At 42.2% G+C, this 1,071,379-nt stretch overlaps 5 protein-coding genes, 8 long non-coding RNA genes and 1 other non-coding gene across 74 annotated transcripts; 9 read left to right on the top strand and 5 right to left on the bottom strand.

The window, feature by feature from the left end:
• Window positions 1-105,608: 105,608 nt before the first annotated feature.
• Window positions 105,609-114,606, top strand: NRN1 (neuritin 1). 2 transcript variants are annotated; one of them, XM_001489822.6, is made up of 3 exons: window positions 105,609-105,907; window positions 110,139-110,283; window positions 113,421-114,606. In XM_001489822.6, exons 1-3 carry the CDS (start codon window positions 105,853-105,855, stop codon window positions 113,647-113,649), a joined length of 429 nt encoding a protein of 142 aa, XP_001489872.1. In that variant the 5' UTR covers window positions 105,609-105,852; the 3' UTR covers window positions 113,650-114,606. The 2 variants fall into 2 exon arrangements, with proteins under 2 accessions (XP_001489872.1, XP_014590192.1); XM_014734706.3 differs by lacking the exon at window positions 105,609-105,907 and adding an exon at window positions 108,294-108,565.
• Window positions 114,607-114,823: 217 nt separating this feature from the next.
• On the top strand, window positions 114,824-120,084 carry LOC138919335 (uncharacterized). Its single transcript, XR_011429461.1, has 4 exons — window positions 114,824-115,070; window positions 115,173-115,279; window positions 117,894-118,140; window positions 119,339-120,084. It is a non-coding gene; the product is annotated as an uncharacterized lncRNA (long non-coding RNA).
• On the bottom strand, window positions 115,916-118,675 carry LOC111769252 (uncharacterized). Its single transcript, XR_011429462.1, has 2 exons — window positions 117,473-118,675; window positions 115,916-116,892 (listed from the first exon to the last, which is right to left on the bottom strand). It is a non-coding gene; the product is annotated as an uncharacterized lncRNA (long non-coding RNA).
• A 54,389-nt stretch (window positions 120,085-174,473) lies between the features above and the next one.
• Window positions 174,474-178,160, top strand: LOC111769249 (uncharacterized). Its single transcript, XR_002802102.2, has 3 exons — window positions 174,474-175,460; window positions 176,196-176,275; window positions 177,477-178,160. It is a non-coding gene; the product is annotated as an uncharacterized lncRNA (long non-coding RNA).
• Window positions 178,161-198,310: 20,150 nt separating this feature from the next.
• Window positions 198,311-205,991, top strand: LOC138919334 (uncharacterized). The gene is made up of 2 exons (XR_011429460.1): window positions 198,311-199,379; window positions 202,522-205,991. It is a non-coding gene; the product is annotated as an uncharacterized lncRNA (long non-coding RNA).
• Window positions 205,992-288,713: 82,722 nt separating this feature from the next.
• On the bottom strand, window positions 288,714-289,710 carry LOC138919586 (uncharacterized). Its single transcript, XR_011429882.1, has 2 exons — window positions 289,245-289,710; window positions 288,714-289,111 (listed from the first exon to the last, which is right to left on the bottom strand). It is a non-coding gene; the product is annotated as an uncharacterized lncRNA (long non-coding RNA).
• A 13,262-nt stretch (window positions 289,711-302,972) lies between these two features.
• Window positions 302,973-768,518, bottom strand: FARS2 (phenylalanyl-tRNA synthetase 2, mitochondrial). 49 transcript variants are annotated; one of them, XR_011429879.1, is made up of 12 exons: window positions 767,993-768,273; window positions 742,285-742,402; window positions 739,168-739,254; window positions 715,746-715,940; window positions 671,962-672,596; window positions 643,353-643,512; window positions 622,097-622,228; window positions 505,851-506,011; window positions 457,905-458,056; window positions 324,485-324,767; window positions 323,164-323,296; window positions 302,973-303,261 (listed from the first exon to the last, which is right to left on the bottom strand). XR_011429879.1 is itself a non-coding variant. In XM_070244880.1 (11 exons), exons 4-10 carry the CDS (start codon window positions 672,571-672,573, stop codon window positions 323,187-323,189), a joined length of 1,572 nt encoding a protein of 523 aa, XP_070100981.1. In that variant the 5' UTR covers window positions 672,574-672,596; window positions 715,746-715,858; window positions 739,168-739,254; window positions 767,993-768,329; the 3' UTR covers window positions 302,973-303,261; window positions 323,164-323,186. The 49 variants fall into 49 exon arrangements, 43 of the variants coding, with proteins under 43 accessions (XP_070100981.1, XP_070100975.1, XP_070100968.1 ...); XR_011429876.1 differs by lacking the exon at window positions 715,746-715,940 and having other exon boundaries at window positions 324,485-324,716; window positions 767,993-768,226; XM_070244880.1 differs by lacking the exon at window positions 742,285-742,402 and having other exon boundaries at window positions 324,485-324,729; window positions 715,746-715,858; window positions 767,993-768,329.
• On the top strand, window positions 406,124-409,122 carry LOC111769155 (uncharacterized). The gene is made up of 3 exons (XR_002801948.2): window positions 406,124-406,218; window positions 406,902-407,152; window positions 408,770-409,122. It is a non-coding gene; the product is annotated as an uncharacterized lncRNA (long non-coding RNA).
• On the top strand, window positions 610,828-610,934 carry LOC111769374 (U6 spliceosomal RNA). Its single transcript, XR_002802365.1, has one exon. It is a non-coding gene; the product is annotated as a U6 spliceosomal RNA (small nuclear RNA).
• On the top strand, window positions 767,343-959,935 carry LYRM4 (LYR motif containing 4). 10 transcript variants are annotated; one of them, XM_070244908.1, is made up of 5 exons: window positions 767,495-767,792; window positions 768,812-768,890; window positions 815,247-815,367; window positions 927,994-928,054; window positions 928,489-928,595. In XM_070244908.1, the coding sequence occupies exons 2-5, from the start codon at window positions 768,850-768,852 to the stop codon at window positions 928,578-928,580; spliced, it is 315 nt and encodes a 104-aa protein (XP_070101009.1). In that variant the 5' UTR covers window positions 767,495-767,792; window positions 768,812-768,849; the 3' UTR covers window positions 928,581-928,595. The 10 variants fall into 10 exon arrangements, 9 of the variants coding, with proteins under 9 accessions (XP_070101012.1, XP_070101013.1, XP_070101009.1 ...); XM_070244909.1 differs by having other exon boundaries at window positions 767,500-767,697; XR_011429881.1 differs by lacking the exons at window positions 767,495-767,792; window positions 927,994-928,054; window positions 928,489-928,595 and adding exons at window positions 929,905-929,996; window positions 934,708-935,991; window positions 956,435-959,935 and having other exon boundaries at window positions 768,553-768,890.
• PPP1R3G (protein phosphatase 1 regulatory subunit 3G) lies at window positions 943,088-952,662 on the bottom strand. Its single transcript, XM_023624079.2, has one exon. The coding sequence runs from the start codon at window positions 951,797-951,799 to the stop codon at window positions 950,744-950,746; it is 1,056 nt and encodes a 351-aa protein (XP_023479847.1). The 5' UTR covers window positions 951,800-952,662; the 3' UTR covers window positions 943,088-950,743.
• Window positions 959,936-962,482: 2,547 nt separating the features above from the next.
• LOC138919333 (uncharacterized) lies at window positions 962,483-970,383 on the bottom strand. The gene is made up of 3 exons (XR_011429459.1): window positions 963,694-970,383; window positions 963,491-963,586; window positions 962,483-963,179 (listed from the first exon to the last, which is right to left on the bottom strand). It is a non-coding gene; the product is annotated as an uncharacterized lncRNA (long non-coding RNA).
• Window positions 970,384-981,907: 11,524 nt separating this feature from the next.
• On the top strand, window positions 981,908-982,610 carry LOC138919332 (uncharacterized). Its single transcript, XR_011429458.1, has 3 exons — window positions 981,908-981,977; window positions 982,254-982,363; window positions 982,477-982,610. It is a non-coding gene; the product is annotated as an uncharacterized lncRNA (long non-coding RNA).
• Window positions 982,611-1,011,097: 28,487 nt separating this feature from the next.
• Window positions 1,011,098-1,021,068, top strand: RPP40 (ribonuclease P/MRP subunit p40). 3 transcript variants are annotated; one of them, XM_001489514.5, is made up of 8 exons: window positions 1,011,098-1,011,240; window positions 1,012,803-1,012,947; window positions 1,014,194-1,014,262; window positions 1,014,899-1,014,994; window positions 1,015,956-1,016,081; window positions 1,019,271-1,019,469; window positions 1,019,589-1,019,723; window positions 1,020,846-1,021,068. In XM_001489514.5, the coding sequence occupies exons 1-8, from the start codon at window positions 1,011,118-1,011,120 to the stop codon at window positions 1,021,042-1,021,044; spliced, it is 1,092 nt and encodes a 363-aa protein (XP_001489564.3). In that variant the 5' UTR covers window positions 1,011,098-1,011,117; the 3' UTR covers window positions 1,021,045-1,021,068. The 3 variants fall into 3 exon arrangements, with proteins under 3 accessions (XP_001489564.3, XP_023480165.2, XP_070100156.1); XM_023624397.2 differs by lacking the exon at window positions 1,011,098-1,011,240 and adding an exon at window positions 1,011,394-1,012,070; XM_070244055.1 differs by lacking the exon at window positions 1,011,098-1,011,240 and adding an exon at window positions 1,011,405-1,012,070 and having other exon boundaries at window positions 1,012,162-1,012,947.
• The last annotated feature ends 50,311 nt before the right edge of the window (window positions 1,021,069-1,071,379 follow it).

Genomic DNA, 1,071,379 nt, shown 5'->3' with positions numbered 1-1,071,379 from the left:
AAGGGCCTCAGTTCTTTCTTGGCTATTGGCTGGAGGCCTCTCTCAGTTCATTGTCATACTGGCCTCTCCATTGGGCAGCTCACAACTTGACATTTGCCTTTCATCACAATGAAAAAGCAAAAGAGCAAGATAGAAGCCAAAACTTTTTGGAAGCTAACCTCAGAAGTGATATCCCATCATTTTTGTCATATTCTGTTAAAAGTGTGTCACTGGGTCCAGACCACAGTCAAGGGGAGGGAATTACACAGGGCATGAATATTAGGAGGCAGGCACCATTGGGGGCTATCTTAGTTATACCTCAATAAAGTTTATGTTAACAAATTATTCTCAGAATTGCTGAGATGAAGCCACAGGGTCTGGCTATAGAAGATTCTTTTATTTCATGTTGTCCTCCTTCTTTGGCTTAAGAAGGTGTCCATGAATATTTCCAGAGTTCTAATTCAGTTTCCTGGGGCTTTTTCCTCCTTAACAGAAGACATCAAGCTTTGGGATTTACTTCTTGACAGACCACCATCTGACTAGACCTAAATGAGCCTCTTTGACCTGCTAGTCTATTTCTTTAGCTAAGAAGGCAATATCTGGAAGCCAGGGAGAGAGGAGTTGCTGTTTTCACTTCAGTATCGAGATTATAGATACCGCTTAGAAAACAACCTGGAAAACCAATACCCTTCTCTATTAATATTTGGGCCACCTCAATTGGCATTGATCGCATTGTAGATAAAAATCAGTAAAAATAGCAGAGATTGAATGGCAGACCATATGTTAACAGAGGGGAAAATAGTGCCCCTTAAGCATAAAATTGATTATCTCTTTCAATCTCTGTTGTGCCTTGGCATGGCTTCCCTGACAATTTCTACCAAATGTTTAAAGAAGTTGTAGTATCTGGCTGACCCATCACGATTATTTCCTTTGCCAAAAATGACTAACAATTTCAAATGATTAAAATAGATCCCGTTTAGGCAAGCATCCACTTTTCAACTTATAAAAGGAGCTCTGTGGTTCTGGTGCATACATCACTATGTACCTAGTGCAGAATAGTCTGTCAATAAGCATGACTGAATGAATGAATGGTCATAATGGCCACCTAATGGAGAAGGGAATTAGTGTTACTCTCTCTGGTACTCACAGTTCAGGCTGCTCCTGTTGTCTTGGTTACTCCTATTCAAACACTTCCGTGCCACTAAAATCCCAAAACACTTTGTCTCCAGGCAGTTTGTTTCCTTTCTACCATTCCACCTCGTACAATTGACCCAAGCATTAAAGCCTAAATAGTATGAAAGAGAACAGGGGTCAAGATGAGATAAAAACAAGAACTCTGCCATTGAACACAGCTCCTTTAAACACAGCTCATTGTCTATCTGCTCCTCCCTGGAAATGAAACCTCCTGAAGCATTCTAACCTGAATTATCTTAACCAAGTTTTCCCGGAAACATAGCTACCATTTTCCCATGCACAAGCACTGTCAAGAAAGTAATCAGAGTCAGAGATAGCCCTTTTCTCTCTTCATACTACTGCCAAAGTGATTTTAAACAACTTTATAGAAAACATCAGTTGCTCTAAGCTCCTTCTGTTGCTAAGATTGGGAATCGGGATGAGGCTGGGTTTCGGGAATTTAGACATGAAGATCACATAAGGGAGAGAAGTTGACCTTTCATTTTCCATCTCAAAGTTAGGCATTGTGTGCCGACCTCCCCACAAATACAATTTCCCACAAACAACCACTCCAGACAGTGAATCCGCAGCCTGGAGATGCCTAACCAGTGGCTGGGCGCCCAGCCCATTTGTTGGGAATGTTTTGGTAAGACTTGCTGAACTAGGCAAGAGGATTGATGAGATGGTTTCTAAAGTCATTTCTAAGTCTAAGAATCTATTATTATAAGATTGTGGTTTTGATATAACACCTAACATTTCCCCATCAACACTGTGAGCTGAAACATTCACTGTGTCATTCAGTATTTCCAGTGACCAAGATGGCCATCATGGATTGTGTTTGCATTGTGTGTCCATAAGTAAGAATTTTGTTACCTCACCCTTAACCCATAACTTGAGCCTCATTAGTACACCCTTCTAGCCAACTGTTTTTACCAGAAAAAGACAATATGCTCTTGGAACGCCAAAAGTGAAAGATAGTAGAAATAATAAAAAGAGATAGAGAGAGACTTCTCAATTTATTAGCTGGATTCCCAGTCTTTTTCCACAGCATCTAAGGCCCAATTTTTAAAGTCAATTGCCTTCCCATTAACAACCATAGGATGTTGGTAAAAACAATGGAAGGTCTGGAAGCAAAGAGATATTAAGGTCTGGGCAGCTAATAATAATCCAGACTCCAAAAATGACTGTTAATCATATTAGCAGGTTGGAGGAGGTTGAATTTTCAAAAAACACTGTATAGGTACTTGAGGCATAAATTCATTGGAAAACACATTATATTCTGTGTTGCATAGACTCATTCCTAGCTAACCACCATCCAGAATGTGGACAAGCTTTGAGATAGCTAGGATGAGAAGATAGGTGGGGGAGGAAAAGCTGTCAGGAATAAAGACAGCTGAATGGTGTATGAGATGAAAGTCCATCCTTCATCAAAGTTAGCTAGGAGAGGGACTACCCCTTTAACATGGGAAGCGTTGGGAAGCCCTGGGGAGGAAGAGTAGGCCAAAGTGGTAGACCAGAGTAAATGCAATAACTTACCCGGGCCTAACAGAGGATGCTATAAAATAGGGAGACAGGGCATTTGAATAAGGGAGGTACCAAACCGCCCCGTAATATTGTTCCACCTTTTTCCCCCTCAGGAAGAATTAATCAGTTTGCTGGTTCTTTGGCCTTGGTCCTTAGGGACCATGTTTCTCTTACTTTATCCACCAGGGGGCTGTAAGAGTCTTCTCTGGTGCAAAGCTCAGTTGGACTGTTAGCCTTAAGGTTCAGCCCCCACAAACTAAACCCGACTATAGGTCATAGAAAACTGAGATTGTCTCTTCCGTAAAGAACAAGGCAGTAAGAGCTGATGATATAATTACCATTTTCTGTGTCCTTCATCTTAACAGCCCTGAGCAGAAAGAGTGATGTACAAACTCCATTCTTGTTTCTATCCCTTTGCCTCTCCTGAAGTAATTTTCTGGGAAAGAGAAAGCCTGTAATTCCACATATACAGATGACTCATTTAGAATGAAATATAGATGTCTATTATTTCCAAATTCTTAGGGCTCTAAATGTATGAGAACTACACTCTCAGGGAAATCTGAATTAAAAGAAATGATGCTATGAAAAAAGGAAATTTCTCACATCGCAAAAGACCAGTGCTGACACCGTATTTCCTGACAATGAACGCGTTGGCACTAAGTCCTAAGAAAGAGTGGGAGGGGCTGAGCAGACCAGGAACGGACTCTCCATGACTCAGTGCTGCCTCTTTTCATAGATCGCATCTCAAATTCACAGAGAATTTCAAATTCTCTCCCCTTGCTTTCTCCTGGCCCTCAGGGAGGCTTCTCACCATCTTTGCCTCCCCTGCGCATCCCCTCTCTACTTTGGCTCATTTGCCTGTGCATGTGAAAAACATCAGATTTTGAAATTCTAGCAAACAGTGATGAAAGTAGATGCATGGCCTCACTATGGCTGATTCTTAAATGGATCCAAATTAAAATGTGGGCAGTGCTGAGCACAAAAGCTGTATCAACTGTAGAGCTCACCTCATCATTCTAGATTTGGACATTAAGGAAGCTTAAGATAAAGACAATAGCCTTTCTCTCTAAAGATGCAGTCACTCCTAGCAAGACCTAATTTCATTGACTTTTATGACAATTTTCCTTTAATTCTATTACATTTAATTCTTTCTCTTATAAAAGAAGAGAAAGGCAAGATTGGAAAAAAGATGAGTGAAAAGCTATTTCAAAGTTAAATAATAAAGATAAGCTTTTTGATGATCTCTTGATGGTCTAGGTAGTCTACAAACCAACAGGGGTGAGTTCATGCAGCATCATTTAGTCTTAAAAGGCTAATTCCTTATCTACTCTTTGGTAAGCATTCATCTCAAGGAGATAGCCACTAGATACTAAGGCTTGTAAGTGCCAAGTTACAATTCCTGATTTGCAAAAGAAATTACAGGCATATCTTGTTTTATTGTGCTTTGGTTTATTGTACTTTGCAGATACTGCATTTTTTACAAATTGAAGATTGGGGGCAATTCTGCATCAGCAAGTTTATTGGCACCATTTTGCCAACAGCATTTGCTCGTTTCATGTCTCTGAGTCACATTTTGGTAATTCTCACAATATCTCAAACTTTGTCACTACCATTATATTTGTTATGGTGATCTGTGATCAGTGATCTTTGATGTTACTATTTTAATTGTTTCAGGGCACCACAAAGAATGCCCATATAAGACGGAGAACTTAATTGATAAATGCTGTGTGTGTTCTGATTTCTCAACCGACTGCCCATTCTCCCATCTCTCTCCTTCCTCTTGGGCCTCCCTGTTCCTTGAGACACAACAATATTGAAATTAGGCCAGTTAATAACCCTACAATGGCCTCTAAGTGTTCAAGTGAAAGGGAAAGTCCTATGTGTCTCACTTTAAATAAAAAGCTATAAATGATTAAGCTTAGTGAAGAAGGCATGTCAAAACCCAAGGGTCTTGCACCAAGCAGTTAGCCAAGCTGTGAATGAAAAAGGAAAAGTTCTTGAAGGAAATTAAAAGTGCTGCTCCAGTGAACACACAGATGACCAAAAAGTAGAACAGCCTTACGCTGATATGGAGAAAGTTTTAGTGGTCTGGATAGAAGATCAAACCAGCCACAACAGTCCCCTAAGCCAAAGTGAAGCCATGCATCTACTTTCATCATCGTTTCCTAGAATTTCAAAATCTGATGTTTTTCACATGCACAGGCAAATGAGCCAAAGTAGAGAGGGGATGCACAGGGGAGGCAAAGATGCTGAGAAGCCTCCCTGAGGGCCAGGAGAAGACAAGGAGAGAGAGCTACGGTGAATCTGAGATGCCATCTATGAAATGAGGAAGCACTGAGTCATGGAGGGTCAGTTCCCAGTCCACTCACCCCTCCTATCGTCTCTTAGGACTTAGCGCCAACGCGTTGGTGTTCAGAAAATATGGTGTCAGCACCAATCCAGAGAAAGTCCCTAATTCTCTTCAATTTTGTGAAGGCTGAAAGGGGGGAGGAAGCTGCAGAAGAAAAGTCTGAAGCTAGCAGAGTTTCGTTCATGAGGTTTCAGGAAAGAAGCCGTCTCCGGAACATAAAAGTGCAGGTGAAGCAGCAAGTGCTGATGGAGAAGCTGCAGCAAGTTCTCCAGAAGATCCAGCTGAGGCAATTCATGAAGGGAGCTACACTAGACAACAGATTTTCAGTGTAGACAAAACAGGTTTATATTGAAAGAAGATGCCATCTAGGACTTTCATAGCTAGAGAAGAGAAGTCAAAGCCTGGCTTCAAAGCTTCAAAGGACAGTCTGACTCTCTTGTTAGGTGCTGATGCAGCTGATAACTTTCCGTTGAAACCGCTTCTCACTTACCGTTCTGAAAATCCCAGGGCCCTTAAGAATTGTGCTAAATCTATTCCGCCTGAGCTCTATAAACAACAAAGCCTGGATGACAGCACATCTGTTTACAACATGGTTTACTGAACATTTTAAGCCATCTATTGAGACCTACTGCTCTGAAAAAAAGATCCCTTTCAAAATCTTACTGCTCGCTGACAACGCGCCTGGTCACCCAAGAGCTCTGATGGAGATGTGCAACGAGATTAACGTTTTCATGCTTGCTAACAAAACATCCATTCTGCAGCCCATGGATCAAGGAGTAATTTCGACTTCCACATCTTATTATTGAAGAAATACATTTCGTAAGGCTATGGCTCCCATAGATAGTGATTCCTCTGATGGGTCTGGGCAAAGGAAATGGAAAACCTTCTGGAAAGGATTCGCCATTCTAGATGCCATTAAGAACATTCAAGATTCATGAGAAGAGGTCAAAATATCAACATTAACAGGAGTTTGGAAGAAGTCGATTCCAGTCCTCATGGATGACTTTGAGGGGTTCACGACTTCAGCAGAGGAAGTAACTGCAGATGTGGCGGAAACAGCAAGAGAACCAGAAATAGAAGTGGAGCCTGGAGATGTGACTGAATTGCTGCAATCTCACGATCAAACTGGAACGGATGAGGAGTTGCTTCATATAGATGAGCAAAGAAAGTGGTTTCTTGAGATGGAATCTACTCCTGGTGAAGATGCTGTGAAGAATATTGAAATACAGCAAAGGATTTAAAATTTTACATAAACTTAATTGATAAAGTAATGGCAGGGTTTGAGAGGACTGTCTCCAGTTTTGAAAGAATTTCTACTGTGGGTAAAATAGTATCAAACAGCTTTGCATGCCGCTGAGAAATCGATCATGAGAACAAGAGTCAACAGATGCAGCAAACTTCATTGTTGTCTTATCTTAAGAAATTGCCACGGTCATCCCAACCTTCAGCAAACACCACCCTGACCAGCCAGCAGCCATCAACATCGAGGTGAGGCCCTCCACTAGCAAAAAGAATCATTGAAGGCTCAGATGATGGTTAGAATTTTTTAGCAAGAAAGTATTTTTTAATTAAGGCATGTACATTGGTATTTTTAAACATTATGCTATTGCACACTTAATAGACTACACTGTAGTATTAAACATAGCTTTTATATACACTGGTAAACGAAAAAATTTGTGTGACTCACTTTATTGTGATATTTACTTTATTGCAGTGGTTTGGAAGCAAACCTGCAATATCTCTGAGGTACGCCTGTAGGCTTCTTATTGAATCACCTGTGCCAGCCTTAACTAACCATTTCATAAAGCCATCTAGATAAGATTAGCTAATTCATATGATTTGTCTCATTCAACATTTTCCACATCATCTTTTTAGTGCTTTACATGTGGTAAGTTCTCAATTAAATGTAAGTTGAATTTAATTTCATCTTTATTTATTGAAGAGGTTCACAATCCATGTGGAAAAGACCACTTAAACTCTCCTCCTTTACACCAAACTAAAAAACCTGACTTCTTAGTTCTATTTCTCTGTATTCCTCCCAAATGCCATGGACTCACTGAGAAAGAAAACTATTTAAGGTCAGATTATCATGATGTCACAAAATGACAGGGCCCAGGAAATATAAGAGGAAGGCTGAAGGCAGTCCAAGGTTCCAGTGATGTGTGCAGAACAGAGACCCCACTGCAGCCCCCACACAGGCAGGTTAACCAGGAAGCTAAGAAAGCTTATGCTTCAGGACCCTACACTTGCACAGTACTCTTCCAATGCCCTGGGGGGTCCTGGCATTGTTTTCACATGGTCATAAATATTTTTAAAATTTGCAAAAGGAGGATATTTTAGCCATAATCAGTTAAGTTAGCAATTTTCCCTCTGCCACACTTCCCTTTGTATCAGGTAGCATTAGATTATCCACAGGCCTTGGGGGATCCATATGGAGAATGAGAAACTGAGAATAGATTCACTTCATATTTAGTTGGATACATTCATGTGGTTCACTGTCTCCCTTGTGTGCAGGGAAGTTATTGATAGTTGACTGAACATGAGAATGATTTCCAGGAATACTGGAATCTCTTACTCACAAAGATGCAGGGAACAGAAATCTACCGTGGCATGAATGTGACTCTGAGGGCTCCTCACTGGAAGTATGTGGGAGAAACAAGGTTTAAAATGTAGAGAGCTAGAAGCTGGTCTGTGTAAACCTATAAACTAAGGGTTTAGTTCTTATCAATACCAAGTGATAACGAGAGAACTCTTCTGTCTGGTGTATGCTAAATAATACAGCATATGTAATTTTAAACAAAACAGATGTTTCTTTTTTTATGAGAATAATGTAAAATAGAATTTTGAAAATTCTTGAGTTTATAGCACACAAGCAATTATATCAGCGTATAGACTCACATGTTTTATGCATCCCAAAGTATCAGATCACATCTTAGCAGATTGATGCACCTAATCCTAGTAAAGTCTGATAGTTCCAGATGAAATATTATGAAAATTCCCACTAATACAGTGAAATAGGCTGGAGAAACAAATGTTCCAGTGACAAACTCCTACACATACTCACCAGTAAGTCAAGGGTGTGTCATAACAGTAATTTGACTACACAAGTTTACAACTAGGAGTAACATAAGAGAAATTTTAAAATGCATTCAAATTGCTCTTGTTCATGCCTTACTACCAGATAAATTTTGAGATATTTTCAGAATTCTAGGTCACACTAAAATTCAAAGGTGACTGGAAGGAAGTAGGAGCCAAAATGTAAACTAAAATAAGAAGGCTTGTAAAAGTTTCAAAATGTAAAAATCTCCTTCAAGAATTTCTTCCTGCCCTGCTATTTCCCTTGCTTCTTCATACCATCATTTCTTCTGGAATAATTCAAGCAAAATACCATTAAGCAGAGCCAAGTGACTGGGGGATGGGGGGCAGACAGCAGCCAAGGCTGAGGTGTTGGAGCCCAGGCAGGATGAAGAGGGGGCCCATCTGAGGGATAGCATAGGCTATCAGAGGCTTATAGGGTGAGGAACAGGTTCCCATGGGGTGGGATGATGGCAGCAGCCTGGGCAAGGGTATCAGAGCCCAAGCAGGATGAGGAGGGGTCTTTACAGGAGGGTGGCATCAGCCCAGCACAGACTGTTGAAGCCAGAACAAGGGAAGAAGGTGTCCATGTGATGGGAGGGTGGTGAGAGCAGCCTGGCACAGGCCAGTGGAGCCCATGCTAGGTAGGATGGTGGCATGATGCATGGACTTGTCAAAGTCTCAATCAAGTAAAGGTGGCATCCCCATTGGAGAGTGTGGGAGTGGTAGCCCAGGGCAGGGCAGGACAGCCCAAGCTAGGTGAGGAAAGTGTCTTTATGGTTGATGGAAGCCAGCCCTGGTGACAGGTGATTGGTAAGTAAATATATTGCAAATAGTTACAAATATGAAAAAGGGAAAAACTAGAATGACCTCTGTCATGTTGAATTGGAACTGGAAGTATAGGTGTGAACCCACGGTTTTCCATATATATACAGATAAATATAGAAATAAATATAAATATGTGCATTGTGTGTGTGTATACATACCCATATTCCCTCATTCTGTCTACTGCTATTGACACGTGGATTATCTTGTGGCAGAAAGTGAGGGAATGCTCAAAGAATGGTAGGGATATGTAAATAAGACAAAAGTCAGCTGGAGAGGATAACTACTGACTAAAGCCAGCACAATTTTATCATCAAAATAAAATAATATTAACAGATTATAACCCATCAAATAAGCAATAAGCTCTTGCTAATATAAATACATTAAAAAACAAACAGAAGTGTTTACCTTACACCAACAAACGTAAAAGAAATTCTTGAAGTAAAAAATGACCATTTAGCAACCATCATAGTTAATTTAGTCAGGAAACATCAATAGATACTGAAACTAGTGAGTAAAACTTTGATAACAAATGGGATATTCAAATAGTCTTCAAAAATTTCCCCACAAAACATGTATTAAATACAAAAGGAAAAAAGTAACTTAACAGTGGAGAAATCTAGCAACGTCACCTTAAGCAAGTGGTCGATGCTAACATCACCAATAAAGAAACAAGTCGCAATCATGTGCCACCTAACAGAATGCAATGAGACAAAAACAGCACCACTCCCGCCAAAGAAGGACAACCTGAATACAATCATGAAGGAAGACCAGAAGGACCGAACTTAAGGAACACTTTACAAAATAGTAGGCTTGTAATCTTCAAAAGTGTCCAGGTCATGAAAGACAAGGAGAAATTGAGGAAATGCTCCAAGTGGAGGCACGCTAGCGACATGATCCTTTTGCCATAAAGGACCTTATTGCGACCATTGTTGAAATTTGAATGGGACCTTAAAATTAGATGACAATGATATCTCAATATTAATTTTCTGATATTGATGCTTCCGTTGCAGTTACACAGATGAATGCCTTGTTTGAAAGACATGCACTCTACAGTCTGCAGGCAGCGATGGGGTATCATGTGAGCAGGTTATACTGAAATGGTTGAGAGGGAAAGTTTTTGTATTGTACTTTCAACTTTTCTTTAAGTTGGAAATTATGGCAAAGGAACAAGAAAAATGTCATAAAAACTCATGGTATTATAATTGATACTAAAACCTATGATAGTCAATATTAGGAATATTAGGGAAGGAATCAGGATAGTGAAGAAAATATAGACAATAAACATGACAAGAGACGAAATAAAGAATATTATGAGAACCAGTAGACTCTCAACTAGGAAACAAAAATTTTAAATTAAAGATAAATAAAAATCAGAAGGAAGACGTTAGTAACAGTTAATAATACACACAATTTTACAGTCAGCAGAGCATGTACAAAACCGGTGGCAGCTCATTTAATGAATTTATTTCAATTTGTACTGTGATCTTTCCAAATGACCTGTTATAATGCGAAATAATTTCATTAGTCATTCTTTAGCAAAAGGCCATTTGATTTTTTAAATCATGGATTCCAAAAATGTTAACAGAGAATCAATCAGAATAGACAATGAATTTTAAAAGATTTTTCTTAAACAGACATTTTGATAATAAAAGTTAAATTTCCAAAATATTCTGAGATCTGGGGTAGCCAATTCAAGACTAAAATTTTTGTTATTGTTTTGACATTGTTTTGTTCATTTTGTTGGTGAATTGTTTTCAGCAAGACAAACATTGCTTAAATCAGACGGATTTGCAGACTAGACGAATATATTAAAATCTCTCAAAAGTCATAAAGGTTCCACAAAGTACAACAAGGATCCATTTTCTTGGATTATGTTTAATAAAATTAAAATGCATAGAACCAATATATTAAAAAACAGATAAGAAAGAACATATTTTGAGGTGCCATAAGAGTAGTTGTAGTTACTGCATTTTTTACATGAAGGAAGTTTTCTCTTACACAGGTCATGCTGAAAAATACATTCTTCAGATAACAGAAATGTGATTGGAATTGTCAAGCTAATTGCTAAATTTTATCCACTTTTCATGACCACTAGGAAAGATGTGAATAAGAAAAACTAAGTGACTAATTTATCCAAAATATTTTGCAAAGAATTGATTGAAGTAATGGGGATATGTGTACAAAATTAAGCCATAAATTAAAACTACTCTGTTATTATAGAGACTACAATATATGTGGCAAATGCTGATTGTCTGGGTGTTATTCCGCATGCATATTCTAATATGATATGCTATGAATGATCTTTGATATCATTGCTAACTGCCAACCATCTGTCTGTGAATTTAATAAGTAAACTGAAACAAGATCTGGAGGATTCTAATTTGCCACTCAACAACATTTGTGATCTGTCAGCAATGAAACTATCATGAATGGTGAGAACAAAAGACTCCAAGTTCTTCTTCAAAACATTGGTTAAAGGACTTCAATTCCTGATCGTGATGGAAGAGTGGTACCAGACTAGCTCTTCACCTAGATAAAATTTAGGAAACAAGTGTTTCGAGATGTTCAATGTCAGGCCATGCAGAACTGTGATCCTTGAAAGAAAGGAATCAATAAAATGAGCCCTATTAACTTTCCAGCTTTCTGTCTGGAAGTCTTTTTCAGGTTTTAGCGCAGGAAGGTTGAGCTCTAATAAAACACAACAGTTCTACTGAGCTGAGGGTACAAAGACTGAAATTCAAGACTACTGAGGTGTCAAAATTCAGAACACAGTATCAGATTGAAGAGAGCTCTGAAGTGATGGGCTGCAGAAATAAGCATGTAGGTCTTCATAAGTCCTTGACTAAAGAGTAAGCTGTATATGCACAGGCTGAGACTCCACAAGGTCAAGCAAAGACAACAACCAGGAAACAACAACTACTGAGACCTGTAAACTCATCAGTTAACAGAGCTCTCCCAGGGCTAAGAGACAGCTGAAAACCAACAGTCAAGATTCCAGACGAGCAATGCTTAGACATAGAGCTAATTTAGTCCTAAAATAAAGGCTACTCTTGACTCATCCCAAAAAACTTAAAAACTAGGCTTAAAAAGGATCAAGTTGATGCTCAAGTAAATTAGCTCCTGTAAGAACACCTATTAATGCTCTATTAACTTAGACAACAAAATGCAGACGCTCAAAAATACAACATCTAGGGGCTGGCCCAGTGGCGCAGCAGTTAATTGCGCATGTTCCGCTTCTCGGCAGCCCGGGTTTCGCCAGTTCAGATCCTGGGTGCGGACATGGCACCGCTTGGCACGCCATGCTGTGGTAGGCGTCCCACATATAAAGTAGAGGAGGATGGGCATGGATGTTAGCTCAGGGCCACTCTTCCTCAGCAAAAAGAGGAGGATTGGCAGTAGTTAGCTCAGGGCTAATCTTCCTCCAAAAAAAAATTATATAACGTCTATAAAAATGTAGCAACCAACAGACAATTAAAATATAGCAGACATGCAAGGAAGCAGGAAAATGTGATCCCTATTCAGGAGAAAAATCAGTCAATATAAAAGACCCCAAAATGACAGGATTATAACAGTCAACAAATAAGCAATGACAAGACCATTATAACAGTTAATAGAAATATGGGCACAGATTTCTAGGAAAGCATACAAATAATAAAAGAACAAATAGAGAATCTTAGTGGAGAATTAGAAAATATTGAAAATAACTAAATAGAAATTCTACGACAACAAAACTATAATTAAAACAAAAACAAAATTCACTGGATTTGTTTGACAGTAGGTTAAACAATTGACAGTAGAAACCATTCAAACAAAAGTACACAATGGATAAAAGACTGAAAAATGAACAGAGCCTCAATGACACATGGAGCAATACCAAATGGTCTAAAAGATACATAATTTGAGTACCAAAAAAAAAGCAAGAAGTAGGGGAGAGAAGGAGGACAGAAAATGTTTTTGAAGTGATAGTGATTTAAAATTTTCAATATTTGATTAAAAAAATAAGTTCCTGTAGGATTATTCAAGTTGCTCGACAAATCTCAAGCAAAATAAACAAAAAAACACACCAAGGCAAATTATTTGACTATAGTCAAATAGCAGATAACCAGCGATAAAGAGAAAAAGTGTTAAAAACAGCCCAAAAAAACCCACTTTATATAAAAGGATTTTTAAAAACTCAGCAAAGCAGCAATGGAAGGAACTTCTCCCAACCTGATAAAATTCACATGGAACATAATACTTTATGGTGAAAGACTGAGATCTCCCCTGTTATGATTGGGAACAAGCTAAGTATAGTCTCTTTCGCTAATTTTATTGAACATTGAAAACGCAGGTCCTAATCAGGGCAGTAAGAAAAAAACAATAATAATAAAAGGCGAAAAGGGGGCTGGCCCACTGGCATAGTGGTTATGTTCTTGTGCTCCACTTTGACAGCCCAGGGTTTGCGAGTTCAGATCCTGGCCACAGACCTAGCACCACTTGTCAAGCCATGCTGAAGTGGCACCCCACATAGAAGAACCAGAAGGACGTACAACTAGGATATACAACTATGTGCTGGGGCTTTGGCGAGAAAAAAAAGGAGGAAGACTGGCAACAGATGTTAGCTCAGGGCCAATCTTTGCCACCAAAAAAAAAAAAAATTCTCAGCATCTTGAGATATTATTTTAAAAAGGCATAAAGATTAGAAAAAATAAGTAAAATGTCTTTATTTACAGATGACACGATTTCTACCTACAAAATTCCAAGAAATCTTGCAGATTTCTCCAATGAGGTTTCCTCCCCACAGGTTTTCACATTCACAGGTGTCGGCCACCTGAATCCCTCTCTGTTACCTGTCCCCACCTCCTGCCAGAGCCTGAGATCTACAATAGCAGCCAGCCCCAGCCTCTGTGGCTGCGTACATGCAAGATGCCAGGCTCAACTCCTGCAACCAACCCCACCACTGTGCATGTGCTCATAGCTAGCCCCTATAGCTGTGCACCTCCACACTACCAGCCTGATTCCTATCACTGGCCTCTACTGCCATCTGTGCATCTCTGGCAAGACCATGCAGCCACAAGAGTGCATGCCAACAACCAGGGTCCCGACAGTTGCTAGTGTGCCCACAGTTGGCCCCAATCCTTCCTGCTACCCCCTTTACACTAAATCTGTGTGTGCAGTTGGCCCCTGTCACTATACTGGCACCAGCAAATGCTCCCTACAGGTGAGCGTATGCACACCACTGTCACTGCATGCTCTGGTCCCTAGACACTGGACCCAGAGGCACTACTGAGGAACCCAACAGTCCTTGTAGCCACTGTGGACCTCCCGCAGCTATCACCCAGGATCACACAGTTGTCAATGTCCTGGACTCCAACAGCCTGAACCAATAAGACATTATGCCCCCTGCACCTGGACCCAGAGCCATCACATACCTCCACACTTGGCACTCTGCACCATTAGACTCAGGATCACAGAACACTCCAGCATGACCCCACTTGCAGGTAAAGATTTTTCCTTACCAAAGTAAGTCCATAAACTCTAGAAGAGGTGAGGGCTTCTTCTAATGTAGAGACACCTATGCAAGGCCACAGGGCTCATGAAGAATCAGGGAAGCATGACACAACCAAAGTAACACAGTAAACTTCCAGTGTCACTGATCCAAAAAAATAGAAATACATGAGTTGCCTGGCAAAGAATTCAAAATAATTGTTCTAAAGATACTCAAGAGCTACTAGAGAATACAGATGAACAATTTAATGAAAACAAGAAAACAATACGAGAACAAAATAAGCAGTTTGACAAATATGTAGAAAACATACAAAAGAACCAAACGGAATTTTGGAACTAAAGAATACAATGACTGAACTAAAGAATTCAATAGAGAGCTTTAACAACAAACTGCACTAAGCAAAAGAAAGAATCTGTGAACTTGAAGACAGATCGTCTGGAAGTATTTAGTCAGAGGAGCAAAAAAGAGAAAAGAATGAAAAAGAGTGAACAAAGGCTACATGACCTACGGGATATTATCAAGAGAAACAATCTATGTATTATTCGAGTCACAGAAAGAGAACGAGGGAGAAAAAAGAAGAAAGTTTATTTAAAGGAGTAATGGCAAAAACTTCCCAAAACTGGGAAGAGATTTGGACATCCAAGCTCATGAATCTCATAGATCCCCAAATAGATTTAATTTAAAGAGCTCTTCTTCAAGGCACATTATAATAAAATTGTCAAAATCAAAGACAAAGAGAATATTAAGCAGCAAGAGAAAAGAAGTTTGTCACTTAATAGGGAACTCCCATAAGGCTATCAGTGGATTTCTTAGCAGAAACCTTAAAAGCAGGGAGAGAGTAGGATGATGTATTCTGAGCACTGAAAGAAAATAACTTCCAACAAGAAAACTTTATCTGGCAAAATTGTCCTTCAGGAATGGAGGAGAGATAAAGATTTTCCCAGACAAACAAAAGCTAAGGAAATTCATCATACTAAACCTGCCTTACCAAAAATGCTGAAAGCTGTTCTTCAAGCTAAAATGAAAGGACACTAATTAGTAACATGAAAACATATGAAAATATAAAACACACTGGTAAAGTAAGTATAAAGTCAATGTCATGTGGCGATGTGTTAATCACTTAACTCTAGGACAAAGATTCAGTAACAGAAGTATTAAAAATAGCTATAGCTACAATAATTTATTAATGATACATAATATAAAAAGATGTAAATCATAACATCAAAAACATAAAATTGGGAGGACAGTAAAAGAATAGAGTTTATACGGAATTGAAGTTAAGTTGTTATCACTTAAGATAGACTATTATGTTTATAAGATGTTTTATGTGAGTCTCAGGGTAACCACAAAGCAAAGACCTATAGCAGACATGCACAAGACAAAGAAAAGGAAATCAAAGTCTAACACTACAGAAAATCATCAATTCACAAAGGAAGACAGCACGAGAAGAAGAAAGGAACAAACGAACTACAAAATATAACCAGAAAACAGTTAATAAGATGGTGTTAGTAGGTCCTTACCTATCAATAGTTCTTTAAATGTAAATGGATTAGATTATATAATCAAAGACACAGAATGGCTGAATAGATGAAAAAAAACAAGACTCAACTATATGGTGCCTCCAAGACTCACTTCAGCATTAAGGACACACATAGGCTTAAAGTGAAGGGATGGAAAAAGACATTACACTCAAAGGAAAATCCAAAGAGAGCAGGGTTAGCTATACTTACGTCAGACAAAATAGACTTTGAGTCAAAAACTGTAACAAAAAACAAAGATGGTCTCCATATAATGATAAAGCAGTCAATTCATCAAGAGGATATAACAATTGTAAATATATATGCACCCAACATCAGAGCACCTAACTATGTTAAGCAAATACTAACAGATCTAAAGGGAGAAATAGAAGACAGAACAATAATATTAGGGGACTCCAGTATCCCACTTTTGACAATGGATAGATCAGCCAGACAGAAAATCAATAAGGAAACATTGGACTTGAATATACTTTAGATTAAATGGACCTAATAGACCTATACAGAACATTCCACCCAACAGCAGCAGGGTATACATTCTTCTCAAGAGCACGTGGAACATTCTCCAGGACAGAGTATATGTTAGGTCACAAAACAAGTCCTAACAAATTTTAAAAGATTGAAGTCATACCAAGTATCTTTTCCAACCCCAATGGTAAGAAACTGGAAATCAGCAACTGGAGGAAAACTGGAAAATTTAAAAATATGTGCAAATTAAACAGCACACTCCTGAACAACCAATGGGTCAAAGAAGAAATCAAAAGGGATAAGAAATAATATCCTGAAACAAATGAAAATGGAAATACAACATACCAAAACTTACGGGATGCAGTAAAAGCAGTTCTAAGAGGGAATTTTATAGCTATATATGCCTACAAATATACTTTCTCTCTAAGATCAGGAATGAGACAAAGGTACCCACTTCTATCACCACTCCTATTCAACATAGTACTGGAAGTCCTAGCCAGAGCAATTAGGCAAGAAAAAGAAATAAAAGGCATCCAAACTGAAAAGGAAGAAGTAAAATTGTTTCTGTTAGCAGATGACATGATCTTGCATATAGGAAATCTTAAAGACTCCATGAAAAAAAACTGTTAGAATAATAAACAAATTCAGTAAAGTTGCAGGATACAAAATCAACATACAAAAATCAGTTGTGTTTCTATACACTAACAACCATCTGAAAAGAACTGAAAAAAGATTCCATTTAAAATAGCATCAAAACCAATAAAATACCTAGGAATAAATTTAACCAAAGAAGTGAGAGATTTATGCACTGAAAATGATAAGACGTTGATGAAAGAAATTGAAGACAACACAAATACATAGAAAGATATCCCATGCTCATGGATCAAAAGAGTTAACATTGCTAAAATGTCCATTCTACCCCAAGCCATCTATACATTAAGTGCAATGCCTATCAAAATTCCAGTGGCATTTTTCACAGAAATAGAAAACACAATCCTCAAATTCATATGGAATCAAAAAAGATCCCAAATAGCTAAAGCAATTTTGAGAAAGAACAAAGCTGGAGGCATCACACTTCCTGATTTCGAACCATATTATAAAGTTATAGTATTAAAAACAGTATGCTACTGGCATAAAAGCAAACACGTAGACCAATGAAACAGAATACAGAGCCCAGAAATAAACCCATGCATACGCAGTCAACTAATATTTGACAAGGAATCCAAGAATACTCAATGAGGAAAGGATAGTCTCTTCAATAAATGGTATTGGGAAAACTGGATATTCATATGCAAAAGAATGAAATTGGACCCCTATCTTACACAACTCACAAAAATAAACTTGAAATGGATTAAGGACTTAAAAGTAAGACCTGAAACCATAAAGCTCCTGGAAGAAAACAGAAGAAAAAACTGTCTTGATATTGGCTTGGCAATGATTTTTTGGATATGACACCAAAAGCACAAGCAACAAAAGCAAAAATCAAAAAGTGGGACTACATTAAACTTAAAAGCTTACTCACAGCAAAAGAAACAATCAACAAAATGAAAAGGTAGCCTATGGAATGGGAGAAAATATTGACAAACCATAAATTTGATAAAAGGTTAATATTCAAAATATATAAGGAACTCATACAACACAATAGCAAGAAACAAACTGTCCAATTGAAAAATGGAGAAAGAATCTGAATGGACATTTTTCCATAGAAAATATACAAATCTAGCAAGTACATGAAAAGGTGTTCAACATCACTAATCTTCAGGGAAATGCAAATCAAAGCCACAATGAGATATCATCTCAGATGATAGAAGCTGTTAGAATGCCTATTATCAAAAGACAAGAGATAACAAATGCTGGTGAGGATGTGGAGAAAAGGGAATCCTTGTGCACTGTTTGGTGGAAATGTAAATTGGGACAGCCATTATGGGAAACAGTATGGAGACTCCTCAAAAAATTTAAACTAGAACTACCATATGATGCAGCAATCCCACTTCTGGGTATTTATCTAAAGGAAACGAAATCACTTTCTCATAGAGATATCTCCACCTTCATGGTCATTGCAGCATCATTCGCAGTAGCCAAGGCATGAAAACAACCTAAATGTCCACCAATGATGAACGGATAGAGAAAATGTGGTATATACAATGGAATATTATTCAGCCATAAAAATGAAAGAAAAATTCTGACGTTTGTGACAACATGGATGAAACTCAAGGGCATTATGCTAGGTGAAATAGGTCAGACAAAGACAAATACCGCATGATTTCACTTATTTATGGAACCTAAGAAAGCTAAACTCATAGAAACACAGAATAGAATGGTGGTTGCCAGGGGTTGGTGGGGTGAGGGGTGGGGGGAATGAGGAGATGTTAGTCAAAAGGTACAAATTTCCAGTTAGAAGATGAAAAGTTCTGGAGATATAATGTGCAGCATGGTGACTAGAATTAATAACACTGTACTGTATACTTGACATTTGCTAAGAGACTAGATCTTAAATTTTCTCACCATAACAACAACAACAACAACAACAACAAAATGGTAATTATGTGAGGTGCAGGATGTGTTACCTGACCTTATCTTGGTAAACATTCAAAGTATATGCAGGTATCAATTCATCACATTGTACACCTTAAACTTACACAATGTTATATGTCAATTACATCTCAATAAAGCTGGAAAACAATACACCCAAAAAGACAACTTCTCAGTGACAGTGTATTTAGCACAGGGAGCGTGATACCAACATTCTTATTCTTTTATTTCCTGCGACTTGATGAGCTACTTTGACATTATTTCTGGTTAGTGATGGTTATTAAGATGCTTTGATTTTCTTTCTCACCCTGTGATCCATTTTCCTCACTGGTGACTTTCAATCTATTAATGACAAATCAATTTTATTCACAAACTGTCAAGGTCAACTTTCACTAATGCTGTAGTCATAGCCACAAAGCATTTGTTAAAGCAGAGCACACTTGAGGAAGAAATTCATTTATTCTTATCTAGTGGCTTGACTGCCCCTTCCCAATGGGGTGGCACAGTTCATTCACTCATTCAGCACATTGCATGAGCACCTCCTATATACCAGACGCTGCTCTAAATGCTGGGCACACAGCAGTGATGAAAACAGACAAAATCTCTGCCCACTTGGAGCATACATTCTGGTTGAGTGAGACAGATAATAAACAATTTAATTAAATAAAATGTACATTATGTTAGAGGTCAAAGCTACAGAGAAAGATAAAGCAGAGAAGGGAGAAAGGAAAGGTCAGAGCCCAGTGGTGGGGTGAGTGTTGCAACTTTAGATGGCATAGCCAAGGAAGGCCTCAATGAAGAGGTGACCTTTGAGTAAATACATGAAGAAAAAGAGTGTGTGAGCCAAGAAGATCTCTTGGGCAAATGCTTTCCAAGCAAAGGGAACAGAAGAACAAAGTGCTGTGCCGGAGGGTACCTGGCACAAGGAACAGCAAGGAACTCAGCTAGCAGGAGCAGAGTAAGAGGGAGTGTCTGGAAGCTGAGGTCTGAGAGGTAACTATAGATCTGATCCAGAGGGCCTTGGACCCATTCCAGGGACTTTGCTTTGGGAAGTGTGTCTTAGCGCATTCCGGCTGCTATAACAAATGCCATAGACCGGGTAGCTTAAAAACAGCAGAAATTCATTTCTCATAGTTCTGGAGGCTGGAAGTCCCAGAGCAGGTGGCAGCGTGGTCAGGTGAGGGCTCTCTTCCCAGTTGCACACTTCTTCTTGTGTTCTCACATGGTGGAAGGAGCAAGGGAGCTCCTAGGGCCTCTCTTAAAGGGCACTAATCCAATTCATGAGGGCTCCACCCTCATGACCTAATCACCTCCTAAAGGCATCACCTCCTAAGACCATCACATTGGGCATTAGGATTTCAACATACGAATTTTGGGAGGACACAAACATTCAGCCATTAGAGAGTTTTGAGTAGACAAGTCACATGGCCTGATTTAGATTTTAACAGAATCACTCCTGCTGCCCTGGTGACAATGACTGAGGGAGGTCAAGGGCAGAAGCAGGAAGACTGATGAAGTCCACATCAAATGCCCTGAGATAGCATGGTTTGACTGGAGATTTCTTTGCCCTGGTCTCTGGCACTTAAGTTTATACGTGTAAATTAAGAAATTTGTGGGTCGGCCCCATGGCCGAGTGGTTAAGTTCACACACTATGTTTTGGCGCCCCAGGGTTTCACCAGTTTGGATCCTGGACGCGGACATGGCACCGCTCATCAGGCCACAGTGAGGTGGCGTCCCGCATGCCACAACAAGAAGGACCCACAACTAAAAAATAAATAAATAAATATACGACTTTATACTTGGGGGGAGGATTGGGGAGAAAAAAAAAGATTGGCAACAGTTGTTAGCTCAGGTGCCAATCAAAAAAAAAAAAAAGAAATTTGTCAGAGGAAGGGAACAACTAAAGAAAATCGAAGTAAGTCTATCTTGTTTCTTGGCAATAAGTCATGGAAAAGTTTGAAGGATAAGCAAAGAAAGAAAATATTAAGAATTATTTCCCCTCACCTTTCTTTCTCTCTCTTTTTAGCTAAGCATGACCCATTTACCTAAACTGGTGGCACTTTAGATGTGATGACATTTGAGCTAAAGGAATGATTTAGTGACTTGGTGGGACTCCTGCTGGCCTTCTATGGATCTATGAATTCAAAACAAAAGAAAACTTTCCTAAAAAGGATCCAAGGGAGTTCGGAAGGTGAGTTATAAAATGGGGGAGATGTTCCCAGAAGGGTGTAGAAGGATGAAAGGAAATCCTATGACTCAATTCCATTAGGAAGCTGACCCCGGAAAGACAGGGCCTTGTGAGAAGCAATGATCCATTAGCTACAAAAAAGAAAAAATGTACAAATGCTGGAAGGTATTCAACCCCCACATGATGCCTGTGAAGGGCCCTTCATGATTGGATGGCATCTTGAAGCTTGGGGAATTAAAGCACAGAGGACACCCTCATAGTTCCATCACTCTAATTTTACACAAAATGAACAAGGAGAAATGCGGGCAGCAGTCTCTAGGAGAGAAACAGTTAATTTATTGCAGGGAACTTTACCCACACAGGAGAAAGTGTCTTTACGACTGTAAGATCATCACAATATTGCCTACAATTGGTGTGATGACTGCTCATTAAAAGAGCTCCTAAGACGATAGTCCCAATAACCTTCTTGCTTTTATTACCCATGGAGTCCACGTCTGTCACTGCTGGTACTTGAGGCAGGACATCCACACCAACAGCAGCTCAAAGATGTATCGTAAGTGGATTATAGGGGTTGGCCAGAAACACAAAGTAGCATTGAGTGTGTTAGATACCAGCATGAGGCCATGGAGAAAATGCAGGAACCACTCTCATCCCACTTCATTGTTTCACACAGTATGATCGGGGTTTCAAGGAGAAAATGCTCTAATTGGAAGTAAAGAGGTCTTTCTTTTCCTGGATTCCACTCAGCTTCAAGGTGGTAGTGGTCATTTTAGGTGTTCCCAAGAGCTGAACCTTGCAAAGTTAGTGCCCACCATCCAAGCTCCTCACACGCAGCAGGGTGGTCATTTCGCCCTATGAACTTACACATGGTTGGGAATTGTTTTAGGTATTTTTCAGTCGTAGAACAAAAGTCTTTTGAAGCACAAAATGGCTCCAAATGTTATCTGGCACTCCAAATATTGCCTACACTTCAAATCCAGAATCAGTAATATTAATTTTGAAAGTTCAATGTTTCTTACAATCTCTGCAATACTCTAGGTTTGTGTCTTTGGAAGAAAGTATTTCATGGCAAAAGAAAAAGACAGCTATATTTTGAGGCTCTTTGCCTCAATGTGTCAACTTCTCCCCATTTTTCTTTTTTTTTGGTGAGGAAGATCGTCACTGAACTAACATCTGTGCCAATCTTCCTCTGTTTTGTATGTGGGACGCCACCACAGCATGGCTTGATGAGCCATGTGTAGGTCCACATCCAGGACCCGAACCTGTGAATTTCAGGCCGCCGAAGCAGAGCACATGACCTTAACCACTACCCTGCTAGGCCGGCTCCTCTCTGCATTTTTCTTTCAAAGTATTCATTAGTGTGCTTGGGGGTAGGAAGCAACCCATATCCTCTAATGCAGTAAGGACAGGCTGTTTCTTTCCTGTCATGGCCCCTCAAGAAGTCTCTACTCAGCCCCTCTTGCCTTTCTCTTGCCAAGAAAAGATGCTAAGGAATTTCGATCTTATTCTGACTTTACTCCTATACTCTTCCCTCCAGACCCTGTAGGTTGACTTTCCTCTTATGGATTTGCTAAAAACAAAAGCAACCATCTTCATCACCTAAACATGAAATTTATTATTTGTAACCAGAAACACACTTGATACGAAAAGCAAACTCGTCACGCAAGGCCCCTGCCTGTGAAGGGCTGGATGGGCTGGCAGACCTAGCTCACACCACCTTCCTGCCCCACTCGCACTGTTGTCGAGGAACTTAGAGAATCACATTCCAACGGTGAATGGGCAAGAATACTAATCCATATTCATTTCTCTCAAAAACTCTGACCATTTATTTGATTGGGCCAGTTTTATAGCTTCTGCAAACTTGGAAATCTGTCACTCAAAATGACTTCCAGCCATTTATTCATTGGACATCCAACCATGAGACACAATTTCTCCTCCTATTACCAACACATAGAAGGGGCTGAGAATATACACTATTTTTATTTAGCCCAGAAATCCCCAGAGAGGTCATCGCTCTTCCCATGTTGACCAGTGTCAAATCGACTAGAAGTAGATAGAATAAGTCATACCACCATCTCACCCAGAGGCTGAGGGGTAAGGGCAGCGCTGTCCAATAGAAAGGTAATGCAAACCACATATGTGACCGTAAGTTCTCCAGTAGCCACATTAAAAACATGTAAAAAGAAACAGGTGAAAATACTTTTAACATATTTTATTCAACCCAATCCAAAATATTACTATTTCAATATGTAAGTCAATTGATTACTTTCCTAATGCAGCTATAACAGATTACCACAAATGGAGTGAATTAAAACAAGGCGTATTTACTATCTGGAGGCCCGAAGTAGGAAATGGGCCTCATTGGGCTACAGTCGGGGCGTTGACAGGGCTGGTTCTTCTGGAGGCTCTAGAGAAGAATCTGACTCCTTGCCTTTCCCAGCTACTAGAGGCTGCCCGCATTCCTTGACTTGTGCCCCTCTTTCATTCCAAAGCCAGCAATGGCCAGTTGAATCTTTCTCACATTGAATCGCTCTGACACGGACACTTTTGCCTCCCTCTTCCACATTTAAAGACCCTTGTGACCACAGGGAGCTCACCTCGATAATCCAGGATGATCTCTTTGTTTAAGGTCAGCTCAGTAGCAACCTTAATTCCATCTGCAACTTAATCCCCCTGCCACATGACATAACATATTCAGAGGTTCTGGGAATTAGGATGTGGATATCTTGCTGCAGGGCGGGGGCGGGGGGGCACGGGGGGGTGGGGAAGAAGTATTCTGCCTGCCACAGTCAATACAAAAATTAATAATGAGACATTATTTTACAGTCTTGTTTTCATAGTATCTTCAAAATGCTCAAAATTTGGTGTCTATTTCACACTTCGAGCTCATCTCAGTTCTGACTGGCCACATTATCAAGTGTTCAATAGCCACATATGGCTAGTGGCTACCAAACTGGACAGCAGAGGTCTGAAGCAATGGTTCTCAACTTGGGTTGCACATTAGAACCATCTAGGGAGCTCTTTAAAATCCTGATTCTCCACCCATACCCCATTCCAAAGAAATCAGAACCTAGGCATCAGCATTGTTTAAATGATTCCAATGTGTAGCCAAGATGGAGATCCTGTGGTGTGGAAACAGTGAATCTCATTCTTTCTGTGTTATTGAGACATGTCCACAGTCCCTCTCTCTTGAGAACCAGAGCTATTTCCTTGGTGTCAAAGGCTTGGTGGTTGTGCCATCCTAGGCATTTAAAACAGCAGACACCAAATATGTGTGTGTGTGTGTGTGTGTGTGAGAGAGAGTGTGTGTGTGTGCGCGCGCGCGCGTGCACACTTGGCTTTCGGCATTTGAAAACATAATGCTCAATTTAACTTCTAAATCCTCTGATTGGCTCTGAGATCCATTCACACATGTGTATTTGTTCACTAGATATTTGCCGAATACTGCTGTGTACCAGGAAGTATGCCAGTACATTCTGGCACCTTCTTTCTATGGTTGGTGGGAGAAGCTGCTATGGAAGAAGTATAAGGTCAAAATTTCCATCCCACAGTGCCTGTTGGCTCTTCTGGGAACACAGAAGGCACATGTGCACACACACATAAGCACAAATAAATGCATAGTTTTGATAACACATCATTAGCATTCCAGGAGTTAGATCTAGGCAAATCCATTCTATTCCTAGCAAAACAGCTCAGATGAACTTATCCTCAAAGAGAAACTATGAAACCCTAACAGTACCTCTGCCACCAAGTCCAAATGATGAAACAGTCTCTGACCCCGAGACACAAAACCTCCTTGAAGCCTCCTGGAAACCTTCACTCTCGACCTGTCTGCCTCCCTTTCTGCTGCTCCTTTTCTCTCCATTTCTCTGCATTTCCGGGTCTCCCCTCTTTCCTGGGAAGATGGTTCCACACGACCTGGCCTTCCTGCCTTCAACTCCCCTGCTTTCTTGGGTAGCTAGACTATGTCTGTTAACCAGACTGTGTCTCTTACCATTTGGTACATATCTCACCAAATGCTGTCTCAATGCTCTTCCCAAATAAAAAGCTGTCCTCTCTCTCTTTCTGCTTTCCACACTTGTTACACACAGGAAAACATCTACATTCTTAATGTCCTCCACAATTTGTCTCAATTACATTTGCACCTTCATTTCCCACTGCCCCTGTCACGTCCAGTCCTTCAGGCGCTAGACTCTGCCATTCTGGGAAGAGATTCTGCACTTTGCTCAGGTTGAGCTCTTTGCTGGGGATCCTCTCCCCAGTCACATCATGGGTGGACCTTCTACCCACACTCCACAGCCCTTTACAACAAGTCCCATATAACCCTCCCTCCACTATACATCCAATGATGCAATCTACTTTGTATGTTTGTACAAATCTGTGTCTTGACCTCTGTATTAGTCAAGATTCTCCAGAGAAAAAGAACCAGTAGAATGTATATATAAATATCTAGACAGATTTATTTTAAAGAATTGGCTCACATGATTATGGAAGCTGGCAAGTCCAAAATCTGCAGGGCGGCTGGCAGGCTGGAGCCCCAGGGAAGAGCGGATGCCCCAGTTCGCGTCTGCAGGCCATCTGCTGGCAGAATTCCTTCTCACTGGGGGAAGGTCAGTCTTTTGTTCTATCCAAGCCCTTCAATTGATTGGATGGGGCCCACTGTTGTTATGAAAAGCATCTGCTTTAATCAAAGTCCACTGATTTAAATGTTAATCTCAACGAAAAAAATACCCTCACAGAAACATCCAGAATAACGTTTGACCAATATCTGGACACCATGGGCAGCCAACTGGGCAGCCAAGTTGACACACAAAATTAACCATCACAACCTCTCTGGACACCTAGAGGGTGAAGATTATGATTTTTTCATCACTGAATCCCTGTCTTGCGGCCCCACCCACAGCGTGCCATGATGGCTCCCCAGTGGCAGGCCCTCGGTAGACATGGCTGAATTGAGTCCAACCAAAGCACACTGAGGACCCTGACCGTGTCCTGCACTGCGTCAGCACCTGCAAAGTGAGCGTTCAGCCATCCAGACTAGATTTGGGAGGCATGTCCTTCTGCACAACTTCTCTTGCCTTTGATGCTTTCTCCTCTCTTCTCACTGCACTTGCCTATAAGCTGTAAAAAACGGGGGGAAAACCTCAGATAAAAGTAGATCCCTTTAAAATCTCCTTGATACTAAAGAAAATATCAAAACTATGACTTAGGAACACTGTAATGGCAAAATATGCCCTTGGCCAAGTAAGCCAAAGGATAATAGAGAGAAAGCCACTAAAACAAGGTCTGACTTGCTGACCTGGGAATTTCTGCAGGGCTGTGTAGCCCTCTTGACCTTCTCAAGCAACAGGCCAAGGCCCGGGACGGTACACGAATGTATACGCAGAGTCATAGGACGGAGATCTCATTCGTTAGTGAAAAGTGGAATAAGAAAAGAGGGGACGCTCTCTGCCACCGCAGTCTGACATTCCTGGTCTGCAGGGCAGAGCTGAATAAGCAGTCGGCCTGCCAGCTAGAAAGCTCTGGGGGATTGTAGCCAATGAGAGGTGGAAAAGCAAACACTGCCAGACTTCCCCATCCATGGAGTGCCTTACTGGAAGAGATGGAGCTCTGAGAGGCTCATTTCCTTTTTTTCTCTTCCACTAAGACCCGTATGGTTTTATAATGGCATTTTAAGCTAGCTGTTAATGTGGGTAATGTAGTTTGGGAGAAAGCAAAAGGCCCAATTATAAGAATCAATACATTGTGTGAAGGGAGAACAAAAGCCTCCATTAAATATGAAGCAGGGCTTCAATTCCAACCAGAACTAGGCCAAACAAGGAAACAGAAACCCTCACACGGGATTGATGTGAGGGCAAGACAGGAGTTTTTCTCTGAGCTGAGCTTGTTCATCCCTCCTGCCTGGTGGAAATGCTGCAGCTTCACTGGCAAACCAGACACCTGAGTAGTCCCAGGGCCCAAGCAGCGCCTGCACAGAGCACACCATAGGCCCTGAGTAAGTATCTGTTGAATTAATTCATGGGCAAATAAATGAATGAACTCATTGACTAATGGCCCTGGCCTCCCTTATCCTTTTCTTTTAGGTCAGTTCCTTCAAAGTGTGGTCCCGTGACCAGCAGCATCAGCATCACTTGGGAGCCTGTCCATAGGAAGCAGCTCCCTCCCCAAAACCTCACCAGACCTGCAGAATCAGCAGCTCTGGACCTGGGGCCCAGCAATCCGTGTTTCACCAGGCCCTGCAGGCAGTTCTGGTGTGAAGGCTACACATTTGAGACCCTCAGCTTTAGGCAAAGCCCCAGGTTTCAAGAAGGAAATCTACGCCTCAAGAATGACACATTCTGAGCACTACAGGGATAAAAAGGTGACTCTCACATACTCCCTGCCCTCAAGGCATCTTTTGCAACGCTTTCTTGGAACTAGTATCACTTACAGGGTTCGATCAAAAAAATTTATTCTTCTGGGAGCACTGTCCCTTTAAAGACGGCTCAAATCCAACTGTGCGCTGGTGGGTTCCCACCCCTGGATGAAATCTCCTGCCAGACTCATTTCTCCAATACCTCCCAGATAACAAAAAGATTTTGGTCCATTTTCAGTTATAGGAACAGTCTCATTTCAGGAATTCAAATCTCTAGTTCAGAGTCAAAATCACACAGCACCATATCCTACTTTCTCCTTCCCTCCAGCTCTGCCGTGCTTCAAAGAGGAAGCAGGGAAGAAAAGGTGGGCGTAGTCACCTTCCCCTTTTATGTGCCAGCCAAGTTCTTCTGTCTCTTCTCCTCTGGTCACCAAGCTGTCTGGCGTCCTCTGGTGGGGGGTGGGGGGGTTGGGGAGGGAGGAGAGGGAAGGAGTAAGAGAGGTCTCACTTGACTGAGACAGAAGCGTCCAGGCATCCACGGAGTCCTCCAACTCCAACCTCCTCTATACGGGCACTGCCTGGCAACTTGTGATTTGTCACCCAGCCTCTGGTGTCTGCTAGTGCCCCTCTTTTGGGGTCATCTTCACCCCTGCAGGCAGTTCTCTTGGGTGGAATTGCAGTACTGTCCCTAGACTGGCACCATGCACTATTAGTCCCCAGGCCGAGCGTGCGCCTGTGGCCCACCATCGCTGGGAGTGAGTGATGTTCACATCCAAACGGGTCATCTTTCTTCAACCCCTAGCCAGGCAGGTGGAGTCCGGTACAGCCTTTCACCTCCCACAGGTAGAAATAGTCATCACTCTCCACCTCCTACGTAGCCCAGGAGGCAAAGGTCGGCACCTCCTTGTACCTCTCAAAACCCGTCTCACGTAACTTGAGGGAAGAGGAATGCCGCAACATTGCAACGACTCTCTCTGGGGGAACCTGCTTGCTAATTTCTAACCTCTTTCCCTAAATTCTTAGCTTTCAGTTATGTAGCCTGGAAGGTGAGCGATGGACCAACAGTTACAAAGCTCATTTTCAGAAATCTTGGCCAAACCCACATGGATTTTCACACGCCTCACTTTGAAATGTGTGCTCGGTTGGCATCTGAGCCTGTGGGATCGGAGAAATTGAGACTGTTCTATTTTGACATCTTTTTACACTATACACATAAATAACTAATATTTATATGAGGCTTCCCAGTTAAAGTGTCCCCTGATGTGGTAAGATACATAATGGCTTTAAAGGAAACCCATAAGATCTATATGAAACAAAGAGATGGGATTAGAGTTTAGAATTTTAAAAGAGAAAAAGATCACTTTCACCTGGCGGGATCAGGTAACTATTAACAGCTATTCATAACAATACAGGATTTGCTCAAATTCATCAGGAAAGGCTCGCTTCCTGAAACTTCGGCAAATAAGCCTTCAAGACGTTCACTGACGGTACACAACCTCCCGGTCTGCCCCTCGCCTCTCCCAGCTTCTCTCCTAACTCTGCTCCCACCACTTCACCTCCCTGTTTGAGCCTCTCTTAAGACAGACACCAACTGCCAACCCGTCCACGTGGGGGATCGGTACTGAGAGCTAAGCAGTAGTCTCTTCTGAAGGTTTTAATGCTGCTGCAGTCTGAGTTTTTACTGCAGAGATTGGAGGAATTTGTCAGCAATGAAGTCACATCATGGTTCCCAACTGGGAGCTGACCACAGCTGGCCTGAGGGTGCTCTGCCACACTCGGGGCTTCATGCCTGACCAAGACTCGGATCCAGCCAGATCCTACACTCCTGGGCAACAGAAAACCCCTGGGGATTTAAATCTGTTCCCAAGACCTCACCTTTCTCCTGGCATTTCCCAGAGAGCACAGCTAATTGCCTCATATTGATTAGGTTCAAATGAAATTTCTGACTCAACCAGAATTCATTACAATTAGTTTCTTTACCGGGTTCTGTGGACCCAGAAGAAGTTCATCTGTCCATCTGCACACCACGTGTCTCACCTGTAAACCCGTCTCTAATGTGCCGAGATTGTGATCTCCTGTCAAGCAGACATCAGCAGAAACTAATGCAGAACTTCCATCCCTAACCAGAGATTTCAAATATTGATAAAGCTTGCCCCTCACTGCCCAGGCCCCGGCCAGAAAACATTAAGTATTCAGGAAAATGCATAAAGCTAATTGCTAAACAGCACTCTAGAGCTGGGCTCTCCATATGGGGCCAGTAATGGAGCGTGTGAATAATTTTACAGCACAAATAACATTGCCTGCAATTGTACAGCGTATATTCCCTCTCATGCTTATAAATGGGTTGACCATAGCTCCTGCCTTCCTTCTTCACCACCCATCCACTATTTCCCTGTAACTGTTTTGAATGCCTGAGATAGCCATGCTGACCTCCTCTTAATTCCCAAGATTTTGACATTTTCCTGTCCCACACTTGCTGGGAAGCGAGACACTTCCACTCCACAGAAGCTCTCTCCTCTCTTGCTGACTCTTCTCTAAATTGTCTGATGCCCCTTCTCTTACTCCCCCAGCCACCTGAATACCATTTTCTCTACATTTCAATTCTCAGCCATCTTCTCTCCCTGTCATGCTCTAGACCCTCTTTTGGGGGACATTCCCTTCCAGAGCTGTATCCCAGACCCCAGCTTCTCCCTTGAGCTCCAGTCTAGACTTTATAAACCCCTGATAGGGACTTCTACTTGAATGCTCTTTCGACTGCCTGGCATATGACCTTCTTGTGTGTTTGGGGAGACTTCCAAGAGGAGCTTCAGTGGCGGCAGAGGCTGCTCCCCACCATAAAGCTGAAAAAGCCAGACACTCACTCTCCCAGCCTCCCTTGCAGCTAGGCGTAGCCATGTGGCATGTGGCTGAGCAAGGATATTACTTCCTTAGTGACTGAAGCAGTGGCCAAGAGGCTAAGGGAAGCAGAATCCAGCATCAGCGGTCTGCAGTACACGCTGCAGTGTCCAGGACTCGGAGGCAGTGCCGGGGTGACCTCACGGTTTGGGGCACTGCTCCAGGGAGGGTCACTCCAGTCCTGGTTCTGTAGGTCTCTTGAAGACTGCAAACTGCCCAAGCTCCCTTTCAAAGTTTCCTTTGCCACTTAAATCAGAATTGGTTTTTGTTGCTTCCAACTAAACAATCCTGATACAGTTTCTTATCCATCATCTCAAATTCAATTTGTCTAAAATTGAATTCTGTTTTTTTACCCTAAAACCTGCTATTTATTGTCACTTTCCTTTTCTTTCCAATGACATCATTCTCCCCGTCACTCAGACTGTAGCTTCAGTTATCTTTAACTTTCCCCACTCCTTCCCCAAACATCCAATCAATCATCAGGTGCTGTTGATGATTCTGTGATAACGCCTTTCTCATCCGTCTCTTCCTGTTTTCTGTATGACCACACTCTATGTTCTGATTCAATCTAACTTTATCTAGTGTTATACCAACGCAGTAAGCGGTAGTCTGGTTTCCCTACTTTCGAGGTTTCCACTTTTCACTTCCTGTGTGTATCACTTGAAATGCCCAAACACGTTTTGGTTGTGCTAGCCCCTGCTCAGACACAGATGTAGGGCTGCCTAATCTCAGAGTAAGTTCCAAACCGTTCAGTGTAACCCAGAGGCCAACCGGCCCTTTACCCTTGGGTTCTTCCTTCCACGCAAGCTCTCTCTATTTTTGCCCCTTATCAAGCTAGATTTAAGAGCTTAGCCCTTCTTTGGGTTTCCCCAATAAGCCAAACATTCCAACGTGTTGGTGAGCACTTCGACCTTGCAGATCCCATAGGAGAGGTGGAACAGGAGTTCACACTGCACACAGCCCGGAACAAACATGTTAGAAATCTGTACCACACATTCCTGTCTCCTAAGTCCTTTCTTGACCATGGACACAAAGACACAGGTGCTTATCTCTCTGTGCTGTTTATCCCTTTGCATCTATTTACCCACCCACAAGATGAGAATAATAACAGGGTCGCTGTGAGGATTAAATGGGTGGATGGATGTGGAGCCCTTAGACCAGTGCCTGGCACTTCACATATGTAAACACTGTTACTATATGAGTATGTTTAAGGCCCATGAACCTCCAGTTACTTGAGCCAAGCTTTGCAGAAGCAAATTTGAGTTGGGTTCCTGTTCCCGTGCCATAAAAAAAAAAAAAAAAAAAACCTGACCATAAAGAGCTGTAGACATGAACAGACATTTCTCCAAAGAAGATATACGGATGGCCAATAGGCACATGAAAAGATGTTCATCATCGCTGATCATCAGGGAAATGCAAATCTAAACTACACTAAGATATCACCTTACACCCATTAGAATGACAAAAATATCTAAAACTAATAGTAACAAATGTTGGAGAGGTTGTGGAGAAAAAGGAACCCTCATACACTGCTGGTGGGAATGCAAACTGGTGCAGCCACTATGGAAAACAGTATGGAGATTCCTCAAAAAATTAAAAATAGAACTACCATACTACTGGGTATCTATCCAAAGAGCTTGAAGTCAGCAATTCCAAAAGTCCTATGCACCCCAATGTTCACTGCAGCATTACTTACAATAGCCAAGACATGGAAGCAACCTAAGTGCCCATCAACAGATGAATGGATAAAGAAGATGTGGTATATATATACAATGGAATACTACTCAGCTGCAAAACAGAACAAAATCATTCCATTTGCAATAACATGGATGGACCTTGAGGGAATTATGTTAAGTGAAATAAGCCAGTTAGAGAAGGATAATCTCTGTATGACTCCACTCATATGAGGAATTTAAAAATGTGGACAAAGAGAACAGATTAGTGGCTACCAGGGGAAAGATGGAGTGGGGGGTGGGCACAAATGGTGAAGTGGTGCACCTACAACACGAATGACAAACGTTAATGTACAACTGAAATTTCACAAGATTGTAACCTATCATTAACTCAATTAAAAAAAAAAAAAACCTGACCATAAAGATCATAAAAGACAGAGCCATATAAAGTAGGTTTTATTTTCCTCATTTTTAGGGAGTTAGTGAAACCACGCAGTGCTCATCAGCACACGTTTTTGGGCTTCAGTGCCATTTTAACCATAGGAAATTGGAAAAAGCCTATTTTACGGTGACCATAAATATTTCCCTCTTTAGATTTTCTGAAACTCTCCCCAAAATAGTATAATTCCCCAAACATCTGATTCACTTACTTTTTTTTTTTAATTTTATTTTTTTCCTTTTTCTCCCCAAAGCCCCCCCGTACATAGTTGTATATTCTTCGTTATGGATCCTTCTAGTTGTGGCATGTGGGGCGCTGCCTCAGCGTGGTTTGATGAGCAGTGCAATGTCCGCACCCAGGATTGGAACCAATGAAACACTGGGCCACCTGCAGCGGAGCGCGCGAACTTAACCACTCGGCCACGGGGCCAGCCCCATCACTTACTTTTTTCTTAAATAATTTTTAACTATGAAATATTTTAAGCATATAGAAAAGTACTAAAAATAACAGATCTCTTTGGTTTTTTCCTGAAATGCATGCAGTGTGTTTCTCCTGACAGGTCTTTAACCCATCAGGAATTTGGTTTTCTGTGTAAGGGGTAGGGACGTAATTGCGTCTTTTTCCGCATAAATAATCCATTGTAGCTCTCTCATTTACCAAGCCACCCATCCTTCCCCCAATAATTTGTGATACCATCTTTGTCATGTAAATTTCCAGATATCTGTGCGCCAGTTTCTAGATTCCTTATTCTGGCGCATCGTCTGTGCTGTGCCCCTCCCTGATGCTACCGTCCATTTTAATTGTTAGAACTACATAATGTCTTTATATCGCTTGTCCCTTCCTTTTCTTTTCTCAGCTTCCGTTGCTTCTGCTTCGCTTTTACTGCTCATGCTACTGCTTTTCAAAAAGTGTTTTACTCTTCTTGGCCTTTTACTGTTTCATATAAATTTTAGGATAAGCATATTGAGTTCCATGAAAAATTTTATGAGAATTTTATTGTTGATGAGTGAGATTTTTATCGGAATGGCATTGAGTTTACAAACGGTTTGGGGAGAATTAAAATCATTGCGAGACTGTCTTCTCATCCAGGAGTGTGGGACGTTTTGACATTTATTTACATCTTCCTTTATGTCTTACAGTAAAAGTTTTTCATTTTCTCCATGAAAATTTCTTGTAGCTATATTCCTGATAACCTTACAGTTTGGGATAATATTGTAAATGCATCGTTTTGAGAATTACATTGTCAGTCATTCAGTACTGCTGTTTAGGAATGCTATTGACTTCTGATATTGATATAGATTATCTGACCACTTTGCCAAATGCTCTTAGTAGTTCCTACAGTTTACCCTGACAGTTTCTTGAACTTTCCTTATACATATTCATGTCATCTGCAAAAGCTAACAGCTTGCTTCTTCCTTTCCAGGCCTTATTCACTGTACTCCAGCGCTGGCCTTACTGCTCTGGTAAGGACCTCCCGTCAATACTCAGTCAACATGGTGATAGCATCCAGGCACAGCTTGTCACCCTCGTTCTGATGCACCCTCTGAAGGAAGCTGCCTTCTGTTCCTGGTTTATTCAAAGTTTCTATCTCGGATGGCTGTTGAATTTTAACAAATGTTTTTCTACCTCTTTTGAGATGATTATATAGTTTCTTCTTTAATCTATTCATGTGGTAAATTACATTAATAGATTTATTATATTATAAGTGTTAGAGCATTTGTCCCATTCCTTGATTTAGAGTACTAATATTTTATTTAGGATTTTTCCTTTAATGTTGATGAGTGAGAACTCCATATAATTTTCCTTGTTAATAATGCCCTAGACCAATTTTTGCAACATGATTATATCAGCCTCATGAAAGGAATTGGAGAGATTGCCCTCTTTTTTATTCTCTGGAACACATTGTATAAGACAAAAATTATTAGTTTCCTAATATTTGATAGAAATAACTAATGAAATAGTTTGGGCTGGTGTTTTTAGGGAACATATTTTTACTATCCATTCAATCTTTTAAAAGTCACAGGACTACTTAGGTTTTCTCTGTCTCCTTAAGTAGGATTTGGAGAATTATATTTTTCTTGGAAATCGTCTATTCCCATTAAGTTTTCAATTTATTGGCATAGATCATCTTATGATTTTTCAAAGTCTTTATAGTCCCTATAGTCAAAGCTCCTTTTTTATTTCTGTCAGTTTTGTGCCTTCACTAATCTTAAAGACTTGTCTACTTTATTTATTTACTTTTTGTTATAATTTATATAAATTAATTATATTTGTTATAATTATTTCTATAAAATAATTTTTGGTAGAGTTGGTCTTCTTTCTGGTAAATTTTCTATTTCTTTAATTTCTGCTCTTTTCTTCAATATTTCATTATTTGGATTTACTCTGTTCTTGCTTTTCTAACTCCTTGAGTTGTATGTTTACCTTGTGAATTTTTCTAGTCATCCTCTTTTAAATTATGTGCATTTAAGGATATGATTTTTTTTTTTTAAGATTGGCCCTGAGCTAACATCTATTGGCAATCTTTTTTTCTTTCTTCTTCTTCTTCTCCCCAAAGCCCCCCAGTACATCGTTGTACATTCTAGTTGTAGGTCCTTCTAGTTGTGGCATGTGGGACGCCGCCTCGGTGTGGCTTGATGAGCCATGCCATGTCCACACACAGGATCTGAACCGGCGAAACCCTTGGCCACCGAAGCAGAGCGCGTGAACTTAACCACTTGGCCACGGGGCCGGCCCGAAGGATATGGTGTTTTTCTCTAAATATTACTTTATCTATAATCTCAAAGTTTTCATATGTAGAGAGTATGTTGTCATTCATTTCTAAATATTTTTAAATGTCCGTTGTGATTTCTATTTGGCCCAAATCATTTAGAAGTGTGGTTTTTATTTTCTAAATGTATAGGGTAGTTAGTATCTTTCTTTTACCAATTTCTAATTTTATTGCATTGAGATGACAGAATATTGTTATCATTAGATATCTGTATAATACCAATTTTTTTAGCATTTTTGAGACGTTTTATAGTTTATTAAATATCAAATCATTGTAAATGTTTCACATGTCCTTAAAAATAAAGTAAATTCTCTAAATGTTGGATGCATGGTTCTGTGTATCCAATTCAAATCTTTCACGTATTTATTCATTGTCCATGTACTTGTTCTGCCAGTGTCAACAAGAGGACACTAGAATCTTCCACACACGTGAATTTGCTTCTATCTTCCTATAATTATATCAATGTTTGCTTTATATATTTCAGTGGTATTTTGTTAGCTGCACACAAGTTCAGAATTATTCTGCTTTCTGGTGAATTGTTCCTTTTGTCTTTGAATAATGGCAATTTTTGTCACAAATAATACTTTTTGCCTGAAAGTACATTTTGTCTGATAATATTGCTAAACTAGCTTGGTTTGGGTAAGCATTTGTCTGGGATATTTTCCATCCTTTATTCCTTAACATTTTGTTAGCATTAAGTTTTATGTGTCTGTACCTTGTGTACAGCATACAACTGGACTTGGTGAGATTTTCTTAATCTAAGAATATGTGGTTTTAATAGACATGTTTTATCTCTTAGTTCCATATTTTTGTAACTATTGCTTAGTTTTAACTTAATTCTATTATCTTATTTGTTTTCTACTTAAACATGCTTTTTTTGGTCTATTTTTCTCTTCTATTCTTCCTTTTCATTATAAATTACATTTTTTAATGCCCTATTTTCTCCCTCTACTGACTTGGAAGAGACATAAGGTATTTTTAATATTTTAGTAGTTTCATTTTAAATGTGTAATTGTTCAAAAAACTGGATACTAGAGTTAATATTTCTACCTGAACAATGCAAAGATTTTTAGACCATCTTAACTCTGATTATGACTATCCCCTTCCATCTTATCTATTATTGTTGGTTATATTTTTAATTTCACCTTAATTTTATTCCCCTAAATAGTCGTGCCATTATGATTATTGCTTTTATTGCCTTTGTGGTGGAGATGTTTTATATTTAACCCCATGTTTTCCAATTTCTTTGTTCATCATTGCTCTTGTATACCACTCCTAACTTTTGAGTTCAATTTCTTTTCCCTGAATTAATTCATTTTGTGAAGGTTCATGAGTTCAAATCTCTCAGTTTTAGTCAGAAAAATATTTTCATTTTATTCACACACTGCAGTGGTTGTTTTTTTGTGTAGAATTTGAGGCTAAGCCTTATTTTCCCTTGGTCCTTTGACCTTATTATTCCATTGACTTCAGGCTTCTATTGCTCCTCTTGAAAAGTCTGTTGACAGTCTGCTATTGTTCTTTCGTAGGTAACTTTTCTTTCTGGTTACTTTAAGATTTTCTCTTTGATTTTAGTACTATGCAAGTTCAGTACAATCTTTCTATATGTGAGTTTATTTTTATTTAGCCTGCATGAGACTCTGAATTTATTTAATCTGAGGCTTATTGTTCTTCAATTCTGGTAAAATTTCTACCATTATTACATTGTATGCCCCATTCTATTTATTCTTTTCTTCTAGAATTCCTATTAGACACACCATACTTTTTTATTTTATTTTCCATGTCTATTAACTTTTCCTTCATGTCTTCCATCTCTTTCTGTTGCATTCTGAGTAACTTTTTAAAATATTATGCATTTCATTAATTCTCTCCTCAAAATTGTTGTTTAACATATACAAAGAGTTTTATATTAAATAGTTATATCTTTCAATTATAGAACTAGAATTGGTATCTTTTCAAATCTGTCTGTTCTTTTCTCAGGCTTTCGTTCTTTTCTTAGGGCACCAATTGATTTTTCATGTCTTTTAATGTATTAAACATATCTAATTTGTGCTCTTTCTCAGTTGATCTGTTATCTTAAGTTCTTGAGAGTTCTAAATCTACTGTCTATATGTGCTGACTCTTGCCTATGGTGAATACTTCCTCATTAGTTTTGCAATTTTTATGTGGACTCATTTTAATTTGAAGTTTTTTTCTTTGGAATTCCTTGTGGCTGGGCTGTGGATGTTCCCTCCCAGAATGATTTTGGGTTTGGCTCTGACACAACCCTAGGGGTATCAGCATCCCAGGATGAAACTCATGTTAACATTTCTTGGTTTGGCCCAAGGTTCTGACCGCAGGAATAGTGAAATTGGAATCCCAAACTTGTGAGATGCTCAAGCTTGGGTTTTAGAAATCTCAGAAGAGATCTATTTTTTCTACTCAGAACACAATAGATGCAAAAAGACTTTATTTTTCTGTTCTGATTCACCCTTTAACTGAGGACGCAGCCCTTCAAAAGTTACAGCATTACATTGGAACTCCTCAGTTCCAAATGTCCGCCTCACTCAGACCCACGGCCTCATCCTTCGTATCTATATGGGCAATGACACCCAAGCACTTAGGTTAACAAAACCAATATATGCTCCCTACCACATCCCCAGGACAGCACAGCATCTGTTCACACCGTATCACTCCAAGTTTTTAGTTCCCTCTCTTTTATGGCACTAGGGCTTTTTTTTTTTTCTTTTTTGAGATATTTAAAAGACTTTTTGTTTATTTGTTATATTTTTATCCACTTCTTCTAGGAGTTTGTAGCAGAAAGAATTCAGGTTGCCTTAGTTCATCGTATTGCCAGAGACAGAAGTCCCTTATCTTCTTAGTTTCAACCATCTCCAAAAACAATATTGTGGGAAAATTGAAATTAACTCAGAGAAAAGCTATGTTAACAAACATCTTCATTCACAGTACCCTACCAATCCTTGCTTAGTTTTAATAAAATCACACAGACTTTGTTAGGAAGCAATGGGTACATTCCACATTGATGTCAAATTGATAAGGAGCCTCTCTGTCATTTGAGACAAACTTCCTAAACAAAGTTCCTAAGGAAGAAGTAAAATGAACAAAAATATCTTTGAGAAAAATAATTTTCTCAATACCAGATGCGAATTAGAGTAAACATCTAGGAGTCTGTTGCAATGATTTTAGTAATTGAAAATCACAGAAATAAGAGAGCAGAGCATGTCACTTTGATGGAAGGTGTTAGAGATGACACTCAGTGATTTAGACAGATGAATTCTTGACTTTTAATGTCAAAATACATTCAGTGGGATCACATCTTTCTTCAAAATTCCCTGGGCATACAGGGAATAAAATAAAATAAAAAATTTTTCATGAGAAAAATGAAGCAAGCAGACAGAATATTTTATTCCACCCTGTCAGACAATCTGAGTTTGACTTCAATGCTGAGAAAGCCTCACGGTGATGAGGGGCCCCTTAGGTCAGACCTGCGGGAAACCTCCTAAACAGCACTGTCAACAGCAGGATAATTTGAGCTGCACATGAAAGTTTGAATCTTCCAGAATCCACACTAAAATAAACAGATGAAATTAATTTTAATAATACATCTTATTTAACACAATATATCCAAAATGTTAGCATTTCAACATCTAACCAATTTAAGAAGTATTAATGAAGTATTAAAGTAATAAAGAAGTATTAATGAAATATTTTACATTTCTCGTCTGCCCTAAGTCCTTGAATTACAGTCTGTATTTTACACTGATAGCACGTCTCGCTCAGACTAGTCACCTTTCAAGGGCTCAATAGCCTCATATGACTAATGGCTACCATATTGAACAGTGCAATTCTAAACATCCATTTATAGACATACATTTTACTACCAAAATATTTTTGTGCAAGTGCTCTATTATTTTATTAGAATCAATTTTTACAAGTGGAATTTCTGGACAAGGAGTATACAAATATTACATTTTAACTTACTGCCAAATTAGCCTCCAGAAATTTGTGTTAATTTAAACTTCTACCGCAATGACTAACGGTGCCATTTCTCCACAATGGTGCCCTATAATTGGGAGACAGAACAACACGACACTGAAGTTTCCCGTTGGGAAACAAAGCTTGATAGCCAGGATATATTACTTATATTTAAAAATGACATTTTCCCTAGTTAAAAAATTAATTCACTCACAGTGCATTGAAAATATTAATAAAGAAGAAATCATTTATAATCCAACAACCCAGGGATACCTGCTATTAATGTTTGAGTCTCTGTCTTTCCAGATTTGCCTTATCTTTTACTTATATTTAAATAAAAACGTTGTCATACTGTTTAAAAACATGAAATTATAAACGAGTAAACACAAAACAGCTATGGAAGAAATTTTTAAAGTATAATAGAACACAATGTACAATTCTATGCCTAAAAAATTAAAAGCACAACAAAATAAACCAAAATATATGCAAAAATGCAAAAATAAAAGCTGCCAAAGTGACTCATGAAGAAGCTTAAACCAGCATAGGTTAATAACTTTGGAAATATACAGGAGAAAGAAATATCTCCCCAAAAGGCTCCAGGCTTACAATGTTTTACAAATACGTTTCTCAGACTTTCAAGAAATGGAATTCCCAACCTATATATGCAGTTTGTCAGAGCCTATAAAAGGAAGGAAGGGAGAATCCAAATGGTTTCAAAAGCAAGAGACTCAAGAAGCTATAAAAAAGGAAACTCAAATGTGGAGTGTTGCAGAAGGATGTGCTCTTGACGTTTGTGCTGTCACTATCATTCTATAAAAATTCCTCATAAAAACGCCGTAGACGTATTATCTTATAATCTTATTTTATCTATTAGGTTGGGAGTTTCTTAACTCTTTCTAACAGGCTGGCTCTCACTCTTGAGGACTGAGTACTACTCAGATATAAACTTAGCATTCAATAGATTCTACTCTTTGCAGGTTAACAGTGTGTCACGTGGCACACTGAAGAAGAGGATTGTTAAAGTATGGCTTTCATTGGAGGATAAATTGGTTCAAACTTATACTCATTCCAAAAAATTTCTACAGCTTCTCTCCCATAATAGTAGAAATCCAGGGAGTTTTTCTTATTTTCAAAAGTTCTAGGTATCTAGTTAAAATATTCAGTTTCATCTATTCAAGGATGATTAATCAAGATTCTTGAGCCTTTTTAAAAGCAAATTGTTTCATAAAATTTCCTATGTGCTATGTACTCTGTAATGATTAGTTTTATGACAACTGCCTAGGAAACCGAGATTGTTTACCTTCTTCCACAATGTCATTTGTCTAACTCAAATATCACTGACATCTGGTGGGTAAACTATGGCATCAGGACTTCACTACACAATAATCTTAAAATGTATAGAAGAAGAAATAATTCTATTCTACCAATTTAAAAGTTATTCATGGTGCTAGACAACATTAAAGTCTTTTGTAAAAGGTATACTGTCTCTGCATATTATAAAGGAAAATATTGTAATGGATGAAATTATCTACCCCTCAAAAACTCCTAAAAAATTAGATTGCTTTTACTTCAAAAAACCCTGTATAAAGTTAATGTTCTATTTTCAAAATTTAAAATAATCTTATCTTTTATACATATAATAAATGTTTAGTCTATTAATGCCTCCATGTTATGATAATATATGCTCTTTGAAATCTAGAGATGAAAGGCATTCAGCAGAGCAAATTATTATTTTTTATTATTTTTTGGCATATAATGCTGCTATTATCACTTCTGCTAAGAATGTTTGAGACATCAAAAATAAAATTGGAAAATAAGAAAGTGCATTGAAGACCTGAGATGCTCTTCTTGCTTTGCTTTTTTCCACCTAACTGTAAACCTTGGAGATCATCCTCTGCCAGTACGTGCAGGTCAACTCATTCTCTTTAATGACTGCTCAGCATTACATCATAGCATGGAGTGGTCATTAATGAACACTTCTAGTTTTTCACTATTACAAATAACGCTGCAGTGAACAAAAGGATATGCATATATTTTTACACATATAAGTATTTCTGCCAAAGAAGTTTCTAGAAGTAGAATTGTTAGTTCAAAGAACATATAGATTTTTTTGATAGATACTGCCAAATGGCTTATAAGGCCATATAAAGGTAAATAACATGAAAGCTCAGTAAAATATAAGAAAAATTTTATTAATTCATTGCTGAGCTAGTCAAAAAATTAAAAAGCAAAGAATCTACCAAGGAACAAAGTCAATGTGAAAGTAAGACTTCCGATTAACAGAGCATCCAAACTGGCTTTTGCCCTGAAATTGACAGTAAAACTCTAGTGATCTTGTGCTTCTGTTGTGAGAGCTACACGGATCATGGGAAATAGACTACAAAACCCAGGTTCCAACTAAAATAGAACCAAATAGAAAATACCTACATAAAGCTGGGACCCCCAAAGACCTAGAGCTTTTCTGTGAGAGTGAAGAAGAAATAAACCTTCAGTTGGAAATGTAGATTTGGGGACGAAGTTCACACTACCTGTGCAATCAAAAAAAGTCTCAAATGGATAATTTAATTTGCTGTAGTCTAAGACAATTAGTGCTCTAGGGAACTAGCAGAAATAAATGTAAATCCTCTATGGAGGAATGTAGCTTCAGTGTAGGTCTCAAAGCCAAAGATAAAATTCCAAGGAAATGAATTCACAGCTCAAGGTCACTCATCAAAAACATAACTGGAGATAAGCACTATGAGTGAGAGTCAACAGAAAAAAAAATAGAGCACAAACTCAGAACCACTAATACTTTTGAATATGAAATTAGTAGGTTTAATATGTAACAAAAAATATAACTGAGGCTTAAAAAATATGAGCAGAGAATATAAGAGCTTAAAACAACCAAAGACTTGAAAAATAATGCAATAAACCATCTGAAATATAAAACTCAAGGATGATTTAAACAAAAGTATAGACACGGTTGAAAATAGAACCACTTCCAGAATGTACTCTAGAGAGACTAAGAGATGAAAAGTACGATATAGAGATTAGGAAAGATGGAGGATAAAATGGCAAGCTCTATTTTATATCCAATTGAAATTCCAGAAGACATGATACAGTGATATCACGGAGATATTCACAGATATTATGACTGATAATTTTCCAAAACTGTTGAAAGACTCTAAGCCTCAGATGTAGAATAATTAAATAATGTCAAGCAGGATAAATAAAAAGGAATGGACACCTAAGCACATTGTCATAAAACCACGGAACACCAAAGACAAAGAGAAGATCTTAGAAGCAGCCTGAGAGAAAAACAGTTTACATAGAAAGAGAGATAGTTAAATTAACGGATGATAAAACACAGTGGAATAATATCTTCAATGAATCAACCTAAAATTCAGAGTGTAAACCTGGAAGTATACACCCAGTGAAACTTCTTTCAAGCATGAGAGTGGCAAAAGACATTTTTGAAATAGACAAAACTGAGAGAGTTTACCACCAAGAGAACCTCACCATAGGAAATCATAATATTTTTAAGAAAAACTCCATATTTAAAAAAAAAACTTTCTGTACTGTAAAACTGGTGTTTTAAATTACTAAATAGAATGGATTGTTCCAGGAAGGGCACAAGATAATTCCACAAGAGTTTTAAGAATATTCAGACTTTAATCCACAAACTGACATATTTCAGAAATATTTTTGTGATTTGGTTCATTTACAGCTATAGAGAAGAATCTCAATTTTAAACAAACTAGTAATTTAGTTAAAATTTTCCTGATGCAGAAGAACTTTGATTGTGTATGATCTACATTAAGTTTAGCATGATTTTCAAACTTCTACAATATTGACTGCCCCATTCAACAAAGGAGGGAAATTATCAGACTGGGAAATTAAAATAACTATGATTGATATGCCAAGGGCTCTGATGGAAAAATGGACACATGCAAGAACAGATAGGTAATGCAGAATTGTAAATAGTAAATGGTAAAATGATAACGCAAAGAGCTGGAAATGCTAAGAAGAAATCAAAAGGAAATTCTAGAAACAAAAATAAAACCCCACTGTAACAGAGATGAAGAATGCCTTTGATGGGTTCATCTGTAGACTGGATTCAACCAAGGAAAGAATCAGTGAGCTTGAAGATTTGTCGATAGAAACTTCCCAAACTGAAATGCAAAGGGGAAAAAGAAGACAGAACAGAATATCCAAGAACTGTGGACAGATGAAAAAAAGATACAACACACAAATAATGGAAACACCAGAAGGAGAGGAGAGAGAGAAAGGGACAGAAGAAATATTTGAAGTAATAATAGCCAAGAATTTTCTCAAATTAGTGAGATACACCAAACCCCAGATCCAGGAAGATCAGAGGGGCACCAAGCCAGATAAATACCAAAAAAATCTACACCTAGGCCTTTGATTTTCAAACTGCAGAAAAACCAAAGACTTAGAAAAAAATCTTGAAAGAAGCCAGGGAAAGAAACACCTCACCTATAGAGAAACAAGGGTAAGAATTACATCAAACTTTTCTTCAGAAACCATGCAAACAAGAAGAAAATGAAGTTAAACATTTAAAGTAGTCAAAGAAAAAACCCACCAACTAGAATTCTCTGTCTAGTAAAATTATCCTTCAAAAGAGAAGGAAAAATACTTTCTCAGACGAACAAACTCACTGGCCTCACCTACTTCCCAGCCTCTGCCCTCCCTGAGCTTTGCCATGCCAGCTTCAACTGCCCCCACGAGTCTGTGCCATGCTTTCCACTGACAGTGGGTCTTACTGGTGCCACAACTCGATAGTCCCTTGTGAAATAAGCCAGAAAACGTCCTCTCCTTCTGGGCTTAATTGGGAGACAGAGAGAGAGGGTAAAAGAGGGTATCCCATATCAGATTTGCTTAAGTCCCAAATTGTTACAGTGTAAGCAAGCAAGCTTTCAACATCACACAGGCAGACTCTTTCATCCCCATAGCGCACGCGCGCACACACACACACACACACACACACACACCCCACCAGATTCTCTCTCAGTGGCTTCACCATCCTTCCCTTTAATCTCTTCCATTGCCCTCTACTCACCTTGTTTAGCTGAGAAGGCTACATATGTCTGAGCCCCAAATGAAAAATACCATTAAAACTTCCATCCCCCAAAAACCAGATAGAATGGATGGACCTTGTTTGGCTCTTGACCTCTCCCTCCCAAATCATTGATTTTTTGCTGATGAACTGAGTATTAAAGGGTACCATGAAAATATTAATTTTGCTAGGGGTGACAGTGCCATTATGAATGCAGGCATACATTGTTTTATTGTGCTTCACTTTATTGCGCTTTTTTACTGCGTTTTTTACAATACCCTCCACCAGCAAAAAGATTACGACTCAATGAAGGCTCAGAGATGGTTAGCATTTTTCAGTATTAAAGTGTTTTTTAATTACGTTATGTACATTGTTTCTGTGGAGATAGTGCTATTGCATGCTTAATAGACTACAGTATAGTGTAAGCATAACTTTTATATACACTGGGAAAGCAACAAATTCATATGAATTGCTTTATTGCGATATTTGCCTTATTGCAGTGGTCTGGAAGTGAACCTGCAGTATTTCTGAGGTACGCCTGTATAAGAAGGTTAATATTTTTTAGAGATGCATACTGAAGTATGTAGGCATGAAATGGTATGATAAATGGGATTTGTGTGAAGATATTTCAGCAAAAAAAATAAAGGGATAAAAGCAAACATTGCAAAATTTTGATACTTGTTAAATCTGGGTTAGAGGTATATGAAAGTTTATTCTATTACTCTATTTTTGTGTGTTTGAAATTTTTCATAACAATTTTCTTTAATTCCATCCCCACTGCTCCTCAGAAAACATCTCAGTTTTCCATTTATACCAGATGTTAAACTGATGCCAGGACAGGGCTTGCTTCCCTAGTTCAAGCTCCATTTGTGTCCTACTCTAGATGAAGCCCAGCCAAAGACCCAACATAAAAATAACATTTCAGTCGACTCACAGATACCCAGATCTTTGACCATGTTTCTTATTACAATAGGTTTGTTGAAGTGTAATTCCTAGGTCATACTCATTGTTTTCAGGAGGGTAAGACCACTTCCGTTCTGTCCAGTTGTGGACAGGATGCCCTTTTCATCACACCTTCGCCAACACTGGATTGTCATTTTTTAAAAAACCTTCTATAAGTGCAGTGCAGAAATATAAATAGGATTTAACTTTGCCCGTTCAAGGGGGAAGGACGTCCAAGGCAGCAGAAAGCCTCAGCAGAGGCACAGAGGGGGGAAACGACCTGATTGCTTTACTTCTGTGTTAACACAATTCATTCATTGAGCAAACATTTATTTGCCCAGAGCCTCTGTATTTAAATGGATATAAATGGTAGTAGCTGTTACAAATATAGTAGCAGCTAACTGAAGCTTTATTCCTGACAAAGTAAGAAGAAATGAAAGGGAATTACTTCTTTTAAAAAGTTAGCAGTTTTCGGAGGTGTGGAAACTATCCTTCTGCAGTTTTCTGGAATATCTAGAATCTGGTGGAGGCCAGACTGCATTTTTCCTCTTTCTTCCAGGCCTTTCCCACTGCACTCTAGTCACTAAAATTTTAGGAATGATGTATTTCTAAATATATCATCAAGACCAATGACATCAACCTTTTCTTTTCTCTGGTTTCACTTTCAGAAAGTGTCACGATTTAAAGCCCTTTCTGCAGCAGCAGACTCTCTAAGAGGAATTAGTAAACTCTTCCAGACGAATTAAAAAGCAAGTTCTCCTTTAATAAAGAAAGACAGAGGAAGACATTCACTTTCCAGTCGGGCTGAAATTCAGAAGACTTCAATAAGTAAATCCTGTTCTCTGGAAGTCATAATGTTTGCCAGGAGGAGAGCAATGCCTGTTCCGGGGTAACTGGAGAGAAGGGATGTCTCCCATCGGTGGTCACCGCAGCTAAACTATCCCCGCACTGCAAAGCCGCCTCTCTCTGCGTTACGTTAACAGCGGAAGCTGTCGATTCTGACGAACTGTTTGGCTGTGTTTAATACCGCGGTTGCTCCAACTTGCCCTTCAGCTGGCGCGTTTGAACATGAATGATTGGAAATGAGGATCAGTGAGCAAGTCACCAAGTCGACGCGCGTGAGCAAGGAAGGGAGGTGGTCTTCCCTCCACACCATCTCCTGATGATGTTTTCCGGGGGCCGCTGGAAATCCACGAAGCACGTGGGCGAGCTCCAGCGGGGCCTCTGCGGGCGGGTGCGCCGCGCTGCGCACAGACAGGCGCCCCGGGGACCCGCGCTGCCGCCTCGCGTAGCCGGGAACCGGGCAGTCTTGCGCCAGAAGCTGACCTTCCTGGTTGACTCCAGTTCGGTGCTTTTCGGTCAGAGACAACTGAGAAGAGCTTAAAATCGATATTCTTTATTCTGGTGGTTTAACTATCAAAGTCGTTTTCAAGAAATTAACATTCTTCTCCCTGGAGAAGAAAAAAATGCAGTAATCAACGTCCCTGAAAAGCCAGAATCAGGAACAATGTTGCTTTAAAAAAAAGGAAAAGAAAAATCCCTATTTTTCTTACTCCACAAGTACATTGATATGGATGGGTAAATATACAACAATAATGTACTTACTTTACATTTAAATGCTTTTTCATATATGTTTCATCTACAAGCCATGTTTTTATATATAAGCAATCTCTCATTCTTTAAGGAGGAGAAAAGATAAATTCTTAAAGGAATAATAAATATACTTATATGCTCTATATTGTCTTATAGTAGTATATTCTGTTGTAATATAGGGCTTATTTAATAGCATATGATATACACATAAATATATACATAAGGACAGAGATACAGCGCCCTCTACTGGATCAAATTCAACTTGATTAAGGTGTCCCTTGAAATAGTTAATTCAAGTTTCCTTCAAGTGGCTATCAGCCCCAGAATATAAACCTCGAGGTTAGATGATTCTTCCTGTCAGGTGATTCTTCTCTGGCTCACACTAGCAACCAGCAAACGCCCCTGCACACGTTACTTGTCTTCATGCTACTTGTTCACTGTGCCTTGTGTTCCAGTCCTTCCTGTTCAGAAGGATTATTCAAAGTGAACTCGACAAGTGCCTTTGTGTTACAATCCACGGTATCTGGGGGCCAGTGCACAACACGAAGTAAAGGGAAATTTGACTGATATTATTCAAGCTATTTAAGCAAATAACCCAGACTCTGTAATTCCCAAACCAAAAATACCCTTTCTTTATTGTGTGCTATTTGAACTAATCAGATATAATTTTAAAAACCAGACAGATATGGGTTCAAACACAGTATTTATGTTCAAAAAGCTGGACAATTCAAGACATTATACAAATTGGAGAAGTATTGGCTTAAAAGCAACATGATATAGACAACTTATGCAGTACAGAAATCATCATTCTGAATAATTTGTTCTTGAATAAATTATGGAAATAATTTGATAATTCCTATGGAAAAGACACATCTGCTCCCAAACAAGCTGGTAATAAAATCTCTTATGTGGATTCTTAAAAATTTGGAATAATAATGGATTTAGGGATTCATGGGAAATGATTAAAAATAATAGAAAGGTTATTTTAAAATAAGAATAGTCTCAAAAGGTCTATACACTACAACGTGTGTGTGACACTGAGGAACAGCTGGAAAGCAGAGGGATTCTCAAAATACTGGAGCCACCACTGCACTGGAAGAGTCTGCCCCACTGTGGCACTGAAGATGTCAATGTCTCCTTTCCCTGAGGAGACCCTGTCTTTCCCTTGTCCTGACCTGGACCTCATCTCCTGGCTACCACGTGCAAAGACCCACAAAGTTAACCTTCTACAGGTTTTCGGAAGCTGGACAGAGCTTGTTGTGGAAGTTCACAACCTAGCCAAAATAAGCCAGCTGGAAAATAGGATGCCTGTCTCCTTGATGCAGGAAATTTAAAGAGAAGATGTCAGGCTGATTGCAATTCCACCCAAACCTCTGCCGCGAAGAAACACGGGAGAGGAATTTTCTAGAGCCTCTCAGCTGTCCCTATGAGTAACATGGAGGAGAATCTCATAGACTGGTCCCAGAAGAAGAACTGCGGCTGGAGGTGAGGTTTGCCAGGTGCCCAGGTTTCCCAGGAAGGCTCAGGCAGCCATATGGGATATTTTAGCACTACAATTCAACCATCACTGAAAGTGTTGACTCTCCTAAGAAGCTCGCTCCTGTCCAAGGTCAGAGATGATGAGGAGAGGCCAAACCTCTCTCTGGACAGTGGTTTTCACCCTATAATGAATATAGGGACCCCCTGGTGGGCATGTGGAAAATCTGTAGTCTACAGCTGCTCCCAGAGACTCTGGATCAGTGGGTCTGGAGAAAGGCTGAAGAATCTGCATTTTAGCCAGAAGTCCAGGGGACACTGGTGACAGGTGGTCCTTGGACTATATGTTAGAAACATTGCCTGAGGAAGTGAGGAAACATATATTTAGCCAAGTGCACTGACATCTTAAGACCTTCTCTTTATGCATGTTCATGTTTTAATGAGATCCTCATGGAATAAGCACTCCCTTGTACTCATTTTCATCCTTACGTAAACAGTATTCTAATAAATGTAGCTATTACTTTGAGGTCCAACCATTTGACAGCAGACATGACAGTGCAGACACCTCTGAGACACTTCTTAGTCACAGACCAGCCCCCTGCCGTGCTTCTATTTTATGCTCCAGATGCAGGAATTGGGTTTTCTGCTCCTTTCTTGAAGTTGTCTTCACCCGTCCTTTCTGACCAGCGTCTTCTCCCTGCAGCCCTGCAGAATAGGCGATCCCATTGCTCTTCCCCACTTATCCTCTCTCTTAAAAAATGCACAAGACATTTCAGGTCTTCTTTGAAGGTTTATCACAAGGAACAATGAGGAAAAGACAAGAGGAAAATAAATATGGACATGGAACTGAAGAGAAATCCCATAGCCCCACGAAAGTTACTCCCAAAATTCAGTTTTTCTGTTTAGCGGCTACTGACCCTACAACAATACCTGTTTTGTTACTTCCCTCTCTGTTTCTTTCCTTCCTTCCTTCACTCTTTTCTTCCTTTCTTCTTCCTCCTTCCTCCCTCTTTCCCTTGCACAAACTTGTATTGTGTGCCCACCATGTGTTAGGCAATCTGGGCTTGATGACACAATCCACACGTACTCAACAAGTGCACCAAAGTGCTGTGAACACACCAAAGAATGGAGGTTTCTCACTAAGGGCTAATCTGTGAAGAGCCTGGAAGAAAGGAAAATTGACCAAGCAGATTGGGGGGAAAATAAATTCCCTTCAGCAGAGAGAACAGTCTCATACAAAGCCACCAAGTAATAAGATAAGTCATCTTCTGAGAACCCAGGAGTTCAGTAGAGACGGGACATGGGAAGAATGTTGGAAATTGGAGAGTGTTGGAAATGGGATTGGAATGGTAGACAGGGTCAATTCATGAAGGGCCATGTGGATGACAATAGCAAGCAGGAGTTTATCTTATAAACCATGTATAAATGACCATATAATGACTTTTATAACCTACATAGTTGCAGTTTTGTAAATCTATTAATTTCAAGTCCAAACCAAGTAGGGAGAAAGGAAGAAGGAGACCTGGTAATTATTATACCGAGAGAGCAGGCATGAAGCCCAGGTGACCACTCTAACCATAAGGTGTCCTGGCTGTGGGGATAAAGTCCGTTGACTCATGTCTTCCTCCCCTTGGTGAGAAAGTCTTCATCTTAAAGGCTTCACCCACTTAAGCATCTAAACACCATTGGCAGAAATATTGAGAGGCAAAACCCAGATGCACTGCTGTCTTTAAGTTCTTTTCTCTTCACAAAGAAAAGCTCTCCTAGGCATTTCCTTGATTTAAAAAATAGCTTCTTGAAAGGAAGGATGGAATCTTTTGATATATTGTGATGATACTGACCACAATGTGACTGACTTAATCAATCCTTTTTTTTTTTCAATTCTTCAGTAGTACACAGTAAGAGAGGCTGAGATCCTACATGATCTTAAAGACGCAAGGTATGTGATTTCTTAAGTACGAAGACTTCCTTGTACGCTTTTGAAAAGGTTCTACAGTATACTGTCTTGGGCTCTAATAGTACTCACCTAATATTATCAGTATCATCATGAGAGCCAATGAGAGTCAGTTCCTAGATCTGCTAGCAAGGCTGCAGGGGCTGTGAGTCATTCTCGGGCTGGAATAGTGCATGAGACCTTCCAGCTGCCACATGGCCTCAGTCCTTTTTCTCCTCAGGGACAAAAAAATCACAAATTAAATAAGTATTTGGTATTGCTCCGGGATTTGGAATGAAATATCTTTATCTGAGGACTAAAGAGTCTCAGGAGCAGACATATTGTGATGCTGTTTCCCTTTTGAAGCTCTTAATCCTTTTTACCAGTGAGGCCAGATGTGTACTAAATGAACCACATTAGCCAGATCCCACTCAGGGCCATGTCAAGGAGGCGTTCAGCTCCGATAATGAGAAAATACAACCTCCTCTGGATTTCTCTACAAAGGTCACTTGGTCCTGCCCTGACAAATAAATTTTCGTGCAGCCAACTTTAAGAGGTATTCTAGAACAGTGATTTAAAAACTGAGGATCTTGGTAATTTGCATTTATTAGGTTTGGGGTGGGACCTGAGAGTCAATATTTCTCACATGCTTCAAGGTGATGCCTATGCTGCAGGTCCACAGACAACAATTTGAGCACATTCAGAAACTAAAACAGCAGTGTTCCTATTTCAGTGATGACAGAAACATCAAGCCAGAAAAATTCAGATGTTGAATCATTCTGGAATATCTGAGAGTTGTGGTTCTTTCTCTTTGCACCCAAAGTCTCTTAGAACCACATGCGGGGTACAGGAAATCACAATTTCTTCCACAATTGTTCAGGCAAATCTTATTTTGGATCCTCACCAAGTCTACTCAGAAGAAAACTGATAAGAAAGGGGGTTATTTTTAGTGTTTTACTTTCTCATACTCATATGCTTTTCCCCTTTCATGGTGCCCATTCTCCTTCCTCAGCACTGTGTCTTCTTCCCAACCCCACCTCCCACCTTCGTCTGAATTAAGTACTTCTCAGTCCTCTTCCCCAACCCTCCTCCTCACCAAAACATTCTTTCAGGAGGAAGATCTGAAGTTAAAAGGGTGACTTTCTAGTGGTAGAATTCCAAACACCATCCAGAGATGAGAAAACAGCACTTGGGAGCATTAAGACCTTTGCGGCAGTGGTCTGGGGCTTACCCGAAAGTCCATCTCAGCACTCCTGAGTCAACTTCTAGACCCTCCTCTGGCCTAGGATCCCTCACATTTACCCCAGAAGAAGCCTCTATCCCCAGAGTGGTCCTAGAAGCTGGCCTTGGGCCACCACAGTCCAAGCAGAACCCTGGTCAACCCCTCAGGCTTGATTATGTAAAGGCATCTAACGCCCTGTAGGGTATTATAGTCCTGCTGTTTAACTCGAATTATCTAAATGGGAATTCTTAATCTCGCATTTATTTACTTATGTTTCCAGAGGCAATAGGCAGAGTTAGAAAACCCTTCTAGGTGAAATGTTCTAACTGTTCTGGAACATCAGATTTTGCTGGGACTAAACGCAGGAGAGCTCTCTATGTATTCTCCATCTTTAGGTGCATTATTTTTGTCAAATGTCCGCAAATTGAGGGAAGCAGGAACAAATGGCAGCCCTCTGTTTCCTCACCTCCCTTCTCTCTCTGTGTCCTAAAGAGCACTCCTCCGTCCTAGCTGGATGGAAAAGTACAGTGATTGTTCCATCACACGGACTGGATTTCTGGGGTTAAATTGCTGGGGCTGAGTCACTGGGGCCAAACTAAAAGCGTTTGTTGCCATAGGTTGCCCAATCTGTCCATTCTGTCATTTATGAGATGAAGGAAATACTGAATTAGGATACAAGAGGACTATGAATCCAGATGTCCAGCAGGTGCAAAGATCGGTAATGAGAAAATAGAGCTGACCTCTTTCAGCAAAGCTAGGAAATGGCAGGGGAATGTGAGAAGCAGCTGCTCACTTTTGGCAGCTGCAGTGAAGGGCAATGTTACGAAATGTCAAAAAAAGGCATATTTCATTGCAGTTTCTCTGCTGGCCTTTAATGATTCAGGAGCAGAGCCATCTTTAATGACACTTGGCATGCTGTCTGGTTTAAAGGCAAATAAAATGTCCTCATTTCATCAGCCTTTCCAGAGAAGGAGAATTTGAAAAACTGGAGCGAAAGAGATAATGGTCAAAATGTGTCCTTCTCATGTGCCACGTGAAGATCAGTTACTGAGCAGGACGACAATGACACTCCTCTCCTCCACCTTTGCCTATGAAATAATTTCCTACTTTGTTTTGAGAACATCTACTAAGATATTTTTAGATCTCATTTCTACCACAGTATCTAAATACTTTAAATAATGTGGATCATGATCTGAGGATATAATACAAAGTTAAAGCTGAGAGAATTTTCACAGCCAATAGCCCTATCTAGGGCTTTCCTAATTCAACAGTAAACAAACTTCATTATCATCAATTGTAACATATTCACTTAAAATGAGTTCTATTCCTAAAAGTGTCCTCACCACAAAAGTCATTAAATGAGGTGTATGAAGATGTTTTCTCATAGTTCAGCTTTGTGTACATAGCATGAACAAAGAGGAAGACCTACTGATTATCAGATTTGATCAAAGTCAAAGTGAACCAACTAATGAATTTTGTTAAATAAGTCAATTATAAGTTATACAACTTACAACTTTTATTTAATGCTGATTAGACCCAGGTTCAACAGGAGAATCTCAAAAGTTCTTTATTTGTTGGCATTTATGTCATTATGACACAACATATAGCACGTGTTATGTGAAGTGCATTGTGACATATGAAGTCATTGATTTCCCTGCAAGATGCTGTGATTTTGAGACACCTGGCTTGTCAATATCAATTCTGAGGCACATCACAAATAATTTGTTACATTGATTATTAAAGTACTTTGGTTTTTAAATAATTTGCCTTTTGTATTGGCCACATTTATAAATATCAGTGTGTGTATGCGTGTTTTAGAACAGACTCAAGTTTACCCCTAATATGCCATCACTCTCATTTTTTCTCTTTCTGAATTGTTTGCAAGAAAGAGAGAAAGAAAAAGGTGATATTGGAGAAATAACTATTGAGTCAAAACTGAGCATAACCAACGGTAAACAACCATTGTAAGTGCCTTCAATAATTATGTTTAAATGGGCTTCTCTAATTACCCACTTCATTCACAAGGGGATCTTCCACCGTCTGTGCCTAGCTGGTACATCCCAAAAAAAAAGCCAGCTGCAAAGCTGCTCTCACAGCCCACCACTCTGAGGGAGAGTCAGACCATGGGCTCTAGAAGCTGCCCACCACTGCTGAGCAGATGGGGAAGGAGCCCACCAGGAAGCCAGACAGTCGTTCACATAATTATTCATAGAGACCACATCATGTTCCAAAACTCACCAACCTAGATTTTAATTTTAAAAATACAAACATACAATATCTGAGTCACCGAAACAATTGGCTCCCACCAAAACTGAATTAAAGCAGAAAAGGACAGAACTTCTGAAATATTCCAGACTGAATGCTTAGTGAGATTTGAGAAGTTTGGGATGACAAAACAAGATCAGCAGAGGAACAATATGAGAATGAAAAAGAACTCTTGGAAATACAAAATAAAAAACAGATGGTATGATTTTTCCACCTAGAAAAATCCATAAGGGCTAGCTGAAAAAACTTTTAAAGCCATATATTTTGGTAAGTTGCTATGAGATCATTATAGAATTTTTAATCTCCTTTAATCCTCACATAAAAAACAGAAAATAGGATCACAAAACCAAAAAGCCACAGACAACATCTAGAATAAAACTAGATGATATGATATCTAGGACCTCAAACAGGAGCAGGTGGGGACAAACACAAAGAGCCACAAGATCCATGTGGCATTAGCAACTGTGCAGAAGGAAGCAGAGGAGGCAACATGGTGCTTGTTAGTTTCAGAACAGAAGAACCCCACAATCACCAAGAAGTTTACTTCAAACAAACTGACCTTCAAACATAAAGTCTACAGAGAAGCTGTGATGGGCATGCAGGAACTCAGGGAATGTGTTTCCATGAACCATCCCTGGAAATCCACAGGAAAATGAGCTATAATCAATCGAAATGACTGGAGAGACCTTGATGTAGGATTGGAAGGAATACATGGGAACATGGAAATGACACCTTTGGATTCAAACAGAAAAACTCAGAATGTGGGGAACTCTACAGAAAAAAAGACTTAAATTCTTCAATAACAACAGCAAATGAAAGAAAGGGGTGGGGAGTTGAAACTATAGATTAAAAAACACTTAGGTGACATATTAAATAATTACAATGTGTTGGAACTTACTTATATCCTGATACAAACAAACTTTAAAAATGATTTAAAGACAATGGGGAACTGTAAACACTGGATATTTAATGATATTAAAGGACTGTTGTAAATATTATTTAGGTGTGATAATGATATTGTAGTTATACATTTCTAAAAAAGAGTCTACATCTTTTAGAAATGTATAATGAAATGTGATCTCTGGTAACTATTTCAGAATAACTCAGAGTTGGTGGGGATCATGCTCATGATAATAGATGGAAGAGGATTGGCTGTGGGATGGTGGCTGTAGGATCTGAGTGGTAGGAGCACAAGGATTTATTGTATGTTGCCTTTAGCTTTGTGCATATTTGGAATTTTCTATAATAAAACCTAAAACAAACAAAAATAGATAAATTTATCAAAATTAGTGGCAAACTTTAATCCACAAATAACCAGTTAGTGTAATATAATGAGAAAAGGAGTCACCCTTCTTAATAGCAACAAAAAAATACATAAAATATCTATAAATTAATTTAAGAAATATAAAAGACCAATGGGGGGAAAAACATTACAACACTTGACTGAACGACATAGAAGATAGATTTATTTAATCAATAAAGAGACGTTTTCTCAACATCATTAGCTAACAGGAAAATGCAAATCAAAACTACAATGAGGGAACATTAGCAACATGGCGGCATGAGCTCACCCGGGACTCTCTCCCCTCCAAATTATGACCAAAAAGAGCAACTGCTTTCCAACCAAAAAAAAAAATCCTAATAACAGAAATCGTCAGAGACCCACAGCAGCCAAACAATGGAAGGTGGAGAGGCTGGAGCCACACTCGGAGGAGTTGGAACAAGGTAGGAGAGAACTTCGCTCCCTCCCCTAGAGACTGGGATCACTCCTGCAGGTGAGGGAAGGAGCAGGGGAGGGGCCACACGTCTGGGGATCGTCCAGGACTCCCACTGCCCGTGCAGTGGAAACCCTCTAACGGGGGAAAGTTTTCACGTGGGGGAACCCCAGCAAGCCAGGGTCCTGAGAGACCAGAGAGCGAGAGCTGACCCGAATCCAGGTCAGCGAGCAAGAGAAAGTGCCCCTCCTCCCCCAACCCACGCTGCGTGCCGCCATCACGGCTGAAGGCGGAGGGCTCAGAACGCACTGCTCTCGACCCCCATCTAGGGGCGAGAGGCTGTAACTGCAACCAACTAATAGCATCATGCACAAAAACCACTCTACCATCCAGCAATTTATAAAGGCTCCAGTCCAAAAGGAAAACAGTAAAAATACAGAAGTAGGTCCTGAGGACTTGGAAATAGGTAAACTAAGTGAAGGTGAGTTCAAAATAGCTATCATCAAAATACTCAATGAGGTAAAGGGAAATATAGAGAAACAAGTCAACGAGTTCTGGAGTTACTTCACAAAAGAGATTGAAATTATAAAGAAGAATCAATTAGAAATACTAGAGATGAAAAATACAATGGACCAGATAAAACAGAATGCGGATTCCCTGAATGCCCATGTAGACACCAAAGAGGAGCAAATTAGTATCATCGAAGATAGACAGGCTGAATGGCTCCAGACAGAGGAAGAAAGAGTACTAAGAATTTAAAAAACTGAAGAAAATCTCAGAGAAATAGCTGACTCAAAGAGAAAATGCAACTTAAGAACAATTCCTGAGGGCATGGAAAACAAAAATGGAGCAGAAAGTGTGCTCAATGAAATAATAGAAGAGAACTTCCCAAATCTAGGGATTGAGAGAGAAATGTGTGTGGAGGAAGATTTCAGATCTCCTAGATTTGTCAATGTAAAAAGACCTACTGCAAGGCATATAGTAGTAAAAATGGTGAAAATGAATGACAAAGAAAGAATACACAGGGCAGCAAGGCAGAAGAAAATAACCTACAAAGGAACCCCTATCAGACTTTCAATGGATTTCTCTACAGAAACCTTACAAGCTAGGAGAGATTGGAGTGACATATTCAAAACTTTAAAGGACAAAAACCTTCAGCCAAGAATACTCTATCCAGCAAAAATGTCCTACAGATATGAGGGAGAAATTAAATCTTTTCCAGACAAGCAAAAGCTAAGGGACTTCGTAGTCACAAGACCTCCACTACAGGAAATCCTCAAGAAGGCCCTCATACCTGAAAAAAGAAAAATAAGGGAGAAAGGGGTCACAAAACACAGAGTAAGGAGACAAATACATAGAATCTGAATAGGATAGCAAATATTCAACTATAGCATTAGGATAAAGGGAAGTAAATCACCAAAGCAAAGACAATCTTATCACCCTAACCACAAACTCACAACACAAGTTGGAATAAGAGGAGGAAAGGGACTGAAACAGTCTAGGCTAAGGAAGTGAGACACCACCAGAAAATGGACTATGTTATACATGAGATTCTGAATACAAACTTCAGGGTAGCCACTAAACTGAAAAACAGAACAGAGACACAAAACATAAATAAGGAAAAATCTAAGAAACCCAGCCTAAGAAATTGCAGAAGTCGATGGGTAGGCTAAAACACACAGGACGAGAAACAAAGGAAACACAGGAAAACTGGAAAACGAGCAACAGAATGACAGCATTAAGCCCTCATGCATCAATACTCACCCTCGATGTGAATGGACTGAACTCTCCAATAAAAAGACACAGAGTGGCAAAATGGATTAAAGAACAAGATCCAACAATTTGTTGCCTCCAGGAAACACACCTCAGCTCCAAGGACAAACACAGGCTCAGAGTGAAGGGATGGAAAACAATACTCCAAGCTAATAGCAAATAAAAGAAAGCAGGTGTCGCAATACTTATATCAGACAAAACAGACTTCAAGATAAGGCAGGTAAAGAGAGACATAGAGGGCCTATATATAATGATCAAAGGGACACTTCATCAAGAAGAAATAATGCTTATAAATATCTATGTACCCAACACAGGAGGACCAAAGTTCATAAAACAATTATTAGCAAACCTAAAAGAAGATATCAAAAATAACACAATAATAGTAGGGGACTTCAACACCCCACTCACATCAGTGGACAGATCATCCAGACTGAAAATCAACAAAGAAACAGTAGAGCTAAATGAAAAGCTAAAACAGTTGGACTTAATAGACATATATAGAACACTCCATCCAAAAACAGCAGAATACACATTCTTCTCAAGCATGCATGGAACATTGTCAAGGATAAACCATATGTTGAGAAACAAGGCAAGCCTCTACAAATTTAAAAAAATTGAAATAATAACAAGCATCTTCTCTGATCATAATGCTATAAAGCTAGAAATTAATTACAAGAAAAAAGCTGAGACAGGCACAAGGATGTGGAGACTAAACAATATGCTATTGAACAAGCAATGGATCATTGAAGAAATTAAAGAAGAAATCAAAAAATACCTGGAGACAAATGAAAATGATAACATGCCATACCATCTCACATGGGATGCAGCAAAAGCTGTTTTAAGAGAAAAATTCATTGCAATTCAGGCACATCTTAACAAACAAGAAAAATCCCAAATCAGCAATCTTAAACTAGACCTAACTGAACTAGAGAAAGAAGAACCAACAAAGCCCAAAGTCAGCAGAAAGAGAGAAATAATAAAAATCAGAGCAGAAATAAATGCTATTGAAACAAAAAAGGCAGTAGAAAGGATCAATGAAACAAAGAGCTGGTTCTTTGAGAATATAAATAAAATTGACAAACCCCTAGCCAGATTTACAAAGAAAAAAAGAGAGAAAGCTCAAATAAACAAAATCAGAAATGAAAGAGGAGAAATAACAACATACTCCACAGAAATACAATGGATTATAAGAGAGTACTACGAAAAACTATATGCCAGCAAAATGGACAACTAGAGGAAATGGATAAATTCTTGGACTCCTACAATCTCTCAAAGCTCACTCAAGAAGAAGCAGACAATTTCAACAGACTAATCACAAGGGAAGAGATTGAAACAGCAATCAAAAGCATCCCAAAGAATAAAACCCCAGGACCAGATGGCTTTCCTGGGGAATTCTACCAAACTTTCAGAGAGGATTTAATACCTATCCTTTTCAAGCTATTCCAAAAAATTAGGGAGGATGGAACACTTCCTAACATATTCTACGAGGCCAACATCACCCTGGTACCAAAGCCTGACAAGGACAGCACGATAAAGGAGAACTACAGGCCAATATCACTGATGAACATGGATGCAAAAATTCTCAACAAAATTTTGGCAAGTTGAATACAGCAATTCATCAAAAGGATCATACATCATGATCAAGTGGGATTCATACCAGGGACACAGGGATGGTTCAACATCCGCAAATCAATCAACGTGATACACCACATCAACAAACTGAGGAATAAAAACCATATGATCATCTCAATAGATGCAGAGAAAGCATTTGACAAGATCCAACAGCCATTTATGATAAAAACTCTGAACAAAATGGGGATAGAAGGGAACTACCTCAACATAATAAAGGCCATATATGACAAACCCACAGCCAACATCATAGTCAATGGGCAAAAACTGAGCGCCATCCCCCTGAAAACAGGAACGAGACAAGGATGCCCTCTATCACCACTCTTATTTAACATAGTACTGGAGGTTTTGGCCAGAGCAATTAGGCAAGAAAAGGGAATAATAGGAATCCAAATAGGGAGGGAAGAAGTGAAACTCTCGCTGTTTGCAGACGACATGATCTTATATATAGAAAACCCCAAAGAATCCATTGGAAAACTTTTAGAAGTAATCAACAACTACAGCAAAGTTGCAGGGTATAAAATTAATTTACATAAATCAGTAGCATTTCTATACTCTCATAATGAACTAACAGAAAAAGAACTCAAGAACACAATCCCACTCACAATCACAACAAAAAGAATAAAATACCTTGGGGTAAATTTAATTAAGGAAGTGAAAGACCTATACATTGAAAATTACAAGGCTTTTCTGAAAGAAATGGATGATGACATAAAGAGATGGAAAGACATTCCATGCACATGGATTGGAAGAATAAACATAGTTAAAATGTCCATTTTACCTGAAGCAATCTACAGATTCAATGCCATCCCAATCAGAATCCCAATGACAGTCTTTACAGAAATAGAACAAAGAATCCTAAAATTCATATGGGGCAACAAAAGACCCCGAATTTCTAAAGCAATCCTGAGAAAAAAGAACACAGCTGGAGGCATCACAATCCCTGACTTCAAACCATACTACAAAGCTACAGTCATCAAATCAGCATGGTACTGGTACAAAAACAGGTGCACAGATCAGTGGAACAGAATTGAAAGCCCAGAAATAAAACCACACATCTATGGACAGCTAATCTTCGACAAAGGAGCTGAGGGCATACAATGGAGAAAAGAAAGTCTTTTCAACAAATGGTGGTGGGAAAACTGGAAAGCCACATGTAAAAGAATGAAAATTGACCATTCTTTTGCACCATTCACCAAAATAAACTCAAAATGGATCAAAGACCTAAAGCTGGGATCTGAAACCATACATTTCTAGAAGAAAATGTAGGCAGTACACTCTTCAACATCAGTATTAAAAGGATCTTTTCGGACACCATGTCTTCTCAGACAAGGGAAACAATAGAAAGAACAAACAAATGGGACTTCATCAGACTAAAGAGCTTCTTCAAGGCAAGGGAAAACAGGATTGAAACAAAAAACGACCCACTAACTGGGAAAAAATATTTGCAAGCAATATATCCAACAAAGGCTTAATATCCATAATATATAAAGAACTCACACAACTCAACAACAAAAAATTAAACAACCCGATCAAAAAATGGGCAGGAGACATGAACAGACATTTCTCCAAAGAAGATATATGGATGGCCAATAAGCACATGAAAAGATGTTCATCATCGCTGATCATCAGGGAAATGCAAATCAAAACTACACTAAGATATCACCTTACACCCATTAGAATGACAAAAATAACTAAGACAAATAGTAACAAATGTTGGAGAGGTTATGGAGAAAAAGGAACCCTCATACACTGCTGGTGGGAATGCAAACTGGTGAAGCCACTATGCAAAACAGTATGGAGATTCCTCAAAAAATTAAAAATAGAACTACCATACAATCCAGCTATCCCACTACTGGGTATCTATCCAAAGAGCTTGAAGTCAGAAATTCCAAAAGTCCCATGCACCCCAATGTTCATTGCAGCATTATTTACAATAGCCAAGACGTGGAAGCAACCTAAGTGCCCATCAACAGATGAATGGATAAAGAAGATGTGTTATATATACACAATGGAATACTACTCAGCCATAAAAAAAGAATAAAATCGTCCCATTTGCAACAACATGGATCGGCCTTGAGGGAAGTATGTTAAGTGAAATAAGCCAGATAGAGAAGGACAATCTTTGTATGACTCCACTCATATGAGAAATTTAAACATGCAGACAAAGAGAACAGATTAGTGGCTACCAGGGGAAAGGGGTGGTAGGGGGTGGGCACAAAGGGCGAAGGGGTGCACCTACAACATGACTGACAGACAATAATGTACAACTGAAATTTCACAAGATTGTAACCTATCATTGACTGAATAAAAAATTTTTTAAAAAACTACAATGAGGTATCACCTCACTCCAGTCAGAATGGCTATAATTAACAAGACAGGAAATAAGTGTTGGAGAGGATGTGGAGAGAAGGGAACCATCATACACTCCTGGTGGGAGTGCAAACTGGTGCAGCCACTATGGAAAGCAGTATGGAGTATCCTCAGGAAATTAAGAATAGATCTACCATATGATCCAGCTATCCCACTGCTGGGTATTTATCCAAAGAAACTGAAAACTCAAATGCTAAAGATACATGCACCCCTATGTTCATTGCAGTATTATTCACAATAGCCAAGACTTGGAAGCAACCTAGGTGCCAATCAAGGGACAAATGGATAAAGAAGATGTGGTGTATATACATCATGGAATACTACTCAGACATAAGAAATGATGAAATCCGGCCATTTGTGACAACATGGATGGTCCTTGAGGGTATTATGCTGAGTGAAATAAGTCAGAGGGAGAAAGTCAAATACCATATGATCTCACTCATAAGTAGAAGATAAAAACAACAATAAACAAACACATAGCGATGGAGAATGGATTGGTGGTTACCATAGGGGAAGAGGGGAGAGGGGTGGGTAAAAGGGGTGATTAGGCTCACATGTGAGGGGATGGACTATAATTAGTTTTTAGGTGATGAACATGATGTAGTCTACACAGAATTCGAAATATATTACAATGTATGTCTGAAAGCTATACAATGTTATAATTCAATGTTACTGCAATAAGTAAGTAAATAAATAAATAAATAAATAAATAAAGAGACATTTTATGGTTCAAATGGGAAGCCAACATTGAAGTATGTCATTTTTCCACAGATTTATCTATAAACTTAATGCAACTCCAATCTTTTAACAAGATTTTTTGAACTTGACTAATTAGTTATAAAATTCACCCATAAAATAAAAGATAAGAAAATAGTGAGGAAAGTTTTGAAAAGAATTAAGAAGAGAGGATCTTTGCTTTATCAGTTAACAAAATGTTGCAATCCTGGAGAAATTAAAACAGTGCAGTGCTGTTCTGGCCCAGACAAATCAATCAATGAAACAGAATAGAGATTTTGGAAACAGACACAGGCATTTACAAAAATTTATTGTAGGGTAAGATGGCATTTCAAATCAGTGGGAAAAGGATGGATTATTCAATAAGCAGTGTTGGAATAATTGGATCTCCTTTTGAAAAAGAAATGTTAACTTCAAACCTCATGAAAATAATTTCCAGACATCAAATATACAAATATGAAAATTAAAACTGTAAAAATATAAGAAATATGAGAAATTATTTTTATATTTTTAAAAGATGGAAAGACTTTCTTATCAAGACATTTTACAGCTTTGAGAGTGAGCAAGCTGTCTATGTACTGAAATGCAAAGAAATCCAAAATATACTGTTAAATTTTTAAAAACCAGGACACAGAATGGTGGGTACAATCTTCCACCTTTTGTGTATAAAAGGAGGAAGCATAGATATCTATGTTTGTGTTACCAGCTCTTAGTTAGTACCAGCCCTGATATTGGTTCCCCTACAGTGAACCCAGCATATACGGGTTAAGACTAGAGGTGCACATTCCCAAGTCCCTGGTTCTTCAGTTATACTCAGATATAAATATTTGCTTCTTTAACCTCTGACTCCCTAAGCTTTACAACCAAATAGAAGTTACAAATTTCTAAAGCCCAGGTGGCCTGGCACTGGGATCACTCTAAAGTTTTAGCTAATCAGGCATCCTTGAAGTTCTTTTACAGAGAAACTAATGTTCAGAGAATATCAAGAAACTGAAACTTACCAGAGGAATCCACTGTCTACCACGGAGACAAACAGCCAAGGACACCCACCTGTGAATTCTTTATTTCACCCTGCTACTAGCCTCAGTAGGCCGAATATAGACCGGGGGTAAAATGCCAGCCTACAAGGCTACATGCCCCCCCTCTGCTACCTAAAACCCCAGATAAAACCCCTATCCATTTCTCAACGGGGAGCTAGCAATTCTTAAGGCACTTGCCATTGCTGTACTCCCTCTGCCTGGCAAAGAAAGTAAAGCCTTTCCTTCCCACTCAAGACTCTGTTCTCATTATTTGGATGGGCATCGAGTTTAGAGCCTGAACTTTCGGTAACATTTGTATTTGTTTCTATACACAAAAGTAAACTCTGGAAAAATACATATGACACTAACAATAATAGTAGCTGTCAGTTGGGGGGATGCAACTGAATGAGGGGGCACAGGAGTGGGAAAAAGATTTTTCACTCTACCACCTTGTTTTATTTATTTTTAATTTTTGAATTATGTGAACGTATTGCTCATTTCAAAAGTTAGAGAAATAAATATAATGAAAAATTAAAATATTTTCATAACATATTATAAACAAATTGAATAGACAAATTACAGGAGAAAATGTTTGTCATCTGGATGACAGAGTTAAACTCCTTAATATACTAAAGCTTTTTAAACTAAAGAAGGGAAAAAATAAACACCTGACTAGAAAAAAACAAGCAAAACATATAAACAATCTACTCCCCACAAAAGCAACCCAAAAATGCTCAAAGCCTTAGAGAAATTCAAAGTCAAATAGGTATTTTTGCGTTTCAAATCAGCAAGATTGGTAACACCTAACACCGGTGAGGCTGTGAGACAATACTTCACCCAGCTGCTGGAGATGAGGTAAATTGGTAGGACCACTCCTGCCTGTCTGTACCCCCACTATCGCTGCTTAAGCTGCTCCCGCTCAGGTTACTTACGACTCCCACGTTGCTAAATTCAGGACCACTTTTCAGTATGGATCCTTATTGCCACACCTTTCTGGCTTTGGCTTGCATGACACCATGGCCCCATTCATTTTATTCATTAAAAACATTTATATTTTCCAGGAATTGTGCTGAGTCCTGGAAAAAAAAAAACAGTGAGCAAAACCAAACCTGGCCCCTAGCCTCCTTCATCCGCCTCCACCCAGCCATTACCCTAGAGCTCCTTGGCCCAAGCCCTCCCCTCTCTGTCTCTGCCAGGGGTCTACTTCCTTACCCTCCAGCACCAACTAAGCCTAACGTTCAAACCACTTTCTGTCCTCCAGGCTGGTGAGCGTTCCCTCGGATGTTCCACAGGCACCGCCAAGTCAACAGTCAGCATGAACTCATGATCTTACTGCCTCCCCCAGCATGACCTTTCAGTACCCCCTCACTCAGCAAACAGAACTCCCTTTAGCCAACTGTGCTTGCTACAAACCGCCCAGAAATTCTCCAGACCTGTCTCTCCCTCAAACCCATGGCTGATGAATAGCCAGGTTGTTTCTATTCCACCTTTTAAATAGATCTTGAATCTATCAGCTTCTCTCCACCTCCAATACCACTGCCCTGGCCTAAGGCACCATCATCTTACTATAGAAAGGGCAGTACTCCCTTACATTCCCCAAATTTGTTCTTGTCTCTTTTCCATCTATTCTTCATACTGCAACCACAATGGTCTTGTGGAATGCAAATTTGATCATGTCATTCCTCTGATTAAATTCCTCCAATGGCTTCTCATTGCTCTTGGGATAAAATCCAGATGTACTACCAGGCTCTGTACTAGCTGTCCCCTGTCTGCTTCTGTGGCCTCCTCTCTGCTTGGCAGTGATTAAAAGGATGCAGCAGCTCAGTGTGTACTGACACAGAGACCTAGTCATGCTGTGTGAAGTTTTCAAAGTAGGTTATAGGATGATCCCATTTCAAACAAGATTTGAATATATATAACTATGTTGTGTGTGTATATATATATACTGTTAATAGTATTTTATTTGTAGTGTGCTTATGTAGGGAAGAAGTTCACTTCCTTCATTGTACACTTAGTCTTTAGATTATGCAACACTCGTGTACTACTTTTTATAATAAAAATGGTAAAACATTTAATTCTGTTTAATAATTTATTTGGGTATTATGCATTTTTGTAGTGCTTCTAAATTGTGATTTTATAGTTAATTCTGTTAGATTTTTCTGGTGACCTAAGGAAGACAGCAACAATAGGTAAAGAAACATGATTGATAGGTACATCCGTTTCTTCAGGGAACATGAGTGAGAAGGATGCTACAAACATGCTAGTTAGTCACACGCCAACTGTTATTTCAAAATCAAAGGCAGACAAAATGATTACAGTCATTTGGCACATTTCAGTCAGCGACGGACAGACTGCAAATACAACGGCGGTCCCATAAGATTAGTCCCACAGAGCCTAGGTGTCTAGTAGGCTATGCCATCTAGGTTTGTGTAAGCACACTCCATGATGTTTGCACAACAACGAAATCACCTAATGACGCATTCTCAGAATGTGTCACTGTCAAGTGGCACATGACTGTAGACAAATGAAATTAGCAATAATATTATTCGTAGTAATAAAATCATGTTGGAAACTGATAAATCTCCAGGCTGTGATTTTTGCATGAAATACGTTTTGCTTTATTCTTTAACAGCATATACTTTCTAGCTTGTTAATATTAGTTATAGAGTGAGAATCTAGAAGCACTAAACCTCTTTTTAGAAGTTCAATCATTTTTTTCAAAATTAGATGAGCCATATTTTCTTTGTAAAAGAGCAAGTTTTGAGATCTCTAGAAGGCTGATTCATTACTCTCATGCTTATACAATATATTTTATGAATACAATAAAAGTTGTAATGTTGTTTGCTTTACTTCTCTGCAACATTTTGTGGGGATTCATCAAAATACAGAAATATGCATGGCAGTGTGTGTACACATCATGTGTACACAAACTACAGAGAGAGAGAGGTTTAGAGCTGCTGCTGGTCTAACAAACAGAGGTCAGAGCTATACATCTGGCATCTCGGCCTTGGTACCCATTCCACTGCTATCTTCTGGAAAGCTGAAATCCTACAGCTCCTTTCCCTCCATCAAAATATGATTATAATGCCAACATTACTACATCAAAGCATCTACTTCAAAGATCCTCAAAAAGCACACACATAAGATAATTACCTACAGAGACATAGGAGGGTGATGCCCAGAGAGGGGCCCTTGATCTGACCTTAGTTAGGAACCTGGTGATGGAGCCGCTCCCTACAGACATTGCAGAAAAGGTGCTACCTATGTTTCATGCTCCAGATTCTGATACCACTTGTCCATCTGTCCACAGTGATGACAATGATTGTCCTGATTGCTAATTACCATAAATCTTAAGTAATGTGACTTCAGAGCTAGGAAGGGCACAAAGTTATTTTTTAAAATCTCTGCCTACTAGTATTAAAAATAAGTTTATGAAATAAACGTAAAATGTTAAGCATTGTGTCTTCTCACAGCTGCCTGTATCATTTCTCAGCTAATATTCCATCCCTTCTGAAAATGTCATGGGCAATTGTTTTGTTACCAACACAATTATTTTCCATTTCCTCCAGCTGCTTGTAACTCCTGAGAGAGAATGGCACGAAGAGAATATATTTTGTTTTGTGTTTTACTTCCATGTTTGTGTTTAAAAATGAAGCCATTTCAAGCGGTGAGGATGGGGGATTTAGTCTGTTTGCTTGGGGGTTATTGATTTATTGGTTACCCTTTTGCCCTTTCTCTTAGCTCCCCTTCGACCCACGTGTTGCTTGTACGAACCGTTAGCCCTCTAGTTATCTGCGATCTACTGATACATGGACTCTAGTCAGCAGCACCCCGACAGCAGATGCAAATGAGGGATCCCCAAATTTAGGATTCAGTCTACAAACAGAACCATACTAGACTTCATTTTTTTCTTCCTCAGTCTTCACCCGCTCGCCTGGCTCAGCTTTCTTTTAATGATCTCTGAACACTCCAAAATATATTGGTCATTGGTGTGGGCTGGGCAGCAGGTCTGAGGCAGCATCTCATGGTCTGTTGTGTGGGGCAGCAATGCCTCAGCCTCTGTGATCTGCTCAGGATCCACCCACAGGGTCCTGAGAATCCCAACCAGTGTCAGTCCCCACATCTTCAAGGCAGTCTATTTTGACATCCATGTGGAGGCATTCAAGATATCCAGTCTCAGGCAGAGAGCTAGTCTTGGCTAAACGTTAATTGACTATTGATTCTGTTACTGGCTCTTAGTTAATATCAGCCCTGATATCAGTTCCCCTACAGTGAACCCAGCGTATATGGGGTTAGGAACTAAAAGCACACATTCCCAGTTCCCTACTTCTTTAGTTACACAAGTATTTGTTTCTTTAACCTCTGACTCCCTAAGATTTACAACCAAATAGAAGTTGAAAATTGTTAAAGTCCAGGTGGCCTGGCACTGGGATCACTCTAAAGTTTTAGCTAATCAGGCGTCCTTGAAGTTCTTTTACCGAGAAACTAATGTCCAAAGAATATCAAGAACCTGGAGCTTCCCAGAGGAATCCACCGTCCACCACAGAGACAAACAGCCAGGGATGCCCATCTGTGAATTCTTTATCTTGCCCCAAAAACAGCCTCAAGGCTGAATGCAAACTGGTGGGAAAATGCCAAGGGCCAAAGCTACATGTGCTCCCTCCCCTACCCAAAACCCCAAATAAAAATCCCTACCCATTTCTTAACCGGGAGCTAGCAGTTTTCGAGGCACTAGCCATTGCTTTGCTCCCTCTGCCTGGCGAAGAAAGTAAAGCCTTTCCTTCCCATTCAAGACTGTTCTTGTTATTTGGATTGACATCGGGTTCGGACACTGAACTTCCGGTTACAATTTTATCTTCAGAGAGTCCACAATCACCATTCTTGGTGGTCAGGATGGCTGTTCTGCCATTTTGGCCCAGTCCAAAGGTTTGGCCTAGTCCTAAGTTCAAGACAGCAAGGCAGTTGCTCTGGAAAGGCAGCTTCAACTCCATTTTAAAATGGCTCAACTATAGCCACTTTTGACAATACCAAGAGCCCAAGTGAATGATCAGTGGCCATTCCAAGTCACTCTCACCTCTGTGAACTGGGAGCCTCGCTCTCATAGGTAGAGTTCTTCATCAAAGCACATTCTACAGGGCAGCAAGTCTGCCAGCATCTCACAGAGTGGGGGTCATGATGAAGCTGGACAAGGCAAGCAAAGAGCTTGAGCGGTCAGCAGCAGGGCCAGGGCTGCTGCTCACCTACTATTAGTTGGCCCCTCTCCTTAAGAGACTACTGTCATGGACCGGGGCCCAGTCCACAACTGAGAAACAGAGTAGTGTCACCTAGTTCAGTCTCGGCACTATAAAGAGGGTGGCCGCTCTGGAGTGTGGCAGTGCGATAAAGGCACACATGTTCGAAACCATCTCACAGATTCAGAGGACAAGCACACACTGGAAGAGGCCCCAGCCTCCCTCCCACTCTTTCTCATTCTCCATGGGGCCTTCTGTAAAATACAGCTGTCTCAGATCAGCTCAGGCCAGGAAAGCCATTGGATCATCATCTCCCAAGGGGAAGGCTCTTTTTGCTTTCTTTAAATGTTGACCAACCATCTCATACATCCCTCTGTACTCAGTAGGCACTATATAAAGACTTTTTGAATGGCTAAAAGACGTATGTGTGTGTGTGTATATATATATATATATGTATATCTCCAGTCTCTTTGCATATGGACCCTTAAAAACCCAAATTCTGAATCTCTTCCACATTTCCTTATCTCTGAAATACACTAGGCTCCCTTGAGACTGAAAGGAGGGGAAAATCTAAAATGAACACACCCTCCCAAAGGTGTTCATGACAAAACTGGAAAAACAAATATCTCCCTCTCCGTCAGGCTACTTTTAGATTTATACAGACCATATGGATTACTATTGGCCCAGAGGTTGCCACCGATGATCCAAGCATATCTAGATCCAGCTCAAAGTACAGGGATGTTGGTGGGGATGCCACTCTGCTATGGATCAAATCACAACTCACTTCCCCTGTCATCTCTTGGGCCATGGCAATTCAGACATCTTGTTCTCTTAAACTGCAGAGGATGGAAGAAAACATACCCTTCACATCCCTCCTGCATGTGCTGTCCACTCTGCCTCATTCATATCCTGACCAGTGCAAGACAACTCAGCAAGAGCCACTTGGAGCCTTTCCACCCCAAGGGCACAGTGAAAGCAACTATTACATGTTTTAAAAACTGCATAGTTGTGGACACTCCATTTCCCAGTCCTCAGTGTCTTCATCCACAAAATAAAATAGGTGAATTAGAATAAATGGTCTTTAATATCATTTCCAACACCAAGCACACAGAAAGATTCTGGGTGGAGATACCGTGTGTGGTGACAGGACCATTTCTGGAAACCTACTGGCCATGATGGAAACTGATGGAGTCAGCTCAGTTTACGCATTGATGCCAAGCTCTCTGTTACAACACTTTGTAATAAGTGAACAATCTCTATTATTAGATTTTTTTTTGCTGCATGTCTGCAATACTAAGTTAACAGATGTTCATAGTTTTCAACTTGAAGCACTGCAAAATTTTTATATTATCAGAGGAAAAATATCTTCACTTTAGTTTGAATAAAAGTGAATATAGTCTCTGGAAAATCACTGTGTCATCTCTCTCCAAATCTTATCAGAATGTTATATTCCAACTGTTCTGGAAAACAGATAGTTTACCACAAATAAGTTAACCTGCACTTCTGTCAGTGATACAGTTAGACCATTCTGACATTCTGCCATTATGGGGTTTGTTTGTTTGTTTGTTTTTGTTTGAGGAAGACTGGCCCTGAGCTAACATCTGTGCCCATCTTCCTCTATTTTACATGTGGGACACCTGCCACAGTGTGGCTCCATGAGTGGTTGTAGGTCTGCACCTGGGATCTGAAGCAGCGAACCCTGGGCCACTGCCACGGAGCATGTGAACTTAACCACTATGCCACCGGGCCAACCCCTGCCCTTATGTTTTTAAGACTATTTTTTGCCAATATTCTTTTCCTTAGTCAAATGTCAAGGATTATTAAGCATTCATAAAAAAACTCATTTTGATCCTTTGCTATAAATTGGTAAGTCTTGGTAAGTCTAATAAGTTTCAAATCTGAAATACTAAAATATGACCTATCTTCTCTAAAAGCGAACCAACTATAAAAGAACAGAGGAGAAAACCGCCAGGGGTCTGAAGACTCACATCAGATAGGGCCCTTACAAGAAAAACTTCGCAGAAAGGCCTTGATTTTGTCCCACACGTGTGTATTGATTGAACGCTGAGACACACAGCCCCCATATGGACGGCCTTGTAATTGACCGGATCCACAATGCCGTCAGTCTGATTTGGTTTTAGTGTAAGTACAGTGCCAAAGTGGTCAGGCTTTTGCATCTCTGTGTCAGTCGGTCATTGGCTACAGCAGGTTACCTGGCAGGGAGGGTGGGCATAACCTCCCAACATCTGTGGACAGGGGGCTCCTCTTAATGGAGGAAAAAGCTCCAGACAAGGCTACGGCTGTGTGCTGTCAGCAGACAACACAGGTTAGAAGCACCTGCGCAGTAAATGTGAGTGGGCAGAGCACCAACAGCATCTACTGCACAGATGTAGCCAGTGATGACCTCTGGTGCTAGGGGAATAGAGGGATACTTATCCCCAAGGGCAAATCAAACCTTGTACTCAGGATTATGGAAGAGCAGGCCACTTCACAGTTTGGACTTTTTAAAGGGAATTTTTTTAGTGTAGGGAGAGCAACAATAAGTTGCCACCCTTGAAAACTGTCAAATTCTTCCATTGGTTTATTGATTCAGAAAATATGTATTGAAGGCCTAATTTTTGCTAAGCTAGACTTTGGAGCTATATAGACGAATAAGTCTTGCCCTGCCCTTAAGTTGCTCACCATCTAGTGATGAGGACAGGCATTCGAAAAGATGATAACAGTTGAGTTATGGGATGTGTAATGAAAGAGACATGGGAGCATCTCAAAGAAGAATTGCTGCCTTATTTTGTGTTACTCTGTTCCAGGTGCTACAGATGTGTAGACAAGCCTAGCAACTATCTTATTTAATTGTCACAACAACCCTAACAGATGAGCTTTATTATCCTCCTAAAGCATATGAGGCAAACGAGGCCCAGAGAGATTAGGTAACTTGCCCAAGATCACATGGCTGGTGAGTGACACGTTGATTTTCCAACTCCTGGTGAATTCCCAAGCCCCTGCTTCTGAGTACATATGTGCTGTTGCGTATTAACCTGGGAGGGCAGAGAGAAGAAGTAGGAAAAGAATCTCCTAATTATTTAACCTATAAATCCCAAGTTTGAGAAGTCAACTGAGAAGAGAAAATGGGACGATTTCTCAGATTGAGTACAGTAAACATCATGTTTTTTTGCTTTCTAAGCAATTGGCATATTTTATGAGCAATCTCTTGAACTACTACGCTATGGTTTTGAAGAAGAAAAATAAGGTCATGTGCCAACCTGATATGTATTATCTGCTGAAGCAAGGTAAAACTCTTATGTATCTACTTTTTCTCCAAAATAAGAGAGATATATTATGACTGTGGCTATCAAAGTGTCTGTGAATGCAGAAATGTTCATCATTTATATAGCAACATAAAAGCAAGCAGCAATTTACTCTACATAGCACCAGCCGATCAAACAAGTCCCTCCCCAAAGAGCTGAGAAGAGAACAATACAGAGAAGACAATGCAGGAAAATCTAACCCAGACAAAGAGAAAGTAGTTTGTGGTCTTTATGGCCAGAAAGCTTCATAGAACAGGTATCATTCTCTGTTTAAAGTATTCAATGATGAGGGGCTGGCCCCGTGGCCGAGTGGTTAAGTTTGCATGCTCCGCTGCAGGCGGCCCAGTGTTTCGTTGGTTCGAATCCTGGGCACGGACATGGCACTGCTCATCAAGCCACGCTGAGGCAGCGTCCCACGTGCCACAACTTGAAGGACCCACAACGAAGAATATACTACTATGTACCAGGGGGCTTTGGGAAGAAAAAGGAAAAAAAAATAAAATCTTTAAAAAAAAAAAGTATTCAATGATGAGACTATAGATTAGTAAAATATGGATTTTCCTGATCAGATCTATCCTTTTTATGTACTTCAGGAAACCAATGAAACTATGTTCAAAATCAGCTTTGTGGGAATCACAGTTGAACAAAAGGCAGTGATTTATGAAATGGAGTTAAGAAGTGGGTAGAAAAGATAAAATGAGATGTAAAAATTAATAGGTCATGATTTAGAAATAATTTGCATAAAAGGTTAGAGAACGGCTGTTCATCTTATAGACATGTGTTTCCAGGTTTGGCAATAGATCATAGACATGTCAATATGGCCTGTACAAGTTACTTTCTTTTATCTGTGGCCACAGATTCAATCTCCATCGTCTACACAAGCAAGCCACAAATGTGAGTTGTGGATCACAAGAGGAAATGGGCCAAAGTGTGGCTTGAGGGACAGAGGTCATCACTATTTTGGACAAGTTATTCAAATTAGCTATCTTGATCATGATGATAAATCAAATTAGCTATCATTGGGGGGTTATTTTTAAACCAATAGCACTAAAGTTAGGTAATGCATATTATTTTAAATGGTGTGAATGTATCAACAAAATACGCATTGATCAATTAATAGTAGAGTGGCCTTACAATTTATTGTCTAAGCCGGGACACTTTTGATAGTATAAAGAAGTACTATTAATAATCACCCCAGTACAATATGGGCAAACCATGACTGTTTCAGACAAACCTGGACATAGGGTCACTCTAACTATTCGTGAGCCATGTACTAAATTAGGACTGGCCAGGTTACCAAGAAAAATCTGTGAAACGTGAATTCTCTTTATTCATCTTCAGGCTTCAAGGAAGTCAGTCACCCTCCAGGAAGTGCAATAAATACGAGACTACACTACATAGAGCCTCCTGGGTAGCAGCCAGAATTGGCTTTCAAACGAGTTCGAACAGTGAGTTTGTCCTTATCGCCTACTGCATTTCTTAACCAGTTTTACTGACTTCAAAGAAGCTTTGAAGAGAAAAGAAGAATCTTTAAGATGTGTGTGAAAACTACAACATAAAGGGCATATTCGTCAGTATTTCTGGCTCATTGCTTAGGAAAATACTACCTGGAAAAATTGAGTCAACATTTACCCATCCAGCAACTCTCTTCACTCTTCAATAGAAGACATCGATGGACTCGTGAAACTATAGGCAGGGTTTCTCAACCTCACCACTACCAAAATTTTGGGCCAGATAATTCTTTGTTGTTGGGGGCTAACCTATGCATTGTAGGATGTTTGACAGCATCCTTGGCCTCTCCTCATCAGATACCAGTTTTGACAACCAAAATGTCTCCAGACATTGCCAAGTGTTCCCCAGGGGGAAAAATCACCCATAGTTGAGAACCACTGGTATAGACCATGGCCCTTTTTTACGATTCCATCCACTACCAACTTGTTCCCGGCCCTGAGGGTCTACAACTCCTTACATCTTTCGGCTAGAAGGGATCTCAGAGGAAATAAATCCTCTCTTCCATGTGTTTATTAAAGCATCTGTAACATCCCTGGCAGGTGATCACCCAGATTCTCCTTGGCTCTCCCAACATCAAGGCGCTCACTTCCTCGTGAAATAATCTCTTTAGTGGTCAGGCATTTTGAGTATGAGAAAGTTCATTAATGCTGAGCCAACATCAGCTTCCCTCTGATTTTCTCTCTCATCCTAACTTTATCCAAGGGAGCTCAATAGCACGTATCTCCTGCTTCTTCTACATATAGCCCTTCTAATATTTGGAGTCTCCTTTCTTCCCAGAGAAGCTTCTCTATTTTCTTCCACAATTCCTCCCTTAAGCAACCCACCAGTTTATCTCTCTGCCTCAAGATTTTCCCAATAATAAAAATGATGATGGGAGTGAGGATTAAAATGATGGTGGTGATGGTAGTGATGATGACGATGATGGTGGTAGTGGTAATGATGATGATGGTGATGGTGATGACAATCGTGATGGTGATCACAATCATGATGGTGGTGATGATGGTGGTGGTGGTGGTGGTGATGGTATTAGCCCTCACTTATTGAGTTCCTTCTATGTGCTATATGCTCTTTATCCATCACAACACAATCCAATGTACCAAGCATACTGACTATCCAAAACAAACTTGGCAGATTAACCAAAATATAAATTCCACCATGTCACTCCCAACTTTATGAACCCATCTTGGCTGTCTGCTGCACAGTCCTCTCCCAGACTTCCAGAGATCTTCTTGAGCTATCTCCACTTTTGGAAGCCAATAGAATTCTCCACCGTTCCCCACTGATAAGCTCCAATGCCATCTCTCCAGTCTCTTCACATCCCACCACACACATATAAACCCACAACTACATACACCCTGATTCTTATTTCCCTGGGATTCTCTCCTACTGCCTCTACACTCACTCAAATATTGTTCTTCCTTCAAAGCCAGGTGAAAATCCTCCTTAAAATTCACTCCCTTTCACTCACATATTTGAGTACCTCTTTATGCCAAGCACTGTGCTGCCCACTGAGATGCAGAACTCACAGCATGGCTCTCACAAGTTACCAGAGAGATAAGATTTGGTTATCAGTGAGACTTCCCGGCCTTCCCTCCTCTCACTTCCAGCCCACTCAAGACAATTTTGTCTGGGCTGTTCAAATTCTTTCCCTCCTTCATCCTCCAAAGAGAGTTCTATATTTGCCAGACTGGCATTAGTGGCTTTGTGAAGCAGAATTAAAAGAGTGGATAGACAGAAAAGAAGCCACATGGACCATAGACCAAAAAAAAAGCTAAGGGAAGCAAGAGAGACAAAATAGAAGGTGTGGGTCAGGTGTCAAGAAAGTTAGGGATGTTTGTTTGAAAGGCTTTAGAGCAGCCACTGCTGCCAGGAGCACTTAGGGAAGAGAGGAGAGAGACTTCTGAAGACTGCCACTGTCTGTTATAACTTAGGTCCCCTTTCACATTCTTCCTGAGATGCAAGAAACATTTGTAATCACTTTTAGTTACTAGATTGTGCTTATTTGAATACAACAGCATAAAAAATCTGGGCAATGTGGTTCTCAGTTTATATTTGAGTTATAATTATATTTATAATCTAAACTGAGACTTTGGAGAGTAAAAGAGGGAAGCACTAATAATTATCCTGGAACAACAGACATAAATCAGGACTGTACTGGGCAAACTGGGATGTCCAGTAACCTTAGTTATAATCAATATAAAATGTGGCAAGTGAAGGGATGAGAAAGATATCACTGGGACCCAGAGGATGAGCATGCTCTCCAGTGAGTGGCAAGAGAGAGAAGAAAAATCTTTCCAGCTACATGGGCCTATAGGAACTTCCTCTTTTCTAAATCAAACAGCCTATATCACCTAAATTACATCCTGTCTCATGTTATTTTCTAATTTTTTCTAGTGTTCACAAAGAGTAAAAAAATGGAAAACATCAATCTTCTATATCATCAAAAGGAGAAAAGAAAAGAACATCATTCTTCTATATTTCTCACAATGCTGGGCAGTGTGGGAGATACAAAAAACTAAGGAGCACAATAAATACATATTGTTTGAGTGATCTTATTCCCCGAGACCAGGGGATGCACACCCATTTTCTGATTATTTTGTAATGGCCTCTGAGCAAATGTTCATTGTGGGGCAATAGTGTGATGTCAACACTTTCAGGCAAGCAGGCAAACATTTCTATGTTTGATTAATAGAGAAGAGAGTGAACTAAAGTCTCCCAACATCCCAAAACATCACTTAACAGTCCAACACATTTATACACCTACATTGCCAAGTGGAGGTAAACACTATTTGTCTTCAGCTTTGAAAAAGAAAAATGCTCATTACACTTACCACCACTTTCCTCCCTGCATCCCTAGTCTGCTACTCCAATGCTACACTAGCTGGCTTAAGTAAAGAATTTCAAATGCTATTCTGTAACCGGAAGGCAGGGTCCAGGAAAAAATGGACGATATCTCTTGTTCAGTTAAATTCAATATGAGGCAGAACCCAAGACAGCAGGAAATCCACAGTGCAACCAGTGCCTTAGCAGCTTGCTTGGGGCACAACTTTCTGGCACGGGGAGCACTTAGTAGCACAACAATCTCTTTGAGCCCTCCGGAGTGCAGATGGGGTGGTGACAGTTTCAAAAGACAATGAAGTGTGCTGTAGTAAATGCCTGGACTCAGACAGGAATGCCACAGGCAGGGAAGGGGACCTATGGTGATCCAAAGTGGGTCTCTTGACTTAAATGTCAAGTTAACATTGACTTTTTGCTGACAAGTACAAGAATGTTCTCTCACCTGCCTAACCTGAGGTGGCACCTTCACTGACTGGTCAGCTCCATTATAAAATTGTTTCTTGGGCACCAAATTTTGTGACAAATTGCTTAAGACATATTTCTAGGACACAACCAGTTTTTCTTGATAACTGATATTTATTTATTCATCTATGCATGTGTTTAATATAATAAAACAAGGCTTATATTAAAGGAGGGAAGAAAGGGAGGAAGAAAAGATGTTTCCTAATGACCAAGGTCAGGCTGAAAGAGCATCGTCAAAAATTCACTGGATTCCACAGAATGACAGAGACCTGGATAAACTACTGGTCAAATCATGTCATCCCTTCCTTCTCTCCACTTTATTCCTTGAGAAATATAAGGGACTCCAACGAGACAGATACTATTTTCCAACACCAATATTATGAAGGAGTTCTACTTTAAACCAAAAATGAAATACGTACATTAATAAAACCACCTTCCTACTTTTCCATTGAAATGCCATCATCACCATCAGTCAATGCGGACTATAAACGTCATCTCAACTTGAGGCTCAATTCAAGGCAGATTATAACTAGGAACAATCTGTCATAAATTTTTGGTACATTTTATCCTGTTTTGTGACAAAACACCAAACAGTTAGGCCAAAGGGTACAGGGAGTAAAGCTCAGTGAAGTTCTAGGAGTCTAGAGAGTAATCTGCCCTTTGATTTTGCTGCTAAGAAATATTTTAGTGTCGTTTGGAGAACGCATAAGTGGAAATAGCGATTTCCTTTCTGTGACTATCCTAGAAATGGCAGTTACTTCATGAGCGGAAACAAGAATTTCCTTTTAGCCACTTGCCTGTGACTAGACTGCACTTAGATATGCAGCCAGTTTCCTTCTAAAAGACTGGATAAGAGATTATTTCACTTTAGCTCCAATCATATATCTAAAGAAATAAATATTAGACTTTGGGCAGCCTTTGGTAAGAAAACATTTGTTCCCATAGCTGAAGTTCTCTGCAATTTATAGTTCCTCATAGTTTCACAATTCAGAGATCGGTTCATGGGGAAAATATCCAAATCAATTTTCCAAGGCATTTATAATTACTGAAATGCCTCATCTAACCAACAAAACTAAGTAATGCTCTATGCTGAAAAGATTAATTTCCTTGAAAACTGGGGTTGAATACAAGCTTTATTATTTGGGATTTCATGACGTTTGTGAAAATCCCCCCAAAATGTATTATATATTTGCCTTCTTTCTTAAACTGAATATGGTGTGCATAAATTACTGCCTTTAGTTATTTGAAAGGCTGCCATGACTGACTCTAGATGGTTCCAGGGGGAAGGACTAAAATCAGAAGAAGCAGTGAGACCAATTGAATTCAGTACTTGAACCCTTACGTGGGAATCACTCAGACCAACTTTTGGATTTGTCATACTCCTAGTTCAAGATGATAAAGTCTCCAGAGAGAAAGACATTTAACCTGAATCCCAAATACTCAAGGACCCACCCACTTCCTCACAAGGGAAATATGCAGAGGGGTCACACAAAGCAGAACCACTCAGTTTATTATAACTAGGCAGAGGAGCAAACTCAAGCCCCACAGAGGCCAGGTAGGTAAAGTTTATAAGGGAAGTGTGTTGGGTGTGGAACAAAACATAGTTGCAGACTGTGACACCAGGAGAGTACCTTGTCTATCTAGAGGGAGTAGCTGCTACTCAACGCATGCTTGTTGGGCCAAGCAAGGTTGCAGGCCCCATTGCTGCCAGCTTTCCTGACTTCGCAAGAGAAGGTGGGAATCTAGATTTTTATGTGACAGGTCCCTGTTATTAAAATACTATGTAGAATACACAAGAGCTGTCTCAGATCAAGTGTGACCTGCAGGCCATCTTTTGTCAGCACCTAGTAAAAGGCTTTCAACACAAGCTTTTATGTGGATACTGCTTAATTCATATAAATTAAACTGAGTTAAGCCATGTTTGAGCCCCTAAAGTTCATTTTGTGTCTCAGGACCAAGACTTATATTAGAAATCAATCAATCCACACAGGGATGGTTCAACATCCGCAAATCAATCAACGTGATACACCACATCAGCAAACTGAGGAATAAAAACCACATGATCATCTCAATAGATGCAGAGAAAGCATTTGACAAGATCCAACAGCCATTTATGATAAAAACTCTGAACAAAATGGGCATAGAAGGAAACTACCTCAACATAATAAAGGCCATATATGACAAACCCATAGCCAACATCATACTCAATAGGCAAAAACTGAACGCCATCCCCCTGAAAACAGGAACGAGACAAGGATGCCCTCTATCACCACTCTTATTTAACACAGTACTGGAGGTCCTGGCCAGAGCAATCAGGCAAGAAAAAGGAATAAAAGGAATCCAAATAGGGAGGGAAGAAGTGAAACTTTTGCTGTTTGCAGACAACATGATCTTATATATAGAAAACCCCAAAGAATCCATTGGAAAACTGTTAGAAGTAATCAACAACTACAGCAAAGTTTCAGGGTATAAAATCAATTTGCATAAATCAGTAGCATTTCTATACTCCAGTAATGAACCAACAGAAAAAGAACTCAAGAACACAATACCACTCACAATCACAACAAAAAGAATAAAATACCTTGGGGTAAATTTAACTAAGGAAGTGAAGGACCTTTATAATGAAAATTACAAGGCCTTTCTGAGAGAATTGGATGATGACATAAGGAGATGGAAAGACACTCCATGTACATGGATTGGAAGAATAAACATAGTTAAAATGTCCGTTCTACCTAAAGCAATCTACAGATTCAGCGCCATCCCAATCAGAATCCCAATGACATTCTTTACAGAAATAGAACAAAGAATCCTAAAATTCATATGCTGCAACAAAAGACCCCAAATTGCTAAAGCAATCCTGAGAAAAAAGAACAAAACGGGAGGCATCACAATCCCTGACTTCAAAACATACTACAAAGCTACAGTAATCAAAACAGCATGGTACTGGTACAAAAACAGGTGCACAGATCAATGGAACAGAATTGAAAGCCCAGAAATAAAACCACACATCTATGGACAGCTTATCTTTGACAAAGGAGCTGAGGGCATACAATGGAGAAAAGAAAGTCTTTTCAACAAATGGTGCTGGGAAAACTGGAAAGCCACATGTAAAAGAATGGAAATTGACCATTCTTTTTCACCATTCACCGAAATAAACTCAAAATGGATCAAAGACCTAAAAGTGAGACCTGGAACCATAAGGCTTCTGGAAGAAAACGTAGGCAGTACACTCTTCGACATCAGTATTAAAAGGATCTTTTCAGACACCATGCCTTCTCAGACAAGGGAAACAATAGAAAGAATAAACAAATGGGACTTCATCAGACTAGAGAGCCTCTTCAAGGCAAATGAAAACAGGATTGAAACAAAAAACAACCCACAGACTGGGAAAAAATATTTGCAAGTCATATATCTGACAAAGGTTTAATATCCATAATATATAAAGAACTCTCGCAACTCAACAACAAAACATCAAACAACCCAATCAAAAAATGGGCTGGAGACATGAACAGACATTTCTCCAAAGAAGATATACTGATGGCCAATAGGCACATGAAAAGATGCTCATCATCGCTGATCATGAGGGAAATGCAAATCAAAACTACACTAAGATATCACCTTACACCCATTAGAATGACAAAAATATCTAAAACTAATAGTAATAAATGTTGGAGAGGTTGCGGAGAAAAAGGAACCCTCATACACTGCTGGTGGGAATGCAAACTGGTGCAGCCACTATGGAAAACAGTATGGAGATTCCTCAAAAAATTAAAAATAGAACTACCATACAATCCAGCCATCCCACTACTGGGTATTTATCCAAAGAGCTTGAAGTCAGCAATCCCAAAAGTCTTATGCACCCCAATGTTCACTGCAGCATTATTTACAATAGCCAAGACATGGAAGCAACCTAAGTGCCCAGCAACAGACGAATGGATAAAGAAGATGTGGTACATATATACAATGGAATACTACTCAGCTGTAAAACAGAACAAAATCATTCCATTTGCAATAACATGGATGGACCTTGAGGGAATTATGTTAAGTGAAATAAGCCAGCGAGAGAAGGATAATCTGTGTATGACTCCATTCATATGAGGAATTTAAAATTATGGACTAAGAACAGTTTAGTGGATACCAGGGGAAAGGTGGGGTGAGGGGTGGGCACAAAGGGTGAAGTGGTGCACCTACAACATGACTGACAAACATTAATGTACACCTGAAATTTCACAAGATTGTTACCTATCATTAACTCAATAAAAAAAAAAGAAATCAATCAATCCAAATCAGTCCTTTGATTCAGGTTCTTAATGTCTCAGGAATCCATCTTCTTCTTTCCATATCCATGGCCACCACCATCCTTTCTCACCTGTCACCTTCCTGCATGGCCTCCCTGCCTCTCCCAGCCCCACTCAATCCATGCCTCACAGAGTTATTCATTGCTGTGTTCAAATCAGATCATGTCTGTACCCTCACCCGGTACTGCCCTCTTTTAAAACCCTTCAACGGCTTCCCAAGACTCTTAGAACAAAATCCAAACTCTTTAAGGTGGCCTGCAAGGCCCTGCCTAATCTGGCCCCAACTCTGTCCAAACCCATCTTGTCCCACTGCCCCTTCACTACACTCCACCTTCACTGGGCTCTTTTAGACTCACACACACAAGGTCCCTCCCACTTCAAGTCTGTATGACAGGTTTCGTTTTTTCCTGGAATGTTCTTCCCTTTACTCTTTTCCCAGCTGTCCCTTTTCCTCCTTGAGGTCTCAACTTAGATGTTAACCCCTCAGAGAAAAGGTCCATGATCACTGTAGAGGGTTGAATCATGTCCCCCAAAAGGATATGCTGAAGTCCTGAACCCAGGTACCTGCAAACGTGACCTTATTTGGAAATAGGGTCTTCACCGTTATAATCAAGTTAAGATCAGGTTATACTGGATTAGGGTGGGCCCTAAATCTAATGATTCGTGTCCCTGTAGGGAGAGAGACACCCACACAGAAGGAAGACAGCTGTGTGAAGACAGAGGCAGGAATTGGAGGCAACTACAAGCCAAGGAATGCCAAGGACAGCCAACAACGTCCAGAAGCCAGGAGAGAGGCAAGGAATGTTCTTCTCTAAAGCCTTCAGAGGCAGCCCGGCCCTGCTGACACCTTGACTTTAGGCTTCTAGCCTCCAGAACTGCTAAAGAATAAATTTTGTTGTTTTAAGATGCCCAGTTTGTGGTACTCTGTTACAGCAGCCCTGCGAAACAGACACAACCACCTGATGTAGAATAGGTTCCTCCTGGCAGTTCTTCTTTCTCGTACTTTGAGAAAGCGTGAGCACCTTTCCCAGTTTGTAACTATTTGTTGGTGTGTTCACCTGTGTTTCTCCCCCTAGGCCATCAGAGGCATGGGGTCACAACCCAGGTCCATTTTGTTCACTTCCGTATACCTAGCTCGCACGTGTCTCATAGAAGATGTTCAGTAAAGGCTTGTTTAGTTCTGTGGATGGTGCCGTTAAAATAAACAAATGGAAACCAGCCTTGAAAGTTCCCTGAGCGGACAAAACCAGTTTAGATATGCAAACAAAGCTTAATTTAGCTTATTCTGCAAGGCTAACTTGACCTGGGTCATTTCTTGCTTACGCCTCTGGAAATCGTAAGCAAAACCTGAACTGTTTCCCACGGTTGATTTGGGGTAACCACTACCAATCCTCTACCCTTCAGAAAATTCTAGCATGACCATCGCTGTGGAGATCAGTCGCAGCCTTCTCCCTGTAAAAGTTGCTTTCCTGCAATACGCCGCTGAGCCTCGTTGCATGTTTCGGTTTGAGTGCTCCTGGTTTGCAAACTGTCTTTTTGGTGTGTGCTTAATAAATTTTTACTAATCACTACTTCAGCGGTTCATTGGTTTTACTTCTGTTACATAGGAACTTTTGAGCTTTATGAACTTTACGAACTTTTATGAACTGTTGAACTTTTACAAACTTTTTGAACTTTTCATGAGCTTTAACACTTCATACTTTTCGGGGCTCCTAAGATGTGTGGAGTGGGATTTCCTAAAACAAAATCCCCCCAGATTGCCGGACTGATACCTACTAGTTCTGCTGTCCTCCCAGAATCGTGGAATTATAGTGCTGGAAAGAATCTTAGAAGTCACCCAGCTCCCCACTGCCACCAGCCGCCACCGGTTTTTCAGATGCAAAATTTGTGCCTTCTGCATATGCTACCAGCTGTCACTTCTTAGAGCTGTCAGGATATTCCTGCCTCTGAGCAGCAGCCCTAGATTGGCTGTGATTGCCTCGCCTGAGGGTCCGAAAGCAGCTTCCCTCACCTGCAGAAGCAAGCATGCGGCTCATGACAGCTAGTCACTGCTCCGTGGCATTTTTGTTTAATTAGAGTAATAGAATTTTAAGCCTGGAAGTGTCCTCCTTAGACATCATCTGAGCAACACCGTCCCCTCATTTAACTAAGTATGTCTCAGTTAACACACTTTAAATGTAGCAAGATTTACTGCTGTGTGTTACCCAGCTAACTACTCCCCAAGAGTTCCCCCAGATATTTCTGAGCATTTCCCAAAGGACCACCTCAAACGAGCCAGGAATATGGCCCCCAGATTCCCCTCCTCGAACACCCCCCAGGGAGTGGTTGAGCCTGTGAGCCTGTGGTGGCCCCAGGACAGCCCTTGTGCTACTTCTGGTGCCCTCTGTTGACCTCTTGTCTACTATATCCCGAATGTGGAGCATCATGTCTCACAATACAACAGATACGGAGCTACAAACTTTTAGTGAGACTTTCTCAAAGGTTCTGGAATAACAGAAGAGAAATATAACACAGAAAACAATACACGACTACAGCCCTAGCCGGCAACTATCCAAGCCTCTGCCTTGCTCCCGCCTGCCTTCCCGTGGTCAAAGCAGCATTTGGACCTCCTCCACAAGTGCAAGCACCCAGGGCTCCCCGTGCCTCAGAGTCTCGGCCCAGCAGATCTCAGGCCACAGAGAAGGCGGGAAGTCCTTCCTGCAGCTCAGTCTAAGGCCACCTCACTTCCTGCTCCAAGACTGACTCATCCCAGGAATTCTATTCCCTTTAGGGAAGCACTGCCCCCACCTCAGCAATGTTGTCTGGCCCTGTGGATGACCTTGCTAGGGCTGCTGTGATAAAGTGCCACAAAATGGGAGGCTTAAAAGACAGAAACTTGTTGTCTCGAAATTCCAGAGGCTGTTAAGTTGAGATCAAGGTGCTGGCAGTGTTGGCTTCCTGTGAGAGCAGTGAGGGAGAATCTGTTCCAGGCCCCTCTGTCCCAGCTTCTGGTGGATTGCTGGCAATCTTTGGTATTCCTTGGCATTTAGATGCACCACTCCATTCCTGACTCCATCATTGTATGGCTGTCTTCAAGTCATCTTCCCTCTGTACGTGTCTGTCTCTGTGTCCAAATTTCCCCTTCTCATACAGACATGGGTGATACCGTATTAAGGCCCACTCTGATGACCTTATTTTATCTTGATCACCTCTGTGAAGACCCCATTTCCAGATAAGGTCACATTCTGAGGTACTAGGGGTTAAGACTTCAACATATCTTTTTGGAGGGATACAGTTCAACCCATAACACCCTTAATCCCAACAAGATAGTCACACCATAGTCTAACATCACTCTATCTCTCAGTCGGAGTCATTTTGAAATATGCCTCATCGACCGCCCAATCCAGATTTCACTGCTTCAAGCTCATTCAGATTCCTTATCCAACTCTCCCTCAAAACACCTCAGGGGCCAGGTTCACCTAGGGTTACGTGTTTTACACACACACACACACACACACACACACACGTGCAATGCTTTGAGCAGTGACTTTGTGCTGTGTCTCCGGGGTATGGGGTGCTGCTCACCGCCCTTTGCCCAAGGTTCTGAACAACGTGCACACGTAAACCCAAAACTGATGGGAAACAGGAGCGTCGTCAATCGGGACGAATGCTCGGCATCTCAGAGCAAACTTCCAATAACAACTGTAGAGAAGACGGCTGAATCGTGAGGCCTAAGTGGGCCTCTCAATTCTCACTCCAAATTTAGATCTCGGGGCCCGTGCACTGCACCCACCTATCTCCAGAAGGAGAGAAAGAGGGAAGCAGTCTGCAGAGCAGATTCCAAGTTCACGTACACAGCAAGTTGTCCAGAGATAGACTACAGGCCAACTGCAGAGGCCCCTGGAAACACCAGAAAGGACCATCTCCCAGCATAAGAACTGACCAACAGCACAGTGACCTGACCCACATGGGAGAGGTGACTCGAAGAAACCAGGCTCCTAGGAACCAGGAGGGGATTGAGACAGAGAGGCCGAAAGTGTTGCGCCAAAGCTCCCCTGAGTGAGGAGGGCGGGAACCCTGCAGTCTGAAAACTGAAGCCTGGAAGACAGAGGAGGTGTCCTCTCTTCCCGATTCCACAGCCTTCAGCAAGCTTTTAATACGACACCATGCTTTCTCTACTCAATAACTCCTATACAGTAAATATCTTCCTGCCCATTTTAGAGATAAGGAAACCAAAGCCTAGAGAAGTAAATAATTGGACTGCGTTTTTACAGCAAATAAGTTTAGAGAGGAAGCCAGAACTCAAATCCCACGTCGGTCTGTCTGACTCCAAGCTGCGACCTGGAGTGATCGTTTCCATCCTGTGCTAATAAATGATTCATGATGATCAGAAATTTACCGGTTGTGATCGGTGAGGTTGGAATTACCGTTGTGCCAGGGTCAGACGAATTGACTTCCAAAGTTTATTACCAGGAGCCTCTTTATTCCCACAAACGGAAAGGAAGTCTATCCAGAAAGTTTTCATAAAGATTGTCCTGGAGCCCAGCCTAACGCTAGGGCACCGATGGGAGACAGGACACTCCTGTGGTGGCTGCCCTGCTGCCAGCCCAGCTCACTTCCCAGGGTCTTCACAGAATAATTGACGGCATTTGTGGCCGGCTGGGCCTCCGTATCAGGACTGCCTCAGTGTTTGAGCAGCATATGTTCTTGAAGACATAAGCACATTTTTCAAAATTATAATTGGAAAAATATATATCTGATAAAATGACACTTGAGTCACTTGAACTTATTAAAAAAATCATGGAAAACTTTAAGAGTAGGAAAGATGACACCAAGTGGGCTCTGTTGGAAGAAGTGGCTGCTGTTTCCCGTGTGGCCACAGGCTCCTGACGACCACATGAAGCTTTCACTCTCTGGGGACAGGCAGCCACTTTATAAATGCGACTTTTAAACCCTCTTCTGGATGTAAAAGAAAATGATGGAATCAAACCATATTCCACTGAAATAAATAAGGAAGAGCTGCCAAATTTAATAGGTTCTCCAAAGACAACCAACGAGGTCATGCAGCAGGTGAAATAACTAGGAGAGATGAATGCTGACACCTCAGGCTCTCATCTCTACAAACAAGGGGCTGCCTGCACTGTGTGGGCTCAGCAACCTGCAGTGAGATGGGGAGAAACGCTGAGGTGAGCACACCGCAGTGATGATTTATTAAGTTAAACACTGAGTACCCACCTGAAAATCAGCACAGGACATGGCGGACCAGAGCCTCCAATAAAAATGAAATGAAAATGGAAACCATAGTAGCCCTTAAAGTTTCATAATTCAAGGTTTGCTGAATATTTAAGAAATCCTTGTGAACAAATAATTGAAAGCAAAAAGATAGCCTCTCTCTAATTCCAAATGTCTACAAACGTAACTCAGAGCGCTTTCTGCCTTCAGAGGCTGTGCTGGGGAGGAGATGCCTGAGAAGCTATTTAGATCTGATTTAGGAAGAAGCCACTCATTCATTTTATTATTGTTTTTAAATCTCATTCCAAATGCTTTCCATTTAAATCTTATTCCAAATATATAAAAACAGATAATTCTCATTTAATGAATATTTACTTTATTAGTATAATACCTTAATTTTTTTTAATTTAGAAAAGTCCTAGATAAACACCTGTCAGAATGGCTATAATCACCAAGACAAAAAACCACAAATGTTGGAGAGGTTGTGGAGAAAAGGGAACCCTCATCCACTGCTGGTGGGAATGCAAACTGGTGCAGCCACTATGGAAAACAGTATGGAGAGTCCTCAAAAAACTAAAAATAGAAATACCATACAGCCCAACTATCCCACTACTGGCTATTTATCCAAAGAACTTGAAAACAACAATTCAAAGAGATTTAAGCACCCCTATGTCCATTGCAGCATTATTCACAATAGCCAAGATGTGGAAGCAACCCAAGTGCCCATCAACTTATAAATGGATAAAGAAGGTGTGGTATATATATATATATACACACACACAATGGAATACTACTCAGCCCTAAAAAATACAAAAATGATCCCATTTGCAACAACATGGATTGACCTTGAAGGTATTATGTTAAGCAAAATAAGCCACATAGAAAATGACAAACACCATATGATTTCATTCATATGTGGAAGATAAGCAAACACATGGAGAAAGAGAGCAGATTAGTGGTTACCAGAGGGGAAGGGGGCTGGGGGCAGGGTGGGCATAAGGGGTAAAGGGGTACATATATGTGGTGACTGACAAACAATAACGTACAACTGAAATTTCACAATATTATCAACTATTATGACCTCAGTAAAATAAAATAAAAAGTCCTAGTTAAAAGACTGCACTGTGAGCTCAATCATATTTTAATTCTTCTTGCCTAGAGAACTTGATTGTTGAGGCCAGGCCCTGCTAGAAGATCCACAATCCATGGAGGAGAAACTCTGCAATCCATGGAGAATGTGCCTGGTGAACCCATGACTATTTCAGCAACATAAATGTCATATCTCCCTTTGATCACTGAAATATGTTGATTATAATTTTATTATAATGTAGGCTTATACTTATTTCTTCAATACAAGGAAGATTCAGTAAGAGAGAAAATAGTATCCCCAGAGAATTTGAGACCTCAAGCCAGACCTCAAGCAAGCTTGCAGCCAGAATTCTCACTCCCTATGAGGCCCAGAAACCCTAAAGCACACAGTTTACTTAAAAGTGGCCCAGGTTCCTTGTGCCTTGACAGACTGGAAGAAACAACACAAATACACTCTGGATAAAGTCACCTTCAATATGGCATCAAAGTTCCCAAGTATATGAAAACTTAAGTATCAGAACATCAATCTATACTCAAATAGTCCCCGTTTTTAGGGACGACGTGTTCTTGGAGTGGATCACAAACAAAATCCTGCCTCTATGTGGACTGTATGCAGACTGAGCATGCTCTGTCATCTCCGTTGTTCAGACAGGATCAGAATTGTTGAGGAAAATCATCAGATGCTTAAGCAAAGATGGAGAGAAGTGTAATGTAGCCCACACCATATAGGTTTATTGGTATTATTAAGACATATTTATTTGTTAGGATATATCAAATGTATGGATCAGCAAAATGCAGGGTAGCAGAAAGAGAGTGATGCCCGTCTCTTCAATGGAATCAGGTCTACTTTAGCAAAGAGAACCAAGATGACAATTCTTAACTTAATAAATTGATGGTAGGATAAAAGGCTCATGTGTAAGTATAGCTGTCATTAGTTATAGCAGATACAAATCCATTTTCAACACTGAAAAATTAATAGTTTTATAAGCTTTGAGTGGGGAAGTTATTTATAAGCAATACAAACTCTAGATGCCAAATGTGAAGACATGGACAAATTTGAGTACTTAAAAATTTTAAACTTCCTTATCACAGAAGACATCATAAATAAAGTTAAAAAGAAAATAATAGATATGGGAAAATATTTGAAGTATATGTAGAAAAGACAAAGTTTATATCCAAAGTATATCTGCCTTAGTGAAGAGCAGCTCTACCAGACTTTCCTGGGGAACATAGTCAGGTGGTGGTGTCTCTGCTCTCACGTAGTAAATTCCTTCTAATACATATGCATGCCTCCGTGAGCCTTCTGATTCCTTCCTCGCTGCTATGCCAAGGCAGTTCTGGCATCTCTGACTCAATCCAATAGACCAGCATTGTATGCAAGCTTTATGAAGCCACTGAATGTGTAAAACAATAATAGTAATGTTGGGTTTTAAACATAAAAACATTAAAATACACAAAAATGATGGTACATAAGTTGGGATAGGCAGCAAATGAAGTTAAAGTTTCAAAAATTCTTGCATTGCCCAAGAACAGGACAATTTATATTAGACTTTGATAAATTTAAAATGCATGTTTTAATTTCTAGGAGACCTGAGACCATAGCAAAATAGTATAGAACTTCCAAGATAATAAAAGGAGGAAATAAAATAATAAAATATAATCAATCCAAAAGAAGGAAATGGAGGAGAGAAAAAGAGATATAGCACAGATGAGATACATAGAAAGTACATAATGAGATGGTAGATTTAAACCCAAATATGTTGGTAATTAGCCAGCCGTGGTGATCTAGTGGTCAAGATTTGGTGCTATCACCACTGCAGCCCAGGTTTGCTTCCTGGTCAGGGAACCACACCACTGGTCTATCTATTGTCAGGCTGTGGTGGCTGCATGTTGCTGTGATGCTGAAAGCTACACCACTGGTATTTCAAATACCAGCAGGGTCACCCATGGTGGACAGGTTTCAGCAGAGCTTCCAGACTAGACAGACTAGGAAGAAGGACCTGCCACCCACTTCCAAAAACATTGGCCACGCAAGCCCTGCGAATAGCAGCAGAGCATTGTCAAAAAGAACAAGGAAGGTGCCCTGTGTTCTACTGTGGACAGGATGACTAGGAGTCAGAATCTACTCGATGTTACTAACAACATATTGATAGTTATATTAAATATAAATGAACTAAACGCTCCAATTCAAAGATTGTCAGACTGGATTTTTTTAAAGAATGTGCTGTTTATGAGACATCTAAGGTAAAAGTGAACAGGTAATTTAAAAGTAAAAGGATGGAAAAAGATATACGTGCAAACATTCTCCTAAAAAAAGAATCTTAGATAACTATATTACTATTAGCAAAAGAAGGTTTTAAGTCAAAAAAATTTAATAAAGATAGGAACTTAACAATAATAAAAGGTTCAATTCACTAGGAAAATATAAAAATTCTAAATTTGTAGACATCTAATACCATAGTCTTATACAAAGCAAAAGTTGGCTGAGTTAAAAGGAAAAAGAGATGAACTCAAAATCAGTATATTTTCAACAAATCTTTCTCAGTAATTGGTAAAATGAACACATAAAAAGTCAGTATGGATATGAAAGATGTGATAAAAATATTAAAGCCAGAAATATCAAAAATATATTCTTTTATGGTACACACAGAAAATCTACCCCCCAAAAGGATTGAGATCATGCATCACGCAATCTCTAAATGTATTGCAATTCAGCTGTCAATCAATACCCAGAAGGTAACCAGAATATCCCGGTCCTGAGAAGATGTTGAACAAGAAAGGCTGATAGCCCCCAACCCTAAGTACAAACTTGAGGAAACTGGAGGAAAAACAGAGAAAACTTTGAGAAACCTTGAGGTTACAGGGGTTGTTCTGAATGTGTGGTGGTTGGGTAGTGGCTCTGGCCCATGGATCAGAAATCCTGAAAAGGCTGAGGAAGAATGAAATTGAAAAGGAACTATTGCAGCTCTGTCCTTGCTTCTCCCTCACTCTTTCCTTGGATCAAGCATACCTTCCTTCTCGCCTGCTGTGACTCAGTCTTCTGACCCAGATGTCCACTGCAGTAAAACAAAGGCAGAAGTGGTGCACCTGCAACACGAATGAAAAACATTAATGTACAACTGAAATTTCACAAGATTGTAACCTATCATTAACTCAATAAAAAAAAAAAACAAAGGCAGCACAGAACCGTATACTAATAAAGAGCTGAGAAAAACATGTAGGGACTAACTAACTGATGGTATTAGTTTCCCCGTCTTTCTGCCTCCAAATCCCCAAGGCTGGTAAATTAAAAATCTAAAAAGAATCTCCCAACCATCCAGATTATAGAAGTTCTAAGAAAGAGAGAAATATTTCCTTCTTTTAATGGGAGGAAGGAGGAGATAAATTTCCCAGAATTAAAAAAACTAGAAAAAAAAGACTTCAGATTAAAAAGGCTGTTAGGGGGCTGGCCCACTGGCGCAGCAGTTAAGTTCACACTTTCTGCTTCTCGGTGGCCCGGGGTTCACCAGTTCACATCCTGGGTGTGGACATGGCACTGCTTAGTAAAAGCCATGCTGTGGTAAGCATCCCATGTATAAAGTGGGCACGTCCCATCTATAAAGGAAGATGGGCATGGATGTTAGCTCACGGCCAATGTTCCTCAGCAAAAAGAGGAGGATTGGCAGTAATTAGCTCAGGGCTAATCTTCCACAAAAAAAAAAAAAAAAAAAAAGGGCTGTTGGGTGCCAGAGAGGAACAATAAGAAAAATGCCCAACTAAATATATTTTAGTGGAATTTGAGAATATCAAGAACAAAGGAAAAATTTCTAAAAGTATATACAGATTTCAGTGGTTTGTCTGCAAAGGAGCATGAGGCAGATGAACATCAGATTTCCCAATAGCAACACTGGAAACCAGAAGACAATGGAGTCACATTTTCAAAGTATTAAAGGAAAAGCCAAAGCGTAGATCAAATACAATTAAAATATGCTGAATCCTACAAGGTGTCAGAAGCTTTTCCCACTAAGATGAACAGTGAAAACAGTCTTGGATGAATAAATAGAGGAAAGATCATTCAAATAATGCTCAAGACATAGTAAATTAAAGGTGATTAAATACCTCGCTTAATTGTGTTGTTATTTAAAATAAACCAACAAAAACAAAAGCTAAGACTAAAATAAAAGAGAATTATATATCCATTATAGGTAAAAATTGAAACTCTATACATTGAGTCCATATAATATCTAAATGTCAAACTATAAAACTTTTAAAAAGAACATAGGAGAAATTCCTTGTGCCCTAGGGTGAGGTGAAGAGCTCTTGGATATAATCTCAAAACCATTATTCATAAAAGAGAAAAATGGATAAATTGTATCTCATGTCTTTCAAAAGACCCTGTTGAGAGGATGAAAAAAAAGCCACCAATGGGAAGAAAATGTTTGCAAATTACAAATTCAACAAAGGATTCATATCCATAACATACAAAGAAATCTCTAAATTTGACAGTAAGAAAACAAAGAACTCAGTGAGAAAATGGGAAAATTACTTGAACAGACACTTCATCAAAGAAAATGGCATGACAAATAAACACATGAAAACATGTTCATCATCAATACACATTAGAAGGATGTAAATTAAAACCTAATGAGATATCACTACACATCTATTAGACCAGCTAAAATTAAAAGTACTGGTAACACCAAATGTTGTCGAGGATGCAAAGAAACTGAATCTCTCTCACAGTGCTGATAAGAATGTAAAATAGTACAGCACCTCTTGAAATCAGCCTGGACATTTCTTTTCTCTTTGTGTGTGTGTGAGGAAACATTGTTTTATAACATTATAATTATATAGGTTTCACGTGTACAGTATAAATTTGACATCTGTGTATACTACAGCATGCTCACCACCAAAAATGTAGTTTCCATCCATCACCATATAACTGATCCCCTTTACCCATTGTGCTCTCCTCCACTCCCCTTCCCTTCTGGTAAGCACTAATCTGTTGTCTGCTTCTATGTGTTTTGTTTTCTTTTGTTTGTTCATTTTTGTTGTTGTTGTTGTTTATATTCCACATATGAGTGAAATCATACATATTTGTCTTTCTCTGTCTGACATTTCATTTAGCATAATACCCTCAAGGTCCATCCATGTTGTCACAAATAACAAGATTTCATCTTTTTTATGTCTGAATAGTATTTCCTTTGTGTGTGTGTGTGTGTGTGTGTGTATCACATCTTCTTTATCCATTCATCAATCAGTGGGTAATGGGTACTTGGGTTTTTTTCCATATCTTGGCTATCATAAATAATGCTGCAATGAACATAGGAGTGCATATATCTTTTGTTAACTAGTGTTTTTGTATCCTTTGGATAAATACCCAGAAGTGGAATAGCTGAATCATATGGTAATTCGATTCTTAATTTTTTTAAAAATCTTCCTACTGTTTTCCATAATAGTTGCACTAATTTACATTCCCACCAACAGTGTCTGAGGGTTCCCTTTTCTCCACATCCTCTCCAAAACTTATCTTGTCTTTTTTATAATAGCCACTCTAATGGATGTGAGATGATATTTCATTGTGGCTTTTATTTGCATTTCCCTAATAATTAGTGATGTTGAACGTCTTTTCATGTGTCTGTTGGCCATTTGTACGTTTTCTTTGGAAAAATGTCTATTTAGATCCTCTCCCCATTTTTCATTGGGTTGTTTGTTTTTGGTTGTTGAGTTGTATGAGTTCTTTATATATTTAGAATATTAACACCTTATTGGATATATGATTTGCAAATATCTTCTCCCATTCAGTAGATTGTCTTTTCATTTTGTTGATGGTTTCCTTTGCTGTGCAGAAGCTTTGTAGTTTGATGTAGTCTCATTTATTTTTTCTTTTGTTTCCTTTCCCTAAGGGGACATATCCAAGAAGATATTGCTAAGACCAATGGCAAAGAGCATACTGCTTATGTTTTATCCTAGGACTTTTATGGTTTCAGGTCTTTAATTCAAGTCTTTAATCCATTTTGAGTTAACTTTTGTATATGGTGTAAGATAATGGCCTACTTTCGCTCTTTGGCATGTGGCTGTCCAGTTTTCCCAACATCATTTGTTGAAAAGACTTTCCTTTCTCTGGTATATGTTCTTGGCTCCTTTCCACAAATTACTTGTCCATATATGTGTGGGTTTGTTTTGGAGCTCTATTCTGTTCCATTGGTCTGTGTGTCTGTTTTTCTGCCAATACCGTATTGTTTTGGTTACTGTAGCTTTGTAGTATAGTTTGAAATCAGGGAGTGTGATACCTCTAGATTTGCTCTTTTTTTCTCAGGAATCCTTTGGCTAATCAGAGTCTTCTGTGGTTCCATAAAAATTTTAGGATTTTTTTATTCTACTTTTGTGAAAAATGTCATTGGGGTTTTGATAGAGATTGCATTTAATCTGAAGATTTCTTTAGGTAATATGAACATTTTAACAATATTAATTCTTCCAATCCATGAGCACAGAATGTTTTTTCATTTCTTGGTGTCCTCAATTTCTTTCAGAAATGTCTTATAATTTTCAGTGTACAGGTCTTTCACCTCCTTGGTTAAATTTATTCCTAGGTATTTTATTCTTTTTGTTGTGATTGTAAATGGGAATGTTTTCTTAATTTTTCTTTCTGATAGTACATTGTTAATATATAGAAATGCAACAGATTTTTGTATTTGATTTTGTACCTTGCAACTTTGCTGTATTTGTTTATTATTTTTAATAGTTTTTGGTGGAATCTTTAGGGTTTCCTATATATAAAATCATGTCATCAATAAATACTGACATCTTTATTTCTTCCCTTCCAATTTGGATTCCTCTGATTTCTTTTTCTTGCCTAATTGCTCTGGCTAGGACTTCCAGTGCTATGTTGAATAAAAGTGGTAAGAGTGGGCATTCTTGTCTTGTTCCTGATTTTAGAGGAAAAGCTTTTGTTTTTCACTGTTGAATATGATGTTAGCTGTGGGTTTGTCATATGTGGCCTTTCTTGTGCTGTGATACTTTCCTTCTATACCTGTTTTATTGAGATTTTTTAATCATAAATGGATGTTGAATCTTGTCAAACACTTTTTCTGCATCTACTGGAATGACCATATCATTTTTATCCTGTAGTTGCTAATGTGATGTATCATACTGATTAATTAGTGGATGTTGAACCATCCTCGCATTCTTGAGATAAATTCCACTTGATCATGCTGTATAATCCTTTTAATGTACTGTCATATTCGGTTTGCTAATATTTTGTTGAGAATTTTTGCATTTATGTTCATCAGAGATATTGGCCTGTAATTTTCCTTGTTTGTGTTGTCTTTGTCTGGTTTTGGTATAATGGTAATGTTGGCTTCATAAAATGAGTTAGGAAGCATTCTTTCCTCTTCCATTTTTGGAAGAGTTTGAGCATAGGTATTAAATCTGTTTTGAATGTTTGGTAGAATTCACCAGTGAAGCCGTCTGGTCCTGGACTTATTTTGGGGGAAGGTTTTTGATTACTGTTTCAATCTCTTGTGATCAGTCTATTCAGATTTTATATTTCTTCATGGTTCAGTCTTGGAAGATTGTATAATTCTAAGAATTTATCCATTTCTTCTAGATTTTCTAATTTGTTGGCATATAACTGTTTGTAGTAGTCTTTTATGATCCTTTTTATTTCTGTGATGTCTGTTGTAACTTCTCCTCTTTCATTTCTGATTTTATTTATTTGAGCCTTCTCTCTCTTTTTATTAGTGAGTCTAGCTAAATGTTTGTCAGTTTTGTTTGTTTTTTCAAAGAACTAGCTCTAAGTTTCATTGATCTTTTTTATTACCCTTTTAGTCTCTATTTCATTTATTTCCACTCTGATTTTTATCATTTTCTTCCTTCTACTGACTTTGGGCTTCATTTGCTCTTCTTTTTCTAGTTCCTTTGATGTAAGGTTAGATTGTTTATTTGAGATTTTTCTTGTCTGTTGATGTAGGCCTATATTGCTATAAACTTCCTTCTTAGGACCACTTTTGCTGCATCCCACAGATTTTGGTATATCATATTTTCATTTTCACTTGTCTCCATTTATTTTTTTATTTCTCCTTTGATTTCTTTGTTGACCCAATAGTTGTTTAGTTCCATCTTGTTTATCTCTCATTTGTGATTTCTCCAGTTTTCTTCTTGTAGTTGATTTCTACTTTCATACTGTTGTATTCAGAAAAGACGCTTGATATGATTTCAATCTTCTTAAATTTATTGAGATTGTTTGTGTCCCAACATATAGTCTATCTTTGAGAATATTCCATGTGCACTTGAGAAGAACATGTTTTCTGCTATTTTGGGATGGAATGTTCTGTATATCTATTAAGTCTGTCTGGTCTAATGTGTCATTTAAGGCGGATGTTTCCTCACTGGCTTTCTATCCGGATGATTAACCCACTTATGTAAACGGGATGTTAAATTTCCCTAGTATTATTGTATTGCTGTCAATTTCTCCCATTAGGTGTGTTAATAGTTGCTTTATATATTTTGGTGCACCTATATTGGTTGCATATTTTCATAAATGTTATGTCTTCTTGATAGATAGTCCCCTTTATCATCATATAATGTCCATCTTTGTCTCTTGTTACCTTTTTTGGCTTGAAGTCTATTTGTCTGATATAAGTATGGCTACACTTACTTTCTTTTGGTTGCCATTTGCATGGAATATCGTCTTCACCCCCATCACTTTGAGCCTACGTTTGTCTTTAGAGATGAGATGAGTCTCCTGAAGGCAACATATATTTTGGTCTTGTTTTTTAATCCATCCAACCACTCTGTGCCTTTTGATTGGTGCATTCAATCCATTTTCATTTAGGGTGATTATTGATATATGAGGACTTACTACTGCCATTTTATCTTTTGTTTTCTGTTTGTTCTATATCTCCATTGTTTTTTTCCCCTTGTGTTTCTGTCTACCACTTTAGTTTGGTGGTTTTCTATAGTGGTTTTCTCAGTTTCTTCTTTTTTATGTTTCACGTCTCTGCTCTAGATTTTTGTTTTGTGGTTACCAAGAGATTTGCATACAATGTCTCATAGACAAAATAGTCCTTTTTCTGCTGACAGCATCTTATCTGCATTTGCCTCTACAGGTTCTGTCCTTTTCTTCCTCCCTTTTTATGTTTTTGTTGTCACAGATTTTCCCTTTTATGTTATGAGTTCATTACCATATTGAAGCAGCTTTAGTTATTTTTAATGTTTTTTTCTTTAACCTTTATGCTATAATTAAGTGTTTAACACCCTATTCAGCAATAGTTTTGCAATTTTATTGTTCTGACTATCTATTTACCACCTTATTCAACATTTTGTGCCTTTTTGTAGAGGAGCTCCTTTCAACATTTCTTATAAGCTGGGGCTAGTGGTGGCGAACTCCCTCAGCTTTTGTTTGTCTGGAAAAGCCTTTATTTCTCCTTTGTATCTGAAGGACAACTTTGCTGGATAGAGTATGTCTGGCTGGCAGTTTTCATCTTCCAATATTTTGAGTATGTCATTCCACTCTCCTTTCCTATAGAGTTTCTGCTGAGAAATCTATTGATAGCCTAATGGGGGTTCCTTAATGAGCATTGTGTTTTTTCCCTTGGATGCCTTTAAAATTCTTTGTCATTGACTTTTGACAGTTTTAATATAATAAGTCTTGGAGATGGTCTTTTTGCATTGAGCTAATTAGGTGTTCTATTAGTGTCATGGACTTGTACATCCAGTTTATTTCCCAGGTTTGGGAAGTTCTCAGCTATTATTTGTTTTAATAAGCTCTCTGCTCCTTTTTCCCTCTCTTCTTCTGGGATACCCATAACCTTATGTTACTTTTTCTAATAGAGTTGGATATTTCTCATAGAGTTTCTTCATTTTTAAAAAATCTTAGTTCTCTTGCCTCTTCAACCTGAATCATTTCTAGATTTCTATCTTCAAGCTCGCTAATTCTCTCTTGCATAAGGTCTGCTCTATTTCCAATGCTTTATACTATATTCTTCATTTCATTTACTGAATTCTTCAGCTCCAGAATTTCTGTTTGGCTTTTTTCTTTTAGAGTTTCAATATCTTTGGTAAAATATTCCTTCTGTTCATTAATTTTATTCCTGGGCCTTTTAAACTATCTTTCTGAGTTTTCTTGTAACTCATTGAGTTTCTGCATGACAGCTATTTTGAATTCTCTATCAGTTACATCACAGTCTTCTGTGATTTCAAGTCTGGTTTCTGGTGAATTGTCATTTTCTTTTTGTGATACCATGTTACATAATTTTTCATGGTGCTTGATGAGTTGTTCCTCTGCTGGCACATTTGTAATAGCAAACACATTTCTTATTTAGGTAAAGCTTTGTTTACTTTGATTCTGAGCTGCTTCTGGTTATCTTTGAGAGCCAGCATTTTCCACCCTCCATTGCCTCTGCCAGAAGTGTCTTCTGTGCCCTTGCTGTCACTGCTTATGCCCTCAAGGTCACTGGTGCCTGGTTACTGACAGTGTCACTGTGGTCTCAGGTGTCACCACCAGGGTCGCTGTTCTGGTGAGAGCCTCTGCTGCCTCTGAGGTCACCTGGGTTATGGTTTCCTCCACTGCAGCTGGGGGTTGGGAGGAGAAGGGTAGGGCAGGAACTGGAGTCAGTCGCCTCCATTGCATCCAGGGTTGTCAGGTTCACAGGCATTCCCACTACAGGTGGGGAGGCCAGGGTTGTGGACACCACTGCAGCTGGAGGGGACTGAGGTCATGGGCTCCACCACCTTGCTGCAGTCTGATCATTTCTTTAAAAGTCAGACATAGACTTGCCAGACAAACCAGCAGTCACATGCCTGGGCATTTATCCTAGAGAAATGAAAACTTATGCTTACATAAAAATCTGTAAACAAAAGTTCATAACAGTTGTATTTGTAATAAATTTCAAAAATCTGGAAACCCAAATGTCCTTCAACATGTGAATAGTTAAAGAAGTTTTTGTATATCCGTACCATGGAATACTGCTCAGCAATAAAAAAGAATTAGCTATTGATATGCACAACAACTTGGATGCTCTTAAGAGCTTTATGCAGAATGAAAAAACCCAATTCATTTATACAACATTCTCAAAATGATAAATTCATAGAAATTGAAACAGATAAGTGATTGCCAAAGGTTAGGGAAGAGAAGAGAGGGTGTGACTATTTTTTAGAAGGCAGCTCCTTTGGGGTGACAGAACAATTCTGTATCTGAATTGTGGTGGTGGTTATACGAATCTATACTCATGATAAAATGTCATAGAATTATATACATACCAAAAACATGAGTGCATATGAAAACACTGGTGAAATCTGAGTAAGATATTTAGTCTAGCTAATTGTGTCATCAATCAATATCCTTGTTTTGATAAAGTATATGATTATATAATATGTCACCTTTAGGGGAAACCAGCTGATGTGTATATGAGAACTCTCTGCACTACTTTTGCAACTTCTGTGAGTCTAAAATTATTTTTAAAATAAAATTTTTTTAAAGTCTATATAATATCAATATGATAGTGTTGGGAGTAGGAGGAAACCAAGGGATAAGAGAATGGATGGGATAAGATAAATGTCTTGCTTTGTTTGGAAGAATATGTCTTTATCAATTAAAAATATTAAATAAATAATTAAAAGGAAATATAGCTTGAAAATGAAATAAACTGAAATATATAAACAGTAGAAACAAGTCTAAATATGTCAACAGTTGAAACTAATGTAAATGGATTAAACACACCAATTAAAAGATAGATAAATACTGTCAAGTTGGGCTTTAAAAGATCTATTTATATGCTACTTACAAGAGATACACTTAAAGCATAAGTATAAGCCAAGGTAAAAAGTAAAATTTGAAGGAAAAAAAGACATATCAGGCATCTAAACATCCAAAAATATCTGGGTCTAATTATATTAATATCATATAAAATAGATTTTAAGAAAAAGCATTATTAGATGTGGAGAGGATTGTTAACTAACAATAAAAACATTGAATTCACCTTAAAGAAATAATAATTCTAAACAAGTATCCACTTAATAAAATACTCTAAAATAGCCATGAATAACCAAGGTACTTCTGAAAAAGAAGGGCAGAACAGGAATGCTTGCTCTGTCCAATACCAAGACTTGTTACAAAGGAATGGTAATTAAAGAGTGTGTTATCAACCCAGGGATAAACATACTGACCAGTGAAAGAGTACAGAACCAGATCCTTCCACAGGTGGAACGCAGGTGTGTGCAGAAACCACTTGTAATCTCACTGAGAGAAGGAGGGGTAGTCAATAAGTGAAGCTGGGTAAAAATGATTCACAACATGGAAAAAGATGATATAGGATTGCTTCCGCAAGCCACATATAAAATCAACCCAGCCCTACTTCCTTTCCCTTTCCTTCCCAGCATTAAGGAATCACATGGTGGCCAAGAACACAGGGCAATAAGAAGAAGCTGAGGAGCCACGTGGAGGTGCAGGCCCATGGCCCAGAGGATGAGGACTTGGACCTGTGGGGAGTGGGGAATTACAGGGGCCTGGGGCGAAGAATGAGGGCAGTCAAGAGTGGTGAGGAGCCACCAAGACATGGGGAAATTGGGGGAGGAGGAGGGCAAAGGAGGCAGCCAGTGTGGTTAAATATTGGTTACACTGAACCAATAATTAAGTTGTTTGAGCAACTAAATAACATGCTGAGGATAATGCAAGTCAAGATTCTTAACATATTTACACATATAGAAAGGGGGAAGACTAGAAATACCCCTAAGTTATTAGACCGATATTGGAAGTGTCAATATAAAGTAATAGTTTTATAATATATTTATGTAGACTATACAGATATAGAAACGAGATATATGAGTGGGTGAATATGTATGTGTATATATATAAAAACAAATGTATATTTCCCACCTGTATCTTCTGAGAGGGCCTAGAAGCAATAACACACTAGCAGTAATGAGCACTACCCGGGCCTAGATCTTGATTTTGAAACTAAAAGGAAGCAGAGCTTTTGGAGTAATGACTGATTCCAGGGCTAGGTCAAGACAAGATGAGCCCAGAATATCTTTTTGCTTCAGAAAATCAGAACTCTCAATGAATGATTGGGTTATACTGAAAGGACACAAAAATCAGCTTGAAGGGGCTCCCACTGACTGAACAGGAGACAATTTGGGCATTAAAATAATGAGGAGAACAGATTACAGCACATTAAATAAAACAGAAATCCATGAGTTCATAGTGATATGAAGGAAGGAAGGAAGAAAGGAAGAAAGAAAGGAAGGAAGAGAGAAAAGAAAGCTCTTCTGTACAGTAGAACACCAAATAACACATTTAGAAGAAATGAGGAATATAGAGAATCACCATTTAGCAAGCACTGTAGAGATGGGTGATTCAGACAGGAGTGATCCATGGATGCTAAGGCCCTTGCCCGGAGGTTTGATGAGGATAGGAAAGCGGCATGATCTCAGACTACTGCCCCACAAAACACTAATCAATTACAAAGGGGGAAATGGTTAATTTAAGGAAGAGAGACTTGGCAGACACCAACACGACCAGGTAATCCAGGTTAACATTTCCAGTGGTGGAACAGGTCAACATGGTGTTACTCCTAACGAGGAACATTGAGAAGAACACAACTTCGTTTCTGAGGTAGTCCCACCATGATTGTACGGTGTGAGTGTGGTCATGAGAAAACATCAGATGGACCAGGCTGAGATCATCCTAGAATGAGAGACCTATAAGCTTTAAAACCCTCAGGACATGAAAGACGCAGAGACAGAGAGTTTTAATGCTAAGCCAGTTTTGCTTATATTCCTGGAATAAACTACACATGCTTTCTCTTCTGTGAAATGCCTCTTCATGTCTTTTGCTCATTTTTATTTTAGGGTATGTGTGTGTGAGTGTGTATGTGTGTGTGTGCACATGTACACTTTAAAAAAAATTGTTTTGAGGAGTTCTTTAGTTCATGATACCATTTTTTGTGACAGTTTGTAATTTGCTCATTCATTTTCTTTAAGGTGTTACTTTATGAACAAAATTTTTCTTCATTATGGTTACATGTATCAGTCTTTTCCAGTTCGTGCTTTTTATGCTTATTCAAGGTTTAAGAATATTCATCTACATGTTTCACTTAGTATTTTACAGTTTTGTTTGCGACATTGAAGTCTTTAACCCACCTGGACTAGACTTTTTAAAAATAATTATTTTGAAATAACTTCAAACTTAAAGAAAAATTGCCAGAACAATACAAAGAACTCCTGAACCCCTTCACCCAAAGATTCCCCAATTATTAGCATTTTATGGTTTGTTCCATTGCTATCTACTTATGCCCATTATTGCTATTCCTCTTCCACATCTTTTGAGAGCAAGCTGCAGACGCGATGTCTCATCACCCTAAACACTCCAGTGTGCATCCCCCCCAAACAGGTGCATCCTCCTCTGTATCAGCATACAACTCCAACAGAGAAATTAACAGTGGTACAAGCTAATGCCAAATTCATAGACGCCATCCAAATTTTGCTAACTATCCTAACGATTTCTCTGGGCTTTTTGGTTTAGGATCTTAACCTGTAGGAATACAGGTTGCATTTAGTTGTCATGTCAGTTCTGACTGTTTCAGTGTGAGTGGGGACAACATAGCCGTTCACTTTGTAATAAATCAGTGAGCTGCACAGCTTTGTTCTGCGCATTGTTCTGTGTGTATATTTCACCATAAAAATGCTAATTTTTAAAATAAAATATTGATTTTAAAATAGAAACCTAATCACATTCATACATTTCAAACATAGCATTTGCTCCCAGGATTCAAATTTTTGCATTAGAATCAAGTTTCTTCAGTCCTCCATATGTTTAAGGCCTTGATGTTTCAACTAATTTTGAAGCAGCGATCAAAGAGTAAAAAATCACCTTATCAAGGAGCAGATGCAAAGGGAGACCCAGGCCTGCCAACGTGGATTTTTATTGGGACCCCCTACCGACGTATCTCCACAAAAATTTCATTCCCCTCCAAATTTATATGATTTTTAAAATATGGTATAGTTGTTATTTTAAATAAAAGAGCTATACACATTTACCTTCATATTTTGATTAAACGTTTTACTTGAAAGTAAAAAAAAAAAAATGACAGATTCAATTTATGAGAGAGAGGCACTGCTGGACCAAGCCATTCTAATACAGCAGTGGATTTTCTCTGACCAAGAAGAGAGAGGTAGAATTTCCTAATGGCTCTGGCAATTGTTCTTGCAAATAATTTCAATGGGATGTTTCTTGAGACGGCAGCTTCTGGAAAGTCCACTTACGATGGATTGGTAGAGAGAGTTGGGGAATCGACTGGCACGATGCTCTGCCCTGTTGCCAATGCAAGAACGTGGAGGATAGGGCCTGGCCCACACTGGGCGCTCACATGTGTGTGGAACATGCGTACCCATTTGTTGAGACTGGGGCTGCAGCAAACATGAACTGAGAAAGGAACTTGCTGCCAACCAGGCTTAACACTAGATATGGTCTCTTTCTGGCAGTTTTGGGGATAAAAGGTCTTGCATATTTGTACTTTAATTATGCAAATCTACTTTAGGGGTACCTTTGGCTCAATCTGATATGCAGACCCAAACAGCACTAATGGCTTTATTTTCTATCCTGAACTGTATTTGTTTCTTTAACTTTAAACAAAATTGCTTATCAAAAGGAAATGTGCCCTTTGCAAAAAAGTTAGCCTATAACAAGCATTCTGGTATGGACTTTATTCTTTGGGCTGCACATCCCCGCCCCCCCAACCCCATCCACAGTATTCTAGAAAATCTCCGGTTCACAAAATATCAAAGGGGAAAACTGCCTTGGAGATCACGTCGCTGTCCTATCTACCCCATTCTTCAGATTACAGTACTGCAACCTAAAGAAGCTAAAGAAGCGTGGGGACCAACCAAGGTCATGGCATTACTGATAACACAAGGCCTAGGACCTGGGTTTCTCCACTCCGGTTCACTGCTCTTTCACCTCAAATATGAAGTGAGGGGGACTCTTCAAATTTAAAAAAAAAAAAGGAGGTAACGTTCTCCCATGCCACATTCAACCACGGATACTGCCCCCAATGTCAGCATTGTCCTTATAGTCAGCATGCGTTGGCAACCATGGATTTCATTTCCCTTTAAGTAAGGAACTAGAAAGAACCAATCTCGCATGGGACCCCGACTGCATAACGACCTGTAATTTTAAAAATAAGGCCAAAAAAAAAGCCACCGTTAGCATCGGCTTTCAACCATTCACCCCAATATCGCGTATGTACAGTACTAACGCTGCTTTCTCTCTTCTTCACTTTCAAACGACCCACAACAGCGAGGGGAGGCTGGCATGCAAGGAGAGGAAAGAGGAGAGGAAAAGGCCGGTCAGGGGTGCGCTGCGCGGCACCGCGCGGGAGAGGCTACCGAGGAGCTCGCACGCGGGCGGCAATGCGCACGCGCACAGATCCGCAGGCGGCTGCACGCGAGCACAGGCTTCGCTCTGCTTTATTTAGCCCTTAAGCGCGGCCTCCTCCCACACCCCCAACACCCCAATTTCGAGATGACAGGGGATGGGATGGGGGGGAATCCCGAGGCAGTCTCGGAAAACGACGTTTTGGAAGATTGGGAGTGGGTGGGTAGGTGAGCAGGAGGAAAGCAAGGACGTTAAGGGCAAACTCTCTTAAGCCGCCCCCAGCCCCGGCTCTGCCACAGTCCGAGCGTGGAGCCCACGGCTCAGCTCCGGGCGGGGAAGAGGAGAACCAGGACGGCCGAGCGCGCGGGACCCCGAGGGGCGGGGCGGGGCGGGGCTGTGGGCGGGGCCTGCTGCGCTGCCTTCGAGGCTCCGCCCCTCGGACCAATCTCCCACCCTGCCATTGGAGGGAGTCGGGGGCGGGTCTGAGGGACGCCCCCCTCTCGCCACCGGCCCCCGCCACGCCCCCTACCCGCCCACGTTTTCGGCTTTTCCGGGAGCCTCTGAGCTAAGGGAAAGGAAATACCCGAGGCTGCCACAAAGGCCCTGAAAGCTGGAGAGGCGAGGCCCCGTGCCGCCCCACCCACCGGCCTAGTGACGTCACCGGGGTGGGGCTACGTGGCTCCGCCTCCGGACCGTGGGCCCCGGGCCCCCGCCTCCTGGTCTGCGGCTTCCGTGGGCCGCGGGGAAGGGGCCGACCGGTGCAGGCGCTGCACGTCACAAAGTGCTGCAGTCAGTACCCCCGCGCTCCCCCTCAGCCCGTCACTCTCCACAGCCTGTCCCACCCCGCCTTGATTTACCCCTTTATCTCCTTTTCTCTGTCTATGCATCTCCTAAGGGCTGGGTGACTGTGAGGACCCAGAGATGGACGCGCAGGTGGCACGTTGCATGGAGAAGTGAATTCCATTCGATAGCTCCTTAATCCCGTTTGCAATTCTACTGCTTATCTAATAGCTTGATGTTTTCTCGTGTATTTTTGGAAGCTTTGGGGTAGTCGTTTTCTTTTTTTTCATCTTCAAGTTGACCAATGCCTTCTTTAGCATTTGATTAAGGAAGCTAGGATTTAGGCTTCTTTTGGTGCAGAAGAAGGGAAGGAAACCAAAGCCAAGCGGCGTTTAGAAAGGAAATGGCCCTGTTTATTTTTCATTCTTAACTCAAGCTGTCGTCAATAGCACCTTGCACGGAGCTCAGACTCAGCTGCAAAAGCACTTCGTTGCAGAGTAGGCTGCGTCTACACAATGTTTGTGCCCGAGCATCAAAGGACAGTGCAGGTGTATGTGGGTCTGGGTGTGCGTGCGCCTACGTGATGTACGTGTGTATGAGTGTGTACGTGTGTGCAGCCCAACAAACAACCCCAAGAGGCGCATCTGGATCAGAAAGAAGCCGCATACTAGCGATTGCCTCGGAAATTTCCTAAAGCTCTGTTAGTAAATCTCTAGTATCTGAAAATTGTCTTTGCAAAGTCTCCTTCCTCCATAGTCTCCCCGCCCCCCAAAACAGGTGTCGCTGTGTCTCAGGAAGCGGCCTGGGGCCCGCGCGGGCATCGGAGGTGGTGAAATTCACAGAGGGCACCCGGTGTATATATCAGGGGCCACCCGTGTGCAGACCAAACCCCCGAGGCCTGGGCGTGTGCGCGCACTCGCGCGCAGTGTGTGCGGGCGGGCGCGGGGGGCTCTCGACTCGGCTTGCAGGGGTGCGCGTGTGTGTGCGTGAGTGTGTGCTCACGCGCTCCAGGCTGAGCCTAGAGCTCAGCTGCTGGGTTGGAGAAAAAGAGGGTAGGCGAGTGCAGGGGGCAGGCGGCCGGCCGAGGGGAGATGTGGAATTAATAGAGCTGATTTAGCTGTTTTTCCCTCTCCCGCTCTCGCTCCTTTAAACCCCACTGCATCGTAGAGAGGGGGCTGGATTCGCTGCTGAGCTGGTGGAGGAGGGGGAGCAGGTTGCAACAATCGAGTGGGCGCGCCAGGACTCCCCGGCTCCAGGCAGGGAGGGGAGAGGGAGCCCCTGTTCTGCGCAGGGAGGGGGCGGGGTTGGGGGGCCCCGGGAACTGCGAGGAGGCGGGAGTGGCCGCGGGGATCGGCAAGTGGCCACCCCCGTGAGCCGAGATTTCGTTCGGATCGCATATTAATTGGAGATATCTGATTAATTCCAGCTTCTGATGACTATAAATGGCGATTCTCTACCAAGGTGTCTATATTTTTTAAAAAAATCATTCCGTGTCATCCCCCACGTCAGGCCTGCTCGTGGGCGTGAGGCTGTACTTCCTCCGCCCCCTCCTAATGGAGTGAACCATTCCCAGCTCTTCCCCCCTCGCTCTCTCAGCCTCTCTCTCTCTCTTTCTCTCTCTCTCCTCTCTCTCTCCCTCGCTCCCTCTCTTTCTCTCCTCCCTCTGCGTTCCCCGTGCATAAAGTCTCCGTTGCTCCTGGAACTTGTTGGCAATGCATATTTTTCAGCTTTCCCCCGCGTTCTCTAAACTAACTATTTAAAGGTCTGCGGTCGCAAATGGTTTGACTAAACGTAGGATGGGACTTAAGTTGAACGGCAGATATATTTCACTGATCCTCGCGGTGCAAATAGGTAAGTGGCCTCCCGGCCGGGCTCACAGCGGGCTGCAGGCGGCAGCCGGCCCGGTCCGAGGCGCCAAGGGGGGCCGACTAGCCCCGGGCCGCCCAGGGGTGCGGAGAAGCCGGCAAACCCCCGAGGGTGGGGGCATCGGCTCCTAGGGACTCGCGCGTCCCGAGTTGTTTTTTCTAAAAAAAGAGACTCCAAACGTTCGCCAGGAAATGTGTGCGGCCGGCCGTTTTCAGGAGAGGGTTTCCCCCCTTTTTGTCAAAGCGCACGTCCATTTTTGCTTCCCTCTCTCGGGTTAGACCGGGTTTAATACTCTCTGGGACAATGCATTGGCCCCTGAGATACTGCAAGATATTATTTTGAAGGGTCGAAAGGTGAATGCAGGAACAAGATGGCTAGGCAGCTGGAACTGGAAAGTTTATGTGCAGAAAGCAAATACATTCCGGGGCTCAGAGGCTGCATTTAGAACTTTGTCATTCTCCCGTTCCCCCTACCCCCCATATCCTAGCCACAGCGTTTGCACCGAGCACCGCAGACCCGGCCGGGGGCAAATGGAGAAGGATAAGGAGCTCCAGAGTACATCTCTTAGTATACTTATGATGGAAGAGGTTGAAGGCAGACAAGTATACGTGGATATGATTTTCTATGCACGTTTGCTTGTTCTTTCCGCAAAGGCATCTGTATTTTATATACAGGAAAAGGTTAAGAAATGTTTGCGATATGTCATGTCAGGTGTTTGTTATTTTTGTTTGTTTGGGGTTGATTATGAACGGATTTATTTAGTGTCCATTTTATGTTAAGGAATGTTGAGTCCTAGTTAGACTGTCGTGGGGCTTCTAAAAGTTCTCATTTTTCCAACCAGACTGAGGAAGATGTTATGGGAGGGAGCACTAGAAAACCCCTTCTCTGGTGCAGGTCAGAGCATTAATTAACTGGCCTAAAAGTGAAAGTGAAGCAGATTATTAATAGAATGGACAAGAGAGAAAATAGAAACTCTTCAAACGCTTTGCTGGCGAGGGAGTTAATTATTGCCTCCTATCATTTGAGGCTGTAGCGTTCTTTGCAGACAAATCCTTGCAGTGGCGTGGGGCTGCTTTAGGGAATTGGTTTGGGGCAAGAGATGAAATGCATAACATTTTTCTTCATGAGAAATGTGGAGGAACCAGGGTTTGGAGTTATTTATACATTAAAATGGATTCTTTGCATTGGGTTTTTAATGCATTTGACATGATTTTAAGTATCTGATTTTTTTTCTTTTGTATGAACATTATAGGGATTTTAGAGTGTGTGGATGCAGGATGTTGGCATTTTCCTTTAATTCTAAGAAATGGCTTGATGTTTTGAATCTGCTTGTTTTGAATCTTTGGTATTAGTGCAAAGAGCTGCAATAAAGAAAGAGCATTTTTCTAATTGCAGCAAATTTCTTAAATGTTGGGAATAAGTGGATGTGACATTTTGCAATTAGCCTGGAAATTTTTAGAGAGCAAGAGATGGCAGTTACTTTTGATAGGGCTTTTAATCGGAGAAGGTTTGAGGCTCTGTTTTGCGGTGGGAAGTAGCCTTACTTTGGAGGGGTAAAAACAGCGATGGTGCATGCGGGATACTCCTGGAACATATTAACCTCGGCCCGAAAATGACCATTTGTTGGCTGTGGAATTGAAATTGAGCATATTTGTTCCCGAATGTCTGCCCTTTCCCGCACCACAGCCTAGATCTTTATTAATTCATGGCTGGGAGCTGTCCCAAATCATTGACATTTGGCAAGAAAAGTGGGGGTTGGGGAGGGACAGGGTGGTGAACTCAAATGAAGACACGGCGGGAGGAAGTTGGGAATGAATGAGAGGTCGAACGAATGAATGAACGGATGGAAATGGCACAAGACGCGGACGTCGGAGTGGACAGGGACGCAGCCCCGGCCACCCGCCTGAGCCTCGCTCAAGTCGGGTCCAGGGAGGACAGGGAGGTCGTGCGGGCTGCGACCTGCCCGGATGCGTGAGCCTGCAAAACACGTCCCGCAAGCTCCCGGTCTCCCCGAGCCAACTAGAAACTAAGGAGTCATAGTTGCAAAAAACAGAAATTTTCACGACTTCTTATTTTACACACGCACACACTCACACATGCGCGGTGTGGAGAGTCTTCTCCAGCAGCTCCTGGAAAGATAACGTGACAGGAGCGCTTCTCGCCCCCGGCGAGCCCCAATTCCCCTTTAAAAACATGTCAATGCATCTTAGGGGCTACTTTTTCGCCACCGAATCTTGGGGGTGGACGTGAGGGGTAAGGAGAGACAGGGAGCTGGGGGGAAGGATTGAGTGTGTTTTATTTCGTTTCTTCTCTGCAAAGCTGCATTTGAGGTATGCGTTATATAGGACGACGTGTAGCGTTCATTTCATTGTGACCGCGTTCTAGTAAAACGAAGATTCGTTTATTGGTTTATTCTATCTCAGTGTTCTCGGATATTATAGTTGCAAGGGCTTTCAATATTTTGCGTAGAGGGGACCGGGAGATTTATGAAGGTTTATGTATCCGCCGGAGCCGCCGGAGCCGAGGTCGCAGTTAACCTTAGTTCCTTCCCCAGTGCTTCCCGTTCCGGATTAGAAAGCGCAAGGCCCGCCTTGTTCTTCCTGCAGCAATTTGCAAACGGTGCGCTCTCGGAGGCTGCTGCAGGTTCGGTGACCTTCCCCCTTGTCTGCGTCTGGCCCGGCTCTCGGTTCTTAGAGACCAGCGGCTGGGGGGGCGGAGGGGGGGCGGTAAGGCTCTCCACAGAGACATTCACATACAAGCCGCCGCCGTGGCCAGAACTCTTCCCAGGAAGGGGCCGGAGCTCGGGGCCTTAGGCGCTGGAGATCGGTCTCGATTTTGAGAAGATTCGCCCCTTCCCTCCCCTCCCCTCCCCCAACAGCGCAGATCTGCGCTTCTCGCGCGTCCTCCTGGCGCCCGGTGTGCTTTTGGCCGCTCGCCACGGAGCCTTTAGCCCGGTTCGTTGGCCTTGGGGTGGAGAGCAATGGCCACGGCAGTGCGCCTACGGCCTGGAGCCTGTCTCTCGGGTCCGGCGCTGCGGGGTTTGGCCGACCTGAGGCCAGGAGGGAGGACCTCGGTGCGATCTGGGTTTCCTTCTCCTCCTTCCTCCTCCTTCTTCACTTCCTCCTCCTCCATCACCTCCACCTTCACCTCCACCTCCTCCTCCACCTCCTGTTACCACCCCCCCCCCCCCAGATGCTATCCCGGCCTGCTCTCTAGAGGAAACCCCAGCAAGAGGCCAAGAGCCCCAGGCGGCAGCCACCTGGGCCCTGAGCCTCAAGGCTAAGGCCTGGAGCGGAAAGGTCTTACCCTGCTGCTGGCGGGAGTGGTGGCCAGTTTTTCGGGGATTTAAGGGTGTATAGGGAGCTGAGCCGGGGGCAGAGGCTGAGGAAAGCCGGGGGCACGAGGCTCACGGATTTGTCTTTCGAGGAGGTGACCCTGGGCACCCGCGCAGACACAGCCGTGACCCTGTAGGGCCCTGGCTGCCCTGGACCAACTGTCGCCCCTTCCTAGTCGCCGGACGCTCTGTCTCCCGTGGGGCGGGGAAGGTGTATGCGATAATCTCCCTTGGAACACAGGCTCCACGGTAGGCAGTCGGTTTTATGATGAAACGATCCATTTCAGTGCTGCTGGTGGCTTCCAGAGACTTTATTAATTTATGCGTTCAGCACTAAGGACCAGGCGCCGAGCCTGAGGCTTTTTAGCGATGTGGCATTAGGTTCAGCTGCGTGCCCCACGCTTTGCCGCCTCCCTACCCCTTTCTCACCCCCGCACTCTTCTGCTGAGACCCCCTCTGTCACCTCAGAAATGGAAGATTGCACTGCTAGAGCCTTGACATGCTTGCCGGGAAAGTGTTGGGAAACCAAAGAGGGAGTGAGGAGAAAGAGAGAAATAAAAGATGGGAGAGGTGAGAAGAGGGGGCGATGAAACAGAAAAAGATACAGAGCGAGATGCGGGAGGGAGCTGCAGAAAGGAATGGACTCGCCTACCCCGCACCCACCCCAGCTCTCGCAAGCCGACAGTCTGCAGAAGACGCGTAGTTGGGTGCAAGTCAGTCTTTCTTGGGCCACATCTTCCATTCACCTTTAACACTGGCGCGCCTGGGCTCTAGTGGAAACCGCTCGTTGGGACAGAGCCACGCCAAGTCCGGGGCGGGCTGGCAGCGGGGCTGCAGGGTGGGGTCGCGGCGCTGCTGACCGGTGTGCCCTCCTCCCCGCAGCGTACCTGGTGCAGGCCGTGAGAGCAGCGGGCAAGTGCGATGCGGTCTTTAAGGGCTTTTCGGACTGTTTGCTCAAGCTGGGCGACAGCATGGCCAACTACCCGCAGGGCCTGGACGACAAGACGAACATCAAGACCGTGTGCACGTAAGTCTTCTCTGGCCTGCTAGGTTTCTGTTCTGGGGGTCGCTGCTGAGGTGCGGGAGCTCCTCGCCTCCCGGCCTGCGCTCTGTACTCCGTGCCAGCGCGAAAGGGCGCATTCTCCGCTTCTGCCTCCCACCCTCAGGCCTTGGCAGGGGCCTGCACTGCCCGAGGGGACTGTATGGCCTGACATGGGCAGAGGAGGATTCCTCCTCCCGCAGCCCAGCCCCAGCCCTCCACAGCCTCACTCCACACACACAGACTCACGCATTCAAAGCGCTGGAACCCAGGGTGAGGGCCCCCGGGAGAGCTGCCACCAGTTCCTCGCTCTGTTTGAGGCAGCCTTCATCATTCTTTCCCTCCGAGTGAGTGAGTGGCCTGCCGAGTACTCTCCGAAGAACAGTTAGTTTTGGTTTGAGGAGCGTTTTAAGTAATTCTGGGGTTTGCCTAAAAGGAAAGTCACTTGCCGATTTTGTCCATTTCTCTTGATAAAATTCCCCTCTAGGACACACCACGAAAACTAGGGTGTGGGCAAAGGAGCATGGGTCCCTCTTCCTCTTTCTAGGAGAGAGGCTGAAAGAATATTTTGTTTTGTTCCAATGACTTTGCCCAAGAAGAGCATGTCCTTGGCGACCAGTGACCATCTTTGCTGAGTTTTTAGTGATTGCCAGGGTTTAGGGTAGCCACCCTCCTTGCTTCCCACCCCTCTTCCTGCAACTACATGGCATCCCCAGGACAGGGCAGCAAAGGGCCCCAGGAGGGCCTGGAGGAGTTCATGGCCAAGCCCACTGGCATTTTCCAGAGCTTGGCTGGAAAGTGCTGCTTCCATTAGCAAATGAGGTAACTAGCAGAGCCCTACTGTGGTGGCCAGTAACACTTTAGCTGCTGCAGACCTTAGAAATACCTCCATGATTTGCAACACACACAAACACACACACACTTGTATTTTTCATAAACAGTTGTAACCCCTCCCACCATAATGGCGCTTCCGTAAAGCCAAGGCAAGAGGTGTGCCTCCTTCCCCAAAGGGTGGAGTGACCACGTTCTGCACCATCCTTTTCATACTGTGAAGTCTTTCCTCTCTCCCTATTTTCTGGGATGTTTATTTGTTTAAATGATGAGTAAATGGGAGTCAGTGTTGCTACACACTTTTCCTGGTGTCCACCAGGAGCCACAGCAGCTAAGTGGCGGGTACGTTCCCATCAGGAAAGGGACAAAAGGCTGGGTCCGGGATGCATACCCACCTACTTTAATTCCAAATGTCTGATGATAGGTAAGAATGTATCTATAATGCTGGACAAAAGGTTAAATATAGATCAGCTCCCAAATCCTCCATCATTTGCTGGAACTTGGTTATTTGAAGCTATTTTAATTTTTTAGCAGGCCTTTGGTCTTGGAAAATAGAAATGAGGAGGGGTCCTTCCAGAGGTCACAGGCCACAGCTGGATGCTGGTCGTTCAACACCCTGCTGAAGCCACCTCTTTCTCAGTTCCACATGAATATCTGTCCTTTTCCACCCTGTCCCTCTTCCAGAAGGTCCTGTCGCCATCTGGGCATGCATAAAGGAGAGTTGTAGACATTCTCTGGGAGGTGCAATTTCTCAGAGAGCTGTCCCTCAGCTTCTTGGTTTCTCTCAATCTCACTATTTATTACAAATTGAGGAACTTGGAAGCCGTGCGACCCAGGTCCCCGAGTCTTCACAAACTGGAGATTCACAGAGGTCATTAGAAAACAGCCAGAGCTCCAGGCAACCCAACAAGCATTTATGACTTATACTAGTAGCCAGAAGATGGGGTAGGAGTGGAAACAAGAATAAATCAAACATGGTGCCTGCCTTCAACATGCTTACAGTCCAGGCTAGCAAGCACAAGGGAGAGAGAGGAGAAAATACAACCAAATTTCCTGGAGGTGAGTTGCTGGTGACCTGGCGCTAAGGGCCCCGGTGAGGCGGGATCCAGCCCAGAGTTACCGAGACTCACAGATCGACCCAGCACCGAAAGGAGACAGCGCCCCAGGAATCGATCACGGGTTGGAATTATATTTAGTCGCGGGATCTATTTTGGGTTGTCAGAAGAAAAGGGGACAATAAAAAAGGACAGGTTGGATGAAGGTTGTGGGGGCGGGGCTAGGATCTGAGCCCAGGAGAAGGAAGCGGCTGAGGAAGGCGTGGGGCTCAAGAGGCGGGCCGGTAGGACAGGAGAGGGATCCCTCAAAGGCTGGCAGCGGTGGGCACCTCGCCAGCCCAGGAGTCCCGGCCTGGGGGCTGGGCACTACGCCCGAAGGCCGTGGCGGGTAAGGTTCAAGGGGTCCAAGCCTGCGAAGAAGGCTCTGGAGGAGGAGGAGAGAGCGGACCAAACATGTAGGCCAGGAGCACTGGGGTTGGCAAAAGCAGGGGAAGGCCACAGAGCTGGCCCCAGGGGCTCGGGCACTAACATTCCCCGACCCCGAGGAGGGGAGAGGCAGCAGGAGGCTCTGGACCGAATCTGAGCCGGGGGACTGCGCGGAGCAAGGCGACGGGCCGCGGAAGACCGAGGCAAGTGGGCAGGAGGAAGAGGAAGCGAAGAACTGAACAGAGGAAAACCGAGGGGAGAGAACAGGAGGAAGACAAAGGAGGGAAGAGGAAAGAAAGGGAAAATAAGAACTGGAAACAAAAGGAAGGGAGGGGCAGACGGAGGGCGACGGCGGCGAGAGAGTTCCGCAGCGAGGAGAGGGGGGTAGTCCGAAGGGGCGAGGGGGAGGAGAACGTGAGAAGGCTGGAGGGGAGGGCCATGCTGGGAGCAAGCAACCCATCTCACAAGCTAAGAGGCATTAATGGGCGGCAGCTTGCAAGGCTTAGCACTGTTTTCCTAGCCTCCCCCGAGGAGGACGAGCAATCTGTTTGCGCAGGCCGAGGTGCCAGCGCGGCGCAGCGGGTGCAGCCCGGCTCCCGGCTGCCGGGAAGAGAAACCAGACCCGGAAAGGGGCGGCCCCTGCCCTGGGACGGCGGCTTCCAGGGTGGGCCGGGTGCGGCCTGGCGCCGGGGAGGTGGAGAGGAGGAGGGAGGTGCGGGAGGCGGAGACCCGGGAGGCGAGGGGGCGCAGGCCCGGGTCCTCCCCGAGCCCCAAGTGAACCTGCTTCTTCTGTTTTGTTCTGTTCCTCGCCAGATACTGGGAGGATTTCCACAGCTGCACGGTCACAGCCCTTACGGATTGCCAGGAAGGGGCGAAAGATATGTGGGATAAACTGAGAAAAGAATCCAAAAACCTCAACATCCAAGGCAGCTTATTCGAACTCTGCGGCAGCGGCAACGGGGCGGCGGGGTCCCTGCTCCCGGCGCTCCCCGTGCTCCTGGTGTCTCTCTCGGCAGCTTTAGCGGCCTGGCTTTCCTTCTGAGCGCGGGGCCGGCTCCCCCCGCGCGCCCACCCACACTCACTCCATGCTCCCGGAAATCGAGAGGAAGATCCATTCGTTCTTTGGGGACGTTGTGATTCTCTGTGATGCTGAAAACACTCATATAGGATTGTGGGAAATCCTGATTCTCTTTTTGATTTCGTTTGATTTCTTGTGTTTTATTTGCCAAATGTTACCAATCAGTGAGCAAGCAAGCACAGCCAAAATCGGACCTCAGCTTTAGTCCGTCTTCACATAAAAATAAGAAAACGGCAAACGCACCCCATTTTTTTAATTTTTTTTTTTTTTTTTTTTTTGGCACAAGAATCTCAGGAATGGCCCTGGGCCACCTACTATATTAATCATGTTACTACATGACCAATGATGGGCTCCTCCTAATAGGAAAGAGAGGAGAGGAGAAGGCCAGGGGAATGAATTCAAGAGAGATGTCCACGAGGGAGGCATATGGTGAATAATTCACGCTCACGTCTTTCTTCCACAGTATCTTGTTTTGATCATTTCCACTGCACATTTCTCCTCGAGAAAAGTGAAAAGACAGATTGTTGGCTCTGTGTTTAACGATAGGAGGGAAGAGAGGAAAAGGATGGAGGGAACCTCGGGTTACAGGCTGCCAGAAGAAATGCTGCTAACGTCACTGAGAGGTTAAGCTTTACCTGCTGTTGTCGATGCATCTTTCCAAGTCCACGGCCTTTATTTTCCCTCTTGTTTTACGTGTTACACATACAGTAATACCTGAATATCCAACGGTATAGATCACAAGGGGGGGGATGTTAAATGTTAACCTAAAATATAGCTAAAAAAAGATTTTGACATAAAAGAGCCTTGATTTTAAAAAAAAGAGAGAGATGTAATTTAAAAAGTTTATTATAAATTAAATTCAGCAAAAAAAGATTTGCTACAAAGTATAGAGAAGTATAAAATAAAAGTTATTGTTTGAAATGGGGGTGTCGTGTGTTTCCTGCCCGAGCCCGCTTTCCTGGCCGAGTTCTCAAGGAGGAGAACTCCTGAAGCGGCACATGACGCCAGGTGATAAATTCGCCTGTTCACAAGCAACTGGATTACCCACCATCTTCAAGCAGACTCTCCTGAGCTGGGACACTTTGCTACTTCCCTGAAATTCTGTTTACTTAGAGAAGAAAAAGAGGAAGTTCTTTTTAAATAAGTTAATTAAAAAGCGGAGATCTTTTCTCGGTGAGGTTTGGGGGAATTGGGCTTGCGAGCAGCTGAGAAAACACACGCAGACCGACTGCCAGAGGCCGGCCTACAGCCCCCGCCCCAGGCGGGTCGAGCCCTAACCACGATTCGCCTTTTCCTCTGTGGTGGCCGGAGGCAGCTTGCGAAGGAACCGCCATTAAGGGCTCCAGCAGAGGGGCAGAGAGGCTGTGGTCCCTGGCAGGGATCAGGTGAATCCTTTCATAATTAATAAGACAGCTCAGCTGAAATGGCGAGGAGACGGGGCCCTATTGATCTGGCAGTCGAGCTGCTTCCACCTCTCCTATTTATAGGCTCCGCATGGCCTCACGGAGGAGTAAACATTCGAGAGTAAACACGAGCGGAAGAGGCCGGGGTCCAAGCTGCAGAACTGGAGCCTGCTGGGGAGGGAGAAGCGAACGTACGTCTCTGGGTTCAATGAAATCGATATCTGATTTCCTGGAGAAGGCGAGGGTGGGAGGGAGCTGTGGGGCCCCCGGGCTGGGGGGTAGGGGGTGGAGGACCGTTGGAGCGAGGCCGAGGGGCTGCGGCGGGTGCCTGCGCGGGGGAGCCTTCTGGCCGGCGCCTGGAGGAGAAGTGGGGGCTCTGAAATGCAATGTGTAAACAATCGCTAGAGTAACAGTTCATAAATCAAACCCGGTAGGTCGCAGCCAAATCTGCATTCCCCCCACGGATTGAATTCCGGCAACACATGCGTCCCTGCGCCCCGAGCGCTGGAAGCAGCCGGGATTCTTAATGGCAGCATATATTACCGGGGCCAGTTCACGCAGGCGCCGCGCCGGCCGCCCCAGGGAATAGTTCCCCCGGCCACCCCGCTACCCAGCCCCGTCCGCCGTCGGTCCCGGATTCTCCGTCCAAACCAGAGGAGACGCTCGCCGCCCGCGCGGAGTGGGCACCGCGGGAACGCTAGTTGTTTTGGAAAATAGAGTTTGGTTTTGATCCCTTCGTTTCAATGGTTATTTTCGGTCTGAGTATAAATAGGACAATTCCAACCTGAGCCCAACCCCTGGAATTCAAATTAAAATGTCTGAGCCTATTTTAAATAAGAATCTATTTAATGAGAGAAAGGAGAACGAGGAGAAGGAGGGAGGGTCTTCTCCTGTCATTTTTGCCTTGACAGCGCGCCGCCTCCTATCGATCTTTCCCTCCGCAAACTGGGGGCGAACCAGCGCGCACAACTGGGCCCCCTGCTTGCCGAAAGAAAACGCACGCGTCGCTCTCCCCAGGCTTTGAGGGGAGGGAGACCCCGCGACACGCGGAGGACGCTCCCCCTCCCCCCGCCGCTCCGCGGGCTTCCACCTAGAAATCAAACCTCCTTCCAAATCTAGAAGAAGGCGAGACTGAGGGAGGGGACAGAGGCGACGAAGGGGGGTGGGCGGGATTGTGGACTGGGAACTAGGGCCCGTCTGCTCCCCCAACAGGGTTCTTCTCAAAGACCCGCGTGCTGCTGCGGCTGCAACTGCCTCCTAGGTGGGGCCGCCGCAGAGGCAGGGCGCCCCACCGCCGGTCCTTCTGCGCCCCCACTCTGTCTTGTCCCAGGTTGCGCCGGGGAGTCTCGAGAAAGCTTGGTGCCGGGTTTAGAGCTCCCTTGCCCTGTTCTAGGCCGGGGACCACGCTCACGTGCACTTGGGGAGAGCCCCAGGAACGCCAGGCCGCGAATCTTGGAAACGCGGGTTGCCACATCTGGCTCTTCAGCGAACCTTTCTTCTGGTTGTGGTGATTGTTTAGATTATTATCGCGCTGTCTTCGACTATAATTTGGTGTTTAATCATGACGACATCTCCATATGTTAGTTGATATTGTTTTTAAGCAGCAACGCAGTAAGCCCTGTTCCCAGCTCGGTGAGCTTAATATTAACCAAGGTGAGCATCCCCATCGCTGAGCTGCGGGGACATAGTAGGTGTCAGACACCAAGGAGAGCATCTTACTTACCTCCACCTCACACAGCAGCGTCTCCAGCTCTGGGCGCGGCCCGCGGCTTTCCACTTTGTCCACTCGCGCTGGCTTGGGGCCCTTGAGGACATGTTGGGATTCAGGAAAGACCCTCCTTCACTCTATCCCCTGCCCAAGTAGATTCAAGACACAGAAGTTCACTGAGTGTAATGTTTGGTTATCCCCGTGAAAATGTCAGGCCAATTCCAACTCCAGAGCACCAGGCCCAGCCGAGGAACTCCAGAGCCCTTGGGAGGCGGAATTAGAGAGGAGGAGGAGAATGACATGGGAAGTGGGCGGCATGGAGAAAGATGGGGAAAACAGATCCAGAAGTAGAGCTGGAGATGGTAGAGGTGTGGAGGAGAGAGAGAAAATACAATGAAATCAGGACTTATGTTCATTCGGGACTCTCAGAGAAGCAGATGTGCACAAGACCACCCCGCAGATTCTCTCTCTGCGGATTCAGAGATCCTTTCGCTCCCGCCCGAGAACCTCAAGAGCCGGGGCCACGGGAGTCGTGGAGCCGTGGGGCTGGGCAGGCCTAACCCGAGCTGGGGGAGCGCCAGCTTCCAGCCCTCGCCCGGAGTCCCGCCCCCGGGGAAATCGAGAGGGCGAGATGGAGCCCTTCCCCTTCCCCCATTCCCGAAAGTCCCTCAAATACCGGCAGAGCTGCTTCTGGAAAGGTCTTCAACCATTCTCTCCCTCTCCCCATCCCCTGCACACCCAAGGCTTGGGGATCTGGCAGCGCCAGGCTGGGCGCGGGTGGTCCTGGAGGGGTCCTCTCTCTGGAACAGTCTACCACCCTTTCCCTTGGGCCTGGAGGGAAGGGTCATTGTCCCACTGCTCCTTCCTCCCGAACACCTGCCAAAGAAAATCAAAGCATCAAAAAAGCGTTGCTTCCCTTGCGCCTCGCCTGTGTCCTGAAAATGAAGTGGGGCGGGGTAGGGGCAAGCACCGTGAGCTCTAGCTGTGCGGCTGGAAGGCGACACTGGGTTCACCGCCCTCCAGCCCCGCCTCCCTCACCACCCAGGCCAGGGCGTCAGGGAACTTTGTAATGCTGTAGTTTGTGTTTTTTCCCCAAGGAGAGGAACAGCATCTCCTAGGGGCCCTTCCTTGAGGTTGGGGCCGGAGCAGCCCCGAAACCGAATGCCCGAATAAGGAAACCGTGCCAGCCCCGCCCGTCCCGGCTTCGACAATCTCCCCACTCCAGCCCCACCGGGCGAGCAGGAATGTAACATTCCTGTCCAGATTCTTGCCCTGGAAGGACGTCCCCTTTAGAATGAGCACTCAGGAGCCAGAAGACCTCCATTACCAGCTGCGTAACCATGGGTGAGTTACTTAACCCCTCTGAGCCTCAGTTCCCTCCTCTGTAAAATGGGGATAGTCATACCTACGCCGTAGGAGTGTACTTTGTATCAAATGAGATAACCCAGGCAAAGCACTTTTGCGCATTATGCTGCTTACCTAATGGTACCTGTTACTATTTTTGTTTCCTCCTGCCTCCATACAGGCTTAATCCGATAAGTCTCCCAGAACTCTTCAAAATAACGTCGTCGCGTAGAGAACCTCATTACGACCTTTAATACTTTGGTGCAGTTTTTCTTTCTAATCCAGCGGCTTAAATATCTCTCGCTGCAGGCCACGCGCTCCACCCCGCTGGCCTGCTCAGATCTCAGAGGATGCTCTGGATAAGCTCCTTGAATCATGCTCGACGGTGACTGCACCCCCAGACCCTACCGCACCCAACCTGGATCGAGAGCCTGGGCCAGACCCCCCGGCTTTCACTGCCTGCGAACCCCCACCTCGAGTCCCTGGGTTCTCCCAGCACTAACCGATTCCTCCTGGAGCTTCCCTGCCTCCTCCCCTCCCCCACAGCCATTCATATTAAATTACTCTCCCAAAAGAGAAAAAAAATGTAACGTTTATTGAATCCAGCAAAGCAATACAATGATACATAGAGCGAAAAAAATTAACCCGCCCTGCGCTAACTAACGTTAATAGAGTGACGTGTATCCTTCCACTCCTTCTCCGTGCTTGTACCTATATGACATAGACCCGTTTGGAGGATGGGGTTTTTGTTTGTTTTTATAAAATTATGATATATTTTTCTTTTCTACCAAATCCTTCAAGATAAATAGCTAAACAAATAACTGCTTCGTTTAAATAGTTACACAATATTTCTTACAAGGCCATACTACAATTTATTTCATTTTCCACCTATTGACGGACATGTAGGTTTTCCCAGTTTTTTGCTGTCCTACAAATATTGTTGTAATAAGTATTCCTGTTCAAACAACATTATGTAGTAGTATTTTTATTTTTTCAATAGAATAGATTATCCCCAAAGTTGGATTACTGGCAGAAAGGTACGTACAGATGGGTGATATTTTTTAAATGTGTATGTGCTTTTAATTTGAAAAAAAAAACAAAAAGTGTTGGATTACTTTCCCCAACTGTGTAAAGTGCCGGTTTCTCTTCATCCTCGTCTACACTGTGTGTTAACACTTTATTGTTTTTGTCAACCCAGTAGGTAGCCTGGCTGCTCCCTGGAAGGCCAGCCTTTCTGGCACCTGCATTGGTTCTCGGGGCCAAGATCGCTACCACAGCGCCCCGCCCTCCCGACTGGCGGGGAAGGGCGGGCTAGACTTTGGATCTCCCTCTGCCGGGCAGCGGCAAGGACAGCGCAAGCAGCGACTTTTATGCAAAGTCAGGTGTAATTACTTCTGGAAAACCTTGACTCTCGCTCCTTAATCTAATCCACACGCCTGGGGGAGCCAGGGCCTGGGTGCTGCGGGGGCGCTGAGTGAGTGACCGTGGACGAGCGGAGATGGGGCTCCGTTGCCAGTCCCCCGACCGCCACCACCACCACCGCCACCGCCACTTCCATCCGGGAGCTCCCTGCAGCCACAATGGCTCTGCTCCTGAGTCAGTACCAAGGCGACGACCCCCTGGCCTGAGAAGGAAGGAAGGAGGCAGCAAAGAAAAAGAAAATCGCACCTTGATGGAAGGGCAGCAAAGGTGACAGCTGAGCTTTTGTTTTCCCTGCCCAGGGAGACCAAGAGGCTTCCACAGGCGGCACCAACTCAGGGAGCCAGGAGGAGGACGGAACCATCTGTGCGGGACTCGGTGCACAGAGACTGATTATACTACTCTCTCCCTTCTTTCTCCCCCTCCCCCTCTTTGCTCTGCCTAACTTTTTAAAAAGTTAACTTACCTTTATTGAGCGCTTACTACATGCTAGACATCATACTAAAGCTTCTGAACATCATCTCATTTCCTGCGCTCATTTCTGTAGATTGTATTATCCTCATTACAGATGAGAAAGGGTGTAGAGAGAGGATAGAAACCTGCCCCTAGCAGCAGGTGGTAAGAGGCCCAGCTGAAATGTGAGCACGAATCTGTTTCAGGAATCTGTTTTAAGATTTCACTTTGCTTGTTCTGTTACTATTTGGAGCCAAAAGAGAGACAGCACAAGTTAAAAAAGACAACAAAGAAACTCAGGTCCTATGGTGGGCAGAATAATGGCCTCACAAGATGTCATGTTCTAACCCCCGGAAACTGCAAATATGTCAGTTATAGGGCAAAAGGGAGTTAAGGCTGCAGGTGGAATTAGGATGCTAATGGGCTGACTGTAAAATAAGATTATTCTGGATCGCCCCTGAGGGCCCAGTGTAATGACAAGAGTCCTTAGAAGTGGAAGAGGGAGGCAGAAGAGAGAGGTCCGAGTCAGGGGATGTGAGAAGGGCTGGACCCACTTCTTTGGCTTTGAAGATGGAGCAAAGAGTCCACAAGCCAAGGAATTCAGGCAGCCTCTAGAAACTGGTAAAGGCGAGGAAACCAGATTCTTCCCTGGAGCCTTCAGAAAGGAACGGCCCAGCCATTTCAGCCCAGTGAAGCTCGTGTCAGACTTCTGACCTACAGCACTAACTTGAAGATAAGAAATTTGCATTGTTTAAGCCACCAAGTTTGTAGCAACTTGTTACAGTTGCAAATAGAAAAATAATACGAACCCTTATTATGGCTGAGGGCTACATTACAGATACTCAGAGAGCCAGGATCTTCAGGAAGTTTGTTGAGTCTGCTCAGGGCCCTTCTTTGAGTGTCGTGTCGTGTGTGTGTGTGTGTGTGTGTGTGTGTGTGTGTGTGTGCGTGTAGGGAGGGTGTGGGCAGCTTCATTTCAGCCTGGGGCGGCTCCGCATGTGGAGAAAGAGGACATTAGGGAATAAATTTCAAAGGGCAAACAAAGAAAAAACTGTGTTGATGTTTTACAACATGTTGGCATAGAACTTTTCTCGTTATTTTCTCCATTTTTTTTGTGTCCCTTTTAACTGCAAGAGCCTCTCGTTTGCTTCCTTTCCCTCCACTAGTTTAATAGACGTGCAGGCAAGGCCCTCAGTTCTGTACCAGCCACAGGCCTGCTCTGATGTGAGAAGTTCAACACCACGGTGATGGTGGTTTGATGGTACATTCATGAAATCTATCACCAAGTAGATATTCTCTTGATGAGACACAGCCACTAATGTTAGCTCCAGACCTCATCACCAGGACATCAAGCGTTGGGTTGCTTTTTAATGGTGGTGGTGTTTGCAACTTCCCACAACACCCAGAGCACAGGAGGCAGTGGGTGGAGTCTCTGTGCGACACCTGGGATGAGTTACTTGCTATGGGTATCCTAGATAGGGTGGTGGGAAGCGAAACAGAGGAAAAAGCCAAGCCAGGCTGACCACAGGCGGCGCTGCCGTCCACGTGCAGAGAAACTCCTCGGAATAGTCCGAGCCTGCGCAGGAGGAGAAGCGAGGACAGGACGCACTGCTCTGTCTGGGTTAATCAAGTCACAAATTGCTTTGTTTACATTAAGACACCACCCTAGGAGTCTCTTCTTGATTAAGTAAGAAGCAAGACCAAGCAAGCAACCTGGCAGGAGGCCTGGCAGGGGTCATCAGCTTCAGCCTGACTGACGCCAGAGTTGCTGCGGATCCCGCACCTGGGCCCACCTCAGTCTTCCCATTTCTGCAGAGGGTCTGCTGAGCTTTGGGGAGTGACTGTGAAAAATGGCTCTGGGACCCTCGTAGTTATCTGGTGACTGCCTCAGGCTTTCACCTGAAACATGTTGAGTTGTGCTATCCCTTAGGCAGAGAGAGAAACCCCAAACAAAGTGGTTCATTTAACTCTGGCCAAACACAAATTCTTCAAAACAGGCAACTCTGATGGGGATAAAGAGCATCAGGGCATGTGGGAGGCACAACCATCAATGCCAAGTCCAGAGCTGTGACAACAAGGCCGGGGTACCGGCCAGGACTCCCCGAGGCTTTCTATTTGCTGAGCATGTGGGGTGGTCATGTTCGGTGGCACACACTACCGCCTCTTCCAGAGCAGCCTCTGAGCTGTGTATTTTCCTGTGTAACCATCTTCTGCCCTCTTTCTGCACTATTTTCTGCTCTTTTGAACAGAATGAGGGGGCAAACTGCATCTCCTCCATTGCTCAGTCCATGGGATTTGTTGTATATTTGTTTCCTCTTTCCGAATAGCCCTTGGCACTTTGATAGATAGCAGAGAAAATTGGCTCTGCCCAAATCTTTATTTTCAGGAGTTGTTATATATTCAAATCCAAAATATATTCATGTATACCCACTTACACAGATAGTCATAATTCCATATTCTCTAATTCATATATACTCTCTCTAAGACACGCAGATACACACAGACGCTCGCTCGCTCTCTCTCAGACACACACACACACACACATGCACTGCCCTTGGGGCCTGACCTTGTTCCCTCTGATTTGCTCTTAGATCTTGCCTCTTATCTACTCAACCGTCTTTGCTATCTTGTGTTTCATTCTCCGAATTCTCCTTCCCCTCAGCTTACAAACACACTCAAATCTCTTGGAGCCCAGAAGGTAACCGCCTTCCCTTGCTCTCCCTGCACTGCCAACCCGTTTCTCCATCAGGCTCCTGGAGCAGCGCGCAGCCCAAGGGAGACACTCGGTAGATTTGGAAGAACATGTGAATGAAGTTTTCTCCTTCCCTTCTCTGCTGGCTTCTCCTCCCTGCCCCAACTCTGGCCTCCGGGGCCCCTGCAGGCCACGTTCCCCCACCCACTGCAGACACTCCACTCTCTTTGGCCTCCTCCATTTTCCCTGTTTGTATTTTACCACATACAAATTATTTTATGTATTCTATTTCAAAATTTACCGAGAATCTACACTGACTGTAGGAAAATTAGCCAAAAGGGAAGAATTACAATAGCTGTAACTTCTCCAGCTAGTGATATGCATTTTGGTCTTGGTGTCTCTTACGTTAATTCTCTCCTTTCTACATGGATGTGATCATGTCATTTCCCTTCTCAAGAAGCTTCACTTCCTTCCCATTGTTGAATCATTGCGGAGTGATTCAGGCTCCCTGCTCGGCACTGAAGACTCATCAGCACCTGGTCCCACTCATCTTGCCAGACTCCTCCCATCCGCAGCCCTCCACACCCCCCACCATACCCTGCGGCCAGATGGAATGCCTTGCCCCGCCTTGAACTGACGCATCCTCTCCCCTATTCCACGCCTTTGCTCACTTAGTTCTTCCAGTCTAAAATACATCACACCTCCGTCCACCTCCGTCCACCTTCCCTCCACCGGTGGACATCTTACTCCTTCTTCAAGACTCTGTTCGGGCTCAACTTTTCCTGAAGCCTTCTCGGACTCGCTATTCAGAATTATTGGGTTGCCCCTCTATTGCCCTTTATTCTTAATTTTGTATTATAATTAGCTGTTTGCTGGTCTGTTTTGTCTTTAATCAATAAGTTCCTCGAGGTCAGGGACTGTGTCTCATTAATCTTTGAATCTCCTACAATACCTAGTACTATGCCTGGCACAGATGTTTATGGAATAAAGAACATTTCCAGCCCCTCTTGCCTGACGCATATGTAGTTGTACATTCTAATTTTGAAAAGATAAAGAAAGATATTTCTGAGGCCAACCTCTTCTTTGGGCTGTGTCTTGTTATTGCCTTTTCTCCATCAGAAACTCTCCCCTGGCAACCTAGATGTTTATCCCTGGGAGAGTGGAGGTACAAAATTGTTGGATGCAAGCCATGGAGTACCTTCCAGTGGTTAGAAGCAAAGGGATAGATACACCCATAGCAATGCAGATAAAAGGGAAGGAATGAATGATCACTAAAACAAGAGGGTGGAAAAAGAAAAGCAGCAACTCCTCCTTGGCATATCCATTCCATGCCTCTCAAAACAACTTACTCAACATTTCATTAGCTTGTTATATTTTTTCATAGGCTACAGGGAAACCTGGAAGACTCCTGTTCCTCTCTTCAGTCCCTCCTTCTCATTCAAGGAACTCTTGAAATTGATAACTTTCCTTCTCCCTTGTCTGAAGAAGAGAATTTTCCATGCCTCATCTTCACTCATATTATGCTCTTATCACCTCAGGTGTACACAAAGACTCTGCATGTGGTAGCCATGACTCCTTGGTCTATATGCCTATGTGTAGTCACTTTGCACAACAAACCAGGGCTGGCCCTGTGTGACCAACAGAATAAGAATGAAATAATGATGTATGACTTCCAAGGCTATATCATAAAAGGTATTGCACCTTCCTCCTTGGTCTCTTGCATTACTTTCTTTGGGAGAAGCAGTCGCCATGCCACGAGGCCACTTAAGCAGCCCTTTGTAGAAGCCCACATAGAAAGGAACTGAGCCCTCCTACCAAAAGCCAGCACTGACTTGCCAGCCACATGAGTGAGCCACCTTGAACTGCAGGCCGAGCTGATGTCTGACTGCAACCGCATGGAGACCCCGAGCCGGACCACCCAGCCAAGCTGCTCTCAAAATCCTTATTCACAGACACCATTAAAGATAGTAAATCATTATTGTTGTGAAGCCACTGTTTGAGGAGATTTGTTATACAGCAACAGATAGCTAATAAAATGCATCTGGTATTTTCTTTCATTTTATTCTTCAGTGTTTGTTCATTTGTCTGTATGTCCACATGAATTTTGATACGTTTTGTTTGTGAGACCCAAAAAAGAAAGGACTGTATCTATTTAACTATTTTTTGGTGAATAGCAAAAATACTTTGAGGGGGTTGTTGAATATCTAAATACTTTAAACAGTGATTCCTCTCAACCGTGAATCAGCAGCCATGAAGTGGTTTGGGACCATGTCAATAAGTGTCCAAACAAGAAAACAGTCTAGGTATTTCAAACGGAGGTAACAATACAAGGGATTGGTGAAAATGTGTTAGAAAGGCCGGAAGAGGAAAAAGAAGTAATGATACCCAAAGACAGTAGGAAACTACTTCAATGCTTACGTCTGAAGGAACAAAAGAGAAAATGGCATTACCCAGAGCCCACGGCCACTGTGACCCTGATGCTGGTGTTGCACAGCTGGAGACACTTCAGAAGTTGGAGGGGAAGAGTTTGTCTCAACTTTCCTCCCACCTTCCAGTCTCCTGCCAGAGCCTCCCATAGACAGAGACTACCAAGAAGCAGTAGGCAAAGGTGTCAGGGAAATGTAGTTTTCAAGCTTCCTGCCCTGGCAATAGAGAAAAGATACAGATAGGGCAACTGAGGAGCTGAGGGCCAATGGACGTTATTTGTCACTGGGAGCAATAACAGGGATAATCGAAATAAAGGCGTGTGTATTTGGTGAGGCTCTACTCAAAGATAAAATGTCCAGCATATAGTAGTTGTTTGTGATTAGAGGAAGTCAAAGAAATTCAGACGTTTCCACATTCATCTTCCAAGACCTATTCAGTAATGATAGGTTCAAAAATCTAAATTCTTCAAAAGAGCTGCCACACCAAAGCCCTTTTTGTTAATTGTAGAAGAGCATATCTAATCAGAAGAGCTAACACATTGAGCATAATGTGCGCCAACTGCTTTTCAATCGTTAACTCATTTAGCTCCCACGCATCTCCATGAAGTCGGTCCTGTTGTGATCCATTTTACAGGTGAGCAAACTCAATCCTGTAGGAATTAAGTTATATAGAGGGTGACGAGTGGTGTCAGAGTCCCAGTATGGAAGCCTGGCTTCAGAGGTCATATGCTCGACCACTCCACTGCACTGTCCCTCGTGCTTTCATCACCTTGCCTGAAATGTGGGGGCTACTTGTCGCTGGGCATACTATGCCCAAAGTATTCAAAGAGATTAATAATACCAAAGGGAATAGAGGACTAAAGCCTGTAGAAACCCAACCCCTGAGCTATGGGGCTAACTTTTGACTCAGCTTGTCCAAATGTTGACCCTACCATAGTGAGACCCATTAATTATTTTAGAATTAGAAAGGCCATGGTTATTGAATCTGGGGCTCTTTGAAAAAGACTTCTTAATCCGGAAACATCCAACCCAAATATGGAGGAGGGTTAATAACCAGTACCCAGGAAGGGCCTGTGAAATGGAGAGCCACATGCTTGGGCAGTGATGAAATTTCATGCAGAACACTAAAATTGGGATGCTGTTTCCTGTCAGCCTGTACACATGCAAAAACCTGAAGCTGATCATTTCAACAAGCTTGCCCCAATTCTTCCCTCTCGATAGAGATGCAGAGAGGAGGAAGAGTTTGGTACTTCAGAAATTTCATTCCAGGATCTATGACAACTTTAATTTTTCATGTTTTGGGGATTTATCTCCTTGAGTTTTTTTTTTGAGGAAGATTAGCCCTCAGAGAACTACTGCCAATCCTCCTCTTTTTGCTGAGGAAGACTGATCCTGAGCTAACATCCATGCCCATCTTCCTCTACTTTATACGTGGGATGCCTACCACAGCATGGCATGCCAAGCAGTGCCATGTCTGCACCCGGGATTTTAACCGGCGAACCCCGGGCCTCTGAGAAGCGAGCGTGCGAACTTAACCGCTGCGCCGCCAGGCCAGGCCCTCATTTTTTTTACTGAGATGTAATTGACATATAACATTATATTAGTTTCAAGTGTATGACATGGATTTATTTTGTCTTTAAACAGCTGGTGATTTGTGCTATTTTGAGATAACCAGTGACATGCTCATCGTACCTTGAGAGAGATTGGGCTGAAGAGAGGGGAGAGCAGAGGGGTGGAATGTATTGTGTAATAGCACCAAATCCTTCAACCAACTACCCTTATTCTCTGAAGATGCTTCTTCCTCCTTGGAGACTATACGTTGGTCCTGCCTATTGAGTTTTAAAAGGAGCAGAAGGACAGTAGTGGAATGCGTGGATTCTCAAATAATTTTAGATGGCACATCCACAGTGCCTGAGTGCCTCTGGGTCTAATATCAGGAGCACTAATGCTTCTTTGAACTAATGTGAATGGCCTGTAGATGCTGGAAGAGCAGGCTCCACTGGGCCCAGGAGCTGTCACCAGGTACGTTAGGGCTTCTCTGTGTGTTGGGTTGCACTGTACAAGGTTAGCCAAAATGGACCCAATTCCTGACCTCTAGGGAGGGCATCTGAAGCGGAGAACATTGACATGGAAAGTTATAAAGACTACATAGCTGTCACTATAATGTAAGAGACTAGTTTTCATGCTGTTTATGGAAAAAATGTTCATTGTTTTCTAGTCATCTCATGTAAAGACTTGCACAATAAGCCAGCCAGGTTTCCCTTCACCCCACTCACAGCCAGAGGAGAAAAACTGGGGTACCCCAAGCAAAAATGAAAATGAACTTATTATTTTGATGGTTGTGTGCCTGTGTGTGTTTATGGGTAGAAGTATGAAGAAAGAAGAATTAATACACAAAATACTTTCTCAAAATGAATGGCTTATTTTAAAGAATATGTGTTTCTTTCTTTGCAAGTACAGAGCTGCCACGAAACAGCCGTCTCTGCTGCTGCCTTGCACCCCAGCAGGGATGTGCCTTCGTCACCTGCTCAAGGGACATGCAAGGTGCCACTCTTCCCTCCAAACATCCAACTCAGGGAGGCAGCAACGCCAGCGCTCACACTTAGATACCCCAGAGCAGTCTGTTTTGGTTTTGCCCGTCTCCCTTTGGGGTCTTTTTATGATACAGCTGTCAACATGAGAAGAACGAAGCTGGCCCTGGGCCAGCGGGCTCCAAGAGCTCGCTAATGCAGACGGTGGTTTCCAAGCAGGTGCGACATTATGAAACGGCGTGAAAAATATCAAGTCACAGATGTATGTCTGCTACAGAGAAGGAGAGCAAAAAGATGGGAGGAGCCATCAGAGTTTGGATCTTCATTCGCCTTTTCTATAAAATGCCTGTACCTATTTGACCCAATATCTGCCTTGTTCTCTGACCTCAGCTCCTACCAGCTCTTGCTCTGCCCCGGATGCTTCAAGCTTATCAGGCTTAAGGCCTTAGTACTCGTGAGTTCCTCTACGTATCCCCAAAATCTTTGCATGGAAGGTTCTTTCCTCTCATTTAGTTTCAACCGCAGTATCACCTCTTCAGAGAAACCTTCTCTGACCTTCCACTGCAAAGTGATAGCCACCTTCCCTCCAAACCCTCCCCAGCAAACAGGCACTGTCACGTTGCCTGGTTAAGTGCAAGCACTTAAAAGGCATAGAATTTAATAAATTCCTATCTAACCTTGTTGCATTCTCTAAGTTTCAATGCCCTGGGCAGAGCTGTGCCCTAGGCCTGGGGCAGACAGACACTCTGTGTAGCTCTCTCTCTCTCTTAGACATCCTGAGCTTCACCTCCCGGCCTCTGCTCCCCGCCCTGCCTTTGCACCTCTAAACTTCCACACCCAGATCTTTTCTCCACAGTCAGCTCACAGCTTGGTCTCTCTTGGTCTTAACGGTAAGCAGGTCTCAACATAATACGGAGTGGTGAGTGCTGGGCACTCTCCAGAGAATCAGCTGTGGCCTCTCTGGGACCTGCCCAGTAGTAACTGACTGACAGTGGTGGGTGGGCCTGGTCTCTCCTGGGTGAGCTTAGTGCTGGGGCACAGGTGGGTGTCTGACCACCATGGAGGTTAGCTGACTGCACCCTAGCCACAGTCTACACCCCCAGAAATCGATGTCTGATTACAGCAGCACAGCCTGGACTGTGCTCAGCCCAAACCCACTGCCAGCCCAAAGCCCCCGACCCGCTGACGTCTGCACAAACGCAGAGTGCTGAGGCCAGGGTGGTATTCAGACGTTAATATTCACTTTGCGGGAAATGATACTATCTTAGAAATAACTCAAATGATTATTTTTTAACAAACGTCATTCCAGTGAGGGATCTCTTTTTCTCTGTAATATGATATATGCAAAAAACTGCCACTTTCCTAAGGAAAATCAAGTCCTGGCCTCTCAGAGTTGACAATGAAGAATTTCCACATGAAGGAGACCTCATCTACCTGACTTCTGTTCCTGGAGATTCATTACTCCCTTGCGGGTCTCTGGGAATTTGTTTCTTCCACAACCAGGCTGGCCTCAGGGGGGTGCTGCTGCCTCCTTTTTGACACATTGGCCTGGGGGAGGTCAGGGTGGTCCCAACCTTAGCTACACCTCCCAATCTCTTGGGGGACGTTTTGTTTGATTTTTCAAAATACTGGTCAGCCTGGCCTGGGCCCTCTCTCAGTCCTACTGAAGCCAAAGGCCAACTGGGGGCGGTGCCGGTCGTGGATTTAGCAAATGATTCTGAGTCAGAGGCAGGGTTGATGCCTGCTGAAAATGTGGAGGTACAACCCTCAGCTGCCATGACAGTTCCTGTTCCATGACAGATACTGTTCCAAACAGTATGGACAACATAAGATCATGTTTAAAAGATGTTATGAAAGACCTGGGGAGAGGAAAACGAACACAGAAAGTAACATCCAAACAGATGAGCAGGGCTCTGGGGTCCCCTATAGCACCAGTTTGAAGGGAACAGTAAACTAGAAAGAAGCTCTGTCAAAATTAAAACACAGGAGAAGTTTCCATAGTCAAATCAGCTTGGGACATGCTACTTGCTTGCTCCCAGTTTTGACGTCACCCTGTGCATTGTATTTTGAAGTCTTGTAAAACTCTGACAGTAAAGAAATTCACTGGATTTGTTTAACCCATAGTTTTCAAAATGTATGCCACTGCTGAAACCCAATAACCAAGACATCGTAAAGCACTTGTAGATTCTTTCAAAACCCCCACAAGGCTCCGGGGGCGACTTGGATGGCTCCCACTTCTCCACTTGGCTCAGAGCTCCTGTTGCCTAAGAAGCCTCCTCTTTGTGCAGATCATTCTCTTCTGAGAAAAACCCACCCCTGAACACAGGGCCACTCCATAGGCCACCATAGCAGAATTCAATACAATGAAACTCCACTCTCTTCAAGAAATGTGGAAAATACAGTAGCAAAGAGATCTTTGTCCAGAAGAGCAGAAAGTAAGTTGATGTAAACAGGCTTCTTCATGGTCTGCCATCAGCTCATCAACCATGATCGCACAGGTAAATGTGGCTGCAGGGTGCCATTTGCAGGGAGACTGAGAGTAGTCCATATTCTTTGCAAATGGAGCAGGAGGCTCCAATGGAGCAGAGCTTGTCTCCAATGCAACACCTCTTGGTTCCCCCTCCTCCCACCTAAGAGATGACTTTTCCCTTTTGAAAGCATTTTCTCTTGAGTTCTCTTCCTGCCCTCTCCCCCAAGGGTACTGAGGAGAAGAGGAAAATGAAGTCCCTGATGCAGGGCAGAGATTAGAGAAAGATAAAGTGAGAAGGGGGAGAAATAGAAGCTCCCTGGGACTATTGGGTGAGGACATTGGGGAGGGAGATGATCTGAGCTTCTAGGGTCCCTGGTTGAAATTTGGAACACTTTTTCCCAGAGATCAGTGCTTCTCAATCGGGGTGATTTTGCTCCCAGGAGACATTGGCAATATCTGGAGACATTTTTGATTGTCACATCTGGGGAAGGAGTGCTACTGGGATCTGGTGTGTAGAGGACAGGGATGCTGCTAAATATCCTATGATGCCCAGGACAGCCCCACAACAAAGAATTATCTAGCCTAAAATGTCAGCAGTGCCAAGGTTGAGGAACTCTGCCATAGACCAAGGATGTATTTGGTAATTTGGTTTAATAATTCAGGCATGGTGGCTTAAATGGGTTTTGTAGATCGACTTTAATATCTTGCTAAAAGTGTCTCCATAAGATAATGTATTTTAAGCTCCACTTGGCCAAATAACAGCAATTATATGGCTCACACATAGTAGGTTCATTTTCTTTGTGAAGTGGAAGAACCTTTCTAATTTGATTGTTTAATTGCTGACTATCTTCCCCAACTAGGATATAAGCTTCTAGAACATTGCCTGATCTAGAGCAGACAATCAGTATGTGCTGAATTAGTGAATTCAGACATTTGAGGACTACCTGGTTGTTCTTATAAGCAGAGCGCCTCTCTCTTACATGTTTCTACACCTGCAGCACCTGGCCCAGATGTTTGTGTATGGAAGAAACTCAGTACTGACTGCTGAATGCATGAGTCCATGAACGTGGATGAATGAACGGGCAAACAGTAGTAATATTTCTGTGTCCCACTGTGACAGGTGAAAGAACGTGCATGCTGCTGTAGAGGATATTTGCAAATACATGGTGAGTTGCCGCTTCGTGCTCCAGGTCCTCCCCATTAGAATGTTCTCGCAGGGAGTCAGGGCAAGAGTGTAGACAGAGTGCTAGAGACAGTGATTCTTAGCAGAACTCCAAGCCCAGATCGAGGAAGCAATTACTCTTCTCCCTTCCAAACCACTTTCTAAGAACCTTTTGGCGTTCTGCCACCAAAGGCTGAGTGCCTCGTGTGGAGCAAGTTAGCAACATGGGAACCTGATGATTCAAAACACCTTAGAGCAGCAAAACAAAGAAAGGGACAAAAAAAGACTTTGTGACACAGCCCTCTCTTTCCTGTTCCGTTCTTTTCTCTGGATAACACGTTGATTTTTAAGAGGTGTTAAGACTTTATAAATTTCCTTGCCGGAGTGGAAGATCAGTGTCAAGCATTATCATACTGTAGTTCCCAAATTCCTCTCCTGTGGGCTGTCATTTAGGCATATTTTTCCTCTGTGATTAATCTTTGCATGATTAGCAAGTCTCTAATCAGGGATTGTAGTCACCTTGGAGGTCCCAGCAAAGAAAAGTCAACAACTTCAGATGAGGAGACTGAAAACAAAAGAGAAACCAATTTTGCAAACTGTCCCAATAATATCTCTCACAGCAATTTTCCCACCCAGGACCGTGCATTGCATCCCATTGTCGAGTCCCTTTCGCCTCCTCTAATCTCAAATTCTTGCATTCTCAAGGCACGTCAGCTTGGTTAATTGGAAAGTTTTTAATAATCATTTTTGTTTATAAAATTACAAGTTTTCATAAGAATCTCTAGTAATGCAGTATTTTACTCTTGAAGTAATAAATATTTGTTTATACATCAACTGACAATGGAATTTCAACATATAAAGCACACAAGAGACTTTTTCACCCTAGTTACATCTAGAATACTTACCTCTATTTGACCATCCAGATATTGACAATGTAACCAAATGGTGTGTAATCCATCTTACCTGTGTTGTTATGCTGATTACATGTGATAACCTAGGCACTCACATGCTTATTGATCGTGTAAGAAGACAGGGATGTCAGAAATGACACAATGGATGGCATTCAATTATTTAGCCTTTTAAAGGCCAAGGTCAAAGCCAAATAACAGATTTTGGTTAAGACTGAGGTTATAGCCAATTTTTGTGCATTTACAATGTATCTATGAGAGGTGGTGTAGGGGCATTAGCTGGCATGCCCTTTAAAGACCATGTGTCCTTGAGGCTCCTTGTCTGGGCTACGAGCCAGCACTCACGATGATAACAGTCCTGTCCATGGCCGACCCAGCTGCTTTCTTGTGGGATAATTGGCACAAAGACCCTCGAGGTTTGAAGGAAAACAGAGGCCCTTGGGGACGAGGGGCTCTGGTCCTTAGAATGCAGGTCAACCAGGGACGATCCCCCTTGACAAGCATGTAGCCTTTGTTCCTCTTAAACAAGCTTCTCTCTGGGGGTGGTAGCGGTGTGCAGATCTACGCCCCGCCAGCCACCCCTGGACTCTCTCCCTGTGCATAACTCCCAGTAAATCTTTATGTCTCGCCCGCCATCTCCAGGCTGTTTCTTCAGTCTCTCGGCCCTATACCCCACTGCCCTAGCCCAGCTGGGCATGTGGCCTTACAGGTGGATTTACTGTGACCCTAAGAAAGTTTAAGCTGGGACCCTAGCTGGGTGCTAGCAAGGAGCTAGCTGGGAGGGACCTTAGCCACGTGTTCACCTAGTATATTCCATACCTCTCATGCCCACCCCACATCTTCTCAGGCTACCTTTAACTCCAGCAATTCTGGGGTAGTAGTCTTCATTCAGATGTAATTGGGCCACACCACATTTTTTTCTGCCCCAGGGTTTCTCTTAATTTGAAGTGAAGGATGTTTGGGAGAATCCTACCCAGTACTCACAGTCTGGAAACGCAAGAAAATTAGGTCTCTGAGCAGCTCTTGACCAGTAGAAGACAGAACGCTGGCGAGTTAAACACTCTCCTCTTCTCTTCCTGGGGTGGGCAATTCTGACACATTCTAATATTTTCTCAAAAGCCCCCTGCAGCACTGAGATGCATTTGCCACAAAGGTACCAAATTAAGAACTCATCCTTGCAAGGATCCAGGAAGGGAGAGCAAAAAAATCAGTCAAAAGAAAAATGTGATAGAAAAGTTAAACGACAAGGAGTCTTCATCCAGGAGCTCACATATCATCTAATGAGAGCTCCAGAGGAGAGAACAGAGAAAAACGGGAAATCCTTGATGACATAAGAGAAGAAAATTTCATCAGCTGAAGAAAAGCACGAGTTGTCAGATTGAAGGAGCCTGTCAAGTGGTGTCTGCAGAGAGAAAAAAGCCACTTACCTACAATGAAAAGAGAAGCAAATTGGCATCACACTTTACGTGACAATACCAATGATACAAAACAATGTGGCAATATTTTCATTGCGTTGGAGGTGAAGCCCATTAAAGCTTTAATAATTTCCTTCCTGGACAAAGCTGTCTTCCTGATTTTCCCCTCCCTGATTTTTGTGGGGGTCTGGAGCTTTGTCAGGCTCTGCTTTCCTATACTCCCAGGCCCTACACCAGGACATTCTCCACAGAAGGAATTTGACTTTCTTCAGAGTGTGGTTCTCAACTTTCAACCTAGAATCAAACACTTGTGTCAGCCACATAACCCGAGAGAGGGTGGATTGCTGGATTGTTGTCTCTGTTCTGATGTGGTTATTTATCAGTCACCATAAAGGCTGCCCCTGGCTCTTTCCTTCTCCTTCCATTTGTTCTTTCTCAGTTTGGAATTTCTCTGGATTGGTTCCTCTCTTACCGGTGTTTTGAGCTGTGGTTTTCTGTTCACACCTGTTAGCAATCTGAGTCCATCTATTTGCTATCTTCTTTCCAGTAATATCTCAACATTTCTGGTCTTTCAGTGATGGCTTCATTTTGTGTTTTCCTTGGTTGCTGTAAATTTTTTATCAAAGAGAGATAACACCATGGGTAAATTTAGCATATGACCAGAAATAGGACACTAAAATTCAGGGCCTATTAATTAACTAAATTGGTCAATGTGGGATATATTCTTTTTCTTTCTTTAATGTCAGATCTTAAAACACCTGGATCTTATATAATCAAAAAGCTGATCAGATTATCAATGTATTTGTTAACTCAGCAGTTTGAAGTCCAGTTACTTCAGTTTCTTAATGGCTAACATATCCACTGTGCAGTGAATTCAGTGAACATAAAGGGAAACACATATTCCTGTTGGATATAGTTTTTAAGGCTATGGTTATATTTATAACATGAAGTCAAGATGCAAGAAAATTGCACAAACAGTTCTGTAAAAAAATGTCCTTATGGGAAAATCAGGATGCAAGGACTGTATAAAAATTCAAAAGTCAAGGGAAACAAAATAGAAGGTGGATGAGAAAACTCTTTTCCATCTCCTGGAGACTTCTTTTTCACTCTGAAAAAGTAGGGAAAATTTATGATCTGGGCCCTCTCCACAAGATCTAACAGAAAGAAAATAAATGCATGCGACAAGGAAAAGCGACTCACGTTACAGTTGATGATGCGAAGGAAGAAAGAGTGCAAGGAAGGAAATAATGATATCGAGGCTCTGTGTACAGCTCAGCGGGGAGAATAATAATGGTCTTTGAGAGTTTACTAAAATATAAGGGAGTTCTCCAAGAAATGGAAAAACTGAAGCTCTTAAATATCCAAAGTATAAGGCTAGGGAATTTACGAGGATATCTTTTTGGTTTACAGAGGAGCTCACTCAAAGTTCTAAAGAAAATCTCCTCAGGACCTACCACCCTAATCAAGTGAACACTTCTGAGATAGGCAAGATAATGGCCCCTCACAGATGTCTACCTCCTAACCCCCCACAATGTGATACCTTACTTTGTGCATAAGGTTAAGGACCTCAAGATAGGGAGAGTATCCTGGATTAGGCAGGTGGGCCCAATCTAATCACACACGTCCTTAAACATGAAGAACATTTCCCAGCTGCAGTCACAGAGATGCGAGGGAAGGAGGAGAGATTTAAAGCGTAAGATGGACTTAATCCACCATTGTAGGTTTTGAAGGTGGAGGAAGGGACAACAAGCCAAGGAAGGCAGTGGCCTCTAAAAGCGGGGAACGGCCCTCAGCTGACCGTCAGTAAGGCAACGGGACCCTAGCTTTACAGCCACAAGGGACTGAATTCTGCCAACAAGCCAAATGAGTAGAAAATGGATTTCCCCAGAGGCTCCAGAAAGGAATGCAGTCTGCTGGCACCTCGGTGTCGGCCCAGTGAGACCCACGCTGGCCTTCTGACTTACAGACTGTGAGATGATAAATTTGTTGCTGACATCACTAAGTTTGTGGTAATTTGCTATGGCAGCCATAGAAAATGAATACAACTTTTATCAGATGTTTTCTACCAAGTAGTCCCAGTTAAAGTAAAATATTTGAAGTGTAGCATTTCCACATATAGATATGGATGTCTTGAAGTAAAACGCATCATTTAAAACTGGAGATATTTTATTCGGAGGCCACCTGACGCTGTTGCGCCTTACTGAGAGTCAAGATTCAAAGGCAGAATTTGAGGTGCTGGTGGCTCTGCGTTTGCCTCTGACTGGGTCACAAACAAGGACATCTCTCTCTGTTCGTGAGGCCTTGAGCAATCTTGTGTCTGAATGCTCCTGCTTCAGACATCTCTACACCCTGCCTTCTGCCCACGCAGAGGTTATAGTCCACTCCTTTTTTGTGGGAAGACCGCATTTTTAAATGGAAGCTCTGTGAAAACAGAAAGCCCTGACATTCCTTGAGGGCTACTCAAGATTATCCCAGGCTAAAATGTGTAACCGTTTTATGCCTTTTGTTGGGTGAAAGAAAGGTCACAGATTCTAGAAAGCAATTTTGTTTTTCTTGACTGTTCATCTTTTCTTGTGTCCGTGAGTGTTTTGCCTGGCCCAAACTGGGAGATATTAAATTATCTAAGTTCAGCAGCTGGTAGCTGTATTTGTAAATATTTGGTTATCAAGTTTGTTAAACATTGCCCAGATAAACCCAACTTCTAAATTTAATGTTTCAATTTTTTAAAACAAATCTAGGCTTAAATTATATCCATGCTGTGTGCACAGATCACATTCTGCAGACGTTGGTCAATTGTGCATTGTGGCAACTCAGATTTAGGACGATAGTTAAGTAGACACAGTTAAGAAAAATTTGGTATATCAAAATATTTCCGTGTCCCACAAAACCCACCATTATAAATGAGCTTGGTTGAGATTATTAGCTTCTTCCTTCCCACCCGCCTTCCTTATTCCTTTTTTCTTTGCTTTATTCATCAAATACTTATTGACTCCCCACTATGTTATGTAGTATGTTTGTGATAGAAATTAAATGATTAGCAAAACATGTATGGTGCCTGTCCTGATGGGGCTTAGAATTAAGAGGTCAATCAGGACATTAAATAAGAGCACCAATAAATATAAACACACTGAAATATAAGCGTTCAAGGAGAGTAGACAGCAGAGCGCTGTTATGGACTGAATGTTTCTGTCCCCACTTCCTCCAAGGTCATATGTTAAAATCCTAACCCCTAATGGGATGGCATTAGGAGATGGGGCTTTCGAGAAGTAATTAGATCATAAGGCTGGAGTCTTTGTGAATGGGATTAGTGCCATTCTAAAAAGAAATACAAAAGAGGTGATTTCTCCCTCTCAGCCATTTGAGGATACAATGAGAAGACGGCCATCTGCAAACGAAGAAGTGGGCTCTCACCAGACACTAGGTCTGCCAGCACCTTGGCCTGGGACTTCCAGCCTCCAGAATTATGAGAAATGAATTTCTGTTTAAGCTACCTGGTCTGTGGTAATTTGTTACAGCAGCCTGAACTGACTAAGATATGGGCCTAGAACTTCTCTGGGGGATCAGAGAAACCTCCCCATGGAAGTTACACTTAAGCTACACTATGAAGGATGAGTGGGAGAGAACCAGCTAGGAAGGAACAGCTTGTGCAAAGGTCCTGAGGGGGGAAGCATGGAGCATTTGAGGACCTAAGAGAGTCCTGGGTAGAGAGTAAGAGAAGCAATGGCTGGAGTACAGGCAAGGAGGCAAGTGGGCAGCAACCAAGTCTACATGTCCTGCAAGCCGTGTCGAAGACTTTCATCTTTATGCAAAAAGCAAAGGGAAGACAAATAAGAACTTTAAATAGAGAAAAGATAATAGTATTTTTGAGTTTTAAAAAGATCTTTGCAGAAAATAGATGACGGAGGGTTAGGAGAGGGAGGAATGAGTTAGATGAGAAAATGTGGCCTGTTGCAGGAGAACGAAGTGGAGCATGAGAGAGGGGTGAGTGTCAAGACTCCCTCCCAGGTCTCTGGTCTGAGTTTTGGATGGTTGGTGGGCCATTTACACTAGAGGACCCAATGTGGGGTCAAGTTTGGTCATAGTGACTTTGAGACATCCAAGTGGACATGTTGACAAGTCAGTTGGATATGAGTCCCAAGTTCAGAGAAGATATGTTGAAGATCATAAGCAAGAATGTCAATTAGAGCCATAAGTGTAGATTAAATCAACTGAAAAGCATAAAGCACTTGAGGAAAACCATAACTGGAAGGCTGGGAGGAGGAGGATGCAGGTTGGTGAAGGAGGCTGAGAGGAAGCAGCCTGGAGGTAGGAGAAACACCAGCGGAGTGTGGTGGCTCAGCAGTCACGGGCCAGAGTGTCTCCATGAGACAGTGGTCTTCAATGACAAACACCATTAAAGGGGTCTAGTACTTCTAAGTATGAGATTGAGTATTTAGTCAAATGTTGCTAAAACGTCTAATTAGGCGGATGACTTGAAAATATTCATTAGATCTAGCAACTTGAGTGTTGCTGGTGACCTTGATAAGAGCCATTTCTGTTCCTGATGGGGAAGAAGTCAGATGGGAGTGGGTCAGGGCGTGAACTGGAAGTGAGGAGCTAGAGAGGGTGAATATGAATATGTCCTTATTGTATCCCCTCAATGCCAAACACACAGTAGGTGCTGAGTAATTCTCCTATAAAAGCAATTATATAAATAATATATATAACACTACAAAATAGAAGTGACCCCATAAAATAATACTTATAGGATTAATTAATTTAGTCCACAAATACCTACTATGTGCCACACACTCTTCTAAATGGTTGAGATACATCATAGGACACAAGAGACACAGATCTTCTGGCCTCTGTGAAGTTTACATTCTAGAAAGACTGGTAGAGCAGTGGGGGAGAAAGATAATGAACAATATGTAAATTGAATACTATATTAGAAGGTTTTAAATTCTGTGCCAAGACAACAAAAAATAGAGTGAGAAAGGAGGTCGGGCACACTGGAGCAGAGAGGCTGCAATTTTTGATAGGCTAATCGGGATTAGCCTCATTGAAAAGAGGATACTTGAATGAATACTCAATGGAGGTGAGGAAGCTAGTCTGGGGAGAATTTCAGGCAAAGCCTAAGCGGGTAGAGTGTACGTTGTGCTTGGGAACAACAAGGCCAGGGTGGCTGGGGTGGTGGGACCGAGTGGTGGGATGGAGAGTGTGAGGGGAGGGAGGCTGGGGATAAGTCAGAGCAGCCCATCATAGGGGCCCTCGTGGGCGATTGGTGGGACTCTGAAACAAGGAGCACTGGAAAGTGTCTAGGAGTGACAGAATCTGACTGATGTTTTAAAAGGGTCACCCCAGCTGCTATATTGAGATTAGGGCAGAAGCAGGCAGACCAATCTGCATCGAGCTGGTGGGAGGTCTTTGCGGCCAGGCCTGGAGGTGGCACACCTCATTCCCACTCACATTCCATTGGCTAGGACTCAGTCAAATGGCCACACCTAAGTAAAGGTGGCCAGGGAATGCACTCCAGACGTGGGCCCAGGAAGAAGGGGAAATGGGTTCTGTGAACAGATGGCCCGTCTCTGCTACAAAAGGCTGCAGTGACCTAGGCATGAGCTGATCATGGTAAGAAGCAGAGTGTTAATAGTGGAAGTATTAAGAAATTGTCAAATTCTGGATACATTTTTTATGGGAGAGCCAATAGAATTTCTTGGAAGACTGAATGTAGATTGTGAAAGAAAGAGAGGAGTCCCAACCACTGAGCCTGAGCAACTGTACGCATGGAATTGCCATCACCTAAGATAGGGAAGGTTGCCAGTGGAAAGGGTTTTAGAGGAGACTTCAAGAGTTCAGCTTCTCATTTGTAGAATTTGAGAGGTGAGTGGGCAGGACACAGTCAGGGGTCCAAGAGATTGGACTAGATAGAGATGTATAATTAGGAGGATCAGTGTGTGGGTGGATTTAAAGACAAGAAAATGCCTAGACAGAGAAAAGGATGGAGCACTCAGCCGCAGTGCACACTGACATCAAGAAGTCGGAGACAGAGGAGGAAGCAGCAAAGGAGGCTGAGAAGGAGCAATGAGCAAAGCAGGAGAGTGTGGAGTCCTGGCCGCCAAGAGAAGGCGGCGCTGCAAAGAGGAGGGAGGGAAGCACGGCAGCCTGCGCTGCTGGCTGCTGGCGGGTCAGCCAAGAGGAGGACTGGGAACTGGCCTTCGACAAGAAGAAGGGGGCAGCAGGAAGGGGATGGGAGCAGAATGTGTTTAAGGAGTGGGAGGAGAAGCACTAGCTACAGCAAGTATAGGTAAGCCTTTTGAGGAGTTTTTCTATAAAAGGGTGCTAAGAAATTTGGTGGTTATTGGTAAAGACGTGGCTCAAGAGAAAGGTATTTTTAACGAGAGAAGAAACAAACATGTTTTGTGCTGATGTTAATGATCCCATAGAGAAGGAAAAATAATGAGGTAGCAAAAGAATTTCTGGAATAATGTTCTTGGGTTTGTCCAAGGGGATGCCGTTTAGTGTGCAGTGATGGCTTAGCTTTGATGAGAGCACGGGTAGGTAATCCAAGGTCATGAGTGGGAAGGCAGAGCGAGGGGGTGCAGACAGGTGGGTACATGTGGGGGCAGTGCTTCCTTCCAGAAAACTCTTACTTCTCTGGCCTTCCTTACCTCTCTAGCTACACTCTGGGGTGGGGGTGGGGGGATAGGAAAGAAATAGAAATGGAAAGCCAGGACTGGGCTCTGTTGCTTCCCCAGCTGCAAAGTCTTCCAAAAGTAGTTAACCAATGAAGTGTATTTTCTCTTTTTTTTAGATTATCTTTTATTATTTTTTATAGTTTTATTGAGAAATAATTGACATATAGCATTGTATAAGCTTAAGGTGTAGAGCATAATGATTTGACTTACATACATTGTGAAATGATTACCACAATTAGTTTGGCTAACATTCATCATCTCATATAGATACAAAAAGAGAAAATCAGTTTTTTCCTTGTGATGAGAATGCTTAGGATCTACTCTCTTAACTTTCAAATACACCACACAGCAGTACTAACTATAGCCATCATGTCATTCCTTACATCACTAGTTATGAGCTGCGTTTTCTGTTCTTGTTTCTGTTTTTTTTGTGTATGGGGTTGTATTGTTATGAATTCATGGATTTGTGTATACTTGATATGTTTCAATCCATTTCAGCCATTATTCCGTTTTATTCAAATTGTCCCACCTTTAGCCAGTGGGAGCATTTCATGTTGATGCCTGTGTCTTTTTGACGTGACCTCAATAGTCTAGTCTTTGTTTCTTTTCTTTCTGTCTCAATTTCCTACCCCCGACCTGGAAAAGACCACTTTTCTAAGGAGCTCTGGTTCCTTTTGGTGGTGAAAGGGATTTAGAGAGCATAGTCTGAGCTCTTGCAGACTCCTCCCACCTGTTTTCTAGGTTCTGCTTGCTCCCTTGTGGATCCACCGTAGGTAGCTTTGTCAGATGCATCTTCCTGAAACCCAGGTGGTACACATCCTCCTTCTGTTAGACGCCTTTCAATGAACTTTTGCTGTCAACAGGAGACAAGCCATCCACGTCAGCCTGGAACTCAGGGCCTCTTGTATCAGGCCCTGCTCTTATCTCTCATCACGTTGTTACATGAACGCTAGAATACAGCCAAGCAGTGTACTGGCTCCTGGAGAAGTAAGTGTCAGTGTTGGGGCTGAGCCAGGAGGCAGGCCAGAGCGTGAGCGCTCAGACAGGCAATGCAAGGAGCCAGCTATCAAATGTGCACAGCGTGCCTTCTACACGCTGGTGCCAGTACTCATCCTCTCTCTGCTGTCTGCCAGCTGGGCGATTCCAGCATGTCATCTCTCAATCACTGGCTCCTCCCTTACAAAAAGGAGATGACAGTACCAACCTCACAGGGTCCTTGTGAGGATTCAGTGAGAAGACCCACATAGAGCGCCCAGCCCAGGACACATAAAGGACAATAAATAATTATTACCTGCCCTTTCTTGGATTACTTACCCTCAGTTATATAATCAGATAGTTCATAATCTAAAAATTCTGAGTTCTTTCTAAAGTGCTGCTGCTATTTTTACCTGTCCTGTCACAAAAGGTTAAGCCCCATCCTGTTGCCGGGGAGAGGGCAGCCCTGAGTCACTTCCTCCCTCCCCGTGCTGGTCCTGCTGAGCCAAGTTGGAAGGGACCAGGCTGTTCACTGAGAGCTGCCCAGGCCATGCGGACTCATGCTCGTTGACATTCAGGCGGGTTTTTGTAAAACATGGGCCTTGCGGGAGACTGGGCTGCCCTCCCACCTCCTGAATTGATCACACATCTTTACTTCCCTGACATCCTCTTCCTGAAATTGATCACTATTCCTCCCAGAGTTAGCAATGACTAGCAGGTGGTTGATATTAGAATTTGAGGCTCATGTATTTTGGACTTCAAACAAGTGATAAGACTCCCTCCTTTAACAGATGAGAATGAGTGTATAGCTGTGACTGCATACTGGAATGACTAGAAGAGCTGAAAAATATTGAGCCCTGAGCCCCACCCCACAGACTGATGGAATTGGTCTGGAGTGTGGCCTGGGCCTTGGGATATTTTATAAAATCCCCAGGCGATTCTACTGTGCAGTGAAAGGTGAGAACTGATATAAGGTAAATGCTTAGGTAAATGTAGTTTCTCTGCGCTGAGAAGCTGTCTCATCAGCTGGGGAGCTACACAGTAAAGCTTGCCTTTCTCTGGCTTCCAGAACTCTCCCATGCGTGTGGGTGCAGGTGAGGTGAGAGATGGAAGCACTTGCCAGGTCACGGAAGGCTTATGGGCCATGTCCACCAGTCTGGGCCGGATTCTGCTAAAACCCTTGTGGAAGAATTTTCAGCAGTTTGGCAACTTGGTCAGGTCTGCATTATAGGAAACATTGTCCGGCAGCTCTGGGGAGAATGGACGGGAGTGAGGATGGCTGGAGGAGGCCAGGAGACCACTGCGGTCTTGGTGTGAGATGACAAGAGCCTGAAGCAAGGCAGGAGCAAGGGCAGACGGCAAGGGCATGGAGAGCAAGTGAGAAGGGGCTTCACCTGCTCCTGTGGGTGCTGACCCAGGACTCCTGGCCTTTCTGTGCTGAGCCCATCCTGCCCATCGCTCCTTGGTTTGTTGGGGCTTTGGTACGCAGGCCTCAGTGTCTTCACCGAGTTATCTCTTAATTACAATAATGACCCACATTTATTATGCTTTAGCTTTGGGCCAGGCATGTGGCTAAGAACTTCTCACTTTATCACTAAGACAACTGAGGCTTAGTGAGGTTAAGTGACCTGCCCAAGGTCACACAGCCAGTAAGGAGCAGAATTGGACAGATGCAGGTTTCTGACATAACCCTTACACCACCCCTGTCTCCCACTTCCTACCTGTGATGCTCAGGTCCCCTCCCCTGGCTGAGGCTATCTCTTTTTTAATTAAACCTCAGAACCAGTTGCACCCACAGGCTTCATCTGAGTTTCCATCCTGGTTGCTCCTGGCCAGCCCAGCCTTAGAGTCTTGATGTCCACATGAACAGGAGGATCCAGCTCATGGTTACATAGGCTAAATTGGCCAACTTCTTAAAATAGTTCTAATTTACAGGATTTCAACTTGTATTTCCTCACAACTAAAATTATCCCCTAGTCCCTGAAGTTTTCTACATGCTAAAGTATTGAAGCCCCATAATTCCTTCCTTTTATTTCAGGAAAAAAATTAGAAAATAGTATTGGTAATGAACTTAACCTTTGTGAACAGTCAGAACTTCCTACATGACTTTGAGTGGAGGTTCCCAGCACACCTGGAGAGATCAGGCAGGCAGGGGGCTTACACTAGAAGAACTTCTGTGTCAATGCTATTGGAAATGCCACCTGGACTGATGGCCACAATAATTGGAGCTAACTTCTTAAGGCTCTGTCAGTTGCCAACAGTGACCATTTACTTAATCTACAACACGTATTTTGTGGTTGTGATTAACATTTAGTGAGTACATATATTGCAATACTGGGCTAAGAATTTACATGGATTACCTCTTATTATGACATCCCCATTTTACAGATGAGGAAACCAAGGCTCAGAGAGGTTAAGTAACTTGCACAAGTTTCCAAGTTGGTGTGTAATAGAAACTGTATTTGAAACTAGACCTGTCTAACTTGAACCCCGTGCTCCTAACTATTGACTATGTTGTTAGGACTCTCAATAATAAAAATTATAGCCTAATTTGTATATTAGTGCCTGCTAGTTTACACATTGCAGCTATTAGCAAAATTTTCTCTGAACTTTGTTTTTAAAACTTGAATATTGGAGTGGTTTTTCCTATAGGTAGTATTGTAATATTTCCATTTAACTCTGTTATGTGTAAAATAACATCACTGGTGTGTTTCAAATAGATTTGCAGTCAGCGATGGTTAATAAGCAAAGGAGTAATGATTGAAGAATTATTTCTTCTCAAGATCTTTGAGCACCAGCTATGTCTCTGCTTGCTGTGTGGTGCCATAGGGATACCAATCATCTGGGCAGCCTGTGACAGGGTCCACTCAGCCTTCAACTCAGTGGGGGGCACCGGGTAAGCATTTCCTTCTTGGGGCCTCGGTTCCTTGCTCTAAAATATAAGGTGTCTTGCAGCTCCAACCTTCTGTGGTTCTGTCTGGACAGCTGCTGGAGGTACGTTAGCAACTCTCTGAAGAGTCCTCTGGCTCTATGATGTTACAGCCTCATTGTTGGATATAATATTATCCTCTTTCAGAAGTAAGAACCCATCTATATTTTGCAGAACCTGTATTTCCCAGTCTATGGCACTTATTAACATCAACCTCTTGTTAAATAGTTGATTCAATGAGAAATTCTGAAAAAATAAAGTCACCAGAACTCAGGCATTTACATCTTCCGAAAAATAGGGAATTCAGTGACCTGACCAGTGATCCTCCTGAAAAGCCAGGCAATGTGGATGGGCACCCAAGTGCCATGAGTCCTGATCAAGTCATTCAGTTCATTAGATGGCTTTGCCAGAGCCACCTGCTGGCAGTGTTGTTTTCTCTATGGCACTGAGTGTTTTGGAAATTACAACCTCATTACTGGTTTGAAAGAGCTCTTTGGTGATTCTTTTGGGAAAGCTAAGATTATTTTGTGATATGGCAAATTTCCTCTAACTCTATCTGGGGGAGGGAATTTTTGTGTGCTAGGTGTAGTTGAAGAATGGCAGTTCTGAGAGTTTGGTCTACAACCATGAGCTCCTCTACCAGACTGGGACCCACTGAGAGCGGGACCCACGCACCATTTCACCCAGCACAGGGCAAGTGCTCAGTGCGTGCTTGCTGAGTAAATCAGCAAATCAATGAATGGTTGAACTCCAGGAGCCCAGAGGGCTTTGAACTCAAATTTCTTAACTTTTACTTCATTAGAATCACTGAATTTCCCTGAGGGCTATAACTAATTATTTCCTTTATGTTACAAGCATATTCTATATGTTTCATAAATTCTTCTAATACTGAAGAGAATGGGATGAGAATAATTGTTTATGGTTAAGATTTTCCAATAGGATTTATGATTAGACTGTCTGACTTTCTTTAATTTAAAATAATATATGAACAAAGTCAAGAAACCACAGAGGAGGAAAATAAATGCCAGGAGAATTCTTCTCCTTCATTTAGGTAGAACTGAAGGAAGAGCTTTTTCAGATTTTAACATGAAGAAGAGTCTTATAAAAACTTCAGTTTGGTACTCTATTGGGTTTAGTTGAATAGTATAATAATCACAGGAAACTTTTTTAAAAATATAGTATTAAAGTAAAATAATCTCTTAACTATGAATGTTATTCTTCAGTTTAGATAAATGAATATAAAAAATGGGCCCACTAGTGCAACGCAAGTTCTAGAACTAATATCACCATCTGGGTGATTTTTTAAAAAGCACCCTCTGAAGGAAATTCTGACACGTGCTACCACATGGATGGACCTTGAGGACATTACGCTCAGTGAACTAAGCCAGATACAAAAGGACAAATACTGTGTGATTCTATTTATATATCTGCATTGCCGGAGAAAAGTCTGCAATTTCTTTTCCCAGTATGGTTCAGAGAGTTTTCCAGTGAAAAGTAGAAGAAAGAATTCTGTCAGGCAGCTGAGATGATACGTCATGGGTTTTGGGGGAGAGGAAGTCCCACCTGAGACCCACACGCTGTGAGGTCCTTGGTGGCTCCCCTGGGCTTGGGGACGCCCTCTTGAGAACCACCGGCTTTGGGCCTCTGGGCAGCTGGAGTCCGCCTGGCCGCTCCCGGTGGTTCCTGCTCTTCCAGATTTCCTGAAAGCAGACTTCCCCAGCCCTACTCAGTGGTCATGTGGTTCTTTGGATTAAATCTCTTTCTACTTGAAATACTGAGTGTCACCTTTTATCCTCAGGGAATCCTGACTACTAGACCATTTTTGCTTTGCTGGACATTTTAGGGATAAGTAGGATTTTCAAGTCTGCGTTGTCCACCCTCACTTCCAAGTGACCCTGAGGTCCAGGGTTCTGGGCGTCTTGGAATGGAAGCGGGGAGAAGCTGTCCAGCTCCTGGGGGTAAACAGAAGTCTCACCTGGGCAGCCCAAGGGAGTAGGGGAGGGCAGGAGCGGGATCAGAGGGCAAGGCAGCAGCAAGGAGCAGGGCGGTACCCGTAGGGGAGCCCTGGGAGTTACAGCCACAGCGGCGAGCAGGAGCAGGGAGGGCCCTCTCTGCAGAGAGTCTCTGGGGGGAGGCCGGCTTTGGGGCTGCTGAGTCAGTTCTCGCAGACACATCTCTCTGGTCATCAGAGGGCATGTATAACAAGGAAACGGACCCAAAAGCTGAGGAAATATATTGTCTTTATCACGCACAGATTTAACTTGCTTTCACTGAGCTAGAACACTGTCTTTTACATAAAATTAAAAATACTATACTTTAAGGACTTGTGGTAAATTGCAGTCTTTGTTCTGTTTCTTCACTGCTGGGTAGCAGTGCTAGACAGCCACGTTTGGCCACGGCCTCATGGTGTGAGAAATGTACCTCCCTGCCCCTTGATTTGGGCTTGGGCACGTGACTTTGTTTGGCCGACAGGATGTTAGCAAACGTTGATGCACTTCAAAAGCAGAGGCTTAAAACACACTCACGTGGTTGGGCTCATTCTCTTGTGCATCTGCCGTCACCATGGGGAGAATGTACCCTACATGGCTAATTGTCTCTCCAGCCTGGGCCCCAGAAGGAGGCACATGGAGCAGAGAGGCTGCAACAGACCCACAAGCACGTGAAGGATGAATAAATGCTTACTGTCTTCCATGGAGATGTTGGGTGTGGTTGTTATGCAGTGAATTTGTGGTGAGAACTACACGATGCAGGTTGCATACCACATATCATAGAGACTGTTCTTTATGGAATAGTTAAAAAATTTTTCAACAATAGCTTTGAACACATCCAATTTTCATGACCAGTGCACTGACTTTAGACTCAAATTTGCATGTAAGATGAAGTTACGTCCTACCTCCAACGACAACTTTGTTTCAGAAGTAAATTTATGCCAATTTGTTGCAGCTGATACCCTAGCTGGTGTCTCTACCATCTACATAAAGAACAATAGGCCTGGAATTTCTGTGGACAAAAAAAATCTGCATTTACAGATCCATGGAAGTCTCTTTCTTCTTCTTACTGGCATTCGAAACCTGTGCCTCTAGATAATTTTATAATGGTTTTCATCTTCCATTTTGCTTAGTGAAATTTGCACAGCAAAGAAGTGTCTTTAAGAATGAACAAACTAAAAAGAAAGCACAAAAAAACTGAGAAATAGATATGATCATTCATTTGGCACCATCTTCTAAAATTTCACACTTCAGAGATAAGCAAAATTAGTATAATTCGCTTCTTAAATTGCTTACTAACATTGTAAGTGAGCCAGTGTGAGAGGAACGAAATTGTGGCCTCCAACAGGACAGAAGAAGGCAAGGCTTCAAGGGTCTCAGTGAACAGCGTGACGCTAGATGGCAAACCTGCCCTGAGGGCTCCTGGCGGGAGACCCGAACTGTCTGAGCCCCAAGTCCCTCTTCCTTTACAACTCTGGGTGGTCGAGGGGCAATATTTCAATCACCAAATTTCTCCACTGGCTTTTTCCTATCCAAGTTGAATGTCAATGGTAAATTATCCTGGCAGTTGCTTTTTAGGATAAAACTCTCTTCTTTCTATGGAGCAGAGATTAGAGTATACCATGGTTGCTATGGCTACAGCCCCTCCCTTGAGTTTGGGTCATGCTGTGTGGCCGCCCAGAGAACCCTGCTTACGTGAGCCCCTACTCCAGACACTTGACCCAGCGGGGTCGGTTGAGAAGCTTTCCAAGTGGTTTCTTACTCTCTGGGTCAAGAAGTACCTCTGAAGTGGCTGCCTCGGGTACTCCTGTGTCACCTGGCCCCACTTGACCCATGTGGCCCCGCTTTCTGTTTTCTCTCCAGGTCTTGGGTGGACGAAGTACAGCGTGGCTAAAATCACCGGACACCCTGGGTCTGAGTCCCTGCCTCAGCACTTATTAGTTGAGTAAACATGGGCGGGTCATTTAACTAATTTAGACCTTAATCATCTCATCTATAAAATGGAGACAATAATAGCACCCACCCTATAAGACTGTTGTGAGAATTAAAGCAGATAATCCTATAAAGGATGCAATACATTCTCAGTTAATGTTAGCTGCTGTCATAGAAATGACAATTAGTCTTATGAAGAGAAGATGCCATCAAGTAGGGCCTCTCCCAGGTATAGGGGGCTTTGAGGAGGACGACAGCAAAGCAGATAGTTCCTCTTCCACCACCCCCATCCTTATATCAGCCCCCAGAGTCTCCAGATAAGACGGCCAGATATTTGAGGATGTGGTGCCCAGCATCTTGACTCCCCCACCAGGCTCCAGTGGACCCTTTTCACACTTGTTAGGACTAGCGGGGAACACCCCAAAGCTCTCTCTCCTTCTCAGCAGCTCTATGGCGGATCAAGGGGACTGCCAGCCGAGGCTCACATGCTGCCAGCCGTCCCTGATTCCTGGAGGAACAGAACAGTGAGACAGGACAGCATCCCCAGCCTGCAGGGGCTGATTTTGATAGCTTACTTCCGATCTGTGGAAGCTGCCCCAAGCTCCCCCAGGCTGCTCTCTGCTGTGGTTTGACGCACATGTCTGTCATTGAGTACATGCCATTTGGGGCTGCTGAGTGACAGGCAGGGCCATGTCACCCGTGAGCTGCACAGTGACGCTTTCTCTAGAATGCACCACGTGGAAAAGCACAGCCACGACCCGCCTTTCATTCCCTTGCTGTGTTCAGTACCCGCCCCGTTCTCAGCTCTCGATGTTGGGGTCTGGAAGAGGTGTGCCCGCTCTACCCTTCTGTTCAAATTGTGCTGTTTCCAGGTTTCCCAGGTCCTTTTTCTCTTTTTTAATTTTTAAAACTTTTTATTAAAATTATTTTAGGTTTACAGAAGAGTTGCAAAGATAGTATAGAGAGTTCCTACAGGGGGATTAGGGTAGAATTAGGGTAAATAAAATTATCATGGCCATGTATCAAAACTAAGAGATTAACATTAATATCATATTCTTAGAACAAACTACAGGCTTATTTGGATTTTGCCAGTTCTCCTACCACTGTCTGTGTTCTGGTGGAAGGCACAGGCCAGGACGCCACAGTACCTTTAGTAGCCACATCTCCTTAGTCTCCTCCAATCAATGACTGTCTATCAGTCTTTCCTTGTTTTTCATTGCCTTGATAGTTTTGAAGAGTGCTGATTAGGTATTAAGAATGTCTCTCAAATTGGGTTTGATGTTTTTCTAATGATTAGACTGGGGTTATGGATTTTGCTTCCCAGTTCCTTTCAAAAAGCACTGTAAGAACACCAGGGCATGTGCTGAGGGGACAAATCTCTTACACAGCTTGATTTGGGGAATCTCACCACACGAGCCCTCCTCAATGTGGGGAGACTGGCTTCAACCTTCCCTGGCCCTTATCTTCACTTCCTCAAACCGAACTGAAGTAAGGTTTTTAATTCCAAGTGGCTCGGCTAGAAACTGTGATAAATGCCAGGGCACAGAGCCCTGCCCTGAAGGGAATGACAAGCTGTTAGAGGAGCCACTGGGGAATGACTAGCTGTCCAGTGGCATGATAAATATCCTGACACAACAGTGGAATGGGAAAGGGGGACAGAAAAGGAAAGGCCACATTCTTCCTAGTAGACCGAGGTGGGTGGGGGTGGGGGAGCCAAGAAAAGATTACCCAGCAATTGATATGTGAGAAGCTTCTCAAAAGAATCCCCCAGGTGGAGAAAAAACAAATGAGCGGGGTAGGGATAGGAGAAAAGATATTTCAACCTGAAAGGAAAGCTTGAGAACGTCAAGGGCGTGAGAGGCTAGAATGGCGGACTCCAGTAGATTCTCCAGAGTGGCTGGAATTTGGGGTGTGAAGAAGGAGCAATATTTAAAAGGCTGGTAGGGCCGAAAGAATTGAAGAACTTTAACTACTGGAATAATACATTTAGGCAACTTTTGTGAATTATTCCTCTGTATAGTACCTTCAAGACATACCCATAAAACCAGTCAGTTGCCCCAATTTCGTATGGCATCAGAGGGAAAAAAGGAACAGAAACAAATCATGGAAATACCCTTGTCAAGATTTACCCCTTTTGCTGCCCTTAGATGAAGGTCAAAGGTAAGTCAACCTAGAAATGGTCTTTTTTTAGATTAAAAACTCAAGTGCTTATTTTTATGGGAGGAAAAGTGGTCAGAGGAGTGAAATGTCCTGCACGAGTTAGTGGGAGCGCTCAGATATGAACATTTCTAATTCTAAGTTCTAATTTCCAGACCCAGCCAGTAAATTCATTTGTACTCTGTTAGAAATAGAAGATAAGCCATCTTGGGGAGTCTCATTTTATATCCGAGAAAACTGAGACCCTTCAAGATGTTAAATTAGGAAACAAAATCTTAAAGTTGCCAATGACGGAGGCAGAACTTGAATCAAGAACTCCAAGCCCCTGACCCAGCCAGTGTTCATCTGATTGACGCTACAAGCTCCCTTACTCCTCGTCCACAGCACGAAGAGCTGCTCACGTGCTCCTCGTCGGTGGTTAGTGGCAGTTTGTTTATGAAAGAGAGCGTCGGTCTACAGAAGCTTGGAGAGGAGGGGGCAGGTATGTCCTGCAAATCCCGGGCTCAGAGGGAAAACCCTGAGCTCAGAGGAGCCCTCCCAAAGCATTTACTGGAGACCCGGGCCTGAGAATCATGACTCTGTGGGACTCTCACAGTCCTCTGCCCAGTACTTCACGTTGTCATATTTATCAGGCACCTGTGTGCCACGTTCTCTGGTCGCCCAGGGTTAAGGACCCCCTGTAAGCTGACCATCCTCCCTAAGGAGTAAGACAGACTCACAGAGTCACCTTCTGGATCCCAAGCTATCCACCTGGGATGTGTGTGTGGTTTGGAGGAACGAGGCTTGAACCTTCCCAGCCAGGCACAGACAGACATCGTCACCTGCCGTAGGTGACCCAGATTTCCTTTTTCCACCGCAACTGAATTTATATCTCTATTTCATCTTGTCCCTGCGCGGGTTTGGCTTTCTGCTTTGGTCTCTCAGCTCCTTCATAGCACAGCTTTAGTAACCAGGGGAACATTTGCTCTCATGGCGGGTACAAGTGACACAACAGGGCCACACAGCCTGGTCACCAGTGCTACAGAGGCATTTCTCTTACACAACCTCCACAAATAACCCCTTTTCAGCCGAAGGTGGGCTCACTAGGAACCAGTGAGAGCTGAGTTCTCAAAGGGAAAAGCATGAGAGGGAAGGAAGGATTGAGAATAGAAAGGCAAAGAGAGCTGAGAGAGGTTACATACAGAGGAGTAATAAATAGCACATTATCAAACGTCGCTCTAGGAAAAGTCAGCCAACCCATGTATTCTACAAACGTGTATTTGGCAAACATTTCTTGAAAGCCTATTGTGTGCCAGCACTGTGCCCACAGCCATGTCTATCTAGGAGTGCTGCCCCATCCAAATCATGCAAACTGAAATCGTGTAATTGAGGGAAAGGGGATCTAAGAAGGCAAATCTTCCAAAATGCCAACGCTGAGCAAATCAAATTGCTGTCCACCTCGGTCAACCTCTGCACCCAATGGCTCATCTTGTCACTTCCTGTTGGCTGTGGCTCTGGACTCCTCATTCCCATCCCTATCAAGAGTGAGTAGACACTTCAAATGGGGAAGCAACCTCCAGAACTATGAGGTTTTTTAAATAAAGCTTTTATTTTGGAATAATTTTAGATTTTTAGAAAAGTTGCAAAGATAGTACCCATAGTTTCCATACATCCAGGCCCAGCTTCCCTGACGTTAACGTTACATTACCATCACTATTAACTAAACTCCAGACTTCATGTGGATTTCCCTAGTTTTCCCACTAACCAGGCCCTTTTTCTGTTCCAGGATCTTCCCCAGGATACCACATTGCATTTAGCAGAATTTTGTTTGAGGCCCATGCACTCTTAGAGAAAGTCACTGAAAGTAAACGAGGCCATTGCTAAGTGTTTAGAATTAGGACTAATAACTCCAAAGGACTAGCTCACATTTCCCCTTTGTCTTGTGTCTGTACTCACAGCCTAAATAATTAACTTAGCGAACAGCCATTTCTCAAAGAAGGTTGTAAGACCTTTTTTTTTTAATTTGCAAAATGCATTTTCTACTCCTGGCTCCCCTTTGCCCAGAAACAGCAGCAACTAACTCCTCTTAGTGAAAATAGAAGAGATTTCCCCGAGTGCTAGAATTCCTGCTCCCTGGAGTTCCGGGAGCACCTGAGGAGAAGAGAGCGAGGTTCACTTTCCCTGAGGGGCATGGTAGATGTTTCTGTCCTCTAACAAAGGTGAGAAATGTGGCCTCCTAAAAACTCACACCAAGGTTTTGGGGCTAAAGATAAGCCAGATTCCCAGGTAAGAGCTCAAGTCAACGCTTCTACAAAGTGTCATTAGCATTTGTGCAGCACCTTTTCTGAAGAGGTTCTGGAATGGGGTTACCCAGAAGAGAAGATCCAAGTTGGAGCTCAGAGATGGGCGTGCCCAGGGACACCCACGCTGGTGTGCTAAGGGGTCTGGGGGCCCTGCCAGACACTTCGTTGGCACAGACTGGGATGGAAATGCTCTCACAGTTGTCATTTCTCTTCTAATGACATCTGCTAATCCCTATAAGATTGTGTTCTAGCTGACTCATTTTTGCCACGAATTCTACTTTCCCCTCATTAACTAATGTATTTGCTTATTTATCTATTTAGCCTAGGGGAGGGTTTTAAAGACGATGGCAGTGACAGTTGTCATTCCTATTATTGAGTGTTTTGACACAGATTACGTGCTTAATACTACTTGCTATTTAGTTGATAAGTGGCCAGGATAAACGAAACCTTAAAAGAGCTACTTTGGGGAACAGTGTGTGTCTTGTTGGCTGCTAGCAGAGCGGGAGAAGGGCAGACAGTAGAGAGGAGGGGCAGAGAGGCGTTCACTTCCCGGGGATGTCACTGGACACCCTGAGTCCGGGCACTTCTCTTTCCTTCGGGAAGCACTTTCCCCTGCACGCTTTTGTTTCTGATTCATAAATTCTTTTCCAGGAAAAATACAATCTCAAGAAAACTTCCTTTAGCATCTTAAATGTCATTTTTTTCTCATAGGGTAAGAAAAAAGTGATTTTAAGCTAAAAAATATTTTTGTAAGTAATTGAAGAGTGACTCATGTGATTTTTAACCACAACTTTTAAAAAAATTCTCCTTCCTCATTTAATAAATGACCTCTGTGCTTCATTCTTTAAATGAAGTATGCAATTATTTGTTAACAAATGAACTACAAAATTATCTGCCTTGTTATTTTTGGATTGCAGGTATATTACATACATTTAAAGTTAACTATGTGTCATAGCATTAAAATAGACAAAAAAGGTTTATTTATGTCATTTTATAGCTTTTTTTCCAAATGACGAGAAAAAATAAAGGATTGTGGATTACTATCTATAAGCTCTTCACCACAAATAATGCATCGCAGGGTAGACAGTAGACATCTATATAGATGAAGGTTGTGTCTTTGGGTTTGTCTCCTGTTATATCACATAAAAACGACTGGATGAATTTTCACCAGATGTAGAGGGTATGCTTGGGCTTAAATGACTTAAAATATAGGCTGTACGACATAGACAAATTCTGTCCAGGCACCTAAGAAGCACTGAGAGAGGGGCAGACATTCCCCTAAGCAGCAGAAACAGGTCAAGTAAGAGGACCTGGTGGCCACCAGTCAGAAGTGACATCTTGTATGTATTAGGATGAAGTGAACTGGAAGAATAGAAAAGCAGTGATTTCAGCTATAAGCCCTGAATTAAAAATCAATAGAATGGATGCACCCAATTGTCAAAGGCAACTCACAACAGAGCTGCTTCTCCCCTGGGCAACCCAGGCCCGCTCTCGGGTGATCAGCAGCAGGGGTTCATTTATCTCACGAATAATTCTTCCACAGATTCTTACAGAAGCTAATTCTTGTACAGAATCTTCTGGACAGTGGGGAAGCCCAGCCAGACCCCAATAAAAGAAAAGCCAAACCGGATAAGATCATGGCTTGGATGTTTCCTGTTTAACATTGGTATTTGAGGTCCTTAGAGACATCTCTATGTGTTGTGAAAAGTTTTGATCAGATGCATACAACTTCAGACCTGGTGTACATTCTCTTGAGGCGAAGTTGCAGAATCAATATCATCTTTATGCTCCTCATTAATTTGTTGTATTTCTCCATTGGTTTCTTATGCTTTCTGTCTAACCAGGGGTGCATTGTATGAATAATTGAACAATATTTGACTAAGACAACAAACAAGTGAAATTGTACAATGGTCAAACATCTTGGGACAGCTAGATGGTTTAGCCAAGCAATAAACCAAGTGCCAGAGTCCTGGGCAGGCTCCTCTGATGTCTAGTGATCACCACACATGTTCACTTGACTTGGGATCTGACTCTCATGTGGTTCCATTAACAATGTATGTATTTATTTATTTTTGAATAAGGAACACATTTCATTTGCTCAATGTGGCAAAGAAGCATACTGTAAAAATCTTCTTCTGACCCTCTGACTAGCCCAGTTTCTCTCCCTGTGGATAATTTAGAGTTGTTTGGTCTCCTGCCATGGATATACTATGCACATATAATTTATATGTATGTATTATATAACTTACACATATATATTATATATTTACATATGTATGAATTATATGTTATTTATTTATTTCACTTAATAATACATCTTGAGGGGCTGGCCCAGTGGCGCAGCAGTTAAGTTCGCACGTTTTGCTTCTCCGTGACCCGGGGTTCGCCAGTTCAGATCCCAGGTGTGGACATGGCACCGCTTGGCACGCCATGCTATGGTAGGCGTCCCACATATAAAGCAGAGGAAGATGGGCACGATGTCAGCTCAGGGCCAGGCTTCCTCAGCAAAAAAGAGGAGGACTGGCAGTAGTTAGCTCAGAGCTAATCTTCCTCAAAAAAAAAAAAAAATACATCTTGAAGATCAGTCTATATCAGTATAAAAAAAGATGCCTTGTTCTCCTTAATGCCTATGCTTCCATTTGATTGTACAGATATACTATAATTTATTTAAACTCTTACCTTTTGTGGACATTTAAGTTGTTTCCAATCTCTGGCCTTACAAGCAATGCTCTCACAATGAATAACTTTATACATCGATCATTTCTTACGTTTCCAGGTATACATGTAGGATAAATTTCTAGAACTGGGAATTGCTGGCTCAAAGGGTTCATGCATTTGACTTTTGATAGTTGCTAAATTGTCTTCATTTGCTGACTACAACTTTAGACTCCAACCAGCAATACACAGTTCATTTTTAAAGGCAAGGTATATTTAAATAATTTCGTTTGTTTATTTTCTAAAAAAGAAAGGGAAATGGATGCCATGACCACTTTGGACTTCATGAACCCCACTGAGGCAGCTCTGCCGAGAGCTCAACAGGAGTCAGCCCAGACCCATCCCCACTCTGCCACCAACTAGTGATGTGACTTTGGACAAGTCTCAGTTCCATCTGGAAATGGACACACCGGTGGGCTCCTGTGCCCTCTGGCTTTCAGTGGGATTCAGCCAATAGGAGGCTTATCTGACATTCAGGTGTCAGACCTAGACTGGAGGCCAAGAGCCAGGAGAAAACAGATCAGGGCCAAGCAAGGAAAGTGACTAAGTCCTGGGAGGCACCAGGAATAATAACAACAGCTAACATGTGTACAATGTGTTCTGTGAGCCGGGCACTAATCCAAGTGCTTTCATGTGTTACTTCATTTAATCTTCACAACACTAAGAGACGGGTGCTGTTATTATCCCCTTTTACAGATGAGGAAACTGAGGCTCAACAAGATTGCTCAAGTAGTGAGTGGCAGAGCAAGTCTGACCCCAGAGTCTACCTCTCTGAGAAGACCAAAAAGACCAAAAGACAAAGACAAACTATCCTAGGTCTGGGAAGCATTCAGTGTGCTACCTGCTTGGATAGGGACCCATCTTAGCGTGTGGGCAAATGGGAGGCGGGTGGCCCTGGCAGAATGAAGAAAAGAGAGGGTGGGTTGGCAGATGGATGGGTTCAGACACACTCTTCCTTACAGGTTTACATGCCCCTGATCTCCAATCTGCAGGGGAGGGACCTGGCCTCACGCTTTGGCAATCCGTAGTGGTGTAATTCCAGTCGTGCATGGAATCAAACACCAGAAAGTCACTGTATCTCATTTCATCTGGCAGCATCTGAGAGGTGAAGAGCCAGAAGGGCCAGACATTATTTTCCCAGCCAGAGATCTCATTACCTGGGTGGCTCCTTGTTGTAGGGCTGATTGAACACCCTGTCCTAGCCTCACAGGGACTCAGGACCCGTCTACTCCAGGCCTTCTACAGAATGGTTGCTAACAGGACAAACAATCCAAAATGCTCACCCTCCTTCACTGAAACCAGGAAAACTTAAACACTGTGGGCAGGACAGAAACAAATAATCAAATTATTCTAGAATTGCTTCTTTTTTTTAACACTAGCAGGGCAAATGTCTTCCTAATCATTTGATTATTGCCATGTTCAGCCAGTAGACAGGAAACAAAATTTACCAGCAAACCATTTTTTTTAGCAAAATATATTGCTTAATTTTTAGAAAAAAATATTGCCTAGTTTTCTTTTATGCACAACTTCAGTAGAGTTATTTACATATTTGGCTAAAATCATGCGTGCCGCATCCAGGAGGGCAGTCCACTGGTAACAAGAGCCCAATCAGCTATCCCAAAAGCAATGGGGGTATTCTGCTGGGGGGATGTGAATTGGAGGACTTAGAAGAGGGGTCTAGAGGTCAATCCCATCAAGGAAATACATGATAGATGTCTCCTCTACAGGAGCCTCCAATAAATTTGCACTATATACCCCCCAAATAATCAGCATTTGGATGTCTGCTATACTGAGGGCATTGGCTGTAATGCCATCTATGTATGAGACACTTGTCCCTTTCCTTCTCTCCATTGTCTCCAGCCCAATACTCTGGAAACCCCAGAAGGAGAGGAAAGGTGTCCCAGAGTCAGCCAATGCCCCCACCTCCTCCGTTCCAAACTAAGAGCTCAGGCCTCCCCTCACTCCAAGACCTTCATGCTGAAAGCCTGCTGTCGCCAAGGGGAAGGGAACTGAAGTTAGATTGGGGATTGGTGGTTTAAACTGGATAAAGTTTTTGATAACAGTATTTTGTTAAGTAGTTATGAAATCTGCCCAATTTTTCAATATGGAGTAGAAAAGGGAAATTTGGTTTATCTTAATTGGGGAAGCGATAGGGGAAAAATCTGTTAAGTTTTCACTTTTCTGAGCTCAGACTGTCTCATAAACCCACTGTGAATGTGAGAATTGAAATGACAGAAAGAGAGAAGGGTGTCATGAGAGGGGAAGCGTGAAGGCCCAAAGAGATCGTGGCACTGTCAAGGGGCAGAAGGAAGCTCGATGGGACTGAAGGTTAGAGGGTGAGATGTGAGGGTTGGGGTATATTAGGGGGCAGGTGGTAAGAGACGCTAGCAAGGTAAGCAGGAACCAGATCCTAAAGGTCCTTGGAAGCTGTAATTAGGAAGCTGGCATTAGCCTAAAGAAAATGGGAAGTCATGGAAGTGTTTTAAAGCTGGTGGGGAGAGAGGAAGCAACACAGAACGGAAGGAGGCAAAGTGGAGGCTGTTTGTACTAATCCAAGCAAGAGATGATGAACTGGCCAAGGATTGCTGGCAATGAGATCGAAGAGCTTTGGAAAGACTTGAGACATAAGCAAGAAGTACAATGAACAGGATAGATAGTGAATGGTTGGATGGTGGACAGGAGAGATGGAATAGAGGGTTAAGAAGAGGACGATACCCAGGTTCTACTTAAGCTGACCTTTAATTGATGGTGGCAGGTGGACCCTCAGTATCCTGCCTGAAAGCAGACCCATTGTTTAACCTAGACCCTCTCAATATCGTCCAGTTCTCCCCACATCTTGAGTGGAATGCCTACACTCCAGCTAAATAAACCAAGTGTAGGGATCAATTAAAAGGCAAAAAGCCTAATTCACTATGAAAAGGATTATATCAATTAGCTAGTGCTAGAAATAATGCTGAATAACAAAACCTTCCCCAAACTCAGTTTCTTAAAAGAACATTTATTTATTCTCCTGGCTCTGTGAGTTGGCTGGGGCAGCTCATCTACGCTGGGCTCGGTTGAGTGTATTGTTTCAACTGTGGACCTAGTCGGGTCTGGCTGGGGTGGCTCTGCTCCATATGTGTTCATTTGGGACTGAAGAGGCAGTAGTTACTGAGAGAAAGCACCTCTCATGGAGATTGCAGATGGAGAGAACCAGCCAAGCACACAGGGGCTTTCCAAGCCTTTGATCACATCATGTCACCTAACATTATATTGACTAAAGCAAAGCCCAGAGTCAAAAGTCAGGGAAGAATACTCTGCCCATGACGGCGAAGGTGGGGCGGGAATGAATATTTCTGGATGATAATCTGATCCACCACAAGGATGTAACAGAAGGAGTTTCTCCCATATTTAACTCTACCAGGTACCTCATTATAGGTTGCAAAGCTAGAGAGGTTAATAAATGTTACTACCTTGAGCAGGATTGCTGTGAGATGAAGCAATATTCACACTCAATAGAGGGTGGAAAAAACCTCCAATCGCACTGAAAATTCCCATCAATTTATAAGTTGGAGGTTCCGAGGCTTGCTCTAAAAGGGCTTGTTATTTCTTTCTAGACATTCTGTCCAAGATTTCAATAGCTGCTCCCAGGTGAGCAGTGGTACCTCATTTACGATAATGTGGACCAAATGGTTAAACTGCGAATCACAGAGAGACCGGACATAAAATATGTAATTCAGTCATTCATGAATTTTCTACCAGAGGATAACTTCTGATTCACAAACAGCATAAACAGTTAACCTCCTGCTGTGTAGAAGTGATTTTGTATTCAGCTTCAACTGTTATTAATCACTATTTAATATCACTCTGGTTTTAACTTCCAGACTTGAGGTTAGAAACCTTTCAGTGTTTGGCTGCAACATTGAGGCTGTAGAGAAGTTTTCTCATAAAAACCCTTGCCAGTGACTTGCAATTTGCAATTTCCTTCTGTCTTTTGTGCTAAAAACACGGTTCCCTTCTTCCTTTGCTTTAATGAAAGTCTTTTATATGTGACTGCAAAGTGTCAACGTCAGAGAAGTCCTCAGAACAACGTTTTAAAAAGGTTTTAGGTGCGTTGCCGACCTTTTAAAGTAGGTGAGATTTCAAATCCAACTCCAGTTTTCTGGCTTTTCTTGAAATGTCAGAAGATCTGGCTGCTCAGGCCTGCGTTTGCAGATGGTGATGGCCGGCTGGGACCGAGCAGTCCTGCCCCCTGCAGGCTGGGCTTGCGCCCTCCAGTTGGGCAGCTCTGCCGCCATTTCCATAGCTGGCTTGGCCCTTGGAGGCACTTCTGTTGTCATCTCGCCTTCCAAAATGGGTACCATCTTTGCATGAATGATAGCCTCTCTCTAATCTAATCTAATCTCTAATCTAATCTGTGTAATTTTTCTCCATGCACAGCCTCCTTTCTGCCAAGAGAAGTACAATTGATCTGTCTCTCCCCTCCATCTCTTCCGCAGCTCATCCCATACATCCTCCTAGATGAGGAGGCCGCTCTCCTGCATCAGCGTGAAAGCCTGTGCGGCTGCTTCTCAACAAGAAAAACACCTCCCTGGGTGCCATCTAACCATCTTACCACCCACCCTTCTTTTTGGCCTCTAAATCTCAGTTTGTTTCAAATTATTTGCGTGGGACACTTGAGTCTCAAAAGATTATTCTCTACCCTAGTGGCTCCAACTGACATTAAATGATTTCTTACAATGTTGTGTTTTCTTTAGAAGATACTTGGAAAACTACAATTTTTAAGGAGAATTATATAATGATTTTTTTCACACCCACTTCACAAGTCTCCCTGCCCTCCCCCACCGAAACTGTCTAAAGAGTTCCCTGCTGAATAAGGAAGGGCCTACAACCTTCCTTTGTGACCCTTTGTGGTTTCTTCAAGCCATAAAAATTTTTGTCTTCTTTTAGTGAATTCTCCAAAATGTTCCAACTCTCTACCCAAGGATTTCAAGGTGGATTCAAGAACAATGATACATATAAGAGCAGCACATCTAGGCTGCTAACTAAATTCTCTCCTAATCGCAAAGTGAAAGACCAAATCAATAGAATTTTAAGGGAGAATAAAACAGATAGTGAAAGGTTAGCTTTCTGTCTTGCTTAGAAATGGAGCCAGTTATTTCCTTTTCTGTGTTGCCTGTGAAAGGACACACATGTGTATGTGGTCTCAGCTTGCCCATTGCTGCACCACTCAAGGGAGCCCCACAGGCAAACCAAAGGCAAGTCCAGAAACGCACTGAATTATACCCACATGGAAACCCCCAGACTCTGCCAAGGAGAGGCCCAGAACTTAAGCAGAATAGACTTAATCTAGCTGTTTAGACACATCCCATGCTCCTGAAGAATCTATTTCCGGCTCCAGGCTTCTTTATAAATGTCAGGACACGATATGGTTATAGTTTAAAAGGTGCTTTCATTAGAAGTCCCCCTTCCCAGACATTTGCAGTTTTTTGAATAAATTACCCTTTGGGATGAAATTTCTCCTCAGCATAAAGGTAAATTGGTAGGGAAAGCTTGACAAAATCCGTGTTCTCTTTTCCTTTTGGTGGGATGCAATAGCAGTGTAAAGGAAATGAACCATCTCGGGGTATCTCAGGGGCTTTCATTGCCAAAGTAAAGGCAGGACCACCTGTTTGGCTGGTCTTAATATCTGTGGTCTCACTGTCGATTTCCTTATTAGTCTAGCAGTGCGTTACAAGGGAGGGATGAGGAAGAGAGAGAAGGGAGAAAGGAGATATACACCTGCTTCTGTCACCCTGATATATACATAGTTGTTGACCCTCTCCCCTCAGGAGGGCTGAGGTTGGGAAGGTTTTTTCTGAAACGTTATTTTCTGTAGAGTCAGAGTCAAAGAAGGGAATCCTCTGCCTTTCCAGGGAGCAAGGGATGCTGCGTGTTGAAGGGCTAGCTATGCGAAAGTACGCAGAAAGAAAAGCCAAAGTCCAAATACCAGCTCCAGGGGGACAGAGAAAGGATCGAGGTCAGGAGTCTAGAGTCAAGGGTTGAGTTTACTGGAAATGAAACTGGAACAAAATGTAGATTGGTGAAGTGTTGATCAGGTGGGAGGGGCTGTCTTGGGCAGTTGCCTCGGCTTGCCAGGAGTGGTAGTTTCCCAAGAGGTCACCAGCAATGTGGAGAGTGTAAAAAACAAGGCCAATGATTTCAGGGACCAGTTTCCAGGACCCCACTCTGTTAGTCGGGAAATGCCTAGATATCAATGTCATTGGCCTGACCTGAACATCTTGTCTGTCCCACGAGTCGAAACCAGGATGGATGTTTGAAGACAGGTGGCCTTCTGTATAATTGCCTGCTTATTCAACGCCTTTATATTTTTTGGTTTTGGATGGCAAACAATTAGCAACCATGATTATCCCATATAAATTATGATAAGTGCTTCGAATTAAGTTTTTAAGAACCCGAATGTTTGAAAAATCCAGGGTGCATCTTACTCCTCCCCACTGAGTGGGTGTAGAGAGACGGGTCGCAGTGGCTCTCTCTTGACATCACCCCAGCAGTGTGCGAGGGGCTCCTTCCTGCCAGCAGACAAAAATTCCTCCTTTCACCCGGAGGCTCTAATTTCTTCTCTATTCTGTCTCCTGCTTTCCCTGCGTGTGTGGGTGAGTGGTGAGTGCCTTTGACTCTTTTGAATAGAACTTTGTTAGGAATGAATCTCTAAGGCTTTTAAAAATCACACGCTGAACAAGCGAAAGTTGTCTTTCTCACCCTGATAGAGATTTTCCAACTTTTAATAAGGTATCAAGATAGAATATGGGGTGTCCTTTGAGCCACCACACTAGTAATGAACAACTAAGGATTCTTCCTGGCACATTGATAGCCCAAATAGCCCCTTCGGATCCCCAAGCATTGTGTAGAAGTTGACTTACTGGATGTTTGCAATCCTTGCAGGATATGGAGAAGGCAGCCCCTCTACGGCTCTGCCTCTCCAGGGTCGGAACTACAGTTAGATGATTCCATGGCTGAGCTGAACTCAAACAATGTTAACTGAACACCTTGCCAAAGAGCAAAGAAAGGGCTTAGTCAGGCATATACTCCCATAATTACACTAGAAGGCCTCTTTAAATAGTGATCCCTTGAGCCATATTCTTGTGAGAAAGGTAGAGTGCTACCGATGGAAGCATTTAGATTCTGCTTACTTCTAAAACCTATCTAGAAAAGTTCAGGGTAGAAAATAATTTGTGATTCTTTTCTCCAAGTAAGATGCGCATTACATTCAGGATCAAATTGCTGAAGATTCTATAGCAGCGATGGCCTGCCCTGCAATCATATGAATGTTTCTGTCCCCACAAAATTCTTATGCTAAAATCCTAACACTCAAAGGTGATGGTGCCGGGAGGTAGGGCCTTTGGGAATGTCTGATTCAGGAAAGTGGAGCCCTCATGAATGGGCTTAGTGCCTTATACAAGGGACCCCCACAAAGATCCCAGCTCCTTCATCCCATGAGGATGCAAAGAGAAGTCTGAGGCCAGAAGAGGGCCCTCACCTGACCATGTGGCATCCTGATCTTGGAGTTCCAACCTCCAGAACTGTGAAAAATAAATTTCTTTCATTTATAAGCCATCCAATTTGTGGTGTTTTGTTATAGCAGCCCGAACAGACTAAGACATTCCCCTTGGAGGATACTGGTGTTGTGGGGCCATAGTAATAAGGGCGTGTACACTCATAACTATTTCTAGCTGTCAACCCGTGTTCAGGCCACAATGTCAAGCTCATTCAAAGACCGAGGTCCTCTTAGCACGTGACGGCAACGCAGATGCAATTAGCATCAAGCACTAATGCTTCCAGGCCAAGGGGCCTTGACTCCCAGTGCTATTTTCCTGACTTTTCCACCACAGAACAGCTCCTATCATCCAGTTCCCTCACTGGTCCACACACAAGGCTCACTGTCCTGCAAACTTTGCTCAAGATCCTGGAATACTTCAGCTTTCTGCCAATACTGAGTCAGATTCATTCTTGAGGACTGAGCTCATTCTCTGTCCCCTCTGAGCTCATTCCTTCCTGCCTCCTCTCTAGTCCTCTTTGAGGTTCCCTTTTCTGTTAACTATTACTTCACTGCACCCTGTTCATCTGTTGCAGAAAGATTATTTGCTGAATAGGAGCCATCCCAACTAGGCTTACTCATGCCAAATGACTGAGCTCCCACGGTCCCGGGAAGGGGCACATGAGGAGCCTCATGTCCACCGTGGCTATAAGCACAGAGCTGGGGAGCTAAAGGGAATGACCTATCCTGGCTTTTCTCTGTCCCTCATCATGTGGGAGGGGTTCGGGCCTCTTAGAGGCATCTCCTTTGTTTCCTGATTAGCATTGTAGTTCCCTTGTCTCCCTGACCAGTCCTAAAAGGCTCTTGGAGAACAGACGCTGCTGAAGTCAGACCGCAGAGGTAAAATGCCCTGTGTCAGCATTCACACTGGTTTTATTCATTACCTTACCTCAAATAACATATGCATCAAAGAAATCAAAGGCCCTTAGGCTTAATTTTACTCAAGAAACTTTGGCTGAGCCTGTATATGTCAGAATCCATCCATCATTAGTACTTGAGCTACAGCAGGTCGGGAATGGATGGGAAGAGGGGATTCAAAAATGACCAGATTGTGGTGGCTGCCTTCATGGAGCTTACAACAGATGTGAGAAAATCACATAAATAGTTCAGTGCAGTATCAGTCAAATTAACATAGCTATTACAATAAAATTGTCATGGGTCACGGGGATGGGAGAAATCCACCGTAACTGGGAGGATTGAAAAAAGCTTCTTGACGAAATATGATTGTAAGTGAATTGTTGAAAGATGAAGAGAATACAATAGGCAGGGACAGAAGTGAAGGGAATAATGTACATAACAAATAGGACCCAAAAAAGGAAAGGTATGTGGACACCAACACGGGATCCTTGTGTCTGAAGTCTTGGGTTGGTAAAGGAAGAAAAGTCCTGAGAGACAAGCCTGGAAAGAAGGGCTCGAATCGAAAAGTGGAGAATTTTGTTAAGAGACACAGCCCTCTACAAACCTCACATAAACCAGCCACCCTGCCCTCAGGCCCTATGCACGTGACCTAGCCCCATCTCCCTGCATTGTTTGAGGCTTGAATGCTGACACGGAAAATGTCTCAAGTTCACACGGGCGTACCTCAGAGATATTGCAGGTTTGGTTCCAGAGCACCACAATAAAGCAAATATTGCAATAAATGAGTCACACAAATTTTTTGGTTTCCCAGTGTATATAAAAGTTATGTTTACACTATACTGTAGCCTATTAAGTATTCAATAGCATTATGTCTAAAAAAACAGTGTACACATCTTAATTAAAAAATACCTCGTTGCTAAAAAAATGCTAACCATCATCTGAGCCTTCAGCAAGTCACAATCTTTTTGCTGGTGGAGGGTCTTGCCTCAGTGTCGATGGCTGCTGACTGATCAGGGTGGTTCTTGCTGAAGGTTGGGGTGCCTGTGGCAACTTCTTAAAATAAGACAACAATGAAGTCTTCCGCATTGATTGACTCTTCCTTCCGTGAAGGAATTCTCTGTTGCATGCAATGTTGTTTGGTAACATTTTACCCACAGTAGAACTTCTTTCAAAATTGGAGGTAATCCTTTCAAACCCTGTCACTGCTTTATCAACTAAGTTTATGTAATATTCTAAATCCTTTGTTGTCATTTCAACAGTCTTCACAGCATCTTCACCAGGAGTAGATTCCATCTCAAGAAACCACTTTCTTTGCTCATCTATATGAAGCGACTCCTCATCCGTTCCAGTTTGATCGTGAGATTGCAGCAATTCAGTCTCATCTCCAGGCTCCACTTCTATTTCTGGTTCTCTTGCTGTTTCCGCCACATCTGCAGTTACTTCCTCTGCTGAAGTCGTGAACCCCTCAAAGTCATCCATGAGGACTGGAATCGACTTCTTCCAAACTCCTGTTAATGTTGATATTTTGACCTCTTCTCATGAATCTTGAATGTTCTTAATGGCATCTAGAATGGCGAATCCTTTCCAGAAGGTTTTCCATTTCCTTTGCCCAGACCCATCAGAGGAATCACTATCTATGGGAGCCATAGCCTTAGGAAATGTATTTCTTAAATAATAAGACATAAAAGTTGAAATTACTCCTTGATCCATGGGCTGCAGAATGGATGTTTTGTTAGCAAGCATGAAAACGTTAATCTCGTTGTACATCTCCATCAGAGGTCTTAGGCGACCAGGTGCATTGTCAATGAGCAGTAAAATTTTGAAAGGGATTTTTTTTTCTGAGCAGTAGGTCTCAATAGTTGGCTTAAAATGTTCAGTAAACCATGTTGTAAACAGATGTGCTGTCATCCAGGCTTTGTCGTTTCATTTATAGAGCACAGGCGGAGTAGATTTAGTGTAATTCTTAAGAACCAGAGGATTTTCAGAATGACAAATGAGCATTGGTTTCAAGTTAAAGTCACCAGCTGCATTAGCCCCTAAGAAGAGAGTCAGCCTCTCCTTAGAAGCTTTGAAACCAGGCTTTGACTTCTCTCTAGCTATGAAAGTCCTACACGGCATCTTCTTCAAATACAAGGCTGTTTCATCTACTTTGGAAATCTGTCGTTTAGTGTAGCCACGTTCATTAACAATCTCAGCTAGATCTTCTGGATAACTTGCTGCAGCTTCTAAATTAGCACTTGCTGCTTCCCCTTGCACTTTTATGTTACAGAGATGGCTTCCTTCCTTAAACCTCATGAACCAACCTCTGCTAGCTTCAAACTCTTACTTTGCAACTTCCTCACCTGTCTCAGCCTTCACGGAATTGAAGAGAGTTAAGGTCTTTCTCTGGCTTAGGCTTTGCTTTAAGGAAGTGTTATAGCTGATTTGATCTTCTATCCAGACCACTAAGACTTTCTCCATATCAGCAATAAAGCTGTTTCACTTTCTTATTATTTGTGTGTTCTCTGAAGTAGCACTTTCAATTTCCTTCAAGAACTTTTCCTTTGCATTCACAGTTTGGCTCACTAGCACAAGAGGCCTAGCTTTCAGCCTGTCTTGGCTTTTGACATGCCTTCCTCACTAAGCACAGTCACTTTTAGCTTTTGATTTAAAGTTAGAGACATGCCATCCCCTCACATGTGAGCCTAATCACCCCTTATGCCCTCCCCCCTCCCCTCTCCCCTATGGTAACCACCAATCCAATCTCTGTTGCTATGTGTTTCTTTGTCAGTGTTTTCATCTTCTACTTATGAGTGAGATCATATGGAATTTGACTTTCTCCCTCTGACTTATTTCACTCAGCATAATACCCTCAAGGTCCATCCATGTTGTTACAAATGGCCAGATTTCATCATTTCTTATGGCTGAGTAGTAGTCCATCATGTGTAAATACCACATCTTCTTTAACCATTCGTCCCTTGATGGGCACCTAGGTTGCTTCCATGTCTTGGCTATTGTATATAGTACTGCAATGAACATAGGGGTGCAAGTATCTTTATGCCTTTGTGTTTTCAATTAGTTTTCAGGTGGTGAACATGATGTAATCTACACAGAATTCGAAATATATTATGATGTACATCCGAAAATAAAAATAAATAAATAAATATAAAATAAAAATAATAAAGTTAGAGACATGCAACTCTTCCTTTCACTTGATCACTTAGAGGCCATTGTAGGGTGATTAACTGGCCTGGTTTCAATATTGTTATGTCTTGAGGAAAAGAGAGGGCTGAGGAGAGGGAGAGAGATAGGAAGATGACCAGTCAGGGAGCAGTCAGGACACACACAACATTTATCAATTGTTTGCTGTCTTATATGGGTGTGATTCATTTTGGTGCCCCAAAACAATTACAATAATAACATCAAAACTCATTGATCACAGATCACCATAACAAATATATTAATACTTAAAAAATTTGAAATATGGTAAGAATTATTAAAATGTGACACAGAGGCACAAATAGCAAATACTGTTGGAGAAGATGGTGCCAACAGACTCGCTCAATGCAGGGTTGCCACAAACTTCAATTTGTAAAAAACATAATATCTGCAAAGTGCACTAAAGTAAGTGCAATAAAACAAGCTATACTTGAACTTACCTTCCTTATTTATTCTTGATCTGCCTGCCAGCTCATCTCCTGCCTTATCCAAATAAAATAGCCCATGGTCTTGCCCTGATTTTACCCCAACACTTTTAGACAGTTATATTTTAAAGCATTTAAAAGTAATGGGAAAATGGCTTTATCTTACCTTAATTTATTCCATTTGCCGCACTCTTTATTTTTGTAGATCCAAGTTTCTGTCTGGAATCATATTCTTTCTCCCTTAAGAGTTTCTTTTAACATTTCTTGTATGGTAGGTCTTCTGGCAATGAAGTCTCTCAGTTTTGGTTTTGTTGAAAAAGTCTTATTTTTCCTGCATATTTTAAAGATACTTTTACTGGGTATAGAATTCTGGTGTTGCTCCATTGTCTCTGGCTTTCATGGTTTCTGCTGAGAAGTCTGCTGTAATATTTATCTTCAGTCTTCTATAGGCAAGGTGTCATTTTTCTTTGTCTGTCCTCAAGATTTTCCCTCTGTAATTTTGTTTTCAGTAGCTTGACTATGATATTCCTAGGTGTATGGGTGCTTTCTCAGCATCATAGATCTGTGGTTTGGTGTCTGTCATTAATATTGAAAAAATCTTGGTCCTTATTCCCAAAACCTTTAATGTAGGACCTCAAGGATGACCTTGGTTTCTCATTTACTATGTTGGACTATTTCCAGCTCTAGCTGCTGTAGGTAATTTGTTATCTAACCTACTTTCAGTATTTGGCAAACGTGGTCAGTTTTCAGTTCGTACTGACCTGACCAGTCAAAAGGGAAGCAGATACATGCTAAATAGCCAGAACTTCGTTTTTCAGCCACTATGAGAGCCATGTAAGATTTTTGAGTAGGAGAGAAACTTAATCATAACTGTAGTTTGAGAAGATATAACTTGAATGCAGAGAAAAGAATGGGCTAGAATTGGTAGAGACTGAAAGAAAGGATAATAATTAAGAGGCCAGTGGAATGGTGTAGGTAAGAATAAAATCACAGAGGAAGTAGGCAATAGCCCTGGGAGAGACATTCCAGGGCTACACTCCTAAGAGAATTTTCCAAATTAGTCATGAACCAGTGTTGTATGGAACTCTAACAGGAGTGATGAGAAGTATTCTGTGGTTGAAAAGTGTGGGAGATTCTGTGTTTGATGAAGTTAAAACTGGCTTTCAAATGGCAGAACTTCTCAGGGCCTTTAACATGCTAATGTACTCTGAAAATACAATATGTAATGTTTCAAAACTTATTGACCAAATATACTGTTTTCATAATGCCTCCATTAATATCTCCTGTGTTTCGTGGAGCATCCGTTTGGGAAATACGTCTCAACATAACTGCAAACATTTGAATACGGTATTAAGGAGTTAGAGAGAAGAGTGAGGCAGAGAGAGGAAGATGATGACCACAACTCTGAAGTTTCTTTTTTTTTAAAGATTGGCCCAAGCTAACATCTGTGCCAATCTTCCTCTATTTTATATGTGGGATGCTGCCACAGTGTGGCTTGAGAAGCAGTGCTAGGTCGACATCCAGGATCCAAACCCGTGAACCCCAGGCTGTTGAAGCAGAGCACCTGAACTTAACCACACGCCACTGGGCAGTCTCCTAAAATTTCCTTTCCCTTAGATCTCTTCATATTACTGCAACCACCACCACGAGGACCTTGGGGAAGGACCCTGCTCACTCTGTAAATAAATCCCTCACCCAAATGAGCAAGCACGACATTCCTGTCAATACTCAATAGCATGGTCGAGACAGTACTGGAATTTTACTAAAGACTTTGGTTTAACAAAATGAAAGAAGTACAGGTAGTCACAGGAAACGGATAATCTGGCCTACAAACTATCGCTCCCTCACCTCCCATTTGGAGCCTACAGTTTTCCCTCCTTCCTTCTCCTATGAAGGCCACCACTATCTCCCTCACTCGGGAGCAACCTCAAAGACAAGTCTGACTCCAAGTTTAAACCCGAGAGTGTGGTGGCCAATGTGTAGCACAGTGCCTGACATATAGTAGATACTCAATAAATACCGTCAAACTAAGCCAAAATTTGTTTAGAGAAAAGCAGAGTAACTTTTCCTGCTAACAGAGGTTTGTCTTCTCCATTCTGGTTTCCTGGACAAGGACCAGCCCTGTCTTCCTGTGACTGACAGCATGACAACCACATCAGGATAGAAAGCACAACACCAACTACAAAACACAAAGCAGAGTAGCCTCAGCCTTTACTGGACACGCCCAGTGGTCGTGTGTCGGCAGAGGGCAATTCTGTGGCATACCATGCCTACCTTAGACAAGGAACGACCTCAACCCTGAAGAGAATATGGTTGTAAGCAAGCAAAGGGGGTGAGACAGAAGGGTGGGAGGGGTTATTTGAGGCATTCTCCAGTGCGTATTTGGGACAAAGTGTGATGGGGCCCAGGGACATTAATTGGATTTGCCAGTTTTCTTCTTCAGGGGTATGTCCAAGTATGTTTGGCACATATTACGGAAGGACGTAGGTGGCACGTGGCATCCCTGTTTAGAAAGAGGTTTAGGAGAAGGAGGCATCACAGTGCATCCTTCTGTGACCATGTGGGAATCTAAAATCCTGAGCGAGTAACTCCACAGAAGCAATTGGGAACAACATTCTAAGTTATCTTGGCTGCTTTTGAGTGTTTCTTGGCCCTGTCCTTCAACCTAGAGGTTGCTATCTGGCAGCCCATGCCCGAATCGAACCCTCAGAGAGCACTTAGGTGGTTGGAAAAGTATTTTGTTTTTATCTAAATTAGTTGTCAAACTTAAATTATCCAAAGAGTTCACACAAAAACTCATATTTCCAACTTCTCATGAAAAATCAGAAGCTCTGGTTACTTGGGGCCTGCAATCCATCATCAGCTAGAGCCAAGCCATGGCTGCCCCTGGTAGATGGGCCTGTTGCTCTCCAGTCTACCACAGCCCCTGCCAGCCCACTGCACTCATGTAACTTGCTTGCCTAGTCGCTGTAAGCATCTGAGTGTGCGACCCCTGGTTAAGCCTCTGTTGGGGGTACTGTCATCCACTGGGAGACGTGGCTTCATCAGTGAATGAAGAATTCTGTGAGGAGCTGGCTATTTCTACGAACTGCTCTCCTAGTATTTTAGCAAAGCCTGCCAGATATATTCCAGGCTTTCTTAATCCAAGGAAAGCTGTTCTTTAGCTATAAGTTTTGCTTCGTTTACTTCCGATTACCATCAAGGTAACTTCTACATAAGGCAAACATCATTTCCATAGGATTGCATCTGAGACAGCACCTCTGTGCCAAGGCATTTGGCTGACTTGTGGTTGGCTCTGGTGTGGTGCTCAGTGAATTTAACATGATTTAATAACTCATTTTCTACCTCACCAGCAAGATGAATGGGAGCAGGAGGAAGACGAGGCCAGGCAAGACCATGGGGACCTGTAGGTTAGAGCTCTGGGGGCCCCTTTGCCGTGCGCTTGGTGAGGCAGGATCTGGAGGCCGCAGAGAGGAACTTGAGGAGTGGGCTCAGAAGTGGTGGGGAGGTCGGGGGAGGGCGCAAGAAGCAGCCAGAGGCCTCGCAGAGAAAAGCAGAGAAGCAGTCAGGAGAGGGACCCTTGGAGGAGAACCCTTTTGCCGCAGGATTTCTTGTTCAACAACCTGGCCATCCTGAAGTGCACTTGGCCTGCAGATAGCCCTTGGCTGGCCTGCACAGGGTTTGTTTTAAATTTGAGCTAATAAAGATATTGCACAATTTTTAAAAATCTAGATGTCAAGTTTTTCTTGGGGAAAAAAGAGGAAGATGTTGCATCACTACATAGGCATCCCCATGCAGGAGGCTGCAGCAGCTGAGCAAAGGCCACACCCTCACAAGCTGTGTGCTCCCCTCTCAACTCAGCCCCACCGTGCACACAGCGCATGTGAATGTGCTCACGCCTGGGTCCCATCAGTCGCTGCCATCACCTGCCCACTCCAGGCAAGCACGTGGGTCCGGAGCTCTGCTTTAAAGCACGGAAAAGTTGAAAAAGCACCAGAACCTAATCCTGGCTGAGCCATCTACTCCACTGTAACCGTGGGCAAGGCACACCCACAGACGTGGGCCTCCGTTTGGCCACCTGTACAGTGAGGAGGTTGTATAGAAAGCTCTGAGGTCCTTCCTCGGCTCTGACAATCGTGATCCGCACACCTGGATACAACCAGGTGGGAAAAAAATTATTTAAAATGCTAACTAAGTCGGGCTGAATTTGCCTTCTCAGGTGAAGGGTGTGTGAGAGGTAACCGTCCTCAGTGCTCCTTAATTCCCCTTGGAGAGCCGTGGGGGTGGGGGTGGGGAGGAAGGGAGGCACTAAGGGGCTGGCCCATTGGATTTATAAAGGGAGGCAAGGAGCCGAGCTTGGGCGTGGGGTTGGAGAGAGCCAAGCTTTTCCCAGTAAGAACTGGGAGAAAACAAGTTTGCAGAAATGGCTGAGGTTTTCCGCAAAAGGAGCACCCATACTTACTCCTCAGGCCTTTGTGTTTTCGGCGTTCCTGCCCTACAGCTCCCACACGTTAAGAAAGGCCTCTTGGGAGGGCGGGGTTTGTGGGAAGTCAAGGAAGGAGTTGAGACCCTCCCAGTGTCTGGGTACTTGTAGTGCAGTGTGGTGGCTGCTCTCGCGGGTCAGGGGCCAAGGCGGTGAGGAAAATGTGAGCCCCCTTTCCGCCTCCCCCCGCCCCAGGGGAGCTTGGGCAGGATGCAGGGCTCCCTCTACAGGGGGTGCTGGACTTGAGCCTGGTCCTTTGCATCTCGGGGGTCTCCTCACCAGCAATCTGGGACACTAGGTGTGTGCATGCTGTGCCGCTCCTCCCGTGGACTTACATTTCCCACTAAGAGCTGGCAGCACACGCTGATGAGGAACTTTTCTTCTCAGACGCAAAAAACGAAAGCAGACCGACTCACTACTTTGTTTGCTGGGGGGCATCATGAAGGGCAAACTCCTAGCAGCCAGAGCTGTAGGTTCACTGGAAAGCTTCCCTCTGGTGTGCCTCACAGCCAAGAAGAGGCTGGCGGCATCCCCAGCTGCTGCCCGGTCACCTGCACGGGCTGCTGAGGAGCATGCCGCGGGCATTGGTCCAAGGGCATCGCGTGGGAAGCGCTCTCCACGTCCTTCTTTCCTTTTCAAAACTCCAACCCTCACCCGCAGGGACACGGGCTGCCGGGTCTTTTTTAGAAAGATTGTGCAGAGGGAAGAGGCCAGTTATGGGGGAGTGTTTGCTTTGTTTGTGTCTGTCCTGTTTTCACACTACCTCCTGCACTCTTAGGCTCTAGTTCCCAGGGGCAGGAGTGGTGTCATTTCTGGATGAATTGTGAGTGAGGCCTGAGGTGCCCGCAGACCAGAGCTGGAAGCCCAGGAGGAGAGTGGGCGCGCCGCCGGGGCTGTGGGTGCATGCCGCTCGGGCCCTGCTCCTGCCGGGGGTCACAAGGGCCCGGCGTTGCGCCGCTGGCTGCTCCTCGGCCGGTCTGTTTCCAAGGTCCGTGGCCCAGGCTACGTCATAAAGCACTTTGGGACAGCTGTCTATTTCTAGGCCACCCAAAGGAAGAGAGAGCAGTCCCAGTCAGACTCCTTCATTCGTTCAAACACACATCTCTTGAGCAGCTTCTCCATTCTAGCTTCCGGGGAAGAGCCGAGGTGGAGTGACACACAGTTCTTTTTCATACTGAGCTTACACTCTTGCAGACTTTAAATGACTAATTAAACAATTTTCTATTAGTTATTATTATTAGCGATACAAGGAGGTACAGGGGTATGAAAAAGCATATAAAAGGATGGCCTAATTTGGGGTGTCAGTGAAGGCAGCTCTGAGGAGCCACTATTTTATTAAATCTAAGATGTGACCAATTGTGAGATACACCATTATTCTATGTACACTAGGAAAGAAAAATAATGCTTCCAATTAAATATGATATAAGGCTTTTTATGACTTAGAATATTTCTTTTATTTTTAATTTGACATAGACTTTTTATCATTTTGTGCATAACTAAAAAAATACAAGCAAACTAGGTCCTTAAGGAATTCCTGAAATTTCTTTACGTTCAGAGTCCATCTCTTCCTAATCACCTTCAGCTCAGAGTTGTGGACGTCTGTGCTTTCCCACACAGTATCATTCTCTGTGCCCTTAAGAGCAGTGGTGATATGACATTTCTTAAAAGAATCTATAAAAGACCTAAAAGTTATCATCACTGTGCTCTGAAGCCAAATTTGCAATCACGTAGAGCTAACATATTCTTGACTCCTGCTTGGGAAATGTTGCTAAACAGATGTGATCCACCACTCCCACACCACAACCATTTGGTTCCAGGGGTTAAAAGAGGGTTCCAGGTTGTGTCCAGGACTTGCTGCCAAGCCACAAACCCCGTTCTCCAAGCTTCAATGCTGGCACTGTTGATGTGCACGTGTGCAGAGGCAATGGCCACTGCACCAGCCCAACCTCTGTCAGCTGCCAGCCAGTGCACCCCAATCTGATGCACACCAATTTCAGAGATGCTAAAATGTGGAAACGTGCTTTAAAATTAATGAAACCTGGTAATTTCTAAGATGAGCTCTTACAGATGAGCAAGAACTAGCTAAGCAAAGAAAGGAGTGAGAGCGGGGATGTCCTGAAGAGAGGAAGAGTACGTTTGAAGGTTCAGAGGTGAGAAAAGTGCAGTGCGTGCCAAGAAATTCAAACTGTCCAGGTGACTGACCCAGACCCCAGGAGAGATGGCAAGGGATGAAGTTAACTGATAGGCAGGGCCTGTCCTTACTTATGCAAGTCCTTGCAAGCCATGTTAGGAGTACGGAATTTCATCCTCAGAGCAATGGGAAGCCTTCAAAATGTTTTCAGCAGGAAGTAGATATGGGAGGGTGAGAGATAGATACATCAGAGGAGTTATTTAAAAGATCTCTCTGTTTACAGTTTGGAGAATGGACTGGGTGGCACCCAAGTGGGGCCCAAGTGGATGTGGAAGGTCAAGCAGAGGCCAGGGTAGTAGCCCTGTGAGAAAGCATGGTGGCTTTGTCATTGGAATTTGCGGCCAGATTCGTGATTGGTTGGATGGAAGTGGTGAGAGAGAGGGAGGGAGGAGTAAAGGATGACTCCCCGGCAACTTCCTGACCGCAGGCATCACTCCCCGGGTCACAAACACTGCAGCAGGACCAGGCTCGGGAGTGGTAATCACGCTAGGTAATTTTGGCCAGGTTGCACCTGGGGTAGCTCTGCGACATCCAAGTGGAGATGTCATGTAGGCAGGAGGATAATGAGTCCAGAGCTCAGAGCAGACGTCTAGTCTGGGGAAGTAAATTTGAAAGTCATGAGAACATACCTGGTAACTGAAGTGTTGTGCACCGATGAGGTTGCTTAGGGAGAGAATGTAAAGTGAGACATGAAAAGGGCTGACGGCTGAGTCTTGAGAAACTGCAGCCTTTGAAGTTGGGAGGAGGGTAAGCTGTCAAAAGAGCCTTAAAGAAGCAGCGGGAGGAAGAAGAGAACCAGGAGAGTGCATCACAGAGGCCAAGGGACGAGTGCCGGCTGGGCCTCGGCGCTAGTGGCTCTTTAGAACTTGGGCACCCACGTACCGCCCTGCAGCGTGTGGCTTCCTTTATATTTCCACAGTGTCTTCAACATCTGCCTCTTTACAAGATATTTTGCTTCTGACAAGCTCAATTTTACTTGCCTTTACGTAGAATATACACCTACAGAAGACCCCTCCATTTGGGCAATTTAAACCCAGCTGTCAGCAAGTTCACCGATTAGAGTCCCGTTTATGAAACTGTTGAGTGCTTCTGAGAAGAGAAATAAAAAAGAGAGGGGAAAGGCGAGAAGGCAAAGGAAAAAAGGAAAAGCCACTGTTTATTGAGCATCTACTCTGTGCTGTTCCACATGCTTGTCTAACCCTTTCAAAGTGGCGCAAATGACTCTTACTCTCCTCATTTTAAAGGCTCGGAGACGTTAAATAATTTGAGCAAAGCCACAAAGATAGTGCCTTGTGTATGGAGAGCCAAATCGCCAACTTATACCTATCTATTTGGAAAATGTTTTTCTAGGGCAGTCCCTCGCAGGAGGTTCATGTGTGCTTGTGAAACGCAAGCACATTATCTCAGAGGCAAAACAGCTACAGGAAAGGAGGAAGAGTCCAATGTGACAGAGAAAAGGTAATCTTTGACAGCAATGTCTAAACATGACTCTGACGAATGACCCCCTGAATAGATGTGCTCCTTTTGCCTTGTTTAATGATATTGGTGGATTGAAGTTTAGTGGAAATAGCTGTGGTGTGATGGATTTATTAGTGGCAATTACAGGTGAGGACTCCTCTGCACTGGGTCTATTTTAATGGGAACACCATTTAGGGGAGTTAGCGGGCACAAGCCTATTTATTCCTCTGCCTCCCTCATTAGCTCCTCTCAGCTCAGGAGGAAACTGCAGTCTAATGTGGCCTAGATTCCCTTCAGAATAGCCAGGGTCCTCAGAACTCTCATTAAAGGGCCTCTGGGTAGAGTCTGGTGAAGGAGGGCCTGTGACCACACATCTCTGTTACTGGAGCAGGTGCTGCTATGGGCTAAATGTTCTGGAAAGGAGGCAGGACAGGGAACAGCTTTGGCCACTGTGGGGGGCAGAGGGAAACGACAAGGTAGTGGTTGCTTCACCATGTTGCTTGTACACACAGACAATCATTGTTGGCAGTGTCATCTTGACTCTCAATGATAGCGTCTGTGACAGGTAATCTCAGTTCTGTAGGTGGGTGAAGGTAATGCCATTCTCCAGAACACAAGTTTATTTGTGGCACCTTGGTGCTGCATAATTAAGGGGACTGAAAAGACAAACTGGGGCATACCCAGAGATTCTTGTGTCCACGTTCAATAGAGGCCTGTTTCGATGAAACGTTTCAGGTGGGAGTGAGGCTGCAGAATGAAACAGAGGGGGAATCACCGGAAAGCATCCTCCATCTGCCTGGGAAGACCTGCATCAGGTGACTCTTCCACTCACCTTTCCTTACCACCTCCTTCCAGCACATCTAGAGGTAAACACCAAGAAGCACAAAGGACGAGGAGGAGCTGCTGACCCAGTAGACGCAGTTACAGCCAAAAGATCACACTTGGGTTTTCTTTTTGCCAAACAATTTGAAAATCTAAGGAGAGTGCTGATGTATAGACTAGCTAAATGGTTATTAAACAAGTTTTTTCTTCCTGGGCACACAATTATACTACATTTCCCAGCCCCTTTAGAATTACATGGAGCCAAGTGACATGTTCTTGCCACATTGAGCAGAAGTGATGGTCCTGACAGGCTGAGGCGGGTACGAGTAGGTGGGCCTTCTCCATTTCTCTCTGCCTCGACCCTTGTCTACTGGCCAGCTGATGTCAGGGTTTCCAAAAGGCCACAAGGTGAAGATGGCTGTGCCTCAACACGGAAGGAGCTTGGGTCCCTGAATGACTGTGTGGAGCAGAGCTCACTGACCGCATTGAACTGTGACAAAAGCAAGTGATAAACTTTTCTTGTCCCAGATCACTGAGATGTTGAGGCTAGTCTGTCACAGCAGTCAGCGTTATTTCCTTTAGCAGAGACCTTTGCAGCCGGGGTCATGGTCTTTGCAATCAGCGTCTTCATCCTCTTCTCCTGAAGTCTTCAACAGCTTTACAAAAATCAGGATCGACTTTTTTGTTCTTTGTTCTTTGTTCATTTTAGATTTTAATGAATTTGTCAGCAACAAAGCATTTTGTCAAATAATTATTAATGAGAAATCAATTTTAAGAAAGCCCAAACCAATGTAACAGCTCGGTAATTAATCATTCAAAATGAAAAATTGGACGTTTAAGGCCTGATGTGCCATTCAAGTAAAATTACAGAGATTTGCTTCAAAACATCATCTAACATTTTAGGGGAACAAGTGCTCCCTGTTTCCTCCTCTGAGTCTGTTTTCAGTTCTTGAACTGTCCAACGCTCTGTGTCAACTCTTTGGAATGTGCATCTCATGTGTCCTTTACTGATGAAATGTCATGAGCTGCCCTTCAACATTTGGCATTTCCCAAACTTGGCACCAAAAGGATTTGCCTTTGTTCACTGTAACACAATTGTCATCCTTTTTCTAAAGTCAGATTTCTGATTCTCTTCCACTGGGCCCAGAAAAATTTATTTCCTTTACCATTTCTACCCTAATTTTGGGTTTTCAGGCCTGAAAGTGATATCGTGGGAACCAACAGAGGACTTGGAAATCGGAAGAGATGAGAATACGGAGACCCCTCTCCAGTGAATTTCTGCACCGGTCGCTTTGCTCAGCTTTCCCTCCTGTTCCTGAAACGTCTTCCTCATTCCTCTCAGCCTCTCTAAATCCTCCAAATGCTTCAAGTTTCACTAATTCCCTTATAAGGCTTATAGAATTTCCCACATGGACCCTCAGTAGGTTAAAATTTCCAAGAGCACAAAGAACACTTTTGATTGTGTTCTTCCTCATTTCCCCACTGTCTAGCACTGTACTTAGCGTTTGTCAGACGCTTAAAATATACGTGCTGAATGAGTTGATGGCTTTGAATGACTGGGGGAATTTTGGGTCCTTCACTCATCTCAAGTAAACTGTGAATCATCAGAAAGAATAGAAGGAAAAGAGATTCATTCTTCTCAAAACACACACCGTCTGTACCACATAATTTAGCAATTAATTATGATTAATTTAGCAATTAAAATGAGCAATTTAATGCTCATTTTGACAGTACAAAGAACCGGCAGCATTTGTTTCCATGTCACTTTAACAACATTTCCAGCTCAACTGACTGACTTAGGAGGAATAATAATCACAAATGACAGTGTCCATGACGGCCTCCACCCAAAAACATAAAGCGGACTATTGTGTTCTTGCAGATATGATACGCTTTGCATTTTCTTTCTCTTGTTTTATTTTTTAATAGAAATATCTGTTGATCTACATGGCATTCTCTGGAGAATATACGAGCTGGGTGTGATGGGTAGAATAATGCCTCCCTCCCCCAAAGATGTCCACTGTGACTATGTTATGTTACACGTGAGAGGGAATGAAGGTTGCAGACAGAATTAAGGCTACTAATGAGCTGACTTTAAAACATAGGAGATTATCCTGGATTACCTAGGTGAGCCCAACATAATCACAAAGCCCATACAGGACCTTTGTGGAGGAGGGAAGCAGAGGAGGCGGTGTTGCAGTGATGCACGTGAGAAAGACTCCACTGGCCATTGCTGGCATTGACCATGGAAGAGATCCATGAGCCAAGGACTGAGGGAAGCTCCTGGAAACTGGAAAAGTCAAGAAAATAGGTTTTCCCTTACAACCTCCAGAAGGAATGCAGCCCTGCCAACACCTTAGTGTTAGCCCATTGAGACGTGCTTTGGAATTCTGATCCCCAGAACAATAAGATAATAGATTTGTGTTGTTGTAAGCCACCAAGTTTGTGGTAATTTGTTACGGCAACAATAGGAAACTAATACATTAGGGGTTCTAAATAAAAAGACAAGGATGGGTGCAGTTGCATTTTACAACTTATCAAAAAAAGATACAATAAAAGCACTTATTTTTCTCATTTTGTCCATTTGTGTTTATTTTTTCTCCCCAGTCATTCGTTATTGGCAGACACTGGGACTTCTGCTTTTGCAGTATTCAACACAGAATGACACCATGCAATGGAAGGTGGCCAGTAAACAATGTGGGGTTAAAAATACACAGTGGATAGCAAACACGTTCAATTACTCAGTGAAACCGAACTAAATTGGTGTTCTTCCAGGAACTTTTTGGTGATAAAGGGAAAGCTCACAACTTGAAATAAAATGATAATATAAACAAGCTCTCCTGTCTCTTGGGGGTTTGGGGCCACCAGATCTTGAAGAAAGCATCCAAGTCTCCACGACAAGAGGGACAGGCTAGGGTGGAAATGCCCTTGACAGGGGATCCCATTAGTTTCCTCTCTTCGCCCACCTGGTCTTCAGCTGAGCTGGTAACAGGTAACCATGTCTGACAAATGTGGGTTTCTGCTCATCTCCTCTTCCGTTTGCAGGGGAAACGTCTAGGAAGAGAGGACTATTAGAAGTTGGGCAGGGAAGGGAGAGGAAAAGAGGTGATGAGCCTGGGCTATTTTAAACTTTGGTAATTGGTACCAGAGCAGTCAGGAATAGGCATGTATTTTATATAATACCCACACCTAAAAGAGATTATTTTCCTAAGGGAGAGAGAACTATCAGCAAATTCAGGGTTTCATGAAAACTTTGAAAAAGTTTCGCTTGTCTTTTCTAAGCATCAGTTCATGAGCCCAGGCCCTTTTACTGAAATGAAAGCTATACGCAACTCAAACACACTTGCGGGCATGTATCTGTTAATATCTTTAATGTTAGCTACCGCCTGGGTTTGTTGGAAGGATTAACTGGATCAGTATTTGCAAAGTGTTCAAACAGTGCCAGGCACATGGTAAGCACCGCGTAGGTGTTACTGACCATTATTGTTAAATCAAAGTAAACCACCTTAGTTAGAAGGCTGATACAAAAATAGAACATGGCTCTTTCCACCTCTGCAATGACACACCAGAGCTTAAGAAATGGTGTAGTGGATGCAAGTCAAGTGCATGTGGCTTCCCAGCTCGAGAGAAATAAAAGGAGCTAAGTAAGTTGAGCTCCTCCTAGAGCCGGGCAGCACCAGGGTTAGAGGCAGGAGGTGGCCGTCGGTCCAGAGAGCCTCACTGAGCAGCCCAGCTCAGGCACTAGTGCTGCCACCTCGGGAGGCAATACGCTGTGGTGTGACTCTCCATGAATCTGCCGGCACATGCTGCACAGCCCGCAAGGAGGCCGGCTCCGCTTCCGATAAATATCTGTAGACTGAACGAGTGAATGAACTGGACAGGTAACACACACATGTACATGTACGCACACCCGCCGAGCCTCCATGTTCCATTCTGTAAAACAGAAAGAATGAACTCTGATAATCTCTAAAGACCATCTCAGTGCCTTCTTACCAACTGTTTTTACAGGATCCTTTGAAAGATTATTGAAAAATAATAGAGTCTGTGTTTACAAAAAAAAGCAAATTAAAACAACGTCAACAGTAACTGTGCCTCTCTCATTGCCTTTCCCTTTAGCATTCAGACTTTAGGGGACACCACATGACAATAAGTGCTGTGTTAAAGAAAACAGAGCTACTTTAGGTCAGGTCCCCTGGGAACAGATCCGAGGTGGAGAGGTGCATGCAGGAAGTGTTTCATGGAGTGGCCTCAGGATCCACACACAAAGGGAGTAAAGAAAGTGGGATCAGAGCGAGGGAAGAGCTGAACAGCCCTGAGGTCACTATAAAGGCCTCAGTCAGAGCTGTCCCAGCTCGAGGCGGGTGGCGGGGCCTTCCCTCCTCCCTGGATCTGGCTGCCTCTGAGCAGGAAGGGGCACGGCCTTGGGGGAGGTGGCCATCTTTGGTTGAGGATCGTTCCCAGAGAGGGAGACAGCCGCCTACACACAGAAGACAGGGGAACAAGAGCCTCGGAGATCCTCGCTGCTCGTGTTAGTTACTTGCTGAGTAACCAACCACCACTAACTTAGCAGCTGAAAACCACACTAATTTATCATCTCACCCTTTCCAAGGGTCAGGAGTCTGGGCATGGTCTCACTGGGTCCTCTGGTCGGGTCCTACAGGCGTTAGTCAAGGTGTGGACTGGGTTGTGCTTTCATCTGCAGCTCCACTGGGAAGAATCCACTTCCAAGAATATTTAAGTTGGTGGCAGAAGTCATTTCCTTGTGGCTGGATGACTGAAGGCCTGGTTTTTTGCCGGCTGTTGCCTGGGGGCCACCTTCAGGTCCTAGAGGTTGCCCGAGGTTCCTAGAGCTGGTACATGTTCCTTGCCCCCTGGCTGCTAACATAGCCAATTACTTCATGAAGCCCACCAGAGAGCCTTTCACTCAGAGACAGTCAGTGCCTCTTTCAAGGGTGCTCACCTGGTTAACTCAGGCTCACCCTTTTGATTAACTCAGAATCAGCTGATTTGGGGGTTTAATTATATGTCAAAAATCTCTCTACTTCTGCTATGTTCTGTGGGCTAGAGGTGAGTCACAGGGCCCACCCACACTCCAGGGGAGGGGATTATATGAGGCATGAACATCAGGGGGCCGTTTTGGGGTCTGTACGCCATAGTCCTGAAGGGGAAATCTGGGTGGTGTACTACACATTCACTTAAAATAACTCAAAATATAAAGTTTGGTAAACAAGATTCTCCTGGTGCCACGCGATCTCAGGCTGACCTATTCTGGAGGCAGCTTTAACCCTTTGCGGTTCTCACAGTGCAGAGAGTTTCTCCGTGGCAGCAGGGGACAAGAAGGCCTAAATCTGTAGCTATCGGCAGGAAAGTTGCAACTGGGTGGGCACTGGCACAGCCCTTTGCACACAGCGGCATTCCATAAATGCCTGGTGAGTGGAATTTGTTGAGATCGAGAGCTGTGTTTTATGCTGCAAGGAGCTGTTAGTCTCTCCAGTCTGAATCTTCTGCTGGGTCTCTAAGTGGCCAGGCTGTCAGGGAAAGTCATGGCTCCATTCGAGTGCCTGCAAAAGTCAGTAGGAAAATGTTCCCTTTGTCAATTGAAAATGGCAAGGAAACTCAGAAAAAATTTTCCCTAGACTATTTAAATTTACTCTTATAAAAGAAAATTTGTATGTAGGTTGCATTTATAAGTTTTTATTTTTAAGTGGAAAAAAAGTAGAGTGAAATATAAAAATTGATCTGAAGGTGCAAGACAGACCCTGCAGGAACCCCAAACTATCAATGAGAGTTATTGGCCCCGGCATTTTGGTGTAGGGCTGATCCCAGCCGTCGAATCTGCACGACTGACTAACAGACCAAAATGGAGAAAATCATTTCAAGCAGGAAGGGAACTATTGCTTAATTCTTTACCTCAAAGCATTAACTGACAATGAGATATGTAGATACAACACCTACCCAACCGCATTTTACAGAAGAGGAAACAGCCCTCCAGATTTGGGCTTCACGTGTTTCAGAGTCTGCTGTGGAGACAGACAAGGAGAGGCCGCGCTGCACAGTGGGATCAGCACCCCAAGGACTGCAGGGCAGAGAGGGGCGTGCCTCCCCCAGGTCCTGGGAGGCTTTTCAGCAGGAGAAGAGCCTGAGCTGACACCCTGTCCTTCCTTTACGGGGCCATGGGGGAGAAGAACGCCGTGCATGATGGCAAAGGCAACAGAAGGGAAGGCTGAGCCTTCGACTTGACGGGTTTGCCTGGAGCCAAGCTCGTCAGCTCTTGTAGGGGACAGCCTACAGGCTGCAAAGTCGCTGTGTCTCTTATGCGGAAGATGATCACTTTGGCTAGTTCACCACATACAGACAGATGGGAAGAGGCTAGACAGACAGACCATGTGGCTTAGACAGCTCGTAAGAAGCCCTGCTTAGGAACACAAGTTACCTTCCTTCTCTTCGCTGAAGTTGGTTTACAACTGAGATTTCTTCTTTGATGAGTTTGGGAAGATGAAGCCGAAGCCCTCCAAAGGTAAAGCTTAGTAGGTCCCCTCTCCCTTGCTTCACCAGCGTATTACTGTCAACTAACTGTCTTCATTCCACATCTGGAAACCTGGCCTCTTCTTAGAGTTAGGAAGCCACATAATTAGGGTGACCATATAATTTATCACCTAAAGTGGGACTCTAGAGAGTGAAAGGGAGCATGGATAATAATTACTCCAGGACAACAGAGGTAAACTGGGGCTGTCCTGGGCACACCAGCACACTCCTCGTGACGAACTCAGCCCGGTTAACACTAATTAGCTGCGGAGTGAAAGGAATTTTCGCAGAATTCTCAGTGGCTCCCATCCCTAGGTCACAAAGAGGAAGGTGGCCTTGCTTCCTTCGTGCTTGAATTACTCAGAGTGCACCATCCTTTGTCTAAGAAGAATATTGTTACTGAGCAGGACTTGAGATGCCTGCGTGTGAGGAAAGTCGCGTTGTTCTCTGAGCAACGCAAAAGAATGAAAGAGGAACGGATAATAAATAGTAAGCTTGCTAAAGGCCAAGATTTCAAGGAATTCAGGAATATTTATTTTTAGAAAGCTCACTTTTACTCCCTTAAAAAATCCTCCTGCCCTACTCTGGAACTGAGAAAACATGATTTTATAGAGATGACTCTGGTTGCTGAAGTCACTATATCGGGAATTAGCATGAAGAGCCCCCAAGTTTGCAGTGAAAACTGACATGTAATGGACGAGAGGCAACTTAAAATACGGTCATCAAATGTGTGACTGAGCAGGCCTAGGAAACATTTAAACCTAACTGAAGGACCAACGGATATCTTCAGCCTGGGATGGAACTGATGAAAAGGAAAGCTGTGGCCTAATCAATTCAATTAATGTATCAGAAGACAGACTGTCTTAACCAGAGAAGGTGGTCCAGATAGAGTCTAAAAAGAGACTCGAATGACTATGCATGTGGTGGTGCTCCTCCATCAAGGCCGGGGTGGGGAGGCCTGAATCTTTCACATTGGGATGCCGTGGCTACAAACGTGGCTTTCTTTGTTAAGAGGCAGGTAAAGCCCCTCCAATTTTTACCAGGCTTGAATGAAAGAAACCCCCTCTGCCACCAAACTCTCCTCAACAACCCACTTCCCTTTGTTCTTATTCCATACTTAAATCAAGAAAACTTCTGAGTGACCTCATATCTAGACAGAGATTCTCTGAGTCTCTAAATCCACTGATTACTGATCAACAGCGTCTGGTTGATGGACTTCCTCCCCAATAGTCATATCCAGATTCTGGGATTCTCCTAAAACATTAAGGAGATGAAAGATGACATTTTTAAAATATATCAGTTTACATATAAAGCGTCACAGAAAAATTCTCATGTTAATCTAAATTAGTAGAATTCAAAGACAGCAGAAAAATAAACACTGAGAATGTAATGTTGTTGGATTTAAAATATATGCCAATTCAACTGAACTTTCTAGTCCTGGGAGAACCAACTGGTACAGCCTGGATAATGCTCAACAAATGAGGTACAGTTGTTAGAGTTAGATCCTAGTCACCAAGACAGCATTCATAAGGCATCAATGAAATTAGAATTCTTCATGATTTAAGAACTGACTCCCATTTCAACAGGCCCATAATTTCAATCTGGTGACTGTATTTGAGTTGAATGGGATCAAGGAGCCTGACTCACATTAGCCAAACTTAGGAAAGACCAACATATAAGCCAAAATGATTATTTGTTCTTCAAGGAGTGATTCATCTTTCCTGTAACTGGAACGTGGATCCTGTCCTATCAGTCTGGTGGGAAGCCACTTTTTCTATTTTGGGACAACTTTCATATATTATTGCTTCTACCCTCTGGAAAGAAACAAAGTCTAATCTCTCCTCAGGATGAGTCTTTCAGATTTTTGCCGTGAATTCTTGTGTACCTCCTAAGTTGTTTCCTCTCCAAGCTAAATATTCACAGCTCTTTCAACCCTTCCTCATTTGATAGAATTTTCAGGGCTTTCCCTTGCTAGATTCACTCCATTTCTCGATGTCTGCCTGAAAATGATTCCCAGAACTAAACATGATATTTGTATGTGGTCTTCACAGTATGGAATAGAGGACCACTGCTCTTCTCTTGGTTGGTCCTGTATTAAGGTAGCTCAAGTTGGCCTCACTCTGAACCATCAGCAAGTCAACTAAGAACTCAGTCTACTTGTGTGTATGTGTTTGTTTTATTGTAATTCAATGTTTTCATTTTGGCATAATTGTAAATTCACATGCAGTTGTAAGAAATAATGCAGAGAGATCCTGTGTAACCTTTACCTAGCTTCCTGCAGTGGTAACATCTTGCAAAACTGTAGAACAGCCTCACCACCGGCATATTGATTGACAAACAGTCAAGATACAGAAAATTTCCATCATCACAAGAATCCCTCATTTGCCCTTTTATAGGCATACCTGTTTCCCTCCTGCCCCTACCACTTCCTTAATCCCTGGTAGCCACTAATCTGTTCTCTATTTCTATAATTTTGTCATTTCAAGAACGTTATATAAATGGAATCATAGGGTAGGTAACCTTTGTGATTGGTTTTTTTCACTCCTCATAGTTCTCTGGACATTCATCCAGGTTACTATGTGTATCAGTAGTTTGTGGCTTTTTATTGCTGGATAGTATTCCATGGTATGGATGTAGTATGATTTGTTTAATCATTCATTTATTGAAGGACATCTGGGTTGTTTCCACTTTGGGCCATTAGTAATAAAACTGCTATAAACATTTGTGTAGAGGTTTCTTTGTGAACATAAGTCTACATTTTTCTAGGATAAATATCCAGGAGTGCAATTGCTGGGTTGTATGCTAGTTACATGTTTCATTTTTAAAGAAACTTCTGGACTGTTCCAGAATGGTTATCACTTACTTTTGATCAGGATCTGTAGTCAAGCTGGTGTGCTCAGTTTGAAACCACAAAGTGTTTTGTGTGTTTGCATATGCTTGTGCTTGTGCATTTTTGTTTTTGGATCCAAATACAAAATACAATATTTATCTCCGTTAAATATTATTTTGTTAATTTCATCCCAATATTCCAAGTGTCAAGATCTTTAATATCTGATTTCTCTCATCCAACATGTTAGCTATTCTTCTTCATTTTATCTGTATATTTTGTAACCATGTTTATTAAATCTTCCTTCATTTGGAGCTTAAGAAAATAATTTGAACAGGACAAAACCCTAAAGTGAACCACTGGAGTCAAATTCTTTAACTGTACTATCAGCTGACCTACATTTTCCTTCCTGTCCGTAAGGGTATTATCAGCAAAACTTCCAAAGGATTTGTGAAATCCACAGTCCCCTGTACATAGCATTTCCATTCCTATCAACCCAAGCACTTCATTTACAAAAGAGAGGCAAATTCAAGTTCCTAGGTCACACTATTTCACTGTGAACACACTTTAGTTCTTATTGATAGACATTTTCTTTTCTCAGTTAATAGAGACTGAAGACATTCACAAAATAACTTTCTACAGGGTGACTTGATCTCTTAACCAAAGGCTGAAGTGCCCATTCAGAGCACCAAGATTTGGGAAATACGTTGAGGATGATGACGATGACAGTGGTGGTGGTGATTACACTAACATAGGTAGCATGCTGATTAGGTGCCAAACACGTCTGAGAACTATGAGGTTCCTCGTCATTTTTATAACTGTATCTGTTTTCCAAATGATCATGTCATTCATAGGGATTGGCAAAATAGGTGTTCTTTTCAGATACGTTGTATAGCTGCCAGATGCTTTAATTTCAAGATTTTCTCAAGATTGTGTCTGAATTCTTAGTAGAAAGGAAAATTGGGTGCTATAAAATCAAAGCCAAAGGAAACTTTTGTTTATCTAATTATTTTCGGCATAGCAAGGCTTTAGAAGTCTTAATTTCAATCACTATGTATTATATCTATGCACTTTTTTATTTTAACTAACAAAACATTGCAATTTCTAATAAATAAAATTAAAATTCAACATTCCATAAACAAATAAAATATTTAGTTAATTCGTTTTCTTCTGCTTCTCAAGAAAAATATTGGGTTAGTGATATATGTTACAATAAGGAAATATTCAATTTAAAGAAATAATTAGGGGGCCAGCCCCAAGGCTGATTGGTTAAGGTCCGGGGCGCAGACCTAGCCTTGCTCATCAGGCCGTGCTGAGGCAGCATCCCACACAGCACAGCCAGAAGGATCCACAACTAGAATATACAACTATATACTGGGGGACTTTGTGGAGAAGAAGAGGAAGAAAGAAGAAAGAGAAGAAGGAGGAAAAGAAGAAAGAGAAGAAGGAGGAAAAGAAGAAAGAGAAGAAAGAAGATTGGCAACAGATGTTAGCTCAGGTGCCAATCTTAAAAAAAAAAAAAAAGAGCCAAGATAATTCCATATATCTTGGCTTCAATTTAAAAAAAAAGGAAGAATTATAGAATGCCAAGAGAGAATAGGATATAATCTGGTTTATAATGTTGAGCGGACAGAGAGAAATAGAAGCTACATCATACTTAGAAGTATTCTAAGTACTTCTTAGAAGTATATTAAGTACTATAATTCATAATAATAACTGATAATTTAATTGTTTTATTAACAAAAAACAAAAGTAATAACAACTTTTAAACTGTTGAAAATCAGCCTGGCTTAGGAATCCTTTAGTACCAGTTTAAACAGCCATGGAAGGTGAAAACCTGTACTCTATTAGAAGAGAGATGCAATAAAAAGTAAGATATTCTACTCACGTGGAGGCGTATAACCTTAGCTATAAGCAAGAGCTCATTCTGCCTTGCACTATAATGATTTCCAGAACCAGATGAGGGAGTCAGTCCCAAAATGGGATTTCTCAAAAAACAAATCAGATCTTGCAGGAAGTCTCGGTTGAAACATTCATTTGCTTTGTTAAATCCAGAGTATTGGGTTGCAACTGTATAGTCTAAACCAATTGTTACACAGGAAGTATTGCGCCATTTTTGACAGCAACTTCAGAGCGATTGAAACCAATAAGTCAGTGTGAGCACAACACAGGAGGTAATGAGAGGGAAGGGACATGAGTGGCTGAGAGCCTAAACGCTGTTAAGATGATGAGGCTCTGCTGGTTGATTTATTGCCACACTGAAGAGCAGCTACCAGTCATGTGACCTTGGGTGAGTTTCACTTAGCATCTCTGAGATTCAATTTCCTATAAAAATGGCAATTAAAATGGTTGCCTTGGAGAGTATATGGGGAAAAAAGCTCCTATTCCAGCGTCTTGTGTAGTAAGTAAAGTGCAAACTGTAGTTTCTTTTGGTCACTTATTGTAATATAGTAATGGTTATTATTTATTGGGCATTTACTATGTGCCAAGGATAAGTGTTATCTTATAACCCTATTAAATCGTCACGGTTCTATCAGGAAAATACCTATAATTCTCATTTTTCATATAAGGAAGCTGACCCACAGAAGCTAAGTGAATTAGCCAAGATCACGAGTTAAAAGGGGGCTGAGCCCAGATGAGAAGTCTGTCAGCAACATGGCAGAAATCGTGGACTTGACCATTACACTACATGGTATGAATTAAATAAGAAAACTGGGGCATTCTGGCTTGAGCACCAACTTCCCTGATATCAGGCTAAATGATCTTGGGTTTCTCTAAACCCTTTCTCTTTTCCTTTTTTTCAGTAAAAAAAGATATATATATATTTATTAATATCTAATTATATTTTATAAACCCGTACTAGATGTTTTAGGACACACGAAATTTTAAAAACTGCACTGTCCCTGTTCCACGCAGCAGTCCCTCCACAGGGCTGACGCCTGTGCCTGGTGCGGTTCTAAGCACTGAGGACACGTGGGATGGAACAGACCTCTCTCCTCATCGGAGATGCCTTTGCATTTTAACAGCTTTGTTGAGATATAATTTACATAACATAAAAGTCACCTATTTAAAGTGCATGAATCAACGATTTTCAGTATATTTAGAGTTGTGTGAACATCACAGTAATCAAAGTGGATTACATTTTTATCACCCCAAAAAGAAATGTCTTACTCATTACCAGTCACTCCCCCTTCCCTCCTTCCCAGTCCTAGGCAACCACTCACCTACTTTCAGTTTCTATAGGTTTACTATTAGGAACATCTCATACACATGAAATCATGCAACAGGTGGTCTTTTGTCAACTGGTTTCTTTCATTTGCATACTGTTCTCAAGGCTCATCCGTGTTATTGTATAGATCAATACTTCATTTATTTTAAAGCCTGAATAATATTTCATTGCATGAATATAACACATTTTGTTTATCCTTTTATCTGTTGGTGGACATTTGGGTTATTTCCACTTTTTTGCTATCATGTATATTACTGCTATACATTATGTACACATTTGTTTACAAGCGTTGGTGTAGACATGTATTTTTATTTCTTTGGAATGGAATCCCTAGGAGTGGAATTGCTAGGTGATATGATAACCTGATGTTTAACATTTTGAGGAGCTTCCAAACTGTTTTCCAGAACAGTTGCACCATTTTACATTTCCGCCAGTAGTGTATGAGGGTTCCAGTTTCTCCACATCCTTGCCAACACCTGTTATCCAACACTTGTTATTGTGTGTCTTTTTGTTTATAGCCATCTTAGTGGTGTGAAGTGGTATTCCATTGTGGTTTTGATTGCGTTTCCCTAACAACTAATGATGTTGGGCATCTTTTCGTGTACTATTGACCATTTGTACATCTTCTTTGGAGAAACACCTGTTCAAACCCTTTGTCCCTTTTAAAAGCTGGGTTATTTATCATTATTGAGTTGTAAGCGTTCTTTACGTGTCCTAGATACACGCCCTTTGTCAGATATATGATTTGCAAATAATTTCTCCCACTCTAGAAGTTGTCTTTTCACTTTCCTGATGGTATTATTTAAGCAAAAAAGTTTTCAATTTTTTTCTTATTTATAAGTTGTGGTAAAATATACATGACATAAAATTTACTATTTTAACCATTTTTTTTAAAGATTTTATTTTTTTTTCCTTTTTTCTCCCCAAAGCCCCCCAGTACATAGTTGTACATTCTTCGTTGTGGGTCCTTCTAGTTGTGGCATGTGGGACGCTGCCTCAGCGTGGTTTGATGAGCAGTGCCATGTCCGCACCCAGGATTCGAACCAACGAAACACTGGGCTGCCTGCAGCGGAGCGTGCGAACTTAACCACTCGGCCACGGGGCCAGCCCATTATTTTAACCATTTTTAAATATACAGTCCTGTGGCATTAAATATATTCACAGTGTTGTGCAATCATCACCATCATCCGTCTCTAGAAATTTTTTCATTTCTAAAACTGAAACTTTGAACTCATTAAACAGTAACTCCTCATTCTTCCCTCCCAGCAGCCCCTAGCAACCATCATTCTACTTTCTGTCTCTATGAATTTACTCTAAGTACCTCATGTGAGTGGAATCATACATTATCTGTCTTTTTGTGATTGGCTTATTTCACTTAGCATAATATCTTCAAGGTTCGTCCACATTATAGCACGTGAGAAGATTTCCTTCCTAAAAAGGCTGAATACTTTTCCATTGTATGTATATCCCACTGTTTGTTTATCTATTCACCCATTGATGGAAAAAGTTTTAAATTTTGATGAAAGTCAATTTATCTCTTTTTTCTTTTATTATGTGTGCTTTTGGTATCATGTCTAAAATCATTGCTGAACTCAATATCATGATTATTTACTCCGAAGTTTTCTTCCAAGAGTTTTACAGTTTTAGCTCTTACATTTAGGTCTATGATCCATTTCAGGTTAATTTTTATATTTGGTATAGACAGCCAGTTGACTCTGTACCATTTGTTGAAAAAAAACTATTCTCGCCCCCATTGAATTGTCTTGGCATCTTTGTTGAAAATCAATTAATCAATCTTACAATAAATGTAAGATTTTATTTCTGGACTCTCAATTCTATCCTCATTTTCTTACCTTTAAATGAACGATTTGATTTGATGACAATTTCCCCAAATTTGCCTGATCAGAATCACCACTAGTGCCTGTAAAAATAGAGATTCCTAGATATTTTCCCCAGTGATTCTGATTCAGCAGGCTTGAGGTAAGCCTGGAACCTGCTCTTCCCCAACCTTCCCCAACTCATTTAACAGCAACACATGTCACCTGGTTGCTCAGACAAAAAACTAAGAAGTAACTGGGCTAGTTGTTAAGCTATTCTCTCTCATTCCCAAACTCACCCTACTCTGCTCTGATGCTAGGGCTGGGGCTCTGAAAACGGCATTTCTCTCTGCAGCTGCTCTGTGCTAGATTCTGACAATAGGAGGTGTGAGAGGGAGAATGAAAAACTGGGGGAAGAAGAAGGACTTGCCCCTCCCAGTTGGTTTCCTGTGGGCTTCCTGACTACTTGTGGTTCCGTGGGCATCACCCTAGCAAGGCTTCTTCACCACAGTGGCACCAATTCCTTCCCATTACCAGCAATTAAATCTAGTTTTCAACTTTTTAAATATTTGCAGAAACAGTTTCATTTAACTCCCAGTGAAGAGACCAGTAGCAACCAGCTGGCAACCTCTCCCCAGATATCTGGGGTCCCGGCCCACAGGGCACTCCTCCAAGCTGAGAGACACCAACACCAAGCAAGCAGTACCTCCTCAGGTGTCCAAGTTTTAGCTCCACAGGGCTTTTCCTCTAAGTTTCCAAGTTTTAATAATTCGAATCTCTTCCCTTTGTTCTATCAACCCTAGGGTTCATAGCTGCTTCCTGTAATTGCATCCTCCATAGTACTTTAGGGTTTGCTTTGCACCCTTCCAGTAACCTATAGGTTACAACTAGTTAATAATTTTATATATTAAATTCTCTCCCTTTGGACTTCCACTACATGAAGCAATAACTTGTTTGGGAATTGCTTATTGGACAAGAAGCAGCCACAGGTCTGTGGCCCCTGAGAAGAGAAAGAAACAAGGAGAGCGCTATCATTGTTCCAGATTTCTGCCTATAGGTAATTTCCACTGCATGGCACAGAGGGAGGAATCCAAGCAGACTCCGTGTTCTTGCTGAGTTGAAGAGATAAAGATAAAGCCATGGAAAGCCTGAAGCAACTGGAATTTTCAAAGAAGAGTACCAGAGAGGAGGAGCTACACAGAGAAAGAACACCACAAATATACATAATAATCCCCTTCATCTTTGGCTGTATATGTAGGGTATGCGTAGGATGAAATTCCATGAGGCCAGGCAAAGAACAATCCTCAGGGCTGGGAGATGTTTGAGTTCTAATCGGCCTCAATGGAGAGAACTAATTGAACATGAGAGCCAGTCAACAGAGACCCCAGAGGGTCACACTTTAATGATAGGGTTAAATTATTCCTAGAGTAAAGGCTACTCTTATATACCCTGATAAAGCTTGAAAACAATCCTTGAAATGATCAGGCTGACCTGCAAGTAACTTACCTGCTTGCCAAAACAAACTTCAGCACTCTTTAAAAGAAGACAACATATTGGGAGTAAAAATAGTCTATAGAAACTGTGTTACTCAAGATTCTCCAAAAAGCAGACATCAAAACGAGATTAAATGTTCAAGGATTTTATTAGGGGAAACACCTGTGTGCAAGAAAATGGGGAAAGCCAGATAAGGCTAGTACTGTCAAACCACAAGAAGACTGCTCCTGAGTGAAGGAGAGACAGAGACTGAAAAAAAGTGAACAAAACCTCTGTGACCTGTGAGACAGTATCAAATGACCTAACACCTGTATAATTGGAGTCCCAGAAGGCGAGATGGAGGAAGGGCCAGAACAAATATCTGAGGAACTAATGGTTGAGATTATTGCAAATTTGATAAAAACTATAAACCCACAGATCCAGGAAGCACAATAAACCCCAATCAGGAAAACATAAAGAAAACCACACCAAAGCAGATCAGAGTCAAATTTCTGAAAAACAATGAAAAAGAGAGAATTTTTAAAAGCAGCACCAAAGAAAAAAGACATATTTTATATGTCAGGGAACAAAATTAAGAATTAAAACAGACTTTTTGTCAGACACCATTCAAATCAGAAGACAATGGAATGGTATCTTTAAAGTTCTGAAAGAAAAATCTGTCAAACTAGAATTCTACATCTAGCGAAAATATTTTTCAAAAATGAAGACAGACTAAAGATTTTTCAGACAAAAAAACTAAGAGACTGTCCCCAGCAGACCTACACTACAAGAAATGTTAAATGAAGTTTCACTGTTCACTACAAAGGAAGCTTTTCAGGTTGAAGAGAAATGATACCAAACAGAAACTCAGATCTACACAAAGGAAAGAAGAGTGTAAAATGGGAAATGTGTGTAGACAGAAAAGACTTGTTTTCTTGTTCTTAAGTTTCTTTAAATTCCCTCTGTGGAAATAATTGCTGTGTTTCTGCCTCCTGACTGAACTTTGATGGCTACAGCAGCCTTATTTTTATTCTCGAATCTGTCCTCATCAGCCCAGAGGGCTCTGTGATCCACATCGTGCCACGCCCCTCTCCTGGCTCCCCATTATTCTTAAAAAACTACAAAACAAAAAGAAACTGCCTTTTGTTGACTGTGTACCGTAACCCAAGCACTGCTTTTCTCCCAGCATTTTCCTTAATAGCCAATCTCCTTACCTCCTCTCCTCTGACCCCTGCAAGTGTCTCCAGCTTCCACTCCCGTCCTTTCGCACCTGCTGTCCTCACTTCACACCAGCTTTTCGGGTTCCTCAGACACGCCAAGGCTGTTTCCACCTCAGGATGCTTTTATACTTGCTGGTCGTTCCACCAAATGCTCTTCCCCAGATATCTGCCTGGCTCACTCCTTCTTATTAATGGGATCACTGAATACCACTCCTTCAGAGAGATTGTCTTCCTATCAAAATTAGCAACCTCCTTGTTCCTCCCACCACCATCACCACCGTTCACTTTCTATTGTTACCTTGCTCAATTTTCTTCAAAACGTTACTATTGGAAGTTGAATTATTAATTTATTTTTCCATTAGATTTTTGGGTTCTCTGGTAGGCTGCATATTGGCTCCCAAATATGTCCATATCCTAATCCTTACAATCGTGAATATGTTACCTTATATGGCAAAAGGATTTTGCAGGTGTGATTAAATTTAGGATCTGGAGATGATGAGATTATGATGGATTATTTAGATAGACCCGATGTAATTATAAGGGTCTTTAAAAGAGGGAGGCACACTCGCAGAAGGTGATGTGACAATGCAAGCAGAGGGACAGAAAAAGAGAGGTGATGGTGGAAGCAGGGATTAGAGTGATGTGCTTTGAAGATAGAGGAAGGAGCCATGAGCCAAGGAATGCAGGCGGCTTCTGACAGCTGGAAAAGGCAAGGAAGTTGATTCTGCCCTGGGACCTCCAGAAGAAAGCAGCCCAACCTAGACATTAATTTTAGCCCAGCAAGGCTGATTTGAAACTCTGACCTCCAGAACTGTGACATAAGAAGGATGTGTTGTTTTGATCCATTAAGCTTGCGATCATTTGTTACAGCAGCAATAGGAATCTAATAAAGATTCCTGCTCTAGAGCATACGCTTCAGGAAAGGGATCACATTATCTTTCTTTATCGTATATCCTATTTCTAACGTCATCAGATTAATCACGTCAGCCATCCCTTTGGAAGACATCCCAAATCCAGCAACTTCTCAAGACCTCTGACACCAAGACCACAGTCCAAGCTACAGTTTCTTTTCTGGGAGCATTACCAGACCTCCTAATCGGTGTCCCTGCTTCTACTCTTAAGCCCTACAGTCTCTGTCCACAGAACAACCAGAGGAATCTTCTTTAAATGAAAGTCACACCACAGACCCCTGCTAGAAACTCTCGTGGCTTTTCTCATCACTCCAAGAGAATTCCAAGGTCGTACTGGAGGCCATGTAGCATCTGGTCTTGGGATGCCTCTCTGACCTCATCCCCAGTAACTCTACCTCTTGCTCCCCTAATAAGGCATTTCATGAATATTTGATGGATAAATGACAGAACGGGAGTTCAAAGGAGAGCGAGATCAATGAGGGCTGACAGTAGTTGGGGCAGAATTCATGGAGGAAGTAGGATCCAAAGAGATTTTAAAATGTGGATAAGGGAAGAAAAAAAGAAAAGGACATTCTAGGTAATGGAAACGACCTGGACAGAGGTATAGTTTCAAGGAAAACAATCCCAGAGTTGTGTGTCCCATTTGCCAGGTTAGTGATGACCTTTGACTCCTCTCAACCCTCTGCAAGTCATGTTTGTCCCTTTAAGCTTCAACAGCGAGGACTGGAACAACCCTACAATAAGGTATGCAAAGAGTCGTATATAGTAGGTATACTATGTCACAGCTCCCAAATCTTAAACTTTTATTAATATTATACTTTATGTGGTAATAAATATCAAAACTTTTCACTAACAACATGATGAAATTATTTTTTCCTGCTCGGTAACATTATATTAAAGTTGGTTGTGTCTCCTCTTCTAAACTCTAAGACTGTTGTGTCATATTCATCTTGCTGTTCTCACAATACAGCAGAGTGCAGCATAGAGAGGTGAACAAATGCATGAATGTGTGAATGGTCCAGTAGGACCCCCTAGATGTTTTGCAGTCATGTCTTACAGAACCACATTCAACACACATGCACGTAGACACAAACTCAAACACCCAACTTCAAGGTGTTCTACTAAAGCATGTATTGTGACAGAGTATGTCAATAAAAGTAAAAATATGGGATAGTTGTGTCAGGGATCATGGCAGTGCTCCAATAACAAATCGACACCAGTAATGATATTTATTAGTCAGGAATTATGGTAAGTGCTTTATATGTAACTCACCATTTGAGCCACAATAAGTTTATCCTAAAGAGGATAGCATCATTAATCCTGTTCCACAGATAAGAAAACAGAAGCTAAAAGAGGATAAGAGACTTATCCAAGGCCACCCATCTGGTAAGGGTGCAAGCAGGATTTGAACCCAGGGCTGTGCCCCCATGTGAGCTCAGCGGATTCAGGTATGATTAGGTGCTGGTGAGAGCCTCTCTGGCTCAGGGTTCCATTCTGCTGGGTCCTGTGGGACTCAGACAGCATGTTGGTTAGAATGCAGATTGCTGGGCTGCTCTCCCAAAGATGTCAATTCAGTAGATGTGGCCCCGGGGCCCAGGAATCTGCCTGGAAGATTTAGACACACATGATCATTTGAGAACCCCTGCACTGCTCAACAAATAGAGTGGGGATTTCTTCTTTGTAATTCAATTATACAGGAGGAAACAGCACCTACACGCCCTTGTAGATGGGCGTGAATAAACTTGACTTAGAAAAATCTAAGATCAGAAAGAGCAATTTATGTCCCCATTATCAGTCTCAGCTGAGCAGCTCTGCAGGAGGCCGGCTTAATTAACGGCGTTGTGGAGAAAGCCAAATAGTTAAGGAAGAATTATCACAATACCCTTTATCTACCTAGTGTTTACTAGGAGGCACTTAAAGAAATCGTGGTTTTTCTAACCTCCTCAAAGCAGAGGCTGGGGCTAGTGATAATGGCAAATGCATCTATCAGCTGAGGTCCAGACAAGCACAGAGATGATGTCAAATGGTGTAAACCATTTACTTGGATGATCTAGGCCAACCTGCCAGGATCGGGGCGGGAGGGGGTTGGGGGTTGGGGGGGTCAAGAGCATGGCCTGTGGAATCTGACCCACTTGAATTCAATTCTGACTTCATGACCAGCTATATAACTTTAAGCAAATGATTGGCCCTCTCAGACTCTGTTTCTCCATTTTTAGGATGAGGATACAAGTAGAATCTATTTCAGGAGGTGGTTGTGAGGATTAAATTTGAGAATGTCTGCAAAGTATTTATTCCCGGCATGCAGGAAGCACTCCACAAGGGTCGGTTTGATCATGACAGTTATCATCTTAATTCTCTTCTTTGCCTTGAACACCGACTCAACTTTGGTTGTATCAGAAGAGTCAATGTTAGGATCTTTTTTTTTTTTTTCCATCGAGGTCTCCTGAAACCCAATCAATGTTCCGTTTACAACCATTCAGGAGCAGTGACCCTTGAACTTGGGGCCTGATCCAACAGCTGGTAACTGCAGAAAGCAGGCGGTTGGGCTGTTCACACCTCTGCCACTGTGCAAAGAGCCCAGGATCTGCATCTGGTGGAATAGAGACCTCAGTCATCACTGCTTTTACCCTCTATTTAAATATCCAGTGTACAGAGCATAGTATCTGCTCACAAAAAACTTGTTAAATGAATTCAGAAGTAGAACCCTGTATTTCGAGAATGACAATACTGTGTGCCAGCTGGGATTCAGTGGCGTCCCTGTGATTCTCATGGTGAAAGCTACGTGAGCTGCCTCACTCGGGCTTCACTGTCCTCACTCTGCAGACAGATAGCAATTTTTAGCATAGAGTTGGAGTCAGTTTTGTCCATGTAATATCTGAACAAAATTGGGTCTCAGGTAAAAGTTTTCAATAATTTTGGAATTTTAAATTTCAATAATTTAATAACTTGCTCCCTAACACTGGGGGTCTTGTTCAGATGTCCACAGGAGAGATTACAGAGTATGGCTTCACGGGCCTCTACTCGCTGGTCTTGGCTGTTAGTCTGGTGCCACAATTTGCCCTGAGCCTGAGGTTCCTGACAGTGAATTGTTACCTGCCAGATGTCTCATAAAATAAAAAATGATCATATGAAGAAACCCAAGCCTGTCAGCCTTTGTAGCCAGGCACTAAAGTCCTATTAGCCACTGCCATCCTTCCAAGAGAGGACTGTGCGAGACGCAGCCTTCTGAGTGGCCCCGGTGTGGCCCAGGGGTAAGAGTGTGGGCTCTGAGGTCCAGCTCCACTTTTCATTACTTGTGCAAGTGTGGGAAATTCACTTAATCTCTCAGCATCTCAGTTTTCTCATCTGTAAAATCTGCTGAATGAGTGTAACCTGCTTAGAAGAGTCCCTGGCACTATTGTGTTTGCTGTTAACACCCGGAGGAGTGATCGCTGTCTATATCGGTCATGGTCCAGTCTCAGGACTAGGACGATACTGCAGCTATTTTTAAGGGGAGAGAATGTAGTACATTGGAAGGGTTGGAGGAATGGCTATCAGCACACCTCCAGGTGGTGGCCTCTGGAACTGTTGAGTTCAAGAGCACACAACTGCCTGAGCTGAGATGCAAAGATCAGGAAGCTATGCTGCCACCACCAGGAAGCTGCGGACTGGATAGTGCTGAGTTGGGTCCCCATAGCCACCAGAATGCCTTTCAACATCCATGAAGACGAGGCTGGACATGCTGCAGCAAATCCCTCCCAGTTAACCTATTTGTTAGCGAAAAGCTGCCATGTAAGCAAGAAAATGGCTCCCACCTCATTTCTGCCTTTGGAGCCTCCTGGACCCGTGTCTGCTATAACCAGCCTCTGAGATGGTACCCAACGATCCCTGCCTCCTGCTGTTCACATCCTAGTGTACTCCCTCCACCATTGTACCAGGGGTGGTCTGTGTGGCCAAGAAAACACAGCAGAAGTGACGGTGTGTCACTTCCAACATTGGGTTGTATGACTTCTATCATCACTACGCTCTCTTGTTCTTTTTCTCTTTCAGATCCCTCGCTCTGGGGGCGAAACTAGTTGCCTTGTCTTGAGGACATTCATGTGGCCCTGTAAAGAAGCCCATGTGGTGAGGAACTGAGGCCGCCTGCCAACAACCATGTGAGCGAACGTGGAAGCAGCTCCCCCAGCTTCAGAGACAACAGTCTCATGAAGCCAGTGGACACCCAGGCTTCATGAGGGACCCTGAGGCGGAACAGCTCAGCCAAGCTGCTCCCAGACTCCTGCCCCTCAGAACTAGGAGAGAGAATAAATGTCACTATGTTAAGTGCCTAGGTTTTGGAGTAATTTGTTACTTAGCAATAGATATAGATAATTAATACAGCATCTAACTGGGAGGACTTAGTTCACCTCCCAAATCCTAGCTGCAGGAAATACGGAATGTGGATTTCAGCCTTCCAGCTCTGCAGTGCGGAGAAGCACATGAGGAAGGGGGGCGGGTGCCGAGCGATCCGGTCCACACAACATGCCAGCCGTTTCATAGCAAGGATGCCAACACGATCACGTCTGTACGGAGGGAGGGCTCTGATCACCAGCACATCTCAGAGAACTCCCCCTTGCCAGCACCTTGTTCATCTTTATTAACCATTCACAAATCAGGTCCTTCGTTTACTACGATTGCTGTCATCCAACAGCAGGGACTCTCCCCTCAGCGCCTCGATCGCAGAGAGAGAACAGAATTCTTTTTATATCACCTGGAGCTTTACTAAGAATGTCACATGATTCTCCACTAAGTGGAACCCATCCCTCCGGGGGCTTATAATAAAGTGAAGCACCACAGTGACAAAATAATCCTGCGGAAGGCACCAGGTTGGGGCATGAAGTCCTGCTGCAGATCCACTTGGGCTGTTGCTGATGGATCAGCTGATGAGCAAATCGTTTGAGCTCCCTCTGCCACCACGCCTGCCTCCTAAATGGTGTGAGAGCAGCTTGAAGAGATCCACAGCTCTCCAAGAGCAGTTTCCTTGGTGGTTCTCAAAAACGCCTCAAGAAAAATGTCCAACACTTAGCAAAACCTAAGGCATTGTCTTTGAGGAGTCGCACACCAGCAGGAAGTGACCGAGGTAAGAGCCGGTTGCAGCGACAGAGGCATCCGTGTCTTTGTTTTCGAGAAGCCATGAGGGCCATTTAGCAGAGAAATGGTGCCCTAGGATGGGGCCCTCTGCTCAGGAGGCTAAGGAAGGCTCCAAATGGAGGAAGTAAGGCGGGCGGTTCTCAAGGGTGACAGCGAGGGTGCAGAGCATTAATACCTCTTCTCTAAGAAATGATGGCAAGGCTTAAACGGAAGGGATAAGAGACTGTGAAAAGGTCCCAGAGTAGATGCTGTGCATGAGGGAGAGGCCTAAATGACGAATGATTTATTAAGTGGATTTTATAAGAGTTAAGCAGGGTTAGCAGGAGTGTCTAATTCGTACTTAGGACTCCCATGTCTTTTATTAGGGAGTATTGTGACAGGGATTTATTTCTTTATAAAGAAGTTGGGGGGGTTGGAAAAGCAAAGGTAAATAAATATTACATTAATGTCCTGGATCTCTTAGCCATTTTTATATGTAAAAAAATCTAAAATATCTAAAAAAGCCTAACCCAAAAACACACCGAACATAGGTTATCAGCTTGTTAAGTGGTCGTTGCGCTCCACCCCAACCAGTGTGTGCTCCAGTTTCATACCATCCACACACATCAACACTCTCAACAGCTTGTTGGACTCAGAGGTTTTCATTTCTACACATCAGCTAGTGAGCAGACACTCTGAGATGTTGTACGCTGAGGTTCTGCCTGCCAGTTCAACGTCTGCAGTGTTGTCGTCTCTAGGTATGGTAAGCTTCTGCGGGATGCAATTCTACTGCCCTTGGACCCCACTGTATTTTACACCTGGTGGAATATGGAAAAATTATCATTTCTGGCTTTCTAAACTTAAAATATTTAAGTATGAAACGTGAAAATTGTTGCATGACACAAGAGTAGCAAATCCTAATGTTCAATCAGATGCCCATTATATTTAATCCGGTTGATTCTCTGTTCAATTTTGAAGTAAAAGAACAATATTGGAGAATATTATTAAAAGACTATGTGTAAAAAGCAACTGTTGGAGAGTTCATCTCTGGGAAAGGAGAATCATTCATGAAGTGTAGCCCCGTCAGACTCCCAGAGAACAGCAGGAACATGTTATATGAAAACACTGGGAACCCTCATGCAGACAGACTCTCCAGGAGCAGTTTATTCACTGCCATGGCACAAACTGAGCACCCCTGATCCTTTGCAGAGATGTGAAACCTCACTGAAACGAACAATTATAATTTAGAGGGGACTTCCAAAGATGGTCATCAAGGTACCAACAACCAACAGACCAGGGCACCTTTGTTTTCCTTCTTTCTTTCCCTTCCTTCCTTCCTTTCTCTCTCTCTGTCTCCCTCTCTCTTACTCTCTTCCTATCTTTTTTTAAATGCAAAACAGCCACTCTTTAAATACACACACATTCACAGATATAGACATAGATATGCCTGCAGATGTCGATGAAGATCTAGACAGAGACACACACATACACATACAGACAGTAACGTCTTCTGCCCTCTCTGTCCCATTCCCTCCAGGGAGCCGTGGGCTGCTTCTAAGCCTGTGGACCGCCTGCTTTGGGTGAGTCTTCTCAAGGGAGGGTGGGGTTATTATCTTATAGAAGCAGGGCCACAGAGGCTGCCTCTGCAAAAGGAACTCTGGGTGAGCAATTTCCCCTCTAAGGGACTCCAGGTGTGGCCAGGCACAATTGGCGTCTCTAGAACAAACTTGATATAGTGCTATGAAAGCATGACAACTGCCCACGTGGTGTCTGTGTGCACTTCCAGTAGGGAGTAAATTAGCCCAACTTTCAAGAGGGTAATCTGGCGATATATCTTTAATAACTTCATGTTCATAGATTCTTTCCCCAAAATTCTACTTCTAAGATTTTACGAGATGAAAACAAAGATCTACATGTAAGGATCTTCATAAGGGGATTATTTATATTAGAAAAAATATTCAAAAGGAGATTAATTAAGCTATGCTATATACCGAGCAGTAGAATATTATGCAAATATTTAAAATGACGGTGTAGACGAATATGTCATATGTAGGAGGGATTTTCAGGATGTAAACTGAGAAAAAAAGATTTAAATTGTGGTATAATAAAAGCTATATTTAGTCTTTGTCCCCAGTGCCTGGCACGGAGCTCCTGAAACCCTCGGATTTGCTCAGTGATAGGCGCATCTTCAGTATTCATAAGGAGCCCCCTTTGATCACACCTGAGTTCATGGGAAGTGGGAGCTGGAGACTGAGCTCTATAAAAACTCTCAAACAAGGAGATTTGATAAGCTTCCGAACTGGCAAACACATCCATGTGCTGGGAGAATAGTGCATCCCACCCCCACCAGGACAGAAGCTCCTGAGTTCAGGAAGCTTCCATACCTCTTCATCTGGCTACTCATTTGTATTCTTTATGATAAACTGTATGCATATAACAATAATAATAGTAAATAGTGAAGTGTCTTCCTGAGCTGTGTGAGCCATTCTAACAAATTATCCAACCTGAGGAGGGGGTCGTGGGTACTCCTGATTTATAGCCATGCGTCGGAAGTATGGATGGCTTTCCTTGGGACTCGCAACTGGCATCTGGTGGTCCTATGGGACTGAGCATCTTAAACCTGTGGAATCTGATGCTATGGGTAGACAATGTTAAAATTGTGTTGAATTGTAGGACACCCAGTTGGTGTTCAGAGAATTGGATGTCAGTGTTAGAAAACATCTCCAAAAGAGTAACGTTTAGAAAACATTCCCCAATTTTATTTATAAACACACACAGGGAAAAACTGGAGGGCTATGCAACAAAATTTAATTATGGTTATTTCTTAAGGGAGAGATGATGGATGATTTTTCTATTATGAATAGCTATTATTTTTATAACCAGAAACAATTTACCTTTGAAATGAATGTTTACACAGAGTTGGTGATAACACTCATTGTATAATGTTAAGTGAAAATGAGAATGCAAAATTGAACATTGTACACGGTCACAACTATGTTAAAAATGTGGAGCCAACAGACAGGAAACACAGTCCAGGGTGGAGATGTCTGTCTCCGTGGTGAGCCTACAGGTGACTCCTTCTTCTTTACTATATTTTCCATGTTTGTCTAAAATGGGCATATGTTAATATTAACTCTTTTTTTTAACTTAAGGAAACTTGAGGATCAGAGAGAATAAGAGGTTTATCCAAGGCCACCATTGTCAGCAGACAAGCTGGGACTGCAAGCTGGAGAATCTGACCAGGGCGCAGTGGACACTGCGATGTGCTACCCAGAGCCTGTTCAGGAACAACTTATCTCCCCAGCTGCTGGAAGTGCTATCACAAGAGAGCCCTCAAATGTCAAAGTGCCTCAGCTGACAAGAGTCACCTTGCCCAAGGTCATACACCGTTTCCAGGTGGCTCACACCCAGTGATGGAGGGTTACAAAGGACGCCAGCTGGGACAACTCTAAAGGGCCCTTCCAGCTCCACAGCTCCCCAAGGGGTCACCTGAGGCCTTCCTCTGCCCATTCTGCTTCCTTCCTCTCCTTTCCACAGGTGTGGCTCCCCAGACCTCTCCCTAATAAACACCCGGACAATAATCTTCCCCTCAGAGTTGACTTCCCAGAGAACCCAACATGTGACAGTTGGGAGGTACCAGGAGTGGTTGGAGAAAGCAGACACTAAGATGAGATATTGGAGCTGGATCATCTGCCACCAGACTGATGATGAAAACCCATCGCTGGTGGGAGGCAGAGGCCAGACAGCCCTGGCAGACGATGGAAGCACGGTTGTTGGAACCTCCAGCAGTGGTGAAAAGGGACAGCATATGAGTGTAGGGAATGCATTAACTGGTGCCATGCATCCGGCACTTGAGAAATGCAGGGGAAATCATTGCCATAAGGACAACAGAATTGCGTGACTACTGTTGAAGCTGATTGACTTCTGGAAAAAGATAAGGAAAACCTGAGAGTGATTAATCAACCATTTAAAGCCAGGTTTGACAGCCAGGGGCCTTCTTGGGGGCAGGTAAAGAGGCTCTCATCTTCTGCGGGGGGAGGCAGACAAGACTGAAGACAGGCAAGGAACTCCATCTCCAGAGCAGCAGTTTCAGAAAGGCTTACACTTTTAAACAAGCCATGCCTGCCGTACCAAGGCCAGGGCTCTGGTTGGAAAGAATGGTCCCCTGACACATGGGATGGGATGCCCAGGGTGAGGCTGCTGAGAATCTTGAAAGTCTGGATACTGCTGACCCCTCTGAGCCCACAGAATAGGCTGCTCCTCCCCAGCCCCCTGCTTGAAGATGGTGCAGAGGCCTCTCCCCGATCAAACGTGTGTGCTCCTTTCAGGGTCAGACCCATCTCCCCTTCTGGCCACAAATCCTATTACTAGGGTAAAGGCACAACTTAGCCCAGCCAGGGACATGCTGGGCCTGAGAAGGAGGAAAGGGACTCTCCCACTAAGGAGCTGGAGCTGCAGGACCCACCACCTGGAGCAGCAGGGCGGGCAGGGCATGCAGAGGACGGGACTCTGAGGATGCTGGGGCAACGGGGGTGGAACACGACGGCTGATAAAGGAAATGTTATGGGTTGGGAGCCTTCTCCTGGATCCAGGATGGAGCATCCAAGGAAGGGCCTGGGGGATGGTGCGGACATGCTACCAGGAAGGCCCCTGGTAGTGGGAGAGGTGATGCTGCACTGAGGCCAGAATGCCAGAGCTTCAGCGGCACGTGGTGAAGAGATTAAACTGCTCAGAGGAATGTACATGCTCACGGGGTATCCTACACAAGGCTGGAAAACTCAGCAGGGGGATAGACTCCCCATGAAGGTCCATGGGACACTCTGCTCCCCAAGGCACTAAGGAGTCCGCTGGTGAGAGGGGCTCCGGCTGCGCTCAGAAGTTCAGTGGTGGCTCTGCAGGACACGCTGCCACAGACCTGGACTCACCGACAGGAAAGGGAATGAAAGGACTCCAAAACCACAGAGGCCACTTCATGGCATGTCACCATCAGAAGCCAGGGGAGGCAATTATCACAGTGAGTGTGCAGGTCAGAGGTGTAGCCAGGGGTCCTGACCCACAGGGAGTTAGGAAAATAGTTACTAGAACACAGGGCCCCTGGGGCAAAATAGAGGGGCAGCCAAAAAGGATAGCATTCCATCTGTGCAATCAAGGAAATCAAGCATGGAGGAACTGGAGGCTGAGGGCAGTACCCCAGTTTCACTCAATTTCTAGACGTGATCCAGATTTTGGACCCAGAGCTCACTGACTGGAGGAGAATCTGTGTCCCCAGGAGGAGGGAAGGAGAGAAGGAAGGAACGAACGAACGAAGGAACGAAGGAAGGAAGGAAGGGAGGGAAGGATGGAGGAAGGAAGGAAGGAAGGCAGGGCCTGCAACACCATGGCAAGTATACATGGTAACGATTCCCCAAAGGGAACTATGGTCACTTACTTGGATAACTGTCCACTGGAGAAAGGCAGATACCCAAATGTTTTGAAGACTGTTGGACACAGGATCCAAGTTGACATTGTAGAGTCACAAAGCAATGTCATGCCCACCCACCTTAGATTAGGAACATAAAGAAGCCAGGTAGTAAATGGAGTCCTGGCCTGGGCCCAGCTCACAGTGGGCCCACTGGGTCCATGGACCCCGCTGGTGGTCATTTCTCTGGTCCCTGATTGTCTAATTGGGATAGACATACTTGGAAGCTGGCCCAGCATCCACAGTGGGTCCTTGGCCTGTGGGGTAAGAGCCATCCTAGTGGAGAAAGCCCAGTGGAGCCTCTACAATCACTGCGCCTCCCACAGCCAGTCTCCCTGGGCCCTCCCCACCCCCCCTCCCCGTCCCCACCCCCTGCATCCAAGTGAGTAAATGGAGGCTGGCAAACTGTTTCTATAAAGGGCTGGGGAGTAAATATTTTAGGCTTTTTCAGCCAAAAAAGAATATCGTCAACTCCTTGAGCAACTGTTCCCCCCAAAATGCTAATATTCTTTTTTACATTTTACACTTAAAAATGTAAAAACCATTCTTAGTTCTCAGGCTGTACAAAAACAGAAGCAGGCTGGTGACATAATAGTATGGTCTCTGTCAAGTTCACCATTTTTAGAGCAGGCCCAAGAGGACCGGGAGACCCCTCAGGAGGCACAGTGAAAACAACTTTCCTTTGGGTCAGATAGTCCCTAGGACAGTGGATTGTCGAATCTTGGACACATCTGAAGTTTTTTTTTTTTTTTAAACTAAGAAATTTATCCGAAGCAGAGTAAACTTAGAACAAGAGCCCTCAGCCGGGGAGTCTAGTCCCTCCGCTCAGGTGCACGCAGACTCTGCGGGCGTGTGTATTTCTCCGTGAGCGGAGCCTGCAGACACGGCTTTCCTCACGTGTTCGCAGGCTCTGGAAGAACCTCTAGCGCGGTGGCGCCATCCCTCACTGCCGCCCGGCCGTCCCCGAGGGGCGGAGGATGACCGCTGCCTGGCTTCCCCGGTGAGCACTCACCATCCCCAGAAGGCGTCTGGGCTGCCGCCGGCTCCAGAGGGCTCAGGCATCCGCGGGATGCAGGGGCAAAGCTGCGCTCGTCGACAGACTGCACGGTTCAATAACTCATTTTGCTGCTGAGGCAATAAAATAAATAAAGGACCTGGCTGGAAGTTGAAAGTGCCCGTGTCCAGTGCTTCTCGGAGGCCGAGTTGATGGGCTTTAACAGCTTTGGTCGGCGCAGGACACGGGCAGACTGTCCCAGCAGTGTGCCCTCTGTTGCCTTGGTAACCGAACTTGAAATAAGGTGATGGCTGGAACTGGGTATCAAATCAATTTGTTGGAGGTACAAAGGTGGGGAAGACAAACTTCACATAAAACCACAGACTTCAGACTTCACATTCACCACCCCTCCAGCTTGTGTGTACCTGCGCTCATTTACCTCCCACCCTGCTTACCCAGCCCGTTCCTCCCAAACCCAGAGCCCGCCCCCCAGGGCCCCCAAAATGAAAATCACCAATTCTGATTGTGCTGTCCTGATCAATAGATGCTTTTTTCCACGCTGCCTCTTAGGGGAGGATCAAATGAGAAGAGCCAAGGGCAGAAGTGCACAGGCAAAGCTCTTTTGTATTACAAGCCTTAGCAGTGGGGCCGTCCGTAAAGCAGGGAGCTAGGAATTGCTGTGCGAATCAGGCGTGAAGAGACTGTTCCAGAGGGAAGGAGAGTCCCAAATATTCCAGCAGGTGAATCACACATTCTTAGCCTTTGCCTGGCTTCAGCCTCGGGGAATGACACCAGTTACCACCTTGGCTGGATCAAGGGTGGGATAGATCTAAAGAAGAACCTTCGCAGGCGTCCTGTACCACTCCCATCCCAAACATTTAGCACGCTGCATCGTAATTGCCTAATGATTTCTCTGGCCATCTAGTCAGCTACGGACTAAGTAAATGGCAGCTCAAGACAGTTTTGATGAATGAATTAATGAATTTTAATGGAGATAGTGGTGAGAAATCCTTCAGCCAGTGCAGAGTCCTTGGGGTTCTTAATGCTCTTCTCACAGCCTCCTTCCTACCTGAGTCCCACCTTCCCAAACTTACAAAGACGAGGAGCACCTTCTCCCCCTCTGAACCGAGAGCCCCAAGGAGAAAGCCTTCTCCCCAAGTCAGACGCATAATTGGCACTCAATACATGCTTGCCAATTAAGCTGCATTGATTATCATGCAAAATAATCTGACATTATTTTAGAATCAGTTTGGGGCCTCCACCTTTTATATTGCCAATTGAGTAATTCAAGAAACTTTTTGTTGAGTGTGTCAATCAGGATAGGCAGGCATTAGCTAACCTGCTCTCTACAGAGCAAAATAGTAAATATTTTCTGCTTTCCAGGCCATGTAGTCTCTGTCACAATGATTCATGGCTGTCACTGCAGCGTGATAGCAGCTGTATGTGTATGTAATAGGTGTATATGGATGGGTGTAACTGTGTTCCAATAAAACTTTATTTACAAACTCAGGTGGAGGGCCAGATTTGGCCATGGGCTGTAGCTTGCCACCCCATAAGCTAGGCTAGGCTATAGCAACAAACACCACTAAAATCTCAGAGGTTGGACACAGTGAAAGGTCATTTCCCCCTCATGCTACGTGTCCAATATGGGTTGGTGGTGGGGATAGGGGATTTGTTCCACAAAGTTACTCTACACCATCTTATAACACTGCCATCTCTACATGAGGCTTGTGTTTCCCACGACAGGAGAGGGGAGAGCCAAGCTCTGGCAAATAAATGCCTTAGCCCAGAAGGGACACACATCACTTCCACTCTCATGTCTTGGTCCAGAACTTATCACTTGGCCACGCCTAAATTCAAGGGTATAGAAAATTGTAATCCCAAATTAGAAGAGAGCTGAATATTGGCGAATCATAGTATTATCCACCACACTGAGCATTAGTTTTGTGCAAAGCCCTATTCGGAAGAAGAAAATGACTAAAAGGAGGTCTCTGCCCAACAGTGGATGAGACAGGCTACACAAAGAGCTGATGCGAGGCAACTGCGATAAGCGAGTAGAGTCTACTATCCCTTTAGCTGCAAACTCTATATATCAAATCTGATAAAAATTTGATTAAAAAAATCACAACTAAGCATAACAAGGGCATCAGGGCCAGTGTCCTAATTATTTACACATTCAACGGGCAGTGCAAATTCAGATGTCTGGCACAGGAGTCTCCCGCCCATCAGGGCCTCCAGTCTATTTCTAGATTGAAGAAGGTGGGCCCGGGGGGGTGGGGGGGGGGGGAGGTGAGAAGAGCAGAAGAGAAGGAGACAAGCACAGCCTTCCAGCAGGAAAAAGGCAGGATTTAAATTTTTAAAATAATTAAAAAATTACCTGGGGGGCTGGCCCCGTGGCCGAGTGGTTAAGTTCGCGCGCTCCGCTGCAGGCGGCCCAGTGTTTCGTTGGTTCGAGTCCTGGGCGCGGACATGGCACTGCTCATCAGACCACGCTGAGGCAGCGTCCCACATGCCACAACTGGAAGAACTCACAACGAAGAATACACAACTATGTACCGGGGGGGCTTTGGGGAGAAAAAGGAAAAAATAAAATCTTTAAAAAAAAAAAAAAAAATTACCTGGGAGATTGTCAGAGGTTACAAAGGACAGGCACTTAGCCCAAGCAAGTTTTACACTTTGTCAGCAACAGACACCTGTGGATTCTCTCTTTGAACTTCCAAATATAACTTTGGGGGAAAATTCTAGTAAAATTCATTTCCTAAATAGGGACAAACCTGGAATTTGAAAAGCCTGGAGTGAAGCTGTAGGGAAAGGGAAAGAAAAGAGACCAACACACGGCACGCTGTGCCCTAGTCCATCCCTGCCTTCAAGCCTTGGGTGGCATGAGGCACCAGGCCAGCCCAGTGCTGAGAGAACTGTGAGGGGCAGTGGCTCAGGCCTTAGGGGGTGGTTTTCCTGCCTAACGAAACAATCCATTTTGTCAGTGCCCAGGAATACTTACCTTCTCCCCAGAGGCTTCCAAGAATTAATTAATACTAAATGCTTGTCAGGCCCTTTGCCAATGTTAAGGATTTATTTAGTATGAAAAGCCAGAGTAAGCACAAATAGAAGAGTTTGGCTTTTTAAAATAAATACTCCAAATGATGACAGGCAAAAATGACCTTTCCATGTGGAAAACACAAGGGAGAGAGGCGTTCCTATAAAAAAAAGTTTCATTTCCACACCACACAGAATGCAGGTTACACACTTGCATGCACAAAGCCAGATACTTAATGAATAAAATCTATATTATGATATTGTAATAACTGTTAGTGTACAGCTAAAGATAAGAACCTTGTTACTTCCTCTAAGACACAGTTTTGGTACCTGCAGTAAGCAACAACATGTGGCTATTTCTTGGGGTTACAGTGGAACAACTGAAAGACGAGGTTGTCTGTTGTCCAGAGGATGCACAGAGGCAGAGGGTCTTACCTGGAGCTAGTCAAGCTGCAGAGTCTGAGACAACAGTCCCCAAGGCTGGCTTTGCTTCTGACACCACCTGTCACTTCAGGCGTTTTCTGAAACTACCCCCATTTCAAATAGTTCACCAGAAAGACTCACAGAACTCACTGAGAGCTGTTATACTCATGGCTATTGTTTATTACAAGGAAAAGATTAGAACCAGCCAAAGGAAGACATGCGTGGGGCAGAGTCTGGGGGGTTCCAAATAGAAGGTCTCCATTGACCTCAGGATGCATCACCCTCCAGTATCAATGTGTGACAATACACATGGAGTATTGCCAACCAGGGAAGCTCACTCAAGATTTGGTGTCCAGAGTTTTTATTGTGACTTCATTACATAGGCATGATTGATTGGTTGATGGCCAATGTGGTTGAACTCAGTTCCAGCTCTCCACTCCATGGAATTTGGGCTGATGGAGGGGACCACCATGAGTCACCTCATTAGCATCAGTTACCTTGTGTGGTCCAAGGGCCTGACCATGAATAACAAAGACTCCTCTATCACTCAGGGCATTCAAGGCTTTAGAAGTTACCTCCCAGGGGCAAGAAACAAAAGTCAGATCTCTCTTTGGGTGAAGCCAAATTCCTTACTAGACGGGTCCCAAAGAAAAGGAAGGAAGAAACTCCCAATAGCTTTGCCTGGAAAATTTGCTGGGGGCAGAGGGATCTAAGCAGGGGCGTCCAAGAGGTTTGAGGGGGAAATGATCATGTCCCCCTGGGGCAAGTCAGGGGATTGTATGTCTATAACTTCACATGCCTAAGTCCTTTCTGGACTTCACAGTTTCCCAGAATGTGATTCCAAACCCAGACTCTCTTCTCCTCTCTTCTGTCCACTTACAAATCTCATTTATCTATAGCTCAAGGTCTTTTTCAAGCTTCATGTTCTTTGTGAAGTTTGACTTTTAAAAAATGGCTACGAGCAACGGGTACTCTCATTCATTGCTGGTGGGAATGCAAAATGGTACAGCCACTTTGGAAGACAGTTTGGTTGTTTCTTATGAAACTAAACATACTCTTAACATATGATTCAGCAATTGTGCTCCTTGGTATTTACCCAAAGGAGATGAAAATTTATGTTCACACAAAAACCTGCCTATGCATGTTTGTAGCAGCTTTATTCATAATTGGCAAAAGTTGGAAGCAACCAAGATGTCCTTCAGTAGGTGAATGGATAAGTAAACTGTGGTACATCCAGACAATGGAGGAGTATTTAATGCTAAAAAGAAAGGAACTAGCAAGCCATGAAAAGACGTGGAGGAAACTTAAATGCATATTAGTAAGTGAAAGAAGCCAATCTGAAAAGGCTACGTTCTGTACAATTCCAACCATATGACATCTGGGAAAGGCAAAACTGTGGAGACAATACAAAGATCAACGGTTGTAAGGGATTAGCGGAGGAGAGAGGGATGAATAATGGAGCACAGTGGCCTTTTAGAGCAGTGAAACTATTCTGTATGCTACGATAACGGTGGATACATGTCATTATACATTTATCAAAACTCATAGAATGTACAACACCAAGGGTGAACCCTAATGTGAACTATGGAGTCTGTGTGACAATGATGTGTCAAGGCAGGTTCATCAGTTGTAATAAACGTACCTCTGCGGCGGCGGATGCTGATGTAGGGGAGGCCAGGCCTGTGTGGGGGCAGGGAGTATGTGGGGAATCTCTGTACCTTCCACTCAACATTGCTGTGAAGCTAAGACTGCTCTGAAAAATAGTCTATTAACAAAAAAATTGGCTGCAAATTCTTTGACACTCCTCCCATCAAGAGGCAGGAAGTTTGTATTCCCTCCTGTTCTGTCTGGGTGGGCTTGGACTCTGCCTGATGTCCAGGGTCTGGTCAGAGAAGGCGATGCCACTCCCACTTTGTTTGCTGGGACAAGCCTTTAGAGCCAACAAAGTTCAGGCCACCCAGAGAGGCCAAATGCGGGTGTTCCAGCCGCCGTCCCAGGGGAGGTCCCAGCTGACAGCCAGCATCATCCAGTGGACGCGTGAGCGTGGATGCCTCCAGACAGTGGAGGTGCCAGGCATGGTGGAGCAGAGGCAGGTGTCCCTGCTGTATTCTGTCCAAATTCCTGACCCAGACCTCATGAGTGCAATAAAATGGTTGCTTTGTGTTTAATTTTGGAGTGGTTTGTTACTCCGTGATAGTGATGCGGGGTCGGTGAGCCGAGGAGTCGAAAGGAAGATTTCTTAGACCCTCAAGATCTGGCAGTAGTGCTCTTTTATTTAGAGAATAGTGTGGAATAGCATGGGGACAGGACCCATGGGCAGTCAGAGCTTCTGCTGCCACCGCTTCTGCTGCCCCCGCTGGCATGGGGACAGGGCCCATGGGCAGGCAGAGCAGCTGCTGCTGCCCCCGCTGGCATGGGGACAGGACCCATGGGCAGGCAGAGCTGGTGCGTGGGGACAGGACCCACGGGCGGTCAGAGCTCCTGCTGCTGCTCTGAGTTGAGGGTTAGGGCTAATTTTATAAGGCATGGGTACGTGACTTATTTTTACTGGAAAAAAGAAAAGATGATGTAAAAAGTCATTAAATGATTTCAGTGCAGATGGGGTCTGGTTATTGTGCGGTCATATAACTTTAGATACGAATCTGGCCATATAGATCGGCATGCAGATGGGGATGCCCTGGGCTTCTCTCCCTGGGGCAGTCCTAATTCATACCACAAAAAAAGTCCACTGGGTCGTATAGTTTGGCATGTAGGCCAGGTCACCTTGGGCTTCTCTAGCTGGGGCAGCCTTAATCCACATCAATAGTAACTTAAACATGAAAGTTGCCTAGACTAGTGATTAATAGGGGATTCCAGATTCTTCCTGACCCCACCACTTACCACCTCTGCTACTTTGCGCAAATGAGTTCTCTTTGTGCCTCAATTTTCTCATTTGTAAAATGTAGATACCAGTCGTACCTACCTCGTGAGGGTTACTGTAAGCTTCAGTAGCTTTAAAAGCACTTCGAACACTGCCTGGCCCACAGTAAACCCTCCGGAAATGTCAGCTGCCTCTGTCCCAAAGCTTCCCTGATGGCACTAGCCCGGGTGTCTCCCTTCTCAGTCACTCCCCCATCTGCACTGCTCGTCTCTCCCCAGGGACGACTCTTGAGTTATTTAAGCGTGTTTTCTCTCCCTGACTGGCGTGCCGCTGTTTCCAGGGCAAGGACCAGCACGCATCCGGCATCCCAACAGCACTGGGCACAGAGCTTTGCACGGTGCGGGTCTTCTACAGCTGTCTGTCAGAAAAGAAGAAAATAATGCAGAGAGGCACATGCGTGGCTCTCAGGGCTCGGTGCTGCCCACAGCAGCCAGGGACAGCTGACACTGCTGCATTCTCATGTGGCGTGACTGCCCCCCTGCCTGATGATGCTCTTCTCTTGCCCACCTCATGTTCTGGTGTCCCCTATCTTTGGAGGACTTTGGTTCAGAGAGTTCCTTTCACCCCAGTGTCAAAAGTACTTAAACCCCTTATTGTGTTTCCTGGTAAGCTATTGTTTGGACAAGGGAATCCACACACTTGGAAATTCCTGGTGTTACCCAAAATTGACGTGTGTGGGCAAATGGCCACTGGCTTAGACCGCTGCTGGTGTGAGAGTTCTTCGATGCAAGCATTTTGGAAATTAATTTGGCACTGTGTATTGAAAGCCTTAAAAAGTGTGTGCCCAATTCTGAGGATTTGTTCTAAAGAAAGAAGTTGTATATGAGCCAAAGGACTTAGTTTTATTGATGGGGGCTCATTGTCACAGCATTATCTATAATAGGTGATACCAAGTGACAAATAATTGGCGAGCAATAGGATATATTGGCGTATATGAGGAAGCCATTTGGTGTAAACCTAATTCGGCCTGACTTTGTTTCTCCAAAGGGTCCTGATGTGGCCTTCAAGCATGCATTGTGTATCTGCTTCAAGCATTTGCTGTGCCCCAAGGACAAGAACAAATGCTCTTAAGATAAAGGTGCAACTTCCCCCACAGTGGCATTTCCTTAAGGATGAGCATCTCTCCCTAGGCTAGAGATTGAGTGCTGCGCTCACCTGTGACCACCCAGCTCCAGACAACAGACCTACTACCTGCTGTGTCCACCGAGACAGCAGACCTACCTCCTGCTGTGACCATCCATCGCTGTGCTGACAGAGCAGTCTCGTGACTATTGTAAAGCGGACATTTCAAACATAAGTGAAACATGCTATTTGAGGGTGTATAACCACTCTGTACACCCCACTTCCTTAGTGCCCTTCCTTCCTCGAGGAAGGAAGGCCCTGGGCTATATCGTCCTCACATGTGGCTGAGAATAAACTTGCCCCACCTTTCATTATAGATTGGTTATGGATTATTTTCGTCAACACAAGCAAGGGCTCTCTCCACTTGTGTGCACAGCAGCTGATACTGCGTACATCAGTCTTTGAGGGAATAAAGTTTATTGTGCAATTGATTGGCAAGGAGACAGGAGGACAGGCTCTCGAATCTGTCTGCCCGAGCCAGGGTGTGGGGTAGGGTTTAAGGGAGCAGGGAGGGCGGGCTGGTATGCGGAGGCGCTGGCAGGATGAGTTTGGATTGCCAGATCCAAATTGTCTCTTCTGTGCATGCTCCTGGCTGGCTCGCAGCCCTAAAAAGTAGCTTTAATATGCTGCTGTCAAGATGAGGTTAGCACAGCAAACAAGGGTAAAGCTGTTATGCGGATTTAAGTCATTGCCGTCTCTATTGATAAGAGTTCTAGAGACTCAGTCACCCTCTCTTTCCTGTCACAGAGAGGAAGGTACCCTTACAAATGGAGATTTCTCTTATAAATGTATGTTTCCTCTACAAACGGTTAACTTCTACTAGGTTTTCAGAGCTTTTCCCTGTGTCTGCTGTTTCTTAAAAATAATCAGCCAAAAATAGTTCTTATGCCAAAGAGGCATATTTTGAGGTGACAGTTCTGTTCCTGGTCCTGCGGTTACAATAGTAAAGGAAAATCAGATATAACCAGATGCCCAACAATAGAGGCTAAACATGCGTGATCTATCCACACGTGGCATGCTGGTCCTTCATTCAGTAAATGTTTATCACGTTTCTGCTCTGTGTCAGACGCTGCTTCAGAGGTGAGAGGAATGCAGTGAACAACACAGACAGACAGCCTGGCCTCCGGAGCCCGCATGCTGGGGAGGGAGTGGGGACAAAGGCAGAAAACAGTACCTTTTTCATGAAAGCACAGTGTGTGGTGTGTTGGAGGGTGATGCTGGGCTGTGGAGAAAAATGGAGCAGGGCAGGAGCATGGAGAATGTGTGTGGGAAGGGTGGCGGGAGGAGCTAGAAAGTATTAAACAGGGTAATCAGGGAAGGTCTCATTGGGAAGACAACATTTAAGTAAAAATTTGAAGGAGGCAAAGGAGCAAGCTGTGCAGATATGGGGAGGAGAGAATGTTCTAGAATATTCAAGAAAGAAGAAACAGTAAATGGATGGCCCTAAGGCTGGAGCACATTCCAGGAATAGCAAGGAAGCCACTGCGGCTAGAGTAGAGTGAGCAAGAGGGAAAGAAAGGTAGGTGAGGGCTGGCAGATCCTACAAGGGCTTCCTGAGCACGGTAAGACGTTGGAGGTTTCCTCTGTGGAGGGAGGAGCCGGTGGACGGTTTTGGGCAGAGCAACAGCATGACCTGACTCAGGTTCTCAAAAGATCACTCTGGCTGCTGTGTTGAGGACAGACTTCAGGAAGTAAGGTCAGAAGGGGAGATCTCTTAGGAAGATATTGCAGCATTCCAAGGGTGCCTCGGACCGGGGTTGAAGCAGTGGCGAAATTCCGGATCTGTTGTGAAGGTAGAGCCAAAAGGATTTCTCACCCTTATTGGATACAGGATGTGCCAAAAAGAAAGACGTCAAAAGAATCAATCATTCTGAATCATGTGCAGGAGAAAACGCAATGACACGAGAAAAATATTCAGAATACATTTCTAAGCAAAAAAGCATGTTAGAAAACAGTGTGTTCAAAATGATTCTGTTTTTGGAAAGGAAAATAAGCAGGTATGTGCACAAACACAAAAGGGCTTAAAGGACAGCAGCTGAACTGTGAGCAGTGGTTACTTTTGGATTAGAATTACCCGTAGTTTTTATTTTCTTCTTTTCCCTACTTTTAATTTCTGCTTTTCCTAACTCGAATACACATTGCTTTTTAACTAAGAAAAAGAAAACAAATTGTTTGAATTTGATCCTCCTCTCCATCCTCCTAACCCTGGGTCTGTCAATACAGGAGCTTCTTTGAGGTCTCTTCATGGTTCCCTCTGTTTTCCTGACAGTAATTATAGCTCCTACAGGCATTATAGCTCCAAAGAGAGAAGACAGTGAAGATTTAGAAAAGATTTAGAAATCCTTGTTTTATTTCCCAGATGCAACCGTAGGTGGAAGGGGCTCTGTGCCTCATGAACCCAGAGTAAGCAGCTGCTTGGGAAAGTTTTAGTGGAAAACGTAGTAGGGTAATATTTGAGTTTTCAATTCATATCAAATTGTTTGCATAAGTAAATCGCCCAGAACGGTACCAAGAATGATGGGGACACCTATGGGAAGCATGGCTCTTCCTTGCCGTTGAGGACCTGCTCCTGCTTTGTCAGGAGAGGTGACACATACAAGTGTGGGAAAATGAGCAAATATATTGTGTAGCTCAGACCATCAGTGTCACCGATGGGTGGAGGAAAGACAGAAGAGTGTGCTGGATTTTCAGGGACTGCTGCCTGGAGGCTGAGGAAGCTGACCTTATCCTCAAAAAGAGAATGGAAGGATGAGGGTAGGTGCAGGAAGATAGGAGAACATTCCAGATTAAATAAAGGGTTTGCTATTTCTATAGCTATTCAGTAAATGATGACAGCTTCTCTAGAGAAATCCCCTTAGGAGGGTTCTCGTCCCCTCTTCCTATGAGGCCCTGTTACTTCTGGTACAGACAGGGCTGTTTACCCAGTCTCTTTGTCCATGGAAATTTTCTGTTTTCCCTAAAATGAAACTCTATTAGAGTTAGGCTTATTTAACTAATCCATTTCTTCTTTTAAATGAACAGTTAAAACTGAAACCTTTGAATTATGTGCTTGATGATATTTATGAGTTTGAGAAATGAATTTCTTAAGCAGACTAATTTAAACATTGCCAGTCTCATAGTTAATGACTAAATAAATGACTCCCACTTTTGGTTTGGGTAAATATTTCTCTCTCCATTATCATTTATTCTCTTTTGGGAGCCATAGACTGCATCATAAACTCAACACGGAGAATTGTTTTAAGTTTCTTTTATGCAATATTTAGCAGAAACTTCCTATAACATCCATTAGGGGAGATAATGGATTTCTTTCCTTTTCTAGAAAGTCTGTACTCCTATGACAGTCATAAAATGAGCATTTTATACACTCTGGACCTGGGTCTACCCAAGTTCTCAAATTGTACAGATTTAGAAATAGGCACGAAGACAATTCTCTGCCATTCTATAAATATCCAGCCTTTGTCACTGCCTTCACTGCAGCAGGAAAGTGTCTGCTGGCGCAAGACTAGAGGACCCGGCACCTCCATAAGTTAATGTGGGCGCACGTCTCTGGGAGTCAGCGGGTAAACTGAGCCAGTGACCAGTAACCCGGCAAGTGTGACACAGGCTCCTAAGGCACTGAGTCCAGATGTTTCTCCTTCAGTAGCAATAGCGTCAGCAGCAACCACAGCAGACACAATCCATGGAGGGCCAAGCTGTGCCTGCCGTGTACTAGAGAAGCATACTCTGCTGTGTGCTCCTGAGGGCCAGCAGCGTGATTCAGCCACCAAAGTCCAGAGTCCTGTGGTGGGAAGGTTGCAACATCCCCCTTCCCCACACACACATCTCTCTAGCCCCTTCCCTCCTCTGGACCTTTTCCCAAAGCACCTGTTACCGTCTAACTTACTAAATCTTTCCTTATGGCATCTTCCTCCATGTCTGTCTCCCTCCCCAACGATGCAAGCTCCATGAGGGCAGGGCCCTAGACCGTGTGCACCGTGCACTTCTCCCAGGTACTGGTACAGTGAAGGGCGCTCCATCAATACTTAGTGAAGAATGAATGAATTGTCCCTCAGGGCCTAGGGGAGCTCCTGGAACACAGTAGGAACTCAAGAAGTAATTTCTGAATGCATGAGGGGGTCCATGGGTTTACACATTTGATGCCATTGAATCTTCGTGATAGACATTCCTATTGCCATCTGGCAGACAAGCAAACTGGGACGCAAAGCGGGTCAGCAGCTTGCTCAGGATCATGTCAACGGTTAACCGTGGAGAGAGGATGCAAACTTGGTGCTATCTAGTGCCAAGACTCTTAAAATGAAGCTGAACTGAACAAGATTGTTTAAGGTGGAATTGGGAAACAGATCCACTGAGAAGGCAGAGATTTGCTGATATATATGTGTACATTTAATTACAGCTTGTGAACACATGGCTAGAGACAAATGGGTAAGGTCTGGCGAGGTTCTCTTGTAGTTACCCATTTATCCTCAGATTGCTTCTATTTATCAAAATGTATTAAACAAATATTTATTGAGCATCTGTTCTGTGTAAGCTCTGTTCTGTGTATAGGCTGTATCAGTGAACAAAAGCCATGCTGTCCTCATGAAGTTTATAATCTTGCAGGGGAAAGAGGTAATAAGCTATAGATATGAGAAATAAGTACGCTATATATTATGTTAGGAAGTGGTAAGTACTATGGAGGGAAAAATGCTGAGCAAGGGAAGGGGAACAAGAGTGCCAGGAAGAGCACATGGAGAAGACATACGACCAAGCCTGGGAGGATGTGCCAGAGTGAGCCGGGCAGAGGGTACAGCCAGGACAAAGGCCTAAGGCAGAAGCATGTCTGGCATGTTTGAGGATAGCAGGAGGCCAGTGTGGCTGTGACAGGGTGATCCAGGGGACAGTAGTGAGAGATGGGTCAGGAAGGTAACAGGGCCCAATGCTGCAGGGAGGGACTTTCCCTTTACCCCAGGACAGGTGGGACGCCATCAGAAGGTCTTAGGAAAAGCAGTGACACCATCAGCTTTAGTCTCAAAAGGATCCTCTAGTGGCCGTGTAGAAAATAGACTTCAGGGGACAAAGGTGATAGCAGGCAGACCAGAAAGGCAGCCATGGACTAACCCAGACAAGAGAAGATGATAGCTCAAAATAGAGGGGTAGCGTGGGGCTGGAAAAAGTCATCCAAACTCTATTTTCCAGCAAACCAATTGTTTCTGCCTTCACTCCTGCGGCCACTCCTGCGGCTTCTCTGTCTCTCTTTTTTGTTAGCTTTTATTGAAAAGGGTATAAATCCTAAGTGTACAACTTGACAAATACTTATAAAATGAACGCTGCTAACTCCTAAATGAGTTTCTCGGAAGCCTCACTCGGGTCTCCTCCCAATCACCAGCCCCTTCGCCCCCAAGGTAATTGGTCTCAAACATTATAGATTTGTTTTTGAAATTTATATGACTTTACAGGAACTATACAGACTCTTTTCTGTCTGGTTTTTTTTCTCAATGACATATATATATATATATACAGCAATTGTATATAGCAATAGTTGGGTCATTTCATCAGATTTCCAGCCATTTTATCCACCAATTACTCCAGTTTTTAAATTATTAATAGCAGCTATTTAAAATCTATATCTGATAAACCCCCCATATCTGTTAGCAGTGGGTCTTTTTCTATTGCCTACTTTTTCTCTTTGGGTTGAATGCTGGTATTGTGTATGAATTGTGTCTTCCTCCTAGAAGGATTTATTTGTGCTGCTGGCAAACAAAATTGGGGCAGAACACCTTGCTCTTATCTGCAATTGAGCTGATTTGGAACATGGTTTCAGCCTCAGAGGGTTGGACTATTTCTCATTCACACTTACCTCTTGGGTTCCACCTGACAGCCTGGAGATCTTTCCAGGGTCCCTCCTCACAGACAGGCCCTGAACCCAAAGCCTTGTCTTCCCAGTGCTGTGAGACTGTTGAAATCTTTGCTCATCTTTGTTGAAATCTTCTCAGGCTCATAACTGCCACTTTCTGCTTGTCTTTTCAGCTTTGCTGCTGCAAATAAAGTTGCAAATACATCAAGAGAAAAACAATAAAGTACACCAAGCTCATCTGTCTTCTGTTTCCAAGGTCTTGGTTCCTTAAGTTTTAATTGCCTTGGTGGCCTTGAAACCCAATTATCTTCTTCACCCTCCTGTGAAATTTTGGCTACCTTTGTTCCGTTTCTCTGCCTCTTAACTGAGTTGAGCTTCTCACCTCTCAATCTGGCACCATTTTAGGAATTATCAAATGCCTCAAGAGGAAAAGCAGTGACAAACGTTTGGCTCACGTCAATGATTTCTCTTCTTTCTGGGATCTTGGCACCTCAAGTTCTGGCTGCCTTGGTATCTATGCCTCCAAAGCCTTCTTCAAGTTTTCCAGTTATTTTCAGAAGGAGGGCTTCTCTGCTTGACTGACACAGATTAGACCAATATAGCTAGAAGGAGAAATCTCTTGTTTCTTTTTAACCTTCTTCAATAACATGGTCATATTTGCATTTGCACATTTGGGTATTTCATTACACTGCTGAGCAGGCTCATTTTCACATAGTCTCTTACACAGTCGTGTAAGTGTATTCTCACCTTTTCCCACTATTCTTCACAACTCTGGCTACACTGACCACCTCTTCCACCCTGAGCAGTAGCCACCGCAACCATTATGGCCTAATCTTAACCGTCACATCTCCTCATCCCTCTTGGCTTTAAATGAATGGTTTGGTAGATTTACTACAAGTTTGAAGTAAAGTAATTCCATCCTGAGCTACCGCTGCCGGGGAAATTGACTTCCCACCACAAGAGGTTTGAATGCCGCTGCCTTCTGTCCAACACTGTGGAGGACACTCTGGCAGGAACCTAAGTGACCTACACAGATAGTGTAGACGCAACGCTCCAGTCAGAGTTAAGGATCGTCACAGCTCCTGCTGAGGTGAGTCTGAGAACCTTGAACCCTCGGACCCCCCTGATCCCTTGGGGGCAGTAGAAGCAGCCCCCTCTCCTTTGCTAGAGGAAAGCCACCTCCCCTTTCCTGGATGCCATGGAAAGTCCTCACCTGAGGGACCACTTACAAGATGATGCTTGTCCTCGACAAGGTCCGTCCTCACCTCCCCTTCGTCGCCTCCAGATCACTAACTAGGGTCTGTTCTCAGCAGAGCCCCATGGAGGGAAGTGCAATCCATACTCCAGGAGGAATAGTTAATTCACCAAAAGAGTTGAAAGACTTAATATGTACCAGCAGAAATCAGAGAAACACAAATGGGAGTGAATCTCGAGAGTGTTGGGCCAGAGAGAGTGGCACGTAAGAGTGAATAGAGCAACGTTTATTGATATTCTCCAGTGACTTAATGCCCTCAAAAGGATAGCTGTGCCAGTCCTAATACACTGGTGGGTGGTCCCTTACGGCTTGAATACAAAGATGGTCTACATAAAATGAGAAAAAAATCCCATACCTGCCTTGGAATGGTATTGAGAAAGCACTCAGAAGTTCCAGGGATTTACTACGCAAGACCAGAGACCCTGACTGTGCTCCCTGGGAGGCCCAGAGGACACACCCTTTACTAAGGAAATAATAAACTCACTGGTGAGGGGGCCACCAGCATTGTTGAGAATGTCACTGGTGGTTGTCTTCCATGATCCATGGCTCAAAGTAGGAAATGCTGCCGTGGAACTAAGCTCCCTAATATTGATCAAGATCAAAGCATTCTGGAGTAGCAGAAGGCCAAGTAGCAGTGTTAACCATTAGAGGCAAGGTGAATATGATTACCACAACGGGCAGCAAGGCCAGGGTGGCAACCAGGGTCCTCACCCACAGGGATCTGTGGAGAGGCCAACAGGTCATGGTGTTTCTAGAGGAAGACAGATGCACAGCCAATGAGGGTATTTCTCGACTTGTATAATCAGATAAAATAGTAAGAGCAAATAAGCAGAAAGCTGTCAACTGCCAAAAGGAAAAATGATAATCCCTCACCCAGTTGCCACATTTGAGCCACTTCTCAGACCCAGGGCCCAGTGATAGCAGGGGAAACTAGGTCCCCTTAAGAAAAGACCCTACAATGTCACAAACCTTCCCCCAAGGGACTGTGTAACCTTACACTAGGAAAAGGGGAATACTCGGAGTACTCAGATATAGGAGTATAAAAGGCCTCAGCTGACACTGACATCAGTAAGACCTGAAATGCCATGATGGCTGCCAGTTAGAATGGGGATTACAGAGGCCAGGTCGTAAGTGGAGTCCTTCCAAGGCAGGCTCAGAAGTGGTTCTGAGGGTCTGAGGGCCCACCCTGTGGTCATTTTCTCTGCCTCAACATACAAGTTGGAATGTAAAGACTTAGCAGCTGGCAGAATCCTCACATGGGTTTCTTGACCTGTGGAGTAAGAACCAAGAAGACAGGAAGGAACAAGTGGAAACTCCAGAAAGTGCCCTCCCCCGGATAAGAGAGCGAGTCCAGGTGAAACGGCTGAGATTGGTGCCACACTCAGGAACTGAACGAACGAAGGGGTGGAAGTCTCCATCATATTCCCATTCGATTCACCTATATGGTCTCTGCGAACGTCAGACGGATTTTCATGAATGATGATAGACTACCAAAAACTTATCCAAGCGGTAGTCCCAATTTTAGCTGCCAAATTAGATGTGGTGTCTTCACTAGAACAGATCAACATGCCTTCCGTCCTTGGGTTGTAGCTATCCAACTGGCAAAAAGATGAATTCTTTTCAAATCTCCTCGGAAAAGATGATCAAAAGCAGCTCTGTTTTACGTTGAAAGGATAGAAATACATATTCACTGTCTTTCCCCAGGGCTACATTCATTCTCCTGCTCTCTGTCATCTTGATAATCCCCAGATTATGATGCTCGTCAACTATATTATTGACTTGATGCTAATTGGACATGGTGAACAGGAAGTGGCAAGTGCTTTGGATGCCATCGTAAAACACGTGTGCCAGAGGTAGAGCAAAAACCTTTAAGGTTTCCAAGTCTTGCCATACTGGTGAAGACTCTAAAAATTCCGCGGTCGGAGGCATGCCCTCTAAGGTAAGAGACTACCCCCCTATAAAAAGGTATGTGGTTTGGTAGACCACTTTGGATTTTTTGAGGCAGCCTATACTGCACTTGAGATTATTTCTCTGATCCATTTTTTGGGGGCGCCAGTTTCGAGTGAGGCCCAAAGTGTATACAGAAATTCTAAGCTTTAGTGCAACCTACCCTGCTATTGAGGCCATACAGTTCAGTACATCCATTAGTGCTAGGGGTACCCATAGTGGAAAAGGATGCAGTGGGGAATCTTTGAAAAGCCCCAATAGGAGATTTGCAGTGCAGAGTGCCTAGGTTCTGGAGCAAGGTTATGTGTACTCCATTCAAGGGACTATTCATTGTGTAAGCACTCACCACCTCAAAACCAGCTTCTGATGTGATAATAGGTTAATAGATAAATCAAGCTGAAAATGGACTATAGTGATTTAATGGAGCATTAAATGGTTATATGACTGGCTACTCATCATGAGCTGGACAATGTCAGATCCACCAGGTCAGTCAAGCACATGATGGAAACAGTATTTTTAGGATCAAGTCTGAGCAAGTCCAGACCTTTTTTTTTTTAGTTCAATATGACTTTATTTTCAAAATTGCCAAGCTGAAGGAGGGATCCGATCTTTTGTTAAAGAAAGCAATTTTCGTAGTATATATTTAGCCATTTTATCTTTGTTTTGAATAATAACAGAAATGGATTTCTGGTTAACATCCTTACTCCAGCACACTCAGCCAGGTGCTTGGGGTCTTATAGCAAGATAACACATTGCCTTATCTGAACTCATAGTAAATCCTTGTACCCGAGTGGAACACAAGGTGGCCCAGGTCTCTGTGTCACCTACCTGTGTTGTCCTGATAGCTCTCTCAGCTGACACCTCTAACTATGGGGGCAGGGCTGGAGGCCTCTATCATTCACTGAGGAAGGAGGAAAAGCAGCTTGTTGCTGGTTCATGGATGGATTGATTCAAATTGTTGGTGCTGGCTAATGATGGACTGCTGTCAACACTACAGCTCTACCCAGGGGTGGGCCTAAAGGACAGTAGTGAGGGGAAATCCTTCTAGAAGGCAGACCTGTCAGCGGTATGCTTGGTTGTCCACTTTGTATGACAGAAGTGGTCTGAGATAAGGATGCACACAGACTCCTGGGCAGTGGTAAATAGCTTGGCTGGTTGGTCAGGGGGTTAGAAGGGACAAGTTTGGAAGATCAGAGACAAAGAGGTCTGGGAAGAAGCACGTAGATGGATCTTTGGAAGTGGCCACAACATATGCAGATCTTTGTCTTACATCAATACCACCAGAGAGGATTCAGCACAGACAGCACACTCACTGACCAGGTAGAGAGGAGGAATTGGCCGGTGGATATCAGCCATCCTCTGTCCTCAATCACCCCAGTGCTTGTACAATAAGCCCTTAAATGTAATGTCCATGGTGGCAAGGATGGCAGCTGTGCAGGCGCTCATCAGCATGGGCTCCCTTTCACCAAGACTGACCAGTCTAGCTACTGCTGCTGCTGAAAGTCCTGCTTATGAGAAGCAGACATTGATGCTCAATGCTTTATATGTATGGTACCATCCATCAAGCAGATCAACTAGCTTCTTGGTGACAAATGTATTACATCAGACCGCTTCCACCTAGAAAGGGCAGAGATTCATCTTTACCAGAACTGACATCTATTCTGAATGAGTTTGCCTTCTCTTCTCTGTTGCGTGCCTCTGAGAGCATCGCTATCCAGGAATGCACAGGGTACCTGACTTATACATGGGATCCTGCAGGATATCGCCTCCACAGTGGAACCTATATTACAATGAACGAGGTACAACAACAAGTGCATAGCTGCAGGATCCACTGTCCTACCACACACCGCATTACATATTAAAAGGCTGACTGACGGAATGTTGGAATGGTCTCTTAATGGCTCAGTAAAGCTACCTGAGGGACAACCCTTTGTAGGATTGGGGTACTGTCCTCTAAGATGCAGTATATGTATTGAACTGCTGGCCATTACACAACGCTCTGTCCTCAATGGCTAGAATACATGAGTCTGTGAACCAAGAAGTGAAAGGAGGATTAACCCCTCTCACCATCGCTCTGAATCACCCACTTTGAGAATCTGAACTTCTCTTCCCTGCAATTACTGACTCTGTGAGATCAGAGGTCTTGTTCCCCAGGAAGGAAATGCTTCCACTAGAGAACACAGCAATGGTTCCACTAACCCTAAAGCTATTACTGCCACCATGTCACTTTGGACTCACGTTCGTAGACCGGCAGGCAAAGAAAAGAGTCACTATACTGGCAAGAATAGTCCCCCTTGATTATCATGAGGAGTTAGTGTTGCGACTACATAATGGGGACAGGCTGGAGAACATGTAACAGAGTGTATTCACTGGGGCCTCTCTTGGCGTTTCCATACTCAGTGATAATGAGGCAGTCGTACAACCATGGACCAACAATGGCAATACATCAAAGAGCTCAAACTTCACCAAGTTCCTGGGTTACTCTTCCAGGTAAACAACCTAAACCAGCTTAGGTACCTCTAAGGGTAAGGGAAATCTAGAATGGGTGATGGAGAAAGGAGACAAAGAATTTTCATTATGGCCTCAGAACCTGATGTGCCAGTTGGTACTTTAGCTTGGAACATACACTTTTAAGAGAGCCGAGCTTTCCATTATCTTGAAAACTTAATAGAGTGGACTTAATATAGAGCATGAGCGGGTCTGAGTGGCACACGGGAGGACTGTAGAAGATGCTCTCGATGGCCTGCATCACATCCCTTTGACCCACCTCTGATTTCAGCCACAGCTGCAGTGGACAGTTCTGTGCAAACTCACGCTCAAGCTCATTCCACTTTCTGCTGCAGGGCCTTCTCTAGAAGACCTTTGAGCTCACTTAGTCCATGCGCAGGACAGATGTGCAGGGGTGTTATCGCAACAGGGGCAGTCCACAACGAGTGGGGAATAGGAACCAGTGGATCAATACTCCCACCTCCTACCCCTCAGATGGCCGGCTCTGAGAGGCATCCTGTGCACTTCTCAGAGGTCCCAGCAGAATCCTTCCCCCATTACCTGTAGCAGCGATCTCAATAATGCACCTTGGTTTTAGCATCTCTTCCTTTCCTGACAATATGAGGCATAGGGAGATGTCCACCTTTGTCCTGCGCTTTAAGAACACATGCTTGCGCTGTCTGGGTGTGTGCACACACATGCACATGCGCACGCACACACATGCGCACGCACACACACTGTACTATGAGAAAAAATCACTATATCCACACAGGGGAACCTGGCTATTTGGACCACAAAAACATGATCAGAGCGTCACTAGTGGGAGACAGCCTAGTTAGCTACAAGTCAAAGACTCAAGAGGAAAAAGCCTCTGGAGTAAAGAAACAGCCTGATGAACCTAAGCATATTTGGTGACTTAGAAACACAGGACAAAGTAAGTCCTTGTTCATTTACAGAGTGAAGGGGTTTGCATATATTAATCATATCTCCCACTGGCCGCACTTTCAAGAACTACATATATGCTTTGTGTGACTTCAAGAACTCTGTGAAACATAGTTTGAAAACCTGAGCCAACCATCCCCTTTCTTCTAGAAACGTCTCCACTCAACCAATCTCCAGCAGACAGGAACCTTCCACTTTGCTAAAACATCCCAGAGAAGAGGACGAGTGCAGAATTGGCTGTCAAGATAGTGCAGTGCCGCACCACTCGGACACAAATGCATAACGCCTTAGTGCTTTTCCCCGCAGCTGAGTCCTCATTCTTTTTGTCCTAATCTCAGTGGAAACAGTAAGAAGTTCCCATCATTTTACAATATGCTTTTACATACCTCAAGGTGGTTCATAGATTTTATATTGGATCAGGCCCAAGATTAATGGGAATTAAAGGATGCTGAGAACATAGAAAGCAATTCTAATTTGCAGTGAGTTGTTCATTAAATTTGTGTTTGCCTCCCTGAGTAGATGTATAACTGTGCTACAATAATTTTTTCTTATTGTTGTGGGTTGAATCATGTGCCCACAAAATACATATGTTGCAGTCTTAACTCTTAGTACCTCAGAATGTGACTTTATTTGAAAATAGGGTCATTGCGATGAATTAGTTAAGATAAGGTCATACTGGAGCAGGGTGGCCCTAATCCAATGTGCTTGGTGTCCTTATAAGAAGATGGCCATGTGAAGACAGAGACCCTCACAGGGAGAATGTCACATGATGACAAAGGCAGAGATTGAAGTCATACAGCTGCAAGCCTCAGAACACCAAAGATGGCCAACAAACTGCCAGAAGCTAGAAGAAGCAAGCCAAGATTGCCCCACAGAATTCAGGGGGAGCACGGCCCTGCGGACACTTTGATTTTGGATTTTACCCTCCAGAACTGTGAGACAATAAATTTCCCCCAGTTTGCGGCACTTTGTTATGGCCACCCGAGGAAACTAATATGCTTATATCAATGGTTTCTCTCTGATCAAGGATCCAAAATGTATTGATCAGGATAAAAGTGGGTCTCCACATTTCACCCATTTCCTCCCTTTTTGAGAGACTTTGGAAGCTTCCGAATTAAGAGACTATTTTGAGAAATAGTAATGCAAGCTTCAGTTTTGGATGTGTTTAATTATAATTGATAAGTGAATAGTACTTCTTTCAAAAAGATCTATCCTAAATCTGTCTGGGATTCAAAGAGGTACCGAACTCAAACGACACAGCACCTCCACAGTCCTTGATGGATCCGCCGTTCTCTCTAGGAATAGCAGAGCATTGTTCTAAATTTAAAATAATCACTAAAGCTGGGGGACAGAATGCCTTTATGTGGGCCTCTACAGGCCTGGCTATGCCAGATTAATTAGGGAGTTTTATTTGTATCAATAAATTATCATCCAAGGTAAAATAAAAGTTATTTGATTTGTTCACACTCGATTTTGTTTAGATGTACAATTAGCAGTTTAAGTCTGTTGCAAAATAATTCAGCTAAGGAATCAGTCTTAGCACCTACAAAAAGCCCAACCAGGCTATAATTACAATCTTCCAAATGCTAATTGTGTACAGTTTTGGATAGGAAATATACATATATATCATCTCCTGTTTACCACCAAAAAATTATACTTAGGTGAAACATGGGGAAACTGTCTTTGCCTCTTACGACCCTCTAATGGCTGGGATGCTCCTTTTAAAGCCCTTTTCGGATTGGTCCACGTTAGGAAATTGTTGTCTTCCTTGGCTGTACATGTACCTTTTATTCTCCTCGTGCCGTCAGAAGCTAAAATGAGTTGAGGCAGAGAACCCCATAGTACCAGGCAGCAGACACCAGAGATCAGAGTAGGAACTGGGACCCCAGGACCACGGCCTGGGTTTCTGGGAGGTTCTGCTCCTTGTAGTGTCAGAGGTGTTCTCATCTGTAAGAGAAAAGTCACGAGTTGGGGGATGAGCAACTAATGGGGTAATTGATGAAAACGGTGTTCATCTCCAAATAGGAAATTAGATGTATGCTCCAGGCAGGCCGTACAGTGACTGTACTTGATGAAGGACAGTGAGAAGGAAGACAGTGTTCAACAGGTTGCTCTCAGAGTCTCAATGGCCTCTAGAGAATTTTGTATCTAAAAACTCTGGGTGAATCATTTGGAGCAATTTAAGAATGCAAAGGCTGTGCACATTTGAGTTGGATTTTGTTATTTTGACAATATTCTCTTGCTGTCTGCCGAAACCACACTCATTGTGACGACAATGCCCTTCATTTGTATAGCAGGTCACAGATACCAACACGTGTATCTCTCCCTGGGAGGCAGGTTTGTAAGCGATTATTACTGGCCCTGGGGTCTCGTCTAGCTCTAAACGCAGATGACTCTAAAAATAAGGCTGCTTGGCTCCCTGATTTCATTATTCATTGCTGTTTGCTAGAGACCCCGCCACACGGCAATAAGCCTTTCTACCTTCTATGACCCCAGGGTCACTTTGGAATATTATTTCTCTGGCTGGCTCTTTCTCATCTGGCTCCTTGACTCTGAAGACTAGCGCCAAGCCCTGAAGGAGTCGTGAGGTACGGACAGGAAATCTCTCTTCGTTGCTCACGTGCCTCTTGTCTAACTCAGGAGACTTCTGTGTCCTCTCAGCACCTCACAGTTCTTAGGCATTCAGTGAAGTTTCATTGGGTAAATGAATAATTGCATGAATCTGAATATTAGCTTAGCAGCTAATTATGAAAACAATATTCCAGGTTTCAAGGAGAAAAGAACAGAGGAAAATCCAGAAAATCTTTTGAACATTTTAAAATGGGTGTAAGTTAGAAATTAATAGGCAACAAGTGTTCATAATTTTTAAAAATACTCTTAGCAAACTAGAAAAAGAAAATTTCCTTAACGTGATTTTTAAATCTATAAAAATATATAGTATACATTATATTAAATAGTGAAATATTAAAAGCATTTCCTTTAAAATCAAATAAGACAAGAATGCTTGCTGCTGCCATTTCTAGTGAATATTTTACTGAAGTTTCTACATTGTCCAATAAGACAAAAAAAAGAAATAAAAGGTGTAAGGACTACAGAGTAAAAAACAAAATTTCCAATATTTGGCAAAATTTCCAAATACGATTGTCTACCCCAGAAAACCCAAGTGAATCTGAGTTTAGTAAGGCCGCTGGATATAAAATCAATTTGCAAAAGTCAACTGTGTATTTATACACCAGCAATTAGCAGTCAAAAAAATGAAATAAAAAAACTACAATTTATAGAAGAAACAAAAATACAAAGTTCCTAGGAATAAATATGATAAACAATTAAAGGACTCTTGGGAAAACATTTTTAAGCTCTCTCTCAGAAACTTCTGATGGAAGTGTAAATTGTTATAACCATTTTGGAAACATAACATTTTCTAATAAGATTAAACATATGTGTGCTCTGTGATATGACCCACCAATTGCATTCTCAGGAATATACCATAGAGAAATACTTTTTTATGTACACCAAAATATATATACAGAAATCTTCATAGCAGCATCTTAATAGCAAAATTTAAAAACAATGTCTACCAGCATCAAATATTCATAAACAATAAAATAGATATATACATTGTAGTATATTTATTCCATGGAATACTATATAGCCATAAAAATGAATGGACACAGCTATACACATTAGAATGGATTAATCTCAGAAGTGAAACACAGCATAAAAGAAGCAAGGGACTAAAGAATACATACAGTGTGCAAAACACTAGACAATTTGTTATTTGCAGATACATATGTATGCAATAAAACTATAATGAAAAGCATAAATTGATTAAAACAAACTTTGGGACGGTGAGTTCCTGGGAGGAGGGCGGAGAGCCTTGCGGGGCAGGAGCTTGCGTTGCCTTCAGAGGTAGTGTTGGCGCTCTGTCTCTCAGGTTGGGTGGGCGCGTAAGTGGGGATTTGCTTTACTATTATTATTTATGCTTTCCTGTGTGCCATATTTTTCAGCTCCGTAGTTTTTTTGGAAACTGCTCTTGAAGCCAGTGTGGTATTTATCTAAATTTATTCACTCATTCCACTGAATAATCTCTATTCTAGAATGACCAAAAATACAGCTGGGGGGCCACGGACTTTCTGCTTTAAAATGAAAAGATTAAGAACTGGTTTGAGGAGACTGTGTGGGAAGCACGTAATCTCTCGTATGTTTAATAACACTGTAAAGTCTAGAAAGACCTCAGGTGGAATCTAGATAGTATCACCACGACGATATCACTGGTCTTAAATAATGGTCGAATTGAGGAATTATTTGCAAACTAATTGAGACCAATAGTGTTCAGAATATGCCAAGAGGCAGTACTCACCTCATGTGTGGGCCACATATGCTCAGGATTCTTGCTATAAAGAACAGAAATAGCATTTCTCGGAAGGCTGTGAAGTGCGTCATGGGAATGGGGGGAGAGTGGAGAGCCAGCTGTGAAAACTGGACAGGTCTGATGGGAGCTCGTGAAGGGTGCGTCCCAGGAATCGGTAGTTAGGCCACTGCTGCCGCCACCGCTGTAAACCTTGACCGCCCTGCATCCGTGCCCGCCCTGCTCCACACCCCAGGTTTCTACTGGGAGCACCCAGGGGCCAGGTTTGCCAGGGTTCAGGGTAAGCAAATGTCTGAACTTTTTGGTGTCTGGATTCCATAAACTTAGGAAAGGAATACAAGTGCTAGGTTCTGCAGATGAATGAACGAATGAATGAATGAATGAGTAAGTGAGTGAATGAATGAATAGAAGGGAAGGGAGGAAGGAAGGGATAAGAAAGACAAAGAGGGAAGGAGAATCTTAGGAAGGAAGGTTACAAAATACCTGCAGCGCTCATGAACAATTTTGGCTCCTGAGCGCCCACCTGAGACTCCTGAATCGAAATTTCTGAAATCGGTGGGGAGGGAGAAGTTCGACAGAAGCCTTCCACTTGTTTAACCTACACATCAGGTGATATTTTAAAGTTTGAGAGTTACTGGCATAAATAATGCAAGTCCATGAATCTAATTACTTTTCTGTGACTTTGAATGACTTTGATGTTGCTATTTGAAGGTTGGGGCATGTCCTAAAAAAAAAAAATCTGAATTTCTTTCCTTCCAAATTGTTTCTTTACCAACTTATTTGTCTCTGTATGCATTTCTTGAAGACGCATAGCAGCTATTTCAATTTAAGAATGAACGACTTCAGGATTTGAATACTTAGTGGCCCAAGAAAATATTACGTGAGTATTTGAAATAAACAACAAGCTGTCACTTAACCAGCAATGCTTATGTGCCAGGTACTGTTCTAAGCATTCTGTGTCTTACCTATTTTAATCCTTCCAACAAACCCCATGACATCATATTCTCACTTTACAGACGATGAAACTGAGGCATCAAGATGTTAAATAATTCGCCCAAGCTAATGAGTGGAGCAGCAGGGATTTGAGGCGGGGGTTCTGCACCCGAGTCTCGGCCACTATTTGATACGGCCTCAGTAAATATTGACTTCATCACAACACAATATAAATTTCAAAATTCACTTATTGGGGCTGGCCCAGCGGCATAGTGGTTGGGTTTGTGCGCTCTACTTCGGTGGCCCATGGTTCACAGGTTCGGATCCCGGGCACAGACTTAGCACCGTTCATCAAGCCATGCTGTGGTGGTGTCCCACATAAAGTAGAGGAAGATTGGCACAGATGTTAGCTCAGCGACAGTCTTCCTCACACACACAAAAATTCACTTATTGGTCATGAACAAACCAAACAATAAAAATAGAGCAAAACGAAGATTTAGAACCGCTAAAATGACGCCTTCTTAATTTAGCCTTGCTAAATCTGCTTCGACATCTCTGCTCTCAGGGCTAAACTGCATGTGAACAGAATTTTCTCCCGAGTCCTCGTGAACTCCCCAGCTCACCTGGTCTGAAGTTCCTGCTTCTCAGCGCGGCAGCCTCTCTTCGGCTCCAGCCCATCTTTGTAAGCAATTCTACTTTCGGAGCTGCGTCTTATCCCCAATCTTTACAGAGCAGCTCTCTCCTGGAGGAGCCGAAGACAAACCTGCTCTTCCCTGCCTTGTCTAGTCCTCTATAATCCCCCTGTTAAGGATTTAATCTGGGTTAAATGTAGTTTGATTAACTTAAAACAAGAATTTAAATCAAATTGAATTTTGTTCACATACCCTATATGTTAAAAATTATGAATAAAAATATGTCATGGGGTCAGAATAGGCATAAATCAGAATACAGGCCTATGGATTGAGGGTGTGGCTGATTCAGTCATCCAAGAGCTCACTGAGTTCCTCTCACATGTTCAAAGTAGGGGTCGACAAAAGAAAAACAGGTCGTGGCCCCTGCCCTCAGTGGCACCTAACAGTGAGGCAAACGACCTCGGCTATTGTAACAGAACAAAGACAATATATGCTAAACAGCTAGATTGATATTTCCATACACAGTTGGGGAAAAATGCGGGTTGGAGGACAGAGTGTTGGGCAATTCACACTTATCTGGCTGAACAAACATACTCAGTGGGCTGACTCACACACAAATGTCAGCATACACTGAGGTCTCTGTTGGCTCCATCGCCATCCCAGGCTTAGCCAACATTTTCATAAATGAGTTGGATAAGAAGAGGGATAGTATAATTGATCAAATCTGTGTTATTATGAAGCTAGGAATGATGGCAAATACATTAAACAACAGAATCGGGATCCTAAAAGCCTGCCGTGCTCTCCAACCTGCCAGCACGGTCAGTGGTGTTGGGTATCCAGATGAAGGGCGATGCGTTTGTCATGCCCAGAGCTGTACTGACCACTGCTGTCACAGTCCTTCCAGGCAACACATCCACAGGGGAATTTGAAGGTAGAACAGATCCTAGGCAGAGCGACCAGGATAATGTGACTTGAAACCAGTGTAACTAAGGGGAGATATGCAATCCAGCATAGGGAAGATAGCCCATGATTTCATGACAGTCACCTCCATACGTGTAAAAGAACATATATGAAATGCAATAGCACTTCAATTTATTCTACGTCATTCCACAAGACTGAACTAAGACAAGACAGTTTGACTTTATAGTATAAGCTGTACAAAGGGAAGAAAAGGAATATTTATTTAGTATCTATCCAGTGCCAGAAACTGTGCTTAGCATTTCATATCATTCTCCCAATTATCAAATAAGATACGTATTATTATCCTGCTTACATATTGTTCTGTTACCTATTGCTGAACAACAAACTGTTATGAAACTTAGTAGCTAAAAACAACAATTTATTACTCTTGTATCTCACCCTTCTATGGGTCAGGAATTTGGACAGGGCAGAGGAAGGGACAGTTTGTCTCTGCTCTGTGATGTCTGGGGCCTCAGCTGGAACTTCTTGAATGGCTGGGGGCTGTTCGAGCATCTCTCTCTGTCTCTCTATCCAGACTTTTCATATTGGGCTTCCTCACAACATGATGGCCTCAGGGCTGGTGACTCTCCTAACTAGGGCTCAGGGTCCAAGAGATGAGGCAGATGCTGCCACTCCTCTCACCTCCAGGCCTGGACCCAGCGGGGCATCACTTCCCCCGCACTCCACTGGTCAGGGCAATCACAGGCCAGCTCACATTCAGGGCGAGGGAATGGGAGGGATGCCAGAAGGATCTGAGGCCATCCATAATCCATCACACAGGTGAGGAAGCACAGGCTGGTGGGAAGTGGCAGAGGCAGGACTCAAACTAGATCTGACTAATTGTCATCCCCTCATCACCGCTCATGGCCGTCAGACCCTCGGGAGCACGTCTGTGCACATGGATTCTAGGGTGTCCTCCCAGACCACTTCTAAATGTGCACTTTCAGCCCGAGCCTCGCTTCTTTATCTCCAAATGTTGAACTGCCCATCTCCTTTTGAGTTTCGTGGCAGCATCTCAGACTCAGCAAGAGCAGACATGAACTCTGAACTCATCCCGGGTCCTCTCTCCACCCTAAACCAGGCAAACCAGAGGCCCTGGACACCCACCAAGTCCCGCTGGCTCAGCACCTCATGATGATTCTGCCCGACTCTCTCACCCATTGCCTGGGTCCCATGTCAGTCTCCAAGGCCTGTGGATTTGGGTGCACCACAGCCCGAGTGGCTGCTCAAGGACCTGGCCCACCTGCCTCTCCAGCCTCCTCCCCCACCCTCCCCATGCTGGCCCCCCCCAGCCCTGCTCCCTGCTGCTCCTCCAACAGCACCCACCCTTTCCCCTGCCTTCAAGTCTCTGCTCAGATACCATCCCCTCAGACACAGCACCCCATCCTAAACACATCTGCCGCCAGCCCTTTCCTCCCCTAAGCCTGCTTTATTCTCCTCTGTAGTATTTGTCATTACCTGATATGGCAGTACCTATTTAATTGCCTGTTTACTTATGGTCCCTATCTCTCCCTGGTACCATGCTTTTCAATAGAAATACAACATGAGCCACATATGTAATTTCACGTTTTATAGTAGCTACAGGTAGACAGGCAAAAAGAAACAGGTGAAATTAATTTCAATAATATATTTTATTTAGCCCAAGATACCCAGAATATTATTTCAACTTATAACCAACATAAGAAAGAATTGGTGAGGTACTTGCATTGTTTGGTCTCAGTGTGGAATTCTGGGTGCACTTTGCATGACAGCACTTCTCATGGGGACCAGCCACACTTTGGGGGCTCAGGAGCATGTGGGCAGCTGCACTTAGACAGCGCAGCTCCAAAGTATAAGCTCTCCGGGGGCAGCGGTCTCGTCCCCCTTGTTCATCTCCCTCTTCTCAATGCCTGGAACCGTGCCCAGTACTGAGCAAATGTTTGTTGATGCCCTGCATGCGTGCATGTGGGAATACAAGAAATCAAACACATCCTTGCATTCCACTCTCTGCCTCCCACACCCGCCCGTTCCTCCTCCCCTCACGTGCCGCGGGAGCCTCCTACCTATCAGCACCTGCAGGCATGGCCAGTAGCTAGTCTTTTTCAGCCTGGGATGCTCTACCCTCGTCGCAAGCTCCAGAGGCCACCAGAAAGAAGCTCCAAGGGAGCAGCCCTGGTGCCGTGTCCATGTCCACTGTCAGAACAGCAAGAGCCGAGCTGGGGAAGCTTAGACTATGCTGGATTTGCTGGCCCCAACCAACGGGCACCTGCCTGCGGCCTCTGCCCTTCACAGCCAGAGTGTCTGTGACTCAGGTGCTCTCTCCTCCTCACTCCTCACCCCTCACCCTCAATCCTGAGCTCCAAGGCTGAGCCCCCTCAGGGGCTTTTAAAGATCAGTGTAACTTCAGCTGAAAACACTGACACCCTACCTCATGCTTTTTGAGTGAGGAAACCACGGGTCTGAGGCCTGCCTGGGTTGACCTGTGTCCACCTTGACAGCTGGTTCTGAGGGTCCACCTGCCCCCTGAGGCCCATGTGCCTGCTCGCCCGTCTGCTGCTTTGGCAACAGCATGGTGCCAGCCTGTGGCCCGCCTCTTGGCCTTGGCTGATGGTTCCGATCCTCTCATCCTGGATGTCACGTCTTGGTGTGGCACACAGCAGTCTGCTGGCCTTGAGTTTCTCTCCTACTAGGTCTTTTTGTTAACGGCTTTATTGAGATATAACTCACATACAATACAATTTACTTCTTTAAAGAGCACAACTCAAGGAGCCAGGCTGGTAGCACAGCAGTTAAATGCACACGTTCCGCTTCGGCAGCCCGGGTTCACCGGTTCAGATCCCTGGTGCGGACATGGCACTGCTTGGCAAGCCATGCTATGGTAGGCGTCCCACATATAAAGTAGAGGAAGATGGGCCAGCTCAGGGCCAGCCTTCCTCAGCGAAAAGAGGAGGATTGGCAGCAGATAGCTCAGGGCTAATCTTCCTCAAAAAAAAAAAAAAAAAAGAGTACAACTCAGTGGATTTTGCTATATTTGCAGATGTGTGCAGACACCACTACAGTCAATTTTAGAACATTTTCATCACCCACTCCTTTAGTTACCACTCCCCGTCTCCCTTCCCCCACAGCCCCAGGGAACCAATAACGCCTCTGTCTCTGTAGATTTCTCTATTCTGGACATTTCACGTAACTGAAGTTATACAATCCGTGGCCTTTTGTGACTGGTTTCTTTCACTTAGCATATGTTTCTAATGTTCACCATGTGGTAGCACATGTCAGCGCTCCATTCCCTTTACTGCTGAATGATGTTCCGTTGTGTGCTACCCACTCATCAGCTGATGGACGTCTGGGCTGTTTCCTCCTTTCGGCTATTATAATAACGCTGTGTGCACATTCCTGTACAATTCCCCACTAACTCTTCCTGCATCTCACCACCAGGCACACGTGGAAGAGCAGGTCAGTCAACTGTTCCAACCCTCCCAAGGGCTGCCCACTGGGGAAAGTCCGGCCTCTCGGTCCTGGCCCTGGACGTCCTTCCTGGTGGGGGCCTCCTGTGCTTCCTCGACCTCGCTACAGAGACATGAGGAAAGGCCGGGTCCTGGCAAGGGCTTTGGAAGCAGAAGTCACACTTCCCGTTGTCAGTGGTGAATCCAGACACAAGGCCAGCCCAGGGTGGGGGTTTGGGAAGAATGGTAATGACTCTTCACTTGGGTTTGCTGTCAACTAGGTGACACGCAGACAAAAGATGCCAGGGGCTGTGCCCCGGGGCTGCCCTCCATCCTCATGGGGACATGACAGGCCGGGAGGAGCGAGCCCTCTGCCCGGCCAGAAGAGCAGAGCCCAGCGCCACCTCTCACCAGCTAGCGAGGGTCCCCAGCAGCACTCAGGTCCTCTACGCTGGCGCTGCGGTCACGCACAGCTTCCTCTACCTCCTACTGCCTCCACAGGTCCCACTGCAGGGACCCTTCCCCTGTGAATGGGGATAATCATAGTTCCAACCTCCTGGGACTCTTGAAAATACACGCACAAGTGCTGAAAGCAGGCTGGAAGGAGGAGCACGTTCGCCGTCAGCAATGATTTCTCCCCAAGACAAAGCCTGTGTTCCTGCGAGACTGACCTCCTACCTGTGCCCATCTGCTCTTCACACCTCGCATCTTGTCACCACATAACCACCTTCTGGCTATTTCTATTACTTTCCTATTGCTGCTATAACAAATGACTACAAATTTAAATGTGAGTGACTTAAAATGACATAAATGTACTATCCTACAGTTCCAGAGGTCAGAAGTCCAAAATGGGTCTCACTGGGCAAAAATCCAGGTGTCCACAGGGCTGGCTCCTTCTGGAGGCTGTGGGGGAGAATCCATTGCCTCGCCCTTTCCGGCTTCTCCAGGCCACCCACATTTCCTGACTCGTGGCTCCTCCCTTAATCTTCAAAGGCAGCAACAGTTAGGTCCCAAACTGCATCACTCTGACTCTCTGAGTCCGTGTCACATCTCCTCTGACTCTCCCGCCTGTCTCTTCCCTCATGATTTCATTGGGCCTACCTGGATAACCCAGGATGCTCTCCCCACCTCAGGTCAGCTCACTAGCAGCCTAATTCCCTCTGCAACCTGACCCTCCTTTGCCATGTTACCTGCAAGAGTCACAGTTCCAGGCAGCAGAGGGTGACTATCTCTGGGGCAGCATTGTTCTGTCTACCACGCTATTCTTTTCTTTTCTTTTTTTCCCTCCCCAAAGCCCTGGTATGTAGCTGTATCTTATAATTGTAAGTCCTTCCAGTTCTTCTATGTGAGCTGCCACCACAGCATGGCTACTGACAGACTACAAGTCGTATGGTTCTCCGCCAGGGAACTGAGCCAAGGCTGATGAAATGGAGCACGCCAAACTTTAACCACTGGGCCATCAGAGGCTGTCTCACCATGCTATTCTTTAACATTCAGTTCTGGTCTCCGCTCCGCCATTGTGTCTTCCCCGAATGACCCAGTCCTCTGCTTCCTTTCCTGAATGCCCATGAAATCTGTCATCTGTAACCTTCATTTTTCGCATCTTTTGTGTCATCATGTATTGTTCCCTAGGTGGAATGTAAAGTCCAGAAAAGAGTGGACATCATCTCACCCCCTTGGGGTCAGACAGCATGAGAGAGCAAAAAGGTACAGAACTGGGAGCCAAAAGGCCTTGCTTCCATCCTACCCACTGACTGGGAAACCTCAGGGAATTTCCTGAATATCTGTCACTCACATTTTCCTCTCTGTAACATAGGGTTTCTCCAAAACTCTAGCCCTAGCCATTGTAAAAATCAAAACAAAGCAACATAAGAACAAAAACAAATAACTCAATTACATAATTGGCAAAGGATTTGAACAGACATTTCTCCAAAGAAGATATGCAAATGGCCAACAAGCACATGAAAATATGCTCAACATCACTAATCATTAGGAGAATGCAAATCAAAACCACAATGATATACCACTTTGCATCCATTAGGATAGCTACCATCAAAAAGACAGAAAACAACAAGTGTTGGCGAGGTTGTGAAGAAATTGGAACCCTGTGCACTGCTGGTGGGAATGTAAAATGCTGCAGCCACTGTGGAAGATGGTATAGTGGTTCTCCAAAAAGTTAAAAATACACTTACTGTGTACTCTAGCAATTCCAATTCCAGGTACACACGCAAAACAAGTGAAAGCAGGGACTTGAGCAGATATCTGCATGCCCGTGTTCATAGAAGTGTTATTCACAACAGCCAAAAGGCAGAAGCGCCCAAGTGTCCATCAACAGATGAATGGATAAACAGAATGAGATATATGCATACCATGGAATATTACTCGTCTTGACAAGGAAGGAAATTCTCGAACATGCTTCAGAGTAGATGAACCTTGAAGCTATCATGCTCAATGAAATAAGCCAGTCACAAAACGACAAATATTGCATGATTCCATGTATGAGGTTCCTGGAATAGTCAAGTTCATAGAGACAGAAAGTAGAATGGTGGCTGCCAGGGGCTGGGATGGGAGGAACAGGAGTTATGGTTTAACGGGTACAGAGTCTCAGTTTGGCAAGATGGAAAATGTCTGTGGATGGATGGTGGTGGTGTTTGCAGAACAATGTGAATGTACAGATGGTCCTGACCTAGGATTGTCCAACTTACGATTTTTTGACTTTGTGGTGGTTCGAAAGTGACAGGCATTCAGTGGAAGCCATACTTCAAATTTTGAATGCCGCTCTTTTCCCGGGCCAGCGATATGCAGTACAGGCCTCTCTATGATGCTGGGCAGCGCAGCGAGCGCAGCTCCCAGGCGGCCCCATGATCACGAGGGTAAACAACCCATACGCTTACAGCCGTTCTGCACCCAGACAGCCACGCTGCTTGTCACTTCCGGTACAGTATTCAATAAACTACTTGAGATAGTCAATGCTTTATTATAAAATAGGCTTTGTGTTGGATGACTTTGCCCATCTGCAGGCTAATGTAAGTGTTCTGAGCAGGTTGAAGGCAGGCGAGGCTACGCTATGACGCTCGGTAGGTTAGGTGGATTAAATGCATTTTCTAGGATAGTTTCACTTAAAACGGGTTTATCAGGATGTAACCCCATCGTAAGTCAAGGAAAAGCTGTACTTAATGTCAGAGAACTGTACACTTAACAACGGTTAAGATGGTAAACTTTATGCTGTGTGTAGTTTGCCACATCAAGAAACACAGCCGTGTAGGTGAGAATGCTCTGTTAGCTACAGCATTTCTACAAACTAAGGCGACCTTATTCCTGATATTCCATCACCTCTCCCCTCATCTGCTCATCCACACTCCTGTGCACCTTCCAGGTCCCAATAACCGGTTGCTAGAGCAATGCAGTGAGTCCCCAAGGAAATGTGTCCTCCTCTCTCTCCTTTTCCTCCCCATCTGCGGGCGTGTGTAGCTGCCCATCCTGCCAGAAAGTCTTCTGCACTGTACCAGTCCGAATACTGTTAATGCGACAAAAGTCGAAAAGGGATGAAGAAAGCAAGGTAGGGAGGTATGTGTGTTGTGCATTCACGGATGTGTGTTTATGATCCAAAGGAGTTATTTTTAAAGTCTGCTAAAGCTGGTTCCGCCTGCTGGTTTCTTTTGGTGACCCGAATACGTGTGTGCCTTCTCCATATGCTCTGGAGTCGGCATACAGGAGCTGTGTTTGTCCCCGGACAGCCTTTACGCAGTGGAAACAGTGGAAACGGGATACAATGCACGTAGACTGGGGAGCCGAAACCCACACCGGGCTGGAGCCGAGGGAAGCAATAAGACCTAATAACCTTCCCGTCTCCTAATCGCTTTCTTCTCCTCACAAAGAACCACACCAGCGGCTCCGGTGGCTGGGAGATTTCCTCAGGGAAATCTCTGCTGGTTATGAGGCCGGTGGGCAATCCTTTCATCACTGGGAAATGCTGGCAGTTTGTGTCAACAAATCCAATTTCAGTCAATCAATGGACAGCCCGCCTCCCGGCTCTGCATTCCCTGCCCCGCAGAGCTGAGAGCTGGCTCCCCTTCCTCCCACCCTGCCCACCGCCGCCAGCCAAGGATGCCGGGGCAGCAGGGGCAGCAGGGACGTGGCAGAGAGCCATGACAAGCACGGGCCCATTGCCAAGAGGTCACCCACCAGAAAGCCACTGCCGCATGTGGGTTAGAAGCGCCAGCCTTGTGCAGACAGCCCCGGGGACGACATCCGGCTCTGCCACGTTGGGCTGTAGGGAATTTGGCAAGTTCTACGCCTCTCTGAACTGCGTGGTCCTTATATCCAGAGCGGGATGATGACAGCGCCTGCCCACAAGGATAACAGGGACTGCTGGGGAAAGTCGGAGTTCCAGGGCACGCAGGGCACTCAGCCTGCCTCTGGCCGGGAGTGAAGAAAAAGAGAGAGGCATTGGTGAGCCGCCAAAACTTGCAAGCCAACTAGGGCAAGAAACGAGAGCTACTGTGGATTTTACAATCATCATTAGCATCATCATCATTACCACTATCATCTTGAGGACGGCATGGGAAGCAGCTCAGGACTCTACCTGTGGGTGGGAACCAGCCCACGTGGTTCTATCAGTCGGGATGAGAACCTTGGGCCAAAGTTCATGAAGGTTCACTGAACACAGAAGCATATTGGATGTCCTCGATGTTTGCAAAAAGAAATATCCCAACTGTTGTGTCCTCCTCAGAGCTATGACACCTGGCCTCAAGAGGGTCATCTGCAGGTGGACATGCCTGAGGAGGTTGCTCTATGCACAGGACAAAGGGAATGTCCTCACACACACCTGGTCCCCAAAGCAGAGTGGCTCCTGAGATCTCTGCATTTTCGCTGGGAAGCAGAAAACACCAGGCCCTCCCCACAAGAAGCCCCTCGCTCGCTCATAGGGCAGATCACGGCTTCACAGATCTTCCTGGTGCTAGAGGTCCCTGCTGGGCAATAGATAGTTAACATGACTCTCTGCTTCTGGCCGAGGCTGTCACACCTAATAGACAGGGGATGGGACCCCCACTGTACCAGCACGTGGATTCCCCGAGATGGAGGCAGCAGCAAAGCCCTGCAGAATGGGATGCAGACAGACAGGAACAGACCAATCAAGCAGCCCAGGGCTCACACGGATCCAGAAGCTTCTGACCGGGAAGGGCATGTAATTTTTAACTAACCAAGGATGCAAACGTTCCTCCAGCAAGCAATAGCTAGAAGTACTGTGGAGTGCATTCTGTGGCTGCTGCTGCTGCTGCTGCTGTTTTGTTTAATTGGGGAGTGAAAGAGAGTAATTAGAGGCGAGTTCTTCAGCTGCAAAGCTCCCTAATATTTACTGACTTCCTACTCTGAGGCAGGCACTGTGCGAGGCCCTTCCACAATTATTATTTCACTTTATGTGTCACAATAATCCTTCATGGTGGGTACACCTATCCTTTTGACAAATGAGGATGCTGAGGCCCAGATATAAGCAGAAAGCTCGGGGTCAGGCGTGGAGCAGGTGCTCAGTAACGAGAGGTTGACAGGGACTTGCCCAAGGTCACAGCAAAGGAGAGATTCAGACACTGGCTAGGGATGGGAGACTGGGAGGGCCTGCGTCAGGAATGGGTTTTGGCTCCCTGGAGAAATTCCAGATGTGGGGAAGAAGTTTTATCTAAGGGAATGTGCCCTTAGAAGGCCAGCCAGATTTCCCCATACAGACCAAGGACAGAGCCCTCTGGACAGTAAGGCAGTCTCAGATATTTGGGGGAGAATGATAAGGATTCTGAATTAAAAAAAGAGAAAGAAAGACCCCAGGCCAGTAAAATGTGAGTTGTGTCTGCTATGAAATTGGGTTTTTCTCATGTGGCACAGGGTCCTCAACAGTGCCTGCTTCCTTTCTGAAATTTACCTTGTTTTGATGACAATGAAGAAAAAGAAAACAGAAACAGGCAGCCACGCGTGTATGGGACACCTGGGACTGAGACTTGCGAGTACGATGACAGGATTCACTGGTCCTAGAAATCCAATGGCTGGATAGAAATGGGGGTAGAAATCTGGATTTCCAGCCAGAGTCCCAGACCAGCATGGGAAACTGCCTTCTGGCACCCCTACATGGATGTCTCACAGCATGGACGACTCAACATGCCGAAAATCAAAGGAATTGTTCGCTGCTGCAGCCCTGCATGCCACCACCACAAAGGAGGAACTCGCCAGCGTTCTCTGCTTGGCTGGTGGCATCATCGTCTGGCCAGCCTCTCGATCTAGATGCTGGATTCGTGCTAGACTGCACGCCTCCTTTATCCAACAAGCCAACCTGCTGCTAAATTTTCCTCTTACCCCTGTCACTGCCCCTTGGCATCTGTTCTTAAACACCAGCTTCTGAACCAGTCTCCCTGACTGCAGGCTTGCCCTCCTCCACCCATCACTGGTTCCAGAGAGATCTCTCTAAAATCCAAATGTGACCATGGCACTTACCACCTCCCATCGCCCACCAGCACTGAAGACTCTAATGCCCAAGCTCCTTAGCACGGTGTGAAAACTTGCATGATGCCCAAAGACAAATGTGCTGTGCTTGTCTCCAAAGTACCCGCCATCTAGGGAAATGAGCACCAATGTGAGGGTTAATTTTATATCAGCTTAGCGGGTGTATCAGTGTGCTCAGGCTGCCATGCAAAATCCCACAGACTGGGTGGCTCAGACAACAGAAATTTATTCTCTTGCAGTCGTGGAGGCGGAGGCTGCAAGTCCGAGATCAAGCTGCCAGCAGGGCTGGTTTCTCCTGAGGCCTCTCTCTTGGTTGGCAGATGGTCGCCTCCTCGCAGTGTCCTCACGTGGTCATCTCTCTGTGCATGTGCATCCCTGTGTCTCTCTGTGTGTCCTAATCTCCACTTTTTATAAGGACATCAGTCAGACTGGATTACAACCCACCCTATCAGGCTCTTTTTAACTTACTCACCTCCTTAAAGGCCCTGTCATCAAATACAGTCACATTCCAAGGTACTAGGAATTGCAGGAGGGAGACACAATTCAGCCCATAACAGGCATAGTACCCAGCTTTGGGTCAAACACCAGTCTAGATGTTGCTGTGAAGGTATTTTTGAATAAGATTAACATTTAAATCAGTAGACTTTGAGTAAAGCAGATTACCCTCCATAACGTGGGTGGGCCTCATCTAATCAGCTGAAGGCCTTAAGAGAAAAGATTGCAATCCCCTGAGGAAGAGGGAATCTGCCTTCAGATGCCTTTGGACTCGAGCTGCAATGTCAGCTCTTCCCTGGGTCTGCAGATTTCAGACTTGCTGGTCCCCACAATCACAAGTCAATTCTTCAAAACAAATCTGTTGGCTCTGCATCTCTGGAGAACCCTGACTAATACAATCACATACCCAAAAAGATACCTGACAACACGTAAAAATGTATGTCCAGAAGTAGGCAGTCCAGGGCTGGTATGGTGTTTCCAGAATCCCAGGAATCCAGGCTACTTCCATCTTGCTACCCCACAATCCTTAGTGTGTTACCTCATGGTCCAAGCTGGCTGCCTGAGCTCCAGATATCAGTGTCCATTCCAGCCAGCAGGAGAGAGGAAAGGACATAAAAAGGCACACTTCCTTCCTTTAGGGACACTTTCTGGAAGGTGAACATGAACATGCTGTTGGCCAGAACTCAATCACATCTAGTTGAAAGGGAACTGAGAAAGCAGTCTTTATTCCAGAATACATGTGCCCAGCTAAAGTCAGAAGATTTTATATAATGGTAGAAAATATGGCATTGCACCACAGCATAACCTTCGCTACAAGTACCAGATGATGGGTGCCGACAAGGAATGAGTTATTTAGAAATTAAGAGGAGAGGAATATTTTTGCTGAGGCAGGCAGAGAGGGCTCCACAGTGGAAAGGGGACCTGCGCTAACTTTGAAGGAAGGGTTAACCCTCTCAAGCAGGAGAATATCCCAGCACCCTCGCCCCTGGTGAGCATAAACACCACTGTTAGAACAGCATGCCACGGGGGGCCGCAGCCCAGGATCTGGCAGTGTGAGCCCTCGCCAGAAGACAGGCTGGCTCTGCAAGACGCGGGCGGCAGCTGTCACCCAAGGATGGAAGGCCTGACAGGGCTCAGGGCCAAGGGCATCACAGCCAGACCGCTCCCCTCCGGTCCTCACTGAAGCCGGGGTGAAGGAACCGGGGAGGGGGGGGGGGAGGGGAGGGGCCGTGGAGTTGCATCTATCTCCTCAGGGCAAACCAACCAATGGGCAGCGTCGCTGATGCTGTAATGCTCCAGCTTGCCGTTTCATTGGCCAGCTCTCTTTCTGAGCTCAAACTATTTATTCGGTTTTTTAGAAATTTCAAATAGGCATAAACAAAATACAGAGGAGAGGAACCAAATGCCTGAGCCCAGATGGGTGGAAGAGCACACCGCTGCAGCGCGGCGCTGTCTGTGAACGGGGGCTGTGACAGCTGCCGAAGCCCGTGCAGGCCCCGGACAACCGGCTCTCCCGCCCAGGCACCTGCTTAGCTTCAGGGTCAGCATGGGATCTCCTGCGTTACTTATTTTTTGTTTTTACTGTTTTACAGTTCACGTTTCTTAGTTAGGGTTGCTCAGAGCTTTTAACACACCACAGTACGCTGTGAAGCTTCAGCAGGGAGTAAGCAGCATTTCCCCAACCTGGATCGTCTCAGAACCGTTTATTCCCAGCATGGGTCCAGCATTCTACCGAAGACACTCTAGAAAATGCTCCTATAACCGATGTGGCCGACAGTCCGGCATCCCTAGCTGGTCAGTCATGCTCCCAGGGCCTCCTCACTTCATACCCGCCGTGAGGTCTGCCTTGCCAGGCTCTGGTCAGTTGGAAGGTTGTGACATGAGGCATGAGCAGCTGCCCCTGGTCACCCATGGCCCCAACTGGGGGAGGAGGAGAGGTGATAAGTTTGAGGTTAGGGGAGGCTCCCTCTTCTTCTCATGCTCCCCTTTACACCCAGGTTCGGATCCCAGGTGGCCAGGATCCCAGCCAGCCAGCAATGACTGAGGTCCAGCGTCCTTAGGTGCTGGAAACAGACTCTGGCCTCAAGGTGTGCCTGGGAGGCCCTGAGACAGAGAACTCAGTGAGTCACTGCAGTACAGTATGCTGGGTACAGGAGTAGAAGTCACACCGGGCATGGTGGTAGCTCGAAGGAAGGGAGTGATCACTGTGCTTTGGAGGGGAAGATGCGAGAAGGTGGCTTGAGCCTGTCAGATGAAGCCCACACAGTCCAGGGGCCTCACAAGTGTTCTTGGCCCAAGGACCCAGGTCTGGAACCTGAGAATCAGGCTCCTGTTTTCATGGACAAGGGTCAGCCTGGCCGGCGCACTGGAAGTTAGTTGAATGCCCAGTGCCTGCGCAGAGGGTCAGCGAGTCTGGGCTGGTGCATGCTCCAGCCAAAGCCTGCTGCTGGTCTTCCTACCACCTGCTTGATGCCACCCAGGGGGTTCCAGTCAGGTGATGGCCACACGGTCAGAGGCCAGCAAGCCCCTTAGCCCCAAGCAGGGTTAAGCAAATTGCATGAGATGGGTTTGGTGGTGCAGTGGGTGTCCTTCCACTGTAGCCCAGGGTGAAGTGGTAAGAAGAGGCTGCAGACAAGATGGAGCAGAGACAAGGTAAAGGGGAAGAGAGAGGAGGAAAAAGAGAGGGCAGCTTGGGGCAGTGCCAGTGCCCTGGGATAGGAGCCTTGCCTTCCAGAACCAGCTCCTCCTTCCTGCCTGCATGACCTTGGCCAGTCATCTCTGCTCTGGGCCAGCTCCCTGACCTATAAAAGGAAGGGGGCAGGTGGCTGTGATCTCTAAAGCCCCCTTCTCCTCAAGGGTTATGACACTCTCTTTCCAGGAAGGTCCTCTACCAACTGCAGCTGTTAGCCCTGTGAAGGAGAATGAGCAGATGGGTGCAGATGGCACAGTGGTGCTGATGAGGTGGAGGGGGGAGCTGGCACTCGGGGCTCCAAAATGGTGCAGCACGCCGCCCTCCCTCCCTCCTCCGCTCCACCTCCTGCCTGCTGAGCCCCCCAGGATCCAGCAGCTAATGGAATAGTCTCTTGAAGACCCCTAATGGTCCTGCAGCAGCTTCTGCAGGCTCCGCCTCTCTCTGCTGACAGCAGGCTGTGAGTTCAGAGGGAAAATGAGCTCCCTGCTCTGGGGAAGGGAAGTCAGGCTCCAGAGTCAGCCTAGGACTGCGGCAGAGCTGCAGGTTCCTCGGGGCGGGGCCTGTGTGGGGCCTGGACAGAGGACTCCTCACTCATTCCTCCGCCCTCTGGAGTCCAAACCCAAGCACAGGGATGATCCTCTGCTCCTCATTTGACACAAGGCCCTCTCTTGCAGCTGTTTTCAAACTGTGTTTAGCTAAGAATCCATTCTTTAAATGCAGTTTTACCTGACAGTGTAAACGAATCATCTTTCAATAGTTATTTCTTGAAATAAATATATGTAAAGTGCAGTGTTGAGAACCGGGTGCACGCTGGTGGCCCAGACAGAGTTGCTCTCTGCCTTCACAGAGCTTGGTTAGTGGGTGAGGCTGGCCATAAACGAATAAATATTTCATGACCTCTTGTGATCAATGCAATGAAGGGGAAGAATGTGGGGATGCCCTGGAAGGATTGCCTGGCAGGACGCTCCTGCCTCTAGCAGGGACCTGTCAGTCTGAAAGCTGGGGACAGGGCCAGGTAGAGCCCTCGATGGTTCACAACACCCAGAAGGAACAAGCAGCCCTCACATGCAGATGGACAGTGAGACCCCCGCCTGGCAGCAGGCGCTCCCCTCCCCACAGTGCAAGCTGAGCAACAGCTCCCGCCCATGTCCCCAGTGGGCTGACAAAAACCAAGCTGTAGTTTAATACAAAGTAGCAAATACAGAGATTTTCACACCATCTGTATATGTCAAACATTGGCTCTGACCAACCCATAAAAGAGCACCAACAAATTCAACAAAAGAAAGAACTTATAACTGAGGAAATGGAGCTCTAGTGTAATCAGAACAGAAATTTTTAAATCTATGTATTTAATATCTTCAGAGATAAGAGAAGGTATTATATATCAAATGAGAAAAGACGGTTATCAATCAAGAGCTGGCAATTATGAAAAGAACCAATGAGAGATCTCAGAAATGAAAAATATAATTATTCAAGAATCATTCTGACTGTAGTGTGGAGAATGAATGCAAGGAGGCAAGATGCACAGAGTGAGGTAAGAGATGATCTTAGGGTGGAGGCAGAGGAGGGGAGAGGAGCAAGTGGATTCAAAAGATATTTTAATGAAGAGCCTGCAGGACCTTCTAACTTGCTACGGGGTTGAATGTGGGGATGAAGGCTAGGAGCACTTGGGGAGGATGTCCAGAATACTCTCGGAGCTGCTCGGGGTAAAGAGGGCTCAGGGATTGTAACCCCCTGGCCCCTGCATAGACCACAAAAGCCTCTTTACCCTTCTGCGTCTATCAACGAGGTGGCTGTGGCCATTGTTCAATCCTCAAACTGCACTTTTTGAAGCTTTCTCTTCTCTTTGTCCTTGACCCAAGGGCAAGGGCTTGAAAACAAGGGCAGAGAGCTGAGTCCAGCACTGACTGTGGCCACCATGTTTGTCATCCCTTCTGCCCTCAGGGAGAGTCCTGGAGGTTGAGAGAGAAAAATGTGACTGTCACGGGTTGGGTGCCCTTGAAAGCAGCCTCTGAAATGGAGTTTTTCATACAGAATGTTGATTAAGGAGTCAACACCTGTGTAAAGGAAGGGATGGAAGGAGGAGCAGACAGAGAAAGAAATTGAGCCAACCCAATGACAGCCTTGGTCAACCCATGGCAGGGTCAGGAGCCCTATGGCTCTTCAGAGTTGTTCTGAGTTGGGTTGAGGTGACAAGACCCATGCGCTCGCGTCCCCCGGTCATTAGATTTGGGCAGCACTCCCCACCACTGGGACAGCAGGTCCTTATGGGAGGGATCTGGGTGGCCCTTTGCAATGTTCGCCATAGGAACTAAGGTCACTAAAGATCCTCAAGTGGCTTGGGTTGCAGCCTGGTATGTACCTCACTGTGCCTTGTCCATGCTGATCTGAGGCCATTACTGAGCATATCTCCAAATGTGGGGGACAGCAGAAGTTCCGAGGCAAAGGCAGCCCTAATCAAAGCCAAACAGACCATATATTGGGGTAGAAGAGAAAGGAAAGGCTTTCTACGTGGTCAACGTAAAGGTGGGAGCGCCTCACCTGTGGCAGACTGTATAATCTAAGCACGGATCTGGGGAAATTTATATTCTGGACTCTGGAGTCTACCAGTTCACATTATAATATCCTGTTGACAAAAGCAAGTCTAACTCAGTAGATAGAGACCCTCTCTGCTGATTTAAGCTCCATTTTCAGTTGACCTGGCTGCCGTGGGCTGAGCGCCGGCTCTGGAACACTTTGAAGCCTGCACGTCGGCTGATGAGCTGCTGCAAAAACCCTCCAACCCCCACACTGTGCAGGGATTCTATTTCGTACCTAAGTCTGCCTCCGTGGTATTTTTATTTATGAACGTGAACACTGAGGTGGGAGGCAAATAACGACACACCTGAAGACCCTTCTCAGCCGTTTGGTTCAACAGGGCTGGGGGGTTCTGAAATTTTGATTCCCCAATTAACCTGCTACTTCAGGTTGGTCCCCCAGAAGCTGATCCTGAAATGAGGATTCCTGTGAAGGTGGTTTACTGGGCAGAGTCCTCTGAAGGGGAGTGAGGGACCAGGACGGGGAGAAGGATGCCACCCCAAGGGGCAAAGCCAGCAGGGCCCCGGCTTGCAGCGTGACTGGCTCCTCCCGCCCGGGGGTGTGGAGACCAGGGCCCCTCTGCCCGTCTGCTGTTAGCTTAGGGCGATCGCAGAGGGTTGAACGTTTCCTGCTGTCTGTGCACACAGGCAAGCAGCTTCCAGAAGCATGAGGGCAGCCCTCTCACAAGAGGAAGGGAGTCTACATCTGGAGAGGGAAAGCAAGCTGGGTGCAGAGGGGCGTGAAAATGGGAAGGGGCCCTGAGGAACAGAGTGAGGCACAGGCAGCATCTGCCAGGAGGAAGTCCCACAGTTACCGAGTCAGCACCTACGTGTCCAAGACCACGCTGGGTGTCGTGGAGAAGACAGAAGGCGCCAGCTTCTCCACTCTCATCAGTAATGATGTCTGATCCCTCGACACTTCAACCAGCTTTTAAGGTTCGTCATCTCCCAGAAATGGCTTCCTGGGATTATGGCAGTGAGCACCAATGAGCTGTTAGGGGCCACAGTCACATCTGGAAAATGACTGCCCTTTTAACACACTGTATTAATAATTATAACAGCAACAAAAATAATAATAATTTGGCTAAGACTAGCTTGATGCTAATCACATCTCTTTTCTCTTCCTGGCACATGGCAAACTTTTATACAGTAGAGCCCCCTCTGGGAGATACATCCCAAGCCCCCCAGTGGATGCCTGAAACTGCCCATAGTACCGAACCCAGTATATACTGTTTTTTCTTACACGTACATACCTATGATAAAGTTTAGTTTATAAACTGGGCACAGTAAGAGATTAACAGTCACTCCTCTTTGCTATGTCCAAGTGGCCAGCATCACTTCTCTTGCACTTTGTGGCATTTATTTATTAAAATAAGAGCTACTTGAACACAAGCACTGCAGTACCCAACAGTGGATCTGACAACTGAGGGGGCTACTAAGTGACTGATGGAGGGTGGCGTGTGTATCATGGATCCACTGGACAAAGCGATGGTTCACATCCCAGGCAGGATGGATTGGGATGGCGCGAGATTTCATCATGCTCCTCATTACGGAGTGCAATTTAAAACTTACGAATTGTTTCTGGAATTTTCCATTTAATATTTTCAGATGGCAGTTGCCCGCAGATGACTGAAACTACAGAAGGTGAAACTACAGATAAGGGGGCACTACTGCACCGTATGCCAGCTCCCTGGGGCCTAGGTGGGTGTAGTTCTCAACAATGAAGTTGCTTCCAGGTCACAGGGCAGTTAAAGCAGGCGTGGCGTTCCCTTGGAGACCTTAAGGACCACATGTGCAAGACAGTGGTGCTATAAAATGGAAGGGCAGCATCCCTGAGTCATTGAGTCGCAGGAGAGCCACCTGACTGGAATCATCTACGTTGGACTCTGTGTTAATGCGAAATAAACTTTTATTAAGCCATGGAGATTTTCAAGTTGTTAGCAGTTGGCTTGCTTATTACAATGAACAGAATCACAGAAGAAACAACCTGTTGGGTAGTATCGTTATTTTTACTTCATAGGTGAGGAAATTGAAGATCAAAACGCTTTAAAAGCTAGAAAAAGTCTACTTTTTGACTTTTCAAAGTCTTTTTTTTTTTTTTGATGAGGAAGATTGGCACAGATTTTAGCCCTGAGTTGGCTATTCCTCTATTTTGTATGTGGAATGCCACCTCAGCATGGCTTGATGAGCGGTGTATAGGTCCACTCCCAGGATCCAAAGCAACAAACCCCAGGCTGCCAAAGTGGAGTGCATGAAACTAACCACTAGGCCACTGGGCCAGCCCTCAAAGTCTATTTTAATCCATATCCTGTGCTCATTGTCAGGTGAAGCTCAGTGTGATTGTGTTTGATGCTTTCCTATGTGTGGGCTTCCATGGGCAGAGAGGAGAATATGGGAACCTGGGTCTCTTGGGTGGGGTTTGGTGTGAGCAGGAAGGACGCAGAAAGGAAAGGCTCCATGTATCAGAAGCCAAGCTTTGAGCACTCCACAGTTTTGCTAAGGGGCTCCCCCCATGCTCATATACGGTCTGTTCCCCAATATTCTCATGGTAACAAGGTTGTTTCTCCATCACTTTGTGCTCATTTGTCTGATGCAATTCTATTAACAACTGAAGAGAAGAAATGAGATGATCTAAGGGCAAACCCTGAATCCCCAAGGCTGAGTGGAGAGCAGCGAACCTCTTGTCTAGTGTGGACATCCTGGTTGCCTCCTGGTCTGCCATCCATCCCTTTCCTTCTTAATAGAATCTGATCTCGTTCATCTTCATCCAAGTCACCGAGTCCTTCAGGGAAGTCCAGGCCATGCGTCTGTCCAGGGTGAGAGTTCGCAGCCCAAGCCAAATGTGACAGAATGATTTCCCCTGCCAGTTGCTTGGTGTAAGCATGGGCACGAGATGCAATTTTGGCCAATGGACCTAGGCGGGAAACCTGCTGATGGGGCTTCTGGTGAGGTTCTCCTTGCTTAAATAAAAGCATAAAGAAGAGATAAGAATGCTCGCTTTTCTGCCTTTGGACTTGGGGTCTGTGTATGGCTCCTGAGACCAAAGCAGTCATCTTGGGTGTGTTCAGAGAAGAGCCTACGAGGATAAGCCAAAACACTTAGGATGGCGGAGTAGAAAGAAGGAAATAACCTGGGTCTTTGGGACATGGGTGAGCTGGTGAATTAACCAACCCTGGAGCTGCCATCCCTCTGGGCCTCTTCTCATTATGTGAGCTAATAAACCACTTAATTGTTGAAACCATGATGAATTAGGGTTTCTATTACTTGCAACCAAATGCATCCCAACTGATGGAACTGATATTTTGTCATGCGCTCCATCAAGAAGAGCATAGGAAAGAGTTTCTAACTCCCACCACCCCTTACTTAGTGGCTCCGATGGCTTTCTAGATGGATTCTTAGCCTACAGCCCCCACTCTGATTTCTAACGAACTCTTTCCTATTTCTCTTACTCGTGATCCCACTCATCTTGGTCCCCGCCTGTTAGAGGGAGTCTCTGCTGAATCACAACACTGCAAATACCCAAGTTTCCCCACCTGCTTGCCCAGCTGCCCATTCTTAGGGTCGCAAGCAGGAGAAAGATGTTGAAAACCATGAGCCCTGACGATGCTTTGTAAAGGGATATGGCAAATGTTTCCTCAGGTTTCCATAGGTGAGTAATGGGAAGGAAAAGAAAGTAAGCTCATTTTTACTAACATTAATTAATTCACACAAGGTCACATTTTACATCATTTTAATTAACTTTCATTGAGTTCATGTTCAAAATGGGAAAAAGGCTCATTAAAATAAGTCATGAGGACCCTAGGTGTAACAGCATGGGGCATTTAAACAGGAGAGAACATTGGAAATCTTTTCCTTCTGCTCTGATGCGCGGTAGGGCTTTGTGAATTCTGACTTTTCTCCAACATCCCCCCTTTGCAGATGAAGAAACAGAACAGAAGGCATTAACCCCTCCAGGAAGTCTTTCCGAAGACTCCTCAGCCCCGTGTGTCCCCCTCCCCAGCCACAGTCAGGTCCCTTCCCTGTTAGCACTCTGCAAACCTCTGTCTCACAACCACTACATTATCTTGACATTAATTGTTTACTTTTGTATTCCCCCAGAATATCGTGAGCTTCCCGAGGGCAAAACCTTACATTATTTCTTTATCTTCTAGCAGGACACCTGGCATACTGGAGGTGTTCAGTATAAATTTATTGAACCAATGAAAGCCAAGAAAATTTTTCCTGAGTTTCATATTAATTCAACAAAGGACAAATATATCTACGTAGCACTGTGTAAAATGAAACTTAGAAGGAAAGTCCTTTTAGAGCAGTGTCCCAAGGCTGCAGGAGCTGCTGTGTGTGGCCCGGTGGCTGACGGAACACAGCGGGTGGCTGGGCCATTCTCTGAGTGTGGGTGCACGCCTAGGAACAGTCTTAGAGCACACCCGCTTGCTCACCTGCACTCATCTGAGGGGCTGCCAGAGGCACTTTCACTCCACGTTTTGGCTTCTCAGATTGTCCCCAAATTAAGTAAAAACATTTTTCCTTGCTGATCTCACACCAATTCTCCAGACACCTGCCATCTAACTCATCAGCCCTCCACCACTCACCTTCCATTTCGCGACGAGCCCCTGTCAGACGGAATTGCATCCCTGAGCTCTTCTTGGGCGTGTTGATGTGCCCCGTCACGTAACAAGTCTGATCGCAGGACTACACGTCCTCTGTGGTTGCCCCATCCGTGTCCTTGCTCACTGGCCACCAGGCACTTCACTCACTGTGCACCGAGGGCTGACCTTGCCCCTCCCCACTTGCCAAACCAGCATGAAATGAATGGGAGGAAAAAGCAACAGTCTTCTTATTTTTCAGGAGGAGGCTTTGTAGCTGGGAAAGTTTGAGGCTGCATTTCCCCAGGCTTAGGTTTACCTCTCTGTTGAAATTTGTAGGTACTTGTGTGACTGACTTCTAAGAAAACCCAATATTCAGATTTCTAAATGTAGACTCAAACACTATTCATACCACAAAAAGATTCTCCTATTTTCGAAGGAACTGTCCTCTTAGAACTCCTACAAATCAATAAGGATAAGAGAGATAGCCAAATTGAAAAACTAACAAAATATTTGAATGGGCATTTCCTTTAAAAGGTTATCTAAATAGCTGATAACACAGAAAATATACTCAATTTTAGTCATCAGGCAAACGTCAATTAAAAAACCATAATTTAAGACCAATAGACCCCCCATCAGCATGGTTAAAATGAAAAACACAAAAGTAGTAAGTGTTGACAAGAATGTGGAGCAACTGGAACTCCCTCCCACAGGTGGCTGGTAAGAGGGGAATTGGTACAACCACTGTGGAAATCTGTCTGACAATATCCATAAAACTGAATATGCACATAACCGGTGACTCAAAGATCCCAATCTTAGGTATATCTCCCGCAGAAATGCACATATGTATTTACGAACGCACATGTACTAGAATGTGCATAATAGCACTATTTGCTGTAGAATACTCTGGTAATTATGCAAATACCAGTCAATGGTACAATGGATATAAACTGTGGTATGTTCACACAGGGGAATGTTCTAGAGTCATGAGAATGAATCCACAACTACATGCAACAACGTGGCTGAAGTTTATGAACAGAACATTAAGCAAGAGAAGACAGACACAAAAGAGTGTGAACTATAGGAATCCCTTTAAATAAAGTGAAACCTGGCAAAATTAACCTATGTTCCTAGAAGTCAGGATAGAGGCTATCCCAAGGGGGTAAGTGACTGGGGGGGAACATGGGGAGGAATCTTCTAGAGTTTAGATAATATACTATCTCTTGATCTGGGTACTGGTTACATGGATGTGTTCAGATTGTGATATATGCACTTTTCAGCATGTGTATTGTACCTCAGTAAAAAGGTTTTTCTTAAGTATGATTCATTTACAAAATTTCCATGTCACACGGAACTTTCTAGAAACATATATGCTGTCCAGAGTGAAATGCGCCACCTATGTTCAGTTGCATTGAGTATTTTCCCACCCTGTCCTCACTGGTTTACAGATTCTGCGAGGATGAGGAACTGAGTCAGGATTCAGGGAGCACCTTGCATACGCATGGCACTGGATCATGTGTCTTGGCGTTATTCTCTCATTGCTCCACGTCTGTGCACTCCAGCTGAGCCCTAGAGGACAGGGACCGTTTTACGTTCTCCCTCCACTCCACCCCTTCCTCAGTGTCCAGCTGACCAGAGGATGCTTCAGAGGACACGGGGCCAGGCTGACGAGGATTCCTTATTCCTCCAGCTCAGACACGGAACAAGCTCTGAGATGGAGCACCTGTCTGGATGAAGCAGCATTTCTTGTGCTCCCAGAATCTCCTCAGCTTCCCCTATGCTCTCCCTAACCTGTGCCCATTTTACAGAGGGGGAAACTGAGAAAATTCACCCAAAAGGCCACACCCCCGGGCAGTGATGAGCCGGTGCCATCCCACACCACACTGTCCGGCATTTTCTAGAGAAGGCTCACTCTGTGATTCTAGTTTCCCTGAGTGGCTGTCTTCCTTCTGCAAGTAGCAGCCTGGGCTGCTGCTGTCCCTGACCGGCCATCAGTGGGGAGCTCTGATGTCCCCTCCTCCGTCCCAGGGCCTGGGTACAATCTATCAGGACTCACCTGCTAGAGGGTCTGGCTCTCCCTAGATCCCAGCGGGACCCACGACAGCATCACCAGACTCGGAACCTGCCTGTTCTTTCTCTGCAGGAGAGAGAGGAGGCCCCCAGAGCTTTGCCAGCTTCTCAGCTGCAGGTGGAGTGTGGAAACCGTGCCTGATCAGCACCTGGGGAGGGTCTGCTCTGGGTGCACGGCCCCCACAGACGCTGTCAGGGCCACCTCGTTTACAGAGGATGGCTGGCTGCCCAACGTCCCCAGGCAGACTGATCACAGGCTCCACCTCACAGCCCAGCTGTCCAGAACTCGCCCTCCATGCTGTGGACACACAGCCCTCTCTCACTTGCTGGGGAGGCGCACGGCTACCCGGTGATGTGCTTACGGCTCAGCTTTGCAAAATGAGTCGCTGGCCCGAAGCTCAGCCCAGAGCCTTTTCTGCAGCCCCAAGCTGGAATTTTCCCCAGGCTGGCTCGGCCCAGACCCAGGGGTAGCAAACTGACCTCTCCTTGGTGCTCTGGCGTTGTCATGGAAATCAGTAAAGGCAGCCTCGCGGGCAGTGTCTAAACTGGCACATCTTGGGTGGAGTGTGGACACTCCAATCACTGTGCCCTGGGTGCCCAAACTCCAATCTTTGGCCAGCCTCCGGGGACCATTTTCTGCCTCCCTTACCGTTGGGAGAGAAACTGCTGCATGATCCCAGCAAGAGTCATAGAATTTCAGTTTGGCCAGGACCCCAGAGGCCATCTGGTACTCATCTGACCAATGAGGAAACAAGCCCAGAGAAGTTAAGTGATTTGCCCAAGGTCACACAGCTGTACAGGTGGAAGAGGTCTGAAGAGAATCCAGGCCCCCTGATTCCACGACCCCTATGCAGCCTTCCAGGCTGGTTCCTTTGAAATGCAGGGAAGCCTCTGAGGCCTGCGTGGTTCCAGGTTGTAGTTTCAGGAGTGTCTGGAGTCCATCTCTTTCCAGTGGGGAGGCTGGAGAGACTTGTGAAGGGACCCACCAGGGACAAGGACTCTAAAGGGAAGCATGTCCCAGGGCTCAGTGCGCTCAGAGAAGCAGGCAGGACTTCAGCTTCTGTCTGGGCAGCAGGAGGGGACGGGTGAGGAGAACGTTTCTACAGTGGTATCCTGGGGAGTAGCACCCAAGTCAGTGGCTGCCTGGCGTCAGGTGGCAGGATGTCCAGGTTCTTCTAGGAGGGGCGGCAGTGGCTGGCCTCCCCCAGCACCTCCAACACCGGGCAGTGATGTTTGAATCATTCCTGGGCTCTGTGCAGTGTATCACTTGAAACCAAAAGCTGGCACCCCTCCTGGAGATGGGCATGTAGGACAACAGAGACAGTAAGGGTGGGCATCAGATCAGGGGCCACCATGCAGCTCTGTGGTTATTTCCACTATTCAAAGATGGCCAGAGTAGGGCCACACCCTGGCTCAATGGCTGATCCCGAGCTGGCGCCCTCTGCAGTTTCTCCCTCTCTTCCCCTTGGCCCTGAGCAAGGCCCCTCAGCTGTCATTTCTGCTCTGTCTTCTAGAGTTTCTTCACCGGGAAGACTCTCTTCAGGGCAGAACACAGGTTTCTTCAGGCACGACGTCAGCTGGGCCTGAAGCAACAGCTGCCGTGCACCTGGGAGCTTCGGTGCGAGGCTGGGGGAGGGGGCAGAGGGACTCGACAGGGAGACTCGAGGTTGCATGTTCTCAGCTTCAGCACAGCTGTGGTCCGCTCTCTGCATCTCCCTCAGGGCCCTCGTCCCGCTCCAGCTGCCCAGGGGACTCCTATCAACATCCCCCCACAAGGGAGTGCCCGCCCTAGGCCTCGGCTCTTCCTCCTCTCCCTCGCAGCCCCATCCAGGCTTTCCAGGCCTGCGTCCCACTTTCTCAAGGACCTGCCTGCAAGGTCACTGGCTGGGGATTTGGGCCAACAGGTAAGGATGCTAATGTGGCCCGACTGATGGCCTGCCCTTCCCAAGGCGCACTCCAATGCGCCAATGCCCGGCCAGCCTCCTGGCCTCACTGGGCCGGTTTCCACACCCGAGGCTCTAGGTCTTCTTACACGAGGGTAGCCATGCCTCCCACGAGGATGGCACTATTACCTGTAAAAACGTTCCTGTCTTATTGCATTTGTGCTCTGAATTCAGACAGAACAGACCTGGGCGCGGCCTGCCCCGACCTCACCACCTGCCCTCTAGCCCTGAGCGTCCTCACCTCCATTATGGGGGCGACAATGACGTCAACCTCGTGGCCTGTTTGAAGGACTGAGGGCAATAATACATGGGAAGTGCTTGGCCCAGGGTCACCCCAATAAATGTAGCAAATGTCCACATCCCGTCACCACCCTGGGAACCAGGTAGGGCGGGTTCTAGCACCAAAATGGTAGATGCACAAATGGAAGGCCAAGAAGCAACCGGTCCAGAGTCAGAGGGGGTTTAGCCAAACCACGATGGAAACCCAGGACGCCTCTCTGGGCCACTCCTCAGCCTCCCTGTTTCTAACACGTGGTCCTTCACTCCTCTGTGGTGGGTTTGGAAGATGCAGAGCGAGGAGTTCTCCTTGCTCACGTGGACCTGACAGCATGCAAGAATCCTAGAATAAAATCTGTGTCCGACACTCCTCAGAGTTTGCCCTAATGATTTATTTTATAGGTGAAGAAGTTAAGGCCCAGAGAGGTTAAGTGACATGCTTGGGGTCACACAGCCTGCTCTTTGTCCCCTCCCCCGCATCTTTGTGCCCAGAGGTGCTGTCCCTTCTCATTATCCAGGGTTTGATCTAGGTTGTCCTTGGCTCGCTCATTCACAGATTCTGGAGAAGAAGCTCAGGGAGCTCAGGGGCCTTTAGTGCAGAACCCTCTGGGGACGAGAAGTCCCCCCTGAGTCTCCCTGACACAGCCCTTCCTCCATCTCCCGAGTTGACAGGCGCCCAGTCCTGCTCTGCCCTATTTTCCACACAGCTCTGGTTGTCCAGCGGCTGCTCTTCTGCTCAGGCCAAAACAGGCCCCTCTGTCAACCCCACCCAGCAGGCCTGGGGTTAGGGAGAGGGCCCCCAGCAGAGTAGGCGGGACCAGGGACCCAGCTCATCCTGGTGGCACTCAGCCCAGCAAGGGGCCACCCAAACCGCGGGATGCCCAGCCCAGGAAGTCACTACTGCAGCCAGCCCGGCCTGACCCTCCCGTGGGGCCCGACGGGCCGGAACCACAGGCAACAACCCGCATCCGCCACCCTGCTCAGGGGCGCTGACTCCATCCCCACGGTCCAGCCCGGGTGACAAGGGCAGGCCGCGGGGCGACCGCGCGGAGCGGGCCTCTTGCAGGAGCGCCCCCGCGGGAACCTGCCCGGGGTCGCAGGCGCTGCTGCCGCCTCCTTAACCGCGGCCGGGAGGCTCCTCCCTGCTCGGGAGAGGGTTCAAGGCTGGGGGCGGGGTGAGGGGGTGCCTTTGACAGTGTCGAGGGCACTTCGGCGTCCAGCTCCAGTTTTTAGGAAACAACCACACACATCTTGAGGCCTCAAGTGAGGCAGGGCGCACTGCCCGCTCAGAAGAATTCCCGCCGAGACTCCGGAGTCCAGCCACAACCCTCCTCCGGGCTCAGAACGCCTCCCGGGGGCCATCCCAGCTCCAGGCCTCCCGCCATGCCCGCCCCCACAGGGCTGCCTGCCACCAAAGGCGCTTGGCAAGCGCAGCCCGGCGTCCCAGGGAACCCGCGCGGAGGGGAAACTGAGGACCGGGGCGCACGGCACAGGCGTGAGGGCCACGCGCAGGCCTCCTTGCCGCGGCTCGGAGGCACGGGATCTGAGGCCCCGTCGCTCTGCTTGGGGGCGGCAGGAGTCTCTGCTGGCCAGCAGCTGTCTCCGAGTCCTCCCTGGTCCGGCGCCCCGCAGCCCCAGCCCCCCTCAGCAGCTCCAGCAGGTGCGCTGTGCTCATCTCAGGTTTTTAATCTTTTCTCCTCGTTTTTTTTTACTCCCTCTGAGAGGCAAACGTTCTAACAAAGATGTGAAGCTGGAACGAGGCATTAATTTCCATAGTCACTTAAAAGCAATTGCCTGGGCAAGCTCTCATTTTCCCATTAAGCGTGGCAGAGCAGAAGCCTCAGGTGGCTCTGCTCCCCCTCCCCGCCCCATGCTCCCCGCTCTCTCTCCGCTGCCAACTCCCTATAACCTGCAGACCATGTCCCTTCCTGTCCTAGAATTACGCCCTGGGCGAATCAACGGTGCCATTTGGCTAATGAGTAGCCTTGAGATGGCAAGTGCCCGACGGGCAGCTTACTCGGAGGAGATCACACGGAGGGCCTCCAACAGACGGGTGTCTTCCTGGCAGCTGCTAGGGGACCGACAGGCACACAGGGGGCAGACTGCCCTCCGATGTCTCCTCTTGGCAGTGGGATGTGGCTGATGTAAAGAACGCGTTTCCAGGGTTTGCCTGGCGACCCCACAAGACGGGCGTGCCCAGGAGGAGGCACCATTCAAGGACCCTCTCCGGGGAAGCTGCGATGGGAGGGTGGGAGCCTAGAAAACCCATGGTGCGCCTTTCACTCCAATTTGGGAGTGAAGTCCTGGCTGCCTCTCCCCCCTCCACGGCCGGGGCCTGCCTAAGGCCGAACTGGAGGCTGGAGGAGGGCGTCCTGGCTCTCCCCGGGCTCCCCGGCCCCTGCCCGGCCCGGCCCGGCCCTGGTCTCCCAGCTGCAGCCTCTCCTCTGGTTCCATCGCTGGGGGCCTCGCTCCGCGCCATCTGATCTCACTCGAGGAACGCTCACCGCTCTCCACCCAGGGCTGTTGGCTCTTTCCAAGAGCCCAACGATTATTAGTAAACACCGGAGCTGACTGTCTGTGGTGGAGCCCTTTACCACGTGACAGACGTCCACAGGCCTGGCTTCATCGACTCTCTTCAATGACCGTGTGCAGGAGCCACCACCAGCCCCAGGGCACAGAGGAAGAGCCCGGAGACGGTCAGCCATGTCCCCTAAGGCCACACTGCCGAGCTCTGAAGATTTGAACCCAGCCTTTCTTGGCTCTGGGGCCTAAACGCTTGCTCGCAAGGCCATGCTGTCCTTCCAGCATGGCAGGGAGGAGCTCTCCAGAGCCGTGGACCCACCCGGTAACCTCCACAGGCTCCACAGCCCTGGCACGTGCGGCCAGTCACCCTGAATGACGAGAGACCAGGAGCTGACAGCCACCAGGGAGAACAGAGTGAGGGGCCTCAAAAAATCAGAACTAGAACTACCATGTGATCCAGCAATCTCACTTCTGGGTATTTATCCAAAGGAAGGGAAATCAGGATCTCAAAGAGATGCCTGCCTTTCCAGTCACAACAGCCAAGCTATGGAAACAACCTAAATGTCCTGCAAGGGCTGAATGGACAAAGAAAATGTGATATATACATGCAATGGAATATTACTCAGCCTTAACGAAGGAGGAAATCCTGCCCTTTGCAACAACATGGCTGACCCTGGAGGGCATTATGCTGGTGAAATAAGCCAGACACAGAAAAACAGATGCTGTCTGGTACTTTTAGATGTGTGGGATCTAAAATAGCCACGCTCATAGAAGCAGAGAGTAGGATGGTGGCTGCCGGAGTTGGGGGACTGGGGAAATGGAATGACCTTGGTCAGGGGGTATAAAGTTTCAGTTATGCGAGATGAATGAGTTCTGAGGATCTAACGTGCAGTGTGGTGGCTTTCGTTAATATTGTATTCTATACTTGAAATGTGCTAAGAGCATAGATCTTGAGTATTCTCACCACAAGAAAAAGAAAAAAGAGAAAGAAAATGGTAATTATGCAAGGTGATGGGTATGTTAGCTTGTGGTGATTATTTCACAATGTATACATATATGAAAACATCAAGTTATATACCTTGAATATATACAAGTTTTATTTGTCAGTTATACCTCAATAAAGCTGGGAAACAGAGAGAGAGAGACCAGGAGCCAGCAGCTTTGCATACATTCTTTATGAGTCTCAGAAATAACTGATTCCCACTTTAAGAATGAGAAGCTGAGGCTCAGAGAGGTTGCATTAAATGACAAGGTCACACAGCTTTAAGGTCCCCTTTCTTGCCACTAGACAGTTGCTTTAATGCTGCTGTTCTCTTCCCCCTTGCTCTTGGACGCTAGGCTCAGGTATTATGCAAGTGTGAACTCAGAGACGTGAATCCTGTGATTCTGTTGTTCACACACAGTCATCCTAGCACTAAGGTGTGAAACAGTGAAAGAAAGGGTCTTAGGGCCCTGGTACAAGGTCGGCTGAGCGGGCTGGACACTGCCCAGGGCTGGGCCACTGTACACAGAATGTGGCTCAAGCCAGCAGCCCAGCTGCTGAGGCCACACACAGCTGGACGGAGAGGCACCTGTCACCCCTGGAGCAGCCCTGCAGCCCGGTGAGCCTGCGTGGCCTCAAAGGGATGCTCTGGTTTGTCTGGTGGGCCTGGGGTCAGGCAGAGCCTCCAGGGCCCCTGGCCCAGGTCTGGACTTTCCTTCAGATCAGAAAATCAAAGCAGATTTCAGAAAACCCTGAAAAGGCAGTCAGTTCCTCCCTCGAGTTCCAGGGGTGGACTCCTGGCAGGGCGTTCAGAGGATTGACTTTTCTAGTAAAATAATGTGTCTGGCATGAAGTGATGGTTTCCTCTCTTCCTGCTGCCTGGGCCACTGATGCCAGCCTTGCTACTGGAGTGGCAAGAAAGAGCAATGGAGTTCTGTGATCTCAGGGATCCTAACAGAACCCCAAGGCAGCCAGAGAGCCACGCCATTTGGAGAACCAGTTTTGTGCTTCCCACAGCCTCCCACTGCCAGCTCTGTATGGTTTTGGGGTGGACAAGACAAGCAGTGTCCTGCGGCCAGCCTAGGGCCAGCAGTGTGGGACCAGGTGGTTGGTGTAGGAGAGCAGGCACAGACTGCGGAAGCCAGGAGACCTGGCTCCATCGCTGAGTTCTGTGGGACCTTGGGGAAGTTGTTCAGCCTCTCTAAGCCTCAGTTTCTTCAGCTGTACAATGGGGACAATAGTGTCAACTTTGCAGGGTTGATGTGACATATAAATGAGAATCTAAATAGGAGCCTGGAAACGTCAGTGTCGTAATGCTGGTGGCTCTACCACTGCCAGTGACGGACGTTTGCTGAGCACTGACGCAGACAAGCTGCCTGAACATTTCATCCTGATCGTCCCACTTAGTCGTCCTAATGGCCTAATGAGGTGAGGGTATTACTACCCTCATTTCACAGATGGGAAAACGAGACGCAAAAAGGCTAGAGAGGTTTTCCAGAATCCTCGGGCAAGGGCCGGCAGAGAATAAGCAACCAGAAACGAAGCTGTGGATAACCACTGTTCTCCGCTGCCTTTTTCACCGTTGCTCAGTGGGTGGTTGTTGCAACTGAACGAATGTGCCTGTTGTAAAGTCTGCTGGCCATTCTCATACCCGTGGTGCATTTCCTCTCTATACGGGCTGTGAAACAGGACGGGTGTCGTTTTTCATTTCAGATGAGGGAACTGAGGCAGAGGGAGGTTGGGTCACACAGCTAGTTAGTGGCAGAGACTGGAGGAAAACCATCATTTATGAGCGCCTACTGTATGCCCAGTGCCGTGCTTACTCCAAGCTCCTGGTGTCACATGCTCTGCCAGGTTTTGGGAGATGCTGGAACTTCATTAACGTCTCATAACCGCCCTGTAAAGAAGGTCTGATTACCTATTTCTGATTTTACAAACAGGGAAATGGAGGTCCAGAGCATTTAATGAGACTCCAAGACCTGTTAAGGAGGGAGGAAGGGTCCCTCTCTGCTTTAAGGAATGTGTGGACCACGCTGACTCCCGCCTGAGGGGGAGTGGAGGGTCCGTCCCACGTGCCCTCCACCCTCCAAGTCCCACAGACCAGTCAGGGCAGCTCCAGAGGCACAAGTCCCCACAAAGGGGCAGCGGCAGAAAGGGCCGTCCCTTGAGGACTTCTCTGGGTGGCGGTGAGGCCAATGTGTGTGCTCTTCAGCCCTCCTGCCCGTACCCCGAGTGACACCGCTGAGGGGCCGGAATGCCTCAGGGACAGGAGCCAGCCGCAGACGTGCACCCAGTCTCCTCCTGCCTGCGCTCAAGGTCTGGTGGAAGCAATTTCCTTCTGCAGAAATGCACGGAGCCGGTGAGAAGGTCTGTGCTGCACGGCGCCCGGAAGGATGCTGAGGAGCAAGCATACCCACAGGTGAAGGCTGGGGCCGCCTGTGGGGAGCCGCCCACCCGGCACTGAGAGGCCCCGGGTGGACCCTCATCACTCTCACCAACATTACACCCCATCTTTTTGCTCACTTCCACTATCAGTAAAATAATTTCACACATGCATCCACTATGTGAATGTTTACTGATTTATAAATTCTATAAATGTCCTACTGAGCTAATGAACGCATCACAGAGCAGACAGAAACATTAATATTTTAAGGGGATAATATGAAATTATAACTGGAATTTCTGATGTTTTCTCCCTGCACGTCCAACAGGTCCTGGTGTGGCCCCTCGGGGCTGGAGACCACTGCTTTTGGGTCTTGATGGAGAGCCCACTGGGGCTGGCCGCCATGCGAGGGCCTGAGCTTCAGCAGGACACGGCCCTTCCTTGCAGGAGGCCATCGAGTGAGGAGTTGGGAGCACAGGCTTTGGGGTCAGACGTGGGTTCCAAGCACAGCTCTGCCTCGGAGGAGCCATGTGGCCTAGGAAGTGACTTCCTTTCTCGGAGCCTCGGTTTCTTCTCCAGTAAAAAGAGACAACCTCCTGTGCAGAGTGGATGAGGCAACGGCCACATGGGCACAGCATGTGTGTGGCACACAGCAGGTGTTCAACCTGCACTGGGAGGCACGTCAGCGGCCTGGTATCTGAAGGTCAGTGCCGAGGATGAAGTCTAAATGGGGAGGACTGACAGCGAGGGAGCGAAGTCCTGAAGGCCCTGGTTCCTGGGCTCCTGGGCACACCTCCTCCCCTAGGCCTCCCACAGGGGAGCCGCTGCTCCCGCTCCAGGTAGCATTCCACAAACACAAACACATACACATCATTTGGTTTAATCCTTTTGGCATCTTCCCAGTTTCACTCACAAATGCTTGTAAGTCCCTGTGGCAACTTAGAAAACAGAGTAGAGCCAGAAACGTAATTCTGGAGCAGGAGACATTTATGTTTGGCCTGGAATAGCCCCATGGACATGAGGCCTGCACTCTCTCGAGTCAAGGCAGACCCATCACCCCGTGCCACTTAGCATGACCCACACCACTCTCAGGAGGCCACCAAAGAGATGGGACGCCCCCTAAGCCACAAGAAGTGGCCCTGAGTGGGAAGGGCCCGTGCTCCCCTCCCAGGAGGCAGCCTGCCCCCTCCTGAAGGAGCAGCAGGCTGTGTCACTATGGAACCATCAGAGCCACTCATCAGCTGGCGCAGGACACAGGACGCCGCTGTGGACCACTCTGACCATGCCCAGAGCAATTCAGCGAACAGCAGCTCAGGGCCAGGCCATCCCAGCAGCGTGCCCCCTGGAAGAACTGCCTTTAAACTGGCACCAAATTAACCTGGCGTTTCAGAAGGGCGGGAAGGGCGGTGGAATGGTGGAATCCAGGAGAGTTGGCCCCAGGCAGGGTATGGCTGCAGGGCTTCTCCTCAGAGGGGCTGCTCTCCCTCCCCTGGAACCAGAGCACTGTGCTCTCAGATGTCCCTACCCAGAGCTGTACGTGCAAGCATTAGATTCTGCTGTGGCTGCTGCGAGCACTTTGGTGGAAAGCCCAGCTGGGCTTCAAGAACGCTTCCCTGGTGCACACCTGGATGGCAGAGACCATGGCAGGGGGCTGGAATAGACCCCCTAACTACCGTGCTTCCCACCAGCTTCCTTCAGTGCCTCTGCCCTCCTGCCTTCTCCCTCGAAGGGCAGGTCCTCAGAATACCCATGGCCCTCCCTACAGAGCCTTTAGCGCCGAGTTGCATAACCTGTAACTTTCCCAGGGCCCCGGCTGCCGGCCTCGGCTCCAGCCTCTGTGAAGGGAGGATGAATTCATTTGCAAAAGACAAGCACAAACCTTTGGTGGAAAATAAATGCAATGTACCACAGTAAATGGGAGCAGCTTAAAAAAAAAAAAAAAGCACAAAATCCACTGGGGACCCCGTTGCCATAGGAACCGGCCTTACAGCTTGCTTCCGATAATTAATAGAGGGTTTTGCTATTACAGTGTTCTTGAAACTTCGCTTCCCCCTGTGCTGCACTGCAGAATGCAGCATCCTCTCCCATTCATAAATATTTCATTACCACCGGTGGCTGCGTTTCATCACCACAGATGACACTCGGCCTAATCCAGTCCTCGCCAAATTCCTGTCGTCCTGTCAGAGAGCAACTTCCATCTCCCCGCCTTCCTTCTGCAGTCTCCCTTTAACTGGGTCGAAGTCCTTTCCATTCCCAAACCTAGAAGGGGCGTTTTCACTGTGGCTTTGTTTTCAGATGCTGACCTCTGGTCCTGTGCCTTGTCTCTTCTCCCAGAGGTGGGACTGGCCTCCCCTGAGGCGTCGTCCCCTGGGGCCCTGCTGCCTCTCTGTGTGCCCTTGGACAAAGTCCTGGAGGACGCTGGGCTGTCCGATCCTGGTTCTGCGACGTACTGGCCGAGCTTCAGTTCCCGTATCGTTGAACTGAGATTCCGCCGGCCTCGCAGGGTCGGAGAGAGGGGAAATGAGACCCACACGGGACAGCGCCCCTGCCGAGCTGGCCTGCTCACATGGTGGTGCTGGGGTCGCTGCGCTGGTCTGTTGTCATCTACGTGAAATGATGTCCACATTTTTCTGTTTAACTGTAAAAGAAGCGCTTGCTCCTCCTGACCGCCCTGGCGGTGGAGCGACTTCTGGACGGCGCGGGTGATCTCTACAGCTAGTGACGGTTCCAGCGAGGCCGTCACAGGAACACAGGAGAGAGGCAACCCTGTGGTCACTGAGCCGTGGGTGGCATGGTCTGAAGGCCGTAGGAGGAGTCACGAGCTGGAGGGAGCAGCCGGGTCGGTTCACGGGCATCAGGGGTAGAGAGTCTTCCGTCTCACCTTGCCACAGGACTCAGCGAGCGCTCTTACCTCTTGCGTCCCCTGAGAGTGCTCTCAGGCTCACTTAGTGAACATCTGTGAGCCTCGCGCTAAGCAGCGGCGCCAGCGGTTGGGGCAGAACGGCATCTGCTGCTCCTCCTGTTCGGGCAGCACTGCTAGGAGACGATGGCCGGAGGCTCAGAAGCCAGGCGCTGTGAGGTCCTGAGCACTGTCCTGGAGGGACCTGGGGAAAGGCCCACACGCTCTGGCTGTTTCCCTTCTGCCTCCGGCAGGAATGTAAGCCGCGACCCGTCACTCCCACCAGCCCCATCCCGGACAGCCTCCGTGCTTGGAGAAGAGGCCATATGTCCTCCAGGATGCCTGTGCTCCTAGCCTGCTCTCCTCCCTTTCCAAGCCTTCCCCAACGGCAGGAAAGGTGAGGGCAGATGCCTGTGAAGCCACTTGTTGCAGGCAGCCCTGAACACTGTCCTCCCAGGGTCTGCTCTTCTCCATGCCCCCTTCACAGGGCACAGGGCACAGGACCTAGGCCCATGCACGTGGCTGACCCAGGGGCCAGAGCCAGGTGAGGTGGGGCCAAGGACAGGAAGAGCCAATGGGGTCAAGAGGATCAAATCCTGCATGAAGTCCCAGGCAGGAGACAGAAGACAAGGAAAGTTCCCTGAGACAAGTCCCAGGAAAGTTCCAGGCAGAAGACAGAAGACAAGGCCAAGAGGGTTAGAAATGGTGGGACTTCGGCACAAATGGGGAACCAGAAACAAAGAGCCAGGTGGGACTGAGCACAGAAGGGTCCAGCCAATGGGCAGGAACGCCTGGAGGCTTCATGACAGTGGCCTCCACCGTCGGGCCCAAGTGGGTCCCACTTGTTAAGGCCATGACTGTGGGACTGTCTCAGCCGCTGTGATTGCATTGCTCTTGCTGCCTTGAGTTCCTTCTCCCAACCTGCCCAGTCATAGATGTTGGCTTCACGGGTGCTGAGGAGTCCCAGAGCCCCTTCCACAGGACCTTCAGTCATGCCAGTGTAGACGGCGGGCTGTCCTGCTCCTAAATTCCCCAGGCTGCCCCCATGAGTGCAGGACTCTTTGACAGAACTTCCCGCCTGCTTCTCAGTCTGAGGGGGATGCTGGTCCAAGACTCAGAGCTCACTCTGGAAGCCCCAGACACCCTGGTTCTATTGAATATTCTTCTTGACTGATGAGGCCAGGGGCTTAAGGTGCAGCCTCAACCTCCGCCCCTGGGGACATTTGCTGGAATCCTGGCCCGCTCTGATTCTGTCAGGCCCCACCTTCCAGGAGGGCTCCTACCAGCCTCCAGGAACCAGACCCCTCCACAGCTACGCCCGGGCCTGGTGGGCGGACCCTCTGCAGGGCCAGCTCCTGGGACCCCTCTTCTGCAAGTTCTCTCTTCTAGCTTCCTGCTCTGCCCTGGCTCCTGAGACACAAACTCAGCTCCCCTACCCACACTGCTCATCACCTTCCTTCACCTTCTTTTTTTTTTAAATTATGGTAAAATACACATAACATAAAATTTCCCTTCTTAACCGTTTTTGTTTGTTTGTTTGTTTGTTTGTTTTATTTTTAAAAGATTTTATTTTTTCCTTTTTCTCCCCAAAGCCCCCCCGGTACATAGTTGTGTATTCTTCGTTGTGGGTTCTTCTAGTTGTGGCATGTGGGACGCTGCCTCAGCGGGGTCTGCTGAGCAGTGTCATGTCTGCGCCCAGGATTCGAACTAACGAAACACTGGGCCGCCTGCAGCGGAGCGCGCGAACTTAACCACTCGGCCACGGGGCCAGCCCCCCTTCTTAACCGTTTTTAAGTGTACAGTTCTGTGACATTAAGTACATTCATGTTGATGTGCAACCATCACACCACCCATCTCCAGAACTTTTTCACCGTCCCAAACCAAACCTCTGTCCCCATTAGACACTAACTCCCCCTCCCCCCCTCTAGGCCTTGGCACCCACCATTCTACTTCCTGTTTCTGAATTTGACTCCTCTAGGGACCTCGTATAAGTGGAATCATACAGTATTTTTCCTTTTGTGACTGGCTTATTTCACTCAGCTAATGTCTTCAAGGTTCATCCGTGTTGTAGCATGTGTCAGAATTTCCTTCTTTGTTAAAACTGAATAATATCCCATTGTATGTAATATTCCATTGTATGTATGTACTACATTTTGTTTAGCCATTCATTCATCACTGGACACTTGGGTTGCTTCCGCCTTTTGGCTGTGGTAAATAATAGTGCTATGAACATGGGTGTGCAAATACCTGTTCAAGTCCCTGCTTTCACTTCTTTTGGGTAAATGCCCAGAAGTGGAATTGCTGGATCATATAGTCATTCTTTGCTTAATTTTCTGAGGAATCACCATATTGTTTTCCACAGGGCTTGCACCATTTTACATTCCCACTGAAGTGCACAAGGGTTCCAGTTTTTCCATATCCTTGACATTGCTTGTTATTTTTTGCTTTTTTTGTTGTTGTTTTTAATAAAAGCCATCCTAATGCGTATGAAATGGTATCTCATTGTAGTTTAATTCAAACTACCCTAATGATTATGGATGTTGAGCCTCTTTTCATGTGCTTGTTGGCCATTTGTATATCTTCTTTGGAGAAATGTCTATTTCAGTCCTTTGTCCAGTTTTTAATCAGGGAGCATGTATTTTTGTGGTTGAGTTGGAGGAGTTCAGCCTATTCTGGAGCTCTTTGTGGCAGGCATCTTTGCTGTGAGTGAGCCCCAGTGACCTTGAGCCACACACTTCTAAGAGTCCTTTTCGAATCTGGTCTCCACAATCACGTCTCCTTAAATGGGATCGTCTTGACGGCCCTGGTGGGAACCACCTCTGAGCCTCCTTCTCTACACGCAGGAGTAGGAAGCACGTGTTGCATTTTCATGTTTGGGTTCACAGTGTCCCCCTTAGGCAGAATGTGTGATACATTATTTTTGTGACCTCCCCTTCCTGCTCATGCCGGGGCCTTGCTGGCACAAGCATCCATTGATGACTTCTGGGAACTGTCCACAGCATTCCTCCATCACACTCTCCTGGCTCAGAGCTGAATGTTTCATAACTACTGCTTCGAAGATTCTGCCCCACACGCACTTCGGGAACGCTCCAGGGGCAAGGAGAAAGGGAGGGGGTACCGAAGTACTCTTTCCCCTCATGATTACTGCTGTGACAAAGGTGTAAGTACTGGCCTTCCAGATCCCATTGTGACAGTGCGGGAGCGTTGGTGGAGGCCCACGTGAGCTACACACCGAGCCCGGTGCTGGTCCCGGAGGCCTTCCCTGACAGCCTGGAGCTCATTCAGGTCGGCTCCCACTCGCCAGCTCCAGGGAGGCTCCTGGGAGGGAGAGAAGCAGGGGAGAGAGTAGAAAGACAAGGACGAGAAGGGGTAGGAAGAAATGGAGGAGGAAGCATCTCCTCTTTCACACCGACTTCCCTCTGTCCTTGCTCCCACTGGGGGAGGAGCCCCGACCGCATACATGTTGGCTTAGGAGAAGTGGACCCGCTTTCCCCTGGGTCTGAACTGGACAGATCCAAGCTGCACAAAAGTGGAGGGGAGCCCTAGAGAGCCCCGTGATCAGAGCCTGACTTTCCCCAGCCTTGAGGAGATCTGCTGAATGCGTGTGTTAGCTCTGCCATCCGAGAGGAGCTGCCTTTCAGAGGAAGACATCTGTCCTTCAGAAGAAGCCCAGGAGGGGAGGAGGGGAGCAGGATGGGGAGGGAAGAGGGGAGGGAAGGGAGCCAAACACTGGAGGGAGAAACAAGGGTGCGCAGGGGTGCAGAGGAGCATCATAAGCACCCCACACCATTGGAAGAGCAGTTAGCATGGCGCCTGGCATGTAAGTCACACTCAAAGAATGCTCATCACGTCAGAACTATGGCTGGCCCAAAACCTTGGAACTGGGGAATGTTCTACGGCAGCAACACCTGGCCACCCATCCAAACCCCATCCCATCGGTGCAAAATAAGGACTCCATGTGTGGCCTTTGGAACCCTACAAGTGTCACCAGCTTGTGGAGAAAGGGGGTGCCACGTGGGTGGGCTGACCTTCCAGCTCACTATCCATGGAGAGCCCCTCAGCTTGTATTTGTTCTACATGTGTTGGAAGGAAACTCCACATATGTAAACAAGCGTGTCAGCTACTGGCCTGGAGACCCCCTGTGGACCTTTCCACCTTGGACATCCGTGGTCCCCACTTCGCCCCCGACAGACAGTGATAGGTGCTCACACCCCTATTAGCCAGGAGGAGCTGGCCAGGAATGAGGCAGGTGCAAGGGGAGTTGGCCCGTGTCTCCTGCCCCAACAGAGCGTCTCTCTGTCCGTCACACCGAGAACTGTTGCCCCAGAGGCAGTCGGAATTGGTTGGCAGAGTCCAAGGCGGCCTGGGTGTGCCCAGGGATGCTGGAATTTAATAAAATGAGACCTTCTGGGGCCTGGTGTCAGTCAAAGGCAGTGAAAGGGGGCAGCTGTTAACTTCATATGAGAGATTTTCTAGAAAAATGAAATTGATTTTTGGTCAAATGGAGACTACTAATAGAAATGTTTCACAAAACGTAACAAACAATTGGCCATTTAACCATTTCCCTATTGCTCTCAAAGTCTCCACCTCTCTTTCTAGGTAGAGAAGCTGACCAGGAGTCCACGGAGACTCAAGACTCTGGAGTCAGCATCTGAAGTTGTGATTCTCAACCCCGGCTGCACATTGTGATCCCCAGATGGGTTTGTTTAACTCTCATGGTCAAGTTCCACCCTCACCAAGTCTGATTTAAGTGGCCTGTGGTGGGGGGTGGGCATATAGATTTTTTAAATGTTCATCAGGGGACTACAATGGGCAGCGGGGTTGAGAGCCTCTGATCCAAAAGAAAAGTTGCATAACTTCTAGCAGTTGCACTCTTTGGTATTTACCCAAAGTAGCTGAAAACTCACAACCATACAAAAACTTGCACCCGGGTGTTTGCAGCAGCTTTATTCATAATTGCCGAAACTTGGAAGCAAGCAAGATGTCCTTCAGTAGATAAACGGATAAATAAACCGTGGTACATCCAGACAATGGAACATTATTCAGTACTAAAAAGAAATGAGTATCAAGTCATGAAAAGACATGGAGGACCCTTAAATGCACATCACTAAGTGAAAGAAGCCGATCTGAAAAGGCTACGTACTGTATGATCCCAACTATATGACGTTCTGGGAAAGTCAAAACCATGGAGACGTGAAAGGATCAGGGGTTGGAGGGGGACGGGGATGAACAGGCAGCAGAGAAGACTTCTGGAGACGTGAACTGCTCTGTATGATCTGCGACTATGGACACGCGTCATTATACATCTGTTCAGCCCCTAGAACGCACAGCACCCAGAGTGCACCCGCACGTAAACTGTGGACTTTGGGTGATTATGCTCTGTCAACATGGGTTCATCACTTGTAACAAATGCACCACTCTGGTGGGGGATGTTGATAATGGGGGAGGCTGTGCGTGTGTCGGGGCAAGAGGTATGGGGAAAATTTCTGTACCTTCCACTCAATTTTGCCATGAACCTAAAACTGCTCTAAAAATATAAAGTCTTTTTTAAAAATGTTGCATAACTTAACGTGGGCAAGAGTCTTCTCACACGATTCGCTACATTGAACTTCCTATTAGTAAAAGAGAAGAGTGACACATTTTTAAAGATTCCAGTTAGGCAGGTATTGAGAAAAGTGAAATGTCTGTGGCTGTTGGGTGGTGGCAACAGTGTCTTCCGAGGGAAGCGCCCATGTAAACTTTTCTCCCAGCCAACCCTGGAGACCAGGCGCAGACCAGCCCGCAAGGGACCTCTAAGAACAGGGCTCCACAGACACTGGGAACCCCCAACCAAAAGAGCCACCCCCAGCTCAGTGCACCTAGAACTCTGCACCCGACATGCCCTCTCCTCGCAGGTTTCCCGGGCCCATGTTTCTGGGAGGGTCCGTGTTCAAAGCCTGAGGAGTTAGGCACCCGGCGCCACTAGGGCACACCTCCTCCTGGAGGCGGGTTTTGGTGGCAGGGCAAAGAGACACCTGAGCAGCGCGGGGTCCAGCCCAGGGGCGGCCTGTGGGCGGGGCTTGCGGAGGCGCGGCCGGTGGCGTCCCGCTGGCCCCGCCCCAGCCGGGTGCAGGGGGCGTGGCTACTAGAGCCAAACTCAGCGCCCGGCCTGGGCCTGGAGAGCGGGCAGTGGCCGCCCAGCCAGCTCTTACTGATCCCACACGTCCTAACAGAGAGGAGAATCCGAGTAGAAATCCACGCTGAAATCCTGGTCTCTATCCCTCTCTCCTCGAAACTGTTTTCGGAGCTTTAGTTCTTGGAGAAAGCTTGCTCTTCGGGCCCGATTTCAAGACTTTGTGTGTGTTCCTTATGCACTAGACCGTGCATTTCTCTGGTCCGCGCCATTCCTGCCAGGGCTCCAATCGGTCAGTGTGGCGGCGGTGTCTGAAAAGGGAGAGGTGCTCCCAGGGAGCCCAGGGATGGCCTGCCCTGCAGAGTACTCCTTCTAGGCGGGGCACATCTCAGGGGACAAGCTCTGAGCTGTGTCCCAGTCCGGCTCTCCCCCTTCTCCTCCGGCAGGTCCGCAGGGCGGCTGGGAGGAGGCCCAGGATTGTGCTGGAGGTGCTTGCTGTTCACTCTCGGACGGAAATCTGGGCTGCTCCTCGCTGTGGGGCGAACGAACGCTGTGATGCGGGGAGAAGAGCCGTAGGTCTGGAGTAAAGAGCCCTTCCATTTACAGCTCTATGTTCTTATCTCCTTAGACCTCAGTTTCTTCGTCCCTGAGCTGGTGCAAATGCCTGCGCAGCCCCCACCCTGGAGGGCTGTAAGGATCAGATGGGGGGAACCCCTTCAAACTGTACAGAGCTTTCTGAATATAAGGGATCATTGTCTGCCTGATCTGCCACTGGCCTTCCGAGGGGGAGATGAGGTCAGTGTTCAACCAAATGCAACTTGCAGGGAAGTCAAGAGACAGGGCAATTGGTTTTAGAGGCTGGCTGAGCCCATCCTTCACGTCGCAGATGCAATCGTTCTTTTGGGTTGCGTGACGCATGTCCTAGTGGCTTCCAAAACAGCTAATGCTTTGATGTTACATTTAAACATATGTATTTTTTAAATTTCTTATTGGAGTTCCCTGGGAAGGGGAACTTTGTTTTTCAGTGTCTCTTTTTGCAGAGGAGAATTAATAATAATAATAATAATAATAATAATAATAATAAACCCCTGGTTCTGTGGGTAGACCCGCTGTGCAGACCACATGGTGCTGCAGGCCCTGACGAGTTGCCGAGGCTGCTGCCCTCAGGAGAGATCCCTGCGCACTGGGACAGCGCCTGGCCTGCCCAGGAGGACTGCTGACTGTGTGTGCAAGAGCAAAAAGGGCCCCAGAGGCGAGTGGTGCTCCCACTTCCAAAGGGCCAGTCATCCCCGGGAACAGCTCCCTTTGCTTCTGATCCACACACACCTTTTGTCTCCCCTGTAAGACACAGGACAACAATGCCCCTTTATAAACAGGCTCTTCCAACTCGGGTAGTTAACAGTTTCAAGAAATCCGTTAGAAGAAACAGCCAGTGTTGCAATCCTGGCAACGTTCTACGGTTTTTTTTTTTTCCTTTCCCCATTTTAACTGTTAAAATTTATCTCCGACATTGCACACACGACTGAAATCAACAGTGTCTTATCAGATCCCAAATCTGTCAGCCAATGTCTACCAGCCGCCGGGAGCCAAAAGCCTCTTAGCACATGTGTGACTTGAGCTGAAAAGGGACTGGGACAACAGCACAGGCAGCTTTGTTCTGGCACCCTCGTTCCAAACATTTGCTCATTTAGAGCACGGAAAGCAGCCGTGCCTCCATTTCCTTCCATCGCAGTTCTGTGGGCTTCCAGACTCGGGTCGAGCATCTCCCTGAAGTGCCTCAGTCTCCTTTCTGCAGCCACCAGCCTGTGGCTGTGGGACCAGGGACCAAACTCGTGGCTCTTCTCCCACTCTTTCATGCAAGTCCAGGTCCCACGGGGTGGGAAGAGCCAGGGGTGCTGTCCAGAAGGCACAGTGCCTGAGCCGGTGGGCTGACCCAGGCAGAGGGAGGCCAGCCGTCCCTGGGCCGAGTGCTCCCAGGACCCGGGTGCTTCAGACAGCAAGTCCTCAGGCGGCTCTGGGATCCTGGACACCTCTCTCCAAAACATGTCTGTGCCCCTGATGTCTGCTGGAAGGAAGCGGAAGACTTAGGATGTGAGTTTCCTGAGAACAGTCGTGGGGCTGAGCCACCTGTGCATCCCCAGGTCTGGCACACAAGAAACACTATTGACAAGGACCATTCATGAGACACCTACCCTAGGCCAGGCGCTTCATATACAGCGTCTTGTGGGTATTAATATATTTTTTAAGCAGATGAGTAGAAAAAGCCGGAGAGTTAAAGAAACCTCCTGAGGTACGAAAGTGGCAAAGCTCCTATGCATTTTCCCTTGGTTCTTTTATTATAATAATTGATGAATGAATGGATGAATAAGTAAATCTATCTCTGTTTTCCCATCTAGTAATCAATCTATGTGTCTGTCTATCAGTCTGAAGACAGGGAGAGAACATGACCAGAGGAGGGGCCCAGGTCTGTGTGGCAAAGGTCAGGCCCCCCAGCTTTGCCCAGGTGAGGACCGGGCTTTACAGGTGAGGGGGTGGGCTCAGACTTGTGGCAGTAGGAGCGCCCCCTTCTTCTCCTGCAGCCTTCACCCCGAACCCCAGCGCTCAGGCTGCACAGCCAGAGCAGAGATGTTGTGGACTCTGCAACATCCAGAGGGAGAAAGGGAGGGCTCTCCCTCCGCTGGTCACAGAGGCCATCTGCACTCGGTGGTTCACCACCACCACCACCGAGCAGAGAGGTGAGCTGGCTCTGGCCGCATCTTGCCCTTCGGCAGCATCTTTGCCCCGACAAGGGTCTGTCTTGCTGTCTGGCTGTCTCACTCTGATTTAACCTGCATAAAACAAGGCAGAGGGAGAGGGGAGGCAGAGGCCGGTGTGATTTGCCCATCCAGCTTCTCCTCTGAGTCGTCTCCCTCCCACCCAGCTGGGAGGCATCACTTTGGGAGTGGGTGGAACCGAGGATGGAGCCTGGACATGCTGCCTTTGGAAATCTTAGCAGAGGAGCCACAGTGCTGCTCTGGTCCATGCCTCGGGCCTCCCCAGCCGCCTGCCCACTCCTCCAACAGCCCTCCCCACCCCCTCCTGGGTCTCAGCCTTCTTCTTCTGCTGGTCCCTCACCCACCTTGTCCTCACCATTAGCAAGGAGAGCCCCGAGGCTGCCTCTGAGAGGGACAGCAAACTGGTGTGTTTGCTACTGCCACTGCTGCTGGCATCCCACACCCTGGGTGGACACACAGACCGAATGCCCGAAGGCACAGGCCCACGAGGAAGGGCTGCTGGACAGTGCAGGAGAGCCCATTCAGCCACAGTGACTGAGCCCTTACCACGGACCCAGCCCTGGGTTAGGCCCTGAGAGGGTTTGCGGAGAGAGAGTGGGTGAGGCAGACCAAGACTCCTGATGAACGGGTGAGCAAGGCGTGCTGGTCTCGTGTTTGAAGGGTTCCCAGGATTTGTTTTCTCTCTTTTTTTAAAGATTGGCACCTGAGCTAACATTTGTTGCCAATCTTCTTTTTTCTTTTTATTCCCAAAGCCCCCAGTACATAGTAATATATTCCAGTTGTAGGTCCTTCTGGTTGTGCCATGTGCGACGCCGCCTCAGCATGGCCTGATGAACAGTGCTAGGTCTACACCCAGGATCTGAACCGGCGAAACCCTGAGCCACCAAAGCAGAGCACGCAAACTTAACTACTCGGCCACGGGCTGGCCCCAGCAGGATTTGTTCTAGTCAGGTTTGACTAGACACACAGACATGGAAATGATCGTCATGAAGCACGGGTTTGTAATACTCACAGGTCCCTAGAAATGGGAGGCGTGGCAAACACGCAGGGCCACGCGGGGAAGCACCAGGGCCACGCGGGGAAGCACAGGGCCGGTCAGGAGGTGGAGAGAGTGAGGGGAGAACATGGGCCAGAGCCTTCACTGTGGTTTCTGCAGGAAGGAACAGGTGTGGTAGGGTGCGCAGCCTTAAGATTAGCCAGTTTGAATAATTTCTGTGGGCCCTGGGGTGTAGGGGTGCCCCTAGTTGTCTGGTACCGTCCCTGGGGTGTCAGGGCAGAGGGATGGTGGCCCCACTGTGAGAGCCCCGTAGGGTGGCGGTGGGTGGGGCTGGATTGGTCAGTTTGCATGTGAAAGGCTCCCTGGAGGTCCACTGTTTGCTGTCTCTAGGAAAGGGCTCACCCTGCGAGGGGCAGTCCCTCCAGGTCAGCAAGGCCCAGGTGGCAGAGCATCAGAACATAGACAATAAAAGACAAACTTGATACACCCAACCTCCTGAGGACCCGCTAGGGCGGAGGGCTGCCCTGGACACTTGATATCCAAGAAAATGTAAAAATGTTAATATGTCTAAAACATAACCCCTCTCCAGGATAACTCTCTTTCTAGATTGAAAAGCAGGAGGAGTATGCTTCTGTGGTCATCCAGGGAGACACCCATCACCACCATCACCTTCATCACTTCTGTTACCAATGGAGGGACATTAAGTGACAGCACCATGGCAGACCCCACATGGCTGGTCCTACCTCTCCTCACCTCTCCAACCACATCTCTGCCATCTTCTTTTGCTCCAATTCCTCCAACACATAGGCTCCTGCCTGGTCCCAGGGCCTTTGCACATGCCTGTCCCTCTGCCTGGCGTGCCCTGGGCCTGCCTCCAACTCCATCTTGCCTGGAAACTCTTACTCTTCAGGTCTCAGATTAAAATCAGACCAGCCTTCCCTGACCCCACACCCTGAACATGGTTGTTTCCCAGGGCAGCTCTAGGCTTCTCCAGCACGAGTACTCCTTCACTGGTCCATGTGCCACTGAAGCATTGATCTGCTATAAGCCGGATTTCTCTCTCTCTGTATATATACACACATATATTCTAATTATCAAGGCTGAGAAGTCCCCAGATCCGTAGTTGGCAGGCTGGAGACCCGGGAGAGCCGTTGGTGTAAGTCCCAGTTTGAGGGCAGGAGAAGACCACTGTTTCAGCTCAGTCAGTCAAACAGGCAAAGTTCCCACTTACTCAGCCTTTTTGTTCCATCCTGGCCTTCAACTGATTGGATGAGGCCCACCCACATGGGGGAGGACAATCTGCCTTACTCAGCCTACTGCATCAAATGTTACTCTCATCCAGAAACGCCCTCACAGACACACCCAGAATAATGTTTGACCAAATGTCTGGGTTCCCCGTGGCCCAGTCAAGTTGATCTCACACATACAATTAACCACCACACTATCTAAATGTTCCACAGACTCTTAGAGCTTAAAATGTCCAGAACTGACCTCAATACCTTTTCCCTCCCCGCTGACACCACCCACTCAGTCGCCCAAGCCGGGGCCAGCTTATAATCCACGTCACTCAGTCACAAAGCCCTGGAGATGCCGCCTCCTACAACATCTCGTAACCCATCCCTGCCTCTCATCGCACTGTGCCTGCCTCACCGTGGACCCCATCACTTGCCTGAGTTTTGGTCACTGCCCGTGTGGTCCCAGGCCTCCAGCATTTCTTCCCTCCCATCTTTTTTCCACAGTGCCACCCTTTCTGTCTTTCTGAAATGTCATGCCCTTGCCTGAAATCTGTTGGTGGTCTCCCCTCAGGGTGAAATGCCCACTCCTGGGCCTGTCACTGAGGCTCTGCCTGGTGGAGCCCTGACCTGCCCCTCCAGGCCCATCTCACTCTGCCCCACACACCTTCTCCCCTCTGTACAACACCTTTCTTTCCCTTCTCTCTGCCTCTCCCCCTGACCAACTCCAGTCCCAGCAAAATGTTTACAGTCATCCGAACTCACCATAGCCCACCCCCAACACACACACCACGACTGTTCCTTCTTCCTCTCTCTTCCTCCCCTTTCACATGCTGCTACCCTCAAAGCATCAAATGGAGCTCACTACACGCACCTACATGTGTGTACTCATAGAGCCCCACAGCGGGCCGTGTGCATTGACGGCTCTGAAGCCTTCTTCCTTTGGATCTGACCTACCATGTGGCTTACACTCTTGGGTGGTAAACACTTTACAAAAGACACAGCCACTCACTCCCCATGCCCAGGCACCTCCACCAGGCTCAGAGGGCGAAGGCAGGCTGGGAAGTCATCCCATTCATAGCCCACTTTATGAGCAACCTCAGGGGGCACGGCGGCATTGTTCCTTGCAGGGTTGTCTGTTCACCCATTGATTCGGTCATCCAGCGTATTCTGAAATGGTATTTCACGACTGGTACTGGAGATGAGAAGAAAACCATGCCGACCCACAAGTGGGGAGTCAGGATGTGGATCCGGAAAGCCAGCTAACAGTGGAAGGCAAAGAAGACAGCCCGAGGGGAACAGTCCGTTCTCACGGTTTTCTAGATACGGGAAGGGCAAATAAAAGGACAGAGCTGGGAGGAAGGAAGAAGGGAAAGAGGGCGGAGGAAGCGGGGAAAGAAAGGGAATCCTTGGTGTTTACCCAAAGGAACTGAAAACATGTCTGCACAAATCCCTGCCCTCGGCTGTTTGCAGCAGCCTTACTCATGATCGCCAAAACCTGGAGACAGTGAAGATATCCTTCAGTGGGCGAATGGACAGTGTGGCACAGCCAGACAATGGAATAGTATTCAGTGCTAAAAAGAAATGAGCTATCGAGCCACAAAAAGACATGTAGAAACTTCAATGACTGTTACTAACTAAAAGCCGATCTGAAAAGGCTGCATTCTATATGATTCCAACCGTACAACACTCTAGAAAAGGCAAAACTATGGAGACAGGAACAGGATCAGTGGTTGCCAGGGGTTGATGGGGGAGGGGTGAATAGGCGGAACGCAGAGGATTTTTAGGGCAGTAAATACATTATACTCTGTGTAATGATGGACCCATGTAATTATACATTTGTTCAGACCCACAGACTGTACACCAGCCAGAGTGAACCCTCATGTGAGCTATGGACTCTGAGCCACCATGATGTGCCGGTGCAGGTCCATCCACTGTACCACATGTCCACCGTGGTGGGGGCGCTGATGGTGGGGGCGGCTGTGTCTGTGTGGGGTAGGGGCTGTATAGGAAATCTCTGTGCCTTCCACTCAACTTTGCTGTGAACCAAAAATACTCCAAAAAAATAAAGTCTATTTTTTAAAAAGAGAAGAAAGAGAAAGGAGGGAGGGAGGGAGGGAGGGAGGGAGGAAGTGTTCAGCAGGGAATTGAACCCAAGTTTCTGAAATCCTTTTTATTAAATTTATTTTTAAACACTTGCCAGCCATCGGCTTCCCAGCTCCTGGCCCCCAGTTACCAGACGACAGTGGTCTGTGATGGGTGCCTCTGCCTCAGTCATCGGGCTCGAGGTCTGAATCCCCTGAAAGCAGCGAGCTGCTGCTTCCCCCGGCTCCCTCGGACCAGCAGTGCAGGCCTCCTGGGGTGCCGGCTCCTCTCCTGCTGGAGCTGCTCCCCAGGGCCCGCTGGAGGCAAGATGGCCCCGCTTCTGTGAGCAGGCGCCAGGCCCTCACAGTGCCTTTCTGCTCCGCAGGGACTCGAGCATCAGCTCCCCTGGGGTCCGCCTCCTTGACTCTCACCCGACAGCTTCCTGCCTCTCTTTCGCTTCCCTGCCTCTGTCTCTGGAAAGGGCCTCATAAAAGCTGGGCTCGGCACAGAGCCCCCAGGGCGATCAGGATGTTCAGGTGACAGCCCCCTGAATCTTCAGTGGCCTTAGGCGGGACTGTGTGGGGCTGGCGGCTGGCTTTTACTTCCCTTGGACTTGAGTATTCAGAATTTAAATTTGGTTCTCTGTCAATGCAATTCTGTATATATTCTTTCTTTTTTGTTGAAAGCTTTTCCCCTGAATTCTAAGGTATCTGTGAGTTTCCCCTAAAGCCAGCGCTCTGAGTCCTAAAATAACATTCTTGTTCCTCCCAAGACTCTTACTGATTCTTCCCCATAGGTCAAGGGTTAATCCAGAGAGCACTTCCCCTTACTGCTTCTTCCTCTTTTGCTTTTTCATTTCAGAGCTAATTCAAAATTTATTTGAAAATATTGTGAAATATTTAAGATGTACACAATGTGTATAGAAAAATTCAATGAACAGCTGTGCATCCGCCACGTGATTAAAGAAATAAAACATTACCAACATATCTGAAGCTCTCGAGTACCAGCCCCTGACCGCATACCATATGGTACCCTTGCACCCTGGTGAACACCCCGTGAAATCAGAGCTTATCCTCACCAGCTTACTACACACACATGCACCTCTACATAGTCCACAGGATTATTTTTATTTATTATAAATGAATCTCAATATATGTATTCTTCTGCAACTTGCTTTCCTTACTCAACATTACATTTTTGAGATTCATGCATGATAATATATATAACACTGGCCCACACATTTTTCACTGCTGCGTAGTACTCTCTTATATGAATACATCACAACTTATGTATCCATTGTTCTACTAATGAACACTTCAAATTATCCCAGTTTTTTTGTAATTCAAAAAATGCTGTTTTTTGAACATTCCAGGACAGGTCTTCTTTCATCTTTCAAAGTAGTGTATTACCTTATCAGATTTTGTAATATTAAACCATCTTTGGATTCCCAGGGTAAACCAAACTTGGTCATGACTTTTTTTAATATATAAATTACTGGATTCAGTTTGAAACTTTAAAACTGATGACTGCAGTTGCTGGCGGCAGGTGGCCGTTCCCAAAGTCAGGATAATCCTCGAAGGGCCTTGTGTAACATAGGGGTGGGCAGCATAACCAGTCCTCCCTGACTGTTTCAGGCTCCCAACCCAGCCCTCCCATTGTGCTCCCCTCCTCCTCAGAGACATCCTCCACCCCAGCTGATGCTGGCATACACCATGGAACGGAGTAAGACGGCAGCTGCCAAGCAGGAGGCCTCCCCCGCCCAGCTCGGTCCATTGCCAGGTGGCGGGCCTGCCCCTCCTCCTGTCCCTTGACTGAGTCTCGGCCATCTGCTGCAAAGGCCAAAATCCACCCAATGTCCACGCTCACCTGGCGGACCCCAGGGCAGCTGGAGGAAATGCCAGCTACACAGCCTGCACTGCTGTCCCAGTGGAGGTGGTTAACACTTAAATTGGAAAGAGACATAGGCTCCACCTTCTTGAGAGACGATGAGATAGTTGGATCAGAAGCCCATTTTCTTTATGAGGACACAGGCCTTGCGAGGGGGACAGTTGGGTAGAACGCTATTTTGAGATGGGAGAGAGAGACAGAGAGAGGCAGAGCGGTCCTCCAGCATCTGCCTCTTACTCGCTGGTCCCTTAAGCAAGTTATAGCTGCGCTGCTTAACGCTCTAGGGGAAGCGTGTGGGGGTCCACATCCAGACTAACTCAATTCCGGCTTTCCTATCTTGTAGGAAACCCTAACTCGTGGGGACAGGGAATTCAGAGCGCCTTAAAGAAACAGAGAGGAAGAAAGAATCACGCGGGCTTAAAAGAAACGCCCCTGCAGCCCCGGCCCGCTGCTCAGAGAGGAAGATAAACCCCCGAAAGGAAGGCATGGGGCGTCCAGCCTGGCAGGCCCGCAGCAGACGCGCGGGGCCTCTTTGCCCCTGGTGTGGCCTCGGAGCAGCACCAGGTGCCCCCCGGGGGCTTCTCAGCAGCCTGGGTGTGCAGATGCCCGAGGACCAGATGGACCCCCCCGCCCCGCTGCTGGCACATCGGCAGATTGTTAAACCCAAGAGCTGGGCGAGGGGGGAAGCAGTGGGAACCAGCCAGCTACGCTGCCTACCCGCCTTGCGGGGACGTCCAGAGTTAGAAATGCATTCCAGAAAGTGTGGAACGGGCTGTACTTCTGTCCCAGCGGTCTGGGGGCTACGGCCACGCTCGCCCCACCACGCGAAGGGTGAATTCTGCCGCTCTGCGTCTCGGTAGCCCGACGCGGCAACTGAGGCCGCTGGTCACAGTGACTGGTTTGCGGCTGCAAACTGCACACAATGCCCCCGGGAGGAAGCAGCGCGTCCTGAATTCTGGTCTCAGAGTTCACTGGCAGGGGCTGGCAGCGCCCTGCCCAGGGATCCAGCTCTGGGCCCGGGGGTGGGGGGGTGGGGGGGTGGGGGGGGGCTGGCCGTAAGGCCGCGGGAGATCCGGGAGGGGCAGGCTGCCGGGCTCTCCGTGCTCCCAGGCCTGAGCTCCCCACCGCAACAGGTCGGGCAGCCAGGCGGCCTTGCGGGGAATGGGGCACGTGAGTCTGAGACCCCTTGTTCCTGTTTCTGCAGGGTCACGATCATCACCCGACTACTCCCCAGGGCGTCCGCGCTGGCCCGGGGAGCCGTGTGGCGGGGACATTCCACGCTCCACAGGCTGCACGCAATCAGACGCAGTGGGACACGCGGGTGCTTCTGTTTTATTAAAGAAAAACGGAGATAAATTCATCTCAGAGAAAAGATCAAACCATGAAGTCACACAGAAAAAGGAATGGACTAGAAGTTCTCTGTGTCGTGCCCGGTGCTGGTTCCTCAGGCTAACCGTTAAATTGTCTTTTCAAGCCACTTTCTTTCTTCTCCCTTTTTGAACTAATTCTATCCAGCCATCCAGCACAGATTCGGAACTGTCCACCTGGGAAAGAGGGGAAATGTGGAGGTCGCCGTGGTAACGAGCGCCATGCGGGCGAGGCGCGCCCCTGGGGGCTGAGCGGCCGGCGTCGGATTTGCTCCTGTTGCTGGGCGCTCGGGGTCTTTGCCTGGAGGCGCCGAGAAAGGCTGAGAAGGACCAGCACCGGCACCGCGTGTTCCGAGCACCATCCGTGCCCCTCGACACAGCCCCTGCCGCTCCCTCAGGATTTCTAAATTTGCTCCTTAGTGTCTGTTGCACATCTGCCCTTTTTTCCCATTTTATCCTCACATGTCTGTTTTTAGATCATTAGAGACATTTTTTGAAGTAAAATAGTACCCTTTGACCCAGAAATTCCCAACTGGGAATCTAGCCACACAGACTAAACCACAAGATAGAAAGAGCTGTAACCCTCGAGATGTCCACTGCAGCACAGTTTATGCTGGTGACAAAGAGCCGGCAACAGAAAATAGTGGGAAGGTGATTATGTACCTTGTAGTGTATACAAGAGTATATGATTATGCCATCCACGAAATTATAACTAACCCTGCATGGCAACAGAGAAAAACACATCTCACCACCTTAAGTTTTAAAAGGATACAACATTCTGCATATAGTAGGTAAAAAAATACATATGCCTGGGCAGAGGATGAGAAGGGAATGCACAAAATAATATGAGTTGTGTGAGGTGAGAGGCTGTCAGATGGTTCCCCTCTGCGTTTGTAATTAATAAAATGAAAAGCACACTAACTTCTCCAAATGGAAATCAACATCGTGATTCCTTACAAAGGTCTCACAGTTTTTTTTCAATTAAACCTCTAGGTATGGGGTCAAGAAAGATTAAAAGCTGAGCTTTTTCATATGTGGAAAAAGACCTCTTTTCATCGGAGCACTAAAGCTGTTTTTCTTTCTATCCCCATTCTGGTTTCGTTTCTTTAGGTAAACTGCTAATTTTTCATTATCGATTTATTTTGTTCAAAACTGCCTCCCACGCAATGTGCGGATCTGTAGGAGACAGGTTTGCAGCTGACCCCTCATCCCCGTGGCATCAGCTCTGGTCCTTCCCTCTCACCCTGCGGTTCCGACAATCCTTGCGCCTTAGTCCTGGGGGAGGTTAGGGCTCATCTGTCCGGTGCTTCTCCAGCTGGGTCAGTGAGGATGGGGAGGCATAGTGTTTGGTTTTTACTTACTTTTCAGTTTAGTTTGTGTTGATAATTGTATAGTAGCTATAAACGTAAGATATTTGTATTTAGTTTTATAACTATGTACATTTAAGTGTCACTACAATAAGAATGTTCTCAGTCAGTACTGGGGGAGTGTGAGGATTTTGTTTCTTTGTAAGAGGCCAGTCCTGATTAAGTCTCCACTTTTCTTCAAATGATAAGGACCCCGAGCCCGAGGGAGGAGAATGACTGGGTCCTGCTCCCTCTGGGTGGGGAGAGTAGAACCTGTTTAGTGTGCTTAACTACCCCATGCAACTTCAGAGGCTGCAGCTGGCGCTGGTCCGTCACACGCTGCCCCACAGATCTGAGAGCTCAGTGATGGTTGTAGTTTCCCGATACTAACCTTACAATGATGATCAAGTTTTTATAAACAGCCTGGACCTCTCTCCAAGCGCTAGATTGACGTACAGAGCTACACACTTGACATCTCTTCTCGGACATCTCAGACTTGGCACAGACAAAACAGAACCCCTTAGTCCTTCCCCCTGCAAAGACTCCCTCCTTGACCAAACTTTAGTCAGGCTCCTCTGCACCCTGTCTCAGCTAGGCCTCACCTTTGGCCTGCAGCCCTTGGTTTGCTTGGTTGTCAAGAAGCCTGCCAAACCAATTTAGCAAGAATTCCCCAACCCTTGATATCTAATGAAGTGCCTCTTAGCACTTTTGCACCCATTGTCCCCTCACCCTGCCCCTGCCTTGGGCTATAAACCCCCAGCTGACCCTGGAGAACTCAATCTCTCCAACTGGAGGTGAGTTCAATCCCTTCCCCTGTTGCAATAGTCTCGAATAAAATCTTCCTTGCTTGTTAAACTGTCCAGTGCAACTTTTCTTGGACACTCCCCAGACCTGTGCACCTCCAGTTTTTTCCACCAGCCCCCCAGCTGCTCAAGCCTTAAAACCCCGGTGCCATCCTTGCTGTTGCCCTTCCCTGTGTTCTTTGCATACAATCGATCCATCTTGAATCTGCCCTCTTCCCCCTCCTCTCCAGCCTACATGACTGCAGCTTCCTCCAGCTGCTCTCCCACTTCCACTTTGGGCCCCCTCCGTCCATTCTACACACGACACCAAGAGTGAACTTCTTACAGGATAAATCAGAGCATGCCACTCTCCAGCTTAAGCCTTTCAAGGGTTCCCATTTCCCTGAGATTGAAATCCAGACTCCTCACCTGGCTCAAAGGCCATGTTAGATCAGCCAGGCCCCTCTCCTCAGCCTCACCTCATTGTCACTCCCCGTTTCCTCTGCTCCAGGTGCAATGCAGACCATCTTTTGGCTTCTCACTCACCTCATCTCTTCCTCACCTTGGAGCCTCTGGCTGGGCGCTGCCCTCGTCCAGGACAATGTCTTCCACTCCACAGCACCTTCTCATCCTTCGGCTCTCACTTTAAGTATCAAGCCTGCAGAGAGACTCTCCTGTCCCGGCCAATAAATCTACAGTGGGACTCTGCCACCTGTTTCAAGCCTGTGCTGATTTCCTTCCTAGCTCCCACCACAGGTTGCACATGCTTATTTATTTTCTGTTTATCTGCCGTCAAGTTTCTCTCCCACCAGCATGTGAGCACCTGAGGGTAGGGCTGTGTCATCCTTGTTTGCTCTCATCTTTGCACCCCTACAACCATGCCTGGCACATGGTGAACTCTCAATCACAATTCGTTAAGTGACCTAATTTTACCTTGCATCCACATGACTTTCACATAAGCTCTCCCGCCACCCGTTCCGTGTAACATTCACGTGTAGTCGGAAGAGCCTGCTCTTCCTGATGGGCCCAGGGTCCCGTCTGTTCCAAACCACTCCTGCTCCTTGCCACAGCCACAGCCACAGCCAAGTGCAGGCTGGTTGGTACCAGGAGACACATCTGTTCTACCTTAGCCTGAAAGTAGCACTGAGTGTCCTTACATTCTTTGTCATCAAGTGGGGGGTCACAGGACACGACACCTGACGTTGTGTGAGCCTCAGGCAGATGAGCTTGCTCCATAGTTCACTGCAACCCTAGTTTTGAGAAGTGGAAAAGTGGAAATCCAAAGCTACACTTTGGAAATTTGAAACCTTCAATCCAATAGAGAATTTCCATATTTTGTTTCCATCAAAGAAAGTCACTAGGATTAAAATTGAATATAAAAAGGAGTTTGTTTGTTTTTTAATTTCAGCCTGTAATTAAAAGTCTTTCTAGGTGGCAATGTTTTGCTGAAAGCAGATGTTTTCTGCTCGGCTGGTCTTGGGCCTGCTCGGCCTTCCCTCGCGGAGCCCACGGGAAGCCGGGGCTCCTCAGGAAACGCCCATGGCTTCAAAGCGTGGCCTGCCCTCTTCAGGTTGAACAGGTTGGAAACGTGGACACATCAGGCTTATTAAACAGATGAGAGGGGAGAGGGGACCAGGGCCACGTGACGTCCCTGAAGGGGCGAGAGGGAGAGCTGGCTTCGGCAGGCAGACCCGCGGCGGGCCGGCTGCCCCAGGACACAGGTGGCCAGGGCTCGAGGATACTCCCTCCCAATGCCCCCACGTTACAGGTGAGCTGATGGGGGTCAGCACTGAGCGTGGGCGTTGGCGGTTTCCCAAGAGAAAAGGGGGTGTCCAAGAGAGGCCGGAGCGCGCCCGCTGACGAAGGGGCACAGGATCCTCTGGCAGCGCGGACGGGCCTCTGAGGTTCATAGTCATGAGTTTAGAGGGACAGTGGTCTGGGGGTCCAAGACCCCACGGTGGTCCAGGAACAGCAGGTTGTTGGGGTGCGTGCGGAGGAGGTGGAGAGGAGCAGAGGAGCAGAGAAGCAGGGGAGGGCTTTTGCTGGGTGAGCAGGATGGAGACGGGGAGGGCAGCCGAGTCATACATATTTGCCAGAAATGGATTACAATGGTGGATTCTGGGATCTTTCATCATAAGTTCTTTTGTGCCATTTGATTAGTTACCATGTCCCTAATTGCTAATATTTTTAATTAGGAAAAAAGACTAAAGTAGATGTTGATCAGTTTAAGAACGAGCCTGTCCAGAGAGACACATATTGAAGCAAGTACAAGTCCACCGTCCAGCCTGTCAGTGCTGCCCCTGCCTCGCTGCTCCCTGGTCACCAGGACACCAGGCCTGAGGAGCCCACCCTGGAGTCTCCAGGCCTCTGAAGGGGCTTCCCTGTCAGGGTGTGTCTGGCTTTCTAGGGCCTGCCTCCCACTCTTCTTAAGATCAAGTCCACTCTACTCTTTGTTGGGTAAAATATGTGTTAATACACCAAAGGTAGGAAGGCTGAGGGGACTGTCCACCTGTGATGGGCTCAGTTATGTCCCCACATTCATACGCTGAGTCCTAACCCCCGGTACCTCAGAACATGGCTGTATTTGGAGACAGGGCCTTTAAAGAGAGGATTAAGTTAAAATGAGGCCATTAGGGTAGACCCTAGTCCAGTAGGACTGGTGTCCTTATAAGAAGAGATTAGGACACAGACACACTCAGAAGGAGGACACAGGGAGAAGACGGCCATCTGTAAACCAAGGAGAGAGGCCTCAGAGGAGACAAGCCTGCTGACACCTTGATCTTGGACTTCCAGCCTCCAGAACAGTGAGACAATAAATTTCTGTTGTTCAAGGCACCCAGTCCATGGTATTCTGTCATGGCAGCCCTAGCGGACTAATATACCATCCAAACGAGGTAGGCTGTTTTTCTAGAATATTACCAAACTACGTCAAATATTTAAAAGCTGTTTTATAAAATACAGGCTGAAATGTTTCAGCAGTGTTTCCTCCTTTGCGCATTTATGCATAAGTGAATTACTGGTTGATGTATTCATAGAGTGAAGCATATGGTGTCTGGTTTATTTCATATGTGTCAGTTTCTTCTCACTGAATTCTTTTGTTATTTATATTAAGTCCCAGAAAGAGCTCTTCATGTGATGGAGGAGAGATTATTCAGTAATTCCACCAGATAAATGAATAATTCAGTCAGACGAATTCAACAAATCGACAGTCGTCATGTTGGGGGTCAAGTCTGTTCTGGTCAGAGGACATGTTAAGGAAAGGGGCATAAACAAGATGCGTTCCTAATTGCACGTGTGTATGTATGTTGATGTATAAACTCTGGAAAGACTATAATTTTTTAAAAACCCAACTCTTTGAAGGCACTGGAGGCTGGCTGTGAGCAGGCAGAAACTGGAAGGGCACTGACTCCATGGAATAGGCATTGTCTGGTCACTCCCTGGTTGGCAGATGGGGGGCTGGAGCTGAGGCGGAAAGCGCAGTCTTACTGCCCTGAGGGGTCAGAGGGTGGAGAGGGGACCGCTGGAGGGGCAGGAAACAAGGGGAAAGGCCAGAGAGGAGGGAGTGGGGGGGGGCGCCCTAAAATCTGTATATAATTTCCCCCCAGGTCTGTGGCTGACCTCTGAACTGCACTTGCGTGGGAGAGGGTCAGGGACCCTGGGAGGAGGGGTGGGGGTGCCGAGGGAGGGGCCATACAAGAAGACACAGCGGGTCTCAGAAGGTGGAACTCTTGGGGAGCGTGTTCTCTGGCTGCTGTGGAACTAAACTAGAAATCAACATCTTGAAAATCCCCAACTGGGTGTAACGGACATTACTGGGACAAATGGTGAGTTTGAATATGGACTGAGGATTAGGCAATAATATTGTATCAACGAAAAATTTCCAGCTTTTGGTAACTATACTGCGATTATGTAAAAGATTGTCCTTGCTCTTAGGAAACAAACAGTGGAGTGTTTACGGGTAGAACGGAACAGTCTGAGAGAGCGAGAGAAAGGGGGAAGGAGAGAGAGAGGGTGAGAAGGGGGAGGGGAGAGAATGGTAAAGCCTCAAGGATAAAACGTAAGCAATTGATGAGTCCGGGTAAAGGGTATATGGGAGTTCTTTGTACTATTTTTGCAACTTTTCTGAAAGTTTGAAATTATATTAAAATAAATTCTTTTTGGTAAAACCTGACTGATCCTATCCATCTCTTTTGCTTCCATTTCCTTCTTGAATGGTCTGCATTCGAGATCTGAGAGCGACTTTCCATGACCTGTGGCGTGTCTTCCCACCTCAGGCCGTGAATGGCAAGGCGGGACGGCGCCAAGCAGCAGGCCGGGCGGCATCACCCAGCGCGGAGGGCAGACCTGGCCCCCCAGCCCACCCCGCTCCCGGGCACCATCTCACTGTCATTGGGCTTCCAAGTGGCCAGGCCCTCATGTCAACCCGCCGAGTGAATCACCTGAAGCCAAGGTGAGGCTGAGTGTCCGTCAGATGGATGACCCGCTGCTCCTGTCGTCTTGTTCCAGGGGAGACGCCCTAGACAGGAAAGGCGAGGGAGGCTTGTCTCTGAATAAGGGATCTCGGGGGGTGGGGGGTGGGCGTTTGGGGAAGGATGGAGAGGGAGGGGAAGGTGGCCTGACACCACAAACCTTCTAAAGAGCGTACTTACTTTGTGACTTGCTTCTTCCTTGAGCTCCCACAGGAGGAAGACCGCGAGCGCCAGCCTTTCTCGCACATCCCCCACGTGCCAGGCTCTTTCTGTCTCTGAAGTGGGCGTTACCTCCGTGCACTTGTCACTCTGAACCACCTCTCCACCACCTTCCCATGTTTGGCAGAATTTCTCCCCCATGTGTCTCGGTGGGAGGCCGGCCCCTCCCACACGAGATAAAGATGCCAGGGACTCGCTTCCTCAGCCTTCCTTGCAGCACTGGGAGGGACATGACCCAGCCTCCCCAATCACACGCATCTGCCCAGAGTCCCTGGGACACTGAAGCCAGAGTAACTGCAAGAGATGGAGACCCTGGGCCCACAGGGCAGGTGGCAGTGTCCTCATGGTGAGATGTGGCTCCCAGCCACCCTGCGACTTAGCCAGCACCTTTTTTTTTTTCCATCTCACCGTATGTGCCTTTTTTTCCCTGTGGTAAAATACACATAACATACAATTTATCATTTTGACCATTTTCAAGTGTACAATTCAGCAGCGTTAAGCACTTTCTTAATGTTGTACAACCATCACCACTGTCCACTTCTAGAACTTTTTCATCGCCTCGCGGAAACCCTGTACCCATTAAACAATCACTCTTCCCCTGCCCACCCCCCCAGCCCCTGGCAACCAGCAATCTGCATTTTGTCTATGGATTTGCCCATTCCAGATGCTTCTTATGAGGGGAATCATACATTATGTGGTCTTTTGTGTCTGGCTTCTTTCACTCAACTTATTTTGAAAGTTCATCCGTATTGTACCATGTTATCAGAATTTCATTCCTTTTTAAGGCTGAATGATATTCCATTGTATGCATAGACCATATTTTGTTTATCCATTCATATATCCATGGGCATTTGGGTTGTTTCCAACTTTTGGCTTTGTGAATAGAGCTGCTGCGAATATTTGTGGACAAGCTTTTGTTTGAATACCTGTTTTCAATTCTTTTGCGTATATACCTAGGAGTATATATTCTATATTTCTATATTTAACTTACTGAGAAACAGCCAAACTGTTTTCCCCAGCATCCTTTTAACACATTTTTTTCTGCTCTATATGGGCAGAGTCTGTTTGTGTTGCTTGCAGCTGAGAACCCTGACTAATATCTCGTTCCCCTCTTACTGAAGGGAAACCGAGGCTGAGGGAGACTGAGCGGTTTGTCCAGGGCTCCTGGCTGGGAGGGGCTTGATCCAGGATACAGATCCTCTAACAGTTCAGTGGCAAGACTCCGGGACAGTGAGATTCCCTTTGCGTGCTACTCCCTGCATGATACGGTGCAGTGGTTCCCAACAGGGGTCCCTGGAGGCCCGGGTCCCCGTGCATTAGTGACGGGCGGCTGGGAGCTGTTCTGACTGTTTCACAAAGCGTAATGGAAAACCCACCTTCCCACAACGAGGCTGCTCAGGCCTCTAAAATGTCAAGTTCCTTTGCTTTGGGCAGGAATTAAATCAACCCAGGGTGGTAATAAGGGTTCTTTCCTGCTGATCAGAGACTCTGGCTGGCAGTTATATATCTTTGATTAATTTTAAAAGTGGGAAAATGAATAAATTATTACTTGATAAGTACAGTTGTTTGGTAGATAAAAATTTCTTAAAACATGGGATCCTTGGGGAGAAAATTACAAATGAGTTTCTTGGTGGTAGACAAACTTCACGAAAGCACTGCCCAGTGGGAGAACCGCCTTGGCTGGTGGCCTGGGGCTCTGGGCCTGGGCCTGGGCCACTGACAGATCAGACCTCATGCCAGTGATGTGCCGTGAGAGCTCAGCTCCCCCTCTCTCCCGCGGAGGGTGGCTCGCCATGGTGTCCTGTGATTCCGGCCCCCCAACGAGGGAAGGAGGCGAGGACAAGCGAGGAAACTGGTTACTTCTAGATGGCTGCAGCACAGTCTGGCCTCCCAGGGAAGCCAGACGCCGCAGGCCCGACCTCGCCCAGGATCTCAGCATGATCAGAGACACGAGATTCTGCAAACAGAGAAAAGACCAAGGACACAGCTCTCTCCAAACCCCTTCTCCTGCTGTGCCCTCTCTCAGTGATGGACCCCGCTACCCACCCTGCCAGCATTGCCTTGCCCAGTCAGGCCCCAGGTGCTTTCTCTCTCCTTCCTGTCCCTCCTTTTTGTCAACCTTCTCCACCACCATGGCTGTCGCCCACAGTGACGACTGCTGGGTGGCTCCTGGCCACTCCCAACCTGCTTCCCTGGCCATCTGCAGGAAACAGGGGTATGTTCTCCTCTCAGCCTGGAGTCTCAAGCAGCCATGACTCCTGCCCTCTCCAGGACATCTCTCACCATCCTTCTTCCTAAAACCTGGGCCCGAGCCTAAGGAGCCACGTGCAGTCTCCCAGACGGGCCTGGCTCTTCCCTGCCTCCAAGCCTTTGGGGCATCCGTAATCGCTTTCTTGACATTAAGCTTGAAGAAGTGACAAAGGGTGTGGCATTTTGACTTCTGGTGACACAGACTGTCCCTGACAACAAACACGGTGAGTCCTGGACAATCAGAGAGTTGGGTTTCTGCGGGATTTTGAACCAGTCCCTCACCCTCCACAGATGCGATACTGAATACTCTCGTCACTGGAAAGAGTATTTGCCGCGTAGCTAATCACGAGGTGCAGACGTAAATAGACTAGCATTTGTGAAGAGCTTAAAAACGCTAGAAAGAAAGGCCCCCAACAGTGAGTAAACACCTTCTGTCCAGTCAGCTCTGGGGGGCAATCTTTCATGTGCTGAATACCAGTGTCCTCAGCTGATGAAGCCACAAACCAGTGTCAGCCACTCTCTTTGACAAACTTCCCTGAAGAAAGGTCCTAAGGGGCGAGCCCAGTGGGAAGCCCACTGGAGCGCTCAGTTGAGTGGCTTCATAGCCAGGCTGACTCCCACGGCCTCACCGGGCCTGGCCTAGCCTCTGAGCCCACTGTCAGCCTGGACTCCAGGCTTCAGCTTGACGGGTCCCCTGGCCAGGAACTGCTTCCTCTTCCCCCTGCCCTTCGCTGCACACCATTTTTAAGGCCCTGATCAGCTAGGAGGCAGCAAAATACCGTGGGGGGAGATCTAGAAATGACGTTGGGCCTGGAACCAAGAGAAATGGGTTCGGGCCTGGGCCCTGCAGTTCTGGTTGCCAAGTAGCTGGATGACTTTGGGCCAGCCTCGGAGACACTGTTCGTTGCCTGTAAACTGGCAAGTCCCACTCCCCTTAGTTTTCCTGGTAGAGCCTTTTCCTGCAGTAGAGGCTGGAAATACTAGATAATCTCTTCCCCAGTTGTCCCTGAAGCTGAGCGCGGGTGCATAAACCAAGACTGGCCAATGAGACTCGAAGGGAAGGCTGAGGAATGTCTCCCCTAGGATAAAAAAGGATTTGTGAAGAGAAACTAAGACCCCTTGCCCTCTCCAGTCCTGCTTTTGGACACTGTATGGAGATAGGCTGGTTGGTGCTCTTGCAGCTGTATTGTAATCAGGAAGGGAAGACTTCACCGGCATGCCACAGCTGGCAGAGACGAGACGAGAGGAGCCTGAGGGCTCAGCGACAGCGTCAGGCCACAGAGCCAGCCCTGGCCCCTCCGGACTCCTTGTGCTGTGAGATCATCGTCTAAGCAGTCTAGATTGGTTATTCTGATCCTTAGAGTTGAAATCATCCAAATAATACAGCAAGTCATTACACTTCTCTGGGCCTCAGCAATTTCTCTCTAAAACGGGGCCACTGGACAAATGATCTCTGAGGTTCCTCTGAGTTCAGACTTTCTGGGATGCCTCCCAGGGCCACATTTTTCCAGAAGCTTCCCAGACCTCACCATCCCTTCAGTTGGGATTGTGGCCATCTCTGAACCCACAACTAGCTTTCCTTTCTCCCTTCTGCTGTCTACTTACCAGCCCCAGTGCTGGCAGCTTTCTCCTACACTGTGTCGGGGTCCCACCCTGCAGAGTGGCTCCAGGAGGGTACCAGGTGTGCTCGCGGAGCCTGCACTGGAACTTGCACCTGCTTGACTCCAACTTCTTAACGATTTTGCTCAGCTGCCTGTGTTCTCTGGAAAACGTGCTTTAAGCAACTCTATTAAACAGTATTTTTCACGCTCTCAGGCCCACATGCGGCATAGACTCCAAGAGTTAATGGGCTATCCTGGCCTGGGTCACCAGCAGATACTGCTGAGAGCCAGCTGGAGGGGCTGGCACAGAGAAGGCCAGTAGGCTGGGTGCCTGGGCCCAGACTAGAACAGCACAGCATGACCCCTGGGAGCCAGCAGCCCTAAGCCGTGATGTGGGGAGGCCCGCGTTGCCAAGCGTTCCCTCTGCTGGGGTCTGTTTGTGGGCCATCTGTACGGGGGTGGAGGAGCTCAGCGAGCTGGTTCTCCCCGTGCTGTTAAGAGGCCCCACTGCCTGAGCCCAGGCTGGGCATGGAGGTGATTAACGCACAATGACTGGAGAATCGGCTGCTGCCCTCGCTGGGGAGCAGTAATTTGCTCGGCGCTGTTTCCCTCATCAAAGGGGGTGAGCAGGTGGGCAGGCCTGATGGATTTCCCTCTGGCAGGGGCTTGGCTTCATTCTCATCACCCAGGTCTGAGTTAATCCTGGCCCGAGCAGCCTTCTCTAGGTGGGCTGGGCAGGGGCAGGTGGCTAGGGGAAGGAAGGAAGCAGGGAGGGGTTCTGTCCAGCTGCCTGAGGCCAAGGCTTTGCAGGGGCAGAAAGTGAGGAGGGGACTGGAGATGTCACTTGGGTCACCACGAATTCCCCTGTGACAATAAGGACTTCCGTTGCCCGTGCAGGCCGGGGAAGCCATGACTGGCTGGGGGCAGAGTGGAAGCTCTCTCACAGCCTCATACAACTGGCTGCGCCGTGGGCCTCTGCTGGGGCTGCGCTGGGGCTGCAGCCAGAGGCTCAGAGTCTTCTACTCCCCACCAGGGGGCGGATTCTCGGGGATCCAGGAGACTCATCTAGAGAGCCGAGAGCATTCGAGAACCTCTCCCTCTCCTCATGCGTGTCATGGGCAGTCCACCCCTGATGTCTCTTGTGGCCTCCTGGCCTCGGGTGGCGGTCACCACTGGTGGAATCCGTGGTCCTGGCTCTCTCTCTGTGGACAGGCCCTTCTTGGCTGGCTTTACCTCAGTTGGGAGCTGGCTGGCTGGGAGACCCCCCGAGTCTCAGCTGTGGGCCCCAAGGCTCATCTCCTGGCTCTCAGCTGCCCTCAGTGCCCCACGTTCCCCTCAAGGGGCTGCCGGGTCCCCTGGTGCACCAAGAGAAACTGAGCGTCTCCCGGGAAAGCCAGACTTGAGGGCCTCTCTCTGTCCTGGTTACTGGCCGTGGTCACCCCCTAGGTAGATGCAGGGGCCATCTTTTCAGAGTCCTGATGAGAAGGGGGTGGTCCCTCTTGGGGCCTGTATTAGTTTCCTGGGGCCCCACAAACTGGGCGGCTGAAAACAGAAATTTATTCTCTGACTGTTCTGGAGGTTACAAGTCCAAATTCAAGCTGTCAGCAGGGCCATGCTCCCTCTGAAAACTGGGGTGGAGTCCTTTCTTGCCTTTTCCTACTTTCTGGTGGTTTGTTGGCAATCTTTGGGGTTCCGGGGCCTGCAGCTGCCTGACTTCAATCTTTGCCTCGGCTGTCACGGGACGTTCTCTCCGTGTGTGCCTGTCTTCACGTGGCAGTCTTCTTACAAGGACACCAGGCGTATTGGATTAGTGCCACCCTGCCCTAGTACGACCTCGTTTTGACTAATTACCTCTCCAGACAAGGTCACACTCGGAGGTCCTGGGGGTTAGGACTTCAACATCTCTTTTTTTGGAAGGACACAACTCAACTCATAACAGGAGCCCTCAAGGATCTGAGAGGTGGAATTTTCTTCCTCATCAGTTTTGCAGTCTGGGTAAGCCTTAATTACGAGCGGTTCAACATTCCGTGCTCTGAAAGGAAGGCATTTCTCTGGCCTAGAGCCTTTCTAGATCTAATGCACACACCAGTCGTCGGGGATCCTGTGAAACGCAGATTCTGGCTCAGCACGTCTGGGGCGGGCCTGGGACTCTGCACTCCTAATAAGCTCCTGGTGATGCTCGTGCTTCTGGTCGAGGAGCTGCACATTACATAGCAAGGAGCTGGTCCACGGAGCCCTCCTGGGGAGGGGAGGAACCACCAGCCCCTGCTCCCCGGGGAGAGGCGGAAGCAGCCAGGTCAATGAGCTAGAAGAGAGACACCAGAATGCTCCAGTTTAATAGCCAGACAGAACACACCTCCTTTACAAATGTCTGCTTGGATCTGCTCCCGGCTCGTGTGAGAGCTGCCCGCTGAGTCCTCAGTGGCCAAATCCCCAGCAAGAGTACAGGACAGACCGAATGGCCAGTCTCAGAGGCACGTTTCTTCTGCCTGGGTTTCCTTGTTCAATAAAATTCTATGCTTTATTTCTCTTGGGGAATACCTTAGGAATGGGATTTCTGGATCATGTGGTAAATACATGTTTAACTTTTTTTTTTTTTGAGTAAGATTAGCCCTGAGCTAACATCTGCCACCAATCCTCCTGTTTTTGTTGAGGAAGATTGGCCCTGAGCTAACATCCGTGCCCATCTTCCTCTACTTTATATGTGGGACACCTGCCACTACATGGCTCAATAAGTGGTGCGTAGGTCTGCAGCTGGGATCCGAACTGGTGAACCCTGGGCTGCCGAAGGGAGTGTGTAAACTTAACTGCTACACCAGCGGGCCCACCCCAACATTTTTTTATAATAGCTTTACTGAGATATAATTCACAGACCATAAAGTTCACCCGTTCAAAGGATGCAATTCAGTGGATTTTGGTATATTCACATAGTTGAGCAACCATCACCACTATCTAATTCCAGAACATTTTCCCAACGTGGGCTATTAAGAAAAATACCAGTTTACCCGTAACAGTATATTGTGCTAAAAAATATGAGCTCCCCACGCCTGAGGTCATTTAACCTTCATCACAATCCTGAGAGAACGATTGGTATCCTCATTTTACAAGCCAGGAAAGCGAGTCAGGAGGCTCGGAAACTTCTGGAGGCCCCCAGCTGGTAAGCAGCTAGTGGGGAGCAGGGCTGCAGTTCACACCTGATGCCCGAGGGCTCGTTAACCCTCAGCAGGGCCTTCAGCTCCTCCCAGCTGTAGGCAGCTGGTCATTGACCTGTCCAGCTCAGACGTGGGATATAGGAGGACCCAGGGCTGCTGGGGGGGGGAGGGGCGTGGCGGTTAGTGAGGCTCTAGTCCAAGAGCAGGTGCTGGTCTCCTCACTCCACCCGACTGGAGGAAGGCTGGCGGCAGGACTGGAGGCCAGAGAGCAGGAGGGAGAGCGTGATGGAGCCTGACTTCTCAACTAGGCCACACTCTTGACCTCCCCAAGGTCGGAGAGATGTTCTGTGGAGCCAGGCAGCCCTGGGCAGCTGTCCTGGCTTCACTGTTTGATCACTGGGTGAGTCCCACTGGGCAGGAGATGAACACAGGACGTGCTTTGTTATAAGCTTGACCCCCAGCTGCAGCAGGGACCAGCATGGCTTGTGTGCACTGTGCTGCTCCAGCTCAAAAGGAGCAACATGGGAAGAAGCAACATGGATAAGCCAGAAGCTCCATCCGCAGCCCTTGGGGCCTGTCCTTTCCTTCTTCTCTCTGTGCTGTTGAGTCCACCCTGGCCAGTCCCCAGCTTGCTGACCTCATGGACAAAGTGGGCAGTGCCGTGGCTCCGAGGACACCACTGAGGGATGGAAAGTTGGGTCAGCAGGGCCCGGTTGCTTCTCTGCCTGTGTCCTCTGCCAGCCTGGGCTTGCACCCTGCTCTTCCAGCTTCGCCCTATCTCCCTTTCGTGTGCTGCCACTCTCCCGGAGAGATCCACACACCCCAGTGCTCCATAACTCAATGATGATCTTGCTGCCAGAGTCCCATGCTATGTCCACCCCTATGTCCGGGGGAGCAGGATCCCTGCTGCCTCGGTGCTGAGCGGCCTTCTCTGCTCCGGAGCTGCTGTGCTCATTTGGTTGTGAGACGCAACACGTGTAATTTTTCTTTTTTATTGTGGTATAATTTACATACAGTGAAAGGCTCAGATCTTAAAGTGTACAGTTTGATGAGTTTTCACAAATAACATTCGTCCCCGTAACCCACATTCCTATCGAGATATAGAACATTTCCATCACCTAAAAATTCCCCCTGTGCCTCTTCAGTCAATCTCTTCCCAGGCCCAGGCAACCTCTGATCCGCTTTTTGCCACTATTCATTAGCTCTGTCTGCTCGCTCACTTCATAAATGCATTTCCCTGATGGCTAATAATGTTGAGCATCTTTTCATCCAATTGGTCATTTATAAATCTTTTTTTTGGTGAAGTATTTGTTCAAGTCTTTGCCCATTTTTTCAGAAGGGCTTTTTAAAAAAATTATTATTGAATTGTAGGAATTCTTTGCATATTTTGGATATAAGTCCTTTGTTGAGCATACGTGTCGCAAATATTTTCCCCCATCTTTGGTTTACCTGTTCATCTCCTTAATGATGTGTTTCAAATAGCAGAAGTTTCCAATCTTGAAAAAGTCCAATTTGTCAATTTTTTTTTACTAGTTCTTTCTGTCTTCTCTCTAAGAAATCTTTGCCTACCCAAGGTCGCAAAGATAGTCCCTTATGTTTTTTTCTTTAAGCCTTATAATAAGTTTTTGGCTTTTACGTTCAGGTCTATGCTCCCTATTAAATCATTTTTATGTGAAGTATGAAGTAGGGGTTGAGATCCTCTTTTTATATGGATAACCAGTTGTTCCAGCTGGATATTTTATATGGATGACCATGTTGAAAACCCTTTCCTTTCTCCATTGGGTTGCTTTGGCACCCTAGTTATTTCTTACTACTAATAAAGTATAGATGACTTCAAATGATTCACTCTTGATGGATTAGAAGCTGTTAAAAATAGATTTGAAAGCTTCCTCTCTAATAATGTCAAGCTCACACGCATTCTGAAATCCTTTCTTGACTGCAAGAGAGGGGGTGACACTACACAGCCAGCAAGCCCTGATCTGCGCTCGGCCCTGGGTGCACCTTGTCCTGCACGTGAAATTCTAATAGCCCGAGATGGCAGGGAACTCGGGCTGGAAGGTGCTGCTTTAGAGTCGAACACGCTGATCTCCTTTTCAGATCCATTCCTGTAGCTCAAGTGCCCTCCTTGGCGTCTCCTGTTTAGCTCAGTGTGGGCTGGTCTCCCCTCCATCCTTGTGATGCATGAGGATGCCAATCCCTCTTTAATGCTTCTATCTGGAACAGACAAAGACATGCACACGGTGGCCCTCCTTTTGGGAGAGAAAGCTATGGAGGGCACTCTGCATTTTATACTCGAGGCCGCATAGAGCAATGCACGGTCATGTGTTCTCATCCGTCTTCCATTCTTGACAGACATAAGGCGTGGTGGGAAGGTCATGGGCTTTTGCCTTACAGAGGTGGCCTTTTTTTTTTTCCTGCTTTATCTTCCCAAACCCTCAGTACATAGTTGTATATCTTAGTTTTGTGTCCTTCTAGTTGTGGCATGTGGGACGCCGCCTCAACGTGACCTGATGAGCAGTGCCATGTCCGCACCCAGGATCTGAACCCTGGGCTGCCGCAGCGGAGCACTTGAACTTAACCACTCAGCCACGGGGCCAGCTCCAGAGGTGGCCTTAAATTCCAGCTCTACCACCCACTGCCTGGAGGATGCTGGGCCTGGTCCTCCAGCCTCATGTTCCTAAATAGACACGATTTGGTTACCTTTCACAGGGTTTTTGTGAGGCTCACATGAGATGCCTAAGAGTTTTACACATGATTTTCTTGCTCTTGCTGAACCATTCACACTCAATCCATGGTAGGAAGGGCACGAATTATCACCTCCACTTTAGAGTAGAAGAAATTAAGCCTTAGAGGTGCTCAATGACTCATCTGTAGCAGAGCCGGGTTTAGATTTGGACCTCAACTCAGCCCCAGGCTTGGTCCAGGGCTCCGTGGGGCATCCTTGCTCCACACTCTTCCTGAGAACAGCGCCTGGGCTCAGGAATGGGCAGGAAAAAGGACCACAGCAGGGTGGTCTCGTCAACATGGCTGGAACTCTGCCTGTAGCCCCTGCCTTTGCACAGGGCACTGGCTTTGTTTGTTTGTTGCTTGCTTGTAGAGCAGTGAGGCATTTCCCAGGACAGAAGCCACCCAGAAAACTCAAAGCCAACAGGATCTTGAGTAATCACTGAGGTCAGGCATAACATTCCTCTCGCCAGCTGCCCCACCTCCCGGGGCTAGGACACATCCTCCTGGGAACATGGATTTCCCTTGCAAGGTCTTAGATTGTTCACTTTCAGACTTTTCTCTGAAAAGTCACTCAGGAGCCGACTCTCTCAGCTCTGACTGTGGCCTTGAATCTGACTTGCTATCCTGAAACAGCCATGGTTGCAAGTGTAAATGCACTGACCACTTTGAGCACCAGAGGATAAAGAGGGGCTTCTAACAGTTTGACAGAGAACCCATAGCTGGTCCCACGTCACATGCCATAACACCTGACTGAGAGGGTCCTGTGGCTCGTCTGTTGCTGTTGCTGCTGTCCTGCAGGATGAAGCCCATGCTGGTGATGTCTCTCCCACAGTGGTGGCCCATCCGCCTTTGGTCCAGAGTGGATTCCTAGCCCTGGCTGTAGTGGGCCTAGTGCCTGAGCAAGAGCGTGGGAGGAGTGGGAGGCACCGTTAGGAGCACAGGCTTGGAAGTCAGAAAGACTGCCAGGCCTGCCTTTGCAACATCTCCTTGAGCTTGTTAATCTTGCTCAAGATTACTGGAGATAATAATGGTACACCCCCAGGGGGTTGTGAGGATTGAATGAAATGATGCTGGATTTGGCCTGCCTTTTCCTGGCTCCATCTGTGGCACATAGAATGGTAGCCCCTACTCCCAATGGCTGAAGGAATGTAGAGCTCTGTGTCTGGAACACCATGAGCGACAGCCACTGTCAGGTGCCCTCCTGCCACGGGAAACAATGAAACGACCTGCAGATAGGCAGATGGCCCCGGCTCGTAGCTGCTAAGTGCATTCAAGTGATGATGGTCAGTGTGGAGTCTGGAGAACTCCCAGAATGGGAACAGAGGACTCAGGGTCCCCACTGAGGTATCTGGGTAGGAAGAGCCAGCTGTGTGGGCACTTGGAGACTCTCACATATGCTTTGAGTTTAGTCACTTATTTCCTCTTACATATGAAGAAAAATGGAAGAACCTCTAGTGTTGAAGCTTCCCTTTCTCATTTCTGGACTGTCTGACCACCAGCCAACGCTGGGAGCCTTGGGCCAGTGTTGAGCTATACTGGCCGGTTCCAGGACAGACAAGCTAGAGGGCCCAGCACAGGGGAATCAGTCCAACACGGTCTCACTCAGCAGGGAGAAGGGCAGGGAGGGGACAAAGGCGCAAATGGCCATGGAGCCCACAAGGCCCTCCGCCCCACCTGAGATTGCAGGTGGTCACAGAATTTATTGCCACAATGTTCAGAGTGGCCAATGCCTGCGACCTCAGTCTGGCTGGCATCCTGAGAGGCCTAGTCACAGGGAGAGGCCAAACAGGTGCTGGAAGGATCCTTGGTCCTCAGCTCTAGGACGTGGCTGCAACCTCAGTCTGAACCTTCCTGACCCTTGTGAATGCCAGGCTCTCAGAGGGCCTGACACCTAAAGACGTGCCCAGGATGGTGTTGTGAAAAACGGCCTGAAGAGCCCGGCTCTAGGTCCTGCGCCACAGTAATTAGCTGTGTCCTTGGGTAAGCCGTTTTGTCCCTTCGGACTTGCGTGTCCTCATGTATAGATCAGGGGGGGGGAGATGGGGACGCTCTCTGGGACCTGTCCCAGCTCTAACATCCATGGTTCTACCTTCTCCCACCTGAGTAGTAATCAGAGCAGGGATCCTTTACTGCTCGTTAGGGCCGGCTTCTGTGCCAGGTGTACCACGTGCCGTGTCTCGTTCCCTCCTCACCGCAAGCCTGAGGCAGGCGTTGTTGTTATCATTCCCATTTACAAGGAGGCCACAGAGATGGCGCTGGTGTTAGGCACCGTGCTCTGCTTTATGGGGATGTTCTTGAACTGCAAGTGCTGTTCATCTTATGGATTAAATTGCCCTTTATATATTTTTTTTCAGTATTTATTCTCCTGTGGAAATCATATGAAAAAGTCAAGAGCAGTGTGTTCGCTGGGGTGCCTCCTAGGGCAGGCCCCCTTTTGGCCTCAGTGCCAGCAGCCAGAGCAGGCTGAGGGGGTCTGGGTGAGCCCACGCAGCTGGAGCTCCTACAGAAGCAGAGTGCAAGCCCACGGAGCAGGAGGGAGGCGCAGACCCCATGACCAACAGCGTCTGTTTAGATAGAGTTCTTCATTTGGAGGCGACAGGCTCAAGTGTGAGGACTGCCACCTCCTGGTGACGTTCCTGGGCAGGCGCCGTGACTTCTTTAGGCCTCGGCTGCCTCATTTGTAAAACTTAGGTAACAGTTTATTATACCCCTTGGCGTGTTGAGAGGAATGTTCAAGAAAGCTCTTGGAACCCTCCTGGACGTCAGCCTGACCCAGGCCTAGTATAGGGTTTGCATGTGCACAGTGTTTGACACATATTTCCTTTGGTTCTGAGCCTTGGGGTGGCCCAGGGTTTTCTGGGTGTTACCCACTTAGCTTGTTTTGTTAGAGAATATTAATGAACGTCTCCCTGGCCCTAGAGGTAAAAGGGATCTCAGGAAACGCAGCCCAAGGCTGGATCAGAAATGGTCTGCTACAAACGCTCCTGGAGAAGAAATCACTGATCACACTGGGCATTCCCACTCAGATCTGACCATTTGAGAAACTGCCCAGTGCACCCCAGGACCCTGGACAATGATTTGTGTCCAGGTTTGAGTGTGGGATCGGGGGGTACAGAGTCCTGAATTCCCTTGAAAATCCAAGGGAAAAGTCCAAATGAAGAACACGGTAAAGTCACAGTAAAGCCCTTTGGAAAGCAGCTGCCCCCCGGTGCCCTCCCCCGTGTGCTGATAACGGCCACCCGTCATCAAAGATCTACGTTGGCGCTAGCAGCTCTCCATCAGCCTCCAGCATCACGCCAGGGATGGAACCCGATGATTAAACTGGTCAGGAGTGAAGCAGGCAGACTACAAAGTGCCTGGGATGGGAAGGAAGGGGGACATCAAAGCCACATCTTCCTCCTTAAAGGTCGCCTCCGGAAGAGGAGCCTCCTGGTAGGACACAGAACTCTCAGGAGCTTTGGGCACCTGCCCCTCGTGTGCCTCCAAGCCTCCGGGGCAGCTCCCTCTCCTTTCTTTCCTCTCCAGTGGGGCAGCAGGCAGCTAAGCCTGAGCCCCGGGGCCAGAGGCCTGCCTCCAACAAAGACAAATCCTGCTCCGCTCAGAGACGCGACTCCCTCCACTTCCAAGGGGAACCCTGGCATTTCGTTAGTGCCCTGCTTGAAGGCTGCCCTTTGTAAAACAGAAACACAAGGGAAGGCAGACAGAAACAGAAGCAGATTCCAAAAGCTTCCTATGTCTGGAGTTTCCGATGTCCCTCTGTGTGGCCTCACTCATTACATGGGTGGAAGAGCCTGTCAGGCAAGAATCATGCCTGAGTTTACACCTGAACGGAACCCAGGGACCAATTAACAACACGGAGCCAACGGCAAAGTGTTTCTAAAAGGAATAAGAGGGAACTCTCATTTTATTGCTCTTTCTTCCTTCTTTCTACAAATAAAAGACAAATGCTATGTCAACAGTTTCTGGAAAGCGGTCCTTTATTTCCTCAAAGTCCTAAAACTGACTCATTTGTCAAAAGATGACTGATGCCCCAGTCCACAAGCAGTATCTTTTTCTCTTTCAGCAAATCCGGGAGCTCCGGGAGGGCCATGGCCCAGGGGAAGTGGCGATCAGAACCTGCCCTCCACGCCCAGCAGCTGCACGGCGGCCTCCTGCACAGCCTGGTGTATGTGCCTGACCTCGCTCTGGGACAGGGTCCGCTCCATGTGGCGGTAGGTGATGCGGTAGCAGTGGCTGGTCCTGTGTGTCCTAGAGAACAGGAGAGAAAGGGAGGTGAGTGAGGGACCTGTGTGCCTACCGCCTGCAGGAGCAGCACCACCGGCTCTGACCGGATCTCCCCAACCCCAGTGGAGAGCTGAGGATGAGACCAGAGACTACCAATGTGGCATTACAGAGACATCACGATGCTAACAGGCTTCGGGGAGGCGGTGGTTAGGGGAACACTGGCTTGAATAATCGAGACTGCTGCCTCCATTGGACCAGATGCATCCAAGCCCCCTGGGAAGGAAGCTTCTCACAAATCCGACTCCCTGGGCCAAGCCCTGGGAACTGTGACTCAGCAGGTAGGAGGGGGCCCTGGGTGTCTGGGCTTTCCCTAGGCTCCTCAGGGGATGTGGACGCGCGGACAGGGTTAGGAAGGCCGGTGAGCCTCCACCTTTCTCACCCCATAGAAGGTAATCACGTTTGGAAGGTAGGCTGCCGTCACCTTGAGGCCTGAGACTGGCCCCAGGGAAGGCTGAGGGGTGCTCTTTTGGCACCTCTGTAGGCTGTGAGAAGCATATAGACTAACTGTGCCATATAGACACTATACACCATCGCTGTGCCATGTAGACAATCGCTTTAATCCTCTGCTTTTACCAGGGGGGTGTTGACTTGGCTTTCATGGAACAGCTGGGTGATTCTGGAACATGTGGACATGATAGCAGTAAGGATTACTATTTACATGACAGTTGCTAGGACTCATCAGTAAGGAAAGTCTCATCAGAAAGACCTCGGGCTACCAGCTGGCAGACCAGGCCCTCTCCCCAGGCTGCCTCTTATTGGCTGTGTGGCCAGGGCTCTGACACTTCCCTCTCTGGGCGCTTCTGCTTCTCTTCTTCAGAGCTACACGAATTCCTCTTTTCCAGCCCCAGCCACAGGAGAGTCGGCTCATGCCCTTCCTCGCCTCAGGTGAAGAAGCTGAAGCAAAGCAAGTGGGTCTGGGGCAGATCCCCTCCAGGATGACATCAGCCAGTTCTTAGCCTGACCAGCGAGAGGCCACGTTCTCTCTGGCAGGTGAGACAGTACTGGGCCTTCAGTAATGCCAGAGCCTTGGACAAATGGGCTTCTGGTGGTGTTGGCTCCTGGGCCACTCCAGCGCCCCAGTGGAAGACCCACTGCGCCCATTGTTGCCACTAGGTCCAGAGCTTTTGCCTCCAGGGACCTCCGATATGTCATGGATTTGCTCTCAGTGGGGTTCTCTCTCTTCCTTCTCTCCCACCGTCTGTTTTAATGCCACTCCCCTTGGCTGAGTAGAAGGCACCTGATCAGTGAAGGGTTTGCCTCGGGTCCTGGCCTTGCTGAGCTGTCCCTTTACCTCCTCTTCCAGTGTTGCCTCCCCTCCCTTCCCCACCTGGGCTGAGTCATCTTTGTCCTGCTGTCTTCCCCGCTCTGGCCTAGAGTCCACCTACGGGAAGGAAAAGCTCCTAAGATTTAGGACACTGTGCCTCACAGGGCCATTGGCGTTTCAGCCAGGTACAGAGCCCTGTTTGGATCAAGGCAAAGGAAGAGGCTACCACTGAGGTACTAGGACAGTCAAGTCGGGCTGTGGGGAGACAGCCTTTCCTAGGGGCTTCCTCAGGATCCCTGACATCACATCGCCGGCTCCATTCCCTCACTGGACACCTCAACTCCTGCTCTAGAAGAAGGGAGAAGACAAACCTCCTGCCCACCTCCCTCTTTCTTTTTCAGTCCAGCTCAGGCCAATAGCTCCACTCAGCAGACATGCCTGGGGATGGACCCTGAGTACTGGGGCAGCTCCTGAACTGCCCCCGAGGGCCTCCGATGATGTAGAGCTGCTGGCCCTTTCTCCATATTCCATGCTCCTGACATGACTGCCCCAGACATCACACACACCCAAGCCCTCCAGGTACCAAAATGGGAGCAAGAGAAACCTGGCTCAGAGAGGGAAACTGACAGCTCTCTCTGAGTGGGAGCAGATGAAACCACACATCTGAGACCCATGTTGGCGCGAAGTGCTGACTTGTTCCATCCAAAGCACAATCGCCCCACTGAAAGTTAACGGAGTTTTGACAAGAGCGCCAAGACCATTCAATGGGGAAATGTCTTTGAACAGGTTGTGCTGAGACAACTGGAGAAGAATCCACATGCAAAAGAATGAAGCTGGCCCTCTCCTCACGCAATACAAAAAGATTAACTTAAAATAAATCATCCATCACAATGTAAGAGCTGAAACTACAACATTCTTAGAAGAAAATATAAGAGTAAATCTTCATGACCCTGGATTAGGCTGAGCCTCCTTAAGTATGATGCCAAAAGTGTGGGCAACAAAAGAAAAAATGGACAAACTGGATTTCATCAAAATTAGAAACTTTCGTGCTTCAAAGGATACCATCAAGAAAGTGAAAAGACAGCCTACGGAATGGGAGAAAATATTTGTAAATAATATACAAGGGACTTGTATACAGAATATACAAGGAACTCTTACAACTCAAGGATAAAAAGATACATAACTCAACAAAAAATGTGCAAAATATTTGAATAAATTTCTCCAAAGAAGATATATGAATGGCCAATAAGCATGTAAAAAGATGCTCAATGTCATTAGCCATCAGGGAAAATGCAATTCAAAACCAATAAAATGCCACTTCACATCCACTAAGATGGACATAATGAAAAAGATGGAAAATAACAAGTGTTGGAGAAGACATGGAGAAATAAGAACCCTTATACCTTGCTGGTGAGAATGTAAAATGGTGCAGCTACTTTGGAAAACAGTTCGCCAGTTCCTCAAACATTTAAGCAGAATTACCATATGATCCAGTAACTCCACTCCTGGGTGTACAGTCAAGAGAAATGAAAGCACATGTCCACACAGAAACTTGGACATGAATGTTCACAGCAGCAATATTCAAGAGCGCCTAAAAGTGGAAATAATCTGATTCCAATTGATGAACGGATAAACAAAATGTTGTACATGTGTACAATGGGATATTATTCAGCCATAAAAAGGAATGAAGTTCTGATGCTACAACACAGATGGACCTTGAATACATCATTCTAAGTGAACGAAGTCAGACATAAGACCACACATCATATCATTCCATTTAGATGAAATATCCAGAATAGACAAATCCACAGACAGAAAGCACATTAGTAATTGCCATGGGCTCAGGGAGTGGTGGACAATGGCGAATGATTAATGGGTCCAGGGTTTCTTTTGGAGGTAATGAAAATGTCTGGAATTAGTTAGTGGTGATGGTTGACAACCTTGTGAATATTTTAAAAACCAGTGAGTTGGATACTTTACATGGGTGTATGATATGTTAATTATAGTTCAGTAAAGTCACTATATTAAAAAAAGAAGAGACCTGCCCCGCCGGGCACTGGGCAGGAGTGCGCTTCTGCAGCTCCTCAGCACATCCCCTGGAACCCTGGTCTCCCTGGCTGCCTGCTTGTCACCCTGCCGCCTCCCCGACACTGCATTCCTGGAGGGCAGCGCCCAGCAGCCTTATTCCCCTTTGCTTTTCTGGTGCACGGAGCAATGTCTGACATACAGTAGGCGCTGGATAAAAACTGCTGCATGGATGCTACGCAGCTGCTGGAACACCTGGGTGGGGATCTGCTTTAAGGCCTAAGCAGAGGCTGGCACAGCCTTGCCTGCGCTGGCGGAAGAGCATTCCTTCCACCCTGCCAGGTCTCCACGGCCCCTGCTTGTGTTCGGCCGCAGCCTCCTCCTGCTCCTCTTCCACCCCTGCCTTCTATCACTGACGGAGGCAGATGCCCGCCAGGAACAGAGACACCAGAGAGTAGCAAAGGATAATAAATACCCGGGACCGCTCCAAGCTCTTTCAACCAGCGCAGCCTCACCCCACTTTCCCGGCAGAAGGAGTGGTCAGTGTAGACGCTGAGGGACATGGCTGGAGCCAGGCTGCCAGGGTTCATGCCCGGCTCTGCCATTTCCTCCCTGGGCAATTTCGGCTAGTTATTTCACTGGCCTTGGTTCCCTCATCTGTGAAATGTGGAGAGTAGTCATGCCTACCTCAGCGGACTGCCCAAAGGAGAATCAAAAGATAAAATGCACAAAGTGCTGCGTCCTGGCTCATTGGAAGAGCTCAATAAATGGGACCTCTTCTTATGACTTGTAAATCAGGTGGGCAGTGAGCACCGCAAGCACAGCAGCACGCTGGGAGCATGGGCCTGCCAGGTAGCGAGGCCTTTGGCAGAACTCAGTCTATAGAGAAACACTTTTAGGCACGGTGCCTGGTGTAGATGCTCTGTGTACACGCTTCAGGAGCCTTCCTCCCCTGATGTGCGTGTGTGTTTCAGGTCTTGTGGTGTTGCTGGAGGGGGCAAGGCCTGCCCGGCTGGGTCCTTTATAGACAGTGTCCCCGAGAGAGGCGTAGAGCCGTGCTGAGCCTCTTCCTGGCAGCTGGAACAGCCTGCCTCCCTTCTACCAGGTGAGGAAGACAGGACCTTGCTTTTATCCCCACTTCATCAAGGAGGACTGCTGCGAAATCCTGAGTTTCTGAGAGATGGAAGATTCTAGGGGAGGAGAAATTAGTTAAGGAGTGAGAAAAAGAGCGGGGGATTGTGCGCTGCTTGATGATGGCAGCAACATCTAGAACAAGTCCAGCGCAGGATCCGGGAGGCCCAGGTTGTCAGAGCCCTGGTGACCGTGCAAGGCTGTGAAGATGGCTTCCTGCTGGGGAGGGCACAGCTGGGCATACTGCAGGGGTTGCCTCCACCGGCCGGGGCAGGAACATTCCTGCCAATTCCCTGTCCCCGGGGAGCCTCTCCCCGACTCACGCAGAGGCCCCTTGTGCCAGCAGCAGCCCAGAGTCACCACACTGGCTCCCTCATTTCTGGGCTACGACACACCTTTCCTGAGTCTCAGTTTCTTCTCTGTGGAAAGAGGTAACAGCGCTTTCCCCATTAACCTTTCCAAACTGTTACAGAGACCTGTTGGGACAGTGGCCGGGCTCTGTAAGTTATAAAGTGCTACAGGAGTGCGAGGTGAAAGCATCAGTGTGGCAACTGCTACTTTTTTAATTCATTGAGGGATGTCTTAGCAGAAGAGTTGGTAATATGGCCACTCTAGAAGTTGAGGTTTCCAACCAAAGACGGATGGAAAAAATTTATCTTCTTGTTTCTATGTGCTTTAAAGAAGGCCCCTATAGGGATTCTTGGGATTCAAATAGCTTTTCCAAAACATTTTGATGAGTTAGGTGTGAATGAATCATAAACATATGGATTAATTTTATAAATTGAGAGAAATAGTATTTGGCAGAATATCTGGTGATAATTCAGTAGAGTCAACAGATTTGCCTTTTCCTAACGTCACTGGAGAGAGAAAGAGGACGGCCTTTTATTTGTTTTCTGGAAACTTCCGTTAGGAGCTTTCAGATGGTGGGACATACTCCTGTCTTCCTTTCGCTTGTTGGAGAACTGAAGGCGGGGCTGGCAGTCGGCCATGAGTGGAAGCCCCAGACTTCCTCATTCCTGAGGAGTGGTCCAACCATGAAAACCACGGAGTCAGGAGCTGGAGGACCTCGCAGCTTAGCACTGAATAGCTAAGAGGATGCATTCCTCAAAGGGAGGGATGCCCTCAATGCCCAACCCCAAGTGTCTGGATTAGAACTCTCTGATTCTTTTATTTCACTCACTGCAGCCTCTTTTAGCCTAAAAGCTACTCACTCTCTCATTTGCCATGACTCCCGCTGACCCTCAATAACAGCAGCAGCAGCAAACATTGATGTAGTGCTTATTATGTCCCAGGCACTATTCTAAGCTCTTCACATACATTAACTCATTTAAGCATTACAACTCCATTGGGCAGATAGCATTATTGTCCTTGTTATATAGACAAGGAAACTGAGGCACATAGAGCAGAAGTAACTTGCCCAAGTTCACACAGCTAATAAGTGACAGGGCTGGATTTGAAACCAGGCAATCTAGTGGGAATGTAAAATAGTACAGTCACTGTGGGAAACAGTGTGCTGGCTCCTCACAACATTGAACACAGAATTACTGTATTACCCAGAAATTCCACTCCTGGGTATACAGCCCAAAAAATTGAAAGCAGGTGTTCAAACAAAAACCTGTGCAAGAATTTTCATAGCAGCACTATTCACAACAGCCAAAAGGTAGAAATGTCCATCGATGGATTAATGGATAAACAAAATATGGTATATCCATACAATGGAATATTATTCAGTCATTAAAAGGAATGAAGTACTGATACATGCTACAATGTGGATGACCCTCAAAAACACGCTAAGTGAAACAAGCCAGCCACAACAGATCACATACTGTATGATTCCATTTGCATGAAATATCCAGAATAGGGCAATCCACATAGATAGCAAGCAGACTGCTGGTTCCAGGGGTTGGGGGAGGGGAGAATAGGGAGAAACTACCTAGTGGGTACGGGATTTTCTTTTGATGAAAATGTTTTGGAATTAGACAGAGGTAGTGGTTGCACAATATTGTGAATGTACTAAATGCCACTGAATCGTATAGTTTAAAAATGGTTAATTTTCACCTCCATTTTAAAAAACACAAAAAAATCCCTAGGCAATTTGGTTTCAGAGCCCAGCTGTTAACTATCACACTGGCCTGCTCCACCACACTCCTCATCTCTTCCCTTTCACAGCCCAACCTCTTCTAAGCAGTGACAAGGTTTGCAAATTGTTGAGAAGAATAAGTTCTTTTAATCCCTCTGTTCAAGACAGAGACAGAGTGAGCCATGTTCCTCTCGAGCTCTGCCCTTTGACTATCAGAGAGGATGCAAGCCGGGATGAGGAGTACCTGTGACGCGGAGTGGGAAGCCCTGGGAACAGCCATGCTGTCATAAAGGTCTTTCCAGCTTACAGGATCATTAGAAGGTGCACTGGGCAGCCAAGCAGCTGGTGGGAAAATAAAGGGCTGCAGGGAGAGTGTGGGGGCCGGGGTGGGGCTGCAGCCACAGCCCCTGTCCTCCCCAGCGCCTGGGCAGTGTGGAGCTGCCATGGTCCTCCCCTAAGACTCACGTGGGCACGACCTTCAGGACGAGAAACCTTCTGCATTGACAATCTGCAGTTTTAAACGCAAATAAAGTTCTCTTGTGCGTACTTCGTAGCTTCTACTCACAGGCAAAGTAAACGAGAACACTCATCACTGAGGCTGAGAGGTCAAATCTCATTATAATGGGTTTGAAGAGAGAGCCTAAACATTTTTTTTGGTGTTGGAATTTCATTGCGTTGGGATACTGGCTAAAATGAATTGGTCACTGGCTAGAACTTGAATTTTTAACAGAGATTTTGGTGTGAGAATCTTAGAATGTTTGAGCTTCCAGGGCTTCAACTATCACTAGTTCATTCATAGATTCATTTAGTCATTCAACAAACACATGTTCCAGGAGCTGAGCTGGATACAAATAAGCATGTGAAGGGAACCCAGAACCAACCAGCTCACATCCAGGGGCCAGCGGTCTGCCGAGGTCCTGGAGCAACCAGGGAGGAGGCTGAGGAGAGGGCCATCCCCTCACAGCTATGATGGGACTTGTGCTTCCATGGCCACGCCATGGCCTCTTGCAGTGAAGCCAGCCATGCCACATTCCAACCTCATATACTCCTTCAGCAAACACTGCTCATTTAGCAAACGATTTTTGCCTCTGGTGCTTCCCATGAGCATTTACAAGGTGCCATTTGTCTAGCACAGGGCTGGATGCTACAGGGCACACAAAAGGAATTCAGATCATCCTGCCCGTGAGGGGCTTACCTCTAGTGAGGAGAAAACAGGACATAAGACAGCCCACGTTTGCCTGTGCACAGCTGGGTATGAATGACGCCATGGTACACTGCTCGGTCCACACTCCACCTCTCCTGCTTTTCCAACAGGCCTCCCATCAGCCTCCATTCTGAGAGATTCAGCCTGGCTCAGAGAACTGGAAACATGACTCCAACTTTCTCTGAAACTTCCTTTCACTTGGATCCCATTCCCAGCTCTGATGTGATAGCCAAGGTCTACCCAGCTCTACCACCCTGTGCATGCCCACCTGCTCACCAAGTAAAGGAGAGCCAGCCCCATGTGGGCAGGGTGGAGAGCTTGGCTGGATGGTGGACACACCAGCAGGCAGGGATCTTATCTTTTGATGTCTCCTTCTCCCAAAGCCCTAACCTTAGACCAGAAAAGGATGCTTAATTGCTGTGTATAGTGAAGTTTGGATTAGTAAAGGACTGTCAAAATAGTAAATGTTTAAAAGGGACGCTGCCCAGGTCTTTATTTTCTTCCTGACCAACTAAGTGATGAAACTAACAAGTATCTAGAGTACTGCTGAGCGTGCTGCTACTCTCTAGTTCACAGTGTGCCAGCGAGAGACTTTCTGAAAGAGCGCAGAGCTGTCGAGCGTCACTGGGAAGAAAGAAGAATGGGTCAGATGATAGCAACGGCTGGAAGACTTCTGTTATACAACCACTTAGTTTACCCTGGCAACCAAACAGACTCCGCACTTAAATAAAACCCTTCCACAGGCTGCAGCCAAGCCCCAGCTCCTGCACCATCCACAATGGTCTGCTTCTCCATCTGTGACGAGAGTAGCTACTTCGTGTTCTCAGATGATGCATTGGACACCTCCCAGAATAGATCATTTATAACTAGTCATTGCAGATGCCACCTATTCATGCAGGGATTACTCAACAGGAGAAAAGGTGCTGTTATGGGGCAGGTCCCACTTTCAGAGTAACGAAAATGCGATTCCCTGACTCACTCTTAATTTGTCACCTGCTTGTATGATGCAGAAGCTCAGTGTGAAGCCCCACAAGGCAACACCTGTGCACCACCGGGAGGGTGCAGAGTGCTTTCAAGGGCAGCGTTTGACTCAGGCAAGACGGGCAGTACGATAGGAGGATAAGGGAAGGGGGACTGTGTGTTCACAGCTACTCTTGAAAATACAGAATGAAACGGGGCACGGTGGAACAGAGAAGAATCCAGACTTTGTAGCTAACAGAGACCTGGGATCCAATTCCTGCTCCGCCCTCTGCTATCTGTGTGCTTTGGGACAGTTTCCTTAACCCCTTGTGAAGTGCGGATAACAACACTTGCTTCCTAGGGTTTGTGCTGACTGAGTTAGGGATGTGTGCAGAATGCTAACATAGAGCTCACTGCCCCAAGTGGGTGCTCAATACCTACTAGTTGATCCCATCTGCCCCCTTACCCATGGGGCTTATTGGGAGAGGAATGACACTCAGGGAGGGGACACTTATATTTCTTATATGTTTCTTTTAGGCTTCCTGTAAGGGCTTGCACTCTTTCTGGGACCGAGGGTAGGATGAGTTTCCCTCCTATAGAGCATGAACATATTAGTTCACTTTGGCTAGGAAAGCTAAGTGAGGAGTGGAAGTCAGGGAGAGTGATGAATTATTGCTCAGAATTGGGCACAATTTAAATAAGTGGTCTGGGAACTAAGTAAATCAGTTTTTTCCCCTTTACCTTCCCTATATTAAAAAAAAAAAAAAAGCCGAAAGGGAAGAGGAGAAAATGAAATTCTGATAATAAGACCTAGGGTCCAATGGCTCTCTACTGCTTTTCCTAATGAACTGCTCTGGGGTTTTCTGGGATGGAAGCCCTCCGTTTAATGTAAGGAAAGATCACAAGCCTGGGAGGCAGGAGACCTGGGTCCCATTCCAGCCCCAGCAATGTCTGTGTGACTCTGGACGGGTCACTTAACCTCACCAATAAGAGGGCTGGGCTAAATGGGCTCTGAGGCTCCTTCCGGCTCTAACATCCCCAGAGTCAGTTTAGAAGATGGAAGAGATGCTACAGTAAATGCCCACCTGCAGGAAATCAGCCAGCCAGCCAGCCGGCATTTGCAGAGCCTGCACAGAATGAAAGAGAAGGCAGCCCTGATCTGGGGGAATCTCTAGACAGGCTGAAGTATAGATGCAGCACGCATTTATGATACCGGTGATAAAAGAAGAGGAAGTGAGTTGGCTTAATGAGGGTGGATTACGGCTCGGTGGGGCCCACTAATAAAGCCTTCCTGTGGCAGGTGACCTCCAGTTGTAGCAGACACCCTGGGCACCTTTTAGCCCTCTCCCTCCCCCTCCCCTCCACTCCCATACACAAATGCTCTGCAACTGAGAGGTTTGCCTTCTTGTTCTCAGAGCGGCCTGTCTTAGGCCTGACGCTCCCACGGGGGCCATTCCGAGCTGGCGCCTCCCCAGTTTCCAGCGAGCCAACACCGGAGTTGCCTCTCACGGCTGCTGCGATTTCTTCCCAGAGGGATTTCTGTTCCTTGGAGTTAGTCACAAGAAACCAAACCAGATGGTTCCTCTGACAGTTACTGCCTTGGGAAAGACAACTCCAATCCAGGCCTTGATGGAGGGAGAGCCAAAGCCAGGCAAAGAGAAGCTGGCTGGGCAGGCTCATAGAGTCTTGCTTTCAAACCTGCCTCCCCAGCCCTCCCAGCTCCCAGTCATCCAGCATGTTGGCATCTTAAGAGCGCCTAAGAGACACACATTTCACAGACAAGAAATGTTTTTTCACATCAAACACTTGTCAAGTCCTCAGGGGAGTTTCAAAGCGCCCCCTGGGTTTTATTCCCATCAAGCCCTTAACTTTTCCTGGTTCTTCGAGTGGCTGTCTCAGGCCAGGCAGCTCAGGAGGAAGGAGCCCATGCTCTTGCCTCCTGGAGAGCGGGCTGGTGTTCTTGGTCTCCACGTGCACATGAAAACAACTGCTTTGGGGAAATCTCATAGAATCTCTTATGGAGAAGCAAAGCACGGGGATAGAGCCTAGCCTAGCGCCACCCCTTCCCAGGCACGGGACCGTGGACCAGCTCTCAATCTCTGAGCCAAGTTCTCATTCCAAGACACAGATAATGAACTCAGAGGGTTTTTGAAGGGACTGAATGAAAATAAAATGTAAAGTGTTTAGCATAGTTCAAGCATACAGTTAGTAATTGGTATTATTTACATGGTTAAAGATTATAGAGCCTCTATTTTGGGCCACACAGACCTGAATGACCTTAGACAAATTATCTGAGCTTCAACTTCCTCATCTGTAAAAATGGGTCACTAATATGATACATACTACAAGATGGAGGAATCTTGAAGACATTATATTAAGCAAATAAGCCAGACTCAAAAGGTCAAACACTATATGATTCCACTTACATGAGGTACCTAGAATAGTCTAATTCATAGAACAGAAAGTACAACAGTGGTTGCCAGGTGCTAGGGTGGCAGGGAGAGGGGGAGTTAGTCTAATGGGGACAGAGTTTCAGTCTGGGAAGATGACAAAGTTCTGGAGATGGATGCTGGTGATGGTTGCACAACAATGTGAATGGACTTAATGCCACTGAACTGTACACTTAAAAATGGTTAAAATGGTAAATTTTATGTGCATATTTTATTACAATAAAAAAACCTGAGGGGGCCAGCCCTGTGGCTGAGCAGTTAAGTTCACGCGCTCTTCTTCGGCGGCCCAGGGTTTCGCCAGTTCGAATCCTGGGCGTGGACATGGCACCGCTTGTCCGGCCATGCTGAGGTGGCGTCCCACATGCCACAACTGGAAGGACCCACAACTAAAATATACAACTATGTACTGGGGGGAATTGGGTGGGGGGTAAGCAGGAAAAAACAAAAAAAAACTTGAGGAGGGCTGGCCTAAATAACCTAGTTGACTAGTACTAGAAATGGAATTTGGGAACTCACACTTATATTAAAAACAAACAAACAAAAAATGATGACAAAAATCCCCCCCAGGTCATTGATATGCATGTGGCAGGGCTATTGCAAGGGTATAATGTGATTGGTTTCCATCCTCCCCAGATGGCTCAGCTCCTTAATTTCATTAACTGAGCAACTAAGCTGCCCTGCAGTTTATACAAAGGATTTTTCAAGACCCCCCTGCTCATAATGCTATAACAGGGTTTGACCATATTTGAAAAATTCTTTCCAACTATTCCATTGTCTTCCAAACCACCCTCTTACATTTCTAACAAACTTGAAGTAATGTCTCATTTTGCACAGATTTCCAAAGCTCTGTGCTTTTTGGTGGTGTGGAAAATTTGGAAGAGATTTTATTTTTCTTCCTGGCTTAGTCTGCCAAGCCAAATTCAACAGAGCTAACTTTAACTCTATACTGTTACACGGCAGCTTCCCAAACGTGTTGACGCTTTGGTGGAAGAGTCAGGTTAGAAAACAGAAGATTTGTGGTAGGGGAAGTGCTACATTTCTAACTCAACCAAGAGATCAGCTATTATTTATTCTGTGCTGAGGTAGACATTGTGGGAGATACAAAATAGGGATACGAACTGCTTGATCAATACATAAACATTCGTGGAGTGGCTATTCTGTGGCAGTGTTGGGGAAGAAGTATCCCAAAATAATACAAAGAAGGATTAGGCTAGATTACCACCTATTTGGGGGTTAAGATATTCATACATGAAAAGACAGCTAACAGGACAAAGCTACAATGCTAAACGTTAAGTGAGTGACATAAATTGTAAATAACTTAGCAGTCAGAAAAGACCGGCAGGGGAGAGGAGATTAGATCTAGATCTTAAAGTAGGAGTAGACTTTTGGCAGGTGAAAGGCAAGGAGCACATTCTAGTTGGCAAAATGACACACGTGGTATACAAAATGGCACACACATGGTGGGGGGCACTCATTATATGTTTTTCCTCTTCCATTTCAACAAAGAGTTGCTGAGTCTATGTTCTAGATATGGTCCTCTGAAGAGCTGACCAGAGGAGGCATGATCTGCGGGAGGAGGTTGTGTACAGTCACAGCACAAAGCTGGCTTCAGTCATGGCATGTACAGGAAGTGACTGAACCTGCCCAGGAGAAACCAGAACAGTCTCACAGACTAGTGCCAGTTGAACTGGGGCTAGAAGCATGAGACATGAGTTTGGTACATGGATAAGTGGTAAAGGGGAAAGGCCGTTTCTGCAAAGGCACAGAAAGAATCGTGTACACACATGGACAGGCTGAAGGAGAGGCTTGTAGTTTAGAGTGGCTAGTCTGGGTGTACAGAGGATAGAGTACAGAAATGGTGGGACAGGAAGCTGCTGGGTGGGTGGGGTCACAGAGGAGAGTCTTACATTCCTGTCTAAAAAGCCTCAACTAAAAATCCATCATTAAGCAATCAACCAAAACAAGAGAGTCCAGGCTCAGGGTCCCTACAGAATCCTATGAAAGGTTGGTAGGACCATGCTCTGGACAGTTTCACTGGCCCTCAGTTAACTTCAGATCTCACTACCCCCCAAAAATAGTGGGTTACTGAGATATTATGGTATACCATGTCATCCACCCGAGCTTAATAGCCATTCAAACAAGGAATATGCTATAGATCTATCCTCAACCCCAACATTCATGAGTAGAATTACCCATGACTGTGTTATGTTGCATAGCTTTTATTTCTTTAGTGAGTAATAGGTAAAATGGGCTAATTACTTTAAGAAAGTTAATTATGAAGGAATTACACATTAGTAAAGGTAAATTTATATATATTTCCAATGAAATGGTTATTTTGAAAATGCTTTTGAGGAGGGACCCTCTGGGTCTAATCACAGTGCCATCTCTTGACAAATAGTGAGTGAGAGATTGAGGGAGAGAGTGATAAAATAGGGACGTGGCTGGCAGGATGAGTTTCCTCTATCTGTAGTATTCTAGGTGGGAATACAGCAGTGATATCTTGATTAAGTATTCACCATACAAGTAACATGTTTTGTAGAACCACAGAATCCAAGATAAGGGACCCTAAAGATTTTCTGGTCCATGCTTGAGTTCTTTCTACAAAGCCTTAAATTGGATTACATCTACAGCAGCCCATTCCAGGCTTCCACAGTGCAGGCTGAGAGGGAGCTCCCCTTTACACTGAACTGATGAGTGCTTCCTGTTCATTGGTCCTGGATTCATCTCAGTCCTTCTCCCCCATGACAGCCCTTCAGACCCCTCAACTCACTGTCAGCAGCAAAATAGCATGATGGCTCTGGGTGGGGACTCCCAGGACCACTGGTAGTCAGAGTGGGAAGGGATCTTGGAGGCAGCACAGGTAATGTTTAACACCACTGCCTGCAAGGTTAGATTTCTGTTTGTCCATCCATCCATCCACTCAATTCATACATTCATTCAACAAATGGAGTGAACATCTACTACATGTCACGTCTTCTGCTAGGTACTGAGGACCTCGTGGTAGAATAAAACAAACAAAACAAAACAAAAAGACTTGACCTCATGAAGTTCATGGTCTAGCATAAAAGACAGGCATTAATCAAAGAATTACAAAGAAATGTAAATTGCAACTAGTCTGAAGAACAGGTGCATGGAGCCATGAGCCTACATAAAAGGGCAATTAACTTGGATGGGTAGGTCAGAGAAAGTTCATTGTGCAAATGCCAAAGAGCTGAGATCCCAAAGAGGAGAGGAACTAACCAGGTGAAAGAAGGGGAGGAGGGGAGGGGACAGAATTCCTGGTAGCAGGAATGGCATGTACAAAGGCCCTGTGATCTGAGTTCAAATCCTAATTCCTCCTCCTCTGAGCTATAAGATCTTGTCTAGGTCTTGGTTTCCTCATTTATAACATGGAGAAAACAATTCTGCAAATATCACTCAGCTGAAGCCCTGGAGAGCTCAATCCTGGTTAGTTACTATGAGCACCATCAGTTGATGGTCTCATGGTTTAGGTCTTTTTTTTTTTTTTTTTTTTAAAGCAACAGAACCCTAATCTCTCTTTCATGTGACACTCTTGAAATCTGTTTCCTCTAAATTACACAGTATATATAGCACAGCTCAAAGCAAAGCTGCTTTAGTTGAAGTGGACATGTGGATCCCACCCGCTTGGCTTCTACCTCCTGCCCATGACAGCCCTTGCCCCCAGAAGCTCATCAGAATCCCTGCGGCTTGGAGGAAGGCAATTTTAATATCACCCCAGATTCTACAATAGAAGAAAGCAAAGCCCAGAGAGGCAATGGTTTGCCTGAATTCATCTCAAAACTTATAAATCCAAGTGAAATTTGCTTAAAATATGATTGGAGCTCATTTTGGGGAACACATTCTTCTAAATAAAGAGAAATCCTTGCACCCATGGAGTATAAAGGCAGCACCATCCAGCAGAAAGACAGACGGAGGTCAGAAAGCTGGATTCTTATCCCAGAACTCCCCTTTATAAGACAAGTGACAACATAAGTCCTTTAATGGCTCTGAGCCTCAGTTTCCCTACTTTACAGAGGGGATTACAACTGCCTTGCAGTGTTATGGAGAGTTAGTAGTTTTTAAAGCACTTTGTAATTACAAATGCCTATTTGAATTTATCATGATAAAAGAGAGATTTCATTTCTATAAATGGCCAAACAATATTTATGGCAAAAATTGGTGACAAGAAGTAATCTAATTGAATAATATTCTATATGTGTTAAAAGAAAGCACAGCCATAAAGTAATAAGATACATTTTCTGATGTGGCTTATTGTTGGTCCTATAAAAATTCTTTAAAAAAAACAGTTCCAAACAGCTTGTGAGAACGACACAGCATCACACAGCCTTCAACACAGACTATTTGGAGGGTGTAGTGTTATCTGAACTCAGAAGTTGCTGGAATGTTTGTGCCCACTACTTTATGGTCATACCAGTTACAGCACCTTCCCAATGGATTCGTTGGGACCGTCTAGAGAAGGCCATGAGCACCCCAGACCACCTAGTCCCCTGAAGAGTTAACACGAGGAAAACACACTGACAAAACTTGTCCTAGAACCTTGTACAACTTATATATGAAAACAACTTTTAAATTCCAAATATTGACAAAATCAAAAAAAGCTCTGGGCCTTGCCATAACACAGTCTTTGTAAAACTGAAGATACTTTGTTAATAATAATGGTAGCTACAATAACTACAGTTAACAATTATAGTTATGCAGCTTCCAGAATGTTGTATTCAGATGAGGTCACTGGTTGTGATCCACGTGGCAATCCTGAGGCGGAGACATGTCACCTCCTTTTCAGAGCAGGGAGCAGGCCTAGAGAGATGAAGTGACTTAGAGAAGCCCACAGCTAGAACATAGCCTGGCTGGGACTTCACTCACTCCCTTTTCATGAAACTGCCCATCTTTTTGTCCTAGGCACGCTTTTGTCAGCTTATTAATGTCCCCTGCAGTCACCGTTAACTGCACTGCTTTTAAACAAGATACGACAGTAACAATTATCATTTACCAATTAAGTCACAGAATGCTTTTTGAAATATGAATATGACTATCACAAAAAAGGAAAAAATAAACTCAGTAAATATTACTTAGCAGAGAAAGCCTAAAGAAAGAAAAGGTGAAAGAAGAAAGAAAAACATACTTTACAGAGAAGAATAATCTATTATGTATTAAGTGCTAGGCAGTTTAATGTTTCTCATCTTATCCTCATCATTAATAGAAAATATGAAAAAAAAAGAGCCAGAATGAGGGAAAATATCAGGTTCGTGAAGACAAAGTCAGACCTGGAGAACACAAAACTCAGATCTGCAGGTTGTGAGTTGAACTCATGGAGATACCGACTTGGTTTAGAACTCAACCAGAAGTGAAAAGAAAGCCTGACCAATTCTGTGTTTGCATTGCCTGAGAGGAGAAAAGACCCCAGTTATTTAGAGAAGCAAAACTCACCCAACATAATATTCTAAAAGAAATTTCTCAGGTAGGGCTTCATAAAGGGGACTTTAAATTAATAATGGCCATGATTTACTGGTCACTTACTATGTCAGTGAGTTAAATCTATGTTAATTCTTATCACAGTCCTATCATAATGGGAATTATTTCCCCTATTTTGCAGGTGAGAAAACTATAGCTCAGAGAGGTTAAAAGTGACTTGCACAGGCCACTCAAGCAGTGAGTAACAGAGGTGGGATCTGCACCTAGGTGTCCAACTGCCTCCAAAGCTGTGCTTTTAATCCTGGGCTGGGGGTGCGGTCCGATACGAGTGGCCAATGTCTCAACCATATCGCTATTTCAAGGCAGTAGTGGGTTTCATAAGGCTGTTCCCTTGATGAAACTTGAGGGAATAGCCCTAAAATGTATTTTCTATGAAAAAGCAATTTTGCTTGGGGCCAGTGGTGGGTAGGTTCAATAACAGCTCTTTTGGTGGTCTGGCTGTCTCTGCTACTTGGATAAATCTATTGACCTTTCCAGGTCTCAATAAAACAGAAGCAATGCTATTTGTTCCTAACTAGTCCCTCCGTCAGGAAAAACTGAAGCCATGTGAGCAAAGCATTGTCAGCAACTTGGAAGAAAGTACTAATAAAGTAAAAGTCAGAGTCAATAAACCATTTCAAAATATTATTGAGTTTCAGTTGTCTGTTTTTAAACAGTGAAAAGTGTTCTCTTTTTGGTATTTTCTTACTTCAAAAAAAGAAAAAAGATATCAAGCTTACATTTCTGGTATACTAGAGAAAAATATAATCAATTTTCTGACGTTGAATTCTGTCTGTAAATGCTTAGGCAAGATTCAATAAGACTGCCCAAGGGTTAAAGTCAAAGGCAGAGGGTCAAGGCACCTCAATCATGGGTTTGAGGGGCAATGTGACACACTGTCATGCCTTGAGAAACGACTGGTGTGGTCCAACATCTTTAGGCTCCTAAAGGAACGAGTGCAGAGTCGGGCACAGTGTGTGTTTTGGACAGATTGCTAGAACAGGTGATCAAAGAGTAGGTCTGTCTCTTTCTCTACCACAATCTGTTCCACGTATGACAGTTAGCTCAGAATAGGATAGTAGTGAGCTAGGAAGGTTCCAGAAAGATTGCTGAATAAGATAAACTAAAGATCCTACTGCTACATACTCTAGATATGCTGAATAACATATAAGAACATTGGCTTAAAATAAAGTAGATAGTGGAGTAGACAATATGAAAGCAAGGGAAAATCTCCAGGCGCAAAAAATAAAGAAAAAACCCTGCAATAGTAAGTGCCTAATGCTTTAGCTGCTTAAAGTAGGGAGCAGTATCAGTTATTGTACTCTAGGTTTTCATGTCCACCTGAAAGAAGGAGATGATGGCTTTGCTCCACAGGAAGCAAGAAGTTGGAACTGAGATTCCTGCACAAAGCTGGTAGCCTAAAGGGCTGCATCCCTGATGTAACAGTAGACCAAGAAAAAAATATATCCTTGGCACAGAGAGAAGAAAGGAATCTTGTCTTTGCCTGGATTCTGAGAAGACTGAGAAGGAGTCTACCCCAAGAATCAAAATCCCAGGTCTGTTTTCCAAGTGGATTTGGGTTCCAAAATGTACAGTGGCTCAGATTCTCAAACTGAGAAATCAACATAAAATTGGTCCTGGAATGGTGCTAAGCCTAGGACACCGAGGATACCTGGCAGAAGAAAATGCACAACAGCCGTGGAGAGAAGGTTGGCCACATGGGATCGCCTCAGGAAAGGCTCTACTGAACATGACCTCACAGTCAAAAACTACAGAGTACACGAGGAAATAACCCATTATAGGCCAGAGTCATTAGATAGGAAAGACAGAAAGATTAGTACCCCCAGAAACTCAGATAGAAAACAATATGAAAGGTGTTTAAAATAATTAAAATTAATTTAAACATTTAAAAATGCTTCAAATACTTAAAGACATACAAGAATCATATGAAAGAACATATATGAAACAAGAACAGCAGGTCTGAAAAAGACTTACATAAAAAATGTATAGAAATAAAAATATAGTTATTTTAAAATGAGTGAAAGGGATAAACAACAGATTAGCTCTAAGTGGAGAATTAATAAACTGGAAAACAGACCTGAGGACCTGATTACAATGCAGTAGAGAGAAGCACAGAAACATGAGAGAGGGTAAGAAACATACAGGATAGAATATGAGTACCAGAAGAATAGAGAGAGAACAAAGAGAGGCGATATCTGAAAACATAATGGCTGAGAAATTTCCAGAATTAATGAAATCCTCAGACTGGGAAGCACAGTAAATTCTGCATGGAAGAAAAAAAGTCTGTACTAGACACATTGTAATAAAACTGCAGAACAGCTAAGACAATGAGATGACCTTGAAAACAACTAGAGAGGAAAATATGGAACTTACAAAGGAACAATTAAAGAAATAGATCACTTCTCAATAGCTACAGAGAGGTCAAAAGGTAATGGAATAATACCAACAAAATGTTAACCTACATTAATTATACTCAGGTAAACTGCTGCTCTACAATAACGGCAAAATAATCATTTTTGGACAAAGTGAGACAAAATGAGAAAGTTTACAGCTCAACACTTTCAATGAAAGAACTATGAGAGGTATATTTGAGGAAGGAAACAACTCAAAAAGAAGGAGTAGATGTAAGAAGCCAGCAACAATACTATGATGGCTTAGATCACAACCCAGTGAAAGGTAGGTTTACTCTCCATCAGAACTGCTTTAAAGCTGCAGTTTCAGATGTCCCAGTTTTCCAGGGATAGTCTCCATCTTAGACGGTATCCCCAGAATTACCCTACACTGGAGTAAGTAGCTCAGGAAAGCCGATCTCCTGTCCTGGTCATTACTTTCAATCCCCAGCTTCCCACAGAAACTGACTACTTGCTGACACTCACGGTGAAGCAGGACAGCAGGAGGGCTGAGAGCCCAGGCTCCAGAGGCACACAGACCTGCTCCCAGCACACACTAGGCCTGATCTCTTTCTGGCAAATTACTAACTCCCTCTAAGCCTAATTTTTGACACCTTTAAGTGGGGCTTATAAAACATACTTTATAGATGCATGTGTATAAGATCCTAACACAGTGCCTGGCACAAAATAAATATTCAATGGAAGAACAGTTACTAGAATTAGTATTAGGATTGTAAGCCTTGCTAATTAATTTGTTTTCTTTAGATTGATAAAAAGTTATGTGTCCCCAGATTTACTTAAAAAGAAAAAAATAAATCAGAGCATTAATATTAACTGAAATTTCTTGGGCACTCATCCTCACACTGTACCTCCTCATCCTGTACAGGCATCCTCACACTGTCCCTGGCCTGCGAGTACCTCCAGCTGCAGGACATCTCCGCAGGCCCTCTGTCGGCACCACCACGGTGCTGGCGCCATCTGGACTGCTGGTTTTCACAAAACCTACAGGGAAGTGGCTAGTGAGTCTCCCTCTGAAACAGTGTGTTGACTGTACTTGATTTGGAAGATACATCTCGTTGGTTTTTTTTTTAAAATCATTCTCTATAGTTACCTCTCGCCACAGGAAAAATCAAAATAGAGCAGAGAGAAAAGACGGATCTGCTGTTCCCTTTTCAACAAATAGGACAAAGCCATGAAATTTATATGCATGCTAACGTGGGGAGGTAATGGGTAGCAACAGAAAGGCCTGGGTTACTGACGGCTCTGTGCCATAGTCAATCATTTTTACAATTCATTAAAAGACATTAATTCACCTTAGCCTCTAGGTATGGATATAGGTCTATTCCAATGACAAAAACAGCAACTCACAAAACACAGGGAAGTGTCCAAGGAGAAAAGCTGCAGAGGGATCTAATATCTTGTTGGCAGATACTGAGCAGAGCTCTATAGCTGGAAGGGAGGTATAAGTATAAATTCTGGGCCCTCAAGCAAAAATGCCAGAGAGAGCACCTTTTCTCTTTGTTATCAGCCAAGTAAATTGATGTCCATTGCAGAGTCCCCTCTGGCCGCCTGCTTCTTTCAGTGTTGCAGAAGTGGCTTTGATTCATAATGTTTTCACACAATACATATGTTCTCTCTCTCTTTCCTCTCTTTCCCTCCCTCTGCCTCCATGCCCCCAAATCAAGACTGAAGGGACTTTTAGGTGCTGAGTTTCTACTTTGCTTTGGGCACTTTCACTAAACTTTTTTTAGTATTCTGTATTTAGTATTTTACATACTTCTCAAAACTCTCATATATTACTACTCCCATTGTAACAATAAGGACACTTGCTGCCAGAGGGGTTGTGTGACACACCCACCTCACCTGCCCTGCTAGTTGGGGCAGAGTCTGCAGGACACCCCATTTCCCCCTTCCTATGATGCAGCTCTGGGTGAGAGATGTGGGGAGCATGGGAAAGGGACAACACATGGGGTGTCAGGAGGCTTGGGTTCCCGTGATGTCAGCCCTTCCCCTAACCGCCTAGGTAAATCCTGGGCAAGCACCTAACATCTCTGGGCCTCAGTTCCTTCATGTGGACTAGATGGTCGCTAAGACCTCTGACTCCTGTTCTATCAGTCTCCAAGCGCTTCCGTATCAATCACAGGGAAGGACAGAAAGCTGGGAGCCAGGGGAAGCACGTGTCTAACTCACCACGGCATCCAACGTCTGCTCTGTTCCACCCTGGCCATGATAATCGTTGATAACAAACAAGCAAGTCACGGGCTGGGTGACCCAGCATTTGAGGCGTCTGAAGCCAGGCTTCACTATAGCTGTTCTGAGTAAGTAGCTCCAAAGCTGCTAATTGAATTCGGCAAGTTGCTGAGTCACTGTCGGGTGAGATCAAGTTGCTCCGCACAGATGAGGAGGCCCATCCTGTCAGCAGCTGAGAACATTTTCTTTGTGATTAAAAAGAACAGGAGTGTGCAAAGATGTGCTGTGGATTAACGCCCACAATTTATGATGAGTAATTAAAATCTAACAGACCACAATTAGAAAGCATTCACCACAACCTTATTTTGGCATTTGTCTTTTAATTAAACACAACTCATGATTTAGCTTTAGCTCTACACAGATTTCTGATGGAAATGGGGAGAAACAGAGCTTGGAGCCCTGATGTATCGGTTATGACATCTTGGAGGAGGAGAATAGAGAAGCCGCAGCTCAAGTGTTTCCTACAAATCACTGATCTCCCCTTCTCAGGAATCTCTGCACATCACAAGTGGGAGACGAAGCGAGCCTGGCCCTTCACAAAACCACCCCTGGGCACACGATGGGTTCAAGCAAAGCCTGCAAAGAGGAGCCAGGGCAGAGCTGGCAGGAGGACTTTTTTTTAATCTTCCAGCATTGATAGAGTGCTAAGTGGGATAAATATTCCATTATGCTGTAAAACTGAAACATTTGATAGGGCACTCTGGCATAAATTGGGGTGGGAAAAATTCAGAAAAAGTCATTTTTTGTGATATCAATGCCTTATCATAAATAAGCAATATCTTAATGCTTGGCATGTCCAAGGTCCCTGTGTGGAATCAAGGCAATGGAACAAGGGTGCAAACTGTCTTCCTGGGCACAGCCCATGGTGCTTCAGGCCAGCTCAGGCTTCTACCAGGCTCAACCCTGGAGCAAGAAATAGGCAAAGGAGAAGCATTTATTCATCTTGTTATTTGGAATTGGGTATGGGGGGCGATATTCTACTTTAGAAGCTTTGGAAGGATCCATGATTGGAATTAGATTTACTGACTTTTTTAAAGGATTTCTCACCAGAATGAATGCTAATGAGGACAGAGTTGAAGGCAGTTCACATAATGGGTCATTCTTAAGCTTGCTTTGCTCAACAGGAAAAAGTTGCCTGTTGCACACTAGGAACTGCTGTATTTTTATTATTCATCAACCATCAAGTGCCCATAATAGCAGCACCTGATCCCCAGGCTGGAAGATGCCTTTGCCTAATAATCTAAAGGAGAGACTGAAAGTCCAAGTTTACTGGCCTAAGTCACTTCATTGGCTACTCTTGGCTGTCTTCCCAAGACTGACACACCAAGGAGGTTCAAATTCTTCTGCAATTGCCTGGAATAGTTAAAATCACCGAGGGAGGGTCCTTTAAGGGGAGTTATGTTCCAAAATACCGCTTATAAGATAGTGAGTTTGTACCTAAAATGCATGCTCCAACCTAGAAGCTACGTGGTATATGGTGTTAGGATGCCAGCCCAGCCTCTCAAAATCTGCCTAACTTATAATGTTTATGAAGTTTACCTTACCATGGAAAACTGAAGCAAAAAGTTCTGGGTGGAGTTAATAGGGTGCCTAGCAAAGCAATATCCAAAATGGTGGTGAAGAAAGACTTAGAAACCCTACAAGAATGGGTTGACCAAGAGAGATGCTTAGAGATGAGCTGGAAAGTTGAGAGAGAGCCTGTTAATAGTCATCTTTTAAATGGCCTTGCCTTCCCTCCCAGGCAGAAATAAGAAGTCACCAAGAAACTGAAGGAAATTCCTTCAGTTTCCTGACCCCAAACCCACAACTCTACCAGCTTTCACAAAGCCTTTTCTTTCTCTTCTGTCTCTCCTCGCCCCTAAAGCTAACCCTGGCATGGAGATGTGCATTCCGCTGCCTTCAGATTCTAGGAGACCTTGCCTGCCAAGGATGCTTTCTCTCTCCTGTGTCTGCAGCTCTCCGCTCTTCTGGCTCCCCGACCCCCCACCAGTATGTAGACTAGCCTAAGTCTAGGCCATCTTAAGCTCGCTCTCAGCTGGGCCTCATCTCTGGTTTTCATTTTATCTCTAGCCCCTCCTTCACAGCCAAATTTCTTGAAAAAAGGCTATCTCGCTGCCTCCACTTCCTCTTGCCCCACTCACTTTCCAGCCCAGTGAATCGTGTCTGATCATGGGGGTGAGTAGGGGCTGAAGTCTAGCTCCTGCTGTGCTCACTACGTTTGGGGCTGGGTCTGCATCCCAGGAGAGGGAGCACCCGGCCGCCACCTCCTCTGAGGGCACTTTAAGGGCCGCTGAGAACACTTTCTCCTTCCCTCTGCGTACCCTCTTCCACCTAACCTTCCACGTCACTAATTTCTACTCATCCCTCAGGCTTCTGCTGGGAAGTTGTTCCCTCAAGAAATTTACCCTGGCTCCCCTTGTCCACATGCTGCCCTTGCATCGCTGTGCTGCTGGGTTGTGATGGTCCATGGCTGGTCTGTGCCCCTCCCCCCATGTCCACTAACTCTGAGAGGGAGGGACTATGTCTCTCTTTTTCCCTCCTGGATCCTCAGCACCCAGCATGATGCTTGGCCCATAGAAGGAACTCCACAGATGTTTGTCAAATGGCAAAACAACAAACTTCTTTACCAGTGGTGTGCCTGCAGAGGATAAGAGAGCAGTGCTGGGCCCAGAGCAAAAACTCACCACACCCACCCAAAACCCTCAGCCTCCCAAGGGCTGTTCTGTTCAGCCAGATGGACCATGTTTACGGTGGCATTGGAGGAGTCCGCATACACATGTGCGCCGTGTGTGTTTCCTGGGCTCTCATTAGCAACAATCGCACCTTCCCCAGTGCAGGCGAGGAGCTGGCCTGGCAGCCTACAACAGCTGCACCTGGGCTATAGCTTTGGCTGGGAAGGATAAATCTCTTCATGGCCTTTTTGCTCCACAAACTGTAAAAATGCCAGAAGGAAGAAGTTTTCCTGCTGGGAATGAAGCTGGAAGAGAAAACGCCTTTCACAGGGGCCTGCAGCTCAGAGTGCTTAGCCCCCCGTCTGAGGGCCAGGCACAGCACGGCAGGTCTTCTCGAGGCTCGGCCAGAGCCCAACCTCCTAGTTCTCACTCTCAGCTGTATCTGCCCCAACTGGGGTCAGCAGCAATCCTGAGCGGGAAACAGACAGCAGGAGGCACTGGCACCCTCACCAGACCCTCTCCGTCCTGTCTCCCTGTTTCTGGTCCTGCCTTCTCCACCCCATTCTCCCCACTGCAGCCGTGTGATCTTTAAAATACAAACCTGACCATGTCACACCCCTGCTAACAATGCTTCCTTAGCCTGCCACCACTCTTGGGATAAAGATGGAGGAGTCCCTGCAGGCCTGGCCTGGCCCACTTCATCACTCTTATCACCTGTCCTGTTGCTCTTGTAGGTGACGTCACACAACTTTCCTGTTTGTTCTTCAAGCATACCACACCCCGGGCCTGGGATGCTTCCCTCGGGGGAGGGATTAGTCTGAAGGGGAGGTAAGGAGGAGGCTGGGCCTATGGGGCTCAGCCCTCTTGGGGCTCCCCCTTTTGCACCAGCCCATCCCCCGGATGTAAGCCCATCCCTAGAGGTAGGGAACAGGGTTGCCTTCAGACAGGGTAAGTTTGGGAGCTCGACTGTGGCTATAACTTGAGCCATATCCTCGCATTTCACCATATCAAGACTAAAACTATTTTGATCTTCACCTGTCTGATCCCTGTTTTTACTTAATTACATCTGAAGTGAAGAAGAAGGATGCCATTTAGTGGTCCTCCCCAAAACATCAACAAACCCAATCTGCTACTGTTCAGGCTAACCAGGTACAAGTCAAAAAGTAAAGTAGACTGGACCCACAGCGTTTGCCCATAGGCTGCACTAATTTGTATTTGCTAGATGGGTGAATGAAAAGTATTCAGATTGGCAGGCAGTAGCTGAACTAACTTATTTTTGGTTACTGTTCCAGATCTGTCAATGACTAGCAGTGTGTCTTGGAACAAGTTAGTCACCTCTCTGAGTCTTAGTCGTGTTTTGTTTTTTTCTGAGGAAGATTCGTCCTGAGCTAATATCCATTGCCAATCTTACTCATTTTTTGTTTGAGAAAGATTAGCCCTGAGCTAACATCTGTGCCAATCTTCCTCCACTTTATATGTGGGTTGTCACCACAACATAGCTGACAAGTGGTGTAGGTCTGCGGCTGCAATCTGAACTGCAAACCTGGGCCACTGAAGCAGAGTGCACCAAACCTAACCACTATGCCACGGGGCCAGTGCTTCAGTCATGTTTTTAGGACAAAATGATATATTTTGCATGCAATAAACTTAGCAACTTGTCTGGCACACATGAATAACTAAGGCTAGTTCTTTTTATTTTCAGTTTTGCTTTTAGCCCTGATTCTCACCTGTGGCCATGATGCCAGGCACTAGACTCCTGCCTGGCACTCACATTCTTGGAGAGGAAAGGCTCAAGTTCTTAACAGCACATTAGCCATGAGGGCTGTGATTCCCAAAGCTCTCAAGATTAATTTCTCTTTACATTTTCTGCATTTAAGCTGGCTGTGCCCTGTGTACCAAACATACCATCCTTTTTACTAGAAATGAGTCCCTGAGACATACTTATTTCTGTCTGTCGTTCATAATGGGAGGTGTCGTTTTCTCCCTCGGTCAGTTATGAAAAAGAGGCTCCAGGGGCTGGCTCCGTGGCTGAGTGGTTAAGTTCGCGCGCTCCACTGCGGTGGCCCAGGGTTCGGATCCTGGGCGTGGACATGGCACCGCTCATCAGGCCACGTTGAGGCGGCATCCCACATCCCACAACTGGAAGGACCTGCAACTAAGATATACAACTATGTACAGGGGGGGTTTGGGGAGATAAAGCGGGGGGGGGGAAAAAAAGGCTCCAGAATGTCAAGAGGAAAGATTTCATGGGGAGAAGCCCAAAGCTCTGGAAGGTATAGATTCCTGCACCCACGTCAGGAATGACAATGAGAAGGTGGGGGTGGGGTAAAGGGGTGAGGGAGGGAGAGGGGGGTCACAATGGGAGTTTTCTTGGGGTGGGGTGCAACTGGCTTGGGGGCAGATTTTGAATGAAACTGTTTGTTAAGGCCACTTCATATATACTCTTGATCTTAGAAACACTCCAGGATAAAGCACAGAATATTTAAGAAAAGAATGTGTTTAGAATTGGAGAGAATGGAGGCTTTAAATATAGATTTTAAGAACAATCAATCTCTAAATTCACTAACTGAAAAAAGCAAGGCATCTAAGGAATCTAAAATGGGTTGATAACTCAATATATTTCAGTAAACAATAAAAAATTATTTAGCAACTAAGTAAAGGCTGATAGATAACTGTAGGCCAGCTCTCTCCTTTTGTTGCTCAAGATCATGTGCACAGTTTTGGCAAGTAATGTAACTCCTCTGAGTCTCATTGTGGGGGGCACTGGTGGGTGCCTCTCCAGCATCCATTCCACCTTCCCACATTGCGGTATCCAGCCTCTAAGATGTTCCCCAATGATCCCTGCCACCTGTATTCATGCCCCTGGACAATTTCCTCCCATATCATACCAGACTTGGCCTGTGTGACCAGCAGAATATGCCAGATATGACAGTATGTCACTTATTTTCATACTCCACATCTAACCCATAAGCAAATCCTACAGGCTCCAGCTCTAAAACATACCCAGAACTGACCACCTCTCACCTCCTCCATCACTGCCATGCACACCACCACCTTCTCCTGTCTGAATTACTGCAACAGTCTAACTGGTCTCCCTGCTTCCACCCTTGCCTCCTTAGAGTAGCCAAAATAATGCTGTTAAAACATAAGTCACATCACGTCACCTCTGCTCAAAACCTCCCAGAAACTTCCCACTTCATTTGGAGTAAAAGCCAATGTCCTTTCAATGGCCTACAAGATCCTGTGTGACCCGGCCTCCACCTGTTATTTCTGATTTTATCTTCTACAATGCCCATCACTCGCTCTGCTCTAATTCCTATGGCATCTCTTGGTTGATGCCTTCTGCGCCACCTATTCCTCAAACTTGGGGATGCTCCTGCCTTAGAACCTATCTCACTTCCCTGCTTTTACTCCAGAGCGCTTAACACAATCTAAAAATACTACATATGTCACTTATTTACCTTATCATCTGTCTCTCCCCACAAGAATATAAGCTGTATGTGGGCAGTGCTTTCTCTTTAATTTTGTTCATTGTGGTAGTCTCTGAGCCCAGCAAAGAGCAGGGGCTTCATACATATTCACAGACACTGATACTGATTACTATATTAAGCAATATGCATTGTGGGGACAAAGCTGAATAAGACCTGACTCTAATCCTAGGAAGAGTCAGGGAAGCTCACCCCTCCTGCCCCACATACCAGCTCTCTGCCCAGCTTCTTCCTCACCAAGCCCCCAGGCTCACCAGCCAAATCTGGCTGCTGCCTAGAGGCTGGGCCACTACTCACCGAAGCCCCAGGCCTGAGTAGGTGCTGTTTTCAAAGAACTTTGGTTGGAACAAACTAAGAGCACTCTGCTACCGTACTTGGCTGGGGGACTCTGAGTGGCAGAAGCCCAAGGACAAGGGCACAGAAAGCCACTGTTGAATTATACTCAAAGTGCAAATGAATATATGGCAAGCAGATAAGAACCTGCCACAGTGAGACATAAATTGGATACCATTGGCATGGAAGAGGAATGTGTGTATATATGTGAGTATATATATTTCCTCTTTCATGCACCGTCTAAGGACCGTGTCTTTGTTCACAAGGGTAGGCTCTGACTTTTCCTAGAAGAAAGCCTGCCCAGCTTTGGGCCGGTCTCAGCAGTGTAAAAAGATAATTATCTGCTGGCTGCCTGGGAAAGTATGGTATCAAATAGATTACTTTAGTAATTAAAATAATGAAAGGAGTCCTCAGAGCTGGAAGACATTTTTTGTCTTTTTAATTGAAGATTCTAAATAAGGGTTAAAATATGAATTGGAGAGGAACATCCTGATTAATCCATCTAATAATTACAGGGCATGCAGGTTGAGGCTTGTCCCACATCACAGGCTTTTGGGGTTCCTTTCAATGCTGAGTTCCAGTGTTCTCTTCTGACTCTGTGCCACACAGGGTCACAGAGGGCTCACTCTGGTTAAAAGGTGGAAGTGTAGGTCCACTGATTTATTTAGTCTCTGCAGCAATGCACATTCTGTGCTTTCTTCAAACAGACCTTTTTATTCTACTATCTTTGAAAAAAGCTAATAAAGAATCAATTACAAGAGACACACACAAACAGAAATTGGTATTTATCTATGCGGGATGTCTGCTAAAAAATGAAAAGATCATTAAACCACAGGCACACAATGAAGTGTGTCCACTTAAGATTGCCCACCATGAATGAGCATGCCCGGCTCTCACTGACAGGAGGAAAAGGGGCAAAGGGTGAGGCCGTGGGTGGGGGCAGTTATCTCCTCTCCCCAAGAGCCCTGGGAACCACTCCATAACTTTGGATTTCTAGGAAATCTCTTTAGAGGCCATTTTTCCTGAGAATTTGGCACCACAAGAGCCAGAAAGTAGAACAGGGCTAAAAATAACTTCATTGCTGCTTTCGTCCTAATTCAGCAACTCAAGTTTTATTTTTTTTAATGGCTCTTTTCTAGGATACCAGTTTGTGGGTATATTTGCAGATGTTAATTATGGCATAAATGTTAGAGATTATGGCATAAACACCATTACTTTTCCCCAAGAGTGCCAAATGCTACCGATAAAGTTAATGATGTGACGAGACTGGGGAGAATGACCAAGATGGTCAGAGCTGTTTCTTCTGCCACTAACATTTAGTTGCCAAATCCAAATAGATTTTGACTGGGGTATTTTCTCTATGATTGTTCATTATACTGTATATTTACATCTTACGCACTTTTCTGCCTGTGCATTGTATTTGGCAATAAAAAGGTAAAGCGATTTAACATGCTGCCCATCAAGAGGTTTCTGTGGCTATGCCAATGGTACTTCCTATGCTAAAATCACAGGACTGCCCTGGAGCTCTAGAGTGTACTGCATAAGTCACTGAGTACCTGCCCTATGCTCTGGCCTCTATTCACTTTGGTTCAAAGGCAGAGAAATGGTGGGCTTCCTCCTGCCCCCCAGAAAACAGAGTGCCTTCCTGATGAAAAGCTGGTCAGGATACAGGAATGGATAGAAACTGTTGAGCAGGAGAGCACAGGCTTAGGAAGTAGACAGAACTACGTTTGCATCCCTGCTCTGCTACTTTCTAGTCATGAGACCTGGGGAAGGCACTTAGCCCCCAAAGGCTCTGCTTCATCATCTATAAAGAGAGACTATACCAGTACCTATCTCAGAGAGTTGTTGTCAGCGGGAATTTGTTAACATACTGGTTCAGTTAGGATGGCGTTGGCTGTGGTAATAGAATTCTCAATTCGAATAGACTCAAAGAACGCAGAATGGTATTGAATCAAATTTGTTTTGTTAAGAGTAGGGCAGGTGAGAAGGCTGTCCATGGCAGTGGCTCTGGCTTGTTTCTCTGCCTCTATCTTAGCTCTACTCTCCTACATATGCCAGCTTCATCCCCAGACTTGTGTTGAATCTTCCCTGAGGTTCTCTCTCACGGTGAGGAAACTCTCTCAGAATATCTCACGCCTTCCCCTCAGAAATCACTGGTCCCAGCTGGGTTACCGCCCATTCCTAAGCCACTCCTGTCATGCAGGAAACACCAAGCACTGACTGGCTTAGACCTGAGTGGAAGAAATGGAATGAATGTCACTAACTGAGATTAGTTAAGGGCCTCTCCTGGAGCTGGGGAGCTCCAAAGTTTGTCAAAGCCCCAAACTGTAGGGCTGCTATATAATGGTGGAAAGATGTTGAAATGTTGAGGAGAAATGCACAGTGAGCATTACACGTACATAAAATGTTCCTAGCATGTAATTAGCCCTCAATGAATAGAAACTATTATGGTGGTAGTTGTGTAAATAAGAGACATTTATTAAATGCCTGATGAAAAAATACATGTGTTTTTCACTTCCTCAAAGAAGAGTGAAACAGCTAACTTTAAGGTCAGCATGTTTTCAGTGAATATGTTTTCCCAGCCTCCATTCATCCTCTCTCCCAACTCTTCCAGACCATTGTATCTACCAACAACAATCTCTCTTATAAAGCCACCCTAACATGAAAACAGTTTCAATGCAAGAGTGAGCCTTCAATAATAGCATTACAAACATGGTTTTGTTCTAAGCCAGACTTGTTACTGATCAAATGCTACCATGAAACTTTCATAAGGTTATCACAGAGCATGGCTTTCACCTCCTAGTAGTCAAGCTGTTTTGTATAGTTGCAAAGAGACAACAAAACTAGGAGCATTGATTCAGTGCTTCTGTAAATCAGTGCAAACACTGTAACCTTTCAGCCGCTGTAAGAAAGGTAAAGCATGATCTTGGCCTCATCTGTTGCCTTCCAGAGGCAACAGATGTGTGGTCAACATCCCCACAACAGGGATTGTTGCTTCGTATTTCAGTCTGAGAGATGGGGTGGACAAAAGAAGCTCTCCGTGGTTTCCAATGTGACCGATCAGTTTGAAAGATGAAAGTCACCAATTTAAGGCTGTCCCATCAAGGAAATTTTAGAGATAAATGAAAGGTTCAAAAGGGAGTGTTAGTTGCCAGTTAATAAGATATTGGAATCCCTAAAGGACTTTTCTCAAGGTTCTCAAGAGGGCTGGGTTACAGCCAGGAGACTTCGCAAAGCTCAAGTAACGAGATACAGTCTATAAGCCAGTAAGTTGATAATGTTATTGATCTATTGGATCATATATCCGGCCCCTGCTCCATAATCCTCATGTATACCCCCAGCCTCACCCCCACACAAACATACACACCTGTAGGCAACTCACTGGCCATCAGGCAATAGCATAGCGGTTCTCTGTGGAACTAGTACTGTGACCCCATTTCTCAGCAGGGCTGTTTATACCTGCCTCTTTCCTTCTATATCCAGGAATTCCTTCCAAGACCTTGGCTTTTATTTTTTTCTATTTAAAGAAATCCTTATGAGAGAGGAAGTTCACCTGTTTAGAATAACATTACCAGATTTCTTTTCCTTATTTTCAATACCCTCAAACATATCCTTTTCTTTGCAGACGCTCAAAAAGCATGAGGAAAGTAGGGAAGGTGGTGGGGGGGGGGGGGGCTTATGGGAAGGTAAGAAAAAACAACCAACCAAACAAAACAACCAAAGAAAAATTCTGCTGGATAGAAAATAAGAGAAAACTTCGTATAGGAAAAGAAAATCTCCAACTCTTTTAAACGCTTTCCACCAGGCAAGTTCTTAATGAAGTTAATGCTTAAAAGGTACTACATATAATGGAAAAAAATTAAATGTCCTCAATAAAAACAACCTACTAGAATTATTATCCTTCTCCCTATTCTCATCCCTTAGACTAACTGACTTCGTTCTTTTGTAGAAACCATGCTTAGAATCAAAGGGATAAGAAATCCGGGAAGAGTAGCAGTGCAGGAAGAAAGACAAAATCAGAGACGGGATGATGATTAAAAGCAAAGTTGTGGGAGGGTGAAAGCCTGTACGCCAGACTGGATCTGTGGCAAACGAGGCACCAGCACTCTCTCCACGAGCCCCACTGCACTGTGAGCATCTTGGTAATAAATGGTAGGAGAAGATTTGGGAGCAAGCCAACCTGGAGTTTCAAGTAAACTTTGGAAAAAAAGCTGGCTCCAAGATACTCATTAATCTTAGAATTGCAAGAGTCAGGTCTGTCTTTCCCCAGGCAAATCTACACGGAAACTTTCTGTCTCAAGTAGAATAAAAAGATGGTGGCTGAGGCCAAGTTCAGAAATAGACACTAGGAAATACCCTAGGAGACTGTGGAACGTGGTGTCACCTTCAGCTAAAGAGAAGCTGCTCAGCGGCCCAGGCAGGAAAGCTGTTCTATGGGCCTGGCTGTCAGTGGATAGCCATGGTGAGTGTAAACCTGAAGCTGAAGGTGTAGTGTAGGTGCAGGAGTGAGTGGGGTCACTGATGACATCGGCTGGATGGCGTCAGCTAAACCATGGTTCAGGAGTGCTGGCACACCCCAGGGATCCTGGAAAATGCCCCCCTATGCCCCCTGCTGCTTGGCATTCGAATCCTATGCACAGTACGGAAGAATCAACAGGACACCCGGGAATAGAAACAAAGCCTGTAAAAGGGTGGGGGAAGACTCAATGTCACAGTCAAAGCTGCGGTGCCACAAACCTCTCCAGTATTATCGTGTCCACACATGAGGTCAGCACACGGCAGCTGCCTTGCCCAGCGGTGGGCCCAGTGTCCAGAGATAGCTGGAAGCACGAAAGTTGAAATGGTAACATGGTCTTATTAGAATTTGGTTAAACTCCTCCTCAAACTTAAAGTGAACTTTGTCATAAGAGAGTGAGGAGTCAGCGCCCTGCTGCTCTTGGGATGCTTTAAGGACGTGCGCAGAGGCTGGGGTGGGGAGGAGGCTGCCATCCTGAGTAGCACAGAGGGCCCTGCTGTGGCCTCAGGTGGGACCGATTTGATGGAAAAGTGTGATGGTCAGAAGCTAGTCCATCTTATCTTTAATCCAGCAGGTTGTTGCGCGTATTCTGTCTCAGTGAAGCTCCCGGTAAGGACACGGAGCAATGAATACAATGCAACAGAAGTCCTGCAGTGCGCCTTCAGTAGCACTGCTCCCTACAGGTTAGAGACTAAGGAGCCCTATCCCCTCCCTTAATTTCCTGGCCATTTGTCTGCTTGCTTGGTGGGGATAACAGGCAAGTCTCTGAGAGGCTTTCTCCTTGCCCAGGCGGAGCGTGCTGATGCTGCTCTTCCTCACTGCGGGTAAGCTGTGAGACGGGGGAAAACAGCATCTGCAAATGTAGCTTCTTTGTGGCTCCGTGACAATACTGGGTGGGGCGTTTGTAAATATCCACAATGTGGTTGCTTAAACCAAGCTGAAGGATTTTGCTTTTTCAAAAAACCAAGTGCTAGAGAAGAGAGAAGAAAGATTTAAAAAAAATTTTTTTAATGTTTCACCTTATACTGTGGCCACTAACTTTTAAAGGCAGAGACCAACTCACTCGGTACTTAATTTTGATAAGAGACAACCCTGGCACAGGCTTCTGCTTCCACAGACTTAAGAAATCACTTACTTGCTTCATTGGAAAAAACTGAAATAGCCACAAAGGTCCCAGGTGTTTCAAAACCACCAAGGCAGGCTTCCACACCATGAGCTCCCCCAAATCTGAGTCCTCACACCTTCCTTACTTTTAAGGAACAGCTTATGCTTTCACGTGTATTTTATGACACCTTAGATGAAAAGGTTTTAAGAGTCCTAGCCCACGACTCAGGTGGATCTCAAGACTTGTAGTAGCACCAGGTACATGTTCTCTACCGGTACACAGGTGACAGATGCTGGTGTAGGTAGGGGCTTTGGCCTGCTTGTCATTCTGGGCCAAAATAATTCAGTGGTTAAGAGCATGGACTCTTTCAACCTTGGTTTAAGTCCTTGGTTTACTATATCACCTTGGAGGAGTCAATTTTTCTAAGTCTTTATTGTTTCACCTGTACAATGCAGTCAGTGACAGTACCTGTCCTGTGGAGTTGATGAGAGGATTAAATCAAACAATGCAAGTACTGCATTTAGCAGAGCGGCTGCGACATCAGAGGCCCCTCTTAGGAACTGTGAGATCTGGATCCAGATCCAGTTCAGCTCCCTTGCCTGTGCTCTGAAATGCCGTGTGAACATGTGGCCACGTGGGGAGCCCTCCTGCCTTGACCCACAGCCCGAGTAGGGAGCTCACCCACTGTCCTGCTGGACCCAAAGCAAGAATTACAGAAGATGGCCTAGAAGGGAGATTCTTTTTGACTAATATTCCAGAATTTTGCTATGAGAAATGAAGTGGTGAATGAAGCCCTGAGAAACATGTCTTGTAGATGTTTCACCTCCTACATGCTAGTCCTACCTCCTACGCACAGGCTATCAGGGACCCCGAGGGCCCCAGGCCATGGTTCCTCCTCCTAAGCAATTTTCAGTTTACTCTAAATGTGAAAAACAATACACTGCTTTGGTTTGAACTCTTGCTTTCCAGTGAGGGATTGGTCAAACAACCAACCAGGGTCCCAACTTTGCCAAAGTTGGAAATGGCTGCGCTAAAAGTTAGGATTCTTGTTTTTTTCCTATAGTCAACAACTTGCATGGATCTCAAGGGCAAAATGCTGAGTGAAAAAAGCCAATCTCAAAAGATTGTACACTGTATGACTCCATTTATGTAATATTCTGTATGATTAGAATTAGAGATGGGAAACAGATTAGCGGTTGCTAGAAGATAGGGATAGTCGGGAGGGAGGAGAGTGGGTGAGACTATAAAGGGGAGCACAGGGGTGATCTCTTTCATGATGGAACTGTCCTATATCAAACTGTCCTATATCAAACGGTGGCAGTGGTCATGCAGATCTACATACATGATGACATAGAGCTGCACACACACACAGCCAACCCACAGCTTTGCCTCTCAGGGAGTTTTCACACAATTATCATTCAAACCACAGGTCAGTGTCTTAACTTTTTCAGAGTTGGAAATTATTGAGCTGGAGGTTAGGATTCTTGTTTTGTTATTGTTGTTGCCTTTTTTGGGTGGGGTGGGGTGAGGCCATCTTTCATTGTATGTAAAATCAAGGCACTAGAGTGTTTTAAAAACCAAACCAAACCAGTACAGAGATAGAAACCACACAATCCAACCCACTACCTGGTGTGTTAGCATTCTGCCAGTTCAACTAGATTGTAAATGACCACCGAATAGGATATGTATGATGCAATACATTTCAGCATCACACACACGATGTCCCCCCGCCCCAAAGTTTCCCAAGGTGACATCCTGAGACTGTGTTCTAAGCACAACCACACCTGTGGCCACAGCTGATGTCTGTTCTGTCAGTTCCCAGGCTGGACCGGTTGTTAAGTATTTTGAATATAACTTCTTACAAGACTTTATTTTTGAATACAATGTCTTATAAGACTTTATTTTGTATCCTAGAAAATGAAAACAAAAAATAAAACAACATAAATGCACAACTCTTTGATGAAAGTTTTATACTTTCAGGAATCTTGAAACTTGAATTTTTTTCCCCCTAAATGTAGGGTCTTGTGATAAGTATTTTGAATTTAACTGTTGGAAAGAAATCTGTGACTAGCTTCGTGACTTGTAACTAACTCTTCTTGCTGTTACCATATGGTGTTTCCTTTAATAAAAACATTTTGCAGAAATAATGATAAAAAATTACTTTAAGCTTTTATAAAAGTTAGATGTTTCTGGCAATAAAACACTCCTTATAATTATGTAGATAACTCTGTATCTGGTAAACAGGAAAAACTCTGCTCTCCTTGCCACTTCTAAGTAACAATGATGCACTCCACTGTGTCATTCATCCTTAGACATTTTCTGAATGTCTTATTCATTGACCTCTCTTTAGACTGAAGGACTGTACATTCAGGGATCCTGTTCTATTCATGCATCCTTTAGGATACCATTTCCTTTGACAACTTGCAACAGAACAACATATTGTATCTTTTCAGAGCTCTGATCCACATTGTGTGTCAGTTCTGATGAATTCAGCTGCACACAACAAAAAAAGCTCACTTGGCTTGAACACATTAAAAAACTTCTGGAGGTGTACAGACGAAAGCAGCCGTCAATGATGGCATGAGGGATCTGGACTCTTTCTTCTTTCTGTTGCACCATCAGTAGCAAGCAGGCCACTGTCTTCATGTGTGTTCCCTAATGGTTGCAAGATAGCTGCTCCATCCCCAGACCTCACATCAGCATTGCAGACAGATAGATGGATGGCTGCATGGTAAAAGGCCAAAGGGGCGTGCCAGGCAAAAAGCCCTCAGGAAGCATCATCCAGAAACTTCTGTTTATTCTTTGGCCAGAACTGGATTGCACGGCCACCTCTAAGCCAGGGATCAGAGAGTTATAGATGAGGGTTAGGTCAGCCAAACAATACCATCTGCCACTCACACTACTGCAGAGAGTGGGGAGGGGCACACTTGCCTTCCCATAGGATCTTATCTCTGAAGTGTACTCTATTTCTTGTTTCCCTCATTGCCTTTGAGGATCCTTGTGGGTGGTTTTGAGTGAGTGTGTGTGTGTGTATGAGGTTTTGGTTGCTCAGTTTTATCTTTATAAGAACTAATGGTGTAATCTTCTATCATGTGAGCTTGATTGTGTTGCTAATGTATGGTACCTATGAAGTTTGATTTCATTTCCTTACATTAATTTATAGGGCAAAGAGAAAGTAAAGTAAGTTTAAATCAATGTTTTCACGAAAAATTATCTGGCTTAGTGTGAAGGGAGGGAGGATACAGCCTCATGTACTAATGGGAAGTGCAGCGACAGAAAAGAGATGAGTGAGATGGAATACAAATTATTTTACACTGCAGATGCTGAAGCAGTAAATTGGTTTGCCACGCATTTAACCATCACTCTTAGATAACTCTACCCTTTGGATTGAAAAAAGAGTGTTCTAGCACCTATGATGGTTTTAAATTTATAAGATTTGAATTCATGCTGGTCTATATTCAAGGTTCTGTAGCTATCTCTATAATAAATAGCCAGGGGGACATATAGTCAAAAAAAGACAGAAATCTCTTGAGGAAGTATGTTTCTCGCTTTTGTTTCAAAACTAATGTTATCAGTGCGGCTTTTTGCATTCACAAAATAATTAGCTGACATGTCTTGGAATAAATGTGGACTGAATCTCCTTCTAAAAGGCTGCTTACCCCACTGGGTTGTCTTTTTAGAGGCAACACGTGTGACGAGCAGGATTATCTCAGTTCTACAGAGATGAGAATGTACTACCTGTGGTAGCCAGCCTCTGAGGCGGCACCCAATGATCCCCACCTCCTGGCATTCATGCCCTGTGTGGTCTCTCCCACACTGGACCAAGACCACAGATCAGGGATGGTCTGTGTGGCCAACAGAATAAGACAGAAGTGATTGTGTTATTTCCAAAGCTAGGCTATAAAAGACATCGTGGCTTCTGCCTTGCTCTTTCTTGGGCCACTCACTCATGGGAGTCAGCTGCCACACTGCCCTGTGGAGAAGACCACAGATTGGGCAACCATGACTCCTGACCAATGGCCAGGGAGGAACTGAGGTCTCCTGGCACAGCCAAGAGAGTGAGCTTGGAAGAGGATCCTCCAGCCCCAATCAAGCCTTCAGATGATGCATCCTCAGCTGACATCTTGACTCATGAAAGACCCAGAGCCAGAATCACCCAGCTAAGCCACTCACTCTCCGATTTCTGACCACAGAAACTGTGAGAGAATAGTATGTCTGCTGTGTTAAGCCACTCTACTTTGGGGGTAATTCATTATGCAGCAATAGATAACAAATCTATTATCCTTCCCCTTCTAAAAGGTTCAAGCCAAATTTCTAATCCTCTTGAGAACAGCTTCCTTAAAGAACAGCCACGGCTGCTGTGACACCTGACCTTCCTTACAATTTTTGAAAAGTCAGCATGATACCCTACAGAGCATGGTGTCAGACAGGGCCTGTCCCACAGGGTGTGTTCAAGAGGCAGGGGGTGGAGGCAACTTGTCAAGTAGTGAATTTGAAGATTTAGGACATTACCTTTATTTACTACAGTCATTAATAGCAACAATATTCAGAGGTTTACAATGGCCTTTTAGACTTTGCACTGATAATCTAGTAGGCAAAAGAAGAATTCCTAAGAGAAAATAGCCAGGGGTATGTGGTGTACTATTAATTATAACCACGATGATCACTTATGTGTTGATACTTTGCATCATTATTTCATCCAGTGCTCACAACAACCGCAGGAGAAATGGAGGCCCAGTGAGAATAAGTAACTAGAGAGCAAGAAGTGATAGAACTGACGGAACTCTGAGTTGGGCCAGGAGCTTTCTTACTACAAAGCCCCATGCCTTTAAACACTGAACTACCCATATTTCCTTGATTCAGCCCACTGATGTAATCTCGTGAGCCACCCACATGAAGTATGGGATCATGGGAGAAAGATATGGAAATAGTAGTTGACAGAAGCACAGAATCAGGAACCAGATTACATTCTGCTACTTATTAGCTCTGTGACCCTGACTAAGTTACTTACCCTCTCTGAGTCATTCACAACTAGACAGATAACAATTTCATAATAAATAGCAAAGGGTACATACAGTAAAAAAAAATCCCTTGAGGCTAAACCTAATATATGCTTCTAGCTTTTGTTTTAAAACTAATAATTAATAATGCTTTTTGCACTTTAATATAACTTGGAAAATAACCAGGTGACATGTCTGGGAATAAATATGTACTTACTCTTCTGAAAGGCTGCTTACGTTATTTGATGGTCATTTTAGAGGCAACAGTTGTGAAAGGAGGATAAGAATTATCTATCTGTAGATAGATACAGTATATGTACTAGAGATAGATATAATATTCTATCTATCTATCCATCCATCCATCCTTTTTATTTATAGAGGAACTCTCCAGGCTCTAATTACTTATCCTCATTTTGTGTCAATTTCCCTACATATAAGGAGAGCATAATATAAATACCTAACTCAAAGGGTTACTCTGAACACTAAATGAGATGATATATATGCAGCATTTAAAATATTATCTGGCCATATTAAGTGCTATATAAGTGTTCATTGTGGTTGTCGTCGTCATCATCATCATCATCATCATCAACCCCTTGCTCTCCCTCTGAGGAGAGGGATTCCCATCTGATGGGTCAAATTCCAGGACACAGCCTGAGTGGATGAGATTGCAGTGTGTTAAAATGGTATATTGCTCTCTCTGAGGCCCTCTTTGCCTTATCTCACGGTGCAAAGAAGAACAAAGGCTCAAGGCCTTCTTCCTACTTCCATGTACGTGGAATCCTAAAGACGACTTGCTCTTTTTCCTGCCTAGGAGGAGAGCTGGCCATATCTTCGCAGCAGAACGTGTATTCAGGCCCTTGAGTCTCTTGTCCTCCAGTGTACGACCCTGAGATCTGGTCTGAAGGGTGAAAGAGGTCTCTTAAGCCTCTAGGCCAGGCCTCCAGCTGCAGCTCAGCTTTCCAGAATTCCAAGAAGAATGATGTCAGGCTATATTTCCCATCGCTCATAATGTTTAAATCTGCCACTGGAACTTGCTAAGAAGTGACGGCGACTGTCCACAGCAGGTTTTGGTGAGCCCAAGTCCCATAGCTATGATACCACTTTAGCACTCTTGAATCCCATGATTATTTCTAACAACAGCAAAGATGATTGTAACAGCTGGTATTTCTTGTGCACTTACCATGCAGTAGACATTCATATAACAATTTATTTAATTCTTACAACTCTAAAAAGGTTACTGATTTCACAGGGTTACACAGCAAGTAACTAGGCTTAGACCAGAGCTCAGGTCTCTCTGACTCCAGAGCCAGTGTTCTCTACTGTCCTAGGGGCCTACTAGGGAGTTGCAGCTACAGGCTCTCTGGCTTGATTTCATAATAATGAGGAAAAATCAGATCAGGGGGTACAGTGTGGACTTCATGGTTTGGACAACAAGTTCAGCTCTGGGCTACTAATATTTATACGTTCTTAGGCGAAGGTGATTAGATTAAAGACAGGAGGATCAGTGTGGCTACTAGAATCAGGGTGTGACCGTGGGGAGGAGAGAAAATAAAATAGATTATGACCCCACCTGGGTCTATGAAATATTTGTGCTATTTTAGAAAGAAAGTCAATGGTTAGGATGGAAAAAACCCTTCATTTTTTAGAGTAAAAATCTCCTTTTTTTAGGCCATAGTATTACAAAGGTTAAAGAAAATGTGCCATGAGATTCCTGCTCTGATTTGAAATGATTCAGGACACACTTCACTTAGATTGGGAAATGAAAACCATGTGACTGACAAATAGCTTCAAGTTCCTCTGTTGAAAACCAAATCCCATTTTCACTTGTGGGTATTTCATTCATCTTTGCTTTTTGGTTTTTTAATTACATAGTAGAAAGTGCGACTGTAATTTCCTCCCTGAGTAACGACAGCATTATTCATCAAGAAGCTTTTAATTCTATACAGCAATTGCTTCTCTTCAAAAATCTGATTTCAATCTCCGCAGAGGCAGAAGGGTATGAGTTTTTGACCCTAGGGTTAATTATCTGCAAATAAGTTAAAATCACACAAAACCTCATCCTGGGAAAAGGAAACCCCAGCTCCACCCTTCACGTTACCTGTCTTATTGTCAGTGGGGGTGTGGAAGGCGAGTGGGGCAGGGCACACTGTCTGTCCTGCAGACTGAGCTCCACAGGGAAGGGCAGGATCATCTCGTTCATGGCTGTATTTTTAGAGCCTAGCAAAGTATCTGATGCACAGGAAGAAGTCGATAAATGTTTGCAGAAGTGATGTGAATTGAAGGGAGACTGAATGGAGGAAAAGGCTTTGAAATATTCCTTATTTTAAAACAGTTAAGTGTATGAAAAGGTCCTATTTCTGGAGGAAAACAAGAAAGAGGCAAGCAATGAGGCGACTCACTAGGGACCATCAAGGGACTTGAGGAGTGTGGCCAGTCTGTAGGAGGAAAGTTAGATGTACCCGTGGGATCCTGTCTCTTCTTCCCAGACTCTCCCCTCCCAACTGCACCACCAATAACATCTGCTCTTCTCTCCACCTTCTCTAATTTTCTCCTGATGGGCCCAAGATTCACTTGCTCATTTGTTTTATTTTAATTAAGAATCATTTCTGAACACCATAGGTATGGCCCGATATTGAAACTTGGAGGATTGGTCTGGAAGGGAGCAGAGCCACAAAGATAAGAATATGATAGCTCACGTGTGTTGAGTGCTCTCCACGTGCCAAGCACAACTGCACACATTTCCAGGCATTAACACATCAACTCCTCACTGCAGCCCTAAAGGCTCATCTTCCCCTCACTGCACCCCAGGTGGTCCCCACCCTCCACAAGTGGCTTGCACATGTTATCTCCACAGAATCCGATATACACCTCTCTCATTATCCTCGTGTCTTGTGTTACTAGAGCCATTTGTTGACAGGTCTGTCACTTCTAAAGGCTGTTCATTCACTTTTGCATCCCCAACACCTAGCACGGTGGTTGGCACTTGATAAGTCCTGAGCAATGTTTGCTGTGTTAAGTGGCTTCTGATCCAACAAGAAAGGATGCACATTAAAAAGCAATGCAAAACTCTGTACAAAGAGCTCCAGAGGGGCAGAGTGCTGGTGGGGGCCAGAACCAGTGGGACACACTGGAACCTCGAGGGTAGCGGGGAAGCTTTGCAATCCTGTCTTGGCAATGGGGTCGGCAGGACCTCAGAGGAGGAGAGCAGGAGACGGGGAGGCAGAGGGTATGAGAGGCTGAATTCCACACGGAGGCTTTCGTGGAAGGGACTACAGCAGGGTCCGGTATGGCCACGCCACAATGCAGCCCAGATGACATATGACGCGATGAATCATGTTAGGACATTGAGAAGGGGAGGGTTCCCAGCCATGGCTAACAACAATTGAAGCCCTGAGAGGGACCAAGGGGCCCTATTTTTATGATCTTCAATTTTTAATGGGAAAGGGTGTCTGAGAACTCAGAGATCAAAGAGTGTGCCCCAAACTGAAAGATCCATAGGCTTTGGATGGAATTTCACTGACAGGGACTCTGAGTCCAAGTACACAATACGGCCCAGCTTCTGCCCCTATGACACAACATTGCCCACAGAAGAATGTGCAAGAGATCAGAGGGGGACACAGAGTAAAACTCTTCATTAAAAACCACACTCCTTAGTGTGAAAAATGCTCAACATGTGGGACCATGGCTTCTAATCCAGGGGGCCAGCACCCACGGTGTGAGTGCAAAAGGGGAGAGCAGTTGGGGGGACTTGGGGAGCGGGAGTATTGAGGATCTAGGGTCACATTCCCCATGTGAGGCGGGCTACAGCACAGTAGAGAGAGAGGCTGTATGGAGAGAGGGGCACTACAATGAAGAGGAAGGAGGGAGGAAACAGGAGGAGGAGGAATGGAAAACAGGAAGGGAGTCTGAGTGGTGGTCCCTGGGGTCTGTCCAACAAACGCAGTCTCATATCCCAGCTTCTTCACGCCTTTAAAAAAACCCTCCAATCCGAGATTCTCTTAAATGCCCAAGGTTTGTCACCTTCTCAGATAGCTGAATTTCCCGAGAATCATCAGCCCATCTGGGTGGTATGGTGGTGACACTCATATGCCCCAGGTCTCAGTGTTTTTTCCAGACAATGAGCACGCAGTCTTAGAGCCAGTGCTTTCAGAGCCAGACTACTGGGGTCTGAATCCACTTAGAAGCTGCGTGACATGGAGCAAGTAACTTGACCTTGCTGTGTTTTGGTTTCCTCATCTTTAAACTACTTCATAGGGCTGAGTGATTAATGGACTAATTCATGTGAAGCTCTTAGAACATAGCAGGTACATAATAAAATTACTAATTCACAGTGATTAGGGGAGGAGAAATTACTACTAAGAGACCCACTTAATAAGAGTGAATAAGTGAAGACAGCTCATGACCTCTGAAAGATTGCCAACTCTTGCATAATCTGTCCTTTGTGAAGAATGCTTTGTCCCTTGTTTAGGAGCTCTTAGAAGAAGGCTTAATTTCTCTCTCCTGGCCCTGTGCTCAGGCATCTTAACCGATGATAATGAATTACTGCCCAATGACATACCTTGGGAAAATAAACCCAAGACAAACAGTTCCAGCTGGACAAAGATCTCTCTGACCCGGTGCCTCCTCCTTCTGTATACACCGATCTAGGACTGGGCTCTCGTGAAGTCTTCTTCCCCATGACCAAAACATTTCTCGCGTTTCCAGTCTCCCTTCTTCCCTCTGGTCTCAAAAAGAAGCAGCATCTATCCTCTCCCAAGCCTCTTCTTCCAACCATTTAGTGCCTTAGATCTCATCCTGTTTCCTCAGTAATTATCTCCTCTCTCTTCAATCTCTCTCTTCCTGAAAAAGGCTCATATTTCCCTCAAAAACAAAAGTTTTTTTTAAAGGCTAATGTCCTATGGTACTCATTTTTGTCGAGCAACTTCTTGAAGTGGTATATTGTACTTGCCTCTACCCTTAATCCCTAAGAAATGGGGTTCCATTAACACAATTATCCTTTAATGACACATTAAGGTCTCAGCAACCATCAGAGACCTGAAGCTCCATCCTCACCCATCTAACCTTTTTGAATATGTCGCAGTCGCCCCATCTTTCTCTTTGAAACTCCTTTCTCTCAGCCTCCAATGACACCGTGCTCTTGGAAATCTTCAGCTTCTGACTGCTTCTTGGGCTCTGGATTTGCTCTGTCCCCCGCTCCTCACCCGCTCCCATATATGGCCTGCCTTACCCTGATGTGGGTACTCCCAGAGGATCTAGCCTTACTCTTTTCTCTTCTCTGTTTATGCTCTTTTTTTGTCCGAGGACATGGTTCAAATTATCACCTCTATATGGATAATCACAGCTGGCCCCTCTTACAAGCCCACATTTCTAAATTTCTGAGCACCTGCAGATAACTGCACGTCCATGGGGCTCAGCCTCAGCCTCAGCCAAACTGAGCCCACTCCTTCTCCGCAGCCGGCCCTTTTTCCTGGGCTCCGTTACTCTGGTCACAGTTCATCATTCTCCAAGTCACCTGGATACTCTCAAAGCCTTGGGATCATCTTAGACTCTTTACTTTCTCTGGCCTCCACGTCTAAGTCTTATCAATTCTGCAACCTCAGATGTACACCTTCCCCTCTCAGTGCTCACTAAACATATCCCAATTCAGTCCCTCCTCACTAACTTCTGGCCTGGGCCTTCTGTTTAGAATCTTTGTCGTGAGTCTTTACACTCCAAGCCAGCATCATCTCCGTGAAGCCCAGTCTGATCCCAGTCCTGCTGCTTCTCATGAGGGAGCACTACTTTCTCCTCTTCTACAGATGAAGAGGGTGAGGCTCAGGGAAGTTAAATCTAAGGCCACGCAGTCAGTAAGAAGTACAGCCAGAATTTAAATTTGACCAAGTCTAGCTCCAAAAGGCATTATTATTCCATGGATGGATTTTTGGCTGATTAGCTGGGTGGACAGATGGATGGATCAATGGATAAATAGGCGAATAAAGGAACAAATAATAAACAGAGTTTAATAACTCAGAACGACCCATCCTGCCATGTGGACTGCCATAGTTAAGTTTAAAGTGGGTGGGTTGCCTTGGTATGATTCCTGCAGAGCAGTGGTTCTTAAGCAGGGGAAATTTGGCAATGTCTAGAGACATTTTTGGTTGTCACAACTGGGTCTGTCGGGGGGGGCAGGGCGAGGAGGGGTGCTGCTCCTGGCATCCAGTGGGTGGAGGCCAGGGATGCTGCTGCATAGGACAGCCCCCACAACAAAGAATTATCTGGTCTAAAATGTCAGTAGTGCCGAGGTTGAGGAACCATACTTTAGAGAGATTCAGGTCAATCCCTTGGGAAACAGGCAGCTTTTTTGAAGGTAAGTGAAGGAATAAAGTCAGTAAATTTTATACTTGAAAATCTGTGCTTCAAAAACAATCTAGGGGCTGGCCCCGTGGCTGAGTGGTTAAGTTTGTGTGCTCCGCTTTGGCGGCCCAGGGTTTTGCTGGTTCAGATCCTGGGTGCAGACATGGCACCGATCATCAGGCCATGCTGAGGTGGCATCCTACATGCCACAACTAGAAGGACCCACAACTAAAAATATACACCAATGTACTAGGGGGCTTTGGGGAGAAAAAGGAAAAATAAAATCTTTAAAAAAGAAAACAAACAACAATCTAACAGAAAATAAAAACAAAGCAGGGAATCCTTGTGCTTTAAAGAATGGGGGCACAGGCACCTGTGAATGAGTGACATGCCCATCCCTCAAGAAGAGAGACAGAGAGAAGCTGAGAAGGACAGAAACAGAACTCTGAATCAGAGGAATACAGAGATTTGTGACATATCCTCAACATTTCCAAAGAAGAACTAAGATGAGCACATACTTCATCTCTGAAACACAGAGACAGTCGGATGCATGTTGCCTTTTCCGAACCACCTCCTCTGCCCTGGATTGTGTGCCCTACCCTGCTCCTTTTCCCCATGTCCTCTGAGAATTCTGCTCCAGGCTCCTCAGCCCCGTACTCTCTGCAGTCCCTGCCCAGCCGCAGGGCAGGCTCTGAGGCTGCTCCGGCCAGGCTGGAGCTACAGCTCCACCAGGCTCAGGGTGCCTGGCCCTCTACTCTGCCCGTCGGGGGGGCACGGGACACTCAATAGGCCCTAATTGGCCACTGCCAGTTTGGCGGGGCTCTGGGTACACCTCATTCATTAGCACAAGCTATTCATTTCAGTTACCCTGAGAGGAACTTGAGTCAACATACACTCAAACTAACTCCAAATACCAGCTGCACAGAGCCTGGCTCTTTCCTGCAGCGGGAAGCCTGACTCTGCCTGAGACTAAACGCCTGCTTTGCTTAAGTGCCCTTTTCAGTTAAGTTGTGAAAAATGGAAATAATAGCCATCTGCAGTATGCGTGAGCACCACAGATGTTGCGAGCCATTGCAATCTACAGCCAACTTCCTTGGTAGCACAGCGTCCTTATAGGCTGCAGGATGGCCACTGTCAAAAGCATGCTGCCCAGGGCTGGAGACAAGGGACATTTCTCCTTCTGCACCACTCTCAAAAGGCAATGGAAGAACTGGTGAGCTCAGGCAGGGTTTCAGGTGGGCACATTCAACACAGGAGCTCAGCAACACCCTACAATGCAGGGTGGCCAGATGGGGTGGCCAGGGCAGCAGCAGACAGTGGGAAATTTTACCAAAAAGCACAGCTCACATTGGGCAAGTAAATGGTTATTTCCTGGGAAACCCAGCCACAGGAGGCTCGTGACTAGGCCTGATATTTCTAGTTCCCTAAAACGAGCCTCCGTTTCTTTCCTCCAGCCAGGACCTCCTGAAGTACAGTGAGCTGTGTCTACTGAGGCTTTCCTTATGATTTAAACCAATTCGCTGCCAGTTATAGCTATCCACAGCGCACAATGTGCTTTCCCGTCTCTTACTGCAGGGAGAGAATCATGTGAGTATGTTCTCAGTTTTTCCAACAGCAAAACTCATTTTGAAGAAGGCATTCTTTGTAGATGAGTAGAATTATTATTCCCTATACCTTCTTGCCCTCTCCCAGTCATGAATAAACAGTCATTTCAGCTTTAGCAAACCTTGCTTCAAAAATAGGCAAAGCAAAGCAAAGCAAAACAAAACAATAAAGCGGTAATGCTATAAAATCCATAATTTCCCTCCAAATGTCGCAATGTGAAAGCACCCGAGTCCCTTTTAAGCACATTAGCAAGCAATACTAGGCCATTCCCAGCTATTAGACTATTTTGAAATAAACCCAAATTATTGGGTAGAATTGCAGGCCAGGCATAATTCCTCTATTTCAGTGCCTCATGAAACTGTATCCCTGTGACTGGAATCCTGCCACCATTCAAAATTAACAAAGGACGCAGACTCTGTTGATGAAACATTAATGACCAATTTGCAAATGTTCTAGGACCCCTTAGTTCATCACAGGTTCATCAATGCAGCAGCCACCCATCTCTCACTATATTCTTTCAATTATTTAGCATCCATTAAGCGCCACAGCATGCTAAGCTCCTAGCGACCTTTCACCCACATTACTTCCCCCAGCAGTTTCATTTACCTGGTGGTCCTTCTAACTGCACAGGCCAATCAACCTTTCCTTAAGACAGGAAGCTCATTTAGAAATCATTCTCTATGGGCGTCCCTTGCATTACATTTCCAACTGCACATGGCACATGGCAGTAAGCATGATATGGCAGAAGCTCGAGGAACTCTCCCGGGCTGTGCCAGTGCATCGGAGGGAAACACACCTGAAAACGAGATCCTTGTGGTACCTCAATCTGTAAATCCTTCATATCGACCTTATCTGGACTTAACTAACCAATTCAGCCATTTATTCAATATTTCCTGACTGCCTCCAATGTTCCCAGTGCTGTCTCAGTGGACAGCAGACAGGAGCATATGCACATATGCAGACAGCAGCAGTGTGGGTGTGGTCGCAGCTGTAGTGGAGGGCCGAGAGTGCTGTGGATGCACAGGGCCAAGTCCTGATCACAGATATGGGGCCACCGTCACATATATGGAGCAGGGGACCACAGAGGAAGGATGACTTGAGGGACATGGAAAAGCTCTCCTCGTTTGAAACTACTCCCCTTCACTGGCCCTTATAGACGCAGATGCATCCTGAGTCACAAAGACTGACTCCAGAAGGTCCCCTCATTGTGCTTTCTTCCAATTACCTGAAACCCAATGGGGCAGCATTTCTGGTCTTTACTTAAAGACAAAGTCCCTGCTCTGGCCTTTCCTTCATTCTGGCCACTCAGCACCATGCCATTACCTCTGAAAAGTGATAACGAATATAAATGACACCACTACCATGGAGAAAGTAGCAGATGTCATGAAATAGGCACAAACAAAATGTTCCAGGAGACCAGGGGAGAGAGAGAAAGCTCTTGGCAGAGGAATGGGGTCTGATCTCAGAGGCAGCAGCATTTGAGCTGGCCGTGATGGTTCTCTCCAATAAAACTATTAATGATTAATAACAACATCTCCCCCCCAGCCCACCGCAACAGCAGCAGCAGCAGCAGCAGCAGCAGCAGCAGCAGCAGCAGCCACTACTACTGTTTACTGAGCAATTTCCTGGGTACCAAGCACTGTATTCATGCTTTTCCTACTAGTAACAGCCCACTGAAAAAGGTATTATTAATCCCATTTTACAGTTGGTGAAAGTGAGGCTCAAGAAGGCTAAGTACCTTATCCAAGTTCACATCATTTGCACACAATGGTGGCAAACCTGGAATGTGAATCAGGTTTCTTTAACTGAGACCATCCTGAGATAGCCTAAGGACCCTACACGTTCATCCCATGTCCAGTTACCCAGGTTGTTCACTCTGGAAGGGCCCTGAGTCCCTGGGGAGTGCTGTCTGTGCAGAAGGGTGGGGCCCTTTGTTGCTGAGAGCTGGCGCAGGAGCCATTAGCTAGGAATTTCCAACAGTAGAGAAGACAATGTATTCTGGGGCAGAGGGGGCAGATGGGACCTTGGTTTTGGGGACGATGGGCTGGCTGTTTAACTACCAATGTCCTCTACCCTTCCATAGCCTCCAATCTCGCTAAAACAATGATCGTTCGACAGTAGGTGTCTCTGAGGCACAGGGAGTGGCGTGCTCCCTCCCTGTCTTCTACTTTTTACATATTGCTAAAACAATTGCAGAAACATTAAAGGAGAAACAATGTGCTCATATGCTCCCCATCTTAACACAAATATTGTTGTGTGTCTGCACTTCTTTACGGTCCTCGTTCATACGTATCCATATTTTCCCACAGTTAACCATGGTTATATATATATATACAATTTTAGGTTTTGTTTCATTTAACATTATTGTCTAGATATTTTCCTGTTTGCTGCAGTCTTCATAATTATCATCTTAGTGGTGGGCTCCAGCCATCACATATGCATCCCCAGCACAGGGGCCTGCTGGCTTGGAGTGAGGTGCTGGAAATTCCTTGCCCAAATCTACACATGGGAAGCGCAACCGTAAATGTGCACATATCCATTATACACTCAGATGAAGGGGTTCCAGAGTGTGATTAACCAAAGTCAGGATCAAAAAAAAGATTTTAAAAAGAAAAAAAGAGCAAAGTTTTTATTTGTGTTTCAAGTGCAGGGGTGGAGGAAGAGGAGAGAGCCTGAAGCAGGTGCCATGGGTGGGTAGTACACTCAGCCTTTTAAAGTCACTCTATGGTGACAGTCACTTAACTGCTCAAATTCACCCACCTTCCTTCCAATTAATGTTTCTAAAATAATGACGATGACAATGACGATAATCACAATACAAGATAATACTTCTATAGCACTTTTTTCACACGCCAGGCACTCTTCCAAGAGCTTCGCATGCATCAACTCCTTCAACCTTTACAAGCATGTACTATTATTATTCCTGTCTCACAGATGTGGAAACTGAGGCACCGAGAGGACAGGTAGCTCTTCCCTCAGCTCAGGGCCAGGATTTGAACGCAGGCAGCCAGCTGGAGAGGCCATGCTTAGAACTGTTTTATAATAATTTCCTTAAAACTCAGATGTCATTTCCCTTCCTGCTCAACTCTTGTCTCACCTCCTGTTGATGATCAGATTCAATTCCAACTCGTTAGCCTGGCACTTAAGGCCCACAAACTCGCCTCGACAGTCCCTTTCTAGCTTTCTCTCTACGAATTCCCTTCAACCTGCTCCACTCTGTGCGTGAGGCCCAAAGCACGGCGTGAGGCCCAAAGCATGACGTGAGGCCCAGAGTGTCACTGTTCTCAGCTAGTACCCCTCAGCCTCTCTTCCCTGTACCTTGGCCTGGAATGGCCTTCTCCTCTGTTTCTGCATATCCAAATTTTATTCATTTTTCTGCTCCAGGAGCTTCCTTCTAATATCACTCATCTCCCCCTTTTCTGAGCACCAGAAACAATGTTTTGTGATACCTCCTTGCAACCTTGACACTAAAGTTTCAGTTCTTGGTAGTTTTGTTGCAGGGATCTGTGATGCAAACATTTTTGCCACTTAACTAAGTGGCTGTAAGGCAATCCTGCCATGAAAGATAAAATAACTGGTTGACAGTTTGGGGTTTTTTTTGTCATTTCATTTCTTCATTGATGAAGTTCTTGCAGTTATTTCCATTTTTATACCATATAAATCTTAGCTAGCCTTCATAATGGTCTATATGGTGATGAGTAGATGTGGTGGTGGTGGTGCGATCTTAATATAGTATTTCTTCCAGTTAGTGACATTTATTGATGGCTTCATCAAGCTGACAGATGATGATGATTTGCCCCAAGAGGTGGTTTCTTATTTTGAAACACACTACATTGGAGCAGAAAGAGGGCCGAGGGCCTCTTCTTTGAAGGCGCTGAGTTGAACCCACATTTCCCATGGAACGAAGACAAGTGCTTAGCTAGGTACAATCCACGAAAAATGAAATAAAATCAGTTCTTTGTGCCATGTGCCAGTATGGCCATGAATCTACATATACACATTTTACATGTATTCAAATATTTTGCAATAAAGTCTTTTTAATTTTATTACTCCTTTTTTTTCAGGTTTCATTATGTCCTTTTAAATTAATGTCCCTCTCTTATTTTTTGTGATTTTATCTTATGACAAAATTGCCTTATGGCCAGTTAGTTATGTGATGAAAATGCTTGTCGCAAAGATGCTTGTGGTGTAAACACCAGACATCTGAAGGTTCATGCAGGAAAGGAGGAGAGGATTTGAATACCCAACACACAGCTAAACATCATTCTTCTTCTCATTGATCTCTCTTCTCATCAGTCTCTGAGTTCCCGCTCCACTGCCCCCCATCTCACATTTTCCCCTCCCTTGGAGTTGAGGCCCATCTCATATTTCTGACTGACCCTCAAAGTCTGGAAGGGCAGTTTTGGGAGGGCATTCTTCCTGCTTCAGTTTCCTTCTAGGGTCTCTGAGTTTTTGAAGGGAAGAAAAGTGTATTCGCTCATCATTTTTTCAGGTATAGCATGCTAGAAATTGCCCTTTCTGTCAGAATCATAACAAACAGGTGCAAACTGCTACTCCCTTAGGCCTGGTCAGGCTTCATTGATTACTGAACCTACTCCAACTCTCCGGCTAGCATGTAAGCCAAACTGCAACACTGGGAACACTCAGGGGCCATCTCTGATCCATTGCGCAATTCTAGGAAGCCTTCTGAGCAGGCATAGGAAACTGCCTGCCTCCTTCTCAACCCAACCCAAGCCTTCACCCATTTAGGACTTGACCCTAAGGGACTATGGCATCACCTGTACTTTTTACCTAGTGTTACACTTATTTGGGAAAATATCTCACATTTCCTACATGATCATAAGCTTCTTGAATATTGGCTTAATGTTCTATTTGCCTTTATATTCCCTGCAGTGCCTTATATAAAACTTGACACTTGATGTCTTTTCCAAACAGGACAGATATGATAAACCCATGAAGAATAAATTAACAAAAAATAATAATAAACATCATATTAAAGGTCCTAGCTAGTGTAATAAGGCAAGAAAAATAAATAAAAGGCATATGGATTGGGAAGGAAGAAATAAAATTCTCTTATTCACAGATAGCATGATTTGTCTACACAGAAAACTCCAAAGAATCTATAAACAAGCTTCTAAACTTAGTACAGTTGCAAGATACAAGGTCAATATCCAAAAATCAATTATATTTCTATAAACTAGCAGTAAACAATTGGAAACTGAAATAATACAAATAGTACCATTTGCAACAGCATCAAAAAACATGAAATAGGTAAGACTAACTCTTAGAAAATGTGTCAGATACGTATGCTGGAAAGTATAACACTGATGAAATAAATCAAAGAAGATGTAAATAAATGGTGAGATATAATATAGTCATGGATTGAAAGAGTCAATAGTATTTTGATGTCAATTCTTCCCAGACAAATATAGGTTCAACACAATTCCAATCAAACTTGAACAGAAGTTTTTGGAGAAATCAACAAGCTGAATTTAAATTTTTTTATGGAAAAGCAAAGGGACACTCAAAACAATTTTGAAAAAGAACAAAGTTGGAGGGCTCGCACTACTTGACGTAAAGATTTCCTATAAGCAACAGTAATCAAGCCAGTGTAGTAATAAAGAAAGAACAGACACATAGATAAAATGAAGAGAATACAAAATCCAAAATAGACCCACACGTATATGGTCAATTGATTTCTGAAACAGGTGAAAATGCAATTCCATGGAGAAAGCAGAGTTTATTCAACATGGTGCTGGAACAACTGGATATCCATAAGCAAAAAAGTAAAAAAGGAGCCTTGATTCACATCTTGCATCTTCTGCAAAAATTAATTCAAACTGAATTTAAGTGTAAAACCCCAAACTATAAAACATATACAAGAAAATCTTTGTGATCTTGGATTAAAGATTTCTTAGATATGATACCAAACATACAATCCATAAAAGAAAAAAATTGATAAACTGGACCTTATAAAACGAAAAACTCAATTTAAAAAATGGGCAAAAGATATGAACAGACAATTCACCAAAGATATACAGATGGAAATAAGCACATGAAAAGATATTCAACATTATTTGATAATAGCAAAATGCAAATTAAAAGCACAATAATTTATCATTACATCTATTAAACTAGCTAAAAAACAGACAAACCAACCAACCAACAAAAACCTGACAATAGCAAGTGCTGATGAGGATGCTGTGCAACTGGAACTATCATATATTGCTGGTAGGAATGCAAAATGGTACAGCCATTTTGGAAAACAGCGTGGCAGTTTCTTACGAAGTTAAACATACACTTAACATATGACCCAGCAATCCCACTCATGGGATATTTACACAAGTGAAGTGAAAACTTATGTTCACACAAACACCTACATGTGAATGTTTATAGCAGCTTTATTTATATTCACCCAAAACTGGAAATAATCTAAATATCCCTCACCTGGGAAATAGATAAACAAACTGGTGTTCATCAACACAATAGAATACTACCCAGCAAGGACCGGCTCTGTGGCCGAATGGTTAAGTTTGCACACTCTGCTGCCGCGGCCCAGGGTTTCCCTGGTTTGGATCCTGGGCGTGGACATGGCACCACTCATCAGGCCATGTTGAGGTGGTGTCCCACATGCCACAACTAGAAGGACCTGCAACTAAGATATACAACTACGTATGGGGGTGCATTTGGGGAGATAAAGCAGAAAAAAAAAAAAAAAGGAAGATTGGCAATACTTGTTAGCTCAGGTTCCAATCTTTAAAAAAAGAAAAAAAAGAATACTACCCGGCAGTAAAAACCCAGCAGTAAAAAGGAACAAACTACTAATACTCAACAACATGGATGAATCTCAAAGGCATCACACTAAATGAAAGAAATCAGGTTCAAAATGTTATATACCATATGAGTCCACTTATACGACATTCTGGCAGGGGCGGGCAAAAGTATAGGGTCAAAAAACAGACCAGCGGATGCTGCAAGCTGAGAGGGGGAGGCAGGGTTGACTAAAGGGGTGATACCAGCCATGCTATCAGTTCCCCTATAGTAAACCCAGCATAAGTTGGGTTAAAACCAAAGCACTCTTTCCCTGCTTATTCCCTGGCTTCCTGGCTCCAGAATCCACTATCCTCCATGGAGACAGACACAGCCAAGGACAAGCACCTGGATTTGTTATCTCCTCCTCCTCCTCCCTGCCAAGGAGCTACAGGCTGGTGGGAAAGCTCCAACCAGCAAGGCCATATGCTCCCTGTCCCCTACCTAAAACCCCAAATAAAAATCCTTCCTTTTAGCTTTTTGGGGAGTTTGGGATTTCAGCGTTAGTTGCCCTTTCTCCTTGCTCAGCACTGTGCAATAATAAAAGTCCTACTTTCTTCCACTACACCCGGTGTCAGAGATTGGCTTGCTGTGTGACGGGTGAGCAAACTCACTTCAGGTTCAATATCAGGGGTACAAGGGAAAAGGGAATTTAGGGGGGGATGATGGGATTATTCTATATCATGGTTGGCAGTGATTTCATGACTACAGTCATGCGCCATATAGCGCCATTTCAGTCAACGATGGACTACATATATGATGGTGGTCCCATAAGATTAGTCCCACATAGCCCAGGTGCACAGTAGGCTGTACTATCTAGGTTTGTGTAAGTACACTCTGTGATGTTCACACAACAACAAAATTGCTTAATGACACATTTCTCAGAAGGTATCCCCGTCATTAAGCAACATATGACTGTTTTTGTGTTTGTCAAAACTTGTAGAACTGTCCACAAAAGGATAATTTTTACTATATGTAAATATACCTTAACTTCAAAATAGAAAAAAATAATAAAGAAGTTAAAGAAAATTTTAAGTTCATTAGAAACTTGAGAAACAAGAATACTTTTGTCTTGGCCTTGGCCCACCCAGTAATTTTAGAAAAATATGCTTTTTTTAGTCACCTAAGCCCTCCTTTGGCATCATTTATGGAAACTACCCACGGAAGTTCCCCAAACCTCTTCTGTTTTGTCCATTCCATATACTGCCAATTTCCCTACCTGACTCTAGCTATCAATCATCTTCCCCTCTGCAGCCCCCTAACTCTCTCCTAGATCACCCATTCCTGTCCACAGCTGCAGCCGTGGAAGCTTCCCCTGACCACGCAACTTGACATGATTACTCTCGCTTCTGAATCGCCACTGCACTGTGAGGCTTTGGGGCACATGGATTCTGCCTAATGAGCGCCCATGGTCCCATCTCATCTCTCCTTTGGCAAGGTCTGTGTATGATAAGATTTCAGAAAACACATTATCAAACACCTACTATGTGCCAAGGGCAGCACAGGCACTTTATATCCTATATGGCGGGCTCCTCACAGCAATCCAGTGAGGAGATTGTTTTATCAACGAGGAGACTAGCTCAACTTGCCCAGTGCCACAAGGCTCTCAATCCAGCTGTTCTCACCGGGCTTCACTCACCTTCTCCGTCTGCATGGCCTGCCACATGCAGCTCCCAGTAATTATATGCTAATGTGTGAATTTTGAAAAGGGACAGACATATTTTACGTTACTAGAGACTTGAATTAGAACTGATCTATGGAAGTCCTGGGGTGGCAGATTTCAGCTCAGCATCACGAAGAGCTCCCTAACAACGAGAGGGATCTGTTCTAGAATACAACGGGCTGCTGTGATGGAGTGTTGAGGGGAGTTAGCAGAGCACGTGTGGGGGACTCGAGGGCCTCTAAGATCCTTCTATCGAGGACATTCTGAGCCATGGTTGGTCAGCTGGTAGAGCACTGCATCCAGTGCAGGATGAGCTGTGCTCCTGCACTCTCAGTCATGGGAGGATTCCCGTCCTTCCCTCTCACTAAGCCGTGGCCTCTTTCTCTCTCCCAAGTAGCCTCCTTGGCTTGTGGAACAGCCCAGGGACTCAGAGCTTGCCCTCCAGACACCTCATGGGCATAGGCAATCCTGAGACTCAAGCCATGACAGCATTACACGCTCATGTATTTTTTCTGATGACCACAAAGAGAAGCGATGCCTGCAGCAAAGAGTTCCCATATCATTTCCTGCATGTAAATGTTTTGTTTGCTCCTTGTTCCTGGTCACATGATGGGTCTTGGCAGCTCCTCTTTATCATGGAACCCAGAATCCTCTACTCCCTCTGAAGCTGGTGAGGAGTGGCGCTGGTGGCTGCCGTCTCAGGTCTCTGACAGCTGACAGCCCCTGTACCAGCCCCTTCCTTAGGAAAAGGGTCTAGCTGGACAGATTCTAAATCCCTATAAGAGAAAACTGAAGTCACGCAGTGTGGGGAAAAGCGCACTGAAGTGTAAAGCACTTGCATGGGGTGGCCTCCCATGTAACCCGCTGGGGCAGCCCTTCCTCTCCCCCGAACCTGCCCGCTCCTCCTTGGCAGCTCCCTGCACCACGGGCAGCCCAGCGTGGGCTCTGCAGGGCGTTTCCCCGTCCTCGGGGAAATGTGCCTGTCACCAGCAAGGCCCCTCACAACTGGCACCGCCTGCTGCGGCTGCTTCTAAAATTCATTTCAAGCCACATTTTGGCCCAAAGCCCTGAAGCCTCTTTTCAGGAAGAAAGCACGGAGCCTCCCAATTTCATTTTGTTTTTTTACTGCTTGTTCAAAGAACAATCATATAAGATAAAAATATCATCCTCAGGCAAAGAGAATGTAATTCAAACATTCTTAAGAATAGATTCAACAACCTTTTCCTCACAAACAAAACAAAAAACAAACCTGCTGCAGTCTTGGTTTCCCCTGGTTACATAAAGAAGAAATGAAAAGAAGCGGGGAGTATTTACAGGAGAGACTTCTCACCTGCCCTGCAAGCGTGACGGAGAAACCTTGTAACAAGCACTTTACAGGTATTATCCTATTAAGACCTCTCCACAACCCTACGGAGGGATTCTGCTATGACCCCACGTTACTGATGAAGACACTGAGGCCTGGAGGGGGTAGTGATGTGCCCAAGTTGCACAGCTGGTAGTGCATAAAGCAAAGATTTGAATCTGAGCAGTTTTACCCCAGGACCCAAGTTCTTGATCAGATGCTACAGTTGATATTTGCGTAGCTATGGTCAGAGGGAGCTAAGAAGCTGCCTTTCGTTTTGTGAAGAAATGAAAAAGACATTAGATTTGTTTCTTCCCTACTCCTATTTTCTTCTTATGTTAAATATCAGGTGCTCACACTTTGGTTGGACATGATCCGACACTTACGCTTGGCCCATTCATGACCTGCCTGCTTTCACTCATTCATCTGTTCTTAATAAGGTGAGGTGATACACAGCCACGAAGCCAGCACTCAACACCAGACCTGGAGCTTTGACAAGGACGTCTCTCTCTCTGTGCAGTCTTCCCCCAGCAGGTCCTCCTGGCTCCCCTATCTGAGGTAATCACTATTCTGAATCTCTATTCATTGTCCCCACTGGTTTCCTTTTTATATAGCCTCGTCGCAACTGTAACATTTTTAGAAGTTATTTTTTATTTTACAAAAAGAGTATCATGCTGTATGTAATCTTTTGGGACTTTTCCACTTATATTCACAGCTTCACAACCAGCAGTTTGAATCTGAAGCTCAGCTATGGTCATCCAGAGAGGACAGGAGGTGGACGAGGGTGAAGACGCACCTCCTGGGGGGCAGAACAAGATGGTCCGCACCTTTCACCTCCAAGTCCACATCAAACTCTGTAACCTAGCTCCTTACCTTGGTTTCTAAGGCCCAAGCCGGTGTGGCCCTTGATTATCTCACTGCCATTCTCTCTCACCACGCCCCCCTCACTGACTATGCTTAGCAACGTCGTCCTCTTTCTGTTCCTTAAACATCCTTGCCGTGCAGCCTGAGCTGGCCGTTCTACTCTACCTCCTCTTAAATTTCACCGTCCAAGTTACCTTCTCTGAGGAGCCCTTCATGACCGTCCAAGCTCAAACACTCCTCTGGCACCCTGCCCTGCTTTATTTTGGCTACTTTACTAACTGTCTTCCCCCTCTACAAGAAGAAAGTCTTGACTAGAACAAGCTGTATATCTAGTGTAGACCTCTAGGGGTCCCCAAGATCCTTTCAGGGATTCATAAGGTCAGAAACTATTTTATAACAATAAGATTTTATGTGCACTTTTCACTGTGTTGACATTTACACTGCCAGTGCAAAAGTAAGAATGGATAAAACTCATGGTGACCTAGCCCAGATCACGGTAGTGGCATCAGCCTGTGCTAGTGTCACTGAATGTCTTACCAACCCACACTTGCAGGGAAAAAACAATTCAGTTTCACTTAAGAATGTCCTTGAAAAAGCAGTAAAAATCATCACCTTTATTTAATCTCAACCCTTGAGTACATGTCTTTTCTATATTCTGTGTGACTAAAGGGGAAATGCACATAAAGCACTTCTGTTACACACTGAAGGATAAGGGTAGTCTCAGGGAAAAGCACTCTGTGACATTTGAGTTGCAAGATGAACTAGCAATTTCCTTCATGGAACATCAATTTTAGGTGAAGGAACTACCAATGGACACATGATGGCAGAGATTTTTGCAAAAATGAACGAAGTGAGCCTGCCGCTTCAAGAACTGACAGTACTTTTTGCCAAGGATGAAATTCAAGCAAAATCTGAATTTTGGAAAACTTTTATCTGCCAACTCTTCCCAATAGTTAAGACATTTCTGATGAGATGGGTGGTGATATTAGTGAATGTGATTTTTAAATCTTGGATAATGAAATGTGTCAACATTTGAAAGAGCTGTATAACTCAGTGAACCAATATTTTCCAGTTGACTAATGCATGATGTCACAAAATCATGGATGGGTAAAAGATCCATTCAAATTGCAAGACAGACTAATGGATTTTAATGTAACTTACAAAAAGTTCATTGATATCATCTCAGATTTCTCAGTGCAACTAACTTTTAAGAAACTACCACTTGTTGAGTTTTGGCATAGTATCGAAGAAGAATATCTACAATTTTTTCAAAAGGGTATTAAGACAGAGGCTGGCCCCGTGGCCGAGTGGTTAAGTTCAAGCACACTGCTTTGGCGGCCCAGGGTTTCGCCAGTTCGAATCCTGGGCGTGGACATGGCACCGCTCATTAGGCCATGCTGAGGTGGCATCACACGGGCCACAACTAGAAGGACCCACAACTAAAAATAGACAACTATGTACTGGGGGTCTTTGGGAGAAAAAGGAAAAATAAAATCTTTAAAAAAAAAAGGGTATTAAGACATTTCTTGCTTTTTCAACAACATATCTGTGTCAAAGTCAGATTTTCTTCATTTACTTCAACCCAAACAATTTAGAGCACCAAATTAAATACAAAAAGCAGATATAAGAAGCCAGTTGTCTTCAACTAAGCCAGACATTAAAGCGATTTTTAAAAATGTAAATCAATGCCACTCTTCTCATTAAAATTTTTAGTTATTTTTATAAAAATACATTATGTTAACATGCAAGGGTTTTATTATTATGTTTAAATGAATTAATAAAATATTTTTAAATATTACATTAAAATTTTTTAATACGATTGACATCAATAGATATAACTGGTGTCCTCGATAATTTTTAAGCATGTAAAGGGGATCTTGAGACTAAAACGTTTGAGAAGTGCTGCTCTAGGGGTTAGCATATGCTAGGTACTTGATAAATGTTGTTGAATGAATATACCAAAGATAGATTCCCTTTAATATTTGTCTGCCGTTCTCTCTTTCAAAACAGCTGCATAAAGGTTTAACAATGGCTCATAAGTTTTAGAGTAATGCCAGTGAGATGAAGACCCAATGACACGAACATTTAAGTCCTTGAAGAACTCAGAAGTCTCCCTCAGAATCACCACAGATGCCTCCAAGTATTTTTTCATCCTTTCCTTTTTCTTAAGTGCCTACATCAAGATAAAAATTTTACAACTAGTTCTAAATGTGTTTAACATAATTGCCTTAATTTTAACTACTGGTATTGCAGCAGTATTTTTTGTTTTTTGTTTTTTTACTGTTGCACGTTGCAAATACAGGGTGCTCTTGCTACACTGCATGCTAAATTGAAGCCTAACTACCATTTAAACATGACTTTTTACTAGGAAAGCTCATGACATGTTTTAAAAGTGACTCGAACTTCTGGGAGACAAATGACATTGTGGCTATGACAATTTCTGTGGTATGACAGAGAGTCCACAAAGGGTTGGCATCACACTAAAAGGAAGCCACATTTGGAAGCTGTCTCATGTAAAAGTAAACACACTGTGCTTTACAGGATTAGTTTTGAAGGACTCTAGTATATAAAATCAACTACAGCTTTTCAGATGGGCTGAATGATGTTGCAGAACCTCAACTTGGAATTATTTTGTCTTGGAAAGACGCACACTCTCTTTCTTAGTGTCACGTCAATGATGAACTAGTGATAGCCACAGCTCTTGGCTGGCACATCACCCAGAACTTCTACTACATCCACACGAAGCTCTTCTTTGTGTTGAGGCCTGAGAGAATGTACACACACAAGGGCACTGATGGTACCCTCCAACTGCCTTGCCTGGATTTTCCAAAGAAAGCATCTTCTACTTTCAAAATCCCATGTTAGCCTCTAAGTGCTTTCCTTCAGCCACAGGGAGCCTTGTTCTTCAGACAAGTGTAACTGGATCAGTAGGTAAAAAGGGTGGGGGAGGCGGGAAACAACTCTCAGATCCTGACTAGGTTGCAAATGATGGGCTCTGCACAAGCTGCAGCAGTAGGGCTCTACGTGGGACTGGAAACACTCCTGCCATCTTCCACAGGAAGACTGGGGAGACACGCATTGCTTTAGAAGAACCAAAGATTCAATATTAACAGGAAGATTCTAGAGAAAACTTCCCTGTTCTTGTAACAAATCTAACTTGAATCTAACAAACTAGGATTTAATAAAAATATTGTCTTTTCAAATCCAAAAGAGGTGCCCCATTGCTTTGCACTGAGAGTCACATTTCACAGGCTGAGCAGGAACAGGCTCAGCCTTTCACTAGCTGTTCAGCCAGGAGCGGTGAACTGAGCCCACGAATTTGGGGCAGAAAAAGACCACATTTGGTCTTTTAGCTAAAAGAGGTTTTAGTTAAAAAGAAACAAGGCCTCTTGTATTCTGAATTGTCACTCTTGAATTTGATATTCTAAATGTCTCCCATGGTACATCCGTAAGTTACAGCTGTTTCACCTGATTTACTGTTCAACAGTGGCATCATCTGAAAACAGGGAAGCCAGTAAATACCCATCAGCAAACATGTGGCCAACACTGGCCATCACAGGAAACCTTCAGAAGAGCACACAGTAACGAGCACATGATACTGCTCACTCCCTCCACATCTACTTAGTAAGCTCCGCCCACGGGCCAGGCTTGGGGTGGGTGGGCACTGAGGACCCAGCGGTAAACACCACAGACCTCAGGAAGTTTTCAGTCTAGCACAGAAGAGTTGAGTAAATTATTATACAATTAATATAAAAAATAAAATGTCCCCGTAACTCCCCATTTTCATGCCTGTAGAAAGAGTACTATTGCATTCTTGGGAGGCATGTGACTAATGCGATTAGGAAAGCAAGTTCCCCTTGATGAATAATGGATCTAGGCAATGCTCATTCTGGCTGCTCCAATCATTATGTAAAAAGCTGATGGGGGAACTTTATTGCAGACGTATTAAGCTGACAACACCTGAATCTACCGATCACTCTTTACAGCACGAAAAGATAGATGAAGTACAGAACACCACCCATTAAGAGTCTTGCCCCCACCCCAAATCAAACTTAAATCTGATTAAGCCTTCAGATTCAACTACCAGTTTGTAGGGAACACAGAAGACAGAAAAACATGTTAAATGATACCATGGGGATGCAACTGGCAAAATTTTAGAATGTGGGACAAACAACCCAATTTCTTCAACAATAAGTTACCAAAAATGAGGGGGAGAGGAAACATAAATTAAAAGGGACCTAAGAAACATATCAACCAAATGCAAGTATGGGCCTTGTTTGCATCGGGATTCAACCAACCATTGAAAAAAGAAAGTATGAAACAAACAGGGAAAACAGAAAAATTTGAAGACTGCATGTTTGATAATTAAATATTTTTTTTAACTAGTGACAAAAATGTTGTGGTTGTTTTTTGAAAAGTGTTTTTTTTTTTCCATTATAGGTACATACATGAGTATTCATGGATGAAATGGGATTAGTTTCAAAAGAATAGATGGGGAAATAAGTGCATGAAAAAATGCTCAACATTATTAGCCATATTATTATTATTCAGCAATGCAAAGAAGTGAAGTACTAACACACGCTACAACATGGGTGAATTTTGAAAGCATTATGCCTAGTAAAAAAAGGTCACAAAGGACCACATATTATATAACTCCATGTATATGAAATGTCCAGAATAGGAGATCCATAGAGATAAGAAGCCCATGAGTGGTTGCCTAGGGATGGGGGGAGGGTGAAAGATGATATTGAGGAGTAATGGCTAAGAGTTCCTGGGCTTCTTTTTGGGGTAGTGAAAATATTCTAAAATTGACTGTGGTGATAGATGCACAACTCTGTGAATATGCTAAAAGCCACTGACTTGTACGCTTAAAAAAAAAGTATTGGGGGAGCCGGCTTGGTGGCACAGTGGTTAAGTTCGCGCACTCTGCTTTGGGGTGGCCCAGGGTTCGCTGGTTCAGATCCCAGGCACAGACCTATGTACTGCTTATCAAGCTATGCTGTGGCAGGCATCCCACATGTAAAATAGAGGAAGATGGGCATGGATGTTAGCTCAGGGTACTGCTTATCAAGCTATGCTGTGGCAGGCATCCCACATGTAAAATAGAGGAAGATGGGCATGGACGTTAGCTCAGGGCCAATCTTTCTCAGGAAAAAAAAAAAAAGGTATGGGGAAGGGAGTAAGGAGACAGGTGAAATGTAATAGACTATGTGTTGTAAATGTTTTAAAATATGTAGGCTCTATCATCAGACCCTCTGGGTCAAATCCTGGCTCTGCCAATTACTAGCTGTATGACTTTGGGCAAGATATTTAACTTCTTTGAATGTCAGTTGTCTTAAATGTAAAATGGGGGTAATAGAAGTTTGTATAAATTAAATGAGGCTGATACATTTAAAGTATATGGAATGGTGTCTGGCACATATAAAATGCTCAATAAACAGTAATTATTATTATTCTCCACTATTTTTTTCTCATATCAGCTCCTTCAGGAGCATCCATTTCATCAGCATCTCTCTCAGAAACCACAGTAATTATGGACATCTTGGAGATGCTCATAAGTCTTCCTGACTTTTCCTAACGTTTTGTTGGCTTTGTCCTTCTTAATTTTTATGATTCTCCTTAACAAAGTATTTTCCTTCAAAGGGTTCTGTTTTCTGTGATGAGTTAGCTTTCTATTTGGTTTCAGACTACAGATGAGGATTTAGGAGCAGAGCAAGAGATATAAGAAGGAGACCAACTAGAGCCACATCAATCAACTCTGTGCCAGAAGGCCTAACTCCCCACCCGCTGTGGCCATAAATGCAGAAGAGCAAAGGATAAAGCCCACAGATAATCCTTGCAGACCCCTTTGCTTTGGTAGTGCCTTGGGAATAAGACTGGCTCAGCCCAGAGGCGTGTGCATTTTGTTGCTAACATGAACAGACCTCCCAGTTTTTCCCCTGGATCCTGACGCAGTCATCCACCTTGGGTCTTACTCTCATACCCCAACAATGGCCTCCTAAATTAGCAAAGTGCTTTGGCTCCTTTTCAATAACAAAGGCTCTACATGAACCTAAACCAGTAAAACCATGATAAATATTTTATAGATGGCACTCTGGGAGCACAGCTCAGACAGACACACACACACAATGGGATTTATATGCTCACATATGCTCTCCACACAGAACTGCAGCATTTTCTCCCATTCAAGTTTGCTCCAAAACAGATATTTTAATTTTTGTTTTGCTGTACTATATGTATCCACTGCACAAGGCAATCAGCCAAGGAGAGATTTCAACACATGAATGAAATTTCACGGCTTTGAAAAACATGGTAGAGCAAGACAGCAACATGCTCTTCCGCTCTGCTCCCGGGGTCTGCCACTCGGCTAGGCAGGTGCTGTGCCACCCTTGGGCCAAATTCACCCTGGGGCCAGGGGTCAAACCGCTCTTCCCATCTCTGCAATGGCCTGTCCAAATGTGCACAGGCTCCTGTGAAAGCTACGTCTTAGAGCAGTGCTACTCAGCGTTCTCCACCTGGAAACACGCTCATTTGCAGCAAGGCCTTCCCCATGGACGCCCCCAGGCTCAGAGAGACAGTGGGCAGTACTGAGTGTCTGTGGGGCTGTGCATCTGATACGTTACGAGTGTATGCGGCTGTCATGCACTGTGAAAAGTAAACGTGGTAATTACTTTTATTTTCCTAAATGTCTATTTTTCCAGACCGCCATTCCATTTGTCAAGTAAGCAAGTATGTCCTACAAAAGAATGAACCAAAAATAAACTTTATTTTACACTTATAATATCTAGAATTTAAAATTTTTAACATTTGCCAAAATGAATAGTGTTCTTCCAGTTTACTTGCATAACCTCTTCAGCCTCCTCTGGCATTTTAATTGAAATAGAAATATGTATTGTGTTACTTTGTTCAGATACACTGACGTTGATGTTTTGTAACCAAACAGTCACCTCTGGGAACACAGTGTGTCCTCACCTACAGTGTATATAACTTGCCTTCTTCCTTGCCAAAATGTGTCCATTCCCAAGTAAAGGTAAAGAGAATAAAAGAAAAAAAATCATAAGTCGGCATCTGCTCCATAATGCCAAATTGCCATGACCATTACAAGTTTGTGGTTACTCAGTGGAGGTGAGGATAAGCTAGGGAGCTGGTTATATGCTGTCATGTGGCTCTTTTTCTTCCTTCCGGAAAGCTTACTGGAGCGGAAGTATCAGAATGGTGACAGCGAGAGTTCTATAGGTACATTTTTTGCATGTCCCATTTTAGGGAGAGGTATAGGGACACAGGCAAGTGTGTCTTTGGCATGAGCTTTGAGACTAAGCATGATTAGTCACAGCTTCTTTAATGCATGCCTGACCGCGGATCTGTCTGTCCACAGCAGCTGTGGAGCAGTGATGTGGCAGAAGCTGTGTGGAGCTCTCGCCAGCCCCACTGACCCACCCATTCAGAGCAAAGACGGACAGATGGTAGGGAGCTGCAGGGAGAGGCAGGCGCTGCACTGGAAAGACTAAGGCCTTTACAGGCAGATATGCCCTAGTGGGAACTGTGGCGCTGCCACTTTCTGGCTGTGGGATTTGGGGACTGAATTCGCCTCTCTGAGCCTCAAGTTTTTCCTGTGAGAAACAGGAATCATCTGTATTTCAGAGTTGTTGAGGAGATGGAAAGTGAAGAGCAGGTGCTCAGTAGGGGCAACAGCGGTCTTAAGAGGGGCAGCAGCAGAAGCTGGTGTGGAGGTGTGGCAGCCACAGGTGCCTGTGCAATTCCTGGGCACCCAGCAGCTGGGCACCCAGCCCTGCTGTCCTCCTCTGGACACTGCCACCCCTAAGAAGTCACAGGGGATTAAGGGCCTGCAAACCAGAAGGGTCCCTGAGAGACTCATTGTTTATCTCAAGGGATAACTCAAGCTTAACATGTTGGTTAACCTGATTTATTTCTGTAATTAAGTAATTTATGTTTTTAAACCTAACTTTTTTATACCTTTTGAACTCTGTGGAGACACTAACATCTCTTGTGATGTCAGGAACTGCTGTCAAAGAAAGCATAGGAAGGAGAAGGAAGGAAGAAGGAGAAAAGAGCTACTTCCACCGTGCTGGACATTTTATTCTTTTCTTTTTAAGATTGGCCCTGAGCTAACAACTGTTGCCAATCTATTTTTTTTTCTTCTTCTTCTCCTTCTCCCCAAAGCCCCCCAGGACACAGCTGTATATTCCAATTGTAGGCCCTTCTAGTTCTGCTACATGGGACACTGCCTCGGCATGGCTTGATGAGTGGTGCCATGTCTGCACCCAGGATCTGAACCGTGAAACCCTGGGCCACCGAAGCAGAGCATGCGAACTTAATCACTCGGCCAAGGGGCTGGCCTCTGGTTAATTGTTAATACTCAAAACAACCCTGTAAAGTGAATAACTTAAAAAGTTTTTGAATATTTATTGCCTTTTGCTTAAATATGTTATTTAATTGTAAGCTTATATAACTATACTTTAATAAACTTTTTTTATTTTAGAAGAGTTTTAGATTTACAGAAAAATTGCAAAGATAGCAGAGTTCCCCTATACCCCCTACACCCAGTGTCCTCGACTAACATCTTACATTAGAGTCTCGTACATTTGGCACAACTAATGAACCAATGCTGGTAATCATTATTAGCTAAAGTCCATACTTTATTCAGATTTCCTTAGTTTTTACCTCTTGTCATTCTTCTGTTCCAGGATCCCATCCAGGACACCGCATCACATTTAGTGGTCAGCTCTCCTTAGGCTCTTCTTGGCCATGATGGTTTCTCAGACTTTCCTTGTTTTTGATGACCCTGACTGTTTTGAGCCACTGGGCAAGTGTTTTGCATAGTGTCTCTCAGTTGGGATCTGTCGTTTTTTCCTCATGATTAGACTGGGATTATAGTTTTTGGAAGGAGGACCACAAACGTACGGTGTCACTCTCATCATATTATAGCATCTAGGATACATGGAGTCAGCATGACTTATTGCTGTTGACGTTGACCTTGATCACCTGGCTGAGGTCGTGTTTGTCAGGTTTCTCCATCGTAAAGTTACTCTATTCACCCCTCCCTTTTCATACTGTCCTCTTCGGAAAGAAGCTACTATGCAGGTTATACACTTAAAGGGTGAGGGCTATGGTGCACCTCCTGAGGATGAAGCATCTGCATACATTATTCGGAATTCTGCTGCACAAGAGATTTCTCTATTCTCCATTTATTTATGTACTTATTTACTTATCCAATCATTTATTTCTAACAGTAGACTCCTGGATATTTATTTTAAACTTCAGTTATAATCCAATACTATTTTGTTTTTCAAACTGTTACAGCTTTGCCATTGGGAGCTCTTTCAGTTGGCACCTGTGTCCCTTTGTCACTCCTCCACCCCCACAATATTATAGCTTTTTTTGAGCACTTCTTTCTTTTCTGGCACTACAAGATACTTCAGGCTCATCTTATATGTTTCCTGCTCCAGTCCTAGAATCAATCATTTCTCCAAGGAGCCCTGTGGGCTTGCTCATAAGCTCTCTTGGTCAGGACCAGGGCAGCTATTAGTCTAGGGCTGTTTTCTCCCACAACTGAGGTGCCACCTTCTGAGTATTGTGCCCAAGGTTGTCCTACTTTGGCTGGTGGGACATGAGCTATTCTCTGCCCTGTATGAACTTGAGATTGTTCTGCCTGTTCCTTTCTGGCGGTTCTTTCCTCAGCTGCTGGAAGTTTCCTCACAGGGTGTGCTGATCGTACCCAGCTGAAGACTGGAGGGAACGCCTCTGCAGATCTCGGGAGCTAACCCCCGGGGCGGCTCTACCCTCTTCAGTGCTCTGCCTTGGCCTGCCGGATCCCTAACGCTGTCTCCTCAACTTAGAGACTCCTGGGTTTTGTTCTCACAGGGCCCCCTTCCCTGCGCCCAGGCCTGGGAAGCCCCTCCCGGCAGTGAGCTGGGACAACTAAAGGGCTCGCCCTGATTGTTTACCCCTCTCAGGGATTACGGTCCTGCACTACCTTATGTCCAGTGTTTGAAAACTACTGTTTCATATATTTTGTCCAGATTTTTAGTTGTCTAAGGTGGGAAGGTAAATTCAGTCCCTGTATTTTATCTTGGTCTGAGCAGAAAATTTGAAGGTGAATGAAGGGCGTCCAGGGATACTAATAGTCTTGTCATAGTCAGTGATGCGCAGTGAGTCAGCTCTTAGACAAGTGAAGGACACAGTTTTGACCACACAGCATTGTATGGCTAAAATAATGGAGCAGGGTTAATCTGTCTATATCACACATGAGGTTGGTGGAGGTGTAAAATACAAATAGGATTAAATTGGGAGGCTCTAGAAGCCAAAATGCCTTCCTGCATACTTTATAGGATGATAAGAAAGCTGCTGGCGGGAGCGCTGCCTCACCAGCTATACCCACTCTCCTCAGGAGACAAGGGCCAGGACTGGCCAGAAGTGACCAAGGATTTAAATGAAAATGGCCCACACGAGTAATGTGTGAACGTCAGCACATTCCCCCAGGACAATGATTGGTTTTACAGGATTTTCCCCTCATCCTGGGCAAGCTGAGAAATGCTGGCTAATATGAGCACTGACCAATAGCTTGAAAACCCACTCAGCTAACAAGGGTGGAAGGTGGAAAATCATGGCTGAAAATGCCCCCCTAGAGCTCTCCTCAGAGCCTTCCCTACACCTCAACTGCATCAGATGAAGGGACACACAGGCACACCCTTATGGAACAGAAACAGGGAACTGTCATTTTCTTCTGGCTCTCTCAATGTCACTGTCTTCAGGTCTTAGCAACCTTACTCCCAAAAGTCACGCAGGCTTTAATGATTTGCAAACAAATTTTTAAAATCTAGGAAACTTACTCTAAAGGAAAGAACACTTTTCAGATATAAGTGCTTCAATCGCTGTAAATCAGAAATACTGCAAAGGGAATTTTCTTGAATGCACATCAGCCTCCCCTAAAGGGTAGCTCTACCTGTAGTTTGCAAGACAGAACCATGAAGACATCTCCAAGCCAGTTAATACTACCACATTCTCTGTCCTCCTTCCACTGGAAGTGGGGGCAGTTGCTACTAGGGTAGAAAAGCCGACAAGGAGCGTCCCGAGCTCAGTGGCGGCAGCTGTTTGTGCAGAAGTTTTGCATTCAGTGGGCACGCAGCAGATCTCTGCTACATCAAACGAAGTACTTCCAGTGACCAACACCCTCCTCTTTTTCACCCCACTCCCTTCAGAATAGCTGCCTGGGTCACAGCTGTGAATTCCCACTCTAGGAAACCACAGCACAAACTGAAGTCCACTGACTACGTAGGGATCTACTGATAAATGACCATAGCTGGCCCAGTGACAGAGCTCCTTTGATCTCACATCCTCACAGAGTGAAATTAGGCAAAAAAAAAAAAAAAAAAAGATTCACTCCAAATACAGATTTAGGCTTGAACCGTAAGGAAATCCCATATGTCCTGGTGAAACTAAGGGATGTAAGTTTCTAACAAAAATAGGTTTTCTACAAGGACTGCTTGTTACTTACAGGACAAGGGACAAAACCCTTCTGCTTGGGCATGGTGTCACCACACTAGACCATTTACTGCTCTACAAATACACTGAAAACCTCCAGGCCTGCAAGTTTCATTCTCCCCACACCATCCTCCCCACCTGCTCTACCTGGTGAATTCTTGCTCATTCTTAAGGTTCAATTCAAATGCCACCTCCCCCGTGAGGCACTCCCTAATATCCTGGCAATAAGGAATTAATCATCAGTGCCTTCCTTCCCAGTGCTCCCACAGCACTTAACGCATCCCTTAATTAAAGCAGGTGCCCTCTGCACCCCAACTACCTGTTAAGTGTTTGCCTTCTGTTTTGGAATGTGAGGTGCCTGAGGACAGGGACTGTGCTTCATTCATCTTTGGGACCCCCCCGAGCCTAACAAGGTGGCTGGGACATGGCAGGGGCTAGGTGAGATGTGCACTGGGCAGATGGACACGTGAAAGGAAGGAAAATAAGCTGCTCTACATGACTAGTGTAGTGCTTCAGGATTTTCAAAGTAGATTTACATACGCTCTCCTTGCTCTTCCCTACCTTGGGAAGCGGGAAAGGTATTATTGATGGTCTACTCCTAAGGAAGACACAGTGTTTGGAAAGGATAAATGAGCAGGAGTCCGAGGCCGCGCAAAGTCCTGGACTAGACCTAAAGAGACCTAGGTTCTAGTCTTGGCTGTCCTGCAAAGTATTCTGGATGATTTTGAGTAAGGCTGTGGCCTGAGCTGGAAGAAATTATCTAAATTGTTTCTAATTCAGTTGTAAATGTCTATGCCTCCTCTAAGGTCATAGGTCTGTGTGTGGTGAAACCCCACCTAGTATCAAGGCTTTCTGAATGCTGAGCATGGCTTTTTAGAGGTCCTGGTGCCATTTCAAAGCTCACTTCTGAATTTACTTCATTCTCAGATGCTGAATTTGTTTTTCAAATCCATGTACTATAGGAATAATGGCTGCTCCCCAATTTTTATTGAGAAGCTGCCTTTATGAGTGAAATGCACATTGCCAGCACTGCCTGGGTAGGCCCAGGCTGCTAACTATAGACAGGAGTCCATAGGAGGCAACATGGACACATTGTTTTCTTCCAGCAAATATGGCAACAAAGTGACGCTATCAAGCAAGTCCCAAATAAAAGAAAGCAGGAAAAGGACATACAAAGGAATAAAAGTGAGTGATGGGCCGCCCCGTGACCAAGTGGCTAAGTTCATGCGCTCTGCTTCGGCAGCCTGGGGTTTCGTCAGTTTGAATCCTGGGCGCGGACATGGCACCGCTCATTACGCCACGCTGAGGCGGCGTCCCACATGTCACAACTAGAAGGACCCACAACTAAAAATACACAACTATGTACCGGGGGGCTTTGGGAGAAAAAGGAAAACTAAAATCTTTAAAAAAATAAAAATAAATTAAAAAATAAATTAAAAAAAAAACTGAGTAAGAACAAGCAAGCACCTACAGGTTCTGGGCTGACTGTGCATTTTTAAAAACAAAAGCAAAACAATTTGGTTCATCAAGGCACTTTGGAGAAAGCCAAGCTGTGTCTGCTCAGTCTTTATTGCAGTGTTGCTGACGTGAGACGGAAACAACAGGCACTTCATACACGGATGGGAAGACTGCAGTTTCCCACACTGCCTCAATGTCTCACAAAAGATTCGTCTTACTGCTGCTCTGATCATTTCACCCAGCAACATCTGCCAAATCTCAAGGCTGAAGAAATAGTGATAGAATTAACAGAGAAGGAGTAATGGGAGGAGTGTGTTGAGTGCATTTCTCTGTCACAAACAATGAAGAACAACCAAGGAAGTTCAAAGGTGGCCAGCTATTACCAACCAGCTTGCTCAGTTTAGCAGTGAAAGCTCGCATTCACAGGCAAGCTAAACAGACTTCCTTGTTGGAAACCCAACAGTCAACATAGCCTTGTCTTTAAAAGAACTTCTTCTGGCAACTTTCAGGGCTCATGGCAGGTAAGCAGCACAGGCTGACAGCCATGCCTACTGACCCATCAGTATCACCACGGTGGGATGGGGAGGAGATCTGAAGTAACGGACAACACTTGCCAAATTTTATCCAAGAAATATTGACTGCTGGCCTATTATGTAGGAGGGATATGATGGTGACCCAGACACAGCCTCTGTCCTCAGAGAGTTGGCCATCTAATGAGGGAGGAAGACAAATATGTTATGGTCAAACAGAGAAGACTAAGATAATGATCATCAAAAAGGAATAAACTGCAAAGTATGATTTGAGGTTCAGAGGAGAGATTGAGCACAAGAGACTGGGAAATAAACAGTGGCATTCGAGATGGGCAATGAAAGATAGGCAAGAGCTGAAAAGGCAGAGATGGTGAGATACAGCAAGACAAGCATGAGCAAAGGCTCCGGCATGAGGTGCGTGGAGGGTGTTCAAGAAATGGGAACATTCCAAATGGAGTGAGCAGAGACCACATAAGTGGGAAAACAAAAGGAAATAACATTGAGAATACAATGGTGTTATACTCTGAATGTTTGTGTCACATGTTGAAACCCTAGTCCTCGATGTGATAGTATTTGGAGGTGGGCCTTTGGGAGGTAACGAGGGTTAGATTAGGTCCTGAGGGTGGAGCCCCCATGATGAAATTAGTGCCTTTATAAAGAGATAAGGGACTGGACCTCTCTCTGACATGTGAAGGAGCCAGGAAGAGGGCCCTCACCAGAACTCAACCATGCTGGCATCCTGATCTTGGACTCCAGCCTCCAGAACTGTGAGAAACAAATGTTTGTTGTTTAAGCCATCCAGTCTATGGTGTTCTTGGTATAGCAGCCCAAACGGACTAAGACAGATGGGATCAAGAGGGCCTTGAGCATTACACTAAGCCACTTGGGGCAGTAGAGAGAATGGAGAACCACTTTTCCTTTCTTAGCAGGGATGTTTTAGGTCTGCCCTCTAGGAAGATTAGCTGGACAGCAACATTTAGGATCAATTAAAGTAAGAAGAAAGGCAAAGGGAACTAGTTGAGAGTAAGGAAGTGGTAGCTTAAATAGAAGGCCATAAGCACTTGCCCCAGGCTGACAATTTTGACCCGAGAAAGAGGCAGGGATGAAAGTGAGCAGGAAGGATGGGAGACAGGAGGAGGGAGTGGGAAGGTGATGCTCAGGTCCCACGCCCAGCTGGCCTAAAGAAGGCTGAAGCCATGTAGACAGATAAGAAGTCAGATGGACAAAATGAGTCCCATTTTACCCATGTTTAACCCGTGGTGTAGGCAGATTATCCAGTCCTGCGCATCCAGCAGGCAGCTGGAGATGTGCACCTGAGGTTCTGGAGAAAAGTCAGCTACAGAAGCAGGGCCAGGAGCCCTCAGAAGAGGGTGGCCGCAGACACTGTAGGAATGGGGAAGCAGGACGGAGGGAAACCTCACATTCAGGGGATGGTGGAGTAAGAGAAATCAGAAACTGAAGCAGCCCAGGAATCAGCAGAGTGCTATGGGAGTCTGGCCAGCACACCCAGCCAGGGAGGAGAGGAGCTTACGAAGAAGTTCCCTAAAGACAAATCCACATCCTCATCCCAAGTGATTCCTCAACCTTTGTGCAGCGTGACCACATAAAACCAGAGGAGAGCCAGAAGGAGAGCAGAAGAAGGAGGAGGATGGACCCCAGTTTTTCAAAACAGAGGCCCTGGCACTTCCATTTTAATCGGCAAGAAATACTTCCCACTCTTAACTACTGGCCAGGCCCCGTGAAATCAGTTCTTAACTTCTTAGGCTAAAACAGGGTTTCCTGGCATCCAAGGGCCACTTTAAGGGCATTTATCACAGACGTGGATCGATATTATTTGGTGATATATTTTTAAAAGTTGAAGAAACATTGGATAACAAAAATGAAGCCATTTTAAAAGTGAATGTTACTTTTGGCCACTATCAGCCAGAACTCTTTCAGCAAGGTACCCGCACAGTTCTGGGACGGTGAGCCGGCACCACGGCTCCCATTTCTGGTTTCTGTATTCACACTGGGAGCATAACATAGCCACAGGCCCTGCAGTCCCTGGCACAGTGCACGTCATGGCTCTGCTACCCCAGGCTGGTCACTAAGCTCTCTGTGCCCCCATTCCCTCAATATACACCAGAGACAGCAATCTGACCCAGGTACGTTACAGGGAGCGAAGGTCCAAGAAGGGTTTCTGCACAGAGTAAGCCTCAGAAATGCTAACTACAACTATTACCTCCACTGTTAGGATCACTCTCCGTTTCTTGTAGAATAAAAATCCTACAAAGCAATTGCCATCATTTGGCCCACGGGCAAGTGTTTGATGGCTCTGTTAGACAGTGGTAGGTGTGGGGACCAATCCACAGGTCACAGCCAAATTCCTCATTGGAAACCACCCCCAGTCTCAGTCTGATCTGGAGTCTACGAGCAGAAACCGCTCAAGAGCTAGAAGGTTCATGTCTGACTCGGGAGGAAGAAAGCAGTGGGTGGACTCCTAATCCAGTCTTTGATTGTTGTTTCCACAAAGTATTTCTTCATATTCTGTAGTAGCGTTTGGATGTGGTTAGGAACGCTGACCTTTAATACTTTCCGATTTCCTTCTCACACGAGTGAAGAGAAACACAGAAAACGGTGCAAACTTTCAGAAATCAGGCCATGTGCACTGCAGTTCAGTTTTGGGGTTTTTTTTTGATGAAATTTTGTCATTCTATCCTTAAAGTTAAGAAGCATAATATTTCAGGCTATTCAAAATGCTGAATTTATCCTCACGATTTGTTAAGTAAGTCCTTGGGATCTTAGAGAAGCTCTCTGCTGGCATGGTCACTGTCACAAGGAAATACTTCTACCTTATCTCTTGCTTCAAAACTCATGAGAGCAAATGAATAAAGTTTCATTTATGTGATGTACAAGAACAGGCAAAACTCATCTATGGTGACAGAAATCAGAGAGTGGCTGCCTCTGGGGGGTGGGGCGAGGAGTGGGTGGGACAGACTGGAAAGGGGCATGAGCGAACTTTCTGGGGTGATAGAAATGTTCTAGTATCTTCTTTAGGATGGTGGTTACATGGTATATAGATGTGTCGAAACTCAAAGAAGTGAATGATTAAGACTGGTGCATTTTATAGGATATATAAATTGTATCTCAATAAAAAACTAACACAGTAAAAAAATTCTTTGTAACACCCTTTTCTTCAACAGACTAGAGCCTCATTACGGAACAGGGAATGTGGTGTCCACTGTCTCTCAGCGCTGGGCACTGGGAAGGCAGGTGCTGACAGACTCCTGCTCCCACTGTCCCTCTTTCTCCAGCACTGGCTCAGGGAGAAGAAGCATCTGGCTGACCTTCCTCTAGGGACTGCCAGTGCGCAGCCTGGCACTTGGGAAGCCTCTTCCTCCTCATGTAAGCCCTTCCTTCTGGTCAGGTCATGGTGCTACCAGCAATGACCCCAGTGTACTCTTTCTAATCGACAGCATGCTCAGGAATACTCAATACTAAACAGTGGAAATTGCTTCCTGGCTTGGGTCTGAGGGGATAAATACAACAGAAAGTTAGCCAGTACTTCACCCACTTACCCCACCTGCATGAAGAGGTACACTCTGTGGCTTCAGCAGAAAGCAAAGTGAAGCATCTGCTAACGTTCTCAGAGTGGAATTGCTCTTCCCAGTGTACACACCCGGATCGTGTGGCCTCCCACACTGTCACTTAGCAGAGGAATTTTGCCAGTAGCTCACTCTGCTTTTTCTCTGAGCTATTATAATATTAACTGGAAACATATGAATTTCCTAATATTTGACATTTTGAACTTAAGAAAATGGCAATTTCATGTTTTGCAGATGTCTTGTTTCTGAAATATTTGCTATTTACTTTAGTAGATACTTGGTTTCTTTAGCCAGATTGTAACTTGCACAAACCTTTGCAACTATGAGTGATATTGCTGCAGTTCTGGCCATTTCTCCATCTTTAATGACGAAATTTATCACTTCTATACTATTATTTTCGTTTGTTCTGGAAAAGCTCAATAAGCTTATAGAGATCACTGTGCTTTACGTTAATAATGATATTAATAATAATAATTGTAATAATGATAACAGATAGCACATAAATGTGTACATAAGCATTCTATGTACTTTAACTCATTTATTACTCACAACAACTCTGAGGTAAGTTCTATTATTATCATCTCCACTTACAGAGAAGGAAACTATTTAACAAGATTCCATAATAGACAATTGCCAAAGCTAGAGCTAAATGGCTCCTCAGTGCAAATAAGTTCAAAATTTTAGATATGCATTACATACTTCCTGTTTGTATGTTTCTTTTTTGGCTGCCTGTGAGACATCATCCCACTTGCAGATTGACAATCCAGTCACTTTAGAAACCTGTTAATGATTACCATTTGCATGTTGATTTGAGGTCTAGGATTTACATATTATTTTCCCCTTTTTTGGATATCAATGAGCCATTTTGAACCAGTGATCCAACCATTAATGAAAAAGGCAAATTTAGCATATGTAATTGAGACAAAAATATATTTGCATATAATTATACCCTTTTAACTGACTGTTAGCTAAGAAGTAACCAAGACAGTCCTTGTAGCATATGTTAAATATTTAACACCCTTATCACTGTGACCAAGAAAAATACTTGACCAGTGTTAAAAATTTTTTTACAACTCTGATCATCCCCACCAACTCGTAGGAAGGAGAACCCAGGATAGTGTTTCTAGAGCCCACCAAAGGGAGGTGACACAGGATTGCCCAGAGGAGGAAGGCGGGGAGGGGAGGGAAGGCACTGGATTTGAGGTAGATCAGGAGGCACAAACTGGGAAGACACCAAGGGTCTGGAGGATCCTGAGAGAAGGGGAAGCCAGTAGCCTGCAAGCATCTCCCAGGGGTGGCAGGATCCCTGTGGGATAGCTCAGGGATACAGGTGGGGCTGAACAAAAAGAACTGAAGCTCCTGGAGCCGTGCTGAAAGACCTCTGTGCCCAGCTCTGCACAGAAGCAGACCACCTGTCTGCCTTTAAGGGATTCTCAGGCTTGGATGTGGAGCATATCACACCCATGACCAGTGTGGTGAGGGTGAGAGTGCTCTTCCCCAAATTCTCCAGGCCTTCAACCGAACCTTGGGCATGTGTGTGTGTGCGTGTGCGGTGGAGGCAGGGGGTGGCGGAGGGATATGAGATAGAGTAAATCAAATTTAGACAAAGGAAGGTGCCACTTCTCAGACCCAGAGTTGTGGGATAAAATGTATACCTGTCTATTAACCTAACTACTATTAAGAATACAATGGGATATCTGCAAAAATCTCCATTCACCTTATATTTTACATTTCCTCTAAAACTGTCAACTGCCAAGAGACCCGCTAGTTTGCCCACCACGGGCCCACGATTCTTATTTTATAAGACAATGTCCTTGATCAGGCAGGGGACCTTTCAGCATCTAGCAGATAGTAGGCAAACAACAAAAATGTGTCGAACTGAACTGACGTTGTTTGTTAACAGTTAAATTTATGCCTTCAGAATCATAACACAGTATGAAAATCTCCCATCTCAGGAGCTACCAGAGGTTCATCATTCTTTGGAACCATAACAAACAATTCAGAAGATTTGACAGTTATGTTTGTTTTTAATGATTGTCTGAATTTTATTAAATGAAAATATAAAGGAAAATAATTTGTGGAATCTAGCTAGTTCTGTTTCTTTCTTCTTTCTTTCCTTTCTTCCTCCTTCCCTTCTTCTTTTTCTTTCTCTCTCTCTCCCCCCCTCTTTCCCTCCCTCCCTCCCTTCTTCCTCCCTTCCTTCTAATTTTGCCTGTGGAAATTTTTAAGCTTGAGAAAATCTCATTTCATATTGAAGCAGAAGGAAATCATAAATATTGAAAAGCCAATATCCATAAAACCAAACCAGTACATGTGAAAGTTTTGCCAAAGTCCCTCAATATGCAATTTTATGGTTTTCCCAAGGGGTGACCGTGAGGACAGTGACATCCAGAGGGCACAGGAGAGAGAAGCCTAGCTGGGCCTTCCTAAACTGTCAGTCCGTTGCCAGGACTCCCCACAGAAGCCCTGCGGTTAAGCCCCCCACCCTCATTATCTCAGGCCCCAGTTCTCAGGGCTATAGCAATGCATCGAAGGAAATGGAAAACTCAAAGAAATTCATCAAAAATCTTAACTAAAATCCAAGTAACCAGAATCCTCAGATAAGATAAGATGTATTTTGGTGTCTTATTTCACTTTTAGATGATGGTAGACTGAGCATTTGTTTTTAAACAAATAAAACAAAAACTTCCTAAAATGGCTTAGGGATAGTACAACTTTAGCCCAGAACTCTTACTAAAGTTTTATAGTAAGAATTAGCTTACACTAATTCATTAAATTAGTGAATCGCTTTTCCATCAAGTTCTAGTAATATTGGTGATCATAGCCCATTAGAAAAATATTTCGGGGCCGGCCTGGTGGTGCAGCGGTTAAGTTCTCATGTTCTGCTTCTCTGCGGCCCGTGGTTCACCAGTTCGGATCCTGGGTGCGGACATGGCACCGCTTGGCAAAAGCCATGCTGTGGTAGGCATCCCACGTATAAAGTGGAGGAAGATGGGCACGGATGTTAGCTCAGGGCCAGTCTTCCTCAGCAAAAAGAGGAGGACTGGTAGTAGTTAGCTCAGGGCTAATCTTCCTCAAAATAAAAAAAACAAAAAAGAAAAAGAAAAAAGAAAAACATTTCAAGTATCAAAGAGAGATTAAAGCTAAATTTTATCTACTCTACTTACTAAGGCAGAAAGTACACATATCACTATAGAAAGATAAACAAGAGGAATAGAAGCTAAAAGGGTTTTCTGTATTAATTCTGATTAATAAAAATATTTTAAATTAATCAGAACATACAGAAAATTCCAATTAATTGAGGTTAATCAAAACAGATGTCATTACCTCTGCAGGCATTGCCCCCCTAAAGTTTACTTTTTTTTCAACATTGAAGCAAAATACTACTAGAAATCTGGTTGAGTGTATACTTTGCTAAAGGAATACTTTGAAATATTTCACTTTCTGGTATCCCAACTAAAAGCATAAAACACAACTTCCGACAGGGAGAAATATGCTGAACTGTTTTTTCTTGTTCTTATTCATTTGCTTACTCTTAAGTAAACATTTAAAAAGGATATATACGGTCGGCTTTCAAAAGTCCCAGAGTTTTGGATACATTTTATAAGTTAAACCAAATTTCTAATTTTAGGGGGATATCAAGAACAATAGTACAATAAAACAGAAGTCAGAGAAAGGCTAGATTAGGTTGAAAAACAGCCAATATGAATGTGAAAATGGGGTAAGAACACACAGACACACATAGTGCTATATTTTGCACCTGGCAAGTCACCCATCTATTTTCCACCCACATCATTGCTCCCAAGATCTATTTTAAAATTTGTTGTATGTGTTAATAAAAATGAGTAATGAAGAGAACTGCACTCCACCACATGCCATGAGTAGCCCATTAAAGCACAAAACAACTTACTAATAAAAAGTTCTTATTAGAACACACTGAGAATTCCAATTAGCCTTTTTATTTACTAACATTATCTTAAAGTTGACACAAAGGTAACTGCTCCTTGCTTTGAATTTATTTCATTTAATGACTGTTTCTTCTTCATTTCTATTGTTCTGTTAGAGATGAAGCCAGAGGAAATGAAAAACGAAAGTATTGCCAGCACTAGAATTGTCAGTTTTTGATTATCAACGCTTAAAAAAAACTGTTTGTGAAGTGTTAGCTCAGGGCCAAAGTTCCTCACCAAAAAAACCCCAAAACTGTGAGAGAGAAGCTGTTATTCTGGTTTCTGATGGGTCATTAGAATCCTCTCTTCCGCATTGTCCAAAGTTGCTGCTGTGTGCAAAGCTCCTGGTCCCAGTAAGAGCCCTGTACAAAGGCCCGAGTACATGCTTTCATATTCACGAACATGCTTTACATTCATACTAACATAATATGAATTTTAATCTGCATGCTTCCCCAACTGCCACGTGCCCCATGCCTGCAGGCTGTGCAGGGCCCAGGAACACAGACAGCACAGTTCAGAGGGCATGTGCAGTGCAGCCCCGAGGGAGAAGTGACTGATGGTGGCTCAGGTGGACCCCACTAATACCAGGCTTTTCCAGACAGAGGCACACGTGGGGCTGTAACTCTCCAAGAGCTGCCAGGGCAGAGCCCAGGTAATCCGGATGAATTAGAGCATCCCGTGCCTCCCAACGCCTGGGCCCGCAGCCACCGCACACGTGTCACGGAAGGACAGGCCATCTGTCTGCTGCCGCCCACCAAATCCCCCAGATCCTCTGAGCCTCCCAGGGAGGCTTCTCAGACCTTGAGTCTTATTTAATGTTCACACGGAAAAGCAACTGCTGCTTGCCGTGCCCATAAAAGTCGTGATGAAAATTAACACCTGGCTCAAATAGAAGCATAAAGAAAAGTATTTATCCTCTTCTGAGGCCATTTGGGAAGGAAAACAATATGCCTGTGAACAGGGCTCTATGACAGGCACTGTGTGACAGGGGCGTGCTCCCCAAGGCAGGACTGTCTTATGTGAGCCGCGGGCTGGCGAGGAGCCCTTGTAGAGGTCTGTCTGTCTGACATCCTCATTTCATCAGGAGAGGTATCAAAGAGGTCAAGGATGGAGAGACAGAGATATATTTATATATATTTATATTTATTTATTTTCATGTATGTATGTATGTACATATGTATGTATTTCTGAGGAAGATTTGTCCTGAGCTAACATATGTTGCCAACCTTCCTCTTTTTGCTTGAGGAAGACTCGCTCTGAGGTAACGTCTGTGACAAACTTCCTCTATTTTGTATGTGGGTTGCTGCCACAGCATGGCTGATGAGTGGTATAGGTTTGTACCTGGGATTTGAAGCCACCAACTTGGGCCACTGAAGTGGAGCATGCGAACTTAACCCCTATAGCACAGGGCTGGCCTTTCAAGGATCTTTATTTGATTCTGTCTCTAAAGCCAGATTATCTCTCAAAAATGTGTCAACGATCACAATTAAGTGAGTTGAAGCAGTGAGAATTAAAAGCAGATTACTATGACTATTGCTACATATATTTTTAAAAAGAACCCTCTGTTTATAACCCTTAAAGTTACCTAAATGAAATCAAGCACATTCTTCCCACTATCTACCATATTTCTGATGTTCAATAAAGAATAAAACAAAAAAGGAGACATGGTAACATAGTAAGGTGTGCTACCTTATGCTGTCATCTGGGGAATTGAGTTTTAAATTTTATTAATCAAGAAATACTTTAAATGCACAATTTAGTAAATGAATATATTTGCATCTCCATGACTTGTAGTCATGGCATTTTCAAAGCAAAATTTAGATGTGGTGGTCCTATGCCCTTGCCACTCATTAGAGGAGACGTATATAAGGCCCCGTGATTCTGGTAATGGGGTAAAACCACACCTTCTATAAAAGTATAAACTGCGTTTGAGGATAGGAGGTCTGTGAGAGATAGCTGGAGTGAAAATGGCACTGGGAAGGTTTTGGGGGTCATACAAAAGGTGGCCGTGAATGTCACTTGGGTTCCTGCACAGCAATGGTTCTCAAACTCTGATGCATGACAGAATCACCTGGAAGCTTTTACAAATCTTGGCGCAAGCTCTCACTCCAAACCTGGAAATTGGGTATTAGCAATTTTTTAAAGCTCTCCAGGTAGTTCAAACGTGCTGCCAAATTTGAGAACCAGTGCTATGGATAAGTACTTTTCCAACTTTAATTTGTACATGAATCTCCTGGGATCTTCTTAAGATGCAGATTCTGATTCAGTAGGTCTGGGGTAGGGCTGAGAGGCTGCATTTTAAAAGACCCCAGGTGCTGCTGCTGGCCCACGGATTAGTTTAAGTAGCAAAACCATAGACGATAGGAAACCACCAAACATTTCTGTGTGAGGATGTGAGCTGAGCTTTCCAAAGGTGAACCAAACATCCCTTAGCATAAGTAGATTTAAAAGAGAGGGAATGAGGTAGGAGACCAGTAAGGAAGCTACTGAAGGAGCCCAAGAGATGGGGTTAGACAAGTCTGAACGATTTGTAGTATCAGGCTCATTGAGGACAAGTAACCGTGTCTCAATCAATACCATCCCACAAAGAGCTGTTGCTATGGAGTGGTCTTGTGAAAGGCCCTACTAGGCTCCAAAAGACCCTATTAAACTACAATCTACTTCGGTATATGGTCCTTCCCAGCAGTCTGAGTAAAGGAATAGCACAGCATGGGTGTGAATGTCACTGCTTTTAACTTCTTGTGGAAAAGACTTCACTTCCTCTTTCCTTCCAGGCACATGGGGGCGTTGTCTGTGCCTGCTCCCCTTGCAGTTGGGAAGGCACCATAACTGGGTCTGAGTACATCGTGTGCGCCACACCTGTACTCACCAGTGCTCACCCTTCCCTCCCTGCAACTTGGATGCCCCAGTAACAATTGAGAGGGCAGAGCCCAGCTCCCAGTCTAAGAATGTCTACCGATAGGTAGATGGAATGAGAAATAGACTTTTGTTGGGTTCACTGGTGGACATTTTCAGGTTGTTACTGCAACATTAGCCCTGCCAACCCTGACTGACTGACACACTGATTAAGTGGCTTCACTCCCTGTGGGACAGTCCCAGGAACCTAGCAGAGGTGATCTGAGGCTCCTAGGTGGCCTCGTGAGCCTGCTGACAAACTGCCACAATTCCATTTAGGATGGGGGATGTTGCTTAAAGGCCCTGGTCCTAATGACTCACATAACCCACAGGACCACTGGGGAAACTTCACAAGGCCCTACATCTCAGAAGGGTTTCCTAAGGCCTTGAAGCTTTCCTTATAAATAAGGCATTTCTGAAACAAGTGTTCCTGGCCATGGTGTTTTATCTTTCTTCCCTTGCCCCCCACACCGTGGCTGGAGAGAATCAGATACTATGACTTGGCTCTCACTTCTGCTCTCTACTGCAATCCAGACTCCCTCAAAGCCAGTTTGCTGCATCCAGAGTTTGAACTATAGAGCGTGACACAAGTCTATTGCTAAGAAGATTCAAATAACATTGGATGATTTTTCTAATTAAAAAAATAAGTGCTGCTTTTAAGTTGAGATTTACCTTGATATTCTTTTCAGACCTCTCACTTCACACCAACCTGAAGACAGTTCAGAGGGCTCTAATATCACTCAGCTAAATTTTACCCCGAAATTAGATATTTGAAGCCTGCAAATGAATATAAAACAGGTTCTGTGTGAACACAGTATTCAAATAGTGACCTGAAACCACTTCAAAGGCGAATCATCAATTTTAGTTATCTCATGATTTTATCTTTGTTTATTAAAAGTCATACCTATTTCTCAGTGAATAATGAGCAATGTCCTAGGAAAATATTCTTCCTGCATCAGACAATATCAGTAAGTGGAAAGAGTATTGGGTATTTGATAAATATTTTTAAACTAAATTAACGAATAAACTGGACCCAATTTTCTCATTTGTAAAATGGAGTTAGATGTCTTTTTGTCTCCAAAGAATTTCGAGGTGCTGGTTTAGGATTCCCTTCAGTGGGGGTGGGAAGCTCTTCAGGCTGGAAATCTGAGCACTTTTCAAAGACTGACTTTAGTTCTCCTCTCAATTCTCCATCCATCAGTCTGTTTCCATTACCTCTCATATAACACAATTCACAAAAATTTCAAAATTCATTCAAATCAATCATTAGTTCAGCCATTAATTTGCTCTCTTTGCTTAGGCATAATCTTGCAATTGTTATCTGTGTCTAAATTTACAGGCTATCCAAAATAAAACCCACGTGAGATTTTAATTTTTTTCTTTGAGCTTATTGGTATTTTCAAAATTTTGACAATGAATATGTCACTTTGGTAAATGGGAAAGAAGATATTAAAATACATGGAATTGAATAACATCTCAGAAATTGTCCTTCCCCCTAAAATATTTTTTCCTATTTCTGCTAGGCTGAAAAACTCATCTAGCAAGAGAGATACATTCTCAAGAGATCCTAGTCAGTTTTGCTAAAATTTTTAGCACCTTGATTGTTTACTGTCATTGGTATCCGTTCTCTATGGTTGGGTGGGTTTGCTCTCTTAAGGCCGGATGATCCAGTTATACAGGCTGCTTCCTGCAAACACAGCCCTCATAAATGAGTGTCTTCCACGCCAGATTCTTTTTAAATTATGTTTTACTATAAAAATAATATGTTCTCATAGTAAAAAATGTTAAATTATATACAGAGGGGTATGAACTGAAGAGTAGAAGATATCCCCAATTCCAGTGCCCTGTTGCAGAGATAAAAATTATTGACAATTTCCTTTGTATCTTTAGATATTTTCTACACACAAAAAAGTCTTCATGTTTATGAAAAAGGAAAATGGGATAATAATTTATAGAATGTTGTACAACTTGGTTTTTTCAGTATATCTTGGCCACCTTTTCTTATTGGTGGATGTCATTCTTTATAATAACTACTAGTATTCCAAAGTATGAACATTCTATAATTTATTGTTCTTCTATTGAAGAATAGTTTTTGACATTCTATGAAACACTGCAATGAACATACTGGTACACACATCTTTGAATACTTGTATTAAGATATTTTTGGTATATCACATATATCATATATATATGTATATATACATATATCGTGAAATTGCCTTCTAGAAGAATTGTACTGATTTGCACTTCCACAAATAATGTAGATGGATGATATACCTGTTATCCCATACATTTGACAGCACTGCGTACTGTCAGATTTTAAAATCTTTGCCATCCAACAGCTGAAAGAGTATAAGACTCAATTCTGAATTCTATTTCTCCAATCACAAGTGAGGCTGAGCATCCTTTCTTATGTTTACCAGCAGTCTATATTTCTCACTCTCACTGACTGATAAGAGCTCTTTGTTATATTAAGAACATTGGTCTCTTACTATGGCATGGCAATTCTTCCTCCCCATTCCCCTAGTTTGTTATATGTCCTTGATCCAATTTTTTGGTACATTTTGTTAAGTAGAAGCGTTAAATTTTTATGTGGATAAATTCATCACTCTTTTCCTTTGTGGCTTCTGAGTTTCCCATTAGGTTTATTTTTCTAAGAAAGGAAGAACTGCTTCTAATTGAATCTCTATAAACCACTGAAAATAGTGGGATAGGCTGGCTCCGTTACTTAGATATGACGTGACTTTCTGCAAGTCACTCATTCTCCCTGAATTTCAATTTCCTCATCTGTGAGATTAGGATAATAAAAGCTACCTCTAAGGGTTATCGTGAAGACAAATAAAATAATGTAGTTACAACCCAGTGCACAGCACATAGGAAGTATTCAATAAATGGCAGCTTTGCTTCCCCTATATTTTAGACATCACCATCACTTAACAGCCACAGTGAATGAGTAATAGACCTGTGGTGAATTCACATTTTCCTGGGAGGCAGACTTAGAATTAGGAGTCACAGCACACCACCCGTGGGCCCAGTACCCGGTTTGTTGTGGTCCTGCAACAGTGTGACATCTCCCATGAAGCAGGATAGCACAGGTAGCACAGTTCTGGGAGCACCTTGGGATCTAAGAGATTTTTTGATCGTTCTGGGGTCTGAGCTCACTGAAAAGGCTCAGAGCAAATGCCAGTGATGGCTACATGGGCACATAACTTTTGGGCAAGTGCAATGTCTTTAGGTTAATTTTCATGAGAATGAAAAGAAGAAATTGCTCCAGAGCAAAGAACAGAACTGAAACAAGAAATTAAAAGTGTCAACACTTACATGGCATTTCACATAGTCCTCCTCCATTAAATGAGAATTCATAAACCCTACACACAATCTCCTTTACAATATGAAGAGAAATGATGTACGAATATCTAATTGAAGGTATATGCTACATATTCACTCAGTCTCTTATCTGATTTATTTATTATGCCTAAGTAGAACAGGAAAATGAAAAATAAAAATTTCTTTAAAGAACTCAATTCTTCAAAAAACTTCTTACTTTAACAGTGTATGGAGTCAAATTGTAAGCAATTTTTATATGAAGTAATCTACTTTTCTAATATGTTCTAATCACTGTAACATCATCATATTCAAGAAAAAAGCCAGCCTAGATCTAAGGTGTCATGACCTAATTGTTCAGAATGGCAGTAGCTCTTTTGGTAAAATTTTAATTTTTAGGTACCTAGAAAATGCCCGTATTGGTCATCCATTGTTAACTAGGTCTACTGTTCAGGTGCCAGGCTTAGCATATGTTGATCTTGGTGCCTGCAAGAAATGCTACAAGATTATCCATATTTCTATAAACACATTTTCAGATGTGTTTTAGCATGAGAACCCAACTCATTCATTTCCTACAGAAATCTCCACATGGAGCGTGGCAAAATCTCTCTCTCAAATGTGGCAGTGATGGTATCTTCTATCCTACATGCTCTTCTTCCAATGTGACCTTGAGAATTCTCCCTTTGAGAGGTGTGGGCTATGCCATCTCCCCTTGAAAATAGATGGGTTTTTATGACTGCTTCCACTAACAGAAGGTAGTGTAAGTGATGATATGACTTCCGAGGCTAGGTCACAAAAACAGTACAGCTTCCAAATGTTCACAGGAATACTCGCTCTTGAAGCCATTAGCCACCATAGAAGGAGTCTAAAGATCCAGAGGCCACTGTGGTGAGGAAGCTTGGGCCACATGGAGAGTCTGTGTGGTCTCCAGCCCAAATCTCAGCAAGTCCTAGCCAGTGTTCCCTGCCAGTGTTCCCTGCCAGAGTTGTGAGGGAAGACGCCTCACTCAGGGCCTACCATCAAGCCACCCCTATCTTTGAGATTTCCCAGACAAGGCACCAACATTGTAGAACAGAGATGAGGATGCATGAGCATAATACAATCAGTGCTTTATGTCACAAAGTTTGGGGGCAGTTTGTTAGATAGCAATAGATAACTAGATTTTTACTCTAGGTTTATTTGAAAACAGCCTATCTTGCAACTGCTAGGAATAAATGATTCCCCAAAGTACCGCAAAACTTCCACAGGAACAATGTGAACAGATTAGCTACCTTGCCCATTAATATCCTGCTAAACATCCACACATCGAGAAGCAGTCATTCGTCTCTCACTCCCTACATAAAAGCTGAACGATGGATTCCCCATAAATCATCAGGCTGCTCAAAGATTACTGGTGAAGGGGCAAATCTGGTGAGGGTTTTCAAAAAGAAAATAAAATATTTAGATAATCTCGCAAGTTGCTTTTCAGATGCCACATTTTTCTCTTTCATTGGTTCCAGCTGACACATTTGACAGTTGTCTCTGTGGCTGTTTAAGCCTAAAAACATTTATCCTGAGAACATTAAAGATGAATGCCAGACTGTATTTGATATATGTAAAAGTAAACTAATAGGATAATACTGTGTCCACAGAGTAAAATAATAACATTATTATTGTTAATATTTTTGCAAAACAGATGAAATACAAATCCTTTGACATAGGGTCTAACATAAAACTCTGGATGGGGAACAGGAAATACAATAGTGATTAACCTGAATTTATAAGGTCACCTGAGCTAACATCTGTTGCCAATCTTTTTTTTTCTGTTTTCTTCTTCTCCTTAAAGTCCCCCAGTACATAGTTGTATGTTCTAGTTGCAGGTCCTTCTGGCTCTGCTATGTAGGATGCTGCCTCACCATGGCCTGATGAGGGTGCTAGGTCTGTGCCCAGGAAGGGATCCTCACTTCTGGTGGCAAAAAGGGGAGGGAGGTGGAATAGAGAGCTGGAGGATTACCTCATGATGGCTGGAATGGTCGGCAGCATCTGGTGGGCCTGGTACCACTGACTTGGTCTTTATGACTGTGCTAAACATCTGGACCAACATACAAGGTATAAATGCAAAACAGCCACACACACACACACACCATATCCCACATGTTCATATGGTGTAGATTTACTATATTAGTATACATACATTGTCATTGTCAGCATCTATTATGGTACATTTTCTGGGGTACATTATAAAAATAACTTAGCATTCCTCTGCCTAATGTTGGTTAGCAGTAAGTAGATTAAATTTTCTACCCATCAAGTGTTACATTTTTTAAGCCTGTTAACTTCTACCTGTATATTTTACTTCCATCGAAGGTTTTCAAAAATCTGATTATCAAAGAAAATTCTGAACATGACCTCACAGTGCCCAGCTCAGGGCATGGTGCAGAGTGAATGCTCAGCTAATAACTTTTGATGTATAGAAAAGGAAAATTGAGGCCAAAAGAGTGTATATAGCTTACCAAAGGTTATACCAATGGCAAGCTGTTATTTTAAAAGCTCAGTTTTAAACAGTATAAAAGGTTCATGGAAACAAAGACTGTTTTCACCAACAATATCAAACCCACATGACCTTTGCAGACATCCACTAAACACCCTCCACGGCCAGGCACTGTGCTCGGTGACACAGGAGGAACAGATTGGTCTCCTCATCCACCACAGTCTTCCCTAGGCAAGCTTCTGGGGGCTATGGATTCAGCCCAGAGGTCCCTTTCACATTTTACGTGGGATCCTGAGGTTGTAGGAAGTGACCTGAATATCTACCGAGTGGCACTGTAGGAAGTGTATTCTAAAGTTCTTCCATCTAAATAACAGCTTCTAAAAATTACAGTCTCCATTTTTCTGATTAAGAAAGTTTTCTCTCCTGAGAATATGGGAGAATATTGCCAAGGCAACTAAACTGAATGAGAAAGTAAAAGACCCACTATGAGCCTTTTCCAGGAAGCCTTTGAACGTGACCTTGCTCTGGTCACACTCCTCTTACCTCGCATCCAGCCCCTAGAGCCGAAACCATGAATGTTTTTTATTCACTGCAGGTAGAATCTAAAACGCCTTCTCCAGCACAGAGAGTCTCTCCAGTTTAAATTGCTACCCAGACTAAGTTCTCTCTATTCTCTGTGCAGCAGAGTCAGATAGGCTACTGGAAATGTCATCCTTTACACAGCTCTCACACATCAAGGTCAGTTACCTCTGGATTAAAGTTACCCCATTACAATAGCGACTTGTAGGATGTTGCAAAGAGGCCCACCTGGTTACCTCAAGTGTTACGATATGGGCTGTTGGAAGCGTTGGACAGGACAGTTTTGAGTCCAGCCATTGGATCTATAAACCTCAAATGGTTCAATACTTCTGTCTGGGGAAAAGAGATGGAGAGACGTGCAGGAAACCAAGGGGGATATCTCGGCTCCTGTACCTGGCTCACGAATAATGAATCTTTTATGCAAAAGCAATTATATATATGAGGAAAAAAAGCTTTCCTTGAAATGGCAGAAATGAAGAAATTATTGATTGGTTTTGTACCCATACCACAGGACCACTTCCCTTTTGCTTTCAGCCTGCCTTTTGGGTGGATCTGCAACCTTCCGGGGCTGGCTGTGAGGTGCCTCCTGAGCTAGCCGGCTCCAATCTCCACATGACCATGCCCCACGCTTCCATACAAATGTCTTTTGAGGTGAGTTCTTCTCATCATCGTGAGTCTCCATGAATTCCACAGTGTTTTGGGTGAAAGATTCTGAATTTCTTCATTTCAAGAAGGGAAATTATAAGAGGAAATTGTTCTGTGGCTCCACTTAATTTTTTTTAATTGCTACGGGAAAAGACTAACATATTTTTCTCTCACTGGTGAGCTGGCATTTTGAATGACTTTAGAAGTTTAAATAGAGTGCTAGGAGTCAAAGAAACCTGTCTTAATAGAGTCCTTTCACAGATATAATAGAATTAGACTCCGGTTAGCAAGAATAACTTCTAATGGCTTAGATTAGCTCCCTAAATTGTCCTTTCAAAGTCCATTCTACCTCTCCATTCAATGGATAAGATGTCTCCTGTAGGTGATAGGTAGTGGACTTTTCAAGGTGGTATTTAAGAGGAAGAAAGGAAAGAAGTTCGCTGACTACGACTATTAGGCAGTGCTTGGAGGGGAGAAGTTAGCTTCTTGTTGTGGCTTCTCATTTATACCGCTACCTTAATCTAGGGGGAGGCTGATGGAAATGTCCTCTGGAAACAAAACACCACATTTGCTAACACAGGAGGGCAGTGATAATGAAAACAAGCCAACCATCTCAGTTGGCAAGAATTCTCAGAGAATGAAACGCAAATTTAATTTTTTGGGTATGCAGGCATTCATCAGAATATGCCTTTGTTTCACTCTTAAAAGGGATCTTGCCAAGCCATTCATTTTGAGTTCTAGCGTAGTGCTTGGCCCACGATGGATGTGCAGCGAGTGTGGCAAGGCGGGGGTGAGGCGGGGGCGAGGCGCTGGGGACGAAGTGGTGGGCTTTATTACTAGAGCCAGCACATTAGGGGTGATCCTCTGATGACCTGTGCTTTCACACGTGCTCTGGGTCATGATTCTCAATAGAACGCTCACTGAACAGGTGTGCAGGTAGCAATGACCACACTGTTACGTGTCTGTATTCAACTTTAAAGGGTTTACAGAGTTCTGAGAGGCAGGCCGGGCAGACACCCAGCAAATTGCAATTCTGAGAGGCAAAATAATGCGCCCTGGATCAAACTGTCTTGGTCCCTGTGTATTGCCCTCACCTGAACAGAATCTGACACACAGCAGGGTGCAGTATCTGCTGAGTGCATGTGTGGAAGGGTAACAATAGAGGGGGAGAAACGTGTGCAACAGAGGGGGAGAAAAGCCACATCTGGTTCAATGAGGATTTAACAGACAGAGTCCAGTAGAGTAGATTTTACATGGATCTAGTGTGGAAAAGAATGGTATATTAAGGTCCCCTTTAGATACAGTCAAGTCTGTCTATAGTAACATCTTTGACATGAATTCTACCACCCTTACCTTACGTTTCTTTAGAATTTAACACATTATACAACTACATTTAAAAATAAATAGGGGTGTGCCCGGTGGTGCAACAGCTAAGCTTGCATGCTCCGCTTTGGCAGCCCAGGGTTCACCAGTTTGGATCCCGGGCACAGCCCTACACACCACTCATCAAACCATGCAGCAGCCTGGGGTTTGTGGGCCAGATCCCAGGCGCAGACCTATATACCACTTATCAAGCCATGCTGTGGTAGGCGTCCCACATATAAAGTAGAGGAAGATGGGCACAGATGTTAGCTCAGGGCCAATCTTCCTCAGCAAAAAGAGGAGGATTGGCAGCAGATGTTAGCTCATAGCTAATTTTCCTCAGGAAAAAGAAACAAAAAAGAAACAAAAATAAATAAGCAGGCCTTGCAGTGTCTGGCTTATGATGAGTGCCCAATCAACATTTATTGCTGAATGTTTTAAAAAATTTCTATCTCCCATCAAATTATTTTCATTTTCCATGTTTCCTTTCAATACAGTTGTATATTTTTGCATTGTTGTAAGCATATAGAGGAGTTGTTTCTTATTTTTCTTTTGAAACACTTTTTGATGTTGTGACCTAGTCTTTGCAATTTTTAATGACCACGCACTATTCCATCAAGGTGATGTACTATAATTCACCCATCCATTCTTCTTCTTGGGGCATTTGGCCACTGAAAGTTCACTGAAAGTAAAAATGCCACATAAATTGAGGTTGTATGAGAAGTGCCCTTTTTAGTAGAACCAAAACCCCATTCTAAGCAGGGCAGAGTAAAACTGCGTGATGGTCTGCCATCAAGCAGCCTTAATTCCAACTCTTTATTGCATTAGTTTAGTAAAGCAAACTGTAGATTGTTGTCAGAAAACTCCATATCACTTCAGAAATTATTTATGAAAGAATGAGATTTCAACCACTGACCAAATATAGCCGGCCTCAGGAGAAAGCACCAAAGGAGGGCGGGAGGAAGCCAGAGGAGGAAGAGGACGGGAAGAAGTGTCAGCAGTAAGGGAGCTGAGAAGACTTTAATAAAGGTCTGGTCAGAGCCTGTCTTATTTCTTGGATCTCTTGAGAAAACAGTCAGCAGTTTTGTTAGTAGATGGATCAGTCAAAGCCAGAGGGGGAAGAAAGGGCTTGTATATCCTGGTGATTTTCCCATCTTGTGTTATTAAAATGCCTGATAAGCTCCTGTGAAGTAGTGTAGTTTTCTTCTTTTTCCTCTGTAAATAACTTTTTTTCCTCTGTATACAAGTGAAGTACTCATTCATTGAAAATAATTTGGGAAATATGGGAAAGCATAAAGAAGAATGTAAAAACCACCTGTAGTCCTACGAGCCAGGGCTAACCACTGTTACGGTGGTATTTAGCCCACTCTCCCTTATGGATACGCACATAAATATTTATAAAGCTAGAGTTAGAACACACATTCTTCTCTTGACCCTTTAAACCTATTGTTATATTATGAACTTTTTTTCATTGCCCGTAACGGTTCTTTAAAATGTTTTAAATTTGTGCAACATAGTTCACTGTTCAGACGAGTAAAGCATAATTTGTTTCTTGATGGTGTCAAGCTTCAAAAACAGAACCCAGTTTAAGAGGCAAAGCATTTATTTGGGATCAAAGAATTGCAATTTGGGGAGCACAGATTGAGGTATAAACCCAAATAGTGTCCCCCTAGAGAGTAAAAGTGAGGGTCTTTTAAAGGCAAAGAAGGCAGGTTGCATCACAAAGAATTTTAATTGGAGTTGGAAGCAGAAGCTAGTCGTAGCTAAACACTGATTGACTATTGACTGTTATCTTTGGAAAGTCCACAATTCTCAGTCTTTGTGATCAGGATGTCCCTTCTCCTGCTGACTTCTCAAACAATTGCTTGTAAAACAATTGCCATTTTGGCCCAGTCCAAAGGTTTGGCCCAGTCCAAAGGTTTGGCCCAGTCCGAGGTTCAAGAAAGCAAGGATGCAGCTCCGATTCCATCTTAAAATGGTTCCACTAAAGTCAATTCTGATATTGGGTAACACTCAGGTTGTTTCCAAATTTTCACTCTTACATGAAATAATGCAGAAGTCTTTGAACCCTTAGCACAAATTTTTAAAAGCAGAATTACTGGATCAAGGGTATGGACACTTTTAGGTCGATTCATATAGCCGAAATACTGTCTATTTCCCTGGAACTTTACACCCAACCCAGCCTTGGATGAGAGCAGTTATATCACGACTTCCTCATTCAAAGGAGATATTATTGTTTTTATATTTTTAACTGTGGATGAAAAATGAAATCATTATTTTAAATTGCATTTCTTTGATTACTGGTGAGGCTGAACTTTTAAAATTTGTTTTCTGGCTATAAATTTAGATAAACTGTTTAGAGAACTGCTTTCTATTAAATTGCCATTTTTCTATTAGAACAAGAAATTTTTTTCACTGATTGTTCGAGCCACTATAATGTTACTTTGTAAAAGCCAAAAAAATTTGTATACTTATTAAATGCAACTTTCCAAAAGAAAAAATTGCATGGAAACAAGATTAGAAGGAAATATACCAAATGCTAACCACGTGTTAAGGATTAGGTGATGGATCTGTAAGTATCTGCCGAATTTTCTTGCAGGAGCATGGTAAAAAGGTGCCAATAAGTCGTCTTCCACATAAGCTGCCTGCGGTGATGGTGGCAGGAAAGACAGGGAGATGTGTGTGAACAGAGTAGCCGCCTGGGAAATACAGGGGGGCTGCTTTTCTTTCTTCATTCCAGTTTACTGTAATTCTCATTTGACACTTTCCCTCGGCCCACCTCTATCACTGATAGAGATACCTGCCAGAAATCCTTTCTGTCTGACTGTGGACATACAAAGTGGGTGGTAACTGGACCAGCTAGTGGTTTGGATGACTTTGCATAACCTGTGGCTACTTTCACCAGCAGAGTTACAGTCTTGTTTTCCTGATTATGTGTCTCCTGTTGGAAGGGCACCTTTACTTAAGGCTGTGGACTGAAATATAACATTGCCTACATTTACACAATGTCCAAGCATGCTCAAGTGCTCTGACCACAGTTGTTTCTAATGAGCTCACCGGGTCTCAGCATCAGGGCTACACTGTAATGGTAGCCACTGGAGTTTGCTGAAACCAAATTTTCATTATGTAGCAGAAAGAAACAATTTGCTATTAACCTATACCCAGATGCAGCTATTTCCACATTGGATTAGAGGATAACATTCAGCTTTAGAGGGAGAACAACTCTATATACTTTAATGATTTTTTTCTTTTTGATGGAAAGTAAGGCCCTCAGGAACAGGGAAGTTGAAACAGAGGAAGCTAAACTAAACCACTCTACATAGTTAAGTAAAAGGTTATCACCATAGGGGTTCGTTATGAAGGAAATGGATTTGTGGAGGTTTCCTTGGGTCAGGCCAAAGAAATGGGAGTTTTGGGAAGAAGAGGCACTCAGGGGAAGCCAGGAAAAGAGAAGGTTTCCTCTAAAGAGACACCTGCTTCCTGTAGGAGCAATATAAGATGGCAAGTAAGCAATTCATTGTGGTGACCAACCACTGATAAACCGTCACAACTGCGATGCAGAGATTCGGTGTTAGTTTCCTCTCCATTTTTTCCAATCTTTTGCAAGTCATTGCATTGTTTAGGGTCTCCTGGGGAATAAAAGGGGGTGAGGTGATCAATGTTGTCGAGAATCAACAACCTGCAGAGTACTGACTAGATGGCAGGGATGATGCAGAATGGGTACAGAAACAAAAATTTAGAGCTAGAGGAGATAGTAGGACATAAATACCCCCCAAAAATCTTCAAAAACACTCAACAGGGCATGCCAATTAAGTAGGTCTTATTATTTTTATTTGGATTTTAAAGAAACGGGTGAGAGAATGCTCATGAGCCAAGAGCACGTTTGGTTACAATTATATCCGGAGGCTGGTGATCACTTATCTCGAGGACCGATTTCTTGCAGATATGGTCTCTATGAATATAGAGGGCATCACCCCTAAAAACGCATTGCCTGAAGGAAATAGTAGAAAGTAAAGACTTGCTTTGTCACCTCTGTTTTCTGGCTTTCAATAGAGGGTCAGTTGCAGCATGTCATCTCTTCACCAGTGAAAAAATCTGTGAGACTAATTCCTGAGGACAGGCCTCTGATGTTCCTAGAGCTCAGCTTACTATTCCAAACACAAATCAACATGTTTCAGACATTCCTTCTGACCCAAGGGGCGCCACTTCTGGGTCAAGACAAGATTACAGCTTAAATCTTTGGGATATCAGATAGACAATGGACAAAAACTCAAGAAAATAAATGGCAGTTATCTCTGCATTCTGTTATCTGATAGAACTTTCAGAGAAGTCCTTGGGAAATTTAGAGAGCTCATTCCAAAACTTTGAAGAAGGAGGGGCTGAAAATTGAAAATGAATTATTTACGATATTCTCTTCATAAGTCACAGACTTTAATGAGCAGATATCAGGTTCTTTTCCTCCTACCTTAGATATCACTCAGCTAGGTAGGTCCTTCCTCAGCATTGCTAAATGATGCAGGAATGAGAAGTGTTTGAAGCTCCAGAAGCCAATGAGACAGCATGAACAGGCCCAAGCAGCCCCTGTATTACAAAGGGTAGCTGGGTGTGAAATGAAGTGAATCTTTTCCCTCAGACATTATTTATTTAGAAATTAAGAGGCTATCTACACTAGTGGCTTAGGGTACAGATTGTAAGTAAAAGTGTAACACAGATTGTAAGTAAAAGTGTATCTTCTCTGATGTGAACTTAGTTTAGTTTCTCAGAGAGATGCCAAGCCCTGACAGGCTGACCCTTGCCAGCAGTTACCCTCTTACAGGATGGGCCTCCATTGGGCTGGGAAAGCCTCTTCTCAAGGTACCAGTCTTGGGTTTTCCATATCCCTCACCTCTACCTTACCTCTCAAGTCTACAAAGGACGGTGACCTTCAAGAACTGATGAAAACGTTCTTTAAATTATGTACATTTGCTAGATCTAGGAAACAGTTTCTTTTCTGTCGGAAAGTAATTTATCTGAGATCAGATCTCTAGGAAATTGGGTGGAGTGCGGTAAGGGGAGGAGATGTCAGAGGCTAGAAACAGAGGCACATTTTAGAGACAGTTTCTTTGAGAAAAAGATTTTTGACACATAGTCCCTCAACTTTTATTCAACTTGCCTAAAAGTTTATTAGTCAACTTCCCTCAGGAAATTTCTCTCTGTCGAGTCTCCATTTCTTCCATTACCACTCGAGTTCTCCCTTCTGCTCGGCTCAAAACCTTAGAGGCCTCGACTCCTTGGTATCTCTCTCACTTTTCTAACTTTTCTCTTAGCTCTACCTCCCCGTATTTTACAGCCATCCATTTTTTACAGTTTTCGGCATCATCACTTGCATCCATACTCTCGTTGCACCTGGATTAGCTGATTGCCTGACAGACTGATTCATCCACTCATTCATGCTAAGCCCATTTACTGTGTGCCTCCTTTGTGCCAGGTGTAAGATACCACTCCTGCCCTCAGGAATTTAACAATCAAGTGAGTGAAAGAGGCATGTAAACAAACATTTCAAATGAGTGCAAGGTAAAACTAAAAGTGTTGGAAATGTACACACACTCTATTATACAAGCATACAGGGAAGGAACAATGGCCCTGGGCTTGTCTGTCTGAGGCAGGTACCCACTCCTCTCTGTCCTACTCACTGAGGCCAGGTTAATTTCCCAGAGCAGTGTTGCAAGGCCACAGCTACTAAGAGAGATTCACTCAGCACCTGCAGGACTTCCTCCCACACAGGTGGGCTGATTATTCAAGGTAGCTTGCCTGTGTCTTTGTGCTACGGCTTTAACTATTAGAAAGTGCTTGGAAAAGAGCATCTCAATGCTCATTTATGAGAAAAGCTTATTATGTTGGCTTATTGCTAGGTTCTTAATAGACATTATGATGTGAAGGGGCAAGGCAGAGTACGGTGGGAAGAAAGAACTTGTCCAAAGGGATCCAGAGGAAGGAAATGGAAGAAAGCTGAACACAAGTGTTACCTACTTTACAGTTCTCTTATGGACCAGTCCTTTTTAATTACGGCTGCTTTGATTCTCAGCATTTTATACCATGCCCAAGAAAGCAAGACACATGGTTTAATAAAAAATTTGTTTTGATTCACAAATTTATATAAAAGTCTTACAAAGATACAAAAATTAGTCATCATTGGTTTATACATTTCAAATATTTTTAATTAAAAGAATAAGATTTCACGAAAGCAATGTAGAATAATCTTAGGTACGTGGGCACTTTAATATACATATGCCTCTGAACTTGAGCTACATCTTTAAAGAACTATTTTGGTCACTCTTAAAGTAAAGTGGGGCAAAATAATTCTTTCCAACATTAATAAGCATCTCTTGGTTGTTCCAGGAATGACTATACTCTGTGGTTTTCTCAGTTGGAATTTTCTTTGTACTAGGTAAGTATTGAGACAACACTTAAGTTGGCTCAGGTCTGTCTATATTGACTTCAGGAAGCAGCAAATATCATGGGACAATACAAGAGTGAGGAAGTGAAGCTTGCAGTCATCAGCAAGGCAATATATTTAAGGCTGACAATAAGGACAGTTCCTTACTAATATAGAATAAAAGTACAGGCTAAGCCCTATAAGTTTGAGAGGATTTAATACATAATTAAATAAAATGAAACTTTCACATTCAGAAATATGGCTCTATATAGAATTTTTTAAACTGCTTTGAGTATTTTCCATATAAAATTCTATTTGTAATCATTTAATATGTTATTACAAGGCATGTGGCATACACTCTACCTTAATGTGACATTGTAAATGTCCTTATAACCAGCTCTGCTCTCTACAATAGCTTTATTAGGATGTTATTGAGAATTTAAGCAGATCCCAAACTAGGACACCAGATTCATGTGCAATAAAATATATTGTTAGTCTCATGATTTAAAAATGGAAGATTATATAAATGCACATTTCTGAATGTGTCCAGTCTAATATGTATGATATTGTTTGTATTTAACAAATACAAAATCCAATCAAATCATTAAGAGCCTAATATGAGAATGGAGGACAGAAGTGGGAGAACCAAATAAATGAAATCATCAATAACAGACAAGTACAGAAACACCTCATTCATCTGATGCTCCATTCAAGACAGTTTCCTTGATAACTGAAGCTGACATCTTTAAGCATTGTTAAGAAAATCTTCTTGCATAGTTAAATGGAGTGTGTTAAATTAAACTTTTCTGCAGCAATCTTGAGTCAGGTTGTTTTGACTACTATTTTATTATTTTTTATATGATCCCAACCAAATTTAATAATAGTCATCTTTATTTTAATTTAGTCTTTAAATGCCACTTTCTTTCAATAAAAAGTGAAATTTCCCTTAGGTGGGAGAAAAAGAATGATTTTCACCATAGTTTCAATGTAGCATATGCCACGATTATGACCAAGATGATGTTCAATGTGTGGAAAAGGTGACTAAGAAAACACATTCTGTGATATGGAAAAGAAAATGAAATTTAACTTCCTGCTGGATATGTTAACCAATGAAAAACATAATGAAAACAATGTACCTTCTATAAGGTATTTATGAATTAGTCCAGGTTCATTTTATTTATCTCTGAAACTTTCATTCTATTTTGGTGAATATTAGCTTTTCTTTTAATGTTTTTTCTAAGTTGTTCTTCTCAAATGAAATATGAGAAACTTGGAAACACAAATCCAAAACAAAGATACACTGCATAATTACTGGGTAATGCTCTTATTACACTTGCTATATGAGTTATCCTAACTTAACAGGTCTCTTCAACACTATATTTGATCCATGTGAAATGGCAGGAAACATATTTCATGACTAAACAAATAGCTACTATAGACAGTACTAGACTGATATCCAAACACATACACACAGGTGCGCATGTCTTTCTCACCTCAGCAATTCTGCTAGAATTTCACTGAAAAGGAGTATATTTTCTCCGTCTCCTGAAATTCCATCATTCCTCTCCATAGTTTCTTCCTTTGAAGAAAGCCACGTGGACGGGGCACACGTGCTAACTAAATCCTTGTGCTTACTGAGAGCACACTGCTATTATCAGCTACGTGTTACCCTATACCTATCATCTATCTATCTGTCCGTCCATCCACCTACCAATCTGTTTGTATATGTAAATGTGTTCTATTTTTTATTGACTCAATAGGTGAATATATGTAAGTTTATCAAATACTTTCTTCACCAAATATTTATGATTACCTATGTATGCCAGTCACTGTGTTTTTCATGTCTCTTCCCCCTAAAAAATGCAGACTAGAAAACATTGTTTTAATTCTTCATAACAATTTAGAAATCTTAGGTAAAAAATATGGAATATTAGAAGTAGTCAAAAGAGAAGTGGGCTCCTGTCATTAATTACTTCTTGGGACTTTGGGCATTTCCCTTTGACTGCGTTCATCGTAACTTCTTCATTTGTATAATGAAGGAAGAGGATCAGACAATCTCTTTTAAAAATCTCTCTGAGTACAAAATGCCACAGTTCCAAATATGGAAGTATTTTATAATGTTGGAAATTGGCAAAAATAGTACTTCTCCCAGAAGAACTTAATGATATCGATCTCATTCAGGTTATAGGCATTGCAATGTGAGAAGAAGGCACATATGGTACCCTCTAACCCCCACTTACAAATCTGAGAGTAGGCAAGAAGAAATCAGGTGTTCATAGAAGTGTCGTGAAGAAAACACACTTGAATGACCTTAAACATTTTACAAATGCAACACGCCATAAAATACAACTGTCAAATCATCACTCCTTGTCCACGGTCACTGGGAAAGGGGAGGACGAGAACGGAAACAAGACTTCCCAAATTCTAGTCCATTGCTTCATTCAGCGTGTTTCCATGTCCTCCAGGGCCAACCGTCAGTGTCCTCTGTAGTTTGGCCATTTCAAACTAACAGCTGACCAATAGGTTTTTCTCTTAATATTTCTATCAAACATATCCTTCACAGGAAGTTAACTTTATGAGAATATCTACAAATGGAGAAGTTTGGGCTGTTACCAATATTAGGTTTAGAGGCAAAGAAAATAAATGGTGTGAATCTATCAACATGCAACAATTTCTCTGACTTGTGACATCTGCTTTCCTATTTTTTCTTTCTTTCTTTTTTTTTTAGAAGAGTATGCACTGACTGAAAATAGTCATTTTTAAACTGACAAAAATAAAAAATAAAAAAGAGGACATATAGTCAGGACAAATGGTTTCTAAGTCAGTGTTGGAATATAACACATACATAAACCTTTGGCTAGACCACCCAACACTGGTAAATCTTACTTTAACATCTTGGTTAGTATTTGGTTGACTTAAATTACATGACTAATTCATATAAAGAATTTAACAATGAAAATAAATAAATGAGTAGAAAAAATTAAAGGTTATCATAATCCTACCATCCAGAGACAAGCATAGTTAACATCTTGTTGTATATCCTTCTAGTCTTCTGGAATGTACATTTACAATATACCTATATCTATGTCCATATATAAAATCCATCCCATACTCCAGACATATCTAGGTGTGCAAAGAGCTCAGGAGATCATTATGTTGACATACCTACCTGTGTACATCTGTATACTAAGGTGCCCTATTTGAAAAGCTCTGCTCTGCCTTTCCCATAAGTTTTCATTCATTTGAAACAAGCATCATTGGCATCACACGAAGCAACCTCGTTTCTTGGAAAGTCCTCATGCTTCGTATATCTGCTCCTCACTTTCAAAGAGCTGGCACAAGTCTAACTAGCATAAGTTTAACCGAATTCTGCAGAAATGCTGGGAAGCATAGAATTCTTTACTGACCAAGTCCCAGTTTTAAATAAAACCATTGTAATTGCATCCTTGCTGACATAGATCTCCTCTCCCTTCCCTGGACACTTGCACCAGGGTGGACAGGCCCAAATGTGGGTCCTAAGAAGGGCACTAAGGAATGGTGTAACCGAGGCTTTCTGATTGCAGAAGGAGGCAAGCAAGTGCTGCAGGCAGTACCAGCTCATTTCAGTTCCACAAACATGACTGACCCCTCCAAATATGTGCCAGGCATTGTGCATGAGCCCAAGACATGGCTTTTGCCCTCAAGGCAGCACAAGCTGGTTTGAAACAGACCCATATATGAATAGAATCAACATGGGAAGTACAGGCTGCTGCTTTCATTGGTTTAAGTTTCCCCAAGTTCCTTTAGGATAGGGACCACATCTATTCAACCTTTTACCTCTCCTCCACTAGACGTGCAGTATGGGGCACACGAAAGGTGCCGGGGCACTTTGCTGGTAGATCAACCTGACAGTAAGCTTCAGTGGTAGATGAGATAAATTTCCTGCACAGCTATGGTCTCCATAGGTCTTTGGTTATGCTAATTACACATACTTTCCCCTAATAAATGGCTAGAAATTCTGTGTGTCACAGTGGGAGGGCCCAGAAGGTGCATTCATTGCAGTAGCCTATCTCATCCCATTACTATCACTATGCAAAGGTGTTTCTACTCCAAAGGAAAATACAGTGTCACTAAACTCCAGGGAAAGAACAGAAAGGAACACGTTGTCAGTGGCAACCAAACTTAGCTTCCTTCATGAATCACTGTGGCCTCATTCTGACAGGTCCAGTTGCAGCCTAGCCCTAAACACAAGGCACAGTGACTCAGCTACGATGAGACTTTAGATGTTATTTTTAAGGGGGGTGGGGGAGGGGAGGGAAGTACAGAGATGCTTTATTAATTTTTCCTGAATTTTAATAGCCGAAACTAAATCTTCACTTTGACACTAGATTTCTAGAAAAATTAACCTGCCCCCAAAATTATGTAACCCTTAGAGTTTACTTTTTATATCACAGCTTGCCTATAAAAGTCACAAACCATTCTCATGGCAAAAATTTGTTTGATCAAAATGGAAAAGGGGAGTTTTCAGAAGAATCTGGGCCCAAGGGAAGCAAGTGCGGTGCAGTGGAAAGAACGCTAGCTTTAGAGTCAGAAAGCTTGCTCTTTGTTAGCTGAGTCACCTTGGGACTGAATGGCCGGGATGTGACCAGGGTTAGTGAGGCTGGGCCAGCTGTGCTAGATGGAGTTCCAGGGTGGGCCTCTGGGCATGGGTGGGTGTGCCTACCCTGCTGGTTTTGCACTTTGGAATTGGTGAAGGAAACTGTACTGACCCCAACAGACCTGTATAGATTCTACATGCTTCGGCGTGTCTTCTTCCTCTTGTCTGCCCGCTGCAGCGGCTCTGCTGTTTTCTAACTTTCACACAGCCACCTACTGACTCCCGGGTCTATTCACTCATCTTCTGGACTTTTTCCAACTCCTACCTTCTCTTGAGCTACCAGAACAGCACACATACTTTCCAAGCAGATACATAATATTTTTGTGGGAAAGTAGAACAATGTTTTCCCCAATTCCTTGTTCTCACAATGATCCGAATTTCGTTTCCTCCTGGCAGGGTCTCTGTCTTATGGGAACAGTCCACCTATAGTTAACTCTTAACTTTTATCCTTGGACCAAAGCTGATGGCTCACAAGTAGTCACCTCTCAATGCTGGCGTCCCCTCCACATCTTCAGTGGAGCAGCTATCTAACTCAGGGGAGCTCTCATGAGGTAAATGCTACTCTAAAAAGGGTTCATTCAGGGGCTGGCCCCGTGGCCGAGTGGTTAAGTTCGTGCGCTCCGCTGCAGGCGGCCCAGTGTTTCGTCGGTTCGAATCCTGGGTGCGGACATGGCACTGCTCGTCAGACCACGCTGAGGCAGCGTCCCACATGCCACAACTAGAGGAACCCACAACAAAGAATACACAACTATGTACCGGGGGGCTTTGGGGAGAAAAAGGAAAAATAAAATCTTTAAAAAAAAAAAAAAAAAAAGGGTTCATTCAGTGGGAACATCTTTAAAAGGTTAAAACATCCTCCGTAAATGTGTGTTTGGTTCTCTGAATAAGTCCTTTCACATTTTTTCCAGAGCAAACACTCTTTTAGGTTGGAAGGCCAGGAAAAAGTAACACCCAAATTGGCCCTATGATTTTGTGAGGAAGTGGGGCAGGAGAGGAGGGAGCCCAGCAACCTGCAGAAATCTATCTCTCACAATGACCCTGGAAATAAGGGTTCTTTCTGTAACATTAGGAAGTTCCAAATTGAAACAGAGAACTGAATGGAATGCCAGTCTACTGCTGAGATTTCCTCTTGCCACATCACAGTAATCCAACGCCTGGATAGCTCATCAGCCAACTACTTTCAGCAACAACCCATCCAACTCTGGGGACAGGAAGAACAGAGACAGAGTGGGCGCAGCTATTACGTCATGTTCTGAAAGATGGGTCGTGGAGCCTCATTTTTATGGACGCTGAAACTTCCTCCTCCTCAGCTGCTGGCCAGCAACAGGCCATAAATTAGTTAAATTTAACTATAATAAACATGCTGAAAATGAATTATATTTAACTATAACAGCCACCTCAGGGTTTTCTCAAGACAGAATAATTTTAGCTTATGCTACCATAAGTCCCCTAACTAAGGCAGAAAGTAATTACCTAAGGATTTACCACAATGAGCTCACTGACACTCAGTATTTTATTACAGCGTGTGAACAGTCAAGTCTTTTATAGATCAGGCATAGACCGCAGATTGCAGAATATATGGTCTTGGGTGGGAACAATAAGAACACTAAAAATAAAAATGTTTCAGGCAAATACAAATTCAGTAAAGCCACCTGATTTCAGTCGTCATTAAGAATTAGCAGTAATTGTGCAGAGTCCCGGTTGAAACTTGACACTGTCAGTAGGCCAGGGCCTGCCAATAAAACGAACAATGTGAATTGGATAAGCTTTCTGAGAGAATAAGCTGCATGGAAACACTTAAAAAGTGTGTTTATTTTAAAAAAATGTAATTGGGCTTCAGTGCTGTACATGCTACTGAGAAATCACATTTATCTATCCATGAAAGCAGGATCTTACTTAGTAGCATTTGGTTAGGGGAACAGTTTGTGTTTCTGAAAGTACTGATAAGTAATAACAACTTGTCCAAAATGCCATTTCTTATAAAATATTCTGATATTCTACATTTCATTTATTCTGAATAATCTCCCCATTTAAAAAAATTCTCATTTATGCACTCACTTCTTATGCAATTATTACGCATCAGTTGTTGGCCAAGTTCTATAAATAAAGGACAGTAGGACACGGTCTCCACGCTCTAGAAGCTGAAAGTTGAGTAGGAGACACGGGTCTGTGAGACATGAGTTCTTGCAGTGTATCTGCGATGATTAGTGAGGTGTACCGCCTGTTCAAAACAAATTAATTGGTCAGTATTGATTTACGTGATCTGAGTAGAGAAACCTAACTATGACTGATCAATAATTAAACTGCCTATGGTGGGTCCTGGCCATTGAATGCTCTTTGTATAAATGTGCATTTGTGGCATAATCACTCATGTTTAGGTGCAAATACAGCAATCCCCCTTATCTGAAGTTTCGCTTTCCATGGTTTCAGTTACCCACTGTCAACTGCGATCAGGAAGCAGATGATCCTCCTTCTGAGTATGTCAGAAGGTCACCAAGTAGCCTGATGCTAAGTCACAATGCCTATGTCATTCCCCACTCCATCTCATCATGTGGGCATTCCGTCATCTCACATCATCACAAGGAGAATGGTGAGTGCAGTATGATAAAGTATTCTGACAGAGACCAAATTCACGTAACTTTTATTATAATATATTTTATAATTGTTCTATTTATTATTAGTTATTGTTGTTAATCTCTTACTGTGCCCAATTTATAAACTAAACTTTATCCTAGGTATGTATGTGTAGGAAAAACATAGTATACATAGGGTTCAGCACTATCTGCAGTTTCAGGCCTCCACTGGCACGAGGGAATGTATGTCCCGTGGACAAGACGGGATGCTGTATCGTTAACATGCTACATTTAATTTGTGTATATAATCTGTGAAGCTTCATGTTTTTACATCTTGCCTCATTCTACAAAGGAGTTAATGAGGCTTACCGAAGAAAATACACAATAAAATAATGTTCGAATATGAATAAAAATAGAGAATGAACATAAGGGGTGGCATGAGAGGTGGGATGTTACTGACATCTTTCTCAAGCCAGACTCCTACCCGCTGCTTCCCCGTGCCGCCTCAAGGGCCACGAGCACGCACGAGGGTCTCAGGAGATCTGAGGTGTGGGTTCAGAACAAGGGAGAAGTGTGCTTCAGCCAGCGCAGGCCCTCTTCTCCTCCACCAGCTCTGGACGGGGTGCTGGGTGCTCCTGAAGCCCACAGGGTGCTACCCTGGCAACCCTCAGCTAGCTTTCACCCTCTGCTTGGCTCTCAGGACCCTGACAGGCAGGAGTGACTTGCAGGGCAGGATTTGGTAACTCTTGAGTTCTGGCTGAAATACCATATAACAGCATCAAAAACCTCTCCTAACACGGAACAATACGGGAAGGGGACTATTAATAAGAGGAGGACTGCTGCGATCAGGGAGAAGGACACACAAAGAGCGAGCAGTGAGCTTCTGCACAGAGGAGCTGAGCTTCAAATCTGGCTCTGAGCCTTTCCCCAGCCAGGGTGAAGGAGGAAATGGTGAGTTACAAAATTCTTAAGATTAAATTTACCTGTACTTTAAGGTAAGCTAAGTTTCTCCTGGCTTTACATGTTTCGTAGGGGGCGTTGAGCGAAATAATGGACAAAATCCTCAATAATCTTCCCAGTGTACGTGCAGTAACCCATTTCATACAGCTGTTTCTTACAGGATCCAAGGATGGAGTTGAGTCCACACCACTCAAGTACCTCCTAGTGAAGGCAATGATATGGGAGGCCAGAATAACATGATCTGTTCGATGGGTGACTTCCATTTATCCCTCCAGGATTACTCTTTCTTAGGAGGACAAGAATTAACATTAGCTTGTTGTTGCAAGTACTACACTAGGAATAGTATATTTAGTATTAAAATATAACCCTCTTGAAAACACTACGCAGTGAGTACTACTATCTCCATTTCTACCAGTGAGAACACTGAGGCCCAGAGAAGTTAAGTAACTTGCTCAAGGTACACAGCAACTAAGAGGTAAAACCAGAATTCAAACTTGGATATGTCTTCAAAGCCATAATTTTTGCTTCAGCTGTTTCTACACAAAGAATAATAGATTAAATGTTTTGCCTGAACCAAGTAGTAAAAATCATCTAAAAACTATTCATTTAGTTAGGTTTTAGGGATCCTTTTCCCACTGTTTTCTCTGATTATCTGAGTGAAATGACCAATTGACCAGCTATTTCAGTATCATATAGACATTTGGATAATCCTAACAGCGTGCTGGGTGTCTACCAAGCCTTCTCAAAGGCACTTAATCCCATGTTTGAATCAGTACAATATCATTTACATTAGCTGTCACTACCCAACAGTACAGGAGTGAGGATAAATTAAATATTTGCTTATGTGGCTGCATAAAAAATACATATGAAACAGAAAATAAAACTCACACTACATACAAGTCATCACCACTTATAAGTAAAATTCAACACAACTGAAGCCACTAAACCCTACATCATCCCCTGGGGGGAAAAGCCAAATTTAAAAGCCACTCATCTGTTTTCAGACCTACTCTCTATTGTCAGTGTACAGAGACTTCTGAAGGACTCGAGCCGAGAAACGGTAGAGAGAAACTCTCTGATGATGGGCATTAAAGGAATGTGGCCTGTGAAACAATAAAGCAGGGGATTGCGAAAAAGCTCGGTAGCTCAGCAAACTCACACAGCAGACATAGTTCCTCATCAATGCCAGAAAGTGCTTCTCTTGCTCTAGGAGTTGGTCACTAGCAGCCAAAACATTTTAAGGAGAGAGAGCATCTGTCTTCATCAACTCACTACAGTTAAGGTATATTTACCCACGATACACGCAGCCAAAGAGAAATGTAAACTAAACGGAGCCGATATCTTTACCTCTCCTCGCTGGGTCTCCGTTTCCCCATCTGTAAAATAACAGATTTGGACAGATCGTCCTAAGGGCTCATCCAGCTCTGACATTCTATAACTCTATGGATTCAGCTGCTGGCTCTGCAACTGGTATTGATTTTTTTTTTAAGGGGCTATCTTTAATGTCAAATGATACCTCTTTTTTCTCCCCAGATTTTGGTTTTGTTGGTCATGATTTAATCGCATTTTAATTTTTTGTTTGTCTATTTTTGTATCTCCAATGTTTAGCACTGCATATGTCTGGTACGTGGCAAATCGACATCATGCACTAAATATTGATTCAGTTTCTCTCCTTTCAACTGGAAGTCTTCTGGAGCTCCCGGCAGCATAGAGGAGAAGATTCAGTACTGCTCTTGAACCATCGGGCTGGTTGCTCTCCTGTTGTGAAGCTACTCCTGGGGCATCTAGGTGGTACCTCTTCTAAGTCAAAGCACATCCTGGGACCTGCAGTGGCCATTAACCAGCAAGTGTTTACTGAGTACATTAATGTGCACTGCTCTTTATGAAAATGAAAAAAAATTGTTGGCTCTTAGTTCTGTTCCTTTTAAGTAAGAAATAAATGTTCTAAGTTAGTTGAGGAAGTTATTTGATTCTTCTTTGTATAGCTCACCACTCCTATTACAGGGCACTGCACATGGGGGGTACCCAGTATTTTGGGGTTAACTGAGTTCAATGAATCAATAAATGCCATAACCTTTTCAAGCATAGCATCCTAGACCTTCTGTGGCTATGAAACCTGCTTTCCTCCTTCTCAATCCTACCACGGAGCTAGATGCCCCTTCCCTTTCTGGGTTTCTTCAATGATAATGCCTCTATAATTACAGCCACTTCTCCAAAAGCTTCGTGACACTTTGCCACATCACCAACTCCTTCCACTCGGAGGAGTGGAATTGCCATGGAAAGAAAGTAGGAAGCTGTCATCTGCAGAGATGTCACCCAGTAGCTGGCTGGTAACTAGCTTTCCATTTACCTATTTTAGTTCTGCCTGGGTCTGTTTTTTGAAAGAATTAAAAAGGCAAGACTATATAATTAAACCTCAAAGGAAATAGGTCAAAGAAAGAAGCACAATTTCCATTATCTTTCCAAATAGCTACACGCATTTCAGCCCCTTATGTTTCCAGAATCTGTTTATAATGTACTTTTCTCTATTCTAGGTCACTAAAATGTCTGCCCTGGGATACATGTTTCTGGCTCAAACATCCTAATGTGAGGGGAAAATGAATACAATAGAAAAATAAAGCTTACAGCCTTATTACCAAGCAGATAGAAACTGCCTCATCCACACACACCCACACCTCAGTGTCTCCTTGACATTCTCATCTCAAATCCCTCAGGAGTGTGTGAGTACTAAAGCTCTAGGAATTCTTTCCGTTTTGAAGACAAGCTGCGTTACAGTCCCAGCATGACTGCCCAGTCAGCATTCTCTGTGCATTCTTGAAGCTGTGCCCACGGGTTCAAGCAACATGGTGCCAGCCCCAGCCCGCCCCTAGAGAGAGCCTAAGGAACAGTGGCCCTGTATTCACCTGCTACACCTCCTCTGCTGCCATTTGTCAGCTGAGGATCCAGACTTTGGAGCTGTGAGTGTCCCCAAGGTAAGTCATCAGTCAGCACCTTGGCTAGCTGAGTCTCGGGGCAGGCATCCTCAGGACAACAGTCTCATGTGACCACCCAGCTTCTGCTTAAAGATAGTCAGTGACAGGGAACTTGTTCCTTCACAAACAGCTCTCATCTTCAGAAAGGTCTTTGTATGGAGCTGAAATCAATCTTGTATAATTTTCTCCCACTGGTCTTAGTCCTGCCCCTGAAACAAGTATACTCCCTTTTCATCATGAATTATCTCTTTAAAACAACATAAATAAAACAAAAAGCCAGCATTGTTGTGTACGGAAAGATACAGAAAACTAGGTGAAGAGAACTGGCAGGATAAAATTGATAGAGAAGTGTCTTTGTGAAACCAGTTATAGAACAGTGAAAACGAGACCCTTCCAATCTCTTCTTTGTCCAACTGCCCCTGAACTACTATAAAATTCAACAAGTGTACGAGAAGTGCCTACTCTGAGGAAGGTTCCATGTTCATGCTAGAGGTATAGAGACCAGGTTCCCATCCTTAACAGTTCATGTTCCTCCAAGAGAAGGCTAGTCTAGAACAAAACATAATACAATGTTCACTTACTCAGACAACTCACAGTCACGGAATTATGGGTTATTTTGTCCTTTTGAGATGATGCTTTTTATGAATTAATTATTCACTTAAAATAGAAGTGGAGGAAATCAAGGGAAGTCAGTTTTGGGATCTGGGTAGGCCAGAGAAATTACTGGTGCAAGACCAAGGGGAAACATGCAGACTCTGCGGGTCATGAATCCATGTCCAAGCCTTGGGAGTTGGCTTCCTGGGTGGGAGATGAAGCCCTTGGCTCCCCTAACGTGGTCCTCAGTACAATGCTGGTTGTCTTGAGGGCCAGGCGAGCCCAAAGGACATTTTCTAAATGGGACTGAGTTGAGCAGGTCCACTTGGCTCTCAGCCACTCAGATAGTCTTTGATTTCCAGCCCTTTCTCTCTTCTTCCAGCACAGGAGTGTTCCTATTTTCAGCATAAAATTAGCATAGAGATGAAACCATTTCAAGGGACATACAGTGAAGTGACATAGGAGACATTAAATTTTTCATTTTTAAAATGAAAAAGTTTTCCTTTTTCTTTGAAACCTCAAGACTGCCACTTAATTTGTGTTCAGACTGAACTTCCACTGCTGAGCTGTCAACAGTGAAGCAGTCTGAGGAAGGAGGAGGAAGGTGGAGGAAGGCAGTAGCTATGGGCTGTGAACAGAGCCACCTACCCGTGGGGACATCTAAGTGTCTGCAGTCCATCCTCTGCGCGTCCAGAGACATGCTGACATGGGCCAGGAGTGAACAATAGTGCTGAATAAATCTTCCCTCAAGATCTATAGGGAGGACCTGGTTCAACTTCACCCCCTGTCTGTCTCTGGTTTCCCTGACATCATTTCAAAGGCATCATTGTTCCTCAGGACAGGGTTTCTTGTCATCTCTAGTTGCATGGAAAAGCTGCACGGGGATGAACGGCAAATTTGCCATGGAGCCAGCCCTACTCCTTCTTCCACAGCAAGTTTTGTCTTTTTTAGGTTTTCTCACATACCTCCTCTCCACTCTTTGAAGCTCTCAAGTTCTCTCCACTTCTTTAGTGAATTGCTTCTGATCTCATCAGAAAACAATCTCCGAGTCATTAACAACACAAGACGCTAAAGAAAGCTGCCTGCTCCTGGCCCCAAAGGCAATCCCTCTTCAATGTCAATGTCAGGGCTTTTCAATTAAGGGAGCACAGAGCGGCTCAGAATAATACTGAATCTTTACAGCAAAGATTCCATCCAAACAGACTCAGTTCTTCAAAGTTCCATCATCTGATTCCTCTGCTAAATGGTTTAAAAGAGCTGAGAAAGAATGCTTCTATTTGTACCAAGCTGGCTGAAGATATTCGCTCTATCCGAGAGCCATGCAGTGCCCTGGGAGACAGGGGTTGTTTTTAATGCAACATTGCTTATTATGTACGTGGGAGATAATAAATCAACACTCATATAATAGAAAATATTATCACTGTAGATCATATTACTCCAGAATATTGTGAAAACTTAGACTATACTAACCTGCTTTTAGAGTTGTATGTGATAAAAACTGATTCCTAAATAAAACTGCCAAGAAGTGGAGGCAGCAGAAGACAACAGACTTCTGAAGCACCATTATAGTACCTAAATAATACAATAGCTAGAATTTAGTAAGTACGTATTCTGTGCCAGGCATTGTCCTAATGCTTTATGTGAACTAACTCTTTTAATCCTTACCATAATCATGATATGGGTAATATTAGGTCTATTTCATAGAGCAGTAAACTGGGGCACCAAGAAGTTATAACCTGCCCAAGGTCACACATGCCCAGCAAATGGCAGGTGCTGCATGCAAACTCAAGCAGTCTGACCTGAGAATCTTCCCTCTTGACCACCGTACATGCCAATTATATGTTGACAGCTTCTCATGAAAGGACCTAAAAAACGACTACTTTGCATCACTTTCTTAGATAATTATAATTTTCATTAATAACTGAAAGTAGAATTATGTGTCTTTAGACATATTTGAATTAATCTAGAAACATCTGTCCTTGAGTTAGTTCAAATGGTAAATGCCAGAAATGGGAGTGGCAGGCAACACTTCCCTCTACAGCTCCATCCTGAGAAGAATTGGGGTGAAGCCCCTTCTAAACACAAGAGGCAATATGAAGCTTTGGAAGCTGGCAGTATGGGTAACTATTTCCACACTGCTGTTTGAGTGAGTGTGACATAAAGCACAGAGGTGTTATGAGAATGACTGTCATATTTCATAAATTACATTCTGGTATTCACAGGGAAGTCCCTACAAAACTCAACTAATAATATGCATACAGAACAGCAGTAATAATATTGCAAGCAACGCACTGTAAGGATGGGGAAAATAGAAAAAATGAAAAATACCGTCTGTAATAAAAGAGCTGACAGAGAAGAAAAAAGATTGAAAAAAGTGAATTTAAAAACAAGTTGAGGCAGAAAAACTCATGGTAAGAAGTCAATAAAAATTACAGTGGCATAGATCCATGTCAAAGATAAGCCCAAGTAGAAAATCTAAGCAAAATAAACAAAAAAATTTTACCATTTCTTTTTGATTCACTGTAAAATATCTTTTTATCCAGTTGAACATGCTAACTTCTCAAGAGATTAGTTCAATAAAAGGTTCCCCAGTGAAGGAAGGAGGCTGGAATACACCAGCAGTGCGAGACACTCAGGAAGGACTTGTGCCTGAAGTCAAACCACACGTAGACGGTCCCACCCTCTTCACCAGCACCCCCTCACACAGGCCTTGACGCTGCTGGGCTTCTCTGCTTAGCCTTCTCCATTCTACCACGCTCTTTCAAATGTTCTCCATTATCCTGAAGCCACCCTGACCAGACCTCCCCTTCACTCATCTTTGGGAAAGTTCTCCAACATACTTCACAGAGTGAAGTGAAGTCACTCAGGTGGGAACTCCATCAACTTCCAGCTACTGAATTGAGAAGCCTGTGGTATCTACACCCACCCTGTTCTCTGTCTCTCCTCCTTTCTGAGATCAACTGTGTTCACCTCCTTCAGCTTTTGGTCTCGTGCCGTCCTGCCTGCTCTTAGGAACATTGCACTAGGGGGTATCCCTCCTCTCTCTCATATAATCAACCTCTCCTCTACTGGATTCTTTGGTTGACTTTTTTTTATTTTTAATAAATTTTACTTCTTCAAGCAGTTTTGGGTTCACAAGAAAACTGAGAGGAAAGTACAGAAATTTCCCTGTACCTCTTGCCCCACACGTGCACAGCCTCCTCCATTATCAACATCCCCCACCAGAATGGTACATTTGTTATAAGTGATGAGCCTATACTGACACATCATTATCACCTGAAGTCCTTACTTTACACTAGGGTGCATTTTTGTGCTTTTCTATTGACTTTTAAACATACCGAAGTTTACCACATTTTTACAAAACTTCCCTTGATCTCATATCCCCTCCAACTACCACACTATTGTCTCTCTCCTCCCCTTGAGTTGTCTCTATTTACTCTCTCCATTTCCTTCCCTCCCACTTTTTTCTCAACCCACTCTAACCTTACTTCTGCCCCCTAAAAGTGATCATTTCTCACTACGGTCACCAATGACCCCCATGTAGCTAAATACAATGGCTCTTTTGTTAGTCATTAACAAAGTCATTAGTCTGGGGATATGTTGTGACATGTTGGCTACTCTCATTATCTTGAAATCTACATATCCTTTGGTTTCCATAACTCATATGCCTTACCTCAGCTCTCTCTCACTTTCCTAGCTCTCCCCTGTTCCATTCAGCTCTCCCATTTCATTTGAGTTTATCATCTTTTACGTGGCCGCTAAATGCCTGAGTTTCTGAAGAATCACGCAAAGTCCCTTGTTCTTCTCACTCCATACTTCTAGTCAATCTTCTCTATACCTTCAGTTTCAAATACATCCTAAATGAAGATTATCCACAAATTTATATCTCAGCCCCAAGGCTCCTGTAAGCTCCAAACTATTTCAAACTGCCTGTGCAATGTAGTTACCTCAGCATCTCAGGTAAACCTCAAGGTCAATGTGTTCAAACCTAAATCTCAACCAGTCATGTCCTTTTTATCAACAAACGGCAACACTATCCACCTACAAGGCAGACAATTGGTGTCATCCCTTATAACCTCATATTCAATTAAGGAGTAAGGTCTGGAAATTTTAGTTTTTATTAGTTTTGGGATCTGTTCACTTGCTTCATTCTCTGAGGCCACAAGCTCAGTCCCAGCTACCACCATCTCTGGTATAGCTACTACATCAGCCTCCTCCTGGTCCTGTGGCCCCCACTTTTTCCTCTCCAACCCATTCATCACAGAGCAGTCAGAGTACATCTTTTTGAAAACCAAATCTAATCATATAACATGCTTTGCTTAAAACCTTTTGGGGACTTCCTGGTTGCTCTAGATAAAGTGAGAGATCTTTACACGGCCTATAAGGCCCAGCATGGTCTGGCCTTACCCACCTCTTGAGCCTCATTACAACATTCCCCCTTTTGTCCAGCCACACTGGCCTTCCTACTGGGTCCATGACGCACCAAGTTTCTTCCTGCCAGAGCCTTGCTTGTGTTGCTCCTCAGCTTTGAATGTTCTTCTCTCCTGCATCTTACACTCATCCTCTATTCCAGCATTCGGCTGTTGTTAAAGCACCATGTTGATAACACTCATCTCAGATGTATCCCACATTTGCACGTGTGATTATTCGATTAAAAGTTAGTTTCTCCAGCTAGTCTAGACTATAAGCTCTTGGAGAACATCAGCTACCTCTGTCTTTGCTTTGCACCACATCTACCACATCTCCTATGTGCCTGGCACATGGTAGACCTTCCGCTGAATAAACAAATGAACGAAACAGAGTGCAGGACTGGGGAAGGGCATTCTCTCTCTAGAGTGGGGTAAAGACGGAAGGCGACTGCTCCATTCTGGAGCAAAGAGCTAACTGTACCAGTAGCACTTCTTTCAGAAGTGACAGAACCTGGACACATTCCCCAAGAGGAAGGAAAGAGGAGAGAAGATAGAAAAGCAGGACTCCCAACCTACTTTAAAATGTAAATACCCCTAAGAAGGTGCATTTTAAAGTTCACTGCATTAACTAACACATGACATATCTGTGAAAACCTGAGGAAGATTTAGAAGGACTGAAACTGTGTCTTCGATGCATCTTGTCATATTTCTATCACGGTTCCTTTAATACTTCTTTGTACTATGTTCTTTATACGCCTGTCTGCTTCAGCTAGACCATAAAATACTTGAAGGCAAGGACCATGATTTTCTTTCCCTGGTCTGCCGCATTGAAGTGACTCTGGTGTCCGGCATAGCTCAGGCACTCGTGAGTGTTTTTGATGAATAACTCATACGTAGAAAAATAAATGACTGGATAAATGGAAAGATAAGCATCAAAAACAAAGTTGCCTACTTTACAACTGTGTAGATGGGCTGAAAGAGTATCTACCAAATAATTCTATCACCTTGACACAGGGCACTACAGTGTAAGGGAATGAGCAATGGGCTGGGAATCAGAAGACAATTCTGGAATTACCTGTTCACCTGATTGTCACCTCAGTAAACTGTGCGTTCCTCAAGGAATGGCAGGCCTTTTTGTCTTTGTGCAGAGTAAATGTGAGTTCTCTTCTCAACTCCCTTAATTTAGTTACCAAATGAATCAAAGTCTAGTCGTAACTCCTGAACTAACTAGCAGGGTTAGTCTCGGCTGAAAAAGTCTTGACTCTCTGGGTTTAATAATCTTGACAGTATCCCAAGACCTCCAAGATCTTTTTCTCGCTCTAACAATTGATGAATCCATAATTAACCATCCGACCAAGCAGAGAAAAGCTGGGGACAGCCAGGGCCTAAGCAACTGTGCTAATCACAAGAAGTCACATGTGACTTTAAAAAATCTTCCATATTACTAATCATATCAGTTATTGTTAACAAGGATCATGTTAAAGGAACAACTGTAGTCCAATATGGGCAATTTGCATAGAAGTCTCCCAATATATGTACCGTAAAACATTATAGGGAACAATTATAAAACAGGGGTGAACATCAGTGCCAAGCAACCTGGCAGCTCAGCAGACATCAATTCAAAGAAAAATTTTAACCCAAAGCTGAAATGGATATGGGCACATATAAAATATTTTTACAATTAGCATCTACGGAAAGGATGATTAAGCAATTTGACATGAATTTAAAATTATCTAATAACTTGGTTTTATTTTGGGGGAGGAAATGGTTAATTTCTCTTAAAATTCATCTCCCTGAAAATTTCTGACAGAAATTCCAGTCATATATTTTGCTTGTTCTGGAAAAATTTAGCTCTTTAACGGAAAATTCTTGGCAACCTCCCTACAGTTTACACAATGTAAATGCCAGCATGGCTGGGGCAATAAAATACTGGGCAATATATGTTTCTTAAAGAAGCAAGTGGACAGGTAGATAACTTCTGTAGTGAAATGTGAAACGACTGTCTCAGGCCCCAGCAGGATACCTCTGTACAGCTCAGTGTTCACTTCCTTGAAGCAGCTATGGGGTTTTTTTGGTTTTAACTATTGGGGATGAAAATCTTTGAGAAATGTCTTAATATTTCCAATCTCTGTAGAGTAATAAGAATAATAACTTATAACTGTAATAACCACCAATGTTTTTAGAGCACTTACTTTGTGCCAGGCCCTGTGCTAAGTGCCTTTATGTGTTAATTTATGTAATCTTCACAACTCTGAGGAAGGCACTATTAATTATTATTCCCCATCTCACAGATGTGGAAATCAGGCACAGAGAAGTTAAACAACTCGCCTGAGGCAACATGGCTACTAAGCTGTGAAGGCGAGATTTGAAGCCAGGCAGCCTGCTTCCACACTCTTAACCATAACTCAATACTGTGCCTTTATAAACTAGTGACCATAACGTAAACTTTATCGAAAACTGAGAGTTACAATTCTGAACATCAATATTTGAAAATGACTCTCTCAGTATTCAGTTCCCTTTCAGTATTCTCTGCTTTTAAAAACCGTTAATGCAATTCACGCTTCAGTATAAATCCCCATGGAATACACTAATAAAGCAAAGCTCCTTTGAAGCCAGAACATCATTTACAAGAACAGAGGACTCTAGAACAACACATCTTCAGGACCAGTTTTACTGCTGCCACCTTCCTGCATCTTAGTGGTGAAGACCTCTGGGTCCCACATTAAGTGCACTTTAGTGACCTTCTAACAGGATGGCAAATATTTAAATGACTTCCCACATCTGCTCTTCCATGCCATTTCCTATTCTAAGCTTGATTGGGCAATCTGATCAGTGCAGCAAAGTGGAAAAGATGCCTTCATTGCACCAAGTGATCCTTAATGTGTGTTTAGCCAGAGGGATTTCAGCTCTTAGGCCCTCATTTAAACAAAGGCTTCCGCCTAAAAAGATACAAGGATCAGTCTTTTAAGCTGAAGGAGAGCTGGTAGCTGAACAATAACAAAGGACACTTCCTATTATTATTATTTTTTAATATATACCCCAGAAAAAGAGGATTAGGGGAAGAAAAGTGAAAAGAATTTTCAAGGATTTTACATATTACTATAAATTTTTATATATTATTATATGTATACACATGCTACATTATACATATACATATATAATGCATGTAAAATACATATACATATGTATACATACATTGTATATATATTACATAATAATACATAAAATATGTAATATTTTAGTATCTGTAATGTATCTATGTCATAGTAATGAATCTATCAAAAGCCAATTGGGTGACACCTGCTGGGTCACTAAGATGAATTCAATATGGTCGGCCATTCACAGGTTTTTCATTCATTCTCATTGGGACACACCACATGGATGCTTAAAACACCTGTATTAGAGAACAAGGTTAGGGAGAAACATGCTGCTGGTCCAGGGTTTGTTTACGTGTCGCTGCTCTGGAAGGTGGGGAAGAATTAGAATGAAAGAAAAGTGGACTGCACACACACACTAAAGCATATTATTCACTCAACTATTTCCTGTTACTCACAAACACCTCCAACAAGCCGGGCTGCCTGATTATAAATGTGTGGCAGATGGGAAGCCTGGAGACAGGGTAGAGAGTATGTGAAAGAGGGTCAAGGTTTCTACAGGGAAGAGCAGAGGTCACTGGCATGAATGGGAGCTCCAGACTAGGCTACGCAGACGGCAAGAATCCAGAACAACATGACAACAGCAACAACAAAGGGACTGTCCTCTTCCTTGCCTTCCATTTTTATTTGGAGATGAAAAGAGAGTTTCCAAGAAAAATGGAGTTATGGGTTTTTCTAGAGTGTTAATGACTCACTTGGGATTACATCCAATACACCTGGAGTTCAAGTCAAGTTTTCAGAGTGATAACTCACAGTCACTGCAAAGATAACTGTTTCTTAACTATTTTAAAGAACTAACAAAAATTTCTTAATTTATATTGAAGAAGTAAGTTATGCATTTTGAAAACCTGGCCCGTAAATATTTAGGGACAGAGAAGTGGAAAAGAAACAACCAGCTAATTTAAAAGTTTTCAAAGTTAGCTTCTGTGGTAGCAAAAGGATGGTACCCCAAAGATGTCTATGTCTTAATCCCTGGAATTTGTGAATGTGTTACCTTGCATGGCAAAAGGGACTTTGCAACTGTGATTAAGTTAAGGATCTTGAGATGGGGAGATGTGGATTATTTGGGTGGAACCAGTGTAATCACAGGAGTCTTCATAAGAGGGAGGTAGGAGGGTCGGAGCCAAAGGAGATGTGACAGAAGGAGCAGAAATTGGAGTGTTGCGAGGAAGGGGCTAAAGGCCAAGGAATGCAAGTGGCCTCTAGAAACTGGAACAGGTATGTGAATGGCTCCTCCTCTAGAACCTCTAGAAGGAACCAGTCCTGCTGCCACCTTGACTTGAGCCCAGTGAAACTGATTTCAGACTTCTGACTGCTACAGCTGTAAGGTAATAGATTTGTGTTGTTTTAAGCCACTAAGTTTGTGGTAATTTGTTACAGCAGTAATAGGAAACCACTATAGCTATTATAAAGTGAAACTGGGATCCTGGGCACAGAAATGAATGAAAAAAAAATCAAGTTGAAAAGGAGTTTTACTCAAGTAGTAAGGAAAGAGGGCTTTCTCAGATCACATAGTGGGAACTCAAGCTCTATTGGGTTTAAGAAAAACAAAAGAAAGACATAGTGAGAGAAAAGCATATAATTAGAAGGACAGATGCCAAAATATGCCCACCCACTGGTCTCAAGTGCAGTGGAGCAGGGGGCTTCCAACATACTGGGTAGTGTAGGGAATATGTAAATATCTTCTGCATAGCCTTTACAAGGCCTGGAATTCCACCCTCATAGAGTTTCATGTCTCTAGGTCTTAAAAGCTTTTTGGTCTTATGATTCTCCTAACCAAATCCCCAGTTAATCCTAGGGGCAATTAATGCAGTCCAAACTATTAATCACAAAGCATGGATCACTCTGACAACATCTTCCTTTGAAGGATAAATATTTTAACTAGCAACTCCAGGAAAACATTTTTAAATTCTGACTTAATCTCTCTGAAATTGTTGTCAGCTAAGACCGAAGAGAGAGATTGGGAGAGTTGGCTGACCCATGATCTGCCAGGAGGAAATACATAGACTTGGGAGTAGGGAGGTCCAGAAAAGGATGTCATGACCCATCAAAGCAGATTCTCCCCCTTCTATGATCCAGCTGTGCTGGCGCAGCCCTGGCTTTCACCATCAGCCTGCTCCTGCTGCTCCTGGAAGGCCTGAGAGCCCTCACCAGACTCTGATTCCATGGCACTAAGTGCCAGGGCAGGAGCTTCTGCCATTTGATGGGCATTGCTCATTCTAATAGTGACGTTTTGGATACTCTCAGAGAACCCAGGGTACCATTTATACTGTACTTACATACAGCACCCATGTCAGCCAAACCCTGACCACCAAGAACTGCCCAGCCTTGCTGAAGATTAATGTCCATGTGCATCACACAGGAAACTTCTGAATGGTCATGGAACGCAAGTTAGAGTCACAGCAGAGGAGACACAACCTATCCTTTGTCAACTCTTGTCTAGGTAGCCACTGTGAGGGAAGAAGGTGTTCTAGCTTAGCTGTGTACTCCACGAAGAGGGCACTTTGCCCCCCTTTGTTTTGTTCACTGATGCATCCCCAGTGCCCAGAGGGGCACACTTACATTTGTGGAATGAGTAAATGAATGAATGAAAGGAGTCTGGAGATGCGTTTATTTTATAATTACAATATGGCAAATCTCTAAGACCTAATTCATATTCTAACTCTTCCTGATCTCTGAAATGAGATTCTTTTCCTCTCTGAGCCCCCAGGAGGGGGCTTGTTTATTCCTCTCACATGCTATTCTTCTCAGACTTGTGCTGCTGTCACTTAGTTTGTACGTTTCCTCTCCAAAATAAATTGTAGAAGGCTGTGTGTTGAGCCTGCCTTATCCGTCATTGTATCTGCTGCAGGCAGCCAACGCCTTCCACGTAGTAGGTGCTCAATAAATGTCAGCAGATTTGAATCAGTAAAGCATCTTTTCTCCATTTTTTTTTGAAGAGATAGGGTTTGCATCTAAAGGTCACTTGGATTATTAAGTCAAAGATCATAGTACATCAATATATTTTTTTTCAAACTCATAATTATCCTACAATAAGAACTATTGTAACAATAAGAAATGATCCTCCAATAAGAGGATCCACATTTATCAATATCCAAGGTTTTGCCAGAAGTGAAAAGTACTTTTAAGTTTATTGATCAATACAGAAACCTTGCTAATAATATAGATATATATGCATATACATATATATGACTAGATTTACTAATTAGTAGGCTTTCTCTGTCTTTGAAGTAAAAGGAGATAAAAATAAAATGCATATTGCATTGAACAAATGGCCTATGGCATGCTTTATAAATATACACATTTTGTCTCTCCCTCATACAAACAAACCCCAAACTCTGCCTTCCAAGACGCTGGCCCCTGGCCCTAATTTGAGGTGCCTAAAAGACTAGGATCTCTGATGCCACCATTTCCTTGTTGACTGTCTAGAGGGGAAGCTTGTCCATTACCACCAGCCAGGAAACGCACCAGATGCCGGTTCCGCGGAACACGGTGACATGCTTCATTGCCCCTGCCCTCAAAGCTGGAGGTTTCTCTAACCACAGTAGTTCCACCTTACATCTGGCCATTTGCTGTGCTGCCTAAATCCAGGTGCCCAACAAGGACTGCGGATGCTAACAAGCACTGATCAAAAGTCTCTGTCAACAGAATTCCCTGATTTTCTCTTCTTTGCTGGACGTTAGTGACTGAAAAGTGAAAGGGCTGAAGGGTAGATGGGCATTTTTGAGAGAGGAAAGTGGTCAGTCAACATAGCCATATGCCAATCTTTGATTTCTGCATGTGATAGGAACTTGGTGCCTTGAAAGAAAAAGGAAGGAGGAATTTATTTATTTATTGCTGAGTTCCTAGGAAGATAAAACACATTTATTTTTATAATAGTACTACAAGGTATTCCTTCCTAAAATTTAGTTTTTATTTTTATCAAAGTTATATTTGTACATATTTGAAGAGCCAAATAATTCTAAGAGCTTATTCTGAAAGACAGCAGCCCCCAGGGCCAATCCTGCCACAGTCGGCTCCCAACAGGCAAGCTGGTTTCAGCTTTTCTAGTTGCTTCTTTTGGTATTTATCTGTATCTCTAATACGATACTTTTATTACTACTTCTTGGGATTTCACTCGTTTTTCCGTTTTCGGCAGTATATATTAAGTCTCCACCGTAGAAGACAAGTACTCGGTGCTCTTTCACACCATTCTGTGCATACACATGTCCCACATCTTCCCCATAAAGGAATGCTGAGGTTTTTGTAAGCTCACCATTCAGTGTTCATTGTGATTATGAACAGTGACTACGGTTACTTTTCCTTTTCTGTGCAACTTTTTGTTTCCCTGGCTTTAAAAATGGTGTTGGCTTTTCACCTGTGTAGTTTTGAGAAACCTGCGTATGCTGCGCTCTTCTCCTGTTGTGAGGGGGCTGCAGAAGGCACGGTGTACTGGTTACGAGTGCACTTCCTGGATTCAAAGCTCATTTTGCCACTTACTAGCTATGTAACTTTGGACAAATTATTTAAGTACTGAGTTTCTCAATTCCCTCATTTGTACAAGGGAGATAATGATTATCTGTCTAATAGGGCCACTGTTAGGATTTAACTGTTAATACATGTATGCTTAGAATTGTGTCTGACACACTGCGACTTCTCAATAAATATAAGTGGTGATGACTGTTAATAGGTATTCAATTGTTATATCTTACTGAAGTCTCCATGTACCCTTCTGATCTACTCCACTATGGACGATCACCCTCTTGAAGACTGTGTCACAGCTGGGCTTTGGGATGGAAGTTCTCTATCATACTGGGGATGCCCTTTGCCTTTCTCTTACAGTGCATCTCCTGCTTCATGGATCTTGTCTTGGCTTACCTCTCATTATGGTGGCCATGTCCTCTAGTAGTCTGAAAGTACCGTTCTTCTACCCTCAGATCTGATAGATAGTATGGCTGAGCATCAGATTCCAGGTTGAAAATTAGTTTTGTTCAAGCTTTTGAAGGCATTGCTCTTCTGGCTTCTAGAGCTACTGCCAAGATACATGGTATCATTCTGACTCCTAATTCACCTTCTGTCTCTCTCTTGGCTTTTAGTATCTTCTCTTTTGTCCCCATCACCCTGTCAGGTCCTGAGAACTTGGTATGACTCTAGTTTTGTTCATTGCACTGGGTACCTAGTGAGTCCTTTCAATGTGGAAACACATGTTCTTCAGTTCTGAGAAAGTTTCCTTCACTATTTCTTGAAGTTCCTTCCCTACCTTTCCTCTGTCCTCTCTTTCTGGAACTTTTCTTATTTGGATGTTGGACTTGCTGCACTGTGCTCTATAACTTTCTTATGTTTTCCTTTTTCTTATGTTTTCCTTTTTCTTATGTTTTCCTTTTTCTTATGTTTTCCTAAAATTTCCTTTTTCCTTTTTAGGAGAACTCAACTTTATTTTTCAACTCTTCCACTGACTTTTATATCATATTTCTAATTTCAAGAGCTCCTTTTTGTTCACTGAATATTCCATTTTTTAATGAATTGTTTCTTTGTTTTTGTTACTAAATGCATTATCATCTCTTACTTCCCTGAGGATGTTAAGGTAAGTTCTTTTTTTTTTTTGAGGAAGATTAGCCTTGAGCTAACATCTGCTGCCAATCCTCCTCTTTTTGCTGAGGAAGACTGACCCTGAGCTAACATCCATGCCCATCTTCCTCTATTTTATGTGGGACACCTGCCACAGCATGGCTTGACAAGCAGTGTATAGGTCTGCACCCCGGATCTGAACTGGTGAACCCCAGGCCGCCAAAGCAGAATGTGCAAACTTAACGGCTGTGCCACCAGCCCGGCCCCGTGGGTAAGTTCATTTTTTCATGTTTTCTTCCCCCTCCACAGTGTATGGTTCCTTCAGGCTGCATTTATTGATTGTCTTTTTGCTTTGGTCCTACTTTGCAAATGCCTGGTACTTGTTGGATGTGGGTTCATACTTCAGAGTGAGCTGTTGGAGTCCTAAGTGTTTGTACATGCACAACACGCATACATGTGGAAGGCTAGGGCTTACTGAAAGCGGGGTTCACTGGAGAGTAATCTGTATGCTCCATTTCTTGGGGAACCCCTGAGGTCAGTAATGTTAAGCTGTTTTCTCAGAGGCTGGTAAGATCCCCAGAGTGGTTATTCCAGTCTCCTGCTGGGCAAGGGTGGGGGTGATAAACCTAGTGGCCAGTGTCCAGGGAGGTAAGTCGGGGAAGACATGGGGCCTCAAGATCCAGCTAGGAAACTTTCACTTCATCCCCCAAACCAGAGATCCTCTGCTTTGTTCTCTCCAGAGATAAATCTTCAGACTTCTACCAAGATGAAGGCTTGCCAGTTATTGGGCTGTAGCAGTATATGCCACATAGCATTGGGAGAAAAAATCTGGGGTTCTGCTTCTCAGGCACTCTTTCAACTGACAGTTCTATTTCAGCTCTGTCTTTAGCCCCACTCTAGCGGAAACTGGTACTACTAATTCCTGAATCTCTGGGAGATATTGTAGTTTAAGTTGGGTTGCTTCTTGACTTTCTCCACTGCCAACTTGGATTTCAGCTCTTTTGGGTCTGTTTAAAGTAGCTACTACTTCTCCAACTGCTTCTCAGCTTCTGAAATTATGTAGCTGATGTCTCCTCTCTTATTCACTTAGTCTGTGATTAATGTATGCCTCAAAAAAAGAGAAAACATTACTGTTATGGTAATAGCATCTTGAGAGGCGACTGGGGTTAATGCTTGTGTTCAGTCTGCCACCTTTAATCAAAAGTCTATTAACTTCACTTCTTAGGTAAGGTAACTGAGGTACCAGAAGAGGGTAAGTAATTTGTTGAAGCTCATAAAACCAGTAAGAAACGAAATCAGAACCTGAACTCAGGTCTGCTTGATTCTAAAGCCCATGAGAACACATTACTTCTCTCCAGGGGAGTAGAGGGCCTCTTCCAACAGGAGCCATCCATTAGAGAGACATGTCCCACTTTGAGATCAGTACCAGGATAAATATCATTAGACCCTGAAGACTCAGATGATGCCTCTCAGCCTGCTGCTATCACACTCCAATCTACACCTTGTCCTGCATGCCCCCTACTTTTGCTCCATGAATCTTACCAAAAGCCTAGGCTCAGCCCTCTGACCTTAGTTTGAAAGAGTTCCTAACAGAGAAGGAAATGGCTCCAACAGTGGGCCCCTTGCCCAACAATATGAATGCCAACTCTTACCTTTTCCAGTGATAATACTTCTGGGAAATCAAAGAAACCCCTCCTGAGAAAAAAATGTCTGGGATCTTTTTACCAAAAAGGCAATGAAAAGGATACTTTTAGGTCTCACTCACCAATAATCATTGCTTTCATCTCATGATCAACTCTAGACCCCATATAACAAACTCGTCCTGTGGATCCCTGTCAGGATCAATCCATTCTGTTTAGCTAGTGGATAAGAGCACAGACCCTAGAATCTGGGGTTCAAATCCCAGCTTTGTCACTTACTACTTGTGTGGACTTCACAAGTTATATAAGTTCTCTAAGCCTTGATTTTCTCATCTATAAAATGGTAATAATCATAGTATTCACTTTATAGAATTGCTATCAGTTTAAATGAGATATTGTATGTTAAGCATTAAGCATAATACCTACCAGTGCACAGTTCATAAATGCTAGCTGATATTTTAATTTTCTTCTTATTATCACATTCAAGAAATGTTTATGCACAAGGAAAAAATTTGTAACTGTGTATGGTGACAGATGTTAACTAGACTTACTGTGGTGATCATTTTGCAATATATATAAATACCAAATCATTGTGTTGTACACTTGAAATGAATATAATGTTATATGTCAATTACCCCAACAAAATAATGTTTATGTTACAAATTCACTGAGATTTATTAAAATATCTACTATAATCAGAGAGTTGTGTCATACTTTGTGGAGGATACAAAAATGAACAAAAATCAGCTCTGTCTTTCAACGGTTTGTGGTCTCGTGCAAGGTGAACATCACAGGCATTCTGTTTGGTGTTACTGGGCATGGGGCCCCAGCGATCAGCCCCACAGCCCCTGGCCCTGCAATCAGCCTGGGGGGGGTCACTAAAAGCTGGCCTCAGTGTTCCTAGGGTTGCTCCCAACCACTCAAATCTTCCAAACAATGTATACTGGCAGCAGAAACTTTGGTTACGTAAAAGTTTCAAAACTGAAATGATGCCAACTACTTGAAGGATACGGGAGATAAATGATCTATTTATATTTTTATGGAGAAGACATAACTGAAAAGAACACAGCACCCAAAGAAATGTTCCCTAAAATATACATACAGCATGGATGAGAGATATATGCACAGAACAAACAGATGCTAACTATATACCTATTCACACCAGCCTTAACTCTGCAAGACTCCTTAATTCAAGGAGATTTACTAACCACCATTGTAATTACAGAAATTAACCCTCTGACAAATCGGGGCATGGTGTACTTCTGTGATTTTTTTAAGACATTTTCTAATAAGATTGTTGAAACAGAATAATGAGGAGCTCTTAAATCCCAGCCTTGACGATTAACCCATAGACATTATAAATATATAGGACAATGTTGTTTTATAGCATTTATTCATTCAACAACGATTAACTGAGTACCTACTAGGTGCAGGAATTGTCTGGGCCCTGGAGATACGGCACGAACCATACAGACAAAGTTCTTGTCTCCATGGGCTGTGTTTGCTGGTAGACACTAAACATGCTAATAAATAATATATTTATAGAACTAAAAAATGCTGTAAAGAAAATAAAAAAGGGAAGTGAATGATATACTTCAAATAAGGAGAGTTGGGTAAAAGAAAAATCTAGCCTTTAAGATTTGAATTCTTTGAAGGGTAAAGAGAGAGAGACAGAAAAAAAAGAAGGCAAAGATTAAAAAAGCAAGCATCTGAAAGGAGGTTAAGGAGTCCTGGTGCTCATGAAATAGGAACCAAGGAAGGACACTCACCGAGAGATCCTGGGTCCAAAGACCCTCAATTCTGCCTTCTTCCCTTCACCCAACTCTGAATGGGTCCCTATCCACAGGGAGAGGGGGGCAACCTCTGCTCCCACTCCAGGCGCACAGGGCCCTGACATGCAGCACCCACTCTGGGAGAGGAATGAGCTGCTCTAGGAGGGCTTCACGGGGCTGGGGGCTAGAAGCTGAGACTGGCGCACAGGCAGCATGGAGATCTGAGTGGACGTACCTCATATGCTTGCCAGAAAGTGAGAGCAGGGACTGAGGGCATCACTTAGGAAGCCAGTCCTATTTCTGAAGTTTGAATGAAGCACTGACATTAGTGAGTTGGCAAAAGAGGCTGGCTGCTAAGAGATGTCAGGTTGGTATTTAACTTGGTGAATTTACCCAGGTTCAAGATACATGACTTTACTGAAGGGAATTTCTCTGAAATTAACCTATGTCTCTCAGACTACTTATAAACCAAACAGTAGTATATTTGTTTACAATGAGAAATATAACTGTGGTTGAGACCAGAAGGCAGTGTGCCTGGCACTTTATATATATTAATTCATTTAATTCTCACAACAATCAGGATGTAGTAGGAACTATTATTACCTCCATTTCACAGATCAGGAAACTGAGGTAAAGAGAGATTAAAATAACACGAAACGAGCGCAGAGCTGTAATTCAAACCCACGCAGTCTTGCTCCAGATTTCATGGTCTTAACCATTAGGTTACAAGCGAAGTGCAGGAGTTATAAAAAGGAGGAGAATCTAGAAGGTTGTTTGGGTCACTGGACTTGTGACTGATTATCCTGCAGAAGTTTAAAGCACATGTTTGTATTTTACCTGCATTTAATTCTAGTCTTTATCATCTGACCCTTCCACAGGAGACATCGTGCTTTATTTTGAACCTGTTTTTGTTCTACTGAATTCAAGGTATGGAGCTTGATGTTTAAGGCACAATAAGCTCCTCTAACTTTCTGAATGAAGAAAGCAGTGATTTGGGTGAGTTTGACAGAATAAGTTATAAATTTTCCAAGATGATATAGAAATCAGAGATGATTAATTCATCACCAAAACTTTTTAGATAACTCTAGTCAACATTTATTCAGGTCCAGGCTGGTAAATGTGTGCATGCTCCATCTTTACTAGCTTATAATGTTCATTCTGTTTTATTTTGAGGACATGGCTGATTTGTAAAATTCCAGTTTTAATTCCAAGTATTCCTTCTCATCTTCTGGGCCTACTTTTTGAATCAAGGCAGTTAACAAATACATTTTGATATCTGCTAAGTGCCAAATACTATGCTAAGGGTACAAAGATGAATAAGACATTGATCCCTACCAGAAAGGAAGGGAAAGAGGAGGCAGGAAAAGGCAGGTAGACCCAAAGTCACCCTCCCTTGCTTGGAATGGGATGAAAGTGCAGAACTTCCCTGGTAAAAGAGTAGCTAGTAATAGAGAACAACTGTACTCTTACTAACTATGGGTGAGGAACACAGTAAACAAAACTAAACCAAAAATACATCTGGGTCATTGTTTTCATTCTCCTGTTCATAAATCTCACACTCATGCTAACAACAAGCAAAGGAGCAATGGAGGTTTCATCTCCCCTCCCTAGGTATTCTCTGATGAAAATGTGTATCATGAGCTAGGAAAATTGTAATAGTTTTAGTAAACAGATTGATAATCCAAACCCTATTAGGCATGCTTTTTAAACCCTTTCTCTTTTCTAGAGCAGAGGAGCCACAGATGGGAATCCAAGGCTGTGAGCCGCAGAACACCAATGGGCCATGCTGGATGGACGAGGAGACCAGATGATTCCGCTCCCTCATTTCATAGGTAGCATTTGATTCTTAACTCATTTCTCCGAGTTAAGTGATTTGTCCAAGGTCACACAGCTAGTCAGTGGCAGAGCCATTACAGCCTAGAAATGTTCTTCCCTAATCTAATTTTCAACTCAATACTAAAGCCTTGATATTAAGGGCAGCATTAGACATACTCTGAAAACAGTGAGAGGCCATGGGAATAAGAATGATATTAAAAAGTCATAATCAAGGGCAAAAAGTAACCCCTAAGAAAATCTTCCCATTCTCATCTTGAGTCTCCTTGCTGCTCCCTCTCTGTCCTCAGTTCTGGCTTTTTCTTCTACTCATAAACTCATCATCATCTCAATCTGCCCAATTGTGAAAGACTTACATTTAAAAAATACCAATTGGATCCTGAAAACAGGATGGCTTCCTTGTATCACCCTATTACCATACATCCATTAAACCGTGAGTAAAAAACAGGTAAAAATGCCTCACTCTTTGAATGAAGTGTGAGACAACTAATCGCCACAAGGCACTAAAAATGGTAGAGCTGAAAAGGTTCTTTGTTGAAATGCATGGTTTATTTATCCTACAGCTTAAGGAAACATGCAAGGCTTGTGCAATTAATTTTAATATCTCACACGTGCCAATTTTTGGAAGCATCAGGCCAATTTAATGCAGCTGACTGTGCCAGACAACACAGTTGCCAAGACAAAGGCAAATTCAACTGGACCAAACCCCCCCAGTTCTCAGGTTAGGCCCCCTCCTTCTACCTGAAAGCATCCACACACAGCAGCTTGGTTTTTGGTGCATTTCACACACATGGAGGACATTTCAGAGGATAGTCAAGGAGGAAAATGACTACATGGCACTGAACAAAAGGACTGTCTGCTCTTCTGCTTTGATTTTCATCCTTTGTAAATGAATCTGTAAAGCCAGGGCCTGAGTGTGGGGACAGAGGGAGGAGCCTGGCACTCCTCTTCCCTAGTCCCTTAGGCTTTGTTAATCTCCTTACACTCTCTTCCAAGGTAATATTCAAATCAGCCACACAACTCAATTTACTTTGCTTGTGACTCTAATTGAATAAATCTAAAATAACAACAGACGCCCTGGCCCAGAGCCTTGCCCAAATTCCTCCCTAGATACTGAAAGCGCATTCTGGCTGTTTTAATTCTGCCTACAAGCAGGTAAAGGCACTCTGGTCCAGTCCCTAATTTTACATTAGAGGCAGAATGACTGTCATTTGCTGTTTCAGAGATTGCTAAGGTTTACTGATGGGTGAATGGTTTACAGGATAATCTAGGAAGAATTCAAACATCCTTGAAGGTTAGGAGGCTATCTTATCCAAGTCAGTTAGTCAGGTTTTTTTTTATCTTGAGGAAGATTAGCCCTGAGCTAACTACTGCCAATCCTCCTCTTTTTGCTGAGGAAGACTGGCCGTGAGCTAACATCTATGCCCATCTTCCTCCACTTTATACGTGGGACGCCTACCACAGCATGGCTTTTGCCAAGCGGTGCCATGTCCGAACCGGTGAACCCCGGGCCCCCGAGAAGCGGAACATGCGAACTTAACCACTGCGCCACTAGGCCAGCCCCAGTTAGTCAGTTTTTAATGCAAAGATGTTCAGTAAGGTACTATTCTGTGCCTAAATATCACTTCTTCAAAATCATAAGATCTGAGTCCACTATGGGAGTTTGTTGAGTCTATTTTCTAAGTGACATTAAGGTGAGTCCTCAGTGACCCTGTTTGTAGCTATTCCCATTTGTAAACACATTCAGAGAATGACTACCATAATAAACCCTCTCATTCTAGCTTCTCTCAATCCTTTTGCAGAGCGTAAGAATTTTTAAAATGATGTTATTGCCCACTGGGAGTAGAAATACAGGTTGAAGTCTTAGGAACATCATAAGATAAGCAAGCCACTGAGTTTAAAACTGGTGGATCAGACCTTGCAGTTTCCAAGCTTTTCTTTGGGAAGAGCATCACCTAATAACAATGCTTTCAAGGGAATCACGTGGCTAGGCATGCTGAGTGGCTTTTTAACATCACACGCATAGATATGCTGACATTCTTTCAGCTATTTGAAGATAAGGGTTGAAAGAAACCAATACACATGATTGGCACCTCTCAAGGAAAGGAAGGAGCAGCGCGGGGTGGCTGTGCTGTGGCTAACTGGTGATGGTGTTGTGGAGAGATCCTGTGTCTTAGTGACAAATGAGGGTAACCTTCTCTATCTGAGCGTTCCCCACAGGAGGACAGTCACCATGATGAACACATCTGCTTCTCAGTGTGCAGGTGTTTTCATCATACGTTCATTGTATATTATTTTTTTTTTTCCCAAGGAAGATTCGCCCTGAGCTAACACCTGCATCAGTCTTCCTCTATTTTGTATGTGGGTCACCGCCTCATCATGGCCACCGACAAGTGGTGTAGGTCTGCACCAAAGCAGAGTGTACTGAACTTAACCACTAGGCCATGGGGCCAGCGCCCATGGTATATTCTTAAGAGACTGGAAACTCTCATGGGTACAGTAAATGCCCCAGGAAGCACTTCGGGCCAAGGACTTCTTTCCTCAACAGAGACCAAGTGGTCTTCACCTTCCCAATAATCTTGCCATGCACTTGACCCTAGCCTCCTTCACTAGTAGAAATATTTCAAGTCTTTTTATTCCCTTGCAGGCCCCTGTGTCTCACCTTGGACTAATAAAGCCCAGGTCCAACTACTGCTCAGGCTGGAGACGGCACCAAGCAGTTCAGGGTGAAGATTGGCTCCCAACCACGGGACACCTGGTGGGAAGGTGTAGCTTTGCTAGCCCAAATCCCTCTCTGCCACCAGAACACCTGTGAACTCAAGCTCACGCTCTAATAAAAGCCAGCTGGTCGCCTTATTTTTGACTATAAGGGCAACATGTGATAAGTTACCTTAACATCCTGCCGCTATCATCAGTGCTGCCCAAAATAGCAGGGAAATGTTCACCAAGTGAATAAACAAATGTTGACATCACTACCTGGAGCAAACCTCCATACCTATTAAATATCCCACAGCCCGTGATCTCAGCTATTTGAGATTTTTTCCTTTTTATATTTGTTTTATGCCCCTCCGATCTCACATCTTGTTTCTAATCACAGCTCAGAGTGAAACACATGTAAGGTAATTACTCCTCGGTGCTCCGTGGTAGCGATCATTGATTAGAAATCATTTTCAGAGGGAACACTGTAACAAGGAGTTTTGATCAAAGCTGGATTATTATTTTAGTTCTTTGTCTCACCCATGTACATTTGCTCCCTCCTCCTGGAAGAAAATTTGTGTGTGTGTGAACATAGATCATAAGGGAGTTGCGTTTTTCTTAGAGTGGAGGCATTTATTTCCTTAATTAGTCTAAAATAAATATTTCTATAAAAAACTACTAATTAAGATTTTTCCTGAAGCTCATTTTTTCAGCCCTTAACGTCATTTCCTTCAATTCCATCTTTCTGGGATGAGGCCATGTTCAGGTCAAGATGCTGTGTGCTGCAGGGCCAGACCCAAAAGAGCCAGAGTGAATACGCTCGCTCATCACAGCTGCAGGCGCTGGAGCAGCATGAGGACAGGGAGGGGTCTCTGAAGACATCAGCTGGGCTGTGGAGGCTTTGATGCACCCAGTGAATTTATTCACAGGTCCCGTCTTTCTGTGCCTGCCCTGCCAGCAGCCTGGACCTTTAAATGATGCACAGCCACAGAGCACAATGTATCTCAAATTTGTCCTTCTTTTAAGTTGTTTACAGCTGTGCAGATTACTCTCTTATCTAATCCTGGAGAGCAAGTATCCAACGTCTGCAATAGAAGCTGGAGTGAGATGCACAGGAGGAAGTTCTTTTTTTTTTTGCCATTTAAGAAATCCTCTTCCATGCTTTTTCCTGAGGTGCTGGGTTAGAGTTCACATGCAGGGGCAAAGACAGGATATGCTATACCATCAGCTCTCAATTACTGCTTTAGATGGAGAAAAAAATAATTTAAGATAGTCTAAAAGGTTTTAAAGCTAACAATATATTTTTTCAGAGTAACAGTTTTATCTTGGAGTAAACCATCATCAGTCCTTACTCCAAACAATCAGAAAGCTTAAACAGTGGACAAGTGACTGAAAACAAAGGCCTATGAGGGATTTACAATGTTCAGAAGAGCATTCTCCATGGATTGTCCTGGTCAGTGAGCTCAAGCTTAAGCCTTTACTCTTTTACATTTATAGTTTTCTATAGTAATAAACTTGTCCCCCCAAAATGATAAGCTACAAGCGTCTAAAATGTGTATTATATATGTGTATACATAGATATTATGTGTTAGAATCCTTGCAGACATCCACATTTAAACACATATGTATATACGTATGTGGGATTAGCATAAGCCTATGGCTAAGAGGACTTCATTCATCCAGTGAATATTTACTAATTGTCCAATCATTATGGTAAGCACCAAGGAGAATAGATCAATAATACAAAATTCCTACCCTTGAGTTTATAGTCTAGTGGGAGGGACATTAAATCAGTAAGTGCAATAAAATGTTAGTGGCTTTTTGATGGACATACACTTAGGTACTGCGAACACCAGGTGAACAACTCTCCTAGGAGGACAGAGGTAGCATGAACGGTTCCCAGGAAAGCAGTCCTCGACCTGCAGCATGACGGTGCTTCCCTGGCGGCCTCCATGTCTGAACTCTTGGATACCTGGTAACCCATGCTTGGGATGCGTGGTAACTCACAGATGACCATTGTGGATGAGCAGCATCTTCTGTATTAGCTCCCTGGGTTAACACTAATCCTGAGTTTCATTACCTGCACTTGGCAGTAAGGGAATACAGTGTGGGAGTGTGCTGTCCTTAAAACTGTTGACATGCAAAATACAATGGACAGTTCAGTGTACCGTGATGCCCGCTGAACAGAATCAGTGGTGCGCCTTACCTCTCTGTGATGCTGTCATATCACACCACAGTGAGTAAGAAGAGCACCAAGGGAAATGAATGGCGTTTTGAAAATAAAGACAATCTTCTGAAACAGCTGTTTACTCCCAAAGGAAGAGAAGTTGGCCTGTCTCTGGCCTGCACTGGGAACAGGGCAGTGGGGGCTTTGTCACAAAACCTCTGCTGTTGGAAACCTCTGTATGAAACCTCTGCTGTCAGTTAGCTACGTGAGCAAGCAAGGCCAAGTCTATTACCCTGCCTGGAAAAACAAAATACAGGAGCTTGAACTAGGGGAGATGGCCCACTCCCAGCATTAATTTGTTTGTTCTGCATGATATAAAGCAAAGTCAGAGTTACTGTGTCTCCTTCAAGTCCAGCCATGACTACTTAATAGCTGTTTGACCATAGGCCAGCAAATTAGACTCTCTGAGCCTCAGTCCTCCTACTGTACCAGTACATAACAGAGTACCTCATAAAAAACAGGTACTCAATAGCATGTGCATCTGCACACACACACACACAACTCCCTAAGAAAAGTGCCCACACAGGATTACAGGAGAAAGAGACTTGAAAGACACACTCACAAAAAGTTAAACATTATCTCGGGAATACAACCTTTAAAAACTTAGTCCAACAGTGAAGCAAATATTAGCAAAGTGGAGCATGACTAAAAAAAAAAAAAAAGAATTATTCAGAAACCCACCAGACGAGTTAAGAGTAGATTCAAGAGACAACTTACCTTAGGGGAAGAATGTGACCCTTGGTCACTAAAGCTCTGAAGCAAGGGGAAGAAAGCAGATGATCCTTCAAAGATCTCCATGTTCTAGCCAGATGCTCAGGACCTGAAGCAGCAGACAGGCAGCGGAGACACCCCAACGTAGGGCCACTGACCACATCTCTAATGGACACAGACTGGTTCTGAGGGAGGACCTTGCCGGTCAGTCAGTGAAACGCTCCAAGAACAATATATACCTTTTCAAGGCCCTATACCCCAAGAGCCCTCACTGGCACTTGTTCTCACTGACTCACCTGCAAATAAAGAACCAAATGTTGACTAGAGAAGAGAGGAAGAGAGGTGGGATTCCCCAATTTACAAGAAAATGTGGCCCTTCCCAGGCACCACAGAGTTTTTCACAGGGCATTTATGCAAATGGCCTGATGCACTGGGAACCAAGTGCATCAGAAAGAAGAATTTACTTCTCATTTTTGAAAATCCCCAAAGATATTCTGAACACGTCAGACACAATTCCCAGCACAAATCTTCAAGAATTCTTGAAGTGCAGGGTATAAACATAACATTTCATATGCAAATTTCAAATACTCATTGAGACCAACATGGCTTCTGGTTAAATGACAACTTCTATGACAGGACATGAAACACCCAGGTACAGTAACAGGCACTGGGAAGACAAAGGCAGCCAGACAGAAGGCTGAAGAACACATGTTAAAATAAAAAATTCAATCATCTTGTTTTAAAATATTTGGATGCACTTTTAAGAGCTTCCTCTCATTTTAGACTTACAATGCTGCTTTCAAGGTAGGGATGTTATACCAATTTTTTAGATGATGAACCAGTGGCCCAGAGAGGCTAAGTGACTTGTCCAAATGAGGGAGTGCCCGGGTTAGAATGCAGGTCTCTTTCTACGACATCAATCAATTTAATTGCACATGCATCTGAGAGAAATCTCTTAAGAAGTAGCTTTTATCTTGGGGTGGACAGCCTAGCCAAGCTGCCTGACAGTTCTGAGTGCTGCTACGGGAGGCCTTGGAGTGCCTGTCACCCTCACTGCCCCTGTATAAGTCTCGGTGCTTGGGTTATATGATCCTATCAGCAGGCCTCCGATGACGGGACCAAGGATGGGTGCTGGCCATGCAGCAGCGAGTGGCCTGAGCTCTGCCCAGCAGGGAGCCCCCTCCTGCTGGTGACTCCATGGACCAATAAGATCCTCCCTCCTGAGGGGGCTGGACATGCCACAAACAGAAAAAGAGTCATTGGAACAAATGAAACAGACACCATCAGGTGCCCAGGCACTATCATGGTCAAGCCTGCGCAGAGGGCACATAACGGAGGCACAGGACAAGCTTCCTGGGTGCTAGCAAGGCACAGATCCTGAGAGGCCAGTTCTCAGCGAGGCCTGCTCTGAGAAGACTGGGGGGTTTTACGTCTCCCCTCCCAGCTCGTACATCTAAGCCTCTAGTCCCTGAAGTAGCTCTTTTCATTGTAACCCAAAAGAGCAAAGCGTATGATTACTTTAAAGTCCTGTATCAGAATATAGAATCTGAGAATGACTAAATGGCACCATCTCCCTCTATTTGGTACAGCGTCCACAGGCAGAAGTCACCATTCTGAAAGGGTGCTCCTTGCTTTCCCTGCCCACCTCAGATATCAGACTGGGCCTGAAATTGAGAGCTAGCCATAAAAATTGCTAGGGGGAGCTGCTGTGGTCTGAAATTTTCCTCTCAAATTCTTAAGCTGAAGTCCTAACCCCTAGTATCTCAGAATGTGGCTGCATTTGGAGACAGGATCTTTACAGAGGTAATTAAATAGAGAAGTCATATGGGTGGCCCCTAACGCAATACGTCTGGTGTCCTTATAAAAGAAGGAGCTTGGGATACAACACGTACAGAGGAAAGACCACGTGAAGACACTGGGAGAAGACGGCCATTTGCAAGCTAAGGAGAAAGGCCTCAGAAGAAACTAAGCCTGCCGATACCTTGATCTCCGAATTCCAGCCTTCAGACCTGTGAGATGATAAAACCCCAGTGTTTGGGCCACCCAGTCTGTGGTATTTTTTTATGTCAGTCTTGGCAAACTAACACAGAAATCTTCAAGTCGGTTCTCTATGAAGACACCAAAGAGGCTCTCAAATGACTAAAGCCATGAGCTGGGAGCAGCATAGTGATTTGGGAGGGACCTATCCTGGGTGCAGACCGCTCTGCGGCAGAGAGGCCACGTCCCCTTGGGCAAGATGCTGTACCTCCGCTGCCTGGTGTCCAGAAGGGAGCCTGTGACACTGCACATCTCGGGGAGGGTGGTGAAGGCGTAACGAGGTCAGGTGAGTACAGACTCAGCGCTGTGCTCGAGCCAGTGAACACTGCCCTCAAGAAAGGTCTACTTTTATTCTTTCACAGTTAATCAGACAGTGCCGGGTACCACTAACCAGATGTGACACAGCAAGGACGGGGTATTGATAGCTAAGTCCTCCTCACCAAGAATGACTGGACAGCCTTAGCCTGACCTGGCAATCAGGTACTCCTCATTCTGCTCTGGATCCTCTTCTTTGTCCTCCCTGTGAGTTTGCCACATCCTTGTAAGTATCTGGTGCCATGGTGTGCTGGGACAAATGGCTGTGTCATCTATTAGTCTCTCTGTGCACTTGTCTGAAGCTCCCTTTAACTGAGGGTGTTTATGGGAAGTTTTGATAAAGAGGCTTTGCTTCTCATCAGTACATTCTAGGGAACCCTGCTCCCGTCTGACGCCTGGAGCAGCTTTTGGTTTGTGAGTCAACCCCTGCTCACCAGCGAGCTCCGTCTGATACGTGAGCTGGTCGTGTCGGTGCAGTGGGTCAGGAAGACTAACTTGCTGACTGAGGCAGTCAGGCTAATAAAGAAAGTTCTTAAGTGTCAAAAAAATTACTTGGGCTAACAAAGAAGCTCTCAGGGGACAGAAACAGGACCCCATTGTACTTCCAAGCTGCCTCTGCTGGACTCCTGGGGGCAAGTAACGGAAATCTACTCCTGCTGGCTTGACGGGGAAAGGGACCTTGTTCTAGGTGCCAGGGGGCCAGGGAGAGGCATGCCTTCCAGCCCAGGAAAGCACAGGAATAGGGACTTGACTGCCCTCTGGACTCCATCGTGGTTTCCCACCTCTACTTTCCTCTATATCTGCTTGGTTCTCTTCTCTGCAGACACCATTCTTTGCCTCTCTGCTTCTCAAGGCAACAGATGATGTGGAAGGTACCTCTGTCAAAAGAAAGACTGAATCTCTGTCATCCTTAGTTGTAAATTCTCTTTGTGGGGGCCAAGCGTATGTCTGGGTCCAATCAGCTGAGACTGGGAGCTGTGGGGGGAAGGGAGCGGTGCGTGGAGAGGAAGCCTCACTGCACAAAATGGCTGCCAGGGCCCACTGCTCTGGATTGGGAGAGAGGAGTGGTTCACAGAGAAGGGGAAATCACTGGGAGCCGGGCAGACACCCCTAAAGGTAACCACTATGCTGTGAAGCCTCGGCTGCAAAAGCTCAGGGTTCTACAGTCAAACTCAAACCACCATCATATGGACTACACTTCCTAACAGAGATTTTTACTTTTAATCTTCCTCATAAGTGTTGCCATTTTCTTGGCTACATCCAGTACTAGAATTTCATATATGAATTTGAATTTTGGATTGCTCAATAGGTATCTCCAAACAGAAATGCTGATTAAAACAAAACAAACAAAAAACCTATCACATTTCTTTAAATTCAAAAAGAAACGCTACTGCTTTTTGTAAATTAGTATAACAAGGCTATTTTAAAATAGACTTCTAGTAGTTGATGTGCTTTGGAAATTATTTTACCATGAAATAGATTTTAAAACACCAATAGATGATGGCAAAATAGTGTCATCTCCTCAAAATGGTGGACATCCCTTGTTTCATGAGCACCCACAGCAACTATCTGGTATTCACTTACATCATCAGATCAACTGCTCAGTGAATTCCAAATCAGGACCCAAAGCGCTGGCTGCCTCGTGCAGGAGCCCTCTCATATTTAGACCCTACAGAGTAGACTTCAGGCCTGAATCAAACCCTTGAGAAACAAAGACACAGGGCCTGCCCAGAATGAAAGTCTCATCAAATATCACCCTGCAAACAGATGTGCTGGCTGCAAATTCTGATTCTGTCATTTCCTACCTCAAGGCATCCTTCTCATTTCCTCTACTGTACTTTTCTACCAGCAACATACGTGCTACCAACATTCTACAGCACCTACTGTGCTAAAAAAAAAAGTACATTGCAACCTTTTCTTAACGTGTTAAAAAAATTCCTCTCTCAGGTCTTAAACCCCACCACACTTTTCTTTTTTCCTCTTCTTATCCAAAACAATTAGACCTTGAGAAAGCAGCTTTACTGTTTGGAGTAAATTATCATCAAGCAACCGGATGCCTATTTTGAGCATGAGCTTAAGTACAATAAACACAACACAGAGAGCTTTCTAACTAGAAGCTTTGCTGTTCTTGGTGTGTATTTAATGCTTGCATTTAATTACAATTAGTTCCTCCCAGAAGAAACTCACCACTAGGATGTTATCACTACCACAGTAGTTAACACTTATTGTATACTTATGTGCCAGGCACTGCAAAATAACCTTTTAAGGTAAGTTCTAATGCTAAACCCATTTTAAAGATACAGATACTGAGGCTTAGAGAGATAAAGCAACTTACTCAAAGTCCCACAGCCAACAAGTGACACAGCCAGGACCTGGACTAGGGTGACCTCCAAGGCCCAGGCTGTAGCCACCACTCTACGAAGGCTTCCCTGAGCAACGGCACATCCTGTCCTTCCAGGGCCCATCAAGAAATAAGACAGAACATGACAAAAATGACATAGTGTAGCCATGGGGTCAACTGAACTCCAGAAACCATGGCCGGATCACAGGAACCTGAGCATCTGACCATACCAGGATTTGCCTGGGAGAAAGGGCATGGGGAGGCTCTGCTTCCCAGTCTCCTCTGGCTACACTGCAGCCCCGGAAAAGGGACAAGGGGACTGCCACGTGGATGACTCTCGTCTGAAACGAGAGTGGGGCTACTATTGGGTATGAATAGGAATACATGCAAACCAAGCCACAGATGACCCAGTTCATATACATACAAGCCAGTGTTTAAAGTGTCTTTTTAAAAAATTGACCAAAAGAATTGGTTTCATGTCTTTGGTAACAGATTCATTTATTGAAAATTATTGATCTTATAAATAGTATCAGGAAAGATGGTTAACTGTTTAAGAAAATAAGAGTTTGATCCACTCTTCTCACAATACCATGATAAATTCCAGATGGAACTAGGAATAAAAATTTTAATAACAAACAACTTAGGAGAAAATGTAAGTAAATATTTATATCCTCCTTTGATGGATAAGGACTTTTTACATGTAAAAGCAACGGAAGGGGGGCTGGCCCAGTAGCCTAGTAGTTAAGTTCACATGCTTTAATTCAGTGGCCTGGGGTTTGCAGGTTCTGATCCTAGGCATGGACCTACACACTGCTTATCAAGCCATGTTGTGGCAGTGTCCCACATACAAAATAGAGGAAGATTGGCACAGATGTTAGCTCAGGGCCAATCATCTTCTTAAAAAAAAAAAAAAAAGTAACAGATGGAATCAATGAAAAAAATGTTAGATCTGATAATACAAAAAAAGATAAAATATCTCTATGTCCCAAACACCACAGAATAATAAAAGACAGATAACAATTTAAAAAAAATTGTAACAATAATGAGAGAAAATGGATTAGTATTTTGGGTATATAAATAGCTTGTGAAAGTTGATATGAGATGTTTTATTGTTTATAGAACCCCAAAAGATAAAGTGGGCAAAGCACTTGAACAATTAAGAGAGTAACGCAAATGATTAACATTATATATGAAAATATTCTATTTCACTAGTCATTAAAACAAGAAAATGTTCTGATAAATATATATAAATAAACTTTTCCCTGTCAGAAAAACTGTTAAAAATTAAAATAGTACATGATGAAAGCAGAATTGTCTGAATATATATGTATGCAGGCTTCTCCTACATATTAAAAAAAAAGACTAGAAAAAGGATATAAAAGGGGAAACAGTGCTGATCTCTGGATGGTAGAATTACGGGAATTTAAATCCTCTTCCTTATACCTTTCTTTTCTAAAATAAAGATCCATTATTTCTAATATCAAAATCAAACATTTTCAGTATGTAAGAAAGAAAAGAAGGAAGAATGTAGGAAGGAAAGAGAAAAGAAGAAAGGAAAGAAGGAGTGAGAAAAAATAATTCTTAACCTTCAAGACATTAGAAGGCAATAAAAAGTTTAGAGTAATAAGGGTCTAGTATCCAGAATATGTAAAGAACTCACAGCTCAACACAAAAAGGGACAAACAACCCAATTAAAAAGTTGGTAAAGGACTTGAACAGACATTTCTCCAGAGAAGATGTACAGATGACCAACAAGCACATGAAAAGATCATTTAGTCACTAAGGAAATGCAAATCGAAACCAGATGGAAGGAAAAAGGGAAAGAGGGAAGGAGGGAAGGAGGGGCTGGGGAGGAAGAAGGAAGGAAGGAAGGGGGGAAGGAAGAAAGGGGGAAAGGAAGGAAGGAGGGAAGGAATGAAGGAAGGAAGGAAGTGTTGGCGAGGATGTGGAGAAACTGAAACCCTTGTACATTGCTGGTGGGAATGTAAAATGATTTAGCCACCATGGAAAACAGTTTGGCTGTTTTGGTCCCTCAAAAAGTTAAACATAGAATTACTAAATTACTCAGCAATTCTACTCCTAGGTATATACCCAAAAGAACTAAGAAGAGGGACTCAAATAAAGACTTTTACACAAGGTTCATGGCAGCATTATTCACCCTAGCGGAAAGAAAGAAACAACCCAAATGTCCACTGAGGTGAATGGATAGACAAATTGTAGTATATACCTACTATGGAACATTATTCAGCCATAAGAAGGAATGAAGTATTGATACATGCTAAAATGTACGTGAACCTCAAACACATCATGCTAAATGAAAGAAGCCAGACACAAAGGCCACATATTGCATGGTTCCATTTTATATGAAGCATCAAGAATAGGGAAATCCACAGAGACAGAATGCAGATTGGTGGTTGCCAGGGGTTGGGGGGTGCAGGGAACGGGAAGCAACTGTGTAATGGGTACGGGGTTTTTTTAGGGTGATGAAAATGTCTTGGAACTAGATAACCAGATAGAGGTAGTAGTTACACAAGGTTGTGAATGTACTAAATGCTACTGAATTGCTTACTTGAAAATGGTTAATTTTGTCATGTGAATTTCACCTCATTAAAAAAAAAAAGAACAGAAAAAAAAGTTTACACTAGTCCTCTATGGGGACACAATCTAAATGAAGACCAATTTAAAATAGATTTGTCATACACCCCTGAACCCGAGAGACTCCAGACTCAGAGGTAAAATGCAGGAGAGCGAGTAACCCTGTGAGGATTCTCCCCCTCATATCCGCTATGGATTGTTTGGGTCTATTTTCCACAGAATACACACCTGTCATGTTTTTAACAGATAAATTTCTTTATTTTTAGTGGGGGGTAGGGTAGGAAACTGGTTTTAAAAACATAATGCAAAGGCCCAACAGATAGACAAATATAAAGTTTTGAAATTATTGATAGTTTAACATTAATTTTTATATTTACTGATATAAAGAACTAAAACCACCATCTAACTAAAATTATTAGCCACTCAAGGCAGCATACCGACAGATCATAATAGCCATTTTTCCCAGTTGCTTAAAAGTGTGTCAGAACGATTGAATGTAATTTTAATTAAACAAATTTGCAATTAGCAGTACAATAACTGCCTTGCCATTTTTATATTACAGCATAAGCTAGAAGAAAAAAATTCCTCCTTGTATTGCCATAAACAGGAAACCTCAGTAAAAGTATTATTGAAAACAGTTAAACAGTGCAATTACAATATATAACTATATAAATTTGGTCATATGTTATAGGTCCAATTTCAGATCTCCACTTGGTCCAGCCATTGGTCGAGCAAAGCTGCTGGTGGGGCAGGGCAGTACCCGAGACCTTAGATGATTTAAAGGCGGGAGGAAGGACTCCACAGGAAAGAGACTCAAGATGCAGAGGAGCAGGCTGTTCACTGCCTCGGGGGCTGCGGCTAAAATCTCTGAGACACACTTGAAACAGCTCTGCTTTGAAGGTTGGAGGGACCTTGAATTTTGGTTTTCTATTAATTATTAGGACTTTCCCATCTTGAATATCCATAGTGATCTCCTTTACTTAAACTATGCTAAGAATAGCTTCTATTCAGACTAGTCTTCTCAAGAATTTGATCTGTTTAATATTGCCAGATATATTCCTGTATCAGATATGATAACATGATTTGGGGTTCATATTTAAACAGATTCTCTTGCAGTAGGAATCCTGAAACTAAGAAGTGCAATATACAGGTATTTATTGATTCAATCTAGGTTAAAAAAAAATTAAAGATAATCAACTCTTCTCTGTTTTCCTTGCAGTGTGTTCCTCACACCTTCCTTTATCTAGTTTTCCTTCTCTCATTTTGGGGAGGCTGTTTTCGGCCGGAGAGGTGAGTGCAGGTCAGATCTAATTTCAAGAACTGTGTGTACTTTGTATTGTATTGCACTTCTGGTCCCAATGGGTAGATTCAATCCTGGGAGGATGCAATTCCACATAGCCAGTAAATAGATTCCCCTGACATACAAAACTAAACGGAAGTATATGCAAGCTTAAGGAGTTTTTTTTCCCCATGTGCCATTTTAAGAAATGCTGATCAAAGTACTATTCAAATTCCATTCATATTTTCAGGTATTAATTTGCATGTCATATCCTTTCTTAAGTTAAATACATTGGCTATACCCTATAAAATGAATTTAATAAGGTTTGTCTTAAGTGGGCCACCCCAGTGCTGGGGAACTCATCCCTCATCATCACATCTATATAACTCCTGCTCCTCAGAGAGGGCCTAGAGGAGATCTTTCAGCTGTCTGATTCCATCTTTTAAATGAACTATACAGGGAGGAAAAATAAAAACAGGTAAGTGACAGAAAAGTGAAACTTCCCTACAGCATTATTCCAAATGAAAATCACCAGACACGTAGCTATGAAGAGGCAGGTCTAGCTACCAGAGTTAGGGCATTTTGTTTACTCCCTAACACATCAAGCTTCTGCATAGATCCATTAAATCAAGTATTCTCCAATTATTAACACTTGTGGAATAAAGACAAGTGGAAGTACAACAGGTAGGAAATGCGAAGAAATATGATTATCCGAAGTATTTTCTATCATTGATCTTACTATTGAAGACTTCCTGGTAGCCAAATCCATGTGGTCTTGGCATGTCACCTGACTGTACTCTATAATCTTGCTTCTGCAAGACTGCACCTTCTATGGTTTTCATCTTCCAGGTTCTGCCCCTCTACCCTGAGCTCTTGGATCACCCTTCTGAGTTCCTTCACTCACTCTTTCTCTCTTCCATCCATTAAACCTTCCCTGAGGTTCTTTTCTCATCTTATTCTTCTGTTCTAGATTCTTACTGGGCATCTCAGTTATGTCTAGAGCTCCAACTGCCAGGTATATATTCTTATCCTGCCCTCACTCTTCATGAGCCTAGGTCAACATTCCTGTGCGTCCCATCTAAAACTCAAGAAGTCCAAAAAAGTAGTCAAATGACCTCCACCAAAGCATTGCTCTCCCTAGTTAACCCCTATCTCAATATCAACCATCATCCTCTTAGTCACACTAGTCAGGACTCTGGGAGTTGTATTTCATTCCTGCATCTCCATACTCTCCCTCGAATGGGCTCACCGCTCCTATGGATTTTAACTCCTCAATATCTTTTCCATCAGTCAGCTTCTTCCCCTACGGCCCTTGCCACTGTCTCAGCTCAGACTCTCATCTCCTCCCACTCAGACTACTCAGATGTACTTCTACATCTTTCCCTACCACCAATTTTACCCCTGGCCAACACAGTCTCATGGCAGACAATAACGTATAAACTGCCAACAGTTGAATTAACGCAATGACTCCCCACATGTTCTGCCAGATAAATCCACATTTTTATAAGGGAATACAGGGCATTTGAGATCTGGCCCCTTCCAAACTCTCTGGATTCATTTCCATGTTTCCTGTATGCTGGGCACACAATTACTTTCGTCTCTCTATCTTCCTGTCTTTGCGCATCCTGCTCACTCTGCCTGAAATTTCTTGCCCCCTTCCATATCTAACTCCTGTTTGTCTTTCAACATTCAGCTTAACCATAATCTGTAAACATTTCTTAAACATTTAAGGCAAAGGTAAGGTGCTACCCTTTCTTGAAATCAGGGTGGTGCATCTCTTACCTAAGATGCTTTTCATGTTGGATTGCAAATATCTATGTGCAATGATCTCCTTTCAGACTGTAAGCTCCTTGAGGACAAGAGCTTAAATCATTTTTATATCTCCTGACCATAGATATCCAGACAACATAATGCCTCACCTATGGTAAGCATTCAATACATGTTCACTAGAATGAATGAGTCACAACATGAGGATAGCATTAATTTTTAGCTACTCTAGCTAAGAGGAAAAGACCCATTTAAAATTCACTGAACAGAAACATTCGGAGCCCAAGGTCCAACTGCAGCCTCACCTCTGTGGTGCTCCAGAGTTCCCTGAAAAGGAAGTTTGATTACCTCAGCCTACCGCTTCCTTCTTGCCTCTTCTAGTGCCAGAAGTCTGCAATTACATGTAACTTAGAACTCAGTTGGTCTGAAGTAATGGAAACCCAAGTCAAACCAGCTTAAACAACAGGGAATTACACTCCCTTATTGAATCTGAGGAAGAAGTGGGCAACTGAGCTGTGGGAAAGGTGAGGTGCAGCTGGGCCCTTGAACACAACGGAACCATGGGCTCAGCCACACTGCCGTTTTCTCTCCATCTCGTATCTCTGTTCTGCTGCTTCCTTCTCGTTTTCTCTCTGCTCACCACATTCTCCCCACTATGGGAAACATCACTGGAAATGGTTCATAGGGCTCTCACTCACAGCTTAAGTCTCTTTGATTTTCCATCTAAATATGACAGAGAAATATGACCAGCTTTAAGGTGTTAGGGGCCCACTCCTGGACCAATCGACTAGGCCAACGGGCAGAGTCCCACCATACCAATGTAGAAGCTCCCCTATCAATCAAGCACATGGGGGAAAAAGCTGCTTCTAGAAAGGGATGCTGACAGCCTATGTCAAGGGTCCACCACTTCTATTACTCTAAACGGGATGGCCTAAGTACATAGAGGTTTGGAAATTCCACATTCAAGAGATCTAAAGTTTCTCTGCCTTCCCCAGACAGATAACTTTTTTCTTCCTTTCATGTTACTTTCCTCCAAAAATTGTCCTTGTTCCTCATCTTGTAGCCAACAAACATACACATACACACATTATAATCTGACTTCTTGAATCTCCATCCAACCCTGCGATTTCGCCTCTTCCAATCATAAAGACGTTTCCTAGGTAACCATGAATAATTTGCATACTTCCAATATCCCACAGTTTTCTGATTCGGGCAGCTCAGAGCTTTAAAGTATATTTTATATAGGATATGACCAACCTTCTTAAAAGCACTTTTCTGTTTTCCTTTTCTCCATCTGAACATTGGTCTAAAACACATTATTTTTAAACCAGCAGTTTACGTAGAACCCAACTTACTGTAACCCAGTATCTGTTTCTAAGGAGTAATTCTCACCCCACTCTGTTTCTGCCCTGTGAGAAACCATCATAATTGATAGTAAAGAGTTCTGGTCACCCAAATGGAAAATGTTACCAACTGGGGTATCTTTTTGGCCTATAGAGAAAGGGATGTTAGTTATATCTTAAGAAAACATGATATAACATATGTTGTTGCTGGGTTTTCTTTCTTTTTCTTTATCACTCATTCATCAGAAATGTTTATTGAGTACTTATTAGGTTCTATATCCGCAATATAGTAGAAAGTTAGAGACCCAGTGCTTGACAGTAACTCACAGTGCAGTGGTGGAAAAATGTGTAAATACAGTGCAGTGTTGCATTGCTAAAATGGAAGAACGTGTCAGAAATGCTTGTTCCACCATCACTACAGAATTTCAAGAATTGCATACCGTGTGCATTGCAGGACAATCTGCCAGGAGAAATTACTACATTTAATGATGCTCTGAGAAGCGATTCTTCCAGTGAAATTCTGTGTAAATGTGTAGCCCACAGCTGTCATCTCCTGTACAAATATTTCCCCTGCTTAATTTTCACTACTAGTTTCCTTTCTCCTCATCTCGTTATTGTCGCTTTCCCTCAGGAGGGAGAGGAGGCTAAGGAAAGCAGCCATATCTAGCAAACACAGAATCTAAGAACTCTTGTGGAGCGTTCTTTCTCCTCGGAGAAACATTACACACATAGAACATATTACAAAATAGTTATGTTCCCAAATAATTATAAGGCAACTGGCATTTTGTTGATTTTATCCTCATTTCTGAATTGTACTCCCATGGAAAAGATTCTGATCTTATCTGAGATTTAGTCACGCCTGAACTGGAATCCCCAAGGCTTTATTCGCAAGTGTTCACATGAAGGGGAAAGCCTAAGGAAAGGATTTAGGGGAGGCGCTTTGCAAGGTAGGTAGGAAGATGGGGCTCAAAGCAGAGTTTCCTGAGTCCCAGGTGACAAGTATGACACCATACCTGTGGTATGGTGGAGGAAGGCACAGCTCTGAACAAACCTGAAATATCACAGGACATCATGAAGACTCCAAAGTCTCAAAGGTGTGCCGGCTGGGGCAGCAGCAGAGCCAGCAATGCCCAGCAAGAAACCTGGGGGGGCCCAGTGGAAGTCACTGTCACGTTCACTGGAAATAAGCTTGTCCGTGAACACATATGAGATAGCCTTTAGGACTTCCAGAAATACTTGAGACTTTGCAGGAGACTGAGATCTGTATGAGCAGGTGGGTGGCGACACGCTGAGGATATCTGAACATAAGTTCCTCAATTCATTTCCTAAGTGTCTGACTACTGCTCTTACTGTCATAAGTGGCCCCCACTGATATGGGAATTCCCTTACTTGCACTATGTTGCCTTGAAGTGTCCTTCTCTTCTTCATGTAAATCTCATGGAACGTTCTATTTTGCTCTTTCCTCACTAGACACCCAATTAAATTCTTATCATGATAATACCTTCCCTGGCTCCAAACTATACTTGAATAAGTAGATCACAGTGAAGCGATAGACTATTACAACAAAAAAACCCAGACAAACCAAAACAAACTGAAGCTCCTGTGAAGACCTGCTGGTCTCCTAGGTTTTCTAACTTAACTGTCCCCCCGCCCCCGAACCCCACGTCTTAGATTCAGCCTTGTTCTGGACTCCAAGCCCAATCACAAGTCTAAGGAGGAGACAATCAGGAGCCCTGGACCAGCAGTTCACCAGTGGAGCACCCAAGGGGTCCTGCTGATGATTCTGCTGCAATATCAGAGCCTCACATCCCAGGAAAGTGGCCTCCAAACTCCTCTGTAACCAAGCCTTACCTATTACTCCATTCTGCTAGTAACTGGATTGCTGCCCCTAGGCCTGGCTAGACAGGTGGCTGCTCTGTCACACCTACACTGTGCTCAATGACTGTTTGAGCTTCTCCCAAATGTCCCTAATAAGACAGATGCCCTAGATCTTGGGTGCCATTTGAACCATCTGTGCATACCATCGGTCCCTCCCCATGGAGTTGACCTCTCATCCCCACATGTGCCTGCCCCCTGCCTTCTTTGGTACACTCTCCTCATTGCTACTTGAGCCTCAGTTCTGACCAAGTTAAGGAAAATAACTAGCCCAAGAGATACATGGGGCTGCTGCATGGCACTGCCCCAGCCTGCACCACTGTGAGAGTCACGACCCTGACCTTGTGTGATGCTGGAGCCCAAAGGGACTGGCAGCAGAAAACGGCTTGTTTCTTGTGCAGGAGGAGACCAGCAAGGCCCAAGTCTGCCAGGGCCATCTCTGCTGTTCAGCAATTTGAATTTTTGAAGAGTGACTCAAATAGGTCTCACCTATATATCCTTGAGAATTTGTTACAAATCATTGGCCCATCTTTAGAAACTCAACTCCAAAATCTATAATTAGGATAACTACTTGGTTATCCTATATACAACTGTGAGGTTGTATAGCATCAGGCTGTATTTGGATTCATACCTCTCTTGGTTACTAAGACAATATCATTAACTGTGAAGGCTGTGGTACATTCAAGGCCAAGCTTCTGTGGGGTGTGAAGAACAAGGTAACTGACACAGGGACAGACAGTGGGGAGTGGGCAGGGGGAGAGCAGACTCCCATTGCTGGCTCTGGGCATCAAATCTGGGTGGTAGCCAGTGGAAAGAAGTGACCTTGTGAATTGGGATAACAAATCTAAAGACCCAAAATGATTTAGAGCCTTACTCATAATTGCCCAAAATCATGGGGTGGGCCTGCCCCTCCCCATCCCATTCTTCTAGCAGTTCTGTGACATTTCCCCTCACAGGTTGCCCTTGGTGTGCATTTTAACTTTCTTTACCCTGATCAGTACAGCTGGAGGTGGGACAGGGAAACATCAAGGAATGTGAGTTACTCTTACCTTGCATCTTGGAAAGAGCATTCAAGCTCCACACTACAAAAAGGTACACGGGATGCCAAGTGCAGATAATATCCAAAGAACCGCCCAAAAATTGCTAATTGAAAGTTAAAGAGGAAAGAGTGGCTGCATGGTTAATTTTCACAAAGCTGTCCTGTAATGCAGCAGGTCCCTGAAGATCCAGCTCATTAGGCGCCTGGCCTCTCTCCTTGTCTGGCTCTTGTCAAGTACCCTTCTTCCTTCCTCCTGCTCTGTGCAGACACACTACTCCTGGGGCCCTGCCAGGTCAGCTCTGATGGTAATCCCAAAGAATCCTTCAGCAAATGGTGACGTGCTGGGGGACGAGGCAGAACAAGGTGTTTGGGGACTGAACTAATTGTGTTTTAATTTGTCTAACGCTGGTGGCAAACGGGGCTGCTATGTGACAGCGACGAAATGCAACCCTTATGGACTGCTTTAAAAAGGCTTTGGAAAGGAGGGAAGGGAAGGAAGGTAGGGAAAAACAAATATCTAGACTAAAAATAGTTTTCTTAGAATTGCTTTCTGGGGTGTCTGAACCACAACAATAAAAGTGCTTATATTCACGCCACCAGCACTGAAATAAATGAAGAAAGGGAAAGAAGCCAGGCAAGATCTAGAGCAGGCCTAGCTGCCTCCAGCCATCTCCTTGGTACTATATGCTGTCAATTTCAAGGGGACACAACTTCTGACAAGCTCTCCCAAGATTAGCTGTAGCTGGCTTTTCATTGCTGGCCAATCTTTAAGTTCAGATAACTGCACTTATTTGGCTCTGACAAAAGAAACAAGACCAGGGAGTGATATGCAAACCAGAGATGTCATCCTACCTGCCATTGTCCATAGTATTTTCCCACATACAACCCAGGGAACAGACATATTGACTACATAGCTCTGCCAACCAGCATCTATGCCACTTTACAAAGCATTTTTATTTTTTCTGATTAAAAATTTACTCCTTAAGTTGCAATAAGAACATGCATCATTTCAGAATGACAGTTTTATATAGTCTCATTCTGTTTCCCTTTATTACCCGAACTTCCTAGTCTGCATTTGGCTGCCAAATCCAAGACTCCTAGCTATACTGAGATTATTCTTTATTTTAATAAACAAGATAAGTTGATTGTAAAAGTTACTGGTTTTTACTCTAATAGCTAACATTTAAAAAAAAAAAACTCTGTGCAGTTTTCGAAGCATTTCACATATATTGGCTCATCTAATTTTTGCAGCTACCAATTAAGGATGAGATTAGTATTATCAGTTGGTAGATAAGGAAACTGAGGCTCAGAGAGTTCCAGTATCAGACATCTAAGATGTGGAAAGTCAAGACTCAACTCATAGCTTCTGACTCTGAATTCTGAGCTCTTTTCATTGGACTACATTGCCTCTACTTTTTATGTCATAAACTACTTCCAGTCATTCAATAAAAGATCCTCTAAGGAATGAAGAAGGATCAATTAACTATCTACCAAGCATCACATAGTGGGCCCCCTTCCACTAATATAAATGTTGCTGGAAGATGGAAAAGAGCTACTTGGCCATAGTGCCCTAAGGAGTTTCCACCACGTAGAATAGCCTAGAAAAGTTTAAATGCAAATAAAAACTGAAAGATATGAATGAGTCAACAATTTGGAGCAGTTACATAGAGTTCTATAGATAGAATAGACTGGTGGGGGATGAGGGAAAAGGAAGGAAGTAGTTGGGTGTCTGTTCTGAAAAAATGTTCAGTGAACCCTTTCAGTTGAAAATGCTCAGCCTGTGGGTTCTTGTTCTGGGAAGCTGGCTGGGCCATTTTACTAGTGGTCTCTAACTAGATCAACAATGGGCTCTTGACCCAACAGTGGTACATCCACAGACTAACCAGAACCCTAGGTGGCAGCCTGGTACACAGGGCTTTGCCCTAAAGGGATGATGGCAGTTTACTCAGTCAATTGGTTAGCTCCTTCCAGAATCTGTACTGGGACAATGGAGAGAAATGGTCAGAAAAGAGTTTGGCAATGCAGAAAGAGGTGGAGATGTTAATGTGTGTGTAAGTACGGAGCAGGAGGGTGGAGGATATAGACACTGGTCAGGAGGAGCAAGGAGAGGGACAGAACCAGAAGCAACCATGCAAAGCTATCTGGCCCTCAGATCTGCCTTGGTTCTGAACAGCGCTCCAATTCTGATTCAGGTGTATCCTTAAATAAAACCCCTTTGTCTTAAAGGGGCCACCATGAGTGAATCTGTCCTGGCAACAAAAGAACCTAACAATCCAGAGTTCTTCCTACAGAAGCTGAAGGTTTCTCTTTAGAGCACTTACTCACATTAATTAGAATCAGGATTGTGTACATCTCATTAACAAGGTTTATAGAAGGGAGACAAACATACAGAGCTTGCTATCCTGTCTCCTTGGTAAATCTTCCCAGAACAATGGCCACTTTCCTCTGAATCTATTGCCCTAGATATGTGCCTCTCATTTGAATTCAGCGAAAGTTTACTGAGCATCAGTTGTGTACAAGAAACTGTGCAGGCCATTTATTAGGCTTAACCAACCTTATTGTCACCTTATGCTTTTTATTTCTAATTTACTTCCTGTGTTATTTGGCTCCATAAAAACTAGGATCTTGCCTCAACATCTTTGTGGGCCCAATTAGCCCAATGTTTCCCATAACACAGGAACTCAAGAATCAGTTGGCAAATGTATCTATGACACGTGTTTTGCATGAAGTTCAAGGAAGTCTAAAAATGGTAGTGCCTGAGTCATAAGCTACCGACTTCAGGTTAAAAAGGAAACAAAGAAAGATCTGTATAAAGAGTAAACCTACTGACTTGTAAAACAAGGTTAGAGGCCTGTCCACTTGACCCATGTAGCTAATTAGACCAAGGGCAGGCATCTAACTCAAGTGGAGCCTGTCCACCAGCTGGTCCTCCAGGTTGAAAACCCTGCCCTAGACCATGGAGGTGAGACAGAGTGTGTGTGAGAAAATAAAATGCAATAGAGAACTAGAAATTGGTAGACAGACCCAAGAAGAGCAATGGAGGCAGAGAAAGGTCAGACCCGCCTTAGTTTCTGCTCTTTCTGAAGCCTAGTTGGTTTGTCCAGCTTTTCCCATGTTGCATCAAGCATCTTCCTTGGAACCACAAGAACCCTCACTAGAACACCTCCCTCTTGTGAGGTCCTTCTATCCCTTCTCCCCACTGGTCATAAGATAAAAATAAAGCACAATTTTAAGAAATATTTTTCATAAGAAATAAGACATTCTCCACTACATGATATTCCAGTCATTCTCAAATGGGAGCAATTTTGCCTGTCAGGTGGCACTTCTGATCATTATAAGAGGGGTAGGATTGGGTGTGTGCTACTGATACCTAGTGAATAGAGGCCAGAGGTACTGCTAAACATCTTACAATGCACAGGACAGCCCCCACAACAAAGAATTATCTGGCCCAAAATATTAGTAGTGCAGAGGTTGAAAACCCTGCCCTAGACCATGGGGGTGATAATACAAAGCATATACTACCTTTCTGTATTCAAGGGTTTATGTCATGTGATGTACATGTATGGAAAAGTCAAGACTGGGAAAATGTAAAAATGTTAAAGTTGTGTTAGAAGGTTGAGATGACGGGTAAATCTCCACCTTTTTTATTTTCAAAGTTTTATGTGTTGGCATTTTTATTGGGTGTAATTTGACAAAGCAAAAACAAATAAACACACCAAAAAAAGAAAGAAAAGGTGGAAAGACTGGAGGAGGGGAAGAAGAAAGGAGAAGTCATTTGAACTGCTTCATCTACAGTTGTGCCCACTATACCATAAAGAGTTATAAACAGGTAATGTCCATGACTCACACCCTCTCAGAAGTGAGGCCAGCTATACTGAGAAGGTGCCTCTTGTGGTGACGTCCCTTTTCAGAATTCTGTTAAAAATGATGACAAATGTTCCAGTATACTACTTATGCCAATTTTTTAAAAACTGCAAGTGGTCGGTCACAAAGAACATAAGCATTAGGGATATCAAGTAGGACTGAGGAGAGCTGAGACTCACCTTTGGCGTCCGTTAGCTCAGCCTGCTCACCTCTAGCATCTTAGCCCCAACCACACCCTGACTCACAGTTGATGGATTTGGGAAACTGTGTCCATGGCGGTGTGAATAGGACGTGGCAAAGCAAGCAGAGGCCCAGGAGCAAGGTGTAAGTCTATGAGCAGAAGCGGCTCGGGAACATCTCCAGGCAGCTGCTGCTGCAAGCACCTGGGACATTTTTCACTACCACCCCTTTCTTGTACTCAAATCAAATACTTCTTTTAAATTCCCTAATTCTAACTTTCAAAAAGTTCTGCCTGATGCACAAACTAAATCTGTCCTATTTGCTTTCCTTTATAGGCCATCTCCACAATTCAAATATAATTGGCCAGCATTCCCGAATGAAGTGATAGCCGTCGAACACAACAGTTAAGTTTCCTTTTGCTCTTCTTTGCTCTTTCTCCTAACCCCAGGCTAAGAAATATTTTGAGCAATTGTGTTATAGCAGAAAATAAACACTATACACCATAATTCCTTAAGTTGCATAGACTCAGAGACTAAAATAATCAACATATTCATAAATGTGTCGAACAAGAGATATCCAGGTTAGTATGTTGACAAACATAATTTGTTTTCTTAAGTTTTCTCATTTTTCAGGACATGGATATAGTACAATATTCCAAAGGTATCAAAGCACATACGGTGACCCCAGCTCTCCTCTCCAGAGGGAAGCATTGCTATATTTTTTGTTACATGAAATTTGGAACTACAAGAACTCTTCTGTACATTTAGTGGCTTATAAATTAAGTGGCAAAGATGCTCTGGGAGAAGGTTCTGAATGACAAACTGAAACAAAATGTCATCTTCTTCTAATCTGAACATCATTCCTCCTTCAGGGCACAGACTCTTATTTGTAATCAAGAAAAAATTTGCCCATTTGTCTAACATTATGAAATTAGGCTCACATTAAGCAGTTTATGTCTCCCTGAAACATTGTGGGATCTATTCTTGTTAAAAAAATAATAACAGCTAATTTGTTCAACTACCTGCTTATTGCAGAGAGGGCCATTGTCTTTCACTCAGTACTAGCATTTCTCAGTTTTTGATGTTAGGCAAAGAAAGGCAAAGAGCTCTTTTGGACTATCTGGCAATACTTAATTTATGTGTTGATAGAATAAAATAAATCTTGAGGTCAAGGTATGCATTGATGAGTGAAAGGTCAGGTGAGCCTTCACTTGCCACCACCCAAGTCAGGGACTCTTAGTGGGAGGAACACGGGAGGGTGCAGGGTGCTCAAGGAAGAATGACCTCCTAGGGGAGCACTTTAGAATCTGTGTGTGGGGGAGGTCATTTAAAAATTACATGTGTCTCCCTCCTTTATGTCAGGGGTCAGTAAACTATGGGCTGAATCTAGCCCACCATCTGTTTTTGTATTTAAAGCTTGACTGGAACACAGCCATGCTCACTTGATTTTATCTTGTCTATGCTGCTTTTGCAATGGCAAAGTTGAGTAGATGACATAGATTGTACGGCCCACAAAGTAAAAAATATTTACTACCTGGCCCTTAACAGAAAAAGTTTGTTACCCCCTGCCCGAGATATTTCCTGAGACTCATTACACAGTGAGCTGCCATTACTAAATAATGTATCCTTTTCCTCAAGTACGTCCTTTTCCTTAGGACTTTAAGATCAAGGTTTACTTTGGTTGTTAGTAATTAAGAACTGAAAAATAGTGGCTTAAACAAGATACTTCTCTCTCACAGAAAAGTCCAGGGCTGAATTGACACTCTAGTGTCAGCACCCAGGCTGTACTCTACACAGCTTCCATTGCCAAGATCATACCATGGTCCAAAATGGTTGCCAAAGTACCAGCCATTACATTCACATCCAAATAGCAGAAAGGAAAAAGAATAGCCTCAACCCATCTTTTAAGGAAACTTCTGGAAATATCACTAACCACTTCTAATTACAAATCATTGGCTAAACTTGGCCACATAGATACACCTAGCTGTAGTGGAGGCTCAGAAGTGTAGACTTTTAGTTGGCTGGCAAGTTGCTTGGATTAAAAAGTCAACCTTGTGTTATTTTTCAAATGGGGGTTGGATATTGAAAGATAAGTAGCAATCTCTGCCACAGGAACCTCACTCCAATCACCAAGTCTCTTACTAAGATAGGTGCACACTCTGCGCAGCCTAATCATTTGGCATAGCTCCAAAATGACAGATATTTGTTTAACATTTATTTAAGAGACGGTAATATCAGTGCCAGTGAGAACTAGTTTTTCGTTGGTTGTTTGTTTTCAAATTTCCAGGCAAAAGTGCTGCCTCCTCCAGAAGGAGTGGACAAATTCTCCTTTTACCAGTAGGTATGGGATTGTGTGCGTAGACCTGTGTTAACAGAATACTTCCATACAGTGTAGTGATTTTCCTTTTTTAGTGAACTGTCTGCTTGCCTATTCTGTCTCTGGGTCCACAGGACCCTGACGCTATCCCACTCCCACTGCAACTCTCCAACTACATGCTCATTCTGCATTTACCCTGTTCATTACAAGTCACCAAGACTCAATATTAACCCCTCCCCAAAACCACAGCTACCCCACATCCAGGGCAATAACAGTGCTCTGTAACCTTTAGGTTCTGACAATCTCCAACCAAAAAGGGCTCCTCATCTTACTTTTAACATTGGTGATATGGGAAGTAGAGGTGGAGCTAAGGCAACATCAAGAAGAAAGAGCTTGAGAAATAAAAAATTAAGAATGGATTCTGAATCCTTGATTCCAGATGGTTTTCTGCATATTAAATAAGAATGGGAAAAAAATGACAAGTCATGCCCTTGGCATATCAGTTAATACTTAGCCAACAATCTTTTCCTCATGCTTTTCCTCCTCTTCAAAAGTAAATAACCAGACCTTCAGTATCAACATGTAAACTCCTGGAAATTTCTCTCTCACATCAAAGTCCAGGGCTGAAGGGTACTCCATTGTGTCAGAGACTCAAGCAACCCCATACATTCTATTTTCTGTAAAGCTAGGAAACAGATATCATCTGCAAGCTCCAAAATATACTTAAAGGCTGCCAAAAAGCAACCAAAATAAAGTAGAAGACAAAGGGGAGAAGTGAAGAGAAGAAACACACAGAGTGGCATATCTCAGAAAACACCAGCGAAAATACATTTCTCGGAGCTGAGGGTTACAATCTCATGTGCAAGGTCTATTTCACCAGAAAGTGTTGAAACTGGGTAAACAAAGGTAAACCTTCTATCTGTAACAAGGTGAGATTTTGGGTGGGAGGCAGACCTACAGAAACAATCAAAGAAATAAGTGAGCCATATTTAAAGAAAGAGTTGATTTCTTGGCATTGGAGAAAAAGAAAGCCTTATGATTTGAAAACAACTAGCCTGAACGAGCACCCTAGCACCTCCTTGCCATGTCAACCCTCAGCCTTACACTTCAATCTTGTGCAAATAGCTGGTTTAGAAGACCCAATGCATTCAAATATGAGTGACAAAAAAGTAACCATATGCAGACCACACCTACATCAATCAAAAAATAGGAAAAAAATATGGAATATGGCAAGAAAACTTACTTACAGAGAAGTCATAGAAAAACGCTGCCATTGGATCATATGAAATTTCTGGAGAAATATTTTACAATAAATTCTAAAAACAAAGTGAATAAATTTCTCTATGAAGAAAAATCACACAGCTGAAATAGAGAGAGACGGCAAAAAAAAAAACAGGAGGATCTGAAAGGTGAGCTTGCAGAACTCAGAAAAGGGTGAAAAACAAAGTTACTGAAAATGGAAATGGAATGTGTGCAAGGAAGGAGAGACCACAGAAAACAGAGTAAGGGACAGAAGAGATAACAATGAGGAAAGTATTCAAAACGAAGTGGAAATAAAGGGTTTGAAAACATTAGAGAGAAATTAATAGGTAGAGAAGCCAGACAAAAGAGAGTCTATTCATGTATAAGTGAAATCTCTGAAGAATGCAACAGAACACAACAGATCAGAACAAAGCCTTAAAGATATAATTCCAGAAAACTTTCCTAAAACCAAAGCAGACTCAAATCTGATTAGAGAGACAACTATACACACACAGACACACCAGGAGAACAGGTCAACACTAAGATGAATCCTGATAAAGTCACCAAACTTTATCCCAGAACCTAATACAGGTTTTGGCCTGTGGTAAGTACTCAAGAAACATTCACAAAGAGACTAACAAAACAGCTTTTTCTCCACAAACTCCTCTTTCTGCCTCATCTCCTCTGTTCCTGGGATGGGATATGGTAAGCAATCACTTTCAAAAACAATACCAGAAAACAACAAGATTTTTAAAACATTCTGTTTCATATATTTTCTTTACTAAGGCAGGAGAGATTAAAAATGCATTTTAGAAAGATTTTCAGAAAGGACTGATATAAAAGGTGTTTCTGATAAGCTATACATTCACTATAAATTTAGAAAACATTTTGTCTCATATGCATTGGATTTCAGCAAAATATTATTATATGTCTCCATATGCTATTTGTCACATAGAGACAAAAAAGGATAAAATCAGAAAGATTTTTACTTACTTTGGATGTTCAAACTTGTCTATGAGATCAACTTTTTCCACCAGGTCTCCTCCAATTGTTCGGACTAAGTCATAGAAATCGTTTTCTGAGTAATTCTCAGAGGGCAACCAGAATGAGATGTCATTTATCACAGCAGGATATTTGCTAAGAGGCTAACAAAACAAGAGAAGAAAAGATAGATGGATTTGTTAGTTGGATGAGAACGCTTAAATTCATGAAAGTTACACTTGGTTAATTAGAAAATGCTGGTAAAATACTATTTCAGCACTTGAATTTTTAAGAACAAAATGAACTTAAAAGCTAAGTCAATATTCAAAATTAGCAAATTCTATTATAAATGTTACAGATTCTTCTCACATTCATGCATAACATTACATATATTATATTTACATCATCATTAATGTTCAATTTAGTATAAAGCAATTTGAATATATCATATTTCAGTTTTTTCCATTTGAGTAGTAGAGGAGAAAAGTTCAAATTTAATTAACAAGTGATTCATTAACTTCTTGTGACACTTTCAGGAAGCCATTTTAATAGAGAAATAAGTAAAGCCTTGTCAAAATTGATATTTCAATTAGTAATGTTATTATTTGTTAGTATTTCTAATAATTAAATAAAGGACTGGGCTGATAAGTAGTCATTTAGGAAGTTATTTTTCAAAGTGCCCCTCTAAAGATGTGATAAACACAAATGTGGCCATTCCCCCAGTTTATTCCACTTTTTCCAGTTTATTAGAGCTCATTAGTTCATCATTATATTGGACAGACATTTAAAATTAGATACTTTCAGAAGTTACTACATTTGTTTACATGGTGTATACATATGTACATCACAATTATATATATATTATATATATATACATGCTTTGGTCTATAAGTTACTGCCACAATAAAAAATGTTTCATTTTATAACTATGAAATCTGAAGGGAATATTTGCTAAAGCCATAATTTCGTTAGAAGGGAAAATTTATAAATTGATTTACACCAAGTCTGATATCACTATCAACCCTTTTTTGAATCATTGATCAGAAAAAGCGTAACATTTTTCAAATGGCAAAACCTCTGAAGAAACAAATATTCAAACATAAATGATTGTTCAAATTGAAATATCAATAAAGTCGTCAAACAAATGCCTCGGTTTAGGACACACATTTCAAATGAACATAACAAAGCCGCCATCCAGGGGCTCTCAACAAAATACCACGGTTCCTGAAAACTTTATTGATACAAAGAAAAAAGCATCTGATAAATGTAATATTTATTCATTATTAAAAAAAATATAGAAGGCAACCTCCTTAACAAGGTAATTAATGAAAACCTGTAGCAAACATCATATTTGATGTTAAAGAAAATTTTTAGGAGCATTCCAAATAAAGTCTAGAGTAAGATAAGGACACCCACTCTCACCCTTCCTTGCCCCATTACATTATAAATCCTAACTAAGGCAATAAACAAAAAAAAGCTGTGAACTAAATGAATTGGAATGGAATAGGCAAACATTTGTGATCCCAAATTTGAATCTCTCTTATTAGCTATATGGCTTGGACAAACTGCTTAATCTGCTTTCAATTTTCTCATGTGAAAAATGGAAATATTATTAGTACCACCCTCATACAGTTACTATTTCATATATATTGTTATATTATACACACAATATACAAGAGTTAAGTGAACAAACTGGAGATACATATATCACTATGGCTAAAATTAAAAAACATGATGTTGAGTTTTTTTAAAAAGTAAGTTGTAATAAGATGTGTTCAGTACGATATTTATAGGAAGTTTAAAATCAGGTATAGCATTAATATATATGCATAAGTTGTATTAAAACAGATGTGGGAAGGCTATACAGGACTTTGGAACAATCACTGCCTCTGGGAAAGGAGGGAAAAGTATTTAAGAAGGGTAAAAAAGGGATTTCAACTTTATCTTTACAATGCAAAGGAGTTACGGTTCAACCTTGATTTGTGCAGCAAATGCACTGAGTGACCTTTGCATACTAGAGGTGTTGGCTGGCTTGGGGTAGAGGCAGGTGGCACACCACAGGAAGATCAGCCCCAACTTATACTTTATTCCCTTCATGCAGATTGATGCTAAACATCTTTTAACACTCTCTTCTTATTAGAGGATAGCAAAATATGCTACCTTCCAAAATATGCTACTTTGGTATAAGGATTATTTTGAGCTGAAGGCAATTGAGAAGAAGCTAATACAAGAAAGCTCTTGCCTCTCCTCTGATTTGCCTAAGAACAGGACACAAATTTGCAAAGGTGTCCCACCTCCCCTCTCTACTAGGAAGGACAGAAGTTAATCAATGGAGACAACTCAAGACCCTTATCAGCTCAGAGATGGCACCAGAGGAATCTACATAAAAATCTTTACTAACTAGTTCATATCTTCCATTAGTTTCCTATATATTGGCTTTTCCACAATTCGCTACTCCTAGAAACTCGTCATTTTCCTTTGTCTTATCACTTCTCTAAAAAGTTTTGGTTTTTTGCCAAACTGATACATAAGCCCAAGATCTAACCAAACCTCTGAATTACCCATCTCTGGGTACTCCTATGTGTTACATGTGTGAAGCACATATTAATAAACTTGTTTTTCTCTTATTTGTCTTTGGTTACAGAGCACCAGCAGATACTTATAAGGGTAAAAGGAAAATTTTTTTTTTTCGTTCCCTACATTATTCTTACATTTATTGCACTGTGGCTACCTCTAATGATCTTGGAATAATACCCTTATTTATCAGGTTAGGTTAATCCTAGGGATTTATCAACGTTTTTCATAGTTTGCCCTTTTTAAAACCTCCTATCTCTGCCGATTATTGACACTTCCAAACCAAGAATTGTTTTCTTCCCTGTTGGGTTTGGGAGTAGGGCAATCACGGAGTTATGCGCTTCCCTGACCTCACTGCAAGTCCCGTCATGGTATTAAGTGGCCCCCTGAGGTTCATTTCTCTGCCTTTTTGTCCTCCAGGCTGGCACTCATGTCTGATTCATCCAGCATCAGTTAGCCCAGCAGCAGCAGCACAGCGCCTGGCTAATAAATGCTTGTTGAACTGACCATACTATGGAGTCTGTGTGAAACTTCCCAAGTTTTCCAGGAGAGTTTGGATTTTTAAAAATAATAATTATGGTTCCCCAAAGGACAATCCTGCCCATCATCTGGGCCACATGAATTTGGTTTTCAAAGATGTTGTTATCCTTCTCTTTTTCTTTTCTTTGAAATAGCTTTGTTTACTAAGTTTTACTCTACTCCCACCCCTCTCTTTCTCCTTTAAAGGCGCACTGTCCCTTCAGACCTGCATCACCAGATTTGCAGGTGAGAAAGTTGAAGGACCAGAGTCCAGTCACTTAACAGGAGACAGAGAAAAGTGGGTGCATTTTTCTCTAACTCCAGTTAATTCCTGCTCTTCTCTTTATCATCTTTCTTCTTGTTTAGTTGGCTTTATTCTGCTCTTTCTCCAGCTTATTTAGGTGAAAGAATAACTCATGTATTTTGAGGCTTTCTTACTTTTAAACAAAAGCATTTAAGGCTATAAATGTTCCTCTAAATACCTCTTTAGATATATGCCATAAGCTTTATCTTTCCATAAATTTTCTCCTTTCCTGCCTTCTACTGGCTTGATCAATTTTTTAAAATATTCTAATATTTTTATCTCTTCAGTTAAAAAAACTGTAAATTGCATTTCTATTCTTTAACACACACATGCGCACACACACACACACACACATGTAAATATCCTTTAATAAATTGTTCTAAAGCCTAAATTTATTTAGGGTCTCTATTCAGCTCCTAAATGAGATAGGAACTTAAAAAAACTTTTTTAACAGCTCCTCTTCCCAAGTATTAGAGTTTTTATTTTTTAAAAAGCACACACAAAATAACAAGTTATTTAAAGCAACACAACTGAAGTCAAAAAATTGTTTTTTAATTCTATATTTATTTTTTGCATTCCACCTCTTTGTTGGGAGACAATTCTCCATGGAACTTCCAGACACTTGTAACCACTTGTATAACAAACAACCTTGGAAGACAGAGGTAGTCTTTCCCTTGGGTGAGGAGAGGAGATTTGTTTCTTCACCAGGATAATAAAGATAACATCTTCCTCAGGGGCAAAGATGGGGCAGGTTTGCTAACAACCTCTTTAAAAGATTGGCAGGAAAACAAGCAAGCAAACACACACAAACCAACAAACAAAAGACTGGAGGGTTCCTAAACTTCAGCTTTTCACTGTGCTCTAGGCCCAGCGTGTGAGCAGCATCCACCTGAGCTGCTCCACATTACCCCTATGGGATTTGGGAGGTTAGGAGAAGCAATGTGAACAGGAAACTTACGCTGCCTCTGTGCCATGGGTAATAAAGTCCTTTGTCTCTGACCCAGGAATCTCGTGTCATTCTGCCAGCAGCCGAGAATCTGTGGCAGGCTTCCTTGTTAACTTGCAGGTAGGGTAAAATCTTATGTCTTTCACAGTTCCTGACAGTCTTCTTTCTCACTTTTGTTCTTGCAGATGAATATCCTTTAATAGTTTTTTTCATTGAAAGTATTTGGGAGGCAAAGGCTCTCAGTATTTACATGTCTGAAACTCCTCACACTTACATAATTTGGCAGGGTGCAAAGCTGTAGGTTTATAGAGTCTCCCCTCAGGACTTTGAAAATGTTTTTCTGTATCTATTAGTAATGATGAGAAGTCTACTGTCAGTAGTGCTATTTCTTCATAGGAAGTCTGTCTTTTCTTCCTGGCAGTTTTGAAGTTTTATCTTTATACCCAAGGCTCTGCAGTTTGATTCTGATTAGGCCAGGGCTGCATTATCTTTATTTATTCTGCTCAGTACTCAGAGTGTGCTTTCATCCAGAGGGTTCATGTCTTGTTCTTATCTGGAAAAATTCCAGCCACTACTTTTCTGCCATTCCTTTCATTCTCCTCTGGAACTGTAATAATACCTACTGTGGCACTTCTTAATCTATATTCCATTTCTCTTAACTGATCAATTTCAGTTTTTTTTATCTTTATGTATTTATGCTGTATTCTGGGTGAATTCTCCAGTAATAGCTTCCAACTTACTAATTCTCCCTTCAACTGTGTCTAGTATTGTCTGATTTTTCTCTTTTATTTTGATGAATCCATTACTCATTTCTGATATTTCTAATTGTTTTTTTCCATATCTACTTACACTTCATTTCTGCCTGTTTTTGCCCCTTATTCAGACTCTCCTGTTCTTCTTGTTTTTGTTTTTATGGCTACTATTCCTCCACTGATCTCTTTGAGGACGTTAGGCTTCTTTTTTTCAAAGAACGCTTTTTGATTTTACTGTAATCTCCAGTGAATTCAGATTCTTCTTTTTTTTTTTTTTTAAAGATTGGCACCTGAGCTAACAACTGTTGCCAATCTTTTCTTTTCTTTTTTTCCTGCTTTTTTCTCCCCAAATCCTCCCAGCACATAGTTGTGTATTTTTAGTTGTAGGTCCTTCTAGTTGTGGCACTTGGGATGCTGCCTCAACGTGGCCTGACGAGTGGTGCCATGTCCGTGCCCAGGATCTGAACCAGTGAAACCCTGGGCCGCAGGAAGCGAAGCACATGAACTTAACCACTTGGCCATAGTGCCGGTCCCTGAATTCAGATTCTGACTGTTGATTTGATTGGCTGATGCTGTAAGGTCAGAGTTCTTCAGGTGCTTTGGAATGTGTGCGTGCAGGCCCATCTTGTATGGGAAATAACTGCTAATGCTCTCTGCCTAATCACCTGCCTCCTTGGTTAGAGGTTTTTGCAGTTCTTCTACTTGTACTCCCAGCTCAGAATCAAGTTGGCATGGTGTCTGGGTTCCTGCCCAATGGTTATATTGCTGATGATGCAATAGAGGTGACATCTCATTTCCTGATAAAGAGGCCATGTCTCTGTCCTGCTCTTTTCCTAGGATCAAAGCTTCATATAAGCTAGAGGTCACAGCAGGCAGCAATTTGCAGCAGTGATTACTCCTCTAGAGTGAGGGAGCACAACCACCACCTGCCCATATTTTCTAGCAGAGTGTATGCTCTAGTCCAACATATTATGCAGAGCTCTTTGAGTCTTGACACTCCACCAGAGCTAAACCATTGGTTTCCCCTCCCTGTTTATGAATCTGAGCCCACAGTGTCTTCAGTCTCACTCTCTGCCTTGTGTTTACTTTGTCTATAGATATATCTTTTTTAGGAGGAGGAGAGGAAGGCATGGTTCTGACTTTTTATATGCTCTTTTTAGATTTTTATCTATTGCTGCTGTGTATGTGGAGTGGGGAAAGAGCAGCTTACAAAGCAACATCAACTTGACTTTCCATACTTCCTTACACAATCCTTCTTAATTTTGTGGGGGAGGGGACATGGACCTCTCTAAGAACATGATGAAAGAGTCAAATCCTTATTCCAGAAATGTACATATTTTCAAAAACACACATTTTTGCACAGAACTTCTGGGATTCACAAACCCAATAAAAGTCATCCAAGGAGTCAGAATAAGGACCCCATCTTTGAACCATATTCAAAATTGTGTGATGAGTTCAAATACAGATAAATGAGATTATTGCACTCAGTAAAAGATTCCCAAGTCATTCTTTACTAACATATGATATATACATGTATGTATGTATATTTGCATATAGACAAAAAATGTATATTTTATGATAATAAAACCATACATGAAGGCATCATTGTTTGTCTTGTGGTAGCTACTGGAAATGCAGTCATATTTATATAAATAAAAAAGTCTGCTTTTTATGGGCTGGACTAAGAAACCCCTTACTGCACCTTGGGACAACTCTGAAAGGCTACCCTCATTTAGAGCTGCCTGCGGGTCAGCTGAGGCCTTTGTTGTAAATGCATCCAAGTCTAGCTTCTCCCTCCCAATTCTGCTTCCTCCACTGGCCATCTGCAGGTGTTGATTCTCACAGCATCTGATAATGAGCTTCCAGTATGCTAATCTCTGTCTTAGAGTCTGCTTTCTGGGGGAAACTGACTTGTGACTCCTAGACATCAACAAAATGTCAGCAACCAGTTGACAAAAGATTTGGTGTGTCTAGGGGGATAGCAAGCATCAAGGAACATACACTTAGTGTGAGGCAGATCTGCACTGGAATTTGAGTCCCTATTTTATGGCTATATGACATAGAGGAATGGCTCCACCATGGTGCCCTGGCAAACCTGCATGTATCTACAGAGCCCACGCAGGCAAAGATTTGAACCAGAGCTCACCTGCATCTTGGCAGGATGCCTCGTGATTCTCCTGGAGTGGATGGGAGGGCTGTGAGGAGGTGCTACAAGGCCACCTCCCACTTACCTCCTAATCTCCTCTGGGAGGCTGTCACGAGGCAGTTTCTCACCATCTCCCAGATTCTGAAGAGGTGTGAGGCTTTCTGACTTGCCCTCCTCAGAACAGAGTTGTGGGATATAAAGCCTCTTAGCTGCAGTCTAGAACTGACTCCTCAGCAATGGGGTTTTTCACAGCTTGCATTGTAATCATCCACTCCATTACAGATTAAATTGTGTCCCCTCAAAAAGATATGTTGGAGTCCTAAGTCCCATTAACTCAGAATGTAACCTTTCTTGGAGAAAGTGTCTTTAGAGAGGTAATCAAATTAAAATGAGGTCATTAGGGTGGGCCCTAATCCAATATGACTGGTATCCTTAAAAAAAGGGGAAACGGGCACAGAGACATACACACAGGGAGAACGTCATGTGAGGATGAAGCCAGAGATTGGGGTGATGCTTTTACAAGATAAGGAATGCCAAAGATTGCCAGCAAACCACCAGAAGCTGGGGCAGAGGCCTGGAACAGATTCTTCCTCACACCCCTCAGAAGGAACCAACACTGCTGGTACCTAGATCTCGGACTTCCAGGCTCCACGGCTGTGAGACAATAGACTTCTGTTGTTTAAGCCACTCAGTACCTTGTTCTGGCAGCTCTGGGAAACCAGTATAGCCCTTTTTGTTTCAGTGTCGTTCTTTTTTGGTGAGCGGTAGAAGGACCATGGGAAGCTGGCGCCTTTGGCTACTTTCCTTCTACAGGCTATGTAAGTAACAGCTGAAATCTAAAGGTGGCTCACTGCACCTTCACCAGCCAAATCAGTGAGGCCTTGGCCTTGCCTGGTGAATTCACCTGCCTGAGGAAAACTTACTTCACAGTTTCTTCATCTATAAAATGGAGAAGTGCCTAGTTCAGCAAACTGCAGTGAAGATGACATGAAATAACATTCATAAAGCACATACTTACTAGTTTTCTAGCCAAAACACTGACTTGACAGTTCAAAAGATACACAATTTTGACAGTTGTCCATGACCCAGTTATAAATCATAAGCTTACCAAAGTGATGGAGGGAGGCTAAAAAGTGAGATTCTGGTTTAATACTATTCCATCCTAACTGGCCCCTTGCTCTAGGCTCACCATCAGCCCCCAACCTCGTATTTAAAATACAAAGGTTAAAATTCTCAAAGCCTCCTTTCAGACCATTCCACGATAAAATCAAAATTCTTCAGCCACCCGTATCTGTTCGTAAATAACCTCAAGGAAGACAGTCTTACACTGTCAGTTGGTAACACAATACAGTATAACAGTACTTTTATTCCATTGAAGTTTGTTTCTACATCAAAATACTCCTCTTACCTTAAACTCTCTTCTGTTTTTAGCAATACTGAGGCAGGATAACATACTAGTGTCCCCATAATGCAGGTTTTCTGTACTGGTCAATCATTATTAAGTCAATCTCTGTCTTCTTCTCTTGAGGCAAGGCTACTAAGATTTCTTTCTTTTTTTTTTTTGGTTTAGAAATTAATCTGACAGTCACTCTAACAGGGAAAGGTCTGCTTCCTCAGTAAGTTCTCCCCAGAGTTCTGAACTTGTTAAGGTGACTTTCAGTCAGCTTTTAACCATGGCCAAGTTTAGGCAAAGGATTACTCTGCAGCTCTTCAGGGCACTGCTTCTCTTTCTAGATAGGAACACACGTCCCCTTGGTTTTTACCGTGATTATATTATTAACAGTTACCATTCATGGGGTGCTGACTGCATGCCAGGGACTGTGCTAGGCAATTTATGTGCATCATCTCGTTAATGATGGCGAGATCCTGTGAGATGGCCACTACTGCTAACCCCAGTGTGTCCATGAGGAAGCTGTGGCTTACAGCCCTTAGCTAATTTGCCCAAGGTCAAAGCCAGTAAGTGACAGAGCCAAGATCAATGCAGGGCCAGGTTGTGCTCTATGCTCTAAGGTCTCCCATTAAAACTAAGGGCTGTATAGGAAATGGCTCAGTTTCGGTACAGTTTCCAGAAGTAGTCTACTCAGCCTAATTAATAACTATGCAAATAAGATCTAATCTAACATTTATCCCTATGGTGCCTTCCATGACATTTCCTTTTCAAATGACTCATTTAGCTTTCAGATTAATTATCTTGATTTATAAGCACTTCCAGTCTGTTTACAGTCCATGTGATTGTGTTCTTACCTAAATTAACTTAAAATCAGTTTTACCTATAAAAATAGCATGCACTATCAATTACTTTGCTTTACATTTAGATGTTTGCTAGCCCTCACTTTAATTCAATCTATTCATTTTGTAATAAAAAACTGCTTATCAAATTTGGCTAGCAGTTTTGGTACTTTACAAATTCAGGTTGTTCTAACTCATGATTCCATGCTGCCTTGATGTTTACAGATTTTCTCACTTTGTTCCAGTATTTTGTTTTTATTCCTACTTAATTTCACTGAGTGCCAAGAGCAGACTGTGTTGGTCAGAGGTAGGCACAGTTCCCACTCAGGCAACTTTTGTTCTGTTACTTCACCAAGAAACCACGAGACCCACCAAGTTCTCAGCATTATTCTAAACTTTAAGGAAGTTTCTCATATTTCTTCTTAACATTTGATAGAATTTCAGTTCTACTTGAAGATTCACAGAAAATAAAGAACTTTCATAATGAAATCATGTGGAACAATCATTTTGGCACGCTCGTATTGAATTAAATTTCCGTGTTTCTACACCACGGTCCCCTGAACTACCTACTGAACTCCTTAAGAGCAGAAACAGAATTTCAGATCTTTTTGAATCCTCTCAAATGTGCTGTAAAGCTCTAGAACTCTTTATTCAAAAACATATCACATGCATTTGAAAAACACAGATGCACCTGCTAGCTCAGGTAAGCAGGGGGGAAGGGGCGCTCCACCTCGGCACGCGGCTCCACAGACAGCTCTGTGGGACCTTAGGATCCCAAGGAGGGTTTCAGGGCCCTGCACAAATATAAGGGTTATTAACTTAAGAAACAAAAGAAAAGAGTAAGCCTCAGAAACCTTTGTTCAAATAAAATATTGCATGTGCCTCTGGTTAAAGAAGGAATTGCAGAGGAGGTGGGGGCTGCAGCCCAGACCACTACCTTAGAGCATTAGCGGAGTATTTTATACAGAATACAAGTACTAAAAATAAAAGAATATTTTTGGGACGATTAAAATGTTCTAAAATAATTGTGGAGATGGTTGTACATCTCTATGAATATGCTAAAGACCACTGAATCACATAATTCAAATGAGTGAGTTGTATAGTGTGAATTATATCTCAATAAAGTTGCTATAAAAACAATAAATGAATAAATAAATTTATTGATCAAAGAAATAAGGGTTCTAGAAATGGAGAACTTCTTTTTCTATTTAGTCTCTTTATCTCCAGAACTTAGCAAAGACTTCATCTCTTAAATTCACTATCTCAGGTTAAATAATTTAGCCTTTCTAGAGCCAACATTACTTCTCTGCTCTAATTTTTCCTCTCAGAGGTAAAATATTTGTAGAAGTTTTGCCCAATTGTTTAAATGTTCCATTAAATGTCTTGTCTGTATGCAATCACCATATTTTAAGTGAGGTCAGATATAGCTGTATGATTTTAATTTTTCCCAGCTAATCACGTTTACTGGGAGACAGATATTTCCCTTCCATACCCCTCAGGAAAGCGAATGGAGGCCCTAGTGAGAACATACATGAGGGAAAACTAGGTCTGTTACCCCCCAACCCCAAATTTAACCTCACAATGGTACCTGCTTAAAGCAGCAACTCCATGAGCTGGCTCTCAGTTTCTTTTTCATTTTATGTCCTCTCAGTCTCTACAAGTCCCTCATTCTGTTAGGGAAAACTGAGTGCCCGCTAAAGAAAGTACCTTGAACTTTCCTGAGTTTATACAGAGCTGGCCTTCTGATTATTCCAAAGTACAGAGGAAAATAAGCAAAACAAAACTTAACCTGAAGAACTTAAGATATCAGATTTCTAATGTCTTGTTCAAAATTGGAGTTATGATTGAACTTTAGACTCTCACAGACAGAAGGCCTTTTACAGAGCAGACTTCCTGGATTTGACCTTCTTCCTTTCTTCCTCACCCCACCCTCTTCCCTCATACCCCTTTCTGCTGGTCCTTTTAGGCCAGATCCCTTGATACTACTTGCTTTAATATTTCTTCCTGAGACCCATGATACCAAAGAATTAAAACTGTTTCAGTTGCTTCTCAGTAACAGACCCAGTGGACAAGACACCCACCCTCTGTCTGTGTCTAAAGATTTGTTCTCCATCCTGTTGGTGACAGAAATGCCCAGGGGAGGTGAGTTAGGCTAACTAGTTCTGAAAACATTTAGTGATTTGGTTTTCCTGGAAAAACAGTCCAATATCAACTCTCAGCCATAGGGTAGAGACAGGTAGGGAACAAAAAGTTGTGACTACCTAAATTTTTAAGAGAACACATCATAGCTGCTCTGGGCAAGGAGAGAGGAGGAAGGGGGATGGGATGGGGAGGAAAACACATGACATGCAAGGTGCAGGTGATATTCATCAGAGTTAGGTAGCGGCTTCATGGGTATCTACTGTATTATTATACTTCATAACTTAAGACATATTATTTTCCAAATATCAAATGTTAGATCAAAATATAATTGAAAGAAAAAGGATATTAATGCCTAGAGAAATTATGTAATGGAGGAAAATATTTGCCATAGTTTATGCATTCACATTTTAAAAAGAAATTGTTTTTTCTAGACTTAAAATAAAATTCTAGCTGTTAATATTAGATACTATTTCAACAAACAAAATAAGTTCAACTTCCCCATGTTAAGGAGAAATGCGAGGCATTATTTTCTTTTGCACCAAATCCACACGAGTCCAACAAAGTTCACAGAGGGCAAGATGTGATGCATTCGTTAAGAGTAAGAGGACTATGAATACAGGGTTCGAGAGAGAAAGCCTGCTCTCCTGGCTGCAGTGACAGCTAGCACAAGGATTTATTTGTAATCAGAGCCAAGAATAAGAGAACTAGCATTGACCAGGTACCTACTATATGTCTTGCCTGTGCTGGCTGTTATGGCTACTCAGACACCATCCCTGCCACCAAAGAGCTCACAGACTAGAGGGGAAGGAGACCTCCAGAAGAGGTGCGTGCAAAATGCGCTCCGAGCACTGGAGCAGAGGGAAGACTCCCTTGTGGCGTGGGAGCAGATGCAGCCATCTTTGTAAATACAGCTAAAAGCCTGAATGGGGTCATTAGATTACCTTCTCCTTCCCAGAGAAAAACACACTTTCCACCCATTGGGTCAAAGTCTCAGTAAGGTAACTTCATTAAAATAATAAAACATGGAGTGCTAATTAAGAAGTTTTTGGCCATTTGTCTGGTCAAAAGTCAAACTTGACAGGGAGAGAAAAGTGATGACTGATTACTTTCTGGAGAAGATGCTGCCATCATAGGACAGCCACTGCACAGAGGCAGCAGTCCCAGAGTTCTGCTTCTCTCTGATGGCGGACAAACGGTCAGCTCTCTGAGCCCAGGTTTCCTCATCTGCAAAAGAAGGTGCTTAGCACCTTAGACACTATTGTCCGATCAGAACTGTCTCACTGGATGTCACTAGGCGTACTTTGAAAAACATGGGCCATTATCAAGTACATCTGAAAAATGCTGAGTTTAACTATGTTAGGCGGGGGAACTTGATAAAGATTAGTGGAGTCTGTCCTTCCTGAATTTTAAACTAAAAGGACGAAGTGCAACCGAATTTTGGATTCCACTGGTTACCAGAGCCACACCACACCCACCTCTCATGTGCCAGAAGAGAACTGGCGGGGGCACTTGGTGAATACGTCCAAGTCCTGACTTCCAGGATGTCTCGGGTGTCACCTCCATTCAAATCACAATTCCTGCTACTCTAAATGACCCTGGATTTCTTGCCAGTTTAAAATTTTAACTATTTGGAGTTGGAAAAACAAGTTTTTCTGAGTTCCATCAAATAAACCTTATGTAATGTCCCTGAGGCTATGAGCAAGCAAAATTGTCACTCAAGAGGTAATATTCTAAGCTCATTAATGATTCACTTTCCTTATGCAAAATGAATCAGAATGTTTCTTACACAGGATCAGCCATGAAGCTAACTTTGGGGATTTCATCTTTCCTCCAAAAACTATCATATATGCTGATTACCTGTGCCTGACATAAGGTTTTCCACTTTCATTTAACCATCCTCACAGTGGGATAAGGCAGACAGTGTTGTCCAGATTGTATAGATGGGGAAACAGAAGAGCAGAAAGTGTGCTCAAGGGTGCACAGGTGATGAGTGAGTGGAGAGGTGTAGTCTGAACACAGGTGTGTGTGGCTCCCAACTCTCTGATTCATCCAGTAAATGACACCACACCCAGCAAAGGGCTCCTCCTCCTGAAGGCCTCCCTGGATATGGAGAACCCCCAACAGTTGTGTGGCCTTTCCTATGTCTCTTAGGACCGTCTGTTCCTGTTTGAGCTGCAGCATGTCCCTCAGCCTCAGCAGACTCCTCTGTAACACAGGAAGGATATCCTTCCTTCACCAAATTATTATCAAGATTAAATAGGACAATATGTATTAAAAACCCTTATAAGTTACAAAACACCATGCAAGGTAAAGTATGATTAAGTATCCTTTCTGTTTGTTTTGTAAGCTTTAAAAAAAACAGTTAATCAGATTAACAACATCATAATGGTTATCATTTAGACAGTGCTCACCGTCTGCCAGGCACTGTTACCTCACTTCATCTTCAAACGAAGCCTACGAGAGAGGTCACTCAGCTGATACAACTCAGTTCTGCCACTTACTAGTTTTTGTGACCTTGGGCAGTTCCTTTACCTCTCAGTTCCCCATATGCAAAAGGACATTGCTGGGAGGAGGACAGGCGGCAGTGTGTGTAAAGCACACAGTGAGTACCTAAGCCTTACTGCTTTACTTCTTGCTCACACATGGCTGAACCACGACTGAACTCCGATCCAGCTGATTCAGCTTCCTCCTCTTGCTGTGGCACTCATACTTGTGGTCTGTAATCTGGGAAGAGTTTACATATCTCTTTGCATTACCTGATTAAAAGTGTATCAAGGGCAGGTGCCTGGCACACTGGAAAAAACACAGTGGAGTTGAATTAGAAAGCCTTGTAGCTCTTTTTGATGATTGCTGGTTTTACTAGCCTTGATCTGGCTGTGGTATCAGACAAACTGGTTCTTGGGGCGGGGAAGCAGGAAATGGGGGGAAGGGCCATCTGAGAAATGCTCATAAAAGAGAAAAGCTACTGTAAAGAACAAATGATTGGGAGGTAGAGCTGAGACATCATTTCCCCCTTAGGTGCATCCATCAAAGAATTAAGGGACAGATCCCTTTTGGCAGAAAGGATGAAGAGATTATAAACTAGAAACATGGAAATACTGAGGGATCTCTTTAGACTTTTGTTCTGGAGAGCTGAAGGGTCAAGCGTCGAGCTGGAGAGGAGGAAACAAGAACAGGATGCTCAAAGTTCAGAGCAACAAGGGAGAAAGACCTTTGGATCTCCTATTAGGCCAGGGAAGCAGTTCACCTCTGGCGCCAGTGACTAAGCTCCTGCCTCCCAGTTCCAAACCCCCTTCCTGCACTCTGCTGTGTGAGGCTGGGCTGGGCTCTACAAACCACTTTTTTGCTCTGCCAGTGGCTCCCTGGAAAGAGGCTGCAGGCTGGGGGACATAGAAGGGACTGGCTCCTCCCTGCTGGCTTTCTGTCCCTGTCAGGGCTCCCAGCAATACTGTTGCTGAACCCTAGCAACATCAGTTTGACCAGCAGCAGCAGCTGAATCCATGTTGCAGTTTTTCTAACAGTTGCAGAACCAGCGTCTCCAGACTTTCCCCAGAGACCCCAGCACAACTGATGGTGTGCCTCCTCAGAGGTGGGTCCAAGGCCCACCCGTCCCTCCTCTGACTTCAGAGACACTTGCCCTTCCTCCTTTTCAGAGGTCCTGACCTTAGCATTGAGGGACCCTGCAACCAAGCTTTCCAGTTTTATTAACTCCAACTTCTTTGTTCCTCAGCCCTGGACAGGGTGGCTGCTTCCTATAGTTGTTCCATCCACGGAAGCTTTGTGTTCTCTTTTTGGCATTTTAGCTAGCTCCTCAAAGGCTAACATTTCTTTAAATTCTCTGTATTTAAACAAAACAAAACAAAACTGCTGTGGTTTCTGCTTCCTGCTTGGACCCTGACTGATTCACGTAGGAAAGAAGGGAGAAAGAGATTTACCAAGAATCTATGGTCCCCATCCCTGTGTCACACTGGATTCTAATAAACTACAGAATAACCAATTCACGACATAAATCTAAACAAAGAAATGAAGACAAAGGGTTGTTGATAGGCTGCTCAGGGAAGAACAAAGTAGCTTCAAGCACAGACCCTCTGCTCATTTAGGGAAACTTCAAAGGTACTGACTATCTCTCCTTCTCTTCTAATACTCAACAAAGAAACACTGCAAAGACTACACCCTAGACTAAAGGACCACCGTCCCTGCAAAGAATACACCAGACCCATGATCCTTCAAGTTTCTTTCCAGTCCTTTACCAAATAAATCTCAGTGATGTCAGAAGAAGAGACTCAAGCAAGGCGAGGGACATGGGAACGAGCATCAGGGAGGGGTGAACGCTTCCAGGCTGATGGAACAAGGCCAGAGAGACATGCCACTGAGGCCTGCACGTGGCCATGACTCCCTTCCTCGGTCCTTAGCCAGGGCCTTAGCCACCTGCTATGCTGAGGCTTGCCTTTAATAGACAGCACTGAGTCAGAAAACACAGCCTGTACTCTCATCAGCACAGGACTCTCCCACTGTTCTCCTGTCCCCAGGGCTTCTCCTCTGCCCTGCAGTGTCATCAGAAATTTAGACTGAGCCTGAATAGAATGGAATCAAACATTTTCCCACAGGCTATTTTTCAATAAGTTCTTCCCTGAATAATCTGAGAATTCAAATGGTTTGCCATGCCTACTGTTACCCTCACTTGACAGGTGATAAGGAGACAGTCTTTGTTCCTGTGGAAAGTGTGAAGAACCTGAATTTGACAACCAGATAGGAGGTAATTTCCTCTTGGCAGAGTTTTCCAAGGTTCTGAATCTAAACTCCTTTTATTTATTTGTTTAGTTTTTGGAGAGGGAGGCCGAGGAGGGTGGGGATAGGATACAGGGAAGGAAGAACACTGGCCCCTCAATTCAGCTGGAGGCTTGTATTCTTTGCTGCATCTGTTCTCTTTCCTGGACCACCAGTTCCTGAATTACGGTGCTAACTCTGTTGCTGGGCACAATGAACTCCCTATGTTTGGAAAGGTGCTGGCAGAGGCTGGGGAGGGACAGAGGTGCAGTTCCTGCATGGAGGTGCTATGGCGGTGGTGAACCTTCCAAGAGAAGGCAGAAGAGTGAGCTGTAAACCTTGAACTTCCCTTGAGAGGATACACTGGTTACTCGCTCACTGTCAGGCGGGATTCTGTCTGTGCTGTCTGCCCCTCCTCGCTTGTTCTGTGTGCTGCTAATGAACCGGAACCATGTCAGTGCTCAGGAAGGCTTTGGCTGGCTCACCCTTTCTCAGATTATGACAAGGAGATAAGGCAGAAAGCAGAGAGGGGAGGACGGGAATGGCTAGATGGAGGATTTGAGAGCTGAGGCCTAATACAGAAGAGCCCACAATCACCTAAAGAGGCTGGGCAGTGAGCAGCGCTGTGAGCAAGAGCACTGCGCCGGGCAGCGTCACGGATGGTCCCCGAGCTGTCAGTCATTGCCTTTAAGCGGTCCATGTACCTGCCATGTCCTCCTTTCTGGGCTCCTCCTACTGTGGGTCCTGGTGTGGCAGGCAGGGAGTGCTGGTGGGTAGTGAAGAAGGAAGTGAAGAAAGACACAAAGCGGGCTATATCAACATCAGAGGCATTCTTATTGGTTATTGATTGTGAGTGGCTGAAATATGGGATCCCTTCAGGTGACTGGGAAATGCCCACTCAGCTCTAAAGCTAAGGCACTAGATACATCACATAAACAAAGAAAAAGTGTGTGGAGGCTGAGCCGATTTTAAGGCTGGCAGGTTGGTGAATTTTCTACTGTTAGATCTCACCACTGTTTACAACTATTTAAAAACATTATAAATGATAGTAAAGGTTGGATCTCCTCAAGACTGGAGCCAATCAAAGCAAAAATGGCACATTTTAGAAAGGCTAGAGAAGGGATATAAAAACATGACCGTCTACAAAATGTATTGTCTGCAAACACTTTGGCATCAATCGACCCATCTTTGTCAGTCTGCTTTCCTTCCTTGAACAAATATTTATTAGACACTACGTGCAAAGAAACATCAAAGACACACAAGAGACACCAAGATTCATAAAATATCCCCCCAAATTTACAAGCTGATAGGGGAGGTAAGTATGTGTTAATCTAAATATTTAAATGTTGCTTAGGTTGGTTTAAGGAATGAAGGGAGGGACCATCTGAACCTGATGACCATCAAAGGCCTGAGTGAGAGAGAGGAGGGGGTCTCAGGGTAAGAAAAATGTCTTCGGCAAAGACAATCTATCAGCAAAATCCAGGAGACAATATCTGAGGTTTCTTTAAGTGCCAAATGCTAAGAAATAGATGAATCACATATGTTGAATTTGAAACACAATCAGGACATCTGAGTGGACACAGCTAGCAGGCAACTGGATTGACCAATAGGAGGAAGAGTGAAGGCCTCAGGAGAGGGAAGTCACGTCCTCTGTTTTGTGGTCTTCTCCACAGAATCTAACAGAAACACTGCTCAGAGAAGTTAATGTAACTTGTAGAGATAACCTACGATTTCTTGTCATACTCAATCAACTCTCTAATATAAGAAATTGGTCACCTAGTCTAGTGTAGGGACCTGAAATTGGCCACCCCAAGATATGTCTCTTTGGCACCAGGATTATTTGAGGCTGATTGCTTTTGATGAACTGGGACAGGGTAGGAGGCTCTGAGGAATGGAACTTACCCTTTGTTAGGACACATTTACGTTTGTAAGGTAAATCTCTATCTGTAAAAGCTGCCTCCCCCTCTGTACCAGGAAGAAGAAAGGAGATGACCTTCTCTCTAGAAACTCTTAATCAATACCAAAGGCAAGGACTTAGATCTGCATTTTATTGTGCTAGTCCGGTAACCTCCTGTAGCTGACTTCCCTCCCCCTCCAACGTTGGCATTTCCTTAAGGATTAAGCATCTTTTCTTAGGCTAGGAACTGATTGCTGTGCTCACCTGTGACCGCCCAGCTCCAGACAATAGACTTGGCTCCTGCTACGCCCTCTGAGACAGCAGACCACTGCCTGCTGTGTCCATCAAGTGCTGTGCTGACAGGGCAATCTTGTGACTACTGTGGGAGGGACATTTCAAACACATGTGAAACACCCTGTTTGGGGGTATATAACCACTCTGTGCACCCCACTTCTTGGGTGCCCTTTTCTTCCTTCGGGAAGAAAGGCCCCGGGCCATGGTTCCTCATAAAGCTTTGTTTAATTTTCTCTTGCTCTTCTGCCTCATGTGAATTTAATTCATTCTCCGGCCAGAGGAACCCCCATTTGGGAAGAGGAAATGTCTTCCTCCCCTACACTAGTATCACTCAGTTCCTGGGTTTACCTCCTTTCTACTGCTGTTTGGCCTTAGGTCTTAGTGTAACTTTTAGATATCTAAATTTCATTGAAGCATGGTAATTTCCCCAAATTCCTGGAAATTAATTTATAGTTTTGTTTAAAAAGATGAAAGGGTGAGGTTTTCATTATCCGCGTTTCAATAGCATTACCACCAGAGTGTTCCCTCATCCATTCCCAAAGTTTCAATAAACAGAAGTCTGGGTTTATTGTGAAAGTGTAAGGTTACATTTGTACTTGTTCTCTTAGATCTCTCTATTTTTTTTATTTGTGACTGATTTGCGTCATTTAGCAACGCCAAAATAAATGGCTAATCCAATTCCCCAGGAATTTCACTCTATGTCTACAACGTGCAAGGCAGCTGTTAAGAAATTTAAAATGAGTAAGACAGAGACACTCTGCAAAGGAGCTTAAAATTTAGTGAAAGAGAAAGGTCTAGAAATGCTCAAAAGACATTCTAGACTAGGTGTGAAAGTGAAGCAAATTCTTTTTTTCCCCTCAAAAATCAGTGTTGACCAGGTGGGTACAATTTACAAAGCTACACTTGCACTGACTAATATAAAATCTCATGGGACAGGCACTACATAAATGGCGTTTAGGAGTAAAAGAGGAATGTGACAGGTGTGTTAGTCCCCCTCCTACCTAAATTCCTAACAGCAGATTATACGCTAGGAATATTTTCTCAGAGGTAGGGATGGAGCTCAATGAATACTGACACTCCCAGCCTGCTCCTCATCAACCAATGCACATTACTGTACTAGGTGACACTACGGTGCAATTTGCAGTCAGGGCTGCTCAGGTGGACCCTGGCCATGACCTGAGGCATGTGCCCCATGGATTCTCAACCCAGCGCCTAACCAACAGAATCTACACCTCTGGGACCAGGCCCTGGCACAGGGTTCGTCTGAGAGCTCTCCAGGGGACTCTGATGCATACAGAGTATTGGGAACCACTGCTGTAGCCTAATGCAGTTTCTCTCACTCTGTAAAAGGTCGCTGGCCACACACACATCACTCTTCTCTACCGCATTTGCTCACACTGAGACCCAATTCAGCAGTTCTGTCAACTTTAAATGTGCTATCCAACATTCACTGAGTACTTACTCTGTGCCAGCATTTACTAGGTATTGAGCTGAGGACCTTTCACATATTTTTAACATTTAATCTTCAAAAACAACCTTAGGAGGGAAGTACAACTGGTTTCCCAGTTTATAGATAGAGAAACTATAACTTACAGAAGTTAAGTGACTTGCTTAAGTCACACAGCTATCTAGGGTGGAGCCGGGGATGTGAACCCTACCTGCTTGACATCAAAGTGTGTACTTCTAATCACTAAGATATACCAGCTTATTTATATGTATGGGATATTCAGTTTTTAAAATGTGTTCTGCACGTATGCACAAAAGGCTATTTGATACATATTTATTCACAAAATGGAGAAAAAAATCTACTTGGAAATGATTTACCAAAAGGATATATATATTCAGCATCTATTTTTATAAACCATTTTGCTATTTTGTGCATCCAATCTCAGTGTCTGGAATCTTAACGGGACCCCTCTAGTGTTCCCCAAGATGGCCTGTTCCACGTGCTTCACCTGACACATAAGCAGTACCTGCAGAAAGACCGCCGCAGTCCAGCTCATCTGCAGGGGTGGCTGCGTTCAGCCCACAAACTGAGCAGCTCTGAAAAACAGGACACTGCTGAACAAAGCTGCAGGGTGTTCACTGCTTTCAAAATACAACATGATTCTTGTATTGTTCTGAGAAGATTACTGCCAAAGACAAACTAGTCTTCTGAGCTCACTCCTCTGATCAGCACGTCCTACACTCCTGCCACACGAATATTAATCCTCTTCCTAATGAGAGTCAATATTTATGGAGCTCTGACTATGTGCCAGATGCTGCCCTAGTACTTTCCATTAATCCTCACACCAAGCCTTCATTATAAGGCACAAAGAGGCTAAGAAACTTGCCCAGGATTATAGTTATATAATTAGTATGTAATTCTATATGATATAGAATTATATAATTATAGTCAGTGAGCAGTGGAGCTCGAGTGGGAACCAGGGAAGCTGGCTCCAGTTCCTAGACTCATTACCACCCACCTTTCTGTATATCAGGTACTGTGACAGGCACAGCAATTATAAGGATGAATAAGATACAGCTCCTCAGGAAGTGGAGAAACACACCCATCACAACAGAGCTAGGGCAGTGAGGGCCAGTTTTCCAGGTAAGTTTAAAGGAACAACAAATTGAAGACTAACCTAAAACTGTCAAGAGAAACTATCAATCTGATAGAGCATTAATTCCTGGAAAATGGTCCCCTGAGGAGCCGATCAGCTGAGCTGATGGTGTGAATATGGAGAAAGGCAGAGTGAAAGAGGCAGGCGTGGCCTTAGGATGCAGCCCTGACGCAGACCTGTGAGGGCCTTACCATGTTGCTGCAGGGATCACAGGGCAGGCAGCTGGGTCCGCACAAGGAATTAAATGTCAATAAACCTATAGAGCCTGGCATCTAGTGGGCAATTGGTAAATAAATGGTAATTACTGCATACGGAAGACTCAGAGGAAAGGGAGTTCGACAACAAGAAGAGAGGACAGGTAGAACCAAGGGAACCCATTAGTTTAACTGAAAAAAAAAAAAGAGTTTCCTTCTTATCAAGGGGAAAGGGCAGATGTTAGAGCAAAGCTAAAAGTTGGGAGAGACAGCAGGGGAGGGAGAAGGCAGCACCCACACGCTCATCAGCAGAGATCCCTGCGAGTTTGCTTTCAAAATGCAGAAGTTGCAAAACTGACAGCTCACGGGCCAAATAGTGTGTTGTGTTTTTCATCTGAATAATTTGTTTATATTTAAAAGTTAGGAAATTTAACATCATCTGGATTCCTAACTTATCTCTTAAAAAGTAGAAGATGTGGCAACATTGGGCTTGGATTTCCGTAAGAGCACAGCGGCCCCCTTTAGAAGAAGCTGGCAATGCCCTACTGCCCACAACCCCTACTACTTCCCCATGGCCTTTACGCTGGGCCCCTTAACTTGTTCACATCCCCACCTAGTCCATGTACACATCTGAATTGGTGACCCAAGGTTCAGATATCAAGAACAGAACGGGAGGTAATAAGATTGCTCTGGGGAAGAATTCAGGGCCATGTTTCACAGTAAGGGGAAAACTTAATCATGAAGAGACCTGGCTGTCATCTTAATTGGGGGGTAAAAGGTCAGAAAGGACCACCGGCCAATAAGTGCTTCCATCCCAGCCTCTGCCCCGACCACCTCCAAAATCAGGGTTCTACATGACAATAAATGTGTTGTCTCATAACTCACATACAATACCTCATTTAACAATATGTATTAAAAACATATATTATTTCATATAACAACCCTGAGATAAATATTATTGTCCCCTTTTAAAAAATGAGAATACTGAGGCTCAGAGAATTAAGTAATTAGCTCCAGGTCACATAACCAAGATTTGAACATGGGCAGTGAGTTCACCTCCAGAGCTCATAAACTTAAGGCAGTAGGAGGGTTTGGACCTATAGTATGCTAACAGATGCCCTCTTCAACAGTGTTCCATGCTCAAATAATTTTGGGAAATGGCAGCTTCAGGTTTCTTATTGTAAGACTTCTTAGAACCTTTAAAACACTAACAGGCTTTGTGAATCTCTAAGTAAGAAAGCCATGTCTCCAAATTTAGTTATGAAATCTTCTTTTGCAAGAAACACTATGGAGTATGTTGTGGTAGAAAAGACAGGCTCTGAAGCTACGTGAATGAAAACTCATAATTATGGGTTAAGCAACATAGATTTCCTAAACCACATCAAATATTTGCAAACCTTAACTTTTTGAAAATAGAATTTCATTTATAAAAATCTATTAGCTTATGATCTCACCTTTTCCTCACTAACCTGAAATCTCAATTAAAATAAATCTTGTTGTTATGATTCTATTAATCTGAATTTCTATTAACTGCCACTCTTAACACATCTATAATAGGAAGAATATCAAAAATAATCTTACACGTATAGGATATTTTACTGTTTTACATATTAACACTACCTTTGTAAAATAGAAATCATTGTATTCCCATTTTATAGATGAAGAAAATAAAGCCCAAAGAGGTTAGATGAACAAATAAAAGTCAAAGAGCTACCAAGTAAGTGCCAGAACATTAACCCACTCTTTTCACTGAAACACACTCTAAAGTACTGCCAGATGTTAACGTATTGATGAAATGCTAATTATGTTTGACAGAGTTTTTATATTAAATGCATTTTGTTTTCCTATTTATCAGTCATTTTAAGACTAGTCACCTAGTTAAGTCACATAGCTTAACCACACATTTTGACTAACCCCATTCCTCAGCCATGGTGGTTTACAGAGAAAATAGTATAAGAAAGCTTCTAAGTAACTTGGCTTAGTCATATTATGATTACTAGGACTTTAATGCATCAAGGACCCAATCCTAAGGACAAATAGCCTTTAAAAAAGAAATATGGAAGGTTTTTATTTTTATTCTACAAAAAGGTAAATATTTATTTTCCCCACAAAACTCTGATTTCTTTTCATATATAGTTTTCCTAAAGATTTCTAGCACCATGTTTTGGTACGAAAAAGAATATGGGAAGAATGATATTACAATAATAAACATAGTGCATTTTTCTTCCTTCTGCTGCCTCTTGTCATTTAGTTTCCATGTAACCTAATTCTTATTCTGATCAGAGCAGAAGGAACTGAAAACCAGGATTTTATTACCACCATCGATATCTACCCACGCGCAGGCACATGCACAAACACAGTCCTCTGGTTTCTAATTATGCATCTTACAGAGGAGCTTCTCTGGGCGCTCTGCGTGCGGATGATGAATAAAGCAGCTTTTGTTTCAGATTTATTTCAAGACATTCTTCCTTAAATGCTATTTGGGGGCAGATACATATCTATGGAAGGTTAAAAAAAAACATGCTGATAAAATAACCATCAAGGAAATGTGTCACTGATGGAACCTATGATGGTCTTTCTCCAAAGGACACATTTAAAATACATAAACAGATACGGGCAAATGCTTAAACTATATAAAATTCCTATGCAGGGAGTAATAAGGGCTCCAAGATACGCTGGGAAGTGGATGGCTGCTTGTTTGCTTGTTTTGATGGTGGGAGAGGGGGGAAATGATGACGTTGCAAAAATTGCTCAATTCTTTCAGAGAGTCTGGTGAATTCTGTTATTTGTCTTATAGCTTGGATGAATGGGCTTATGAAAGTGAAAGGAAGAGGAGAAGGTAGAATTTTGATGAGGAGGTGGCACAACAGGCAGAGGGAGGGAGCTGACCTGTCTCTTATTTCTTACCCGGACAGGGAGAAACTCAGGGCCTGCCACTGCCCTCATCTGCACACTGAAGGTGAGGCAGGGAAGGGGAGGCCAAGGAGGAGTGGGGACTACAGCCAATGGCTGTTCCAAAACAGAAACAGAGATGCCTCCTGGAAAAATCCATCTTTTCGCTTTTGGATTCCGCCACAAATTGGATGAAAAAGCCATTTAATCCTTAGGCAGCAGCAACAATTTCCTTGGGAAATAAGGGCAAAATGACTCACGTTTAGGGACACAAAAAGGAACCCATCCAACACAGGCTTCCCCAGTGAAAACAGCCACCTGCCTGTGCTAGGGACAGATGAGACTGCAGGGTTGCCACACGCACTCATTAAGAGTCGGGACCAGATGCCTGCATTCAGACCTGGTGCCACCTCTTACTGTCACAGCACAAGGCCAGGGGTCTGTTATGTGACCTTTCTGGGTTGCAGCTTCCTCATCTGTAAAACAGGGATATTAAAAGTATCTATGTAATAAGTTTTATGTAAAGTATTTAGACCAGTACCTGGAAGCATGATATAAGAATCTTTTAAACAAACAAATACATAACTCTAATTGTAAATATAAGAGAGAGTGAGTGAGCTGGTTTCTGTTACTGAACAATTTGACTGATTAATAATTTAAATGGCATCCATGCTTCCCTGGAAGAGTTTAAGTTGTCATACAAATAACAGTATGAGCTACCTTCATTCATTTCACAAACGGGGAAACTGAGGCACCAAGAGGACATACTTAAGCATAGATAATTCTTCTGCAAGTCCTGCCATGTGCTTCTCATCTGGGCTGCACTCACAGTGAGTACTCGATAAACACTGGTGACCGGAACTGAATTTCCTGAGGTCTTTGACCTAACTAAGAATGTAACTGAGATAGAAATATTCTTTACTCTGCTTTCATTCCTTTTACAGATTTGAATGGCTAAGGAAGAACAGCGATATATTTGGCATGGTGAACCATTTCATTTTTACAATGACTTTTTTTAAGAATGGGAATTATGTATTGGGCATGGGGAACACTCATTCATTGGTAAGATGTTTGTTTAAAGAGTGTCACTGGTCTAATGATGAATGAGTGAGGGCTGGGAAACACCAAACATTGAAGCACATTCATTCTGTAAAGCCCATTAGGCCTTGGCTAAGTGCTCCTTTAATATACCTCAAACATCTCTAAGTGATGTTTGGTTACCTAGCTTTGAAAAAAACTCAAGCCATCAAAAAGAAACCAACATATTACATCATAGAATCTGCAAGGTTGAGCACTCTTGTGTCAGCAATGACATCATAAACTTCATTATTCCATGACACATTTTTAAATAAGAACCATTCTATTTTGCTGAAAGTTCAAGAAAAAATTTTTTTTTTCTAACTTTACTGAAGGTCATTTTTCAGCTGATGAAATCTGATTACAAGTTAGCCCAGCCTTGGAGAGTTTTACATCAGTACACACACGAGCTTACAGCTATCTGCTAGCAAAGGCTCTGTCACAAATTATCAGGTTGAACCATACAAAATTGCTACTGATTGACTGTTTTGACCCTGGCAAAAAGCAATTTGGTATGGTTCAACCTGATAGTTGTGTAACTTACGACAAATTCCTAAATTTTATAAATCTCAGTTTCCTCATCTGTAAAATTGGGATACTCACAGTACTTACTTTATGATGTCATTGTAAAGATTATAGAAAAGACACTGTATAGGAAAAGTACTTAGTCACTGCAGGTACATTAGTGCTTAATAAAGGATGCTCATTATTCGTAGGTAATAATATTAGCATCTGGTTCTGATGCTGACTTAGTGATGTAAATCTGAACTGGAAGTGCCTTAGTGTGATCATAGTAGAACATGCATTAGGAAATAAGAGCCTAGCTCTTTCCGAAGAAACCACCCCACACCCCAATATGCACAGGCAGGACCCCTAACCATCCCCTGCCCTCTCTCTCTCCAGCACTGACAGCAGCAGCAGTTTTCACAAAGCAGCTGTCAGCTGGAGGAGGCTTCCAGAGCTCAGAGCAAATAAGCATGCCCAACATCTCACATATACCTGGCTGGGAAACTCTGCCAGTGAGCAATGGGGAGAAACAGCACCCCATGGGACACTGTGCAGGACCAAAACTGGCTGCTGCTTCAGCAGCAGTACCAGGAGGCTAGACAGATGACTTTTTTTTTTTTTTAAGGGAAAAGAAAACTATAACCCATATAAAGGCTTTCTGAAATCCACTTTTTTGCCCACTATGGCCTACCCTCCTTTCTCCTTGTTCTGTGTTTGTTCTGTTTTGATTTTTGTTTCAACTTCCTTTTGCATTTCTAGTCAAGAGAGCACATCCACGCTCTGAAATTATTTCTCGTGCACTGGGCCTCTCTCCCAGTTCTACAGAGCACTCTCCAAGGCAGGACTGATCCCCAGCGCTGGCACACACCAACTTCTCCATAAATAGATGGTGAATAATTGATGCTGCAAATCCAGTTGTGAAAATGGCTCCTCCCCTCTGTCGTTCTGAACACTTTTAGGCAGCAAACCTTCAAAACAACAACCATGTTCTCTTTGGCTCCCTGTAAACTCTGCCATGCTGCCATGATTCCAAACATTTGATTTAATAATTTTATATACTCCAGGAGATAACTTTCCAGAACTAATGAATATACAACTTTCCCAATGGTTCTGTTTATCTTTTATATGAAACAAATGTGGTTTCTGGCAACCTCTCTTCTCCACTTGCACATATTGGCAGATATTTAATATAGCTATGAATCTTAACAGAGAGAAACCAGTACTCTATTTGGAAGTGAAGAGGGCTACCTGGAACCTGAAGGGTGAAGCCCTCTTCCTGAGAATGGCCTTCTCAACTTTCACGTCAAGACTCATGGTATCCAGAAGCACAGTGATAATTTACATCCTGACAGCACTGTCTAGTACTCTCCCTGTATACAAAGTGATTTCACATACAAAGTTTCAGGTCTTCCTGTCAGATAAGGGGGAAGGATATTAGACCCATTTTACAGATAAATAAACAGAAGTTTAAAAAGGGTAAGCATCTGGCTGCAGAACCACATGGTGGAGAGTGCTGCTGGCCATTTGGGTATCTGGGCTGTAGAAGGGTGAAGCTGTTAGGACAGGTTACTTTGTTTCTGTGTGGTTGTCTTGTTGGTTGACTGAACCACAGTATAGCAGAAACACCTGGGAGCCTCAGTTTCTTCAAATGAAAGATGGGGGTAACACGATCCAGAAAACCAAACTGTCTTAAACTTAAACTCCACCCTTTCTTCCTATGGAGCCTATGTCCTGACAAAGAAAAAGTAGATGAAACCTAGGGCAAAAAAAAAAAAGAAAGATAGAATGAATACTTGAAGTCAAATGAGAGGACAATATTTTTAAAAATGCTATTTTACTTTTAAGTAGATTTGCAGGTATATATTTGCATCAATGAGTAAGTGTTGCCATGGTGATTACTTATCTGTTTACAGAAAAGAAATAACCATAGAGAAATCATCAGTGATTTAACAAGACACACAGTGCTGTTCACAGGCTATCAGGCACACATATCCCGCCCGTCCCCACAGGATGTAAAGAATGTTCAAATGGGCAAAAGAAAAACATGGGCTTGGGAGAAAAACAACTTGATCCTTCTGCTGAACCTACAGAAAAGGCATTAAAATCTCATTATTTTTCCTTTTTGTGGACACTCTCATTCTGGTAAAAAGTAAGAGCCATCAAAAAATTTTTGATGCATTTACTTTCATCTTAAAGTAGATATAGTAACTCCTAACAGGGCAGGAGGACAAGGTTTTATACACAGGCATTTAATATACTCATTTAAATACATGTAGAACATTTATTTAAAATACTAACATGGACATTTACAGCAATTATAGTTAAGATTTACTTAACAGTAACTATATGTCAAGCACCGTGCTGAGGATTTTATGTGTATTTAAAGTGATAGTTCCTCATGACAACATTATCCTATAAGTAGGACATAATACTCTCCCCAATTTACAGATGAGAAAGCCTAGAGAAATCTCATACTCAGAAAGCAGTAGAGCCGGCACTTACTCAGGCAGTCTGCCTCCAGAGGTCCTGTCTTACCACTATTTTGTTCATCTTTGTATCTCTCTTTTAAATAACTTTTTTTAAATTGAAAAGTTAATGAAGTCCCCTTGCCCCTCCTCTCCCACCATGTGCACACGGCCTTCTTCACGGCCATTTGTACATGGAGTTAAAGACAGGCCGGGCTCTGTGAAGGGGTTTGTTTGAGCACAAGCCCACCGCAATCCAGAGCTCCCTTCCCAGGTGGTGGGCCCAGTGAGAACAGGCCATTCCCTGAGCTGCCATGGCTGGGTTAGGAAGTAGGGGTCCTGGTGGGGTGGGCCCTGGCCGAAATCTCCCTCTTGGACATTAGCACCAAGTATACTGAGGAAGAAGCGCAGCCACCAGATGACCTAATCACTATTTATTCTTATGTACATGAATGGAAGTGTTGCCAGATTTCAGGAAACGGCAACTAAGATTAATAGCTGCAGGAAGACACTACAAAAGACACAACTGCAAATTATCTTTTCTTCCAAAGCTACTGCTAGATATTAACATATCTTGCTTTCTGGATCTATGCTTAACCAAGACCCCATGGTCTTACTTCCCTATAGATTTAGTAAGCAGTTTAAAAAAAAAGTGAATGTAATTCAATCCTTCAGACATGATTGTGAAAAGAAAAAAGATATGATAAAAATCACATAAAGTTCAGTGACATATTCCAGGCTCATCTCACTGTAACTGCAGTGAGGGCAGGGAGTGTGTGCGGGTCACAACTCAACGGCTGAGTGTAGAGTCCGAGTCACGACAGACTCAACAAAGAGCTATGGAATCAGCGAAGCAATAAATAATTGACTTCAGACAATAGAAGTCCTATATGACCGCCAAAAAGAGGGTATGAGGGAAGCAAGGGCAGGAGACAGGACAGGAATGGACAATTAGTGAACAAAAAGCTTGGATGTCATGCAAAGGAGTTCCAGATCCAGTCTGTAAGCAATGGGGAACTACTGACAACATTAGAACAAGACAGTAACACCATGATATGAGGATGATGGCTGGAAACGGGAAGAACCCAGAGTCAGGGGAGCCAGTTAGGTGGTTACTACAGCAGTGTTGGCTAGAGGTTCTCACATATTAAGGCACATAAGAATCACTGCGAATGTGTTAAGAAGCAGATTTCTGGATCCCCTCGCCAAAGATTCTGACTGGGTACATCTAGGATGGATAGAGGAATATTGAAAAAAATTAGAAGTGGAGAAGAGGGAAGATGAGGGATTTCACACTAGATGGACTCACTTTTTCCAGTGATAAAATGAGGTTATTTGTTAAAAGTTGGGGGTGGGGAAGGCTGTGGCACAAATCTAGAACTCCCAATAAGAGATCACACTTTTGTGGAGTGGTCAATCAGCTTTGCCCTGCTATTTTCATTAGGGATATTCAACACGGAAACAAGATGTTCAAACAGGAAAAAGGCGAATTTGAGGGTTAACATAGGATAGGGGCCTGAATATATAGGTTGGCAGAAATAAAAGGGTGAGAGAACTGGGGGTGCTGGTGAGAGCACAGTGGAAGCAATTGACCGTGGGCTCAGTCTGGGCTGGATGGAGCAAGAAGTGAGGCCTGGGGGATGCAGGCAGCATGGCCAAGAGTCAGAGGAAAAGAGGAGGCCAAAGAGAGGGCTCAGAGGAAATGTGGGAGTCAGAGAGGCAGAAGGACAGAGTATTGTGGTATGAGAGGGGATTTACAGTAAAAGAACTGTGGTTGGATGATCCAGATGTGGCTGTGAGGTAAGGACATCAGATGGAAATGCTTTTTGTCTGATTTAGAGAACGCCAACTAACTGTGGCACCTGTGCATTGCTCCTAGGACAGAGGAGAGAAAAACCCATCCAGGTGCCAGAGCCACTAGGTGAGGTTGGAGGTGATCAGATGACAGCGAGGAGAGTGGGAAAAGGGTGTTATAACCCAAGGGCTCATGATTTAACGGCATCTCTGAAAATGCCAAATTTGAAGAATCCTCATCAAGTCTCACAATGCCTTCTTTTCAGCTTCTGTTGCTTTGTTGGGCAAGATTCTTTATGTGCTGCTGTGAGACTTTCTTTTTTATATGATTCAACAATCTTTCCCATTAAATTATCTATTATTATTATTTTTTTACTTTTTATTTTTTGGTAAGGAAGATTGGCCCTGAGCTAACAGCTGTGCCAATCTTCCTCCATTTTGTATGTGGGACGCTGCCACAGCATTGCTCAATGAGTGGCGTGTAGGTCTGTGCCTGAGACCTGAACCCATGAACCCTGGGCCACCGAAGCAAAGTGTGTGAACCCAACCACTATGCCACCTGGCCGGCCCCTATCTATCATTATTTAACAGCTACGTAAGCATCTAAATCATTTTGAAATGAAATGAAGGTATTACACCCATATGTCACAAAAATGGCATGAATTAAGTCAGACCAAAACAAAACTGACATGTGTTTATATTAATGCAGGCTCACCATGCATGGTTTTACACATTCCTATAGGCTCTCCTCTGATTACAATAAAACTTATTAGTCAATAAATAATGTTTGAGGCTCTACCTCATTTGTTCATTGCCCAAGTTCAATTTACGTACTAATGGCTGCATATTTACTTTTAATAGATGCAGTATGTGAAAGTAAGTATAATAAATGAATAACCATTTAAGTGTAAAGTTACCATGTCTTCATGAGAAATCTGAAAATGAAACAGCCAGTGAATCCATTCATTTCTTCTATACTAGGAAATAAAGCTGATCACAGGATGAGATGATAAATGAGAATTATTTCAGAGTAGTACAGTAATGGAGATGCCTCTTCCATAAAGAAATGTGCAGAAACAGATGGAAAGAACAGTTTCCTCATCAGGCTTGATCTCTGTGGTTTGGAACTGGAAATGCACAGCTGCAGTGGCATTGCAGACATTCTCCCTGATTCCAGGGACCTGTCAATAACCTTTCTTGTTCTAGTTCTGGAATCTATTAAATAATCAGGTTCTCGCTTTTAGCAATCATGGTGAGCCTCCACACTCAGAGATATCACTTTCTTTGAGGTTGAATTAGCTGATTAACAAAGTGTGTTTTCAATTCTCTCTTTTTTCTTTTCAAAGGTTAAATGGCACAATACAATTTTCTGTGCAGTAGGTGTGTGATTAATAAGGTGATGACTGGAAACTGGGTGAGAAGGAAAAAAATATCCTATAAAACTAGAAATCTGCAGTATCTGGGAAGAGGGCAACCAAATTACCTTTAGAAGATGCAAAAGTTATGGTAATACAATGCTAAAGATCCAAATTGAAGTGCATAAGAGTGAAAAAAGATATTATGGTTTTTATCATTCCACTGGAATGCAGAGGACATACCATAATACTCAAGACTGTTGAAGCTTTAAACAAATAATGCAAGCCAACTCCCAAAATATCATCCTCTTTTCTCATTTCCTCATATTTCCAACAAAATAAACATATTAGGAAGATCATCTAAATATTCAAATGTGGATAGCATTTATTAGAATATTTGATTCTAATTTTTTTTCCTTTCACTTTTCAGTCTTTGGTCAAGAAAATAACATTTTAGACTTAACTTACAGAAACATTCTGGAAGAAGGGATTTCCAAAAGCTTAAAACAACGGTGATTTTTTTCTCTTTTTCCCCTTTTTTTGGTAATAATTTGACGTTCGTCTTCAATGATGATTAGCATTTATATGACTGTCCTTAAGCAAGGGTCAAGAGCCTGAAGCACCTTCAAAGAATGCCACCGGCCAGTGCATCAAGCTGAGCAGACCACAGAACTGTACATCTGACCCTGAGACCCCCTTCCATCCCCACCCTCCTCTGTTCCCGTTGTTCTCGTCTGGAGGAAGCTTCACCATATCTCACTTGTTGGTCTTGGCACTCTGTCCTCTTTACAGCAACGCCCCAGCACCAACCCTGGTACTTGCTCACCACTTGTATCTCGCTTGGTAGTAATACACACTCTCCAGGCTCAACTTGCCTGGACCACCCTCTCAGAAGAACTCAGCTCTGACTTGTCCTCCACAATAAACACCCCTGTTCTAACTTCTCTGGCCTGAGTTGTCACTTGGGCACAGCCACACCTGCAACCATATGCCCAGCTGAGCACTTGCCTATGCCTTGCCTTGACTACACGCCACTCATTGAGCAATGCTGTGGCAGCATCCCACATACAAAATGGAGGAAGATTGGCACAGCTGTCAGCTCAGGGCCAATCTTCCTTACCAAAAAATAAAAAGTAAAAAAAAAATAATAATAGATAATTTAATGGGAAAGATTGTTGAATCATATGCCAGTTAAAACAACAATGACGAAAACAACAAAAAGCAGAGTATGCGAGAATGATATCAATGAATCCTAAGTTTAAATTTTTATACTCATGTAAATTCTCCAGATCTTTTTTTTTCTCTTTTTTCCTTTCCACCTAGCCCCCAAAGCCAGAAACCTGGGAATCATTCTCTTTCCCACTTATCTTTACCTACAGTGATTAAACACTCAGTTTGCCCAGGTCAGTGTCAGTTTGCACCTGTAGCTGCAGCACAGTTATTAACAGAGACCCCATTAACTCTCAAAGGGAGCCCAATCTCAACTTAAATGATAAATGATTGGTCACTGTACCTCTCTCCGCTCACACCCGGCTCTGAGACCTTTCAATCTTGTCTCCTAAAATGTCTTGAGCCCAAACCCTACCTTCTAGTCTCCCTACCACTGTCCTCTTTGGTTTCACATCATTTCTTCCCTAGCCACACTGTGAGGTGCGGAGTGGACTCCTCGCCTTGTGGACCTAACCCATCCTTCACACTGTCAGAACTGGGATCTGTCTAAAATGGAAATCTGATCACGATTTTTGATGTCATGCTAATTGCCTTCCAGATAAAATTCAAACCCTAAGCTTCATGTCCCCAAATTTGTCCTTGTAGACATTTCCCCCTCTATCTCAGAGCACTCCCCTATAAACACCCTAACCAGAACCACAGGCTATGACTGGATTGTGCCTCCAGGCCTTTGTCCTCACTTCCCTTTGCCCCATTATTGGCCTGACTGCCTCCCACTCTCCCACTCCCACTCTCGTGGCCTACCTGTATCAAAGCACTTATTCATATTAATGTACCTTCCACTAGTGCGTAAGCTCTCCAACGGCAGGCAACTATGCTCTCTCTGCATCTCCAGTGTCAGGCACAGTGCCTGGCACAAGAGCAGATGCTCAAAAAATTTTCTGAATGAATAATTGATAATGCTTTTGTGTTTGGGATAAATCCTGTCACATTTCGTACACATCAACTATGGTCTCGATAAAAAGCAGGGAAATAACATTCTCTATGAATTTCAAGCAGCCTGGGACCATATCCTCCTTGCTATGTTGACAACCTAACTTGGATCAGAACCACATATTAAAAGAGTGACAGAGACAGAGTAAAAGAAAATGTCACATAGAAAGAGACAGCAAGAGAGACAGAGAGATGGAAGGACAGAGGCAGATGAAAGACAGAAGAAGAGGGAGAGCTTCATCAAAAAAGTTAAAAACAGAGTTACTATATGATCCAGCAATTGCACTTCTGGGTAGATACTCAAAGGAACTGGAAGCAGGGTCTTGAAGAGATCTTCCTTCTCTTTGAAGTCCCTGACTCTCCCCACCCTCAATATGTTCTTTTGTCTTTCAGCTGAGGATGGGTATTTAAGGTGAAGGCTTTGGCCATTTTGGTGAGTTACTCTGTTGTCCTGGGTTTCTCCCATGTATATGCGTTATTAAAGTTTTGTTACATGTTATTAAACTTTTGTTTGTTTTTCTCCTGTTACTCTGTCTCATGTCAATATAATTCTTAAACAAACCAGAAGAACCTAGAAGGGCAGAGGAAAATTTCTTCCCCCCCTACAGTACTTACACAAACCTAAATGGTATATTCTACTATATACCTAGGCTATATGGTACTAATCTTATGAGACCACTGTTGTATATGCATTCTTGACTAAAACGTCATTATATGGTGCATGACTGTATAAAAATTAGAGTAGGAGCTGGCCCAGTGGTGCAGCGGTTAAGTGCGCATGTTCTGCTTCAGTGGCCCGGGGTTTGCTGGTTCAGATCCCGAGTGCCGACATGGCACCACATGACAAGCCATGCTGTGGTAGGCGTCCCACATATAAAGTAGAGAAAGATGGGCATGGATGTGAGCTCAGGGCCAGTCTTCTTCAGCAAAAAGAGAAGGATTGGTAGCAGTTAGCTCAGGGCTACTCTTCCTCAAAAAGAAAAAAATTAGAGTAGAGTCAGGGACTCACTTGCATAAAAGTATACTTTAGTTGTTTGGGAGAAGAAAGGGTGGGTACATCTGTGGAAACAGCAGTGCCAATGAACGTCAGGGCAGGGAAAAGGCTGACTGTAACAAACACAGACACATGCCATATAGCTTGGTTTCTCGTAAACAGGGAGACTCATCCAAAAACCTAAATGTTAAGGAAATTATTGCCTCCTTGTCTCATTTCAGCTTCCTGTCATGATGCTGCTACAAATTCATGTTTTGAATCACCTCTTCCTTTAAAGGAAAATGTGGGCCTAGGGGAAAGAAAATAGGGAAAAAGAAAAAAACAGCTTTAGTCTCTTGAACCAAAACTCCCACTAACTTGGTGACTATACAGCCAAGAGGTGGACACTCTAAAATGGCATTAAAAAACCAGTTGTCAAGGGGCTGGCCCCGTGGCCAAGTGGTTAAGTCTGTGTGCTCCGCTGCAGGCGGCCCAGTGTTTTGTTGGTTCGAATCCTGGGCACCGACATGGCACTGCTCATCAAACCACGCTGAGGCAGCGGCCCACATGCTACAACTAGAAGGACCCACAACGAAGAATATACAACCATGTACTGGGGGGCCTTGGGGAGAAAAAGGAAAAAATAAAATCTTTAAAAAAAAAAAAAACCAGTTGTCAACAGGGCCAAGTGGAGGCCATGCAAGGCTGGTAGACAAGGAGAGATGAGCAAAGTGTTCGTGATTTTAAAAATGAAGAAAAAAGTGAACATATGCTCAAAATGAGCTTACAAAGCCAGGTTTCTGAAACACTGAAAAATTAAAATATGCAGAAACAACCAACTAAATCAACAACCAGAACATGAACTCACTTTAGATAAAATTAATATTACCGAATAGTTAAAACTTTAAAATAAGGATAATGAAGAGATTGAAATTGCTAAAGAAAGTAATAAACATTTTAAAAAGCAAGGAAGTAGGAAAGAAAACTAGGCAGAAATGAAACAAGAAGGTGGAGAAGAAAAGGAACTAACTAAATATCTTGGAAATAAGAAGCAATAGCTATTCCATTAAAAAAAACCTCAAAAGACTTTCTGGTAGAAAGTGCTGAGAAATTCACTAGCACAGGTGAATGTCTGGAAGACAAAGGAATAAAAAATATCAAAGAGTAGTTAAGATACATGATTGATAACTAAGAAGCTCTAATATACAATAACAGGAGACCCAGAAAAACATAATGGAGGTAATGGAGGAAAACCACTATTAAAGAGAGCTAATAACACAGACTTTTTTTCCCTCCCCACAGCCCCAGTGCACAGTTGTATGTCCTAGATGTAGTCCTTCTAACTCTTCTTTGTGAGCCACTGCCACAGCATGGCTACTGACAGATGGGTGGTGTGGTTCCAAGACCAGGAAAGAAACCCGGACCACTGAAGCAGTTGGAGTGCCAAACTTTAACCACTAGACCATCAGGGCTGCCTCAGTACTAAGTGGGATAAACAAAGATAAATCCACACCAGCAAGTATTATAGTAAAACTGGAGGACATCAAATGTAAAGAGAAAGCCTTAAACATTACCCAACTCTTTCTCACAGAGAAATAATTTGATTAACATGAGACTTCTCAAGAACAAAGGCCAGAAGCAGTATCTTCTAAGTGCTATGGGAGAATAATTGCCCTTGTAGAATTTTATACCTCATTGTCTTTCAAGAATGAGGTAACATGAAGACATTTTCAGATATACAAAGACCAAAAGAGTTTACCATTTATAATGAAAAAATATTCAAAAGATATACTTCATTAAGAAGAAAATCAAACTCTAGGAGAAGGCTCAGTATGGGAAAAAAAAAGGTGAGCACAAAATCTGATAAAACATTCGTAAATGTGCTTAACTATTGACTAATTAAAAATAAATATTTTTTTAAAATGTCAGGATAATAAGAGAATAATGCAAACCACTTTCTGCTGATATGTTTGAAAGTTAGATGAAATGGACTAATTCCCAGAAAAAATACAATTTATCAAAACTGACACAAAAGCTCAATAGCCTAATAACTACTTAAAATTTAATTTGTGATTAAAAACTTTCCACAAAAAAAACTCCAGGCCCAGATGACTTAACAGAACAAAGCCAAAAACTCACAAGATCACCTTAAAATACAGGGGAGGGTTTGATAAATTCTAATAGTCATTTATGATAAAAACTCTTAAACTAGAAATAGAAGGAAATAACCCTAATTTGATAAAAGGCTTCACAGAAAACATATAGCAACCACTTTAAATAACTACTCATTTTAAAACTTTCGAGATCAGACATTTAATTACGTTTTCATTTTACATTACCAGAGTTCATTTAGTTTAATCTCCCCAATTCAATTTACTCCAGAAAGAATCAAAGAATCACTCATGGTAAAATGAGTTTTTCGAAGTCGGTAACTAATAAATTGCCTTTCCCGTTTAGATCTACAAACACCCTGGAATTCATTTTTGAATAATTAGGAATATGGGGTCAAGTTTCATTTTTTCCATATGGATACTCAGTTATCCCTGCTTCATTTGCACAAAAGGCTTCTCCTTCTGCCTCTCTGTTCCATGTGCAGGTGTCGTCACAAGTCTAGCATGATACAGAGGTGTCTCTGGGCCACTTATTGCCTTACAGGTCTGTATGTCTATCTGGCATCAGTTCCACACTCTCACAACTATTGTAGCTTTTTAAAAAGACTTGGCATTAGATTAAGCAAATCCTTCAACTTGGTTACTTGGCTATTTCTAGCCCTCTGCATTTTGGTATAAATTTTAAAATATGCTCATTAAATCTCTCATAAAATATCTGAATTTCTATTTTTTAACTACGTTAGCCACTTAATGTACATTTTGAAGCAACCTATAAATTGTTTTTGGTTATACATAAACGTAGTAATAATATGAGAACGGTAAACACCAAATTGAAGTCAGCGGTCACCTCTGAGGAGGAAGGCAAGAAGGAGAAGGTGGTCAGGGAGGCATAGGTGTGTCAGCTGCATCTCTAACATCTCCATTCTTTAAGAGGACCTGTGGTAAAATACTCGCATATTTGATAGAGGTAGATAGCTGGGTGGAGGGCACACAGTTTTATCTTATTAGCAAAGTAAAGCAAGAAATATATGTTTGTATGTTTAGAATATTTCATCATTTTAAAAATAAATGTTACATGTAAAAAGTTACTTGGTTCTCCAACAGCAGTTAACCTAGAGTTCAAACTCTGCTAAATGGACTCTACAAGGGTCATCTATTTATAATTCACTATCCTTGGTAGTAAATTATAGCCTATAATTGTAATTTATAAATCTCACAGGGAGGTCCTCTAGAAAACAAATTCTTCCCTCATATTGAAAGAAAACATTTGATTCATTACTCAGTCAAGTGATAGAAAGAATAATAAAGCCATCCACCATATAAATTACTTCTTGCTTTAACCATTCTTCATTTTCAAGATCACAAGATTATACATACAGAATGCCAACATAAATGCACAGTTTGAAGAGCTGTGCGATAATGTAATCACAAAATGTTCTCATTTCTCTGTCTAAACACAGGCTGACTTAAAAGTCCTAACATTTCAGATGAGCCCGAATGCTCCTCTTATCCTTGGAGGGAAGGAGCAGAGCATGTCTCTAATTGAAACAGTGGAGACATTTGTTTTTCCTTTTGCACAGGATGAGGTAAATTAAAGATACAGCACAACTACACTTACTTTTCTTGACTAATAATTCAGTAAGGTAAATTATTTTGATTTTATTTGGTCTCCAGAACATTAATAAAAACCTTGAATTTTCCATTTGAATTGGCTCTGATCAACACTTGTTTTTTTGCTAACTCTGAGGATCTCATTCCTAGGTTCTGTGACCGTGAGGTTAGTATTTCAGCCTTTTTCCCTTTGGCCAGTATAGTTAACTTAGCTGGGTGTGCCATGATGACCCTGGTTTCCATACTTGATTTCAAACAGAGAAAAAAATGACCAAAACCACCTACTGTCCATGAATTGATCCAATTGTCCTATGACAGCAGGCACAGCCAGCTCTAGGCAAAAGGAATATTTCACATTTGACTAGGGATCAAAGCATTAAACTAAAGCAAGCAAACTCTGAGGGATGATTTCAACCACGAGCCAGCAGAAGGTAAAAGATTTTAGGGTGGAATAGCTTTTCCAGTGGCCCCATCATCCCATTTTATAAGTGACTGTCCAGTCATAAAAGTGGCTGCAGTAAGAAGAGATATAATGCCTGTAGGGCTTAATTGTACACATCTGGAATTGCTGGTGATGAAACAACGCAAAAGCATCAGCCTTACTGACAAGAGCTCAGTATAAATATCAGAAAACAGCAAGTTAACCTCACAGACCACTGCAACTATCCTGAAAATGAGATGTGACAAAGTCTGCTGAGGACTTCTGGAACATTTTTCCTCAACTTAAACAAGGAAACAAGGATGCTCTGTTTGTTTCCTACCTCTGAACATCATTATATGAGGTGATGCTTAATGTTCCTGTTGCCATCTTTTAAGCCTGAGGACAAAAATGCTCAGGGTTCTAGAGCCCTGGCGTCACTGAGGGCTTCCAGATATTGTGCTGCTTATTTAAGCCACTTTGAGTTGAGTCTTCCTTGGCTGAAGCCAAAAGCATCCCCACTGCTATCCTGTAACAATGATTTCCCATATTCACACCTTGGGAAAAAACCCATTGACCTACCCATTATTGCTTAACTGACATGTTCTTTCTTCCTATGGCAATCCCTTCAAACTTGTGTTTCTTTTTGCTTTCTATTCTCATGATCTCCTTTTAAAACTATAACTTTTTCCCCCAGCTTTATGGAGGTATAATTGATAAATCAAAATTGTATATATTTTAAGGTGTACAATGTGACAGTTTGATATACACATACATTATGAAACGATTACTAAAACTATAACTTTTAACTTTGTGATCCATCAACTATTAGTATCTGGTTTAAATGATTCTGTACTATATAAATTTATCCATCTGGTTCCAGAGATAGAAATACCAAGATTTTTACTAGTCAGATAGATTATTCCTAAAATATATTGTACGTAATTTGTCAAATTTCATAGATGTTGGCAAGATTTAAGGTTTAACATGTTGTCTATACATAGGAAGTTCTTGTACATTTCCATAAGGTTAATAGCCAAGAAAACGTAATATAGGTATTTTTTTTTTTTAAACATTGGCACCTAGGCTAACAACTGTTGCCAATCTGTCTTTTTTTTTTTTTTTTTTTAAGGATTGGCACCTGGGCTAACAACTGTTGCCAATCTTTTTTTTTTTCTGCTTTATTTCCCAACACCCCCCCCCCCCCCCCCAGTACACAGTTGTATATCTTAGTTGGAGGTCCTTCTAGTTGTGGGATGTGGGACGCCGCCTCAACGTGGCCTGACGTGCGGTGCCATGTCCGCGCCCAGGATCCGAACCCTGGGCCGCCGCAGCGGAACACGCGAACTTAACCACTCGGCCACAGAGCCGGCCCCGTAATATAGGTATTGAATGTGTATATATATAAAGGTTGCATAACACGCATCCTTCCAATCTACACTACAAGAAAGCTGTGGAAGAAGATGCTAGGGACCTCCTTCTTATTTTTTAAAACGTGCCTTATATAAGAAAGAAATTTGTGGTAGCAGTTGTCTAAATCTGTAAATGTATCACAAGACCCTCTGCTTTCAAAAAAATAAAGAGAAGTCATAAATACACAGGTCTCCGAAGCCTCCAAGACAAACAGGGGACACCATCCACAAGACTCAATAGACTATGGGTCATGAAACAGCCTCGCATCATAAGGCTGGGGTTATGCAACACCAGTGCTGGCAAAGCAAGTTGAAGAAAGAAGCCGTAGGCATGAAGCACCAGGATCATGAGGACTGCGGCGACTGCACTCAGAACGGTGTACGTCTGTAGTAGCTCTGGTGGTGGGGTGGTGAAAATACGAACAACACTTAACATGGATGAAACACTCACCATGTGATAGACTCTGCTATGAATCCTTTACATACAAACCACTGCAAAGATTCCCAAAACAAAGCTCTCCATTCTCTTGCTCATTGCATCTTTCTTCATTTGGCAATCAACAAGGATTACAGAGCACATACAAAAGGTTCTATGGTTGGCCATCTTCCCTACTTCTTCCACCTCTTTTTATTAGCTTCTTCTGGAATAAACATCCCTTTTCCAGCAAAAGAATAATACTTACGTGCTTTTTTTTGGGTGAGATGGGAAAACAGCACATGGAAATAGTGAAATAATTTGAGGTCCATTAATTTCACTGCAACACAGTGAAGCTGATGGAATTCTCAAAGCTGGATTTATTTGGGAATAGAATGCGGAAACACTGCATAATCCTGCATTAAGTCTCTATCAGACAACATTTATGATAATGACAGATCCAGGAGTTATTCCAAGCCATGGAGATTAGCAAGTAATCACAGGCTCAAGTCCTAATACAATTCTGGAGAGACATGGAAGGATTTAGAGAATTAACTAGCAAAAAAGGATTAAAAAAAAGAAGAAGAAAATTTTAAGCTCCACATGCATTGGTCAGTATCAGCAAACTGCTATATTCACCTATGTATAGCTCCATCATTGTACTTCTGCGTTATTTTATAATTATCTCTTGATAAACCTGTCTCCTCCTCTAGATTGGAAACAATTTGAAGCCAGGAACTGTCAATTTCATCTTCCTGACTCTACAACAACTCTATTGTCTAGGCAACAATAGAGTTTACTAGTTCAATATTAGGAGCTCTCTGGAGTCAGCTTTAGATGAAATCTGTCACTTAATAGTAGAATTATTACAGTTGAGTCACTTGGTGGTTCCAAGCCTCAGTTTCATCATCTATAAAAAGGGTTTTATAAAATCCCCACTGGATTGTGATGAATGAAAGCTAAAATATAGACATAGTATTTAATTCAGTGGCTTGCACACAGCACTCAACAAACGGCAAATATTATAAAGTACTAAACAAATTAATGTACAGACGTATGGTGCACTGAACTATGACTGCCAGAAGACATGGATAAGGGAAAATGGCCAAGCCCGACCATAAGAAATTCCTAGTCTTCATATAACACAACATTCACTGCTGATGCTTGGTACTACAGGGAGAGCAAACTCTGACAAGGTTTCCCCTGAGAGTCTATCCAGGACTGACCTCAGAGATGACTGAGTTGATATGAGGCCCTGTCATACGCACTGTCCTGCTGATGCCTACCAAATTCTTTGCACTTTCAGTCTCACCTTTCATCATCTATAGTTCTACTTTTTTCTAACTTAAATACTAACATTTTCTCTTCACAAATTAAAGTACACAAACAAATCTCTGACTTAAGCATAATTTTTTAAATGTGCATTTAAACTGTATGAGTTTATTCATACAGTCCCCTCACACCAACACATACAAACAGAAAAGAATGAATGAATGAATGGGGGGAGGAAGGAAGGGAGGGAGGGAGGAAGGAAGGAAGGAAGAGCTTAGGCAGTTCATAAAAACAAAAGTGTAACAGTATTACAACTCTGAAACTCATGGCAACAAAATCTAGAGCAAGAGGAAAGAAAGGAGATTAGCACAAAAGATATCATGAGTTATAGATCTGCTTATTGTAATAGTTATACTAAACTGAAATGTAGAGTGCTACAGAGGAGGAAGTGAGGTTAATAATCTGGTCAGACTATTTCATCTTATCATCTCATTTTGCAGATGAGGTAGCTGAGGTTCTGAGAAGATGATTTTATCCATCATTACATGATTCAAAGTGTGGCCCATGGACCAACAGCAACAGCATCACTTGGGAGTTTGTTAGAAATGCAGAATCTCAGGCTACATATTGGGTATACTGAATCAGAATCTGCATTTTAACAAGATCCTCAAGTCATTCACTTGCATGTTAAAGTTTGAGAATCATTAATATAGGTAGCTTGTTACCAGTAAGTTCATAAATTAGATAACTTAAACGCAATGTCTTATTTTTCTACAAATTGTATACCAATCTTTGGATTTGTTAGAAAAATTTAAATACTTTGGCTCTGAATAATCAACCTATGAATTTTATACTCAGGATAAAACTTTAGAAAGAGGCTCTTTGAAGCCCTAAGTGAACAATTACGCATGGTGCTAACACGCAGTGACTATTCAGCTACTGTTTCCTCATCTGTAAAATGGAGAGAATAATAGTAGCTAAACTCAGAGGTTAGTAAGAGGACTAAATTAAGACATGTAAAGCCCTTAGAACAGTGCTGAACATAGAGTAAGGCCTAAACAAGTGTCAGCCACTAACTCTGATTATTATTATGATGATCTTGAATAGGGTACGGTATGATAGGTGTGCCTGTCACCACCCATCCATTCTCCCCTACTCCTGTTGCAGTGACAAGTATTTGAGATAATATCCAGGATTAGGAATAAATATAGTCTGTGCCCACAGAAGAGAGTCAATAAAACTCTTTAACTGGGAGAGAATACAAAAACCAACACTGCTGAATTACTTCATCAAATGGGAACTCAACTTGTGAGCAACCATGGACATACGTGGAATTAATAACTTGTAAGTAAAATATGCAAATAAAATTTACAATGTTGATTAATGAATGATTCTCAGTAACGAGAATTACTCTGTGTAGGACTAAATATTGAATTCATAATTTAGGACTGTTTAAAGAACATTTAAAGAATAAACAAAGGTTGGATATTAAATATTCAATTCAGTGCACTGAAAACAGTGAGTTTTACTTTAGGGGAGTTGGCAGACGTACATACAACAAGGGCCCAAATGCCCAGAATGAGCCCAGGATGGGGAGCTGGAGTAGGAACAAAGATCTCTTGTACAGAGTGAGATGACACCTGCATGATAAAACCACCAGCTTGTCATCCACTTGTCTCAAGCACAGTTCCAGGCTGGGTAAAGAGAGCCACAACAGACAAAACACTTACTCAAAACATGTAAAATGAAAACCAAAAATTACAATCACATTGTAACTTGAGTTTCCTACTTACTAGACTTAAACAGTGGTTTTCAAGGTATTCAGGAAAGAGTGGCATAGAGGAGATCCCAGGGTGACATAAATCAGACTACCGCTGGCACCTAAAAGAGGGCCATCGCAGCTGGATGGATGGATTGATAACACGGGACACTATGTAGAGGAAGATGGCAGAGAAGCCAAGAGAACCTAAAGCATGATCTAGTAGGGCCTGAAGGGAGACGAAAGAAGAGAAATTTTTGCCTCCTGCCAGCCCTGCACAATATGATTCCCAACGGCTCCCAGAATTTCCTAGAAATTCACAAGCTCACAGCTGCCAGCAGACCTTTTCCCCCAAGTTTCCTCCCCTCCCTTCTGGGGAAAAGTCTTGCATAGTATTAAAATCATGTTAAATATTCTTCTTAAGATAGGCCAACAATATTAAGTGACAAAACGAGTCTCTTGTTCCCCTCAAATATATAACCATGACCACTCAACACAAATAGTTAAAAATTGCTAATACTTTGATATTATCTATTTTACTTATACCTAACAACAGAATCTGTTCTATCATATCTTAAGGCAACCAATTTGGCATAATGAAAATGGAACATATAAAGGTATAAGTGATAGGCTGAATAATGGCTCCCAAAGATGTCCACGTCCTAACCCCTGGAGCATGTGAATATGCTGCCTTACATTTAAAAAGAATTGTGCAGGTGATTAAAAAGGATTTTGAGATGTGCAGATTATCTTGAATTATCTTGGTAGGCTCCATGTAATCACAAGAGTCCTTGTAAGAGGGAGACAAAAATTCAGAGAGAAAGAGATGTGACCACAGGGGGAAGGAGAGGGGAAAAAAGAAATGTGAAAGGAGCCATGAGCCAAGGAACAAGGAGAGCCTAGATGCTGGCAAAAGCAAGGAAACAAATTCTCCTCTGGAGCCTCCAGAAGGAACCAGCCCTGCTGACACCTTGACTTGAGCCTGTCAGATTGACTTTGAACTTCTGACCTCCAAAACTGTAAAATAATAAAGACATGTTATTTTAAGCTGCTCAGTCTGTGGTAATTTCTTACATCAGCCACAGGAAACTAACATAGAATATAATCAATAGATACTAATTATAAGTGAATAATTAGGAAATAGCTCTCTGTGACCTACAATTTACAAAGCATTTTAAAGACATATACTTTTTCAGGAATCAAATCCTAACTGCCCCATTAGAAGTTCTTAAGTTTATTACACAAAGGCAGTCATAAATTATATAATAGGACAGATATGCATACATTGACTTTTAACTTTTATTTTTTGTGAGGAAGATTGGCCCTGAGCTAACATCTATTGCCAATCTTCCTCTTTTTGCTTGAGGAAGACTGTTGCTGAGCCAACATCTGTGCCAGTCTCCCTCTATTTTGTATGTGGGACACTGCCACAGTGTGGCTTGATGAGCAGTATATAGGTCTGTGCCCAGGATCTGAACTGGTGAACTCCAGGCCACTGAAGTGGAGCAGGCAAACTTAACCACTATGCCACCAGGCCAGCCCCAACTTTTACTTTTTGTGATTTAAAAAAAAAAAATGACATTTAATAAGGGGGACCAATGGTCTATTCCTGGATATCTCTGTGACTCCTGAGAGAAGACACTTGTGAGTACACTTAAAATTGGACTTAAGCCACTAACTTGTGGCAGCAACTGCAGCATCGATCTGTGCTTGCCTCACCACAGTGTTGAGCACACTGCTCTGTACAGTGAAGATGGTGTTCACTCAATGTTTGCCGATTAAATGAATGACTGAATAAATAAAAAAGTAAACGAGAAAAACTTTAGATCCTTAGCCAGGTTTTACTTTTGGTCATTTAGATGGAGCTTTATTTCAAATTAACCTAGAAGGACCTGGGACTAGAATAAAAATAAACAGCTTACTTAAAAAAAATGAAAACAAAAACAAAAACCCTTCAGCTTCTGTGTTCTTTCAAACACAATTTAAAAAGTAAGACAAGTGAAGAAGCAGGAAAAATGTGACCCATAACTAAGAAGAAAACAGCAAATAACAGGACAATAGGTAACTAAACGGTTATAATTAACAGACAAGGACTTAAAAATAACTATTATAAATATGCTAAAGAATTTAAAGGAAAATGTAGAAAATGGATGAAAAGATGAAAAATTGCATCACAGTAATAAAAATTCTAAAAAGGAAGCAAATAAAAATTGTAGAACTGATACATACACTATCTGGAATGATTAACTCATTGGAGGAGCTTAATGGTTAATGACACAATAGAAAAGATTAGTAAACCCAAAGATAAGACAATAAAAACTATACAAAATAAAGCACAGAGTAAAAAAAAATCACTAATAAAAATCAAACCCTGAGCATCAGAGTTCTATGGCATAGTTCCAAACGGTCTTTTATGAACGCAGCTGCAGTCTGAAAAGAAAAGAATGGTTAGAATTGGTGGAAAAGAGATTAGATGAGAATTTTCAAAGATGGTTGAAAGACATTAACCCGACACAGTGAAACCCAAAGCAGGATAATAGATAGAAAATCATAAGAGGTCATACTGCTGAAAACCAGAGTAAAAAGACAAAAGCAATGAAATGATGTTTAAGGTGCTGAAAGGAAAAGAAACACAAACAGAATATGGCAACTTAGACGCCTATATCCATGGAAAATAGTCCTAAAAAACTAAAGGTGAAACAAATGCACTTCCAGACAAGCAAAAGCTGAGAAAAGTCATTCTGCACTACAAGAAATATTAAAGGAAGTTCTTCAGACTGAAGAGAAATGATCACAGTTCTAGAACAATCAAGATCAGCAGAAAGGAATGATGATCAGTGGGATGAATAACAAGGGAAATATAAAATAACATACTTCTAAATTTCTTTAAAAGACAATTTGTCACTAGGTATGGATTCTAACCCACTTCTCTTGTCTTGCCTAAATTCTTAACTTTTTTTTTCTTGTCTTGTTAAAAGGTGCAGATGTTCTTTTCTCCAATGACGTTGGGTCTTGAGCTTAGGCGGTTTCAGCTATGTTCCAGGAAGAAGCTCTAGGCGACAATGGCCCTAGAACTAACGGCTCTGAACTGGACAAGACCAGTCCACACCACAGCACAAGAATGACACCTGCGCAGACAGGCAGAGAGTTGCACTAAAGTAACCTGCCCTCACTCACAGCAGAAATTCTGCCCCCTGGGAGGGGCAGAGAAGCCATTTTTAGATCATGTGATGTATGTAAAAGCATGATTTCAAACCACACCTGTGCAAGCTTATGCCCACCTCTACAGGTGATGACGAAACGTCCCCTTTGACTATTCATTCCCTACCCAAAATAAAGGTACCTACCTCCCTGTGCTCAGGGAGTCATAGCTTTGTGAAATTATTCCCTATGGTCTCCATTTTCTTTTTACACATGCCACAAATAAAATTTCTGCTCTGTGAGACAACTACTTCTGGTACAGTTTGACCTAATTCACCAAGAAGGGAACCTACATTTGGTCCAGTAACAAATTGGCTATTTGAAGCAAACAGAGCAATACATTGTGGGATTATAATATATGGAGAAATAAAATATGACAATAATAAGACAAAAAACAGGAGAAGTAAATAGAATTTACACTATTGTAAGGTTGTTAAATGTTTCATGAAGTTGTGTAATAGTTACTCATGGTAAAATGTGATGAATTAATTAGGCATATTGTAATCTAGAATAACCGCTTAAAAATAATACAAAATGATGAAAGTAAACAGCAATAGGGTACTAAAATAGAACACAAAAACAAACAAACAAACAAAAAACACAAAACCACAATTTCCAACTAAAGAAATAAAGAACAAAAGGGGAAATGGAGAAGAAATAAAAAGATGATAAAACTAAGCCCAAGAATATTCTATGTAATTATATTAAATGTGAGATGTGTTCAATACTCCAATTAAATTTGGGTTACAAAAAGGACCCAACTCTGCTGTTTACAAGAGACATAGTTTTAACACAAAGACAGAGAGTGAAAGTTACAAGATACATTGCAAACACTAATCATAAGAAAGTCAGTGTGTCTGTATCAGTATAAGAAAAAGTAAACCTTAAATATCATTAGTGATAAAGATGGATCTTTCATAATGATAAAATGGTCATTAACAAAGCCCAAAGTTGGTTCTCTGGTTAGACTAATAAGCTTGATAAATCTCTGTTTTTCTGCATACGGTTCTGAAGGCTTATGAACTCTTGTGTGTTTATGGACCTTTACTTAAAACATCTTTTCAAATTCACATGATTTTTAATTCAATAATTTTATTTTCAAGTACATGACCCCCTCATTCTTGAAAACCATTTTTATTATTATTTACTTAATTCTTGCATTTTACCTGAAATTTCACCTTCTGGTTGATATCTGACACGAGGAACTGCTTCAGGAAACGCTCATCCTCACTCCAGAAGAGGCGGATGTCAGGGATGTCATAGAGGATCATGGCCAGTCTTTCTAGTCCTAGGCCAAAGGCCCAACCTACCCGATCTTGAGCACCAGCTGTAATTAGGAAACAAAACAAAACAAAACAACTGGTTTAAAGAGTTTAAAGACTTCATAGGTACATACCCAGTAACGTTGGTTGAGGGCCTACAAGTAGCAAGGCACAGGGAAGGGGCTGTGGAGACATCTAAAGAGGATGCCTAATCTTATAACTTGGTGCTCCCCACCCTTCATACTTCCCTCATTGAGGCACTCTGCAGTCGCACTGTCTCCAACATTGTCTTTCATTTCTGATTAAATTCCAGGCTCTTTTAAGCCCTGGTTCCTGCCTCTGAGATTTGATTCTTCTAGAATCCTTGTTCACCCTTATTCTAACATTTAGCCTACTAACATAGAAACAACCTAAGTGCCCCAAATTAGGAAATGCCCTAAAAATTATAGTATATTTTAAGGCAGTGATTAAAAATGATAATTAGGAGCCAGCCCGGTGGCACAGTGGTTAAGTTTGCATGTTCTGCTACATGGTCCTGGTTACAGAGGGGAGAGAAAACACAGTCTGTGTCCCTAAGTAGCCTTCTAGATAGGCAGGTATGTTTAAAACATGCCATAGAAGACCGTTAATATTCAGAAGGTGTGTGTCAGGCCTTTAAGAACTCTCAACTTCATTCAAACACACTCTTACTCTTATTAAGAGCTTCCCCAGTAATATATAGAGAGTAAGCAAGCCAAGGAGAAACGCCTATCTAGTACTACTCACTCCAAAGTTAAAATGTGTCGTTCAGATTACAGCACCGCTGTGAACTCTAAGAGTTTATTTCACTTATATGAAGCAGAATAAGACAGAAGACATAAACTGCTGTATGAAGAAGGCAAGGAAGCAACTCATACTACTGGAAAAGCTTATGAAAAGAGCTCATGAAAGGAACATAATTTCCAGGATGAGTAGGATCCTGGGTAGGCTGAGAGACCCTCATTCATTGCTTGTTACACTATATATTTTTATAACAATTTGGAAAATAACATGGCAATACATATAATAAAAATCCATAACAACACTCAAACTGTTTATCCTTATGATTCCAGTCAGGAATTTATCCTAAGGAAATAATTCAACAGAAAAAAAAGGTAAATGAAGGAAGATACTCAGAGCAGTATTATTTATAAGAGCAAAAACATAGAAACAACCTAAGTGCCCCAAATTAGGAAATGCCCTAAAAATTATAGTATATTTTAAGGCAGTGATTAAAAATGATAATTAGGAGCCAGCCCGGTGGCACAGTGGTTAAGTTTGCATGTTCTGCTTCTTGGCGGCCCGGGATTCACTGGTTCGGATCCCAGGTGCGGACACGGCACCGCTTGGCAAGCCATGCTGTGGTAGGCATCCCATGGATAAAGCAGAGGAAGATGGGCATGGATGTTAGCTCAGGGCCAGTCTTTCTCAGCAAAAAGAGGAGGATTGGCAGTAGTTAGCTCAGGGCTGATCTTCCTCAAAAAGAAAAAATCATAATTATACAAATGTTTATGAAATGACAGACTATAAGAAATTAGGAACAATGTCTACGATAAAATGAATATGTACTATGGTATTGCTATTTAATGTAGGTACAAATGAGGGTTGTAATGCACAAAAGTAAAAAGAAAATGTGACATTGAAGGATTATAAGAAGTAATAGTTTTAAAACAACTTTAAAACATTTTTCTGTAATTGTTATAGCCTTTTCAAATAAAAAAGTAATAAAGATAGGTGGGAATGTTAATGTTGTTTTTAAGTTGGGCTTTTTCCTTAATTATTAAATCTTTCAGATTTTATTATAAAGTTTTTAGATAAAATCAGCCATATAGAACCCAATATCTGTAACTGAATGAGCAGTAGATTTAGGGTACTCATTTTATTTAACCTCTAGCAATTTTTGGTATCTTAGCTTTTTCTCCTTTCATCCATTACCCTTACTTGCTTCCTCATCTCTGAAACTTTTTCTAAAGCAAAAACAAGAACAAAGAGCCCCTTAAAGTAGGTAAGAAAAACAGCAAAAATCTAATTTTTAAAACGGGCAATGAAGACATTCACAGAAAAGGAAAGAAACACGATCCTTAAGCAAATGAAAAGCTTACTTAAGAAAAACGCAAGATAAAAATGCACCAAGTTACCATTTTTTACTTACTAGATAGGCAAAAATAAAAACATTCGATTGCATACTGGATAGCAAAGCCAAGGGAAAACAGCACTCACATACATTGTGGTAGGTTCCCATGTGCGTTTTTAACCTATTGACCTAAGGAGTATAATACAGCAGTAGCTATCAAAATTACACATGAATATACCATCTTGTTACTTTAACTACTAGAATGTATCCTACTTATGGGAAATTATGAATGTATAAGGTTATTTATTGGAGTATTGTTTATAACAGCAAAACACTGTAAACACCCCAAATGTGCATCAATAGGGAACTGATTAAATAAACTATACTATGTTCATACTATTATTATTATATTATAATATATAGAATATTTTTATAAAAGTCTGAGGCAGATTTCAAAAACTAAAAGCAGCAGCTATCTTTCTGGGGGGGCGATGTGGGAGGGAACTGGGCAAACGGAGGACAACGGGGAGACTTTACACTATATGCCTTTTTACATAAAGAGCAACAAGAAATATTTCAGATAATAAAAATTTTCATGGCTAGATAAAATGTAGTAATTTCTTTTCTGCTTATTTTTAAGAGGTTGTAAGAAGAACAAAGAACTCCTCTTTTGTCACACTCACTAGTACCAAACTTTCAGGAAATCATATGATTAATAACAACAGATCTCTATGTCTCCCTTACAGCCTGAATTGGTCTCTTTATTTCTTGAGAGCCAATACATTTTTAAGCCTAGAAAATCAGTGTCATTATCTGTGGGGGTTTCAAAAAACAACTGCAAATTCCTCAATACCCTTCCCCTTGAATCTCAGCGGGCTAGTGACTGCTTCAACCAACAGAGTACGGGGAAGTGATGCTATGCAACTTCTGAGATTAATTAGAAAAAGCCACAAAACTAATGCCTGGTTTCTTGGAATGTTGGCTCTCTAGACACTCCCTCTTGGTATTCTCCCTCCAGAATATTCTCTCTTGGAACCCAGTTGCCATGCTCTGAGAAGGTGTAACATGGCAAGGCCACATTTAGGCGCTCCAACGGACAGTCCCAGGGAACCACCCAGCTTTCAAGCCATCTTAACCCCGATGGCAGGCATTTGAATGAAACAGGTTCCAGCCTGTTTGGAATGTTGGATGAAAGAGGATTCCAGCCACAGCTCTCTGAATCACCCCAGATGTCTTCTCAGCTGAGGCTCCAGGCATGGTAGATGACAGAAAAACCATCCCACTGTGTCCTGTCCAAATTTGTGACCACAGAGTAATACAATGACGGTTCTCTTATGCCATTAAGTTTGAAGTGGCTTGTTAGTCAACAAGAGATAACCAGAATATTGCCCTTGTTAAATCGTCTATGTTTTGCTTTTTATTACACACATTTTCCATTATGGTAAAACTAAGGCTAACTAAACTGCTGCTACAAATTCATAGATCCCAGATATAAGAATGATGCAAATAAAGAGCAGGTAGGGCTTCAAATAGGAGAGACCAGGAGTTAAGACCTTAAATTAAAATGAATCCACTATATTATAGCACCTCATATACACCATAGTATCAATTATGTCATAATACCATTCATCTATCCAAGGGCCATGCCACCCCCATATTCACCACATTGCTCATCCTACAAACAAATAAAACTGTGCTGAGCCAAGGCTACTCTATACCCCTTCCCAAACCAACTATTGCTTTTTATCTTATTTCTCCATCTTGGTGAATGAGATCATCTATCTAGCTACTCAAGGCAGAAACCTGTTAACTCCAAAAACTACCTCATTTGAGATACAGACCTTTAAACCTTATCTCAAAATTTCTCTTAAAACCATCCCTTCATTCCACTGCTATTGTCACTGCAGACTTGTTCTTTCAAGAAACATCTCTCATCTAGACTATCCAAGAAATACCCAAGTGGTCACTGTCAGACCATAGTCACCTATCCAGTCCATCTGTAACAATGCCACCAATTTTCTTTCTAAAATATAAATCTACACACTGTCACCAGTACATGTGTGTGAGGGTAGGACAGTGAATGACCGATCTTAAAGAGTTGTATTTGCCATTTTCTTCTTATTTTTATTTTGCATTTACAATCTGTCTAAAACATTAAAAAACCTTAAAATTGTTTCACAGACCCTCATTCACTCTAGCTGAACTTGAAGACTCATGGAACCAGAAGATTAGATGTGCAAGATCCAGTTGGAAAAATGCTTCAATATGAATTAAATACTAGCACCTTTGGTTATCACTTGGCATCCCCAGCAATCATAAAGACAAATGGAAACACCAGTATTCAGCTATAAGTTACACACAGATTGAGAAGCACTGGTTTTTAGTGAAGAACTTTTAAAAATTTTTCCAACAAATCACAGGCTGTTAATTTTGTCATATATAAAATAATGCACATGACATTGCTCAACAACAGAATTCACATTCTTTTCAAGTACAGATGGTTCATTTACCAACATAGAGCACATTCTCGGACACAAAACAAATCTCAAAATATTTAAAAGGACTGAAATTTACAAGGAATGTCCTATGTCCAAAGTGAAAATAAATCAGAAATCAACAGTATAAAAATATCTGAAACCCCCAAATAGTGAGAAATTAAATAACATACTTTTAAATAACTCAGGAGTCATAGAAGAAATCACAAAGAAATTAAAAAATACACTGAAATGAATAAAAATTAAGATACAACAGATAAAGATGTGTGGAATGCATCTAAAGCTGTGATTGAAAAGAAACCTATAGCATTAAAGGTTTATATGAGAGAAAAAGAAAGGTCTCAAGTCAATGATCTAGGCTACTACCTTAAGAAACCAGAAAAAGAAAAGAAAATTAAAAACAAACTAAGCAGAACACAGGAAAAAATAAAGATAATAGCTTAAGTGATAAAATAGAAAACAGAAAAACAACAGAGAAAACTGATGAAACCAAAACCTGGTTCTTTGAGAAGATCAATTAAATTGATAAACTGCTAGCCAGACTAATAAGGAAAAAAAAAAGAAAAGGCACAAATTACCAGTGTCAGGAATGAAAGAACCTCACTAAAGACAGAGCCTAGAGACATCAGAAGGATAATAAGGGAATATTATGAATAAGCTTATGCCAGTGACTTCAACAACTATTCAACAATCTGCATGCAATGGAAAAATTCTTCAAAAGAAAGAAACTACCAAAGCTCATTAAGAAGATATAGATAATCCATAAAAATTAAAGATATTGAATATGGAGTTAGAAACCTTCCCACAAAGAAAATTTGAGACCCAGATGGTTCACTAGTGAATTCTACCAAAATGTTAAGGAAGAAATAATACTAATTCCTCCAGAAAGTAGAAAATAATTGAATTTTATGAGGTCAGGATTAGCCTTATACCAAAACCAAACAAAGACATTACAAGAAAATTTCAAACCAATATGCATCATGAACATAGAAGCCAAAAACATTTTCAAAAACTTTAACAAAATATTAACAAATCCAGTGATACCTGAAAGGACACTACATCCTCACTGGATTTATCCCAGGAATGCAAGGTTAGCTCAACATATGAAAATCAGTTAATGTAACTCATTATACAAGGAGATTAAAAAAGAAAAATCATTTCAATAGATGAAAAAAAAGCAATTGACAAAGTCAATATCCATTCATTATAAAAACTCTCAGGAAATGAGGAACACAGGGAACTTCTCCAATCTGATCAAAGATACAATAAAAAAACAACAGCTACTATCATACTTAATGTTGAAAGACTGGTTGCTTTGTTCTCCGGGTTAGATTGAAGCCAAGGATGCCCACTCTCATCATTTCTATTTCTATTTCTATTTCTATTTCTATTAACGTGAGTTCCAAGACAGTGAAAAAGGGTAAAGCAAAAGCAAAACCAAAAACAGATTAACAGATTGGAAAGGAAAAAGTAAAACTGTCTATTTGTAGATGGCATGATTGTCTACATAAAAATTCCTACGGAATATATTTCAAAGGCAACTAATATGTGAATTTAGGAAGATCACAACATACAAAATCACTGTATGCAGCACCTGGCTGTCAGTAAGGACAGGCAGAGACCATCTTCTGAAGACAGGAGACTGGCTCTACCTGAAAAGACCCAATGCGAAGGCCAGCAAGGGGGCCATTCCATCAAGCACCTGAAATGACAATCACCTTGTTTGTCAAAGCTTAAGGACTAGATCTTCATTAGGAACAGGGAGCAGCTGGACTCCAGCTTCCTCACTGCCTACAACCTTGGATTCTCACAATCCTTCTTATTGAACAGTCTGTCTGTGACAATCAATTACCATGGAGAGTTGCAAGAAAGAATACGGCATCTATTTGCTGAGCTGTAACGAATTTTACGTTTGAACCACTTTGTTTTAGTCCCATCTAGATTTGCTTCTTGTGAATTGCACCCCTGCATTGTGCTATTAGGCTATTAACATTCGTAAGACACAGCAACTCCTATCAAGGATGCTGATCACTATCTCACATAGTCTTCCCTACGAGGCTTCATGAAATAAATTGATCTCAGATATAAGAAAATGGGAACAGGAAAAGCTTCTAGCCCCTACACAACTGTATTGTTTTCATTTCAAGGATACCAGAGCTTACATAATTGATCATAATTCATTCCTTACTTTGGCCCCATGGAAGCTTAGAGCCAACCTTGCAAGTCACCTCTAAAACTGTACAAGTATTCAGGGTACATTTCTCTGTGTGAATCTTACCCCAGTTTTATTTTCTTATCCTCATTTCCTCTTTGTCGTGATTATCGCATCTATTTATTTTATCCTCTTGTACATACTTTTATATGGCACTTTAAATTCTTTATGGAAGAAAGTGAGCCATAAATAACTACACACTTAAAGCTATTGTCAGCCCAGGCAGGTCTAATTTTCAGGTCTTTGGCACTCTTCAGCTGTAATTTGTTGCTGAGTGCTCAAGGGCTGACAGGGTTTTAAGACAGTATTTTTTCCCCCTTCCAGTACTGCAGGCTTCCAGTAAACTAAGAATCTCCAGAGCAGAAAACTGACTATAGAGGAAAATCCTCAATTAAACAGAAGATTCAGGATGGGAAGCAATTAGGTATTCTTATTAATGTAATTTTGTGCTGGATGAAGCATTCCAGGCAGGAAAAATTTTTGTTTTTGTTGTTGCTGCTGAAAATCTTTCTGAGGTCAGCCTATATTTACAAACAAGATAATGTGAAATAAGAGGAAAAAGAAAAAGAAGAGGAGGAAGAGAAGGGCAGGAGGAGGAGGAGGGGGAGAATGGCAATAGAAAAGAGGACAGTAAGAAGTCATCAGTCTGAAAGTGGATAAACTAAGTTGGTCTTTAAGCCTAAAACCATCTAATTCCATGAGCTGTCCCTTCTACAGCAGATGGCCCTTTAGACTCTGCTTCCAAAGAGGCAGAGAGAGTAGCACTAGAAAGGAAGAGACCAAAGCACTGCACAAGGCTCTGCACACAGCCTCTGGTCTGCACCTCCAAAGCAGAGACCCTCCAGGTACGGGGCATCTCAAGGTGGGAATGGCTGCACTCGGCACGGGTTGGGATGAGAAGCAAAGAGCACTGGGGAAAGACTAAAAATGGCTGCTACTGCTCCACACCATACCTTTGAAGGCACAGGACACCTGTGCTGTCTGCGGGAGGCACTGGGGGTGGGTGGGGTGGACATAGTTCTCAAACTTCCAGCCCAAAAGTCCTTATAAAAACTGCTGTGCCAGGCAGAAAACATCACATCACCAAACAGAGAAAGGGCTGAGAATGGGCAGTTGACCATGAAACAGGTCTATACACAAGCAAACAAGTATTTGAGCTATACCAAGGCAAGTGAAGCCTACATGCCTTTATCTCAAGAGTGTGATGATCTTGAGCCACAAAAAGAAGGTTACATTATACAATTATGCTTTCGTCAGGCAATGCAAGATGTGAGGAATTTGCGGAAAACTTTAAAAATTTCAAATGATGAATTCAACTTCCAAGAAAATATAGCTTCTCAGACTAATCTTTTCTGAAAGTTGAGAATAAGGTGGAAAGCATGCGGTGTTTAAATGAAGTTAGACTTAACTTCTAGTGTCTATTCAATCTGCTACAATGAGAAGATCACACCCATTCTCCCATTTGAAGCCATGGAAGGCCATTTACGCTTTTATTTACAATTCTTGATGGATGACCTATCTAACCTTTTGAAGACTATGAGTAAAATCCTTGCTTCAGAACATAATTTAAAGCAGACTACATGTAGAAGCCCAAACATCAATTTTTCAGAGATAACATACAATGTTTAACCTGATTTTTCTGGTGCTTGGGGCTAGGGATGAGAATATAAAGGTTTAGAGTATCAACAAATTTCTGTTTTTCGTTCCTGTCTCCTTATAGCATCTGCTTCCTACCCTTTACCATACTAATAAATGGTACAACATATTCTTGGCTCGCTAATCCAAAAGGAGGGAAATTCCCAGCAGACATTCCTATTTTCAGAGGTTATAACATGAGAATGGAGAAAGAGGAATGAAAACTAAGGATAATAGAGTTTTAAAATAAAATATAATTTCAGAGGGGCTCACTAAAAGAAAACTACAGACAAACATCCCTTATAGACACAAAAAATTCTCAAAAAATTACTAGAAAACCAAATTCAGCGGAATTTATCCCAGGAATGCAAAATATAAAAATCAGTCAATGTACCACACCACATTAATAGAATGAAAAACCCCACATGATCATCACAATTCATACAGTAAAAGTACTTGACAAAATGCAACAATCTTTCACGATAAAAATATCCAATAAAGTAGGGATAGAAAGGAACAAGATAAAACACCATGTAAAAAAACCTCACAGCTAACATCATACATACTCAATGGTGAAAGACTGAAAGCTTTTTCCCTATTATCAGGAATAAGACAAGGATACCCACTTTTGCTACTTCTATTTAACATAGCATGGGAAGTTCTAGCCTGAGAAATTACACAAGAACAATAATTTAAAAACATACACATTGGAAAGGAAGAAGTAAAATCATCTTTATTTACAGACAACATGATGTTATTTGTAGAAAACATTAAAGAATTCACAAAAAAAGTTTGAACCATTAAAAAAATTAAGCAAAGTTGCAGGATACAAGATCAACACACAAAAATCAGCTGTGTTTCTATACACTCAGAATGAAAAGTCTGAAAAAGAAATTAAAAAAAAAATTCCATTAACAATAGCATCAAAAAAAATACTTAGGAATAAAAGCAATCAAGGAGACAAAAGACTTGTACACTGAAAACTATAAAACATTACTGAAAAAATGATTAAAGAAGATACCAATAAATGGAAAGACATCTGTGTTGCTGGTTTAGAAGACAATGTTAAGATGGCAATGCAGTTCAAAGTGATATACAAATTCCATGGAATCCCTATCAAAATCCTAATGGCATTTTTCATACAAATGAAAAAAATCCATCCTAAAATTCATATAGAATTTCAAGGGACCCCTAATAGGCAAAACAATATGGAAAGTGAGGAATAAAGTTGGAAGATTTATACTTTCCAATTTCAAAACTTACTACAAAGTCACAGTAATCAAAATAATGTGGCACTAGCACAAGGATAGACATATAGAACAATAGAATAGAATAAAGAGTCCAGAAATAAACCCTCACTTCAATGGTCGATTGATTTTCAACAAGGGTTTGCCAAGATTATTTAATGGAGAAAGAACAGTCTCTTCAACAAATAGTGCTAGGAAAACTGGATACCTACATGCAAAAGAATAAAGTTGGACCCTTATCTCACACCAGATTCAAAAATGAACTCATACTAGATCAAACACCTAAATTTAAGAGTCAAAACCATAAAACCCTTAGAAAAAAATTTAGGAGAAATCTTCACATGACACCCAAAGCACAGTCAACAAAAGAGAAAAGAGATAAAGTGGACTTCATCAGTGTGTGATGAGTTTATGTTTACACAAAAACCTGCTCACAAATGTTTATAGCAGCTTTATTCATAATCGCCAAAACTTGGAAGCAACAAAGACGTCCTTCAGTAGGTGACTGCATAAACTGTGGTACATCCAGGCAATGGAATATCATTCAGTGCTAAAACAAAATAAATTACCAAGCCATGAAAAGACATGGAGGAAACTTAAATGCATATTACTACATGAAAGAAGCCAATCTGAAAAGGCTACCTACCTTATGATTCCAAGTATACAGCATTCTGGAAAAGGCAAGACTATGGAGACAGTAAAAAAGATCAGTGGTTGCTCAGGATTAGGGCAGGGGCAGGGGACAAGAAGCAGAGAAGATTTTTAGGGCAGTGAAAATACTCTACGTGACATTATAATGATATATACATGTCAATTATAAAGCATTTCACTTATTTATCTTGATTTTGATCCTTACAATGATTCTCAGGGAATTTCAGACTGAGTTATTATCTACGTTTAAAAAATAAACACCATTTAAGCAAGATCACACAGGTACTGGAACTCAAATCTATGTTTTCTTACTTTAAGCATATATATCCAATGAATGTTTCCCCAGATTCATGCTCAAACATTAACTTAGAAGGGCTATGTTCAAAGTATTTCAAAACATCAGAAAGACTTACGTCTTTGTACTCTCTACTGTATAATTGCTAGTTTTCTGTTGACTTTATCATTATTTCATGAAAGCTAGTAAAATGGCCTGCATACATTGGTGTTCAAATATATCAGTAAACTTTTCTGAATTTGGAGTTTTGTCACTCCAAACACACCTTTCACACTGGATTTGACTAATTTGTGGACAGAAACCTACAGAGTGAACTGAGTGGCTAGTATTTATTTAGCAGTGGTATTGGACAAAAGCTTCCACTTCCTTGATCACTAGTTGCGGTGACAGTCACACAGGAATAAAAGCCCAGAGGACCCCAGTGTGACGCTGCACACCCAGACGTAGCCCTAGAAAGGCCAGCAGAGCTACACAAATTCTGATTTCTTCTATTGCCACTATGGACTTGGTCCTTGATCCCCTGCTTTTCAGGTACAATACTTGAACTGTTTCCTCGGAGACTTGCCGCTGAATGATTGACTTTTCAAGGTGTGCCCAAAGATTGGTGATCTGCCTGAAAAAATTTTCTAGTTGTATATATCCTTGGCCCCACACACTTCTGTCAATAAGTCCTTCACACAATCCAAAGGCAGACCTCTTTTAAAAGAAACTTTCCAAGGTATGGAACAGACTGAGGGTCAGATTCTCTAAGCCATGAAAATAGTCCTGAATAGAATCTGAGCTAGACTGCATTCTAATCAACTTAAAACAAACTCTTTAACACCCATTTTAAAAACTCACTTTGGACCAGCTCCTTTCCTTCCTAGACCCTAGATTTTGGTATTCTGTAGTTTAACAAAGAAGACAGCAGTTTCTGGGGCATATACTAATCAACAGTACTGGAACAAATTCCCAATGGTGTTATCCAGTGAGAATACTCCTTAGAGATATCTCCAGCTTCCCCTAGGGACCTACATACTATCAAGTTTGCGTCCTTCTGCTCCTTGAGCCTTTAATCTGGGTGTGGTAGACAGTGTTGGTTGCCTTCCCAGCAGCCATCCTGCCTTCTTTGCAGTTTGGGCAGCAATGTATCTGTCCCCAGGGGAGGGAACACTGTTTTCCCATGACTAGTCTAGGGCAGGGCATGACCAATGAGATCACAGAAGAAATCTGCTAGGATGCTCATAGGTAAGAGTTTCCTCTCAAATAAAGGCCATTTGGAACTCTTTCTGTCTTCTTTCCTAAATTAGATACAATCACACATGAGTATGATGCCTGGAGCTACAGCAGCCAATATGTGACCAGGAGGCAAGAAGCTGGCAGCTAACATGCTGCAAGCTAACACCCTGAGGAAAGAGGAGCAGGTGAATGCAAAGAGCCTGGACCTCTGAAAACCAGCCCTGTAACCTATACATTAGGACTTCTTAGTCTGTGAAATGAACTCTAAAAGTCTATAGGACTTAAACCACTGTTACCTATGGTTTCTGCTTCTCACTGCCAGATGCATAAAACCTGATATATCAAAAAACAGGGATAGAAGCACAGAGAGCTATTTGTAAGACAGGGCCTGTTGGGGAAACAAGGGTAATTTTAACACATCAAATCTGGTCTTGAAGCCTTCTCTCAGGACTCCACAAATAACAAATTGTAGCTTTTATCTGAGTCTCAGGTTGCCTTGTCTGAAGTCTAACCATCATGCATCAGTGGGAGATATGCAGACCCAGGGTCTGAGACTTGACAGGACCAGACATGGAAATTAGGATCTTAACAAGGTTATGAACACCCTAAATAGCCAGTGAAAGTGAATCAAGAACCACATGGGGACTTCTAGAAAAACTAAACCAAAGGATGCTAAGAGATTCATCCCAAAAGTACAGAAAGACTAAGATATATTACTGTGGCACTGCTGATAGAGAAGTCTGACTTCAACTCCTATCAGAGCAAAGAAAATAACCCTGAGAAGACAGCCGTATAACACACTCCAACCATTTCTTCAATATGTCTAACAACTAGAAAGTGCAGTAGTCAGGCCTATGTGCAATAACGTAGACATCTCTACATGCAGAGTTAGTATTACCACCTGAGTCAGAAGTATGTTAACATAGCTATGCCTAGTAATAAAACTTCCTTAAGGAAGGGAGATGGTAAGCATATGTCTTAACCCAAGAACTCTAATGAGAGAGCACAAGAAATCAATGGTGTCAACAAGTTAGAGGTATGTGATGCTCACCGCAGGTTACCAATCAAAAGTCAGAGTAAAGGAACTCTAAACTCCCCATGGTAATCACCCTAAAGGAGAACACAGCAGCACACAGGGTCAGTGCCTTAATATCATGGGCTGAGAATCAGTGATGCTGATTTTGGTTTTGCTCTCATAAGCTCCATGGGGTTCACATGTAATACTCATTTTATCTGAGCACATCATAAGGTACAATCTAAAGAAGAGTGAAAACACTCCATAAAAACTTGAAGACACTTGCAAAAACTTTCCTTAGTCAAAAGAGTGTGGCAGTGGCTATCTCAGTTATTTTTATTATATATTTTCTTTAACTTTTTTTTTTTTTTTTTGGTAAGGAAGATTCACCCTGAGCTAACATCCATTGCCAATCTTCCTCTTTTCGCTTGAGGAAGATTGTCACTGAGCTAACATCTGTGCCAATCTTCCTCTATTTTGTATGTGGGCTGCCGCCAAAGCATGGTTTGATGAGCAATATGTAGTTCTGCGCCTGGGATCTGAACCTGTGAACCCCAGGCCACTGAAGCAGAGCATGCGAACTTAACCACGATGCCACTGGGCCAGCTCCTATTTTTATTATATTTATATTTATTTATATACTTATAATTACATAAATATATATTGTAATCATTTATTAAGCCATTCGAGAGTAGGTTGCTTATATCATGCTTCTTTACCTCTTAATAGTTCAACGTATATTTCCTAAAAACAAAGATATCCTCTCATGTATTCATAGTACAATTATCAAATTCAGGAAATTTCACATCACTGAAATACTTTTATCTAATCCGTAGTTCATATTTAAATTTTGTCAATTTTCCTAGTAATGTCCTTGTAGCATTTTTTCCCTCCAGTACAGGACCCAGTCTAGGATCACATATTGCTTTTAGATACCATGCCTCTTTAGTCTCCTTTAATCTGGAGCTGCTCCTTAGCCTGTCTTGGTTTTGCAATACATGGATATTTTGGAGAATCCTGACCAATTATTCTATAGAATGTTCCCCAATTTGAAATTGACTGACGTTTCTTCATAATTAGATTCAGGTTCTGGAACCCAGCTGGAACGCTACAAAAGTGATATGGTATCTTCTCTCCTTCTCTAGGCACCTCATCTAGAGACACTTGGTGCTCATCTACCCTGGTACCAGCGGTTCCCAAGACCACCCCTATGTCATTTATTTTTTGCTGCATAACAAGCCACTCCAAAGCTTAGTGGTTTAAGACTATTCATCTAGCTCAGTATTGGTTGGCACTTTGGGCTCAGCAGGAAGGTTTTTCAGTTCTCATCTTGGTTACCCACGCATTTGTGGTCAGCTGGCACTCACGTCTGGTGTTGGCTGCATGTCAGCTGGGAGACTCTGGTTCTCTCCCATGATCCAACAAGCTAGCTCACGCTCATGCACCTGGTGGTTGCAGGGATCTAATTGCAGTAAGAGGGCAAGTTCCACTGTGCAAACACTTTCCAAGCTTCTGCTTGCATCAAGTTTGCTACTATCCCTGTTGGTCAATGCAAATCACACGGCCAAGTTAAATTTAAGGAGTAGAGAAAGAACTAACGAGAAAGTTAGATCTGCGGCCATTTTTCAACCTATAGTAGAAGAGCTTGGTTTTATTGCCCAGAGCTACCTTCCGAAAACTTCTCTCTCCTAGCTATACCCTGATTATGAGGTGAATTCCTTCTCCAAGTCTACTCAGCTATTAACAAGTCTGTGGGAAACCACTATAGTAGCTCATCTTGCAAAGTCTGCTCAACTGCTTTATTCTAACCCATTTAATTCACTCAACAGAATTCACTGTGGCTTATATTTGTGCAAAACCATTCTGCATATGCTTTCAGATAAACAATACTATATGAAGGAAGGAGCCTGAAGAAACAATTATCTGCTTACCATGTGTCAGAAAATATTATCCCATTTAAACCTCACACCAACCCTGTTAGGTCACTATTATTAGCTCCATTTTATAGATGACAAAACCAAAGTTTAGAGAATTTAACTAATTTGTCCAGGATTACACAGCTATCTAAAAAAGCTTTTGGTTGCAAACCACAGAAAATATTATTGAGTGGTCTAAACAATAGACATTTAATTTCCATAACAAGGATTCTACAGCAGGCATTTCCAGCAGCTCAAGGATGTCATCAAGGAGTCTTGTTCTTTCTTTCTGCTCTACCATCCATAGCATTTTCATTTTCATCCTTATCACAGTGATCTTATGATTGCAAAATGGCTTGCCCATGGTAAGTATGATCTTAAACGGCACGTAGGGTTTAAGAAAGTAAAGATCTTCCAACAAGGGGGAAAGTAAAAGCAAACATATGGAGGCAGAAACAGGAAATGAAATGGAGTTGACCCAATTGGCAACAGTACAGGGTAACTCAGAATCTTTTGAAAATGTGAAGGAATACTCAAGCCTTTCTTAGCATTTATTAAAAGTTAAATATACTGACTTGAATATAATCAACCATGGACTCATATCCCACCTCTTATATCTCCCTTTAACTAGCCCCCCAAATATAGTATTTATATCTTTCACTCCTTTCCCTCACATTTCAAGCTAAAATCTTAGGACTCAAGAGAATTAAGTATGGTTACAGAGCACATTGCAAATAAAAGTCTTCATTCAGCAAAAGTTAGCCTTCCTAACAGTTTATCAGCTTTGGACATTTTCCATTTTTTAGATAGAAGTTGCTTTTGTTTGACTGATTGCTGCATTTTGTTTTTAATTGCTTGAACTGCAAACAGAGCTTCACGTAACTATTTATTCCCAAAATTTGCAGGTGAGACTTTTAAAAAAAACTGAATCACACTTTAAGTGCACTAATTGAATAATCACTTTCAACCAAATGTGGATTCTTCATACACCAATTTTCATAAGGTGAGTCACGTCCATAAAAGGTGTTTGAGGAAACACTGTGAAACACTCTTCAGAGTTGGAAGTGTTGGGATATGTTTTGTTTTGTTTTGGTGAGGAACATTGTCCCTGAGCTAACATCTGTTGCCAATCTTCCTCTATTTTGCATGTGGGATGCCGCTACAGAGTGGCTTGATGAGTGGTGTGTAGTTCTGCAGCTGGGATCGAAACCCGCAAACCCTGGGCTGCCAGCATGTGAACTTAACCACTACACCACCGGGCAAGCCCCAGGATATGTTTTTACTTATTTCACATCTATCGAGTTTCCTTACTCACAAGAGTTATCAAAACTGGGCCACACAGAAAAAGCTAACTCGAACTGAGAACTCTTCCAGGAAGAAAGGAGCAGAAATGGAAAGAGATTCAGTAAATCAGCTGTGGCCCCTATGGGACATGCATTTGGATGTCAGGGTCAACATGGTCCTTCCAACAGACATGACTGGCCCTTTATTGCTCAGATTCCAGTTACCATGAAACAGAGACTTGTAGGGTCAGCTCTAACTTGCTGCCAGAAGGAAAGCACTGTTGCTACAGTATTTGAATAAGCACCATGGAAGAAAGCTCTCTTCCTTTCTGTGGGGAGAACAGAAAACACACAGATGCACCTTCTAAACACTTTGAGCCATCACTAAAATTCCTCAAGTATTAAGTTAGATGTACTTACCTTTTTATTTGTTTTATAGAACAAGGAATAATATTTGTCTGCCTTGTAGACTGACAAAAGTGTGTTTTCATATCTCTATTAGAAAAATTGATTTCCAAAATAAAAGTTAATAGTGCTCTATTTCTTGTCACACTGTTAAAATTTTTTAACTATGAAAGGAACTTAATTTAGAGTAAGTAATACCACTGTCACTTAAATATATGAATGATGAAGGAAATGTCAGCTATTCTAATTCCTTAATTCCCAAGTAATGACAATTAATGAAACACTCTTTACCAGTGGGAGTTGTTTTAAGCAGTAGATAAAGGAGCCACTGAGCCTTTTAAGATTTACTCTCACAACCAAATTGCATCTCTCTTCATCATTATCCAAAATATAATTAAAAGATGACATTTAAAACAAACAAAAAATCAAATTGCATCCCACTCCTAAAGGAAAAGCAACTGAGAAGCAACTCTTTACCTTCACTGAGAGCTGACAGAAGCTCCCAGATAAACTCCTACCCCTTACTTCTAACCGCTCTGGTGCATCGTCAACCTGGAGCATCAATCTCACTTGTCAACACACGAAAAGCTGGATACTATTATCACTGAGTGTTACTGGATACATATTAATTGGGTTGTTCACTGCTATGGAAATATTCTTTGACTTTTCCAAAACAAACAAACAAACAAACAAATCAACAGGAGTATCTTGTAAAGACTTCTGTTTTCTTCCTGAGTTTGCTCCAATAGTCTAAAATTTATTGAGTTATGTATTTGTCTTTACTGTTTTAGACCATCTACTTTAGTAACTCTCTCCACCAAGAGAAGCGATATCCTTTCACATTAGCCCAAACACACAATTCAGTGGCCTATATAACCTCTTGGCTGAAGTCAAGTTAATTACCAATACACACAAAGGAAAATTTCTGAGCAAAAGCTGAACAGCTTGATCAATCTATGCCTAAATACCTTCAGGACAAATTAACCAAACTTGGCAAGCTCTTTAACTACTTTTTCCTCCTTTTTTTTTAAGGCTTAAGCCCCTGTTCTCCGTCACCCGTCCCCACCCCCCGGCGCTCCCACAGTTTTCTTTATAGGACATAACTCTCTAACAGAGTTTTTGCTTTTAGAGGGTACATCCCTTATGAAGTCAAAGTAATCAGGGTTGATTGGAAGCAGGGAGCCAATATCCACCCTGAAATTCTTCAGAGCCTGACCCTATCAGTTGTGTGCAACAACTTATAATAAAACCTGAAAAAAATGGACCAAGTCCTAAAGGGGCACTGTTCATTCACTCTCTAAGGAAACATACACAAAGCTAGTTAACATTACAAAATGTCAACTACGGGTTTCCCATTGTAGGAAAGTCAGGGATGTAATAGTAATTCAAATGTAACAATAATAAGCCTCTAATAGTATTAAGAATACACTAGATGGATTTATTTTTTCTATCAGCAAATGGTACATATCAACTCAGAAGTTATTAGTCTGTGGATGTGGTAAGAAAATGAAATAAAGTCAAAACAACCACTAGAAGGCTCATTTATCCATGACCCTAGAGGTTGAAAGCAAGTGTAGCAGATGTCCTTCAACAGATGAATGGTTAAGAGTTGTGGGATGTCCACACCACGGAATACTAATTCAGGCAAACAAAGGAATGGACTACTGATAGGTGCAAAAACTTGGAAGCATCTACAGGGAATTATGCCCCGTGAAAAACACCAATTCCAAAAGGTTATATACTCTATGATTCCATTTCTGTAACATTTTGAAATAACAAAATTTTACAAATGGAGAACAGATTAGATTGCTAGGGGTTAGGGACAGAGATAGGGGTGAGGGGTGGATCTTGTTATAAAAGGACAACATGAAGGATCCTTGTAGTGGTGGAACTGTTTTGTATCTTGACTTTGGTGGTGAATACATGAATCTACACATAATAAAATTGTATAGAACCAAATACACACAAAAGAATTCAAGCAAAATTGGGGAAATCTGCATAAAATCAGGGGATTGTATCAGCATCAATAACCTGGTGTGACACTGTACTACAGTTTGGCGAAGCGTTACCATAGGGGAAAATGGAGTAAACTGTACACAGGATCTCTCTGTTCATACACCTGCATGTGAATCTACAATTATCCCCAAAACTTTCAATTAAAAAAAAAATGCCAGTGCAGCTCCATACATTTGTGAAGGGCAAAATCCTGTCCTCCTGCTCCCTGGCAGTCTAGTAAAACCCTTCCTAACAAGGCTGTCTACGGTTCTTACGAGTCAATAGACAAGAAACTCTCCCCAGCACCTGGATACTCCCCTGGCAGGGGATGTTAGTGCAGTATTCAGTAACTTCATTCCCTTCTCCTTCTTTACCCAGTCTTCCCTTTCCCATTAAACCTCCTCAGGTCACATCCATCTATTACTTCTATACTATTATTAATAGTACTAATAAATACATTAATAAAAGCAGTATTAATAAATGGGAACTTTTTAGTTTGATAAATAGTATTGATTGGATCCCTGAATGAAGACATTTTCATACCTTTTTGCTCAATGTAAAGCTGAACTCCCTTGGAGAATCCGCTTTTGCCCCGTCTTCCTCCTTTTTCTGGCCATTTCTGGGCTCTCAGAACTTGATGGAGGAGAGATGGGCAGGGAACAGACCATCTTCTGAGTCAGGGCAGCATGTGTTTACAAAGCAGCAGAAGAGTTCTCTTGTGGAAGGTTCTGCTAGCTGGGAAGAGTGTGGAAGCTAAGCAGAAGTAAATCTCTCAGTAAGTAGAGGCCACACGTTCCTTTTCTAGAAATTCCCCAGGGGAGTATGTGCCCAAGAGAAGAAGGAACTCTGGCCCCACCGTATTCCACAGAGGCCTGTGGATGGCTGTTCCCTGCCCGGAGGCCCCCGAAGCAGCTCCTGTTCTTCAGAAGCTGCACAGAGAGCTCAGGCCAGTGGCAGAAAGCTGCTGCTGACTGAAAGGGGCTTGTTTTCTTCCTCAAAGGAAAACTGGGCTCTAAGGAAGTTTCAGCCTTTTCCTATCCTATATCCTATAAGCATAAGCATAATCATATACTATTAATCTTGAGAGCAGACAGGTTTAGAAAACTGACTCTTGAGCCAGACTAGTCCTGGCTGCACTGTTTACCAGGTGGGTGACCTTGGGCACATTATTTAGCCTCTCTCTGACCAAACTTTTCTGTAAATTAATAATAGTAGCTACCTCACAGAGACATTGTGAGGCTTAAATGAGCTACTACAGGTAAAGAGCTCAGCAGAGGGGTGGCGTGCCACATAGCAGAGCCAGAAGGACCTACAGCTAGAATGTACAACGAGCACTGGGGGGCTTTGGAAGAGAAGGAGGAGGAAAAAGAAGGCTCAGCAGAGGGTCTGGAACAAGGGAAAGGCTCTACAAGTGCTTGTAGTGATCATTACGTAGTTCTGTGGAGATATCAACAGAGAAGGGAGCCACGAACATGCTCCACTTTGAACAAATAGTTCGTCTCAGATACTAATAAATCCTCTCATGGTCGCACTGGTTTCACTATCATTTCAATAGATGTGAATATGAAATAGAATGTTAAATGGAATATTTTCTATTGTCAGTAGAGGTTCCAAAGGCTAAGAAAAATAGATGCTGTATATGCAATGAGGCAGTGAGATGAGTTTGCTCATCATCCACCTCCATGCTAAGTAAAAGCTGAGAATTCACTGTGTGCTTGGAGAAATGACCTCTTTGGAGAGTTACCATTGGATAGCCGGCTTTCCCTCCCTCCTAGGGAAGACAAGGAGTGACTCCAACATCACAGAAGTAGGGGAATGCAGGGAAATCTAGAGAACTTGGCATGTGGCTCCTTGGATTTAGGGGACCTAGAGATTACCCTTTACCCACGCCTGAAGAACTCTAAAGGCTGAAGACTAAATGGAAAAGACTGTAGTAGTGGAGCAGAAAAACAGGTCTGTGCTCGATAATGGGAGGAGAACTGTGAATTTTCTGCTTGCATGGGCACTCAAGCACAAAGTAGCAGCTGTGAGCCACCTTGAAAAGCACCTCATCCACGGGTATCCTGTACTGGATGAATTGACCTATGCATGAGGAGCCTAGAAATATACCTGCTGAATACAGAGGCCCTGGGGTAGGACCCAACCATCAGCCAGATATGACATCACCCATTCTTGGGGCCTTCAGTCAAAAGTCACTAGAGGGGAATCTCTAAGGAATCCACAAAAACACTCCCATGAGTTAGCATTTGGATATTGGTCACACCCAGAAATCACCAATGCCGGATTCCAACTGTACCAGTGAAAGAAGTCCTTTGTTGCCACTTGCTTGACTTCCCTCCTCCCTACCCAACCCTTTTCATCTCTTGCTCTCTACATCACCATCACCACGCTTCAAGCTTCCACCGTGTGCCCTTGTTCAGAGCTGAGAGAGGGAAAAAAAGCTTTAAGTTGGATGGAAGATGAAAGCTTTGCCATTAGACTGGACTGTACTTGAAAATGACCAGGAAAGCTATGAAACCTGCTTGAAATTTCACTCTGGGTGAGGAAGAATGATTAAACAGAATTTGTTAAAGGCAGTGGTGTGAAAAATAAAGCTATTTTAGAAGTTAACCTCTACTGAGTCCAGCTCACTGAATGCAATGTTATAACTATGTTTTAGTGTAACCTTCTCTCTCCTCTCCCCTCATACCAAATGGCCTCACTCAGTTCTCGCTTCCTTTCTGTTTCTGACTGCTTCACACCTGCTCTTGCCTCCTTATGCCTCTAGGTAACAAATAAATACTCAAAATACTTAAATATTTTACTCTTGACCCAAATTACAGTAGTATATGTTAAAATGAATAGAAATGATGGGGAATATAAAAAATAAATAGAAAAATATGGATTAAATGTGACCAATTTCTCAGCTATTTTTTCTAATGTTAAAGCTTGCCAAAAATTCATCCATTTAGTCAAGAAAATAACTCACTCTTCCCAAGCAATCCAATGCATTTTTTAGCCATGGCTCTGGAATATAAGAGATAAAACAGATGGAAGGGAACTTAAAAGGACATTGGAATTGAGTTGGATAAAAATAAGATATTGGTTGGCAAAGCTAAAAAGACAATTCCATGGGTCTATGCACATGAAACTTCTATAATATAATGTGTTCATCAGACAGACCAAATTGGAAGAGATTGTCTTGGAACAACGATACAGATTGTCCCTTTCATCAACAAACTTCTGTCAAGTCACTTCTAGGCCAGTAAGAATAATGCATATAGGAGACAATGCTATGTGAAAATCAAACCCTGCTTCATCCTTATCTTCCTTGACAGGAAGGCAAGTATATCTCTTGAGCTTCCTGGCAGAGAGACTGGGGATCATGTGACTGGGCTCTTGCTAACTGGATATAAACAGACAGGATACGAGCCCCTTCCAGGTCTGGCCCTTAGAGACCCTCTAGCTCTCTCTTCCCCTGCCGTGGGGACCTTGACAGCCACATATTCCGGATGTTGTAACTGTGCATGGAGGATTCCATACTGGCCTCTCTCTGACTGGAAAATAAACTTCTAATGGATTAGGCCACTGAGATTTCAGGGGGCTTCTCTCTTAGCACAGCACGGCCTAGCCCTATCCTGACTACTGATCAGCCCTAACATTCTGATATGCTAGAGGAACCTGGACTCAGTGAAGAACTGCATAACCTTTAATTGATACCAGACTCTTAGGATTAACGCCACTGCTCCACGTACTCTAAAAATAATTTTGCTAACTCAGTATAAACAACTCATATAAGCTCTGGAAGAGAAGATTTAGAGAGTCAATCACTTACAAACTGTTATTAAGAAAATGTTCTTCCGCTGTACGAAGGTACAATAAGAAAGAATTCGGCTAAAACATAAGGAAAAAAATCTTGAATGTCTAAGGAACTAAGCACTAAAACAGGCTACTCAGAGAGGTTGTGTAAGCATGAGTTCTGAAAGTCTCTATAATTATGACTGATGATTACCCACTGTTGCGTGTGTCAGAATTTTAGCCTTGCTAGAGCCTCGGCTCTTGATCAGAATACCCAGAAGAGCTTTCCTATCTTTCTAATTTTTTGTCCAAGCAGGGGCTTTCTATTACAATTTCTAGTGTGCATTCCTCCAACAGCTATTTAGTGAGTATTGCCTATGTACATATTAACACTGCACAAAGTACAAGGGACAGAATGGGGAGTGGACAAGACCCCAACTCTCCCTTCCTAAATTCATAGTGAAGAGGCTTTACAAGATAACCCTACATATCTTAGGACAAGATCAACATGATATGCTGAACACTGCTTCTCAACTTCAGTGTCAACTGTCGACTGTTATTCTGAATACCAAATGTTACCAAATGTCAATGAACAGAAAATTTCTGACTGCCTGTTGTCATCAAAACCCAAACCTTAGCTAAAAGTGGAAAAGACATCATCAGGATCTTCTTGAAGCCTCTAGGAACCAGTCATTTCAGAAATTTTTATTTTAAAAGTGAAAAAAAGAAGAAAAAATAGAAAAGCAGAAATGATTACGAAAGGAAAAGAAAGATTTCTAAGAACTTCTAAGAGTATGTTAAAAAAAACCTTCTAGGAACCAAAGCTCATCTTTGGTGTGATTTTATCAAGCAAAGAAGAAGGTACATGGCTATCACTCTTGGTGGTAAATAACACCTGTCAAAAGAAAGCCAGCCCTGATTCCTTCAGGGGCAGCAGCCAAATCCATCATTCAGCGACCAATCAAAATCCAACAGGATGTTCAAAATATTCTGATTCACTAACATACATATATGTCGATACTGTATCATTTTCAATTTTAATAAATTTATCATGAATTTTTAATCAATATTTCACTTCCTTTGGGGGCTATATTTCTCTGAGAACTTATCCTCCATGTGTTATCCATTCTCAGGAACTCCAAGGATAATTTGAAAAATACGGCTTCATCAGTTTTCACTCATCAAATTGGCAAACATTTCAGTGTGACAATGAAAAACGCTGGCAAGCAGGTGGACAAACAGGATGTTGGTGCATTGCTGCCGGGGCAAGGAAGGATACAGCGGGCTTCAGTTGTATCCGTAAGGTCTTAGCTCATGAACTGGTGATTTAAACAGAGTGTCGATTATATGATTCTCTATACTTTGTGGAATGCTTGAAATTTTTCTTAATAATAATTTTTAAATTGTGTCCTACCAGGGCAGGGACAGAAGAAGTCAATTCCTTCATGCACTACCAAATATAAAGAAATAACTACGCAAGCTTAGTCTAAGAAAGCAAGAAACATAAGTACTTTTCTAACTGGACAGTTTTGAACTGGATGTGGCTATTCCCAGCAAGAGCCAGAACCAAGACAGGAAGTGTGAATATATGGACACCAGCTGCAACTACAGCCTCTTTTTAAATGCCTGCATTCAGGCCTCACAAACCTAGAAATAATAACATTCTTTTAAAAAAGAAACAACCACCAATCCAACATGATGCTTCACCTTTGAACTAAACTTATTATCCTTGGATTTTGGTCACTGTAGAGTGCAGTGGGGTCCTCTAGCAGCACACTTCTGGTTTTTCTCAAGAGGAAGTACTGTTGTCCACCTCCCCTGAAAATGGCTAATAGCCTGGCATTGTGGGGAATTGGCCAGGGCTGCTTGACAGGGAGACCCCAATCTTAGCCACTCTACTGACAAGAAGCAAGTGGCTTCCAACTCCTGGTGACCCTCTGTACAGCAGAGTGGAACCCAGCCCAGTCTTTTTGCGGCATCCTCTCAGCTTCCAGTACTGTATAAGACAATGCTCTGCTGCTATTCACAGGGGTTTCATGGCCAATATTTTCACAAGTGGGTGGCCAGGTCCTTCTTCCTAGTCTTTCTTAGTCTGGAAACTTCCTGAAACCTGTCCACTATGGGTGACTCTGCTGGTATTTGAAATACTGGTGGCATAGCCTTCATCATTACAGCAAGACATAGCCACTACAATACGACAACCAACTGACAGGTAGTGTCTGTTCGTTCCCTGACTGGGAAACGAACCCAGGCCACTGTGGTGAGAGCACCAAATCTTAACCACTAGACCAGCAGGGCTGGCTACCATAAACTAGGTGGTTTATAAACAACAAAAATTAATTTCTCACAGTTCTGAAAGCTGGGAAGTCCAAGATCAAGGCACCAGCACACTGAGTGTCTGGTAACGGCCTGCTTCCTGCTTCGTAGATTGCCTTTTATTTGATGTGACCTCATATAGAAGAAGGGGCAAGGGAGTTCTCTGGGGTCTTCTGTATTAGGACACTAACGCCATACATGAGGGCAGAGCTACTCACTTCCCAAAGGTCACACCTCCTAACACAATCACATTGGGGATTACGATTTCAAAATATGAATTTTGGGATATACAAACATGCAGTCCATAAAACCAATCTTACAGAAAATTTGCTGCTTCTGACACTGGTGATATCAGTCTTTGAAGTGCTGCATATTCACCCCCTGCAATGGGTGCTTTCTGAGGTTTTGCTTAGACAAGTCATAGCTCATACATCCAATGTGAATGTGCTAGCAAACTTCTTGGTTATGCAAGGCTAGAGCCTGGTCACCAGCTATTCGTGGCTTGGGAAAAATTTTCCCATGATACTTCTCGTTTGATATAGAATTCTGTATTGTATGTACTATATCAAGGGTTATTATATATAAAATTTTACCTTAAAATATTCGTTCTTATTTTGTGCAAAAATGGTTCCTTAATACACTGCAAGTACTATAGCAGTCCACACTAATTTGAAAATTCTTCTAAATATCGAGCAAAATTGCAAGTGCTGATACTGCAACTGCTACAAAGCTCTTGTCTGTTTCAGAAATTCTTTTTTGAAAGATTTTATTAGGAATTAGTTTTGTTACTATTATTAACAAAATTAGAAACTAATTTATAAGGAATTATTAGTTATAGATTATATAATTATAAAAAATTATCATCAAATAATTATCAAAATACATATTTCTTGCATGATGCCAACATGGATATTACTAACAGAAATATTACACTTTTTTTTTTTTTTTTTTGCTGAGGAAGATTAGCCCTGAGGTAACATCTGTTGCCGATCTTCCTTTTTATTCATTTGAGGAAGATCAGCCCTCACCTAACATCTGTTACAGTCTTCCTCCAGTTTATATGCGGGTTGCTGCCTCAGCATGGCTGACGAGTGGTGTGGGTCCATGCCCAGGATCCAAACCAGTGAACCTGGGCATCCAAATCAGAGCGTGCCAAACAACCACCATGCCACGGGGCTGGTCCCTACAGTTTAACATTAATTATAATAAAATTACTGATCCTTTATGGAATTGATTACATGCATATATTTTTCTATATTATGGACTCAATTACAGTCATATCTGTTCCTGATAGTTTCCTCTGGCTCATCCTTAAACGCTGTGGTTCTTCAGGCAACCATTTCTGCGTCCTATACTTCTCACTCTATATTCTCTCTAGGTAATTACATAGAATCCTATTGTTTTATCTACCACCCAATCACTCCCAAATCTATTTCTCTAGCCCCGACCTCTTTCCAGAGCTTCGAATTTATCTACCCAAACATCTTTTGAATGTGCCACAACCAAGTCATATCAACGTTTTCCAAACTGTTGCCATTGTTATCCTCCCCAATGCATAGCCTACTTCTCCAAAACTCAAAATCTCAGTTTGTGGCACAAACACCCACCAGTCACCCAAGAGAGAAACCCAAGAGTCACCCTTGACTCCTCTTTCCAAAACTCCAACTCCCGATCTCCAAAGTTATTGCCACTGCCCTTATGCACCCCTTCTATTTGTCCCCCGGATCCTGCAACTCCTTCCAGCCAGCGTCCCAGCCTCCAATCTAGAGCCGGGCATATCATCAATCTAGAGCTAACTAAAATGCAATGGGACTCTGTGACTCTACTATTTAAAGTTTTCCAGTTTAAATAGTCAAAGACTATTAGAGACTGCTTAGAGAACAGCACCCAAGACTCTCCACACCCTGACTCCTGCCATCCTCTGCATCATCACCTTCTGCCGCAACTTCCTTTACAAGTTATGCCCTCGTACAGCCACATCCAATAGAAATAAAACAAAAGCTATATACGTAATTTTGAATATTCTAGTAGCCACATTAGAAAAAAGGGAAACAGGTGAAATTAATTATATTAATATGTTTTATTTAGCCCAATATATCTAAAATACACATTTCATCATGTAACCAATATTTTAAAAAGTATTAATGAGATAGTTTGCATTTCTGTTTTTGAACTAAGTCTCTAAAACCTGGTGTATTTTTTACACTTAAAGCAAATCTCAATTTGAACTAGCCATATTTCGAGTGCTCAATAGCCAGAGGTGGCCAGTGGCTACCGTGTTGGACAGTACAGCTCTAGCACTAACAAGATGCTTGATACACTTCCCTATATACCATGCTCTTTTATGCCTTTGTTCTTTTTTTTCCAAACTTACTCAATACTTATTTTTTGAGATTTAGCTTGGACAGCCCTTCCTACCCCCTGAACTGTGTCAAGTGCAGATTCACATTCCATAACTACTTGTGCATATCACTATCATAACACTTCCCAAAGCACACTGACATTATCTATCTACCTGTCTGTCTCCATTGCCAGAATACTAGTTTCTCCAGATCAAAATCCCACTAGATCTACTCATTTTTATATCCCAAGCACCTTGCAAAATGCTTGTACATAGTAGTGGACAATTAAATCTTCATTAAATTAAGAAGTTTCAAGAGTAGCACATACACCACTGAAATCAGAGTTGTAAGTTTAAATTCTGGGTTCCTAAGTGAACTTTTTATATCCTTGGTTAACAAAAAACACGCAAAGATATATTGCAAACATACACAATCCTTTTATAAGTTCTGTCCCAATGCAGAGCTTACTTATGAAGACATTATATCTGTGGTAAAGCTTGAGTAGAATAAAGAAATTTAAATTTTGAAGTTATAAGGGATCTTAGATATGATCTAGTTACTTTACAAATGAAGAGAAAATAGGTGAATCAGTTGTGACAAATACAAATTTACAGAACAAGCTAATGCAGCACTAACACCATAATTACACCCGCAAACCCCTAAGTTTTCCATTATACCACTCTGCTTGTATGGTTGTGTCAACTATTCATGTTAGTCAATAAAATTTGTAATTAAAATCCATTTAAAATGAGAGAAGGGGCCGGCCCCGTGGCCAAGCGGTTACGTTTGTGCACTCTGCTTTGGCAGCCCAGGGTTCACCTGTTTGGATCCTGGGTGGAGACCTATACACCACTCGTCAAGCCATGCTGTGGCGACATCCCACATAGAAGAACTAGAAGGACTTACAATTAGGATATACAGCTACGTAGTGGGAGCTTTGGGGAGGAAAAAAAAAAGAGGAAGATTGGCAACAGACGTTAGCTTAGGGCCCATCTTCCTTAAGAAAAAAAAAATGAGAGAATACTTGTACAATTGAAAATCTAGTTGTTTATTATTATTGCTGACAATTCCTTTCAAGATGGCATGGCAGAGAATATACTACTCAATAAATATTCCTTGTGCTACCTCTTCTGTTCCTACTACAGTTCTATGGGGCCGTGTGACTAGTCCTAGCCAAGGAAACATGTGTGCAAGTGGCCCACGTCACCTCTGGGGCGAGGCAGTTAAGAGCTGGTGTGCCACCTCCATACTCCTCACCCCGACCCTGGAATCAGTATTGGGACAGCAGTGCCACAGGCTGGAAGGGGCCTGCTATGCTGGGTTACCAAATGGAGGGGTCAGCCCCCCTTAACAGCAAGAAATAAACTTTGGCTGTGCTTACTTACTGAGATTGAGGTTGTTTTTCAGTGGCAGCAGCTCGTGCGTAGTTACCATGAATAATAACCGACAGGAAACTAAATTACATATCTAAGGACATGTATCTTGGAATTGAGTATAGTGGCAAAAGTAATTAATATTACTCTAAACTACTAAAAACAAATCCACTTTAAAATATTTTTTGCTATTTTTATTTTAAAATAATGTAATAAACTATACATTAAATTTAAGATGTATCAGGTGTGAAATCTGGTTAAATCCTTATAAAATCATCAAAGTAGAAAACATACAGACAAAATGAAATGATGAGTCAGGATTTTAGCACTAATTATTTTTTCTAAAACTGGCAATATCCTCATGAAATGGCTAAACCGGTCAAAGTGACTGTCTGACTCTAGGACCTAGAGTTTTCCTTCCACACAGGGTATCATTCCATGAGGAATTCCTATGGACAAAATTATCATGGAACTTCAAGTAGGCTTCACTCATCATCTATGAATAGCATTACTACATCACTTTATTTCTGAAACTACGAGAAAAAAAAGTCTCTATTATTACTGTCAGATACACGTCTTTCAATTTTACTAGTTGCAATTATTTTCCTATCTATACATATATTACAATATATCTTTAATTAAAAGCCACAGATGTTATTTTGGGGAGGATTAACAATGTACAGTTTGGATTTCTTGACTACATATAGGGATGTCAGTATAAGATTGTATTGGAACATTTGGAAAGAGTTGAGCTGGCATCAATTTTAGAGAAAATACTCTTTGCCAGGCAGAGCTGCTCACAGCAACAGTTATTTTGCAAAGTGAAAGCATGATTACCTCATGTTTCAGCCAGAATACTTTCAGCCAATTGTGGGGTGAATTCCCTGAATTTTAAATTCATACTGAAACTTTTCGACATTTAGAACACATTTTCATAGATGTTTAGACTTTTAAATGCTGCCAAGCCTTTCTAAATAATGGATTAAACTAGGTAATTCCCTATTACTATTACAGAATAACCATGCAAGGCAAAGCTACTCACATCTCTGAGACAATCAAGATTTTCGTCTTCTTAATATTCCTCTGAAATACTTTGCCATCCACTAAAAATGTGTACCTGGTTGAAAAGAATTTCATTATAATTCACACAACTTGTTTTAACTAGATGGCTGGCAGATTACTTGTGCTCCATTTAAGAGTTTGGCAGAGTATCTGCAAATCTGCAATATACAGAATTTTCTAAAAATCAAAACACATCTGGGACATTCCTAGATTCACTTTATTTTATATTTTTCCTATGCTTCATTTTAATTTTAATTTATTTCCTATTTTACTATAGTGTGTGTTTTCCCACGAGCATCTTCACACCGGTCTGTGTAACATGGGAGAACACAGAGAACCAAATGTAAAGTACCACATCTGACCAATCAATAGATTTTTTAAAAATCTAAAATGTACCTCATAAAATTATTTCTTCTTGACTCTTAGAATTTGGAATGGTTTATAAAGCTTTCCCCATCCCGGGGACTTGGAAGGACCCTGACTGGGGCCTAAGTGACACTCTTAGACAGCAACAGACCCTAAGGACTCAGTGTTCATTTTCTGTGGCTGAGGACTGCTGAAATAGACTTGCACAAGAAAACTGCTTAATAAACAGTAGTTACTATGACAATCATTATCATTCTGATCACCCCCGCCAACCCACCACCTCCCTAGACAGATGGAAGAAGATCTGGGAACAGAAGTTCAAGAGGCAAAGCCAGGAGTGGAGAGGGGTTGAGGCAGCACCCAGAAGAAAAAGGCAGGTAAACAGGAGATGGAATTCCAGAGCCACACACAAACATATGACAACATCCTACACCATCTTCCCTGGCTAACTCCCATTCACTCTTCAACCTTAGGCTAAAACTCACTTCTCAGGGAGGTCTTCTAAGACCTTCAGGATTAGGATGAATTCCCTTTCCAATACTTCCACAAAACTTCATATTGTCCTTTTTGTTGTATTCCGATATTCACTCGAAAAGTATTTATTGAGCTCTTACTATGTGCCAGGCTCTGATCTAGGTAATATGAACACAACATGAATGAAATTTTGCTCCTTCTCACAGAGTTCCAATCTCAGTTAACAATCTCACCGTCCACTCAGATGCCCAGAATCCGTCTTGACTCTGTTCCCTCCCTCTCTCCTCCCATTAAAAGAGTCAGTAAGGCTTGCTGATTTTGACCTCTGGATTCCCTCTTGAATCTAGCTTCTCTCCATCCCAACCACCACTGCCTAGCACAGCTGTCTGTCCTCTCCCCTGGGAACTATTCCCACAGCCTCCAGTCGCCACCCTCTCTACCCAACCTACACACCTACAGCTGGAGCTCCTAGAATGAAAATCAGATCACGATGCTTTCTTGTGTCAAATCTGTCTAGGTTTTCCCCAGTGTGTCTGGTGATCCGACATTGGTGATTTCCCTTGTTTCCCATATCTTCCCACATGTACCCTGCACTTTTGCAACACTGAACTATTTGCAGGTTCTCACATATGTCCTACTCTTTTATGCCCACCAATGACAGCTAATTTGATTCCTGGCACCTACTACATGCTTAATACATATGTGTTGATTACAAGAATGAACAAATGAATATTCATATTTGCACACTTACTAAGCCTTTGGCTTGAACTGTCCTTTATCTCCAAATGTCTTCATTACATTTGCAACCCAAATGCCTAGCGCAGCGTCTGTAATCTGGGAAATGCTAAATAATGTTCCTGAATAAATGGAGGGACAAATGATTGCTGGACAAATCATCTACCGTAGCTTAGGGCACAAGGTGGAATACAAGCAAATAGAGAGCAATGATTTTCTTCTTCATGAAGAAGCCCAAAAGCCTTTGCTAGTTCCTTCAGGAACATGAACTGTGCAGCTCTTGAGAGGTAAAATCAGAATAATTAGAGTGACCCCAGGGAGGAGACCTGCCCTTCTTGTTTCATTTTGTTTTTAATTCAGCTGATACTGATTGAGGTACCATAAAGGGAGCACCACGTAAGGAAACAGAATTGCCATGGAAGCCAGAGGACCTGAAGTACATTCTAGGCTGGCTCTACCTCTAATTAGCTGTGTGACTTGGATCCAGTTACATCAGAAGCCAGCCCAACCCGTGGACCTCCTATTTATGTAAGGAATTGAAATCCCTTTTTCTGCTTTATTTGGGCTTCTGACTCTTGAAACTAAGAGTGCTGACTAATATCCCATTCATCTTGTCTCTTGTGGTTGCATTATTGTGTAGATAAGCCAAAAAATGCCACAGATAAAGCATATTTGGATTATAGCAAAACACTTGGCTAAAGTCTCTTAAGATATCCTCATGAAAGAGAAAAGAGGGCTCGATTATTCACTTGGAGGAATCTGAAACTTGCTGAATCAATATATGCAAAATGTTCTGATTAGCGAACAAGCATGCATGCAGAGAAGTCTCTTGTGTCATTTTACAGGTGCCTGAACCTGCCCCTATTCTAGTTACGGTTCTCAGCAGGCACTTGGAGGAAGAAAAGGCAAGGTTATCAGACTTCTAGGTCTCTCAAAGCTGAAAGAGTTATTATACTAGATGTCTGAGTCAAGATTCCATGGCCTGAAGAGGCCCAGGAGAATGAGTTACATAAAGAGGACAGAGAAAAGGCTCTTTTAGGGCCATAGGTCTCGGAAATGACCCTTATCTTCAGCTCTTCTCCAAACACATTTGGAGACATTACCTAGCCTAGGAAATGAGACATTTCTGTTATTCTTTTTGGTTTTTATGGCTTGTAATTAAGTTTCTTGTCTATTTGTGCATTTTTATTCTACTTTGTAGATAGGGTATTATTTCTTAATTGTGACTGTTCTTACAGTTATTCAGGAAAGTTGCCCATTTGTGATTAATTAGCTTTTTGATTATTTTGAGTTTAAGAGCCTTCAGGCATTCAGGCACATTCACCTGAAAATTAAAACTTATTAACATTAACATAATGAAATCAAAATGATTTTATGTAACTTCATGATTTATATTTATTTGGAAAGTTACTTAAGTGTAATTTACACGTTATTTTTCACCAACACAACTGCTTTCATTCTACTCATTTTCATCTGCAAGAAAATCGCAAGATTTTTTAAAACCTTTCTCATGTAAAATATCTTCATCTTAGCTTCTACTATTTTTTCTTGTTATTGCTTCCATCCCTCTACTCTCTTATTTACTGGTTTGGACTAGCAAGGCCAGTCAGTTTGGGCTGGACGTCGGGGTGTGAACATTTCACCTTCTGGTCTCACGCCCACTGTGTCCTTAGAGTGAAGGCACCTTCGGTCCTCTCTGAGCTCAGGGGAGGGTGCAGGAACATCTCTGGCTCAGATCTCAAGCCCTCACTAGCCCTGATGAGGAGAGAGAGTAGGAGAACTCATATCAGATTCCAGCCTAAAACTTGCACATCAGAAAAGCCCTGCACAGGAGTGGTTCTTGGACATTTGCCCAGCCGTTAATTAAGAGGACCTCATTTTTCATCTGGATGTTACTTTTGTGAGTTCAGCTCCCGTGGCAGTGAATCCTCAAAAGGACACAAGGATGGTGGCACTCGGGAACAAAGCTTGGAACCTGATCTACTACATATGTGGTCCAGCTCATCACTTTGTTTCATCATCCACGTATTCATTTACTCACTCAGCAAACATGGATTAATGCGCTAGGCTCTCTCCTAAACACAGGGGTTACAAAGGCCAGTAAAACATAGGCTCTGCCATCAAACAGCTCAAATTCCTTCCATTCATTCAACAGATGTTGCATAGCTATAAAGTGCAAGGCCCTGAACACATTGCTTTGGGGGCCTTCGGGAGCTTAAAGACTAGGAGGAAAGATAGGCTATGCTGTGGCTATGGAAAGGGTTAGAGAAAGTGCTCCTTGAAGCATGAACAAGGAGAACTGCTTTAGCTCCATGGCTCTACGAGGGTTTCATGCAAGGAAGTTGGACAGGATGGCATCATGCAGGGAGAAGGCAAAGGGACCAAGTGGAATCTCCCTAAGTGATTACATAACACATCTACCATCCCTGAAAACAGAACAGTAATGTTTCACTCTTTAGATAACCATAGAATCACTGAATTAAAAAAAAAAAAGCATGAGGCAAAATCTCGGTTTGAAAAGAAAAAGGAGAAAAAAACTCAAATCAACCTATCCTTTGCCTCCCCTGTAAAACTTGGTTACTTATCTTCCTTGCCATCTATCTAGATGACAATCTTGATAATCCCAACCCAACACTGGCAGGCCTCACCAAAGTACAGTTAACACCACCAGACAGAGCTCCACACTAAATTAGAAAACAAAATTGGGAGACATAATGTATTTTGAGTAAAAGAAAAATAAACCAGAAACAATGTGTATATATAAACACATAGAGGAATATACATATGTTATGTATTGTATATATAGATGTTGTATTGTGGATAATCCTCGTCCCAGTAACGTGTTTTTTAAAAAACAGTACACTACAGCAGGTATCCACATAAAGAAACCACCTACTCTCTGAGAACAGTCCTGATGCTCTGCCTACCCTCCTTATGTCCCACTGCTTTCCAGCTCCAGCATCAAGCTTGACTTATTACCCTCTTGACATCCTTTCCGCACTCATCATCTACTCCCTGGAAAAGTAACTCACTTAGAAGTTATTAGGACCCTTTGCCTTAGGGTTAGGAACCCATCTTCCCTGAAACTGCACACTTTGAGTCTCTCTCTCATTTTCTGAGCTGCATCTGAATTGTAAAAACCTGGGCCAATTTTGTTCTGCCATGATCAGCTCACTTCGCCAATATGCTCACTGAAATTTCTCTGTGACATTTTCATCAGTTACGTAACATGAGCTAGGAACCATTCATCAGAGAGAAGTCCAGCTGAAGCAGAGGGTCATCCCAGAGTTCCATGCTAAGTTGGCATGAAGCTGGCAGAGCTGGGCAATGTTGGATGTTTAGTATCTCAAGAAATAAGTGTTCATAACAGTTTTAATTGGGTGAAATGAAATCTTGGTTACAAGGTTACCAGTCTCAACCTAATGTCCATTTCTATTCCCTAGAGCTAAAAAAAATCTTTTTCACCCTTTATATCAGGGGCTGGCCAACTATGGCCCGTGGGCTAAATCTAGCCATGCCCATCATCTGTGGTTGCTTTCACACTTATAATGGCAGAGTTGAGCAATGACAAAGACCAGCTGGAGACTGGCCCACAAAGCTGAAAATATTTACTCTCTGGCCCTTTACAGAAAAACTTTGCTGATTCCTACCTTATATTTGTCACTAAATACTGCCATTTCTTCCTCCAAAAGGTTCCTCACTATAACAATGCCCCTTCATTTCCAGTGAAAGTATTATGATTCATACTCTCATCACCTTATAGTTTGGGGATCTTACCTCTCCTCCCTATCGTGCACACTGCTGCCTGGCTGATCTTTCAATCACTCATTAAATCCTCCCAAACCTATGTCCAAAGACTTACATGCTCTTAATCGCCACCAAAGCTAATTTCCTAATTTTACCTTTCAGGGCCCCAAGTCAGACCTATATCTCACTTCTGCTCTCTGCCCTATTCGTCTCGTGCCCCGGCTGCTGCTCAGACGCCCTGAACTTTCCTCCCTTGTGGTGCAGGCTCCAGTTGCTTCCTCTGCCCCAGCCCAGACTCAGCTCTGCTCCCATTTCCTCCATGGGATCTTCTCCCGCTCCATAAATTCCCTATTGTTCACTCCACATCCTGCCCTTTTATTCAATTCGTGCTGCCAAGTACTCACTCACTCCCAGTTCATTTCCTGATGAATTATCTGCTTACCTTATAGATTCCAATGGTGACAAAAACCACATTAAGACAAAGACTACAGAAGAGATTCTGCTGAGAGGAATTCATCTGGGGAATGATCTTCTCTTAGATGTGGTTTCCAAACTATCCTAGATCTCGACAACTACCTACACTCTAGGAAAAATTCTACTGTCTCAATGAACATTGCACTTATAGTTTATATCACATACTTAACTGTTTTCCAGTTATTTCACATTTTTGCCTTTCATCTCCTCAAAGAGTTAATAAGTCCCCATTGGAATATCGGACATATGTTACAGTGCTAGGTAGTAAGTAGAGGAACCAAAAAACAACTGATAGTGAGATATAGAATTACACCCTCCTTTAATAAAACCCAATGACTTGTTTACTTTCTATATCTATATATGAAAAACCAGAACTCTTAACCACTTGCTAACCAGATATCATGAATTTGGAAATAAAAAGGAAACTCCTCCAGTGGGGCATATGCTCTGGCCTCAGACACCCCTTTGGATGGTAAGGTCTTTAAGAGGCTGAACATTTATAAATATACTGTTCTGGTAACTACTGTACTTCCAACAAAGTAAGAAAACCTTGCTGTAAAAGCTCTAAGAAAGAGGAAAAAAGAGGATGGAATATTTTCTCCCTTGCTTTCTTTTTCTTTGTTCCTCTGCTATCTCGTTGGTCTTCTGCCTTCATGCCATCATCATGTGACTGCAGGATCTGAACCATTATCCCAGAGGTCACTAAGTGCCAGGTTGGGCCGCTGGAAAATGATCTTAATCTAAAAAGTAAGCTCAAATTGCAACTTCTGGCTCTCTTGAAAGCTCTTATCATTATTCTCTTAAAACCATCACAAGCCCCTGGTCTTCTATATCAGCCTGACCACTACTCACTCTTGTCTAGAAACTTTCACTTTCTAACTGATTTTTCCAACATAAATGAAAGTACTACAAATTAATAGCTTAAAAAAGAGATGAAAAGGAATATACTTTAAACTCATTTTTAGCCATTCCAAGTGAAAAGGAACTAAACATCAGCCTTAAAAAAAACCCTCCTTTTTTATGAATATGTAGGAAACGATACCCCAAACCCCAAACAGGTTTTGAGCATAAACATTTAAGTTGTGTGCCCAGTTTCTAAGTCCATGTTAGCCAGCGTGACCACACTTAACAATGGGAAAGTTAGCAAGGCATGGAGGGCTGTGACTACTATTTAGTCAACCACACTGCTAACGTTTTAGGTGCCATCAATTTTTTGCTGCTAGATTCCAAAACCTGACTTTAAAAGGCTGTGAGCACTATAGTCACAGAGAATGTAGGTGGCACAGAGGGACTGGAGAGGTTAGGTATCTGTGTGAATCAGTTTTTAGAAAGATGTGACACTCCAAACAGCAGTGTGCAGGCACTCAAATGTGTAAAACTGGAGAAAAGTAATCCTGGGTTGAAAAATCAAAGCCATTTACAGTAGACACACATCCAGGAAAGGGGGGCAGTCTTTAAATATATAGTTAGCCTTTTAGCCTCTCTCTGTGGAAAACCCTGCATTGCCATGAGCAAACCAAAGGTTTATTGTTACAGTCAGACTTCCCCTGCTATGTTATTGTTCGAACTTTCAGAGTGATTTTCCATCTAGCTCTTTTCACAAATGCCTAAATGATCATCCATTGCAGCAGATGGCTTTTCTCACCCAAAGCCATGACTATTAGCTAAATCTGCTCTGTCCCCGCAAAAGCAGATCCTTCCCAGGTCTAAGGCATCATTAGTTGTGTTATCACCAAGTACTAATGATTCTAGCCTGCGATTTGTAAATGCTAGTCTTCAGTAGACTGATACACATTGGGAATCTTTAGGCAGTAGTAGAAAGGATAGACACAAGCCAGGGAGACTTATTCACTGATCCTAACAAAGGTTGCCCACAGAATCATAAACAGAAAATAACGTGTATTAAGACGGCTGGCATGCCAGGGATTGGCCAGATAGTCTGCCTTGCAGCACTACCCTCGGTCCATGCTCTCTAGCTGAGCATCTGAATGCTGTATGTATAGGACCAACAGCGGGTGTTCACTAATCTTGAGAGTTTAGGTTCAAGTCTTAGTTCAGATTTGTGGTGGGTGCCCTCCTTTCCGCTGGCCTTGTGTTTCCATCTGTAGAGAAATTTCTAGTAGAGCAACTCTTCCGACCTCTCACTCTGCCCCTTGCTGAGCCCCTATTGGAGGAATAAGTTACCTGATTCGCCCATATTTCCGAATGGTGTGGAGCCAATCTGTTAGAAGTCCTCAAACAGTAGGAATTTGCTTTTTTCCTATGCTCTCCACCTCAACCAGATGAGAGACTATGCCTGTTATGCCAACCTCACCATTCCCTTATGAGGCTGGAGAGGAGGAGTAGAGGTGGTGGGAAGAAAGTGGTATTGGGCCCTCATGGAGGTAGATATAAAGCCAGCTTGTCTAACCAGCTTAGGAGAAATCAAGTTGACGTTCTGTTTCTTTCATCTCCATCTGCTTTGATATCTTATTCTTAATTTGCTTTAAACACAGGAGAGGGAGAAATGACTCTTCTGGTTGCAAGTGATAGCAATTAAACGTGAATTTACAATAGCAAAAGGTTAATTTACTACAAAAATGTTCAGGTGACTGGTGGAATCTAATGGGAAAAACTACACCCAGAAAATTAAATATGAGATCCTGCCTCTCATTCTGCACCTGCTTTCTTCTTTTCCTCTCTGTCTGCAGACTCTCAAGTCCGAAGAATGAGACACATGGCCACCAAATGCTCCCAGGCTTTCCATGTTACAGCTTCAGGTACTAAAGAGAGACTGTACTATTTCCTGTCTTCAATCCAAAATTCCTGGGCAAAAACTGTGATTGCCTCAGCCTGGGTCAGGGGCCCATTCCTGTCAACTGTCTAGGATGGAGTGGAGTTAACCAATTATGTAAGACGATGTAGTGGAGCAAAATAGCTTAGGTCCAAGCAGACTTTGAGTGTTAAGCTGGGCAAGTGAAAGAACTCACAAGGGAATGAGTTTCTTGGATAGAAAACCCTTACAATCTGATCTGAACACTTTGAATTGCACCATGTTTCAATTGTAAAGATTCACCGAAGCTATTAATGAACAAAATATCCATATAATTTATTGTTCAAAGCAAAACACTTTTAAGAGAGAAAATAGGTGCAACAAATAATTAAAATTATATTATTTTTTGAAATATTTATTTATTGACAGATTGGTTTTCTTATATTGATGGATCTACAAGAATTACTTCATTGAAAATTTTCAGAAACAAAATTCTTTCTACAAAAAAGATATGTCCCTATGTATTAAAGACAAGAGAAAAACTTCTTTATATTAATTTTATGAACATTTAAAGTAATATAAACAATAATTGGTCTTGGCATATATTTACAAATCTTGATCAGTTTCATAACTGTACCTTTTTAATTCCATCCCTGGTATTTTTCTAAAAAGTATATGTTTTCAATAAGACCGTGGTATTTTAAATTTTTGTGATGAAATTGCCTGCAGTCTTCTCTGAAGCTGCATTTTCTGCAACTTGAGATTGTTGACACCTTTAGTGTACTCTTTTGTGAAGACCACCCTATTTTGATTTTTGAAAACACCTTTTGGGAGTGTGTGATATATTCAGAGCAAGTCCTACCAAATGAAGAATATTCTCAATTGTACTTTTTATTAGCATGCATAAATATTTCAGTCACAATATTTTCAAAGAAATTGTCTTCCTGCTTCCATTCAAAGAGTATACAGGTTTTGAACAACTATGTTAACAAGACCAAGCTCTTCATATAAATTGTCTCTATTTATGCTTCTTTTGAATGCTTTGCCAAATTTGATGATGCAGTATTATAAGCCATCTCAGTTTCACTCCATTTGCTACAGAATAAAAATGTATCCAGTCAAACACAGAAGTTACATCAAAAGTCTTTCCATAGTAGAGCTATTCTAAGTCAGAATTATAGAATTTTGAAATTAAATTTTGTGTATCACTGGGCCGTCATCATAAAATATTTCTAATCTCTTCTTTGATTTTGAGAGTATATATTAGACTATCTTCTAGTTTTCAGGCTTTATTGTTAATAATTGCAATTCTCCAAAAGCTTCAAATGCTGAAGTTTTTGCTGTTCCATTACTTCAATACATTAAGATTCCAACTGATTTCGGGAAAAAAAGGCAGCCAAAGTGTAAATACATTCAATAACATTGTAGGACAGTTAGGGGAGATACAAATTAGTTTTTCGAAGACTGACACATTTTAAAAATTTGATTGATGACATGCAGCAAAGAAAACAAGTATGTTCTTGCCACATTAAGGTATTTTTTTGCACTTCAGCTTTGTTGGAAAATTTTGTAGTGAGGTATGTGTGTGTGTGTGTGTGTGTATATATATATCTCTCACAATCAATTCCAAGTATATTTCTGCTCCACTTTTCTAAATTTATTAAGAGTGTTGCTTTTGTTAAAACACTGCACATCACAAAAATTTTTAATATATTACCATTGCAAAACTACATAATTTGTCCATAAATCTCGAACTTTTGGACTGGATTTACAATCACAAGTAAAATGATGTCAGGTGTGTTTCCTTTGACAGAATGAACTTCCAAAAGCCTTCCTTTCATCTGATGAATTAGATTTAAAAAAAAAAGACCTGAAAAACTATTAGAATTAATTTAACTCATTTTCTATTTGAAGTATCTTATTAGATGACACTGATACAAAATTGGCATGATCGCTTAACTATCTGCAAAGTTGTTTCGCTAATGGAATCAAGATATTAACAGCTACAACTACACTTTTCACACATGTACAAGAAAACCTGAACTTCAAAATGAGTACAACTAACTTAGAACAGCTATTTGATCCAAATGAAAGGCCATTCTTCAATAAAACAATATGTAAAAGCACTACAAGTGTTAAACTCTCATCTTCGGAATTTGTGGGATAGATTCTAATGCTTCTTCAACAGATTTATTTCTTTGGGTTTTCTTATGGTTAGTGATATAGTTACGGCCTTCACGAGAATGATAAATTTTGACAAGTTACACATTAAACATCAACTTTCCTGAAAAATAGAAATCTGATAATTCACTTTTCCTTAAAAAGGCACTTTTTTTGAGAGGAGGGTTAATTGCTACTAAAAGGGTTTATTGAGGGGCTGGCCCAGTAGTGCAGTGGTTAAGTTTGCATGCTCCGATTCAGTGGCCTGGGGTTTGTGGGCCAGATCCCAGGCGCAGATCTATATACCACTTATCAAGCCATGCTGTGGCAGGCGTCCCACATATAAAGTAGAGGAAGATGGGCACAGATATTAGCTCAGGGCCAATCTTCCTCAGCAAAAAGAGGAGGATTGGCAGCGGATGTTAGCTCAGGGCTAATACTCCTTGAAAAATAAATAAATAACTAAACAAACAAATAAATAAATAAAAGGATTTTTGAAAAATAAAAAGCATTATCAAAAAGTGAAATAAATGAGTAGCTTCAGACTTATACCCTATCCAATACAACAAAGCCCTGTGACAAGAGCGTGCGTTCTGCTCCCTGTATTTATAGGCTCTACTGCAGAACTGCTTGGCCTTTTTCCCACACATATTTCAACCTATAATTTGTTACAATTCTCACCATCCAAGCTGACTAAAGGCCAGTGGTTCATGCATCCTGAAAGCTATGGAATGGGCCCTGGCACAGCTGGCTGACAGACCACATGGCTGGCAGGGGCAGCAGTATCCAATTCTTCTCCCAGCCCCACACCACACTGGACTGCAAGAGTTAACTCCCCTAGTCACTAGCGTCTCAGTGCACTCTGTTTCATCAAGAGCACCCTGCAAGCCATCCTTAAAGGGTGGTGTTGGTTCAGCTGCATCTTGAAAGGCTTGGGGAAAGAGAGGAAGATTACTGCTGGTCAAATTCAGATTTCACTGAGAACTCTGTTCCCTGCACATGCATCTCACACACTACTGGAGGACACCAGGACAGAACTGCAAGTACAAAGCAAAGGTCTATCAAGCCCAACCCGGCTTATTTTAATGCAACCAGTAATAATGATACTTTATTTTAAAAATGAGAAATCTGAGACAACGTTAATTTGAAAGGTGTATTAAAGCATAAACTGGGACAGTCCTGAGCAAACTGAGATGTGTTTGGATCACCTCATCAATTTCTCACTCTACTAGGAAAATGTAACTAACATAGCTAAAAATCACTGAGTACTTACTAACTACAAGGCATATGACTGAGAGCTTTACAGGCATTACTTTCTTTAATGCCCCCAATAAGTATATCTATGAAACAGGTACTATTTCTTCAGGAGAAATAATTCTCCTGAATTCAGTTTTCTTAGCACAAAGCTGAGGTACTTGAAGCACGACCCAAGTCTTTGAGGTTTTACCCAAGATTCAGACACTAAGATGCTAAGTGGCAGGATTCATTCATATCTTACACATTTGTTGCTTTGGTCTGCCTAACAACCCTAACCCCTTCTTTTGATAAGGGTAGCCCAATTTTCTTTGGGTGAACTAACTTTGTATATGTTAATCATTACAACTCCCTACCCACCCACCCCCCTCAAAAAGTGCAAGGCAACACCAATTATCTCTCTCTCAGGGACTTGAGTCTTGAATGAAATGTCACAAGGACAGAAAATGCTTCATTTCAAGTCCTTCCAGTGGCACCCCCTTGGACTGGTTCTTCTAGATAACTAGAGCTACCCTGGTTCCTATCTTTTTTGAGGGCTCACCCATTCTGTGGATTACTCAGTGTTCTTTTAATACATTCTAACACTAGCGTCCCCCACCCACAACCCCCTGCCGTAAACTTAAGTTAGCCAGAACTGGTTTCTATGGCTTACAACCAACGCACCCTGATTTCTTCAGAAAAGAAATTCAGGTGTGTCTGACTCTGGAGTCTGTGCCCTTAACCACAGTAGCCTGGTCTCTTCCTTAGCCAGCACCTGGTGCCAGACAGGCCTGGACTTGGCTGCGTTATGATGGGAAAACACTGGAAGGAAACAGCACAGACCTCTCCTTGGGATGCCGCCACCTGAAGCGCCTGGCTTTGCTGCACTCTTGGCTGGTTCGGCTGGCCTTGATTTCCCCTGGGTTGTCTGGGAGAGATACTTTTTAGCGTGCTATCTTCCTCCTCAAATCTTATTTAGTCTGCATTCTGCTTCAACAAAATCACAGGCAGCTATTAGCAGCCTTGAGAAAGGCAGCATTTCTATGAATACTTTCCCAGCCTCCACATCAGCCTCTTTCTCAAGATGCTGAAGAAAACGCAGTACTGGAGTGGCCAGAATTTCTCACTCTGCCATACACACTTGTCCAAGCTGGAGAAAATAAAGTTTCCTAGAGGAGTAGAGGGAGGGAAAGGGCAGCACAGTTGACTAAGAGAGAACTGGATCAGATACCCAATAGGTTTTTTAAACTACGTCATGTGGCAAAACTGCTGATGTGAAGAATCATGTAAAAATTCTATCTTCATAAAACAACACATTTCCAAAGGACACTAGCCCTAGAATTGTTACCTCAACTTGGTACAACTGGCATTTGCTTCTGCCAAAATTTCGGATGCTCCTTAGAATCATTTATGCAGAAGGAAGAGAGAAGGCAGCAATCACACAGGGAAAGCTAAAAACCAACCCAAAAAGAATGGGAAATACAGGCCATCCCTATCCCCAAAGCTTAAGTTGTTAGTGACTACTATTTGAGTCAGACTTGGTTTTTAAAAGTAAAAGAGCAACATATGATCTCATCAAAGATATTCTGGCATACAGAACTGGATAAATGGCTTTGTACCAGTTTTCTATTTCTGCATGCAATGACATCACCAAGCCAAAGGGAACCAAACTGGGAGAAATGAACCTAAGGTTTAAACTACAGCAAACACTGAGAACTATGGGGCACTTAGGGGAACTGCGAACTTCCTAAATGCACAGAATTTAAGGGCAGCAATCACTAACTATCAATCCATTTATTTCACTCATCTTATGGATGAGCATGTTGAGGCCCAGAGAGATGAACTGACTGCTCCAAGGTCATAGACCCAAGTCGTGGTAGGTCTGATATTAGAACTCAAGCCTCCTAACTCCATTCTTAATCACTCTTTCCTTTTCACCACGTTGCCCTAATTCATGTGAGTTGGGGCTGAAGGGCTCTTCATAGAGTCTTCATCTCATGAAGTAAAGACATGACTGTACCTCCCTAACAAAACCCCTGGGGAAGTATCACACTGTCTGCATGCCTCACCTCTTTCTACTCCCAAGATACTGTCCTCTGAAAACAGTGTTTGAGCCAACCTCTCAGGCTCCTTGGGGTTCACTCTAGCCAGAACGAGGTTGGAGAACTGCTGGTGAAAAGCTGAGTGCAGCCCTAACTGAAGCACACCTCACCCAAGACTCCTTCAATGAGAAAAAGGCATTGCTTGCTTCAGTGGACATGCAACTGCCACATTTAAATTTCTAGCATCCTGGTTCATTGATGTTCCAGGTTCTCCCAGTAACTGAGAAGCTCCTCTTCTTAACTCGGCAATCTTAACCTCATCTTCATGCTGCTATCCTACTGTGAAGAGACAGGGATACAACCTAAGTGCTGGTGGTGGCTGGAGAGAGCTGCCTTGAGGAGGGCTAGAGGAGTTAGCTGCAAGCAAGACAAAGCCAACATTATTCTTTGTGGAAACTGAAAACAAAGAAATACATGGACCATGAATGTAATTCAACAAACAACTCAGACAACAACTACTGAATGCCTGGTGTGCATATGCCACTCTGCTGTTAGGGACACAGAAAGAAACAGATTCCTTCCTCAAGCAATCTAAAATCTAGAGAAGAGACAAAAAAGTCAAAAGATCTCAAAACCCTTAGCTTATGAGAAGTAAAATAAGCTCCCCTGGAGCAAACAGCTAACTTGGCTGCTCTGATGTTCCCCTCGGCATTTCTTTCCCTCTGTTGGTGCTCTTGAGCAATGAGTCTGAGAAACGAAATAGCCAAAAGCCTGGGACAAGGACAAGAGGGAAATAATAAAGAACCTGAAAACTCTATCACCCAAATAAACATATCTTCTAAGACAATCTAGAATTGAGTATTTTATTATCAGAGGAAGCCATATTTCCAACTTACAACTCTGAAATACAAAAAAAAATTTAAATCATTTCTTATCATATAAGATTTGTCATAGATTCCATTCAGTGAAACTATAAGCAGCATCAAATTGCCTAACTCAACAAATATTTAAGTTCTAAACACCTCCAGAGAGACTCCGCTACACTTGGAGTCCCCAGCACAGGCAGGTGAAGCAGATGTGTCTGCGAGAGATTTTTATCCCCTTCAACACTGGTCCAGAGCTGAATAATTAGCTACATGATCCCTAAATTATAGCAGTTTGGGGAGAGGGGATTGGCAACTATTTGTTTATTTACAATGAATGATAATGTAAAACACTTAATTGGCTTGAGATGCTCCAGCTCCTATTACAATGAAAACTCAATGAACTACTTATTTGAGGTAGAAGAGAACAAATCAGGGGATTACATTTTCAAAGCCAACATTTGCTAAAATTCTACTTAAAATGAAACTAAGAGTAATAAAATCACTCACATCTCTAGTTCTCAATCACAACAACACTGAAGAAAACACTTAAAATATATTTAGGAAGCTGTATGAAGTTTGAATGACACTACAGGATTCATTTTCAATGTTAATACCTTACTGGCCATAGTAATACAGGCTTTTATTAATACAGGCTTTTAACTGAAGGTGTGAAATAATGTTTGGTGAAACATTTTGATTTCTATTATTAAGAAAGGAACACAATGTTCCTTTTACTCACTTTTCTGACATTTAATCCATGACAGTCAATCGTTTCAGATACTGTTTAGTTTGTCCTTCATCTTGCATTGAGAATGAACGGGCCTGGCAAAACAATCCACTCTTTAGAACTGCTCAAAACTCAGCAGTTGCAATGATGCTGAATGCTTGTCCCTGTCTCAGTATTTTAATTTCATCCTCTGCATGTACTAGTTTCTCTGGGACTCTGGGAAAAGGTGTCATAAATTCAAATTCTTTTCTCACATGGATTTGGCCATTTCAAACAACATTATCACTTTTATATTATAACAATCATTATATTTATTGTTAAATGTTATATAACAATGATAATGATACTACTTTTCTTATTAGCAGGGATTTAAAGTATTTGGAGGTAAGGTCTTTAAAGAGGTAATTACATAAAATGAGGTCATTGAGGTGGACCCCAATCTAAAGGACTAGTGTCCTTATAAGAAGGAGATGAAGACACAGACACACACAGAGAGAAGACCACATGAGGACACAGGGAGAAGGCGGCCATCTACAAGCCCAGGAAAGAGGCCTCAGAAGAAACCAACCTGCCGACACCTTGATATTGGACTTCTAGTCTCCAGAACTGTGAGGAAATAAATGTCTGTCGTTTAAGCCCCCAGTCTGTGGCCTTTGTTATAGCAGCCCCAGCAGACTAAGACGCCCCCTATGTCTGGTATGCTATACACAGATCTCCAGGTTTCAGGTCGAGCAAATTCACTAATTTCCCAAAGCTCCTCCTTCCTTTGCTGACAAAATATTCTGAATGCTGAACATCTCATAATGTCTCACTTTTAATCATCTTAGACTGACTCCTATAATTCCAATACCAAAGTCATCATCTAAAAATATCTAAGTGACAAATGACCCACTTGAACAATATGATCTGCTACAGAGCAACCAGAGAAACATGCAACATATTTGAAAATTCAATATTAATGAGTAAAATTAACAACTCCCCCTCAAATAAAAAGAAAGCTAACAAGGAAAAGAAATATATAGTTTTATGCTGTGTGGCCAAAGCGGGGATCTTGGTAGAAAACCAGGTCATAGTAATTGGTGGGGGCTGGGGGAGGTCGTGGGGAGGTTAGGGGGTGAGGGTCACTGATGATTTTTTTTCTTCCATATACAGACAGGAATGGAAGGAACTGAACATTAGGCCAAAAAATGTTTTGCCAACATTTAAGAAGAAAACCTTTGCTCCTGCAGGAAAGACATGATCTTGAGAGAAACACAGAGGTCTTCAGGCTATATATCATTGTGCTAAACTAAACAAACAAATAATTGCGTATCCACTGACACACTGTCAATGGAAAAGCTAACTATTCTGGTAGCTTCCCAATACACCACAGGAAATCTAATAGATCAACTTCCTCTTTACACGTATTTTCACATGATTCCAGTTGATATTTAATTAAACAAGAAAACTCTTTCTCTTCCTTTTCTCCTTGGCTATATTTTTGAGGCTATTTTGCTGCTCTATAGTATCCATTTAAAAGTAGACAGGAAGTTGAAAAGGTGAAATTACAGATAAAACATGAAAATTAGAAGAGACTATAGAGATCATATCTTCCAACGGTTTATCTGAAAATCTACTAGGAATTCTTGTAATTTAAAAAAGCCACTAGAGAATGAGCATGAGGCCTTGGTTACAGGTCTATTTTTGTCATTTATTCACGCTAGCTCCTCCTCCTACAGGGAAGTCTCCAGTGGTTTTAGTATTGAATCAATTCTACTCCACCCTATCTCAATATAGAGGTATACCAAGTACCTAATTTTAGACTTCGAGTAAAGTCAAAAGAATAAAACCTTAATGTTTAAAAGGTTCTCATTTCTTTTAATTCATTCATTCATCAAACACCTACTGAGTGTTTACAGTGTGCCAAGCACAGATCTCAGCACTAAAGATGCAATGGTGAGAAGAAAGACATGTTCTTTGCCCCTGTGGAACTTAAGTCCAATTGGTGTGCAATGCATTAGTGTGGGAGTTGAAGGAAAAGTGCTATCAAAGGGAAGGGCTGGTGAGCTGCGCAGAAAGGGCCTAAGAATGCTGCAATATTTTAATAGAGCAGCAGTCTAGTCCTTGAAATCCTTCTCTGCCTTGCACTCTGGGAAACCAGTCAACGAGGATGATACACAAGTTATAATCTATTTACTATTCTTGCTTAGAGCATGAAAATTCAAACAAAAATCTCTCTCAGGTTCTGAATAGTTCTATATAGGTTTCTACTCTCGATTACTTCACCTGGGAAGATAATTAGTGTGGATCAAGCCAATCATGAGTGGCATGAACTACTACCTCAGAATTACTGGTTTAATTTTAGATAAAACTTAACAGATGATCTTCTGACTCAAATAAAAGAGCAAATTTGAAACAGATAACCCAAAGGCTTAAGGGTTTATGTTCCATTAGGAACCCTTTAGCCTAAATAGCATGCTTCCATTTTCTCTTCCTACCTCCAAGTGCTTTTTTTGCACCTTTTTGTGTTTCTATTAGACTAGACCCCAGAAGCATCAGCAGAACAGAGGCAGTGTTCACATTTCCAATTCACTTTTAATTATAGAAAACAGTTGGCAAAATATCAAAACCCCATGTACAATTTCTTCTGGTTCCACTGGGAGCACAGAGATTTACCAAGGGAAGAGAATAACAGAGAAAAACAATAAAGTTAGAGAATTACCACAATGCAGAAAAGGAAAGAAAAGATGAAACAGAAAATGATGACAAATTTACATCTTCCAGCTGGCACACTACCTTGGACCAAAAGCTAAAAATGTGTATTCTAATTTAAGGTGGCTACAGTTTTCACTGGGCTTAACCTGAGTCATACCTTTGACCTCTACACAGTTTCTATAGTTGGAAAAGGATTTCATTATTTGAGAGAGTAGAAAAAGAAGGCGATGAGACACAGGGAGGGAAAACAACAGTTCTCCACTCCTGCCGACCTTTGTCACCTCACTCAGCTTGTCATTTTAGGAAGTATGTTCCAAAGAGAACAGCAATTACCCCTGAAATGGGCCAACAGGTTCATTTATTTGAAAGGGTCAAAAAGAAGGAAAAGATTAATCTGAACTATAAGGAAGCATGTAATAGAGGTCTTGTCCACAGCTTTTTCTTCACCTAGTTTTCTTTTGACATTTTAGACCATTAGGATACCTTGAACACTTTAGCTCCAGGGGAAAAGGAGGGAGGAAGTAAGAGAAGGGAAAGTAATATAACCTCTCAGTAATCAAACATGTGAACTCGGGCAGGTAGTACGGCAAAGGAGACACTGGAAAAGTAAAGAAGGATAGCATGTAAAAGGTACCAAAGAGTGGAAGACCTGCAGTGAAAAGGATGGGCAGTGGGAAGAGAAAGAAGAGGATTAGCAGGCATGAACCTAATCAGTGGTTTGCCCATCCACTAGAGGATAGCCCTCCCTAAACATATGAAATACATCTCTATGGTGCAAATCAAGCTACTTTGCTCACAAGAGTAATGGGAAGACACAAAGAGAAGGAGAACCTCTCAGAGACTGCGAAATACAGTGGGGCATCAATGTGTGAAGCTTGCTTAGACACGAAGGAGGCAGTGTGGAGCTCCAAAAAAGACAGGATTCCAGTTCTGTGGCTGTGCAACCTCAGGAAAGCTTCTTGAACCTTCTGATCCCGGACTGTAAAATTAAGAATGCTTGAGGGGGCAGCCCCATGGCCGACTGGTTAGGTTTGTGCGTTCTGCCTCCGTGGCCTAGAGTTCCACTGGTTTGGATCCTGGGCGTGGACATGGCACTGTTCATCAGGCCATGCTGAGGTGGCATCCCACATAGCACAACCAGAAGGACCTACAGTTACAATATACAACTATTTCCTGGTGGGGAGGCTTTGGGGGCAAGAAGAAGAAGAAAAAAGAAGATTGGCAACAGATGTTAGCTCAGATGCCAATCTTTAAAAAAAAAAAAAGAATGGTTGGACTGTATGATCATCGAGGTTTCTTCTGTCTTCTAAAAACAGTATGGTTCTAAAATCTAGAATTTTACTTTTTAAAACCAAATCTGACTCAAACAGTAGTCACTAACTACTGAAACTTTGAGTACATACCCCAAACTTTAAACCATCCCCACAAAGACGACTCGGTACCACAGAAAAAGAAAAAAAGAAAACAGAAAACCACAACTAGAGAAAACCAAGCAACATAAGGAGCACTGAAGCCTCTCCAACAATGGACCAAGTTCGACTTTTGACACAATTTCCAATAATTGAGCCCATGCCCAGGCATTCCAGACATTCTCACCATCATTGTTACAGGTGGCACTGCCCACTGTACCTTCAAATTAAAACAGTATTTTCATAATAGAGAGGGATATGTTATTAATGCCACAGACAAAATAAAAGCAAGTAACAGTAAAATATTTGTATAACACTTTGTACTTTATCAAGCAATTTAGTTATCATTATATTTCTAGTACTTCATAACAAAAATGTTGTAAATAATTTTTTAAATGTTATGTGAGAGATACTCATCCTAGGTGCTTTCTGTGCATTCTTTCTTTCAATCCTTAAAACAGCACTATAAATAAGTAATATTATTGTCCACACGAGGAACCTAAAGCTAAGAGACATGAGTGACCTGTTCAATGCTGCAGAGCTTGTTAGCAATATAGCTAGAAGGCAGACCCCCAAGTCCTGGCTTGGTGATCTGGTGGAGATACCAGATCGCCCATGGAGAATATGATCTTGACTACCCATCCCCTCAAAGGCCAATCTAATGCGGTCTTGATTGAGTCTCACAACAAAAGACATTCATTCTACCAACATGTTGTCAGACCATTCTTTCACTTGAAAAAGTAGTTCTTAAACATTGTTCTGTACCAAGCACTATGCTAAGAGATATGATGATCCCTACTTTCAAGAATATTAAAATCTTACAGGAGAGATGAGGAACAAATGAAACAAATGATAATTAAAAGCAACTATCCAATACCTAAATAACAAAGAGAGCAATATAGTGTAATATGTGGCTTATTTCTAAATGAGAAGTATGCAGAATACATACAGGTCCATAGGAGAAAAAAGCCAAAAAAAACACACACAAATTTGTAGGTGGCTTTGTGAGCCATTGAGACCACTTTGAAGGAAGATTAGAGGCAAACAGTGGACTTATTCCACAAAAGCACATTTTAAAGTTAAAACTCTTAAAATAATGGAGACAGGAGAGGAGCATGGTTTGCTGTATCTAATGCAGTGCAACCTGGCTATAGTCACTAAGCAAATTACATAAGCATAAGGTCGCAGAGAGAAATAACAAATTGGTTTAGCAACATAGAATTTATCAAGTTAGAATAAAGTATCTTTTCAGGCTACATTAATTTGGGCTCCAATTATATAACAAAGGTATTGAAATAATCAAATTGCATAGCCCAAAATGCATTTAAGAATCACCAAAAAAGAAAAATAAGCAGCAAATGCACTAATAAAGTTAACATAAATAATCTGAGTCAATGTAGAGATAAAGAAAATTCACAAAAATAAAATAGAACAATATCAGATACAGTCCTTTCCCTCTAAAATCTGTCAGTTTTTTATTCCAACATCACTCTGACTCTCACAGCAAGGATGGAAGAACATATAGAAACTTTCTGCACTTTAGTTCTCAAAGATACCCTGTGAACTGCCTTATCCTGAATACTCTAGAATGTCCTTTCCTTACTCTTCCCATCTGGTGAACTCCTACCAGCCCTTCAAAATTATGCCCCAAAGTTACTCATTGGGAAGCCTTTTCTGGCATACCAGGCAGAACTAACCTTGTGCTCCTGGGAGCTGCCTCTGTGCTTTGCATGGGCATTTTCTGCTGCATTCAACATTGCCACATGGGGATTACCTGCCTCTCTGCCTTTCTAACAAGGAGTTCCTGGAATATAAGATTCTTAGCTTATTCATTTTCATGTATCTACTGCCTAACACTGTGCCCAGAACATGGCCTTGATAAATCCTTGTCAAATAGAAAATAAATTAAAATTCATAGAAAATATGCCATATGCCATTTGGCATTCATAGACCTAATACAATGCTTGATACACAGCAGATACTCAATAAATATTTGCTGATACAATTCTATTGCTGGTAGAATTTGAATTTTCTGCTTAACATATAGCTGTGAGGAAATGCCCATTTGAACAAAATCAGTAGTAAATAGTAATATTGTATTCATCTTTCCTTTTCAAGTCTATCCTATAACTCGTCTCTTAAGCTGGGAAAAATCAAGAAATACACTATTTTATTAAATCTTTGCAACAACCTTACGAAGTGGATGTTATGAAAATGCTGCTAATTTGACTGAAGGCCACTGTACTAGAATTTCCTGTTATTTGTACTTAATTTTGAAGTGTAGAAGAATAACATTAGCCTCATGACATCTGGAAAGTAGAAAAGCAGTTAAGTGTTAAAAGAACCATTGAGAAAGAAGGTACAGCTATGATGGGAACAAAAATTAAGGGTGATTGTAAAGTATGAATCAGGTGAGAAAATGATGAATATTGCATGTGTGGGGAATGAAGCAGATGCTAGGAGAAAAAATTCTAAGGGCAGAGAAGGAACTATGGAACATGGAAAAAGTACCATGTTTATCCAACTCTCAGTAATTGGCAAGAGACAAGAAGTGATTAACAACAGAGAAAAGATTTTGAGTGGTGGCTAAAGAATTAGCTTCAATGGTACATGATTAATAACTCAATGTCACTCCAGAAAAAGGCAGGGAGATTGAGAACTTAAAGCTAAGTACGGTCAAAATCTTGAAAGTGTTATTGAAAAGCATACTTCATTCTGCTCAGCAACAATTACAGAGGCCATGACTGGTAAGGATTCTTATCTCCTGTGGAGATAGTGCAATAGATTTTCAGGAGAGATTAAAAAAAAAAAAAGACAAGCCAATTTAAAAAATGGGCAAAAGGAGGAATAGACATTTCACAAAAGAAGATATACAAATGGCAAGTAAAAACATGAATAGATGCTCAACATCCCTAGTCATCAGAGAAACGCAAATTGAAAACACAAGATACCAGTACCCACCCAGTAGACTCACTATAGCAAAAAAGACGGACAATGTCAACAGTGTTGCTGATGTAGAGAAATCAGAACGCTCATTGTATTAGTTAGCTGTTGCTGTGTAACAAATTATCTCAAAAACTCAGCAGCAGGTTAAAACAACAAACATCAGCTCTCTCACTCAGTTTCTGATGGTCAGGAATGCAAGAGCAACTTAGCTGAGTAGTTTTGACTCCAGGTCTCCCATGAGGTTGCAATCAAGATGTCCCCAAAGGCTGCAGTCATCTGGAGGTATAACTGGGCTGGAACATCTGCTTCCAAGCTCACAAACATAGCCTTAGTAGGAGGTATTGGTTCTAACTGGCTGAAGGCCAGAGACCTCAGTTCCTCATCATGTGGGTCTGTGCATAGGGCTGCTCTGAAACATGGCACCTCGATTCTCCCAAAGTGAGTGATTTGAGAGAGTAAGCAAATAACCAAGATGAAAGTTGCAGTGTATTTTATAAACTAAGCTTTGATGTAACATATCAGCCCTTGTGCTGTATTCTACTGATCACTCAAACCAACCCTGATACAATACGGGAGGAGACTATATAACAGGTACAAATCTCAGAAAGCAAGGATCACTGGGGATCATCGTGCAGGCCGGCTACCAGTCATACACTGTTGGTGGGAATAGAAAATGGTACAATCACTTTGGAAAACAATATAACAGTATTTATAAAGTTAAACATACAGTTACCAAATGATCTTTCTTTCACTTCTAGTCCTATTTACTCAAGAGAAATGAACACACGTATCCACAGAAAGATATGTACATGGGTGTTCCTAGCAGCATTATACATGATAATATCTCAAATTGGAAGGAATCCTAATGTTCATCAGCTGATGAATGGATAAAACAAATTGTGATATATACACTCTCTGGAACACTATTCAGCAATTATAAAGAATAAAAGATTAATACATGAATAAATCTCGACATGAATGAATCTCAAACACTTTGTAAGTGAAAGAAAGCAAACACAAATGTCTGTGTATTCTATGAGTCCATTTATATGAAACTCTAGAAAAGGTAAACTATAATGACAGAAACCATATCAGTGATTGCTTAAAGCTGGAGTGGAGAGAGAGCACAACTGCAAAGGGCCACAAGGAAGCTTTTTAAGGTGAGGGAACTTTCTGTATCTTGACTGTGGTGGTTACATGATTGTATATACTACCAAAATTTATCAAACTTGCACATTTGAAAAGGATGTTTTCTTTTATGTAAATACAACACCTTAATAAAACCATTATCATTATGTATCTGACATTACTGGATGCTTCTCAACTCCAAGTTCATTATACATAAAGTGAAAAAACACTTTTATATGCCAGCAATGACTAATCAGAAAATCAAATCTAAAAGAGGCTAGTGACTGGCAGGTGTATCTGGAAACTAACGCAACTGTACAAGAGGAAATGACAAAGCCCTGAACTAGAACAGTATCACAAACAGAGCGAAGGAAATACACGGAAGCCATATTACACAGGCTGAACTGAATTTGTCAACTGATTAGAGGTGAAGGAGAATCAAAGGAGACATTCAAATATGACTATTGGGAGGATCATGATACCAGTAAAAGGTCAAATGTCACCATCCTAGTGAGGCATCTGCTGACTGTCCTATTTTAAACTGAAATACCCTCATCCACCCCTCCAATCAGGACTTCCTATCCTCCTTCCCTGCTTCATTTTTCACTACAGCATTTATGATCTTACGACACTAGATAATATAATTTATTCAATCACCTTGTTGATTATCTACTCCTAGCAGACTATATAAGCTCCAGAAAGGTATAGTTTTGTCCTGTTTTATTCATGTACACCCAGTGCCTAGAAAAGTACCTGCTACCTAATTAAGAGCTCAATAAAAATTTACTTAATGAATTGAATAAAACATTAAAAGAAATAAGAAAATCAGGAAAATAAATCAGTGTGTAAATATGTGCGTTTGAGGAGAACGGGAAGAAATGATGGGTTTAGATTTAAATATGCAGAGTGTGAGGTATTTAGCAGCTAAGGAAGGGCCAGAGGCTGCAAGAGAACTAGGGGTTGGTGATTTTCCCAAAGATAATGGCTGTAACTCTGCAAAAATGCGAGCTCTCCAAGAGGCACCTTGAATTCAACAAGCCCACACTAAACTCTTATGCTCTATTAAACCTGCTCTCTTTCAACAAAAAGATCTATGGCAAACAATCAAAAATCTAAAACATTTTCTTCTGCACCGTACTTCACTGTGCTGCAAAAATTAATCTCTCTGAATATGGACATAATACACACTTTGTAATGATGACTTTGTATATTATCAGCTATCAGAAGAAATAATTCTGTCCATGCAATCAAATTTAAGCACATTTGGTCAGGAAAACTATTTAGGCAGTACAATGGTAGGCTTAAACCCTACAAACTCTTTAAGTCCTGACAGACTGGTAGAAGCCTGGCTACTTTAATACATACAGAACCAGTGAAAAGTTTCTTCACAAGGAACAGAATCGGAGCCTGACTAAAGTCAGCCTTTTGAATATCTTCACAAATGTATGGCTGCACTTTTGTTTTTAAAGCTTGAGCACTTCCACCACTGTTGTTTTGGATACAGTTGAGTGGAGATGGGGACAGGATTCAGAGGGACAGTTAAAGAAAGGGTCAGGGTCTAACACAAAAGCTAAAGATTAAGTCCAGGAATAGGAAAAAAAAATCTGTCCCAGGACACAGCTGACCCTGATACCTTCTCCTAAGGAAGAAGACAGTCTAGAAGAAATTATCCTCAAGCATGATGGACACTGCCTCCAGGAGAGAATATTCTCCAGAATAAGCACTGCCCTTGGAGGCCAGCTCCCATACCCCTGCCGATGAGGAATAATATAGAGTTTAACTTATTCATTCAATATTTACTGAGCCTTACTTATCATATGCCAGACAGACACTGTGCATGCCCTCCTGGAGCTCAACTGTTGTAAATGAGCAAAAGTGCTGAGGGGAGACTGATGATTCTCGGATTTAAAAAATTACAGCCTGTTAATGACTGAAGGGACTTTAGAACAGTCTAGACAAACGACTCATTCTCCAAATGAGGAAATGAGGCCCAGAGAGTAGAGCCACGTGTCTACGTGACACAGTCAGTAGGTGGAGAGACAAGAAGAGAAGCACATGTATGGTGAGACCACAAGATCTGCCATAAGACTACCCAGGGTTCAATCCAGCTCTCCACTGATTAAAATGTGTGACTTTGAGCAAGGTACCTTCTCCAAGTCTCCCCACCATCATCAGTGAAATGGGAACAGCAATAATAGTGCCAAATGTATAGGGTTTGGTGTAACCATGAAAGGAGAAAATTGAGGTATGTTTTTACCTTGGTACCTAGCACAAAGTCCTAAGCGCTCAACTATATTTTAGCAATTATAGTGCTGGTTGGTACTGTTACTACCCCACAATTCTATTTTATCCAATAGGTTTTAGAGACTGTTCTTCCAAACTCTGTTCCAGGAATCAGAGTCACTGAGTTACTGTGTTTAACTTACTTCATGAGCCTGTTGGTCTAGATAACTTGTTCCTAAAATTTCAGCACCCCACCTAAGTGCCAGACCCTAACTATTCACGCACCTTGACCAGAGGCCCCACCTTCTGGCTCTTACCGTTGGCAATCAGCACTTCTCTACCTCATAGTCACAAGACATAGCCCACCACCTGCTGACCTCTGAGGCCAGGAAGGTCCCAGTAGGGCCTATCTCAGTCCCACCAGCAGCCTGCTCATGGTGGAAAGGAATCCATCTATGTGATGAACCCAGAAGCCGGGCACACAAATATGACTGCACATCTCAGAGGGGATACGACAAAACACCTTGACGCACAGACTGAAAAACAAACAACAAAAACACCTTCTCTGTCCAAGCACTGTTGTTTCAGCTGAGCATTATCTTTTTATGTGCATACACCTCACTTTGAAACTTCTTTGAAACAAGCACCAACACCTCGACATGAACAACCTACATCCAACCACCTTCATTTCTCTCAATGATAAGGCCCTTCTAGGATTCTAACAGTATGATGTATGTAGCACAAAAAAACAAATGGCAGAGTATATAAATCATACAATTCAACTGATCAAAGGTTCATTTGGGATCCGTAATACTATTACCATTATCAACTAATAACATGAGTATGTAAAGACTATGATCTCTCTTCAGCGACGATAGAGGCAGATTGCTGCATGAAAAGGCAAAAATGTTGGCTCTTAGTGGCCTGTTCATACATCACATGATGTAAATATGTCTTACAGCCGCCCACCAGGGAATGAAAGCAAGCAATGCCAGGCTTAAGAAGCCCAGACCCCATAAGCGGGTCTCCTCACATCACATTTAGCTCATTACCATGTATGAAAGAAGTCTTGTTGCTTAGCAACCAGTAATACACTAGCATTGAAGGAGAAGCTAATCAATATAATATTGGCTAGAACTACTTCATAAGCAAAAGTAAAATAATGATTTACTCTGAAATTCTGATGGCAGAGCATTCTCTCCTGTGAGCTAACCTTTATCTCTACCCCATGACTAAGCTGAACAAATATTTATCCTGGAGTTTTCACAAAATTACCACAGGGTGAACACTAACCTGAATCAAAGGTTAAACTGAAAACAAGTCATAGAAATGACAGACAAGAAGGCACCTGTTCTGTGGGGTGAAGGGCTTCAGGACTTAGAGGAGCGCTGCTCTTTCACTGGGCAGCTACCAAAACCAAAACCAAACGTAATCTCACTTCACGAACGGTCTGCAAAAACGGATGACAACCCATCCTTCCAAATATAAATTTTGAAAAGCTAAGCTTTATTAGAATTAACAGTAACAGAAAGGCAGCTGCTTCTGTAATATTAGTAGTAACAGTTACTGAGTGTGACCAAGCCCTGTGCTGAGTACTTTATATTCATTAAAGCTTTACCACATCCTTGAGAGAGGTAATACCATAATTTCCATCTCAGAGTTTCATGAACAGAGGCCCAGGAAGAATAAATAACTAGCCTCAGTCCATCAGGCTAGTTGGTGGCAAACTCAGGATTCCACCCAACTCTAGAGCAGGGCTGCCCAAGAGAACTTTCTGTGTGCTAGAAATACCCTGTATCTGTGCTGTCTGATTCAGTAGCCACCAGGCACATGGGCTACTAGGCACTTGGAATATGGCTAATATGATTGAGGAACTAAATTTTCCATTTTAATTAATTTAAATTTACATAGCTACATGCAGCTAGTGGCTTCCATATTGGACTAGACAGAGCAGCTCTAGAGCAGTGGTCATCATACTATAAGCTGCAGGTCAAATCTGGCCAGCACCTCTTTTTATATGACCATGAGCTAAGAATGTATTTTATATTTTTTAAAGGTTTTCAGAAAAGAAGAAGAAGCAACAGAGACAGCATATGGCCCACACAGCCTAAAATATTTCCTATCTGGTCCTTTACAGAAAAAGTCTGCAGATCTCTGCCCTAGAGTTGTCCTTTCACCACCACAATCACTGCCCGTCGCAAAGGGGATTTCAAACCCAGACTCCCAGTTTAAATCTTAACAGCGTGAGCATGGCATTAAAAATCATGTCATGTGAGCATTTTCATATTTTCTATTAGAGTATTTAAGTGATGCAAGCCTGAGCGAAGGCAAAAAATGCTGACCAAGACATGTCCTAATTAAGTTCTGTACAGTCAGCCACCAAAATAACACTTCACATTTGCAAACTGCTTTTGCATTCATCATCTCATGTTTTATTTAAAACAACCTTATGAGCAAGGATGCCCATTTTACAAAGAAGAAAACTGAGACACAACAGGGCTCAATGCTACATCAAAGAAGTGGCAACTCCAAGTGCAGTGACTTACCTAAGAAATAAGATTTCTATAGAAGCCGAAGAAAATGGTACAGGCATGAACACCCCATAAGTTCAACTGATTCAAGCACAATAGCTAAGGCCATGGGTTTTCTCCCTCTATGGGAGAAACAGCCTCTATTCTTCCACCAAGTAAGTGGGTGCAGAGGGAGAGGTGGGGAGAGGGCTCCTCCACGGCTGCTTCCAGTTTCAAGAATCTGAGCAGTCTCTGAAGGATAGTGTGACTTGTTCACAGGGTATCCTAACAATCAATAAGAACACAGCTCCCAGGAGTCCAGGCCCCCTCAAAAGTATGAGCAGCTTTGCCCCCTTCCACCTGGCCCCCAGGTAGGTGCACGCATTAAGAAGGATACTACTCTCTTAGCAACACTGAGACCCTTTGGAAACTCACTGTGCCCTTCTAAACAGCTGGCAAGTCTTCTCTCTGATATCCCTCACACCATTCCTGTGATTCCTGGGACGTCAGGAAACTCTGGGACTTAGTGTGTGTGCCAAACTATACTTTTTTGCCCTGGGCCCACTGTCTGTCCCCAGATTTTCCTGTAGGTTACATTTGGTATTTTGCATTCTTTTCTTATGCTTTATACTGCATTGTCCAATAAGGTAGCTAATAGCTACAAGTGGCTCTTTCAATTCAAGCTAATTAAAACTAAATAATATTAAAAATCTAGTTCATCAGTTGCATTCATGTGCAACTCACGCTTACCAGCAACATGTGGTTAGTGGTGACCATATTGGACAGCATATGGAACATTTCCATCATCACCAAAAGTTCTATTAGACTGTACTGTATTCTAAAACCTAAAATCCACACAATTCTGGTTAGATGCAAATATATGATGAGGGAGAGCATGCTTTATTCTAACTTCTGATTGGTAATACACAATGCCATAGAACCATTACCAAATTACTTCTATTCATTACTAATAAAATTCCTTCACAGCACCATAAATTCAACTCACTCGTGATTATTTTTTGAACACCTCCCTCCACACGTTTCCCTCTGATCATCTGACACCTGAATCATTTATTAATGTGTTTGCCTGCAAGTTTTACTCGCAATTTAAAATTCGAAATCTCCTTTCTCACCTGGGGTATTCTTGCCTTGATGGGTTGCAATAAACCTACTGAAATTATGTATTACCACATGAATCACTAAAGCCTAAGAATGCATGTACATATTTACCTTCCGTGTAGTCAGCTCTTGGTTGTCTTTGTCTAACAGCCTTCTTTGACTTACTCATCCTCTTCTTCATCTCTTGGGCCTACTCTGTCTGCCAATTTTACAGCATATCCAAATCTCCCCAATACAAGCTTTAAGTTTCCACTGCAGAAATAATTTCAGTAGTGAAATAATTTGGGTTGCTCCAAAAACAGGGCCTGAGACAAAGACTTTGCTGCAGGTAGGTTTTTTTGGGGAGTTGATCCCAAGAAGAAGGAGTGAGGATACAGGCAGAGTGACAAAAGGAGAAAAGCTAAAATAAAGGTGTGTTATGAGGTTGCTACTGTGAGCAGTAGGATCTCAAAGCCACCACAAAGAAGAACTGTAGGAATTGTCAGCCCGGGGCATCTATCCACCGGCTCCCACTCCCTTAGCTGAGGGCTGCACTTCAAGGAAGCTCTTAGGCAGGGGCCTGGAGAATGCTGGCAACACCAGAGAAATCTCCAGGGCAGAAAGCGGAAAGGTGGCCCCTGGCAGCAGAGGTGAATCTGGGCTCGTGTGATTCTTTCCACCACAGCTATAGCTGAATCAGAGCTGAGCAGAGTAGTGGTGAGGCAGCTCTCAAGGCAGGCCTCTCCGCAAATGAGAACAAGTATTACTTCCCCTGTTGTAATTTACTTAAAGTGGCCAACTATGAACCTCCCTTGCTAAGCCTTCATCATCCTTCAGAACTCAGCTTGAGTGGTTTCTTCCTTGAAGCTTTTCCTGCTCCCCCACCCCCAAGTGAGCTGGGTACTTTTTCTATGTGCTCCCAAGGCCCCCTGCGACACTCTTCACAGTGACTTAGAAGTGTGCGTTTACTGGTCTGTCTCTCTCCACTAGACTCTGAACTCCCTCAAGGCAAAAACTGTTCTTTACCTCTAAGAATCCTGCCCCTAGCACACCACTAGGCACACTGGTGCTCAATACCTGTACATCCAGTGAATGGAAGGAAGAAAAGGAGGGAATGAGCATGCCCAGATATCAAACAGGAAGGATTCCAAATCTCTAACCATGTTTATGCTCTCCATTAATGAAGCACCAGATAAAGGCCCTGGTCCCAACAAATTAAATAGGCATTTGTAGAGCTTTGTATTCCTCATGTTACTTCATTTAAATCAGCAACAGCCTCGGTCAGTTAAACCATATTTCATCAGACCTGAGATATCATTGATTATAAGATGCTAGATCATTTTATTTACCATTAGGAAAGAAAACAATACTGCCAAAATAATTGAAAGATGATACTGATTCTAAGATAGAATAGTGACTTCAGAAATACAAAAATGTGTGTTGGGGGGACCTCTTTACTTCCTAGAATTTTTTGAAATGTGATATTTATTTACTTCCCATCTGATTTCAAAAAAGATTTAAGTTGGCAATCCTGTGAGACAGATATTATCATTCGCATTTTACCAATAAAAAAAATTGAGGATCCTAAGGCAGAGAGCCTGTGTTTCCCTGGCATTCCTCCCTCTCCATTTCATGAGGCTCGCTCCTCACTCTGGCAAGACCTCCACTCAAGAAAGCCTTTGATGAACTCATTCACGCTGAGAAGGAACTTACAAGGATAGTCATCAGGGATATCTGTGGTACTCACACCCTTACACTCGCAACAGAGGAGCAAGAAGCCATCACTGAGGGCTGCATCTCTAAGTGGGAAAAGGCAGGGATCATGAAGCCGACCGGGACAGTGTATTTGGAAACAAGGGGGTGTTTTCAACAGAGCAGGCCATTCCAGCCCTGCCAAAGCATCTCTGTCAGAACATGTACTAACGTAGACACTTAAAATTCCTAGGGAAAACTGACTGCATAAGCTGAAATAGTGAGAAATTTAAAAAGATGTTTTTGCAAAGCTGTGCATGGCTAAAGCAAGCAACATATAAGACTGTGATTCTGAAAAACAATGGAACTGGTAGTAGGAAATTACATCACAGTTTTGTTTCCTTTGAAGAGTCAACTTAATGGGTAAAGATCCTGGACTACTGGTGACAATGGTTAGAGTCACCTTCCCCACTCTCCAAGCCTAAGAATAATGACCTCAGACCCAAAGAAGAAGAAGGAAAAGAAACTACTGTAGTAACTACAACTGTGTCCAGTTGACAGCTTGCAATATGCCCATGCCTTTTATTCTCCCTTCCTAACACCACAGGCAGCCTTAACTAGCTAATAAATAGGTGACAGTGGCTCAGTGCTTTGTGCTGTGCTCCAGCACTTTCCCTCCCCCACATCAACTCCCCCCCCTCCCCAGTCTATTAGCACCTCAGCCTGGCAGGGTCCACATTACCATGTGGTGTGCCTAGCCAGGAACACAGGGAGGGCTCCCCTGAGCTCTGGAGGCAGTTGGTACCCATTCCAAAGAGAGACAATGAAAAGATGCTCGTGCCAGAATATTTTTCTTTCCAAGAGCAAAGAGACAGGAATTGAAAGGGAGGTGTAAGACATGCATAAAGGACTGACTGCCTTTTCCTGCTGCCAGTTAACATTATGCTGCAGGCTAACTGCAAAAGAGAGTTTGTTAAAGAGTGCCTTCATTTTTAATTTTGCAAAATCGATTCAACCAATAGACTAGAATGTGCATGCACACACACAATGTTTTCATTTTTAAAGTCCTCTATAGAGCCTGCAGAAGCCTATTTTACAGAGAGAACCATTAAAACACTTTAAATTCACCATACAGTTAAACTGTGGTGCGGGGGGGAATAAAGATTTCAGTCAATAAAGAAGATGCCTATTTGGTATTTTTGCTTTAAGTAACGGTGGTAGCAGAGGTTTTAATTTCAGGGTGGGGGTGGGGTGCCAGAGAGTCAGGAAGAAAATAGCAAAGGGTAAAGCTTTCTTTAGATTTTTCACAATTTCCCAAGATGTGTTTTGAAATAGTCATTTCTCTGTTTCAAATAGTTTATCCAAAAGTAATATATCTCACCCTACAATTAAATATTTTCACTTAACTCAGTAAACAGGCATATCATTTGGTAATCTTTGAATTCTAGTATATCTCAGGTAAGGGAGAGATTATTTGATACAATAATCCAAATGTGGTCTGCTCAACATTCATAGTTTTCTTGAACTGCACACTGTGCTTCTATAACATCATCTACATTTTTCAAGGGCCTTATCATGAGTCAACACAGTGAATTGGTGACAAATTACATCCTCCAATTCTCCCCACACTGGAGTTGTGCAATTAATTTTTTAAATTTAATTTAAAGACTTTATATTTATCTTTACTATTTTTCACCCTGTTATTTCTGGTACATCAATTTGGATTATCAAGATTTTCTTGACTCAAGGTCAAGTCACTAACCATATTAGCTGTCCCTTCCAGCCTTGTGTCAACTGCCAATTTGATAAACATGTCTTCATTAAAGTCATTGATAAAAACTGTGAGCAAGACAAGTCTGAAGGCAGAGCTCTGCATACCTCTATTATAAACATTCCAGCAGGTTAACATTAAGCCAATAATCTACCCTCTGGAAAGATCTGTCCAAATAAATACAAATCTAAATAAATGCATTCTTCTTCTGCCCAGCCCACATTTCTCCATGTTATTCACACGGGCCTCTAAGGATATTTTATCACATGCCTTGCGGATATCCAGATGTTCAATATACTATGTAGTCTCTATCTGCCCATAGATAAATGTAGGTACTAAGCTCAGTGGAAAGGGAGAAGGGAGGGGCCAGGAGGGAGGAGCTTTCATAAAGTCTTGACAGCACTACAGCCCTGACAACCTGGTCACATCTGCCCGGGCATCCTTCAGCCCCAAGAAAGTAATTAATAACCGTAACCTCCTTTTTATCCAGAACTTTAGCCTCTCTACATCAAGGAATGATAATCTGATGGCTTATATACTCCATTTACCAGAGGTTTGCATATTGCTAGGTTAAAAATTTGAGATTTCATCCTCAGAATTAAACAAATTAAATGCAAAACCTGAAATTAACTTTAAAGAAAAATTTGCCTCAACAGTGAAAGCATAAAATATGAGCCTTTGGCAATATCTTTTTCACCATGTGTTTAAAACGCTACACTGGAGGGGGCACTGAACTGGGTCTCAGAAGATGTATCTCTGGAGCTGCCAGTAGATGCTTCGTGTCCCTGGTCATGTCATTTGTCTTCCAGGTACTTCAGTCACCTTATCTGTAAAGAGAAGGAGCTGCTCTAGGTGTCGCCCAACTACAGGCCCTCTTCAATTCTGCACAAACCACTGCTTGCCCTTATTCAGCCTAGTCCCTTTTTTAGGTTTGGGAGCTGGGGCTTAACCTGTTAAAGACAAGAAAACTGAATATAGTGTGTGTGTGTGTGTGTCTGCGCAGTAGGTGTACATGTGCATGTGACTCTGTGTGTGTGCATGTGTGTGTGTGACTTGTGTTGGTGTATGCTTGCTTACTACAGTGGGGAGATGGAAGAGCCACAGACACAGATTTGAGAGAACAGACTACTGGTCCCTAATTCTCTCCATCATCCTTCCCTTCTCCCGGTCCTCAGGAGCAGAGGGCTACACCAGAACAGAGAGCATCAAGACGGCTAGCTAATGTCTACCTCAGACGAGTATACTCAGGTGTGGCTACGTGGGTTTTGGCTTAACTGCTTTAAAGTTGTTAGTTAACCTTTAAAATTAAGTTGCAAGGTATTCGGTACTATTAGTTCAAAGTAGAATGCTTTTTTTAAAACTACTCTGGAATTTAATATATATGATACCACTTGAACTGAGTCACTGCACAGGGCTTTGGCAATTACTTTATTATGCAGAGATTTGAGCTGTAACAGCATTTGTTATAACAGGCTATAACTTTCATAGATATATTATGCAAAAGTAGAAGTTGGGAATCAAAAAAGTGAATGAAATTTAAAAGATAAACAACTACATGTGAGAAATGGTTTCATCCTGCCGGGAGATAAAACTAGATGAATCTGGAAACCTTCCTCTTCCTGGGTTTTCAAGAAGAGACTGCCCAATGGTAACATATTAGGACACTAGAGGAAAGTAGAATTTAATCCCTGGCCCAGGTTCCTTATATTCTATGTCATGTTGCCTCTCTCATGGTGGTACCTACTGGAATAGAAGATAATAGATTTTGAGTCAAATGAGTAGATATAACTATGCCAACAAGAAAAAGTAGACCAACCTAACACGTTTTGTAGGCAACATGCTAAATACTGCAGGCCCAATGAGGATTACTGAACAAAGGGATCACAAGTAAAAAGATCTGCAGAGAACCAAACATATCCAGGAAGCCTAGACATTTCTAACGTGGGTATGAGAAATGCCAGGCAGGTCCCAGTATATCCAGAAAACAGATTCACAGGTTAAGCACAATGGAATTCTCAAAAGCTACCATTCCATACATAACAAATAATTTTAAGTGCTTCCACATATTAAAACAAACATTATGTGATAGTGTGAATAATCTGTATATTTTATAGTCAAGAAAAGACACGAGGGGCCAGCCCTGTGGTGCAGCGTTTAAGTTCGCACATTCCGCTTCTCGGCAGCCCGGGGTTCACTGGTTCAGACCCCAGGTGCAGACATGGCACCGCTTGGTAAAAGCCATGCTGTGGTAGGCGTCCCCACATATAAAGTGGAGGAAGATGGGCATGGACGTTAGCATAGGGCCAGTCTTCTTCAGCAAAAAGAGGAAGGCTGGCAGTAGTTAGCTCAGGGCTAATCTTCCTTAAACAAACAAACATCTTAAACAAAAAAAAAAAAACAGAAAAGACATGAGGCTTCTGAAAATATTTGCACTTGCAACAAGCATTTGGGGCTCTGTCTGAAGATGGGTCTGAGCACCCTCTCCTCAGCTGAGAATAGAGGCAGTCCAGGGAAGTACTGCCAGATGGCCACCAAAAGGAAATGATCAAACTGCAAGCACCTGGCCATTCATGGCTGCTCAGAGTAGGTCATGAGACAGCTCAAAGTAGTACCAACTTAGAGGGAAGCTAGGAAGCCTACCCTGGATGAACTCAATTACTTACCACCCAAACCAGCCATTGTAGTGGTGAAGGTCGTTGCTTTTCACTTACAAGTTAGGAGCTCTCAGTCAACTTGAGAGAACTATGGCGGTCTGAACACTTCTATCTTGCCGAGGTTTCTGGGTATTTATTCTACTTGCATTGGTAGCATAGACTGGGATTAACAAATGAGCGGCTCCAGCCAGGAGCTAGGAAACAGAGGCTCTACTCATGCTTTGGCTATTAAATATTAGCACATTTAACCACTCTATCCCTAAGCCTCTTGTTTCATAAAATGGGAATGATATTCCCTGTCTATTCCCAAAACAGGCCAAGATCAGAGAGTAAATAAGAATATAATCTGTAAAGGCACCATACAAGTGAAACATATATTATTATCATCTAGAAAATAATTTCTAACATTCTAGAATTGTATCTACAATAGGAAAAAGCTGTCAATGCACAAAGAGGTTAAATAGTGTCCGGTCAGAGAACAGGCTAATGAAATTATCTAGAGCCTCTGTTGCTGCCACAACAATCTGTGTTCTCACAATTAGATTCCACATATTTTTTTTCATGTTTTTTCATTTTTTCCTTTCCCTTTCCCCCCATCTTTAACGTGATATAATTAAATGTGATATAATTAAAAAGATAGTGATCTTATTTCCTCTGGATAAATACCCAGAATTGAGATTGCTGTATCTTAAGGTAATTCCTCTTTTACTTTTTTGAGGATCCTTCATACTGTTCTCCATCGTGGCTATACCAATTGATATTCCCACCAATAGCATACAAGGGTACCTTTTCTCTGCATCCTTACAAACACTTACCTTTTTTTTTGTTTTTAACAATAGCCATTCTAACAAGCATGAGGTCAGATCTCACTGTGGTTTCGATTTGCATTTCCCTGATAATTAGCGATGTTGAGCACTTGTTCATATTCCTGTTGGCCATTGTATGTCTTCTTTAGAGAAATGTCTATTCAGGTCCTTTGCCCATTTTTTAACCAGATCATTTGGTTTTTTTTGCTATTGAGTTGTATGAGCTCCTTATATACTTTGGATATTAACCCTTATCAGATATGTGGTTTGTAAATACTTCTCCCATTCTGTAAGTTGCCTTTTCACTCTGTTGATTGTTTCCTTTGCTATGCGGAAGCTTTTTACTTTAATGTGGTCCCACTTATCTATTTCTGCTTTTGTTGCCTGTGCTTTTGGTGTCATATCCAAAAAGACTGTTGCCCAGACCAATGTCAAGGAGCTTTTCCCCTATGTCTTCTTCTAATAGTTTTATGGCTTCCAGTCTTATGTTTAGGTCTTTAATCCATTTTGAGTTGATTTTTGTATATGGTGTGAGATAAGGGTCCAATTTCATTCTGCTGCATGTGGATATCCACTTTTCCCAACACTATTTATTAAAGAGACTATCCCCTCTGCGTTGTGTGCTTGTGGCACCCTTGTTAAAGATTAGTAAACCAGAGATGAGTGGATTTATTCCTGGGCTCTCTATTCTATTCCATTGGTTTATACGTCTGTTTTTATGCCAGTACCATATTGTTTTAATTACCAGAGGTTTGTAATAAAGTTTGCAATCAGGAAGTGTGATGCCTCCAGCTTTGCTCTTCTCGCTCAAAATTGCTGTGGCTATTCAGGGTCTTTTGTGGTTCCCGGAGTTTTATGAATTTTTTTTTTATTTCCGTAAAGAATGCCATTGGGATTTTGATAGGGATTGCAATGAATCTGTCGTTCACTTTGGGTAGTATGGACATTTTAACAATATTAATTCTTCCAATCCATGAACAAAGGATATCTTTCCATTTATCTGTGTCTTCTTTAATTTTCTTCATCAATTTTTTAATAATTTTCAGTACACAAGTATTCACCTCTTTGGTTAAGATTATTGCTAAGTGTTTTACTCTATTTGTTGCTTTGGTTAATGGGATTGTCTTCATTTCCTTTTTGGATAGTTTGTTTTTCGTGGATAGACATGTGACTGATTTTTGCATGTTGATTCTGTATCCTGCAATTTCGCTGAACTCATTTATTAGTTCTAACAGGTTTTTTGTTGCTGTGGACTCTTTAAAGTTTTCTAAATATATGATTATGTCATTTGCAGACACAGATAATTTTACTTTTTCCTTTTCAAATCGGATGCCTTTTATTTTTTTTTTTCTTGTCTGACTGCTCTGGCAGTCAGTATTATGTTAAATAGAAGTGGCAAGAGTGGTCTTCCTTGCCTTGTACTGTATCTCAGAGGGAAAACTCCCAGTTTTTCCCCATTGACTACTAGTTGTGATCCACACATATTTATTGAGTGCCCTCAGGTGCCATGTTAATACCGACATAGTACTTTATATGTGCCAAGCACTGTCCAAGCACTTCATATGGATTAATTCATTTAATCCTCGAAATATATTAGCTAATTTTGTATGTGTGTATATATATATATAATGTAAATTGTATATAAATTATGTATAATGCATATAAAATTAGCTATATATGTAATATACAATATGCACATATAACATTAATTAATTTACATATTTAGTAAATTGAGGCTCAGAGAGACTAAGTAATTTGCCCAAGGTCACCTAGCTAGTACGACAGGATTCAAACTTGGGCAGTCTGAATCCAGAATCTGCATTCTACTCACAGTGTTACAGGTCCTGGAGATGCTGCAGTGAGACAACTGACCCATTCTTATGGATCAAACAAACAAATGTTTTTTGAGGAAAGTAGGAATTGTTAAGAAGAAAATAAGATGGAGCAATGAAATAGGAAGTGTCTGAAGGAGTTCTGGTTGTGGGCTGCAACTGTGCTCAGAAACCAGTTCCTGGGCATCTCAGATCACCAAGTTAATCTTAGGACTAGTTCTGCTTAGCCTCGTTAGAATGAAGGACAGTCAAGGCCTTCATTTGTTTTGTTTTTGTCTTAATTAAAGAATTATGTGCAAAGTATTGTGATAGGCACACACAACAGGGGTTGGGACATATAAAGTTGAGTTGGACATGAGCCCTGCTTTTGCATCATGCGTTTTTACTAGGAAAGAGAAAAGTCAATTGCCAGGCCTGATTATCTTTATAAAGTAAGAGAAGGGGGCCGGCCCCATGGCTGAGTGATTAAGTTCGTGGCTCTGCTTCGGTGGCCCAGGGTTTTACCAGTTCGGATCCTGGGTGCGGACATGGCACCGCTCGTCAGGCCATGCTGAGGCGGCGTCCCACATGCCTCAATGAAAGGCACTTACAACCAGAATATACAACTACGTACTGGGGGGGGCGGGGGGGGGCTGGGTGCTCTGAGGAGAAGAAGAAGAAGATTGGCAACAGATGTTAGCTCAGGCGCCAATCTTAAAAAAACAAAAAAAAGAGGGATATTTTCTTCTGATTATAAAAGTAGTCTATCTCCATTCCTGATTATCAACTACCAGCTAGAGCTCCATGCTGATGCCTAAATGGCACTTAATATTTTATATTTCTAAATTTCACTTCCTTGTTTTCCCCACATCATACCTGCTTTGCATCCTATATCCTCTATTCCTACGAATAATCCTGGATCTCAGTCTCAGGAGAAAATCTACCCTTCTCAGTCAGTTGCCAAGTCCTGTTGGATCTGTCACAACCTTCTTGTCTGGCCCTGCCTCCACCATGCTGACACAACCAAGGGGCAATAGCAATAGCGTTCCGCCAGCCATCTCGAATCCCTCTCCGTGATACTTAAAGCAAGGCACATTAGCCTCCCTCCCTGATTCCATTCAGCCAATAAATATTTATTGATCACCTACTAATACACCTCACACTGTTCTAGCAGTTGTGGACTCAATAGTCATAAGACAGATAAGTTCCTGCACAAATGAAGCTTAAATTCTGGTAAGGGAGACAGACATTAAACATGTAAATAAATGAACAGGGTAATTCACAAAGTGATAAATGCCATGAAGAAACTAAAGCAGGGTGACACAAAAGAAAGCATAGCAATTAGAATGATTTTGATTTGGGGAATAGACAATCCAACTCAAAGGAACTTGAAAAGGAAATAACATCTCAGGAAACAAGAAGTCTAGACTGGAGAGGGTTCTGGGCATGTTCCATCAGGATTCTGGCTCTTTGCCATTCTCCTGGTGCTGCCTTTCTCTGGGTGTTGGGTTTACCCTTAGGCAGCAGACCCATATATCACCTCCTGATTTTCAACTTCTAGGGGATGAAGAGGAGACTAACTCATCCCGTGAAAATTTCCTGGCAGTAAGAACACTTTTCCTAGAAGCCCCTGGTTGGCTGCTCCTTTATGTCATTCATCCAGCACTGGGTCACATGCCCCTGACTAAACCAATCACTGATAAGAAGACAATTACTATGACTGGATTAGACTAATCAGGATCTATCCCTGGAGAAGAGATATGTGCATCTTCCTTTGAGCTACCAAGGGTCAAAGTAGCTACCCAAGCAAAATCAGGGGAGAGAATAAAGTCAGGGAAGCAACTGCCAGTGCCCACTAGGCAAGCCACTGGGGTTAGGGTCTAGAGAGGGAGACTGGAGGTTGGGAAATAGGCAAACAGTGAAAGAAGGACTCTGAGCTGCAACCTGAATGATGAGAAAGAGATGGCAATGCAAAGCCCGGGGGAAAGAATGTTTCAGATAAAGACATCAGCAAGAGCAGAGACTCAGGCCAAAACAAGGTGAGCCTGTTCAGGAAACAGAAGACAGTTGATGACAGTGAAGCGAGGGAAGGAGAGAGTGGCCTGAAGTCAGAATAGGCAGGGGCTACACGTACAGGGTCTCGAAGGCCTCGGACTGGCGGTGCCATTCTACCTGAAGTTTCACGGGAAACTTGCAGAGGGTAGTCAGAAGGACCTGGTCTGAAACACACAAGCTTCATGAAATGTGCTCTCATCCTCTTTTATTATGACTCAATTCACTGACTATAAAATGAAGTACAAACTCCTTGGCTCTTGGCTGAGCATTTAAGGTCCCTCCATGAGCTGGCTCCAAACTAGTGTTTCCACATCATACATTCAAATCAAGTTGTGTTCCCTTGTTACAGCCTAAGTGGTACTATGCACACATTCTTGCACATACCTAGAATATACTTCTCTTCAAGCCTATACACTCAACTCAACACCTCTTGAGAACTGTCCAAGAAATCTAGTCTTTGACCATTGGCTACGAGTGAATTGGGAACCTCTTGAAAGACAATATCAAATGCCACAAAACCCTCCAATACCTAGCGAGAAGTCATTTCTCCCATCTGCAAACAATCACCTCACTTCGTCTAGCTTCCCTCTTGTGACACTTGCCAATTTCTACTTTGCACATGGTTCTTCTGGTATATATCTTATCTTCACAATACACCTTCAGCATAAAATAATGCTTTTGTGAGTCTTCCCATCTTCTACTTTCATCTCCACTTCAAGTACCAGGCATATTGCCCAGCACATGACATTTGCTCAGTAAACTATTAAATAAATGAAATGACGAATTAACAAACAAACAAATGAACAAACAGGGCTGGCTGGTCCTAGTCATTAAAGCTCCAGTAGAAATAAACAGAGGTGGACAGTGACACGTGCCATTACAGAATACAGAAATGAGACATCAGCTTAAGAAGTACGCAGTCACTTTAGTTTGGTGGATATCAAGGATATTTCACAAGTGAAGTGCTTTCCTACCTTCATATTAATACCTGGCAGAACCAAAGAGCTGGTTATTGGGAGGCTGTCAAGGAGATCACATATTTCGAACAAGAGAGATCCTAAGGTTCCCAAATCATCCACAGCTAGACTGGGTTTCTTAGCTGGTGCTCTAAAAAGTGGCGGTATCAGCAATCAGGGATGCAAGTTTCTAGGGGTATCTAACAGGGCAGCAGCTGTGTTGTGCCACCAACGCAGTAAGATCTTTGCTTATGCTGATTGTTTTCTTTTACTACAATGACACTGCTGCCCACATCACAAACAGATCTTCTATCTTTATATGCCTGAGTAGATCAGGCTAAAATGCAAGTAACAAAGATAATCCACTTTAGTCTGTAAACTAAAAAAATTCAGTCTTCTACCAAATTCAATTTAAATGAGAACAATGGAATGATCCTAAGGATCACCAAAAGAAGAAAAACCACGTATGCATTTATAGTTCAGTCCTTTCTAAAGCTTTAGATGCCCTCTCATGAATTAGGAGTGGGGTAATCTTAATTCACACAGCATATAAGGTACATGAGTTACAAAGCATGAGGCTTTGCTTATGCTGGTTTTTGCCACCACCTCTTTGACATTATTTAAATGCAGTATTTTGTACACAAATCTGAACAACACCTAAAATAATATCTAAAACAAGAACAAAATGAGAATAGTACATACTGGTTAAAAATAATCCCACATATGAACATATCTGTGGCCTACAAACATTACCCTTTTATGCTATGAATATATATTTGCAGACAATTCATACAAATATTAAGACTATTTTTTCTGGTGAACAAAATTTTGTATTTGTGCTCCTCTTATTTAACAAAGTTGTGTGTGTGAGTATTTTTGTTTCTTCCACCCAAATAAACAAGCAGATTGACAACACGAGGCTTCTTTTTTGCTTAGGCAGAATATTGAGCAAACAAATATTTATTCTGGGTTACTCAGCTGTGATACATAAGGGGATTCATGACATGCTATGTCTGGTGCCTGCTTAGCTTTTACGAGATAATTGCACCTTGGACCACCTAGAACATCGCATTAAGTGGAGAGACCCGATTTTAAAATTTAAAAAACATGAAATGGGCAGAATTTAATCAGTCATGCCTCCATAAAATTAAGGGAGATATAAATAAATGGGCAATAGAAAGGTGCAATAAACCAGGATTAATCAAACTGTGATTAATTCAGGATCAGATTAAAACCAGTAGTGCCAGCTGTATCAGATACATTCTGCAGCGTTATTCTCCCCTGCTCCTTTCTGTTACCTCTTTTTTCCTCCTTCTCATTTCCCTTTGCTTTCACCCCTAGGGCACTCTCCTTGGTGGATAAACCTGCAGAAGAGTTAATTGTCACATACATGGATTTAATCACATTGTCCATCACATTTGGGGGCCCTGCCTTTAGCGATCCGTGACTAATTGTTGTGGTAATTTTTCAATCATTAACAGCAGCACATATGCTGCAGACAAATCCCAAGGTGCCTACTAAACCCTGGTGACAACCAGCACACAGGCTCCAGAAGGGCCAGCACACGCCTCATCCCAGCCCCCACTGCCAATCTTATTAGTCATGCATCATCATTAATATACTACATCTATTCCAAGGATATGTCAGGCTGCCATGAGGTCGGAGGGGACTGAGCATGCTTTATAACACAGCCTTGTTTTCAATCGATTCTTTGAAAAAACGAAGAGGAACAGGAAAGAAAAGGAAATTAAAACTCCATGTGGGACAACTAGCTGATAGGCCTATTCTAAATTCTGCTTGTTTCTCATTCATTTTCAGGCAGGCTCCTGAGCTGCGGCAAGTGCCCTTTCTTTGAGTTTCAGCAGTATTAGCGATCTCCATGGCAACCACGGGTGCTCATCTGCTGCACCACACTGCAGCTTCCCTGGGCTCAATTCTCAAGTTGCCCTGGTGTCAGACGGGGCACGCCATGTGCACTGGTGGGACGAGACCTTGCCTTGGGGAATCCTCCAGCTGACTGAAGCCCTGCTCTAATCACCACATAACATGAGTGAGCAAGATCACACGGAATATGATCTGCCTGCATGGATTCCAGGAATGCTATTTATTTTTCATTTTCCTTTTTTTAAGAGTCTTTGTTGGTCAAAAGCAAAGAGCCACTAGAATAACCGTCTTACAAAAGAATTAATATTAAAGCAGGTGGTACAGTGTTGTAACTGACATTTAAAGCACACATCTCACATACCTTGCATTAAAGGAACTACTCAAGAGAAATCTAAAACTCTTGGGTTTTTCCTTTGGTTCTTCCTAAATGAAGGAACATGTGGGATATCGGTCAGAGGAGGGAAAGGCAAGAGAAGGATTTTTGGGTTATTACTGAAATTCTGACTCTTCTTGTGGAGTGTTAGGAATTTCCCTCTTCTACCCAGTTTCCCCAAGATTAAAATAAGATCTACTTATTTTAGGCACTTAGCACTGGATCACTGAACAAGGTCTTGGCAAGGCTTAATTAATATGTGCAATTCATTTTTAGCTTCTCAAATGAAAGATGTTTGGTGCAGGCTCCATTATAATGAAACGAGGGGCTGAGCGCCCTCTACTGCTGCTTCTAGGTCAGTCTCTCTGTCTGAAACTTCATCACTGGAGTTCACTTATTGTTAATGAGTATTCTTATACTCTGGCTGAGAAGGCATTTACTGATAAGAAAGAACACGAAGAAAGGTGCAACAGAAGACGAAGAGAAAACAGATAACAACAGGCTGGATGTGATAAATGCAACATCCTTGTACCAAGACTACTCAAAGGTACCTAAGGTTATTTACAGCAGAGTGAAAAAGGCCTGAGAAAATTCAGAGTGCTCCATTTGCATCACAAACAAACATTAAAAGGATAAAAAAAGGATTCTCTTACTTTCTGCTCATATTCTTCCAGGACAAGGAGGGAAAAAAGTAGGATACCCACAGGATCTTATTGATTGGTCTGTCTTCTAGACAAGTCAGGTGAAAAAGAAAGCTTTGTTTTTCTTGGAATTTTTAACACTCACAGCACCAGTTAGTTCCCAACTTTGTTTCTGAGTTTAGTTTAAACAAATGCAGACCCGTACTCAATAACACTATAAAGAACAAATCCACTTTGAGTCTAGATGTACTTATTAGTATCATAATCAACAAAACAATTATACAGATGAAAAAAGAAAACAATTTGAATTACTTTTATCCTTTTCTCCATTATGTAAATGATGACCCTTAAACAACATTTAAACAACTGCAAATACAAGTTCAGCTTAGAGCTGAAATTGGACAGCATATTGAAGAAATTCTGCTTCTTCATTAAAACTTAACTCCTTTTGGAAAGGAGTTGGTAATAATAATAGTAATAGTAACAATATTCTAAACAATAATATATTCAAGTCTAATATTAATTGAATTCTTTCTGCATCAGAAACTGTTCTAAGTGATCTACGTGCAACATTCTTTAATTTTTATAGCTCTTCAAGGTCAATACCAATATTTTCATTTTTGAGTTGAGGAGAAGGAGACACAGAGAGAAAAGGTATCTTGTGTAAGGTCACACAACTGACAAGCGACAAAACTAGAATTCAAATACAGGCCATTTAAATACAAAACTCACACAGTTAACCATTAAGCTATGCTGAAGAACACTGAGTAGAATCAAATTCTGAGAAGAGATGACTCAGAAAAGCTGTTGATCATAGAATCTCATTCCTTTAAAGAAAATCCAAAATTGTGAAAGCTCTGTTTATCTTATATATTTCCTCCTTCAAACCCAAACTTTATCTTTTAAGAAGCAAAGATCACACATTTTTCCATCACCTTTAACTTTTTCCTGGGACATGATTTGGTAACCCTTGATTGAGTCAGTGTCACCAAGAGAAGCACAGCTCCAATAAGGAACCAGGGCCAGTGTTCCGAACATGCTACATGCCCAAATTCCAGAGCTGGCAGATGGTCGGTGAGTTGCTTCAGCAGCAATTTGCAGCAAGCTACTGGATTCTGACATGCTGGAGAGAGGAGAGGGGTTTTCTCAGCCCTGAGCAGTTGTCAAGGGAGAAGGACAAGAAAGTACCGTGTGGCGAGATTAGCCACTCGTCACCCCCGCCCCTGAGTCTTTTTAGCTGTTGCCAGGAGGGACACAGAGCAGAGAAGTCTGAAGTGTGTGTGGGGCTCAGGGAGATGAGGAGGAGAAGCAGTTCCGCTGTGAGCTGGTGCACACAGAGTGGGCTCAGATGGCGCACAGCTCTGCACAGGAAGGAACCTCAGTGGGCCAGTGGACAGTGATGGCCCAGGTGGGAAAACAAAACAGCTGCTAGGTGGGCAGCTGACCATCCTGCCACTGAGTGCCCCCACGAAATGGTCAGAGTGGAAAAAGCAATGGATAAAGACAGGTTCACGTCAGTCTCTGGCCCTTTTCAAGGACCCAAATCCCATCAGACTTGAAATGACCAGAATCTAGCAAAGTGAGATTGTCAGGAAGATATTTTCAAATTTTTCCTGTCACACAATAGGGAGCTATGGGATGCCAAGTCAAATACACATCTACATTTGTATCTACAGATACAAATTCCAGATACAGAAATCTTTAACCTTCATCATTCTGAGAGGAATATGTACACAAGTACATCTCGCACACATTATCCTAGAAAGATGAAGGAAATTATCTGTCCATTCCTATTCTTATTCTATTATTTTCCAATCAATTTGTGTAAGAACAAGAACTGACTGCAGAATCCCAGGCACTCTAGTCTTGTGTAAAGTGGGAATAATTTGCTAATGTTAGGAAATGAAATTGTTTACGGATTATTCAGGGAATCTGTAACCTATTCTGCAGACACAGGAAAAAGATGAAAGATCAAACACTAGTATTCAAAATGACATCACTACATTGTTATGAATGAAATGGTCCCTTTTGAAAAAGATTTAAAGATTTCTGCTCAAATTATCTTTTAGAAAATGAGTATTCTTTCTATAATAATATGGATTATCCTTAAAAAGTTCTCTCTTTAAATATGAAATACTTGACGAGAATATGAAAAGGAACTCAGTTATTATAATAAGATACAATATTAATTTTTACCATCACACAAATTCTCCTTTCATTATATGGCCAAAATTTTTTTCTAATACCAGCCAAGGAAAAAAGATCTAATTGGCATGCTCTGAAATATTAAGCTAACCTTGGTCCTACAGATGTGCAATCTTTCAGTTTAAGAATATTATTTTGCAATGCATTGCAAGATGAGAAATACCACTTAGGAAATCATTGGCCTTGATGTTACAGACACTAAGAGTTTCCTTGACATTGCAAATCTTAAAAAGAGTTTATCTTGAGGTGTATAACCTATCACCAGAAATCTTGGGTTGAGAATATCACAGACTTTCTACAGAGGATAGACAAGATGCTCCCTTGGCTCCCTTCCAGCTCTGACGTTTGGTGACTGTAGGTTTTTACTACTGGCCTCAGTCTCTCAATAAGGAAAATGAATGATAAACATTGCACCAGTATATATTTTATTTAATGGAATTCTGAAGTAAATCACATTTAAGAAACAAATGTTTTGAAACATGGCTTATTATTCCCTTCTGATAACATTCATAAGACAATGAACATTTATAACCATCAAAGTGCATAACTGACATCATAGAACTGTAAAATGATAAAGGCATAAGGAATCTTAGAAATAAGCTTTTTAGTGCAACTTCATTCATTTTACTGATGAGGAAACAGAGAAATCTGGAGAAATATACCAGTAATAACAATAATACTAATAATATTATTATCATTTTCAAACTAACATTTACCAAAAGGTAATTATGTGCCAAAAACTATTCTAAATGTTTTCCATATATAATCTTTAATCTTTTTAAGAACCCTAAGAGATAAACATTAGTATTATCATCCCCATTTTACCAAATAAGAAAACTAAGGCACAGAGAGGTTATACTGTGTCTTATAATCATATATAATAAGTTTATCTATATGGCAAGGACAGATCAAAGATTAGCACCTAACAGTCTGATGCAACAGCCCTGCTCTTAACCCCATGAAACCACAAGAAACCACACCTTTGCAAATAAACTGACCAAGTTATTACAGTTAAATTAATAGAATTAACTAAGGTTAAGACTAACCATATATCTCAGGATTGCCATGCCCATATTTTTAGGATCTTCTCTGTGCCAGGTACTAGAGGTACCAGAGGATTAAGATCCTGCCTTCTGACTGACGAGCTCAGATGAAACCCACCCAGGGTGTGAGAGTCCAGAGAAAGATGCAGATAGTAAGTACTACAACTATGGATACGAACTCCACAATGAGAAGCACACTCTAAAAACCAGACAGGATCTTTGAAAGTAGGACTCCCCATGAACATCTGGGCCTCAATAGCCACCACAGTTATAACGCGACTCACATATGGGCAATCTGGTGGTGCGTGCTTAGAAGGCAGGAAGGGAGACAGGGGAACTAATATTTACTTGATAGCTAATCTCTTATATACAATGAAGATACTTTTTTCTTCTAGTATTCTATCTCATTGAAAGAGCCCAGAATATCAAGTGAATATTCACAGCCTCCAAAATAAAAGTAGATGGCACTTCTCACTCTCATTATCCTATGAGGAGAAAACCTGGCCATAAGGTGGTTAAGTAATTTGCTGGATGCCTCAACAGGGGAAAGTGGAAGCTGCTGAAAATAATTAAACTGCTCAACTACAGCATATTGGGAAGAAATAAGACTGTCAATACTAGAAACCTACATTTTGAAGAGTTGGTAAAGGAAGAGGATCCACCAAAGTAGACTGAGAAAGTAGATCACTGAAGAATATCTTATTAACATTTCAGATCTATTCTTATTTCAGAGTCTAAAAGTTGCTCATGGATAAATGCTATTAGCTCTCAAGAAGGTATGAATAGTTTCAAGGACTCTCAGGTATTACAATGAGAACCAACTTGGGCAATGACCATAAAAAAACTTCTCGGAAATAGACTTGCCCCTGAATTAAGGCTTCTGAAGCTTCAAAAGTAATTCTTCAACTGTAGTAAAAGGTTTTCACTTAAAAGTTTAAAATATCCATTTAAGGATTGGTTAATAATAGGTGACCGCCTGGGAAAAAGAATCATTATTAAATTTATACAGTCAAAAAACTTAATCCACATACAGAAATTTAATTTAAATTTCATTTAATTAATTTCATTAATTTAATTTAATTTCATTTAATTTAAATAAACGAATTCTTAAAAATGTACATCTTAACAACCAATAAATTACAGAGTGACATTCAACTTAGAAAAGAATTCACTAGCAGTATCCTGTTTTCCTCTCATAAAACTTTAATTTGTATTCAACTTTTCAGGGACACATCTACTGCACAAACTAAGAAATCTGTGCCTCTTACCATTCATGTCAAGAAGGTCACAGGCCTTGTTAGCGGAGAAAGAAGTCACTGCAGCATATGAATGAGGAGTCCCTGTCCTCATGGGCAGCATGGAATCCAGACAGGAGCTAGCACGAGCCTTTCTCGAACCCGGCACCTCTCAGAGGGTGGCTAACAATCCCCTGCACCAGAATTACCAGAGGTGCTGCTTCAGACCGCAAATCCCTGACACTTCACACTCAGCCTGAATCAGAATCTTAGGGGGATCTGCATTTGTACCAAGCTCCCCAGATTCGACAATCGCCACGCTAAGGGCTGAGTCGCTTTGCCAGAAGCCTGAGAAAGAGCTCTCACTGGATGAGAAGGTGTCATCGGGGCCATTACGAAGCCTCCGTCCTCTGGGTTGATCTGAAACTGAAATAAAACCTCAGAAGAGGTATATAACATACTACCCTATTTCTTCCACCAAACATTTGTTGACTATGTTTTCAGAGCTAAGCTGAGGGGTACAGAGTTGACTAAGACACAGTTCTTGCCTTTAAGGAGCTCAAAATCTAGTGGCAGTAATAGGAAAGAAACTCGGAAATCATAGAAGTATGGCAATGGCATTGGAGAGATGTGCATGGAGCATTTTAGAAATACAAAGAAAGGTACCCTCTTGGGCCTGGGGTGATAGAAAACAAATGGAGGGGCAGATACAGGATCTGTGAAGAGTTTGCAATGAGAGGTTAAATAGGGAGCTGAGGTTAAATCTTCAAGGATGAATAGAAATTAAAGGGAGAAAGTGGAAAAGGGCAAGGGGACTATAAGCAGACAAATGGCATGTGTAAAGTTACAGAGGCAGAGAGAGAAGGAGCATTCAGGGAGCTACATTATCCATCATCTTTGAAAGGAAAGAACTAAATAGGAGTTGTGTGTAAGAAATGGGGCTTCTGAAGCATGCAGTGGACAGAAAAAAGAGGCAGGTACATCCAACTAAGGGTTACTTACTGCAAAGTTAATGAGATATGTTAAAAATAAGGGTAAGATTCCTCTACAATGGAAGCATTAGAGAACTGGGAAGAATCTAGACAGGAGTCAATAGTATTTTTTTAAAAAGAACATGGCTTTGAAGAGGTCTTTATGACATTAAAGTTAAAATTGAAAAAAATAAAATGCTAATAATGCTTACACTAAAAAACTTCCAATATGAAAGAAAAAAGGTATCTCCTAGTGGTTGTCAAATAATTTCCAAAACTGCAAAAGACTAAAGGATTGGTTTTCATAGCAGCACTTACGCTGAAATGGCTATGGAAGGCAGCAATGGTTTGAGAATTGGAGGCATGTCCATCTTTGCAGAGTTAACGGGAACGAAACACATAAATGGAAAGACTTACTGGGGGTCTTTAAAGTCCTAGGTAAGAACAGAAAATCAATTGGGATGTCATCTGAAGCTAGTACAATAGCGCTGCTACAGAAGCAAGGTGTGAGCTGGTCTGGTGTGGGTTAGAAGTCAAAGACCAAAACTATAAATAAGCTATAATTTACAGATAAGACTGGAAGTTTGCCTGCACTAAGCTAACTTTAAACAAATGATAGTTAACATAAAATGAAGAAATAAACAACACACACTCACACCCAAAACAATCACTTTCTGTTTTCTCAAAATTCTTCTCATTGCTTCTACTTTTTCAAATGACAGAGGCTTAACTGACAATCACTGAAGATGAAAAACATACACTCAATTTCCTTCCTAACATACTACCAAAAAATTTAGTTTAAATCTAGATGTTTTCCCCCTCTCTTTGCTTTTACGTAAATAGGCTTGGGCCAGCCCCAGTGGCCTAATGGTTACATTTGGCACACTCCCCTTGGGTGGCCCAGGTTCAGTCCCCCAGGCGTGGACCTACACCACTCGACTATTAGTAGCCATGCTGTGGAGGCAGCTGACATACAAAAAGGGGAAGATTGGCAACAGACGTTCAGGGAGAATCTTGCTCAGCAAAAAAAAAAAAAAAAAAAAGGCTTGAGAGAGACATTTGGGGTCAGAATTGTCTTGTCAGACGTTGAGAGAGATGCTTGGGGGTTAGAATTGCCTTGTCAGACGTTCCAAAAACTTATTCCTTTCAGCAGGGCTATATTTAAAATGTCCCCAGGAAGAAAATCTACTCACTAAATCAAAAAGTTTCACATACTCTTAGTAATTCAATTCAGTCTTTACCAATCTCCACAGGCCAGAGTCTTCCTTATATCTAACCTAAAGCCCTTATATTGCAGTTTGCATGATTCCTCTAGTTGTGCCTTCAAGGACTCTAGAAAAGATGCAGTATCTTCTTTACTGGAAGATGGCCATTTTGTTATTTTCAACTTCTTTAAGCTAAATCATGTAAACACACGATTAAGTCACTGACCTCTCTGAAACAAAGTTGTGGTTTTTTGTTTCATCTACAGAAGAGGTACTTTTCTTTGGCTTGGAGTTGCTGTGCATTTTGAAAATTTTAAAGCATTGTAAAAAGCTAAGAGATGCTAGCACTGCTGATGATTTAACAGTTACTTGAAAATACCACATATGGTCCCAGCTTATAAATCAAAGAGGAAAATAGTTACCTAACAGGTTAAGAAAGTTGAACACTACTAAGGAATATTCTCATCAACAGCAATTAAATAAAATGGGAGCTGGGGGGGGGGGGGGAATGGGGAGGGGCCAGCCTGGTGGCATAATGGTTAAGTTCACATGCTCCGTTTGGTGGGCAAGGTTCACAGGTTTGGATCTTGGGTGCAGACCTACATACTGCTTATCAAGCCATGCTGTGACAGGCGTCCCACATATAAAATAGAGGAAGATGGGCACAGATGTTAGCTCAGGGCCAATCTTCCTCAGCAAAAGAGGAAGACTGGCAATGGATGTTAGCTCAGGGCTAATCTTCCTCACGAAAAAAAAATGGAGGAGGGACAATGTGACAAAGCAATCTGATAGGTTTAGCAAAGCCTGACAGATGAGCTCTTTCTACCTCAATATGCCCCCTAAAATGAGAAAGATTCAAGGATAAGCTCAAAGATAGTCAAGGACTCCCAGTTACTCCACCCAGACTGCGCTGGTAGACTTAAAGACATGGGCCTGAGAAATGGTCAAGGTCATGACTGTCCATTTGTGGGAACGAGGGGCCTGCACATACAGTGGAACCAGCTGCTGCCAACTCAGCTGCTCTACTGAGCGACAGCTCATTTTTCAAGCTCAGTAGGATGGCAGCTTAAGAAAGTATTTCTATCTCATCCCTAATGGAACCCTGATCCCTTAACAGGGCTAACTTTTCTTTGCATTTCTAGGAAACAGCACATAGCAGGTGCTCAATAAATGTTGCTGAATAAATTAATAAATTGGTTAACAAATTAATGAACGAAAAAATGAACAATGATTACTAAAATTAGCCTCCAAGAGACATATACATCCTGGTTTTTACCATGACATGCTTTCACAGAAGATGAAGAACAGCAACCAGATGTGTATGCTTAAGGTCAGAGGCTGAATCTAAGGCATTCCACAGTGCCTTACTTTAATATACTAACATGACTGTATTACCTTATTAAAACCTTACTAAAGATTTTTCTATTCCTTCCTTTAACAAGGTCTTTCCCAATTTGATATTAGGGGGAGGGGAAGGAGGAAATCAGTAATGTAAACTAAAAGAAAAATGAAAGCACTCTCGAGCTGAAACATGCTGTCACGGGACTCTACCATGCAGAATCAGTAAAGCAGTTTTTCTGCACAGAAGCAGCAAAACAACAGCATGTGTCATGTCCCTTAATCCAGCATTTTTTTAGAAAATGAATCTGCTCATAAATAGCACATACCTAAGCAACTGTACTTCTGCAAACGCTGTTTATTTATGCCACAGGCACGAGAAATGAATCAACAGATAATCTATATTATTGAAGTTTTATCACATCTATTATCATTGTAAATTTTTCCTACAATATTTTCAGCAGAGATATAACATAACTGTGCTCTTTTACACTTCCTTACAAAGACAAGCAACAAAATAAACCCTCCACACTCAAGAAAGGAACTCCTCTGTTAGTTTTCTTACAGATGACAGGAAAGTCAGTTTAACAAAATAGATGTAAGTGGACCCAGGCCAAAGTATATAATGTGAAGTTTCAGAACACAAGGACAAAAAGAGGTTCCTAAAAAGTCCCAGGAATCCACAAAACCGTCCAGAACCAATAAACAAGTTTAGCAAGGTAAAAAAATACAACATCAATATATAAAAATCCATCATATTTCTATTTGCTAGCAATAAATAATCTGATAATGAAATTAAGGAAACAATTCCATTCACATTACCATTAAGAAGAAAAAAGTATTTAGAAATAAATTTCATAAAATAAGAACAAGATTGGGGGCTGGCCCCGTGGCCGAGTGGTTAAGTTCGCGCACTCCGCTGCAGGCGGCCCAGTGTTTCGTCGGTTCGAATCCTGGGCGCGGACATGGCACTGCTCGTCAGACCACGCTGAGGCAGCGTCCCACATGCCACAACTAGAGGAACCCACAACGAAGAATACACAACTATGTACCGGGGGGCTTTGGGGAGAAAAAGGAAAAAATAAAAAAAAATCTTTAAAAAAAAAAATAAATAAGAACAAGATTGTACACTGAAAACTACAAACCACTGCTGAGATAAATCAAAGATGATCAAGTTAGCGGTCCACAACCTATGGCCAACAGTTCTAGGCTCCTGCTTTGGTAAATAAAGTGTTACTGGAACACAGCCTTAGCTCACGGTCCTATTATTTTCCCACTACAAAGGCAGAGTGAAGCAGATGTGGCGGAGACTGTACAGCCCACAAGAATAAAATATTGACAGTCTGGCCCTTGAAGAAAAAGTTTAGCAGTCTCTCATCTAAATAAATAGAGAGACATTCCATGTTAATGCAATACTGTTAGGATGGCAATTTTCCTCAAAATGATCTACAGATTCAATGCAATTCATATCAAAATCTGAATCGGCTTTTTTTGTAAAATTGACCAGCTGATTCTAAAATTTATATTGAAATACAAAGGAGCTAGAATAGCCAAAAGAATTTTGGAAAAAGAACAAAATTTGAGAACTCACACTACCAAATTTCAGATACGTTATTAAAGCTACAATAATTAAGACCTTGTGGTACAGTATATAGATTTTCAACAGAGACACCAATGTAATTCAATGAGGAAGGACTAATCTTCTCAACAAACAGTTCTGGGACAAATGGATATTCACATTCAAAGAGATGAATTTAGAAGATTTCCTTATGTCACACACAAAATTGAAATCAAAATGGATCATACACCTAAACGAAAGAAATAAAACAATAAACTTCCAGGAGAAAATCTTCATGACTTGGGTTAGTCAAAGAGTTCACAGGTACAATACCAAAAGTATGATCCACAAAAGAAAAGAAAATGATAAACTAGATTTCATCAAAATTAAAAACTATTTCAGTTCTAAAGCTATCACTAAGAAAATAAAAAGACAAGCCACACACTAGTGGAAAATATAGGCAAATCATATATATGATAAAGATCTTATATCCAGACTATATAAAGAACTTTACAACCAAATAATAAGACAAACAGCCCAACTGAAAATGGGCAAAATATTGGAATAAACATTTCACCAGAGAAGATATACAAATGGCTAACAAGTACATTAGAGATGCTAATCATTATTCATGAGAAAAATATAAATTAAAACTATAATCAGATACCTCTAAACACCCACTAAAATGGCTATTATCAAAAAGACAGACAATACAAAGTGCTGGTAAGAATGTAGAAAATGAGAATCTTCATACATTGCTAGTGTGGATGTAAAATGGTACAATCACTTTGGAAAACAGTTTGGCAGTTTCTTCAAAAGTTAATCAGGCTTATACACAATCCAGCAATTCTACTCCCGGGGATGTACCCGAGAGAAATGAAATCATGTATGCACACAAAAACTTGTGCGGGAAAGTTCATAGCAGCATTATTCATAATAGACCAAAGCGAGAACAATCTAAATGCCCATCAGCTGGTGAATGATAAACAAAATGTCTACAACACTATTCAACAACAGCAAGGAACAAACTACTGAGCCATGCTAATAGGACGAACCGCAAAACATTATGCTGAGTGAAAGACGCCACGCGCAAAGGACTACATATTGCATGACTCCATTTATGTGAGACGTCTAGAAAAGACAAGTCTACAGAGGCGGAAAGCAGAACAGTGGTTGCCTGGGGCTACGGGGTGATGACTGGCTGCAAATGGGCAGAAGAAAACCTTTTGGGATGATGGAAACGTTCAGCGGACCGTAGCAATGGCTGCAAAACTGTAAAAATTTACTAAAAAATTCTTGAATTGTATATTTACACTGGGTAATTTTACATTATGTAAATTATTCCTCAATAAAAGTTAAAAAAAATTTTAAGTCCCAGGGAGAAAAAATGATCACAAATAAATAATCAGGAATTAAAATGTCTTCCGAATTCTTAAAAGAAATACTGGCGTCTACAAGACAATGTTCAACATTCTAAAAGGAAACGATTTTCACAAAAAAGTTATACTCTGAAAATTACCGTGCAAATGTGAGGACAGAGTCGATGAGTTTCAGACATGCAAAGACTCAAGACTCATGCTTCCCATGTATCCTTTCTCAGAAAGGCACTCTGAAGGATAAGGTCCAGCAGAATACGAGTAAACACACACACAATCAAAGCGCTTGTGTGGTGTGTTCAGTGGAATGGCAGTCAGCAGTCATATCCACCTCCACACATCTTTCTGTACAGCAGCAGCCAGAAAGCTAAACTCTACACCCCCTGGCTTTCTCTGCAACTGGGTTCTCTGAGTAAATTAGGTTCCTCCAACTAGATGCACTCAAGTAAGACTTGGGACATGGAAGTGGAGGCCATGCTTCTGTAGCTTTGGTTCTCTCTGCTGGTCAGCACGGCACAGGGACTAGTGGGTTTTTCTTCAAGTGTTCAGGATCTAGCTGTCATCAGCCTCACAGGTATAAAGAGACAGCAGCTGCAACAGGTTCTGATCCTTAGACTGCAACTACAGCAGAAGGTTCTTGAAGTGAGCAGTCCCGGTGGAGGCTTCCTGACTCCTCCCCATCCGAATGTGGCAGAGGATGTAGTACACTTGACAGGTCATGGCAGCTGTGTGGGCCCAGCCTCAAACCCACTCCAGTACTTCCAATAATTTGGAAGGCACCTAATCTCTATTTTTAAATCTCTTTCTGTTTAAAATAGCTAGTGTGAGGCCAGCCCTAGAGGCCTACTGGTTAAGTTCAGTGTGCTCCGCTTCAGCGGCCAGGTTCGGTTCCCAGGCACAGACCTACACCACACAGTGGCCACACTGTGGTGGCAGCTCACATAAAAAATAGAGGAAGATTGGCAAAGATGTTAGCTAAGGGCAAATCTTCCTCAGCAAAAAGAGCAAGATAGGCAGAGGTGTTAGCTCAGGGCGAATCTTCCTCAGCAAAATTAAATAGCTGGTGTGGATTTTGTCTCCTCCAACTGAACCCCTGAATGATACAATACACAGGAAGACACAGGAAACAGTATATCCCATAGAGAAGAGAGCTAAAGGGCATTTTCAAGAGGACGGCAAACAGAGATAGTAAGATGATTGCAAAGTGCCAAGTGTACAAATCAACCTGCCCAGACAAGAGCAGGTCAGAAGGCTCTGGGAGCGACAGCTCCAAAAGGTGAAGTGAATAGAGAACCTGATGTAGGTGAGTGTAGTGAGAGTAAGTTCAGACAATTTGTAGAATGTGGTTCTGAATTAGTGAAAAGTATATAGAAATGTAAGCAAACAAAAAAGGCTAAATAAAAAGCTGTATAGGAAAGAAAAGATAATCATAGTTTACTAAACGTCTGACCTGTGGATAGCATTTAGATGGTCAAAATAACCTAATGCAGAGTACTGATCTCTCCCAAATTAAACTATAGAGAAGTTTAGGTCTGTTTTAGTCTTAGGGTAGAGAAGAAATGGCTAAATCCTCATATTTTATATTGCATAGTCAAAAGAGAATGTTTAAAATGGGAAGAAATCCAGAAACAGCAACATGAGTGTGTTACTTAGAGATTTAATGTCAAATATTCAGCTCTGAGAATTGAAACTAGTTGCCACTAGGGAGGAGGAAATGGGGATGCTGGGGGAGTGTGAGTGAGTGGAGGAAAGGAACACAGGGGATTGCTGGGATTTGTCCCAAACCTTGCAAAAGTATTGGACTCTTTAAACTACAGGTTGAATAAACTTCAATAGAAAGAAAAAATTCTCCAAAAACAAGAGAAAAGGAAGAAGAAAAGGAACTGGCATGATTCTCCCTATTGTTCCGCAGTGAGGCACTCTGAGTACAGATGGGTGTCCCTTCTGCTCTGGGCCCTGCGGACAGCCTGCTCTGGGCACACCAGCATAGGCAGCATGCAACTGGGTGCATTCATTCCCATCTGGTGAAATGGCTGGTCACTGTGAGCCAGGAGCACAAAAGAGGAAAGAAGCACAAATAAAATTGTAGCTGAAGTGACAGAAGAAGGTCAGATATAAAAGCAACATCTCAGTATACCAAGGGTCAAATAAAAATCATAAATTGGTTTTCAGAGATAGAGTATCTGAAATAAGTTTGGGGCAACCACTAACAACTGTCTCTACCTAAAATGGTTGTGAAAATACCAACATTTTGAGTTAAAGGTTAATTAGATGGCCTAAATTCAAATTTGCTTGTGAAGTATCCAAGAGTCATGATTTCCAGAAATAATATAAAACTAATTTGTTTTGTCTTAGAAGTAGTGTAGGTCTAAGAAACAGATCCATTGACTGCTCTCTGAGGAATCCTATTTCCCTCAACACTGTCCACATGGATCAGGTTTCACCATTTCTGGTAAACATTATGGATGGTGAGACAATGCAAAAGTTCTACAAAGAAACACATCCAGCTGAAAGATTCCAGTTAATCAAATTAATATATTTCATTCTTTAATTTTCAATCTAATGCATCTGAGAGAACAAAAGAGGAAGAAAAACCACTACCACTGTCCCTGTTAAAATTTATCTTCAGGGTAGAATTGTACCATTTACACAGGCCTGGCCCTTCTCACCACAACAGACAAATCTGCACTTGTCTGAGCGAAATTTCATTCTTTCTGCAATCAAATTGTTACCAGCACGTTTGTGAACACTATAAATCTGCCCATGTTGATTCTTGAAATGAAAAATATCAAGGGAAATAAATAATCCTTTACTCCCTGCCATTCTTAGGAATAGGAAACAACAGACATTTGACTAGGTAGAAGCAGCAATAAACATGTCCTCACTTAGTAGGCTTCTGGTTGGAGGTGCCAGCCTCAGTCTTAGCCATGTGTACTGGGTAGGTTATATAACTGTGCAGGGATAATGGGTCTGATCTCTACATGGAAAACAAGATCCTGATTTTATGCTATTAATAATTCATCATTAGCAGTTGTTTGCAAGAGGGAGGAAAACCCAGATCACCTCCACTCTTTCTATTTGTGAATCCATGTGCCATTTTAGACTACAGAGAGCCTTGGTCTGGCTAGCCAAGGAGCCAGAGAGTGCTCTACTTCCTGCAGAACAGTGCTCCACGGCCCTGGGCAGGAAGGCCAGCTTTGCCAGCCCAGGTCTCTTGCATCCCCAGCCATGGCAGGGCCTCAGGTATTTTAAACACAGTACAGCTAGTTCTTGCCCAAATCCCTTTCCCTCCAAGCCAGGACTGCATTTCCAGCCATGGGCAGCCCTTGCTCTAAATGATTACAAAGGACTAAATCTAGACAGACCTGAGGAGCAGAAGGCAGAGATGCGCCTAACCAGAGCCAAGGGGAAGGGAGCCAGGGGCACTGGCGGCAGAAGCAGACGCACAAGCTGTGCCCTGGAGCTGACCGTGGCCCACACAGGAGAGTGATGGGCAGAGGACCCACGGCAGCCACGAGGAAGCCATGCCAAAGAGATCCATGTCTCATCCCCACCTTAAATCAGGGACTTTGCTGATGCCAAAGCAAACCCATTCAGTGTTGGGAGGCTTTTCAGCAAATAAAGCATAATTTGCATGATAGATCTGAATGTAAAAGGTAGGAAATACTTCTTTATTAAGGGAGAGATTTAGAAGCTTTTAAAATTGTAATGCTCTTTTACTGCTTAATTTCTAATCTCTCAGCTACATCCCCCAATTTTTAGCCTTGGCTGAGACATAAGCTCATGAGTCATTGTTCTTTGACTCAGTTTCCCCCCAGAGAAACAGAAATGAAAACCACATGCTTATTTTCACTTCTCAAATTCAACTACCCAAGAATTCAATTCTGTTTATTTCAGGTATTTAATATTCACTGAGTCCAAGAACCACTGGATTAAAAAATAACACACACAGGCCCTGCTGTCAAGGAGCTCAGATCTAAAACCGCCTCCCCCCAAAAAAATCCTCAAATAATCAATACCAAAAGGTAAACCATGGTAAATATTGCAGGAAACATGTCAATGGTCCGCTCAACGAACAATTTCTGTGGCTCTGGTATGTGCTGGGCATTGTGTTAGGCACAGAACATAAGAAGATCAATAAAGGTCGGCCAGCCCTTCCGTTCAAGGTATGGACAGTGCAACAGAGATTGGGGGGCGTTCAGGGAGAAACAGTCTCTGATCCTAGTGGTCAAGCACTCAGTAAGAGGAGTTAAGCAGGCTATGACAGTGCTACCATTCCATAGCAGGCCCTCTGACAGTGGGGGTGGTGACACTGGCCAGCAGAGATGGTGAGACAGTGCTGTGAGCTGAGAAAACTGTACAACAGCCTGGAGATAGGAGAGCACGCACCCCAAGTGCTGGGGGACACTGAGCGTCTACCTGCCCATAGCTGAGGGTATGCGCAGGGAAAGGTAAGGAGGGTGGTTTCAAGTCTTGTTGGAAAAGTAGCTGCTTGTCCTTTGTCTAACAGGCAGTGGAGGATCACTGATCATTTAGAGAGTCAAGCGGCAGAGAAGACTTACCAAGGCCAAGGCAAGTGGGCTACCATCAGCCTCCCTTTCCTTGCTGTTATAAGGTGGTCCATTCACAGAAAGTGGGGAAAGATAGGGACAGGGAGAGGGACGAGGAACATCTTGTCCCTCCTGCTGATCCTTTCTTTCTTCAGGCATTATGAGAAATGCCTGGGGAGGGGCAGATTTCCACCAGCCAAAGCAGGATGGAGTTGACTTTTCAAGTTCTGCCTGGCCAGTGACTGCCATCTCTTCACTCTCCATATTCTCTAGCCACACTCCTTTCATCACACAGAACTGTAATAAACTGGTACTGAATAAATGTTACTAAATGCTTCAAATGTCCCTAGAATGCAAGTTACAGCAGGGCAAGAAGGTTCATTTGTTGGTGCTCTGCTGTATCTCAAAAACCTAGAAGAGTAGCTGGCACATAGTAGGCATGCAATAAATATTTGTTAAATGAACAAAGCTTCATGCATGCAGGTAAGAATAAACTGAGACTATACACAATCTTAAATATCATCTTTAATCTCTTCCTTTCATAGATGAGGGAATGGAGTCTTGGAGATGTCAAAGAATTCCCCTCGAATCACACATCCAGCCAGGGAGTTAATCAATTGCAAAACCATAACTATTTCCAGGTCTCCTGATGCTGAGTATAAAGCTCTTTCCACCATCCCAAGTTACCCCTGTTTTTTGCATTTCCAATGCCCTATAATTAAGAGCAATGAAATTAGAAAGCAGCAGTTTATAGATCTCCAAAGAATTTTATTCTGAAAATGTTTAGAACCTCCAAGACACAGAATATAAGGTAATAAAAACCAACTGGGAGCAGGATGGGGGAAACATCCTGATTTCAGGTCAACGAAATGAAAGCAACACTCTCTGTGCTTTTATAACACAGCTGCTTAGAATTTCTGAGATTACCTCCATTACCCTCCTTTGAAATTGCTCAGTAAACTACATTAGATATTACTCGACTAACAATCTCACAATCTGGCCTTCTCCACTGGCTCCCTGGAGACTAACATATACTCAAGCTTCAAAAGTCTTCCCTTGGCACTAAAAGTGTATATATTTTGAAAGGCAACAAATAGAGCCTTGTGTCATCTTTGGAGTGACTTTTCGGAATCTTCTGCAAAGATTTAAAATCAAAAAGCTCCTTCATAACCACCTGCAGGGAAGAAATAAATAACAAATAAGGGATAACCAAGACAGTTTTGAACGAAGACCAGAGCTGGGAACCGTGCAATGACACCAGTGCACAAAAATAAGTATTTGCGATCACCAGGCACCTCTAGATGCTGAGAGTTGGCTTGAACGACCAACAGAGTTCTTGTCCCCATGGAACTTACAGTCTCAGGAGTGGGGCTAGAATCACAGACGTGTAAAACACAATCACCATCATTGGTGTCTTGCAGTGGTAATGCACCATGAGGAGGTGTGCAGGTGCCATGGGAGTGTCCCATAGGGTCCTCTGCCCAGTCAGGGCAGTCCCAGCAGAAGGAAGGGCACATGCAAGGCCTGAGCTGGAAGTAAGAACTGAAAGGCCTATGTGGCAGAAATGCTATGTGCCAGGGGGACCTCGTGTAGCTAGAGAGGCAGTCAGGGCCAGAGCCAGAGCAGGCATCACCTAGAAGGGCACGTCAACTAAAGGCTTTGGACTTTACCCTCAGATCATTGAGAATCCAAAGATTATAAAGAGATTATAACGACAAAGATTTGACTGTTAAAGGATTCCTTGAAAAACAAGTGTTTATGTTCTTCAGAACAGTAAAAATCACTGAAATAAAAAAAGATTAATTAAGATGTTCAGCATTTAGGAGTGACATCATAAAAGCATGTCCATGCAACCACGGAAGGAAGGGATATTTAGTAACTCTAAATGATACTACCAGGCACAAGTCTATGCAAACAAAGAAAAAAAATTAGGAAACAATGTTTCTAAAGACTGTACAAAATTTAAAATTTGTTAAAAGAATCAACTACTGACAATATCCAATTTAGTGTATAAGCTAAATGATAAAAATATTGAGGCTATCATAAAAAGAAAAAATCATTCTTCCTTGTCAAACCTCCCTTGGCCCTCCCAGCCTACATTGGTCTCACCATCTTCTGACTTCACAGATATCATCTAACGTCTCAGCGCATATATAGCAGTAGCTCAGGTACTGCTTTCCAGCTTTCCTGGATGGTTATCTTATTATTTGACTCTTGCAATTAACACACTATCCACATGTTTATACCTAAACTGCCCATTGGAACTGTGAGCTCCTTAAGAAATTCCTACACAGTTTTTGTACCATCCAGGGCACGTGTCAACACGCCATGCACACAGGAGCTTGCAAGTATTGACTCTTCAAGTGAGCAATTGGTAAAAGAGAGAAGATGGGATTTGGAAATAATCTGTGGATTTGGGTTATAGAAATCTTTCACAATTAACTTCATGATACGTTAAACAGAGCAAACCAAATCTTATCACACTACTAAGAAAATACTAAGGGATGTAAGAAAGAATAATATAAAATTTAATTTTTTTAAAAATACAGTGCTTCATAGATGAAGAAGGGTTTTCCCTCAGCTTTCCATGTCAAGAATATTGTGCTTTCCCTGAAAAAATGGGCATGTTTTTACCTTGCAGACACTGTACAGAGTATCAACTGTTTCCCTCTTTCCTTTTACCATTAGGCAGCTAGAGCCAAGTTCATGTCTCCTTATAGCAACTGAGATAAATGTGTAATTCTTTGTTGCAACCTTAACCCACCTTTATTATTTTCCTATTCTTATTTTCCCTTTACCTTTTGCCCCTTGATTTTTGTTTTATCCAGATATATCTGTATCTATAGATATCACTATCTCATAGCCTTTGCAGAACTGTTATGAATAAATTTAAATAAATTAAATAATTAAGCAAGGATGCTCTAGTGCTCCACGATTTACTCTGTTGTGCAACTTCAGTAATAGAGTTTCTCAAACCAAGGCAATTAATCCTCAAACTGATTTTCAGTCCAACCTACACAGACTGGCTTCCCTATCCCCAAACAAAGCATCTAGAAAGTAACATGATCAGGTGCATTTCAGCTGTCTATCTTTACTTTTCTGCTTCCCTCAGCTCTTCACAACACCCATTTTATCTATTGATCACTGGGGCCTGTCACTTATACTTCCTCAGGTCTCCAGAATCTATTTCCTCCCTTGAATTTCTATTGCCACGGATATAATTCAAGCTCTCAACATTTCTCTCTTAGGCTATTGTGTGATGCTCCTAGTCAGTCTCACTGCCTCCCATCTCTGCTCCGTCCAATCTATCTTTCAGTCCAGAAGTGGAGGTTTTGTGCCAAAATGCATTCACTCATCCACGTATTCGATAAATATCTACTGAGTACCTACTAAAGTTTAGGTGTATGTGAAGCACTGATGACAAAGAAATAAAGAAACCTGATCTCCTCTTGTCAATCGCTCAAGACTAGCGTGGAGGCAGAGCAATAAACAAACTACAGTACAGTGTCACAAGTGAGTGCTAGGAATGCCTCATGTCCTGTCGGGAAATGCTGAACAGAGCATGCACGACACATTCAGAAAGAGTTCCTCAGAGCATGCAGTATCTACAGGCAAGAGTGCGAGAGAAAGCTAGAGGGGCAGGCAAAGGCCAGGTCAGGGAGGACTTGACAGGCCAAGCTGGTCTCAACACATGATTTCTGTTTAGAAACTTCCAGAGGTTCTCCATCCCCAATCCTTAAGTATGGTCTTCTATGCCTTCTGATCTAGGCCTTAATGATCTGCCTTCCTGATTCCTTCTCAGCGTCTAGGCCTATGTCACATCTTGCTCCTCGAAGACGCCAAGCAACTAGACTCTTGGCCTGACTGATCGTTCCCCTAGCCCACAGTATGCCCCGTTCCATCTCATCCAGCCCGGCCTGCTGACAACCCTACTTGCCATTTCTTCAATATTTTTAAAATTTGCAATCACTACCAAGTATGAATTATGTATAGTTCCTACCCTCAAGGAGGTTAAAGTCCTGTGGAAGAAAATGATAAGCTGAATAACTACCATAAAGATTCCAAACAGATTCTATACATAATAGATTCAAAATAAAATATTAATCATGTAGAACATTATTCTTAACTTTACTTCTCTTAATTTTAAGAATAATCTAGCAAGAATAGTGCTTCATATTAGCCCTAAACCACTGAAAGAGATATTACCTATAACCCCAAATATAGGGTCAGGGCAGTAGTGACGAAAAGTCTCCACTAGCTGTTTCTCCATGGATTATAAAAGTTAGCAGTGAGTTCAAAATCCCAAATTCTTATGACAGGTCAAGAACCATCATACTGACTGACTTGAGAATTAAACACTAAGCAGAACATGTTTCCTGGAGATAGAAATAATTGAATTTTCATGAAATGTAATGCAATGTTTATTCATTCTATGTAAACATATACAGATTGCAACTAAGGCTAGATTAATTCCTTCAAAGCACACTAGATTTCCACAAACATAATGATGCTGTCTGTGGTAATAAAGTCTTAGAAGTCAACATTTGAAGACTTTTTCATTTATTTCCCTACACCTGAAGTGGCAGGATAAAAATGAGATGAAAATATAGAACTTTTATATGTAAATTAATACAAAAGTAACTTTTCCAGGAAATATACAAAAAGCTCAGAATGAAAGCAAACCCTGTATGCATCTACAGGAATAAGCAGTGACCTAGCAAGCCCTGGTGGGTTTATGGCACCTCCAAGCATATCTAAAATACTAGGTTACTGTCAATGGAGCAGAATTTTTCCCAAGTCCTTCTTGAAGGGAAGTTGAGGCAAACAAAGCAGACAATGAAGGGAGGATCTTGATTACCTTCATGGAGAATTGCTGAAAGTTTTTCATAAAAGCACAGAAATAACAAAAGAGGTGGCCCAAGAAGACCTATCAAGTGATTGCATGTAGGGTAGATTAGCATAGGGAGACCCTGGAAGCAAGGAGACCAGCTAAGAAAAGGATATTACAGACACCCCAGTGTGCTTTCTCTTGCCTCTTGACCTTTGAAGATACTACTTCTCTTGTCTAAAATAGGAGTCCACATACTACAGCCTGCAGGCCAAACCTGGCCCTCCCCTCTGTTTTTGCATGGCCTGCAGGCTAAGAATGAATTTTACATTTCTAAATAGTGGACAAATATCAGAAGAAGAAAATTGTTTCATGACACATGAAAATTACATGCAATTTTCAGTGTCCATAAATAAAGTTTTATGGGAACACAGCCACACGGTGTTTGTTTACCTATGTCTACGGCTGTCCTCACACTATAATGGCAGAGTTGAATCACTGCAACAGAGACCAGATGGCCAGCCAAACCTAAAATATTTACCATCTGGACCCTTACAAAACAAGTTTGCCGACTCCTGGCCTAGAACATGCTTCCCCGTCCCCACTCCCTTTCACCGCGAACTCTCATTCATTCTTCAAGCCTCACATTAGGAGGCCTTTCTGAAGACTTCCCCTACGTCACACTAGATGCCACCTCCTATTGTTCCCATAGCACAGTGTACTCCCCTCCTCACAGTAAGCATCACATCACATTGTAATTACATATTTACCTGTCCACATTCTCCATCTGCCTGTAAGCTCCATGATAACAGGGAACATCTCTAGCTTTATATTTCAATCACTACTTGGTAGTACCAGGTGTTCAGTAAATATTGAATGAATGAATGAATGAATACCTGAACCACGTGAAAACTCTCCCCTTATGCCAACGAGTTCTAGTGCATTCAATAAATAAAGGAACCCCAGAGAATGATTATTTTTCTGAAACTTTATATTCCTTGGCCTTTCTCTTCTTTCTCTATGAAGATTTTGAAAATCATCAATTTCATGACTTTTAACGACACGGATGACTCCAAAATCTCCTAACAAAGCTTCTCTTACACTTTCCAATCTTTTAAGTCCAACTATCTCCTAGATCTTTTTACCTGGAAGTCTTATAGGCTCTTCAGTTTTAAGAGGTCCAAAGCTTGGGTGCAACCTTCATACCATTCTCTGTCTCCAGCTTGTGAAACAACATCATGAATCACTGAGGCTAAACTTGGCATCGTTCTCAACATCTCCCTTTTGCTCTCCTCCAATTCACGTATTAGATATGGCTGCTTCACCCCAGAAATAACCTTGGAATCCACCTTATCTTCTTCTCTACTGTCACTGCTGAAATTCAGGCCATCATTTTCTCATCTACATTAACAGCTTTATCTAATCGTCCTATCAGCAATTCTTCACTGTTCTAGAATTCTCCTGCAAAAAAAAAAATTAAAAAACCCCACCTAAATCTCATCACATTATTTCCCTACTTAAAAAATCTCTACTGGGAAAAAAATGAGCAAGGGATACGAGGACTGTTCACAGAAAGGGAAATAAAAACGTATCTTAAACACATGAAAAGATGCTCAGCTCTCACTCAAAATAAAAGACATACAACTTAAAATGACATTTAGATACAGCTTTCCTCTGTCGAATTAGCAAAGGTCCAAATGCTTGATCACACACGTGTTGGCAAGGATGTGAAGAACAAGCACTCTCACACATCACAGCGGGGAATGGAAACAGGCAACCTGACAGGGTTACCTACCAGATTTATTTGATAGGCAAGACGCCTATAAAAATTATAAATGCATATACTCTTTGACCTAGCAATTCCACTTCAAGAAACAAATCCCATAGAGATACTTGCATATGAAACATGACATGCCTACACAGTTATTCACTGAAACATTGTTTTTAAAAGCAGAAGACTGGAAACAACACAAAATGCCTATCAACTCAGCACAGGGTAAATACACTATGGCTCATACACACAATGGAAAATCTGGCAGCTGTGAATATGAATGAGCATGTTCTCTAACATACAAAGACGTCTAAAATACACTGCAAGAGGGAAAATGATGTAAAGTAATATAGTATACTACTTTTATTAAGAAGAAAGAAAAAGAAGATATGTACGTACTTGCATTAAAAAACTGGAAGGATACAAAAAAAGAGAAACAACAGAAGTGAAAGCAGAGAAAGGAAGAGTACACACACACACACACTCCAAGTGAATGCATTACCTAGAAAATAAATTTACATAGTAAATAGATGGTGCCTTCTACTCTACCATCCCCTCACCCTCCCAAAGAAACCCCTATTAGCTGAAATAAGCATAGTATCAAGCCCATGCTCCTTCACTTTGCAAACGACACCCATCACGCTTCAGGTCCCTTTGGATCGGTGCCCCCCATGACATACTACCCCAGTCTCACTGAAATTCTCTGTCCTCAAACATGCCAGATCTTTTAGAAGTCTGTATCTTTGAATATGCTGCCCCTTCTGCCTAAAAAGGCCCTATACATACTTCAATTGTCCTAACAAAGTCCTAGACATTTTTCAAGATCAAGGTAGAATAACACCTCTTCAGGGTAACTCTTCTGGGACACCTTCCCTGACTCCCAGAGACAGCACTGGTTGCTGAACCCACTTGCCACCTGGCGTGATAACTTACCTGTTTCTGGGGCTATGTGCATAACTGTATAGCTCCTTGAGGGCAGGAGCTCTGCCTTATTCATCTTCACTTGCCAAACATCTACCTTTCCAACAAATGCTGCCTGCCTTCCTCATCCTTTCCTCAATAAACATTTGATGAATGTTTTGCCCTCCTGGGTAACAAGCGCCTTCACCTAACAAATTACACTTGTCTGAATAAGGTCCTTAAGGCAGACAGCATTATTAATCAGGAATTCTTCAGTGCCCCCCAAATCATGCCTGCATTTGGTTCACTACCACATATAATTAAAATTGCCCTTTTAAACAATTCTAATTCCTCATATTCAAAATAAGGATATTAGGGGGCCGGCCCAGTGGCGCAGCAATTAAGTTTGCACGTTCCGCTTCTCGGAAGCCTGGGGTTCGCTGGTTCAGATCCTGGGTGCGGACATGGCACCACTTGGCAAAAAGCCATGCTGTGGTAGGCATCCCACGTATAAAGTAGAGGAAGATGGGCATGGATGTTAGCTCAAGGCCAGGCTTCCTCAGCAAAAAGAGGAGGATTGGCAGTAGTTAGCTCAGGACCAATCTTCCTCAAAAAAAAAAAAAAAAAAAAAAAGCAAAGATATGAGACTAGATCAGTAGTTCTTAACTTATTTAAGGCACAGAACCCTTTGAGAATCTAATGAAAACTACAATTATTCTCCCTCGTTCCCCCAACTAAAAAATACCCCTACACAAATAGATGGAAAAGTTTGACATTAATTTCAGGGGATTCACAGGGTTAATGAGGTGAAATTTTTCCAACTTTAACACTCTCTTTGAAAGATGGAAGGGTTAAAGCGAGGGGAGAAAGGATCTATCACTTTTTGATCATTTACTACGCACCAGACACTCCAGTAGGCACATTATATGCATTAATTCAGTTACTCTTCATCCCAAACCAATGAGGTACATATTATTATTCTCATTTTATAGATGAGGTAGTGGGATTCAGGAATGTTAAGTGATAAATGTATTTGTCAGTGAAGGTATATCTTTCTGACATAAAGCTCTCGATATTTTCTGTAGAGACATGCATACCCACCCCAAGATGGTCAAGAAAACCAACCAGCAGTAGCTAGTAAGTACCAGAAAAAGCAAGTCCTATGAGACACTGTCCTATTCTGTTCCCTAGCTTCTTCCCATGTCTACTATTCCATGTACCACCAAGATACCAACAAAGAAAGTAACTTCAACTAATGAGAAGGCCCAATGCCCAGACCCCTCAATGGCTAGCAGAGAAATAACCAGCCACGGACAAGGAAGAATGGCTTTAATTAAATGAATCAATTAAAAAGTTCTATACCCAAAGAAAGGGAGGTATACAAAGACCTTTTCAGGTCTGCTCAGTTAGAAGCATATGTCTCTGTGCTATCCATCCAGGGTAGACCACTCATCAACCAGACACTCTCTGGGAGGCAGACATGCTTGGACTCAGAGTGGATCCACAATTCAGTATAATTCAGAAGAGCTCTCTTTAAAACAGAAATAAAATCTTGCTTCTTCAACTCCACAGGAGATCTGGTTCCAATTGCCTCTTCTCTCTTAAAAACTGCCTCCATGATGAGAAAGAAGGTATGATAGTTACGTATGGTTCAAGCAACTGAAGGTACTGAAGGCACAGAAGGTGGGGGGCAGGGGTATAGAACCCACCTATCATTCTCTGGAGGGCGTACAGTAGTGAAGTGTGCCCAAAGGCTCTGTGTGTCAGTTACGCCTGGGAAAGCTGGCACCAGAACTATCTGATCCCTAAGTTCATGACCTCTTCATCATGACAAGAATGTGGCCCCACGCACATAAAGCCTAGCAATAACTCTTAAGATTCACTCCAATCAGGTCCCCCTCTCTCCTTCCTGCCACTGCTTCAGCTACTGCTCTCCTCATTTAGAGTCTAGACTGTTCACCTGGTCTCCCTGCCTTTGAACTTGCATTTCTTCAACTCACTCTCCACAACAAAGCTAGTTTCTAAAACACAAACCTGATCACGTCTTTCTCCTACTTAAAATCATTCAGTTGCTTGCTACCACCAGAAGGATGACATTAAAGATCTTTCATTTTGCCTTCCACGCTCTTCCAGAGCTGACTACTACCGAGGAGGTTTTCAGCCTCCTCTAGTTGATTCACATGCCCCTTGATTTTTTGAGCATTCCATACTAATCGGTCTTCTCAGAACACATAGTGCTGCCTCCCACCTTCTGTGTGTCTTTGCACAAAGCTCCTCTCTCTGTCTGGAAAAGATCTCCTCTTCATTCTACCCTTATCATCTAACCTACTCAGCTTTTATTGCTCAGTTCAAGCTTATAAACTTGGTGAAGCCTTGCCCAGTCTCTCAAGGAACTATTTCCTCTTTCGACTGTTATCACAGCCCCATGGATATAGTAGCTGACCTGTCAGTCTCTACCACTGGACTGTAAGTTCTGCAAAGGCAGAAATGACCTCTATCGGCAGCACCTAGCATGGTGCCTGCCACACAGATACTTAATAAATGTTTGTTGAAGGAATGGACAGAGAGAAGGAAGGCTGACTCTAATAAATGGAAATATCAAATAATGGATTTTGAGAGCTTTTCCTTCCTGATGCCTTTAAAGCCCACAAACTCTCAATTTCCAGAGCTCCATAGACAAATAGTCTAAAATGCCAAATGAACGTTCTAAATTATGTATGTTAATATCAGCTGCTTCCCTTCATATTGAAGGCACTCCTCAAGGTAAAATTTAAAAGAATATCTTACTGTACTTTGTCATTACTTCCCCAAAATACACTTCTATTATCCTCTTACTTTATTGTCAATCCCGGCAGCCAGTGAACAAGCATTTCCCTAAGTGTCCTTTTTGGGACACAAAAGGTATCTTTTCATAAAGGGATTCTGTGATGGAATAGGTCTGGGAAATGCTGCTCACTCCACCCCCGCACAGAGCTAGTTTTCCCTAGTTCAGAGATGCTTTCCAACAGAGAGCTGTAGGGCTTTTCCAACTCATAATTTTCCACTCTTAGTTGAATATCAAATCATTTTCTCTGTGAAACACCTAATAATGCCCAGTGGTCTACATCATACACTTTTAGAAATGCTACACTTGACCACTCCTGACTTAGGTCAATTAAAAAACACAATTTGAAAATTTGGCATGAATTTTGCCTAATGACATTACTTCATTTTATCCATGGATATAACAACATCGCCATTTCATAAAGACATTGCTTCCAGCCTAAAATGCAGAAATGAACCTTGAAAAAAATGACACAAGAAAAATAACTCAGCAGATTGTGTTTATCCCCACGGTACCATAAATAATTCCTAAACTCCTAAATTGCCTTTTTGCAAGGGAGAAAATAAAATTGAGCCATTGAGGAGCACATCACTACCTGCCTGCAAAGCTGCAGTGATCCCATGAAGCAAGAGTTTCATAAATAGTTGAAATAAAATTCAATTATATGAGCATTCTTTTTTTTTTTTTAAGTCTCTCAGAGTTTCTTTAAGGGGATGTGGGGAAGAAACTGATTAATCAACCATATATATACCAAAGTCCTGCCGCTATGCAATTTTCCATGTGGTGCTATAAACAAAACACAATCTCTTGTGGGTTTTATTAATATTAAAAATCTCTGGCTTGTTTAGGAGGCTGAATCATAAGATCCAAAAGCTAAAAGGAAATCTGGAGATTATATCTTCTAGCCCCTTACTTTACAGATGAAGAAACTAAGACCCTTAGGACTTGCCCAAGATCTCCTGTGCAAACAGTGGCCGGGCCTCGCTGGACGCAGAGCCTCCCTCTAAGTTAGCTCTTGTGCTTCCCAGTGAGTGTTCCTGTGACTCAGGCAGCACACTGCACAGCTGAGGGCAGATCAAGTGCCAGTCTTGGAAACTAGGGTGGTTTCCCTCCACATTTTACCGTTTCAATGAGGCTGGAGGAAAAATAGTAAACATCAGGATGAGGAAGGGGGAGTCCAGCCATCATTCATTTTATAATTATGTATATTGAGTGTCTACTGTGTGCCAGGCCTTGTTCTAGAAACTGGGAATACAACAGTGATCAAAACCAAAAAATTCCTTGCTCTCATGAAGCTTACATTCTAGCGTCTCCAGAGTCTTCTACCTGAGATTGACTAAAGTCAGACACGTGGCACCAAAACTTTAGAAAGGTTATATGAGAATGTGTGTGCACAAACACACACAAGATCTTCCATATGTCAGGAGCATTTCAAAAAACTCACACAGGGAGGACTTTCCAGATAAATCTCACTTCAATCCCTGTCTGGTTTAGGGAACAATCACAACACACAATAAAATACTGGGAAACTATTTCAATGGCTTCTCTAGGGAGAGAAGGAAGTTAAAAAAAGTCAAGTTCTTTTCAACCACCTTTCTCATTAAGTTAGAAAGGGAGGTAGTGAGACAAAGCTGGAAAGAAATAAGTGAATTCTGTGAAATGGTATTGGAGGAGAGAATCTTAAGCACACGATGAGCCCTGGGTAAGCTGAGAAAGAATATGCAAGACAACCACAATTTCCTCAGCCGGCTACTGTAGATGGATAAACCACTACAAAATCTCAGTGCTGTGCAACAACCACCAGAGCCTGTGGGGCTGGGGCTCAGTTGGTCCAGACTGGGCTGGGCTTCAGGTTCTGGGGTTGCTTCAGGTCCACTCCACATGCTTCTTACTATTCTAGAACCAGATGATGGATGTTCATCTCATAACAATGGCAGAAGCAAAAGAGGGCAAAACCACTGCCAGGTACATTTCAAGCCTCTTTTCGTATCACATCTGCTAATATCCCTTTAGCTACAGCAGTTGTGGCCAAGCCAAAAATCTACAGGGCAGAGAATTATACTGCTCCCACAGTGGAAAGTGCTTCAAAGTCTAGGGCAAAGTGCATGGATACAGGGAAGGGGGAAGAACTGGGAACAATAATGGACTCTCATGAAAGAAATGACCATTTGCAATAATCCAAACTTCCCCGATTTCCATTTCTTTCCAACCCGAACCTCTTATTTGGAAACTCACAAACTACTCCATCAGCTTCAAAGTGTCAAAAGCTAATGGTTGAATTGTGCTATTGGCATTACTGGTTCAGGAATAGGGTAGACAATAGGAAAAAGGAAAACAGTTGAAAATGAAATATTAGGTCCACATTGATGGGGGAAGTACTAGGAAATTAAATAACAATTGCTTTATGTTTGCCAAATATAGAAGACCTTAGACATTGAAAATAATACACAGGACAGAATCTCTGCTTTCTAGACAGACGTCTCCTATGTATAGAAATTACGGCACAGACGATATGCAATACATACAACAGCTGCAAAAACATCAGAAATGTATACACATACCACACCTTGAATCAAGTTACCAAACCTTTATTTTTATTACAATAATAGAAATATTGGTGGCACGGATTCTAAGCAGGATTAGAAAGAACTAAAAAACAAACTAGGAAACAAACTGAATTCTGTGCAAACAGTATAACTGGAATCCCCAACCAAGCTCCAAGCTAGATTTCCTAGTCAAAAAAGCACATCCTAGAGCACAGCTTCCCAGCCAAGAGAAACTGTCACCGAGGGTGGAACCAAATCTGACAGAACATTAGGAGGGAGAGGGTAGATGTTTGAAAGTCATTAAATATTGAGAATCCCCGTGCTGACAATATAAATGATATAGCAATAACATCAGAGTCTTAAAGTACCAGAATCAAGCATGACAAGCAGAAGGGTTATCTTTATGGAACTTGTCAATGTACACCCACTCACATTCCCTGATGAAGTGACTTTTTTGGAGAATGATGTTATATACAGAAACCTAAAGCTACTCAAGTAAGATATACATGTATTCCATTTACGAAAAAGCAACTTAAAAAAAACAAACAAAAGAAAAGTCACAAACCTGGAGAATACAATTGCAAAACATAAAAATAACAAATGATCAGTGTTGAAAATAAATGATGAATTCCTATCAATCAATTTAAAAAAGACAAACAGAAAAATAAGCCCCACCCCAAAATGAACAAAAGAAAAACTAAATGTGTCAACTGAATATATAAAAATGTGTTCAATCTTAATAGTTATCAGGTAAATGCAAACAAAACCACAGTGAGATACTATTTTAAACCTACCAGATTGGCTAGGTAAGGTGAAACAAGGTCAAGTGTTGAAGAGGATATGGAGCAACAAGAATTTTCATACAAAGGCTCCAGGCAGTATAAATTGACCCATCTGCTTTAGGAAACAATCTGCTGCTATCCAATAAAGCTAAAGATGCTCATAAGTATTGACTTAGCAATTCGTTGGTAAATAAAATACACCCTAGAGAAGCTCTTACACTTAGACATACAGGATGTATAAGAATGTTCAGCAGTAGCATTTGTAATAGCAAAAAAATTGGAAACAACCAAATGTCCACTAAAGAATGGATGAACAGACTATGGTATATTCATCCAATAGAATTTAAGCAGCGCAAAATGAATGAACTAGGCGCCGGCCCTGTGGCCGAGTGGTTAAGTTGGAGCACTCCACTTCGGGGGCCCAGGGTTTCGCTGGTTCGGATCCTGAGTATGGACATGGCACCGCTCATCAAGCCATGCTGAGGTGGCATCCCACATGGCACAACTAGAGGCACTCACAACTGGAATATACAACTATGTACTGGGGGACTTTGGGGAGAAGAAGAAGGAGGAGGAAAAAAAAGAAGATTGGCAACAGTTGTTAGCTCAGGTGCCAATCTTTAAAAAGAGAAAAATGAATGAACTAAAACTCTACACAAGCCAACATAAGTGAACTTCAATATATTGCATGAAAAACTCAGAAAAAGACATATAGCATGATTCCATTTGTTAAAGTATAAAAGCTTGTGAAAGCTAATTTGTTTCACAATATAAAAAGTAAAACTATAATGAAAGTCAAGGTAATAAAACAAAATTCAGCACAGTGATAGCTCATAGGAGGGAAGGTAAAAGGGATGATACCGAGAGGGAGAGACACACAGGGAACTTCAACTGTAAAATGTCCTATCTCTTAAGCTGGGCAGTAGATACTGGACTGACAGATATAACAAAGAACTGGAAAATACAGAGAGAGAGACAGATAAACAGACAGGCAGATGGGCTGACAAAGTAACAGGATAAAGAAAAAATATTTTTTTAAAAAAATGAGGGAGACTTGAACATAATTATGACAAAGAATAAAGAATGAATAGAGGAAGAACAAAGTCGGAGGACTCACACTTCCCAATTTCAAAACTTACTATGTAGTTACGGGAATCAAAACAGTGTGGTACCAGCATGAGAAGAGAAACATAGAACAATGGAACAGAACTGAGAGTCCAGAAATAAATCCATACATCTATGATCAATTGACTTTCAACAGGGGTGCCAAGATCTTTCAATGCAGAAGGAACAGTTTCTTCAACAAATGGCAATGGAACAACTGGATGTTCACATGCAAAAGAATGAAGTTGGACTTCTACCTCACACCATATACAGAAATTACCAAAAAACGGATCAAGGGCCTAAATGTAATGGTTTAAAACCACAAAACTCTTAGAAGAAAACATAGGAGTGAATATTCTTGACCTTGGATTTGGCAATGAATTTTTAGATATGACATCAAAAACAGGAGAAAGAGATGAAAATGAACAGATAAATTAGACTTCATCAAAATTAAAAATTTTTGTGCTTCAAAGGACATTATAAAGAAAATGAAAAGCCAACCCACAGAATCGGAGAAAACATTTACAAATCAAACATCTATTCTGGTATCCAAAATATATAAAGACCTCTTACAATTCAACAACAAAAAGACAAATAATCCAATTTTAAAATTCAGCAAAGGATTTGAAAAGACACTTTCCAAAGAAGATATACAAATGGCTAACAAGTATATGAAAAGATGTTTAACATTATTAGTCACTAAGGAAATGAAAATCAAAATCACAATGAGGTACTACTTCACACCTTCTAGGATGGCTATAAAACAAAATAAAACAATACAAAGCAAACAGAAAATAACAAGAATTGGCAAGAATGTGGAGAAATCAGACTCTCCTATATTGCTGGTGAGAATGTAAAACGGTTTAGCTGCTGTGGAAGACAGTTCAGTACATCCTCAAAAAAGTTAAACATAGAATTCCAACCTGACTCAGCAATTCCACTTCTAGTTATATAGCCTAAAGAATTGAAAACAGGGATTCAAACAAATATATGTACATGCATGTTCATAGCAGCACTATTCACAATAGTGACAATATGGTAATAGCCCAAATGTTCACCAACGAATGAATGGATAAATTGTAACATATGGTGCACGCTTCGGCAGCACATATACTAAAATTGGAACAATACAGAGAAGATTAGCATGGCCCCTGTGCAAGGATGACACACAAATTCGTGAAGCATTCCATATTTTTCAAAACAGCATGGTACTGGTACAAAAACAGGTACACATATCAATGGAACAGAATTGAAAGCGCAGAAATAAAACCACACAACTATGGACAGCTAATCTTCAAGAAAGGAGCTGAGGGCCTACAATGGAGAAAAGAAAGTCTCCTCAACAAATGGTGCTGGGAAAACTGGACAGCCACATGTAAAAGAATGAAAATTGACCATTCTTTTTCACCATTCACTAAAATAAACTCAAAATGGATGAAAGACCTAAAGATTAGGGCTGAAACAATAAGTCTTCTAGAAGAGAATATAGGCAGTACACTCTTTGACATCAGTTTCAGAAGAATCTTTTCAGACACCATAACCCCTCAGACGAGGGAAACAATAGAAAGAATAAACAAATGGGACTTCATCAGACTAAAGAGCTTCTTCAAGGCAAGGGAAAACAGGATTGAAACAAAAAAAAAGCCCAGTAACTTGGAAAAAATATTTACAAGTTATTTATCCAACAAAGGGTTAATCTCCATAATATATAAAGAACTCACACAGCTCAACAACAAAAAGTCAAACAACCCGATCACAAAATGGGCAGGGGACATGAACAGACATTTCTCCAAACAAGATATACGGATGGCCAATAGACACATGAAAAGATGCTCATCATCACTAATCATCAGGGAAATGCAAATCAAAACTACACTAAGATATCACCTTACACCTGTTAGAATGACAAAAATATCCAAAACCAAGAGTGACAAATGTTGGAGAGGTTGTGGAGAAAAAGGAACCCTCATACACTGTTGGTGGGAATGCAAAGTGGTGTAGCCACTATGGAAAACAGTATGGAGATTTCTCAAAAAGTTAAAAATAGAAATACTTTATGACCCAGCCATCCCACTACTGGGTATCTATCCTAAGAACCTTACATCAGCAATTCCAAAAGTCCCATGTACCCCTATGTTCATTGCAGCATTATTCACAACAGCCAAGTCATGCAACCAACCTAAGTGCCCAGCAACTGATGACTGGATAAAGAAGATATGGTACATATATACAATGGAATACTACTCAGCCATAAAAAAGGACAAAGGCATCCCATTCACAACAACATGGATAGACCTTGAGGGTATTATGTTGAGTGAAATAAGCCAGACAGAGAAAGACGAACTCTGTATGACTCCACTCATAGGTGGTAGTTAACATATAGACAAAGAGAACTGATTGGTGGTTACCAGGGGAAAAGGGGGGGTGGGGGGAGGGCACTAGGGGTGAAGTGGAGTACCTATGACATGACTAATAATAATGTACAACTGTAATTTCACAAGGTTAACTATCATAATCTTAATTTAAAAAAATTGTAACATATGCATTCAATGGAATATTATTCATCCACAAAAAAGACTGAAGTACTGATATATGCTACAAAGGATGTACCTCCAAAACATTATGCTAAGTAAAAGTCAGATACAAAAGGTCACATATGGTAAGACTCCATTTATATGAAACTGTAATACATAAATTCATAAAGACAGAATGCTGACTGTGGTTGCCAGGGGCTTGGGGGAGGGATGGGGGGAGAAACTGCTTAATGGGTAAGAGGTTTTCCTTCGGAGTAACGGAAATCACAGAGAACTAAACAGAGGAAGTCATTGTACAACACTGTAAACATACTAAATGCCACTGAATTGTTCTCTTTAAAATGGCTAATTTGCTGTTATGTGAATTTCATCTCAACAAATTAATTAAACAAATTTTTTTAAAAAGAATGAATAGAAAATATGCAGTAGGAAAATGGGGATAAGTGACGTGATCAAATTCTAAGGCATAGAATCTGGCATAAAGTCCAGAGGCAACGCCACTAGGCTCAGCAAAGAGGAGAAACACTATGAAAATACAGGGGAGTCCCAGGATAGAGAAGAGGGGTATTGAGAGTTCACTTAAAGTGGCTTAGATGCCCTCAGTAGAACAGAAAGTGTTTATGTCAAGCATATAAAGATGAGAATAAAGTTATAATCTGAGGTGGGAAGATAAAAAGAAAATATGTATCCTTTCACATGCTGCTAGAAAACAACTGAGCCAATAACTTCTGGAAACATGTTAAACTATGCTAGCAACCAGAGAAAAGGAAATTAAAACAATGCCAGTACACGACTTCTTCCCTCTTGGATGGAAAGAGCAACGCTATTGATAGCGTTCAGTGTTGGTGAAAGTGTGGGAAAAAAGAGGTACTTTTAAATACTGCAGGTGCTTTTTTCCATTGTATCTGGCAATATACATTATAAACCTTGGAGGGGGAAAAAGCCAGCAATTCCAGTTCTATAAACATATCCCAAGGAAACACTAAGACAAATGTGCAAGGACATGTGTATAAAGACTATTTCTTGTCAACAACTCATCAACACAGAAATGGTGATTTGTGTAAAAGACCAGCAAAAAGATTCATCCACAATAGCTATGCGGCCATTAACAATGAAGATGTAGATAGACAGTTGTAATACAAAAAGACACTCGTGTCAAATTTGTTATGGAAAAGCAGAACACACAAAAAATTCAAAGTGTGATTCTATTTTCATAAAATTATATGATATTTACATATAGGTATACCTAATAATCATATATATGCATATTTTTAATTTTATGCAGGTGACAATGTCTAATTACTTTTATTTTCTTTCTTATACTTTACTTTCTTAATTTTTTCAATGATTATAGATTTCTCTTCTATCAGAAGAAAATCTCACCATCTTATTGCCCTTGTGAAAAGGGAAAAAGGACAAAGGCTAAATAAATATTTGAACAGACATCTCTATTCTGATGGCTTGAAAATATGTCACTAGGAGGCCTACAAGGCAAAACCTACACACAAGGCTGATACATATTTGTTTGCTTTTCTGAAAGAGCACTAAAAGGGCCAAGACTGACTTAAAGCAAGGGAAGGTTAAGAGGATGAGAAAAGGAAGGGAGAGAGAGAGAAAGAAAAGAGGGAGAGAGAGGAAGTTAGGGAAGGAGCCAGAGTGACAGTCACTTAGTCTCAACTGATCATTTTATCTCAAAAACACACTATGCTTAATTCTTATGCTTAACTAATGATGTATTAAATATACACTAGATACAATACACTCACACTTTTCTGGCACCACACAGTTATGTCATGCAATTATCCTTTCACCTGCAGCGTCTTCACAACCCAACCTAGAGTTTGGTTCCCTTATGGACTCATAACCCCACTATCCCTCACTCTAATTACAACTGACATCCCTGAACAAGTGTACAAAAGAACCAGTAGAGCACTCTGAAAAGTAAACAAACAGGCAAATTTTAATTGAGAGTCAAAACTTAAAGAAGTGACCTACACAAGATGAATTTCATGTTTTCTGGTCTTTTTCTTACATGCTTTTGTCCCAGAGGTGGGCCCGAGTTACAGAGCTGCACAACCTCATGAGCAGCTAAGACGTGAAGAGAAACCCGTCTTTCTGTTCACAGACAAAGGGCTTCTGTGAGCAGAATGGAGAGAACCCAGAAGGGGATGCCCTCGTTCTACCTGCACAAGTGTCAACCTAACCCCTGAGTTACACATGCACAGCACAGGCTCAGAACAGCATAATAAAAGCTGAGGAAACTTAACTGAGTCTTGCACCATTCACACAAGCTTCAGATTAAGCTCTAAAGCACACATGCACAGGGTAGACACAAATCAGCACAGTAAAGACTTACACTGAGATATGAATCACTGCCTACAGGAAGCAAGTCAAAACCAAGGCCTAAACCTCCCCAGGTTGATGATCTACTAAAACAAAATGTCAACAGTCTTCACAGGATTATAACAGAACACAGAGTCTATACAACTTACCATTGACAATGTCCAACATACAATCCAAAATTATTTGACAAAGAACAAGAAAAATGTGACCAATTCTCAAGAGAAGTCAATCTTAAGATGATCTGGATGCTGGAACTATGACAGATATTTTAAAGCAACTACTGAAACTATGCTCCATGATGTAAAGAAAAACACAGTTTAGGAATAAAAATATAGGAATTCTGAACAGAGAAGTAACAACCAAAAAAGAGAACCAAGTACAAATTTGAAAACTAAAAGAAATATGAAATACAAAAACTGTATTTGATGACCAAGGCAGCAGAGTGGAAATGATAGAAGAAAAGTCAATGAACATGGAGCTGAATCTATAGAAATTATTTAATATGAAAAAGAGAAAGAGAAAATGGTGAACAGGTTCTTGGGATCTTCGGGGATAAAGTCAAAAGATGTAATTTGAGTTCCAGAAGGGAAGGATGAAAAGATAGAGACAGAAAAATAATCAGAAGAAATAATGGGCAGAAACTTCCCCAAATTGGTGAAAGACAAATTTATAGATTCAAGCTCAGTGAACCTAAAAACAGATAAACTCAAAGAAAACCACACCTAGACACATCAAAATGACACTGCTGAAAACCACAGATAAAGAAAAAAATCTTGAAAACAGCTAGAGAAAGATAACACATTACATACAGTTGAACAATGATTGAAATGATTATCAGTTTCTCTGCAGAAACTAGAGACAGAAGACAATGGAATAACATCTTCAAATTGTGGCAAAACAGATTTATCAAGACAATGGAACAACATGTTCAAATTGCTGCAAAAAAAAAAAGATTTATCAATCCAGAATTCCATAGTATTCAATAAAAACATCTTCCATGATAAAGGGTAAATGAAGACATTCTCAGATAAAGGAACACTAAAAAACTCATCACCAGCAGACATTTCTGTAAGAAAGGGTAAGTAAAGGAAGTTTTCCAAACTGAAGGGAAAAAATACCAGAAGGAAACTTGGATCTTGAAGAATGGAGGAAGAGCAAGAGAAATGGTAAACAACCAGATAAATATAAAAGAGTACTATTTTCCTCTCAAGTTCTTTAAAATGCAACTGCTTAGAGCAAAAAGTTTAACATTGAATGGTGTGGTTTTCAATGTATGTAGATATAATACAGGTAACTATTAACAATATAAAGGTAACTGAGGAGGAGGGTAAGTAAGACTAGAATGGGTATTTTAACATAAATAAAACAGACTTCAAGAAAAAGAGAATTACCAGAGATAAAGATGGATATTTCATAATGATAAAAGCAGCAATTTACGCAGACCACATAACAGCTATAAAAGTGTATGCACCTAATAATGTAGCTTCAAAAAACATGAAAAACAAAAAGTCCATAATCATAGTAGAAAATTTTAACATTTTTCTGAGAAATTGATAGATCACTAACACCCCCTCAAAAAACCAGCAGACATAGAAGAGCTGAACGCTATTTAATTACATTCATCTATTCAATATTTATAGAACATTCCACTCCAAGGTTTTTTTCCTCAAAACAAATGGAAACATATATGCACACAAAGACTTTTATACAAGTATTCATAACAGCTTTACTTGTAATAGCCAAAAACTGGGAACAACCTAAATATCCATAAATAAGTGAATGGATAAACAAATTGGGGTATATCTATACAATGGAACACTACTCAAAACAGAGAGGAATGAATTGATACATAAAACATTGACTGATATGCACAAAAACGTAAACAAATCTCAAAATCACTATGCTGAGGGAAAGAAGCAAAGTATAAAGAATACATACTGTATGTTTCCATTTATACAAAACCCTAGAAAATCCAAACTAATCTATAACGACAGAGGTACATCAGTGGTTGCCTGGAGACAGGGGTGGAAGGAGGGAAAGACTACAAAAAAGTGCACAAGGAAACATTAGTTGATGATGAAAATGTTTATTATCTTGATTGTGGTGATGGTTTCACGGGTATATACATATGCCAAAAATGAATCAAATTATACCCCTTAAATATGTGTACTTCATTATACTTTAATTATATCCTCCCAAATTGGGGAATGTATTCAACCTATCCTAAAGACAGGGTTTGCAAAGCATGGTCTGAGTGCACGTCATTCACAAGAACTACTCAGGGTATTTGTTTAAAATGTACATCTTGGTCCCTATCCTAGACCTACAAAATCTGATACTCTACGAGCAGACATTTTAAATAAGCTATCCAAGCGACTACTAGGCACACAACTGAGAACCACTGTTTAAGACCGACTTCAAATGCCTCCACTGCTCTAACTGATGAACATAGTTCCCTCTTCATATCTCTTAAAGCTCGATCTCATGAATGGCACTTATGCTACCACGCTCTAATTACACAGACTTATCTTCTCTACTGTACTCCAAGTTTTACAGAGAGAAGTCACATCTTACCAATTTTTGTATCCTCCTCTTTGTCTAGCATAGTGCCCTACACACAAAAGATGCTAACTATATGAACAGCCTGTCTGCTTGTATATAACACCATACTGGTGTAGTCTTGGTCCATGCCATCTAAGAGTTCACCAACTTAGATCAGTAACACTGAATGGTGTAAGTGTGTACAGAGGCTGAAGAGACTGGCTACCCAAGAGAGGAAAAGACTAGAAACAGATTTACACCTACATAGGAAAACAAGCATTAGGTATGCCAATTAGGCATCCAAGCAAAGATAAAGTACATAACCCCTTGCAAACAGGAACCTAACTTACTCTGGAATGCACATTTTGAATACCCCATCACCAATATTCCATCCTGAATGTAACCAGGTCAAGGGCTTGGCACAATCTTCTCCAACTCCTCCCTCCTCCCTATTCTGCCCACTGTACTTCTGTTATAAACACTTACCATGTGGTACTGTAATCATCTATGTTTATGTCTGTGTGTGCTGTGCTATTCTTGAAGGCAAGGACAATATTTATTCACTTTTCTACAGTGTTAGAAGGAATTTAAGAAATATTTCACAAACAAATGAACAAAAAAATGATTGTTTAAAACTGGAAAGTGTTCATGTACATATTTACAAGGTTTTCCCAAAAGAGTCAATTTTTAAATTTTAACAAAGAGGTAAGGAAGGCAATACTGTTTTTAAAAAGTTATTTTCCACTACAGAGCATTTTCGCCCCCCTGGCCTATGTACTGGCTTCCAAATTTCACAGGGGCTGAATAAATGCTAATTTCCTTCCTGGCATGATCACAGCACATCATCACCCTGGTGATGGTTTTAGATGTCTGTGCCCCACACACTATCTGAAAAGACACTAGCAGCCTGAGTCAGCCCAATGGGAAATCAGTGTGTAGTATCTGGGGATGTGACTCAGCACCTCTCCTCAAAACACCTCCTCATGGCGGCGGGCCTGGTGGCGCAGCGGTTAAGTTCGCACGTTCCGCTTCTCAGTGGCCCGGGGTTCACCAGTTTGGATCCTGGGTGCAGACATGGCACCACTTGGCACACCATGCTGTGGTAGGTGTCCCACATATAAAGTAGAGGAAGATGGTCACGAATGTTAGCTCAGGGCCAGTCTTCCTCAGCAAAAAGAGGATGACTGGCAGCAGTTAGCTCAGGGATAATCTTCCTCAAAAGAAAAAAACAACAAAAAAAAACACCTCCGCAAGGGAAAAAATAATCAAACCATCATGACAACGGTCACAACCACATCACAATTATTAAGTGAAAGGAATCTGAAAGCAACGGTGAAGACATTATAACTTAAAGAAGAAATAAAGTAAAATTCTGTAAGATATTAGCTTATTCTGCCCACAAAATCTGGAAGGGCCTTAGCTATTCCATGCACAAAAATACATACATGCCATAGTCAACTTAAATGTGTAACAAAGTGTTTTTAGTAACTTTTCAAATTATCAATCTAATTTCATACTTTTAATTAAATGCACGTTTTCATAGGAGATAATACATATGCTGGCATAGCCCTTCTTTAGGGCTTCTATAGAACAGAGTTCTTTTTGCTCTTGTTTGTTTCCTTTGGTTTCAGTTCTTCATTCTACGTTAGACACAATAATTTATTTGAAATGAACTTCTAGCCACTTCAAAATCATGCAATTTACTGTTTGGGTAGCACAGCACAGTAGTTAACTATTGTTGGAAAGACCTGGGCAAGTCGCACTACCACCGTGCAGCCATTTGATCCTGATCGCCTTTATCAGGCTCTGTAAAATGGAACAACAATAGCATCGACCTCAGAGCCTTGTTACTAAGGTTAAATGAAGGAAATCATCTAAAGCATTTGGTGAGATGAAGGCATACAGTAAGGGCTCAATTGATGTCTGCTAGTATCATTGCTCCATGAGCTTCTTTGGTTTCCAATTATTTCATCAGTTACCTGCAACTCTAAAAGAACTATAAAGAAGGAGAATCTTACAACCACCAATTTTACTGTTTCTTGGAAGTTCTATTATAAAAGGTGGGGGAGGGGTGGATAGGAGAGGGGAGTGAAGGGAAGAAAATGTAGGAGAAAAGATAGAGTGGCAAAACAGAACTAAGGGGACGAAGCGTACATAGTCTTTCTCTATGTCACGGGAACTCAGACAACAGAAAACTAACTACACTTGCAAATAACATCTGTGGTTAGTGACTGCCAGGCACACAGTTTAAAAATTTTAATTACAGACATCAAAACACATTCACATCTGAGAACACAGAGCAGAACTTGTCATAATAACTTCAACTTTAAATAGCAAAGCCTACACAGAATTTCTTTTATGAAATCGTCTCTTCTTCCTTTTCTTTAGTCTTACTCTCTTGCAAGATATTTAAATCTTATGTGTACAATTTCTCAACAGCTTAAAGTGCATCCTACCACCACTGTGACTCGCTCAAACATATTTGCATCTTAGGTGTCTTCTTTTCTTTTTTTTAACTTCTTTGCTTTTTTCCACTTTGCCATTTCCTTCAAGAATACCCGATATGACTGATCAAACTGTAAAACAGCAGTCTCATTAATGTGCAATAATGACTTGGAAACCTGTTTCAGATAACCATATTCAGACCAATTACTGTGTGAATAAACCTCATAAAAACCCATCAAGGAAATTGGAACACATACAAGGAAGCACAATCCCAAGTGGCAACCAAAAAGTAAGCTGCTCATCCTCTGATCTGCTTTCCTAATTCTGGCCTCCTGACACCAGCACTCCTGGAGGAAGCCTAGGATTCCTTCAAATCTTTTGTCTAAAAAACAAAACAAAACACACAGAAACACCACAAAGGTATTTGAAGTTGGCTCCTACTCAAGAAAAGATTAAATCTTACATATCTGCTTTCAGTATTTTGTGTTTCTCTTAAGATCCATATACACTCTTAGCCCTGATTTTTCTGTTTCTTTTTACTCTTGATTTTCTTTTTCTTTCTAAAATCAATCACTCAATCTAGAATTATGGATACAGAGACAACTAAGATCAAAGAAGTAATATAGTTCCAACTAGTCAGAGATTGTTCCTATGACATGCAGGACAGCCTTGTTTAAATATTTCCTATTATGGGGACTCTCTGTTGATAAACAGCTCTGACCACTTGGAAAACGTTTTCAAAAACAACATCAGCGGGGCCAGCCCGGGGCCGAGTGGCTGGGTTGCGCGCTCGGCTTCAGTGGTCCGGGGTTTCGCTGGGTGGGATTCTGGGCACGGACATGGCACCGTTCATCAGGCCATGCTGGCGTGGCATCCCATATAGCACAACCAGATGCACTCACAACTAGAACGTGTGCAACTATGCACTTGGGGGCTTTGGGAAGAACAAGAAGAGAAAAACAGAAGACTGGCAACAGATGTTAGCTCAAGTGCCAATCTTTAGAAAAACATCAGCAATTAATTTTCACTGAATGTTTATGACGTGCCAGACCTTGTGCTAAGCTCTTTCCATGTATCACCTCGATTAATCCTTATAATGAAACCTTGGAGAGAGGTAGGTATTAAGGTTAACTATGAGAAAACCAAGACTCACAGGGGTTAAGCAACTTGCCTGAAGACACACAGCTTTCAATCGACAGAGCTGTGACAACAACTTGGGGTTTCAGACACCCAAGCCCAGGCCTCACAACCTTTACTCATGGGTCCTAATTTGCGACCTCTGTGCTCCCTCTTCTCTAAGACAGACCTGTCCAAGAAGCATTTGGCACTGTGCTTGGTTTTCCCCCAAGCCCTCCTTACCAGAATGGAAATGAATCTGTGAGCCTACAGAGTCCAGGCCCCACAGACGAGGGTTACCTGAGAGTAAGGAGGGAGGCCAGGCCCCCGGCCTCCCAGCCCAGGTAACACAAATTCCTGCACTTCACTGTCACCTCATCAGTTCTGTCTCACTCCTTTCTTATTCTCTAACCCCATGACCTTACCCATGGTCTATCCACATTTTTTAGTCACCAAGAGGGACTGGTCTTCTCCATTCTGCTGCAGGAGCCCCTGTAACCAACTGTGAGCCAGCACTGCCCTCAAGGGCCACAGAGCAAATGCCCTTCTATGGGAGCACAGGAGCGGGGCAGAAAGGGAATGACTATGGGACGGTAGAATCCAAATCAGTTCCCCTCCACTTAATACTTATACAGTGAGCCCCTGCTCAAATGCCAATCCCAACCAAATTCCCCTGAAAAACTTATACTCTGAAAAAATATTTTTTAAATTAAATCCAGAAGTTTTTAAAAAACGCACAACTCTGCAATTAAGTTTAGAAATAATAATTTTTATTAAGCAATGGTCCTGCAGACAAGACCTAGAAAGATCTTTCTCAAGTACCTATAGATACAGGTAGAATTTAATGAAAGACCTCATTTTCCCACTTACCCCTCAATCAGGTGGCTCTGCCAAAACTGAGGGCGGCCAACAACTAAACCTTACAGGCCTAAGTATTTTTATATTGTGTTTTATTATATTTATGAAATATCTGCTGAAGTTGGGGGACTATTCTAAATGCAATAAGAACAAAAAAGGATTATACATTGGCTTTGCTCTTAAATAGTTTGGAAGACAAACCACTCAAGCGACATGCATCAAATGCGTGTAGGGCAATTACAAAGCAACACAGCAACAAATACAAAATCATGAAGCACAGCTCCAACTCCTAAGTGCTGACAAGGAAGAGTTCTGCAAACAAGAAGCCTTTGCAAAATTAGATGGGAGAAATTAAGTTCTTCCAGAGTTAAGTGTCAGAGATAAGTCTGTAGGGCAATATGACAGGAGAAAGATGGTGAGGCTATCCCTAAAGGAGGACGTAAATCCACATGTAAGCCAAGTTAAATGAGAAAAGTGCTTTTTAAGAGAGTCTGTAAATAAAGTGCTGGATTCTTTTCTACCTGAATTTACCAGTTGTTGTTCCATCACACCACAGCCAAGAACTTCTAGCCATTCTCCATGGAAGTTGATCTCCATCTCGAAGGAAGGATGAGTAAAAGGAAAGTAGCAGTCTACCCATCTAATGTCCAGTCCTGCAAAGACGCCAAACAAAAGCAAACAAATAGCGTTAAAAGGCAGTCTACCCTGGGGCTGGCCCCGTGGCCAAGTGGTTGAGTTCCCGCGCTGTGCTGCAGGCAGCCCAGTGTTTCGTTGGTTCGAATCCTGGGCACGGACATGGCACTGCTCATCAAACCATGCTGAGGCAGTGTCCCACATGCCACAACTAGAAGGACCCACAACGAAGAACATACAACTATGTACCAGGGGGCTTTGGGGAGAAAAAGGAAAAAAGTAAAATTTAAAAAAAAAAAAAAAAGGCAGTCTACTCTTTCTTATGATCAAGTCTGCCCTTCAGCTAATGACATCAATGACTACATTCTGAGTAAAATAAATAGCAAACAAATTAATTTGCAACACATTAGGCAGTGGCAGTAAATCTTAAAATTTGTAAAAAACTGGGCATGTCTTTTCCAATATGAAAAACACTTTGTACAGTTCCAGGACTCTCTAAAACCAAATCAATCACCCGTCAAATCCCTGCAACCACCTTGGCAGGGGAAAAAATTAGGTCAAGAACACAGAAAAGCAAGTAAGTTTGCTAGTTCCTATAAGTGAAAATGACATCTCAGAGTTAAAGAAAAAGTATTTTTACTACATTGTCTTTCAAACTTACATATCAATACTATGACCAATTTAGGATAAACTAATCAACTGTCACTTTCACAAGTCTATGTATTAATTTTTAATTAAGTTTACAGGAGCTAATAAATTTAAATAAAATAAGATCTATCAACTACATTTAAGCAAAACATTTAAAAAGTCCACAAAATTTTTCTACAGATGAATGATAAATATACTTAAATCTAAACAAGCAAAGTACATGCTAAATGCCAGAGTGAATTTCTCAATAGGCAATTGTAAATATGGCACTCATGAACAATGATATTACTATTTAACAAAGGAAAAGACTAACGAATCCAAAACAATTAAAGCCTGAGAGCAGAGGTCACTAAAGAGAAACCAGATGAGAATGTCACCTAGTAGCTAGATGCCCACTGTGAGGAACGCACAAAACGCAGGCATTAGACAATCATCTACCAGTCCCCTCCCTGTGTTTCTTTCACTTCCTGTAATGATCTTTCTCCTCTTCTTTCAGGCAACACTCCTGATTCTGATTTTCCATGGTAAAATGTCCCTCTATGAATTTAAAATATTGTTTTCTCGCCCAAGAATATCTCCATTTTAAACCTTGTGGAAATGAATAAAAATAATAATAAAAATGGCTTCCGTTTATTGAATACATACTATGCCTCTATCATCCCACTTCACATATAGGGAAAAAGACTATTAGAAAGGATGAGTGTTTTACCCAAAGGCATACAGCTAGCAGATGACTAGGCTAAACCCAGGTCTACCAAACTCCTAAACTCCTGCTCCTAACAATTAAAACATAATACCTGCCCATTAAAAAAGATATTTCAAGGAGCAAAATCAGATGGGAACAGAATTATGAAACATGAAGGCCTTTCCTATGCCCCAAATTACATAGGAGAAAGTAGGTTTTTCTTTCATTGTTCTGTTTTACTTGCACTTATTTTCCTAGTTACTTGCTGTGTACGGCAAGTGACAGCTGATTTCTGCTTACAATAGTAATACAATATTTACCCTTTTAATATACGTGTGGTATAACAAACATTAAACTGTACAAAAATAGTGTACAATTTGATAAATGTTGACGTATGTATACATCCATGAAACTATCACTACAATCAATATAATGAACATATCCATCACCCCCAAAAGTTTCCTCGTGCCCTTTTGTAATCCTACCCATCTGTCCATCACCTGTACCTCTTCTCACCCCCCATATCCTCAGGTAACCATTAATCCCCTTTCTGTCACTATAGTTGACTTTGCATTTCCAATTTTATAAAAATGGAACCATACAGAATGTACTCTTTTTTTGTCTGGCTTCATTTATTTATTCTTTATTTATTATTACTTAGCATAATTATTTTAAGATTCACTCATGTTATTGCACATATCAATAGTCCATTCCTTTTCATTACTGAGTAGCTTTCACCAACATTTTTTCTAACTAGGAAAAAAGCTGGCCCCATTGCAGGCCATTGGGGAAATGTCTACAAGACTCCTGAGTAGTCGAGACTTTTCTGTATGGAAGCTCCTCTGTGCAGAGCAATTGCTTATTCTTGATTACATTCTGCGAAGAAGGTATCTGTACACCTGTGTGACTGCCCATCTTTGGGACCAACAATCTCCTACTAATATTTTTATTCAAAAGCTCCAGAGACAATCCTGCTGGCAAACAGAAATGTGTGATGTGCTGGGATATGTAATGAGTGCAGAAGGACTGGTAGACAAAACATTTTTATCACTCTTTTTTTCCAATGCCTGGCAGGTAAGCACTAATCACCTTCTGAAAACAATTTAGAGAAACAAATTTTCTGTACATAGCTTTTTATACCTGGCTTGAATTTTACCAAAAGCAACAAGAGTATTCATGGTCCTTTCATCATCATATGGTTAAACATCACCTCAGCGCCTGGAACATAGGTGAGGTCTACATTAATTTTCTTTGTACGTCCTTATTTTATTCCTTTGGACAGGCTAAACAAACAGCTTAGTTTACATAGCTTTATATCTCATACCTGTAAAATCTTAAGTTCTCCCTAGTAAGAAAGGATTTTTAAGATATTAATAAGTCCACAAAATAATCCCAAGTGTTGGTTAAAGTAATTCAATTATCAATGTTGCTTAAGCTCGAACTAAATCCCTGCTGCACGACATCTATGGGAAGCTGAGCTTCTACCAACACAGGACCCTCTCACCCACACCCGTCCGAGCTGTCTGTACTGACGGCGCCATCAAAGAACCAGGATTAAACTGAAAAGTTATGTGGCGGTCTCTCCTCTCCTCCAGGAACCTTCTTTTTACTGAGGGGCTTTTGCTTTACCACTTCTGAAACTAGAAAAAAATTATAACTTTGGATTAAAATTTTTTGCTGTTGAATAAATTCTTAAGATTAAAATGCCCATGTGTTGGTTACATCAACTCAAGGGTTGCTCCTTTTTGGTTTAAGATCTCAGCCACAAGGCCCTCGAGTTCTTCTTGCTCAATCCTCTGACAAGCATCTCTTTCAGTAGCAATCAAAGATAATTTTTCCACACTGAGAGATACACACAGCAAAGCCTGAAAAGGCAGGAAAGTCAGCCAGAGTTTTTCAGAACCCAGGAAGATGACTTATATTAACGATCTATGGAGTAGAACTCATTGATAATAATAAATATCACAGAAACTAAGACAGAAAACACAGATTGGCAAAAGTTTTGCCAATAGGACTGGGAAGTTTTTAATCCTTTTCACTTCCTCAGATCCTTTGCTAAAAGTTTCCTTTTTAAATCCATATGATCCTACAAAGAATGACGAATGCATAAACCATGCATTTTCTTTGCTCCACTACTTTAAGTACTTCTTCAGTTCTTAAATTCTGCTTCGCTCACATTAACAGGCAAAAGCCAAAATCTACAAAACTCCATTTTTGAGAAGCCCATGGCTCTACCTCAAGCACAAATGGTCATTATTTGAAAGTAAATTATATTAGATAATGTGAAATTTTTGCCAAAACATCGTATTCTTTTATATATTCTAACAATTTAAATTTCAGATACATTGACACATTAATAGTAATTTTTTTTAAATCGCTGGTAGTGGAATCATTTGTTGAAAACTTTTATATTACTCCCAAAATACACTGTTGTCTTGTTTTCTCCCTATAACCTCAAAATTATAGTAAGGATTATTATATCTGATTGAAAAATCATCTTGACATGCATCTTGTATTAAAAGATGTGATACTGAATAACCAGCTCAAACTATGTTGAGTATGACTTATTTTACATGTCAAGTATCAGGAGTCAGTGAAAAAATCCACCAAAGACTGATGCATTTTGTGTTATATACTAATAGAGGGAAACTTTTTGTAAACATGTCCAAATCATATGGATTCATTATGAATTAGAATGATCTGTTACTGAGGTGATAGAGGAAAATTAAATGCGTGTCTATTATATATCTAAAGAAAATAATGCCAAAGTATTTTCTTTCTTTGGGTTTTTCCTGTATTTGGATGTAATAATTTATTAAACCATATTTACAAATGAAGTTCAGAGCTTTTTAAAAATTATCTTGGAACTCTGAGATTACAGTAACTGTCAAAAATTACACACCTGAGTTTTTAGCCTAGAGTCAAGCAGAAGAAAGAACACCTTAGAATAAACCAAACCTGGATTCAAGTTTCAGATATCCACCTTTTTTCTTGTGAAATCGTGAGCAGGTTAATTAACCTCTCTGAGTCCCAGCTACCTCATCTCCACACTGTGCAAAATGGCAGCTATTCACCCAGTGGTTTTGAGTAAAGAACCTTCAGGAGCCCAGCTTTTCTCGGAAACAGAGATCCTCTTTGGAGATCTCGGCACTGACTCTGCTTTCTCTCTTGAATGAGGATGCTGAATTTTTTCAAGAATGAGGAGAGCTCAAAGTCTAGAAGCATTCCCTCAATTTGGACCTCAGACTTGATTAGTGAAATTCCTTCAGGATAATGATGTGAGCCCAAACAGAAGACGTATAGCAAGAACTCTCATTCTCTCAGCTCTGGCAAGATCCTACCTGCCACAGGAGCTAGAGGCCAGGAAACGCAGCTCTGCATCTTGATCACTCCATGTACCAGCCTCTCGACTTCTGGACCCTTGGCAAGACCAATCAATAACACAGTGCAGAGGTGCATCCGTGTGGGGGGCTTGGGGGGCAGGGTCTCTTCCCACCAACCTCTGACTCCTATGCAATGTTGCGGGGCCTAACCACTCTGACATACTGTGAATATCAAATAGATGTCATTCCACCCACCCTCAAAATAAATCTTATATAAACATAATACATTTCATTTCCCTGACTTACTGACTCATTTAGGGATTCCTCCTCTGTTTCCCATGCCCCTTATATTTAAAGCTGAGACTCTGCTATCAGAACCACCTCCCAGAGGTGTTAGAGTCTAAACTATGAAAGGTTGATGGCCCAAACTAGAGCATCGATCAGTGATTTTACATATCCTACCCAAGGCTACCCTTCACTGAAGCAGATAATTTTAAAAATTGATGATACAAATATACAATTAATCACTGCTGTTGGGCATTAATTTTTCAACAGGTTTTCCCCTCAGTTGGTACCAGAGAAACAGCAGAATGTAGTGCTCTGATACCAGTGCTGCTACTCATGCTTTCTGCACAGGATACAGTATGCATCAAAGGAAGGAAAGCAAGGTGGAGGAGAAAAAGGACGGAGGGTGCTCTCCGGCTAAAATTAAAGTCTTCCACAATCTAATGAGGGACAACACCCAGCCATCACTGTCAAAGGCACCTGACAATTCCATCTCTTTTGCTGCTGTTTAATTTAAGCAGGACCTACAGTCCTTTAAACTGAAAATGTAGCAAGCAGCATACAGGCATTTTTTCAGATTTCTCCATATTGCTCTATTCTAATAGCTTTCTTAAAAAAAATTTTCTTTCAATAGATAATATGTTCACAGGGTTCAAAATCGAAACATTGTAAGAGGATAAATCTCACTGAATAACAGGGCATCAGTGAGAAGTCTCACTTACATCTCTGTCCCTGGCCTACCCACCTCCTTCTGGCCCCTTATGGGTGAACTCCTAGAGTTTCCTTTTTATTGCCAGATGTAAGCAAACATATGCATGTGTCTCTATTTTCCCTCCTTTCTTATATAAAAGACAGCATACTCTGAACGCTATTCAGCACCATGCTTTTCTCTTAATGACATGTTCTGGAGGCCTCTCCACCTGAATACATGCAGCACCTCATCATTTCTTTTCTTATTGCTACACAGTGTTCCACCAAGTGGCTATGCCACATTTATATTACAAGTCCCTTACTGATACATACTTAGTCTATACCAATACTTTGCTATGAACAATTACACTGCAACAAACTGTCCTGTTGGGTCAAAGAGTAATGCTTTTCTAATTTTAATAAGTATTGCCAAATTGTCCTCCAAAGGAGTTGGACAGTTTTGCACTCCCATCAGCTCAATACTTTTCAAGGGGGCCAAGGCCACACAACTAACTAGTGAGTCAAACTAGAGCTCAGACCCTGAATGAAGACTCAAGGCTCTGCTAATAAAAGATCACCCTGCTTGACCTCCACACACAGCTCCCACGTAGCTAATGCAATAGCTGGGTACCATGGGCAAGATCCCAGGTCCTGCTGCCTTCCTCACCCTTGCTCTGTCTTTTTGCATCTCTTCTCTCTCCCCTAGCAAAGGAAAAGAGTGAGTAACTGCATGGCTAGCAGTAATGAGGAAGAGGAGGCACATGTACGGCCTGAAACATCCACGTGGGAATATGAATGCTGAGTCCACTTCCAAGCCCATCTTATAAGTACCACAAAGTCATTCACAACTAACAATTCATTCCCCATATAGGGCCTTACAAATCAGGCAATGTCACCACTGTGACTCTTGAGTGCACCATATGTATTCTATGTGTCCACACAGCCACACACCCTCGAGTCCAGTACCGCAGACTGCTAAGTGGAATAAAATCATTCCAACTACAAAGTTAATGCTAAATACCGCCTTTTCCCTCTCAAAGAGGGAAAAAGGGTAATAAAATCCTCTGGTGCAGGACCTCCATAGCACATAGCAGAGGATGTTAGCACTATTTCAGCCACAATGACCCCCTTGGCTAAGACATACACAAAGTAATAGGGGAAAAATAAAAGGTTAGCAATTTCTCTCACCATTGGGGCTGGTGTAACTGATCCCACAGCTATTAGTCTTCTGCTTGGTGGAAGGACCAGTGTGTTAAAGTGTTGTGTTGTTTCAGCCTGTTGCCCTGGGACTCCTATACAGAGGAATGTTTGATCGGGGCTTGGATCTTAAGTATTATCACTTCTCCACCTCACAAAGAGGTTGGAAATAGAGTACAGAACAACGTAATTGCTCCTCGTTGTAACTCTGAGTTTGGGACCGGAAGCACGAGGATGAGTGATCACTCTCCGGCTGCATACGGAGCAGAGGGGACAGGCCGACAGCAGCTGGCCTGGGAGTGAGCAGCCACAGGCCCTCTGGTCCTCCATCTTCTTCCCGACCAGCTCACAAAGGATGACTGCACAGACAAGCCTGGTACACAGAAGGCTCACAATCCACACTCCACAGTCATTACAGAGACTTAGGTGGGTTGGATATAATGTATGGGAAAAGCAATCGCAGATCTAGGATCAAATCCCAGTGCTACCACTTTCAGCCACATAACCTCAAGCAAGTTACTTAAGCTCTGACTGCCTCAATTTTATTTAAAATAAGAATAATACTTACCTCACAGAGTTTTGGTGACAATTCAGTAAGGAAAAGCGTGTAAAGAATCTAGCCCAGTACCTGACACTTAATAAATACTCAATGGATGATTTTTGAATTGAATGTCACTGAAAATCAGACCATAATCTAAAATCTCTCTCTCACCTTTTAATAAAAATATGAAGAAACATTTCTAAATTGCATTCCTAAGGTAACCACATTTGCTGTTAATTTATTATGGCACAGTGCTGAATACTTTACATGCTTGCTTTAATCCTTACACCGATGTAAGGCTGGTACAAACACTGCACAATAATCACCATTGTTCCCTTATTAGAGGGAAGGAAGTGTGGCTGAAACAGTTTACATTTCTAATCTAAGTTTACATAGCTATGAAATGCCAAGATCAGAATTCAAATCCAGTGTGTCAGACAACAAAGCCCTATGCTGCCCTCCACTGGAGCAGACAATGAAAAACTACACTAATTCAACTTCCCATGCCAAGCACCCTTTCAAGTCCAAGATGGCACTGTCAGTCTCCTTGTTCTTCTAACACACAACAACAATGGGTATGATAAAAAAGAGAAAACCAAAAAGGCATAGTCTAGTTCAAGGCTAAGATCAATATCTCCACAGGCCAGAAACAGAACAGAAACGCAAAACAGTGAAACAAAATACAGCACAGTGTTGCTGTGCTCAGGGTCCACCACCAGGAAGAGGAGCTTGCCTTCTGCAAGATAACATACTGCTGGCTCTGGATCTGAGAGAGGCCAAAAGGTGGAAGTCATATGTTGGGATGGAATAAGCTCCATGCTGGTAAATGAAGGATGACAAAAATTGTCATCAAATACAGCCTTGGTCTGTAGCTCTGAAGAGCTGTAGGCTTAGAGATCCAAGACCCGAGCACTGGATCTGCCATATCGCCTAAATCAGTGCTGGTTAGAACATCTCACAGATCCCTATAAAATCTCATTTTGGATCTCAAGCCTAGAGAGTTAGGTGGAACCAACTGCAAAACCACTTAGGGGAGAAATAAGCAAAACCACAGGAGGAAAAAAAGAAGGAAAACAAAAAAAAAACTAAAAATCTTCCACTGAATAGACCCTGCAAACAAAAATTCTAAAATACACGAATAAATCTAATGCTAAGTAAGATAGCCCACAAAACCAACAACTGAACATTAATTTACTCCAGAGGAAACTAATTTTATAAAGCAACCTGAGATTTTAAAATAAGTATGTTTCAGACATCCTAAGAGATACATGAAAGCACAACTCACTGATTTGTTCTAAAAAAATCATAAGGCAGGCAATTCTTTCATAAACCAGATCCAAACAATGCATCTTTAGAATTTTATCCATCTCCCAATGAAATTCTGCTTTGAGAAGGAAACACAAGCACCTAGTTTCAAAGAATTCCTGTCACAAACATTAAGCATCTTCAGAAAAGAAGCCAAAGAAAGTGATGACAGAGGTATAAGAAAGATAAGAAAAGAAAGAAGTTAGAAGAGGAGAGTGAGATGTAATGGAAAAGGGGGAGGAAAAAAGTATCTAAAAGAAGGAGTGGTCAAAAGTGTCAAATGAAAAAGAGAGACTTCCATGTCTGAACAAGATGGAATAACAAACCAGTTTTACCCTTCCACATGAAAAAACAAAGACAAAACAGATAAAATATATGAAACAATGTGACACAAGACATTGGACATCAGGTAACCAAGGACAATGATCCCTGAGAAATGAGCCCCGACATTGCCCGAGGTGGGAAGGAGAACACAGAAAGAGGCAGAAGTCTTCCCAAGTTGAGGAGACAGAGCTGGGAGTCTTACAACTCAGAGTGGCTAGAGTTCACAGGACAGACTGAAGGAGAGAAGAGAGCTGCATAAAGAAGAGAACTCTGATGATGTGCAGAAGATATCCTTTTAGAATAAAATTACATAGAGTCAGTGCACGTATGTTGAAGAAACTACCTGAGGCCAGGGAACAAACCACACAAAAGAAATAGAGGAAACAATGCTGGGCACTCACAAGGACCAAGAATAGTGCCAGTTCCCAACAGCCAAGTGGAAAACCTCATAGTTTATGGATTATCAGTTATAGCACTAAGAAGGGTCTCATATTGGTTTTGAGAAAAACTAACCCCAGACTAAAACACTACGCTGGCCCTGTCTAATAAGGTTTAAAAAAATAACCAAAAGGATGAAAATGTTTCTAAGTAATCCCACAATAAAGCACATAGATATTATTAGGAATACAAAAATATCCAATGAATTACAAGGTAAAATTAAGAACGTCTGGTGTCCTACAGAAAATTATCAGGCATGCAAAGAGGGAAAAAAAAAAAACAAGGCAGAGAAAAATAAATAGCAATTCACCAAGAAATGACACACAGATGATAGAACTAGTAGAGTCAGACATTAAAATACATATAACGGTATTCAGTATATTTAAAAAGCTAAAGGAAAGATTAAAACTGCTAAGTAGAGATATAAAAGATATAAAAAAAGACTCTAATTGAAACAAATGAGTGAAATGAAAAAAGAAAAAAAAAACCAGGATGGAATTAACAGCATATTAAACATTGCAGAAAAATGATTCGTGAACGTGAAGATATAGCAATGGAAACTATCCCAAATGAAACACAAAAGAAAACAAAACACTGAGAGAAAGTGAACAGAACACAAATGAACTGTGGAAAAGTTTCAAGTGACCAAATATACACGTAATTGGAGTCTCCAAAAAGGAGAGGAACAGAGAACATATCTGAAGAAATGTACGAAAAATTTTCAAATTTGATGAAAATATAAACCCATGGACCCCAAAAGCTCAACCAACCTCAGACACAAGAAATCTGAAGGAAATCTACATAAATCATAATCAAATTGCTTAAAACCAAAGACAAAGAAAAAATTTCAAAAACCATCAAAGAGAAATGACACTTCATGTAGCAAAGAACAAAGGGAAACGAAAGGCTGACAGCAGATCTCTGACAGGAAACAATCTGAGTGAGAAGAGAGAGGAACACTATCTTTGAAGAACGGAAAAGAAAAAAAATCAATCTAGAAGTCCTTATCCAGCAAAAATATCTCAAAAATAAAGGGAAGATAAAGGCTTTTTTATACCAAAGATATACCAAAGGTGAAAGAATTCACTGCTAGTAGATATGTATTACAACAAATGTTAACAAAGTTCTTCAAGCAGAAGGAAAATGATATCAATGAGAAACCTAGAAAAAGAGCACAGGACATGACAGCTACATGGGTAAATATAAAGACTTTTTTTCTTATTTAAATCTCTTTAAAAGCTAATCAACTGTTTAAAATAAAAATAACTACAACGTATTTAGGAGTTGATAACATATATAGCAGTAAAAAAACGAAGGCAACACAAAGGCCAGAAAGGGAAAAATGAAAGTACACTGTTGTGAGGGTCTTATACTATAAGTGAGTGGTATATCACCTGAATATAGACTATGACAACTTAAAGATGTATACTATAAACCATAAAGCCATCACTACAATAACACCAAAAAAGTTATAGCTAATAACCCAAACAAAGGAGATAAAAATGAAATAGCAAAAGTCCACAATTAGGGGGCTGGACTCATGGCCTAGCAGTTAAGTTTGGAGCACTCTGCTTCAGCAGCCTAGGTTTGGTTCCCAGGCACAGACCTATACCACTCATTAGCAGCCATGCTGTGCAGCACCCCACACGCAAAACAGACTAAGATTAGCAATGGATGTTAGCTCAGGGTGAATCTTCCTTAAGCGAAAAGAGGAAGATTGGCAACAGACATTGGCTCTGGGCAAATCTTCCCCAGCAAAAAACAAAAACAAAAAACCCCACAATTAATCCAATGAAAGCAAAGTTAAGAAAAAAGAGAGACAGAACACCAAATAAATGCAAATGTGACCAACAGAAAAGAATAGCAAAATAATAATTTAAACCAAACCACATCAATAATCATATAAGTGCAAATAATTCAATTAAAACAACTTGGAAAAAGATGAAAAAAGTTGGAAGACTTTAACTGATTTCAAGATTTATTATGAAGTTACTGTAATGAAGACAGTGCAGTACTGCATCAAGATAGACAAACAATAGGTGAACGGAACAGAATAGAGTCCAGAAACGGACCCAAACATATATGGTCAGTTGATTTCAGATAAAGTACAAAGGCAATTGAGTGGAGAAAGGATGGTCACTTCAACAAAGAGTGCTGAAATGACTGGATATCTCTATGCAAACAACCTTCAATCCATACTTCATACTATATAGGCAATTTTTCAAAATAATCACAAACCTAAATATAAAACTGAAAACTATAAAACTTCTAGAAGAAAACAGAGTAGAAAAATCTTTATGACCTTGGATTAGGAAAGATTTCTTAGAAACCATATTAAAAACATAATCCCTAAAATGAAAAATTGGTTAATTTGATTTCATCAAAATTAAGAACTCTGCCCTTTCAGGCACACTGATAAGAGAATGAAAAGACAACGCACAGTCTGGGAAAAAATATTTGCAAATCATATATCTGATAAAAGACTTGTAGACAAAATACATAAAGAAGCTTTAAAAAAGACTTGTAGACAAAATACATAAAGAAGCTTTAAAAATCAATAACAAAAAAGACAATGTTTTAAATAGGCAAAAGATTTGGGCACTTCACCAAAGAATAGGTATATGGAAGGCAAATAAGCACATGATGCTCAGCATCATTAGTCATAAAGGAAATGCAATTAAAATCACAATCAGATACCACTACACAACTATTAGAATGGCTAAAATTAAAATGACTGACCATATCTAGTATTGGTAAAGACGGGGAGCAATTTCTACTCTCACACACTGCTAGTAAGAATGCAGAATGGTTCAATCTCAAAATAATTATGCTGACTGAAAAAAGCCAGGCAAAAGAAGAATGTATACTGTAGGATTCCATTTACATAAATCTAGAAAATCCAAACGAAGCTGGTGACAGAAAGTAGATCACTGGTTACCTAGGCATGGTGTGGTAGGGACAGTAGGCAGAAAAGGGGGTAGGGAGAGATGAGAAAGGGACACAAAGAAACTTTTTAGGGTAACAGATATGTTCGTTACCTTGATTATTGTGATGATTTCAGATGTGTAGAAATATGTCAAAACTTATCAAATTGTACAGTTTAAAATGTTTAGTATATTGGAAGCCAATTATAATTCAATAAAGTTAGTTTTAAAAATTAAGCAAAAGGGTCAGCATATAAGCACTTATTTCAATCTGTTGGATTTTACAATTTGGAGGTTAATTGTGATCTCATCAGAAACAGTTACAATCAACACAGCTGGGGTTAAGCAGCAATAGGAAGGTACATGTCAGAAAGCCTGGCTGAAAAGAAAGTTTCCAGAGAAGGATGGAAGGTTAACTGATGGCAGTGGTTTGTTTTATCTTGGGATGATATAGTTTGGAATGTATTTTAAGCTGATCATTGAGGAAACAAGGTTCTGGAGAAAATGATGGAATAGAATCAAGAAGAATGGGATCAAGAGGCCAAGTAAGCACAAAATTCAAACCCAGTCATCTACATTTTCTTAATGAAATAGATAAGCTTATCCTCTCACAGGGACTAACAAAGGTGAGTGTGGTAATATTCTAGAGTAACAGAAAGGGATTTGTACAGTGAGCTGACCAAAGATAAGAAAAAAATTCCTACCAACCTTGACCTGGTGAAGGTGGCAGATCATAAGTACAAAATCTGAGCCATCAACAGAAAAGCAGAAAGAATAGATCTGAGCATCAGTTCAAGCTTAGGTCTTTGACAAGCAAGTAGGGTAAGTCAAGGGTTCAAAGAACTAAAAGTGGTTGATAACAGACTTTAGATAACTAACCTTGTGTTGATTATCTATCCCTTGACAGGGCTAGTGCTGGAGGAGAGGCCAGAAAAGAAGCGACAGGAATGAATCAAGAAATTGAGCTATGAACCTAAGGAGCAGAGAAGGCATTTTCCCTCTCCACAGATGTTAATGTTTTTCCTGTTGCCTGGTCTCAACCACCTAAAAGGCATTAGAAACAGTATGCAATGGGTGCAGTTCCTGGCACATTAATTGGCTTGGTTACAGTATCTCTAAAATTTTAAGTACTTTTTGCACAGTATCTCACGGCCCAATAATTTTATTTCATTTAACATAAAACCCCAAACAATTTCAAGTTCTCATTTCTCTGGAGTAGGGATCCCATCTGCTATCCCCTGTCCAACTGCCATAGAATCAGGAACTGTTTCAGTCTCCCTATAAGTATTCCAGTTCCTTTCAGTCATTGCTATCTCAAGCTTTTTCCCAAGAGGTTTCCTTGTAATAACTCCTTAGGCCACAAAGGTCAACTCTAGTAAATAGTTTTTCCATTCACCAAACATCTAAAGAAAAGTGTGGTCCTAGGTCTCTCTCCACCTGATTCCTAAGGTGGTGTCTTACTTTGGCTGAGCAGCTCCACTGGGCACAGTGCAAGGCACTCCATACCCCCATTTCACAGCTAGTGATCCAAAGGCTCAGAGAGGTTGAGCGCGTCAGGCAGTTTTTATATGAAAGTGCAGCCTGCTTGGACGACATCCAAGCCACAGTGAGCAGAGGCAACTCAACACTGCCTGAATGCAACAACTGCTTGCTGCTTCACTCCCTAGGAGCACTCTGAGAAAGACAGCCCTCTCCAAACCAGACAACACCAGACAGCCCAAAAGAGCTGATTTAAAAATTATTAAAGTGACATGTTCAAAATGTTTTAACTGATTCAGTTTTAGAAACAACGGAGAACTAACAACTATAAACCTAATTATTATTCTCAACCACTTTCACTTCATTTATATTAACAGGGATTCATGAATAGGGAAAAATAGGAAAAGATATGGAAGACACGGGATCCTCATTCCCATTACCAAGTGACCTCACTCTTGACAAGAACAACATTCGCAATACAGAGCTCTAGAATGTTTTGGTTGCATGGGACCATATACAGGTCCCTGTGGAGGTTGGGCTGACAGGCAGGTTACTTTGGGGGAATCATCACCTATGGAAGGAAGAGGGTGGCAGCAGGTTGGGGCAGAGAGAGAAGTCAATGAACTGCAATCAGGCCCAACAAAGCCTTAACTTTGCCCAAGATCTGGAGCTTATAGAGCCCATCAGAATTGCCTGGAGGTAGGGTAGTGGGGTAGTGGGGTAGTGAGGTGGTGGGCCAAAATGCTGGGCCTTTATATTCCTGCCACAATCAGTCTTCAGATGTCAGCAGCCCTGGGAAGGACATGTCCTTAGGCAAAGAGGTGTCCCAAAGCTGAGGCAATCCCTGAAGGAGCTGACAGCTGGAGGCCATCTGCACTCCCATCAGCCAGGGCCCATCCTTGGAGGGCTTTGTGAGGTGCATCTCCATGACCATCACAGCGTTTTTCACTTTTAAACAAAAGGGAAGAGACATGACTTGCTCACAGTGACATATCTAGTCAACAGCAGAGGATCACAATCCATTTCTCCTTCACAGACTAATTCATCTAAACCGTGCTATGAGAACAATGCTACATAAAGGCAAATTCTAATGGGTTTAGCAAAGAGACTATGCCACAGAAGGACTGTACACCATGAGGGACAGAAAGTGAAACTAAAATACTAGGAATCCTAAACTTCCATATCGCTCTGAAAGAAATAATCTGCCAAATATGGTTCAAACTACAGGGGAAACAACTTAGAAATGTCAAAAATGGCAGTGAATTCCAGAAGCATAAAAATAGTCTAAAGGGGTGGCTGGCCCGGTGGCGCAGCAGTTAAGTTCGCTCGTTCCACTTCAGCGGCCGGGGGTTCACTGGTTCGGATCCCGGGTGCGGACATGGCATTGCTTGGCAAGCCATGCTGTGGCAGGTGTCCCACATATAAAGTGGAGGAAGATGGGCACAGATGTTAGCTCAGGGCCAGTCTTCCTCAACAAAAAGAGGAGGATTGGCAGCAGATGTTAGCTCAGGGCTAATCTTCCTCAAAAAAAAAAAAAATAGTCTAAAGAGTTATTTTATTTCTAATTCTAAACTGATAACCTCTCTTATAAAAAAGCCTTCGGGTGCTGGTGCAATTGAAATGTTAGTAGAAAATAATAAACTGCTTTGGAGAGGGAAAAATACCTGACACTAAAGCAGCTGTAATAACAACAAATTGCCACAAGGAAATAATGTGTTCCAATTTTTAATTTTGCTTTTCAAGAACAAAGGAATACAACACTAATAATAAAAAAAAAAAGTGAAAAGCTTAGATCATAAAAACAAATATAAAAAGAGTTGAATAATCCTGAGGCCCACCAAGGCATTTCCTATTCACTAACTAATTAAAGAAAGATCGAATTTGAAGTTTTTAAACGATCTTTGGTATCCAAAATGTAACTGAATATGATGTAGCAAGTAGGGCTTTCCCCCTGAGCTAGCTAGGGAGTCAGAGTAAGAGGAGAGTCAGAAGGCAATACTTAGGGAAGGGCCCAATTTTTTTTAACATCATGGCTTTAGTAGGCCTCACAACCTCAGAAATATTATTAAAACGATTGCCTTCTATCCTTTCAAATGAGCTAACCTTTCACATGGGCTTGGAAGGCAGACTGCCTGGGCTAAAAGTGTGCCTCATATAATTCCCAACTGTGTGACATTCACATGGTACAGTCCTGCACCCACATAATGAGGTTTTTGTCAACGACAGAAGGCATATATGATGGTGGTCCCATAAGATTAATACCATATAGCCTAGGTGTATAGTATGCTACACCATCCAGGTTTATGTAAGTACACTCTGTGATGTCTGTACAATGATGAAATCACCTAATGACACATTTCTCAGAACGTATCCCCATCATTAAGCGACGCATGACTATAATTCATTTCTCTGTGTCTAGGTTTCTTCATCTAAAAAATGGGATTATAATAATAACTACATCATAGATGCAGGTCAAAACAAAAAAATCCCTGTAAAAGTGCGTAGTGCAGCATTTAACACTATAATTATCATCACTGTTATTGTCACTGTCATCATCATTATTGCTATTAATCTAAATGACATCCAGATTGTTTGTACCTAGACAGGTTTACCAAGACATTTTTCAGAAACTAGCACCCGCCCGCCCCTCCCCCCCAAATTAAATGACCCTCTGAAAGGCCTGAAGAAAGAACATGGCACATCTCTTCCGAGTGTGGCAGAAACAGCTGAGAGTCTGGAGGGAGCTGTGAACATTCAGTGTGAACACTAGAGAGCACACAGCACCTGTTTTCTATAATATTCTCACCCTTGTAGTTGATAAAATGGGCCTGGGTTTGGGTCGCCTTTCCGCCCTGCTTAGCACCTCCCCTAAGAAGCACCTTAGCAGATATTACAAATATCCAAACACATCCAGGGACAAGCTCACACACCCTTCTGGTGATGGCTCCCTTAGCCATACACATGGACAGCAAAGCCGCACTGGGACTAGGCAAAGATGCGGTTAATATGTCTTTAAGGATTTTTGGGGTGTTTGGCTACTGTGTAAATGGGGTTAAAAAAGATATCACTGGAATTAAAGAAAAAATGAAAGGCTTTCTTCTCAGATAGACTTGAGTGCACAAGAACAACATTTATTCTCCAAGCAGGTAGATTTTTTATTTTAATGTGATTCCACAATTCTGCTGACTCAGTCTTATAAACAAAAAGTAAATCTGAAGATTTATAAAATAGCAACTCGGATCTGTAATGAAATCTGAAACTTAAAAGTCTAGGCCAACAGTACTTTTAAAATAAAGTAGACGTTTGCCTGAAAGAGAGAAGCTACAATTTTATTGCTGTTTCCAAGGTTAAGATGATCAATTCTTGGCCAAAAGCATGTCCACCATGTGAAGACAGGCATCACAGTCAGAAAAATCACACACTGCAGAAATGGTTTTATATCAGGAAAGCTGCTCGCTGGAAACCTTCAACTTAATGCACAGTTTTTAAAGCTATTTACATACAAATACTAAAAATAAAACAAAGGAAAGTCCACAACTGTATTCAGAGAAATGTGTATCCTCAAGGCCCCTGGGAAGGTTCTTATAATCCATACAGGGTCTAGTACAGTGTTTACTTTTTTAAATATTTGCTGGTGCTCAGAGGATATTAAGGCCACCATCACCACCAATTTGACTGTTATGCCATAGTTGGGTATAAAGCTACATCTTATTTCATTAGAGAAAATAAAGACAAATCAACCATAACTGTTGCTCTTTGATTGTGTTCCTATTTCTACATATGCTCCGTTTTTACTGCCCTGTCTTAATTTTCCTTCTCTTCCCTCTTCCTTTATTTTTTTCATATTTACACATTTATTTAATATTTTCTTCTTACAAGGCATCTTTCACATGTTATCTCACTTTACTCTCATAAGAAACAAGTTATTATTGCTCAACTTTTAAAAGTTAGAAAGCTGAGTTAAAGCCTAAATGACCTGTTCAGGATTCCAGAATGTGTGGATGAAAGAGAACTTAAGTTTAATTTTCTGATTCTACACTACCATTTCTCAGCGGTCATGAGATTTTCCTGTTAACCACTTTTCTCTTTTTCCCCTCTTCCTTCCTTCATTCCTTACTGCTGTACACTTCATGCTAGTTCTCAATGACGAGTGTCAGCTCAGATGTCTTCCAAGCAGGACCCTTTCCTGGAGCACAGGCAAACCGCAGAGGAGGCCTCTCCTGAGTACTCCCATCACATGTTATGTTTCCGTGTGAGAGGGTTAAGATTTGCGGCTCCCTGAAGACAGGAGTTACATCTAGCTTATTCAGTATTGTGATGCCGGCAACCTGGGGCTGGATTTCCCAGCAGCACATCTTGCTGAGAAAAGTGAAAATCCGCCCCCAAAGAGAGTTTAGAAAAGCACGGAGAGGAGACACCACTTCTGAGACTCAGCACGTGTTCCAGGAAAGGTTCCTGGATGAGGACATCTGAGTTGACACCACAGGAAAAGTAAAATTATCCAGGTGAAGGGGCTGAGGGGACTAAACAAGAGGAGGAGGCTGGAAAGGAATGAAAAATAACAAAGTAGTAGGAGAAACACAAATACTAGTCATTACAGAAAGGAGGCTGCCTGCCTATTCAGAACCACTCAGTTATCTAACCAGGAGGCAGTTTCTAAACCTTGCAAACAGCAAATCATTTCATGAGAGAAATGTGTAGCAACATATAAACAAGGAGGGCTTTAAAAACAATTGACAATGGAAAACTTCAGACAACCGTCAATCTTTTTGTAAAGCTACTAGAGACAGAACGGTATCTCTGTAAAATACTAGAATCCCTTTACCTTAACCTGCCTAGAAAATGGTCTGAACAACACAATCCATCTCCCAGCATTCCAGCATTAAATAGATTATATTACTGCTAAAAATATCACAATTCCTTTCTTTTATCATGAAAGTAAAGAGAAGCTGGCTATAATAAGATTTTCTTATCAGCAATCTCTATCTGGAACCTGTTTCACTAATACATTATATGATTTTAATATAAAACATTTCAAACTAAAAGAAATAGAAAATAGCAAACATCCATCCACCCACTATTCAATTTTACCAAATCATAACATTTTGTCACATTTAATTTCATATCCTTTTTTATTTTAATAGAACACTATGAACACACTTGAAGCCTGGTTTCTACCTCCCTCCCTAATACCATTCTCTATCTCCTAGAAAAAGATGCTAGCATGACGTGGATGTACTCTTTTAAAAAATATATGTAGATAAAGAATACATAGGATTATTTAGCGGTTTCTTAAACAGTACATGAATTATGCTTTTGACAATACAGCAGTCAAGATATTCCAACAAACTTTGGAATATCTTACTAAAACAAGGCAGCAGAGGCTTAATAAATTACAATAAGAATCCTTTTAAACACATATGTGACTTTACACACAAATAGGGGAAATCTGGAGGTATGAAAACATAGAGGTGAATCAAGAGTAGTAAGTGACTACTCAAGTTCCAGCTGGTGGAATGGTAACTGAGACTCCTACATAAGCCCTGGACTTTGGACTACATCTTATTTTTCTATATTTTTGTCAATACTTACAAATGTCAGGTTTTTAATTTTTTTTTCAAGTGAAGAATAACAAAGGATAGCTCACGGTGGTTTTCACTTGCTTTCCTCCCATTACTAATAAGGGTGAGTACCTTCACATAAACTCATTAGTCATTCTAGCTACATCATTTGTCACCTTCATGTTCATCCATCTCTCTCTTAGGTTAATTTTTTCCTTGCTTTTTAGAGGAGTTCTTTATATATGCTGAATGCTTATGTGACATACCACTACACTTCTATTAGAATGGCTAAAATTAAAATGACTGACCCTACCAAGTGTTGTTGAAGACCTAGAAACAACTGGAATTTCCATATACTACTAGAAAGAATGTAAAATAGTAAAACCACTTCAGACAACAGTTTAGTGGTTTCTTAGAAAGTTAAAATACACCTACCATATGATCTAGCCATTCCATAACTTTGTATTTACCAAAGAGAAATGAAATCATATGTTCATACAAAGACTTGTGCATGAATGTGTATAGAAGCTTTACTTGTAATAGCAGAAACCTGGAAACAACTCAAATGTCTCTCAATAGGTGAATGGATAAACAAACTATGAAACGGAATACTGCTTAGCAATAAAAAGAAATGAACTATTGATATACACTACGACATGGATGGATCTCAAAATAATTACAATAAGTGAACGAAGACAGATCAAAAAAGAGAAGAGTATACATTATAGGATTCCATTTATATAAATCTAGAAGGTGCAAACTAATCAATAGTGACAGAATGTAGATCACTGGTTGCCTGGGGTGAAGAGCTGTACGGAAGGGTAAGAAGGAGAGATTACCAACGGACAGGAGGAAGCTTTTGGGGTAATGGACACGTTCATTATCTTGATTCTGCTGGTGGTTTCACAGGTGTATACAAATGTCAAACTTAAAAAATTGTGTAAATATGTTCAGTCTATTGTATGTCAACTTAGCAGATTGTACACTTTAAATATGTATAGTTTATTTTATGTCAATTATACCTCGATAAAGCTGTTCTTTAAAAAGTTCACAAGAATAATAGGACAAAAGAGAACCCTAACCATACTAGGCTTTTCTCTTCTAAACATTTTTTAAATGTAGGTCACAATTAGGGAAAATCTCTTAACCTACTCTTTACATCTTCCTAAAAACAAACAAAATATTATCTCAAATAAGTTAGAAATTGTTGGAGGGGAAGGGGGACATTCCAGACAAAATATTTTCTTGGAGAAATAATGGAGGGTAAGTGACTAAAGTGAGAGTCCAGGTCCTAAAAACACTGTGCTTCCTCCAGGAAATTCATATTTTTGCTGTTGCTGGTAGTAATTAGTATGTCAATAAGTAAAATTTTCCACCAGGCTCACTAACATGGCTAAGATTCTTGCCCCATTGATCAAGTCTGACCTAATGATAATATAGTAATACAACAGCACTAATGGGCTTGTATACTTTTTCTCCACTGATGGCACTGATCTTAAGCCATTATCATTCTTACGAAAGGTTGTAATCATTTCTCTTTCTCTAGCTAATTCCACTTTCATATCCTTCTACTCCTCAAACAGAATGAACCAGGAAATTCGTAAGTTCTATCTCACTAATGACCTGACCCATTAAGCTTCAACTTAGACCAAAAACGCAAGACACAAGTAACCTTAATGATTTCAGGAAGATGGTAATTGTCGAATATTTAAGCCCCCAAAGACAAAAGTATTTGAATACCTACCATCTCCAAAAAGATGTGTCACAAGCCTGGTAAGTGTTTGTTTAAGGTCAAACTCTACGAGCTTCATGGCCTCCATGGTATGTGTCTCTTGTTTATGGGCAGAGCGAGAACTTTGTTCAAAGAGCTGCAGGCTTTCTCCATTCTTTATGCCAGCAAACAACTGTAAACCAAGAGGAGTAATATAAATAAATAAAAACAGTATCCTAGCCAGTCTATATCAAAAAACATAATGTGGGAATAAAATCCATTAAATCATAGTCAATGAACATATGAAATTAACATTCATTTAGTGTCAACTTTGAACAAAGCACTATGCTACATGCAAAGGAGAATCTTTTCTAATCTTTGATAATCTCTCCATTTTACTTTTGCATTAATTTACAATCATTTCCTCACAAGAGACACTGTCCTCTATGCTGGTGGAAATAACAGTGAATCAGGCTTTCAGACTCTAAAATTATATTCCTGACCATCCCACTGTGTCCTTACAGCGTGACCTGAGATTAGGTAAGAAAGTATTGTCTAGGAATTAAATCCTGTAAAGTCCATGAAGGCGGGAAACATGCTGGACTTTGCTAATGCTCTATCTCCAAAGCCCAGGGCAGGGTCTGAAACATATTTCTCTCACTTACTATCCAGGTAAACTCCGGCAAGTGATATGGTAGGTAAGCCTCAGGTAATGATTTATAAAGTAGGAAGAATAATACTAACTTAAGAGACTTTGTAATAATTAAATAGAACAATGCATGAAAAGCACAGAGTACCTGGCACACTGCAATGGCTAAAGAGACTGCCTTCATTAACACCACAATCATTATTATTAATCACAGCTATTATTACTCACAACCCGCTTTAACCACTAAAACAAAGTGTCCCTATCTTTAATAATAAAGCAGAGCTTTACACACTAGGAGATTGACTCAAGATGGAGCAGTGAGCAAATGAATCTATCATTCTTTGCACCTGAAGTTCCATGAAATACAAAATAAAAAATGCTGTTTTCTTTGTTTGTTTTGGTGAGGAAGATTTGCCCTGAGCTAACGTCTGTGCCAATCTTCCTCTATTTTATATGTGGGATGCCAGCATAGCACGGCTTGATGAGCAGTGTACAGGTCTGTACCCAGGATCCAAAGCCGCAAACCCCAGGCTGCCGGAGTGGGACACGCGAACTTAACCACTATACCACCAGGCCAGTCCCTAAAAGAATGTTTTAATAACAGAATGACTCAACTGCTGTTTCTAGTAGTGTTGGGCTGGGTAATTAGAGCCAAACCTCCTGATAAATCTACGAAAAAATACAAAAATTCTTAAAAGCACTGAAGAAGTAACATAATAGAGAGTAATTACTAAACAAAACTCCATAAGAAAGCACAGAGCCAAAAGAAAGCCCAGCACAAAGCCAGAGAGAAATACTGAGAATACTTCCCTATTCAGTGTATCTACTGGAAAACTAAACATTGGTTGTGACAGCTTCCCAGGCAAGTGAGGCAAAAGTGGAAACCTGCAGCACCTGACCAAGTTGGGATGTCAGATAAACAGCCCTAAAGGACTTATTCTCATGACCAGGATGAACACAAAAGTAAACCTGTTCCTGTATAGACCTGCAGCCAGGTGTCACATTACCTGGGCAACAGAGATAACCTCAGGCAGTGAAAATGGACTAAGTCAATCCCAGATGGGTAGTTCCTCTATGTGTCTAGCAAAATCAAACAAAAATCTTTTCAGAAAAAGATTCTACTATCTTAGGACTCAAATTATTCCTATGAAAGCTGAAGACGATGCAGCTGCTAACGTCTACATCTTTCAATATTTCCTCTAAAAATACATTAGAACAAACAAAACTATTAAACACCATACCCTCAGCATGAGATAGAGAGTGCCTAAGCTTCAAAATAAATAATAATTGTGTGGGGAGGAATAAAAGAAGGAAAAGAGAAAATTTAGGGTTCAACAAGATAAAACAAACCTAAAAAATTAGAGGATTTACAAAGCCATTCCCCACCACCCACCAAAAAATTCCACTAAAGACATTGCACTTTGCTACACTAACAGAAAAGGGTACCAGAGAACTACAAAATCCTCTAAACAACCAAAAATCCACAAAAAACAGAAGAAAATTCTTTATAGAACTATAAAGAATTATTGCCAAAAAAAGAGAAAGAAAACCATTCCAAACAGTTCAACTGACGAAAATCTAACTCTCCTCCCAAAGAAAGAAAATCCAGAAACAGATGAAAAATGTAAGATAATGCTTGAAAACTAAATTAAATATGCTCAACCAAGCATTTGGGGATATAACCAATTGCTTGAGTAAGAAACTCAACCATTAGGGTTGGCCCCGTGGCCAAGTGGTTAAGTTCTCATGCTTCGCATCAGCGGCCCAGGGTTTCGCTGGTTCGGATCCTGGGAGTGGACATGGCACCCCTTGCCAAGCCATGCTGAGGTGGCATCCCACATGCTACAACTAGAAGGACCCACAACTAAAAATATACAACTATGTACAAGGGGACTTTGGGGAGAAAAAGGAAAAAAAATAAAATCTTTAAAAAAAAAAGAAACTCAAACATTAAGAACAAAAATGGTTGAAAAACAGAAAGAAATAAAAAGAAAACTGATTGAACTCAGGAAAGAAATAGAAGAAAAAAATCATCTCAGAACTACAAGTCTAAATTACAAAGTACACAAAGGATAATGAACTCAATGAAGATTTAATAAGAGGCATTGAAGAAAAGCAGGAAAACAACCAAGAAAAGGACAATGAGATAAAGAATCAGAGAGAAAATGGTGCAATTGGAAGACAAGCAAAGAAGGAATAACGTTTATATAACTGGAGTCCCTGAAAGAGGGAAAACAAAACAGTGGAACAGAACTAACAGGGACCAGACATAATGGGTACCTGAGAAAAGGAACCTGGAAGAACCAAATACAAGACATACTCTAGACAAACAGAAGACAGACAGACTTCAAAGACGAACAGAAAAAATTCTCAAGGCCTGTAGGCAAAAAGATCAAATGATAACTTAGCAGGGCAAAGCAATTAGACTAGCATCAGACTCTTCAAAAACAACAAAAGAAACAAGGCAACAACAGAGCCACACTTTCAAACAAGTCAATAAGAAAAAGTCTGGACCAAGAATTTTATATCCAGCAATGCTGGCCTTTGAGTATCAAGTCTACAGGAAAAGCTTTAAACAGACAAGAACACAGAGAATTTTACATTAATGAGCTCTTTTTGAAGAAGTCACCAAAGTATGAGCTTTATTCAAGCAAGAGATAACTGGGAAAATTCTGATGGAAAAAAAATTGATGGATAACTAATTAACACAGAAAACTGTAGATTTGAGACTAAAACAGAGCTAGGGATTAAGTTGGAAGGTTAACATACAATTGTCCTATGTCATGACAAAGTAGAAATAAGGTAACAAAAAAGTGGAAGAAAAGAGAGTCAAAGTGGAAAGTGAATACACTCATTGGTTATTGCATACATAATAGGTAATAGTGAAAGGATATCTTTAAGACAAACTAGATAAGTTAAATAAGAAAAAGATGGAACAAGGGCATTTAGAGATGTATAAATACAAAAGTAACCATGAAAACAAAAATATAAACCTTGCTAAAGAAAACAAAAATTTAACTCAAGAGCAAAGAAAACATATCTTGTAGAGAAATAAATATAATAAATATAACATAACTACAAAATATTATGATAGCGTTGAGACCAAAAGTATCAGTCGTATCACTAAGTGTGAATGAGACTAACTTAACTCTTAAAAGAGAACCAACAGAGACAAAAACATTAAATCAGGCCACAAAGCATGATCCACCTAACTATATGCTGCATACAAGAGACATACATAAAATAATGTTAAAAATAAAGGAATGGACAGCATATAACAGGCAAAGGGAAACAATAAAACAATAAAAAAATCAAGCAAAGTAATCATGAAATCAGAAAAAGGAGAACTGAGGCAAACAAACACTAAACATGACAAAGAAGATCTTGTATTAATTCTAAAAGTTTCAAATGACAATGAATGCATACTACTTATAATATCTACACATCAAATAAGACAGTAATCACCTTTATTTAGAAGAAGGCATAGGAGATGAAAAGACACACTTAGACACATTAATAATAATAGGAGACTTTAATACAGCATTCTTAGTATAAGACAAAGTACACAAAATTAATTAAGACAGAAGGCACAAACAACACAATAAGAGGAAATCTTACATATATATATACAATATGTATGTGTGTATATATACATACACACATGTAAATATAAATATGTGTATATATACATATATATATATTTTGCTCCCCTGATGATATAAACTACGCTTTCTTCTCAAGAAAATAAAATGCCCTTTTTTCTCAAGTTCTTTTTTCTCAGAGAATATTCACAAAAATTGATCAGGTATCAGATCACAATAAAAATATAAGTACATTCTATAAAGAAGAAACAATAAACTATACTTTGACTAAAATATTATAAAACTAAAAATCATTAAGAAAAACAGAAGAGAACACAAAGACCCTTCTACCTGTAAAATTGAAAAGAAGAAAGAGAAGGAAAAACTTTCTGGTAACACCACAAGAGAGAGATAATATTCCTAATATAAAAGGAACTTTGAAAAGTTGACAAAGGGCCAAAACTCAATAGAAAAATGGGAAAAATAAAGGAACAGACAATTCACAAAAAAAGATACAAAAATGACCCTTAAACATATGAAAAGGTGTTCAAAAGAGAAATGCAAATTAAAACACTGACAGGAGCCGGCCCTGGTGGCCTAGAGGTTAACTTTGGTGCACTCTGCTTTGGTGGCCCAGGTTCGGTTCCCAGGCGTGGACCTACACCACTTGTCTGTCAGTGACCATGCTGTGGCAGCAGCTCACATGCAAAAAGAGGAAGATTGGCAGTGGATGTTAGCTCAGGGATAATCTTCCTCAAAAAAGCAAGAAACAGAATCCAGAGAGGTGAAGATCCAGAAAGGCCAAGACCACTTAGCCAATTAGTCATCAAGTGGGGACTAAAACACTCATTTCACCCCTGATTCCAGGGACCTCTCTAAGTGGCTGCCTCTCACTTAGCTCTGTTTGAGAGACATCAACTGTTGATAAAATTAAATTAGATTTCCATTAACTGCACACAATAGGCTGTGTCATTTTGTTTTTCCACTAGGATTTCTTGTATTTCTCTGACATTTTCTTAAGTGCCCTTGCACAAACCCAAAAGACCCAGAACACAAATGCCACCCCTACTGCACTGCTTACAGAAGCCAGGGCAAGTAGTTCACAAGTGAGAAAAGAACAGGTGAAAGAAATTAATTCTAATCAGGTTTAAGAATAAAAGTGGATTGCAAAGCCAATTAAATTTAAAATTTAGAAAGTCAAAAGACTTTCAAAATGGCCCAGATATTAAATGCACATTTAAAAAGAAAATAAAAAAGCAAATAGTCAGAAGAGTAATACACATCTATGCAAAATCCTATGAAGTAGCCAAGTGTAAAAGGGGCCTGGATGAAAGCACTATTTCAAGGAGTTATTTAAGACTGGTGTGTGGTTCCCAAAGCAGTCATTTTTCTATTCAGCTATTTAAAAATATCCATTGGTCATTGGTTTAATCTATATAGTCGGCCTCATATATTTATGCCAACTACTTACCAACCCTGACTCTCTCTGAGTTCCTGTGACAAACACCATGACCCTATAACAAACTCCGCTGCTGCTGCTTGCATTATTATTAGCTAACAGTTACTGATCATTTACTATATTTGCTACCTTATTGGGAGCTTACCTTACTTACTAAATGGTTTCATTTAATCCTCAAAATCCTTATTATTTCCCCATTTTTCATATAAGAAACCTGAGGCTTAGAGAAGTTAAGCAGATTGCCATTGTTACCCGGTTACGTGGTGCAGCCTGAATTCAAACCAAAATCTGACTCGTGACCTCATCTTCTAAACTTCACGGTTATTTCCATGACAGCTTATACATTATCATCTTTTGGCTTCAGTGTAAGAAAGATCTATAAAGTCAGATGGATGGGATTAAGAACTGGACATAAAACACGAACAGAGATGAGCAGCTGTGGTTTCACACAGTGATACTGCTTTAGGAATCTATACAAAATAGTGATTATCCTAATTAAATCATTATCATTGTACAAGGTCCAATAAAGCCCTCCAAAAATGATAATTAAGATTTGCCTTTCAAATGTATTAATATGTGCAACTGTATCAATGTGAACAGGTATTTGAGAACTGCTTTGAAACCAAAAGCGAGCTATAACGATGTTCTGCATCATTAACAGGAAGTCACTGTGTGCTAGAGGCCACATAGACTTCAAAGACAATGAGCATTGGGAGGCTGATATCCCTGTGACATCTATTATGACACCAGCGCTTGATGCAGGTGATCTCAGCCCTTTCCTCCTTATCTAAAGGAAATAAGAGAACCAAAGGAAAACAGCAGCAGAAATGTGGAAAAGAAATGCTTTAAGTTGAGCAAATAAATAATCCTCACACAAGTGAGAAAGCAGAAGAAATACTGCTCAAACCCAAAAGTGGTTCAGAAGAAACCTGCTAGAAAGGCAAGACATGGGTCTGTGATATTGCTGTTTTTATAAAGCTCTGAAAGATGACATATCATAGAAAATAATCAAAATAAAACCTTAACTCAAGTAGTCCCTGTGGTGGCTGGGGGCTCATAAAAGGCAAGGTCCTTCAAGGGTACCCAATAAGAATATTTTAAGCATGTGGGATGCACAAGAGTACATGTTCATTGCATTTTAACTTAACCTTTAATGCTGATGAAATAATTCCACCCTTCCTGCTTGAGGGGTCTGGGCCCAGGCAACAGCTTTGGGGGGCTAGCCTAATCTCACCATGAAAGAAAAAATTAGGCTCACTTTCTGAATAACCTAAACAAACTAAGGAAGTACCAGAACAAGAAAACCATAGTAGCAGTGTCGAGACAACATTTAGAAAGGCAAATTAGAAACAGATAGAATGTTTTCAAGTTACAAAGCATTTCTGCATAATAACATTGAAATAAATACAATAAAGTCACTTCAACAGCATTTGAAATTTTAACCAGTTAGTAATCCAGTCATGCACTACTGTCACCAATTTAGTTAATTCTAAGTTCCCAAGTCAATCTTTGCCTGAGGTAATAGAGCAAAATTCTACAGCCCCATAGGACAGACCATAGCAGCATTCTTGCTCTGCACAGTATCAAATGCAAGGAACATGAGTAGTGAAAAAATAACCCAAGATAAAGTTAATGAAAAAATACTGCTGGGTGATACAGCCAAACAAAATAGTTTAAGTAGACAGGTTGAGTACAAGAAAGAAAATAGGAGATAACAATGAATTCAGGCTATGCAAATCAGTATTTAATAAAGAAGAGCAGGGAAGCGGAAGGAGCAGGGGAAGAAGAAAGAGGAGGAGGAGATGAAGGAGGAGGTGGAGCTTCAAAATCTCAACAATAGCATCCATATGACATTTTGGTTGACTGATGTGCTGTGTCTTAGAATGAAGCTACTCCTACAGTCATAAAACATTTCTGCAAGTTAATATTTTAAAAATTGTTTAATTTAGCTGTATGACTCTATTAGAAAGGATCTGACTCAAAAGATTATCAGCATAATTAGATGGAAAAAAACTAAAAATAATAGTCTCTGAGTAACAAGTAAAGAGAATTTTTTGGCAGATGGGAGCAGAGGGGGTTTTGGGTTGGAATACTAACAGGGCTGGGAAGTAAAAACGCAAAGGTACCCATAGAATACAAGATAGTTGTCTGTAAGATAAAGCAGATTTCTTTTTGAAGAATTTTAAAATTTCTTGGTGCTGCAAAGTGGGTGCCAGAGAACTAAGTTCAACTTGGAGGAATGGCTCAGGACAACTCCCAAATGACAACAGAAAAAGGGACCTGGAGAGAACGGACAGACTAATTTAAAATTTTTCAGAATTATTTCACTGGAGATTACATGATACAAATGCTCTCCTCCTTTTTACCTACAAAAGTATCAAGAAATTCCCCATCGCTCATTAATGACTTTGTTCTGACTGACTCTACAGGAAGTAAAAGAGGTTCCTAGTTGTGTGTTATGCTCAGCAGCAAGTGAAAAACAGAGACTGAGCTAGTGAACACAGACATAATGTTACCAGAAGAGAATTTTTTATTCCAAATTGTATAGCTTAAAAATTATAGGCCAGTATAAAATCAGTGCCATCTAGAGGCAAACAGGATAGGAAAGTGTGTTGTGTTATCACTGGTGATGGAGCACAATCTTTTCACCAAAAAAACCCACTCTTTTCATTATTTATCCCTCATGAATCCATTTTTGAAAGATTTTTACCTAACAAACTGCATTTACTAGGTAATGTACTTCTTAAATGAAAGACGCATATAACTGACCCAGAGTCATATTGACTTGACAAAATCCCAGTTGATACTTATTTTTCTCTGACGCCTTTTTTCCCCCTCAGTTATATGATTCTCAAAGAGATAAAAAGTAGGGTTTAAGATAAGACAATCACAAAGACACACTAAGGGAAGCCGTTTAAATTATTGGTTCAACTCAAATTTCTGAAGTATCAATAAACAATTGCTCCTCCCACTGCCAAAGATTACTGAAAAGGCGACAGCAAGAAAGTCTGGAAATAAAGAATAAACATAAGTAGGGGCTGGTCTGGTGGTGCAGCAGTTAAGTTCACACACTCCACTTTGGCGGCCCAGGGTTCGCTGGTTTGGATCCCAGGTACGGACCTACGCACTGTTTATCAAGCCATGCTGTGGCAGGCGTCCCACATATAAAACGGGGGGAAGATGGGCACAGATGTTAGCTCAGGGCCAGTCTTCCTCAGCAAAAAGAGGAGGATTGGCAGCAGATGTTAGCTCAGGGCTAATCTTCCTCAAAAATAATGATAATAAAAATAAATAAATAAATATAAGTAATAATATATAAGAATTCATTCACTAATTGTGACAAATATACCATACTAATGTAAGATGTTGATAATGGGGGAACTAGTTGCGGGGTACACAGGAACTCTGTACTATCTTCACAACTTTCTGTAAACGTACAACTATTCCAAAATAAAACATTTATTAAAAAATTGAATGTAGGGACCATATAATCCTCTGATGAGGTCAGCAAGCTAAAGAGAGACTAAAGCCCAAAGAGCAGCATCTCAAACTCTTTCTGTGAAAGAGACAGACTCCGTGATTTTTAACCCACTTGGGAGCAATGGCAAAGGGCTCTGTGTAACAGGTGTGACCTCAGAGCAAGGACCATCATCTCAGGACCTTGAAGAGCAGCTGCTTCCGGCATTTCTTCTTGACTGCTTGGTTAACTTACAACTGCCTCATAAGCATGTGCTGAATCAAGAACCAGATCTTGGAGAAGTATTAGCTGTTCTCTCCAATTAATTTCAGAGATTATCCTAACCATGTTTCTCACTGCTTAAAATGTCTCTCCCACTTTCACTAGGAAAAATAAAAACTGGCTTTGCCTTCTTCCTGAGAAAAGAGAAGTCATCAGAAAAGAACCCCTCAACTTCCAGCCTCCTAGTCCCCTTAATAAACGCATTTGCCTTCACATTCATGCTTCAATCCCTCATGTCCACCTTAGTTTAAAAAAACACAAAGCGTGCCTTTCTGTGCTCAGGCTCTAGGCATTGCTAACTCCTCTCCCAGAGACTTGGATACTCCTCATCCCCTCATTTTCTGTGTCCTCAAACTTCTTACTTAGAAATCATCCCACATCTCCTATACCTTTCATCTCTCTTCTGACTCTGTCTCCTCAGTAAATGCGTTCAATTCTTCTCTATAAACAAACAGTCCACAAGATGAACAAAGCTCCCTCTAATCCCCTCTCCTGCTATAATGACTCTCTCGCCTCTTCACAGGTAAGCTGGTCACACTCTTTCTTGGTTTTCTTCACAGCTTCCTTTTCCTTCCTTTCCTGTCACTAACTGTTGTATTCCACAGGACTCATTTTTCAGCTTTGTACACTTCTTACTCTCCTCTAGATGAGGCAGCTAAACTCAAACCTGCAACTACATCTATACACTGATGGATCGTAAATCTCCATCTCCACCCTAGACTACTGTGCCAGGGCCCAGACACATATATGCATCTGCCAACTGGACACCCACATTTGCAAATCCTCCACCTAAACATATCCCAAACTCAACTAGCTCTCCTGACCCCCACCCCAAAACACACTTCTCCTGTGATCCCTAACTTTGGGAATGGTAATGAGAAAGCAGCCTAAGAGTTCTTTTCAACAGCTCTTCCCTTTCCCTCATTCCCCTACATGCAGCCACCAAATCCAGTAAATTCCACCTGCTTAACATCTCTCAAGTCCATCCTTTCATATCTGTCATCCCTGCCATTTCCTTCGTTTGGCCTGCATTGCTTCTCTCTTAGATGATTACAAATAATCTTCTACCTAGTCCCTTCATCTCCAATCTTGTCCTGTACTGCTCCAGTCCACAGGCTACCCTGCACGATCATTTTTCTAAAATGCCAATCTGATTGCATCACTCTTAAGTTTAAAGATATTAAAGACTCCTCATTCTTTTTAAACTAAAGCTCAAATTCCAAAAAGTAACAAACAAGGCCCTTCACGAAGCAGTTTATACTTCTCTCTCTAACTTCATTTCCCATCACTTCCCCATGCTCCAGCCACTCCACAATGCTGTATGTTCCAGGGATTCATCAGACTCATTTATCTTAATGCCTTCAAATCTGCTACTCCCACTACCTGCAACACAGCGCCCCTTCTCTGCCTGGATAACTTCAAATTTCTCTTTAAGATTCTTTGGTAAGCCTTCTACTATCACTCCGAGGGATAAAGATTTCCTTCTTCTGTAGCACGGCCATAACTCCTTTACTCTGCTTATTGTGTTGTGTAGAGTTTCTAGTTTATCTGTCTCTCTCATTAGGCTGTAAACAAAAGGAACAGCACTTAGTATCTTCTTTTACAAACTCCTGTTTAGGACGAGGTTCCTAAGAACACATGGCATCCAAACGCAAAGGCAAACTATATCCAATTCAGCTCAACCAAAACTTCTCACTCAGCAGATCACCTCTGAGGCCCAGGGACAAGCCAGTCACCTGGAGAGTCACAGACAAAGCCTGGAACTCTACTGAATATAGCCTCATATATTTGGCAGGCCCACTGCTTATTAATTCTTGGTATACAGACAGAGAAATAAGAAAGAATCACTTCTAAAAGTAAGCACGTTTACATATCTTACCATAGGAACTCCCAAGCCTTCATTTCCCCTGAATGCAGCAAGCAAATTCAATTATGTTATTCAAATCCAACTAAAGCATTTCAGCAAATATTAAGTATTCAAATCTCTTTGGAGGAAGGATTGGGATGTCTTAGTGAGATGACTAGACACACATAATAATGGGATAGCAGACTTATCCAAGTGGAGTTCAGCTACCAATTTCCACATTTTTTAATTTCTTTAAACAACTGGACCCTAGGTGAGATCCTCTCCTGCTCATTATTTGGGAAGACCTGTGTTTGAAAGGGCCCAGTTAAATACAACTCTGTCCTAGGGTCTCTGTGGGAAGGCTGTTCCTGTTTTAGCTAATTGATATTGAATCAGTTTTGTCATTCCCTGGATTTTCTGTAACACACCACATGCCAATTAATCAAGTTACAGAGATTAGCACAAGGGAGGCAATGCATTAACACTCTGCATTGCAAAAAGCAGACTTTATTTTCTCCCTGCTGCTTGTCTCATTTCCTCTCCTTGCCATGAGATTTTGTGCCAGTGGAGTAATGGGAAGAGACTTGAAACAGTCAATGTTCTGTGGTGAAAGATGCTACAAAAATACGTTGGTGGTTGTAAAGCAACTTCTGCCAGGCAGCTGAACAAAATATTGGCTGTCAAGGGTACTATACAAGACAAGAAGCTCAAGTTTCAAATGGACAAGTTCCAATGGTTTCAGTCTAAGCTTTCTTAGGAAACCCCTTACACTAGATCTTCATTTGCAGACTCAAACAGGTCCCTGCTGGACCACAAGGTCTTTCCAAATCTCTCTTCAGTGAAGCCTCCATGAGAGAAAACTAATATATCATAAAGGCCATTTACTTCCTCGCTTAGTAACAAAAACACATATTCTTAGGAAGCCAGGATCAGGAAAATCCTTAGGACAGCAAGTGAGTGCCCATGCGACTCCACACAGCTGTTTGCCTGGACTGCGCTGAAGCTGCACTTCCTCTGCAGCAATGTCAGCGGAGCATCACTGGTGACCTCTGCCTCCTGCCACTCTCCAAAGAGATGGCCAAAGGCTTCTGGGTATTTTGGAAATCTGGTCAGTTGTTGTGCTTGCTTTTATTAACTGGCATATCATGGCAAGTATATTTTTCAGCACTTTTCTTCTCTTAGGAGTTCTTCTAGGGGTACCAATCAGAGAAGGAAGTAGACTAATATTCTGCCAAGCTCTAACCTATATAGAGAAAACATCAGAAGCTCAATCCATCAAAGCAAGGAAGTTACATGAAGCTGTATACAAATTCCATGAGAAATTAAATGTCTGGATGTATTGAGGTAAAAGGCAACAATGGCAACAACGAAAAACACCCCATCCTGGTGTGAACTGGCTCTTGTGACAACCACCAGGCAAAGGAGGAGAAAACGTCATCCATTCTGCTATTGACTAAAATTGTGATCTCTTGTCATCCTCTTCCTAGGCCATGATGACAGATAAAACAGAGAGAAAGAAACTGCACTTTCTTCTTCAGGTAGGCTAAACAGCTCATTCACGATCTCAGTAGGTGAAATATAACAGGACCAAGGCTCCACCTAAACTCTATCACCTATTCCAAAGGAAGATGACAGAAGACACTACTAATCAATCAACAGGAAAAAAAGTAGATCAGACCTAAAAAGGAGGACCCACGAGATAAATAATTCATGTTGATGACATACAGGTAGATCTATACTTAATCAACATGAAAAGGGTAGACATCTATTTTTAAGATAAATATAAGGGGATGGGTGGGGAGTTAACATTTGCTGAGTACCTCCCACTCATCAGGCATCATGCTAGGTTCTTTAACCACAACTAAGGAGTTGTTCTTTTTTTTTTTTTTAAGATTTTATTTTTTTCCGTTTTCTCCCCAAAGCCCCGCAGCACATAGTTGCATATTCTTCATTGTGGGTCCTTCTAGTTGTGGCATGTGGGATGCTGCCTCAGCGTGGCTTGATGAGCAGTGCCATGTCCGCGCCCAGGATTCAAACTGACGAAACAGCTGGGCCGCCTGCAGCGGAGCGCACGAACCTAACCACTCAGACACTGGGCCAGCCCCAAGGAGTTGTTCTTTTTAATGAAGGAAACTGAGGCTCAAAGCAGTTAAATAACTCTATCTAAGGTCATCAGAGAGTGAGTTGCAAAGCCAGGATTTGACTCCATCTCATCAGCTCAAAAGCTGGTGTTGTTTCCAGAATAACAAGCAATGCCACCAGAAACATTTTTCATATATGATGCCAACGCCCACAGATGGGCTGGCTCTAAGAGCCAACAACTCAAAAGTTCAAGTCCTTTATTCAATTCTGATGTGTGAAAAATGCATAATTCTAAACTTTTATATTTTTATGTATAAATAAAGGCTATTTACTAGTAACTGGCTAAGTAGTTTACTAAGAGTTTCTAAAACGTGGCATTCATAGAACAAAATTGAAGAGTTATTAATATTGACTGGGGACTCTCAATGTTTCACTACAAAGTCTAGCTACCCAACAACTGTGATGGTTAATTTTATGTGTCTGCTTAACTGGGCCACCGGCTGCCCAGATAGTTGGTTAATGTTATTTCTGAATGTGTCTCTGAGAGTGTTACTAGATGAGACTGACAGGTGAGTCAGTAGACTGAGTAAAGCAGGTTGCACTCCCTAATGTGAGTGGGCCATCCCATCTGTGGAAGATCTGAACAGAATAAAAAACTGAGTGGGAGAAAAATTCTTTCCCTCTGTCTGACTATCTTTGAGCTGGGACACCTGTCTTCTCTTGTCTTCAGGCTCAGATTTGGACTAGAACTTACACCATTGGCTCTCCTGCTTCTCAAGCCTTTAGAGTCAGACTGAAACTATACCACTGGCTCTCCTTAGTCTAGACTTCTCAGTCTCCACATAAGGAAGTAAGTCACTTCCTTATAATAAATCTCTTTATATAAATCATATACACACATACATACATACACACACACACACACACACACACACACACACATCCTGTTGGTTCTGTTTCTCTGGAGAATCTTGATTAATACAAACGGATAAGACAAAAAAGCTCCCAACAGCCCTGGAACACACATTTGGAAAGTTCCAACCACCACAATTCACAAGAAGGAAACTATCAGTACACCTTCAGTGCCATCTGAGGTTGGTTGCAGATTTCAAATACTGGTAGAGCTTTTTAACAATAAATCACTTTTAGTTGTATCATTTTGGATGAATTTATTGTGGGTTCCTTGATAAATGCTACAGCATATACTGATGCATGACAGAATCAACATCTAACAACTAGATTTTAAAATTATACTTAAGACAATGCAGTTCAAATAAGAATCATTTATACCACTATTGCCAAAGCAGATGGATACATATTCCACCTGGTTCCACAGCCAAATTTCGATGAAATGACACATGATTTCTATCACAGAGTTGTTTTTGCTCTGAAAAGGTGAAAGAGTTGGGGCAACTGAACTGAGGGGTTGTTCACCTTATCTAAGAGTCCATGTCCTAAAAATATTGAGAATTATCACCCTGGAGAAGGTAACCGAAATTCCATTTGAAAATCAGTCTCTTGCTTGGGATCCTACAGTGAGAAAGTTACTCTTCCCATTTGTCTAACGTAAATCCTTCTCAGTTTTGATTTAAGCCTAGGTCATAATCCTTAAGCAATACATAAAATGAATTATCTAAACCCCAATACATAACAGGCATCCAAGAGTCACCTTTTACTAGATGTGTGATAAGATCTGCTCCCCACAAGGTCCGTGCTACCCAATTCTGCACCTGAGTCTGATTTCAACGTAGCTCTCTCTGCCGTATGAGCTTTCTAAACATAGAATAACTATTTCTATTTCTTGGTTCTGGAATGACCACTACTCAGGAATATTCCCTGCCTTAGGACAGAGGCTCTCAGATTTAGGCAGAAATTGTTCCCTTAGCTTCCCCAAACACATTCAACTCACCCTCTTGTTGGTAGGCAGCCTCTGACTCTTAATTCTTGACTTCAAGCCCGATCCTCAAATCACCCCAGTAGCTAACTGGTCGTTCCCAAGTTAGGCGCATTTTCTGCCTTCCTAACAGCTAACTTAACCCTAACCTCTGCTGCTGTTTATGTATTCCATCCCCAAACATAATCCCAGCATGGCACTGTGATCCAAGAGAAGTATTATAAAGAAGCAGCAGACGTGGGAAGAGAGAAAATTGCTAAGAGAATAAAGAACAGCAGTTGTTTTCAATTTGCTACACACTTAGGTTGGGAATTACATACATGGAGACTGAACTATCTCCTTGACACTGACTTCTAATTGCGTAATCTAATACCCCCTTAAGCTATAATACAAAATCCTCTGTGTGTGTGTGTGTGTGTGTGTGTGTGTATTTGTGGAGAGTGTCCAAATCTCTCATCAGATTCTCAAATGGTAAAAGAAAAAAGTTAGAAATCATTGCCATGATGAAATGCTATCAATCGTTACATTATATAAAGTCTCTATATAGCTGAAAAATAGCATAGTGTTTAGATAATGTATCTAATTTAAGAAAATTCTATTTTATCTTTCAAATTCATTCATTTTAACAAGTTTATAATTTCATAGAGACCTACCCCAGGATGAGTCAGAAGGATGACATCAGACAGTAAATTTGAAGACAAAGCCTAGGAAAGAAGACACTTAAGGTACTTGTTAAAGGGCATATCAGTCAAACAGTGGGAGTGTCATCTTTTACATCTAAGAGTAGACTTGGGAATCTGAATGTACATTCAGTGAGATGTGAGTGTCACAGGGTGCTAGCCCGTTCTGAGGCTGGCTGGTAAAGAAAACTCCCTCTCATTACCTCCCCACCTGCACCTACCAAACTGAAAATGCAAAATTAAACCACTCCATCCGTACAAGTAACTTTCAGTAACGCACATCAAGCAAAGAAATGTGGTCTCTAGCAAGGTGCAAAGTCTACTGTGAAAGAGCATAACATCACTGTGAAAATATTTTTGCTACTTTCACACACCACTTCAGCGAGTACAAAAGATATTGTTACTGTAATCATGTGGATTCAGTGAAACCTAATGAGGCCCTCTTGGCCTCCAACAGCAAATGTAGAATGTAAATAGTAATAATTTTCTTGAGGTCTGGGAGGACTGAGATGTAGAAGATATTCATTTGCTTTTCTGTGGATGCTATACTGGTACAGGAGCACAAGTTTTTACCCTTCAAACCATCCTCTCTCCTTTATACAGTACATGTACTAAGAACCAATAACTAAAGAGCTTCCCTCTACCTAAATTACATACAGAAATTTTGAGTTAGGATCAAGAACAAATGTTTTTGCCTCCCTAATTGTGACTTTTCCTAGCAATTCATTGATTGGGTGAATAACAACCTATCTCCCTAAAGACTTCTAGATTCTCAGGAAAGGGAGTTAGCTGACTGTGCCAGTCATCAATTTATGGCCTCTCAGCCACCAATCAATCCTTCACTGACTGCTGTGTGAAAAGTGAGTTGGGCCCTTTAAACGTTTTTCCTTTGCAAGCTGGCACGGTGTTCCGCTCTGTCAGTAGTGGTCGCTGGAGAGGCATTACAAGGGATTCTTGCTTGATGGGTATGCCCTGCGGTGTAGGCAGCAGCACTCAGCTGCCCATGGGCTCCTGCATTGGCCAGCTGTTTCCCCCACTATCCATCAGAGGTAGTTTCATAGCAGAGCACTTCCTGCAAGACACCTCCCCTAAAATAGCCTACCCTGTGGTACCTCAGAAAGCAGATTCCCACCAAATTCCAGAGTATGGATATCCAGCAATTATATCACAATGAAATCGCTACTACCTCTGCCATTCAGTGGGCCACAGCAAGGGAAGTGCGGGAGGGACTCTTCCCTGGAGGCTCAGTGTCAGTCCTGGGGTAGGAGTTGCTCCTTTTATCTGTTAGTTCTGTGTTCTCTAGAGTTCTCTTTGCTTCTTACCAGCCAATCCTTCATTACCCCAATTCTCTGTGTTATACTTAAATAGCTCTAAGAATGCCCAACCAGAAAAGCTGACAGGTGAACTGCCACACAGTTAACTATGTTAGCTTCCATTTTTTGCAGAGTAGAAGTTGGCAGACCAGAATGAGGAAGACATCTGAGTGCCAAATTTACCAACTGCAATTCTGTGCAGGATCCTGGGTTAGAGACAGGAGGCAAAAGACTTAAGGAATTGACTAACTACTTGGAGATATCAGATGTACACAAACTAACAGATCAAGGCAGTTAAGTGCTGAAAGCTCAAAGAGGTCGTGGGCAATGATGCTACAAGTCGGTGATGGGGTCTTAGGCTAGGAGGCTATTAGTTTCCATCTTGTCTTAAGCAAGAACTAATTATTGCAAAAGCTCTGTGCCACAGAAAACAGAGACTGGTCTCTCTTTAAATGGTTCTCCAAATGCCACTTTGTCCTCCAATAATGAGATATTATTCAAATCCAATATATCGTGGACTCCTGGCTGTGACCAGTCACCTTTCACTTCACTGTCAAGAGATATACCTAAGTAAACACTTGGGTAGAGAAAAAGAATGTTAAAACAGAAAAGTAATTTCAATTTAAGTGTGTCTTGGAGACGGGGGAGTCAGTCCTAAAAGATTTTAAAGAGATTAGGGAAACCTGGTGACTATAATCTATGAAGGCCAAATAAAAATGCCTTTAATAAAGCCCCTCTGCATGAAGCTATTAAGGAAACCCAATAACCACAAGGTAAAGAATAAAATCCTGTCATTCACTGAAAGATAGAAAAGTGATTCGGGGCAGAAAGCAGGAATAAAGAGACTACCCTTGGCTCACCACAAGAGTAACAGTGGGGAAGCTCAGAAAAAGCAGCCCAAGAACAGGAGGGTTCTAATGAACCATCTGGAAAGTGGGAGAGAATATCAAAGGAAACAAAAATGAAATTTTCTAATGATAAATGCGAGTGGTTTTCTAACAAGGATGAACCACAAAGGATGCCATAGGGGTTGTTCAAAATGAAGGATATCCACTCAACTAGAATTGAATCATTACAGGCAAGGAGCACAATCTATGGAAGGAACCCCTTAATTACACTCCTACAGGAAGAAATGGTGAATGACAGTGACTATTTTTAAAAAGGGGAGGTGGGATGGGATGGGATAGGAACTTGACACAGACATCTTGATGTAGCAGTATTTCAGTAATCTGTTGTCGTCAAAATTATACCAAAAGCTAACTTCTCCATACCCCTTCACTCATCTCTTCCATAAAAACATTTGTTTCTATGTGAATATTCATGAGTTATATATTAATTATAAAATATATACAACTTTTCCATAATGTAACTGTATCTTCGTTTATCAAGACCTAAAGTTTTGTATTTCATAGACCAATAAAAATTTCAAAAGCTTCTATGGACTAAGGCAAAGGTTGCCAATGCTTTATTCTGCCAAGTACAGGCATATTTTAAAATACTATCACCATCACTTAATAAAAGAAAGAATATGTTAACACTCAAGAAACTAACAAGGAAATCATCTCAGGACAAAGGAAAGTCCTTAAAAGTGAGTAAGTAGGGGCCGGCCCCGTGACTGAGTGGTTAAGTGTGAGTGCTCTGCTTCGGTGGCCTGGGGTTCCACTGGTTTGGATCCTGGGCGTGGACATGGCACTGCTCATCAGGCCATGCTGAGGCAGCGCCCTACACAGCACAACTAGAAGGACCTGCAACTAGAATATACAACTATGTACTGGGGGACTTTGGAGAGAAGAAGAAGAAGAAGAAAAAAAAGGAAGATTGGCAACAGATGTTAGCTCAGATGCCAATCTTTAAAAAAAAAATAGGCAAATAAAGTTGTTTTTAAAAAAGTGAATAAAAATACTTTTATAAAACCTGCTACATTGCTCTTATACTTTCAATTTTCCTGTAAGATCAACAAAACCTTGGTTATGGACCAGGACTGCTTAATACACTCAAGTCTGAGAACTACTAGCCAAGAGACAAGGGACAAGATAGACACATTCTTAAAGTTCAAAAAAAAAAAAGAAAGCATTTAGAAATTCTTTTATAATACTGAAGACAGACATAGGAAGGAAGGTAGGCTTATCATGAATAATCTTAAACTCAGGAGGAAGTATTGCTTGTATATGTGTGTACGTAATAGAAAGATCCTGCATAAAACTGACCCAGAGGAACTCACCAACGGAGAATAAAGACATACTGAGGAAACGAAGACTCTGCAGCCAACAGAGTAAACTGCAGACCGTCTGCTTCCTGCATGGCCCCTCAGAGCAGTCACAGGAACTGTGCACAGGGCACAGCTGGTGAAACAGGACAAGGCATCTCAGAGGACAAAAGGAAAATATAGCTTCTTTGAGCACTGGTCCAGGTACGTACTCTTTTTTTTTTTTTTTTTTTAAGATTTTATTTTTTCCCCCTTTATCTCCCCAAAGCCCCCAGGTACATAGCATAGTTGTATATTCTTCGTTGTGGGTCCTTCTAGTTGTGGCATGTGGGACGCTGCCTCAGCGTGGTTTGACGAGCAGTGCCATGTCCGTGCCCAGGATTCGAACCAACGAAACACTGGGCCGCCTGCAGCGGAACACACGAACTTAACCACTCGGCCACGGGGCCAGCCCCTACTGGTCCAGGTATGTACTTTTTAATTAATATTTTTAAATCAGATTAAACAGATACAGGATTGTATGGGCTCCCTCTGGTGAGTCTGTCAAACACATGAAACCTGCTATTTTCTGCAAAATAAATGTCTCAATAAATGTTACGTAAAAATTTAATTTTGAAGCTATAAAATGGTGGTTCTCTAACCTTTTTTTTTTTTTTTTTGGTTGAGCAAGATTAGCCCTGAGCTAACATTTGTGTCCATCTTCCTCTATTTTATATGTGGGACATCTGCCACAGCAAGGCTTGATGAGTGGTGCATAGGTCTGAGCCCGCGATCCAAACCTGTGAACCCCAGGTCACCAAAGCAGAGCGTGCGGACTTAACAACTACACCACTGGTCCGGCTCCCATTCTCTAACCTTTTAGTCTCAAAATCTTTCTATGCTCCAAAAAATTGTAGCACTTGGCATCATTTGCAAACAAGGATGATGCCTGATACCATCACTCTCCCCTCACCTCACAGGCAATCACTGTCTTGATTTTGGTGTTTATCATTCTCATGTATTTTTTTCATTCCTATCTATGTACTTGTCTAACAAAAAAATATTGTATGTGTGGTTATCATGAGTGTGTGTGTTTGTGTGTGTAGAGAGACAAAAACAGAGCTTCAACAAGCAAAACAGAGATACAGAAAGAGCATGAACAAGTACACAATGAGAGCACATGCTGTTAGGCATATTCTGAAATACCTATAAAAAGATATCATAGCTTAGTATTACTCATAATTTGTTTCTCTCAACACTGTATTAAAACCTCATCCATGCTGACATAGGTACCTCTAGTTGATTTATGTTAACCGCTACTAAGCATTCAATGTACAAATAGAGCCCACTGTCCCTTTTTAACACTTACAGAAAAAAAGCCAGATCATAGAGAATACAGTTTAAAAAAAAAATTAGAAACTATCAAATAACTCTACAAAGCCGTGGCAACTATATACATTCCAAATAGGAAGATACAAGATTTATGGTTCTTCTAGACACTTGGTATCATCAGAGTTGTTAATTTTGCTAACCTAATGGGTCTGAAATAATATCTGGTTGTTTTCATTTGCACTTTCTTATTTACTAATAAAGCTGGTCCTTGTTTATTGGCCAATCATGAGTCTCTTCTATCAATAGGCTGCTAACGGTCTTTGCTGATTTTTCTTTCTTTAAAAAAAATTTCACAACAAATTATTCATATAAAAAGTGTATATCATGTTTAAAGAATAATAAAAGCACATACATGTGTGCTCACCACCCATATCCATTTTCAGGAAAGAGAACAGCACCAAAAACTTTGCAGGCCCTTTCATGGCTCAGCTGATCACAATCCCCCTTGCTGTTCCTCACAGAAGTAACAACTAAAGTGACTCTTTTTTTTCTTTCTATTTGGTGAGGAAGATTTGCCCTGCACTAACATCCACAGCCAATCTTCCTCTTTTTTTCTTTTTTTGGTTGAGGAAGAGTAGCCCACAGAGCTAACATCTGTACCAATCCTCCTCCACTTTGTATGTGGGATGCCTCCACAGCATGGCTGATGAGTGGAGTAGGTCTGTACCCAGGCTCTGAACCCATGAATCTGGGCTGCCAAGCGGAGTGCACAAAACTTTAACCACTTGGCTACAGGGCTGGCCCCTAAACTGAATTTTTTAATTATTCCTTTGCTTTCCTTAACTTTTCCACATATGCACAAACTCCTAAATAACGTATTGGTTAATTTTTCCCATTTTTTTAACTTTACATAAGTACAATCACACAATATACGCTTCTGTAACTTTCTTTCCTTTTCTAATACTACTTTCTATATGCATTGATGTTGATGTATACAGTTGTCATTTACTCACTTTCACAGATACATGACACTCACATAGCACTGGATAAATATATCACAACTTACTTATCTGTTCCACTCTTGGTAGAAATAGGGGTTGTCCCAGTTTTGTGCTAATACTTAATAGTGCTATGAACATTCTCACCTATCTGCTGATATAAGCACTCAAGAATATATCTAAAGTACACACGTGAGAATGCAGTTTCAGGTGTGGCTCTTCATACTCCCCCAGAGCAGTCTCTAGGCTCCACATATTGGCCAACACTTGGTACTGTCAGCCTTTTCTTACTGGATTCTTTTTGTCATACTGAGACCTTTCTATTTAATCAACACTAATCTTCTGTTAGTTATACACATAGCAAACAACCCCACCCAGCCTGTTGCTTGTCTTTTAACTTTATTTATGAAGTCTTTTATTAGGCAGAAGTTTTTTGCCTTAATGTAGTCAACTTTAACAATTTTTTCCATTAAGGATTTTTCTTGTTTAGGGATTCTTGGTTTAAGACATAATATTCTGTCCCCAAGGTGATAATGATAATCTCTTATATTTTCTTCTTTAAGTTTTAAAGACTCCCTTTTCACAAACAGACTGTGAATCCATCCAGAATTGCATTTTGCATTTGGAATGAGGTAGAGATCAATTTTTTTCCCTATATATATCATTGTCTCAGAGCAGTCTGTGTAGAATCCATCATCTCCCCACTTATTTAACATCACCTCTATTTTATAATAAGATAATAAATTTCCAAATATGAGTAGAGCTTTTTCAAACTTCTCTATTTCACTAACCTTGTGTCAATGCTAAACCATCTTAATAACTAGAGCATTCTAAGTCTTGATGTTTAGTAAGGTATGTCCTCTTACACTGGTGCTCTTAAAAATTGTTCTGGCTATTTGTAAACTTGCTCTTCTTATGAATTTGAAGATCAGTCCTTCAACTTCTACAAAATACCCAGTAAACGTTTTGATTAGATTTGCACTGAATTTATAGACAGATTTTGGGAGAACTGCCATTTTCATGATACTGTTTTCCTACCAATGGATCTACACACACTGTATCTCTCTCCTTTTTCTCTTCTTTAATGTCTTTTAATAATATCTGATAATTTTATCCATAAATAATTTGAGCACATTCTGCAACAATTAGGTACTTCAAAGTTTTAGTTGGTTCTATGAATAAAATCTTTATTCTATTACATTTTCCAATTGCTTATTAGTTATGGAAAAGAAACATACTTTTTCTATACTATCTTTGTACCAAACAACTTTACTGAACTATCTTAGTTCTAATCATTGATCTGGATATTCTATTCAATTTTCTAGGTAGACCATCATATCCTCTAAAAATTAAGCAGCTTTATCTCATGTTTTCCAACACTTGTACCTTCCTTTTTTTTTTCTGGCTTACTGCATAAGCTAGAACTTCCCACACAATTACGAATAGAAGTAGTGATGGCAAATAACCCTGAATTGTTGCTAATTTTGATAGAAATGTTTATAATGGTTCACCACTAATTATGATGTTTGCTGTTAGTGCTTGGCAAATATCATTTATAATGCTAAGGAAGTTTCCTTGTATTCCTAGTTTGCTAAAAGTTTTTATGATGAATCATTAATGTCATCAAATGCTGTCATAAAACACTAAATGCCATCAAATTATTTTTCTGTATCTGTTGAGGTGATCAGATGCTTTTTCTCCTTGTATATCAGTTAATATGGTATAATGTAATATATATAATAGTAACATGGTAGGACACAATACACCAATGATTTAAATTTGTAAACATTTCATTTAAGAATTCTATATCTGTTATTAAAAAGAATAATCTATGTTCACAAAGATGAACTTTATAAATTTTTTATCTAGTATGCATATTAACACGTCTAACTTCTAAAATGAGCTTGATAAGTTTCTCTTTTGCTATTCTCTGAAACACTGCACAAATCTTTTAGTGTAAAATCATCTCAGATTGAAGGAAGAGAGGCTTTCAGATTTGGTAAAAACTCTCTTGTAAAATCATCACAGAATGATGGATGACAGGCTATTCTAGATTTATTTGGTTTTGGTCTTCTTTGAGTGCAATGTATGCTCTTATGTTTAATATTTCCTGCTTCCTGCTTTTTTTTTAATCATACTAGTTGTGTTCTCCGTGAAACCAGGGACCATCTTATGACTATTTGATACCGTCTTACAGTCCTGGATCCCAGCTCGTGTTCAGCAAATGTTTTTTTGATTGACTGACTGACTGATCTCAATGTTTTCCTTCAGTCTTTTTCTTTAACACTTTATTCGGAAAATTTCAAACACATGCAAAAAGAGAAAGGATAATAACTCCTTGTGTATCCAACACCCACCTTCAATAATTAACAATTCATGACCAATCCCCATATTATTTTGAAGAGAATTCTAAACATCTCCTCAGTTCACTCACAGGTATTTCAATTAAGTATCTCTAAAAGAAAGTGACTTTATAAAAATACAATACCATTATCATACCTTAATTCCTTAAATTCAAATATTCAGTTATTGTTCCTATTTTCAATGGTCTTAAGTGTTTTTTTCTTTAAAGATGTTTTCTCTTGGTAGGATCTACATACTGTGATTGGTTGATGTTTCTTTCTTTAGACGCGTAGGCATCAGCACCATCCCCTTGGGGTTTTTTGCAATTTATTTGAAGAAATTGAATCATTTATCCTGTAGGGCAGTGCTTCTCAAACTGACAGTTTTAGATTTCCAATCAGTCTCAAACTGATACATGGTGCTATTGTGCACAATTATCACATAGACTGAGCTCATAAAACTCACGAGTGTTTAAGAACACCTGAATCAGCTCATATGCTGTTCTATAAGAGAAGTTCAGCGATAATATGCTTGAATATGATGGCTTAAATATTTCTAAACATTTAACATTGCTAAAACATCTCTAATTACTTACTTTTGATTTTTCTATTCATTTCATTATGCAGATGACATCTTGAGTGGCATTGCTGTAGAATTTTCCAGAGGCTGGATTTTGTTCATTACATCTCGATGGTATAGTTTAACATGTTTCTCTGTGCTCTGTCCTTCCTACAAATTTGGTAGTTAGATCTGGGAACTTGATCAGATTCAGGTCCAAATTTTCTAGCAAGACTTCATAGCTGTATTCTCCCATCAGGAGACATCTAAGCCTGGCTGCCCTTTTTTCTGATGTGAGAGGTCATCAGTGAACAATGTTAGTAGCAGTGTTAATGTTGAAGCCCCTCTAGTAAATTTGGTTGTCCAAAGCTTGTTCTCCGAGAGACTCCTCAGGAAACTCTCCTCTACTCGGGCCCCACTGATCCCTTCTACTATCTTAGTTTTTGACACAGTGCAGATCTTTCAGCTGTCAGTTGTGAATTCCCACCCATTTATGAAGATCTTAGAGAGATCTTTCACTCAGTTGTGTTACACGTGCTGTCTGTGGTTTGGGGTTTTGCTATTCTAATTGCTGTATCTGTTTTGTAAGATTTGGGACTATTAAAAACTATACGACCCTCCTCCCTTCTACGTTTTTAGAACAACGTTGTTCGCTTTTAGCATCTTAAACATTTCATTGATTTGGGGGTTTTAAATTTTTCTAAACAAATATCTTTAAAACTAAATGCACTGCAAGTACCTTTCTAGCTACATCCCATCCATTTTGCTTTATTAATGTTAACTGTGATCGTACAATTTAAGTGGGTCTACCAAGTTTCTACATAACAAAGTAACTATTTTTCCCCACATCTGAGCAGTTCAAAGTGACTATTTTCATTGCTGATTTAAGCAACTTGTGATTTACTGTAATATTTCTATTTAACTCATGAATCTACAGCTGTGATTTTTAAATGTCTGAAGATACAGAAAGTTTTTATTATCCTTTTCTTACTGCTTTTGACATAAACTACATTTTAGACAGGCATGGTTCTACTTATCTTATTGATTCTTTGACATTTGTCTAGACTTCAACTGTCAATTAGTACATGGAGAACTTATTTTGAGTATTCCATGTGACTGTATACCTCCAACTCTTGGGTATAGAACTTATATGTGTGTGCATATACTATGTGTATTTCTGTACACACACACACAGATACACATATATAGTTAGAGAATTTTAAAAATAAATGTAAATCAAGCCTGTTGATTATGCTTTTCAGATTATCTATATCTTTACTCATTTTGTCTCCTTAATCCATTGGTTGAAGTCATTTAAAATCTTCTACTATGATTATGAATTTGTCAAACTTTCATTTCTTCAGTTTTGGTTCACATATTAGGGCTATATGTTGGGCACATTAAAATTCCTAAGTCATAAAGCATTTTGGTTGAGGTATTATCCCTCTTTATTCATATTCATCATTTTTTCCATAAATTCTATTTTATCTAATATTAGCATCGCTGTATCAGCTTTCTTTCGGTAAGTATTTGCTTGATATATCTTTTTCCTGCCCTTTATTTTCAACCTCTGGTGTGGTTTTGTTTCAGGTTTCTCTAATCAAAAAATGTCCAATCTGATAATGTACATCTTTAATTGGTAAGTTTAATCCATTTAAATTTGTGAATACTGATATATTTTAACTTTTTTTGAAACACAAAAGGGTTTTCTTCACAAGTAATAGCTAAATATATATTGTCATAGTTCATCCATTTCTATGCTTATCATTGTTTCTTTTTCTTCTGTATTCATTTTTCTTCTTGCTGAAATGCACCTTATTGTGATTAAAATAATGGTTACAAAGTTATTAAATAATAGGAAAATTTTAAAAGATAACCATATGTAGCGTGAATAAAACTATTGAAAAAATCATATTCATAGGGGAATAAACTGCAAGAAGGAAAAAACATTTTTTTTTTTGAGAGTTAAAATTAGGTCAGACTTAGTACCAACACTTTAGTTGAGGTCAGGAATTCAAAAAACAACACCTCTCTCTCCCCCACACCATTCTTGGAACTAAACTGCACTTGGGCATAAGCAGGTCCCACTTACAAAGCAGCTCCATGATAAGCAACAGAATACGGCAAAATGGACAATGACCTCAGAAGATCTGAGTTCAAGTTTTAGCTCTGCCACCAACTGGCTGGGTAACCTTGGTAAGTCATTAAACCTTGTGGGACTTCAGATTCCTCATGGTTGAAGTGGAAATAACCTATCTCGCAAGGTTTTTATTAAGAAGAGTAAATGAAACAATGAACATGGAAGTACCTTATCAAACTGTCACTTCAGATATATACATATATGTGTATGTAACTTCTTTAACTAAAACACAGAATATACAGTTAACATTATCAGACTAGATTAGCCATGCCTGCTATCCACTAAACTGGACTGGACCCAAAATGAACATGAAACAAGATAAGTATTAATTCCCTACCCTGCTTCCTAGTTTCTACCTTCTGAGGTAGCCTTGAGTTTTCCTCCATCAAAATGCTCACGTGAGTCTCCAAGCTGTCTGGCCACTTTCCTGGCCTGCAGGCTTACAAAGCAGTGAGAGCTTTCTATTTTTATTTTTTTAATGAGGTAAGCTGGACTGAGCATCTTCCTGCTGCTGTGACCTGGACATCATATTACTGGCATCATATCTCCTCTAACACATTAATTGTAGGTGACAGTCTATCACTTGGTCAATGTCCCAGACTTTGGCCTGCCTTTGTTCATTTCCTTTTCATTTCCTAATAAATCTGTATCTTTATTAATAGTTATTATTCCTAACTGAGAAACTAGTCAGGTATTCCAAATAGTAAGAATGCCAATCTAAGCAGCTCTGAGATCAAGCTGGGACAGCCTTTTCTGCTGACCTACTGCTGTAACACCATAGATTCAGAGAATAACAGCACGTCCTGAGGCAAACAGCTGTCTCCCACAACATGCCTTATTTAATACAACAAAAAATTGGTACCTATTAGCCTAAGGATCCTATTCTATTCCTTTTTATATCCAACAATCATTTAGCTTGTGTTTGCAGGAGGGAGTTTTGTGATGATGATTATTCCTCCTATTTCAATGAACAAGTTTGGAAGACGTGCTGAAGGAGTAAGGTAAAATATTTCCTGTGCCTCATTTAATTCCATTTGTTTCTTACTTAAAAGTAGAGATGGTTGAAAAATGTATGAATGAAAAACAAATGGTATCACAGGTTTTTAGGAAATAAACTCAAGCTTTTCATAATTTTTGATAATTTGCCAAAAAAAAAGATGCACACAATATATTAGTATATCAGATAACAGATGCAAGGAGTTACATGCTTTTGGGAATGGCCAGAATATCAGACTTCCTGATAAAAAAGCTTTAGGCATCCAAATACACACTTGAAGACGAGCAACAAATAAGACATCTCATGAAGGAAAAAAATGTAAACCATCCACAGATGTAAAGCAAGAAAGGGTAATGAAAAAGCTTGAGGACAAGAACGTAGTTATAGCCTAAGCCAATAATAAATTGCCAGTTCCCTCTATTATCTAAGAAATTCATGAATCTCTAAGAGCATGAACACATAATTAACTTCTAGTAACTGAGAAGTGGACTAACCTGGCCACAGGTTTCAGTGTTGTATCTTTAGTCACCTTGGATTGAGGGTAAATTTGAGCCACTGACTATTTATTCATAAGAAGAAACCTAGAGAAAGGCAGGCTGGTATTGAAAGGATAGGGACAGACAAGAGAAACAAAGGCCTACCAATTTCTGTAGTTAACTAACACAACAAATCAGTGAAAAAATATTGAGGCTCAGCCTGTACAAAGGACATCATCGAGGATGGATGATTCACAAATGCAAATTAAGATCAAGGACAACTGTACTGGTTTCACTGAGATAAACTTTAGTGACCTCAACAAGAATGTCCATGCTGTCCTTTAATGATGAGAAATGTCTCAAGACTCACCTCGTGCTTGGAGAAGAGACGGACAGCCTCCAGCTGGTGGAAAACTGGGTAGTGTTGGGAGTCAATCTGGTCGCGCCGGTAGACATCGCCCACCACCAGGAAGGCATCCAGCCCAGCATGCAGCAGGTCCCACTGGTGCGCAGACGTGTGGGCTCGCAGCATGTGAGTCCTATTCAGGTAATAGTTGTCCCCCTTCTTCCGGCTGGGGTGGCCAGCTGGGATGAGCAGGCTGTCGAAGTTCTGCCAGGTTGTGACCACTGGAGAAAGGTCATCATAGACGGAGAACAGCGGAGTCCCAAAGCGGCCCACGTACTGCTTATAGAAGTGCTCCTTCACCCTCTCCTTGATCAGCCAAAGAGGGTGATGCTGCTGGTTGTGCAGATTCCTGCCAACCCTGGAGAGGACCTTCTGGGAGAGGTTGCTGTAGTCGTCCTGAGGGTAGGGTTTACCCAGCAGCTCCACCACACTACCTGGAGCGCCTCGGGCAGCAAACTCTGAAGCAGCAGGCCTTGAGCCCAAGGCCTGATGCTGATGGCCTCTGGAGACACCACTGGCCTTCCTCACCAGGTAGACACGCACGTGTGCAACTCTCCTGAGAGCTGAACACACCATTGTAGAAACTTCTTTCACAAATTCTGCAAAGAGCACACATGCAAAGCACAAGTCAAGTTTCACTCTATAGAAAGTAAACATGTCCTTCGTGTCTGCCATCAGCTCCCCATCATCCTACTGGCATCTATGTTTGCCCCACCACCTCCTCCACAGACAGATGATCCAAGTAAGGAAATGTGCTGACAGAGGCTTAACATTTACTGTTTTAAATCAAGGGAATCTTACACATCACTTTTAGATCCCTAATCTCTAGTTGTTCTTCCCTTGCCATTTAGATCCTTGGATTTAAAGAAAATTTCTTTTATCACATCATGTCATGTTCTGAGCCTCTCACATGGAGGTTATTTTTATATTTTTAAAAATAAAAATGAAGAACTGAAGAACTTAAGGAAATATTACCCAAAGTGATAGACTATACTAACAGGGAGTTGAAATTATTTTTATAAAGGCAAATCTTTTCTATCCTCACATCTGGTCAGGTCATGTAAACATAATCATTGTAGCATCCCTATCAGTTACATTTTTGTTTTATAAAAGAGCAAGTTTCTACTATGTACCCACAATAAACCAGGAGCAGATCTAAACTTACCTGGGAAGGGATACAGAGCAGGAAGAAGACAGAGTATTGAACAGATCTTTTTTTAAAAAAATACCTAGAATTTAACGGAAAAAGGACCAAATTTCATAGCTGAAAGTCACCTCAGCAGTCATCTAGCATAGGCCACACATGTCACAGATGCAGTAACCAAGACCCAGATATGGCTGACCAAACTCTAAGGTACCGGGAGAGTTAAGACAACAGCAAAGGATTCTGGATCACTAACGTAGTGTACTTTCCCCACTCTCACAGAAGCAAGTTTTAAATTCACTCAGAGATTTCAGTAATGAAAATCTGTAGATGTCATATCTCTATGTTCATAAAATATTTACTATGAACTTAAATCACCCAAATCCATCTTTGAAAATTTGGAATTTTCATCTATTGGGTTACTTTAAAACATACAACTATGTGGTTATTTCACTTCAAGGGCCCTACAATCATACAAAGAAAATATATAACTTATGATATTAAGCTGCTTTAGGAGGTAATTATATTGCTCCAAGTGACCATTTAAAGCACACCTAGTATGTACCCAGGCAGCACAGTTCACCCGATTCAAAAATGGACCTCACAGGGGCCAGCCCGGTAGCACAGCAGCTAAGTTTGCACATTCTGCTTCAGCAGCCCGGGGTTTGCTGGTTTGGATCCGGGGTGGGGACCTACGCACCGCTTGTCAAGCCATGCTGTGGCAGGCATATATAAAGTCCCACATATAAAGTAAAGGAAGATGGGCATGGATGTTAGCTCAGGGCCAGTCTTCCTCAGCAAAAAGAGGAGGATTGGCAGCAGATGTGAGCTCAGGGCTAATCTTCCTCAAAAAAAATAAATAAATGGACCTCACAATATCTCACTGCAGGTTAAATTATTGTGTGTGTGTGTGATCGCTTATTAGAAGCTTGTGCACAGCACCTCTGAGACTGCCTCCATGTGAGTTTTCAAAGATACTCAGCAACTCTCTGGATTTACTCATTTATGGCACTCTTTTGTCAGAGCTGTTCCGAAAAGTGATTTTGGATCAGCTTCAACAGAAATCTGTCTTCCCATCTACAGCGTCCAGTGACTTGTCACTGCAGTAGATATAAATTTTAAATATGCACATGCCGCCTTATACATTGTAGCATAAGCCACACAGTTAGGTTCTTAGCTACCCAGCTCGGCACCCTTGACAAGACACAAGAAAGCATTTCTTCCTTCCAAAGGCAGGTGCTGTCATACAAAGTTCAGAATTCTTCTGGGAAAGGTGCTTTGGATGCAGTTCTTCATGGGTTGCTGACTACCCTATGCTTCTGAATTCCCAGCTCTGCACACATCCAAACCCACTTCTAGGCTCTGTTCCCACAGATGTGCCCCATCCTCACATCCCCGCTTTGCTCTCCTCACCCCACCCCTAGCTTGCTGAAGAAAGTTTCATTTTCTTGTCCTCATTTTCAGACTTCTTATCCATTCACTTAGCTCCTGCACATAATATTCCTCACTGTCATCTCTCCCCACCCCAAACAATTACTTGTTTTTTCTATTATCATCTTTTACAGAGAAAGAATAATGACTATGATAGCTTTCCCACTTCCATCTGAAAAGTAAATTCCTTTCTATTTGCCTTTGTCAAGTTTCTCAATAAGAAATGGTTCATCTGGAAAATACAGGAGACCCAGGAAGATAACACCACCAATGACAGTCATACTTCTATTGGTATAGTAGTATTCCATTTCATCCTTTCAAGAACTCTGTGAGGTAGGTATTATTCTTACCAATTTACAAAGAAACTAAGGCTCAAATAAATCATGTAACTTACAAAAACTCATATACCTAGCCATGGACAAAGTTCAGAACTCTGAGCAATTCAATTACTTCTCAATTAAAACAGACCCAAGACTGTTAAATTCAAGTTACATATCTTCAATTACCTACCTTAATGTCTATCTTATCTGAGTAATTTAGATTATCTATCAATGCATCTTAAACACATAAATGAATACATGAATGAATAAATCAAATAAAACATGTTAGCTTAGATGGTGGAAGTGAAACAACCATTTAACTCAGGACCCCAGGGCCAAATCTGCCCATGTCCTGTTTTTGTAAATAAAGTTTCAGTGGAACCTAGCAATGCCCATTTGTTTACACACTGTCTGTGGTGGCTTTTCCACTACAAAGAATAGTTGAATAGTTGAATAGCCACAGAGACTATATGGTTCACAATGCCTAAAATACTTATTATCTTGTCCTTTACAGAAAAAGTTTGCTGAGCCCTGTTTCAACTTAATTCATTGAAAAGTTCTTCCACACTATTAAGAAAATCTTCCTAGTTACAAATACACGTAGATTACAGAGACATTAAAAGTAATAAAAGTACAAATGTGGATATTAAATGTGCTAACATTGGTATATAAGAGACCCTGAGAACCATGAGAAGAGTCAATACAACAGTCATGGACAAAGACCATACTTTGCAGAGATATCCATGTGGGTTTGACCCTAAGTCAGCCACTTAGGCATTGTGTATTGTCCTCGGACACATTATTTGACATTTCTGGCCCTCAAGTTTCTCATGTATAGAATACAGAAAATAATACCCACCTCATAAGTGAAAGAATTAAACTAGATCCTGTTCATACTGTACTTAACTCACTACCCAGTAGGTAAGAAATAAGATGAGTTGAATTAAGAGTTAAAAATGACCCAGAGACTTCTAGAGACTAGGTAACAGAGAAAACAAGAAATTCACTAAGACAGAGAATACAGGATGAATTTTTTTGTTTGTTCAAATGATTTTCATATGCGTGTTTATGGTTGGAAAGAAAAACAGCTTCGGACATGTTGAAGTTAAGTATGGGTGAGACAGCCATGTTATAATTTCTAGGATTCAGTTTGAGACATGGGTTTGGAAATGAGGTAAGAATTTAGTGGTCGAAACCTTGGGAGTTATTTGTATAGAGGAAAGACTTAACATCATAAAGGTACATAAGAACCCATAGGAAGGTAAGAGTAAAATTAGAAATGGGCAAAAAACAGAGCTCTTGGAAGTTGTACTATTTAAGGGAAGGGTACATAAAGAGTAAGCCAGAAGAGAACCAAAGGGTACAGTAAGACAGAAGCCAAGGACAGAGAGTTTCTAGATGGAAATCGTCTTTTCTGAACTCAAATGCCACCGTATATACAATTCTTAGCATGCTGTTTATTATTATTTGTCTGTCTTCCTGTTGAACTATGTGGTTCTTGAGAATAGCGCGCGTGCGCACACACACCCCGCCTCTCTTATATAAATCTTTGTTTACCCAGAGTCTACACTGACCCTGGTGTAGAAGACGAGGGAAGAATGGAAAGACAAAAAACAGAAAAGGATGGAAAGAAAATTGATCAACAGGATCAAACATAACAGAGGGTTAGGTAAGGGGCAGTCAAAGTAAAGAACTATTTGACAAGATGACCATCAACAGGAAAATTTCAATGGCTGGGCGAGGACAGAAGTCAGACCATAATGGGTTAAGAAATGGAATGGAACATGTAGAAATGAAGGAGGGTATCAATGAGAGAATGGATAAAAATATTAAAAACTTCTGAGATTGAAGGAAGGGAAGTCAAGGGAACTTTGAATAAGATGGTCTTAATCTCCCGAGAAAAGCTATAGATTTATAAAGAAAAGTATTGTGTACAATCTCAATATTCGCCAAGTAAATGTGATCTTTTTTTCAAAGAGGGATGCTAAAGTTTAGAATGAAAAGTTATGAATATTAAAGGGTCAAGGGAAGGCACTATGCATGAAATTAAGAGAAATCCACTTAAAAGTTATTTGTAGAACATAAAAATTAAGAGAAATATGAGAAATTTAAAACGGAAATAGGAAGCCTATTTAGAGAAAGTGTGAGCTCAGAATGCATAGGAAACGCTAGAGGAACAAAGATGATTGATAGGGTGACCGGAAACTAATGAGTCAACCAAAAAAAAGTATATTAATTGGTGACCTGTCATCTAGGAACAACCTAACAGCAGAGAGCAGTCACTAGAAGACTTTTTCTAGATAGACTCAAAGGATATTAACCAAAAAAGAACGTTAATATACATTCTGGGAGGAGTCCAAGGAAGTCACCAACCGAGGGCTCTGGTGGCTGTAAGGTAAGTAAATTGATTTGAATATTCTTTAATACCAGATAATCTATCATCCTGACCCAGCCTCAGTTTTAGCCTATGTCACTCCAGTCCCATGAGCCCTGAGAGCCTTCCTAACTGAATGTTAGGCCCACCTTTTAGTTCAACCAATCATCTTAAAGTCGGTATTTCGCATAGGAAAAACAGTACAGCTCATGATCAAGAAGTTACCATTATCTTTTGAAAAATATTCATAATAAAAGAGTAATTTTATAAAATAATTTCACATGCATTTTATTACTGACTTCCATAATACCTCCTGAGATACATACAATTATTAGTCACAATTCACATATAAAGAAATATTGGTTCATAAATGACATAATTCAATTCTCACGGGTAAAAGTAGCAAATATGAGCCTCAAATCCTTGTCTCCTAACTTTAAAATTCCATGACCTTTCACTCTGTTCTAAGCCCCCCTAAAAAGAAATAAGACAGAGTCAAAAGAGGCACAAAAACAAAAATAAGCATCTCTTCAGTCATTGGTAAAATGTTTTAGTCCTATAAAATGAATATATAAATGCCATGTATTTGCTCTATAAGGAATTCTATGTACCTCTCACTCTATCATGACTTAAAAATAATATGCTGGAGGGGGCCGGCCCCGTGGCTGAGCGGTTAAGTTCACGAGCTCTGCTTCCACAGCCCAGGGTTTCACCGGTTTGAATCCCAGGCGCGGACATGGCACCACTCGTCGGGCCATGCTGAGGCGGCATCCCACATGACACAACTACAAGGACCCACAACTAAAATATACAACTATGTACTGGGGGGCTTTGGGAGAAAAAGGAAAAATAAAATCTTTAAAATAATAATAATAATAATAATAATATGCTTGATATAGTCAACATTACTGAAACCCGTAACGAATTTTTTTCCTTCTAATTTATTTACAAGGACATTTCGAAATGTCCGCTCTGGCCAAGACTCTTTTTAAAAGGCTATTCAGGTAAGTTTGTGCTGATTTTTTTCTAGATACATACCCACACAAAAGTCAAAAGGAGGTAAAAATCATCCTGCTGGCCTTAGACTGAGTGCCTCATTATCCTAAAAAAAGTGCTCACTATGTTGTTTGTTGATGATAAAAGTGAAGATAAGGAGTGGTTTCTCCCACTGTTCAGTATGGGCTAATTCACTTCATCATATTTTCCTTCTTTCTTTGGTTATTCCAAATTATGCAAACGTACAGTATTTTAAGCTACTTCGACTAATTAAAGATCACAGGACATAAAAAATTATCATGGCACTCTAAATGACATTTTACTTATAGCTATTATATAAGTTCACATTTATAGAAAAAGATAAACAATTACAAATAATAAACCCAAACGAAGAGAAGAAAAAATCTGAGTGGAGCCTGCCCTTTCTTATGTCCTTGGATATTGGTAGCTGTATGAATTACCTAATACTATGAGAGCCCTTTTTCTCCTACTTTCTGGTCCTCTATTTACATAGTGCATAAATGTGGACTATTAGAAAAAAGATTTCTGGCTTGACATTGTTACTGTCATGAGTAACTGCAGCACCACACAAATCTCTACTCAGGAATAAACAACTCATTTGCCCAGAGATGCCCCTCAGGTTTCAGCCCTTCTGGAGAATAGCCTCGCCTAAAGAAAGCTGCCTTGCCCAGAGTCACACATCCTTCCAGGGGCAGCCTGCACCCATCATTGCGGGGTATAATTCGGGACAAGCCTGGCTGACGGGCCCCCAAACAGCTGGCTGAGATCTTCACTGGGACTACGTCAAAGCTCAACTTCTTCCTCTGCCCAATCCTGCTTCTTTCCAGTCCCTCACAGGTGCTGATGCCACGATCAGCAACACACATAATTAATAAGTGTCCTGTGTGCTAATCTTCCATCTCAAAATTTAATTCCTGGCAAACTCAACCTGAGAAAGATGTGACAGAACTGGATCCTCTACTCTTCCTCCTAAAATACAAGTACAATATACTCAACTTTACTGTGATACTACCCTGACACTCTTTTTCCTACTAATTGGAACAAGTATTTTTTTATACGGTAAAATTACGTAACATAAAATGTATCATTTTTAAGTGTATAGTTTAGTGGCATTTAGCATATTCACAATGCTGTGCAACCATCACCACCATCCAACTCTGGTCCTTTTCTGTCATCCCAAACTGAAACTCTGTAAAAACAACTATTTTTAAAGCAAAATTATATAGTGAAGCTTCAACACTTCTAACACTGAAATCCTAGGTGAGTAAGGTTTAAGTTCATTTTCTTCAAGTGTCAAAAGCAACGTACTTAGTCCTATGTTCTGAGTAGGACAGAAAAGTTTTCCTGAAAAAGTGACAATGGAACTAAATGAGGGGGAAAAGCAGTTCTAGAGTACCCTAAGGGGTACACTTTAAATAGATATTGGATCCCTTTTTACAGCCTCTTTTGTGGCAAATTTTATCCTTATTTACTAAGCCAGAGCTTATTCTGACCAAAAAGCAACGTTCCATGCCATCCAACAGAACTTTCTGCAATGATGGAAATGTCCTGTACCTGCACTGTCAAATACTGTGGCCACATGTGGCTACTGAGTATTTGAAATGTGGTCAGTGCAACTGAGGGACTTAATTTTAATTTTATTTAATTTTATTAATTTTAATTAAAATTGCCACATGTGACTAGTACTACCATATTGGACAGGGCAGATCTAGATGCTCACATAAGAATAATGGGAATTCTGTACCTGAAAAAATCAAAACTGATTCCTGAGATTGTATCTCAACATACAAACTGGCTTCTAACATTTTGTGTGGATTTCAGCTTTTATAGAAATAGACAGAGATATTCCACCCTTAGCAGAATAAGAAAATTTGAGAAAACCAGAAAGGACCAGAGACATCATTTAGTTCAAAGCTCACATTTTATAGATAAGGAAACCAAGTCACAGATTAGCTGTATTCCTAAAGATGTACAGCCAATCAATCACAGTCAGAGGTGATAACAGAACTCAGCAGCCTGATTCCCAGGTAAATGTTCTTTCTATTTCAAGTTAAGTCAAGTCAAGATCTCGCTTATATGTGAAATCTAAAAAGGTCAAACACACAGACGCAGAGAGTTAAAATGTGGTTACTAGTGGTCCTTAAGGAGGTAGGGGAAATGGGGGGATGCTGGTCAAGGGGCACAAAGTTGCAGTCATATAGGGTGAATAAGCCTAGAGATCTAATGTACAGGAATGATGACTATAGTTAACAATACAGTATTAAATACTGGAAATATGCTACGAGAGTAGATTTCAGGTACTCTCATCACACATATAAAAATGGTAACTATGTGAAAAGAAATATTAATCAACTGTAGAAATCATTTCACTATGAATCTATGTGTCAAATCATCATACTGCATACATTAAATATATGATTTTTATTTTAAAAATTAAATTGATAAACAGATGAAAATAAAGAGGTATCGGAGGCATCCTGTTAAAGGGTCATGGATTACACCTGGATTCGTTCAGTTGTTCAAAAGGCCATAGTGAGAATACTATAAACTTGCTTCACCACATAAACCTAGCACAGTGACTAGAAGTGGCAGAACACTGAATAAATGTTTGCTGGTAGAATGAAGGCGTTAGAATCTAACAGTTTACACAGTCTTTCCTTTCAGCCTCTCTCAGTCCTGTGTGTACAGCAGAACATGAACTCTACTGGAGTGGTAATTTCTCTAAAGCACAATTAGCTGACGGGACAGGCCTATGACAAGCAAACATTACTCACATGTGGTCACAACCACACAAAGGAGATCAAGCACATTCCATCAACCTCCAGATGCAGTACTTAATCAGTTTCCACCAAGAAAAATGAAGCGTGTCTCAGAAAACAGAGTTTACACATTTTACTCTACTAAATAACAGTGGGGAAATGGCTAACTTCCATTAACTTTTACTCATAAAAGGGCAAGGCAAGAGGATGTTTTTGTTGTTGCTGAGTAGCATGAATACAAAGAAACGTCTTTAAGAAGGCGGTTAGTTCCCTAGGTTGCTGATGGGAGTGTTACTGGTACAACCTTCCTAGAAAGCAATTCAGAACTGCCAAGAGACAAAACTTCAGACCATTTGATAGGGTGATTACCCTTCTAGGAATTTATCACAAGGAAATAATGTAAATGAAGACAGAACTTAAACACGAAGAAGTTCCATTACAGTCTTATTTACAACAGAAAAACATTACAAACAACATAAACATCTCCCAACAAGGGAATGATTAAGCAAACTGCCGTAGAACCACACAATAAAATATTACGCAGTCATAAAGCATAACGGTAGCAGAGTTTTAATGATATAACTATATACTTATAAAGTGATAAATAGGATATAAAATTGTATGTATGATATGATCTTAATGATGTAAGTATATACCTACCTATAAATACATGCATATTTTATTTAGAAACCCTGGAAGAACCATGCAAGATTTAATAGCTATTATCCCTGGTCCTTATTTTCTACTTTTATATTTCTAAGTTTTCTAAATAGACATTATATTGTTAATTAAATTTTGATTTTGAAATAACTGATTTATTATTACAAGAAAAAGTTATTTAAAAATATCTGTCAAGTTGAGCTCTAGCCATTTTAATGGCCTGTATTAAACCCACTTATATCAAGAATACATGCCAGTATAAACATAACATTGCCATAGACAGTTTAATTAACTGCATTCAGTGACGAGCTAAGCAATTATTTTTTGATAACAATGCAGGTGGAATGCTTGGCATACAAAAAAACTTCTTTGCCTTTCCAATTTTCTTTCCCTAGCTATAAATCAACTGCCAAAGCACAATGCCAATCACTCACTGCTGTTTTCCCGAGACATTCATACTTTCTCAGAAATTGATAATACTGGATCCTATACCAAATAAATGTTTCTCACTTATACCCCATTAAAGAAGTCTTTAATACAGATTAAAGCTAAAATGTTACATTGTACTTTAGTAAGAAAAAAATATTTCTTATGTCTAAGGAAAATATTCACTGAAACTTAGTTCAAACAAAGCTAACAGCTATGCTATATACGCAGCTCATTACAGGGGGCTGCCAGAGGATGCTCTCACCAGCCTCAATCTGGACATCTAACAAGGGGCTAGCCTGCTACACAACCTGTAAAAAGGCTGGTTCCAGTCTCGCGTCTCTTTAACATGGGCTTCTGTCCAAGCAGGCTCTCTTCCGCTGAGTCACCCCTTCCTCACTATTACCACTGCACACTCACTGTTCAGGCCAGAATTAACTGATGGCACATTCTTCACTGGAGTGTTTACAGAGATTTTTCACTTGCTCTGATGTGTGTTTTCCAACACCACCAAGCAATTCTCCTATTCCCTGCAGACACCAGCTGGGTGTCCTACAATTTAACTCAATTCTGACATTACCTACCTGGAGAAAGCTTAGATTCCACCGGTTAAGGGCTCAGTCCCACCAGACTGCCCTCTCTCCCCACTTCAGATGTCAACAGAATGTCCAGGTGATCTACAGGCTATAAATCAGAAGTTCCCTCCTCGGGTTCAACTGATTTGCTAGAATAGCTCACAGACCTCGGGAAAACATTTTACTGGTTTATAATAAAAAGATATAACTCAGGAACAACTAGATAGAAGAGATGCATAGAGCAAGGTATGGGGAAGGAGCAGAGAACTTCCATGCCCTCTCTGGGCACACTACCCTCCCAGCACCTCCAAGTGTTCATCAACCCTGAAACTCTCTGAACCATGTCCTTTTGGGTTTTTACGGAGGCTTCATTACAGAGGCATGATTGATAAAATTACTGGCCATTCGTAACTGAATTCAATTTCCAACCTTTCTCTCCTGCCCCCAAAGTTCTGGGTGGTTCCCCTGGCAACCAGTCCCCATCCCCAAGTTATCTAGGGGCTTGCCACAAATCATCTTATTAACATAAACTCAGCTATGGTAGAAAAGGGCTTGTTATACAAATAACAAAAGATATCTATTTTGCTTATGGCTCTGGAGTTATTTGGGGAACAAGGAACAAAACTGAACATTATAACAAAAGATCTCCCTATGGCTCTTATATGAGAAATTACAAGGGTTTCAGGAGCTTTGTGCTAGGAACAATGGATGAATACCAAATGTATATTTCTTATTATAAATCACATTATCACATCTGCATTCATGTCACCATCATCATCACTACTCTCCTCATGTCTTTCTGAATTTAATACCATGCCAGCAATTTCCCTATCATTCAAGGAATACACAAAAGGTACAACATTACCAAATTCAGCATTTATTCAACTTATTTACCAATCTGGCTGATCAACTTCTGGCATAAGAAGTGTGACATAATCTTTTCATTAGTGATATGCAGTCCCTCAATGTCTTCTTTGCAGGTTCACTTTCAAACATCATTGTAATCCAAGGTCAGTGCCAAGCACTTGTTAGTGTTTATCAACCTCATTTGAAGCATTAGCAACTGTAATAAACAGCATATTTAAGGCTGAGTTCTTTCAGAAGATTTTGGAACCTGAGGAATCTATTAACTACAGCAAGCATGCAGTTTGCTCTATTTTTTAATATGTGTATACTTGTTCTTCAGGGAGCATAAAATTCCTTGGTCATCAGGCTCAATTACAGATGTCATTGGTTGGGCAAAAGTCAAAAACATTATTTTTCACAAGAAGTTGAAAAGTAAGGCTGTGTGGAAGAGTTGTATAGGAAAAAAATCTCACTTTTCTTCCACTCCAGCTTATCATTAGTGAGCTAGTATTGTTCGTACATAGAGTATTGAACTAGTCAGAAAATATTTCTCTGGTCACCTCTGCTTTCTTATATAAATAATGCCTAACTAAATTGCATATACCTTACGAACACATTTAAGTAGGGTTCCCCCCATTGTCTACCAACTTTATCTTCAGTGTGCTTGCAGGACTGGCATATCCAAGAAGAAACTGCCCAATGGTTAGCATCCTTAAAACCAGGTGATGTCTTCTCATTGGTCATCCTTATTGTTTTCTAGAAACCTAATCCCAGTACAATGCTATTTCATCTACACTGAAAGTCTATTGAGGACTAGGGTTTTCAATGAATATCACCTTAGCAAATTCGTCAATGTGATTTTCAAACTAGCTTTTGATGAACAAAGCTTTTCACGATAGGCTTTCAGACACTGTACACCATGAAGCTTTTTAAATTTCTGCAGCCAGTCTCCGAATATTTATACTTACCTTTGATGGTCATTTTTTTGTGGTATATTCTAAGTTATTTCATAAACAATAAACCAGTCAGCGGCACACTTTCAGTTCTTCACTGTCCAATCCAATCTATTAATGCATAGTCATATCTGCACTTCTTTTGGCTATGTAACATTTCCCTATTTGTTACTAGTACTTGGTCATCACTATCCCTGTAAAAATTCCACAACTTGTCTTTCTGTTTCTCTAGGTTGTACATGGTGGGGCTCCCACATATATAACATACTTCACAAACATAACATAATCAGGTTTATAATAATTCTATTTTATGTGTTATTGATAATAATAGATGCTTTCAGGTCTTTTGACAGTTACCCATAGGGCTGTCTCTAACTCTTTTTTTACATTTCCTAAGTGCAATTAAGTTCAAAGTCACACACAAAAAACCAACAAAGTATCAGGAAACAACAGAGATCAGCATAACCAGTACCAGCAGTGAAATAATTCACATATAAAACCAAGATTTTACTGACCAATGAGTTTTGCCACCACATTTATGAAAAGGATTTCAGTTTTCAGAGCTTTTTCAGATTTTGGAATTGCAAACAAGAGATTGTGGGCCCAGACTTCCCTTGGTCCTAATCCTACCATTTCAGTTGAGCGGCTCGCCCCTAATCTGGTCCCTTCTCTTAGCTTTTCCACTTTCACCTCCATCCCACACTGTACATTCAATGAGGTCCCTCTAAAACATAGACGTAACTATGTCACTTCTCTGCTGTCAAACCCTTAACAGTCCACAATATTAAGTGTAGATTAATTTACAGCCCAATCCCAAACTACCTTTCCTGCCTCCTCTTAACTTCCTTCCCAGGACACACACCATGTTTCAGTTCTCAGGAACCTATGTCTTGGGGAATGATCCCAGGATTTTGGGTCCTTCCATTAATAGCATTTCTTTAAGTCTGATATGTTAACATAGGTACATTAATAGATGTATTAAAATTTTAATTACAAGAAAAACAGTAATTGCATTCAATTAAAGTGGTTTCATTTCACTTATCTCATAGGTGACATTGATGAGGGGGGAAATTTAACTTAATACATTGGAGAACTAAAATATGTTATGTTAGTAGAAGTCTGTTCTGGATTCAGCAAAATCTATAATCAGTACATTTATACATTTTAGAGAAACTGAGAAGATTAGGTTACAGAACATTTACATTACCTAAACTGAAGGAGTCAGAAAAACAAAGAACACAGTTGAAACTTGGTCAAATAGGACAAAGTCTTACAAATTAAACTCAACAAGCCCAGGTCCTGGTCCTGGTTACCCCAGCCAGAGCTCTTTCCTCCTAAGAGTGAGACTAGAATGAAAAAGGCCACATGCAAATGAAGTCAGTCATGAAGAGAAGGCCACATGTTATCTAGAGATGGGTCCACCTCAGAGAATAACTAGGGCGGTTATTCTGGGACAGTTTTTGTGTAATACACAAAGGATAATGTCACCAAGAGTCCAGTGTGGATGTGCAGAAGGGAGAAGATACTGTTTCTACAAACTGTGGAACTAACTGGGCACCAGGAAACCTTACCTCCTGCTGGCTTGGTTGAAATTAATATAAATAATCTAGATATTTCAAATAGAAATATCCAGATCTTTCATGCCAAATTAACCTACTTGTAATTATCTGTGGACATGTACATCTCTCCCACTAGAAAATAACCAACATAGGGTCAAATGGACACTGTGTTTTAAAATCACTAACCTGCAGTAATATGAACTGCCTGGGAGAACATTTTAACACACAGTTGGACTAAGAGCATTCCACACTCTTTCCTTGAGTTTTGTCCATTTAGAAACAATTATTATTTTTCACAGCATCTGGTGTCCCTAATCTCTAGAAATGACTGTAGGCACTGATAACAACAACCTTACTTTTCTACCTTGGGCACTTTAACAGCATTGAAGAGAATAAAGTGAATACTCTTTTCTCTAAGGATTCATGCAACGTGTTTTTTGGATTGATTCTGGAGCATATAAGGAACAAAATGGAAGCCCCCAAGGCAGGAAGCTGTAGCTCCAGCACATAAGAGTGTCTACATTCAGAAACATCAGCAGCCCCTTACCATTCATAAATGCTCTTACCTTGCATGGGTACATATAAGTGATTTTTACCTCAAATGACTATTTATTTATCCCTCATTGGTTTCAACAATGTGTTTAAGGTATGGCTTAAATCTACCAGCAAGAAATTGGCACTGGATTTTGCTGCCTGGGGCACATGGCTTCCATGGGTTGGCACAGGCCCAGTTGCAGTATTAAAGCGTATGCCATTTGTCAAGACAATTATGCAAGAACCTGGCAGCTGCACATGGAGGGCAGCCCGATGAGAGACAGCGCCAGGGCATACAGATCAGAGAGCCCGAGGAATCCCTTGACACTTCAGTCTTCTTTTGTAATAGTTACTTTTTGTGTAGATAATGTCTTTTATTTAAATTAAGTCTAAGGGGGGGAAAAGGAGCAGGGAAAGCAATTCTAAACACAACCATTATCTGAATCTACAATGCCATATTCCCATTCAGAAGAGATGTCTTTTCATCACTATACTTCAGTTGAGAAATGACTATCAATACCATTCTCTGCTAATAAATGCCATATTTTCAAGAATGGGAGATTTGAAAATGTCTGTCACACTGGGATCTTCTTAATTATTCAAGAATAAAGGAGTACTCAAGAGAAAACTATCTTATGATGGACACAAAAATAAATGGAAAAATACAATTTTTAAAGGCTTTTTAAAACAAAATCATCTACTCAGTTCCAAGAGAAATCAGTTCTGCTGCCCTAAGTCAAAAGGTTAAAATCTGCAATTAAACAAATGCATGAGGGAATGACTGCAGACCAAAGACCCTGCAAAATTAATTTGAAGACTGATTAATAAGTGTCTAAAGATATCACCATATTTGGAATTGCAGGTGGACTCCCAACCACTCTGTCACTATTTTTCACTTAAGAAAAGTATCATCAGTTAAAATTAAGTTCATGTTACCCATATCTTAGTATGAATGACTATTTTCCTAAGTATGCCAGGGAAACAAATCCTTTCAAAGCATGTAAAAATTAGACACACACACTATAAAACAAAGGTACCAAACTCATCCTTTATGCTCTGCAGCATCTCATCAAAGTCAAGTGAAACATCAAAACTGCTAGCTAATCTTCACTTACATCAACTGACTAGTTATCAGTTTTTTTTTTAATGAAAGTATTTATTGTAGTTCTACATATTCTATAGAGAATGACAACATAGTTAATTATCCACGAAATTCAGCATTTAAAATAAGTGTATAATAATCATACTAATGTACAGGTACCTAACAGTCTCAGAAAATATTCAGCTAGTGAAAAAAAATAAAGTTCTCACCCAGAAATAATTTAGCAAGCAGAATGGCTACGGCAAGTAAAATTAAAACTTGTTTTAAATCAACTCACTAAACTGCATATTAAAAACTATTTTAGGCAATTAGAAATATTACTGTTACATACAAGAAATAGCCTCCAGGTTAAAAATTATTTTCTCCTAAACATTCTAAATAAACTGATTTTATCTAAGAGTCTCCAAATAAAGTTGCTGCATATAAAATCCTGGAGTCTTGGCTCTAGTGGAGGAAAGAGTAAATGATAACACACAAAGAATTTGCCAGTCTTTAGTTCCACAATTAATAAGTAGAGGTTAACAGCCTGAAATAGTTCTCTATCTACAAATGGTGATGTAATATCACCTCCTCTCTAAAGCCTTTCCTTATTCTTCTTTTTATTGTTTATTTCATTTAATCCTCATGACAACACTATGAAAGACAATCTGTCCAGTCATGCCTACTGACAAAGTACTGAATGGCAGCATCAGGATTCAAGCCTCTTGCCTCTGCCATTTCTATTGCTTGCCCTCTCCTGATAATTACTGGCCTACCTTGCTTTTTCAATAGGTACAGTCCTGAGAAGTTCCTTGTGAATTTTCTTTTCAAATTGAACACACCATCCCATTGACGTGATTCATGAGTTCAGAGATGTTTTATCTCTATGAAACCATGTCTTATCCTCCCAATTCTCCTCACATAGAACTGACCCCTCTCTTCTTTCTTACCAACTGCTTCCTATACACACTACACTCACGCACATAAAACACTCACTGCACTCAACAGTTAGGATGCTAGTCCATCTACCAAATCTTAAACTACTTGAGGACAGGGACAATGGTTTTGTCCTGAAAAGGAATGTTTTTCCCAGTCAAAAGGAGTAACCCCACTACAAACATCTATGTTATATATTTTCTCATCACTGTTTCGCTGAGAAAAGACATCATTCATCAACTCATAATGACATTTCCATTGCTTCATCCTCTCCCCATAGCAGATGTAATGATACAGTAGATTGAAAACCAAAGCATAGCACTCAAGTTCATTAAGCAAGTCATTTACAACGATAGAAATCAAACAACAGTCTTCAATTCTTAATTCAGAGGAGGTTGTTAAGTGCATGCTAAAGCATATTCTGAACTTAGTGGCAAGATGGCAGAAGAATGAAACTTAGGCCCACATATCAGGGTTCTATCAGCCCAATCAGTCCTGATCATACTGTTCTCTCTACTAAAATTCTCCCATAAAAAAGACAGTTCTGCATTTCCCTAAGCTTTGTAAGCTGTGAGGATTAGCTAGTACGTGAAAACACTTAATTGAAATTGCAAAATATTTAGGAAATGAAAATAATACACAGTCAATTCTCATTATTCATGGCAGTTATGATCTATAACATCTTTGCGAACACTGAATTAGTGAACACTAACCATTGCTCCTAAAGGAAATACAGAGTTAATTTGCTGAGAACCGCTGGTCATTTTTGTCAACTAATGAACACACAGTCTTATTTTATGCACATTTCTGTTTAAAGACACTCTATTTAATACATACTTTTGATTCATTAACATTGAACTCACAACCAACAGCAGTGTAACTCAAGCCTGAAGGAAGTTTATCTAACACATATTTTCTCCATAAGGCACATCACAGCCTTCTTGCACTTAGAAACACTAGACAGCACTTCAGCAGTACTACTGGGGACTATTTTAAACAGGAAAATGATCAACAGAAAGCACAAAAATGCGAAAAACATGGCACTAAATACCAAAAGGGACACTTGTTTACAGTCTGAGCTGAAACAAGAAAGCAGAGGGTCCCTTGTTCAACCTCAGATGAGACTCAAATTTTTTGATGCTCTGCACATGTCCTTAAATGATCTCGAAAACCCCAAGAGTGTATTATGAGGTTATAAACAAATTTTAGCAATTAGGTGAATTCATAAATACAGAATCCGTGAATAAGGATTGTGTCTATGTCAAGAAACTGATAACAGTAGATGGCTCCAAGAAAGGGAATTGAATGGCTGGGAGACAAAGGTGGGAGAAAAACTTATTTTTTTACCATATAACTTTTTGAATTTTGGTGTGCATGCGTGTGTGTGTGTGTGTGTGTGTGTGTGTGTGTGTGTATGTGTGTGTGTGAGAGAGAGAGAGACAGAGAGAGAGAGAGAGAGACAGAGAGGGAGGGAGGGAGGGAAGGAGAGAGGGAGGGAGACAGAAAATTTCACGACTCATGCTCAGAGAAAATAGCATTAAACGTATTCATAATCTAAAAAAAGTAAAATTAAGCTTTAAGTTCAAGTAGTAAAAAGACAACAAAATATTAAGAACAAGAAAGAATGAAAGCAGACACAAATAAATTCAAAAATGGAAAACTACAAATATTTGGAGTTTCTCTACATTGAGGAAACTGAGAGCAGACTCTCATAGGAGAGAATGGAAAGGGAATTATTTAAAAGCAAAAGAATTTCATGACCTTAGGCTTTCAATTCCCACTAAAGGAATACAAGATGAAGAATTTTAGAAATAATCATGTAGTAAGGAACAAGCTTTACATTTAAGTTAATTTTTCCAGGAAATTTAAACATGTTATTTTAAACAACACAAAATAATTTAGTATAGGATGGTGGTTCTTGAAGTGTGGTCCCAGAACCAGCAACATCAACATCAATGTCAACTGAGAAGCTGTTAGAAATAGACTCTCAGGCCCCATTCTAGACCCAAGAAATAGGGATTCTAGGGCAGGGCCAGAAGTCTGTGCCTGAACAAGCCTTCAAGGTGATTCCGATGCCAGTAAAAGCTGGTATAGAAATACTGTGAAATGTTACTATACTATTAAACAGAGGCTATAAACAAAATTTAAACTTTTCTCAATGACGACAGTCATCCTTTAGGAAAAGATGTTGCTATTCTGTGCAATCATACGTTTTAGTGTTTTGAATTTTGTTGTCTCTTTCTTTGATTTCAGTTGGCCATCAGTCCTTCACCACCACCCTAATAGTACTGATGCTCTGCCATGCTCTCTGAGTTTGCAGCAAAATAACTAAGCTCATTAGAATTGAATACTAAGTATCAACAAGGCTGGGTACAGAGGTTTAAAACGGCCATTTTTTCTTCTTAGAGGCTTTTAATTCCCAGACCTGAGCTGTGCGCCATTTGGGTAGAAAATTAATCTCTGGATAATATGGAGATGTTAACATATTGAAATTTGGAAAATATTTTATCACTTAGACTAGAATACATATGTATGACTGTTGTTATAAGAATTCACTTAGGGGCCAGCCCCGTGGCCGAGTGGTTAAGTTCGCGCACTCCGCTTCAGTGGCCCAGGGTTTCAATGGTTTGAATCCGGGGCACAGACATGGCACCGATCATCAAGCCATGCTGAGGCGGCATCCCACATGCCATAACTGGAAGGACCCACAACTAAAAATACACAGCTATGTACCGGGGGACTTTGGGGAGAAAAAGGAAAAAAAAGAATTCACTTAAAAAAAAATACAAAGCTGCAAAGAGGAAGAGCTCAAAAGCCTGGTTTCTTCTGCTGCTTTGGACTTCATTCTTTCAGACTTTCCAACATTAGAAAGGATGGCTCTCTCAGAGGCCAGCTAAGAAAGCGTTTACATTTCAAAAGAAATGTAAGATTTAAAGTCAAAGGGAACCTGAACATGAGCTAGACCAACCATGACGCATAAGAGATGAGAATACTAGGGCCCAGAGACTCCTTCTCTGCAGACACCAGGCCAACTATAGACCAGGCCGTCTATTCTCCTTTACTCATCATCTAGTGCTCCTTCCATGATCCCACCTGTACCTTCCTTCACCCAAAGAAAGCAGAAGCACCAACACAGTGGCAAGCAAATACTTGAGCAGATTGGGCATTACATACATTAATTACTGTAGATTTTAAAAATCAATTCTAATCTTCTGAAAAACACCTTTTTTTTAAGGCTCCCTCCCAAAAATCAAACTTACCTTCAAAGAACATCATGGTAGTCAATGAGCCACCATGAAAATGGAAAAAAACAAAAACTGTTTTCAAATTTTTATTGCTAGAGATTTAGTCTGTTAGACTAAATGCTGTCCTTGTCTTTTTTATAAAGATTGCAAAAGTGTACTGCCTCTAAATGACTGAATAAGGCAAAACAAGAAAAAGTGAGTATTCCCACCTGGAAACAGGTGAAGTGCCCAACTTTAAGGGGCTTGTGAAATAAATATGGTATAATGAAGTGAGAGAAGACAGCAATCAAGAATAATTTTTGACAGTGGGCAATGGTCATGAAATAGACAAAGCAGCTAAAAAATTATATATTTACATGATACTACCTTTATTTTGTATATATTTATGTGTATCTTATCCTAGAAAAACTACTGGAAGAGCATATAAAGAAATGAGCAGCAGTTTAGGGCTATGGCATTCCAACTGATTTCCCCTACCCTGCTTTCATGCACTGAGCTTCTGCAATGGGGGAAGAGGAGAAGTGTAGTTGGCTGTGCAGGATTGGTTAATCTCTGTCAATACTCTGTCAAGGTACTTCTGAAAATCTTCCATAAGCTATTACAAGGAATATATCAGAAACATATTTTTTGGAGATGTTCATTTTTCTGGATTTGCTAAATTTCAGATCCACCAAACAGTAGCTGTTTCATAGTACTGTGAAAAAATATGCTATTGCAATCTAAAAAAACTAATTTTATATCCCCCTATCCAGTTCTTTTATTTGGTCATTAGTTTACTGCCCTCATAAAAACTAAAGCATGTATTTACAGGTGACTCCAATAGGATACACTGGAGTATATGAGGAAGCCATTTGGTGTAAACCTAATTCGGCCTGACCTTGTCTTTCCCAAAGGGCCTGACCGAGGCCTTTGAGCTTGCATTGTATATCTGCTTTAGACATTCCCTATGGCAAGAACAAAGGCCCTTGAGATAAAGGTGCAACTTCCCTCCCCCTCCCAACGTTGGCATTTCCTTAAGGATTAAGCATGTTTCCTTAGGCTAGGAACTGATTGCTGCACTCACCAGTGACCACCCAGCTTGAGACAATAGACTTGCTTCCCGCTGCACCCGCCAAGATAACAGACCCACTACCTGCTGTGTCCATCAAGCGCTGTGCTGACAGGGCAATCTTGTGACTATTGCGGGAGGGACATTTCAATCATATGTGAAACATACTGTTTGGGGGTATATAACCACTGTATACCTCACTTCTTCGGTGGCCTTTCTTCCTTCGGGAAGAAAGTCCCCAGGCCATGGTCCTCAGATTTTAGCTCAGAATAAACTCTCTCAAATTTTCATTTATAGATTGGCTATGGATTATTTTCGTTGACATAGGGGAGGAAAAAGTTTTCCTCAATCCTGTTAGAGTCCCTGGCTGGGTCTGAAAATCAAACTGACAAAGACAGATTAACAAGAGAAAAGTATAGAAATTTTGTTAAATACTTACATGTATATGGAAGCCTTCACAAGAGAATAAAGAGAAGAAGTGACCAGAGCAGGAAGCTTTAATACCTTTTAGATGAAGAAATAATAAATTTGTGAAGAATTAATGAGACAAAGGAGTACCGTGAAAATTAATTAAAATAAAAATTAAAAATTTAATTAATTTGGGTATGTGAAAATAAATAAAGAAAACCTCAACTAAAATTGGAGTCAGAAAGGCCTGTAGGGAGAGAGGAGCTCTCAAGCCCTACCACTCATCATCACCCCAAACAGAGAGAGATCTCACCTTGCATCTCCAACAGGAAGTTGCCTACTACTTTACTACTCCAGCAGGAGAAAGGAAGACTATCTTCTTGCCCAGCAACAAGCCTAGGCAATGGAAAATACCACAGCTCAGCCAATAAGGAGTCCTTGCAACCGTGAACTCTTACTCTGAACTTTCATTTAGAACAGCCCCTCCAAAATCCTCCCTTTTCTCTAAAAAGGCAAGTTCTCCTCCTTAGTTCTCTGGACTTGCTTGTGGTTCACCCTAGTTTGCATGTCCCAAATTGCAATTCTTTTGCCATTCCTGAATAAACTCATTTTGTTGGTAAAATAACTGGCTATTTTATTTTAAAGTTGATAGGTAGTAAATAGCAAAGAACTAGCTAGGAGATAAGGATTAGTTTAACAAGGTTTATTTGTATAGATTTTGTGGCCCCAAATTCCCCATCTCTGGTGATAAGAATGTATTCCTCCCCCCTGGTACAGAGAAGGCAACTTTCACATGGAAGATTTATCTCCTGCTTTCAGGGAAGAAGGGGCTTGGGGGTCAGGATGGTCAGAGTGACCTTCTTGCTTTTGTCATTTTTTCAAATTCCTTCAGCTTATGATTTTCAATATGCAAAGTGCCATATTTGGGGGTAAGCATGTTCTGAACCTCATCTTATTCATGCAATCAATCAAGTATACAGCATATTTCCATTAAGTGCTTCATATACGCCAGCTACAAAGGCAGGTACTTGGAACACAAAGATGAATAAATGATGTCCCTATATGTAAGCTCACAGTCTGATAGAGACAGCCACGTGGAACTGAATACAATACAGCGAACATTACGACCTTGATGCTCTCTGAACCTACATTATCCTCCCTGGTTAATATCTTACCACTTACATGCTAGTGAACCCCAAATATTTATATCTGAGACAGGAAACAGCCTCTGAAACAGGGCCATGTGCAAGGCCTCTGGCCTCACAAGATAAGGTCCCTAACCAATCCACAAGCTGGGAGAATCAGATCGAGACCACCAAGGTCCATGCTCAGCACTTTCGGGACTTTCCCGGGGTTACACACACACTCCACAAGCTGCCAATGATCCATGTGTCGCATGTAGTAGCATGCTACATGACAGCACAGGGCCCTCCTCCCCAGCCTTTGCCTAACAAAAGCCCTCCAATCCCGCTCCCTAAAGAGCCAGTGATCTGCCCCTTTCCCTTCTGCACCAGCTCTCTTGTGCCTCTCCTGTGCACAAGCTAATAAACTTCTACTTTTCTACTCCCGTCTGTTGTCTCTCTTGATTTCTATCCTGGGGAACAACAAGAAGCCAATGCGCAGGTAACATATCCAGACTTGTCCTCACTCTGTATTTTCAGAACCTAGCAGGGAATTTGGCAGAAAGTAGATACCTAATAAATGTTGAATGAGTCAATGACTAAAGGTCAAATACAAAAAGGGCTAGAAGACAACCTAGCTCTCCAAAGAAATTATCTTTTAAGGTGATTTTTTTATTAAACTCTTAATTTTGAGATAATTATAGATTTAGATGCAGTTGTAATAAATAATATAGAGAGATCCCATGGACTCTTTACCCAATTTCCCCCAATGATAACATCTGGAAAAACTATAGTACACTATCACAACCAGGATATTGACACTGATGCATTCAAAATGCAGGACATTTCCATCACCACAAGGAACCCTCATGCTGCCCTTTCATAGCCACACTCACTTCCCTCCTCCCACCATGTCACTACTAATGACAACTAGTAAATCTGTTCTCCACTTCTATAATTTTACAATTTCAAGAATGTTATATAAATGGTATCACATGGTACGGAACCTCTTAGGATTGCATCTTTTCAGTCAGTTTAATTCTCTGGAGATTCACTAAGGTTGCTGTATCATTACTTTGTTCCATTGTTTTGCTGAACAGTATTCATGATATGGATGTACTATAGTTTAACCATTCACCCTTTGAAGGACATCTGGGGTGTTTCTGGATTTTGACTATTCCAAACCAAAAAAAAGCTGCCATAAACATTCATGTACAGATTTTTATGTGAACATATCTTTTCATTTCTCTGGGATAAATGCCCAAGAATGAAATTGCTGGGTTACAGGGTAGTTGCATGTTTAGTTTTATAAGAAACTGCCAAACTATTTTCCAGAGTTGCTACATCTTTTACTTCCCATCAACAATTTATGAGGGACCCAGTTTCTCTATATCCTCACCAGTATTTGAAGTTGTCATGATTTCTATTTTAGCCATTCTGATAAGTGACACATCATTGTGGTTTAAATTTGCATTTCCCTAGTGGGTAATGATGGTGAACAGCTTTTCATGTGCTTATTTGCCAAGTCAAGGCCTTTGGTGAAATGCCCATTCATGTTTTTGTCCATTTTCTAATTGTACTATTTTTTTGTTTGTGTGTTTGTTTGTTTTACTGTTGACTTCTGAGAGTTCTGCACATATTCTACATGCTAGTCCTTTATCAAATATGTAGTTTTCCATTATTTTCTCCCAGTCTTGTAGCTTTTTTCATCCCCTTAACAGAATCATTAGCAGAGTAAAAGTCTGTAATTTTGATGAGGTCCAATTTCTCAATTTTTTCTCTTACAGATCTTGCTCTGAGTATCAAGTCTAGGAACTATTTGCCAAGCTCTGAACTCCAAAAATTTTCCCCCATGATTTTTTCTAAAAGATTTTTAGTTTTACCTTTTAAATTTAAGTCTATAATTCATTTTGAGTTAATTTTTATATAAGGTGTGAGGGTTAGGCCAAGGTTTATTGTTTTGCCAATGGATGCCCAATTGTTCCAGTATCACTTTTTAAAAAGGCTATCCTTCCGGCATTGTATTGCTCTTTCTGGATTCTCTATTCTGTGTCTACCCCTCCACCAATACCACACTGCCTGAGTTTACTGTAGCTATAGCAGGCTTTAATATCAGGTAGAGTGATCTCACTGACTTTATTCTTTTTCAAGATTATTTTAACGATTTTAGGACCTGTGTCTTTCCATATAAACTTTAGAAAAAGCTTCTGTACAAAAGTATTTGCTGGTCCAAAGAGTACAGTAGGGAAAAAGGGGATAAAAGAGTCACTTTACAGTGGAGAAAACTGCAAACACTACCTCAGCCAGGTGATCAAAATCAACATCTATAATGATAAGCTATGTTGATAGTATATACCCATGATATGATGTGATGAAAATGGCCCTCTACCACTGGGGTTGTTCTCCCAAAAAACACATCACTCTAGTCTAATCATGAAAAAAACACACAAATCCCAATTGAGAAACATTCTGCAAAAGACCTGACAGGTACTCCCTGAAACTGTCACAGTCATCAAAAACAAGGAAAGTCTAACAAACTGTCACAGTTCAAGACAAAATGACTAATTACAATGTGGCATCCTGGATGGGATTCTGGAACAGAAAAAGGACTTATATTAAAAAAAAGGAAATCCAAGTAAAGTATGGACTTTAATTAATAATAATGTTAATAACTAATTAATTTAGTTAATAATAACATATCAGGATTGGTTCATTAGTTGTAACAAACATACCATACTAATGTAAGATGTTAATAACACAGAACACTGGATGTGGGATACATGGAAACTCTTTGTGTTACCTTCCCAATTTTTTTGGAAATCTAAAACTGTTCCAAAATTAAAATGCTTTATACACACACACATATATATATATGTGTCTGTATATATATATATGTACAAATGAGCAAGGATTGAAATTTAAAAGACAACTGCTCAAGGATTGAAGTTTAATAAGATTAATAATTTTTACTATTCCATCAAGGACATTTTTTACTGAAAACAAAAAACTTTGCTGGATTTTCATAGTAATTGCATTAAACATATGGATCAATTTAGGGAGAACTGACATCCTCACTATGTTGCGTCTTCCAATCTTTGAGCCCTGTTCTTCATTTATTTAGGTCTTCTTTGATTTATTTCATAAACATTTTATCATCTTCAGCATATAGATCCTATACATGTTTTCTTAAATATATTCCTAAGTATTTCATTTTCTTGAGATTGATTATAACTAGTTTTGTGTTTGTAATTTTGGTTCCCACAGGTTCACTGCTAGTATACAGAAATAAAATGAATTTGTATTTGTTGACGTATATCCTCCAACCTTGCAGAAGTCACTCTTTAGTTTCAGGAGGGTTTTTTGGTTTTTTTTGGTTTTGGTAGATTCTTCGGAATTTTCTGCGCAGAGAATTACATTATCTGCAAATAGGGATAGTTTTGCTTCTTCCTTTCTAATTTGAATGCATTTTATTTCTTTTTCTTGCTTTATTAAGCGGCTAGAATGTCCAACACAATGTTGAATAAGAGTGTTGAGAGCAGACATCCTTTCCCTGTTTCCAATCTTAGACAGAAAGCATTCAGCCTTTTAGTATTAACTATGATGTTAACTGGAAGATTTTTATAGATGACCTATATCAAGTTGAGGAAGTTCCCCTCTATTCCTAGTTTGCTGAGAGTTTTTATCTTAAATGAGTATTGGATTTTGTCAAATATTTTTTCTATATCAACTGATATGATTATATCATTTTCTTTAGCTTGCTGATATGGTGGATTACATTGACTGGTTTTCAAATATCAAATTAAGGTAAGTTTTAAAGGATAAAAAGAACTTCATCAGATATAAATATAAAAGCGTGTGTGTTTATTTGCTTAATGTCTATGTATCCTTACTAGATAACCAGCTCCACAGTGGCAGGGATTATTTATATTTGTTCAACACTATATACTATATGTCTAGTCTTCAAATCCTAGGACTCTATGGAAGTGGGGCACAGGCCCTAATGACATCACAGTTGCTCTTCTTTTACATATGTTATAAACCAGCACTTCACTCAAAATAGTTTTAAGGGCTCCAACGATGCAAAGAAAAAACACACACACACACACACAGAAAATCATTGCTGGAGGTGACAATGAGTTTTATCCACATAAGCACCATGGGCTTCAATGAGTAACAAAACACCCATATCTTTTTCAGGAATGGTTGGGTAAAATATGCAGGGCGGTGTCTCATACATATACTCACAGAATTAGAATACTGGAGAGGACACTGAAGAACAACTGGTTTAATATCGTGAGGTTCCAGATCAGAAACTTGGGTCCAGCCAGGAAAGAGACTTCCAGGTAACAGGCCATCCCCAGGAGTCAGCTCCAGGTGCATCGGACCCAGGCTCGTGAGGCACTGTCAGCCCACTGCTCACTCTTCCACACCACCATGTCCTACCACAACCCCCAGCACCCCTGAAGAGTCTTTAATGAGATTTTCTAGTTATTTTGGTGACAAGGTATTTGAAAAATAAGGTCTGTGCTTCTTCATATGACAAAATGCTTCAAAAACATAAAGTCCATTTTCTTCATAGTTGCCTGTGAAAGATTATAGGCCTATTTTCTAATTTTGACATTTATTTGAAATTCAGATTCTACTGTATAACCTAATATGAACTATAGAAATAATTAATATAAATGTGAAAATCTCAGAGTAAAGTGGAACAGTGGAGGAAAAGGAACATTCTTAAAGTTCAAGCCACTTTCCTGCACCACTTTACAGCATTTAATTGTCTGCTATTCTCAAACACAAAATTCAAACACTAAGCTGAAATTACTTTCCTCTCTAAATCTCTTTTCCCTGTTCTGAACAAAGGGCATGTGGACCTCTTTCATACATGTGTGTCTGAGAAGCTGTCGGTAAATTGCTATTTAAAGGAGTCCTGGAGTTAATTTTTGGTATAGTCAAGATGCCTCTCTTAAATCAGTTTACCTGGGGGTGAGGTCACACCCCTGTCAAACATACTCTGGTAAGCTAGAAGTTTTACAATCTATATACTCCTGGGTCTTTCTGATATTTTTCAAACAGCAAAATAGCAGCTCGCCTTTAAGATTTTTCACCTCTATCTCAGATCAAAGAAGAACATCTCTAAAAGACATTTATCTTTTTACTAACATCTCTTGCAAAAGGTCTGGTGGAAGAACAGATGAAAAATTTAAAAATAATAATGGCATTATTATTATTATTAGAGTCACTAACTGGGCACTTCATGTGCATTATCTCATTTAGTCATCATAATTCAAGACTGACATTACTTTGTAGTAAAAGAAAATGAGGCTCTACAGTTACATAGCAAAAATGTGGTACTGGTAAGAATCAGAAGCCCAGATCTAACTCCAAAGCGCATAGTTTTTCCACTGAATTGGATACTGGATAAATTTCAGCTATACAGACCAAGTCCACTTACTCTCCCCAAGCACAAACTCTTGAGTAGAGTTTGTCATTTGGTTCAACACATCCTTTAATACAGAGGAAGGCTTCAAGGAGATGCGCTGCCTCTGTGACCACTCGCTGCCTCCTCCCTAAACCACCAGCTTAACTGCCAGTGAACCGCCTTTCACTCCAGCAGAAGAGGGAGCTAGAGTGTATTCAAGAGGACACCACAGGTTACCCGAAACATAGGAGACCAGGAAGCTACCTTGAACATAAAAGAGGGATTTGTTATCTACTCAGGGCCCTCCTTCAAGTCAGTTTGATCTGTTACAGCTCCCTGTCCTTTCTTCTCTAGTCCTGTAATGTCTCCTATGCCCTACTGTCTCTGTTTCCATGTCCCCTTTCCTGTGCAGCGATGGGATTAGTGAGTATAGGGAAGGAGGAGTTCCCTCATTCCCCTATACAGAGGAGTTCCCTATACTACCCTCTTATGGGGAGTACAGGGAATGAGGTCTTTGCCCACAACAGCCAATCTCTCCTCAGGATGCAGCTGCAGACATCTTTCTGAAACACGGTTTCAGACTTAGACAGACATGCCTCTTGCTTTGAAGTCACAACACAAAATGCAGTAGCTTCTGTGACATTTGGTGAACTGAAATCTAGGCATCCACTTAGGTGACCACATACCCAGAAACAAGCAGCGAGATCTCTGAAAAGGAGGCATGGAAGGGTAGGGCTGTCACGCTGCTCGTAGAAAAAAAGGCAAAGGGCACTTCAGAACAGAGCAATGCTCATTCTTAGCATCATCATGCATAAGGGCAGTTCAGTGTTTTAGTTTGTTATTTGAGCTAATAAATCATTTTTTATTTTTTTAAAGGGACTGTGGATGTGAATTTCATCTTGAAATGCTTCAGGGTAAAAGTGATGCCACAGTCTTAAGAGGAGAGCAACAAGAATCTGTAGGCAAGACAACTAAAGAGACAAAGGCCCACTCCTTCTCCAGGGATGATGGCCAGAGAGGGCAGGCAACACACCCTGGCTGCAGAGCTACTCCTTCCCTGTGTCAGCGGCCCCACCTCTCTCCACCTGCCTACACCCCGCATCTGCTGGCCCTAATGGTCAACATATTCGTCATCTCTTTGTATTGTTCTTCTTCTCCACTTTTGTTTCTATTCCCCTACTTGGTCCTCTGTATTTTTATATTTTATTACAAATTTATATCCTTGCTATAAGCTGCCTTCAATTATTTGAGTTAAGAGAAAGGTAAAAAATAAATGATGATAATTCCTAGTTTCTTATCTATAGTTGGCCAAAAAATATATAAACAAAATAAACTTGTTCAAATTACATCTAAGTAAGAATATTCAATTTCTGTGTAAGGAGCTGAATAGCCCAACTAGAATCACATTATCACATTGGAAAGAATCTTAAAGATCACAAAGACCAACTTGGTCATCTTGTAGAAGAGGAAACTGAGACCCAGAAAAGATTCAACTTAACAAAGATGACAACACCATTTATGGGCCCTCCACAACTTTACGGCATGACTTTCATGCAATCAGCACTTTCAACCATTAAAAGGGGACTGTATATTCAAACCATCTTCCTGAGCCTAATCGAGACTTCCATGCATCAGATGATAAACACACATTCCACTAACAGAAAGCAGATACTTTACAACCAACCATTTTTAAAATTTTTAAGACTTTAGCCAATATAAGAACATAAGACAGAAAGTAATAAAATATGACTACTAGAAGGAAGAAACCAAAGTAGTTTTGGCCAAAACACAATTGTATATCTAGAAAGCTCAAATGACTCAACAGATAAATTACTAGAACAAATAATAGTTTGGTGAAGGGAATCAATTTAAAACTTTTAAAAATCAATAGCATTTTTCAATCCCAGCAATAACCAACAGAAAATAAAGTTATAATAGAAAAAAACATCTTTTATAATAACAGAGACATAATGGGATCTATTTGAAGCAAATTATAAAAATTTACTAAGAACCCTGAAAGAAGATCAGAGGATAAGGATAATAGAAAGAGATATACTTTGTCTGAGAAGACTGAATAGTATAAAATGCCAGCTCTACCCAAATTATTTTAATGTAATTCCCAATGGAAATTTTTAAAGGTAGGGAGGATTTCTGGTGCGGTTGAGGGGGACAGTTAAGAGAAGGATTTTTAAAATAATCCCCAAGTTCATTTGAAAAATTAAACAAGTGACAGGAGCCAGAAATTTTTAGAAAAATAATAAGAAGAAAGCAACAATAATAAAAACTGGCCCAAGAACTGACACGGCAAATAGATTCTAAGATATTTAAAAAGTTAATATATATTCTCATAAACCAACATAGAAATAGATTATATATGAAATAGTGATAAGAAACTGACTAAATATTTGGGAGAAAAATGAACTGATCTTCATTTCATGCCATGTGCCAAACAGACTGTAAAGAGTTCTGTAGAGTTCAGCTACATGTTTAAAAAGAACAGGAAAAAAAAGAAGAAATAGTGGTAATTCTTTAACTGATTTTGGGTTAGGAATGACTGTTCTACAAAAGAAGTACATGAAATAAATGAAAGATACATAAATTTGACCAATGAAAACTTAAAAAGACTTTTGATGTTTACAAACATCAAAAAACTCAAAAGGTTAAAAAAGAAATTGAGAAAAATTTCTGCAGTGAATTATCAGCCACTATTTACTTGAGTTCTGAGACAGAATATCAGCTCTTTGAAATGCTGATGGTCTTTTCAATATCCTACATCACATAAATAGTTCTTCGCATCATTTTAAACACAGAGCTGGGAAACACAAGCATACATTTTATTTCAAAAACAAATCTGGGCCTCGGAAAATAGCTTATTTGCCCACATATTTATGAGATCTCACATATGTGAAGAAATATCTTTGCTTTTAGAAACACTTTGAAACAACTCACAGCTTCTGGTTACATGGGTATAAAATAAAGTCTCTGAGATTTTTAAAAACCATCAGACTGCCACATTTTCGTTCTTTCAGAGAAAAAGGCTGTCTTTATTTTATAACTCTAGAATGATATATTTAGAACTAAGTTTTTTTCCTCCAGTCTGAAATCAACCTTAGCTTTTGGATTGTTTTAACGCCAAAGGAGATAGTATCTGATAAATCAAAATAAAACACAATAGAAAAAAACAGCTGAAAATTAATAGTACAACTATACTTATGCCTCCGTAATTTTTCATGTTAAGTCTTACAAGAGCTCCATGCTGAAGAAATAAATAGGCCCCTTGCTTTCTAAGTCTGCACTAGAAAGACACGAAGCAAGTGGGGCCAACACCTCTGAGTGGATGTTCAGCACAGTTCGAACAATAAAATCTACCTGTCCCTCTCTTCACTGTAAAAGGCAAAACATCTGCCCCAAAGGCACAAGTATCCACTACCTACTACACTTATTGTACATATAAGTACTACCACTTACTATCTGACAATACGACTAAATAAAAATGACGTCTATGTTTATATATCAAATGTTAAAAGTTTTTCACTTTCTACTTTGCTAAATATTGTACATTCTTTGATTACTGGTCACACAATTTCTCCAAAAACTTAAATCTCCAGAAATAATAGTGAAAAACTCATTCATGACATTCTACACACTGAATCACCCAATATAATTTTATTTCACCAAATAGCACTGCTAAAATATTATAGAAAAATTATTTACAATTACTAATTTCTCAGTAACATATCCATTTTTGCCTAAGTATATTTGTTCAGAAGAAACAAGTTTTGAAACTGTTTCAATCTGAATGACATCTGTGCATTTAATTAAACCAATCTTAGATTTCAATGTTGGTGAAAAAACATCATCAATATGTAAGTGCAAGAAACAAAGATTAAGAACACATCTATTAATAGTTTCATAGATACAGTCCATCAAACCGGACAGCTTCAACACTCTGAAGAAAAAACATCAACATAAAGCACCTGCACGTGATCACGTGCTGGTTAACTACACAGCCTTCCCTGGCACTTATTCCTTTTTATTCCCACTTCCCCTCTAGAAGTTCCAGGAGAGCACTTGCTTCTCTTTCTGGCCTAGATCATCACAAAGGATCAGATGGGGACGGAAGTGAAATGGACATGGGATTTGCAAATGTACGAGTCACTTAAAGCAATAAAAATCTCTCAGGTGAGGACAGTGACTTGGAAGTAGGCATTTCAGACAACTACACCTTGTATGTGTGTATGGTCACACATGCCAGGCAACTGATGCTCTCACAGGTCAAACAGCAACAGAAAGTCACATGACTCGGAAGCCAAATTCAGCTCCATCAAGTTCGCAGAAATCATTAAATCATCATAGAGAACATCAAAAGGCATTATCAGATCCTAATCTTAATTTATAGTCAGAAAGCCTTGCTTCTCGAAGTAGGGCTTGTATACACATGGAGCTACATGGCAGTGAACAAGGGTTCCACATTATCACAAGATAAACATGGCTCATCTGTCAAGATTGCCAATTTTGACTGAATAATTTCTTTTCCCCTGAGGAGATACATTAGTTATTTAATTGTTTCCTAATACTAGGGGATTCACAATTATTTTATGTTAAAGACAAATAGGGAAATATTATACATGAGAACAAAGAAGAACTCATAATTTTTAAACCAAAGTACCAGAACTATAAAATGTTTCACACTTTAGATCACCTCTTTAAAACTACTCAGACCCCCAAGTTAGGGTGGGATAGAGGATGGCACACGCACTATTCTCTGCCATTTGGGGTTCTTCAATGTAAAGTTCTGACATCATCATTACTACTCCACCACCATCTCCACCACTCAGATCATTTACTGAATACTCACTATTACATCTGGAACTAAGCTGAGCCCTTTACAAATATTATCTCATCTACCGTTGTTAAGACAACAGACTTGGGAATGTCAAGTCTGCACTATCAGACTTTAAAAAAATTAATCTACTTTTCATAGATAAATCGTGTACATGGTAATAAAATCCAAATGTTATAATAGGGTGAAGAGTGAAAAGTAAACTTCCAATGCCTCTTGTCCCTCCCTACAGGCATGTTTCCATGCTATACAATTCCAGGTGTGCATGTACACACACACACACACGTATATACCCATCCCACAGAGTTAATTTTTACACAAATGTTAGCATACTGTTCTGCACCTTGTTCTTGTCAGTTAAGAATTTACACTGATGATATTCCATAGAAGTCCAGTAGTGCATACAGATCTACCTCATTCTTTTAAGTGCTGCAGAGTATTCCATCCTATGAAAGCCCGCAATGTATTGAACCATTTCCCTATTGACGAACACTTGAAATTTTTCCAATACTTGGTTAAAATGAATAAATCTATAAAGAATATTCTTGTAAACATATATTTATGTGTTGACATACAAGCATTTTTAGGATAAACTAAAAGTTGAATTACAAGGTCAAATGGTTTATGTGTTTTGAACAGATACAGTCAAATGGATCTCCCAAGCACTAGCTACGAGCCCCCAACAATGGATGAGTGTCATGCTCCCTGCATCCTCTCTAACACTGTACATGATCAAACCATTTTATCCTTATACTGTCAGGGAGTTTTACTAAAATAAAGTTACACTAAATAATGTGTAAGAAAAAGAATTTTTTTAAAGCCCTACTTTGTGCAAAATACTGTTGTTTAAATCACCATCCATGATATCAAAGAATTTAAAAAGTATGAAGCTGGAGCACCACGGTATTCACAGTGAAATATAGAAATACAGAAAAGAGCACATGATTAACAAGAGGCCAGTCCTAAAGTCCCATGGAGGTGCAGGAGGAGGAGCAGCCAATACAGAGAACTGGGAACGCACTCATGGAAGAACCGAGGCTCCAAGTGGATGTCCACTGCCCAGTCAGGTCTGGAAAGCCAGAAAGGAGCAAGGAAGATACAGCAGAGAGTGGACAAACAAGATGAGAGGATGCAGAGTTCAGTCAAAACAGACACTTACATAGCATGCTGTTGGTCTAATACCTGGCTGGGACTGATCAAAACACCAACAGGCCATTCAGACAAGAGAAGCAAAGCGGCAGCCAAACAGCACAGTTTCACAAGTAACAGTCGCCAAAACGAATTTCTAAAACTCTGCTATAAACAGAGAAAAGCAATTCAGAAGGGCACTCTCCTCTGCTCTAGGTAATCATATCCTTCAGAAAGGGATCAAAACCTAATGAGGACGGATTTTCTTTAAACATTTTCTAGATTCACTTAAGGACTCTCTTGAAAATATCTACTTAATATGATCTTGTTGCTCAAAATAAGTAAATCAAAAACAAGACTACAGCTTCACCACTTCGTGTTTTACTATCTTGCTAAACTCCTCCTCCTGCACCACCATGGGACTTTAGGGCTGGCCTCTTGTCAATCATACGATATTTTATGAGTATGTTTCCATGTTTCACTATGTTGAAACATAAACATAAACTGCAATTCAGTCACTTCAAACCAGAGAGAGCAGCATACTCTAGCAAAAACCAGAGTTTTGAAAGAAAAAGTCCTGGGTTCAAACTCTGAACCCATCTTAACTATTAAGTGCTTTGATCTCTTAAAACCACAATTTCCTCATATGCAAAATAGTTATAAATGCCATGCAAATGAAATGAGATTTCACATATATATATAAAAGGTGCTAGGAAGGTGCCTGGCACACAATGAGTTCTACACACAACTTTCTTACTCCTCCCTTACCACCCATTTCAAGTAAAATGAAAATACATAGTATCACTTAAATATTCACTGCTCCAAGCCCATCTTTTACGTTTTTCTAATTTCACTGACATAATTCCATCAAAACAGTAAAAAAAGGCATTTGATTATGACAAATGGCTAGACAATTCAAAAAGTAGAATGGCACATGTTAGAATTACCAATGCAAAAAAAAAGATTTTGGATTAAATTCAAGATGTCATGTAATAAACTAAATATTAGTATAACATTCTTGCTTTGGTCTATGAACCTAAGAGCTGAGTCAACTAAAAATTATTCATTTTCTGAATAAAAACAAATTTCTAACATCTGCTCTTATCTATTCCTTAATAGTGAGCCTCTATGTTCCTGCTGTAGCTCACCCCTTGTCTGGATTCTAGCCATCTTTCCAGAGGAGCATCTAACCTACCTGCCCTTCACACATTGTCACTAGCTGCTCTGGCACAATATCATGGGCAAATATACTGACAGACGGTGTTGAAACCACATAACATTGCCCGTGTTTTCTTCATTTCCTCTCTGACTCTAAAATATCTTATACCTAACATAACAGAAGTGCATTATATACCTTCAGGTGCATTAAAAGTAAGTTCTCTGACAGAGCATGGTTTTAAATAAAGCAACATGAGGTAATCTGAGTAGCTCAGCTACTTTAGGTTTATCATCAATCATCAAAACCAGGCAGAAACTGCTCGAGTAGCATCTTTCAGACTTCACATAAATAAATCTGTGAGTTTCCAAACATTCCATGCTTTCAATTAGCCTTTCTATGGCTCTGCTCATTTCTTTTTTAGAACCATATACTTCTTCCTATCGATTCTTAGCACTTCATATATTGGCAGGAAACCACTGCCAACCTAATATAATGTCATGCATTTATGCAGTGCTTTTAATTAAGTCATTTTGGAATCTCCTTAGCATTCTGATGAAGATGATGTGTTATCTTCCTTGAGGAGAAGGCAGTTTAATTCTCCTTTGTGTTTCCAGAAGCCAGCCCAGTGACTGCTACATAGTAGGTGCTCAGTGTCTGTCACTGGTCACCAGAGTGACACAGTCCTGGGTTGGAATCCTGGCTCCACTACTTTCCAAATCTAACCAGGAGCCTGAGCAAATCATGTTAACTCTCAGGACTTTTCTTATTTGAAAAATGGGGGTGAAGAATATCCATGCCACAGTTTCTGTGAAAAGTTAACTGAAATGACATATTTAAAGTCATTAGCAGAGTAGGTGGTGCATAAGGGCTGAAGAAATTGTAAATGATTGTCACTACACTATACATACATTCTCACAGAAGTTTGCTCTGAGATCATAAATTACATAGATCATGTGGGACCATGGGTTCAAAGTAACATGCCCTTTGACCAGTGACTACAGAGGGGTGAAACCAGGCAAATGTTCTCTGGAATCCACCCTGACCATTTTGGTATATCTCCCACACCTTGTTTCATGGTCCAATTCTGTCAACATTGATCACACACTTTGTTTAGACTCAATGCTCTATGACCCAGTAACAACTACTGTGAGTCCTAGGCCAGCAAATACACAGGTCTCTCTTCCGTATGTCCTTCAGCGGATATAACCTTTGATATTCACTACTGGTCCTAACATCCCAAAAGGAAATAGCGAGGAATGTCAGGAAAGTTAACTTGCAGGGTCAGAGAAGAAGAAATCCTAGCCACTGGAAGAACAACATTTCTTGAGCCCTTCTCTTTGGCAAGGGAGTCAAAACAGGTAGAACAGGACAGACTGGACATAGAGGAAGCAGTGACATCGAATGCCCCTGGAAGATGTGAAACATGGCTCTGGTTAATCTCTCATTATGAGTATCTAAATACAAAGCACTTGAAAACCACAACTCATTAGTCTAGTAAACATACTTTGAAAGAGATGACATTAAAATGAAGCAGACCATGATTAATTCAGCCAAGCAAAATAAGAGAGAAAATTAGATGTTTTATCCAAAGATCACCTAAGTATAAACATGCAAACTTCAGAGTCCCTAAGAAATGACAGTCCAAAAACATCTGGAATAAGATTATCAATGAAGAAGTATTGACTTAACGTCTACTATAACAATGTTAACATTTGTACAGTCTTTTAGGAGTTACAAAGTTTGTTCAGACACTTGCATGTTCTTACTACTCAAATCTAACTACCCCATCAGAATAGAATGAATGAATATATCTCTGGGGCAGCCTGAAGGCATAATCTAAAGTGGCCTCTTAATGAACATGAAATTTCTTTGATGCCACATGTTGGTGAATTTTTTTCTAATCCCAAATATCCCTGTATTTGTTGTAATCATGTCTACAGGATAAAACCCCCATAAAAAAATCCCTCAAAGATGGGGTTCAGAGAGCATTCAGGATGGTGATCACATCAAGGTGTTGGGAGGGTGGCATGCCCTAAGAGGCTCTACTCCTCCACCCTGCACCCTCCCCATACATTACCCTATGCATCTCTTCCATTTAGCTGTTCCTGAGTTGTATTCCTTATAATAAACTGGTAATGCTAAGTAAAGCTCTTTCCTGAGTTTTGTGAGCCAATCTGGCAAACTATTGAACCTAAGGAGCAGGTTATAAGACCTGAAGATTTATAGCTGGTTGGTGAAAACAGGTGGGAACCTGGGATAGTGACAAGCATCTGAAGTCGGAGGGAGCCTGGTGGGACTGGGCCCTGTACCTGTGGGGGTCTGTACTAACTCCAGGTAGTTAGTCCAGAATTGAATTGAATTGTAGAACACTCAATTGGTACCTGGAGAGTTGGAAAATTGGTTAGTATGGGGGGAAAAAATATGTCCCTATTTGGTACCAAAAATATAATGAGTGAAAACAGCTCATAGGTACCTCAACCACGACAACAATGGTTTGTAGGACAATAATTACAGTCAATTAAGAGACAATGGTGAATTCATTCTAGATTTCACTCACATTCACAATTTTGAACTATCACTCTAATTTTGGGAGAAATTGAATAAGGTAAAGCACATGACTGATTTTGGAAATCAGTAAGCTATAGTACCTTAAAAATATTGCAGCAGATGGCCTACTTCAAATTACAAAATAATAATATTTTATCAGCTTGTTTAAGAGTTGGCTAGCAGTCACACATTTCTTACAGAGACAATGTTCACAACAGTGGTTGGAAATCTACCAGGCCTCTTTGTAACTGAAATATAGCACTCTATTACCCTACAACCTACTCAGCACATAGAACAGGGAAATTCGAAAAGGTATGTTCTGATTTTGCAGCCCTGATGGTAGCACTAGAGATTTTCCCTCCCTCTAATTTCTCAGACAGCACACTCCCTCAGTTCAAGGCCAAGAGTGGTGAATTTCGCCATGGCTGCCCTGCACAGCAAAAGTTGGCTGGCAAAGGTTTATAAGGTTATGTCTGGGAACAGTAGTGGGAAAGAAGGGCTCTTTAGCACAGAACTAGGCTCATCTGCAGTAAGGAAACTTCCACATTATTAACATTCAGGTTCACAGAACAAAGTTCTAGGACTTAGGGATGCAGTGGAAAAGGCGTTCACCAGGAGAATAGTTCAAAAGTCATTCCTACTACAAAAGGATTCCTAACAAAATATGTCATATCCTGACAGCCAACAGAAAAAAAGAAAAGAGGCACCAAGACATCTAAAATATACTGACATCAGCTACACTTAAAAATTACAAATTAACACTAACAAAAAGATGTACAGATAGTATATTTCAGAGGTGTAATGGAAAAGAGGGATTAGCTTAGGAAACTGAGGCAGACATTCCCCATAGTCATACAGGAACCCTTAAGAACAGAACTCAGCCAGAAGCTGGGTCTTCTGGATGCCAAGCTGTTAATATTTCATAACATGACATTGCCATTGCTGACACAAGGATGCCAATATAAAAAAGAGGGTAGGGGCTCCTACCTTCAAATCATTCATGCTCAAAACTAAGAGGGTAGCAAGATGGCTCTGCAAGACCACACCATGCTTCTCCACATCACATTTCTCAAATAACTATGCCCATAGTGGATTTGGAGTGGAGGATGTGAGGGAGGAAGAAAAAGCAGTCTCCTACTAAAGTTAAAATATTTTCCAACATTTAAAAAAAAAAAGCTAATACGTAGACTCTTCCAAATTAATTCTCTTGCAATTTTGGGGGTGGAGGGAACTTAATGCTGGCCTATGCTGGAATCTAGCATAAATGGACATCTGCTTAAACAGCAGCAAAAATAAAAGGCATACATTTAGTTATTTTAAGATCTATTAAGAACAGTATAATAAGTGAACTTGCAAAGAATAGCATGAATTTCAGAGACTCTTTAACCATTTAAGAAGAGATCCTTTCTATCCCCTGCCTGATCTCTGAAGGGATTAAAATTTCCCAAAATGTTACTAAAAGTCAGCTGTGCAAACAAGGCATCAGTATGTCATTTCAATAAAGCCCAGGACAATAGCAAGGCCCAGGGGAACCCATAAAGTGGGGAATCAACACAAGGCGAGGGGCAGAGCAGGATTAGCTGTCTCCTTCCTTTCCCCTTCCCCATAGACTTTCTATTCTCGGGTGGGGTAGGCTGTGGTCCAGTCACGCCCAGGATAAAGGGTAAAGAAGAAAAGGAGGAAAAGGTGAACTCAGAGCTGCAGCGTGCATTGATGCAGGTCGTGCACTGCAAACCCCACAGGCGATCCTCACAGTCCACAGCTCACTGGCCTTTCTGTGTCTTCTCCTCTTCATCAACCACTTCACAAACTATGTAGATTTCCTATTATATGATAGAAAAAAGGTGTAATAATAACGGGCAGCATTAGCACAATGCCCATTAAATGTGAGATAGTAAAGAAATTAATTTCTTTGACTTCCCTGTTTTTTTAAGGGGTGGGGTAAACTCAGCTGACTGGTAGAAAGGCACAGTTTCGCTAGTGTTAGCTGAGCTCTCACTCCAGCTTCAGGCATCAGGGTTAACGGGCACCTGCATCTGGGAGCAGCCTAAGCTGATTTGCTGTTATCGTGACTGTGTTTTTCCAAATCTACTCGGTGTTTCATGTGTGTAATGCCCTTAATACCAGGTCCGGCTACAGCAGTGGTTAGCTATGAATCCACACCACAACGACTGCATGCTCCCCACACCAGCTGCTCTGCGCATCTGAGGACACCTGCACATGGAGACACACTAACGATTACAGGGCAAACCCTGCTGCTGTGGGGCACATGCAGGGCCTCCCATGTGGCCGACAGGCTCTGAGCCTGGGGTTCTAAAGGGAATAGAGTGACAGCACAGGTGGGGGAGAGTGAGAAAAAGGAGGAAGTGGGCTGTATACTCTGAGCCCAAGGCCCACCCATTCTCTCCTCCCTGCTGGGGCCACCAGCATGGGAGAAACCCGCCCTATCCCGGATAAGGACCCCAGGAAAGCCACAGAGCAGCCATGTGGACGAGGCTTCAGCTGCAGAGGTGCCAGGATGGCCCTGTGCAGGATGGTAATGACCTGACTGAGGGAAATGAGAAGTGTTCCTCCTCACAACACATCAGGGCCCCTGCTCTAGAACCTGTGATCATTCTGTCCAGAGCAAAAGAGATGTCCTGCCAGTCACCAACACAGGAACTTGGGGTCCCTGGGGCTGAGTGCAGGCCCTGAATCCAGTGATTACACATCGGGGGAACGGGGCAGAGTGGGCTGTGGACTGACGGCCACGTGAAATCAATGACACCATCCTGAACGACCTTGGACAAACCTCCACTGCAGTTTGCCCAATTATATTAACATGAGATAGGAGGTAATCGTCACAGCAAAAATTTTTACATAGATTCTAAACTGAAAAACTACATAGACAAACAGCCATACAAAAAACTTGTATCTGAGAATGTTTCCAATAGTAGTTGAGAAGACAACTTAACAGCTCCTCCGTGACATTGGGTTATGTGAGTTTTTTCATCACTGTCAAGTAATGCTTAAAAATGTATGCTTTTATATTCGTTTATTTTATTATTAGCGGTATTTAAATTTTTTGATATTTTTGTGTAACTTTTCTACTTCTATGTTCATGACATTTTACTGCTATGGTGATGATTGTTTTCTAACTATTTCGTCCATGATATATATTGCATATGTTGGAAACATTTGATCATTTGCCTTTCATCCTCTCTCATGATGCTTGATAAGAAAAACAAGCATATGAAAAATTTTATCATAAAGAATAAATCATGGCACCCTCCTGAACAGCTGCACAATGTTGTTCATGGCTAGAGTAAAAATGTATGCAAATACAGTTTTCTAGGAAACTTGCTTGAGCTGTAAGAAGATCACACAGCCTACAATAAACCACCCAAATGTTTGTGGCTCCTGCTCTTCAGCAACTGAATGGTCTTTGTCCTCCTGAAATTGGAGGCTGAGCACGGCTGACACCGGCCCCTGCACAGAGAGCAGGCAGTGCAGTTGGGTTGTGCCAGGCCCTGGCTGCTGCTGGGTGGCACAGGGGGCAACATTTAGCGCACCCATCAGAAGCACTTAGCATCAGGGGACAAAATATTAATAATGCATCACTCCAACAATTTCTTTAGCTGCAATACTCAAGCTGGAAATAGATTTACTTCAAGTGCTGTGGCACTCCATGGCAGCAACTCCTCTCCCTTTTGACTGAGGAACAAACAAAAACTAGATGTTAAAACATCCACCAGAGCTGCCTCCTTCAAGGGGATGAGAAATCCACAAGGAACTGGTATGCTATGTATCTATGGAGCAGGCAAGCAACATAGAAACAGTCTTTTTTAATCTAAGAAGACCAACCAAACTAAAAAGGAATACTATGAACAATGAAAGCCATTTGGATAAGTGCTCAGATTTCTGGAAATCTGCACCTGTGAGCTGCCTACGACGAACAAGGAACCAGACATTTGCCAGTGCTGCTAACAGACTCCTTCCCAAGGCAAGATGGCACATGTCCCACCATGACAATCTCAGGAGGCAGGGAAGTGACAAAGGAAATTCGTGATGTGTTCTCGGTGGAGAGCCAGCCTGACTCTCCTTCAGCTGAACACGGCACCCTTGGTGCGCATCTTCCAGAAGAGGGACTGACCTCAGGGGCTGCAAGCCAACCCAGGAGAGGCCCAGGGAAGGCCGGATTCCACCATTCATGCCTTCAAGCGTTAGTGAACAGTGACATGGTCTCCAACACTGTTTGTGCACAGGTTCTCATGCACCTGCACTGTGGGTCCCTGAACTTGTACTCTTCATACGTTGATAAACGAAAATTCATTTTACCAAGATGGTTCAAAGGCTCCTGCACCAGCGTGTTCAGAAAACGTGCCAGAAGCAGAAGAAGAACTGAGAAAGGAAAGGGATGCTGGTTGAGAGGCAGGAGGACCCACATATTCGCGTGAAAGCAGAATGGAGCTGTAACAAACACGTCAACGGAGAAGTCCCCCTCTCTTCCCTGCAGTTATCCCTGAAAAGGCAGAGGCTGCAGGTGAGGGCAGAGGAAGCGGGGCAGACCAGAAACCAAACAGGAAAGAGAAGAAATCCCAGACGCAGACTGCCAGCCAGTTCCAAGCAGGTAAAACGGATGTGCCTCATCCTCGGCCTCTGCTGGATCATTTTACAGCAAAATACGATAGGAGCTGCTGTCATGGCAGAACCACGGCAGCCGTGCAAAGTCCCTGGGGGAGCAGCTTCCTGCCAGCTCTTCCCTGCAGCCCAACAGTGACACCCCTCCCCCACCAGCTCATTCTACTCTGTCCAGTCTTCATAAAGCCAACACTTGGCACCTCTGTTGCACAAACTAGGGTAAGCCCAAGATCACAGGAGAGAGAGATTATACACAATATCATTTTGTCCATCAGAACTGTGTCACTTTAAATGACTCACTGAGTCTTTTAAATAAGTAATAGAAGATAAAGAAAGAAAAACCTTCTTGAGAGGGAAAATATTATACAGCTGAAGAAAAACTTCTGGAATTTTCACATGACAAATTATATGCCCTATTCTGTCCTTATGGGTAAAATATCAGTACCTTCCTTATAGATACTTTTAATTTTCACCTAGAAAATGCACAGATACTTTAAAAAGCAACTCAAAAATAAAGAACAACAACAAAACCACCTGGAAACAGGATTATTGTGTCTCAAACTGATAAAAGTAATAACACTGCAGTGGCATCCCAGAGAAAAGCTTTTAAACAAAACAATAATTTTTGGTAGGTATTGGGAAAAATGGGAGCTGTCACTTATAAAATAAAAGAACTAATTCAGAATAATCAAAAATTTTGAGTAATAACACAGGAGCTTAACATGACAAACAAGAACATGGACATGGAAATCAAACTCTCATAATCATCCCTGGAAGCATTTCTGGAACTTTCCCTCTGGACACAAGTTTTTCTCTTCAAAAATAGCAGACAAAAACAAAACAAAATGAAAACAGACAGAGGAAGACGAATCCTGCCGGTGCTGCACTGAGAGGGAATCAGGGCCCACAGGTACATCTCTAGGAGCCGCTGGCTGAGGGCTTTCCCCAGGACCATCCTTGTCCCTCAGCTACAAGCGTCCTTGGGGACATCAAGTGCACTTCCCCGCCCCATCAAACCAAAATGAAACAAGCAAGAAAGAATACATGTTAAAGCTTTAGTTCTTCATTTTAAACATGCAAAGCATCTCACGTAAATTAAAACAATAGAAAAACAGATCTACTTGCTACCCAGCAAAAATAAGACTCTTTAATGAGAACATTCTCCAGGCTTCACAGCCTCATCACCAGGATAACCACTGTTCGATGTGCTAGCAACCAACTTTCCTACGCACAGGCAAACAAGCATTTGTTTGTATAAAACATCGAGACTATACTCTACACTTTCATAGCCTCCTTTTTAAAGACTCAGTGTTACTGCAATCATTTCACAATTCTTTGAAACAATTTCAATAGCTACATGAAATCAAAAGAATATGTCATAATTTATTTTGCCACTTTCCTGCTGGACATTTAAGCAGCTTTCCATGTAAATTTATACTTATTTACAGGCTTATTCCATGAACATTTGTCTGGCTCACCAGATTGCAAACCCTTGTTTGTTTTTAGTTGTTCTTATATTCTCATTCCATAGCAGCACCTGAAACACATTGGGTAGACTATAGTGAATAAGTCAATGAATAAATTAATGAACCTACCCTTTCATTCTTGGCTCAGATCAGCCTCAGCCACAAAACATTCCTGATCCACCTCAGCTGGACATAGTGGTTTCTCTTCTGAAATTCCCTGTAGCTCTTTTTTTTGTCACTTCCTTGCAGGGAAAAGAGGAAAAATGCTGTTTCTGGAGCACTGTTACATGCTGGGCATTGGGCTAGTCATATTCCAGAAGAAAGCTGAGACAAAAAAAGAGTTGTATCTCAGCCTAGAAGACATGCCATAAAACCTAACATGAAATGTTCAATCAAGTGATCTTCCAGGGGCCAGCCCTGTGGCCCAGTGGTTAAGTTTGGCGCACTTTGCTTCAGCAACCTTGGTTTGGTTCCCAGGCATGGACCTACACCACTCATTGGTGGCCATTCCATGGCAGCAACCCACATACAAAATATAGGAAGACTGGCACAGACGTTACCTCAGGGCAAATCTTCCTCAAGCAAAAAGAGGAAGATTGGCAACATATGTTAGCTCAGGGCCAATCTTCCTCAGCAAAAACAAAAAAGCGGGGGAGGACCCCTTCCAGAACTCTTCAGAGGCCTCACCAAGCCATCTGACTCTGGAGAAAGCTCAAGATCCCATCTAAAAGAGATCTCTGTCCCTTGTGCCTGCGACAGTTAGAGAGGACAGAAGCCTAGAGCACAGTGCAGCTAAGGGGATCTGTCATAGTGGCTGACCCCTGGGCAGGGAGATGTGAGCCAGCAGCTCAGGAGTGAAGGCGCAACCAGGGCCCTCTAGGATAAGTTCAACTGACCCCATCTTATCAACAGAGGAACTAACAGTGGTTTTTCAGGAACTGTGACCCCTTCTCCAATTCAGGCCAGTTGATACCACCAACCCATCAACTGGGCCTGCACAAATGCCCAGTAAGTGACCCTTTCAATGTCAAAGGGCTGAAAACTCCATCCTCAGATCATGCTAACACTGTTTTGTGAGTATGCACCTAGGATGAGTCACAAAGCTTGACTCTGCTCGTGCAGATCATCATTACCTCACTTCTGCTTAACTCCAATCCTCTATCTCTGCACTTCAGACAGCCCTGCCCTTTATCCCAGAAATGTTGCCCCAAACTTTGGATTGGGGAGACAGATCTGAGAGCATATGCCTCCTGTCCCCTTGCAGATTGACCTCACAAATAGAGTTATTTTTCCTTTCCCAAAGGGTGATCCCATAATAACTGGCTCCTTATGCACATTGAGTGGCAGGCCCTTGCCTGGTAACAATTTTTGGCGACCACAAAGGGACAAAGTCCTGTGACTGTCCACCCAATTGCAGGGTCTTCTCATCAAGCCTAAGCCACCACCTAGACAATTTTGTCTAGAGGCTCGGCTGATTGGATTCCCATTTCCCCACTGAAGCACTCTAGGCCCCAAGGTATTGTTTTTCTTTTGGGGAAGAAACAGCTTCTATATCAAGACATCTCTGGGCTCTCAGTGAGTATCTTTAAGAAAGCAACTGTTCTTCACCTTGTTTGTCTGGTTTGATCCCCTGAAAATATAAGTTTGGCTTGTATTCTGGGGAATCCTGACAGGCTGAGTCCGAACACTAGACCTGAACCACCCAAGGTGATGAGAGGCAGGATAAAAGGCTCATTCAGGAAGTTGATCCTGAGTAGCTCCTAGCGCTGGTTCTGAGCACCTCCTGGCACTGATTCTGAGCTGCTCCTGGCACTGGTTCGGAGTGGCTCCTGGCACTGGTTCCAAGCGACTGGTGACAAACTACCTAGTCTTCTGGTCTATGTTATATGGAGAATTGTATTGTGTTTTAATGTTTATCTAAATTGAATTGGCTGTTTGGGGAACTAAGTTTCTCAGTGACTATAACAAACTGTCAGGTATACTAACGTGAACCTAAATAGCTCTGCTTACCAAAGAGGATGTTAATAGGACATTGTAACATGCTCTGCAAAGAGAGGGAAGAATGTAAAGGAAAAGCCACAAATAAGTCATTAGCCCATTCTGGAGAAAGAAAGAAGAAAGAAGGATTCTGAGACTTTCTTGCCTTGTTACCATATGGCACTTGTTCTCAACGGTAACTGCCCAAAATAAAGACATCATCTCCCAGCCATCAAATTGCAAACCAGAAATACAGGTGTGAATTATCACTCACTCAAGTCTACAAAGGGCTCCATTTTCTTCCCCCCAAAACGACATTTTTAAAACTAATGAATTTCTCAGATTCTTTACCTCTCATATGGGAGACATAAAAACCACAAGGCTTCACACCAACAGTTATTTAAAAATAATGCAAGACATTTACCTTCCTTCACATCATAAAGCTCGACTCCCTCTACTTTTTTGTGCCATAAGGCACATCTCTAAGCAGTTGAGCAAGTATGTAACTAATCTTATTAATAATTCCACAAAAATGCTATAGCACTTCCTAAGGATGTCAACGTATATGAGGCATTTAGAGGGTGAGGGAGAAATGGGTGGTAACTGGAGGTTCCAGCATCCAAACACATTTTATTTGAGACAGGAGAAATGTGAAACTTAATCAGTTTATACCACAGGTTTCTTGTACGGATGACAAATGATTGTGGAGCACACACTAAACACAGAAGACACCCACCTAATGGGGATGAAGTACACACACAAAAGCTGAGTCCAAAATTTTCCTCTCTGTACATTTCCCTGTCTGAATGCTCTCACCCACCACCCCTGCGCTGTCCTGACCTCGCCTCCTCCAAGGCACAGAGGCCAGGATCAATGATGATAAGAGGGAAACATAAACAAACACAAGAACCCCACCCTCAACTCATCCCACACTCCCAGCTCCACCTCTGCTCACTGCGTCTTCCCCTCTTCTCATGCCCAGTCTTCCCCTTCCTGTTCCACGCTCGTTGAAGGAGGCTTCCGCAAACGATGCAAGAACACATCAAGCCCAATGCACCACCCTACATGATCTGTAAAGACCTTTTACCATAGAAGACTTCAAAAGAACACGAGCATCATGAAAACTACAAATCAAATCGCTTACTGAAGTTAACACTGACGTCAGGAGAGTGACTGGGGCAATGATCATTTTGCACAGGTGACCCAAGACAGGCGCTCTACGGAATCAGGGAAAATCAATTCCTCTTCCTTCCCTTTGAGGCCCAAGAGTAGGGCAGATCCTCTCTGAAAGACCAGCCCTCACTGATAACCCTGACATTTCCAGTATAAATGAGAGGATTCTTATGATAGCTCGCGCTAAAACAATTTAACAAGCTCCCATCAAATCTGAAAACCAAAAATCTTAAAAAGCACAAATTTCTCATGTTTCAAAGGATGAAAACCAAACAATTTCTCAACCTCTCCCATACCAATCAATAATTTCTCCCAACCAATATTTCATCTACAAAAATAGCCATTGACTTTAATATCCATTCCAGTCTCTGTTTTGTCTTAAGAGGTCAGAAGAATGCAAAGAAGTGAGAACAGAAAGGAGCAAACCCTTTCCAGCCACAGCACAAAGACGGCACTTTGGAGACCTAGAAGGGCTTACGTACCCAGCACAGGACAGAGGAGCAGTGGGCTAAGGTGAACACCAGTCAACTGGACACCTGCTTTCATTCTCCACTTTTGGGTCTTCCCATCATTAACGCATCTGCAGCCGCCCTCCTCCAGCCTGCCTCAAGCTGCCTTGCTCTCTGGAGGGCAGTGTATCTTCAGGGAGAACCGGACCTATGAGACCAGGCTGGTAACATCCATGCCATGTGGTGGTGACACAGCATTTCCCATCTCAAGATGCTCAGGTGAAAGGCTTCTCAAACCTTCCGGAAAACTGCAGACTTTACCCTCTTGAAAGATTCACAAATGGGTATTTGCATTTTCTGAACCAATTTGACCTTGGGACCTATTTATCACATGGCATTTATTAATATCCAAGCCTCCTGTGTTCTACAGAACACCTTGGGAAAGCACTGAGTTCGTGCATCTGAAATTTTCTCAGTCTGGTCTGTGTTCCAGGCAACCAGGAAAGTGGTGAAGTGGCCCCAACAGCCCGGAACTTATTTCTTCCACCCTGACTTTCCCAGTGGAAGGGGTGCTGTTTTCACCACACACACAGCTCACTGCTGAAATGGACTCCTGAAATGTACGTTCTGGGCCTTCTCAGGGCCACATCTCTGAAGATCCGTCCTGCCCTCTTCCCTCCTCAGCCAGCTAACTTCCACCCATCCATCCTTTCAATCCTCACTTCCTTTGGGAAGCCTCTCCTTCCCACCTCTTCTCCCAAACCTAACCTCCCTTCCCCCAGGCTGGACGAAGCGCCTATCCTCTATCCTTATCTGCACCATTCAACAACCAACAGTAAACAGATGCTCCGTTATTACTTGCTTGGCTCTAGGCACATAATAAAGACTCGTGAATGAACCTCCAACTAGTGTTTGCTCCTAGAGGACAAGCACTATATTTTACTCACTTTCCTGGCTGTAGCACTATTCAGGCACATAGTAGCTGCCCAATAAATGCATCAGTTTGACAAATACTTATTATACATATGATATACGCATCCAGCTCCTAATATCCCCTCAGGAGTCAAAACATTAACTACTTGGATAAGTTAATTTGTCCATTAATGGAAAAGGATTGGGCCAGGGAAAGGGGCTCTTCCAATTTAATAAGTGGATTTCAAATATACAACAGATGTTCATTCTGAAGTCTTCACTTCACAACTGCTCTCTGGTTCGTAAGGATTTTGACATGAGGCAGGAGAGCAGCAGGAAGGCCATGCCGCTGGCCACCACCCTCCGGTTAGATCTGAATGAGGCTCCTCCAAAAGCTGTAACCCCTGGGAGGCCCACTTGCCTCCCCAAAGGGCCTAGAGGGCACTGTCCCTTAGGCTAAATAGGGTTCCATACACCCTTAGCGTTTCCAGAACTCTGGACAGCTTCATTTTTCTTTCACTTTTTTGAGGTAGAATTTGTACTCAAGACTATGTCTTGCTTATGCAGAGAGGGACTTAGGGGACTACAGATAAATTAATTCCTAAAGTGCTCTGAAAAATGCTACACAAAGTGGTTGGTTTTCTCATCTCCCAGATGACTATAATGACCCCTTAAGTGATGTCAAAAAACAGGACTCTACAAGACACAGTCCTGAGCCTAGGGAGGCTGCAGAGCCCCAGGGTTGAGAGCACAAGCTCAGGACATAAGCTCTGCCACTCACCAGCTCCATGATGTCAACAAGCTACTTAACCTCCCTCAGCATTCCCCAATCTGCTAAATGGGCATTTGTGGCTAAAATGAATTGGAATGGTAGAGAAACTTTTGGACAATAGTGAATGCTCTTGTTATTTGTTGGTGTTAATATCATTGTTATACAATCTGCTCAAGAAAGTGATAACTAAGATACTTGTCTAAGACAAACATACATGTGGACCATTCAAATCAATAATCACCTCCCACAATCCATCACTAAAAGCAACTCAGAAAATAAGATGTTAAATGCTTACCCATTAAATTTTTTTTTGATTGATTTTCTTTATTTTTACAGAACCATCTCCCCTGCCCCACAAACATGAATGAAAAGAGGGAGAAGAGCAGGGGAGGAGAGAAATCCTCCAGGAAACAGTCCAGTCTCTGAAGTTTTACCAGGTGCAGGTGGAGGGGCCGGTCTTTCCGGAGCTCCTGACAATCCCATAAACTTAAGCTTTGCTGTTATTTTGGCCACGATGCTTTTGAATGCCACGGAGGTGCCAGAGAGCTTCTTAATTTGAATCTCATGGAGAGAACCCCACAGCAGTTTGCACACCTCCATCCTCAAGACAAAGTCCTTTGGGGTGGCCAGGCCATGCACATACAGCTGGGGGAAGGTGGATCTGACCAGGGCTCCACCACTATTGCTGGTATTGTAGGTGCATGGGGAGGCTACAGGGTGATGGTAGGGGCTGTACTCGGGTGTTGGTCTTCATCTCCAGGCCAGGTATGGGATTACAGTCACTTTGGCTGTTCTGCTGGCCTTCCACTCTGACTCCTGGTCCTCATTCTACTGATTTTCTGTTGCGTTAGACAAGGAAGTAAAGGTGGGAATGGCAGTACTCCACTGCTTGGGTTGACAGAGACCCTAGGCTCTAACTTACAGGATGGGGAAATACTTCAGTAGTGGTGGGATCAGCTGTAGGCAGGGAATTCATAGTGATGATACAGCCCTCCCCAGCTGTGCTATCTTGTAGCCCACAAGCCAACAAACGGCCATTACTTCCTCATGCTTCGGGCCCATCAATGAGTCATGGGTCTCTTCCCACATGTAGCCCATGGACAGCATTAACTTAGTCTGCCAAGGGTCCTTATAGTCAAGGAGTAGCTCGATGTAAGGTTTCAATTCCTCTTCAGAGCCCATGTTTACCCACCAGGTCCCCTCATGATTTCCTCCAAAATGCCTCTCTTACTGGGGTTGAGAATCAGGAATTTCTTCAGCAGGTTTTCACTCGCTATGGACATGAAGACAGCAAAGTCATGTATTCCACTCAATACCCACTCCCACAGATCTCTGAAGTCCTCTCCCTCAAAAGGCAGGGACCCAGGGCTGGTCCCGTGGCCTAATGGTTAAGTTCAGCATGCTCTGCTTCAGCGGCCCAGGTTTGGTTCCTGGGCACGGACCTGTACCACTAGTCAGTGGCCATACTGTGGCAGCATGCCACATATAAAACAGAGGAAGATTGGCACAGACGTGAGCTCAGGGCAAAGCTTCCTCAGTAATTAAAAAAAAAGAGGGTTCCGCCGGGTGGCACAGCAGTTAAGTTCACACGTTCTGCTTCAGTGGCCCATGGTTCGCTGGTTCATATCCCAGGTGCGGACATATGCATTGCTTGGCATGCCATGCTGTGGTAGGAGTCCCACATATAAAGCAGAGGAAGATGAGCATGGATGTTAGCTCAGGGCGAGTCTTCCTCAGCAAAAAGAGGAGGATTGGCAGCAGATGTTAGCTTAGGGCTAATCTTCCTCAAAAAAAAAAAAAGAAAGAAAGGCAGGGACCCAGTGACCATCATAAAAACTTGACTCCAAGTCTCCACACATTCACCGAGGGGCCATGGTAATTATGGCTCTGGAAGAGTTCCAGGGCATAATAAGGGAGACTACCATAGAAGGGATTCGTCTTACTGGTGCTGCTGAACACACTGCTGAGGCCAAAGTCTGCAAATCTGACCTTATGGTCAACATCAACAAGAAGGCTTTCTGGCTTTTGGTCCCTGTGGACAATACTCTTCTAGTGGCAAATACTACACAGTGGACACCATCTGGAGGAATTTACCACAAGCCTCTTTTTTTTCACATGGCTGTGGTCCAGTACATAATCAAACATCTCTTCTCCACCAGCATACAACATGACCAGATAGAGTGTGCCCTGGGTCCAGATCACCATAAACAGTTTCATAGTACTAGGGTAATTCAAGGCCTTCATGCTTTGGACTTGGAGCAATAGTCTCCAGAGGGTGTAAAAGCTCTGCTGACTCATATTAATTACCTTCATAGCCACCTCTGTCTCAGTCATAACATGCCAGGCCAACGTCAACTTGGAGCAGCTTGGTATTTTTCATTCTTTTTTCCCTTTGCTTCTCAGTTTGGAAGTTTCTACTGATGTATCTGCAAGCTCACTGACTGTTTCCTTGGCCATGTCCAGTCTACTGATGAGCCAAAAGGTATTTTTCATTTCTATTGTAGTGCTTCTGATTTCTAGCATTAACTTTTGATTCTTTCCAGAGTTTCCATCTCTCTGCTTACACCCATCTGTTCTTGCATTTATTCCACTTTTTCCATTAGAGCCTTTAGCGTATTAATCATAATTTTAAATGCCCAGTCTGATAATTCAAAAATCTCTACCACATCTGACTCTGTTGTCTCTTCAAACTGTGTTTTGCCTTTTGGCATGCCTTGTAATGTTTTGTTGAAAGTCAGACATGATACATTGTGTAAAAGCAACTGAGGTAAATAGGCCTTTAGTGTGAGGTTTTACGTTTATCTGGCTAGGAGATAGTTGTGGGTGTCAGAGGCTAAAATTTCCTCCAGTGTCCTTGTTTTTGTCTTTCCTGTTGCCTTAGGCTTCCCTTAAATAGAGTCTGAGCCCTGTAGCTCTTTTAGCTGGACTCTCGTTATTATCCAGGAGCCTGACTGATGTGGTGTTAAGGTGGTGGGGGCAGGGAAGCCCTCTCTAGAGTCCTCTGATTGGGTCTCAGTCTTTAAGTGAGCCTGTGCCCCTGGGCTGTGACTTTCACAAGTGTGTCTCAGCTTTCTTTTTCCCCCTTAGATGAGACCAAAAGTTTAGAGGGGCTGGTATTGGGTACTTCCCACTAATTGACCCAAGTCAATTAGTTTCTGGTAAAAACCAAGTCTGTTAAGCTTTGCTAAAATAGTTTCTTTTGAGGGCAGCTTTTTGTTTAGGAGAACAGAATGCTCTGGACCTATTTCAAAACAGTTACTTTTCCCCTCCAACTGTCAGAAACAGGAGAGGATATTTCCAAGATTCTGTTGGGGTTCCTGGAAGCAAAATTCATTAAAGTATAGAGGCCCCCCAGTACTGGGTCCCAGGAGTTTTTAACTCTCAAGCTTGTGCACATAGAGCCTTCAGAATTCACCTATTATAGTTTAACTGTTCCTACCAGTCATGGAGGGGTCGGGGCAGAGGTGCGGGGCAGGGGGGTTGTAGGAGGGAGAAGGGTTATGCTCCTGAACTTCCACTGTTGGTAAACTGTGACTCTAGGCATCCTTCTCTCACCACGTCTCGGCATAGTGGTTTGCCCTGTGACCTCAATTCTCCGATGGATCTAAGAAGAGTTGTTGATTTCCAGTTTACTGAGCTTTCTTTCTTATTGTGAGGACAGGAACGTGGACTTCCAAGCTCTTTATGTGTTGTCCCATAAATTTTTTGGTTTATTAATGTGTCATTTTGGTAGTTTTATAATCCTATTGACAACGTTCAGAACTTCCAAAGTCTGTGTTTGTTTCAAGGGTTTTGCTTATAACATGCTATTTTGAAAGTACTATTTACACACAGGAAAAATATACTCCACACACACAAGTGTTGCGGGAAGTAGCTAATTCCTCCTACAGTGATACTCACCCTAGGTGAATCTTGAGAAATACATCTGACATTTAAAAATCTTTCTGGCTGTTTTGATTACAAGGATTTTTTCTTTATAAATAAGTTCCAAAACCAGATGTCAGCCAACATGAACATGGTTCCATTAGTCAGTTAAGGCTGCCAGTTAGGCATCTGGATAGCCACCAGCATCCCTCTCCATAATGAAGCCCTAGGAGGATGACAGAATGAGCTCCAGCAGTATATGGGGCTGTACTTCTCATGCACGACTCATTTGTTGATGCTATGCAAGGTGGCAGGAGGGAAATGACTTCATTTAAATAAAGCAGGTTCCTATATGGTCGTTTATCACAGTCATTTGCCTCTAAACATGCATTTATAACCAGCTCACCACAAATGTCTTAGGTATTCAGTGCCCTCTGTTCCCCTTTCTCCAAAAATCAATCTATCCTTTAGAAATAAAACAAACAAATTCTTTTCAAAATAATATATTGCCAACAGTAGATCTTGGTACTTTGGGAAATATATGTTTTATTGCTGGTATATCATTCTTTCTCTGAAAGATGGGGTAGAGATATCACTCCATTGCAAATACTTAATGTTAAGGTCTTATTATTTTTCAGATTGTGGGTTTGTGTTTTTTTTCAGTTTGTATTTTGATAATTTCTCTTTGCTCCTCTTTCTCACCATCAAATGAATTTCCCATCAACTTCTATGATTTCTGGCTTCAAAACTTACTCATTTACCTAGGTAAATCTATAGTGATTTTCATTATGATTTCATTTATGACTTTAGAATGACATTCATGTCAACAGACCTAAATGTCAAACACAAGGTTTGATTTCACTATGGGGTTTTGCGAGCACCGCATGCAAGGAAAGAGATGGGACAACTTTACACAAAAGCTACCATAACGGAGAAAGGTCAGACAGTGCATACATAAAGGAAGATTCTCCTTGTCTGACATTATCTAGCGTTATGTGGAGTGAGGGGATCCTAATCCTTATTAATGCTTGTCCAAGATTCTCACAACAATATTAGCTGATTATATAATATCCAAGTAGGCTGTTCCTTATTCCAAAAGATTATTCATAACATCCAAGTCATTTAAACAAATATAGAAACCTTACGTTACAAAAAACCCCTAAAGCGCATCTTTTCACAAAGACAAGAATCCATTAGCAAAACCATCAAGCACCAATTATCTCCACCCAGAAGTTGCCTGTTTTGTCATTTAAGATTTACGTAATAAATTCTCAATTCAATTATAGGAAAGAGTAATGAAATCTATATTTCCCCAACTACCTCTCATTCTTGACAAAAGGGAACTGAAGCTCTTTAGATGCCACCGAGCCACTGGGAAGCCCTTGGCCACCAGGACTTTCATGGATCACAAGTATGGGGAGAATCCCCCTTAAACAGATCTCTTATGCAAATGAGATATACAAGATGATTAACTACTAGGGAAAAAACATCTGCTCAAACTGAAGAAGAACAAAATAGAAGCTTTACCTGAGGAGAAATCAGACTACGGGCAGTTCATCACATGAGGTCAGTGAGTAGTAAAGAGCTGATGAACTTCTTCAGTTATTTCTTAGAAGAAACCAGCAGGGCTGGTGATCCCTGCTGAAACATGGAAATGACACCCCCTTCCCCCAAATCATCCCTCCTCTCCCTGCTTCCATCCACCTCGGTCAACTGGTTATGCTCTTCCATCCTACACACCCCATCCCATCCACCACAAGTTCTGCTGCATCCATCTCTTCAATATCTCAGGGATCCATCTACCTCTTTCATCTCTACTGCTGCTCCCTCCATCAGGCCCTCTTTATCTACAGGGGCCCCTTAACTGGTTTCATTGCCTCCAATCTTAGCTTCCCCAATCCATTTTCCCAAAAACAACCAGCATGATCTTCCAAATGTACAGGTCTGATCAAGTCACTCTCTTGGTTAAAATCCTTCTGTGGTTCCCTAATGCCAAAAATGTCTCTATGGATAAAATTCATATGCCTCAGCATAATTATAAGGCCCTTCATAAATTGGCCTGGAGGTTCCCAAATTTTGCTACACATTGAAATCTAGGAAGCCTTACAATTCCCAATGCCCCAGCAAACCCCATACCAATTAAGTCACAATGTCTGGGAGTGGGAGCCAGTCATCAGCATCTTTTTTAATTCCCAGGTGATTCCAGCATACAGGAAAGTTTTGGGAACTACTGAACCAGCCACTGCTTACCTCTCTAGACTCACCTCTTACCACTTGCTGCTCCAAACCACAGACTAGCCTGCCTGAACCATTTTCTATTTTTTCAACATTTTCTCATGCTTTCTCACATGCAAGGCTTTGCTGAGGCTGTTCCCTCTGAACACTCCTCCTCCATTTAAGACTTGTGCAAATCTACTTTGCTCCCTGTGACTTCTAGTAGAGTTCTTAAAGAATTTTCTAATGGAAATTACCTACTGGGGGATACCCAATCAAGTTACTAACAAGGAAAACACATATTAAACACCTATACATGCAGTACATGCAGACCTGTGCTGTAAAAGCTGTGATGTGTAAGTCGTGAATACAGCTGGGAACCAGATAAGATGATAAAAGTATGGCCCTACACCAATTGGCCTTTATTCAATAAAATTTTATACCTTGCTAAAAAACAAAGTATAAAACTAGTAGTAATTTAGGAAATGACTAGGTAACCAGAACTAGCTGATGACAGTCTCTCTGGGTGTGCACAGCTAAAAAGGTTTAACCCTGCTGGCGGCTCTCAGAAGACACGCAACCTGGGGTCGACCTGGGTGAAGGACTTGGTATTGTCTGGCATATCCCTCCCAGACAGGAGAAGGTTAAATTTCCAACACGGGATTCAGACGATCCTTTAATAAACCATTATCTGAGTAAATAAAACTGAGGTTTGTTTTTAGGATGCTGGTTGTTTGCATTTTACTGGTAAGTTTGCTTTGTACTCCCACCACCTTCCAAATACACACACACTCACACTCCAACACCCAGAATCCTCAAATTTGGGTTAGAGGCCACACCTGTGTGCTTTCTGGTAATTTGTACTTCCCCGATTATACCACTGAATACAAGGTGTTGGGTCTGCCTATTGACCTGACAGTACCCCCCGTCAAACACCAAGTTCTCTGGGAGCAGGGACATGTCCTTCTTGGTGACCACACATCCCCAACAGGAAGCACCAGAAGGAAACTCCTAAGAAAATGGATGGTGACTTCGCTATTCAGGACTGGACTGGTCTCCAGCACTTATAGTACTTGCACATATTGGGCACTCAAATTTTTTGAGTCCAAGTTGGATCCCTTAAAACTGATAGAGCAAGCGTTGGCACTGTGATCTTGAAATCTGAGAAATGGCTCTTTAGGAAATAACAGCCCAGAACAGGAGGCATGAAGAGAGAGCCCCACACCTTGTAGCATATCCTGGGAATAACCCTACTTTTCAAAACACTCCTTAAAAAGCACATTGCCAGCAGTTACAGAAATGAGCTAAATCTTTAAGTTTTATTACTCCATTGGTTCTTTTCACTGTCTTACTCTAATATTCTGCACCACTGTTAACATCTTATCTAGGTTGGCAATACAGTCCTCAAATGTCAAACAATAAGTCCTCAGATAACAAAGATAATTCCCAGTCTATTTCCCAGGGCTGTTATGAAGCATAAATGAGAGTGTATAAAAAAAGTCTTCTGCGACACAAAAAAATGCTACAAAAATGTAAGTTATGAGACTTATTATAGATTAACAGTAGGCAAAGCCCAGAAGAAGTTCTCATTGAAATTTTTATACTTTAATTTCTGGGGATAAATGAATGCTATGAATGAAACTGCCATCCTTTCAAATTAAAGGTGTATTCAGAAGGATTGCAGCTTTATTCATAACCTGAATTGCTTCCAGAAAATCGTCCCAAGTTATTTTCTCATTTCTAAATTATCTACAAGTTTCAGACATTGCATACATCTAAAAAGTTCGTTAGAAGTCAAAAAGCTTTCATGGTACCTAAGTGTGGTTTGTGGATGAAAATATGTGTACTGCATAAAACCCAGAAACATTCAGAAGATCCTGTGATGCATGGAAAGTTATTTAAACTAACTTTTACCCCCAAACAAATCGACAGTGGTAAATTCAGATGGTGCCACAATGGATAAATTATATCAACATAGATCAGAAACGCGTTGCAGTTACAAAAGAAAGCAGGCTGTGGGTGGCTCTTTGTCTCTCATTTCTGATGGCTAGATCCAGTCATGAGCCCCCTGTTCCCATCACTTGCAAACCTTTAGGTTCTCACCTACCCTCCATGCCAGTGCTTAAAAAGAGGCTCATGGTCCTCTTCTCAGCTAAATAAACCACTAAGGTCAAAAATTGAAAAAGTCTCACCCTTAAGAGGGTTTCTCATATGTAAAGAGGACAGGATAAATAAATTAAGCTGATCTGAGTCCAATACCGCAATTTACAAATAAGAAAACTTTTGTACAAATTTTTTTATAAATAACATTTATTACGTTTGTGTAGATGCGTGTATGTTTTAATACAGAGAAGTAAAAAGAGAAAGAAAGCCAGGTAATCTCATACTCAGATCACTTTTGTTGAGTTAAAACTAATATTAAAAACAGATCATATACATATATATACATATATACATGATTCAAACCAGATCCCTCCTTGGTCTCCACCTCAGTCACTGTCACTTTTCCTTCAACAGTTTACGTTTCCTGTGATCCTTTTTGGAAAGGTAGGGGGAGCCCCTGCAGTGTTTATTTAATCTATAAAATATATTCTTTTTGATTCTTTCCACAAACAGGGTCATGTACCACATCTTGCTTTTAATAACAACATGCACTGGAATTCTTTCTCTGTCAGCACATATACATTGTCCTTACTCTTTGGACAGCTACAAATCATACTATCATTTCGGTGTAGCATCTCACACCCTCCCTTTACTTCAGTCTTTAAAGACTCTCATTTCCTGAAGCAGTGTGGATAGAGTGAGTACTTGCCTGCCACCAGGGAACGCAGAAGCTAAAGCACAACGGAGGGTCCTGCCAAGATCAAGCCAGAAGGGCAGCTCTGTGTCTCAACCATGCTCACCTCACCAAGATTCTGACAGGCGCCACCCCTTCCTACCCACCACAACGTTAAGCCAAGATGAAGTAATTCACAAAATAGGAAATCAAATAATTAACAAATACATGCCAAGAGGCACAAACTTACTAAATTAAAAACTCAATGCTATTTTGTGCCTGTCAAGTTAACAAAGCTTTAACAGCTAATAATATCCAGTGTTATATGTAGTATACAGATAGTTCATCCATTTGACATTACTAGTATCAACTTGTGGAAAACAATATTTACAATATAATACAACAGCAAACTAGTGTGTATGCGTGCGCGTGCGTGTGTAACATCAAAATGTTTATTCTTTTAGGCCAGCAATTCTACCCTAGGAAAATATCCTAAAGAACTAATCTTAAATACATACAAAGCTTTATGCACAAAAAGCTCAACAGAGGATAATTTGCAGTGAGGAAAATATTGGACAGGTGCAGATCAATGACTCTCAAAGGAAGGAGGGAGCCCACCACTACTGTCTACCCACATCAGTCTCCATTACTCAGGGGCAATGCAAAATCCCACAGATGAAAAAGAACTGAGCCTCTGGTCCAGATGCTGACAGAATAAGCAAATATTTTAATAAATCCCTCTCAATGAAGAATTAAGCTTCCATAAAGGAAATTATATAATAACAAGGAAAAAATACGTGTTAAGTAAAAAAAGGTAAAATTTTCATAATCAGTCTAATTACAACCACATAAAAATTACGTATAGAAAAAGAACAAAAGAAAATTTTGAAATGTAATAAGTAGTTTCCCTTCAGGTGGAGGGAACTTGGGAAAATTTTCTCTCACTTCAATTTTTCCTTATTTTTTAAATTTTTGAGAACAAGCTAATAGCTGCTATCGTGAAAAAAATTTTAATCCCTTCAAGACCAAACAAAGGTAAAAAAGGTGCCGACCTCAGCAGACTGTAACAAAATGTTTATTACTGTCAAGCCAGTGAAACACTGCTAACTTCTCTTTACTGTATAACCATATTACCAGTTATTGCACAGAAGACAGTATGGAGCTAGTTTAGTGGGGATGTGAAGAAAAATCATCCTGTCCAGCAGTCCACAAGTAGGATTAACTAGATTATCTTTTATGCCCTCCCAGAAAGAAAGTGGCTTACACACTGAGACAGTTTTAACCACTCGAGCACCAGGCATAAAACAAGCTGTTCAGTCATACCAAGGACAAACATTTCTACTCCAAAGTTACAGAAACACAGTAAAAGCCCCCTGAAATGTAAATATCCATAAATTCCAAACCCAATTACCCAGTAGCTACAACTAGTGACAGCTTATGAGGTTAACATCAATTTCAAGAGGACTCGAGCCACCACGGACCGAGCAGGGTCCAGTCATCTACAAATCATTCAAATCCCAGGGCGGAATCACACGGCTGTTAAAGAACCAGTAGACTGCTAATTCTCTTTCTTGCTTTGTCTCCTCAGTCGTTTCATTTGACATTCACCATGAGCACTTCCCTATTAAAGCCTTTAGCTTCAGAATTTCAACTAAATAACCAAATGTGCTTGTCATATTGAGGGTGAGAGGTTATGGAGAGGAAGGAGGAAAAAACACTACCCAGTAGATGCAATTTTGAGGTTTGGATTTCAGTCACACAAAAGAAATCAGGCAACTCAAATTTAACGCTCCCTTGACAACCTTAAATCTCTACTGCAAGCATATGGATCATGAGAGTTTTATTAGGAGCACAGTTGTGGCAAATACACACTCAAATCATGTACCACAACTAACATTGAACATTCTTCCTTTAAAATGGAAAAAGTTCATATTCAAACTCAGAGATAATGCAAAGTTGTAATTTTGTATGGAACAGAATTTTGATCCCACACTATCTCTTGGCTCACAATACAAATCTCTAGGCCGTTACTACTCTGGACCCCAGTCTGACTATTGCATCAAGGTCACAAACTTTAAACACATTTTTATGAAGCTACAAAGAGAGGAAGAACATGGGCATATAGCAAAGAAAACTCCAAATACACATCTGTTGAGGACACGGGTGGGTGGGAGTAGCAAAACAAGCACCCCACGTTCTCCCAACACAGCACAGCAGACAGGACAGTAAACCAGGAACCAAAAGACCCAGATCTGAGCTCCCAGTCATCGTCCACTATCTGTGCGACCTTGGGGAAGACATTTAGCCTTAATAGGTTCAGTTTCCTCATCGGTCAAACAAGGAGGTCCCATTAGATGATGTGGGAGAAAATATATATGAGTCTAAGGTCTTTTCCGGCATTACCCTTTCCAAATTTCTCAGCTGAAATTTGCTCTTCCTCTAGCGCTGTGAAATCTGCTGCAGGTTTTACATGTGAGCACAAGAACTGTGAGATCCCATTACTCAACCACAGGGCTTTGGTAGAACTCCTGGGACCATGAAGATAAAGTATTAATTTCCCTCATTCATTCATTCATCCAATCAGAAGACACAAAACCACCACTTACGTGCACAATGTGCTAGATACTGTAGGGGATGGGTATAAAAAGTAATAATTTTAAAAGGTATAGTCTCTACTTTAAGGCACTTAATGTTTACCATCCAAAGGGGAATGCAAAAAGTTGAATAAAATTGCAATTTTCTAGAACAAATAGCTAGATGTGACCTCACAATCCTTTTCAAGACAAGCACTCCATTCAGCAGCTGAAAGACTGTAATTACCAGGTGAGATTATTTATGCTGCACAGACTAGGCACACTTCTGAGCACACGCCCAGGTACTTCCAATGCCCTCCCCTCGCCTGTTCTACCAACCTCCTTCAACTTCCACCTTCATCTCCAAATCATTAGGTATTCCCAAAAAGTAGGAGGCCACTAAGAAACTTGTCGCAATGACTGAATGCTCTTGTCAATTCACCTTTGCCAACTTTTTAAAAATTTCAAATTCCAGGGAAACAGTAAATACTTATATCTTGCTTTACTGCATGTCTAGCACACTGCTATATTAAACACTGACCTGAGTGACTATTATATTGGCACTAGACCCTTAGCATATTCCTATTAATGAGAACAATGTATAGAGTCACTGAGGCTTAAATCAATACACATATGAACCAGTGAACCAGTGAGTTTTGCAAACACACACACACACACACCCTTCCTCCTCCTCTCCTACTGTGAGAGGCTGCATCCCTAACCCTAACTCACCATCTGGGAAACAAATGACTGTGATGGCACTGTAAATTGGTTCCACTCCTCTGAAAAGCAATCTGGCAGTATGTTTTAGAAGTTATAAAATTGTTCATACTCTTTGACCTAGTAACGACACACCTGAGACTCTATCCTAAGAAGCTAAGTCAAAATACAGAAATAGCTATATACACACATACATCTTGTGGTGTTACTAATAACTGTGAAAAGTTGGGAGCAGTGTACATGTAAACAACAGAGTTAATTAATGGTACATTATCACAACAAAATATTATGCAATCATTAAAATAGTAATGGTGGAGATTATGTAGCAATAAGGAGAAATGCAGATATGGTACAACTCTGTAAAAATCGTTGAAGAAAAGTTAAAGAACTGATAATCACTGTTATAGGATGGTGAATGAGCATATTTTTTCCCTATTTCTCAGCTTTCCGTAATACAGTTCTGACACTTCTATTACTAAAAGATAACCTTTTTTTAAAAAATGGAATGCAGGCCTTTGATCATAAAGATAAAGAGGAGAGGGGCCACATCAGACACGGCAGCCTGCTATCTCACCCAGGGAGGAAGGAGACCAGCGGCATTCCACACTGCATAGGGGGCTGAGAGCCGTGTGCACAAAGCAGCTTCACGGAGAGCCACCTGGACGTGCTGTGTACTTGTCAATGATTGCCAAAAAATGAGCAGCGCCCATCTGTGAACCCCAGTCAATTCCCTCCATTACAAGCATCCCAAGGCAGAGAATTCCCCAGGCAAACCATAAACTTTCAGTATCTGTTTAAGAGATTTATATGGGATCACACAGGGCTGTATGATAATTTATTTAAAGTAAATAAGCTCAGAGTTTCACATTTGCAGCAAGGAGAAATGACTGTGGTAAGAAATACAATAACCATAAAGATCAGGGGAAGAAATCAGAAACCACCTTTCACTTCTGGTGAAGCAGAGGAGTGTGGCACCACCACTGCTGCCACACAGGTGTGTGTCTAAGAAACAGGAGTCAAAGTGAGGGCAGGACTGTCCTCTCCTGGGCTAACTCAGAGAGGAAGGATGCAGAAGGTCAGGAAGAGTGTTCAATCCTAACAAACATTAATCATCAGATGGAAACTGATTTAAACTTGCAGCCACTCCACCCCACATGCAGTTTCAAACCTGCATCCAATCCGGTTACCAGTCCTTCACAGAGAGCTCCTTGGGAGCTCCAGTCCAGTTTTAAACAGCCAGCAATGAATGAGTTTTGTGGGTTCTCTGCTTTGCTGCTCTTATCTTCTTCTCTTGGCCCCCATTCCTAGGGCCAAGCACCTCTTTATATTGCAGTGTCAATAACCAAGTTCTGATCTCTCCTCTGCATCTTAATTTCTGCTCTGAGTCCCTGTCCAGGGAGGCAGCAGAGCAAAGAAGTTTCCGAAACAGGTTTTGAGATCAGACAGAACTGACTTAAAATTCAAATTATGTGACCCTCCTCTCTGTTGACCTTGGGAAAATTACTTAATCTCTCTAAACCTCAGTTTCTTTATCTGTAAAATTTGTACCTATGCCATAAGATCATTATAAGGTTTAAGTGAAATAATGAATGTAAACCCCAGTATCTGATGCTTTATAGTGCTTGATAAAAGTTTACAGCACATGCCCTCTTGCTCCTCAGCTACAGGCACCCTGCCTGCCTCTCCTTCCTCCACTAATCCTGGCCATTGAACATGTACAGTGTGGCCCTACTCTCTGTTGCTAAACCATCCTTACCACACACCTGTACTCAGCTTGTCTTCTGGAACCACCCCACTACCCAACCAAGACAGACTCATTTCTGAACCATGATCTGACTCTACTTCCCTGCAAATGTGACACCTTAGACACAGAGGAAGCACACAGAAATCCTTTCAAAGTTTGGGTACAGAGGCCATACTGCCTGGATTCAAAGCCCTGCTCTTTCACTTGTTAGTTAATGTGACTTTAGCCAAATTACTTAACCCCTCTGTGCCTCAATCTCCCCACCTGCAAAATGGAGATAATACCAATCCCACCTCATAAGACAGTTGTGAGGATCAAGTATATTAATAAAGCTCTGAAAGCTGTGTCTTGCACAAAGCAAGCAGGCACTTTTTTTTCTGTAACTTTGGCTCCCCATGAGAGTATTTAGGCCAGAGGTACTTGGTTAGCTACCTATGTTATCCCATATTATCAGGGAGGCCAAACATCTTTGCTACTCTCTGACACTGGGGAGGATTAGGTAGGCTCTCTAGAGCAAAGCCTTGCCATCCCTAGTGTTGTCCACAGACCAGCATCAGCATCACATGAGAGCTCATTAGAAATGCAGACTCTCAGGCCCCACCCAGCCATAATGAAATAGAATCTGCATATTAACACATTCTGTACACCCAAGTCACCGGGGGCTCTTGTTATAACACAGATTGCCGGGGGGCGGGGGGAGCTGAAACTGCTGTCCTAGGACCACACTTGGAGCAGTAGGTGCCACAATGAAAAGAGAGCAGTGCATTCCAAAGAGGAAGTGCGCCAAGATGTGAGAAAACTGTCACCAAGGCATGTGTAAGTGGACAAGGAAGGGGATGGAGGGATGGACGTGACTGGTAACTATGGAAGAGGGTAAGGCTCCAAGATAAATGGTAGAAGGAGCTCCCTGGTAAATTCTTAAGAGGGTAAGGACCACATCTTACTCATCTGTGTTTTTCAACAGAGAATGAGTGAAATAGAGGAGGTAGTTCACTGTAATCATCTGATAGTACCTCTGTGTAAAAGTTATCCTCATGTTCAATAAAATTGGAATAACATTTGTTACTTTTACAAAAACACAAGTGTTTTATAGTTATATTAGTGGCCCCTCCCCATCCTATTATAATATAGTATTTGATTCTATACTTCTTATATGAAGATGACACACACTATCATTGCTAGAAGGGAATCATTTCTGAATTGTTTCTCTTAGAAATGATTCTGGCTTTGAGAGACCCAGGAGGTGGGGTGGGGGTGGGATGAGGACAGGAAGAGGGGCTGGCAGAACATCCTCCACAAAACAATGGGCTACATTCTTGAAGAGAATTTGCCGATACCTTGCTGCCTTTTTCATTTCAAATATCCAGCATGTTAAAAACTAAGTTAAGGCAATAGAAAATTAAGTCTCCCATTGTTATAACCCTTGACTTTTTCTTAGTGACATGTGTAACTAATCAGCCCCTGGAGGTTAACAGCCAGGGAATAATTAGAGGGAAGGAGATAAGGAAAACCAATGAGAGTAGAGACTAGAAAAACCACACCAACTGATCCAAGAGCCCCTTAAAGTCCCTCCTGGGAAGCACAGACTTCATTTTCTAAGACATCAGAAATGACTAGAGCCCTTGCCTTTTATCTAAGGAATCTGTCCCTCTCATCTAACAGTGCCCTTGTTCCACCTCCCACCTCCACATACACCTATCACTCACCTAAGGGGAGAAATCCGCACAAATGTGAGAAGACAGCCATCTTCCCAGTCCAGTCCCCACAACTACTATGAAATATAGTCTATATTCCTCTGCTCTGCCTATATTTGAAAATGTTTTGGGTTGGGTAGGAAGTCCTTGTCCTCAACTACTGGAGTAACCCAATCAGGTTCTGCCCTTAAGTGAGCTGTTTGAGAGATACACAGCAGGAAAGCCACCAGGGATCCATCCTTTCTGCTTCAACTGCTGACAGAGCTCTCATGGATAAATGACAAACAATGACAAAGTTTTAAAATTTTATATCTAAACGCTCATTTTTAAAACAAAATCAAAACAAAGAGAACACTTATTTCCCCAAACCCCAAATCTCATCTCTAAACTTTGATGAACTTTCAACCAAATAACCTTAAAGCCCCCAGTCCAACACCAGGAGGACAATACTAGACCTGTCACTGTCTTTCTAAACAAACTCAAGGGCCTAGGAGGGCTCAGACAAAGCATTCCTCTAAACCAAAGACCCTTCAGACTGACGATGTGGTTTACCCAAACACAGAGCCAGATTTCCCAAAGTAATGATATGGCTGAGTGTTTAAATGCACAGGAGGGCAAGTGCTAGAGGTGGTAAGTGTCTAAATGAGAAGCCTTCAGGAACTTCAGAAATGTCAGCTCAGACATCATTACAGTCTTCAGTTTATAAAATGAAACTGCCATCACAACACTGAAAATGACCTGGAGCTTGTGTTGAAATTTAGGTGAACAAATAGCTATCCTTCCTCTGTATTCCTAATCTCAAAGCTCTGCAGAGTAAAGATGTGTCCTCTACAGCAACCAGCACTAAATTGTATGAATACAGAGACATACCCCATAAGGAGACAAAAATACTTTTCTACCACAAGTAAACAAAATAGAAGAGATTCCCTTTGTATGTGAGGAATACATTCCAGCAATCCCTGCTAATAAGGACACCCTGAGAAAAGACATTTCTGTATATTTTGCGATGGTAAAAATTGTAATTAGAAACCACAGAACAAAGCACTCAAGAGAAATTGGAGCAACAGTCCTATACCTTTACCATACACTAGAATCATCTGTGAAGCTTTTTTTTTTTTTTTGAGGAAGATTAGCCCTGAGCTAACATCTGCTGCCAATCCTCCTCTTTTTGCTGAGGAAGACTGGCCCTGAGCTAACATCTGTGCCCGTCTTCCTCTACTTTATATGTGGGACACCTGCCACAGCATGGCTTGCCAAGCAATGCCATGTCCGCACCCGGGATCCGAATCGGCAAACCCCAGGCCGCCAAAGCGGAACATGCTCACTTAACTGCTGTGCCACCAGGCAGGTCCCTGTGAGCTTTTTAAGCATCCCAGTGGCTAGGGCACACACCAGACCAGTAACATCAGAATCTCTGGAACTGGGCCTCTGGCATCATTATTTTTTTAAGCTCCTCAGGTGGACTGCACTGTAAAACCAAGGTTGGGAACCACTGAATTAGAGATTATTCTAAAGATACCTTCTCCATCAGAGTTCATCTGAGCATGACTGTGGACCCTTGATATGCTGGGACCAGGAGTCTTTGTCTAAAACTAAACCGAGCTATGATGGTATACTGTACAAGCCACTCACCCCCAAACCTGGGAGAGGAGCTCAGGGCCATGCACACCCAGAGGCCCTCCTTAAAATGTAGCATAAAAGAGATCACCCACCCAGAGGGCATTCCCAGATAAGCAGGGTAAAGGAGGCCCCTCGGTCTCTATTTTCAGGGGCACCTCCCTGGCAGCAATGTAGGAGGCTCTGGAGACAGTCTGTGACATGAACACACAGGCCCAGCTGAGCCAGCATCACTCAGGCAAAGTACTATTTTCAGAATGCCACAAAGACCCTGGTGACCACTACTTGACAGAGAATACACAGCATCTTAGCAAAATATACACAAGGATTAAAGAAATGGGCACATTTCCTAGGTGTTGCTCCTCTGTTGATAAAACTAGAAAACTCACTTTATTTAAATTTTTTAAAAAGGCCTCAATTTGTACCAATGATACCCTCCAAGTTTCCCCCAATTTAAATCTGGCTTTAAATAGTTTTGCTTGCTTTTATTCGATAGCATACTTCTGGCAGGGGTAGGAAGAGCAGAGATGTATAAAACACGCCACCACAATTAATTCATATTTATTCAAAACATTTAAAGGCAACATTTTACCCAAGAAATTTAAATAAAGAGAAAATCAAACATATGGCATACATTTTTAAAGATAATATTTTAAATAACAGAATATTTTAAAACATAGCAGAAAGGCAGGAAAAAAAACATATAAAGATATTCAAGGATTAATATCTTTCTACTATAGGGAATTTTTTTAAAGAGTACTTTTATCAAAAAAAAAGAAAAGAAAAGAAAAGAAAAACCAACCCCTAAATCTAAAAGTACGTAACAATGTGAATTCTGAAGGCAGGCTGCCTAGGTTTAAACCCAGGCTCAGACACTGTATTAGGCATAGTGCCCTTAGTCGTGTCTCTGAGACTCTCCGTGCCTCATCTTACCTGTATACCAAAGGCTCTGGAGTCGGAGTGCAGGGTTCAAATTCAGACCTGCATATGTTAGTTATGTGAGCTCATTTAACCTGTCTGTGCCTCTCTTCCTCCTCTATAATATTGAAATAATAATGGCACCTACCTCCTATCCAGAAAAAGTGGAACCCTGGTGCACTGCTGATGGGAATGCAAAATGGTGCAGCCACTGTAGAAAACAGTATGGCTAGTCCTAAAAACATTAAACAGAGAATTACCATATGATCCAGCAATTCTGCTTCTGGGTATATACCCAAAAAAATTGAAAGCAAGGTCTCAAACACATTTGTACACCCATGTTCATAGCAACATATTCACAACAGCCAAAAGGTGGAGGCAACTCAAGTGTCCATTGACAGATAAATGGATAAAATGTGGTAGAATGGTATTCCCTCGTCTGTGGTTTCCCTTTCCGCAGTTTCAGCTACCCATGGTCAACTACAGTCCAAAAATATTAAAAGGAAAATTCCAGAAATAAATAATTCATAAGTATGAAATTGTGCGCCGTTCTGCGTAGTGTGATAAAATTTGTGCCATGCAGTTCCATACCGCCCAAGGTATGAATCATCCCTTTGTTGGACCCCCCAACCATTGTCTGATCCTGACATCCAACTACCGACATCATCATGGCTATTGATCCTCCTTCCGACTTATGTCAGAAAGTCAATAGTAGCCTAATGCTATGTCACAATGCCTACGTCATTCACCTCACTTCATCTATCATCACACATCATCACAAGAACGGTGAGTGCAGTACGATAAGGTATTGAGAGAGAGAGACCAAATTCACATAACTTTTATGATAGTATACTGTTATAATTGTTCTCTTTTATTATTAGTTATCGTTGTTAATCTTTTACTGTGCCTAATTTATAAATTAAATTTTATCATAGGTATGTACATATAGGAAACATAGCATATATAGGGGTAGGCCCTATCTGCAGTTTCAGCCAATCACTGGGGTCTTAGAACACATCCTCCTCGGATAAGGGGGGACTACAGTATATCCCCACACTGGAATATTATTCAACCTTAAAAAGGAAGGAAATTTTGATAGATGCCACAACATGGATGAACTTTGAGGACATTATGCAAGTGAAATAAGCCAGTCACAAAAGGAAAAATACAATGTCATTTCACCTAAATGAGGTATCTAGAGTAAGACAGAAAGTACAACAGTGGTTGTCACGGGCTGGGAGAGGGAGGAATGAAGAGGTATTGTTTAATGGGGACAGAGTTTCAGATGCGGAAGATGAACAAGTTCTGAGATGGATGGCGATGATAGTTTACACAACCATGTGAATGTACTTAATGCCACTGAATTGTACGCTTAAAAATGGTTGATAGTAATTTTTATGTCTTGTACATTTTAACACATTAAAAAAAATATAAATAAATAAGAAAGAATAGTCTCTCCCGCCTAGACTTGTTGTAAGGATTAAATATACGTGAACTGTTTAGAGAGTGCCCAGCACAGAATAAACTCTCCATAAATATTAACCGCTATCTTCCTGTCCTGCCTTTGTAGCTCCCTCCAGTGCGCACGACCGTGTTGTTCAGAAGGAGAAGCTCACCGACTAGATTCTGATCCCCCTTGTGGAGCTATACACCTCCCACAATGAGACAGTCCCAGCTCTGGGCTTCCTTCCAGCGTAAATGCTCCTTCATTGGGACAAAATTTCCACTGCAAACGGATGAAGATGAAGAAACTACCTAATTTCTGCAGTCTTCACACACAAAGCTGAGATGACCATATTTTTTTAAAACTGATTTTATTGTCTTTATTTCCTAAATTGTTAATAATTTTGCCTCAAAAATAGCTTCAGAGGCTAATGCTATCATACACATCTATCAGTGGGGAAGAGAAAAGAAAGTCCCCCTGCTATTCATAAATATTTTCACTTTTTATCACAATCAAGACTATTTTACTTCTTTGCTTGATCATTTAAAAAACATTTTATTATGAAAACTTGCAAGCACACACAAAGTAGAATTCAACTAGCGCCCATATACCCAGCTTAATAACCAACTTTAATCTTTTTTGACTCTACCTAAATTCAAAAAATTCTCCCCTCAAAAAATTAGAATAAAAACACCAAATAGGTACATTGAAGCAATGCTCATCTCTAACAATCATCATCATCACCATTTTTCTTTACTTTTAGAAATTCTTTTTTGGTATCTTCTCACCTTCTTTCATTTTTTCCTTTGAAACTACAAATAATTTCAATATCTACCTTGCCAAGTTTATTGTGAGGATGTAATATACATGAAAGCGCATAGCTTGGTGTCTGACATGTATTAGGTTCCTGAGAAATATTGGTTCCCCACAGACCACTGCCATACCTTACACTCCAAGAGAAGAGACACCTCCTACATATCCTTCTCCATTCTTGGTCCCTTACCCTTGCCTTCCCTTCCTAAACACTAGTCCTTGCTTCCTTCCTGCCCCCATGCCTTCTGCTTCTAAGCCAGGGATCCTAAACACAAATGCCTAATCACAAATCCAAACACCTAGAAGATCCCAAATATAAACACAAATATAGAAAGCAGATAGATAAACTGAACTGACACATTTAACATTTAGGGTGCCAGTCCCTGAATTAAAAATAAAAAACAGACTCAATCTAGTGCTTATATATTATTTAACAGAAAAACCAGGCTAGACACTATGGTGTAAAATATCACAAACAGGAATTCCTATGCAGGTCATTCCGGTGTGCGTGTGTGTATGTGTGTTTATATTTAAACATTAAATTCTTTTTTGATGATCCAAGATGTTTATATGCTGATGAAATTCATTTCCTTGCAGTACTTTTCGCCAGTGGCAAACCTGCCACCTCTAATTTGCTTTAAAAGGAATTCTAATCACCCAATCAATCATACTCTTGACCTTCAGCCTTCACGGTCACTTCACTGTGGACAAAATTGGCTCTAAAAATTCATGTTGTAACAGTTCTGTTGTCCTCAAGCTCCAAAATGCCAACGAAAGGAATATAATTTGAGCAAACCCTCTGGTACTAGAAAAAACAGTACATGGAGTTTCTAATTCATCTTCTACAAAGATTCTTTAAATAAAAGTGAATGTCTATGATACTATTAAGTAATAACTTTTCCTCCACTGGGAGTTAAAGATTTATAAATCATCCAAGTTTCTATGCAGTGAATCTAGTTTCTTCATCACAAAAATCACATGGCTCACTTTTCGTTTTAAATAACTTACCTTTCTTTACACAGAGATCTAGAACGACCAAGTAATAATCCTTCCAATTCTCACGTCTTCCCCTCATAGCACACATTCAATCTTAAGTGCACTGGCATCCATCTTTCCTGCTTGCATCCTGTTCCAATGGAAAAGGGAGTTTTCTTCTCGCCTAGGCCAAAGCCTTACAGGTCATTCATTTCAGCACACAAAATTGCTCAAATTTCTCCCACTGAAACAAAAGGCACCCCTCTCTTGACAACCCCATCTAGCTAGAGCGTTCTCTGTCATTGCTTTATCTCTTTATTTCTCAAGAAGGCACTGAGGCTTAAACATTAAACACTTCTTATCTTCATTTTCTCAACCATTCACTTCTCAATCCAATGGATTCTAGGTTCTGCTGTACCATTCCACTGGAACTATTTGCAATAGTGTCATCAAGGGCCTCCCATTTACTCGATCCAGTGGCCACTTCTCAGTGCTTATCTTACTTGAACTCTCTGTAACATTTGACACTACTGGTCACATCCTCTTCGAAACTGTGCCTTCCCTCAGCTTCTAATGGCCTCTCTCTTGGCCTTCCTCCCACCTCTCTGAACACTCCTACTCAGTCTCCTTCAAAGAACCACATCCTCCAATCATCCCATATCAATCAGTGACCCCAGAGTTCCATCTTTGGCCCTGTTCTCTTCTCCTTCCATTGCATACCTAGAAGTCCAACTTCTGAACAGAGAAATGGGAACCAGCTAGTGACAAAAAGTTCCCCAAAAAAGAATTACAAATGCCTCTGAAAGTTACAAAAAGATGCTCAGTCTCAGAGAAATGCAAATTAAAATGACAACTAGACATTTTTTAATCTACAGATTGAGAAAGATCATATTGCTTGATATCATACTATCATGAGGATTGAAGAAACAGGCATTGCTGGTAAAACCTCTATGGAAGATAATTTGGCGATATCTATCAACACTTTAAGTGTACATATCCTTTAATTCAGCAATCCCACTTGTAGTAATTTAAACCTATAGATATGCTTGTTTGTATGTGTACAAAATGATGCACGAACAAGGATATTCACTAAACAATTTGTAATAGCCAAAGACAGGAAATATGTTTCTATTAATTGGGGACTAGCTAAGTAAATAAATAAGGCAGCTCTACAGTATTGACAAGGAATATCTCCAAGATACATTGTTAAATGATAAAAACAAGGTATTGATAACTGTGCATAGTAGCTAACCTTTTTTATTTTATCTAATATTTTATTTTGTCCAGAGCTTAAGTCAAAATACATTTAACATTTTTAACAAGAATATAAATGTAGCTTATGCATATACACAGATATCAGAAAGTGTATAAGAAGTGATAAGAGCTGAGGGACCGAGAAAAGAGGCTTAATTTTCATTATATATACGTTTATACCTTTTGAATTTTATAAGATATGCATTACAACCAAGTGACTTTATGATCACTCGACCTTCCTTCATTCTCTACATTCAGGCAGTTGGTCAGTCCTATGAATTCTCTTTACAGCATCACTGCCATTTTGGACCTCCTTTCCAATCTCACTATAACCGATATAATTTAGAGACCCTCAGTATCCTCCTCTGAAATAATTAAACAGCCTTTAACCTTTCCACTTTAAATAATTATCTTCTCTGATTCACCTTATGTATACACCATGCCCGGACTTACCCTTCTAAAGCACAACTTATTAAGCTTCAAAAGGCCCGGATTCCACTGTGCAAAGTGCTCTGCACAGGCCCAAGCCCCTTCTGTCCCAAGGACTAGACTCCACACTCCAGCTGAATGGTACTGCCCCCAAGAACTAGAATTCCAGCTGTTTTTTGGACCCAATTCATAAGCCTAAATGCTGGTGGTTTCCTCCATCAGGAATGCTCCATGTCACGTACGTCTCCCTTCCCCACATGTACTAGCTAAAATGATGTGTGGCCTTCAGAACCCTCTGTTTTACAGGCCACCTACCTCAGGAAACTTTCCCTAATGTTCATTCAGGATGTGACTGTGGAACTCCGTGTTTCTTTTAGGGCGGCCTTTACATTCCCACTAGGCATCCATGTCAGTGGTAAGCCTCTCCCTCGGAGCTGCCTCTCCTGTTCTGTTCCTTAGTCTCCTGGTTACACTGATGTACTCACAGCAATAAAGACCAAGTCAGTTGGTGAGAGTAACACTTCTCTTCAAAGTCCCAAAATTCCTATTGTTCATTAAATGACTAAAAGGCCATCTTGAATCCATAAGTTTAGATGTGCTCATTTTTGCACAGTTGCCCAGTGTTCACAATGATATTATACTGATAAGTTGAGGTATTAAAAATATTAAATAACTGTTCCTGATTCTTTTTGTCTTTCTCAATGGAGACTGGTAAAAAGTTTGGAATACAAAGCACATGAAAATACAGATGCAAGGAAGCCAATTTCACTACCTGTCACTTAAAAGTAATTTTCTAGAGTTATTGTTTTTTCAAATGAGAGAGATGATCTTTCTCAGAGTGAACACATAAGGTTAGTGATGGCTAGGAGCAATGACTAAACCAGGTGGTTTCAGGTCCTTAACAAGAAGTATCTACCATTTCCCAGTATAAGGCAATTACCCACTTAGTTAGGTCAAGGTCATTTTAAAAGAGGTGATCCCTGTAGACACATAGACATCAGTATTACATATTGGTTTGGAAAATGACTAGGGAATTATATGAAATGAAAAACTTCATCATCAAAGTCATACAGACAGAAAGTAGAATAGTGGTTACCAGGGGCTAGAAGGAGGGGAGAATGAAAAATCATTGTTCAGTGGGTACAGAGTTTGGGAAAATAAAAAAGTTCTAGAGAATGGATAGTGGTGATGGTTAAACAACAACATAAATGTACTAATGCCACTGAACTGTACACTTAAAAATAGTTAAAACTGTAAATTTTATTATATATATATTTTTTACCACAATTTAAAAAATCCATCATAAAACATGACTTTTATTTATTTTTAAAGATTTTACTTTCCATTTTTCTCCCAAAGGCCCCCAGGACACAGTTGTGTATTTTTAGTTGTGGGTCCTTCTAGTTGCGGCATGTGGCACACCACCTCAGCATGGTTGACGCACCCAGGATTCGAACCAGCGAAACCCTGGGCTGCCAAAGCAGAGTGCTTAAACTTAACCACTCGGCCAGGGGCCAGCCCCCCAAAAAACATGACTTTTAAACATTTGCTTTATTTTTAAAACAGTAAAAGATGCAACTACCAGTTTTCTTTTTTCTTTCTTTTTCTGCTGAGGAAGACTGGCCCTCAGCTAACATCTGTTGCCCATCTTCCTCTTTTTGTTTGAGGAAGACTGTCACTGAGCTAACGTCTGTGCCAATCTTCCTCTATTTTGCATGTGAGATGTCTCCACAGCATGGCTTGATGAGCAGTGTGTATGGCCACGCCTGGGATCCAAACCCATGAACCCTGGGCCACCAAAGTGGAGCATGCGAACTTAACCACTATGCCATGGGACAGCCCCAGAATCTTTTTATTTCTAATTTCAAGACTTGAATAAGACAACAGAAACAAAACATCAACAGTTTAAATCTGATGGCTCTAATATATTAATTATTAAAGTTTACCCTGATTTAATTCTTTTTTTTTAATCTTACCTTCACTTGGAAAGAACTAATATGCTATTAAAGTTTAATCTGGTAATTCACCTTTTTTTTAATCCTACTCTTCACTTGAAAAGCTTTTAGCCTCCAAGACTGATCCATGCTATGTAGTCATAAGGCAACTGTTGCATAAATACCTGCAGACAATTGTTAGTCACGCAAAGGAAACCACAGAAGGCTTGAATGCAAAGCGACCCCAACTCTTATTCCCTGATGAGTCCTCCCTCAAACTAAAGTCCAAGATGGCTCCAGCCCACTAATATAATGCAGTTAAAATAATACAAATAAAAAATAAAGAATAGAAAGAAAATGCAATGATAATACTAAATCATACAATGTCACCAAGGACATAAGAGCTGCTTCCTCTACATTTCAAGTAAACCATAAAACACACCTATTACAATGAACTGTACACATGGTACTGCTTTTAGAAAGCCTCTTCAGCTTCACTACGTTTAATGGGATAGTATTCAACGGTAATACTTTTAAAAGTTGGGAACTAATAAAATCACATCTTCTAGATCTGTGCTGTCTAATACAGTAGATACTAGTCACATGGCTACTTAAATTCAAATTTAAATTAAAGTCAAAAATTAAGTTCCTCAGTTGCACTAGCCACATTTCAAGTGCTCAAGAGCCACATATGGGTAGTGGCTGTCATGATGGACAGTGCAAATGTAAAACACTTTCATCATCACAGAAAGCTCATTGGACAGAGCTGCTCTAGATCCCAAGTGCCTTTTTCTGAAGCAATCACAGTATTTTCATTCATTCGTTCAACAAATGTTTGCTGGGTTCCTGCTATGTGACAGGCACTGGCTAGTTGCCAGGCATGGCAACAAGTGAAACTATCAGTTTGAGTAAAGAGAGAAATAGAAACCTAAAAAATAGGAGTAGAGACCTTATTTTTAGATAAAGAAGAATGGCCAGGGAAGGCCTGTCTGAGGAAGTAAAGTTTAAGCCAAGATAAGAAAGATAAGCCATTCAAAAAAGACAGAAACAGTCTCCAAATAAAGAGAACTAAAATACCAAAGCGCTCAGGTGGGAGGGGCTTTGAATGTGCTAGAAACTGATCTTAGTGCATTTTGCAGCTGTCTCATTAAACTTGAAACACCAAGCAAAGCATTTAACTGACACTCAAATCTATTCCAAAGGGGAAGCTAGACAACAGTCCATATATTATCCCAGGCAGTTCTCCTTGTCCCTCTAAATCATTTGCCTTTTTGTCATTTCATTTCTTGAAGCACCAACTTCCGAGTGGGCAGGTACAGAAAGAGCAATTAATTTTGTTACTTCTTAGCAGACGAAAACTGGGCTTAAACAAGGTTTCTGAATTACTGTGAATTTTAACTACCTGTGTTCTTCCATGCTGCTATTAACATGGGTAATTGAGATATTTTCATCACAAGTTGAGCAGTTTCCATTTGAGGGCAGGTTATCATATTCCTGCCAAGGGCAAACAACTCACTCACAGACTTTGAGCAGCAATATACAGCAAACTGGGTGGACATCCTTTTCCCAGGAAATGCAGTTGGCTACCGTGCAGCGGACTCCACCACACTGTCACTGCCCCACAGACAGCTCACAGGTGGGAGACTGAAAACACTCCCAGCCTTCAAGACAGGGCTGAGGGGAAACTCCAAACGGAGAACTCCCTCAGTGCCTCTACAGCTCAGAGGCTTGCCTTTGTGAGCAGCTCCCTCATCCCATTTGCATGCACCTTGTCTTTTCGTCTTCTTCACACTGCCTTTTCACTCAAGTTGCTTTCTAATAGCAGGTCTCTCTGGCTGTGTTCCTTACAGCCAGGTTCCCTTTCAAGGAGCTACATAAAGCATCCGCAGGAAGTACCCCAAGACCTCTGAACAGAGCTGAGGCAGGAGGGCCGACAGCTAGTACTAGAGTCATTTGTCCTCTGGCACACAAGGCCTCCTAAGGATGGATGGAGAACACCATCTATCTTCCTCCATGCTGTGTGAGCCAAAGAATCTAGGCAATTCCCTTCCAAGTCCACTTATTTCAGAGACAGAAAAACAGAACCTCCATTGCTGGAAAGAACCTAACTGTTTGGTATCAGGGAAAAAAAGGTGCATTCTCATATCAAATTAACTAAGAATCAAATGTGGAAATATGCTTCTCACATCAGGTTTTGATTTTTTAGCCTTAATGAAGGAAAGCCCAATGCTAACTAAACAGAATAACCCAATGAGATAGAATAGTTATGGAAGATAACGTTAAGGAATATATTTTAAATCCATACATCTCACCATATCCATTGGGTAGAGACATTTCTGCCTAAACATACTTCAGTAATTAAAATTAACCTTCTTTCAAATAAAATATGCCATTACCATTATCATTTTAAGTAAAAGACCCTGTAAAAACACTTCATTTTACTATATTTTGAAGAAAACATATGCTTCTAATATTAGAATATCATGGGTGAAAAAGCTCTCGGGTCCCTTTTATAAGCACACTAATCCCATTCGTGAGGGCTCTACCCTCATGACCTAATCACCTCCCAAAGGCCCCATCTCCTAACTCTATCACATTGGGAGTTAGGATCTCAACATGTGAATTTCGCAGGAGGAGGGGACCACAAACACTCATTTCATGGCACAGAGTAATGAGAATACATTCTTAATCTTTACAAGGTCCCTAGGGGTAAAGAGAGCACAGATCATTTCAGTTCCATTTTAGACTGAACATAGTTAACTAGGAAAAGGTAATCTGGGCACGGGACACACAAACTGGGGCAAAGCCCAGCTACCTCTGACATTCCAATGCCATATGTACAGTACTTTGTCCATTTCAGGGTCATACTGTAATAGATGAAAAATGCCAGCAATCGATGGCTGCTTTATTTGAAGTTATAATTTAGATTAATTACAGATAAAGTCTAACTTTAAGGAGAAAACATTTTAAAAGAATAGGGTTCTAGTCCAAACAGAGCAGGATATAAGAAACCAACTCACATGGAACCACTGTATTCACACTTCCCTCATTTATTACGTAGATATTCACAATGGGCTGGGCACAACAATATTTCTTAAAATGATGGGTCTAAGGGTGAAAATTAACAATGGGATGTCAAGATTTTATTGAAAAAATATTTAAATAATGCTGAGCAAGGAAAAAAATCAACGTTCTTCCATATTATGAATAAATTACAATACATATAGATTCAACAAAAAGCAAAAGTCCACAAATATTTTTCAAATCTTAAATATATTCACTTCTAAACATGGCATTTCTGATAATATGCTATTACATAAAAACAAATTTTAGCTTTGATATTGCCATCACCTTTTATAACCAACAGAGATTATTTGAGAAATGATCTGACTTTAAGAACAAACGTATATAAAGCATTTGCAAGTTGGCATTCCTTAACTTTAAGAAGTTTTATTGCATTTTTTTTGCTTCTGAGCTTGTACCTTTCTAGTAAATAAAAAGATTTTTGTTGTTCTAACAAAAAAAATAAAAGTATCTACAACCACCCATTTGGAATTGGTATCCATTTTCTTTTCCTCAAGACTTTAATTGAAAAGTACAGTCCTTCCAAAACCTCTTGGGTCAATTCAGTTTGTTTTAAAAGCAAACCATTTTGCATTTCTAAGCTGCCACTTTTTTAATGTTTTGGTTTCTTTTAAGTCTTTCAAAAAGTCAAATATCCACCTGTGACAGGTACCAATTAATCTGAAGAAAATATTGTGAACCAGCCCATCTACAAATGTAAAAAGCTTTGAGTAACATTAAATGAAACCCATTACCTGTGTGTTTGTCCTGCTCTGCAGTCACCATTTAATCAATGAATAACAGAAAGGTGAAGTTAATTACAGAGTACCTTCCGTATGAATTAGGCTTAAACATCATAAGAGGATAAATAATTTCTCCTTACCCTTGTATTCTGAGGTTGACTCAGGAGTACAGTCTGGCTGCACTTGAGAAGCACAGGTAGATTTTATTTGAAAGTACAACAGTAACAGGTATTTGTTCCTGTGCTGCCTGATTCATAGACACAGAAACAGACAGGCAGAGAGATCCTTCCAGGTTCCCCTAACCCCATGGGGAGTGACTGGACAAGGGGACATCTCCTCCTCCTGATCAGGAATACCTTCTGCTCCACCAGCCAGTCACTCCCACTACATTGGGCCTGCTTGCCCTGCTTTAAATCTCCTAAAAAGACCCTATTTTGTTTCTTGTGAGTCTTTAATATTTGTGCACACAGGCCCATGCTTATCTGGGGGAATAAAATCAGTTTGATCTAGAGAGCAGCTTAAATCCTCAAATGCCTTAAAAGAAATGAAACTGATTTGCAAATATTCACTCTGTACTTAGAAGAGGTGCTGGGGAACAGAAAAGAGTAAGAAAATGTCTCTGTCCTCAAAGATTTCAGAAGACCAGCCTTGCAAGATTCCAAAACTATTTATGGGCAATGACTATGCCCTTACAAATCAGACATCTTGGTGGCTGCACTAGGAGCCAGTGGTTCTCGCTCTTGGCTGAACATTAGGATTAACTGGGAGGCTATTTAAAAATATCTGTGTCAAGGCACCATGGCCAGAGATTTTTACTTGATTGCTGTTGGAGGAGCCCTGACATTCGTAGTTTTACAAGCTCCCGGTGATTCTAATTTGCAACCAGGCTCAAGAGCCACTGCTCTAGGCTGACAACTCACAAGTTCCCACCACTGCTAAGGCCAAGAGTTTTCAAACTGCTTCTCAAACTCAAGGGTTGTTCAGCTCAGCCTTGGATTTCATGAACTATCTTAGCATCCTACCCATACACTTCCTTTTTTTTTTTTTTTTTGCTTTATGTTCCAAAAGACTATCTGTGTCATCTGAACTTCAACTAGCATATAACCTTGAGGAGGTTATAAGCACCTTTAGATAATCATATTAAAAATTATCCAGATTCCCCATAAAATCATTTTATTACTTCTTCATATGAAAATTTCATTTTTAATTAAGTATTGAGATCACTTAAAGTGTTCACAAAAATACTACTTTGCAAAAAAGTAAAAAGAAATAATGGCCATTTTCAAGACTCCTGAAATTATCTTCACAGCTTCTACAGAAAGGTTTGCTAAGACCGGTTCTGACAAGATATAAATTCGGGCCTTTGTGTATGCAAAATTAGATTTTGCTTTAGAGATTTGCTGTTAGAGTTTGAAAAAATAAGGTACATGTGTCGCAAGAAGAATGGTTAAATGAGGTAGCAAGAAGTCTTAGTGTAGTGTTAACTGTCACATATTCCAAGATTATGGACAGGATCAATTCTAAAAAGTGTGTAAGGGAGGAAAAGTTCAAGTACAGGGTTGATTTTCCCTTAAGAGTAGGTTCTTTCTCTTGTAAAAGGGGCTTACCAAGGGAAACTTTGAACACATCTAGTCCCCAGTCATCTGAATTGTTCCTGGAGCACTTGGATGTGGGGATGTGACGTGCCAAGTATTCTTCCTCATGGTACTGCCATTCTCCTGCTAAATTCAGGGCTTCCTCACAGCAATGCTGGTAAGAAATGGCAATGGCACTCCAGCAAGGGCACAATACACACGGATGGGGACCTTCTGCTTTTTCAGTCAGCTGCCTGACTGGGCCTGATGACAGTGGTCCTCCATCCAGATGGCACATTAGAAGCCCCTGACACTTTTTAAAGATTTTATTTACTTTTCCTTCTTCTCCCCAAAGCCCCCCAGTACACAGCTGTATATTCTAGGTGTAGGTCCTTCTGGTTATGTTATGTGGGATGCCGCCTCAGCATGGCCTGATGAGCAGTGCCATGTCTGTGCTCAGGATCCGAACCGGCGAAACCCTAGGCCGCAGAAGTAGAGTGCACGAACTTAACCACTCGGCCATGGGGCCAGCCCCCTTTTTAAAGACATTGCTGGGGCCCCTGGCCAGAGTTTATGATTAACTTGGAGTGAGTGGAACTAGAGTACTGGGGGGTTTTTTGTTTTTCTGTTTTTGCTGAGGAAGATTCACCCTGAGCTATCATCCACTGTCAATCTTCCTCTTTTGTTGCTTGAGGAAGATTAGCCCTGAGCTAACATCTGTGCCAATAGTCCTCCATTTTGCATGTGGGTTGGCACCACAGCATGGCCTGATGACTCGTGTATAGGTCCACACCCAGGACCCAAACCCGCAAACCCAGGCCACTGAAGCAAAGAACACTGAACTTAACCACTACGCCACGCAGCCAGCCCCAGTATTGGTATTTTTTAAAGGTTCTCAAGTCTGTATGTAATGTGAGGCCATGGTAGAGAACCAGTGGGCTAATGAAACCAAAAGGTTATCCAACTGTCAGCTCGTATGATCTGGGAAAAACTAAAGGGATACAAGTTCAGATGAAGAAGACAGATCTGACCTCTGAGCTTGCTTAGATGATTCAAATCTTAGTCTCTCTTCTAGACAGAAGTAAAAGGACAAGGCAGCTTGTGAGAGAGGGAAGAGCTTGAGCGTACAGATAAGCAGACAAGAGTTCAAATCCCAGTTTCACCATTAACTAGCTGCGTATCCTTGGCCCATTCGTGAGAGTTCTTTCAGCCTCAGTTTCCCCAGATATAAAATGGCACTCGTGATCTCACTGGAGTTTTACCAAGATTGATATTAACAGGATGTACAACAACTAGTACAGCAGGTATTCAAAAATGAGAGCTATGTCAGGTTCTGAGCAATCCAAATGAGCTGTTGGAAATAAAATGAACGGCATCCTTTAGCTCATCTCTTCACACATAAGGCACCTTCAATAAATTATTTCTCAGAGCCTCACAGCTGTACTACAATCTCCATATTTTTCTGAAGCCAGTAACAAAGATCTCTCATAGCCAACTTGTGAATAAGATCATAGCTTACTTGTTAAACAAAACTGCCAGCAGAAAACAAATCACCTTAAATTATGAGACTCATATAGGAAATCTGTATCAAACACTTTTACAACTAAATGATACAAAAGCTGAGGAGTGTGATCAATTTACAAACAATTGTCATTGACTGACAGGAAAATAACTCAGCCAGTCTTCCACCTGATTTATATACCTATTAAATCTAGCAACTTATAGATGATTTTGCATAATTATTATAATGACCAAAATAAGAAGAATAAGAAATCAAGGTATATAAGAAAATAACATAACATAAATAACATAAAATAACATCAATGACTTATTTTTTCCAGTAGGGACAACAGGTCTATAGAGATCCACCTACATGCTCCCATCTGAACCATAACAACAAATACCACTGATACACTGACTTGGCCTTTAAAGGCTTACTGAATATCTGACACTGTAACTAAAATTGGTCATACCGCTCAAGGAGCTCACAGACTACCAGGAAACCAGAGTGAGACATATATAGGTCCCCAACTAAAACTCAAAACAGTATGACCACTGGAGGATAATGGAGGAAGTGTAACTCTACATGGGAGAATAACAGAAAAGATTTCACAAAGAGTGAATTTTCAGTGGTTGATGGCTAACACCGTCAGAGATTGTGCACATCTCTTCTCAATTCTGTGTTTTGTGGCTTTTTGTCAGTAGCCTGAAATTGGGTGTAAACACACCCACCACAGCCAACACTACAAATTAGGCTCCCTTTCCATAAACATCGCTTATTAAACACCTACTGGCACACCAGTGATCTTGATGGCAAACTTCTAGTCAGTGGAGACCATACAGGCAAAGGACCAGAGGCACGAAGAGTATGAAGATTCTGAAAGAGCAAGTAGTTTAGGATGAGTGAAGTGTAGAGGACAACTGACAGAGTGGTAACGGACAGAAAAAGAAAGGGAGTTTGGGGCCATATCCAGAGGCGCTAAGGATCCTGACTTTTATCCTTTAGGTAAATTAAGTCGATATTAGAGGAACAACACAGTGACATATGTATGTGCTATAAACATCACCCTGGAACTCAGGGGAAGGTAGAGCTGAAGGAGAAGGAGCAGCAAAGACACACTATCTTTACATCTAGAACCTACCTGTGAGTCACTGCCCAGAGAGACAGGGTTAAGATAAGGGGGAGCGGGGATGGAGGGAACCAGCAGTCACTATGTTACAAAATACAGAGTTTTTAACATAAACCACACTCACCTGAACATCCAAAACTGAGGAGTCTTCAGACTAGGAAATAACGAAACCTGAAGTGAAGTTGCAGAGTAGCTGTTCTTCAGCAAACAGAAACTGCCTTGATCCAGAAATGTGTAATTACCAGAAAAGAAACAAGCCAAAGACTATCCATAGAAACTGGTGAATGAAAACAAAACTAAAAATATAAGCAAAAAGGAAGAAAATGTTCATCAGAGAGAAATTACCCTAGGAAACAAAGAAAGCATTCAGACAAATTGTTCTCCAAAATCTAAGAAATTAATTAAGTAAAAAATAATTAAAAGATAAAGTGGTCTTGAGGAGCACCGAAGAAGATATACAAGAGATCATAAAGGAGATTAGAAGACAACAGAGGATAAAAATTGAGTTGGTCCAGCTCAAGAAATAGAAGGGAAAAATACAGGCTTTGAAAGTCAGCAGATTGGTTCAGAGTATGACATCTTGAACTAGATTCCATGTTATTAGGCAGAAAAAGCAAGTTACCTAAGGACAGAGAAAAGTCAGTCTGGCAACAGTTTTAAGGCTAGCCAAGGTATCTTCCAGCATAAAGGTAAGCATATTCTCAATCACACAAGAACTCAAGGACCTAACACTGATAAGCCCTTGAAAAAATCCAGCCTCCCTCCAAAAGAAAAATTGGTTAAAATAAATATCCAAGAAATGGAAAAACTATTATAAAAGAACTGTTGGTAAGCACAGAAACCATTTAAAAGAGTATAGCTAACAACCACTGGAGTTATCAGCAACAGAAAAGAAAGACAAAGATCTTGACAACATAAAAATAAAAGCTAACAAATCAAAGGATGGAGCAGGGAGGAAAGACAGAAGGCAACGCAAATGCACTCATTTTTTCCATCTTTCAAAGGAACCATATACACCAGCTAAAATCAAAACAAGTCTGTCAAAAACAGTCATAATGATCCAAACATCAGTGTTTCATGACTTTTTGAAGTACAACAACTCTTTCAGTTCTATAATTTCTTTTTCTTCTGTTACATTTAAATAAAATTAAATATATTTTTAAAAATTAAAAATACTATATTATATGATCCTATCTTTGTAAAAGACTTTTTAGCCACCCATCCTTCTATCAATCTTTGTAAAAGTTCAGAGAAGTGTTTACAATGATGATTACCTAATATTAACCACAGTTATTTCTAGACTGTAAGACTTGGGTGGCTTAACTGTCTCTCTACTTTTCTAATGTATTTGGATTTTTAAATAATGAGCACGGGTCATTTTTAGAAAAACTGTGTGTCAAGATTTTAAATTGAAGTTTTAAATGAGGCAAAATTGAGTAAATGCCACATATCAAAATGCAGTTTACAAAGGAAATGAGTGAAAGTCATTTGCACAACTCTAGGACTATAATCACCCAAAGATACAAAAAGAGGTCAGAGCAGAGAAAGGAAAGGGATTTTATGAGGATTCCTTCAGAGAAAGCTTTGGTGGAGCCTCTAGCCTCACTCCCTCCAGGGAAGGAGAGGGGGTGTCTGCCTCCTTAGCTCAAGGAGTAGGAACTTCAATGGATCCCTTTGAAAGAGGGCTGATGCGTACTCCACGCAGTGAGGGAGACCATGAACCTGCACCCAACTGGTACTGGAAAATGCTAGAAACCTGAGGCGGGGTGGAGAGAGAGCAGAGGGCTCTGTTAGAGAAGTTACTGTACCTACCACTGGTGGGCATGCCTCATGGGCCAGAGGAGGACAAGAGGAAAGAGCCAGCACGGAGCTATTGTAAGCACTGCCCAAGAGCACCTGGCAGGTGAGAGGACAGCAACAATGAACATTTCCTCTGTGGAAGGGACCTCAGAAGAGCCAGGGGTGAAGGGGAGCACAGAAAGTCAAAGAAGAATCACCTAAGTTAAGGAAGCTGAAGTTGGAAGGACGCAGTAGGGGGGTCCTCTGAAGAACTCAGAAAAATGCCCAATTAGACTGTCAAATCTAGAGTACTAAGTGACCCAGCTAATGTAGAATAGAATCCCTATACTCTCCTCTCCTCTCTCCACTCCTGAACCCTGGCAGGGGCCTAAGTGGTAGATAGCTAGCTCAGGGGAGAAGGAGGAGGAAAGAAAGAGAAAAAAGTCAGGTACACACTACCACCCTTTCCCATCACAGAGTCCTTTGCAGGAGGAGTGGGTGATGGAAGAAGTAAGTTTTCATCTAGAGGCAGAGTATTACCCTACTGAACACAATCTTAAAGAGGTACTGGGGGGTCAACATATTGGTTACATATGCAATATCACTGAATCACAAGCAGAAATACATGGCGGGTAGCCAGGTGTACACATGCCCCCAATGTTTCTTCCTTACACTGTAAATCAATTCTACTAATAAAAGCATATCAACAAAGCAGAGTAGGGAAATAATTAAGAATGAGAACTACACTAGTCTGAAGCAGACCAATTAGGATGATACTAAAAAGCAGTGAACACAAAATCTAGGGTGGGTAAGGAGGGAAGTAAGGATATGAGAGGGATACGGCACAATAAAAGGGGGAAAGGCCAATGGATTCTAAGTCCTGATGGAGACAAAAGGCTTGTGGGGCAGTGGTAGCAAAGAGGGTAAACTGAAAGGTAGGAAGAGTAGAGTAAGAGAAATGCTTAAAATTGCGAGTATGTAGGAGGGCCAGTCAATAAAATGTGTTTAACTCCAAATCCCAGCCAGGCCACTATTTATTTGTTTCTTCATTCTATAGGAGCGTTATGAGTATTAAATAAGTTAACACATAAAGCAGCTAGCGCAACACCTGGCACAAAGTAAGCAAAGAGTAATCCCCTCAGTGCAGGTGGGAGCTCATGAGCTGTGAACCAGGGACGACAGAGGGGCGAACGAGAAAAAGAACAGAGCTGTCAAAACATAGCCACAAAATTCACGTTATTTAGCTTAAAATGCAAGAATCCTGCAGCATGAATGAAATCTAATTTTGAGGGAAAGAGGTAAGAAAACCAAGGGACAGTAGTAAATCATGAAACTACAGCACTAGTAGGATATTCCATTGACTTATTGATAAGTCAATTGGCAAATATTTATTGAATCCTATGCAAAGCACAATCTAATAATTTATTTTAGCATCGATCTGCTATTAAAATATTGTTTGGCCCATAGACAAAATCGGAGGTAGATTAAAGGTGACATAGATTGACTTGACTGATTGCTTGTACTTAAAAAGAGAGGTAGGAGCCAAGGATGACCTGACCCAGGAGAATGATTGAGCGATGAGAGGACATGCTTCTGCCTCATGCAGGGGGTAAGAATGTGCTCTGCAGCCACTGAAGAGAGAGAAATGTAACAGCATGGAGAAACATTCCTGGCAGTATTATGACCTAACCAGGAATTCTCCAACCTATTTTAGTTGGAGAATAAATTTTAACTTTGAAAAACTATCCAATCTCCACAAGATCACAGACATATACTTTTAACGTCTGCTGTATAATTCAAAATTACTTAAAAGCATTAATGGGTCACAGTAGCTTTTAATCACTGAATATTTTTCCAATCACTATACTACCCACATATAACTGAAAAATGGGAGGACAAGCATATGTCGGAAACACAGGAATTCATAAGCCTTTTCTTTCTGTGGCTCCCACAGTTTCTAGCACAAGGACTGGAAACCACTGTTCTAATTGACTGAGCTAACTGATAGCACCACGAATCTTTTAAGATTCACATTCCTCAGGCTAAAATTGCAGAACCTGCAGTATAGCAGTTCTAGGGGGGGCGAAAACTGATAGTGCAATTGAAAAAAGGTTCAGAGAGATCTAGCAAAATATAATGCCAAAGCCTAAGTTTTATCAGATTACTGACCAAGTAGCAAATACTCAGTGAATATGTTTTGGTTAGTAATGCATATGATCATTCACTCTAATCGTATTTACTTAAGCATTTACACACTAATTGAATTTTTTCAAGCACAGAACCAATGAGAATGCAAAATAACGCAAACCTTGGGCAACTAGGGTTTGAAAATGAAGGCTTACCCAGAGGTAAAACAGGGTTCACTGTAGGAGGACACTACTTATAGAAAACAAGACTTCAATGTAAATCACTTTTTAGCTTCTCAAGGATGCTTTCATGCTTCATACCACCAAATCAAATATGGCATGATATAGCCTGGAAAATACAAACATTTTGGAAACAAACAGTCCTCAGTTCAAATATCAAATCTGCCATGTGAACTGGGTCCACTTATTTAAGTTCTCTAAGCCTCAGGGTTTCTGTTTTGTTTCTGGTAAAAGTTGAGTAACAATATCTACTTCATTCAGTTAATATGAGAACCAAGCAAGAGGGTGTATGTCAGATGTCTTTTGCAGTGTCTGGCAATGGATTAGAAAATGTTTGGAAAAGAAGAGGACTCTAAGGATTGTCTGTGACCCTCGGGAAAATCGGTTACATGAGGCTCAGGACCACAAACACTGACATGCGATCATTTTTCCTTCTCATGGGGGCAGACTGAGTTAACAGACTATGACTGTCTTAACCCAGACCCCTTCCAAAGAACAGGCTGCAGACCTGCAACATGGAAAACAACCCAAAAAGCCTGCAAATGCTCTGAAATGTCTGACACCTTTTTCTATGTTCCTATTAATATGCAGAAGCTTTCTTTTAGAAGCCCTAACAATACAAAATATGGTTGTGATAAGATATCACCACACCCCCACAGTTTCTGTATTAGGTGAAACAAGAGCAGCAGAACACTTCCCTTCCTCTCATACCTTAGCACGGCCAACTAGTCACACACAGAGATTCAACCTCAAAGCATAGAAAATCCTTTTCTTGTACCACTCCACCCCCAATCTCCTAGTGCCAATGGAGCCACAACAGATTGGGAATCCAGACAATTGGACAATCCCATCTCTGGGCAGAGGGCAGCAAGGTCACAGGGATCCTGTAGGGAATAAAAGGGAAGTGAAGCCTTTGATGAGCCTCAGAATAGTGGTTCTTGCAATTTATATCTCTTTGCAAACAAAACAATCTAAGGCCTTGTCACAACAGAGAAGGCATCTCTAATTTTGGAAAGTCCTCAGACCCAGGGGTAAACAGAGTAACATCATCATCACAGACTATTGTACCAAATAAGGTGACCATACATCTCGGTTTCCCCAAGACAGTTTAGATTTATGCCTGTTGCCCCAGCATCACTACTGAATAGCACTCATTTTCACTGATCTCACAAGTATCCTGATTTAGGAAATAAATTATATGATCACTTAAATATTAAGTGACTTACTTAAAATGATATGGAAAAGCTATGAGAGAGCTGTGAAATGTAACCAAATCAACCAAATCCTAGTCAAGTTTTCTCCCTTACTATCACATACATACAGCATTTAGAATCATTTCAAAAATGCACAATAAATCTCCCTAGAAACAGTAAAACTATTACCAACAATTTAGGATTATAGCCTGCTGAAACTAAAAAGCTTTATTTAAAAGCATCTTCATTGTAAGTCAATAACTTGTGTCAATAACTCATATGGGGGCCAGCCCCATGGCCGAGTGGTTAAGTTCGCGTGCTCGGCTTCAGCGGCCCAGGGTTTGGCTGGTTCGGATCCTGGGCGTGGCCATGGTACCACTCGTCAGGCCACATTGAGACGGTGTCCCACATGCCACAACTAGAAGGACCCACAACTAAAATATACAACTATGTACTGGGGGCATCTGGGGAGAAAAAGCAGAAAAAAAAAAGATTGGCAACAGTTGTTAGCTCAGGTGCCAATCTTAGAAAAAAAATAATAACAATTGATATGGCCTCTCCTGAGACTACTCTTTTAGAAAGAAAATACAGGGATTCCAAATGCAATTTTAAATAATATGCCTAGTAACCAAGCACAATAACCTGCTAAAATGAGACTCCATTTCTACGCTTCCAGGGTTATCCAAAATATAAAATAAAAATGTTCACTAGCAGACTCTTCACATTAAACTAGAAAAACAGCGCCAATAAGACCTATTTTAAGATAATGCAAAATTCTGGGAGAATAAATCATAACACAAGAGAAAAAGTGTCCAAAATATGTATCACTCTTCTAAAAAAAACTGACAAGACGCTCTCTCAGTTAGTATGCTAAGTGAGTACTACTCCCGTTATAAAATCTAAACCTAAACTCTGGCCAACAGGGAACGATGTATCTGAACAAATGAAAGATTCTGTGCTGTGGCTGAACATCTCAGGTTGCCTTAAATTGGTGACGGTGATGGGACAGCAAGATGGAAGATCCAGAAATCCAAGGATTTCAGTCTTATTCTCTTTCACTCAGTCATCCAACAAATGTTTACTGAGCACCTACTAGGCACTACACTTACAGTGATGGACAAAACAGACATGGGCCCTGCACTCATGGCATTGACTTCTGGTGGGAGAAATCAACATTAAACCAATAAGTTATAATTATGCAGGTATATAATTTTATAATGTTAATTCATCAATTATAAAAAGCTAAGATAAAGAATAAGATGCTATAAGAAAGAATAAAATAAAGAAGGTGTAATTTACACTGTGGCCAGAGAAGACCTTGTTGAAGATGGGACATTGAAGCTGAGTAGTTACTAATCAAATGAAGAGTATGGGAGAAGACTGATTATTCCAGAGAGGGACGCTCATGTACAAAAGTCCTGAAGTGGAAAAAAGTCTAGCCTGTGTGTACACATAACAGACTTCTATAATGAAAATGTCCCAAAGCTTCACAAGTAGCAAAGAGAAACGACCTTAAACTAACAAGTGTAGTAAATTCCAAATAAAGACTTTTGGCAAGACTGAAGCAATGACACTCTATTTTCAGCACTATATCAAGATGTGTTGAGCTGCAAGAAAGCCCAAATAATCATGGGTTAAGAAAGAAAGACATTTCTTGTATATCAACAAGTCTGGTGGTATCCAGTTCCAGGGTTCATTAGGCAGCTCAGAAAAGTCATGGCACTGGGTTGGAAGCTCTGTATTCGCTTGTCCTTTCCCTCAGGCTTTTCTCCCCACGGTTACAAGATGGTTGTTGAGCTTCAAGCATTAGTCCTCATACTAGCATCCCAAACTGAAAGAAGAGAGGGCATAAACAAGCCCTCCTCTGTACTACCTAACTTTTAACAGAAAGCAAAATCTATTCCAGAAAACTTCCAGGCGGCTTCTCCTTGTCTAATTAACCAGATCTCTGTCTAGTAGCTACCCCTGGCTATAAGAAAGGTTGGAAAACCAAGCATCTGGGAAAAAGGGAATGGAATGAGCATGACTGCTTCATACCACTATCATTCATTTCCAGGAACTAGGCACATGGCCACCCAAACAAAATCAGAGTTTTCTGTTGGCCAGGAAGAAGTATATAGTTGCTGTGTAGCCAACTAACACACACTATCTACCAGTCACCCAATAATTTTTACAGGTGAGTTTTTTTAGAGCTTATGTGATATTCACTCATTCAACCATTGACATTTATCGATCATTCAGTATATGCAAAGTGTTGGGTAAACAATCATAATCAAAAACAGATATGGTCCCTGTCCTCATGGAATATATGGCCTATATCAGAGAAAACTATTAATCAAATAATCAAAGAAATGCGTAACTCTGGCAAGACTGCTGTAGTGAACTTTGTCTTTTACAAAAAATAATCCCCCCTTCTCTTAGTAACTACCTCAATCTCACCGTGTGTACCCCATGCCTACATACCCATCCCTTGACTTTCACAGCTTGTATACTTTGGGGGCATCTGTCCCCACTCTCACCTCTAGAGGTCAGGCAGGTGGCTCAAGCCTAAACTATTCGTAATTCTACGCCCTGGCCACAGTTATTGGTTCAAAGATGGATGAGCACACAACTCAATTAGGGTCAACAAGGTGAACGAAGAGGACAGTTGAGCACTCCTGGTGCAGAGGCTCTCTTGCTCTTCTGACATTCTGGAAACAAGTACCCCAGAATTACTGGTGGCCTTCCACAACCAAGAGAGGATGCCAGCCTGAGGATGAAGTTGATACTGTAGAAGACAGAGTGGAGAAAAGGATAAAACTAGGTCCTTGGCAAACACCACTCAAATAAACCAACCCTAAAGCCCATCTGACTTCTGAACTTTCACGATACATGAGACAATAAAGCCAGTATGTTGGTTTAAATCAATACCACTTGGTTTCCTTTTGCTTTCAACTGCTGTCACTCTCAGCTAAAAAGCAGTTCACAGTACTAAGAGGGATTAAAAGAGGAAGATCTGCTCAAGACTGAGAACGTACCTTTGAGTAAGGATCTCTTAAACTGAGATCTGAAGAACTGGGAAAGGAGGGGAGAACATTCAGGCAGCTAAATCAGTATTTGCAAAGGCCCCGAGGGTAGATGGGAAAGAGGTAAACGCTAAAGAACTAAAAAACAGCAAGTGAAAAAGAATACGGTAGGATATGGGGATGGAGAAGTAGGTAGGGGCCACACTTCCCAGCATCTTATAGGCTATTTGGGCAGTTTAGACTTTATCCTAAAAGTGTTGCAGGTTTGGGGGGGGGGAGTGGGGTCGGAATTGGGGGGACTTGGGGGGGTAGGGATGGTGGCATATAAATTACTGTCTATAGTTTGGTAACATTAATTCGTATAAATCTACCTGAGGACTGGTACTATATTGAACATTTTATTTTCAAATAGCTTTCAAGACCACAGAAAACGATTTTCAGGAAACACTGTAACTCGGCATCCATGGACTCTCCTCTACAAGGTCCTCAACAGAGGGCCATCTTGACTCAGCTTGGGCAGTTCTGGTAAAACTGAGCTTACGTCCTGAAACGTATTAATCTGGGAAAATTTACTCAGGGGCTTAAAAAGTGGTGCATACAGCGATTCTTTGAAGACTGGGGCTCTACAGATGAAAGCTGTATGGTGACTACCATCATACCCGGCCGGTCTCAGGACGCTAGGGGCGCCCTCACTGCAGCTGGAAGCCAAGGTGGGAACGGGATTCCCAACATTAACGCTCAGGCACACATACCCGTTTCAAAGTGCTCAAAGATTTGAACCATAACAATGTCTGTACCTCGAAGTGTCAAGAAGGAGGCAAGAAAGGATGCTGCCTGATAAGCTTTCTTCTATTTATGACTTCTCTATTTTCACTTTCCCCTGCACTCTAGAATTCTAGGAACTGTTATAAAGATAATTCTACCAAGAAACGTATCCTCATTAACTGAAGCTAACTCTGTATTACCTAATCTGCCAATATTAGTATAATCCATTTCACACAAGCTAGGCTTTTATTACTCTTAAATATTATTAGTTAACTCAAATTCACAATTACACATACAGGAAACAGGTTTGCCAAGCTGAATCGCTTCAATTGTGCTCAGCAAATAAGTTTTTAGTTTAAAGAGTTACAAAATATTAAATGATATAAAAATATTCACTATAATGGCAAAGAAATCGTGAATTCTCTGTACAGCTTCTATTGCTAATAACATTCTCCAGTAAAGTATTGCAATGCACTGAATGTTTACGTCCCCAAAAATTCATGTTAAAATCCTAAGGGTGATGGTATGAGAAGGCAGGGACTTTGGGAGGAGATTAGATCATTAGGGCCCCTGAGAAATGGAATCAGTCCTGTTATAAAAGAGGCCCCGGAGGGGGCTGGCTCCATGTCCAAGTGGTTAAGTTCGCGCACTCCGCTACAGGCGGCCCAGTGTTTCATTGGTTCGAATCCTGGGCGTGGACATGGCACTGCTCATCAAACCACGCTGAGGCAGCGTCCCACATACCACAACTAGAAGGACCCACAACGAAGAATATACAACTATGTACCGTGGGGCTTTGGGGAGAAAAAGGAAAAAATAAAATCTTTAAAAAAATTAATAAATAAATAAAATAAAAGAGGCCCTGGAGAGATCCCACGCCCCTTCCACCAGGCAAGGACACGGCAAAAAGGTGGTTGTCTATGAACCAGGAAGCTCTCACCAGACACTGAATCTGCGGGCACCCTGATGTTGAACTTCCCAGCCTCCAGAACTGTGAGAAATAAATTTCTGTTGTTCATAGCTACCCAGTTTATGGTATTTTGTTATAGCAGCCCAAAGAGACTAAGTGTCAAAGATATATAGTCCTCCCAAGAGATGAGTTAACTTCATAGAACTCAGTATTGCATATCTTAAGACAGTGACCTAGTATTTCGCCAGTGATTACCAAAACACAGACTGCTTTCTTCCAAACCAAGAGTGAACAATGCAAATCCTAAGTGTTTTTGTAAATAACCAACTGATTTGGACAAAGAAGAGATGCAGCTATTACTTCTCACTCAAAGAAGTCAATCAGAACTCCAAATTTGTCTTTAGAAGAATTACTGAAATGGGATGTTTGTAAAGTGCTCAGCAAAGCTCCTGGAAGAAAAAATAAACTCTAAATGAACAATAGCTATCATTATCATCACATGTAGCTACTTTGATTAACAAATCATTCTAAAACATCCAGACAACACGAAAACATTATTCCTAAAAGTTATCCCTCAAAACTAGTAATAAAAAGAAGAATGAAGGTGATCTGTAACTGAACATTGCCATTAATCACATTGTAAAGGAATTCTCGTGTTGGTAGGGATATGTAGTAGGAAAAGATGGTTTCTTTCCTTTAGAAGGCAAAGAATTAATTTGCTTAAAAAAGAAAAAAAGACCCTCTAGAAGTAAGTACATTTAATACACCTTACACAAAATCAATTGTCAGTTTTCTTGGTGCTGCCCACAAAGAAGGGAACCCTTGGCCTCCAATCAGTGAAGCTAGAATATCTAGTTGCTTTCTAAATTTCTCAGAGAACAAAGTTTCTTCAATATATCTGAAGAGAGCTTCTACAGAAATGTGAGTCTCAAAAAATCCCCCAAGAGGTAATGTCTCTCACACGAGCACATGAATAGACAACCTTAAAAAACCACTAAGTATTTTCAAAGAGATGTTAATAGAAAAAAACGTAAATTTATCTTAAAAGATTAAAAAGCTAGTAGAAAAATCAACATTTGAGAGTCTCTGAATATTTGTAATATTTCCTATACAAACCAGTTAGCTTTACGAATAAGTGAGAATCCAACTAAGTTAAAATTCAAATATGACTAAAATGTACCCACATTATCCAAGTATGAAACGTCCAGTGCCTGAAGCTGGCACTGAGGACCTTCTGTGAAGCAGTGTAGTGCTGCAGCCAGACAGATCAACCTGGGCCATGCCCACTCCCACCGCCTCAACAGCCTGACTCTCGCTTCCCTTTCCTTAAATGGAGACAGCTTTCCCATCTGGTCTCCAAAGGATTAACTGAGATATATAAGGCCTCAACTCACATCTACCACCTAAGAGAGCTGCTCTGATTACCTTTCCAGCCGCATCTACTGTACTGGCCCTCATGTACTCTGCTGCTCTACACAAGGCCCTCCCAAGGTGTTCTCTTGGCCACGATTATTTTTCCCTAGACCTCTCTCAGGCTCACTCTCCTCTACCCTTTCCAAGGATAAACCTTCCGCCCACAGCAGGCATCTTACCACACCCACACATCCAAACCTTGTGATTCCTCACGCCCAGCTCAAACCTAAATCCTCTCAAATCCAACACAAACATTACCTCCTCCATAAAGCTCCCTAATTCCCACAGATCAATGTTTTTCTGTCCTGGCTGCATCCAATCACCTGGAGAATTAAAAAAACAATTCCCTGCAGCTTGGGCCCCAGCCACATGGACTTTGTTGGTCTGAGGTCGGGCCCAGGCACCAGCTATGGACGTGACCTCTTCATGCTCTGAGACCCCATAGCGGGTCACCAGTGATTCCTTTCCCACACTTTGTACTTTCCAGCCCATGTTTTAAACTACATACAAATTGTATTTAAACTATAAACTCTGGGAAAACATCTGTAAATTGTTGTTATATTGCTTATTATGGTTGGAGAAATTGCTCTTCGAAAAGCATTAAGTACTCATTAGCAGTCCTAATTTTAATACAAAGTAATACATGATTTTACATGGGTAGTTAAAGAATTATTGGTATTTCCTAACTACAGACAGGTGAATATTAAACCTAAGAAAATGCTCAGCCCAGAATAGAATGCACATTAAGGACACAACATATGAGTAGGGTCCATCTCAGCTTCTAGCCCTTTCAATCACAAATAGAACAATTATTGAAAATAGTCATCTCTGCAATGAAGCTATACAAAAATAGAGACTTATCTTTGAAATGTGGCTATTTTTTTATTAATCTTCCAAGGCAACGATATCCAATATACTGGTTTCAAACAAACTGTTTCAAACAAAATTCAGTAATTCAAATAAAAGTATTTTTGTGAAAGCTTAAAATCAACTGGGAAGCTATCACCTTGCTAATCTCAACTACTTCTTGTACTAACAGATAACTAGGCTACCCAAACAAACTGAAATTTATATATTTATTTGGAAAGCTTTATATGATTACAACAAAGTTAAAGTCATCTAGATACACTAATTGTATACACTACAGAGTACATTGAAATTAGGCAAAAATGATTGTATACAGTAATGATTATTACAATTTCACCTTCTAGATGAAAGCAAAACAGAATAATGTAAGCTCCATTATTTTTTTTTTCTTTTTTGAGGAAGATTAGCCCTGAGCTAACATCTGCCACCAATCCTCCTCTTTTTGCTGAGGAAGACTGGCCCTGAGTGAACATCCCTGCTCATCTTCCTCTACTTTATATGTGGGATGCCTGCCACAGCACGGCTTGACAAGCCCTGTGTAGGTGCGCACCTGGGATACCAACCAGCAGACCCCAGGGCCACCAAAGCGGACTGCGCACTTAACCTGTGAGCCACTGGGCTGGACCCTGTAATCCCCATTATTTTTAAGCAAGCCAAAATATTTTTTCTTCTAACTTTGATACTTTCTCTATTTTTAAGTTGCATTAACACTGCAGTTTTCCCAGGTGCCACAGAACCATTTCACATCATCAGCCCTCAACAGTCTATGATATTAAGGGAAAACGGCTCTGGATCTTATCCTATAATAATGTGCAATTCCCTCAGTTTTTAATCCTTTAAGAAATACCAAAGGATGAACTCAAAATATTAAAAGCCCTTTCAATAAGCCTGACGCAAGACTTGCCTGATGGCCTGATCAACCTGCCAGAGTAGCAGAGGTTCTGCTACCCTGTAAAAAATCTTATTTTGAGACTCTTAGATGTATCAGACCTTAAAAAAATCAGACAGGGAGCTTAAAAAGATTTTAATGAAAGTATTTTCTCTTATATATCTTTTTAACAATGCGATTGCAATATAACTAATAAGTATGGATGCAAAGACACCACGTTGCAAGTACACTAAAGTGTAGGAAGGTCAGAGAAGTGTGTCCTGAACTTAAAGTTCCTGAAAATCGAGGTTGCTCTGCTACAAAGCAAGTGTCATTGCAACATCAGATAAACTTAGAGAGATGAAAGAGAACCATAACTCCGTAGTTAGAGAAAGATGGACGTCAGCGCAAACTTGTTTGTTACGTATAAAGTTACTCCTCGCTGTGTCTGAGGCAAGAGAGTTGTGGCTCTTCGTAACGTCGATATTCCAAAACCAGGGCAAGTGCTCCGCACACACAGTAACCAGAACCAGCTCTGGCTTCCTTCCCTGCGCCCGGTCCCACCACAGGGACCTCAACGACAACTCTGTCCGCCACTGTAAGGCGGCGACTGAGAAAACTCGAAGTCTTCCGAGCAAGGCCACGGGAGAAAGGTCAGCCACGAAAGCTCCCAGAGAAGTCCTGCCCTGCCGCTTGCCTGGCGTCTGAACTGACCCCAGCAGCCCTTAAATCCCTGACGTTTCCCCAGGTAACGCCCCACGCCCGCGGCCCGGGGCCCCTGCCTTTTGCGCGTATTTATTAGAAGACAAGACTCGGCTGGCCGCTGCACTCCACGGGGAGCTCCGAGCAGACCCGATGCCCCCCGACCGGGGCCGCCCCGCGCCACCCGCCCGCTCGAGCCACGCTGCAGCGGGCCCGCACTCACCCGCCGCTCGCCCAGATACCCACCCTGGCGGCAGCTTCAACTCGGAAGCGCAGCAGGCTCGCCTCCTCTCCCAGGAAGCGACCCCCGCCTCAGCTCCCCTCAGAGCACGCTGGGCGCTGCCATTTTGACAGGAGAGCGGGCCTTGCCCCCGAGGCCCCTCAGCCGGTCGCCCTGAGCGGAGCCGGAGCGCCACAGAGGCCCTGCCCCGTCACCTCCGCGCCCCCGCACCCCAGTGCCCCCCGCGCCGAGCCACCGAACGAGCGCGGCCGGGGCGAAGGCACCCCCGAGACCCCGCGCGCCTCTCAGGCAGCGCCGAGGGCGGCCTCGCCGGGGGGCGGGGCGGCGGCCAGGCGCGCGCTCGGTAACCCGGGCAACGCGGCCTCGGGCCTCGCGAGGCGCGACCTGGCGCTTGCCTCTGAATCTCGCTGTCCCCGCCGGCACGCGGGCAGTTCACCAAGACTGCCCCTGACGGGCTGTACAAGGAGGGCGGCTCAGTGCCGAGGCGCCGCCAACCCCGGAGCCCAGCCCTTTCCCCTCGGGGGCCCCTGCGGCTCCGCCCCTCCGCCGCTCCGCTGGCCGCTCCGCGCCGGAGCCTCCCGGGGGGGCGGGGCGGCGAGCGGAAACACCTCCCCCTTAGCTGCCCGGGGCCCGCCTGCGCACGCCTCCGAGTCGCGCGCCGCGCCGCTGCTCTCCTATGCCGAGGCTCTGCCTCCCGCAAGAGCGAGCCCGCGGCGCTGCTCTCCATCGCCGCTTTCGCAGAGACTGAAGTTTGGTGGGTTGGGTTAAATTCGGGACCTCCGCGAAGAGGACCCATTTACTTTTTTTTCTTTCCAAAATGGCAGCCTCCAGCCGCGCACAAGTGTTAGACCTGTACCGGGCGATGCTGAGAGAGAGCAAGCACTTCAGCGCCTACAATTACAGGTGACCCGGCGGGCGGCGGGGCCAGGAGGTCGGGGGCGCCCTGGGTGCAGGGAGCCCCTGTCCTGGAACGGTGCCCGGGAGGCTTCGCCCCAAAAAGGGTGCCCTTGCCGACATGTGTGGCCCCCTGAAGCCTCGGGGGAAGGGCAGGGGGCTTGCCCTTGGTTGTATCAGAGGAGACGTTCAGACCTCGTGACGTTTTCCGCCGAGTGGGATCCCGGGGTCCCTGCTCTGGGCGCATGCTTGGTGATAGGACAGACGTGGACGCTGCGGGCGCTCAGGTTAGGACCGGGTTGTTGCACATCTAGAACTTCCCAAAGAACTGGCAGGGGGGACTGGATGTGACCGGGCGGCAGCACATGTCCAAAGCTGCAGGCTCGCTTCTATCCCTCCTTCCATTTCCTGGGTGTCTTCATTAGCTTGTTTGGTTGCAAGAATCCAGTCAGTTCTGCTTAGGGCATTGGCTCCGGAAGGGGCGGGGGAGAACGGGGTTTGTAAGGAGGCACAAGTAGCGGTAAAGGAAAAAAGGTCTCACCAGCTTCCAGGAGCTGAAACGTTCTCTGGGCCTCCTCAAAGTGGGATACAGCGTCAAGGATCTTAGCAGCAGGAGAGTGAGAGTCTAAACTCTTACATCCTTAATGTAGCACACATCTTTTTCCATGCCTGCCCAGTTCTCACATTTGCTCTTAAATCCGGTATTCATGTTCTTGACTCTTTATGTTTTGTCTACCTTAGAGCCTCTGTTTTCTTTTTTGCTTCCTTATGACTTTCGACCCATCGTTAGTGTATGTATTTTATGGATTTTCTCTGCGTTTTTTCCAGATGTGGTGTTTTCTGCTAACTACCTGATTCTCTCTGAGTTTGAGCTATATTCCCAAAGCAAGAATCCGATAAGAGCAGCTCATCCCTTCACAGCAGGTCTCACTTTTGGTCACTGGCCAGCCTATGGATTGGGTGTCCTGGGAGCAGAGCCTACCCCTGGAACAGTGCTAGTTAGATAGGCCCCTCCCTCCCAGTAGGTCTATGAGCTAGCTGGCAGGCCCCCTCATGAGTAGACCCAATACAACCTTGGTTATCCCCTAGAACACTAAACCTCTCAAGCAGTGACTGTCTAATTTTTAGATTCTTGTCTAGAAAAAATACTCTTCTCAATTCAAGAGAATGACAATCTAGGTCATACCAATGAGGTCATATCCACCCAGTCATGTGCTTAAAAGAAACATTTCATGGAAGAGCATGCTTTTGCTTAATGACTTTGGCTTTTGAAAGTAAAGTTTGTGAACAGCAGAGATACCGGTGGAATTTTTAATGAAAAATTAACCAAGTACTTGGCACCAAGAACTCAACCCCATCTGTTGAAGGAACCCACAAAATTTGCAAGTGAATAAGTGGAAAGAAATAATTTTCGCCACAGTCTGGAGGAAGATATTTTGTCTTTTAAATTTACTGAGAAGAAACAAGAACTGAGAATCAGCTGTGGGTCACACACTGGAGACACAGCGGCACGGTTAGGGTGGACATGAGAGCACGTTGTAGAAAAGTGGAGTAGGAGCCCTCAGAATAATATAACCCTGGACAAGTCACTCAACCTGTGTTTCAATTTCCTTGTTTGTAAAATTAACCTGTTGGACCAGGTCAGCTCTAAGAACCTTTCCATTTCTAAAATTCCATTTGGAAATGATTTATGAGCCAGATGATGAAATCCACATATAAGGCTGTTTTTACCAAGTGAATAAATGCCAAGTCAACAGGGGTAACTGCAGGAAAATCATTCAAAGCTGTAGCTAGTAGGCAGGGAATTGGAAATGAGTTTCTATATGAGCCACTATAAGGTAATACGCATGTAGAAAATGATTGTTCAAATTATCCTTTGAGTAATGCTTTTGAGCTAAATTTATTATCCACATGTAAATATATTATCCAGAGGAATCTGGTAATCGTTTTACACCGTTTGCTGAAATCGTGGACCTGAAACCTGAGATTCCCACTCGTATCATCTCCTGCGATAATAAAATTACTTGTTATAAAATATATTCTTCTGTATTAAGGCTATGTCTTGCAGATTTCAAAGACAACCCCTTGCCCTTTGTACTGCTCTCTCTCTCTGTCATGCCCTTTAATAACTTTGTCTTGATTTCTTCCTCTTCCTTTGAGATTCAGCTCAACAATGACCTTCTCAGGACAAAGGTTTTGCTGATTCTCCTGTCCACAGCCCCCAGCCCCATCCAAAGAGGTCCTCTTCCTAAGTGTGCTTTTACTTCGGTGCTTCCAAAACACTTATCTGAAGACTTCTTTGCCCAGTGCCATGCCAGACCATGGAGATAGAAAGATGAGAGCCTTGGGCTCAGCAAGGCACCTACCATCAATGGCTTTTTTACAGACCTCTGGGGAACACTGTCATAGAAATCATTTTCACTGTAAAGTGCTGTGACAGGTATGCACTGGGTGTAGAATCAAGGACATTTCCCAGAAGATGGCACTGGATCAAAGGAATGAAGCAGTGTAGTGTGCTCCATTAACAACAAGCAGTAGAAGATTGTTTAATTTCTGGAGAGTTAAGTGTGATTGCATGGTGGGAAGACAAGACTGAGGTTGGAAAGGGCCACATATTCAGTAAAGAGCTTTAGCTCAAAGTGACGTGGCTAGATTTGCATTTTAGGTAGATCACTCTGGCAGCAATGCAGAAGATAATTTTCAGTACTATAGACAAGGACACCAAATGGGAGTTGATGACAACAGTGCTTAGGAGAGATTGGGGCACTGTTGAAGGTAGGAATAGTGAAAGATAGAAAAGAAAGACATATTTGGTAAATAATTAGAAGGTAAAATTGTTAGAACTCTGAATGATTGGATTCACGAATAAGGGAGCATCCAAGCAGAGTGTAGAATGACATCCATGTTACTAATTAAGCTGAGGCACAGAAAGGTTAAGTGTAAAAGTTGTGCCATTTACTGATTTAAGAAATGCAGAAATAACTGGTCTTGTGGAGAGAAGACTTGAGATCGTTTTTGGGACATCTTGAGTGAATGTCGTCTGGGATGCCCAGCAGGGACAGTTATTCAGAAGAGTCTACAGTTCAGGGAAGCAGTCAGGGCTGGAGTTGTCATCACCACTCACTCGCTTTGTGACCCTGGGTAAGTCACTTGATATCTCTGTTTTGCAATTTCTTCATCTGTAAAATGGTTTATCTCATAGAATGGTAAGGTTTAAATGAGTTAATATATGTCAAGTGCTTAGACTTGTGCCTACCACAGAGTTGGCACTCAATAAGTGGAATTAAAATCTTGATGTTAGGTGAAATTTCCAGGAGGAGTATTTAGGGCAGTTGTTCTCAAGCAGGGGCAGTTTTATTTGACACTGTCTGGAGACATTTTTGGTTGTCACAACTTGGGTGGGAGGATGCTACTGGGATCTAGTAGTTAGAGGCCAGGGATGCTGCTAAGCACAGGATAGTCACCATAACAAAGACTCATCGGGCCCAAGATGTCAAATGTGCAAAGGTTGAGAAATCCTGGTTTATGGTGAGAAAATTAGTGGCCTAAGGATGCTGTTCTAAAAAACATCAAAATTTAAGGGATTGGCCAAAGAACAACCACTAAAGGGAGCCAAGAAGACACAGTCTAAGAATGTGGCCCTCAAACTTATTGGTCTCAGGATCCTTTTACATTCTTAAATGTTACTGAAGACCCCAAAAAGCTTTTGTTTACGTGGGCCATAATTATCAATGTTATGTTAGAAATTAAAACATTTTAAAACACCTATTTTTAAATGACTTAATAAACACATTAGATATTAACATAGATAACATTTTTATGAAGAATAACCATTTTTCTTCCCGCAAAATAATCAGTGGCAAGAGTGACATTGAGGTTTTTGCAAATCTTTTTAATATTTGGCTTAATAGAAGATGGCTGGCTTCTTATATTTTTCCCCCTAGCCTGATGCTGTATCACACATCATCTAGCATCTGGGAAATTCCCCGGTACGCTCATAAGAGAATGAGAGTGAAAAAGATCCTATCTTCTTGGTATTATGAAAATAGTTTTCCCGATGGATCGCCTGTAAGGTCTCAGAGACCGCTACTGGTCCCTGGGCCACACTCGGGTAACTACTCTAGTGTCTGAAAAGCAGGAAGAGAACAAGCAAAGAGAGTAGTGTCACGGAAGTCAAGACAATCAGTTATTTGGGGAATGTGGCTGTGGTCAGCAGGTTCACTTGCTTTGGCAATGTCCGGTAAATAAAGGGGGAAATGTGGTCCCTGGATTTGGCAATATAGAGATCTCTGGGGACCTTTACCGGAGCAGTGTTAGTGAAGTGCTTAAGGCAGAACCTTTGAGGGTTGAGAAGTGAATCAGAAGGAAGTAAACTGCCCCAGTGAATGTAGACCCCCCCACCAGGAAGTTTGGTTAACATGGTACAGGAGTGTGGACAACCTCCAGAGCAAGACCCCACAAGGGGTGAAAAGTGGTGTATCTGCGAGCACAGGTGGTAGGATTGGTCTCGGAAAAAGGAGGAACACTTCCTTTTCCATCAGTGTAGTGAAGGAGGTCAAGATAAGTTGGAATGTAAGAGGATGGGAATTTGAGGTGATTCCTGCCAAGACTGACAGCCAGTTTCTGGATAAAGTAAAAGATAAGTGGATGTGAGGAAGAACCATGTTCTCGTATTTATTATTACACATATCAAACACTTATAGTTGTTGGTTTGTCGCTTTGCCATTTGTTTCTTGAAGGCAGAAATTCTGTCTAATCTCTATTCCTAGTGCTTAGCACAATACCTGCCTAGTATATGCTTATAAATATTTGTTGTTGAAAAGCAAAAGGAAATTTTTTCCAGAGGTAATTTTTATTAGCCATTTTCTCCTATAGATTAAAAAAATAGATTATTGTAAATTGTGAGAAAGGGCAAAAGTAAAGCCCAAATGCTTACCAAATCGATTGTCAGAACTCCTTCATTCTTCATTAAATATTTGAGCCTTTATTATACTTCTTTGACACTAAGCATTGTGCTAGGAGCTGCAAATCAAAATGAGCCTCCCATTAATGGTAGTAGAGAGTCGTAAGTACCATCAGAAGATTGTCAGTAAAGTACGAAGGAAGAAAGGCTGTATAGAGCAGCTGGCCTCTTTGGCACCACCTTAAAAATAGATATCATTAGGAATGCTTTTGACTACAAGTAATAGGAAACCTTTACACAGTACTTAAGTAAGTAGGGAGTTTATTCGTCTCGCATAGAAAAGGTCTAGAGATATGTAACTACTTGAGCTGATTTATCAGCGAGAGGATGCCAAGATGTCTTCAAGTCTCAGTTTTACTCTCATGCTTATGCTTGGTGGTTGCAAATGACCGTTGAAGCTCCAAATATCATCTGTTCTAGGCAAGAAGAAGAAAGAAGGGCACTCCCAACCAGGAAAGGATAAGCTCTCTTTTCATGAGGAAAGGGTGCACTTCCGTGGGAGCTTTCTAGCAGACTTCTAGTTATACCTTATTGACCAGAATTCGATTACATTTCTACCGCTAGCTGAGCAAGGGGCTGGAAAATTAGGGTATGGCTTCTCTAGCCTCTATAGTGGAAGGTGGCTAAGAGAAAAGGGTTGAGAATGACTGCTGGGTCAGCCAACAGTTAGTGTCTGTCACAGATGGGGACATGTGGACATAGCTTGAGGAGCACTCCGGGCACAAACAATAAGGCACTGAGGAAGTCTAGCGCAAGGGGCACATTGGAACCAGATGTAGGTAATTGGGGCCGAAGCATTGGATTGGGGTTCGATCATAGAGGACTGAGTGCTCGGTGAAATAGCCAGCAAGTAACAAAATGGGTCTAAAGGAAAGGTGAGGCATAGAAGGGATAAGCAGCTTGACTGTCTCACAACTGGTAATTGACAGAGTGGGAACTAGAAGGCCACCCAGCTCCCAGTGCACTGCTTTTTCCACAATTCCACACCATTCGGTAGAAACTTCCTTCAACCCATGCATCCTTTGACTCTGCCTTCCAAAGTTTTAGAAACATCAACCCGAAGATACTTGTTTTCACAGTTTCTTTTTACAGCTGAAATAGCTAAACAGACTCTCTAGTTTCATGACTGCTGAAATGACTGACCGTTGATAAATGTCAGGTCTCAATTACTATGTGCTACACAATTGAATGCAACGTTGTTGGAGTCTCTGATTGCAGTCTTAATGAATGACCTAAGAAATGACTCATATTCAGAAGTCTGTTCTCTTTCTGAACTGGAAGCGGAGGACCTGGTACTGCGAGCTCCTGGAGAAAGTAGGAACCAGGCAGAGGGTTTCTTTCACTTGTGTCTGTATTCATTGCTGTAGAACTTTTCACAATGACTTCCTCTTCTGCTGAGGGGAATAGTACCAACTCTAATGTTAATGGTATTAACACCAAGCACCTTTCCCTTTCTAAAACAGGACAGCTACACTGAAGACATTAATACCAAATGTTCTTTCACCTTGGAACAAATAGACAAATCAGTTTGTTGCTAACATCTCTTGAAAACCGATAGTATATGTATTACCACACTAGGACTTCAGGGTAGATGGGTTACAAACACAAGATGCTGTTATAAGGTTGTAGTATAGTTGGGCATGTGAAATGTACATAAAAGGACAGCTCAAGAAACTCACAGAGGAAACATGCAAATTGAGATAATGCCCAAATTCAAGATTTGCTGAATGTAGTAGCATTGCAGAGACACTTGTCACGATGATGTTTTGTGAGTTATATATTACAATGTTGTGCAGATATTATAAAAATAACATTGTAGTGATGGTTTCAATCCTCTAGCCCTAACTTCCACTCCAGTTTTACTTTATACATCTCTTCTCATTTAGAAACCTAAAATCCTTAAATATGTTCTTCATTTTCATAAACGTAACTCCAGCCTCCACACTTGGAAAATCTTTGCTTTGTTCTCAAACTAAAACCTGCCTTTACCCAGAAGCTGCTGATATGTGGGAACTTCTGTCCTCTCATTCTTTCTCCTCTTTCATCCCTTATGTCAATTTAGAGCTACACAAGCATCACCTAGGACGGTTCATGAGCATAAAATGTTGCATTTTGCTCACTGGTATTCTTAACAACAAGATTATTAGGATTTTTGTTTCCCCAGTAAAACATTTTCCCTCTTCTTAAGTCTTGAAATGTATATGTCTAAGTAATCACGTAAACCGTAGAATCCTGTTATAAGCAGCCAAATGAGATTTTTGTTCACTATAAAAACTTTGAACAAATCACACCTCTCTCTGAGAACTGCTTTAGCTTGTTTGTTACAGGCTACACAGAGAAGGAGGAAAGGAATAAAAGAGAAAAGACCAGTGTTAAATTTTCTAAGTTCTTCCCCAATGAAGTCTTAAATTTGTTCTGAATTTATGCTGTTGTGCTCACATGTAGCCTATGGCACTTCGTTAGAACTGCTGTTACCCGATCACTTCCTTCTACAGTACCCCACAACAATTAGAGGCAATTCATTTGTGCAAAGAAAAACAGTTTCTTAGACTATTGATTTTTCATGATCATTAAGTATGCTTGGAGTTTCCGAAAAAATACATTTTTTCTCTTATGGTTGCTAAGTTCTTCCATTTTGAGTGATAATGGTTTTCAAAAATAAGTAAAAATTGTATGGTTAAGTTGAAGAAGAAAACATTTAAGATATTCAGCAACCTAATTTTGAGGTGGTGGGGAATAACGTATTATTTTTTACTCTTCACAATAGAGGAAAGTATTAAAAAAGTTATTAGATCTTTGTGTCATTGCTGATTTATTGACTTTATTTTGTAAGAGTTTCCAAACTGTACTTACTCTGTTTATACTTCACCTTGGCCCCTAAAGCATTTTTAAAACTTACAAGAGTACATACAATAAAATGAAATAATTCTTATAATTAAAAATAGTAAATGAGAGAATCAGGGCAAAGAGAAAATAAAGATAGAGAATACAAGGAAGTGAGGGGTAAAGTTAGACCGCAAAATGCAATTACAAGTAAATAGGATTTCATTAAAGTATCTTTAAGTTATTCTGTGTTGCAGTAAGGTAATGCTTTTTTTTAGTGCGAAGTGTACTGAAAAAGCATTCTGCTTGAAAACTGCTATAATGAGCATCATAGAAAATTGAGTGCCTCTTAATGACTTGCATCAATAGCCATTTGCATACTTCGTTGTGGATGAAAGGTCCTTCATATCCTATTACTTCTCCTCTATCACCCCTTTCCTGACGCTGAAACCCACTTCATCAGGTAATAGATTTTTACATACGTCTTAGCATTTATTTCTCAATTAACTGGTACCTAGCCAATTTAGGAAAATTCTAACCTTGAGAAACCAAATTAAGTAATAAAACTAGATAAGTGGCATGAATCAAGTTGTGCATTTCTAGATTTAGCAAGACTCAGCTAAATTAAGGTGAGTCCACCTGGCTTTTGTCTAGATTAGTAATAGGAATGCCTCGAATAAGATTTTTTTTTTAAAGATTCTTTGTGGGTCCTTCTAGTTGTGGCATGTGGGACGCTGCCTCAGCATGGCTTGATGAGCAGTGCCATTTCCGTGCCCAGGATTCGAACCAACTAAACACTGGGCCGCCTGCAGCAGAGCACACGAACTTAACCACTTGGCCACGGGGCCAGCCCCTCAAATAAGATTTTTTCAGCTGATCTCGACCAAATTGCCAGTTATAACATAATCACATGTCACTATGGCATCTTGATTATCTATCTGGCTTTGTAGCCACTCATTATTGTAATTCTATTTGAAAGTATAATAGTTTTTTTTTAATTCAGATATTTTGAGATTTAAAATAAACAGCTCACAGAAATTATCTGTCATGACGAAAGAGAAATGAAAGTCACAATGACTTGATACTAGAACTTCCCCCCTGTTTCTTTTCCCCCTCGCTTCTTTCCCTAATATTGTGATTCCTGAACTAATTTGCTTTAAACATTGTTTTCACTATTATCAATGAGAATCATGAGTGAGGCAATCTTGGTTTAGAAAAATTCCTGGCCTTTAAAGCAAGAAACTTTGGTTCAAATTTGAGGTCAACTAGCTACTAGCTCTGTGACCTTGGCATAAATCATTTACTCCCCAGTATATCATCTAGAAATTGGGAATGCTAGAGTTGCAAAACTTTCTGTCAGAATATTTGGCATACAGTGGTAGGTACTCCAGAATTATTTCTGTATCTCAGCAGACACAAGTAAACTAGTTACTACATAGTTATCTCTTACTTTCCAACTACCAAATCTTTGAAATTTGTAGTAGCTATCAGTTATTTAACCAACTCATTTAAACTTGTTGAACTACATTCTGCGCCAGGTATTTACTAGCAATCCAGAGAACTCTATCACTGTAATACATAGTTTTCATATGATGAGGTTGGTTTGAGCCTCCATTCAACACGTATTTATTGGGTACCTGTGATGTGCCAGACCCTTTGCTCCTTGCTGGAGACACAGAGATAAACAGAACATGATCTTTGCCCAAGAGGAGCTTGGAGTTCAGTGCATAGAGTAAGATACTCACTGAGAATTTTACAGTGTGGTGGCAGTGTACCTATAGAGCATTGAACAGGTTATTGTGGGAGCAGATAGGAGGGGCAACATAGCCTGCCCTGAAAGGGATTTGGGGTTAAGAGAGTGATGGTGGTTGACCTGAGCTGTAAAGATTCGGTAGGAATTCGCTGGTGAAAAGAAGCAGAAGCAGAGGGGGCAGATGCAGAAAAACACTGTAGTTGGTGTTGGGTGAAGAACTACCAGAACTTACTATCACTGATGGCAGGCAGTGAGAGAAGATGAGGGTAGAGAGATGAGGTAATTGGGACCATAGATGACAGAGAGCATTGTATGCCATGCCAAGATGCTAGAACGTGTTTCTAGGCGGTGGAGAGCCATTCAGGTGTTTTAAGAGGACTGCAGATAGACCTTTTAGCCAAGTCATCCCCGATGGGAAGGAGACTAAAGACATGGAGGCCAGCTAGGAGGTAATCGCATTAGTTCAGTGTAGTCAAATGATGGTGGAGGCCTCACTGGAGCACTGGTGATAGTTATGGAGAGAAGGGGCTGGTTGTTGAGATATATTGAGAAATAGAATTCGCTGGTCTTAGTGATAGGTTGAATATATTGGATTAGAGAGAATGGCTTGAACTTAGATTGAGAGAATATAATTGGAAGAAGAAAAATCATTCCAAAAGAAGCATCATATATCAGGGACAGTGGCTCCTTGGTGTGAGGAAGGCATTTTCTGTGAGTACTTTGTGTGCAGTGACGTAGCTCCAGGGGAGCATCTGGACATTTCAGTCACCATCTTAAAGCGTCTCTTTAGCCCTGGGTGTTAATTATTCTGCAGCACTCTCTATGTGCTTATATCACTTTTCTTTCTCCAATTATGTATCTTTTATGTATTAATGTTATTAATTTGCCAGTTAATGTTCATCAGTGTTCAATTTGTTGATTGTGTCTGTTCTCAAAGTAATTGTTTTATTTGATAGATAGCTGCTACCTTCATTGGATGTCATTAATGCATCTATTAGCTTTATATTTATTGTTTTATTCCTGGAGTAATTTTTTGAGGGGGTTTATTCAAAGTTACTTATATGATCAATTCATTGTAATTATGAATATTGCTCTAGAGCATAATTATTCATGTAATCCCTTCATATATTTCTTTTTGCTCCTCCACCTTTTAAGAATATATGCAAATATTTTCTCTATATAATTATCCCTCCCCTAAATCTGATCGCTAAGGGGGTTTTTTGTGAGGAAGATTCACCCTGAGCTAACATCCATTGCCAATCCTCCCCTTTTTTTTGACTTGAGGAAGATTAGCCTTGAGCTAACATCTGTGCCAGTCATCTTCTGCTTTGCATGTGGGGTGCCTCCACAGCATGGCTGACGCATGGGGTAGGTCTGCACCCAGGATCTGAATCAGCAAACCCCAGGCCGCTGAAGCGGAGCACACAGAACTTGAACCATTTGGCCATGGGGCCAACCCCAAGAGTGATCTTGTTTTAACCAGAAACCATTTCTGTAGGCAGAAGCATCTCTTAACTGAAATCCTCTTTGCCCTTTGCTAAGCAAAAAGGCTAAATAAATTGAGAAATAGTTCCTTGCAGCCAGACTGGAGCCAGAAAAAGCCATCAATCCTCTGTCCTGGTCCAGTTGTCTCCTTTTTGTTCATTCAGCAAATCTTTATTGATCACTCACTCTGTACTAGAGTCTAATGTTCTATTTCTTTCCTTCTCAGACTAAGGATGAAAAGATTTAGCACTGTGGTGGACCTCTAAACTTGTGGAGACACTGAAGCATAAGCACAGCTTTTAGTGGCAACTTAATGTTTAACACCAAACTTGAGACTCTAACAGAAGGAACTTCCCAGTGGGTGTATAACTACATAAAAGCAGACCCTGATCAGGCACCTCCTGGAAGGGATGTTGCACCCACGCTCCGCCTACTCTAGGCCCCACAGTCCTCACCATAACATTGAGTCTCAGCACCTGGGTTACACAGCCCTCCTTCTCCATAACTGAAGAACTTCTTTCACTTGAGACTATAATATATGCCCAAAGGTATATCCATACTCCTCAGGTTCTTGCAGTTGGTCCTTCCTCTTTTCCCTCTTTGTACTTTCCCTGCAATGTTATCACAATCCATGGTTTCAATTGCCACCTCTTTGTTGGCTCCCAAGGCTGTTTCCAGACCAGGCCCCTGTCCCAAGCACCAGATGCATTAGTCACTGGCCTCCTGCAGGTACCCCTCAGAGACGCAATAGGCAATTCACACCACGTCTAAACCTGCCTCAATGAGCTGGGAAGTAGACGTTCGTGCAGGGTGCCTTCTTCTCTACCTAGTTGCCAGCTCTTCTACATCCTGTCTGGATCCCTCTCAGTGCATCCCCGCCTCTTTGTCCCCACTACCTTAGCCCATTCCATGGCTACGGCCGTATTCTGCTATACGTCCCCCCGTACTCTGCTCTGACCATGAAGTTTGTAAAATGCAAGTAGCTAACTTGACTGAGCTGGGTGCTGAGCACCAGGCTAAGTGTGGTAAGTGGATGGTTTCTTTGAGGAAAAAGTACAATAGTTTATCCAATTTAAAGACCTTGTAAGGAGTGGAGGCAAGATTTGAACCCAAAACTTTGATTCCAGAATGTGTATGCTCTCACCCAACCACTCTACTCCCCTTGCTTAAAATGCACCGAGGTTCTACATGGCTTTTGGAGTAAAATTCCTTCTTCTTAGCTTCCTTTGCCACTCTTCCTGCTCTGCCTCCTCTCTTCCTATCTGCTTTCACTTCAGCCAGTCAGACTTCTTCCATTTTCCTAGTGGTGCCACGGGGCTTTAGGCCTTTTTGTGATCACGTATTGATTCCTGTGTTTGGAATGCTTTCTTCTCTTCATACAGCAAATTTTTCTAATCATCCTTCAAAATTCAGCTAATAGGCCAACTCTTGATAAGCTCTTTGAAACCTCCCAACCCCACTTTACTCCCTTATCATGTGATGTTTAAAAGAAACATAAAGGGGGAAAAAAACTCTTTAGTTGCTTCTCATTGCTCTTGGGATAAAGTCCAAAATTCTTACCATGGCCTATGTTTCCCTGCAAGGTCACTTTCCCTGCCCTCTAGCCTTATATCATTTCACCTTCCTGTTTTGGGAGGTGCTCTCATCGCACTGGCCTTTTCTCTCTCAACCCCTGTAAGTACTCTGCTCCCTCATACTCATGCCATTCCTCTGTCTTGAACGTCTTTCTTCTCCCTTCGTATAGGTCACCCCTCTCTGCTCACTCACCTGGACCCAGTGAAGCCAGTCCCCAGTCCTGTAAGTAAGCTCTCACAGCCCTGTAGACTTCTTTGTTGTGACACTCACGCCAGCTGTAATTTTGCGTGCACTCTGCGATTATCTGAGTACTGTCTCCCCCGAGTCTGACTGCAGGCCTCAGGAGGTCAAGGATGCCACCACTATAACCGCAGCATCAACGCCAGGCATGAGCAGGTGCTCAACTCTGTGGCGAATGTATGAATTGTATTCACGGTACCCTCCCGCATTGCTCCACCTCGTGTAAAGTCCTGCCGTGTTAATCCCCCGTCACTCTTGCCCCTTTTTTGCCAGACTTTCATCCCCAGGGAGGAGCAACCATGCTTGAGTCAGCTTTGGTTCCTCAGTGGTAGCACACTGTAAGAGCCTAAGAGATGTGGTCAGTGTGGGTGAATGCTGTGTGTATGGACAACTGCTTATTAACAAGTAGGAGTGAAAAGATTTTGATAAACTACCAGGGGTGATCATGTTCAGGGCCTACACAGTCACATAATTTTCTTTTCCTTCATTCCTCTTCACATATCTGAATACAGAGGAATCTCAGAGAATTTTAAGATAGGTTTTGGTTTTCCCAAACCAAATTTATATCTGTCCTTTTTTCCCCCCAGAAATTCACCTGATATTTTAAAAGGTCTTCCTGCAAATGAAACCAGCATTTCTTTCTTTCTCATTGGGATCAATGTACTGTATGTGTAGTCAAGCAAACTGCTAACATGTAATCACACAACTGTAGAGTGGTTGTTTCCCAGGCTGGCTTCCCCAAGCTTGGGGAAGACCGTTAGCAGTGTAAGCAGCAGCAGCACGAACCAGGGGACTGCCCGCTCACCTGCCCCAGCCCAGCCCACCGTGGACTCCAGCTCACCGGCTGCACAGACTGGTTCTCTGTGTCTGCCATGTACCTCCTGCCACTGCCGGGCTGCCCCTCCACGTTGCACCATTGCTGAGACCCTCTCGGAGCCTCCTGCTCGATGGGCCTAGAGAGAGCAGATCCCAACCCTCTATCCCAAGCTAGGGCAGAACTGCTGCTCACCACAGAGGGAAGGGCCCGGGTTTGGGACTGTTTCTTCTTAGGTTCTGGCTGAACTCACGAGCTGCTTTAGACAGGATTCTCTCTCCTCCTTTCCCGACATTCCTGCTCTTCTGCCTTTGGCTCCTCAGCCAAGTACTCTTCCAGGCTGAGCTCTTCAGATTTGTCTGTCCCCTAAGGGAGGAACAGGGGCAGGGGAGGGGGTCTATTACAGTGATTTCATATCACTAGCATTATTAAGGAGTAGACTCAATTCAGGAAGCAAGATGTGTTGAAAATATAGTTTCTTAAAAGCCATTTCATTTTCCCTTTAAAAAAATCAAAACACAAGAAAAAGTTATCCCAAATATTGAGACATCTCAGATGATGAATAAGATTCGGTATGGGAAGAAGAAAGGGCCATGTTGTTGGAAATGTCTGTCACTGGTGGTGATTGTGGACATATTGTTTTATTAAGATGCCACCATCTGTTTGACTGAGAAGAATTTTCAAAGGTCAGAAGAACCAGTATGTAAGATAAGATAGAGGGAAATAAGCCTCTTTGTTTTAAATTAAATTAAAATAAGCAATTAAAATAGCCAAATTATTTTAAATAGTTAATAACCAAAATAAGGCCAGCTCCGTGGCCGAGTGGTTAAGTTTGCGTGCTCCACTTCGGCAGCTCAGGGTTTCGCCAGTTCGGATCCGGGGTGCGGACATGGCACAGCTCATCAGGCTGTGTTGAGGCAGTGTCCCACGTGCCACAACTAGAAGGACCCACAACTAAAATATACAGCTATGTACTAGAGGAGTTTAGGGAGAAAAAGTAGAAAGAAAAAAAAAGAAAGAAAAAAGAAGACTGGACTGGCAACAGTTGTTAGGTCAGGTGCCAATCTTAAAAAAAAAACCGACTGTTAAAAAATTTTTTTTAAATAACCAAAATAATTGTTTTAATGAATTGGTAATTAAAAATAACCAAAGTGCAAAAAACTACTTGTTTCATAACCTCTACTACTAACGTATACAGTCATCTGCTGGCAGTAACATTATTTCCATAGTAATTAATTTTAATCCACAATCACTTGAAACATTTTATATATTTCAGGTATATAATTATTATCACGAGGGATTGTTTCCCTGCCTCCTTCTAACTCTGTAGGAAATAAAAGGGAATCCAGTGTTTATTTGTACTGTATCCTCCATTTTTTCTTCTTGTTTAAGAATGGAGGAAAGACTTGCTACCTTTCAGCACAGCCTGTTTTCATTTTGCAATTCCTTTATATTTTCATTGCTGGCCTGAAGACAAATATGTTCAGAATATTGGAACCTAAGAAACGAGAGTCTGGTTGAAGTCCTTAACTTGTGCAAGAGAATGGGCACTGTGGACAGCAGGATTAGAAAGCAGCATTCTGCGCACCCAGGGTCAGAGCCCTGGATGTTTGCCTCTGTAGTGGAGCCTGTGAATGAAAGAAGCACAGGATGAAGGCAGAACTCGAGTCAAGTGTGGATGGAGCAGACGGACAAAGTTAGCCGAATTTGCCCTTGAAGGATTTGCTGGTCTCTACTATATTTTGAGTTCTTTAAGAGCAGAAATCCTATCATATTTATATTTTTTTAGTATGCTACTGGCTTTGCCTGTAGTAGGGACTCTAATAAAAAGTGAAAGCAAGCCAGCAAATTATTAAGTGAGAGAATTTGTGAGTGAAGGCTTTATAATCTGTAAAGCACTTACAAACCAAGGAGTGGTAACATGGTTGGCAGTGTTTGGGTTTGTCTTATTTAGGTTGAAATAATCTTATTTTGTGGCCTTGCTAAAGATGAAGGGCTCTATTGGAACCCCCAGTATTCCTGAGTCACACCAGCGTCATGTGTCATTATTTTATAGTATGTGAGTTGTCTGTCACCAACACAACAGCTGCCAGTTACCTCCAGTGCCTGTTGTCCCCTCCTTGATCCTTGTGGACAGTAACTGTTTGACACACTTTGATATATAATATATGCCTGTGAGCCATGTGCATTTAATTAACAAATATTTAGTGAGCTTCCACTGTGTACCAGGACTGGGCTGGCCCTGGGGGTACAGCAGGAATAAGACTTACCAGGGTCCTTCATTCTAGTAAGATTGTGAAGTAACAAACCCTCCGGTACTGTTGATTACTAGATCCACTGCAGGTAGGAGACTCACAGAGACCTCTGTTGTACCAGATTCTGCATTCTGCTGAGGCTGAGTTACAGTTTCATTTCAGGGATCAAAGCATCAGGAGAATTGGTTTCATTCAAATCCTGATTAAAACTATCATAATGTTAATAAAATCTGTCCTTGCCACTGAGGCTGTTTACTGCCTTAGGGGTATCTGTTCCATGTTCACACAGATCCCCCAGTGTTAGCGGGTAGAAGAAGAAAGGGAGGCTTCAGAGTGAGTTAACATTGATCACCAGCTGTATATCAAGCACTATATGTTATGCACTTTAATATGTATTATTTAATATAGAATCACTATCAAATAGGTATTATTACTCCATTTTACAAATACAATAATAGCTATTTTTTTACTTAAGCATTTCCCATGGGCCAGACATGGTAGGCCTCTCCTTGCATTATCTCATTTAATCATCATCAAAACTCTATGAAGCAGGTACTTTTAATTTCCCCCATTTTGCAGATGAGGAAGCTGCAGCTCATAGAATTGAAGTAGCAAACCTAAAATCATGCAGCTGGTGTGGAGCTAGGTTGACACCTGAGTCCTCCGATGCCAAGGCTTTTCCCCGTGTTCCGTGTTGACTTAGGGACAGGTAGCCCTCTCTACCTCCACCTGCGTCTGCAGGAAGTTGCAACTCTTTACCTTTGGACGGGCTTCTTTACATAAGAGATAGGCTAGCACATTCTGGTGTCCTGCCAAGAGGGTGCATGTGAAAACCCCTGCTGCAGAGCTCCTGCCAGCCTCACAGCGGATCTCTTTCTGTACTCACTACCCCTTGACTTCAAAGTGCAGGTCAGAGTTTGGGCCCTATAATTTAATTCCCTAAATAATTATTTGCATTTTCTTGTTAGTCCTTCCTTTTCCTGGCCTTGCTCACAGAGCTAAAACTGACATTGAATACTGCTACTGAGGGTTTACTGTCCTGTCTGTGGGGAGATTGGAAGCCCCTGAATCCTTTCGGCAGAGATATCTTGGCTTTGGAACTCCTCTACTCCCACAGGCTGGCTGCCCCTTTGTGTGCTCACCTTTTAAGACAGGATAAAATAGATACTTAAAACTGTCATTTCACCATGGTTTTTTTCATAGATGTTGCTCGCAGCAGATAATTTGTTTTAGGTTTCTTAAGTAAATATTTTGTATTGTGTATGTATACCCTAAGGCAATATTATCACAGAGGCTGTAGTTTTATAAATTGAAAATAAATTAACTTGGATACATGCCATATTTCAAAATATCAGTGGAGGGGCAGGAGCAGTGTTAATGTAAAATATTTCTGCTAAGTAGTAGTAAAGGGCGAGGAAAAAAGGGAGAAAGGGAAGATAGGAGACAAGATTTTATCAGAGAGAATAATCAAGAAGACAGCAGGAAGCCTGGGAAAGGTCTCTGTTGTGAGGAGAGGTTCTCAGCAGAGACCTTGAGGCTGGCTTTGGCTGAGGAGGGCTGACTGCCTAAAGGTGGTCTTTCCCAGGAAGGTCTCTTGGGGGTATGAATCTCATTTGGGCCAAGGCCACTTTATGGCCCCACTTACTGTAATGGAAAGAAACCTTCCTGGACCACAGGCCCCAGTTTCTTTCTGGGTAGGGCAGAGCTAGGGAGGTGTGAGCGTCCTGGCTGCAGTCATTACCTTCCGTCTTATCCTTCTGTCTGCTCGTGCTCTTGTTCTGCCTCGGGTCTGTGTGCTGTTCCTTGTGGAGATGACTAGAATGGTGGCTGAGGCTCTTTGCTAAAGGAACCTTTGTCATAGGACAATAAACAGGTCCTGTAGGAAGACATCATTACTTTGAAAGAGCCCCTAGAAAAAAGACCAGTGTGGTTTGTGCCACTGAGAATGTAGATGATCCCACACAGCCTGCTCACGGTAAATGGTCTACACACTCTTTCCACTCTGTCAGCTTCTCTTACTCCTCATTCTGCTGCAGTCTGTCTTGCCATACGCCTTCTGTTATTTTTTGTCTTTGGCCCGTTTGGCATGTCTTCAGCTTTTGGCACAATCATCTTCCTTCCTTCCTTCCTTCCCTGGCATGCAGGACACCACTGTCTCCCAGTCTCCTCCCCATTTGCTGACGCTCCTCCTCTGACTCTCTTCCTTCAATATGAGAGCTCTCTTCTATTCCATCTCCACCTTCTCACACCCTCCCTCACTGCACTCATCAATCATGGCTTCCACCTGTGTACTCTGATGATTCACCTCTTGGTTGATCCTTTCCCCCTAGCCTGCAAACTCTTCTTTCCAAGGGCCTCCTGCATTTTATGGGTGTGCAAACAAGTTGAGTGTGTCTAAACTCAAGCTCTGCATCCCTCCCTAACCCATTCCAGCCCTCCCAGCAAACTTGGCCCTCCTGCATTCCTTCTCATTGTCTGAATATTCAGCTCTCAAGCTGGAAATCACTTCTTTTTCTCTTTACTTTACGCGTAGTCATCGGTCTTCTTGCCCAGCAGATTCTTTCTCACATATTTCTGTTACTGAACTTTCTTTGTGTCCTCACAGTGATTGTCTTTGTTGGCCCTCATCAGTGTTTGTCTGGATTTTATAACAGACTTCGACTGATCTCTCTGCCTCCAGTTCTTAGTTCTACCATGCATCCTTCATATTGCCACCAGAATGTTTTTCTAAATCTCAGATCTAATTGTGCCACTCTATGAAGTCATGTGTTTAAAAGTAGCACAAAGGGTTAATAGAAGCAGAATTTTTTCTTTAGAAGCTAAAATTTCTCAAGAAAATTTCACTAGGTAGAATGCACATGAATAAATGCTGAATAAGAGCCCAGTAAATAGAAGCCATAGTCTAGGACTATGAATAACTATGTCCAATACATTATTATGGTTATCTATGTGAAATATATTGAATTTGCTTGTAAAATTCAAATAGATTAGTTTTCTGCTGCTGGAAATATTAAGAATTGACCCTGAGCCAAAATTCACATTTGCGTCCTATCATATAGAAGCTTTACCAAAATACAAAGGATCATAAAATAAACATCTTATTGTTCTCCAAATATCTGTATTCACTTCCCTACTCTCACTGAGTTAAAATAGAGAATTACCCTGCAGAACTTGTCTTGAATGACAGTAGCTTTTCTTAACACAATCATTTTTTATATTGTGGTTAAATAAATTTCCTTGAACTGGCTTGGGAACCTTACCTCTTTTAGTAGTGTTGTTCCAAATTCTCAATTAATAAGAAATTTTGGAACCCCATCCTTTCTCAAATAAACTGAAAACAAGCTGCATTTAATTTTAGTCATAACTTATTTCAATATGTGTTTAACCAGTGATTCAGGATTGTATGTGTGTTTGAAGTGATAAAATCAGGAAAATAAGGATAGGAAAACCAAAATGAGACCTTGAATGCTGAGGGCTTAGAAGACAGGACATTTGGCTGCCAGGAGCACAGCCCCAGGTCTGGCTCTCAGCTTCCCAGTAGCCTATGTGAAAAGAGGACCATGACTAGTTATCTGAGTACAGTGTCCATGATATAAAAGCAGCCAATTGCTTAGAAGAACAGTTCTTCCTGGCACTAAAGCCCAAGAAATTTCTCTCGTGACTCTTTGTATGAAGGGCAATTTTGTCGGCATAAATACAACCACTTTCAAACAGCAGTTTCTTCTGGCATCTCTTAATGTTAGCTAATGGCACGAGTCCGCAGTGATTAAGGCAGTTCTGCAAGAGGCCAAGATTGCAGGTCCCTGGTGCGACCCACAGATAGAGTTTAGAGTATCCAGAGAAATAGGTAGAGGGCTCGCCTTTAGTCAGTCTCCCGTGAATAGTACTTATTTCAGTCAAAGTTTTGATACCTTTTGAAAAGCAATGGATGTGAAGTTATAACAGATTACACTAGACTGAGTAGAAAGTAAAAGCTTTACCTTTACCTTGAGGGATTTACCGTGGAGAGAGCCAGAGACCCCTAAGAACTTTGGATTTACTCAAGTTCCAAGCCTCCAGTTCTGTACCTTAGAGATGTTTTTTATGGGCTATTATGATGGACCATCTGTTTTGAACAAAATAACTTTCAATGAGACATTCAAATAAATTGCTTTTGAAATGAACCCCTATGTAACTAAATTGGTTTATTCTATAGGATTAGTTTGAGCTCTTAACATGTGCCAAAAATTAAGACTCTGTGTCAGAAAGTTTTATCTAAAGCTAGATTTTAAAATAGTGTTTTGAGCTCACAGCCATTATCTCTTTGGACCACTCTACTTGTTTGTTAAAACCTCAATATCTGCTGACAGGAAAATGGCTTTCCCTGTGTGCTCAGAGAGAGAGAGAGACTTAACTAGACTTTGCTCTTCTCGAGTGGTCATAGTTTTGTTGACATAGAGTTTCCCTCAGAAAGGTAGAGTTTAGCATTTAGCATAGTGGTAACATTTTTTTATTCCAAGCCAGTATATTATATACATATTAGTAATCTCAAAACTAGTGAGAATATTTTATATTTTCATAGTTTTTTAGTAGCAATCTGTCAGTAAACACAATTTTTGTGATGAAACGACTTTGTAATCAGGTAATAAAGCTTGGACACAGAGTTAAAAGAACTGGCCTTAAACTGTGTTTTTAAGACTAACACAACTAGATTATTTTTCTGTCTAACATATTAGTAAGTATTTCTGTCTAAAGTATTAGAAAGTAATTACCTCCACATATTAAATTTTGTTACAGGAGTAGAATTGTGATGATCAACTGTGTGATCAAATACCTTATGTCTAACAGCAAATATTGAAATATACTATGCTACTAATTGGAGATATATATAAATTACTTCCAGAACTGTCTAATATTAATAATTTGCTATGATTATTAAATGAATAATGAAGAAAATATATAAACATGTAATTAGTAGGTGAAAGATAAAAACAATATCTAGGAGCTGGCCCAGTGGCATGGTGGTTAAGGTTACACATTCTGCTTTGGCAGCCCAGGGTTCACGGGTTTGGATCCTGGGTGCAGACGTGGCACTGCTTGGCAAGCCATGCTGTGGCAGGCATCCCACATATAAAGTAGAGGAAGATGGGCATGGATGTTAGCTCAGGGCCAGTCTTCCTCAGCAAAAAGAGGAGGATTGGTAGCAGATGTTAGCTCAGGGATAATCTTCCTCAAAAAAAAAAAGAATCTGAAATTGCTTGTTAGAATAAAAAAAATCAGTGACTATCAGTTTAGTCTATTGATTTGTATAATTCTTCTGGCTAAATGTAATTGAATTTTTACTCCTGTTAGAATAGTAATCTTACATTTACCACTGGGGCACAGGTTTCTCTGAGAGTTTTTGTTTCCTTGTTTTCTAATTAAATAAAAATTTTCAATTCAACAGTAGTTACATGCCCCTTGCCCCTCCTGCGACCCTACCAAAGCCAACCAGGTGAGACCCCCACACCTGCACTGCTCACATGACCCCACCAAAGGCAGCAGGCTCACTCAGCCCACCCAGGGGACACCCCTTGAGCACCTGGCTCTGGTGGCCAGGGAGCAGTGCATCTCTGGCCCACACAGATCTGTAACAATTGGAGAGTCTTGGCAGACTGCCACCTCCAAGGCACTGCACAGACAGCAGACTGAAACACACCTAGTCTTCCTGTGAAATAGGCCTATTTACTTGTCCTAGAGCATCAGCCTCAGGGGCAGCCTTCAGATTTACCACATATCTAGAGACTGTGAAGTGCTCTCAGGGAACATGGGCTAAGGGATGCCATCTTTGTGCTGTCCCTTGGCTTTGCTATGGCTTGCTGGTACCTCCTAGAAAGGAGCTCATACACTTGTCTGGAATCCCGATTGTGGCAACTGTTGCTAAGGGGACACCTCCAGATGGCCTGGTCTGGAGGCCAGCAGAGTCTGTGATTATGGTCCCATGGGACTGTATATATTTGCATACCTTAAAAGCTGCTGCCTGAGGGTCTAGCTTTCAGTCACCCTATAACTAGGTGCTGACTGAGATCTCTCTCTCTAGAACACTCACAGGTCTTGGCACACCCTCAGTAACTGGGACCTATCAAGAAAAAATCCAGCTACTTAAGGAATCACAAAAGTTTGAGAGACAACCAAGAGCTAAGGCAAGATTAAACAATAAATTTCATCTTCTACGCAAGGCCACCCCTTCAAGACTGGGGGAGATACCTGTTTCACTAATACATAGAAACAAACCTACAGGGTCAAGCAAGATGAGGAGACAGAGGAATATGTTCCAAACAAAAGAACAAGATAAAAATCCCAGAAGAAAAACATTAATGAAATGGAGGTGAGTAATTTACCTGATAAAGAGTTCAAAGTAATGGTCATAAAGATGCTCACCAAACTTGGGAGAAGAATGAATGAACCCAGCAAGAACTTCACCAAAGAGAGAGGAAATATAAGAAAGTACCAAATAGAAGACACAGAACTGAAGAATACAATAACTGAACTGGAAAATACCCTAGAAGGGTTCAACAACAGACTAGATGAAGCAGAAGGAAGAGTCAGTGACCTGGAAGACAGGGCAATAGAACTCACCCTAAAAGAGCAGCAAAACAGAATTTTAAGAAAATTGAAAATAGTTTAAGGGACCTATGAGACAACATCAAGCAGAACAGTATTTGCATTATAGGGGTCCCAGAAGGAGAAGAGAGAGAGAAAGGGACAGAAAACTTAATTGAAGAAATAATGGCTAGGAACTTCCCTAACGTGAGAAAGGAAACAGACGTCTAGATCTAGGAAGCTCAGAGAGTTTGAACCAAGATGGACCCAAGGAGACGCACATGAAGACACATTATATTTAAAATGTCACAAGTTAAAGAGAATCTTAAAAGCAGCAAGAGAAAAACAACTTGTTACATACAGGGGAACCCCATAAGACCATCAGCAGATTTTTCAGCACTAACTTTGCAGGCCTGAAGGGAGTGGCATGATACATTTAAAATACTAAGAGGGAAAAATTTCCAACCAAGAGTACTGTACCCAGCAAGATTATCATTCAGAATTGAAGGAGAGAGAGAGTTTTCCAAATAAACAAAGCTAAAGTAATTCATCACCACTAAACTAGCCTTACAAGAAATGTTAAAGGGACTTTTTTAAGCTAAAAGAAAAGGGCACTAATTAGTAACAAGAAAACAAATGCAAGTAAAAATCTCACTGGTAAAGGTAAATATATAGCAAAGGTAGTGGATTAATCACTTATAAAAGCTAGTATCAAGGTTAAAAGACAAAAGTAGTAAAAATAACTATAACCACAATAATTAGTTAAGGGATATACAAATAAAAAAATGTAAAATGTGACATCAAAACCATAAAATGTAAAGGGGGAAGAGTGAAAATGTAGAGTTTTAGAATGCATTCAAACTTAACTAGCTATCAACTTAAAATAGGCTGTTATGTATATAGGCTGTTATTTGTGAGCCTCATGGTAACCACAGAGCAAAAACCTATAGTAGATACACAAAAGATAATGAGAAAGGAATCTAAGCATAACACTATTGAAAGGCATTAAACCACAATGGAAGAGGACAAGAGAAGAAAAAAGAAACGAGAACTACAGAAAAGTCAGAAAACAATTAACAAAATGGGAATACAGTCACGCACTGCATTACAATATTTCAGGCAACAACAGACCGCATATATGACAGTGGCCCCATAAGATTAATATTAATATTAAGATTAATATAGCCTAGGTATGTAGTAGGCTATATCAGCTAGGTTGATCTTAGTACGCTCTATGATGTTCACACAACAGTGAAATCACCTAACATTGCATTTCTTAGAAAGTGTCCCCATCATTAATTGATGCGGGACTACAGGTACATACATATCAATAATTACTTTAAATGTAAATTGATTAAATCTTCCAGTCAAAAGACAGAGTGGCTGAATGGATAAAAAAAAAAAAAAAAAAAAAAACAAGACCCATCTGTATACCATCTACAAGAGACTTGCTTCAGATGTAAGGATACACACAGACTGAAAGTGAAGGTATGGAAAAAGATGTTTCATGCACATAGAAACCAAAAGACAACTGAGGTAGCTATACTTACATCAGACAAAACAGACTTTAAAACAAAGATTGTAGGGGGCCAGCCCCGTGGCCAAGTGGTTAAGTTTGCATGCTCCACTTTGGCGGCCCGGGGTTTGCCAGTTTGGATCCTGGGCGTGGACCTACACGCTGCTTATCGGGCCATGCTGTGGCAGCATCCCACATAGAAGAATTAGAATGACTTGCAACTTGGATATACAACTATCCTGGGGATTTGGGGAGGAAAAGAAAAAAATGACTGTAATAAAAGACAAAGATGTGCATCACAAATGGTAAAGGGTCAATCCAGCAAGAAGATATAACATTTGTAAATATTTATACACTCAACATAGGAGCACCTAAATATATAAAGCAAATATTAACAGAACTAAAGGGAGAAACTGACAGCAATACAATAATAGTAGCAGAATTTAATACCCTACTAACATCAATGGTGAGATCATCCAGACAGAAAATCAATAAGAACACATCAGTCTTAAATGACATGTTAGACCAAATGGACTTAAGAGGTATATATAGAACATTCTCTAGGATAGGATCATATCTTAAGCCACAAAACAAGTCTCAATAAATTGAAGAAGATTGAAATCATACCAAGCATCTTTTCCAATCACAATGGTATGAAACTGGAAGTCAATTACAAGAAGAAAACTGGAAAAATCACAAATACGTGGAGATTAAGCAATATGCTACTGAACACCCAGTGGGTCAATGAAGAAACCAAAGGAGAAATAAAAAAATAACTTGAGACAAATAAAAGTGAATATACAACATGCCAAAATCTGTGGGATGCAGCAAAAGCAGTCCTAGGAGGGAAGTTTATAGCCGTACAGGCCTACCTCAAGAAACAAGAGAAATATTTAAAAATCTAACGTGACATCTACAGGAACTAGAAAAAGAACAACAAATGATGCCCAAAGTTCTTAGAAGGAAGGAAATAATGAAGATCAGATTGGAAATAAATGAAATAGAGATTAAGAAGACAGTAGAAAATATCAGTGAGACTAAGAGCTGGTTCTTTGAAAAGATAAACAAAATTGACAGACTGTAAGCTAGACTCACTGAGAAAGCAAGACAGAACGAATCAATAAAATCAGGAAAGAGCGGTTACAGCTAAACCAAGAAATACAGAGGATCATAAGAGATTATTGTAAACATGCGTATACCAACAAAGTGGACAGCCTAGAAGAAATGATTTTCTAAGACTGAATCATGAAGAAATAGGAAATCTGAATAGACTGATTTGCTAGTAAGGAGACTGAATCAATAATCAAAAAACTCGTTGTAAACAAAGTCCAGGACCAGACGGCTTCACTGGTGAATTCGACCAAACATTCAAAGAAGATTTAATACCTGTCCTTCTCAAACTCTTCCAAAAAATTGAAGAGGAGTGAACACTTCCAAACGCATTTTACGAGGCTGGCATTATCCTGATGCCAAAACCAGACAAGGACACCACAAAAAGAGAAAATTAAAGGGCAATATTCCTGATGGACATAGGCAAAAATCCTCAAAATATTAGCAAACTGAATTCAACAATACGTTAAAAGGATCATACACCATGATCAAGTGGGATTTATTCCACGGGTGCAGGGATAGTTCAACTTCCACAAATTGATCAACATCATACCACGTAAGAAAATGAAGGATAGGGGCTGACCTAGTGGTGTAGTGGTTAAATTCATGTGCTCTGCTTCGGTGGCCCAGAGACCACAGGTTTGTATCCCAGGCGTGGATCCATGCACCATTCATCAAGCCATGCTGTTGAGGCATCCCACATACAAAATAGAGGAAGATTGCCACAGATGTTAGCTCAGCGACAATCTTCCTCAAGCAAAAAGAGGAACATTGGCAACAGATGTTAGCTCAGGGACAATCTTCCTCACAAAAAAAAAAAAAAATGAGTAAGAATTATATGACCATCTCAGTAGATGCAGAAAAAGCATTTGACAGAATTCAACATCAATTCATGATTAAACAAGACTCAGCAAAGTGGGTACAGACCCAACATACCTCAAATAAAAAAGGCCATATATGACAAGCCCACAGTTAAAATCATATTCAATGCTGAAAAGCAGAAAGCTTTTCCTGTGAGATTAGAAACAAGACAACGCCACTTTTATTCACCACTTTTATTCAACATAATATTGGAAGTTCTAGCCAGAGCAATTAGGCAGGAAAAAGAAAGAAAATGCATCCAAACTGGGAAGGAAGAAATAAAACTGTCGCTATTTGCATATGATGTGATTTTATATATAGAAAACTCTAAAGACTCTACCAAAAAAGTGTTGGAACTAATAAATGAGCTCAGTAAAGTTGCAGGGTACAAAATCAGTATACAAAAATCTGTTGTGTTTTTATATACTAAAAATGAACTATCAGAGAAATTAAGAAAACAATACCATTTACAATTGCATCACAAAGTATAAAATACCTAGGAATAAATTTAACCAAGGAGGTGAAAGACCTGCACACTGAAAACTTAGACATTGATGAAAGAAATTGAGGAAGACACACATGAATGGAAAGATAGTTCATGCTCATGGATTGGAAGAATTAATATTGTTAAAATACCCATTTTACTCAAAGCAATGTACAGATTCAGTGCAATCCCTATCAAAAGTCCAACAGCATTTTTCACAGAAATAGAATTAGCAGTCCTAAAATTGATATGGAATCACAAAAGATCTTGAGAAGCCAAAGCAATCTTGAGAAATAAAGACAAAGCTGGAAGCATCACACTCTCTGATTTCGAACTATCGTAATCAAAACAGTATGGTATTTTTGTAAAAACAGGCACATAGAGCAGTGGAACAGAATAGAGGGCCCAGAAATAAACCCAGGCGTATATGGTCAATTAATTTACAGTAAAGGAGGCAAGAATATACAATGGGGAAAGGACAGTCTCTTCAGTAAGTGATGAATGTGTAAAGATGTGGTATTTATATATGATAGAATACTACTCAGCTATTAACAACAATGAAATCTTGCCATTTGCAACTACATGGATGGACCTTGATGATATTATGCTAAGTAGAGTAAGTCAGACAGAGAAAGACAAATGCCATATGATTTCACTTATATGTGGAATCTAAAAAATGAAATAATTGGGCAAAACAAAACTCGTAGATATGGAGAACAGATTGGTGGTTGCCAGAGGGGAGGGAAGTTGAAGGTGGGTGAAGGGGGTCAAGAGGTACAAACTTCTAGTTATAAAATAAATAAATCATGGGGATGTAATGTACAGCATGGTGACTATAGTCAATAATATTGTATTGCAAATTTGAAAGTCACTAAGAAAGTAAATCTTAAAAGTTCCCATCACATGAAAAAGAAAATCTGTAACTTTGTATGGTGATAGATGGTAAATAGGGTTATTGTGATCATTTTGCAATGTACATAGGTGTTGAATCATTTTGTACTTCTGAAACTAATATATGTCAATTATACTTCACTCTAAAAAAAAAAAACCCCAGTTGTTATAGAGCACCTACTATGCACAAAGCATAGTATGGTCTGTGGGGAAGTAAAGATGAACAGGGTCTGGGTTCCTGTTGAAGAGATGAAGAACCTAGTGGGTGGACAGACCTGTCCATAAATCCTAGAGTACAAGGCAGTATAATGAGGGTAAGCAATAGTGCTAGAAACTAAGTGCCACAGAACCCTAAGGCCAGGAGGTGGCCTGGGAGTGGGGTCATTGTTAGGAAGCAGTGGGGCACAGGAGTTGGATGTGCTCATTAGTGGGAACTAAATTTTGCTTGCAAGCTCTAATTCTGAAACTACAACTTCACTAAATGTGCTTTCCTTCTCTCTCAATCAAGCAACTAAATATTACCAGAGAATTCCATCCCATGTTCAGGTAATCAGGTTTAAAAAAAAGTAGTCTTTCTCTTTCCCTCTCTCCTTCCTCCAAAACTTTCTGTTCTTTCTTACATATTTTTCTCTTTACTTTTCCATACATTTTCCCAGTCACGTAGAAATATGGGATTTTGAATTCTACATTTATCATTGACCTCTCTTTGCAGAACGGCTTCTCCACTCTGGTGAAATTGTATTCATCCTTCAAAGACGTCACCCTCCCAGAAGGACGTCCCAAACCCCTAGGCCGAGTTACTCCCTTCTTCCTCTTTGTTCTCAGAACACTGCGTATATATACCCTTGGTGTAGCAATTTATAATGTGTCCCTAACCCCAGGAGCTTTATCAAGCCTTGGCCTGTTTCCATTTGAGTCTTTGGTAGCTAACACAGTATCTGGAAACAGAATAAATATTTTTAAATAATGGTGAAGAGTCCCCAAAAGCTAATACTTCAAATATAAAGCAGTGCTAAATTTAGTCTTTTTAAATCTCATTGTTATGAGGGTTTTTACTTTGTTCCTTTTTTTTTAACATCATGTTAGAAAATATATGGTACAGGCTGTTTTAAGAAATATAGCTTGAAATTATAGTCAAATTCTTGACCACCCTTCTTTAAGCAAAGCAAGGTGCTTAGTTACAGTGGAGGAGTGAAGGGACAAGCTGGGGAAAGAGCTACAGAATACCAATCTGATGGAGGATCCTCAGGTCAGACCAATTCCACTTCCTTGGTTCAGCATCTTTGAAAGCCAAAACTGCCCACAATCCTGAGCAATCCCATAGACCACTGTAGGGGAGGAAAAATATAAGAGGGTACTCTTAGATTCTGTGGCTAGAACCTGCAAATTAAACTGTTAAAAGATTAACAGGAGAAAAAGCATACAAATTTTATTTCATATTAATATTTTTATATGGCTTAGGAGAGGGGTCTCCACAGAAACGTGAAACCCCAAAGAAGCAGTTAGACTTGGGGGCTCATATACCATTTTAACAAAGGAGGATTAAATTGTGGAGAAGTGACTAGGCAAAGGAAAAGATTTGGGCTTCTAGTGGGAAAGTGAGTAGGAAATATATGGGGGAAACTAATGGAGGATAAGGATGGTTTTAGTACAGTTTGTTTATGCAGACTCGTTTCAGCATAGACTCCCATCTTTGGTGACAAGGGTGTTGTTTTTCCTGGTACCGGGAGGACACCTATCTCGTGGGAAATGTATGTCCTCCTTCCAGGCAGAAAGGAGGAGGACAGAGAGCCTTTCCTGCATTTGCTGTTTCTTAGTTGCCACAGCTCAAAATAAGCAAATGCCAAAGTGGCATATTTGGAGGTGCAATGTTCTGATCCCCTTCATTACTGTGATCTGACTTTGGAGCTGGCTATGGGATCTGTGTGGCAGGGGACATTTTGGGAGAAGGAGATGGGGCATATATTGAAGATTTCTGCTGTAAGTGATGGAATTCACACATCTAAGATCCACTGATGCACCTCTTAGGCTGTGTTGCTAGAGGGCTAAAGAGATATAAGTAAAGTAACAAAGCCTTGCCTGGCGTGTAATAAGTGTGTTGGATCAGTTAGCTATTGTGAGAGGAGGGTTCATGGTTGGTTATGATGCTCTGTAAATAGCCTTTAATGAATTAATCAGGACTTGGCTATAGGAACTGTTGCCGCAGGGTCTGGGACCTGCCCATTCAACTTCCAGGCTCTGAACCTTGAAGGAGCTGCCTGGGTAGAAGTTTGTCTACATCAGCATTTCCCATAATGTAATGGGTATGAGTCGGGGTGGGGAGAGGTTTCGTGAATGAATCCAGATGTCTTGACTTTGTCTCTCAGCTTTCCACGTTTCTTCACTGCTTTAATGTGCAAATATTCTTTGTAACTCTTCCCAAGGGGATGATTTTCAGATAGCACTTGAGAAATGCTGGTCGACATGTCAAATCTGATTTTTACCTGCTTTAGGCTCTTGAAAGCACAGCTAGGAAATTGGAAGGCCCTCCCCAAATCTACCAAATCACTCATTTTCTGCCTGCCATTGTTGATCATAGACATGAGACCTCCTTACTTCCAGGAAACCTACATTTTGCACAAGAATGCAGAGGGGAGAGCTTCCCGACTGAACCCAGTGCACTGAACATGGGCTGAGAGGATGGGGCTTCTTGTTTTGTGTTAATCCATTGACAATGGTTCCTTTAAGTATTTTGGTAAATACAATTTGTCACACTTATGTGGCTTTTAATGCAGGATGGACAATTTAAAAATTTTAGTAGGTAGATAAAGAAGATGGAACTCATTTAAGTTGGTCTGCTCTACATTAAAATTATTGCTAAATAACCCCTGTGAACATGCTGTTTATCGATTCTGGACAGGGCTTATTGGACCATGGAATTAAATACAACACTGAGGCCAAATATGTTCTTGCTCTGAACATTTACATATATTGAAAAGTTGGCCTTGGATTTAGGCCAAGTAATAAAGTTTCATGCAACTCAAAATGAAACTATTTTGCAGATTTCCGATCCCTAAGGTTTTGAATGCTAAAATATGAGTGGTGCAGTATAAAGCTCTTCATATTTTACCAGTTAGACCTGGTATCTAAACAGTTATGGTCAGCATCCAAAGAGCAGCAATTGCTGGAACCTTGGACCTAAGCAATAATAAGAAGAATATCAAATTTCGAAGGAAAACATGCAGTGAGATATAGTAAAGAGTTTTATTAGCAATGTAGGACATTCCTCTCCTGCACGTCTCTACACTTCTGTCAAGTATCCTGGCTCCTGTCGTGTAATGACACTCAATTGCCTGTCTTTTCCGTGTCTTCTAATCAAGGCATGCTCTTAAGTGTCCAGAAAGTGTCACCACCTTGGAGAATCATGAGAATTTCCAGGAGCTCGGCTGTCCAGTCAAGCAGGCAGTTTTGGCACAGGAGCTCTGTGTAGTGACCACAGACATGGAAGGTAACGGGGACAGCCTGTGGCCAGGTTCCTTCAGCCACAGTTGCCCTGAGGGGAGAGATGTAATATGCCCGCAGCGGAAGACTCAGGTCACCGGTCCTATGGGGCGAGTTAGGTTTGTATTAATCATCAGAGTTTATTTTGAGACTGCATTTCTAGTTTGACCTACCGTGTATACTTTTTTCTTGTTTTGGCAAATAAATGCCAAGCATCATTCTAATGTTATTCAGTCAGTATTAATATGAAAAAGTAGTATGATAAATAGTAACAACTTGTAAATGCAAATGTTTACTCAATTTTCTTCAGTCAAAGTCCTCAAATTCTTTAAAATAAAATTAAATTCTAACACAAACACCTACTAGATGATTCACAGCGATGTTAAGGAAATAAATTATGTAATGCACGGAAATATTTTGACCTACTTAGAAGAAAGATGCAATAACAAGTTATTTGTATTGTAAATGGCTGAGCAAACAAACTTTATTTCAAAGCAACACAGCACTCAGATCAAAATAACCATCCCTTTATTATGGTGCATGGTATTCCATGCCTGATGCTGCTTATGACATCCCAGGAGATATAGAGGTTAATTGCGTTTTTAAATTCATAGAATTTTAGACTAGACAAGACTTTAGCGATGCCTTTTCTCTATGAAAGGCAAAATTAAAGCTCTCCAAAGGGGGAAAAGGCTACCAGATTTTGTCAGTAAATCCAGGGATATGATTAATGTGTTAATTTGCATAAAATTACATATAGAGTTCAAAACCCTTCAACTCCAAGTAGGCAAAGTAAAGTTAGCTAATGGGCTGCCTTGCCCTAGATTCAATCTACTATTCAAGGATTGAGGGAACAGAGACTTAGCTGTCCCTTGCTGTCCTTTCAAAGCCAGAATACTCAGGGGAGGCTCACCAAAGTTTTGACTGTACTTTGCTGCCATAAACTCCAAGCCCCAAGACCTTTTTTATTTACCTCCTGGTTTCTAGTTTTCTTGCTATATACCTGAAATGTTTTTATGTCGATTTTTTTCCTTCTGAATGGTGTATCAAATATTCTGCTGTTTCATACATTCTAGGAAGGGGGAGGGGAAAGTGCTCTGCATTTTTTCTTTTTTTTTTTAAAGATTTTATTTTTTTCCTTTTTCTCCCCAAAGGCCCCCAGTACATAGTTGTATATTCTTCGTTGTGGGTCCCTCTAGTTGTGGCACGTGGGACACCACCTCAGCATGGTATGATGAGCAGTGCCATGTCCGTGCCCAGGATTCGAACCAACGAAACACTGGGCCACCTGCAGCAGAGCGCGCGAACTTAACCACTCGGCCACGGGGCCAGCCCCTTCTTTTTTTTTGTTGAGGTTGTGATAGTTTACAACATTGTGAAATTTCAGTTGTACATTATTGTCAGTCATCTTATAAATGTACCCCTTCACCCTTTGTGCCCACCCTCCACATATGAGTGGAATCATACAGTGTTTGTCTTTCTCTATCTGGCTTATTTTGCTTAACATAAAACCCTCAAGGTCCATCCATGTTGTTGTGAATGGGACAAATTTGTCATTTTTTATGGCTGAGTAGTATTCCATTGTGTATATCTACCGTATCTTCTTTATCTCTTCATCAGTTGATGGGCACCTGGGTTGCTTCCACGTCTCAGCTATTGTAAATAATGCTGCAGTGAACATAGGGATGCATAAGTCTCTTTGAATTGCTGATTTCAAGTTCTTTGGATAGATACCCAGTAGCGGGATGGCTGGATCATATGGTGTTTCTATTTCTAGTTTTTTGAGAAATCTCCATACTGTTTCCCGTAGTGGCTGAACCAATTTGCATTTCCACCAGCAGTATATGAGGGTTCGTTTTTCTCCACAAGATCTCCAACATTTATTTTTTGTCTTGGTTATTATAGCCATTCTAATGGGTGTAAGGTGATATGTTAGTGTAGTTTTGATTTGCATTTCCCTGATGATCAGTGATCTTGAGCATCTTTTCATGTGCCTGTTAGCCATGTGTATATCTTCTTTGGAGAAACATTTATTCATATCCTCTGCCCATTTTTTGCTCGGATTGTTTGATTTTTTTTGTTGTTGAGTTGCATGAGTTCTTTATATATTATGGAGATTAACCCTTTGTCGGATATATGGTTTGCAAATATTTTTTCCCAGTTGGTGAGTTGTCTTTTTGTTTCAATCCTGTTTTCCTTTGCCTTATAGAAGCTCTTTAGTCTGATGAAGTCCCACTTGTTTATTCTTTCGTTTCCCTTGTCCGAGAAGACATGGTATCCGAAAAGATCCTTTTAAGACCAGTGTCAAAGAGTGTACTGCCTGTATTTTCTTCTAGAGGTTGTATGGTTTCAGGTCATACCTTCAAGTCTTTGACCCATTTTGAGTTTATTTTTGTGAATGGTGTAAGACAATGGTCTACTTTCATTCTTTTACATGTGGCTGTCCAGTTTTCTCAACACCATTTGTTGAAGAGACTTTCCTTTCTCCATTGTATGTTCTCAGCTCCTTTGTTGAAATTAGCTGTCCGTAGGTGTGTGGTTTTATTTCTGGGCTTTCAATTCTGTTCCACTGATCGGTGTTTTTGTACCAGTACCATGCTGTTTTGATTCCTATAGCTTTGTGGTATATTTTGAAGTCACGGATTGTGATGCCTCCAGCTTTGTTCTTTTTTCTCAGGATTCCTTTAGCAATTCAGGGTCTTTTGTTGCCCCATATGAATTTTAGAATTCTTTGCTCTATTTCTATGAAGAGTGTCATTGGGATTCTGATTTGGATTGCATTGAATCTGTAGATTGCTCTAGGTAGTATGGCCATTTTAACTCTGTTTATTCTTCCAATCCATGTGCATGGAATGTCTTTCCATTTCTTTTTGTCATTGTCAGTTTCTTTCAGAAAAGTCTTGTAGTTTTAATTGTATAGGTCTGTGAGGGACTGGAATTGGCCACCCCAAGATATGTCTCTTGGGCATGAGGATTATTTCAGGCTGGTTACTTTTTTTTTTTTTTTTTAGGAAGATTAGCCCTGAGCTAACTACTGCCCATCCTCCTCTTTTCGCTGAGGAAGACTGGCTCTGAGCTAACATCCGTGCCCATCTTTCTCTACTTTATACATGGGATGCCTACCACAGCATGGCTTTTGCCAAGCAGTGCCATGTCCGCACCCGAGATCCAAACCGGCAAACCCCGGGCCGCCAAGAAGCAGAACGTGTGCGCTTAATCGCTGCACCACCGGACCGGCCCCTTGGGCTGGTTACTTTTAAAAAACTGCAGACAGGAAAGAAACTCTGAAAAATAGAATTTACTTGCTCTTTGTTAAGAGATATTTACATTGTAAAGGAAATCTCCATCTGTAAAGGTGTCTCCCTCTCTGTACCAGGCAGGAGGGATGACCTTATCTCTAGAAACTCTTATCAATGTGGAAGGCAAGGACTCAAGTCTGCATAATAACCTGACTCTTGTTTACTGTACTTGTGTGGTAATCTCCCATGACTGACGCCCCCCACCCCCAACATCCTCCTTTGTCTTTAGCTGAAGATGATATTTAAGGTGGTGGCTTCTGCCATTTTGGTGAGTTGCTCAGGTTGCCTGAGCCTCTCCCGTGTATACATGTTATGAAGGTTTGTTTAATTTTTTCCTGTGTCTGTGTCATGTGTATTTAATTCGTTCTCTGGCCAGAAAAACCCAGAGCGGATAGAGGAAATGTCTTCCTCCCCTACAGGTCTTTCACTTCCTTGGTTAAATTTACTCCAAGATATTTTATTCTTTTTGTGGCGATTGTGAATGGAATTGTGTTCTTGAGTTCTCTTTCTGTTAGTTCATTATTAGAGTATAGAAATACAACTGATTTATGTAAGTTGATTTTGTACCCTGCAACTTTTCTGTAATTGTTGATTATTTCTAGTAGCTTTCCAATGGATTTTTTAGGTTTTCTCTATATAAAATCATGTTGTCTGCAAACAGTGAGAGTTTCACTTCTTCATTGCCTATTTGGATTCCTTTTATTTCTTTTTCTTGCCTAATTGCTCTGGCCAAAACTGCAAGTACTGTGCTGAATAAGGGTAGCAAGAATGGGCACCCTTATCTTGTTCCTGTTCTCAGAGGGATGGCTTTCAGTTTTTCCCCATTGAGTATGATGTTGGCTGTGGATTTGTCATATATGGGCTTTATTATGTTGAGGTACTTTCCTTCTGTACCCATTTTATTGAGCGTTTTTATCATAAATGGATATTGGATCTTGTCAAATGCTTTCTCTCTGTCTATTGAGATGATCATGTGGTTTTTATTCCTCATTTTGTTAATGTGGTGTGTCACATTGATTGACTTGCATTTTTTTGCTATGTGAATTATCCTTAATAATATGTTGAGCACAAGCTAGGTGACTTATCTGTGTCCCCTGTGCTCTTTCAGCTTCCTTGCTCATTTATTCTTGGTGATGACTAATGGCAGGAGGAAAGGATAAAACAAAAGACGTTTTATTTGGCTTCTTTTTAGCAGCACTGGTAGGAAACTTCAATGAAGAAATTTAAGTTTAATGACCAAGAGGAATTTCCACTGCTGGTGCTTTATTTTTCCCGTAAAGTGGAAAGTCCAGAATTAATGGAATATTCTGCCGTAGATAGTTATTCTCTATAATTTTTAAATCATTTAAAGGTCATGTCTTTTGGCTGGTTCACAGTATAATTTTAAAATAAAATTTAAAAAATTATATTCTGTAGCCTTTTAACCCTTATTATATGATGAAAATTTGAACGTGCTATTTTGGTACTAGGTCACACTCATTTCTGGTAGGTGGAGGGAAAAAAAGAAGCCAGAAAATCCCATCGCTGCACTCAGAGCTTTTATGTCACAGAGATACTTTTAAAACGAATATGGCCAGTTCCATAAGAAGAGAATATGTAGATGTGAGGACAGTTAATACCTGAGGATTATCTTTGTTTTTTCCCTCACAAGAGTAGTTTGCAAGAGTCCACAGAGGAAGGACGTGTTCATTTTTAGTCCAGGAACATGTGCGGAGGGGACTGTGGGTCTTAGCTGCAGCCATCAGCTCTCAGATTCCAGCTTGCGGGGTACTGCACTGTCTAATAGTCACGTCTACAACCAAATAACAGAGAAGCCGGGCCTCACCACTGCTTGATCTGTATGCCTTACTGCAAAAGAGCTAGACAGCATTTTGTAGGTGGCCTTTACTTTGATAAATTGGTTTACATGTTGAAAAATCTTGTTTGCAACAAAATGTCAGTGGCTATGAAGATAGGCCAAGTGATAATTAGAAATTTAATTCTGATAAATTATAGGTTAAAGATCTTAAACATTTTAAAGCACCACAAAAGGAAGCCTGGACAGAAATGGTCCCAAACTTTTCCTCTAAGGCCTGAAGGGAGTACCTGCTACAGGATGGTGGTGCTTTTCTTTTTTTCCATTACTTCTATTAGGTTTTTTTTGGAGACAAGTTACTTTAAAAAAAAAATCTCCAAAGAACCTCACTTAAAATTTGCAGATATGTACAATTGTTTTTTAGGTCATATCATAGTGTGTGGAATATACTTTTCCTTGTTGGTACGTAATTTTTGGCTTTTTATTTTGATAGATATAGTCTGTTAATTTACCATAATTTCCTTGACTGTTTATTATTGAACATTGAGATTAGGACTTGAATCCTGCAAAAGGGGGGGGGGGGGGGGGGGCCGCGGGATCGCCTCTGTTCTAAGAACTGGTGCTTTCAGAAGTTCATGACCTTGGGGGAGGAAGTTCCTAGCACCACCTCCTGTGAGCCCTGGAAAGTTTTCCTTTCTCTCTTTGCCCTTCTGTTACACTCACCTGTCAAAACTGCAACTGTGCATTTCCTCAGACATCTGTCTTTTCTATAACTTCACCTGGGCGGTTGAACACAGCTGGAGAAAAATCACTTGGTTTGGCAAATTGGTACCACCATACTGGATGTTACCAACCTCGACTGACCCCTTCTTATTGCTTAGCAAGTCCTGCAGTCTGCTCGTGCTCTCAGTTTCTGAAATAATTGTTTTAACCCCTCTTCTCAAACTTCCAATCCTCCTCACTCTTTCTTTTTTCTCATAATTTTGTTTTCTGATGTATACCCTAGAAGCCATAACATAAAAGAATAGACTCAGTTGTCTTAGCTAATTCCACTAAATTTTTTTTTAATTTGTTTGACATATTTTTTAAATACCTTGTGTCCTCCTATTTTCTAGTGAGATACTGTTTTGCCTTTCTAAAATGTTAGGAAATATTCCTAATTTATTAAACTCTGAATTTATTTTGTTACTAGTTAGCATATATAAGCCATTAATTTTCATCCAAGTATGGCTTTGATGACATTCCAGAGATTTTATGCATTATCTTTTTCATTATTTTACAAATGTTTTCTTATCATGTAATGAATTTATTTCTAGGCCTAATTATTATTTTTGAGTATATTTTCAAGAATTTTGACTTTTTTCTCCATACATATACTACATTGTAGTCATAAGTCTATGCTCATGTTCTTGCTGAAGTTACTAATGACATCCTCACTGCTAAATTCCTTGGGGCTCTTTTTAGCCGTTGTCTTATCCTTTCTAGGACTTTTGAACAGTCTTATCTCCTCTCTGCTCTTAAGGTTTGCCTTCTTGTCTCCTGTCTTTCCTGCCTGTACTCTGACCTCTCTGCCTGCTCTTAAATATTGATACTGTTTCTCCAGGTCTCTGCAAAGCTAGCTTCTCTTCCCCTTCTACTGCTTTCCTCGGAACAAATTCATCTACCCCCATGGTTTTGCCTCAGTCTTGCTTGTTGACGATTCTCAAATTCATTGCCAGCCTTGAGCTTCTCACCGGAAATCCAAAACAATATTTCTGGCAGCCTGCTGGACGTTGCCTCAGTATAAACTGTCTAAAAATAAACTTGCTGAGCTTATTGGTTTTATCTACTAAATACTTCTTGATCCATCCCTTCTTCTTTTTCCCCATGGCACTGCTTTAGTTTAATGCCGCATAATATATCTCACCTGGCTATATGTACTTATCTAAGTGTATTCTTTCCCCAATCTCTTCTCACATAAATTTAACCTCCTTTATTGCTGATTTTTCTTTATTGTGGTATATTACTGATTTTATTTTTCACTAGGAACTTAAAAATTATTAAGAAATAATGGTTACTGTAATAATTTAGAAAGCATAAACTTCAGTAATCAAAAGTAATTATTGTTTACATGCTGTTATATTTCCTTGTAGTTTTTGTATACCTGTATTTTCCATAATTGAGATCATCCTGAATATAAAGTTAGATCCTTCATTTTAAAACACTTAACATTAGAAGTAAAGTCAAATTCATACTCGACATCTTCTACTAAAATAAATTACAGAGATCAAAAAATTAAACGTAAAAAGTTAATCCATAAAAGTTCCCAAGAATACGTGGGTGAATGGTTTTTGTAACCTCATAGTAGAGAAGGCTTTTGTCCATATGATATGATATGTAACCCATAAGCCATAACATAAAAATTAATACACTTGACTGCATAGAAACTGAACTTTTCCACATGACAAAAACACACACACATTGTAAACAAAGCCAATTAACAAACCAGGGAGGATATTGCAACCCCTCACAAAGGACTCGCTTCTTTTTTTTTTTTTAAAGATTGGCACCTGAGCTAACGCCTGTTGCCAATCTATTTTTTTTCCTTCTCTCCAAAGCCCCAAGTACATAGCTGTATACGCTATTTTAGGTCCTTCTGATTGTGCCATGTGGGATGCCACCTCGGTGCCATGTCTGCTCCTAGGATCCGAACCAGTGAAACTCTGGGCCACAGAAGCTGGAGTGCGCCAACTTAACTACTCGGCCACAGGGCTGGCCCCAGGACTTGGCTTCTCAAAGACCTTCTTAATCAAAAAGACAAGTAACTCACTTAAGAAAAGGCAAAGGATATAAATAGAGAAATACAAACTTATGAGAAGGTAGTCAGTATCATCCATAACAAAAATGTAATTAAAAATGTAATACTGTTTTTCACCTGTCAGATTAGCAAAGATCCAGCAGTTTGATGATAGATTGTGTTGGGAGACGGCACACTTATACATTGCTGGTGGAAGCGTAGATTAGTACAACCTCTATGGAGAGAATTTTGGCAATATTTTAGTAAAACTATAAATACACATATCCTTTGCCCTACCGCTTCCATTTCTAAGAATTCCAGAGAGGAGAACTAAGGGACGGCCGTGTACCTTCTGAGGGACGGGGGTCCAGGGAGGGGAACCAAGGGACAGCAGCATGCCGTCTGAGGAATGGGGGTCCAGGGAGGGGAACCGAGGGACGGCAGCGTACCGGCTGAGGGACAGGACTGGGAGGGACACCAATACTTCACCTTATACCTTTTTATACCTTTGACTTTTGTACCTGTGACCTTAAGTTTTTTGAAACATCTGTGTAAAAAGCTACATAGTGACAATTTATGTAGCTACTTCTCCATTGTTGAACATTTAAGGTTGTTTCTATTTTTAATGCTTATAAATAATTCTATGATGGACATCTTTCTGTATACGTCTTTGTATATGTTTTAAGTTATTTCTGGAAGATCACTAAAAGTAGAATTACTGGATAAAAGACTATGAACATTACTACACATTATTATGCTATTTTCCCCACAGGAAGTGTACAGTTCATACTCCCAGCAGCAGGATGAATGTGCCTTTTGTTTTTTTTAAAAAAAAAAATTTTAATTCTGCTAATTCGGTGAACAGAAAATTACACCTTGTTTAAATTTGCATTTCTTTTATTATAACTGAGACTGAACATTCGCATATCTGTATCTATCCATCTCTCTAAATTGCCACTCTTTGTGCTCTCTTGTGAATTGCTGTTTCATGCTTTTCCCTTATTTATTGTGGTCCTAATGTCTTTCTACTTGATTTATTTATGCTATTTATATGCTAAGGGTATTAATCTTTTGTCATATTTGTTTCTAACTGGGTTAGGTCTTTAAGGACGAGTAGGAGTTAGCCAAGGAATCAAGCTGGAGAAGGACACTCCATGTATGGAGAAATACCCGGCCCAAAGGAGGGAGAGCTAAGAAAACTGCATGTCTTTCCACATGACCGGAGCTGGTGGGCCATGCTGGAAGTGGTACTTGATGGAGTGGGATTGATGAACAGGACTACACATACATCCATGCTAATACTTTTGACCCTTATCCTGAAGACAATGGAAAACCATTAGGGAATTTTAAACAGTGAAGTATACAATAGGTTTTATTAACAGCTGCCCCAAAACTGAGAAGCTTTGGTCTCCAAAGTAGGTTTTCTGATAGTAACTCCAGCTCCTCACTCCACAGCAATGCTCAGTGGTCACTCTCCTCCTTTGTAAATCAATTAAAACACAATTATTTCACGTATTCTTGCTGTGTATATCAATAACTCTTTCCCTCATAATGCTCTCAACCACTTACCTTTTCTTAAGACATGCTTGGCACTTGAACTATTTGTAGGAACAGTTAAAGTAGTGTGGAGAGAGATGGTCTTTTTAAGCTTTGTAATGCCAGAGACAGGTTTTTTTTAATGCCTTTTCAAATGGATAACAGCTTGGCTTATATCAAGTACTTATCAGAGATTGGATAGAGTATATCAGCCTCTGGAGGAGGCATAGCTTGGAGTTGAACTTCACAGGTTGTAGTCAGCTGGGTTCAGAACCTAACTCTGCGACTTATTAGATATGTGATCTTGGCCTAAGTTTTTTAATCTCTCTGAGTCATAGTTTGTTTATCTCATTTGTGTTAGATGAGATAATGTATATCCAGTACTTAGCACAGTACTCTGTGCATGACACCTGTATTATAAATCATAGATATTACTTTGTTATTCTTCAGACCCTCAAAACAGCACAACAAATGACTGAAAATCAGTCCTCTTCTTGGCGGATTTTGAAAACAGAAATCTGAGGATATACTTATCTATATTCCAATTCTATATTATCTGCTTTAAGTTCTTACTCTATCCTTTCTTAAAGTATTTTTTCTCTGACCTTGGGGTTCAGGGTTTACTGAGTAAATATCTTGGCGTGTCCTCTAGATGCTAAATCTCAGTGAGTCTTCTCAATTTTTTATAATCACTTCTGGGACATTTTCTTCCTTTATAACTTTAATTACATGCTCGGTTCAGTTTGTCACACTTATTATTCATAGGTTATATAGCTTTGTCTTTTTTTGAAGGTTAATTTTTCTCACATATTTCTTACCAACTTATTTAATTTTTCTATGTTTTAGATTTGATTTTCTAGTTTGTTGTCTATTTTGTTTTATATAAAAGTGTTAATTTTTATTTCCTTCAGCTGTGTACATAATTACTCTAGCATTGCAATCTTTATTTTATGTTTTCCTTTCTTGTCTTTTTTTGCTTTTCTTAAAAGTGGGCAAATGTACTATAACTCCTATACTATTTATTTTTTAATTTTTTAAAAAAGTCAACCTATTGAGGAATAATTTACATACAATAAAATGCATCCATTGTAATTGTACAATTCAACATTTTGACAAATGTATAGGCGTATGAAAACGCCACCCCCACAAAAATCTCCTTAGCCTCTTTGTGTTCACTTAGAATAGCTTCAGTTTCCTTTCATCTCTTTGTATACAGATTTCATCCCCCACCAGTCACTGAAGCCAATAACATTGTTGATCTTCACAGTATCCCAAGCACCTTGCACAGTGCTGATATGTAGGTCTGATAAGGCATTCAATATATATTTCTTCAATGAATTCTCATTGCAAATTTTGTAATCATTACCTTTCAGAGTTTATTTCAGTCTTTGTGCTGCAAACTCTTTCATTCTATTTCTTATTCAATTTCTTACGTTTTTTTGTTGGGTCTTTCTTATTGGTTATTGGTATTTTTCTTGAGTGTCTTTTTAATATTGCCTATGATATTTCAGGAAGTTCATTATTCAGTAAATATTTATTGAGCATCATCTCTGAGCCAGATACTTAAGATCCAGTAGTAAACAAGAAAGGTAAAAGTCCCCACTGTGTGGGCTTTACATTCTAGTAGGAACTTACATTCATACGAAGGACGCTCTCTGCTCTGTTCCTCACTCTATTATCTACCCAGAGTACTTATGACCTTCAGATGGTCCCTGAGCTTTCTCTCTATTGGTGTTACTATCCATTTTATTATACACCACACACATGTACACCATAATCACAAGGCTGTTGCATTAGTCTGAGAGATAACAGCTTGAACCAAGATTAGGGTCGAGGGTTTGGAAAAGTGGAAGGTGATTCAGAAGGGATGTAGAAGGTTGAAACAGTTAAGATTTTGTGCTTGACCCAATATAAGGAATTCGGGAAAAGGAAAGAATTTAGAATGATCTCCAAATGTCTGACTTGGACAATTGGCTGTATGAAGATGCTCCTACCAAGGAAGGAAATACTGGCCATTGAGGGCAAGGGTAAGGAAGATGGTGACTTAAGTTTTGAACGTGTTCAGTGGGAAGTCTGTAGTGGGTATAGTGGGTGCCTTTTGCTGCAAGTCCAAAAGGCGACTGGATTACATAGATCTGGAACTTAGATGGGGGTGTGGGCTAGAGAAAGATTTGGTAGCCAATGGCATATATATGCTATAATCAAAACCTTGGACACATGCAATTAGTAAAGGAGATTGTATTAAAAAGAAAAGATGTCCAATACAGAGTCCCAGAGAATGCAGCATATAAGAGGCAGAAGAATAAGATGAGCCCACAACGAAGACTGGGAAGAAATAGCTAGGAGACTTTAAATAAAATTATTTTCAGTTATCTAAAATTGGTGGCCCATATATGCACTGAGTGCTTTTTAGATATTAAGTCTTGATGAATCTTAAGTCTTGTCCTCAAGAAGTGAGCAGACAGCATCATCGTGGAGGCATACAGGATGATTTTGTTAGGTAGCATGGCCTCAAAGATGTATACAGGTAAACCAATGATCCGGAAGCAGCAGTAGAATCCAAAAACACCCTGGCACTCTCCTCCCAGCCCCATGCAATCTGGAGGCAAGGCAGAATCAAGCAGCTTCTTAATGGCTGTAAAGGAAGCACTGTCTTCAGGAGCAAGGCACATTTGAGTTAAGGCAAGTAGATGGAGGGTATGTCCTTCTAAGCAGTTGAAGGAATTTGGCCCAAAGAGGCCAGTAGAAAGGGTTGAGTTGTTTTGTTACTGGGATACTTGACTTGGAGTTGGGGAAGGAGGACAAAGCACAGGTATTTTTACAGGATGGTAAGCAGAGAAACCAGCATGTTGGGTGGTGATGAAGGATGACAGAAATGAAGGGTGTTATATCAACTGGTTTCCAGATCATACCTTTCAAATGTTAAAACCAACGTGAGCCTCCAAGTGCTAAGGAGGCTGAGATGATTATGACCTGCATTTGGCTGATAGTGGTTCTGGAAAGGGTGAAAGTGAAGCGGGACCTCAGGAATTACAGAGCTTTCATTACTGTTTGCTGTATTGTTTTAGCTGGGAAATAGTAATGGGTGTAAGAATCTCATAAGGGAGTTTGATCCTTGCAATGGTGAAAGGAAAGCCAGTAGAAGAACTTGTGTATACTTGGAGGTCTGATGGCAGATCGAAGGCAAAGTCTGGGATGGAAAAGAAAAGCTAAATGGGAATCTCCTGCACAAAGAAACTCTAAACTCTGCAAAGCTCCAGGAGGGTAGAGGGAGAGCGGTGATTAGGTGAGCAGCATAGCCTTACTCTTTCTGTGGATGCAGCCTACTTTCTCATAGTTGGTAGCTGTTGCTGTTGCCCTGGATGTGTTAATTTTTCATGCTTTATTTCAAACAGCATCTGACTCATATTAGGATCATCCTAATGTAAAGCATTGTGTAGCAGCTGGCTGCCATTTTCATTGAAGAATCTGCACATTTTTCTTTGAAATGTTCTTACTCAGTGATACAGTCAAGAGGCTGATGGCTAAAATGTGTTCAAGGGTAAATGGTCACCCTTAGTAGCAGTGAAAAAAATGTAAATGATAAAAACCAAGGCAGGAGCAGGATTGAAATAATTGATGGTTAGCTCTCTCCTACAAAATTGGAAGATTCAGCCAGATTTGTGATACCTTCAGAACATTTTGATCATTTGGAATAAGAATGCGTACAAATGAAAAATTCTTCATGCAGTAGGAGTTAATTTTATGGTTCTGAGCCAGTGCAGTGTCTTCTCTTGGGGCGAAAGAAGACACCTTGTATTTTAGACAGCGATAAAGGAGGAAGAGCAAGAAAGAGAGGAGGGAACCATCATGTCAGTCATGTCAAATGAGCATCCAAGATCAGAATGACAACTTTCAATTGCTTTAGACACATTTAATTTGAAGATCTAGAGCTTTATGCTTTTAGATATGGACTTTGGAGATTTGGGGAGACAAGAAGAATACACAGCAGAATATTTAGAATGCTGGACCTTAAGTTCAAGTGATATAAATTGTCCAGTGTCTTAAGCTGTTTTCTGATTTCGTTAAACTTTGGAAGAACTAGGTCTTTGCATTCCAAGCCATACTCCTTTTTTCCTAGCTATTCTGGGCTAGTCTCTAGCTTTTAGAAAAATGGATTTAGTAATGACTAAAAGTCCATGTGGCATCCTCAGTGAAGAATTAAAACAATGAGTGATTCCCTGAAGTAAATTCCTGTTATAAAACCAGTTCTGCATATGAAACAAAATATTAGAATTAAATTATTTTTTCCGCTCTCCACTCCCATCACCAGTAAAAGAGAAACTGTTTTGGAGGAATGTGTGAGTGGGAGGAAGAACAGTGGTGATGTGTTATATAAATAACCATTACGCTGGACAAGAAAATAAACCAGAAATTGCTTTTAGGTTACCTAGCTACTATCTAATATTTTGTTAGATTAGCAGCTATACATGAGTAAAATCTATATTTAATATAGTATATTAGTAAAATCTTCCCACATGCCTTTTTAAGTGAATGAGCCCGTTATAATATAGCGTCTGCTACTACAAGGATTCCATTTCCAATCACTGTGTCCCTAAGATTGATACTGAGCTCCCAGAAGCTCCTCTACAGATAGTCCAGTTGGTTCATGTAGGATTAAGATGACAGTCTCAGTAGTGGCTTATATCCTAAGAAGTGCAAGTTCCTAAACTATCTTCCATTCTCCGTTATGGTTCTTAACATTACAGGATTTCATTTTACTCTTGCTTTTAAATGCAAGTGGGCCTGATATTTGAATTTTTAATTTAAAATTTATTTTTATTTTAGAAGTTTATCTAAAACAAAATTAGTCCTCTCTCAAACAAAGTTTCCTAGTAAGTTGTATCCATCTCCCAACACCCTCCCCCCGCAACTCTCAAGGAATTATATCCCCCTTCTCTCATTTGTTTGCCTCTGATTCCATTCTTCTATTTCTAAATGTTACTAATAGTTTCATGTGAATTCTTTACCTGGTGTTTAAAGTTAAAAGCAGAGTCATCTGAGATTATGAAAGGACTAAGGAAAATCATGTCTGATGTGTCTGACTTGGGCTGCTTTTCTTAGTCCCTTGTCTTCAGTCTGGTGTAGATGGAGTGGGTGTAAGGGTTAGGGCCTTGACTGTCTGAGTGTGGGACCGTATCAGGTTAAGAACTCTTCAATTGTCCAGACTATTCTATGCTCTCTACACACATTGTGGTGTGACCCTAAGGACGCAGGATGAAGGTGAGGCCGTGATGTGAGGAGAGGGGAATACTGATTGCATTCAGGTATAACAAAAAGAAGAGCTTTCTCTTGTTGAGTCTTTCTGTGCACCAGGTTCTGTGCCACATTTCAGACACGCATTATAAAGCTTAATCCTCCCAGCAGCCCTGAGAGGTAGGTGGTATTGTGCCTATTTGACAGATGAGGAAACAAGCTTATGGTAAGAAGTTTGTCCAAATTCACACAAACAGTGGGAGCTGGAACTAGAATTCAAACCCAAGCCTGTCTGATTTGAAAGTCTTGCTCTTGACTGCTGTCCTGTATTGCGTGTAATTTATTGGGGTGGGGAGGTATGTGTGTGCGTATGTACACACTTTAAAGATGGAGAAAAGCATTTTGGTGTAATCTCTGCTCTTCACTGTGGTAGGATCTCACTGTGGATTTTTACATGTTATATCGCACAAGAGGAAGAAACAGCCAGAAGATGAGACAATTGGAAAGCTGACCAGAGTTCGGCATGGGTCACTCTCTTGGTGCATGCATCTGTGACGCGTCATTTCACCTCTTAATTCTTGCTTTGTCTCTGTATATTAGAGGTCAATTATCAATGTTAATGGAGGGAAGCAGACGTGAATAACTCGAAAGAACCAGTAATCTAAGGAGCATTTCAGTAGCAGTTTGCCATATATATGTGACTTGTTTGGGGTAGATTTATTTCCCTAAACCTGTTTACTTAGTCATCCCAGAATAGTCATGGATGGGTCTGTCCCAGGAGCAAAGATCAAAGTAGATTATCCATAGGAGAAAAATCAGACAGTTAATTCCTAAAGAAAAGCTTTTGAATTCATATAAAAGCATAGCTTCAGACTGCTGACACCTTTTCCTTTTTTTCCCTGAATTGATTTAGAACTTACGCTGTCAGGAGGATAAGAGATGCCTTCAGAGAAAATAAGAATGTAAAGGATCCTGTAGAAATTCAAGCCTTAGTGAACAAGGCCAAAAGAGACCTTGAAATAATTCGTCGACAGGTAAGATGGTTTGGTGTTGCACTATTTTTCATTAAGAGCTTTAAGCTTTGACATATCCCCCTTGATTGGACATCACTGCTTCGGTGTTTATAATTTACACCACAGGATCGTGAAACTCCGTTCCTTTTACTCATATAGACATAGAAAGGTGACCTATCATGTTACTGAATTCAAGGAGAACATAAAGGAAAATATCAGCTTTCTAGACTTTCCAGGGAATGCATCCTTCTGGGGAGCTGAATTCTCATAGTTTACTGGAGGCTAATGCTATAAGTATGGGAAACTTTAAAAAATTTGTCTCTTTGTAAGATCCATTACACATTTATAGTGGATAGTCAAAGAGTATAAATATATTCTACTTTTCCTAGTATTTTTAAATAATTAAAAATATTGCCCTTTTCTTGAAGACATCATTATGGGTGATGAACCTAAATTTTATTGCCACTTGGACAGCACAACTGCTTAGATACTGACCCCATAAAGGCCCCTGGAAGGTGTTTTTGTTTTCATCTTGTAGAAGTGCCAGGGATCACCTTGATTTGTGCTTGCTTTTCTCTTTCTCATGAGGTAGAGTGGAGCATCTGCAACAGCATGGTCTCCTGGGTAATGTGATATGTCCATCTTTCTGCAAAATTAGTTAATCCAAAGGCTAAAGTAGCCTGCTATCGATTGGTTTTCTCACTATCTAAAGAATCTTTGATTTGGCAACAATTATTCTCTAAGCACCATTTCTGCTTCCATTCGTTTTTCTCTCTTATTTGCAGTAAATTTGTTTATAAAGTGTAGAGGGGAAACCCCTCACCATTTTCCTAAGTTCTGCTAGTGTTTTGGAAAGGGCTTCTTTAGCATCGTCAGGAGGTGCCATCCTGGCTGACATTATATCATATAATATATTGACATATATATATATATCAGAGATGTACATATATCTCTGACCCTTCTTAATGCTTGTCTCTAAACAGAATTCAAAAAAGAACCATATTAAAAACTCTAGTTTTCATTTTATCTCAAAATTAAAAGTCTTGTTATATTGTCTGCATAATGGAACAATCCCTTCCAGAATAACATTTCAGATTCTGATAACTCATTGAGTTCTACAGTTACCTAGCGATAGAAGAACTTTGCCACATTCGGACAAGCCTGGGAAATGATCTTTAACTAAAGGCATGAAAAGATAATAGGAGAGTCAGAAAAAGACACCGATCTGCACATTTGCATATACTTTGATAGCGGCAGATATACAGTTGCTGTTTCAAAAACTTTAGAATGATGGCATTTTCCAGTGATTGAATTTTATGGGCTTCTTTAGCGCTGGAACTTGGAAAAACAATCAGCCTGCGTCCTTATTTTGCATAAACTTAGAGAGGTTCAAATTTTTGGCACTTTGCAGTGTAGAAGCTGGTAAGCATCTCCAAAACAGGCTGGTTTTATCTTTTAGTGTAAGCTTGCTCAGAGTAGAAACTGCTTAGAGAAGGAGACCTGTAAGTAATCTGTGCCACCTTTTCTTCTGTTATATAATTGTCCAGTCACCTCTTAGTTTGAAATGCTAAAACTACCCTTTCAAAAAACAAACAAACAAAAACCCTAGACTGGGCCATCTTCACACATCCCCAGTAAATTCACACTTGAAACAGACTCAAACAGTAGAGCTGCTGGCATGTGCTGGCGTCAGGGCGCCCTCCCCAGGACAGCCTGGCAGGTGCACCTTCCTTGATGGTGGGAAACGCATGCTGCCTACTTGCAGGCCAGGGCTTCCATATTAACCAGTAGAGCAGCAAGTGATTAGGTTATCTCTGAGGACCCTCCTCAGAGAAGCCCTGACAAATGAAAGCATTCTCATTCCATTGGAGAACTGGTTAGCCAGCTATAAGACAGCAACTGGGAAGTTTCTCTTCCCTTCCCTTTCACATCAAGACTATTCCTGAATCCAAGCATAACATTTGTCATCGTTAGCTTCTGAGACGTAGTAGACTCCTGAGCCACCATGCTGTCAGCTGGTATAAGTTGACATTGGCCTAAAGGCCTAAAATGAAGTAGCGTCGGTATTTTTTTTGCACTGACCACTATAATAGCCTTCTACTTTCCTCCCTGTTTTCCCCCCAGTAGTCTGTTCTTCACATGCTGCCAGAGTGATTTTTTTTTCCCAGGGAAAGGTTTGCCCAAAGCTAACATCTGTTGCCAATCTTCCTCCTCTTTCTTCCTTTTCCCCCGTGAAGCACCAGTACATAGTTGTGTATAGCTGTAAATTCTTCTAGTTCTTCTATGTGAGCTGCCACTACCGCTTGGCTACAGACAGACGAGTGGTGTAGGTCTGCACCAGGGAACCAAATCTGGTCCACTGAAGCGGAGTGTGCCAAGCTTTAACTGCTAGGCCATCAGGGCTGGCTCCAGAGTGATCTTTTTTAAAAGGAAAGTCAGAGCAGGTTACACTCCTGCTCAAAACCCTCTAGGGGCTTCATAGCACCCTGACAGTAGAATCTGAAGTCCTTACCAGTTCACAAAGGCCCTCATTGCTCTAGTCTCCCTCATTCACACCCTTTCAGTTACCTTCTTGCTGTCCCTGGTGCACCCCCACCTTGTTCCCATCTCAGAGCCTTTGTACCTCTGCCTGGAATAGTCTCTCCCGAGACCTTCACATAGCTCACTTCTGCCTTTCACTCAGGCTTTTACTCAGAGTTTGCCTTATCACAGAGGGCTTCCCTGACCACACTATCTAAAATAGCCTTCTTCCGGGGGCTGGCCCCGTGACCAACTGGTTAAAGTTCTGCTCCACTTCAGCAGCCCAGGGTTCACGGGTTTGGATGCCCAGTGCAAACCTACTCCACTCATCAGCCATGCTGTGGAGGCATCCCACATTCAGAACAGAAGAAGATTGGCACAGATGTTAGCTTAGGGCTAATCTTCTTCAAGGAAAAAAAGAGGAGGATTGGCAATGGATGTTAGCTTAGGGCCAATATTCCTCACAAAAAAAATTAAAATAAAATAGCCTCCTTCCCTCTGTCACTCTGTCCCCTTACTCTGCTTTACTTTTCCTTACAGCATTTATCAATACTGAAAACAACATTACTTGTTGCCTTGTCTGTTTCCTCCTCTTCTTTGAAGACAGGGAGGTCACCACTGCCTGGTGGGCAACAGTGTGGGCTCTGGGGCCAGCGTGCCTGTGTTCATATCCTGACTCAGCCTACTAATTATGTGACTTTGAACCAGACATTTAACCTCTTGGTGCTAATACAAAATGCAGGTGAAAACAGGCCCAACTTCATGGGTTACAGCGAGGACAGAATAAGTTAATATATGTAAAGCCCTTAGAGAGATGCTGCCGTGTGGTAAACACTTGCTATTGTTGTTATCCAGAGGGTCTAGAACAGCCTCACATAGAGTTTGCTCTTATTATCTGTGGACTAAATGGATATATGAAGTTTTTCCCCTGAGATCAACCATACACCTCAGACAAGGGATCTCTGCCACCAAAATTGTGGTATCTTGCTGGCTTCCCAGAACCTCTCTTCAGAGAGAGTGAACCCTGAGAGGAAAACAGAAATCTGATGAGGATCCTGAGACATTACCCTCAGGCGCTGTAATATCCTTCATATCAAATCCCTCTTCCACTTGAGTACTTGGACCAGAGACCCTCCACCAGGATGCACATCTGTCTCAGCGCCACTTTTCCAGGGATGAGAAACCCACAGACATCTTTCCAGCTGCCAGATGTGCACATCTGTACAAGCAGTACTCAGACTGAAATCCTCCATCTGACTTTCTCCTCCCTCAATGCTGTTCCTAATTCCCTGCTTTCTAGTCAGTCTTTAAAGTGGACCTTGCTTTCGACAGATGTTTCTTCAGTCATTTCAATCAGCTGTGATGCTAATGATACAACCGTAAGCATGGTAAGATTTTGCAATTTTAAAGAAGTCTCTGAGCAAAGATTTTCTTCTCTTTCTTTTTTGGGTAGAGAAACCAGGATTCAAAAAAGCTGGATGCCTTGTCCACAGCCACATGGCCAGACCTGAGCTCAGGTCTTCTAATTCCTTAGAGCAAACTCAGAAGTTTAAGGACGAGAGCTCCTGAGTCAGTGGAAACTGAAGGATAAAGATATTCCTAAGTCATCCTCCCATTTTGTTCTCAAGATATTTAAGGACCACATCAACCTAGTTCAGCCTCTCCTCAGAGATATTTAGTCTTCATCATGGTGACTCTGAAGGATTCTAAATAGCATCAGCATTTCTTATTAGCCTTTCACACCACTCCTAAGGATTACTCTGATTTCAAGAAGTAAAGTGGCAGATTGTTTTTCCTCCATTATGAGCAAGTCATTTGTTCACTCTGCGTAATTATGACCCACTGAATAAAAGCCTGGCATCACTTGTTCTTCCCTTGACCTTCTTGGACCAGCTCTCCCCTTGAAAATTGTAATCCAGTCTGTCAGTCTCTAATCCCTTTCCAGCTACATGCATCCATCTCATACCCCAAAACCAGCAGAGTTTTCTATAAACCTTTCTATAAACTCCCATTATTTTCATATAAAACAGTTCTGTAAAGACGGATTGACCCTGGCAGCTTGTATGAGTTCTTCCTCTCTGCTGAAGCAAGTTCTGGACTAGCCCCCACTAAACCCAGCCTCCCTATCTGCTTCCCAAGCAGGATCAGAAAGTTCAAGAGACTTTTTGTGTATGTGCCAGATGGTGTCAGAAAGGATGCACAGAATCTGGGCTGTGTGTAGGGTTGGACAAAACAGCTCTCACACCATCTGGGCAGCAAGGAAGCACCTAAGGACTTTCCACCTCAGGCAGTAGACAGGGCTCCTTGCGTGCTTCATGTCAGAAGCAGAGGCAAGAAGGTCAACCAGACTTTGCTTTTGTCTTTGTTCTTTTTTGCATTTTGCTTTTCTGAAGGTATTCCTTCTGAGTCTTATTTATAAGGCATTAATTAGAATAACTGTCAGTTAATCACCCCCACTTATAGCTCTGCAGTTCGTCATATCCCTTTGGATTTTAAACAACCATAGCGTGCCTTGTTTTATATCACTACTTCTGTGCTCTGTAACTTTGCTACTCAAAGTGTCCTGTAAAGACCCGCAGCATCAGCTGTTGCCTGGGGGCCTTCTCTCCCTGTGTAGTTCACAGAGATTTGGTGTTCACCAAAGAGAAAATATTTCCCAAGCATTCTGAAATAGAGTTGTAATCTTTGCTATGTACCTAGCTACACAGCCACACATCTGTGAGAGGAGAAGAAATAGAAGAGACAGTTGGGAATGGGGAACTCTATAGCTGCAGCAATGGAGTATTTGCCAGACCTCTATTTCTGTACTTCAGCAAGATTTCCTTGAATATGTGAATTAAGACTGACTGGAGGAATATTCAGTGAAATCCTAATTGTGTAGCAACTTTTTCTTAAAACATGGTGAAAACTAATATATTTCTGTGCAAAGTTTGGGTTTATTTACAACTATATAATGCTATCAGTGTTCGTTAGAGGGCATCCTATGAAGATGACCCTTCAGTTCTTCTAGATTCTCATATAGCAGCAAACCTAGGTAACAGAACTTGGGGGGAGTGTGTGTGCGTTTTATAGACCTTTCTCATAGGTAGTTAACCGGATAAAATCATGATCTCTAGGAAAGGAACAAATATTCTGTATTGAGAGGTTCCCAACCACTAGCTTAAGTAGGCTAGTGGATTTAGCACTAAAGTTACATCCACATAATGTTTGGTTACCCTACCAGGGATGGAATACATGTATACTGAATATGAAAGTAAGGACTACATCCAACAGAACAAGTTGGATGTGACTTAACTATTTGGATGAAGATGAAGAAATACATTGTTACTGTAGTATGTAACTGTACGGTGAGAAGATAAACTGGATATTTTCTGATTCTGGATAACAGCAAAGGTTTTAGAGTCATCCCAGTCTTGCCAGGAGCTTTTCGGTGATGACGATTTTATATCACCTTGGCTGTTCTTAAGCTAATTTTCTTTTTTAATGAAGCAATTCAAATAGTGGATGTATCAGACCCAGAACTGTGACCCTGGAGTTGTAAGTGATTGAGAGCAGGCATTATGTATGATCATTAAAGATAGCAGGGAAGGGGTTGATATTATAAGTAGCATGCATTTTTGTTAGCCTGAGTATGTGTGTGTGTGAGAGAGAGATGAAGCATTTTCAGTGTTTCTTAGCTTACACTTAATTATCGTATTTGTAAATCACTAAAAGCAAAATAATTTGTCCAGTTTATTGGCATTTTGTGTGGTGGTAGATGAGAGTCTCTGAAACTGTATTTTTTTACTTTTATTTGCTATTTTATGGTTTAGTCTTTAAATGACCATTCAAGAGAAATGTCCACCAGTTACTTTTTAATGTGCCTGTTCTGAGACGAGAAGCTAGTGAACGATGGCTGTCTTCTCTCACTGTCAGTCACCGCAGCATCCACCCCAGTGCCCTGAGGAGTGGTTAAAACTTGAGTTAAATTAGTATCTTACCCACAGCTCTCATCCTTTAGAGCAGCCTGTGAAAAGGTAGGATTGTTTTAGATCCTTTGGGGGAAAAGTAATAGTGCACTCTCTGTCTCTCCTCTTGTAGACGTTTAGTTTAAGTACCATTTTGCTAGTTTGGAGGAATCTCAAAAATTTACTTGGCAGTTGTTTTGACGGAGTAAAAGAAAGTTAGTCCCTACATTAGGAGCTTTTAAAAACGTGAAAAGAATTAAATACACTATTCACAATCGTCAAGAGGTGGAAGCAACCCAAATTTCTACAGATGGATGAATGGATGAACAAAATGTGCTACGTACATACAGAGGAATATTATTCATCCTTAGAAAGGAAGGAAGTTCTGACACATGCTACACCACAGATGAACCCTGAGGACATGATGCTACATGAAATAAGCCAGTCACAAAAAGACAAATACCGTATGATTACACTTAATATTAGGTACCTAGAGTAGTCAACTTCATAGAGACAGAAAGTAGTATGGTGGTTGTGAGGGGCTGGAGGAAGCAGGGAAATAGGAGTTGTTTCATGGGTGCAGTTTCAGTTTTGCAGGATGAAAAAGTTCTGGAGATCCATTTCACAACAATGCGAATGTTTTTAACAATACTGAACTGTACTCTTAAAAATGGTCAGGATGGGGGCTGGCCCCGTGGCCGAGTGGTTAAGTTCGCGCGCTCCGCTGCAGGCGGCCCAGTGCTTCATTGGTTCGAATCCTGGGTGCGGACATGGCACTGCTCATCAAGCCACGCTGAGGCAGCGTCCCACATGCCACAACTAGAAGGACCCACAACAAAGAATATACAACTATGTACCGGGGGGCTTTGGGGAGAAAAAGGAAAAAATAAATAAATAAATAAATAAATAAAATCTTAAAAAAAAAAAATGGTCAGGATGGTAACTTTTTTTTTTTCACAGTAAAAAATATTTCCCCTTCCCCTCCAAGAAAAGAATTATAGCTAGTCATCATTTTTTCTCTTAATTGGGAGAAATAAAATTAAATGCTTCAGATACTGATATTTGAGGGTGGGATGCTTAAGTCATTTGAAGCTTGAACAAGTGGATTTATATCTGTGAGCCTTCAGTTTCTTATCTATAAAATCAAAGGATTATACTGTGATTCCTAAGGCTAGGTCCAGTTCTAGAATTCCATAGTTCAACATTTCAAGTAAATATCTGGCCCTACTTTATTTGCAGAAACTTACTGATAGATTTTAGAGTAAATTACTCTGTGCTCACCTTGCCTTGACCATTTTTCACCAGTATCTTAACTCTACAGACTTGGGCTATAAATGAGCAAAGTTTTAAGCCAGCTGTATACTTATACCATCATAAATTTCAAAACTTCTCAGGGTCTCACCTTTCTGTTTCAAGGAAAGTCAGAAAATTGAATTATTTTATGAAGGTTGCTAGCACCTCTGCTGTTAGCCTTCTTCCTTTCTGGTAGAAAATACGTGTCCAGTACTAGAACATACCTCTGAGCAGCAGCAGTTGAAGAGCAATAATGTGATAACTGATAGGCAAGAGAAAGATTAAAATGCTTTCCTTAAGCCACACCTTAATGTTAACGCTGGTTTCTTCTTGAGTTAACTTCTCCCTACTCCCTGGCTGGCTTCTCAGCTACATTAAACACAACCTGCTAGATAAATCAAATGCACTGTATTTTTTGTAATTAGTGCCCACAGTTTCTTTCCCTAGATATTTGAGTGCCCACCCTGTGCCACCTAATTATGAATTGACTTTATAAGCTTTTTGAAGGCAAAGTTGGAATGGAATTATGAGGTCCATCAGAACCTTGTAGAAGTTCTTTCTCATTTTGGCTCTTTGGAGACAAACCCCTCCTCTCCATCGTAGATCCCATCTACTCACTCATTAACTAAAACAGAAATAAAGAGTTTAAAAGCACATCCCAGCAGTACTTTCTCATGTACCTGTATAGATCAACTAAGATTAAATCAAAGGATCAATCTACATATTTAAAATATAATAATAAAGCAGAGGCAAAGAAGATTTAAGTGTTCTGTCTTGGACTTCAATAAAAATCCTCAGGAAATCAACATGAATTTGTATACAATGACCAGAATTGTCCCCTAAGTGAACCCTGTATTTTTGGGGTATATGAATTCTTTGAAAATGAATGAAAAATTCCCCAGCTCCCATCAAAGTTTAAGAAAGCAAGACAGTGAGAAGAGTGTTTAGTTTTATAACTTGGCCTATGTATGACATTCATTTTTTCAGTCTGTTCAATATATAATTCCTCTGCAGCTATGAAAAGACTTCTTCATACAAGAATTTAAACTAATATCCTCCCTCTCTGCTTTTTCTAGAAATTCCAGTAAGTCCTTAAGTGTGGGGCAATAGTATTTCCACAGTTGTCATTCCTGTTGAGAAAATGCCTCTCAGTTGGAGATTGCCTATTAAATTTGCTTGATTCCTCCAAGGTTGACATGCACAAAACAAGATTCCATTTCCTTTCTAGAAGAAGCCTATCTACCTCTGCATTTTTCATATACAATAAAGGGGGGGAGGGTTTTGCATATTTGCATGTTCAAAACAGCTCATGAAGAAGGCGGTAGTAATGCCATTTATAGGAAAGCATTGCATGAGTTTCGTTTGGGAATTTTTATTATCCTTCTCCCGCCTAGTCCACTATAGCTGTTCAATCTTGAATTCCTTGAAGAACTATTTTTGTTACTGAAGCATCTAAAATAGAAGTAGGTATCATCAGCTCTGGAGCAGAAAGTACATTGATCTCATGGGTAAGAGGTGGCAGTTCTCATCTCGGCTCTGATAGTAACTTACTGTGTGATCTTGGGCAAACTGTTTATTTGCCTTATTTACCACATCTGTAAAGGGACGATTTTATTGATGAAGATGATGATGGTGATGGTGATGATGATGTGTGCTTGTTGTCAGTGTTGGTTCATTGTGCCCTCTCAATGCACCAGCACTACGTACTGAGCACTTCTAATGCATTGCCTCAGTTTCTCTTAACAGTCTTGTGAGAAAGATACTATTATCTTCATGTGTTTCATAAGGAAATTCAGACTTGGCGTGTTTGAATAATTTTCCCAAGGACACACAATTAGGAGAATGGTGAGCCCACATCTATTCTCACTTTTTAGCCAGCTCGTAGAAAAGGGTTCACACCATGAGTGGCCTTAACTTAACAGAAGGTAAGCAAGATGTTGGAGATGAGAGAAGGCAAGATGTGTGTTTCTTTTTCTAATTGTTCATTTAGAACTCTTATTAGAGGCTAACGGCTTACCTTCTGTAGGCTTATTAATAGTTTATCCCTAGGAGCTAGAATCCTTTATCATTTCTCAAAAAACTCTTTCTCATTCTCTCTGCCTTCAAAAGAAAAAAAGATACAGAAACCACAGTCTGAAAATGTTGAAGTTCAGCCACCTTATTTAAGAAGTGTTTGCTCAGAATTTCCCCATAGATCTGAAGGTTGCAGCTCCAATTGTGCTTTTCCTGACAAGCTATCACTGAAGTGCCCTTCAGTGGAAACCTTTTGATGCCTTGCTGCTTGGCTTGTCCTTTCAAGTAATCAGAGTTAATTCCAGTCATGCTTTTGCAGGAGATCTTCTCCCCAGATGACAAAGGAACAATGTCACATCTTTTAGGAAGGGCAGTAGAAAGAGCTCACCCCTGTTTATGTTAATTTGTGTTTCTTACCACATCCTCTGAGATGGCAAGGAGGTAGTGACCCCCCATGCCCAGTGTGTATATGAGGATGTGTACTCATTTCCTGAGCACTTGATGCCTGCAGTTGAATTTTTTCAAATTCGATGGGTTTTATCTGTATATATATGAAGGATAGTTTCACTGGTGCTATTGGGAAGATTTCTCATGATTTAATATCAGTCTAAAAACTGTTGTTGTTCTACTCAGAGGTGTAACAGGAGTGGTGGGTAAAAGAAGAGAAGAGGTTTTGAACAAGATACACCTAAATTTCAATCCTAACACTTATTAGGTAACTCTCTATCCTTGGTCATGATATTTAATCTCTCTTAAAACATTATCGTCATTCAATTTTTCTACTAAAGGCAAAGAAATGCCAATCTTAAGTTAATGTTAGTTTTTTACTTGCTGTGTTTTTGAAATACCAGAACGAAATGAAGTGTCAGAAATTTTCTCTCTTCCCCAATCTGGTAATTAAGGCTGTCATTTTATGGATTGGTTGGGTATAAATAATCAAAAGGCGCTAAAAATTCTCTAAGATGTGGTACTATAATAATCTTAGTTTTATTAAGTAATGCTAGTGCATAATTAAATCAGCATTTTAAATATTTTCCTTTTCTTCAAACATTTCCACTTCGTAGAGCCTAAGAGGTACTTCTCTTCTCCCTACCCGTCTCACCTCCTTACTGTAAAAATAGTACCAACGTAGAGGTCACATGGACTCCCCTTCAGAGTCTGTCACAGATTAGTGATAGCATCACCAGAGTCCTTGACCCATTAGACCTCATCTGTAAAAAGTAAGGAATTGAGTGCATTGGTTTTCAGGGTCCTAATAGCACAAGAATTTTTTTATGAATCTACTGTATTTAAAAAACCTAAGTTTGACTGCTTTGTTGAGATTGGATTCGGGGTTTCTTTCATGAGGTTATGCCATTTCACTACTAAGTGAGTGTGTTCCAGAATTGCCTACACAGAGATAGACATGCTATAGGAGCTCAGTAAATACTCAATTACTGAACACTCACTGGCCCAGGAGCCAGCAGACCTGGACCCGCTACTGGCTAGCAGGCAGTCATATACCAGCTTCCTCCTGTGGTGAGAAGAGGGTCCCACTATGGCTCTCTAAGGTCCCTTTCACACCTGATATTTTCTGATTCTGAAAAATAATTGATAATGGTTGTTAGGTCCCAGAAACATACCTGTGAATGTTGGATTTTGACCAAGGGTGAGTTATGTCACTGACCTCTATTTACTGAATTGACTTTAGAAAGAAAACTGGATTGCCCAGAGCTCACAGGCAGCATGTTTTGTTGAGCATGGGGGAGTAACTGGGTTATGTAATGCTGAGTTACATAAGGTTGGTTCTTCGCAGTCAGCCTCAGCAGCAGGACCAATTCGAGAAAAGCCCTTGGCTATACTTTGTAAAAGCTTTTAACACCCACTGGTGGCAGAAATGTTACACGGATCCTGGTGACTTCAGGAGGCTTGTGAGCTGTGAACAGAACCTGCCCTTTCATACAGGTGACAGATCATAAATTCCATATTTACTAATGAGGCTTTCTTCACTGGGACTCAACAGACCTTCTGAGGAGGAGGCCAGAAGAAAGAGCAAAATGAGATTCTTCCTCTTGCTTTGAATCAGGATCTGTCTTAGCTGTGCCAGACTTACTGTTTTGTTTTTTTCAATAACTCTCAGCTATTATTTAAAATTTGCAGAATATTAAGTATTTTTATTACTAGAAATATTTTTTAAAACTGAGCCCATATTTTCTATAAGACATTGCTCACTTTTTTTTCTATTCCAGGCAGTTTAGGGAACCATTAGGCAAACAGCTTCCTCCTGTCTTTTTCTGTCTGTATCATGCGGAGCCTGTCCCATGGACAGTCATACTTCATGTCCTGCCTTTGCAGCATTGCAATTGCTTCACGACTGGGGGTAACTTAGTCTTTCTTCAGCTGGGCTGTGGGACCCCTGAGGGCTAGGCTTTCCATGTCCATTGGACCAGCACAGCACAGGGTGCCCAGTGCATGCCCAGTGAACTTGTTTCTGCATTCACCAGCTCCCAGAGGGAAGGCCTTTGATGCCCTTCTTCCCCTTTCTTGCCTGCTGAAATCTTGTTGTCTTCTGGGCCACCAAAACACTGAAGTGTGGCTGTACATCATTTATTACATGGCTTTGCACTGACATGGTAATAAGTCATCTCTGCCCTTAGCCTCTGACCTTCCAGAGAGACAGGGTTGTTTTCTTGTTCACCCTGAGACTCCCAGTGCCTCATAGATGTACTAAGCACTCCATTAACACTTAATAGCTTGGTAGGAGAACACAGAAGGAAGAGTTTTAAACTGAAACTCAGAAGGACTGGTTCCAGCGCAGGCTCTGCCTCTGACTTGCAGCGTGAGCAGCAGACTTGGCCTTTCTGACCTGAGGTTTTCTAATGTGTGAAGATACCTACCCTGTGTACTTGGCATCTTAGTGAATACAAAGTGAGATAACCGTTCTGACGCCCTCTGAAATCAGCAAAGCCACTCACCAGCAAGTAGAGTTGACCTTCACTAACCAACTCTCAAACTGAAAATCCTGCTCTGGCTGAGGAAGTGGCCCTCTCCCTTACCAGAAAGGAAGCCATGAACTCCTGGAAATTAGCCTATGGGCTCTGCCAGAATAAGCTGAAAACAAGAGGTGATCTGATGAGGTGAATTGCAGCAGTATGAAATGAAACTCTTTATCATTGTATTTTCTTGCCCCACTGGGAGGCATGAAAGGCAAGGGGACTAAGGAGTCAGGAGTAGTTTTAAATCTTGGTTGTCACTCCCTAGTTTTATGAATTTAGGAAAATGACTTCCAGTGAACTCATTTTCCTGTTCTGTAAAATAGCCATAAGTGTTCACACTTTGTAGGAAGTGAGAAATGTGTTTTATAAAGCATGCAGCACAGTGCTTGGCCCATGGTAAATGTTCAATAAATGAAAGATAGTTGCAGCTTCATCCATGCTTCAGATTGTTTTTTCCATGCTTCTTTTAAAACCTGGAGTGCTGAAATAATGGAGCTGCACCACAGTTTGGTTTCAGACCCCTAAATATTCAGAAAGGGAGTGCTGCTGGTTCTCTTTCAGGCAGGTCCGTCCTCAGTCCTCAGTCTCCACTGTGCTGACTCGAGAGGCTGTGCTAACCTGCAGGCTCCTGGCATAGGGGACTTGTAATATAGGCCTGACTTTCCCAAATGCTTTTCAGTGCTTTCAGTGGAACTGTGAAGACTAAATTCCAAGTGACAGTTTCTGTATGAAATATTTATCACGTGCCAATAAAAGTATATCCACCAAATAGAACTGGGAGGGCAAAAGGGAGATTCAGTCTGCATAATCTTACTTCCTTACTTTAAATCTTCCCATCGCATTGCAGACTATTAGGCAGTGAAATGAAAGAAAGGCTACAGGAAAATGAAAATAGCAGGTAGGGCAAGTTGGTGTTTGGAAGTGAAAACCGGAGGTGCCTTAATTTGAATAAATAAAGGTGTCCTCAAATTTGGAAGAGGGGAAGCAGAACCAGGAGCCCTTAATAGGCTGAGGATCAGAGCAAACTGGACAGGTAGAAAGATCTGATTCCATAGTGTCTTTTCGTCCACACTCATATACAGAGAATAGTGCCTGATAAACAAGGTACGTCTTAGCAGAGCAGGGGTGAGATTTTCCTTAGGTTTCTGTAATACTCATCTCAGAGAATCTGTATTGCTAAGCATTATTGAGTGTCCACTGGAATGTGTTACCAAAGTAGGAGCAGAGGGGGCTAATAATGGAGAGTATCTGAGGAATTTGTTTTCTAAGGACAGATGAAGGGCAGACTTCATGTGTCCATGTTCTAACACATGCCTACGTAGAGGTAGACAGGTAATGAGAGTTGTGCATTTGGCTTCTCAGTTTATTAGGGGGTTTTTTGTTTGTTTTTTTCGAGGAAGGTTAGCCCTGAACTAACACCTGCCATCAATCCTCCTCTTTTTGCTGAGGAAGGTTGGCCCTGAGCTAACATCCATGCCCATCCTCCTCTACTTTATATGTGGGATGCCTGCCACAACATGGCTTGACAAGCGGTGCTAGATCCACACCCAGGATCTGAACCAGCAAACCCCAGGCCACTGAAGCAGAATGTGCGAATTTAACCACTGCACCACCAGGCTGGACCCTATTAGGGTTTTTTACCCTTGCCTCCTTGAGGACAGGACTGTGTCTATCCTCACACTTAGCCACAGTGCCTTACACGCTGATACAGCTTAGAAAATATTGCTGAATGAATTATATGCTTTAATTTTAAGATTTTTTTTTTTTTCCTTTTTCTCCCCAAAGCCCCCAGTACATACTTGTATATTCTTCGTTGTGGGTCCTTCTAGTTGTGGTATGTGGGATGCTGCCTCAGTGTGGCTTGATGAGCAGTGCCATGTCCGCACCCAGGATTCGAACCGACGAAACACTGGGCCGCCTGCAGCAGAGCGTGCGAATTTAACCACTCAGCCACGGGGCCAGCCCCGTATATGCTTTAATTTTAAAGGACTGAATTATATATCCTTGAATTTCCTAGTAGTGGCTCTGTGTCATTCACTCTATTTATGGCATAGCTTTTATCAGCAAAGCAAGAAGTCTTACTTGAGCTAACTAAATTGTATCCGTAACATGGAACAATAATTAAAACCATATAATAGTTCTCTCTTTGCAGGCAAATGGCACCCTTGACACGCATACAACTTACAACAATCTATTCATATCTTCTTGGGAGAATTAGGCAGGAATAAAGAGAGTGGCATGACCAAAGCAACTTTGGAAAGGCCTGTTGTAGCAAGTAATGCTTGCCCAAAGATTTGAATGAAAAAGACTGCTGACTTAGGCTGCTTGTTTTTTCCATTGCCTACTTCTTCCTTTGGCAGCCTGTTGGGGTGGCATAAGGTTCATATTCCTCTTGTTTGTGTAAGGAGATTGGAAGCTGGGACATCAGCCTTGCCTGTCTGCTCAGTTCTCTGGAGCTTCATGGAATAAAGGTGCTGTAAACACAAAGATCCTCACTGTGATATGGCTTTGCTCACCTTTACCCTGTGGGAGAACTCTGTTGATGTGAATTCAGACATGCCTAAAAATGTAGGATGGTCAAATGCAGTAATGTTTTTGCCAGGGTACTTTGTTTAAACAAATCCATTATGAAAATTCAGATTACCAACAAAATGTAATTTGAGGTTGATTGAGCACCTATAAAAACTAATTGTGGTTATGGTTATTCACTGACTATGGAGAGAAAAGGGGTTAACATGTCATCATCTCCTGCTATTTGCCACATGCTGTAGGCATGGGTCATTTGATTTATAACTGCTCTGCAGAGTTTTCTCATTTTACAGGTGAGAAACTGAGGCTCAGAGAAGTTAAGAAACCAGCTCAGGGAGATTAAGACCATGGAGGCTTGAGACTCCATAGCCAGTATTGGTTGAAGCCAAGATTTGGGCTGAGTTCTCCATCGCTGTACCATGTTGCCTCACAGTAGAATCCTTAATTGCATTTTAATAAAATTAATTTTATAAAAATTTGATTTAGGGGGACCGCCCCATGGCATAGTGGTTAAGTTTGGTGCACTCCACATCGTCAGCCCAGGGTATGTGAGTTTGGATCCTGGGCACGCACCGGACCTACACCACTCATCAGCCACACTGTGGCAGTGACCCACGTACAAAATAGAGGAGGATTGGCACAGATGTTACCTCAGGGCTAATCTTCCTCAAGCAAAAAAAAAACAAAGGAGGAAGATTAGCAACAATGTTAGCTCACGACAAATCTTCCTCACCAAAACAAAAAACTTTTGATTAGAATACTTTTGTCGCCTTGGAAACCCCTTTTAACTGAGAGCCATTGATTGCTCCAAGTCAAGGAGTGGGTCTCTGGGAAAGGCACCCGCCGCCCTGTGATTCCTGAATCCCCATGCCCTGGGTCCTCAGGTGCTCACAGAGAGAAATGAGGCGCAGCGACCCTGAGCCCTTAGAGCTCTTACAGCTTTGCTGCAGGCAGGATCTGAAAGACAGACTATTCCCTCTGAAAGCAGCAAACATTTACTCTGGAGGTGAGCCAGGAGGCCAGACCCCGAGTGAGCAGAGGCTGAAAGGAGGATGAAGTCTGACCAGTGAAATGACTCACTCAAAGAAAAGGAATAGTTTGTGGCATGAGCAAATCAGAGCCCCTGCCCCCTAGATGATGGCCAGTTGAGGCTTTAGTATGTTGCCAGGCCACGGTCAGGGATCTGAAGTGTTTGGCTAGATGGGGAAGAGCATGTATGCCTGTCTGTGCACTTGTCCACACAGGACCCTTCAGGTAGATGGTACCAAGGTTTGCCAGATTGCTCGTGCCCCTTCCTGGATAGTGAAAGGAAGCTGAACGAAGACTAGTGCATTCCACGTCAGATACCTGTGTTATACTCATCTACTCATCTCAGCTACTTTAAATCATACACAAGTGAAGTTTTCCCTTATCGAAGCACTTTGTAATATTTGGAAAGAAAAAATATAACCAATCTCTACACAGCCATAATATGTTCCCCAAGAAAAAGAAAAATTTTCTTCTTAGTTTTAAAATGTTTTGTGCCTAGGGTATTGTAGTATACTTGGAATTTAGGTGAACTCAACTTTATATTTTAAATTGCATTACTGGGGTGACCAAAGCCTACTGGGCCTTTAGCAGCATCTTCAAAGACGGGATCTACTCATACTAGTGGTTCTCAACCTTGACTGTACATTAGATCCAGCTGGGATGCTTTTACAAATCCCTATGACCAGGCCCCTCCATACCAACGGCATCAGTATTTTTAAAGCTCCCAGGTGATTTGAGAACCAGAGTTTGTGCTGAGCTAGGGAAGGACCCTAAGCAGGTCTCCCCAACCTGTGACCCTGTGCAAAGTGCATGTTCTCCAGAAGGCTAGTCCTGGAGGCAAATTGTCTTTGACTTTGTGACTACTGATCTCTAGATCTCTCTAAATTTTGTTCTGAGGATAATTTTTATCCTGTCTCACTTTTTACAGAGATTCAGACTGTTTAAGTTCTCTAACAAATTAAACAGTGTAACTCTCTCTTTTTATAACTGAAAATCTCATGTGCTCCCTTCTAGGAAGGAGTGCTTACTCCTGGTGATGCTCTTTGCAGTTCAGGCTGATGTTCCAAGACAATATTCTTAACCGAGTGGAATTACAAGGCTTAGTGTCAAAAGCATGGCAGAGATATCTGCTCGGGAATGAAGTCCTCATCTCAGGGAAAAGTTATTTAACATTCTTTTGGGGGCATTTTTTAGGGCAACTGCGAGTTGCTGCTCATATAAATTGTAGCTCATCCGTCCTACACTTCTGATTGTCACATAAACCCTGGCAATAAGAATATCCTCAGTGTCCTGTATGTTCATAGCAGGCATTTTCCCAAGTTAGAGTCCAACTTTAGGTAAAATTATTAAAGGCGTCATGTAGCTTCTCTCCTTTCAGGAGGACTATATAGAAAAAAAGAAGATACATTAATATTAATATAAAAGCTATCTACCGAGAAAGATACTTGTAGAATTTGTTCAGCCCTTCAAGATAGTTGATATGAGTATGCTTTCTCCTTTGGTCTGTTTTGAAACTGTCTGCAGCCCTCAGCTGCACAAGTTGTCCTCAGCATCTACTCTCAGATCACCTTGGGAGGAGCAAGGAGACCAGTGGAAGCAGAGCAGGGCAATGGCTTTTGGGAGCCGGCCCAGTGATAAATGCTAATTAACACACTGGGCCAAATGTTCTAGCACTCAAAAGAACCAGGCTAGTGTACCAAATTTTTCTCAATCAATTGTCTGGAAGTTTCCTAGTCTGATTTTTCTCAACTCCAGAATCACTCAAGGTTCAGCCCATTGATGAAACAATCTGAGACAGTTTCACTGGGGGCTCAATCTGTTCTTCCCTAGTGAAGGCCAATACTGTATAAATTTCACTAGATCATGTGTTCTTCAACTTGCTGGAACATTCAGTGTATGCCTTTTTTCTTTAAATAAGAGCTTTGTTGAGATATAATTCACATACCATAAAATTCGTCCATTTAAAGTATACAATTCAATGGCTTTTAGTATATTCACAGAGTTGGCAGCCATCACCACAGTCATTTTTAGAACATTTTCATCACCCCAAAAAGAAAAGAAATGCCATACCCATTAGCAGTGACCCCCATTTCCCCCCAACCCACTTTCCCCTAACCCTAGGCAGCCACCAATCACAAAGGATTTACCTGTTCTGGACATATAAGTGGACTTTATGTTTGTGACTGGCTTCTTTCACTTAGCATAATGTTTGCAAGATTCTTTCATGTTGTAGCATGTATTGATACTTCATTCCTTTTTAATGCCAAATAATAGTCCATTTTATGAACATATCACATTTATCCATTCATCAATTGATGAACATTTGTTTCCACATTTTTGCTATTATGAATGATGCTATGAACATTCATGTGCTCAAAGGAACCAGGCTAGTACACCAAATTTTTGTCAAGCAATTGTGTGGAAATTTCCTAGTCATGTGCTAATTTTTGTGTGAACATATGTTTTCATTTCTCTTGGGTATATACCTAGGAGTAAAATTTCTGGGTCATATGGTAACTCTAGGTTTAGCTTTTTGAAGAACTACCAGCCTGTTTTCTAAAGTGGCTACTCTGTTGTACATCATCAGCAGCAGTATATAAAGGTTCTAATTTTGCCACATTCTTGCAAACACTTGTTATTATCTGTTGTTTTGGTTAAACCATCCCAGTGGTTGGGAAGTAGTATAGCATATACCTTTTGTGCATAAAAACAACCAGATTTAGATTGGTAAGCTAACTTTGACCTACTTGCTCTTGGAACATTCTAAAGAAGGTTAAGATTTTTTTAAATTTTTGTTTATTTATTTTGTCCACATGAACCTTAGACCAGTCCTTCTTCTCTATATCTAAACTCCAGTTCTCTGTGGACTGAGAACCAGTTTAAGCCCTTGCTGACTTTACAGTGCTTATAACAGATGGGTATGGTTTGGCAATGTGATTTGGGTAGCCAGGTGTGGATTCGGATGACCTGAAGCTCTGGATGAGAATGCCTGTCTTTTATTGTTCCATGTAGCCCTCCCTGAGCTTTGAATGAAGGGAATGAGATTCCCAGATAGACAAGGATAATGTGCTTTGCCTTTCAGAGAACCTCATAGAGTTCTTTCACATAGTAGGTGTCGAGCTGACTTTTTCTTTGAACTCTAGCTTAGACCTCCTTATGGCTACGTCAGTCAGTCTTTTTTACACCCTTACTCTTCTTTACAGAGCTGATGAGGTTTATTCCTTGAAACGTCATATTTGGTCTTCTTTTCATGCAAACTGTTGACCTCTGTGTCTAGTAGATATTTGCACTTGGGTGTTTTACCAGAACATGAAACCCATCATGACCAAAACATACTTAGTTTTCTTCCTTTCCCCTTAAACTAATTTTCCTTTGCAAATTCCCAATATCTCCATTCTCTTAGTAACCCAGGCTCAAATCCTCCCTCACCCCTGTACATAAAGAATGGAGCCTTGATTGTTTATGTCTTCTGTTTAAAATAAATCTAAGACTCTTTTCAGGTCCTCCAAAATAGGAAACATTAAAATATTTTCTAAGATAATACCCTAAAAACTCCCTTTTTCTTTAGGTTCTGGCTTGGCATGTGTTCTGCACTTATATAATCCGGTCCAACCAAGTCAGGTGCTTGGCCCACCCTTTAGCTAAGTCAAGGCGGTCACGTTCTTGGACTTCTCTTGAGTCTTGTCCTTGTCTGCTTTATCATGAATCACCAGTAAGCGTTCTGTTTTTCCTGAGGACTTTACTTGAGGTTTTGTTATATAATCCTGTTGACTAGATGCTCTTTTGTTTAAATAATCTCACTTTTAATGTGAAAGCACCCTTTGTTTCCTGGCAGCCCAGGACATTTATTGTGCTTAGATGTATATTGATGGGCATTGCTCTCTAACTGCTTGTGTCAAAGCACTTTGGGAGGCTCCTCAATCTTGTGCTTTTTTAATTGACATCAATAATGTTTTTGCATTTATCAATATTTCCTAATTGCCAAGTTATAACAGTGGAACTTCTATAATAAATCATGCCCACAGATATCTTCAGACATTAGGGCTTAAGACTTCTGTCAATATTTTGATGTATGATAAATTGTTTTTATGAGGATTTTTTTCCTATGAGAAAGGAGGAACTGTACAGCGAGAGACAGAATTGAGTCATTGTCACCATATAAAATTAAGTTAAAGAGCCAAATCATTCCTATGAAAATCGAAGAAAGCTATTTCCCAAGCCAGTACAATATATTCCCATAAAGTTCAGTGTCACCGTCCAAATGAATGCTAATGTATCTCCCCTGAGAGTAATGTGCTGTGCCAAGGATCTGCCTGAAGAAGGAAATTTTCACAGAAGAACGGTGAGCACTTCTACAAAGAAGGAAGCATTATCAACTCATTTTTCAGAAGAGTAAACTAAGGCTTTATGAGCTGAAGTTACTTGCTCAGAATCACACAGTGACTTTGCAAAGCTAGGACTCAAACCCAGAGCTGTAGGAGTCCATGACTGGACTCTTCACCTTTCAGGGACAAACTTGACCAAACCCACAGGAGAGGGAGACCCAGGTGTTGAAGGGCTGAATCCACGTCATCTGTTGAGCAGTTAAAGGCTCTAGAATGTTTGGCTTAGAAAAGAGATGAATATAAAAAGCTTGGGAAGTCTGTCCTCCTATGCCTGAAAGACCATCACATGAAGGCGGGTTAGTCGTTGTCTTCTGTGCATCCAGACAGCAGGAGAGGGCCCGGGCCCAGTCCTCTGACGTGATGAGGGGAGTATTGTGGAGCCACACTGCCCCCAGCAAATCCCAGCTCAGCCACTCACCAGCCTCTGTCCTGGGGCAAGTTACTTGACCACTCTGTGTTCCAGTTTCCTCAGCTAAGATGGGAGTGATGACAGTACTTCCCTTATATGATTGTTTGAGGATTCAATGAGTTAATATACGAACAGTATTTATGATGGTGCTTGGCACATAGTAAGTGTGATATAAAGGTTTGCTGTTACTACATTATAAAGCCAGACTAGGTGTGAGGAAGAGTTCTTTAAGAAATCACTCAACATTTATACAATAATTCTGGAAATCTTTATGTACTAGACATTAGGATACATCAATAAATAAGACAGATCTAGTCCCTGGCCCTGCCCTCGTGGAGCTTACATTCTGTATTAAAGAGAAAGGAAATTTCTATGTGAATCAATAAAATAACCACTCAGCACCTATACGAGCCTCTTCTGAGATAGTGACCCCTGTCCTTTTCCCTAATATCAGTGAAGGTGTCCAGGCAGAGGCTGGCAGAGGTCATTGTGAGAGGGGCTTCCTGCTGTGGGATTTTATAATGTTCCTAACATCTCTGCAAAACAAGGTTAATTTAATGCAACCAGTGATCAAAACAGCAATGTGAATGTTTCTTTACTTTAAAACTGTCATCCTCTAAATTGCCAAGGTGAGGTGGGTACACCTCAGGGTAATCCTGTAAGGCAATCCTGGGTACAAGAAGGAATATGGGACTTCTGCTTATAATTTTTATCTCATCTTTTAAACTGTACATTCTTGTATATATTTTATAGCATGCCTAATTTAGTAGCACAGGAGCACATGTGGATAATTTTTAAATAAATATAAATATATATATAAACATACATAAAGGTTGCATGTATAAACATTTTGCTAATGAGATAAAAAATTTAAAAAGCTTAAATCGTACCACTATAAGTTTTACCAAAATACCTGAGCTTTGTAAAGCCAGAAGCTATTGCAATAATGAAATGGTATTTTTATATTTTCCTTATTTCTGATTTGGCCATTTATGGACAATTTTCAACTTTAAAGATAATGGTTTTCCACATGAATGGAAAAATCTATACTTTCACCCCTACAGAAGAGCTTAAAAAAAATGATAACACTTGACATTTTTATAAGACTTACTGGTTTTATTGCATTTAATCCTCCTTGGAGCCCATGAGTAGGTATTATACCCACTTTGGAGATGAGGGAACGGAAGATTTTAGAAGTTATACCCAGGACTGTTAGCACCTCATTTTGCCAGAGAACGTAAATTTAAAAACTTAAGGACTGTAAAGTTGATGCTCATTACTAGCAGTACACCAGGGAGTACCTGTTACCATGGGTCAAGGTGAATGCTCACCAGTTTCTCATGTTGCTAGAAGAAGGATTGTAGCTATTTTTTGTTATTATTGCCATCCTCTGCTCTTACCTCAGGGCAAAACCTTGTCAAGTATGTATCCTAAGATTTATTAGGAACCTGCAATGAGCCAGGCCTTCAAGGAGCTTTCAGTTTATAAGAGGAGGTAACATTTCTTTTCGAATCCCCAAATTGGGAGCATCAAGTTGACTCTTAAATAGAGGCAAATTTCAATTTGGGAGATAGTCTCCGTGATTTACTCCCCCTGGGTGACAGAGTTACTTCTTTTCAGGCCCCAAAAATAGGGTTTTGTGATGGTTGATTTTATCTGTCAACTTGCCTGGACCAAGGTGCCCAGATATTTGGTCAAACGTTATTCTAGATGTTTCTGTGAAGGTGTCTTTGGATGAGATTAACATTTAAATTGGGGGACTTAAACTTGGGGGTAACGTGTGTTACCATCCCTAATGTGAGTGAGCCTCATCCAATCATCTGAAGGTCTTAATAGAACAAAAGGCTGAATCCTCCCCACCCCCCGACACCCACCCAGGCAAGAAGTTGTTCTGCCAGCACAGGGCCTTTGAACTCGAACTGCAGCTCTTCTCTAAGTCTCCAGTCTGTCGACCACAATCAAGTGAGACAATTCCTTAAAATAAATCTCTTTCTCTATATACACACATCCTCCTGGCTCCGTTTCTCTGGAGAACCCTGACTAATACAGGCTCTAAGCCTGTTGAGGCCGGGCATGGCCTACTTAGCATACTTTTAAACTTTCTGATGGTATCTCTGTTAGAGCAGCTGAAATTAAGCTTGAACCATTAATTTTGCTCCTTCTTTGCGTTAAAATGTGGGAGATAATAAGTACCCGGGCGCTATACGTTCATTTTCCCACTTTCCTTAGCTTTGTCCTCTCCTTCCTAACCAAACCGTACATGCAAGCTTTGATTGGGAGGCTCCTTTAAGTCACCCGTAGTCCTCTCTGTCAGACTTTCCAGGGGCCTTTGCTGATTGACTGTGTTTCAGCCTAGGGAGCTTGTCAGGGCCTCTGGTCATCTTTCCGTGGCTGCTTCTGTCTCAACCATAGACATGGTCTCTTGTTACTTAGATTAGTAATTAGAGAGCAACTTTCGTTTGCCTTTTTAGCACTTCTGACAAGCTAGGAAACTACTTTACTGCCTCTACATACACACCCTACCACCTGACTTCACTTCTCTAAGATTCCCTGCTGCCTCTTTTTCAAAGACCAGAACAGGAAGAACAGAAGTGCTATATACAGAATCTCTCTGCTAACAGTCTAGCACTCTTCTTTCTGGCCGTTTTTCTCTACTCTTTCTAAAGATTATATGCTTTGGGAAGAGTCCGAGAACCCTGCCCTTACCTTACATGTTTCTTCAGTTGGAGTGGCTGAGCTCCAACTTGAAATGGTCTTCAGAAATACTGCTTGTAATAAAGCTATCAAGCCATTTTTTTTAATGCATCATATGGGAAAATTATCACATCCCATGAATACATAGAGATGCTAAAGATAGAGCTTATCGCTCAGTCATAGGAGAGGAAAGTGACTGTAACTCCAGGTTCTTTTTGTCATGTCAGCCCTCCTGTTTGCTTGTTCAAGGAATCTTGCATTTTAGGCCTTCTCCTGTAGGACTCCATGCTTATTACATATGTCTACCAAACTACAAACCAGGCAGCTGTTGTGCCCAGACACACTTTGGATACATGAGAGTACACGGCTTGATGTGGGTTTGATGTCGTTTCACCTTGCACCAATTCAGAAATGTTGATCTAATCACAGAAGAGCACAGCAGTGCCATGCCTGCAGGGTGGTGATGTTCGCCTTCACGAGCGTTCGCCTTTGCTCTAGTGTGAGAGAAGCATGAGACACAAAGGTCGAAATCTCCCAACAGTATAGTAATGATCAGGACCTCAGAATTTTTTTTTTCCTGAGGAAGATTTACCCTGAGCTAACGTCTGTTGCCAGTCTTCCTCTTTTTTGCTGAGGAACATTCACCTCAAACTAACATTTGTGCCAGTCTTCCTCTATTTTGCATGTGGGTCACCACCACAGCATGGCTGCCGACAAGTGGTGTAGGTCTGTGCCCAGGAACCAAACCTGGGTCACCAAAGCGGAGCACGCGAAATCTAACCATTAGGCCACGGGGCCTGCCCCTCAGAATTTTTCTTCTTTCTTTTTTTCTTTTCTTTTGCTGAGGAAGATTAGCCCTAAGCTAACATCTGTTGCCAATCTTCCTCCTGAGCTGACATCTATGCCAGTCTTCCTCTACTTTATATGTGGGTCGCCACCACAGCATGGCTGACAAGTAATATAGGTCCACACCTGGGATCTGAACTCGCCAACCCGGGCTGCCAAACTGGAATGCGCTGAATTTAAACACTATGCCCTGAGGCCAGCCCCAGAATTTTTTTTTTTAAGTTTGCATTAATCTTTTTCTTTTTCTTTTCTTTTCTTTCTTTCTTTTTCTTTTTTTTTGAGGAAGATTAGCCCTGAGCTAACTGCTGCCAATCTTTCCTCTACCTTATATGTGGGACGCCTGCCACAGCATGGCATGCTGAGCGGTGCCATGTCCTCACCTGGGATCTAAACCAGCGAACCCCAGGCCCCCAAAGCAGAACGTGTGCACTTAACTGCTGCACCACTGGGCTGGCCCCTATTCTTTTTCTAATAGATCCTTGCTACACGTCACATCTGGGAGAGTGTGTGAGGGATAGTCTTTTTCAGAACACATCTGGAGCACATTCAGGAAAGTGAGAAGGAAGTAGCCACAGTCTGCACTTCTCTCATCCTGCTCCCCAGGTGACGGGGCCAAATACTGCCCTTGGGCCCTCCTTCCTTGCCCCAGCAGTTCTCTCCACCCAGCTCCACCACCCATTATCTTCGGGTAGAAGTGAGAGCACTTTAAATAACGTTCACCAGGTCCTGTGGGGAGCGCACTCCAAGATGGTCAGCAAAGGAAACAGACTTTATGTCTCTGAAGAGATGGGTTATAAATGCACTCATTGCCTTTTCTAAATCTCAGGCTTTCATTGGCTCTGCATTTTGACTGGAAGTGATTTCTTGGATTATTAATGTTGGGGGGTATCTACTTTTTGTTGTATGTTAAATTCTCATCTTAATTTCATAATGCCTGTGATATTTACTGAGAGCATTGGTGAGGTTTGTAAATTTAACTTTGAAGAGGTTCATTATGCACCCTTCTCAATGTGTGCACTACTCGGGATGCATCACCCCAGTGCCTGTGGAGCGAGCCTAGGATTGCTTCTGGGCTGACTATTAAAACTAGTCTCTCAAGCCTGTTTTTTGTGAATGAAAAGTAGCATATTGTTCTTTTCTGGATGGTCTTCTCCTGTAAAAAATTATTTTACCTGAACTTAAACAGTTTATGTAAAAGAATGAATATTTTACCCTTTACTTAATTACACCAATATTGACGTTTTTTTGCCACATTTGCTTTATATCTATTTCCTTTTTTGTCACTGAACTGTTTGAAAGTAAGTTGCAGGCATAACACAACCTCTCTAGACTTCAATGAATGTCTTTGTGGAATAAGGACGTCCTTCTACCTTATCACAATTCTGTCTTCACACCTCACAGTTGAACATCAATACATACTGTCTGATATGCAGTCCATTTTCAGATTCTCCAATTATCCTCTAATACCTTTTTGTAATTTTTTCTAAACCAGAATCCACTCAAAGATTAAGTACTGTATTTTGTAGTCATGGCTCCTAAGTCTCCTTTCCTGAAGAAGAGTTCCTCTGCCTTTTTCTTAACTTTCGTGATATTTACATATTTAGTCTAGAATGTTCCCCAATCTGCATTTGTCAGATTGTTTATCTGTTATTACACTCAGAGTAAACACTGGCAGGAACATTGCATAGGTAATACAATGTTCTCCCGTTGTATCACATCAGGAGGCCTGTAATGCCAGTTGTATCGTTATTGATTTATGTTAAGTTTGATCATTTGTTAAAGTGGAGTCGACCAGATACTTCCATTATAAACATCCTGTTTCTCTTTGTAGTTAATAAATAACCTGTTCCCCAACAGGCCTTCACCCAATGGTTTTCAGACCCATTAATGCATCTTGCCTGAATCAATTCTTTCCTTAGTGGTTGCAGATGAGTGACTTTTCTTATTCTCTCATCACCTCATTGGCTTCTACATATTACTTGGGGGAGCCTTTTTTAATGAAAATAAAGCCTACATTACAGTCAGTTACATTTTTCACTAATCTGTCTTAATTCTCCCAGTTTAACACACTCGTGATCTTAGCCCAAGACTCAGGGAAACTACACCCTACTAACCCCTTTTGAGGCTTTATCTTGGAGTTATATTTTTCCCAGAGTGTCACATGGCTCCACTGTTTCCACTCAGAAAGGCTTGGGGTCAGTCTGGTATCAGAAGGACTTCAGATGGCTTTCTTGAGCTGTCTGTGACATTCACTCAACCGACGTGGACCATTCCGGGAATGAAAATGGAGACCTGGCTTCGCCTTTAGAGCATCTTTGGGGATCATAACTGCACACTAGTTTTATAACCTCTTTTTGCCTAATGTATGGTGAGCATTTCTCATGTGACTCAATTCTCTTTTGCCTCATGATTTTTTTTTTATGGCTTCCGGTATTTCATTTTATAGCTTACCATGATTTGTTTATTTTATCCCCCGAATGTTGAAAATTTACTTGGTTTCTCCCCCCACCCCACTACAGACAGTGCAGCCATAAATATCTTTATGTAGATCCCTGACTCTTTTCTTAAGACAAATTCCTAAAATTAAAATTCCTAGGTCAAAGACTATGTGTGTTTTTAAGGTCTATGAGGCAAGTTTTAAACACAATGCCGTATCTTTGATCAAAGCTCCTCCCCGTCTCCCCAGAAATGTGTACATCTGTACATACAGACAACATTTTGCATACGAGATCTGGGTTTCATGAAGCCCTGGGCTTAGGTGTAGAAACTTCAGTTTGCAAGATTGAACTTTGGAAATTACCCAAGACTGCATTCTCCAAGAAGCTCCCTCTGGCTCACTCTGATCACACCATTCTACAGTTTCAGACACTAGCTTTATTCTAATAAGTAGTTCTGAGACTATTAGGAGCTTTTCCATTATGTTGATAAGAAATATTTATTATCGCATCTCAGATTTTCATTTCTTGAGAATAGAGTTGTGATATTTTATATTTGTAATCAGTTCCTGCAGCTTCTCTTGTAATCCTCAGTACACAGTGAATGCTTCACCTTTCGTAATCGATAACTCACTTGTTTGTATTCCACAACTAAAATTCTAGTAATTGTGGGGTCATGGCAATTTTTAGAATGGCATTTTGGGTTTGAATTTTCCCTGATCAGAATTACATCAATCCAGTCATTCTAACTTTACTTATTTATAATTTGGAAAAGCAATTTTAGAACCTTAGACTGACCAATCCACAGCACTGATATATCTTTCCCACTTAAGATCTTAGAGTATATCATGATAAGGGAGCCTAGATTTGAACTCTTAGGACTCTAACCCAGGAACATCTCCACAGTGGGAATTGCAACCCAGACATTTTTTAATCTTTCTTTCGGCTGAGATGCAGCCTTTACTGAGGTAAATATTGGGATTTTGAGGTCACTTAAGTCAAGAGCTATCCTTCCACCTTGCCATTAAAACATAGGAATTATTAGCCATACTATCTGCTTCATTCCCTCCAAGTACTCATTTTTGGGCAGCTGAGACATGGCAGAGATTTCTGACTTCATCACATCCCAGGAAAGAGCCTGACTCAGAATGCTTCCAAAGATGTCTGAGAAAGATAACTGATTTAAAATAATGTTTTCTAGAATTAGATGTTTTCAGTCACATGACAGGTGGTCAAGTTATGCTGTGCATGCATGCGTGTGTGTGTTTGCATATGTATATGTGTGAGGTGAGGTCATTTGAATTAGGTAAATAACATTCAATTGATCCCTCATTAAGATAGTTCAGAACAGAGATAGTGCTACTGCAGAATACCAAATATGTTTTCTTCCAAGTGGATTTTTCCTAAGCTGAGTTACACTCCGCTAATATGTATCTATATAAAAGGAGAACATTTAGAAGTCACAGCTATGAAAAAATCTTGAGCATTCCCCAGCTGAGCCAAACTGTTAAAAAAAAAAAAAAAAAAAAAAATCTCAAGGAAATCAATTACTTTGAGTCTATTAAGGAATTTACTGCAGCTCCAGTACTATCTACTCCATGTGCTTAGTGTAATGCTTTATTATTCCAAAATAAACTCAGAACTGATGTTCCAGGAAAATCCTGTGAAAAAATTAAAGCTAGGAAGAGTGTGATCCCTCTTTGTGGAATTTGAGGCAAATTAAGAAGCAAGAGACTGAACTCAAATCTGGTCCTGCCGTTAAATCACTGAAGGACCTTGGGAAAATTAAGCAAATTCTCTTTGCTTCTATCTACTAAGTGAAGATGCCAATATCAGTCTACTTTTCTAGCCCAGGAAAAACATTCTTTGGATCAAATCAACTTTTTGTTTCATAAAGAATTATTGAACACAGTAGTACTCCTAATGACCACAGATTAAATGCCTAGATTTGGGGATAGCAGTGGTTAAATTCATAGATTAAATGAAGCATGTATTGATTTCTTAAACAGGTGATTTAGTGACCTTTTTGGGTTTTTTTCTTTTTTGTGCTTTTTAAACTCTTTATACTGTCACTGCTAATCACTGTAGACAAATTTAAAGTCTTTTTAAGGAAAGTTGTGATCAACAGAATTAAGTTATAGGTAGCACTTCGGTTTGCTCTCTCCAAGTAACCATATGGAGTAATATAGACCTTCATGGTCCCTAATGCCTAGGGAATTACAGTCAACGTAAATTCACAGCAAAATATTGGGGCTGTGCTCTTACTGGTCCTCCAGTAGCTATGATGGAGAGGGAGAAACTCTTTAAGCCAGAAGATCTGCATTCATATCCTAGATTGTGATCTTAAACTAACTGCTTAATTTCTCTGAAACTCAGTAAAAATGGGGCTGTTGTGAAATTGAGATAGGATAATAAGGTTTTATAATCTAAAAAGGAAGAGTCGAGTAATAATTATATGTAATAGGGCACCAGAAAACTGCAAGATGAAAGAATTCTATTTATGATAATAGATCACATTTATTGAGCACCTATTTTGTACCAACTCTATGCTAAATGATTTACCTCATTTGATGTAAATGATTGTGCTTGTCTCATTTAATCTTCCAACCAACATTATGCGGTGAGGAAACTAAAATTTAGAGCAGTTAATTAATGTACCTACTGTCACTCTAGTAAGTAAAGGAGCCAGGATTCACACTCAGACTGACAGCCCAAGCTGTTGACTTGATATGATTATCATGATCATATGTTAAAATGAAAGGGAACAGAAAACACAGCCAATAACCTCCCCTGTGATTTACAAGTTAGGTAACTTGATCTTTCTGAAATTTATATTTATTTACTTGTAATCTTTTAATCAAAATAGTACATCCTCAAGATAAAAAACTTAAAAGACAAAAAGAAGATTTTTCTCCTCACTGTCCTCTCCTGACTCAAAAATCTCACATCCCACATTAAAATTCTTCTGTAGCCTTCTAGAAATTTTCCTCTGCATTTGGAGACAGTATGTGGTTTTTTGTTTAAAACAGAGGACATTATGCTCTACATGCTCTTTTGTACTACCCTCTTTTTGGCCCACTTCATAGAATATTTCTTGTACATTTTCCCATATCAGAACATGTAGCCTTTTTCTTTTTAATGGCTGAATAGTATTCCACAGTATGAATATGTTATAATTTAACTAACTGACACCTTAATGATGGACATTTACATGGTCCTCAGCTTTTTGCGATTACAAATTGTACAGCAGTGGACATATTAGTATCTGTGTCTTTGTGTAGGATAAAGGCTGAGAGGTGGAAGAGCTGAGTCAGAGGGTGTGGGCATTGAAAATGTAAACCAACATTACCACATTGCCCAGCCATTTACCGTCCCAACAATCTATCTTCACCCTCACTCTTCAGCCCTGAGAATCTCAAACATTTTCATCTCTGTCGATCCAATTTGTGAAAGATGATATCTCTTTATTTATAAGTCAAATTAAAACTAGTTTATGTATATTAGCCATGTGTGTTTCTTTTCTATATTAATTTATTCACTGTTTTATTTCTTATCATGTTTTTCACAAACATATTTTCCCTATTTGTCATTTATTTTGGGGGCCTTGTTTACTACATTTTTTTATACAGAGATTTTAATTTTTATGTAGTTACCGTTTTACTTTATTGCCTTTGAATTTTGCATCATGCCAAATTCCAAGATTACGAAAATTCTCTTGTATTTTCTTGTGGTGCTTGTATAGATTTTTTTTTTTTATGTTTAATTCTTGATGCATTTAGAATTTATTTTGGAACAAGAATGGAGGTAGGAGTTCAGCTTAACTTTTTCCAAAATAACCTCTTGTCCCAATACCGTTTATTGAATACGTAGATATTTTGGTCTTAATCAAACATACCAGGGCAGAAAATTCTTAGTTCCCTCCGTTTGACCTCATGAAGAAGCATCCATTATTCTCACCAAAGTTACTGGTTCTCCTTTGCTCTCAGTTACCACAGTCTCCTCCTCTGGAGAGGGTAATCCTGCCTCTCCAGCCGTCCGCTCTCCCAGAACCTCACTTTCTCCCTCTCTGCCAACTCCACTGCTCTCTCTGAAACCAAAACCCGTCCCTCCAAGCATCTGTTGGTGTCTCCAGAGGCTTAGACTTGATCAGAGAGGTGAGCTGCGATCTCCTAGGAAAATCCCCTTTGTAACCATTTTAAATGCCGGTGCTCTTTCTCTCCACCGTGCCAGCTCCCTGGCTCAGCTTTTGTCCCTCTCGGTCCTGAGCAGAAGGCAGGCTTTCAGTCATTGTTTAGTCACCAACAGACACAGCTTCTTCCCTCATTCAGTCACTCACTCATGGAATAAATATTTATCCTTTGTGCCAGACTTTCACCCAGGCATTAGGAATTCAGTGGCGGTAAGACAGGTTCAGCCCTCAAGGAGCTAGTGTAGGAGACTGTTGTAATGAGGCAAAGTAAATCCAAGGGCCAGGGAGGCGGGGAGGAAGAGGAGCGTTTGAGGTAAGGCTTCCGGAAGCCCCAGCCAAGGAGCAAATAGGAGTTAGCCAGGTGAAGTCAAGGAGAAAGGTCAAGTTTGTGAGAGATAGTAAGAGCCAGAGACCATACTTGGGCTGTATCCTGAGAGAGGGGCCCTTCAGGGTTTAATTGGAGGTGTGAAATGATCATAGTTATTCTTTCCTACTTCCACCACTAGGGTTTTTCTGCGGATATCATCTGTTTATGTTTATCTCTGCGCCCATCATCTGTTTACTATTGCCCTTTGGAAGTGCCATAAGAGCAGAGGCTGTCTTTAACACTGGAACCTAGAATGGTGCCTGATCCACAGTAGGCTCAGCAGGGTTTGGTGGGTGAATGGGTGAATGTCAGAATGCAGGGTATATGATCAAAAAGGTCTTCTTTTCCTTAAAAAAAAAAAGCATGACCTCGAGATATTTGTATCTTGTTTATTTTCTTTGGAGAACCAGACCCATTTTCTGAACAAATTAGTTTATTAAAATGTTAGTAAGGCTGATCTTTATAAAATGTAAGCAAGTCCTTTTTGTTTTTGTAGCATTTTAACAGCATCTCCACAGACTAAAATCGAGTCTTAATACAAGTGTGAACACAGAGTTGATTAATATCTATTGCCTTCTAAAGGAAAAAATATATATATATAACCTTGTTTCTTTTAAAGACATAGCTCTTTTGAGGAAGGAGAGGAGAGTATTCAGTTGTAATCTTGAACCCCTTTATTGTAAAATTCCATGCCACTCGCCATTTGGATTCTGCTTTAGATTTTTGGTATTTGTTTATTTATTTTAATGCACAGTGCCTACAGTGTGGACATTTAAGAATATATATATGAAAAATCATTTGTCTTCAGGGCAAGCAAGTCTAAAGACAAGAGAATGGACTAAATTACCCCATTAGTCCCTTCCATAGAACCGTCTGAGAGACAAGAAAAGGAAATAAGATTTTTGGTTCTTATTATTCTTAACAACTCAAGCAGAGCTTTAAATGAGATCCAGGCTTTCTCATTTAGTTGTCAGATTCTTTTCTTTGCCTGTTTTCTTTATTTCTAGTCACACAGTCAAAAGATAAGAAGTGACCACCTTTATACCACATACCTGATTTAGTGGATCTGAACGGGGGAGCCAATGGGTATGAGAGTAGAAAGAAATGAACTCAAAATAGGAGATTCTATAGCCTTAGCAGAATTACTAGTAGGCTCATTTTCCAGGAATTTTTTTGATACTCTTAGATTAGATTATTCTTAGACTCTTACAACCTCCCAAAACTGAATCGAGAAGAAATAGAGAATCTGAATAGACCAATCACAAGTAAAGAGATTGAAACAGTAATCGAAAACCTCCCCCAAAATAAAAGTCCAGGACCAGACGGTTTCTCAGGAGAATTCTACCAAACATTGAAAGACGATTTATTACCTATTCTTCTCAAACTATTCCAAGAAATTGAGGAAGACAGAAATATTCCCAACACATTCTTTCAAGCCAACATCACCCTGATCCCAAAACCAGACAAGGACAACACAAAGAAGGAAAATTACAGGCCAATATTGCTGATGAACATAGATAGAGAAATCCTCAACAAAATATTGGCAAACCAGATACAGCAATGCATTAAAAAGATCATACACCATAATCAAGTGGGATTCATACAAGGGAGACAGGGATAGTTCAACATCTGCAAATCAGTCAGTATGATACACCATATCAACAAAAGGAGGAACAAAAACCACATGATCATCTCCATAGGTTCAGAGAAAGCATTTGAGAAGCTCCAGCATGCATCCATGATAAAAACTAAATGGTTATAGAAGGAAAATCCCTCAGCATAATAAAGTCCACATATGACAAACCCACTGCCAACATCATTCTCCATGGAGAAAAGCCTAAAGCCGTCCCACTGAGAAGAACAAGACAAGGATGCCCACTCTCTTATTCAACATAGTACTAAAGGTTTTGGCCAGAGCAATTAGGCAGGAAAAACAAATAAAAGGAATCCAAACAGGCACTGAAGAAGTGACACTCTCATTGTTCGCAGACGACATGATTTTATATGTAGAAAACCCTACAGAATCCATCGGGAAACTTAGAAATAATCAACAACTACAGCAAAGTTGTAGGATACAAAGTCAATGTACAAAATCAGTGGCATTTCTATACTCTAATGATGAACTAACAGAACAAGAACTCAAGAATACAACCTCATTTACAATAGCAACAAAAAGAATAAAATATCTAGGAATAAATTTAACCAAGGAGCTGAAAGACCTATACAATAAAAACTATAAGACATTACTGAAAGACATCAATAATGACATAAAGAAATGGAAAGATATTCCATGTACATGAATTGGAAGAATAAACGTAGTTAAAATGGCCATACTACCTAAAGCAATCTACAGATTCAGTGCAATCCCAATCAGAGTCCCAATGACATTCCTCACAGAAATAGAACAAAGAATCTTAAAAGTCATATGGGGCAACAAAAGACCCCGAAGAGCCAAAGCAATCCTGAGAAACAAGAACTAAGCTAGTAGCATTGCAATCCCTGACTTCAAAACGTATTACAAAGCTGTAGTAATCAAAACAGCATGGTACTCATACAAAAACAGACACACAGATCAATGGAACAGAATTGAAAGCCCAGAAATAAAAGCACACATCTACAGACAGCTAATCTTCAACAAAGGAGCCAAGAACATACAATGGAGAAAGGAAAGCCTCTTCAATAAATGGTGCTGGGAAAACTGGACAGCCACATGTGAAAGAATGAAAGTAGATCATTATCTTTCTCCATACACAAAAATAGACTCAAAATGGATCAAAGACTTGAAGGTAAGACCTGAAACCATAAAACTTCTGGAAGAAAACATAGGCAGTACACTCTTTGACATCAACCTTAAAAGAATCTTTACAAATACAATGTCCACTCAGACAAGGGAAACAAAAGAAAAAATAAACAAGTGGGACTTTATGAGATTAAAGAGCTTCTGGAAGGCAAAGGAAACCAAGATCAAAAATTAAAAAACAACCCACCAACTGGGAGAAATTATTTGCAAATCACATATCCAATAAGGGGTTCATCTTCATAATATAAAGAGCTCACACAACTGAACTACAAAAAAATAAACAACCCAATCAAAAACTGGGCAGAGGATGTGAAAGACATTTTTCGAAAGAAGATATTCAGATGCCCAATAGGTACATGAAAAGATGCTCAACATCACTAATCATCAGGGAAATGCAAATCAAAGCTACAGTTAGAGATCATCTTATGCCCGTTAGAATGGCTATAATCACCAAGAAAAAAATAACAAATGATGGAGACGTTGTCAAGAAAAGGGAACCTTCGTACACTGCGAGTGGGAATGCAAACTGGTGCAGCCACTGTGGAAAACAGTAAGGAGATTTCCCAAAACATTAAAAATAGAAATTCTGTGTGACCCAGCTATCCTGCTACTGGATATTTATCCAAAGAACTTGAAATCAACAACTATAAAGAGACTTATGTACCCCTATGTTCATTGCAGCATTATTCACAATAGCCAAGACGTAGAAGCAACCCAAGTGCCCAATGACTGAGTGGATAAAGGAGATGTATATATATACACAATGGAATACTACTTGGCCATAAAAAAGATGAAACTGTCCCATTTGCAACCACATGGATGGACCTTGAGGGCATCTTGTTAAGCAAAATAAGCCAGACAGAAAAAGACAAATACCGTATGATTTCACTCATGTGGAATATAAACAAACTTATGGACAAAGAGAACAATTTAGTGGTTACCAAGGGTAAGGAGGAGAGGGTGGGCACAAGGGGTGCAGGGGCACATTTATATGGTTTTTGACAAATATTAATGTATAACTGAAATTTCACAGTTATAAACAGTTTAGACCACAATAAAAAAAAATTTTTTTAACTCTTAGATTTTTACATTGGTACAAGTTGATCCCTTTTGGATGGGAAACCTTTGCTTCACTAAATAGTAGTTCCAAATATAATAATAACAGCAGCTGCCATTTATTATGTTTCTTATATGCCAGACATTATATAACCTGTTTTCACCAACTAAGGTTAGAAAGGAAAGATGCATGCCGCTTAAAGCTGCAGAATCCCACATTTAAGTCTTTAAGATTATTGCCTCAACAACAGCTGGAGAGTGCTAGGCAGGGTAGAAAACACCAGGAGCCTTTCATTTATACATCACAGGAAAGGGCGGAAGTTACAAAGCAACATATTTTATTTTCTCTCTTTCCTGTAGCCATTAGTGCATAAACTCTCAATTAGCCAGCTAGAGACCCAGTTCCCAAATGCTTTTCTAAATAAATGCACACAGGCTGTATGTTAACTTTTCTCCACATGGAAACTAGACCAGGAGAAGTAAGACAGAGGAGGAGAAAGAAGCCTTTAGTAATGAAATAATATGTGAGTGTCAGGTACTCTCACTTAAAATCTAAGATTTGTGCTTATGATGTAGTTTCTACAACTGTATGTGGCAGATGCTAGGTTATACAAATAAAACATAGTGCAAACTAAATCTTTTTTTTCAATAGAAATCTCTCTATAACATAAAGTATTCCCCTCTCTGGCAGGATGGATTAAAGAATAAGACCCAACAACTCCAGGAAACACACCTCAACCCCAAAGACAAACACAGACTCAGAGTTAAGGGATGGAAGACGATACTCCAAGCTAATAATGAACATGAGAAAGCAGGTGTCACCATACTTATATCAGACAAAGTAGACTTCAAAGAAAAACAGATAAAGTGAGACAAACAGGCAGTTTATAATCATAAAAGGGACACTCCACCAAGAAGACATAACACTTATAAATATATATGCACCCAACACAGGAGCACCAAAATATGTGAAGCAACTTATTAACAAAACTAAAAGGAGACATCAACAACAATACAATAATAGCAGGGGACCTCAACACCCCATTAACACCAATGGATAGATCATCCAGACAGAAACTCAACAAGGAAATTATAGAATTAAATGAAAAATTAGACCAGATGGACTTAATAAATATATATAGAACACTCCATCCAAAAACAGTAGGTTACACATTCTTCTCAAGTGCGCATGGAACATTCTCAAGGATAGACCATATCTTGGGAAACAAACCAAGCCTCAACAGATTCAAGAGGGTTGAAATAATAGCAAGCATCTTTTCCAGCCATAATGCTATGAAACTAGAAATCAACTACAAGAATAAAGCTGGGAAAGGGGCAAAAATGTGGAGACTAAACAACATGCTACTGAACAAACAATGGATTCTTGAAAAAATTAAAGAAGAAATCAAATATTATCTGGAGACAAAGGAAAATGAAAACATGCCATACCAACTCATTTGGGACGCAGCAAAAGCGGTCCTAAGAGGGAAATTCATTGCAATAAGGCTCACCTCAATAAACAAGAAAAATCTCAGATAAGCAATCTCAAATGACACCTAACAGAATTAGAAAAAGAAGAACAAACAAAGCTCAAAGTTAGTAGAAGGAGAGAAATAATAAAATTAGAGCAGAAATAAATGAAATTGAAACAAAAAAGACAGTAGAAAGGATCAATGAAACAAAGAGTTTGTTCTTTGAAAAAATAAACAAAATTGACAAACCCCTAGCCAGACTCACTAAGAAAAAAAGAGAGAAGACTCAAATAAATAAAATTAGAAATGAGAGAGGAGAAATCACAACGGATACCACAGAAATACAAAAGATCATAAGAGAATACTATGAAAAACTATATGCCAACAAATTGGACAACCTAGAAGAAACGGATAAATTCTTAGACTCTTAACAACCTCCCAAAATGGAAGCTGGAAGAAATAGAGAATCTGAATAGACCAATCAAAAGTAAAGAAATCGTGGGGCTGGCCCCGTGGCCGAGTGGTTAAGTTTGCGCACTCCACTGCAGGCGGCCCAGTGTTTCGTTGGTTCGAATCCTGGGCGCAGACATGGCACTGCTCATCAAACCACGGTGAGGCGACGTCCCACATGCCACAACTAGAAGGACTCACAATGAAGAATATACAACTATGTACTGGGGGGCTTTGGGGAGAAAAAGGAAAAAAATAGAATCTTTAAAAAAAAAAGTAAAGAAATCAAAACAGTAATGAAAAACCTCCCCAAAAATAAAAATCCAGGACCAGATGGCTTCTCTGGAGAATTCTACCAAACAGTCAAAGAAGATTTAATACGGATCCTTCTCAAACTATTCCAGAAAATTGAGGAAGATGGAGCACTTCCTAACACATTCTATGAAGCCAACACCACCCTGATCCCAAAACCAGACAAGGACAACACAAAGAAGGAAAACTACAGGCCGATATCACTGATGAACATAGATGCAAAAATCCTCAACAAAGTTTTGGCAAACTGAATACAGCAATACATTAGAAAGATTATACACCATGATCAAGTGGGATTTATACCACGGACACAGGGATGGTTCACCATCCTCAAGTCAGTCAACGTGATACACTACATTAACAAAATGAGAAACAAAAACCACATGATCATCTCAATAGATGCAGAGAAAGCATTTGACAAGATCCAACATCCATTTATGATAAAAACTCTCAATAAAATGGGTATAGAAGGAAAGTACCTCAACATAATAAAGGCCGTATATGACAAACCCACAGCCAACATCATACTCAATGGGCAAAAACTGAAAGCCATCCCTCTCAGAACAGGAACAAGACAAGGGTGTCCACTCTCACCACTCTTATTCAACATAGTACTGGAGGTTTTCACCGGAGCAATTCGGCAGGGAAAAGAAATAAATCCAAATGAAGGCAGTGAAGAAGTGAAATTCTTGCTGTTTGCAGACAACATGATCTTATATATAAAAAACCCCAAAGAAAACATTGGAAAACTATTAGAAATAATCAACAGCTACAGCAAAGTTGCAAGGTATAAAATCAACATACATGAATCAGTAGCATTTCTCTAGCATTACTCTAACAACAAACTAACACAAAAAGAACTCAAGAACTCAATCCCATTCCCAATCACAACAAAAAGAATAAAATACCTTGTGGTAAATTTAACCAAGGAAGTGAAAGACCTATACAACAAAAACCACAAGACCTTCCTGAAAGAAATTCATGACGACATAAAGAGATGGAAAGACATCCCATGCACATGGATTGGAAGAATAAACATAGTTAAAATGTCCATACTACCTAAAGCAATTTACAGATTCAACACTATCCCAATCAGAATCCCATTGACATTCTTCACAGAAATTGAACAAAGAATACTAAAATTCATATGGGGCAACAAAAGACCCCAAATTGCTAAAGCAACCCTGAGAAAAAAGAACAAAGCTGCAGACATCACAATCCCTGACTTGAAGGCATACTACAAAGCTACAGTATCAAAACAGCACGGTACTGGTACAAAAACAGGTGCACAGATCAATGGAACAGAACTGAAAGCCCAGAAATAAAACCACACATCTATGGACAGCTAATCTTCAACAAAGGAGTTGAGGGCCTACAATGGAGAAAAGAAAGTCTCTTCAACAAATGGTGCTAGACATCTGAAAGAATGAAAATTGACAATTCTTTTTCACCATTCACCAAAATAAACTCAAAATGGATCAAAGACCTAAAGATTAGACCTTAAACAATAAGTCTTCTAGAAGAAAATATAGGCAGTACTCTCTTTGACATCAGTATCAAAAGGATCTTTTCAGACACCATATCTCCTCAGACGAGGGAAACAATAGAAAGAATAAACAAATGGGACTTCATCAGACTAAAGAGCTTCTTCAAAGCAAGGGAAAACAGGATTGAAACAATAAAACAACCCACTAGTTGGGAAAAAATATTTACAAGTTATATATTTGACAAAGGGTTAATCTCCATAATATATAAACAACTCACACAGCTCAACAACAAAAAAATCAAACAACCCGATCAAGAAATGGGCAGGGGACATGAACAGACATTTCTCCAAAGAAGATATACAGATGGCCAATAAACACATGAGAAGATGCTCATCATCACTAATCATCAGGGAAATGCAAATCAAAACTACACTAAGATGTCACCTTACACCTGTTAGAATGGCAAAAATATCCAAAACAAAGAGTGACAAATGTTGGAGAGGTTGTGGAGAAAAAGGAACCCTCATACACTGTTGGTGGGAATGCAAACTGGTGCAGCCACTATGGAAAACAGTATGGAGATTTCTAAAAAAATTAAAAATAGAAATACCTTATGACCCAACCATCCCACTACTGGGTATCTATCCAAAGAACTTGAAATCAGCAATTCCAAAAGTCCCATGCAACCCTGTGTTCATCGCAGCATTATTTACAATACCAAGACATGAAAGCAACCTTTGTGCCCATCAACTGATGATTAGGCAAATAAGATATGGTATATATATACAATGGAATACTACTTAGCCATAAAAAAGGATAAAATCGTCCCATTCACAAAAACATGGATGGACCTTAAGGGTATTATGTTAAGTGAAATAAGCCAGATAGAGAAAGACGAGCTCTTTATGACTCCACTCATAGGTGGAAGTTAACATATAGACAAAGAGAACTGATTGGTGGTTACCAGGGGAAAGGGGGCGTGGGGGGATGACACAAAGGGTGAAGGGATGCACCTACAACATGACTAACAATAATGTACAACTGAAATTCCACAAGGTTGTAAGCTATCATAATCTTAATACAAAGTTAAAAAAAAATATTCCCCTCTCTTAGGTTATGGCCTTGAAAATTGATACATTTCAACTAAAGAACGTAGAAGGTCCATTGAAGTCAAGCAAAATGTGATTTGACTACTAATTTAAGTTTTACCTGGCTATACTGGTTACCGTATTCTACCACGTTGGTTAAAAGAAGAATCTAAAGCGTGGTTCTTAAACAGCATTGCCTCTCAGAACCACCTCTTTAAAATACACACGCTCAGGCTTGTAGTTCTGAGCACCTGACTCCTAGATAAAGCCATGGCTCTAAACTACTATAAAGATAAGAAGAGACCTGCATGACATACCTCTGAAAGACTGATTGCCTGTTAATGTGCAGCAAGCTTATGGCCATGGATAAGTTTATTCTCAACTTAATGATCAGTGTATTAATCTTCTATATCCAATAACTGAAACTTTAAAATGGATCTTTGCTAAACATTTAAGCATTGATTAGAAGCTAAATTATATTTCCCTAACCAATTTAAAAAGCAGTTACTAATCTAATATAGCTGCTTCTTTTAAACTCACCACACACCTTAAAGAATAGCTAAAGCAACAGAAAAATAGTCGTTACAAACCCAATTGCTACAATTACACCTAAACCTATTCTAAAATATCAACACTATTGTTTAATTCAAGTCTTCGTTATCTCTCCACCACATCCTAGGATTTCAGAAGTGTCACATTGATTAATACCTGTCTTAGTTTTAATAACAAAAGGAAAAGAATACCTGAGATTACAGGACCTGAAGTAGATACCACTTGAGTCCTGGTCAGGCCACTTGTCGCCAATCTGAACTGCCTTTTTATGGGTAAAGTTCACTTGTTACATCAGTGTGACTTTGTGTATGTGTTATTTGTTGCTTTGTTCAAAGGGAATGCTATTAGCAATAGGGAACAAAGAGGACCCATGTGAAGGAAGGAAATGTTCTCTTGGAAACATTCTGCCTTAAGATACCAGCATTGTATCTTCTGGGTACATCCAGCAAACAGTTGAAAATGTAGACTTAGAGCTCAGAGGCCACTTAGGGCAGGAGACCTAAGTTTGGAAGTCTAGTGATAGGAGGTGAACCCCTGAGACTGGGCTGTGTTGCCTAGAGGGAGCAAGCAGAGAGAGAAGAGGACAAGAACACCCAGAAGAGAGTTTCAAAGCATGATATTTGCTTGTGTCCATTACTTAGAGAGAGCTCAGCAGGAAGCTGTCTGGGAAAAGGCCATTTGTCATTCCGAGGGCAACTTCAATGAGAAAGAACAGAATCCACAGAGCAAGCTAGTGGTCCAGAGGCAGAGACACCAAATGCAGGAGAGAAGTTTGATACTGAAGAGTGGGAGAGAACAGAGCAACTGTTTGAGAATCAGGGGAATGGATAGATGGGTTCACCTGAGTTTGGGGGGTTTTTTAAGGATATAAAGATTTTATTATGTTTGTTGACTAAGAAGAAGGAGCCGATGCGGAAGAAATCATGGAAGACACAATAAAGAATAGAAAAAACTTAATGGAGCAAGGTCCTAGAGCAACCAGGGGAAAATGTGCTTTCCTAAAACACAGAGGTCTCTAATACTGTTAGAGAGGGGAAGGAGAAAGTAGATAAAAAACACGTAGGACAGTTCTGAGGCAAAGAAGAAATTGAAGAAGCTCACATTTTCTTTTTCCTACTTTGTCATTCATCTTTCAACCTGGCTTGTGTTTGGGGCTGTAAAAAAACTTGTAATTATGTAATCAAATATATCAACAATTTCTTTTATACTTTTTTTTTCTTGGCATGAAAATTCGTTCATCTTACATGGTCCCAGTCCTTTCAAAAAAATTAAAAAGCAAAACTGTGTATAAAGTTTGAGTTGTACGATTGAAATGTGAAAAGAGGAAAGTGAAAGGGTTTGTTACAGTAGATGTAGAGAAAGTGAGGGGAATCCATTAAGAATGGGTACCAGACAGTTGTGCAACAGAGATGACAAAGATAAAGTCAAATACACTTTAGCAGCAAGACCAATCTGTCCTGTTTTGCAACATTCGACAGCAGATAGGGAGAGTGGTTGGCGTCATCTTCCCCAGGCTGGGATTGGCAAGGAGAATGCAGCAGGAGTCAGGTAAAGCAAAGGTGCTCACACAAGGCTCACTGCAGGGACTGATCACCAGATCCAAGGTGGGCAGCTGTGAAGCTGGAAGGAGCAGGCGGGCTCTGAGAATGGGAGGGACTGATCAACTGAAGGCCACATTGAGGAGGAAGAACAAGCTCAGGGGTGACAGACTTAAGAAAAGCAGAAGAATGGTGAATAAATCAAGGTCTGGGGCTTGAGTATGTCAATGAGATCCAAGATGCAACACACCGAAGGGTAGGAGATGTTAGAGAGGCAAAGGGAATGATTAGATTTGAGGATGGCACGTATAAGCCAGGGTGTTGGAAGTTCATTAGCACAGTTGCTGAAAAGCATAAAAATGCTGGCAGAAGAGTGAGTGGACAGGAAAACTGAGCTGGGGACCAAAGCTACCAAAGGAAGGAAGTTGGTAGATAATGCTACCAGTTTGGGAAGAGGGTCGGGACTGCCACAGTGTACACCTGCACTGCCAACCACAGTGGCCTGGGGCAGGTGAAGTAAGCAGGTGGTATAAACTTCAGAAGAATCCAGAGGCTCTGTAGGGGCCTCTAGGATTACAGGCTCTTCAGATTTCATCAGTAGCCATCTCATGAAAAATGTCAGCATCCTCAAGTTAGCCCAGTAAGCAAATCTGCTTACATAGCTGAATCATCATTTGTGGTTTGTGTTGAGACTTCACTTGTTTGTTTCTAACTAAGAAACTGTGATGTGGCTAGAATTAAAGGAAATTGATTAGCCCATGTGGCTGGCATAAGACGACTCCATCTGACATAGTCACATCTCCTATGGTTAAGGACAGTAAGAAATTAATGGTAAGCAGAGCCGTAGCCAAAGTGTATTGTAAGCGTGATGGGACAAGATATTATAAAACTCAACTTGCATGGCTGTTCCTCAAAGAACCTAAATAGAATTACCCTATGATCCAGCAATTCCACTTCTGGGTACATACTCAAAAGAATTGAAAGCAGAGTCTCAAAGAGATACTGTACACCCATGTTCATGGCAGCATTATTCACCGTAGCAAAAAGATAGAAACAATTCAAATGTCAGTTGATGGACAAATGGATAAACAAAAATGTAGTATATATGTACAATGGAATATTATTCAGCCTTCGAAAGGAATGACGTTCTGACATATGCTACAACATGGATGAACCTTGAAGACATTGTACTGAATGAAATAAGCCAGTCACGAAGGAACAAATACGTGATTCCACTTATATGCTGTGTCTAGAATAGTCAAATTCATAGACTCAGAAAGTAGAATGATGGTTGCCAGAGGAATAGAGAGTTATTGTTTAATGGGTTCAGAGTTTCAGCTTGGGAAGATGAAAAGAATTCTGGAGAAGGATGGTGGTGATAGTTGCACAACAGTGTGAATGTGTGTAACACCACAGAACTGTACACTTAAAAATGGCTTAAATGATAAATTTTATGTCTAATTAACCACAATTTTATAAAAATATATGAGTAAATTTTTCTAAATAAGTGGTTTAAATGTTAAATTTTGTTATATATGTTTTATCACAGTAAAGAAAAAGACATCTTAGCCTCTGACTTTGAATTATTGAGAGACGTTTGCTTTTTTTTGTTTTTTTCCAACTGTGCATTTAATTCTCAGTGAAAAGAAAATCAGTAAGAGCATGGTCTATGTATCATTTTCCTTTTTTTTATTTTTGATGAGGAAGATTCGCCCTGAGCTAACATCCATTGCCAATCTTCCTCTTTTTTGCTTGAGGAAGAAAAGCCCTGAGCTAACATCTGTGCCAGTCTTCCTCCACTTTGACGTGGGATGCCTCCACAGCTTGGCTGACAAGTGGAGTGGGTCTGCCCCCAAGATCTGAACCCACAAACCCAAGCTACTGAAGTAGAGCACGTGGAACTTGAACCACTCGGCCACAGGGCTAGCCCGCTATGTATCATTTTCTAATCTTACAAGAATAAGTAACTGTGCAAACACACATGTGTGTGTATATACACATGCAAATAAATACTTTATTCGGCTTTCAAACAGCAAATTTGAACCACCAGTAAACCCCCTTCCTTAAAAGAAACTCACTTTATTTTAACCCTTTGTAGCAGGGCAAGAATAACCAGAGAAAACTCTTTCAACCTCACCCATTTTATTCATTTCTTCTCCTATTTCTCTCTGGGTCAGAAAAGGTAATGTATGTAAAAAGTCTTTCAAAACCATGACCCTCTCTGTAAATGTAAGGCACCAAAATGATAGTAGCATATCTTCCAACCTCCCCGCTGGGATCAAGGCATAGCGCCCCTGGAGACAGGCGAAGCAGGATTGGGGCAGAGGCAGCTGCCTCATCCTTTCTCCTATTTGGAAGAAAACTTTCAAAAGGATATCTTCATTTGAAATACCACCGTGTATTCCTTTTGTTAATCTTTTCTCTTTTTCCTGCTTTGAATCTTAGACTTCCCCTTATAGCCTGGGTCAGAGCTACATCTTAAGAACAGGCCAACCCTGGGAATGAGGCAGTGTTGCAACCACAACACCCTTGGCCACCCTGCAGGGGCTGCAGCTCCCCCCTAGCTTCTCCTTGTAGCTTTGGTGCAAGTTCACAGTGCGGCTTAGGGAAAGCTGTTTTTCTCTTTGGGCTGTAAAATAAGCCTGATGGGCTAATTGATCTAGGACTCCTTTCTATCGCCAAAAATCACCTGATTCGCCAACCTGGCCTGGGCTCACATTCAATCACTTCTGTAACCTGTCTGCTCCTCTGTTAGAGTCTTGGCCATGTTGCCTGAATGACAGCAATACGTATTTTTATTTTATGTTTCACTAAGCATTCCAAGGAAAGATGAGGGATGAAGGGAAGTAGTTTTGGTCTAAATTGCAGCTAAATCTTCACTAGGTTGAAGTGTTACCCTCAGCAGGCCATGACTCTTCCATAAATGAGATTCCCAGAGATTAATAAGGTTTGCCAGTGGATCTCATAAATTCCTAATAGATCTCTTTTGGGGCATGTTTGGATTAAGTGTTGGGATGAGTGTGTGTGTGTGTGTGTGTGTGTTGTGAGGAAGGGGGACAATTAGCTGACAGTCCCTGCCTTCAGAAGCACTGAGTCATGCATACACAAGGACACACGTCTTCATCTGTATGTAGATAGCTGAGGATGTGCTGGTGCCTGTATGTTTTCAAGGGGGTTATGTAAACATCATCAACAGAAGCCCACAAAGCAGGCTGGAGAAATACAGGTGTTTAGGAACATTAGGCAGAGCCCTGAGAAGTAAAACAGTGAAAAGGTGGCACCAGCAAAAAGTTTGATTAGAATTAGCTGAGCATAAGTAAGCATATCTGTAGTCACTTTGGTGCTATTAGACACTGTCATGGATTACTGACCCACTGTCTTTATCATAGTTAAAAAATGGTTCTGTGTGTCTGTTATGAACTGACTGTTTGTGTCCCTGCAAAATTCATATGTGGAGACCCTGCCCCCTAATGTGATGATATATGAAAGTGGGGTGTTTGGGAGGTAATTAGGATTAGGTGAGATCATGAGGATGGAGCCCTCGTGATGGGATTAGTAGCCTCATAAGAGTCTCAAGAGAGTTTGCTTCCTCTCTTTGCTCTCCACCTATGTGAGGACACAAGGAGAAGTCGGCAGTCTGCAACCCAGAAGAGCACCCTCACCAGAACCCAACCCTGCTCACACCCTCCAGAAGTGTGAGAAATAAATGTCTGTTGTTTAGAAGCCACCAGTCTATGGTGTTCTGTTACAGCAGCCTAGGTGGTCTAAGACAGTGTCCATGGCAGCTAAGAGGCAGAGGCAGACTAGGTGACCAAGTGGGCTCCAAATGTCACGTTCAGGACCACTTTTACTAAATGTAGAATGCAGCTTGCTTTGCAATGCTCGGTGTTGATTTGCCTGCCCCTGTCATTTCATAGGAACTACATAAAATCTCCTTGCTACATAATCTTTTGAAAAAGCTTTTTTTCTGATTTTCAGTTTCTTTGAACTTTACTGAAAATAATGTTAAGGATTGAATTTGTTTAGGTTTTTCTTCTCATTCTTGAAGTGATTGATATTAATACTAAAAGTGAATTCATTCACTTACTTTTTCCTTTTGGAAGTTATCAGAGAAGAGAATTACTTGCTTTCAGCCATTATGAAGACAATTTGATTCACTAATGATGTATGTGCTTTATTATATATGTTATACTTCAGTTTTTCAAAAAGAAGAAACTCTAGGTAGATCAGCTTTGCAATCCATTCATTTGGATTAAAAGTTAGCGTTTAAATATAGCACAGTCAGCAAGGAATGTTGAGTGTAGAGGGAGGCCAAGCTTCAGCCCTGAATCAGGTTAACATAGGTATCACATAGAACCTAGGCTGTCTGCTTCTGGCTAATTCATAGTGATGCTTATGCTCGACATATCTTACTTCCAACCTTATATGGGCAATACTCTTTCTTTTTGGTCTTATAACTGTATATTTCTTTTTTATTTTTTTATTGAGGTAACATTGCTTTATAACATAGGTTTCAGATGCACAACATTATAATTCCACATCTGTTTATTCTGCAGCGTGTTCACCACCAAAAGTGTAGTTTCCATCCTTAACCATGTAATTGACCCCCTTTACCCATTTCACCCTCCTCACAACACCAGTACCCATAATTACTGCCACAGGAAGGTGTAAGTCAGAGAAAGAAGAAAGTTGTCTCTTTCTAGTTCTGCCTAGACTGGTGCTGTACTTCAGGCTGAGATGTAGAGAAATGGGAGGATATGGAACAGGAAGCCACGATGGAAAGGCTAAATGTTTTTCAGTCCCTTTTACAATATCACAGATTGCCAGAATATGAAGTCTATCCATATTTAAATGTCTGTTTAAGGAACAGTGATATAAATGATTTTTGTATTTTTTATTCCCACACACGTACTTCTGCAAAACACAAAGAGTTTACTTTTAGAAGTTTTATTTTTTGAAAAAGTTATGCTTAGGAATCCTGAACAATGATTTTTAAGAACCATATGAGAATTTCTACATCCAAGTGTTACTCTTCAAATTATTTACCTTAAGGGCCCGCCTGTTTACTCCAATAACTTCCTTTTCTGAAGTGCCTTCAGTTTTCGTGTCCAGTCCACATAAGAAAATGGAATAGTATCATGGCCTCTTAATTCATACTTGACTCTGAATCACTTTTGACTATCTCCAAAAGGTAAATCTACCCTCAAAGGATGAAATTTAGCCAACACAGACAATATGCAAAAGAATGTATGAGTTATTCATTCAATAAATATTGAATACCTACTATGTCGCCAAGTGTTCTGCTGGACAGCAGGCATACAAGATGAATAGACAATTTCAGTTCTTACTCATACGCCGTTGACAGTTGTAGGGGAAGACAGACATTCTCACAAACAATTAAATACATAGTGAAAAATGGTGGCATGTGTGGGTATAGCAGGAACCCAGGGTGAGGAGCAGCTTTCAGAAACGTGTTGAACAAAGACACCATCTCTGGAATGCATTATCACCTCCCAAAATGACAGTCTTAAGGAAGATGTGAGGTCAAGTATGTTTCTTGAAAACTATCTTCATTTCCTAATAATCATAATAAATAAGAAATCTGACTTCTTTGCAATGCTAGGAGACAGACACTGCTACAGTGTGATAACTTCCTCTTTAGCCCCTCAAATTGTTCAAAGAAGATAATAAGTTAGAGCATCTTATGACTGTAGTTGGCTTTTATACTTTTGTTAGTCATCAAAATAACCTGGTACCACAAGGACATATTTATAGGTATAGCTGAAAGGATTGAAGAAAAGACAAATAAAATATTCCTGAAGCCAAAGCAGTAGGACAGAAACACTAGGTCAGAGCAAGACAGCGTGGGAGTTTGGGTCTAGAGGTAAACAGGCATGCTTCACTAGGATGATAATTGTGTTGGCACCAGAGAGCTTGTGTATCACTGAATTATGCCCTTAAAGAGGCAGTCAGTGCTTAGGAAGAAATCATCCCGGAGAACAGGGGCAGGCTTTTCTGGTCAGATCATCTAGTTCCAAGCAAGGGCATGATTATACCTGACTCTCTGCATTACTAGGAAAACTTCTTTCTGAGATCCTTAAGAATATATCAACTATGCCATTTAAAGAAAGCCTTAAGAAGACATATTAACTAGCAGAGAAATGGAAAGTTGAAAAATTTCTAAAATTGTCTGAGATTTTTGCTGCCAAAACTAACGTTTCTGCAGTGGTCACACCTGTCAAGAGCACGGCTCTCTTAAACACACAAAGAAATGGGAGATCTTAGTAGTCCTCCATCAGTTATTGATAATGCAATTGTATTAGTACTTTTCCATATTTTTCCTTCATATTTCCGCTGTGAAGTTTGACACATGTTGATGACATTTACACAGTAGGGGATATTTGAGATATTTTTAAACAGCCAACAACCCTAAACAAAATTAAATATGTAGAGCATTAAAGGAGCATATTGCTATGTACAACACCACTTATATGTAATTATGTGATGGGAAAATATACAGGAGGTTTCAGAGTAATACCTCTGCCTCCATGTCAGTGTAGATAAAATTATGTTCTCCCATGTTTGGAAATCTGAGATTCATATTCACCAAAACTTGGAACCACTGTGACATAGGTAATCAGCTGACATTATCCTTGTTTTCAAGATGAAGATGGAAACTTCATTTTCAACATAAGCAAACTTCCTTTGGTGCTTTAGCCTTCATGCACAGAGCAGCCAAGGATTATTTCTAAACCACACTACTTACCAGAGTTAAGACAACGAAAACTGCCCAGTTAACCTTCCCACTGGTTCCTGAGGAGGAGAGGAACAGATTACAGACAGCTGAGTATTCAATTTGGAAATCTTAGATAAGGCTTAGAACCCAGCAGAGGCTAGTAGCATTTCTAGCGCGGAAGAAGCCATTTCCAATATTTTAGTGTTCCTCAGGCCCTGTTCCAATGATCTGTTGCTACCACCAAAACTTAACAATGTAAAACCACCACCATTGTTGGGAATGCTGGGGATAACTCCCTTGACTTGGGGTTGAAATCACCTGGGGCTTCTTCACACAGGTCTGGTGCCTAGGCTGGGACCAGGTCCAACAACTGTTGAATAGAACTTCCATATGTGGCCTGTCCACGTGTCTTGGGCTTCCTCACATCATGGCAGCCTCACCGTGGTCAGACTTGTTACATGGTGGTCAGAACTGCAGAGGAGAGTACTCCAGAGGATAAGACACAGCTGCATGGCCTTTTATGACCTAGCCTTGAAAGTCACATAGCATCACTTCTGCCATATTCTGTTAGTAAAAGCAGTCATAAGTTCAGAGTCAAGGGATGGGGACACAGACTCCCAATTCTCAATGGTAGGAGTGTCACAAAATTTGTGGCCATGTTTTAAAATAACCGCCGGCCTCTTCTCCTTAGTATTGCAACAACCCTTTGTCCTGGAATCCTCAGAAGAATTATAATTCTCTTACATAGTATGTCATATCATATCATTTTATAATTATATTCCCTTACTTTTTTCCCCCCACCTTCCAGTTCAAAAGTAAGGGCCTATGAGCTCCATCCATATCCCATTACCTCTTAAATCACTAGGTCAGGCAGGAAAGAGAAGGGTGAATAAGCATACATAAAAAATTCAAGTGGAAGGAACTGTGGTTGACTAGAAAGCTTTTGTATATTTTAAAAGGACAGCTGTTTGTTCCAACTGAAGGTAGGAATGAAGTCTTTGTATTTCCAGATCTCCCCCATTTTAATGTGAAATTGGATTTTTAAATGTTGGCTCACATTGTTTTAAAAACATGCTATGGGCCAGCCAAACACATTTGCTGGCTGCATCTAGCCTGAGGGCCACTAATTTTTTACCTCTGGACCTTCCTAGAGTCTGGGTTTATGCTGTTGTCTATGAACTCTCTCTGAACCCCTCTCATAAAGGTCCAAAACTCATAAAACAAGGCAATATTTAAGATCGCACATTTGCATTTATCCACAGAAATGTCCACACTGGGGTGTGGAATGCCCCTCCTTTAAATACTGCTTCCTTTAAATAATATTTGTAAACCTCTAGCCAGGAATCTAGGTTCTCAGTAAGTGGGAGGCATCCTTCCTCCATCTGTAATTAGCACACGAATGGCAGCCTTCTGGTGCATTAATTATATGTATGAAATCTCTAAGCCCAGTTAGCTAAGGAGCAGACTTTTAATAATTAGCTGTATAAAATCAAAGGAGGATTGGCTTAGGTTTTATATTCTCAACTCTTCTATCATTTGTTAGAATTTAAAGTTGTCCTAAGCATGATATGGGTTTAAAATAGAAGAAAAATAATGTCTTCATGTATGCACCTCAATTTAGTATTTGGGACCTTACGGTTAGCAATTATAACTGTAAAGATAAAATAAAAAGTATAAGAAAATAGAAACACCAAGAAAAGGTTTAAGAAAGCTAAAGTTTTATTTTTCTTCCTACCTTGAACTAATCATTAACTAAGTTTATAAATAACCCCCTCCCTCTGAGAAGAAATGTCCTGGTGATACCAAACAGGATGAAGCACAGTGAATGATCTTCAGTTTCATTTTTGTCACTTGAGTCTTTGTGAAAACTTCCCTGTGAAATATGTGTCCCTTGGATTCTGTTCATTATCACCTCTGGGTGAAGCCAGGAGTGGGGAAAGAGCAATATATCCCTCATTTTAACCACAGTAATTGATTTTAAAGGTGACACTATCCTTAGTAACATAGCTGATGCCCTGGAGGGGTGAAATTAGTTGTTTTTCTCTTGGTGAAGGTGAAATTTTAATGATTTTTCAGTATTCCATAGAGCTTTTACTGCTTCTTATATAAATGCATTGTAATATCTAAACACAGGCAGCTGCTTGCGGGAGACTCTTTATTCCTCTTTTACCCCAACTTAAAAAATAAAAAAAAAAGACATGAAGCCAGGAATATTTCCAGAGAATCTATGATGGGAAACATCAGGTCTGACAATAGAGAACTGAAGAGGAGGCGAGTTTTTCTAGTCTGCGTACTGTGCTGGCTGACAGTTCTCTTCTCACAGAACCCTGGAGCTCAGTACAAGAAGTGACATTAATGGTGACCAGGACCTTCCTCCTTGGAACCCCGTTTACCCCAGGTCTTGGAATAGGTCCCTCAGTATGCAGCTTCCAATAGGCCTTCTCAGGTCTCCTTGTTCCACAGTACCCGGTACTGTCGGGAATCTGCCCCATCTCTAGGACAACTTCCTTTTGAAAGCAGCTCTTAAAGCAAGTTACTATAATTTGAAAGCTGGTTCATTACCGTCAGACATACTTCTTTATCAAATGAATTTCTGTTTTACATACATATTTAAACATGAGCCCTGTACTCGGAAGAATTGACCATGGCAGGTGACTAGCCCAAACAGGCACTTAGTAAATAGTAAATTTGCAAATGAAAAAAGCTTAAAATATGACATGAGGTATTATTGATCATTTTTGTACTCATTAACTTCTGTCTTCAGTAACAATTTAGTGGAATTTCAAACGTTAATATAGGTTATCATTAATTTAAAAGGAAGGGATTGCAATTTTAAAAGCATATTTAGCTCTTTAAAGTGTGGCATCTTTAATGCAGCTAGTTGCTCTATGACTGATTCAAACCTCATGATTCATAGTCCTACACATCTTGTGTGCATACCTGAATGTGCTGCTACACAGGGTAGAACCTTAGGCCAGCTCAAGGAGTAGCGTAAGAGAATCTTGCAGACAGAAGGTTCTGATTTCTTGAGCAATCCCCAGAGCATAGCTCCATATACAGCCTGTGTAACAGTGTTGATATGTCTAATTGATGTGTTGGTATCAACAAACATGTAATGGCACAAAGCACAGGAAGTTTCATCACATATCTGGCAAATTCATATTGAAAGAAAGGACAGATGATTGAAGACAGCGATAAAATATTCTATTACGTGTCTACAAAAATCATTAGACAGTAGTTAAAGAGATGTTATTAATGGATCAGATTCACTTGGGGAGTCGTGTTTCTATAATGCACGTTAAAACAAGGGTACTTCTGGTGTTTTTAATGTATTCAGGGCCAAAGACAAACATGTCTTTGTATATAATTAGAAAATAGATTTATTGACAGTAAAGAAGCTGCTATGCAGCTGAGCTCCACATCATTTGGGGAGCTTATTGTTTTTCCTTCTAACACCAAGGAGTAAAACATAACTAGGTGCTAGCCCTGGAGGTCACTGAAATAATACCATATTGTTTTATTGCTATATTCTGAGGACATGGGGAAGGGGTGAAATTATTATTTCTGCAAACCATCAAAAGCCCATTTTTTAAAAATCCACGGATAACAAACCAGTTTGTGAGCTATGAATGAGTAATTTTAATCTCCCAAGTGCTTTAACATGTCCCTTTAGAATGAATACAAATGTCAATGTTTTGGCATTGTGAGTGTGAAAATGATTTCGGTGTATGTTTTATGTCTGCCTGACAAACAGCATGAAGTCTGTAAGATGATGGAGAGTTCTTTAAGCTGGGTGCAGTCACTTGGTGTGGTCCCCACTCCACAGAGCGTAACTTTCAGCCCTGCAGATGCAGAATGTTGGAATCACGAGATGATTAGTGCTTCCGGGGAGAGACTTTCCGTGGGGCATCTCACATTGCAAAAAACAGATTGGGCAGTTGAGTGAATCTAGCGTCGAAGCAAAAGGAAAGGGAGGTGTTCATGAAACTGTGGTCATTATTCTTGCAGCATTTAGGGCTTCCTCTCACTCCAAGTGTTTGGAAATGCTCTTTTCTCAGCTCTTTCTTTTTCTGGGCTTTCTGAACAGTGCTGCCCTGCAGACTGTGCTCTTCCACTTAGTAGCAGCCAGGTTCCAGCATGCTTTCCCAGCACGTTAGAGTGCCTGGGTTTGTAGCACATGTTTCCACAGATCAGCTGCCAACCTATGGCTTGCAGGTAGGCCTGCAGTCACATGGTTAGTGTGTCTCCAGAGCCCTTTTGGGTATGGGCAAGAGTTCCGTTATGCTTAGGTGTGTAGACTCGGGTGTGCTTTTCCTGAAGTATGCCACCTGCAGCTACAAGTACAGGCTGCAGTCCTGTCAGCATCCCTGCATGGCCGTGTGGGTGTCACTGCTAGCTTTATGGACTCTACTCCAATGGAGTGGTGATTTATGGTATTCCGTACTAGAAACTGATTATCTCTGAGTGAGATTCCCCCCATTCATAACTCTGTCTTAATAATAAACCATTTAAACATGTGGTATAAATCTGCCGTGTTTGATAAAAGCACAGGGGGAAATCTTAGCACCTACCATGACAGTGTCATAAAGTCCCCGCAATTTGCTCTATCAGAGTTTCCACCACAGAAAGTGGTACTTATGGCATCACTTTGGACTCTTAAAATGTTTATACGGTTGGTTAACAAGCATCAGCAAAATGATAACAGCTGGTATTAATTCTTATGACTGTGGACAGTTAAACTTCTAGATTTATTCCTGATTATAAAAGTAAGTCTTGATTCTCTTTTAGTAGTCATTGTACCCCTCCCCGCTCTACCCATTGTTCATTTTTGTTTGACATTGATGTGTCTTTCTCAGGCAAGGGGTATAAACTCAACTGGAATGTCATTAGTGATTCACACTTGTAAAGGAGGGATTGAAGGGACAGGCGGCTCAGCAGTGTTTTAGTGTTTTTCCTGACAAAGAGAGAGGGTAGGAAGTAGGGAGGGATATAATATTGATGAGTGATTAGGGATTTTGTTGACATTGGGAGGGTTGGCTTAAGGGAAGTATTGCTTTTTTTATTACTTGGATAATCCGTAGTTATTGTAATAACATGTGAGGGGAGAAAGAAAAATTATTTGTAATTCTTCTATCGTAAAATACTATTTTCATATATATCCTTCCAGAATGTTACTTCTGAAGATAGATACATATGAATGTTTATTTTTCACGAACTGGAATCCTACTAATCATTTATAACTTAACTATATGATCTCCTAATTAAAATTAAGCCAGCCCTGGTGGGCCAGTGGTCAAGATGCGGTGCTCTCACCACCAAGGCCCAGGTTCGTTTCCCAGTCAGGGAGCCACACCACCCGCTGTCGGATGTCATACTGTGGTGGCTGCATGTTGCTTGTGACACTGAAAGCTATGCCACTGGTATTTCAAATACCAGCAGGATCACCCATGGTGGACAGGTTTCAGCGGAGCTTCCAGACTAACACAGAGGAGGAAGAGGGACCTGGTCACTCACTTCAGGAAAAATTAGTCGTGAAAACCCTATGAGTAGCAATGGAGTGTTGTCTGATAGAGCACCAGAAGGTGAGAGGATGGCACAGAAAGACCAGGCTGGGTTCCGCTCTGCTGTATACAGGGTCGCCAGGAGCAGCATTAACAACAACAATTAAAATTAACATTTTTCACATCAATAAAAATATGCTTGTATCATCATTCTTAAATGGACACGTAGGGTGCCACTGAATGTATTAACTGTCATTTATTTTGCCAGTCCCCTATTGTTGGACCTTTAGATCACTTCCAGGATTTGCTATTTTAAACAGTGCTGTAATGAACATCCTTGTGAGTAATATATCTCTGTTCACTTATCTAGCTGTTCATTTAGGATAGATTACTGGAAATAGACTAGAAAGGTCAAAATTTATAGCCCACATAAGGAGATTTTGTACGTGCCCAGTTTAGGAGGAGAGAGTGTGTTTGTTTTTAATATTCTAACGTGTTACTCTTATACGATGAGGTTAGATGAAATCTTATTTTTCATATGGGCATATTTAAAAGGAATAAAGGGAGAAAAAGCTGTTTCACACCTAATTACTTTTAGGTCACAGACCCTTCATGAATCTGACAGAGGTTTGGATACTCCCCTTGAAAAATGCCTGTAGGTATATGTACAATGCCTGTAGGTATATGTATAATGCCTGTATGTATATGTACAATGCCCATAGGTATATGTACAATGCTCGTAGGTATATGTATGATGCCCGTAGGAATATGTACAGTGCCTGTAGGTATGTGTACAATCCCTGTATGTATATGTACAATGCTCATAGGTATATGTACGATGCCCGTAGGTATATGTACAATGCCTGTAGGTATGTGTACAATGCTTGTAGGTATATGTACGATGCCTGTAGGTATATGTACAATGCCAGGGCTTCATCAACGCCTGAACCTGTGGACCAGAGTCCATGGACTCTAGTTAAGCCTTTGACTTGCAGCCACCTCCTAGGTTTTTGTTTTTGTTTTTAATTATTGTCACTTTCATACTAGGTTAAGAATGGAGTTATTTACTGTTTCTGTTCCAGTCTAGTAAATACTTGATACTCCTTCATATATAGCCTATTTTATAAGGAGCTGTTATAATATAGTATTGAAACTGAGAATGAAATCATTTTGCAAAAACATAGAATGGTCCTACTACTCCAGGCTTAAGATCAGTAGTAAATTAGCAAAGATTTATTTGAGCCATTTGGGTGAGACCATTTTAAATATATGGGATGTCATGTTCACCTACTTCACGTTACCCCATCTGTTCGTGCATTTTTTTCCTGCTTGCAGGATTTATCCAGTTGAATATCCCACTGTCCCATTTGGTGTGACCAAAGCCAAACTCATTATTTTTCTCTCAAAACGTGCTCTACCTCCTGGCATCCAAATGTCTTTTAATTGTACCACTCTTCTCCCAGTCACTCATGGTTGAAACTTGAGATTGAACTGGAGTCCTCCCTTGCCCAGTGTATTAATCAGGGTTCTCCACAGACACAGAACCAATAGAACATATATATATAGAGAGAGAGAGAGAGTGGTTTGTTATGAGAAATTGGCTCACATGATTTTGGAATCTGGCAAGTCCCAAGTTCAGCAAGATGAGTCAGCAAGCTGGAGATCCAGGAGAGCCAATGGTTTAGTTCCAGTCCAAAAGCAGGGGGAAAAAAGCTGATGATCCTTTTAAGGCCATCAGGCAGGAAGAATTCTCTCTTACTCAGGGGAGAGTCAGGCTTTTTGTTCTATTCAGGCCTTCAACTGATTGGATATGGCCCACCCACTTTATGTAAGGCAATCTGCTTTACTCAGTCTATCAATTTAAATGTTGATATCATTCAAAAGCACCCTCACAGAAACACCCACAATAATATTTGACCAAATATATGGGTACCCTATGGCCCAGTCAAGTAGACACATAAAATTAACCATCACACCCAACATCTCCTTATTTATTGGTCCCCATCTCCTGTTTATTCTTACTGTCTGGTGTCTCCATAGCTCTCTTACTCTTTCCATCTCAATTACCTGCTTAGTTCAGAATTTTGTCTTAACTCAGGACTATTGCAGTAGTCTTCCAGGTGGTATTCTTGTCTTTATCAAGTGGTTTTCAAGCTTTTTACCACCAGTACCAATTTTACTATTTTTTCCTATGAATCTCAGGTTCTGAGAGAGTTTTGCCTACCAAGCCAGCTGTTTTGCCATTTTTATTAATCGAAAGCATTTATAGTTGTCAGTAATAAAAAGTAGCATTGATTATTTACCATATACCAGGCACTACTCTGGCCTTTATATACTTTACCTTATTTATATATTTTTCATTTGTATAAATTACCATATTTCTATAAATTGCCTCTCTATAAAGCATATATTCAATTCCCACTTTACGATGAGGAGCCCTAAGCCTAGGGGGCTGTATAAGTGGCACAGTGTGGCACAGCTAGTAAATGGTAGAGGCGAGATGCAGACACGGGAAGTGTGAATGCAGAGCCCCTAGCCTTCTTACCCCACGGCTACACTGATCCCAGTGCAGTGCTGTGAACAAGGTGAGACCATTTGTGTGTCATCACAGGTTTGTAGAATTCCAACTAAAAGCAAAAATGCCAACGGTTGAATTCAGTTGTTCCACTTTATTTGGGATCAATATATTATTTCCAGTAGACTTTCCGGAGAAACAAAATGGAAACTCTTGCTTTCAAGTGTAGAGGATGTGATGTTGGCCTTCACCTTGACGCTTTCTCAAATCCTTTGGCGTTCAAAGATGCCAGTTGGGAATCATATCATCTCTTCTCCCTTCAACCCCCACTGTGTATCACAACCAAATTAGTCCTCCTAAAATTCTGCTTCATAACTGTTACTGAATCCCCTAAAACTTCAGCTCCTTCAGTCTGCCCAGTTGTTGGACACTTCCCTTGTCTGTGACCCAGGACAGTGGTCGTGTTTGTCCATGGTCCCTGAATATGTCCCTCCAGAGCACCCTTGCTAGCCATTCCTTAAAATCTCTCTCTCAAAGCTACTTCAAGTTATCCTTGGTCTTGGGGCTTTCTCTCACAATGCTCAGCTCTCCTTCCTCCAAACCTCATAGAAGTCACACAACAGATGCAGAGTGCAAGGTGCCAGGGTAAGACAGAACTGGTCCTTTTCCTGTGGGGCTTACAGAATAGGGAGAGAAACAGTCGGTAAAAAGGCAAGCAAATAAATTGGCTGGCATGTAATTATAAATTGTGAATTATAACCTTAGACAGGAATTGTTTTCAAGGTTGAAAAAGGTTTTAATTTACTGGGAAAAATATATACGATGTCTAGGTATGAAAATAGGTATGTATTTCAGTGCAGTCGCTCCTCGTTATTTGCAGATTCCACCCTTGTGAATTCACCTACTCGTATTCTTGGCACTTTCACCTTGTACAGTTATCTATCAGTTCCACTGCCCTAGTTACACTTTTGGCTGTGCCATTCAAAGTACCACTGTAATTCCCTTTTTTAAAAGAGCGCCTCCTTGAGGATGCTCTCATGTGCCCTGACAGGTTTTGCTCATGCCTTTTGTCGTTTGTGTCAGTTAGTTTCTTTTATTCTTGCTAAAAACTGACCAGTTTTACCTCTCCTTTGAATCTCTAAGTGATCAGATCTGACTGCTGTCATATAAGTGATAAAATTTGGTATTCAAGCAAGAGAAAGCCAAAAATACGTTGGTCTTTTTTTCCTAGTTAATTATGTTGAAAATTTTCAAAAATACAAAACAATTTGAAACAATTATGTGACACTAACGTGTGTCCCTTCACCCTGACTGACCAGGTCTCAGCATTTGCACATTTGCTCATTCTTTGCTTGTTTGCACACCCTCTTGTTCTCCCCCTCCTCTTTCTCTACCACTGTCACTCTCCCTATATATGTATTTTTTTCCTGAACCGTTTGAAAGTAAGTTGCACACGTGATGACACTTTGCCCCTAAATTTTTCAGCATGTATCTCTTAACACACAAGCACATTGTCCTATATAACTACAGTACCAATATCCATATCCAAGACCGTTATGAATGATGTGATCATATTATTCATTAGTGTAAAGTACAATCCAGTACAAATTTCTTCATACTCCTCCCTCTCCCACTCTCTCATCCAGGATCCAATGAAGGATCCACCTATTGGCCATCATGTTCCTTCTTTTGTTCTCCTTAAATCTGACTACCATCATCCCTCTTCACCACCTCACCGCCTATTTTTGTCTTCTGTGACATTTCAGTTTTGAAGAGTCCAAGCCAATTGTCTTGGATAACATCCTGCAATCTGTACTTGTCTCGTTGTCCTCATGCTTAGATTCAGGTGAAACATTTCTGGGAAGAATGTGATATTAGTAATGTTGTGTGTTTCCCATTTTGTCACATTAGGAGGCACATAGTGTGACTTTGCCCCCATTACTGGAGTGATCAGTTTGATCATTTTCTTGAGATCTCCCTTCCTCCTTGTAAGTAGTAAGTGATGTTTGAGACCTAGGGCATATCCTGTTCTGCAGCAACTTTTCGTCCAAGTTTTAGCATTTGGTGATGGCCCTTGCTTGCCTGGAGTGATTATTATATGGGTGGTTTTCAAAAGGTGATTTTCTAACTAGCTGGCATTCTGTTTAAGAAGAATTCTTTCCTCCTCCCTCCCTCTTCTCCCCCTATTTTTTTGAGTATCACTGTAGACTCATGGATTCTTTTTTATTCAGAATATTGTAATCCTTTACCATATTTGTTCCTTTTGATGCTCACATTATCCCACATTTGCCAGTGAGGGCCCTTTCTACCCAGTTCATCTGTCCCTTTGACTTTGTGTCCCATTAGTCTTTGAGCACTTCCTTGCTTTCTGACACAAGGTGTTTTTTTTCTTTGTTTCTTCCCGTTTATATGATACAAGATATAATTATCTGTTATTTTCTATCCATGCTGTATTTTTTCGGAAGAGGCAACTATTTTAAATAAGAAAACAAAAAATGTATACCCCATTCATAGCTAAAAATAAAATGTAATGCATTTCTCCAGAAACGGATTTCTGTATCAGAGCCCAGCTACTAATAATCCAAATAAACAGGCACTTCCTCCCGGTGAAGAGCAGGCCATTAAGAAATATCTGACTCAGCATTGTTTGTGTGTGAAAAGGCTCTTCCGTGACAGCAGCAAAAGGAAAGTGAATTGTACTTAGAATTCAGAGTTTAAAAACTTTCATTGAACATTGTGTGCCCAGCACCCTGCTAAGTGTTACTATAGATATAAAAGGAGATATTGTTAAAAAGGCGAAAGGAGATAAAACTAGTTGAAAAATAGAGACAAGCCAATGTACTTGACATTGTACCTATTAATGTTACAAGAGGTAATAGGGGAAGAGAAAGCACAAAGCCGAATGTGGGGGATTAGTCTGTTAAGGAGCTCAAGCAAGGTGCACTGAACTGATGGCTTTGTTTCTGTGTTTGTGTAGGCCTAGAACAAGACATTGCCTGACATCAGAAGCTCTAAACAGTGACTATCTTTGGGGAGGGGGACCAGAGGGACACGAGAGAGGGAAACTCAAACTTTTCATTCTGTGCCCTTCTGTGCGTATGTTGCTCTTATAATAAAAAGACAAATTTAAGATTTTTCTTATTAAAAATGTTTGAACTTGGGGGCCGGCCCCGTGGCTGAGTGGTTAAGTTCTCACTCTCCGCTTCGGTGGCCCAGGGTTTCCTGGTTTGGATCCTGGGCACGGACATGGCACTGCTCATCAAGGCATGCTGAGGCAATGCCCCACATGCCACAACTGGAAGGACCCACAACTAAGAATATACAACTATGTACCAGAGGGCATTGGGGAGAAAAAGGAAAAATAAAATCTTTAAAATAAAAGACCTCAAGCCTTGGCATGAGTTGCGTCGGGTAGTGAGAGTACAGTTAGACTTGATCTTCCAGACAGTGGTGGGCTGACTGCTGGAGGGTCATGACAAAAGTAGACGTGCTTTAGGAAAATCAACTTAGCGAAAATAATTTGCATCCATACCAGATGGTTCTTTGCCTTTACTCAGGAAAGAGTAACTATATGGTGTTTTAAATCAGGCTTAATTACTTCTAGTCTATTTAAAATACACTTTGATTTATATTCTTTAAAGTGAAGTCATTGAGATATGTCTTTTGAATAAGTCAAGGTATATCTGCATGTACTTATGAACTCTGAACAATTTGTTTTGATCTGCTATTTCCAAAATTAATACTCCTCAAAACTTGGCTTCTGTGGCTTTACAAAAACAACCGTTTTTAAAAATTACCACAAAGGTTTAAATGCCACTGATCATGTATCTACTTATGGTACCATCTTGAAATGATCACTTCCGCAGGGTAAACAGTGCTTCTTGTCGAATTCTAAGGGTATAGCACTTGGGGACAGGATGCCACAGTAAAACGATCTTCACAGGTTAACCAGTTTTGCACGTACATCCTGGGCTGCTTTCAACTGTGAGTTCCGCTTATTCCTCAGACTCCCCACAGGTGAGAGTGGGGAGGGACCTGCATGCAGGAGGCACTCTGTAAATGTGTGGCCCTTCCCCTTCTCGCCTGTGAGGTCAACTGTTTCCAACTACACAGTTTTTTGGCTTGTTTTGGGTTTGGTTTTGATTTCTTTTGTTTTTTGAGGGGTTTTTTTGTTTGTTTGTTTGGCCTTAACAAATTATACCCAAGGAAAATTATCAAACTCTCAAAATAAATTCAACCTCTATTCACTCAAGTACACATGGTCCCAGTTTTTAATGATTAATTCATCCAAGTGAGCTTTTAGAAATGAATATTTCATTCTTCCTCATTTTAAGTCACTTATTTGTTGCTTTCCTCCTGTGTCCAAAAATAAGCCTTTGAAACTTAGGCCAATATTTTGCTTTACCTGTGCTTAAGTCATTGGTGGTGGTGATGGTGGTAGCATACCTCCCAATATGGGCTATTTATGGAGTGAAAAAACTTGTTTTTTTCCCTTTTACTCTGACAGATATCCTGGAACAAATGGAGACGAATAGGAAATGGCTTAATTACAACAACATTCTCTACTCCACTTCCTACCCCACCCCCAAAATCAAGAGGGCAATAAGATACCTTGAAAAAAAATGAAGAATAGAACTACAGGGTGTATTCCACTTAAAAACGTGGCTGAAAATCACATGACATGCTTTTCAATACAACTATCACTATCTCAGCTCCACGCTGTTTAGATCATGATATACTTATATTGGGTAATTTCTGTGCTCTTTAAATGGAAATTTTAAATATTTAATGTGGTTAAAATTTTTTTTTTCATAGACAGCTTTCAACACCATCACAGATCTCTGTGTCGTGCTGCTTACTGTGGTATATTCCTTAAAAATTCTGATGTTTAGTGTATTACCAAAGCTGGGTAAATAGACACAGAACAGAATCTTCTTCCGATAGCTCTTTGACAGCACTTGCTCTTCTAGCACGTGAGAACTTATTTTCTTCCTCTATGAGGATTTTTGTTACTTTTATTCAAACTTGAATTATAATTGTATTGTAATTTTATAATTTATTTAAAAAAACTAAAATTATCCATCTAGCCTTTTGGTTTACTGGTTTTGTTAAACAATCTCAGCTTTTCCCACAATCCTTAGTTTCATTTTAAATGTTCAGTTACTGGATTATAGAAATACAAGGCTCAATCGCAGGAGCATGTTTTCTAGAAATAGAGTAAAAGGAAATAAGCCAGCATTTATTACAAGTTTTGGGGAAGTTTTGTTGTACCATATCTAAAAATGAGTCTCCTGGAATTCTGTAATTGCATCCACTGATTAGTTTTAGTGTTGACACACAACTACAGAAAAACAAATTAGGACAACCAGATATTAGCATAACTAATCTACAAAAAGATGGCTAAAGCGACCCTTAAAGACGCTGTTCATTTTTCATGATATTACATTTCTTTGAAAAATAAATACAGACGCACTTGTGTCCATGCCAGAGCTATTGCTAAATCACTCTAATGGGTAGGAATAATAAGTGTCAATTTGAATGGGAAGTTAAGACAAACTCATTGAAACTGGAAATGTCTCATATCTTATTTCTCTATTTTCTCACCTAAAAAAAGGTAAAGAAAATGTTTCTAGTTAGATGCTTACAAAGAGTTCAGCAGTCTTGGTTGAAAGGTATACTACCCAATAGTACTGCATTTAAACTAATTTCCAATTTTGAAAGCTTCTGTAGAGCATACAACTTTTCTTTTTTGGTTCTAGTATTTTTTTTTTTAATTCCCTTTAGGTTATTAGTCATATAAATGCTCTGGGACCAGGGAGGAACAGATGAGGAGGCATCAGTTTTAAAATGAAAAACCCAATTATGTATCCCTTTAAAAACATTTTTTGTTAAAACATAAATATCAATATCATGAGTGCAATATCTTAAGAGTACAGCTCAGTGTAATTTTACAAACTGAAAACATCGTGTACTCAGAACCCAAATCAATAAAGAGAACATTATCAGCACTCCAGAAGGCCTTCGTATTTCCTTGTCACTATACCCTACCAAGACTAACCACCATGCTGACTTCTCACATAAATTGGTTTTCCTGTTTTTGTACTTTCTATAAATGGAATCTGGCTACTCTTGCTCAATACTGTTTGAGATTTGCCCATATTATTGCATACTAATTTGGATGGTTCGTCCTCAGGGCTGTATATTTTTTCATGGAGTGAATACACCACAAAATTTATTTATTCTTTCTACTACTGCTGGGCATTTGGGTAATTTCCAGTTTGGGGCTATTTTGACTACTGCCAATATGAATATTCCAGTACTTGTCTTTTAATGAGTGATCATTCTAGGAATGGAATTGCTAGATCATAGATTCTGCCAAGTGGTTTTCCAACGTGGATGTACCAGACTGCATTCCCATCAACAATGTATATTCCAGTTGTTCCACATCCTTTCCAATACTTAATGTTTTCTGTCTTTTTTCATTTGAACTATCCTAGTGCATATGGTGGATTTCATTTTAATTTTTGTAATGACTCATGAAGATGAGCACCTTTTTATGTATTTGTGCATGGAGGGATATTTCATGTTTATAAATCAGAATACCCAATATTATAAAGTTATCAGTGTTCTCCAAATTAGTGTATAAATGTAATGCAATTCCAATCAAATTGCTAGCAATTTTTTTTTCAAAACCTGAGAAGCTCATTAAAAAATTAACATGGAAATGCAAAGGACCAAGGATAGCCAAGGCATCTCTTTCTCTTTTTTTTGGTGAGGAATATTGGCCCTGAGCTAACATCTGTCACCAATCTTCCTGTTTTTTGCTTGAGGAATATTGTCCCTGAGCTAACATCTGTGTCAGTCTTCCTCAATTTTGTATGTGGGACGCCACAACAGCTTGGCTTGATGAGCAGTGTAGGTCCACACCCAGGATCTGAACCTGCAAACTCCAGGCCGCCGCAGTAGAGCGCACAAACCTCACTACAGTACCGAGCTGGCCCCCAAGGCATTCTTAAAGAAAAAAAGAAAGCTAGAATACTTCCACTACCGTGTATAATACCTATTCTAAAGCTCCGGTAATTAGGATAGTGTGGCATTGATACAAGGCTAGGCTGACTAATCAGTGGCATCTGATTTACAGCAAAGGTGACACCACAGTGCAGTGGGAAAGGGCTGGCCTTTTCAGTAAGTCAAGTTCAGCCACACAGATAGCTATTTGGAGGGAAAAGTATCTTGACCTCTTCCTCATTTCATACATAAAAGTGGATTGTAGATTTAAGTGGGAAAGGTAAAAAAATTTAAGTTTTAGAGGAAAACAAAAGAAAACATCTTCATTACCTTGGAGTAGGCAAAGATTTCTTAAAGAGGACACAAAAAGTATGAACCTTAAAAGAAAAAATACACTGGGCCATATTAAAATTATGGTGTCAAGAGCACCATTATTAAGAGAATGGAAAAAGCAGAATGGGAGAAAAATCTGAAAAAAGATTCACATCCAGAATATATAAAGAACTACAAATCAATTTTTTAAAAGAAATCAACTTTTAAAAATGTGTAAAAGTATAAAAATACAAAAATTTGAATACTCTTCACAAAAGGTGATACCGAGATGGCCAGTTAACGTGAAATGATTCCTCCTTTTTTCTTGTCAGTTCTCTTTACTTTTATATTCAAATATTTCTACTACTGACATTCTAAAATAGTATGCTTAATGAAACATCAATAATATGTGTGATTACATTAAAACACATCCTTTAAATGTTACTGTTTTAGGCTCGTGATGTTTTGGGGCCATGGACATATAAACATGCAGAATCTAAAGGATGCAACAGCAGGAAACACCAGATGGTTTCACACATACTTATAATCCTAAAAAAATAAGCTTTTTCATTCCCATGAAATGTGAGCAAACAGAGCTCCCCTGCTCACTCGCTCTCTCTCTCGCATGCACACACACATACACACAACACAGAATCCAGTCTTTAAGCTATGGATATCTCATCCCTGACCCAGAGCCACTCAGGCTCACTACTGCTGGTCACTGGTGTCATCTTTTGGGAAATAATGAAGGGGCCCGTAAGTGGCAGGGATGAATGAAGTAAGGAGGCCCTTTGTGTGCTGTGCTTGGAAATTTCTTAAAGCTGAAGATTTAATGGTTTGTTTCTTAGGTAAATGAAACAGGTGTGAAATTGATACAAGACCAAGTTAAAAACACTGCTCTAATGCATGCTGATTAATTAGAATCATCTGAAGAGCTCTAAGAACTTGCTGATACCTGGGGGCCAGGGTGCACCTGGACCCTGGGAGGTTTAAAAGCTCTTGAGTGATTGTGACGTGTAGGCATGGCTGAGACCTGTGCTGGTGCTTGAGTCGGCACAGCAAAGACTGAAATACCTGATTGCCCTAAAGAGCAACCCTGGTGCACTGCATAATTGATGTTTGGGCTGGACTGGGGAGGAGGGGTACTTGTTCTTTTTACAGTTCTTCTCCAGGGATTATGAGTCCTGGGAATGACTAACAGGAAATGGTAAAACTCTGTTCTCAAGAATATGCTCACAGATTTTCCAAAGAGAAAGATGTCGTACCCTCCCTAATTACCCCGTGAGCTCACTGAAGACGGTGCGCGCGCAGTGCTAGCTCGGTGGAGAATGCTATTGCAAACAAGAAAGGCCTCGAGTGTTAGTGCATGCAGCTGTCTTCCTTCCATCCTTCTCAGCCCCACCGCACTGATTAAGAATTCATGATTGTAACTCAAATACATCAATACAATGAGAGCACAAAGCTCAGGCAGCTTCTTCCAATGAGAAACGTGGTGATGAGGCAGTTGTAATTTTTATTTTTTAAATGCCATTGTGAATACAGATATGCTGTAATAAAAATACATCACTAACCTTTTTACATAATTCATACCACCTTTTGTAGCTGCTTTCTTCAGTGGTTAATATCTTATTTGCTTTCCTCTTCAGTAACCAAAAATAATGGATATATCATATTTTAATATTTTGTATTATACTGCTTTAATTGATTCCATATGTTATTCCAAATGCTGACCACTAAGATTATTTTATACTCATCTAGTAATCTACTTAAGGTTGTGAGATGTTGGGGAAAAAAGTTTATGTACAATAGTTTGAAAACAATGAAATAGAAAAAGTCTAAATAAAAGCAAATAAAGGAAAACTTTTAAAGGTAAATTCTACTAATTTATCATTTAACTAATTATATTTCTTCCTTTCCTTTACCCATCTCTTCTGCCAACCAAAGAGCAAACAGGAAATAAAATTTTAATCTAATATTCCTAACCTGACTCTTTTTTTTTTTTAAGATTTTATTTTTCCTTTTTCTCCCAACGCCTCCAGGTACATAGTTGTGTATTTTTAGTTGTGGGTCCTTCTAGTTGTGGCATGTGGGATGCCACCTCAGCATAGCTTGATGAGTGGTGCCATGTCCACGCCCAGGATCCAAACTGGCGAAACCCTGGGCCTCCGAAGTGGAGCGCGCGAACTTAACCACTCAGCCACGGGGCTGGCCCCCCTAACCTGGTTCTTATTCCTAACATAGTTTGTCATTCACTAGCTCAGGATATTGTTATTGAATAAAAGATATAAATTTATATACCGTTAACTATAATTTGGAAGATTTTGGTTACTCCATAATTTAGCAGCTCCTTCTGGGTTTAGCTATATTGTATATATGATCCCATGCAGCTTCTCGGCATTTTCAGTAGGTTGGACAGGACCAATGGTATCGTATTCTTCATCTGTGTAACGGGAAAGGAGAGCTGGAGTCCAGAGAGGTTAGACTGTAACTGTCTGTGTTATCAATACAGGGCTCAGCCATTGCTGGAATTCCATTTTTCTGATCTAAATCATTTGCTCCCTTTTTTTTTTCCTTTGGAGTATTTTCATCTCTGTAAATTTATGGCCCAGTTGACTTGGAGACAGAGAAAGGGAAGGGGAGTATCGAATAGTGATTGCCACCATAAGTCGGACATCAAGCAGGATGCCGTTTCGTACCTCGACTTGGTTGAGAACCACACGCCTCCAAACTCAGCATTCTGGCCTCGATTTTTCAGTTGAGGAAATGGAGATTCAGTGAGGCTAGTAACCACTCCAAGAGAGTGGAACCCAGGCCTGTCAGGCACTGAAATTCCTGTGGTTTGCTCCTTCTCCAGGAGCTCGGAGTCTGGTTAGGAAGGAGACAAAATTACGCACACAAATGGATATACCTGAAATTAAAGTACTATTGACTGTTGTGAGTTATGAAAATAGCAGTCACTAAGCTAAAGGGGTCCAGAGAAATAAGATTCCTTGCGGATGGGTGGTCAGCAGAACTGCTTCTTTATTGAAAAGATCAGTTATAAACTGAAGTTTAAAAGAAAAGAGGGGATTCCAGGAGGAAAAAAATAAAAAGAAAGAAAACATTCCAGGAAAAGATGATGGCGTAGAATGAGAAAGCCATGTAGGGGAGGGGAAATGGGGACGCAGGGAAATAGATGAGCAACAGGAAAAGCAGGTTCCAAGACCTTGCACATGTGCTGAATGAGCGTGGCTGTGGTGATATTAAGATAAACACTTTTTGAAGTTAAAGGAGGTATCAAGAACTTTGGACTGAGGTCCCATGGAGCTTCGCAGCAGAGGTATAATTTGTAGTGGGTGTAAAGATAGGTATGAGTTTTAAGGAAAATTCTTGAGTGAAGTGTCAAGATGGGAAGGCCTAGGACCTAACGTATATTCACCTGTCGATGGCTGGAAGACAGCTTTTCTTTGAGAGAGACTTTGAGGTGGGTTTGCATGGTAGGCAGTAAGGAACCATTAAAAGTGTTTGATGGCACTGGCCCAGTGGCATAGCAGTTAAGTTCGCACACTCTGCTTTGGCACCCTGGGGTTCACTGGTTCAGATCCTGGGCACGGACCTAGCACCGCTTATCAAGCCATGCTGTGGCAGATGTCCCACATATAAAAAGTAGAGGAAGATGGGCACAGATGTTAGCTCAGGGCCAGTCTTCCTCAGCAAAAAGAGGAGGATTGGTGGCAGATGTTAGCTCAGAGCTAATCTTCCTCAAAAGAAAAAAAAGTGTTTTATTTCAAATGCTGCCGTCCTCAAGGTCATTGGTGACCTCTTCTTTGTAAATACAATGAATGAATTATAATAAAATAAATTTCCATCCCTTATCTTACATGATCTTTCTTGGCTTTTGACAATATGTTGACCTATTTCTCTGGGAAACTCTCTTGCCCTTGTTTTTGAAATACCCCCACTTTCCTGACTTCCCTTTCAACTTTACTCAATCCCCTTTGTGGCCTCCTTTCTTCACTCATCTCCTTGCCCCAGCATCACTGTAGTCTGGCCTTCTACCCTTCCACTCACCATCCTCCTCAGGTATGACCTGAGTGGTGGTGACACCCAGATACATGTCTCTGGCGTACACCTCTCTCCAAACTGCACACTGACCTGCCTTTGTACTCACATTTCTGCCGGGTGAGTAGACACCTGCTGTCAGCCTCATCCTCTGTGGCCTGTCTCTTGCCCAGATGCAGATCTGCTGAGGTCACTCCCTGTTGAAAACCCTTCCATGACTCTCCCTTGCAGTGGCACTAGAACTTCTCTGCCTCCCACTTCCCGATGTGACCCACCTGAGTTTCGCATTCCGAACCTGCCTGCACAGTGAGGGGGCCAAGGTCTTCTTCCCACCCACAGTTCTCTAAAATTAGGAACCTTTAAAAAACTCCCACTCCGACTGATGGGCATGTTGCCTCTAGAAGTCTTTGCTTCTTCCAGATTTCACCCTCTTCCAACCTAGCAAAGACAATGGCAATAATTATTTAGACTTGTGCTGGAGGAGCATAACCTCAAGAGCTGTAGACAGAGGAAAGCACCCTCCCTATAGCCGGTTTATCTCACTCTGTGGCAAGTGTTCTAGGAAACAATATTGTTACTAATACTAGTTTATGACATTATGTTCAGGGTAAATTTTCGTTGCCACAAGTATCTGCCAAAGGTTTTTCTGTCCACATTTGCTCATGCTTCTTGAAATACTTTGAAATACTGACTACTCTTGGATCTATATAAATACATATGTATGTAAGTACGTACATAAACACACAATCCATACATACACACATGTATACACATACAGAATGCACACATGTGCTTGCATACATACATAAGTACAGACACACTCGCACATACATGTGTATATAACTTGTGGGGAACGGGGATTACTTTGTCCTTCCTTTTTCCCCCTTCTCTCTGATTCTGTCCCAGTAGTAAACAGAGTTGGGTATGCTTTGTGGTGGTGTTGCCTGGGAGTTTAGTGCCGCCTGCCTTTTCAAAGACCTGCATCCTCTTTTCATCAGAAGTCATGGATGGCAGCAGGCCTGCTGGCTGTGCTGAAGCCGCGGCCGCCGGCTGGGTGTTCTCACTGCAGGCTTTGCCACAGGCTTGATTTAAATCCAACTCATGTTACCCTGCTCTGGCTCAGGCGCTGTTAAAATTGAGAAAGACATTCAATTTTAAACAAGAACAAACTAAATCTATCTTCCATGGAAAAGTAGAAGAGGCCTCGGGTGGCATTTCTTTAAATGGATTAATATGTTGATCTTGGAGAAATCGGGAGCCATCCTTCCTGTTTTCATAGTTAAGCCAGGTGAAGTGAAAACCAATCTCACTGCTGGATGCCGCCTCTGGGGATTTTGCTGCGTTGTTTCTATTTTAAAGTCACCTGCAGGATTTCTTCTTTAGTTAAAACATATACTGTTGTAAATATAAAATTTCAGTGTTCCTTTTTTTTTTTTTTAACTTTAGACGCTGTTTAGTTGCTTCCTGTTTGCAGAGCTCATACCAAGAACATTTTACAATGTCAACTGGCTGTGAATATCTGATCGTGTGAGAAATAGTTGCTGTGTATCTACCTTCACATAGTAAAGAAATTGCAGCCTGAGCCTGGTAATAAAGTACTAATAATCAGAGGACTGCATCATAGTCCTTAGCAGATACCTAAGTCCTTATTCACTTAAATCTTTGTTTGTAGGTGAAATTATCAGTCATAAAATAAAATCCAGGCATTAAATGGGAACTTTTGCCATACTAGGTTATTCTCGATGATTTAGGGGAAATACTTTTCCGTGCTGTGCGCTTTCACTGAGTATCTCTTTATCAATGAGCAAATATCCATATGATTTTAAGAGAATGGAAGAATGTGTTTTCTTTGTTTTGTAAGGGTCACAAACTCTCTAACTTGCAGTTCTGTGCTATTTATCTGAGTTAAAGCAGAAAGTTCTGGAAGGTGGACTCAGCGTCACTTTATTGTTATTCACCAGGCAAAGTTCAAAATGCTGGAAGGTTGTTTTTTCTTTTTCTTTTAAAAAGATGGAATTAGGCTGGAGTGAGAGGTTAGAAGAAAGTCTTGTGGTATTACTGTGATGTTTGTTGTGATTTGAGACAATCTAGGCTTGCAAGCTGAGAAGTCAGGATTTCTCTCCCTGAGGAGACGTGTAGTATCTCCTGTCTTAGGCCATTTCTGTGTGCATGAAACAGATAATAAGAGGTTCAGAAGTTCGGGTTGCACGGAACAGATCTGGGATGGGGGTTTACTCTAACAACACCTGGAGAAATGAGGCAGCTCAGCAAACAGCCCCAGCATTCACCTGTCCTGCCTTACCGAGACTGGAAGTCCTTCAAGATGTAGCGGCAGCTTCAGCAGTTCACCTTTCCCATCACTTTGCTGCCCCATCTTTGCTCTCCCCCCGGCTTATTCTTTTTGCTACCTGTGGCTGACTCTCTGTTTCAAATAACTGCTTCCATTCCTTCAGTTTGGAGTATCCCTGCCCCCCATGGGGAGGCCTGGCCATCAGCAGGCACCTGTGGTCCAAGCACCTCTCCCAGGGCAGTCAGCTGCCCCCAGGGCCTTGTGTGCCACTCTGCAGACAAGGGGCTCTGAGCCTGGCATGTGGACGCTCCCTTTCGTCTTGAGTTTAGGCTGTGTCTCTGGAGCAGTCTTCCTCTTCAGAGCTAGCAGTATAGCTTTGTTATCTTGGATTTGATAAGGGATTATTCATTCTTTACCATTGCCTCCTGTTTTGACAAATGCTCTAGAAGATAAATGACACAGTCCTATTGAAGAATTTGATACTCTGACCAAGATTATAAATCTATATGGTTACCTCTGGGGAACTCAGTTTGAGATAAGAACATCTGGTTTGTCCAGCCTGCCCCAAAGATATCTCAAGATTTTCTCTCTGCCCTTTTTTCTTAGCCATAGAACTCAACTGATACTTATTTCACAGGGAGCATGTATAATACTTGAAACACAGTCTGAGAGCTATAACATACCGAAAATCTTTGCTTCACTTTGCTTAATGCTTTAAACTTTTCTATAGTGCTCTCCCATAGATTATCATTTTAACCTTCACAGTAGCTGGGAAAGGCTGTTAGCCACTTTTTGCTGCTAATAAAACAGGCCTTACTCTACACAACAAAGTAATGGCAGAACCAGTATTAGAACCCCAGTTTTCTGGTAGATTCCATGACATCTTGATACAAAAGTGTACGATCACTAAATGATAATGTATACATATGGCTCCCCACCCCCCAAACACACATACACAGCTGTTGAGACTCAGTTATTGAAAAATGGTAGAATGTGCCAGCATCCATAATTTCCATCCTGTGCATGTGATCTTGGTAGCAGAGAAGTTATTAGCCTAGTAAAGATGGAGTCTGAAAAGCTACCCTGTGTTTCCATAGTAGGATTAGCAATCAGTCTAGCGGTCGGCCACATAACAGATTCAGTGATTCTGTACAGAAAAGAAGCACTGTTTCTGTGTCACTCTTCTTCCTTCCATCCATCCATTCAACCAACTATTCTGTTACAGTGACGTTGTTTGTAAAAAGTCCCAGACCTGGATTCTGATGCCTTCCTCTAACACTAAGTATGTAATTTGGGTCATTACCGTACATTTGTGAGTCTGATTTATTTTAATCTATAAAATGAGATGTTGGAGTTTTTTTCTGATGTTTCGTCTGTGTGCAGCATGATCGTGGGTCCTACGCACTACTCTCTATCTGCTATGTTATCACCCTTTCTAACCTCCTTCCCCCGACCCCACACTTAGGTTTGCAGACTGGGGAGGGGAGTGTCACTGATATATCAAAAATCTTCCTTATATAGACCCAATTTGCAGGTGTTTTATGGAATTCCCTCTGCTGCTCAATTACACTGAATTACTTTTTTTTGAAGAAGAAGAAGAAGAAGATTAGCCCTGAGCTAACATCTGCTGCCAATCCTCCTCTTTTTGTTGAGGAAGACTAGGCCTGAGCTAACATCCATGCCCATCTTCCTCTACTTTATATGTGGGACACCTGCCACAGCATGGCTTGGTAAGTGACGTGTAGGTCGATGCCCGGGATCCAAAGCAGTGAACCCTGGGCCGTAGAAGCAGAGTGCACAAACTTAACGGTTATGCCACCTGGCCAGCCCCTAAATTACATTATTTATGTTACCTTAATAGGCTAATATTTTACGAACTTGTAAGATTGAATGTATGGAATGAAATCAATATTTCTGATAATTACTTGATGGAGGTGGGTAGTTTCAGTAGAAAGTCATTTAAAACTTCCAGCCTGATATTGATTAAAATTAATGGCTTGAAGATTTAGAATATCTAAATATTTATGGGGGTTTTTTCCCTTGGTTTATTCTATAGCTTAGGCAAAAATTGTAGCCCCTGCATTTATGATAACATTTAGCAGGTAATTTTCTTCACTGGATTTAGGAAAGAACCTGAAATTTAGAATCAGACATGTATCCCTGTATAGGGTGTTCTCAGGCCTTATTCCTGTAATTTATAGCATTTTTATCTGGGATGTTCTACTTCTAAGGGATAAGGTCTCTTTTTCTCTTTTGGAATTCTTAGAAGCTTCCTTTTGTATCTTTCTGTATTCGCAGAATATATGGTCATTTCATTCAAGTGTTCACAAACAGCTCTAAAAATATCAGTAATTCCTTACGTTTCTTGAGTACCGTGTAACAGTGGTTCTCAATTTTGACTACTTCTCAGAATGTATTTTTAAGAGATGGTTTTGGTGAGCGTCCCCAGTTGAAAATCACAGGTTTGCCAAGAGTATCAGGATATATTTCACGTGGTTTTATGTCACCTTCACTCATCATGGGGAAACTAACACAAGTATTATTGATGACCCTCTCTTTTACGGAGGACACTGAGACTCTCAGGTTAAGTGAGCTACCCAAGGTCACACCCCGTGGTAACACTTCATCTTCTTATTTTCCCAGTGTCCGGCTTCTCCACCAACCCACTGTTTTGTAACCTGGGGTCTTAGTTGTGTTTTAGGTTATCAAAGGTTCGACAGAAACATAACTGGAAAACATAGCATATTGTAACAATGGTGGTACCACAGAGGGGCAGAGTTAAGCAAATACTCGCCTCATGTAAGGAACCTGAGAGCCCAAGGGTTCTTAAGTATCCTATTAGGGACATCCCCCTAGTTGTTACGTGTATTATCTAGAGATAAATGAAATCCTAAATACTTTTATCATATAACCTTTCTCCACTCCCCAGCAGGTTCATCCTCAAAGAGCAGTGAGCAGAGTGTTGGCCCAGCAACATGATTACATAGTCTTCTGACACAGCCTGAAAACTATACTCAGCCATTAATAGAGTAGACCCAAAGAGGAGGGCCCTCTCCAGAAAGACACAAGTAATCCCTCGTTACCTGAGAACTGTTCCCATTAAGCATGTAAGTTCTAGCTGGGTTATGAGACTAGCTAGTAGTCAACTCAGGCAGTGAGGAAACAGGACCGTTTGAAGGGTGGGACTGTGGGAGGAAGGGTGCAGACGAGGTGAACAACCCGGGGAAGAAGAACAGGCAGCGTAACGGTGTGAGCTAGAGGAGGGCAGCCGGACACCTCCACCGCTGCCCTGTCATCCCTGCCTTCTCACTGGACATTTCTACCAAAGGTAGAGCGGGATATACTTTTCTTTAGATTAGAAGGATTAAGATAATTAAAAGCCAGCTCTGGTTCCTTGTTTAATCTACTATGTCATGCCAGGTACTGAGATACTATGGATGCGTTCTCAGAGTACAGGTTATTGATTTCCTGTGGATGCTTCCCCAAGTGGCCTAAGTTATATGGGCCGTAACATTTTCCTAAGAAATGCTTTTGGCATCACATATCTGCCAGCAATGTCCCGTTGATCAGGGAAGCAATATGGTGGAGCAGGAGAACCACCAAGCTGAGTCTGCCACTGTTTACTTACATACTAACCATAGGCAAGTGACTTAACTTCTCTGGATTACATAGGTTCCTCATATATAAAATGAAATTGAGTTAATGATTTATTTCTAAAGTCCTTTCCAGTTCTTATACTCAATGATTTCAGTGATTCATGTTGGCAAGAATATTATAATCATACTTTCATTCTTTCATTCATTATGTTTGTATCACCTTCTATGTTGAGGGGGCTACGCTAGATGCTGTGGAGAAGGCAGCAATGAGCCCCATAAAGACTTGCCTCCTGGTGCTTACCATCCAGCCAGGGAAATGAAATGGTGTCAAAAATAATTCTCCCAGAAAGTGAAAATGACAAATACCAGTTGAGAAGGCCATGGAAAGATAAACTTATGTTTATTAAGACTCTCTGTGTGCCCTAGGGACTGTAGTTAATACTTTATATACAGTTAGTTATCACAATAATTCTGTGAGGTAGGTGTTATTATCCCATTTTGTAGATAAGGGATCAAACATTCAGAGAGTAAGTAATCTGTCCCTAGTTGTGCAGCTAGTATATTGAGCCAGAATTTAGAGACAAGCCTTTCTGATTTCAAAGCCCATCCTTTTTCTCTTAGACCATGTTGCCTCCTGAAAAGATTCTAGGAGAATTGATAATAACAGATAATATATGCCATTTGGGGCAGCATAAGCCCTTTCTGGCAGAGGAGCCATTTGCTCAAGGACTTAAAAATGGGTAGAATTGGCATAGGTGACCTGGGGAGAATATTTGCAGCAAGGACACTGGAAGGAGAAAGCAGTAGGCAGGTAGGAACCCCTAAATATGCTCTCTGCCCTAGCAATATCTGTGGAAGTGTGGTGGTAAGCCAGGTTGAAAAGGCAGATGGGTCAGACAGAGATTCGAGAGTTATAGAAAAGGCATTTTGGAGCTACTCCAGATTTGGGTAAGAGGTTAGATAAGTCGAGGTCACATCCAGCCATGTCTTGTGAGTACTAATGTGGACAGGGATGAGGTAGGAGTCATCTGGACTGGTTGGGGAGCTACTGCAGGAATGAGCTGATAGGGGCTTAAATTTAAGATCCAAAATTAGGAAGGAAGAGAAGGTGATACTGAAGAGAATGCTGTGGCAGTCTCATAAAGGTGGTATCATCAGGAAACCAAACCCAAAAACAGGAGCAGACTTGAGAGACACGATGAGGACTCCTGAGATGCTGAGATTTCTTCAGCAGTTCTAGAACTCAAGAAAGCAGTCAGAGCCAGAACATGCAGGAGTCATGCCTTCGTAGGGGAAACCTGGAAGCTGGGAGTTGAGATGAACTAATAAGAGTTTGGCATGCTACTGTTTACAAAGCACATGCACATTTGGTATCGCATACGCTTTTTGCGATGGCTGCAGGAGAGACTGCAGAGAAAGAATGCCTATGCTAATAACTAACAATTATGAAGAGCCTGCTGTGTACCAGGCACTGTGCTCAGGGTTTTACATACCTCAGTCCTCACATCCCTGCTAAGTGGGTATCATTATTTTCTCCATTTTACATGGGAAGGAGCTGAAGCAAAGTTAAATAAATTAACCAACTAGTAAATGGCAAAACTGGGGCTTGAGCCCAGGTCTGATGGCCTTCAGGTCTCCAGACTTGGTTAAACAGAACAGGGAAAGAAAAAGAAAGAAAAAATTGAAAGAAAGAATTGTGAGGAAGGTAGACACTGTTGATTCCTCTGTTTATTAATTTGCCACTGGAAACTTCGAGAGTAAAGGTTGAGAATGGAGTGACTTTCCACAACGTGCTGCTTCACTACCATGAAATCACCTGCTTCCCACAAAGCTTGCACATTGAGCTTTTACTGATGTGCTAGGATTCTTCATGCTCACAGTAGAACAGCTGGGCTGTGGCACATTACTGCCTCTCAGTACCCCATATTACTGTATCCTGAAAGAAGGGCGAATGTCTGAAAGTCAGCAGGACTCAGGGACGCCAGAGGCATGCCACTGTGCTCATCCGCTTCTGCGCATAAAAGCTTGATATGTAACATTTGCCCTTTTTACATTTGTCCTGGAGTTCTTCACATTATTTTTAAGTGATGAATGTTTTACCTTTAGGGAGTCGTTTATAGGAGTGACAAACATAGTACTGTGATGAGCTAGTAAGATGACATATCCTTGGAATGGCTCATACACCCTGTGTGTGTGTGTTTGTTTGCATGCATGTGCATGCACATGTATGATTTTAAATGCAATTGTGTATCTCATTTTTACATTTCTAAATATTTATATTTAATTTCAATGGAACATTGGCTCCAAATTTTCCATTGTCTCATAGTGTTATTATTCCAATCATAGCTCAGAGAAAGGCTTATCTGAAGCTCTGACCACTCATTGATCTTACTTTAAGATATAAGAAGCCCTTTGAGCACAACCAGAGGCACTCACAACTAGAATATACAACTATGTACTGGGGGCCCTTTGGGAAGAAGAAGATTGGCAATAGATGTTAGCTCAGGTGCCAATCTTTGAAAAAAAAAAAAAGAAGCCCTATGATATCCTAATCTCCACAGCAGTGAAAGACTTCAGGGCTACATTTTTTTCCATAAGACATACAAAGATTTTTAGATTACTTTTCCCACCAACCTTAGTGTATCTTACAATCCTCGAATTTTTTTTTTGGCCCTGAGCTAACATCTGTTGCCAGTCTTCCTCTTTTTTTCCCTTCTCCCCAAAGCCCCAGTACATAGTTGTATATCCTAGTTGTAGGTCATTCTGGTTCCTCTATGTGGGATGCTGCCACAGCATGGCTTGATGAGTGATGTGTAGGTCCGTGCCCAGGATCTGAACCAGCAAACCCCCAGCCACTGAAGCTGAGCCTGCGAACTTAACCACCCGGCCTCAGGGCTGGCCCCCTGGGATATTTAATAGCCGAATAGATTAGATAAATTGGGCTGCTGAAGGTTTCATTGCAGTTTATGGTTCTTTCCTCCCTGCCCCAACAAAGAACACTTGGAGAATGTCAGGAGAGGCAATAAGGACAAACAGTGGTTTGAGCTGACTTTGAAACCCGACATTGACATCTAAGAAGGTTTGAATCCCAGCTTTGTGACATGCAGTATGACCTTGGTTAAACCACCTAATATCTCCCTAGTCTCCATTTCAGTGTCTGAGATAATAAGCCAGACACCATCCTTGAGACCTGTATCCTCAGGACCTGAGAGTTAATGAGCTAACGGCCATAAATTGCTAACGGAGTGTCACCGAAAATAATCCATAACTAATCTATAAATGAAAATTTGGAGAATTTATTCTGAGCTGAAATGTGAGGACCATGGCCCGGGGCCTTTCTTCCCAAAGGAAGAAAGGGCACTGAAGAAGTGGGGTGTACAGTGTGGTTATATACCCCCAAAAAGGATGTTTCACATATGATTGAAATGTCCCTTTTACAGTAGTCGCGAGATGGCTCTGTCGGCACAGCGATTGATGGACACAGCAGGTAGGTCTGCTGTCTCAGTGAACACAGAAGGGTGGCAGGTCTGTTGTCTCGAGCTGGGTGGTCACAGGTGAGCTGGGTGGTCAAAGGTGAGCACAGCAATCAGTTCCTAGCCTAAGGAAAGATGCTTAAGGAAATGCCAAGTGGGGGGAAGTTACACCTTTATCTTAAGGGCATTTGTTCTTGCCATAGTAAATGTTTAAAGCAGATATACAATGCATGCTCAATGGCCACGGTCAGGCCCTTTTGGAAAAAACAAAGTCAGGCCGAATTGAGTTTACAGCAAATGGCTTCCTCATATATTCCAATATATCCTATTGCTTTCCATTTCTATTTGTCAGGAGTCTGTTAGTGTGCTTTTCCCCATAGCATAGTTTCTTTCAGACCTTCATTTTCTTATGATCCTCATTTTATATATACCTTTAATATTATTTAATATCACATTAGTATCTATTTCACTTACATTTTATCACACATATTAGTGAAGTTTCAATGAATTATTAATGAGCATTCAGGACTATACATCCAACAGAAAGCTAAATTAGCTAAATATTACCCAATCATTTATCTGAAATGTGGTGCCATCCTACCACCCTAAAAAAATGTAATAATTAATACGAAATTTCAAGTTCAAATACAGTTTTATAAAACAAACAACTGTCATGTCAAATAGTGAAATTTTGTTAAAGGAGCTATTCTAGATGATTAAGAGATGAAACCTGAGTTCTGTAAAAAATCCAAAACTTACATTTAACTTTACACTTGGAAGTACATTATAAATGACAAGGTAATATTTATATGTATATTTATAGGTTTAATTAGCAGTTATTTTATTATATGTCATTCACATAAATGGAAAATTATTTCAAATAAGAGGATGTCATTTTCAGTAATTATTGTTGATATAGTTTTGGGAGAGTTGATTTCTTGGTTGCTGTAAAGAGTGAGTGAGTACGTGCATTGTCTCCTCGCTAGGTAAAGGTTATTACCTGTCAACTAATCTGAAAATAGATCTTTTCCATAACTAATTAATTTTCTTATTTTTTCATCCATATTTTGTACTTGAGAACACTTAGAAGGCACAGTGACTTGTTCAGGCGCACAGATCAAGGCTAATACTCAACTTCTAACTCGCATGGCCCATTACGGCACTGTAATGTTATCCTCCTGTTAAACTGCAAGTATCTCATAGCTTTGGGCTTGTAAAGGCCTTTCTTTCTCCTTCGTGTTTCACATTTCCAATAAATGCCTGCTGAGTATAGTGCAAGGCACAGAGGAGTGAACAATACAGGTGCAGTCCCTTCTCTCAGGAGCTGGCAGTCAGGGAGAACAGACAGTAAACAAATAAGCACACCAATGAATATATCACAACAAGCTGAATTAAGCGCTGTTAAGGAGGGCTGCCTTGGAGGAAGACCAGGGACACCAGTCAAGGATGTCTTCTCTAAGCAAGTGACATTTAATCGGGGACCTGGCGATGAGTAGAGGTGAGTTAAGAGGAGGGTGAGGAAGGACAGGTCGGAGGGAGACAGACTGTGCAAAGACCCTGAGTGCTAAAGAGTTTATTAGCACATTCTAGGAACTATCAGAAGACAGGGATTGTCTTTCTGCATTTAGTCTAAGGGTCACTGAAAACCCTCTTGTCCTGGTTTCTCCTCTCCAAGCCGCTCTGTCCACATGGGAGGGAAGTTTCTGCAACCTCAGCTGCCAACTCATTTACAAAAGAAAAGTCAGACAGTCATCTCCTATCAGTGCAGCTCATTAGTGAGACCTGGAGCTTCTGAGACTTCCAGGTGAATTTGGTTTAACAAAGCATCACAAGGAGAGGTGAAACAGAAGGACACAATTTATCCCCCAGTTCACTGCTGCCTGACTTGACTTGCTAACATGGGGAAGTTATGCACTTGGAGAGGTGAACAAGCTGTACCTACCTGCAGTGAAATATTTTTGACTGTGAATTTTTGTATCTCTGTTTCCTGTCCTCCTTCAAACAAAGATTTATAAAACAAATAGTCATATGAGCATATGTAAAATTTGTTTAAGCAAACCCAAGGACTTTTTTTGCTTCCTGGACACTGATAACCCACAGTTTAAATCATAACCTCCATTGATACACAGTTCTCAGGGAGAAGGGACACTCATCCGCCTCTGGTCACTAGCACTTTGGGTAAAATCTTGAAGTGATTGTTCCTAGGTAGCCTAATCAGCTACTGTAATTATCTGCCCCAAATCCAGGTTAAAATGTTACGATATCAATGAGACAAAGTGCACATCTTTTCCTCTGGAATTGGTTTAACTGGTTAAGAAAACCCCACACATCCTTGTTTTGTTAAGGTAATAAAAGGAATTCACATAGAACATAAATAAATTTTAAATTGCTGAAAAAAAAATATTTTGGTCTTAAACACAAACATCACAGCAAAACTTACCTATCACCCAATTAGGAGCATCGTTAAAGCATAAACCTCAAACCCACTCAGTAATACGAACAGTCATGGCCCCTTGTAGGCCGTAGGGACTCATCTCTTGCCCCTGGGAGGAGAAATGGTGGCAAGATCGTTCCATCCATCTCCACGCTATCTTCTCATGTGCTGTTCCATTTTTCGGTAACTTGATCCAAAATGACCATTTTTTATGGTCTCTCTCTCTCTGCAAATCTCTGGCATAAGAATACCTGGCATAGTATTTTTACGTAACAACAAGTCCTAGGTTGGTTAATTCAGTGGCCTATAGACCTCCTGGCTCCAGCTTGGCAATGTCCAACAATAAAAAAAGGGAAGTCCTTGGCTCATGTCTTCCTTTCAGAGTGAGGAAACCTTTTCCACAAGGCCCCAGCCATCCTCCCTTCTAGTTACATTGACCAGAGTTGTGTTACATGCTTGTACCCAAACTGTTTGTTAGGCAGATTGAGACCATGATTGACTTAGATCAGTCAAGATCAACACCATGGGGCTGGAAAGAGGCCTCCCTCCCTTGAAGCTTACAGGTGGCTGAAGAATTTGGGGCTTTGTTGGGAAAGAAGTAAGCGAAAAACAAGCAACTGTGGAATGGGCAACCAGTGGTCTCAACCACAGTAGGTTTAGTGCATGGGGCCAGGGAACCTGCGTTTACCAAGTACTCCAGGTATTGCCTAGTGGTAGTGGTTAAGCAAGCACTTGGGTTTGAATCCTGCCTCTACCTTTACCAGCTCTGTGACCTTAGATAAGTTACCATGTTTAATGTCTCTGCATTTCAGTTTTCTCACTAATAAAAAATGAGAACAACAATACCCACCTAGGAGATGACATGAGATGTCATGTGAATGCCCAGGCCTCTTCATTCCCAGTAAGATCTAATCTTTTTCAGGCAGGGTGTTAATAAGGCCCCCTCAGCTCTTGGCACAATTCATTTGCTTCGCAGGTATTTGTTTCCTGGGGCTGACTAGGGGAAAGATGCTGCTAAACTGGCTAAGCGGACAGGCTAGCAGTATACGGGTGAGTGAGACACACCTTGTGTTGAAGCCACTCGCAGTCTAATGGGCCAGGCAGGAATGAAGGCAGTGTGACAAGCACCATATGCACCAAGAGCGTATTAAGATAGTTTAAGCAGTTAAGTGATAGTATCAGATTTGTGTGCTAGAGAAATTACAGTAAGGAAAATTATTAATTGTAGAGTGTTGATAATGGAGGCATAGTGTCCAGGTAGAAGACCTAATCCAAGCAAGAGATCATTTGAGAGCGAGGGAACGAGGTGACAGTACAAATGGAAAGGATGAATGAACTCTAGAGATAATTTAAAGACTGAATATGCTGGTTTGGGGGCTCAAGAGATAGGTCTGGTCTAGCAATATAGATTTAACAGTCAGTACTCTTGTAGCATTGGTCGTGAAGCCATGGGTATAAATGAGAGCACATCTGGTGGGTGTTTATTAAAGACATATTGGTGGCCTTATTGATGCTTTATACTGTTTCCTATCAATATGCATGAGGAGTGAAGAAATGAAATGCTTATTCTTTTATCCTCCTTGGCATCCATCTCTCCTGCGATTTTTTTTCCTATAATGACGTGGGTCATATTGCTTTCCCTTTAGATGAAGCTTTTTTCACTTTGTGGGCAGGAGGGCCTTAGCCGTTGCGGAGCCGTCACCATCATAGTGATCAGGAGCATTGACTTTGGTGTCAGACAGACTCTGGGTGTTAGTTCTGGCTCTATTTTGGTCCTGGCTCCACCACTTACTAGCTGTGTGAAATCAGGCACATTTCTTAGTCTTTGTAAACCTCATTTTCCTCTCCTGCAAAATGAAAATAATATTATCTCCGCTTATCATAACTACATTTCCTTTCCTTTGCTCAAATAGAGAGACAAAAAGGGAGGCAAATTATGAGAAGGAGCAGGAAAAGCTTGCCTCAGACTTCAACTAATATGATGTATTAGAGACTAAAGCCAGAATACGAACGTGTTGATTGTGTACTTGAAATGGTAGGTTGGCATTTACCACAGGGATTGGCCTGTCTCACTGTGCTTTCTGTAGAAAACATCTTTCAGCTCTAAGCCTGGTGGTAGAGCCTGCCTTTCTGTCTCAAAAACATTCTCGAGGAGGTATGTTTCCTTGTCTGGGGGCCACCCCACCAAGCCGAATCACACCTTGGGTTTATGCTAGCAGTTCTGTGGCTCCTACCTTCTTACTGTGGGACATCAAAGCATCACAGCGCATCAGGCCTCGGAGGCCTCAGAAGTCACCTGAGAAACCACGTGGGAAGGGATTGCAGAGGCTTGGCCAGGAATGGCCCCACAGCCTTCAGAGCAAGCAACACATGCCTGCTGTTGCCAGACAGTTCTAACTCAGTGTTTGGGATGCTGGAGAGATTTCTCAGCCCCCATGACTATGAGTAGCTGGGGTTCTCTGAAAAAGACAGGAAGAAAAGCCCCATGAATTAATTATTAGTATTAGAATTTCACTTTTTTTATATACTTGACATATTTCTTACAAATAAGCTGTTCCTTTTCCTTGTCCATGCTGAAGCTAGCCCCCTCTCACCCCAGACTATCAGTGCAGTGGTGCTGAGCAAAGGAGAGCAAGATGGAGGAAATCCAGGCAACAGCAGTTGGAGCTCAGGGAAGCCCTGGGCAGCTTTGCCTTTAGGAAGCCATCTGACAGGCATTTGCTTTTCCTAACGCATACTTGGTAAGCCATTCTAATGATGTGGTCACATCAGATCTCTCTCACCCTCTCTCTCTAAACATTTCTTTTTCTGGGATATGAAATGACTATTCTGGGAGGAAAGCAATTTGATGTCAGGGGCTCCTTTGAGCCTTGGGAATTAGGACTCAGAAGCTTGGAATTGGAGCTCAGCTGCTGGTGGAAAATACACTGTGAATGTTTTATTCAGTAATGCATATATAACATTGAGCAGAATCCAAATACATAAATCACTTATACAATAGCCGTTAAAAGCCAGCTTCCAGCATTTCAGAACATGGCTGCCAGAATTGCTCACAAAGTCCTCTGTTGCCATCTGCTGGTCGAATGTTTTATTATGCTTTTAAATCTTCGTTTTCCATATTTTTAGTTTCCTTCAGCTCTTCATAGTCCTTTGGCGCTCAGATTTTTCTAGGATAAAATTTGACCCCATCAAAACTGAATTGCCTTGTGTTTTTGAGAATTGTAAAAGAAAACCATAGGACTTTTTAAAACTGGCAGGACAGAAAGAACAAGATAGACAGAGATGACGAAGCCGGTTTCTTCACCTTGGCTTTTTTTTTTTTTTTTTTTTTTTCTCCTTGGCTGAGGAGGAAGGTTTGCCCCGAGCTAACATCTGTGCCATCGTTCCTCTATTTTGTATTTGGGTTGCTGCCACAACATGGCCACTGATGAGTGGTGTAGGTCTGCACCCGGAACAGAACCCGGGCTGCCGAAGCAGAGTCCACTGAACTTAACCACTAGGCCACAGGGCTGGCCCCCTCACCTTCACTTTTAACCAGTTCTGTGTACATATCTAGGCCCTCTGAATTCAGGCCCCAGGACAGCCTGCATCTCAGGGGCAAAGACTCAATACTTCGTTTGCCTTTAGAAGGGGTCTTGTTATCATAACTGTCTACCTCTCAATGTCTGTAAATCACAGTTACCAATATATTACATCAAAGAAACAGGAATTATTAGTATTACCAGTAAAACCTGCCCATAAATCAGCATGAGCTCACATGATTTCCAGCAGAGAAACCTTACCACACAGGTTGCCATGAGTCACCAGAGCCAGAAGGTAAATTTGGTCACCTGTGTAAGACATAGTTGAATAATTATTGGGTAACCTTTTGACATCAGTTCAAAATGGCCATCATATCTTGAATGACAGAGGTGTGCTGACCAGGCATCAGACTAATCCAAAATGAAGATCTTCAATATGGCCGTGGGTCTTAGAGCAGATGTCACATGAGCCTTCTCAAGCGAGTTATCAGCATCATACAATTCAGTTATGGCCATGAGCTATTCTGAACTTGAAGTGGCATCATTAGTCTCACCAGCTCTGAAACAAAACATGTGGCATCTCAGCTCCTTGAAGTTGCGTGAGAGGCTGGATGGAGAATATCCAGAATGCAGCCCCATGGTGATTTGGGCTAGGGCAAGGATGTAGGAGTGTTGATGGAACCATGGGATATCATGCCTGCAGTACAACCACGATGCAGATGTTCTGTGAAATTTCTGCAGCAGGCATACAGGCTGAGAGCCCTGACTGGACATGACAGTGCTCTTTTTAGGCAAAGGCATTCCACATACTGCAATTAAGAGGCAGAGTTGATAAAGCCTGCTGGGCTCTTCAAATCTGGGCATGGCTGTAAGCCCCAAAAAGATGTCAGTTAATATTATCTCCTAATACAAAGGGTAAGTCGTTGGGCAGGAAAATCATGTTTCAAATTTAGAGTGAAACATTTAAAAAGTGATGGCCTTTCACTTTAACCATGAACTATGGAAGGGAATGTGGAATGGCAGAATAGTAGAAATGAAAATCGAGGAATCTAAGACTATAAACCCAAGGACTTTACATATTATTTATCTACGCTGCATGATAAATCACCCCAAGACTTAGTGACTTAAAGCAATAATCTTTATTTATTACCACTCTCAGCTTCTGTGGGTCAGGAATTCAGACTGGGCATGTCTTACAGAGAAACCTCCACAGTTATAAAAGACTCAAAAGCTGAGGCCTGGAATCACTCACTCGCTCACTCGTCTTAAGAATGATGCTGGCTGTCAGCTGGGAGCCTGGCTGAGATTGTCATCCAGAACATGCACACACAGCCTTGCTATGTAGAGTTGGCTTCCTCACAACATGGTGGCTGGATTCCAAGGGCAAGAGTCCCAAAAGAGAGCCAGGCAGAAGCCATATGGCCTTTATGACTTAGCCGCAGAAGTCATGCCATGTCACTTCCACTGTCAAAGTACTGGTCAAGGGAGTTACAGAACCTGCTCACATTCAAGGAAAGGGAACTTAACCTCCTTCTCTCAGTGGAGGAGTGTCAAGTCATGCTGTCAGGCGAGCATGTGGAGTGGCAGGACTGTCTTTGAAAAATACCATCTGCCGTACCTATCCCGTTTATTGTCTGTAACCCCATCCCCACACGTGTACAGCAACAGAGTGTAGCATGTTATAGGCCCTCAGTGACCACTGGACCAGTCTGTGATGGTTAAGTGAGTGGGTCGGTGGGTTGGCTGTAGTTCTGGTTCTGTGTCCAATTTGCAGTTTGACCTGGTCTTAGTCTCTCTGGATCTTAGTTTTCCCTTCTGGAAAACAAAAAGACTAAGCTCTAAATCACTGATTATTAACCTTTTTTTAATGTCCCGATATATGTGCTTCAGTGATAGTGGGTTTCAAAACAGGAGTAATTCTGATTGAGAGTGAAGATAAAAGTTTAGAAAAGCCCCCCTCGGAAATTCTAGTCTCCCACCTCCCCCACCCTGAGAATCCTGAGTTAAACGAGCTGTAAAATTTCTTCCAGCTCTGATCTCCATGAGCATTGAAACCTTGGACACATTCCTTGGCTTCTTTGGGTTTTAGTTTCCTGCTCTATAAAATGAAAGACCTATTAAATTATCAGTTAGACTTTTTGCAGCTTTCAAATGTTTGATTTTAGTATTCATGTTGACATAATGAGATTCCTTTAACCACACTAATTCTGCTTTGCTATATGGATACATGAATCTATAGAAGAAGTCCTGTGTTTATAAGTTCTGCCCAGGGTGTTTGAGATGTTTTCCTTTCTGTGGAATGATAGAATCATAGAGTGGCTTTTGTGGTTGGGGCTTTGGGAATCATCAAACTCTCCATCTTACACCTTAGGAAACTGAAGCACAGAGAGGCCAAGTGATTTGCCCAAGGTCAGAAGGTGTATTACTCAGGGTTCTCCAGAGGAACAGACCAATTGGGTATGAAAGGAGATTTATGATGAGCAATTGGCTCACACAATTATGGAGGCTGAGAAGTCCCACGATCTGCAAACTGGAGACCCTAGAAAGCCAGCCTGAGTCCGCAAACCTGGGACCCAGGGGAGCCAACGATGTAAATGCCAGTCCACGAACAGGAGAAAATGAAATGAGGTGTCCCAGTTCAAGCAGTCAGGGCAAAGGGAGCGAGTTCTTCCTTCCTCGGCCTTTTGTTCTGTTCAGGCCCTCAGCATTTAGGAGGGCAACTGAATCACTGAGTCCACCAATTCAAATGCTAATATCATCTGGAAACACCGTCACAGATACACTCAGAAACAGTGTTTAATCTGGGCGTCCCTTGGCCCCCTCAAAATGACACACAAAATTAACCATCACAAAGAGCAGGATTATTGGCAAATTAGGCTAAAATTCTGTTATCTAAGGTAGTGAACTTTACTGTTTGTGTGACATCATCCTTTTAGTAGAACATATATAAACATGTGGACCCCAGGTCCCAGCAGTACCCCATGTCTGTCATCTCCATCATTCTAGGAAGAGCCTGCAGCCTAGAACAGTGCTGTCTTCTTAATTTCATAAATGTGGTAAATGTTTAATTACTTTTATAAAAGTATAGATTTTTCAGACATAAAACTCTAGATTAAAGAGCTGAAAGTCCAAAATAATTATAACCAAAGGTAATCATGATCACACATGGAGGTTCTTGGTATGACATCGGTGGAGAACAACAACGTTTGAATATGTGTAGAACTAGATATTTTAAATACAAGCCGACAGGCTTTTTAATCTACTAGGTTAATTGTTTAGGAGGTGAAAGGTGGCATGAAGAAAACTGTACTGTTACACTACAGTACAGGACAAAGGAAAGGGTCCACATTTGGGTTTAAATCTGTTGCTACTTTTTACTTTTTAATTGTGGTAAGATACACATAATAAAGTTTACCATCTTAACCATTTTTAAGTACATGTGTTACATTTTTAACAGGTTCTAATTCAGTGACCAAGAACTTAAGAAATAACAAGCAAGGAAGTGCTAGGCCTCACATGTTCACAAGTCAAATCAAGTTGACACACAAGGTTAACTTTTCTAAGCCCAACTCCATGCTTCATAGAAAAGGTCCTCAGCTACAAATTGTAAATACCTGTAAAACACTATTAAAGAGTTTTACTTTGTAAAATATTTATAGCACATCATAGTTTGTCTAAAGCTAATGTTGGTCTCCTTTGATGCTAAAGCCCTACGTACTTTGGATGTACTCTCCATATTTACAAATGCCCTTCCTCCAAACATGTTTAAAATTTTGTCAAATCTTAAACTTTATTTAAACAAAAGATCTTCTATAATATTAAGCACAGTTATATCAAAAGTGTCAAAAACCAGTAAAGTGCTACTGTTTTAAAACCAAGCATTTACTTTTACATAATTTTTCTCAATCTCCTACTCCAGTTTGTATTTTTTGTAAATACAGTGTGACCTGTGTCATGAATTAGACTTGATATTCTGTTGCCTAACTTTGAAGTGTATTGTTGATCAAAGTTCTAGTTGTGATGCATTAGCCATGTTTATAGAGTCGTGGTGATGAGATAGTTTGAACTTTGCCTGTTTCTCTAGGGGCATTGGTCTTGCAGCCTGGATGAGTCGTGCCTCTGCAGTTCACCAGCTCTTTATTTAGAATAGGCTACTTACCCTCTTCAGGCCTTTCGTCCCTACAACACAGATTTTAATACCTATTTACTAAAAATGTCAGCAAGGGTAGCATTCAGTTATGTGTATAAAGTGCCCAGTGCCTGGAACTTAGTAAGTACTCAGTGAACATTAATATTCTTCTTTTGGAATTAAGCTCTCTCAGGCTTTATCTGTAGCAACCACTCTGAAGCCCTTCTCTGATTGTCAAAAGACTTTTGTGTTAAGACTTTAAAGTATTAAAATGATTGTGAAGACCAAAATTTCTGTGTCTAAAGGATTAATCTCATTTTCAGCTTTTAACTTTTCTCAAAGATCTCTAGCACTTGCTTCTACTTAAAATCCCAAAGAACTTTTCATCTCTCTTAACTTTAATTCTTAACTTTCTTTTACTTTTTTCACTTTTTTTTACCCCTAGTCTTAAGTCCAAAGTCATGTCTGTCCCCAGGTATATTTTCTGTTGCATCTTGGTGTTTTCTTGGGTTTTGAGCGGGGAATGTGTAAGGGTTCCTTATGTAATAAACAAATGTCATAATATATAAGATTTTCTGTGACATGGTCTAGAAATCACAAATAACACTCAACTTACTTGCTACTGATTCAGAATTCTTCAACTGAGGGAAAACTGCTTAATATCAGTTTTTCTATATTTAAAGTTTTGGCAGAAATTTTTCTTTTGTCCTCATGAAACTTACTTTCATGATACCTTCTCAGAGCCCCTTATCTACCGTTAGTCTTGTTTAGAATCTTTTTTAAACTCCTAGAAGACAGCACAATTGCTTTTCTCTTTGTAACTTCTGAGGCCACTACCATTCACAATAAATTTTGACCAAAGGCAAAATTAAGTCTGTACCACCTCAAGGTGTGTGAGTAGCACAGTTGGAAGAGGTAAGATATTTGACAGAAGACGTGACTGTTTTCTGCAACTGATGTGAATTCAGAGCCTCTTATGTAATTTGATGCTAGAAGGAGAAGCAAAATAGAAGCTGGAATTTGCAAAACTGCAGGAGGAATGCTCCCTATCTTCCCTCAAAAATATACTCTGATGAAGGTAATTTGGTTGGTGGTCCCCAGGCAACCTGCAAGGACAAAGCGTATCAACTCTTACTCCAGTTTATGACTAGAATGGAGATACCTAGAAAAGAGCAGGAATTCTGTCTTTTTTGACAGTAGGTCAACAAACAAGTGAGTAGTTTTCATTATACAAATAGAGTAACAGGACATTAGATGCAGAATATTAAAATGTGCATCCAGGGAAAATGTTTTTAAATACAGGTGGACATACAGAGGAATACCAGCAGCCATGTAGCAAAGTCAATACTTAAAGGACACTAGAGTTTATAAAAGAAGGAACTCAGTGAAGACACTCAGTATGAACATGGCAAGTTTGCAAAATTACAAACAACAAACTTGAACAGCTTTTAAGGCTCTCACTGAATGGAGCCAACCCTAGGAGTCTGGTGTCTGCTGGTCTGGTACTCTCCTGACAGATCCTGAAGGCAACACTTCTATGTTGGGTGTAAAAGAAGCACCAGTATGATGCATCACTTCCACCTCTAGGTGTATACCCAAGAGAAATGAAAACATATATCCACACACAAAAGGTGTATAAGAATGTTCATAGCAGCACTATTCACAATAGCCAAAAAGTGGAAACAACTTAATGCTCACCAGCAGATGAATGGATAAATAAAACATGGTAAATCCATACAATGGAATATATTTGGCCTTAAAAAGGAATGAAGTACTGATACATGCTGCAATGTGAATGACCCCTGAAAACATTATTCTAAGTGAAAGAAGCCAGACACAAAAAGACATATATTGTATGACTCTATTTTTATGAAATGAACAGAATAGACAAATCCATGGAGACAGAAAGAAGATTAGTAGTTGCTGGAGGCTGGGAAGGATGGGAGGTTTAGAAGGTGACAACTAATAGGTACAGAGTTTCTTTTGGAGCTAATGAAAACTGTTTGTGGTGATGGATGCACAACTTTGGTCGTACTAAAAACCATTGAATTTTACACTTTAAAATGGATAGATTTTACGGTATACGAATTATGTCTTCATAAAGTTATTCGGAAGAAGAGGTGCTAGGAAGAAACCAGAGCTCTTTCTATGCATAACTCTCTACAACAAGAAATGAAGGAAATCTAACCAGTCTTCCCACAGGTGTCATTTTCGTGGGACAGTTTAGCATGCTGTTAGAAGAGGCTGTGGTTAGAACCTGAACTCCTGCCTTCTACTTCTCCACCTCCAGCCTGGCCCATTCTAAAAGGCAACAGGAAACTGGGCAAGTTATTAGTTAGAAGAATACTGACTCGGTTTAAAAAGTCTTGAATAGAATTACCATATGAACTAGCAGCTCCTCTTCTGAGTGTATATATGCCCAAGAGAATTGAAAGCAGGCACTCAAACAGATATTTGTACACCAGTGTTCATGCCATTATTCACAACAGCCAAAAGGTGGAAGCAACCCAATTGTCCATCAACAGATGATGGATAAACAAAATGGTATATCCATACAATGGCATATTATTTAGTCTGTAAAGGAAAAAAATTCTGACACATGCTACAGCATGAATGAACCTTGAAGACAGTATGTTCAGTGAAATAAGCCAGGCACAAAAGGACAAATATTGTATGATTCCACTTATATGAGGTCCTTATAGAAAGTAGAATGGTGGCTGCCAGGGGAGGGGGGAGTAGGGAGTTAGTGTTTAATAGGTACAGAGTTTCAGTGTGGGAAGATTAAAAAGTTGGGATGGATATGGTCATGATTGCACAACAATGCAAATGTACTTAATGCCATTGAACTGTATACTTAAATGTGGTTAAATTGGCAAATGTTATGTATATTTTACCGCAATAAAAAACAGTATTAGATTTATTTCTAATTCTAGAGCTGAAAAGCTTTTTTGAGTGGATTCAGCAGGAAAGCTTAAAAGAAAATCCTTGTCTTTGAAGGAAACAGGGCCTAAGGCATCTAGAGTGAACCCCACCTGGGGAGCTCATTCTACTACCATAAAAACCACACCTGGAGTGAATCCGAGCTCAGTTCATAGGCCCAAGAAATGTCGTTAGCTAGGGAAAGGAAGGAGAATAGGGGATAAATGTAATAATATTTATTCATATTAATAAAAAAGTAATAAATATGGTTTCTTAAATAGACATTTGGTTACCTTCTTCCCTGTATGTTAGTTTGCAATGGCTGGGACTTTTTGTTTGTTTTTTAACTTTTTTCCCCCCCAGTTTGATTGACAAATAAAAATTGTATATATTTAAGTGTATGACATGATGTTTTGATATATATATATAAATTTTGAAATGATTACCACAATCGAGCTAATTAAAATGTCCATTACATCACATAGTTACCTTTTTTGTGTTGTGGTGAGAACACTTGAGATCTGCTCTCTCAGCAAATTTCAAGTATAAAGTATATTATTATCATTACTATTAACTATAGTCACCATACTGTGCATTAGGTCTCCAGAACTTACTCATCTTATAAGTTCAATTTTGTGCCCTTTAACCAATATCTCCCCCATTGCCCCCAGCCCCAGCCTCTGGTAACCACCATTCTTCTCTCTGTCACTATGAGTTCTACCTTTTTCCTGAGATCCTGCAGTATTTGTCTTTCTGTGTCTGGCTTATTTCACTCAGCATAATGTCCTCCAGCTTCATTCATGCTTTTGCAAATGGCAGGATTTCCTCCTTTTTACGGCTGAATAATACTCCATTCAATGAATATCTGTATGCACACACACGTATATATACAAAAAAACATTTTCTTTATCCCTTCGTCTGTTGATAGACACTTAGGTTGTTTTCATATCTTGGCTGTTATGAATAATGCTGCAGTGAACATGGGAATGCAGATATCTCTCCAAGATAGTGATTTCAGTGCCTTTGGATATGTACCTAGAAGTGGGATTACTGGATCATAGGGTAATTCTATTTTTAATTTTTGAGGAATTTCTATACTGTTTTCCATAATGGCTGTACCAACTTGTTTTTTAACTTTTTATTATAGAAAGATATGAACATATACAAATGTAGACAGAGTAGTATAATATACCCATTACACACCTTTAATGATTATATACTCGTGGCTAATGATATTGTATCTATATGCCCAGCCATTCCCTCTCATATTATTTTGAGAAAATTTATATTTCATATGAAACAATTTTAGTATATATCTGACAAGATAGATTCTTTTTTAAAACATAACTAAAACACCATTATCATACCTAACAAAATAACAGTAATCTTTAATATCATGAAATATACAGTTTAAATTTTAAATTGTCTCATAAATATAATTTTTTACACTCTGTGTGTGTGTGTGTCTTTGAGTTAGGATCCAAATAAGGTTCTGGATAATGTATCTCTTGAATTTCTTCTAATCTGTAAGTTCTGCCTATATATCTTTTTTTTTTTGCTCACTCTTGTTTTTTCTTCTTAAAGATTGGCACCTGAGCTAACAACTGTTGCCAATCTGGTTTTTTTTTTCCCTGCTTTTTCTCCCCAAATCCCCCCAGTACGTAGTTGTATATTTTAGTTGTGGGTCCTTCTAGTTGTGGCATGTGGGACACCGCCTCAGCATGGCCTGATGAGCGGTGCCATGTCCGCGCCCAGGATCCAAACCAGCAAAACCCTGGGCCTCGGAAGCGGAGCACGCGAACTTAACCACACAGCCACGGGGCCAGCCCCTTTTGTTTTTTCTTGAAATTTGTTTGCTGAAGAAGTAAGTCCTTGTATCTATTTTTGCTGATTTCATCTTTATCACTTATCTTGTATAAAAATTAGGTAGATCTTAACTCAATAGATTCTTAACTTCAGCTGGATGTTAGACGCACCTGAGGAGCTTTTAAAAATCCTGACTTGTGTGGAAACAGTTTGGCAGTTCCTAAATAACTTAAATATAAAATTAACATATGACCCAGAAATTCTACTTCAAAAGAATTGAAACAGGTTTTCAAACAAAAACTTGTACACAAATAGCAGCACTATTCACAATAGCTAAAAGGTAGAAACAACCCAAATGCCCTTCAACTGAAGAATAGATAAAACAAAATGTGGTATATCCACACCGTGGAATTGAACCGTAAAATTAATAAAGTAGTGATATATGCTACAAGCTGGATGAGCCTTGAAAACTTTGTGCGAAGTGGAAGAAGTCCAACACACAAGCCATATATTTGTATGGTTCCATTTATATGAAATATCCAGAATAGGGAAATCAATAGAGACATAAAGTAGCTTAGAGGTTACCAGGGGCTGGAGGGAGGAGAAATGGTGAGTGACAGCTTAGTGGGTATGGGGTGATGGAAAAGTTGTGGAAGTAGATAGTGAAAATAGTTGTACAACACCGCAAATGTCATTAATGCCACTGGATTGTACACTTGAAAATGGTTTAAATAGTAAGTTTTATGTTATGTATTTTACCACAGTTTTTTAAAATTCTGACATGTAAGCCACCCCCCAGACCGAGTAAATCATAATCTCTTAAGTGTGACCCAAATATCAGAATATTCTAAAGCTCTCCAAGGGATGCCAGTGGACAGCCAAGGTTTGGAAGATAGAGGCTGGATTTCAAGTCGTCTTCGTAGGTGCTGGTGGGGGCGTGATATATTTAAATTTGTGCCAGTCTGTTCACTTGTTCTGAGGAATAGCCATGTCCTTTCAACTGCTGTCAGACAGCAGATGCTGTCAGAAATCTGCTGCCTAGAGTTAGGCAAAATATTATGTCTTTTTTTTAGAAAATAAATGTTTGGAAAGCCTGAGAAGAAAAAGATCACCTTGCACTGATGTGACTGTTTTTTAATATGAGAGAAAAAGGCCCTGCGTTTCTAACTGCCATCTAGATATGTGAAACAGTGGCATAGCCCATGAAATGGTAGCCTCGAGACAAGTGGCCCCTCAGTGTCCCCAGTCTCCCCATGTGTGCACACACCCTGCCAGAGCAGACTCGGGGTCTGTCCCGGCCACTTCTCCAGAAAACCTAGGGGCAAGAGAACAAGTAACTGCTACAACTCTTCAGGGAGGGAAGTGAGCTTTCCCCTGTCATCTGTCTAATCCGGGCATGGTTCGTGCTGCCATCAGTCCTGTAGAAGCTCAGCAGTACTTGCTTCCCTGCCTCAGGAAGGAACATGCCGTTTCCTTAGCAAGACTCGCTTCCCGTGAGCTCGGATCAGACCACAGCTGCTGCCGCCTCTGCGGCTTTGGCAGAGTTGCAGATAGCTTAAACGTAGATAGGGAGTTGTAGTTCTCCTTTGCTTCAGCCAACTTCCTTTTCTGGCAAAATCTGAATAAACTCAAAAACACTGGGCAAGTGGCTTGTTGCTCCCCATGGAGCTTCACAAAGCTAAGTTCTTTATGTGATCCGAGAGATGGATGGCTTGTAATTTTCTTTGCTCAGCATTCGGTTAATATCCTAAACTCTCATTTCTGAAAATGACTGTGGCTAAGATGTACTCCTGAAGCGGAACTACAAATTAAACTTGGAAATCACAACTCGATCTTTCTCAGCCTTTTGTAGCCCAGCCTAAGTGACCGAAGGACTCTTCTGTTTGAATAACATGAAGTTTCCGTCTAAGATATTAATTAGAAAGACACTTTTTCAGATGAAGTGTGTTGTAGTAAAAACATCATAGATTTTGCTCTGACCCACATTCCCCTCACCAACCACCTTTCTAGGCTCATCTCCAGCCTAGGAGCTGGCCCTGTTTCCTCCCTTACTTGCTGTGACCCTTGATATGTTTGTTTAGCTCTAATAAAGTAATAAAGCTTGGTTGTGAATAAACACATATATATGGTTTTTTAAAGGTTATATGCACTTTTGGAGTCAGAAGACCTAGAATGTCATATGTCAGCGCCATAATTAATTTACCAGTTGTGAAAATGTAGGCAGGTTACTAAATTTCTCTGATTCTCTTTGCTCATCCATAAGATGTATGTGAGTCTTATGTATTGCATAGAGTTTTTGTAAAAATTAAGTGAGAAACTAAGTAAAGCATCTAAGCTGACACATGCCCAGTAAATGTTACTTTCCTAAATAGGTAGTATTGCTAAGTAGGTAAGACAAGTGATCCTCAAACTTAATCCATCACAGGCAGGGGGTTAAGGGATAGGATGCAAAAAGGCCTTCTCTCTTCACTGTGGGGGTGTCCTGAAAGCCACAAGAGCTGGGTACAGTTAAACCAGGTTAGAATTTAGGATCTGCTGATAAATCCTATCTATCAATTGTAGATCCATGATTCCTTGAAGATAGAGGTATAAGTTAGGGATAAAGTTATGAGGCCAAGGCATATGATTGCATCTCAATTATGATTTATATCTTGCCTTTTTTTCCCACTGAAAATATATTTTCTAGGTCATTAAATATTCTTCATTTCTAATGATTACATATTAAGGATATCCTGTCAGAGAAAGCTATGGGCAACTCTGTGGCAGCTAATTTGAAAATCTAATAAAAAGTAAAGTAGCCTGAGATTTAAGATTTTCTTTGGCCAAGTCCTTGACCAATTTTTGTGGATGCTTATTTTGGTAAATAGCTTATGGACATGTTTTTAAAAAATATATGCTTTGAGTTGCATATATGTGTACTTAGTTTGTTCATCGTATTATTCAATTCTTCTATGTCATTACCCTCTTAAAATGGACTGGCTCTATCCAGTTTTGAAAGAGGACTATCAAAGTTCCCCACTATAATTTTATTTTCATCAGTTTCTCCTCACATTTCTAATAGTTTAGTCCATGTATACTTAGTTACTGTCTTATTTAGTGCATACAGGTTTACAACTGCTATATGTGTTTTGTAAATGTTGCTCATTTTTCAATTTAGTGCTTTTAGACTCAACTCTGCCTTGTCTAATGTTAATATAAACATGTGTTTTCCCCCTCAAATGTGCCTAGTGTATCTTAATTCATCCCTTGATTTTCAGTCTTTATCACTCTTGTTTTAGGTGTTTTGTTTTGTTTTGTCTATCCCAGATAATCCATTTACGTTTCATATAATGGCTGGTAGGGTTGATTTTATTCCTTCCATCTCATTCTATTATTAATTCTGGTTTATTTCCCTTCTTCCTTTCTTTGTTTTTGTTGGTTTTATGAAGTAGCTATTCATTCCTTTTTTTCCTCTTTTAGTAGTTTGCAAATTCTGTTGTACTCTTCTATGCCCTTGATGATTGCCTTCTGTAGCCTGATGCTTATAATTAGAAGCATACGTTTGTTACCATTATTTGAAAAAGGATATCTATTTCTCCCATCAAGACATCCTATTTCCCTACGTATATAAATTTCATAAATTTGTTCATTGCTTACTAGTTGTTTCTTTCCAAGTCGCTCTAATTGCTTTTATTGTATACTACTTGTCCATCTCTCCCAGCAGCTTTATTTTATAGGCAGCTATTTGGATCAGTTTTCTTCTCTCTGGCTTCTAGAGTCCCTTAAGCGTGTTGTTGTTTTTCTTGGTCATCTCATTGGGTTCAGGTCTGGTTGTTGGGGTGCCCTACATGGCCACGTTTCCATAAGGATAAAAGGGAAGGATCTCCTACTCCCAGGAGACCACTGGGCTAGCAATGGCAGCAACTGCCTGTCTTCCTGTTCCCAGGTCCCCTCATACGATCCCATCCTCAGGAACAGGGAGTGCCAGCCTTGCTTTCCAGTTCCTCCTTGACTGATAAAGTTCACTTACAAGACCAGTGTCAGCCAGATCCCCAGGGTCCACAGACCTCCTGCAGCTACACTCATCGCAGAATCCTCAGTGCTGGTCTCCAGGCCCGGCATGCTCTCCAGGAAGAAGGCTCTCACTCACACCAGCTGCTCTACTTGCCTCAGCAGCTTCGTGCCTATCTCAGAGAGGCAGAGAGATTGGATTTGGGAGCAGAGGCGAAGCGTATCTGGTCTCCGAGTTCCCAGAATCCCTCTCTCCAACCCTTCTTAATAGAGAGATTTCAGAGTCAATTAATTTTGTAGTGAGAGCTGGAAACCTAATCAATATTGAGAACATAATCTATAAGAAAAGCATATTCCAAGAACTTAACTGACTTAGAAATAAAGACCTCATAGAGCACACCCTCCCTCCCCTCCACGCCGCCTCCCTTGGTTACTCCTTGGTACTTGGTCTCTGACTTGGCCTTTGTGGGCTGCCTTGTACTCTCCCTTCAGTGTGGCTGGTAGAGTAAGGATGGGCCTAGAGCTATCTTTTCACATTTTCTACAGTAAAATATGTTAAAGTTTTCAAGTTTTTATTTTCAACAGAACTACAAAATAATGGTAGGCTGAGTAATGGCCCCCAAAGATGTCCACATCCTAATTCCTGGAAACTGTGAATGTTCCCTTTCATGGCAGAAGGGACTTTTCAGAGATAATCGAGTTAAGGATTTAAGATGAGGAGATGATCCTGGATTTTCCAGGTGGGCCCTAATTATAATCACAAGTGTCCGTATAAGAGGAAGGCAGAGGGAAATTTGACTACAGAAGAGAAGCAGGAGATGTGATGACAGAGCAGAGATTGGAGTGATGTGTTTTTGAAGATGGAGGAAGGGGCCACAAGCCAAAGAATACAGGCAGCCACTAGAAACTGGAAAAGAAAAGGAAACAGATTCTCCCCCAGAGCCTCCAGAAGGACCCAATCCTGCTGACACCTTGACTTTAGCCCACTGAAACTGATTTTTGACTTCTGGCCTCCAGAACTGTAAGAGAATTTGTGTTACTTTAAGCCACCAGTTTGTGATAATTTGTTACAGCAGCAATTAATACATAAACTTATCCTTTGGAGAGCTGATGAACCCAATGCCACTATCTCCTGTCCCCAGTCCCCAGGAAGGAATGAGATGGACACAGTCTTGAGACATGTCACATACATATACAGTGACCCTTGCGGTCCTGGGAGCATGGCTGGAGGGTGGTCAGGGTTGAGGCTACTGGCTGCCTCCAAGCCCTTAGAGACAGTGCTCATGTGGAGATATTCTGTGCTAGTGACCAAGAGAGGTCTTTGTGGGGAATGAGGTTTTCTTTGAGCAAGTGTCTCTGTGAACTGCACATCAGAGGTTCTTGGGGAAGGGGGCAAAGCCAAGCCTTCAAAGGAGTGTGGGCCCCAGCATGGACTGTCTGAGAGAATCCCCAGGCCCCAGCTCTGGGGGAGCATCAACATCTTGTCATGTGGGTGAGAAGGGACCTCACTCAAAGTTGTAAGTAAAACCAAGATTGATGGACTCATCCCCCACATAGTAGTTCACATCCAAAGTTGTGTAAAAGAGAACAGTTAGAGGGCCCATAAGACAAGTTCACAAAATGATTGTGGGGAGGTAAAGGAGGAGGAAGAGCATGATCTCCAAATGCACTTATTTATGACAGTCACTTCGTTAAAAGTGGCCCCTGAAATCTTCAGATATGATTTCTTTCCCCGAGAAGGAAAAGATAAAGGTGTCTGCCTTTTATCTGCTGTCCATCAGCCAGGCAGCCTTGTAACTTTGACTTTCCCTGGTGGAGTGTGCTCAGCCACTCTCAAGCCTGACAGCTTAATGAAGCCCTTGGTATTGGTGAGCTAAAGAAGCACCTTGTATCTGGGAGGCCACAGGGTGCCCAGGCAGTTGGTCACCCCCACTTTCAGCTAGGAGCAGGGAGAGAGAGGAATAGGCACCCTGCTCCCAAGATGTGAATGTCATGGCTGCAGTTCTCTTCACGTTGGCAGTTCTATAAAATGTTTCTGTGCAGACAACAGAAATCTAAATTGAAATTTCCACTTAATTTTTATTGTTCCAACAGGAGTACTGTTTATTTTGTAGAGGATCAACAACTTCAAGACACTATTTCCTATTGCATGCCTAGATTTCTCCTCACCAAGGGTTGACTGGTCTTCCACGAAAAAAATTTCCTTGGATGGTATCAATGTCAGCTTCCTGGTTTTAGTATTGTACTAGAGTTGGGCAAGATGTTATCATTGGGAGAAATAGGGTGACAAGTACACAGGACCTCTCTGTACTACTTTTGTGAACTTCCTCTGAACGTATATTAATTTCCAAATAAAAAGTAAAGGTTAATATGGTAAATTTTAACATAATGTATATTTTGCAATGTTTTTTAAAAACCCACTAAAAATAAAGAAAACTTCTTTTTAAAAAAAGGATGGTATAGACCAGCACTATTCAATGGAAATATAACACAAGCTATAAATCCAAACCACATGTGTATTCTAGTAGCCACATTAACAAAATTAAAAAGAAACTGGCAAAATTAATTCTAATGTATTTTCTTTAACTCAGTGTATCTAGAATATTGTCATTTCAACATGTAATACAAAAAATATTAAGATATTTTGCATTCTTTTTTCCTTATTAAGTCTTTGAAACCCAGTGTATATCTTATAGAACATCTCAGTTTGGCCTAGCCGTATTGCAAGTGCTAAATAGCCATGGGGCCAATAGGACAACACAAGTATAGGTAGTATTTAGGCTATAAACACAAAACCTTTAATGTCTCTTAACATCTTTTAACATATTTATTGAGATTCACATATCATACAATTCACCCATTTGAATTGTATGATTAACTGGTTTTTAGTGTTTTCAGAGTTATGCAGCCATCACCACAATCAATTTTAGAACATTTTCAGCACCCCAGAAAGAAACTCCACACTCATTGGGAATCGCTCCGCCTTCTCTCCTGCTCACTCACTCACCGCAAGCTCTTGGCAAGCACTGATCTACTTGCTGTCTCTATGGATTTGCCTATTCTGGTCATTTCATAAAAAAGAAATCATACAGTATATGTCATTTTGTGTCTGGCTCCTTTCACTTAGTATAATGTTTTCAGGAGTCATCCACATTGTAGCATGTATCAGTATGTCGTCCCTTTTATGGCTGAATGTATTCTGGTGTATGGATATACCATGTTTTATTTATCCATTCGTCAGTTGATGGGCATTGGGTTGTTTCCACCTTTTTGCTACTGTGAATAGTGCTGCTGTGAACTTTCTTGTACACCTTTTTTGTGTGGACATATGTTCTCATTTCTCTTGAGCATATACCTAGGAATAGAAGTGCTGCACAAAATCATTTTTGCACACGACTGATTTTTTATACATTTTCCTTTGCCATATCTGCCTGTTGTTTACATACTTCAAAGAACTGAGCATTTTTAGCACCTACACTGCTAATCTCCCTGTGGTCTTGGAGGATTTGTTTCCATCCCCCTGAGTTTTATAGTGAGTTGGTGCTGGTGGCCGGGTGGTGTCCCAGGCACTACCAAAGTGCTAAGGCCATAAAGAGCTTTATCACTTTCTTCCAAGGGAGAGGAAGCCTGGTGCTCTCACGGCTCTGGGTGACCTTTCATTATGCATTAGAAGAGTTTGGGATATTTCTATCAGAGAATAAAGGAAATAATCTTGATATCTAAAGGGCTCACGTTTGTGGTAAATCTCCAGGTTTCTATAATAGAGTCCCAAAGCTAAATGATAGGAACACATTACTTTCATTAAGAAACGATTTGGAAAGGAAAGGAGAAAGGTGAGGGCTTCTTACAAACAACTCTAAAAGAGGGGCTTGTCCCACCAGCCGGGCCATGTCCTCAGGGTTGAAGCCCATGTCAGGGTCCCTTCGTCTTGGTGATGAGAGAAATGGATTAGCCACCTTGTTTGAACAGAAAAGCAAATCAGAAATCAGTCCAAAGGAAAGCTACTTACAGCAGGTCAAGTTTTGGCCTCAAGTGGAAATCCAGAGCATGGCTTTTATCACTGAGATCATCATCAAAAGCTTCAAATTTCACTCTCTCTAAAAAACGGCGAGTACTTCAGATGTTGCAGTTTCTCTAGTTCAAGGGAATATCATTAAAACATCTTCTTCCTGGGGCCAGCCCCGTGGCCTAGTGGTTAAGTTCACACACTCCGCTTCGGTGGCCCAGGGTTTCACTGGTTCGGATCTTGGGCGCGCACACAGCGCCGCTCATCAGGCCATGCTGGGGCAGTGTTCTACACACCACAACTAGAAAGACCCACAACTACAGGATGTACAGCTGTGTGCTGGGGGGATTTGGGGAGAAAAAGCAGGAAAAAAAAAAAAAGATTGGCAACAGTTGTTGGCTCAGGTGCCAATCTTTAAAAAAAAACAAACAAAAACATCTTCTTCCTAAACAACATGAAGAACTCTGCTGCAAGGACTGCCTAAGGAAGAAGCCTTGTCCGCCAGGCTCAGCTTCTGGCTCGTGACCACTCAGAGTGCTGGGTTCCTGCTCCTCTGGCCGGGGCTTGCGCGGAGACCTTGGACAAGTGCCTTCTTCTCTTGGGATTCATTCATTCTTTTAGCAGAGATTGACTGAGACAGCGTGCTAGGCACTGGGGACAGCTAAGGGGGATGTTTGCTCACAGGCTGATTTATGATCTCAGTCTCAGGCTGCATAGACCCAAGGTTCCATATTGAGACAACAAAAGCATGCCATTGGCTATTCTGAGTGGCTTTGAAGGGGAGAAGAGTTGGTGGAGGGCCTGGAGCTCGGCCAGGGAATGAGGATTCAATATGAGTGAATAAAGAAACCATGGGGGCTGGCCTGTGGCCAAGTGGTTAAGGTTCTGCGCGCTCTGCTTCAGTGTCCTGGGGTTTGCAGATTCCAATCCCAGGTGCAGGCTTGCTCCAGTCATAAGCCATGCTGTGGAGGCATCCCACGTGCAAAGTAGAGAAGGATTGGCATGGATGTTAGCTCATGGCTAATCATCCTCAGAAAAAAAAAAAGAGGAAGGTTGGCAAGGAATGTTAGCTCAGAGCAAATCTTCCTCACCAAAAAAAAAAGAGAGATAAACCATGCAGGTTTCTATGCCAAGAACCTTCATATAATCATATGATCAGAGAGAGATGATTCTAGCAGCTGTGTGCGGTGGACTAAGGTGGGGCAAGGGTCGTTTCTCCTCACCATGGCAATGCCAACCACATTAGCAAGGTCATGCAAGATATCCCACAGGCCTCATATGCTGAGAACTGGCTTCCAGACTCTTAGGGGAATACAGTTTCATTGGGGGTAGGAACGAAGCTGACTCCACACTGCTAGGTGTAAGGGATGTGAAACTGACACAGCCCCAGACTTCAAGAAGCTCACAGCCTCCTGTTGGAGACAAACACATAATCTACATAAACTATAAAGGCAGTACAGTGTGGCTGGTGCTGTGACGGAGACAGTACAGAAGGTCATGAGTGCACGGAGCACTTTTCCAAATCACGGTCTGAAGCCTCATCCCAGATCTGCTACCTCAGAATCTCTGAGGGTTGGCAAGGAGCCCTGCAGTAAATCTCACACACACTGAAGTTTGAGACGCACTGGCATAGTGGGGGCTGTGTGCCTGCCGCGGGAGGTGCCGGGCCGGGACGTGGGTCAGGGAAGACTTGCTGGAGGAAGGACACCCGAGCTCAGGACAAAGCCAGCCAGCCTGTCTGTTCTTCCCTGAACGGCTGCCTTGTGCAGCTGTGATTCCTGGAAGTGTGTCCCCACTTGCCTGAACAGCGATAATTCTCTCTTAGAGGGTCCACCCGTGAGAGATGGACATTTCTGAAGTCATACTCTTAGCCCAATTGGATACATAAGGGACAAAAGGAAAGAGGAGAAAAGAGAGAAGAGGCAAAAGATATGAACTCATAAAAATAATATATTTTCTAAGAAAAAAATCCTTTCTCCAAAATGTAAAAAAAGGGGGGAAGGGGAAATAAACAAACCTTATCTTGGAATTGATAATGTTTTCAGCTGAAATACACTGTTTAATACACATTTACAATTGTGAAGACTATGTAGAAATTTAGGGAAATGTGTGTGGTATTAGAAATCTAAATTAATAACACCAAATAGTATATGCACGTGATAGTTTGTAAACAATTACTTCTAGCTTTTCATATGTAAACATGACAGAATTATTATGCAAAAATAAAAATAAAGTTGATTTGGGATGGTGGGATTATGCTTGACTTTTTAAATTTTCTTTTAATACGTTTCTTTTAATAGCTTTTTTTTTTTAAGATTTTATTTTTCCTTTTTCTCCCCAAAGCCCCCCAGTACATAGTTGTGCGGTTTTTTTTTAGTTGTGGGTCCTTCCAGTTGTGGCATGTGGGACACCACCTCAGTGTGGCCTGACGAGCACTGCCATGTCCGCACCCAGGATTCGAACCTGCAAAACCCTGGGCCGCCAAAGCGGAACACAGGAACTTAACCACTTGGCCACGGGACGGGCCCTCTTTTAATAGTTTTTTAAAACTACACTGTATCACAGAATTAACTGAGAATTAAAGGATTAAAATTTAGAGATTTGCTTCAAGCCAGAGTAGTAAGTATTAACCCCGTGATGTTGGATAAATTAACTTTACCTCCCAGGCCCTGATCTCTTTAAGTGTAAAATAGAGTTAGAGTGATGATGATACCTACTCAACAGCCCTTAGAAGGATCAGGTGAGCCAATAAAGTGTATAAATACTTTGTGAACTTTAAAGTGTTAGACAGATATTAGTTATTACTATCATTATTATACATACAAGTATGAAGTTGTCATAGTCTTAATAAAATGGCTATAGTATGACTATTGAAGCAAATGAAAGTGAGGAAAAGGCCCATCTGCTAGATTGCAGTGGCCTTAACAGCAGAATGGTAAGAGGCTCTTTTTAAAATCAGCTGGGGCAAAAAGTTGGGACAGGCAGATTAATTTCCTTGCACTTTCCCCGTAGCAGTTAAAGATGAGCACATTTAAAGAAACGGTCCATATCCTGTTTGCACATGGCTTCTTCCACTGCAGCCGTTCCCTCCAGGTGGGTGGAAGGAGGCTGCTGCTGCAGCTGCAGGGAGTGCCTCTACACGGCCTCTTCTGGGGAAGCCGGGAGGACACAAAGTGGGGCAGGTAGAGGGTGGGCTGTACCAGGCTTGCTCTGACCCTCCAAAACCCAGATAATCTGGCCTGTGCCCCGTGTTGCCCACTGCTGCAGCCTGTCCTGCTCCGAGGCATGCGAAAGCAGGACCTGGGGGAGGAGAAGGTAGGGCCACGGATTACAAGACTAGGATCAGGGAGAGAAGTGTCTTTGTACCCTATAGTGTCACTCTAAGAGGCCACACTGTTAATGAGGGCCAGGGAATGCATCTTCCTATCCTCCATGCACCTGGTCTTTAGAGGTGCTGGGTGTTTGTGGATGATTTCTACCTGGTGGTCTGGACCACTGCTCTGGTGGGCAGATGGCTATGAAACTGGAGACAGACACTGGCTGTCTTCTTGCCACATTCCCAAATTCTCCCTCCCCAACCTCTGAGAGATCAAAGCAGAGCTGGCCACATGGGGACACTGGATACAAAGTCTGCTAGATGCTGGACCGGAGTCCCCTGGAGTCAGCGGTGAAGCACTGTGTAACTAAGGTTCTGTGAGATGAAAGGGTCCAAACAGCAAGCATACCATGTTGCCTGTTAGCACGACTGCAACTCAGTCACCAAGCCCTTCTTGAAACTGGGAAGAACTCAGGACCCAAACATTACATCAGAGTGAAACCTGGCACGTCGCTGGGATGGCGACAACAAGAGTCCAGGCAAACCACCAGAGATAATGTCCCATCAAAGGTCACGCGCCTACACGGAGCTCAGCTGCACCTTAGCCCCTGAACTCAGTGCTCTGCGTCACCAACACTGCAGCGGCACAGCCCAAATCCCGGGATGGCTATCGTTAGTTACAGGTGATGCAAGTGACTAGGCTGGCAGCTCCTGGGATGGTGCCGGGACCAGCAAGTGCTTGACTGTATGTTTACCACGTACTTGGGGAATTTTCTGGGACAATCAGGTGCTATTTTATCCCTTCAGGGACACCTTTTTTCAGGGTCAGCTTGAATCAATTCTCATTTTAATATTTGTTTTAAGTGAATATACTTGAGAAGGCAAGCTCAGCACAAAATATTAGAAAGACAAATACTGAGTTAGATTACCCACCACTTCAGACGAATCGTTTCTAGAGATGTGCAGATGGACTACTTCATTTGGTTTTGCTGTCTCCCTCATCTGATGACGATGGCACCAGGCTTGGTTAGACAGTACAGAGCACAGCCACCCACACTGCTCCGTTAGACTTACAAGTCCTTGACACTGTGGGTTTCCAGGCTTAGGGAGAGCATTCATCGTCTCAGACGTCTGTCACCATAACAGATTCAAAACTTCCAGAGGAACGAATGAACAGATCCAAAGTCAAGGTTATAGTACCAAAGAAATGACACTCAACACAGAAGAGAGTTTCCAGAGTATGAACCAGAAGGTGCACTTATAATTTTTTCCTTAAATTCAAGCTTGTGAAATATGCTGATTTACTGGCCTCTTTTAAAAACTGCCAGGCTGAGTTTGATGCTTTTTGGTGTTAAGCAGCCTGGAATGGGCAAGGGTACCCAGATGAGAGACAGTGAGCATTCCCTCCCCTGGTGTGCTCACACCTCTCTCCAGACCCAGGCTCTCTGGAAAGTTTCTCTCCAACAATCCCACACGCAACCGTTTCTGACTGCAGGCCGTGGCTGGTGGCCGCTGCCCTACCTCCCTCTCACGGGCTGAAGTCGCGCTCATGAAAGAAATGATGGGAAACAAAAGAAACAAACAAACAAGAGATCAAAGTCCACACATTTTTCTACAACTTGCCCCTTTTCAAGCTCAGCATCTTTTCATGTCAGGACACACAGATCTACTTCTTCTTTTCGAACAGTCTTGTATTCCTTGGGTCCCATCCCTGCAGGGACCTGCCACGTGATATCCAGGGACATTAGGACAAATGGTCAGCCACATTCTCACTTTTCCAGGGCTGAGGAGCCTTCCGGGAATGATATTAAACCTTAAACAACATTGGGGTCAGATCTATACCAACATATCTGATTAACTGGGCCCCCTTCTCTCTCCCTCACCCAGAAGTCAGGTTGAAAAGAAAACCCATATGGACATGAGAGAAAAACACCATAGTGGGTACATATCAACCCTGGTTTTTTGTCTGTTTTTTTGGAAAAGGATTCACCCACTAGAAAAAAAAAAAACTGATAATTTAAAAATATTAATAAATGCTCAGCCTCAATCCCCTTAGATTAGTGCTCCTTCTCAGGGTGACAGTCCAACGCAAGGGAATGATGTCACATGCATTGGATCCCATCCCCCACATCCCTAATGAGAAGTTACATGAGTGGGGCCCCAGCCACATGTATTTTGGAGAGCTGACCCTGTGGTTCTGAGGCCCAGTCCTTGTTAGGAACCACTGCTTTATATGCACATCTGTTCAAAAAGGGTTTATTCCTACAGAGGGGCAAGTATGCTTGATGGAATGGCAACCCCTGCCAGCTGCCCACAACTTCAGTCTCCTCTGAGGCCATGGTTCTCTGAGATCAATTAAAACAGCTTGATTTCCTTTACCCTAAAGGCCTGGAATACAGAGACTATGACATGGTGGGCTTTTTTTTTTTTTTTAACTGAACCTCAGACATGCAGAAAAACAACAGAATGGCCCAGAAATCTGAAAACAATGCATTAGAATTAGGGCAACCATATAATTCATCATCCAGACCCTTGAGAGGGAAAGAAGGCTCTATTAATAATCACGCTGGGACAATAGGTGTAAACTGGACGTGTGGTCGTGCTAATGAGAGTACACACTCCTGCATCTAGTTTCTCTCTTGTCCCTGGAAGCAAGGATGAGATACATTTTTAACTGTGACATGGGATTTAGGGAAGAGATAGGAATTTGTTCCTCACTGCCAGACACATCACAGAGGAAATAAGAGGTAACTCCTCACCACCACTCTCCACATTAGGAATATCTAATATCTAAAATTCAAGGCTTACAGAGTTGAATGGAGATAGTGTGTGTATGGGAAAAGAGAACACAAAAGGACCCATCCCTGGGTTCTTTGAACTGGCCTTTCTCTACTAGTACATTTAATTGTTGACTGAATTTTCAAAGATCCAGTTTGAACATTTCAGGCATCTTCTATGGCATAAAATAATGGGAAAATTAAAAGTAGTAATGTTGTTATATGTAAACATTTTGAAAAACATCTTAGACTACTGAATTCTAGAAAGGAAAAAAGGCATCTGCTTCGAGAGCTATATTTAGGGGAAGACCATGTGACCTATATTTATAAATTCGGGTTTCATAATACCTCTTATTGCTAAATAGAAGAGACTGAAAAAAATTATATAGAAGTTCATGTATTCCTATTTCAGTTTTCTTCTTGAAAAAATTATTAGGAAGCATAAAGTGTGATAAAAGTGGTCTATTTGAAAAATGTTTATTATAGCAGGTGACTTGATTATGGCAAGGCTGTGACAGCAACTCTCCACACTGCGATCTCACCAGAAAGAATGCAAGCAGCCTGGAAAGCTATCTGATGTTGTTCAGGCCAGAGGAAGGGCACAAATGTGCTCTCCTTCTGCTGGACAGGTGAACAGGCGGCAGGCAGCAGGCAGCAGGCAGCAGAAAGTATGGTCTGATAGGAGGCCAAAAATTGTAATTCTACTATCAAAGATTCATTGTATTGGTGACTCTAAAGGTTTTGGGGAGTGTTCCAAAGGCCCAGTCAAATGTAGCTATCTTAGGAAAGTATGTCAGGAGGCAAAGGTACATGACAAATAAAGTGCGTCTTCTAGAAAGGCCAGAGTTACTTGACATTTTTATACTAAAAACATTTTTATACTAAAATGAGCATAAATGCATATGGAGCAGAATACACCATTTACATGAAGATCAATATGAGACTTCAAAGAAATGTTCTAGTTACTGAAGCCTCTTCAAGCCAAGCCCCAAGCCCCCATGAGTATGATTTTGTGTATTAATTACTTCTGTATAATAGGATCTCGTTTCTAACTCCCTCTTCTATTCTGTTCATTTCTCTCTCTTTGGGCTAGTGCCACAGTGTTTTAATTGTATCTCAAAAATGCTTTAATATCTTTCTTTTCAAAATGTTCTTTCTTATTCTTGTCTTCATATTCATTCAAATAAACATTAAAGTCATTTTGCCAAGTATCTCAAAAAATCCTGTTAGGATTTTTATCATCATTGTGTTAAACATAAATTAATTTGGCAAAAGATTAACATTTTTATGATTCAGTATTTCCATGAACATGGTATATCTCTCATTTCATTCAAATTTATATTTCTAAGTTTTATGATTTTCTTTCTAAAAATCACACGCATTTCTTATTAAGATTTTCTAGGTGTGTTATTTTTGTTGTTGTAACTTTTGTTAATCTCTTTTCTCATATTTTCAGTGTGATCCACTCAGATGCTGGCTTCTTATATGTGAAAATGGAAAGGCATGCCCATCTGAGCAGCTACTCTCCTTCCAAATATGGAAACTAAACACCAAAGGTGGAGTTTGCTTGTAAAAAGCCTGTAAATTGATGACGATAATGGTATCTTTATCATAAAGTTGTTGTGAGATTAGAATTAAACACTTTATATTAATTGATTTAGTTAATTAAATGCTTAGAACAGTGCCTAGCACAAAGAAATGCTCATTAAATGTTACCATTACTTTCATCATCGTTATCATTATTACTTTTTAGTAGTAATAGCATTACCATCATTAATAGTTATAGTATAATTATTACAATGCCAGGGGCAAGATTTGGCACTATCCCCCATTGAACAGGGAACCATCCCTGCCTGGGTGGTTTTACCACTTCAGAGAGGGAAGAGAGCAGGGACAGTCCTACCCCTTGCCTTCACCAGCAAAGCCAGATGTCAATGTCTCTCCCATAACTTTTCAGTGACCAGGGGCACCTCCTTTTCATACCAAACTGCACTAACCAGCTAGAAGTATCATGGGCCCTACCTGGACCGGAAGCTGTGGCCTAGAGCAGAGGCGAGGAAAGAATGGACTTGGCAGTCAGTCCTCAAGTCCAGCCCAGAAAGTTCCAATTCAAAACCAGGTGGTGGTCTTGGGCATCACTGACACCCTCTCTCCACAGTGCAGGGGAGTTTAATAAGTACAGAATCATACACTCTATGACGAGAGAGTGAGGCATTTTGGAGGTCCTTGAGGTCAGGATCTGAGACCCTGTGGTATTCAACTTGACAACAGACAGGCCTTGCACAATGCTGTGCACATAAGTAACATTTAACAACCCTTCATTACTGCATACCTGGTGCCGTTCTTATTTAATCCTCCAACAGCAGGAAGGCATTTAATGTATTTGGGCCCTAGGAAGTATTTGGGGCAATTGGTGCATTTTCTTCAAGTCTAGTATCTCATTTGATTCTCGGAACAACCCTGTGAAATAGGCAGGGAGTAGCAGAGGCCCCACCTCCCCCATCCCTGGTGATTGAGCCCAGCTCCTCTGGGTCAAAATCAGATCGAGATGTGTTGCACTGGAGACAGCGCATTGCTTCAGATGAGTAAGCAATGAAGACCTGAAACATTGTACTAAATTTTATTTTCCTGGATCCTACTTCTTCCTCCCCAGCAGGTTATTTGTCTAATGAGTCTCAGAGCTCATAAGTGTTTCTGGGCCATCCAGTCATCCCATCTACTTGCAGTTGAGTAATCTGTGTATTTTTCTAATGGACTCTAATGCTAACTCCTAAAGTTTATAGAATAAAGGTGTGATCAGCTTTAATGACCAATTTATGCACGGCTGTATAAGTCAGTTTGGGATTCCGGAGGGACTGTAAATTGGAGCTGTTAATTGCGCCTCCTCACTTCCATTGACCAGTTCCTCTCACCTGCAGCTTGGAAGCAACATGCTCTGTCATTAGCACTGCAGCATCCGTCCCCACCTGGCCCCCTGATGCATGCTGACACATTTTATAGCCTAAATAAATGTGACACAACAGTTACACAAACATTTATTGCCTCGTCTCTATAGCCCTCATTGAGATAACTTTTTAATATTTCTTCTCTATGTGAACTGAATATTTCCCTTACCTCTTCTGTAATTGCTCTAGGTTGCTCCCTCATAGCCCTGGATTATAGCCTTAAACCTTCTGCTGGGCCAAATTTAAATCATTTGATTTTGCTTAACAGTGAGTGAACATTCTTTTACAGTAAATGGTCCTATTGCTATTTTTGTTAACTTGCCTTTATCAGTTCCATATTTCCACTAGTAGCTCTCCGCCAAAGCACTTTATGATCACTTATAGATCTGGGTTTTAGAACCATTAGACATAGAGCCTTATAAGCAGGGATACCAGACAGTGGTATTTTTAGTTATCAAGTACTTACTGAGCACCTTCTACGTGCGTGGCACTATCCTAAACTATGCTATGAGGCAGCTAAGTCAAGTAGAACATAAGCCCCTCCTTTTTCCTACTCCCCATCAGTCACTGATACTCACACAGAGTAACTGAAACAGGCACACAAATGATGATGGTACAAGGCTGCATGAGTGTCACCCGAGTGGCACAGATACGTGCAGTAAGTGTTCCCAGGCGAGAGAGCCCCTTCTGCAGAGCAGGCCAAGGGAAGCTTCAACCATTGGCCCAAAGGGTAGCTGGGCTTTTGCCTGGTAGACATGGAGTGAGCCTTTCTTGGTGAAGTGGCCTGAGCAAAGACACAGAAGTTAGAAGCCCCAAGGTCTCCTGGCAGTCAGTGACAAGCTCACTGACATGAGAGGGTGGACGGCCGTCAGAGGACTGCAAACATCAACCAAGGGGCCTGCATGGATGGAAGGATATTAATCTTTGTGCCCTCTTAACACTATTAACATTAAGATCTGATTTCATTCTTTCTCTTTCCCCAAAGAGCCATAAAAGTGTTCTATCGGAATGGAATTTTTAAAATCTAATTCATACTCCTGTCAAAACAGACTATGAATTTTAAGATTTGTTTTGATTTAAAGTTTTCTAAAACTTGAGCTCTTTGGGTCACCCCGTTGCTTTTCATTCTGTAGCTTTCTTTGGAGCCTTTTACGTGGAGCTTGATTGGAACTAGCTCACCCCATTATCACAACTGCGTTTCTTTCAAGAGAGCAGCTACCCCCAAAGGCTCCACGCTTCAGATGGTGGACTTTGAGAAACTCGTCATGTGTTAACTGTGTTCGTGGGCCTTCTGTTAGGAACACAGCAGAAGAGCATGCAGCAGAGAGCCCTGTGTTCTTGTTCTAGCCCATCCACCGGGAAGGAAGGTGGCCATTAGCACATGCGGCGTCCACACAGTGAGACCCCTGGGAGGAGGCGTGTTCATTCTGTGATGGATGTGCTGCTGGGCCTTCAAAGGGTCCACAAAGGGAGCTGTCAAACAAATGACTCTTTTTGGAAAATAGTTTTGCAAGATCTATCAGGAACCATAAAAATATTCATACCCGTTTACCTAATAATTCCACTTCTAGAAACCTTTTATAAGAAAAAAAAATCAGAGATGCTATAAAAGATTTATACATAAGAATGGTAATCCCAGCGCTAAGTGGAAACAATGTAAATGTCCATATGACAATGATTAAATAAAGTATATCTTTACAATGGAATATTATGAAGTTATTAAAAATATCCTTTCAGAGAACATTTAGTGACATAAGGATTATAATATGAAGTTAAGTAGAAAAAGCAAGTTATGATATGATTCCCAATTTAAATATTGTGTATTTGTTTACTCATACACACACACATGCATTTTAAATCTGTGAATTAAAAGACTAGACAGAAAAATACCAAAATATTAATAGCCACATACTCTAAAGCCAATATTTAGGGAAAAATAACAAGATCTTCATAAAGTGCTTGTGTAGTTTTAAATTTTAACTTCAGAAATTTCCAGGCTGTCTGTTAATGGCACCTTGCCAGGTGATAGGGATATTGTTTCTACTTATCCTAGGGCACAGCTCACCTCCTTCTCTGCAGCGACTTCTTTTTCAATAGTCATATGATCTACGATTAAAATTCACAATATGCATTCATATCAGTTAGGATTTAGTTTAGGTGTGTATAACAAGAAACCCAAATAACAACAGCTCTAAAAAAAATGGAGGTTTATTTTTCTCTCAGCCAAAAAAAAGTTGACATTAAGCTTTCCAGGGCTGGTATGGTGGCTCCATGGTCATCAAAAACCTGGGCATCTTCTTTCTGTCCGTCATCCTTAGTGTGTGGCTCCCATATCAAACTTATCTCACGGTGCTGGATGGCTGCTGATGTTCCAGCCATCAGGTTCATATTCCAAGCAGAAAGGAGGCAAAGTAAGGAGAGGCAGTGGAGTGCTCCTGAGCTGAGGCAGCCCCCTTTAAAGAACTTCCCCAGAAGCTAACACCTCATTGGCCTCCTCTAGCTACAAGGGAGGCTGGACAATATAGTCTTTTGGATGTATATATTGTCCCCAGTAAGGAAAAAGGAGAGACAGATATTGGGTAGGCCACAATTATATAATGTGGTTATCTTAAATTTTAATAAATGTTTTTTCACCCCTTCATTGAAGTTTTTGTGATTGCTACAACTGTGTTAAAGTTACATGTAATTAATGTTAAAAAGAATCAGCATTGGCTAGGGAAATGGAAGAGGAACAACGTTTTGGGAAAAGCACTGGACAGGGGTCAGCAGATGTAGATTCAGGTCTTTGCTCCTCCATGAGTTGACCTCTCTGAGCCTTCATTCCTCACCAGAACAATGAGAGTGGTAATTCTTGTCTACGGGGATTGATCTTGAACTTGATCTTGATCTTGATCTTGTTGGTTCTCTCTTCTGTACATCACCCACGTATTTCCCTGGCCTGCCCAGCTCTGTACCTGCTGTTTGCCTTCACACCTTAGTGAAGTGATCTTTTTAACCACAAATCTGAGTAAGTCAGTCTTCTATTTTTAATTTTTAAAAATTTTCCTGAGAATGAGTTTGGCATCCCTGATTTGGCCATAGCCTCCCTTCCTCTTATTCTCTCTCTTCTCTACCCACCTGCCATCCACATTCACAGCCTATGACGTCTTTGACGTTCTCCATAAGCCCAGATGCATCATGTGCGTTCGCAGCCTGCTGCCTCTGTGGGTGCCATCCCTCCATCTGCAATGTGCTTCTCCCTAGTCCCTGGGTCTGCTACTCAGCCCGCTGAACTCCTCTGAGGCCTCACTTCAAAGCCATCTCCCCTGGGAAGTCTTTGAACCCCCTCCGGCTGAGCCCCGTCTCCTGCTGTATTCCTCTAGTCCTGCATGTTGCCCACGTTGGTAGCACCTACTGGACCGTAGGGTGATCACCTCCTTTCTTGTCTGTCTCCCCTCCCAGACTCGGAGCTTCCTGAGGGCAGGAGTCACGTCCTCATGTCTCGCCTGACCACAGTGCCTGGCGCAGCAGGTGCTCACCGCTTGTCTGTCTGATAACTGGGGGCTGTGGCTGCTCTTTGAGGCCTCCTCTAGGGTTCGCTGGGTCTTTCATTCAACAAACACCTGTTCCTAGTGTGCAGCAGGTGACTGGCATTGCACTTAAAAGAAAGACCCCTGCCCTGTCTCTCCGTCTCCGCTGCACACAGCCATTTGTTCCCCATTTCCCTTGGCCCCCTTCTTTCTCTTTCACTCGTCAGTGGTCTGCTGAGCACTGTTGTCTGCCAGGACTGTGGGCCACAGAGTAACAGACATGCATGCTTCACCAGCTAGGAAGATGTAGCAAATGGCATGGGAAAATGGAAAAATTCAGATGGTCTACTGGGGCTGTCATTGGTGTACCTTAGTAGTGACATAATCTCCCCTTTTCCTGGGTCACCATTTTGAAATAGGGTATTAAGGCAAGAAGGGAAGCCACCTGAGGGTCTTGAAGCTGACCTCTGGCCACTCTGGTGGCTGCTCTAGCCTTTGGGAGTTTCCTCATTTACTTAAAGATCAGTTAGTCACCCCAGATTACCCACAGACAGTGGCCAACTGCTCTGAAATCCTTTCTTCACCAATTCTACCTGCTCCTAAGAAAGTATCACATACTTTTGGAGAAAAATTGTGATGAAGACCCTTTGTTCAAAAGGAAGGACCAGTCACCTTCTGTGGCCCTAGGTTATGGCTCCAGCATCCACCTGGGACAGTGGGAACATTTGGGCACTAACAGAGACACTTCATTTAAGAGGACACTTAAAAAGAAAAGGGCAGGAAAGAGGAGAGGCAGGAGGTGAATAAAGAGACTGCTGTCCTCAGCCACACCAAGTCAGGTGTCCCCATATCATTTGCATCACCCTTAATGCCACCCTTTCTCTAGCCCAAAATAGACAAAACACATGCTGCTTTATGCTGGAAGTTTCTCCTTATGGAAGAAACAGTTCTAAAGGATGGTGGTCCTCTTAGGTGAGGAGTTGTTGTGCACACATCTGGATGGCTCTCCCTCCAGCCACCAGCTGGGGAACCTGGTGGATAGTCTCACCAAGCTCAGGACAGCCCAAGAAACCCAGGCTTCGGCTGCTGGTGCCATTTCAAAGGCAAGAAGGAGTGAGTGTGTGGATCTCTAACATGTTCTCACAGTGAGGGTAGTGGGAATTAGATGGTACAGGGAATTAGCAAAGGCAAATCTGATGACTACACTTTGCCCCACAGTCCAGTTTCCAGCAGGGGACAGCTCTGTGATAGCATACATTTGCATTTAAATGTTAAAAATGCTCTTTCTGACTTTTCACAGTGAATGGAGTCCCATGGTTCTTGATCTGTGTCTTTTCTTTGCCTTCAGGTCCACATTGGCCAACTGTATTCGACTGACAAGCTTATCATTGAGACTCAGGAGAAGCCCAGGACCTAGCGAGCCGGGACCAGCCACTACCGGTAGCCATGGACCACCTTCAGCATCCATTCTATGCTTGGGATGGGGGCTCCCAACAGACCACGAATGGCCTCTTCCATCAGCTTAAAATAGCTTCTTGCTCTGCCTGCCCCGTAGGAGCTGATAAACTGAGTGAGGTTTCCGTTCTTCTGCAGCCTTAGTGAAAAAGGATGGCTGTCTCTCCTTGGTTCAAGTGTTAGAATGAGGAGCTGGAGTTCACTCACAATAATGCTGTGTATTATTGTGTCTCCTCTCCACCCCACCCCTCCTTTGTAGCTCATCACCACTTATACAGAGCATTTCCAGACTTTGTTTTTTGATCCTTGACAATAAACAGAATTGTCTCCCTCAGCCTTCTATACCAGATAGACTCATCTTCATAAATGCACTTTCGTTTCCTGCTGATGCAGGTCCTGCGGGGGGCGGGGGAGGAAGGCCAACAGGAGCATCCAGCCCTGAGCTGAGTCCTCCCTTTGTGAAGGCAAGTGCAAGCACCAGAGATTTAGGGGACACCAGGGAGTAGGGAAGGGCCGAAGGTCTGGAAGATGCACCCTGTGATTTATACCTGGGCCCATGCAACCACAAAGGTGGCCCACGTGTGGACACACACCTGGAGACAGGGTACTTCACAACCTGGCTACTCAGCATGTGGTCTGAGGATCAGCAATGTCTGCCCCACCTGGGGGCCTGTTGGAAATGCAAAATCTCAGGCCCCACCCCAAGACTTTAATCAGAATTGTCAGTGGAACACATCGCAGCGACTCCAGCACACACTGAAGGCTGAGAGGTGCCGCTCTCAGCACTGCTTCCCCGAGCTCACTCACCAAGTCAGAATCACCCGGAGAGTTTGAGCGTTTCTAAAAACACAAGTATCTTGGCACTTCACTCCTTGGATTCTGACTTAGTGAGTGAGAGGTGAGGCACAATAATTTATATATACATTTTTAAAGCATTCTCTGTTTTTAATGTTTAGCCAGTTCAGGAAACTCTGCTCTTTGAGTATGTTATGGGTAATAAAGATATCATTTATATATCAGTTCAAAACATGGAAAGAAGGTATTAGGTGACTGACTTGACTTCTGGGGAGTTTATGAGGGACCCAGGCACTGTCCAAGTGACTTCTTATTTCTGTTTGTAAACAGTAGTAAGTGAATTCATTACTTATGTGTTTAGGTTTGGTACAGGCTCATATAAATATTTACAGGTCCTAAAATAGCCACGACAGTGTCACCGAACCTGTTCCTGAGCCATTTTAATTCTCACTGTCCTGTGAGTCGAGCCTGAGCAGTCTGAGTACACATCCTCCTCACTCTCATGGCACAACATTGTGTCTATCCATCTCATCTATGGATTATACGTTTTGTTGTAATGGTGCATTCAAAATAGATTAAACATGTAGTATTCTATTTGCCAATACAACTTGTGATTTCAGGATGCTTTTGCCCATGGATAGTCTTGTGCACCTGTGAGACCAGTGCAGTTCTGGATCTGTTACCCTCTGAAAAGTCCCCACACAGTCTGGGGGCTGTGGTGTGAGACTAACTGTTCCACAGACGGTGAACATCAGAGATGTCTCATCAGACTGTCTCGGGCAGTCTCCTGGCCCTTGTCTGTGAGCCGGGGGCACTTTTCCACCCTGCCTCAGTAGAGGACGTGGTCCTTCAGCAACAACTACATCCGACAGCCGTGCTAACGGATGTCACCTCTGATTTATACTTCATTCATTAAAGCAGCTGCCCCTTGGAAACCCAAGTCCCGATTGCAACCTTTCCCCTCGCAGTATGAAATTTCTGGCAGGAAAACAGCTCCACAGGAGACTTTCCCCCGCCCCGATTTTAGTCACAGAGGCAGTGGGCCCAGCAAACTGAACTTGTTCTTCAGGCCTTTAACAGCAGCTTGCTTTTATGTCAATTGAAGCACATGAACAGGTTTCAACATGCCCAAAGCCTTAATAAACGGAGCTAAATTTTGTAACTCAAATCAAATTATGCATTTGGAATCTGTGGAAAGATCTGAGAATTCTGTGACATAAAAAGCCACAAACAAGGGTCTTGATCCTCCCTCAAATTCCAGGTGCAGGTATAGCAGGCAGAGCCTCACCTGGGAATTGCTCAATTCAGAGGACCCAAAGTTGACCCTAGAGCTTTGAATAAAGTGATATTCCCATGGAGACTATTGCTTGTGTTTCCATAGTAAGGCATTCCACTTGCTTGAGTAGACCCCAGCTGAGGGACTTGGGGTGAGAGGATTGTTAGAGAGCTGACCCTCCATCTCTGTCGGCCTCACAGAACTCTTTAGTAGATGCAGCTGTTCTGAAGGTGGGATTCAGGCCGGGGTTTAGAGATCACTTTCCAGTGTCAACATTTAGCCAACAAGAAATACTGCCATAAGGTAATTTATGCTGAGACAAAAAACCATTGGCGAAGCATGGCTGTTTCCTAGAGATAACGTTTGGTTGGTCTGGCTGTAATGTTTTAATATCTTATGTGGCCAAGTACGTGACTATGTTATCCCAACAGCTATTGTTCTCTGTGTTGTGGAACTGAAATATGATCGTCCTGGAATTGATGTGGCTTGCTTTCCATCTACTCTGCCCTGCCACCAAGGAGCAGTTACCTTTAATTCCCTTCATCCAGAGCCTCACCCAACATCTCAAGCCCCCAGATACAACCAGTAGTGCAACCAGGAGCAAAGGGGACAGGCTGGGGTGAAGTCTACAGAGATGACAAAGCATCAGAGCCGATAGACATTAGAGATCACCTAGTCCAACCCCCAAATCTGCAGGTGTGAAAACTAAGATCCTGAGCATCTCTTTATCATTTGCAGATCCAGGCCCTTTCCCCTACAGGCCTTTCTCTCATCTTTCTTGTCATTCATTCAGTATTGATTTAGAGCCAGCTAGTGCCAGGTGCCAAGGAGAGACCAGCACAGGATACAAGACACAGCCTCTGCCTTCACAGAGCTTGCAGTCTAGCAGGGAAAGCCAATGAGAAAGTGACAGGTCTGACAAGCGTTACAAAGGGTGAAATACAGTGCTCTAGGAGCTCATGGTGGGGCTCAGGGAAGGCCTCCCTGAGGAAGGGAGGTGGAAGTTTAAGATTAAATGAGGAGGAGTTGACGGGGCAAAGGGTAGGGAGAGGAGCTCTCTAGGCAAGAGGAATAGCATATGCAAAGCCCTGAAGTGTGGAGGGGAAGTGCAATGCAAGGAACTAAAAGAAGCTGAGGATGGCTGGCAGACAAGGATTGGTAGAAAGTCAGGGACCACACCGTGGAAGGCCCTGGGAGCCTTGGCCAAAGGACTGTAAGGAGCTGTTGAAGTTTTTAAGAAGGATGGCATTTGTATTTTTAAAAGGTCACACTGCTATAGGGGGAATAGATTAGGAGGGATGCAGGGAAACCAACTTGGCCGCGGGGGGGGGGGGGGGGGTGGCGGGCGGGTTAGATTGAACATTGTAATCCAGGCAAGAGATGGTAGCAGCTTCAGCTAGGAGAGTGACAGCTCAAAAGGAGCATCACTGTCACCCTGAGAAGAACTTGCTTTGACTAGGTTGCTCTTCCAAGGGGGATGAGAGACATGTGGAGCAGAGATGCCCCAGCTAAGCCTGGTGTACATGAGCCAGCTCCCAGCTGACTGCAGATGCACAAGGAAGTCCAGCTGAGCCTCCCAGCCAAGTCTAGCTTAGATCAGCCAACTTCAGCCAACCCTCAGACATGTGATAATACATTATTGTTTGATTGATAAAACAATAATACATTATTGTTTAAAGTACTGAGTTGGGGGGTAGTTTGTTTTGAAGCAATAACAAACTAATAAAGGGAGCATCTAGTATATTACCTTAATTTATTACTTTTCCAGGGCCACATAGCAAACCAAAGTGTAGGCAGACAAACTTGGCAAAACTGTGGGTCTCTTGTATAGGGCCACTTCCACAAGTATCTTCAAAGTACCGTGTACAGGTCTCACAGGTCTTACAGACAGAAGGGGTTGCAAACCACTGGACCCCATTAGAGTGTACATTGAGAACAAAACAGGACAAACAAAAGAAAACAGAGTCAACAGGACTTGATGACTGATTGGATGTGAAGTGTGTAGGGGTGTGAGGGGAGGCCAGGAGGAGTCCCAGGTTTGGGGCCTGGGTAACTGAGCAAACGTTGGGCCACTGGTTGAGAAAAGACAGGAGAGGGCACTGTCTGAAGCTTTCTCCTGCCAGGTTCAAACAACATCAAGTTCAGGCGGAAAGACCAGTGTCTATGAATTTATAGTTTACTTTCAATGGTTGAAAATATTATTTGTTTATTTGTTTTACCAAAAAAAAAAAAAAATCCATTGGAGTAATACAATTTGAAAGACCCTTATAAAGAGATTTTATCTGTTGCTCTCTGTAGAACAAATATCCTCTTTCTATAGGTAAAGCCTATAGATAGTATTATCACTGGGGACAGGGATAATAGGGGGAAATTTTCTGTATTTAGCAAAAGATGACATGAAATTTTAAAAAACAAAAGGCTGAGGAAGGTTGGTCTACCTACTCTAAAAATATGGTCCTAAGAATGAAACTAAAATGCACAGTAAAATATCAAGAAGTATACAGAAAGTACACAAATACGTTTTATAACAAAATGAGCTGCTTTTTTCCTTTGGTTAAGTATGTCATTAAAACTGTTATTTGCTTGCTTTTTTTTTTTTTTTTTTTTTGATTTTTTTTGAGGAAGATTAGCCCTGAGCTAACATCCATGCCCGTCTTCCTCTACTTTATGTGTGGGACGCCTACCATAGCATGGCTTGCCAAGTGGTGCCATGTCCACACCTGGGATCCGAACCGGAACATGTGCACTTAACCGCTGTGCCACTGGGACAGCCCCTGCTATTTGCTTTCTTGCTTAAAGAATATCTCAGGTATTGAGGCCAGGCTGTAAGTATAGCAGCAGCTCAAGGAATAATCAGCACTCTGAAAGCAGGAGAAAGCATTTCCCACACCACAAGTAACGTTCTCTGAGTTGGGAACTCTTCTTCTGAACCTACCCACAGTCGTGGACAAGTTCCTTGAGAAATATGATCTAAACCCAGATGACCAAATCTTGACTAAGGGCACCAGCCATATGGACCATTTAAAGAACATTTCAAATGTTAAACTGTGCCAGTGGCTTTAAGCCGGTGGCCCCATGTGTGATTCAGAAGCCACAGGAAGTGGCCCCATTTTCTGAATCATTGGGAGGGACACCTCTAGTGAGGTCACACAGACGAAGGTGGCGAAGCCCGTGTGATTGCTCATTACCACGAAGGAGTGGAACAGCCAACAGGAACTTGTGCTGTTCCCAGGTCAGCAGACGCCTCATCGCCAATCTGGTGTTTGCCAATTGTGACAAAGGATCTAGAAAACAGCTGGAACTTCACGGAGAGAGCAGTGATTTATGATAGAGCAGGCTTTTTCTCCCACAGTTTGCCCAGAATCTCTATGGACAGTGGCTCACCTTGCCTCTGAGAACAAATGGGATCCTTCACTTCTCCTTCCTGGGGCTGTGGCCCTTAGTACTTCAAGGAACCATTCATGAAAATTGCTTCTCATGTTGAGCTCCATTTGGGGAGTAAGATACATGCTCCTGCTTTTGCTCAAGGACAAAGTTTTAAGTCCAAAGACTATAAAGAGAGAGCCCCAAAGGAGAACTCTCAGAGATGAATCTGACTGTATTCTCTATCTGGTGGGGACCACTGACACCACCATGGTGACAGCAAACAAAGTCAGTGTCTTGTTGTCTTGAAATTAGACCATAAGCAATTGTTGACACCAATAGAGTTGGAATTGCAATTGCTGGAGTCTTCCTGAACCAGATGTCCCAGACTTAAAATACCTGTGCTGACCAGTGTGCCATGTCAGTCATGCGGCATTCTGGCTGCACCTCCCAGAGAAGTGGGACTTCCAGAGATCAGCCGCATCAGCATGAAAACAAGGAAAATGGATTCCTATGAATGGTCTGCATCCTTTTCCTATTCAAGTGGTAAGCTTTCTCAAAAAGTTCAGCTGTACTAAATAGAAACCTTTTTCTGTCATCAGTCAGTGTTACTTTATTTGCAAGTTTCACTTAAATGTCTATTGGTTAAACATTGTTAAAACACTAGGTGAAGTCACATGACTTAATCTGTCTTGAGTACAGAGACAGTTTAATAAGTATATAATTGGTTCTACATTTTATTTATTTTTTTGGTGAGGAAGATTGGCCCTGAACTAACATCTGTTGCCAATCTTCCTCTTTTTGCTTGAGGAAGATTGTTCCTGAGCTAATATCTATGCCAATCTTCCTCTGTTTTGTGGGACACCACCACAGCATGGCTTGATGAGTGGTGTGTAGGACAGTGCCCCGCATCTGAACCTGTGAACCCCGGTCCACCAAAGCAGAGCACATGAACTTAACTACTATGCCACTGGGCCAGCCCCTGGGTCTAGATTTTTAAAGGAGTATTTCATGTAGGTGCATAGATGTAATAAACACAGCACATGCTGGATATAGATCAAGGACTACAATATTACTGCTTAAGTGTCTTGTCAAGATTTGCTAAATATTCTCTTCAAACATGTGAGATATTTAGGATTATTAATTTGCCAAATTTTAACATGTATTTCCAGTTTAAAAATAGCCTTAGGCTTCCTTGTGGGACTATATAAATAGGAGCTTGTTCAAAGGGGGGAAATGATATCTCAGTAACTTGGACTGCAAAAAATAAAACATTCCTTCTTAAAAGGAAATTGGAAAACAGGAATATGGTGTGACGAGAGGAATGAGGATGGCAGAAACAGGCCAGCCACTGGGACAGGACAGCCTGAGACCTGGGGAAGACCATCATAGATGAGGGGCTCTAACTCCAGCTGGGCACCGATTGACTTGGTGATGTTGCCTCAGTCCCCTCAACTTGGGCCTTTGTGGGATGGACAGATCCCAGGACCCCTAATGACCTCTCTAGCTTGAAAAACCTGCAATTCCAATTAAATCAAAAGGAAAGAAACTGTCCTGGAGACCCTTCGAATGTTAGTTTTTGGAAAAATTAGCAGGAAATATTTAGGACCAGTCCTCAGCAGTGGTGGTCTTGTCGTGTTTGGAGGTTTGGTGCTATTATGGCTGGGCCAGAGCTTTCAGCCCTGCTCCTGGTCCATGACAGCCCACATCTGGGATGAAACTGGGCAGCAAAGCCAGCTGGGCCCTCTGCAAAGGCAGAGGGAACTCTGGGAGGAGGCCCATGGCTCCTGAGAATCCTCACCAGCCTCCAGTCCAGGTTCTGACACAAGTGTGTTTCCAACATTTTCTGAACTGAAAGCTTTGTCTTCCTGGCTTCTGCTGGCTTCTGAGATTCCTAAAACAGAATTTGGATTCAGCTGAAAAAGAAGGGACATCTATCGCTTACCCAGGAGTAACTTTTCCCTTGCATGTCTTTCCAACAGAACAGGATGGGGTTAAAAAAGAAAGTTCTGAAGGTACTCAGGGGAGAGTGAGTAGCTGGGGTGGAGGCACGCTGTGGGCCAATATGAGCCAGGGCTCCCTGCCCCTGAGAATCTGTCCTCATTGTGGGGAGACCAGCTAAACATGCGTGAAAAACTGGAAAATGAGCAAGTGCTAGCCTGGCTGCAAGAGCAGGAGAACAGCATGGACTGGAGAGAACTCACAGGGACCCAGGGGTTGAGAAGCCTCAGTGGGGAGCGGAGCATTAGGGCAGGGAAGGCGGAGAGCACACCTATGGGAGCACCATGCGGGGCAGGCACAGGGGTGAGTGTGCCCTGGAACAGGGAGCAAAGCCTGGTCCTGAGAGGCTTCCTGCCGAAAAAATAGACTGGTCCATAAGGTACCTAAGCTACAGACATCCCAGAAAGTCATTCATTCCTTCCTCTTCCGGCTCTGCCTCCCTGACAGTGAGATCCCGGGTAAGTAGCTTCTCTAAACTCCTACTTCCTCCTCCATGAGATGGATCTAACCGCATACTTACCTTACAGGCTTGCTGTGAGGACTGTAAATGCGTACCGCACATCAAGTGTGTCTACCGTGTGTCAGGCAGAGAAGCAAGCCACAACTGTCAGCTGTTTATCATTCACTTAGAAACTGTGTCAGACACCTTAGCGATATAGAAATGGACCGGATGTGGATTCTTCCCCTAATTGCAGTACATTTAGCACTGGCTTAAGACATGTATGTGAATAGCTTTACAAAGTCTAAAGTGATAAGTTCACCAGGAGAGGCACCCATGAAGCAGGGCTCAAAGGGAGCGGGGGGTGAGATACATAAGAAGGAGAAATTACTTCTGCTTGAGCTGTAAATTCTAAGGAAGAAGTCTGAGGTTTATTTGGTGGGAAAGGGAGTTGTTAAGCCAGGGAATGGTGGTATGCAGCAGATTAACTGGGTAGTGACACAGAGAATGCCCATGAGCGGAGAGCCAGCCAGGAATCGTTGCAGGAACTTAGATATGAGGGGACTAAGGCCTGGCCGAGGTCAGTGCCATGTGCATTGGATGTGGAGGAAAGAACGAATCCAAAAGGTATTTCCAAATGACAGACTTGATGAGAGACTGGATACACAGAATAAAGAAAGGGAGTGAAGCAAAGGTAACTTGAATGTTTTGATCCTGAAAGACTGACACAGTGGGGTTGCCTCTCACTGGAATCATAAGATGTAGGGCGACAGCACACCTCATTAATGCAAATGCACGTCCACAGACACACACTTCACTGCACGTCCACAGACACACACCTCACTGCATGTCCACAGACACACGCCTCCCTGCACGTCCACAGACACACACCTCACTGCACGTCCACAGACACACCTCACTGCACATCCACAGACACCTCACTGCACGTCCGCAGACACACACCTCCCTGCACGTCCACAGACACACACCTCACTGCACGTCCACAGACACACGCCTCCCTGCACGTCCACAGACACACACCTCACTGCACGTCCACAGACACACACCTCACTGCATGTCCACAGACACACGCCTCCCTGCACGTCCACAGACACACACCTCACTGCACATCCACAGACACCTCGCTGCACGTCCACAGACACATATCTTGATGCACAGCCGTATGTCTGCATTTCACATTAGTGTGTGTGTATGTGTTTTATTTGCAGTGGAGATCCTTTGGGGTATCTGCCCATCTCCTGAGACCCCCTTTTGCTCCCTCACAACAGGAGTCAGGAGCTCTTGACAACCATTTTGCATCATAACCCTACCCCTACTTCCAGCCACAGCTAATGGAACAGGGATGGATGCCTGACCCAAAGTGAACCAAATTTTTTCTCTTATAAACTTGGAACTAGGAGTGAGAGTTCGGTTTCTACCTGAGCTGTTTGCTGGAGCTCAAGTGACATAGACTTGGTAGGCACAGAGCAGCCATCCTCCATTTATCATGTACACAGAGAAGAGGAGAAATCCAGTCTGCAGGGCAAGAAGGATGCAGCAGAACAGAGCAGAGACAAGGCAGAGGGAATCCCTCCTGATTCTGCAGCTTCACACTTCTTGCCTTTAGAGTGCACATGACAGCCCAGAATCCATCAAACCAACTCCCCTGTTTCTTCAAGCTGGCTTGAGTCTGTGTCTGTAACTTGCAGTTTGGAACACTGACCCTGCTTTATTTTACTGAAATATGGGATCATGTTGAGGCCTGCAAGAGGTTAGTTCACATTTCTTAGTAGGTAAGTTCCCCTCTGAGAAGGGGACCTCATCCTAGTGTCAGTCCCCCAGAAGCAGTAGGGAATGGAAACTTTGATGATGGGACATGGGTAGGAAGTGAGGGAAGTTGACCTTGTCCAGGTATTAAGAGGTCCAGATGTCTAGGGCTGCACCCTCATGAGAGACCAAGTTCCGAGGAAAGGAGCAACCCAAGTAAAACCTTTCCTTCCTATGGATGAACTCCAGATATGTTGTCTTCTCTGTGTTTGTATCTGTTGTAACAGGATATGGTTAAGAGCAATGGATCTGGGTCAGGCTGTCCTGGGTTCAAATCCAAGTTCAGTCTCTTACTGCTGGGTACCTTACTCAACCTCTCTGAGACTCAATTTCTTGAAAATTCAGAAATAGGAGTAATATGTCTCTCACACAGTTGTGTTTGAGTCTCTAAGGGGCCCAGTAAATAGCACACAACCTCTTCCCAATCCAAGTTTTGTACCATTTAAGAAATAAAAAGGTCAGTAGAAACAATGTCATCCTTATAATTGGTGTAGGCTACAGTGAACAACACTGCCCAAGTATGAGTTAAAACGGGTTACGTAAGTCCATATTCCCAGGGGGACCCTTCACACCAGGGAAGTGTGAGTCTGCAGAGTGTACACACTGTCCAGGTTGTGGCCTCCCACTGGTATGAGAGGAGACCCACCCTCAGAACCTGTGATAGATGAGCTCACACAACCAGGAAATGTAGACCAATGGCTGTCGCCCACCCGCTGGTCACTGCGGGCAGCAGTGAGGAATGGGGCAAGAGACCGCAAGTGTGGGAGAAAGCCCTCTCAGGAGCCAGAACTGTGTCCCTCCCCATCCCCCAACTGATGCAGTCCACCCTCGGTATCCATGGGTTCCATGTCCACGGGTTCACCCAACTTTGAAAGGCCTGGGATGGGTGCATCTGTACTGAACATGTACAGACCTTTTTTTCTTGCCATTATTCCCTAAACAATACAATATAACAACTATTTACATAGCACTTACATTGTACTAGTTATTATAAGGAATATGGAAATGATTCAAAGTTTACAGGAGGATATGCATAGGTTATATGCAAATATAATACTGCACCGTTTTATATAAGGGACTTCAGCATCCACAGAGTTTGGTATCCACCAGGGTCCTGGAACCAATCCCCTGTGGATACCCAGGGAGGACTAGTTGTTAGGACTGAGTGAAACAATCCAGGAAAGTGGCATCATATCCCATGAGTATCTAACCAAATTAAAGTCAACCATTCTCAGCAAGAGAGAGACATAACTGACATCTTTGGATATAGGGGTTCTGCCCACCATTGCGCTGGATGGGTGCATCTCAGGGAGATGTGAGATGGGATGTGTGGATCTGTAACTCCCTCCCTCTGTCGCATCCACACTGCCTCAGGACGTGAAGATCTCCATGTTCTCGCAATGACTGCAGTATGTGTTGTTTCCAGTTTTTTACTATGACAAACAACATTGCTATAAACATTTTTGTATGTGTCTCTTGATGCCCATATGTACACAGCTGTACATATGCGGAATTTCTCATCGTGGGGTCATGTGTGCATTCAGCTTCAGTAGATACTGCCAAACAAGTTTTCAGTGTAACAGTCCCACTCCTTGGATGTCTAGACATATATGCCTGTGAGAACAGGGCTGACGTAAAGGGGTGGACAGCCAGACCAGGCCTAGGCTGGGAAGCAGCTGTCTGCTGTGGGCGGCAGCAGCTTTTGTCCAAAGACCACCCCCACCCTGCAACATGAGGGAGGCTCATCTAAGGGAAACAGGCAGAGCCACATGGCCTACCAGAGATTCTCGCAGCACCAACTCCGGGGATTCTGAGTGCCAGATTTTCTGAAGAAAACGACATTTCCTTACATGTGTGGAGCTGGCTAGGGTTTGGAGAAGGAAGATGGAAACGTGAGTGCAGAGAATGTGCCTATAGATGTAGATTTGGAGGTGTTCACATAAAGGTCCACCGTCCCCAACGCAGGCTCCATGAGAGCCACGACCCCTGCATGTCTCCATCCCCACGTGTCCCCATGCCACAGCTGAGCCTGCCGCAGGGCAAGAGCGCTATCCACACTCGCTCAAAGAAGGAACAGATTTCCCAGGAGCTGACTGAGGAACGGTGGCCACTGCAGGGGAGTCAAAAGAATCAGACGTAGTTTCCCGCCATGGAATCTGCAGCATCTTTGTAAGAGAGCGGAGAGTTCAAGGTGGATTTCTGCAGGACAACATGGCAGACAGAAGGAGAATCAGCCCAGTAGAGCCTGACAAGGAGCAGCTTGGAGGGGAAGGGAGAGGATCAGAAGAAGGGGGGTCACAGAAACCAAAACAGGGTCGTGAAGAATGGATGTTCAACCATATCTAACAGTAGTCAACAAACAGGAGGCCCCCACAAAAGTAGCTTAAGATAAGTCAGATAATCTTTGAAGAAGCTATTTCAAGGAAATGCAACGATATAGGTCAGATGAACATATGTACATTGTATACATTATGTCACATCAACACATATACGTAATATACATCCCATATTGTGAACAAGAGGAAGCACATGGTATGTTTTCTCCCCAGGTAACAAGAACAGTTTGTTTGGTTAGCACCTTGGGGGCCACTGTAATTTGTTCCCCAAACTGGAAGATTCATGTATTCTTTCTACATTCAGAAGAAGTTAGACAACTTTTATCCTCAGAATGAAGTCAGGAGCAACCAGCTGGCAGAGGCCAAAGGGAAAAGAGAAAGATGTTGAAAACCGACTGTATGCTTGTCACTTCACAGGTAATTTCCCTTTGTGTTCACAACAATCTAGTTAGGCAGGAATTACTGCCCCCATTTTCCAAATGGAAAAATTCATGCTCATAGGTTAAGGGACTTGTTTGAAAGCAGACAGCCAGCTAGGGCCCAGCTGGGGTCAACTGCAGGGCTGGCTCACCTGGAGCCTGTGGTCCTTCCCACATCACGCCACCCCCCCGGCAGCTAAGCGCACTTCTTCACAAGCAGAGCGCCTGACAACACTTTCTATATTTCTCAATAGTAGGGAGTTTTTAAGGTTTAATTTAATTTTGTTATTATAACTTTTTATATTGAAATGGTTTAAAACTCATAAGAAATTGCAGAAATAGCACAGAGAATTCGTGTGTATCCTTCGCATACGTTTCCCCAATGATAATATTTTCCATAGTCATAGTACATTATCAAAACCAGGAAATCGATGTTGGTACAATACTATTAATTCAGGGGTTTTCAACCTCGGCACTGAGATTTTAGGCCAGACAATTCTTTGTTGTGGGGCTCTCCTGTGCACTGTAGGATGTTTAGCAGCATCCCTGGCTGCTACCCACTAAATACCAGTAGCACCCCTCCCAGTTGTGACCACCAAAAATGTTTCCAGACTCAGCGATAGCTTTTAAAGTACCAAAGTGCTTTACATTCTTTATTCAAAATAGGACTTTGGGTTCAGCATTTTTTAGATGTAACACATACAGAAAAATAAACATAAAGCAGAACAGTCAAAATGTTTTTTTAAAAACCCTCAGAATTGAAAAGACATTTTAAACCACAAAGATATAACTATGCTTTTAAAATCAAGGAGAAACACAAGGGCTGGGTTTTGACTACAGTAGTTCTTAGTTTAAATAAACGTTATCAAAAATCACATTCACAGGAATTTGTTATTCATCTCAGACATTCCACTTGGCACATTTCTCAAGCAAATCTTAAAACGGAGGTTAATGAGGTTATTTTCTCTCACCTTATTAGAAGGAACTGTGTAAAATTCATGTAATCACATAAAAATATGCTGTCTGAAATAGTGGCCCACTCTTGTCTCTGCTGCATGCCTGATAAAGGCGCGCTCGGCCCCATCTGGTTTCAGCTAAGGAGGACAGACACTATGCCAACAAAAGCTGATGCTCATCTTTGCTCCAGCTCTGAGGACCACCCCCACCCCCAGGTAGGGCTGGAAACTTCCACTTCCTTTGGCACGTCAGCACCCTCCACAGGCAGTCTCCCTAGGAAGCTCAGGGGTTTCAGAGAGACACGTAGGTAAGCCACACTGCATTTTCAGACCCGGGAGAAATGACTCAGGTGTTTCAGTGATATTACAGTGGCAATCAGCCTTAACAATATCGGGCTCTGGGCAAACACACGTAAGTCAGACTCCATCGGTACTCACCGAGGAAGCCTTTGCACATTAGGTTGGGTCTCCCTGCCCTATAGTCCCAAACCTCTGCCATCACATAATGGGTCAGGCTTCGCAGGTGTCTCTGCCACTGCCTCTGACATTTGTGCCCACAGAGAATGTTGCTGAATCATTTTAGAAACCCTTGGCTGCAACAAATTTATCTGGATAGTGAAGACTCTGAAAGATCTTATGAACCAACTAGATGGGGCAGAGTCAAAAGTGAAGGCTCAGAAAGCTGTGCCTTCGACCTCGCAGCTATCAGTGCCCTTCTGCCCAGGCCAGGTCTCGGGGGTTGGGGAGGACACACCACAGACCAGGGCAGAGACCCAAGCAGGCGTCTCATCCCCTCCACCTTCTCAGGGCTCTAGATAGCGGCAGGTCGTGCTGGGCAGGGGCAACACCCAGGCTCAGAAGTCAGTGCCTTTACAACCCATTTTGAGGGTGCAGTTTCCTCTGCCAGAAAAACCAGTCTTTCAGGGCATGTTGCTCCAATACATAAATTCATTTTCAGTGACTTGCTGGGAAACAGCAAATCCAGAATAACTCAGGATCTAGTAACAGAAGCAACCTCTAGTTCAGATTTTGGGGAGTAGGGGCAAAGTGGGAGGCTCACAAACTTTTCTAAATATGTACTAACTTTTGTTTTTTTTGCAAAAGAACATGTATTTCATTGTTAAGCACTTGTCTACAATTTAACATACATTAATATCTGCAATTATCCATTTAATATCAATTTGTAGATATTCCAGGGACCTTCAAACTCAGATTTATAAAATTACAATCCTAATACAATAAATGGCAGCTCTGGTGATCTAGTGATTAAGATTTGTTGCTCTCACTGCTGTGGCCTGGGTTCATTTCCCAGTCAGCGAACCACACCACGCATCTGTTGGCTGTCACACTGTGGCGGCTGCAGGTTGCCGTGATACTGAAAGCTACGTCACCTGTATTTCAAATACCAGCAGGGTCACCCTTGGTGGACAAGTTTCAGCAGAGCTTCCAGACTAGGCAGACTAGGAAGAAAGACCTGCCACCCACTTCCGAAAACATTGGCCATGAAAACCCGTGAATAGCTGCGAAGTGGTACACGGTCTGATACAGCCCAGAAAGTGAGAGGATGGCACAAAAAGACCGGGCAGGGTTCTGCTCTGCTGTCCACAGTGTCACCAGGAGTCGGAATCCACTCGACTGCACTAACAACAACAAACAATATAATAAATAGGACTCACTAATCTTGGGGTCTGCAGTTAATTGTGACATGGGTGGTAACACACAGGTTTTGAGGTTTTTTGCCTGAATGTCAAAAACAACATGCCTGAAGTCTGTGCTTAAAAACACGACTGCTACTTAACCAAACAGAAAGGAACATACAGATGGAATGCTCTGGACTATTTAAAGAGGTTCTGAATATAAATTCACATTTCTTTTTAAATAATGTAAAAATTAGGAAAAAACCTAACTTTCTCCAAGAAATAGTAACCTCTTTCACCTGCTTAGGGTATAAAAAGATGCCACTTCAGCTGTGCCAGAACAGCCTCCTGATAACAAGGGTTCCTTATCCAAAGATCTCAAGGGAGGAGCTGAAACCACATATCCTCTAAGAGCACTGCAAGGCGGCCCCTTTAAAGACCATCAGCTTCCTGTGACCACAAACTTCTCATCTGCTGGAGAAGATGCTTCCTCAACATAACATGTATAGCTATTTGTAGAAAAGCCATTTGCAGGATGTGCTCATGAATTTTTCAACTCGGAGATTAAATGTTTCAAGCTTAGTTCACAAAATCCACCCGCCTTCAATCTTCATTCCATTCAGATTTTCAGACCAAATTTCCCATTTCAGGATACATTAGGATGTTGTTGACTTTCCATGGGAAATGACTTGAGGTAACAAGTTTCAAAGGACCTGAGCAAGTCAACAATATGATTGTACCTAAGCAAGCAAGTACAATCATGGAGAAATTATACTGCTCTAATTTCTTTAAATGTCTGTAAGTTACTCTAAAATATCCTTGATTACCAGAGATATTTGTATATATGTAGACTTCCCAGCTGAACTGGCTCTGAACTCATGACTTAAATAAACTTCTATTCTATTAGATTCACTGGGCAAATCTCACTAGCACATCTTAAAAGTAAGCCCTTGACCTTTGCCATCTCAAAAATCTACATTCAGCTGAAATGTGACTCTATTCTTTCCTTGCCAAAATTTGTCAGCTCACAGATGGCCAAGGTCAAAGAACTAAACTCCACAATATGTGAAGTCTACCAAAAATATTCAAAGGAGTTTAAATCCTAATGAGCCTAAATTACAGTATTTAGCACTCCAACAACCAGCTCTTGGAGGATTAAAAGACCATTTAGGGCTGCATTCTAACAGTCTCCTTGATCAGCTAAAAGGAGTCCAGAGAGGAAAATGAAAATATACTAGGCCACCTAGAACGTGTCTATTATGGAGTCGGGAAGAGAAACCAGGGGCAGCCTCTCCCAGCCAGCTTCCAGGCGCTGCCCACTTATCTACAAGATGCCAGGACCATTCTGTAGGAGGAAAGGCCAGGTCCCTGGGCTGAGCCCAGATTGTCAGGTTCTACCTGCTCCCAGCCCCTTGCCCCTGCGACCACAAAGAGCACACCCCAGATCCCTGGAAGACCGTCCAGGCCCTGGCATCATGGGCTTGGCTGGGCAAAGGCCGAACAGCAAACAGCTCGCTGTTTGTCAGAGTTGTTTGTTAAGGTACCACACGTCATGGTGCTCCCTTTAACCTACAAACCTGTGTCCCACTCTGTGAACCAAAAATGCACATTTGATTCAGTTCCACGATGCCACATCCCATTTCCTCCCAAAGGCTGTTCCTTGTGCTCCTGACAAAGCACACGTGACACAGATCACCATACCCCCAGTGGCTCCAAGCCACACGCTCCTAAGAAACACAAGACTGAGTCAGGGAATGAAAAAATTTAGCATACTAAAATATGCAAAAACTGTGTGCTAGAAAGCAGATACAGGGGAAACTCATGAAATAATAATGTACAAAGAGACCAACACTAAAACTCCGAAAAGGAAATGAGCAGAAGGCTCTGCTTCGCTGTGAGCTGGCATCTGTGAACAGGCTCAAGAACCACAGCGTCACCAGAGAGGTCCTCATCCCCGGTCAGGCAGAGGGAAAGGCACAGCAGGTGAGGGCGTGGTCGGATGGACAGCCGCAGGGCACTGGACAGGAGAAAGTCCCCCTGCCCCTACAGCCACGGTTCGTGGACGACAACTGCCCCCACCAGGTGCTGCAGGAAGGCTGCCTGAGCAGTGGCCCTGCTACCCGTGGACAGAGATGCCTCAGTGTCCCCAGAACTCAGGGAGCTCCCAGGGTCCAGTGCCCACTCCCTGGAGCAGGATCCTGGCCTCCCTAAGTTAGCTCTTGGAGCCGCCTGGTCACCTTGCTTCACAAACCTGGGGGTGATGAGGGGAAACCATGTTCCATACAGACTGCCACATTTCCAGCTACGCGGCTGAAACTAGATAGAAACACATTTCACTGAGCATTCCCTGAGCCAGTGACCCAGGCACCCACCTGCCCTAAGGAAGAATCGGGACTCTCTCTCTCTGAGTCATTAAATGAGCTGAGCAGAACTTAGCTTAAACATCTTGCTCAGCTCTAGTGATTAAAACTATTACATTTTGGAGCAGAATGACACTCGCTTACCCAAGTTGAGGTAAATATTGCAAAAAAGCAGCAACTGCCTCGTGGGAATTTTGTCTTTGGGATGAGTCTGTGCGTTTTCGTTCCATTCAGAGAATATACTGTTAAATACTTCCTTACTCTGGTCAGGAATTATTCCCCTTCCTTTGAAACTAACTTTTCAGAAACAAAACCTATCTTCACTTCCTTACATTTCTTTACAAAATGTTTGCTATCAGTCTACAGTGAAAAACTGGCACTTTATAAAATAAACTTGACTTGGAAGATTGCCAATTCTAGTACTTGGAAAGGCTATAACCAAGTGCAGGAAGACTGGACTGTTCAAAATATTTCACAAAATTCTGAACCTTAGAAAAGCTATTCTCCAAGACTTCTGGGATAGCAAAGCTAGATTTCCTTTTTAAAAGCCATGTTTGGCATTCATTATATTATGAAACAAGTATTTTTTTAAATTAATTCTTTGAATTCCAAAATATACTTTTGAAAATCAACAATAGCTTTTATAAGAATGGAAAATTTGCTATACATACCTCTTAAAAAACCCACTTATCTATTTTGTTCTAGATTTAATGGGTTACCATTTTAAAGTATACCAGACAAAAGGATCTCTATTTTGATCATTATATTGGTCAATTATATTTGATCAATATACATTATATATCATTACATAATCCAAAACAATCCAAAAGAATGCATTATTACCATATAAACCAGCCTTTCAAACTGTATTATAGGCTATATACACTATCGATACTTTTCAACTAAAATGTATTCATAAATACATAAGAAAAATATAAAATATATTTATCTATTATTATGCAATAATGCACTTTTTAAAAAATGGTACTTCAGACCCAATACCGGACACTGCATGAAAAGGCTTGATTGCTTTTGTGTTTAGTAAACAAAAAATGATGTAAATCTAATAATTGCTTATTTTTATTGCTATAAAGTTTTTTATAAGCATATGTGAATTAAGAATTTATTATTTCATCATGACCATTTTTTAGCCTGCTTTACTCCAAATGTAAATTATAATGAATTAACTTCTGATGGCTTTCACTAATAAGTTATTAAAATTTTTCCATGATCAATTACCTTTGACAAACACTGCTCCCGTCAAGAGATGTCACCAATCCAGAGTTCAAAGTAAGTATTTCTATAGCTTAAGACATCCAAGTTTGAGGCATGGAAATATCCAGCAGTTTTTGGAGCTTGATATTAATTCAGATGGGTGCTATATTTCAGTTGCACTGATGTATTATTGTTTCTTAGATGAAAGAAGGCAGCAGGAAGATTCCCCCCCACCCACCCAGTACAGCAGTCAGTGTACATTTGGTGTCTTAGTGTTTATTCTAACCTATTTACCTTTACTCAAAGGAGACCTAGTTCAAGTGGCAAATTTTACTAAAAGTTTAACTGCTTTATTAGGTATAACTCTCAGCATACAGTGTTAAAAAAAATACTACTTCTCTAGAGCAGGGGTTGGCAAACTTTCTATAAAGGGCTGGATAGTAAATATTTTAGATCTTGCCATATGGTCTTTGTCGCATCTACTCAACTCTGCTCTTATAGCAGCAAAGCAGTGATAGGGAATATGTACACGAATGTGCATGGCTGTGTTCCAATAAAACTTTATTTATGGACACATTTGAATTTCATACAACTTTCATGTGTCGCAAAATAGTGTTCTTCTTTTAAATTTTTCCAACTGTTTAAAAATGTAAAAACCATTCTTAACTCTGGGACCCTACAAGAACAGGCTTCAGGCTGAATTTGGCCCATGGGCTGTAGTATGCCTATCCTGGTTCCTATAGAGCAACAGTGAAACCATCCCTCCTTAAAGATTACCACTCCAAAACAAAATGATGGAAAATATGAAAACTAAATATGGAAATATGGAAAGATAAATTACCAAGGGATGACCGAGGTGTGAAGAAATCAAGTCCTCATCCAAGATGCTCACGCATGGCCACCCCATCTTGGTCTCCAGAGCCATCAGCAGTGAGTGAAGAAAGCCGACCAGACCCTTTGCCCGCAGTCCCGCCACGCGCAGGGCGCCCATCCGGTTCTGAGCAGCATTTGCTTGCTGGGCACGCTTCCCGTGTCAACTCACCACTACTCCTGTGGCTCCGAGTGGGACAGAAAGCCACCTTTCCATCCCCCATGTCCTGCGCTTGGAGTCCAGCCACTGAGAGTCCAGCCTCTCTGACTGCTAATGGCCCACAGAAGTCCGGCCCCTAGTGTGTGCTCCGCCTACACAAAGGGGGCTGGGGGCCAGGGACCAGCTCTTCAGGCTCACAGCCAAGGCCTACCGGATTACTCTGGCATTTCAATTCACCAAGCATCTGATTTTGGCGGGGGACAGAACCCCTTCTACAAAACATTTTAAAGAACACTTTTGCCCAGTATGGGAAATCTGGGCCTTTCCACATCAGAGAGGAAGGATGGAAGAAAGGAAATTTGGAAACACGCTGTTTAACTATTGTTAAAGTGCGCGCGTCATCAGCTGAGGAAAATGGCCTGACTGCCAAGGCCTCCTCAGCTCCCAGGAGCTGAAATACAAGGCACAGGATAAAAGAGTGTGCAAGTGGCCTTTACTTTTTTAAAGGACATTTACACAAAGGCATAATAACGTCAAGTAAGGCAAACATCTCCCAGGTTCCAGTTAAGAAAAAAGGACCGCCCAGAAACAGGCCGCGGGGCGAAGGCCCTGGCGCGAGCCACAGCCCTGCGCCCTCCTTTGCACGGTGTGGCGCGACGCTTCGTCCTTTCCCTGAGGCCTGAGGGGTCTCCAGCGAGCTGCAAAGGCTGGAACACGACGCCTACGGTTAAAAAAAAATCCCAAGGTCTTACAGCTGTGCTAAGGTCTCGGAACTTTTTTCTTGGAGAAAGCTACTGCTCAGGAGTCTTGAGCACTGCTTCCCATTGCGACGCGGGACGAGAATTCTAGAGGCCATCGAGGAAGGCCTAAGCGACAAGAAAACGGCCGGGTCACCACGCTTGCTCGAAGGGACGGTCTGGCTGCAAGGTGACGGTGAAGCGGCTCCCTCCTTTCCTTCCACGCTCCCCTCACTCCAGGTGGACGCCGCTCAGCAAAGCGTCAGAGCGGGTCCCTGAGACCGGGCCCCTCGCGCGGTCCTGAGCGCTGGGGGTGGGCGCGGCCGAGGGCCGCCTGGCGCTCAGAGCGCGTCGGCCGGGCGCACGTATCGCAGCGTGTAGTTGGCGCCCGCGTTGTTGTCCCAGTACTCGCCTTGGGCGCAGCGGTAGCAGACGGCGAAGTGGACGGCGACGCCTGGCGCGTCCGCGTCCTCCCCCTCCTTGGGCTGCAGGCTGGGGGGCAGGCACAGCGAGAAGTGGAAGCGCTCGGCTCCTGGCTCCTCCTCGGCATCCCTGGTCCCCCCCGACGCCCCATCTGGCGGCAGCGGCTCCGCTGGCTCGGGCTGCAGCTCGGCCGGCACGTCCAGGAAGGAGCGCCATTCCGTGAAGGTGTAGCGCACCGCCACGGCCCTCGGCCCGGGGCAGCCCAGCACCCGGCCGGAGCCCGTCACCTCCGCGCCCGGGAGCGCCGGGCAGTGCACGCGCTCCAAGCACACGCGCTGCCGCCGCAGGCGCTCAGCCGCGGCGCCCGGCCCGGGAAGCTGGAAGAGGGGCCGCAGCCGGGGAGGCGGCGCGGAGAGGGGCGCGGCCGCGGCCAGCAGGTCGGGGAGCTGCTCCAGGTCCTCGGAGTGCATGGGGAAGCTGCGGAGGCGGGACAGCACGGCGGGCGGCACCTGCGGCTCCTCGGCCTCGCTGAAGTGCTTCACGCTGGCCAGGCTCAGCCCCAGCGCGTCCGCGAACTGCACCCGCTTCTTGCACTTGGCGCAGCAGCCGCCGGGGCCGTGCGACACGCCCTCGGGCCTCTCGCCGCCCTCCGCGCCGAGCCCCAGGGCAAGCTGCTGCCGCTGCTGCAGAAACTTCGCCGCCTGCAGGATCGGGTCGGCGGGCAGGGAGAAGGAGCGCGCGCGGCGGCGGCGGCGGCATTCCAGCAGCTCCTCCTGCTCCCGGAGGGCAGCCTCTTCCCCCGGGGGTGGGGGCTCAGCGTCGGGGCTCGAGGCCTCCGACATGCTGCCGCCGTCCCCGCCACCTTCCATGCAAGGGACCGCTGGGGCTGGCAGCTCCTCAGCTGGCGGGGGGTCTACACACGGTGCAGGCCCCTGCGCCTCCGAACTTAGCAGCTGCGCCCCCTGGGGCTCCATGACGCCGTCTGGCCGGGGGACTTGTCCAGGTCGCGAACCCCCGGCTCAAGACTCCTCTGGAGACTTAACGTCTTGGGTCGTTGCAAGAGCGCGCAGCGCCCGCTCGGGGCTCCAGAGGAGAACGCACGTCCACTGGGGCGCCTCCGGGTTTCAGCGGACTGGGAGGAGGATACGGGCCTGGGGCGGGCTCCGGCGGCATTGAACCTGCCTGCGGCGGGGGAGGGTCCAGGGGGCGGTGCGGGCCGGCCTCCCGCTACCTGGCGCTGCCGCCGGAACACCTGGAAGCGAGGCGGCACCCGGCTGGAGCGAGTGGGCGGGGTCCCCGAATGCTGCCGCAAAAGCGGGGAGCCGGCTTTCTGGAAGTCAGGGGCTCCCTTTTCCCTCCCTCGCAGCCCAGCCCAGCCGAGCGGGGCCCGCTTCGGTCCTGCCTCCGGAGCTCCGGGGGTGAACTCGCGCTCAGCTTTCGTGGACACGGGCTCTCCTCCTGCTCATGAAGTGGACTCCCCAGGTCCTGACGGGTCGGCCCTCGGGGGTCGCAGAGCAGGCTCCTCTCGGCTGTCGCGTCGGCACAGAAGTCCCCAAGGCAGGCGCGCAATTGAGGACAGCTCGCCTGCGGGGCAGGGGGGAGGCGGCTGGGCCGCGCGGACGAGAGCGCGGAGCGCCTCCCTCCTCTTCATTCCTTCTCCAGACTTCAGGGCGCCCAGAGCTCCAGTGCCACTTAGAAGCCTGACCCCGCGCCGCCGAGTGGGCTTGGGCCGAGTGCGGGGCGGGGACGGTGCCGGGTTGCGAGGAAGAGTGGACACGGCCGCCAGCGAGAGCTGCCGGAGGCCATTCGCACGGGGCCCGGGAGCACGTCCCCGCTCCTCCCCTCGTCCCGCCCGCCGCGCTCCGAGCTCCGGGCCAGAGGAGAGGGCCCCGCGAGACCGGCCCCGCGCCGCGCGCACCGCCTCGCGCCGCGGCCCCCAGCCCGCACCCCTCGCCCGCCCGCCGAGGGTCCCGGCGCGCGCTGGGACGCGGGGTCGCGCCCTGAGGAACCGAGGCCGAGAGTCTGTCCCGGGCCTTCCATGGGAATGCGGAACCTGGGGACTGGGGGGGACTAACCAAAGTGTTTTTAGTTGTTGTTTTGTTTTATTTTTAAGGCTAACTTGAGCTTGATCTAAGTCAGTGATTCTCCAAACTTTAAGGCGCATCAGCCTCACCTGGAGGAATTGTGCAAACATTGCTGGGTCCCGCCCTAGAGGTTCGGAGTCCTTAGGTCTGGACGGAGCCCCCAAGTCTTTCCGAAGGGGCACTCTGACGCTAGGCTCTAGGGACCGCATTTGGGGACTACTCATAAACCTATGTGCACACGTGTACAGGTACTTGTATAAAAAGTTGGGGATTCTAGAAACACGTATCTACTATTTCAGAAAAAATTAAAAGCAAAGCCAGCTACCAGGTCGTTTAACTGAGGCATGGCGACTAAAATACCTTGTGGTCTGGCAGAATTGAAAGGGCCAGTGCTTTAGGCATTTCGGTGTGGGGACAGGTAAAGCGGTGGTGAGTGGAGGTAAGGGTCATGTTAATAGCCAATATTGGCTGAGTGTCCAACAATCAAGAGAGCAGAGGCTCCCCTTGCAAGATCTGATCTCAGAACAATCCTGTGAGCTAGGAGTCATATTATCCCTACTCTCCACATGGGACGTAAATGTGTAGAAAGATTCTTCATTGCCCAGGCCTCACAGCTAGGTTGTGGCGGGATTTGAACCCAGGCAATTTAGAGGGAAGATTTGTCCCGTAGACTAGTAAACCAGGGCTGGGGCGGTGGTCCTGAGGAAGGAGCCCTGCCCTCTGCTTGCCGCATCTTGCAGGTCCTCCCAAGCCTGGTGTGTGATGCCGTGATGCATCTCAGCCTGGGGCTTCCAGGAGGCACTGGGTACACCTGGCCTGTCTCCCTGGAAAAACTCCAAGATTTACGGGAAAAGACGTTAAGTAAGTATTGATATATTTTGCAGTTAAATACAAAATTTGCAAGCTGTTTTAAAGATAAACTGGATCTTCAAAGAGATTTTGAGGTTATGGTGACCCTCTGGGCTACAGCTCTCATCAGGGCAGATGCTGGGGGCAGGGCAGGGACTAGAGGGAGGTGAGGCGCCCAGGCAGTGGAACTGAAGGAGGCATCACTCTCAGGGCCATGCGTGCCGTGGTCCCAGGCCTGTCCCACTCTCCTCTCTTTGGTGGAAACGTTAGCACTCCCTACCCTTTTGGAGCTCTCAACGTATTGGAGGAGCCCGGCATTAACCACAAAGTCACACACGCAAATGCAGAGTCAGCCACTTGGGCAGAGGCTAAGAAGGCGGGATCCAACCTGGTCAGGGAGGCCTGGACAGCCTCGGTGAGGAAGGCAAGTGGGAGCTAACAGATAGGGCTCCGGGGAGGAACATTTCAGCCCCTACAAAGGCCCTGTGGGGAGGGAATGTGGCAGAGTAGGACTGAAAGAAGGCCTGTGTGGCCCAAGGGCAGAGAGCAGGAGGAGATGGCAGAGCTGAGGATGGAGAGTAGGGAGGAGCCAGCCACTCAGGGCAGTGGACAATGAGAAGCCATTGCAGGATTTTGAACCAGGTGCACCACCCTCCCAGCACATTAATGTATTCAACAGCCTGGAAGCTCTCCAAAGCTTGTCGTTCATGCGGTTTTTATAGAGCTCAGTCTCCAGCCCCCTACCCATCCCTGGAGGTTGGTGGGTGGGGCTGCAAATTCCAGCCCTCTAATCACTTGGTCTTTCTGGTGACCAGCTCATCCTGAGGCTATCTAGGGGGCCCTACCTACTAAGTCACCTCATTAGTATAAATAGGTGTGATCAAAAGGGACTCAAAACCAAAGACACTCCTGTCACTCAGCAAATTGCAAAGGTTTTAGGAGCTCTGTGCTAAGACTGGGGACAAAGGCCACATACATATTTTGGTCACACCACAGTAGGATATACAGGTCTAAAGCTCGGAAGAGCAGGAAGGCCCAGGACTGAGCTTTCAGCAACGCTGGCATTGCAAGGCCAGGAGGAGAGGATGAGCAGCCAGAAGTGTTGGAGGAAACAGGAAAGAGTTCTTCAGAAGGCAAGGGGAAGACTTCAGAAGCAGGGGAGGGAAGTGCTCCACTTGGCGCCAGTGGGGACTTTGGGATCCTCTCCCTTGCCTCCTGAAAGGTGTGGACACAATGGCAATCTCTGGCCCCCAGCCCGCACACCTCTGCTCTGGCACATGAGGTGATGCAGACGACTTCTCTCCCAGGCTCACTGTCCCCTGACAGGGCCCCAGTCTTCTCTTCTCTGGGATCCGGATTCCTGACGTCAATTGCTAAATGATGCAGCATGCAAAATAATTTTTTAAAATTTAGCTCACATAGTCCACGCCACTGAAATGTGTTCAGTCCTACTTCAAATATCGTACTTCAGCTGCTAAAATATTTACTCCAGGCATTCAGAGGCTCCTAGCTTTACCATCAGTTCTGGTTACCTATTGCTGCATAACAAACCACTCCAAATGTAGTTGCTTATCAAAATAACAACAGCATCTATTTTGTGCACAAATCTGCCAAACAGGCAGGGCTCCCTCAAGCACTGCTTGTGTCTTCCCCTTTTGCAGCAGCTTGAAGTCTGTGCCTGGGATCATCCGATCCCAGGTCTGCTGCCTGGGCTGCGAAGACCCCTGACAGCTGAGGCTGGACCCACTGCTGCTCCTCAGGCATCTCTCTGTGTCATCTCCAGCAGGGTAGCTGCAGGGCAGCCAGACTTGTAACCTGTTTGCTCTGGAAGAGAGATGGGGAAGCTGTACCACTTTTTATGCCTAATCTCAGAAGTCTCGGTGTCTTTCCTGCTGCATTTTGTTCCTTAGAAGTGAGTCAGTAAGGCTGACATATTCAAAGGGAGAGGAAGGAGATTCCACCTTTTGCTGGAGGAGTGTGCAAGAACTTGCAGGTGTGCTTTAAAACCACTGAACTATGACAGAACAGGACAAATTAGAAAAAGCAAGGGAGCTTTCTAGGGTCTCTTTCATAAAGGCACTAATCCCATTTATGAGGGCTCCATCTCCATGACCTAATCACCTCCCCAAGCCCCCACCTCCGCATACCATCACATTAGGGGTTAGATTTCCACATATGAATTTTGAGGAGACACAAGCATTCAGACCTTAGCCGGCATGTTGATTATTTTGAGCTGAAGGCAATTGAGAAACAGCAGATGCAGGAAGGACTCTCTGCCCTCCTCCTTTCCACTTAAAAGTAGGGCACGAGTTCCCTGTGAGAAAGATGCCTTCCCTGTACCTTGTCAGTGAGACAGGGAGCTGACGCTGAGATGAGTCTGCACAAACCAACCTACCGAAACAACCCTTATCTTCCATCAGTTTCCCCCATATATTTCTGAGTCACTTTCCCACAATTTACCAACCTCAGCCCAAAAGCCTTTGTCCTTTGTCTTGTCACATCCCCGCAATTTATCATCCTTTGTTAAAATGATATATAAGCTCCGAGACCTACTGTTTCTTTGGGTCTTCATTTCTTACACATGAAGGCCTCCATGTACACTTAAAAATATTAACATGAAATAAAATTTGTATGTTTTTCTTTTGTTAATCTGTCTTTTGTCATTTTAATTCTCAGGTCCAGTCACAGAACCTAAGAAGACAGAGGAAAACCCCTTCCTTGATGACACCATACAGTAAATCCCCGCTTATCTACAGTTTTGCTTCCCACGGTTTCAGTTACCACGGTCCAAAAATATTAAATGGAAAATTCCAGAAACAAACGAGTCTTAAGTTTTAAATTGCATGCCATTCCTATGGGCTCCATGCCACTCGGGACGTGAATCATCATTTTGTCCAGGGTGTCCGCACTGTATACGCTGCCCACCCGTCAGTCACTTAGTAGTCATCTCGGTTGTCAGATTGACTGTCTCAGTATCGCAGTGCTTGTTTTCAAGTAACCCTTATTTTACTTGGTAATGGCCCCAAAGAGCAAGAGTAGTGATGCTGGCAATGTGATATGTCAAAGAGAAGCCATAAAGTGCTCCCCTTAAGTGAAAAGGTAAAAGTTCTCAACTTAGTGAGGAAAGAAAAAAATCATATACTGACATATGGTCTACAGCAACTTGCGTTACAGTATATTGTTTTAATTCTTCTATTTTATCATGTTGTTAATCTCTTACTGTGCCTAATTTATAAATTAAACTTTATCACAAGTATGTATGTATAGGGAAAAGAACAGTATATACAGGGTTCAGTGCTGTCCGTGGTTTCAGGCATCCACTGGCGGTCTTGGAACGTATTTCCTGCAAATAAGGGGGGGGCTACTGTATATAATATGTTAAAGTATTTAAAAAATACTTGAGGAGGCTTGCCTTAGAAAATGTATCTTTAAATTGTTTTTTTTTTAAGATTTTATTTTTTTCCTTTTTCTCCCCAAAGCCCCCCAGTACATAGTTGTATATTCTTCGTTGTGAGTCCTTCTAGTTGTGGCATGTGGGACGCTGCCTCAACGTGGTTTGATGAGCAGTGCCAAGTCCGCGCCCAGGATTCAAACCAACGAAACCCTGGGCGGCCTGCAGCGGAGCGCACGAACCTAACTACTCGGCCACGGGGCCAGCCCCTATCTTTAAATTTTTAAGGGAAAATTTCTTAAGATTTTTTTTTCCTTATTGTAAAAGCGATACTTATTCTCTATGGAAAAATTAGAAAATACAGATAAAGTAGGAAACAAAGTGTAAACATTCATAATCTCATCATCCAGCAATAATCCTATTAGTTAATATTTTGCTGTTTATTTTTTTCTATCTGCCCTGTTTTCACTCCTGCAAACCTATGGCGTTTATTGTCTGCTTCTCTGGAGTGCTTCTTACCGTTCACTGCTCTGGTGGGTTCAGACTTGTTTCCAGATCTTATCTCCAATTGGTCTATCTCCCCTTGGAGAGCAGGGACTTTGTCTGACTGGTCTCTGTAGCTTTCCTGGAGTGTGGGCTGGGAGGCTTGGTCTGAACTAAAGACCTGGGAGACAGAATACCTGAGTTTAAACCCAACAGCACCATTTCTGCAAATGACCTGACCTCTCTGAGCTGTGGTTTCCTCAGCTGTAAAATGGGATAATGTTACTGCCTACTGAAAGAGGAAACCCTTACAAACTGCTTTGCACAGAGCCCAGCACATGTAATGCACAGTAACTGTTTGCTGTGATTACCTATTAGCATAGTGATTTCATTCGTTAATTCAACATATGTTTGCTGCATGCCTACTACGTGCCAGACATTCTTCTAGGTGCTGAGGACACAGCAGTCAACAAAACACACAAATCCTCGCCTTTAGAGAGCTCACGTTCTAGTGTCTGGGAGTGGGAGACACTCTACAAATAAATACATCAAACATACAGCATCCCTGACAATGATGTGTGCTTTGGGAAATACACAGCTTTGCACACAGTAGGTACTCATTAGATATGTGGATTGAGTCGTTTTCTTTCCCCTAGCCTCCCATCCCTCACTTTCTGTCTGTCCTAGATCCCCTTTCCAATGTGATTAAATAATGTATGTGGGGCCTAAACTCTTGAGACGGACAGTGTAAACCTCATGCAGTGGATCCCAAGTGTGTGGCTAGAAAGGGCTGCAGCACAGAAGAACAAAGCCCAGAGGTCATGCGACATTTGTACCTATGACATGGTGAGACACCAACAGGTGTTTTGACGTGAGTTTCCCTCTGGATGATCCCACTGTTGTACTCATAAGTTTGCACTGTTGGTGATCAATAGTCGCTGCTCTGTGAAGTCAGAACAGTAAACAGCAGCTCTTGGGCACCGTGTGGGGTGAGGGGTCAGGGAGGTGCTGGCTGGAGGGTGTTTATGACCCCTGTGTCTCCAGGCGGTGCCTCCCGCCCTAGATGATTCTGGCAGGAAATATTCACCATGTTTACCTATCCTCTTCTCTCTCCAAACACTGTTGACATAGCATTTCAAAACCAACTAGACCCTCAACTTCGACCTCCTTCAGTGTATGCGCCAGTAGACAGCACTATTGTAAGGCAAACATCTGTTCATAAACAAACAAGAAAACCAAAGGCCCAGGGTCAACATGTATGAGCCCACGCCTAAAAGAGACCCGAGTGTGGGGAACTGGGCCATTTTTTTAAAGGGGAAAAATAAAACTTAGAGCATATCCAACTCTGTGATAAATGCAGGGTTTTTGTGAGATTTTCAATATGTGACAGTTAATTTACTCTTGCAATATTCCCATATCTGAACATTAACATATTCGTTCACACAAATTTTAAACCTTCATACTGTATGTTAATATTTAATGATTTTATGATTCCATTACTATGATGGTTAAAATTCCTCAACACAGATCGTTTGCTACAAATTGGCGTTGGATTTGTTATATATTCCTTACTTTGTGTGTATTGATTACAACTTGTAATTTTTCCGTTTTCCGAATATAAAGTTTTCCACAAGACCCACAAAACAAACCCATGAATTTCTCTATATGGTAGTCAGCTTCCAGAATAGTCCAGCGTGATCCTCGCCTCCTGGTATTCATGCCCCTCTCATGACCTGTGTAACGAAAAGCAGATTGTGGAGATGACTGTGTGACTTCCGCCAAGGTGAGGTCGTAAAGACACCAGGATTCCCCTTGCTGTCTCTTGAAGCACTTGCTTTGGGGAAGCCAGCTGCCATGTTGCCAGAGCACTCAAGCAGCCCTGGGGAGCACCGAGCATCGCTTTGCCAATCATGGGGATTAGCCGCCTGGGAGGTGGAGCCAAGCCTTCAGATGACTGTCGAAGATGGCCAACATCTTCAGGGCAACCTCCTGAGAAACTGAGTCAGAACCACCCGACTAAACCACTCCACAATTCCTAGCACTCAGAAACTGTAAAATAGTAAATGTTTATTGTTGATTTATGCTACTAAATTTACAGTAATTTTGTTACATAGCAATGAACATAAACGTCTATAAATGCATAAGAAATATCTAGAAACATGCATGTGGGAACTATGGTACTCTTGGAAGAGGTAGAACAGTGACAAGAAAATTAATAAGTTTTTCTGTATTGCTTTAATTTTTCTCCAGAGGAGTATATGGCTCCTTCAATTATATAATTAAAAATAAATTTAAAACCAAAACTTTAAAGCAACCAAGGTGTCCTTCTGTAGGTGAATGGATAAATAAACTGTGGCACTTCCACGCAATGGGATATTATTCAGCCATAAAAAAAAAAATAAAGAGCTTGTATCAAGCCACAAGAAGTCATGGAAGAATCTTAAATGCATATTGCTAAGTAAAAGAAGCCAATTTGAAAAGGCTCCCTACTGTATGATTCCAATTACATGACATTTTGGAAAAGACAAAACTATGGAGACAGTAAAAGGATCAGTGGTTGCCAGAGATTGGAGGGGAGGGATGAACAGACAGAGCACAGAGAATTTTTAGGGCAGTGAAAATACTCTGCATGATATTATAATGGTGGACACATGACATTATACATTCGTCACAACTCAAGAACATACACCACCAAGAGTGAACCCTAATGCAAACTATGGCTAATAATAATGTATCAATATTGATGTGTCAATTGTAGCAGACGTGCCACCTTAATGCAAGATGTTACTAAATAGAGAAACTGTGTGGGTGGCGGAGGGCAGTGGCTATATAGGAACTCTGTACTTTCCTCTCAATTTTTCTGTAAACCTAATTCTGCTCTAAAACAATAAGGTCTATTAATTATTTTTAAAATAAATTTTAAAAGATGAATAAAGACAAATATACAAAACTAGACATCACATCTAGTGTGCCAGGAAACCAAATACGGGCCAGCTGGAATAGAAACTTCACTGAGAATGAGGGAAGATTGATTCATCTGTCACCCTTATTTCTATCAATGTGTTTTCCAGCCAGCAAACAGGATAAATGTTCCAAAACCTTGACCTTGGAATGGAGAATATTCTAAATCCTGGATCCCTAATTGGCATGTATTGTTAAAACACTCCCCCAAAAGCCAAACGCAGATTGAGAATGGACTCCCGTAACGTTCCAGGAGGCTCTGCGTCGGGGAGAGTCCACCAGATCTGCAGGAATGTGGCCATGGGCCTGCCTGCATAGCTTCAGACCACCAGAGAGGCAGCTCCTGCTGGACCACCGCCTCTGCCCAGCAGGTCAAGCTCCTTCACTGAGAGGCAAAGAGTGGCCAGCTAGTTCCTGGGAAGCAGGACATGACACTTCTGGGTCAGGTTACCAACGTGCTGGCATGAGCAGAGAGGTGAAGAGGGTTGTTCAGGGGTTCAGGTTCTGGGGAAAGTGGGGCAGCCCTCCCATTGTCAGAAGAGCACTAGGGGAGGTGTCGCCTAAAGAGGCTGGACAATAAGAAAGGGATTTGTCTAGTCACGGGAGATGGCTCCCCCATCACGGGCCATGGTGGTGCCCAGCACGAGAGCTGGGGGGGAAGAAATGGCACAGAATCAGGAGTACTGTCGCTCCTTCACTGAACAAATATCACTGTGGGCCAGACACGATGCTGGTGCTGGGGTACAGGGGTGAGCAGGCCAAAGTTCCCAGGATTGTTCCCAGGAGCTTTGTTCTAGTGGGTCTCAGATCATGTCCAAACACACACGTGTAGAACACAACATCCGATGATGATAATTGCTATGAGGAAAACAAAGTAAGGGAAAGGGGGAGGGGGATAGGTTGAGGGGAGGTGACATCATGGATAGGGGGTCAGGGAAGTCCGGGGCCTGGAAATGGGAGGTTGATTAGTGTGCCTTCTAGGGACTCCAGTCTCCCCAGAACAGCACCTGGTTCACCCTTGGGGGTACAGATCCCTGAAGCCCAGCCCCAGCCATCTCCTGCTGCGCTGAGATGCCTCATGGGACCAAGGCTTTGGTCAGTTGATGAAACGGGCCTCCCTGTCTCCTGAGATTGTGCCATTCCAAGTGCCATCCTAAAAAAAGATCTAAGCTGCCCTGTGTACCCCATTTAAAAAATCCTACTCAGGACGACTTTGAATTGAAGGGGACATGCTCACAGAGATTCCTGTGTCTGTAGAGAAGGGAGGCGGGGAGATGGAAGTGAGCTCATTGGAGGCTGGCTTGTGAGCAAGCAGTTCCAGAGGCCTGGTGCTGGACTGGCCACGCCACCCTCCCGCATGGTTCCCTTGACCATGGGGACATCAGTATCGCATGGGTCCTACCAAGGTCCTTTCCCATGTGACTTCCTCCTTCCCTTCCCCTCCTGGCTGTGGCAGGCTTTAATTTGCCCCAAATCCAGCAGTTATACTCATTAGAGATCACAGATTCTAAAATGTGCAGCTTCTCCCATAAGGATAAGATTGCAGAAATCAACTGATGGAGCCAGGAACTCATGTGGCATTTGCGCAGAGACATAATTTTTGTCCTGAAAGTTGCCTGGGACTAGAAAGGTGGTGAGCGAGGGTTTCTTGTTTTTGTTTTTCTTTTGATTTGTTTTTTAAAAATGATCCTTAGAAAGGATAAGCTTTCAGTAGAGGAAAGGAAGAGCTGCAGGTGGGCAGCTGAGAGTAAGCAAGGTTTCTAACCCTTCCCCCTGTGGTACCTCGTTGGTTCCTCTTGGCCACTCTTATCTTAGGCCTTTCTAGAAAGAAATGGTAAACTAAATAAAGCAGTGTTGGGAGAAGAAAAACACAGAGACATTATGAGATTAAGGAGAAATAACTATTATTAAGAAATTAAAATACTAGTCTCTTAAACCAGGAGAATAGTAGGAAGAGGAAAGCAAAATATCAGTATTAAACATCTTACTCTTGTACAAAAGTACCAGAGTTCTACAAAAGTTGAACAATACTCACATATAAAAGACCTTCATTTCCAGAAACAAATATTACTACATCCTCAATGATGGTGTAAATATTTAATTTCTGGACATGGCATCTCTCAGAGTTCATTTCTCCTAGAGATTTTTAATTCTTTGTGAGTGAGCTCATTTTCGTGGGTTTTCTGAGGGAGTTCTTTGAGCCCCGGGTGGTAAAAATGCTGCTCCAGCACAGAACAGTAGGAGGTTTCCTTCTGCCAGCTCCCGGGTTTCAGCGGCGTGGATCTGTTTCTGTGTTAATTTCTCAGGTTTCAGTTCTTGCACCAGGCAGGTAGTTAGATTCAGACCCCATCCTCCTCCCACCACATGCTGCCCAGACTTAGTATTGTTCCCCTTGCAGCAAAGCTCAGGAGAGAAGGCACGCCTCTGCAGCCCTTCTGGCAGATGGGCCATGGACCGCATCTCTCCGTCCTGGTCGTTAGCTGCAGCTCTCAGCCCAAACTCCTGCGTCAGCTTCGGCTTACCATTTGGGTTCTGTTCTCTCTCTTTATTTCTGACACCAATGGTTTACATTTCATTCTTTCAAACCTGGTTATGTATCAAAAAGAAGGGGAGTTATATGTTTTTTCTCCAGCTTTAAAAAAATCAACTTTATGCGGTATAATTTACTGGGGCTATGTGTGTGTTTTATCCAGGATTACTAATCCATGTGTTTGTAGCAGGAGAGGGGCCATCTGCATCATCCTCACCTGCCCTGTGGCTGGAAATTTCAAAGCAAACACTCGGCTCCGTTCTCCTCATCTGTAAAATGAGTACGAGAACAGACCCAGCCTCCCAGAGTTGAAATGAAGATTCGTGGGGTCACATGTGCACAGCTTTAAACTAGGGGACCAACTCACCCCCATCGGTTTGCCTGGGATGTTCCTGGTTTTAGCACTGGAAGTCCCACGTCCTGGGAATGTTCTCAGGCTGAGACAGCCAGATGGTTGGTCACCCTACCAGAGTGGCATCCATGTTAGTAAGGGGAAAAGAAACAAGAGCTGTGATCGTCACTAAAGTCATTTAAGTGAACAAAAAAATTTAAATAATAGTGATTTTTTACCTGATGAAACTGCTTTGGAATACAGTCTGGCAGCTCCTCAAATGATAAGCATCGAGTTGCTACATGACTCAGCAGTTCCATGCCTAGGCGCATACCCAACAGAAGGAAAACGTATGTCCACACAAAAACTCGTACACCCATGCCATAGCAGCAGTGTTCACAACAGACGTGGAAGCAACCCAAGTGTCCAGCAGCAGATGATGGATAAACAAAATGTGGTCTATCCATATAATGGATTCTCATTTGGCCATAACATTTCTGACACATGTTAAAACTTGGATGGACCTTGAAAATATTAGGCTGAGTGAAAGAAGCCAGACGTGAAAGATCACAAATTGTAAGATTCCAAATTTATGAAATGTCCAGAATAGGGAAATCTATGGAGACAGAAAGCAGACTAGTGTTTGCTTAGGGTTGGGGGAGTTTGGGGAGGTAGTGAGTGATGGCTAAAGGATATAAGGTTTCTTTTTTTTTCAGGAAGATTAGCCCTGAGCTAACATCTGCCACCAATCCTCCTCTTTTGGCTGAGGAAGACTGGCCCTGAGCTCACATCCGTGCCCACCTTCCTCTATTTTATGTGGCTGGACAAGTGGTGCATAGGTCCACGCTCAGGATCCGAACCAGCGAACCCCCAGCTGCTGAAGCAGAACGTGCGCACTTAACCGCTGTGCCACTGGGCCAGCCCCTACGGTTTGTTTTTGAGGTGATAAAAACGTTTTAAAATTGGCTGTGGTAATGGTTGCACATATCTGTGTATATACAGAAAACCTTTGAATCATACACTATAAATGGGTGAGTTGTGTGGTATGTGGATTATATCTAAGTAAAGCTGTTTTTTAAAAACTTGAATCTAATTCTCTCAGCTCACTCAGAGCCGTACGGGGGCAAAGAGAAGAGACAGGTTTGGACTGGGGAGGAAGGAATTACTGAGTCAATCTACACAGACTGGGCAGAGGATTTTGATGGTATCCTGTCAACTTTCTCAAAAACAATCTCTTTTCTTTAAAAGTTATTTGTATCTCTATTAACAGCTTTTTGAGGCTATTAAACTCTCCCAAAAAACAACTCTTTGCATTTGGATCACAAGAATTTCCTATGACAACTGTCATCCCGAATGCCCAAGTTCTCTCCATTTCCTACACTCCTACACCAGGTTGGTGGATATAACCTTTGATGTTCTACTTTCCAGCATTTTTCACAGTTTCTTTTATTTGCTTTTGCTGTTTTTATGTTAGGTTGGTTTTTTTGGTGAGGAAGATTGTCGCTGAGCTAACATCTGTGCCAATCTTCCTTCATTTTATGTGGTATGCCGCCACAGTGTGGCCTGATGAGTGGTATAGGTCCACACCAGGGATCTGAACCCACGAACCCAGGCTGTTGCAGTGGAGTGCATGAACTTAACCTCTATGCCACAGGGCCAGCCCCACTTTTACCATTTTTAAAACATCTTTATTGAGGTTTAAGTCATATACCACACAATTCACCCATTTAAAGTGCAAAAGTCTATGTTTTTTAGTACAGTCACAGATGTGTACAACCATCACCACAGTCAGTTTTAGAACATTGTCATCACCGCCCCCCCCCAAAAAAACATCCTTACCTTTTAGTTATCACCAATGAACTCAGATTTGACCTGCTCAAACCTAGTAAGCTAAAAGTTTGGGGCATGACTAATATTTCTATCTTTGTCTCATTTGTGTCATAAATAGAATCAACCATTTTTTAATTTCAGTTGTTCATTCTTTTTTTATAGAAAAGGGCAAAATTGCAATAAAATATGCAAATAATTGCAAAATCACTGCTCTACGGGCAGAGACGGCAATTCAGCTAGAACTGAACTGCTGACTGAAAGTCAGGCCCCATTGGGGAGCTGGAGATGCTCCGTCACGGCCATACACGGAACGTGGTTCGTGGGTGGTGGTGGACAGCGTAGGAAGCACACACGGTATGATAGTTGGTACGTGGAAATTGACAACTGCTTATACATCCTGTTCAGAATAAAGGACACAAAAAGCTGAAGCCTGAGAATGAGTTAAAATCATGAAAATAGAAGTATTGAAGGATTAAGAATGAATTAAACATCAAGGAGTTAAAAGTAAAATAATTTTTTTAAGACATTTAATTTTGTTTTAAATATTAAAATTAAAGTTTAAGGCAAGGGAGATAGAATATTTAGTGGAAGAAACATTCCACTTAATAAAAAGTACAAAGGTATAAAATACCTACAGGTAAACTTAAGAAATATACAGGCTCAAGTCTGCACATTGAAGAAACTTTAATTCTCCAAAAGAAGATGTAAATAAATGAAAAGACCTACCCTCACCTTGAATATGAAGAAACGATAATCCTAGAGAGATGTTGATTCTTCCTAAATGAATCCACAAATTTATTGTGATCCCAATACAATAAAAATATTTTGGAAAGCTATATTCTAAAATTCATTTATAAAATAACCAGAGAAATTCTAAGAAAAAAAATAAAAGAATGAGGAAGGCATCGGTCCTAACACATGTTAAAGTAATTTTAAAGCTATTTCCTTAATAGATTGGCCCTGACATGTGAATAAGCAGACAGATTAATAGAACAGAATCTATTCTCTAGAATCTAGAAATGAATGCAAATAGCTATGGAAACTTAGTATGTGATGAAGGTGGCATTTAAAATCAGTGGAGGGGGCCGGCTCCATGGCCGAGTGGTTAAGTTCGCGTGCTCCGCTGCGGTGGCCCAGGGTTCGGATCCTGGGCGCGGGCATGGCACTGCTCGTCAGGCCACGTTGAGGTGGCGTCCCACATCCCACAACTAGAAGGACCTGCAACTAAGATATACAACTGTGTACAGGGAGGGTTTGGGGTGATAAAGCAGAAAAAAAAAAAAAAAGATTGGCAACAGTTGTTAGCCCAGGTGACAATCTTTAAAAAAGAAAAAAAATAAATAAAAAAATTAAAACAAATAAAATCAGTGGAGAAAAGATGAGTTATGTAATAAATACTACTGGTAAAATTAGTCGGCCATCTGGGGAAAAAACAAAGCTCATCCTCAATTTTAATTCTCAAAATAAATTCCAGATAGATTAAAAATTTTAATGTAAAAACTAAAACCAAAAGAGACTAGAAGAAAGCATAGGAGAATAAAAAAAATCTTAAGACTGAAGAAGACTTGACTTAAGTAAGAAATGAAAATCAAAAGCTATACATGAGTTTACCTGGGAAGCATAAACATTAATTTACCTGCATAAAAATCCAACATTTCTTAGTGGTGAAAAATCATAATAAGCAAAACCAAAAGAAGACACACCGGAACAACACTGGCAACACCTGTGACAGAAGGCAACCTCTTGGGAGAGCAATGTGGCAATATCTATCAACATTTTCAAAGAAAATAGTTTTGCCCTAACAATTCTACTTCTAGAACTTGATCCCGTGCTCTCACGCGTGTGTGCATCTTTCACTGAAGTAGAGTTTATAACAGGAGAAGACTAGAAACTGAGATGTTCTATAAAAGGGGGGCAGATTCAACATATTACATACATTCATACTTTATGTTATGAGCGCAGCCCTCACAAATATTGGGGTAGTTCTTCAAGTGCTGATAATGAAACCATCTCCAAGATATTGGATTAAGAAGAAAACAAGCAGATCCAGAGCTATGTGAATAGCAAGCTTCTATCGGTTCAATAAAAGGGAAGGGGCATGCTTGTTAGACAGTCATGTGCTACATGATGACATTTGGGTCAACGACTGACCGCGTATACGACGGTGGTCCCATAAGACTAGTCCCACACAGCCTAGGTGTGGGTAGGCTATACCATCTAGGCTTGCGTGAGTTCACACTATGATGTTTGCACAATGACGAAATCACCTTTCTCATAACGTGTCCCCATCGTTAAGCGACGCATGACTGTATGCATAGATGATTTCTAGAAGAAAGCACAAGAAGCTGGTAACATCGTTGCCTCTGGAGACGGGGATTAGGAGACCAGAGGTCTTGCTTGCTTTTCATTGTATATATTTTTTTTATCATTTTCATTTTCATCATGCACTTTCATTACTCTTTCAATTAAGAACAGTTAATAAAACAATCAAGGAAAGCAAGTTGGAAGCAGGAAGTTTTTACCTTAAAGAAACACAAAGGAAATTAAAGTAGAAAGATCAAATGGAAAATGAACAGCAGACATTAAACCAATTGGATATAGTGGAGAAGTGTGGAGATACGGAGCTGTACAACCAAATATGACATTGATAAGACAGGAAAAATAACAAGGACCGTGAAAGAGGAAGGGAAAAGATAACAGCTGGAGGCAGACAAAGCTAAGAGTCCTCTTGGAGTGCACATGTTGGACGCTGATGCCCACTGAGCTCCCCTCAAGGATGCCTGAAGCTGAGCCACACAGAGCCCAGGCGAGGCCCAGAGCTGAAAAGGGCAGTGTGGGCAGCGGGAGTCCGGGCAGGAGGTGGAACCAGCATGTGGAAGTTCCTCCAGGCCAACTCTCTCTGGCCCGGGGCTGTGGTTGGAGAAGAATGGCTGAGAGCCCCCTGTTCCCATGGAGGGAGTGGCCTTAGACAGGTTGTTGAGGGCGTGGGTCTGGGCAGGGGCTGGCAGCATCCAGGGAGGGCAGCAGCTCAGACAAGCATCCTCTGTCATGTTGTCCAGGACCTGTTTTTAGTTGCAACCCTACGCAGCAAAGCGCAGCGCTGGTCCCACTGGTCTCATCGGGCTCCCTCCAGGCAGAGAGAGCCCCATTTGGACTCTTCAGGGGAGTGGAAGCTTTAAGAAAGGACGCTGGATCTTGGGGAATTGACAAAAAAGGAGACGTAACTGTATTTGGGACCTAAGGTAGAGGAGCAGGTCCTATAAATAACTGAATGAAGAAAAGTGAGGGTGGCACACAAAGGGAGAGAACTTTGAACCCGAAAGCTCGAGTCCATCCGGGTCTTCCATCCTGACCTCTTTTGTCCCAAGGTTGGGATGCAGAGTGGACAGGGGAGGAGGGAAGGAAAGAGATCGGAAGGCCTTGAGCTCCCCCTTTAGGTTAGAGCATGGGCTAGGCATCAGCAATTGTCACAGGACACGACAGCAGTGGTCCATGTGTGGTCCCTGGGGTCCCAAGACTCCGGGGAAGGGAGTGGGGGTTCCTGAAGTCGACGCTATTTTCATAACAATGTTAAGACATTTTATGCCTTTCACTCTGTGGACGTTTGCAGTGATGGTACAAAAGCAACGGTGGGTAAAACCATGCCAGTATCACTTAAGAATATCCTAGATAAACCAGCAAAAATGATTAATTTCATTAAATCTCAACCATTGAGTGCATGGCTTTTAATATTCTACATGACAAAAGGGGACGTCCGCATAAAGCACTCCTGCTGCCGAAGTCTGAGGGTTGCCTTGAGCAAGCACCTGGTGATGGCTGAGTTGTGAGTTGAACTCGCTGCTTTTTTCATGAAACATCATTTTCACTTAAAGGAAAGACTGATAAATTATGAACATTCACAATGAGCGTTTAGTGACATTTTCTTGCCAGTCACTGAAGTGAGTTTCTGACTTCAAGGAAAGCAATGGAAAGAATGTGTTGCCAATTTTGAACTCTGTCCTTTGAAGGAAAGATTGTGTGGGCATTTTTTTGTATGTCTCGTTTTACTGTGCTTTGCTTTTTTGCGCCTCACAGGTATTACTTTTTTTACAAGAACCTCCACCAGCAAAAAGATTACAATTCACTGAAGGCTCAGATGATGATTGGGCATTTTTTAGCAATAAAGTATTTTTTAATTAAGGTATGTACATTGTTTTTTAGACATAATGCTATAGCACGCTTAATAGACTACAGTATAGTGTAGACATAACTTTTATGTCTTTTATATATAACGTTTATATGTACCAGAAAACCAAAAACTTCTTGTGACTGGCTTTGTTGCGGTGGCCTGGAGCCCAGCGTGCAGCGTCTCTGGAGTGTGCCTGTGATTTGGAACACAGTGACGCGTCGCTTAATGATGAGGATGTGTTCCGAGAACTGCGCCATTAGGTGATTTCGTCGTTGTGCAAATATCACAGAGAGCACTTACACAAACCTAGATGGTACAGCCTACCACACACCTAGGCTATGGGACTAATCTCACGGGACCACCATTGTATATGCGGCCCATCCTTGACCGAAACGTCCTTATGTGGCCCATGACTGTACTTGCATCTCCCATGAGACTGATGGCTTCGCAGTACTTACAGACTTTTCTGAGGAGAGCAGCAATGAAACAAATGTAATTTTTGATAGCGGATAATGAAAGGTATCAACATTTGAAAGATCTGCATTTCTCAGTAAACCCATATTTTCCAACCAATCAATGAATGGTGTTACAAAATCATGCGTGGGTAAATGATCCATGCAAAGTGCATAATAAACCAACTGTAATGTAACAGGGTATGAAAAGTTCGCTGATAGGTTTCCACATTACTGCCACCTGAAAGAAACCACGTCTAGTTGAATTTTGGAGCAGTACCAAAGAAAGACGTCTACTGCTGCCTGAAAAGGCTGCTGAACACTCCTCCCTTTCCAGCTATACTCTGTGTGAGGCTGGATTTTCTTCTTACCCTTCAAGCAGAGCACATGTCACAACGGATTGAATGCAGAAGTGGATCTGAGAATCTGGCAGTCTTCTTTTAAGCCAATCATTGAAAAGACTTGCAAAAAATGTAAAGTGTTGCTACCTTTCTGACTAATCTTCTTTGTTTTGGAAAATATAGGTTTTTTTTTTTTTTTAACAAAAGAAGGTTTTTTATATTAACATGTAATTGGTGGGGTTTTGTTTTGCTTGAGGAAGATTGTCCCTGAGCTCACACCTGTGCCAGTCTGCCTCTATTTTATATGTGGGATGCCACCACAGCATGGCTTGATGAGCAGTGTGTAGGTCCATGCCCAGGATCCAAACCTGCAAACCCTGGGCCGCCAAAGTGGAGCACACAAACTTAACCACTATGTCACCCGGCTGGCCCCTGTAATTGTTTTTTTCTTTTTTTTACAACAATTAATAAGCAAATATTTTTTATTTTTCTCAGTTTTAATTTCTATTATGGTAAATGTCAATAGATATAACCCACATAAACAAAATCTCCTTGGGATCTCAATAATAATAATAACAGTTATAATAAAGAGGTCCTAGGACCAAAAACTTTAAGATCCACTGGTCTGGTAGTAACACCAGTAGGTCCATGCGGCAAGATGCTCATGGCTTTCAAGCATTCTGAGGTTACCTCTTAGTAGGTCCCCTTTGGCCCTGTTCCTCCCAGCCCCGTGAACTAAAGCCACAGTCTGAACCTCTGAGTAGATTCTGGCATGGTGGCCAGAGACCTATCTAGTTCAAGACCCTTTCTACCCACTTAGAAGATCTCCGCCTGGAGGTGGAGGGAGCCTGGCGAGGTGGAATATATTTCGTGTACTTGGCAGTAAAGTACATGAAGCCCTTTTAATTGAGCCAAAGAGACTTAGAAGCGGGGTAGGTATGAAGTGGAGATAGCATAGGGGTCAGGCAGCATTTGAGGCAAATCTTGAGGGACATGTCATATTTAGCTGGGCAATGTAACATACACAGACTAGGGACAAACTTAAGCACACTAATTTCACCGTGATAAAGTATTTCAGTTCTTGTCTTCTTTTGCCTACTCTTATTTCCATCTCTACCTCTCTTCCCATAACCAAGTATCATTCCTATAACTTCTTGGCATGCCTTAGAATAAGCCTATTGTCAGAAGCATATTGAGAAATACTCTGCATGATTTGAGGCTGAGAGTAAAGACTTAAGACTTGGTGATGTTAGCACACGTCCTGTGAGAAGACCATAAGCATTGGAGTAGGACAGAGCTCAGCTGGAATTTTGGCTTCCCCATCCCTTTATTCCAGGATCTTGAGCAAATTACTCAAACTCTTTAAGCCTCAGTCTCTCCATCTGGAAAGCAGACATGGTAACACCAACCTCTCAGAGTTGTTGCAAAAATTAATCATAAACAAACATGGGAGCACAGCGCCCGGGACAGGGCGTTCATGTAATGAATATTGACTTCTTTCCTTGCTTTCCCACCCCCTCCCTCCTTGCAGAGACACTCAGACTAGGATTCCAGTCGTAACCAGATGACTTCCGTGAGGACAGAGCCATCCTGGCTTTAGTTCCCGGGTGAAGGTAAGATGTTAACTAGACTCGAAAACACAGTATGTGCCATATCTGTTAGTGGAGATACAGTGAGGGCACAGGCACTGTCATCAGAATTTGAGGTAGGAAAACCAGAACATATAAACTCTGGCTAAGGCACATCCTGGGAGTTGGGCCATTTACCTGTTTTTGCCCACTTGGGTTCTAGATTTTTTTTCTGTAATAATCAGGCAGAAGTTACCCACTGACTGTAGGGTCCTACCCTAGGGACTTCGTGCAGACGAGAATGGGATTCATTGAAAATGGCTGACATTCCTTCAAACAGAACAGGAGCTACATGCAGTTGTCCATACAGCTAACTTGGAAACAATAATAATAATAATAATAATATAAATAATTTCCCATGGATTCTGCTTTCAATGGCCAATTTCTGTCTTTCTTTTTTTCTCTTGAGGAAAATTAGCCATGAGCTAACACCTGTGCCACTCCTCCTCTACTTTGTATGTGAGTCACTGCCACAGCATGGCTCGACAAGTGGTGTAGTTCTGTACTTGGGATCTGAACCCATGAACCTGGGCTGCCAAGCAGAGTGCACCAGACTTAACCACTACACCAGGGGGCCAGCCCTCAATGTCCAGTTTCTTAATGAATGCTGCTTCATTGTGTCAGAGCACTTAATACCATCTGTAGTAAGCCCCTCCTCTGCTTAGATGACTGTCCAAAATTTAAGAACAGAGTCCTCACCCACAGTGTTCTAGAGAAATCTGCTGCTTCTATTTCTGCCCCAGGTCTGTTGCTGTTTATTCCCCAGTGAGTGGCCTCTCTTTCTCCCTGTCTGCTCCCTCCCTCCCTCTGTCCCTCCCTCTCTCTTCCTGCCTCTCTCTCTCTCCTCCCCATTCCTCCATCCCTGTCTCCTCACGCCCCGCCTCTGCATCATTGGCCCTGAGGCTGAAGTCAGAGGCTTCACCCTATAGTCAGCCATCCTGTTTCCTTAGTTCTGTGCTTGTGGACCTGTTAGTGAACTGGGGTGGAAGAAAGGATTTCTCTGGCTCACTCTTTGGTAGGAAGAAGAACTTCCTAATTTGGTGTAGGAGCTAAAAATGGAAACCCACTTTGTCAGAAACAGGGTCATCATGACATTTCCTGTTTAATACCATCAAAAACTCCCCCATCCCCACCCTCTGCCAAGGCTCCAGGGGGATGACTGCTTACCCATTCCATATCCAAAACAGCGAGTACCAAGTAAGCGCCAAAGTACATAGAAATACCTTGCCTCTCTTTATATTACACAATCATAATATGGCTTTCAGTTTGCATGGCTCCAGAAGACCAGGAGGCTGCAGCTCATAGTGTATGTCTCCTCACTAGAAATGACCAAAAGAGAGAAAGAAAAAAACAAGCATTACTGTTTACTAAGAGGAAGCAGCCAATGTGAGCAAGTCCAAAAATTAGTCTATATTCTCCTCCCCACAAATGAAGAAGGTAGGTGTGAAGACAGAGAGAGTAGTTAGGAAAAGAGGCTCCTTGGGGAACACAGGATGCCTCTCTCTTTTTTTTTTTTTTGGTGAGCAAGATTGTCCTTGAGATAACATCTGTGCCAATCTTCCTCTATTTTCTATGTGGGACGCCAGTACAGCATGGCTTGATGAGCAATGTGTAGGTCTGCACCCAGGATCCGAACCCACAAACCCTGGGCCACTGAAGCCCAGTGCACGAACTTAACCATTATGCCACTGGGCCAGCCCTAATGCCTCCCATTTTTTAATTTGAAAAATATTATTTATTTTTTAAAATTTTCGTAAAATACGCATAACATAAAACTTACCATTTTAACCATTTTAAGTGTATAGTTCAGTGACACTAAGTATGTTGTGCAGCCATTACCACTGTCCGTCTCCAGAACATTTTTCATCTTGCAAAACTAAACATCCTAAAGTTATAACACTATAATTTGAATTTATACCAGCTTAACTTCAATTGCATACAAAAATTCTGCTCCTATAAAGCTCCCTAACCACCACCTTTCAGTTACTGATGTCACAAAATTACATCTTTACGAATGTATGACCAAAAACATAGACTAATAATTGTTTTTTATACATTAATCTCTTAAATCATGTAGAAAACAAAAAGTGGGATTATTAAACCAAAGTTACAGTAATGCTATTTCCTAATTGTCCACGTATTTACCTTTTCCAGAGATCTTTATTTCTGTCTAGTTGTCCTTACATTTCAACCCGAAGGATTCCCTTTAGCATTTCCTGCAGGGTAGGTCTGGTGGTAACAGAAGTGTTACCGAACAAGGACTCAGTCAGCTTGCCACAAGACAAAAGCTGATCAGTCACAAGGCCAGGCAGCGGGAGAGAAAGAACTTTACTGAGCGATGAGTTAGCCGATCAGAAGATGGCAGAATATTGCCCTAAAATAGACCACCCTAAAGGCGACTTGATTTGGAAACAACTTATATAAGGCGAATGGGGCTGGGAAGAGGGCTCAGGAGTGTCAGGTGATGGACGACTGCAGACCCTTGGGTGCATCTCCATGAATAAAAAGTTTCAGATCTGCTGAATGTGACACTCCTGAGAAGTCTAAGAAAACATTAGTGATTTTCTCATCAGGGACAGAAGAAACAGTTTTGGGATAGGGGCCATAAATTTTCTGCTAACAAGTCATTCTTTCTACTGGTTACTGGTCAGCTTGCCTACGTGCAGTTCTCAGCATTTTCCAAAGCACACTGTGAGGATAAGCCGGGGGCAGGGGGCGGTTCTGGAAACGTTTAGACATGGAGTCTCTCATGCTAACTCAGTCTCAAAATCCCTCAGCTTTTGTCTATCTGGGAATGTCTTAATTTCTCCCTCATTTTTGAAGGACAGTCTTGTCACATATAGGATTCTTGGCTGACAGGTTTTTTTCCTTCAGTTCCCTGAACGAATCAACCCACTGCTTTCTGGCCTTCAAGGTTTCTAATAAAAAAATCTGCTGAGGGGCTGGCCTTTTGGCATAGTGGTTAAGTTCGTGTGCTCCACTTTTGGTGACCCAGGGTTTGCAGCTTTGGATCCTGGGCATGGACCTACACACCACTCATCAAGCCATACTGTGGTAGTATCCCACATACAAAAAAATAGAGGAAGGTTGGCACAGATGTTAGCTCAGGGCCAATCTTCCTCACCAAAAAAAAAAATAAATAAAAAAAATCTGCTGAGCCCTTGTATGTGATGAGTCACTTGTTTCTTGCTGTTTTCAAGATTCTCTCTTTGTCTTTTGATAGTTTGATTCTAATGCGTCTTGATGTGTGTCTCTTTGAGTTTTTCTTTGGAGTTCATTGAGCTTCTCAGATGTTTATTTTCATATCTTTTATCAAATTTGGAAAGTTTTCTACCATCATTTCTTCAAATAATTTCCCTGCTCTTTCTCTCTCTCTCCTCCTTCTGGACTCCCACAATGTATATACTGTGGGAGAGGGGGGGTGGACCTGTTGGTCCACTTGGTTGTATCCCAAAGGTCCCTTAGGTTCTGTTCACTTTTCTTCAATATTTTTTCTTTTTGCTCCTCAGACTCAAGAATTTCAATTGTCCTGTCTTCATGTTCACTGACTCTCTTCTGTCTGCTCAAAGCTGCTCTGGATCCTGGTAGTGAACTTTTCATTTCAGGTATTGTACTTTTCAGCTTCAGAATTTCTTTTTGATTCCTTTTTATGTTTTCTCTTTATTGCTCTTTCCATTTTGTTCATACATCATTTTCTTGACTCTGCATCTTGTTTGAGCTCTTTGAGCATCTTCAAGACAGCTATTTAAAGTCTTTGTCTAGTATGTCCACTGTCTGCTCTCCTCAGGGGTAGTGTCTGTAGTGTCTGTTGATTTACTGTTTTCCTTTCAGTGTGCCATACTTCTCTGTTTGTTTATGTGCCCTGTGATTTTTGTTATTGTTGTTAAAAACTGGACATTTGAATCTTACAATGTGTTAATGCGGAACTCAGATTTCCCCCTTTATTTGTTTTGTTTTTAAATTACTGTGTGGGGTTTCTCTGTGCAGGAAATCAGCTGAGGGGTAAACATAAGGTCTTCTCAGGCCCTTGCTGAGCCCACACCTTTTCCTGGGTATGCGCTGTGACTTTCTAGAGTCCTCTGTATATGTGGTTGCTTTTGAATGTTTTAGTCTTGAAAGGTCTGGCTCCCAAAAGGGGAAAAAGGAAAACACAAAGGGGGAAAAAACCCAGGATGCAAAAACAAGTGCCAGCCCTTTAAATCCCCTGGAATTTGCCCGGCTGGAGGAGGTAGGGTTTGTAACAATGGCAATGAAGATTGCAACAATGCCAACAATTTCTGCATCTGCACCTCTGTGATCAGAAGCAGCCATCAGTGATCACAGCACCGATGCCTGTTATTTTAAAGGATACAATCCTTCTTGCCCACCCTGGCTCCTTGGAGCAGTGTGCAAGCTGCTCAAGGAAACTGCGCACAGCTGCCTGCCAGGGGCTGGTCCGTGAGGGAGGCTACTATTCTAAGAGCTGAAATTGACCAAACTTAACTGCAATTTACCATTCAAGACTTCCCTTAGATGTTCCAGACTTCAGAGCTCCCAAACAGTTACAGAGAGGTTCTGCCAGCACAACTGTTGTCCGTGTGGGGATATGGATGCCGGGTGCTTCCTGCTCTGCCCTCTTCTCTGACATCCAACCTCAGGGTGCCTCTTAAAGCAGAGTTTGTGTGTCCATGGCTGGAAGGCCAGTACCCTTACATTCTGGAAGATCGCCGCTGCCCAAACTTTTCTTTTGGAAAAGAGATCCAAATTAGGTTCTCCATCAAGAGATCATGTACTATTATAATAATGAGTTATTATTGTTTGTATATTCCAGATGCGGAAACTAAGGGTTAGAACCACCAATAACTTACCTGTTGCAGGTTCTATGGCTGCTAAGTGTAAGGTCCTAGGAATTCTAAAAGCTATGATCTCAACTCTTGCGCTCTGTTGACAGGGGATGGTCTGTAGGGTCAGCAGGATGCAGGGGAATCACAGTCAAAGCACATCATGTACATTAGCCAACCGGGTGGCAAGTTTGTGCTCCTGGGAGTTAGGTCCTCTGAGGGCAAGCTCCTCGATTGCCAGTGCTTTTAGGCCTGACAGGAGAGCCTGTCTGCAGATTCTCAGCTTGGGCAAAGGCAGGGGCTCCCTGTTGTCTCTGGAGAGGAGGACACAGGTTCTCACCCCAGTAACACAACTGCCCTCAGGGCCAGAGATGGGGATGAAGTTGCAGTAGTCCTGTCTCACACTGGTGAGCCCATGAGATCTTCACTGCCTCGCTGCTCTTCCTTCCAATGCTGTCTCCTCTTCAAACTTCCTCTGCAGTGAGCCCTTTCAAATCTTTCTTACCCTGTAACTAAAGCCCTTTGTCCTCAGCTCCCTTCCCAGCTTCCTCCCTGGAGGATGCTCTACGTCCTTGCTCTCCCTGAGGGGAAGCAATACCCTCTGGAACAAGTGCTGCCAATTCTTTCACGCTTATTCCCAAGTTCCATGAGCTCAGAGGGACTATTGGCTTTCTTTACCTTCTCATTGCCCCATCGGGCCATGACTTGCCTTCCTTTAAGCAATCACTCTCTTCCGTTGAGGTACACAACTCACCTACACCTGCCCTCCTTTGGGCTGCTATCTGTCCCCTTGAGTCGTCGTTCACACAGGGCTCTAAAGTAAAAAATGATGAGTTGATGTAGGTGAAGTCCATGATGGACAGCGCAGAATGCGCTACTGGGAACACTAAGTGCCAAAACAGAGCCTGTCTTTAAATGTAATGTTGCCATTTTGCTAAGCCAGCTAGCCTAGCTTTCTCTTTGATGAAAAAGAGAGTGATCACATAGAAAAGTTCCCACAGAATCATCAAGATTCGCCTGTCATTAAAATTTTAGTCGATCATCTATATTCTATAAAAATCTTAGAATAGAGATGCTCATCACTTTAACAGGATATGAAATATGGTAGTAGATGTTAGTAGAGGCTAAGAGAGATTGAGCTTATGCAGACCGTTCAATCACCGGCATTTATTAAGCCTGTACATTGAAGGAGCCTGATGCTGGCTGATTTTTAAGGAGACTGCTGACTCTAACAGGGATCTCAAGGTGGAGGGAGCAGGGCTGGGTGCCCTTCCTCACCACCCTCACCAGGGCACAGAGCCGCTCAGCAGAACCCCAGTGTACCCAGAACTCTTTTTACTTTGTGGTGTTTGATGCTATTATTAGGAGGAAAAAATGAGCAATGTGTTAGCATTTACAACTCAAATAAAGTTTGAATTGCTCTTTGTTATCTTTTCCCGTCAAATTGTTGGTTCTTTGAATATAACATTCTTATCAAGTCTGGGTCACGTGAACTTCCAGGTTTCTATGGGTTACATTTTAAGGCTTACCATGTGAGATTTTGGATCTTAGATATGGTGCTCAACTGTATCTTGGATTAAAATAATCACCCTAGGCCCAATCCAAGGATGCATCTTCACTGACATATTATTGGGTTTATAGAGCTCCAGAGACAACTGGGTCAGATATAAACCATCACGGATTAGGACAATCACCAGAAAGACCAAGGAATGTGTGGAGACCTCATCAGAATTGGAATCACAATTTTAAGGCAAATACATGGTTTGGGAAGGTCAGCCTTTTGAAGCATTAGGTGAGTTCATGAAATTGAGGATGTCTAAATTCAGATGACCAATCATCCTGGTTTTCCCAGGACTGGGATGCAGGACTTTCAGTGCTAAAACCAGGAGGAAGAGATCCCAGGCAAGCCCCATCTGCTCCAGCTACTCCAGCGGAGGCACCAACATGAGTAAAGAGGCCATGTTGATATCCAGCCCTCAGACGACCAGAGCCCCAGCTGCCACCTGGCTGCAAGCACGGGAGAGACTCCAAGCGCAAACCACCCAACTGAACCCAGTCAATCCACACAACTATCAGAAATAATAAAAGAGTGTGATTTTAAGTCACTTTTTTTGAAAAAATTGTGGTAAGATAAAACTTTCATTAAATTTACCATCTTAATCCTTTGTAAGTGTCCAGTTCAGTGGCATTAAGTCCATTCACACTGTTGAGCAACCATCACCTCCGTCCATCCCCAGAACTCTTAATCTTCCCAAACTGAGACTCTGTCCCCATTAAACAATAACTCCTCATTCCTTCCTCCCCCAGCCCCTGGCAACCACCATTCTACTTTCTGTCTCTAGGAATTTGACTATTCCAGGAACTTTATAGAAGTTGAATTATACTATGACTGGCTTATTTTACTTAGCATAATCTCAAGTTTCATCCATGTTGTAGCACGTGTCAGAATTTCCTTCCTTGTAAAGGCTGAATAATATTCCATTGTTTGTATATGCCATATTTGGTTTACCGATTCATCCACTGATAGACACTTGGGTTGCTTCCACCTTTTGGCTGTTGTGAGTAGTGCTGCTATGAACATGGGTGTGCAAATACCTCCTTGGGATCCTGCTTTTTATTCAAATCACAAATTTTTGAGGTGGTTTGTTACACAGCAATGGACAACCAGCATGTTGAGTCATGATTAGAGCTTATCATTGAAATGGTACAAGGATGATGGTCACGGAGGGAGAGAAGAAGAGAAAGGCAGTGGGGTCCAGCTTCAGGGATTATTTGCTGACTCACTAGGATTTCTGCTTTGGAGGGGGAAACCCACACTTCCCTGGCTTCCCAGGAGAGAGGATAAAGCAGGCCCCGAGTAGCCGCAGTTCATAAATTGGATTCATAATTGTGCCAATAAAAAGGAAAGACAACGCTGTGTTTGTATACAGACGGGACAGGCGGCTAGAGCGTCCCCCACCAGGACAATACCACAGCCACACGTGGAGAATCAGGAGTGATTGGGTCAGATGAGAGCGGGAGAGCTGAGAACCAAGAATGGCGAATGCATCTTGGATTTCATCACAAACCAGATAAGCTAAATTCTCATTCTTGTTGAAGTTAATCAGGGCTGAGGAAGAAGCAGAAACCCTGGCCACCTTCCTGGAGCAAGTCTAACAAACAGAGGTCAGATCTAGGCACCAGGATGCACTGGGGATCCCGAGTGAGGCAGGGAAACCTCACCTTCTTGAAGTTGGCCTCCTGACACTGGCGTGGGGAGTTTTCCCAGCTGTTTAAAAAAAAAGTATATTAATGGAAAATTTGAGGTATACTAAGGTCAACAGATCAGGAGATGACAGCCACTGAAAAGATAGCTCCCAAGAGGAGGGGGCACACCACGCCATGGGGAAGCACCAGGGTTGTCAGGAGGCAGAGGGAGAGGGAAGAACTGTGGGCAAGACCCTCTTGTGGTTTCCATGGGAAGGAACAGGCGAGGCAGGCCCCAGGTTGAGCGGTACCAATTCAGTGACACCTCCAGTCTCCTCAGACTTTCAGGGATGGGAGCTGTCCCCATGTTGACTCTGGTTGTGGCAGCACGGGTCATTTAGGAAATAACACAATGAGCGCAGCTTTCGCTCATCTTGCTAGATGCAGAGACCCTTGAAGGAGGGAGGGACTGTCCTTAAGCCAGTATCTTTGCTCCCTGGTCTGCAAAGAGAAATGTTGTGGGAAATCCCCAGGGAGTGTCTTCAGAGGTTTTGGGGGGAATCCTGACCAACTGGGAGGAGAAAAGACAGAAGTGGGGTGAGGGATGTGGCAAAGATCCTCCGGGAGGTACAATCAATAGGCTTCCCTTCCTGGCAAGGCCCCCAAAGACTGAGCGAGAGAGGAGTGCAGACTTGTACGCACACCTTTGAACTCTCCTCCTGCCCTCTCCTCCGCCTGCTGTGCCCACATTCCTCTTAGACCAGCTCCTCCTTCCTGGGATCTACTTTGCACAGTTTCCAGGAGGTAAGAAAGTTATAGAGTCCAGAAAGGCTACCTTGATGGATGGAATAAAGAGAGAAGCAGAGAGGAGAGGGAGGGTGGAGGGGCGTGTGGGTGGGCATGGGGTAGGGGTTGAGGGTCTCCCAGGTAGGCTCTTTGGGAAGCTGTAGTGGAAGCTGTTGGGGGGTAGAGGAGAGAGAGATGAAGAAATATAACCTTCTATGGATGTTTTGCTGCATTTTAAGAAAAAGTTTCCTCCAGAGACTAAATGCAGATTTGGACTGCTTTCAACCCGTGTCAGGCTGTTACTTCTTGGAAGGTGAGACCATGCCAGGACTGGGCCGTACTGTCCCGTGTTTATGTGGGTTACCTTGTATTGAGCTGTGTGTTTTCACAAACTATAGTCAGTGATGATTTTGCTGCTATCCAATTTTTATAAAAAAGCAGAAGAAGTATTTTTGGCTTTCACGTTTTAGAAGAGAGAAAGGTCTGGGTGTCCTTCCTAAAGACTGCGGACACTCTGATTTCATCTTCCTTCCAACTCTGCAAGCCCAGAACTTTCTACTCTGATCTCAAGCTTGGAGGTAAACTGGGGCTTTTTTCTGAGGAAAGATCTACACAACGCCGAACAAACTGGAGGAAAAGTAAACCGATAACAGCCAGCAGCCAGGTCTATAGATTACAGGGTGACCAAAACCGATGGTTTGGCTCACTTTTTCTGCTTTATTCCACTGCTTTCTTTTCTCTCAATTATCTTAACGAATGACTGCTTCCGGTTTAAGACGGAGCCCAAAGTCCTTGTGAGTTTTCCCAGCCAGAGAGATTTGGGCTTCCTAGTTTTGAACAGCAATATCGTCACGCCAGATGTAACTCCCTTCTGGCAAATGGGACGGCTAATTGATGAGCTCAGGACGGGAGGCCTCCTGCAGGAGACAGCGCAAAGAAAAGGAAAATGCGCACGGCACACAGACAGTTAAGCCGGTGGGGAGGCCGCTCTCTGGCACCGATGATGGAAAACCTCGGCTGAAAAGAGAGACCCCCCTGCAGCAGTTTGAAGGCAAAGAGTAGCTGCTTGCTGCTTTTTATTTTTAACTATGAAGGATCAATTAGAGCCGTCAGATCGTGTCGCCAGAGGTTCTGATGTGAGCCTGCTGACTCAGGAGGAGAGTCAGACAGCACTCCCTCCCGGGGCCGCAAGACTTCTCCTTAATTGGTTTGAAAAATTGTGCTGGACGCCAGCAGCTGCTGCTCGGGCGGTCAGGAGCCAGGAGGGACAGGAAGGATGACAGCCCAGCCTCTCGCCTTCCGAAGCCCCTCGGTGACTTTCACGCACAGCCTTTCTTTTCCTTCCCTCTTAAGTTTGTCTCTGGGACGACCCCCTACCCCGCGAAACTTTCGGTGGAGCCTGGGCACATGACGCAGCCTCTTCTCTCCATCTCGGAGGCTGTTTCTGAGGCAGCACTTCCCGCCTGCGCCTGCTGGCAGCGAGTGGTCAGCAGGGCGGTTCCCTCGCGCGCCTCTGCCCCAGGCCCCAGCAGGCTGCGCCCCTGTTTTTACCTTTGATTGAAATCTGGCCGTCTCGTTTCCTCTCTAGCGTTTGTCCTTCTGCTCCTGAACCGCTCCTGCGTTCCTCGGGCGCCCTGACTGCACTGCCCGACGCTCCAGGCATCTTGGGGGAGCAGGGCCCTGCGGGGACACTCACAGGTGGGAGCAACTGCCTGGCTTCCGTCTAGGAGAAGAGCTGGGCCGTTTCCTTGTGTATAAATGAAGACGGTTGGATTAAATAATTTGTTCTCAAATATATTTTTTTCTTTCAGCAGATAAAAATCTTATTCAAACAAAAACTAGCTGAAATGCAGCCTACAGTGCCCTGCCCACTGGGCTTCACGTCCTCCATCCCCAGCTGACGCCTCTCCCAGGGCCCGGGGCTCCCCAGAGCACAGCTCGGAAATCACCAGGCTGGACGTGCTGGAGGCCCCGTTAGGCTCTGACAGTCTGGGTCCTGTGGCGTGGGGATTTCAGGAACGGCCCCAGGAGAGAAGAGAGCCCGCAGCAGGGCAGCCTGGTCCCTGCAGGTTGTCTCAGCAGCGGCGGAGGGCTGGGGGACAAGGAAGATGCAGATAGTGCTACCACCAACGGCAGCTGCTCAGGCTGCGGTGGCCCCGCGGCCTCACTTCCCTAAGAGCAGCTGGAGAGAACAGAGGGATGGTCCCAACACCCGGCCCCCCTGGGAGGTGAGGTGCAAGAGGAAGCCACGTTCAGGTCTTTGCATTTTTTTTTTCAATGCCATAGAAAGTTATTGGAAGGTTTTAAATACAGCATGATCTGATTGACACACTCAGAAGATTTACATGTTTAAATGACTCCAGCATTAAGTTGGAGAGTGGATTGACAGGATAAGCCTGGAAAGTTCATTCACTAGTCTTACTGAGAGATGACGCGATGTCTAACAGAACCGAAACCTTATGTCCACACAAAAACGGGTACAGGAATGTTCATAGCAGCACTATTCATAATAGCCCCGAAGTGGAGAGAACTCTATTGTCCATCAGCTGAAGAAAGGATAAATAAATGTAGGATATCCATACAGTGGGATATCATTTGGCCGTAAAGGAATAAAGTACTGGTACCGGTACGCACTGCAAGATGGATGAACCTTGAAAACATCATGCTAAGTGAAAGAAGCCACTCACAAGAGACCACAGATTATATGATCCCATTATATGAAATGTCCAGAAGAGGCACGTCGACAGAGATAGAAAGGAACTGGTCATCAGGGATAGGTGAGGAGGGCGAGTGGGGAGTGACGGCTAATGGGTATGGGGCTTCTTTTGGAGATGCTTAAAATGTTCTGGAATTAGTGGTGATGGTTGCTTTGTGAATATACTAAAAACTAATGAATTGTACACTTCAAAAGGATGAATATTATGGTATGTGAATTATATCTCAATTAAAATAACTAGATATTAATTAAAATAATTTTAATTATTAAAATGAATATAATTTAATAAAATTAATTTTTTAAAAAAGATGATGAGAGCTGGAACAGCAATGGTAATGGAGTTTGGTGACAGGTCGAATACAGGGCATGAGAGAGAGGAAAGAGAGGCTGGTTCTCAGACCCCAGAAGGGCTATGCCTGTGGGGACAGGGGCACCACTGAGCAAGGCGGGAACAGAGGATGAGAAGCGCTCGAGCGGGAGCCACGGGATGAGAAGGAGCGCCTGTGCAGGGAAGGCCCACCGGAAGCGCTGCCTTGAGGCGGGACTTCCTGTGGGAGGGGCCAAGGGGCAGAGGCAGCCATCTGCCCTGACATGCGGGTTTGCCGCTGTTAGCAGGCGAGTGTAACTGAGGCCCAAGAGTCGTGGAAGTCGCCCAGGCCGCCGTCATGTTTGCTCTCTTGTGTCTCAGGCATCCAGCTCCCTCGTCCTGGGCGCATCTCCTGCCTTCTTTACCTGGATGCTGTCTCCTCTAGCGAGTGCGCCCTACCGCACTCCTCCGCCACCCAGGCTGGGCTCCCCGCTCACCTTCGTCTTTGCTCTGACCGTGGTATTGACAGTGAGTGCTTTTCAGTGGGATAGGGATTCTTGTTTTCTTTTTAACTTTATATCCAGAGTCAAGTTCCTAGTACATGGCAGGCATAGGCATGCAACATATGGTTGTTGAGCTGGATTAAAATTTTATTTAGACTTGGTCCATCTTCTTAATTGTTTGGAGTTGTTTTTCCCCACCTCTGACCCCCGTTTTTGAGCTACAGTGGTGAAAACCTCATGTGGTATTCCAAGTTTGGACTGACCGTGAGGCAGCGTGTGGAAGAAAGAGCACAGGAGGGGAATTTAATTCTTCCGGTTTCCAGTCTTGGTGCGGCCACAAGCTCGCGGTTTCTTTTTAGCTAGGTTGTTTTATATGTCCTCTAGGACTTAACTGCTCATCTGTAAAATAAAGCCTGTGACCCAGATACTCTCTGGGACAGTACTGTCTGATAGAACTTCCTGTGGTCGCAGAAATGGTCCATGTCTGCGCTGTCCAATATGGCAGCCACCAGCCAGTGCAGCTACTGAGACCTTGAAATGTAGCTAGTGTGACTGTGTTGGGAGTTCAGCTCTAAGATCCCGCTACCTCTTTTTTATGATACCATTTTCCTTATGTTTCTCTACACAGTCTTTCCTCTGGTCTGTTGTTTTCAAGTTTTTTATGTATGAAAATAGAAAACTCAAAGATAGATCTTTTATTAGGTTTTTGTTTGGCAAAGCGTCAACGTGTTTATAACATAAAGGTAAAGGAAACTTTTTAGATAATTAGTTTGGAAAAGCGAGGACAAATCAAAAGGCTGCCCTGGCTGCAGAGGGTAGGGAGGTGAGTCGTGAGTCCTCGGAGGGCCCGGGCAGTACTTGAGCAGACGAGGTTTGCCCGCAGCCACAGCTCCTCCAAGGTGCCGTGCAGACAGCCCCTGCCGCGCCTCTGCTTCTGCCTGGAGGGGGAGCAGAGAGGTCCAAGCATCTGGAGGACGCTGCATCTGCCCAACTAGCGGGAAATGCCAGGTTGGAACCAAAGACTCACTGCCACCTATGGACCTGTGTCCCCAGTACACGTAAAAGTGGGCCCACTTGGGCACGGAAATGCTGTTGTAGGGATGGTTCTCAAGCGGGGGCGATTTGCCCCCCAGGGGACATCTGGCAATGTCTGGAGATGGTTTTGGTTGTCACAAACTGGGGTAGGGGAGCAGCTACTGCGTAGGGGCCTGGGATGCTGCCAAATGTCCTATGGTGCACAGGTCGGCCCTCCACTGCAAAGCTCCCCAAATCTCACTAGTGCTGAGACTGAGCAACCCTGATTTATAGGAATGTTTCCTCTAGAAATGCAAAGCTCTATCACTGTGTCCTCCTGGGTTCCTGAAGCAGAAGTACGTTTTGAGGAAATGAAATGGCTTATCTTCAGGACATTTTCCTCATTTGGTTCTCTTCCTTAACTGGAAAAAAGCCAGCAGTTGTTAGTTTCCTGCTATTACATCATATACAATTTTACATAAGTTAGGTAGGGCCCAAATGACATTAAACAATTAAGTTAAAAATGGTCAGTCACAGAATTTGTTTATTATATTGATCAATTGAAATAATCTTATATGAAAGATATTTTCTTTGTTCATTGATAATTGTGGATTTCTTTTCCTACTAGTGTATGTATGTATGCATATATTTGTATATGGGCTATAATTTGTAATTCCAACTTGGCTGTAAAAGTGCTATTATTTATAAATGTAGTTAGATGGTATTTACCAGATATTAAATATCAAGTATTTAATGTTTTTACTCAAGAATTTCACATGTATTAATAAACCATGAGCAGTCTTACAAGATGATATTATTCCCGTTTCGTTGTGAAGGAAACCAAGAAGAGTAATAAGTGGTTCCCTAAAAGCTATAAGAAGGATCAAGCTCCAAACATTCAAATATTTCTACCCCTTAGGTCTTTGTGTACAAAATAACTTAGAAAATAATTACTTTTTAGTTTAAATAGCTAAACTTTTTATTTGCTCTGTGTTTTAAAACTCAGTTTTTTTTAAAGTATAATTTACATATGTTAAAATTAAAATATACAGTTTGGTGAGTGTTAAAAACAAAATTCAGGGGCTGGCCCGGTGGCGCAGGGGTTAAGTTCTTGAGCTTCACTTTGGCGGCCCAGGGTCTTGATCCTGGACGCAGACCTAGCACTGCTCATCAAGCCACGCTGTGGCTGCGTCCCACATACAGAATAGAGGAAGATTGACACAGATGTTAGCTCGGCGATAATCTTCCTCAAGCAAAAAGAGGAAGATTGGCAACATATGTTAGCTCAGGGCCAATCTTCCTCACCAAAACAAACAAGCTTTTACCCCACAAAATTCAACTGAGTGAATTTTAGAGATCTTACTGGCTGTGTTCAGCAATTCAGGAATCTGGCAGCATTCAGTCTAGCAGATACAAAGGAGCTGTACAGAATGAAAGACTTTTATAGGCAGAAGGGAGCAGGGACAGGGAAGTTACACTGGCAAAATGCAGGCTGGTTATTGCAAGGTCACCTTCCTTTAGGGGATGGCTGGAATCTCTCAGGCAGATTACCTACCTAGTGCTGACCAGGTGATTCCTGATTGACTGGTTTAAGAGTCCATTCCTGGGAGAGCCAAAACCACAATTAAGTGGGGCTTAGCATAAGTGACTCCATTTTGGACCTGTTGTCTAATTTTTAACATGAGTTATGACTCTTGTTGTTTGTAAACGTTTTAGAGCATGATTTCTTAAATGTACACTATACATAGATTTAAGATTTATTGCACAGATTGACTACACAGCATCTTAGCACATGGAAGGTTAACAGTTGCTCTGATACATCAATACAATCTCACTAATTTCATCAGATTGGGAAAAGTCCAGTGTGACTTAAGAGGAACAATTTTGAATCTATAATATTTGTTAAAGAATGTATTTTATTTCTCCTTAGGAATTAGGTATCTTGCTGTGAAATCAGTGTGACCTCAAACAGCTCACTTCTCTTTGAATGTCGATTTCTTCTCAGGACAGATAAGGGCGTTAGACTCAAAGATCTCCTGGGTCCCTCCAGCCCGAGAGTTCTGTGACTCTCACTTGATGCTTTCGGAGCACTGACTCCGCCCGCTCCCTCCTGGACTCTCTCCTGCCCCGCCTGCCATCATCCACGCTCTCCTGGTGCTCCTCCTCCTCATCCTGCCTCCTTCTCTTGGTCTTCCTCCCAGGCTCTTCTTAAATGTTGGAATCCTCCAGGGTTTATCCTTGGACCTCTGATGCTGGAACTGCCCGCCCCTCCTAGCTGTAGCAGCTGCCTGCCTGCTAATGACATCCACATCGGCCTGTCTCTACCCCAGCTTCTCTGCTCCTGGCCTCTGGGGAGCATATCGAATGGCTACTGGATGTTGGTACATGGACGTCCACGGGCACATCCAACTTCCCCTGTCCAACGGGACTCCTCTCCTCCATCAGCCCAGGTGCTGTCCTTTTCCTAGTTTCCTTATTTAAGTGAAAAGCACCAGCACTTATTTAAATCTCCAAATAACTCTGAGGCGTTACTTTCCCATCACATAGAATCTATGTGCTAGAGATGAAAAAACTGAAGCTTAGCGAAGTTCAGGAACACATCTAAGGCTACACAGCTGGTGAGAGGTGGAGTCCAGATTTAAACTCAGTATCTCTGACTCCGAGGCTAGAGCTCTCCCCACTGCCCTACACCACTCCAGGCCCAAGCCCGAAACCGGGGGGGTGTCCTCCTTCCTCCACCTCGCCGCTCGTGCCCAACGCAACGCCGGGGCTGCAGACTCAGTGGCTCTCAGGTCAGCTCCTCCTCAAACGTGTGCCCCTGGCTGTTCATTCACCCCTCACCTTCTTCTGGGACAGCCGTCTCCCAGCCGGTCTCTGGTCTTCCTCTCTGCAAGCCATGCGATACATTTAGAAAAAGTGCTGTCCCCACAAAGAGATCACGCCGCTCTCTTACCTGAAACTCTTCAGTGGCAACGACGGCTTTCGTGACAAGAGCAGCCTTTCCACTTAGCAACAGGCCTCTATCTGCTTCTCTAGCGTTACAGTCGATCTTCTTTATTCATGGATTTCGTATTTGTGAATTTGCCTACATGCTAACATTTATTTGTACCCCAAATCAACACTCGCGGTGCTTTCCCAGTATCCACAGACGGGAGGAGAGGGGCAGAAATCTGACTCGCCGAACATGCGCTTCCCAGCCAGGGCTGAACAAGGGCACGCTCTGCTTTCCACTTCAGCTCTCGTACTGTAGCAAGTATCCTTTTCATCGTCTACTTAGTGCCACGTTTTTCATATTTTTGTGCTTTTTGTTGATGATTTTGATCTTTAAATGGCCCTCAAAGCATAGGTGCTGAAGTGCTGGCTAGTGTTCCTAAAGGCGAGAAAGCTGTGATGTGCCTTCTGGAGAAAATACGCGTGTTAGCTGCGCTTTGGTCAGGAACGGGTCACAGTACTGTCAGCCGTGGCTCAGTGTTAATGAATCAACATACAGTACATCCAGAAAAAGGAAGAGGAAATTCGCCAATCTGAACGCGAGGCCACTGCAGAAAGTGCTAGAGCAACGTCTGTTGTGTGTGGAGAAGCCATGGAGAAGATGGAAAAGCGGCTGTATTTCCGGATTCAGGAGATGACGACTGATTAAAAACAGCATAGTGGGCAATGTTGTTGTGAGAAAACCCGAAGAGATTTATGGCCAGGTAAACGTTAAACCCTTCTCAGCTAGTGCTGGCTGACTCGCACATTTCAAAAGGTGAAATGCCGTGAAAAACGTTGAACCTGCTGGTGAGGAAGGTTCTGCAGATCCGGAGGCTGTGGAGGATTTTGGAAACAGCTGGTGAGTGCTGTGCAGGAAAGGTGTGGGGTGGCACAGCAGGCGCGCCGTGCTGACAGGACAGGCTTGTTTTACACGGATCTTGGTAAACGAACCTGTATCACACACATGGGGTTTTGGTTGACAAAAATGTTGTGACTGGAGGCTCCCAGGAACCTAACCTGTGTGTCCCCTACGAGCAATAGTTCAGTGTCACTAATTCAGTGTTTGCAGCAAGTCCACAGAACATAACTCCTGCAGATAAAGAGAAGTGACTGCGCTCCCCACTGTTCGTGCCGTGTGGGCTCCGGTCCCACTGAGCGACTTGTAGTTGCCTGGGGTGCCCACTCCTCTCCACCTGGGCACCTAGGTTCATCCTTAACCCTCAACCCCAGTTATCCCCAGGAAGCCTCTCTGGACCCACTCCTAGAGAGACTGGGACGTTCCTCTTCCACTCCTGTTAGCACACCGTGCGCACACCTCCATCTCAGCACCCATCGTGGCAGCATCATTGTTCATATATTTGTCTGTCTCCCCGCCAGTCTCTAAGCTGCTTGCGGGCAAGGTCCATTAAATATGTGTAGTATGTGTGTGCGCGCACACACACACCTGTGCACATCGGGGGGCAAAAACCAAGAGTCCAAGGTAAGTTTTACCTCACACTTCTATTTTATTTTTAAAATAAACACACAGTACCATGCTGTATTTGATTGAGTCTATGTTTCTGTGTTCTAGTGCTTAGCACAGAACCTGGCCCACAGAGAGGATCAGTAAATATTTGTTGAAAAATAAAAGCATAAAGGTTAACAATATTTATCCATTCTAGGCAATTGAAGTTCCTGGGGTCATAAATGTTTAATAAATAACTATTATTATAATAAATAACTAATAAACTTTTATAATAAAGTAGTTTTAAATTAACAAATTAATAGCTTGTTCTTTGAAATCTTTTGAATAATTCCTCTGCACCTTCTCTTTTTGAGTTATCTATAATAAAATTTTGCTGAGCAGAATAAACTTTAGCTTAGTCCAAATGGGATAATTAGAAATTTGGAACAAGTGGCCTGCCTTAATGAGTTTTTACTGTGCTCAGTGTAATTCTAGAATTTTAGTACCAGAGAGATCTTAATTTACACGTGTTAATTGGGCTCTTCCAGGTTAGCTAAGGAGACAGGAAGGGAAAGAATGGAAACAGCCTCACCAGGCTGTGTGGGGCCTGAAGGGAGGGGCATTTGTGGTCAGCCCTGGGTCCCGTGTTGGACGGCAGCTCTGTGAGTCAATAACCGGCTGTCTCCTCGAGATCGGGCATTTGCTCCTCCAGGAGCTGGGGCTGCAGTTTGGAGACTGGGCTGCTCCAGCCTCTGCTTGGTCATGGTTTGTCCTGACTCATCACTTCTACCCTCTGCTCTCTGCCTACCTGTGCTTCTGCCCAGAAAAGCAAGTGCTGATGGTCTCTACAGGTCTCGAATTCAAATCCCCACAAAGAAAGTATCCAATTGCTTCAGATAGTTGCTGTCCTCCCTGCTGGGCAGAGAGCTCTCACCAGACCACCTCCTAAAATGGGGGTCACCCTGTAAATGAGCTGCCCTTGGGGCCAGCACCTACTCCTTGAGCCGGGAGGGCGAGGAGAACTGCTCTCTCAGAGGGCCTGAGGGCATGAGATGGGCCAGTCACGCCACTGCGGGGCTCCTCTCTGAGTCACAGAGGCAGAAGCTGAAGTCTGGAAAGCCAGGTGGATCATTCCAAGGAGGGTCCTTTCAAAGTCTTCTATGATCTAGGTTTCCGAAGCACAGCGTCTCCCTGATTTTGAGAAGAGCTGCCTATTTGGCTTGTTCCTTTTGACCTGCTCTAAATGTCTGGGTTAAGCCTGCAAGGATTAACAGACACATCTCATTGATGGAATGTCTAAACATATTGCCAGTGGATCTTTTATCAGAATTACTTATGATACTTCGAAATTACTATGATACTTTGAAAATTAAGGATGTCTGATATCACTGGGACACTGAATAAGTGGGCCCACAAAATATTGCTTATTTTCATGTGTTTTTCTTAATTGAAATAAATAAGTTGCCGCTTTAAAAATAAGTATGTAACACTGCAAGAAAAACTGGTATAAAGCTTACCAGAAGTGGCTGTCACTTAGAAGCTATTAGCATTGTTTTGTTTTAGAAGCTGAAGCAAAGCCCTATGGAAAGTAATATTTATTCAGTTGATGTTTGTTGAGAACCAGCTATGCACCGACACTGTGCTGAGCCCTGGGGCACAGCAGTGAGCATGACAGACACTCCCTGCTCTCATGGAACTTAGTACATGTTCCATCAACCTGGTTTCCTATTTTCTTGGAACAATGACAAGTAGGCACGGGGTGGAGTGAGGGGCGATAGTAAGTCCTACAGTCCTGAACTGAAGTTTTCTAATTAAAATACAAAAGAAAGAACTTAAGCAACCAAATTAGCAATTTGGGCATTGAAAATGGCACTTTAACTGCAACTTTAGGCAAGCTGTGAGTCCGAATAATGCCATGATGCTATTTGTAACAGTTAACGGTCTCGTTATCCGTTAAGCTTTCTTTCTTTTCCCTCTCCTCCACTCTCGTTTCTCCTAAAAGGAAAAAGAAACCCTCAACAAACAATGGACATCGTAATTATTGGGTTGATTTTAGACTCTCATGAACCCAGTGATGTATGATGAGACCTCAGGCCCTACAGCCCTGAGTGGTCGCCAGTTTCCGTGACGAAGGACTCATTATTGCCTCAGCCAGCGTCCATCCGAGTTACCCCGCCCCACGCCAGTGTTAGAGACTGTCTACCTCCAGCTCTGATGTGCTTTTTCTGCAGCCAAGTCATCGCAGCTCACAAAGCAGTTCCTTTAAAGCAGTTCCATTAAAACCCCGGAAGCACAGGCCCAGGAACGGGGGACTCTTTCCTGTTGTCACTCTCAGCACCAGGGAGGGCAAGCTGCCAGCAGGGGGGTCTCAGCAGCAGATTTCTGGAAAGCACGTCAAATGTAGCTTGACGTTTACCACTCATCCTCTAGAACTGGGAAAGGCCTGGATTCCTGGGAGGGGGACCCTCTTACCCAGAGCATCAAACCCCGGATCAGGGCCAACAGATGACGGCCTCATCATTCCCCAAACCAAAGAGCACTGAGCCCAAAAGCCAAAGCTTGCCTGTGCCTGAACAATTTCCCCTCACATTTAATGCCACCTTATCTAGAACGGGACATGGATTTACACCTTCGAGCTGTCGCCCAGCTCTGCTTCTGTGTTCCACACGGTTTGTACACTCTGCTTCCCCAACCAGAGTCTCTCCCCATCCTTGGCCCCTGACCATTCCTCTACGTAATTAGCAGATACACCCCCTCCTCACTCCCACCCTAATTTAGAGGGTACTGTAATCCCCAACAGCAAAGGTAAGCACCCTGGGCTACTGAAGCACAGGGCAGTATCACTGAGAGGAAGATGTGTCTGAGCCCCTGTGGCCCTGGGGAATGAAGCAGCAGCCAGATTCACCTGGAAGCCCCTTGTGCGTTCAGTTGCCTGACGGAGAGTTCGGCCTTGGACCCTGATCGACTCACAGGGAGAGTCGGCGTCTGCCAGCTTCATGGTCGCCTCAGGGCAGGATGGTGTTGGAGTCAGTCTCGGGATGTCACATCTATTATGAGAGGAAATGAAAATATCTATCATACTAGTAAATTTGTAAGACTGGACTAGACTGTCCTAAATGCATATTTTACTTTTACTGTGGTAATCTATCCTTGTATCTAAAAAAAATACTGTCACGGAGATGTAATGTAGTACACCATGGCGACTATAGTTAATACTGTATTGCATATTTGAAAGTTGCTAAGAGAGTAGGTCTTAAAAATTCTCATCACAAGAAAAAAAATTTTGTAACTATGCATGGTGACAGATGTTAACTAGATTATTGTGGGGATCATTTTGCAATAGATACAAATACCAAATAATTATGTTGAACACTTGAAACTAATATAATGTTATATGTTAATTATACCTAAACAAAAAAAAAGTCAATTATTATGAAGATTTGGTAAGTCATTCAGCTTACTGATATAGAAAACACTGAGCGACTTAAAGCCCTCATCCAAAGCCTTATTTCAAGTCAACCAGGTAGTGAGGCTTACAGGTTTTTGGTGAATCTATGACTCTTAGTAAAGAAACACCAAGAAATTTACATTTCGCTTTCTGGCTTTCCGTATTGTAATACTGGGCACAGAAATTACACAACTTGGTTATAAAAATAAAGGTCATCTAGAAGATCCAGAATATACTTATCTCAAGTTTTTAAAGATTACCATCTAAAATAAAACATTTAAAAAAATATATATATTTTTTGAAGATTGGCACCTGAGCTAACATCTGTTGCCAGTCTTCTTTTTTTCTTCTTCTCCCCAAAGCACCCCAGTACTAGATATATATTCTAGCTATAGGTCCTTCTGGTTGTGCTATGTGGGATACTGCCTCAGCATGGCCTGATCAGCAGTGCCATGTCTGCACCTGGGATCCGAACCAGTGAAACCCAGGGCCACCGAAGCAGAGTGCGCAAGCTTAACCACTCAGCCACAGGGTTGGGCCCTAAAAATATTTTTGAGAAATCTGGGCTCACTGAGAATGTGTCCATGCGGGGGCCAGCCCGGTGGCGCAGCGGTTAAGTGCGCACGTTCTGCTCTGGCTGCCCGGGGTTCACCGATTCGGATCCCGGGTGCGGACATGGCACTGCTTGGCACACCATGCTGTGGCAGGTATCCCACATATAAAGTAGAGGAAGATGGGCACGGATGTTAGCTCAGGGCCAGCCTTCCTCAGAAAAAAGAGGAGTATTGGCAGTAGTTAGCTCAGGGCTAATCTTCCTCAAAAAAAAAAACGTGTGGAATGCTGCAAAAGCAGCACTTCAAGGGAAGTTCATAGCATTGAATGTATACATTAGAAAAGAAGAAAGATCTAAAATCAATATAAGCTTTCAACTTAGGAAACTAGAAAAAGAAGAGCAAGTTAAATCCAAAATAAATAGAAAAAAGAAATAATAAAATTAGAGTAGAAACCAGTGAAATTGAAACAGGATATTAATAAAAGGATCAATAGAGCAATAAAATATAGCAATGTAAATATTGATGTACCTAATAACAGACCAATCAAATATATGAAGCCAAAGTTGATGGTATTGAAGATAGAAATAGACAGATCTACAATAATAATTGGAGACTTCAGTACTCCACTCTCAACAGTGGACAGAATAAACAGACAGAAAATGAGTAAGGAAAAAGAGCACGTGAACAACACAATAAACCAACCACATATAACAGGCATATACAGACACTCTACCCAACAACTACAGAATACACATTCTTCTCAAGTGCACTTGGGACATTCTTCAGGATAAACCACAAGTGTTAAGCCACAAATTAAGGCTCAATAGATTAAAAAAGATAAATATCATACATAGTATCTTCTCTCACCACAACAGGATGAAGTTAGAAATCAATAACAGAAAGAAAACTAGAAAATTCACACATTTGTGGAAATTAAACACACTCTGAAACAACAAATGGGTGAAGCAAGAAATCACAAGGGAAATTGGAAAATACGTAGAGACTCGTGGAAATGAAAACACCATATAGCAAAGCTTATGAGACACAGCAAAACCAGTGCTAAGGGGGACATTTAGCTATAACTGCTTACATTAAAAAGGAAGATCTCAAATCAATAACCTAACATTACAACTTCAGGAATTAGAAAAAGAACAAACTAAACTCAAAGCTGGTAGAGGAAATAATGAAAATTAGGGCAGAGATCAGTAAAAAGAGACTATAAAAACAAGAGAAAATCAATGAAACCAAAAGCTAGTTCTTTGAAAAGATTAACAAAATTGACAAATCTTTAGCTAGTTTAACTAAGAAAACAAAAAACTCTACTTACTAAAACCAGAAGTGAAAATGGAGATATTACTACCAATTCTACAGAAATAAAGAGAACTATAAGAGCATACTATGGACAATTGTACACCAACCAACTGGGCGACCTAGATAAAATGGTTAAATTCCTAGATACACAAAACCTACCAAGACTATATTGTGAAAAAATGAAAAATCTGAATAGACTCCTAACTACTAAGGAGATTAAATCAGTAATCAAAGGCTGCCTGGCAAAGAAAAGCCCTGGACCTGATGGCTTCACTGGTGAAGTCTACCGAACATTTATAGAACACCAATCCTTTTCGAACTCTTCCAAAAAACTGAAGAGGAGAGAATACTTCCAATCTCATTCTATGAGGCCAGCATTACCCTGATACCAAAGTGGAACGCAGACACTACAAGAAAAGAAAACTACAGACCAATATCCCTGATGAATATTGATGCCAAAATCCTCAACAAAATACTAGCAATCCAAATGAAGTGGCACATTAAAAGGACTACACACCATGACCAAGGGGGCTTTATTCTTGGAATGATCCAACATACAAAAATTCATCAATGCAATATGCTATAATATCAGAATGAAGGGAAAAAGCCATGTGATAATCTCCATTGATTCAGAAAAGGCATTTGACAAAATTCAACACCCTTTCATGACAAAAACACTCAGCAAACTAGAAACAGAAAGAAACTCCCTCAGCCTAATAAAAGCCATACTTGAAAAACCCAGAGTTAATCTCATACTCAATAATAAAAGACTGAAAGCTTTCCTCTGAGATCAGGAACAAGACAAGAATGCCCACTTTCACCCCTACCATTCAATATAGAATGGGAATTTCTAACCAGAGCAGTTAGGCAAGAAAAAGAAATAAAAGGCATCCAAACTGGAAAGGAAAAAGTGAATTATCTCTGTTCACAGATGATATGATCTTATATGTAGAAAACCCTAAAGATTCCACAAAAAAACTTGTTAGAACTAACAAATGAATTCAGCAGATTAGCAGGATACAAAATGAACACATAAAAGTCAGTTGTGTTTTTATACATATAGAAATATGCATCTATGGGGCCGGCCCTGTGGCCAAGTGGTTAAGTTCATGTGCTCCGCTTCAGCGACCCAGGGTTTCACTGGTTCGGATCCTGGGTGCGGACACGGCACCACTTGTCAGGCCATGCTGAGGCAGCATCCCACATGCCACAATTAGAAGGACGCACAACTAAAATATACAACTATGTACTGGGGGGATTTGGGGAGAAAAAGCAGAAAGAGAGAAAGAAAAAAAGATTGGCAAAAGTTGTTATCTCAGGGGCCAATCTTTAAAAAAGAAAAAGAAAAGAAATATGTATCTATGTGTAATACATATAGGATATATGTATGTATATAGCTATATCTAGATTCACATCTATATTTCTCCAAAAAGCAAGCAGGAGCGGGAGGTAGTCTACCCTTGAATGATGGGAATTGGAACAGGAGACACTTGCAAGCTTGAGTCTTTTTGCCTTGAAACACTTCACAATCTGTACACGGCCCAGGCAGGCAGCAAAAAACCAGTCTTTCTTGTGGTGTCAGAGGATACATTTTGGGGCTGGCAGAACAGCTACAAAGTTAGGGGAGAATTTCTGGAAAAGAGGGAATCACAAGGGGCAAATTCCAAAATACGTATGTAAGTTTCCCCCAAATAACTGGCTGATTTTTGAACCATGCATGTGCAGGGTAGCTCCAAGGGGGGCCCAGCGTGAAAGCAGCAGTTGGAAGCTAAAAGAACTGAAGAGATTCTTCAGGTGAGAGTTTTGAGTCTACCTACGTTAACTCCCTGCTAGAAAAATAATACTCTTTAAAGGAATACAACAGAATCCAGAGTCTCCATAAGTATCATCGACAGTGTCTAGTATGCAATCTTTAAAAATCATGAGATGCATGAAGAAACAGGAAAATGTAATCTATATACAAGACAAAAAGCAGGCAGTAGAAACTCTCCCCAAGATGTTGCAATTAGCAGACAAGGATTTGAAAGAAGCCATTATAAACATGCTCGGGGGGGAAAAGAAAATATTCTCATAATGAATGAACAGATGTGGAAATTCAGCAGAGAAATGGAAATCATAAAAAAGAACAAAGTAGAATGATGATAAAATGAAAAAAAATTACTTTTGGGCTCATCAGTACATTAAAAACAGTAGAATAGAGGGGCTGGCCCCATGGCCGAGTGGTTAAGTTCACGCGCTCCACTGTGGCAGCCCAGGGTTTCACTGGTTCGGATCCTGGGCGTGGACATGGCACCGCTCGTCAGGCCACGTTGAGGCGGCATCCCACGTGCCACAACTAGAAGGAACTGCAACTAAGATATAAAACTATGTACCGGGGGGATTTGGGGAGATAAAGCATTAAAAAAAAAAAAAAAAGATAAAAACAGTAGAATAGAGAAACTTGAAGAGAGAGCAATAGAAATCACCCAACCTGAAGAAAATAGTGAAAAAAGTTTGAAGAAAAATGAACAGAGCTTTAAAGACCTGTAGGATACTTGAGTCCCAGAAGGAGAAGAGAGAGACAGAAAAATTAGATGAGGCAGAAAAGTAAATCAATAATGCATAGCTGAACACTTCCAAAATTTGGTAGAAAATCTAAATTTTTAGATCCAAAAAGGTTAAAATAAAAACTCCAAAAGAAAATGCAAATAAAACTATACCTGGGCACATCACAGTCAAACTGCAAAAATCCAAAGACAGAAAGAAAATCTTGAAAGCAGCTAGAGAAGAACAGCACGTTACAATCAAGGGGAAATGAATGATGGATGATATATCAGTAAAAATGACAGAGACAAACTGACACTGAAATGAGATCTTTAAAGTGCAGGAGGAAAAAGCCTTGTTTGGGGCTTGTTGGGGCTGGCCCAGTGGTGTAGTGGTTAAATTCGTGTGCTTCACTTTAGCAGCCCATGGTTTGTGGGTTCAGATTCTCGGCACAGACACTGCTCATCAAGGCATGCTGTGGTGGTGTCCCACATGCAAAATGGAGGAATACTGGCACAGATTTTAGCTTGGGGATAATTTTCCTTAAGCAAAAAAGGAGGAAGATTGGCAAGAGATGTTAGCTCAGGGCCAATCTTCCTCACCAAAAAAAAAAAAAGAAGAAAAAAGGAAAGTCAAATGTCAACACAGAATTCTATTTTCACTCAGCAGAACTCTCCTCCAAAAATGAGGCAGAAGCCACAATTAGATACCACACAGCTATTACAGTGGCTTAAAAGATAAAATTGTATATACCAAGTGCTGGTGAGGATCTGGAGTGACTAGATCTGGAAATGCAAAATGGTACAGTGACTTTCGAAAACAGCTTAGCAGTTTTTTATAAAGTTTAACATACACTTATTATATGACCCAGATATCCCACTCCTATGTACTTACTAAAGTAAATTAAAAACTAATGTTTAAATAAAAACCTGTGTGTGAATGTTTATAGCCACTTTAGTCATAATTTCTAAAAGATGGAAATAAACCAGACGTCCTTCAAAAGATGAATGGAGAAACTAGTGCATCCATACAATAGAATACTACTTGGCAACAAAAAGGAACAAACTATTGATTCACACAAGAACATGCATTTCTCTAAGTGAGGGAAGTCATACCCCAAGGGCTATATATTATTATTTATATGATATTCTAGAAAAGACAAAATTATGTGGATGCAAAGTGATCAGTGCTTGCCAAGGGATGAGGAGGGGGAGGAGATTGACTAAGGGGCAGCATGAGAGAAGTTTTGGGGTGATGAAATAATTCTATGTGGCACTGTGGAGGTGGATACATGACCCTATACAGTGTCAAAACCCACAGAACTGTACACCACAAAGAGTGAATTTTACTCTATGCGAATTTTAAAAAACCATTCAAGATGTTGGGGGAACTCTGACAGAATGCAGACAGTGACAAATGAATCTAATATTGCAATGTGTGACCTAACCATATTGAAGGCAGTGGGGATGAAAGCTGCCAATCTAAGTAACTTTGGAAAACAGGATTTTGACTGGATACTGTAAAGCTAAAGAAATGTCCACAAACACTATACTGTAGTTGGTACATTTGTTTCTCCAAAGGGTATCAGTTAGCAATTCTGAAGTTACTTTACATGTTAGTAAATATACTGTAGACAATTAGAGCCCAGTTTCTCACTGTAGGTGAAAGAAGTTACAAGTAAACAAAGGGAGAATGCCAGAGCAAACCCTGTGGTGCTGGATTGGAGTTGAAAATATCAGTATGAACTTGTGTCTATAATAATATATCCAGTTAATTAGCTAGCTACCCAGATAGAGATATGTGTGTACACTTGAGTTTGTATTCATGCATACATTTCCAAACTCTGTCTGCTGAGGACCTACTAGCAGTGACACCCCAGTAGCAATGAGCACACAATACTCAGATCTTGGTTTCTAAATACCATTATCCAATAAAAGGAACCAGGGTTTCTTGGCGAAATGGCTAATTCTAGGGCTAGGGGTGGAAAACACAAGATGAGCCCAGAGCATCTTGTAGTGCCAGGAAGTAAACAAGTGCTTTTAAAAAAAATCCAAAAGGATGAGACAGGTCAAAAGGAACCAAGCTGAAAGGGCTCCCAGTGTCCCAAGCCAGAACAGCGTGAGCAACGAACAAACAATGACAGCATCGGACTATTACCCAGAGAATCAGGTCATCACTAAAGCACCACAGGAGTAATTACTGGAGGCAAGATTCAGTCACGAATGTACAAATTGTGAGTGAAACATAAAGGAGAAATGGTGTATTTGCATGGTCCCATGCAGTATCTCCCTTCAAACATTTATTAATAACTTTCTTCTCTTAATGTCTTTAAAAGACCTATGAGTATTTAAAGCAGAAATTATAACATTGTATTGCGGGATTTATAGCATGTGCAAATGCATGGCAACAACAGCACAAAGGGTGGGAGGAGGTAAACGGCACTGTGGGGCAGCAAGGCTTTCACAGCTTACATTTGTCAAAATAGTGCACTGTTAACGCTAAGCAGACTGTGACATGTTAAAGACGCATATTGCAATCCCTGGGGCAACCACTAAAATGATGCAAAGAGTGTTGCTTTCCTGCTAACAAGGGAATTAAACAGAATACAAAAAGTATTTGTTCAAGAATGTTCATAGACCCTTTAGTCATAGTAGCCAAACCCAGAAAATAACCCAAACGTCGATCAATAGGAAAACGGATGAACAAATTGTAGTATATTTATACAACAGAATGCAACTCAGTAATACAAAGGAACAAACTACTGAAACACACATCAGCGATAAATCTCATGCTGCCGGGTGAGACAAGCTGCACATAACACATTATTGTATGACTGCAGGCAAAACGAACTATGGTGAAAAAAATCAGAACACTGGCTGCCTGTGGGGGAGGAATAAATGCCGGGGAAGATGAGGGAATTTCCTGGGGGCGATGGGAATATTCTGCTCTTAAAAGGGGTGAAGGTTATATAGACATATTTATTTCTCAAAACTCTACAGTTAATATCTGTGCCTTTCAATGTATATCTTACCTCATGAAAAATAAAAGCAACAAAATAAAGTGAGGGGTGGGTAATAGGTTGAGGTATAGATGAAACAAAAATGGCAGATAATTAGTAGTTGTCGAAGCTGAGTGACAGGTCTATTTATACCATTTTTTTGTATATGCTTAAAATTTTCTGCAATAAATTGTTTTTGTAAAGAGACAAAATTGACCCACAGTGTCAGTCGTTAGGCTATTGGTTCCCTTTGTGGAGGAGAGAGGGAGAGAGCGCCTGTCATGGGGCCCAAGAAAAGCAGGTTCTAGCTCTTAGCTACACAGTGTTTTCACTCTGTAATAACTCTTCGAGCTTTACATGAGTGAGCTCTGCGTATATTTCTGTAAGCATGTTATACGCCAATAAAAATTTGAATACTACATATCTACACAAAAACCCTAACTCAGGATCTCAGAATAACAGCATTTTGTTTTGTTCCGTTTTAAAGTGGAACACTTTATGCATGCATCATCCAATGGATTTTAATATTCCAAAGTAGTTAACTAATGTCAATTTTTGCCTCAATTTGGTAGGTGGCATGATTTTTATTTTTTATCATGCAATTTTTTTTTTCCAGAAAAGTCCTCCCGTCCCAACGATGCTCACCCAGACCATGGTACCTAGCACAGGGCCTCGCACGTAGTACACACGCGGTACTTGTGGAACTGGGTTGAACCGGGAATAAAACGAGTAGCAGAGGTTGGTTCCCACAAAGGTCAGCAAGTAGGAGAGAGCGAAAGGCTACAGCTCAGCGGCAAACGTTCTGCATTTACTTGATAAACCATTTGCAACTAGTTCCCCAAAAACTGTTGGTTTAAAGCAGTGTTTTCAGCCTTGGCCACACGCTGTAATCCCCCGGAGGAGCTGTAAAAAGTCCTGATGCCCAGGTCCCACTCCAGGGACTGAGATTTCATGGGTGTGTTGCAACTTGGGTTTCGGGAATTTTAAAAGCCCCCCAGGTGATTCTAATATGCAGCCGGGGGCGAGAACCACTGATTCAGGGCTGGGGATGCATTCGCTGTAAGTGATTTCCACATGTGCTACGGGGGCTTAGAAAACAGCTACGCCCTGTTAAAATCAAAGGACGACGTCAAGGTTACTCAGTTATTTGGCTAAATTGCAGCAAGAGGAAATGTCTTCCCAGCAGATCTATCTTTATGTCACTTGCTTTCAGAGTTAAGAGGTTGTTTCAGGCACAGTAGTTTGATTTAGTCTGTGTTGAAAATCACAAATAGCCTACAAATACCAAAAAGGGATGAAAAGAATTTGCAAACATGTGGAGTGCATTATACGTGTTTTCAAATTTCTCCTGTGATTAGAAATGAAAACTATATTTCTGGGGCCTTGATTTCCTAAATTCAGCCCTCTGTCATTTCCCTAAATTATTCCAAGTCTTTCCAAGATGCCTCAGCATTCTCTTGAGGGGATTATTCCCAATGGCGAAGAGGAACTCTCACAGAGTCCTGCTTCTATCACAGAAGCATCACTTGCTGGACCTCAGATGCTTAGGGAAGCTGCAGGAGGAGTGTGTTCTGGTGGAGGTGGGCGGGCTCTGGAGCCAGGCAGAGCTGATACCAAGTCCCAGCCCAGTCCCACTTAGTGGGACTTTGGACAAGTTGATTGACTTGGAACAGTTATATAAACCTGATTTGCAAGAAAAGGCGTAATGATACTGATTGGAAAAACAGCAGCGACTCTCCATACCCCCTGCATCCATGCCCTTTGCAATGTGGTTTTATAGCTGCTTCCATCGAGAGGCAGAATCTGTTCCTCCAAACCTTGCATTGTGGCTGGGCTTAGCTGCCAACAGAATGCTGTGGGTAGGACAGTGTGCCAACTTAGGTGTAGGCTCAAACGGTCTTAGATGCTTCTGATGCTTAGATGCTTAGATGCTTTTTCTTTCAGAACCCAGCCATCTCAATGAGAACAAGCCCATGTTAGCCTGTTGGAGGATGAGCTACCATGGGGAGGGGAACCAAGGGGCCCAGTCAACAGCCAGCTCACCTCCTAGAAGCACTACCCCCTAGTTAACCAGCAGCTGACCACAAACACATGAAGGAGCCCAGCTGAGACCAGAAGAATGGTCCAGCTGAGTCCAACCTAAACTGCTGACCAGCCCAATCACGAGCTAGATGAATATTGGGGTGGTTTGTTATGTAACTATAGCTAAATAATACACCAATTGCAGACAGGGTGGTAGGATTCAATGCTGTATTAATTATAAGTTACTTGGCGCACAGTAGGCACCCTATAGGTGATTTCCTTTTCTCTTTATTTAAAGTTGGACCTCTTGACTTATAGAGAAATACATGTAGACATGTATGCACGTGATTGGTGCTTAAATACACACAGTACCCCCAACACAGGAGGAAACAGACATCTAGAATCTGACCACTAGGACCCAAGGCCGGACTGCAAACTAAGAAGTCTGCCTCTAATCTGTTCCCTCCAAGTCTGAACTCGGGGGGTCAAGGCTGTGGACAGATCTGAAGACACAGGTTCCCTCTTCCTGGGGCCCTAGCCTCCTTCACTGCTGTCTGATCCCTGGAAGAGGGAATGAGCCCACGCCAAGCAGCAGCTGGGAAGCAGTGGTTTGGAAACTTCCTGCTCGCACCCCCCTGTTGTCTCTCTCCCCACCTCGGGGCTGAGGAGAGACGCTGGTACGGAGGGGGCGTTCTCTGGTCTCTGGCAGAGAACCGGGGTTCAGGCACTTCACCTCCCTGAGGTCAGGGGGAACCAGAGCCCTCAGAGCTGCACTTGCCATGTGGCAGCCACTGGCACGGGTGGGCATTGAGCACCGAATGTGGCTGGTCTGAACTGAGATGTGCTGGACACATAAAATACAGAGTGAATTTCGAAGATTTAGTACAAAAATATTAATGTAAAATATTTCATTAATAATTTTATATGAATTACACATTAAAATAATATTTTGGTACATTGGGTTAAACAAATTATATTATTGCAATCAATTTCACCTGTTCCTTTTTATTTTCTTTAACATGATGATTACCAGAATACTCAAAACTACAAATGTGGCTCACATCCTGTTTCTACTGGACATCGCTGCCTTGGAGGACTGCCTCCCTTTTCAAAGCTCAGGCTGCCTCTTCAAGAGACCAGGGTCCAGGAAGGTTATAAAACCTGAAATTTTAAAAGAATTTGCTTTTGTTTTGTTTTTTTGAGGAAGATTAGCTCTGAGCTAACATCTGCCACCAGTCCTCCTCGTTTTGTTGAGGAAGACTGGCCCTGAGCTAACATCCGTGCCCATCTTCCTCTACTTCATATGTGGGACGCCTGCCACAGCATGGCTTGACAAGTGGTGCGTAGGTCTGCACCCAGGATCCGAACTGGTGAACCCCAGGCCGCCAAAGCAGAATGTGCGAACTTAACTGGTCTGCCACCGTCTGGCCCCAGAATTTGTTATTTTATTGTTTCGATTTGTGAATAAAGGATTTAATAAAGATGTTCACCCCAATATAATCTTACATTTAAAGTTTAATATTAAAATAATTATACATTCATTTCAACATCATGCTAGGATTCAACATTGTCTTGCACGGCGGCTGCAGAAGCAATGTGAAGATATTGTCCTTGGCTCCAGACCTTTACTATTTAGAGATCTTCTCAAGGATTGGCTGCAGGTCTCTATATTTTCATTTTTTCATAGATTCTCTTCCTCTGGTGTACTTATAAGTTGAAGCTCTCAGAAACCAAAGGATTTTGGTTAGCTGTGGCTTACCAGCATTTTTAGTTTCTAATATCAGAAATACCAATTGCAGGCCACAGCCAGGAAAAAGGACATAATGAATTGAGTCTGGAGTCACATAGCACCTAATTTTCATGGGCATGTGTATTACTAAAAAGGGACATAACTTCCAACAATTCCAATAAATTCCCCCAAATTAGTCCACACCAAGCATTAGACTGTGACAGTCCCCGTGCCATCACTGGTGTTGAAATGGGACTGTGTATGCTGAATTCAGGGCAGACAGGGCTGCCCATCTGTGAAAGGAGCAGAACTCCATAGGACACTAGACAACTCTTCAGTGAATGCAAACACAACGGCCAAGCTCAGCTGATTCAAGGCAACTTCCTTCTTTTTCTTTTCCAAAAAACACCATTTTCAGGGAGAGAAACCCAGCCCTGATGTAAGAATGCTCTGATGGCTGCTCAGGAATATGACAGAATTCAACAGGAATAAAAGAGACGAAAGCTACATTTTAGTTGTAAACAAATATCACTGAAATCCAGACCCATAAATCCATGTATATATTAATCATTATAGTAATTTGAGATGCAAGGAAATGATAAAGCACATGTCCCTTATTATGTATTTTTTTCTCCTGTCCCCGTTTTGTAAACATCTAAAGGTCCTAAGTACACGAATACTCTTTGTGAGGAAAAAAAGGAAGAAAAAACTCCCATTGATATCAGTGTGAAATCAGAGTCTTTTCATTTTCGATTTTGTCTGTATTGTTAACTTTAAAGAAGCCAAAGACACATAGTTCTACATCTCAGATGTTGCATTTTTTAAAAAACTCTAAATGTAAAAAGCTTCATTTCTTCAATTATTAACGATTCTATGCAGAATACACTCCAGGAGCTGTGGGGAGATGGACAATAACAAATATTGTCCTATGAGATGGTAAGTCCCTCGAAGGCCAGGACAGGGAGACAGTACTGTGGTGGTTAGCACAGTGTCTGGCACACAGTGGCACTTAATTAAGGGGTTGTTGATTGAACAAATGAATGCTTCCAATGGGCATGAAGGCCAAAGACACGTAAGTGCCACACCTGGCGCTGTGGATGTCCGTGTGTACACTGACGCCACCTGGACACCCACCCCTGCCTGAGAATTAGCCTCCCCTACTGCCCAGTCCCAGGGCAACGACTCCAGCTGCTGGCGAATCCAGAGATCTATCTCAGGCAGCGTTCCCACCTCTTCATCTTCTTCCCCTCAGGTCTGTACCCACCGGTATTCCACCTTTGACTCTGTGTTTACTGCTCAGAGCTCTGCCAATTCGACTTCAAGCAGCTCTCCGCCTCCCTCCCCACCCCTCCTGCTGTATCTTTCATCGATTTTTATCCCCTTTCTTCATAAAATAACTCTTCTTCCACTCTGCCTCATTCACATTCACTTGGGAATCAACAATTCACCCCACAGCTTGGTACTCCACAGCTCTGGAAACAGTCAGTCACGTTCTGGAATGAGAACCAGCGCCACCCACCTCTGGAGATCTTGGAAGCAGTTTAAGATCCTTTAGAATCTCCAGAGAAATCTTAATCTTTATCATTTCCTTCTATTTAAGATCCTTTTCCTCAAGCATCAGCATTCAAGATTTTTTTTTAAAATTATTATGCTGGCCATACAAAGGCCATACAACGTGCTGACCCATGTTACAATTTGGATGAAACTTGAAAACATTATGCTAAGTGAAAGAAGCCAGTCACAAAAGTGTAAATATTATATGATTCCATTTATATGAACTGTCCAGAAAAGACAAATCTATAGAGACACAACGTGGGTTAACGGTTGCTTTGGGCTGGGGGAGGGGGTGGGAAGACAGGAGGGAGATAGCTAAAAGGGAAGGGGTTCCTTTGGAGGCGAAGAAAACATTCTAAAATCGACTGTGGTGTTGGTTGCCCATATCTGCTAATATACTAAAAATCATTAAGTTGTACACTTAAATAAGTAAATTGTAGGTATATCAATTGTATCTCAATAAAGCTGTTTAAAATTTTAAAAAATTATTATGAACTATTTTATACATACAAAATAGCATATGGTATAAAAAAATAAAACAAACAGCCTATACCTGTCACCTGCTTAATAAATAAAACTTTATCACTGCAGCCGTTGAAGCCATCTGCATAGCCCTGCCCAAACAGCCTTGGCCTCCCCTCCTCAGAGAATCGTTCATTTGAAGTTGAAAAAAATATTCCTTTGACTTTCATTACAGTTTCACTACATACGTATCTCTAAATAATATAGTTTAATTTTGTAAGTTTTTAAAAATTCTATAAATGTATGAGCTATATATGCTTTTAGTAACTTGCAGTTCTCATTCAACATTGCATTTTTTGAGTCTTTCCCATTTCAAAAAGTTTATTATTTGATTCTCTGTATTGTTTACTAATTAGCCTCTAAAGTGAAGATACTCAAACCTACCTCGGGGAGGGTTCTCGTGAGATAATAAATACTAAGTGCTTTTGGCAGCGCCTGCCTCTTCACAGGTGTTCCATTACACAGGTAACAGTATACACAACAGTGTTACACAATTAGTAATAATCATATATATCATTATAGTGATTGCTCATTTCTCTGTGAATGTATCTTATTTCATCAAGTGCATTATGGATTAATAGTTTTCAAACTGCAGTAAAATTAGAGTTATGCAGAAATGCCTCATTCTAGATATCTTAAGTTTCTGGATAGCTAAGATTTAAATTCTTTATGTGCCAATTTACTTCTAAACATATATAAAGTTAAACAAACTAAAAGAATGAGCTTTATAAAGAATTTCAACTATTCCCAAATTCTCTTCCAAACTTGTTTATGAACATATGTGACAAGAACTTTAATCAGACTCTGGCTGTTGTGTTCTGCTTTTTTTCCAGCTTCATTGATTTTATAACTGACATGAAACATTGTGTAGTGTTCCGCTTTTAAAATACTCCTCCATTTGTACACTTCCACGTATTGACACAGGCCACATAGTTGCCACTTTGAACATGTTTGTGTGCTTACCTGATTTCCGGCCAGCCAGAGGGAGGACAGCCCAGAAGAGGGGAAATGAAGCCTCTGCTCTGAGCTCTCAGCAGGAGGACTTCCGGGGTTCGCGTTCTCTCAGGGAGTGGATCACATATTCTTCTCGGGGGGCCATTAGTTTTTCCCACTGCAGCTGCGGGATCCAGCTTCCACTCTACCTGCTCTCGGAGGGCAGTCCTGACCTTGTACGCCAACACTGGTCCACTTGTGGCGGCTGCCTGGAGCCCTGTGCCGGAAAGGACTGGGAGGTCAAGCTGAGGGTCGGCAGGAGGGAGGCCTCTGATTTACGACCAGGCGTCTGCCATAGGTTCGGTTCCGCCCTGCTTTCCCTGCTGCTCCTAATTATAATGAGAGGATGTTAAATGGCTCCGGGGCGGTGATAGGGTCCCGATGAACACAACCTGGTCACTCCAGAGCTTCTGAGTTGGACAGCTCTCTCCTTCCCGATCACGGCATACAGCTCTAGGCATGACATGGCAAGCACATATATGTATAGGCATCGTATTTTAGACTTAGACCCTGATCCAGGCATTAATTTGTTTAAAAGAATATTTTAACATCTTTAAGGAGCTGAGCATCTTTAAAATTGTTTGTTATTGCTAATTTTACTGCATTGTAGCCCCAAAACGTCATGTGTAAAATTTTTGTCCTTTTAGATACTAAGCATATTTTTGTTTTAAGAATACAATCAAAGGTATTTTTATTTCTTTGCAAGTCTCTTGGTTTGTTTTTTCAAAAAGTTCATTATACTTTTGGATATATATACAAGTCAGTTATATTTTGTTTCCTGGGCTTTTTTTTTAGTCATTTCTGACCCTTCATTCTCTCATAGACTCTTCTTTCCATGCCCTGTGATCTAGAGTCTAAGCTCTCATATCTGTTTGTCAGTTAAGATGGCTTTCAGCCTGAGAAACCAGAGAATCTGACACACAATAGTCTGAACAAGCAAGGGCAGGTGAGGCTACAGAGGGAGGCAGGGGCCAGTTTATCTGAGGTTTTATTCTACAGCAATGAGAAGCAGTGGCGGGGTTTAAATGAGGGAGGGGTGGCATATATCATGTTTTTCAAGAGATGACTGCAGATGCTGAGTGGAGAACGGACTGCAGGAGGGCAAGAGGGCCAGCAGGGAGACAGTCACCAGGCTCTGTTTGGCAGTAAACCAGTAAGAGAGGAAGGTAGCCGAAATGGCTGTAGAAATAGAGACAGCGAGAAGGAGCTACAGCCAGGATGCAGGTTACAGGCAGAGCCAACAAGCCACAGTCCTGCTGTGAGATGGCAAGTGGAGTGAGAAGGGAGGAGGAGCCAAGCCTGACTCCTGGGCGCTCTCCCCGGGGAAGAGGAGCCAGTCCTGGGGGGTGACCAGCAGGTAGACGGTATTGAGAGCTGGGAGACTATGGGATCACCCTGAGAAGAGAGGGCACACAGGAAGAAGAGGCTGAGGATTACCAGAGATCTGGAGGAGGAGGAGCAGGAGGTGGAAGGGAGAGAGAGGTGGGAGGGAATCCAGGAGAGGGCCTTAAATCCAGAGGAAAGCGTTTCAAGAAGGAATGTTTAAAAATGTACCTGGGAATTTGTTCTGATCAGGTATGGTAAGACACGCAGACAGGGAAATGACTGTCATGAAGGGAGAAGTTTTTACTCGGGGTTCCCCAGAATCAGGAGGCAGGGCGGGCAGGCAGAGGCACTTGGGGAAGCACCTGAGTGGTCAGGAGGCAGAGGGAGTGCAGGAAAGCATCAGCCAGAGCCTTTATTGTGGGAAGAAACGGGAGAGGCAGGAAAACAGACTAAGCAGCCTTAGGATTGGCTAGTTTGAACAATTTCAGTGGGCTCTGGAGTGGAGGGACTGTCCCCAGCTGTCTGGTACCTGGCCCTGGGGTGCTTAGGGTGGGGAATGTTAGCCTGGAGTGTAACAGCCCACAGAAGAGGTGTGGTGGGGTGTGGGCTCTGGATGGGGGAGTCTGCAAATGAAGGGTACGCTGACAGCACTAGCTGTTTGCTATCTCCAGGAATTAGCTAACTCTCCAAGGGGTAGTCAGCAAGGCTGGCCAGCAAGGCCCCAGATGCCAGAGCATCAGAAAATAAGAACAGAGAAAATAAGGAAATATAGTTAATGCAAGGAAGAAGTGCTCAATTGTATCATCTTGTCAAATACTGCTAAAAGTCTGAGTGAGATAAGAACAAAAATTTGGCCTTGAATTTGGCAAAATGGAACTCATTGGTGACCTTGCAAAAAGCCATTTCAGTTAAGCAGTGCGAGGGAAAGCTGGAATGGAACGGGCTCAGGAGAGAACGTGAGGAGAGCTCTAATGGAGCAGAGAAACAGAATGAGAATGCAGAGGAACCTGGGGTCCAAGGAGGTCTGTGTGTTTAATGCACAACATTAGGGCACATTTGTTTGCTGACAGCAATGACCCAGCAGGGAGGGGGAAATGAATGTGGCTGGCAAGGGATCATTATAGACAGAACTCCAGAACCCTGAAGAGGCAGGCTGAGAGGACTCCTCAGCTCCAAATTGACCTGAATTACAGCTTTAGTCTTCAAAATACATGAGATTTTTGCCTTCTATTTCATACACAGGCACACCCCACAGAACATATCCTCAAGTAATGTTTCCCCGGAAGAACCCTTCTGAGTTTTGGATATCCAAACTGCACACAGCTATTTCTCTCTCAATGCATTTTTCAGCTGATGTTTATACAAATAAAATTTTATCGAATCTTCAAAACTTAACGAAACGTAAACAAAATGACTTGCTAGAAAAGCTTCATGTGGCTTCTAAATACAATTAGTAGACCATCAGAGTCACCCTAGTCACTCTGCAAAGCTTTGGAGTATCAACAAAGAAGACGTACACATCTCATGGTGCTAGTCTAAGACATGCCACTGCTACTTAATTGTGAGATGCCCAAGAAGCAGGGTTTTAAAAAGCATTTTACATCCTAAGATGATATTTCTAACATATCTAGGTACCATACTGTGATTTAGGAAATTGGTATAGTTTTTCAATTGACTTCCTATTCCCTGTAATTTTTCCTACTTACAATAATAGGAAATAGGTTTTCCTTAGAGCAACCTCGGAGACAGTCTGACATTTCAGGCATAGGTTACTGACATTAACGGCAGATTACTTTCTAGCCTGTCTTAGTTTTAAATTTTTAAATACTTACCATGTAAATTACTTAAGTGCTGTTCTTCAAAATCTGAGAGTAAAACTGATGCTCTAGAAGGTTGTACCACAAATATTCTGCTGTTTTGCATCCCTTCTGTACAGAACTGGGGCTGTGCATACTTCAGTTTGAGAAGCTAGTAATAATATGGTACTTGGAGTTGATCTGAAAAATTAAATGGAAAAATGAATTATCACTGTAATCCCCAGAAGCAACAAATTATTAAAAGCAGTTCCAAGGATATTTAAAAGGGGATCTTAAAAGTGATTTCAAAGGAGTCCGAAGGAGTCCTAACGCAGAGCAGAAAGCAGAAATTTTTATTACCATCCTACACAAACTTCCTTTACACTTTGGGAAGGACCAAAGTGGGCCCAGAGGCAGGATTCATGGCAAGACAGCAGCTGGGAGGGATGGAGGGTATGGCGAGAAAGGTGGCTTTGAAAACGCAAGATCCCCAGGTACCGATTATTCTCATCTTAAGAAGTGAGCTTAGCGTTTCAAGTACCCGTCAGAGAGCTCCTGAACAGGCTCCTAAGAAACCTAGCCACACCCCGAAGAAGGGCGCGGGGGCCTCAAAAATGCGAAGCCCGCCCGCACCGCGCATGCCCGCAGGGCAGGGACCTGGGGCAAGGCGAGAGGGGGCGGGGCGCCCGAGCTGGGGGAGGGCCTGCGTGGGGGAGAGCATGGCCACGTTGCGCAGGCTGCGAGAGGTGCCTCGGCACTTGCTGGTCTGCGAGAAATCCAACTTCGGCCACGACAAGTCGCGCCACCGGCATCTTGTGGAGACGCACTATCACAATTACAGGGTGAGTACCACCCCCTGCGCAGCCGGACCGCGCTCCATCCCCGCTGGTGGGAGAGGCTGGGGGAGAACCGCGCTCTGCCCGGCGTGGTCGGCCCGCCCGCGACGCGCGAGGGGGCGGGGCTTCTCGCCGGCATGCTGGGAGCTGTAGTCTCTTAACCGTTCCAGAGCGGTGGCTGGCAGAGCTGCAGGACTACAACTCCCAGGATGCGCCGGGCTCAGGGCGGTGTGCAATCGTCGGAGGGAGGGGCAGGGCGAGGTGCCCCTCGCCGTGTCCAAGGCGCTGGCGTCTGCTTCCTCTGGTCCCTAGCCCGCCCCCGCCCCAGTTGGTGGCCTCCCCGGGAGGGACGGGAGGGCAGGGCCGGGGCTAGGGAGTTAGGAGAGTGCGCGGGCTGGCCGCAAATCGAGGCCGCATCGCGCCCTTCCCCACCACTGGATTCCTTCTCCCACCCTCTTGCCTTTAGATCTTTCCAGAGCATCGTCCCGAGTTCCGGCCCAGGGAGTTCCTGGCTTTTCTAAAGTGCTTTTGGGAACGGGTCTGTTACCTGAGAAACTTTCCGCTTTGCCTGCCGCCCTCGGCGTTCTCCCGCGGGGCACACCGTTTCGGCAGCCTTTAGCGGAAATTCGCCCTGCTGACCCTACTCGCAAGCACAGCTTCAGAGCAACTCTGGCTGTTGCTTCATGAAAATGTCACCCTCGCGGGGCGCCTTTTTCACGGATGTGGAAGTTGAGGCATCAGTGAGGTTAATTATCGGTTTATCCGGCATCTGCTGAGACTTGAGAACAGCCCACACTCCCAGTCCGCTGTTTAGTGAGCTGTTTTCACCAACCCATGTAAGTGGCTAGGCCCCCAAAAAATCAGCCTTAGGATGATAATGGTTTAAGCCTTTTACACTTTCCATTCATGAACCTAATCTCAACTCAGGCCTGACTGGCCGGTTTCTCAGACGCGGTGGTGACCCTGATCCTCCGGAGCAGGCAGGTGTGCAAGGTGTGGAGCACTTGGGCAGCATTTGAAGCCTGTCAGCTCTAACGTCCCTGCTTTGGATGGAAAACTCGTCACAGACGGCAGTCAGGGATGCGCACCTCATCTCCCGTCTGGAAAATAGAAACGTCCAGCAGCACTTCCGCTTCCCTGTAACCTCTTGCTAATTGATGTCCCTAAATTCCTTATGGCCTAAGGGGCAGTTCCTTTGATTCTAGCCTGGCACCAGGATAAACAGATCTAGGGGCATTCGACTGTACTATATTTCCCTATAAATTGATTGGAGTAGTGACAGGAGCAGGACATGAAATACACTGCTCAGTTGAGAAGGAGAAAACGCAAACAAGACCTTTCCATTTAAATTGCTTTGCTCATTCAACTCTGCTGTACTCTGCATTTGAATATACAAATGAAAAACTTGAATTGTCACATTTCTCTTTTCCTGAGATTTGGTAAGTTGAGAGTTTTGTTGAAACCTGTGGAGGAGTCGTCAGCAGCCTTCATGATGTTCTCTCATCCCTAAAAACCTGGGTGTCGATCCACATGAAAATAAGATTTGTTTATATTACACATTCCATTAGGTTTCATTTCTGATTCCTGAATGTGGGATACTGTCAAAAGAACTGAAAAACCTGGTCATGGAAACTGGACCCTATTACTTTGTGAAGAATTTACCTCTCCATGAGTTAATTACTCATGAGTTCATCAATACTTTTGTAAAGAAAGGTAAGAAAAACCGTGTAGTCTGTGGGAGTGGCAAGATGAGGAAGCGTGGGTGGGCCACATCCGCAGTGCTAGAGTTCTGCTGTTTTAAATGGGGCCTGTGGTCAGGTGCGTGCATCACTGCCCCATCCCTCAGTATTCTCATCCCACTCTTGCATGTGCCCTCACTGTGTGGTGGCTTCTGGTTACCCTTGTCCACAAGTGTTGCGTGGGGATGCTGTAACATGGGAGGATCCCTCCTGTGAAAACGAGGATTCATGGAGAGGAGAGTCTTTCCCTCTGCGTTCACACGCACTGCTGCTGAGTGCGTGGCTGCAGGGCCCACTGTGCTCCCGGCCGCCCAAGCGTCTGTCTCAGAAGCTTGCCCTCTCGGCGCGACCACAGCAGCACTGCACGGAGCCGGGTGCTCATTGGGGTTTGGTGTTGTCTTAGATTTTGTGACTCTCACCCTCCTCTGCTTACCCCATTCCCACTCATGTCTGCTGGGTTGATTGATTTGTTCCAGTTTTTTCCTTGGAGCCATTTGTTTGTCACTGTGTTTCAGCATCTTTACGGATTCCACCCTCACTATGTAAGTCACTGTGCAGGAGCCACTTACCTCATAGGAGGCCCCATGTCTGTCCTCTTCGGTGGGGCTGTGAAGAGTCCTCGTTAGTTGTAGCTCCTCTCATTCTGGGGTGGCCGGGGCTGCTTGCGAAGCTGACGTCGGTCGGGTGTTGTCGACATTATTCCTTCCATCTGTTTTGAAGTTCGGGCCTCCTGTGTTAATAGTGTGGACGCTGGCTGCAGCAGGCACTTTTACATGTCTTACCCACTTGAACCCTTGCGACAGCTCCATGAAGTCAGCCTGGGATCCCCACCTTACAGGGGAGGAAATTGAGGCTGGGAGAGATTGAGTAGCTCTCTTAACTTCATAAGTTCCTGGCACATTTTCAGTCTTAACCTGGAACGGTGCGTCTCAGGTGTGTACACTTGTGCTTTGTGCCTCTCTGCCAGCATCCCCAAAGGCCCCTGCTCCATCCCGAGTCCGTCTGCTTGATAGGAGGCCGTGTGCACAAGCAGGCCCTGGGCGGGCTTGCGCTAGCTGCCCCAGGCCGTCCCTGTCCTCCGGCTTAGCCTTGGCGGGCCTTAGTTTATCGAGCGAGCCGTAGCAGTGACCTGCAGATTTGTTAGCATGTGGAAATAATCCACTAGCTTTTGGCAGGTGTGGTTTTCTGTCTTAATTTCCCCTCTGGGCTTTCTCTTACAGGCTCATGCTGTGCGCTGACATACAATACAAATATTGATGAAGACAACACTGCTGCCCTGCTGCCCAACGGTAACCACGTGCATTTTTCTTCTTTTATTATACAAGAAATACATACTGTAAGGGGAAAAAAGTCAGACTGTACAGCTGTGTGTAAAGTAAAAGTCCCCCTTTCATCCCCATGCCTCCCAGCCCACTCCCCTTCTTAGGAGGAGCGTTGTTAAATGGTTGGTGTTTATTCTTCTAGACATTTTCTATGAGTTTATAAACACGTGTAAAGGTTGTTCTTTTTTTAAAAAATATAAATTAAATCATACTGCATTGTTGCTCAGTTTGCTTTTTTCCCAAGCTGTAAGGGGATATCTTTCCATCTCAATGCATATAGTTCTAACTTAGTACTTTTAAAGTTTGGAAGGTGTTCCAAAGGAGAGGTGTATCATGATTTAACTATTCCTTCTTTAATAGGAATTTAGATAATTTCTAGTTTGACTGTTATAAATAATATCCTTGTCTGTATAATGTATAAGTAATACCCTTGTATTATAAATAAGGTATAAGTATGTATAAATAATATCCTTGTATTATAAATAACCTTGTATGCAGTTTATTACACTGATATCTAGCTGCTCAATTTGCTGTGCTTTCTTTTAGTCAGAGAACGTGTCATATTTTTAACATCTCTTATGGGAATGATTATTTGATTTATAGGGAAATTAATTTTATCACTGGATAAAGACACTTATGAAGAAACTGGACTTCAGGGTCATCCATCTCGGTATTCTGGCAGAAAAATCATGAAATTTAGTAGGTATTATGCTCACTCCATTAGTTTCTAACAAGTCAATGATCTTCCATAGCAATTTAAATTTAAATGATTGAATTGCTTGTACTCTCTTTGGCTGGAAAAAGTATGGCTTTTTCATACTTTGAAAACTTCTGACTCGAGGGGCTTGGGCTTTGGAGAGGATAAGATAGTGCCATTACGTGTATTTCTCTTCAGCTGTGGGCTACGTCTTATAAAGATCATAGAATTGGAATGATCTGTTTGATATATATGTTTTGGGTGAAAAATTCAAACTAGTGAACCCAAGATAAGAGTCTGCAACTTGGGCTGGCCCAGTGTTTGCATGTTGCACTTCAGCAGCCCAGGTTCACCGGTTCAGATCCCAGGTGTGGACCTGTGCACCGCTTGTCAAGCCACGCTGAGGCAGGCGTCCCACATATAAAGTAGAGGAAGATGGGCACGGATGTAAGCTCAGGTCCAATCTTCCTCAGCAAAAAGAGGAGGATTGGCAGCAGATGTTAGCTCAGGGCTAATCTTCCTCAAAAAAAAAATTAAAAACATCTACAACTTTTTCTTAATAAAGAGTTTCCTTTTATTTATCCAAGTCTTTATGATTCCTAGTAGAAATTCACCCCTCAGTGAAGAGATGTGGTTCTGCTGACAGTGTCTGGCTTGAACATCAGTGTTAAGGCTGCCACATCCATAGGTAGATTAGAGTTGACCTCCCAAGGACCTCTGCCCTTGGTCTTTGACCTAGGACGAGTATGAATTTAAAACTTCTGTTGGTATTAGCTGTCAGTGCTAGGCCCATTAAAAGCAGAGTTTTGATTTGGTAAACCAAAGGGAGTGCAAGAAGAACAAAATAATTTTTACTAACCATAAAATTTCCAAAAAGTCTGATGTTTTTAATACAGTACTTTTTCTACAGTGCAAATTGTGTATATTTGAATGAACTGTTTATTCCTCTTCCCATTTTTTAAGTTGTTTCCATTGATTTGATGGATTTATCCTGTAACCTGGATTCTAAGAAGTATAAACGAATATCTTGGTCCTTCAAAGAAAAGAAGCCTTTGAAATTTGATTTTCTTTTGGCTTGGCATCATACAGGTAATGGAGAATAAGTTATATAATGATACAATGATTTTGAAATGTACGTGTTAATTAAAGGAGAGTAATGGAGGATTGAATGGTGGTTAATCCCTGTGGTCAGAGAAGTTGTGTACAACCACATGTAAACATTATTAAGGAAGCTGCCTTGGCACCTCAGACATCCCCGACAGCCGTGGTTCAGGATAATCTAGGTGTGCAGCCATCTGCCTCCATCTTCTTGGGTTGTATGTAGATCCAGAGATCTTGAGAGTGGCTTCAGAGCAGCTACCCCTTATCTGTTTCTCCCCTTCCTTCCTCCTGCTTACCTCAAACAACCTTGGCTGTAATATTTTAAAATAACAGCAATTTTAGTTACATACACAAACTGCTTATTCATTATTACAGGGTAGTAATCAGGCATACTGTTAAAAGTCAGATTAAATTTGTTGTAACTCTTAATTGATTAGAACACTAAATTTAATTAAAAGTCTGATGGTCACCAAACGCGTTAATCTACTCACAACTGCCATGTGCCTCACTCTTTTTAGATGTGTATCTTTGGCCCATCCCAAGATGATAATGCATCAAATCATCACAATATGATGGTGTACTACTCTCTTTTGGAGCATAGGGAAGCACATAGGTCCATTTTGGAAATATGCCCATCTGTCTGCTCCTCATGGGAAGTTTCTGGTCATTGAGTGCTCCAAGTTGCTTGCATGAGGCCTAGGTCTGTAGTACTTTGGTGCTTCTCCTTCTGCTTATGGTAGAGATACAAAAGGGCAGAGAGACTGGCATTTCAATTGCGTGAAGTCTTTATTGAGGACCATCTGTGCATTGGGTTCTGAAGAGCTCTGGGTTCCTAAGACTTCTAATTATTTTAAGGGCTTGTCAGGAACTTTGAAAGGTCTGAGATTTTATCCTACTTGCAAGCTAAGAAGTTAGCCTGCAGTTTCAAGGATGCTGGTAGAAGACACGAGACACCTGGGTCAGAGACAAAGGACTTAATTACTCACAGCAATAGCAGTAGCCAGAGTGTCGGCATTTGCATCAGTTCACCAAGTCTGCGTTCCTGCAGATGATACAGAGTAGGTCAGATGATGCCAGCACAGTGAGCTCTGTTACAGGAGAGGAACTCAGAGCTTAAGGAATGCAATCTTTTTTTACGAACGTGAAAATCCACTAATTGAACCATGGTATAATGAAGCCTCAACCTTTATGCATATGAAAGCCCATATATCCAAACCAGTGATTTGAATATATAAAATATTTCAATGAAAATTTCATTGCTTCTTTTTAAAGAAGATGGAACTTTTACATTAACTTTCTTTTATTTTTTAAAGATTGGCACCTGGACTAGCATCGGTTACCAATGCTTTTCTTTTTCCTTCTTTTCCCCAAAGACCCCCAGTACATAGTTGTATATTGTAGTTGTGGATCCTTCTGGTTGTGCCATGTGGGATGCTGCCTCAGCATGACCTGATGAGCAGTGCCCTGTCCATGCCCAGGATCCAGACCCGTGAAACCCTGGGCCACCAAAGCAGAGCACATGAACCTAACCACTGGGCCATGGGGTGGCCCCTCCATTGTTTTAAAGAAAAACTTGTTTCCTATCTGAACAGGCATTTTGTTATTTACTAATGGTTTTAACAACTGTCAGGTGGCCACAGGCTAGTTTTAAAAACTTTCCACATACACATACATGTACATATTTCACTTACTCTGATAACTTCCTTAAAAAAAATTGCCCCAAATTGGTCCTTCTTTCATCCTGTGCTTTTAGTGCTAGAAAGAACCTTCAACATCATCTAATTTAACTCTTTCTATAATCGATAAAATTGAAGACTGAGAAAATTACATAACTTGTCCACCCTAGAAGACAGGATTCCCAAATGTCAGTTCCATTTTCCACATCTGCAATTTAGACTAATATGTCTTTTTTTTTTTTTTTTTTTTTAATCTCTTACTATCCATTATTGTACTTAAGTTGTTAGAGAAAGAGAAATCCTGGCTGGTTGCTCAAACTTTGTAAGTTTGCAATTTATACTTCACTATAAGCTCAGGGTCCGGTCCTGAGTTTTCAGATATAAATAGTCAAGGTTTTTAGACCACCCAGGGGTCACCTCTTGAGAGGGAGCTTCCTTCTCTCCTAATAGAAAGCAGCCGTCCCAAAAACAGCAGTACCCCCTAAGTCACTCTGTCCTTTTGCCTCTACTTGTTTTTTTTCAGAGCCTTATCAGTATGTAAATTTTATTTTTCAAAAGACTATTCTGAGCATTTTTATAAATGTCTCTTGGTGCACATGTTCACGAGTTTCTCTAGTTAAAAATTCCTAATATAAAGTATAATTATTGTTTTGTACAATGTTTGTTTAGATTTTCTCACAGGCTTTATCATTTTCTTTGCTCACCGTTTCATTGTTGTTGTTATTTAGGTTTTTTAATTGAGGAACATTGGTTTATAACACCATAGAAATTTCAAGTGTACATCATTATATTTGTTTCCTTTTTTTTCTTCTTCTCCCCGAATCCCCCTGGTACATAGTTGTATATTCCAGTCGTAGGTCGTTCTAGTTGTGCTATGTTTCAGTTTCTGTATATCGGATGTTTTATACCAGTCAGTAAGCCTGCTGGTGACCTTTGCCTTGGAGAGAAGGTGGGAGGGAGACATTATTTCTGTTACACCGGACAGTAAGCAAGCCTGCCCTGTGATCCAGAAGGGGCCACTACTTCTGTCTTCCAGGGTTTTTGAAAAATCCTTGAAAAAACACTGGATTTTACTGGGTTTTCAAAGACAAGCCTTAAGGAGGTTCTGTCTTCTTCTCTTTCCTTTATAGAGATTGTGCATATATGCTCCTTTTCCTGTAGAGCTCACTAATTTCATTTATACATAAATAATACTTTTGGTGTCATTTATTAAGTCAAAATTTTCTTATTAGAGCAAATGATGAAACTAGTATGGGTTGAATCTGAAAGTATTATGCTTTTCCAGGAAAGTGTGAAAGAAGATGAATGTTTGCAGAACTTTTGTCAGAAGGAGCTGAAAGCAACTTAAGTGATTTTAATTTGAATGCAGCTTTGCACAATTTCCTTCTGTTTTCCTTAATCTTACCTGCTTCCTGTAACTCTCACTTGGGAATGGGGTAGTTTCAGGGATTCAGAGGACTTGTTTACAATATTCAAAAGGACTTATATGGTTTGTTTTAAGGTGCAGAAGAATCAGCGATGATGTCATACTTTTCCAGTTACCGAATTCAAGAGCATCAGCCAAAAATAGCCGTGAGCACGATGACAGATCTGCAGTGCCCAGTGCTGCAGAGCAGTGAGCTCGGGGGCAAGCCCGAGGTGGCCTGCGGGGCTCGGGAGCTCCTTGATTGGCTGGGCGCCGTCTTCAGTGACGTCGAGCTGTGCGTAGGAGAGCTCCTGGGGCTTGGACGGCTCTGGCTTCTGGTTTTTGATAGGGGCTTAATACTTTGAAAGTGATCATGTGGTAGATATAACTGTGTTTCCTTTTTTTTTGTGACAGAAATAATGAGCCTAATAACTTCATATCAACCTATTGCTGTCCTCAGCCAAGCACAGTGGTGGCAAAAGCCTATTTGTGTACAATCACTGGTTTCATACTTCCGGAGAAGATATGTCTCCTGTTGGAACAGCTGTGGTGAGAACACTTTTTGCCTTTTATGTCTTGCTTGTCTGTGCCAACTTGACGTTTTAGGGGCAGTTCTGCCGTTCCAGATTGCAGGGTCCTCTCATACACGTTTCCCCTTTTTCCTAGCTTGGGCTCACAGTGTAGTAACATTATCATCTTATCATCTTAAATGACATAATTATCCTTGCTGAGAGGAAAATTCTGCTGCCACGTCCTTGTCCTTATGAAAGGACAGAGAGCAGGGCTTAATCGTGGTTCTTGAAAACAAGCTGCTCATTTTTCTTATTCTGCTCCCCCGGACCATTTTGGTGCAGTTGAAGTTGTAATATCACTTAAGAAAACAGCAATACTCTATAGAACACATTATGATCTATTTTAAATATTGGAGTTCTGCAAGATGTTTCTTTTTGAAATGGGTGGAAAAAAGGAATTGACCATCTCTGAATCCAAATCGTATCTAAGGTCTGTTCCAGCTCTAACACCCTGTGAATCACTGAGCATCAGGAACATGGCGAGGGTTGTAGGAAGTAGTATGGGATTTTTCATTTGGGAGGTATTCTACAAATAAAACACTACGTTGTAGCGAATGCCAGGAAGCTCAGACCCCATGTTGCAAAGACGATAAAGCGATCATCGAGCCTTCTCAGTCTTCACGCTACAGTGTCTAGGATTTAAGTCTCGAGAGTTTTCCTTTTTCAACCCAACATCTTTTTTCACATCTGTTAGTGTTTTTACTACTTTGATTTTCCTCAATAAGAACGTTGAATTTTTAAAAATTGGATGAATTATTCTGCAGTGTTTCAGTTAACAGAGACTCTGAAAACAGCGCTGTTAGAGGAGGGAAGCTGTTCTTACACACTTTGTGGGTTTTTGTTCTTTGAACCTTAGATGACCTTCCACAGCGAGGGCAGGAGCAGCTCAGGTTTGTTTTGCATGTTGTGTATTGGTTAACCTTTATTGAATTCACAGTACTGCATCAGGAATTTAATTTGCGTCTTCTAGTTTTTATAAATAAAAACTAAGGTCTAAGCTTCATTGGAACATCAGAAATACCACTTGTCCTGAATGAGTAAAAGAAATGTGAACATTCCTCACTCTCTCTTTTTGTTAAGAATCATCTTTCTTTTTCAGTCGCTACTTCGATGAGCCAAAGTTAGCTCCTTGGGTTACGTTGTCGGTTCAAGGCTTTGCAGACAGCCCTGTTTCCTGGAGAGAAAAGGAACATGGTTTTCGAAAAGGAGGAGAACATTTATACAACTTTGTGATTTTTAATAATCAGGACTATTGGCTTCAGATGGCTGTGGGGGCAAATGATGACTGTCCACCATAAAAAAATACAGACTTTAAAATCGTGTTTGTGCGTATGCTTGTTCTCAGCTTTCTTAGTGGTCCAAGGGCTGTGTGTTCACTCAGGCTTATGTGATGACGATGTTTCTTAGATCAGCATTTATTAGCATTCTGCTCTGGACTCGGGCCCTTCCTGTGACTGCAGCTGGGCCTGTCATCCAGTGACCAGCTGGTAGCTGATTTCTCCCTGGCAGTGTAAGCACAGGGGTTTGGGGTCACTCTGTGGTAGAGTGGGCCAGTGGTTTTTGGACCATTGGGTAAGGTGTGTGCTGCTACTCAGGCACACGATTACAGCACTTCCACAGAATGATAAAAAAATTCTTATACTTAACAGAGCTAGTCCCTGCCTTCACTGCTGTTCGTATGTTACCTCATTTAATTCTCACGTCAGCCGTATGAGGGAACAGCTGCAGAGTATAAAGAAGCTGCCAGGGTCACACTGCTCGTGGGTCTGACACTTGAGCTCAGGCCAGCCGGTTCCTAAGTATGTTCTCGCTCTCCTGCCTCTGGATCAGGAAGGATATTTGCATACTGTATACTGATAAAGAACAAATTGAAAGAATTTTTTTCCAGCTATATGGCTGATAAGGACCAGCTGAAACAACCAAAACTTCTGGAATACAAATTAAGAACCATTTTTAAAAACAGATCAATGAGCTGCAAGACAATTAAGAATTCTCAAAGGCTAAATAAATAAAAAGTTTTTAATGGAAGTAGAAACCCAAAGAAATAATTAGGGCACTGATGCCACTTTTCACCCTTAGGATATTTGCCAAATGTCAAATTTGAACTTTTTTTTTTTTGAGGAAGATTAGCCCTGAGCTAACTGCTGCCAATCCTCCTCTTTTTGCTGAGGAAGACTGGCCCTGAGCTAACATCCATGCCCATCTTCCTCTACTTTATACATGGGACGCCTACCACAGCATGGCTTTTGCCAAGCAGTGCCGTGTCCACACCTGGGATCCAAACCGGCGAACCCCAGGCCGCCGAGAAGCAGAACGTGCGAACTTAACCACTGCGCCACTGGGCCGGCCCCTCAAATTGAACTTTGCTTCTCACAGCTTGGTGTGGGGAACAGGCAGGAGGACAACAGACAAAGCTGAGGGCCTGCTCAAGGTGGGAGGGCTCATAGGAGGCTGGGTAAAGATGAGACCCCAAAGGGGTAGCCATAGAGTCAGAGTGAACTGTGAGCAAACCTGTCTGCCTCCCCCACCCCCCTCCCACTCCCGGGGGCAGCAAGGAAGATTGTCCTGAGAGAAAACATCTTCCCTGAGAGTGTATATGTAACCACAAGCAGCCCTGAAGCTGGTTTGTTCACACAACCTGTGTAGTCTAAAAAAGTCTCAAACTGGAAATTTAAAGTGAGGCCAAGTTTTTAATGCCTTCCAGTGAGTGGCAGAAGCAAAACAGATTATCTTTGGAGGAACTCAGAGATAGTTGCAAGGAATATAAGTTCACAATAAAAAAAATCAACATGTAAAATAGGCAAGAACCAGCAGAAGGAATGGACAGAAGAAGCGGGTCTCCAAAGATTTAAGATATTAGAGTTACCAAACACAATATAGACTAGGTTTTATATTTAAAGAAATAAGGAGGATTAAAGAGCATGAGTGTAAAAATAACCAGGAAGATTGGGAAAAGTTCCAAATGGAAATCTAGGAACAAAAAAATGCTGTAATTGAAAGTTTTGTGGATTGGCTTAACAGTAAACTAGACATCACTGGAAAGAAAATAGTAGATATGAAGAAATAAAGATGTTTTCAGACTTGCAGAAGCTGAAAGACTTTTATCACCAGCAGACCTGTACTTCAAGGAAAGTTAAAGGAGGTTCTTCACACAGAAGAAAAAGGATACCAGGTGTAAATCTGGATCTACACAAAGGGATGAAGAGCACTGGAAATAGTAACAATATGGGTAAATACCTGATTTATTATTATTCAAACCTCTTTAAAAGATAGTAGTTTAAAGAAAAATAGCATTGTGGACTTTATTATATATGTAAAAGTGAAATTGAAATGGATGACAATAATAGCTTAAAGACTAGGAGGGGAGAGGTATACCACAAGCATAGCATTGTGGGGGTCTTGTACTATACATGAAATGATGTACTATCATTTGAATTTAGACTGTGATAAGTTAAAGATGTATACTATAAACCTTAAAACAATCACTAAAATAACAAACCCGGAAGTTACAGTTATCTAACAGAAGAGGTACAACGAAATCATAAAGTACTTGATTAATGAAAAAAATGACAGAAAAAAGTAAAAGAGAATAGAGAACAGATGGGACAAACAGAAAACAGATAGTAAGATGATAGACTCAAAACCAGCCATGTCAATAATCACATTAAATATAAATAGCCTTAACACCCCAATTAAAAGGCAGAGATTGTCAGATTGGATTTAAAAAATAAAAAAGACCTGACTCTATTCTCCCTTCGTGAAATGTACTTTAAAGATACAGATAGGTCGAAAGTAAAAAGATGGAAGAAGATATACCATGATAACACTAGTCAAAGGGAAGCTGTAGGGGCTGTATTAATATCAAAATAGACTTCAGAGCAAAGAGTATTAACGAATTGAAGAAGGTGGTTTCGTACTGATGATATGGTCAGTTAATGAGTGTCATTAACATAATCCTATTTGTCTTTGCACCTAACAACAAAGCTTCAAAATACGTGAAGCAAGAACGAATAGAACTGCAAGGAGAAATAGACAAATGTGCAATTATCAGATTTAAATACCCCTCTGTGATTGAGAGAACAAGTTGGCAGAAAGTCAGCAAACATATAGTAGACTTCAACAACAGTGTCAACCAATTTGACCTGATTGACATAGAGCATTCTACCCTACCACAGCAGAATACAAATTTTTCTCAAGTGCATATGGAACATTTATGAAGATCACATTATGGCCCATTTAAAAATCTCAATAAAGTCATCATATAAAGGATGTTCTTTGTCCACAATGAATGAAATTAGAAATCAGTAACTCATCTTTGAAAATCTCCCAATATTTGGAAACTAACTCACAAGGCAACAAATCTAAAGGGAAATCAGAAAGTAATTTGAAATGAATAAAAAACAATTTGTGGGTTGCTGCTAATGCAGTACTTATGGGAAAACTGACAGCATTAAACACCTCTATTAGAAAGGAAGAAAAGTCTAAAATCAGTGACCTTAGTTTCCACTTTAAGAAATAAGAAAAAGAAGAGCAATTAAATCTAAAGGAAGCAGAAGAAAAGAGATCAAAGTGGCAATCGGTGAAATGAAAGATGAAACAATAGAGAAAAATCAGTGAGTTTGAAAGCTTGTTCTTTGGGAAAATCAATCAAATTGATAAATCTCCAGCCAGATTGGTAAGGGAAAAAAGAAGACAAATTACCAATATAAGGAATGAGAGCAGTAACATCACTAAAGATCCTACAAGTGTTAGAATAGTAAGGGAATATTAAGAACACTTTTGTGCTCATATAGCAACAACATAGGTGAAATTGACAAATGCCTCGAAGGACAGACGTTACCAGAGCTCACTCAAGACGAAATAGGTAAAAGCTTCCTCTAATGAAAATCCAGACCCAGGCGGCTTCAGCGGTGAGTTTAGCAAACATTTGAAGAAATAATACCATTTCTCCACAAATTTCCAAAAACTCAAAGAGGAGAGAATACTTTCCAACTTGTTCTGTGAGGGCAACGTCACCCTGGTACCAAAATTACCCTGGTACCCTGGCTGGACAAACATTACAAGAAAAGAAAACTACAAAACAATATTCTCATGAACATAGACGCAAAAATTTTAAGTAAAAGTTTAGTCAGTTGAATCCTATGATACAATGAAAGGCACCATATCGTAGTCCTCGGTTTATTCTGGGAATGCAGGGTTCATTTAACATTCACAGTAATTTCAATCAAGAGAGAAAAAGCATTTGATAAAATCCACCATCTATTTCTGATAAAAACTCAGGCAAACTAGGGATAAAGAGAACTTCCCCAATGTGATAGAAGGCATCTAAAAAAACCCTACAGTGAATATTATACTCAATTGTGAAAGACTGAATACTTTCCCCTTAATGTCTGGAATTGAATACTTTTCCCCCTAACATCACGAACAAATCAGGGATGTCTATTCAACATTGTACTGGAGATTCTAGACCGTGCAGTCGGGCAAGAAACAAAGGACATCCAAATTGGAAAGAAAAAATAAAATTGTCTTTCTTCACAGGGACATGATCATCTATGTAGAGAATGCAATGGAATCTACAAACAAGGTATTAGAATGAATAAAGGTTTATTAATGTTGCAGAATACAAAGCAATGTACAAAAGTCAGTTGTATTCCTGTATGCTAGCAGTGAACAATTAGAAATTGAAATTAAAAAAATTTACAATAGCAAAATATATAAAGTATTTAGGAATAAATCTGACAAAAAATGTGAAAGTCCTGTATACACTGAAAAACAACATATTGCTATGATAACTTAAAGACCGAAATGAATGGGGGTGTAAACCTTGTTCATGGGTTGGAAGACTCAGTACAGGCATGCATGCTGTAACGACGTTCTTGGTCAGTGACCGTGGTCCCATGACATTAGTCCCATAAAGCCTAGTGTGACTGGTCTATACTGTGTAGGTTTGTGTAAGTGTTCTTACACAAAGTGTTCTGGTGTTCACACAACAAAATCGCCTAAGGACACGTTTCTCAGAACGTAGTCTTCTTGTTAAGCAACAGGGGACTGAATTGTTAAGATGTCGTACTCCTAAAACGCAGGTTCGGTATAGATTCAATACAATCCCAATCAAAACCCCCGCAGGCTGTGCGTGTGTGTGTGTGTGTGTGTGTGTGTGTAAACTGACAAGCTGACTCTCAACTTTTTGTAGGACTGCAACGGAGTCGAGTATCCTCCAGGGCTGCTTTAGGAGTTGATAGTATATTCCCCAAAGCTCCCAGCTGCTCCACTCCTTCCCCACCATCCTGAGCAGGAAGTCAGGAGCGGTTTTATTTCAGCGTGCTCCTCCTGTAATCTGTAAGAGTGCGTGCCAACTGGGAGGAAGCGGGGTAATGAGGAATTCAATTTAGGAGGTGTCAGTTGAAGTTGGAAGTAAGATTTATTGCTGTAAATTCTTTAAAATAATTCAGGGTTGACTAGTTTTTTCAAACTATATCTTCTGGTTAACACCATGTTCAACTATTTTATATAAAATTAAAATTAAAATCTGATATAAAAAAGGGTTTTTAAAAGACTGAGTTGAGGAACTTATATGAATAGGAAAATAGACTTGTAGATCTTCAAGGAACGAGTGTCAAGAGGTTTCCGGAAAAAAAAAAAAAAGACCTACAAATTACCAAGGCAGTTTTCTTGAGTTTGGAGCAGAGGAAATGGTAGCACAGCAACCGACCAAAAGAGCTCTGCCAGCAGCATCCCTTTTAAGGAGCTAAGAGTGCGCTCAAATTCTTTTAGTGTAATTTGCTGGGACTTGGGGACCAGAGGGATCACTATAAGCATATTCTTCAGAATCCAGATTAGGGAAAAGTTTTATCCTTTGCGTGCAAAGTGACTGCTGTATTCATCTTGATAAATAGATCAAATTAAACTATTTTTCAGGAAGCTTAGGGTGACCCGTCCATTTCTGAGGAAATGACCAGAGGTCAAAGATGATTATTTTCATCTCTCATAATTGAAGAAATATTTGTCTTGTTTTTCTATTTCCCAAGGTTGGGGTTTTCTTCTGCTTTCTGGCACATAGCCTCTAAACCTGTGTGCCATTTTCACCACAAAGATCTCTGGATTCTCCGGAGACAGAATCAGTAGGGGATATACATGTAATAAACATATATATTATATAGAGGTTAAACATATTTTAAAATATATTAACATTTTAGAAACATAAATATATGAATATATTTATATATTTGTTATATGTGTAATAAATATAAATATTTATTATGGTGTATTGGCTTACCCAATTATGGAGGCAAGAAGTCCCATGATATCTGCCATCTGCAAGCTGGAGACCCAGGAGAGCTGGTGGCGTGGTTCAGTCCAAGTGCAAAGGCCTGAGGACCAGGAGAGCCAGGGGTGGAAGTCCCAGTCCGAGGGCAGAAGATGCATGTCCCAGCTCAGCAGTGAGGCAGAGTGTGAATTCTCCATTTCTCAGCCTTTTTGTTCTCTTCAGGCCCTCGATGGATTGGATAAATCCCGGCCACACCGAGGGCAATCCACTGCACTGACTCCACTGATTCAAATGCTAACTCATCCAGAAACCCGCTCCCAGGCACACAGAAAAAAAGTTTAGCCAAATGTCTGGATACCCCATAATCCAGTCAAGCTGACACATAAACTCTCTCCTGAGTTACTTCAGTTCGTTGTAACGTCTATCGAGGATCTGATTTACACCCGGTAGTTCCTCGTGGGGGTTGTGAGAACAGAGCAAATGGATGACTTCTCCTTTTGGGAAAAGACATTTCGGGAGGATTGCTGTCTCTACCTGGACCTCATTAGCTCTTGGCTTGACAAGGTAGACTGTTACAGCCGAAGGAGCTGAAGGAACGTGCTGGAAGGGATGGAGTCTCAGGTCAGCTAGGACCCTTCCCCTGCAGAGGAAAGCCTCTTGGGAACTTCCCAGTCTTGGAGCTGCTGTCTCCTAGCCCCCTCCATCAGCTCCTGGGCCCCAGCTTACCAGTTTGGGAAGCTGTTGCTCACCAGGACGCCAGCTCTCTTTGGCTAGATCTCCTCTAATGGCGAATCAACACCTTTTCTCAGGAGAATGCATTACCTTATAGAAACAACCGTTTTCTTGAATACAGCCCTGTGCCCCACTTATGGAATAGCAGTTCCTGCCTTGTTTCTACACAGTGACCTTGTTTTAGGACAGAGAAGACTCATGGAAAAAGGTGGCTGGACTTGGGGCAAGAGATGTTTTTCTTCCTCTTTTAATGTGATATTAGGGGGATTCAGTAGGAGGTGGCGGCAGCCAGCTGAGTAGGAAGGAACTGCAGAAATCCGTCACAATCGCCAGAGCAGGACTAGCAGGGAAAGACCCAGTGAGAAAGGTGGAAAATGCAGAGAAATTCGGGGGCTGGAAATCCGGAATATCAGGCCATTAGCATCTGTGAGCTCTTTCTGAGGAAAAAAACAGGCACAGAAAAAGTGTATTTCTGCAGACATTCTTTGTTCCCCTCAACTTATGAGGTAAGTTGAGCTCTTTCCTTTCATTTGTGAAGAGCTCACCTCTGGCTCTCATTTCAGATAACAGTCGGCAACCTCGAGGCAGTGTATTCTGTAAACCTAGTGGCTCTTGGCTTTTAGTCCACCCTGCCTGGTGCAGGCTTCTGGGTGAGAGACCAAGATAAGGGTTGGAGCGCTTGAGAATGCAGGCCAGTCTCTTGGGTCTGTGAGCAGCCAGAATTTGTTGTGTTTCTCTTAGCCTTCTCACAGGCCTCAGTGTGTTCCTGAGGGAAAGTTGTGGGCACGTAATGCCTTCTGAATTACAAAGCTTGTCTCCGATTCTCAACGGGTAAACTTTGCCCCTGTTTCATTTGAATCCATTCTAAAGTTCTCAGAATAAAAGTACCAGCCACGCTATCTGGTTTCATAATAAGAGCTGACATTTATTGAGCACTTCCTTTGTGTTCAGGAGGCTAAGTGTTCATATCCATTCCATCAGTGAATGCCCATTTAAGACCCTTGAAACAGGCGTTACTCACATTTTGCAGATAAGGTGAGATAAAATAAGTGATCTTTGCAAGGCCACATGGCTAAGTAAGCAGTGAAACCAAAATTACAAATTAAGTTTGATTCCATAGCTGGAGATTTTCAACATCAAGGTATGCTATCCCTCACAAATTCCCTTATTCACGGTTGATTACCAAAATGAGATTGGGAGGATGAAAAGGAATTGTTTCAGTTATCCATTGATGGGTAACAAACCGCCCTCAAAACATAGGGGCTTAAAATAACAACCATTTATGACTTCTCATGACACTGCCAGTTGACCAGGGGTCTTCTGTCTCACCTGAGGGTGAGTTGGGTGGGAGAGCCAAGATGATGGCACTCCCATGGCTGGCAGCCAGTGCTGGTTACTGACTTGAAGGTCAGCTGGGGCTGGTGGAAGGAAGCCTCAGTTCTTCCCTAAATGGGCCTCTCTCTGTCACTGCTTGCGCTTCCTTGCAGCGTGGTGACTGGGCTAAGAAGGAACGTTCCAAGAGGACAACCCCCACTGTGAAAGTGCCTATCAAGCCTCCACTTTTAAAATATTTGCTAATGGCCCATTGACCAGAGTCAGTCTCACGGCCAAGCCGTGAGTCAAAGTGGGAGACCATACAAGGAAGTGAATCTTGGGAGCTGTGGTTCACTGGGGGCCACCTAAGTAGCAGTTCTGCTGTAGGCGTTATGTGGTAATATTTTGTTTGCCTGAGAAGCGTCCTTCTTTTCCTCTCAGGCTGATAGCAAAGATCACCAATCAGCCTCCGAAATTGCATTTATAGCCCTTCAAAAAGTTTTGAAGTTTGGGATAGTGGTGTTCAGGCTGTTGAACGCATCAATAATTGGCTAGTTCGTTTACTAATTTAGTAGTCCCTGCTTTCAAGGTGCTATAGTCTAGTGAGCGTTAGCTTGTTAACACGCTTGCTGGCTTGTTGAATATTCACAAAACCCAGTGATAGGCATTGTTATCTCTGCTTCACAGATGAGGAGGTGAAGTCACACACCTGGCTCTCAGCAGATCTGGCTTTGAGCCGTGCTGGACTCCAAGCCATTCCCCCGTCCGATGCACTCTGGTGCTGAACACAGGCCACAAAGATTTGTAAGGAGGGTAGAGACTTGTTGAAAGTGCGCTGCCCTCAAGCCGAGGAGGAAGCTCACAGCAGCACAGTCTGGAGGCTTTGGTCCTTTCCTGCTGACGTGTTAAACTGGTGAACCTGGTCTTAACTTTCTTCCTAACGCTTTTAAAAAAGTTGTGGTGATATATACTTTACATAAAATTGACCACCTTAACCATTTGTAGATGTATGGTTCAGCGGCATTGAGTACATTTATGTTGTTGAGCGACCATCACCCCCATCCATCTCTGGACCTCTTTCTTCATCCCGAACTGAAACCCTGCCCCCTCTAACACTTGGAACAGAAGAATTATTGGTGACTTTTGAAACTCTATTTGGAGGGGAAGTGCTGGGTAAATGCCCTTCATCTGGGCACCCTGGGCTGGTCAGGACTTGGCACCTCAAAGTCCCATCGGGTTACCTCTGTAAGTTTTCCTAAAGTTCAGAGTTGCCTCTTGGGGCACGGGGGTCAACGAAAAGGCCACAGTTGGGGTCATCAGGAGGTCGCTGGTGGGAAGTGGTTGTTATGGACTGGACTGTGTCTCCCAGAATTCATCACACACTGAAGTCCTAACCCCCTGCTGGCCCACCCCCATGCCTCAGAAGGTGAATGTGTTAGAGATGAGGCCTTTCAAGAGGTAGCTAAAGTAAAATAAAGTCATGTGGATGCGCCCAAGCCAGTATAACTGATGTTCTCACTTAAAAAAGGAAATTAGGACCCAAACACACACAGAGGGAAGTGAGTTCACAGGGAGAAGGGGGCCGTCCCCAAGCCTCAGAGGGAACCAGCCCTGCCAACACCTTGATCTCGGACTTCCAGCCTCCAGAACCGTGGGGAATAAATGTCTGTTGTTCACTCCCCCAGTCTGTGGTCTTTGTTGTGGCAGCCCGAGCTGACTGACACAGTGTGAAGGGCCCTGAGCGCCGTGGCCAGGAAAGCTGTGGGGCCTCAGTTTTAAGACTGCCTGAGTGGAGAAGGCTCCTGTTGGTCACTTGCTGAGTGGTAGGTTCAGGGAAAGAGAAGTCGTTTTCTAAGTGTTCCTACTACACAGTACACTTGCCCTCAGTCAGAAGGCCGCGATGTGATCTCAGAATGTCCACGCAGACCTGACAGGCCACGTATTTCTGAGAGGGCCTATTCCAGAAACTGCAGTTCTGGGGACGAGAGATAGAAAGGTGGAGCAGTGACCGTCGCTCCAATTCTACATGCTGGGCAGCAGGCCCTCAGATTTTTTTTTTTAATAATTTTTAAATTGTGGTGAAAAACATAAAATTTGCCATCTTAACCATTTTAAGTGTACAATTAGGTAATGCTTTTTCATCTTGAAGACTGAAACTCTGTACCCATTGAACAATAGCTCTCATTGTCCCCTGCCCTCAGCCCCCTGGGTTTAAAGAAGAACCTGCTGACCCCAGGGCTCGCCCAGCCCGGAGAGGTTTGGCTTCAGGACGCTGAGTGTCTTCTTGGACTTTTCTTCTGTACCTTGTGCAGATCCACACGTGACATCTAAGGACTGAATTCTGACCGATGCCTGCAGTACAAGGAGATTAAAATAACAACAGGTTACCCATGCCAGGCACCTGCAGGAGAGAACCAACTCATTTGGTTCTCCCACTGACCCCATGAGATAGGGACATGAATGATGTCCCTTTTCAGCAAGTCTGTGCTTCTCTTAAGCTTTTGTTCCCATGGCCATAGGTTTAGCGACTCTTCCACCCTGGGCTGGCGGGTGCACAGCAGGGGCTGCATTCCTCCACTCCAGGATGTTGCTCAGAGAAACCTCAGTGTCCAACGTGTGTGTTGGCTGTGCCGAGACGGAACCTTGACCTTGGACTTTTACAAGTAAGCCTTGGTCCATGGCTGATAGGTAACATGCACGTCACTCAGTTGATGCTCCCATGGCATAGTGAGTAAAGGAGACAGTTTACTGGCAATAAGCGAAGCAGAGAACGAGTGGCTGTAAGAAAACTGGACTCCTGCTGGACTGCACAATGGGTGGGAAGGAGGGAGAAAGGAGTGTGTTGTGGTCAGAGCTCCTGGTTTAGGGCCGCTCAAGGGGCTGAAGGGATGGGCTCAGCTTGGGAGGGGATCCCCAGCCCTCCACAGGCAATAGAGGAGCAGCCTGGATGGCAGGAGGGAGGGGAGGACTCGGCTCTTCCTGCATCCCATCTTGGAAAGTGAACGTCCCACCTGCTCTTTCCAAGTGTGGCTGTGGGATTGCTTGGATTCCTTGGGAGGGAATTTATGGAATTCCTGCACCTGCCTGGAAATGTGCTTCCAACCACCCCTGTGTTCATGGTGTCAGCAGTAACTGACCAGGACGGGGACTCATGGTCCAGGCCCAGATCCCAGAACTAGTGGTGGAGAAGGCAACTTCACATTTCTCGAGCCTATATATGTAATGTGGAGGGAGGAAGGAGAGCCGATGGAAATATCTGGAATTATCTGAGGTAGATTTATGGGTAAAAATTCCTTTCACAAAATGCTGTTTTTCAAAAAGAAGCAGAATGTCTATTTTCACCAAGATGGATATTTCAGAGCACTTTGGAATGTTCATAAACACGTTCTTGCTTTCATTTAGCCCAGGAAACTGAGAAAGAGACAGAAGTGAATGAATTTGTCTTACTCCTTTCCTAAAAGATGGCAGGCAGCAAGTTGCTGCTTGGCGGAAGCCCAAGGCCTGTGTGATTAAACAACAGATAGCCACACGGAGCCAGTGGGCAAATTGGTTTTCTAACAAGTGGCCTTTCAGCCAAGAGGGCCAGCTGAGGTGACCTGCTCCCCTTCTCTAGGGCCTGACCGGTAGCCTCGGGTTTTCAAATGCAGCCACCGTCCTGCCTCAGGCATATTCAGGAAGAAGGAATGCATATTTAAAGATGCTTGAGTTTTATGTAAAAACAAGTCGACAGGACCGGTTGGAATGGTCCTCCCAGAGAGGGAAAACATCAGTTTAAATATTTGATTTGCATCCAAAATCCAGTTCATCAAAGACCTGGCACCCACAAGACTCTGCTGGCCCGTTTGAGACAGAATGCAGGCATTTCTGGTGTGCGTGAAAAGTAGGCTTGGCTCCCTCCCCAGGACCCCAGGGCCAAAAGCCATAAGTGGCTCTGAGTGCTGGCCCTCAGCCCACCCCAGCTGGGAGAAGACGCGATCAAGTTCAGCTGAACCGGGAGCTGCCCCCAACTGCCGCTTTATGCTGGCTTCGGGGCCTGAGCTTCCTCAGTACCAGTCAAATACCGGCAGACACTGTGCGAGAGGTGAGGGAGCCCAGGCTTCGCCATCGCTGTCTACTGCTCCCTTTGGATCCTTGAGCAGCAAATTTTGAGCACTCCTGCCAAAACCCAAGACAGCCAGTGAATAACCAGCTGTAGTTTGCAAAGCCGTTACATCTTGCAAATGCTGTTTTCGTTCATAATTTTATGGAATTCCAGCAGATGGCAAACAGTTTGTCTTCAAACTTACAAGGCTTTTGGACCTCTGTGGCCAGGACATGGGAGGGACTTGGGTCTGCTTCCCCAGATTGGAAGGAGACCCCAGATGCAAAGGGACCACAGAGAGAGCCAGATGGAGCGTCCTCAGCTTCTTCAGGGGAAGGGCCTGACTGCATCGGAGGAGCGCCCCAGATCGCAGCCCTGCCCGACACTCAGCGATCTGCCTTAGACCTCGGCACCATTTGTGAGGAAGCAAATCACGAAAAGACGCAAATAGAGAAAACAAATCTCCCTCCTTCCCTGCCCGGCACATAATAGGGAACCAACAAATGCCCGTTGAAGGGAATGGTTTGTTGAGAAGAACGCTTCACTGTCCTACAAACTGCTTAACTCTCTTTCCACACTTTGGAAAGGCGAAGTTACTTGTACCTCATAGTCTAAACTCTGAGAAAGTCTCCTGCCTGATGCTTTTAAAAACATTTTGGTAATCAAGAGCATTCTAGACATTTTGTCTCCAGTGTTCAAATACGCATGTCAGGGAGGAAAACAGACTCTATAGAAACTTTTTTTAAAATTTTTATTTATTTGCTTATCTATGTATTTAAATTGCAGTAAAACACACATAACATAAAATTTACCACCTTGGGCTGGCCCGGTGGCGCAGTGGTTCCTCTTCGGTGGCCCAGGGTTCACCGGTTCAGATCCTGGGTGCGGACATGGCACCGCTTTGGCGAGCCATACTGTGGTAGGCGTCCCACATGTAAAGTAGAGGAAGATGGGCGCGAATGTTAGCTCAGGGCCAGTCTTCCTCAGCAAAAAGAGGAGGATTGGCAGCAGATGTTAACTCAGAGCTAATCTTCCTCAAAAAAAAAAAAAAAAAACCCAGAAAATTTAGCATCTTAACCACTTTTAGGGGTACAGTTCAGGGGCATTAAGTATAGTCACATTGTTGTGCAACCATCACCACCATCCATCTGCAGGACTCTTTCATCTTCCCAGACTGAAGCTCTGTCCCCATTAAACTAACTCCCCATCCCCCATCCCCAGCCCCTGGCAACCAACGTTCTACTTTCTGTCTCTGTGATTTTGACTCCTCCAGCAATCTCATGGAAGTGGAAAGAAAACTTCTTTTTTAATTTAGAAAGTATCTTGAGGCTAAGGAGAAAATAATCTTTTCATCCACAAAATTAAAATTTCTGTTCCCTTAAGTCACAGTGACAAGGTCTCCTCGTGCTCCCTGCAGGCCACCAGCTTTTCTTTTGGCCATCTGGGGCAAGTCACCATCCCTGAGGGTGCGAGAGTCAGGATGAATCAGGGTTTGACAGTCTCTGAGCAGGCTCCATGCCCTCGTCTCAGGGGGCTTTAACTCACTGTGCTCATTATGGGCCAGCTTGGTCCGGAGGTGGACACGTGCTCTGATGCACTCCACACACATTTGAAATTGGCAAGCAGTTAGACACTGATGATTAAGTAGCTAGGAATTAAAGGTTTTGTTCCTTTTGCAATGACTGATTATAGCTTTTAGCTGTTTAACCCGCCCATTGTTAACTGATGCTTAGGCAATATGCTATCTGGCTCCCACTAGGCTCCTATAGATAACATCTCCCTGGAGCCTGGGTCACCATGGTAATGGGCGTGTGAGGTGTTTTTCAGGAATTAGAACCCCTTGTCCAGTTCAGGTCAGTTGAGACCACCAACCCATCAACTGGGCAAGCGCGGATGTCCTATAGGTGACTTTTTGACGTCAAGTGGCTAAAACCCCACCCTCAGATCATGCTAACACCGCCATTTTGTGAACATGGGTCCCATGAAGAGGCATGGAGTCTGACTATGTTTGCTTAGATCATCAATTGCCTCGCCTCTCCTCACCTCCAATCACCTCTCTCCACGTTTCAGACCACCTTGCCCCCGACCCCATAAATATCCCTGAGTCCCTGTTTTTAGGGAAGGGGATTTGAGACTCATTCTCTCGCTTCCTCAGTTGGCTGCCTTGTGATTAAACCCTCTCTCTGCTGCCATCTCGTTGTCTCAGTGTTTGGCTTTCTGGGCGACGGGCAAAAACGAACCTGCGGTAACACAGTGACCCCGTGAGCCTGGCCTTTCATTCCCTTGCTCCCCCGTCCATGTTTCCCTTCAGCCTTTACAGTGCTCAAGTCTCCTGTACTTTGACCCTGGCTCTCCATCCAGCCCTCTGTTGGCTCCCAGGTGGCCCCATTTCCTGCCTCTCACTCCTTCCAGTCCCTGCAGCCTGGCTTCCTCTTGCCTTCCAATGCTTTGTTGAGCTCATCTACTGCTTCCCAACTGCCAATCCAAAAGGCCTGTCATTGGCTAAACTGTGTGCCCCCAAGTTCAAATGTTGAAGTCTTAACCCCCAGAACCTCAGAACATGGCTGTATTTGGAGATGAAGCATTTAAAGAGGTGATTAAGATAAAATGAGGTCATCTGGGTGGGCCCTAATCCTATGTGACGGGTGTCTTTCTAAGAAGAGGAGATCAGGACACAGACACGTGGAAGGAAGACCAGTGAGGACACAGGGTGAAGGTGACCATCTACAAGCCAAGGAGAGAGGCCTCAGAAGAAACCAGCCCTGCCGACACCTCGACGGTAGACTTCCAACCTCCAGAACGTGAGGAATAAATTATTGTTGTTTAACCCACCCAGTGTGTGGTCTTGTCACGGCAGTCAGAGCAGACTAACACAAGGCCCTTCATGGTCCTTGTCTTATTTGTCCTCCTCTGGGCACTGCACTCTGCTGGTCCCCGATAGACCCATTATTCTGCCTGAAGCCCCAACATGGCTCCCCTTCCTCTGCTTGCCCCCAGGCCTGGGGCTCTGAGGTGACCGTCTCCTCCACACGCAGTTCTTGGATGTCTCTCTCATTGTCCTGGCACCACCTACACCTCACATCTCGCCAATCTCCCTGGGCCTCAGGTGGGTACCTCTAACTGCTTGCTGGACATTTGCTATAGATTGTTCCAAGGCACCTCAAACTCAACACACTCAAAACAGAACACATAGCCCTCCTCCCACCACACCTGGTTTTCCTTTTGTGTCCTCCATTCCCAGTGGCATCTATTCCCTTTTTGCAAATTAGAACCAAGGAGTCGTTACTGACTTCTCTTTCCTTCAACACTAACCAATCAACACCAAGCCCTGCCGATTTTACTTGAGAGAGATTTTTAAAAAAATCCCCTCAGTGGTTCCCTGTCACTTACATGCTGAAATTCCAGCTCATTCATTTTATACAAGGCCCTCCAAGACCCAGCTCCAGATCTCTTCTCCTCCTCTGTGCTCCACACTCCAGCTCCACCTCCCACGCTGGAGGCTGCCTGCACACGCTGCGCTGTCGCACAGTTCTGGGACTTTCTCAGCCGTCCCGGCTGCTGTTCTTTTCTACCGTATCCTCTCAAACTATTCGTGCTTTCAGATCTCCTGCAGGGAGGTGTCCCTGAATTCCCAGGCTGGGTCTTGATGCTTCCATCTCACCGTGTGTGACTGTATCATCGTTATCATAGCTGTGGTCTGGGCATCATCTTTACAGTCATGTAGCAAAGTCAGGGAGTGAGCAATTATTGTGTGTTGGGCACCAGGCTAGCTGTTTCATATGTTTGATCTCATTTCGTCCTTACAGCCCTGTGGTATAGGTACTATCTTTATCCCCAGTTCATGGATGAGGAAACAGAGGTACAGAGAGATTAAGCAGCTTGTCCAGGATCATAGCATCATTCATAGTACTCATATCATTGCATTATATTGTAGTCTGTTTATGTAGCTTCCTGTCCTTGAGAAAAGGAGCCATATCTAATTTATTTTTGGATCCGCAAGACTTAGCATAGCTTCTGATGAGAAGCTGTTGCTGTGCAGAACTGAGCAGAAGACTCTCCCATGCCAACCGCCCAGCAAAGGCAAGATGCCTCAGCCTCCTGGCTGTAATTTGTCCCTGCCCTGCCCCAGGCGCAGGCCTGCTCTCAGGGGTAGCTCAGTCCATGGGTCTATATGGGATCAGTTCTGGCTCTACAAAACAAATTCTTCCACACTAAAAAGGATCTTCCTATCTTCTCTGCTAACTTTCAAATCTCTTTAATTGAATGAAGACCTTCATTCCATAAGTAAAAGTAAAGATTCAGAAGAAAATACAGCCAGTCTCCACCTTTCTCTGCTTGGCATTTCCCAATTGTACCCTTTGTTCAATTTGTTGATCTGGAGACTAACCCCTCCCCTTTATCCGTTAATTCCAGAATCCACAGTGCTCTTTGTTTTTTTATAGTCACAAAGAATGCATGCATCTTTTAAAAAAATTTTTTTATTGAGGTCATACTAGTTTGTAACATTGCAAAATTTCAGTTATACATTATTATTTGTCAGTCACCATATAAATGTGCCCCTTCAGCCCTTATGCCCACCCCCAACCCCCTTCCCCTCTGCTAACCACTAAACTGTTCTCTTTGTCCATGTGTTAGTTTATCTTCCACAGATGAGTGAAATTGTATGGTGTTTGTCTTTCTCTATCTGGCTTATTTTGCTTAACGTAATTCCCTCAAGGTCCATCCATGTTGTTGTGAATGGGACGATTTTGTCTGTTTTATGGCTGAGTAGTATTCCATTGTATATATATATACCACATCTTCTTTATCCAATCATCAGTTAATGGGCACTTGGGTTACCTCCACATCTTGGCTGTAGTGAATATGCTGCAATGAACATAGGGGTGTATAAGTCTCTGAATTGTTGATTTCAAGTTCTTTGGATAAATACTCAGTAGTGGGCTAGCTGGGTTGTATGCTATTTCTATTTTTAATATTTTGAGACATCTCCATACTGTTTTCCATAGTAGCTGTACCAGTTTCCATTCCCACCAATAGTCTACTAGGGTTGCCTTTTCTCCACATCCTCTCCAACACTTCTTATTTTTTGGACTGGTGATTATAACCATTCTAACAGGTGTAAGATGATATCTCAGTGTAGTTTTGATTTGCATTTTCCTGATGCTTAGTGATGTTGAACATCTTTTCATGTGCCTATTGGCCATCTGTATGTCTTCTTTGGAAAAATGTCTGTTCATATCCTCTGCCCATTTTCTGATCGAGTTGTTTGCTTTTTTGTTATTGAGCTGTGAGAGTTCTTTATATGTTTTGGAGATTAACCCCTTGTCAAATATATGATTTGCAAATATTTTCTCCCAGTTGGTGGGTTGTCTTTTCATTTCTTTCCTGGTTTCCTTTGCCTTGAGGAAGCTCTTTAGTCTGATGAAGTCTCACTTGTTTATTTTTTCTTTTATTTCTCTTGCCTGGGTAGATATGGTATTTGAAAAATCCTTCCAAGACCAATGTCAGAGAGTGTACTGCCTATATTTTCTTCTAGGAGTTTTATGGTTTCAGGTCTTACTTTCAAGTCTTTGATCCTTTCTCAGTTAATTTTTGCATATGGCGAAAGATAATGGTTTACTTTCCTTCTTTTACATGTGGCTGTCCAGTTTTCCCAACATCATTTATTGAAGAGACACTTTCCTTTCTTCATTGTATGTTCTTAGCTCCTTTGGTGAAGATTACTTGTCCGTAGATGTGTGGTTTTATTTCTGGGCTTTCAGTTCTGTTCCATTGATCTGTGTGTCTGTTTTTGTACCAGTACCATGCTGTTTTGATTACTATGGCTTTGGTATATTTTGAAGTCAGCGATTGTGATGCCTCCAGCTTTGTTCTTTTTTCTCAGGATTGCTTTAGCTATTCAGGGTCTTTGGTTGCCCCATATGAATTTTAGGATTCTTTGTTCTATTTCCATGAAGAATGTTATTGGATTCTGATTGGAATTTCGTTGAATCTGTAGATTGCTCTAGGTAGTATGGGCATTTTAACTATATTTATTCTTCCAAACCATGTGCATGGAATGTCTTTCCATTTCTTTACGTCATCATGGATTTCTTTCAATAAACCTTATGGTTTTCATTGTATAGGTCTATCAGCTCCTTGGTTAAATTTATTCCTAGGTATTTTATTTTTTTGTTGTGATTGTAAGTGGGATTATATTCTTGAGTTCTCTTTCTGTTAGTTTGTTATTAGAGTATAGAAATGCAACTGATTTTTGTAAGTTGATTTTGTACCCTGCAACTTTGCTGTAGTTGTTGGTTATTTCTAATAGTTTTCCAATGTATTCTCTAGGGTTTTCAGTACACAAAATCGTGTCATCTGCAAACAGCGAGAGTTTCACTTTTTCATTGCATATTTGGACTCCTTTTATTTATTTTCTTGCCTAATTGTCCTGGCCAAAACCTCCAGTACTATGTTGAATAGGAGTGGTGAGAGTGGGCATCCTTGTCTTGTTCCTTGTCTCAGAGAGATGGGTTTCAATTTTTCCCCATTGAGTATGATGGCTGTGGGTTTGCCATATATGGCCTTTATTATGTTGAGGTACTTTCCTTGTATACCCATTTTGTTAAGAGTTTTTATCATAAATGGATGTTGGATCTTGTCAAATGCTTTCTCTGCATCTATTGAGATGATCATGTGGTTTTTATTCCTCATTTTGTTAATGTGGTGTATCACGTTGACTGATTTGTGTATGTTGAACCATCCCTGTGTCCCTGGAATAAATCTCACTTGATCGTAGTGTATGATCTTTTTAATGTATTGCTGTATTTGGTTTGCCAATATTTTGTTGAGGGTTTTTGCATCTATGTTCATCAGCAATATTGGCCTGTAATTTTTCTTCTTTGTGTTGTCCTTGTCTGGCTTTGGTATCAGGGTGATGTTGGCCTCATAGAATGTGTTAGGAAGTGTTCCATCTTTCTTGATTTTTTGGAATAGGTTGAGAAGGATAGGTATTGAATCTTCTTTGAATGTTTGGTAGAATTCTCCAGAGAAACCAACTGGTCCTGGACTGTTATTTTTTGGAACGTTTTTGTTACTATTTCAATCTCTTTGCTTGTGATTGGTCTTTTCAGATTCTCTATTTCTTTTAAGTTCAGTTTTGGGAGGTTGTATGAGTCTAAGAATTTATCCATTTCTTCTAGATTGTCCAATTTGTTGGCATATAGTTTTTCATAGTATTGTCTTATAATCCTTTGTATTTCTGTGGTATCCATTGTGATTTCTCCTGTTTCATTTCTAATTTTATTTATTTGAGCCATCTCTCTTTTTTTCTTAGTGAGTCTGCCTGAGGGTTTGTCAATTTTATCTTCTCAAAGAACTAGCTCTTTGTTTCATTGATCTCTTCTACTGTTTTTTGGTTTCAATTTCATTTATTTCTGCCCTAATTTTTATTATTTCCCTCCTCCTGCTGACTTTAGGCTTTGTTTGCTCTTTTTATCTAATTCTGTTAGGTGTAGTTTGAGATTGCTTATTTGAGATTTTTCTTGTTTGTCAAGGTATGTCTGTATTGCCATGAATTTCCCTTTTAGGACCACTTTTGCTGCATCTCATTTGAGTTGGTGTGGTGTATTTTCATTCTCATTTGTCTCCAGATATTTTTTGATTTCTCCTTTAATTTCTTCAATGATCCATTGGTTGTTCAGTAGCATGTTGTTTAGTCTTCACATGTTTGTCACCTTCCCAGCTTTTTTCTTGTAATTTATTTATTTATTTCTTTTGTTAATCAGCTGGAAATCTAGTTGTTTTTCGTTTTTTTGAAGGTTAGCCCTGGGCTAACATCTGTTGCCAATCTTTGTCTTTTTTTTTTTCTCCCAAAAGCCCTCGGTACATAATTGTATAGCCTAGTTGTAAGTTCTTCTAGCTCCTCTATGTGGTATGCTGCCTCAGCATGGCTTGATGAGTGGGGCTACATCTGTGCCCAGGATCTGAATCGGTGAACCCCAGGCTGCCAAAGCAGAGTACGTGAACTTAACCACTCAGCCACAGGGCTGGCCCCTTGTAGTTGCTTTCTAGTTTCATAGTATTATGGTCAGAAAACATTCTTGATATGATTTCAATCTTCTTAAATTTATTGAGGATTGCTTTGTTTCCTGACATATGGTCTATCCTTGAGAATGTTCCATGTGCACTTGAGAAGAATGTGTATTCTGTTGTTTTTGGAGGGAGTGATCTATATATATCTATTAAGTCCATCTGGTCAATTTTTTCACTTGGACCCACTATTTCCCTGTTGATTTTCTGTCTGGATAGTCTGTCCATTGATGTAAATGGGCCATTAAGGTCCCCTGCTACTATCGTGTTGTTGTTAATATCTCTTTTTAGGTTTGTTAATAGTTGCTTTATGAAATTTGGTGCTCCTGTGTTGGGTACATATATATTTATAAGTGTTATGTGTTCTTGGTGGTGTGTCCCTTTTATCGTTATATATTGTCCCTCTTTGTCTCTCATTACCTGTTTTGTCTTGGAGTCTACTTTCTACAAGAGAAGTATGGCAATACTTGCTTTCTTTTGTTTGCTATTTGCTTGGAGTATTGCCTTCCATCCTTTCTTGGAGAATTTCTTCATTTCTTTTTAGTCTTAGTTTTCTCTCCTCCTCCATCTGAGCATTTCCATATTTCTGTCCTCTAGACTGCTGATTCTCTCCTCCATAATATCAGCTCTGTTATTCAGGGAGTCCAGATTTTTCTTTATCTCATTCATTGTGTTTTTCATCTCCAACATTTCTGATTGGTTTTTGTTTATAGTTTCATTCTCTTTTGTGAAGTTCCTTATTTCATTGAACTGTCTATCTGTATTTTCTTGTAATTTGTTGAATTTTTAAATGATAGCTATTTTGAATTCTCTGTCATTTAGATTATGAATTTCTGTGCCTTCAGGATTGATTTCTGGGTGTTTGGCATTTTCCTTCTGGTCTGGAGTATTAACATATTTTTTCATACGGTTTGATGGTGTGGATTTGTGCCTCCACATAATGATAGTATTTGGTCACAGCTTCCACTTGCCACCATGGGGTGGGGGTCAAGAGCTGTGTATTCTGAGCGCCCACCATGACCCTGGCTCACTTGCTCACAGCTGCTGCTTTTCTGTCATATGCGTGGGCACTCTGGCCCACTGGCTGAGCTGGAGTGCTGGGCAGGGGGTGTGCACATTCTTTCCCCTGTGCCATCCTGGGGGCATTCTTGCTTTGTCCTTGCTAACTGCTCTCCTGGGCTGTTGGCTTGATGAAGACACCTCTGCAGTAGCTTAGCTGCCTCTTTGTGGGCCTTCCCCAAGGGCTGTGAGGAAACTTGGAGGATGAAGGTATTCCTGTGGAGGGCTGCCCCTCCCCTCTCTCCTCTCAGATCCACACACAGTCCCATGCCTTGGGCCACTGCCATTGGGGGAGAGAGAGCAGATCCCCTTCCTTCCACTTCCTCCATGAGTCCTACACCTCCACCTTCAGACGTATGGCTGTGTGGGTCTCTCAGACATCTGTTATGTTGTGTGAATGACCTCTGTTGGTATATGAATGTCCTTTTCATTGTATCTTATGGGGGAGAGTCTAAGGGAAGAACTCCTCTGCCATGTTGCTGACATCTGAGAATGCATGCATCTTTGAGAGGACATATATAAATATAATTATTACATGGAAACCAGTCTACTAAAAGTGTTCCTGCTTTTTATTACTTCATATGGGGCATGAAGAGCAAGTGAGAATGACAAAGTGACACATCTGGGTCACTGGCCCTCAGATCAAGAGATAAACTATCATCAGAGCCACCTCCCCCCGGCACCCTCCTCTGAACTCTAAGGTAATTGCTATACTGACTTCTAATGCCATAGGTAAGTTTTGCCATGGTTTTGAACATCATATTAATGGAATCATGGAGTATGCATTCTTTTACATCTGGCTTCCTTTGCTCAACATTATGTGGGTGAGATTCCTCAATGATGCATAGCAGTTGCTCATCCATTTTCATTACTGTAAGAATTCCTTTATAGATATATTACAATGTATTTATCTGGTCTGCTGTTGATGGACATTTGGGGCTATTATGAAGAGTGCTGCTGTAAACATTCTAGTACACATCATGGGTGACAATATGTGCACATTCCTTTTGGGTCTACGCCTTGGAGTGGAATTTCTGGGTGGTAGGGTGTGCTCAGCTTTAGTGGAACTGCCAAAGAGTTTCCAAAGTGGGTGTGCTATTTTACTTTCCCATCAGCAGTGGTTTAAATCTGTCTGATGGCTTATGAGGTTGAGCATCTTTTGTATGCTTTTGGCCATTTGGATGTCTTTCCTTTCTTTCTTTTTTGGTGAAGCGTGTGTTCATTTCTTTCTTTAATTACCTAATTTGACTTTTTTAAAAATTGTGGTAACATATACATAACATAAATTTATCATTTTTGTGTGTGCAATTCAGTGGTATTATTATATTCACATTGTTGTGCAACAATCACCACCATCCGTTTCCAGCTGTTCATCTCATATACCCTTTTTCAATTGGGTCATCAGCCTTTTTCTTATTAATTTGTAAGAATCCTTTACAAATTCCTGATATGAGTCCTTTGTCTGTTACATATATTATAAATATATTTCTCCATCTGTGAATTATCTTTTTACTCGCTTATTGATTAAAAGAATTCTTAATTTTACAACTAAAAAGCTTCTGCACAGCAAAAGAAATGATGAATAAAATGAAAAGGCAACCTGTGGAATGGGAGAAGATATTTGCAAAACACATATCTGAAAAGGGGTAAATATCCAAAATATATAAGGAACTAATACAACTCAATAGCAAAAAAACAAATAATCCAGTTAAAACACAGGCAAAGGACCTGCATAGATATTTTCCAAAGAAGATAGTCCCATGACCAACAGGTACATGAAAAGGTGCTCAACGTCACTAATAATCAGGGAAATACAAGTCAAAACCACAATGAGATCTCACCTCATATCTGTTAGAATTGCTATTTTTTTTTTTTTAAAAAAGAAAAGTGTTGATGAGGATGTGGAGAAAAGAAAACACTTGTACACTGTTGATTGGCCTGTAAATTGATGTAGCCACTATGGAAAACAGCATGGAGGGTCCCCAAAAAATTAAAAATAGAATTACCATATGACCCAGAAATTCCACTTCTGAGTATTTATCCACAGAAAATGAAAACACTAACTTGAAAAGATATGTGCATCTCCATGTTCACTGCAGCACTATTTACAATAGCCAAGACTTGGAAGCAACCTAAGTGTCCATCCATGGATGAAATAATAAAGAAGATGTGAGATTATAAAGATAATAATGGAATATTATTCAGCCATAAGACGAAGGAAATCTGCCATTTGCAACAATATGGGTGAAACTTGAGGACATTATACTAAGTGAAATAAGTCAGACAGAGAAAGTCAAATAGCGCATGGTCTCACTTACATGTGGAATCTAAAAAAAATGAACTCATCGATACAGAGAACAGATTGGTGGTTGCCAGAGGTGGGGGGCGAGGGGTGGGGGAAACGGGTGAAGTTGGTCGAAAGGTACAAAGTTCCAATTATGAGATGAATAAGCTCTGGGGATGTAAGGTACAGCATGGTGACTATAGTTAATAATACTGTCTTGTATATTTGAAGGTTGCTGAGACAGTAGATCTTAAAAGTTCTCATCACAAGAAAAAAAATCTTAGTTTTGTGGTGATGTGTTAACTAAACTCAAGGTGGTAATCATTTTGCAATATACGTGTATATCAAATTGTTATGTTGTGCACCTTAAATTTATAAAATGTTATATCTCAGTTATATCTCAATAAAACTGAAAAAAAAAAGAAATTCTTCATTTTACTCTTGTCCAATGTATCAGTCTTTTCCTTTTGGCTTAGTCTTTTTTTATGTCCTGTTGAAGAAATCTTTACCTGTCTCTTAAGAAGCTTTTTAAAACACTAAGCCCTACTTTTCTGATGCCTATTTTGTGTCAGAAATGAACTAGGTGCTTTCACAGATGATATTGCCTATTTTATGGGAAAACACTATTTTCATCATCATTTGCCCAAACCAGGACACATGATATGTGTGCTGGACACTTTCCATGGCTACCCAACATCTAACACGTTGGAAGAGAATGGGCCTGGATGCAGCAGAGGGGAGCCAGGTGGGCGCCCATTCCCACCCCCACCTGAATCCACAGGTGCAGGCCCCCATGGGAAGAGGTGTGATATCGTCAGGGCAGATCCATGCCAGAGATGCAGTTCTGCAGACAGATTGAGGGCAGAGAAGAGTTTGTTTATATTGACATGGGGCTCCAGGGGCTGCATGGACTGGGAAAGAAGCAGATGGAAGAAAGATCCAGTATGTGGAGGATCAGACAGTAAGGGGGAAGCTACCAGAAAAGAGGGAGAGAGAGAGTACCTTTTGTTCAGCAGCTGGATAGGGATAGGAGGTGAGGTTGCAGCGACTGGCTCCAAACGTCCTGTTGCTGGGATTTGTTGTTTCGGTGCAAGAACTGGCCAAGAGTCCCACACTGGACGGAACCTACCGGGAAAGGTGGTAAGAATTTCCAGCAAGCTGACGGAGGCTGGGCGGGGCTGTCCTGGGGGTAGGGGCTCCGGGCACGTGAGCAAAGCTGCTTAGGGCAAGACCCCCAGGAGGTGGCCCCACACTAGCCTTTCACCTGTCTCTGTCTCTGTTTCTCTCATTCTCTGGGAATTGAGACTTTTAAACACACAATGAAAGGTCCAAACTACAACAAGAAAGTGTTTACCTGCTGGGCTCAGAGCTGGTATAATAAGTAGTTGCAAATCTACTTATTTGTGACAAACAGCAGATCAGGGGCTGCTTGGGGAGAGGTAGAGCAGGAGGGGCAGGAGGCAGGGTTATGAAGAGGCACAGGAAACTTTGGGGTGATGGAAATGATGTCGCCAGTGAACACATGTCAAGCTGTAACTTTAAATATGTGCAGTTTATTGTATGTCAATTACCCTTCGATGAAGCTGTGAAAAAACATCCTCCTGACACGTACACACACACGTTTGTGCACAAGCTCCAGCTGCTGTCCGGTGTGTAATAGTCTTGGGACGAGATCCCCACATGTAGTTTGCAAACAAGTGGTTCAAGTTACACTTCAATCCCTCAAGTGCACGCATCTCTCCCCAACCTGCCCTCTTGCAGAAGCCATGGTTCTTCTAAGTGTCTTGGTCACAAAAGAGAGAGACCAACACTCAGAGGGCTGGATCTGGATCTTCAGCATGTTCCAATGTTCCAGGAGTCCCTGAAGTCCAAGCTGAGGAGAGGACTTGCCAGATGTAAGGGGTAAGAAAGACTTAATCGCACAAGGATCTCGTCCCCACAACTATTACACACTCAGACAGTCGCTGGATCTTGTGACCTCAACTTCAGGATCTGCAGGGCCCACGACAGGAGTCCCTCTCTTCTCTACACGCAGTGGAATATTCTTCCCTCCCCCTCCCTGAGAAGACTGGAAATTGAGAAGGGGGTTGGGTGTGAAAACACTAGTGGAATGAGGCACATCTGGGAGTCCCCACCAGCAGAGGCAGGACTGGCGTTGTGATAATCACACCCCTTTAGAGAATGAGAACGACAGGTCATTTTCTTCTCTCCAAACAGTGTGCTTATGTAATAGTTTCTCACCCCAGGAGGCTTTAAAGCTCCAGAGTAATAAAGCTTTCTAGCAATTGGGTCTGGGTCGGGGGGGACCCAGTGGGACTGTCACAACTAACAGATTGCTACTAACAAAAATGTACAGCAAAGTGTAAAAAATCAACAGATCAATTTTTCTTTTACACAAATGAGGGCTCAGTTCTAGGAAGAGGTGCTTCAGGGGTCTTTGATGTGTTGACCTGCTCCCCATAGGAAGTGTGCAGCCTTCTCCATGAGTCCTGACGTGGCCCCGGTCCATTGGCTGCTCGCTTGGTCCCTCTGGTGATCAACAGTTGCTGCCAGAGAGCTGGCTGAGGTCTTGGGAGAGGGGTCAGAGGCTGGCAAACAGGTCCCCGCGCCAAGATCACCTCCTCATTTGCACAGCACTCTAACCATCTGAGCACCAGCTCCAGAGTGAAAGGAGAAAGAGCCAGAAATGCTGAGCCGCAAAGCAAAATATTGGAGAGGCCTCCACCCTCCACCCCCAGAACACCCAGTAATGGACCCGGGTGACCGAGGGCTGAGGAGCAAATTGTTTGCTGCATAGTAAAGTATGAAAAGTCCACGTGGTGTGTGAGTGGATGCCTCTTCAACACAGGCACGTCCAGCCCAGCAAACCAGAGGCCGTGCTAAGGAAGGACCACTGAAGCCAAGATCTGTGGGTGGGAATAAGGGAACAGGCTGATGCTCTGAGGACCTCGGTTTCCAAATATTCAGGCAAGGAACCCTTTGGGAATCTGGGTTATGGTTCTGGAGATAGGGACAAGGGCATTCCACCAACAGGTGTATTTTATAAAAATTAGTTATGTCAACATGCTTGTAAAAATTAAAACATTACAACAATTTATTAGAAAAGTAAAAGTTTCTCATAATAGCATCCACTAGAGATACTCAGTGAGAGCCAAATCCAAAGTTTGGTGTATTTTCTGTGTACATAACTGTCCCTTTCCACCCAAATCTATTTGGTTCCTGATTTGGATAAGGAGAGACACCAAGCTTGAGTCAGGAGGGATGGTACGCATTCCAGATAAATTTGGTTCCTGAGTTTAAGACAGTGAGTAGCAAGAGTTTCTATAACAAAGATTTATCTTAAAAGTCACCTGGCTTTATTTGACCCTTGAGCTCAGTGGTGAAAGTCTGGATAGCAACGATACCTATCATGGCACACATGCAACAAGAATACAAATTACTGCTAAAATTCAAGAGGCAACCAATGTCACATTTACTTATATTTCTAGGTGAAGTCAAGCCTAGCTCTCAGTTGCTCTTTCCCATTCTCTGAAAACGAGAAGGGCTCGTGCTCCTTCCTGCTTCCTGGGGTTATGTACATCAGGACCCGGGGTCTGTGGGGCCCAGGGGACAATGAGGCTGAGAACGCTGATCTTGGGTGTGATTTGGTTGCTGCAAGTACCTGCTCCGACACTTACTAGCGAGGGGGTGACCTTAGGGAAATTGTATAACTTCTCCAAATCTCAATTTTCTCACCTGAAAAATGGAGTAGATTATAATTCTAATATAATTAATATGACTATTCTAAAAGAGTAATAAATATTCATCATCATATGAATATTTTTTTACTAACATCATCATCATCAAGATCACATTCTTTTTTTTTCGCTTGAGGAACATTAGCCCTGAGCTAACTTCTGTGCCAGCTTTCCTCTATTTTGTATGTGGGATGCCTCCACAGCACGGCTGCCAAGTGGAGTAGGTCTGCGCTCAGGATCTGAACCCATGAACCCCAGGCCACCCAAGCGGAGTGCACAGAACTTTAACCATTCAGCCAGGGGGCCAGCCCCAATATTCTATTCTTTTTAAGAATTGCACAGAATTCCATTGTATGAGCATAAAATCATTTATGTATCCAATCGCTTGTAAAGGGATATTTAAATGCAGAGAATAAAAAGGATGCAGGTTTTTTTTTCATTTTTTTCCCTTGATACTTGAGTTGATATTAGACTATGTCTCTCTCAATTCATTCAGCTCCTTCCATAAACTTTCATGGAGCATCTTGTCCACACTCAGCAGGACACTTTGTCATAATAGCTGCCATGTGGCTGTTGAGTGCCTACCGTGCCAAGGAAGGTCCTAGAGCCTTTTCAGACGTTATTGCTAGTCTTCATAAAGACCTACCTCCAGGGGGTTTATTACTAATCCCATTTTATAAGGGAGAGAGCTGAGGTTCTGGGAGACGAATGATAACAGCTAGTGTTTATGAAGTGCGGTACTGTGTTCCATGCATGGTTCTATGTTTTATATGAAGTTTTCACAGAGTCACATAACTAGGTCTGTCTGTCCACAGATCGATAACCTTCCCACTGCTTCTCATTACTTCAAAATATCCTGCCTTCTTCCAGAAACTCCCACTTTAGTGCAGCAGACAAAACATAGAGACAGGAAACGTTTAAATGATGGTCAAGGCCCGAAGCGATTGGATCTGTAGGAACTGAGTGGGAGAGGAGCCTGTAACGCGGATTGCTCTATCCGTGCTGGTGTCAGAAGAGGTGGAGGGAGCCGAGCGGGCTCTAGAGAAGGGCTGGGGTTTCCCTAGACAGGAGGGAAAGGGGCTTTCCAAGAGTGAGGGCAGAGGAAAGGCCTAAAAACGGTCTCATTTTTGCGGTATCAGCAAACACTTACTGAGCAACTAGAGTAATCCGGCCTTATCCGTGGGGCATACGACCCCTGGTGGAGGCCGGAAACGGCGGATGGTACCCAGTCCTTTATAGACTATGCGTTTCCTATACATACTTTTTTTTTCTGTTTGGGTTTTTTTCTTAAAGATTGGCACCTGAGCTAACAAGTGTTGTCAATCTTCTTTTTTTTTTAAAGATTGGCACCTGAGCTAACAACTGTTACCAATCTTCTTCTTTTTGTTTGTTTTCTTTCTGCTTTTCCTCCCCAAATCCCCCCCCCGGTATATAGTTGTATATTTTAGTTGTGGGTCCTTCTAGCTGTAGTACGTGGGACGCCGCCTCAGCGTGGCCTGATGAGTGGAGCCATGTCCACGCCCAGGATCGGAACCAGAGAAACCCTGGGCAGCCTAGCGAGTGCTCGAACTTAACCACTAGGCCATGGGGCGGGCCCCAATATACATACATGTTTGAGGTGCGTCAGCAAAACTGGCATGAATTTCTTTTTCCTTCACTGTTTCGCGGATAGAACATTTGTTCTTACGTAGATCTTAGGAACCTCAGCATACAGGTTTTTTTGTTTCCTTGTTAAGTCAAAAACTTTTACCTTTTCACTTAAAGGAAGCACTTTACAGCTTCTCTCTGGCATATCCAAATTGCCAGCATCAGTACTTTTGCACTTTCGGGCCATTATTAAGTAAAATAAGGGTGAGTTCAACACAAGCGCCGCAATACTGCCACAGTCGATCTAATTAACCAAGTCAGTTACTAAGTGACTGACAGGCGGGTACCAGATACAGCGAGGACGCGCTGGCCGAGGGGTGATTCGGTCCCAGGCAGGACGCAGCTAGATGGTGAGAGATTTCATCAGGCTACTCAGGCGGGAAATTTAAAACTTATCAATTATTTATTTCTGGAATTTTCCATCTAATATTTTGGGACCACAGTTGACCACAGGCAGCTGAAAGTGGGGAAAGCGAAACCGCGGATAAGGGGGCTGCTGTGCTGTGCGCCGGGGACTGTGTAGGCGCTGGGGCCCCAGAGCTGAAACGGGCGCGGTTCGCTCCTCCCTGGAGCTAATAAGGAAGCCAGTCTGGCGCGAGCGGACGTTTCCTGATGGAGAAACAAGACTGCAAAGGTAGGTGGGGTTCCTTTACCTCCAGGGGTTTTTGCCCCTCCTGTAGGCTATGGGGAATATTCGGGATTTTTAGGCAAAATGACCTGGAGAATTTTTTTTTTTTTTTTTTTTTTAAGGAAGATTAACCTGGTAACGGTCTCTCATCTTGAGCTTTACTTAAAAACCGTTTTTGCAGTTGTTGGTTCTCATTCTTTCTGTCTGGAGTGACCCCTCGCGATCAGCCCAGGAGTACTTTTCAAAGTCCCGAGTCCTTTCTGCGTCAGATTCAGTTATGCCAACCGATGCTCCTCAAATGTCCGCTCGCTGATTTCGCCACGACTACCGTAGCTATTAGAGTGGAAAGATCTTTTTTTCCCGATAGAGCCAGATGAGGATTTCGGCTCACTGACAGGGAGGCAGCGCCTGCTTGGAACACGGCCCTTTTCTTCTCACGTGGACTTGCTGTTTCCAGTTTCTTCCTTTCTTTTTTCTTTCCTCTACTGTCAGAATAGTTCATATGTTTAATCTTTTTGGACCCTTTCAGGCCATAAAGATGATTTTAAAACAAGTCAGTGCTCCTTGAGGTTCACGCCGGCTGACACACTTTCCCACGGTTTCATCCCCTTGCTCACACTCTGCGGACGTGCCTGTGGATGACCGAGCTGCCCCGGGAGCCCTGCCCTGCAACGTCCGCCATACGTTTGAGGCTTTCCCCCAAAGGAGCATCAACGTTGGACTTTTCGTTGTTTTATGCAGTAATCATTAATATGCTTAATGTTGTACAGAACTAATGTTTTCAAAAGACATCATCATTTCACGTTAAGAAAGCAAATCGGAGTGACTCCACACCACAGGTAGGTAGAAGCTAGCGTGCGGAATAAACGTGCTCATTCCCCTTCGCTTTCCCACGCGGGATTTCATCATCAGAGTGGCTAAGGTTCGCTGCACGCTTCCTGTTTGCCGGGCCTGGTTGTCCCAGCTCTTCATGGTGTCATTCAATTTTGTCGTCACACCCTGATGAGGAAAGCGCTCGTGTGACGGTAAGGAACATGAGGCATAAAGAATTCAAAGATTACAAAGCCTGGACGTGACTGAATCAGGATTTGAAACAGGATGTTAAAATGAAAATTTGGCTGAGGCTCTATCTAGCCAGCTCTATATTTATATGTAGATATATCTATTATCTGTGTCTTTATCAAATACTAAAGTGAGCGGTGAGACTGACCATCCTGGCTGTATTAATTAGCTACTGTTGCATAACAAGTTACTCCGAAATTTAGTGGCTTAAAATACCAGCATTTATTATCTCCTAGTTTCTGGAACAAAATCCAGGCGTGGCTTAGCTGGTCCTCTGGCTGGGGGTCTCTTGCGGACGCAGGTAAGGTGCTGACTGGGCCGCAGGCTTCTCACGGCTCCACTGGGGCCGGTTTTCGCCCAAGCTCACTCACGTGGGCGCCAGCAGGACTGAGCTCCTCTGGGTTGTCAGCCCGACGGCCTCAGCTCCTCACTGGCTGTTGGTGGAAACTGCCCTCGGTTCCTTAGCTCATGGGCGCCCCCTGACAGGGCAGCTGGCTTCCCCAGAGTGAACCAGAAGAGGCAGAAAGAGAACAAGTGTGCAAGATGGAAGTCAGTCTTTTATAGCCTGATTTCAGAGATGACGTCCAATCACGATTGGCATATTCTGTTTGTTAAGAACAAGTCACTCAGTCCAGGCTACACCGAAAGGGGGGGAGGGATTACACGATCTGGGGAGGTGGGGATCATTGGGAGCCAATTTAGAAGCTACCTACCATACTCACTTGGGAAGCTGCAAAAATAAAGCTCAAAACCAGTTACATGACTAAGTCCCCAAATCCTCATTGAAGGTGTAAGAGGGTCAGATTCTATCAATTACTGAGTTGTGCCAAAATCTCCCTTAATGTTTTTGCTCTTGTTTCTTTTCTCTAGTAGAGCTGTCAATTTTTGCTTTATATATTTTGAGGATAAGTAAGTAGGTGCACACAAATTTGGAGTTGTTTTATCTTTCAGTAGAACTCAGTCTGCTGTCATTATGAAGTAATGCTTTTTCTCTAACATGCTTTTTGCTTTAATAGATATTTTGATATTAATATGGTTTAGGCCAGGTGTTTTTGGTTAGTATTTGCACAGTATATATTTTCTACCTCTTTCAATTTTTCAGTTTTTTTTTGTAAACGCATATATGTATATCTAGATCTTCTCACACAATTATTGAGTCCATTTTGATTTAATATATTTATTGATATTTAGAGCTAAAATCCATCATATCAACTCTGTTTTTGTTATTTGTCCTTTTTGTTCCTTTCTTGCTTATTTTGGGTCAGTTAAGTATTTTTCCATTTTCTCTCTATGTTAGTTCAGAGGATATATACTCTTTAAAAAATTGAGATATAGGGACCAGCCCGGTGGTGCAGAGGTTAAGTTCGCACGGTCCGCTTCGGCGGCCCAGACTCCGCTGGTTCAGATCCCAGGTGCGGACATGGCACCGCGTGGCAAAAAGCCATGCTCTGCTAGGCGTCCCATGTATAAAGTAGAGGAAGATGGGCATGGATGTTAGCTCAGGGCCAGTCTTCCTCAGCAAAAAGAGGAGGACTGGCAGCAGATGTTAGCTCAGGGCTAATCTTCCAAAAAAAAAAATTGAGATATAATTCAAATACCGTAAAATTAACTGCTTTAAAGTATAATATTTGATAGTTTTTAGAATATTCACAAGGTTGTTCAAACATCACCACTAATTCCAGGACATTTTCATCATCCCCAAATAAAACCCTGTACTGGCTAGTACTCTCTCCTCATTCCCCCAACTCCTCCCAGTTGCTGGCAACCACCAATCCACTTTCTGTTTTTATGGGTTTGTCCACTCTGGAGGTCTCATATAAATGGAATCATATGATATGTGGCCTTTTGTGTCTAGCTTCTTCCACTTAGCATAATGTTTTCAAGGTTCAACCACATTATAGCATGTGCCAATACTTTATTCCTTTTTATTGCCAAATATTCCATTTTTTGGATATGCCATATTTTGTTTATCCATTATTTGATAGACATTTGGTTGTTGCCACTTTGGACTATAATGAATAATGATGCTATGAACATTCACGTACAAATATTTGAGTAGCTGTTTTCAATCGCTTGGGTATATAACGAGGAGAGGAATTGCATATAGTAACTCTGTTTAACTTTTGGTCGAACTGCCAAGCTGTTTTCCACAGTGGCTGCACCAATTTACCTTCCTACAACAATGGAGGAGGATTCCAATATTTCTACATTTTCTTCGACATGTGCTATTTTTCATTTTTTCCATTGTAGCCATCCTAGTGTTGTGAAGTGGTGTCTCATTATGGTGTTGATTGCACTGCCCTAATAAGTAATGGCACTGAGCATCTTCTCATGTGCTCATTGGCCATTTGTAGATCTTGGAAGAAACGTCTATTTAGATCCTTAGCCTATTTTAAAATTGGCTTATTTGCCTTTTTCTTGTTGAATTGTAAGAGTTCTTTATATGTTCTGAACACTAGATCCTTATCATATATATAATTTGCAACTACTTTCTCCACTCTATGAGTTGACTTTTCACTTTCTTGGTAGTATTCTTTGAAGCACAAAGTTTTAAAAAAGTTTTGTTGAAGTCCAATTGATTTTTTTCTTTGGTTGCCTGTGCTTTTAGTGTCATATCTAAAATATCATTGCCTAATCTAAGATCGTGAAGAGTTACACTTATGTTTTCTTCTAAAGGTTTTATAGTGGGAGGTCTGACATTTAGGTTTTTGATCCATTTTGAGTTAATTTTTGTATTTGATGTAAGGTGAGAGTCCAACTTGCTTCTTTTGCATGTGGATATCCAGTTGTCCCAGCATCATGTGTTGAGAAGAGTGTTCTTTCCCCATTGAATGGTCTTGGCACCTTATTGAAAATCAATTGGTTCTAGATGTACAGGTTTATTTCTGGACACTGTTCTATTCCATTGATTTATGTGTCTGTCCTTATGCCAGTACCACAGTGTCTCGATTACTGTAGTTTTGTAGCAAGTTTTGAAATTAGGAAGCATGGGTCCTCCAACTTTGTCTAAACTCTAAAGATTTATTTGGCTATTCTGAGTCCCTTGCGTTTCCATATGAATTTTAGGACTATCTTGTCCGTTTTTGCACAAAAGGCAGTTCAAGTTTTGATAAAGATTTCAGTGAATCTGTAGATAAATTTAGGAGTTCTGCCAGTTTAACGATGTTAAGGCTTCCAGTCCGTGAACGTATGTCCATTTATTTAGGTTTTCTTTAATTTCTTTCAGCAATGTTTTGTAGTTTCCAGTGCACAAGTTTTGCATTTCTTTTGGTCATTTATTGTAAGTATTTTATTCTTTTTGATTTTATTGTACATGGAATTGTTTCCTTAATTTCATTTTCAAATTGTTTATTGCTAGTTTATAGAAATACAGCTAATTTTTGTGTATTGATCTTGTATCCTCCAACCTCACTGAACTTATTACTTTGTTTTTAAGATATAATTGACGTATAACATTATGTTAGTTTCAGGGGTACAACATAATGATTTGATATTTGTATATTTTACAAAATGATCACCACAATAATTGCCACACATAGTTAAAATTTTTTTCTTGTTGTGAGCTTTTAAAATCTACTCTCTTAGTAACTTTCAAATATACAATACAGCATTAACTATTATTAACTACATATATATATTATTAACTATAGTCACCATGCTGTACATTACATCCCCAGGACTTATTTGTTTTATACATGGACATTTGTACCTTTTGACCCTCTTGAAACATCTTGCTCCCCCTCGTCCACCTCTGGCACCACCAGTGTGTGCTCTGTGTCTATGAGCTTGGGTTTGTTGTTGTTGTTGATTCTGCAGTGAGTGAGATCACATAGTGTCTGCCTTTTTCTGTCTGACTTATTTCATTTAGCATAATACCCTTGAGGCCCATCTGTGTTGTCACAAATGGCAAGATTTCCTTCTTTTTTATGGCCAAACAATATTCCATTGTGTATATATACCACATTTTCTTTATCCATTCGTAGCAACACTTAGGTTGCTTCCACATCTTGGCTGTTGTAAATAATGCAGCAATGAACATGAGGGTGTATATATCTTTTTGAGTTAGTGTTTTTGTTTCCTTTGGATAAATACCCAGAAGTGGAATTGCAGGATCACATGGTAGTTCTATTTTCAATTTTGAGGAACCTCCATACTGTTTTCCATAGTGGCTGCACCAACTTACATTCGCACCAACAGTGCACAAGGGCTCCCTTTTCCCCACATCCTCCCCAACACTTATTATTTCTTAATAACAGCCTTTCTAACAGGTGTGAGATGATAGCTCATTGTGGCTTTGATGTGCATTTCCCTGATGATTAGTGATGTTGAGCACCTTTTCATGTACCTGTTGGCCATCTGTATGTCTTCTTTGGAAAAACGTCTCTTTAGATCCTCTGCCCATTTTTTAACTGGATTTTTTTTTCTTTTTTTCTTTTTTTTTTGCTATTGAGTTGTATGAGTTCTTTATATATTTTGGATATTACCCCTTCATCAGACATGATTTGCAGATATTTCCTCCCATTCCGTAGGCTGCCTTTTCATTTTCTTGGCGGCTTCCTTTGCTGGCAGAAGCTTCTGGTTTGATGGAGGCCCGCTTGTTTAGTTTTGCTTTTGTTGCCTCTGCTTTAGGTGTCAGATAGACAAAATCATCACCAAGACTGGTGGCAAGGAGCTTACCGCCTATATTTTCTTCCTGGAGTTTTATGGTTTCAGGTCTTACATTTATTTTTAGCCCATTTTGAGTTAGTTTTTGTGCATGGGTAAGATGGTGGTCCAGTTTCATTCTTTTGCATGTGGCTGTCCAGTTTTCCCAGCACCATTTATTGAAGAGACTTTCCTTTCTCTTTTGTATATTCTTGGCTCCTTTGTCGTAAATTAATTGATCATATGTGCCTGGGCTTATTTCTGGGTTCTCTATTCTGTCCCAATTGATCTTTGTGTCTGTTTTTATGCTAATACCTTACTATTTTGATTTCTATAGCTTTGTAACATAGTTTGAAATGAGGACGTGTGATGCCTCCAGCTTTGTTCTTTCTCAAGATTGCTTTGATTATTCAGGGTCTTTTGTGGTTCCATACCAATTTTGGGATTGTTTGTTCCATTTCTGTAAAACTGCCATTGGAATTTTGATGGGGATTGCATTGAATCTGTAGATTGCTTTGGGTAGTATGGACATTTTGGGGGGGGGGGGTGGTAGGAAGTTTGGGCCTGAGCCAACATCTGTTGCCAATCTTCCTCTTTTTGCTTGAGGAAGATTGTCTCTAAGCAAACATCTGTGCCCATATTCCTCTATTTTGTATGTGGGATGCCACCACAGCGTGGCTTGATGAGCAGTGCATAGGTGTGTGCCCGGGATCAGAACCTGCAAACCCTGGGCTGCCGAAGTGGAGCATGCAAACTTAACCACTAGGCCACTGGGCTGGCTCATGGACATTTTAACAATATTAATTCTTTCAATCCATGAGCATAGAATATCTTTCCATTTATTTGTGTCTTCAATTTCTTTCATCAGTGTCTTATAGTTTTCAGTGTAAAGGGCTTCCACTTCCTTGGTTAAATGTATTCCTAGGTATTTTATTCTTTTTGATGTAATTGTAAATGTAATTTTTTCTTTTTTTAAAAAACTTATTTATTTTTATTTTTTATTGCAGTAACATTGGATTATAACATTATGTGGGATTTTTTCTTAATTTTTATTTCTGATAGTTCATTATTAGTGTATAGGAATGCAACAGATTTTTGTATATTAATTTTGTATTGTGTAACTTTTTACTGAATTCATTTGTTAGTTCTGAAGTTTTTTGGTGGTGTCTTTAGAATTTTCTATATATAATATGTCATCTGCAAATGATGACAGTTTTATCTCTTCCTTTCTGATTTAGATGCCTTTTATTTCTTTTTTCTTGCCTAATTTCTCTGACTAGGACTTCCAATGCTATTTTGAATAAAAGTGGAAAAAGTGGGCATCCTTGTTCCTGGTCTTAGAGGCAAGCTTTCACCTTTTCACTATTGAGTATGATGTTAGCTGGGGGCTTCTCACATATGGTCTTTATTATGTTGAAGTGCATTCTGTCTATACCCACTTTCTTGAGAGTTTTTTTTTTTTTATCATAAATAGATGTTGAAGTTTGCTTTTTCTATATGTGTTGAGCTATCATGTTATTATCTTTCATTTTGTTAATGTGGTGTATCACATTGATTTGTGATGTCGAACCGTTCTTGCATCCCTGGAATAAATCCCATTTGATCATGGTATATAATCCTTTTAATATGGTGCTGAGTTCAGTTTGCTGACATTTTGTTGAGGATTTTTGTATCTGTGTTCATCAGGATATTGGCTTGTAATCTTTTTTTTTCTCTTGTGGTGTCCTAGTCTGATTCTGGTATCAGGGTAATGCTGGGCTTGTAAAATGAGTTTGGAAGTGTTCCCTCCTCTTCTGTTTTTTGGAAGAGTTTGAGAAGGATTGGCATTAATTTTTCTTTGAATGCTTGGTAGAATTCACCAGTGAAGCCATCTGCTCCTGGACTTCTATTTGTTGGAAGGTTTTTGATTACTGATTCAGTCTCCTTTCTAGTAATCGGTGTGTTCAGATTTTCTGTTTCTTCATGATTCAGTTTTGGTAGGTTGTATATTTCTATGAATTTATCCATTTCTTCTAAGTTGTCCAATTTGTTGGCATATAATTGTTATAGCAGTCTCTTATTATCCTTTGTATTTCTGTGGTATCAGTTGTAACACCTCCTCTTATATTTCTTATTTTATCTGAGTCCTCTCTCTTTTTGTCTTGGTGAGTCTCGTTAAAGGTTTGTCAATTTTGTTTATCTTTTCAAAGAATCAGCTCTTAGTTTCATTGATCTTTTCTGTTGTCTTTTTTGTCTCTATTTCATTTATTTCTGCTCTGATCTTTGTTATTTCCTTCCTTTTACTAACTTTGGGCTTCATTTGTTCTTGTTGTTCTAGTTCCTTGAGATGTAGGTTAGGTTGTTTATTTGAGATGTTCCTTGTTTATCCATGTAGCCTTTTATCACTACGAACTTCCCTCTTAGAAGTGCTTTTGCTGCATCCCACAAGTTTTGGTATGTTGTTTTTCCATTTTCATTTGTCTGCAGTATTTTGTGATTTCTCTTTTGATTTCTTCTTTGACCCTTTGGTTGTTCAGTAGCACACTGTTTAATTTCCACGTATTTGTCAATTTTCCAGTTTTCTTCTTGTAATTATTTCTGGTTTTATACCATTATGGTCAGAGAAGATGCTTGATAGGATTTCAGTCTTCTTAAATTTATTAACACCTATTTTGTATCTTAACATATAATATACCCTGGAGAATGTTCTATGCGTTCTTGAGAAGAATGCATAGTATGTTGCTTTGGGATAGAATGTTCTGTATGTGTCTGTTAAGTCCATCTGTTCTAACATGTCATTTAAGGTTGCTGTTTCCTTATTGATTTTCTGTCTGGATGATCTATTCATTGATGAAAGGGGGTTATTAAGATCCCCTGCTGTAATTGTACTGCTGTCTATTTCTCCCTTTAGGTCTGTTAATATTTGCTTTATATTTACGTGCTCCTATGTTGGGTGCGTAGATATTTACAAATGTTGTATCCTCTTGTTGGACTGATGCCTTCAGAGTTCTGTTATACCTTCCCTGGCTCTTATTACCGTCGTTGTCCTAAGGCCTATTTTGTCTGATATAAGTACAGCTGCCCCTGCTTTCTTTTGGTTTCTATTCGCATGTAATATCCTTTTCCATCCCTTCACTTTCGGTCCATGTGTGTCCTTACATCTGAAGTGAGTCTCTTGTAGGCAGCATGTAGATGGGGCTTGTTTTTTTTTTTCATCCATTCAGCCACTCTATATCTTTCAACCAGAGAATTTAGTCAGTTTACATTTGAAGCAATTCTTAATAGGTGTGTACTTACTGTCATTTTGTTAATTGTTTTCTGGTTGTTTTATAGTTCCTCTCTGTTCTTTTCTTTCTCTTGCTCTCTTCCTTTGTGGTTTGATGACTTTCTTTAGTGTTGCTTAAATTCCTTTCTCTATCTTTGTGTATCTACTATAGATTTTTGCTTGTGGTTAGTATGAGGATTATATAAAACAACTTATATTTATAATAGTCAATTTTAAGTTGATAACAACTTAAGTCTGAACACATTCTAAAGCTCTACATTTAATTTAATTTAATTTGTTTATTTATTTATTTATTTATTTTTTTGAGGAAGATTAGCCCTGAGCTAACATCTGCTGCCAATCCTCCTCTTTTTGCTGAGGAAGACTGGCCCTGAGCTAACATCCGTGCCCATCTTCCTCTACTTTATATGTGGGACACCTGCCACAGCATGGCTTGCCAAGTGGTACCATGTTTGCATCTGGGATCCGAACCGGCAAACCCTGGGCCACTGAAGCAGAATGTGTGCACTTAACTGCTGCGCCACTGGGTTGGCCCCCTGTTTATTTATTTTTTACATTATATGATACTCTTTATTGTAAATTTCATACAACTATAATTTCAGGGTGACTTGCTATTTCTTGCAAAGCCCAGTATCAGTTTTTTCTTTATCTTTTTCCTGTATTGAGTTCATAATAGTTTACATCAATGTGAGATTTCAGTTGTACACTATTTCTTGACTGTCACCACATAAGTGCTCCCCTTCACCCTCTGTGCTCACCCCCAACCCCCCTTCCCCTGGTAACCACTGAACTGTTTTCTTTGTCTATGTATTTGTTTACATTCCACATATGAGTGAAATCATCTATGTTTGTCTTTCTCAGACTGGCTTATTTCACTTAGCATAATTCCCTCCAAGTCCTTCCATGTTATTGCAAATGGGATGAATTTGTCTTTTTTTATGACTGAGTAGTATTCCATTGTATATATATGCCACATCTTCTTTATCCACTCATCAATTGATGGGCACTTGGATCGTTTCCATGTCTTAGCTATTGTGAGTAGTGCTGCAAGGAACATAGGGCTGCATATGTTACTTTGGATTGTTGACTTCAAATTGTTTGGGTAGATACCCAATAGTGGGATAGCTGGGTCGTATGGTAGTTCTATTTTTAGTTTTTTGAGGAATCTCCATACTGTTTTCCATAGTGGCTGCACCAGTTTGCATTCCCACCAGCAGTATATGAGGGTTCCCTTCTCTCCTCACCCTCTCCAACATTTGTTATTTTTAGTCTTAGTGATTATAGCCATTTTAACAGGAGTAAGGTGGTATCTTAGTGTAGTTTTGATTTGCATTTCCCTGATGCTTAGTGATGTTGAACATCTTTTCATGTGTTTATTGACCATCTGTATATCTTCTTTGGAAAAATGTTTATATCCTCTGCCCATTTTTTGATCGAGTTATTTATTTATTGTTCAGTTGTGTGAGTTCCTTATATATTATGGGCATTAACCCTTTGTCAGAGATATGATTTGCAAATATTTTCTCTCAAGTGGTGGTTGTCTTTTTGTTTTGATCCTAGTTTCTTTTGCCTTGCAGAAGCTCTTTAGTCTGATGAATTCCCACTTGTTTATTTTTTCTTTTGTTTCCCTTGTCTGAGAGGACACGGTATTTGAAAAGATTCTTTTTAGTTCGATGTCAAAGAGTGTACTACCAATATTATCCTCCAGGAGTTTAATAGTTTCTGGGCTTATCTTCAAGTCTTTGATCCATTTTGAGTTTATTTTTGTGTATGGTGTGAGATAGTGGTCTACCTTTGTTCTTTTGCATGTGGCTGTCCAGTTTTCCCAATACCATTTATTGAAGAGACTATCTTTTCTCCGTTGTATGTTCTTGGCACCTTTGTCGAAGATTAACTGTCTGCAGACGTGTGGTTTTATTTCTGGGCTTTCAATTCTGTTCCATTGATCTGTGTGCCTGGTTTTGTACCAGTACACGCTGTTTTCATCACTATGGCTTCGTAGTACATTTTGAAGTCAGGGATTGTGATGCCTTCAGCTCTGTTCTTTTTTCTCAGGGTTGCCTTAGCAATTCAGGGTCTTTGGTTGCCCCATGTGAATTTTAGGATTCTTTGCTCTATTTCCATGAAGAATGTCATTGGGATTGCACTGAATCTGTAGATTGCTTTGGGTAGTATGGGCATTTTAACTATGTTTATTCTTCCAATCCATGTGCATGGAATCTCTTTCCATCTTTTTATGTCATTATCAATTTCTTTCAGTAATGTCTTATAGTTTTCATTGTATAAGTCCTTCATCTCCTTAGTTAAATTTATTGCTAGGTACTTTATTCTTTTAGTTGCGATTGCAACTGGAATTGTATTCTTGAGTTCTCTTTCTGTAAGTTTGTTATTGGAAGATAGAAAAGCAACTGATTTTTGTAAGTTGATTCTGTACTTTGCAACTTTACTGTAGTTGTTAATTATTTCTATTAGTTTTCCGATGGATTCTTTGGGCTTTTCTATATATATAAGATCATGTCATCTGCAAACAGCAAGAGTTTCACTTCTTCACTCCCTATTTGGATTCCTTTTATTCCTTTCTCTTGCCTAATTGTTCTGGCCAAAACCTCCAATACTATTTTGAATAAGAGTGGTAATAGTGAGCATCCTTGTCTTGCTCCTGTTCCCAGGGGGATGGCGCTCAGTTTCCGCTAGTTGAGTATGATGTTGGCTGTGGGTTAATAGTGAGCATCCTTGTCTTGTTCCTGTTCCCAGGGGGATGGCGCTCAGTTTCTGCTAGTTGAGTATGATGTTGGCTGTGGGTTTGTCATAAATGGCCTTTATTATGTTGAGGTAATTTCCTTCTATCCCCATTTTAAGAGTTTTTATCATAAATGGCTGTTGGATCTTGTCAAATGCTTTCTCTGCATCTACTGAGATGATCATGTGGTTTTTATTCCTCACTTTGTTGATGTGGTGGATCACGTTGATTGATTTGTGGATCTTGAACCATCCCTGTGTCCCTGGTATGAGTCCCACTTGATCATGATGTATGATCCTTTTGATGTATTGCTGAGATCGGGTTGCCAAAATTTTGTTGAGGATTTTTGCCTCAATGTTCATCAGCAACATTGGCCTGTAGTTCTCCTTTTTCGTGCTGTCCTTGTCAGGCTTTGGTATCAGAGTGATGTTAGCCTCGTAGAATGTGTTAGGAAGTGTTCCATCTTCCCTAATTTTTTGGAACAGCTTGAGAAGGACAGGTATTAAATCTTTCTGAAAGTTTGGTAGAATTCCCCAGGAAAGCCATCTGGTCCTGAGGTTTTATTCTTTGGGTTGCTCTTGATTACTGTTTTAATCTCTTTCCTTGTGATTGGTCTATTCAGATTGTCTGTTTCTTCTTGACTCAGCTTTGGGAGGTTGTAAGAGTCTAAGAATTTATCCATTTCTTCTAGGTTATCCATTTTGTTGGCATATCGTTTTTCATAGTATTCTCTTATAATCCGTTGTATTTCTGTGGAGTTTGTTATTTCTCCTCTTTCATTTCTGATTTTGTTTATCTGCGTTTTCTCTTTTTTTCTTTGTAAGTCTGGCTAGGGGTTTGTCAATTTTATTTATCTTCTCAAAGCACCAGATCTTTGTTTCATTGATCCTTCCTACTGCCTTTTTTGTTTCAATAGCATTTATTTCTGCTCTGATTTTTATTATTTCTCTCCTTCTGCTGACTCTGGGCTTTGTTTGTTCTTCTTTCTCTAATTCAGTTAGGTGTAATTTGAGATTGCTTATTTGGGATTTTTCTTGTTTGTTAAGGTGTGCCTGTATTGTGATGACTTTTCCTCTTAATACAGCTTTTGCTGCATCCCATATGAGTTGGTATGGTATGTTATCATTTTCATTTGTCTTCAGATATTTTTTGATTTCTCCTTTAATCTCTTGAATGATCCATTGCTTGTTCAGTAGCATGTTGTTTAGTCTCCACATCTTTGTCCCTTTCTCAGCTTTTTTCTTGTAATTACTTTCTAGCTTTATAGCATAAAGCTCTACATTTTTACTCCCCTCCTTTTATTTCTTTGATGCCACAATTTAATCATTTTATCTTGTTTATTCCTTAAATTATTGTAGCTATAGTTAGTAGTTTTACTTTTATTTTTTAACCTTCAGCATTAGCTTTATAAGTGATTAACCCACCACTTTTATAACATTATTTTACTAAATATTTACTTCTACCACAGTGAGACTTATACTTTCATACATTTTCCTGTTCCTAATTAGTGTCCTTTCATTTCAGCTTAAAGAAGTCCCTTCAACATTTCTTATGAGGCTGGTTTAGTGGTGATGAACTCCTTTGGCTTTTGCTTGTCTGGAAAATTCGTTATCTCTCCTTCAATTCTGAAGGACAAATTTGCTGGATAGAGTATTCTGGGTTGGAAGTTTTTTCCCCCAGCACTTTGAATATGTTGTGCCACTCCCTTCTGGCCTGCAAAGTTTCTGCTGAAAAATCTGCCAATACTCCTCCAGGGGTTCTCTTGTACATAACGAGGGACATTGTAATTATAATGTGTCTTGGTGTGGGTCTCTTCAAGTTCATCTTTTTTATAACTGTCTGGGCTTCCTGGATCTGGATGTGTTTCCTTCTACAGGTTAGGGAAGTTTTCACCCATTATTTCTTCAAATAAGTTTTCTGCCCCTTTCCATCTTCTTCTTCTGGGAGTCATATAATACGAATGCTATGCTGCTTGATGTTGTCCCATAAGTCCCTTAAGCTGTCTTCACTTTTTTTAATTCTTTTTTTCTTTTTGTTGCTCTGAATGGGTGAGTTCCACTGCCCTGTCTTTGAATTCACTGATCCTTTCTTCTACTTTATCCAGTCTGCTGTTGAACTCCTCTCTTGTATTTTTCAGTGAATTTATTGTATTCTTCAGCTCTGTGTCTTCTATTTGGTACTTTCTTATATTTTCCATCTCTTTGTTGAAGTTCTAACTTTATTAACCCATGCTTCTCCCAAACTCAGTGAGCATATTTACGACCATTATTTTGAACTCTTCATCAGGTAAATCACTTATCTTTATTTCATTAAGATCTTTTTCTGAGGTTTCATCTTGTTTTTTCATCTGGAGCATATTCCTTTGTTTCTTTACTTTGCTTGACTCTCTGTATTGATTCCTGTGCATTAGATAAGACAGTCACTTCTCCCATTCGTGAAGGAGTGGCCTCGTGTAGAAGGTGAAACTTATCATTCAACCCTGCCCTAGCTCTTGGTTATCTCTCAAACCTTCGTGATTGTCCAAGCAGCCTATTTTATTTATTATTGGCTCCCAATAGTTGAGGTGTGCCAAGACCTGTGAGTATCCCAAAGGGAAGGATCTCAGTCAGCACCTAGATTCAGGCTGATTGGAAGCTAGACCCTGTGGCAGCAGCTTTTAAAGTATGCAAATATACCTCTTTCATAGGAAGACTGGGAGATGGGCATTTCTGTCTGCTCCCTCTTTGCTGAGCCCTGGGGTGATAGCCAGTTAAGAATTCTTTGCTACCATTCTGTTGAACCCGTGAACACAAGGCCTTCTGGCCCTCAGGTCTCCAGATGAGCATCCAAGCTCCTTTCTAGGAGATACTGGTGACACAGAGTGAAGCTGAGGGAGAGTTCAAAGATGGCACCCACTGTTCTCTGTCCCAGGAGAGTAACTTGATAGGCCACTATAAGTGTGTTAAGTTAGATGCCTGCCCCCTCAGGCTGATACTTTAAGACAGGCAAACAAGCCTCTTTCATAGAAAGTCTGGGTGCTTTTCATTTGGCTGTCTTGGCGCTAGGCCCAGGGGTGGGTGAGTCTGCACCAGCCCTTTAAGAACTGTTCCTCAGTTCACTATAGCCTTGTGGGTTTCATGGACACAAGCCCCATTGGCTTTCAAATCTAGATATTTTGAGGGCTCATCTCTCAGATGTAGGTCTTAAAAGTTGGGGTGCCTGGGCTGGCCCTTTGGCCAAGGGGTTAAGTTCACGCACTCTGCTTTGGGGCCCAGGGTTCGGATCCTGGGTGCGGACATGGCACTGCTCATCAGGCCACACTGGGGCGGCATCCCACATGCCACCACTACGAGGACCCACAACTAAAATATACAACGGTGTACTGGGGAGATTTGGGGAGAAAAACCAGAAAAAAAAAAAAAAAGAAGATTGGCAATAGTTGTTAGCTCAGGTGCCAATCTTTAAAAAAAAAAAGAAAAGTCAGGGTGCCAGATGGAGGGTTCAAACTCTTTGCTCCTCAGGGAGAAGCTCAGGGTTGTGAGTGTCCTCCTGATTGTGGGTCAGCATGCTGGGGTGGGGTTTATGGCGAGCTTGTGTCTCAACCGCTTCTACCCACTTTGGTGTGGGTTTTTTCCTCATATGCTGATGACTAGGAGTCAGTTTTTGTTTTTTTTCCATAGGAAATTATTCCATGTGTAGCTGCAGATTTGGTGTGCCTGTGGGAGGAGGTAAGTTTAGGATACTCCCACACTGCCATCTTGAACTGGATTTCTGAACTTAATAGTTCTAATAAGGTTTTTTTTTGTGGATTCTTTAGCATTTTCTATATATAAGATCATATTATCTGCAAGTAGATGGTTTCACTTCTTCCTATACAATCTGGTTGCCTTTTATTTCTTTTCTTATCTAATTGTCCTGGCTAGAACCTTTGGTACAATGTTGAATAGAAGTGGCAGGCGCAAACGTCCTTGTTTCTGATTTTAGGGTGAAAGCTTTCAATCGCATCATTAAGTATGTTAGCTGTCAGTTTTTCATAGATGCCCTTCATCAGGTTGAGGAAATTCCCTTCTATTCCTAGTTTGAACATTTTTATTGTGATGACTGTTGCATTTTTCAAATGCTTTTCGTGCATTCACTGAGTGATCATGTAGTTATGTCCTTTCTCAGTATGGTGTGTTACATTGGTTGATTTTTGAACCAGCCTTGCATTCTTGGGATAAATCCCACTTGGTCATGGTGCTAGATTATTTTGTTGAGGATTTTTGCATCTTTGTTAATAAGGGATATTGGCCTGTAGTTTTCTTTTCTTGTGATGTCTTTGTGTGATTTTGGTATCAGGGTAAAACTAACCTTATGGAGTAAGTTACAAAGTATTCCTGCCTCTTCTATTTTTGGAAGCATTTTTGAAGGATTGGTGTTGATTCCCTTTTAAACATTTAATAGAATTCATGAGTAAAGCCATCTGGTCCTGGCTTTTTTTGTGGGAAGTTTTTAGATTACTGATTCAATCTTTTTACTTGCTATAGGCCCATTCAGGTTTTCTGTTCTTTTTTTTTTAAAGATTGGCACCTGGGCCGTCAACTGTTGCTAATCTTTTTTTTCCTTCTTCTTCTCCCCAAAGCCCCCCAGTATACAGTTGTATATTTTAGTTGTGAGTGCCTCTGGTTGTGGCATGTGGGACGCCACCTCAGCATGGCCTGACGAGTGGTGCCATGTCCACGCCCAGGATCCGAAACCGGCGAAACCCTGGGCTGCTGAAGTGGAGCGCGTGAACTTAACCACTCGGCCATGGGGCTGGTCCCCAGATTTTCTGTTTCTTCTTACATCAGTTTTAGTAGTTTGTGTCTTTGTAGCAATTAGACTATTTCATGTAGCTTACCTAATTTGTTGGCATACAGTTGCTCACAATATTCCCTTACAATTATTTTTATTCTATAAGGTTGGTAGTACTGTCCTATCTTTCACTCCTGATTTTAGTAATTTGAGTATTCTTTTTTTTTCCCTTGGTCAGTCTAGCTAAAGGTTTGTGAGTTTTGTTAATCTTTTCAAAGAACTAACTTCTGGTTTCATTGATTTTCTCTATTGTTTTTATATTCTCCATTTCACTCATTTCTGCACCAATCTTTTTAATTTTCTTTCTTCTGCTTGCTGTGGGTTTGGTTTGTTCTTCTTTTTCTAGTTTCTTAAGGTGGAATCTAGGTTATTGACTTGCTATCTTTTTACTTTTCTGCTTTTTTAATATAGATGGTTTGTTGTTATATAACTTTTTTTTTTTTAAGATTGGCACCTGAGCTAACATCTATTGTCCATCTTTTCTTTTCTTCTTCTTCTCCCCAAAGCCCCCCAGTACACAGTTGTATATTCTAGTTGTAGGTCCTTCTAATTCTGCTATGTGGGCCACCACCTCAGCATGGCTTGATGAGCGGTGCCATGTCCGTGCCCAGGATAGGAACCAGCAAAACCCTGGGCTGCTGAAAGAGTGTGTGAACTTAACCACTCGGCTATGGGGCCAGCCGCTATGTAATTTATTATGTAACCTTCGTTGTGTTTTCATTTTCATTCATCCCCAAGTATTTTCTAATTTCACTTGTGAAGGTTTCTTCTTTGACTATTTGATTTTTTAGGAATGTGGTGGTTAAATTTCCACGTATTTTCAAATTTCCTAAATTTCTTTCTGTTATTGATATCTAATTTCATTCCATTGTGGTTGAAGGACGTACTTTATTGAGGCTTGTTTTATTGCCTAAAATATAGCCTATCCTGGAAAATGTTCCATGTGCCCTTGAGAAGAAAATGCATTCTGCTGTTGGGTGCAGGGTTCTATAGATGTGTGTGTTGGGTTTACATGGTCTGTAATGTTGTTCAAGTGTTTCATTTCCTTGTTGATCTGTCTAGTTGTTCTATCCAGGGTGTTTCATATAAGTGATATATATATATCTGCCAGTATTAGAATATAATGTAAAATTTAGGAACATAGGAATTAATGTTAAAACTCATTAGCCCTTAGCCTTTATTCTTATAAATGCCTGTATTAAATTTATTAGTTATCTAAGGACATAATATGGCTTTAAGATCATAAAGTCTGCTTTTGAAATGCTGACGTTTTCAACCCCACCAAAAAAGTAACTTTTAAACCAATGTTCAAATCAAGCCATGACATTTTCACCAGAGCAGATATTTGCATCTTCAGAGACTGTCAGATGTTCCCCAGAGGACAGGGAGGAGTTTCCTGGAATATCGTCAGCCCTTCCCCCGTTGCCAAGCAGTGAGGGTGTTTATTTCTAAATACTAGCATTCAGTGAGCTTAGTGGACTGGTCTATCTCCTTCAGATGCAGAAATACTTCGCAGACCATTAAAATTCTCTGAGGTCCAGCCTCCACTTGAAAAAGCCCTAAATCCTGAGCTGCCCAGCAGCCTCAGATCACCCACCCTGCCCCATTGCCCCACACTCCCACCCACTGAATTACAGCCCCAAGAGATGCCAGAACTGGACTGGACTTTCCAGGGCACCCTCCCACCCTTCCCCACACCCAGGCGCAGACAAGTCAAGCTCCGTGTCCTGGGTCAAATACCCCAGATGCCTGGACCTCAGTCCAGAGGTTTTGATTTAATTGGTCTCATGTGCAGCCAGGGTAATGGGTATTTTCAAAGCTCTCTAGGTGATTGTAATGTGCAGTTTGATGACCACTTATCTACACAGCTGGGAGCCCGTTTTCATCTCAATCTGATATTGGCAGGTAAAGGTGCAGAGGAAGGCAGGCACATGGAGGAGCGCAATGTGTAGAGAACTAGCTATTCCTTGTGGCAGGCCACTTACAGGCTGTATGATGATGGGAAAGTCACCTGACCCCCCTGGGCCTGAGTTTCCTCATGTATAACCAGGTGCATGCAACGTCACAGTGCTTCCCCTCTCTCAAGTTCCAGGCTGCACTCCAGGGCCTAGGGCCCCCTGGAGGACTGTTCCCCCTGCCGAGTCTCTTCCATCCTGTGGAGAGCAGGGCTCCCCCAGCATGTTCTGGAGGCCATGACAGTGCACTCTAGGACAGGAAGGTCATGGGCTGGGGAAAGCCAGTTAGAGGACAGAAAGGTCAGTAACAGAGAGGGCCCCAGAATGGCTCGTTGGACCAGGGTTTGGGGGAAGCAGACGAGAGAGCTTCCTGAGGGCAGTGACAGAGCCAGCTGAGAGCCCCGTGCCTGTGGCTGTCCCTCTGAAGATGTGCGTCACTACTTGGTAGGGGCCAGTGCACCTGTAACATACACAACTGCCTTCCTTTGGAGAAGTTACAACATTCGTTCACATATAGTGTAGGTGAAGTAATGAATAAGTGGGTTGGAGCCTCTGTGATGTGGCCAAAGGAGAGAGAGAGTTGGCTAAGGAGGCCGCCCCTGGCTCTCCAGGCTCCTGCTTTGCCCAGACTCTTGGGGCATACTCGGGGCACTCCCCATTCACTATGACCAAGTAACAAGGCGCAGAGAGAAGCGGGGTGAGCAGCCCACGCCAGCGGCCCTCCACACACTGTGCTTCTGTTTACACTGTGGGTGTGGATTTCCCTCAAAGCTCTTCCAAGTTGGGGATTCTGATTTCTTTAGTGTTCACTAGTCTTCTTGCCAGAGATGTCAGAAACTACATCAGCCTACCAAAAGATTTTTTTTTGAGAGTTCTCATTTTATAGTGCTTATATATACTGCATTAATGTTCTCTGGAAAATGAGTAGTTGCAAAAAAAAATTAATGAGCTAATACACATAGAAGGTTTAGAACAGCAGTTGGCATGTACTGCAGCGTAAGCACAGCTGAGCAACCAAGGCCCAGAAGGGGATGGCCGTGGTCCGCGTGCGCGGGCAGAACGGCCCCTCTGGCTCTCGGTGGTCACAGGCTCTCCACCTCTCCGAGGGGCAGAGCAGTATTTCAACCCAGGAGCTTGGAAGCACTTGGGAGAGGACCTGATAAATAAAGAAGAACCTGTTTCTTGTGTATATGCTTTGAAACTTTTAAAAGCACATAATGGGTGTTTTTGATATAAATTGTTCCCTAATATGTTTTCACCTAAGATTTTATAAATATTCCATCCATTTTCAACAGCTGTGGATTCCACTGCGTGGCTGTGGCATAATTATTTAACCTGAACCCTACTGATGAGCATCTATTTCCAACTTTCCACTATTAGGAACAATTCTGAGATGCGTTAATTGCATATGCATCTTTATTCTCATATTTCCTGTAAGAATTCATTCCTTAAGAGGAATCCCTTAAATGGAGTTGCTGGGTCCAGGTTTTTAATACTTATTTTGATAGTTACTGTCAAATTCTCCTCTAAAGTTGAACTAATTTAGACTTCCATCAATATGAGAGATTGCGTTTCCTGTTGCCCTCACTGGGCACGAACCTAAGAATTTACTGTCGTCAGTTCATCCCCCTAGTTGGGCTTGATTATTCAGGAGCCAGAACTTAAAAGGTAGAAGTTTTGCTTCAAAAGAGAAGAGAGAAGAGAGAAGAGAGAATGTGGCCAACACGGCCCAGAGAATGCAAAGTCCACGTTTATGAAATCAGACTCCTAACTTGAGAGTCCACTGAATTAGTTCCCTATTTGTAAATTCTAGACAACAGACATTATGGAGTAGTGGCGAGAATATAGGTTTTGTCACAGTTAACTGGGTTGGAAGTCTGGTCCTACTCCTACATGAAGTGTTTCATACTTCAGGTTCCTTATCTATAAAACAGGAATGAAAATGTCTACGTTGCAGGTTTGGGTAGAGAGGACATAAGTTACAACTCTACAGACGGGTACAAGAAATATTTTAAACTCTCAATACCGAATCAAAGAGGCAAATCACAGAAGCTTATATACAAGTGAGATGATATAAAGTTCAAAAATAGGCAAAACTAGGTGATATATGTCAGAAACATGCTTCTGTGAAAGAGAAGCAAGGGTAAGATTGACACGAAATCCAGGAAATGTAAGGTGGGGGCACGGCAGGCGTACCTGACAGGATCCCGGTCATCCTCCAGTTCCTCCCTAGGTGTGGGTGCACAGGTGTGCATTCTCTGAACAGTACAAAGGTACTATGCCCATCTGAATATTTCACAAGAAACACTAACCATCCCATGAGAAACTTCAGCAGT

This window comes from Equus caballus, chromosome 20, assembly GCF_041296265.1.
Source record: "Equus caballus isolate H_3958 breed thoroughbred chromosome 20, TB-T2T, whole genome shotgun sequence".
NCBI lineage: Eukaryota > Metazoa > Chordata > Mammalia > Perissodactyla > Equidae > Equus > Equus caballus.
The sequence above is the reverse complement of the archived record's forward strand: the minus strand, read 5'-3'. Positions and strand labels throughout refer to the sequence as shown.

Bases quoted from the DNA above. Each gene is read 5' to 3' on its own strand.
- FARS2 (XM_023624063.2), bottom strand. From the start codon at position 742,360: ATGTGTGCTATGAGGGGAAGACGTGAGAATTGGAAGGATTATTACTTG. The intron at 739,255-742,284 runs GTAAGTTATTTA...TAATGTTTTTAG, and splicing joins AGATCTCTGTGTAAAGAAAG to GACTAGCCATACTGTTTTCT. The intron at 324,730-457,904 runs GTAAGTAAAAAT...TTAATCACAAAG, and splicing joins GACAAGTTTGAACATCCAAA to AAAATGTTCTCAGCTGCTGA.
- LYRM4 (XM_070244907.1), top strand. From the start codon at position 768,805: ATGGCAGCCTCCAGCCGCGCACAAGTGTTAGACCTGTACCGGGCGATG. The intron at 768,891-815,246 runs GTGACCCGGCGG...GAATTGATTTAG, and splicing joins TTCAGCGCCTACAATTACAG to AACTTACGCTGTCAGGAGGA. The intron at 928,055-928,488 runs GTAAGTCAGTCT...CTCCCCTCCCAG, and splicing joins CTTTTTAACCACAAATCTGA to ACTCGGAGCTTCCTGAGGGC.
- PPP1R3G (XM_023624079.2), bottom strand. From the start codon at position 951,799: ATGGAGCCCCAGGGGGCGCAGCTGCTAAGTTCGGAGGCGCAGGGGCCT.
- RPP40 (XM_001489514.5), top strand. From the start codon at position 1,011,118: ATGGCCACGTTGCGCAGGCTGCGAGAGGTGCCTCGGCACTTGCTGGTC. The intron at 1,011,241-1,012,802 runs GTGAGTACCACC...ACATTCCATTAG, and splicing joins CGCACTATCACAATTACAGG to GTTTCATTTCTGATTCCTGA. The intron at 1,014,263-1,014,898 runs GTAACCACGTGC...TTTGATTTATAG, and splicing joins TGCTGCCCTGCTGCCCAACG to GGAAATTAATTTTATCACTG.
- NRN1 (XM_014734706.3), top strand. From the start codon at position 108,409: ATGAAGGTTTATGTATCCGCCGGAGCCGCCGGAGCCGAGGTCGCAGTT. The intron at 108,566-110,138 runs GTTCGGTGACCT...TCCTCCCCGCAG, and splicing joins GCTCTCGGAGGCTGCTGCAG to CGTACCTGGTGCAGGCCGTG. The intron at 110,284-113,420 runs GTAAGTCTTCTC...GTTCCTCGCCAG, and splicing joins AACATCAAGACCGTGTGCAC to ATACTGGGAGGATTTCCACA.